General features: G+C 40.4%; 9 protein-coding genes and 1 long non-coding RNA gene across 19 annotated transcripts; 5 read left to right on the forward strand and 5 right to left on the reverse strand.

The window, feature by feature from the left end:
- The first annotated feature begins 4,410 nt into the window (after positions 1–4,410).
- Positions 4,411–296,063, forward strand: CHRM3 (cholinergic receptor muscarinic 3). 2 transcript variants are annotated; one of them, XM_075445514.1, is made up of 4 exons: positions 4,411–4,497; positions 90,174–90,286; positions 157,578–157,680; positions 294,206–296,063. In XM_075445514.1, exons 3-4 carry the CDS (start codon positions 157,583–157,585, stop codon positions 296,025–296,027), a joined length of 1,920 nt encoding a protein of 639 aa, XP_075301629.1. In that variant the 5' UTR covers positions 4,411–4,497; positions 90,174–90,286; positions 157,578–157,582; the 3' UTR covers positions 296,028–296,063. The 2 variants fall into 2 exon arrangements, with proteins under 2 accessions (XP_075301629.1, XP_075301635.1); XM_075445520.1 differs by lacking the exon at positions 4,411–4,497 and adding an exon at positions 82,745–82,825.
- A 55,691-nt stretch (positions 296,064–351,754) lies between these two features.
- On the forward strand, positions 351,755–514,991 carry FMN2 (formin 2). 2 transcript variants are annotated; one of them, XM_075412496.1, is made up of 19 exons: positions 351,755–353,571; positions 371,270–371,436; positions 384,778–384,925; positions 391,004–391,065; positions 404,502–404,534; positions 407,704–409,412; positions 410,389–410,533; positions 422,865–422,952; positions 443,737–443,798; positions 451,334–451,425; positions 451,573–451,702; positions 452,638–452,784; positions 454,643–454,702; positions 454,886–455,006; positions 465,746–465,838; positions 479,364–479,415; positions 495,636–495,785; positions 511,425–511,506; positions 512,897–514,991. In XM_075412496.1, exons 1-19 carry the CDS (start codon positions 352,011–352,013, stop codon positions 512,921–512,923), a joined length of 4,929 nt encoding a protein of 1,642 aa, XP_075268611.1. In that variant the 5' UTR covers positions 351,755–352,010; the 3' UTR covers positions 512,924–514,991. The 2 variants fall into 2 exon arrangements, with proteins under 2 accessions (XP_075268611.1, XP_075268620.1); XM_075412505.1 differs by lacking the exon at positions 404,502–404,534.
- Positions 514,992–517,346: 2,355 nt separating this feature from the next.
- GREM2 (gremlin 2, DAN family BMP antagonist) lies at positions 517,347–556,919 on the reverse strand. Its single transcript, XM_075412514.1, has 2 exons — positions 556,600–556,919; positions 517,347–521,029 (listed from the first exon to the last, which is right to left on the reverse strand). Exon 2 carries the CDS (start codon positions 521,026–521,028, stop codon positions 520,522–520,524), a length of 507 nt encoding a protein of 168 aa, XP_075268629.1. The 5' UTR covers position 521,029; positions 556,600–556,919; the 3' UTR covers positions 517,347–520,521.
- Positions 556,920–580,612: 23,693 nt separating this feature from the next.
- Positions 580,613–847,530, reverse strand: RGS7 (regulator of G protein signaling 7). Of its 7 annotated transcripts, none has more exons than XM_075412529.1 (18): positions 846,981–847,181; positions 845,778–845,889; positions 727,941–728,037; positions 691,138–691,188; positions 670,136–670,242; positions 657,985–658,036; positions 643,520–643,584; positions 641,653–641,729; positions 641,428–641,509; positions 625,469–625,543; positions 624,300–624,398; positions 623,497–623,558; positions 622,088–622,198; positions 621,488–621,613; positions 611,856–612,042; positions 608,499–608,588; positions 606,293–606,373; positions 597,382–597,470 (listed from the first exon to the last, which is right to left on the reverse strand). In XM_075412529.1, the coding sequence occupies exons 2-17, from the start codon at positions 845,853–845,855 to the stop codon at positions 606,299–606,301; spliced, it is 1,434 nt and encodes a 477-aa protein (XP_075268644.1). In that variant the 5' UTR covers positions 845,856–845,889; positions 846,981–847,181; the 3' UTR covers positions 597,382–597,470; positions 606,293–606,298. The 7 variants fall into 7 exon arrangements, with proteins under 7 accessions (XP_009931601.2, XP_075268637.1, XP_075268636.1 ...); XM_075412523.1 differs by lacking the exon at positions 597,382–597,470 and adding an exon at positions 597,574–597,660; XM_009933299.2 differs by lacking the exons at positions 597,382–597,470; positions 606,293–606,373; positions 846,981–847,181 and adding exons at positions 580,613–580,849; positions 847,511–847,530.
- A 30,164-nt stretch (positions 847,531–877,694) lies between these two features.
- PIGM (phosphatidylinositol glycan anchor biosynthesis class M) lies at positions 877,695–879,635 on the forward strand. Its single transcript, XM_009933311.2, has one exon. It carries the CDS (start codon positions 877,705–877,707, stop codon positions 878,953–878,955), a length of 1,251 nt encoding a protein of 416 aa, XP_009931613.2. The 5' UTR covers positions 877,695–877,704; the 3' UTR covers positions 878,956–879,635.
- Positions 879,636–930,174: 50,539 nt separating this feature from the next.
- On the reverse strand, positions 930,175–953,656 carry OPN3 (opsin 3). Its single transcript, XM_075445528.1, has 4 exons — positions 953,320–953,656; positions 934,468–934,787; positions 933,091–933,342; positions 930,175–930,438 (listed from the first exon to the last, which is right to left on the reverse strand). The coding sequence occupies exons 1-4, from the start codon at positions 953,654–953,656 to the stop codon at positions 930,175–930,177; spliced, it is 1,173 nt and encodes a 390-aa protein (XP_075301643.1).
- Positions 953,657–968,923: 15,267 nt separating this feature from the next.
- On the forward strand, positions 968,924–1,045,689 carry WDR64 (WD repeat domain 64). Its single transcript, XM_075444226.1, has 29 exons — positions 968,924–969,000; positions 971,075–971,226; positions 971,942–972,072; positions 981,012–981,114; positions 981,632–981,735; positions 983,632–983,661; positions 991,468–991,575; positions 993,207–993,421; positions 993,916–994,050; positions 996,788–996,867; positions 1,003,672–1,003,811; positions 1,019,134–1,019,260; positions 1,021,453–1,021,601; positions 1,023,543–1,023,666; positions 1,024,484–1,024,653; positions 1,026,922–1,027,098; positions 1,028,005–1,028,135; positions 1,028,603–1,028,695; positions 1,030,525–1,030,603; positions 1,031,738–1,031,780; positions 1,034,276–1,034,454; positions 1,035,838–1,035,943; positions 1,037,639–1,037,700; positions 1,038,106–1,038,215; positions 1,039,012–1,039,200; positions 1,041,414–1,041,513; positions 1,044,564–1,044,644; positions 1,044,825–1,044,858; positions 1,045,616–1,045,689. The coding sequence occupies exons 1-29, from the start codon at positions 968,924–968,926 to the stop codon at positions 1,045,687–1,045,689; spliced, it is 3,303 nt and encodes a 1,100-aa protein (XP_075300341.1).
- Positions 1,045,690–1,057,969: 12,280 nt separating this feature from the next.
- LOC142360386 (uncharacterized) lies at positions 1,057,970–1,069,473 on the reverse strand. Of its 2 annotated transcripts, none has more exons than XR_012762990.1 (5): positions 1,069,328–1,069,473; positions 1,067,712–1,067,931; positions 1,063,993–1,064,685; positions 1,062,520–1,063,218; positions 1,057,970–1,059,291 (listed from the first exon to the last, which is right to left on the reverse strand). It is a non-coding gene; the product is annotated as an uncharacterized LOC142360386 (long non-coding RNA). The 2 variants fall into 2 exon arrangements; XR_012762989.1 differs by having other exon boundaries at positions 1,062,520–1,063,248.
- A 517-nt stretch (positions 1,069,474–1,069,990) lies between these two features.
- On the forward strand, positions 1,069,991–1,091,076 carry EXO1 (exonuclease 1). The gene is made up of 13 exons (XM_075445537.1): positions 1,069,991–1,070,151; positions 1,072,346–1,072,465; positions 1,073,369–1,073,492; positions 1,074,260–1,074,397; positions 1,074,619–1,074,831; positions 1,076,565–1,076,752; positions 1,077,595–1,077,691; positions 1,078,314–1,078,530; positions 1,079,569–1,079,821; positions 1,081,002–1,081,458; positions 1,081,940–1,082,041; positions 1,088,956–1,089,149; positions 1,090,935–1,091,076. Exons 1-13 carry the CDS (start codon positions 1,069,991–1,069,993, stop codon positions 1,091,074–1,091,076), a joined length of 2,406 nt encoding a protein of 801 aa, XP_075301652.1.
- Positions 1,091,077–1,120,637: 29,561 nt separating this feature from the next.
- Positions 1,120,638–1,125,564, reverse strand: MAP1LC3C (microtubule associated protein 1 light chain 3 gamma). Its single transcript, XM_075412586.1, has 4 exons — positions 1,125,504–1,125,564; positions 1,125,372–1,125,427; positions 1,125,136–1,125,242; positions 1,120,638–1,124,203 (listed from the first exon to the last, which is right to left on the reverse strand). The coding sequence occupies exons 1-4, from the start codon at positions 1,125,559–1,125,561 to the stop codon at positions 1,123,993–1,123,995; spliced, it is 432 nt and encodes a 143-aa protein (XP_075268701.1). The 5' UTR covers positions 1,125,562–1,125,564; the 3' UTR covers positions 1,120,638–1,123,992.
- Between the last annotated feature and the right edge of the window lie 27,869 nt (positions 1,125,565–1,153,433).

Consider the following 1,153,433-nt stretch of genomic DNA (forward strand, 5'->3'; position numbering starts at 1 on the left):
CTATTTAGTACCTTGTCCAAAACTGGTATATAATTTCACCCATACTGAAGGAAACTCAACTTAAAACCAAAGACCATACACAAAAACAGCTTGGATAAGCAGCAGGGTGGAGGGCGCATGTTACAAAACATGCCTAGGAAAGCACGGGTTTAGCCTAGCAAAAGAAAAGGTATGGAGGGGGCATGATAAAGATCTTAAAACAGAGGAGAACAGTGAGCTAGCTCAGGTCAAGGCCAGTGTTGTCAGGCAAGACAAATGGGTATAAAGTACTCAGAAATAAATTAAAGCTTAAAATTAGACACTCCTAACTATTATAGCTATGAGGTTCTGATGCCCCAGAGAAGCAAAAAAGGAGGGAGCAAAAAGTAAAAGAGGATCGTAATTGTTTGAACTTCCCAATGAAACTATGTGATTCCTGATTCCATGTGAGGAATGACACCATGGACGAGGACGTGGTGTTGCCCAAGAAGGTCTTTCAAGTATAACTTCAAGGAGTGCTCAACAGAGATAACTGAGTTGATTTCCTAACGAGCTTGTTTGGATCTTAGCTGCAAATATACGGCAACAGAGCATCCAGAGGATGACTGCACAGACTCTGGGAGCAGCAGAGGCATGCACACAGGCACGGAAAGCGCAGGAGGCCAAGGGTGCAGAACCGGCACCAGCAACGGCGAGGCTGCAATGTGTTGCAAAAAGCGTGCGTCATGCACCAGCATGTCCAGTTGTCCAACCACATGGTGCTCACTTGTACGTCCCCACCTTTCTTGCAGCGCTGCTCTCTGCGAAGACCGGCATGCTCGTGGTGACTCAGTCTTGGTCCTCCGGGGTGTCCCACGTGGCAGGGAAGTTCTACGTTGTTCGGCAAGAGGAGAAATAAATCAAGACATTGAGAGGTGTGCAACTTCTGATGCGAGATTTGCTTCTTATTCCCACAGATACCTCATGAAACATAATCAAGTAGTATTTCCCAGTTAAAAAACCCACACAACAACAGTGTTCTAGTTAACCTTCATCTCTGTCCCTCCTTAAGAATACATTGTAAAAGCTTGTGTTACACCTAGGAGCTGCACTACGCAGGTCTGAACCTCTGGTCTCTGCTCAGCCAAAGATCTTGTTAAAGTAAATGGATTTTCTTCCGGAAAAGGGTATTATTTAGCAGTGTCACTGCAAAATTTATTCCCCTACCTTAGGCTTTCCTAAACAGTTCCTTGACTGTCTTGACACTCGCTTCTTTATACAGGACATTATCCAATATGTGTTTTCTAGGATCATCGATTCGAATGTATGCACGCTTGCTTTAAAGGCTCATTTCGCATGACTCAAGGTTAAATATATTTACGGTACACAATTGCCCAGGCAACTGGGCTCTGATTTATAAAGTATCGATATGTGTCTCAGCGCAAGGCAAATTCAAAGCCAAGCTGATCTCAGCTTGCCTTGAATCTTTGAATGAAAAAACCCCACTTATTTTCTAAACTACTTTCTGCATTGAATACATAGACGATTTTTGCCACAACCTCAGGAATTAATGGGGTTGTGGTAGATACAGAACTATGTATTTTTTGACCCTGGTCTAATCATACTGTGACTTACCATTTGGGATTCCCCCCTGCCCCTGAATGTATTACCCGGCTCACCCTGAAGTCACCTTGGCTGTGATTTGTGTGCTCACAGCTGGGAAGCCCTTAGCACACGTAGCTGCCAACATGAGAGGGGCAGTGGAGAAGACGGACAAATTATCCAGGAGGTTTTTGCACCTGCAGCTTCAGTGGCATAAAAAGAAACACTCTATTTCTAATTTAATCTTAAAAAAGAGGGGTGCACCCTGTGACCTCATCTCCAACGCGCCGGGGTGCTGGGGTGCAGAAGACCCCACGCCCTGAGGGTCGCCCGGGTCGGCTGAGCCGTGGGGACTCTCGGCTGCTCGGACACCCCAGCCGAGCGTTACGGGGTGCGGCGTTACTTCTGGCGCTGTTTTTAGGTGCGAGGCAAGGGGAATAGCACAGACGGGCAGTAACGCCAACGTACGCAGCGCTGAAGAACGGAGGAATCTCTGCACACCAAAAAGTCTTGATTTTTTTATGTCCAAGAATTTTTTTTTTTTTTCTTTTTCGTCCCACAGGTATTTTTTAGGGCGTTACGAATTACTCATGGAATTCACTGAAAACCAGCAGGTTCCTAATTTATTTTCTTAAAGTGTCATAGAATCATAGAATCACAGAATGGTTTGGCTTGGAAGGGACCATAAAGCTCATCTGGTTCCAACCCCCCTGCCATCAGCAGGGACATCTTCCACCAGACCAGGTTGCTCAGAGCTCCATCCAACCTGGCCTTGAACACTGCCAGGGAGGGGGCAGCCCCAGCTTCTCTGGGCAACCTGGGCCAGGGCCTCACCACCCTCATGGTGAAGAATTTCTTCCTAATATCTAATCTACTTCTGTCCTCTTTTAGTTTACAGCCGTTCCCCCTTGTCCTATCACTGCACACCCTTGTGAAAAGCCCCTCTCCATCCTTCCTGTAGGCCCCTTCAGGTACTGGCAGGCTGCTCTAAGGTCACCCCGGAGCCTTCTCTTCTCCAGGGTGAACGGCCTCAACTCCCTCAACCTGTCCTCACAGCAGAGGTACTCCAGCCCTCGGATCATCTTCGTGTCCCTCCTCTGGACCCTCTCCCACACATCCATGTCCTTCTCATGTTGGGGGCTCCAGAGCTGGACGCAGTACTCCAGGTGGGGTCTCACAAGAGCGGAGTAAAGGGGCAGAATCCCCTCCCTCGCGCTGCTGGCCACGCTTCTCCTGATGCAGCCCAGGATACAGTTGGCTTTCTGGGCTGCAAGCGCACATTGCTGGCTCATGTTGAGCTTCTCATCCACCAGTGCCCCCAAGTCCTTCTCCTCAGGGCTGCTCTCGAGCCCAGCCTGTACTTGTGTTTGGGATTACTCCAACCCACCAAAACGTGATGCATCCTCCCACAGGCTCTGGCCACCACTGCGTGCCGCGCAGGGCCATACGGCCCGCTCTCTGCCAGCCCCGGCTGCGGCGCAGCGGCAGGGGAAGGGTCCCCAGCAAGCAGGCAACCCCCAAACCCCACGCGTCAGCTGCCAGGTGCGCCCCACACTCCTGAAATGCCTTTCTTGAGGCAGCAGGTAACTGAAATCACAACGTTTACAGAATTAATAGAGAACCAGGACCCTCCACAGCAAACACACCGCTGCTTTGTTTGTATTTTCCAGAGCCCCAGTTTGTAAACTTCTGTCTTTCACCGAGCAACAGACCTGCGGGCAAACGGAACGCGCCCGCTCCCTCAGGGCAGAGCAACCCCACGGCCCGCAACGCCGACCGCAAAAACCGGCCCCCGAGTCAGAACTTTCTTTGCGTCGAAGGAATTCAAGTTAAATTTATTCAGCTTTTCCGGTGGAGGGAACACGGAAGCGCGGGACACCTCAGTTTGCCGTGACCATCATCACCACGGACGGTTGCGGGATGAAGGTTTCCTCCGTTCCCCCGGTCCAACGCGCTCTAACTGCGCGTACGCTCGCGCGGCCGGTGGCTTCCCGCGGGGTCGCAGCACGCCCTGACGAGCTGAAAGGGGACAACGCTCCCAGCAGGACGTTCAGAAGCTTGGCGGTGGCGAACCCATGACCTGCCGGCAGGCATCGCAGAGCTGCGCGATGGTACGTGGCTCGGTGGAGGGGTGTTCATGCCTCGTTATACTATATATATATTTATACATTTATACACCTCATATATTTATGCCTCGTTAAGAGGGATATTTAATATGCAACGGATAATTATTTCCTTTCCACCCGCAGGACGGCAATCTCCAAGCAATAGCCGCTCACGGGTCCCGATCAAACCCGGTGAAAGCGGGCACGGAACAGAGCAGCAGCGGAGCGGCCACGGCAGCCCAGCGGCCGCCTCCCCCCCGTGACCCCGCGTCCCGCGGGCAGCTCGCAGGGGCCGGGCAGGGCTGTCGCAACCCCCCCACCCCCCGAGGCAGGGGCCGTCGGACACCACCCCCCCCCGCCCGCCTCGGGGACGCTGCGCCCGGTGGCCGCAGCCCGCCCCGCCCCGCCGGGCTCGGCGCGGTTCGGCCCCTGGGTACCCACCCGGGTGCGGGGCGGTGGGCGGGGCCAGACCCCGTGAGGTCAGCGGCGGGCGGGCCAATGAACGGCGCGGCGCGGCGGGGCCAGGGTGCCCCTCGTGCGGCGGCTGCATGGGGAGGGCGGCGGCGGCGCGGGGCGGTCCGGCGGCGGGCGCGGAGCGAGGGGTCGCGGCGCGCCCCCGCCCACCCGGGGGGCGAGGCTGAAGGGGGCGGTGCCTCTGCCCGGGCACAGGTGCGGCGGCGGCGGCGGCGCGGGCGGGTGCGGAGCGCCCTCCTCCCGGCGGGGGATGTGCCGGCCGCCGGGGGCGCGCCGCGCGTGGGAAGCGCGCTCCTAACGCCACCTGGGCGCCACGGGGAGCGCTCGGCGCCGAGCCGGGTCGCCGGGAACCGGGCAGGTAGGAGGGGAGAAACCCCGGTTTGAGGGCGGGGGGGGAGGGAGCTTTTGTTTGGGGTTCCTCTCTTGGGGGCGGCGGTGCCGGTGGCCAGGAGCGCCGTGCGGGGCCCCCCGCGGGGAAAGTTGCGGGGAGGGTTCCCTGCGGTGGGGCGGCTTGAGGAGCCGCGGGACCCCCCCTCCCCGCCTGCTGCTCCCCGGGGGGCTCCGCCTGAGGCGGCGGAAGGAGGAGCGGCCGCCGCGCCCCTGGACAACGGCGAGGCGAGGTGCCGGCCGGAGGGCTGCGGGACCGCGGCCGTCCCGTCGCGTCCCGGCTCGCAGCGGGAGCCCCGGAGCGCGGCTCGACGTGCCGCCGGCTGCCGGGCTCGTCCCGCTGAGGCGGCGCGGGAGCGCGCAGCGGTGCGCGGCCCCTCCCGGGGCGCGGGGGGGAGGCGACCCCGCAGGGTCCGGGGGGCAGCGCGGGGCAGCGGCCGCGGCGGAGTCCGAGCGGCGTTCGGCGGGCAGCGGGGCTGGGCGCGTCCCCGCCGCCGAGGCTCGGGGCGGAGGAACCCGGGCGGGCGGCTGTGTGCGGGGCTGTGGGTCTGCCCGGGGCGGGGGGGGGGGGGGGGGGGGGTGTGTGTCTCCTGCCCGGTAGCGGGCCCCCGGTGGGCTGGGGGTGCCCTTGGGCAAATCTCCGCAAATATCGGCACTGACCATATATAGAAGCGGTCGCAGACAGAAGAACTGTAACTTCGATATTACTGACACGGATCGAGAAACTTTAAAAACAAAAAAAAAGGAAAGAAAAGCCGGGATGTGTCGGTCCTGAGGGTGTTTTTGCCCAAGCAATGTATTTTCCTGTGTTTACACCCGACATTGGCTGAAATGTTTATTACTTCTTTTTATTTACATACCTGTACACCTCGAAATCGGTGAATGATACATTGATTTTATTACGTCTGTGTATTTAATCTGATGGCATTCGGTTTGCTTGCTTGTGCTGGACCGGGGCTGCGGTGGGTAACGCTGCTTCTCCCCGCATGGCAGCCCGGTGTGGTGGCTCTCGGGAGCGTGCCTCGGCCTGGGAGTGAGCTGGTCACTCGTGCGGTGGCAGTTCTCTGCGGCGTGGGCAGAGTATTGCAGGGTTTTGTGACGTTGTGCGTCCTAAAAAGTTTTCTTCTTTTGCTCTTCTTTTTTTTTTTTTTTATTTTTTTTCTTAATAGTTCTGTTATTACCAGAACCATACATGTCTATTATTGCCCTGTAGAGCAGTGTGAAGATGGCATTTTCTAGTGCCGAATCTCATTCAAAGCGATGTGTTTTTACTTTGGTGCCATGTGCATGTTAGCAGAGTGACTTCAGCTTTAGGGAAGAAGAATCGGTTGACTTGAACTGAAATGCGGAAAGCCATTCTCTTGGACTATTTTGGATGTAGCAGTTCTGCTGGATTTTGGTAGCAAAGCAATGAAATACTCCAGGGATAATCCAGTATGAAATTCATCTGACTTGCTGCCAGCTATATCAAAACAGGTTGCAAGTTTTTTTTCTTTTTTTCTTCTGCCAGCTACACTCTGCACCAAACCCAGAAATTTGGTTTTATATCCTTTCAAGATTCATTCAAAAGAAACAGAACCTAATTCATTACAGAAACTGTTGTGAGGTGCAAATTCTTGTCGTTTTAAACTAGATGAACAGTAACTTTCTGGAGGGAGCCGACTGCGTACTTCATATCATATAGCTGTATATTGTCAAATGCAATCCATTTTTACTGCTGTTACTGAAATAAATTTAAATTTCATCTTGCTCATAGTAATATAGTCTGCATCCAACAACTTATCAATATGTTTTAGAGTACCAGTCTCAGAAGTAGTTTTTTGTGGTGAAAACCAACCGTGACCAGATGAAACATCACAAACACAGTGCTCAATGGTGTCTTAAATTACAGTTCTAAGTAGTAGTGTTAAGGATTAAAATGTCTTGGTTAATTTGTAAGCTGGTCTCAAAAATTGTCATACTTACAACACACTTCATTCTAAAGCTATAGTTGCTGTTTTAAAACTGTCCAGCCTCTTTCTGGCATTAATATTTGGATCGTAGTGCTAGAATGTTTTCAGGATCAAGTCCTGAAATGCTAAAGACAAGTCTTGTGATGACTAAAGTGGAAATTTCTTCTGCATAAGTACTACAACATCATGGTTCTTATGTTCATACCTTCCCTCCTCCCTCAGCTTGATTTTAGCAGACAGAAAGCTCAAATGCATACTTTGTGCTGGCAATTACTGTGTTTACACAGCGTTATGTGACTCAAAAAGAAAGGGAAAGGAGTGCAAAAGGATTTGACACTAGAAGAAAGTTTGAAGCAAGCTGGCTGACCTTAATTAATGTTGTCCATGTTGTAATATTATAGTTTACTTGCCATTAAGGAGGGGTTGGACTCTGAGCAGGCGTGGAGCTCCGAGGATGAGACAGAGTATCTGGAGGCATCTGAAGGCAACGAAAGCTCTGCTCGGTGTGTGTAAATACATGGTTGCTGAGTTTAGTACATAATATGATAGAACAGTTTACTAATATTATTAGTATCCCTTACTGTAGTGGCAGCTTTTAATTTAATGAAGGCATATATTAGGCTTTAAAATAAGGAGCAGTATGGATAAGAATATGTGGGGGAGAATATGCAATGCCACCTCTCTCAGTATCCTCAGCTATATTTAAGTACCTTAGTTTGTGAACATGTAACAGATGTTTAAATGGATTTGTAAGCTTGGAATGAAAAGAAAGAGCCTGGTGACACCAAAAGTAGTCTGTTTTGCAAATTCATTTGACGGTATTGCTGCATCCTCCATGACTTCATTCTGTGTCTTTCTTCAGTAGAAGAACATGAGTCCTGCTAGACTGCATGGCTGCTGTAACCTGTGAAACTCTCTCAGAGGTGCTGGGGCTCTGTGTATCAACCACACCTCCAAACACACGAACTGTGCTCTCAGTCCGCCCAACAAACAGCATTGTAAAAGATACACTGGGTTGTGTTCCTGGTGGTGGTGTGGTGCAAAACAGAATAAATGGATTTAGTACAAGCCTGGCGTGCCGTGTTTGGATTGAGACTTCATGCTCAGGAGTTGTTTATGTCTTACTTTTATTTTAAGAGAAGACAAGAGAGTGCTGCGACACTTTCTGCTCCTTGTGCCTTGGTTGAGTGCCATCAGAGCACAACCTTCTGCGTGCAAGCCTGGCTAGGAGATTCAGTGAGGGCAAGGAAAAGCTGTTCTCCTGAATATAAATTGTTGAAATTGCTGCATGTAAAATAGGAGAGGATGGAAGATTAACCCTCTTACCTGTTCCGAGCATGTGGCTCCATGGTGGAGGCATCAATTAGTGTACAGGAAGGTAGGCTTAAGTGAACTCCTTCATTAAATGGCTGCAAACTGAAGGCAAGGTCTTTTCTATGGCTGGAAAATTTTTGGAAAAAACAAAAGCAAAAGATGTAATTTGTATTACAAATGATAAATATTCAGTTGCTGAAATGAGAGCTAGAGGCAGTTTTATACTTCTGTAAGGTAATCTTGATGGAGATAGTTACAGAGAAATATATGATAATACAGCTACCGTATGGATTATGGGAAATTGTTTTCCTGGATATGATTTGGAAATGCAGCCACTTGTCAATGCCATTACCCTTCCTCCTCTGTTTTCTGTGCTTTTGTTCTAAAGTTGGAGTAAACAAATCCCTTACTGTTTAATCTTGAAAACTCTCCTGCAGACAAATTCAGGGTTTTGTTCATTTATCCAGGTGCAGTGTAGCAGCGTAGCCGCAGTATCACAGAGCTCCGTGCAGACCAGCTGTCTGACCGTTTGCCCGGTCTCTGCTTTGAGCACTGTGCCTGGTATTGATCTCCAGGAGGTTGTGGCTGCTCTGCTAGTTTGCAGCAAGTTCTTATCAGGGTAGTGAATGTGATTGCGGGGTTCAAGATTGTCCAGTTACGTTCAACAGCTGATGGCAATGTGCTCTATAATGAGTATTTATAATTTTTTTTTCTTTCCACCTGTGATTGAGGAGGCAGTGTGATGACATGTAAGGATAATATCTCGCTGTATGTAGATGATAATCTGTCCTTCTACATTCCCAGTATATCCCCATGGAAAAAGATTAATTGTAACATGCAGAAACTTTTAATACAGAAAGTCAGAGGTTTCCCTCTTATAAATCCATAGAAGACTGAGAAATTTGGGAGGGATGAGATTAAAAAAAAGTGTGGAATTTCTGTGATGTGCCTCACTTCTGTTAAAGAGAATATTCTAATCTCTGTGCCTGTGGTTGGCTAAGGCGTTCTGAGCAATGTTGTTTGCCTGCTTGGCTCTAGCTGTGTTGAGGAGTACCATTCTGCCTATTACTGCCTTACCTGACAGCATTGGGTATGCTGGAGCCAGATGCCAAGAGCTCTTCGTGGGCTTTGGAGCTCCATGTGAGATGTAGAGGGACCTCTTTCCAGCTCAAGCCTACAGAGTTGTGACAACATGCATTGTCCTGCAGCCTCCTTACTCCTTACCTAAGCAGGAGAAGGCCCCTCCAGTCACAGGGATGAATGGTTATGGAGGAGTCCTCCAAACGTTCCTGCATGAAGGTCTGAGGTATCATCTGTAGCATCTAGACGAAAGAACCCTGACAATTTTGAAGGGAATAAAATGCTATATAGCATCCACAAGGATTTATAAAATAGCTCTGAGAGGCAATCTGCCATTAGCCTACAACTCCATCATTTTATTATGAAATAAGTGCATTTATTGAGTACAGTAATTATGTGGGTTTATAGTAGTAGAAAATACATTGTTAAAGGCTGTCAAATCATACTTTAAAAAATCTTGCTAAATATGTACTGAAGAAACAAAGTGTTTAACTTCCTTCAGCCTTGCATTATGAACAGTTGTGTAGAGCTGCACTATTCTTTATAGGATTGAAATAACAAGTCAAGCCTGAAAAAACAATGCCAATTCTCTCTAAAACCTTAAATAACTTCTAAAAGGTACTGGGCTGCAACAAAACCAAATAATTTGGTGAGATAATAGCAGTGTTAGTGTGAAATATTAATGGCTACTTCTGGTTTCATACGACCTGGAAAACTCTTATTGGCTTCATGGCTGTTACTCAGGAATGAGAGCGAACAGGGCATTATCTTGAAGCAACACACCTGCATTCACTAAAAATGCAAAAGAAGCATCTCCAAAACACTGAAAGAACAGCGTCAAATCTGTAGAGAAGAGTGTTCAATTCCCCTTCCTGATACGAAACTAGAGGAGCTCGTCCTACAGGGTGCCTGCGAGCAGGCACATCCCTGTGCTCCCGTAGGAATTCCCGGAACACGGCAGAGGCCGGGCCCATCGCGGGTTGTTGAGGCAGCAATGTTCACGCTGCACATACCGAAGCATGAAATAGCCATTATGTATATAGGATCTGATGACGTGAAAGGTTTGGTTTTATAGCTGCAGGCTCTATGTTGGTCATCTGTGTAAAATCTTACTGCTTCTTTTTGGCCAGAAGCCTTTTAGCACACTCCCATGTTTCTCTCGTAAAAATTAATAGTACTAATTGCCACTTCGTTTATCATTAATTTCTGAATCAACACGAAGTATTGCTATAGCAACAAATCCTTTCGAACTTCACTGCAGACAATTAGTAGGAGAATTCAATCTCAGTATATAATAAGCACAATAGTAAGAACTATTCAAAGGATTAAGGAACTTTCTTTTAAAAAGAAGGGGAGTAATGCAGACACTCAAAACTGTCATGGAAGAACAGAACTTGAAAATTTTTGGAATTATCTTTTTATTAATCATCTCCAATTGCTGTACAAAGGTGGATAGTTGCTTCTAACAAAATAATTACAGCACATCGTGTCTCTTCAGAGATAAAATACATCACCATGTGGAACACTCTGCAGATTTTTATCTATGATAATGATTTTTCACCATAAACTGCAGCATCTTCTTTCAAAGGATGGCTGTTCTCCAGCCCTGACAGTGGATGTGCAGGAAAACCCCAAGTAGGTTTCACGATTAGCTGGACATCAAATAGTCTAAATATATGAAGTTAGAATTAGATAGTGCTTTGTCTGTACTTTTTTGCCAGCTGAAGCATTCTCTCTTTCATCAAAATGGATTGCTATTTGCATTTACCTTGTCCATCTCTCTTGGTAACAGGCAGACAAGGGAAGTTATCCATCTATACCCATGCACAAATCGGGAGATATAAAGGGTGTGGAAGTGCCAAATACCTGAAGATCAGTGCGATAAAATGGAACTGTCTTGAACTGCAAGTCCATGATTGGTGTTACTGTCTGTGATAGATTTTGAGGTAGTGAAAGCTTATAAATTTTTAGGGGGAGCTAAGTGTCTGAGGATGTTGATTGCAGTGGAAGAAGGCTATGTGAAAAGGGAGCATAAGGATGGATGAAAGGTAAGAACAGGAAAGCTGTGAATTAGGGAAGTGGATAGTCAAAGGAGGAGTCGTGCTTGTGGGAGGGAAGCCTGAAGAGAGCATCGCAAGAGCCTGTAACTTTTGCGTTTATACAGGACAGAGAAGAGAAGAAGGGGGAAAGTAAAAGAGCCAGAAAAATGGACCATCACGGCTCCAGGTGCTGAGGGAAGAACATGTCTGGGGCAGAGATTTTGGGAAGGGTGAGGCAGGTTCCCGGGGAGGAAGGGTCGCTGTGTGGACCCGTGCTTCACCTCATGCAGTGGGTGGCTTCTTCATAACAGTGCTTCACTGGATGTCAAAGCTGGCTCTTCTGTATCATATTGAAGTATGTTTCCTTATATGTAATGCCCCTGTCACCCACCAGACCTTCTCTGGTTCCCCTGGCCAGGCTGTTAACCTTGTGAGTGATAATCAGTAGAAGGCAAACACTGAGCATGCAACTGCATGCAAGGCCACAGCTCTGCTGCTTTCTCTTGTCAGAACACCTCTTCTTGGAGAGCCCTACGAAGCCCTTTCCGTACTGTCAAAGCTACCATTTTCAAGCAGTCAAAACTTGAAATCTTTCTTCAAGTTGTATCTCTTGGTCGTTCCTTTTATTAGCTTTGTTAACTGGGAATTCTTAAAGAAAATTCTGCCATAAAAGCTGAAAGAGCATTACAAAAGCCTGTAGTGAAGAAAGGCTGAGTGCGTCTTACTTCCAGGATTCTTGGAACACAATTGATCCCTGGAATATTTAGGTATGTGAATATTTTCATAAAATACTTACTGTGGAAAGCATATCCCAGTAAACAGAGAATACACAAAGTCACTTTGACAAAGTATCTCTTAAGGAGCGCTGGGAAAAAAAAAAAAAGAAAAATTGGAGACCAGTCTTGGGTCTGGAGCTGCTGAGGTAAATTCAGGGAGATTTAAATCTAGTAAGGAGGCTTGATGGGGGATAGCTTTGTTTATTTCAAATTTCTTTGTTTGTATTCTTTTTCTAGCTATTTTGCATAAAATTATCTTGGACTTCCTGTGGAAAGAGATGGAAAAATTTACTCTTAAGAGAAAGGACATAGATTTTCTCTGAAAGATAGAAAACGATGATCTCTGGTGTCTGGATGCAGTGTAGAAAAGCTAAGAAAGAATGACTTCAGAACAAATGCTGTTGAAAGAAAGGAAAAGATCTGCATCAAAGCAGAAAGTTGAATGGGCTAACCTTCAAATGTGCGTGGAAGAGAAGCTTATAGGACTACAACGCTAGGGGTAAAGGGTTGTGCTGTAGAAAATAGTTGCTAAAAATAATGCTGTACAATGCAAAGGGAACTAACATAAATAGAAAAGCAATGAGAATAATTTGTAGCTCCATTTCTGGAAACTGCAGTTCAGTAGCTAATGGCTAGTGATGACGTGGTAGGCAGACGTATTGCTTCTCCTTTCCCTGGTCTTAAACTGCAGTGTGATAAGGGAGTTTATCAACAAAACTTGACATTCTGTTGTTAGACAGTTGTAAGTATGTGCCTTGGACTGTCAGATTTTTCCTTTTCAGTCATACGTGCAGTTTTCACTGAAAAGCATAATGCCTACTAAGGCTCCCAAATAAGAATAGGAGTGACTATTACTTTTCCTTCCATTCCATATCTCCATTCAAAAAATTCTGTTGTTTTGTGAAAGCAAGTACATGGAAGGTACAGATACTTGTGAAGATGAACTGTACTTTTCAGAAGAAGCAGACGGTGTTTATACTGTTGACTACTGAGTCAGTAATTTTCATTCTCACTCAACTCAATGAAAGCTGTGTTTGTTTGCCAAAGCAAGTGCTAAAGAAGCAAAAATGTGTAAGCAAGATTGAAAAAAAGGTTTATAAAAATAACAGTACGTTTGTTCATCCTTGAAAAATGGCAGGAGATTGGGGGGGAGGGGGGAAGCAAAGTGGGTTTGATAAATAGAAACCTTTCTGTTAGTCTTTAAAGATTGCCTAAGTAGGGATCACTTTCTCCTGCATTCTGTCTAGAAATTTCTCATTTTCTTCTGCAATTGTGTTAGCTTGAATGCTTCCAGCTTCAGCTGGATCTCATCGATACAACTTAAATTACAAATTTTTATGAATTTAGACACAAATCTGTTGTGATTCTCTTTAATGCCCAAATGCTTTGGTAACTGATAATTTTATTTGTGCTGGTATCAAAGTTTTAGATTCATACCCAGTGATCAGAGACATTAGACGTTTGTTTTATTTGTAAAAAATTCCCTAAAGTATTCATTCAAATCTAGTTTTTATTACTATGATTCTGAAGATCATATTTCGTATGATCTGTATTTCTCATAAGCACAACCCAAGCAATCCATCGTTAAAAGCACATACAAGCTGCGAAGAAGAGAGTTTTAAAACTATTTACCTTTCCATCCAGTTTGGGGAAGAAAAATGTCATTTGTCATATTCAATTCTGCATTCATTGTGATGTATTCCTATTGTGAATAAAATATTGAAGAGATAGCGTGATTCTTAGTAGTGTATACTAGTCAGCTCCCCTGCCTCCTCCCCAGATAACAATGTGAAGTTGTAAAATGAAAATCATAATTCTGGAAAGACTTTCTCTTCAGGAATGCTAAGCAAGCATGGATTTAGTTTTACAGATTTGCACTAAACGCTTTCTTGAATTAGGCTGAAAAAGTCCAATAGATGTAGGACTTTTGGCCACTCATTGAAGTAAGTGTATGTTGAGTCTGCCATCCAGAAATGTGGTTCGGTAAATAGGTACTTGGAGTGCAGAACCTTTGTGAAGCATTACATGCTGAAGCTTTTCATGGCACTTGTGAGCAAATCTGCTGCTGATGTAAGCTGCCAGGAGCGCCACTTGAAGTAAGGGTATGGTAAAATCAAATTTTTAAATGCCTGAACCAGAAAAATGAGGATTATGCAGCTCTTCTAGGAGATCCGTTAAGGTCCAGCATATAGCTGAAGATGCTGAGGTCTAAAAACCAAAATATTATCTCAACTGAACTTTATAAAAATTATTATTATAAAAAATTATTATATAAAATTATTATAAAATAATACATGTAAAATCACCTCGCCTACTTTATTTCCCAGAACATTAGCACACATACACAATTCTCACTTGATGTCATATTTGCACTTTAAGAAAGTGGAGGTTCAAAGATAATCAGATATGATGTTTCCAGGAAGAAAATATAAAAATTGAAACAATCTGTAATGTACGGATTACTTCTTAGTGTAGCTAAATGTCTAATATCTAGCAACCTGCCAATAGAAGCGTGCAGAGGTCTTGTCCTTGTGATACCAGTTTGAAACCGTGTGGTACCGTGAGTCATACGGCTCACCAGTATCTTTGTGTGTGTCAGATCTCATCAATTTACTTCACTTGATATGTTGGTTGGGTGGTTTGTTTGTTTCTAGGAATAATGCATTTATTTGACAGCAGCTATACAGTTTTGCTTCTGCTTCTCTTAGATTTCATTATAGTTACTCTTTTTATAGATGTTACGGAGAGCAAAGGTTCCTTTAAAAAAACCTCCAAATCTCATCCTTTTGTTTTTATAAGGTGGGAACCTTTCCTTGATGTGGCTTACGTAATGGGAAGGGTAAGAATTTATTTGCATTGTGTATTGATTTATACGACAAGAACAATTTAATACTGAGAATGCTTGTGTTGTAGCCCGTTATGGTTGTGTGACTTGGTGACTTTGATCCTGCTTTCTGTATTGTTGACGGAATCGGGTGTTGAAACATCATAAGGAGAGTGTTTCCGAATCTTAACGTTGGACATAACCAAAAAACTGAATTTCAAGTTTGTTTCTTTCAATGGCTCAGAATTTTCTTCATTGACTGTGCATTTGAAACTGTGGTGGTGTGCTGTGTTTTTTTTTTTGGTTTGGCAGCTATTTTCCTTCATTATGTATGTATTTATTACTATATAAAAAATAACTTTCACTGGGTTTTTCAATTGGTAATGCTGCTGCTCATGGTCTCAGTGTAAACAAATGCAAGGCTCTGTGGATTCATTGGCAACTGGGTTGAATCTACAATATTAAATTATTAATTGAATTTCTGCATGGATTGTGGAAAGTCCTGCACCTAACTCGTGGTGAGTTCCAGGTTAGTTTTCGCAGTTTAGGGAATGCAGGATAGTTACCATACTGTTTTTGACAGAAGTCCTAAAAAGAAACATTTCTGTAAGAAATTTGAGCATTCTAGTGGTTAAGATGATAAACAATGCTTGGGTCTGAACATAAATACTAAAAAAATTCAGTGCTGACATCCCCCCCCTCTGATTTCAAGTGTCTTCGATTATTAATGATTAAGAGCAATGAATAGATGCAGAAAAGCTTCACTCATCATGCTTGGCTAGCTCATGCAGTGGGTTAAACCTAGAAGGGAAAACATGAAGAGGAAGCACTACAGAAGTGTTCATAAATTTGATGGTTGTTTGTATACACCATCTGGCTGTATTTCTATCTTACTTAAAGATGTGGGGTGACACCTAGCACTGTTAAGCTAAAGACTGGATTTTTTTGTTTTGGATTGGGACAAACTGAGATTTCACGTTAGCGTGTCTTTCACTTTTCTTTTGTTAAGCTTGGACAATGAATAGTATATTTTCTTCTCCTCAGTTTTACTTGTGTATTTTCTTTATAACTTTTTTTGGCTTTTCCAATAGCCAAGGTTCAAAAATCCTCCTTTTTTTTCGACCAAAGATATTGCCCTCTCCTAGTTAAAATGAAACAGAAATGCAAATTGTAGAAATATATGGCCCATCGATCTCATTTTGGCCAGTGATATGCATGGAGTGTACGTGTGCAAAACATACTTCAAGGCCTGTCCTAATCAACTTAAGCAAAAGAAATGGAAATAAATATCCTGAAACTATTTGCAGCAGTTAAATTATGTTAATTTAAATGAGATTGAAGCTGGGTAGCTACCCATTAAATATGGGTAGCTATTTTCATGTGAAGGTATACTTAAGCAGTATTCTCCCTCTGATCCTAGTTCACAATAACAACCAGGCCAGAACCCTTCATCTGAGGATTATTATTTCCTTTCTGAATTTCTAGTCGTCTTTTTTTTTTTTTTTTCTTTTTTCCCTGCTGGTTGGCTCTCTAATTTTTCCGAATATTCTTGTATGTTATTTAAAAGTTTGGTTCTGATGCAATCATCCATGTATATATTAAGACTTTTAGCTGCGAGAATTAAGGAAGTGGAACAAATACTCTAAATAGCTAATTAAGCACAAAATCAGAAGGCTAGAGATTGCTATCCACAGCCTCAGGTAGGAATTTTTTATTGTGCTTGTTAATAGATCTGAAGCATGGAAGAAACATGAATCATTGGCAAAACTTGAGTGAAATGGAACACACGGAATAGAGTTGAAGTTCTACAGATTAAACCCCAATTGTATTGTGTCTGTGAAGGTAAGAAAGTCGTGTTCTCAATCTGCCTGTAAGAGTGAAAGGTCCTTGATATAGTATTGCTGTAATAAGAATAGGATTAATTATGGATTTGTGATGTTTTGGCATTTTATCTTTTCAGCAAAATTTGGACAGAGAGAATGCTAACTGAAAGCTGAATAATATATAGAACAAAAAGATGAGCACCTAGTCTAGTGACTTTTATCAGTGAAGCAGTTTTCAACAGCTTTAACTTGGTGTTTCAATGAGATTAATAGATTGCTAGACTGCATTATTTAGTAGCAGGGCTTTACCTTGCTACTAAATCCCTAGTATCTGGATTTGGTGAAATGTTATGGCTACTTGATCTGTTACCATGGATGTCACTGGGAGATCATGTAAATACATGAAAATGGCTTCAGCAGTAACGTAGTGCAGAGTGCATTAAAATGGATAAAAGACTGTACATTAAAGCTTTGCACAGTCAACTACATGTAGCAAAATAGTTATTTGTTAATCAGCTGAACTTTACCTAAATTGGTGGTCATATAAAGTTAACTAAAATTTCTTATTTGGGTGAAGAAAAAGTCATTAAAATATGAAAGTTATTAATGCATCTGTACTGTCACCAGAAGATGTAAAGTTGAATGTGCACAGTATGTTTGACTGTAAGGCTAATTTTGCTTTCCTAATTTCAAATATGGTGTGCAAATAGCTGTGGAAGTGTTATATTGCAGCATTTATCCTGCAGAGCTTAATGTAAAGAAATGGGGACTAGCATCTGGGGGGGTATGAATTAGCTGTGTCTGATTAGCTCACGTTTACTTTTGTCAGTTTTTAGCTCCTCTAAAGTTGTCTTTGGCTCTGCACAGAACACCTACTGTGTGCCCTCAGGTTCTGCCATCCCTGAGAACTTTAAATCCTGTAGCTGAAGCTTTTTAGGCTTATTGAGGAGGGCTGGAAAATAATACGAAAAGGCACTATGCGGACAGACTGTGTACCAACATCTTAGTTGTCCTTTTGCGCACCCTTGGTGTCCTTCTCCTTTGTGTTTCTTCTGTATTGTTTGTTGATCTTTGAGATGAAAGTTGCTGAAAATGTCAGCTGAGTGTTGCAGTTTCTATATTGGAAAAGTAAGTGCGGAAGTACTGACTTGTGAATTCCCATGTTGACGTTTAGAAGCTTTGACTGCTAATCCTATATTTCAGGAGTTCCTTGAAATTGTAATGGGAGTTGAGCTTAAATGCACGAAACTTCATATGCTTCAAAGCAACTTTATTGCATAGTAACCTCAGTACAGAAACCTGAGAGAAATAACTCTGGACTGAGGAAGTCATTTACTCTTCTGACAAAGCCTGTAAAAATTAGTCAATTAGCTACAGTTAAGGCAACTTATCTGATTTTTCAGGCGTGATTTATGGACCTTTGCGGTTCCACAACAGCTGTATTACTACCTCAGAAAACTTTTAAACTCTTTAGTTTAGACAGCAGATGGACACAATACTGTCTAATTTTCACTGAGTTAGTGCTATGGGATTTTGCCTTTGCTGTTCTTATTCATCCTCTCTCTGTAGTTAAAATTCAGAGAAAGAAGACAAGGACAGCTATCTGACCTCAGAGACAGACTGGCCATCCAGGAGAGTTTAAAGCTTATAACTCTAGCCAGTGGGGTGGAATTGGGGAAGCTGAAGTTTGTCATTCATGGATTTGAAGTGGCAGTGCTTTAAAACTTCAGCATTACCGTTATGCCTTGAAAATCTAGATAGATATTTTCAGTTTCCATGAGAGCAGTTGTTGTCTGATAGTGAGGGAGGGGGAGCCTGGAGGCAATGGCAGACATGGGATAATGGGAAGTGGTGTTTAAATAGTTCACTAGCACATATTCCTGACTTGGACACGTGTACGCATTCACGCAGGCACCTCTCGGTGAGGGAGAAATGTCAAGATTTGGCTCCTGGAAATCTTTGTATATGATCTTAACATGACTCCACCATGGAAGGACATAGCTGTATCTCAATACACTTCTGAGTTTGTAAACTGATGGTTACTGATGAATCATTTGTGCAAAGGGTTTCATTTTTTGCCCTCTGAAAAATGGAGCTGCTAATCTCCTTCAGCAAAAAACTCCCCGCCCAAGAATTTGCTTTATTCTGTGGCAGTTAATTCCATGGGACATTGACCATGAGGCAGGTCAAGTGATGATGCTTTTTCTGGGTCTCATCTAGAGAAAGTAGTTTGGAAGTGGGTTTCCAGTTTCCCAGCCATCTGTTCAAGCTTTTTTTCTTGAAGCTGTTTGGTATTTCTGAGGCTGCAGTGTATTTCTTACTCAACTATAAGGCTGTAGTAGTCAAAGATTTCCCCAAGCCAGGTTGCTGAAAAATCCTTCAGTGACAAATATGTCAGTACTGCTATGTGTCAGTATAGCAGATGTTTCACCGTTAATGTGAACTGCAATCAGTGCCATAAGCATGTCACAGGAGAGAAGCGAATCGTGTATGCTCGAGAAAAAATGAGTGAGTATGGGTGATTGTGGACTAACGCATTTGGGAGCTCTTGTGCAGGGGAAGGAAGGAAAAAATAGGGTTGTTACTGGAAGATTATAGACTTTATACAAAGACATGGTATTTTAAATCAAATAACAGATCAAGTGAAATGTTTTCTCTCTTATAGTCAGGGATAGTACATTACCAGGCAGTTTTCTAGCTCATGCTGATCATAGTGACAGGGCCGTTCTGAATTAGGTAGATTTGCTGGTGCTTTGCTGCCCGATAGCTGTTGCCGTAATCAGGGTGGAAAGAATTCCTCCGTATACTCACACAAATTGAGTCCGTATTTTTTGTCTGTTTATGAGTCTGCTCTGTGCAAAAGCGATCCCTGTGCTTGGCCTCAATTGCAGACCACTTCTCCAGCAGAAGCACAGTAGTCTGGCAAGCCAGCAGAAAGGGTGAGAACGTGGACAGCAATTGCCAGACCATCACAGTCCATTAATTTTACCTTAATTATACTTTGGCCCATGATTAATACAGGTCATTGCTGCCTGGTCACGTTGTAGATCATGCTGAATGTTGTACAATGACAAGTACAACTCCTCTGAGTCATTTTGACTCCATGGCTTAAACAATCATTGTTTAAACAGGGTAAGGAAACTGTTTATTTTAAAAATGTTTCCAAGAAGTCCTAATCCCCTTTTGGGGTAAATGGAAGAGTTTCTGCTATGAGATTACTTTTAACTGTAGAAAGCAGTCAGGTTGAATGCTGAAAAGGAAACAGAAAAGATAATTTAAGAGCTGTTCTGCTTTCTCAGCAAGTGTTGTGACAAAATTTCTTTGGATTGGGTAGATTTGCCCTTGAGCCCAAGGGCTGGGTGAAACATCTTTGCAGGTTTAAAGATTAATTGACCAGGCAAAAAATGTGGTCTCAGAGGTAGACTTCGGACCGGGAGTGATTACAAGCAGCCTAGCTCAGTGCATGCACATCCATAGAACTCATCACTGAGTGATGGTGGAAGCATTGCTGGATAAGAAGGGGGAAATCATTAGCTTAGGATGGATCGTTCATTCATCATAGAAGGTAGCGTCACGTGCTTTGTTCTAAGGAGTTTTGAACATTGTTGTGGTCATTTCCCTGGAGACTGCCCCAAACATCCAGCTCTCTGGTTTGTGTTGCTTGCAGGTCATGGATACGCCTTGTGTAACAAGCTAGTATCCATCTAAGCAAGAACTGCAGCTTTGCTGTCACATCCCTCTTCCTTCCTTAGCAAGCATCTCTCTTTCTGTCCTAACTGCAAGTCAGATATTTCCTTTCTCCATATGTTTCATATCACGTGGAGTAGCTTCAGTGAGGGGGTCCAGCACCTATGTCTCACGAAGGGAAGAGTTGCATGTGAGTGACCTGGGAGATAGCTGTCCTGTAGCTGCGTCCCCTGCTCTCACCACACAGACCACTGAGCTGCCCTCCAAGTGTCACACTTTGTCCTGGGGTTTTCAGGGGAACTGCAATTTCCACTGCTTTGCCTGAGCACGTTTGACTGTAAAATGCAGAAATCCTGGTGCTACCTCAGGGGTGGCTGGGCTGTCTGCGCAGCAAGTGCAGGAGTGCGGCTGGGACCGACAGTCTCCGTGCACCTTGCTACTGTTCATCATTCAAAGCCTTTGGAAAATGCCCTGCCAAGGAAAGCAGTATAGTCTCAGACTTAAATGTGTTGTTCTTGGTGAGTCAGAAACATGTGCTTGAACCCACAGGTTCAGTTCCCCGCTGCTTCGGAGGATACCATTCGGCCCGAGTGGCAATTGCAAGTGCCGTGCACGGGCTTTGCTTTCAAACCAAAGTCTGTATTTACATGCCTTTTCCTAGTTGGTAGAATATAATGTATTTGTTTGACAGAAGATGATTCAGTTTGGTCTCTGTTTCGCCAGAAAAAAAGAGTCTTGAACAATAGTAATTCAGGTTGAACACCCCAAAATTAATTAAATCTGTTGGCGTCACAGTTTTATTTAAAAGACAAAAGATTTATACTTCTGAGTTTCTTGTGTGTTTACATAAGAAACAGTATGAGAGGATTAAAAGTTGAGTCACCAAGACATAAAGCAAATGAAATTCTTTGCTGACAAACTTACAGAAAAAAAAAAAACAACACCCAAACCCAACCTACACCCCATCATGTGTAATGGGGTGTAAGAGGTTATGTTCTTGGGAGTTGTTTGTTTACTGGCACCTTCTTCTGGGATTAATAACTAAACACCTAAATGTATGTGTATGCAAGTACAGTTCTGCAACCCCTACTTCTTCTTCCAGGATTGCCGGAGTCTGGCAGGAGCTTCCATAAATGGTGACTGCTTTCATCTTCAGTTTTAATTACACGTGCATAGATGTAGTATGTCTTCAGAAGCTCAAAATTCCCTTGTCGTCACGTCCAGTTATGTGAGAGGTTTTTTGCTCATAGGGCCAGATGATAGCTTTCTTGCGGTGATAAGCAAGTGGGAGTAGGAGGAGAAGAGCTCTTTTCACTGAGTCCTAAATAATTACATTTAACGTGATGGAATGAGTCAAGGCTAAGTTGTCTGGGCCTATATGCATACTTATAGGTTAATATAGGTACAGTAGTTGAATTTCTTAAATCATTTTCTTATTCTTTTTATATAAATGTTTGTAAGACTATGAAAATTGCATTCATCAATTTGTCAATAATTCTGTTCTACCAATAGGCAAGAAAGTAACAATAGAGAGCTCTCCCCACTATACCTGATTCCATATACGAAGTACCTGAATAATTCGACCGCAGAACCTGTTCCACTCTCTCGTGTACAGATATTCTTCATTGCCTTGATATCTCAGGGAATTTTGTTCTTGTGTGGAAGTAAACAAAAATGTTCCGTCTTTTTGCTATTTTAAGCTACAAGTGGAAACTTTCAGGGGTGAAACAAAGAGTTGAAATGTAAACTGTAACAGCTTTCAAGTTGAAGTTCAATTTTGGGATTATAAATCGCTTTTGTAAGACTTCACTGTAACTTCATTGCTTCTTTCGGATATGAGTATGATTGCAAAAACACTGTTAGCACTTCCCTGAGGTAACAGGAGGAGGTGAATGCTTTTCTGAGAAGACTGAGGAGCTGGAAACCTTCACTTTTTCAAAGTCTCTGTTGGCTTCTGTGGCGGAAACCGAATAATGAGAAAGCATTTGACTAAAAATTGTAACTGCCTACAGTGTTTTGCCTCATCTTTCCTTCACCTGCTCTTTGGTCTCTTCTAGATGCTTTGTACATCTAGAGTCTAGAAAAACTGTGGTCTCACCCAAACCTCTCTTTAGGCCCTGTTATGTTACAAATGTATCCTTTTGTTTATATGTTCAGATTTTTGCAGGAAGCTGGCTGTTTACCCACTCTCAAAGTATAAATTGTAACTACTGATATGCCTCTTCTCAACTTCTATTTTTGATTTGCATTTAACTGAAGATAAGGTGCCTGCAATTGCATGTCAAGTTTGGTATGCTGCTCTGCCACAGAGATAACAGCCAAATAGAGATACTAATCAGTGGTGGGAGAGTTGTAAAACAATCATGTGAAGCTCATAATGATCCACATTTGTCACGTTGGACACTGAATAGCCTTTTCTGGGGTGCCAGTGTAGATCTGTGAGAAAGAAGTTGAACATCCTTTTGATCATCAGGTGCTTAACTGAGATGAATGAAGCTGGAATCGATTCAAACGTTGTGCCCAGTCCTTTCCCGACAGCGTGCTCAAGGGAAATCTGTGCTGAATTCTTCCTCTACGAGAACCAATCGAAATTAATGAATTGAACTCTATAGAAGCAGGGTCCAATTAAATTTATTACGTTGGGCTGAAATTTCTTCCTGATACCTAAAAGAACTTAAGAGGAAAAGCTAGTGGCTCTTACTGCCCAGGTATGTGAGCATTGTTCGTGCAGCTCCAGCTGCTTAAATTGTTCAGGTTTCCAGCATCTGCACACAAACTGAGATGGAGTGGTGAGGTGTTTGGGGTTTTCTTTTGGTTGGTTGGTTTTTTTTTGGTTCATTTTTAACATCATGTTAAATTAGTCTTAGAGAAGTGTTTATTTTTTCTAAAATAATTTTTTTACTTTGCTGTGTTGAACTCTGAAACCACAATGGACTACAAGGCGAGAATACCTGGGTTAAAGTTCAGTTCATTTTGAGCCTAGGGCTATAGTATCAGTACCAGAGGAGCACGGGCCAAAACATTCAATTTTTGGAAGACACCCACTTTGACATGGTTTGAATTTTCTGCGGCATGGACCTTTTCTCTTTAATTCTGTTGTTTCTTCAAGTTCTATTTTAATCAATTACCATTTGGAAAAGTGAAAAACTGCACCAGGTGAGCTAAAGATTTATTGGCTTAAATTATTTTTGGAATGATAATTTTGTCTTGCATAGCTGGTTTAAACAATGCGTATTTTTATTATTAGCAGAAACCTTTTTGAGTTGGAGCAAATATGGAGTACTGTGTAATCTGAGCTGTATACTTACTGTGCAGAATGTCTCAACAAGTACTGACAAATGTTACTTTTTAATCATTCTGATACGGGCTTGAGAAATTATTGATACTATTATTATTGCAATAAGGTTTTTCTGTGAAATATGTGACATAGGTAATTCTGTGTTTCCATACCTCATTCTAGTTCCTGAACTGGGCTAAATTATACTGTAAGCATATTTATGCTAGTCTAGTAATATCCATGTATGTGGAGGAGATGAAATGGTAGCAGGTGGGAGGAAAGCTGTTGCTGTAAGCAGACTGAGTATGGCTGAAGCATAAAGCTTTCTGCTACAGCTGAACCTTTATAAAGACCGCAAGGATTGCCTCACTCGCTCCTGAAGCATAACAGTCTCTGAGGCAATACATAAGAAATGCAGAAATCTATACAGATGACACAGGACTGTTTAGGATAGGAGGTGATGCATTTAAACTGCAGGCATGATACAGTTGCCTAAAATGAAATTTTGCTGCTAGTCCAAGGTTAAGGCTCATCCCTATGAATGACATCAGATACCTGGTTACAAATGAACAAAGAACTGTTTTGAAAGTATAGCTGAAAGTTTCCACCTGTGTAATGGTTCTCCCTAACAGGCTCGTGGGGTTTTGGTGCAGTACTAACACCCATGAACGGTGATTTCCATCAAGATACCATTGCATGTACATGGCTCCATTCTCTTCCACTCCAATACCTACCTAATGCAAACTGCGCATGTGAGAGTTTGTCACACCTTTTTGCATGGTGTGAAGTACCTACCTTATTTTTGCTGTACAATGTTTTACATAACTATGCTTCATCAATGTATCGATTTGTTAAACACTCTGGAATGCTATGAAAGCATTCAAGCTTTCATAGCTCTTAAAAAAATGCTAGTTTTAAAAAGTAATTCACAGGTGAGATGCTGTAAAGTCCATGAGATACTACCGTCCGATTTATGTATGCTGTCCTCTTTCTTCTTAAGACTAGATGAAACTGGCTTCAGACAGGTGGTATCATTTGTTAACACACATTAGGAAAGAGACTGAGATTCTTCCTCAGCACTTCCTCACCTGTACACATCTCTTCTGTTTTGCTACTATATTCTTATATTTTCTAGCAAAACAACTATCAATATTTAAATGAGTACCATTGTTGTTCCTCCTTGGCTATGGTAGACTATTTTTGTTTAGTCTATTAAAAGCATAAACAAAGTTTGCATCACCATATGGTAATCTTCTCATGTATACACACATCTATCTTAAAATAAATTGTTAGTGTACCCTGCTCATAATATTCAATATTTTTTCTTGAAAAAATTGTTAATTTCAAGCTGCATATTTCTTTAAAAAGATATATATGCACATTAATAGAAAAGATAAACTTAGTTTTTGAGAAATAGAATACAGTAAGTTGAAAAGGCAGATATTTATTATATTTTTGAAAGATCAGAAAAAAATAATTGAGGATTTCTTCTTTAGAAATCTGTGCTTTTAGCTTATTGGATTAGTTTCCTGTGAAATAAATCATTATGCCAGTTTCAAATGTTCATGGGAAAACTTGAAAATACTGATTAGAATTTAAGCCTTCAGCTAAGACTGTGGCCAATATCTAGACGCTGCTTGTGTCAAAAGGTAGCAGGTTTGTTTAGCTTGCTTGAAATTATGTTGAAATGTAGTGGTCTTAAAAATAATTTTGAAGTGATACTTTTGATTTATGGATGATCTTTAAAAGATGCATTTAGGAGATGTTTCATTTATTGGATAGAAGGGAAAAGAGATATTTTCAGTTTTCACTTGTTTCTTTAGTGCTTCCAATTGTGTTCATGGTCTAATGTAAGTCTAGTCAAATTTTTTGGTCTGAAATACTTCTTGGGATAAATCAAACTTATAACTTATTTTGAAATTTTGTAGAGGAAGAAAGAGGCATATTTAATCAGAAAAAATTGAAATGAATGAGGTCAGTTTAGGTGAGATTGATGTTTTAATCTCTAAATGAATAATTGTGGTATGTTATGAGAGTTGCTGCTCTGCCTCATATCCTGGCTTTTATCTGTATAATGCATAGCAGTTGTTAGCATGTATTGTGTCCTGGCTTGTTCAGAGATTAAAGCAGACCCAAAGTAAAACTCCTCTGCCATTTTCTAAAAACTGCTTATTTTGCAAAAGTTCATTCCTTATTTGTCTTTTTTAATTCATTCTGGAGGTGAATTCAACTTTAACTAGTACAGTTAGTCCCCTCTGTGCCTGTTTAGGGTACTTAAGGCACACTAATGGAAAGTCTGCAAGATAAGGGGCTTAGCTTTCAGCCATGGACTGGGGGTCCAGACTCCTGCTCCCCCCCCATAATGTGTTCTAATGTTGTTGTTCCTTTGAGTAATTGTGGTTCATACTGCTATTTTCAGTCTCTAGTGAAAGACTGTATGCAACAGAAGAAAGGAGCGCCTGAAGTGCAGCTCAGACAGAACCGAGGAATCTCTGTCTAAAGAAATTTGTACCTTGCTTGGTAAGTGACAGAGGCCATAAATGTCTTGATACTCTAGTATTTCCACCACTATACAGGGAAAAGTGAAACAGCACGGGGCAGGCTGTATACCCACTAGTACTAAGTTGTTTGGGAACGGAGGGATAAAAAACCCAGTGCTGTCTGCAGTGAATGAAAGTGAACTGGAGGGAAAATAAAAGCATTAGGAAGCTTTCTGATTGTTGGCTTTTCTCTGTGAGTCGAAGGAGAGCATTTCTTCTTAACTCTTTCAGACTGACCAAAGCTTTAGGTGGCCCCAGTCACCCCTGAGATTTCTGGCTGCCCTGGTGAGGGCTTAGAAAGAGCTGGCTGAGACTGGCGCTGGGACGTCAGCCCAGGCTGCACAGCCAGGAGCGGGAGGAAGGTCACACAGAGGGAAACTGTGCGAGGAACCTGGGGATCCCATCACCTGCTTGAGGAAGAAAGATGTAAGGTCAATCCCCTGTAACAGCCTGAAATGTTGAAAGCTGTTCTTTGCTGGGAGGTGCCTTACCTGTGCAGAATGGAAGGCAGCAGAAGCAGCATGACTTTTGTAGTCTGTTGGCCCTTGTTGGGAAGGGAAGGGAGCAGCTTCTGTTCCTTGCTTCCAGCACAGGTTATGCGTTATCTCTAGTGAGTCCTAATATAAAATGCGTAAGCAGTCCTGGAAGCAAAGAATGGAAGTTGGGAGTGTGCTCATTGCTTTATTGTACTAACTGCATTATCAATAAAGCGCGTGCTAAATGGATTAAGAATAGGCTGCCGTCTCCAAAGTGGATCTTCAAAAAGAAGCCCGTCCATCTCTTCAGAGCCTAAAATCATTTTTGTTAATGATCTAGAAACAAAGATTAAATAATTGACAATTATGCTGTCTGCACATTTTATCAAAACAGTAAACAACTATGACAGTGAAATCAAAAGAGTTACACAGTTGAAGCAGCAAATTTCTAAAATTGAGGCAGTCAGACCCCAGTCATAGGGTTGAGAATCACAGTCTGAAACACTTGGGCTTTGGAAGGGCAGCAGCCGAGTTCGGGTCCTCTAGGTGGTGCTGTAGAAGAAAATGCTAGTGGTATTTGTGTATTCATTTTATATATATGTATGTGAGAATATATATTCCTGTATAGATATTTGTATATACATCAGCGTGTGTGTATGTTTATATATAATATATGTAAAAAAACTGATGCAGATTGGTGAGGCTGACCCTAGACGGCATACCCTTTTGGTATTCATATTCAAAAGAAGACATGAACAAAGGATTAGGAGAAATGCCTCTGGATAAAAAACTTCAGAGCTCAGTTTGCTAACCAAACCAAAGATTGGCAGTTAACACATTAATAGTACAGAGGAATTTTGAGGACAGAAAGCCAAGAATTAAAGCATTCTCCACTCTAGTGCTACGGACAACTGCTGGATGACTGAGAGCGAGGTCCAGACTTTAGCATCAGCACGGATGAGTTACCAGAATCTGTGGAGTTTCTCCAGTCCCCAGCACTCCTCGTCACAACTCTGTCCTGTGCTGGCAGGTTTTCTCTGGAAAGCTAGCACTAGCAGAATTAAATACAGCAGAATAAATGGTTGAAATGAGAAGATTTGCAACATACGAGAGAATCAGAAAAAATTATCTTTGTGTAAAGATATAGTATCTTCTGGCCTTAAGTCTGATTAGATCTTATACCTCAAAGGAAAGTTCTTGACATTTTACAGTTAAATTAACTATTAGTTTGTCTATACAGGAATTGTATGATGGCCTTACTAACAAGGATTTTTTTGTTAAACAGAAGTTCAATTGCAGTGCATTGGTTAGTGTCACTACTGGACACATTCTTTTAGTGCCTCTGATATTTCTGTCTGATTGCCGACCACTTACTTTCTGATTATGTCCTCATGACATATGATTGAATTAATCTTACAGAACAATTGCTACCATAACCACAAAAATAAAAGGAAAAAAATACACTCTCTTATAGAAAACTTTGAATCAGTTTAAGTCTATATCTCTTTTTGCCTTGAATATGTATCTTTTTGCCCTACAAGAAAAAAAGTGTGTGTATCTTTTTGCCTTGGCTTTACATCTTGAAAATGATAATAAAAATACTATTCGAGTATTTTTTAAAACATTTTTCAGAAAGGGCAAATATTTGCGTTTTTGTCTCTGCACAGTCTATGTATTATGTTTCTAAAAGGTTATGTTACTGGCATTGAGTGTTTTTTATAAGCCTTTGAGTACTTCTCATTAAAGGGAATTACTCAGAATATTTCTTCCAAAGTAATATCTTCTTGTGGAAATCAGGCTTTCAGAGTTTGCTTTGTAGTGTATGTTGGTTTTGTGTTGAAGCTAATTTCAACTAATTGAACAGAAATCTGAAAAGTGCTTATTAAAGTGGGGAAACATTTTTTTTATGAGAATTAAATCTAATAAAATGCATGTTCCCAAATCTGTGTGCCCCCTTCGCCTTGCTTTAACAAATTGTATAGAAGAAATACCTCTCCATAGTGTTTGATTCTTCATCAAAAGGTAATACAAAGGAAGACCTAATGAAGACCCTAGTCTAAACTCTTGTTGCCACGGTTTGGAAGAATTTAAGATAATGACATGTTAGCCGTGATGTGCTAGTTGTTTCAGAGAACTCTAGGGGAATCATTCTTTCACCTTGCACTAATAATCAGAAGATGTTTAATTTAAGGTTTCCTGCTAAGAAACTATGATTAATTTGTATATTAATGACTAAGTAAGGATTCAAGTTGTGTAAGGCTTAAATAATTTCTGTTCACTTAAAGAAGATTCAGTCAAGAAAGTTTCCCTGTGCTTTACGACCACAAAAATATTTTTAAAATTTAATGAGATTTAATTAAAAGTGCTGATGTTTCCATTGCTTCTGATATTACCTTAACAGTAAACTACTTCTCTAAAGAATCTTTCAATAATGTTAGTTATTAGTGGTAGTTGTGTGGTGTTTTTGGTTGTTTTCCTTAGTGAAACTTCCCAGACCACTGCTGATCCTTCTCCTCATCACAACCACCCTAAATGGGAGCAGCAGAGCAGAGGGAGATCTGTCTTGGCCGGTATCTACGAGTGATGCCTTTTTCCCCACTGCATGTGCACAAATACTGCCAAGGACTCTTCATTCCACCTTGAGCAGCTGGGAATGGCCACTTCCTTACAAGCTGTCTGATGGAAGAGGTGGAGTTCTTCGAGAAGAAAACCTCTGATTAGTTGCACTTCGTCAGTTCCCATTCAGCATCTCTGAATAGGTGGGTGGTCCCTGGACAATTGAAAAGAAAAAGGAGCTGTCTGCCAGCTTTGTCTCCATTGTATCATTGAAGTAATCTTTTATAAATAAAAAATAAAAAATTAATTCAGGTAACATTAATTCAGTAGCTGTTTTGAATGTTAGTACAATTTGAGACTGATGAAAAATGGAATTGCAGAACATGTGAAAAAACCTCTGTAGTGACGCCTGAACACCATGGTGTCTGAGAACCAGTCTGAAAAAAGCAAATCCAAGCTTCTGTTTGAGGGGGGGGGGGAAACAGTAAGAATATTCTAGGTTTCTGACATAATGTCATTATCGAGCTTTCAATCCAAAACACGCACAGCATCTAACCCAAAGACACAAACAGAAGCAAGGCAAAGGATCTTTGGAGGAATCTCCAAGATGCAAACAGTTTGCTTGTGTGAAGCAGGAGCAGTGTGAAGCATGGGGGAGAGGTGCATGCGTACTGGCATAAGCAGTATTTTCTCTTTGGAGAGGGAGAGTGGATTTGTAGGGTAGTTATGCTTCTCACAAAACTGAGCACAAAAGAACACAATGTGACTAAAAAAAGAAACAGAAGTATACATAGCCTGCAAAATCAAGTGATTTGTTTAATAAACTACTCCATCCCCGAGTTGGAATGGTTTCCTTGAACAGGATGGAACATGGGTGTTGCTGACACCGAAACATGAATTGTTAGATAGCCGAAGTTGAAGTGATTGAAGGTAAAATCAAATCATATGTGAACATAAGTAAGAGTTAGGTGGTATAGTAGCTAAATTGAATTTGTAGTTGACAGAGTACACTTAATGGCAGAAAGCAGGTGGAGACTACAACTGTGAGTATGTACAGCAGATAAAGTATAATGCTGGAGAGGACATCAGGAGCCTATGGAGTCCCTCCTCTGTTTTCTGGTGATGTGACAGTGTAAGTAGGGATGTTTTATGTAAAAGGAAATTTAAAAACAAACAAACCAAAAACGAATGAAAGCAAGGGCATTGCATCACAGAGAAAAATAAAACAGCAGATACACCGTGACTGAAGATCCCATCAGTGATACCTTTGTAGCTACAGATGAGAGGCACGTAATGGTAAAAGAGGGCCATTTCAAAAACCAGCAGTCTTAGACCTTAGGAAGGGGCTGGGGGGTGAAAGGGCAGCCAGGCAGAAAAAGTCATAAATGTCTTCAGCTTCACTGTAGAAGTAAATGTGAATGCTTTAGGATGGTGCTCTGCTCAGGAAGAGTTGCATGTAAAGTCACATCTTTTTGTGACCAGAGGCTTTCCAGAGCTGGTCCTTGTGCTGATGTGGTGAGGCTGGCTGGAGGCTGGGTCATTAGCACCGTGCATGGACCCTTCCCCTGATTCCCAAGTTCAGGCTTCTCATGTGCGTTGGTTAGCCAGCTGCATTGCAGTTTCACCCCAGGGTGTCCATCCCACCTCTGTGTTGCTCTCTCTCACCGCTTGCTAAAAGTGCTGTCTAAGACTTGTGCACGTAAGGCACCAAGCTGTGAATACAACTACAGAGTCCTGAGCAATGCGTGTATAAACTACCCGGTAAAGGCTGATGTACAGCTCCGTTGGTGTGAATCGCAGAAGCACCAGTTATGTCAAGTTGAGAATACTTGTTCTCCTGCTGGAGAGCTGGAAGCTTTGCCACATCATCAGACTTTCACATGTTTGCATTTGTGTTGTCTGGGAAAAGGGCAAACTGCAAGTTCCTTCTGCTCTCCAAAAGTAGTAGGTAAGATACTGGCTGTGTTGGCGATGTTCCAAAAACTGCTGGCAGAAGGCAACAGAAAAATGAGTGCTGATCAACTTCATTACTACTTATTTACTGAAATGTCACCCTAGGTTATCCAGGGTATGAGGGAAAGAGGATGCGCTTACTGTTTGTTTTCTGGAAAAAGCTAAACCAAAGTAATAGCGAGAATGTCTCGTAAGGACTGCAGCGGGCAAACGGGGTAGGAATCGGCGGTGCTGTGTTCCCAGAAGTGCATACTGCAGGGAAACTCTGCAGTTGATCTGTGCCTCTCAACAGCAGGTAAAAGTAGTAAGTCAATGTAGCCTTCTCTTGGTTTCTTACTGAGTTTTGTGAAGAGGGGTTCGTATCTACATTTGCATTAAATAATAGCTATTACTTCAAAATTATCTCCCAATTGTAGAAACTAAAATTTATTTAATAATCCAGATGTTTTGTATTATGGCTTAATTTTTTATTTCTTATTGATGATAAATCACAATTCTTAACATGAGTCTTATTTTAGCCTTATTAAAGGAAAGGGACGTAAAATGTTTTGACCTCAGTTTGTGCATGGTAACTCTTGGGGCTTCTGGGAAGGTTCATAGCTTTTGAATGTGTGTCCATGTCCTGCTTTCCAGAGGATCACAAAACCAAGCTGTTTTTTAAGAGAAAGACTCGTGAGTGTGTATTTCTGGGCGTCTGTTGATCCTCACTAGAGAAGCCTGGTGTTCATCTGTTGGCATTTGGTAGACAGTTCCATCCATACTTCTTCTCCAGGAACATGGTAGCAAAGTCTATTTGGATGTTTTGGGGAAAAAAGCCCCCAAAACCAAACTCTGTATTGTTGTGTTAAAAGCATGACTTATGTGTTTAATATAGATTTTAAAAATACCTTGAAGGATATGGATATGGATTAATTCGTTAGTGCTGATGATTTCATCTCCCTAAATCTTTCTAGCCAGTCATGCTTCCCAGCTAGATTGAGGAACTTTATTTTCTTGTTGGTCTTCTGACCCAATTGAGCAGATGGCAAAATAACAATGTTGATTAAACAGACAATTCAGTGTTTATAAACTAGGTTTTGCTACACTTTCTTTGTAGGACGGAAACATTTGGCCCAAGTACTGTGCCTTGATGAGTTACTATAGTTCAGCTGAGCTGTGTTTTTCCTTGAATTTGGAAGGAGCTGAAAGCGTGAACCTGGTTGATGACTGTGGGTTGCCTGACATGCAGCATCTGAGTAAGCTATGAGAAGGCAAATTTATGGCAGGGGTCTTTTGGAACTACTATCCAACCACATAAATTTTTTTTCAACTCTGTCATGCAGATTATTTCTGCCCTGGACAGCCTGTTGATGCCCTGAGTCACTGATCTTGAATAATTAGCAAATAAAGCTTTGTCTGCTTGATTTAAATAGTTGGAATGGCCTGTGTCTGTCAGGAAACTCTTGTTTAAGGTTAAATTTTTAAATCTTTAAAATTTATTTTTATATAGCTTAATATGCAACTTGTTACACTAAATATAATCTTACACTATAGGCAGATGGATGTATGCAGTTGATTCCACAAATTTAATTCAAACCAATTTTAATTAATATTTTCAGTAAAAAGTAGTTAACTGTCTTTTATTGATGAATCTTTATTGTTATGCCACCTGGACACTTACAAGTCTATGGGGCTAGATGGGATCCACCCAAGAGTGCTGAGGGAACTGGTGGAGGAGCTGGCCAAGCCACTCTCTATCATTTATCAGCAGTCCTGTCTAACAGGGGAGGTCCCAGATGACTGCAGGATCGCCAGTGTAACACCCATCTACAAGAAAGGATGGAAGGAGGATCCTGGGAACCACAGACCTGTCAGCCTGACCTTGGTGCCGGGGAAGATTATGGAGCGATTCATCCTGAGTGCACTCACCAGGCATGTGAAGGACAACCAGGGGATCAGGCCCAGCCAGCATGGGTTCATGAAAGGCAGGTCCTGCTTGACCAACCTGATCTCCTTCCATGACCAGGTGACCCACCTAGTGGGTGACGGAAAGGCTGTGGATGTCATCTACCTGGACTTCAGTAAGGGCTTTGACACTGTTCCCCACCGCATGCTCCTGGAGAAACTAGCTGCCCATGGTTTGGATGGGTGTGCTCTCTGCTGGATGAAGAACTGTCTGAATGGCCGAGTGCAGAGAGTGGTGGTGAATGGAGTTAAATCCAGCTGGTGGCCAGTCACAAGTGGTGTTCCCCAGGGCTCAGTTTTGGGTCTGGTCTTGTTTAATATCTTTATCAATGATCTGGATGAGGGGATTGAGTGCTCCTCACTAAGTTTGCAGATGACACCACTTCTCCTTGGAAGTGTTCCAAGGCCAGGTTGGATGGAGCTCTGAGCAACCTGGCCTAGTGGAAGATGTCCCTGCTCATGGCAGGGGGGTTGGAACCAGATGATCTTTAAGGTCCCTTCCAACCCTTACCATTCTGTGATTCTAAGTTGAGCGGGAGTATCGATCTGCTTGAGGTTAGGAAGGCTCTGCAGATGGATCTGGACAGACTGGTTGAGTCACCATACCTGGAGGTGTTTAAAAAATGTGTAGATGTGGCACTTCAGGATATGTTTTGTAGGCATGGTGGCGCTGGGTTGACGGTTGGACTTGATGATGTTGGAGGACTTTTCCAACCTATGATTCTATGATCTTGTGTGTTTATAGCATGCAGGCAGCAGTTGGGTAGATTGAAATACATGGGTAGTTCTCTGTGTTATGTTACAAGTAAAGATTGGAGCTTTTTGCATTCTTCAAACTTTGTAGCTGAAAGTAAAAACAGTTGAAATGTTGAGAATAAGACTTTTGTAATCAGGAGTAGGCAAGCGTTTGACTGAGCCCCAGAGTGCTTACATATGGGAGAAGGAGAGACCTTGGTACCCATCCTTGCTTGAGGGACCCTGATGTAGTGTCCAGCGATTCCTCTAGCCAGGGAGCTATTGCTGGAGGGACAACGGATGGGGTATCACCATACCACCTCTTTTCTCTGCTTCTCCCCCCCTCTTTTTTTTTTTTTAATTGAAATAAATGCGTAAGTGCTTGTAAGGTAGTGGGAGGGCTGGGTTTTGTGGATAGTTTAAAGATCTGTGGGGAGTTAAGAAAGGAGACTGTTGTTGTTTTGACATTGTTGGACAACCAAGGCATGTGTAGGGTTGGAGGTTTGGTATTTAAGGATATTTTCTTATGAAAATCTGAATCTTATAGAGGCTCACGGACTAGGCAGGATATTTGAAGGCTGCTGCTTTCAACTTATGTACCTGATTGTCTTGTAGTGCTTTTGTTGATCTGGGCCTAATGACCTCATAGGACCGGGCATAAAAATCTTTCCTAAATGACAGGAAAAAAAGAATGGTTTAAGTGTCTTGGCTGAAACAGGTATCCCCTGTGCAGGAACTCTAATGCAAACCAGTATATCACGACGCTTTTCAAGTGTGCTTCAGGGAGCAATAATCATGCGTATTTCAGTAAAAAGATATGATGAGTTGCAGAAGTCTGAGGTAACAACTCTGTATAACTTGTTAAGAACTTGTTAGGTCTGCACTGTCTCTCCTTGTTACCCCCTGTTCACTTTGTAACTCTAGATAAAATTAACCGAGGGAAAAAATAATCAGTAAAACTTATTGTAGTTGTTATTTTTCCAAGGGCTGTTTTTCATATATGTTTACTGAAAAGAAAAATCAAAGCTCTACAGAGGCAGAAAAAATACAGTATTTAGTGTGAATTCAGAAATTCTTTACTCTGAGGGTGGTAAGGCCCCGGCCCAGGTTGTCCAGAGAAGCTGTGGCTGCTCCCTCCCTGGCAGGGTTCAAGGCCAGGCTGGACAGGGCTTTGAGCAACCTGGTCTGGTGGAAGGTGTCCCTGCTCATGGCAGGGGGGTGGAAACTGGATAATCTTTAAGGTCCCTTCCGACCCAAACCATTCTATGATTCCACATAGTATTTTCAGAAAGAATGTAAAATAAAAAAACCTGGGGAATAGGGCTTAATTCACCATCAAGTTCTTTGGATTCATCAGTGTTAAATTTAATGAATAATTTCTTAAATATAAAAAAATTAAATTCTTTATTTTAAAACCTTTTAAGAATAGTTTTAATTAAATGTGAAGATACAGACCAACGTTACAAGAGTCATATCAAGGCATGGCAGCATGTAATTGAAAATTTTGTTGTTAACACTGAAAGATTTTCATATATTTGAATAACAAAGAACTATTCAAAAGTCAATTTGGAAGAGAATAAAATGTTTTAAAGCAAAGCTAAAAATTTATGACTTAAAATTCCCAAAGTATGTAATTCATGTCAGCATTTTAAAAATAAAATTATTGAAAATAAATGCCACTTTATGGATCACTTGAAAATTTTTTTTTTCATTCCAATTACAGATGAAGCCCCCACACACTTCAAACACTGTCAAAAAAAAAAATCTTTTGAAATTAAATGCCAGCACAGTGAATGTGATTTTTGTGAAGCATTTTGATTTCTATAAACAGCATTCTCTTGTGGATAATTGTTTGATTGTAGTTTTTTCTAACTAGCTCTAGTACGAAGTGGCTTATTTATACACTTTTTATTTGTGCACATTTTATTTTGTATGGCACATTTCCATTTCATCTTAGGAGCTTTATAAAGATTAAGCTTTACAGAGCCCTTTTCTGCAGATATTATCCCCATTACACAGGAAGGTAAGCAAATACAGAGGAAGGTTAATTGAATTGCCCTGCTGCAGTATGTGAGTGTTGGAGCTGGAACCACAATTTGGGAATGATCGTTCCCGAGTCAGTACTTTAATCTAATACAGCACAGGAGCGTTTCCTCCGGTATCGTAACCATAGAAAAAAGAAGGGCAGAAAACATAAAGTTAATAAGATCTTAAAATTAAGCACTAAGGTATTGCTTTTCATCCTGCTAAGACTGTGTTTTCCTCTTTAAGGCTGTTATTGCAAATAACATGTCTGTCCTTCATGCCATAGCAGCTAAGATAAATGGCACCAACTGTGGCCAGTGGGAGCCTTGCTGTTCGTTTTAGGGACCAGAGGTTTAGTTGTTCATATATTTTGGTTACTTTTTTCTGTGTATTCAAATAAGTGGTAGGGTGCAGATTTTTAAGGGCCTTTAGAAACTCAGCCTCACAATGAAGATCACTTTAAAACCATTTGTGTGACTAACGAAGAAGATTGCCTTGTACTCATAGCAGTGACTTTGTGGTATTGACTGTTTAAGCAAAATATGTACGGTCATTATCCCGATAAAAGTAAATCCCCAACACTCTGAAAAGCCATACAGGTGATCTGTGACATGTATGGGTGGTTGCCTTCTACCAAACTAGCTTATGTATTTGTTATAGCTTTAACTCTTGTTTGGTGTTCTTGTTTCACTTGAGTCAGGATTGAAAGTTGAGATCTGGTCATGAAGTATATTGCATGATTTGCATGCTAAGCCACTCTCCATCATCTTCGAAAGGTCATGGAGAACAGGAGAAGTGCCTGGGGACTGAAGGAAAGCCAGTGTCACGCCAATCTTCAAAAGGGGAAAGAGGGAGGAGCCAGGGAACTGCAGGCCAGTCAGCCTCACCTCCATCCCTGGGAAGAAGATGGAGCAGCTCATTCTGGATGTCACCTCAAAGCGAGTGGAGGAAAAGAAGGTTATCACAGAATCACAGAATGGTAGGGGTTGGAAGGGACCTCTGTGGGTCATCTAGTCCAACCCTCCCGCCGAAGCAGGATCACCTACAGCAGGCTGCACAGGACCGTGTCCAGGCGGGTCTTGAATATCTCTAGAGAAGGAGACTCCACCACCTCCCTGGGCAGCCTGTTCCAGTGCTCCGTCACCCTCAGAGGGAAGAAGTACTTCCTCGTGTTCAGACGGAACTTCCTGTGCTTCAGTTTCTGCCCATTGCCCCTTGTCCTGTCGCTGAGCACTACTGAAAAGAGCTTGGCCCCATCCTTCCGACACCCACCCTTCAGTCAACATGGATTCACCAAGGAGAAATCATGCTTGACCAGTCTGACAGCCTTCCATGATGGCATGACTGGCTGGGTAGATGAAGGGAGAGCAGTGGATGTTGTCTACCTTCACTTTAGCACAAATGCGTTTATGGAAAATTTAAGACTTTCATGTGGTAGTGGAGGGGCAACAATCTCCCTTCAGGAGGGTGTTTTAGCAAGTATTTTTTTGTCAAAGTGAATGTCCAACTCCTTTATTGTTTTTCTGGGACTGTTTTTAGGTTAGTGTATCTTGGTTTTAAACTGCATGTCAAAAAATGATTTACCACAGCATCTGTAAAATGTTCTGGGGACCTTGGCAACTACCGGATAGTTTAGGTCCATGTCCAGATACTGGGTCCTATCCCAAAAATAGTTTTGTGATAAGTGGATGAAAACTGCTGGCAGGTAAAGATGCAAAGAAAAAAGAATCCAAGACAAATTCATTTTGTTGTTTTTGAAAAGTGTCTTTTTAGTAGATTTCTTTTATGAAAGATGTTGCCAGAGCTCCTGTTGCAGATCAGTTTTCCTCCTGCATTGAAACTGTAGTCCCATGTAAGTTTATGTGCTTCCTTCTTGCTGAAACTTTTAGAAATACAACAAAGCTGTAATACTTTGGTCCTTTCTCTAAAAAACTGAAGAATCCAAATGCATTTGATTACTGTATGGGTATGATTAAAGTAGGTTAACTTGTTTCCAAGAGAGGGAGGTATCCAGGGCTCCTTGCCTTGCCTCCTAGGGAAAAATAAGGAAAGTATCTTTCTGTTCACACATGGTGACTGTATGTACTAGGGAATAAGGGAATGTACTTTGCCATTGACAAGCTGCAAGTTCAGGATCATATTTACAGTATGGCAGGGTGTTTGTCTGTATGTATAATTCTCCTCTAGTCCCTGTGCCTCTTGAAAGTTTGATTTTTTTTTTGTGCAAAGATTTGCAATGTCTGCAACCAGGAGCATTTTTTTCCCTGGCAAGGGGAATACTAGACCCTTATGAATTTTTTTTCTGGTTTTGCATGCCTGTGTAGCAACGATGCACAATACCAGTTGAATGTTCATTGTTAAGGATACAGAAAAACAAGAGTGTATTGAGATACTGTAAAATACTCTGGGAAGTATTAACTTTTAAAATCAGTTTATTGACACTCCACAGATTATTCCTAACGAGTGCTGTTGAGCTGGGTTTTGAGGGCTGTGGTAGAGCTGGGCCAACATGTGAGACCACAGCTGTTAGCCCCTTCTGTTACCCTGTAATACTGGTAACTTTTTCTGCTCTGTGAAAGCCCTCTGGTCTTAGCTGAACTTCTCTGGTTCTTGAGAAGCTTCAAGTAAAGGTTTGCTGCAACGATTCCTGCCTCTGCCCCAATATGAGTTTTATTGACCCACACCGAAGGAGGTGGGATAAGCAACTGGTGGTTCCTTTACCAGACATTTCTGGAGTAGAGGCAGGCACAAGTGTCGACTGACCTGGGCAGTTCAAGCTGAAGTCGTACCACAGCACCTGCTGTACATCGATCTCTCTGCAGCAGCTGGTGAACTTTTCTGGTTCAAAGTTTCAGAGAAGAGTTTAGACTTACATAATTCTTTTTATTATTAAGCTCAATAGAGCCTGGCCAATTTTCTAAAAGTCCAAGGCCCACATTCATGTTTGAGGTAAACTTTTCCCTTGCCTCTGCTCTTCTGGTGCAATGATCCCAGTGGCTGGTGTAAATGCCGTCAAAGGGAGGGAGAGAGCTGCGCTGAGAAATGTAGGGACCATTTGTGTCCTGGGCTGTTTCCCCAAGAAAACACAGACCTATCTGTCCTGTGTGTAGCATACAATAGAGAGAAACAGTATGAGTGTTACAACCATCTTTGAGTTGCTGGTCAGCACTTCTTGTAAATATTCAATATAAAATTAGGAGAAGTGTAGAAGTTTCCTGTTTAAGAGTAAGAGATCTCTAATTTTGCTACTTTTGTCTGATCTTTGACTAAAATTTTGCTGTTTCTCTGAAGAAATACATTGTGGGGAAAAAATACTAATGGAAAACTCCAAAACAAACCTGTCTGACTTTAAAGAATTAAGCACAAAGACCAGGCTACGTGCAATAGCTAGGCATGCACGAACCATATATTCTCTCTACTTAAAACGAGTTATCTTCTATCAAGAAGGCCGCTGTATTTTGAGAATGGAGTTGTGAAGTAGTTTAAAAACACAAGCGAAATATCAAGAAGATTGTTGAGTCCGTTAGGCTACTTGTGAAATAATACTTGGGAGGTGTGCAGCTGAAACTGTGTCCTTGCAGATCTGGAAAAGATGTAGATGTTGGGGAAGGGAAGCTTTCCTTTCCTTCTGCGATCTCCAGGAGGGCTGAGGCACCGATCTCGCTTGTGGTTGCCTGCCTGGTCCCCAGGCTCAGCCCTGGTTGCAAACTGCTGCAGGGTGCCTGGGCAGCGGGCACAGGCTGGGGTATGGAGAAACCCAGCAGGCAGGTGGTCCTCCTCTCTGTCTGCCCACCTCTGCTGCAGCTGTGATCTTTACTAGCCAGGTGTTCCCGTGGCTTTGGTTAGTTGACTGTCTCTCCTGTAACCAAGAGGGCTGGACTTACTCCCCACTTTTCGGGCAGTCTGCTTTCTCTTTAATGGCCTCAAGCTGTGGAATAGGCTGCCCAGGGAAGTGGAGGAGTCACCATCCCTGGAGGCATTCAAAAAACGTGTAGATATTGCAATTCAGGACATGGATTAGCAGGCATGGTGGTGTTGGGTTGACGGTTGGACTTGATCTTTGGGGTCTTTTCCAACCTTAATGATTCTATGATTCTCCCTGCCACAGCAAGCTGCCTTCCCTGATGCAGTGATCACTTGGAAGTATCTTCAGGCATATCCAGAGTAGGATGAGACCAACCTGGGGAGGGCAAGGGCCTTGGAAAAGCTCTGTCGAGTCCAATGGGAAAGGTGGGAGGGAGGGGAACACCAACACACGAGCCCCTGCCTGGTGCCATGTTGGAAATCAGGAAATAATAATACCTAAAGTTAAAGGGCTTGGGCGTTTTCATTCACACCAGGGTCTGTTGAACTGCAGTGTTTGCTCTCTGGTTCCTTGGAGAAAGCTCCCTTTTGGCTGAGTCTGTCCGTAAATATGTTGCGTTGAGGGGGTGGCTGGGCAGAGTACCTGCAGGAGTGGAGTGGAGCAGAGCCGTGCTCATCAGCGATCTCACCCGAGATGTGTTTACTAAGCAGGTTGGGCATGGCAGGTGGTTAGTGGGTCCTCTCCTGCTCCTGGCGCCAGGCAGCTGCTTGACACCCTGGGGTGTCCCACTGCACCCGCTCCCCATGGGCCCAGCCTTCCCCTGCCCACCCATCTGTCCCCTTTCTTGGTGTGATGGCTGACATTGCTGTTCGCTTCTCCACTTTTCGTGCCCACCCTGGATTAATCCAGTGGGTCCAAGCCTGGCCCATGGGTGGGCTCTGCTCCGAGGTGTGCAGGAGAAAGTCCTCTGACCTGCAGGTGCTCCCAGGAGGAGGAGCAAGAAAAAAACCCACTACGGTTCTGAATCCTTTTTGTACTGTACCCCCCTCCCCCCCTCACTGTTCTGTGTCTTCAGGTCACTGTATGCCGGCAGCTCTCCCTCGGTGCCGGAGCAGAGGCTGAGGGGCATGGCTGTCCCTTTCCCAGGCAGCAGAGCCAGCCCAGAGCAAGCTCTGCAGCTCTTCTGTTTAAGAGCTGGAGTCTGATGTGTCTGAATAATAAATCCCAAGAGGAGTCTCATGTACTTGAATGGAAAACACCTGGACAGCTTTTCTCCCCCTCACATTGTAATCCCTTTGGCCATGTGCTTTTTCTTTCTCTCTATCTTTTTTTCTCTCTCTGTTTTTCGCTTTCCTGCTTTTTCTTTTGCCTTTTTCTTCCTTCCCTGTCTCATCAATTTAATCTGCGCCTGGAGGGTATTTACAAAGACTTGTGATAATATACTTCTTGTTTTGAGGGAATAAATAATTTTTTTTCTTTCAGTTTGGTGCATAGAGGACCTAAGCACAGACACCTGCTAATTTTGGAGTCCCAGACTCCAAAAGTCAGGGGTTCAGGGTGCCAGGAGGGTCGCTGGCTATAACTGGGGCTATGCACTCATTCTTGTACCAGCTGCTCGAATATCCTGAATTCTTGGAGCTAGTCTAACATCAGCTGACATTATCAGCTCTCTCACAGTTCTTACCTGAGAATTTAGCGAGTTTTATTTTCTGCTTTTTTTTTCAAAGTATCACAAGTCTAGCTTCTGGAGGCTGGTGGGTTTCTTCAGTGGCTCCTTCCGTTGTTCCAGTGTTACAAATGATGACCTCAAGCACAAAATGATAAATATCCACAATTTGTAGAGTTCAAACGCATAGGTACCGTGGTGCTTCTAGTGCTGAGTAGTCTACACGGTCTTTATTTAAAGGACTTATTTTACCTGCTATTGAGTGTTGTATGTGTCTGGAAATCTAACAGCAGGGGACAATCTTTTTAGTAGAGACAGCAGTGACAGGACGAGGGGTAATGGTTTTAAACTAAAACAGGGTAGGTTTAGGCTAGATATAAGGAAGAAATTCTTTACAATGAGGGTTGTGAAACACTGGAACGTGTTGCCCAGAGGGGTAGTGGAGGCCCCATCCCTGGAAACATTCAAGGCCGGGTTGGACAGGGCTCTGAGCAACCTGATCTAGTTAGTGGTGTCCCTGCTCGCTGCAGGGGGGTTGGACTAGATGACCTCTAGGGGTCCCTTCCAACCCAAAACTTTCTATGATTCTATAAGGTTTTCAGGGATCATTTTTCCATTTCTAACTTATAGAATACACCAATATCAAGCTTAACTTTAGAATACCTGAACATACATTGAGCATTATTGTTTTCCAGGTTTTGGTTATAAATATAGCTATTTTTCTGTTATTTTTCTATAGGTTTCACAACCTGTAGAGGCGGTCGAATTTAACTAAATTTACAGCTAATCCATATCCAAGAGTAAGAATTAAATTGAAACTTTGAATTACTGATTTTCTTAAAAATAATTAAATTAGACTATTACTATAGGTAAACTAAAGTATTATTTTCAATAACTGAACTAATTATAATTTTAGTAACTAAAACTAGAAAATGAAGGGTAAAGAGCTAAACAATATGTAAGATTTGAAAAAGATCAACGTTGCTGCTTTGTATTGGATTTTAACACAAGGGTTCTGTTTATTATAACAGTTTGTTACCATAGAAGTATAAACTGAAAGGTAGCAATGATGAGTTAGTGTAATACGTTTTATTAAATAAACTTGTCCTGTTAGCGCTGCATGCAAGGCTTTATTTACATTACAGTAAGCTGTTTTCTGCTGCATTTACAATTCTGCTATACAAATAAATTAAGGGATCTCATGACAGTATGATTTACTTTCTCCCTGCAAACTGAAAGACGTTAATATTTTTAAGCATATTTGCTTGGAAGTGGTTACATTAAATTTGCTGTTGGGGCACCATCAAACCTACCATCTAAGAAAGGAAATAGATGAAGTCATTCTTATCTTCTTGTTTCTATACTTAAGGGATGGACAAATATTCAATATTGTATTTAAGAATTCAATGCTGTTGGAAACAATATTGAATAACCTTTTAAAATATATTCCTGTCCTGCAATAGCAGACAAACAGCCACAAAATGAAATAAATTGAAAGACCCGGTACAATCGCACACGAAGCTTTGACTGATCTTCTGTGTTTTACAAATGTGCGCTTCTGAAAATCGGTGAATTTATGCTTCAGCTTTGGTCGAGCTGAGGAGGTGCAGCTGAGTGAATGATTTGGCATGTAATGAAGGTGGTGGTGGTGACAGATTAGCCGCGAGGGAAAAACTGAGTCTGAACTTCCAGTCCCAGGATAATTTGCAGGACTGATAAACTGAGGGGTGAGGGCAGGGAAGAAGTATTTCTGTTTAGATAATGGAGCAGTTTTTGTCTGCACTCCAGGTACAAAGGCCGTGGAACATCACAGTCCAGTCTGTTTTTATATAATATTTTCATTAAGATACATACTTCCGACATGATACAGGTATAACTCCTGCTGCGAACATCTGTTCCTTTAAAAAAAAAAAAAAGAACTGCCAAGTATAATTTCATTTCACAGAAGGATGGAGCTTACAGAATTCATCTGAAATACCTGGATGTAAGTATTTGGAGTTAAGGTCTTCCTCTTTCTGCCCTTTTTCACTAAAAGCTGTTTGATGGAACACAGGGTAATCTATTTGTTTTGTAAACGTTGTCTCCTTTAGTTGCTCAACCTGAAGCAGTTCCCATTCATTAGGGGCTGTCAGCCCTGGTCCTGGGAGGAGAGGGATGCTGCTCTCACATTCAGCTGACTCCCTTCTTCTGCAGGACACCCTACAGCAAAGTTCCCCCGATGAGGGCACATGCCATCAGACAGCTAAAACTTTTATAGGATTTCTAGTTACTTATCTGATAAATTAAAAAAATATTGTCCATAATGCAGCCCTTTGATCTGTAGAAGCTCCCTTGCTTACAGAAAATGGCATATACGTGGCTTGCGCAGTGGTATTAAGAATTCATGCTTGTATTTCCAATATATGTAGGACCACAAGAGAAATTCCAGCTCTGCTGTGCTCAGGTGATTGTGCTGCGATGCTGCCTACATCCACACGTAGCTTTTCGTGTTCTTCCCAGTTAGATGCGTTTCGCAGTTACAACTTCGTGTTTTGTGCATCTGTGGTGTGATGCTGTTGGATTCAAGGTCCTGTGTGCTGTGCAGTTGGTTTTCAAACATTTTCCTCCAGTGTTCAGGCTTGGTTAGGGCTAATGTCCATGGAAACAAAGTGTTGGTATTTGGAAAAACTCTAGATATTACTTTCGTTAATAGGTAAGTGGGGAAGTGGAGCAGGAGGAGGCACTACTCAGGCCCTCTAGCACATCACTGTGAAAATGCTGCTCTTATTAACTCTTTACTTACGTTTTTCCTTCTCTTATTTTTCATATTTTTCCAGTTCTTTTCCTGTAGCAGTCAGATGGGGGAATAAACTTGCAATTCTGTAAAATATTTTTCTCAACTGTGTACCCTACTTCACGGTTAAATGCTGAGCCTATGTTTTCTTTTTCCAGAATAAGCCTCCCATTACGTTTCAATGCAACAAAAACTTGCAAAGAATACTGATCAATAAGAATAAACAAATCTCACAGGCAAACTTAGAAATTACTGAAATGTGATTTAAATGTTTCTAACCCAGTGGATCTGCTTTGTCTGAAAGTGTGTCAGAAGTATTATATTGGTTGATTACTGTAGCAAAGTTATAGTACTATAGTATGAAGTGTTTTTGAAAGAAATATTTTTCTAGTTTATATAAAGGCTATTATGTAATGAAAAATTGGCTATTTGGCTATGGTAACACATTTTTTCATCTGATATATCAATTTAGTAGTCATCATTAATATTATGTTGAAGATTTTTTTGCGTGAAACAAGTCATGCAGAATGCCTAGGGCTGAATAGCAGGTGATAATCAGGTAAACCAACCTGCCAAAAAACCAGCCAACCAACACAAGTAAGCAATGGTGCATAACTGAGAAAGAAGCTACTTTTTAGTGTTCCGAGTTGGACACAACAATGACTTATTTGGAAAATTACAAGTTATGTGAGAGCAATTGCTGCTGATTTGAAGTTTCATTAGAAAATACTATTATTTTGCCATTTCTGGGGAAGGTGAGCTGTAATGATTTGTGTAATATGTCTGCAGCTCTGCAAGCTGTAATTCGGATAGAAGTTGGTACTACCTGACCTCTCTTCGGAGTTTCTCTGGGAGTAGAAAACCAAACTGAAAGCAGAACTTGATACTTTATTGCTGTTTGGCAAAATACTAGTGAAGAGTAAAAAAAATACTAACCTTGGAGGAAGATTTTATGCCCTTATCAGATAATGCTTACAAAAAGTTCTGAATCTGGAAAACAGAAGAGTAGAAGATTTTGAGAGAGTAATGTAGACAAATTGGCTTTCTGGTATCGAGTCTGTCTGTCTTGAGTCTGTCTGTATGTCCATGGACTCCTAGGGGGATGTGGGGCTGCCAGTGGTCTGGGCCATCTCTGAAACGCCGGGGAGATGTCTCGCTTGCCTTACGGTATCTTCGGTAACACCAGGTACCTACGCTTAGCCAACAGAAATGACCCTTAGATGTCTATCTTGTTTAACAGAGCTATAGACACCTAAATATAGGTGTGGGAATCTCAAAGTGGACCTTGCACTAGGAGCTTGAAATTTTTCATTACAGCGTAAAGCATCTTGCTTTTATTCTCCTTAAAAACCGTTGCGCAAGGACAAGTTTGCTGTCAGCGTTTCTGAATGTGAGTATGTTTGCACAGATTTATCACTGACTTTTTTTTTTCCCTACCCAGAGTAAATTCTTCCATTATCTTGTTCATTTTTGTTGATCTGACCGATCTGTAACAGTTTTCCAGCCACAGCTCTGATGGAGACAAGGTTCAGCTATCCTAGTATGGGTGGAATTGAGATGTACTTATATCGGGTTCCATTTTTATACTTAATGATGGTTTTATGCGGTTTAAATTTATGCTGGCTGTTCTTTAGGACTATTGCATACCATTCAGTTTTTGTTTCAAACTAATTTCCTCCAGGGCTCTTACTACTGTTGCTTTTCAACTTCTCCTTGTATGCTAAATTATTGTGAGGACCCTCGGGTAAGAAAGGCCTGGTAGTCCTAGAAAACAAAAGAGCAGGGAGACAGAGGTCAGCCCTACCTGGGGAGCAAGAAAAGGTTTATGTCACTGAGGAGCTGTTGAAATCTGTTAAGACATACAGGCAGGGAGAGCAAGGGTTTTTGACATTGCTGTGGTTTCTTTCATATCTAAGTCACTGTTAATTTAAATACTTTATTGTTAAGAAATAGTCTGGGTTTGTCATATTGCCTTTAAGTGTTCCATAAATACTGAATATATAAGTATTCCATTTAGTTGATTTTTTTTTTTCCTGGAAAAGGCCCAAAACAAAAACTAGGAAATGTAATAACATAATAATTTTTTTTTAAATATTAACCAATGGTCTTTTTCAGTCCAAACAGTATGTATTTAAAAAATCTGTTATTGCTACATAGCCTACTGACACAGTAAATATGTTGTCAGTGTTTGGACAACTACCTATAAAAGTTTTATGGTGTCTGTAGATAGTGTTAAGATGAAGTGAGATGATGAGGAATTTACCAGACTTTCATTTAACTGTATGAAGAGATACAGATTGTTTGTATTGGTTTTGTTTTGTGGGGTTTTGTGGGTTGGTTTGTTTGTTTGTTAGAAAGTATACCCATTTATTGGTAATATTTTAACATACAAAAGAGATTTTTGGAGAATTTCCTAGTAAGATGCTTACTACCTGCTTTCTTCTAACTTTTCAGCCTTTTTCCCTAACTATTAATTCTTGTAGAATATCAGTACCTAATGAAAAGTTAAAACAGCCAGTTAATCTATGTGAAGCTATAAAACAATATTTCTGTAAAAATGTCCAAAGTCATCCATGTCCAGAAGTGATTTTAATTTATAAATGTGGTTTTTACTTAGTTGCTTACTGTTGAATTCAGTGTTGCAGCCGGTGGCAGAAGGCTCCATGGAGTTCTGTTTGTCGCTTTCAGTTAATGTTTTGATTATGCTTGGAAAATGTCCCTGGATTTGTTTTGGTTGGAAAAAACCCTTCAAATCATCGAGTCCAACTGTTAGCCTAACACGGCCAAGTCCACCACTACACCATGTCCCTAAGCACCACATCTCCATGGCTTTTCAACACCTCTGGGGATCTACCTCTGGCTCCACTTATTGTATTCCCATAGAGTGCTCTATCTAGCAACAATCCAGACTGGAAGTATCAGCTTCCGTGAGAATTGCACTGACTGCCACCTCCAAAAAGACAAGTCAATAGAATCATAGAAATATGATTTGTATGATTAGAAATATGATAGAAATATGATTTCTGTGATTTTCTGTGCAGAGAGCAGAAGCAGGGGATATAAGGTCTCAAAGAAAAGTGCATAATCTAAACCGGGAATGAGGCAGGGAGATAACAAAAATAACAAAAAAATTATGTTAATCTATAAAATTCCCTGATATATACTGCAGAGGTTTTCATGTGACTGACTTAAAAATTGCTCCTGTGGTAGCAGCTCAGCAGAGAGGTGTGTGTGTCTGCTGGGAGGGGACTGGGGCACACTTTTGCCCTCCTGATTATCACTGATGTCGGGGAAGGCTGTCTTGTCGACTGCATCTGAATCGCGTACAGGTACCGGAGGAAGAAATTTCCTCGGTGGCTGAAGCAGCCTTTTAAATGCTTTGTATATTGCCACTGTCATCAGGCTAGACGGTTCACCTAGGTTTTTTAAACTTTTTATTGTTCTTAAAAAGGCGCCTTTTCCATTTCTCCTCAGCTGATGATGTGAAACAGTTTCCAGGAGGGTGCCGCGCGTGGGTGCGACCATCCGCAGAGCGTTGGGAGAACTGTGGGTGGCTGCACCGCCAGCGTCCCCCTGCCCACCGCCGCCTCCCTGCAGTCACACGGGGGGTGCCTCCCAGTTCCGTGGCAAATGCCTGTGGGCTTTAATGGGATTTGGCTGCTGGAATCCCTGAGGCCACTTTTAAAATTTTAAGCGGTGATTGAATGTTTCTTGGGATGAGACTTCCCCTGAACACTTCGCTCTTCTCGGCTGAAGGAAAGTGGGGTTTTGTTGCACTGGATTTTGAAGCTGAAAGAATCAGACTTAACTGCAAAGTATTTGTTCTACATAAAATATGTAATCATATAATTCTGAAGGATAATACTGTCTGTATACGATATACAATTTGTTTCCAAAACTGTTTCTGTTGACATATCTGGTCTGTTCATAATGCCTTTATTTTTTAATCACATCAAGTGCCCTGCTGTATTATTTTTGTACCTCATACTTCGTGTAATACTAGACTGAAGCATTTATCATAAAATTCTGATCTGATGCAACAACGTACACTTCTATTCTTTTCTCTATGCATTCTTTTTCCTTTACATTTACGTTCTAGGAAATTGCAGGTGGCACGGAAGAAGGCTGTCCTGGTCATCGACATGACCTGTGTAAACAGCTAGCAAATAGGCTTTGGTGTCTGGGTGCAGGTCTAACCTTGCAACAACAACAGGACCACTCAGCCTTAATCCAAGGTGTCGGGCAGGATGGGGAGGTGCTGCAGGGAAAGGTATGTATCGGACGTGTGGGCTAATGGGAGGCAGGGCAGTGTTCAGGAAGGACAGGTCCCTTCTGTTCATCCTTTCTATGAAGTCCACCGATGATTCAACATAATGAAAAGTAAATACCAAAACTATATAACGACACTCTTTTTATTAGTAAACCAAACCCACCCAGTTCAGAGGAAGTCAAATTTCAAAATTACTGCTGAGAAAACGATGTCAAACATGACATTCATCTGACGCAGAACAATTAAGGTTGGGTGGTTTTGTTTTCTAATAATTATATAAATAATATATATTATATAAGTGGTGAAGCAGGGAAGTAACAAAGCGGCTGGATACTGCTTTTGATGAGGCGCTGAACTGTTGGCGCAGTGGTCAGGGAGGTTATGCTGGACATAGTAGACTCAGATTCAACTTGCTTTTTTGTCTAAGTGCACTTGAGCACACAACTCCCCTCTCTGAAGAAAGTGCTCGGTTAACCAGGCTAGAAATAACTCAGAAATAAGGTCTATTGTGCTGCTCTGTATACAAAATTAAACATTCAGGGGAGCAGGGACTGGAACCAGATGTCTCATTTCCCAAGTGACTAGTCTAGCCACCAGGCTAGAGAGTTGCGTTTTCTCATTACCCCTCCCTTCCTCCATTTGCATACAGTTTATACACAGGAGACAGTTCCAATTGGCCTGTAGCATTAGAAATGATCACACTGGCATATAATTTTCCACAGGGTGTAATTGGACCATGCCTAATTCAAGTCCAGGAGGGAGTGATTAGCCAAAAGATATTTTGGTAGGTCAAGCACTAAGACCTGCATGGTTCATCATAGAGACAATGTGTTACTGTTTTTATTTGCCTTGTCTGAGGAATTTTTGTGCCCTTGGGTTGCTTCAAGGAGCCAAGAGACCTTCAATTTCAGTCTGAACTGAAAAGAATATGAGGACATAGCCTCCTGAGCTGCGTTAGGAGGCATGTTGCCATCAGGCTGAGGGAGGTGGTTCATCCCCGCTGCTGGTGAGGCCACATCAGCAGCGCTAGGTTCAGTTCTGGACTCCCCAGTACAAGAGGGATGTAGACATACTGGAGCAGGTCCAGCACAGGGCCACAAAGATGATTCGTGGACTGGAGCATCTCCTCTGTGAGGAGAGGCTGAGAGAGCTGGGGCTGTCTAGCCTGGCGAAGAGCAGGCTCTGGGGCATCTCGTCAATGTATACAAATACCTGAAGGGACAGAATGAAGAGGAGGGAGCCAGGTGGTGCCCTGTGACAGGACAAGAGGCAATGGGCACGAGCTAAACCACAGGAGTTCCTGTCTGAACAACAAGAAGCAGCTTATTATTGTGAGGGCGACTGAGCCAATGGCACAGGCTGCCCAGAGAAGTTGCGGAGCCTCCATCCTTGAAGATACTCAAAACCTTACTGGACATGGTCCTGCTTTAGCTGACCGTGGTTGAGCAGGGGGGGAGGGATTGGACTAGACCTCTAGTTACCTCTTCTAATCACAGATACTCATTGACCATATAAACATCATGTAACTAGGTTTCTTATTCTGTCAAATTAAGATATGAAATCTGTAAAAAAAACCCCAAAACCAACAAAACCAGAATCCTGAAAAAAAGTTAGAAAGGAAGACTTGCCTTAAATTCATAGGTGACAGAAGCCAAGTAGACTGATGATATTAGTAAGATTACATAAAGCTCAAGAAACTTTTGGAGTTTAGATAAGCTCTGAGGAGTTGTTTGAAATGCAGTTTCCTTCACAAATGCTTATTTTACCTTGTGTTGACTTATACTTGCTTTTGGGATAGGGGATTACATGTCAGAAGAATTTATCCTTTGAGTCTGAAAACCATATGTGGGTGACTTGAAACATTGTTTTCCTTATCTAGACAGAATAATTCTTGAAAAAAAAAATCTTTGTTAGAAAAGATAGAAAAGTTATGCAAGCAGTAACATTTCAGTGTTAACCAGATGACTTTTGAGTCCCAGAATCCTGCAGCACTAAGGAGCAGCATGTGCAGACGTGGTCCTCGCTTCCAGCACCATGTCACTGGGAGTTTTGGGGTGTGGTTTGAAGAGGGAAAGCTCTAGTGACAATTTCTTTTTTTTTTCCCCTGAATCTACTTATCTCCCAGATGTTTGGTGCCATTAAAGCTACAATTATAAACAAGGCTTCAACAGAGAAAAATGTAAATTAGTTTTCATTAATACATTCAAGGAAAGAGAAGCTTTTAATAGGTTCTCTTAAAAAATTAAAATGTGAAGTGCATCTTGTGAAACTTCTGAGCCTCCTTGTTCCAGTGTGAGGGCGGGAACCCAGTTCTGCTTTGGAGGGTCTTTGGTACGTTCGGGTCTCCGTGATCTGGTCTTCCATGGATATCTTAAAGTGCAACTGATCATGGAAAGGTCCTTCTTGACTTTCAGTTGGAGCTGGATAGTGTGTGTAATGATCCAAGGTTTTGCCTTGGAAAATGGTAGTACGTGTGATGTTTGCATGTGCTTCTGTCTGGTGGAAGTGGCTTGACCCCTCTGACACCGCAGGTTTTGTCTCTCTGCTTACAACCAGGCAGGCCAGGGCTGTGCGGGCGTTAGGGTTTGGGGTCGTTCATCTTGGCGGTGCCGCGATGGCTCACCTGGCGCTTTCCCCTTCGCCGCTGGTCCCCTTGCACTGTCACCTCGGTTGTGATGCAGAGCAGCTCGTGGGACTTCGCAATGAGCTATAATAGGGCACGGCTGGAGGCTAAGAATAGACATTTTTACAGTGCTGTGTTCAACCTTCGTCGCTTCCCTGCCCCGATCGCTGCCTGCCCCTGGCCTCGCGCTGCTGCCGGCGTAGGGAAAGGCAGGCGCCAGGCGTTGTGTGCCACAGGGAAGCGAGTGAAGAAATAGTGCTGTGTGTCCGAATGCAGTTTGCGAGCTGTGGGTATATATTAAGTCTGTATGATTAACAGCCGTATTTCTAAAAGTTGTCGGTTTAGTCATTTGTACAAAATTTGAAATGTCACGCTGTGGAGTCTTGGGTGTTCTGTGACTCTGAATACGTTCCAACACCTTCTCGTGTAACTGAGGGATTATTTCTGCCTTTCACAATTGTATTTTCCATTCTTCCAGTGAAAATGCCTGTACTTCATGAAACAGTAGGCCATGGGATTCAGACTGACAACAGAGCAAGGTGTGAGTCCCAAACATCACCTTTCAAGTCTCTTTCCTTAAAAATCTCCTCCTCCCTTTTTATTAAACTGAATCCTTTGCAACTATTAGGAAAAACAGCCTGGGTAAACTTGGCATCATCACTTGCAGACAGAGAGGTCAGTCATGAAGACGTACCTTGAAGGGGGTTGGATGATATTTGATTATGGTAGACAGTGCTTGCAAGTTTATTGACTCCATCTCTTAGCCCATTTATTAGTAAATGAGATGGCACATACTGCAGATGAGTGGCAACTTCTGTCATTTTAAAGTTGTTCATCACATTTAATACTAATCTGTAAACAGAAAAAGCTAAATCCTCACTTACGCTACGTTCCAAAGCAGCAGTGTCCTTACGGCTTTTCTTTTGACCTCCTTTCTCTGAATCTGTCCCTTCGTTTATCTTGACTGAAGGCAACCAGGTGTGTCATTTTAATAGCTACCAACAAGCAGGCTGGGACAGCATAGTTGCTGCTGATTTACATTTGGTGCTTTCATTTCAGTCCTTTATGGTGATTTTTTTTTTCTTAAATTCATTAATGATAAACCTAAAGAAAAGTTGACTGTTTTTTTTTAAAGATGAACAGAGAAAAGAAAAAATTATACATAATGTATTTTATTACAAGAAGTTTAGAAACAGGTGGAAGGTGTGCATGCGTATATGGGGAAGAAAGGGAACACAGGTGCTAAACTGAAGAAAATTCCTATTTTCGCCTGTTAATTTTGGACCGCTACTTAGGCTACCCAAAAGCTGGGTACTGAGGGACTCCCAAGCTTTTAAGTATCAGAGCAAGCAATTTTGGTTTCCAACAAAGATCTTTTTGTCAATCCTTTTTAATACTTCTATAAAACAAACAGTTTAAAAAAGGGAACTTTCAAGAGCTGGGATATGTTAATGAAGTTAGTTGATTTATGTTGCCTCAATACGTATCAAAATTTTACTTTGTAGTAATAGAAAATAGTGGACAACAGCTGAACAAGCATCATAAGCAAAGAGGAGAGAGCTTCTCTATGCCTATGTTAGCTGTTAGTTGCAAATTATAATAGAATGATCAAAATCAGTAAAATAGCAACATTTGACTTACTGAAGTTTCTCTTTGTAGATTAAGGGAATTGAAAGCGATGGCCCTGCTTGACATCAGTTTGAGTCAGTGCTGTTGTTTCCAGCTAATTTCATTTCAGTGGTTGAAAATAGTTTAAGACAATTCCATCTTTTCCTTTAGAAAGACTTTTTTCCTTTTGTTGTTGATTTTCCTACCTCCACGCTCTTGAGCTGTTTAATTATTTCCACTGAAATAATGTATGTTTCTTCACTTTTTTTTATTTCCAGCTTTGCTGGAAAATGTAGATGCAAAGCTGAAAATTAGTTTCAGCCTAACCTAATTCAAGATAGTTCCTTCTTTGAATATGTCCACCTAATTTTATTATAGTTCAACAAAATATTTGATGATGGTTTCCTGACATTCATTTCAACTTCCTTGAGCTGCATTTTCCATTAGAGAATGTAGCTTGATATTTTAGTTAATTTTCAACAGCAGCTACATTTGAACTTAATTTTCAGTTACTTTAACAAATTGAAACGAAGCAAGTTGTTATCTGGAATATCAAGGAATATTTATTATTTCAATCAAATAATTTGGGTTATTTAAGTATTTCTAAACTGTCTTATTTGTGTTGTACAAAATTTTTTTCAACTTATCAAAATGTTACCACATTAGAAACAAGAATAATAACGATTTATTCTGCAAACTTGAATAATTTTAGAGTGGCATTCCAGCTGATTTCCTTTCTAACTTTTATCTTCCTGGTAAGCTGCTTTTAACATGTTTCTTCAGTGATTTTAATCATCCCTTAGCCATTAGTAATACCTTAATTCTTCTTCAAGTTGTTCACACATATGTTTTACTGTCCCTAAGGAGAAAAAGCTGTGCAAGAAGTATCTATTGTTAGTGAATCTTGGTTTTGATGTATCCTGAAAAATACAGAAAATTAGTGTCTGCAGCTCGTTGGTCCGCCCAAGGGAAGGTATTCTGGGAGTTGCTTAACAGCTCCCCTCGCCAGCTGTGCCTTTTCAAACCTCTGCTGCTGTTTATCCCTCAGCAGAGCCACTTGGACCGTTTTTTAGGCGACACTGGAAGTGATCATCGCACTGATGGGGTTCTTTGCTTATCTGAAAATAGGGAAGCCAGGCAGCAACAAATTGCTTAAATCCGCTGCTTTTCTGGAGCAGGGGGCTGGTGGAGCTTCTCCTGAATGCAAGGTACAGCCTGACCCCCTGAAATGCTTTGCCTTACTTTCTCTCCCTTTCAGTCTCTCCTTTGGCATCGTCTCCGAGCATACAGATAATTTTTAAAGTGAGTAATTCCATTGACTTTGGTAGGATAACTTGAATATGTAAAGCTAGACATAGTTGAATATTGAATCAGGGACCAGATTTTTCATAATCTTCTCTTTATTTTTAATCTGAATGAGTGGGTCAGTCTCAGGAACCAGATGTCTTACTTTCAGAGCTCTGCACTTTGTCAGTTGTGATCAGCCCATACTTTTTTTTTTACCAACATTTATTTGATGATTTTTTTCTTCCAGTCCACAGAAAATAATGAGATTCTTGCTGTGTTAACAGCTCTTTTAAAGAAGGCACAAGTAATAAACCCACAGAATGAACAACAGCTGTATCTCAGCAGTACAGCTTTGGGAAGTTGCAATGTAATTTTTAAATTTCCTTTGAGATAAAGACAGCTAATTCTGAGGCTCTTCTTTGTAGGTGCATCTTGCATAGTGAGGTTAAATTACAATAAGCGAGCAAGATATTTACCCCAACTTCTCTATGTTGTGCATGCCAGGGCTCCTGGCATTGCTGGAAAATGACATCAGGCTGAGTTAAGTACTGTATAAAGTATTGAAGAAACTCTTTATAAGCTTGGAGAGTGGAAGATTCTTAGTGTGCGTATTTCCTTGATCTAAGAGATGTCTAAATTGTAATTACAGGGAAATGTCCTCCAAATTACATTATTTCCAATTAGATGGCAATTATGTTTTCTTTCATACTTTTCCAGAATTTTTTAGAAGCTTTAATATTAGCTGGTTAGAATTTTGAGGAGACATAAGTGTATCCTGAAATAAACTACATGTTTTTGTTGACTTAGTTTTATGTGCAGCCTATATAATGTTAACATGCAGAATCCAAACAATCATTTAAAATTATTCTTAATATTTACAGTTTTCTGTATCTGAAAAGGTTGGTTAGAAGCTCTTAAGAGTGAAGTAGTCACCTGACTTTTATAACTTTAGGTTCCATTAAGGCTGCCACAATAAGCTGGCCAATATTGCATAGCCACAATATTTGTATTTGGGAAATGAAGCATTCACTATTTTAAAGTGAGAACAAAAGCTGATTTATTTGAAGTGGTGGCGTAGCCAGTGGTCCAGTTCTAGTCTTTAATGTATTTATTTTCACAATATTATTGAGTGATCGCAAATCCTAGTAGGACTGCAGCTGTAACATGCATAATGAGGTACCGGCACCATGGCAAAAATTTAAAGATTAATAGGTGCTTAAAACCTATTTCAAGAGATCAATGCTTTTGAAATCAATAAATATCTCTCATCAAGAACTACCATTTTATAGCACCTTTTTTTTTTTCCTCTTCAGTTGTTAAGCAAGTGGCAAAAATCTGGCTTGTTAGACCTTAAATTGACAGAGCAAGTTGGAAAAGAAAGAACAAAGAAATGGAAACTTTTGAATGCCTACTAGGACTAATTGCAGGATATTTTCTGAATTCATGTTTGTAAGCAATTCAGTGAAAGTTGTGATGCTTTCTATATTGTATTAGTTTCTTCATTAAGATACTGTGTTGTACCAAGCCTTAATAAAAACAAGGTTACAGTGGTAATATACTAAACCAAATCTATAATCTTATAAGTATGTTTGGCAGAAGTAATGTTCTGAAAATTTATGTTGAGTAGATGTAAGTTGTATTCACTTCCATTACCACTTTTGATTGATTTATCACTGTTTCTGTTCTTGTCTGGCAAATTCATAATACATGTAGTGTTTTGGTTTACTCATTAACCTTGCTAAATATTTGTAGCATAGCTTGCTTTCTGTCTTTTGGAAATGCTGCTGAATTCCAAGTGTGAGTCCAAGTGGTAGACTACTTCTTGGCCAGATGTTACAAAATTTTTGAAAGGTGGTATTTTGAATTTTCTGATGAAAAGTACCACTTTGTAGCTGCTGCTTAGCATTCTTCTTCCCTATTATCATACTAGCAAATATGTATTAAATAAATATTGCGTGACTTTGAGCTACACTTTTAACAGCTACACTGTTAACTTTTGCCATTTGTCTATTACTGTTTGTTAAAGTACTAATATTTTTATTAAAAAGTAGTTTTACTTTTTTTCCACATTGTAAAGAATTCTGGATCATGTGTTGTCAGTCAGAGGTTTGTCAGCATGTGTGTACTGTATGGACAGTAACCCATATGTACTTCCTAGAGAAGTAGCCCATCATTGGAAAATTCTCCTCAATTATAAGTAAAATATTTGATTAAATTCATCCTTTTTAGTAGAATCAGTTTTAAAATCAGACATTAAATTGATCACATTCTCAACGATAAGAATATCCACAAGCACATCCTCTTTCACATCTGCATGAAGGAAACTAGATGATCATTATTTTATCATTTTAATGTATTCTTTATATAACATTTCACAGATTTTCAGGAGCAAGTTATAATGGACAGTTTTCCCGGTGTATTTCATTAACTCATAAATACAACCAGCTTATTGTTATCTCTTTCCTCCTTAACTAGTTAAAGTTCACATCTAAATTTTGTGAAAGAATGGAAGAAATCTATTTTTCATGCCACTTACATTGATTCTTGCGTGAGATTTCTGAGAAGAAGAGCTAGGGTTTTATCCGTATAACCAGATAGTCGCGTTCCTTCTTAGAAGTGTGTTCTAAGAAACAGACCTGCTGTTCAGCCTAATCTTTCATTTGCTGTTTCTATAAAGCACCTCTGAGTGTTTCTTGAGCTTAAAATGTTCGATTCCATGTGCTATCCTTTTCTCTCCTTTCTTTATCTTTTCGGAGTTTCTGATGTCTTTGAGTGTCAATGTATCTTTCCATGCATTTTTTTAGTTTTCCTTCTTCAGATTTGAATATAGTTCTTTCCTGTATCTCTAATTCATGCCCTTCCTTCATTCTTTCCCTGTCATTTTAGTATGGATTTCTCCTAGATTCTTCTTTTCATTAGATTTGTTTTAAGGCACTGTGATGAATCAATAAATTACATTAAATCTCTTTTACAAAACTCTTTTCCCCTTCTGAGTGCCTGTCATTAATTCACAAAATATTCTAAGATATTCTTCCTTATGTATAAACTGCTTAATTCTATTTGTAGTTGCAGTTCTAATAACCTTGTTACTGTTCTTTTTGTTGCTGTTTGGGAGTTTTGCTGAAAGTATAGTCGTACTGAATCTTCTGTCTTTAAAATCTGCATTGAAGTCCATTATGAGGTAGAATTAAAATAATTTTGGCAGTCTTAGTTTAGTCTTTTCTTGACTTTCTGTACCATAATAAAGCATAATGCAGAATCATTGACCTTTTCTGCTTCAGTTGGTTTGAGTGTCAGGGATACAGCAGGTCAAGGCTGAAGTGCATAAAAGCTTGTTCAGCACATCACTACCGTTTGTCTTACCACATTAAATTTCTCTTAATATATTTCTTGAGATTATTTAAAGTAAAAAGAAAACATTAAGTGAAACTTTTCATGAGGAGAAGTACAGCCACAAATCATCCCATTTCGCTGCCTTCTCATAAATCCCTGGAACCATGGAAAGCAGCATTTTCATTGACCTTTCCTCGGTTTCCACTATGTATTCATCTTTTTGGGCTGGATCCTTAAACTATAACGTTAAACTTGATAACTCATTTTGATCATAACACGGCCTGTTAATGATTTCATTGTTTCACATTTGCTCATATTATTCAGGACTTGTATTTTAACTATAAAATATAGATACATTCTTATAATATAAAATATAATACGTAACATTAATTACTAAATCTTTGCAATGCAGTAGTCTTGTTTGAATGCCATCATCGTGGGAAAGTATAAAATGATTAGTCTGTATTGGCAGTTAATTTAGTTTTACAGCTTTATTATGCACTTCTTTCTAATGAACCAGTTAAGCATGGTTTGTGTTATCTGAACTCACAGAGCAACACAGATCAACCTTTTATTTGTTGGTGACTAATCCTCGTGTTTCCTCACTGTTATACTATAACATTGTTTTCTAATGATGCAAAGTATAATTATAGATATCAGATAGTGTTGAAGCCCACTGCAGTTGTTCATGAGGGAGACATTGAAGTCTTGATAATGTTCATATGACAGAGACAAGTATCTACTAATTTACAAAGAGACAAAACGAGGAGCCAGGAGGGTAGATGGCATCGTCCAGGTCCTCCTTCTACGAGCAACTGAATCCCACTGCCACGTGTGCTGGTGAGCTGATTACTAAAGGAAGAAACATATAAACAGTGTGACAGCCTAAATTGGACCCGTTGTCTTCCCAGTTCAAAGACACGGGAAGGAAGCGACACCTATGCAGAGGACACACTTCCAGAAGCTTCTCTGGTTTATCTCAGGTGGCAGTGTCTAATCAGGGGGGTTCATTCCTGCGTCTATGTTCTCTTGAGCATCTGCGTCCTGCCTTTTTTCAGCCCACCTGCTTTACCCCTCTAGCTCATATGGGCTTGAATCCTCAACTTTTCATGCCATTCTGTCTCTTCTGTTTGAAGCGTGGATTTGGGATTTTTTTGGGGGGAAGGGATTGGATATAGATTTGGACTTTTTTTTTTCCTAGTAAATTCCAGAGACTGCCCATGCAGTTCAGAAATTTCAGTAGCAGAAATGTAAAAGACTGTTTTATTTTCTTCTGTGATATAAGCCACTAAAGATTTTAATTACCGTTATGTCCCAAATTATTCTTTTGTTACTCCAAATAGGTATAAGACTAAGTAGAAATTAAGTGTAATTTTCTCCAAACTGATATCTACTTGATGACAAATATATTTCTCTGACAAAGGTCCAGCGACATCGAAAGAACAATCTAAATGCAAGACCGTAGGTGGTTATGAATATTATGGTCATTATTCAAGTATTACTCGAGAAGGGTAGTGTTAAATGGCTTTCTGGTCATAAACTTTATTTTCTGGATGTATTTTTCTCTTATCACTAAGTGAGATATTTGAAAGGGCCTGCGACATGGTTGGCAACCTTAACCTTTTGTTAACAAGACTTTCAACAGTTTATTTCCGTGCTGATTTTGCTTTTAATCAGAAAGAAAAATATTCATATTAGTCCGTAGTGAAGTTGGCAGCTGTGATTATTATTGTAACTTACTGTGTCTAAGAACAAGTAAAGGGTAACCTGTGACTAAGTAACTCTTTTCCTTTATTTATAATAAAAGGGTTTTATGGTCAGTCATGGAAGTATGGGGAATATTTTATGATAGAGCTGATCAGAAAACAAATCACAGGTGTGGACTGTATTCTAAATGCATGTTGGTTATTCTGATGTCGAGCAAAGGAAGGCCTGGTGTGTGCCATGCGGTTGACCCTTCTCCTCTCCCCCATACGCAGCAAAGCTCTTGTCTCTTTAAGGAAACCATTGATATTTTAGAAGAGTTTTTATAAAGCTAATGTGAATAACTGTCTTTTGGGTTACAAAAAAAGCAACAGAAAAGGAAGGATGTGTTAAGACAACTGCCGCAGATGAAGTAATTGTCTTCTTTTTATAAAATAATTCTGTAACTTGGGCTTGGTTCCTTCCTCTGCCTGAAAGGTATTTCCTCCCTGGGACGGTGCAGTGACTGGGAGGCTATAGGAAATTTAGGTGTTTTTAGAGGCTGATTACAGTTGGCAGCCCTCTTAATTTCTGCAGGTCATACCGTTCCTGTTACTGCACTCTTTGCAAAGCAGGGTTGGGGGGGGAAAGGGTTTTTTTTTTCGGGTCCGCAAGCGGGAGGAGCGGTTCCAGGGACGTTTGGGCAGGTGTCTCTTGTCTGCGTGGTGGCGAGCGGAGCCTGGATGCTCACGGAGAGCCCTCGCCCCTTCCTCCTGCCCGGTGTCCACGCGTGCTGCGGCCGAGGTGTGCGGGGGGCTGGCAGGCAGCCCTGCTCCAGTGCCTTCCACCGCATAACTCCACTGCATGGCCCCACTCCCCTTTTAGTTTTTTTTTTTTCTCTCGCTGCCCCCAGCCCTTCAATCTTTGTTTCTAATCTGTCTGAGTTTGCCATTTTTCTTTTTGCCTTTTCTGGAATTATTTTTTCCAATTCAGAGGGTTTCTCGGTTTTAATCCTAGCCTGGTTTAGGTCCAGCCAGACCCTAGTTCGGGTTTTGCTGGCTGCTAGGGCTTGCCGATAACCCCTAGTACAGATGGGGAAGAGGCATGCTGTGAGCCCTGTCCTGCCCACAACTCTGCAGGTGATGGCTGTGGGCTGGGGATCAGCCCTGCCCGTGCCTGCAGCCAGCCAGGGCTTTTCAGATCCCAGGGGCTATACCCTGAGCCTGCTCTAAAGGTGTGCAAAGGCAGGACTGCATTCCTGAGGTCGTGCATTTGCAATATGTTAACGGGATTTGTCAGTCTGAAGAAATACTGCTCAGTTTGTGGGGCTGTGTTTTGGTAATCAGCAAGCTCGGATGTGAAGCCCGGCAGCTCTCCTGCGCTCGGGTGAGGCACGATAGCTGTCACTGCCAAGTGGCCAAGCGTGGTGGGCTTTGGAGCACCTGAGAGTCCATGGTCACTTATAGCAGGGATTTGCTGTAAGCCACATAGATGCATTCAAAATTGAGAAAAATTATCCCTCATTGGGCACGTACCCTAAATTACTGTTGTTATGACGTTTAGAATAAGTTATTACACATTCTCAGTTCAAACCTGCAGTTTCAGAATTGTGGTGACAACATCACTGCAGTAGATAATGCGTAGGGAAAAATGGCTCCAGTGATTAAAGGCAAAGGATTGTCAGAAACTTCTAAGGAAGGGAAGAAAAAAAGAGGAAGCGTACTATTTAGACTACAATAACATAAATTTGGACTGCAGCATGTGGACACATTCCTTCAGACAGCTGGGGCGGACACAATTTTTTATTCTGAAAGAGATATCACAGCCAAAACTGGGAACAGTTACTTTTTCTTTTCCAGAGAAAAAGAGAAAACCAATTTTTTTTTTTTTTTTTTCTGTCCTGGTGAAATTATTTTCTTTTACTTATTCCAAACGGTATTTTTAACATACACATGAGGCCAAAATGCATACAATATTTATGTATAATGCCAGGACTGATTGTGTCATTAAGAATTATCACCAGGAGGAGATGTGCGTGATAATCCAGCATAGATTTAAATCTGTGCGTCTGTGGCATTCTGTAAGTGTACACACTATGTGAAACCGAGTGCAAAGGTGATAATGCATCTAACCATTTGTGGCTGTTACTGTGCTGTACAGGCATATGTGAAAAAGAAGTTAGGTCAGAAGTATTACAGTATTACCAGTAACTGTCTGTGAGCTAAAGCCTGAATGTAGACATATTAATCATTTGTGGTTTCTTACTCTGTGCACATTGCGTATGAAGAGACTGGACTTGAAGTTATGTTTAACCTACACTGTCTGTAATAACATTATTTGCATTCTCTTTATCAAGGGACTTGTTTCAGAAAATGCTAATTCTTAGATGTTCTTCCAAAGTGAGCGGATTGTTCTTTGTTGTTCTCTGAAAATACAAATAGAGCAGAAGGCCTTACACGGTGCTTATTTAGGTGTTGTTGCATTTTCCCTTAAAAGATACAAATTTTAGCCATAGATCATTTGTTGTTTTTTTTATGTTTGAGATAAGAAACTGAAAAACTGTCACTCATAAAAACAACAGTTCTTTGTGTTTTTTCCATCCACAACAATAAACATTAAGTATTAAAAGATACTGCAGCTCTTATTTAGAGTCTTAGCAGCTACTGTAAGCATCCTCTTTGCCCTCCATATTGTTTTTGCTTCTCAAATGTGTGAAGTTCCTGTTTGCAGGAAGAGGGATACGGCGGTCTCATCTTGCTCTAGGACCATCCAAATGCTTATCCCTTTGAACTGTTTTCCACAGCATCGTGTCTAAAAAACATTTTTCTGTTTGAATGGATTGCTTTGTGTTTTGTTTCCTTTCTTTCCCCCCCCAGAATTTCTTCTTTTCTTCTTGAGGAAATCTAGGTGATCTAGAGTAACTCTTTTCCGTGAACTAGCACGGCACAAGAATTCTGATGTTAGGTGGTACCCACCCTCGTGCCTGGCTCTGCTTTTCTGGGGAGTGCTGTTGCAGTGCTGCTGAGGCTAGTCATTTTTCTTTTTTATGGGGGGTGTGTGTGGTGTGCGTGTATGTGTACCCTTTATTATACTGCTAGCAGGTGTTTCAGTCTCTTGTTCTGGCCACCAAAGGCATTGGAGTTTATACAGTATCTGAGAAATGGACCTTGGAGAAAGTCTTGTCAAAATGGAAACGTTCTTGTCAAATACCTATGCCAACAAATGGGTATTTCTGATTAGAAAGACTTTGACTAGTTATGATTGACAGCTGTCTTTTTTTCTTGTGTTTTTGTGTCTTTAGGCAGTGTAGAAATGCGTGGCACAATACTAAAAGGGGTTGGTTTACCTTTTGTTTTCCTTCTGTGATCACAGTCAGTATCTTCTTAGCATATAAATCCAGCTGAATTTTGTTTGCAAGATGGGGATGTCGTAGAATCAGAGATTCATTAAGGTTGGGAAAGACCTCTAAGACCATGAAGTCCATATGTGCAAGGAAAGATGTGGACTAGCGTGTGATGCACCCTGGAAAACGTGTGATGTATTTTTCACTCTTACTGTGCATCAGCTTCATCATTTCCAAAGGTTTTATCTTCCAGATACATTTTGAAAGAGATTTTTCTGACTCAGCTAGATTTATCTCCAAACTTGACTAAGTTATGTAATGTATTCAGATGATACTCAACTCTGCTTAGGTTTCTGTGGCTTTCTTGTACAAGTTACCTTTATCTTCATCTTTTAAATTAAATGCCAAGGAAATAAACATAAACCTCTGGACAAGATGGTTTCCAAACTCAGTGTGGTACTTTTCCTTCAAATTCTTATTTAAGATTGTTTATTTAGTTCTTTGTTTTTTTTAAAATATTTTTTTTTTTGGTATGTTACCAGTTTTCTTCAGGAAAAAAAGATTTGCGTCATTGCAGTTTTCTAGCACACCCCTGTCAGCTGTGAAGCTGTGGGCTATTTGAAGGAGAAATTTGTGAGAAAGGGTACCGTGTGCTGAATGAGGAGCTGAGAGAGCTCGGTCCCATCCCCGTCTGGAGGAGCAGCATCCTGTTACGCAGTCAGCGCCTGTGAAGCTGCCGTCTCTCCAGCTACCTTGTGCTGTGCGGGGAGCTGGGAAGGAGCGGGTGGTCTGGCTGCCTTTCTTTCCGCAGCAGCTTCCTGCAAGAGTTCAGAACTTTCTGTTCCAGTGTGTGCGAAACGTAGTTGCCAGCCCTGTCCCGGGGAGCACAAGTGCGCAAGGAGCCATCCTGAAAAGAGCACTTCTGCTTCTGTGCAGTAAGGTTCTTTTGGTTTAAGTAACTTTTTTCCTCTTCCTTCTTTTTGTTCTGCTCTGTATTTCTGTTGACAGTGGCATACACTTCGCTGAGTTAAAATGAGGAACGTCCCCTTCCATTCTACGTGATTGGTATGCAATGCCTCATGAATTTAATTTCCTAGTGAAATTTTTTCCAAATATGACTTGAAAACACATTTTTTCTTTGCCTTTCATCTTAATATTTCCTCCTAGCTTTGATGTATTATTTAATTCTGTAATTTTATTATTTAACACCTGGATCATGCTGGAGTGTGCAACTTCTGAGAAGCCCGCTGTATAGACATGCACGCTGTTTAAAACTGGTTAGAAATTTTCTGAAAACAGGTGGAGAGCAAATGTCTTCTGAAAGTGGAAATTGATTGAGCCTAAAGATTTCATTTTAAATAGCTGGGTTGAGAGAACTTTGCCACTGTGGAGGGAGGAGTCTGGTGAGAACCTGGCAGTGTCAGGAGCCGTGGCTTTCTTCAGGCAGACAAAAACAAAGTTTGGGGAAAAAATAAAAAGCGATGAAAAAAGAATAACATAATTTCATTATTGAACAGTCAATAACGACAAAGAGAAAAAGAAAGCAGCATTGCCAGCTTCTTGCTCCTGATTCCTCAGAAATACCAATGAGAAATCAACTCACGGTTCTGATTCTGCAGACCTGGGTCCTTCACAGCAAATAGCTCAGGTGACTTGGAAAGTCTTAATTTTGTATGTGCAAAGCAACTCACGCATGAAACAGAACAGAGAAGCGAGCACTGTTAAATAAAGATTAGTATTTGGCGTTAAGCCCGTACCCCTGAGAGCGCCATTTGCCTGATCCCTCGGGGATCAATGGTGAGTACTATCCTAAAGCAGTGGCAAAATATCAATTTAGTCCTAAGTTTCTCTGAGCCACAGCGAGGTCTCCAGGAGGAGTTATGGCTTACAGCTGGCTGGATTTCATTCTTAGGAGTTGCTGTATATCAGAACAGATCAGTGTTTGTTGCAAATGGGTCCCTTGCTTCTGGAAAATGCCAGCAGATGGTGATTTTTCTATTTATCTGTTTATCTGGGATACCTTTTGCCTTGATTGTCTAGTAAACATCAGGAGTAAAGAAAAAAAAAATTACAATGCCTGCTTAGAATACAGTTCTAGGGAGTGACACCTGACTTTCTCAAAGGCAGGTAGTAAAAACGCTGTTGTTATGGTTCCCCTCCCTGAGAGAGGGCTTTTCTGTAACACTGCTGGTACATCTGTATGCACAGTGTTCTGCCAGGTGAAAATAATTGAATTAACCTTGAATAAGCGTTGTAGTCTTGTCAAATGTGTGCTCTGCTCAGGTTAAATGCTGCTTCTCAGCAGTCCTAATTGGAGTGTTGCACTAATATTGACTAACTGCCTTCACGTTAGTGACCTGGCACTCGATGCAGGTCAATTTTGGTCAGTTTAGACCTTTGGATTTCTGTACAGTTCAGGATATTTTCCAGTTACCATTCTTTGAGAAATAAACATTAAAAATTAGGTTCTCTGTATTCTTTGTCTCATTGAGAGCGTGCCTATATACATCAATGGGTTTTTGAAAGATGCAACAGTATTGTGTGCCTGAAAGTAAAACAAACAAATGAAAACCCCTTAGTGTAATTATACCTTTCCTAGATTTTTTCTGTTGTGTTTTTGCTATCTACTTCAAATCCTCCTATAAAGTGTCTCTTTTTGACCAGTATGAGAAACAGCTGAGGGGCTGTCAGTCAAATGAGATAGAAGAGATCTGATAGAAGAGATTAACATCTGATAGAAGAGATTGACAAGGGAAACTCAAATATGTAGTTCTGCATATTACATCTTCTAGGAAATGTGTAAGTATATATTTGACCAGATAAAACTACAGCACTTTTTTTTGAAATTATATGGAATTTTTAATATATTTACATTGCGTTAGTGCTGGATTTATAACCTAGAACCTAGAAGAGAGACTTAAAGCATGGTAATTATTTTCCTAAAAGTTGTAGAGAGGCCTGATATCACACCTGTGCTCATACCAAAGAATCCTTCATCCTAAAGATTGTCTTGGAGAAATGTTGATAACTCGTGTGCTGTGTATACAGGGGCCAAATAACGGTACTCGTGCTCGGCTTCGTGATGAAGACCCTAATAGCTTAAGCCAGGCTGTAAAAAGGGTGGTAGATCGTGTCTGTCTTTCCAAATGCTGTATTAAGGGCACACTAATTTACAGCACGTAGCACTGGCTAATGGTTCTGCTCATAAATGCAAATCTTTATTATGGTTTCAGTAGCTTCACCATTTTAGACACTAGCTTCTGTCTCTCTTTGATGCATCCAGCTAATTTGAACTATACCATTAGCAGGAGAAAATGTTTCTATGCCAAAACTTCTTGCCAGTCAGCATCCCTTATATCACCCTTCTACTTTACTGCTGTTCTACATGACATTTCTGTATGTATTTCTGCTGAATCTCTTTAATTTTCTACCTCCGTAATGGCTTACCACTTAATTAAGCTAGCTGGCTGAGTATAAACAGGACCAGTGAAGATGGATAGCATCTATACAAAAGTTAAAAATATTTTTACCATAACTCATTAAAGCAGTTACTTAAGTTCATGTTAAGTGCAAGGTGGGAAGGGCTGTGGAAGCTGGATTGGCTTACAGGATGGAATGTTCCTCAGAGAAGAACAGTTCCTGAAGACTACCATTTTGGGCAATTTAGGGAATTTTTGTGATGAATTTATTTTGGAGGGGCAGGGGAAAGTTCTTGAACTACTTCATTTACTGAAGATGCAGATGTATATTATTGAAGTCCAAAGCTGCTGAAATTCTCAGCGTAGTCAGGAAGAAGTGATGTTTAAAATCAGGCTTGGCATTGCCCAGTGGATGTACTTGAGCAAGCGCCACCTTCTCGAGTTCAATTCTGGTGAAGTTAAATTTAGCTTTAGTGCTGCCTTTGTCTCATAGACCTTCCCTTGATCAGTATGGTGAGGGCTGGACCAGTGTGAGAATGCCTCTGAAATAAAATTCGCATTTCCTTTGGGTACTTGAGCTATGGAACTTTTTTTTTTTTTGCTGTGAACACCTGACTTAAAAATCATGTGACGCTTATTTCATCTAGCCTTAGGTCGTTAATGATCTGACTTAATTTTCAAACTAGTGAGTTTAGTAGAGAATACAGTATTTCATGATTGATCTCTAAAGCTATTCAATGTCAAAAAGTTTTGGTTGGTGTTTTTTATTTTTGTTTTGATATATGGCGATTAACATTTATCAGAAAACTGAAAGAGGTAAGTTCTCTTGTGGAAGGTTCTTGAGTTACTGTGATATGGTGGACAGCAGGATCTGTGTTACGTGCCCAACTGAGAGAGAATGAAAGTCCTAAGGATCGTCAGATGGTGGTAAAATTATTTTAGTGAGAGGAAAAGAAAAACAGGAAAAAATACTACTTGTAGTGTTTCTATCCATTTGCCCAAAACAGTACTTTCTTATTCCCAAATAACTACCTTTAAGAGACTCTTCTGTGGTTAAAATAACATTTATTTTTAAAAGAATGTTAACTATTAGACTTTGTTAACACGTGGCATGTTTTCCATCTCCTTGCTATAGTAAACTACTGTAGTAATACTGTTTCATGTTTAGCCTTTATTCTGCTTGAATTAATATAACTACTTTAAAAGGCTTGATGATTATGAGTCCTTTCTTCCAAATTGCAGTTCAGACAAAGATGGTTCATAAATCTTAATGTTTCCTGAATGGTAGAATGAATGGCAATTGTTCATGCACCAGGACAATTAGGAATAATTTATTTTCCAAGAATCTACCCCCATGTATTCAGTTAAACCCATTCCCTGTGAAATTTAAACTGTAAAGCTTCTAGAAGACCTGTATAGCAAAAGAAGACAATCCTTCTTTAATTGTCAGAGAGGAAACAGAAAGATGATTGAATCACAAACATGAGTGTTATGGAGATTTACGGAAGAGTGGTTTGCTCTGATTAATAAAGTGTCAAGTTGAGCACTAATTGCAATGTTATCAGTTTAATGAAAGAGCAATTATAGCAGGTTGACAAAGCTGAAAAGACACAATAAAGTAAACAAAGTTAAGGCAAAACAAGTTCAAAGGATGGAGCAAACTCATCTACATGCGACTGCTGTTTGATACTCTTTCGCTGTGGGAGTGTTCAAAGCCAGTAGCCTTGGGACTGACTTGCTGGAGCCTCACTCTGTCAGGTCTGCTTCTCCCCCCCTCAAGGAGCGACAGTTTGGCTTTGCAAAATGAGTTGGCTTGAAAGAATTGTTTAGATTTTAAAACTTGTTTAGGAACTAGCAACTTCGCTGAGAATCAAGGCAGCTCGAAGTAGTCTAGCTGTCTTAGAAATCAGGCTGCTTAGGTGGATTGACAAATAGCAATTTTTAGATGCTGTGCTTCATTGATAGTAGACGGAGTCTTTGTTTACATAATTCACCATTGATAAAATCTAGTAACAGGTAAAAAGCTAAACACTGCCCTTTTCCAGGTTATATATTTGAATTTCTATGAATTTTAATCTGAATGAAATAAAACCTGAATTGCTAATGACTCTTGGATATAATTTCTGTCACCAACAGATCTGCTTTTGGACCCATTCCTTTCTCTGTTCTACAGAAACAGTCACGCGGCAGGATTTGTGGCATGGCATCTTCTGTTTTTCTCCTCTGCACAGAGAAGTGGTTTATAGTTAGAAGTCAGTGCACACAGTGCCAGGCATCTAGCTGTTCTTCAGATGTAACTAGAAGAAAATAAATAATGAAGCTAATTTGATTATATGTAAATCAGTTTCTTTAAAGAACAAAATAATATCTATTGCTTCGTGCAAGGCTTTAGCATTTGTCTTTTAATGAAAAAATAATTTTGTTCTGCTTCAGTATTTCAGTCCTTTTATCCATCACCGGCTGAGTATGCATTAGCGTTTGTTTCTGATCAGTGGTGTGGTTTTAATGCAAATTCCCTGTTGGTCCCTACTTACTGCCTACTTAGCGCGTTGTTGCTTCATTACCTGGTTTTGACAAGCATGAACTGGCTTCTTCTCAGAGGAAATTAAACCAGAAGTCCCATTTCAATTCCACACCAATGGAGTTTATCCTGGTCTCTTTTCTACATAGGTTAATTACATGATTTGGATGATAAAATTGTTTGAAATCTTAAATCTGGCTTATCGTCATTTTAAAGGTAGATAAAACAGAAAATATAGTGAATTATGCTTCACAGTTTTCTTTTTTCCACCTTCGGTAGTTTACTTTAAAATTTGTATTTAAATTAATTGCTTTTTTTTTCCTAATTGGCGATTTAATCTTTTGATTCTTACAGCATTTTCCTAGTGCTGAGTTTTGAGGCATTCCCTCTATGTGGAAAGCACTTCTAAAGAGAATAAATTACTCATTAAAATTCACAATCGTATAGGCAAATACTTATCATTTTTAAACAGTGTATATATATAATATTTGGGTTGTTTGAAACTATTCTAAAGGAAAATTAATTTTTTTCTGCCTCTGTATTTTGCAAACTGGAAACTGAAGTTTCAACTACTGGTTCAGAAATGGCATACTTAGTCTTTTTTCTTAGTGTTTGATTAGTTATAAAGCATAGGTAAACTTGAAAATTAATTGTTAGGCTAATTGTAGAAGTAAAACTAGAACACAGCCATAGAAGAAGTCCTTTAAGAAGAGAGAACAAGCATCTTTCTTTCCTTTGATTTATGAAAGCAGTTGAAATACATTGCAGTATTATCCTCAACACTTATTATATCTAATGGACAATTAATTTAAGCTTATTTAAGAAAGTGCAGGGAAGGAGCGAAAGGGTTGGGCTACCATTAAGAGAGGATTGAACACTAAGTACGGAGGATCAGAAATTAATCAGCAATTTGCCATTTGAAGGCAAACGTCTGATGTGATCTACAACTCTCAAACACTTGCAGCTGACACTTGATGTAAATGTTGTAAAGGATTATTGCTAGCGCTGGTTGCAAACCGAAAAGATTGCTTTTAAGAAAGCACTTCAAAAATTGTGGTTTTGTTCCAACGAGGTTAAAAGAAAAAAAAAAAGGGAAAAGTCTCCGTTTTGTCTTGGTGAATAGAGAAGATGGATGTGCTTTCTCCCCGGTCCTCCTCCCCTCCATCTGCGAGGTGGGGTGCGTGGTGCTGGTTGGGACACCCAGCTTCAGTGGAGTCCTTGTTCTGGGCCATGTGTGGCAGGTCTCACTCTTCCCTGCCTTGCGAGCCTACGTTCTTGAGCTTTTGAGAAACCTTCTTCATGAAAACGTGAGCACGGGGATGCTTTCCGGTGAAGAATGTGAAAAGTTCAAGAATTTCCTCTTAGCATGAGTGTGTTCAGTCGTGTGCTTCCCGTCCTGGTCAGGGTTGTGTTGGTGTACGCGGTTGTGGCTTGTGTGAGTTACAGACTGGAGAGTCTTCTCCAAGTTCCTCGCAAACAAAAATCTACATCAGGAAAAGAGAATGTCATTATAAAAATATTTACATTGGGAATTACTTGGACACATTGGTAATTTGTTTGTCCCCCCCACCCCCGGGGAATTATGCCTCGTTTTGCCTTCTTTTCTATCCCTGCTACACTTTGGGTGGAAGAAGCAGTTAGAAACCTTCCCCAGTTACCGAAGCAGGAGGGGGCATGGCTTTAATACATTTGATGGACTGAGCTGGTCTGGTAGTACAAAATAAGCAAACACCGAGTGTGTTTTGGGATGATGTGCACATCTAACATGAAATCAAGCAAAAGTGAAATAAAGCTAGGTTTTCCAAATAGATTGCAACACTGTCCTTGACAGGTGATGTTCTAAAAAAAAAAAAAAAGATATATATATATTACGATTGGTTTTGGGAGGAGATGGAGAATGTCCGTAGTGTTTCTTAAAAAACCTCTAGCCTAAGGGTTGCCGTCCGAGCAGGCTCCGCAGCAGCGTGCTGTGCTGGTGCTATGCTTCAGTTGCTGTAAACCGACAGCTGAAATGTCACTGTAAGGAAATGGTTCCAGTTCTGACCTGTCTGCTTTCTGTTGAGTGGTGGCATTGTCTGGCACCTGAGTAAGTCTCTGGGCAATGGCTAGTTTATTAGAATCTACTTTTAGGGCTTTTCCCTGTTCTGGCTTGTGTCGAAAGGGAGATAAACCCTTTATTTTAATGAGCATCGCATGCTTCTCTCTCTCTGCTTCGCAAATATTTTTCAACTGGCTTTCCTAATCACAGAATGTTCAGGGTTGGAAGGAACCTCTGGATCATCTAGTCCAACCCCCCTGCCGAAGCAGGGTCACCCAGAGCAGGCTGCACAGGACCTTATCCAGGTGGGTTTGAGTATCTCCAGAGAAGGAGACACCACAGCCCCTCTGGGCAGCCTGTTCCAGGGCTCCGTCACCCTCACAGTGAAGAAGTTCTTCCTCCTGTTCAGCCAGAACGTCCTCTGCTTCAGTTTGTGCCCGTTGCCCCTTGTCCTGTCGCTGGGCCCTTGCTTATGTCTTTAAGACTGGTATATCCTCTGAGTTATTTCTAATTGGCTGCTTTTTGTCTGCAGCTTGTTGGTTCTGGTTTTCACATCATAGACTCAGTATAGCAGTGTGCTCTACTAGATGTATTTTGTAGCAATATCCTGTCTGTATGGCCAGCTGGCTTTTCCTGTGTCGCGGGGGTACCTTGCTGAGCCACTCTCCATCATCTTTGAGAGGTCCTGGAGGACAGGAGAGGTGCCCGAGGACTGGAGAAAGGCCAATGTCACTCCAGTCTTCAAAAAGGGCAAGAAGGAGGACTCAGGGAACTACAGGCCAGTCAGCCTCATCTCCATCCCGGGAAAGGTGATGGAGCAGCTTATCCTGGAGTCCATCATCAAACAAGTGGAAGAAAAGAAGGTTATCAGGAGTAGTCAGCATGGATTCACCAAGGGGAAATCATGCCTGACCAATCTAATAGCTTTCTACAATGACATGACTGGCTGGGTAGACGAAGGGAGAGCCGTGGATGTTGTCTACCTTGACTTCAGCAAGGCTTTCGACACAGTCTCCCATGATATCCTCCTAGGGAAGCTGAGGAAGTGTGGGCTGGATGAGTGGTCGGTGAAGTGGATAGAGAACTGGCTGAATGGCAGAACTCAGAGGGTTGTCATCAGCGGCGCTGAGTCTAGTTGGAGGCTGGTAACAAGTGGTGTCCCCCAGGGGTCAGTACTGGGCCCAGTCTTGTTTAACTTCTTCATCAATGACCTGGATGAAGAGTTAGAATGTATCCTCAGCAAGTTTGCTGATGACACCAAACTGGAAGGTGTGGTAGATACACCAGAAGGCTGTGCTGCCATTCAGCGTGACCTGGATAGGCTGGAAAGCTGGGCAGAGAGGAACCTGATGAGGTTCAACAAAGGCAAATGCAGGGTCCTGCACCTGGGGAGGAACAACCCCATGCACCAGTACAGGCTTGGGGCGGAGCTGTTGGAGAGCAGCTCTGTGGAGAGGGACCTGGGTGTCCTGGTGGACGACAGGTTGACCATGAGCCAGCAGTGTGCCCTGGCTGCCAAGAAAGCCAATGGGATCCTGGGGTGCATCAAGAAGAGTGTGGCCAGCAGGACGAGGGAGGTTCTCCTTCCCCTCTACACTGCCTTGGTGAGGCCTCATCTGGAGTACTCTGTCCAGTTCTGGGTCCCCCAGTTCAAGAAAGATGAAGAGCTACTGGAGAGAGTCCAGCAGAGGGCTACAAGGATGATGAGGGGACTGGAATATCTCCCCTACGAGGAGAGGCTGAGGGAGCTGGGCTTGTTTAGCCTGAAGAAGAGAAGGCTGCGAGGGGACCTAATAAATGCTTATAAATATCTCAAGGGTGGGTGTCAGGAGGATGGGGCCAAGCTCTTTTCAGTGGTGCCCAGTGACAGGACAAGGGGCAATGGGCACAAATTGAGGCACAGGAAGTTCCATCTGAACATGAGGAAGAACTTCTTCACTGAGGGTGACGGAGCACTGGAACAGGCTGCCCAGGGAGGTTGTGGAGTCTCCTTCTCTGGAGATATTCAAGACCCGCCTGGACAAGGTCCTGTGCAGCCTGCTGTAGGTGACCCTGCTTTGGCAGGGGGGTTGGACTAGATGACCCACAGAGGTCCCTTCCAACCCCTACTGTTCTGTGATTCTGTGATTCTGTGGCTATTACTAGAGCCTAGTACTCAGGCTTCTTCTGTGGCTGCTTCTGCTCCCACCATCAGTTCTTCAATTTTCTTTCAAAGGTGCCCAACCGTGAGTATTTGTTAGTAACCCAGACGTAGCCTTATGCTGTAGGATCTTGGAGAAGTTTTTAGCTTCTGGGTCCACATGTCACCTTAGCCGCATCCTCTCACCTCATGCATCTCTCCTCCTCTGCTCCCTAGACGTTCAGGCCTGAAGACAAGGACAAAAACGCTCTGAGCGGTCCCTTGGCTAGGCAATGAGGTGCCAGGGTGGCCAGGTATGATGCCAGGGATGCCTTGCAGATCTGGGATGACCAAGGCTGGCAGGGTCCCTGGGTGGCTGTGGGCAAGGCAGGGTCCTGGGGAAGACATTACAAAACAGAAGATTCGGTTTTGGGTGTTGTTTGGTGCTGGGCACCTTGCTGTCTCCAGCAGCGGGGGCTCACCCCTGAGGTGCTGCTCCAAACTCGCAGTTTATATTCACAAAGGCTGATGTAAACCTGAAGTGAAATGCATCTGAAAGGTCCAAAACAAGTTCTGTCCTACAAAAAGAGTATGTTCCTAGTGCCTTTATCTGCAGACTTTGTTTGGGAGTGAGTGTCATGTTGGGCTTTCTTCTTCTACAAATCCCTCCACTAATAGTAGTCCTGTTATGCTCTTACCACATACCACTCTCCTTCTGAATTAAAAAATAGATCTACCGATTCTGAGCGGTACAGTAAAGCTAATCATAGTAATCCTGAGGGGTTCTGTGTTTTATGTGTAAGCTGCACAGGGTGTAGGGACAGTGTCCTTTATTTAGTTTCGTGGTTACTCCGTGCCTCAGTGACATGTACTGTGACAGGAAAAATGCAAGTACGGAAGAATTTAAAACACAGTTTGGTCTAGTCCAGGCGATTGACACCAGAGTGAGAGAAAAAGCTCTCTGCGTCCCTGCCTCTGCCACCAGTTGGTAAGCGGATTTCAAGTAAGTTAATACCTGTTCCTCGTTCCCTGCCTGAGATTCACTCCTGAAGATTTTCAGTGCATTGTAATTTGTAGATCTTCTATAAAGGGAAGCCCTGCGCTCTGACTTCAGGCTGTAACTTCTAGGAAACAAATAATTTCTTTTGTACGGGATATTGGCAGTGTTTCGTTATTGAATGGTTAGAGGGTCAAAGAAGAAGTTTTGGTGACTGTGCTGTAGTTTGATTTATGCCTGTCAATAGAATTAATTAGAAAACTTCTGACAAATTTTTGTTCTTTCACCATTACTAATATTCTCATATTGCTGCATGGAAACAAGTCTACTGGCATAAATCTGTGCGGAAAGAATTATAATGTATTACACATAAGAGAAAATGAGGGGGGGAAATAGACAGGGACAAAAGAAGAAAAGCTTTCTACAAAGCAAGATGATTAAAAATAAAACAGATATGAAATGCAGCATTGAACAGTAAAAATACAGAAAGATCCATCTGTTATCCTGTGGTTGTAAGGCTGAACCCCCTGTCTTGTGTACTGCTGATAACTGTACATAAAACATTATTGATGGCTTTACGTGTTTTCAAGAATGTTTCTAGAATGATGTTCAATTGCTACTTTACAAATAGCCAAGTACAAAGTAATAATAAAAATGCTGGTCAGATAATGCAGCAACAAATATGGTATGTGGGTTTTTTTGCAAATGAGAAACACCTTTAGGTTTTTATTTTCCTTTGAGATTCAGGAGCCCTTCTTCTTTTACAATAAGCGTTGTTTAAAAATTATTCTGGGTTGACACATCACTTAAGCTGACACAAACCTGGAGGAATATACATGCCTTGGAGCACCTCTTTGCCTTGGAAAAGACGCAGATTCACTCAATGAACTTTTTCCCAAACTCAGATTGTTTTTGATTGCAAAATGAGTATTTTTACCCGTGCTTTTAGTCTGTGAATTCTTAACTGTGACTTCCGCTCCTACAGCATAGATCTCCATGGTTATGGAAAGGCACCTGGAGGCACCACAAGTTCCTGCACTGGAATGGAGCAGAGCAGTTTTAGGTTTTCTTGGCTTTCTGTCCCTGGAGCTGAGGTCTCCTCCGTGTGGCTTTCTGAGAAAAACATGAGAATTTAGAGGTGCTTCAGTATGTGAAGCCTTCCTGTAGCTCTGACAGACATCTGCGTTTCTGAGATGAAAGTGTTGAGTCCTTTCACTCCCTCCCCTCCTTTGCCCATCCTTTTTGATTCATTTTGTTTAGTTCTTTGTGCTGTCCTAAACCTAGTTTATTCCAGTTGGACATCAAAGGAATAAAGCAGAAATGAATCATCCATGCATCTGATGAGATAAAGACATCGTAACATGAAGTTTTGTTTTAATTGCCTTTTATGGAGCACAAGGGATTTCTAAATAGCCAAATGAGCTTTCTGTAGACATCTGTGATTAGTAAAACTGGCCGTTCCCAGAAAATGATAAACCAGAGAAAACTTGCATTTTGACAGTTGAAAAAGGAAAATGAGATAAATGAAATCTCATTTTTCATATTATTTGGCTACATGCCAAAGCATTTTAAGTGCTTCAGAATTGATCAACACGTTTACAGCAGGAAGCAATAAGAAACATTTAGAAATATTAATTTAAATTTCCACCTTTTTCAGAAGCCAAAAATACATGTTTAAAAAATGGGAATCCCTTGCAGGGAGATTTGATGAATCTGAAGCCAGGTACAACCTGATGAAACCGGATTCTTGGTAGAAGTCCTGTAACCTGATAGGCTCTCACACACCTGAGTCCTCCTCAAAGGTGGAGTGTGGAGTTAAGGGAGTTTCCCGAGGCCTTGCAGGAATGCAATGTTGAAAGAAGGAATGGAACATCTTTCTGGTGAAAGTCAGTCTGGTACCATAATCGCAATGGTGTCTGCTGACACTGCTGTCTTTGAAGGCAGAGCTCTGTCTGACGCTGTCCTGGTATAAACAGGTGACTCCAAGGACGTGACATGTCCAGATTTAATTTAGGTACCTCTAGCCAAGCAATGAACTGAAAAATAGGCAAGTTACTTGTGAGATGTTACCAGATTTCAGAGAAAACTGTACAGCTGCAGTTCCCTACCTGGCACAAACTGTAAGGCAAATTTTGCCTTTGAATTATGCATAGCGAAAAATTATTCTTTAACATACTCACTTTCTCACATGGTATTGAAGGTGGCTTTGTACTTGGACATCTGGTAGGTCCTTTTCACATCTTAAAGGGTTTTATAGACCTCTCTGATTCTTTGCATTTAGGAAACACAGATTTTTTTACTTTGCCTTTAGGAAACAGAGACTTTTTTTTTTGAATTGTTGATATATGGGTATGTACAACTGGAGTTTTCTGTCCAGCCATAACTTTATAAAACCCTTCATGAGATCAAGGGTCATTTAAATACTTTTATCTGGCAACCCAGAATAGTTGTAATAATTGAAGAAGAAAGATGGTTTTTGAGTGCTCACTACAGAGCCACGCTTCGGAGAGTACTGATCTTTCAGGGAAGAAAGATTGTAAAAGCTCTATGGTGGAGCAGACAGACATTATTCGGTCAGGCCTAAGAATGATGAACAATGCCTAAGCTGAAAATATGACTGAGAATCCGTCTCTCTTAAGAGGCCGTTATTCTTCCTGCCTGGGGCCGTGTCTTAGGTTTGTTTCTTTTCTCTGTAGGCCTTTTCCATATGTGATATCCATGCGCAACCACTGCGCTTGTACCACTCCTGCCTCCCCTCCGACTGTATCCTCGTCAGAGACAGCATTCCAGAGAAAAGCAATATACAAACCATTTATTCATTCATTCAGCCCTTTCCTGCCTCCTACTTGTTTGCAAAGCGAGCAGGAAGCTATTTGTGCCTGGTGACTCAGATTTTACGAGGGGATTATGCTGAACATCACGGATTCACACACTCTTGGCTTTGTTGGAGGTCAGTGTCTTGGCAGCATTCCCCTGTAAATACCATACAAGGACCGAGTTGTTGATCGCGAGAGCTTTAAGTCTTTTCTGCCTTCCATGGTAGCAGCTGTGTGTCTTGTTCAGAGCAGTTGCCAGCAGGAGACAAGGTGACAAATTCTGTCTCTGTGTCAAATAGAGGAATTTCCTGACATTCGGTTGGTGCGCGGGTACCTGCTCAGCAGCAGCCTCCTCCCCTCCCCTTTACCCTGAAGCGTGAGCTGATTTTTACGAAATTCAAAGAGCTGTTGAGATGAACACGTGAAATCTGATTAGATATTGTTCACGGCCTTTCACTTCATAATTGTCCTTCCCCTCTTACCACATGGTTGCTTTCTGCCCCTTAATAACTATTCTCACACTGTCTGTTGCCTTCCTTCAGGATGCTAATTGTTAACATCCCTTAGCTTAAGGAGGTATCAACTCTTTGAAATCAGGGAGATTCCTGTGAATTTAAGAATTAGGCTACAGAATATCAGCTGGGGAGTTGGCATTTACTTGTTTGTATTTCTCTAACGCTTTCTGCGTATTTGTGGGCACATACATGCGATGCAGCTGAGTAAGCTGTGTATTCGGTAGCATATGGGTAGGTCCAAGAGGCAGTCCTGCAAGCAGTAAGACAACTGCCTAATTAACTGTGTTTTCTTGAGCCATGGCAATGATACAGTACTGAATTTCTTGGAGAATAAGCCACTGTACAGGTTGTACGCAAGATCTTGAAAAGGTCGGTTGAAGGCTTACCAGCAATGGAAAACAAGGAATGTCTGTAGAGCTGCTACAAGTTTGAGGACGTTCTTCTTTGTATTGTAGTCATTTTCAGATTTTAAAAAAGTTAACTTGCTTATATTACTTTTAAAATGGTTTGAGAGCCTTGGAATATTGAGATAGAAGAGCTGAAATAAACTTTCCAGACAGGAATACAGGTTTCTGCTGTCTGCCACCCCCAGTCCGTCCTACTCCTCCGTGATTCCCATGTGTTGCTGTGCTCCTGCGTGACGTTTGCTTGGAGCCCTCATGTCTCCACTGGAAATACAGAGCTCCTCCAGATCTTGCTGGGAAGGTGAAGATCGTCTGGCTTGGAAAGGCTCTCGTATAGATGAGGTCTGCTACTACCAGTCATGCCACTGGATGCTTTGTTTAACTCACTGGTGGGGTCTGCCAGGATGACAGCAATGGGATAAGATGGAGAGCATTCTCCAAATTGTCCATCTGACCATCGGTACAAGTAGTTTTGAGCAGAGCTTAGTTAGCCACAGATCTTCCCCTCTCTCAGTGTCTAATATCCAGTCAATAAAGTCGCTGTACATAGGAGAGCACTGAGAGATGGAGCATTCTTCTTCCTTCTTCACAGCAATGGAGTTTTCCCTTTGTGGTGTGTTTTCTTACAAAAGAATAAAAATGTGCTTTGTGAGTTCTGTTACGTACCCTTCTCACATACTTGAACAGAGAATTCATCCATTAATAAAACATTCTATTACCTTTGGCTGCTTTATGGACTAGTACATAAAACAACATATTTTTTGCCTAATATAGGGATGTTCAGTTAGATCTGGAATTTAAAACATTTTGTTCCATAAGCAAAGAAAATAATTAAACTTTATTCCTTGTGGGTTTATTTTCTGTCTTACGCCATCTACATCTTCATGTCACAAATATATTGTTCTTTCTGCCTCTGGCCACATCCTTTATCTTAGTCCCATTGGAATATCTTCACTTCTGATCACTCTTCCTATTCTACCCCTGGTTTTCCTTTTTTTTTTTTTTTTTCTTGTTTTCACTTCTCTCTCCTTCCATCTCCTCTCTCTGGGTGGGCAGGATTCAGAAAGCATGGTGCTAGAACAGAACTACAAATGTGCCTGGTCCCAGCAAGTGGAATGGCTGCAAGGCAAAACAGATTAAGGCTGAGTTTCTCTTGCCCTTTTTTACTGGGCATTCTTTCATTAGTAGCGTCTGTATCCACTACCTATTCATCCTGAAACTTGTAGTAACCTCACAACCTGGAGACTCACATCTGCATTCCATTTTGGAGAGTTTGCACTGAAAACTGGAAAAAAACAAAACTGGCCGTGTAAAGAGGATGTTTCTTCATTTTGTATTGGCATGATTCTGTTGTAGTTGATGTTACAAAAATTGCTTAACCTGACATTAGAACTGCTCATTCAGATCAACTTATATTTCATTGGAGAGCATGTGAGTGTCAGGGTTCGCTGATAGCGTAAAATAATTTGGGATAGTGAGGGGAAAATGTAAAGATTGCAGAGGGATGTTAGGAGACAGATAGTACTGTACACAGAGGCCACCACCGCATATGGCTCAGTGATTCTGTCCAGTGGCTGGAGGCTGGGAAGAAGGTGGGGTGTGCTTGGGGATGGCTGATGTGACTGCCTGGGCGTTTGCTTTTCGCTGTGGTTGGAACTGGCAGTCTGAGCTCCTCGAACGCTGTTCTGAGGCAGTGCGGTACTCTTACACTCCTACAAGTTTATGAAACACCAGAAAAGCTGTTTCAAGTGTGACAAAGAACTAAGGAAAGGAAAAACACGAAAGAAAAGGAAAAAAACTTATGCACAGGTGGTTTGTTTGTACTTGGGAAGAAATAACTATAATATGGAGAATTTATGATGTGTATTTTGCACCAAATAAAATGTATAAGCCTGTACTTCTTATTAGGAAGTCTTCAGCTATCTTGCTTTGGTGGTCTGTGCTCTGGTTCATAAAGGAAGATGTTAGCATCTTTGGGAGAATCAGATGTTTTCAGGTCACTGGGCAAGAAAACCTTTAGTTTGGCTGGATGTGCAAAGTGAACTTAAGCACAAATTCCACAAGATGAGATTAAAATCATACATTTACAATTACTGTCTTTTAGAAACTTCTGGAGAAACAAGATCTACTACAAAAATGGTTTCTTTTGCCTGGAAAGAGATGGTCATTAACGTTTGTTGACATATCGTGGTCACCATCTAAAATAGAAACACGGTTCCCTGTCACCAGAGTGTCTGAGGAACTGCTGGGTAACTCTGCTTGGAGGGAAGAGTCAATTTGTGTCAGGTCTCGCCCTGTCAGAATTGTCATGTGCTGCTGCAATTACAGGTGTAGATAACATTGATCTTTATTGGTTTCATTGGGGTATATTGAAACTAATCTCCACATGGGTAATCAATATTTCTCCCTTTTTATTTTTTTTCCTTTTTTTTTTTTTTTTTTTTCCTTTTTCTTTTTCTTTCCTCCTCAAGATACCTTACCTGTAGAAGCTGGTCTTGGAGGTGACCGTAAGGTTGTTATGGGTTTGGCATGTACTTTCTCATCAGCTGTGTTCAGGATACGTGAGCATCTCCTCGTTCTCATTCATTCATGGGTGATTTGCTTTAAAAGCAGATGTTTTGTTTGTAGAAAGGAGCGCGCAGTCTTTAGATTCTCTCTTTCTCTGTGTATAATTGGTACATTGTTCGATTAAGTTATTAGAGAAAATAAGAAATCTACCTTCTCAACTTAGGGTTTTTCTTCTGTAGAAGGCTCCTTGGGTTTTTTTGGTAGTTACAGCCAAATTACCCCTTCTGAGGCAGCAGTCGTATCACTTGATGCATTTGACTCTGTTCACCTCTCATACACTTTCATCTGCCTGATTTTGAACTACACACTTTAAAACTAAAAAACTGTCTAGTGAAATCATGATCTCTGCCAGCAGAAATTATTAAGCCTGTCCTTAAGCTTATTTTACTCTAAAGTAATCTACATTTCCTCCCAGTCTCGAGTTTTGTCGCATTTACAGTTTATGCTAAAAGGATTTGGATAGGGAAAACAGTCAGTGCTGTTTTCTTACAGCTAGGCATTGCATTTTTTGGTTGAAAGCTTGATAAGCTTAGTGTGATATTTCTGTTATTTTGAATGTCTGAAATTTGCTACTGAACTTGAATTTTGATACCACAGCAATGGATGTTCTATGAGTACCTAAAGGAATACCTTGTAAGAAGTTCAGATGTATCCTTCTAATTATTAACAGTGGAGAGTGAGGTTAAATTTGATGCCCTTCTTCTGTATGATCTTATTTTTGTGCTATTGCTGTACTGTATGGAATGCTGTAGTATTTGAAATCTTGCTTTCCTGTAGCTTATGTGACTTTTTTGAAGCAAACTGCAAAATGAATGGACACAAAGCATAGCAGACTTTCTGTGAAGAATGTCTGGGAAGAACATCATCTGTTAAGAAAAACACCAGTGGCAGCAAAATGCTAATGAAAATGAAAGACTTATAAGGCATTTTTAGTTATCAGATTTTTTTGTAAGAAGGACTCCACTCTTTCTATAAGACAAAAATAACAAAACACAAATCTAGATAAAAGTCATGGCCCCCCATCCTCCCTTATAACTTATTCTTTGGAAGCCAACACACAAATCTGTTTTGAGTGTGTTCAAAGCTCAGACTAGATTTTCAAAATCCTCTAATAGTTTAAAAAACCTTAGAACTGAAAAAACAATATGGTTAAGCATCTTCTATGTGAAACAGATGTCTCTTGAGGAAAAAATAAGTCTCAAACAAAATTTTGGAGTTTTTAAAAAGTTGCAAGTTCCAGGACACTATGTGCATGGGAATGTGCCTGAATGAAATAGGAGTCACTTTCTACAAGTAATCTGATTTAAAAAAAAAAAAAGAATGAAAATAAATGGACAGTATTTGTTAAATGAAATAAGTTGAACAGTTTCTGGTATTCCACCAGGGTAAAACATTCTTAGCTGCTTTTTTTTCCTTTACCTTTCGATACTAGATGCAATACAGGATCATGGTTTTGTACTTTTGTAGGATTTGTTAAGAACACAATTATTCTGTTATTTTGTGTAAAGCACAGTTATAAATTTGGTTCTGTGAGTAGTATGAGATAACAAGCATGAATAATAGGGATGGAGGGCTAAAGTTGTGACCGCAGAAGAGTATTGTGTTTTAACAAAAGCATCCTTCTTTGTTAATGTTCTGTTGAATTATTCTAATTGTTTTATTATGGGAATTTGAAATAGAATGTAGAAAAAGAACGGTAAGCTGTCTTTTTAAGCCTTCACCAGCCTTGAAATCATTCTCCTCTTCGATGAGTTCATTGTTAAGTGACAGCAAGTGTTGGATGTTTAACATAGAATGAAATTTAACTCCAAATCGTAGAATGCTCTTCTCCTTTATGCTCTTCATCTTAAGTAGTTGCCTGTTTTGGAGAGCAGAGGGAAAGGTAGGATATGATCGGTGAATACTTGTGATGGTACATAGCAGTGCTTGACATTCAAACATGGTGTTAAAACAGTTTTCTTTGCAGACTGTCGGACCTCCTTAACGTGGCTAGGAATCCATCCACCCGTCCATGGCAGGAGGAGTGAGGCTTGGCTGCTGTGCTCACAGAGCTGTGTCCAAGCGTGTGGGGCACGTCGGCATTTGGGCTGGGTATTCTGGGGTTTCCTCAATATATAAATTTGCAGTGACTAAAACATTCTTTCTGGGTCTTTAAAAGCAGAAAAAGTCCATTGGCATAGAAGCCTATAGCCCAGTTGGTTGGATTAGCAACGTTATAATCTGCTGAGAAGAGAGGTTGAGGACTTGCTTTATTTTGACTGCACAAATATTGCTGTCTCTTAAGCACAAGCTTTGTACCTGTTTCATCTATAGAAAAGGTACGGAGTAAAGAGGATTTTCCAGGGAAGCTGTTCTGCTGAAGTCTGTTAAGACTGAAAACTATGATTTTTCTTTCCATTTGTATTTCTAATTCCTATTCTAATGAAACAAAACAAGAATGATACGGTTCTTGAGATACTACCTAAAGTTTATGAAATGATTATTCCTCCATATATGGCATGTTCTTGCTTGGCTCTTGGAAGCTGAAGGTTAGCCTTTAGGTCATAGCTTTTATAGGTTTAGCATAAGCCTTTAATCTCTCTTTAATGATTTTTGAATGTAACTTATTCTCATGATTATTACTAATAAAGCTACCACATAGCAAAGTACAGTACATCCTTGTAGTATCAGAATTCTTTATCTTATTTGTTTATATCTTATTAGCAGAAAAAATACTGCCTGTCTCTTCTTATTTCCCCAAAAAAGGACCTTCCTAGACACTATAATAGCACAGAGCAAAAATAATGTAGAAAAAGAATATTCAGATTTCGCTAACATCTTGGTCAAGGAAGCAATGTGAATTTGAGGGAAAAAATTTGCTGATTTCTTTTCTCTTTTTTTTGTTGCCTGGGGTTAAGTTACAATAAGAATTATGCTAAAACAGTAATAAAAATAGGTTTTTAAACATTGGGTTTTATCACCCATATAAAAATCAGTAATATAACTTGACTACCTGGGGTTTGTACAGTATGTACTTATGCCTTAATAACAGAAGACATCTGCTGAACTAATTTGCTCGGCAATTTAAAGAGCTGCATATGTTGTGAGTTGATGGATATTCTCTGTTACCCCAAAGGCTTTTGAACTTTGTACATCTTATTCGTTGTAGCAAAATTTCTTGTTCCTTAGCGATTTTGCTATACAGAATTTTCACTAAAAAGTAAATGTAATGAAACTTTCTAACTCTGCTTTCTTCCTGTCTCTTGTGATTTTCCTCCTACCGTCAGGATGCTACTTCCAGTACAATTCTTCTAGCATTGAGAAGAAAATTTGCTGACTATGCCTCTGGTATCTCCATTATTTTCTGGGCCCTCAGAGCTTGTTCCTGTTTTCCGTGATTTGAGGTTCTAATCTTCCCTCTCCCTAAACCCACCGCTCGAAAGAGGCGCCCTGTGAATTGCTTAGAGCATCACTAGCAAGCTTCAGGGCAAAGCAACACTTCCAATGCTCAGTAACTCGTCCATGTACAAGGTGGGTGAGATACAGTGTTCACACTTTTCAGCTTCTTCCCATTCAGTTTTTCCGTAAGATCCCTGAAGGTTTTTGGCTGATGTTTGACTGTACCATTGTAAGTGCATACGTGCTGGCTGTGATTTAGCTGGTAGTATGGTTTAGCAAACAGCAGCATGAATGCACAGAGGAGTTGAGAGCTCAGTACCTGTTTTATTGCTACTGAGCAGAGCAGGATGTGAAGCTTTTGGGAACACAGTTCACTATCCTGTGTGTTTCTGAAAGAAAAAGTACCAGGGAAGTTTGTCTTTCCATTAATCCTCAAATCTTTCAGTTTTGCTATAACCAACTTTTTCTTACGTTGCCCCTACTGAGTTTTCTTCAGTTTAGATGATGCACATAACTTATTGTTCCATTCTGAAGTGCACCTGTTATTTTTTCCTTCTCATTGTATTTTCGGGGGGATTGAGGGTGGGAGGGAGGAACCAGCATTTCAGACCTTCATCTCTAAAAAAAACATTGTGCAAGATTTCCCAGGGAAATGGTGGAGTCCCCATCCCTGGAGGTGTTAAAAAAATGTGTAGATGCAGCACTTGAGGACATGGTTTAGCAGACATGGTGGTGTTGGGTTGATGGTTGGACTTGATGATCGTAGAGGTCTTTTCCAACCTTAGTGATTCTGTGATTCTATGATCTGCGACCCCAGAGGAAGTGTTTAGAGCAACCAAGTACATGACCATAATGGAATCACAACTGATGAACACTAGCCAAATGTGCAACATCAAAAGTTGCCAGGTGAAGACAACTAATGCAACTGGTATGAGGGCCAAGAATGGAAAGACAGTTAACAGTTTTATTTATAAGGTCATGATTAACATTAATCTGTGCACTGCATAATGGTATGTTAATGACTGCTTCAGTTACGGTGTGTAGTGAGACTTCATCCTGTAATCCACAGAGTCTGAAATGGTTGTTTTGTTTCCCCCACATCTTAAATTTTATCTTTGCTCCCAAGAAACCAGGATCATTTTCATGTTTTGTAATCCCAGTTAGTGTGTGTAGTGGGTATTTGCTGCACCAAGTTGGGGGTCCTACATGCCAGTGAGGAGGAGGATGAATGACGGTTCTGAGGAGGTTACAAACAGTCCGTCAACCCCTCATTCTGAGTCCCAGTCCACATTGTTGGTGTTCACATGTGTTAAGCAGGAGGTGCCATGAAGCTGTTTCAACCTCATTTCTCCTAGGCAGGTTTTATTACAATGTAATATAGGTGGAATTTCAAGCTTTATTTATTTTTTCCACAAGTGACGATATGTCTGGAATATCTAGAGGTTTATTGTTAATTAACACCAGTTCATTAAAGGATTAGTTCTGGGGGCACATGCTAAGCACAACTGTGTTGCTGCTGTGTGAGGGCAAGTTGTCCAAGGGAACAGTGTTCTGCTTTCAGGCTCCATCCACAGCCAGTCCTGGATGAGCACCCTTTCCAAGATAAAGAGTCATTTTCTTTTGATCTTGTTTTGTTTAATGAACTGTTACTGCTATGTGGTACAATATCTGCTCAAACCATCAATTCTGACTTTATTCGTTTCCCTCCTACATTATTCACATCTCACACGGGCAAAAGGTGATGAAATAACAGTACGGAAACAGTTGGGTTTGGTTTTAACTGTTGTGTAGCACAACAGGCTGCACAGGAACTTCTGTAGTTCCCCAAAATATTTTTTGGTTCATAGAATATGAAGATACAAATACTTGCTTTGACGAGCAATACCAACGGCTGTTAACAGAATTTGAATGTGTTGAAAAGCAGTATTTTTGCATGTCCTTTCTGTTACTGATATGGTAAAAATGTTCTGGTGCATCATTCATCTTCTACAAGGTAGAAAGAAATATAAAACTATTCTTTTAGCGTAAAAAGAAGTAGGTAGTTGGCGGGGACAGAGCACGGTTGTTCCTGACGTCCATTGGGCAATAATCTGTTAGAGACTGTCTACTGCCATGAAAGTTAATCTTGCGTCATAGAAAGGATGATTTTATATATATTACAGTGTTAAAATGTTGAGGCAAATAACTTTAAATTCACTGCAAACACTGAATGAGGATATAGTAACGTGGGGGATGTAGGGGATCGTTATAGAGAAAAAAGCAAAGATGCAAGAGAAGTGTAAATTATGTTTCACAGTTTCACTTGCTCTACTGCAAGCCGTCTTCACTGTTCGGAGATCACAGGTAAATATCCTTTCCTTCCTGAGAATGAAAATCTATTGTTTGAAAAGCTAGTATCAGCCAGTTCTTTGTGAAAATCCAGATTTTTTTTTTGAACAGTGCATGCTGCCAGATGCGCTTTTAATTAACTGTACTCCGTATGCAGCTTCATCAGATTTATTTCTTGGACTTATTTTTCTGTATGGAAAATAGGATTTTAATGGAAAATAGTATTCTTTGTTCTCTGAGTAGTAGATTGTTTGTTGTAAGTTAAATTGGTTACACTTTGCAAATAGGTCAGTGGCTAGCAGAGTTTGTTTAAGGACTAAAAAGCACTTTATCAGTACTCATTAGATACAGTGGTTATAAGGTCTTGCTATTAAAACAAACTTGAGAGTTTCAAGCAATAATATGCTACTCCACAGTTTTTAGATATTGCATATTCATAATATTAAACAAAGTTTGATTCAAACAACAGTTACAGTAGTTGCCAGGAGCCAAAATGCTTGGTCATTTGGATATGATCCAGTTTTGTTCACTATAAGGGGACAAATGCATCCAGTTTCTCTTTCTGCTGTAAACAATTAACATATTGTTATTCTTCAGTGTGTTATAATAATCAATTGGCCTTTAGCAAGCCATTGATGCAAACCCTGGCATGACTAAACCTAGTGAGAGGCTCTCATTTAATTAAAGAAACAAGTATAAATAACAATCAGTTTGCATATAGCCAATGATGTAAAAAAAATCTGTATGTTGAGTATTTTATCACAAAAGCCTTTAGCACTTGTGTACATTTACCCAGTGTCTCTGTCCAGTTTACACAGTGTGTAGGTGGCAGCACTGTTGGGTTTTTGGGTTTTGTTTTTGTTGCCTTACGCCAAGTAGCAACCATGGGTATGGCTAATTTTGAAACAGAAAGAACAGGGGTCACAGATGCTTAGAATTAGAGGTGCAGGTGCCCAAACCGTTCTGCTCAGTGGTACGCTTTGCTGGGCGAGGAGGAGTGTGTGCAGCAAGGCAGCGTGTGTCTCGGCTGGGAGGAAGGCGTGTGCAGTCGCCGAGGCCGTCGCTGCCCTGGCAGGTGAGCAGCCCTAGGACAGGCTGGTGTGACCTGGCCACCGTAAAGGGTGTTCCAGTGACTCATGAATTTTATCTGTACAAGCCAAGCCATTTGCAGTGAGCGATTCAAGATTAGCCTTTCACAGGTTGTGAAATACATGCTAAATACCTATGGTTTCGAATTCCTTTTCATTGCAGGTTGCCTGTTAGGAACAAACCCTTTGCCTTTATTGAAATGACAGCTTCGATTTCGATAGAGAGCAATGCTTGCAAGCTGCTTCTGTCAATAATGTTCACTTCCTTCAAAGCAACTTTTCTAGTTAATGAGATCAACTGCTAGTTCATGTTGTATCTGGATATTTATATAGCTGCATAGGACACTCCTGGAATTGCCTGTTATCAGAGCGGCTTTTGTGGAGATGGCAGCAAGACGTACATGCAGTCTAAAACCGTCTCCACATTTCTGAGAAGTGAGTCCAGAATAAAATTTTTACTTCATGCTTGGAGACCATGGCAAACAAATTTGTGAAGCATTCCATATTTTTTTGCAGAGGGATCTGGACAGGCTGGATCGATGCGCCGAGGCCAACTGTAAGAGGTTCAACAAGGCCAGGTGCCAGGTCCTGCACTTTGGTCACAACAACCCCATGCAGCGCTACAGACTTGGGAGGGAGTGGCTGGAGAGCTGCCCGGCAGAAAAGGACCTGGGGGTGCTGGTTGACAGCCGGCTGAACACGAGCCAGCAGTGTGCCCAAGTGGCCAAGAAGGCCAACGGCATCCTGGCTTGGATCAGGAATGGTGTGGCCAGCAGGAGCAGGGAGGTGATCGTGCCCCTGTTCTGGACACTGGTGAGGCCGCACCTGAAGTTCTGTGTTCAGTTTTGGGCCCCTCACTACAAGAAAGACATTGAGGTGCTGGAGTGTGTCCAGAGAAGGGCAATGAGACTGATGAGGGGTCTGGAGGACAAGTCTGATGAGGAGTGGCTGAGGGAGCTGGGGCTGTTTAGTCTGGAGAAGAGGAGGCTGAGGAGGGACCTTATTGCTCTCTATAACTACCTGAAAGGAGGTTGTAGTGAGGCAGGTGTTGGTCTCTTTTCCCAAGAAACTAGTGATAGGAGGAGAGGCAATGGCCTCAGATTGTGTTAGGGGAGGTTTAGATTGGATACTAGGGAAAATTTCTTTCCTGAAAGAGTGGTCAGGCATTGGACCAGGCTGCCCAGGGAGGTGGTTGAGTCCCCATCCCTGGGGGTGTTCAAAAAATGTGTAAATGTGGCACTTGAGGACATGGTTTAGTAGACAAGGTGGTGTTGGGTGGATGGTTGGACGTGATGATCTTAGAGGTCTTCTCCAACCTCAATGATTCTATGACCATTTGAGTCTTTTTGTGTTCTGCCGGCCTGAGACCCTGCGCCCTCGGAGCAGGCTGCCCTTCATGCTGGGGCTGCTCACTGGTGCCAGTCCCTGTAGCAGAGCTGGGGCACCACTGGCCTGGCTGTGGGGCTGCGTGGTCCCTACGTAACGCTGATGGACGAGGACCACTGTTCTTCACGTGGTTCTGTGTGTGACTGGGTTTTCAGCCAGGTGCTCGTGTCCTGCAGTGAAGTCGCAGATAAACTCGTACTGTCCACTTGCACTGCTGAAGTGCTGGGAACCGATCAAGACCCTGGCTGCAATGAGCAGATTTTAGTTGTTTGCATTTCAGGGGTTTTGTAACTTTCACTAATATTTAGTAGCTTCCTTAAAAAGCCTCTGTATTGTGAATACCTACCTTATTTGGTTTTGTGTGTACTCCAAAAAAATATAATGATGTTCATCCTTGCAAGGTTTATTTTTTCTTTCATATTCTCAAAGCATTTGAAAACATCATTTTATGGCTTTTAATTTTATGGGCAGTCAAAATACAGCAGGAGGGCCAAAACTTGAATTGCTTTGTCTCTGCAGATGTCATCTTGAAGGATGAAGGTGGTCAGCAGAATGCATAAACACCATTTCCAGCTTTTTAAGTTGGCACTAAAGTATCCTTAAGAGTGGCTGGGGAATCTCATGATGGTCAGGGGCTTCTGTTCCAACGTTGTAGCAACTTTGCACTTCACAGGAGCAAGTCAATTCTCTTGCTTTTCAGACATCATGATTGATCGTGTATGTGTAACATACATGGACAGCAGGGATGCGAGAAGTAGCAGCAGCAATAAGTTGCCCGGTGTAGGGTCTGCTTAAAGTTGCTGATTGTCTGAACAAAGCCTGACTATACTTGAAAACAGGTAATTTTGTCCTTTGAAAGAGCATTGGAAAATGAGTACAGAGAAGTGTTTAGAAGAACACGCACTTCAAAATCGATTGTATGTGGGTAGAATGCATTTGCCTAAGCATATTTGTTTTGACTTTCATGCAGGTCTCCACCATGATAAAATATTTTCATGCTTAGGACAATTAAGAATTTATTTCCATTGGATAATAAATCTGGATAAGAGTTGGTTATAGTGAATTTGTGTGATGACATTTTCTGCCCATCCAGTTGTCATAAATGTACGTATTACTTGGCTGGGCCTGTAATTCAGCATTTCTGATGGGTTTTTAGAGAAGCAAGGCAGACCAGAAAGGTTAAATGTTTGCAAGGGTCATATAGCTGCCCTTAAGCTGTTAACAGAATTCAGATGTATAATTTCAGCAGAAGAGGGCAAAAGATAAGTGTGATTAATGCAGACAAAAATAATCTGTGGAAAATGGTCAGCAAATTATTTTCATTTTACCTAAGCTTTTCTCATTAAAGGTGAAAAGAAAATCAATTCCTTGCCATTTAAGATCTGTGCAGTTCTATGGAAAATGTAAAACCCCATTTCTGAGAGATCTTTGAAATCTCATTCTGTATCTGATGAAAAATGTGTTTTGGAACTCCCCACTTTCAAAATGTTCCATGAAAGAGGAACCACAGTGCTGGGATCACACTTTCACCTTAGTCTGGACTTTCTTTTAACTTAAGATTGGACATTAAATATAACTGAAATAAAAAGCCTCTTTTGAGAGGAAATATTTAGTTCTGAAACTATCGAAATGGGGTGCTTCTAGAGTGGTAGAACTCTCCCATCCCTTTTGCTTTGAGGGAAAAAAAGAATCAAAAAACCTCACAAAAAGAAACAAACCCAAACATGTCAATTTTTCAGTTTGAGCCAGTGTTTCTGTTGAAGTGGCTGCGCTTTCTGGGAATTTGGAGGAACCATGGAAGAATGGTTCTGTATAAAAATTTTTTTCTAGAAGCTCTGCTAAGGATTTATTGGGAGAAAACAAGATTGCTGAAAATTACTGACATGATATGTTATTCAGTGAAACGCCATCGGCTCTTACCTCGGTGCCGTACCTCCACTTGGCCCAGAGCCCGCCGCGCTTGCCTTTCTGCCCATCATCTGCGCTGGAAAACGCAGCTCTGAGATCAGATCCGCAGTGAGCTTTGTATCGCTCTGGCCTTCGTGTGCAGTGAAATAGAAGCAAGGAACTGATAGGAATGCGGTGCTGTCGATGGGGTGGTGGGTGTTGCTTGCTCTGCCCGCGCTCCTGCACCCGGTGGCGCGGCGTACGGCGCGTTGGAGCTGTCGGCGTTGCCAGCCGCCTGCCGACGCCGGGGCCGGGCTGTGGCCCCAGCCAGGCTGCCCGCTCGCCCCCGCCATGCGCCTTCGTCCTTCATTTTGGCGTGTGGGTTTTCTGCTTTGGTGCAAAGCGCACTGTAAAGTCCTGCGTAAAAGAAGCCAAAAGGGAAATAAAATGGCGCTTGAAAATGTTGTTTTTAGTAAAATACTGGTGCGTAAAACTGTCATCATTAAACAACAAGGGACGAAAGATCTGAATCCTGAAAAGTCAGCTGGAAGCCAAAAAGCTGCAAAGGAGCTGCAAATGAAGTATCTGAGCGAAATGCATTGCAGTGATTGTAAGACAAGCTCTTGCTGGATGGTGGTGGTGTGCAACAGGCTCTTTTCTACAAGTCTTTTTAAAAATACGCTTTAAAGAGCAGTGAAATTGTGTTTTAAATAAGGAACACTCAGTTTTCACTATTTCAATGCCTGATTATCTTTTGTGTGTTTTGTTTTTTGTTGTTTTTTTGTTTTAAGGTCTTGATGGTTATGGCAGAATCTTTCATCAGCTTATGGTGTAATGGGCTACCGGTTGGATGATGTACAGTCATCTGAAACATGATATATAGTTCTCCTATTCCTGGTCCATGGTAAGTTTTTTTCCTGTACATACCTATTAAAAACTTGACTTCAGGGAAGGAACTAAAAGTTTGAAGTGACCCATATTGGATTTCGTTCCCATTATTTCTGTATGGACTAGCCTGGAGTTGTTAATTTATTAAATACTAAAAAAACATTTATTTTTCTTAAGCTGTTTGAGGGTGTTTTAAAAACTTAATGTCAAAAAATAATCGTACAAAATTTTTCTGTCTTTTGGATGATTTTAGAGTTGTGCAAAGATCCTGACATGCAACTTGAAATGTTATCTTTCCCATCAGCTTGAAACCATCTTCACCTCTGTGTGGAGTCTTAGTTCAAATTAGATTCCATCCAAATGTTTTTTTTTTGGTATGACACATACTACAATGTATTTAAGAACAAAATAACTGTAACTATGTTACAAATTTAATTCACAACACAGGGAAAAAATAAATCAGAGAAAATATTTAGAAAGAAGTTTCCAGTTTTATTTTTGCATGGCTTCTATGTTTTGTGCCTACGATTAATCCGATTATAGTATCTGTGAGCAATGTTAAGTATTGTATAAACAATAGTATTAAAAGCAAGGCTCCTCATAGTATAACTGAACTATCACTTCTGATTTACAGTGTCCAGACATGCAGTAATGAGATCCAAAGCACTAGTTGTTCATTAGGCTAAACACATTGACAAACCAAATTTGGATATCAGAATGTTCCAGGGACTGCTCTTTAACACACCAGAAATAGCAGCCCAGTCTCCTGTCCAAGTATCGGGTTAAGTATTCGAGGTTAAAATCCCCACTGTCTTGCTCTTCTCCTTTTTAAGGGTTTTGACGTGGCTCTTACGCCAAAGTTTATTAGTGAATGGTACTGAATTTTCTGGAATAGGTACTTAGCCATTGTTAAAATCTGTCTGTAAGTGTTTGTTACCATAAGTCTGTGTCTAGGGTTCAAGTTAGAAATGATATGACATGCCAGCATGAAAGGTATCATTCCTTTTCCTTTCCAATTCCAGATTTCAGAGTCCTTAGAAGTATGCAGAAGTAGCGAGAAGAGCAGAGAGGTGCAAGCACTGGGAATAGAAGAAGCAAATTAATGGCATTAGTCAAAGCCATTCTTATGATATTCTTAAGTACTGTAATGAACTGAGACAGGGGGAGCACAGTTTCCAGAGGTGTGTTTGCACTTGATAATGGAAAGATGTGTTTAAATATCCCATATAAACAGATAGAGATACCTACCGGCAAAACTAGCTACTGTTATTTCTGGTGAAAGTAGGTATTTACACAGTGAAATGGACAGACGTACAGCACACCTTTGTCATCCTTTGGAGGGCATCTTCTGCCTGCCTCTCTGTTACCAATTTCAGCTGGCTTTGCATTTCAAATGATACGTCTTCCAGGTACTAACCATGCAACTCGGAAACCAGGGAGCCAGATATATAGCAAAGAAAACATCACCTCACTTGTTTCCACTGGCAAGTTATTGAGAAAAAAAAAAATAAATATATTGTTTGATGGGTTATCTAGCACCTGTTGATTCTGCCAGGCAGTTCCCCGGGTATTCACTGAGTTCTGCATTGTTCCCTAACCAGGCTTTTTATTTGCTGAATTAGCTGACTTGCTTCAAAGACTTGACCTTTTCTTTTCTCCTCTTCCTTATCAGCAACGTGCCATACATTTCTGAGCCTGTTTTTGCATCCTGAGTATGCACTGATTCACGATGAAATAAGGGCTTTGTGACAGGTCTGGTGGAAGAACTCACTTCTTTAAACAGAGAAAAGGGTGTCTATCCCATATGTGTAAACATTGCAGGATTCTGTCTCCTTTTCCAAAGGTCTGGTACACCACATTTTACTGCAGTTATTCCCTGCATCCACCAGCAAGAGAACAGAATCCAGGCCACAGTGTTTCCTTTGCAGCCAAACAAAAAAACACAAAACAAAACAAAACAAAAAGAAATAAAGTAATGACATCTTAAATTGTTTAAGCAGTGCCATCTCATGTTTCCCTGACAATTAAAAAGACACTGCTTGCTTTGGCAGTCTTATTTGTCAGAATTGTTCCTCTTTGCAGTCAAACTCTTCAAGCAAAGAGGATTTGTGTGTGAAAGGGAATCTTCATGACCCCCCTCACTATTGTATCCACTCAGGACTCACGCAGGCTCTCAGAAGCCCAGTGAGTTATGGCACTGCTTCTTTCTAACCAGATTAAAGTGAAGGTGGACATCAGGAAGTGAAGTGAATGCCAACGCCCATGATATGAAACCTAGAGGATTTTCTACCCTTACTACAGCAGCTTGCGGAGTGGTATCTGGAGGCTAAATAAGCCTTACTTGTCAAATTCAAACCCTACAAGAGAAGAAACGATATTCAAAACAGTAATATACATTCAGAATCTGTAAAATAGTAATGATGATAATAACAGTTGCAGTTTGTTCCCAAATTCTATACTCTCTTGGCTAGACCAGGGAAACCTACTACAGAAAGATATGTTAAGGTGATGAAGTCAGGCTTTCAGAGGAGATGGTGGGATATGAGAAGAACTTATGTGAAAAGGAAATGGAATCTCTTACAAGGAAGGAGTACTGCAATACAAAATTGTAGATCAGCCTATAGTTATTGAGGGTCTTCTGGATCTTCATTCCACATTGGAAAGCAGTCAACTCCACTGAGATAAAAACCAGCCAACCAAGGAAAACCAAAAAAATCAAACAACAGCAATAAAAAATGGAAAACCTTATTGTCTTCTATGTATTGAGAAACTTCATATAGTATTTTAATATTGAATGGATTCTTTTAAAAGTATTGAATATGTAAAGTCAGCACAAGATGACAAAGAAGCAATAAAGAGCAGAAGTCAGGTGCTGTTCAGAAGACATTTATGATAACTAAAAAGAGAATATATAAAATATTAAAGGTCAGAACATCTGCAAACAAAGTAAGTAGTTCAGACTGTATGTTAAGTTGTAAGAATAACAAAGGAATTTTTAGTACATAATCACATCAACTTACTTGGAAAGCGTACTGAAAATAAGTCTAGGAAGCTTAGTGAAAAAAAAAATGTAGCAGGTATCCCAAAGTCCTGATACTTAACAGTTGTATTTTCTGAGTGCTATATAGTATAGACAACAACTTGTAGGGTCAACATCAGCAACTGCTAGGTAGTGTTACAGTCCCATTGCCTGACTTTCAGAAAAAAGAAAAGGCAACAAGAAGAAAACATAGAGAAAGCCTAGCCCTGGAACTCAATTTCTGAACTCAAAACAGTCTGTCAAAAACCATGTACTGAAACCTCCTGTACCAACACTAAGTAATGGAAAGCTTGCATTTTGGATGCTTCTGCTTCTGAACTCGTTTCAGCTTCTCTGCGCTAATGGCTTATCGCTGTTTACAGATAGTGTTGTGGCTGAAGTGCTCCATTTTAACTGTAAATCATCATTAATAAGTATTAAAAATAATCAGTTTGTGTTATTTCCATTGCTTTCTCCTTACTGTGTAAATTCAGAGTTCTCTAGACTGCCACTGATTCTGCTTAGAGCATTGCTCCGTCAGGGTTCAGCCAGCTGCATTCGGCGACTCTGGGTCCATCCAGCCGTGCCACCTGCTAGCCGGGCTGTCCGAGCTGGTCACAGCCTGCGTTTGGATGCCAGAATAAATGGCATAGCAGGTACACGGAGAGAATCAAAATGAAGCGTGCATTATTTATGGAAGCAATCACAATCCTACTGAGATATATCCTGAACTGAGATGCCTGCAGCTAATAAACAGAAATAAAAGAATAACTGTTAGTGTTTGTCTTGAAAATTTCTGGTTTGGGTGAATTTAAACTAGGTTTTTAATGCTGCCTCAGTACATTCAAATAAAGTGAGAACTCCCCTTTGCCCTTTTACTTTTATTTCTACACAATTCTATGTACTTCATTTTCAAACTGATATTTTGGTCCAGAAGGACTGCACTATGTCAAGAGTCTTGAATAAATTATGCCACAGAAGCTTCAAAAGCTACAGAAAAACTAGCCTCAAAGTTGGGTATTGGTTAAAAGAAGGGTCAGTAACCTAAGAGGCAATGCTGCTGATGGCTGTCAGAATCTTGACTAATGATTCTCTTATCAGTATATCCTGATTGACGTGCTAGTCAACAGATCGGTGCGTCATGTTATTTCCTCTTAAAGAGCATCCTTCTAATGTGAATATGGTAGAATTTGGCTTCAAATGAATTGCTGCAAGCAGTTTCTTTATCTGAATGGAGACAGGAAAATATTTTCACTTTCTATAGGTTTGAATTTGTGCATAGTTTTCTTCTGAATTCATAAATTATTTGTGCCAAATAACCTCCTCTGTGGGCTTTTTGCAATTTAAAAAAAATGGTAAATGAGTAAAGATGGTTGGAATGAGAAGAGGCTCTGTGGTAGTGTTATGTTGTGTTTAAATTCTATACGCTTTAACTGCACCAAGCTCTTAAAGAAAGTGCTGGGTTTAAAGCTCCAGCAAACTTGCTTGAAAATATATCCAATGAATTAATATTTAATTTTTAGCCTTTCTACTGTGCTGTTGTAAAAAAGCAATGGCAGCCATTTTGTACAAGACTAAGGGCTTGCCAGTTTTATTAGGGTAAAAAAAAGCCACATGCAGATACCAGCAAACTAATCATTTGTTTTTGGCCTTAGAATGTTAATCTAGTTTTTTTTCTCGTTAACAATAAGTGATGTAAGCATACACTGTGAGTGCTTTTTTAATTTTCCTACTATGAAGGTAGTTTGCAATAGAAAATGCACTACAAGAGCTATCCGACCCCTTATAAGTTTGAGAGGGGAGGATCCTGGAAAGCTGGGAGAGTTTAAATGGCGTGCGATGTAGGAGATCCATATCAGTGATCAACTGCGTTTGGTGCCCTAGCAGCACCAGCTTCTCCCCTCAAAGCTGGACCTTGCTGAGCTGCAGGAAGTCAACACAGCTAACTCTGTGAGAGAACTTTTTGAAGGGGGAGGTGGCTTTGTCTTAGTCTGTAACTGAGTTGATTTTAGCACTTTGTGTTCTCACTCTGGCATGAAATACATGTCCAGGTGATCTGGCCAGCATCACTTGTGTGCTGTCTGGAGGCCAGGAGATGCCAGCATTTGTGTCCTCACCACCTTTCTTGGTTTCCTCTTGGTTAATGGCTCAAATGAGTTCTGGGTAAGCTCTTTTATATGGTGTAGGACCCAACGGTTGCTGTATTTTGGTAATTTGCCTCAGAATTTTGCTTACTTTAGCCTCAGATTAGGCAGATCTACTGCCCAGTGCTTGTGTGTTCTCCTTCCATGTTTCTCAGGGTGGCTGGGCTGGCAGGAGGTGGCACATGGCATCACCACGTGTAGCATCACCTCTCCTGCCCTCTTACTCTTCTGACCCTCACAGCAGCCTGGTTTACACTGTAATTAATTACACAGTTTAATTTTGGATACCTAGCTTGAGAAAGTATACTAAAGGCTTACTATGAAAATTGAGGACCTTAAAGTTACCTGGGATTAAACACCCAAAAATGTGCTTAGAAAATGGAACTTTGTTTCTTTTTAAGAAAATCTAGATCTATCCGTCTCTTGTTTGGTGGACATTGACTGCTGGAGGAAGATGGTACTTCCTGTATCCTTGAGAAACCTGAGTTTGATAACTCCTGGATTTTCTCACAGAAAGGATTCGATAGGGACTTCTGAAAAAAAAAAAATAAATTAGTATGCTGCTTAGAGCAATCAGTAATTTTTTCTTTGTTCTTCTGTAGTTAGCAGGCAGAGGTCCTTTCTGAGTGCTTATTGTTTCGGAGGTTTTGGAGGTTTATGTTACATAAATACACACATTGGAAGTAGATTTTTATATGAGCATAATTCTGAAATAAACAAGATAATATTGAGATATTTGAAAGCTCTGTGGCCCCAGCTGTGCTGTGGGAGAGGAAAGCAGGCCTTTGATGATCAGAGCAAGTAACATTTTTTAAAAAAAGTATTTTTAAAGTGACTGAATTACTCCCCCCTCCATCACCTAAATAATTAGCTCATGAGTATTTATAAAACCCAGGGAGATGTTGGCTGTAAGGCCACTGGGAGGTGTCCTCCCACTCCAGGCAGGACCATCGCCCACCCAGATGAGGGCTGGCTGCCCATCCCCTCCAGTCCCTGCTCACGCCGGAGCTCATTCTGTGCCACAAACCCAACCCTGCCACCTGGGGAATTTCCTGAGGTTTCTGTTGGCCCAAACCTCAGGAATGTAAAGGTCTTTCCAGCTGGAGGCTCTGCCATCAGCCGTGTCAGCACTCCGCCTAATTCACTTGTTAGTTGTGCATTTGCCAGCGGGGCCTCTTTGGCAACCAGCAGGTCACGGATTAAACTGTTGAACAACATAGACCACTGAAATTTACCTTTACAATGAGGTATGAAGTTGGTTTTAATTTTATTTTGAATTATTTTCAACATACTAATACAATCCTATAATTTATCTAATAGCAGAGAACAGTTATAAGGATATGTGCCCAAATGAAGCATAATCATTTAAAGACTCATTTGAAAAGTGGCTTTGCAAAGGACAACATAGAAACCAGGTAAGAGTCGCTGCAGTTCTCTGACATCCAACTGATCAAATGCATACGGGGCCTAGATCTCCTCTGACTTTGGTTATTCTCTTAGCCAGTGTCAGCAAGAGGAGAAAAGGGGAAACAGGTAGAAAAGACAGCTTCTGCAAAGCAATTTACATTTCTCAGCTCAGGGAAAAAAATATCTAGGCTTATGAAAGGACTAATGAAGTGCTTGAGAAGGGGAGGAATGAGATTCATAAGTTTAATTCATGCTGTTACAGGAGGCTTCCACAGTTCAATTCTGCATTCATTGCTTTTAGATGAGCTCTATATTAAATCTGAGTAAATTTATTCAGAAATTTGGGTAAGAGTCTTTTTTTTTTCCCCTTTTAATGTTGTCAAGAAAAGCATCTAGATACTGGCAGTTTGTTAGCTTGGAGAGAACGATCTCAGCGAGATCAGAACTGTTGGTAGCAAACTAGATCAGTGCAGATTTTTACAAGTAGATCAGTCATACTTTCTGATGGAATAATTACTGTTATAGATAATGTTCACCTTTTCAGACTCTGTGGTTACACAGAAATGCTGTTGGATACCCTTCTTTACCAGAGAATTAACAAGGCTGGCGTAAACCAGCATAAAATCCTCAAAACTTTAAGAGGCATCTTTTACAGAGTTGCTTTTGGGAAAAGTAACTTAAACCTTAATGTCCTTCTCTGTGAAGTTTAATGTCTGCTTTTCGTAAAACCATGTAACACTTCCCCTCATCAGCTTTCCTCTCATTTTATTTCCCTTTGTATTACACAGTTTTCTACAGCTTTACATAAATATGTCTTTCGACTGCATTTTATGTGAGTTGAGTGCATTTTACAGTGGTTTGTAGGAACTAATTTGTGCTGTAAATTTCTGTGGGTAAGCCTTCCTCTTGGCAAATGTTAATTTTTCTGCTAAATTATTTGCTTAAATGCTGCAGTGAATAGAAATGATATCAAAAGTAGTTCTTTGCCATGCTAATATTAAGGAAATAATAATGGAGATTCATCAGAATACTGATTTTGAATAATTGGTACCACAGGCGTAGTAAGACATGATATTTATTATTCTAAGCATTAATATATGCTATTATATCTCAGTGTTAATTTCCAGTATGTCATTAATTGATGTATTTTTTTTTGTGTAGTGTATATATATGTATATAGGCATGTGCACACATATAAAAAGGTGGGAGAATAGTTTAAATTATACAGAGACACTTTAAAAAAGAAGTTGTTTGGGGAGAAAAAAAGGAGGATAATCCTTTTGTGAGAGATGAGCAAACATGGAAAGTCATTTCTTTCCTTTAAAATAAAATCTATACTATTTTTTTTTTAGTTGCATGCTCTATCTGTGTTGTGAATCCGTTACTGTGTGTCTCTCATTACACAGATCTTTATAATAAAGGTAGGATTCATGTGGTGTCTCTCAGCTGTCAATGGGGAGAGGCAGACAACTCCGGAAGGCAATTCCTCTCTTACACATCTATATTAGATACTTATCTTAGAAGGGGATATATTACCCTTTGGAGTTGGCTGTGCATGCAATATTATTATTTCCTTTTTTTAAAAACAGGCCAAGATAAGCATGAAGAGCTCAATACTTTCCATAGTTCTTTTTATTTTGTTGGAGCTGTAGCAATTGCGTCTCTGGAGTGAGTACACTTGTTCAAGTGGATTCTGCATTTTAAGTACACAAAGGCTCTCTCGAAATGATAGAAACTTTCAGGCTGGAAGATACCGTACTTTAACCACTGTGATTGTGTAGCACAATAAAAAAAAAGTCTTCAATTATGCTTGTATTTAATCCAAATCAGTAGTGTTCTTCAGATCTTTTGTTTGCTTGATGGTTCAGCGTTCACAGAAATAACACACTTGCCATGTTGTTCTACCTGCCGCCTCTTTATGTGTGTAAGCAGAATGTTAAATTTATTAAGACTAGGAGTTTGTTTGCAAAAAAAAAGAAGATTGGGAGAAGCAAGACTTCTTGAACCTTTTTCTACTTTTTCTTTTTGTTACTGGAAAAGAGTAATGTATATCAGTAATACCCATTTAACTAGTTTGTGCAATGCAATTTCTCTTATTGAATCCTGTGTCATCTCTTTTCTAGAAAACCTTAATCTTTCTTATTATTTTACTGTTTTGTTTTGGGGTTTTTTTACTATTTTTTCTGTTTCGGACAAGCTTGTGCTGCTCATTGCTTTTCACGTTGCCTGTACTAGCTGAGCTAATAAAAATCTTTGCCTCTGTTAGATTTTTTTTTTGCCTTACACAGGATCAACTATGTTGATCAGCAATGCTCCAGTGTAGTGTCAAACTAGCGTCTTGCCTCTGTTTACTCACTGCAGTAGCTTTTATCCAAATACTTTTTAATTCTAGAGTCTTTGCCAGGTTCTCTCTTTGGCAAGAGCTTTTCCAGTTTCAGATGTTTACTCAGTTGTAGTTTTCCACAGATTGGACGGTCTTCATTTTCTCTCCGAAGTGAAATAGGTGTTGTGGTGCTCTGTTAAATAGTCCGTGTTTCACCACTGCAACGTGGGCATTTTAGTGGTGCGGAAGTGATTTCCCATTGGAGAATATATACCTTTATTCAGGAGTTATACTTAAAGTCCGGGTTTCATCTTTGGCCAAATGAAGTTAATGGCTTGACTCTGCATTAGACAAGACTTTCTTGTATAGTGCTAATTGATCAGTGCCGTGCATTAAAACTGAAAGGTTTTGGATAAGAAAGAGCATCAAGGTTTCAACCATTTGTACTAATAAAAGAAAATGTGCCGTCTGGGGTTATCCTGACCAGATTTCAGCTTGCATTACATCCTGCGTAATAACCTCCTTACTACATTTCAATTACATAGGCTGCCGTTCTTTATTTCTTCCTCGAAGCTGCTTTGTTGTTGGCACAGTTGAGCAGCTGCTGTGTTCCCTCGTCCAGGTGGCTTCACCTCAAAGGCCTGGAAAAAAATGATTCCACTTAGAAACCGGGAGCGCCACGGTAATGTATAAGGAGTATTTAAAATATTTCAGAGTCCACATTTTCCTGCCTGAAAGATTGTTGATATTTTGGCTTTACTACATTAGAAGAAGGAGAGAGCATTTTTCATGTTATGAAAATCATTTAATTGCTTTATGGGCTGCCTAGCTACGAAGCTATCAAAGAGCGGCTGAAGGCTTTTGGGAGAGGATTTGTGGGTGTGATTGCACTCAGGAGAGAGGAAAGAAGCGCAGGATCTGCCTCAAAGTGCCGAATCCCCTGAGAACTGAGGCATGAAACAACCTTTCCAACAAGAGCCTGAAGCAACACATTAGCATCTACAGCAGGTGATGCCAATGAGTCTGAAAAGCTCAGATGAAATGTATGCAGGTGTTGGTGTTAGAAAATCAGGTCTCTGAAGAACAGTGCTAGTTACTGTCAAGGGATTACTCTTGCCAAAAGAACTCTGGAGGTAATTTAAATCGTGGTGCAACTTGACTTTTTGTTGACTCCAGGCAAGGTCATAAAATAGTCATGCGTATGATTTAGTTCTGAATATGAGTCAGCTATGGAGCAGGAATACTCTTAGATTTCTTTTGTTTGGAGAATTTACATACTTGAGCTGATTCAAGCACAACCTCACCATATTTGTTAAAGGTCTAGTACAAATTTTTAAAACCAGAAGAACTAGAGCCTAAATGAAACGACTGGAAATTGATTTCTTTTTTTTAATGAGAAATTTGCCAGCTCTCTGTCCTGTGCACAATAAGGAAGTACAGTTCATTCAAATAAATCAATAAATAGAAACCTTGGACTGTATGTAGGGGGCACTATTTAAATCTTTTTCCAGTATATTGGCATTGTGAATGAGCGAGATGGTTTATTCTTAAAAACAGGGACAAAAGTGTTCTTGCAAGATGTAGGAATGTCTTGTCCATTGTGTTTGGGTGTAATCTAGTTGGACAAGAGAGTTGGAGAACCTTTGGCCATTTTGGAAAGGGCACAGCTTTGGGAAGGGGTGACTTTATTTCTGTGTTTACAGTGGACGTGGTGGCTTCCCGTGGGCTGACATTGTCCAGTGCTCCCAGCTATTTCTGGGTGGCACCGATGAGAGGAAGAAGGAGCTTGTAATTCTGATGCCGTCCATGGGAAGGCTGCATGCATCCTCTGCTGTTACGTATGTCCGTAATCCTGAGCCATTTATGAGATAAGGGCTAATTCAGCTGTTCCTGAAGAGTCGTCGTTGTTTCAGAGGATAAATAGTGCTGTCATATTATCATCACTTCACAGAGTATTATGCAACTGCTAACATTGACTTCCCCTCTGTTTGGTTAATTTAAAGAAAGCTATAAACCTTGCTTGTAAGCTGTGTTTTACACAGCTGCTTTTATGCCATATTTCTGTGAGCCATATCATTGTTGACAGAGTTTTTTATTATGTTTGACTTTCATTTTTGCTCCCAGTGTTCTATGAACTTTGGATTGAGTTCATGATTATAAGGTGTCTGATTACTGATAAGATCCTAACTATTTGAAGGACTGAAATAAAGTCCTTTTACTTTTCCTCTGCCTCTCCTCTCCCTTCCCTTAAAATAGTCAAGTAGCAGAAGAAAGCCAAAGCAAGAGACTAATATTCATGTGCAAAGAAATTTGTTGTAATCTGGTTATGCTGTTGCTAAGAATGCTTTAACTCGTTGAAGGTACATGATACAATGCATTGAAAAAGCTGCCTGTGCTCAGTCTGAACTAAATTATTGGAATAATTGGGCACTTCTCAAACTTCATGGACTATATAACTGTATTATTTTTTTCATATACTTTCATTAATCCTTAAGGTTTTGGTTTCCTGATGTGAAAAATCAGCCAAGTGGAGAAATGTTTTTGTGACCTCACGGTTTGCCACCCCAGGCAGGAGCAGCACTGAGCCACCAGGCTTGAGCAAGGCTAGTTCTGCACTGAAGCTGAATGTGCTCCCCCTTGCCCTGCTCCCCTGTGTCTGATCCCAGGCAGCACAGACGTCCCTAACTTCCAGCAGTATTTTGCCTGTCCCCACCAGTTCATAGGAACTGGGAGATTCCAGGATGTTTCTGAAAACTGAGTTTTTTGTAAGTTTCCCAAACTCACATTAAAGTTTTCCAGCATTCCGAAATAAGGTTAAATTCTCTGAATACCTTTTTTTTTCCCTCACTAGCTAAATCCACACTGCTTTTCCAAGAAATTAATTTTAGAACTATGTTGTTTTTCCCAAAGGGGAATTTTGTGTTATGCCGATTAAAAACAATAAACCATCACCTTTCCCCCTCATTTAATATGGGTAGTGATTCCAGTGTAACTAACCCAATATCCATGACTATCTGTTACTCTGTGGGTCTTTATATGCTACCCAGTTTATGTGAGGAATTGCACCAAGCCTAAGAAGTAACAGCTTCAAAATTCCTCCACGGTGGCAAAAGAATTTTGCTCCCAAATATGTAAGGATCTGTTGGCTGCGTTTCTGTGGAGGTCGCACTCCCCTGACTCAAGTGCAGGGCGGTTGTTGCTGTACCCCGGCACAAGCTTGTTAGGCAAAGCCTGTCATGGCTTCAGAAGTGGAGGAAAACGGAAGGGGCAGGCATTCGGGGGAAACAAAAGCTAAAAGATAAAGCAAGGCTGCCCATCTTCAAACTGTAGTTGCACAGCGATGGCTAGCGTTGAGGTTTCGAAGGGAAGCCCCATGGCAGAGAGGCAGTTTATGACACTGGGACTTGCTGCTGTTCAGATGTGAAATAGTGCAGTTAAGAACATTATTTACAAATCAGAGAAGCAGACTTTTCCAGGAGGTTACTTCACTTCTGTGATATCCACAGAAAGTTCGTCAGAGCTCTTTTGCAGTCTCTTAAAGTTCTGCAGATCCCCGAGATCTGGGGAAAACACATCTCATGGCCGACCATGAGGAACGATAAACTAGCGTGATGTCTGTGTTTTCACTGCTGTTGTGGGGCTTGTCCTCTACTCACAGAGTGTATGGATAAATTAAAATTCATAATCCAGGAAAAGAATAGGTGAGGTTAATTTAAGACATCTGTGACACTGTGGGAAAAGACAGGCGAGTCAGTTTATGGGCTCTTATGGGAAGCATAAAGAAAATAGAGCAGAAATCAGGAATAAGGGGGAGGGGCGTGAAGGCGGAGGGTCATGGCAAAGAGTGAGAGAAAAAGTGCCTATGTAGTTTGAAATAAAGTATCTTTCGTTTGGAAGTTGGAAAGTTTCTGCTCATCGAGGCTTTCTGCTACTTGCCTCTCAGGGTGCGAGTGCTTCTTTGGAAATCTCTTCCGCAGAAAGTAGGTCAAGCAGTTTCTGTCACCGTGGTGTTTTGTTTATGAGGGAAAGGGCAAAATGAAAATAATTTACTAGCAATGCTTGAGAGCTGTTGCCATCCACTCCTTGACAGAGTGCAGATGACAGTAAGTGGCGTGTTAGGGTACGGTTTAAATTAGCAGTATTAATTAGCTGTCTGAGCTCTCTGTTTATTGTTTTTTCTGCTGTGAGTCTTACATCTTGCAGGTCATACAAAATATAATCAAAGCAGTTGACTACTATATGTATATTTACTTATCTCTGTTTTGTTAGAATGTGCAGACTGCTCTGATTCACTCTGCTTGGTTATTCTGGGCCAGAGTTGGTGTTTGCATCAACTTTTTTGTGCTACAACATGGAGACTCTATCACTCAATTTAATTCGAAAAATAAAAAGTATGTGGCCTAATATCGCCTGGTACAGGAGTGATTTTCAGGACTTTAAACAGACGAGAAACTGGCAGTGTATCAAACTTATAATCTCTGCAGCAGCTCTGAAATATTAATAATCCATTTGATAAATATATTAAATGGATCATACGACCCTTTGATATTGAGCACCTTGTATCTGAAGCTCACCTGGCTGGTTCAGTACATATACAATCAGTGGCTCATAGAAATGGGGTGGCTTTTAGAAGCAGAACTGCTTCAATAATTTATCAGAGACCAGTAAGACATGGTGGCATAGCAACCTAACGGGACTGCTTTGTTGTCAGCTAAATCTAATCGGGTCTGAAGAGCGGCGTTGTTTATCCGTATGGCATCCCCCTTAAAGCAAGCAAATACAGAACTTCCTTGCTGCAGCTCGTTTACAGAGCAGCTACTGGCCTCAGGAAAAGCAGAACAGATAGTGTGGTGCCTTGAACTGGAGTCTTTTTCTACAGGCTCTCAGGGCTCAGTAATCTAATCTGGTGCGTTGATGATAGCTGATAGAGTTAAGCACCACAGAGTAGGGCCGAAAGGGAAGTTACAGACGGAGGTCTCGCAGCGCTGGGGAAGTGTATTGAAATCATCCTTCTGCACGGTGCGCATCGCCGCTGCCGGAGGGGCAGAAATGGCTGGGAGTGTTTCAGCATCTGAAAGGTAGGCTTCAAGAGTCTTAGCACAAAAGAAGGAACAGATCTAGATGTCAAAAAGCGAGATGTTAAAATATGTTAAAGAATGCCTTTTCTTACAGCTTTGAAGCACTCTTGCATCTGACAGGAGCCTTCGTGGGATTGACAAGGATCCCCCTCCTGCTTGTGCCGGCCCTTTCTTCTGCAGACAGCTCCTCTTCTCCCCAGCTAATCCTGCGCCTAATCATGAAGCCGAATGCACTGATGAAATCGTTCTCTTTCTCTTTATTTTTTGACTGTGCCCTGTGTTTAAGTCCTCCGCTCCTCTTCCTCCCCCAGTTATTTTCTCAGACTCTGGAACATTGAAGACTCGTTTTTGAACCTGAAGTCTCTGTTCTCCCACTTGAAGATTTGTCGGCTTTCTGAACTCTAGCCACCCCTACAGCCGTGGCAAAAGATAATTCCTCTGTAGCGTCAGGCTGCCAGTTGAATGCAATCCAACTCTAGCCACCCCTACAGCCGTGGCAAAAGATAATTCCTCTGTAGCGTCAGGCTGCCAGTTGAATGCAATCCATAGAGGCAATTCATTGATTTGCTCGTTAGCTTTTCTCTCATCCTGGCGGGGCACAAACAAATTATTCCCTCTGCCTTTGCTATGTTTTTTTCTCACATTTGGAGGCTGCACTTGCATGCCGGGAGGTTACTTTATAGCGACTTTTTCTTTCTCGGCAGGTCAGGCACTGCAGAGCTGTGATCGTTCCTCTGCCCAATCCCGGGCCGGTGGGTCTGCTCCCCTGGCCCTGGTGGTTGGGAGAGATGCTGTGCCTGGAGGACCGGCGTGAGCTGCTGCCCGGAGCCGGCTTCTTGGGGTCCCATCCTGGCCATTCCCCTCAGCTGCAAGGCTCCGGGCCCCAGTGCGCAGGTCCCAGAGCTCTCTGCAGCCTGTGGCTCAGCGCCCGACGTCCGATCCCCCAGCACGGAGCCCAGAGCCCTGAGCCAGATTCCTCAGTCACTGTCTCCCACCCAGCCTGGTAGAACAAGCGAGGATTTTGGCGGGGGAATCGGTAGGGGTGTTGTGTGCACTAGTAGTGACTGAATCCAGCGCAAGCTTTTCTAATTAGACATTTTCTTCTTTTTTTAAATTTATTTTTTCAGTACAATGGTGTTGAAGAAGCTGAGGTGCTCTCAGCTGCAGTGGTGGAAGCATTACAATTTAATATGCTGTAAAATCAAGAACAGTATGTTGTTGATCAGTTAGCTTAAAGTTCCTTTTCTCTAAAGTTTTTAATTGTCATTGATACAACAATTTGCTAAGATATGCTAGCGCTGCCTTACAGAGCTGTGACATTTTGCATTATAAAATAATTCTTGAAGCAACGGGGTTGTTTATTATCTCATCCCTCTAGGCTGATAACCAGTGCAGAGGTTGTCACTCAAGAGACAGATTACAGCATGTAACAAAAATTATTTAAATTGCTTCAGATGTATTTGCACAAGAGAGATAAAATATGCTAACATTAATTTGTGATCTTGAAATTAAAAACAGATTTGTTTTCAGATAAAATTGGAGCATTTTGGAAGATTTACATTTCAGAATATCTGATCATAATAATAGGATACAATAATAGTTCAATTTTTGTCATCTGAAAGGTAAATTAATATTTAGGCACACAAGTAAAAGTGGTCTTGATCTCTTTTTTTTTTTTTATATCCTATCCTAGAAGCTCTGAGTCTACAGAAATTTTCTGTGCTTGTGAATGCCACATTTTTTTTTGTCTGCAGCTTGACACAGTGTAATTTTAACACTGAAATGTTAATAGCATTTTCAGGGGAATAATTCATACAGTTCTATTGCTTATGTCACTGTCAAAAAGGAAAGAAATTTGCCAGACCTGGGTAGCTGTTAAAAGGCGGAATAAGCTTGAACGGCTTTGGGAAGGGCGCGCACATCCCTCAGGCGCAGAAGCTGGCCTGCCGGACGAGAATTGAGGACAACCTTCAGGTTTCGGTTTCTGTCTGTCTTTTCGGTTTTGGCGGCGATGGATGAGGTTGCCGAACTTTCCTTTGAATGCTCGCAGTACTTTCTGCAAGATCGTTTTCTCGTGCTTGGCCTGTGTGGGAGCATACCTGAGCCCTCGGCGGGCTGGGAGACCTCTCTGACCCTGTTAACGTGCTGTAGAACAACTTGTCTGCTAGGATGGATTTACCTGACCCGGTGGATTGATTGCGTTGGCTTTAAGTTGTGCTTCGCTCTTGTTTTTTAATACAGCTTCACGTTTTCGGGGCATAATCTGGCTCTTTCCCTACTGTGACTTTCTCTCTGAATTTCAGCGGAACTGCTGGCGTGTTTAAAATAAAACATGTGCCTAAGTGCTCCGGTGGCTGGGGGCCAGAGCACTCAACACGTTGCAGGGCTGAGCCCTAAGCGCGTGCTGCTTTAATGTATAGTCTTCTCCAGCCCGGGATAAATCGGGATTAACTCTATGGGAGGTGACACTTTACTGCCAGGATTTGGAAAATGCCTCGCTACGTGGAGGCTAGCTTGGGTTCCTGGCAAATACCAGTGCAAAAGAAGCAATGCCTGTGGGCATAATGCTTTTTTAGGTTGTTGTCAAATGAGGTGCTTCTTGTGGCTAATGAATTGGTCAGTTAATTTTCTCATCACCGTGTTCAAACCTGGTCCTGCTGGGGAGCACTACTCTTGTCTTTTCACACGTGGTTGAAGACGGCATTAACTTTAAACGCCTTCACGCTAATACTGAATAACTGGAATTTGTGGTTTAATCTGCACACAGAGAACATTATGGCTGCTGTGGAAGCAGAGGGAGCCAGGTAGGAGATCTCCAGTCTCTGTCTTTTATTCCCATTAGACCACAGAGGCATTCCAGGGTCCTTGCAGGCAAAGCGGTTTATGTGGTTCTCTCCATAGTAATAGTGACATAAAGTGTGATGTAGTTCAGATATGCATTTTGGCAAGTATTATTTGGTAACTAGGTCTCCAACATGTAATTTTATGCAGATCGTATTTTTCTATCAATTTCGGCGAGGGAACATTTTCTGTTTGGGGGATAATTGAAAGACATCCTTTTTATTTATTTTTTTAATGACTTTCATTTGAATAAAAATCTGGGTTATTTTGCTTTGGAGAAGATACTTAGAGACAGAAGATAGGAAATGTGAAGTTAACTAGTGTATGGTTACATTTTGTTTATTGATCACTGAACTCTGTGTGGTTGGTTCTGTTGCTTAGTTGTCTGGTTTGCTCTTGTTCTGCTTTTTTTTTTTTTTTTTCTTTTTCAGTCAGCTAGTTTTACATAAATTGTTACACAGCGTACTGAAGCGTCTTTTTTGAACTTGGTTTCCAGAGGATATTTCTTCCCTTATGCCTGCCAGTGCTAACCTGTTTCAAATCTGACTGGGCTGAACAGGTTAGCTCCAGTGGTCAGGAATCTCGGGGGGAACATTTAAAATGCTACACAAGAAAAATTCAAGAATTGTGTTTACTGAGTCAGTAAAGCATGGAAAATGGGCAAGTGGCTTTCCAGTCTCCTGAGGGGAGGCTCTTGTCTTGGTGACAGAAGATGAAATTATGGGTGTAAGGCAAAAATAAAATGGAGTGTATGGAACTGGTAAAGCTTAAAAACATCAAAGCCAAAATATGTGAACCACAGGCTGGAAGTGGGGCAGGCCCGGGGCTGGGAGATGCAGAACGCTACATGGTAGAGGGCCACAGCTGAGCATCTAGAGTTTTGGGGGTTTTCTCAAAAAACTCATCCAAAAAAAACCCCAAAACAAACAAAAAATCCTGCAGTCTCAGCTGTGATGTAAGTAATACTGAAAGCACACGAGCAGTTCAGAGTCGTTGCAATGGGTACCATGCGTGAGAATCGCAGCTGGTGATTCTTCGTGTAGGGGCTACTTTCCCCTCTCCGGCGATTACAGTTCAGTCCTCCAATGAACTTCCATACGATCAAACATTTTGGTTTCCGAAGCCTGCCTTGGCTGCTGTAGCTGATAGATTGTCCCGCTGCCTGCGCGTTAGCGTGGGGTGGCTCGGCACCGCTGCTTCCCCTGCCTACGGCAGCTGGTGATTCCCGAGCAAGTTTAACTGTGTGATTCTAGTCAAAACGTGTGCTGGTGTCTGCGAAGTGCAAGGTGCTTACGGTGGATGAAGACAAACGGAGCACACAGTTTGCCTCTTTTCTTCAGATGCCGTAGGTAGTGAAATAACAACTGCTGAGCCAGGTTTTGTGCTTTTTTGTATCCTCAGCAGCTTTTGTACTTGCCAGTCATACCTATTTCTCCACAGTAATTCTGAAGCCTGTTACTTGCCTTTTTCTCCCTCTGTCCCTTTCTTCAGCAGAGATCAATTCCTTTCTCTCTACCAACTGGGGTTTCTTTTATTGTTTTCAATGAATTCATGGGAAAAAAATGTCACATGCACGAACTCCAGTGATCTTGTGAGAAAAATTTTATTACATAGTGCCAATAAAAATAGAGGATGAAGAAAAATGGTCCAAAATCTAAAACAGGCAAAAGGTCTGAAAAAGTCCTTATTGGATGTTACGCTGTTTGGTGGATATATGTGACTTCTGGGCTTGTCAAAATCTATGGGTTAGGAGGTAACAGAGAAACACATTCCTGTGTCGGGGGAGATCTTCCTGTATGCTATTCAGACAAGATTTATATAGTCCTTAAAAGATGATTTACTCAGCATGAAAAGAAATTGGCATAGAAGCATGCAGAAAATAAGAAGAGTCGATATCGTTCTGCTCAGACCTTTGCACTTTTTGGAGTAAAAAGAAGCAGCAAAGGCTACTTCATGGTGGAAAGGATCTCTGGAGGTACCTTCTTCTTTTCACTGCTCGAATCAGGGCTAACTTCGTGTGCCCCGAGCCTTGGTCACTCAGGTTTTGAAAGCACTGCCTGGCTGCTGGCGTTGCTTCTGCTGAACCTCCTGGTCCCAGTGTGGTGTTGCTGGGTGTCTCTGAGTACCAGCACGTCCAGAAGGCCGACAGATGAGGTGGCTTCTGCCTGTGGAGGACCGTGGGAAACCTGTGAGATGGCACGTACAGAGCTTTTGAGCAGAAATACAAAGACCTCGGAGATGAGAGAACAAAAATGAACCTTTAAGATTTGAAAAGCAACATAGTAGGTGAACTAAGCAGCTTTCTTCCACTTCTGTAGCAAGTGCTGTTGCCGTGATCAAAATCTTGAAGTACACTGGTACCATTTTTCAAAGGGGAAACAAAGTTTCATCATCTTCAATTCTGATGAAGATGAAGAACTTTCTAAACAGCAAAATCCTTGCAGAATACCATGAATTGTGATAAGTGATGTCTTTCAAGATTGCAGTAAAATATGATAACGTAGAGCATAGCTCTATCTTCACTAGTAGAATGTCTTTGGTAAGTGGGTTATCACTGCCGAAAGTCAAAAACTGCTCCGTGTCACTGTAGTACTGTGGTACTAAAATATATGTATTTCTTACTGAACTACCCTCAGACACCCTACAAGGTACTTCAGGGTACATGGTACTGCAACAGCAGTTTCACATAATATAGGGAAATAATAAGATTTTTCATGTTGTATTGATATTTATGATTTGAAAAGTCAATGTTTATTACCATGGAAGGATACGTTGTGGCAAAATGTTGTGGATGTAAGTAATCCTACAAAGGACTGATTAAGAGGATTGCCAATTGCCTTCTTTTTATGGAGCATAATGACAGGCTTCAGATGTTTTTTCCACTGAGATCCCTCTGAAGGAGCTCAGCAGCCACGGAATGATGATGTCAGAAAGCAGTTTGTGTTTCCGCTTGATTAGTTCATGTCACTTCTGTCTCTTTTCTGAATTTGCTTTAAAATCCTGCTAAATCCTTCCATTGCTCTGTGCATGCCTCAACCCATTCTGTTAAATCGTAGGGGATGGTGCTTAGGAGAGCATCTTGCTGAATCATCTGGAGCATCTCTGGAGTTTGTCTGGCTGTGGCATGGCCGCGCGCTGAGCCCGGGGCTGACGGCAGGGAAGGACCCGTCCCTCGGAGGGAAGGGGCTGTCCCCAAGGGTCGTCCCCCCATTGTGGCCACCGGACAAAGCCTCTCGTCATGTAGGAACAGATTATCATACTGTGTGGCCACCTAAATGCGTGATCATAGCCGAGGTCCCCTTTGCCTGTCCTGGAAAGATAGCTCGGAGGCTGCTCAGGACTCTGGGTGCTTTGGGAAGGATATTTGTTTTACTCTTCCCTGGCACAGGGAAAGCACATCGTGAACTGCCTCCTGCACTTACAACGATTTAGGTACCAGTGAGTGTTGCTGTGATAGCCACCTCTCCAAGACCGTTAGCAGAAAGCCGTTGCTGTAGCCTGGCTTTGTAATGAAAGTCACAGGGATTTGGAAGGGGGCTCGTCGCTGTTGCTCTGCAGCAGAGCGCTTGAGCGGTTTACAGTCCTTGCGTCTCCAGCCACGGCTATAAGCCTCCTGCTTTCTGCTTATGGTGATGCCGGGTGGTCTGCTCACGTCCAGAGGGAGAAGAGGGATGGGTAGGTGACAGGGCAGAGAAGACAGACATCTAGTTTAAGATTTAGAGCGATGCTAGAGATGCAGTGGTGAGGAGATACCTGAGTGAATTTTGAGAGTCTGACTAAATGCAAACCTTTGATGAAGTGACTCTGTATTTGGTCAAGTCCTTGTGCTGCACTTATTTTACAGGGCTCTAGGTTTTTCCTTTTGTTTGATAAAATAGTACTAAAATCTAAACCGAAAGTAAACCCAATAGCAACAACAAAAAAATCTGTCTTTTGTAATACAGTTCCAGGCAGCACAAAAGGGACAGATAACATTTAGTAGTGGCATTCAAATGTTCCTTTGTTTTCTACAGGCTTCTGTGTTTTTATATCTTTCATTGCTATTTCTCTATGAGAATAACAGGCATAAAAGATTTCTAAGAATGTATCAGCAGCTTGTTCTGAATGCTGTACACTAAGGACGTGTCCTCTACCAGGTGTTGGGGGGGGGGAGAAGTAATTTTGATAATCTGTTGTAGTATTTCTCATAATAAATCACTTCCAAGAGAGGCAAAATCTCTAAGATGAAGAGATATCTCTAATACCAGTTAGTGTAAGAACATCTAGAGTTAAACTATTTTGTCCTTTGATAAGTTACCTGTAATTGTTCACAAAGTGCTGTATCCTAGTGTGTCGGTTTCTGCTGCAAAACAGTAAGTATTGATGAAGTGGTGAGTGCTTAAAGCCTTCTCATGGCGTGCTACCGTTAATGAGAATCCCGCAGTCTGCAGCTGGGGTCAGGGTAATATATTGCCTGTGACTAAGCATTGTGGAAACTTTCAGACTTGCTGAAGATCAAAGAATTCAAAGCTTTTAACTCTGTGCATGATTGTTACCTTAGTTGATTATAGACATAAGTACACATTTGTGTTACATAGAGCTGAGCTCATACATCACCCTTAGATGAGGTGTGCTGGGTAGGAACTTGGGCATCCAGCACAAAAATGTCCTGGAAGGAGTCAGGGCAGGGCTCCAGCCTCCCGCCTGAGCTTTCCACTCCTGTTGAGCGATGCAGCACATGGCTCAGGTCTCTCACAGCTCGCAGCGTTACAGCGGAGAGGCTGTATAGGAGGCGCTTGAGGACAGAGATGACGTTCGGATACAAACGCTGGCTTAAAATTCATCTGACCCTGAGATGCGTGAAGCCAGGCAGAGTTTGCAGCTCAGCCACGAGCCCTTCACCTCTGAGGCTCTGCAGCCACCCACCCCTCTCCCCCAAAGCCCCCGGAGATGCCTTCACCCAGGAGCAGCCCGGCCCGGCTGCGCGGTGTGCTGTGCTGGAGGTATCCAGGAGAGGGTAAGGGAGCTACAACAAATAAAGGCAAGCTGAGAGGGAAGCCTGGAGCCTGCTCTTCACATACTCATAGCAGAAAACAGTAGCTCCTTCGCTCTCCTACCTCCAAAGAGTTGGGCTGACGGGTACAAATGATGCTCTCTCCTGGATGTTTCTCACTTCTGCTGCAGTCCTCTTCATCAGTCAAAGGTAATCTTGCAACCACACACTTTAAAAGACAAATTCTGCTTTTAACTCCTCTTCAGTCTCCTGGCTTCAGCTTTTTTTACATGATATTAGAAAGCAAATAGTCTCTTCCGTGCCAGTTTTTGCTTTCCTTTTCGTGTTTGTTTGTGTGTATGTGTGCAAGTGTTCTTCCAAGCCTAGCTCTGATATTCAGCAGGCTCTCTCTGGAATCCCAGAGATGAAAAGCGTATGCCAGACAGCCAAACACCATCTCTCTCTTCCAGAAACAACTTCCTTTGAAAAGGGACAGTGGCTTTTCTCCTGTTGCCTGTCTATCAACTCTAACACCCCTTCCTCCTCGAGGCCTGTGCCTTGCCTGTCATTGAGGCCATTAGTTGATTTCTGCTGTCTATTCTATTAATCTTTGTCAGTGTTGCGGTGGTGCCCGGGTTCTTCTCTCCAGGCTGTGACACCCAAGCTGACTTTCAGCTGATGCCATCTCTGAGTTTCATTCTCTTCTCTGGATAGTTGGATAGCTGCGCCAGACAGCACAGATATTTTTACTGTAACGTAAGTATAGAAGGAAGTATCCTGGTAGGATAGATCTGGAACAGTCTATGTGACAATTTATTCAGATATCCAGACACATTGGTCCTGGATCTTTCTTGAAATAAATTTTTTGTGTTAGTTATTAAAATAAAAATTTATATTATTTTTTGTTTAAAGCATTGCCTATTGTATTATTGTGGATTTTTTTCAATTACTTTCTAGACAGTTAAGCACTAGAATTTGAGTCGACTTTGTCTTCCATCCTATCAGTATTTTACTGGGTTTTATTCGGTTCTTACTAATGACATATGCAGTTTGGTTTGCTGGTGTAACAAGCAAATGTAGTATTCAAAAGATAATTAGTAAGATTTGCCCTTACAATTACTCTTCTTGACCATGTTTGTAAATGCTGTGTAATACAGTGCCTGCAGTAACAGGGAATGCCAGTCAGCAACTCCGGAGGTACTTTCTGGAACTGCAAAGTTAATGACTGAAACTCAGTAATACTTTCTGTGTTGCACTGATAATATGCACCAGGATTCTTTGTAAGAAAAGAAATAGATGTTGACTTGTTGTGTGGCAAAGCTAATCTCAGAAGTACTTCAGCATACTCATCTTTTCTCTGAGATTGCTCCCTGTCCTTCTAGGTGTGGCTGTCATGAGAAATAATTCACCAAAATTTTCTCGTTAGGCAGTGACAATGAATTACAGCATCAGACTGTTTGAATTATTACATCTCCAATCCTGAAATAAGTGCACAGATGAGTCAATAAAATGCTGGATCATATTAATAATTTATCATATTAATAATTATACAGGAAATAGAAGGGACAGAGAAGGCCGTCGTCTGCTTGCATCATTTCTGAACATTGAGAGAAGTATTGTATGCCTGATGGAGTTTCTTAATGCTGCTTAAGAAACATTGACCTGTAACTGTGAAGAACACCTTAGAGGACTATTAACACAGCCCATAAAATACTGAGAGACAAGTTACTTATTAAAGTTCTGAACATGAGGGAGAAGTAGTGCAGCTTTAAAAGTTTTAGTTGGGCTGAACAGTAGTTTTAATTTACAAAAGTTTTAACTGGTTTTAATTTACAAGAAGTTTTAATTTACAAAAAAAATAATCGTGAAAGTCATTTAGCATTAACAATCAGCCTTGTCACTATTTTGCATACTTTTTCACCAGTACATTTCTCATGCTGAAGTATGACTTTTGGCGGATCAGAATGACGAGCATAGAGCAAGATCCTCTCTTCTAGGCAGGCTGGACGGGCAGACTTTCTCTTAGCTGCCATAGATCCAGGTTTCCTTATGGCATCTTCCTGCAGACTGAAAATTAATGCATTGATCAATGAAATGTTCTGTTGTACGTAGAGAATATCCTTATTTGCATCCTAAATGAACATGAAGATCATTCATAGACTGAAGCCAGAAGGGAGAGTTAAAATCGTACAAATTCTCAGGCTGCAGCAATATCCTCAGCTGGTCTCAGCTGAACTGAAGATACTTTCCCTGTCTCCACTGGAAAACATTTTAGATTCTCCCTCTCCCCCCCACCAGCCAATTTTGATTTTTAATCTTGTTTGTGGTGAATCTATATGAATTTTAGCGCAGTGTCATATTGTCCCGCTTGTTTGGAGAGAAACCACCTTGCACATCATGTCTCTGCTAAAAGCTATCACTGAGATGACAAGACTGAATTTTTTTTTTGTAAGAAGAAACTTTACAAACCAAGCGCTTTGCCCCTTAATCTTATTTTTTGTTGAACTTAGAAGGTTGGGCTGACTGAGGCAGGTGAGGATGGTCTAGGTAACTATTTAATTTTAAATACTTGTTCTCAATTGCATGTACAGTGAGAACAATTTCTCTAGAGAAATTACTCACAGTACCCAAAGTAAGCTTATGTGGCAAGTCCCGGTCGCTGGATCTGATTGAACTCGTTTCAGGCCAAAAAAGCAGGTGGGTTAGTATCACTCATTTTTTGTTTTCATTATAGCTCATGTTTCCCAGTGCTCTGCGTCATGTTTTAAAGCCAGTCACTGGAAGCAATGTGCCCTCATTTCTTCAAGCCTTGCTGAAGCCCTGAGACCAAACTAATGTTTTTGTTGTGTGGATCTGAACTTGTAACAGCAACAGGAGACACCGGGCTCTCTAGGCACATTTTTCTTACAAGATCTCACAGGAGACGTAGTGATGAATTACTGGGGCAACTCTCCATCCTGCAGGCAGAATAGAGCAAGGACACGTGATTACCTTCGGCTGCTTCCCCGCACAAACACCCCTTCCTTTTCTTTAGGCTCCCTTACCCTCTCCTGGATACCTCCAGCACATCACACCACGCAGCTGCGCCGGGCTGCTCCAGGGCAAAGGCGTCTCCGGGGGCTTCAGAGGAGAGGGCCGGGCAGCTTCAGAGCATTAGAGGTGAAGGGCTCGTGGCTGAGCTGCAAACTCTGCCTGGCCCCACGCATCTCGTGAGCGAAGGATGAAGCCAGGGTTTGTATCCAGATGTCTGTCCTGGGACAGTGATTTTGCATCTCCGTTGTAGTTTTCCTTACACCGTAGTAGAAATTCTCTGTTGGGTTCCTTGGACTTTCCTGTTGAGAATTAATGCTTATGGAGTGTTGTTAAATATGCAAAGCAGTACAAGAAAAAGCTTTCTGTACTTCCATTGCATGCTATCACCAGCCTTTTAATAGGTAATTTAAACCATTCTCATTTGAGTGGGTTTTAGTTCGTTGTTTTTTTGAGAAGAAAGTTTATTGTATCTCCCTGAAGAGGTTGAGGAATTAGGGTTATTACCTCTAGCTTTTGGTTTAATTTTTAGCTTAAAGCAGGAGAGCTTCATCCAATGTAGAGATATTTTAATGCAGATAACCAGACTTTTGAAGCACAATAGACATTTGACATGATTAAGGACTTCTTTACCATTATGAAGAGCAGCTCTGATGAAACCATAAAAATAAGTGTGCATGTGGGGGAAATCCTGTCTGTTTCATATAATATACCTGTACGGTGCTATTTACATGTATTTTAGAAGAAGTAATTGAATTATTCACTGTAGAGGCTGTTCCCTTAGACATGCAATAAAGCATTCTCTTTGAACAACAAGAATCAAAGCAGTTGGCTTGAAACATTGTAGTCTCTGTGCTGAGGGACATAGATGCTGACTTGTGCCTTGTTCAGATTAGGCTGCGTGACCTCCTTTCCTTTTATTCGTAATCCATGGAATGTGGAAAGAGGGACAGGCTACTTGGGAAGAGTACAGGCATGTTGTCAGAACATGCAGAGATGTGACGAGGACGGCCAAGGCCCACTTGGAATTGAATCTGGCAAGGGATGTCAAAAACAACAAGAAGGGCTTCTTCAGCTACGTCAGCAGCAAAAGGAAGGCTAGGGGCAATGTGGGGCTGCTGCTGAATGAGGTCGGTGTCCTGGTGACGGAGGATGCAGAGAAGGCAGAGCTACTGAATGCCTTCTTTGCTTCAGTCTTCAGTGCTAAGACTGGCCCTCAGGAATCCCAGGCCCCGGAGGTAAGAGAAGAAGCCTACAGAGAGGACAGCTTTCCCTGGGTTGAGGAGGACTGCATGAGGGATCACTTCAGCAATCTGAATGCCCACAAATCCATGGGCCCCGATGGAATGCACCCACGAGTGCAGAGGGAGCTGGCGGATGTCATTGCTGAGCCACTCTCCATCATCTTTGAAAGGTCCTGGAAGACAGGAGAGGTGCCCGAGGACTGGAGAAAGGCCAATGTCACTCCAATCTTCAAAAAGGGCAAGAAGGAGGGCCCAGGGAACTACAGGTCGATCAGCCTCACCTGCATCCCTGGAAAGGTGAGGGAGCAACTCATTCTAGAGGTCATCATCAAGCAAGTAAAGGAAAAGACGGTTATCAGGAGTAGTCAACATGGATTCACTAAGGAGAAATCATGCCTGACCAATCTGATAGCTTTCTATGATGACATGACTGGCTGGGTAGATGAGGGGAGAGCCGTGGATGTTGTCTACCTTGACTTCAGCAAGGCTTTTGACACTGTCTCCCATAACATCCTCCTGGGGAAGCTCAGGAATTGTGGGCTGGATGAGTAGTTGGTGAAGTGGATCGAGAACTGTCTGAATGGCAGAACTTGGAGGGTTGTCATCAGCGGCTCTGAGTCTAGTTGGAGGCTGGTAACAAGTGGTGTCCCCCAGGGGTCAGTACTGGGCCCAGTCTTGTTTAACTTCTTCATCAATGACCTGGATAAAGAGTTAGAATGTACCCTCAGCAGGTTTGCTGATGACACCAAACTGGGAGGTGTGGTGGATACACCAGAAGGCTGTGCTGCCATTCAGCGTGACCTGGACAGGCTGGAAAGTTGGGCTGAGAGGAACCTGATGAAATTCAACCAGGGTAAGTGCAGGGTCCTGCACCTGGGGAGGAACAACCCCATGCACCAGTACAGGCTTGGGGCGGAGCTGTTGGAGAGCAGCTCTGCGGAGAGGGACCTGGGTGTCCTGGTGGATGACAGGTTGACCATGAGCCAACAGTGTGCCCTGGCTGCCAAGAAGGCCAATGGGATCCTGGGGTGCATCAAGAGGAGTGTAGCCAGCAGGTCGAGGGAGGTTCTCCTTCCCCTCTACAATGCCCTAGTGAGGCCCCATCTGGAGTACTGTGTGCAGTGCTGGGCTCCCCACTTCAAGAAAGATGAGGAACTACTGGAAAGAGTCCAGTGGAGGGCTACAAGGATGATGAGGGGACTGGAGCATCTGTTGTACGAGGAAAGGCTGAGGGAACTGCATTTGTTCAGCCTGAAGAAGAGAAGGCTGAGAAGGGGATCTTATAAGTGGTTCTAAATATCTGAAGGGTGGGCGTCAGGAGGATGGGGCCAGACTCTCTTCAGTGGTGCCCAGTGACAGGACAAGGGGCAATGGGCACAAACTGAAGCAGAGGAAGTTCCATCTGAACATGAGGAAGAACTTCTTCCCTCTGAGGGTGACAGAGCCCTGGAACAGGCTGCCCAGGGAGGCTGTGGAGTCTCCTTCTCTGGAGATATTCAAGACCCCCCTGGATGAGATCCTGTGCAGCCTGCTGTAGGTGACCCTGCTTCAGCAGGGGGGTTGGTGTAGATGACCCACAGAGGTCTCTTCCAACCCCTACCATTCTGTGATTCTTTTAAAATTCTCCAAATCCAAACTTCTCTCTGAAATGGACGTCTCCTTACTGTCAGAGCTTGTGGCATCCCCATTCACAGCTCTGACAAAGGGCTCTTAGCCCTTAAACCAAGTGATGTTTTCGAAGAACTGCTCCCTCTTAGGGTGTATTTCGGGAGACAAAGAACATTTCTAAATGGTTCCCTCCCCCCCCCCCCCCCTTTTTTTTTCCCCTTTTTTTCTTTTTTTCCCTGGAAGCTTTAAAGTGAGTGCACATTTGATAAAACGCTGCTGGATGGAAACCCAAACACATCATATGGGACAAGCTTTTGAGGAGATGAGAGCTTTACTAATTTGTTGGGTAGGCAGGGTTAGTTTGAGGGAGCGACAGCTCCCTTTTATATACTGGGCTTCAAGTATTTAGGAGTATTGCAGGAAAGGAATAGAAGGCTGGTAATGTGCTACTGTGTTCTGAAATTATGAGCTATGCAAGGAAAACCTTGAAACTGTAAGATTTAAGACAGAGACATATTCATGCCTCAGAGAAATTATGAGTCCTAGGAAGCTGAAAATCAGGTAATTCTGTGGTTTGATGTTTTGACCTGTATATCATTTTATCTTTTGTGCTAATTCACTCACGCACATGTAGGCTTTGGGTTGCTGGGAAGGTTTTAATTAGAAACATGCTCAACACATTAACAGTAGTTGGAAATATTGAAAACTACTTTTCTGCAGTGATTTCTAAAGAAGGTGAGATGTTTACTGGTATGGTCCCCCTCCGTCTTCCCTTCCCTTTACAACTGGTGTTTGAATGCCGATGTTAGTGACTGATAGATAGCATTTCAAATCTAGGTCTGTGCACTTCATCACAACGTGTTGTAGTCCTTGGAAAAGATTTTAGTAAGCAATTTTATAGTGGGTAGTTTAGGATGGCTTGTGTTGAACACAGGTGATGAATTCATCTCGGGTCTACCTGTTCCAAGATGTGTTGCTGGGAGAGAGAAGGAGTCCTGCGGTTCCTGCTTTGGTACCAGAACTGCAGCAGTTTGCAAATTATCCATTTCTGTAATGGTGTCATAGTTCAATTCTATCACTTTAGCTGATCAGAGGAAGAACTGCAATGAAAGCAATGCATGGTCTTTGAAGTAATTGATATTTTATTCCTCTCTTTTCTTTAAGAAGCCCTCATTTTGTACATGTTATGACCATTAATGCTTCTTCACTGCAGGAAAAGTGATCTGCTAAAATTTTTCCTCCTCTTTCAGAAGGATGAGCAAGTTACTTGAAATATTTCAGAAGAACCAGCAGATTTTCAAGACCTCTCAGTCTGGCAACACAAATATATATTCATTCCCAGTGAAATGCTCTTTTGAACAGTGATAGTATAACGTATACAAGCCACAGAAGTCCCATTAAGCTGTCAAAATGAGTCTTACTAGGACTCTGGTAGTGTTTGTGCTGCCTTGGTGGGAAAGAAGAAATTTTTGTGTTAGATCACCCACCAGGAGCTGCATAAACAAAATACAGGGTGACAAGGCTAGCTGAGCGTTAAAGATAACCATCTCCATCTCATCTCTGTTTAACACAGTCTTGTTTGAGTGGAGTCATACCAGTGTAAGTCTGGGGCAGAGAAGTGGAGAACCTGTCCCCAAGCACATTTCATAGAATCACAGAATGGTAGGGGTTGGAAGGGACCTCTGTGGGTCATCTAGTCTAATCCCCCTGCCGAAGCAGGGTCACCTACAGCAGGCTGCACAGGATCTCATCCAGGGGGGTTTTGAATATCTCCAGAGAAGGAGACTCCACCACGTCCCTGGGCAGCCTGTTCCAGGGCTCCGTCACCCTCAGAGGGAAGAAGTTCTTCCTCATGTTCAGACGGAACTTCCTATGCTTCAGTTTGTGCCCGTTGCCCGTTGTCCTGTTGCTGGGCACCACTGAAAAGAGTCTGGCCCCATCCTCCTGACACCCACCCTTCAGATATTTAGAACCACTTATAAGATCCCCTCTCAGCCTTCTCTTCTTCAGGCTGAACAAACTCAGTTCCCTCAGCCTTTCCTCATAGGACAGGTGCTCCAGTCCTCTCACCATCCTCGTAGCCCTCCGCTGGACTCTCTCCAGTAGTTCCTCATCTTTCTTGAAGTGGGGAGCCCAGCACTGGACACAGTACTCCAGATGGGGCCTCACTAAGGCAGAGTAGAGGGGGAGGAGAACCTCTCTCGACCTGCTGGCCACACTCTTCTTAATGCCCCCCAGGATACCAATGGTATTCTTGGCAGCAAGGGCTGGTTGTTCTGAACATGCAAGCAGTTTTTTGCCTTCTGTTTTATTACAAGAAAAGTGTACTGTAACATCTACTTGGTGATGATGCTGATCAAAGTTTATTGGCTCCTTTCTGGTGCTCTGTCTAGCACACTGAATTTGTATGTGTCAAGGAAAAACCAAATCTTTTGAAGTGCAGGCAACGTACCTCTGTACATAGCATTTCCTCGCAGCCTATCCCAGTATTTCCCACATTCTGTGAAATCACAGAATGGTTTGGGTTGGAAAGGACCTTTAAGGTCATCTATTTCACACCTCTCTGCCTTGGGGGGTGCTGTCTTCCACCAGACGGGGTTGCTCAAAGCCCCATCCAACCTGGCCTTGAACATTTCCAATGATGTCCAGTCCAAGAGGTTCTCAGGACAGCAGGAGGTGGAAGGACCCCCTCCCTGCTAGGGTGGGGCAGAAAATAGGAAGGTAAATGTAAAAGGATGTAGTGAAATCAAACACCTTACTGCAGTGTCATGGTTAGTCATGGTCATCAGGCTACGGGCTATTCTGAGGTGCCTCCCTATTGTTTTGACTTGTAATTTGATTTGGGAGAATGTCTGAGTAAGAACTCTGTCCTGATCCAGCAGCCGTCTTCATTCATCATAATAGTACCCACGAGATGTAGCTGAGTCACCAGGCTGGGTTATTTTTTCTAACATGCGTCTGTGTTTTATTTGATTATGAAGTCCAGATCCTCCTGTTTTCTGGTACAGGCTTTTTATCTTACTCTGGTCGTGTCAAAATCAATTTGTAAATCTGTGGTGTACACATGAAATTAGTTTTAATTTGCTGTGTGTTTCCAAGGGTGACTGACATTTAATATTTTGTTGTGAGGGTCTCGTTAGTAAATGGGTACTGTGTACCCATTATCTATCCTATGGGTGTAATGACAGAGGGTGAGCTGTTGAACGGCATCCATCTGTCCACTTAGCGAATGGCCAGAGGGAAATAGAGGGGAAAAAATAGATGGATAATTGTCAGCGTTTCTGTATTTGTAGTTTAGATAAGTCAAATACAATACTGTGGGTTTGCTGTGAGCATCAAGGATTTTGGCCCTCCATGACCTGGAAGACGCTTCTTAGTAGTAGTTTGTACACAGCAAGCAACAAGAAAATCATGGCAAAACCTGGAGAGGCAGAACTGATTTTCAAGCATGAGAACAACTGCTGCACGATGAAGGAAGTAGTGCCTTTTGTGCCCCTAACCTCAATATTGAGAGGTAGGTCACTTTAATCTAGTAACCGCAAGCCCATCCGTTGTCCGTGCCGTAGTCAGTGCGTATGTAGGTGCATGCCACTTATGGCCACCAATTGGCTTTATTTTTGCTCTCCTGTGAGTGACTTCTCTCAGGGGTTTTGAAGACCTGTATGGTTCTGTAGAGCTGGTGTCAACTGAAGTTACAGAAGAAAGATTATTTCTTCTTCTGCTTTTTGTATGGCCGCTGAAGTAGCTGTCATCTTTGTCTCTGTAGACTTTAATGAGCTTGGGGGAAGGGTGGTGAGAGAATGAAAAAAATGCTGAGAAGGCAAAGCAAAAGGAGAAGAGGACAGCACACAAGAGGTGGAAGTGTCCAGGAGAAAAAGGAATGCAGCAGCAGTAGTGGTGCAATGTAGCACAAGGGAAGATCCACTGGCAGTAGCATTTGTGTGTGCCACCAGACATACTGTTAACAAAGTACTCCAAAGTCTTTGAGAAACCTACCCATCGCTCTTGTGTTTGGCTAGGTCTTTGCCCTTGTTCTCACCCTGGAAAGATCCTGTAAGTATTTCCAGGGCACTTTGAATTAATATAGAAGAAAGAGAGATCTACTGCAGTAATTGGTAGAGAAAACAAAAATACTACTTTTGGTATTTAAGGAATTAGGGAGAAGTTTGTATTTGCCCCCAACTGATAGGAACTTTTCCTGTACTTGATAGCTGTAAGTAACAATATGGCCACTGCCTTTGCAGTTTATAGGTTGGAAAGAGGCTTGATGCTTAAACCTCATTTAATCAGTTCAGGGAAGTGCTACCACTTTTGAATATTATGTGTGTTTTTATTGTACTGTACAGTGGGATCCCCACTAGTAACTTAGCACATTGTGTAAAAAGAAAACAAACAAAAAAATCAGTACTGAGAGCTTATTTGCTTTACTAAAACATCATCAGATGTGACTATATACTTCTTGAGTATTTTTCAATTAGTTTTATTATTAAGCTTTAGTGAGTAAGTTGCCGTATAATTTTAGTACCTGCAATATACTGCTTTGAGGTATTTTGAAAAGCTTTGCTTTTCAATGTAATGACTAAGATTGGTTGGAATTTTTTTCCCTGGAAGAAAAGTTTGGTTTGTATTAGTCATCTTTATTTTTATTAAAAGTACACTTTTTTCATTGTTTTCATCTGGCAAAATTAATGTCTGTTCACTGAAATAACTGATTTCTACTAAATGTAATGATAGAATGGATTAGAAAAAGCCTTTAATTATGTCAACATAAATATTTAAAATATTTTGGAATTGTTTTCAATAATGGATTTTTAAGTGTGGATGATGAGAATTTAATTTGAGCATGGAATTGTATTTTTAAATGTGTATATAAACTATTGGCTATTATTTAGGTACAAAAAATGTCCTTTGTTGAATAAATCATGTAAGCCTAATATGTTGAATTGCATACCAGAAGTTGCTTGTATAGTTTGTACTGGTATACGAGTTGTAAGGTAACTCTGATTTCCATGAGCAGTTCATCTCGAGATGAAGAACCCATTTAACTGCAATTACAGCGGTTGCGTAACAGTTACTCATAGAAATCCCATTATATGATCTCACAGCTACTTAGCAGTTGGTATGAAAGGAGAAGTTGACTAAATTCCAAATCTAGAAGAAGCAGCATCTCCAAACTAGACCAATCGTGTTTTAGTGGTGAGGCGCCGCTTGTAAGACATTCCACTGCTGCTTCGTGTTACAGTGCTGAGGGTTCTTCCCACTTCTGATCCTTCTGCACTTGCAGCCTTGTACCGCATTTACTGCCTGTGAGAGGGTGATGTGTAGAGGGAAAGGGAGTGAGACTGCCACTTTCAGAAATGTTATGTGTCTTCTACAAACTGCTGTTAAACTTACCTGAAAAGATATCTTCATGTGGGATTTCTGAAATATCTGTGGTATCTTCAGAGGTCCTCACCATGTGTAACAACAAATATTGGTTCACAGAGAAGTGTTTCACTTTAAACTTCTTTATTTCTTAAATATTGAAAGAAATTCATAATTTTTGTGTACAGGTAAGATGTTTGCAGAACTTTGTGTTGCTAGAAACAAACTTCACAATCTTGGCTTGTTAGCAAGATTATTTCACAGAATCACAGAATCACAGAATGTTCAGGGTTGGAAGGGACCTCTGTGGGTCACCCAGTCCAACCCTCCTGCCGAAGCAGGGTCACCTACAGCAGGCTGCACAGAACATTGTCCATGCGGGTCTTGAATATTTCCAGAGAAGGAGACTCCACCACCTCCCTGGGCAGCCTGGTCCAGGGCTCCGTCACCCTCAGAGGGAAGAAGTTCTTCCTCATGTTCAGACGGAACTTCCTCTGCTTCAGTTTGTGCGCATTGCCCCTTGTCCTGTTGCTGGGCACCACTGAAAAGAGCTTGGCCCCATCCTCCTGACACCCACCCTTCAGATATTTGTAAGCATTTATAAGGTTACCTCTCAGCCTTCTCTTCTTCAGACTAAACAAGCCCAGCTCCCTCAGGCTTTCCTCGTAGGGGAGATGCTCCAGTCCCCTCACCATCATCATTTAACCTGTAACTCACGTAAGCAAACCCAGGAGTAGTCAGTACAATCAGCATAAATACTGTAGGAAAAGAAGCAAAGAAAAAAACAGTGAAGTGATTCTGAGATAATAGAGACCTGTGTAAAGTAGGTAAAGGGAATGATGACTTATTGTAAAGCAAAGTATTTCAGTCCTCTTTTCTCCTGGAGAATTGTTGAGATTGATTGTTTCAGGATATTCACTTTTATCACACATGTGAATAGGCTTGGTTTCTTTAGAAAAAAAACAACCTGCAATTTTGTTTCCTCGGGCCTTGCATGAGATTCCTTTTTAAAATCTGTTTTCTTCTTTGTGTTGTGCTCTACCTCTGTCTGATACGATCCCCCCACCTCGCTCGTTAGGGTTGAGGTGCCTGCTGTGGTTGTGCAAGAGCAGGGTGAATGGCGAGGGCAGAAGGAGCAGATTTGTGCCCTTGGCTTGCACACCCATTTCTGCCAGGGCAAAGGAGACGCAGAGGCTTGCTTTCCAGAACAGCTGCTCTTATCTAGACTTTTTACAGTGCTTTTGAAGTTGTGTGTGTGCTACAGTGTCTGTTCTCACTGAGCCTTTGACTTCCAGCAGTCCGTGAGACCTCCTGTCGGACAACGTTTGCTCATTTGGAGAAGTGCTGTTCTGCGCTGCAGAGGGGTTGCGTATGTTTGCCTCACATTCGCTCCTGCTAGGAATGCTTGCTTTTGTCATGTACATTTCCATGTCCTTTGTATAGAAAAATCTTAAGGTGAATTTTGTTCTTTTATCACACTGAATTAATGTAGAGCTTATACTTAAAGAAATTGTGGAATCATATTAGAATTTATATTTAGATAAAATTTACATATTCCATAGAAAATATATTTAGATATGTAGTAAATAAGTAGTAATTGTTACATGCAAGATTTACCCCCAAAATGTTTTATAGCATTATATTAATTAACCAGCAGTAGTAAAATGTTAATTGTGTAAATCTTAAAACAAAACAAACAAAAAACCTCTCCCCATGCTTTGGTTTGACAGTTTTTATCAAGCAGTGGAAACGGCAAGAATATGGCATAAATAGATGCATCTTGCTGTTAACTTTCTCCAATGTGCTTTTAATTTCTACCCCATTTGTATAGATATTAGTTTTACTTTCTATATAAAATATAAAGTTTATGTCTTTATAATAAAGACATAAACTTTATAAATTTTGTATATTATACATTTTACATATAAATATGTATGTAATTTATAATCTTTATGTTATAAGGATATAATATGTCTTTATATTAGGAAGTGTCTTTGTATTAGGAGATTATTATGAAGAGAGAGAAAGAACAGTTAACAGTATGTGTCCTGATAGTCTGAAACAAGCCAGTTGTATTCTTTTTCAGGTGCCTGCAAAAAACACGTCAGGACTTGTGTCTCTTCCTTTTCTCATCTGGAAGAACAGGCTAGGCTTTTTGACCAATCTCATTCACTAATCAGTCACACTCAGCTCCTTTCGTGCTTCATATAAGCAAATTATATGGAGCTAGAAAGCTCAGTACTGTCTTAGAATTATCTGTATGAGAAATAACATCACAGTTTATTGTGAAGCTGGATTGGCTGTGTATAGGAATTGGCCATCTTTAACGTGTAGATACCTCTCGTTTATGTTAATGGCATACAAAAATAGGAAAGGAAAAGAACCAAAAATATATTCTTGACAATCAAAAGTTAAAATTTTTCTTTCCTTGTTTATGTGCATTAAGTTTCTCAGAAAGTATTATCTGCTGAAGACGAGAAGCGCTAATGTTGGTATCGGCATTTTTTCATTTCAGTGTCAGTGAAAACAGCTGCTGAGAATTATTCTCTCAAATGGTCTAACCATCTGGAAAAGCATGTGGAGGGCTGAGAGGATGGAAAGGAGAGGTCTGTCTCCAAAGTTGACTTCCCGTACAGAGGAGTGAAATATGGTGGACAGGCTATCGGTTACAAGAGAGCGTGCTTTAGCTTTTATGCTTCGAACCCCTCCTGCATCTGAGCTGACTTCGATATAGTTTGGTCACTTATACCTGGAGTTCCTGGCCTGGAGCAAGGCTGCTTACTGCATTTTAGCCTATCACAGCAATTGTATCACTGCAGAGGTCAGCTAAGCTTGTCTAGCTTGTCTGCATGATTTAAGCAGAAGACAAGAAGGACAGGAGAGAGGAAAACACAGGAATGAGGATCAAGTGCTGTGTGAACAAAAAAAGGGACGGAGCAAGAAGAATCTCAGATCTGTGTTTAACACAGATCTGTGTTTAACATATTGAGCCTGTCTGCCCATACTGAATGTGTTTAGTACTGCCAGCCTGACAGGGTAACAGGCTGTCTTTACAGTCGCCTTCATTTGGACTCCAGAGCCAAAGTGTTTGCTGTTGCAGATTCAGGGAATCTTGCCTCTTCCAAACTTGTATAGCTGCCTGTTTGATATCTCCTCCTTCAAGAGAAAAATCAAGCATCACTATCTTTCTGGCTGAAGAATCAAAATTAACTTGTAGTAATGAAATGTCAAGTCTGTCTTTTTGTTTTGTTTCCTGCTCCAATGTTTTAGGCCATCAATGTCCCAGCTTGTAACTTCAGTCTGAATGAGCCATTGTCACCATGAGAGTCATAAAGTGAGCAGAGACTAAAAATCTGCGTAATTCTTAAAATCTGTCTTGAATAAGGGGCGTTAACAAATTATAGACAAGATACTTGTCAGATTTTCTCATGCACCTACAGAGGTGCATGACCAGTTTTTAGTCCAAGAATGCACACCAATAAAAGACACACAGATTCCGTCTTTTTAGCTTAGAATATTGTGTTCGTTATTTCTTCCGAGTTTTAGGAAAAAATAAAGATGACTTAGAATGTTAATGTACTGTCTTGCCAAAAAGGAAACATTGTTTCAGTTGAACTGTCTTCCGTTCAAGTGGATATTGGTCTTTTCTCATTGTTCCTCAAGTAGCTTTCAGTGGGCAAGTTTATACAAATATAAACTATATTGTTATAGAATCATAGGATCATAGAAAGTTTTGGGTTGGAAGGGACCCCTAGAGGTCATCTAGTCCAACCCCCCTGCAGCGAGCAAGACACCGCTAACTAGATCAGGTTGCTCAGAGCCCTGTCCAACCTGGTCTTGAATGTTTCCAGGGATGGGGCCTCCACTACCTCTCTGGGCAACCTGTTCCAGTGTTTCACAACCCTCATTGTAAAGAATTTCTTCCTTATATCTAGCCTAAACCTACCCTGTTTTAGTTTAAAACCATTACCCCTCGTCCTGTCACTGTTGTCTCTACTGAAAAGATTGTCCCCATCTTTCCTATAGGCTCCCTTTAAGTACTGAAAGGCTGCAATCAGGTCTCCCCGCAGCCTTCTCTTCTCCAGGCTGAACAAGCCCAACTCTCTCAGCCTGTCCTCATAGGAGAGGTGCTCCAGCCCTCGGATCATTTTTGTAGCCCTCCTTTGGACCCGCTCCAACAGTTCCATGTCCTTCTTGTGCTGAGGGCTCCAGAGCTGAACTCAGTACTCCACGTGAGGTCTCACCAGAGCAGAGTAGAGGGGCAGAATCACCTCTGTCGACCTGCTGGCCATGCTTCTCTTGATGCAGCCCAGGACACGGTTGGCCCTCTGGGCTGCCAGCGCACATTGCCTGCTCATGTCCAGCCTTTGGTCTATCAGTACCCCCAAGTCCGTCTCGGCAGGGCTGCTCTCGATCCTTTCATCCCCCAGCCTGTATTGATACCGGGGATTACCCCGACCCAGGTGTAGGACCTTGCACTTGGCCTTGTTGAACCTCATGAGGTTCACACAGGCCCACCTCTCCAGCTTGTCCAGGTCCCTCTGGATGGCATCCTGTCCTTCTGGTGTATCAGCCGTACCACTCAGCTTATAGTTGTGTAACAGCAAGGATTTTGACTCTGCAGTTCAGCAGAGTCAAAAGCAAACATTAAATGTCACACACTCTATTATAGTAACTGTCTAATGTGATTGTATATACAGATATCTTGTTTACATTTTCCATAACCCAAGAAGAATTGTAGGAGGAGGGTGGTTGACAGAAATGAACTGTGTCCGTTTGGTGCCTGTTGGTCGACGGAGAGTGTCAGTTTAGTTTGAGGGTGCATCTTTGGGAGCAAATTGCTGCAGTTTTGTTCATGTTGCAAAACCATCTTGGCGCATGCAAAGTAGATGCTTGTGGTGAAACTAAACTGGAAGGAAAATACAGTTTAGAAGCCAAAACTGTAAGTAAAGGGCTCTGGAGATTCTGTGTATTTCATGTGCTTTAATTCACTGTAACCTCTTTCTCAGAATGCCTCACTTAGGCCTTTGAATCTCTCCACTGAACAGTGAAGCAGAAAACCCTTAATGTGGGTCTGCAGTCCTTGATTTCAGCCTGAAGTTAGCCCAAAATCAGATGCAGCATGTGAAATACAGAGATTAACATTCCCGCCCCCCTCCCTAAACCAATTAACACGCCCCCCCGCAAAAAAAAATCCAGTGAGACAAAAAACCCAACCAAAAAAACATAACTATTAATCTAGGTTTATTTCCCTCTTTTTCTTTTGTTTGTTTTGGTATTGCTCCACCTTATTTTGTTTCATGCAGAATTAGCTTTTCTGTGTCTCCAACCCTCCTTCTCTTTGTTGAATGACTTTCAGAATTTATTTATTTAGAAAACAAAAGAGCTCATGTAATTTTTTTTGATTGTCGGATCCATTTTGCATTAATATTAAGAATGTCCCATTACAAAGCCTTTCTTTTTAGAATTATTCTGAAGCTAGTTCAAAAATCTGTATGATTCCCAGTCTTTTTTTTCTGGGGCTTCAGAGTAGTGTTTTCGGGAAATAAACAAACAAAAAATTATAAGACATTTTGAAATCTTAATTGTTCTTTTATTCTCTTTAACATTGTCTTTGGTTGAAATTTTGGATTTATTCCATCTGAAAACCAATTATGGGAGCAATTGTTTCAAGCCTTGTTGTAAGAGAAATAAAAATTGTAATCAGTCTTGAAGCACTGATATCCATTTGGAGACAACAAAACCTCTTATCTAAGTTTTGATATATGCAGGATTAAAGACTGTAAAACCTCTTATCGGTGTTTTGATATAATATATGTAGGATTAGAAATATTTGTTGCCGTGCTTCCTGGCCTGTTTATCAGCATTTGTGAAGGATGCATTGTTGGGATACCACTCCACACTCTGGGGTTATTTTCAGGCTACAGGTTTAAAATACAAAAAGATAAATCCTGTAGTGTTTAAATGTATTAGATGTGAATAAGAGGACTTGACAAGGCAGATGAAATTCAGAAAATCACTTGCTTCTATGATTTAAGTTTTGCTTTATGTGGAAAAAATGCTACGTATCTGGAAACGAAAGAAGTCAAAACAGTTGAAGGATCTATGCAGAAGCTATGGCAACATTTTAATTTTTTTACTGAGTAAGTAGGATGGTGAATAAGGAGCATGAAATCACGTGGTGCTTTTAGGTTTTCAAAGTTTTGTTTGGAACAATGTGTATCTCGCCGCTGAGGACTGACTGGAACACATGTCTGTGTAAACCATATTCTCAGGCATCCTATTTACATTACAGACCAAGGATAATTCTCTATCTGGTATTTTTGAAGAATAACTGTAAACAGGAGCAGGCAGAATATGTGTGCTTCTGCTTACCAATTCTGACCTTTCTAAAATTTCAAGGCTGCTGAAATTTAAGAAAAAGTATTTATATGAACTAATTAGGTGACATTTATATGAACTAAAGGTGACATTTAGATATGACATGCTAAGTGATGATATTACCAAAAATCCCTTAAATTACGTTTAAGTCCTGTTAGTGTTTTCATTTGCCTCTCTATAGGCAGTGTGGGAAGATCCTGAAATAGGTTCCAGTCTGTGTTATGTTGATATATATATTTATTTTGTGGGCTTGCTCAGAATTTGCACTGGTCTGACATTAGCCAGAGTGAATTTCAGTCTTGAAAAGATCCCAGGCAGGACTCTAAACTCTTCCTTTTGAACTCTTGAGGTGATGTAAACTCAGGGACTTCCCTGAAGTTCATATGAATTTGTATTCTGTCTTTTTACCTTCTGAGTGCAGACTTTTTTTATGTATGTAAGAGTATTAACATGCCAGATTTAGCTGTTGGGTGTATATACAATATATACTGCAGAGCCTTTCATGTTAATTCGTTGTAGTCAGCAGTGGGTGAGACAGCGAGATGTTACTAATGTAGAGATTAAAAAGTAAACTGTACCAACTCCCCAGATGATGAATTTGCTGCGGTGTGGCAGCAGCAGAAGTGGGGACTGGTCTGGTGTCTCGGGGCTCCTCGTCTGCTGGTTCTTCCCCAGCTCCTCTTCATCCCGCCGGCTCGCTGCAGGGGCTCCTGCTGCCTTTGCTAAACGTTGGGCTGAACACGAGGCGCAGGTTAGCAAAGTTTGATTAGAGTGCACTTTCTGGCAAATGGTGATAAAACTAAAGCAAGTGAAAATGGGAGGAAATAGGAAGGGGCAAAATAGATGGAAGTCATGCCATCAGGGAAGATCGCCTGTCATTCTCAAGCAGATTACTCTGTTTCAGAAAAGCAGTGCCAATATTGAAGATGACAGGTGGTGACATCTGATTTATACTGTAACTTTTATGATATCTTTACATCCTATGTGTGTATATAAAACAAGACATAAAAATACATGAATTTTCTGCTTCGGTTCATCCAGAGTTCAGGAAGACAGAAAGAGCTGTCATTTCAAAGAAATACTGCTTCAGTCCAGAGGTGCACTGAGAGCACAGTGACATCCTATCAAAGAGCTAATCCCACATACTATTTTCTGTGTTTCTCAAGTGCTTTCAAATATATAATTGACTTTTACAGCTGTTCCCAAAACTTGCAGCTTTTCCTATCTTGTCTGTTTTTCCTCATTTGCAAGCAAACAAGAGCACTGGAGGGACACAGGGGGACAAGTGACAGCTCAGGGGTGATTCATCAGGGGCTTCCTTTAGTGGTTTGGGGAAGGATGTCAACAGCGAAACATCATCAAGATGGTGAATGATGCTTTTGAGTCTTATTTGCTTTTACAGCTTCAGATTTTTCCCAGCTTTAACAAAATGGAAAATTGGTTCTAGGGAGCATTTTGGATGGCAATGACTTTTTGTCTCTTTGCTGAGATTACAGTTGGGAAATTCTTCACATCTTGGAGTGTTCTCATCATTAATGGGAATTTGCACGTTGTTGGAGATATGTAACCTTGCAGTACAATTACACATGAAGAAATATTAGAGCTGCATTACGAGCTTGAAATATAACCACCACTACGTGGAAAGTCAGAGATAAGTGTGAAGAACAGAGTTAGTAAATTCTTTACCCATACAGAAATGTCTAAATAATGAGGTGTTTTCAAATCAAGCCTTCAATTTCTATTAGATATGAGAATTCCACTGTCTCTCTGATTTTAAGGAGTTATTCTCTGTCGCCTCTTGTTTAGGGTACTCTGTCCCCACATCTTCCTGCTAGCAAATGGAAACTGGAAACTATTCAATATGGTTTTGGAGTTTTGCGTTTTTTCTTATGGATAATTTCTCTCCCGTTATCCACTCTGGTGGCACAGCTAGCATATAACCAGTCAAGATTGAAAAGGACAAAAAAAAAAAAAGACTTAGCTACTCTTAGCTACTCTCCAAATCTTTATCTATTTGAAATGCTTCATGGTACCACTTAAATTGCAGTAACAGCTGCAGTCAAAGATTTTTTGCTAAGCATAGCTGACACACAGTTGTTTAATGGACTAGATTTTATTTTGTTCATCACAAATGTGTGTTTTGCTGCAGTGAAAGACTTGAAGGATTTTGCCAGGATGTAGTCACGTGGCTAATGTTCTTTGCTTAATACCTAAGCAGTTCTCGGTTCCTTAATTTTTTAGTTTTGACTCTACGTTTAGGTTGTGTAGCCTTGCCAAAGCAGAAGGTGCCACTAATTCAGAATGCCAAAATTTCATTTTAGTTGAAGTGCAAAATAGCTGTTAATAATGGCTTTTGGATTTGAGGCGTTTAGCAGATTGTTTTTAGTGATCCATGCTAATTTACTGAGTTTGCAACTTAATATGTTTCATTTCACAAAACTCAAAAGGAAGACAGTAAAGTTAATTTGAACCTTGTTAGATTTTCATGTATACCTTTTTTTTTAAACACACTGGAAATGAGAATGCATAGTTTTCTCATTACAAAAAATTGCTGTGATCTGACATCTTTCTTTCCAACAAATCATTGTAAAGTATACAATTATGTGTGAGTTATATCCATAATATATATTATATTACACAGTTTTGACAAAAAGAACTTAAGGTAATCATTGAATGCAACAATAATCAGTGAATCACTGAATGTAAATTTGGTTTTTATATAAAATAAACTTCAGTAGAACAAGAAATTACTGCAATTTTTCATAACTGTTAACAGTTATTAAAAAGATGTATTTAGAATAGGTTCTCTTTCTAGGTGATGTATGCTGTTAAATGTGCTATTCTGAAGGTAATACTATATTACTAAATACTTGTATCTAGTACAATTTGATAGGTTCAAATGATTTTAGCAATTATGCTGCTTGTGAAAATATTACACACGGCATGTAGCTGATGTTCCTAAAGGTCTAATCCAAAGGCGTATATGAGATCTGTTGGAACACTGGGGGGATGCACATAAATACTTTCCATCCATAGCTACGCTCAGAAGCAGCCAAGAGCCAATTCAGCTCTTAGACCAAGCCTCTGACTTGCTCTGATTTATTCTGACTGATGTGACAGTTACGGTAGTTTCAAGTTCAAAGAGTAAAATATGAACTAAAAATTTCCCAACCAGCCATTCAGGCAACGCTTGGGAGATTTCTGCTTAGGGAAAAAAAAAAAAAAAAAGTGTATAGTACCGTATTATTGTTATAGCAGCTTCGTTACCTTCCATTCTTTTTAAAATTATGAAGCAGGGGCAAAGAAAATGGCCATGGAATTTGAGGTGATACATAAAGATTTTAATGTACTTTTTGATGTGGTTCTCATAATTCCTGTAATATTTTTTACACTTTCAAGTGATGCATGCTGTCCAATCTCATGGCAATAAAAGCTTTTAACACAGCAATCTATCATAAGTCTTAGCGTGCATAATACATGCAGGATAATTCTGTTAGATTAGTTTCAAACAGAGTAGGTGGGTTTTTTTGTACCCTCTCAGCTGTCAAGCTAACTTATTATTATCTGTGTGAATGAAACGCAAAGAAAAGCTTTTAAAACTCTTCTCAAAATGGCTATTTCTTTACTTCATGCGTGTATGTGGCATTCAATGTTTCAGTCAGCTGTTACAAGTCAACAGGGCCAAGGCTGGCATTTAGTGTCCACTAAAGGTGGTTCAAGTGTTCAACCTAAGAGAAGAAGAAAGATATTCCCTAGTCATTTGAGAAATATCCTGGGTAAATTTTCAGCATTAATGTTTGTGATGGTCTTCAGATACTGTCTTTCTAAATTGCCAAATGGCACTGTATCAAACACAGTGCTTCACAGTTTAGCTCTAAAAAAATCTTTTGCCTTGTGGGAAAGGCATAAAGTTGGCATGGTTTGTTGATTAAAAAAGGGAATTGGGTTCTTCTCTCTGGTTTGAAAGGAAGAAAGTTGGTTTACATTAGATTCATCCAGAAATCATTGTACACAAATTATTTTCCCAGTTATAAAACATGTCCATCATGCTTCTCATGGAAAAGCTTCTCCTGGTGAAGCCCACACAAGGTCAGGTGTTTAATAATCCCAGTGAAATATATCTATAGTTTATTAACATAGAGATCTCTTCCAACTGATGTTGCTTCTAACTCAACCTGGGATTTAAGAGTTTTAATTGGATTTTGTTCTGTATTTAATGATGAACAATAATTACGCAATTGCTAACTATTTCCTACCCGTTTCCATCTTCTGTGGATATGATGGTTCTGCAGTGTCAATGTGAGTTATTAACAATAGTTTAATCCAGTTAACAATAGTTAATAACTGTGCCGATAGGTAACATTTCTTCTACAGTAAACAAGGGTTAGATCTTCTGAGCAAGCAGGTTCTGCATTGTTTCCTAATTGTACGATCTTGGTTTCTGCAGAAATAAATGATGAGCTTTAAGAACTCTGAATAATTCATTTGTCTCCAGTAGCGTCATGTGAAAGCAAGGATACTCTGTGGTCTCAGCAGCACCGACAACTTCAAAGCCGTATTAATCTTGGGTTTCACAATACAGATATCCAGCTATGCTGAAGTCTTCTGTTTTCTGCCTGTCGCACATTCCTGTGTTACCGCAAAACTGTTTATGCAGCGATGTGGTGAAACAGATTGGAAAAATGATTTGTCATTTTTTGCTTGAGAGAGGTAGAAAAGGGAAGGAGGGAGATTGCTAAGAGATTGTGTAATGTTTTATATCATAAACTTTAGTTTAAACCTTTCATTACAAATCCAGGGAGATTGCTTACTGTTATAACTTCCATTTGACAACATCAAAAGAAGTTACAAAATTTAAAGCATCATTTAGAACCATTTCGCAGTTGGCTCTATAACATTGTGTGTGAAGTTAAAAACTGGTTAAATGCTGTGAGTAAGTTTCTCCTGACACAAAGATGTAACTGTCGCATCGTGAATAACTCTGCTGCTGCCATTTAATGGTAAAGCTGCTGTTAACCCAATAACCCAAACCAACAGAAAACTAGCTTCAAATGTGGAACAGTACCAGCAAAAGTGAAAGTGAACTATACCATTTGTATATACCATTTGAGCTTTGTACTGCTCATAAAAATGTTAACACTGTAGGTACCAGCGATTATCAGTTTCTTTTACAAAGAGAAAAAAATGAAAAAGTAAAATATTCCATTATTAAATAGAGAAGTTTCCGATTTCAGCATCTCAGGCTGTACTTTCATAGTCATTAATACTTGATCTGTGCCCTACAGGATCACCCAAAAATACAGTTAAAATCTACCCCAAGAAGAGGCAAAACTCTTTTGTCTGGTTCTGTTCAGACTTACCAACCTGTGTGACAGGGATTTTCTACCACCTTTATCCTTCTGTACATCCCAGTACATCAGAGCAGTACAGCCAGCATGTAGGAGCAAAGAGGAGCACACGGCAGTGAAAGCAGAAGGTTAAACCTATTAGCCTAACACAGTTCTAGTCCAGAGATGAGCATCTCGCAATCTGTGGAGTTGGTTGCTTAGCAAAAGTTGACATCAGAGACGTAGCTCTGAGAGAGCCGAGCAGGAGTGCTGCATGAAATGTGAAAGAGAAGAATAAGTAATGCCCATGGCAGTGGCGTAAAGGCTGGGTGCTGTGGCAAGCTGTGTCAGTGCCGTGTGTTTCTAAGGTTTATTTCAATACTTTGCCGTGGTCTTTTAATAGCTGGCATTTGCCTGTTGATCCTGCTTCAGAAAGCAAGCTACAATCATGCCTTTCTCCTGCAGAGGTCAATTGCTACTGTTATTCTGTGAAAAATGGAGAAACTGCTACTTGTAGTCGTGTTCTCCATTCTGAGGAACTGGAACAAGAGACCAAATGGTGCGCTTTGCAGAACCTGTAACAGAGCAGGCATTTCACCTTTATGAAATCTGTGGCAAGAGAGGACGGTATTTTCCTAGCATGCTCCTTGACATGCACACTGCTGTGGAACATAAAGAGATGTAATATGAGCCAGTCAGGCACAGGAGGAGTAAATCTTTTTTCTGTCATATTGGAAATGGATTTAAAAGCTGATGCTAGGAATTAAAAATCAAAATCAATCTTTTTCATCAAAACTAATCGTAGCAACAGTATCAGCTGATACTATCAAGTGATCAGTAACTTAATACCAATTTTCCGTAGAAATCAGTCATATCACTGGTTAAGTGCTTTAATCTGCGTTAAGTGCAAAAAATTGAGTCCACTGACATCAGAAGTGGACTTGCTTGTGTCAAAACAAAATTTCTACACTTCTTGTGTGCTTGAAGTGTCTTAACTTATGTTTACTTGGACATTTCGGAGTTTAAATGTTGACTTGCTTCTGGAACTAGCGTTGGAGATAAATGTGAATGACAAGCATTTTTGCATAGGATTTGCCTTGCTGCTTACACTAGAGGTGGTTGAGGAGAGTTGTTTTGGTTTTTTTACAAGAGGTTTAATTGCATGTAATAGCAGAAAATGCACAAGAGTGATGATGAGAGAACTGACACTAACATAGTTCAGATACTGAAAGGTCTTTGGGAGGGACATTTTCAGAAAGTGTATTCTGGCTGAACTCTGCATGCTGAGTTTTATTCTGCAATCATTAGAACACGGAGTGTACTGCATTTAAACTACCTGAAGTATTCATCATCTGACTGGACCGCTTAAAGTGATCAGAGCACCTAAATCTTAAGTAAAATACAAAAAAAAAAATGGTTGTAGGTAGTTGATTCTTCTCTAGATGTCCTTCTGCTTGATAGTTACCAAAACCTAGTTATCTTTCTAACGGTGTGAAGCTTCTAGCTGTAATTTGCATCTCTTTATGGAAGTAATGCTAAAGTTGCACAAAAAAATATGTGTTTTTAATCTTAATCTGTTTACAGAAAAAGTATTTTCTTGTCTTTTTGAGTACTGTAAAGGTTGGCAATAGCTAGAAAGAACAGACTAGACGTAACAGACTTTTCCAGTTTTGTGCATGGCCTAGTTCCTTAACCTGGCCGTGGTTGTTGGAGTTACTGGAGAAGTTACCTTGCTCTCCCTGTAAGCACTGTTCCTATCAGCGGACATGCTCTTCAGGATTGGATTCAGGATGCTCTTCTCTACATTTCTTCTGTATTTAGAAGCAGATTCTTCCACCTCTCTAGCCAAGTCGTGCTTCAAACAATTTCCCTTTCACTGATAGTTTTCTTTCTGTGAACTTGTTAAGGTGTGGTAGCTTAATTTTCCCAGAATTGTGCAACTCTAATCAGAATAACGAAGCAGGACCCCCAGAATCATGGAGCTGGCTTTGAAAATGAGAAAACTGAAAATGGGGTGTTACTCTTATCTTTTTGTATGTTGGATTGGTGTTTGTCTACAGCTATGAGGCTTAGATTTCTTTTATTTTCATGTTTGTGAATAAAATGGAAATACTTACTCAAGGGCATAACTGTATAAATCCATGGCCTAAAACAAGAAAAGAAATGTCAGAAGGCTCTCAGAAGAATTGTCAGCTAGGTGGTTGGCTGGTTCAGAGCTTTCTACTGTTTTCTGATTCTTCAGCAAGATTTTTTCAGACCAATTCCTCTGATTTTTATAACTTTCTTTGGAAAGAAATCTTCTCAGGCATTTAAATAATACCTGGTAGTTCTTTCTTACCCACTTGGGTGTTTTGCTCTTGCTGAAGAGCCTTTCCTTGCCAAGATATCCTAGGTTTTCATTTTTCTGTGAATATATGAGGATTTTTGGAAAGTAAAAGATCTTGTGAAGATTTATCATGTTATCGTCTGAGGAAGCAGATATATTCCCGAATATAGAAGAATCCCAGGAATTGAAACTTTGGATTGTTCCTTCTTTTTCTTTCTTTATTGTTTTTTTAACAAGTGTGTGAAAAGAAATAGCGTATCTAATTTTCTATTCAAGTGTTGTAATATAAAATATTAGTAATTTGTAGATATCCCTGAATAAATTTCACAATTTTTGGGCTTGCTTTTCTCTTTCCTGTGCTTATATCAACACTGATTCCCAGGCTTTTTCTTTACAGGATTTTATAGTTGCAGTTCACAACTCAGTGTGCCTCATGACCAGGTTCATGCCCTCATTACCATATTTTATAAGGGACACCTGCAGAGATAAATAACTTCAACCTATACACTAGAAAAGTAAATTAGAGCAGCGGTGATGCATTTCCTTATCTCTCTCTTTATGTGGCACTGTTAGGGCATCTTTTTGAATTAGGTCCCAATTCTAAGTGTCCTTTCTACTCCCTACTTGAAGGCAAAGGAAGGCTCTGCTCTGCTCTTGCTCCCTCGGACGCACATGATGGTGGCGGGTCTCCATGTCCTGAGTCAGAGGCCACCTCTTGCCCTTGTGAGGGCACCTGGCAGTGGAAGCTGTCTGGGAATGAAAGCAATGTGTTTGGTTTTTCTTGGAGATTGCTGTTTGCAAGCTGTCTGCAGCTCTTTTATGGCGTTTACTTCCCTCTGCTTTCACCTTCACTCTCCTCCAAAATGCCCGTGAAAAGTCCCATTCAGAATACAAAAGTTGAAAGATAAATCAATAAAATAGACCGTGACAAAAAAAAATTTGAAACACAGCATTTAAACACCTTAAACTTCTAAACTAGTGTGGCACTGATGCAGCAGTTCGGATACTACTTGTTGCTGAGAAAAGATCATCAAGAGGGGTGTCAAGAAATTGGTAAAAGAGAGAAATGGCTCAAAGAAATGAGATCTAGTGGGAAGAAGAGAAAGGAACAGGGAACTTCTGAGTAATAGGGAGAAACAGAAGGGAAGGGTATGAAAATGAACAGGAGATTTTAGAGGCTGAAGGGTGCTGGAGACACCCACAAAACAAAATGCTACAGCTCAAGAAAGAGTAAGTTAAAAGATTGAAATCGCATTAACAGAAGTGGAAAGGAAAGTAAGGCAAAGAGGGAAAGAAGGGTGAAAGAAAACACAGACTTCATTATTGCATTTTTATTACTATATTATAAGCTAGTTTCTGTTTTTCAAATGTAGCATGAAATTTGATAGACTGGGGTTCAGACTACTGCTTGCTTTTCTTTTCAAAGTTTGCTTTGAATATGATATCCTACTTAGTTTTGGGGTGGGAAAGCGGAGCATCATTGCTACCTTGCCTTACCACAGTGGGCTAGTCAGCAACCAGGCTGGTCCCAGGTTTGGTTTTAGCATCCTCTTGGGAAAGACCCACTTGATCAAGTGTGCTACAAAACATAATCAGAAGGAAGAAAAAGCAGAGAGTTGCAGAGAGAAAATGTTGGATCTGAAATCAAAAGACATTACTCAGCAAAAGCTCAGGTAGCTTGTAATGCTGCGAGCAAACACCTATAGAACTTGGGGGGGTGATGGAGGGCAATTGGTTTTTTTTTTTGGGGGGGGGCGTTCTTTTGAGAATAAATGCCAGCTTTTGCCGTCAGCTACAATGCATGTAGAAGAGAGGGGTTTTCCCTCCAATGCATTTTATAATATTCCTTTTGTTTTGTATAGCTACTGGACTACAGCTGTCTCAGAAGAAAACACTGTCCTTCTCTATTTACTTACGTTGTTTTATGACTTCTTATTCTACTTCAGGGAAGAAACACCCCAACACAAAAAACAAACCCACAACAACAACAAAAAAAACCTACTCAAAATTATATTAAAAAAAAAAATGTCTGCGAGTAAAGTGCTCTGCAGTTTAGACTGCCGTAACTCTTGAGCCTGGCTGGTAACAGTATCCTTTCATCTTATCTTGTAAGAGCTGGAGTAAGATTTGATAAATACACAGAGGTAGTCTTTAAGCTGCCAGGGTTTAATGGTCATCCCAGGGATGCTTGGAACAGGAAAGATTCCAAAGAAATTGTCATCCTTTGTAGGAAAATACTTTGTAAATCATCCTGTGTGCTACTTTTTATTAGATTAAGTATATAATCACAAAACTTTTTCAGATCCAAAACTTTGGTTGCTTTGAAGTCACAATTCAAAGGGAAAGTTGTCTGATTGTTTTAGAGATGAGGAGTAAAATATTGATGGGAATGCTGGTTCAAGGAGGGTGCATGGGTTATGGGCCGTCTCTTTCTTTGAGCTCCATGTATATCTCTGGGGACTTGTAACAAGACAAATTACCCAAGGCAGAGTGGGCTCAGGCCGCTTTTTTTTTGTTGTTGTTAACTGCCTGTCTCAGTTTCTCCATTCATCTCTACAGGCTTTTGAGGCAATGACCTTCCTTCGGTCTGGATCTGCTAGAGCTAATACACAGCAGATACTGTGTAAGAGTCGCTGATAGAGGATGCTTCTGCTCTAGTGATGCTGCCAGGGTAGATAATGCTCTGTGCTTACCTTCTCTGTGATTAGTCTCACACTTGATGATGTTCAGGTCAATTACAGAGACAAGAGAAGCAGAACAGAGATTATATCTAGAATAGTGTTAAGGTCTAGTTTTCCACAAATGAGATTACGGAACAGTATCCTATAGACGTTTGGTTTAATTTGTCCAGGTTTGAAACTCACTTGGCAAAATAATAGAAAAAGTATCAGTTTCCACACAGGGTAGACAATAATTTGCTCATTACTCTCTGGGATATTTGCTTACTCTGAGCTTTGCTTTCTGTAGTAGCTGTTCTTGTCAGGAACATTAATGAGTAAGGTTCTTATAGAATTAATGAATTTAAAGTAATTTTACACAAACTGCTTATTTTGAATCTACGAACTGTAAAATTGAGAAGCAGTTCCCTGGAAATACATACTGTTACTGTTTTTCAACAAATTTTTTGAAGTACGCAAAATAAGTGAAAGAGGGTATAGTTTAAGAAATTACTTTTTAAATATATCTCCACATTTATAGGTATTATTGCTGATAGTTGAACAAAAATTTGTCTTGGATTTAAGAAATATGTTGTTAATCTGTCCATTTCACTATTCATTTATTACCTGCTTGTAAACCAGGTAAGGGATCCTGTGAACAGTACGGTTATGTATCCCCAGGCACAAATGAAAGAAAAAATACCCTGTTAATTTTGTAAAATAAAACATAAGACTAATGCAAAGGAAAAATAAATTACTGCCATCGCATTTACCATCCCTGCTATTCATAATGTCCCAGAATTTAGCTACATCTATCTTGCTGTGCTAACAAACAAGTTATGTTTATATTATTGCAAACAATGTAACTAATTAGCAAGATTAAATAAATATCTAAACCTGTATTTTCCTTACTAGATATATTTAGGTTTTGTTAGCAAACATGCTGTACATCATTAGTTACCTGTTAGTATTAATCTCCTGCTTCAAACACTCTTGTAAATCGTTTGATCAGGATACAATCAGGATCCCTCTCCAGGGATTGCCAGCTATTCTGTCACATCATATGGTTCATCCACCTTTTTTCCTTCTTGGATGGCAGTCACAGGATGCAAATGGCAAGTTCTTGTGAGATATTTTCTAACATCTGTTTCTTGATGGGCTCCTCAGGCAGCTGGGCTGGCCACACTGGAAGAACTTCTGAGCTACTCTCGTAATGATGTGGCTTCCTGGCCTCTGAAATGCAGTGTTCCCTCCAAGTGCCCCTCGGATGTGAAATGATCTGCATGCTATATCTTACCACAGAGTCCAAAGATGCAGATGATTATACAGCCAGAATCTGCAAGCGTATGGTATAAATCGAATGTGCTGCATAACCATACGGCTTGAGGGGAGTTGGGTAGTCTGTGGTGATGGCTCCTGTGTTTCACATCAGCATGTGAAAAGCCAAAACACCCGAGTCATATCAAGTAATTTCACAAATTTTTGGAGAAACAAGGCTCAAAGTTGTGGCAAAGGGCAAGAAAATGTAGAGGTATCTTTTTACCAATTAAATTAAATTGTTATCTAACCACACAAGTGGACTTGGCAGTTATTTGTAAAATAACTGTTCTCTGGTTTTGGTCATTGATTATTGTCTTAGATAATCAAGATTGTTATCTTGATAACTACTTGCCAGAAAAAAAAAGAGAAAAACAGAAGATAAAACTTGAGGAAGTTTAGATATCACATTAAAAAAAAAAAAAAGTTGAAAAAAATGTGGGGACAAAACCAAAAAAAATCTCACTTGAACAAATATTTTTCAAAATACTTTTGGTTTTTTCAAAATACGAGTTTTCTGCATAAATTGATACCCGATTATAGCTAAAATTCTGAAAGGTCAAAAAATCAATTCAATTTGAAGAAGTATATAAAACTGGAATATTTTTATTTTTGGCTTGTGCTCTGTTTAAAGAAATAACCTGGATGGAAAAGAGTGCATCTCGCTGGATTCTTTGTATTCCTTTGGCAATAAAAAGAACTTGAAGTAGTCTTCAAAATGTCAACATTAACAAGACTTTGATGTAAGAATACATTCTTGTGAAGAGGAACTTGGTTTGTATTGATGCGAGTGAAAAAGATGAAATCAGAGAATGTACAGACAATGCATGAGGAAGAATTAGACCATTTTTAAACTGTGCTTTTTTCTTTCCTTGCTATAATGTTAGTATTTGAAGATATGTCAACTTGCGGTAGGAATTTGCTATTTTTCTAATTTCTGAACAAGTAAAAGAACTTTTATGTAATAGCAAATAAGGTTTTTCATGATTAAAATTCTTAGAAGAACTTCTTGTCAGGTGGAAAACCCACTCCTTAGCATCAGCTGAAGTCTTATAGCAATGTAGAGTTTAAATTTGTTTATTTGCTATTGATGTAATGTATTTGCCAACAGGTTTTGTGGACCTTTTTATCTTGTAACTTTAATTCTTACATATATAGAATTCCCAAGCATCTGATCATTTGATCCTGGGGCTGGAAAATTGAAGTTAGCAAATACAATTAATCTGAACATACGAAACTTCAGTGATTCTCTGGCAGAAGAAAAATTTAATTTCCTTTTTTTGAATGAGCTGTAGCTCAACGTATTTTTCTGATGTGACTTGCAGTGCAGTGTTCTGGAGTGTACCACCACAAAGCACGTGGCAATCTTTCCATCGTACCAGTTCTTATAGGAGAGTTCAGCAAACTACTTTCTTGAACCAAGAGATAGAGGTAGATTGGAGAGTGTGTAGGTAATGCACTATAAGTTGGTTACTCCCGTTGTGCTGGGAGTAATCCTGGCATGAGACTCGCTGGTCTTTGTGAGGAACCCAGGAAAACTGCTGTGCTGTGCAAACTGGTTTTCAGCAAAGCCTGCAAATTCCTTCCAGCAGTACAATGCAAATTCAGGACCACTCTAAACTCTCTGCTCCTAGAAATATTTTGTTGTTTTTTGGTTGAGTTGGGACTTTTGCTTCCCCTGAAAGCTTTAACATCTAAGAGTGAATAAGTATAAATGCTATGCAAAAATTTACTCCAAAATTATATCAACATCATCTTTTAAGAGACAGCGATATTGACTCTTCGTCTTGAATGAGGTGCATTCAGAAGTGGAGAAGACTGACTCCTTTCCTTGTACCTCTTCCTTCTGAGCTGAGCTTTGGATTGAGTAGAGTTAGTTGGGTTGGAGCAGCTTTAATTAATAATTGGGATTACTGGCAGGCAAGGATACGGGCAATAACCTATCACTCCAGCGCAACAGGGTATGTTGATGGTGAGCTATTTTTCTAGTAATCTCATGTGAATTTAAGCGTTTTTTAATAATCTCAGACTTGTGAGAGGAAACTAGGGCAAAGTCCAGCAAATCTGTCCTATGATTTAGTAAGTACTGTTGGACTGTTAGAAGGACCAGAAACAATCTATGAAAGATACTTGTTCAGAGTGGAGTTTTTCCCCGTCACTCAAAGAAGATACGTGCTTCACAGAATCACAGAATGGCAAGGGTTGGAAGGGATCTCTTGATATCATCTAGTCCAACCCTCTGCCAAAGCAAGTTCCCCTAGAGCAGGCTGCACAGGACCTTGTCCAGGCAGGGTTTGAGTATCTCCAGGGAAGGAGACTCCACAACACCTCTGGGCAGCCTGTTCTGGGGCTCCATCGCCCTCAGAGTGAAGAAGTTCTTCCTCATGTTCAGACGGAACTTCCTATGGTTTAGTTTGTGCCTGTTGCCCCTTGTCCTGTTGCTGGGCACCACTGAAAAGAGTCTGGCCCCATCCTCCTGACACCCACCCTTAAGATATTTAGAAGATCCCATCTCAGCCTTCTTCAGGCTGAACAAGCCCAGCTCCCTCAGCCTTTCATCATAGGACAGATGCGCCAGTCCTCTAATTATCTCCCTCTGTTGGAGTCTCTCCAGTAGTTCCTCATCTTTCTTGAACTAGGGAGCCCAGAACTGGACACAGTACCCCCACGTGGGGCCTCACTAGGGCAGAGTAGAGGGGGAGAAGAACCTCCCTTGAGCTGCTGGCCACACCCCTCTTAATGCACCCCAGGATCCCATTGACATTCTTGGCATTCTTGGCTCATGGTCAACTTGTCGTCCCCCAGGTCTCACCAGGACGCTTCTTCGTTAAAAGTATAAAATCCCAGAGAAAATGTTGTGTCTAAAGCAAACAGCCATGGACTGGTTGCACATCGATTTACTGGAGAGAGTATCATGGGTTTACCAAGTCATTTGAATGCTAGACAGTTGTGAAAAGATAGGCTTCTTTTAAGTAAAAGCAATTGTCAAAGTCATGTGCATTATAAAATTCTGTTCGCTGCACCAGAGCAAATCTCTCGTCTAAGCTAACATTGCTGTGAAATGCGTCTCAGTTAAATTTTCAAGTAAACAACCAACAACCACTCCCTTTGCCTGAAATAAAAAGATGATTCCACCTAGTTGAAGGCTTACCCCACCTGGGAGATGGCGTTGCTGGACCCATACTCTTACCCATCCTGTGTTCCCTTACTCTGCTTTCTTCTCTTTGAGATCACATAGTGGTATGCTTCTAAATAGGTGACATTTTTACATCTAATGCATATATAACAGTGTTTGAGGCATCAACACACTTTTCATAATTTCACACTGCTTTTTGAATTTAAAGGCTTATTAAAATTTTCCTAGTTGTTCTTTTGTTTACTGGGCTGAGAAAGAGCTATTCTTAAACTGTGTAACCATACAAACAGCGGAGCCTTGAAAAGTTCAATTCTTTGAAGTTGCATGGTAGGGAAGAAAATTTTTCAGATGAGACTTATTTATGTGCTGCAAGGTAGAAGGGCTGTCCTTGAAAATTACTGGATATTATAGTATAACCAGCCTGTTGTTTGAACTGATATTCCTGCTAAATTAGTTCACCATAAGAAAACTGTACTACTCAAAGGAACAGATGACATCAGAAGCAGTTTCATAAGTGCTTTGCTAAGCTTTCTTCAAGAAGAATAGGACCAGTGTTGACCAGTTAGGAATTCTTGCTTCTTTTTTTACCTTGTTTTTGCTTCATGGGGGTTGATTCTGGATTTCTTTCATTGACTCAGTGTAGAATGAGATTATTACCTGATTCCAAAACTCAAAAAAAGCACATACAGGCAATTTCTTTTTTAAAGAGATGAATAACTATAGGAATACGGTAACATTCAGAATTGTGTAAGCAATATAGTTATTTGGCTGGCAGCACTATTTAAAAAAATAGGAGGGCGTAAAGTACTTCCCTAATGCCTGTTGGAGCTGAGCTGTGCTGTACCAAAGCATACAGAGGATGGGAAGATGTCTGCAGGACCACCGAGACCCCTACGCAGAAAGAAAGGTGGCATGACTGTTGCTGAAGGGGTGGTATCGTAGCTTTATGCTCTCAGAATAATCCTGTCAATGCAAGGACAGTCTCTTTCCTGTGGATAAGGATGGTTAAGGGATGCATTATCTTTTGAACAAGGTGGGAATTTGGAGCAGACAACACTTTACTCTCCACTCTACTTCAGGGCTCGGTTCAACAACTGCTGTCCTTTGTAGAGTTCATGGCAAAACCAGTTTAGTTGTGAATGATGAAACCAAATGATTTCTCCATTCGCATATGTTTGCAAAGGTTGGAAGTGTTACGATAGAAAACTGTAAAACATTAACTATTCCTGTATGTGATGTCAAACTCATTTTCTCATTATACATTCTTAATGCTTAGATTTCTGCTCAGAAGTGTTGCTAACTAAACAACAGCCAGACAAAACAGGTAGAAATATAGGAATTACTGAGTAAGCTGTGTTGCTTCGGCAGACTTGATATAAGCTGTAGAAGTTTAGTTTAACAATCTGTAGGTTTCAGACCATTTTGAGATGGCTGTGAAGGGGGTGATATTTGCTGGCTTGGAAAATCTTCAGATCTTGACTGTATCACTATTTTATAGGAAGGAAAAGGCCAGATTTTTACTCAGACTCTTGACTTAACTTTGGGTGGAATCCAACTTGCCTGAAGGTATCTGGCTAGCTGTTGGATGTTTAATCTAAATTAGCCATTGGACTTTTTTCCTGCAAGCATGGAGAGAGGCTGCTGCAAGGGATGATTCAGATCAGACTGAAAGAAGTCGTTACCTTACATGGTATTAACAGCCCTCTTCAGGGCATTTCCTATGTCTCTGGGAAACTGAGCCATGGGGATATTGCTGAAGGAAAAGATGCAGTGTTTTTAGAATTGATGCAGTTATCATTTTTGTAGCACTGAAGTGGTATTGTTCCTCCTCCAGTCAGTTAATTGAGAAGTTGCCTATATTGGCCCATTTTCTGCAAGAAAAAAATCCAACACAGTAAGTTCTGTTGGGTATTCTGCATTGGCATTTCTTGATACTAATGCAAGACCTCTACTGAGTTCAGCCTTGGGGGTTTTAACTTCGGGTTTAACATTATTCCTCTTGCTGCAGTTAGAAAAATAGCTGAGCTTTCTGTCTCATTTTGTGTAATGTCAGCAAGATACATGATTTCTGTAATTTCATTGTTAGCTTGTAACAAATCAGGACCTTACTTGACTCATGAACCCCATGAAGATGATCACAGAATTGCTGCCTGTGAAGTCTTTATTAAGTAATTTAAAATCTTATCCCAGTGAGAGCTCTTGGTTGGGCTGATTGTATGCTAATGCTGTGTTGCCTTCCAGAGGCAGCAACTGTCATAAGGCAATGTCTGTAAAGATCTTAATTGTCTCAATACATCTTGGTGTGCTTTAATGCCTCTAAATTAATTATACAATTTAATACTGTTATTAAGTCTTGAATTGCATTACTTCAGCAGAAACATAGAGCTAATGTGATTGTGTGCCATAGGAATGGAAGCACCTGTGTTTTTAAGGATTATCCACCAACATTGCAATTATTCAGTAAATGTCTAGTTGAGAAGGTTCACAAAGCATATTGCTTATATGCTCCTCGGGGCCACTGATGACCTTATGTGTAACTTATGACTTACAGTAAAATGTTAAAAGCCACAATTACAAGATGTCTCAGAAAGAGAGCATAAAAAATGAAGGCCATTGTCAACAGCTTAAGTGTCTGTAGAAGCAGAAAATATGTTGAATAAAGCATATTTGTAGGGAATACACTGTACCCCATATTCCAGGGAAAGGCAATAATAAACAAAATAAAAATCAACAGTCCTTACCAATTTAACCCGGAGACTTTTCTTACCTTCAAATTTCATTGTTGGCTTAGAGTTTTTTGGGTTTTTGTTTTTGCAGAACCTAGCTAGGTACCTGAAAATTTTAGTATTGCTGGCAGCATTGGTTCACATCACTTTGAGATTGGTCTGGCACAGTTAAGTTTTCCTTGAAGAGGAAAATGGCCTTTAGTATACTTTCACCTCTGCATGTAATGGGAAAGAAAACAGATACGAATCCTCCCCCCAGTTTCTGAGGCATCTTATTTTTCTTAAATATTTAAAAATCTATGTCACCTCCACTCATGTCATTTGTCAAAAACCCTGTCATTTTCTTTGCTTCCCAAAGCATCACTGTGAAATCTGTATATACAGGGAAAACAGAATTATTATGTTTTAGGGCACATCACTTCTACTGTGAATGTATAGAAACAATACTACCTCTCTGATTTAAACTGAAATAGAGAAGGAGGTGTGTATAGGCAAAAAACATGGTTATCCCAGCTAGAAAATGCGACTCGGGTTGCTATCTGTTCTCAAGGGAAATGTGTACTTTTATGTTTTGTCTAGATGACAGCATTTCCATTACTGTAATGACCTGTAAAATCACAGAATAGCAAAGCAGCGCTGCAACACAGGAGCAATTATAGTGAATCAGCCAGAAGTGACTGTTTTTATGAGATTGCCTGTGGAAGTTAAAGCCTGCATACAGTGCACAGAGCTTCTGGTCCGCACCAGTTCTCTGTCCTCGTAGGGTATAGGCCATTCTGGTCTTTTCATAGATACATCTCGTTAGAGCTTAATGTCATTTATCACCAACTGAGTTTATATACTTCGGGAGTTATTTACAGTATTTTTCTCATATTAACTCATCTGAGTAAACGTATATCAACAACAAATTTTGATTACTATTGCCCTTAGTAGTAATCAGTTGCAAGCTTTTTCCAATACTCGGAATTAAATAAATCCTGTTCAAAGCCAAATCTGTATTTGAGCAGAAGAGTTAAATGGTGATAGGAAAGCCATTGACTTATTTCCCCTGGGCTGTCTGTCTACTTTTAGTAAAGTATTGGCATTGAGATGACAGAGTATACTTTGTAATTTTGGGAATCTGATTTGTTGATTGGATTGTGAATGTTAATGACAGAATGTGGCACGACACAAGGGTTTCATGTCAGGGTTGTTATCTTGCCACATATCATTGCTGTCTCTTTTTCCTTCCTCCTCCCTTCTCCCCACCAGCTGAAAGCTGTTTAGCTTTTTAGTTTGTATAAACATTAAACAGAATTCAAGATATTGATAGGGAAAGAAATGACTAAGCTGCTTTTTCCAGTACTGAAGTTCTGTGTACTGATTGAATACAAAATTACTAACAGATCTTTATCGTTAGCTGCGCAGGAAACCACACTGCAAGTGATCTACCGAGGTTAACAGATTTTCAGACATGAGCGAAGGCGTGTTATGGTCACAAAGCTTATTTGTAACATTTCTCCATAGGAGATCAGGAGTATGTCCCTGCAGTGAGGAGCTGCTGTCAGTCTTTGCTCCTCAGCCCTGATGCCTGTGTGACTGTTCACATTAACACGGAAAACCAGCAAGCAATAAGTTGCATTCTTGGCAATGAGAAATTTTAGTTAAAAGTCAGAATCAACAGCTTTTCCTGTACTGGTTTGCGTTACATTATATGTTGCTGTAATCTGTAAATGGTGCATAGCTATATGTATTCAGTGCTGGGGCTTAAGTACAATTAGGCTTTCATATAGAGAAGTGCAGATCTCCCTGTTATGAGAGACCCGAAAAGGGCAACGCTTTGAACGCTGGCATCAAAGAGAGCAGTGACTGCCAGACCATGCGAAACTGCCTTTGCTGGGTAGCAGAAGCATCCCAATAAAGCCTGGGGTTGTGACCCTCACCGATTCATGGAGTGTTTCATACTGTGTGGGGATGTGGGAATTGGTTCTGAACCTCGTCCACCCAAAGAGCAGCCCTCTGGGGCAGAGCTCCAGGGCCCAGAGCAGCTGAGCTGCTGCTGAAGCATTTCCATGGTGGCACCGGGGGGACGGGGCCAGGGGCTGTGGTCGGTCCGTGCCAGCTCCCCGCTGCCGCTCCGTCCTCCTCGCGTTGCTTCTTGCTCCAGCCTGGGGCCACCATGGGCTGCTGGCCTTCAGGGCGAACCTGACCCAGCCTGGGCTGTGGGTCCTTCAGGACACATCCACCCGCTCCAGCTTGGGTGGCTGGGAAGCACTTTGCTCATTTCTAAACACGCTATCTCCGAGGTGCCACCAGCATGGCTGCGGGGCTCAGCTGTGCCCGGTAGTGGGGCCCCTGGAGCCACCTGGAACCAGCCCTGGGCGGCCGCGACCTCCCCTCAGCCCCCCACCGGCACCTCGCCACCCACACCCAGAGCAGAGGTAAACCCAAGGCCTGTTGGCTGATTTTATTTCATCGTTTGAAGCGATGTTTTGCGTTGGAGGTTGCACCGGTGCTGCCATGCTTGCTGGTGTGCCCAGGGTGTGCAGGACCATCTCCCTCCCCATCCCAGGGACGCCATTTGTGCCGCTCCTTCTGCGTGCCTGGGAATAGGCACAGCCCCAGGAGATGGCGGCAGTGTCCCGGGGTCTTGCCCGCGAGCCCAGGAGCCACTGGCTCCCTGGGGGGCTGTGATGGCGGCTGAAGGCGGGCTGGTGCCCACGGGCCTGGCAGTCAGCGCCACGGGGCCGCTGGTGGGTTTGTCGAGGGCAAGATGGCCCAGGCCTCACCTGACGTCCTCACCCCACAGCGGTTTTACAGCGATCAGCTCCTCTCTGAGCTCTAAGGATTTCAAATTGCTCTTTAATTTAAAAGAAGAAGAAGAAATAAAATTATTTCTTTTCTTCACCTTCGCAAATAGATTTAGTGAAACTTCTCGCATAAAGAGGTTTAATTCCAGGAGATGCAATTGCAGGTGTTGTTGTGCCTGTAACTCTTGGGTGCGGAAGGAGCTGAACATTTAATATTTCACCACCTTTTTTCTTTGCCCAGACACATAGTTTTATATGTTTGAATATAAAAGCTGCATTGCAGCGGCTGTCTGTGCTCATTTAGGGAGTTGTTTAAGGTTTGCATATACATGCTATTAACTTTCTTTTGATGTAGAAGAGTGGATTTTGATAGGTGAGTGTAGGAGATTATTGCACCTCTTGCCAACAGCTTATCTCTTCTCTGTGCTTATAAACATCTTCATTAACCCCGTGATTTGTCATCAGAAGTTTCATTAAGACAGTTGTTGGGTAATTTTCTACATATTTTGTACAAAATGGAATTTAGAAAGAAATTTGTGATTACTGAGATTTTCCTGTATTGCCTAGCAGGCATAGTTAGGAAAGAACAAATTATGAGGCATTTTTTACCTGGGTACCCCAGTGAACAGGCAGCGCATTTCCATTAATAGACTTACCATCCCTTTTCAGGAAAGTCCATCTGCTTCCAACTGATAAAGCAGCATATTACTCGCAGCACACTCAACTGCCTCATATGATAATTCAGAACTTTACTTATGCTTTCCTACTCTCTCAGATTTAACACACCAGACACGTATCTTGTGTACATAGTTCACACCCAAATATTTGCTGAAATATTGACATTTCTAATGTTTTGTGAGATTTTTGAAATATTATTTTTCTGTTTAATCAGTGACACTGAAAACCACAGGAGGGGGAATCATCTTTCTCAATTGCTGTGGTGGGTGGACAAAAGGCTGCCAGTAAGGGGATCATGAATATCTTAAAACTTCTGAGTAACAGTTAATAGTGAAGTCCTGTATGAAAGAAACAGAGCAGTATGTTTGTTCAGGACATCTTTTTCAGATAAAATTGTCTTCCTTGAGAAGGGGTATGTGTTTTTTTCCACACATATGTGTATATGATGGAGCCAAATCTTACGCTAAATGGTTGGATGGATCAGAATATTTATAGACTAAACAGTGGATGAAAGGGATTTGTAAAAACAGTTATTACAGATACCGATTTATGATCGCGAGAAGAGAACACTAAGGATGGGATTCATCAAAGCAAATTTAGATGTGCTGTGTAATGGATGGAGGACATGAGGTACTCCTAAGGCTTACTTTGTCTCATCCTAGAGAAAAAACCTAAAATACCTCAGCTCTGTTGAATGGTCCTTTGATGTGGCAGCTTTTCCTGTGCTGACTGCCCAGAATCTGTACAGCTCAGGGGTAGATGCCTATAACTGTAAAGATATCTAAAATTCAGTGGGACCGCTTCCTAAATTGTTAAAGCTGATAACTGTATACCAAACAGTGAGCTTCCTGGTTTGGTCTGTTTAGCCATGATTATCTTGTAGCGTCATGTAAAATTATACACGACATTTAACAAACTTTGGTTTAAAAAAATTACCTTTGTTTTCTTGCGAACAAAGACACTAGAAGTCAGGCATCAGTAAGCACACAAAGGCATCAAAATTAAAGAGAGATTCTAATCACTTCTCAAACTTTAAAAAGCTTTTGTGATTATGTATCAGATACATAGAAAATGTAAGTAATAAAGAGAGTTAAACTGAAGTACTCTCCTAGTACTTGTTTTTTTCCTGATATTTTCCTTTTTCGTAACTGCTGGTGCTACAGTTTATATTCAGACACTGTGGTGCGCTTATGAGGCACTTTGTACGTGAACGGAACGGAGCTGGACATTTTTACGCTGACCAGATCTAACTGAGTGTTTCCAAAATAGCCACTCAACTTTGCCAATAAAACGCTAAAGTCACTGTTGTGAAGTGAAACAAATATGATGTGTCTAGACTGAACAATTTTTGAGCTATGAGACTACCAAATTAAAATCATACCTGAAATGTCTGGATTTTGTTTTACCATACTCCTCAGAACTTCAAAACAAAATGAAGCTTTCTAACATAATTATTCAGCAGCTGAAACATGTTTGACTTGAGTCAGTACTGTGAATTGACTTCTCTTCATTGAGAACATTGTCTAAATTCAGCATGCTAATCATTAATTTTTATCTTAGTTAAACTGGATGAAAGGGGCATAAAATTATTGTTTTCTGTCATTTTCAAAATATAGAAATTGAGCAAGTTGAATGAATTGTTGTGTGATGTTAGATTTGTCCTTTTCTTCTGGCCTTATGGAATTTCTGCAGCAACCTCAGAAATGCAGAAGATGCTTCAGTTCGGTGGGGACTTAGTAGACATTTGCACAATGTAGGAAGAATTTCTGTTTATAGCTAGTGTTTAGAACAGACACAGGACATCAATTTATCTTTCAAGTCAAAGTTGATACAATGAGCCTGTGCCTCTTTCTTCCATCTAATTTATAGGATATTCTAGATCTGTTCTTGCTTTTTGATGCAGTTCAACATGAAATACAATATTAACATGTTTATTGGGCTGGGGTTAGAGACAAGATGATCCCATCATTTGGATTTCGCAGAAGGGGACTACTGGTAGCCACCAATTGCAATGAGATCTCTGAGCACATCAAGCAATTCGTCATTTTACGGACTACTTCTGTAACAATCATGGAGCTAAAATTAATCTTGTGCTTCTTTTAAAGTCCATTTGACAGGTCTTGTCTCCAAACTTCAAGCAGTGACTACAGGCCAAACACACTGGCAATACAAATTTTTGAAGAAATCATGAGAAATTCTGAAAATATCTATAGTGCTTTGCCAGAAAATTGAAAAAAAAATTGTTTCACTTTTTATCTCTAAGAAAATTTGTTTGATTTTTTTAATGCAGTATTTTGACTTTCCCATATAATCTTCTGAATTCATTACCCATGTTTACTTTATTTATTGATAGTGCTTATTTTTGAGATATCTAATTAGAAAGCTGTACATTTCTGTAGTACCTCATCTTTTCAAAATTCTTACCTACTTCTGGCCTGTGCTGGCTGGGAGTTGAGTTGGCAGCTTGTGCTTGGAAACTAGCTTGATTCCTCTTTTCAACAGTACAAGAAAAATCTCTTTTAATGAACAGACTGTTTCCTTAAGGTTAAAAGCAAACTCTAAGGTTGTGAAAATAAATAAACAACAACAAAACTGTTCCCAGCAAGGAATTCTGTCTTGAACTAGGTGCAGCGTGTTTTCCTTTCATGTCAGTGCAGAAGTGCTTTTCGAGTGTACAAACATTGCAGTTGCAATCTCTTATCGTCCAGCTTTGATCTTGTATTGCTCCAGAATGATTCTAACCTCTTTCTAATGAGATCCAGTGAAAGAAGTGCAAGGCAGAGACACCTCCTTCAGCTTGCAGACTTGTTTTATACCTGGAGCTCAAGAGTCGAAAGATTTTCTGCCCTTTGAGGTCCACTGGAAATGGAAGCTGCAGGGCTGACATTGTAATACTCCTTTTTTCTGACTGTAAAGTCATCAGTGCCTTGTATCTATGTAGGTACACCTATAGGCATTTTTGAGGATGATAAATGTGATGTGTAGGAGTGTTGATTTATTTTTTTGATAGATTATTTAAGGAAGAAAATACTAATACTACTTGTAACTAAGTCTCAAAAATTGGAAAGTCTTTCCAATTTTTGAGACCTTTTTTTTAACTCACACCAAGACAAAAATTGCCCAAATTTCATTAAAAAATAGGACCCATGAAGTCACCTTTATCTGTTGATAAACTCAGATGAAATACCCACCTTACTATGCATGAAGTTTTACCAGTCTGTGAAATTTATCTCTGATAGCGAGAAACCTAATTTGTGATCCACCTCTGTACAAACACAGGAGCTTAATTTCTCAGTGCACAGTCAATGCGTGCAGTTTCGTCTTATCAAGTAAACAAAGCAGAAATCACTGTATCCAGAGTTTTGCTTTCCATGTAAGTAGTTCTCTCATTTCAAGCCCTGTCTAACAAGCTACTCTTAACTGAGTTTTTATCAAAAATAAATAAAAAGCCAAAGGTGGCACACAGGTGCACTTCTTGTTATGAAATAGGGATTCTCGTGAATATAGGAAAGGAATCATACAGGTCACAAAATGTGATCTTCAGTTCTGTACCTGGAACACAGAGCACCCACCTGTCCAGACAGGAACATCTCTTCAGGTATCGCAATCACAAATGTATTTGTAATACCATAAATCTCAGCCCCCTCCTCTCCATAGCATGCCCACGTGCGCAGAGCCTAACTCACATTCCTTGGTCGTGCTGCCTCCCAAACCATGCCCGAGCTAAAATCACACTAGGACCAGTCTCACAGCTTAATGCACAGATTGAGTGCCAAAGCCTAGAAGCACCCCACAGATTAAATTTTCTAGCATAGACATAGCAATTGAGGTCAGAGGTGGCTGCAGTTGGCTTAAACAGGTTCAGGATTCATCCTGATACCTGGGATGGGGGTTTGGAGGGGGAGGTCCGTTGGTTTGGGGTTATTTGGGCAAGTCTCCCGGAAAGAAAGTAATAGGACTAATGAACTGTATCAGCCCAGAAGAATGGCTCAAATGATTGTTTCACAGCTGTAAAATACAAATCCCCCAGGCTTCCATTTTCCCTGGTTTTATCCCAGGTACTTCAGAGGCTGGCAATCATGGTGTTTTATGATGTCTGTTACAGGTCCACCCTCACATTAACTATAAGCATCTGCCTCCAAATGATTTGTGTCAAAAAACAGCCTTCTCCCTTTTCTAAAAGAGTCAAACTGAACCGAGGGGGAAAGATGTGTGGGGATAAAACTTCGACGTGGTTGCTACAAATGGACCTTGATGTTCTGCACAAGCTGAATTGTCAGCTGGTTTTGCTTTTCATAAAGAGTAGAGTTTATTAGTTTTGTAGCTGAATATACAAACAGCACAAGCTTATTTGAGGAGTCTTAGTTTATCATAAATTAGGGCAATGAATTCCAAAGCTCTGAGTCACAACCCATGTTGTTAGGGGAGTAAAACTGGATGCTTGATAGTAATGGCATAAAATTAAAATACAGTAGAAAATTACTGGGAAGAAATTTCTTTATTGAGAATAGCTTGAAAAGCTAATTTAGTAATGAATTAGTTTATTGCTAACTAAAAACATAATAACTTGATAAGAGGGAAATCATTAAGCGTTATTAAAATTCCAGTTTTAATTGTCAGAAACTGTAATTCCTCAACTAAAAGGAGGCTCAACTAACTAACAAGAGGCTTCTCTTTTCAATTGTTTTGCAGTCTTAAAAATGTAAAAGTGACTTAAAATGGTTTGGTCATGAAGCAGATTATTATTATTTTCTGCATTGATAGCGTGAATGAGAAATGCTTCTCATCCTTTATACTTTCTTTTAAATTGAGCAATTAATTTTGAATTGTTTTAAGTGTAATTCTCATTGTTGTTTCCTGGGTGACAGTATGTAAGAGTTCCACCAAGGACCTTTAGGGACCTGTGCAAATGATAGTTTTAATCGATGAGTGAGTTACTAAGGTGTGGATTCACTGCTGTGTCACCCGAGTGAAGTACTGCAACCAGAGCTGCTGTTCCTAAAAGTCTGGAACCATCCTCCCGGAGCCGAAACATCGAGCTCTCCCACCACGGGCTCCTCACTGTCGTTGCAGAGCTTCTGCTTTGGCTGTAGGGAGTGAAAGCCCTTTCCAGGCTGGAGGCAGTTAAACGATGCGCCTGAGCTCCCTGACTGCTCCATGCTGCTTGCTGAGGGTTTTGCTTTCTTTGCTGGGTGACCTTCGGTGCGGACCCGTTTCCTTGGACTGCGCTTCCTGTACATTGTCTGTCTGGGAGCACTGGCGGGAGCAGAGCATTTGAGTAGCCGTGTAGCAGCTCGGCAGAGAAATCCCTAGGAAGATGAATGCTTCAGAGGAAGTGGGTTTGGAGTGACTGTCTCTCATCTAAAAGTTGATCTGGGCCAAGAGGATATCAAAGCCCGCTCTTATGAGAGGTTTTGCCACACTGACGTGTCCAGGCTCCTTCCAGTTAAGAATTGCATGGCACTACTTGTAAGGCAAATAATGCATATTCCTTCTTTCCTGGCCGTATTTCATCTGGTCTGCTTCCTTTCCACTCGTTCGCGCATATACAGCCTCTCTTGTTTTCCGTTGGTGTCAGGCTGTGTTCTGATCTGCTTCCACGCTAATGCATTGCGCTTCTTGGCTGCGCAGGGCTAGCGGAGGGAATCGCTGTCTTCCAGGAGAGCTTTTTTCCACAGGAGGGCGAGACCTTCGTGATTAATGCTGTGTCAGAGCTGTGCTACCAGTGCTGTGCTGCCGTGCAGCAACGTACGTGGGGAGTAAATGTGCATTTTCTTCTATTCTGAAAAGGAACTGGAATATAGTCTCAGTCTTGTTTGTTAATGATCTCAGCCTTCTTGTTGGTTTGGGTTGGTTTTCTTTTCCCTGAGAAACTGATAATGCAGCATAGCCAACGTGTTCTGTCTGGTCTGCTGCCTCCTTTTTGTAACACCTGGGAGTGAAATCCCTTGGTTCGCTGGTAAAGGCTGAGACACTGAGCGAACACGTGGAGGATCTGTTGATTCACAATCACCCTTCTGTGTTTGTTATTCAAAGGTGTTTTGAAGCCTTAGGCTTCAATGGCATGCAATAAATGGGATAATAATGGCACATGGTTCCACTTGTCACTAATTATGTATAATGAAATGAAACGTGGTAGTGGCTAATCCTTCTCCTAGACTTCTGACTTCAGAAATTTACAACTTTTGCAGAGGAAGGTATCTTGTTTAGGTTTTAATTATTGTTATTTTTGCTCCCTCTGTAGCTGTGTCAACTTTTAAAAGCAACGGTATATTAAACGCAGCTGAAAATGTAGTGTACGGAATACATTAGGGGTTTTATTTGGCTAGCTTTTTACATTTATGGCATAAAAATTAATATTCCAAACCAGCTTTTTAAATTGGTTAACTCGAGAGACAGCACAATTTGGGGAAGGAAAGGAGAGCCCAGGTCTTAGTTCTGCCCCTGTGTTGAGCTGCTCCTGGGGTCAGGCAGGCTCAGCATCCCCTCTCTCTGTGCCAACTGCCAGGCACAAGCCAGCCAAGCTCCGTTACTGATTCAGCTGCAGACTTGTTTGTGCTTAAAGAAATTGTTTGTCTTAGAGGAATTGTTATCCTCACTCCAGTTCGGTCACTGGGTTTGAAAAGTCATCTGAAAATACTGCAATCGTACCTAGCCCTTTGGGGGTAGGTATGAGCAGCTCAAAGGCTTCTCAGTGCCGTGTTACTACCACTGCTCTGGATCTGTGTGATACAGGCATGCTTGAGTTGTTATATTTTCAGCTGGATCTCTAAGATATGAAGTGAAAAAAAAAAAGAAGATATTATTCAGCAATACAAAGTATGAATAGTTTTTGTCTTCTCTTTGTCCAAAGGAGTCCTTTTGGCTTATACATCTGTCTCCTCCAGTTGTCCATGATGTATTTTAATAATTATTCTTCTGTCTTTTGTTTTGTTCACAGCCTACATGCTGACACACTACCAGTTTTGTTTCCAAAAGAGGAGTTCACAGAACTACACAGTGCCTGATCTAACTAGCCGCTTTGATGTTCCTCACTGGACCATGTAGGTAAAATTCAAAGAAACATACGTATTCACATTATATCTTTCCAAGTATTCAGCATATCAGGAAACAGCTGTTTTTTGGCAACAGTGCTTACTTTGCGAAGTCAGGGGCTCTTGGAATTTATGGACTACAAAAACATTTATTAAGGTCTCCAACTTTGCGATGTGTTTTATCATCAGCAGACGTACAACTGTAGACCACCATATGTCACAATGTGTTTGGTCTCCTTGCCGCATTTATTTTGAGTTGTTGTGGGTGCTGGGGTCACTGTTGATGCCTGTCATTCCTGTGGGCGTACCTGAGCTGCTGCTGCAGTGGTGGAAATTTCACAAAACCTGGCAGAGAAATGAAATAAATTCTCAAGCAGCTGGCAAACCTTGAGCTTCTTGTTTTTACAACTGCACAGCTAGCAGAGTAGGAGCTAGCCAGGCTGAACAGCTTCACAGGAATGAACCTCTGTGCTTGTCTTAAGAAGCATAAGGCAGTATCGTGGTATTGGTAATCAGGAGAAAGATGCCTGCAGGTTATTCCTTTTAATCATCTTGAGCTTCTGCGCAAACCTTCAAGTTTTCTATGAGTTTCAGATAAAAAAAAAAATCATAGACAATATTCTAGCTCCAGCATTTGCCTGCACAATAATTCAGTCTTGCTATAGTAGAGGTGAGAATCCAACAAGTTAAATTCGGTTTCTTGAAAAGTGTGCTTTCCCTTCTGGTTTTGATATGCTGGCTGGGTTTAGTTTCAGCAAGTCATTTCTCTCTGAGAGAGTAAACCTAGGCAAAGAACTAAATTGTTCTGATTAAACTGCCAGCATTCATTATCACTTGACTGCTTTATCCCTTGTATGTTACACTGTTTTATGTCTCAGTTGCAGCGGCATTTACAATAATTTACATGAACTGGTAGGCTGCAGCATTTATGTCTATGTTATAGCTGGGGTTTCTTTTACGTTCCTTACACATTTTGGTAAAACTTCCACCTTGGTTTGCATTTCTAATTTTGTGGCAATGAACTATAAACATGGATATGTGGTTTAGATGGCCTGTATTTACACATGCTGGCATGCTCTCCTTACACAGAAAACAGCTCTCCTCGCGTGCTTGCTTTAGGGACTGTGACACTGGCAGTTTGTTATGATGGCTTCTGGAGTGCCTTGAGATTTCAGTCACTCATTTCTATCTGAAGAAAGCTTCCAACCAAGTAATCTCAGGAAAGCGTTTTCATAGCATATTGGCTGGATCTTTATTGGCTTCAATACTGACAACAGGTGTCTCAGATGAAACCTGGAACAATGCTCACCCCTGCTTTCATATCCTGAAATTAGGACATGGTATCTTGTGCAGTTACACAGCTGGCCGCATTCAGTTACAGTTGGGTTTGCCTTTCACGTTGGGTTGACCATATTCCAGCTTTACTTACATGGTTTTTTCCAGGTATTTTGTGTAAGGTGAAGAGATATGGGGTTTGTGTGGTTGGTTTTTTGTTTTCAGATGGCAGATTTTTTGATTAATATAATACTGAAAAGACATAAATTTTCTAGTTTAGCAGTTAAATTTGAATTGTTACAATTCGTAAGTGGGTTGCTAGCTCTAGATTGCAGAAAAGATTCACGTTCTGTGTTGTATGTATCCAAAATCTCCCCCAGCTGTAACTGATGGGCAGGAAAACAATCCCAAAAGACATTTATTATGCTGGAGAATGTATTTAGTCTGAGGAGAATGCCTTTTCTGTAGGTATCAGTGGTACAACTGTTCCTTGGCAGGAAATTTTTTTAATTGGTGCCAAAATTCAGAGTACTCCAAATGAACTGGAATTGAACTGTATTCAGTTTTAGCCTAAAGGATAGTAACAAAGAAAATACCAGAATTCATATAATTAACTTCTGCAAATTTTATTACAGTCCACATCTCTCTCCCTGTAAAAACTTGTATTATTTGTCACTTAGACTCTAATGTGACAGTGGGTAAGCAGCAAAAAATAAATGGTTAAAGCATCAAACCATGTACACTGTAGTAACAAAGTTTTCAGACAGCCAGAAATTAATTTTTATTTTCTGATACTAAATTAACAACAAAGCCATTAATGCAAATGAATCTAATGGATTGCTTTAGATCTTCACTACAGTGTCATGCTACCTCTCCAGAGATTATATGTATAAAGGTATAATAATATAATGTGCTTTACTACGCATAAATGGGCAGCGCATTAAACAGAATTTGTCAGTTCATCTGAGCACATTACATTAGTCAAGAGGAACAGCATTATTTTGCTTAGCAAAGGTACATTAGCTCAGCTCTTTGGGCGTCAGAATCTTAAAATCTTGCCCCCAGTGCAAGGGTAATGGTCACTATGACGTGTTTTTCATTTAACACAAGTAATGCTTGTGCTTTAGTAGCTTTTAGCAAAGTATAGATGTCTGCAAAGGTTGTGGTACAGGTCGGCTTTAATACAAAGGGCAAATTCTGACACAATTGGCATAACTTTCAAGTGTGAGCTATATAATGTCTGGGCTAAGAAGAGCCATAGGAAATGTCTTTTCTTAGAATGTTTGTACAGCAATATATTCATGCTGATGTAATAAAAAAAAGCTCATATGTTAAAATGCATTCATATTTGTTACCGATAGTCATAAAAGTGATTTAAAATATTCTTTCTCCATTTCGGTATCTCCCTGAGAATCTTTGTGATATTGGTAAAATCTACTATCGGACAGAAGTTTCAACTCCAGAGCATGGAGGTCTGTTTTATAGAGTAGTGACACAGAAATAATTGCTCCTATACCTTATCCCTTGAAAAATTATTCAAGCTCTTAATCCAAAGCTAATGAGAACTTGTGTTTTTCTTTATCTATTTATTTATTTATAGATTTTGAGAGTAGGTTAGAGTAGAAGAGTAGCTTTGACAAAAAGAATAATTGTATCAAAGCATGTGTAAATTGTGACTACGGCTGTCATGAGTTCACGCCATAAGCAGTTGCACAGTCAGCCAAATCTTTGAGTGCTTGGTTGCTTAGTCCCTTTGAAGCCACTTGGCTTGACATTGTTTCAGGGGAAGCATCACAGCTTAGGCCATTGTAGATCTGTGGCTGGCGTGTTGAGTTGATGATTCATCCGTGAGGATAGGGTACTATTATACTTTAAAAAGATGATTAATGGCCAAAATTAATTTTCTAGAGACAGTTTCCTCTTTGTCTCTAGTTATTTGACTGAGTCTATGCAGTAGTTATTGATAATGAGGAGAGCATATAGACTGGGGTTCAATTTACTCCTTCGTATTTGCTTATTTATTCGTAAGTAGATTGTTTTAATTACTTGGAGGAAAAAAGAAGGCAAAAACTGGTCATTTGTAATTTGCACCCTGAAAGAAAGTGTACTTTTTATACCAGAATTAATTTTTTTAAGGATTTGTGTTTTAAATGAAAGATGGAAATATTTACATATTTAAATTTAAGTATGCAAAATATAATTACTCCCAGCTGAAACTCTCTCTAGGGTATAGTGTAAACAATTCTTTCATTACATGCATTAAAAACTAAAGTGGAGTGATTATGGCTGAGTTCCATTCCCTCTGAAAAAAACTAACTTTTACTAACAAAGATCTTTCAATACCTTTTTCTGGAGGGAAGACTATTAGTTTTTGGAATTACAAATTTCTGTTTCCTCTGGCATTTTAAAAATTCTTGGGTTTTCTTGTCACGTACTTCACCAGACTGATCATGTTTAACTTGTGAGGACTGACTAGTTTGCAGCAGTAGGTGGTATGTGAGATACAGGCTTCAGGAAGAGCATGATTTCCATAACCACTTGAAAGGAAATACATTATAAATAAAATACATTTCTCTGGGGGCGTACAAAACCATTCTGTTTGTAATTTAAATTACATTAAGCTAAATAAAATAGTACAGTAAAACCCTCAAGGGAAAAATACTTCATTTAAGTTTGAACATTACATTACTTCCATTAATTGGAAGTATTTTACTCTCTCTCTAATAGTTTATTTTTCATTGAATATATATAATTAAAAGTATTGTCATTATAACAGAGTCGTTCTTTCCCATTTTGTGTTCCGAGCCTTACTGTTCAGTAGATCACTCTGGTTTTATTTGCCTGCCTTCCTTCATTTCTCACTGCTGTATTCCTGGTGACTAACCCTCTGAGCATCAGTGTATGACAGAAGATTGCCATCGCTGTGTCGCACATGATCAACTTAATCAAACTCATACTGGAACAGAGACTCTCAACCAGCCTGTAGTTTTGTACTGAAACCACGGAGTGTGAGACTTTCTTCTGTTAGAGATTTTTAGAGTCTGCTCATCCAAACCATGCACCTTGCTTCTTCCAGAGTCCTTGCAGGGGTAACCGTTGAGCAGGGGCTGCAACACAAGCAAGAGAATCCATGAGTCTCCCTATTTTATAAATGTAATGTGGAGGCAGAGAGGAGATCACAGAATCACAGAATCACAGAAACACAGAATGTGAGGGGTTGGAAGAGACCTATGTGGGTCATCTAGTTCAACCCTCCCACCGAAGCAGGGTCACCTACAGCAGGTCGCAGAGGACCTTGTCCAGGCGGGTCTTGAATATCTCCAGAGAAGGAGACTCCACCACGTCCCTGGGCAGCCTGTTCCAGTGCTCCGTCACCCTCAGAGGGAAGAAGTTCTTCCTCATGTTCAGACAGAACTTCCTGTGCCTCAGTTTGTGCCCATTGCCCCTTGTGCTGTCGCTGGGCACCACTGAAAAGAGTCTGGCCCCATCCTCCTGACACCCACCCTTCAGATATTTGTAGGCATTTATAAGGTCCCCTCTCAGCCTTCTCTTCTTCAGGCTGAACAAACCCAGCTCCCTCAGCCTGTCCTGTAGGAGAGATGTTCCAGTCCCCTCACCATCCTCATAGCCCTAAATGCTAGATGCTTTACAGACACACATACGTGCATATATATGCATCTGTGTGTATTTTGTGTATCTGCAGATTTACAGTCATGAATGTTTGTTCATGTGTGTGATTTGCTGCTATATGTGTGCCTTCCTTTCTTTTCCTGCTGTAAATATATGCCTATTCAATTTCATATGGGAATCTGACAGGATATTCCACTTTAAGTCATATGAAGATAATATGGCTTCCAGGAGAGGGTGACTAGGAAAATATTGGAAAACCTCAGTGAACTATCTAATTGTAGGAGTGATTTATTCCACCTTCCTTTTTCACTCTGTGACAAGAGACAATGCAGGCTGAACTAAATCAGGTTATCGTTCTGAACAGCATGGAAGGCAGTAAATCTGTAGTGCTGTGCTCCTCTGGTATTGACAGCTTTGCAGTATGGGTATCTGCAGAAAAAGTCTAAGCATATATAACTTTACAGAAGCCAATACAGGTTGTACAGTAGAAGCGGGCCAGTGCCATATGCAATACTTATTCCCACTTTAGAGTCAGCTGTAAAACAGCCACTAACTTAAAATTAATCCCCATTTAAGGTCTAAAATAACCTTTGCATTTCATGTAAGTTAATTTCAAGTGATTAAAAATACTTTTTACATGGGAAAGCTTTACAACAAAATATTAACAATATTGAAATACAAAAAGAAAGAAACCATGCATAAATTTTCCCCTTATATACAAAATGTTTTGTTTTTAAAGAGCACTTTCAAAAAATAGTAATAATTAAATAATAGTAGTAATTAAAACTAACGCTGGATCGAATAAAAACTTTGTTGACCTGGGAGTTTCATGTCAGACTGACTAAACCTTGAAGGGGGAAAATGTAGTACAAAATATCGAAGCTTAGACATATCTTCTATTGACTTAGAACCTAAAAGTTTTGTGAAAAATGTAGGAAGGCTCAGTCACAAAAGTCCAAAGAAATTACTTCTTCAGTATATTTCCTGAGATTTTCATTAAGGCTTAAATGGGTTTGGAGTTTCATTGTATATCCTAAGGAGACATTTCTTTTTCCTTTCTGCTTTATCAGATTGATTTTTTTTTTCTTCCAGTATTATTTGTCTGCATTTTAAAGCTAGCTTTTCTTCCTATTGTAAATGGTCACCATGTGATTAAATAATCGAGGTAATGAACTCTGAAAAGAAATACCAAATTTACTATGCTGTGGCAACTAGGAATTGATCTGAGTTTTTCTGTATTGTTTTTAACTAGCTCCTAATTGGGGGTGCTGGTGGATGAAAAGCTGGACATGACCCGGCAATGTGCGCTTGCAGCCCGGAAGGCCAACCATACCCTGGGCTGCATCCACAGCAGCCTGGCCACACCTTTCATCCTATTTTGCATGCTTGTAAAACACAACATGGCTAAACATGTATGAATTCATATGAAAATGTATCAAAAGCAGAGTGGGCGCAGAGCGAGGGAGGGGATTCTGCCCCTCTGCTCTGCTCTAGTGAGACCCCCCCGGGAGTCCTGCGTCCAGCTCTGGAGCCCTCAGCACAGGACAGAGCTGGAGCTGTTGGAGTAGGTCCAGAGGAGGCCCCAGCAATGGTCCGAGGGCTGGAACCCCTCTGCTGGGAGGAAAGGCTGAGAGAGCTGGGGCTGTTCAGCCTGGAGAAGAGAAGGCTCCAGGGAGACCTTATTGTGGCCTTCTGGTACTTAAAGGGGGCCTGTGGGAAAGATGGGGACAGGCTTTTAGGTAGCGACTGGTAGCAATAGGACAAGGTGTAATGGCTTTAAACTGAAAGAGGGTAGATTTAGACTGGATGGTAAGGAAGAATTTTTTTACAATGCGGGTGGTGAAACAGTGGCCCAGGTTGCGCAGGGAGGTGGTGTATACCACACGTTCAAGGCCAGGTTGGATGGGGCTCTGAGCAACCTGATCCAGTTGAAGATGTCCCTGCTCACTGCAGGGGGGTTGGACTACATGACCTTTAAATGTTGTTTCCAGCCCAAAGCGTTCTATGATTCTATGATTCTGTACATATGATAACACCTTGTCTGGTCTGCTTTTCTAGTTACATTGCTCTGAACTACAGTCTCATCTAACATTTGTGCCTTTCATATGGTCTCTCATGATGCTATAGCACTGTCTTAAAATATCCCCTCAAAATCATACTCTTTTTTTATTATTATTTTGAACAATGTGGTAAGCAAGTGAAAATGAAAGATTGCAGTACGAAAGTCAGGTATACTTCAGGATGTGTGAAGTTAAACGTATAAAAATGTTTTTAACACACATGTGATGTAAAACATACTGCATTTATATAGATATTAGCTGTCTCTTTCTTGTTTTCTTATTTAGCCTATGAGTCTACTGGGGAATGTATTGAGTCTGATGTGTTGGTGGCGACTATCAAAATACAAATAATAAAAGCTATCGTAGTGGAGGTGTCAGTCCACCTCCAGTTAGTAATCAGTGTTGCTTCAAAGCAGAGTGTGTAGGAGGAAAGAAAATGGTCCAAACAAAGAAGCCGCTTTTCTACTTTTTCCCTGGGATTTTTCAACCTTTTTCCATTTTAGACATCAGAAGAGTAAGCAACTATAAAACTGAGCTTGATCTTCAGTTCTTGGGCACAGTGTATCACTTGTGCATGAAAGCTAGAGGGGTTCACAGTCAGCTCTGGCAAGATGGGTGCTGCTGATTTGCGTGGTGCTGGGTGAATTATAAAGCTTAAAATTTCATGCCAAAACCTATCTTCATAAAAATGCCTGTGTTTTATTGGGATACTATGCAGAGCTGATCCTACCAAGTAAGATGCCAAAGGCTGATTCCCTAAGCTGCAGTGACACTCAACGTCGGCCCCTGTATTGATTTAAATCTAACTTAATACAGTTGTTTGCCTGTGACAAAAAGATTCCTCAATTTTCAAAGCATTTTAAAATCTCCGTTTGTTCAGTGAGGGTTTTGAATAGGTGACATTGACTGGTGTCCCTGCCCATGGCAAAGGGGTTGGAACTAGATAATCTATGAGGTCCCTTCCAACCCAAACCATTCTATGATTCTATGGCTGAAACTAATTGTTTCAGAACAAATTAAGCAGGTCCTAACTTAAACCTGCAGCATGCACGCAGACAGTGTGAGAGAAGAGTTAGAATCACATTCACTGCAACCTGTAACTACTTTGTTGGTGAGTTCATAAAACTTGTCCTAGTGATTAGTAGATAAGAAAAAAATGATAGTGTGCCTCTAGTTTTTTCTATGGAAGATATTCCATCTGTTATGTTAGTAACAGGTTGACTGTTGACAGACTGATGCTAAGGAATGGAGCTTATGAATTGTTGTGTCCTAGGTGTAAAAGGAATGACTCACTATGATTCTTCAATTTCAAACTTTACTCAAAATTAATTAGTTAAAGGTTTCATTTCATTAATTAAAAGAATTGTTGTTGCTTTGATGCTTATTTTACCCTTCAGCACAGGACAGACATGGACCTGTTGGAGCAGGTCCGGAGGAGGCCATAAAAATGATCCGAGGGCTGAAACCCCTCTGCTGTGAGGACAGGCTGAGAGAGTTGGGGCTGTTCAGCCTGGAGAAGAGAAGGCTGCGGGGAGACCTTAAAGCAGCCTTCCACTACCTAAAGGGGGACTTATAACAGAGATAGGGACAGGCTTTTTAGCAGGGCCTGTTGTGACAGGAGAAGGGGTAATGGTTTTAAATTAAAAATGGGTAGATTCAGACTAGATGTAAGGAAGAAATTTTTTACCATGAGGGTGGCGAAACACTGGAAGGGGTTTCCCAGAGAGGTGGTCGATGCCCCATCCCTGGAAATATTCAAGGCCAGGTTGGATGGGGCTCTGAGCAACCTGGTCTATTTGAAGAAGTCCCTGCTTATTGCAAGCAGGCTGGACTAGGTGGCCTTTAAAGGTCCCTTCCAACCCAAACTATTCTATGATTCTATGAAAGTGAAGCAAAAAGTATTTTCAACAACAGCGCAACAAATTTGCAGTGTCAAACTGTGGCCCAAGGGATGCTCAAGACAAGGTATTGCAGCGCTTGGGAAAGATCGACAGAGCAGTTGTACAGCCGAGAGCAGAGCTTTCTGTGGCGTGGTGGCAAGGGCTCGGGCTCAGTAACCTGAACGCCCACTGCATCTCTTTGTAACCAGCAGTCTGCCCAAGGATTTTCAAGACTGGTTTCAGTTTGTCTTTTGTGCTCCCTTTTTAGCGTTTGGTTCATAAATTTTTCCAGTGGTCTGCGACATCTCGGGGTCTGATGACCAGGGCCTCAAATACTTGTGTGTCATCATCAGCCATTTCCTACGGAATTAGTAGGTGACAGAGCTTCAGGCAGCACAGTTTGCGAGAGACAACTTTTCAGCCTGATGTCTGATTTTCAGGTGAGCTCTAGGCACCACTCCTGTACCACTTCATCGAAGGTTACTGCAGACCTGGCGTGACTGCAAAGATTTTTGAATAGCTGGAGGCTCAAGTGGGCTGAAAAACCTGTGCTGGGCTCCTCATCAGCTGATGTTTACCAGCTTGACTGACTTCTAAAAGAAAACTTGAGGAGCAGTGTTTGGACGCACTATTCACCGATGGCATTTATATTAAATGGATATGATACCTGTCTTCAAAAGTACTGAGCCATATCTTAAGGCTGTGTTACTCTGAATAATTTTTAAAAGTATATCTCCCCTTCTGAAACATTAGCTGACATTGTGTGGCTGGCAAGAACCAGATGTACTTAAAAGTCCCTGAGGAAAGAAACAACAGGTGCTTCATGTCAGTCTTCTTTTTTTCATATGGGGAACATGAAGTTGAAGATTGGCTGCAATATAGTATGTTGTTTTATTTCTCTCTCCATGGAAAACTAGTTGCCTCGTGTACCAAGGTATTATCCTAGTGCGTTTCGTGGCGAGGATGTGGACTCTAAAGTTTCTGGTCTTTTGTTTGCCCAAGCCAGTGCCTCTTTGGTGAGCTGTGTTTCTTCACACTGCATCCGTTCCTAGTGATTCCTTTTTCTCTAAATAGCAGCCAAGGTTGACTTATTATTATTATTCATTATCTTTATGCAGCTGTTTTTTGGGGACTATTTGGATTACATGCCTAGAACCCAGTCGGGATTGATAAAGTACTGACAAATCCATTTTCTTATTCCTCTTCTTTCTGATTGGTTAAAACTCAGAAACCTAAGGGCTGCCAATCCACACATCCGATTTTCTCTCTAGCAAACATGTTTTGCATTAACAGGGGTTCTATGACCGATTTTCTGGTTATCTGCAACTGCTGAAGAGGCCTTTGGGACAAACTGTACCAAGTAGCTACCAAAAATATATAGGGTAGGGTAATGCATTAGATGTCCTTAAATACTTGAATTAGATTCCTATTGCACACATGTACAATCATTACTACTTGTAATACAGAACAACAGTTTTACCTCTAAAAATTTAAGCTCAAGCTCTGTAGTAGCCACTGTCATTAATTTGCTCAGACCGTGTCTCAGTACATGTAGGGGTTTGTTGGAGAAGGTCAATAATTAGTGGATATTTGCGGAGGTTTCTTCCCCTTTTTAAAGAGTTTTAAATTTTATTTCAATGGTTTCAGTGAGTCTGATTAGCTTTTGGCAATTTAAGGAAATGAAAAGAACAAATCTTGAACTGGGAATAAATGCCTGTATTTTGAGGGGTCCTTATTTTTGCTAATGCTGCCCGCAGAGTAGAATCATTCTTCAGGAGGGTGTCTATCACTTATACTAAAATAGAGAATCAAAGAAATAAAGCTTTGAAACTTTGAAGACAAGAAGGTAGGAGCTGCCTGGAAAATAGAAATATCTTTAGAAAAATTATTTCAAGTTATTCGGACTAATTTCTAAGGGCAGGGGGGAAGAGAGAGAGAAAAGATGTTATATTTAACAACACTTAGAGGAGATAGGACTTCATCTTTTTAAAGTCCTGTGGAGGACCCCTGTATGCTAAACTACACAGAATTTAATCTACCTCTGAAAGATGAAAGGATGAGGTGAGCCTGCCAGAATTTTAAGCCTCTGCTTCTAGGGAGTCTAGTTTTTTCTACCTTAGTGATTAGATCTCAAAGCTACTTTCTCTGTCTGTAAATCCCTCTAAATCATTGCTTAAAAAAATTATATACAAACTGACTCCATGAGGTAGTGAGGAGTCTCCATTATTTCATTGCAGGAACCAAGAGGATTGCAAGTCAGGTATCTGAGAAAACACAAACTATTCTTGATTGGTTTCTTCTTGCTCAGTCCTTTTTCATTTAGGATGCGTGAGATGTAAATAATAATACAGCTTTGATTTTCCAGTTCAGTTTCTGGTGTAAAGATCCCAAAAAGTAGGGATATATATTTCATATATATAAGATTAAGGCAGTTACCAGCAGATTAAGCCAAATGGATTTCTTTCTTTATCTATGTACTTAAGTATGTATGCATTTGTTTGTGTTCTTTGCCCTCATGACTGCAAGTTTAAAACCAGTGGAATTCTGTTGTTCCACTTTAGTGAGGCTGAAGTGATCATATAGTAATGGAAATATGGAAAAACAGGTGACTGGTTTTGGTCTCCTATTAACTTAAAAAAGGCTGAACTTTGTATCCAGAGCTTTATATATAAAAGCAGTATGTTTTTTAAAAAAAATAATAGAATATATAGAATATGGTTAAAATTTTAGTTAAATGTAATAGAATTAATGAATATGAATGAAAACATTTTTCTTGAAATTTATGAAGAAATGTAATAGCACATATTTTCACTTTAGTGACAGTCTGTACATTCTCTATCATCACAAATTGACTTTTATGTTAAACATGATCAGATATAGCAAATGTTTTTGCCTCAAAATTTTTGTTTTTATTTTTTTTTCATTCACTGAATTTTTCATATAATGTGATATAAATAACCTAAATAGTGACTTGTTGCATCTAGGAATGAATTGTTTCTGTGAGCTATGTAGTTATACAAATTTTCAGAAGAATATCAAAGATTTTCCCACATAAAAACAGATAGAAGAAGTGAGACTTCAGTGTTTTGGTTTCAGTACTGCTTCTTTTCCAGCTCTTTTCAGTGGTCTGGCTATTAGTGAACTATACACGTAGACTTTTGTATTTTCAACCTTTACGTGATTGTTGTCGTGGATGGAAAGCACATACCAAATAATTTAATTAATTAAATGTAGAAGTTTATATGAGGAAATAAAGGAGAGTACAAATTGATTAATGTCTTGTTTTTACAAGACCGATGTAATAGCACCATCTTCATGAAAACTGTATGAAGGAATAATTAGGTTGTGGGTTTCTGGAAGTGTCTAAAGGAGGTTAAACTTTCAGCAAGAAGTTTTAGGTTATTTTTTTAGAATAAAATAACTTATTTTTGAGTATTTCCTGACCAGAATACCAAACTTACTGGATGTTGGTGATGCCTGTAAACTCAGCTGTGAGTGAGGAACGGGTCAGGGAGGAGAAGCACGTTATTTCTGTGCTTTGTTCCAGTGGGAGCAACACGAACCCAGGATTTTTCTGCCCCATTTACAGGGAGCTGAATAGCAGCAGCAACAGTATGCAACTTGTGCAGATGTATGAAAGGCAGGGTGGTTGGGATAGTCCACCTTATTTATTTTTCATCAGAAAAAAACAAGCACAATCAGCCCTCTTATGCATGCAAGCACATCTCTGAAAAACATAGGCATCTGACTGACAGGGACTGAATGGGCTTGTATGTGTGCATCACAAATGTAATAGGGCAAGGAAGCAGAACATTTATATCGTACTATTAATCTCAGAATAGTACAGGTTAATTTTATCTCTGAATTCTGGTAATGACTGGAGAGGAAGCATGGATAAACTGTGGGAGACTGCCAGCTCCGCTCAGATCTCAGTGGGCAAGGACTTGAGAGCACAGCTGTCCGAAGGTGAGCGCGGCGCTCCCTTATCCGCAGGTGCAGGCGCCTGTACCAAGGTATCTGTGCTACGCTTACCCCTCCGCAGAGGTGCAGACTAGTGGGCAGGAGTGGATGTGCTCTAAGCTTCAATACGGTTTTAAAGGAGTTTAATCGTCGTAGATCGGTATCGCAAGGAAGAAATGCTACAAAATCAACACGATGGACATGTGATCTGTTCAAAGCGTGGCTTCTCAGAGCAGACTGCCTTAGAACAAGCTGACAGGTAATAAACGGATAAGGTTGCTGTAGCACAAAAATCACGTGGCATGAAAGTACAGCTGTCTGATGCCAGTATGATTTCATGATTCCGTTTTAATAGTTGAACAGTAAATTCTGGTGTAATATGCTTCAAAAGTCACTAGAAAAAAAATCTTTAGTAATAATGATATGCTCAGGGTACTTCCTGATCTCTACAGTAAGGCTCGGTAATTCTAAATATATGATTTTTTTTTTTAATAAACTATTTCCTGTTACAAGGGCTGAAACAGGAAAACAGTAGAACATACATTGAAACTCTTAATCAGGGGTTGTTTAGAGACTTGGCTAAATTTGGATCATAATACACACCCTTCTCTAGTAAGCAATAGGGTTTGCAAACACAAAGTACTTCTTGTTTTATAGTGGACATGTTGATTGCTTGCTAGATGCTGCTCTCCATCACTTCTAATGCTGTCCTTCCCATAGCAATATTGTAATATCTTTTGGATATGAAATGATCACTTATCACATATGCAAAGAAAACACATCCAGTATTGTGTTCTGTCGTGCAAGGGATTTCCTGATGCATTCACACTGCTAAGGAAGGATAAAAAGTGTTGAGAAAGGTTGTGTTTGTTCTTTGTTTCTGTGCAAATTCATTCCTCATGTTCTGGCTAATTTCTAGGAAAACTTTCTCTAATTCCCATGTAATCGGTATCCCCATAGAAATTTCTGTTATGCCAAAGAAGTAAACTCATATGTTTGTAAAAAGACCAAGTCCCTAGAGAACAACTTGAAATATTGCTCCCAGGTGGATCAGCCTGAACAATGCATTGCCAGAATGTAACCATGTTTAGGGACCTAAGCGATAATGCCATTAGCGTTTGTGACATTTTGTTGTGTGGCTGAAAATATCATGCAGTATTCTTTTCTATTCACTATCGCATGCCACGTGACACTGAAGTTCCCTCTTCTGTTCTGCATGAAGTTTCCTCTGTAAATTTCTTTCCTTCAAAAGTAAAACTTCTGCCATCCTGTCTCTTCCTACTCAGTCCGAATGGGGACAAGTTACAGGAATTTGTTGTGGTGGAAGTGGTGGAAGAGCTTCAGGAAACTGGTGAGCAAATACATTGACTCTTACTGAGCTCAGTTGCTGCTCATGAGCATGCAGGAGGGAGATACTTCAAATGAAAGAGAAAATTGCTTGGTTCCCACACATTGAGAGGCATCAGAAACCTCCACCCTACTCAAATATCTTATATGTCTAGTGATGTACTACAAATGCTGCTACCAATCATTCGGCCATTAGGAAGCCTTCTTCCACTAGATTTTAACCTTTGATGAGGTGGAGAAGAAATATAATATTTGTAAAAACAAAGAATTAACCAAGGGATATTTTACATTTATATGAGTTCTATTTCCTGATGTTTCTGTTGCAGCAAGGTCACCTTCTAAATAAGCAAGATATTAAATGGCTTCCCATTCCTTGAAAATGAAACAGTATCTACAAAGTACCTTCATAAAAATATTATCAACATGATGTCATAGTTGTTGTATCTTCTGAATCTGCAGTCTGCAGGCCAAAAGACTGTTGCTATCCCTTAGTCCCTGAACTTTGAGGATTCAGGTAGTCAAAATAAGCTCCTTCCATCTTCTGTGCTTTCATCCTCCATGCTTTATAATCTGTAGTTGAGACTCTTTGAACTTACTGTCGATCCATTATTATTCGTTGCCTGCTTATGAGGTCTTTAGTTATACCTATGCTTTTCACAGGTGCTGCCAAAGAAATCTTAATATGATGTGTTTCAGAGCTAGTTGAGGCTGCATACCTTCAAATGCTAGGAATCTTTTATGAAAGTTCAGAAGCTTATTCAGCCTAAATATGTATACAGATTTATGTATTTGTATTTTTTAAGTAAAGAAGAAAGTAAATCTGAATTATTTTAATTCTGTGCAGGCAGTGTAGCAAAGAATAGAGCTAGTGAGTGGATGGCAGTGTTTCCATAGAAAAAATAGGAACAACCTGGTTTCAGTGAAATTTTCTTGGGCGGAAGGAGGGAGAGAGAGCACAGATTCAGAAAGCACCAACAGGAGTAAGAAAAAGTTGGCCCACCTCAGACAAAAACAGCTGCTTTAAAGCACTCACACTGCGTGGTTTAGTCTGGAGAAGAGAAGGCTTCAGGGAGACCTTATTGTGATGTCAATACTTAAAGAGAGTTTATGGGAAAGATAGAGAGAGACTTTTTACCAGGCCCTATAGTGACAGGATAAGAGGTAACAGTTTTAAATTAAAAGAGGTTAGATTTAGGTAAGCTATAAGGGATAAATTCTTTACTGTAAGGGATGGTGAGACAGTGGAACGGGATTCCCAGAGAAACTGTGCATGCGGCATCCTTGGAAGTGTCCAAGGTCAGGTTGGATGGGGCTTTGAGCAACCTGATCTAGTGAAAAATGTCCCTGCCCCTGGCAGGGGGGTTGGACTATATGACCTTTAAAGGTCCCTTCCAATCCAAACCATTCTGTGATTCTATGATTCATCCTGTAATTCTATGTAGGAGACAGTCTTTGCTTTAAACCACTCAAGTGGAAGGTTTGAATCGATATCTCTGTATTCTCATGCGAAAGCTCTGGATCTTGTGTTAGTAGATATTCTGCTACGTATAAGTCTGTGTATCCTATTTATACTTTTAAAAAATTAAATTCCACTTCTCTCCTAATGAAGAACAGAAAAATGCAACCATGATCTCTTGAATGTTTTTGGATGTGTGAGGACATTTTCCAATAAGGTCTGCTTGGGTATGCATTTTAGTGTTCAAAGGTGGTCGCAGCACAGGAAAGAGCATTTCACTTTCTTTTCTCAATTTTCTGATTTAAAGAGTAGACACAATAATATCTTTTTATGAACGCTCAGAGAACTCCAGAGAATGTTGAGTCATATACTACTGCATTTGCTTGTATCATCCTAGTTCTGGTTAAGAAATGTGTTATGCAGTCTGTATAATGATTTTTACCTGCATCCCATTATATCTTTTGAGAGAGTCAATATAATCACCAGTCTGCCTTACCCTCAATCTAAGGTAATTTCATAGACCCTTTGTGAGGGATTAATATGAAACGGTATCCCCTGGTTGCTCCATTTCTGTGTGAGCCATTTGCACACTTCCGTCACAGACCAAGGATGCTGCACTTAGGTAAAGCGGCAAACCTGCCTAATCTGCCAAGGTTTTAAGACCAAGCCCTTCAGTTTCTCCAGAAATTTTGAGAGACGGGCTCAAAATAAAGTTTGAAATCTGTATTGTTATGCCCATTTAAAGCACAGCTCTTCCTGTTGCACTAGGGAAAAACACTGGCTGCATTTCAAAATTGAAAACATATGTTAGCATTTCTTGGCTTTTCTATTCCTGTTCCTACTTTTCTCTTTCATCATTTTAATGTGGATATGCTAAATGGATTAACGTGTGCTCACTACAAATCAAAACCTTCGCAAAGAAGACCCTGTATCTGTGGACTTCTGTGAGGAATCTTGGTATCTTGCTGCTGCCCATGTTTACAGCCTTATTTTCTGTCTTTTCAGTTCTGTCAGCCACAGAGATGACTGGGAAATATAGTTAACGCAATCATCGCTATCTTATTCCCAAGTCAGCACTCTGCTTTGTTTTTATTTTATCTTACATACAGTAATTTATCCTAATTTGAATACTCTGTGTGAGATAGGGACAAAAAAAAATTTAAAAAGCAGATGGGTTTTTTTAGAAAAAAAAAGATGAACAAGAGGAAATTTTGCTATATTTTTTTTTCATTTGCTAGAGATAGCTGTGATTTTTTTAAAAATATCATTTATTTATGTTCTGATCCATGTGCTGTGAAGAAGTATCCCTCTGACTCTTTTTCTTTAACATTTTTTCATTAAATATAAATAGAGCTATTTGAAAGGTGTTGTCAGGTTCTATATCTTTCTGTGCTTGCAGAGATATTCCAGGAACAAGAGGACAGTTCCCAAAAGAACTCTGTTTAACCAGAGTTAGGGCTAGTTACACCAGTGATTATGTCACACATACTTTTCTTTACAGATTACTTTCCTACGCGATTTTCATCTGGTTTAGATAACAGCTAAATAATGTTTGTATACCTTCTGATCCATGGCTATGAAATTTTCTCCTAAATAATACATTATGCCAGCACCTAATGAAAGTAGCTGAGTGAAGGACTGATCCAATGACAGACTGACTTTGGAGGAGTAGGGAAGAAAGTGGGGAACTGTCTTTGATTTTTCCCCTGCTGAACATAAAAAGGTGCTGAAAGAGTCGAAGATCTGATACTCTGGGCAGCATAACCTCTTCCAGATTTTACAGAAATTAAGAAAACTCAATCGTAATTCTAGTTTTGATACAGATTTTACTCCAGATCAAGTTGGAACCCTCAAAGAGAGCTGGATTCCTCCTCATACCTGATTCTTGATATATCTGCCCATCCATTTTTCTCTCCTCTTAGCCATGTGCATTTCCATTTCTTCTTGGCCCACATGAACATGAATGGCTTGGGTTCTCCTTGCAGTCACTGACCTTTTCAGGAATTAGCTGCTTTAACATCTTTGAGGGTCTGTACTGAAGTATATGAAGTGTGGAAAATTATAGTAGGAACGAGGTCTCCTTGTGGTGAGGCAACTGGGGCAGTTAGGATGAACATGTGAGTCTAAATAAGTCCGTGATTTAAAGGGGCAGTGATCTATGTTATCAGAAAAAAAGCACTGATCTATGTTATCAGAAAAAAAGCACTGGGAGGAATACAAAAATTATCCGAGCAGCCAAGGATCAGGTTAGGAAAGCTAAAGCCCTGAGAGAATTAAATTTGGGCAAGGACATCAAGTGCAAGAAGAAAAGCTTCTTATAGGTACACTGGTGATAAAAGGGAGGCTAGGGAAAATGGGGGCCCTCTCCAGAAGGAAACAGGAGACCTGGTTACCCAGGATATGGAGAAGGCTGAGGTGCTCAATGACTTTTTGCCTTAGTCTTCACTGGCAAGTGCTCCAGCCACACTGCCCAAGTCACAGAAGGCAATGGCAGGGACTGGAACAATGAAGAACTGGTAGAAGATCAGGTTTGAGACCATCTAAGGAACCTGAAGGTGCACAAGTCCATGGGACCTGGGGAGATGCATCCGTGGGTCCTGAGGCAACTGGCAGATGAAGTTGCTAAGCCACTATCCATCATATTTGAGAAGTTGTGCAAGTCCAGTGAAGTTCCCACTGACTGGAAAAGGGGAAATATAACCCCCATTTTTTAACAGGGTCAAAAGGAAGACCTGGGGAACTACAGGCCAGTCAGTCTCACCTCTGTGCCTGGCAAGATCGTGGAGCAGATCCTCCTGGAAACTATGCTAAGGCATGTGGAAAAGAAGGGTGTGATTGATGACAGCCAACACGGCTTCACTAAGGGCAAATTTGGTGGTCTTCTACAACACGGTTACAGCATTGGTGTATAAGGGAAGAGCAACTGTCATCATCTACCTGGACTTGTGCAAAGCTTTGACTGTCCTGCACGACATCCTTGTCGCTAAATTGGAGAGGCATGGATTTGACGGATGGACCATCTAGTGGATAAGAATTGACTGGATGGTTGCACTCAAAGAATTAGGGTCAACAGCTCGATGTCCAAGTGGAGATCAGTGACAAGTGGCATTACTCAGGGGTCAGTAAAGGGACCAGCACTGTTTAACATTCTTGTTGGTGAGATGGACAGTAGAATTGAGTGCACCCTCAGCAAGGTTGCCGATGACACTGAGCTGAGTGGTGCAGTCGACATGCTGGAGGGAAGGGATGCCATCCAGAGGGACCTGGACTGACTTGAGAGGTGGGCCTGTGTGAACCTCATGAAGTTCAACAAGGCCAAGTGCAAGGTCCTGCACACAGGTAGGGGCAATCCCAAGCACACATACAGGCTGGGCAGAGAATGGATTGATAACAGCCCTGAGAATAAGGACTTGGAGGGTCTTGGTTGACAAGAAACTTAACATGACCCATCAGTGTGCGCTTGCAGCCCAGAAGACCAACCATACCCTGGGCTGCATCCCCAGCAGTGTCGCCAGCAGGGTGAGGGAAGGGATCCTGCCCCTCTGCTCCGCTCTGGTGAGACCCCACCTGGAATCCTGCATCCAGCTCTGGAGCCCTCAGTACAGGAGAGACATGGACCTGTTGGAGCAGGGCCAGAGGAGGCCACAAAAATGACCTGAGGGCTGGAACACCTCTCCTATGAGGACAGGCTGAGTGATTTGGGGCTGGAGAAGAGAAGGCTCCGGGGAGACCTTAGAGCAACCTTGCACTACCTAAAGGGGGCTTATAAGAAAGATGGACATAGACTTTTTAGCAGGGCCTGTTGTGATAGGACAAGGTGTAATGGCTTTAAACTGAAAGAGGATAGATTTAGACTGGATGGTAAGGAAGAAATTCTTTACTCTTAGGGTGGTGAGGCACTGGCACAGGTTGCCCAGAGAAGCTGTGGCTGCTCCCTCTCTGGCAGTTTTCAAGGCCAGGCTGGAAGGGGTTCTGAGCAACCTGGTCTAGTGGGAGATGTCCCTGCCCATGGCAGGGAGTTGGGAACTAGACGATCTATCAGGTCCCTTCCAAACCAAACAATTCTATAATTCAAACTATTATTAATTATTTAGGAAAAAAATGGTTATAAATTTTGTGTGCGGCACTTTTTTTGCTTTAAATCCATGATAAACTAAATAAAAATTAGAATATTCTTCTATAAAATTTCATAAGCGTAAATTATGAATTTCTGTTTGTAAAGAAATTGGCAAAACTGGTGAAGGGCAGCTGTTGTCATTTTAGTACAGTTGTGTCTCTGAGTAATTTTTTGCCAAACCTTGCAGGAGTTCAAGGGAAAGAGAGTAATTCTTGAGATAATGTGCCTCATATAAACATCTCATGGCTGGCTTAGAATTGCTGAATCTGGGATAAGTGAAGAGTTCACCTGAAGTTAGCCCCTGTGTATCTACCCAACTTCTCAGACAGTCTGTGCAGTCAGTGTGTTAAATGACCTTGGGCTTTGTGTTGCCGCATCCATCATTAACCTTCGGTATCATCAACCTAAAGTCTCTTTGCCCCTGTAACGATTAAAGCTTCTAGAGTTTTAGTTGACCAGGGAATGCAAAATGGACTGTCAGCATTGATCTTTGCATTTGTTTTATGGGGCACGTGCACTCACTCTACCAATGGATTTTTGGCCAAATGGAATCAGACAGCTATTGTTCGGCTTAGACATTAGAACTGAAAACAATATTAAAATACTTCTCCGTATCTTAGTTAATCTCAAACTTTATAGCTATGCTTAAAGGTAGATGCAAGATGAATAAACATCCCTTAAGAGTCTTTAGTGTGATAATACGCTGGATTCCTTTTAATTTAAAGTAGTATGCTCTGCAAACCGTACTGACGTTTGCCATATTGGATTTTAAATTACGCCGATTACTCTTCAGTGCTTCAACCCATGGAATTATTTGCAGGCTTCTCTTAGGCTTTCTTTGGCTCTGAAAAGCCAAGTCCAGGGAATATTATATAGCATGGCCTGATGTTTATCTTTCAAATAATACATATAAAATGTCAAAGCCATTCTGAGCACAGCCAGAATAAATTTTTAATCAAGGTCTATAACCTCAGGCTGTAAAAGGTGAACCACGTTGTCATCTCTGTCCAGAGAGCATGTCAGAGGTGTTCCAGCAGGAAGCCCAGGCTGAGCAGAAGATGGCTCTTCTGGAGTTTTCAAGCTTCAGAGGCTTGATTTTGCCAGCTAATCAACTAAGCAGCAATGACAAAACACTGCACCCGCTAAGGCAATTCAGAGTTGTGCCGCAGCAGAAAGTTTCTCTGTGGTCTTATTATGCACCTCCAGAGAGGTTTATTTTCCTACTTTTTGGTCTGTGTGCATCTGCTGGTTGCTTTTCTATCGGGCTGATGAGGACTGCCGTTTGGTATGTGATTGGTGTGCTCAAGTTGCAGCCTTACATCTTCATTACCCCTGCTTAGTCCCCTTTGGAAAAAGCTGTCCCTTTGTGATATATGCAGCGCTTTACATACAGGCACGTGGACAAATAAATTCTCTGTGAGTTCCCCTCATAATCCTATGCCATGATATGGTTAAGCAGAATTTAATAATAAAATATGTGCTGAACTTGGCTTCAGCAGAAAGGGGAATTCCTGCATGGCCATTTTCAAATTAGAAGAGCATCTATGTTTGATTTATTTGGCCTTTTGTGTTTATTTTTTGAGGTTTTGGGGTATTTTTAAGCATTCTCAAAGACATTTAACTCTTCTAGATCCATGTTTTGCATATGTGTCATCAAGACAGCCTGTTTATCTTCTGCCCCTGTTGATACAACAGCTGTTGATACCAAATAACCTCTCACTTTACAAATTCAGTTTCTGAGGAACATATTTACCCCTTTCACTCTCATTAAATGGGAAGAAAACACTTGTATATTTCTCCCTGGGTGCAAATAAGGGAAAACTGTGGTCTTAAAACAAAATTGATACGTAAACCAATCTTCTCTCTACTGATCTTTCCTGCTCTTCCATCTCAAATTGCAAATTAAAAATTCAGTAACCCAGATGTATTTATGTAACATTACAACACCTTTAAACTTAAGGAAACAAAAACTAAACCACTGTTTTGCTGGACTTTGATGAAGGATAAACTTGGCCTAACCATTGCCTTTGGTGCAGATTTTTTTTTTGGTTTGTTGTCTGATTTCATTTGTTAGGACTTATTATGTGCTGATATTGTATAAACACATCTAAATTATTACATTATTTTATTTGTAACTGGAGAGCAGCAGGGATTAGGAGGCAGAAAACAACTCTGGGATGAGAAATGCTACCTAGAGGCCTCGTGTCAGCAGCGGGTGTGAGCAGGTTGCTGGGCACAGCGTTCAAACCATGCTCCTCAGGCTGGGGCTGGTACATCACCATGCTGCTGTACCCACACTTGGGCAAGACTCTCGCATGGGTCAGTCCCTTAGATGCCATTCAGAATAACCACCTCTGGATTCAAAACATAGAAATCTAAAAAGGATAGTAGACTTTACAAAACTGTGTGATGTTCCTGCAGAACTTGCCATGAGAAAGTGTTTCAAGATACAAAGTAAAGTTATATTTTCCTGGATTATGCATGTTACAGGCAACATGTTGAAACTACGTTATAGGATGTTCCATGAGCCATTTACAGTAGGTCTTCCTTCATTCTGATAATAACCACTTTTATCTAAATCAGTGCAGGGCTTACAGTTGGTATGACCCCTTAGCACCCTTGCTTTTGTTTATGGTCATTCATTTTATATTGTTATCACCAGTTGTTTGTTTTTTTTTTTAAGTAAAGGAAAACACAGAGGGCAAGAAAATAACGTTATAATCAACAATCACAAATGTTCGATTTTTTATGTTCATTCATCTTACCTAGTATGGCAAATTCATTTCTTCTGCCTAGCAAATTCAGGACATGATTGAAGTGACTATATGCAATAAAGATACTAATCTATGGTTGATTTCTCAAGTAATACTTATGGTTATAATGAAAGCTTCTTTCACTGACACTGAACAGGTATTGCTTAACTTAACTCATGAAATTACCAGTTGTCCGTAATAAGAAAGGTTTAAAATTCCCTAATCTCAGGATTTAGCAAATTATATTTAATGTATTCCAGATTCTACAATTAATCTTCCAAACAACATATGGAAGAGTTCTGTCTTCTCCAAATACATCTATTGGTGTCTTTTCAGTCACAGCTGAACAGCTTTGCATCCGTGTGTATATATTTTCAGTTACATGGTTTTGAAGGTAACTTGTTTATGGATTATTCATAGTTGATTCTATCTTTTCATCAGTCACTGGGGGGAAAACAATTATCAGGACCAAACTGTTGTCAGACCAACTGTTTTGTAATCTTTAAATGATTTTAAAAGCCATAAGATACATATAATGTTGCATTTTTTACTATTACACCAAATACAGTATATCCAATGTACGTATATAAAGTATTTCCTGCCTCAAAGTGATTAAAATTATATCAAGTAGTTACTTCTGACTTGTAATTCATGTTCTATTCATAATATTTTGGCAAGGGCATGAGCCCTAGAGATTTCCGGGCTTAACCAGGTCTTCACTGCAGAACACTCACTATTGCAAAACTGCATTTTTGGGTGCTATACATTTTTATGAGAGCTTAAACTGTGGAACAGTGTGGCCAGCAGGAGTAGGGAGGTGATGGTGCCCCTGTACTCGGCACTGGTGAGGCCGCACCTCGAGTACTGTGTTCAGTTTTGGGCCCCTCACTACAAGAAGGACATTGAGTTGCAGGAGCGTGTCCAGAGAAGGGCAATGAGGGGTCTAGAGAACAAGTCTTATGAGGAGCAGCTGAGGGAGCTGGGGCTGTTCAGTCTGGAGAAGAGGAGGCTGAGGGGGGACCTTATTGCTCTCTACGGCTACCTGAAAGGAGGTTGTAGTGAGGCAGGTGTCGATCTCTTCTCCCAAGTAACTAGCGATAGGACAAGGGGCAATGGCCTCAAGTTGCATCAGGGGAGGTTTAGATTGGGTATTAGGAAAAAGTTCTTTACAGATAGAGTTGTGAAGAGTTGGAACAGGCTGCCCAGGGAGGTGGTTGAGTCCCCATCCCTCGAGGTGTTCAAAAAACGTGTAGATATGGTACTTCAGGACATGGTTTAGCAGACATGGTGGTGATGGGTTGATGGTTGGACCTGATGATCTTGGAGGTATTTTCCAACCTTAATGATTCTATGATTCTACAGTCGGTAGGAAATGGCACCTAAAATGCCATCCCACTGCACAGGAATCTGCTCAGAATAGCCACCGGGAGATGCTGAGGAGGGAGATGGGGTCTGTGGCGCACATCTTTCCTGCAGGGTGACGTGAAACAACATCTCGCACTAGCGAATTGTCTGCTGTAGTGAGTCAGCAGCCTTTGGTGCACACTGCGGTTGGAGGAAAATCGTATCTTTTGCTTATTGGTTAAAGCATTCACCAAGGGCTGAGGAAAATTGTTTGCCTGAAGGGAACCCATGCTTCCTGCTCCCGGAGAGTGTCCCAAGAGCAGGGGGACTGTGCCTGTGGAGCTGGAGAGTGCTGCGGCCTTTGGAGAGCATGAGGCTCCCCTCCCTGCCGAGCAGCTGGGGGGTCTTCACATCAGTGCAATAGTTTGCAGTTTGTATCATCTCGGGTTTATTCTGCAGCCAGTTTGGTGACTCCTCTGAAGTCCTGACCCCGGGGCAAGGTGTCAGAGAAAGCCAAAGAAAAGGCTGTGTGGTGCTCCCCCTCTTTACATGGTTTAGGGGTTTGGGGGCCAGTTTTGTGTGGGTTTTGGATAGGGTTGTGGGCTTGGGGTTTCCCCCCCCCCCCTTCAGGGCATCATTTTGAATGAAGTAGCACATAATCAGACAAAGTTATTGAATTCTGTGTAGTGCCTCTATAACTCACTGTTATGAAGAAAACCTTCAGTCAAGCGTAGTTTTAATAACTGCAAACTGATGCCAAAATATTAATGGGTTTAAAGTATTTTGTCCTCTCAGGTCTTCAGGAGAATAATTTAAAGTTTTTATTTTTCCTTGGGTATTTTTTTTTTTCTTTTTAAAAGCTTTTCATTTTCAAATATCAGTGTGTTTCCTACCTTTGATACATTTGGAGGGTTTTTATGCTTTGTCAGCTCTCAGTAAAAATGAGGGTTTTTTTCAAATGACCTGATTATCCCTATACATGATTGCTCATACAGGGAAGGAAGAGGAGTGGGAATGACAGCAGCATAATAATTGAGAGAAGAGAGAGACAGGTCTAAAAGATGTAGACTAAAATCCTTACAATTAAGGCTTCACAATAATTGAGGTTGAAATGTTTCAATAAGTCTGTCTATACCTAACTTGAAATCACAGTAAATGGGATGGAAGTTTTACTTAAGGAATGGTTGATATTTCACTTCTGTGACTTCCCGCAAGTCTCTTGTTTCTGCAGACTTTTAAGACTGATGATACCTTCGCGCATGGAATCTCCAGGGAGCGTTGCAGCGGTGAATGCCAGCTCCCTGCCACCCGCCTGTGGCAGAAGGGCTTTAGCTTGTGCCTGAGGGAAATTTCTCTGCACTGCGACACTTGACATTATCGGTCATCGACACTCACAGCTTGGTGGGAAATGCATCTTTTTTCTGGCTCCCCTAGGTTTGCTCCCAGTTGCAAGGATTTTGTCCGCACACTAGTTATTGGTGCTACCTTCTTCTTGAGAAATGAGGTGTGTCCCACCTCTCAGGTTAGCGTGAGACCACTCTCTATAGGTTTCACCAAAAATTGTCTTGTCTGCAGAAAATGAAAGGCTCCTTCTTAATTGCCGTAGACAGCTTGTAAATGTGGTGAGGCTGTGTTCCCCCCGAGCTGCTCTGCCTGAGCAGCTCTCCTCGCCAGAGCCATCTCAGCAGGGGAGTGGAGGCAGGACCTCTGTCCCTGCCCCTGTGCCTGTGGTCCCTACTCTCGCGCTGGCCCTGCCATTTGCGAGACCGCAGGAGGCTGCAAGGGGCTGACCAGGCTGAAGGCTCGTTCCTGCAGGCCTGAGGGCTGAGGGGCTGCAGCAACCTATGCTCCAGTTAAACTGCTCCACAACTTGGGCTGCATCTGCTCCATCCCTTCCCTGAAAGTGCAGTCCCCTTCTTGAAGACCCTTCTTGGTCCTTTCATGCGGGATGAGTTTGAACGCAGCTGTGCCTGTGGTATTTACTCTTCCACTTTCTTGTGCTCCCTAAACTGGGTTATAAAATCAGGAGCTTCGCTTTTGCTGGAGATTGTCTCTAGATTTACATTTTTACTATGTTCTAAAGTAACAGGTTTTTTTCAGTTGAGTGACTTGTGGTTGCTCACAGTGTTTTCATGGCTGACGAAGTATTTTATGAATCACAGGCCATAAAATGTATATAATGTGCAGGGACTACTTAAGCTGCCCTAAAACCATCCACAACATACTGATGTTTTCGGTGTCAAGTTGGGAGCTTGGGGTGTTTTTCCCATGGTAGCTTTGTCCTACTTTTTCAGCTTTAGGAACATGTAACATTACATGGTCAGAGACCCCATTTCAGCTTCAGGAGGGCACTGCTTTCACAGTCCCTGTGCTTTCAACTCTTCTATGAGAGCCTGTGGCCCTTTTTTCCCTGAGTGACATCTGAATGATCAAATCTTTAAGGCTTAAACTATGTTTAATGACAACCTCCAAAAGTAAGCTGGGAATCATTGTACATTCAAATAAAGATAGTGCAGTCCTACAAGCAGTGCTTGGAGTCCAGCTCACTCCTCCGGTTCACAGGCGTCAGTGCCGGTACAGTGACAGAGCTAGAGTACGTGGCTAGTGACTTGGGGAACAGCAAGCCCGTGGTTGCCTTCAATAAATGAACTGCAGCTGCTGTGCGGCCACACTGGAAATTTATATTCTGAAGTTTCAGAAAGCTGACAGACCAAGTGATCTGCCACCGAAGAGAAGTCCCATTTATGTTTCCCTATTTCCAAGGTTCAAAGAAATGTGACAATTTTTCCCCGTCTGTTTTCGAAAGGTGGAGGTAGATTTCCCTGGCACAGGACATATCACAGAGCACAGCAATAAACTGGTGTGTCACCATTTCTTTTCTGCACTCCAGAAAGAATGAGGCATCCTTTGTTCCCGATAAATCCTGAGTGCTGGGGTTGAAGGAATGAATTAAGCTCTGGACGCAGATCTGGGCTTTCACTAAGAAGCATTAGTATTATCACTGCACAGGTTCTGGAGGCAAACGTCGGTTTACACGTGAATGCAGAGTAAAAGGGATGGTGCCTACATTGCGCGCGACTGTGTCACTTAATTCAGAGTATTCATGTGTTTGTGGGAATGTGTGTAGTTCTTCAGTGTCTTGGGTTTGATTTGGAACCTGATTTGTATATATAAAATCTGTGGGAAAATTTAAATTGTCTTCATTTTCTATTTAAAAGAAGACTTAGTGCCAAAACAGAATTTCATTTTTGTATTGGTTGATAACTATCTGCAGAACCACTCCGTGTTATAAGATTAGTAATAGATAACAGTAAAGATTCCACAGCAGAGACTGAATATTGGCCACATTTCTCAGCAGAGACCATGGGAGGATATTCCTTCTTCATTTTGTCTCTCTGCCAAGGAAGAGATGCAGCTCATCTTTTTTACCACAGAGAACTCGATGTTGTGTACTGTTGCTTTGTTGTCTCAAGAAATGTATGCGCGTGTGTATATAGGTCAGCATGATTCGTTAGTAGCAGCCCAGCAATTCTGTGTCATTGGAAAGGTTTCCAGAGGTGGACATCAGTTTCATCTTCAATGCATAGCAAAAACAATAGTACCCACATTTGACACATGTGACTGAGAATTGGGATAGTTGCTTATGCTGGCTGGATTTCTAGTTGTATTCAGGTTGACAAAAAGAAGTTTCAGTCTTCCATGACCTCCCGGCTGTTCCAGAAAGAGCCTATGTAACGAAACACTTTGCCATGGCATTTGCCGTGTTCTGAATTTATTCCTTATACTTAGCAGAGAGATTACTCCTTAAATAAAGGTTGATGAATCTATTTATCCCTAACCACTGATCTTAGAAGTGCTACAAGTGGTAAGAAAGAGCAACCATGGAACCACTTGTGCATCTACGTCAATGCCAGGATAATCTTTATTTTACTGCTGCACTTTAGCACTTATCACAAGGATTCAACTCCTCTCAACTTACGCAAACATGACACATGATTTAGCTGTATCGCAGTGTATGTTATTTATCTGCAAAACTTTATTTCTCATCAGATAATAGCAAAATGTTTACTTTATTTTTGTTCATGTTATATTTCTGTAAGTGTTGGCACTCAAATCCTGTTGTTGTATATCCAAAATCTTTATTTTACTTTTGTGAAATACTGGTCATCATAACTACTTTCTTTTGAACTTTTTTGCCTGTGGCTACTTTTTTCCTGACTTAAAGGTAATGCATTTAATATAATCTGAAAAATCACCATTATCTCACTGTTGCTGGTTGTCGCGACAGGATATGGAAGTAACATTAGCTATCTTTTTTCCTAGTGCAGTATTAATGGATCCTAAAATGCAAACGTTTTCCAAATGAAAGAGCTGATGCAAAAATGCTGAAGCTCAAAAAGGGAAACTGTCCAAAAGGTCAAAGCAGGCATGACTGCATCCAGGAGCAAAAGCTTTATGGCTTTGAAGGAAGGTGGCGAAGACAGGACTGGCTGCTTTGGTTGATAATACGTGTGCTTCTGGCAAAGTAAAACGTGAGGTTTTGCTGGGTCCATCTGTCCTTGATTCAGAGGTTTTGCTGACTCTCCAGGAGACACACCTGGGCATGGATGGAATTTCCTGTGGGATGTGATTTCACTCTTCTGAGAAATCTCAAATTTATTCATTAGAGATTGCTGTGTTTTTTTGCTGACCCATAGGCTAAAGTGATGGAAGTGTTTCTTAGGGTCCTTTTTTCAGGGACGGTGCTTTCATTATTTTAGTAAATTTAAGAGATGGGAAAATGGCAGACAGAGTAAATAATAGATTTTCTTTTCTTATTGAGAACTTAAAGTCCATTTGGGAGATTTCTCTCATGAGAGAAAGTTTGGGAAGTTATGCCAATCCTTTCATCATAATTTGAAGTATATTTGCATAAACATTACACTTTTACAGAATTGTTCAAAGGAGAACTGTGGATATTTAAAATTTCGTAGTACTTATTTATACAGCTCAGAAACAGTAACATTACATTTGCTATACTAGTAAAGATAATAGGTATAGCACTCTAAGTTCATGGCCTGTTTCTCAGCTGTCCTTTTGGTCCTGTACTATCTGCCGTTTTTGTAACACATAGCTATCTGTATTGCAGTCTCTAGATTAGATCTGAAGTAAGCTGATTTTTATCAAGCCACTGGGTAATTCTGACCAATTCATCTGACAATTTTAGTGCTGTGCTGTGGCAGCTGACCTATGTAAGTCAGGGATTCCTGTATCACCAACACACCAGAAAATTTCTTGGGGCATTCTTTCAGCACACTCCTCTTAAAGGTAAGAGAGGGAAACACTTGTTTTCTATGTATTAAAAAGGTAATAACTGTTAAGTGGAATTAAGGGATGAGTTCTGTTTTTGTTCTGGGTTTGTCAAGGCTTTGAAGGATGCAGCCACGCAGGCCTGTTGTGGCATCACATTGTTTTTATGTAGAAAATATGCTATTGTCATTGCGCTGCTTTTCATTGACCAGAAGGAAATTTGTGCCAGGTTATTCCTGAATTCTGTTGTGCTACTGTGAATGTAAGATTTTGGTGGGGCAAAACTATGAACTCCCTGTATTAAGGGGTTTTGTCTGTACCAAATACTTAGCAGCAGCAGTGCTCAGTATGTTCTTGGTGCTTTTATTTCAGCTCAAGGAGCAGCATTTTCTCTGAGTGTGAGTGCTGAAACAAGGCAGTATGTTTTTGTTTATCATATTTAGTGTTGCATGAGGAGTAGATAATCCTCAATTCAAGTAGATAAGCCTGAAAGGGATTTCAGCTGCTAGTATTTAGCGAAAAATCTTTTCTCCACCTGTTTTCTTTTTGGTTTTGGTGGGTTCTTTTAATAAACAGTTTGTATAATCGGTACAACAGGAGGGTATTTTTTGTCTAGCATGACAGACATTCTGGCTGGCTGGCCCATCAGTTTGGTGTAAGATACAGCAAGAAAAATAACAAATTCTGATCAAGGCAACAATGTGATTATGACTCATTCTCGTTCTGTGAAAAAATAACGTCCTCTGTAGGAAGCATCATTTCATAAGCCAAACCAGACTGTAGAAAACTGCTCTGGCACAACGGTATGCTCTTAAATAGGCATTGCATCGTCCAGGAAACTCACAGCAGCAATCCTTTCTGATTAGAGACTAAGGTAGTCAGTTAATCCACTGCCTTTTGCGTTGGAGATCTCCTGATCATATCCCTTGCCAAAGGTTTGAATCAAGAAGAGGTTTCAAAACTTAGCATGCAGTTTGCGTAAATGATTGCTCTTCTTGTGATGCTCCTGTCTCGCGAAAAAAAGGCACTAGTTTCCACAAGACTGAGAACACTTTGTTTTACAGATACTAGTTTTTTGGCAGCTCTGTAGCCTGGGAAATGCAGAGCATATTGTAAATACTTTGGAGTATTCACAGAGATCCTTGTGTCTCATTCTGAGGTCATTAGAGCCTTTAGCTCGTGGTTTTTGTTTTTTTTTTCTGAGTAGCCTTCTGAAAGAATAAGATGGAGAATAAAATGTTTTCTTCAACCTGAGAGCCAAGTCTGCTGCACAGTTCAGCAAGGAGAAAGTGTAGGTGGTACCGCAATTGCCAGCTCGCTACCCCGATCATCTCAGTGAATGTCTGCAGTGCCTGATGGTCTCGATAACAACGGCTGACAGGCTTTGGGCCCATTCTAACACTTGTATTTTAGGCCAAACATTCTTAGGTACTTGCTTTTTTAAAACATATTTTCACTTTTCTCGGTTATGAAGATATGCCATAGCTCTTTTATAAAGATTTTCAAAGACTCCAAATTTTCCTTTCTTTTAGCTATGTTAAAGCATAGGCAGAAATCTCTGGTGAAAGCAGACTAAGACAGGCTTTTACATTAGGAGCATCATAAGGTACATTGCATAACGCCATTTGTGCTAATATGATTTTGTTAGTCAAGTAAAATTGAGGAGAGAGAAAGCCAAATTTTTTTGAGTCAGAAACACTAATACTTAAAAGAATAGTTCTCTGCACTGCATATTAAATGAATAAATGATTTTTCATGTAATGATTACTGCACATTGTAGTGTTTTGAACTCCCACTTACATGAATAGTGCTTTTCCGTTTGTTGTAAAGAAAGACTTAATGTTTTAAACAGTGGTATTGGAGAGAAGATGAATAAATATCCTTCTGTGAGGTATTTCATTTGAGGAAGGCAAAAAGAAAGGAAACATGTCTGGTGGTTTGGGGTTTTTTTATGCTCCTCATTACATGTTTGCAGATGAAATTGCATTACTGAAGTAAACTAGTTTAAAAACAAAACATAAGTGCAATTCCTTTACTGCCCTGTCCACCAAGGGAGTAAATTTCTGGGTTTTTTTCCTCCAGAAATTGAGCAAGATACATGCTGTCAGGGCCAAATCACCTGCATGGTACTTGAGGCCATCTACACTGTTCCAAAACCAGCACCTACCCTTCGCCCTGGGTAGCATATGATGGGTATGTTCATGAAATAGGCTAGTCAGGAAATTCAAATTCTAATCAAATTTTTTCCTCCCTCACTGGAATGATTTATGATGTGCATTCTCTAATATTAAAAAAACATGGTTACAATGAAGCACAGCTCAGAGCCTCTTTATCATATTGCATATGAATTATGATACTACCAGCCAAAATTATGGCCCTAGGAATTCTTGCAAGTATCCTATCCATTTCAACAAAAGAAAATGCAGTTGTGTCAATAGTCTGGCTGCCCTGCCCACTGAATCCCCTTGATAGTTCTGTATCTGAGCCAAAATGTGGAAGGGAGATGAAACAGGGAAAAAATAGAGAGGCCAGAATGGCAAATCATGTTCCTGGCTCTGTAGCCTGCTAGAGTATGGCTAGAAGAGTCTTCCAGATGATGTAATGTTATTAAAATACATAGGAAATAACATAGTCTTAACTCCTGAGCTCGTGTGCTGTTGAGGAGCACAGTGCGGTACCACAACATCTAGGTACTGCAGCTCTGTTGGTTTGTTCTTCTACTCCCAGTGAAGCCTGAGGACCTGCAGTTTTACAGAAATCAATGAATATCCTCATGACTTGAACTGGAAGACAGGTCAGAGCTTCCTAGACCCCGTCTCAGCTCCTCCTCAGTGGTGCTGAACTTGGCTCTGGGCGTATGCTCGCTCGGCACTGTTTGTTTTGTCATCCCTCTCTGAAGTTTCCTTTGCTGATTACTGCTCACAGCTTACTATTCTCGCTAATTAGGTGACAATTTAATAATTGATTTGTAGGTGTTTGCTAATTAAAGTTAATCATGAATGCACACTTGTAATTTTATCTCATTTCAAAAGAGTGTGATCACAGCCAATGCAAAGGGGGCAGGAGGGAGTGATTCAGCGTGGCTGCATAATTTTCTTGAAAACCATGTCAATACTTTTCAGATTTTTAAAATGCAGTAGATTCATCTAACAGTTGAGCTGAAAACGCTGCCATTTCTCTGAACAGAGAATAGGTTATTTAATCTAATGAAAATACTACCTGAATGGCTAAAAGCTAAGGACTGGGCATCCTTAGGCAAATCTCCAGGGATAACAAGCACATGTACTGCAACCTGTGGTGACAGAAGTGAGAGCTGGGCTGTTCAAAATTTGTCAGCATCAGCCTCTGTGCTTACATTTCTGTACCTGTATTTATTCTTTATTCTTCCACCTACAGTTTATATTGTAGGTGTAAAATATTGGAGATTTTAGTCTCACTCTTGCTGTATCTTGTTCCTGGTGCAATTCTACGTGAACTTTGATGACAAGATATTTGTCCATGACTTTTAGACTCCCCTGGACTTTCCTAAGAATGCGACTCTCCTGCTGGCCTTTTGGGAATAAAAGGGGTAAAGGATATACAAAGTATTTCCTTCTTTTCACACAGAATCACAGAATGTTCGGGCTTGGAAGGGACCTCTGTGGGTCACCTAGTCCAACCCCCCTGCCAAAGCAGGGTCACCCAGAGCAGGCTGCACAGGACCACGTCCAGGCGGGTCTTGAATATCTCCAGAGAATCCACCACCTCCCTGGGCAGCCTGTTCCAGTGCTCCGTCACCCTCAGAGGGAAGAAGTTCTTCCTCATGTTCAGACAGAACTTCCTATGCTTCAGTTTGTGCCTGTTGCCCCTTGTGCTGTCGCTGGGCACCACTGAAAAGAGTCTGGCCCCATCCTCCTGACACCCACCCTTGAGATATTTAGAAGCATTTATTAGGTCCTCTCACAGCCTTCTCTTCTTCAGGCTAAACAAGCCCAGCTCCCTCAGCCTGTCCTCATAAGAGAGATGCTCCAGTCCCCTCATCATCCTTGTAGCCCTCCTCTGGACTCTCTCCAGTAGCTCCTCATCTTTCTTGAAGTGGGGAGCCCAGAACTGGACAGAGTACTCCAGATGGGGCCTCACTAAGGCAGCGTAGAGGGGAAGGAGAACGTCCCTCAACTTACTGGCCACACTCTTCTTGATGCACCCCAGGATGCCATTGGCCTTCTTGGCAACCAGGGTACACTGCTGTGGCTCATGGTCTACCTGTCATCCACCAGGACACCCAGGTCCCTCTCCACAGAGCTGCTCTCCAGCAGGTCCGCCCCAAGCCTGTGCTGGTGCATGGGGTTGTTCCTCCCCAGGTGCAGGACCCTGCACTTGCCCTTGCTGAACCTCATCAGGTTCCTCTCTGCCCAGCTTTCCAGCCTGTCCGGGTCACGCTGAATGGCAGCACAGCCTGGTGTATCCACCACTAGTCCCAGCTTTGTGTCATCAGCAAACTTGCTGAGGGTACACTCTGTCCCTTCATCCAGGTCATTGATGAAGAAGTTAAACAAGACTGGGCCCAGTACTGAACCCTGGGGGATAGTGTTGAATTCAGTTGAGAGCAGGGATTAAACAGGTTTGGAACTGGAAAAAATTCATCGTAGTGTAGGGAAGTGTGGGCTTTGCAGTTACACTGTGGCCATGGCCGTGAAGAGCAGTGCCGAAGCAGTGAGCTGCACCGAAGCTGCGCGTGTAAAGGGGGTGTGATCTGGTGAAAGTGCAGAGCCGAAGCTGGGAAAGCCACCGTGTTGTCTCCTGAGCTGGGTGACAGGTCGTGAGTTATTTCCCTGTTCTAAAGGGAATAAATGGGTGAGGAAGTTCACGTTCACCTCCCACCTCTGAAACGGGCTGGCAGCCAGCCAGACGTGAGTGTAGCGTGGGAAACCGCTCGCAGGCGACTGAGCGGCTGCGGATCAGCTTCTCGCATGTGAAGGGGGCCTGAAGTGCATTTAGCACCTCTGCTATGCTCCTGCCACCTTTGCTGCATCTCCTGCTTTTCTCACTCTGGGGTGCGTAGTGCCGAAGTGGGTGCCCCCTCCTCACCACCCGGGAACTGTCATGAAGTGTTTGTGAGAGGTGTTTCATTTGAAACTGGAGTGTGCTGAAGTGCTTCAGAGAGCCCAGCTTCAGCAATGGCAGCTGAAGTGCTTTGCTGAGCGGTATCTTAAAATTGCAGGTATGCATCACAGGCCCATTTGTTTTCCAGAGGTTTTGCATTTTGGGTTCCCTCCCTCTGCCCCCCCCCACTTTGTTATAGCTCTTAGTAACACATCATTAGATTTGTTCATCTGTTTGTACCACTTCCATTCACTGATCCCAGTCCTGCTGTGGCTCTGTGCTGGGCTGCAGCCAGGCGCTGTTGTAGGACAGGAGTCAGGGTTAGCAATCATCTTTGGCTCGCACCAGCTTCATGTTGTGGAGCTGCTTCAGGGGTGAGTAAGAACATGCAAGTGATGGTACATAGTCTTTAAGTACCAGATGGGTCAAAGGAGCAGGAGGGCAACTAGTGAGCTTAATCCTGTGAAATTGCCAGGGGCGGCTGCATCCCTGGCTGCAGCTAATTCATCGTGAAGTGCCTAAACTGCTCCTCCAGCAGGTCTGTTCAGATGCCTACTTCAAGCTAATTTTCACAAAATATACCTAAACAATGACCCAAAGAGGAGAGAGGACAGAGATGTGAAGAATAGGAGGAGATTTTTCAAATTGGTTTCTGCTGCGTGTCTCTGATGAGTTGCTGTGTGCCACTTTGGTGATGCAGAACAGCCATAAAGCTGATTTAACAACATGATTTTCCTGGATTTACTGCTTCACCAGAGCAGTACGAAACAACCAGAGTGTAATGATGAATCAGTCCTGTTTATTTAATTTTGTTTTGCATACTTGAGCTTTATAGCAACATTATTAATGGCTAAAACTCAAGAAACATTCATCTTTGTTTATAGCAGAAGCTGAAATAATTTGAGAAAAAAGATGTTTTCCTCTGACCTTCTTCAACTTTTTCAATTAAACCATGTTTGAATTTTGAATCTCTTGAGACTCATTCCTCGTTATCTTTTCTCAGGGTTGTGTGTGTGTGTCATTTCCCCAGAGCTGATCTCCCCAGGGCTAAGACTCACTTTACATATTCCTTAAATATGAGGCAGTAAAGAACAAATGCATTGAACAAACAGAAAGGAAAAACAATGCAGTAAAAGTAAAGTCATCATCACGTGTGGTTATAATTATTGCCTGTTGTCTTCTTTTGTATCTCTACTTTACCTCGGATATCCTCTTACATACTTTTCTGTGCATACATTGTGCTTAACTGTAACTTAACTACGTATTGGACCAGTTCTTCAGCAAACAGACTCTGCCGATGACGAAGAAATTGGAGGTTAACGGTCTACATGTGGTGAGTCCTGCCAAAGACTTTGGACTATTTCCATTGAGTTCAAAGGTGGCTTTAGCAATTTGAACTGTGGAAATGGTATCTTAAAGTGTGGTGATAATTATCAGCTGGATTCCTTAGTAGCTTCTTTGAAAGCTTTGGTTCAGTGCAGATCTTCTCGGGCTGAAGAGTTTGGCATTCTTCTTTCTATTACATTTGTTGCTCTACTATTTCTCGTAGCAACAAATGACAGCGAAATATAGACCATCTCTCTTCTTGATTGCATTTTATTAGTAGTTTTCTAAGGCAGTAGCTTTACAGGCCAGAAGTTGAAAGGTGGACTTCACATATTTGTGTTCAAATGGAAAGACTTTGTCTCTACCCCTTCCACTTTGTGGCCATTATGTTTATTCATTTTCAGCCATCTCTAAAGGAAAAATTTAGGTTCACAAACACCTAAAACTGAAATGCAATGAAATTTAGTAAAATACAATTTCTCATAGTACATCTGGTATATTTCCCCCTATAGATGGCTTCACCATCCTGAGGAAATTCGAGGAAGGGAATTTGTCATTTCTCTTACAACTTACAGCCCGAGTCAGCCTCCCTTTATTGCAAAAGAAGGGACCACAGAGATTATTCTGCAGTGCTATGAACCATTCTCCCATCTAACAAAGAGAACTCGACATACATCTGTCTCTCAAGGTCTTTCTGCAAAACATAGCTGCCAGCTCTGGGGCTGTTGTGTGGCAGATGCTTTACTCCAATGCACCATGCTCCAGAATGCGCGCAATGATAGATACGCGGTGTTTGCAGGAGGAGCAGAGTCGAAATCACATAGATCAAAAGAGCTATATATTCTCTGCTGGAAATCAAATCACACAGATTTTTTTCAAAACACCTAAAGAAAGTTGTACACTATTTACCTGTGGATTTTTAAAATGTGATTTTAAGTGAGATACAGCATATTCACACTGAAAATATATTGAACTTAAGTTGAAATTTGGATTTCATGGTTTTTGTTGTCTGTGGTTGTCTGCTTAGTTATTAAGAGCAAATTCTAATGGGAAATAAGCCCATTATTACCTTGTGACACTGAAAACAGTAATTCCATTGCTTCATTAAGCAGGTACCAAGAAGTTCTATTTCCCATCTGAAATATTTTTCCTAAGTCATATTATTGCAAACATCTGAAATAAATCCACCCAGCAAATCTGATTTTTCTTAAAACTGACAGTGAATAAACACATCTGGAGGGACATCCTACTGCCACTCCTTTTATGTCGAGTTCTGCTACTTAGAATGTCATTAAGGTTAGTTTTAAAGAATGCATCATATTGACTCATTAGAGGAAAGACAACCTCAATGACTTTAGTAGAATCCATGAAAATATTAGAATTTGTGTGTATGTATAGCTGCCCTGCAATTCGTGTCATCTTCTGCAAAGGCAGTGGTAATCATTTCGTCGTAAGGTTTTTCAGGATGTACCTGGGGATACCAGAAGTTCACTTTCTTGTAGTACGAAAGTTTAGCTCAGTTTAGCTTGCTGATAAGCAACAGGTTTCTTCTTTACTTCAAGAAAATTAAGGAGGCTTTAGAGGTATTCGGGACGGATTTTGCCTCTTACGTCTTTGAAGCTCGAACATGACATTTTGCTTCACTTCTCAGTTCCTGGCTTAGGGCACACGCCCTGCCCCTGGCTTCCTGGCATCAGCCTTGGCCACATTGTGCATCCTCACAGCGCCTGCTTGCGTGCTTTCTCCTTGGGGGCTGCTCACATCCCCACAGCTCTGCCCCGGAAGGCCTCGGCACCACGTGCCACGGGGTGTCCCCGACAAGGTTTGGGGGATGCGGTGAAGGCGGAGGGTTTGCGGGGCGGCCGGTGAGCCTCCAGCACTGCCAGGCCGTCGGGCTGTGAGCAAGGGTGTCGTATGGCTGCATTGAGGCTCAGGGTGTGCAGCTGGGTTTTAAACAAAATCCTTTCAGCCTGAGCATCACTGACACAAAGCCTTCCAGGTTTGCTTTAGAGCCAGGTTTGAGTGTGGGGGTGGATTTTTAAGCACATTTATTCCATAAGGCTGTAGTATCTGGGTGCAGAAAGCGCCTGCTTGTTGGCAGCCCCTGCTTTCCTTCAGTGCGAAGCGGCTGGCCTGCCTGGGGGAGCCGTGCTGGCGCGTGGCCGCCGAGGCACCAGCCCGTGCCGGGGTCCTTCATCCAGGCTGTCAACGCACTTTGCAATCAGGTGTTCACTTAACAGCTCCGGGACGTGCGTGGCACTGGCGTGAAGCTGCCCTGGGATTTCCTTCCCTGCAAGGCAGTGCTGCAAGGTGACATCCAAGCCCCATAACAGTGCAGGACAGGGTCCTGGTCTGCGGCAGCGTGCTTATTATTTTTTTATTGTTTTCAGTTCCGGCTCTCCAGGGGCCTGCTTTGAAACCTGGTGAAGCCCCTTGTAAACCCTCTTCATGGGTTTAAGCTGAACTAGATAAAGTAATATCTTGCTTTTCAGTTCTGGAGGAGTCAGTGCCAAAATACACCTTTTAAAAGGATGATTTTTGGAGTTGAAAAGATGCCTGCTTTCTTATATACGACCCTTTCATATTGCTCTGGTATTGTGAATTGTTTACATTTCGTCAGGTAGATCTGAAGAGATTTGGTTCTTTTTTCCTTGATGTTTATTACAGGACTTATACTGTAAACCGCAAAGAGACTTTGGTAGTTAATTCAGTTTGTGGCTCCACGTTAACAGGATCATAATGACTATTTCTTACTTGAAGTCAAAGTTGTCACAGGTGTTACCAGACTGAAGGTCACTAAAAAGTACAGAAGCAGTAGCAAATATGCTGTACAACTCTGTGGATTTTGTAAATAGAGTGGAAACAACCTGATAGAATGAATATGTGCTTTTTTCTCTGAAAATGTGCTTTCTTTTTTTTAATCCTTGAGAATAGTTTTATTCAAGATTTTGAGTCCAAGAACATTCTTTGAACACAGCTATAATTGCTTATGAATATTCCAATTATAGAGAAGGCAGTGGTAAATCATCTTGTCTTCATAGAGAAAGAGGAGTGTCGCTGGGTGATGAAGACTGTGGGTGGGTAATCAGGACTGTAGAATCTGAAATACTCTTTTTTGCCATTGACTTTCTGTGTGACTTTCAGCAGTCATTGGTACTTTTCTTGCTTTGTTTCTTCTAAATATGTCAATGATAGAAACAGTCAACTGAGAGAGATACCTTATATTTGCAAAATGCTTTTCAGCTCTTAGCAGAAAAATGCAAAGATAAAACAAAATTAATTTATTAACTTGCTAATTATTAATTTTCTTCTTTTAGTTGTGATAATCTAAAATGAAAAGGAAGTTATTTTCAATGGTTTCTGGATGTAAAATTGCTAGTAATACAGATATTTGACTAGTCATAGATAAGCAGATACTGACACAACAAAAAGTAGTACAGCTTTTTTTTGTTTATTAAATTCTGGATTCTTCCTTCTTTTCTAATAGCCTATTTTGGTTACTCTTGCAGTAAGAGTAAACTTAGTTCAATTAGCCATTGCCTTCAACAGAGATTTCAGTAACATCAAAATTAGAACAGCAGAAATGTTGGGGTATTTCACTAAAGTATTCAAAAATAATTGAATACTGTGTGACCAAAGGAGCTTTGAAAAGGGTTTTTGATTTTTGGCAATTGCCTCTTTGTTTTCCTAAATTAAGCATGATTGGATGTATCTTACATTTCACGTAATCACAGAATCACAGAATGGCAGCAGTTGGAAGGGAACTCTAGTGATCAACCCCCCTGCCAAAGCAGGGTCACCCAGAGCAGGCTGCACAGGACCACGTCCAGGCGGGTCTTGAATATCTCCAGAGAAGGAGAATCCACAACCCCTGTGGGCAGCCTGTTCCAGCACTCCGTCACCCTCAGAGTAAAGAATTTCTTCTTCGTATTCAGCTGGAACTTCCTCTGCTTCAGTTTGTGCCCATTGCCCCTTGTCCTGTCGCTGGGCACCACTGAAAAGAGCCTGGCCCCATCCTCCTGACGCCCACCCTTGAGATATTTATAAGCATTTATAAGGTCCCCTCTCAGCCTTCTCTTCTTCAGGCTAAAAAAGCCCAGCTCCCTCAGCCTTTCCTGATAGGAGAGATGCTCCAGTCCCCTTGTCATCTTTGTAGCCCTTCTCTGAATTCTCTACAGTAGTTCCACGTCTTTCTTGAAGTGGGGAGCCCAGAACTGGACACAGTACAGGGGGAGAGTAAAGGGGGAGGAGAACCTTCCTGGACGCGCTGGCCATGCTCTTCTTAATGCACCCCAGGAGACCGCTGGCCTTCTTGGCAGCCAGGGCACACTGCTGGCTCATGGTCAACCTGTCATCCACCAGCAGTCCCAGGTCCCTCTTTGCAGAGCTGCTCTCCAGCAGGTCCGCCCCAAGCCTGTACTGGTGCATGGGGTTGTTCCTCCCCAGGTGCAGGACCCTGCACTTGCCCATGTTGAGCTTCATGAGGTTCCTCTGCACCCAACTCTCCAGCCTGTCCGGGTCTCGCTGAATGGCAGCACAGCCTTCTGGTGTATCCACCACTCGTCCCACCTTTGTGTCATCAGCAAACTTGCTGTGGGTACACTCTGTCCCTTTATCCAGGTCATTGATGAAGAAGTTAAATAAGACTGGGCCCAGTACTGACCCCTGGGGAACACCACTAGTTACAGGCCTACAACTAGACTGCACCACTGATGGCAACCCTCTGAGTTCTGCCATTCAGCCAGTTCACAATCCACCTCACTGACCACTCATCTCGCCCACACTTCCTGAACTTCCCTAGGAGGATGTTAATGGGAGACAGTGTGAAAAGCCTTACTGAAGTCCAGGTAGACAACATCCACTTTCTCCCTTCATCTACCCAGCTGGTCATGCCATCATAGAAGGCTGTCAGACTGGTCAAGCATGATTTCTCCTTGGTGAATCCATATTGACTACTCCTGATAACCTTCTTTTCCTCCACTCGCTTTGAGATGTCCTCCAGAATGAGTTGCTCCAGCATCTTTCCTGGGATGGAGGTGAGGCTGACCAGCCTGCAGTTCCTTGGGTCCTCCTTCTTGCCCTTTTTGAAGATAGGAGTGACATTGGCTTTCCTCCAGTCCTCAGGCATTTCTTGTGTTCTGCAGGACCTCTCAAAGACGATAGAGAGTGGCTCAGCAATGACATCCGCCAGCTCCCTCAGCACTCGTGGGTGCATTCCATCGGGGCCCATGGATTTGTGGATGTCCGCGTTGCTTAAATGATCTCTAACACAATCCTCCTCGACCGAGGGAAAGTCATCCTTTCTGCAGGCTTCCTCTCTTACCTCCAGGGACTGGGATTCTTGAGGGCCAGCCTTTAGCAGCAAAGACAAAGGCAAAGAAGTCATTCAGTAACTCTGCCTTCTCTGTATCCTCCATAACCAGGGCACCAACCTCATTCAGCAGCAGGCCCACATTTTCCCTAGTCTTCCATTTTCTACTAATCTACTTGAAGAAGCCCTTCTTGTTGTCTTTGACATCCTTTGCCAGGTTTAATTCCAGGTGGACCTTAGCCTTCCTTGTTGCTTCCCTGCATGCTCTGACAACAGTCCTGTATTCCTCCCAAGTGGCTTGACCCTCTTTCCACATGCTGTAGGCTTTTCTCTTCCATTTGAGTTTTGATAGAAGCACCTTGCTCATCCATGCAGGTCTCCTGCCTCCTTTGCTTGATCTCTTACTCATGGGGATGCACCAATCCTTAGCATGAAGGAAGTGATGCTTGAATAATGACCAGCTCTCTTGGACCCCCCCTACCTTCTACAGCCCTGACCCATGGGATTCCTCCCAGTAGGTCCTTGAAGATGCCAGAGTTAGCTCTCCTGAAGTCCAGGGTGGTGATCCGACTTACTTCCCTGCTTCGTCCATGCAGGATCCTGAACTCCACCATCTCATGTCACTGCAAGCCAAGGCTGCTCTCAACCTTCACATCTTCAACGAGTCCTTCTTTGTTCATCAGCACAAGGTCCGGCAGCACACCTCTCCTGCTTGGCTTCTCCACCTGGACTGCGTGTGCATGCTGTGTGGTCTTTCCAGCAGATGTCAGGGTCGTCCCCCATGAGAACCAGGGCCTGGGATCATGAGGCTACTTTCATCTGTCTGTAGAAGGCCTCGACTTCCTTCTCCTGATCAGATGGCCTGTAGTACACACCCACAGTGTCACCTATATGGCTAATGCCTGTCCCTTAATTCTTACCCATAAGATCTCAACTCAGTAGGTTTACCTGGATTTTGTACTTCTTTGAGTTATTTATAAAGCTTCAAGTGGAAACAGAGTCTAGGTAGTGTTTAGAAGAAAAAAATTACACATAATATCGGCAGTAAACGTATTAGAACTACACAGAAGTCTAATGGAGATTGAAATACAAGTGAAAAATAAACCTTTTTTTACTGTGTTTTTTTAAATGTAAGCTGTGTGACAGTCATGAGTACGGAGGAAGAATGACTGAACACCAGTTGCTAGTAATATCACTCCTATTGGGGATATTCTGACCTCCTATCAGGAGAAAGAGATGGGAAAGGAGAAGACCGTAATACACAGCCCTGTTGGGGTTAGCCCAAGTGCAATGCTTAAACTCCTCTCTCCAAGGAAGGAGAAACTTTTGAAATTCAGGTTGTTCATTTCTTTCCATCTTCTTTTTTAATCTCTTTATAACTGTTAGATTGATGCAATCAATATTTCTCCTATACATTTTCTAAGATAGTTTTGTTTTTTAATGAATGCCACACAGATTAATTCAGGGCCTTCCAGTGCTGAAACCATTATCTGTTAAAATGTGACGCTCACTTGATATTCAGCAGAGTAAAGGGTGGAATTTGTACTATATACTACTCTCTGGTACACATAGCCAGTGAGGAAAATTTTCCTTATATTTTGTTTTCTAATCACAGTTTACTTTGTGCTCGGTGTGTGGATGCTGTGTGCGGGTCACCTCCTCCTCTTCAACGCTTACTGCCGAAAGTTCACCGTTAGTGTCTTAAGTGAATTTAGTGCCTTAAGTGAATGAAGTCTGTCCACTGATGTGGGACTTTATCTCTTATTTTACCAGACACCCTGCAAAGATCTGATGAGGTAATTGCAGGTGAAGCAGTGCAACCACCCTCCCAAGATATTGGCTGAATTATTGAAAGCAACACTTAAATGGCACTTTAGTCCTTCTTTAGGGTAATAAAAACACTTAGGCCAAGTTCTGCAATATAGTTCCTACGCAGAAGTAAGTTTAAAACATCTTCCCAAATTTGTGGCATTTTGAGAAAGGAGTGTATCTTCTGTGTCTTCAGGTCGAGTGTTATGGATAATATCAGTTATGGTAAACCATGCAATATCATTTAGAGCTCCGGAAAGTAAAATGGCCTAGATCCTTTAGCCTGAGAGAGGAAGAAGGAATCATTAATCATCTGGGAGCTTCCTTAAGATACAGAAGCACACTACGTTACGAGAGTTACATAGATGTCAATTTGCTGTATTTACTGTGTTTTGATGATGGATTGTTACTTACCGAATTGCGTTGAAGCAGTGATAAAACATGAAAATGATGAGATTAATTCCAGACTCCTTTATTGTGCATTTCTTTGGTTGTAGCCATGTGTCTCAGCTGACATCTGCTTGGTAAACTGAGCTGCTGCTTTCCCTTGTACCCCAAGCTGTGGGGTCTCTTTGTGAAACACAGTTTGTGAGGACAATGTAGGTTTACTACGTAAGAGTTAGTAAAGTTTCTCTGAAAGTTGGATTTATGTCTTTGGGCTTTGTCCGACAAGACGAGGCGATGTGTCCTCAGCACTTTCACCCACAGACCCAAGACACTTGCAACACCGGCGGTTGCAGCTGAGACATGGAAAGAAAATGCCAGAGCACATAGCCTGCAGCGACGGCATTTTAGCACTTAACATGTACGTGGTGACAAAAGAAATCAGTAACCATGTGCAAACCTTTATGGCAGCCCCTGAGAGGTGGTGACCATCGTATCTGACTGTGCGGTGCTGTGCCTGTGACAGATGTGCGGCACTCCTAACCCTCCCGGGACTCCGGGCTGTTGGTACAGGGAAAGCATCACTGCCTTCCCCTCAGCATGGGCTGGTGTGCCAGACGCGCATGCGGTGATCTTGGTGGATATTTTGTGCTCATAGCCTCTAATAAAGGCAGTTCATGTGAAAACTGTTTCTTCTGTGTGTATGGAAAAATAAAAAGGTTACCTCTGAGTTTTAACCTTGTGTTAACCTGTATTATGTGAAGGTACACTGCCAAAATGTGTGTACTGAGAGACAAAAAGTACAAATCCTATACATAAGAATTTATGACAAAATGAAGCCTAAATTTTTGTCATACCATGGACACAAAACTTCACAAAGATTCATGTACTGATCCTCTTACACAATTTTTTTTTTGTTCATTGTTAATTAATGAAATAGTGAAGCTATTGATACTGTCGTATTCTGAATCGGTGATTTGAGATGAACGTGTTTAATGATGTAGCTTCATATTTTTTTTCCAAAAGATAACTCATTACTTTTATGTGCAATAAAGGGATAATATTTAATACCTTTTTTTTTATAGTTATCATAAAAAGTTAGAATTCTTAACATCAGATAGTCACAAGAGAGCCTCTTCTCCTACCCCATCTTCCTGCTTCAGTTCCTTTTTCCTCCCAAGCCTGTACAGTTCAGGTCGCAGGTAGGCACCTGACTCTTAGCAAAGTTGTGCTACTGGTAGATCTCTGTGCATCTATGAAGTTTAAACAGACCTATTAGTCAACTTCTGTATGGCGTATACATACATATATATATGTGTACATATACGTGTGTGCACTTCTAATATTGTGCTAAGATAAATTGCTGTTTCTGTTAAAGCTTTGCATCCAGAATTGATGATTATAGTAAAATTCACTTTTTCTGTTGTTTCACTGGAGTACAGTGAGTGACAATTCATTCTGCTGTAACTATTAAGGTACAATAAACTCACTGACAAAAAAACAAAACTGGGAAAATGTCTCCACATTATGATCTATTTAAAAATGCCTTGAATTACCTCCTTTAGGGCAATGCAAGTGAGTCTGGCTCTGTTTTTAAGAACATTTATTGGAAATAAGTTCCAAATAAACTTATTTTGAGTGATGGAGTTACTAACAAATACAAATTTGGGTTTCAGTAGAAAAATAGAAACTGTGGGAACAACAAATAGTAATGGTGCTGCCACCCTAATCACTGAGAACAGAAGAAAGTGCTTTAAGGAAAATGTGTTTCATGCCAACGTAATAAGTAATTTGCTTCATTTGATGTGAAGAAAACTAGATAAATTCATGAAATCCATAAATCCAAAATTGAAACCACATGTGTAAAATAAATTTGGACAATTTATCAGTTGAACTAAGTGTTCTTTTCTCTAAAAAGGGAATGGATAAACCTAGCACATAACCTTTTTCATACATAACAGATGTTATGTTGAAACTATCCCCCGTGGAGTTTGTTTCACAGTTAAATACATGACCTATTTGTCATTTTTCATATGTCATGAGTTTATGTTGTTTAGCTCTATCAAATCAAATGTGAGATTATGGATTTTTCCTAGCTTTTCTAGAGTCCGGTGCAGAGGACTTGCTTGTCAGACTGTTCAGTGGACGGCACGTGAGAATGAGGGAAAGTGCAGTCAGTAGCAGAGGAATTGCAGGGACAGCAAAGCATCTCTAGCTTCAGGGAGGAGCTGTTCCAGCAAACCTTCGTAACTACAGGTTTTCCTGATACTGGGCAAAACTGTTAGTGAAAGATAGGTAAATGCACATATAGTTACATGACTTCGCAGCAGTTTAGGACCCTTCTTAACTCGCCTGAATTCATGCTTCAAAATCCTAACTCTTTCACACAGGCAGAACTAAGACAGGTAGGAAATGAAGCACATTTTCAGCACCTCTTTCTCTCTCCCAGGGGTTTTCCTCATGTCTTTAACACAGATGCAGACTGTTAATATTTTTTCTCCAGGTGAAGCCCATGCCTGTGACCTGGTTTTGCCCACTTGCGGTGGTGAGCAGAGCGTGTTTGGGCCGCTGATGTGACGCAGGGTTCAGCAGTGAAGCGGCCACAGGGTGTGCGCCAAGTCCCCACCGAAGCCCGGCCAGGAGGAGCATTCCTTCCAAAAGGTGGAAGCATCTTCTAGCCAGAAGATAAATGCTTGCTGCTTGTCTGTGAGATAAGCAGTGCCTCTCAGTCCGTTGGAGGGGCAATTAGCATCTCTTTTCAACCAAATTAAAAATTCAGGTGATTATTGCAGGAGGAAGGGCAACGGGTATTGTCAGAGCTCCATTGTATATGGAGCAGAAGATAAGAGATGTGGGTGCAGGAGAACTATTGTGGTAGGAGGAATCACGGGGAAATGAAGGAGACAGGAAAAATAAATGTCATTTTATGTTGAAAATGCCGCTTTCTATTTCCTGGCCTAGGAATGCTTACCCTAGGCCCTTAATCCTGAAGAGGATATTTGTTTAGTGGCAGTTCCTCTAGTTGCACACTGTTGATACAATGCGGTCAAGCCTCTCTAAAGTATTCATTTTGAAGGTAAACATTACAGAACTATAATACCTGTAAGCAGTGACGTGGAGTACCATTCATGTGTAGCCAGCTTGAGGCATTGCTAAGCCTACAGAGTTACGCGCTGCAAGCACACTGGGACCTGCGTCTGTTCATGACTCGCTGCATGCATTCTCTGCAAACTCCCTTTTTGGAGGATTTCCAAGAAAACAGGAACAGAGTTTCTCTCACTTCATGCTTAGGAAGTTACTTTTTAGTTTGGAGGTTGAAATTGTACCTATAACCCATTGGCAGAGATGCTTCTAAGTCAGTCCTTAGAAATAAACCTGGCTTCCTCCACCTGTCTCTGAAGAGTTTTACGTTAGAGCCTTTATCCATGTGTTTTCTCTTCATGTTCTTTGAACAGAATGATATTGTTTTCACTACAAGGTTTTTCCTTCTGAAACACTGCAATCAGCAAGTCAATCTTAGTCACTCTGAAAAGGATCATTACTTATTCATTAATTATGAATTATTCATAATTCATTACTTATTACTTAACCTTCAAAAGCAAGCAGAAGGTCACACGACAATAGGACTCTTTGCATGTGACTTATTTGCAAAAGCTGGTAAGAAAAAATAAGAATATCAGTTCCCCCCGAGTTCGTTAGCTCCATATCTGACGAGGAGAAAAGACCTTTCCTGCTTTCAGGCTCCCTCTATTATCCCTGGTCAAGCTGACAGCTTTAGCTCTCGTTGCCCTGGAAGCCTTGAATTGTTCAGTGTGCTTCTGGCTCCAGCAGCTTCCCAAAGCCCTGAAAGGTTTAATATTCCCTCATTTCTCCATCCTCTGCCTTGGCCAGTTACATCATGGGCTGGACAGGGCCAAGGAGCTGCTCCTGGGTGGCTGCTGGATTGGCATTTGTTATTTGCTTGGGTGCTCCTAAGTAGCTTCATTGCTTTTCTTTCTCTCTCTGATAACCTGTAACAGTTAATTCCATACCAATTTGCTTTGATTGCAAACACACAGAGGTTGGCACCGAATTCAGGAAAGACGCAGTGTATTTTCATAACTATACAGTGTTTCCTTGTTCAGCTTGGCATTGCATTCTGCCTCAATAAAAAAAGGTAAATTTTAAGGTGGCCATAAAGATATTGTTAACAAAGAGTAAAGAGAGAGAGAAAGAAACACTCCTACTATCTAGATAGGAGGAATGTCTTCTACCAAAACAATCAATCAGGTGAATGGCAATGACAGAAGACTCCTTAGCTCCGGCTGTGGTTTACTGAGATTGTTAAATACCCATATGCCAGCCATATGAGAAGAATCTCCCTTGAAAAAGATAAAAGAAAAAAAAATGTGGAGGATGAACTGAGAGGGAAGGTCAGTGAAATGCTGAGAAGCTGGGAAGCATCAGGGAGATTGCTGCAAGGATCTGGGGTTCTCTTTGTCACTCTCAGAAAGCCAAACCTTCCTCAGCTCTGAGAGAAGTTAGTCAGCTACATCTGTATCTTTTCTGTTTGGTTGGGGTTTTTTGTCCCTAGTACAGATATGTCCTCATTTAACATTCAGAAATCATTAAATTTCACCAAGTTATTATTCTGTTGATCTAAAACACTTTAAAGAGTAAGTGAATTTCTGAATGATGTATAAGACATCAAGTGATAGAGGATCTGTTGCTTCTTTCAGTGGTTTTGCTAGTGGAAGACTATACTCCATGACAATGTGGGCATTTTGATAGTGTCAAGACATTTATTTCAGCTTTAGGCCGCTAACTCCAATACTCTTTGACAGAATGAAGGTCCTTCAGTATTTTCTCTTTTTGATAGCACATTTACACTAAATAGCTTATGGGTCAGTTTTCTTTTGAGGAAGGTAGAGAAAATACAGTTTTGAAAAAAATAGCTCTCTATTCTGCAGCTACACTTAATGTTCTATTTCTTTTACAACATTTCCACCAGAACTGCATGTATTTAATTATTAAAAGTTCTCCCAATTTTATCTGCAGAGATAAAATTACCTCCTCCCTCTATATGTGTGTGTACACATCCCTTGTTCATACGGCTTATTGGTCTTGCAACCCTTTTATGAAAGCATCGCTCTAGGAGCATCTCTTAGCCTGCTTGAACTGATAGGTCTTCTTCATATTCACTGCTTTCTAGGTTGGGTACCTGCCCAGTAAATAAAGACCACCTTTAAAATAATTTGTCATGCAGATCCTGAAACCAGAGTCTTCGAGACCAACTGCTCCCCCAGAGCAGTTCCACAGGCTGCTGTGGGATTTCCTGTGGGGTCAGAGATCTCCCTTCATGCAGCTGATTACAGGACCAGGCCATGACCTAGGAAATTGCATCCACATGTCCTTTACCATTAATTTGCATGTAGTCTTATGTATAGCTTGCCTCTTTTGCTTCTCTGCTGTGAAACTCATCTGGGGACACCAAAAGGAAAAAAAAAACACCACACTGTAGCCAACATTTTTATTAATTTTGCATTGTCAGTTGTCATTGGTGTTTGTTAAAAAGATTTTATGTGCAGCCAGATTTTCACTGCTTCCTCACTCTGTGCTTAGGGCAGAGAAAATATGTCAGTAAATACTGAACAGCAAAGCTGTGTTATGATTGACAGTTATCCTAATTCTTTGAGATACACTGATATCAGTAAAGTGATGTCTGTTCAAGAATGAAGTGCCTAATTTCACTTTGTTTTGATTGCAGAGCTGATTTGGTTCTATCAAAGAGTGATGGCTGGTATCATTTTTAAGGCAGGTGTAATATGTGCTTTAATCTTCAGTTCCATGGTCCAAAATTGCAAATAACTGATTTTCTGTGGCATGGTCATCTCTAAATATAAGGATCTAAGAGCGCAAATACAAGAACAAACCAGTGGGTCATCTGTCTCAGATGCGTCCAGCAGAACCTGTTCCCAAATGCCTCTTGACCTCCCAAGGAAGCTTCCACCAGCTCCAGGGCAACCCTGTGGGCAAAGAGAGGCTCCAGAGTGTCCAGCCAGCGGTTGTAGCAGGCTACCTGTGGTCTTCAGCTACTTCTGCACTTTTGGCAGGCTTGTCTCTGCCCCTCCACGTAGTGGATGTCCGCTCTGAATCTCTGTCACCACACTTCACCATCAGTTTTACTTCACGTTTGTCCCAGGTGCTTCTATCCTGATCATGCTCACCTACATTTCTTTGTCTTTTCTTTTCTGCTTGAGTTGTCCCTTTCTTAGTGCCCTCTTCTCCCTCCCTTTCTTAGTGCCCTCTTCTTCCCCCATGTCCCATCTCAGCCTCTTGTTCTCTCCTTCCTGTTGCAAAACTAACATTTGCCGTGATTGCATTGCTCATGCCAGATTGTATTGCTCATGCCGCTCCTTTTTTGTACCACTTTCCCCTCCGGCACCTATATTGTTTACCTCATCTATAAACCCTTCTGGATAGCTATGGTCTTTTGCTGTGTATCTCTGCATACTACAGAATCCCACGAGGCTCATCTTTTGCGTGGTTTTAGGCACTACTGTAGTAAACATGATTAATAACACCTACTGTAATGTACTTGGTTTATAACTGTACCATAAAGGAAAATTACTTCCTCACCCAGCTACAGATTGTACTTTGTATTTTGTCTACAGTAATTGTAGATATATGTCTCTGTCTGTAAAGCAGCTTAATATCCTAAATTTTTCTGTGCTGAAATTGTAACACGGATCTTTTTCCTAGGTTTTTTAAGCCAAGTGAGTCCAGCTAGTTTGACCTCACTGAAGGTCATCAGGTTGCCCCTAAATCAGGTAGAATAGCTTGTCTGGTCAGAAGAATGTTATTCAATTGTCAGTATTACTACAATGCCCACGAGCTTTCTTGCACAAACCACAATAAAAATACCGAAAAGATAAAGTAAAGAAGACAAACTGTCCCGCTCGCCTACAAGTGAATACAGGGAAAATGAAAAACTGCTCACCATGCCCACACCAGATACACGATCTATATATGTTATCTGGTTTTTTTGGAAGTCATCAGGGTGGAGGAAAAGTTAAGGGAGACATTTCGAGGAGCCTAAGCAGGGGTGTTTTTATGATTTTTTTATGCTGCCCCAAGTGTTTGGGGACTTCATCTATCAGTGTATTAGGCTGGCTCCAGAAACCCTAAAAAATTGTAACATTAGCTAGAAAATAATGTTTCATGTTTCTTTCTAAAGCACTGAAGAGCTGTGGGCTTGCACAGACCCAGTGTGATATAGCACGTCTTTGTGCTCTAAATTATGGTGAAATTGGGTCTGGCACAAACCCAATCCAAAACTGAGGGAGCCAGCCTGGCTCCCTTTGAAGCTACCTCAGCAGCTGCATTTGCCACTCGTTGAGAACAAAGCAGCAGAATCTATGCACTAATATTGTTAGCACTGTATGCATATTACCCACACCTTGTACCCCTGCAAATGCTGTGAACTGTGATGGCTCTTGGTAACCTACCTTTTATCAATCCTAGTCACGGCTGTTCCCTAGCGTCAGGGTAGTCTCACACATTCATTTGTTGCATTTTTGGTCTTTTGTTGTTAAAATAACAAGGTTGTGGTTTTCTGCAGCAAGCTGTTACAGAACTAGTTTCTTATATTACTCTGTTTTTTTTTGAGAAGAGTAGAGAAAATACTCGTTTCCTCTAAGCTGATTTATGCTGCCATGTTGTCATAATGAAAATACTGAAATTAATATTTACCAAAAATCCCATCTTTATACAACTGTCTAAGCTAAGAAAGCAAATGATGCACCATACCTCACAAGTATTTTCCAGTATTAAAAACCATGAAAGCTTGAAAATAAAATTCTGCCACAAATATAGAGCTGTATATGTTGTAAACCTATAGAAGTCTACCTAGAATACTAGTAAAGGGGTTGCTTATCGTGTTGGTTAAGTCCAGGTGAAATCATGACTTCACTAAGACAAAAACTAGTCTGAAAGAAAATTTCTGTGGTCTACAGCAGCACTGGAATTTCCACAGATGCTTGAGAATTCGTGCGGTAAAATTAGGTTTTTTCTGTTGATTATCTGCTGGCCAGCCAGACCAGTTGCAAAGCCTGTACTGGTAGATGTACTGCCCACTTCTGAAACTTAACTCACACCGATTTGTTTATCCAAACTGAATTCAAAATCTAGACTTTCACAGTTCTTCCATAAATGATAAAAATAAAACGACACAGTGATTTTTAGACTGGCAACATTAACTACAGTATATGCAGGTAATTGCAGACAATTGAAGCACATCTGGCACACAGTAGCTGAAATACTGGTAATATTGAATGGAAACCATTTTCACCTAAAAATAGTTGACAAGTAAAGAAATGAGCCCAAAGATACGAGTTCTCATACTTTTGGAAATGTGTTGCAAACTCTTTTCCTCTTTCAAATGCTCTTCCCCTCCCAAATATTCAAACTTTGCTTTTTTTTAATAGGGTTCTTATCACTGAAATGAATGAAAGCTTTGAGTTAATATTATAACTTCTCTGTGATTCTAGTATTATTCCTTACTTAAGTTATTTTTTTCAGTGACAAGGAGACAAATTAAAATCTTGATCCAAGCTATAGGGGAGCAAGGTTATTCACAAAATGTCATCTAGGGCTCCCTTAAAACCGACTTGGGAAGTTCAGTTGCCTTCTATGGCTAATAGACTTGAGAAGATAGATGTAGGTGGCCTGATAAATGTTAGGTATACCAAGATATTCACATCACGATTGTTCTGACATACATTTAATCTAGAATTTTTGTCCCCAGTGTTTTTCTGGTTAAAAGTTAGGCATCTTGTCTCAGCTAGTGGACATCCTAGAGAGAGAGGTGCTACATTAACGGGCAGTTAGTCCAGCAGTGGGTGGTGTTGAAGGCGTGAGGTGGATAACTCTCCAGAGAAAGGCTCTGTCTGTGAGCTATTTGCTTCTGAGGCTGAAGGCCGGACATCAGCAGTCTCACTGGATTCCTATTCATGAATATTTATGGATGTTCCAGTATCCTAGTCTAGTTGTACTCGCTTAAATACATTCTTTCCATAATTTCAGTTAGGAAAAATCTTCTTTCCACTCTGAAGCTACTATGGTTGTGTTGTCTTGTACAGTTTAACTTCCACAAAATTATTTATAAACTTCTGTGGTTTTAGCTGTTTTATACCAGTTTGCAAAGCTGAAGAAAATCCCTGGCTCTAATTTTAGTGATAAGACACCTGAAGTGTAGATGTAAAGATTTTCCCCAAGTAAGGCAGATGGTTCCTGGCTTATGAAAAGCAACCTGTGTATCTTCAGTCTTGGTCTAGTGCTGTAATCATTAGAGAAAAAATAGACTTTATAATGTTCAGTAGTCTAAACCTGTCATTCTGTAAGTTTGGAAATAGTTCCTGTGCTTAACTTTGACATGTACGAGTAATCACACCAATTTGAAGTTAACCAAATTTAGAGACTTTTACAGGCTCACAACCTTTTTATTGTGTGTAGTTGTATTTAAATGTTGTAGATAATTCAGATAAAACTTTTTATTGTTGTTGACCTTGCTGATGACCATTATTAATTGCCAGGACACATCAAGAAAAAAAATCAAATTGTATTCTAACTTTTAAGATACCAACAGTGTGAAACACTCTGAAAAGATACAAAACTTCCGGTGCAGATTTCTTGGACAGCAAGGAGTAGTGTCTGTATTGTCCTGAGAATAAATCCCCTAAGAGGTAGAAAGTAAAGAATGTGGAGGGAAAGACCAGAGAAGGAGATAGCTTTGCTGCATCGTTGAAACAAGGTGGCCAGCACCTCTCAGCACTCTCAGAACTGTGGTGGGACTGAGATGGAAAAAGACCCTCAAAGGCATTTTCCATTACAATAATGCAGGAAAAAAAAAAATTGTTTGATATCTTATAGAAATGTTCTGAAATGAAAAATGTTGTGAGCTGAAATGTGAGAGGCCCACGTCCTCATTCCTGCCACTGGATATCATTAAACTCTCCAGGAGTCTAGCAGACTCACAAACATGCCATCAGTCACACCAGATGAGAGCTGTAGAACAAGATTATGGGAAGTCACAGACACAGCTGCCGTGCTCAGGTACCTTAATTGGTCCCACCCATGACAAATGCATTGTTTCTCGTGGCATCTGATGGATTCAAATTGTATGGGCATCACTGAAGCATACTAATTATTGTGTTAAAGGAGATCTCTCTTTGATTACTTAGTCATTTTGGGGTGATATTCAGTGTTAACAAGAGGATAAAATGAACATGAAATAGTTCACAGGCATTTTACAGTTGCCTAAGAAAACTGAAGTGATCAGGATAGACATCCTTCTCTGTGTAAGAAAGCACTTTGACAACTAAGCTTTTACAATGAATAGACTATCATATTCTTTTGAAGTTTACATGCTTGATATTACACTTTGTGTGTTTTCTCAAAGTAATAGAAGTACCTGTCTGCCAGATGGTCCTATTGGCTGGTCAGTTTTGAACTAAATATGCTTCCTTTAATTCCCCTGTCATAGCTGCCTTGCTGATTAGGCCACGGATCCATTACTTGGTGTCCTTTTGTGCTGAAGCTCTGTTTTATACTTGGTGGGAAGACAACATTCTCTTACCCTCATAGTTGTGTTCGTATTGCGGGGTAATTGAAATGTCCCTGCCTTCTAGTTGGTGAGAAATAACTCTTTGCGGTGCAGCCTGCAAATGTGTCTCTGGCGTATTGCTAACTTCCATCTGTCCAGACATAGTGACAGTCAGGGCTTCTGAAAAGGGATCTGCTGGTCGTGTTTTTGAGAACCCCTGGCTGGCTTTATGCAGAATAGCTTAAAGGGTCTCTTGCTTCTTGCAGCAGCAGTATAGTGGTTATGAGAAATGTTCTGAACTTCGGCAAGTGTTAGAATAAAGGCATTTCAGCAAAATGAACGTTGATCTTCTGTTCAGTGTCTTAACTTGACTTCACACCTTCTGAAGGGTGAGCGATTTGCCTTTGTCTATGGAAGAGGAATGCAAGATCACACTCAGACTGCAAAATATAATGAAATATTGGCATGCTAGAATAAATCACTGCCACCAACGCTTAAGAACCCTTACTCTGTTTAGCTTGGTTTAGACCTGGAAACTATTCTCCCTGGTAGGTATTAGACAGTGTTTCAGTAAGCCGTGCTATCTGAAATGACAGCTCAATTAGCATTTACTTTCTAATGTGTGTTTTCTGACCTTTAGGACCAAATTCTGTCCCACACAGTCTTTCTGATTTGAAAGGTCATTAGAATCTGCCTGAACACCTCCTTCTGCTGTTATTCTCTCAGGCCTGCAGAAGGTTAAGAGGCATTTGTTTGCTCGGTGAGGCAGATGACTCATGACTTCTGGATATACAGGGGAAAGTGACTGCCTGAAAAGATAGAATCTAGGGTGTAGGCTCAGAAGTCCCAAAGCAGTTGTCTTAGCAACAGGCTCAGTAAAATGAAACAGCATCAACAGAAGTTCTGAGCTGAAGTTTATCTTACTTTCTTTGTTAATAAAGGCAAATAAAGGCAGGGCAAGGCACTGGAACAGGGTTTTATGTAATGTGTGGACTCGGTGGAGAGCCAGTGTCTAAGGTACCTACTCACCAGAAGAGAGCACCGAAGACTAATGCAAAAGGTTTGTGCCAGATGAGCAGACCAAGACCAGGATACTGAACGAAATGATTACACCAGTAAACTTGCATAACCCAGTTTATACCCTTCTCATAATTGTTGTGGGTTTTCTTGCAAATACTTAGTTGAAATTTGTTTTTTTCCTCTATATTAACCAACACCTGTGTTCTGTGTTGGCCTCACTGAAACAGGTACATAGCATGCAGCATGCCTAGAAACAGAAATATACCTTTTGGATTTTTTTCTGTACTGGATATGAAAGAAATGCATTCAAAGTGAACATAAGAGAAAAATAAGAGAAAAGTAAACTGAAATCATTTAGCTGTGTTTTCCCTCTGACATTCTGATTTCCCGCATGGAAAAATGTCTTGGTGTATATCATAAAAATAATCTCTTACATGATTATCTCCATGCCACTGCTAAATTCAATTTACCCTTCTTTAAAAGCAACTAGCTGCTGAGCAGACTTTTCTTTGTTTCTGAGCTCAAATCATCTCTTCTGTCTGCAGTCCACATCAGGCTGAATTTTTTTTGCTTTCCATCATAACACTTTTGATGATATTCTGATTCTCATTATGTTCAGAGGACCAAGCCTAACAGCGTGCCTCCTTGTATAAAGTTCCTACGTTCCTGCAATCTCATCTCCTCAAGAGACACTAGTTTCTGTTATATTCAGCTGATTATATTTTCCTGACCACAGCTGAAATTCGTGTCTGTGTTTAGCAGCTGCTGTCTTTGCTATAGATGGATTATTATTTTGCTAACAAATACGGAATGTGTGCTTTGCAGTGACAGGAATTGCTTCTAATCCCTTGTATTTTTAGTTTATTGCTTGAAGTGATTGCTTTGAAATTAAGGCATATGTAAGTCTTCTACATCAAGCATCCTCAGTGACATTAGCATTATGACCCAAGATTGAAAGGTTCAGTAGAGTGCAAGAACAGGCAAGGGGAGGACAGAGCTGTCCCTGAGCCTGTGTTGTGCAATTCGAGGAGCAGAGACAACGGGACATTGTTTTGCAAGCTGTTCCACTTTGTAGCCATTCAAAGCCAAAAGAATATGGACACAGGATCTCTGGGCTTTTTATCAATTCATGAGCAGATAACAGCAGTGGATGTGTAGCCAGAGCTTGTTGTAGTCCACTAGTACCTATTTGCCACAACGTTTATGCATCGTTGGAATGGGAATATATTCTTAGGAACTAGGAATATATTCTAAGAGAGAAAACAAATCTTGCCTTGAATTCGCCTGGGGTTTACTAGTAAGTCTTGCAGTACTTTGATTTGAGATACTGCTCAAGCTCACAGTCTGCCATCATCCTAGTTATCTTTCTTCTCTCTGCTTTTACAGCCCCTGTAAACTGTTTATTTCTCTAGGCATTCTAGCACATCTCCTTGTGTGTACAGTCAATATTCATGTATATGGGATTTTAGAAATGAAGTTTCTGTGATTTTTTTCTGTTTTTAACTCAATGAGATTTTATGTTAAACTGAATTTTATCTAGCTCCTGATGTCTTAAGAGTTTGCGTTCACAACTTCCATCTGCCAGGCTAACCTAAGAATGATATTCCTTCAGGGTTTTTTTTTTAATTGATTTCTTTTTCTTCTTCAAGAAATAACTCAAATTGCCCCATTTGAGTAGTTCTAATTAAGAAATATGAACTGCATTTCATATAGCCATCTCTGGCAAAAAAAGGATGGAAATTTACACCTAAGCAATCAGTTCATTGCATAATTCTTGCTTAATGTTCCCCTTACAAGTGTTGTAAACGAGACAGTGGCGAATAGGTGCAGTTGTTAAAGGGTATGGCTCATACAAGTGATCTCTGTCAAGCACAGAACTCCTTTTCTAACATTTTCTGAGTGCTTCAGAGTCTTTGAGTCAAAGTCAGAAGGAGCTCATTGGTTTTATCAGGACGAAACTTAGAAAACTGAGTGCCACAGTCCTCTCTTAGGCCATTTTTTTGTTAATGTGACACGATTAGCTTAGCGTAAGCCACCTTTGATTTACATTAGAGTGAGAATGGAATCTGTGAGACAGTATTTTCTTATGTAAAAAATTAAATAATATCTGAATGCTATGTTTTTCCTCTTGTCTCCAAATATTTAATGCTATGGTATTTCCATAGCATTCAGTGCCACACAAACTAAGTAGACATAAGACATGTTTATTACATTTAGCACTTTTTAGGGTAATTGACTAAAGCAGTCAGTGAAAAAAACAATCATTAGCACAAAATCTGGGGAGATCTACATGAATATCCAGTCCATTATTTGCCAAGCCTTAGGTGCACCCCTTTTCACCTTACCTCTGCCCTCTGCACTGTATTCTGTTACAAACAATAAATACACTCACCCTTCCTTGGTACTGCACTGGACAGGAGCTTCTTCCCTGAAAACAGTTTATTCCATTAAAAAATCACTATAATGTCTGCTGAATTTTGTAGTCTCTAAACTTTCTTATCCAGTCCCTTGCCTCTTATGCACATAATGCCACTTAACACTATATTTCTGTTATCCAAAGACTAAATGCATCTACATGTCTGCTAAGAAACCTCCTGCTGGAGCATCTTTCTCTTGCTGTCTGCATAACACAGTACTGAAAAGAGACATTCAGCACCATAAATCTTTTCTTCCACTACACTGAGTTCATCCCCAGGCGTCACTCAGGTACCTGCTCCCATAAAGCATGATGTCTCCCTCGAATCACCATCGCAGCCTGCTCGGCAGCTCAGCCTTGCCTGCGCCCCATTCATTGCAGCCGCACCGTGCAGCTCGCGTGCTGGCGCGCTCGCCCTATCTGTCCGCATCAGTCTGGCTGGTGCCCCTGTGGGAGGGAAAGCTAGATGGCTATGTCTTACTAAGCTGTGAGTGCTGAAAGGTCAGGCAGCGTTCGTCTGAGATGAATAACACGCTATGTCAACATTTTTTTCTTATATAGCCTAGATAAAGATATTGCTTGTAAGAGTGAGCATTTAGATAACTGCAGTTGTCCTGCTGGTTTGCATTTGAGGCTGTAACAGCTGAGCGTATGATATACTCTGTAACTAGTAAAATTGCTTCTCAGCTCCCGGACAGTCGGCAGTAATGGAATGAAAGTTTCCCATGACTGGAATATTTTCAGAGTGATGTTACAGACACAGCCAGAGAGAAATGACAGATAAAATCTGTGTCCTACATTGCTGACTGTCCATTAAGCGGTAGCACAGGAACTTTTAACATCTGAGTGAAGAAACAATATAGGAATTGTTCTCTCTCCTCTTATTTCACAATCTCCTTCAGGGTTCCATGCTGCCCACCACAAATCTCATATTTAACTTCATTAGCATGAACAAAGTTGTTCTCTGTTGCCTATTGTCTTCTGATTTATATCTGGTTTTATCACAGGCACCTCTGATTGGAAGCACACATCTTTGCTTGGTTACAGTACCTGACATAGACTGACAAGTAGATAGCGTTAAGCCGCTTGGTCTCTCACATCCAGGTGTTCAGTCATTTTTGACAAGTCACCCCCTCTAGCAAATGCTCTGAATTCAGGTAATTTTGAGGGGATGTGCAGTGACTTTCCAGGATCCTTTTAAAATTCAGTTCACCTAGGTCTGGAAAGAAGAATTCACACTATAGAAGGAAACCTTGGCCTTGCAAGCAAACCTTGTACAGCCTTTGCACATATTTAAGGGGGGTGAAAATAGCCCTCAGGCACCACAGATTCCGGATCCTACAGGTATATGGGCTTAGACACAAAGAGAGAGACAGAGAAGCATTATCTCTGGAGCATTCGTTTACCACTTTGCTGTTTCCTGAAAATGCTGGTCAATTTTACACAAAGTGGCAGGAGGATGCTTTGCAAAAACTGGATGAGTTTCCAGTTATTGAGAACATTTAGAGTATGACAGGAGTCATGCTTTTATTTCCAGGTGTGCAGAAAAGGAGATGCCAGCCTTCGAGAAAAGCAGTATCTGCTGGGTGATTTATCTATGAAATTACTGGCTAGAGTGACACCTAGATTTGGTGTCTTTACTATGCTCTGTTCCACCAGGTGAGACAGCAAATTTGAACGTATATTTTGGAGAACGTTGTAGTAGTAGGTAGAACTGATGGCCTGTAAAAACACATGATTCACGCTATTGGTTGCAATAGAGCTAGCCATCCGTAAGTTAGAAGTTACGTTGAAAAAGCTGTGTGAGTATTTTTCTCTACCTGATTTCTGTCACTGTAGTTCAGCACTGGGAAAATAACCCGCGGAGCAGCAGTGAATTGAACGTAGGCACTGAGCTGACCCAAGCGAGTCACTGGAGATCTTGGGAAAGAAACTTGGCAGGAGGAAGACTTTGAAGTAGGGCAGCCTTTATGCCCGTTAGTGTCAAAGCTGCGTTATGTTACATTTCAGACTGAGATTTTTGTTTGTTTTCTAGTACAACCTATTTTAACTCGTTTGTTATAATGAAGGTGAACACAATAAAACAGTTGTTATATAAATGTTATAAATAATATTATTGATATAACAAGACATCAAGGAAGGAAACTTGCTGGCTGAAAGAACGTTGCTGAGTGACCATATGGGCAGCCTTTAAGCTAGAAAAAAAAACAGTCAGAGCTTACTGTACCATGCTGGACAATCTGAGCCTTAAAGTTACTGCAGACAGTCATTCAAGGCAGAAGCAATGGAAAAGTGCATAATTTCTGTCATCCAGCCCACAAATGATCTTTGGAGTCTGTGTATCCCCCCTATATCCACTTCTTCTCCCACCACCTCAGCCACCTGGACATTGCTACCAGAGAGCTACTGGTGCTGAAAAAGGGGTTTAGAAATACAGAGCGGGAATTACTCCTGTCGAAGATGTACTTCAGTAGGTTTTCCTAATCAATTGTCTTTGTAATGTTTCCTCAGTCAATAGGAACGGAACTCTTCTGAGAGCTCTAATGAGATTGGCTAAAGATGCAATGAAAATAACACCCAGAGGGACTGCAAGGGATAACCACTGCAGTTAGTAAGTCTCTGTTCCTCCTTGTGGGTAACAGAGGGATCGCTGCTATTTCCCCAGATCAATTCACAACAACATGGAAAAGTCCCCACAGGTTCAGACTCACATCTAGTGATTTTCCTGCTTACATCTGGGCACTGTGGAAAAGTGACATCCTAAACCACAGCTCTGCCCAGTGGTGTGTAGACCTATGAACCCAGCAGCTTGAAAGAGCACCCAAATCCAGCATGCAGTTCTGTTGCTGCCAGATGTGGCAGATTTACTGCTGCCCAGCCTGTGCACAGCTGGACTGGGGTCAGCGCACGAGAACTGCCTTGACTGCGGTTGCTTTAGCGAAAGCTTTATCCATTTGGGGGGCATATCCATTTGCACCACAGCAGACTGTGGTGCAGGGGCAGAAGTGGTAGTCCTTCTTGTCCTGCCAATAAGATAGCCTGCTCCTGCCTCACTGGAAATGTAGAGAGGGTTAAGGCTGCAGGTGGTTGAATATCTATTAAAATGCTACTTCATTCTTCTGCACTTAAATGGAGTCGAGGGTTACAGTCATTGACAAGTGAAGGGTTCCAAGCAGTCTTGGCAGCAACAACAACATCAAAAAAAACAATGCCTCACTGTTCCACAGTTGTGGTTGCTGCAGGATGTCTTGCTTCATCGCAATGGCTTGGAGCGTGCTGGAAGTTTTATACCCCTCATTCATGTGAATCGGGACACAGTGCCTCGTTTACAGCCATGGAAAGAGTGGCTCGAGATTGCAGCTATGACTGTCGTGCAACTCTGCAAAGAGCTGTGAAAGTCAAACCTTTCGTAATGGTTCATTTTCCACTTCCGTGATGTCAGTGGTGTCTCTGTGAGTGCCTGTGTTGGTAACCAGCACAGCAATAGAGCTCAGAACTCTTTTAAAGAGTTTTACAGTTCAATTCTGTATAGGATCCTATGCTGAAGCGCAAGCAGCACACAAGTCATGCTGAGGAGAGTACCTCATTTGTGTTCATATTTATCCAGTATTTTGCTTTCAGCGATTTAAAAGCAATATGAAGTGTAAATCAGAGTCTCCTCCCAGTAAACCAGAGCAGTCAGGAGAAGGCTGAAAGCAACGGGGGCTAAATGGAGGAAGCAGCACCACTGGTGTCTGTCACAGCTTAGTTCAGGGCTTCTGCCAGAGCAGCAAGCACGGCCCCACAGCCCTTCTCCCACTCCCCTGCACAGTGCAAGGGCCAGGTAGAGCAGCAGTTTGGGGAAAATGCAGCTGCAGCATTGCAATTGGTGCCATAGTCTTCACGTTCCCTCTATCTCTTATGTGGTGAAGCTTGTATTTTGTCCTAGTATTTTGTGCATTAGCAATGAGCATTTTTTTTCTCTCCTTCCCTCACTGTGGGATGCTTTCCCAAGAGGAAGCATACTTGATTTTTAAAAATCTCTCTTTTGGAACCATAGTGAGAATCAGATGAAAATGAATTACACTTATTTACATCTAAGAAAGGGGAGTGAACCTGATGTTAAGACTCCAGCAAGGTGTAGGGATTTTCAGTGAAGTCTTACTTTAGTTCTCCTAAAAACCTAACTCTCCATTCAGTAAATATGACCAGAAATCTGCCCTAGAGGATCCAAATCAGTGTATAATTTCATAAAGATATTATGCTTGAAAAAATGCAGTTGTTCAGACCACATTTATGTAGTGAAATATAACTAGGCCTATATGAAGAAAGAAAACCTTCTTTAAGAAAATCACCCTCAGGATCTCAGCTCACTGTGTTGTAGATACAGGCCCTGCTCTGAGCCCTCTGCTGTCCCTGCAGAGCTGGCATGTCAAAGGGTTTGGGGCTGAAACTGTGAGTGGCTGAGGCCTGGGACGATCCGCGTGTTCCACTGTGCAGATAGGATGGAAACATTCTGATCAGGGATCGGTTTTGGCTACTTTAAGCTGATCATTTACGCTCCCTTTGAAAGGGGGTGTGGAGTCATACTAGCTGGTTTACACATCAGTGTTTCCGTAAAAAAAGGTCCTTCCTCCTTTGCATTGTGTGTTTGGCAAAGCAAGCGCTTCCTGCCCCAGATACTCGGGGAACTTTCTTACGCTGCTTCACAAATGAAAGTACTTTTTTTTTTTTGTAACTAGTATAATGCATTTTTCCGGTTAGAAGCATGTCTAGTACCATATGAAAAAATAGAAATGCTTGTTCTAAGTTGAAAATACTTAGAAATGCTTGTTCTAAGTTGAAAATACTTATGCTATAGTAGTTCTTGTTTTATGAAAATGCTGAAGTAAGATATTTCTGAAACATTAATTTTACAAGTGATTATTTCCTGTGTGTATGTTACATCTATTTTTCTGTGTTGAAGGGGCCGAAATCTTGACTCGTTATGTTTAGACTGGGCAGGGCAGCCTGTCTTTGGATGACTTTGCCCTGACATGGCAGTGGAGACTACCCATCACTGTGTGGCTCTTACAAACAAGATTGGAATCTGGCTCATTAAAGACAGACAAACTTTAGAAATCATCAAGTGAGAGCTAATGGCAGTGTCAGTTGTGTCTATTGTGTTCCTCTTCCTGTGAAGATAGGCCTATGCGCTTTGGCAAGTTGGCCGTTACATGGACTTCCCAAACAAGGGAACTCAGGCCAAGGTGGGGACAATACTGCTTTTGAGGACCAGGTCAGGGGACCATACTTTGCAGGGGATTTAGCCCTGTAGAAGTATACTGAGAGAAGATCACGTACTAAAAGCTAGAACATGGTTTTGAATAAATCCCAAGGAAGGAGCAGTGTTTTGCTCTGTTACTCTCTGAGAAGTCGCAGAGATCATGCCTGTGTGAGGCAGAAGGGGTACGTACGTGCAATCAGAAGGGGAATTATTTTGCTGGCCCAAAATAATTTTACATCCGTCCTGCATGTCTCACATATCAGAGGCTAAAACCAAAGAGGTTAAACTGCACCTCACTTTCCCCTGCCAGAGCTCCTTGTTGGAAAGGTCCTTCTGAAGGAAGCCTTGGGTGGCTCAGTAGGATGTTTGGTGAGCTGAATCTGTGCATGGACCACTGTAAAACAGTAGCACTGTGAAAGAAATGCACATGAAGTATAGACACATCCCTGTCATGGATTTTTCTCAACCTAAAGAGTGTTCACTGAAAGTAGATAATAGCAGGAGCAATATCATGCACTGTGCCAGGCTTCTGAAATACAATACACTAGAGACCTGCCAAGTATTTTTGCTGGGAAAAAAAAAGTTAGTATGGGCTGTAGAAAAGAAAACTTACTGAAACTGGTATTCAGCAAATAATGATGTATCTGAAAGTTTTGGTTCATACCTACACATTCCCAGAGGAGATGCTAAGTATCACTCAGGCTACGTAAAATGTTCGAGTACGAGTTCATTGGTTGGGTTATGATGACAAAAATGACAAATCCAAGGATTCAGGCAATAATTTGAAGGAAACTTTTCTCTTCTCTGGCCTAAGTAGTGTTCTAAACATCCCACTAACTGATGTTTGTTTGATTTAGATTCTTAATTATATTGTTTTATTTTTCCATATAGTATTTCCATGCTCTACTTCCAAAATATTTTTTAAAATTTAAGATTTTATACAGTTATATTTATGTTGGTGATTCAGTGTCAAAAATGAGTTGCTTTCCTTTGAACTCAGTCCGAGTTTAATTTGTATTCATCCATGAATATGTTGGCTTAGTGTGTAGTGAGGTAAAACAAGTAGGCTCAAACCAAAGCTGCTTCTAAGAGAACTCTGGAGAGCTGGTAATGTGCTAGGAAAGAAGAGGAAAAGATTCAGGAAAACACAATTTTAAAGAACCAAGGCAGACTGAAAGGAAAGATCCCCCAGTCAAAGGACTGGTTAATCTTCTGGTAAACGTGAATGGGGAGGTTACCTCTACAGAAACGTGTGTTTATATATGTGCTATACATACTGTTCACGTCTGACTTTGGAAATGGAGAGCTTCACGTATTTTGACTAGTCTTGACCGAGTGGAAAAGAACTGACGCGCCAGCGTTGTGGTTCAGAGCCTTGCCTGAGAGAAGGATATTGCAAAACCTCACCTTGCAGTAGACAGGGAATACAGAGTTGTTTGGCCCTTTTGCAGTTCTGAAGTACTCCGGGGGACGTGCTCATTTTTACTTGGGGTGAATAAACATGTGTTAATTTTGTGACTGTTTAATTCAATACAAAATTTAATTGGTAACCATAGTAATAGTGGAATGATGGTCATGTTTTAGAAAACAGTAAAATTCACAGGAAATATATTGTTCCCTGGAAATTGTGAATATTCAGGGGTAGGAAAATAAACATGTAATATTACATTAACTATTATGTATCTTGGAGAAATGAAGGCTAATAAAATAACAAATCTGTTTCATTAGAAGAAAAATGCATCAAACATACAATGTCTTTAAAGAAATTAAAAACAATAGTGATCCAATAATTTAATTTTTAGAGTGCTTTTGATGCTTCACAGTAAAAAAGTTCAATGGTATCTCCTTAGGGAGAGGAGGAAGTGGAAGCACCTCATTTAATCAGAAAACCACAGACATTTAACTGATCAGAAAGTGAAAGCCTTAGCCATAACTTTGAACAATGTACACTTTTTATAGGTAGATTTTTTGATTTCATTCAAAGGTATGCATCTTGCTTGCATATTCTCCAGAGAAGGCACAAGTTATACACTGCAATTTTTTAATTAGCTACCTGGCCCGTTTTGCTCACTTCAGAGTTTTTAGCAGTATATCAATTTACAAGAGGAAAAAATTAATCACTTAGAGAAGAACGGAAGTGATTCACTGCCCCAGAAAACAATGATAAAGTTTTTTATTTTGTATTATTTCAACAGCTTTGAAATGCGTCACTTTATAGAATTACTAAATGATTCGTTTTCTTCTCTACCAGGACTCAGCTTTTCATGTGCTTGACTTTAGTAAAGCCTCTGTTTATTGTTTTGTGTGGAAAAAAAAAATTAAGCCTGTACAGTCTGAAGATATCTAGACCATACGTGCACAGTTACAGAATCACAGAATCACAGAATGGTAGGGGTTGGAAGGGACCTCTGTGGGTCACCTAGTCCAACCCTCCTGCTGAAGTAGGGTCACCTACAGCAGGCTGCACAGAACCTTGTCCAGGCAGGTCTTGAATATCTCCAGAGAAGGAGACTCCACAACCTCCCTGGGCAGCCTGTTCCAGGGCTCCGTCACCCTCAGAGGGAACAAGTTCTTCCTCATGTTCAGACGGAACTTCCTGTGCTTCAGTTTGTGCCCATTGCCCCTTGTCTTGTCGCTGGGCACCACTGAAACAAAAGCAACTTACTTTCAAGAAAAGGAGGATTATCCTTCCAGTGAAACACTCGGTTTGACTTCATGGAGGAAGCTGTGAAGACGTGGAGCTTTTTGTATTGCCCAGGAGGTATTCTAAATGTAACAACTGAGTAATGAGCAGGAATTTCAAAGGGGAACTGCTCCTGTTCAGTTCAAATGAAGTTTACTTGACCTCAAGATTAGTAAAATTGAACCTTGTATGATTTTTATAACATGTTTGCGCAGACGCTTGGCTCCTGCCTGCAGCACAGTGCTCTCCCTGGTCCATCAGTCTCACTTTCGTCCTGCTTGAGCCGTCTTAAACAGGTTTTGCTGCTCACCGCACATTGGGAATGGAATGGACAGCAGGGCCTCCTTCTTGTAGCAGCGGCAGTCATCTTCAGTTTTTAATTAAAATTAGTTACAGATGAAAAATGTAACAAATTTGTTTCTGTGGTTCCTCCGCGCTCAGGACTGTCGGCTAGCACGTGGGTGATGCTGCAGTAGTCCTTCTGCGGAGGTGGCCAGCGCGGCCGGAGCTGCTTCAGAAGGGGGCTGTGCATGTGAGGGATTCCCAGCATGCTGGAACTGGAGTGGAAGACCATTCGTGGCCAGCAAATGTGAAGGGCTTTAGTGTAGCCTTCCTTTTGGAGGTAGAGGGGAGGGGGGAATTAGATGGGGTTGGAGCTTGATATGTTTATGAAATAAGTCATTTAATTTCTTAACATTGCCTTCGTGATCCAGAAGGTGCATTCTGGTTCGCTGTTCCTAACATGAAGTTGCATTATATCTAGAAACTTTAACAACCGTAATGGGGAAATCCTAGCAAATAAATGCTGTAAGTAGGAAGACTAAGTGTACTTTAAAAGACCAAAAAGGATCTCCACAAATACATTTATAAGCCCCCTTCAAATTTCCTTGTTCTGTCCTTTAGAGAGGCCACTGAGAGTGAAGGTTACATGCAAGAGCATTAGCAATTCTTAATCTCTCGTCTAATTAGCAGAAATCCCAAATATCAAATCAAGAAGCTAATTAAAGACATGATTCCAATTACAATGGGTTTTTGTACTGAAAGTGACTAAAAATATTGCATAATGAGCCACCATTATCTCAGTGATTTCAGAACAGAAGTAGCTAGTCTTATCAGGGAAAGATAAACTTCTGTAAAGTCTCACTCTGCAAAACAAGACTGCGGTTTAAAAATGAAGTTTTAGAGCTCATGAGTGCTTTGGTTGCTTGCTAGTCCTTCCCAGAGCAGCGCAGTGGGTAGTTCTGTTCCCCAGGTTACAGCTGCACATCGTGTCAATTTGACAGGCATGAGAATGAGCTAAGCCCTTCCCACTGGTCCTCAAGGTTTTTTATCCTGCCGGCTGCCTCCCTGCCGTCGAGTGCAGAGCTGAATCGGTAGCCTCTGGTCTCCTTGTCACTACAGCGTGCTTCTGATAGTGTCTGGTAGACATTCAGGGTCAGATCCAGCGCACTCCAGTTGTGTGGTCCTTCTCCAAGAGGCGTGTCCATTCACACTTTAAGACAGCAATGCTTATAATTATAAGAAAAAGTATACTTAATGTGCAGGTTATGCATGATTTCTCTAAGATTCAGTTTGAGATTAAGACATATAAATTTAGGTGCCCGTGGGTGGATGTCTTCATATGAATGAAGCAGGTAATCTTCTACTATGGCCAATGGTGATCTTGCCAGTAGTCAGTGAAGTCTACACAAAGATTTAGTTCAGCTGCTCTAATCGTTTACATAGTGAATTAAACCACCAGAGCCTTAACACAAAATCTGTGAACTTATATGCTCCCTACAAAATCCATGGATCCTACAAATGCTCAACACAAAGTGATTATACTGTATCTAGCATATTCAATGCCCTCTTGGAAACTTTAGAAAAGCATCAACTATGACCGCCCACGGACTTATACAGAGAACGGAATTATACTGACAACTGATAAAGAATAGAAATACTAAGCTACTGTTCAAGGCTAATTCCCCCCAAATAAACACATTTTATTGAGGTTAGACCCAATCATCATCACGGTGAGATTTATATGAAAGGTATTTGGTAGAAGAGTCTGGGATGTGAAATTCAACCTTTCCCATCTTACCGAAAAGTAATGGACTTGGAGGAGACCTTGACTTTATATCTTCTTACAGTCTTTCTGCTGCCACATCTCAGTCTCTGATACCCGTAACCCTTTTCTTTCTGTGTCCCACAGTCTCCTAGCCTATCAGTTCTTCTGCCCTTAAATTGTGCTGTCTACCTGTTTTACCCTAGGAACTGAAGAACATGTAAGTTTAAAATAAAGACTCTTGTGTCTGACCTGTTGCCACCTGGGATTTTGCTTCATCATAATAGCTTGGATGAGGGAACTGCAAATTGGACTTCCGCAAGGTTACAGGCTCAGTGCCAAAGGTAGTTGTTCCTACTCTCTTGTTCCTGCCCCAGTGCCATATTCTGCCATCCCCTCAGCTTTTCTGATACAGCTGCTTACAGTGTCTTAACTGTATCAGTGAATCAATTAAAAAAAAAAAGGGAAAAAAAACCCACCAAAACAAACCCACCACCTTTCCTAAAAAGGGATGATTTTTACCCAGATTATGCCACTGAGAAAATTCATCATGTGGCCCATCACCACTTGCATTGGAAGCAGCGGTGGTGTGAGGAGCTGCAGTGTAGGGACAGGATATTTTTCATGCTGGCTTCCTTGACAAAGAAAATGTATCATGTAACACTGAATCTGAAAGTTGTCTTCCTAATTATCACAGCTTGTCAAATAGAAGATTAGAAGATTAGTAGACTACCGATGCCTTCAGGCTGTTTCCCTTCTATCCTTAGCCATCACAGGTGTGGAAAAGTTGTTTTAAAGAATAAAATTAAAACTTGTTTTTAAATAAATAGGACTTCAAATAGCAGAAAACTGTATCGGTTGAATAAAAAGCTGGATATTTTACAAATTTGTATTTACTTGTATAGAAGGAATATTCAATTTAAATCCAAATTGGAGACATCAATATTACATTTTAGTTCCAACTCCAAAGCACAATTTTGCAAGTGGCTTAAGATTCACAGATACAAAATTTGTTGTGCTTACCTTCAGTAGTACCTTAACGTAGTATTGATATGCGTGTAAAAAGGTATGGAAACTTACTGTCTCTTTCAAAATGCGTTGTGCTTACTAGTAATCCTTACTCGTATTTGTCATCACATATAAATGCACAGGAGGCTGGAGCTGTGATCCTGTACTGTGAACATTCAGCTTAGCAATGGGTACATCTAGTGCAGTTTACTTCATATTAGTATTGATTCAATTCTTCGTGTAAGGTTAGTAATATGAAATTAATTACTTTTCCTATTGGCAGTGACTAATCCAATTCTGTTATTGATGCCTTTTTGTGTGTCTGCTCTACGATTTATTTGGTTCTTTTTTTCTATTAGAAATAGAAACACAGCAAGTATGGCAGGGGCGAGTTTCCTGGGTAGAAGGCAAAGGTTCAGTGATAGCTGGGCAGCCTGCAGCCCGTCCAGGTGGTAAGAAGGGCAGCGGCCAGGGCTCCTTGCTGCATGGCTCCCGTGTGAAGGCTGTTTCCCCTTTCCCCCCTCCAGCTGCAGATGTCCCTGGCTGGCGGATTATCAGTGAAGTGGATATGTAGAACTGAATCTGATTTCAAAGTGCAGTGGTCAGCTCTCTTTCCTTAAAGACTGTGCAAGGGTAAATTAAATTATTTGGCTATCACAATGTTTAAAAACAAAATTTAGTTAACGAATATTTAAAAATAGGTTACAAAGTTAGCTTGGCTATGGAGTTCTCTTAACATTGGACTTGTACTTCTAACAATGAGCAATTTTGAAAATCACAGAATCACAGAATTGTAGGAGTTGGAAGGGACCTCTGTGGGTCATCTGGTCCCACCCCCATGCCAAAGCAGGGTCACCTACAGCAGACTGCACAGGACCTTGTTCAGGCACGTCTTGAATATCTCCAGAGAAGGAGACTCCACAACCTCCCTGGGCAGCCTGTTCCAGGGCTCCGTCACCCTCAGAGGGAAGAAGTTCTTCCTCTTGTTCAGACGGAACTTCCTCTGCTTCAGTTTGTGCCCGTTGCCCCTTGTCCTGTCGCTGGGCACCACTGAAAAGAGTCTGGCCCCATCCTCCTGACACCCACCCTTCAGATATTTATAGGCATTTATTAGGTCCTTTCTCAGCTTTCTCTTCTTCAGGCTAAACAAGCCCAGCTCCTCCAGCCTTTCCTCGTAGGAGAGATGTTCCAATCCCCTCATCATCCTCATAGCCCTCCGGTGGACTCTCTTCAGTAGTTCCTCATCTTTCTTGAAGTGGGGAGCCCAGAACTGGACACAGTACTCCAGATGGGGCCTCACTAGGGCAGAGTAGAGGGGGAAAATCTCACTTCAGTTCCCTTTTCGATTTGGTGTTTTCTACTTTGTCCTTCATTTGTTTCCTCTGGTATTCTTTCCTCGTACTCCATATCACATTCTCCATCCATTTTCCTTTCCTGTTTCACAATTCTTTCTTTTGAACAGCCATTGGAAAACAATGTTTTTCTGGTAAGACAGTTCATATTTAAATATATTAGAATACTAAAAGTTTTGCTGTGATTTAACATTGGTCCAAAGACAACTGCAGAGTTTAAATACTGCTATTTGAAAGGCAGAAAAACATGTTTCTGAAGAATTCTGATGGCTTTGAAATGCAGTTTCATCTTCTATAACGACTGACCGTCTCAATTCTTTATACAACCCAGTAAAAATAAAATCTGCTTTGAAATTATTTAGCAAAATCATATGAAATTATGATGGATTCTCTGATGTTTGTAATTTAGCATGTAGTGAAAACATCAAAACCAGATATAATGCCAAACTGAGGATCAGTGCATTTTATTTGGGAAATGTTATAACTGAGTATTTCAGTAATTTCCATGCATTTTTTTAATATTATTTTTTGACATGTTGATAACATTGGAAAGAACTCAGGAAAAAATTTTGACAGTTCATTTAGTAGATTTGATTGATTTGTATTAAGTATAATTTGATAGAATTTTTCAGTTAATAAAAATTGTTTCTTTAGCGTTTCTACCTTCTTCCTGCTTGAAACTTTGGGACACCTCATGTCTTCAATGACAGTGCCACGTGGTCTTATTTATTCAATACATCATTTGTATCTTAGATATTACTCAATTTACACCCAGGATCCTTACTTTTCTTACTCTGTGTAACTATATGTCAGTCCACATCTATCAGATACACAAAATTAGTGAGATTTCCCTTCATAGAAGTGTATGGAGTACCTCAGCTATAGACACAGATACCGCAGAAAATCTGAAACTTCAGGAGGTACAATGAGGAAGAAAATTTTTTTATTTTCTCACAGCAATGTTCTTCCTGGGGACTTTTTAGTTTTGTAAAATGTGAATTCCTATGTTTATTTTGTTAGTGTGTCTTTCATGAGGCCTATACTCCAAAGTACTTGCTGAATTGAATGACTGCAACAGGGACATTTGAGTCTGGGGGCTTTCCTGTGGCAGGACCTGCTTTATCCTTTACATACAAAAGAGTGAAGGGTGTCACTTTATTAAAAACAGTGTTTGAGTGTTAACTGCCTGCTGGAGAAGTCCGCTGTAAGGAGAGAAGCCAGGAGGGGTGTTTGCACACGCGTGGCGATGAGCAAGATGCTTCATCCGTCGAGTGAAGAAGGGAGGAGGGTTCCCAGCTGGGGTGTGGAGTGCAGGATTTGTCCCTGGGGCTGGCTGCAGTGGCACTGCAGCCGGGGACCAAAGGACGAGAGGAAAAAGCTTCTACCCACTTCCCAAAGCCTGCAGACCCAGAGGGAGGTCAGATGTTTCTTGTGTGCCCTTTTTGCTTCACACCTGTGGGGAGCTCAGCAAGAGGCGATGTGTCAGTCCATGGTGGGGAAATGTATCGTGAGCTGTGTGTGAGGAACCAGAGGGGATGGGTTTGATTGAAAACCAGCTACAGCAAAGTGTACTTTAATCAGTATAAAATCTTGTAATACCATCCTCAGATCAAAAATTAAAGGAGAATTGAAGGTCCATTAACTTCAGTGTTGTCCAGCTTTGTCTTTGGCATATTGCAGACACCAGCCACAACCGTATAAGGCCTTAAAAATAAAAGTAAGCCATAAATGGTTTGATGTCAAAACTCTTTATTTTGAAAAGGCAACCAATTATCAGATCCTTGAAATGTTCCTGTGACATATAACTAAGCATATGTATAAATGAATATATATATCTATTCATACTTTTTTTTATCATTTTGTGGTTGTCCTTCATCGATAGTATATTGAGAGAGTGAATAGAACCCCTCTAATTTCTTTCTCTAGTTATTTTCTAAGTGTTAGGATCCTTGCCAGTGTGTGTATGTTTTACTGACCTTTCTTTAATTGCCCTGGCATTTCTATTGCAGCATTTGAAAATTGCCATTAGTTTATTTGCTGAGTTGCCAATGCTTGTATTATGTTTGCCACCTACAGAGAACCGCAGTAATACTTGCTGATAATATCACACGTTATTCTTGGCTGTACTTTTGCTCAAGAGAACAGAGGGACTGTGTGTCTTTTTCCCTAGCTTCAGTGTTCTGCTTTTTTTCCTAGATAAAATCACTTCACTGAGATGCAGGGTTGCTTTCCACCCAGCAGGCCTGTTTAAAAGGCTCATCTCTGAACTTAAATGATTTTTCAGTTCAGAGGACAACAGCAGCAATTCTGAGTACCATACATGTAAACTGATAGATACTGCACTGCATGAATAAAAAATTAATCTCAAGCATATTTTTACAGTTTATTTTCATATTTGTGAATTTAAAAAAATATCTCAAGCATCATGTTAGATGAACTCGTGTCACACACAGTCAAGCAACACACAGCCATTAAATTTATGGTCTTCTGAAAATCTGTGTCTGCTGACTGTATATAGAAGAAATATTTTCTCCAAAAAGTAAAATTCTTGTTCAAACTGAAAATTCTGTAACACCAAGAAGATGTGGAAGTCTAACAAAAATATTGTAATAGAATAGAGCTTTTTGCATGATGACAGACCCACTTTCCATGTGACTCTATTCAGGTTGTGTTTTCTCAGCTGTATATACCTGCTTTTCTAAAAAATGTAGATATTACATGTCTATGGATTTTTTTCCTAACTGTACATGTTTTCTTTCTGTTTTTAATTTGACATTATTTGCCATCAATTTGCATTTTGGTTTGTGTCACTATTTCATCAGATGCTGTTGTGTTAAATTGTATTGTACAGCCGTCCAGAGGGGATCTTTGCAAACTTTCTAGAGGAATTTAGTAATCAAAATCACAGTAATTCAGGGGGATTACCAACCTGTGGTATTGAGTTCCAATTAAAATATTTATTTAAGTAGAATCACAGAAATACTTTCTGCCATGAAGCCACTTACGGTTGATAGGTTCCTATTTTCTACCGAGCATATATTTCTGTATGTCTGTCGGGCATATACAGAAGGTGGAGAGTATTAATCCTAATTGACTAAGGACTTTCTAACATTCATTAAGGTGCTTTGGAATACCAGTTCCACTACTCTTTGTATTAACCTTAATTTTCCATCTCTGTATTTTTATTCTTCTTTTTTTCATTGGTACCTTTGCGTCTTGCCAGTCAGGAAGGATGTTTCCTTTCATCTATAACCTCTTCTGAAACTGAAGGTGTGAAATCTACCTATTTGAAATTGTAGGCATGGCATGTATACTTAACATCAGGAAAGTTAATACTTTATGCTTTTGTGGCAATAATAATACTCTGCACATCACCTGCTCCTTCAAAACACTGTTTCTGATGATGCTAGTTACCTGTTCCTTGCAAACCCCCCAAAAGCATACAAAAAGGTCACACAATACTAAATCAAGCGACTCAAACAATAAGATGGATGTGTGTATTGAAAATGTGATTTATTGGGGAAATCTGAAATCTAACATTTCACTTGGCTACTGGAAGCAAACATAACTGAATGAAAAAGATCTTAAATGCAGGCTGTTTTTTGCTGTTTCCAGATCGTTTAGGACCCTTTGACACTTACGCACCTGGACTCATTTGTTCCAGCTGCTTTGCAAAATACAGAATGAAAGAATGGTGCCTGTACTGAATTTGGGAATTAACACTGAAACAAATTAATAGAAAACGAAATAGTAATGTGACTTTGCAAAGATGTGATGTGATGTGATCTGTCTTGCTTGTGTGCAGACTTTTGCTGTAACAGGAATACTGGTGAATCTACACCTAAAACTTGAATCTGGATGACTGGATGTTCCAAGTGCTGACAACACTTGGAGCATCCAAGTAAGGTATTTAGAAAGGGTAACAAAAGAATCAGTGCAACCGAGGCACTGAAGAACTGGTTTAAAAGATTAAAATCATGAATGTACTTTCTAAGAGGAAGGTAAGACCTGCAAGCATTTGAGGGATGCAAGCATGAATTTGACAGGGAAAGGCAATTTGTTAACTACGAGATCTTTAAGCTGTTTAACAGTCTACTTCTATGATAAAGCTCCTATTATTTGTGGAAGTTTTAAATCAAAGTAAAAAACACATGTTAGAGGATTAATTTTATGGAGGCAGAGGAGGAATGAGATGATTTTCTGTTAATATTACATTCCTGATTAATTAACTCCTGAGTAATCAGAATATAATTTTCCTTATGAGAGCTCATGACCTATGTCTGGAGGTGCTAGAACAGCCTTGTGAGTTCTGAGGAGTCAAAATAAAGGAGAGTTAGGTCCAAATCATGTAAGCATGAGAAGGATCCAGAACCCAATTCTCCCTGTCCTTGAATCAGCAGCAGGACACTGTGCAACAGCAAGCTGCACTGCCGTTACCTTGGTTCACCTGCTAAAGCCTGGGTCTCCATGTTGTGTTAGGAGAGATATGGGCACTCATTTATCCATATAAATGCATTTCTGGGTCTACATATCTGTTGAAGTTAAAATCCAAGAGAGCTCTCAGCTCAGAGAGGGCACTTGTAGGTACTTTCAAGGTTGGACAAAAATTGAAGTTAAGAGAGCTGACTCTCTGGCTAATAACCTCTTGTTCATTATCTAGACTTACAGCATTTTAATTTTCTTGAGATTGTTATATTCCATCCTCACTTATTCTGATACAAGCTAATGGAGAGTCCGACAATTTCCTTTTTCTGAGAAAAAGAGCAAAATAGTAATTACAGATTACATTGTTCCTTAGAAGTAGGCACTTAGTGCTAATATATTTAATATTGCATCTGAGGAAATACTCTTCTGTTGACTCTCAGTACTTAGTCTTATTGCCAAAGCATGCCGTCCTACATCATGTTAAGTTAGTAAGACAGCTTTTCCACTGTACCAGATTTTTGAGATTTTTCAAATCTTTGTATGAAAATTTATTCTGACAGCTCCATGTTTGGTCCATCACATTTGCTAACTCTTCTCAAGCTGCTAAGCAGTTTTTTACATTTCCTCCTCCTGATTTTAAAGTGAAGACTTCTGGTTTTTCAAGACTTCAGGTTTATTAATGTTTTTTGATCACTTTTCACAATATCTCTGTACAATGGAATATTAAAAATACAAAACAAAGTTTTATGCTTGACTGTCTTCTTCCTTCCTGAGGTATATCCTTGAATATAAGGATATAATTCCTTATATCTGTACCTCAGCATAGTACCGAATAATACCAAATTAAAATGAGCCCTGCTATCATATATAGGTCTGATTTTAGATTTCTGGGGAATTGGGAACTGATACTACATGGTAAATATGTGCTTTATTTGTACTTGAATGCTATGCAAGTGAACAAAGAAAGAGTATGGTATATAGTATTAGCAGGAAAAGGAAAAAAATATTACGAGAAATGAATGAAGCTTTTATCCAATAGATCTATGTGTTCGGAAGAGATTCTCTAGGGTTTAATAAGGTAGAGATTCTGGTGCTTTTCCTGTAGTTGATAGATTTTTAACACCTCTTTGCTATCACAGTTTAGGGTCATATTTCCCAAAATACCATGTAGATATGGTGTCTCTCTTATTCAGATACTAACTTTCATGAAACTTGTATGCATTTCATACTTCTGAGGTCTTTTCTTACAAATCTTACAAATCTTTTCTACAAATCTTCTTACTGAAGCAGAGGAAGTTCCAGCTGAACATGAGGAAGAACTTCTTCACTCTGAGGGTGACGGAGCACTGGAACAGGTTGCCCAGGGAGGTTGTGGAGTCTCCTTCTCTGGAGATATTCAAGACCTGCCTGAACAAGGTCCTGTGCAGCCTGCTGTAGGTGACCCTGCTTTAGCAGGGGGGTTGGACTAGATGACCCACAGAGGTCCCTTCCAACCCCTACCATTCTGTGATTCTGTAATTCTGTGAAATCAAACGTGAATTAAATTGGCAGATTACTCAAAGACTGGTACGAGGAGGACACAAAAAGTGCATGTACATACACATAGATACAGTTTGATACTTAAGCCGTGTCTATGTAAGAAGCAAGGCTAGAAACTACACTTAAAAACCTCCAAAGACTTCCTTTCATCCTTGCAAATCCAGTACTGTCCCTAGCGTACATCTTTTTCCGATGTGCTAGAGAAAAGCATTGAAGAGAAATAAGAAAAGCAAGCAGAATACTTAACCACAAATACTTGTCACATCTATTCATTACGAAGACCAGACTAAGTACCTTGAGAAACTAGAGACAGCATCTAAACGATGCAGCCATTATTGTGCCGTCACTGCAGAGTTGCGTGTATTATAATATTCAGCCCAGACATAACTAGAAAGCAAATCCAGGAAGCTTCATTTTTATAAAATTCTTTTCAATTCAAAAACCATTGGTTGTGCCTATTAAGTGTGAAGTCCAGAAATTAGAATAATTACGGAAATTATGGGATACTTCTATTTGTCTGGTCAATTAAAGCATTGTGTCACTCAGGCTTTGGTCTTAGGCCTCCATCATTACTCAGTGTGGTGTAGCTGCAATGCGGAGAGGTGGTGCAATCAGCCAGCTTACTTACCCTCAAATGCAGGGGTCCATATGTCCACTGGATCTCTGTTATTAGTCCAGCTCCACTAAATCAGCTAGCCCTTATTGTCCCCCGTGTTCCTTCTACGCCTGCCGTGCACATACCTCTGCCACAGTGCCGAGGAGGACTGGTAGTGAGGTCTTCTTTGAAGTCAAATCTTCACCTGTCTCTCCAGTCACTCCTAGGACAAAAAAAATGGGCTTAGGAAGTAGGCAAATTTGCATCTCAATCTTAATCAAAAAGTTGTTCTTTTGCAGACTTGCTTCACCAGTATAGTGGCAGCTCTTTCTGCTGCAAAAATTTTGAGCTTGTGTAATTAAGACAATAATTTCAGGTTCTGGTGTGTGTTTGTTCTGGTGAAACCAAAACAAAAATGAAAACTAAAATTCAGTATATAAAATTAAAATAGAATTGCAAGGCAGCCTGATGCTTCACATGAAAGACTCAGCAGCCATACGCAGAAGGGGTGTTGGTATCTAGCAACACGAACGCGAAAAGTGCGCTGTTCTGACAGTCACTGAGAAGTCCTCTGTTAGCTTAATGTACAATGGTATATCCCCCCAGTGACACAGACAGCAATATCTCTGAACTTCTGGCTTCTTCCAGGAGAGAGTTCACCTGGAAGGGTTTGTTTTGGATTCATTTACCTGGGTTTGAGAACAAGGATCATCAAGTCCCACTTCAGAAAGTCTTTCCACCCAACTGGTGCCCCGCTTCTTCTGTGACTGTGGTTGCTTTCAGTGCAGGGGTGCAGACTGCACACTGGCCAAGAGCTACTGAGCGCTGGTAGGGCATGAGGTTCAGCTATAAAGCCTCACAGACTCAGGTTTCAAGCTAGTGATGTGTCATGCCCACCCGCTCTTTCTTTCCCGTTCTGTCCTTTGGAAATTCAGGCTCTCAGACAGGGGAAGATCAAAGGTCCTACCTGTCCTGTCTTGTATTCTCCCAGGGAGCTAGTGGGGACATGTTATTTCTGGGAAACTGATATTTTGATAATTGGCTTCCATACCTAAAATCAAAACTTGCATTGAAGTATTTTATTGCTTGGACTTAATGTAACCTTACTGTAACATAGAATTTTAATAAGTAATAAAATATATAGAATGTATAGAAATAAAGTATAGGTATAGCATATCATATATACTTTATCACATATATTACTTCAGCTGAATGCAAGATTGATCAAAATGATATACTGTATTTTGGAACCGAATTGTTTTGAAATGTTTCCAATGATGTAATCACCGAGTTATATTCCAGTAAAACTTTTCAAGTCTGACATAACGTTTTCTAATAAAAAAGTCTTCCGTCAATTACTTTTTCTCTAACCATCTCTGGCTATTATGCATTGTTTCTTGTAGGGAGAACATGACATTGGTTTCATATAATTCATACTGATTTCCAGAGATACAATACCGAGAGATAACTTCAATTAATGTGCGATGTCTCCACTGCGATCTGGATACTGTAATGTTCGCCTCTAGCACTGTGATGCCTTGCAGTAATTGTACCTGCAAAAAAATGGCAAGGCAGGAGCTCTGTAGCTACTGCAGAAAGAACACGGTGGTAGGAAGTTCTCTGAAAAGGAGTGGCCATTTTTCTCTTGTTCACTAAACCCAAGCTTCAGGCCACCAACCGTATTTCTCATTTGGGGCTTTTTTTTGTGGTGAGGATTGAATGAAGTTGGGGTTGTGTCTGTGATAAAATTTTGACTTTGAATATCAGTTTTGCAGACTTATGCAGGTTTTTTGTATGCAAGCCAAGAGTCTTTATTGACTGTATTTTTAATACATTTTTTTTATTTGCTGTATTTTAAACAGATGTTAGTTGATGTGTTGAATTAGCAGGGGATGGGGGAAGGGTAGGGTTACCTATCAGATTTTTAGCCATTTCCCTTGCCAATTTCTAGCAAAGTCTAGTGGGCATTTTTGCCAAGAGCCGTTGTGCATGGAGTATTGGCCCTGGCTCTGTGGAGCAAACCAGGCAGAGGAAACCATTTTCATAGCTGGCAAGCGTGATGGCAAGCCGTAGCTGCTCTTAGACAGGCTGGGAAAACGGCAGCATCTCCCACAGAAACGCAGGAGCTATCTCATACATGTGATACAAAGTTTACTTGTGGTCAAGATCCAAGTCAGAGTCCTCCATCTGAGTAATTCTGGGTAAAGAGAGGAGTCAGGGCTTCTTTCTTCCATGGCTAGTTTTGATACCAACCCACCACAGTGGGAAAATAATTTGCAGCTCTAATTTTCAGAAAGAGACACTCTTTGAAAGAAGCCTCAGCATTTATAAAAGGCAGTCCCAGGGGCTATTGACCGTTCACCTAAAAGAAGAGATTGCTTTTTCTCAACTCGTTCTCTTCACTAAATTATGATTCAGTCTCGGTATTTGCAACATTTTTTTGCATTTCTGTGATCACTGTCATCAAAAGATCCTGAAAAGCATCCCAGTCCATCAGTTGTATTTTTTTGTCTTGTGAATTTTTTTGTGTTGTGCTTTCTTTTATGCATAAACACACACACACACAATTTTATGCATAAACACGCACACACAGAATTGCTGTGTGACTGGTCACCTGCCCTAACGTTGTGTGCTCGGTGCTGCATTGAGGTAGGATGAGAGAGCTCCTGTCTCCAGAGCACATCCAAAGGCATCTTTAGTCTTTTTGTTATTTCTGCGGGTTTAGTTTTGGTTTTTGTTTAGTGTCCTTGTCAGCCCCAAGTGGGAATTGTCCAATGTCTCAAATGATTAAATACCATTAAAAGGATTTACAGCTTTAAATGAAGTGTAACCTCTTTCCTTGTGGCTGTGAATTAACTCAGCTCCAAGCTACTGAGGTTTCAAAACATTTTTAAAGTAGGAGATGATAAGACTGCAGACATCGTAAGATGTTTCTCCTTTCCCTAGATGGTCACATTTTCCAGATTGTCAGATTCATCTTGGCTTACTAGCAGAGGATGAAGTCCTACCTGCTTAATTTTAATTCTGCGGTTTTATTGCCCTTTTATATGGCTGCAATTCTGGAGATCAAGAAAAGGGTCTGAGGAAAGGTTAAGAACGTAATTTTCAAATGTTGTCTCCCAGGGAAAATAGTCAGCTAGTCAAGTGACATAAGTAGAATCACAGAATCACAGAATCACAGAATGACAGGGTTTGGAAGGGACCTCTGTGGGTCACCCAGTCCAACCCCCCTGCCGAAGCAGGGTCACCTAGAGCAGGCTGCACAGGACCACATCCAGGCAGGTCTTGAATATCTCCAGAGAAGGAGACTCCACAGCCTCCCAGGGCAGCCTGTTCCAGTGCTCCGTCACCCTCAGAGTGAAGAAATTCTTGTTCAAGTATTTTTGTGCTTCTATCCTACCCCTGTGTCATGGAATCATAGAATCATAGAACAGTTGAGGTTCAAAGGGACCTTTAAAGGCCATCTAATCGAAACCCCCTGCAATGAGCAGGGACATCTTCAACTGGATCACGTAGCTCAGAGCCCCATCCAACCTGGCCTGGAATGTTTCCAGGGATGGGGCATCTACCACCACTCTAGGCAACCTGTGCCAGGGTTTCACCACCCTAATGGTAAAGAATTTCTTCCTTATATCTAATCGAAATCTACCCTTTTTCAATTTAAAGCCATTACCCCTTGTGCTGTCACTCCAGGCCCTTGTAAAAAGTCCCTCTCCAGCTTTCTTGCAGGCCCCTTCCAGGTACTGGAAGGCCACAATAAGGTCTCCCAACAGCCTTCTCTTCTCCAGGCTGAACAGCCTCAGCTCTCTCAGCCTTTCCTCCCAGCAGAGGGGTTCCAGCCCTCGGATCATTGCTGGGGCTCCTCTGACCCCGCTCCAACAGGTCCAGCTCTGTCCTGTACTGAGGGCTCCAGAGCTGGACGCAGGACTCCCGGGGAGGGTCTCAGCAGAGCAGAGCAGAGGGGCAGAATCCCTTCCCTCACCCTGCAGGCCACATTGCTTTTGATATGTTTTCATATGATTTCATACACGTTTAGCCATGTTGTATTTTACCAGCATGCAAAATAGGATGAAAGGTGTGGCTTATTGTCCTTCTTGTACTTAACAAGGGACAGCTACAGGGAAACCCCTGCTAGTAAATGTTAAGTACTTCTTTCTGCACTTTATCCTACAGTGTTGCAGAGCATCTTTGTGTGCCATTAAACAGTTGCTGTGTTCCACCCCAGAAACGCAATTCATTTCACTGAATGAAAATTTGTCATGATAGCAGAGACCATGTCAGGGTAAGAGCACATGGCTGCACCAGCATCTGTGCTGTGCAGCGAGAATGCTCACCCATATGCTCGCGTGCTGTGGACAAGACTGCATGCACAAGCATCATGAGACAAAAACCTGACTGAATATCAACTCTTTTTCCCACTGAAATTACAGGACTTTCTGGGAACTAAAATCCTATTTATATTCTCCTACATTGCTATGTTATTTGTAAACAGAACAGTCCTTTTAATGGATGGCCTAGCTGAATTTTTCTTTCAACTCCAGAGCATTTCACACATTTTTTAATCTTAAAACAGCAAATCATTGCACACATTCATGGTAGGCAGTTGAAGCTTCTTCACTCAGAAGAAGTTACGACTCTTTTAACTCAGAATATAAATCTGGTGCATTGCATATTGAGAGACTCGAGTGAAATGTACTGTGCAAAAAGGGTAGCAACATATTAAATCAAGTCCCATTTTCCATCTGTCTTGGGATGTATAATGGAGAGCAGATTTAAACTATATTTTGGCCTTTTAACAGTTATATTAAACTGTAGCTCCCATTACATCTGTTTTTATGCCATTGTACCCTGCATTTGCTTTTGTTCATAGCTACCCTCCCTTTTTGCGGGAGTTGCAGGGACGAGTTGCCTGTTGCTATGTTTATGGGCAGAAGTCATGCTCTTCAGCCTCCAGCATGACTCCACTCCTGGGATGAGTCCCCCTTGTTCTCCCCGTAGGTCGTCACTGCTCCTGCTGTGGTCTGTGGTTCCTCCTCCTTGACCACAGGAGGCCAGAACTGCATGAGGTACTCCAGATGATATCTGCTGGAATCATAGAATCACAGAATCATTTAGGTTGGAAAAGACCTTTAAGATCGTCGAGTCAAACCGTAAACCTGACACTCCCAAGTCCACGACTAAACCATGTCCCTAAACACCATGTCTATACATCTTTTAAATACCTCCAGGGATGATGATTCCCTGGGCAGCCTGTTCCAATGTTTGATAATCCTTTTGGTGAAGATATTTTTCCTAATATCCAATCTAAACTTCCCCTGGCACAACCTGAGGCCATTTCTTCTCATTCTGTTGCTTATTACTTGGGAGAAGAAGCCAACACCCATGTTGCTACAACCTCCTTTCAGGTAGTTGTAGAGAGCGATAAGGTCCCCCCTCAGCCTGCTTTTCTCCAGACTAAACAGCCCCAGTTCCCTCAACCACTCCTCATAAGACTTGTTCTCCAGACCTTTCACCAGCTTCGCCGCCCTTCTTTGGTGAAGCTCCAGCACCTCAGTGTCTTTCTTGTAGCAAGGCACCCAAAACTGAACACGGGATTCAAGGTGCGACCTCACCAGAAGTGTTTTGCTCAGCAAAAAAACGTACAGCTACTTCTTCTGTGGTATAGGTATAACCCTACTTCAGTGTGAAGCATATTTGTTGTCTTTAAGATCACATCTTTTCTCGACCATCGGCTTGATTTCTTTTCCACTTTATTTCGACTTTGGACATTATGTTTTGCCATTTGACTGTTTTCCCAGTCTCTGGCAAGCAGTATGCTCCCGTCAGCCTCCACATGTTACGTAGCTATAGTGCGCTTTCGTTTCCCCTTCTTCCCGGCCTTATTGCACTTCTGTGGCTGGGCAAGACTGATGTCTTTGGGCAAAGCGTCACCCCATACGACATCAAACTGCAAATATTCTTTCTAGTCTTTCCTGAAGGGAAAGTTTTACAGCTGTAAAATCCTGGTGTGCTTGTCATCTTATAGAATAAAGTGACAAGCAATGATTAACAACAATTAGTTTAGACTATGTAATTTCTATGTTCTTTGTAAATTAAGAAACTTAATCTGTTGCTGTCAAAAGGAGAGTGAATAATAGACCCTTTATAGTCAACTGCCCATACCCCATGCATCAGCAGGGAAAGGACAGACAAACTCTCTGGGAAATAGGAATGTGCGGGCTGGAGTTTTGGGAAGGGAAGGAGGGGTTATATTCAGCACATCTCTGCTGAAGCTTGTTGGACTCTCTTCCTGCGGAAAAATTTCTGTGAGTGATGAATGGTGCTGACAGTACTTTTATGCGACAGTTACAAGTGAGTTCCTCCATCCCATTTAGTAGGGGAATAGCTTGCTGGTTTGCAACAATCAAAATGTTTATGATTTATGCCTCTGCTCAGTGTCACACATCAAAGTTTCCTAACTGGCACACAAATAAGCAGTATTGTTTCGGCCATTTTACAACTTAGGATATTACCAGATAATTTAGGGCTTCTCCAGACATCCCTCATTTCCTTAGCTTTTCTTTATCTTTATGGTGGTATTGCTTTAATGGTTAGAGTCTCCAGTTATACCATGAAGGGATTTGTGACTTGTATTGATTTTCTCCTTCTTCAAAAAATAAGGCAGGTTATGGTGTATTCTTCTTCTATTTGGACAATGTTGGACCAGAAGGACTTATTTTCCCATCTGGATTAAGCAAGCATTGTCTCTGCTCTGTTTTGTTCTGAACTCAACTTTGCTTAGTATTATCTCTGAATGAGGTTGTCAGCCGCATCCTTTGGGTCTGTCAAAGAGAAACTAGTAGGTATGGATAGAACAATTCACAATATTGCAACTTAAAGTCTGTCGTGCATTTATAAAGAAGCTGTGCAAAAACAGTTACAGAAAACTGTTAGGCTCCAAGCTTACAGCACAGTTTTTCCAGTTGGTCCCAAGTTTCTTCGAGGAGGTGACCAAAAAAAAACACTGATAGACAAATCCCAGTGGGAAATCTGTGCTGTAGTCAGAGGGGTAGATCTGTGCCCTGGTCGGTGCACTGCCGTAGGAGGCCCTAAACACGTAACCCCCTGTTCTGTTGTATATGTGGCTGTGTAACTATCAGCAAATTGTTTAATCCACCCTCTTTTGCTAACTGGGAGCATCAGCATTTCTCCATCTCACAAGACACTGTGTCTAGAAGAGGTTCAGAGGCTAAGGTCATAGTCTCCATATAAACGCATAAGAAGGATTGCTATCTGAAAATATTTTTAATGAAAATGCTGGAGAAAGATGTTGATTCTATGCCCTCAAAGGTGAAATAAAGATGCATAAATTTACCAGACTTACTATTTCTAATATTCAAACATTACATTCCTTTAGAAAGGGATTCCTGTGAAGTGATCTGTATGGTGGTGTAGTGCCGTGGAGATCTAGCGTCTCATTCTTGGGTTTTTCCATAGGGTCTTTTAAAATGATGAAGAGGTTCTCTCTATGAGAGAATATTTACTCTTACTGTTCAGGAATTATTAGGATGGTTACAGTCATGTTTCCTAATGTAGTTCCTAGTTGGCTTTAATTCTAAAAGTTATGGCTCTCTAGTTAAGCTGGTCATCTGCATGGGGTGGGAGAACATGTTATCAAAGGTCTATGGGTCCTAGAAAAGTCAGCTGTGTTTTAAGATTTATTTTTTTTTAATAGGCCATGCATTTATGTGACTGACACACATTGTTGCTCAATTTTTGTCCAGCTGAGCTGCTGTTAAAGCTAATTAAAAACAATGTGATTCTTTTTGTCAGGAGACTGGCCTGTGAGTCAGCAAGTACATGCCTGCAGAGGAATAAGAGTACATCATTTACGTTTATTGTCTGAATTGCATATTGCAGGGCAAGACAACCTCCCCAGTCAAAAGCCAGAATGGACAGAGAGAGTCTCTTCCAGGGCTGCCTGGGGCCTTGGATCTGCTTCCACTGGGGAGGAAATAGTTTGTGCTCGGTATTTGCTGTCCTGTCTTGCCTCTTGCCCCTGCCACAGGGAGACCAAGGGTGATACTCTAGCTATGTGACATTTCTCAGTCCGCTCATGGGACAGCTCCTCTTTGTGCTGTGCCTTGCAGGAGGTTAAAAACAAAGCCGAGATTCCACACCAGATTATATAACCGATTAATGAATAAGAACATAAAAAAGAAACCAGCAGTGTCAAACACACATACATACAGAACTCAATCTCAGAGCTGTATTCCTGGTTTCTATTGCTACGATCAGTGTAGCTCAAGGAAATTCATATTTGTTTTCTCTGTACATGAGTGGTTCTGACACTTCGTGTTGCAAATGTGCATATAACAGCACCTTTATTTAGTGTTAATGTCAACACATACAGCCTCACAGCATCTGCGGAATGCCCATGGAGTGCTTAGAAATAAGGCTTAAGGGAAAAATCATTCAAACTCCTTCAGTTCCTTTCAAGTGGAGCAAGGAGCAGTCAGACTTATATGAATCAGATTTATATACTCCGAGGCAGAAGGTGTATCCTGCTTTCAACGAATACTCCACTGATGTGATAAGAACATATAAGAAACATTATATTTACCAAACCTGACTTGAAACTTTACTTTTAAAAAGAGCGCTGAGACTTCCTGTTTGCATGTTTTGAGAAGAAGTGATGGTATCATCAGCCACTATAGAGTCCATTTATAACATCTACCAAAATCAGAAGAGGCATTTTTCAGTGCATGCTGCTTCTTGCACAGGTACAGCATGCAGCCAGCCTTGTGCTCAGGGACAGAGGCAGCTGAGGGGCTTCCTCTAAAAATAAAAAGTGCTGTGCTAAACTAACTTTTTCATAGGGAATTTCATTTTCTTCTGTTAGCTTTTCAAATGTAAAATAAAAATAGGGAAATTTTAAATTATAATTTAATAATTTTTCACACTTTGTCAAGGTTTTCCAAATATTTAGAACAATTTAGAACAATCCTTCTTAAATATTGTCTGTCTAGCACATTTTTTTGGTACCTTAGTTCTGAAAAAAGGACTTTCAGCACTATCTGCTTTTTTAGCTAGCAGAAGCTGGACAGCAGTCAGAAACTGTGGGAAATCTAGTTTCTGAATGCCTTCCAACTTTTGCCAGCTAGAAACACAGTATAAGAAGAACAAGAATTGCATAAATTATTTTATTCATACAAAAATAAAACCCTTAACTAGGATCATAGCAAGAAGAATCTGTTAAGTTCAACTTTTAAGAAAATTGATGCTGACTTCTGGGGACTCAAATTCTCACACAGTTTCTTTTCAACTATTCTGTGTCTAGAGTTTTAAACTATTTCCTTTAGACATTCATCCAAACCACAATTAGGATTAGAGAAGTGCTTAATGCAATGGTCTTTATGCGAGGGGTTGCAATTATTGCAGTGAAGTCCATGGCAGAAGTTCTGGCTGAATTCCCTTCAAGGGTCTGGAGTGAGTGCGCACCGGAGAGGCAGCTGTACTGTCCTTTGGAAAGATGATCCTTTCTTCTCCATCTGTTCCATTCCCAGCCAGCTCGATTTGGCCAGGTCCCTATCCTCACTGGGCAGGGAGCACAGATGGCAACCTGTGGATTTCCTCCAAATTAGCTGGAGCTAGGGTGCCCAGATTTCCTGGGACAAGACATATTTTCCTACATATTTTTGAGTCTTTTGTAATTTTTCCTTAACTTTTATTTTAACTGAAAATTGTGGAAGCTTCAACGTGAAGCTGTGAATATTTCAACAGGCTCAGGATTTTATTCTCCACCTTTTGGTTAAATACTCTTCCCCAGCTTTAGTACTAGAAACAGACTTCTACTGGAGATACCCAAGAGAGACATTGGTAAGCACTAGAGAGTAAGAAGTGCCTGCTGTGAGTGCTGTCAGGTGAAATCCAAAAACAAATCAATGAACTTTGTACAATCCTCTCCTTTTATGTCATAACACCTTACTTATTAATACACATCTTCCTAGGTGAAGTGCAGCCTCAGCACTAACCAGTGGTGAACTGAGCTGACTGGAGCAGCTGGAAACCGTTCAGGTCCATCTCCGACAGCTGGAGCTGCTGCAGGCTGCCTGTGCTGGGGCTGGGGCTGCCACAGGAAATGCTGAGAAAGCAAGACTTTTTCTCACTGTGTGAGTCAGGACCATTTCGGTGTCTGGATTGTCAGGGTTTTATTAGAAGTTTTAATAAAACACTTTGTAGGCTTTGGTTTGATTTTAAATCTAAGAAGTTGAGAGCAGCCCTGCCGAGAAGGAGTTGGATGTACTGTTGGATGAAAAGCTGGACATGACCCGGCAGTATGAGCTCGCAGCCCAGAAGGCCAACCGTACCCTGGGCTGCACCGAAAGCAGCGTGGGCACAGGGCGAGGGAGGGGATTCTGCCCCTCTGCTCCGCTCTGGTGAGACCCTCCCCGGGAGTCCTGTGTCCGTCTCTGGAGCCCTTAGCACAGGACAGAGCTGGAGCTGTGGGAGTGGGGCCAGAGGAGGCCCCAGCAATGATCCGAGGGCTGGAACCCCTCTGCTGGGAGGAAAGGCTGAGAGAGCTGGGGCTGTTCAGCCTGGAGAAGAGAAGGCTGCGGGGAGACCTTATTGTGGCCTTCCAGTACCTGGAAGGGGCCTACAAGAAAGCTGGAGAGGGACTTTTTACAAAGGCCTGTAGTGATAGGACAAGGGGTAATGGCTTTAAACTGAAAGAGGGGAGATTTAGATTAGATATAAGGAACAAATTCTTCACCATGAGGGTGATGAAGCACTGGAACAGGTTGCACAGAGAGGTGGTCGATGCCCCATCCCTGGAAACATTCAAGGTCTGGTTGGACAGGGCTCTGGCAACCTACTCCAGTTGAAAAGCTGTGGCTGCCCCCTCCCTGGCAGTGTTCAAGGACAGATTGGATGGGGCTTTGAACAACCTGGTCTGGTGGAAGGTATCCCTGCCCGTGACAGGGGTGTGGAAACTACATGACCTTTAAGGTCCCCTTCCAACTCAAACCATTCTATGATTCTAAATGTTGTTCCTTTTTCTACAGTCCCAGTAGCGCAGTGTCCTTTAGCTGTCCATCTTAGTGACAAGAGGGCTCCCACCTAAGTTAAACTGTGCGATGGAAAACACCTGCTCACAGTCACGCCTACCGTAGGGTCACATCCCAGGGGTTCTGAGGGACAATGCAGAAGGAGCTGCAGGGCTATATAGAGAGAAAAGAATCTACATGCCTTCGGGGAATGTAAAGGGGAATGGAGGAAGCAGAAACAAGACCAATATGTAAAGTGCCGTTAAGAATTTCATCATATGGACAATGACAGTTTTATAGCCTGTTGGAAAACCAGAAAATGGATTTCTCACAAAATCAATAAGCCTCCTAGAAGATGGTTCCAAGAGGATAGAGCAGCACATATCAAAGTAATCAAAAAGCTGAAATAGAAGACTATTTAAGCTCTTGGATGCAAGGGAACAAGCTGTTAAAAATCAAATGGTCTCAGCTGAGTTTTCTATAATACTCTATGAATCTATCCTATTTAATTTTCATCAGATGAAAGACTGACCATTTTTGAAGGGAAATGTGAGACTAAAATAAAATTTTCTGTAATGCTTGCTCATCACTATTTCAGGAAAGTGTTTTAATTAGGTGGGTGAACAGGCAATTAATAAAGCCCTGCGTAACCTGAGTACCAACTAAAGTGGTTTCTTGGAGGATTTTCTTAACTTGTCCTGTAGTTAATTGGCCACATTCTTCTTGTAATATCAGATTTTAAATTCAATTCCTTAATAAGGAAGACTTAGTAATATATTTTATTGCAGAATGGTATTGTTCAAGCAGTGAGCTTTAACCCCTCCTGAGGATCACAAAGACTTTGAGACTGACTGAAAAGCTTTAGGAAAAGTTTAAGAAATACTTTCTTCTAAGACAGCTCAGGCTTTCTGCAGGAGCAATACAGACAACCAAACAAAGAGGAGTCAGGTTTTCAGAAAGTTAGAAAAACACTTACATAGATTATACCATATTTTAAGACTATAGCCTGAGGATTGTTTAAAATCAAAAATAAAAATCCAAGCAAATAGATTGTGATTCAGGGACTGTGTGATTAAAAAGTAGGAGTACATTATGAGGGGAAATATATCACAGCACCCTTCTGATCCAGAAATCCTGCAGCCTCTGGTGCCCAGGGCTGCGCGGTTCTACCCTCACCTCACTGAAGGGGAGGTCAGCTAAAGATTTCTTTGGATACACAACTACTTTTTAAAGGTTGATGATTACTTGAGAAGTGAACCATTGGGTCAATGGCATTGATGTAAGGAAAAACTAAAGCAGTGGCATGTTCAGATGGAAATGCCCTTAGGAAAACATGGAGTGAATTCACTAAGAGTAAGGAGGTAGAAGCACTCCGAAGAGCTGGGGAAAGCCCTTAAAGCAGCTGACAAGGAGAACTTGATGGGGAAAAAAACCCAAACTCAACAAGTTTGAGGTTTCTCTTACCATACCTAAAATTCTTTGCTGTATCTGCAGGATTGGAGAAAAGTAAACCAAAGCAGATCAGAAGTATGGTCATTAATTTTGTGCAGCATGGAAAGGCTGCTTAAGGGGAGACAGGAGATGTCCCAAACTTGCAAACCAGGTGGACAAGGGAGAGAAGTTTCCCGTTTCCGTTGTCCTGCAGTGGCCTGCAGTCATGCACAGTGTAGTTTCTCATACTTAAGTCTTCCTACAAAAAGAGTTGGGAAGTTTTTGTGCTTGCATTAATGTAGGATGAAAGCAAATACAAAAAAATGAGAATTTTTCAGGGATCAGTCCTTGTCTTGTCAGTGCTGTTAGTAAGTGCTGTACTGTTTTGCCTCTATATAGCCTTATCTTGCAGTAGATTTTTTTTGTCTTGCCATTGTCATTGCTGTTGATATGACCTTATCTGTTGCAAGATAAATATATGGGAGAGGCCAAAGTTAATGCAACTCCTAACTTCACTGCTTGATGATCTATCTTCGAGTGTGCTATTTTTCTCCTGCAGTACTTTAGAATTGTGTTACCATCTTAGCTGACACTATAAACTTGTAAGCAATTCTTTTCAAGCTGAGAACTAAAGGTCCCAGCACCCTAAGCTTTAAAATTCTGTGCCTATGAAATCCTGAAGGACTTCCACAGAGTGAGTATTATGGTAGCAAGCACCTGTTTTAGCTGTTTTTTACTGGAATTTCAGGTGCTGTCTCGTTTACATATGTAATTGTCATATTACTGGTTTTCATCTCTTAGGAGCCTGGGAGTCTGCTAATGCAGCTGAATTCCGAAGAGCTGCTGTAGCATATGTAACATCTCTAATCTTTGGACAGAATTATGCATCACTCTTGTATTACAGAGTATATTTACTTTTATTATTCAGCTTGAAACAAGACGGATGATTTCAGGTTACTTACCAAATCTCTGATCTAGAGTACGGGATGTTTCTTGCGGGCAGTCTGTTTTAAAGCAAATGCCGTGCACGTAAGGCTTTAGGTAGATCTCAATAACGATTGATCCATTGAAAGCCTCCAGCTGTCACTGTCAGATGCAGTGCTCCACGCCATGTTCTGCAGTTTTCTGTCAAGCACTGGGCTGCGCTGTTACCAGCCCCTGAGGGTGGGCAGCCCTCCTGCCCCTGCCATGGTGCAGATGATCCCAGGGACAGGGAAGCCGGTGCAGCAGCATGGAGCAGCCTGCAAGTCTCCACTCTCTTTGAGCATTGATGCACTCGATGCTCAAAGCGTCAGCTGGAGCTGCAAGGGGCAATACTGCCCTGCGAGCCGTCCTTCCCTCTCCCTCCTGCAGCCAAACGTCGGTGGCTCAGCAACCCGGTCCAACCACAAACTCACCTCACAGATAGATACATGGAGTTTATCTACAGTAGCTCAACTCCTAATGCTGATACAAAGCGGAGGCTGGAAGGCAGAGCTGCGAGTGGAGAGGACGGTTATCAGCACCCAGTGCTTGGGCTGACTAAACAGCCACGGTGTCTCAGCCACAGACCGGGCGAGATGCACGCAGACGAGCCGGTGGAGGAGCTGCTTCTGGAGCTGCACCACTGAGACCTGGCTGGCTGCTGCCAGCTGTCTGACAGCTGGCTTCCTCACCTCTGTAGGACACATCCTCATGCAGGCACGAGTTCCTGGAGCCTCAGCACACAGCCTGTTCTCCAGAGTCACATGCTGGGCCTCTGCTTATATGGTGTGTATCCACCACAACAGCAGTACACCTCGATTTTCCAGACCGGCTTAACCCAGTACAGTTGGAGCTAGTTACTGGCTAAGATAAATGGACGAGTTTGTTAAATTCCACTCAGACAGTAATTTAGGGGGGGAAGGAAAAAAAACACAACAATCCCCAGCTTTTCCCATAAATCTAATAGATCAAACTGAAGAAGAAAATAATTTGCTTGTTTTTCAGCTCTGGGAGTTGCAGTGAGACTTAACCAACTTTTTTTTAAACATCACAGGATGCCAGTCATCATTTGACAGGATTTCAGAACCACTTCTATGCCTCTCTGCTATGGGTTTGTTTTAGCTCTGACTGTGAAAGCTTGTTCTTTCAAGTGCCTCATGTCTCGCATGGTCTTTTCAGGGTTCAGAAAATTAGCGCTCTGCAGCCACCTCTGAAGGCTGCCGCAACGGGGCATGGCCTCGTCTGATTATGAATGAGACTGTAATTCTTGCCTTGGTGGGTTGAAGTTTGACTCAGCGTTGTTTACGTAGGTTGCAGTGTTCTAATTCAAGAGAGGTTATTAGGTTTTGAGTGTGCCATTGAAGCTTGAAAGCACTAGCTTTCCAGACACACACTCACACACAGAACTGAGATGAGGTTGCAACTGAGAACGTAAAACAGCAATGTTGTCATTAACTTAAAACCCAGGATAATAAATGAAAAAAAAGTTCCAAGCCCTGGATAAATGTAAAAAAGCCAAACATATTAAGATATAGGTAACAGCAGTTAGATCTTCCAGGATCTTTTACTGTGCTAATAAATTACAAATCGCCAGAAGAAATAAAAAGAAAAATGGTAATGGACTTTAACAAGCAATTTACTGAGTCTGTAACTGCTGCAATAATTTAATCATTAATAGTGTGCTTTAACGTGATCTCAGGCAAAGTTTATATTTTATATTTTTTAAGTTACTTTTTGGTTTTTGTTCTGATGTTTGTAACACTTGCAGTAGTGAACAAAGTATTGCCTACCTCGATAAAGACACTGTGGTAAAATGCAAGAGGATAAGGCCAGGAGAACTTTCTGGATAACATTTCGCAACAGTGGTTTTAGTTTTTGAGGGGTTTTTTTATAGTTTCAGTACCTGTGAATACAAAATGACAACATCTGCACAGCACAGACTGAAATAAGGACTGCTGAATAAAAATAGCCCCTTGCTGTCCTTGCTACCTAGTGTCCATCCGTCCTTAAGAAAGGCTGACTCAAATCATCCAGCTTTATATTTTGGGGTGATTATAAGAGGGAGATCAGTGGCCTAGGGATGAGTGTGTTATCCAGAGCCTCCTTTTTCCTTCAGTGTATTGTGGGGTTCAGAGGGTAAATCTCCCAGGTCACGGCTCTGGAGCCACTGGGCAGTCCCAAGACTAGTTTGCTCATGGAGACAGAGGCGGAAGGAGGCTGCCCGAGGAGCAAGTGGTGTTGAGGCGCACAGCTACATTGTGGGATGAAACATGGCACGAGACGTCTCAAGTTTGATGTCGAAAGGAGTTGGATGTGGTATAAAGCAAGCAGATATAAGGCAGATTTCACTGGAAAATCAAGAAATGATAAAGGAAGAGACAGGAATGTCCAAAGCTAAAGTATATGAGCTTGACTGTCTTCTCTTTTCCTTGAATGACCCCATTCTTTCTGTGCGAACAGCTCTCAAATACACATCATTCTGGGCCCTTCTCCTGCCTCCAGCCTTTCAGTTCTCATTTTCTCTAGGACAACTAGGACATATCCTTCCAGATAACTTCCTGACATTTTATTGTACTGACACTTGTCCTTCTTTTCTGTTTGCTCAATCCCCTCTCCACTATTTGAAATTGCTTCTAATGTCACACTAAATCATGACTGTCCACCCCTCTGGGCAGCAGCTGTATCTTGATTTGTTAGTGGGTGGCCACTTGTTGAGACTTAGCTGATATAAAGCTTCCACTGAAGGCAGAATGGGTGATGTCTGAGTAAAATCAGCTTAACTTTTGTTCATAGAATTAGTGAAGACTCAAAGGAAATGTTTGAATGCAAAGCAATTCACCTGGGTTTTGTCTCTCTTTTAACTAGCTTGCAATACAAATTACATTATCATGTTTTTTGATATCCATTTTTTTCTAAACAAATACATTCTGAGAGGCAGTTTCCTTCTGCAGATGGATGTGTTTGCTTTACCATTTCCTGTTTGTTTTCCCACATTTCATTTCCTTGTAAATCTGAAGTTTGCAGTTTTTAGTGTGAGAAGTAGTTATAGTACTTAAACAACATAGTGGGAATAGCTGAAAACCAAAATTCAGTGACAGTAGGTCCCCGCAGCGAATCTTTGATATGTTATGAAAGCCCATTTCTAAGTGGTTCTCTTTATATAAAATATAAATATTTTTTTTTTAACTTGTCTGCTTTATTTGCTGGGATACCTGTAAGAATAAGGGCTTTATTTTTCACTGCAACCTTCTGCTATTAAAAAAAAAAATCATTAGATTAGTTTCTGAGAAGACAATAATGATAACATGGATAGTGCAATATGTTATGTTCATATTGTGTTAACATATAAAGTTTTTATTTTGCTTGGAACTGTTTACTGTTCTGAAGTATGAAGTTTTCAATAAAAAGTCAGAGGCTCCTGGGAGCTTATCGTGGATCGTGGCAGAATTTACCCAGGTGTCAATGTTTTACCTGTTGAGCAAGACAGTAGTATTCTGACTGTTGCTGGAAAACAGGTGAGTAAGGTCTTATTAGTTTGAAGACAGGAGAGATAGTGAATCTGAATACTTCCCTGAGCCAGAAAGAAATTCACTGCCAGGAAGTGAATGATTGTGTGGAAATTTTGTTGAAATGTTAAGCCAATATTCATCTCATATTTGTATTTATAATTTATTTGAGTTAGCAATATAAGAAAATGGCAGAAAGGAGTGAAAGACAGCAGTATGACTTGTAGTTTCAGTATGATTTATAGTTTAAGGAAAAAAATCACAATTTCACAGCAAAACAGGCAAAACAGATTCTAATAGGCAGATTAGATTATCAGAATTGCCTGTTACGGGTAGCTTACAAGGCTAGCAGTCACATTAATGGAATTTATGCACAATTTTTGCGTAGATTTTTACTGTAGAGGATGAACTCTTTCAGTCTATTTGGAACGTATTCTAGAACTTCCTGATCATTTTCAGGTTGTGTATGATGTTCGAAATTATAAACCCCTATGTCATTACCTATGTGGTAGTTTCAGTGATAAAAATACAGCACTTGGTGCAATTTCTGCTATGATGTGCCCTGCCCAGGTGTGTTGATTGAGGTATTACAAAGATCAACCGTAGCAGGAGACCACTGTACAAGGCAGCACACGTTGGTTATAATTTCTGAATCCACGTAGGTGCAGTGACAAGTACTACAAGTGTCTTCAGCACTACACCATTCTTAACACAGTTTCTTAGCTTGCTATAGCATTATTCTCCCTTTAATAAAGATAATTTGCAAGCACCAATTCACATAACAAGTTCTTAACTGGCAGGGTCCCTGAGCCCTGCGAATTCTGGCAGGAAAGCCAGCGATATCACATATGGTGCCAAACAATCCAGATCATATCCAAGGTGATGTATAAGAAGAATACGGAGAGAGTTCTTGGAAACCTGCTTCTATTGACACTTTCCTTTGTCTTTCTCTGCTGTCAGGCTTTCTGTCATTTGATGTGTGGAATGATGGGGCTAACTTGTCTGTTCCAAACTGGACTGTTGAATTATTTTGCTTTATGATGTTCCAAGCCTATGGATAACTACAAACTAGGAAAGAAAGTTTAGCCAATAGTTTGTGAAGTTGGAAAAGGTGGCATTGGAAGAAAAAGGGAACTTGTGATAAATCTAGGCAACTGGTATGGAGATTATTTTTGAAGTAATACTACATTTGGGCTTAATAAATTTCAGTATTTGCTTGTACCAAGCATATCACATCTTGCAAGCTACGGAGTCCTGCCACAGCTTCTCCTTTTGTTTTGCCCACAGTGCCAGACAAGCAGGAGGAGGACAGAATTTGTTCAGCACGCGGTATTGCTGCAAATAATGGCTCCTTTTTTAAAAGTCGCATTTTGTTTGAGGTGGATAGAAACAAAGCCAGCTGCAAGGTAATGATAACCTGAAAGGAAATCATGCTGGATTGGGATCCTAGGGTGTTAAATAACTGTCATGAGGCTGGAAGCAGGTGTACTGGGGCTGTGTGGCAGAAGTACTGCAAAAGGAGCCCCAGGTATTCCCACGGGAATGGGAATTTCCTGAGAATTCAGGGGCAGTACCTTCCCGTCGTGCCATATTCTGCTGCTACCTGCAGTACCAGCGCTGTCAGCCCTCTGTTTCCTTGCAGGCAGAAGCTGAACCCAGAGTAGCCGGGGGACCCAGGGCTGGCAGCGTGGACAGCAGTGTCTCTCGGGTGGGCTGGATGAAGAATTTGGGTCTGTGTGCTTTCTGTGTGCCCTGGGAGGTCCAGCAATTATCAAGTGACTCGGAGGTTCTGAGTCAGCAGCTGGGATTTATGCACATGCGTTTAGGTGTGTAGGTTTAGGTATCCAGTTTTGGAAACGCTGGCACAGGGCTTTACTTCCTCAGCAAACAGGAGCCCAGCAGCAGGTCTGCTGGTTTGCGTATGGTGTACACCTGAGTGGAGGTTCACATTTCTGTTTCCCTGAAATGACTGCCATGAATTCATAGGACTGGCTTACATTAAACTCTAGGTAATGATCAAGGGTAAGGAGAAAAAAAAGGAGGAAACTTGAGTAAATTGGAATGAGGTAATGATTTAAATTGGAAAAGCGGCAAGGATTAATGTGCTTTGGGAAATCGACTAAAATGATCTATGGAGAGTGACATTGTTAAAGAGCTATTGTAATTATGTAAAGTAGTCAGCAAATCCAGGGAGCTGTCACATGTTTTATCAAACTGGTTAATTTGCTCTGTCGTTTTTAACGATATGTGCTTCATCTTACATGGTCAATACAGGCTTGAAATAGTGCACGTTGCCTTCATTTGGCAAAGATGTTTTCCTTTGCGTTTGGAGCAACCGTTATAATCCACCTGCTTCATTGTCAAAAGACTGCTGATAATTTAGAAATAATTAAAAGCTTGTACAAGAAACATTCATCCGACTATTCATTTCCTGAAAAGATTAAATTCCTGCTGAAGATTTTCATTCTCTTTTTGATTAGACTGCCTGTCTCAGCAAGGTTTTGCGGAATCACTTCAGTACAATCAATATGCAACTTTCAGCCAAATGTCAGACTGCTGAGAGATATTTTAATGCTATTACTATTTATCAGAAATCAGTATTCTAAGCATTGGTTTCTTGCAGGCTTTTTAATCCCTGGAGTCCTTCACTCCCACTATTTATTTATATATATATTTATTTATTGTCAATTAAGTTTGTTGTTATGTTTACAGTAAATTAAAATCACAAGGTATGACTATCTCGTGTCCAGCAAATATGGAAAACAGGTCAGTATACGCAGACTAGCAGCATATAGAAAATACAGCATATAAATGTAAATATATTTTTGTATGGACAAGTCAGGAAAGAATCGTTAATCAAAGGATTCCTCAAAATAACTTGGACTTTAGATCTTTGAAGAGCTAGAAATCAGAATTACATGCTGAACTCCATGTTAAAAGGTCCATTATTAGTGTTCCCATATCAAAAGCTCTGCAAAAATAGGAAATGTCAAAACTGAGGTGACTTGTGCATGTTGATACATAGCCTTGATCCTTGACAACCTCACTGCAAAGAGCAGCTCGAGGAAGGGTGACAAGAATATTTCCTTTGAAATGTTAAAGCCTTTCTCACCTCTTCTGCTCTCATTCCCTTTTTTCTTCCCTAGTCTCGTCATCCAGTGTGCCCTGTCCACATTGCTTCTTGTTCTCCTTTTATTTCTCAATTTGTTTTGAAAGAAAACAACAATTTCCCATCAAGCTAGTGTTTGCAGATATGGAGGAGTGGAGCAGTCAGCTCACACTGTGGGTGCTTCTGCAACCCGCCGTGCGTCTGCCAGGGTCAGGCTGCAACACGCGCGCTTCCAAACTTCAGGATCCCGTCGTTTTCCTACGTAGCGCTTCAGCTAAGCAGAGAGTGAAACTCTCTCTTCTTTCATATTGTGCTCCTCCTTTGTCCTGTTTAGAGGGACAATTCAGAAAATAAGCATTATTTCTTACTGGGGTCTAGCAACATTTACATGTGAACAACATCGTCTAAGCACTGAAGCAACGCCAGCACGACGTGGATTTCTTTTTTTTTTTCATTTTTTTTTTTAAAAGCAAAATCTGGCTCCTATTTAGGTATTTCAAAAGCAGCTGAACTCTTTCCAAACTTAGTATTTATTCTGAGTGTGGCGACCATGAAAACCTGGCAGCAGACTTAAGACTGAGATCAATGCATCAAAGATAGCTGATAATAATTTGGTCAGGCCCTGTGATATCACAGGTTTGGATTTCATCTGCTGTCATGGACGTTTGGATGTGCAGTGCTGCCGGGGTGCTCGTAAACATCCCAACCCCTTCACCAGGAGGCTCTAGGGAAGCGGAGGGCAAGAGAAGAGGTGAGGCAGGAGCAAGGAAGGAGCGGTGCCTGCCGACCCTTCTTTGGCTGATCTCCTCCCGGGACAATCCAAAGAAAATATTTACATGCCTGTTGGTGACAAATGAACCTACAAGTGTGAATTCTTAGACATTACATGGGAATCTGATAAATAAACATAAGGAGGCAGGAATCTCTGCAGCACACTTAAATACTTCAAAGTCATCCTCAGGATCATTTTGGATGACTTTCGCTGAGGCACAAAACCCATCTTTACACTAGAAAGTCTCTGTTTCCAGAAGCAGTATTTGTACTGAACACTTCAGTATCATCACCAGAAGAGACGAGACTTGTGTGTGTCGTGCCAGGAAACTTTTCCGGTAATTTGGCAGCCACCAACATACATCAGTACAACTTTTAAATATGTTGTAATGTCTCTTTTTTGTGACGAGAAGCACTATTGCCTAGGGTATGAATAATGAGATTAGTATTCTCTGTGTGGCATACTCTTTGTGTGTAGCTTTTGCATTTAATAAAAGGCAATTACATAAAAGTCTGGGCTGTCATTCTCAATTTTGTACATGACCCTTATGGAAATAAGGAAAAAAAATACCAAATTTTCTATTGTGTCCTCAAGGAGAATTCATAACTGAAAGAGAAAAAAAAAATTGTTCTTGGAATAAGCCAGTGCAAATAACCAAAGGACCTTTCTTTATTTGAACAACACTCCAAGTTTCTTTACAAACCTCAATTACAGTTGCTATATTCTGTTTTGTTTGCTTTGCCAGTCTGTAGAAGTAGCTGTCACATTTTATGAATGCTATGGTATGACAGAAGGTTTGTGTATCTATAAAAATATCCAGCATACGCCTCCTAGTTCTTTTTGCAGAGAGAAAAGGAAAATGTTAATACCAATCAGCCCTTCTTTATCACCAGACCTGGGAGTGGATACTTTTTTGGAAATGAAAGGAATTTTAACAATCCAAGGTCCATATTCCTGTTGTTACCTATAGTAAGAAGAGCAGTTAAAAGCATTCATGTACCTGTCTCTTATTACTCAATGGTGCTGGGATGAGCCATTAACATTAGGAAAGAAATGCTGTATTATTTCAAATTCTATGTTTCAGAAACCATTTACATAACTATATGATACAAAAACACTCACCTCCATGCAGGAGCTTTGAAATTTTGTCTTCACAGGACATTTATGTAACTGTGTGTGAGAGAAGTAGAAAGGAAGAAAAGAGTGTTTGTATGGAGAAGGTGGCAGGGTTTGGGTGGGTGTCCTTCCATGCAGATCAGTTAAATGAAAACTGCAAAATCAAATACACAGGAGCTAGGGGTATGACTGAGTCTGGAAAGCAAACTTCAGCATAATGTCAGGCAGGAGACCATTTAGGATGTGGTTAGAGGGGAGGAGCTGTAGGCAGCGGTTGTCCCTTAATGAGTTACTGATGAATAATTCTGATAATGAAACAAACCTAATTATTGGTTTGTCACGGCAACTGTAAAATGTAGTTTTTACTTGATGATGCAGACAAGGCTTGACACTGATGAAAATTAATTTAGACTGGAGGGAGCAATGTTTTGAACTGTTCAAAATAAATCAAGCTGGTGCAAGTTGCAGTATTCGTAAGGGAGATACAAACAGGCATTTTATCACCCAGCGTGAACATCAGGCCATGCTAAGCAGGATTACGATCTTTTAGCTCCATCTTCCAAAGTCCCATATATGTGGGTACATCCATAGCTATGTGTATACTCAGATGTCCTTAGTTGTGATTATTGCTGCTCTCTTGAGAGTTCAAGGGCTGATCATCTTAGAACGATGATTATTCTTCAGCTCTTAGTACTCATCTTCTGAATGGTCTCTAGGCAGAGCAGAAAATTAACAGTAGCTTCTTTTCATTTGAAAATGACATGTTTGCAGAGTCTTACGGAAGTAAAAGCCACTGGATAATTTCTTTAATTTCCTCTAGTCTTTGCTGCTCTTTAAGGGACAATTCAAGGAAACAAAAGGTTAATGGGACCATTTTTCACCCTAGTTCACATCACCATAAGCTTGGAGTGACACCTGACTTTCTAGTGAGGTTGCTCTGATTTTACCCTGGTATAAGTGAGAACATCTGCAAGATTTTCGGTTGCTGAAAAATTATTTTAAAATTCCAGAGCTTTTCTCCACACTACCCTGATATTTCAAATGTGATCCAAAGAGATCAATGTGAATGCTACAATAGCTGCTTCTAGGCTTTTCTTGAAGGTGATGTAATCTCAGTTTAGAAACAGATTATGTTTTCTTTAGTTTTATATTACTACTTTGTTTTTGGAATCACAGTTTCAGCCCATGTTATTTCAATTTCAGCAATCAGATACTCAGAAATACTGCCTGTCAGAGTGCAGTGAGCACTTTGCAGCAAACTAACCAGAGGTTCTGTAAGTCCAGTTTCTAAATTTCTCTGAAAGCATGCAGTGAGTTCATCTGATAGTAGTAAAGAGAACATGAAGTATTTAAAACATTTTAGTGGGGTTTGACCATCAAGCACAAGTGTGAGCAGATTGCTAATTGATATATGCCATTTACTTTGGAACCATTGTGTTCATTGCATACTTACTGGAGGTATATAGAAGGCATAAATATCATTTTTTCATATGAAAACAACTTGCTGTTTCTTTTAATGAAAAACTTCTTTGTGTCATGGCAAAGAGACAGCTGGTTATTTTGATCGTGGCAGTTAAACTTAGGTGATGTGTTACAGGGTCTGATGTATTATAGGTATAGGATCTTTTTGTGTTTGCAGAGTAAGATTTGGCATTTAATGATAATAAAGGAACTTCTGGATTATTCAGCACTTCCTGCCAATAGCCAGATGAAGAGTAATGAAAGAACAGCTCTTACAGTAAAATTTGGGCTTCCTTCTTCTGATTTGGAACAGGGCCTAAACGTAGTGGAAGTTAATAATTATAATCAATGGGAAATGAAGCCAGCACATAAACATTGACAAAGTTTGTTAGAAAATTCATTGCTTTTCTTTATGTTCTGTGGCTTCTGTAGAGGCATGGGAATCTCCTAGGGAGGAGAAGAGGGAGGGAGGATGTGGGTGGCAAGAGGTGAAATATGTGCTTCGCAGGAGGTTGGACTGATTATTCAGTTTTAATCACAGCTCAGGAGACTTGTCTTTCCACATCTGAAACCTGAACTCAGAAATGTGTACCTCTGCTGTCTCTGTGCTTCAGACAAAGGCAGAGATGACAGGTTTGACCACCTTCCCTCTTGAAGAAGCACCAGGAGAACTGAGGAAGCCTTTTTTTGATTTGGCTCAAAGTGTTAGGTCAGTTACACGTTGAAGGCTCAGCAGTGCCTGGGGCTATTGCAGACACCAGCCATAGAGTGATCCAGCATTTCTAAGATCTTAATTTCAAAATTTGTCTAAGTTCTATGTAAATAAAGAAAATCCTACAGAAAAACTCAGACTAGTCAAATGCAATGAAGCAGTGACTTTCCAAGCAAGCCTGGCTGTATAGGAAACAAACCAGTCTTGTCGATTAAGAGGAGACCATAACTACATTTTCATGAAACAAAATTCAGAACTTGGGGATACAATTCTCTAGTAATCTAAATGTATTAAAAATTATAATTCATTGAAGTTACTACAGAAATGTATGTTCCTAACAAAACTGAAAGATTACTCTAATAGAATCATAGAATCACAGAATGCGTTGCGTTGGAAGGGACCTTTAGAGGTCATCTAGGCCAGCCCCCCTGCAGTCCCTGCAGTGAACAGGGACATCTTGAACTAGAGCAGGTTGCTCAGAACCCCGTCCAACCTGGCTCAGAGCGCCGTCTGACCTCATTTTTAGCTATCACAGTTCTTTTTGTTCTTTTTTAAATTTCTGTTCACTCTTCATTACCATCAAGGTAAACTGTTTGAAAGATGAGCAGGGTTTACTGTTTTTTTGTTTGGTTAGTTTTATCTTATCTTTTACAAGATGATAATTCTACATAATTGGCATGTCTTTGGAAAATATATAAAGAAGAAACTGCAATTGCATTGCATCTTATCACCTCATGTATGTAACGTTCCTAATACAGATAATGTGCTCTCATCTAGACACTTTTATCCTAGAAACTTAATATGCTTTGCAGACATACTTAAGCTGCTTAAATAGTGCCTAAATGAAGGTTTTTTATAAAAGTAAAATCTATTACTGTAAGAACCAACACCATTTTGGTACTTTTTTGGTACTCTCTTAGATTAGCTGCATTTTCATGAACACATACTTTGGTAATGATTTAACAGAAGTATTCATTTAGGATGAAATAAAGTTCTGTTGAGAAGACTAATACAGCTTTAGGAAGAAATTTAAGTCAAAGTTTGATGACGTAGGTGGGACCTAACTGCTGCATAAACTCTGTGCTACCTTTCTGCATAAGCATGTTTTCCAGTTTGAAAACATATCATAAAGAGCTTGAGTTTTGAAATTGAGTTTGAAATTGAAGACAGTTTAAAATTCAGATTGTGTGTATCTACTTCTGGTAATCTTTTGTGTTTTAAATTCAAGAAGTGAAGTCCCTCAAGTGTGGAAAAGCACTGTTTATGTAAGATTTCTCTAATGCCTTTTTTTGCAAGGGCAGTCTTAGGTGTATGAAGTGCAGCGCTTTTTAAATCCTAGCTGTTGCTAAAGTGTCTTTATATAGTTATTATTTTGCAATTAGCTTTACTGTGTTAGGACCTGCATTAAGACTTAGGGAATAGAAGGTTTGGCTGCTATCAGTTTCCACTTTTCCCAAAAAAGATGTTCCAGGTCTTCTGGAGCTCTGTTGCTCCTGATTGCTTTAGGCTCTACAGCCTCCTAAAGCCCGTGGTAAGAAGCACTGTGTTTCTTACAGGCATTGGGCTTCCCTAAGTTGAGACTCTCACTTCCCCAACTCTGCTCGCCATGGGTCATGACTTAATTTCTTACTTGCTGCCTGAGGTAATTTAGACATACCTACAAGTCTTCTTGGCTGTGCTTTCCTCCTTGACTTCTGTTCTAGAGAAGATCTAGATTTAAAGGTGGGTGGATGCAGAAGCATCTTCCCTCCTTATCTTCTCAAACACCTTGCACTTCATAACACACCTTCTGCACAGGTGGGATGCCCACCTCCACACTGCCGGTGGGAGCAGTCCCTGGTAAGTCCCCTATGTGATGCTCAGGATTTATGTCCCGTATTTGCAAAGTAGGGGAAAATTTAAGCCAGACCATACCATGTGGTCAAGTCTCAGGCACATTGTGCCATCACTATAAGCTGAAGTCTGTAGGAAAAAATACCTGGGTCCCCACTGAGATCAGATTAGCTTGAAGGGAGAAAATTATGCCCCAAAATCTTACAAAACACATCGAAATTTAACTGTTTTTTGGCCCTGATCCCCAGCAGCTTTCTTCTCATAACTTCATAACTTCATTTTGCTTACACTAATGAAAAGCCTTTAGCCAAGTTCCGAGTACAGCCCTCAACCGGAAAATCTCGCAAGCCACACTAAATAACATGTGCTACCATCAGTTATACACTAAAATAGCCAGAAAACAGATTTTATGTTTGAATTCAAGTCCTTTTCAGGATAATATATACAAAGGAACTTCATACCAAGCCAGATCCATCTGGATCTCACAAATGAACAATTGCTAGCTTTATCTATGATAAAGACTATGGTTTATGGTGCCCTGTACAGGGACCCTGTAGAAATTCAGTAGTAAGGCTGAGGATTGTGTCCATTGTGGGTTTTTACTGAATACATTTAGTAACCACATAAACCCTATTTATTTCGTTAGGACTAGAAGAAACATTTCATTCGGTTTGCTTTCACTCACAAAGCGCTCTCTGTAAGTTTCTCATATTTCTTCTCTTCCTGAAAAACCTTGTCAAAGACCAATATAATATATGTCCATTGATATTTGAGATTTTTCATTTAATTCTGTCATGGAATCCCATAAGTCCTCACTTCTTGTCCATTTGCTAACTTTTGTAGGTGAGATGCCAGTGACACCCAAAAGTGGCACCTCTGTTATTCTGTCTGCATTCTGGCATTGGAGATGTGTGTGTATATGTATATGTATGCCATGAGCCAGTATGAATCCATGCAGAACCTGCATGTCTGAGGCTGGCTGGAGACACTGCAAAAGGCCAGAAGTTCTGCAGCACTGTTAATTAAATCAGCATCTCTCTTCTTTAATTTTCATTGCTGTTGGGTAGGCACAATGTAGAGCTGGGCCTGGATGCAAGGCTGATTGCTACCATGTCAACACCATTCACAGATGGAAAATTGCCACTTGCTCTGCGCAGTGTGGTGAAATCTGTGCAGATGCCACACCCAGTTGAAAGGCAATTGGGTGTCTGTTGGACACATGGCTTTGTGTTATTCTGAGGCTGTGTGGACTTCTAAAACACAGTGTCCAGCCTTGGCTCACAAGAAGAGAGTATCCGTAGGGAGGGCAATTAGGCCTGAGGAAAAAGCAGACAGCTTTCTTCAGATGCTTTTAGCTGATGTTCAGGCCTACCTTTCCCACACAGTACATGGTTGGTTGGGTGGAGAGGACTGCAGGACAAAGCATGGGAAACACTCGTTCGTGAATGTTCAAAGGTATAAAAATGATGCAGTATGTTCACGTGAGATGGTAAGATGTTGTAAAGCAGATCCTCTAGCTTAGGTTGTGAGCTGTTTCCTAATACATTTCATATCCTGAAGGCCTCGTCTTGCTTTTCTAATACCAGGCTGAGATAAGTCAGCCACTTAGAATCTTCTAATACATGCTTTAGCAATGAGTCGCATTTTACAGGACGTATTTTACCCTGTATTGTCAGTGAAACTGGTTGTAATCTGCAGAAGAGTCATGGGGAAGAGAGTCTCTCCTGATGTGAGGCATCAATGGTTTCCAGCTTTTCTTTCAGAAAATCCAGTGAGATGGTTGACTGCACTTTGGGCAAAGTTGCAGATCCAAATCATATGTATTGTGATTGAACTCACAAGTAATCAGCAGCTGCCCTTAGATACAGGACAATGTTCACATGAAGTTGACATCACATGTCATCTCCTGGTAAACCTCTGGAAATGAATGTCATCTAGCCAGCCTATTCATCGTGATTTTTCCCATTACAGGTTAGGCTACCATGTGACAATGCCAGTTGATGTCTTAAAAGTAATTCACTACCAATTTTTTTCACTTTCTCTGTCTTTGAAAAAAATGGACATAACCCTATAGACTAACCTGCATACAGTTTAACACCCTACACTGTAGGTAGTGAACAAAATACATTCCTTTTTCTTTGTGTCACAAATAAACTTTAAAATAAATAGAAAATATTTTAAATAGTCTGCTGTAACAGAGAGGATTAGAAATTTAACAGCATTGAACATTTTTTTTTGGTAACTATTATCCACAAGCAAATTCTACTGTTTCACAGCCATCACTCTTTGCAGCAGGGTCTTTCAGTTTTTGTTTTTCTTTTGTTTGTGAATAGCTTGCTCTTGTAATTGATTCCTGCAGGGATTTTGTATCGCAGACTTTCTTTTTAAAGGATATTCCAATTAGGGTGGCAGTTTGTTTATACACTAGGATAAAAGAAGCATGTCATTTTCAGTAGAATAAATCCATTTTACTATGTGAAGAAACTGTGTCAAGAATGTGTAAGATCAAAGTTTTTAACCAAACTGACTGATTCTCACAGATAAGAAAATGTCTTTCTGCAGAGCAGAAAATCTTTGTAAGGATTTGATCATAAATGTAAAGCCCTCAGTATGCAGCCTCCAAAGTGAAAAATGGATATGTTTCATGGCATCGTAGAAGCATAGAATAGTTTGGGTTGGAAGGGCCCTTTAAAGGCCAACTAGTCCAACCCCTGTGCAGAAACATCTTCAACTAGAGCAGGCTGCTCAGAGCCACAAACAAACGTTTGCGATTATTGGTTTGTATATACTGAGAAGAAATGCAGTGTGAAAACTAGGAATAAATGTTTTTGTTAATGGTATCTATTATTTCACTGTGAAGAACCACAATTAAAGATACAATTTTACACTGTAATGGCACACTTCTAACACTGGGGCAAAGGCAGGTAGGAGTGAGGGAGTAACAAAAGTTACCAGACACTGAGCATTTTGTCTGTGGGTACGCTAAAACAGAAAATCTCTTGTTCATAGCAGTTTTGTAAGAATGAAAACATTTTCCTTAAAGTGAGTCATTACTGCAATTATCTATTTTCAACATGTGTATTTTTTGCATAGAAAACACAATAGAGGCTTTCCCTTGACACCAAACACATTTCCTTCTTGGTTTCCATATTTAGCTCTGTAGCGTTTAGAAACAAGTGGACTCTGAGTTGTTTGTTTCCAGATGTGGAATCACATCTCTGATGTGGGTCCTATCCACGTCATCTGGATTTCCCATGTACACAGGAGACGTTACAAGTGAACTGCATTGCCCAGGATCACTGCTCTTGTATGTGTGTTGCACCGCGGCGTGAGGGCGGTCGTTTCACTGAGCTGATGGAAAAGCAGAGTTTTCACTGTTTCACAGCCGGGTGATGCGTGGCTGTAACAGCAGGAGCGCGATGAGCCGACACCTGCAGCGATCTGACTCTTCTGTTCACACTCTTTCACTTCACCTAAGTGAGATGAACAATATCTCTGTCTTACTGAGGTAACATGTTCACCTCCCACTCTCTCCTGGTTATCAAGCTGTGGCAGAGACAGGTTTTCGATAACGTCCCACTTCCACCAGTCAAATAAAGTTATATATATTTTCTGATTACTTTCCTGAGGCTTGCACAGCAATTTTGTCATTCAGCCCTAGTTGAGAGAAAGGGACAGACTCAGACATCTGGGGGAGCGTGGGATGAAGAGATTGTTAAGCACAGATCTTCATCAGTAGACACAGTCTAAAATAATAGCGCCTAAATGTCCCTGCTCCTGGTACAGCAGCGCTTTAGCTGTCATTACTGTCATTGTTGAGCTCTTACTTGAGCAGAGCTGCATTTTTCAGCCTGGTCATCCCGTGGCTCAGGCTGCATTTGTAGCTCTCTAAGCAACGGGAATTTTTATGCTGGATGGAGTCCATGAGCAGTAAGTCATCATTGGTGGGAACAATTGCTCAAATTACTGTTATTAGTACTTTTTGCATGAATGCAAGCAAACCGCAATTGACTCCAGAAAAATAAAGGAAGAAAAGTATTTTTCATGGGAACTGAAAACTGACAAGATCCTACAAGCATGAAAGGGCACAAAAATGTGATTCATGTGTCAAAAGATGTTGTAAACCTTTTCTATGGTAGATAAGAGACCTTCAGAAGATGAAAACTTTAAAACTTGTAATCGCATTCTTATTGAGTTTCAGGTGTGAATGTGAAGTGAGCTTTTTCCGTTACAGTTGTTCCTGATGCACATCACATTTGATCTGGAAAGGTAAACGTGCTCTCAGAGTCTAAAATAACAGAGAACAAAAGTCTTTCATTTCTCTAGTCCTGAATTCTTCCATCGCAATACATTTAGGTGCCAAGAAAACTCTTCTTTCAGATTGAATTAAAAAACTATACATTTTCATAGACTTCTAAAAGCTATAGATGGCTAATCTTTTTGGACACCCTAGCCCATCTCTTTGCCAACATGAGTTTCCTCCTTACAGTACTTTGCTTCTCACTTTGCCAGTTTAGTCTGTTTAGTTACTTTGCCAGTTTAGCGTTTTAAGAACTTCCTTCAGAGATTCAGACATATCCTAAAGGATGATAGTTCATGGTGCCAGGATGTCTTCCCTCTTGGTCATATAAAATTGTGTGGCTTTCTTATAACACTATATATAATCCTCCCTTTCTTGGAGCTACGCTGAGATTTTTTTGCCCCCGCTGTTAGCCTGTGCATTATTCCTGAGACACTTGTGCTTCATTGCTGGGAATAATTTCATTGTAAGATATAGACACAACCTGTGAGAGTAATGATGTGTCACTGATTCTGATGTGATTTCCAAAATTACTTGGTGGCCTTCAACATCTTCAGTGTTTCTCCTGTACTTGTCAATTTGCTTAAACAGTATGTTTCCTTACTCTCTTCCCATAACTCAAGCACTCCTATTACTCAATCTTTTCTGTTTATTTTCTTCAATCTTTAGTTGGTTTGTAAGTATTTTGTACAGATCAAACTGGCTGGAACAAAACTCTGTTACACTGTGGTACGACTGACGTATCTTTCAGCTTTCAGTCTTTTCAATATGAAGTATCACAGAAATCCATATAAGGCTGTGGGTCAGGAAGATGTCTAAGGTAAACTGAAATTCATTTAGAACTAAAGGATAAAAACATACCTGTATGAAAAAAATCTTCAAATCATGTAACTTTTTTTCTTTTGTTCAGATGGCAGAACTTTAGTCCAGAAGCTTGAAAGGACTTTCTCCCTTTGCTGCAACATGTAATATTACTATTGCTGAAGTAGTGTCAGAAATATAGCTCCAAAGTACGCTTAAAATGTTAAGGGTGTCAACTGCTGTAGGATCAATTATGAGACCTTAAGCCTGAAACCTTAAGCCTGATTGTGAAATTTTCAGTTCACCTCTTAAACAACTGCCAAAATAAGATTAATTCAAAATTAAAGGAAAACATCAAAAGATGAAGACATCTCTCCAAAGCAATTTGGTTTTGTAACTTGTTCAAAATTCAGGGTTAATATTATGAACTACCAAGTTACTCTGGATACTTAGTATTTCAAATGAATATGACTGTGAAGTATAGCAATATCGTAAAAATAACTTTCTCAGAAGGTTGACGTTTATAATTCTTTCTTACTTTATTCCACTAGTATTCTTATATACTCTGATTCTGTACTCTTAGTCTCAGATTTGCAGGTGATATTCCATTAGTGAAGTCAAAATTAATAGCGTAGACAGTATTTTTACATAGGCAATTACACAGGTACTTGCATAGTAAATTTTTCTGATCAGCACCAGTACGTTTTCCAAAAGATGCTACTGGGAAGCAGCTTGGTAGTGTGCAGGGACCATCCGTTGGTCCTGCACAAATATGGTGGAGAATGGTAGCCAATGCAGTGTCCCTTGGGAATGATTCAGTATCCATTTTCTTTCCATTATTTTAGCTTTTGCCCACAATTCACTTGCTATCTGGCTGTGAGGATTCTGATTCACTAACAAATGGGAAAAAAGAGCATTAATATATCTAGTGAACCATGTTTTGCTATGAAATTCTGTTCCAAGTATCTGTCAAAACCAGATTTGATGTATGTATTATAAGTATATAGTGGTTTATAGCTAATATATGCAAAATTACCTGTTTGGATTATTTAATATACTTTCCAAGAAGTAGAAATATTTGCATAAAAACTTTCTGTGGGAGTATTCTCTTGGCAAAAATCCATATGAATTTTTTGGGTAGATTTTACTTAATAGGCAGTGAGTTCATTTTATTTTCACCTGGACTCAGTATGTCCTGGATGTTTCTTGCCTCTGATATTGAGACAGCTATAACCTAGCCAGAAACTGAAAATGGAACTTGCAGAGACAGTGCAGGGCTTAATACTCTCTTACATAGATGCAAAGTGCTGTAAGTCATTGCAGTCCAACTTTAAAGGTGGGCCAAAATTAAACACTAGAATGTCAGAAATTCCTGCAGGAAGGGAGAGTTCACATTTCACTTACTGGTTTGTGGTTTTTTAATCAGTGTTTTTACAAGTAGAATTTGCAAGCCAAGTTGAATCATATATGCTGCTGTGATAGAAACATAAAGTATATGCTGGTCAAACTTTTTCCTACAATTTCATAGAGTATCAGTAACCATTTTTACTCCCAAACAACCATTGCACTTACCTGTACATTGTAGTCTGAGAATTATGTCTGCAGAAGGGAACGGTAAGCAGGAGAAATCCAGCCAAACTTCCTACAAATGGCTGGTGCCTTGTTGTGCCAGGGAATCCTGCATGCAAACCCATGTGGCTGGGAAAGATCTGAGAAGCTTCAGGGATTCTGCTGGAGATAGAGGCAGAAGAAAAAGTAAACAAGAAACTGGCAGCAAACCGAGAGGAGTGTTCACACGAAGGGGGCAGGCTGCCCTCAGCACCTCTGTTGTTGCCTGGTGTATTTGGGTTTTTCCAGCAAACATCCTCAGCGTGTGGCATGCTAGAATAAGAATGGGAAGCTTCTAGCCTTTGTTTAGGGGATCTCCACTACCACCCAGAAAATCCTCATCAGCTGAATTAGTATCCGTGAAAGAAGATGGTGGGAGATCTACCCCAGCCTAGCTCCTAAATTAGTTCAAAGTAGTAGCTATTTGGGAATTGCAGGTTCTGCTTAGTGTAGTACAGCTGGTGCAATAAAATTAGGCAACTCAGGCAACTGCAAGCAGAAATGTGAAGGAGGAATTTGGGGATGTAAATTGCTTCTTCTTCCGGGTTGCTGAAGTCGTATTCAAGGTTAGATTATTACTGATCTGGCATGGGTGCTCAAGGCAGAAAGGACAGAAATTGCAAAAAGCTGCTGCCCCCCCCAGTTTGTGCAGAGAGATGCAGTCAGGTGTGCGCGATACCAGTGCTGAGAGAGGTACCAATTGCTTGAGAAGTAACAAGCTGAGAAAAGCCAGTTATTTCCCAACAGCCAAAGCACTTCTTGTGCCCGGGAGGAGTATACTCCGGAATAATTTTTCAGGGAGCAAGTAAGGAATCTCCATGCAGCCTGCCTCCTCAGGAGGGGAGACGGCTAACTGTGTGCTACAGGAGAGCACTTACGTTACAAAGAATTTATTCCTGTCATTGAAAGACACAGAAAGCTAATAAATGTTCTAACAGAAACTCCCTGATCTGTATATATATATTGTGTTGCTCACAGAATACTTGTAATTGGGTGACTACATGTAGTAGATCTTTGGAGTCCTTCATTTCTTTTGCTTGTTATTTCCCATTTCACTTGTGTCTTATAAAAAACTACTGCGAAAAAACAAAACCTGGTGTGTATAAATAGTACAAGAAAATTATGCCAGCCATAAAAAAATTGATAACCATTCTGTTTGAGTTTCATGAATATTCTGTAATCACTAAGAAGATGTTCTAGAAGAGTTGTATATGTATTTATGCATATGAATACACATACTTTCACAAGCATGTCTTCAATCCTAACTGATATGCCCAGCCTTTATTAACCTGTCCCTGATAATAAACTGCCATTAGCAGGAGTTAAAGATGTGGGCTGAGAGAAGAGAAGCAATTTTGCCAGCAGTCTCTGTAAATGCACATATACATTATAGTGGCATTGGTAGTAATAACTCCCGTAATCAATATATTAAGCTGTCCTCTCTTTGCTGCTCTTGTGATGTACTTTTAGCTTTCCCAAACCTATTTGTTTAAGTAAGTTGGAGTGTGTGTATGCTTTTGTATAAATGCCTAAAGGCACGATGTATTGCACTGATCCCTGGCAAGGATCGAACTGGTGATCTCTTTTGTACATATCTACTGCCAAATTGGAAAAGTGAAAGATAAAGTTTGGCAGAGGAATAGGTTTTACTGAGGAGTGATGTCTGCCTTCATTGCTTAGGAACAAGCTGTTTAGACTTCAAGTTTTTTAAAAAATTGTGAGCTGATAGTGTACCAACGTTTGTTTCACAAAGTCCGTGAACTAAGGCAGTGGGTGCAATGAGGGGCTTTAGTACTAAATCTGCAGTTTCTGGATGGTCTGGCACTTTTCAAAACTTTAATGCGTAAGACCAGGCTTCAAAATAAATTGCTAGGTGAGTAATACATGTTCGAATTGAAATCATTAAAAAAAAAAAGTTACATGTGTAGATAACCAACCACAGTCAGTGGTAACTGACTCTGCTCTGACAAACCTCCAGTGCCATTCAAACTGGACCTAAATCTTACCTGAGTACGAGACTGCCCAAATCTGATGCTTTCCCATCAGATTTTTCTGGGTGATGGAAGCGGGGCTGGGTGCTGCTGGCACAAGTGGGGTGGTGGCTGTCCCCCTTATGCCCTTTCCTGCCTGCGAAGAGGCTCATCTCACTTCAGCACCGGCATCTGCAGAGCTGTGCTTAGAGGTCCATGGAATGTTCCGCAACATACTGGAGTTACAGCTTCACCCTTTAGGTAAAGATGTGCCCGTTTCTCTTCCAGTCCCGATTTCTGCGACTCAGCAGCCACACAGAAGAGGGTTTGGGCTGGCTGCCTGCTGCCAACGGGCCGCAGCAGTGGCCGGGCACCGGCGCAGCCTTGCCTTGCAGCAGCGGGGTAGCAGAAATGTGGCAGTTTGAGGAAAAGGTCTCCTCCTGGACATAAAGCAGAACTCCAACACCATGAGCTATCATGCTGGTAAGGTTGCCAAGCACAGGTGAGCAGGGGATTCAGGGACCTGGGCGGTTGCCCTTGATAGGAAACATTTTCTGTCAAACCTGCCGTAATATTAACTTACTTTAAAAGGTTGGCGATGTAAGGCCTTGCTTCATTGCAAAAGGTGATCCAGGACTTCTCTGATGGTGCTTGTTATAAATCTGCTGGATTTTATAATAAGGTTTTCAATCCATATGGAGCTACTTTTTATGTTTGCTTGGAAAGAGTAGTTTGCAGTGTTTAGAGATACTGAAAAATGAAAGACAAATTAGCAATTCTTTGAGAGTTTAGGGAATGAAAAATTAATTACATAGACTTCTAAATAATCAGCTATAGTTCAGAATAGCCTTGCCAATTAAATAAATGCTTTTTTCCTAGTCTGATGGATCAACTGAGGCACAAAACAGTTAAAAGCCAAAATCTTGAAACAAAGTTCATGTGAGTCAGTAGTTTGATGTTCACCTTGAGTCATCTTTGGTTTTGATGTTCTGAACTTCTAAGCACTTCTCATATACAATAGTCAATAGCTCAGGGTGAAAACCAGCCTTAGTATCTTTGAAAATGATATCATGAGGAACTTCGTTTCGAAGTCGTATAATGACTGTCAGAACTCAAAAAAAATGTTGACTGCTAGACTAAACGGTTGACTTGCACTGCCACGGATGTCAGATGGGACCACTCCCTGCCTTCTCAAAGGGCCATGTAGCAGAATCAGCTCTTTGGAAGTACTGGAATTTTAGCCCCTAAAATTATCACTTTAACTTCTTTCTTGTTAGAAGCCGATGAATTCATCCCCCTAAAACCTTGGAACACTGAAAAAAATTGAGCTCCAACTAGTTATCTGAGGTTTGAAAGCTTTGATTTTAATTATAATCCAAATGAGAATGATGTGAGTGAGTATGAGTTATAGTTGCAGGACAATACTTGACTGCCGTATACCACACTTTGATGGTTTGTAAAAGCATATATGTATAATTAGTATAACCTTGTATCTGATTCTGGCACTGGACAGCATCCCGATATTGTCTCTAATGGTTTACTCCTGTATATCATGTCAGAGATTTATTTCACGTATCTGGAGCGTTGATGCTTTAATTCCTTTGGTGATGGTTCTTCCAGTTCTTCAGATGGATTAAAAATGAGTGCTGTCGGATCAATCTTTCAGTTTGGGCATGTATACCATTTAGAGGACTAAGGGAGACCCACTGTCTTCTTGTAATTCACTTTGTTCTCCTGCAAAGCATTTTAGGTCAGTACTGCAGTAGTGCTTGATGGAAAAATGTCTGATGCTTGACACAAAGCCTTTTAAAAAAGAGACTCAGAAAAACTCTACTTTGAAACTTTCTAACGAGATTGTGTCTGCACCTCAGCGGAGTAACAGATAACTTCACATCTATAAGCCTTACAGATAGAGCTGCCCAGAAAGCTTCAGATACAGCAATTCCAAATAACAGAATGCATTTTTCAGGAAGTGGAAGACTTTCCCTGGAATATAGCAATTCTGCTGAAATTTTAGATGTTGTAAGGGTCTAAATGCATTATGTAGACTACTAATTAATTAACTACTAATATTTTTAAAATTTAGATATTTAAAACACTTTATGACATTATGAAAGTAAAATATTTTGACACTGAAATAATTTTTCTCCATTATCAAAATTAAAACCTGCCTGGATTCCAAATAAAATAAAAAAGCCTTCTGAACTATCGGCTTTTCATTCCAACCAAAAAAAACAAAACCAGGGTTCTTCTGAACAAAAATAGGGTTTTTCACATGCCCAGTTTTACCCATGATCTGTCCTGAGCTGCTCCAACCATTCTATCAAGTGAGTCTTCTTCAAAGCTTTCTCTGCTCAAGTCGTGGGTTTGATACCATTTTTACACTGGTAAGTCCGTGTACTTTTTTGCAGTTTCATGAATACTACTGGGAAAAGCTCTGCAACTGGAAAGTTGTTTGTCAAACTACAGTCTTAGAAGTCCAGGTGCCTTTTACCCTCCCTTTTTCTGAAGACATTCATTAACTATGCCCTCAGGGATACCTGGAAACTAAATCTACTTTCACTGAGCTAAGAAAATGACAACTGTCTTCAGATGTAGCATTTTTTCTGTAGTTCATAAAGCACCATTTTGAAGCTCTGCCGTCAATCACAAACTTATATGTAAAACAGACTGTAGATTCTAAAAAGCCTCGGTAGAAATAGGTAATATCGAAAGTCAGAGAGAACACATTTTCCATGCGGAGGTACTGAGACGAACTTCCTGTAAGTTCAAGGGATTTATTTCGTTGGACACATCGATTACGTTGGAGATATGGGACCAATACCTTTCAGATAAGCTACTGAAATTATGAGGGAGAGATTTTTTGTGGTATTCGAGAGAGCAGTTGTTGGCTTGATACGATTTGTTCAATTCTCTGCTCAGTATGTCTTGTCATCCTGCAACTGCATGATGGCTAAGGAGATTAAAGGACCTCCGCTGGGATTCATGCAGTGGTTGTGTAAGAAGCAGCTGTATTTGGTTCAGGAGATCTCCTTCCATTTGCCGTTTCGAGCAAACGGCCATCGAACAGTCAGGAGAGATTGTGGCACAGAGGAACAACTCCTGAGCAGGTGCGTGTTGGCTGGCCACTCCCAGAGGCCGGTGTTGAGAGGGCAAAGCGATCCACCCGCCATATTTGTTGTCAGGGCTACTAAAAGGTCACAGTTTGGTCCTCAGCAAAAAGAAGTCACTTTTTCAATTCTTTTTACCACAATTACCTGTTACTCTGGTATTCTTTTCCAGTCCTTAATGAACTGCTGGAGAGGTTAAGAAAAAAAAAACAGAAGATCTACTGAATGAGATGAGGATCAGTTGTGCCGTAGGCCAGTGGAAATAGGTTAGGTTATGAGCAATAAGTGTTATAATTTCACTGGCATGTTTTACCATTTTTGTGTTTGGGGTAGAGTGTTTCTGTAGTTAGAGAAAAAGTCCAAATATTAGTAGACGGTGAAATAATTAATAAGTTACACCCTGCTATTGGAAGCTTTATGTAATAAATTTCCAATATTTAATAAAGCGCAATGTTTTAATCACACTCTGATGGATGTCAAAACAGTAAAGCAGAGTATCAGCAGGATTTATTTCCTTGAATCTTAAAAGCACCTGTGTAAAAGCAACATGTCAATCAAATTAACTTTTGTTTAGTTTTGAAATTGCATAACATTACATTCAGGTTGTTTTGTTTTTCAGGCTTGTCAGTCATGACTTTGTGTGTGGTCTCTACAGCAAACATACTTTCTGCAAACATAGATTGAGGCACATCTTAAATCTATAGCAGATTTAATTGGATTTAAGAACATGCATGCATGAAGAACTTAACTGAAAAGCTTTTCTGCATGAAGACCATATTTTAATTAGGATCACAAGTCTGAGGGTCACATCATGGATTATCTAATCCACACTCCTGTTTCCATCAGACAATTCTCTTCAGAAACATATTGTGCTCCCCCTTAAAGCTTTAAAGGTTTTATGGTTTTGTCACCACAGCTCTGATTTGAACAGTGATTTGATTTGGTTTGCTTTGAGTTGGTTTGGTATAGCAACATATAACATTATGTGAGAGTTTGAATAACAGTTCAGCAGATCAGGTGGTAATAATGATTTTCAGAAACTGTTGCTGAAGGAAGACATCAAAATCTTGGGACAGGACTATCAAACATGACTATGAATATAAAAATATGTGGGAATCCTGCATGTAGTTAAAAACGTGTGGGAAACAACTTTTGAGCAATACACCAGAATTTTTTTTTTAACAATACTTGAAATATTTTTTAGAGTGGCAGGTCTGGGCAAGAAACCAAAGTTAAATTCTGGGTTTTGAAGGTTTTGTTCATATATATATATATGAACAAAACCTTCAAAACCCAGAATTTAACTTATATATATATATATATATGCTTATATATGGTACAGCTGTGTAACAGACATGCATGCAAACTTCTGCTTGAAAGTGATTTCTATATTCTGTAAAAAATAATGATGAAATTAGAAGCTTGACAGACCGAGCAAGATCCTGCTGATCCAGAGGATGTATGAATAGCAGTGAAGATGCAGCTACCTCAGCCCACAGGGCAACGCACAGAGGGTTTGCAGGGTCGAGCTGCGGAGCACTGAGGAGCAGAATGTTTCCCAGTGGTCCAGCTGGTTTCCTGCCCTCAGACTCTCATCCATCTGTTCCCTGACTGCTACACATAGGTCAGGATTAAACCATCTCTGTTTGTCCAGTGGTGAATTGCCACATGGCTGGTTGGCCCCATCATTCTCTAATTGCAAAGCAGCTAGTGGATATATGCTACCAGTTCTTTTAAGGAAAAAGAAAAAAAGTGACGTTTGTTATGTGTATCCCACATTTGCTCAGATCTTGGCTTCCACAGAAGGTCAAATATCACCCAAGCAAATAGAAAATAACAAGCTTGCAGAACATTATTTTCCTGCTGGATAGTTAAAATGTGGAAAATATAGCAGTTTTGGTGCATTATATCTTTTATGCAGTTTTGATGCAGTTCATTAATGAAATTTTCAGAATCCATTCTGTAAGCTACAATTCTAAACTTGTAGGGAAACAAACACTTCTATATAGGCAAGTGTATTTGGAAATGACTGTTTCTTGTTTAGTGCATTTTGAATGAAGACATAAATGCTGTCCTTCATTTACTATGAGCCAGACTTGATATCATTTTTGCAGGAAAGAAACAGTTAAAAAATAATCCTTCTTTGCTACTTTACACTTTATAGACTTATTTTCATCTGTGAGTTACTAGAATAAATCACAAATAAGAACAGTAGGTTTTGATTTCTGTTTTGCATTGATGGAAATGAGCTGAAAAGAAAATGAGAAATCAATACAAATTTGCAGAAAAGTCATACCAACACAGATATAAGGAACCTCCCAGGTTTGCATACATTTAGAAGAGATGAGGGTGAAGTTCTTATGCCAAAGAGAAGAATATTATTAAAAAGAAATCAGGACTGTTTGTTATTTAAAAGGCTAAGTCCAGATCTGTGAAGAGCATGATAGTGCCTAGCAGCCTGGAAGGGAAGAACCCTAGCTGTCTCGCAGAAGCCCAGTGAGGGCAGAGGAGTCAGTCCAGCAGCCTCGGAGCACTCGGAGCCGGTGGGAGTCTGTCATGCAAAACCCTCTGCAGATTGGATTTCAGGCTTATTGGTTAACAGCAGGCACATGCAGAGAGATCTTGCAAAATCCCATTAAACTGAGCTGATAAGTACCAATTTATTAATCCAGTTGCCGGCAGCGTTTCACAATGCTGAATGATCTGAACGTCCCCACGGAGTCTGCTTGCGCTATCCGTGTCCACGCTGCTGCGCGTGAGCAAAAGGAGCCGAATCGGGCTTCTGTGGAGTGGCTGTTCTAACCAGGTGTAACGTCATCACTGGAGAGCTGTGAAAGTATCGCTGTTCCACTTGGATTTCTCAAATCAAATTTCATCTAGACATGCAAACTAAGGTTTGATATTTACCTGGCTTTAAGGAAAAGGTCAAATTAAATAGCTATTAGCTATTTCCTATTAGCTTTAAGGAGTTTTCTTCTAAAGGCATTAACATGTCATACAGAATAATTCTGTTGTGACTTGGACATCACAATTAGGTAAATGGATTTTATACCCAGTTATAAAAATGAGGGATTCAATTAACTTGGAGAGCAACACACCAGTGGCTCCCTTTAGGAACAGAGCCCAGCGTAGCCTACTGACTTCTCTAACCATGCAGCATTGCATCTGTGTGTGTCCGTGCACACACAGAGGACTCTGTGCTTGAGTATATAGAATCATAGAATCATAGAAAGTTTTGGGTCGGAAGGGACCTCTAGAGGTCATCTAGTCCAACCCCCCCGCAGCGAGCAGGGACACCGCTAACTAGATCAGGTTGCTCAGAGCCCTGTCCAACCTGGTCTTGAATGTTTCCAGGGATGGGTCTTCTACTACCTCTCTGGGCAACCCGTTCCAGTGTTTCACAACCCTCATTGTAAAGAATTTCTTCCTTATATCCAGCCTAAACCTACCCTGTTTTAGTTTAAAACCATTACCCCTCGTCCTGTCACTGTTGTCTCTGCTAAAAAGATTGTCCCCATCTTTCCTATAGGCTCCCTTTAAGTACTGAAAGGCTGCAATCAGGTCTCCCCGCAGCCTTCTCTTCTCCAGGCTGAACAAGCCCAACTCTCTCAGCCTGTCCTCACAGGAGAGGTGCTCCAGCCCTGGGATCATTTCTGTAGCCCTCCTTTGGACCCGCTCCAACAGTTCCATGTCCTTCTTGTGCTGAGGGCTCCAGAGCTGAACGCAGTACTCCAGGTGAGGTCTCACCAGAGCAGAGTAGAGGGGCAGAATCACCTCTGTCGACCTGCTGGCCATGCTTCTCTTGATGCAGCCCAGGACACGGTTGGCCCTCTGGGCTGCCAGTGCACATTGCCGGCTCATGTCCAACCTTTCGTCTATCAGTACCCCCAAGTCCCTCTCGTCAGGGCTGCTCTCGATCCTTTCATCCCCCAGCCTGTATTGATACCGGGGATTACCCCGACCCAGGTGTAGGACCTTGCACTTGGCCTTGTTGAACCTCATGAGGTTCACACAGGCCCACCTCTCCAGCTTGTCCAGGTCCCTCTGGATGGAATCCTGTCCTTCTGGTGTCTCAACCGTACCACTCAGCTTGGTGTCATCTGCAAACTTGCTGAGGGTACACTCGATGTCGCTGTCCATGTCATTGATAAATATATTGAACAGCACCAGTCCCAGTACGGACCCCTGAGGGACTCCACTCGTCACTGGTCTCCATCTGGACATTGAGCCGTTGACCACTACCCTTTGACTGCAACCATCCAACCAATTCCTTATCCACCGAACGGTCCACCCATGAAATCCATGGCTCTCCAATTTAGAGAGAAGGATGTTGTGGGGGACCATGTCAAAGGCTTTACAAAAATCCAGATAGATGACGTCCATTGGTTTTCCCTTGTCCACCCTTGTTGTTACACCATCATAGAAAGCCACTAGGTTGGTGAGGCAGGACTTGCCCTTGGTGAAGCCATGCTGGCTGTCTCGAATCACCTCCCTGGCCTCCATGTGCCTTAGCATATCTTCTAGGAGGATCTGTTCCATGATCTTCCCAGGCACACAGGTGAGGCTGACAGGTCGGTAGTTCCCAGGGTCTTCCTTTCTACCCTTTTCAAAAGGGGCACAATGTTTCCCTTTTTCCAGTCACTGGGGACTTCCCCTGACTGCCATGACTTTTCAAATATCATGGAGCGGGGCTTGGCAACTACGTCAGCCAGTTCCCTCAGGACTCTGGGATGCATCTCATCAGGTCCCATGGACTTCTGTACATTTAGATTCCTCAGGAGGTCCCAAACCTGGTCTTCACTTACAGCTTGAGGGATTTTACCCTCCTGGTCTCCTTCATGCCGTCCATCGACTCGGGAGGGGTGAGGAGAGAGGTTGCCATTGAAGACTGAGGCAAAAAAATTGTTGAGTACCTCAGCTTTCTCCTCATCTGCTGTTACCAGTTTGCCGGTCTTGCTCATGAGCGGGGGTGCACTCATATACAGGGGAGGATGTTTCAAAAGATCTTTGTATTGGAAAGTGTTGACTTATGAACTGGTTTTCACAAATTCAAGGGAACCAGAATGGTTGGTTATTTGGACATTTCTTTCCATGTCAGAAGAAAAAAAGTAACTTCCTAATTCCTAGAGAAAGGAGAATCTCGTTGCCATCCACTTCTAATATGCACCTACTAGACAATTAAGAGACCTGAATTTGCTTGCATTTCACTTATATAAATTAAAGTTAAGTGGACATTACAGTGAAAATTACTTAATGGAAAAATCTGCCTTGAAGGGACCTTCTAATGGAGAAATTATTTTCCCTAGGTTTGCAAGAAGACATTCCTATTTAATATTGATGTAGATTTTTTTGAAAAACATTTATGAGTGAAGATGGTAATACTGATATGAATCAGACTGGGAGATAATCAAGTGCTTGATGCAGCCACAAAAATGAATGGTATATAGTAAAGAGAAAGGGTAGTAAAGGGAAAGTGTAGTAAGGGGAAAGCCACATGGATTCGTTTTGCAATTACTGCTAAAATGAGGCATCCCAGAATCGTGCCCTGTGTGCGTGTGTATCAGTTATCCCTGTACGTTTTCTTAGCAGTGCTGATTTTCTCTCCACCTGTGTCTTTCGATTGTGGCTGGAGCTCCCTGCCTCTGACTAGTGCAAGGCGCTGTAAGTGCAGTCAGCTGAGATCTGGTCACACAGAGTCACGACTTCCAGGTTCGATCTCCCGGTTGGCTTGATTCTGCCCGAAAGTTTCAATGAATAAAGAAAAAAACCCAGCCTCGAGTGAACTCTGAGCTGCCGTGTTGCGAGGGCTGTTCCTGGGGGGTTGCTCTGCGGTGGTTGCTGCGCGGCGTCCCAGCCCAGCAGTGCGCCTGGATGAACTGCAGCCAGCTGCAAGCACAGCCGAGGTCGCGCTCAGAGCTTGCAGTTCAGATGGCACGCTGGAGACCCTGCCGTGCTTGCCCCTTGTACCTGGAGCTTTCTGGCACACGCAGAGAGTGAAATCCCAGCCTTTCATCTCCTTGGGGTCATGAGGGCTCGCAAACGTGTTACTAGCTCTAGAGATTTTGTGCGCTGTGTAAGGCACAGAATCCCTGAATCTCTGACCGTGAGCTCCCTATAAGACACATCCCCATCATTCTCTGCAACTCTTCTGTACTAGAGACTGCGTTATGGCTGCAGATTTAAATGGTCTTCCATTTCCCTCCTCTGATACCAGAATCCCTCTGTCTTCCTTCTTACGCTGGGGGTTAGGTGTCCCCCCTCATTTCCAGCTGACCTTCTCTTTGCCTGTGCCAGCAAACCTGCATGTCTATTCATGTCTCCACTTCGTCTTCCTCCTTTGTCTTCCTTGCAGCCTATGTAATACTAAGACTAGTTTTAATCTTCTTTTTCTTTTACATCACAAAATAAGAGGGGCGAGAAGCTTTGCAAAAGTGCTAAATTACTTAAATGGAAAAAAAGAAGTTGAAATTACAAACAAACTGTGTTGAAATAAACTCAGTGTGAAATCTTGCAGCATTTGAATTCAGGACAATATTTCCAATTATGTCAGCATTTATTATTTCCCAACTCTCACATTTTTACAAGCAGAACACACGTTTTAATTTCTGCTTCTCAGAAAAGCTTTTCCTCTTTTTTTTTTTGTGAAAGGAAAAACAAATATTGATGAGTAGAGAGGCTTTAGTGAAATGTTGATTCATCTAGGTCCTATAATTTGAAAACTATTTCTAATAGCGAAAAGCTATGAGGTTTATTACGCTTTTTTGAATAAGGTCATGGCAGTGGAACAGTAGAAACTCTTATTTCTGCTGACACTTTGCATCTCAGAAATTGTTTCCGTTGGTACACTGATGAATCATTTTTTTTTTGCCCTTGTCTGACACAATTTACCTCTGCCTTGGCAGGAAAAATCACTTCCTCCTGTGAGTAAATGAGTGATAAAGGACAGATGAAAGGGCAGAAATGTGCAAGTGCCATCAAAACCCTCATTTTTGAGTTTTAATATGCTGCAGCTGCAAACATGGAATGTTTTGCCTGCAGTTGAAAGTGCAGCCGGCATGGGAATATTGATAGCTTTTCATGAATCCTGAAGAGTCGCAGCTTATTCATATTCACTAATAAGCTGGAGCTTGGAGGATACTGACTGTATGGACATGTTTTCCACTGGAAACATTGTGAAACAGCAATAAAGATTAGCAAGAGGGATTGATGGGGAAACAGAGACATTTTGGAAAAGCAAGCTCAGATCAAAACAGGCTACAGTGAGATTTAAGCACTATTCTCCATTTCAAAAGCTAAGGGAAATATTAATACGTAGCGGAGTGACTGATTCAGAACTGTCCCTCGTGGAGACATTTTGCCTTTTGAAGGTCTTACCAGTTCTCTGGCAACAATTAATGTTATTAAATGTCAATAATTAAGTTAGTGTTAGATACTTCAAGATCTTGGAATTCCTGTATGAATTCATAATTTATCAGTAACCTTAGCAGAAATGCAGATAATCTGAATCTCTGAAACTGGACCACGTTTGCTGATTAAGGTTAGGATTTTTGAAAAAGCTAGAGACACTGGATGCCGAATGCCCATTCAAAGTCAATAGGTACTTTTCAGTGATGGATAGAAACCCCAGTGTTTTTAATTTTCATTAAGCATTTAGTTAGAAAATGTATTTTTGGCTCACAATATTGAGAATGGCAGGGAAATCCAGCACCATGTTGATGATAAATTCACAATGCAGCCAAAAATCTAAAAAAGCCTGCTGTGTGCTATACTGATGATAGAGCAATTCAATTAAATCTATCATACTCAGTGGTGTAGACACAAAGTAAATAATAAAAGCACCCTCAGATGCCTTTATACCTGGGCTGATGCTCCTTAGTTTTTCCCCCAGTAGTCTTTCAAACCTGATATCATGGAGTTTGTCACTACTGGAGATACCCATACACGATAGCTGGTTCTGACCCAGTGTAGACCAAATGCACTTTTAAAACTAAGTAAATGAATAAATAATGCATGCTTAAATGATGTTGAATAACGTAATTTATTGTTTTAAAACAATCATATTGAGGAACCAGAGCAGCATTGTTTCTGATCTCTCTGCTCAGAATCGCTCATGTTAGTTCGATAAAAAATCCAGTTTTGTGTCTCCTTGAAACATTATTTTGGCTGTGCAATCCTAAAAAACAGAGGTCCATCTGGCATAAGGATTTAATCTCTGAAAAGGGCCAGCAGCCAGTGATAATGGATCCACCTATGAGCAGGACAGGGATACAGAGCTGCCTCATCTTCAAAAACCCCTTTAACATTGCTTCCAGCTGTTACACCACCGCACCACCATGTCATTGTTTGGCCCTTCTGGTCACACTGTGTTAAAGTGATGTCCTGCATTCCTATTCACAGCTATAGTTCAATTTTCAGTTACAAATTCAAATTAGTCTTCTTGTGCTATGAGGGAAAACAGCAGATCCTCCTGATATGAGTGAACTTGTCCTAATATGTCTTCTCTGAAAGTCCATACTATTGAAACAATTTGCACAGGGTTACACTGGCAATATAACCGACATTGCTGAGAAGGTAAGCCTTTCGGGCAGAGACAGGGTGGATACCCAGTTTACACTGGTTTTTGTTTTGGTGGAGCTTGAGCATCTTGTTGTGTTTTATGCCCTCAAAAATCTCTTTAACATTTTTAGAAAAAAATATCAAGAGCGCTTTTAAACCAAAACCTAAAATGCTAAAAACTGCTTCCTTCCTGGGAGACTAGGGATGCTGTTGTTTTAACTGACCACTGATGTAGTATTTTTTATTGTCTGCAGAGTCATGAGGGATTTATGACACAGAAGTTTTTGTGTATAAGCAACTTTGAGCTCTGCTGCACTACCATGGGAAGCAAAGCAGGGAACAGAGGTTGTAGTTTGTTTGTTTGTACGTCTGAGAACGGTATGTTGAAGTGCACAGAAGAACTCTGGATGCAGGACCTTGTATCTACACGGACTACAGAAAAATAAAGGGTATGCATAAATATAGCATATAGGTCCGGCACATTCCTGCACTGTTCAGCCTTGCCCGGCTGTTGCTGGCAGTAATCATACAGTGCAAGCAACAGCGTTTGACCTCCTGGAGACCAAGGTTTTTCAAATGTTAACACAATATTCACATGTTCACTTTCATAATAACATGGTTATATGCCTTGCACATAATTTCTGGACTGACCCTTGAAAATTATTTCTTAGCACTAAAATATGAATTACTTATGTCACTTAAAGAGAAAAGATAAAGCGGCCAGTCAGGATGTGGACTCCAGTCTCTTATCATATCTCAGCACAGAGCCGCTCGACGAGCCAGCTCCAGGTTCCTTCCACGTGCCCTCTCCCCCTGTGTTTCATGCGCCTACAGATAAGTCCAGGCAGCACACTTCCCTTGTGCCCACGGGTTTATTAAGATACCCTACTCTCGCTCCTTCCAGCGGCTGCCGCCTCCCCAGTAGCAAGGAGCTGCTGGGCTCCCAGCACAGCCAGCACCAGAGCGGGTCCGTTAGCTGCCTGCTGCTATCGCCACGGGGATCAGACTATCAGATGGGCCACTGCTTATCTGGGCCGCTCTTCTGCTACGGCAATTCGCTGATGCGAGGATAGGCCTGGGAACAGATTGCTTTTCTTTTTCTCGTCTGTCGTTTTTAATGTCTTCTTGCTTTATTGAGTTTTCCCCGCCTCCTTTCTCTCATAAAATGATCCTGGCTCAGAGAGGTCCTGTGCCATGGCTATTTCAGGAGCAGGCATGGAGGGTTTGCTCAGACACTGGCTCTGCAGCAGCTGGAGAGGCTGAAGGAGAAGGACTCGACTCGGAGGCTCCCATGTTTATCTGCTGTCACTTGGCCACAGCTCACTGCGACGAGTCACGGGCTCCTCCATAATGCCTGATTTCTTTGGAAACCTGATTCTCGTGTTAGCTCTGTTCTTCATGGTACTGTACCAGGCATCTGCGATCAGATCTCAGTCCCAGCTGCAATGGTGTAGAACTGAAGTAACTGGGTGAGGGAATTTTTTTTTTAATTTATTTGTTTAGCAAGGTGTGGGTTTTCTGAAAGTGTGGGAGGCAGTGTGGCTTCTTCCTGCTCTTCACTAAGGTCATCGCTGGCACTTTTGCTGGCACACATATGAGAAATAAGACATAGATTTGTTTATAATATGTGCCAGGACAACTCTGTGCACTCGCCTTACTCTGTAAACATTTGATATCATTAACAGAACTCTTGTTCTTCCCTTCCTACTCTTTGAATTTGTCTTTCTGCTGTGACAAACAAAACTTTTATGTTCTTTAGGACAGAAGCATTTTTTCCAGCAGCTCTCAGGCAATTATTTTTATTGCTTAATTTTGAACTATTCACCTCTGAACATGCTTATTTCTCTAGAAGGGGTTTACAAGCCCCCACTGTTCTTGACATCTTTACTCCGTTATATCTGAACTCCTCTCCCGACTGTAGCTGTGGTTGTAATAGCCTCAGTTGCTTACAAAGTAAGCCATGAGGGCTACCATGGGAAGAGGAAGGACTGATGACAAAGAGTTGCTGCTCCAACTAATGGAAACATCTTTTTATTTCGAGTGATTTTGTTGCCACTTTGAGACACAGGAATCCTTATCCCAAAAGGGATGATTGCCTGCATGCTCTCCCTGCTTTCCATGCTGACTTCAGTTTCCTATAAGGAGGTATCAGATTGCATCTTAGTAGTTTTTTTACCATGCTCTACCTACTCAGTTGTTTTGCCTTCTGTCATTCTTTATGCTGTATTTTATAATCTGTGGTCCTTTTATCTTTATCCAGATTGTTGTTGTTTGTACAGTTAAATTTCATGCAGGGCTCCCAGAGCTTTTAACACACAAGCATTCACACACACATACAGTTTACACTGATCCTTCGCTTTCCCCCAGTACCCCAGCCCTGGGTGCAAACCCTAGCTGCACCTCTTCCTCTCCAAAGGACGTCCCCTGGCCCACAGGGCAGGTTTTTTCAGGAGAACACAGTGACACAGAAGTATAAGCTTCTCTCTGAACACAGGGAACCAGCTCACAAGTCCTGCAAGCTGGGAATACTGGATTTAAAACATCTCTGGGAGCTGCTGGTCAGGTCATGCAGGTGAACACGTGGCAGAGCCTACACTGGCACTTCTAGAGTAAGCATTTCCTTCTGCAAGAAATGGGAGGGTGAGGTATCAAGAGCAGCAACTGAGGTTTCCATTTTTCCTTTTCTCTGATGTCCGTCAGCAGAAAACCAAAATCCATTTACCTCATCTGGAGTCTGTCCAAGGATTGCTGCAGATACTTACTTAATTAAGACTTCTAAGTCCTAGGAGCTTTTACCCACATGTATCACTATAGGACTGCCAAGAAAGGTTAAAAACCAACAAACAGAATACCCTCCTGAATGGCAACCAAAGAGGGAATTCTTTTCTGAACCTGAAAATAATGGATAGTTTATCTATGGCAATCCATGGACCGACTCCGGACCCACAGCAGCCTGGACGTACAGATCACTGGCTAAGCAAAGCATAAAAGTGGGGCAGCTGGAAGATAAAGACAGATGAATGTAAGGAAATACTTAATGAAGCATTAATACTTCTTTTTTTTGGGCAATGGGACTCAGTGAAACCACATGCAGTGTGCATCCCTATTCTTAGTTCTAGCGTTAAAAATTCCTCTGACATTTCAGGGCAGGAGATATTTTTTCTACGTCCAGATTCTCCTTCTTCTAGCTTTCCAGTTCCTTTCTGGAAGCAACATATTCTACTTACCATTTGAGCAACTCTGTCAAAGCTGGGAGAAATATTTTCCTTCCAATTTAGCTAGGACTCCTGATTTTAACTTTTTTGTTGATTATCCTAGACTGTAATGGGTTTGCAAAATGCAGATTTTATAGGCTTGAAAGCAAAATCCTGTTACTTAGATAGCAACCTTTACAGCTAATATAATTATATCGCCATGTCTTTCTGTTCGCCATGTCAGAATGCACGAATCCTCAGAAACAGCGACAAGGAGGGAGTGCGGAGTACTGTGAGTGTATTAGCTTGATAGCGAGTAGAAACCCTGTAGTGTAGTAGCTGAATATATGGTTTCTGAATTTAGAAATGGTCTTTTCTGTCAATGGAGTGATTTTCACATTGTAGAAGCATGCAGATGAAAACCTGCAAAGATGCAGCTCAAGATCGTCCATTTTGCAAAACTGCATATACAAATTGAGAGATGCCTGTGCGTTACTAAATTCAGCTTTGAAGTATCCTTTCAACATAAGGTGATATTATTTTAAAGATCTGCATAAGTCACTCCTCCTGTAGTATGTGGAAACCCCATGACAGAATTAGGAATTGAGTTCCACATTTAACTTACTTAGCTGCGAGTCCTTCCTTTTTGCTCCTCAGCCTTGTGCCTCCTTTACTACATACCTCCTACAACCATAAGGCAAGAGGGTCTTAAAGAAACTCGTGCTCTGCTGTGCAACTGCAATTAGTTGCTGGGGCAGGTCCATCCTGCACACTGAATAGAATCACAGCTTTGTGAACGTGTTTTCTTTATACCAGAACTGATCTTTTAAGTTCAAAAACTTTAAACTCCTGGGATGTATTTCAAGTAGGCAGAAAGGGCAGATATTCAAGTAAATGAATATATAGCAATGTAATGAAATGGTGGTAGGAAGAGGAGCCTGCCATGAGGGTCACCAACAGGCATTTATGTAGAAGAACTCAAATTTTTCATTAGCATTTTCTCCCTCTCTGTCAGGACTATTTTCAATGTGCATGTCTCCATTTATCTTGCTGTGCAACTCAAAAAAGCAAACAACTAAAAAAAAATCAACCCTGCAGACAAACCCTAAAAAAGATTACTGCACTGGAGCATTATTTAATTACTGGTCTGTATCTGAATAAAGAACAATCGTTTGCGTGCATTAAAATCTGCGGTGCCTGCTGTCAGTGATATCCCAGAGACTGGCAGCACGCATGCAGTGAATCGAAATTTGGAATGGGCCATTTTGATGAAGTTACAGAATGCCACCAGGACTTTCAGATATGTCTATTCCAGGAAAAAAAGAAGTGAAGTGAGGCTTCAGCATAAACCACAGCTGACGGTAATTTGGCTGCTAGTTTGATTCGCACCAATATTTGGATGACATGCTTTTCTTTTAGCTGCTTTCCCTATCAAGGAATAGATACAATTTGGTTAGAATTTCCACATACAAGACATAGGCTTTATGAAAGACCAGCTAAGATTTTGTTGCAGAGTCCAGACTTTTGCTTCTGAATAGCTACTCTGCCACCTAGTGGGATTTAAACTAGGCTGTCACACAGGTGGAGAGCTGGACTTCAAATATAGCGGGGTCAATAATGAGACAGAGTATTTATACAAATATTTCCAGTGATGTGTTGCAACAAAGCTGTTTCAGCTGTATCGCAGCATTTTGCTCACAAGTTTGTTAAAGAAATATAATGTATAAAAAGGGCACACACAGAGCTCTTCAGCTCCCTGGCAAGAGAGCCATTCCTTAATAAATCCCTGGCAAAGTTCACATGCTTTTGTGCTTTGATCAAATTATCGGTATGAGAGGATATCCTCAAATCTCAAATGTTACAAATTTCCTTTCTGTAATACAATTAAATAAATAAACACACTGAAAATGCTGGTTTCTGACCAGCTATGCCAATTTTCACTTGGAACCTGACTAATATGCTTTAAAATGGTATTATGATTGCATGATTTAGAATAAATAAGCAATGTGATTGAAAAGGTAACATTCTGACACACTTTTTCTCCTAAAATTTTCTTTTCATTATAAATAGTTCCAGTGTCCAAATATCTATATAGATTTAATTAGTTAACAGCTATTTCTTAGCAATATTTTCTCTTCTAGCTGAAGCCTCTCAACACATTTTTTGTTTTCTTTCAACTTTTTAAGTAAACCATCTGTCCAGTGTGGGAGTGTTGGTTTTGCTGCAGTAGACAGCAATAATATCTCAATCACCAAAGCCAATAACAATAAATTTCCCTTAATAGAATGTTTCCTAACATTGTTCAAGTCATTTTACTGTGCCTTATGTAAAATTGCCAAACCATCCATTATCAGCAAAAGCTATATAGTCTGCATTTTTAGCACCTGCATGCAATGCCATAGCTACAGTATAAAATGTAGTGGTCAGCAAAAGTACAATTTAGAACATTTTAGGATTCTCTTAGACTCACAAGAACTTTAAACTCATGTTATTTAACACATTTAAATGATGTATGTTAGAGATCTGTCATATAACAGGACCTGACATCAAGTAAACATAACATCCGGACCAGAGGTTTTGATAGCTCTTTGCCAGACCTTGATGTAAAGACAACATTTTTTATTATTTTCCCTAAACAAATTACAAAGTGGAGGTCATCTGCTTTCAGCAGTGTTTGTCAAAAAATATCTGAGATTCAGCTTGAAGTTCACAGAAAATGAAATTACTTACCCAAGAAAAAAATGTAGTTTTTGAAAAGGCATAAAATCAAAACTGTGGTTTGAGCCTGTATTTGTGTTTTAGTTTGGGCTATTTCTTTTCCCTCCATGGAAGGGATTTCCAGAAAAAAAATATTTTCAATTTTCTGGTTTCAAGGCTTGACAGAATTTTGTTATTTCATTTTCTTCTTGCAGACAAATAAAATTTAGAAGAGTGTGTCAGGTATCAGGTGAGCTTTAAAGCTCGGTGTCCAGGCTCTCAGTCTTCTTTGATGCTTGAAAAACGTTTTTACTGTTTTTCCGTTTTCCCTGGTGGTGTATTGTGTCAGTGAGCAAACGGGAAGAGCGAAAACCTATTTATTTTTATACCATAATCAATGGACTACTTTGTTTTAAAGCAGTTTCATTAAAGATAGTAAAGAGGTCTGCTAATAAAGTCTGTTGTTCACTGTAAAGGTTCCTAAAGGTTAATACTCATATTAAATATGGATTTTAAATGCATGAAAGGATTACTAAAAGTAGGACTGGATTACAAATACAGTAAAATTGACTTGTTTTATCTAGTATTGATAATGAGCTCTTCTTGATATTAATTTGCTCAAACATGATTCTTTTTCAGAGAAGGATGCCGTTTTAGTAGAAGTGGAGAAATTCACTTAGAAGGCTTGAAATTTTTTTTCTTTCTATCTAGGCACATATTATTGCATGCTTTTTCAAGGTATCCTAGCATTTAACAACATCTGGGAGGACAATGTAGTTCAGTTCCTGTTACTTTATTTCACATGATCAACATTTGAATGTGATCTTTAAATCCCTCATTGGGAGGATTATCTGTGGAGTCAATGGACAATATTTCATAAAGAGAGAACTAAGTGCACAGTGAAATTTTAGATGATTACTTTGATTCAGCATCATAGTAAATAATAAAATATTAAGCAATACTACGTAAAAAAGTGTATATATAATAAAATATTGAAATGAAGTCTCTAAGATGGATAGGTATGGTAGTCAAGGGAAAAATATGCACCCCTCATGCATAAATGAGATAATTAAATGGCTGGTATTCTTTTCTCATCTCAATCTAATATCATGTTGAAATTCAGTGGAGTGACCAACCCTTCAGCCAGACCTTCCTGTCCTCAGACACCGGCAAAGTCAGTGCGTTGCTCAGCTGAGTAAAGCTCTCAGTATTTGTCATTCTGACTACGTTTTGGACCGTGTGTCTGTTTCCTCCAGCATCAATTAGACAGATGGGTTGTGATTTTAATAAAGCTCTCTGAAAGAGAAGCTGCCTGGAATTTAAATAATTTCCTCTCTTCATAAGAACACATCTCGTAGATTTAACCGTTTGAGCTGATAGTCAATATTTACTGTAATCTTAATTAAGCAAGACCTAATTTGCTCTGGTTTTCAAACATTCGAAAATTGTAGGCACATCCCAGCTCAGGCTGTTCAAAGTTTCCCGTTGTTCTGTGTGGGCTGTTCAGACGATAACGACTCAGCGCAGGTGCCCGAGAAAGAGAAGTGCCGTTCCTGCAGCAAGGCTGCTGCTGCAGCACGGGGTGAACCCCCGCTGCCCCTTGCCCTTATCACAGCCGAGATTAGTGGCTCATTTCTGAAGCTTCCCCCTGGAATCATTTTAGAGGATTTCAGGGTGGGATTATTTTGAAACTAAAAGTCATGGAGTAAATGAGTGTTGGGTCACTGAGGCTAAAGAATAAATAAATAATAAATAGCACAGAGGCACTTAGTAAATGTGGGTAGCTGTTAAAATCACTGTGCTTTTAACTGTGCAGACTGGGATGTATGTTTGTTACATGTGGCATATCTGGAAAAATTATGCAAGAAAATTGTGCAGTTCATATAACAAATGAAATCTTAAATGGAAATCTTAAGGGATCAGAAATACACATCTGGATTTTTGAAACGGCAACAGATGCAACATGTCTGAGATTTTTTTGATTTTCTGGTAACACAGTGTTTATTCTCACTTTTGTAGCTGCGTAAATACGCAGATGTTTCCACTGAAATCACTGGCCATTAAGAGATACTAGCAGTCAAAGTTGCATTTCTATCAGAATATAAACACCCTCAGTGAAGGGTCCATACTACCTGCAGTAAGGTGTTTGGAAGAGCACCGACTGCGAAAGCAAACAGAGTAGAAGCAAGCAAGGTAGAGCTGGGTGGTAGGAATGTAAGCTCTCAGCCCAAGGGAAGGAGATGGCAGATGTTTGGCGAAAGCTAACTGGCAAATTAAGGAATAAAAAAGGCTCTTCCCATGGCCCAGCGTTAGGTCCCGACTTTCCTGGCTGTGTCAGGTGGGCAGTCTCGGCGCTCCCAGTCCTTACATGTCCGTACATGTTCCGGCAGGAACGCCGGACGGAGCATCGCGCTGCCTCTCCTCCCGGGAAGGGATGCTCCCTTCTGCTGACGGCCAGGCAGCAAGGTGATGGAGCACTTGGTGCTGTGCGTTAGGTGCTCCAGACACTTTCCAAAGTAATGAAAAAAACGCGTCTGATTAAAGAAATGAGTTCCTGGTTTGCTCGTCCTAGGCCTCACACACAAGCAGCAGCAACACAGTAGGCAAATAGTGAGCAAATCTAATTCATCACTCATGACAGCGATTTTAAAGCACTGACATTAAATCAAGGTAATTTTAGTAAGCATAAGCAAAATGTAGTCATGGGTGGCAAATGGAAGAGCTTGGGTGGTAGTGTTAGTGGGATATGTTTGATGGAGCTTTATCTATATCAAGTTGATAGCTAATTACTGAAAGATACAGTCTTTCCTTATAGCAATATTTGGAATAATGTGACAAAAGTATGTGTATATATAGCTGCAGATGAAAGTTTACGTATATATCTGCAGATATATATACATACACGTGTGTTTATATATATGTGTATGTGTATGTATATACACACGCACATATATCTGCAGATATAGATACATACTTTTGTCACATGTGACATACATTTGTATGTATGTATTCTTATGTGCGTATACACATATATATAAAAGTATGAGAGTATATCATCTATTTGTTTATATCTACTGTGAATGTGTAAGACAGTGGCCAGGATATTTCATAATGGGATCGATTGCTATGGCTCTGTATTCTCCTTCTGCAAGGATGCAAAACTATATTGAGTGTAATATATTTAATCATCAGTAGAAGTGAGTCATGGTAAATCTGAGGTCCTGTTCACTGAGAATGACACTGTGCTTCCTGTTACCATATATACATTCGTAAGGAATCCCGTATCTTGTGCTACTCTAGCTGCAAGTGGTGTGAGCTGCTGTGTAATAAATGTAAAACCATGAATTCCAGTGTGAATACTTGCACCTTTGGTTTTTTCATTTCAAGTTTTCAAAATTCTTTATTGTATTTTGAAAAAAATCTCCGTGTGATTTGCAAAACAGATAAATGTAATCTTGGGAATGATTGCAGGAAAAATTTATATTTTTTATATATTTTTATTTTACCAATTATTAGTTTTGGAACAAAGCTTATGTGCTAGTTTAGGTAACTGCATTAAGCATTCTGAAGGCTTGGTTTCTTTATGTTAGAAAACAGTTTCGTAATTCACTGCATGGAGTTCTCTGCTGTTTAGGCTAATGGGTATGCAATAGCAATGCGGAGGAAAATGAAAAAATAAAGTAAGCAATTTGCTTGTCTGTGCAAACAGATGAGATGTGAAATTCTTCAAGCATAAAGGCTAGCCAGTTTTGAGCTCACATATAGCCAAGCCCATAGAGTCTGACTTTCCGGAAAATGCATCGTAGAGCCCTTTAAAGGCAGCAAGAAAATAGAATTCTCTGCAAAAAATGGAGGTTGTGTGTTTGTGAATAGAAAGGTTTAAGGAAAGGAAAAAATTTGGTAGACTGAAATGTTAAGTCTTCACAACCGCTGAAATATGAAATACACAGAGAGAAATGAAATGCAGTGAAAACGTGTGACAGAACTGTTGCTACTGTCTGTTTTAATTTCTGTTTACAGCAATGTGCAATGAATTAGGCTATTCTAAAAATTCAGGCTTTTAATTCAGTGTTATATGCATTTATTGAAATGAGTGACCATTTCTGTAGCTTCTGTCTCCTTCCCTTCCAGTGGGTCTTAGTGGGATATCAGGTGTTTCAGTCCCTGCGACGGGGCAGGGAGCAGAGGTGCGCTGGAGGGATGCACGTGAAGGTTGGAGTAGCCTTTGCCTGTCCTGGGCCTGCCCTTCTCCCGAATAATGCTGGGAGGAGTACGTTGCCTCTGGCGTTCGCTGGTCTGTACCTTTCCTAAGCTTTTACTGAAAAGCAGAAACAAGAACAAAAAAAGCCAAACTACAGCGAATAGCATAGCGGTAATCTTAGGTAAGTAATTGTATATTCTTGGTCTAAAAAAAGTTGCCTTTGTTGCTCCCTGGCTTGAAATTGTAAGGTAGTGTATCGTAATGATTTGTAAACTCTTATCCTGGTATATAAACCTATAATAATTGTGCAGTTTGGTTTGTTTGCCTCGCTCGGGCTGTACTATACAGTTTGTTCTACCAGGACACTTGTGGCTGCTTTCCCACTTGGTCGCGCACCCTGCTGCCCGGGAGCGTGGCTCGCTGGATGGGCTGCAGGTCACGCTGTCCTCTGCTTCAGCCCAGGCCATCCGCTCTTTCCCGGAGCGCTGCTTACAGAGAAAGCAGAAAATGCATGACAGTTTTGGAAAATTATGGATACCTTAACTTGCTTTGGCTTCCTAAAGGGAAGAAAATCCAGTTGTGCTGATCTGGTATGTTATGGTGGTGGTGGTAGTGATAGTTTTTTATCCATGCAAATGAACGTATGCATAATACATTTTTAAATGAATTAAACAGTTCACTTACAGAAGCTTGTAGAAGAGCCAGAATAACAAAGGACTGTGCTCATCATCCTGCTAGCACTTCCATTTTATCAAATAGTCCAGTCAATGCAAGTTTAGGGCTCCCCTTGTTGCCTGAGGCATTTCAAAAGCCGAGTTCCAGCTTGCAGGATGGCACTGGGCAGCCAGGGGATGCCGGTGGGTTGCTCTCAGTCTCTCCTCTTCCTCAACTGATGGGCTGCTGAGGACTGTGCGGGTTTGAATTGAAACAGTGGCTTGAAGAAGTTCCTTTGAAGTCCAGGGATGGGAGAACTGACCTGAGAAATAGTTTGGTTCCAGCACTTGCTTGGCCTCTGAAAGACCGCAGCCGAAGTACGGTTAGCCCGGGCTTCCCCATGATGAGTCTATTGAGGCGTGGCATGTCTGAAAGGATTTATGGGTTAATTAACATTAAAACTCCCTTTTGAAGTCTATACAATTAAATAGAATTCACAATCATTTTAAGGATGTAGTGATAGATAGTGCAGCGTTTACACATTAATATCACAAGATTATTTGCATCTTTTCTGTGGTAGTTGTTTTGGACTTCCAAGGCTAACACTAGGTTAGTTTATGGTTGTGTTATGCAATGAAAATGGGAAGTACTACCAAACTGTCAACTATTTTTATTTCTTAGTAATACTGTTATTTCTACCATCACTTCTAAGTGATGCTGCTTTTTATTCTATGCCCTGTAGTGAAAGTTTCATTTTCCTTATTACTATCTTCTGCCTGGTCCTCTCTGTATATTAGAAGATACCGACTTGTCTTTTTTTATGAAAAAGCATCATAATGATGTCATCGCCATCTGTACTTACCTGTCAGACTTCTCAATCTATACTGGGCTATGCTGGCTGTTACCTGGTAGAGGTTTGAGAAGTGTATGTCTGTGGAGGGGAGGCTTTCTGGCTTTCATCCTCTGCTCTCTGTCCCTGATGTCAGTGAAGGAAGTTCTGCACCCTATAACATTAATCATTTCTGGCATATATTTAGCAAATATCATTATTTCAGACCTCTCTCATACTATTCTGGTTTTGACCTCATCCTGTCTGACAGCTCTGGAAAAGATGCCAGCTTCCTCAATAAAACATTGCGAGAAGGATGGTTTCCAGCAATCCTATCTGAGTCCAAGATTTTTTTCCTGACTGTGAGAAACCACCCTGGCCCGTAAACAACTGGCAAGAACATTGTCAACACTTGCTTAAGTGGTTGCTCACAAGTGAACTGCGTGTTTTCTGCACCCACGCATCGCAAGGGGCAAGCCAAACCTGAACACTGCTTCACTATCTTCATCGAAGGAGAATGTTACTGCGCACATGGGCTTTCATGTGTGGGTTTTGAGTATGTGGGATCTCCGTTTTCACAGATGTGTAAATGAATGTCGTCGTTGCTCGACGCAAGGGGGTGAGCTGGTATGAGTGTGCCTGAGGGGGTGTCAGTGAAAAACAAGAGAGCGTGCTTCTCATCCAGACCTCTGCTTGCCTTTTTGCAAGTGCCTTTCTGCAGACTCTGTCTCATTAGTGTGGGTGGGATGAGTCTCAAGCAGTGTAGATTTGACTTCTTCAGCTTCTTTAAAACAGCATGATAGGGATAGGTGAGGACATGTTGCTGTATGCTTGGTGGCCTGAGCTACGCCAGCTCCATGGTGAGTAGTGTATCTTGAGGAAGAAAACAAAAAAAAAAGTTGTGTCCCACAGCTTCTCTAATAGATGGCAAGGACAGGGTGAAATTGTGTCAGAAAGGTTCGTTTAGATTTTCTTGGGAAAGGAACAATTGAAATGGCAAAAAACATTTGACGTTTTAGAAGAGCAGCTTGTCAAATTTTCAGAATGTCTTTTTGCCTGAAACTTCATGCGGAACTGCAGATTTCTTTCATATGAATTCTGTGAAGAAAACTTCGAATGCCAAAGTTTTTTGATAAAAGATAATTTTAGTTTCAACCTAAGTCAAAGTCAGTTTACAGTTTATAAAAATCTTACCATTTTTCATTTTAGAAATTTTTGAGTTGCTCCAAATTTTTGATCTTTCTCTCAAGAAAAGATTTAAATTTAAATGTGTGATTTCCCAGAGCAATATTTACTGTTGTTGTTATACTATTATTATGTTCACATTCTGTGTTGTATCATGATGAATGCGTTAAAAGTGGATTAAGGTAGATTAGCATAAGGCAGCGTCATTGTAACCTTGTCTTCCTATTAATAAAGAGAAAAATTAATATCTCATTTACACTAGATATCAAAACATGGGGTGTTTTGTGTTAGTTATTGTGCATAAGCTAAGGAAAGGAATTGTTGGTCTGTTTACTGCATACACCCCATGAAATTAATTAAAGAACCAAAACCAAAACCTCCTGTTTTGGGTAAATATTTTGTGTAATACCAGTGCGTTGTGATACTTAATATTATCTCATGCTGTAACATATTGACTCTGGAAGGATTCATGGTTAGAAAACAAACAAACATTTCTCTTCCACAGCATATTTTGTTCAACATTTGTGGTCGGTGATGGACTTTTAATCAGAATTCTTGCTTCTTGATGTAATTGATTTATTACAACAAATCTAGTCAGTTGACCACGGAAGTTAATGAAATAAGGGAAATGCCAATTCCTATTCTGAGCATGTCTTCATTTTACATGAGTACTTGGGGAAAAGGATTAAGGCTTAATTATGAATCCCTTTCATGCTTTTTCCTCTTTTCCTGAAGTGTTTAATGATTGCTTTGACATACATCTGCCAAACATTTTCTTCTGCCTTTAGAGACCATATTTTCAAAGGGATTTTTAACACGTGTTGCCCCAAAGACATTTTGAAGTCATTAGGTATACAAAATCCTCAGTCCATGTATAAAAATGTACATGAAAAATTAATAGTGGCGTGTGCAAAAAGCGCTAATGAGAACTTTTAGTACCTTTATCAGGTAGCCAAAATGTAGACGAAAATGAGAAGATCTGTGCAGCCTCACAGCTTAGAGTAGCTTGACACAGTGAAATGGTGCTGGCTTGTACCTCTGTAGTTTGAGGAAAGACAGAACGATATTTTTGTTTGTCATTAGCTGTAGCTGGAGGCAGCAGAGGCTAGGGCTGTGTTTTGCTAGTGCCAGGATAGCACTGGAGAACAGCATTGATTCCAGCTTGGAGGATTTGTCGCTGCATGTGTCTGGCATTCAGTTTTTGAAGGCTCCAGGATCGTGGGCTGTTGAGATGTGGAGTTCAAGGCAGATCCATCAGGGAGTGTTTTAATTAGGAGTTGGAGTTAGGGGGCTTTTTAACACGACTGAGGGTTCAAATTCTCCTGGGAATTTTGTTCTTCTGTGATGGAATGTTTCTAAGGAAGCACTCTGTGATTACTACAAAGAGCTCAGATTAATCACAGCTGTAGGCTGAGTACTACCACGCACACGTTTGACTTGGACCGTGTCACAGGCAGCTTGGCTTTTAAAGACATCTTTCAAAGTGCTAAAGGTATTTTGTGTATGAGTATGAGGGCGATTATCTATTTACCATCTTCACTTGATTTTTCTTTTTTCCCTGCTGCAGACTATGTCAGAGAGCCACAATGATCATGCAACATAACAGCTCAGCCTCGCCCCTATTTTCAAATGTGAGCTCCTTCTGGAAGAGAGATTCGCATGGACCGGGACCCCTTGATGAAGCAGCGTCACTCATTGGCAGCTATGATTTCCCTCAGACCACAGAGAGTTTTCCCTTCTCCACTGTGGAATCAACAAACATGTCCCTAAATGCCACAAGCAAAGACCCTCTGGGTGGACACACTGTCTGGCAAGTAGTTTTGATTGCTTTCCTCACTGGGATCCTTGCATTGGTGACCATCATAGGAAACATCCTAGTGATTGTTTCATTTAAGGTTAACAAACAACTCAAAACGGTCAATAACTACTTCTTGTTGAGTCTTGCTTGTGCAGATTTGATCATCGGTGTTATTTCCATGAATCTTTACACCACATACATCATCATGGACCACTGGGCTTTGGGAAGCTTGGCCTGTGATCTTTGGCTCTCCATTGACTACGTTGCCTCTAATGCCTCTGTCATGAATCTCCTTGTCATAAGTTTTGACAGATATTTTTCCATCACTAGGCCACTTACATACAGAGCCAAGCGAACAACCAAAAGGGCTGGGGTGATGATTGGTTTAGCATGGATCATCTCTTTTGTTCTTTGGGCCCCTGCCATCTTATTCTGGCAGTATTTTGTTGGGGAGAGGACTGTGCCTCCTGATGAATGTTTCATCCAGTTTCTAACTGAACCTGTCATCACTTTTGGCACTGCCATAGCTGCCTTTTACTTGCCAGTCACCATTATGAGTATTTTGTATTGGAGGATCTACAAGGAGACTGAGAAACGCACCAAAGAGTTAGCAGGGCTGCAGGCTTCGGGCAGTGAAGCAGAGGCAGCGCGCTTCGTACACCAGACAGGCAGCTCCCGGAGCTGCAGCAGCTACGAGCTGCAACGGCAGAGCATGAAACGCTCCACCCGAAAGAAGTACAGACGCTGCCACTTCTGGCTCAGCATGAAGAGCTGGGAACCCAATGCAGACCAGGGGGACCAAGAACACAGCAGCAGCGACAGCTGGAACAACAACGACGCTGCTGCCTCCCTTGAAAATTCCGCTTCCTCTGACGAAGAAGACATCGCTGCAGAGACCCGAGCCATCTATTCAATCGTGCTGAAGCTTCCTGGTCACAGTGCCATCCTCAATTCCACGAAACTGCCCTCCTCGGAAGATTTGCACGAGTCGGGGGATGAACTGCAGAAATCAGACACAGAATCGAAGGAAAAGAAACCTAAAAAATTGCACCCTCCCAAAAGTGTTCAGGATGGTGGAAATTTCCAACAGAGCTTTTCAAAGCTTCCAATTCAGCCAGGGTCAGCAGAGACAACCACAGCGTCTGATGGCATCTCATCAGTTAACAAGACATCTGCAGCCCTGCCGTTGTCCTCCAAGGAAGCAACCCTGGCAAAAAAGTTTGCCTTGAAGACCAGAAGTCAGATCACAAAGCGAAAACGAATGTCACTTATCAAAGAAAAGAAAGCGGCACAGACACTCAGTGCCATTTTGTTTGCCTTCATCATTACCTGGACCCCATATAACATCATGGTTCTGGTGAACACCTTTTGCAGCTGTATCCCCAAAACTTTCTGGAACCTGGGGTACTGGCTTTGCTACATCAATAGCACGGTGAACCCCGTGTGCTATGCACTGTGTAACAAAACCTTCAGAAACACTTTCAGGATGCTACTGCTGTGCCAGTGCGACAAACGAAAACGGCGCAAACAGCAGTATCAGCAAAGGCAGTCCGTCATTTTTCATAAGCGGATCCCTAGGGAGGCTTCATAGAGTAGTATTTTTTAAACAATTTAAAAAAAAAATAACGCGGAGGGAAGGGGAGGGGACTGGACGGGATGGGAGAGGACGGGACGGGATAGGTTGGGACAGGCTGGCACGGGACAGGATGGGACGGGATGGGATGGGGTAGGAAGAGTTGGGACGGATGGGTTGGGGTGGGAGGGTGGTTCCAGGGTGCTGATTCAAACATTTAAACATCAAGACGTGAAAGCAGCTGCCAGGCTTATGTATCCTTTTAATAAATCCAGTTTAATATAAGAATCAAGTCTGCATTCAGCAAAAACTAACAAACTTCAACGTTTTTACTAAGGAATGAAAGACTTAATAAAGTTTTCCTACAAATTTGCAAGAAGCTGTATAGCAATTATAAACCCATTACTGATCTGCCCAGCTCTTTGATTATAATCAACTCTGGGATCTCAGGTAAGCACATTGAGCTAGCCCAACTCTTCTGTTTCCGAGGAATCCAACAACTTTCAATTCGAGTCGCATACAGATGTAGCAAACTAGCAAAACAGAATTATGAAATTATTTGAGACACTGTATAGGCTGCAAAATTGCTTCTTGCTGTCCAGGTCGAGCTTCCTGTCTACTTCTCTTCTGGTGTATTGTTAATTGTACCCCTGATTCCTGATTGCCGAATATCTGTGTGCAGCTCATGTTATATCTATGTGTGTGTGGGTGTGTATGTATGCAAAAAATACATTCACACCTCTGAAATACACACATACCAGGAAAGAGGTGATCTGTTGTTCTAGGTTTTACAGGGCCTCCCATCACGATTACATGTGAGTGAAATTGAAAAAAAAAAATCAGAAAATCGTATTATAAATATATATCTCATTATTTGCCACCTGAAATTCAAGTTTGTCTTTGAAACCAACACATGGTGTCCACATTTCAAATGGAGAGAACCAAATCGTAGCCTGTGAGCCTAACAGTCTCCAAAGTTTTATAATGGGGCACATGCCCAGTAAAACCTTCATCTTGAGCTTAGTGTCTCTCCCCAGAGTGATCCCACCTCTGTGAAAGATATGGAGGTGAAAGGAACTGAAGGCTACATTCGGAGCAGAGCATGACGTTATCTTTGTAGGGCGTAGGGTGATGAGAGCCCTCACCTGGGCCGCAGGGTGCTGATGCTCAGGAGCCAGGCGGGTGCAGCCATGAGCAGGAGCCCCATTTCGTGCCCGGGCGCCTATGCTGCTGTCGGGGCGGGCACGGACGCTGCGATGCCTTGTGCTGGGTTGCACCGTGTGGACGCACCATCCTCCTCAGAGCCAGCTCAGGTGCGATGCGTGGGATCCGTACGGCTGCCAGTGAAAGCTTGAGTTGCAATTTTCTGCCTCAACCTGGTGGAGCCCCTCCGCTTGCACTGTCTGCCCAGGTGATCTTCAGACGCAGAAGATTTATGTAAAAGAAATGCTTTATTTTTGCACATGAAGGATGCTCACTAGAAAGTGTTTCTTTTCCAGAGCCTGTTTTAAAAATCATCAGGAGAAGTGCACCTAAATCCATTTAGTGCCAGGTTATTTGGTGTTGTGAGAAACATCATATTGCCAATTTGTAACCCGACGATTTTTGATAAAGAAAATTTTAAAAGGGCTTTAATATTTATAGCTTAGACATGACCGGTATTTCCTGGTATTTGTGATGTGGTCTGCACCAAACATGATTTATAAAAGTCAGAGATCCCCCGGGGAAAGGATTGTACTTTAAACTATTGTCCTAAATCTGATTTAGTAACATGTTGAAATATAATTTTGTATTCTCCTTTGAACTGACCAAAACTTTTTTTATTGCTTAGACTCTTATTTTGCTGAAAATAAAACAAAACAAATATCTTCTTTTACAAAGGGGCATCAGTGTTGTGAACACAGAACTGATGTTAAAGCTGCTTTTGTATTCAGTGTGAGATGGTGTTTACAGATGATTTTGACAACAGTGGAAATATATTAAATGGTGTCTGTGTATCTGAACTATTTAATTTTGTGTTATGTTCATATGAAGAAATATTTATACATACTTCACCAAATGTTTTATTTAATGTTGATAAATATTGCTCTTCGGTCTTCAGCTGTCATGTCCTTTTAAAGTGATTCATAAAGGTCTGCTTGAGAAATGAATAGAGTATATCTAGGTTTCTTGTCACTAAAACAAATACTCTTGACATAGAAATCTTTCTTTTGTATGAGTTGTTTAAAATGTCTACCTAAAGCTAATCTTGTAAATGATATTGCAAGTCTGTTGCAAGTACAAGTTTAGGATAAAACACACAAAAAAAGTTAAAGCTTCATCTGTAAGTCACAAGTGCATTCAGAGCTAAAGATACCCAGAATTTGTTTACCAGTTTGGTAGCCGCATACAACCACAGACTTACATGGCACCCATGTCGCAAAGAAGATTAATGACCTTTATTTATAGAAAGAAGCATCTATTTGAAACATATTCATTACTCAAGTTGACCTAACTAATGTTTTAACATTTAAATATATATCTATATCTATATATATTGCCATATTATTATCTTCTGATATCTAGAGTAGTGCTGTGCCCCCAATACACAAAATGTGAGAGCATGTAAGGAAGCCAGAGTTCATCAGGGGGATTTATGGTAAATTAGTATTGATTTTACAATGGCAAACTATTATTTTTAATGAAGTTAAGCTTCCTTGAAAGCGGCTGTCACCACTGTTTACATAATAGGAAGAGTTAAACCCTTGGATTGTTTTAGCAGAGAAATAAACAACCTGTCTTTTGATGTGTGAACAGGCTTTAAAATGTTATTTACAGGCATCATAAAATGTGTATGTATACACATATTATAGCATAGATCAATTTAGTTATTATTTATTTAATGGAATATGCACTATAAAATATTAAGAATTTGGCTGTGTTACAAGTACAGTGGGGATCAAATTAATTTGTATTTTATATATCTATGTGTTTGCTTTAAACCCATGCACACACAAAAAATTTAGCTGTATGCACAAGTGGGTATATTATTTATGAACACAGGCGCACATGATAGGTTGCAGAAGAAGAACAATGCAAGCCCAAGAGATACAACGTCACACAGCATTACTTTTAAAAAGTACAAGTGATGTAATATTTCATCTGTCTTGAGGAAAATGAAGCCAGAAACGTGACAGAAAGCATCATTCTGAAGGCAGACAAACAGCTCAGTCCCATTAACACTCCTCACACAGAAAGCTACTTTTTCAGAGACCGAGCCTCATCCCCATTAATTGCAATAATACAAGATTAGAGTCCATAGGAAGAGAATCAAAAAATCAGAGGCGATAGCCAGGCGGGAGCCATTGGGTTGTCTGGAGGAAGCTCTGCAGGACAGACCCCAGTCACTGTCAGCCCCTGAAGAACTCCAAGACAAGAAAATGCATCTAACGTGCTTGGCTTTCCCGATGGAAAATTGTGATAGTTTATTGCTCCTGTACCAGTAGAGGCTGTGAGATGTCTGACCCAAGACAGGTGTCACGGTGCATGAAGCCCTTTATCCTCCCCCAGCATAACACGCTTCCTACAAGTGTGAACTGCAGATGGATGTGGCACTGTTCTAAAGCTGAACAGGTACAGGAAAGGCCTGAGCGGTTCCCAGCATCTAAACCTGTGGATCCATATACCCTGAACAATAAATGACCTAAAAGTATCTGATAGTTCTGTGAGGATGCCCACACGGATGTTCGGAGACAGCTGGTGATCTTTCTCAGTTAGGTACAACTTCACTTTATTATTTTTTCTTGCTTGTATTTCCTTACTTCTGCAAGAATATTCTAAAATATCTTGTCTCATTATCAGCCTTGTGTATATGAAAAGTGAATACGAGTCCCAAAGTACGCTCAGTTTGCCTCTACGGAACGCAAACATCAAAGCAAAAGGAAATCTTTATCTTTTTTCCCCTGATCATCAGCATCAGTGATTCTGAATATACAGTTACACCATGCTACCATACGTACGGTAGGGATAGTCATGGAGTATCATGCTAAGCTATTCATGAACTGCATTTCACTTGCCCCCTTGACCATCTGACCACTTATGCATCCCTAGTTACATTTACGTTTGAGATTCCAAACCCTCATTCTCCCCAGATGGCTCCCAGATTCTTTTCATACAACGTGCTTTACGAGCTTGTCCTGGTGGCAGGCTCCTTCTTTCCTTTGAAGATAGTCCTGTGAAAGTTAAGCTGCTCTTAGACTATCAGAAGGCACATTCCAAGCTCCAGCAGTTGTAGTTTTGAGGTCTGATACTTTCTTTTCCAAGGATGTATAAGACTTGTCATAAAGAACTGGAGCAAGATTCCACGTATCCAGGTCCTCATCGACAGAAATGGTCTGTACCACAAGCGGGCTGTTCAGCTAGCCGGACCTTCTTTGGAGCGTCTGGGGGTGACCTGCCCCTGAGGACATTCTGCCAAGCCCCCGGCAGCTTCAACTTCATCCAGTTCGTGAATCATCACATATTTTAATGCATTTGAAAATTTCTAAAAGCGTACATACTCATTGTGGTAACTCTGAGTATTCTTTGACCAATGTAAATCTATGGTCCCTTTCCACAGCTTGCTTCCAGCCTCTGTGATTTTCTTTGTGGCAATGAACTGCATGGTTTTATATATTCCTTTTATCTTTTAGGTATTTACCCGTGCAAATAGCACTGCACTTGCTTCTGAGAGCGGGTCGAAGCGATATGTATTTGTGGATTGCTTCCTTTTAACCCAAAGGTTGTGTACAGATGTCTGGTGGAGTTGAGGTGTTCGTAGTTACAGCTGTCTTTTCTGTCTTGTGAACTGGATTCCCATGGTACCCAAGCACTTCTATTTGGAAGCTTAGCTAAAGCATGTATGAGATTCAGGATTTCATAGAATTAAAAACCTTATTTAATTAGAATTTTCTTCCTTGTATGAGGTATAGATCATTTGTAGGTTCTGCGCTCTTCTACTTCTACTTTCAGGAGCTACCAAGCAGATATTGGGGGAAAATACTAATTTGTAATATCTGTTACTTGGGCATTTTTGTGCTTCAGCTTTTAAGGTAAGCAGGCAGGAGCTGGCTAATCTGTTTGTGCTATTTGTTGGAAACAAGTATGAGTAGGGGTGTTTGGTACTACACACTACATCTATTCTGTTTCATACACTGTGGCCCCACAATTGGCTGAGATTGACCATCATGGTATTTGATGTCACTGACAGGTCTTCACAGTTTTAATTGGCAAACTCATTAACTATGCCATACTGGCATTCAGGGCTTGGTCTATTTTTCACCACCCACATTTCCATTGAAAATATAACAAAGATTGTAATTTTTTTTCTCAAGAAACGTTGTTGTAGTTATTTCCAGATAACCTCCTAGATATGCTTGAGGATTTTTTGATGAATTTTAAATATTAAAATGGCTTAGAGGAGTTTCAGTTAGCCCTGACAGAGATTGTTTAATGGAAGGAGTACAGGTAACACAGGAATATATTAAGATAAGTGCTACTCATTTTGCGGCTTATTCCAACATTTATCATGTGGTATGCATATTGTACCTATACATCTGTATGCACTAGGTATATCTCAAAAGGAGAACATATGTATGACATAGCATTGTGTATGTATAGAGAGGCGCACGCCCATCTAAAGCAGTGTATACAGATGTATATACAAACCTATGCTGAAATTGTCAGCCATGGTAAACTTTGCCTTTGATGCCTCATCAGTTGTAACTGAACTGTGTTAAAGACTACTCTGCTTAGTGGCAAGAAAAGTTTCCATATCCTTCCTTTGTGCATTTTTTTTTTCAAATGCATTGTCTTCATTTCTGCTTGCAGTGTTGTCACTGTATTGTGCTGGCTCTTCAGGCATTACCCAAAAGTTAGAAATGCATGACCAGATTTCACCTGTTGAGCTGTTGCGTCAGTACTGCACTAGGTTTAACTCCCTTGGCTCAACCAAAGTCACTCCGGCTTTGCCAAACAGGAAAATCAGGGCCTCTACCAGTAGGTTGTGTCTAAGTTCACATAAGAGAAATAGGAGTCCCAAACTCCTGTATTCAGGTGAACATCACTGTCAGTTCCTCAACATGGCTACAGGAATCCAGCCACTATTAGAACAGCTGGAGGCAAATGTCACCAATATTTATAGGCAAAATAACACAAGCCATCACTGAAAATTATTTAAGGTAATGAGCAGCACTTCTCACATTAGAAATGGAAGGAAAAAATGATCGTCCTCCCTTGCCCCATGCTATTGCTCTGCTCTGTCTGTTGCATGGAATAATACTTTTCATTTGTCTGTCGCACAGGCGGAATTGTGCAAGCTGTAAAAACTTCTTTCGCCTGGTAGGACTGGGAACTGCACAGTATATCTAGATCATTCACCCTTTCCTGTTTTTGTAAACAATAAAACCTTGACCAAGTTTAACTGGGATGTATGATGCTGGCCTCAGGGAAGGTCTTCCGAAAATGGTGATAAAACCATTCAGCTCATCTGTGGTGAGGAGAGCTGACTTTTTTCCAAGCTAGTGAAGCTATACAATTTATTTAACTTGGCAGAAAGCATGGAAAAACACCCAAGACATTTAAAGTTTTTATAGATGCGAACACCCTCCTTGCATACGGGTGAATAAACACATATAAACAGTGCCCAAAAAAGTTCAGCCTATGAATGGCTCTGTAAGCCAAAAGCACGCGTCACCGTCAGCTACGCTGCTGGCACCACAGCCTGAGACCCCGCTCAGGCCTCCACGGAGAGATCCTCGTTACAGCAGTCTAGGACTAAATCATGAGGTATTAATATGAAAGCAAGATTTGTTTGGGTGCATCTGCATGCACACGTACGCGTTTTCCAGGAATTTGATGGGAAATTCTTACTTTCTTCAGGACAAAAGTTATTTAGTGCAGCATCTGGAGTGAAAGAACACTTGAAATGCGCTGGTAATCGTTACACAACCGTGGCAAATAATCAGAAAAGCCCAGGACATTACTGTACAGAGAGAACTGAAATTTATTTTTCAAATCATTCACAGAGGCGTAGTTAATTTACTTAAAATACTCAAAAGATCTGAAAACTTTTACACTATCATGGAAATAAAGTCTCTGGACAAGAATCTCATTCCTTCAGATGTGGCTTCAAAATATCCAGTCCTCTTGAGACTCTTTTTCTTCCGGATAGAAACCTCTGGGTAACAAAGCAGCTGTAATCACTTCTTAGATACTACCGAGTCTAGCGATGGCAGAGGGATGAGGAAATGGCCTTCATTAATTTGTGCTTAATGAGTCCACTTTAAGAACTGTCGTTGTGGTACAGACCAATTAACACCATGAGGGTAAAAGACATAACGCAGTTTGCTTTGGACCCTGCGTGGCGCTGCGCTCTGCGCTTTGTGGATACGTCACCAGCAATGGACCCATGCAGCATTTCCTGATGCTCAGTACTTTTCTCCACTCATTACTTTTATTTTTCATATGGATTCGTTCCCCTCCTATTGAATACACCTATCAAATATTCATTTTTTGAGCAGCTGCAAAATTATGTTAAATCAAATGTAGCTGGAGTTAAGCAGCTTTTTTCCTCCAGTTGTGTGAATGTTTCTGATTCAGAAATACATTCCACTTGCTTGCCTCCTCTCTTCATTTATGATGTTTATTTTACAACATGTTGTAATTAGGACAAAACCTTTCCCTTGTTCAGGCTGTGGAAGTATCTCTTGAGTAAATATTTGGCTCCTTTACTCAAAACAGGTCTGGTTTCTTGACCATACGCTGATCTGAACAGAATCTTCTGTGTATGAGGACGTAACCGGCTTTGTCTCCTGCTCTGCGCACACACTGCACTGGACACGACGGAGGGTTCTTTCAGAGTTCTTTTCAAAGTAGCGTAGCTGCATACGTAGCTGCACGTTTCCCCGCAGTGATTGGTACTGTCTGAGGAGACTGAAGCTTGGGCGTTCTGCTCCCTGCTGTGAGACGGGAATTACCAGTATGAAGAACAACCACTCAGTGCAAGAGAAACTTCCACTATGCGCACGCGTGCCACCTTTTCTGCACTCTGTGCAGTGCGCACTGTCCAGCGCAGTACCCATCGCTGGGGGCGAAGCACGCAGTAGGACTACAGACCCGTGTCTGCTCTCAGAAGCAAGCTGCGTAGGGAAGGGTCATGGAAATCGGTTCACTCAGCACCTATTCAAGCATTAAAACCTAAAAAAGAGTGAATTACTGTTCACTGCTTTCTGAAAGAACTGAGAAAATACTGAATATTGTGTGAAATTTTGCAGCTGTGAGCTGCAGATGTTAGAAGAGGTCAGCGCAGGGGACATCGTTTTCTTCACAGGAATTATCCCTGGGTTTCTAGAGGTGTCCCGTCGCCCAGGGGACTCTGCCCCTGATCGCAGGGGTTTTGCCCCTCTCCCACCGCAGAGCCCTGCACCGAGAGCCACGGGCTCCTGCCGAGCTGGAAGCTGGAATGAGCCCCTGCCCTTCCCCCCGCTGGCGGAAGGGTGTGGGCTACACCAGCCAAGACAAGTTGTTGCAAGAAAGAGTCATAAGCTTCCTGCTTCTATTTGGAGGTAGCGGGTATTTTTGTGATGGAGATAGAGATAACCTTACCGGAATCTGATGAACATATTTCATGTGTTTCCCAGTATGTTTTTCTGTTCCTATTACTTGAAAGCTTTTTGTGCCGTTCTCCTGATTATGGAGCAAAACAAGTTCCAGAGACAATATCTGAATACATATTTTTCAGGCTTGAATATTTTAAATAAATTGACGTTTTCCTAGTTCTTTCTGATTTTGAAGTGTATGGGGAAATTACATGCAGTAATTAAGCAGCTCAGAAATTGCTTTCATAAAAAGGGATTTGTAGTTTTACTCCTTATCAAACACCGACTTCCTTCAGCCAAAACCGGTGGAGCTGAACTTGATGTAAACTGATGAAATAATTAGGAGGGAGCAGAAAGAATTCCCTCACCTTCTGCTACATCAAAAGACAGTGCTTGAGGATTCACTCCGAGCCTGGTATCTATTGATCTAGTCATAGCCATCCATTCAGATACTACACAAAATACTAGCGTTTTTTAAATTATTGACCAAGTTGCTCTTTTTTGCTAACAGCTGCCTTTCTGCGTAGCAATCCTTCTGCTGACTAATTAAATTCTGTGTCTTGGTAACCCCTCTAGAAAGAAGAATTGGTCCTAGCTCATATTGACGTCGGTTTGTAAAACACTAGCGCATGAATTGGAAGAGTAGAGGTGGATGATGGTGGAGAGCAATTGTTTTCCTCGGCAGCAATGCTTTAGAGGAGTCTTGCGTTTCGTGGCTAATAAAAACAAGAGTAAGAGAAGATGTACTGAGACACTCAAATGCTTTTGTAGGCACCCTGCCTCCCCCGGAGTGACCGCCAGCACTGCGGTCCTGAGGGCAGAAGGTGGACGGCTGTGTCTTGGTAGGAAAGTGCACACATTGGCCCAGGTCAGGTGTCCTGTGAGCGCTCGCATTTCTCCTCGCGCTGCATGGGTATCAGCCCGAAATACGCTGTCAAAACTTGGCTCCCGCTGAGCTATCACAGTGGAACACCGTGCTCTTAGATTTTCTCCTGCCAAGATACTTTAACATCTTTTTCTTTTCATTTTTTTTTAACCCTCCGCATAAACCTAATCAGGTGGCACCTTCCCGTGCGGGACTTTCCTTGCAAATACATTATTGTAATCTACAAATGACTTTTACCCTGTATGCCCCTGATAACAATTGCATTAATATAAGCTGATAAACTCATTCCTTTAGTTGCTGCTCGTAGAGTGGCTTGCTGGTTAAGATAAAAAGTAAATGATGTGATACAACAGTCATATCTGATTGTACAATAATGCACTGTGTGCCAAGCAGTCGGTGAGGTAAGGTTTACATAACCGCTAGACATTCCTTGAACTTTTGAAATGTATTTCCATGTTCTTCTGCCCTCCCTGAACCCAGCGCAGGGGCAGAACACCGAACAAGCAATTAAGAAGAATGTAATTGTTTTGATTGAAGTAATTTGAGATTAGTAGTTGCACGAGGGGTAAACAATCTAGAGAAAGTGTTTGGAAGTCTTCATCGTGTTCCTTTGGGGAACCTGCCATTCCCCGCAGCCTGGGAGGACTCTCCTGAGACGCAGATTTGTAAGAGGAAATTTTGACTCTGTTCATGTGCTACAATATTCTTTGTCTGCTATTAATTCTTTCAACGACACAGTCAGTTGCCCGGTGAAATTGCTCTGCGCTCCCTTTGTGGCGGCAAACGCCCGCGGTTTCTGGGGGCTGATCCAAGCCCAGCTCCGGCTGATGGGCAGACTCCCACCGCACGTCTGAGATCCACATTTCCCCCCACGGCGCGGGGCTGGGCTGCTCGTCCTCCCCTCGGCATCCCCGACCTCCGCCCGCCCGTCCCGCACCCTCCGCTCGCTGGGCACCGGCCTGCAGAGGAATTCCCTGGGCGATGGCAGAGCAAGCACAGCGAGCCGTCGGCCGCTGTCTGCCTCCTTGCAGCTCCCTTCCTCCTCCCTGCTGCCCGAGGACAGCAGTCACGCAACAAAAACAGCAGCTTCTAATATAATTTCCAGTTTAATCGTAAACTGCAGTGGCCTCTATTCCCAACAGTATCAGAGTAAAATGGAGATGAGGAATTGCTCATTTCTAGCCCGTTTATGACTTCTTCCTTTTTTCTTTCTCATTTAAATGATGTATGCATAGCATTTCTTTGTTTGGAGGAGGGATCGCGGGTTACCGGTGCGGCAGCAGCATTCCGATAGATATTATAGCATATTCAGAGAAGAGAAAATTCAGTCGCACAAACAGATATCTTGGAGTTCTTTCTCCTTTCTTGCCAAATTCACTGCAGACAGTTGAAGACTCACCTCTGGCTGCACGAGCGTCTTCCTGGATTTCTGACAGTTGAGCAATTTTCTCACACGTGCCGTTTTGTTCAAATTTCTTCCTTTATCTGTTTCCTTACTAATGGTTTCTGAATTAGAGAGCTTTTGCCCTTTTCACAGCGCACAGAGTCTGTTTGCAGCAGCTTTAGATTGACCGTGTTATCTTAGGTACCGGGAGCAATCCAGCTGCAGTATGAATCTCCTCTGCCTTACCTCATTTTACAGCTTGAAATAGACACTTGGCGTTCTCCATTATCACACGCTCACAGAGAATGGGTTTTGTCCAGTGCTTTTAATCTTCATAAAATTGAATAAAATAATCAAGTGCATATAACTGAGGTGTGAAAAATACCGGTCCATAATCCCTCCTATTACTTTAAAGTACCGTATCAAATATATTTTCTTATTAGTTGTGGAAGCAAATATCTCAGCGCGTAGCCATGACTAGCTATGTAGCCTATAATGAGATCTAATACAAAACAGATATTCTTCAAATATTTCATTAAATAATGTGGTCTAATTCATCCTGGCTGAACAGACGTAGTTTAGCTCAATCCTGCTGTTAAGCCTTCTTCAAAATTCTCATTAGCATCAATGGAAATTCTAGCAAGAGCAGATAAATCAGCCTCTCTTTATAGAACAGATAAATAATGCTTTGGTTTTGTATTTCTAGTTAATAAATGTAATCAAATTACTGAAAATATAAACACTCCAAGCCTGTTCTGTGCCCTCAGGGAACCCCTTTCACTATCCCAGCGCAGTAAAGCTGCATATAGCAGGACATATTCCACTAATACAGTCAAAAACATATGGGTGTATAAGACTAAACAGCTTAAAAAAATCATACTGTAAATGATGTGATTGAGTGAAATTGTATGTATATTTTTCAAGTCTTCAGAATAGTTGAAGTTTTAACTTATTTCAAATTTTTAAGTTGAAATCTATTCATATTTGGAAATTTTGTACAACCTTGTAAAGTTAAATACTATGTCACTGTAATTTATTTTTGTTGTCATATATTGACACATGCTCATTTATATATGAAGTGTACTGTTTATCAATTGCTTCTAAGGCAGCAATAAAAACATGAAAGTTGTTCTCATTTTCCTGTCACGGCTGTCGTTTATATCCAGTATATTTCTTTACTTTACTACTTTTAATTCTGTTCCTTCCTAAAAGAGCGTACTGAGTTTTTAACTGTATGTCTTCCAGTGGTCAGTGAATACAGGGCTCCTCTCGCCTCCGCAGCTACACGACTTTGGGGGTACACGGTGTAGGAGCCCTGCGAAGAGATCACCGCTGCAGCGCGTCACCCCGAGAGGACATCAGAAAGTGGATGGGAACAAAAAGTTGAAGCTCCTTCTCTTTTCCTATCGGTTTTGGGTTTACTTTTTAACTGAAAGGTTTCCACATCGTACCACGAGTCCTTTCAGGCCCTGTAAAGTGCTGGGCCTTCAGACCTCTTACGAAAACGAGCATGAGTAGAAGTTACAGGGTACCTTAGAAAATCAGTCCGGCTGTGGAGATGCGATTCAGTTAAAAAGCTCTGCTCCAGTTTCCCTCCGCCTCGCAGAAAATGCTTTAAAACCTGCCTACGGCGATTCAATTGCTTTTCCTCCTCGCTCATCTGCGGAACGTAAATGCAAAGGTAACACTGACAGTAAAGGGAGCTAGAAGCAATGTATTTTGCTTTATAGGATGGTCTCTGCAGTAAAGTAGTAGAAGAAATGCACAAAGTGCTAAAAAATAACGGGAAGACCCTGGACACTGACCGCACATGATAGAAAAAGAAAGCAGATGTGTGTGGTAGAGCGGGTTTGCTTGCTTTGCGTAGCTACTGCAGAGGCGGATTGTCTTCTTGCTGGATGTCCTCTGGTGTCTGCTTGTGCCAGGAGCCTTTCCTTTCTGATCGCTCTCAAACTTCACCTGCCCGCCCCCCTTCCTTCTGTTCCAGGGCAGAATAGGTTGATTGTCACTGTCACCCTTTCGGGTGCGCACCGCGGGTCACCGAGTCAGTCAAGCAGCTGGAGCACAGCTGGATGCAGCGAGCAGCCGCGGGTGCTGGCTGATCCGCACCGGGCTGCTTGCGCCCTGGGAGCAGCAACCCCCCGCCCAGACCGGGAACCCTCCTGAGCTGGTACCAGTTACCTGACTGGTGAGAGGGAACAGGCAGGGGAACGGGTGCAGCGAGCGGCAATGGCAGCTGAGAGGGGGAGGCTGCTGCCGGCTCCGGTCTCTGTGAGTCTGGGACCCCACAGAGGCTGGTGGGGCTGGCAGGGGTGGGAGGTGTGCGTGGCCCACGCGTGCGGCATGCTCGTAGCCGAGGGCTGCTCATCGGGATGCCGGCAGCCACTGCCCCGTGGCTTGGGAACGCTGGAGGGTTGTTGGTGCTGCGCTCAAACATCGGCTGCTTCAAGTAAGGCGACAGCAGTGACAGCTACAAATTGAACTCTTGGGTTAAGGCTTTAAAGATGCTTTTAAGGAATTTTAAAGTAACTCTGGATTGGAACTAAAGCAAATTCCTGATGCAGGCATCTCCAAACTGCGTAGTCCAGCTCCAGTTCAGAAGCCCTAATATATTTTCTTAAAAAATATTCATTCATAATTCTCTGAAAACCCTCGATCTTTTCCTTAATGTAAATGGCTCTGTGCTGCACTCTTTACAAATATAATTCAGGCTGCTTTATTAAATAAAAGAATTAGCTATCCCCATGACTTGTAGCCAGAATAATGTCTGCCACTTTGGCAGCGAACTACTTCTGCCTGATACGAGAAGAAAATGTAAAAGCACAGATCTTTTTCCTCCAGCCATCAAGCTGTTTCCTGATGAGGCTTTTGAAATGGCACCTTACTTCTGCTTCACTGTACAGATATCCATACGCTGCATTTCTCAGTGTTTCTGTCAGCCAGCTGACGGCACCCTTCGCAGCCCTTTGGGTGTGCTGCTTCACGCAGTTGGGCGTGGATTCCAGCGAGTCGTTTGTGACTCCTCTGAAGCCGTTTATTCTGCAGTCGAGCAGTAAGTCAGTGGGGAAGCACGAGAAATTGTTGGCTTGCTGCAAATGTTTCCCAGCCATTTTTGTGTTTCTTCCATTCAGCTGAGGTGAAAGACAAAGTAACACAGCTCCTGATGCCGCTCACGTGAAACCTGAGGGTATGTTGCTCAGTCTGTTCCTCGAAGCTTCCGCCCACTTTCTCGCAGTTACTCCAGCAAGGATTTGCACTATCACATAACTGCACAGACCTGTGGCTCTGAAACATGGTGGATAAGTATCTTTTTGTAGCTGTCAAGTATGGCTATTGGGCAGACTTTTACATGGCTTACATTAAAACAAGCTTATCTCACAGAAGGAAAGATGGGATTTTTTTCTCACAGAATCACAGAATGGTCAGGGTTGGAAGGGACCGCTGTGGGTCACCTGGTCCCACCCCCCCTGCCAAAGCAGGGACACCCAGAGCAGGCTGCAGAGGACCTTGTCCAGTCAGGGTCTTGAATATCTCCAGAGAAGGAGACTCCACAACCTCCCTGGACAGCCTGTTCCAGTGCTCCGTCACCCTCAGAGGGAAGAAGTTCTTCCTCATGTTCAGACGGAACTTCCTGTGCCTCAGTTTGTGCCCATTGCCCCTTGTCCTGTCGCTGGGCACTACTGAAAAGAGCTTGGCCCCATCCTCCTGACACCCACCCTTCAGATATTTATAAACATTTATTAGATCCCCTCTCAGCCTTCTCTTCTCCAGACTAAACAAGCCCAGCTCCCTCAGCCTTTCCCCATAGGACAGATGCTCCAGTCCCCTCATCATCCTCATAGCCCTCCGCTGGACTCTCTCCAGTAGCTCCTCATCTTTCTTGAACTGGGGAGCCCAGAACTGGACACAGTACTCCAGATGGGGCCTCACTAGGGCAGTGTAGAGGGGAAGGAGAACCTCCCTCGACCTGCTGGCCACACTCGATGCATCCCAGGATCCCACTGGCCTTCTTGGCAGCCAGGGAACACTGCTGGCTCATGGTCAACCTGTCGTCCACCAGCACTCTCAGGTCCCTCTCCACAGAGCTGCTCTCCAGCAGGTCCGCCCCAAGCCTGTACTGGTGCATGGGGTTGTTCCTCCCCAGGTGCAGGACCCTGCACTTGCCCTTGTTGAGTTTCATCAGGTTCCTCTCTGCCCAACTCTCCAGCCTATCCAGGCCTCACTGAATGACAGCACAGCCTTCTGGTGTATCTACCACTCCTCCCAGTTTGGTGTCATCAGCAAACTTGCTGAGGGCATATTCTAACTCTCCATCCAGGTCACTGATGAATAAGTTGAATAAGACTCGGCGGAGTAAGACAGGGGTCAGTACCTGGCCCTCTATCACCCTCTATCTCACAGAAGGAAAAGATGGGATTTTTTTTTTTCCAGCATGTCCATCGGGGATACAGACCAAGAGCACCATCAGAGTCTCCAACTAACGTGATACAACCAAAAAACTAAATGTTACTTCAAACGCTTTTTGCAGCTTTAAGGATTTATCATCCCAGTTGTTGTAGCCAGTCTGAAAGACAATTACTTTAAAGCTAACGGTTCTGCACAAAACAAACCAGGAGGGATCTTGCACAGAGTGAAGGTGCCTTGGTTTTGCATTATTTTAACAGACCATAAGAAAAGCTGCAGGAGTCCCTCAGGGTTATTGATTATGTTATCAACAGATTTTATAAATGAGCAAATATCTGCCTCTTGCCTCTCCCGCCTGTAACAATAAAAGGCCACAGACACTGTGGAAACAGTTTTGGTGGGGTGGTTTTTTTGTTTTTTGTTGGGGGTTTTTTTGTGGCTTTGTGGCTGCTACTCTGCAAAGATTATGAAGTTCTTTGCCAAATATCTTTTACTCTTGAGATAGGTGGGCACAGAGGGCAGAACAGGAGCCCCCGGACACAAATCCAGTCTATACAGGCCAAAAACTTTGTACACAGCTCTGAGCACAGCAGTGCTCCCTGTAGAAACTTAGCAGTGGAAAGATGGGAGAATTGAGAAGCGGATTCAACTGTTAACAGGAGACATCTACTAAGCACAGAGAAGTGTGATGTGGAGCAACTACGGGTTAATGCATAATTATGTTTTTGTTGTGGATATTCATAATTATTGTGAATGTGTAATACAGAAATGTGGCTGAGCACGCTGCCTGGATTTGGAAGCTAGGCACTTTTTTCCAACATCTTCCCTTCTGAGAATAAATATCAGCATTTTGTTGAAATGGGGGAAAGGGGAAAAGAAGGAAGGACCTTGCGTGGAAGAAAATAATCTCGGATTTCCACATATTTAATTTTAAGAATTAGCTGCAGATTCAGCAGCTGTTCTTTGATGTGTAAAGAAACTAAGTTGTCCTGATTCTCAGGCCTAAGTCTGATCTCACTCTTTCCTGAATAGGGATGCGTTTTGCTTGAGTGATTCGCAACAGTAATAGGACATGCAGAATGTCCAGCTGTTGCCCGATATGTTGTTTGTAGGAAAATCAGGAGAATCAGTAGGTAGGTAGGTGAGATGGAGTATCTGCAATGGTAAGAACTATTAGGTTGTAATAAAAATGAAGTGCAAAGGCGGATGCAAAAATATATGAAGCACACATAGAGACAGGTCTAACGCTGTTACAGAAAGAGGGAGAATAGCAGCTTGTCATCAGTTTTCTGCACTTTCTCATAATTTTCTACATGAGTGGTTCGAATTCTCTATCTGTCAATACAGGGTGTTGTTAACCTTGATGTGAACGCCTTTTCCAGAGCAGAGCAAGAAGAAAGGAGCTGCTAAAGCCATCAGACAGCTACCCCTTCCTCCCTGCAGAGAACCAGTCTTCGTTAATAAGCCAGTTTCTCAGCTGTTGATGAGTAGTGCCTAGAAAACCACCCAGGCGCGGTGACTAGGTCTAACAACAGTTAACTAGCAGTAACTGGTGGTAACTATCAGAAGACTTAGAGTTACCTGACTGCCACTTCATCTAATTTGCATGTGATCACTTTCTTCAAGAATTCTTTCATATTGCAATTGTTCACCATTTCAATAAAATTGAAAAAAATGAAAATAATATAAAAAAACGGCTTCCAGCTATTGTAGCTATTACACAACAGCCCAATACTGGCCGTGGAATGGATAAACAAATGGGTGAGACAAACTATGGTCAAGGTAAATCTGCCATCAGTTCACCTATTTTTTTTGTGAAGGAACAGAAACAGGATGAAAGTCTTTAAACTTGAGATGTTATGAGCTGACTGAGCCAAAGGCAGGACAGTCAAAAGGTGGGGAAAGGGGGAATGAAACTGCACTGAAATGGATTAATCCTGAAAAGTTTTGACTTCTTCCTTGCTTTCTGAAGGCGCCTGGGGAGACTCCCCATGGAATATGAAGCTTCTTTCCAGCTAGAACAGTGGCTTCAAATGGCAAGGCAAAATTAAAGCCCGAGAATCAGAAGGTGTGACGCTTTGCTGCACGGGGACGCGTGCCAGCTCGGGTGGCTCACGTGCACAGAAAGACCCAGCTCTGCTGCTGCACCCCGCAAGGAGGGGGACCGGGTTAGGCTGGAATTTGTTAATGTCAGCAACATTCTGTCTATCAGGATAGAAGAGGATTGGACGCTATGAGAGGGCGTTATCTCTAATTATGGATGACTATACAGGCTACCCTTCTGTCACAAGGCACAACACTTGCAGAGGTAACATTGTCTCCTCAGCCTGTGTGCAAATCCAAGGGACAGAATGTACCGTGTTAGCACCCCCTAACTCGGTGTAGCACAGCAGTTGCAATTCTTGCGTGCTCTGGAAGGTTTATCACTGGTAAATAGCTTGTTGCTTGTGGTTTAACTTCTGAGGGAGATGTAATACCAGAGTCAAGAATTATCCAAAGAGAGGAGGTACGTAATAAATCATTCAAGACAAACTCCAGGATGGCAGCAAGGGTTTTAGAGCTCCGACTGATGTTGAAGAGAGCATCAGTAGCAATGGGTGTTAGTAGCATTGATTTCTTCTGTTACCGATGAGTAAAGCTGGAAGATCACCAAATCAAACGGCTTAGCTGGCAGTACAGAAGATACTGTTTGGGATTATGATGTAGCCTTTGATTCCACTGAGTGCAGACCAGTCAATTCCAACTAAAACCCACTAGGAGGTTCAAAGCTCGAGTATGTGATGTGATATTCGGTGATGCATTATGTAATTGGTGATAAAAGTGGAAGTTGTTTTACACTTTGGGTGAGCTTCATCTGGTTTGTTGCAGAATGACTCATCTAATGTGGACACCTAATATAGGCCTTCATGGAAGAAGCTATTTGTCTCGATTGACTGCAAGAGGCATCTCTACAACTACCACAGATTAATATCTATGTTGCAGATATTCTGAGTTAAAAGTCAGGATTCATCTCGACATCTGTTGTAGAGGGGGAAAAAAAAAACCAAACACATACATACACAAAATAGGAGCATTTCCCCGTCAGTCTGTGTTTTCAGATCGCAGCTGCCAATACTCCATCGGCAGAAACAGCCTGGCACTCTACAGTAGCCAAGGCAGTGGTCGCTTGCTCCAGGCAAGCCCTGGTTTGAAAGCTACATGGCTTCCTTCAGGTATCGGTGTGCTCAAGGAAATTCATAAGCCTTGCTGATGATGCACTTGCTTTGAAACCAGACCTTGTTCCCATCTAGCCGGCTTGGCAACAGAAAGCGAAGGCAGGTCATTCAGCAGGGGTGCGCCCTGCACACACCTGGCAGAGAATGGGGCAGAGGCGGTGATGCACACAGGAGTCTCCTGAGGAGAAATAGCATGGACTACTGAAAATCTAGAGGTGAAGAGGCATGATGCTGTTAGACAAGTGAGTGAGAAAGGTCAGTTTAGTAATGAAATTCTATGATAAAGATTTCTAATAATGCACTGCATAAAGTCTTGCTCTATGTATAGAAATTCCCTTACTTCCAGGGGTTCTCAGTCTTAATTTACCTGTATAGATTAACAATAGTGCTCTCACTGTGCCATAATATATTTTATCTGATTGTACCATATTACCAGATCTAGGTAGCTCTGAACCCATCAGATGGGTGGGGGGCTGGGGCTAGGCAATAAACCAAACAAAAATAGGGCAAGCTCTTTCTATATTAAGGAAAGAATCAAAGTTGACTGTGGAACATGGGCATTCATAATTTCAAATGCATGACCGAAGGTAATGGATGCTTGTTAATGCTGGGTCCATTCTCTGCTACACCAACAGCGCTCAAATGCCCACAATTATTCTCAGAAATACACTGGACCAATTTTCCAGAGAGAGGAGCAGATGCATCCCATCTGAGCTATGATCTCACAGCATCCTCCAAATTGCTAGGTTATAACTCTTTTTAATCTCGTATATTGCTATGTTTCTATCACTGAGAATAATATAAGGCTTTCTTATTATGAAAACAATTAACAATTTCACTTAACATATATTCCAGACCCCTTTTCTTTCTCACAGCACCTTGAAACTCAGATGACTGCTCCTGAGGTAAAATCACATGCAACTTGCTAATTTATCTGCATAACATAAAATAAAAACATACTAAATATCTAAATTTATATTTAATTTATATATTTGTCTGCTAGCAGTGACTGTCATAGTCTGTAAATTTAAGAACTGCATAGAGATCTTATGGGGGAAAATATAAATTAAATGCTTGAACTATTCAACTTAAAACTATCAGAAGTAAATGTCTGCTTGACTTCTAAAATTTTAATGAAGGGATTGGTTCATGAAAATGTTTAATTTTGGCCTTCTTTTAAGCACCTCCTGGTGGAATCGTCATTAAAAGTGCCAACATATTTCTTAAGCAGAGAAAAATATTCTTCACTATTTCTCATATACTCTCAACAATAATTTTACTGATGGGGTTAAATGGTAATGCCAAAAACGGGTATATGATAAGGGTTTCCCCTCTAGAATACCTGTAAACAGCTCCAGTTTAAAATCACCCAGTTTGCCAAGCATTCGCTGGCATACTGGAAGCGGACGTGCAGCTTGGGTTTGCTGGGACTGGGCTGGGTGCTCCCCTGTTGTAGTGCTTCACATATGTTTCTCTGAAACTCCCCTGCCCCATTCAGCATCCTTGCGTTAGGAGAAACTCTTACACTCAATCTTAAATTACCATTTCTAAGTGTTTCGTATACATGCCAATAGAACTTACAGAGTAGTAGGAGTTTACATACTGTTTTCAGTCACACCAGTGGGATACGAATCTGATCGTTTCCAAAGTTCAGGCCATAATAAGCTCTGGGTCTTTGGCGTGAGAGTAATTGTAAGAAGAGGATAAGGCTAATTACAGCAGAGTAAACTGACCTAGTGAGAGGAATCAGATCCTTTAATCCCGTAAACATCCAGATCAGTTCATTGCCGATGCAGCAGTTCTTACGCAGGGGCTGGCAGAGGGCTGTGCAGCCTCCGAGACCGTTCCAGTTTGACAGAAGACGTCTCGCAGAGGTGAAGCAGCTCGCCCAGAGTCCAAAGTCGAGGAGGTGGCGGTGGCTCTGCACGCCGGCTCAGCGGGAATCCCACGAGGCGCATGCTGCGGCTCTGCAGGGGTTGTACATCATGAAGGAAGAAAGGAGAGAGCATGGCCCTTGCTGGGGACAGATGTGCAGGGATGAAGAAGGTTTTCCCGGTAAGAAACACCCTGAGCAAAACCCTCTTGGGGTTCCTGCTATTGCAGTCGCTGAGCAGGGGTGCAGCTCTCTGCACCAAGCAGTCTGTAGAGAACAGCTATAGGAAAACCCCAGAAAGAAAGAGGAAATCGAAGGACGTAGCTCTGGAGAAACACAGAGCTGGGTAGCTGTGCGGCTGGAGAGGGCAATGCTCCGTGTCCCGGGCTGCTGGACTTGGAGGACAGCGTGGTCCCAACAGCAGCTTCGGCCTGCAGAAGTGCTGCGTAGCGAACGCGGCAGTGCTTTGACCTGCCAAGAAAAGAGATGGCAAGGGGAAATGTATATTGATTATTACAGGGAAGGTGAAAGACTGGTTATAAAAAAATTCTAGGTCTTGGACTCTTGCTTATACCAGAAAGCAAGAACTTGTAGTTTGCCTAGAACACACAAAAATCCCAAATAGGCTGGAATTACTGTCTGTAGTACTCAGCTCAGCAAGGCTATCGGGCAGATCAGTGCCACCTTCCACTGAACTGATGCATTGCTTTTAACAATTCCATCCTCTCCATAAATGTGAATTTTCAGCTTTATAATGTTTAATTATAATGTATTCTTTGGGCTTGGGTATTTTGGACTTCTTGGTGTTAATATTACCAAACAGTGATAGACATTTTTCTGTGCTGTTTTCCCTCTGATTAACAGAAACCTGCAAAGTAAAAATGAAAAGACAACCATTGTATTCAATTTCTAATATTTGGAAAATTATATTTGTATGCATTTTTTTGTGCAGGAGAACGGAAAAGCCTGTGGTATCACTTCGTGCATATCTGCGTCTATTAAGGCCGGGCACTCCTCCCCACGAGGCATCAGCCACCTCATTACACACGCATTAAGAGAACAGGTTTTGGTAACGGGCGACATCACACGCCTGCCCTGATAAATGGCATGCGCCTTGGGAAAAGTCATGTCAGATGTGGGAAATGTACGGCAGATGTCCGGGAGCTGCTCTGTGAGCAGCCTGGTGGCACTGATTAAAACTCCACTAAATTGTATTAGCAAATAGGTTTGCTATTGCCAAAAACAAATGAAATCTTTCGGAGTCAGGCACCGATGACAACATCCAGAGCACCAGTGTTTGTGTGCGACCAGGCGAAGGAGCTGTTGCATTTCCAAAGCAAAGAAATCTGTGCGAGCGCCGTGGGAGCCAAGGTCTGACCTCAGAGCAGCACTCTGCCGCGCAGCCGTGTCAGCAGGGCTCCTCCGGGCAGTTTGAGGGAGAATGGTGGCACGTGAAAGACAGCTGTGGGAATTGTACACCCTACCTGTAGGCACGCTGGTGCACCACAGTGAAGGTATTTGTGTACTGACAACACAACTGAGATGAGAATGTGACCGTGGGAACCAAGTGAAGATCTCTGTCAGGAGCCACAGGGGACAGACAGTGTCCATATAAAAAAAATACCAAATTTTGGAGGGAGATTTCCCTTCATGGGGTAGTAAGGAGAGATGATGTGGTGAGGATTCAGGTGTGGTTTCAGGAGGATGGGGCCAAACTCTTTTCAGTGGTGCGCAGTGACAGGACAAGGGGCAACGGGCACAAACTGAAGCACAGGAAGTTCTGTCTGAACATGAGGAAGAACTTCTTCACTCTGAGGGTGACGGAGCCCTGGAACAGGCTGCCCAGGGAGGTTGTGGAGTCTCCTTCTCTGGAGATATTCAAGACCCGCCTGGACAAGGTCCTGTGCAGCCTGTAGTAGGTGACCCTGCTTCGGCAGGAGGGTTGGACTAGATGACCCACAGAGGTCCCTTCCAACCCCTACCATTCTGTGATTCTGTGATTCTGTGATTCTGTGATTCTGTGATTCTGTGATTCTGTGAGTTGACCCTGGCTGGAGGCCAGGTGCCCACCAAAGCAACTCTATCACTCCTCCTCCTCAGCTGGAGAGGGGAGAGGAAAGGTAATGAAAGGCTCATGGGTCAAGGTGAGGGCAGGGAGAGGTCACTCGACAGTTGCCTTCACGGGCAAAACAGACTCGACTTGGGGAAATTAGTTTAATTTATTACCAGTAAAATCAGAGTAGGATAATGAGAAATAAAATCTAAATCTTAAAACACCTTCCTCCCACCCCTCCTTTCTTCCCAGGCTCAACTTCACTCCCAATTTCTCTCCCTCCTCTCCCCGAGCAGCGCAGGGGGACAGGGAATGGGGGCTGCGGTCAGTTCATCACACGTTGTCTCTGCCGCTCCTTCCTCCTCACACTCTTCCCCTGCTCCAGCGTGAGGACCCTCTCACGGGAGACAGTTCTCCATGAACTTCTCCAACGTGAGTCCTTCCCATGGGCTGCAGCTCTTCACAAACTGCCCCAGCGTGGGGCCCTTCCATGGGGTGCAGTCCTTCAGGAACAGGCTGCTCCAGCATGGGTCCCCCCGGGGTCACAAGCCCTGCCATCAAACCTGCTCCAGCGTGGGCTCCTCTCTCCACGGGTCCGCAGGTCCTGGCAGGAGCCTGCTCCAGCGCGGGGCTCCCCACAGGGCCACAGCCTCCTTCAGGCATCCACCTGCTCCGGTGTGGGGTCCCTTCCATGGGCTACAGGTGGAGATCTGCTCCACTGTGGACCTCCAGGGGCTGCAGGGGGACAGTCTGCCTCACCATGGTCTTCATCATGGGCTGCAGGGGAAAACACTCTGCTCTGGCGTCTGGAGAACATCCTCCCCTCCTTCTTTACTGACCTCTGCAGGGCTCTTTCTTACACATATTCTCACTCCCGTCTCTACCCCACTGCAGTTTTTTTCCCTTCTTCCATATTTTATCCCAGAGGTGCCACCACAATAGCTGATGGGCTCAGCCTTGGCCAGCAGCGGATCCATCTTGGAGCTGGCTGGCACTGGATCTGTGGGACACAGGGGAAGCTTCTGGCAGCTCCTCACAGAAGCCACCCCTTGTAGCCCCCCCGCTACCAAAACCTTGCCACAACCCCAATACAGATGCTGATTCATGACGTATTTCAAGGTTTCAGTGCTGCTTGTAATGCCAGCAGTGTCCTGCCGTGGGCTCAGTTGTTGACTAGAGAGGCTCGTTATATTCCAGTTCAAAATTTGTGGGAATAAAAATGGACTTTGAAACATAATTCTGGTAATTTAAAATTGTTTTTAATATTAAAATGTCTGGCACAAAACCATTTACTTTTCACATACGCAGAACAAATATGGTTTTCCCTCACTCTGAAAGAGGTGTTTTATTTATTATCTTTCAGAGTGTGGATGCGGTAACCATGACAACAGTGGGTGCCTAGAAGAAAAGTCTGGAGATGCAACAGACATGCCAGAAATACATTATCTGTCAGGATAAAAGATTGCTTCAAGACATTTAAGTCCCTTAGAGGGTATTTTAACTCATATTATTTTTAATCCCAGAAGAGGCAGGGTGATCTCCTCAGCAAGGCAAGTGAGTGAAAAAAAAAAAAAAAGCCAAACAAAAAAACCCACCCTTACTCAATCTCTGTCTGCATTCCACTTTCTAGAACCTGGACTAGTGTATTAGAGTTACAGTGCTCAGTTTAAAAAAATAAAAGTGGACTTTTTTTGTTTACTTATATCTTAAAATGGCAAATGTTTTTTTAAATTTCAGGTTCAATAAAAGGTAACAACGAGAGTCTTTGCAGAAATCTTAATGTGAAGAACGGAAGGAAGGAAGGAAGGAAGGAAGGAAGGAAGGAAGGAAGGAAGGAAGGAAGGAAGGAAGGAAGGAAGGAAGGAAGGAAGGAAGGAAGGAAGGAAGGAAGGAAGGAAGGAAGGAAGGAAGGAAGGAAGGAAGATCTTTTCCTTCTGCCCATGGCCAGATATTCATGCACTTGGCTGCTCTTCCATCCCAGTGGAAATTCAGGATGGAGGACAAAGGCACTCCATCAACTTCAGCGGGAATCTTTCCTTCGTATTCAGCGTGCCCTGGTTCAGACCCTCAGGCTGTATCTCCCTTATGCCCGGCATCATAATTTTTCAGGCTCCTGGAAGCCTCACCAGACTTCCTGCTTCAGCCTCACGTAGCTGCATGTGTCTGTTGGGAGAGGATGCCTGCAGGTAAGCGCCCACCACCAGAACGATGGGGTAGGTTTTGGTTTACTCACAAACTTCAGGTGCCGTTGACACGTTACATGAGGTCTCACCTGGGAGAGGATCTCTTCACGGATTGCAAATTGTGCTGTAAAGCCCATGGCATAGGCACGACACTCCGGTGTACATCGTGCCTGCTCCAGCCGTCGCGTGGAGATGAGAGTCTTCATCTTCCCCTCTGAGCAAGCTTACAAACAGAACCTGCCAGAGTGCATGCACGGTGTAGGTTCAAACTGAAGTTTGACATTGAGGCTGGGTTTTAATCTGTGCTCAAAAAGTAGGTGTGACCTTAAAGTGTGCTTATTTTTAATGGAACTAACCCCATAGTGAAGGACGCACGCCTCAGCCTGTGTACCTACGGCAAACGTGCCCGGCAATCCCTTACCCCCACGCCCAAGCGCACGATCTGCAGAAGGAAGGACTGCGGGATCCCCCCTCCCTGCCACGTGCAGTGCTCCAGCTGCAGCACGCAGTAAATGCTGCCAAGCACTGAACCAGCCCGGCGCGCTGCGCTCCCGTGGGTTTGCAGCACCTCTCCGCACACCCGGCCGCGGTACGGTTCTCCAGCAACGTCGGTTCCTCTGCCTTGCCTTGTTTCAAAGGTGCTCAGAGTGCTCCAGGGCTCTCAGGGACCTTGTGAGCAGCTGAGACAAAGTCATCAGAGCCGGAATGAGAAACCTCTGAAGTACCCCATAGATGGAAAAATGTGTCATTTGGATGAGATTTCAGGAAACCAAGTCTTCATGCTATGTGTTTATGGACTAAAGAGCTAAAAATCAGACATTTATCACTGTTTCAAGACCTAGTATGTTCCTTCCACTCATTGTAGGGATGATTTTTTCTCAATCTAATATTTGTTTCCAAACACTTTCTGTTGCAAGTGAGCCACAAAATGCCAGAATTAAATAACCATCGGTTTTGATGGCTTCAGCATTAAAATAGACTTTGTTTAGGAAAGATATATTTGCGTAAATATAGCAAATTCTGCAAAGTGATAGGCAAACATAAATCAATATACAGCTAACTGAGATCTGTATATACTATGCAATTTAGGAGACAATTCTCTACCTGCAAGCCAACAGTGCCATCCACTGATTTTTGTAGGTTTTCACACAGATATTCTTCAAGATGTTCTAAGCCAACAGGAGATCCTAAAAGATTTTTTAAGGATGCCTGTGTGTTGCTTAAGAGATCAGAATTCTTTTGAACAGACCAACAAATAATAAAGAAAAAAGTCTTTTTCATAGTCTGGTGGGTTTTTAATGGATTTGATACTCACCGCTGCAGAGGGCTTCTCTGTTTTTGCAGGAAGCTGCCCTGTATTAATTATACACCTTCTTATCCTCATCTGCCAAAAACTGCAATGTCAAGCAAAAATCTAAAGATCAGATGGAAGAGAAGATTCTGGTTACAAAGTATTAACCCTTATTCATTTGCCAAAGGACCTGAATTTGTGCTGAAATTGTGCATCGCCATTTCAACCTGCTACGTGCTATGAAGGGCACCCAGAGACCTGTACAAAATCACTCCTCCGCCAATGGCTGTAAATACAATCTCCCTCTCTCAGAAGGGAAAGTGTTTTGATCCAGGATGTAAAATCAGTTTCCATACTACAAATGGAAAGGTCACACAGTAGTACTCCCAGAATTAGGGCTGTTTATTTACAGAATCACAGAATCACAGAATAGTAGGGGTTGGAAGGGACCTTTGTGGGTCATCTAGTCCAACCCTCCTGCCGAAGCAGGGTCACCTACAGTAGGTTGTAGAGGACGTTTATTGATTTACGTATTTATTTATTTTTAAAGGAAGCCAGGGTGTAGGGGTAATTATTTAAATAATATTTGGGGTTTTAAGCCTTTAATGTTTGTGTTTTCATATTGTGTTCTGTATCTGTAAGTGCTAGAATCATGTTTGGTTTTATTTGGTTTGGCTTGATTACGTGCAAGCACCGATTACCGCATAAGCACCGAAAGTACAGATCTACGGAAAGACAGAAGACTTCATACAACTGTGAGAAGCCACAGCGTCATTTCAGGAACTGAAAAGCAACCGTTCAAGCTACCTTTCTGACTGCGTTTCGCCTGCGCAGTTACACTGAGGCTGGCCGTACTGCTGCCGGCAGCCCGGTCCGGAGCTGAAGGGCGTCCCTCTACCGACTGCGGGAGCAGCCCCGAGGAGCAGCGCGGCGTCACTGCTGCAGGCCCTCGTGTGTGTGCTTCTGGGGCTGCGGTGTCAGCTTCCTCGGGCTCTCACTTCCCTAAGGTCTGTCACACGCAGAGGGAAATTCTCTTTCTCTGGTTGGGCACGTCTGAACTGCTTTTCTCAAGGATCCCCTCTTCACTGCACGTTAGAAGTTTGCTGACTTTGTACGTCACTCATATAAGCATGCTTTGTATGCCGTGGTAATAAACCTGAGCCTTCTAAAATTTGAAACAAAATAGTTAAATCGTTAAATTTTGAAATATTCTACAAACAAATGATCTTGGAATAGCAGCGGGGGGGGTGGGGAGGAAACAACGCGACCCTCCCCAAGAAACCAGGCAAACCACCTCTACCAGAGAAGCAGTCGGCTCGATCGCAGCGACCGTTTCCCTGCCAACCCCGCAGCAGCGAGCAGGTGGCACTGCGCGATCATTCCGCAGGCTGCGGCGTGACGTCTGCGCCGAGCTCCTACGTCACCGCCGCCGCCGCTCCAGAGAGCGAGCGCTGCCCAGCCCCGGGGCTGGCAGGGGCAAGCCAGCCACCAAACATCTTATAAAAAGTGAGAAAATATATCAAGAGAGTCGATCTCTCCATTTAAAAAGTAATTAGGTTGTTAAAAATGAATGAAGTATGTTCTGTTAAATTTAACTTGTGGTCTTTTACCTTTACAGCTACACGAGTGTCTGTGTCTATAGATCTATACATATCTGCATCATGCACACCATCCAAATACAATAAAAGTGTATAGGACATTAAACAGTATTTGTTCCTAAATTCTACTTTCTGGACAAGGGAAAAAGCCCAAGAAAATACCTCTTTGGTAAAACAGTTCTGGATCATGGTTCTTGACAGCTAACTGAATGTCACAAGGAAAAAGGAGACCTGCGACAGAAGTACTTCAGATTGTTCCTCCAGTCTTTGCTTGTGGCTGACCTAGGAGCTGACCAGGAGGGGGTCAGTCTTCTCTCAGGGTTTTTCACCCTGAGCAAGTATGTTCACCTTACTTCATCCTCCTGCACTATCTTGCCAACTCTCAGGGCTCGAGCGCGGGCAAAGGGTCGAGGCATGCACCTGAGGAGGGTGAAGTCCGCACTCCTGCTCCACAGAACCTCTCCCCTCCCGAAGACCGCGTCACCCAAGGCGCGTACGGACCCCTGGAAGCAAGGACTGGAAGGCGAGGGTCACCTTCGCAGCGGTGCCAGCCAGCAAGTCGGAGTCCCCCGAGGCAGCTGCCCTTCCCACACCGGGCTCCTCGCAGTGCCGACGGGCCGTGCCCCAGGTTCGGCAGGCGGGAAGGGGCTGCCTCCCACCTCCCCCGGCCCCTGCCCCTCTCTAGCTGGGGGCCACACAGTTTCTCTGGGCCCAGTGACTGGGAGTTGGACCCTCACCAGGTTTCCTACCTCTCTAAGCAGTTCCAGCTCTGCCAAAGCCCTGTACCACGGCTAACTCTAGCGTTTACACCAGGGCATGCCCTCCTTGGTTAGGAAGCTGCCCTCCGGGCAGATGACATGGTACCGTGAACCCCAAGTTCGCGGATACACCTAGCTCAGAAACGGGAAACCGCTCAGATGTTACCTCAGGCTTTGGGTTTTCTGCTTGCTGGATGTAGGCAGGTTTCATTCAACGCTCAAGGACAACGGCTTACCCTCTGCAGCAGCCTTCACCTCGCCACAGGCTGTGTGTGACTACAGTGAAATGCACTGCGGGGCTTGGGGCTGCTCAGGCTTTGCATCATTTACGTGGGCCATGGACATCAAGAGAGCTGATTTTTTTCCCCTAGGAAAAATGCTGTAATTTCAAAAATATTTACCTTCATACAATGTAGTCTTTCAGGTTCCACTCATCCAAGAACTAACGGCCCCTATCCTATATAAGCTGTTTCCTTCTGCCCTGGCTGTAAAGGATCATCATTTCTGCACATTCTTTCCCCTGTTAAGCCCAAATGACACACGAAAACACTGCAACTTCTCAGCAGTCCCACCATCATACCCTGTGGTTATTCACATTCGTTTCCAGGTATGAATTGTTTCATATCATTTTAACAGAAAATGACGACTCTTTTAAAGTAAGAGCAAGGGCCAAGAAGTGGAAGAACAAATAACTGGGGCCTGGGGAGAGAGACCAGTTTCAAGGTACAGAAAAAGAGACATCAGCAAAGGAGCCTAGGAAGAGAAAACTTGGGAACAGGAAGAGAAATACAGCGATTTTTAAAAACTGCAGCGCTGGCAGCTTCGATGGGTTTGGTGTTATATTGTGGTGTTCTTAATGCTCCACTTCCTGGTGTTGGATGGTTACATGTAGTTTCATATTTGCATGGTTTAGGTGGAAAAACTTGATTCAAAATCTGTGAGGCATTTTTGAATAATAGTAACTATTCTAAAGAAACTGCTAACTTAGCCATACATATTTATTAAGATGCAGAAGAAAAGAATATAACACTGAGTAACCCAGGCCCATACACCCATTTGTAAGCGCCGTCCTGCCGACATCACTGGCAAAACCAACAGAGAGATTGATTCCCAATTTCAGCATTAGATTTTTAATTTGTTATCTAAGCCCGGCTCCACTTAATTAGTTTGCTCTGCCAATAAACGTGAACGAAAATCCATGCCCGGGGTGTGTTTATTTTCCCAAGATGCTATTTTGCCAATCAAACTACGCAGAAAAGCCTAACAAATAGATGTGAAAACGAAAGAAAACGGGTATGCGTTTTATGATCAAAAATGCACAAACCTTCACAAAGTTTTTCACAGCTGAACTCTAACTGCTTGCTTAAGAAAATGTAGCTCATTGATAGAGACATAACCACCGGTATCCAATCTACAGCTTTTTTGCTGCTCAATCCACCATCCACATACTCACCTTTACACAAATGCTTGAGCATTATTTGATTACAAGATAAGTCTGGGAGTTAATACGTATTCCCACACTGGGCCAATAAAGCTTAAACTCTCATGGCTGAGTTAAACAGTTTGTAATGATTTCAGTTAACTGATACAGGAATGCAGTTTGTGCAGGTGGAAAAGCCTGCTCTGTGTGTGTTCATTTATATTGCAGTTTGGGACAAAAATCTGAAATTACTAGATTCATGGCACAGAAGAATGTTCCCGAAAATAAATCCAGGAATAATTGAACATTTTGTGGCACTGCTTTTGATTGAAATGAAGTATTTGTCAGTGCCTAAACAGAAAGATTTTCCCGTGGATTGATCTCAATTTAAGCTCTAATTACTGTGCTGTGCCACAGGTGCCTCCTGTCTCCATTACTCTGCCTGCATCCAGCTTTCTATCCAGGCAGCAGGTCCTCTGGCTCGTAGCTGTGAGCTTACCGAACCTCACGGAGCGCAGCAGAACATGCACCAGGTGTAACCATGTACGAGACAAACTTTGATTAGCCCAGCGGAGCCAGAACAGCCCAAGGTAAATTCTGCAGTGATGATTGAAAAGACTTTGTATGTATGGGGAAAACTGGTGTTGCTTGTCGATGTCAGTGCCGAAAGACTGGGGATCGTACAGCTACCATCCTCGTTGGCTTGCCAGCCTGCAGCGTACGGCTCCGGGCTGTGAAGCCGTGGTACATCTGCTCTGCCTAAAACAGATCCAGCAGAGTTCAGTGCCAGCCCTCGCAGTTCCGTGTGCTGCCGTGCAGGCAGAGCAGAGAGGATCTGCTTCCAGTGAGGAGGCAAGAAGCCCTTCTGCTCTGCCAGCCAGACTGCCAGTCTTATGGGAAGGCTTTCAGCATCTTGTTCCTGCCCGAAAGCAAGCGAGGTTGCTCGCTGCAGCTCCCCAGCAGCACGCTGAGGCATCCCTGGGCTGCAGAGCTCGGTCAGCCAGGCTGAGCCCTGGCCCACCAGCAGATGCGTGGCTGGTCCCCATCTGGGGAGAAGCCCCTGCTGCTGCTGCCTAAAGCAGCCTGCTGGGAGCCTCCCCTCAAGGGAGCCGGGCTGATGGCCGTGGTCTGAGCGAATGCCCACCGTTCCCGGCCTTTCCTGCCATCCCATGAGATGCAAGAAGTAAGGGGAGAAAAAAAAGAAAAGTTTGTGCCGTATTCTTTCTCCTTAATCTCATTTTGCCTTCTAGTCTAGCCTGCTTATCTTTAATCTTATTTCATTTCTGCTGTTTTTTCCTCTCTCCTGTTCTAGTCTCTGCCACAACATTAATCTGCCTTCATCCAAATGTAAGAAGTGTGTATGCTCAGTTTTGTCTGCTCGCTTAAGGGTATAAACAGCGATTACCCTCATGTGTGTGCAGCATGTAAATTGGTACAGCAATAGACATTAGCAGAATACAGGCTTTCAACTTCTGCTCTTCAGGGAGGTTTTTCTTGTCCCCTTTTCCTGTATTTTTAAGCCTTCACTGTTTTCTGGTTCCTCCCTATGGAGCCTTAGCAGAGCCCACAGAGAAGGGTACCTGTACATCCCCAGCTGATAGCCCTAACGCAGCCCTGACGCAGCGGCACCTGTGCCAGAGCCGGGAGGGATGGCAAACAGGCACAGGTGCCGCTGCACAGCCCCGCAGAAATGGTAATTTCTATTGATGATCTATAAAAAGAGGAAAAAGGAGGTCTGACTCTCAGTGTTCCAAGATACCTAGGCAAAGCATCTTATAGCTGAAAGTTTGTTTATCTACTGGGTTCTTCATCCTGAAATCCGTGGGAAAAGGTAGTTGTCTCCCTCTACATTTGGAGTTGCATTTTCCAAAGGAAAAACTCATCAGTATAACTTTTTTTTTTCTCTGGTGTTCACCAGTCACTGCTTAATTGTTATCTGCTTGACAGCATTGTCTGGTACATGCAAAGCTCTGGAAAGAAAAAGAAAAAAAGATCTTCCTTTTTCCTCTTGTAAAGAAGTATTATCCAAATGCTTCTTGGCAGCTGATGATAACAGCACAGCCTATAATACATTTCTCCAATTAATTTCAGGCAAAAAGCCAGATGTTACTGCTCTTCAGTTTGCCAAACCTATAGGAGTGCTTAGATTTTGCTTTTTTTTTTTGACCACTACAGAGGTGGAGGGAGTCAGCATTAAGTCTTGCTATAAGCACTTGACCAGGTACGAGTTAAAACAGAAACAAGAGCTTCCCTGCTGATTCTTCTGAAGGTAAGTCTTCTGCCATTTTAGTGAATTCCTCGGACTTCTACTGGGGCTAAAATATAGCTTTAAGAAATGTGTCTTTATATATTCATTTAAATCAGAATTATGTAAGTGTTGTGGGATTTGGGGAGCTACTCTGATTTTTAGCCAATAATATCTCTGTTACAAGTTATAGTTATATTTACCCCATAAATATGTCCTGTAAGAAGCCTTCTGCAGACAGAAGCAATTGGGGTTTTTTTAACCACATTGTTTATACAGCGAATGTTTTACATCTTAAGGGTAGGGACCTTTTAACTGGAAGCAAAATGTAACTTGCTTTATTTCAAACTAAAATACAAAGAGGTTGCCGAGTACAAGACTGGGAATACTTATGGAAACACTTCTTTCATGCATGTATCTTCAGATATCCATAGGCTGCTGAAGACGAAGGACAATGTTCATAAGAAACTTTGGGGTTTTTAATCAGAAACTGAGCACTGAATGAAGAAAAAGAACAGAATAGGCAGGGAGTGGCACGTAAACATACCGACTGTACAGCAAAACAGCGGGCTTTTATTAGTGGCAAACTTCCAGGCTGGTGAGTTGGTCTGGAAGGCAATGTCAGGAAACCTGTCGCAGCACTTGTAACTTCAGCTTTAGGCAGGGTATGTTTTTGTAACCAAATGTTAGAGAATATCTCTCTATGCGGCCACATGTACACGGAGTTTTCTTTCCAGCTCTTAACTGAGCAGTGTTAAAAGGAGGTGGCTGTATTCACAGCCAGATATTCCTCTCCGTACAAATATCTGAAGGGTGGGTGTCAGGAGGATGGGGCCAAGCTCTTTTCAGTGGTGCCCAGTGACAGGACAAGGGGCAATGGGCACAAACTGAGGCACAGGAAATTCCATCTGAACATGAGGAAGAATTTCTTCCCTCTGAGGGTGACGGAGCCCTGGAACAGGCTGCCCAGGGAGGTTGTGGAGTCTCCTTCTCTGGAGATATTCGAGACCCGCCTGGACAAGGTCCTGTGCAGCCTGCTGTAGGTGACCCTGCTTCAGCAGGAGGGTTGGACTAGATGACCCACAGAGGTCTCTTCCAACCCCGACCATTCTGTGATTCTGTGATTCTGTCCTTAAACAGCGTGTCTGTCTTACTCTGTGCAACGTGCGCTACTGAGCAGGTCCAGCGTTAGACCTTCCTGGGAAGTGGAGTCCGAGAACCAGCTGGGGACCCCAAAACAGGGACACAGCTTTAACTGAAGTGATAGCCTTCTTTTAAGGGCTGTGGTCTGCAGTGACTTGGGCACAGCCCTTGGGCTCGAGGCAGTTCTGTTGCCTAATTGCAGGACAGCTTTTGGCAAGGTTCATTGTCTGTCTGTGCTCCCACGCTTGTAGAAGGGACACAACAACACTGAGATGTCTGCGAGCTTTTGCTGCTGTTGCTGGAGCCCTCCTGATTCATGTTTGCTGAGCATGCAAAGAGTTAGCTACAAGTTCAGCTGCACGAATTACCCAGGATCTGCTGAGAAAATGATGACAGATGCTTGAATTAATTTTCAGTTTGAACTGTGAAACATTTTCCCAGTCCTTGTAATTATTAGAAAACAACTGCATGGTTTTCTATAAACAAAGTCACCTTTATTTTCTTAATGATCAGTGTAGCTTTTATCTTCTCTCTATCTTCTTGCTGTCTTTCTCTCATCATGTAGATTCTTCTCTTCTAGAGGCTGTATGATAGACCCTACAGGCAGAGTGTCAAAACTGGGAGTATATTCACTGGTGTGCACCTAATTTCTGAAGTAATATAGCATATCCTGCAAACTGGGATTATGATACTCCTCAGGCCCCCATACATGGAGAAGCCACAGGGAAATCCTGCCTGGTGCTTCTTCCTGTAGCCAACAGCAGCTGGAGGAGCAATGAAGTTGTTGTTTCAGGCCACTACTGAGAGCAAGAATTGCATGTTTTCCCAGTAGTATAGTTATGGTAGACATATTCTGTACTATTTCTGGCCATTTCTGCTGTCTGATGGGACTTTTTTTTTTTAAGGTAGTAATGTACCATTTCAGCAGTAGTCCAGTCTGTCCCAAAAAATTCAAACTTTTCTGGGAATTCTGCCTCAGCCTTTAAAATGCAGAATATGACGTAAAGGCCAAGCTGATGATACTCTAATTGCTTTATGACTCTCTCTGTCTCCATAAAATGAGTGCTGTCTCCGTACAAGATACCATAAAATTTAATAACATCTATCCAGTGTTCTGATGATCCTTTCTATCATATGAAAAAACTGCTCATGCAAAATAGCTACCTGAACTTACCCTACACAGCACTCTGCAGGTGCTCTGATGAAACAATGTATTCAGCAGTATTTCAGCAAGTGTGTGTAAAATAATGACCAGAAAGTAAAATAAAGGCTAAAAACTAAAGAAAAATTTATTGAGATTTATCACTTAATATCCTCTGGGGTTTTGGGCCAGTGAGATGATTCACCTGACAAAATGCCCATAAAAAAAGGCTATTAGGAGATTTTCTTTTTCTTCCCCTGTACGTATAAAGTAAGATTCACTTCTGAGCAGTAATATAGGAAGCAGAGCCCATCTTGTTGCTCCATAATTTGGTTTTTCTCTGCATCCTTTTAGTGCCTCCGCTGATCTTCTACCTTGATCAGCAGCTCAGTTTAAAATGTTTAATTTTTCTGTGTGTAAGAATTTCTGTGCCAGAATCATCACAAATACTGGCATATCACACAACTAGCAGAACTGAGAAATCTGATCAAATATTGTATCACAGGATTTGAAAGCAGTGGAAGAGCTTGCTACATGCTGAACTTTCAAGCAAAGGAAAGTGTACTTACTGAACGCATTTCCTCATAGTAAAACTGTTCTGTTCGCTGCTTTGCGTTGCTGAAACAGGGATGTGCTCCAAGTTACAGTGCTTCAGTTTGCTGCTGTGTGGCTTTCGGTCTTAAAACCCTGTTTTGGTAATAGGAGTAGGATTAGAAATTGGTGGGCAGTTAATGGTTCCTTCAAAATCTAGTGTAGCTTTCCATTTCCAGGATACGGAGGGCCAATAGCAAGGCTATTATGGGATACTTAGTTGTAACAGTCACCTCCTCTGAATGTTACATAAAGAAAGGAGAGTTCTAACTTCTCAGCATCAGGAACCTCTGCAAGATTCTTCTTCACAAAAGCTTTTGCAATTTATGACTCAGTTTCCAAGAAAATACACTTCTAGCTTGCCTTCAACAACTTTTGGGGAAAAAACTCTCATGTCATATCGTTCCAGATACTACTTTGGACAGTGGAAAAAAAATTCTTGTATTTCTACCCCAGGCAGGACTTCTGGCAGCGCAATGATTCGAATACATACTGTCTTCTCTTTCACAAAAGCACAATGGAATTGTATTTGTCCTGCACCAAAAAACCCAAACAAACCCCCTGTCCTCTGGCTCTTCCATCAATGCAGCTTCCTAGACTCTACTACTAAATATGGTGAATTCACTTTATTTTTTTTCCTGACAAGTAGAAACAACAAATTAAAATCCACTTTCCTCGACTTACTAGAATCTTGGGAGAAGTTTTTGTAGCAAAAAATTTTTCTGCTGCAATTGCCATTGCGCAGGTGTTGTTTTCTTCTTAACTATGTTATCCCAGGGGCTCTACCACCCACGGTGGTGGGCTCGGCCTTGGCCAGCAGCGAGTCCATCTTGGAGCCAGCTGGCACAGGCTCCATCGGACACAGGGGAAGCTTCTGGCAGCTTCTGACGGAAGCCACTTCTGTAGCCCCCATGCAACCAAAACTTGGCCATGCAAACTGGATACGCTCTCCCTGGGGGACTGAAACCTGGATCATAAGTTCAGAGGAACCCAGGTACAGTCTGACAGCTGAAGTGAAGGGAGCTCTGTACACTGGTGAGCTGGAGCACATTCGGTCTCTGTTTAAGTCACTGCTGTTGACTATCATACAGCCAAAATTAATTCAAAAGGAAGATTTCACATTCAATTCTTTAAAGCAGTCCTACCAGTTTCATTGTGGTTTTTCTTGCTGGGTGTTTTATTTTTAAACAAAAAATATTTTCTGGCCCTCTTTTCTTATTTTGCTTGCACTATCCTCCTTCCTCCAAATATCTTCGCATCATTTGTTGCTTCACGAGCTGACTTCATAAAATAATCTCAAATGATGTCTTCATGATAATCTTGCTAACCCATGCAGGCAGGATAAATCGCTCTCTTTTGGATAGTGGAGTTTTCAGATGGTTATGATGTCTTTGTTCTGCATAATTCAGTGTCTTAATAATGACAATTCAGTTAATGTGGAGGAGGAGAAAATAGTAAGCTACCTCATCTGCTTTTAAGTCTTGGACTGGGAAAGAAATCTTCTGAAGCAGGAATTCTGTGATGTTCCTATGGCTGCATTTGAAGGCTGCTGGAATTCTTGCTTCTGGAGTATCGAAATTTCACATCTGTTGGCTAAAACTACGTATTTTTTAAAAAGACAATTCTTTAACTGTAATCTAGATTGAAAATACGACAAAGAAATACTAACGTCTTCTTATGCTTTCAAACTAAATGAAACAACTGTTCTACTCACTGCCTCATTACATCTAGTTTTTGGGATGCCTATACAGGATTAAGATGGATCTAGTTTTTCCCAAGCATTACGTATCCTTCAGGAGAAATTTCACAGGAAATTACAAGGTTCACAGAATCACAGAATAGTAGGGGTTGGAAGGGACCTCTGTGGGTCATCTAGTCCAACCCTCCCGCCGAAGCAGGGTCACCTACAGCAGGCTACACAGGACCACGTCCAGATGGGTCTTGAATATCTCCAGAGAAGGAGACTCCACAACCTCCCTGGGCAGCCTGTTCCAGTGCTCCGTCACCCTCAGAAGGAAGAAGTTCTTCCTCATGTTCAGACGGAACTTCCTGTGCCTCAGTTTGTGCCTATTGCCCCTTGTCCTGTCACTGGGCACCACTGAAAAGAACTTGGCCCCATGCTCCTGACACCCACCCTTCAGATGTTTATAAGCATTTATTAGGTCCCCTCTCAGCCTTCTCTTCTTCAGGCTGAACAAGCCCAGCTCCCTCAACCTCTCCTCGTAGGGGAGATGTTCCAGTCCCCTCACCATCCTCATAGCCCTCCGCTGGACTCTCTCCAGTAGCTCTTCATATTTCTTGAAGTGGGGAGCCCAGAACTGGACACAGTACTCTAGATGAGGCCTCACCAGGGCAGTGTAGAGGGGGAGGAGAACCTCCCTCGTCCTGCTGGCCACACTCTTCTTGATGCACCCCAGGATCCCATTGGCTTTCTTGGCAGCCAGGGCACACTGCTGGCTCATGGTCAACCTGTCGTCCACCAGGACACCCAGGTCCCTCTCCGCAGAGCTGCTCTCCAGCCGGTCCGTCCCAAGCCTGTACTGGTGCATGAGGTTGTTCCTCCCCAGGTGCAGGACCCTGCATTTGGCCTTGTTGAACCTCATCAGGTTCCTCTCTGCCCAGCTTTCCAGCCTATCCAGGTCACGCTGAATGGCAGCACAGCCTTCTGGTGTATCTACCACACCTCCCAGTTTGGTGTCATCAGCAAACTTGCTGAGGGTACATTCTAACTCTTCATCCAGGTCGTTGATGAAGAAGTTAAACAAGACTGGGCCCAGTACTGACCCCTGGGGACACCACTTGTTACCAGCCTCCAACTAGACTCAGCGCCACTGATGACAACCCTCTGAGCTCTGCCATTCAGCCAGTTCTCTATCCACTTCACCGACCACTCATCCAGCCCACACTTTCTCAGCTTCCCTAGGAGGATATCATGGGAGACTGTGTCAAAAGCCTTGCTGAAGTCCAGGTAGACAACATCCACGGCTCTCCCTTCATCTACCCAGCCAGTCATGTCATCGTAGAAAGCTATTAGATTGGTCAGGCATGATTTCCTCTTGGTGAATCCATGCTGATTCATAGGTTACATCTATTCTCAATTATTTGCAGGCATCAGACAGATCTGCCAGTGTGGATGCTATACCACACAGATAGTAACTCTTACAGAAATGTTACTTACTACATTTCTGTGGAAGACAAGCATGGGCTGTGTAGCTCGTGCTCATTCACTGTAACAAGCTTATTGCATCTGAAATACATATGAACGGGGAGTTTCCTGACATTAATTCATCTTTGAGGGACATGATCACCACACTAGATAGACATTTGTTTCTGAACAAAAAATCTAGCTAAGTATATCCCTTAGTAAATTGCTTTGCTTCTTTCCTTTGATTGCTCATACCAAACATACAAAATCAGCCCATCTGGCAATGTTGGATCGCCTTAACATGCAAGTATGCCACAGGTGACCTGCACATAGGAAGTCTGACATCCAAAAAATGCGTATAAGCTTTTCCTGCAAAGCACGTATTAGACAGCAGATATTTACTAGCTGTGTTAGGAAAAACTGCTCTGCACTACTGCACATCTACCAATTTCTTTTCTCTCCTGCGCATAGCACAGAAACTTGGTTTGCTAGTTGTTTGGTCAGCTCTTTGGCTGAAGGTGCAAGAACTGTGGGAACCATGCTAATGGGGAAAGAGGAAACAACTGTACGACTTCCTATTTTTGCTGTTTTCCCTTAAAAATACCAATACTCTTCTCCCAGAACCATGCAAAGGTTGTAAAGCAATACATGCACATCGTCCCTTTAACCTGTCCACATTTAACTGGGTTTCAGTTATTTTTTTCTTCTCTGATCTCGAGAGGCAAAAGATTTTAACACTTCTGAGGGCTCCTTGTAAGCTTCATGAGGTCTTCAATTGTTTTGGTTCACAGAGTGCAGAAGGAAGCATCTCGGGTGGGAGGAAGGCTTAAAATAATCTGTAATTTCTGTTTACACAGACAGGAATGAGAGTCTGTCAGGTGCTTGGACCCAGCTACCTCTCATCCTGTAATAAAACGATTCAGCGACATAGCTATGCCCCTTGAGGGTCACCTTCCGAACATGAGACTTCCTCGAAGACTGAAATGAATTGGAACAAATGAGAGCTAAACTCTGAGCGTCTCCATTACTGTAGTCCTGTGAAATGCAAAACACAAATCTGCCTCCTTCTCTCTCCCTCCCTCCCACCCTGCCAGTGCTGCAAACCTGATGGAGAGCTCCTTCAAATCTAAGGCTGTAAAAACAACTCCCCTTACAAAACTGCAAAATGCATTTAAAATAAATGAAGAGAGGGAAGGGACTTTACTAGAAGCTTAGCTGCCAATCACAGGTTTATTCTAATGCTTCACTTTCGTCAGGCAGAAGTGGAATTCAACCTGCGTAATTTCTCAAACTCTGACATCAGTTTAAAATCAAAAAGATTCTTCCCTGATTTACACGCAAGTCTTACTTCAGTGAACTTGTAAAGACAGGAAAGTCAGGACAGAACTTTATTCAATATGGTTTGCTCCTTAACATACTATATACCTATGTGTCACGTTACCATGAAAACTTATATTATGCTACTGTTCCTCACAAATAACAGGCATACTGTATTTTCAATAACTTTTGTGATAAGCCTTTTAAGCAGTGAAATTTCTCAAGGCATTTATGACTTTTTCAGGAATGCTGTATAAAAAAAAAATAAAATGTCAGTGGCTGTTAACATCTGAATCAAGCTGTTCCCAGTACATGTGACTGGAAATGATGCCCAGAGCAAAAAAGCCAGACACTCTGACTCTCGTATAAGTATAGTCTGTGTGGAAATGTTACTACTGAAGACAAGTAGAAGTTGCTGAATCCACATCAGAGTACGTGTTGGCAGGAAATAAGGTAAGGTTTCTTTATGACCATTTTATTATTACTTTTATATTAAAGGTATGTTTTAGAAATGGTCTAAGACCTGAGGAAAAAAACACAATGAGCTGCTAAATAAGGTTTCTGGCTGGACACAAGGCTAACTGGCTCACACATTGCTGGCAATATCTGGAACTCTCCTGGGATTATGTTGGAATTATCTCACAAGAAGGAAGGCTGAGTTTAGGGTTTTAGCTTATAGCCACACCAGGGAGCAGTTCTGAACGGCCTTATGTTTTCCACCCTTGAAGTAGAAGGAATGTCACGCAGTAACCAGCTGTGCATAAGGGAAAAAGGCATTTATAGCACCGAAGACCAAAAGAGATGAATTGAACTCTGGGCATGTGTGAATGAGACTTATTTGATGTGTCGCATGGGTGGCATCAAAGACAGAAAAGTGTGCCAGTCAGAGTTGGCTGGACTAGGAGCAGCTGCAGACATACGCTTGCATTTTACCTCTAAAGGTGTTGGTGCAGCTAAATATATTTCAGACATAACACATTGACATATGCACATACTTTCAGAGAAATTTTAAGGTCTAAAAACATAGCAGAAAATGTGTAACTGAATCCTTAACTGCCTATGAAGCTCCCAGTCCAGAAGAGAAGAGCTTTCTTCTTGTTGTAGAAAAGTCAATCATACTCACAGGTTCAGAAGAGTACTCTAAACTTCACCTGTCGTTTAAGAATGTCTTTTCTCAGACCAAACACTGGACGGGAAGGTAGTTAGGGTGCATGTGTTGTTAAGAGTTTACTTGGCTGAAAGGAAAGAAAAGGGAACAGTAACTAGCTCCTCCCCAACCTCCAGTTACCTTCAGTCATTGTTGCCTGATGCTGTTTGCATGCTCCTGGCTATGTGGAAGAAAGATCTGTGGCTGCATAGCCCGCCTCCCTCTCCTCCGGGGTGGCTGTGAGTCCTAACACTATGGGAAGATCTCCCAAAGCAAGCAGCAGCTGTAGCATCTGACAGCTGTAGTCCTTTATACTTTATTTCCCTACTCTCTCTTCCCTAGCCTGCTTATGGTGTGTGCTCATGCAGGGGAGAGGAACAGGACAGAGAAGCAGTTGTGCCATACCTCCACCACAGTCAGAGGGGCTTTGCTACTTCAGCAGCACAGTGCTTGGGTTCCTATATAACTACAGGGCAGGCTCATCAGGCTGCCCATGTAATGCTTAACTAACTTGTATTGATGTGACCCAGGCTATCTGCTTCAATGGATGGATTGGTTTTCTCCTTTTCTTTCATCATGAAAGTTCTTTACTGCATGCCCTCAAGAGGGGATGTGGTAGGGGTAGACTAAGCAAAATAGGTGCTCAATTAATTTGACCAAGGAGGCCTATATCATGTTTCCAAAATAGCCTCAGTGTAGTGTCAAACACTTTGTGCTCACTCTATCTGTGCTGGATGTGGATTTTGATTTAAACTCAAATCCTCCAAGAAAAACACGATGAGTGCATTAAATAAATAAATAGCAGATAATAAGGTGTCACAGAAGCTCATGTTCAATCTTCCAAGATCTGCAACTGATCTCCCTAAGCTACTTGCCATTTCTAACCGATATAAAGTTATGAGTTGTCTAGAGATGTCGGGGGCGGTAATCTTATGAAAGACAAGAAGCTATACCCTTAGTGTTTAATCAACCAAGTAGGTGGCTTAGTACATCAGACCAGTTTTATCTGGTTTGGGATGATAAATAAGGTAACAATATAAACCAAATTTCTGTGGATATTTCTTTTAGCAGCAGAAACAGTCTGAAGTATGTGCAAAAGCCACAAACTGTTAAGATAACTAATACCACATCGTCCAGTTACATCTGTGTGCTTGTAGAAACCAGTTGTGCTCAAGAATGCAGAAGAAATCAGAAGCATCTTGTATTTGAGGTTTTACGAAGAAGTTTTTTTTAACAGAAGAAAGTGAGATTGAATGCACTTTCATGTAATTCCTAGACAAATGGTTCTATAAAACAAAAATCAAGATGTGCTACGTAAAAAAGACATTTAGATAGTGAGGACTGATTTTAGATAGCTCTGAAATAGTCTTTTAATCTATTCCAGTTATTGAATTCTTGTTTTCTACATGTCTGTAATGTATCTCAATCTTAGTCATCAGATGATAACTGAAGAATACCCAGAAAACCAGTAGTTTTCAAAGTCCATCATACTGAACATATACAATAATTTTTGCAGACAGTTTGCATATAGACACCCCACTGACCTGGATCAAACTTTTGTTTTCATTTTGCAGTGCAAGAACATAATTCTTTGTTCCACAATGTTTAACAAATGTCTATACATTCAAATTTTAATCCTTACTGGTGCTAAATTCCCTATGATGATGTCTTCAAATCTGAACACAAGAAAACTCTCTTGCATTGTGTTGAATGAGTTTCTCTCCAATACTTTGATCATTACGTTCTGATCTGGAGGCTTCTCTGCTTCATGAAACAGCCTGGGCCTTTGTTATCTTTTCCATTGGAACTTTATGACTATTTGTTCAATGTTAGTCTCTGTAGCACAGGAGTTTACATACAGGCTGTCTTTTTAATGGAGAGTTTAGAATTATGTTCTCTAAAGCTGCCTTTCCATATACTCATTATAAATATTTCAAGGCTCTCTTTTCTCTGCACTTATGTTCATAATAGAACCAGAAGAGACTATGGAATGAAACATAATCAACAAAGAATATGAATAGCTCACAGCAGACACTATAAATAAAGGAAATTTTAAGTAACTTGACATTGTATCTCTTTGAAACATGTTATACTACATGTTAATATTTGTGTAAGGAATCGTTTTCTAGGTCATGAACAAGATATTTCTGTCTTTTCTTTTTATGCCTTTCTCGGAAATCAGCAGGAAGGATCTATTCATTTCAACTGGAGTATCAGGGGTTCTAGGACACAGCTGGAGCAGATGCTAATTGAAGGAACAAGGCAGCTGTGTCAAGATATGTGTATATCTATGAAGAAAGAAGACTTTTGTGTGGGTTTTGCCTTCAGCTCTCTCTGAAGTCTTCCATGCAGTCAGGGCTTTGGTTGGCAACAAAAGTGGCCTTATTAATAAATTATTTGGGCTGATGCCAGTTTAAGGAACTGTAACTTTGCCAAGGATTGTAGGAGTTCAATGAAAAATATATATTTTAAAAGAATTTATATATCTGTATGGAAATTGTTTCACTTCTGTCTTCAGAAGAATCTTAGATCCTGCATATTACTAAACAGATGTTTATTGACAGCTAATTCCAATTGACTTATTCCTGCCTGTATGGACAACCTTGAGAACTGCGGTTTAGTGCAAAGGCACCTGACTTCCTCTGCGAGACACAGCCAGGCTTCCACATCAGAGGGAGAAATGTCAGGCTGCCAGAAATGCAAAATTTCACACAGAAGTATTAGAGTGCTTAGAATCCCGTTATGGCACTTGAGGTATTTTAGATTAATATTGAGTTAGAGGGCATAGAAGAAGCTTATTTGTGTCTAACCAGACATTGATATGTTGCTGGAAGAAAAACAGTAGCATCGTGAATAGTCCATAATGGGAGTGAATAACAGTAAATTCAGTGGAGTGGAACAGAAAAAAGCAGGATGAATTGTATGCATATATTATGTGAAACATTTTCTTCCTTGTTTCTTAGACTGATGCAAGATACTTATCTGACAAGATGAAAATAGGTGTGTTTTCTAAATATTGGTCATTACTGCTTTATCTGTAATCTTCCTATGCCCCAGATTAAAAAAAAAAAAAAAAAAACAAAACAAAAAAACCCCCAAAACCTCAAACCTTGTCTTCTGTTATGCTTACAGACTGCTTACGGCACAGAGAGACCTTGATCTAGCTTAGGGATTAATGTCAATATGGATCCTGTGAAAAGCATTGCCTTCACATTTCGCAACAGTATCTTGCCACAAAAGAAGCAATGGTAACAGTAAGGGTTGAAAACAAAGCTTAGTAAGTCAAAATCAATAATTATGTGTTCCTGTAACAGGGCAGGAAAAGTCCAGCATTTGGGTATCTGTGAGGAAGCAAAAGCGCTCTTTGCTCTTTCAGTGCTTGAGGACTTCTGTATTTGGATGAGATGAAAACACGAGGCTAATGTCTCGGCCCACAGCTGAGCCACCCATGAAGCAGAGAGTTCAAGGCAATGCTTTCTTATGATGCATGACAGAAAAGATTGATCCTCTACCTGTTTTCAATTTTCCTGCTCAAAGTCTTCCTTTACTTTCCTTCATTTCCTTATACCATTACATCGTGATTGAGCTTTTCATGTCATACTCATCCCATGTCAGTGACACATATGCTCTGCACTGTCCTGAGCCATTCTGTAGCTCACTGCCCTTTGCTTTGAAAGTGCTGACAGATTTAGTACTCTTTCCTTTCCCACCTTTACACGTACTTGTACGGTGCTGTACACGTCAAATGACCACTTAATTTTATTAAGCCAGGAAGTCTATCATTTCCACACCAACAATCTTTCTCAAGCTTGTAACTTCTGGAAGGCTACTGGTATTTGTCCATCAAATGCCTCTTTACTGCACTGTTGTGCAAAAACAAAAGCAGTGAAAGGCAGGGGGAAGTGAACAAATGTAATTGAGTTAATGAGGTTATCCATGTGAGTCTACTTAGACTGTAAGCTTTTGGGGTAGGAACAGTACGCTTGTTGCATTTTGTTTAGTGTTTGGTACAGCTGATCCCAGCTTTGATTGACATGTCTGAGAGTGCACAATGCAGCTAACTTCATAGTGAGAACACCCTGAACTAGAGCACAAGGTTGTTTGGAGATGTAAGACTCAATTAAAACAAACCAACCCCCTTGTCTAAGGACATACATTAACCTGGATGATAGATTTGGAGAATAAAATTTCCCCTTGCTTACCTCTAAGGTGTTTTCTGCAATGCTGTCTGTACTGACCACTGCTAGAGGCATGATGTTGAACCAGACATACCATCAGTTCAAGTCCCAATTTTTCATTTTTTTTTAAGATGATATATCCTGAACTATTTCAGTATCTGTGGATATTGGGAAGACATCTGGCACAAGAGCAAGTAAATAAAGTGCCAGATGACAATGTGAATACCCTATTTAAAAGTCATGAGTCTTGTCATGACTTTTTTTTCCTCTCTCTTTAGGCTACACTAAAGTAGCCTAACTCTACTTTACTAAAGAAAACACTTCCTGTAATACAGCCCCAGGTAAGACTAAGCTGGCTCAGAAAAGACTGTCAGAATTTTGTTAATTGAACAGTTAATCTTCTTCCCCCAGGTGGTGCTTTTTTCCTTAGTGCTGAGTACATGATGTAAAAAATAGAAAGATAAACCCTCTTAGGGCATAATTCATCCTTCTTATTGTACACATACACAAAAAGATGAGCTGCTATATTGACAGTTCACACAATGCCTCTTTAAGTTAAATTTAGGACCACTGGTGAGCATTTCAATTGTGTTTACTTGAACATCTTCCCTGAACATAAGTGAAATAGGAATGACATATCTCATGTCATTTGGTGAGTGAGGCTGGCCAGCTTGGATGTTAGGCACGACTCTATTTTCTGATGACTCTATTTTCTGTAAGCTCTTAATATGATGACATTGGCAAGGGTGGGGACAGAGCATAATAAAAAATTTGCTGGAAAGTTTTCCTGCCAACTGTTGCATAAATCAATGTTTTGGTATTACTTCAGGTTCCATAACTAATTTCTAAAGTGCTCTAGGCTGTGACATTTTAAACTAAAATGTTTTAGGAGAAATTAAGACCTTGAGACATGATGCAAGCATTGTCTGAATTATAACTCTCCACACTGTTTGCCATTCTGTCTCAGAATTGAAGCTTGTAGTGAAATGTAATTGTTCTTAATCTTTTCTACATGTTTTCTCAGTGGAAACGGTCTATAAAAAGATAGGGAGGCAAATATCTAATTCTTTCCTTTCTGTTTCTGACCAGCTCTGTTTGGATTGTGATGCAGAAGAAGACTGGAACCTAACTCAGGGTTCCCACACAGGTGACAAAAATCTACTGCACAAAGCAAAAGGAAATTGTGTAAGAATTACAGACAAAATAGATGGTGAGTACAGAATGTCCTTTATATGGTCAGTTATGTCTTGACTGTATTTGAAAGACATGGGCATTAATGTTTAATAGTGTTAACTAAGAGCCAGGATATGAGAGGGAAAAGTTAAAGCAATGATAATATCCAAGTTGTAAACCTGTGAGATAATTTCATTGTACTCCTTACCTACAGTAATGAGTGAAAGAAAGCAATGTTTAGTCCTACATGCTTCCACTCATTGCTGGCTATCTATCAAGAGATGGAAGTAACTCCTTCTGCCATAGCCACAGATGTGAATCTAGGCATAGTGAAGATGTTGGAATAAAAGGCAAAAAGAGTGATGTCATGATACACCATTTAAGGATGAAACAGTTAACACATGTAGGAGAGAATGAGGACAACTCAAAGGAAGGTTCATTAGAAACTGGCAAACTAACGTAGGTCTTTGAAGTGATCAACAATTTCAGACAAAGACATGAATCAAGATAAACAAGTACAAGAGAACAGATGCCATTTTGTAGCTAGAAGCAGGTCACCCACCATATTGAGAACATTCTTGGTCTGTGGATGACCTTGGAGAAATCATGCAGCAAGATGAGATATCACACAAAGTTCTTGGATACAGTGGTGGCGATGAAGTCAAAGAAGAGTTGCTCGGGACAATAAATTCGGTAGGACAGTAGATACTAGATACTTGGTCAGATGAAGATGTTGAAGTTGAGGAAGAAAGGCATAAGAATATGAGAGACTGGGAATGGGTATAGTGAGCTGACACACTGATCTAGCAAAATTTTTACTTGTCATTGCTCATGGGAGGGACTTTTCATTTCCTAACTGGATCACACTAGTTGCTCTATGTATTCAGCGCTACAAAAGCTGTAGATCAATGGTGGCCTCTGTCCATGGCATAATCTTTTCGGTATGAAAACGTCATAATCGTAATTGAATTTCCTGACCTTTATCTGGGCATCTGGGTTATTCAGCTGCACCATAATTCTTTTGCCTTATTCTAGTTGAATTGATTGCCAGCTGTTCATCTGCAATGTATTTGCTTTATAAAGACAATCAGCACCAGAACTCGGCTTAATATAACAATTCAGCTGACAAACGGAAAGTCATTTTAACTATAAAACCAGTAGGAATTTACTATGCTAATCAGGCTTTGGGTCCCTCATACTAAAGGCCTAGCCAGGGACATAAAGCACAAGTTATGGATTGAGCCCACTTTACATAGCTGCACCTGTCTTAGCATAAATAAGTCCCACCTGAGCTAGATCAGCCTAGTCAGGCAGCCAGGACTGCTTGAACATTATCAAGCACTGTATTTAGGTGGAATCACAGAATGTTCGGGGTTGGAAGAGACCTCTGTGGGTCATCTAGTCCAACCCCCTGCCGAAGCAGGGTCACCTACAGCAGGCTGCACAAGACCGCGTCCAGATGGGTCTTGAATATCTCCAGAGAAGGAGACTCCACAACCTCCCTGGGCAGCCTGTTCCAGTGCTCTGTCACCCTCAGAGGGAAGAAGTTCTTCCTCATGTTCAGACGGAACTTCCTATGCTTCAGTTTGTGCCCATTGCCCCTTGTCCTGTCGCTGGGCACCACTGAAAAGAGTCTGGCCCCATCCTCCTGACACCCACCCTTCAGATATTTATAAGCATTTATAAGGTCCCCTCTCAGCCTTCTCTTCTTCAGCTTGAACAAGCCCAGCTCCCTCAGCCTCTCCTCGTAGAAGAGATGTTCCAGTCCCCTCACCATCCTCGTAGCCCTAAATGCTAGATGATTTACTGACTCACATACGTGCATATATATGCATCTGTGTGTATTTTGTGTGGATTTGTAGCCCAACAGACATCCTGTGATGCTGTGGCTGATTAACTGTTGCTGTCCCCCAAGCCAGCTGCTTTACTGTACTGCGGAGTTAAAAGAACAGGCAAATGACAAAATACTTAAATACAGATCAGATTAATTGCACCAATAACAACATCCAGTTCTGCGGTATTTTGAGGGGAATTCATAAAGGTGATCTTCTCATGTCCTTTATATAGGAACTTAGTGGAAGGAACCAGTATTTTGTAGCAATGACTTAAAACTTAGATGTGATAAATAGTTTTACAACTAGCCTTCTTTCTGCATAGGAAGCCCAGAAAGAATAGATTTCAACGCCTTGAATCAGGTTGCATAAATCTTTCTCACTTTCCTGGTCTCTCTTTCCTCTTTTTTGAAAATATATAAAACCCTAAAACAAAAGTATTGGGCCAGCTAAGGCTTAAGGCTGCATATATATAAACATGGCAAGGATTTTACTGAAGAAGGGCCACAACTCAACCAGCCACTCCTTAAAGTGGAGAATACTATTCCCTGTGCATCAGCAGCTCTTAGCAGTGTATATGCTAGAGACTGCATCTATCCAGATTATTTGCTGAAACAGCTTCCCCTTCTCTACTTAGGGCATGAACTTGAATTGTTATAATTGCTATAGCAATTTCAGTTTGAGCTGTACTGTGGAGATAAACAAAGGCAGAAATCTGAAGACAGCAATTATGAACTCCTGTATGGATGACTCTTGCCAATCATCATGTGACAACAGCAAAGGATCACAGTAAGAGGAAGTGAAATTATGAGATATCAATATATGTCATACATACTATTTCAGCTTTCCTTTGGTTTTCTCAGAGCTTCTTTCTTTTTTGGCTTTGTAGCGCTTATCTTTCACAGCACTGGATGATGATCTACAGTCTTAGCGTCAGCACACTTTATTCACTTCAGCTGCAAAGGTCTTCATCCTATGAACCGTCAAACAGATGGGGGCATTCACATTTGTTCATTAGTATAAGTAGTGTTCACCTTGCTAATGTTCTGTACTGAAGTAAACCAAAGGATAGGAAAGAGATGTTATTCCCTATCTTATCAGGTTGGATTTGTTTAATTCCAAATCTTATTATGGAAATACTGTCAAAAATACTTTCCAATTACTAAATGTATTTGTGACGTTGCAACAAATTTGTACCGAAATACTGCCTTATCTTCAAAACCATCCCATTTTGTAAACTTCCCCAGGTGGTTTACAAAGTGAGCTTACCTCAGGGTTGTTCTCTCCAGAGGGAACTTATTTATTGTAATTGATAGGAGGATGCTTGCTGTTTTAACAAGAACTGAAAAGTGGTCAATAGCTTTCTTTTTTATGTGACCAAACTCGGCACATCCATGTATGTGTGTGTGTGAATGTCTGTAACAGAACAGAAGCTTATGCCTAAAAGAAGGGGGTAAAAAATGATGAAATAGTTGTTCTTGTTGTCTCCATATATTCTTAAAAACAAACCATGTCACTAGACTCTTTTAAAAAAGAGAGAAGAACCTTAGGAAAAACTTGATCTTTGGCAACTTTTCCTTCAGAATGGTACATACTTATTGCAGTAAAAAAGATAAAATTAGAGCCCTAAGTACTTAAGTTAATCCCTTGTCTCCTACAGAAAAGGACTAGACTGAAAAATCTGCCATTATTCCATGGCATTTTGGGCTCTCTGCAGGCAAGAAGGTCTACTGATATAATCAAAGTCCACATTTTTCAACCGTGTCGTCAAGGACTCTGGGAGTTGTCCAAGAAAACCAAAAAGACAATATGTAATTTTCTGCTTGATTTAACAGAATATGTTCTTCTCTAAGGAATGAAAATGAGGAGGCCCAGTTTCCTACAGATCTGTATTCTTTGTTCCTTTCTCTAGCTCTAGTACAATAAATTTCCTCTATTCTGCTCTCATGTTTCCCTATGAACCGCTCGCTTGTGGTGGGTATTCCTAAACAATGCGAATCCTGTTTGACTGAGACATACAGTCAGTTCTGCTTATCTTCCCCACCACCCAAATACTGATTCTGTATGTGTGTGAATTTTGCAGGCGTTTAATGATCTTCATCTTAAAAGCTTGGCTGACATTTCCTACTGTGTTCAAAAGCTATTATGAGGTCTGAAGGAACACTCCTGCCACATAAATTTTACTCCCTTAGAAAATAAGATTTATAACTTAAACTCTTCTTCTGATTTTTTTACTGTACTTTACAGCGATTTAAATGGCAGAAACTGTCTTATCTGTGCTGCTTTGATAGCCTGGTCATCAGATATTTTACTAATTATCATCTCCATGATGCAGCCTACACTGAATTGCATTGGTTTAGCATATATTACCAAACAACTGCTGCCTATCTGTCTTTGAAATAAAATTTGCCTGAAACGAACTTTGTACAAGCAAAAGCGGGAGCTGTGCCACAAGATATCTCACTTTCAGTGTGCGGCAGGGAATCAAACGGACTTTCATGCTTCCCTGTTGCTTGGGTTTGGTTACAATACTAGCGTAGCATCTTGTGCTCCAGATGCAGGAGTCCCTAGCTGCAGTATCTGCAGAGGCCTGGATTTCGGGAGAGTGTTTCTGTGACCCGACCCTGACCGGCAATGCATACATCTCTGGAATGCTGGCAGGGTTTCACATGCAGCTGTTCAACCAGCCCCTCCTATATTCTCTATAGCTTTTATGCTGAAAAGTATATTTTACAATAAATGAGCAGTAAGAATACAGAAATGTTAGAGGAAAACAATAAAATGGCTTGTTGGAACGTGTGTGGTTTTTGCTATGGCGAGCTGATCATATTTTTAAACAAAAAAAGCTCTGTTTCACAATGCATTAATGCATTATTGCATTTAAGTGAGAAATCCAGGAGGTTAAATGCTTCACAGAGATTTCTGGCTCCTAACCAGCAGGCATTCTCCAGCATAGTAGCTGGCAAACGTTGCATTGTTGGAGACCCTGCTTCTGCAGGTACGTTAGTTCCAACTAGCTAGAAGTTATGCATGGGTAAGTTGAGAACTATGTAGCAGGTATCTGAAAAATCCCAGTCATCATTTTCTCATGCACCTAATAAAAGCTACTAGGCAAGCCAAACACTCACCTAGGATCATTGTTTGCTAGGTTGGAGCTCCTTCTAAAAGGAACTTTTAAATGGGTAAAATAGGTTTCTCATTAGCTGGATCACCTCAACTTAATATAAATAGAATGCATGAGGCATGATTTCATGCTGCTCAGACAAGTATTAAAAATGGAATCTCATATCCACTAGAAACTAAGTGAGGCAAGGGCAGGACCAGCTTCATCCCCAGCCGCTAAGGTCTCTTAGTCCACATCATATTTTCTGATCTCCTGACTTGGCCCTTGCCATTCAGAAAGGGGAAGTCAGTCTGCTAGAGCCTGTCAAGTCATAAAAGACAATTCTCCTGATAGCTGAAGGAGATGGGGGGGTGTGGGGGCAGAAAACGATTTTTAGCTGCTTGGAGCATGGCTTTGGCAGCGTGAGGGAGCGTTCAATGGTGTGTGATACCTTCTAGGGAGAAACTTCTCCAGCATGCTTGGAGTGGCAGCTGGGGGAGGCTTCCCCCTGCTACAGGACAGCAGGAACAGGGACCTGGCTCCAGCACTGGAGTGGATGAATGAGAATGAGCTCTCTGACTGCTTATGAAAATTCAAGCTTTAATAACATATAGATGGCTGGGGATATCCTGGGCTGCTTGAACAAACCTTTCTTCACCATGAGAGTGGTGAAACACTGGCTCAGGTTGCCCAGAGAAGCTGTGGCTGCCCCCTCCCTGGCAGTGCTCAAGACCAGGCTGGATGGAGCTCTGAGCAACCTGGTCTGGTGGAAGATGTCCCCGCTCATGGCAGAGGGGTGGGAACCAGATGATCTTTAAGGTCCCTGCCAACCCTTACCATTCTATGATTCTTCATACTGTCTGCATTACATATCCCAATCAGTAATGTGACACCAGAGAACTTTAGAACAGTCCTGTTCATCTGTGTGCCTGTACTCCAACCCAAACCCGCGCAGACTGAGCTGCCAATTAAAAAATAAATCTCTGCAGGGTGCGTATGGCAGAGGTGAGGATCTCTGGGCTGTCCCTATGCGTTCTCTCCAGGCTGTAGCCACGTCAGCCTCAGGGAGCGGGGCAAGGGGAGGCTGGAGGAGCCGCTGTGCAGTGGGAGCAGAGCCCAGCTCCCAGAGCACCGCCATGGCACCTGGCCCTGCAGTGCGGCCCTGTGGCTCTCGCACCGCTGCCACCTCGCCCTCAGCCCTCCTCTGCGAGGAGGCGAGGCGGAGGGTCTGCCCGTGGCAGCACAGGCCGTGCTGCAGCCTTGGGGAATGAAGTTCAGCCTCCCGCAGCAGGCCCCTGCCCTGGGCCGCCATGTTGTGTTGTGGCTTACCCCAGGGGAGCAGCCTGGCTGCAGCGGCCTCCCCTCACCTCAGCTGCTGGTCTCCCCAGCTTCTCTGGCGGTGGCCGTGGCCTTACCGCTGGGGAGCCTGTTCTGGGCACTTTTTGTGTCGCCAGCACTCCTGCGGGTCAGACACCTTCCTTGGGGTCGTAGCAGTGAAGCCTAACTGTGCCCCAAAGGCTTGTCCCCTGGCGAGCACAGCGCTGCGCCCGTCAGCAGCCCAGCACTAACGGGGCATCAGTATCCTCACTCTATAGGGACTTGCTCCACCACTGCTACCGAGAGCAAAATGAGAGACGGCCGTGAGTAAGTCACGGTGAAAGCTCATCCACCCCAAGCACGCCGCGTCCCCTCCGGGCAGGCTCCCCCGGACGCCCCTCTTCCCCCCCACCCCGGCAGCCCAAACCGCAGGAGCGCAGCCGGCAGCCCGGCCTTGGGCTGAGGAGCCCGGGGGAGCGCCCCGGCCCCGCCCGGGGGCAGCGCCCCGCCCCGGCTGCGCTCCGGGGGACCGAGGCCCGCGCCCAGGTGCGGGCAATCGGCTCGGCCCGGCCCCTCCCGGCAGGGCGGGCGGGCAGTGCCGGGGGGCTCCGGCCGCCGTTCCAGAGGGGCTGCAGTAAATGGTGACGGTCTCGTTGAAATTAATCCCAGTCTTGTAAGGGGGGCTGGCCTTTCTGACAGGGGTGCGCTCGGGGGGAGTCTCTGGGAGCACAAGGACAATGCGTCTTGAGCAGTAAGTTCTGAACCTCCTCTGTGTGCTGCCGTTTGTGTCTCCCGAGCTGCGAGGGGGGTGAGAGGTGAGGAGGATCTCGGGCCCGTGCCTGCCATCTCGCCCCTTCGGTTTCTGACTGACCACTGGCAAGTATTCAGTGAGGGAGGCAGGCAGGCTCACCGACTGACCTCTGTCTCTCACTGACAATTTATGGCAAGCTAAGAACAAGTTATAATTACTCTTAAAAATGAAATATCCTGCTTGAGCACCTAAAACCCCCTCTTTTCCCTATTTACGTTCTGTTGAAAGTCTCTTTTTTGGTGTAGAAGATCGAATACATTCTTAGCTTTTAAAACGTAGCTTATACTGATGTCAGAATGTTTCTTGGTGACTTTCAATAACATGTTTTTCTTCAGAAGCGGAGATTCCTGAGAATAAACAAACCCCCGAGCATTAACATTAGATTTTATGTTTGGCTAGTGTTGAATGGTTTATGCCCATGTTGGTGACGCTCTTTCCACACGTAGAGCAGAAATCCTAGTTACAATCCGTGTTCGGTTTGGGACCCTACATTCAGAAGGACTATCTAGAAAATGGTTTGCTTTTCTTTCTTGTAGCTATTTTGCTTGTAAGATTGCAGCCAGAGATTTAAAATAATGAATAATTTTTAGTGTAATATATTAATATATTTAAATTCAGGTAATATTTATGGCTAAACGTGTTTTTTTTAATAACTTACTCATCAGGATGCGCTGTGTGAAAACTTATAGGAAATAGTGCAGATACATGATTTAAGCCATTATAAGTTTCTCATTTCTAATTAAAAAATGAAGCTCAGTCTTTAACTTGATCGTGTTATAACCCCAGCTTTGTCAATGGCTTGGGTTTGCAGCATGATTTGCGGTGTAGTTACTGCTGGTGAATTATCATTAGTTGTAATGGGACTGTGTTGACTTTGTAATGCAAGTTTACAGAGAAGAAAGGAAAAGGAATGTTTCAGAACTTCGCACTAATTCTACACTTCCCTTACACATTCAGTCCATAGTATCTTTATATTGCTTCTGCACTACGTTAATTTCTGGCAGATTTCATTTGGTGAAGAACTTTGAAATGGGGTTGGAAGCTACAAGGACTCCAGTTGTAATCAAGGGTTAGATCCTTGTCAGTTCTAGTCAGTGAATATACTGATCAAGGTAGCATTCTACTACTATGGTTCCATCAAACTGTGTCTCAAGTAATTCCGACTGTGTATCTTCAGATGGCCTAACATTACCTGAGCTTTCAAAAGCCTGTTGCAAGTGTGTAATAATGCCATAGAAGTTAAAATACTGCAAGGAGTTAGAAACTAAGTAGGATAACAGAAAGCAAAAGCAGGAATGGGGTCAAAAAACAAAATAACATGCTCTTGGAGGTTTTGCTGTACTACCTCTTGCTACTGTATTTATGAAGTCATCTGATCCACTTAGAGCACTTTAGTTCTTGTGCCCAGAAGGCTTTTGGTGCCTGAGCCACAGGCCCCTCAGAACAGGACTTGCATTAGAGCAGTAAGTGACCAAGAAGCACAAGGAAAAAATTATGATAGTTCAAAATAATCTGCTTGCATGTCTTATTCTTTCCAAACTGAATTATCAGCAATTATTTAACAATGACCACAGCCCAGATTTGTAAAGGTATTTAGCAAACCTTGGAGAAAAAAAAAAAAGTGTGTGTGGGGGAAGGCTGCATAGTTTTTACAGTGTGAATGATATTCTTCTTTAATGTGTATTAAGGCAGAGGAAAGCAAGTGAAACCTCTGGTAGGAAGAGAATGATACCAAAACTAAGAGTTAGGTAAACCAGTAGGATGCATTTCCCTGGAATGATGTATTGTTTTAAACAATCTTTGATGAAACGGAAATTGCTAATAAAGAAGCTCACAGGTGTGAGGAATATGTAAAGTCTTTCACAGAAACTGAACCTAATAGACCAGGCAGTTCAGAGATAATAAATCGTGAACAGAAATCTATCTAATTACTTCTTGGCTGGTGTTGAACCAAGGTATTGAACTGCTGAACTGATCCAACTTGGCAATTTGGCATCCTTATGCCCCTTTATTTCTATTCCAGTTATTTTAAATCAAAATTTTAAAGGTGGAAGGGAGTACCTGTCTGGAAGTTCAGGAAAGGTATTTATGAAATACGGATGCTTATACATCTAAACCAAAAATGGAGGAGAAGCAGCAACTGATTAAAACTGTTGCACAAGCTTCCAAAATAGTTGGCAAGTGGCAGTGTTCAAATCAATTATTAAATATATAGGGTGAAATAGAGGAATGCTTTGCTGTATCCTTTTTCCTTAGTAGCATTTGAATAGTGCTATTTTTCTTGTTTGTTTTGTCTTGTTTCATGCCAGATGTTCTTATCAGGGAAAACAATGGTGGTCTGTTTTAATATTGATGAGTTGATTCTCCTGAGGATAATAGTATATCTACCTTCCCAGAATACAAATTGTGGGAGTTTTTTTAAAGTTTAATTACCATAATGCATTGAATTTTAAAAGCAACTCTCTAAAACTGTGGAAAGATTTTTTTATTATCTTTCTTCTATCCACTTTCAGAGTGACTCTCCTTTTAAAACTACGTATTGAGTTTTGGTGGCCGTTAAAAAGTAAACATGTAAATCACCAGAGGTACTGTGTAATCTGTCAAAGTAGCGTATGCTTAAGCATTTTATAAACTAATAAAGAATCATAATGTTTCCAAGTTTGTGAGTTTATTCATTTAAACAATTGCAGAACAATTGCAGATTAATTAAATAGCTTTTTTTTTTTCTCTTTTTTCCTCCAGCAACTTGAACATCAAAGTCCTGAAATTACAAATGATTTGGTGATGAGCTGAGCTCGCAATGCAGGCAATAAAAACCGTTGAAAAAGAAGTGACGTTTATAAAGGAAAGACTTTTCACAGAATCCTTCCTGAAGAAGCAGGAGTGCAGCAGAAGCCCGGAGAGCGGGCGGCTGGGTGAGCAGCAGCCATTGGAAGGAGCTGTCTGCAGCTCTCAGTGCTGTACTGAGCATGTCCCAGCGGAGCCCAGCGCAAGCAGCCCGTTATGCAAAAAGGCAGCTCTAGCAGATGGGAGAGAAGCACAGCAAGCGTTTGCTTCCCTTGCATCACCACCGCTTGAAAACAAACCTGGATCGCCAGAGGGGATCTCGCCGTCAGGCCAGAGGAATGAAATCCAGGAGCATGGCTTGATCGCCGACGGTGGTGTGCTGCGAAAAATCATGGGGAATCAGGATGGGAAGCTAAAGAAAAATACAGGTGATGTGCATGAAGGAGGAGAGGATGCCTCTGGGCCCAGGGATACGGATGGCACAAAGAAGGTATCGGGGAGCAGGAGGGGACTGGGGAAGCATGCAAAAGGAAGTGAATCCAGTAAGAAGAAGGGCAAGTCGGACTCGAGGGCCTCGGTATTTTCAAATCTGAGGATCAGAAAAAATCTGTCCAAGGCTAAAGATGGGAATAGTAGTTCACGGGAGGATGTTTTGGAAAGCCAGGCCTTGCAGGCGGGAGAGCTGGACAGTACTCATTCAATTGTAACCAAAACTCCAGATATAAGCATCTCTGCAGATGAAGGGGGTCTCTCAGACACAGATGTGGAACATTTTGAAATCAGAAATGAAACTGTCCCAGTTGCTGCGGAGACACAGGATGGACAAAGGACCAGCTCTGGCTCTGACACGGATATATACAGTTTCCATTCAGCCACAGAACAAGAGGATTTGCTTTCTGATATCCAGCAAGCTATTAGACTGCAGCAGCAGCAGCAGGGGGCAATTAACATTGGAACTGAGGACCTTGTCACCAAAACAATGGGCCGACACATGGCTAATTCGCAGGCAGCCCCCTTAGATTTTGAACGGTTTCTTTCAGTAACTACCACTGACAAAGAGAGGAGCCCAGACACTGAGGGGGCTTTTCCAACAGTATCTGAGATTGCGGCAAACATTCCCGTCTCCTGTGCAACTGAACGTGAACTGAAAGAAGCGGTAAACAGCACAGGCTCTCCTGGTAACGGCTCATTTGAAACACAAGAACGCAAGCTATTGATCGAGGAACAGGAACAGCTCGTTGCTGGAGTGGATGCTGTAGCTAGTGAACTAGAAGATGATTTAAATAGAACTGCGGTAGAAAACGGGTCTCAGACACACAGCTCCCCACGACCTTTTCCAACCTCGGCAGCAGATGCTGAGACTAAAATTGCAGAAGTGCAGGCAGTCGATTTGCAGGACTCGGTTACAGAGGATGGTGTTTCAGATGCAGGCCATGATCATGCTGCTGAGACTCAGGAAGGGAAACACACTCTGTCAGCCAGTCAAGAGGACCTGCATAATGGTTTATCCATGGAAATGAAAAATGGCATTTTGTCCTCCGAGGGGACATCAGGCAGTCCGATGCTTGGTTCCCGATGCTTTAAGCCCTATCTAATTAATCCTTGTTACATCAAAACCACAACCAGGCAACTGAGTTCTCCCAACCATTCACCTTCTCCCTCCCCATCCCAGAGCCCACTTTTTACAAGGAGGCAGGAGTCCTTCCACAAAAAAGTCCCAATCAAGAAGCAGAGGTCTGCTAGTTTGGCAGGTTTATTTAGTCGTTCTGCGGACTGGACAGAAGAGGTATCTAATCACAAATGCGAGATAACGCAGAAGGTGGGCTCTGCGGGCTACTTGGAGCACAAGGGTTTTAGAGAGAAATTTCAAACGGAAAGAGTGCCTTTGACTCATTCAAGAAAGTCCTCAGGGGTGCAGGCTTCCACAGAGACATTTCCCAATGTCTTTTCAGGTGAGTGACATGTATTAAGGCTTTTTTTCCTCAGGGAGTCTTTGAAAATATATTTAAAATACTTGAATTCAGTCCTTTGCATGTACTGTTGTCTTGTGCTGACAGTTTTAAAATTGAAGGCCTGATCTTACAAAACCAGTCACATTTCATTAACGAGCATAGCCTCTCTATTCAGTGTCCGCCTGGCAGTACTGCCAGTAAAGGAAGTGCGTAACTCTTTGAAGTTTTTCTTTCTGCTTTTCTCCTTTGTCTAAGTCCTGTAGGAAAAAGCTGGATGCCTTAAATTATTCTGGTTGAAAAATGCAAAGAGCTGCACTGTTGTAGGCAGACCAGCTTTCTGCATAAATAGATCTTACAGATGAGCAGCTTTCTGTAACTGTGATCCTGTTTGGGGTTTTCTTGTGCTAGGCGTTGTTCCGATGTACTGTAAATATTTGAGAGCTGCACCTGGTGTTAGACTGAGGCAGGGATGAGGATTTGCTTAGAACAAAAAGGAAAAAGCCGTGCAAGCACAGATGGACCACACAACAGAAAGGAACACATTTCGCCTTCAGAAGTGGGAAAGAGGAGAAGAAAAAAATGGTGGTGACTTGAAAAGGCAGCATAAAAGGGAGAAGATAAGGGAAGCTGTGGGTAGTGCAGTTCAGTAGCTGTGGCAGGCTGCTGCTTAGGCTACATAAGGTGACTCATTCAGGAAAGCATTTTTTTACCTTGTCTGCTAGGCAGCTTGCATCCTCTCACAAAGGCACAGGAATATAGAGTTTACAGATGAAATGGTGTGAATTGGTGGTTGTATTTGAGGGTTTTTTTCCTCTTTCTCTTCCCCCCATCTCAAGTTTCTATATAAAGCTAATGTATTCACAAATAGAGAAGGCCTCTGCCACATAGGAGGTGTGTATAGAGAGGAAACTCAGCAACATACTGCATTTATTTTTCCCTTAAGAAAACTGTAGAACTGAGAGAACACAGAGAATGTGCCCTATGAGTGCCCGTTACAAGATTAAAACAGTTGAATCTATAATCAGGTTTGTTATGAATGGAAGTCTGTTCTAGATGCATGAACACAATAACCACATATGTACCAGAGCTATCTGCAAAAAATGCAGTCAGAATTTTTTTGTGCCTTTATGAAAACTAAACTGAAGGGTTCATGAAGGGAAGAAGGACATGATTTTTAAATCACATGTAAGAAAATAGTTAAGCCAGTAGCAACTGTTTTACATAAAGAGACTATCTTGTTCTATACTGTAGGTTTTAAAGATTATATAACATAATAATTTGTATTCGTAGTTGCTTTCTTTGTGCACATTCTGCTCTGCTTGACATCACAGTAATACTGGTGAATGAACTGTCTGGAAATAGAAATTAAAATTAGTGGCTTTTTTGCATAGCAGCCAACTCCATGAGTTTGAAATACTCAGGTAAAGCATTAACATTATTTTCTAGCTACAAATCACAAGAATATTTTCATTATTCATGTCTTGGACAGAAGGGCCCACTTTCAGTCTTGAGAATTAGAATTCAAGTTTTTAACACAAAAAAAGCCAACCCTCTCTGAAGGAGACCAGCCCCCTGTAAAGTGAGCCAAATCTTTTACTGGTTTAAATCCCTTCCACCTGTTCCCTTAGATTTAAATTCAGTCATGCCTATCTGAAGTTTTACAATTTGAGGTGATCACTACTTCAGATTGCTGAAGTGCAGGCTGTTGATTTGCAGGACTCGGTAACAGAAGATGGTATTTCAGATGCAGGCAGTGGTCATGCTGCTGAGACTCAGGAAGGGACACACATATAAAAAGCACTTTATTTTTTTGCTATCAACATTTGACAGCTTATAAACAACTCAGAGCAAAGCTTTAAACTGCATCATCAGTAACTGGACTTTCTTCTTTATGATGGTGCTACAATGGAAATAAAATTTATGTGGCAAACTTCAAGAACATGGAATTACTTTAAGAGACTGGTTTTCCAGGAAACAGCATTTTTCACCTTTCCTCACAAGGTTTCGATTTACTTATTAATAATTTTTGTTTTCTCACCAACATTTTAGACTGTTATTGTGAAGGGACCAATGTCCAGTGCAACAGTAGTTCTATCTCTTATGGAAATTATGGTGACCCTCATTTACATGTACATACCAGCTGTCTTTACAGGCAGAGGACAATTATACCTTTCAGTTCATGCAGAAAAGCTTGAAATTAGAGAACTGATAATGACATGATAACACTTTATCTCTTTGATCATTCTTCTTATTTTTAAAAATATACTTAACAAGCTGAAAATTATCAAGACTGTAAAAATAACAACTAGTGGACATTGAAAAGGGAAATTAAACTTAGTATTAGTGTTCCCACAGACTGGCTGTCATTGCTGTAAGAGCAGAAAAGCCTCTTTATTTAAACCAGTCTGCACAGCAACAATTACAGAAATAATTTCCTTGTAATTTGAATGCTGCTTTTGAAAAATGTTGTATTTTAATTACATGCATGAGATGCATCAGTTCAGGGATTACCATCAGGCTCTTAGAAATGAGCAACTATAAAGAATGTTATTTCTGTCTTTAAAACAAAAAAATCAGCTTCTTGCCTAGAACATTAAATCCCATCTTGCTGTGTAGTGACTGCAGTGTTGTTCTGCATTTCTAACCAGAATCAAGTAAAATATTCCACAACACTTTAGTCATCGATTTTAATGACGGCAGGTTCCATGCAGATGACTGGCCTACTTTTGCGCTATGTTGTGGTTTGGCTGTGTGCCATTTGGTTTTCACAGCGATCCATATGAATTCTGCTAAGGTTGTCTTGATGTAAAATGTAGATGGAAGCCAACAGCTGGAATGGTAAAGACTTTGCATATTTTAATTTTGCTTTATATAAGTAAGTAAAGTATGGTATTTCGAATTTGATACATTGGCTAAGAACATAGTGTGGACAAATTTATGGGCACTTTGTAATTCAGGCATCGGATCTATTTCTTTTATGATGAGGACAGCTGTAGTTGAAATTGCAGTGACAGTAATTACAAGTTCTAGATTGCCCGATGCACAGTGGAGCCGTGGCTTTTATGTTGTGGTCCCAGGAGACAAGAGCTGAACCTGAATGAGTAGGGTTGGCTCTTGCTTTAGTATGTGGCAATGAATGATTTGCACTGACATTAAGAGAGTATCTTGGTGGAAAAACAAAACTGATGTTTCCAAACACTAACAAAACTGAAACGGAATAGCTGATAGATTGATTTAATAAACAGGAATTTATTCTCACATTAATTTGAGGTGCAGTGATTGCAGAGGAGCTAGTAAGGGTGTCTGTTGCATAAACTGAATATGAGAGTCCCATCAGCTGCCCCAGATGGTAATTAAACTTCACCCAGACAAACCCATGCCCTTTCTAATCTCTGTTGCCTGGCTGTAACACACTTGCTGCATGAATCTCTTTCAAACAGATAATTGATCTTTAAATTTCTCTTCATGTTTATATTTGTCCTGCTCTAGCTGTAAACAGGAGACAAACAAACAAAAAGTCCTGGTTACTGTAAATCAAAACCTGAAGTCAGTCCCATGCTTGTGTGCTCACGGCTGCTTTCTGATTTCCATGGAGTGCCAGCCTGCTTCTCACAAAGGCCACTTTATCTCACTTCTGCACTGTTCTAATGTCATCTGCACCCACTTGCAGTTCCAGTGCAGCATCTGCAGACATATACAGAGGTCTTAGTATACATAAGTATGTGAAAACTTGAAAAAACAGGATGGAAGTTTGTTTCTGAGACATAAAGTAAATCTTTTTAGATACTTTTTCAGTTTGTTTTTTTTTATTCTGATTCATGTGATGATGCACACAATATGGATTTGTACCTATTGGCGTCCTGAAGAGACTATTTATCATGCGACTGTTATTTAAGACTACTTATGGTTTACTGTTTCACTAGTGTTGTTTGTTAGCTGTAATACAAATGTTTCTTTTATCAGATGGCAGGGCAGTGCAGCCTCCTCTAAGGGAGCTGCCCAGCAGCAGCCTTTCGTGTGATACAGGATCACGCACTGCACTGAGCGTTCCTAGTAAGCACCTGAAGGGAAAGATCCTCCTCTTTTTGTGTAGTAAGTGTAACCTGGAGGGGGCAAAGGGCTGCAATACTGCACTCCAACTACAGTAAAATGTGTTTGAAAATGGGCTGCGAGACAGCTGAGTGCTAATAAGTTGTTTTAATGTTACTGTGCCAGCACTGCAATATGGGAATCGGGGCAATGTGAGTAACATCGCTGGAAGGCAGCACCACCACAGGCTTGTTTTCATGGGGTCTCCTGGTTAATGCTTTGATCTTTATCTAGAACTTCATTGAGATTAGCAGGTTTTGGTCATGGGGTTGAGTGGCTGCATCTCTTGGGCAATGTCTTTCTGAGCAGCAACCCTGTTCTGAGCTCTGACTGCCAGCCTGACTCGCATCTGGCGTAGAAATGTGTTGTCTTGGTTGCCTGCTGGTCTCTTTTGGGGTGCAGAGGGGGAAAGGAAAAGTTTATAGCTGGAGGTTCATGCAGCACTGCTTGGATCTGAGAGACAGTACCAGTATAATATCCATCAGTATAGGATCTGGCTAGAACTGGTCATTAAAGGACATTGTGTGCTTCGGCATTTTCATTTCTGTGAAAAGAGCAGTGCATTATTCCAGTGGAAACAATTATGTGGAACTGAAGTTTGAATATACTTCTTGGATCTAATTGTGCTTTATTATTTTTTATAATATTTATAAAATATTTAATAGCGTGGGGGGGTGGTTTGTCTGTGTTGTGGTTTTTTGTTGTTTTTTTTTTTTTAAACAGTGTGTAGGCCCCTTCTTTGCAGAAAAGAACTTTATTCCTTGAAGCAGGCCTCATTTTTTTATCCATGCTATGCGGTCTAAAGAAAAATAAAACTGGAATTCAAAAGCATCTCTAGGAATATTTTAGTCTGCCTGTGTATGAGGTATGAAATTCTAATGTGAATCATGGTGAAAGAAGATGCAGAAAAACTGATTACCTGAGATATTTTGTTTGTGCTGTAGTTTAACAAAGCTCAGGATATGGGCAAGTGTATTCCTTATAAACTACTGCTGCCAAAATTTGAACTTACATAAGGAATAGTGCTGATGAAGCGTTAATGCGTAGGCGTTTCTGTGACTGTGGCTTGGGTTATTTTTAGGTACATTTAAAAGCGTCATTCTGTAGTGGCTAGGTGGAATACAGTAGTTTCTAGAAACTTACTTTTATGCATACAATTTATCTGTTGGGGGGATGAGGTGAGTTGATACAAGGGGAACTGGGCAGCAGCAGTGAGCAACTGAAAGGAAGGCGATGGAAGATGTGAGGACTTTACATTGTGCCACCTCATTCCTGCCTCTTCGTATGACATTACAAGGCCAGCTGTGTTTCATTAAGTGCTTTAGAAAAGGCAGCAAAGTGGGTTCAGGAGCTGTGTCACACTATTATTTCCTCCAAGCAGCAGCAACTTCCTGCAGTCCTTCATTGCTGTTCATGTGAAGGAAGTTAGGGTCAAGGAGATGGTCTGTGTTACCATCAGTACAAAATTATTATTCCTCATTTTACTTCCATAGTGCTGCTGTCCAGAAGAAGTTTGCTTCACGTTGATGGAAATAGCTAGGATTTCTGACCATGAACAGGAAGGGGGTTATGTTTTCTGATACAAAACCTTGCTTTATTCTCAGATGAAGACAGAACATGACTTCTTTCATCTGTAGAGGCATAGATGATAGAAGTCAGCAGTGGTTTTGTGTGTAAACAACATCACAATTGTAAAAGTAGATCTTGATACACATAAAAGAAACTGGAAATACGTAAATATAGAAATACAAAAACGCTGGAGATTTTAATCTTTTTGGTGTCTTGGCATATGCAGCTAGACAGTGGGAGGAAAGCCTAGTCACAAATGAGATTTATCATTGAGATGTTAGTTGTCAGTAAAAGCACAAATTGTTTGGTCTCGGGGTCTATATGAAATTTATCAGGAGTGCCAGAGCTCTGAACCAGGTGTGAATTTGAACTGGGAGAAAGAACAGATAACTTTATGATGGAACTAATTACAGGAGGGAGCTTTAATTCTAGAGTTTATTTGATGCCAAGGTCTGGCTCAGGTGTCCCTTGAAGACATTTAATAGGTAGTATGCACCAGGGGAAAAATAACTGGTATCCTTTCCTCTTCCTGGCACCAATAAGGAAAAAATCACTGTATGAAAGAAGTCAATGCTGCAGTAACGCTATAATTAACTGCATTAACATCTGCAAACAGTCACGGAAGAAAAGGCGGTTTTCATTAAAAAAAACAAAACAAAACACAACCAAAACATTGCCTTCATAATAGAGGGTGTGTATCTAAATGCAGTTTTGTCACATGAAGAGTCAAGACAATACAGTACGCTGAGAAATACTTGAGGGAAATACTTGATTACAACAAGGAAAGAACATGAAGGTCCAGTTACAGCAAGGGAGACGTGCTTAATTTTTTGTTTAGATGAAGTCTAAAAGGACAGATCTGCACAAATGTGTGCATGTATGTGTTTTTTCATGTAGTTCTAATTTTCTGCTTTTCCCCTTTCTTCATCTTACCAATTTTTGTTTTGATACAAAGAAGAAAAACTTTGGTACATTGTGATAAATATTAAAAAGTCAGCAGTTATTAAAGTTGGAGGAGATTGTCAGACCTTGGGTGCACAGGTCCTGGAAAAGAAAGAAGCTAAGGCAACCTCTAATGAGCAGGTTGAAAGAAATTTGTTATTTGTGTCCCACTTCAGAGGTTTTCCAGTTTAGATGTGTTTTGTGACCTGTGGCTGCTTGAGCAAACACTTGGATTTACTTCTAAGTTAGAGATGGGCCAGACTGCATTATATATCAAATGAAAAGTAGAACCATTGGGAATAAGGAAGTTTTACAAAATGGGGTTGTAAAGACCAGTGTCTATCAGTTTGGACTGACAAAAGATGCTGTTGGTAATAGCTGCCCAAAAAGACATCAGAGGAGCTTCGTACTTTAGAGAGCTAGACAGAAAGGATTGTGGCTTTCCAGCAGTCTATGAGAACCTGGCACAGAATACCGCCCTCGCATCACAAATCACCACAGAAACTAAAAGGGTGAAGATGGGCAGAATTAAATACTTGCTGAGACGGGTCTAAGCACCTGGAAAACACAATATGAAAGGTGCCAAAGATACATATGGTGCCTAGAAGAAGATTCAGTAGACAGACACATATAGATTCTCTTCTATCATAAACCGCTATAGTTAGGGAAGCTTTAGCAATGTTCCTCTGTAATCTGCGATAATGCTACACTAGAACCTGAAGAGAAATCAAAGTGAAAGGAGACGTGCCATACAACATTGTGGGAGGGTGTATCTTGTTTATATTTTTTAGAAAGGTATTTTGTGCTGTGTAGCACTGCTGTAGCCATACTTGGGAAATTGTTCGGTATTTAAAAACTTCAGCTTCTGAAAGATATTTAGTGATTTCTAAGATATAGTCTTACCTTTCACTATATGTATGACATATATAGTGAAAGGTAGGGTTAAAAGCATAGTTTAATACTTTGTCTCAGCTTATTCTGTTATACATATGTCACATATCAGAAAATTCACTGTGGGGGAAAGGTGTAAAATCTTAGTCACTGTGAAAGCAAAATTTCAAGGAGCTTAATGTTAAGTTAGGGAGACAGAGTGCTTCAGAGATGTGCTAATCTGCAAGAATTCTGAAAGCACTGTCACAGGCCATCACAAATAAGTTAATATATTTTGAAGCTCTGGTGATAGCAAAGTTGGAAGACCTGCTTTTTAGAATAAGTTCTATATTGTTGTTACTGCAAAGGATCGAGGTAATTTTAATTGTATTAATTTTGACTGCAGCAAAAAGCAAGGCTTTGGAACAAATCTTGAAGGAGAAAATTATAAGAAAGAATTAGCTATTAGGTATATCATAAAAGGGCAAAGAAAAATGGAACAAAATGCAGCATGGTTTTAGCAAAGATCAATAAGACTACATTGATAACTTTCTATGTACATTTGCTTTCTAGACAATACGAGAGTGGTAGTAAATAATTCATCTGGGTTTCGGTACAGAATGGAAACACTGCAAATCACTTACCCAAAGATGATGATTACTGGTGGTTTTGGTGAGGGACTCTATCATGTTACTTCTCTCCCACCAGAGGAGAACAGCTTCATTTTGGCCAACTTCTGACTTGTGATAGGCTTGGTCAGGCTGTGGAAGTTTATTGCATAATTAATGCAAGAGTAGAGCTGGGTCCTGACCTTAGTGTTTGCACGACTCGACCTTTTCATCACTGAGTGAAATTTTCAGAAAACTTTTGTCTTTCTGTATCATAACACAAATTTCAAAATTAGGAACCAGGCTGGCATCAGGAGTTCATGCATCAGGACCAAGGTCTGCATTACTCAGTTTTTGACCTGACTGCTTCAGCTTTTTCCAGCATGATTTGTGCAAGTATGGCATATGGTTAAATAATCTTTTAACAGACCATTGTGGGATATGCTGAAATTGGTGTTGTTGCCATGTCTGATAGCCAGCACACGTGGAGCAAGCTGTTTTAAAACACAGCCACTTGGTTTGGTTGTGGGAATCTAGGGCTAAAGTGTAAGACAGGTTTTTTTGAAAACTGTTTGCTTCTAACATGCTTTCCGAGATGTCTTTGTACTTCATTAAATCTGAGATCTTTCGAACACTTGAAGCTGTTAGCGTTATGTGATGCTCTTTCTGTAGCTGTGCAATAGGTTGCTTGTTCTAGCTGGGTTAGTTGAAATCTCAGTGATATGGTTGTTCAAGCTGTCTTTCACAATCCGGACTCTGTTTAAATGACTAGTGATAATTGTGGGGCTAAAATGGGGGGGGGGGGGGGGGGGGGGAATTACTTGCTTGAGTTGCACAGGTGTTGGTATATTGTGGTTCTAACTTACAACTGCTCAAGAGTTTTCATGGAAAATTTTTAAGTCAAGAGGGTACTAAGAGACGGGACAGCATAGAAGGTGGGAGATGGAGAAGCCAAGAGATTTAGACAGCTTGGCAGAAGGAAAGCATGGTGTTTACTGTGATAATCAGATACAGGACTGACAGATGTGGAATTAATACTTGGTAATTTTATTCTAGTTGTTTGAAGAGTCTATGAATGTAATCAATCCATCAATCAATGCATTCTTCAGTAGAATTTAATAAATATATTTTGCACTTTGAAATTACATTGAACTGTGTGTAGGCAGGCATAGAAAACTGGCAGTGCACAGGGAGACAGTGTTTATGTATGTCTCTTGCTTAATTCTTTTGTTTAGACAGACTTTCTACTTTGACTTCTGAATTTAAGATGATATGTGGGTTGCTTTCATACCATCCACTTGAATAGAGCCAGGAAATGTGGAGACAGAATATCAGAGAAGAAAGGACAGTCTTCTTGGGTGTTTCTACGCATCCCTAATTTTAGTAATACTAAATACTAAAATATAAGATATAAATATATATAAAAGAATAAATTAATATAATCTATATTATAATATGCCATATAAATATATAAAGAAATCAATATATAACCTCTGGGTTTTTTTCCTCTTAGAAACATGTATGTGTACAAGCAGTCAATGTAGATGTTGGCTATTACGCTGATAATAAAATCAAAAGGAACTATCTTTATGACAGAATTACAGGAATTTGTACCATAACCCTAAACCTTGACAAGTTTTTGTTATTTTTAAAGTTTATGTTGCCTGAAAGTAAGACTTATGACATACTTTATTTTATGTTTATTCAGAGTGGAAGGATTAGATTTTTTTTCCTTTTTGTTACAAAATCATGTTGTGTCTGCAGTCCTGTTACTTGGTGGGTTTTCCATGTTTTATGTAACCAGGCTGTGAGAAAACTGTCATGTGGTTTTAGGAAAGTATCTGTCAATGAAAATTCAATCCCTTTAAAAAAAAAAACAAAACAACAAAACAATCAAAAACAAAACAAAAATCAAAACAAAAATGTAACGGCCAAAACGACTTCACAGGATGAGAGATCTGGACCAGTTACCCAATCTAAATCAGCAGAGGATTAGAAACTCTGCAGTGACAAAGAACAATAAATGAAGTCTCTAATCCTGGAATACTGGGCATAATCTCCTGGGTCAAGCTTCAGGCAAGTAAGAGACTAAATTAATTTGTTATTTTTTTGGTGCAAATGTATGCTTATTACACATCTATGCAGGACCTGTGCTTGTTATTTGAAGAGGAGATGGCTAAAGTACCAATTTCCAGTTCTGTTTCATTCCCCAGGCTCCATGTGCATCTTTGAAAGCCTCTTCTTTCTCAGCAGTCACATGCTGCATATTATATTTAGGCTGACTGGTACAGATTAGCTGAAAAAATTGGAATTTGAAAAGTTTATGAAATGAAAGAAAAATATTAAAGAAATGTAATACTTTTGATCCTTGAAATATTAATTTTATATATGAAATATTAGTCACTCGTTATAACTTGGTAGATTTGAGACATAGAAAAGTACATTAAACAGTAGAAAGATGAAAACGAAGTGTGATTGCCCCTAGGAAATGGTTCAGCAAGCTTTTGCTGTGTAGCTTGGGGGAATACGATGAATGAATAAAACCTGTACTGTAAAGTATTTAAGAAATTACATGTAGTTGCAGTTACTAGCTCATCTGCAAGTAAGCATATATGGAAGTCTTTGCAGTATTTCTGCCTCTCAAGCATGTCTGTTGTCTTCTGGCATTCCGGGGAGCATTTGATACTGCGCAGTCCAGGCGCTTTGCTGGATGATTTAGGCCTCATCTAGTTGTGACCTTGATGGTAGTATATATAGAAAAGGAGACAAGAGAAGTGGAAGGCAGGAATGTTTTAGGCATATATGTGGCAGAAGGCATCTGAATTATTGTTTTTCCCAACTTTTGAATGCTGTATAAATCAGCTTTTCTTTTTCCCCATTTTCTGCTCTTTATTTTTTTTATTTTGTATAACCATGTTCACAATTGTAATTCTTTGTGAACTGAGAAACCATAGTAAGACTACAATTGTCTCTTTGTGTTTTGTAAGACTAATAGAAAACATATTCTAAATGGAGAAACATCACTTTGTCCATCTATTCTTCTTTTTCTTATTTTTCCTGTCCTAACTCCCAAAAGTAGAGCACTGCCTATAGTACTTTTGGCTTCAAAGCGTGTGAAATCTCTTTGCTGTGTGAGCATTTATGATCTCATTGAAGTGGGGGGCGGGGGGAAGTAAACGGAAAGGAGTGCAAGCTGATTTTGGTTTTTGAAGTTGTAAGCAGTACATGCAGGAGTCGCTGTTAACCCTTGGTGTTACTCTGAGTCAGGTGTTCAGGACTGGTTTTACACTGAAGCCATTCACTCTGCATTAGGAAAAATTAAAATAGAAACCTGTCTCCAGTCTGTATAGGTTAAGATGTGCTAATGTAGCTGCTGTGCTAATGTTGAAAGTGTGGTGTGGTGCTCTGGTTATCAGGAGAGAGAATCGTGGGGGAGCCGCAGAAGGGGGAGCTTTTGGAGTGTAACTCATTTTGATTATTACATAATTAATCTCAACTTGTGCTCACTGACAGCTGTGCTCCCAGGCTTTGGCAAATGCGGAGTAAGGAGGGTAGAAGACACATCTTTAGGGATAAATGTGAGGTTAAACAGTACCATACTCAGGGAAACATTATTGCAAGCTTGTGTGGCTTTTTAGTATGTCTATGACTACTGTAGTTTTCCTGTCTCTTCCATTTGTCCCTCTCCCTCCCCTCAACAATTAAGCAAATCCAAAGCCAAGAACAATATGCTCATGGTATTGCTAGTTTTTAAGGATTTTATTGCTCACCTTGTTGCTCTTTGAAAGGTTGGTCTTCTAAGCAGATTGGACGGGAAAAGAGCTGTAATGTGAATTCATTGAGTCGGGATTTGCTTATATTTCTCTGCGGACAGTACCAAATATGCTTTCAACATTCAATAATTACATAGGCAATCAAGTGTAAGGCAAACCTGCATTTCCAGAGGAGTTTAGATGCTAATTTTTAGTGTCTGCTTGAGGAGAAAAAAGGTTGCCCTGGAATAAAAGGTAATTGTAATAGAAAGACCAAATGTGCTTTCTTCTAAATCGTGCAACCTCTGCTATCAAAAGTGACTCATAGTCCAGGTCATGACAGATGAGGTGGTTCATATTATCAGTACTGATGGCCAAGGTCTGTAGCAGTTGCTGCCATATGGAAGGAGGTGTAATACAGACTCGCAGACACCTCTCCAGGCCAAGGGAGAATCTGTGGCTGTGTCAGGGTGGTACTGGGTGCATTTATTATATTAAATATTATGTGCATATTATATAATATATACGGCAGTTAATATTTCATTATTATATGAAGTGATGTTTGTAGAAAGACTTTTGGTGGAGGTAGGCTTCTTTTCACCCTCCGCCTTGCATTTGAGTAAATATGGTTGCAGTAAATCTAAAGTTGAAAATGATCATTCAAGAATAGCAGTTACCTGCATTTTTCAAAAAGGGAAACAATATGAGTGGAAACCATACTGGGACTTGTGTATTTTCATTCTGCAGTGAATAGCTTACATATTCTACAGTTGTTGCCAGAGGTGGTTTTGATGACCAGTGTTGCTCAAGTCTTGGTCATAGTGATAGGATGAAGACCTGTAATGTCATACAGGAGATCATAAGATCATAGTGCTAAATCATAATGAGAATGGGAGGAAGCAGCAGATGACAGGCAGGTGGAGAGCATGGAATTTGGAAGCTGAGCCAGAAGACCTAGGCTGAGCTATGGCAGCAAATGTATCACAAAATATCCATGGAAGGCGAAAGTACCTGGTACTTACAAACTTAATTTCATGTTCCTATTCTTTTAGTTAATTAGCTGTGTAATCCTTTGTAAGAAAATAAAACAGAGAAGTTTTTTTTTTGATCCCTTGCTAGGATTTACTCAGTCATTCTAAGCTCCTGAAAAATAACTTATGAGTTTGCAGTTGTCTTATTTGCTGGAGGGTTTTGGCAAGATCCTCAGAATACTGAATTGACGTAAGGCTGAAACGTTCCTGCCTCCTATCCCATGCCAAACTAATACTTAGGGAAAAGGTAAGAATAGGCTCCAGGAGCTTCATGACCAGGGATTTCTGGGAAGAAAAGTTGTTTAAATTATAAAAAATAGGAGATTTTTTTAACTTTCTAGGAAAAAAAGAAGAGAGCTGAGAGATCTTTATTCTTTACTATTTTCATGCATGTAAAGGCAACCAAGAGAAATTGCTTTACCATTGCATTTCATGGAATCATTAAGGTTTGAAAAGGCCTCTAAGATCATCAAGTCCAACCGTCACCCCAACACCACCATGCCTGCTAAACCATGTCCCGAAGTGCCACACCTACAGGCTTTTTGAACACTATTTAAATCCCTGTAACAGAAATCAGCTGCTCATTTAATAATTATGAGATCATTTAATTAGTCCACGTTATTTGCAACCATCTTCACCTGTTGAGAACATATAGAGGTATCACCTCACGTGAGTTATGAATATGAGGTGATCAATGGTCTCTGAGGAAAAAGGCTTTTCTTGCTGCATTTTATTTATAAACCAAAGATGAAAAATTGTAGATCAAAGTCTTGCAGTTGAATTTGACTGGAATTTAGCCTATGCATTAAATATGGCTGTGATTTTGGTTTTGCTGTTTAAGGGATAGATTCAGAGATTAATATTGTACAGTCAATATCACACATATAGACACAAAGTCATTTTAATTTGAATTAATTCCAAGCATGTGCAGTGCAGATAGATGGGGTGCTCGCAATCCATTTCTGAATCCAAACAAAAGTAGTTAAAAGCCCGTGGAGTCCAGTGTTCAAGATGTATTTTTCTATACATAAGCACAAATATAACCGTCATCTAGCCCTGAATCAAAATCATACATGTGATTCCTGCTGCTTCACAAACGTCAGTGCAGGCGCAGGTAGGGTCAGAGAGCAGCGTGACAGGGGCAGATTTGGCACCAGCCTCCCCAGGCCATGGAGGACTGGGATGCTGACAATGCAGTGACAACTGGCTTTTACCTGAAAACAGATGAAAGAGAAATGTCAGGTGCCCTTAACAAGGGAGGAACTACTTCTTGGTAAGCGGTGGCTTTCAAATTTTGTTCTCCATGTAAAATAGCTTTAGCCCTGCCTGGAGCTACAGTGCCACAGTGACTCTGGTGGGGTGTTGCCTCGAGAAAATTAGTGACATGCTCAAGTATTGGCACGTTTTCTTTTGGTAGTATTTGCTCCTCACTCCCCTGTACGGAAAATATGTATAGGCCTTTTCATAATTTTGGCTGGGTTTTAGGTTTGATGGGGGTGGGTGGTTGTGATGCTTGTAATGACCATTTAATTTGATGGTAAGCCCTAGCTGGTTAGGTACAAAACTCCAGTTGCTGAACAGTCTGTTCTAAATACATTGCCCAGTAAGTGCTTTAAACATATAACCCATTTCTTGTTGATACAGAGATTTTTTTCACAGCAGTTCTCAGTGAAGCTATTTCTGTATGCATTGAAAACTGAACTTTTTTCAGCTTGCATTTGGTAAAATGTGTTAACTGAACTAGCAAAATGCTTTTCTGTAAGTCATATTTCTGTGCCTGTCCTCAGGTTTCCATAGCAATTGCGAGGAACAGGCAAGCTATGTTAAAGCACAGCTTCATCCAAACATCGTTACCTTCGTGCTGCAAACCTTTATTTTTTTGACTCAACATATGCTTGATGGAAAGGACAGCTTAATAATATTAAAGTTAGAGTTAAATGATTGATTCCTTTAGCTTAAAAAGTACTAGCTAGTTTCGTTAAATAATTTTTACTACGCTATTTATTCCAAGACTATTAATACACTGGAGAGAGTGTTTCAGGTTCAGATGGACAAAATGGCATAAGTAATGAGAGTAAAGTAAGAGAAATTAAGTTCATTAGTGGCTTTTTTACATATGTACTTATTCTACAGTATCTGAATGTTAAAGTGTGTTTAGATAATTGTTAATTATCACTAAGAAATTATAGTTAATAACCACTATACGAATTAAACTGCAACTGAATGGCAACTAAGATTCTGAACAAAGTATTTGATCTTGAGCAAGACTGTTGGGAAGTGCTGCAAAAATTAGCAAATGAATGGGTGGATTAAGAAAAAAAAAAAAGGCCTCATTTCCTGTATCGTTATTTACAGATATTATTCCTGTTAATCAGGTTAAAGTAAAAGGGGAGGGGGGAGGGAGGGGGCTATTCTGCTTCTGGATGTCCAGGAGAAGACTCTCTAAACAGGACAAGTTTATTTAAATATTGAAACATCCAGAAAAAAAAAAAAAATCAAGTCTGACATTCAAAAGCCATGGATAACATTTAATATAGCATGAAGAAATGCGTAGTTTTCTTGCATAGTCCTGTTGTTTCTGTGTATGTATAGTGCTCTTCCTCTGGTGTATTTTTTGTTGTTTTTCTTTCAGTGCATTTTAGATAAATGTAAAGCATTATCTTCCCATTCATCCTCATCACTTGCAATCTCTCTTTTAATTAGACAACTTTCCATGTTGTTGAACTTTACTCAATGATATAAGGTGATACTATGGTAATATGGTGTGCTTTGCCCCAGAAATGCTACATGTTGGTGCTGTGCTGCCAGTGTGATGCCTGTCTTGTACTCTTATTTTTCTCTAAAACTTGCTTATATATCTTTACCTCAATATTTATAGCTAGGAGAATCCCTGTATTGCAGTAAGAGGGCAGTAGCTAGGGGCTTTTTTAGTGGTCTTTTACAGCACCGCTGAGCATTGGCAACTACAACCCCAAAGAAAAAGTACTAGAAACAAATCACAGAAACATCTGTCGGGAGATCGCTCCCTGTTTGCGCTTCGCTTCTGTAGTTTCATACTGTTGCCTTTCTTCATGTAGGGGATTGCTGTACATTGCTGCAACTGTGGGTAGGTTGTTAAAAAATCACAGTGTGTATCGGTCAGTAAGAAAGTCTGTCTTCAATTAGTTAATGACTTTGAAGATTTAACAACTGAACTCTATCTTTAGATAAATAGAGAGATATGTTGAATAAGCAGTGATTTTAACATCGCCTTATAGGTGGTGAAACCAAGGAACAGAGGCAAACTAATTGGCAAACATAACAAAACTTGTGTATCTTACAAGTTTATCCCCTAGCTTATCCGCTTGAATGTACTGTATTGTGCCTAATAAAAGGCTAGGAAACTTGGACTAATAATTCAGAATTATCAGATCTTTAGATGTGGAGACGAAAAATCTTAGAAATCACTTCTGACATTTTAATGTATTATTTGTTTTAGGGTGTATTGCCACGTGAAGTTGAAATAATACAGAAACTTTGGGCTAAATTTCACTCAAGATTGTTTTTAAAGTGCATCCAGATGTTTAAAAGAAAAATCTTTTTAGTATGTTCGGAAAGGGAAATTTTACATTTTGAATAAAATCAACATTCAAACAGAAATCTTGCATTTGTATGTAAAAAATAGGACTATTCTTCTTATTATTATCAATGTTATTGTTATTAGTACTACTTTAAATGACACTAAAATGCTTTCTTCATGCACTATATTTTTTCTGGAAAATACCTTTGCTTTCCAGTGAGTGGGTGGAAAAAAACAGACTATAGAAACTGATTTAGGTACAAATTGTATTCCCAGCTAGTTCATACTAAAACATGAAATTAACTTTATTACTCTGTCTGCCTTTTCTCTTCCAGTAGATCTATTTCCTCTCTTTATTTATATCCTGTAAATCTGAATTTTGGCATCTTTTGACATTTTAGAGCTTAATCAAGCAATTTAATATTTTTACAATGTTGGTTTTACCACAGCCTGCATATAGAACTGATTTTTGCCGTCTCTTTCTGGCTAACTGCACACAGTACAATGGTCTTTCAAACTTCTAGCATTGTCTCTTGTAACTTACTTTATAACATACTTCCTTCTTTCATGGTCTGGTGAGATAACAAAGAAAACACTTTGATCATGAAATTTGGCCCTATAATATGAGTAAGTCTCTTTTCTCACTCTTCAGAAGCTATATTTCTCTGAATTGCTGCTTGTGGCACTGCATTTTAGTTTGGAGCACTCTGCTGCTCTGGAGCTGTATTAAATGCAATTTTAAACAGAATAGTTATCAGGTTTTTTTTGCTATTATTCCTTTATTGTGAGTTTCTCCAAAGAACTGGAGCACAATTTCTTAAAGACTGTGATCATTTTATGATTCAAAAAAAACAAAGGTTCATTCCAAGAGTTGAGAGACTTGATTATAGAATAACTTTGTGTGACACCCTTGGAGAAAGTTACTTCATTTCTTGGTAATATCTCAGTTTTCCCGTCAGGACAATTGTATAATATAAATAAATAAGAAATTGATACTACAATAGCATCTTACAGGTTTTGTTCCTACTCTGCAGTGCAGCCAACACAATGTATATTTTCTTGGCTATCCTAATTAATGAGGCTACAGATCAGTTCAAATTATTATGTAGAAATATTTATATTAAAGACTTATTATCAGATACTTTACTCAAGAATTCTTTTTTTATTTCTTTTTTTACTTCTAGTAGCTGAGATTTTCCATACACATTGTAATGCCTTGATCTTTGTGTCCTGTAGATAGCTACAAATTCTTATTGATCTGTGTCATCACCTTGGCAGGACGAACTCTGCTGGAAAAGCTCTTCAGCCAGCAGGAAAACGCACCACAAGAAGAAGCAGAAAAGCTATGTTCTCGCATTATTGCAATGGGTCTTTTGCTTCCATTCACCGACTGCTTCAGAGAACCATGTAATCAGAGTGCCCAGCAAAGCACACCCACCTTTGATGTAAGTACTGAAAGAGTTATCTTCTGTCTGTTTTGCCAAGAGGGATGTGATTTGTCAATGGCTTATCAGTGCTGAGAGCCTTGTTAGTCATTGTGATGAAATTTACCCTTAGGAGAGTGGCCAGCTATTTTTCTGGCTTCAGGTGTGTACGCTTTTGTATCCAGGTAAGTAGAAGTTTTAAAAGGATATCTCATAACTTGATTTCTTAGCTTTTTAACTCATATTTTAGTCTGCTATACTGTTCTTTATCTGTTGTTTTCATTAAATCTTTTTCTTTGATTCAAAGCACTCTATAGGACTACCAACATTTCAGTCCAATGGCTGCTTGACCAAAAATGCAAATTAAAAGAACAACAGAAAACAGAGTGTTGCGAAACTTTACAGAACCCAAATGAGATGTCTATGCTAGATATTTTTTTTCCCGCCTGAAAAGACTTTTGATACAAAATAGTGCAGGGGTCAGTGCAAATCTGCCAGCTTCCAGCTGCAGTGCTATCTGTGCCTTTGGGCTGTCTGGCCAGAGTGCTGTTATTGGTGGTGTTTGCATACAGTTACAAAACTGTGGTGTAGACATCACCTAACATACTTTTCCTTCCTCTTGGATAATGAATTCAACATAAGAACGTCTTTCGATTGCATAATACTGTACAACCTGTGAAGTTTTACAGTGAACTTATTTTTATGATCCTTGCCTTTAAATATTATCTTTGACGTTTCTTTGTACTGGTTTAAGTGACTGAAGATAATCAGAGTTTTTCTCTTCATTGATTAACTTAAAAATAATATACAAATAATAACTAATCTACTTAATGCATTATAGTTAAGATCATCCCTATTCCACACATCAAGCTGAAGCTTGGTAGAAATACTCAAAAAATTATTGGCATGAATATGAGAGAACATGAGTCTTTTAAACTCTATAATAATCTTTTTCATCTTTCCTGAAGAGTAGTTTAACACAACTGGTAGTTTAACACAACTGGTGAAGGGAAAATGGGTAGAATAAATTTGTCCGATGAATTTTTAAAACTGACAAGCTTTCCTAGATAACCCAGCTTATCTACAAAATCATGGTCCCTCTAACAATATTCAGCTTCTACATTTTTTTTTAGAAAAACAATGTTTAAAACATTTTCAAATTGTTTTTTGAAATTAATTGAAAAATGGAGTGCGACAGTAAAACTGAGGTGACTTAAAATCACACATCATCTGAAAGTGTTTATGGTTAAATACACTTAATAAAGTTACTGGAAAAGAGATGTTTATTTTTCGGGTTGTTTAAAGCAGTCTGGCAATGTTTTCAGTTCTGGTTTTAACATATATTCAGCTAATTTCTTCTTTAGAGCACTGAATACAATATTTAAAAAAAAAAAAAATAAGTTTCTCCTTACTTATAAACAGGTTTCCCCAAATTAAAAGTTTGGAAAGAAGTAGAAGAGGCTCTTTTGTTAACTGGTATAACATGCTTTGTTGAGTAAAAGAATGATTCTAGTTATCTTTCATTGAGGGTCAGAGGAGGCCACAAAAATGATCAGAGGGTTGGAGCATCTCTCCTAGGAGGACAGGCTTGAGAGAGTTGGGGTTGTTCAGTCTGGAGATGAGAAGGCCTGGGGAGACCTTACAGCATCCTGCCAGCACCTGAAAGGGGCCTACAAGAAAGCTGGAGAGGGACTTTTTACAAGGGCATGGAGTGACAGGACAAGGGGTGATGGCTTTAAACTGAAAGAGGGTAGATTTAGATTAGATACAAGGAAGAAATTCTTTGCTCTGAGGGTGATGAGGCACTGGCACAGGTTTTCCAGAGAAGCTGTGACTGCCCCCTCCCTGTCAGCGTTCAAGGCCAGGTTGGATGGGGCTTTGAGCAACCTGGTCTGGTGGAAGGTGTCCCTGCCCATGGCAGGGGGGTTGGAACCAGATGATCTATAAGGTCCCTTCCAACCCTTACCATTCTGTGATTGTATGATATCCAACAGGATGGACTTTCTGAAAAGAAACAGTCACCCAGCCTAGTGCCATGCAAAGGTGTGTCAAAGTCAGCAATTTAAGATATTGCTGGCTTGGCAGTGATCTTAATTTGGATTGGACTATCAGTAAGCCACAAATGCTCCCTTACTGGTTTTCTGTATAAGCCCCCTAAATAGATCCTGCCCCTTGAAAATAATGTCAGAAGTGGCGTAGAGCCCTGTGTATGAGTGTGCAACTAGCAGTTCATCCGACTTCAAAGGAGTGTACATCTGTCTTGAACACTAGGATCTCAACAGCTGAATTTCACATGGCACAAAGGTGAGAGCTGCCGCTGTTGAGTTTAGGAATATGTTTCTGTTTCAGCCTTGGTGACCACAGCACAGGAATGCCTACCTGTTCATTTTTTACATGCCCTACAAGGATGAAAATGTTTAAAACCTGCAGTATAAGCTTTAGTGGCCGAGAACTTCAAAATTGGGCTTCTCCTCACTGATTTTGCTTCTTAGAGTGAGTAAATAAAACATCACACAGAAAATAAATTCTTTGTAGGGAAATTAAACAATTAACAATTAGTGTGGAAAATACTTATGGTGAGGCTGTATATTACTTAAGAAGGGACATGTAAGATCTGTGACTCATGTCCCCTCTTGCACTTTTCTCCATATCTGTACACTACTTATTTATTTAGGTTTTCTTTGTCTGCTTTTTAATTCATTAGAACAGGATTTTAATGTTGATTTAAACATTAATTTAAAAGGTAGAGGAATTAGAGTAGCCATAAGTAATACTTAAATTTCACCCATCTAGGATTAGGAGATAAAACATCTTTGACCTTACTCTGAAATTGGGAGCACAGCCAGTCCCATATTCTTTCTTGATCTCCGAGTTCATCAGATGTGCCTCCAGTTGCATCCTGGATTGCCTCCAGTTTGGCTGGTGTCCTTTTCACTCAGCTGAAACTGCTATCAACAAAGTTCCTGTAACCCTGTCCTGGTCCCAGCCCGGTTTGTCTGCCACCTCGTTGTCCTTCCACCCTGCTACATCCAGCTCTGGTGCTTGCTTGTTCCTTAATGTTACTTATTTGGCTGTTTTGATTTTTATCTTAGTCTGTTTCTTAGAAAGTCTTCTAGGTCACTCCTTTAGCATGTTTTTTTTCAGAACTGCCAGCCTTTTTCCCACTGAAATCCTTCCTTGAATTCCTTCTTTTCTCATTTTGTGACTGATGCCATGTATTTCTGAGATTTAACTTACTATTTTTTTATGTTGAATAAAATCCAGGATTCCCCTTTTGCTGAAGTGCGGTCCCACAGACTGTTTTTTGAAGATGTTAGGTTACAGTTTATGAAAATAATTCAGTAAGTTTTGTTCACTCTAAGATCTATTGCTCATGGCTTGAGACGAATATAAACAGACTATTTAAAAGTTCTGATCTCCTTTTCTGGATGTCCTCCAGTGAATTTAATTTAACACGGCTAATTCTGAACTCTCTGTTGTCTTGAAATGTTTGCAATTGCACACTCTGATTATATTCTCATCTACTTTATTACTCATGCCCGGTGGTCACCTCTAGTTGTCCCTGTCTTACAACTGTATATCCAAATCTTGTGTCTGTTTTCTCACTAACCCACAAGATCTGTTTTTTTCTTTATCCAAAGATTTTCCAAGTTTCAGTGTGGGCCTCTGCCTCATTCCATTAAATAATTGTACACAACCTCTTTTACTTTTCTCATTGGATCCTATTTCTTTCTCTTCCACACTACCTGACTGCGATTAGGCAATGCATTATGAGTAAAGACAACTTTCACAGCTTTAAGTTTCTTGGGCAAGTATTATAATGGCTCCTGGAAACCAGTTTAAATTTAATTGTTAGCACTTGTATTTCTGGTGTAGGTTATGCTTTGTGCATAAATCATAAATCTTCAGAGAACTAGCAGCTGTCATCACATTTATGCTGAGGATGGTGCCGAGTTTTCAGAGGCTTATAACTTGGTCAGATTTTGGATAGATTTTAATGATTATTTGAAATGGCATATTCCTGAAGTATCTCTGACCTTTTGGTCAACTTTCAAGCCATAGCCCAAAGGATAGAAATTTGGAACTGTTTTAAGAACTTATGAGAAAACTTTCATGTTCTGTCTTTGCCCATTTTATCAATTATTTCTTTCAAAACAGATTGTGGCAGGTGCCCAGAAGAAAAGATTACTCTGAAAAATAAAAGTCGAACCAAGCTTTAAAAGTCACAGAAGTAGGCAGAGTTGGGATTTTAAAGATGTTTGCTGTTGAGAAGCAGTGAAAGCTTTTGCTACAGCTCTTCCTACCTACTCCTCTTCTTCTAAAGTAAAGAGTATCTTCAAAAGTTAGTAAATGTACAATGGCAGATTTGCTGTCTAGAAATATGATGCTCTTTTTGCTAGTTTCCTATCTCCTGGAGAGGCTGCTAATTACTGCCTCATGGATATAATGACTTCTTACTTGCCAGGCTATCTTTACAGCCTTTCATTCTTCTGCTAGTATGTTATAGAAGAAAAAAAAGTTTGGAAAAGTTTTTTTTGTTTGTTTTTTTTTTTTAAGTAGCCAAGCAAGTAAACACGCAACTTATAGAAAGATAGATTAGCAAAAGCCTATTCATAGAATGCTCTCTGAAAAACTGCTTGCCTTTTGAATAACTGTTGCCTGCTTGCCTTTCAAAATTTTCCCTTTTCCACAGTTGTGACTTGTTCAAGAGGGCTTCTAAAGTTTCAAATTAAAATAAAATATCCTCTGATTGAATGATATGTAAGAAATTAAAGCTTTGTGAAAGACAAATTCTGTCAGTCTGAAATGACTGTCATGTTATTAAGTAATTGTATTTCTGTATTGCAGGTATAGTCTGAAGCTTTTTAACATGTTACCTCATTATCCTATCAGAGTAAAATAAACACAAGGCTGACCTGACTGAACAGTGCATCTCTGGCAAGAATGTAACCACAGGAAAGTTTTGCAGCCACCTGTTGGAGGATCACAATTTTGAAGCAGAGATCTCATGTGCTTAGTTCCTCTGTTAGTAATGTATCACAGGAGCTGGAAGATGGTTGTCTGTGGAGAGACATCAGTAATGTGCATAAATTATACACATTTGCATTACAGTTTAAACTACCCACACACCAGTAGAAGAAGCTGGGATTTTCCTATCAATGCAAGACAACTCTATTTAGCTTCACTGTGCTGTTAAGAGATGTTGACTGTACTTGGTGTTTGCATTTTTATCCCGTAGTCGCAATTACTACACGTGGATGTCTAGTCCCTAATTATGACTTCCCATTACAGATTTTCCGGTTCACACTGTTCAATCTTAAGCTATGGGCTTTTTTTTTTCCTTTCATAACGGATTTCTGCTTTTTTTTTTTTTTTCTGACAAGCTTTCCGAGTAGTTTGGTATGTTGTTTCTGAACATTAGGTTTAAAGCACTTAAATTCTCAGTGAAAACTTAAATGATAGAGGCCTTTATATTATGATTTTTGTAAGTGCTTTTGAGAAAAAAGCTGAGCATACCTTTGTATCCATACTATGCTCCTTGTCTGGGGAACTTAATCTCTATTGCACATTGAAGGGTCCAACAACTACTTTTTTCACGTGGCACTAACCAGCAATATCTTCTTCCATGTGTGTCTGAAATGCATGCTAAGCTTTCATTTTTATTCCTGGTGTCATTTTGATTGGGCTAGCTCTCTTTACAACTCTTTCAGTGCTTTTATTGAATGCTGTTACTGTGTTCAGTACTATTGTTAGTGCCTTCTTGATTTATAAATTATTTCAGCATATTCTGTAATGAAAGAGCTAGATGGACATCTTCTTGAGGGTGTCTTTCTTTACTGTGTTATGATGTGATTTTATACATAGACATGTTTGCCAGTTTGGGACAGGGACTACCCCTTGTGCAATTTGTGGTTATGATGCCTGACTAGGTTGTCATCCTTCTCTGAAATAACGCTTCCACAAGGAAGTAGAGAGCTAGACAGCATAAATGGGAAATGCAACGAGAATGGCTGTTTTCCTGTTATCTCCTGGCCACTTGTGATGATGCTAATGCTTTTTAAGGAAATAAAGACACTGCTTTCTTTCTGCGGAGTAGTAGCAGATGGTGGGACTTTGCAGGTCAGCTGGAAGAGGAGTTAGTGACATGAAGATTCCAATTAATTTTAACTTATTTGCGCTGTTTATGCCAGTCTGAAAATTAGTAGTTAAACAGATTGCAGACAGACTCCTTTCTTAGAAGTTGGAGCCAAAATAGCAGTGATCAGTTTCCAAAGAGCAAGTTTCCCAAGAATTGACTTCAGCTAGGAGAACTGCTCTTCGAAACTGCAGCACAAAGCTGGCCACAATGCAGCATTTCTTCAAGCATGCTTTCAATGCTCAGAAATAAAATGTGTAAGACTGTATGTAGTCCCATCTTATGAAACTTGTCACAGCAGTATATTAGGTGTCAGTAGTGAATAAGACTTTAAAAGTTAACAGGTGAAAATTGTGGAATAGAGCAGAGTAAATAGATTGTTAATCTGCTGTCTTCATCTTTGTCTGTCATGTAGGTTACCATGGCAGCTGAGTTTGGCTAAATCAAAGCCCTCATGTCTCCTCTTCCTTTTCCATTGCCCAATCACACTTTGTGACACTTTGTCTTTGGTGAGCAACCTGAATATTCCTGAGAGTAGTTAAATGCAAACAGCTGGGTGATCGCTGGGCTGAATTATTCCTGTTATACTGTTTCCCTGTTTCCTTCTTTTTTTAATTGTAATTGCATATTTATTTTATAGTTGTTACATTTGGCCCTGCAGTCTTCTATCCCTCTCTTTTTTTTTTTCTTTATCCTTTCTAGTTACTTGTAGTGATGCTACTGTATACACTTTCAATGGAGGTATTTTATATGTAGGGTGTTGCTAGGTTTTCACGCTTCTTTTTGCACAGAACATTTCTTACCTGCTTGTTATACTGAAGAACTGCTTCAAGAGGCACATTCTGGATGTTAAGTTTACATCATCTGTTTAAAATTGTCAAAATCACTGTGCATAGGATGAAGGTGGAGGTCACCCCATCACCTCAAGAGATCTTTATATTTTATGACTTTATGTACATTAGTTCACTTAAGAATGACAGTCATAACACAATGTCTTTTTTCTAGATTGGAATTGAGAATACAGTGAGAGTTGAATTTGTGTGTATTGCATATGTCTCCTGTTTTCAAGAGGAAGTTTTTACTTAGCAGTAATAATCAACTTTTCAAATTGAATAGAGGTAAAAGGAATTATCTAATGAAACAGATTTCTTTCGAAAAATTCAAATTCGTCAGCATTCAAACTTCTTGCAGAATTGTGTCACGGTAAGTGAAAACAGCTCCTGATGGAGAAGCTTCTGGCCTCAGCTTAGAATTTCTGGGGAGAGTGGATGAGAAAGGACACACCATCAGGTAGTCTAAGTAGCAGCTGATAACCTGGTGGTCTTGGAATGTGGTCTTCCAAGTGGGAGTTCAAGTTGGATTGTAAAGAGGCTAGATCTTGAGGTTCTTCTGTTTCACAGAAGGCTAGCCATTGTTCCCTCTTCCAAAGAAAATTTGTTGGAAGCTCACCAGTTCAACCTGTTGAGCTATATTATATGTAGAAGTTATGGGGGAATAGGAAGACCGAGATAATAACTCTGAAACTGAATGAGAATAGATGTGGAAATCTGAAATTTAATTTCCTGATTTCCTTGCCCCATGAGGGTCCTAACTGCAGGGCTATTGGCTCTGTATTTAGACTCTGACTGCTCATATCCCTAGGACATGATGTTGAATCCTGAGCAAAGTTAAATGGGCTCAGACAAGTTTGTTCTGTTTTGTTGAGGTTGAAGTCATTTTATGGGAAAGAAATGTTTCATGGATTTATGACACTTGAAGTGTTTTTAAATGAATTGCTGAGGTACATCATTTTTCTGAAAATAAAATCACGGAATTAAAATGCTCTTTTATCAAATTTAGCACATGAGGATAAAGTGCTACTTCAGACATATAGTATAGAATTATGACTGACTTGCTGTTTTTCAGCCTTGGAAGGCATCTGTGCTCACTACTACAGGTAGTGCAAGCCGAGAGCCATGTTTAATTGCTGCTCCGCTTCTGTCAGTGGTCAGACAGAGCTTAGTTACTGAATCTCTCTTCAAAAAGTAAACCACTTTTGCCATTCTTGATAGTATTGATTTCTTTACTTTAAAAGCTGCTTAAAATAAAGCAGTCTCCTGCTGATAAGAGCATTTTGAGGTAGTCTGGCTCTAATTTCTCAGACTAAAACCTTGCTTGTCCAATTAACTATTTCTGTACAGTGGGAGCATGCAATTGGCTTGCTTTCATTTTAAAGATTGTCTATTTAGAATGATTAAACGTCCTAAATGAAAAAAAAAAAAAATCTTCTAGGCACTTGAAAGTCTAAATGACAAGCAGTTATGTACAAACGTGGAACAAGCTCTATGGAGCTTTTAGTCTGGAGAACACCTTCTTGAGTCATGGAGTCTGGCCCCTGCTTACCCCAAGTACTATAAAATTTAATTCCTCTATGACTTTATCTAGTTCCATCTTAAATGCAGTTATACTTTTTCCTCTCCTCATTCCTCCAGCTCCTCCCATTGGAAGGCTGTCCACATCCAGGCTGATTTGATGAGTAGGAACCTTCTTGTAACTAACACCCTGTGTTTACTTCTGGCCCATTTATACCTCTCTGCAGACATGCCAACCCTTCTGTCCTCCCCTCTTCAGGATAACCTTGAATGTTTGGGTTTCTAGTGAAAAATTGTTTACTATTTGAAAATAAATGCCCTGCAAGATAGGGCCTAAATCCATCATAGCTTAAGACAGGAGCCATCAGGGAAGTTAGTACCAATTCACCCTAGTGTAAGAAAGTTTAGAGGTACTGCTAAGGCAGTTTCCCTATCTACTGCTGTGCTGAGCTGAAGAGCAGAGGCTACTCCTGATAGGAGTGTGCTTCTGTACTGCCCCATCTTTCCCATCTCACAGAATCACAGAATGTTCAGGGTTGGAAGGGACCTCTGTGGGTCATCTAGTCCAACCCTCCTGCTGAAGCAGGGTCACCTACAGAAGGCTGCACAAGGACCTTGTTCAGGTGGATCTTGAATATCTCAAGAGAAGGAGACTCCACAACCTCCCTGGGCAGCCTGTTCCAATGCCCTGTCACCCTGAGAGTGAAGAAGTTCTTCCTCATGTTCAGCTGGAATTTCCTGTGCTTCAGTTTGTGCCCATTTCCCCTTGTCCTGTCGCTGGGCACCACTGAAGGATTGTCAAAATACTTCTGGTCAGATTTTTTTTTTTTCCCCTTTATTCTCACGTTGCTGATTCATGCTTTTGCAACCGGATTGGACAGAAGTGTATACAGTTATTGCTGTTTCAACTCTCTCTCTTGTACCTCGTTTAAGAATTTCTCACAATGGCTGCCTTTTTATCTGCTTCCAGTTCAAAGGACACAGTTGATTAAAAACTGAAGTGGTGTTAAACAGAAGGTCGTATTACCTGCATATCTCCAGGAACAATAAAGCTGCTGAAAGCACAGGTTCAAGGTTGCACAGTATATTCCTGCAGTGGGGGATATACTAATCTCTAACTCAGTCTGTGGCCGGGGCAAGAAACCTGGTCTGCGTGTGACAAATGTGTGACCCCATTTCTGAAAGCTCAGTGTCCACCAGTATGCCTGCTGGTGTTTGCTGCAGGGCTAGCTCATGGCCCTGGTTCTGGGTCCACCTGCCTCTTTCTGTATGTCGCTTGCTAGAGGGCCTTACTTTGAGTAGCTTACAGCATTGGCTTCCATCTTTAAAGATTAGCAGACAAGCATATCTTTGGATCAAGCAATGAAAGAGCATAATTAATATTTATTATAATATGTACCTGAAATGCAACACTGTGGTACATGAGAATGAAAACTTGGTACAAAACAGGCATTCTTTGTGCCTACTGAGAGCTGGCTGGGAAGAGAGTGAGTTAAACTACAGACCTGACTGTGGCTCTATTCTAAATGCTAGCATCTATAAGTGGTAAAATGTCTATTGATTAGGTACCATCAGATCCTGCAAGCAGTTTGCCTCGCCCATGTGCAAGTGCTCTGCAGTTTTAAGAACCAGTGGAAAGTGCTGTGTAAGGATGTGTGGAAACGAGAACTCTTCGTAACATTATGTTTAGTGCACTGGACTCAGCCAGCTTTAAGCTTTCAATGTCTGCCCAGAAATGAGTCCGAATAAATAAGGCTGGGATCATTCGTTACAGAGATACATGCATACTTTTTTTTTTTTTACTCCAACAATAAGTGCTTTAAACACTAAATAGTGGAGTCTGAGCAAGATGAAGTGGAAATTCCAGATGTATTCAAAGCTTTGTCACGGTAAGAGTATTCACTAGCTGTACTTGCAATGATATCTAGTAAAAATTGCCTCTGAAATGAAAAGATTGAAGGAGAAAACGTTGGATGTGAAAATCCAGGCTTGTGGGTGCTTGTACTGCAATTGTTAATGATAAAAGCAAATCTAGATTTTTAAATTATTATTTGGATTATTTTGTTTCTTTTGCTTGAATAGTACTTCAGCATCATAGAACACGCTGCATATATCTTCCTTCAAAATGTTCAAATATTCATGCAAATTTAAGGCACTATCAGATTTGGAAAAGGAGAAATGAGTGTTTTAACTGAGAAGGAGATAAAGACGGAAGGTACAGAGGATTAGATTTTAGACAGTATCTTGGGTGAACAGGAATTAAGACATTCAAATGATTCATCTCTTTTGAAGGGCACAAAAGTGGAGACAGGGTTAATCTTTTCCCATTTTAAGTGTAGTTTATGGATTATCATCTTGAAGTCCAGACCTTCAGACTACCTTACTGTCATGAGGGGTTTTCATATTTGAAATTATGTTCATAAATTTTCAAGTAATCTGAATGCAGCTGTTGTTAAATACCTTGTTTATATCTTAACACAGACATATTTTGGTTGTAGTGCGAGTCCCTTCAAGGCATTTTTGCAAATTTACATTTACCTCTGTAAATTTCTATTATGTGATGAGTCTATTCCATCATACTTCTCTACGTAGAACAGTGAATGAAAAGAATTCTGAAACAGAACACAACACAAACCAAAAAATACTGCCTTTTATACTCACAAACAAATCTCCTATTCTGGGTTAGGAGTTGGTTATGGAGTTGTGTGATGTCTTAATTTATAACTGTTCATAGTTTATATGCTTTAAATTCTATCAGCAAGAACTTAGGTACTTCATATTTTATTACCCTCATAATGTATCCCACCTGTACTATGACATTTTTAATACATCTTAATTCATGTAGACTAATCATAATTCAAAAATTTGTTGTTAAATGATTGTACTATATCTTTCAAGAGCCGGCATGGTGAAATATCATGCCCAGGATCAGTTTAACTGTTTTATCTTCCTCATTCATGCTATGTCAATATTATCTACAGTCTGTTGTGTTGTTTTATTGCCCTATAACCCTACATATAATCCCATTCAAAATTGATTGTGCTTACCCAGCTAGCCCTCTGTAGATCTTATTCTTCCCTGTGTTCCCTGCACTGTGTAAGGTAGTAGAGTGGGCAAAAAAAAATTGTTCTGGTTTTCCTCTGGATGACTTTTTTGAATTTTATTTTCCTTTGTGTTTTTGAGATTTGGATGGTGTAGAAACAACACAAGTAGTAAAATCCAGCACCTTTTATTTTTCTTTAGACAGTATGTACAGGTATGACTCCCTCTCTCTGTTTTACTCCCACAGTACTGGAAATTATGCAGAAACCCCCAAAATACATACCTTCTAAAAAACTGGAATTAGACAAAGGGAAAGTACTAAGTTACTGAAAGAACTGCGTTAATCAAGGCTGTTCATATGTTCAAATGCAGTAGTCATGAGAAGAGCATAGGCTTTTCAAGTAACATAGAGTTCAGGGCTATGTAAAGAACCTGATGTGATTTTGTATTCAGCTTTTTATCCATTTATTTGTACCTTTATTGGAGGTCTGTGTATGTGGCTGGATTTTTCTTGTGTTTTTCATGCTGGAAAGCTGTAACGAGCTTCCTTTGACCCTGACTGTTTAAGGCACCCTGTGTAAACCAAAACTTTTTACTTTATAACCAGCATTTGTCTGTTCTAAGTAAGTTGCTCTCAATAGAATGTTATCACTCTTATCACAACTTATTTTTAGGCAAGTAGAAGCTTAATCACGTGGAATAGCAATTATCCCAACAAAAGTGTTATTTTGTTCTTCCCCCACCTGTCTTTTCAAGTTTTAGTATCTCTGTAAAATTAAAAAAAAATAAATAAAGTTTCTAATCCAAAAATGAAATATGCAGCAGGACAAATATGTATTACCAACGTTTTACTTGGGTGATAGCATGAATGAAGTGTAACGAACATGATCGTTGTAAGAAGATACTACTGTGTTATGTGACTGTATTTTCATTCTGTGGCTTGATTTTTTTTTTCCAATATATTACAATATTTGCATATTTCCAGATCATTTACTAGGATACTCATGTGGTTGCTGTGATCGATCTCTACAGAGTTTACAGTATTATAAAAATCTAATCACAAGATGTGCATGTTGATCCACAATGGGACTCACAAGAAGAACTATTTGAATAGTGCTCAACTAAAATCTTTCTGTTGGCTTAAAGCATAAGTTTTCCCTGGTTTTCATCAGACAGTCTGGATGTCTCCTACTTTTAATAAGTGAATCAAACTCAAAGCTATTGAGTAATAAGGGTAGAATCTGATTAGAGTCCAGAGGACTGAGAATACATTTAGCTGTTGAGTTTTTTTTTCTTTTTTAACTTTATTCTAAAAGCAAACCCAGCTTTTTATCTGCCTTTTTATGATTATGGAAATATAAATGACAAAAATAGTGTTGCAAAGAATAAATATCTCAGTTTCATTTATGGTGAAATAATCCTGCTTCTTTTCCTTGCTTGTGCATTTGGTCTGAAAAGATTGCATAGTGTGTGGACTGAAATATTTTTCTCTAACCTGTAAACTAGCCATATGTAAAGAAGTAGAGTCATGATGACAAAAATAGCGTTGCAAAGAATAAATATCTCAGTTTCATTTATGGTGAAATAATCCTGCTTCTTTTCCTTGCTTGTGCATTTGGTCTGAAAAGATTGCATAGTGTGTGGACTGAAATATTTTTCTCTAACCTGTAAACTAGCCATATGTAAAGAAGTAGAGTCATGATGGACAAAACCCTTATCTCTCTAAGGAAAGAAGTGGCAAAGAGTTCCCCATGCTCAAAAAAAACTAGTGTTGAACTGTATTGTAGCATCTGTATGAACTTCTTAACTTTTTTTTTTTTTTAACAACTGCAGCAAGACCAGCTTTATACTTGGGCTGCAGTTAGCCAACCCACACATTCATCAGATTACGTGGAAGGAAGCTTTCCAAGGAGAATTCCATCTGTGTGGCCCCCACCCAAACCTCCAGATGAAGAACAAAGACTCAACATTACAGAAGAAGGTATGGTTCTTGGACCCAGACAAGATATCTGTATGGCATGGGGGGGAGCTGCTGTGTTTTAGAATCCAAGATATAAACTTAATATCTTAACTTCTAACAAACACCTGATTTTGAAGATCTTGGATTAGCATCAGAAATAATGTTAGCTAGTATGAATCTAATAAAAAATATTCAGGAAAAATGCATGCTTTTTGTTAACAACCAAGATGTGCACCTGGCATATGCTGACTAGTGGATTTTACCAGGTGTTGTGACCTTTGTTCTTTTCCAGTTTACATACCTTCAGAGCCATGAAATATGGGTACTTTTCTTAAAAATATGGAAAACTTCAGAAGCCCACTGGTGGTATACTGAAAGTTATTAGAGTGGTGTAAGGTATTCGTTTGTGGATTCAGCAGTCCCCTGCTGACAGAGAGGTAGGAAAAGTGTATCTGAAAAATAATTTGAGGTCTTTTTTGTGAAGTCAGTTTATCTTAATATTTTTGAGGTTACTCTACCAGCCAAATTTCTGAAATCTTCTGCATACTTATTAAAAGCTCAGTTTTAGCTGAGAATTAAACCAAAACAAAACTTCTTGTAGCTGACAAAGAAATTTAAAGACACGTTCAGACCTGTTTCCTGTTAGCAATGTTGATGGGCAAATACCACAGGTTCTTGGAGGCTTAGCTTTGTGTTAGTTAACATTCAATGGCTCTCAACACTTTTAGGCTGCATTCATCCCCATGACTTCCATGGAGAGCCACTGAGTATTCTCAAATTTTCCATTTCCTACCACTTTTTTTTTCATTGCTTAGATTTGAGGAATTAAGTCTTTTTTTCTCAACAGATCTCTTTGTATTACTTGTAGGCTTTGGGTGGAGTTAATTTCAGATTTAATTTTCTTTGGGACTTCTCTACCACTTGCTCTGGAACATGAGCAAAGTATTCCCTGCATGGACACCATTTATCATGGCAACACTTCACTTTTACTGGTTTCACTTATTCCAGTGTTCACAAGCAAAATAAGTGATGCCAACAAAAATGCAATACTGCCGTATTACTCTGTTTATTCTGTGGCTTTTACAAAAGCAGCTCTATTAGTGGTCAAGGAAACATTTCTGCATCCATCTCACTGATGCAATTCAGAGTGTGGAACTCTGCAGTAAGGGACTGCTGGGATAGTCCAGTTTTTGACTGATGATCTACTATTTTATGATGTATTCAGTGAAAGTGCTGTCATATGTGGTAGTAGAATTCATTGCTGTATACTCTTAGAGGACAGGTTGTTTCTCAACTTGGAGACTTAGCTAATGGATATGTGATCAGAGAATTTATGAACGTACTTTGCACTGGAAAAACAAAAGGGTAAATATTTTATTATTTTACTTTGAAATTTTAGCCCAGCAGAGGCTGGCACAAGTTAACAACAGCTTTGTTGCTCTAAAATCTAGAAGAACATTGTATGCATAAAAAAATTTTGAAATCTAAAGATTTTTACTATTTTTAACAATTTGGAGGAGTATTTCTACCAAGACGATAATACTAATAATTTCAAAATGTATTCATTTTATACGTGGTTTGTTTCCATCCTATGTTTTTCTATTTAATATTATACCTACTACATGCATGTAACATGTACAGTACTTGTCTGTTCCTTATCTCAGCTGCTGCCCTCTAAAAACTGCATAAATATTGAGAAAATAGAATTAGAAGTAAAATGGAGAACTGTATTGTGGCTGTTTCTAATTGGAACAAGAATAGTTGTCAGACTTTACCTGAGGTGCTGACACTTCTTGAAAATATTGAAATATTGTTGAAATTTTGGTTTTTGGTGTGAATTTGCAGTGTATAGCATGGAGGGAAAAGGAAAAATTATAATTGCTCTGAATACAATAAATAGGTAAATAATTTAACTTTTTTTGTTTGATTGTTTGCATGCTTGTCATGTGGAAGAACCTGGAGGTAAGTGATATGTTATGTGAAGCCTGAAGAATAAACACCTTCCCCAAGATATGTAACTAAATTATTTTATGTATATGTGCCTTTAAAAGATGGAGGTTGTAAGCATTTTTTTAAAGGGTGTATATTACTGTGTGTAGAGTAGCTGTATTTTGCAGAGTTGTTGTGTTACTGCTGTATGGATTAAACAGATACAAAAACATACAGTTTTGTCAGAAATATTGATCCAGAGAGGAATGTAGCAGGATATTTTTATATGTAGAGTCTTTATTCTTATTACACGCATGTTAGTGTAAGGATAATACAGAGCCTTCAAGTTTTAAGTAAGGCAGGAGGAAAATCTGCAAGGTCTTAGGTAATCTCTTCCTAAATTAGCAAAGTAGTTCATCCTCTCTTTACTATAGTATATATTAAATAGTTTTGCTCTGTGTCGTGTGGAATGTTGTTGGCTGTGAGGAAAGGGCTATTAGAGTGGTCAGAAGTTTTTCTGGTTTTTTAGTCAGGTTGATTGGGGGGTTTTTTAGCTTGTTTGGGTTTGTTTAGGTTTTTTTAGGTTGGCTACATATTAAAAAAAACAATGAAGTTTGGAAATACCTGATATGAATTTGGGTTCAAGTCAGCAGATACTTATGCCAAAACCACTTTTCAGTTCTGGATTCAGAAAATATTTTGGACAAAATAAGTCAGTATCACCAGTAAGGTTAACGTGCGTGCCACGAATTTTCCATCTAAATACCCAATTCTTAAGGTATTTGACTCTACCACTCTCTCACCCCAGCACATTGCCTGAATGTAAACACAACAGGGTATTTGGAATTCAGTTGTTTTAATGCTTTGCTGACAACACTATTCCACTTAACATATAGGAAAAGGCAAGTACGCTGGCACTAAAGTCCAGACATTGTCTCCCACGTGACTGTCCTAACCACCTGGGCAGAGACTTCTGAAAAATAAAACAGTCCCAACACACTAAATCTCTGTATGGGTTTACACTTTTACACTCTGAAATCTAAGTTAGTCTCTTTAACAAAGCCAGGCTTGTCCAGACATTTGTTTCCTTCATTTATGAAAGGGGGGGGGGGGGGGGAAATTGTTTGGTTTGGGTTAAAGGGAAGGTTTCATTTGTCATATAGCGCTTTTGCTTTCCATAACTCATTTTTTGTTGTGATGGTGGGGTTTGTTTTTGTTTTTTTTTTTTTTAGTTTTGCTTAACAAAGATAAAACCCTGTTAGTTTACTGCAAATAGATTGTATTTGGTGAATTTTGGCAAATGAACCTAACAATTAACTGCTCCTATTACGCTGAACTCAGCTTATATTTAGAACCCTTTTTAGAACAAAACCTAAAAATAAGCTAGACAATTCTGTCCAGTTGTTAAGTATTGACAAATATATAGGAACAGGCTGTTCCTGTATTTTTTTTTTAAGAACTTTTGAGTAAGGGAGGCAGTTTGTTTCAGTTTGCATAACAGGAAATATTACTTTCTAAGTTCTGTGGGTGTACATGTCTTGTCTAGTACTAGAACATTAGTAAAGAATTAAACCTGGTGTGAGTAAACATGAAATTCATCTTAAAGTTTCTTTCAGCCATGCAGAAATCTAACATCAGGTATGCAGGCCCTGAGGAAGTCACCAGCGCCCACATACTAGTGGAGTTTTCCTGGTTTAGCAAATCCGTTGAGGTAGGGTTAGCCAAATAAGTTCTCTTCCAGATAGTTTGTAAAACAAGTATCTCCCAATTTCTTGGTTTAAAAATGTTAATACTCTTCCCTTCCTTCAAAAGAGACATTAATAGCTTTTACGGGGAAATATTAATTTGGTTTTGGTGTGGTTGTTCTGGTTGCAATGAGGAGTGAGTGTCCGATTCATTAGTAGCATCCTGCGTTTTCTTCAGTAAGTGGACTTATCACAGTCAGCAAAAAGGCGTGATTTAGCCACACTAAAAACTTTTCAAAGGGAGAGATGAAGAATTATGTCCTGTTCGTAACAGCCTATCCTCATCCAGTGTTTTATGACTGGGAACAATTCTGTCAGATGAGACTTGGAATGTTGTTTTAGTAAACAATTGAAAAAGCAAAAAAGGTTGAGAATTGTTAATTTTCAAGGGGTAGCCTTGCAGCATAGCTGCCACTGGCAATGAAACTTCTCACTTCCCAGCAGCTGGGATTGTCAGAAAGCTGTGAGGAGGCCAAAAGTCTAGGAATTATGAATCCAGAGGTTCTGGACAACAGCTGCTTCACTCTTCCTGCAAACAGTTGACAGATTTGCCTGCTGCATAGTGGTACCCTTAAAAGATATAGGAAGGATGTGAGATGCACATGTTTGCTGCGCAGGTATAAGAAAAATATTTCTGTTCTTGTCCTGTGTACAAAATTAGGCTATGACCGGTTAAAGAGGCCTCATTAGCAGTAGCTACTAAGGTGGGTAGAGATCTCTGCACTGTGTAGCTACTGTGTTGGTTTTGGTTTGGTGGGTTGTGTTTTTTTTGGGTTTTTTTTTTTGTATCTGGTTATCTCCTATCAGACAAGGAAACTGAGGCATAGCGAGGCTGTTTAAGGTCAGAGAAGAAATCTGTAGAAAGGTCAGAACAGAAACAAGAACTTTTACTTCAAGCCCTGTGCTTTAACTACAAGACTCTCTCTCTTCCATAAATAAATTAAAAATAAGTCTTTGTTATTCTCTGCAATGGCTTACCGAAAGACTTGAGGGTCCTTGAACATGTGTTGGATTGTTAGATTTTGTGCTGGAAATGACACAAGAATGTGTTATTTCTTTTATCCAGCAGGCAGTTAAAATACAGCACTGTGGAAACAATGCAGGAATGTACAGTACGTGTCTCTCACTGAAATAAATGTTAGGATAGTCAAGGTTTTAATGTAATTTCTTTTGTACTCGCATTTGGTTTAAATTGAAATGTTTTTGTGAAAACAGAGATCTCAAAACTAGTGTCTGTAGATAGAGTAATTGTTAGCCAGGTTTTAAAATAAGAAAGGGAATCCAGTTGGGGAGTGGTGTTGTGTTTTGATGCCCATTTTCCAGGTAAAACGCACAGATAGAAGTTCTTAGTCTCACTGCTATTTTATATTTCATTGTCACAGTGATAGCTGGAGATCTGTAGTTCCATTTAAAACCATAATTCTGGGACACATTTTTTTTTTCCATTTAAAGACAGTTATTAAGTGATGGAATGCTTAGATATTCATTATGATTCTCATTAGTTACTTTGAAGTAGAAAACAATTGAAGAAGATACCACTAGAATGAAGTGCTGCTGTTTCATTTTTCAATGGAAATAAGTAATATGGTCAAATTAAAAAAAAAATGCTGGTTCTATGCCCAAAAGAGAGGGTGCGGATTTCAGTACAAAGGTGAAGATTAGTTTTCTATCCTCAGCTTGAATGTCCCCAGTTCTTGGAAGCTCTGACTGTGCACTTACGCAGCAAGTTTACAGTCCCAGACCGTGCCTTTGTAAGGCTGAGATGCTGTAGACAGTGAATAATAAAGCTAGGATGAAATTGAGATTTCTCAAAGTGTATTTGCAATAGTGAGGCCAATTGCATTCAAACACACTTTTAAAATGTAAGTTTAGATCTGTATCACTGTCTGCCCTATTGTGGAGATCTCAAATTTTGGTAGTAGGGTAGAGGAAAGCCAGAGAAGGATGTGAAAAAGACAACATAGCCGCCAACAGTCATCATCCTGCTCATGGGTCCTTTTGGCCTTTTGTGAACAGATGCAATCCGCAGACCTTAAGGACAGAAATTCTGCTTAATGAGAATGGAAGGGAAGAACAAGCATGAGAACTTTTCCTTCACCTCCTATGGAATGTATATCATATAGCCATAAGTAACTATTTTAAGTCAGAAAATTTGACAATCAGAATGGACTTCTTTCAAGTGTTATGTGCTACACATTTAAGATGATAGCATTTAATGTTGAGTCGTAATAAATACATTGCAAACTGAAATCAGGCTGGCTGTATTTATGCATGCAACCTGTTTATTTAACTTTAGATGGATAGTCTGAAAAGTGGGATAGTTAAGTCTGTCCTCTTCTCATGAATTCTTAATATGTGTTTCAAAGGATCAATGAATTTTTTTAATGTAGAATTTTTAAAATCTGTATCTTCTTTTCAAATTCAGAGTTGAAATCTACAGTCCTAGAAACCGAGAAACAATGTATAGAAGATGTTCCACAAGTACAGGTAAGATTCTAACAGAAGTGGTTTATCTATCATTTTGTAAAACGACTGGAAAAGCAGTACTTCAGACATTTTTACAGTAGTTTTGTATACTGAATGTTCTGAATGCAAACATTCAGAAGTGTGTTTTTGAATCTAAATTTTGATTTCAAAATGCTTACATGCTCGATAGTGTATCTAGCTACAAAGATTTAAGGTTCCTGCCTGCCTAAGCTGGTATATGCAAAATGTTACTCTTCACTCAGAAGTAAGGTAACACTTGGCTCTGGAGGTTTGATGGCATTACTAAGGAACAGCAATAAAAAATCTGGTTATATTAGCTGATCTGCAAAAGTTCATGTGAATAACAGTGGCAGAGATTTTTTTCCTGTTTCTCCACTGAAGCTTATAGGTAGTAGGTGAACAGCTTTAGAGTGTCATGGTGGACTTCAAAAGGAGATAATGTAAAACTGGGACAGTGGAGACTTAGTCTGGGTTGGACTTGTTCAACATAGTCTAATTTTTTTTAACATGTCACCATTCCTGTTATATTCTTCTTTACATGTGGTGCAGTTTGATGTAGTTGAGGAACTTCAAAGTTTATTTCCTCAAATGATTTGCTTATTTACTCTGAAATCTCTCTGATCACAAGGTACCAGACTTGACTTACTAGTGAATAGGACTATTCAATTGTTCTGCAAGTCATGAAAAGGAAAGCAAAGTTCTGGTTTCCTTAAATCTTGGTTTGGAACAAGGAGTGGCCAAAACCTCTTGATTTCTCTCAGTTTGTTGTTGGTTGGTTTTTCCTTGATGTTTTTTATTTGAGTTTGGTTTTTTTTTTGGGGGGGGGGGGCACTGTTAATGACTGGGTGGTTCAAGCATCACTGCATTGAGCAGCATTTGTGAAAACGATCAGTGAATTGTTTTTGAGGGAAAAAAATAAGGAATGCCTAGTGAAATGCCTGCTACTGATCATTAGACCTGCAAATTTAATCCAGGTTCAGTCAAGTATTTTAGGGGCATGGGTGGGGAGAGTATATTACCTTTATGGCTTTTATTTTACCAAACAAGATTAAAGTTGGTTACCTGAATACCTCCATGATTAAGAACATTTAAAGACTAGAGCCCCGTAATTAAAATAATATCACAAAATACAGTGCAGTAGTTTAAGTCTAAACTAAAATGTATTTGTCCCATGCTATTTTTATATTTGTCACCCAGGTTTCAGTAGCAAAGCTTGCTGCTGTTTCTTGTGAGAAATAAATTTTTCCTATACTTCCAGAAAGGTATTGCACTTACGGAGCATATTTAATCTGTCTCTAGGATTTTAATTCATTACAAGAAGCAACTTATATAACAGACTTTTTTATTGGAAATGTGGTTAATGGAAATAGGTTAATGAATGCTTCGGTACTTTACCTAAAAGAAACTGATTCTTTTGCTATGCGAATGAAGTTTAACCAGCAGCAGTAGAGCACTGTTTGATTGCTTGAACAAATAACGTTTACTTCAGGTTGGGGTTTTTTTGTTATTTTTAGAACTAGCCTATTATGTTGTCCAACTACTGAATTACATTTGTTAGTGTTGTTAGAGATTGCCATCCCTCCTGCTCAGTGTTGATGTCTTATGACAGTAATGTGAATTACTTCCATTCTGTACTATTATTCATTGGTGAAGATCAGAAATAACTGGTTTGAATGCATGATCACCTCACTTGCAGAAAATTATCTCAAGGTTTTGCTATGTTGTCATCATCATTCTGGTTTATTTTGAAAATCAGAGTGGAAGTTATTTCAAATGAGGATCTGCATGTGGATAAATGTTTTTATGTGTTCAAACTATTTCTGTACAGTCCCAAACAGTTGAGTGTATTCTACCTATCTATATCAATCTACCTAAAACATCTAACAAGTAGAATGGTCACAGTAACTTTTTTCATCATGTTTGTAGATAAATCCTTTACTGCAAGCAGCTCTTTCTTGGCATTACTTAAACTTTTTTAAAGCGATGAAATACTATGAAGTGTTTCTATTGGAGATCTAGCCTTTTTTATTCTTTGTCTAGCTTGCCCATAGTTTTTCTTTCTGAAGAAAGCAAGCATTGGTTGAAGTTAGCAGACTAGGTGATTTTGCTCTTGTCTTTTGGTACATGACAAAGTAAGAGAGCGCTAGTGTTAAATTTGAAACTGATCAACCAAGTCTTCTGACAGGCTTTTTCCTTTTCCCTTCCCTGGGAAAAGACATTTTCCACATGCTGTTAAAATAATTGGAGGCGGTCTGTATTGACATAGAAACAAATGCAAATGTAACGTGATGCTGGTAATTTATCTCGCCTATGTTAAACAGTAAACTAAAAGATTCGGAATAATTCTAAATTAAAAGCACAAGCAACACACTCAAAGCCTGGATTCTACACTTTTCCACTGGAAGGGGCTTTTTTATATATTGTCTCCATTTCTATGATTTCCTTCCCTTTACAATAGTATCCATAACCTTCATATTTTTCAGCATAAATTCCTAAATATTTGACTGCTCTTTCTAGCAGCAAAATAGACAATTTCTAAAACTTACAATTAAAAAAAATGAGGACCTGGAGGTGTGCTTGCTTTCAGTGCAGGAATTAGTAAGCAGAGGAAAAGTAAGAAAAATTGGCAGCCATTTCAAATCCTGGTTTTGAAGTGCCAAAGGGGAGCAGCAATGTCTGCTTAGTCTTCGCAGTATGAATAGAGAAAGCTTTCTTAAGCCTAACTGCTTTAGTGAAGAAAGAAGAGAAAAATTGAATGTCCTAGTTCAGGAACTCGGGCTTCAAGTCTGATGTTTAGATTTGACAACTGTACTTGTGTGCAAGAGCCAATTTCCTTTCGGTTTCATACTCCTGATCTTTGGTGGTGCCCTTGCAATTTTCCCTACCTTTTAGCTCAGTTTTCGGGTTTGCTTGATTTTGTTTACATGGTAGGTAAAAACAGAATCTTAGAAGAAAAAAAAAAAAAAGAAAACAAAAACCAGCATTTTATAGTTGTAAAATGAGTACGTGAAAACTAGTCTTTGGTTAGTAGTGGGACATCACAGAACCAAAAACCTAAAGTTGTTTGGAAGTCACCTAAATTCATTGTTCTCTTATTATTATTAAAATATTTTCAATTTCTTCTTTTTTATCATTTGTGATGAGTGTCTATTCTGAGTATCATACAAATTTAAAAAGAAAGCCCTCATTATGTTTACTTAAAGGTCAGCATGCGGATATAATGAATTTTTCTTCATGCCATTGATGATTACTGGTCTCTGTAATCCTGTCTCAGGAGATGAGGTTTTGACAGACTGTTCCAATTTCTAGCAGTTTGTTTATAAGGTAGTTTACACTGAGTATTTAAACTATATTTATGGCTAAAAAGCTGCCCATCGAAAAATTCTTATGCCTCTAACATTTCCGGCTCAGTTGTTCACTTTGGTTTGGTTCACCCCATTTAAACCAACAAATAATTCCTCAACCAAAATTATATGCCTTCTTGGAACGCCACGTACTTCAACTGGTAGTAAAAACCAGGCAAAATTTTGGCAGTTCTCGCGCACTGATGGCAGATTTATGCTGCAGGATCTGTTGGTGCATTTTCCAACAATATCATAGGGAAACAATTCTAGCCTTAAAAACCTTAAATTACAGGACATGTTTTGCTGTGTAGATTATACTTTCCACTTTGAAAACATTTTAAGTCTGACTCTTAGAGTGTGTCTTTAGAGTATTCCTAACTACCACAATTTGCTGGTAACCCTCTCAGCCTTTCAGCGGGGACTTTTTTCTTACTCTAGTCTTTAACTATAAATTATTATAAATCCTTAGGGTAATAACTTAGTGACATTTGAAGTGTTCCAATTTTGACAGTAATACAAGAAAAAAGGTTGTGAAATCCTTTAAGTTAAATACATAATCAGTCTACTTAGAAAATGTAAAACATTGGTGGGATTGGGATTTACTTTTCATTATTATAAAATTTCATGGTTAGACTTTGTCTTAGAAACATGCATGCTGCTCAAAACCCTCTCTTAAATGAGATTTTGGAAGGGTGATTCTTTACAGGTAAAGGTAAGATTTGTCTAAAGTGGTGAAATGATTCTACTACACATACAAAAGGAATACAGTAAAACAGGGAGATTTTTAAAACCTCTTTTATTTTGGTATTACATGGTTTTTGTTAAGGTAGAGGCAAACTGTAGATGAGAATGGTTAACAATTGTATTCAACAGAAACTGGGGGAAACTCTTCCTTTACAAGCTCACAAGCCATTCTGTTCTACACTGCTTCATTTTGCTTGTTCTTTCTTGAGGTATTAATTCAAAAGGACCCAGTGATCCTGGGAACATGTGCCACTCTTCTTCCCTCCCTTCACTTCTTGCCAGATTACTTTATGTAGGGAGCAAGAGAAGGTTTGTGGAGGCAATGAGCAGTTCTTCCAAGACAATTCTTTCCCTACATAAGTGTGATTGCTAAAGTCTTGGATTTCAGCTGAGGGGAAAAAGGGTACAGATTTGGGTAAAACAACAAAAATATATGACGTGTTCACAAGGGTCTGCTGTATTCAGGTGTCTCATTGAGGAAAGAAAACAGTATGAAAGAGGCTAATTTTTTTTGAAGTTTTCCATTTGAATTGAATGATACTGAAGTCTGTAACTATTGCATTTCTCAAAGAAAATACTACAGATAACTGCTGATATCTATCCTGACAAATATAATTGGGTATATCATTTCAAGGAGAACTGTGTCAACATAAACTTCCTGCAACATCATGCCAGCATACCCCAATCTCAGAGGAAAAAAAAAAAAAAGCTAAAAAAATTCATAGGTATAAGTCTGTTTTGTTCTGTTCTTGCAAAAAATAAACCCAGGCTTGCAATATGTGGTGTGCAGGAACTTACATTCTAACTGTAGGTCCAATGTGTTATGTTAGAATTGGGATATCTTAGCTTAAAGCGGGTGAATATCGTGAAGCATATGTAGGCAGACAGAGTTTTCTTGTTAGCCTTGAGAATAAATTATGCTTTATCAAAAATGCCAGAAAGGAAACCAAGTTTGTGTGAAACAAGATGATAGAAACCTGACCGAAGACTTTACTGCTGGGATTGCAGGAACTGCTGAAGTGCAGAGCATTTTGCATAGGCAGTAAAGGGGAGTCTAACATCTGTCGAACTTCACTCCAGGACATGATAAGTGCAAATTGGGTATATTCTGTCTTTTATGTTCATGAAATGTAGTTCTTATGCAGAATTTTCCTATTTTATGGATGGAAATCTGTCTTTGATTCTTAATATTAGAACTTACTCTTCAGTTTAAACATGCTGCAATTTTCAGGTTTCTTTTTGGTTTGTTTTTAGAAAGCCTAATAAAAACTAGTAGACTTTTCATGTCCTACAACTGTAGCAGATTAATTAATTAAACATTTCAAAATAGGAAGTGAGGTTCTCTGAGTTGAGACCTCGATATGATTTAAACAGAGAGTATCTGTTCCAGTCTGTTCTTTTTCCTGTGTGAAAAGTAGCTGTGATTAAAACAGTCTTCTGATAATGTCAAGATTTCTTGGGCCCTGAAGGAAGGATGAGAACACAAATAGAAATATTATAAATGGAGGAAGAAGTGTTTAACTAGAGTGCCTGAAAGACATCACGAAGAAGTCGAGCCACTAGATGGCAGTTAAGTATTTTTGATGGGACTGTGCAAGGCACTTGTAAGGCATTGCCGGGTGTCCTGCAGGCACCCTACAGCGAGAAAATGAATTTATTTGGGTTTTTTAGTCAGAAAGTGGTGGCTTTCTGATGGTTAATAAGTTAGTCTGCAAAACGTGTGTGCGTTTACTATGTTTAATCTGACCAAAGTTTCTGTACTTGGAGCATCTCTCAAAGATAATATAACCATGTCCTAAAAATAATAACAAAAATCCTGAAACTTTATATGTATAGAAAGTTCTGTTCTGTCACTATTGTTTGGTTTAATTTTAAACCAGTGAGGGGAACACATTTAATTTGGTCTACAAGACTTCTGGATGACTGTTTTGCAGTGATAATTTAAAAGTTTTACTGCTGGGTTACCATCATTTTAATAAAGAGGTCTATTTTCTGTTGGATATGAAATGCATTTCTTCAACCAGTCCTGAATATTTTCCATTTAGGTCTGATGAGGGAGATATTAAAAAAAAAAATTAAAAAAAACCAACAATAACATAGGATAAAATTGCATCTGACATAATTTTTATCAATTAATTGACGTACACAGAATATAAATCATAGACTTCATATTTAATAAAAATAAAGGAGTATAATATGTCAAGCCTGTGTGGTAGAAAAATAAAAGCCGTTAATTTTCAGAACAAATGTTAGCATTTTGTATTATATCCAGACTTCACAATACTTGGATTGACTTCCGTTGTTTTGCTTGAAGGCAGTGGTTGCTTCTTTAAAACGAACAATACATTGGTATAATTTTCAATGGAGTGACAATAGCACATTTTTGCACTATTCCTCCTAGCCATGATGAAACTAAAACTTGTTTTATTCTAATCTGTGTTCTTGATGTTAATGTCAAAATGAAGTTTTACTTATATGCTCATTTAAATTTGAAAGACTCTTTATTCTGTTTCTCCTCTTTCATACATGGCATGCTACCTCAAATGTAGCTTGGAAATAACGTAAAAATCACAGAAAAATTTAGGGCTGAGTAGACATGAGGAGGTCATACTATCCAATCCCTTCCCCACCAGCACCCTGCCTCAAGCAAAGCTAGCTTCGATGTCTGGTTGTTTTTCTAAGGGTTTTGCTCATCTCTGAGGATGGCTGTGTGGTAGTGCTAATATGTGTTTACTGCTTTGCCTAGTCGGTGGTCAAATGGTAAGTCTTGCTACGTTTCTGATGGGGTGTTTTGATAACAGCTTAAGGAGGTGAAAAATGTGTGTTCTAAAAGCACATGTATTTCCTGTGGGTTACTTCTAATTCGAACACTGTGTACTTACAGGCATTGATTAAAATTCTCAATAAACTGCTGGTCAAGTTCAAGTGATTCATCTGGTTTTGTGACTTCTACATCAGACTTTTATGAGAAGACGACAGAGCATAATACGGATTTTACATTTAATAATTATAATGAGCATTCTGCATTTTCCATTTTGACTATGCATTATACTTAGACACAACCAGACAGACATTTTTGTCATTTTAGGTACAACTTCTTTGAAAAGTAGCACTGACCTTAAGGTTCAGGAAATAATAATGCCTGAACAGTGTGCTTGCAAATTCTGTCGGATGGGAGTTGGCTTAGGATTTCCAGACTTCCCATTCTTCTGTCATTGATGGGAAAACACAGAGAAATGAGAGTAAAGCTGAGAAGCTTTTTTAACCGCAGTTACTTGATGGTACTTCAAATCCTTGGCTATAATGTAAGAGATTTTCTTCTTTCTCAAGAGATGAAATATTGTATGGGATAGGGCCTGGATGGGAAGAAATACCTCTTTTCTGTCTGTGTGTGCTTCTGAGCATGAGTATGCTTTTTCTCTAGCCTTTTACAGTGAGCTTCTTGTAAAATACTGGAAAAGCACTGTCACTTCTTTAAGGAAGCAGTGTATAGAAATGCATGATAGGCATACACTTCCTGAAAATGCAATTTTAAATTGTTTTCTATTGTCCCCTCTGACTCCTCACTCTTATTACACATGGAAATAGGGAAACTGAGAAAGTGTTCTTTCCATCTATGCGCTCCTGGTCAGAGTAAAATATATAGCAGAGCTGTATTTATTAGTTATTAAAATACAAATTTTTTTCTAAAATTCTCTACAACTGAAATCCTATTTCAGATTAAAAATCTATAAACTCCCTTTCTCCCAAAATTTAGTTTAAAATGTAAGTTTGATTATTTCTGTATGAAATTCCTCTCACCTTTTGGAAAGAAGTGAAAACAGATTTTTTTTTTTTGTATGTACAATGGTACCGTAATATGTTTGGATTACATAGAATATTTTAGGTACTGTAGTACTTACCTGTCTTCCAAACTTTTTAAAAGAACTCCACAGAAATTGAACTGAACAGATGAAGAAATTATATTAAATACAAAAGAGCAGCATGAAACAGTGTGTATCATAGAATCATATCATAGAATGGTTTGGGTTGGAAGGGACCTTATAGGTCATCTCATTCCAACCCCCCGGCCATGAGCAGAGACACCTTCCACTAGACCAGGTTGCTCAAAGCCCCATCCAGCCTGGCCTGGAACACTTCCAGGGAGGGGGCAGCCACAGCTTCTCTGGGCAACCTGGGCCAGGGCCTCACCACCCTCATTGTAAAGAATTTCTTCCTTATATCTAATCTAAACCTACCCTCTTTCAGTTTAAAGCCATTACCCCTTGTCCTATCGCTACAGGCTTTCGTAAAAAGTCCCTCTCCAGCTTTCTTGTAGGCCCCTTTCAGGTACTGAAAGGCCACAGTAAGGTCTCCCCGCAGCCTTCTCTTCTCCAGGCTGAACAGCCCCAGCTCTCCCAGCCTGTCCTCACAGTAGAGGGGTTCCAGCCATCGGATCTTTTTGTGGTCCTCCTCTGGCCCTGCTCCAACAGGTCCATGTCTGTCCTCTGCTGAGGGCTCCAGAGCTGGACGCAGGACTCCCAGGGAGGTGTCTCACCAGAGCAGAGCAGAGGGGCAGAATCCCCTCCCTCGCCCTGCTGGCCACACTGCTGGGGATGCAGCTTCTTTTGATGCAATATATATAAGTTTGTGTATATGTGTGTGCGTATGTGTATATACACACACATAGAGATGCATGTTCTGTAAAATGTGGCTCCAAAGAGTATCTGGTCACTGAAAAAAAACTACTTCTTGTGACATTCCTGGCAGACAAACTGGTCTCATTTATCAGGTTGGTTTAACTTATGTGAGAGACCTCATCCATTCAAAAGTCAGCCATCTTCTAAAAATTAAATTCTTTTATTTCTCTCCGCGTTAGAGATCAGATGCTACTCTACAGTGGTGTAGATCCTGAGAATTTCCACAGGAGCCTGTGCGTGGAAGAGAGATAAGAAATGCTTTTCTTAGTAAAAATGAGTATTCCTTTAACTTGGAAATATCAAAAAATATTAAGAAAACCAAACCCAAAGAACCATAAGCATGATATATTGCCTTAATTGAATGAGAATTTAAAGGTAAAGCTGAGACTAATTTCTACTCTTTGAATACAGAACAGACTAACCTGTTTACTACTCACAATCAGATCAAAAGATAGTTATCGTTAGGTTCTCCATTTTAAGTAAAACCAGTAAGATCACTTTTTTCTGCTCTGTATTTTTAAATGCATATTTTTCTTTTTATTTGTTCTTTGGACAATATGTCTATAGGTATATTCAAAGCCTAAAACTACTGATAAAAATTAACTTGTATATTCCTGAATGTTTAATTACTTTCATTGTTTTCAATATTCAGCTTCCCTGAAGAGACAAATTATTTTTTTCTAAGGTCCATGATACCAAAAAGTTTTTACTTAACCTCTCAAAACATAAAGCTCATCTTTGGTGATTTCATTGTGATTTATACTATTTAATGTTCTCTCATCCAAAACAATACAGCTTTGCTTTTAAAATAGCCTTCACATTTTCAAGGAGTTAGAGAAGCTGACTGACCTCCAGCCCCCTGCGCTTCAGCATGTTTGTGGATATATTTGTGAAGACTCTGATTCCACTTCTCCAAACTTTCGCTGTTGTGAGTAGTAGGCTCATATTTCAGGGTAGTGAAGACTATTCATCCCTTTCTACAAAGATTTATTCTTGCTGTGGATATTTTTTGCTGCTTATTCCCTGCTGGAAGCCTGAAACAAAAGCAACATGTGAACCTCCCATTTTGTGGTCTGGCTGAACTCTTGAATAAAAAGGGCAAGTACTGTGTAGAAATATCATGCTCTGGACAGTTGCTTATCAGGATGTGCAAAGTTCACCTGGAAAATCATTACCTTTTTTGATCTCCAGTACTGGACCATCAGGAGAAGAAATTAAAGGCGTTCTGACGTCCTCAACTTTAGTTTATTAATAGTTTGCATTTTGGGCAACAGAATCCATACTGTTATTTCTTGCATAAAAACTAGTATTGTTTCTGTATACAAAGAATGCAACAATAATGATAGAACGAGGTAGTTTACACAGCGACTACTTGCTAAGTTGCTGGTCAATCTCAAGTTGAATTGAAAATCAAGAAAAGGCCTGGTGTCAAAAAGTTTGGCTTCTTTCTCTAGTATGCCAGTGTAGTAATGTTCAAGGTATGCTGGGTTTTGTTTTGTGTTTTGACAGAATGAGATGTGTGGTTGCCTTGGCCTGGATACATAGGAAAACTACTCAAACCTTTTAGACTCATAGTTAAAATATTTTAGGACAAATGCAAGAGATAGGAGTAAGGAAGTGATTCATCGTGTGATAGTCATTTCAACAAACAGCCTAAATACTGAGCAGAAAATACACCCAGAACAGCTTTTATCCCAACTTTTAAGGAAATCTGTGATTCTTAAGGTACCTGTTGCTTATTGAATTGCTGACAGAGGTGGCTAGGTTTTAGTTAGCTCTTCATCTGCTGAAAGACCCGAGCCTGCAGCCAATTCTACTCTGGCAGCCTCTTTGAGATGAACAGCAGAACACCTAAAAAGACAGCAGAAATAAGGCAAAATAAGGTTATATTAAAATTAATAAAGTTGAACCTCTTTTATCTCTCTCTTCTTTCTGTGCCCATTCCCATTTACATACTTGTTTTGCACCGGGTGAGTGACAGAACAGTTAAACCAGCTTCTGGGCTAAATGAATCTATATGGAGGGTTAAGCCTTTTCTGAAGTCTTTATTGTTTTACAGCTGTACTGTTTCATGCCTCTCTAATGATGTTTCATAAATGCTAGGAGAGAAACCTTCAAGACTTCGGGGAGGGCAGTTGTTTTTTTGGTTGGTTGGTTTTTTTTAGATAAAGCAGGTCTAAATCTTTCTGGGCAATCAGGGTGAAAAATGTTATTTGTGCAGGCTAAAAGTAAAATTGTGTAAGGCGACAGTAATTATACTTGACTGCTGTGTAGCTCCTAGGGTGGTCAGTAGTTCTGTGAGGTTTTATTTTATCTTGTCTTGTCTGTAGTCTACAAAAATTCTTTTGAGATTCCTGTTGTAGCAGAACTTGCGGATAACCTAAGGTTATATTTGAGCTCAGTTAAGAATCTTACAACTTAGAGAGAGAAAACTCTTTCAATCTCTTATACAGTTCAAGTTGGTTTTTGTTTTTAGTTTTTTATTATTTACTAAAAGGGGAATTGTAAAGAACTTGCATCTTACCCTGTGAAATGCACTTAGCCCAGGGATAGGGAACAGAAGCTTCAAGAAACAACCTGAACAAAACTGTTTTCTTCTGACTTCCCAGCTTTAGAAGCTGGCATTTGTAATGCATATATCTTTCTTCTGCTGATCCTATGCTTCTTTATTTGAACCATTTGAATTGTAGTAATTATTGATTTCTGCACATAATATGGTTTGTTTTTTTTTCTGCTCATCCACGACAAGTTATGACAAAACCTCCTGGTTGATTAGGTATGTCCTAGCTTTCTAGCGTAGGAAGAGCTAAACAGTCCTAATGCTAGCACAGTGCAGGCTGGTGTAATCTGTCCTTTGCAGTGTGTCACTGTCTGGGAGATGCGTTCACATCCACCTAATGAAGTTTATCTCTTCAGGCAGGGCAGCGCATTACAGTTTCTGCCCAGGGCATGCTTGTTCAGTGCGGTCTTGGGGAGCTGTGCATCATGTTTCCTTGTGGTTGTAGGAAGAAACGTGGAGCATAGCTTAAAGTACTGTGAAAATGTATCTCCTTTGTCCCTGTACATGCACCTTCAGTGTAATAAAAGCTTCCCCAAAAAAGATATAATCTCACAGTCTGAGTAAGAAACTAGTATCTAGTACTAATTCTATTCCTTCAGCAGTTCTCCCTGATGCCATTGACAAGTTTGTCAGCTTTTGACTCAACTTTTACTACTATAAAACTAAACTGCTGCAATGGTCTTTGAGGATTAAGTGAAATGTGAAAATTAATTAGGTGGATACTATTTTCTCTGAACGCAAATCAAGCATCCATCAGTACTGCTCATTTGACAATCGTTGTAGCACTGAAAATGCTGGTTAAAATTTCGTGTCTCCTTTTCTTAAGGTTGATCTGCAGTTGCAAGGAGCAGCTCTGAAAATGAGACAGCTTTAAAAAGAGAAACCTGAATAGAGATCACATTTCTCTGAATTAAATTCTTACGGTGGCATTACTTTGTGCCATTTGGTGAACGTGCACTCTCAAAACTTTTTCATTTCACTTAGAAAAGAGGCATTTATGAATAGAGTAGTTGGAAAGAGCATCCTTTCAAGTAACTGGATGCTGCTGGTACCACCACATGTTGACTTATTGGAAGACCTGAGGGATCTTAATTTTGCCATCCTAGTGCTGTTTTAACTGTATGCTTCTGTTCCCTGTGCATACTTGCAGTCAGGTAGCAGCATAGCCTCTGAATCATCAATTTTGATGTAGAGAAACTAAAAGCTTAATGTTTTGGAAAAAAACCCAAGAAGTGTAATTCCATCATGTAAATATGAATTCCACCCAGAGAGGAAATTTCGTGACTCTAAGTGACAAATTGCTGATAATGATCAAACTGTTGATGCAACTTGCTAGCTTGTAATAATGTAAGGCATTAACTTCTAAAACTAAAGCGTGATGTGTCTTTATTTTTCAAGCATTCCACAACTGCCATTATGGTTATTTTCAGAAGAAAAAGACACATTATGGCTGTTCATAATGTGTATAAGTGAATGCAAGTCGAGATAGATATAGATAAATATATAATATAGACACACATATATGTGTGTGTCTCTATATACACACATATAAACTAGCGCTAAACTTCACAGATGTGTGTGGTTTTTTCCTGCCTGGAAATTTAGTTATAGAAGAGTCTGTAGATTTCAGTCACTCATCTGAGAAATTAGGAAGTCAGACTTGGTAGAGAAGGTAGCTGCAATCTGAGCTTTTACATGTTTGAAGATCCTGGGCATGTTCTATCTGTATAGATCAGCTTTGTACTGGACATCTGATGTGCACATGTGGAAACATGACAAGACTGGAATGAATTGGATGTAATGTATGGGCTCTTGGCGTATGTGCAGATCCAAGCGTGCGACCTTTATACAGTAAAGCTCGTATTCCCAGATCAGTTGGATACTGTGCACACACAAACCTATCAGTGCAACACAAGCACAGTCAGTCCACAAGTCCCCGCCTGAGCATCCAACTCATTGCACACGAAACAAGTACAACCTGTTTGAGAAATGCTGAGCATCATTCTATAGTCGTACACTTCTGGAAATTTTTTCCTGCTCACGTCTTTTACACTCAGTCACCTGAATACAGTAAGGCTTAAGCTTCCACCTTTCTTTCTTTCTTTACAGAAAGAAGACTCTTCCACAGTACCTGGGTCCTGGGTAAGAACTCTAGGCAAGACAGAGTTCCCTCATATCTCTTTTAAACCCCGTAGGTTTCTGCTGTGGAATTGTCCTTTGGATTAAAAATGAAACTTTTTTACATTCTATGTATTTTTTTATCTGGGTCTTCTAGTTCTTGTCAACAGCTTTTGACCATCTTTTACATGTGTGAAAAATTAAGTCTTCCCTTGCTTCTTATTCTAAGAAAACCATCTAATTTTTTTTTCTGGTTGGACTTACATATTTTAAATTTCCTTCCTCACTGAGGATAGTGGAAACTTGCTGTGGCTTATGTTTGTTTGATACAGCCCTTTCTGATCTAGAGGAAGATTTTAAACTACTTGCTAGGGAAAAGGCAGAAATCTAACTAAACTAGTCTGAGGGCATCTTAAAAGTCAAAAGTAAAAATATATTTATCTAAAATAATTACTGAGGCATATAAATACTGGGGCTTTGTTTTGGTCTTTGTTTGTTTTTTAAACCAAATAAATGTAAAGTATGTAATTTCCTCTGGATAAATATCTCTGCATTCACAGCAAAGTCTTGTTTGTTCATAATATGCTGTTTCTGTGGAAATCTGGATATATTGGTGATTCTTAGGTAACAACACAATAGCACATCACCAGGTGGTTTGAAATGCCATGTCTCAAGGACAGAAGAAAAATTGTTTCTCAGGGCATGGGGTAAAAAGTCACTTTAATTCATCAATACATTTTTGCTTCTTGTGTGAATTGCTTAGTCATCTCACTTGATTGCTTTTTTTTTTTAACTTTAAAAAATACTTCTTCTCTTGAAAGAAATTTCATGGTCTGCAGGGTAAATTCTCTTGTAAAACAGTGAATTCTATTTTTTTTCCTGTAGCTTGGGTAGCATTTCAGGATTCAAGGATTACCTTTTTTCTTGTGAAAGGTTGAGTCCAATCTCCTGACAGTGAACTGAACATTTAATATTGTGTCTAATGCTGTTGGCTTCAGTTTGTTTGTAGCAGGAATGAATTTTCCAATTCAGATAGAATTGGGAAGCTGTATCTATCATGAAACCCTTGGTTGAATGTTCTTACAGCGTAAAATGGGAGCTTAGGAGAGTTACAGTCTGGGGAAATTGGATTTGTTCTCAAATAACTGAAAATTGGTGTGTGGCCTTAATTCTAGGAACATATTTTCTTTGAATATGTTGCCTTTGAAGAATCGATAGGCCTTATTATTGTGTTTGCAGGTGACTGGTAGGGGGATAAGAGCAGATGAAACAAAAGGATAATGGAATATTCTCTTTCTCCTTTATAATGAAGTTCTTCAGCAAAACCGTTGCTGCTACAAATTATTGAGTTATCAAAGGAAATGGAGTGGATTGAAGCACCATGAGTAGCCTGCAATGGAAATGTGTTTCTCAGCCTTTTTTTCCTTGTTATAATACTGTTTGTTAATATGTCTGCTGTGTTTGTTGCTGCACTATTCATTGAAGAACTTTTTGATGTTTCTTTCTCTGTCTTACATTTCTCTTCAAAGTTTTGTAAGGAGACTTACTTGTAATCCATAAATTTTGGTTCAAACTGCCATTCCAGAAAGTTCAAACAATGTTAAGGGATTGTAAATTTTGATAAAGGTGCTTCAAAATCCAACAATATTTGGTTTAAATGTAGTAGTTGCTGTTTTACTTCTGGGATTGCTTTAGGACAGCTGGGAAACTCTAAAACTCTAAACACAAAATTGAAATTTTATGTTTGAAAACAAATTCTGTGCAGAAACATTTTTTTAAGTATTAATGACCATATATTTTATTAATAATCCCCAGCTGGAAGTTACAGCTTCATTTTCCAGAAAGAAAATTGACTTTTAAATGTTTCATGTGTCAAAGGATGAGATGAAAAAAATCATCTTCCTGAAAAAAATCAAGGCAATTAGTATATCAGGTATTGTATGTTTATTTGTAGGCTTCTTTACAAGCCCTGTAAAATCTGAATATTTGAAAGATTTCATATGAAGTAAGCCTACAGTCTCATCCATGAAGCTCATGATTTTACTAAAGGGAACAAAAAGCCACTAAACCGTTTTGCTATAACCACTTGGGAAACATGTTACATGACAAACTTAATTCAACTAAATGCTTGAAGTGCTGACCGATATACCAAATTTAAAGGGGGGGGGGGGGGGGAATACTAATAAGTAAATGCATGCAACTAGAAAATAATAAGATCTTTACTAAAAGTTTTTATGTTGTAAAGTCATGTCTGCTCTATCTGCCTGTTCAACTTTCCTGAATAAGCACAAATGGCTATTTCTGGACTAGTTTGCTTCTCTCAGTACCTTTTGATAAAAGTACATACCCATTAAATTTTGTTACTGAAATTTATTTAAAAACATAGGAATTACTGTGCCATTTAAAGTGAATGGTTCCTCTACTCAGTCTACAGAAGGCACGTTCAGATGCTTCACAGAAAGATATGAAAAAGTGTCAAATACAGAATAATTATTCCAGACAGGATGCATTTCTGAATGTTACTCACGCACAGTCTGTCACTTGCAGAGCAGTTTCAAATTTTGGGTGGGAGGAAAGTTCTTCCTTAGTTTTGTCTTACTACTTCTCCTTTCCAAGCATGGTAGCTGGAGAAAAGCTGTTCAACTGTTTTTGAAAATTGCGCATTTGTTATGTTCTGTGTTCCTAATCTGTATCGTATCGTTAGGCTGTACATTGAAACCCAGCGGTCAGTAGTGTCTTGAGTCTGTTATGCACAGTGCATCCCTTTGAAGAAACACCTAACATATTTTCAGTTAACAGAATTAAAGTAATGCAGTGCCCTCCCCACCGCCTTGCCTGCGTATCTATGTGTACACACACACTCTCAGTACTTGTGCTCAGTGGTTGATTTGTTTTCTTGGTCAGGTTATATGGGGGGAGGGAGGCATTGCTGCTGATTCTTGGTTTTGCCAAATATAATCACAGTCTAACACATGCTCATATTGATAAAGGTAGTTTCGTACTGAAGCAAGTCATTTTCCTAAGCTATCTTCTTCCACTGTAAGATGCAGCTAGCCAAATTGATGCCTCTTGGTATAACTGGCTTGTTTCTGACCATCTGGAATACCAATGTTCTTGATCTAAATTTAATGTTTTTATATAGTAATGAATGTTTTCTGTTTTGTGCTTATTATATATTTATTTTATTTCAAAGGATGATTTTGAGGTGAAATCTGAGGAGCGTGCCAATGTCATCCAACAACTTGAGCAAACTATTGAGGATCTAAGGACCAAAATTGCAGAACTAGAGAAACAGTTCCCTGCTGCAGAGGTACAGACTGCTGGGAGGGAGCAGGAAAATGAGCACACGCACACAGTCTGCGGGGAACTCAGCAGTGTGACTCTTCAAACAAACGGAGAGGAGACCGTACCCAGGACTGTCTCACAAGCAAGATCTGTACAAACGTCACCAACGGAGGATTATTTAACACACACAATGCCTTCAGCCAATGCACTGCCACAGCCACCCCCCCCACCACACTTAGAAGGGGGCAAAAGTGAAGGGCCAACTCAGAAATTGCCAGCTCTAGAACTACAGCCCACGTTTTGTTCTGAAATTTCCTTAATTCTGTCGCCGAAGCTAATCTCGGTGCCACTGGATGCAAGCCAATCAGTACAGACTACACCACAGTCACCTCTTCCAGGACCCAAAGTTAATTTGTCCCTTGTGTTTGAAGGAGAGACTGAAATGCCAGCTTCCCATCAGCCTCTAAGTACTGTAGATGTGACTTGTAGTGAACATCCTCTTCCTTTGGCCCCAGAGCCCTCATGTAGTGTTCCCCCATCACTGCCAGCCACCGAACTGGCTGCTCCCCTGTCTGGAGCACATGGCCCTTCCCTTGTCACTCCCATGTCCATGGCAGGAGTACCACCACCCCCACCACCCCTGCCTGGCTCAGGACTCCCTCCTTCTGCTGGATCAGCAGTGCGACACCTGGACCACTCTTTGCTGGGCATGCAACCACTCCCTCCTCCTCCACCTTTACCCAGTGGGGAGATACCGATGCTGCCTCCAGCCCCTCTCCCATGTACTGGAGTCCCACCACCACCTCTGCCACCACCTTTGCCCGGAGCAGGAGTCCCACTCTCTCTGCCCAGCTGGGGCATCCCGACTCCCCCACCACCACCTTTACCTGGGGCTGGTGTCCCTCCCCCACCTCCTCCTCTGCCTGGCCTGGGAGTGCCACCCCCAGCACCACCTCTGCCTGGAGCTGGACGGCCACCTTCACATTTGCCTGGAGGGGGCATCACGGCACCACCTCCTCCTCCTCCTTTACCACCACCTCTGCCTAGTGCAGGTGTCCCCCCTCCACCACCTCTGCCTGGTGCTGGTATCCCCCCTCCACCTCCACCACCACCTCTGCCTGGTGCAGGTGTCCCCCTGCCTCCGCCACCTCTGCCTGGTGCAGGTGTCCCCCCGCCTCCACCTCCTCCACCACCTCTGCCTGGTGCAGGTGTCCCTCCGCTTCCACCTCCTCCACCACCTCTGCCTGGTGCAGGTGTCCCCCCGCCTCCACCTCCTCCACCACCTCTGCCTGGTGCAGGTGTCCCCCCGCCTCCACCTCCTCCACCACCTCTGCCTGGCGCAGGTGTCCCTCCACCACCCCCTCCTTTGCCTGGGTTGGGGATGCCACCTCCAGGCCCACCACCTTTGCCTGGAGAAGCACCACCCCTTCCAGCGCCAGCCCAGGGCAGCACCTACCCAGCAGTCCCACAGGTCTGTGGGTTTCTTGCTCCTCCGTTACCATCTAGTTTATTTGCAATGGGGATGGATCAGGAGAAAGGGAGCAGGAAACATGTGATAGAGCCTTCTCGGCCAATGAAGCCTCTTTACTGGACAAGAATTCAGCTCCACAGTAAAAGGTAAGCCATTGAGTTGTAAAGAGAGTGGTATTTTCACCTTATGGCTGTCCTGATAGTATCCTACGTCATGAGCAAATGTCTTTGTTTACTGCTAGACAGGTCTTTGAGAGAACCTCAGTGCAAATGGGATTTTCTTTGCAGTTGGATATGTGGATGGGATGCCTGTTTTATTTAAAGCACGCAATCTCTGATTAATGTTATTTGCACATGAAAGCTCTTTGAGGGTAGTGTTTTCAGCTGTCTTTTGGGGTTACATACCACACATTGATCAGAGATCCAGGGATGACTGTGTGCCACTAAGCATTCCGTGAGATGGTTTTTAAAATGTTGTATTTGTGCTTCTCTAGATGAATTTATGCTGAACGCATTTTATTCTCCTCTTTCCTTTCTCCAGTGACCTTATTTTCACCTTGTATACTGAGCATGCAGATTCAAAGTGCAATTTATTTGCATGGCAGCATAAAGCCCTTAATTTGATATGACTTTGATATACTTGTTTTCTGTTGTTGGTGCTTTTTGTTTGTTTGCAAAGTATAACCCTTGGTGATGAAAAGAAATTTCCTTATTAATCTTTTCTTTATGTATCTGAGTACTGATTGTAAAACCCTTCTGCTGTTATTTAATGATGAATTTCTTTCAAGTTCTTACCACCGTCACACAGGTGGTTTGCAGATAACTGTCTACTTCTACATCTCTTTTCGTCCATGTCTATATGTTTTATAGCCTATATACAGCCTATTTATATTCCTGTGTATGTAAAGTGGGTGAATATAAATGAGCCTGACCATTATTGTGTGTGAACAAAGAAGCAAACAAAGAAGTATGGGGGAGGATCAACAGTATATCTTATCAAAATGCTGCTAGCAGAAGTTAGGCAACAACTTTTAAATTGCTGCTATTTTATTTTCTTTATTCCTCCATGTATGACCTTATTTAGTTTGACGTTGCCCTACATAGGTCTTTTGCTTAACTTTAGAGATTCTAGTGCTTCACTTGTGTGGGAAAAAATTGAAGAGCCTTCCATAGATTATCATGAGTTTGAAGAACTGTTTTCTAAAACAGCTGTTAAAGAGAGGAAGAAACCCATTTCGGACACCATTACAAAAACGAAGACTAAACAAGTGAGTACTCATTTAATTTCAGATCTTTTCTAGGCTGGTTTTTGCATAAGGACAGATTTTTGCGCGCAGCTAAGATGAATTTTGCCTGGTGTGAAATTGTTACCATATACACACACTATGTAGAAATGTACAAAAGGGAGAAAGTGTAGGATGTGTTTCAAAGCTGTATGTGTTAAAGATGGAAGATTTTTTTTTTATAAATTACTTTTCATGTATGTATGTATTTTAAAAAAAAATCTTTGAAAATCCACTTAAAAATAACAAAAATGAAACTGAAATAATTAGGTGCATATATGATGATTTGAAATTGGCTGCACATGTGCAATGAGTGGTATATAAATTATTCTGATTAATTTTATAAATTAATTAATTGTACATGAATTACTATAACTTCAGAGAAAAATTACTTTTAAGGATCTAAGTCCTAATGTCATACCAACCAAAACAGTTCTAAGTTTGTGTTGTCTTTTTATATGTAGTGAATGTGAAGGTTATGCACATGATAAATGAGAAGAACAGTTGGGAAAATCCAACATTAATCAAACTGGTTTCTTGAAATGGAATGGTATACAATAAAATAAAAATAGGAAGCGTATTTTAAATGTAGAATTTTAAACCCTGGGGGAAGAGAATTTTATCTGAATATTTACGTGACTAGAGAGCTGTCATCTTCTTGGTATCTGTGTGAAAATTGAATTGTGGTGGTATGATTATTAATTTGCAATTAAACTTTCGCACTATAGAGGAGAACATTCTTATATAGAATCCTAAACAGCAGTTAAAGTTTTTGTTTTATCTCGTCTTCATATTCCTATATGAAGTTCAAGACTAGGCTCTTCTTTCCATCATCTTTTAACATGCAGGTTAACGCTATACAAGATTTTTTTCCACATTGGTTGTACAGTGAGACTTCAAAATCTCCATGCAGTAGATCTTACATTTGAATATGACCGCTCCACTGAGTAGTTCTGGAGACCTTGCCCCCCCGGCACACTTTGGGCAGCAGTAAAAGTGTGCAGGCGCTCTTTACTGTCCTGGCAACCTGCTGCAGGCAACAGAACTGGTCGTGAAGCTAGGATGATTGTCCCAAGGTGTTGGATAAAACTTTTATCTGGACAGATGGGAAGCATAGTTCAGCCACGCTTGTGTGGCTGTTCATCGCGTACCTGTGTGCTGCACTAGGCTCTACTAACTGGGATGGGAGGAAAGGTAATGGTACTGCTGCTACCTTACTGTTCTGCAATAAATCTCTAAAGTGCAAGACCTTTGCTCTTCTTCCCTCCTTCTAGAAAAACTCCTTCTAATAGTTATTCTTAACGAAGTTATTATGGTAGCTCTTCAGGTAAAAAAAAGGAGTGCAAAGATACACCTGATGCTTTGCCTGTGAACGGTTGGTCCATTCGCCTTTCATGAGTCTTGGTGATGTGGATCTCTAAACAGAGTGGAAAGGACAATTGTTTAGTTCTGTAACACAAACAGTGGCTAAACACAGACAGTGATTATGAATAAACATTAGATGTGGATTTTAATACTAGGAGTATTTGTTTTTCTTGCAGTGCCAAAAATTTAGATAAGTTGTGAAAAAGTAAATAAAATGTAGATAAAATTAAATTAAAAGAACTGATTGTTCTTAACTTCTTTGAAAAGAACAAGCTGTTTATGATAGAAATTTCCACACAGAAGTTGAAGGCAGTCTTAAATAGGTGCCATTATCTAGAATGAACATGCCTGTGGGTCACCAAAATTGACAGAAGAGAATCCCTGGTGTGTTTCTCTTCCTCTGATGATCAAACGAATGCACTGCTCTCCAAAAGAGAGAGAAATTGCCTATTGGAGAAGTCTGATTTGTTGAACTGTAGTATCTGGGGAGAAAAGATCAACTAAACAGATAATCACAGGCTTTTATTAGAACTACAATTAGAGCTATCATTTATTGCAGAAGTCAAAATTAAATGTTCATGTGTGCAAATCCGCTTTAGACTTTTCATAGTATTGACATGAGACAACTGAAGTAGAGTGGATTGACAAATATATTCTACGTGTGCCTTCTCAGCAGTTTGGAATGCAGGCCTTCATTTTTTAAATTCTCTGCATTTACACTTCAGTAAACACTTGGATAATAAAGTCCATCCATGTTTAGCAGAAGAAACAGTTATTTGGGGAAAGCATGGCTGTAATTCCACAAGTATGTTTTTATAGGAAGCACCAAGTGCTGTTGAAGTGGTTACCGACTTACATGGCTTCTATGATAGCTGGGGATGTTGTAAAGATCTTACAAATGGTGTTTCTGTAGAGATTTTTACAGGGACGTGTTACGCAAAGCAGATGTGTTCTGTCACCTGTTGAGCTACGGAGGAGTGTTGTACAGAACAGAACCAGGACCCACGAAGCTCACTCTGCTGCTTTCCAGAAACGCTTTAGTCTGGCAGTTGGTTTTCCTCCTTGCATTGATGTGCGGGTGTGCTGAGCGGATGGATTGCTTAGATGGATTGGATGTAAAATACTAGATAGACTGGAAATAGCAGTCAGGAAAAAATGCCCAGATAACTTTCAAATGCGTAAAATATTTGGTACTCTACGTAAACATCTGATTTTAATAAAACAATGTTTTCATTGTAAGCTGAAATAAAAATGTATTTACAGAGTAGGCCACATGGGGGGGACTTCTAGCTAGCATGAAGAAAGATTTGTTAGTTTGGGGGTGTTTTAGTGGGTGAAAGATTAATTGTTTTGGAGTACACTGCTGTTCTTGACAGAGCTGTTTATGCTATATGCCATAGAATATATGCATACGTTTCCTTCTGTATGTATATAGATATACATGATATAATTCTTTCTAAATGGTGAGCCTATTTTAAGTGGTAAAATTATATTGTTGTGGGTTGTTTTGAAGTTTTATGAGTTAACAAATGAGTTAATTTCGCCCTACCCAAGTATTGCTTCTGATTTTTTTTCCTTGGCATGATCATCCGCAAATAACTTCATACAATATAAATCAATAATTCTTTAAATAATCAATATTACATCTAGCACTGAATGAAGGCCACGTTCAAATCCATTCCAGAATTTTAAAGAAAGAGAAAAAATAAAGTGTTAATATTTATTTGTGAATGAAGCTGATTTTATTCTTACTGTGTCTCATTTGGTGCTATGGCAAAAGCTGTGATTTATTTTGCTCTGTTAATACGTATATGTCAAATTCTCAGCTGCTGTAAATGTGTGCAGGCTCACTCAATGACAATGTCTACTAAATCTTCAAAGAAAGTCCTTTATGGGCTATATTATAGGTGGGGATGCCATTGCTACCTATTAGAGTGGTCTGGCTTTCATTATAAGTCCCTGTTATAACTTTGCCAAAATTTAGCACTTTATGCTGCAAGTTTTGTTGGGTTGGGTTCCCTCCCCCCCCCCCCAATTAGGTGTCTCCTTCATCTTGCCAATATTAAGAAAGAAAACAAAGTCTGGTTTTGCTCATGTCCACATAGTTTCATACACTTGAAATATGGAAAAATTTTATCAGATACATGTCTTGTTAGTTGTGTAAAGGATTTCTTTAATTTTGCCACTCTACAAGCTGTATCTCAGTTCCTGTTGCTCAGGAGAGACTTCGGGTGTAATTCTGAAAAGTTTTTCCTAACATTATACTGGCAGGTTGGAAAACAGGGGCCAAGAGAAGATAGGCAAAGGAAGATTAAGATGAATCACTAGGGAGGGAGTGAAGAACTGAGGAGATCTGGCAGGTGAAAATGTAGAGCATATTAGGTCTGAATCCGTCTCACTTCCTACTCTGCCTAAAGTAATTCCTCTCAGAAACTTGTTGTGAGCCTGGGGTATTCTTCACCTGGATGATCCTGTCAGCAAATAGCGGATCTTCTCAAACCTACGGTGTTTGACCTAAGCGAAGGGTGAAATCTTGCTCTTTGAGTGTCTTGTTCAGCCATGCCATGTAGTACAGTACTAGTTTTGGTTACGTGGCTGAATAGTATTTTTCATAGGATCCTTTCCATAGCTAGTGTGAACTGTGTGGAACGAGTGCAGTCCATAAGAGCTTAATTTCCTAAGTAATCATTAGCTGAGTAAAAAATGCTTTTATCAGTTGTTGCAGTACCTAAAAAACATGTAATTAGTGAAGCAGGAAGAAAAAGGATAGTTTCATGATTAAAGGCCACATACTCAAGAATGACAATAAATGCAATATTAAAATTGCACTTACACATTGAACTGTGTGCACTGAATGGGTTCAGTGGAAAACTGGTACGTAATCAGAACATCTTGATATCACTGTCAGCATAATGGGTATACAGAAGGGGTGAGCTGACTTGCATAGATTGCTTTCCTAACTTTTGAACAGTCATCTTAGAAGCCTTACTGATAATCCCCTAACTGTATTTTTGGAAAGTAATGCACTTGTAACTACAATGAACTCTTCAAGAGCAGACCATGTGTTTATAATCTCTCATGTAAACGAAATGAAAAGATGAAAGATATTTTCATATGGAAAGTCCACTATTAATCTATTGACAGTGAGATTTTAATCTCCCCCTTCCACCCTGGAAAAGAAATAATAGGTTACTAAAACTTCATTCTATTTCAAAAGCCGTAGATGCAAACAAGATGTATCAATAAAACTGTTTAGTTAATGCTTTCAGCATTTTTGAATTTTTAAGTTGAACGTAAAGAAGCTGTGGAAATGGAATACCCCTAGAAATAAAATGCCACATAAAATAAGTATAAATTAGTGAATAACGTAAATGTAAGGTAAGATAAAATTTTATTCATGTTTATTCATTAACAAGGAGTGATGTAAAGGGAAAAATAATTTTCTGAAAAGGAGGGTTTATTCCCTCTTCAAAGAGTGGAGGCACTGTCTTAAGGAGCTTTCTGTATCCACACTTACTGATCTATTATCTGTGTCAATGGCATAACTATTTGCTGCAATTTTATGTACTCTCTGGAGATACAGCTGGGGTTCTGCTGCCCCCACAGGCAGAAGTTTTAGAGAGCTTGACTAATGCATTGTTTTTATTTATAGAAGCAAATAACTAATAATGTAATGAAGTTATTTATGAAATTAAATGATATCTCACTTATTTGGCTTCTAAGAATAATTTGGTTTATGAGATGCTGTATAACTGTGATCTGTTTTTATCTCCTGTTCTCTTCTTTATATGGCTTATTGCATGTTTTCTTATTATGTTATTTGTTTTGTAACTGTATCTACAAAGTTCTCTTTGTTGCAAACAGTTTTACCTGACTGCATCTATATACCAAATATCTATACCTGTTCAGGCTTCCCAGGTTGATGTCCTCTAACCACATGCATTTCTTGTTCTTGTTTCCCTCCTGATCATATATTTTCAAGCTTAAAAACAAACACATGACCTTGGCATCTGACAATCTTGCAATCTCGTCTTGTGACCTAAGAGCTCTATGGGTTTCTCTGTTTTGCTTGTGCATCCTCTGGAAGGTTCTGCTGACATAACAGCCTGGTTTAGATGCTGTTGCTGCTTACGGATGCTGTATGGGTGAGAAAGGTTGTGTTTGTTTCTGAACCAGATGAGCCATGAGAGTGTCTGCCAATGGCCTCATTGTGTTTCTCTATGCTCTGGAAGACCTCTGCAGAGGAAGGTCTTACTGATAGTTTGTTCAAATAAAGAGTAAAATAGGCTTTGGATTGGAGTGAGCGAGCTGTGGCTGTTCTATGAGACTGAAGGCTGCATATCTGAAAAGCATAACATGAATCCTGAATCCCAGCAGAAAGACAGCTGGTACCCTGGGATGTGTAGAATTCTTGCTGTACCTGACACTGTCGAGTTACAGCCGTCTTTCCAGGGAGGTTGGTGAGCTCACTTTTCCATAGCCAGTAGTTCTACGCCTTTCAGATACTTTCTTCTCCATCTCTCCATGGTGCTTTTGACTGTCTCAGTGCAGTGGACGTTGTAATGTTGGATGAGATCAAGGGAAGAAGAAAGAATGAAAATGTGGAGATAGCAATATGCGTTTCTTCTCCCATCTCTCTGTCCACATTGATATTCCTAAGGAGGCAAGAAGTAGCGCTTTTTAGTACAGTAGTCTGTAAATTTGATCAAGAAGACTCAAATTGCTTCACAATTAGATGTGCATATGGATTGAATGTGTTTCACCTAGAAATGAGAGGTTAGTACAGTGGTCATGATGGTTTAGTAAAAAAAGAATTGTCTAACTTAAGTGTAAGTTAAACAGAACTTTACTGTTAGCGTGAAAATCAAGGTTTTAAAATTAAGAGATTTTTTTTATTTGTAGAAAAGTATTGATATTTCAGAATTTTCCTTATGGCTATATTTTGGTGCTTAGTGCTGACCTCAGTACAAACAGCAAGAACAAAAAAATCATTATATTAATTTGGAGTAGGTACAGTGAATAATGTCATACTTTTGACTGTAACCATATGTCCCGCTTTAAAAGTGAGAACGCTAAAGCTTTTACAGTATGCGGTGTTTGTTTTTTTGTTGTTGATATCACCTACTAGATGTCAAAGCGGATTCTCACCTTTCTTTGGGAGTTTTTTGGGTCTGGGTTTTGGTTTTTTTTAATTCGCATTCTTTACCCTTTCACAAGCTTCCTCCTTCTTCCATGTCTGTGTGTCTGATTTGAGGTGCGAACTTTTTATAAAATAATTAAAACTGTTAATTTCAAATGTATTTGGGCATGCAATATGTTTTGCAAGAGTTTGCAAAAAGTGTGTGTAGTTGCTTGCCTAGTTTGGCTACAAAGTGACAAGATTGTTCATAGCAGTTGGGCTGATCACCTGCAAGAACCACCTCCCGCGTGCGCTGCCTACCATGCATGACAGTTCTGGCTTTTAGACAGAGTTTCGAAGGAAATTTTAGCTTTTGGGGGTTTGTTTTTTATAAAGAGTTTATATTGTAGCTTCTGAACATGCGTTTGCGTTACTAACCCACAGACATTTTGACAGTTACGAACATACAATCTAAACATATAGAAATTAAACCTTAGGTACGCTGGTCCTTTAGCTGATGAAAGAAGCAATAACTATAATTGTGGTAAATGACAGTGAACTAAACTCTCAAAGAGGAGCTTTAGGTACAGAAAAATAAAATACTGTTTTTAAACTAAAGAATTTAAGCTTTGCTATTTATCTCCATCCCCTACTTCAGTCCTTAAAGTTAGAATACTGTTGTTTTTTATTAAGGGACATTCTACTATTGTTCAGCCATCTGTTGAGGAACACAATGCTTATCTAACTACTGTATATCTGAATCTAAGCATTCTAACTATTTTTTTCATCTGATATCATAAGTGAGGAATATTAACTGGGGTAGCGATCTCTAAAGTAAAATATTACTTCTACAGTAATAGTTTTATGATATTCATTTCAAACAATACTATTTTAGTGATAAAACAGCATAAAAAGGCATGAACTGTTTCTCATATATATCCTTAAAAGCTTTATTTATGAAAGCACAGTAGGGTAATAGATAAAATGAATGAAAAGTAAATATTATGTGTAATCTTTACCCTCAAGCATAAAGTTACAGCATCCGCAAACTGGCAGACACAGCTGCTTGGCTGCACTGATTTGCATAACATATAAACAACTTGCATCAACAAGTAAATGACAAAGAGAACTTTGAAACCTTAGGTATCTCCTTTGTAGATTATGAGACTCTTCAGTGGGGAAAGTAACCGGTTAGTTTGCAGAGGGGATTCCAGGTTTGTTCAGGGTACGAAACTGAGACGTGCTCAAAATTATGCTTTGTGAGTGCTGTTCTGTGGGAAAAGTTGTGTTCGATTAAATCAATATGTGCCGTCAGCACGGATATGCTGTTCGACAGCCAGGACAGGGTATTGGTTTGGGGGCTTTTGTTTTCTTTTTGTGAGCATTAAGTATAGAAATGTTTGATCTCCTATTGTACCAAAATGACCTCACTACTTGAAGTAGTCCCTGTTTCCACTCTCACAATTGCCATTACTAGCCAGAAGTCACTTCTGGATTTACCTTAAAAAAACAAAAAGTAAGCACACACACAAACCCCCCACTTATAAAGACCTAATATTATTCTGTTATATCTGTAAGAAATCAGGACATACATGTGAAAGATATGATGGGTCCAGTTCTGTGATTGCCAATTTTACATATGGAATATACTTGAATCCCCAGAAAAGATCTGTTGTCACAAAGGCTAGTGAGAAGGTGACTGCATTACTGCCCTGACCCTGCCTCTTAATGTCTTGCTTGGAACTTGGGGTTTCTGCATCCTGTCTGCAACAGTTCCAAGCTGTAGGCCTTTCTACAGTGGCGTCCCCCGCATGTGACTTTTTGTAACGTACAGTAGTTTTTCTTAACCAGCGAGAGCTTTGGGATAGTTTTGCTTAATGCTGTTGGTCAAAATCAGAACCAGAGAGCAAGAATAATTGCAAAATTCCATGCATTAACTAAATATTATTCTGGGGAAAGGGAATCTTCACATTTTTGCTTCGGGGTTCTCATCAAACATGTGTCTTGCATTACCTTTCACTAAAGATCTCTTTGACTGTTTTTGCTCGTGTTAAACAATCAGAAACAAATTTGGCATGTAGTTTGTTTACTGCTTAACAATGAGGACCACTCAACAATTAGAAAGTTTGTCCTAGCCTTTAGGCTGCAGATAATATCTCTAGCTTCCTTTTTATTTATTTTTTTAAATTTCTTTAAAGCAGAGTTCCAGAATCCAGACTAAAAAGGAGCTGTGTATTGTGTCTCAGGCTTTAGATCTTGTAGAGATTGAATTTATCAACCTTTTGTTGTTCCGCCTTTAAATGGCGTCACTTGTCTGTAGCCTGTAGGCCCAGACTATGCAGCTGATTTATTTTATTGTTTTATTTTTAAATGTGGGAATTGCTTTAGGCATTTATGCTAATATTCATATTTTCTGAATTAGTGTTGTATTGTTATAGCCATTCTATTGGAGGAAACTATAGTATTCATGCAGTTGACTGAAATGGGAATGAAATGCATAATAGAGATTAGTACAAAAGTTGTTGTAAAACCTACATTTTAAATAAAGCCAGACAAAACTGATAGCTGCTACATAAAAACGCTTGATCTATTTCTGTTCTGCACCCATTCACCTGGTAGCATGCTCTTCAGTACTCTTTTGATGATGTCGTTGTTCAAAATTTCAGCAGCAAAGACAAACTATTCTTCATGGGGACAGTGCCTTTTGTTTTTTCCCCCTTCTGATCACTGGCAAAATGTTGCACTCAGTAAATAATTATTCTCCTGTCCATCAGAAAAAGCAGCTTCTTTTTCCTGTTAACTTTCAGGCCAGATTCCTTTTAGAGTACATGACTTCAAGGGATTTACTAGGCCACTAAATCTGGTCCTGTAGCATTGACGGGAATCATGCCCCCTAAGATATTATGTTCTGGCCTACATCATAACAGTATAGTTAGATTATTTGGTTCTTTTTTCTCTAGTGTTGGTCCCCGTGTATTTGTAGACCTGGTCTTGGTAGCTCTCTGAGCTTTAGATTGCTAATGGGTGGTAGAAACATCAGTTTCACAATTTGAAGCTAATATCATAGTATATGGGTGCTGACACCTTTAGAAGTGGGAGAGTCCAAAGAACAGACTCCAGCTCATCCTTGCTCTTTGGGCCTCGAAGACAGAACAGTGTAGTTTTGCTTCCTCTGGAAAGGTCAAGTTGTGGACCCTGCCTGGTCCTAGGGACATTCACACCTGAATACAGTTGTAACATTGTGGGGAAGATGACTTAACAAAGCTATTTTACTCTGCTTTCTTCTTTTGTGTTGTTTTACTCCTGGCCAATATAGTAGCTTTCATCGGTTCCATTTCTACTTCATTTTTGCAGAACATGAGTGACAAGAAATGTAACTATGGCTATTTCCTTATAGGACTTTTGGAATGGCTTTGCATTCATTTTTTAACTCATTTTTTTGTCAGCTTTGGGTAGTATTCGTGTTCAAATCAAGGCAACAAAGGACTCCCTCTGTGTGCTGATGATAGCAGCAAGATTGAGTAATTCTATTATTGTGAGATGTTTCAGACTTGAGCAAAAAGCAGTAATGGTGAGGGCTGGAATCTGCTGTTTCCCCAACATCTTCCAAACCAAATTCAGTCTTGTCAGTGTTGTTGGAGTGGACAGCTTTAAGGGGAAGTTTTTGAATTTCTGTTATGTAACGTACCACACTGTTTCTCTGTGTTGCTCTGCCTTTTCTGGAGATATGGTTTGGTAGTAGCACCAGTTAGAGAGTTTCTGTTATTTTAGAGAGTTTGTACGTTTTTTTTTTTTTATATTCTGATAGAATGCAAGATACTTGTCTGGTTGTTAGTAGAGACGTACATTGCAATGTGGTTGTTGGAAAGACTTGGTCCGTACCTTGCTGCCCAAGATCTGGTTTATTTTATAAACCTTATGGAGCTGCAAATAAGTAAATAGATAATAGCTTCTTTTTACAACAAGAAAATCTCATGTTATTTCTCCCAGCTTTATCTCAGTTCCAGGTTTAAATGAGATTTATGTTCCATTTAAAAAACTAAAATTTAGAGTGATTATAGCCTATTAGGAGGATAATGTGGGATATCCGAATTATATTTTTCTGAATTACATTTCCCTTCAAATTCAGAGAATCCAACTATCGTATCCTGTTTCAGTCCATTTGACTTCAGGTTTAAATTACTAATAATATATCATATGGATTAAACAATTGCATAGGAATTTCTTGTGAATTTCTGACAGATGATGTCAATAGCTATGCCTTAAATTTAGGTCTTTAACCTTGTGAGTGGCAGTTATGACATGCTTGGTTTCTAATGTTAAAATTTTCAGTTCATGAGCAGAAAGCTGTATTTTCACTTTGCTGTAACTAGTTAGGAATCTGAGGGAAGGAGGACGAAATACCTGCATAATTGATGCTTATGAAGGTTTAAGGGGCGAGGGGGAAATAATTAAAAAAACAATTGGTCAGCCAACCATATCCTTAGAAAACCTCTACTGCAAGCACCGTGAGTTTCCCAAGTTTCCTCTCTTAAGCAGTCCCAGTGGCAGAGCTCTGGGGCAGGCTTTTACTTCTCCTCTTCCGCTACTGCTCAGGCATCAGGGTATAAACCTGTGTCTGAAAACTGAAGTGAACCAAAGTTGGCCACAGGGCAAAAAACATCTTGTGGGTGCTTTTGTTTTTTTAAGATGTGAATTGGATCATGTCATTCTTTATTCTGGCTAAATTATTTCTGATTATTTTAATCTAAATTAATCTTATTTCTACTACTTAATTTCTAAATAATTTGTGAGGCTGTAGATGATACAGCACCTTAGTGTTAAGATAGGAACAGTGTAACTTGAAAAAATACATGTATGCTTGCTGACTAAAAAGAACTTGAACTTACAGTTCTAATCATCTGGCTATTTTTCTTTCCTCCAAGTGATTCACAAAGGTTTTCTTCGGTGTGTTTAGTACAGTTTAAAACTCAGCAACCTGAGTGGATTAAATATTTACCTCTTCCATCTATGTAATGGTTGTATCCCTGCATTGAAAAGTACTTCATTCAGAATCACGTTGTTTTACAGATAAGGGTCCTTTCCTGGCATTACTTGCTTCTCATGCTGATGATATAAAATTTTACAGTAAGCTGAATTCAAACAGCTTAGAGCCCTGTTGAAGACAGTCTGTGAATTACTTGTTGCTTTTATGCTTGCAAAGTAAATATATATGAAATTGTACTTTAGTGGCTAATTTAAATTCTCTGAAGTAAGACAGTTTGATGGCTTGATTTTTATTTTTTGTTTATTTTAAAAACAAAAAAAAGCTTTCAGACCTTTTATATTTGCTAAAAGTGATCAAAGAAAATCCCAATATGTACGTGGTTGTTTTGCTTTTTAAATAAAATTCATATTGGCGCCTACTACGTCAAACATTCAAATAAAATACAAATTCTCACAGTTTTAGCTTACATCAAAGATGGAAATCATTGTGTGGTTTTGGAAACCAAAGCAATTCCAAGATAGACACAGTTGGAATTTTTTTTATATGACAGCCTGTTTCATACACTTAATAACATCAGTGTGAAGTTGAAAGTGTGCATCCTAATGAAGGAGAAAGCCTAGGGGAACTTTTATAGTGACTCTTTTAGGATTAAGATGCAACTAGGTGACATAGTTACTTACACTTGTAATGGATTTATGCAGCAGAAGAAAACTTAAATAATGAAATCATTTTTAGATGTGTATATAGACTACAGGGTACTATTTCTTGAATTTGTCATTAGTAATGCAAACTATCTTGTACGTTTTCCTGCAGATTAATACTAACGGTTGGGTTTCTTTTGGCAGGTTGTCAAGTTGTTAAGTAACAAAAGATCTCAAGCTGTTGGAATATTAATGTCTAGCCTTCATTTAGACATGAGGGACATTCAGCATGGTAAGTGAAAGAAGTATCATTGATTGTAGCTCAGATCACATCATAAATAATCTGGAAATTCTAATTTTTTCTACCTTTTGATAAGTCAAATAAACTAATAAGAGGCTTTTTTTTACAGTATTTCTCTGAAAATTGCTTGTTCTGACATTTATTTTCCCATGTCTAGTAAAATATTCCCATGTCCTGTATAGAAAAAAAAATAGTTTATTTGCAGAATTGCCATCTATAGTTTTTGGCGTCAGTTATCGAAGTGATATAAAATATAGACCCTTTGATTTTTGTCCTTCTGAGGAAGAAAGTGTGATGTGTTGTTTATTTTGATTTTGATAGCCTCAGGACATATCCAGAAAAGTGAATTATAACATTTAATAAATTTGCTATATAAAATAATTCCTATATTTGGGTTAGCCCAGACTGTGGAGTTCTTTCATCTTCAACAGCTTTTTTTATAAAGGGAGATCTTTTCGGGGAGTGTAATACTTTTCACATTTATGCTAAGAGACAGTAGTGCAAAAAGGTGAAAAGTGGAATTGCATTTATATTCAGAGCATCCCTTATGTTTCCCAAAGGCTTTGGATAGATTTGAAGCAGATTGAATTATCCTGTGAAGTGCCAGCCTATCTATTAAATAAATGTGGTTTTGAGTGTAACACAGGCTTCATAAATCACAAAAACATCTTGTGAACTTTCTAGGCTACATATTTACAGCCATGCATTCAGTTTACTGTGATTTGCTTATTGTGTGAAATTATTCATAAGTAGAGCAAATTTCAGAGCACTCTGTCAGCTAGTGAGTAACTCTTAATCACAGTTTAAAGTTTTTATTAAACTGTTTTGATGGTTACTAGACTTCCTCAAGCTGAAGCACTTAAGATGGTAGTCATAGAGCAAGGCGCCAGTACTGGCGCCAAGAAGTACTTGGTATTTCCAAAGCTGGCAGATGTAGTTCAGTTAAGTCATAGAGCAAAATCTGAAAACAATGATATGGTCCTTTCCTTCAGTCAAATATTCAACTTGGTTTCAGTTAATAATGAGAACCTTATGAACAAAGGAGTCCGCCTAACATCTGTGTCTGTGGTAAAGCCAACACAAGTTCATTGAAAATTTGCTTGCTTAACATGCAACACTAACAATAACATGGCATGAATGTCAGTAGTTGAAGGGGTCAAACAATATTATGCTTAACCTTTATCCTATTACAATATTAAGCACACATGATCATTTAAGAGCTGTGTGCAGATTTCATATATTCCTCTTTCAATAGCTGTTTTCTAAAACCAAAAGTCTTTGCAAAGGGGAATTTAGTAGTGTTCTTATTCCCTTGCTGTGCAGAAGTGATTGAACAAACATGAGAGAACTTTTGTCTGATGGGAGAATTTGTGGAAATGGTTGGAAGATCCTGCTGTTAAGAATGTTTTGTTGGAGTTTTTTTTTGTTTGTTTTTTTTAAGAATATAAAATAGGCGTGGAGGAAAAGTAGTGAGGAGCAGGAAAGAAATTTGCATGGTGGGGGCAAGGAAAAGAGAGGAGAGATCTCACCAAGAAGTATTTGTGGCATCAGTCACTCCATGCAGAGTTCTCCGAGTGATCTAACCATAGAGCCGGTGGAGAAATTGTAAAATCACAAGCCCAAGTATTTAGCTTCAACTTTATGTAGGCACTATTTTTACTTGCTTGTTAAAAAGTAATATACAATTTGAGTTTTGTAGGTTACTGGTTTATCTGCTGCAATTTGAATATACTAATGAGAAAGTACTATCAAAAATTAAAATAATGTTAAAGAATGCCTGCATTAGCAAAAGAGGCAGTTATATAGTTGCACCTTAATACATTAAGATTTAAGATGTACGACAATAACTACAGCAAAAAATATCTTCAGTGTTCTTTGTCCCCTGGCCCAGGGATTTGGTGGTGGACTTTATTTTTTTTTTTTTTCCCTGTTTAACATACAGTGGCATGTACATTTACCCATAGCTCACTCAGTACAACACAAGCTATGTTTTTTCATAAATTTAAAAGGCAGTCAAATGAAACTCCTCCCCCCCCCGACAATTTGTGGTACTAGGCAACTTTGTTTATAGGCTTTCTTGTAAATATTCCCTATATTACATATAAAGTGTGTGTGTGTGATGCAGTGTTCATACAAATTGCAGAAGAATTATAATTTTAGTATTACTATTATTATTTCTCTTTTTTTACTGGCCATAAAAAAAGCACTCAGAAAGAGAGAAACGTTCCACGCAGTGTGGTATTCAGTCCATTTCTTGGTTTACATGCTATTGTGTTTTACTTTTCTAATGGTTTAGACAAATTTCAAAGTGTTACAGGAAAACAGTTGTGCTGGGTATTAATTCACGTAAATTTAGGATTTCAAGTTTTAATTCATATTGTGTTTCACTGAAGAGCCTAAAATAACTTGAAACCTGGGCAAATATCATATTTAATCTCTTAAATTTTTTTCTTTGGTTGACGTTTTTTGGTGTTGGGTTGTTTGTTTTTTTTAAGATATAAAACATTGGTGATATACTGTCTGCAAGGAACAATCCTTGATGAAAGATTGTTTTGGAAACTTGAGACTTTGAGTCATTTGTGATAGTTTTTTAACTAATCTTGAACACTTGGCTACTTTTTCATGCCTGTGTGATCAGAAGGCGTTTAACGGAAGATCTCAGAATATTGTAATAGGTGCTGAATAGCTTGCTATGATGATGATGATGATGATATCCTTGTTAAGTGTCTGCTTGTAGAATTGCATTTGTCTGCTTCTGACTTTGCAATAGGTTTAGTAAGCTAAACTCCCAAACTCTAGCTGCTTTTCAAGTATTCTTACAGTGTGGAAGGAGTAGAAGCACATTTGTACTGAACTCTAGTACATCTTTCGAGTAGTGCTTTAAAGTAGGGTAGGTTGATTTTTGTTCTTGTTATGGGGCTTTTTTAGCAGATTCTAATTGCTAACAGAACTCCCACTATTTTACACAGTCTACCCTAGATCTGTAAGAAATGTTGGTCCCTTTAGTCACAGTGCCATTTCTCTGTTATTAGTACAAAATAGAGTCCTCTTCTCATGGTTTTTCTGGTTTCACACAAGATTTTACTGACGCCTGTTTTTCACAATCATCTATCAGCTATGCAAAACACTTGATCCAGGCATTTTGCTTGCTTTTTTATTTTTGCTATGCCGCAAATATCCTTTATCCAGTATTATGTTCCCACTGGAAATGTAGCTGTATTCCGCTGCATGACACAGCCAAAGCTTGAGAAATGCCAAACAAGCACTTTTACATATTTTTCCCTTATACCTCAGATTTTCTTCCTAGAGAAAAGAGTTTGGTTTTAACATTAGCCTTTTGGGTTTTTTCTGAACAGTTCAGAGATGCAACGTGTGCTTACATTAGAGATCCAACAAGACTCCAGTTAGCTGCATATAGTAATCTATGATGAACACTCACACATTAATATATAATTGCATGTTAAGCCTGCGTCTGCGTTTAGGGACAGTGTCTCTTGGGATAGCTCTTTTTAATAAAGTTGTCTGTCATCACATGAAACATAACAACTGTTTGAAATTGTAACTATGTTGCAGAGAATATGGGTGTTAGTGCTTTCGACAATTCCCCTTGCTCATAAAGATACAATGTATCCTCTTCTGTGTTTAAGCCTTTGTGGCTGTTAACACGTGCAGTAAGAACAGTGAAAAATACTTCTGTGTGGGTGTAAAAATAGAAGGAAAAAATTACACTGAAGCTGTCAGCCAGAAGAAAAGAAAATCTAATATTTCATGCAGATAAATATTACATTTACTACACAGATTTATAGCTAGTATTTATTTCCAAAATGGAAATTAACCTGTTGTTTGCCAAAATCATCTTCGTCTGAGCATGCCTTGTAAATGTTGAAAGTAGAAGTCTGGAAAAACAGCATATGCGATTCTGTCTTTTGACATTATCTAGAATCTTTTTTAATTCAGTAAGTTTCTCTTAGCAGGGTTTATAATTTCAGACACCGTCTTACCTCTGGCATGGCTGCAATACTCTAACTGTATTTCTGTAAGGTTTTGTGTAGCACCCTGTGGTTGCCCTGGCTCTGTTGGAAGTAGTTGGGAGGTTTCTGCCTCTGGATTTTGGACCACCTTTCTCACATCCTCATTTAAAAAGTCAGTTTTCCCCTCCTCTCTGAGAAACTGTTGGTCTACAGAATTTGATGGAGCTACCTGTCCCACTCTGACAATTAAAGAAAAAAAAACCACCAAGCCCCTATGAAAGACCAAGGCTCTTTTCATTACAGCCCTTAAACTCATCGTTGGTCTGTGATACTAGGAAAGGAGGTTATATAGAAGAATGTAATAGGAAAAATAGTTGTGGAAAGGGCAAGCAAATTCACCTAACAGCTAGTAAAGACCAACCTTTTAATCTGGATTTAAGATTATTTTACTGAAAATTGTATTTGTGGCAGAGCTTGCTCTGCTAACAGAAGTACAACTTTGAACAACAGGTATATCTTCTGCCCTGAATTCAAGACAGAGGTGCAGGAAGTAAGTGTACTTTAAATGTTAGTGGGCAAAAGAAAGGTTTATTCTTTAGTATTTGGCTTTTAGTGACAAAGGAACGTGAGAAAATCTTGGTTTTGTTTTCTTACTTGACAGCTCACACTGACACTTAGAAACAATGAACTAGGAGAGACTTTGTCAAAGGTTAAATGAATGACTTCACTGGAGGGGGAGGATAAAATGTCTCTTATGCTGCATTATTTAAGTGTTCTGTGCAGGAATCCTCCACGCATTGAGGTATCACGCAGTCTCAGTGGTCATAGGTCCAAGAGATGCTCTAAATGGAAAGCAATCAGGAAAGAGTGACCCAACATCTGGAAAATAAGACTCATGATTAGTTTATCTTATGGAAGGTCCAGAGGTGATCTGAGCATTATTTGTCCTAATAACAATGTATGTATATAAGCGTAATGATTTGAAACTCATAATACTGATTTTTTTGTCAAGAATGGGTAACTTCCCAAAAGACATTTTACTGTTTAAACAAGTTATGAGGACAAAACAATGCATGATTTGATCAATTTTTCTGGATATTGTTATACTGGAAGATAAAGCAGTTGCCAAAAATTGTTCTTTCTGTCCATTTAAGTTCTGAAAAAAATCCTGGATGTAAGAAGATATATAGAACACTTTACACTTGTCACCTGACATAAAATATTTCATTATGAAAGGAATGATTCATAAAAAGATTGCAGTCAATGCAGGTTAATTACAGAGTTTGAAATTTTACCTGTTATTTCTGGCTATTAATTGAGAATTTAAGTTCTTTAAAAATTTTTTTCTTAATCAAAAGTTATGCATTCAGACACCTAAAAACTTAAAAGATTATGGCTTCAGCTTCCCCTCTGATAGCCTTTCCAACGTGTTTAGATTCTTCTGAGACACCACCAAGGAAAGATTCGTTCGTTCAGCATTTTTCTGTCCTGTGAACTAGCACTTCCTCAAATCTTTACACCATAATCCTAAGACTTATTCTTCTCTTTCTTCTTAGCTTCGTGCTACCATATTCATTATATTATGCCTGCTATTAGATTGCAAGCTTACACATTTTATTTGTGTATAATTACTTTACAAGCTCCTGTTGTGAAATTATGGTTAAGGAAAACAATGGAATACACACAATTACTTCTATGAAAGGCAGACTAGAGTTGGAGTGCCACATATATGTATTGCTGCAAATGTTTCTATGGCTTTGATGCTGTTGTATGCCCACAGTGTTCTGTACTGAGCAGCCAAAAGCAATTCTGGAGCCCTTGTCTGGCCCCTCCTGCCAGAGGCAGCTGGTAAGCAAGGACAACGAAGCACCTTGGAGGCAGGTGGGCTTTCTAATGGCTGTGGCATAAACCTCTGAGCTGTGGGTGGAGGCCCTGAAAGCCAGTCCTGAGGATTGAAAGTATGCCTCAAGTCCTCTTTCTAATCTTTGAGATTTTCTGAAGTTTAGTTCACAGTGACCAGAGGCCAATAAAGCAATAGCAGCAGTTGTTAAGGAAAACATAGAACCTCAGTTATCATTTTTTTTCAAGTATGCATGCAACACGTCAAGATAATGAAGGACAAATATTCATATCACCAAGAAAGGAACTGAATGTTTCATGACAAATTCTTTTGGAATTTACTATTTAAAATAAATTTATAAAATGAAACCAGTTTTGTATAATGCAAAATACATTTTAAAGAAGTTAGGTTTTTTAAATGAGGAAAGTCATATTAAGTTTTTTCACAGTATTTGAATCAGCAGAGACTAATTGCTGCCACATTGGATAGTTTGGATAATTAAAGATTTTTGTTGTTGTTAAAAACATACGAATGTAATTTAATAGTGAAGTTTTGTAAGAAACTGTAACTGCATTGTTTGTCTGTCGTTGCAGTTGAAACAGTTTATTTTTTTCCTTGGAAGTCTGATTAGCTTTGGAACTTTGAGAGAAAAGTTTCAGGAAAGTTCTGGTCTCCGAAAGGAAAAAAAGCAGTACTGTTATTTCTCATTTGTGTACCGCGTAGTCACTCATAAGAGCGATGATCAGGAAATTCTAAGCATAAATGCAACAAAATGTGTGTTATTAGCATTAGTACCATGCTAAAATTGAAGTGAGGGAGGGACAAAAAGAGCACCTGGTCTCCTTTCGGTAGCAGGAGTATTTTCCAGTGAAATGAAAATTAAAAAAGGCTTATTAATTGACTAAGACCTTCCAATAACGCAGTCATGCTTTTTTCATTAAATGGAAAGGTTTAGAAGAAAAGGATGTTTGCCACAAGAATCCATTTGTGACAGGTTCATGCGTTTGTTAGATTTGAATATATTCGTATACACAAAAAAATGTGTAAAAAAAATTATGCCACTTACATCTATATAGCCATTAAAATCTAATTGAAATACAAGGTAGTTAAAATGAGGATTTAGTAAAACTTGCAAGGTGAATATTTTACCTTTCTGTGTTCAGTGTACCTATTTTTAATGTATTTTTCTTATCATTCCTCTTTTAAGGAAGTGACTAAAACTATATGCTGTATTTGATGAAATAGAGATCTACCTATCTTCTCTGTGGATAACCAGGGGAAAAAAACCAAAAGTTGAGTGGCACTACTGCTCATGAAGTAATATTTATAGGACTCTGTTTTATCTTTTTGCAGTAGTTGTCTTTCTCCAAATTGGAAAGTTTGTGTGGAACGACTTTCATTCGCGTATTCTTCTGGTTCTCCTTGTCACCAGTCTGCAGTCCGTAGTTCTCTTCCTTCTCTTTGCAAATGAGATGCCTCACTTTGTGTGCTGTTTTCAAGATTTATGTGTGCCGTATGCCTATGCCATGGTATCGCATCGTCTTCTATTTCAGGCTCCATTTTTTCTGTATTGTTGCTGACGTTCTGTTGCCCTTTAACTGTTGCTAATTATTGAGCTTGTGTTTTCAGAGAACTATGAAAAAAATCTGTGTGTCCCTTTTGGGGCAGTAGTTGCTAATTTTGTATCCATCACAATGTTCTTACAGTATGAGTTCTTTTTTTTTTTTTTCCATCTACTTTGCGTGTGACACTGAATATTTGAGAGATCCTTTTGCACATGTTTGTGGTCAGCTTTAAAGTGGCTAGCTTTTATTACCTGCCAAGGTTACCACCTCGCGTTCATTAAACAGCACACAAACCTGCAAAGATCCTAGGAAGGCTCCACAGCTACAGCCCTTTACTTTGAAAACTGATCATTCTTTTTTGTAATAGATTTCCTGTTTCTTTGAGCGGGCTTTTTTTTTTTTTTTAATCAGGGTAGAACTTTCCTCTTATCCCACGACAACATGATTTTTTTTGAAGCCTTAGGTAAGGATTGTAAGGAGCCTTTTGCAAATCCAGCATCAGTCTGATCACCCTTAATATGCCTGTGTTGACTCCATTAAAGCAGTACTATTTAATTTGTTGCTCATGAGTGTCTACTACAAAATGACACGTTACCGCTCTTTCTCGTTGCATTGGTTTATCTGTATGTTCTGAAAAAAAAGCTGTTCTTCTGTATAATACATAGACATTTTTCAGGCACATAAGTCAGACCAACTGGTTTGTAGCTTCCAGCACTGTCTCGGGAATCCTTTTAAAATTTGCATTTGTATGTTCTGAAACTTGTTCAATTTGAGGCGGTGCCCAAAACATATCACTCGAGAAGCTCAGAACTTGTCTGAGAACCTCTTTGACCTTTTCTGTGCTTGTGAATCCTAGCACAAATACTTTGCTTAACCTTTTCTGATTCTCTTTCTTTTGTGCTCCTTTCACAGCCAGATTATCTGCATGCCCAACTGTTTCCTGTCAGGCTTCATACATCTGATGTGTTTGAAAGCAGTTTTATTGCTGACTTTATGCATTTGGCAAGTTGGGTTTAGACTTTTTTGTTCTTTTCTGATTTACACTGAACTTATGAGACTTTTTGCCTTTCTGCTTGTTTTGACTGTTCTCCACTTTTTGAAGAGTATCTTTTATTTACAGGTGTACCCTATGCTCATATGTTTAGTTGTATATGTGGCTTTGCAGCGTAGGAATACTGGGGGAGTGAAAAGAGTAAGGGGAAAAAAGGGGTGCTTTTGAATTTTTCAGTTGTTGGTTTATTTTTTTTTCTGAACCTTTAATGTAGCATCTGTAAGCTTCCTTGCAACCTCCAAGCTTTTTTACCCTTTTAACTGGCTTCTCGTTTTAATGTAATTCCTCCTTGTAAAGTCTATTTTTATGGTGTTATTTTTAAAAATCTTTTCCCCCGTCCTATAAAGAAATTTCTTTTAAGATGGTTACGGTGCCTCCAGCTGCTTTGCACACACATCCAGAAGTAAATTGAGCGTTGCTTCTCCCCTTTTGGTATTTCTGCCTAGTTGCTTAGAGTAGTAATTGTAACATCCTACAATGTAGACTCTGCGTGATGTCTCAAATATATTTGATAGGTTAAACCTTCTGCTATGACGCTTTCTATGCTATGCCTATTATCTTACAGCTTTGACGGTTTGGAAGTCGTTATTAATGTGCTTGTTGATTGATCGGTAGTAGAGTGCTGACTGATTTTTCTATTCAGACGTGAAACCCCTCAGCAGGGAATGTGGCAGACCTGTTACAATCATATCGGAACCGACTGAGGCTTCCTTCTGCAGTTGTTCCCACTCCTCTGCGGTAACCGGTTACGGCACCGCGTACGGCCTCGCGTTATTAGCACCATGCTGGTTATCTTCCTTCCGTGGCTCTCGGAACAGTCACTAACGCACCAGCAAACATAACTTTGCCCGTTACACGCCTTAGAAGGCTGGAAGCAGCTACACGGGCGCGCAGCCTGGCCTTTGCCTGCTGAGCTCCGCGGCTCCGGGACGCGTTTGGGGCCCGTCCCCGTCGGTTTGCACCGCGGCCCCCCCGCGGCCACGGGTCCCCGCGCCCGGCAGCAGGTGGCAACAGCGGCCCGGGAGACGCCAGCCCGGCCGCCGGCAGAGGGGAGCGGGGCCCGCCGGCGAGGGCAGGGCCGGGCCGGGCGAGGCGCTGGGCCTGGTGGTTTCGCGCCGCTCTCCCGGCTGTGTCCGCGGGATGAGGGGGGAGCGGTTGGGTTGCTGGGCCCGTCCGCCGCCGAGGGTGGGAAACGGGGCCGGGGAAATGGCCGCTACGGGCCGGGAAATCTTCTCCTGCTGCAAAAGGCGTGGAAGGCCGGGTCTGAGCCGCCGCCGCGGCCGGGGCCGGGGCCGCCGTGTCGGTGTTCCGCGCCTGCCGCTCTCCGAGGCGCCAGGTTTTCTCCTGCTTTTTTTCCTCTTCTTGCTCGTGTTCTGCCGTGCATCCCTCCGCGGTGAGAGAGCGAGGTGATCGCCGCTGTTCCACAGGAAACCTCCGCGAGCGACGCATGCTGGATTCCATTTCAGCGTGACATGGTTTCAAGCTGCAGTTGTCTTTTAGCTGCTTGGATGCGAGATACGGCTCCGTGGCGTTGAGCTGAAGGCTCTTGTAAAGTCCTCAGCAGGCCAAACCCTGTCATGATGCTGAAATGTACACGCATAGGTGATTCCAAATAACGTGTGGTGTGGGGTGGTTTTTTTTTTTTTCTGAATTTTTCTGAATATTTTGGTTTTCGACGTATCCAGGCATTTGGTTTTGTTGCAATCCCAGCCCTAATGTCCTTCAGTTATTAATACCAGCTTTTGAGAAACATTTTGGAGCGTGAAAAAAGATGAAGCTCAAACCGTAAACACGCATCCTTCTGCCCTCAGTTATCACAGTATTGTGATTTGAATTAGTAAAGCTGTGTCATCTGTCATCTACCTAGCCAAAAATCTTTTTGCGTTATTTTCATAATCCCACCACACTTAGAACGTGTACTAAATATCACAAGATCATTACATCATTTTCTCAGCATCTGTAGCTCTTTAATACTATAACTTCAGAATATTTGGTGAAAGGCTTAACGTGCCTTGTACATGAAATCCCTGGTGGTTATCCAGACTTCAGCCTGGGCAGACATGTAGAATACCAGGGCACATCTAAACTTCTCTCTGCTGTGTCCAAAAATAAAATTTTAATTTGATTTGGAGGATAAATTGAGAGTATGGATTTTTATTTCAGTGAGATACTACCATCTGACAGAGGGAAATTTGCTTTTGAAGGGAGACCTCTCAAATGTTTTGTGTTTGTAATTCTTGAGCAAGAAAATGTGTATTTTGACTTGTGATTGCAACAGTTGACCCTACAGCAATTATAGGTAAATAGAGATTTGCTTTGCCGGAGTTCTGAATCCCTGTAAGTTTCCACATGGTGTTTTCTAACTAGCTCTACTACTGCAGGTGCGGGTATCATCATGCACAACTGCCTGGCTAGAACCATAAGCAAGGAAAGCTTGTTTCTCAATGATTGTGCATGTCTTCATGGCTGAAAGAACTTTCAGTACTTTCTGTTGTAAATCATCAAAAGGTAGCAACATACACGTAGTCTTTGTAAAATGATTTAGGCTTCTTGATGTTAGAGAAGACTAGTAGAGAACTTCAGAGGGACCTAGCAAAGGGCAAACACACAGCTCAACTCCAGATTTTTAGAAAGAGCATTCCAAGCGTTTAGTCTGGCTGCTAAATAAGGTGAGTCATGTAATATTGCCTGCTAATTTCTGCCTCAAGCCATTAGTCTGTGTAAATATGAACATTTTAGCAGTATAAATGATCTTGAGTTGTAGCTGAAATTCTGACCCTTCAACCTTTTGCTTTCTTTGAAGTCACTGATAGTTTTGCCATTGACTTTGAGTCTAGGATTTCATACAAATACTTTAAGTGATGAAGAAGTCAATGTACCCATGAAACATTGTTCAAAAAGTTAATTTTCCTCACTTTTAGCACTTAAAATATTTTTTCCATAGTCAGATTAATTTATAGACGTCCTTTATTCTTTCCTGCTTTTGGTCTGCAAAATTATGGAGCCATCTACTTTTGAACATCTCCTCGTACAGGTATGTATAAGAACTCTAATCAAGTTGCCTCTTAACTTTCTTCTGTATAGGCCAAATAGACCAAGCAATTCAACAGAAAGATGAGTTCTTAAGGTTATTGTGCCATTTTGTTTATTAGTCTCTTTGATATTCCAACAGCTACAGCTGTAGTCCAAAGATTGTTTTGACTTCTAGCTGCTCCTTGAGAGACAGGGAGCCTTGCATTAGTCATTGATCATGGTTACTAAAAGAGTAATCAAGACAGTTCTTTGAGTGAGTTGGAGTCTGCTCAGGAAAGAGGAGCTCTGCCATTAGCATTGCCACATGGACTTCACTGAGGAATAACTACTTTTAATATATTTCTTTTTGGTGTTGGTAAAGATACATTTAGTTGCAGTAAGCTGAGAGCAGATTCTTGTGGAAACCGAAGATACTCTCTGTTCTGGTAGTGTTTTACAAGCCATTAAATTTCCAGATCTATGAGTTAGGCAGTTGTTAACTCATTTAGTGTTGACACTTAAGTAATTTAATGGAAGTATTCTAACTTGCCAGCTGCACACCCCTGGAGCTCCATTAACTATATACCCACTGTGGGTAAATTGAGAGCATAAAAGCTAAGATCCTAAGTTAGCTGCTTGATATAGAGAATATATTTTTTTGAAAAAATACATGTTTGGTATCTACCCTGCTGACTTTGTCAAATAAACATGCAGAGTGCTATATAACCGTATAAAACTGCTATATCCTTGCCGTTATTATGAGGGATGACTTGTGGTCACTTCATCTGAGACACCTATAATAGCAAAAAAGTCAAGAGGTTCAATGGTGTATTAGAAGAATGATTAAAGAGTGGAATGTGTATAAAGGAACATGGAAAGATTGGAACAGTTCGGAGGTGTTTGGGGTCACAGAGTAAGGTAAATAGGTCAGAGATCCCATAAGAAAAAGTTAGTGTCCTTCTAGTGATTATGATGTTAGAATAAGCAATAAATGCTTCTTCCAATAGTTGGAATGATTTTAACCTAAATTTATTCTTGACGTTGTGTTACTTTAAAACTAGGTTTCATCTTTGCCAGTGAACTACTAGATGATTCCAAATAAATCTCTTCTTCCTCTTCCTGCATTCTGTTTATCATTTAGAATGAGCTTCCTAAAGCATGAAATAAAAAGCTTGTCTCTTTGCGTGTGGGCTGGACTTCTCAGAGTAGCCATGGCTTTGTTTACTTTGAGCTACTGTAATGAAAATAGATAAGCTGGAATTAAACCAAAAGCCAGCAAATTCGAATTCTGAAAAAACCCACCTGTAATTAGAAGTCTCAATTAGTTTGAAACCTGAAGGCTTGTTTGTATTCCAAAGAAGTCTTGCTAACTTATTCCAACTGCACTTAGTAAGAGATGCTACCTTGTTCTACAAAGTTTGACTTGCATAGATCCTTTGACTATCACGGTTACACCGTCACTGGTACCACAGTTAGCCCATGGTACTCACGGACATAATGTCATTGAAACAGAGACTGAAAAGTGTCAGAGCCTATGTGGATCTAAAAGAAAAGTCAAACACTAACGCACAGTAAACCCAAACTTTACTTCACTTGACTCATGAATACGAAGCTATAAATCATACATATCTGCAGACAGATTGATATGCAACATCACATCTACTGCGTATGTTGCCCTGCAGCTGATCTGTTTGTGCAGTTTGTTTTTATAAAGTGCACTGTAAATACATACCGTCACATAAACATCTCAAAAATATATTCCTCAGATATCCCAGTCTAGTAGTCTCCCCACCAAAAGTGATATAGTTGATAGGTGTGACAGGTGTCCTTCTGTGAACCTCTAAGCAGAAAGCCCGTGGCATGCTATACTGCCTGAACCAGAAAGTGCAAAATCTTAGTACAAGCTGATATTGAAGTAAAAGCCAATAGTGGTTTTTTTTTTACAACAGTAATTTTATTTTCTGTAACAGAATTTCTTATATGCAAAATATATCTATATGTCAATGATTATTTTTATATTAAAATCTTTTCTTGAAACACTTTTTAAGACACGTTTAAGGGACAGGAAGTTAGCCTAGAGAACATTAAATCCCTACTAGAAGCATGAAGTGCAATTTAAAAAAAAACTTATTTAGATGTGTCATATCATTTGCATTTGTGTATTGTGTGCCTTAGGTAGTGTTTTTGGAGTTATCGTGGTAATCCTTTCCAGTTTGATGAAAATCTTGAAAATCTTGAATCCTGCCAATCAATCTTGTGCTTCAGGTTCGCTCCCCAAAGACCAGCCCGTGGGCAGGTTCATTGAGACTCTTTGCTCCTCTATGCACTACGGTTTGAAATAAGCATAATCTGGTAAAATGCCAGTCTTTTCTCAGCCTTCCTATAACCCACACCCATGTTTTTTTCACCTGCCAAATTCAAACAAATCTTATCTAAACAATTAAGATAAGCATTGAAGTGCTCTCTATAGTCAAATCAGCAAACCTCTCAAAACCAGAACTGAAATACAATCTCTCTAAATTAAACAGTCTACAATGGCAATCATGTTTGTATTTAAACATTTTATTCTGAAAGGATTACAGCATTGGTCTCCATTTTTTTTCCTGCCTAGACAAGAAGGCGACATACTGAGTCAAACAAAATATATTTGTTCTCTAAGAATTGAACTTGCACACTTTTTATAAACAAACTGTATAGGTGTATGAAGTTAGACTTCACATAATCAGTAACTGCTGTCCTTAACATAGTAGGCAATTGTTTGAAAGGTATGTAATGTAACTGTTTATGTTAACTATATATAGCTATATATAATCTAGTTATATATTTTGTTGTCTGTGTGTATATATATATGTATGTATATGAAAAAGCTCTATTGATACAACTTTATCGCTCTGTATCAGGGATACAACACTAGGGAATAGGAATGCTAAGGACAAACATCTGAAAAATTGGATTGTGTTTATAAGAGAAGAATCAGTACAAAAAGTAGTAATAAAGATTCACTCTTTTTGATGAAGTCTCCTACTTCTGTTACTTCAAATTTTGCAAATGCATGTTCTTGCTTAACTGATTCTTATTGTATTTCTTCCCAGAAATGTGAGTGCATGTTCTTGAAGGTATTTAAAGATTTGAAGTCCTTTAAAAACAGTCTGAAGCAACAGCTAAGCTTAGTCCCTGGCTTCTGCTTGGAAATTTTGTACACTGTTCTGGTTCCTTACACAAGGTTTAGATCATGGTGAATTACTGCCACAGTAAAACTGTGTGCAAGCAAATCTAAGTGCTGTTTCTTGCCTCTGATCTATGCCGTACGTACTTGTGTTGAAGATCCAATCTCTGTTGTGCTTTGTGCACTTAAAGTTTTCATCCTGAGAAGGTTAGAGTATTTGCTAATAGATAAAAATATCACAAAGGTTCTGAAGGTAAGCAGGTAGGTAATAATAAAAATATTGTTTGAATTTATGCTAACTCTACCCAGCGTAGCCATCTAATATCTACCCATTATCAGAGTTTTTTTCTGCAAGTTGTGCAAGTCTAGGTACTCATCTTTAAAAAGTCTTTTATTTCATTTGTTTTCTGAGAATCTTTAAAAATTATACAGCCATGATCCATGTGTGTTTTTCTGCAGCTCCCATATTAGCACAGGGACATTTGGTTTTACCACTGTATTTTCCCTATTTATGTAAACATAACATTTATTTCGGAGGCCTGTTTGGGCTTTAACTTTTTGCATTAGGAGATTCACATGTCTAATATTTGAGGTAAAGAAGAATCCCAAGAGAACAGCAGTAATTGTGTCAAGTTGTTGAAAGTATCACAGACAAAAACATGACCTTGTGCAGTAGGCCCGTGTTAGATGGATGATGCCAGTAAGCTTGCATGAAAAAAAAGCCCAAAGGATAACAAGTTTTGAATTTGTGGGTTTACTATGTAACCAATAAAACTCTGCAAATTTTGCAGTTTATTTGATTTTTAAATAGTAATATTTAGTTGGATTTCAATCTGGGTTTACTTTGCAAGTAGCATGATATTGCATCATACCATGATCTTTCTAGCAGTGAAGGAAGCCACTGCACTTTGATCTTCTAAGGCTCTCTTGGCTCTTCTGTTGACGAGAATGTTGAGGAAGATGTTTTTTCTTCTACTTCTGAATAGAGCAGTTCAGCTGTCAGTCATTCCAAGGCACCTGATGAAATTGTCTACATCGAGACCTTTTTTTCTGGTTTGCTTGTATTTGCATGTTAAGAAAAAGTTCCATAGAAGCTGTAACTTCTCAGTATCCTGTAGTCTTGCATGTTAGTCACACAACAGGCAGAACAGCTGTGTAACCCCCGAATCTGTGCCCCACTCAGAACTGCGCAGTAAGAGTACCGTGATTATCTGCTGTAGAAGTAGGAGGTCCTTCATTCGACGAAGGAGACTCAGTCTACCTTTGTAATTTGCAGAAGTGACTGTCTGTTGCTGCTGTTTGACAGAGGAGATGTCTGGAAAGACTCTTGGTGCTCTTGTGGAGAAAGAGAGCAGATGTGAAAGCGAAGAGGTAAAGATGTGCAGGAGGAAAAAAGGAGTGGCCTTTTGGAGTGATACTTTGGAGAGTCATGGAGAAGTCAGTTGTGGTGGAAATTGGCATGAAGGAATTGGGTGGGTGGTTTTGTTTGTCTTTGAAGTGTGGATCTGAGTATAGCAGGATTGGTTCAGAATTCCTTTTCTGAATTTGAGGTGGTTTTGCTTTAGCTGTTACTTCTTTCTGAGGAGTTAAACTGTAATCTGTTGTCAGTCAAGTAACATTTGTAAATTAGTCAGTTTTTGGGGAGACAGCAGTGCTGCTTCTAGGAGGTCTTAAGGAGAAGGCATTCACTTTTTGATGGAGACAGAAAAGCTCGGGAAGCATACTTGGAAAAGCCAGAGAAGTGGAGCATGATTTGAAACCTGCCCTGAGAAAAGGGAAGGCATAAAACCAAGATTTGGACCTAATACCAGTCTTCCGAAAGTCATCCACAGGTGAGATTGTGCCAATGAGAGTTTTATGACATTAAAGTTGGATCCAAAGGATTGGGTTGACCTTTTTCTTCTTCCTAAAATTCTACTCGGAGAGAAATTTTGAATTTTGGCCTTTTCATTTTAAAAGGAAATTCCAGAGTTTTGAACTTGCAAACAGAATGCACTGGGTAGCTGTAGGAAGTTGTATTTTCTCTAACAGTTTATATAGGTGGTACTGTTGGTGGATTTACATTCGTAGCCTCAGGCAGGTGGAGGTTTGCCATGTCTGTATCGCCTATCAACCTCATTTTAGTGGTAGCTGGTAGTTCATGTGTTCCTAGGTATGTGAATAATCAACAGTAGTGGTCTATCTTACAATAAAAAATTACAGCTGCTTCCTTTTATCGTCTTCCTGAGAATACGTTGTGGATCCTCCAACTTCCTGCTGGTGTTTTCTCTTGCATTATTTCTTCAGAATTATATTTGGCAAAAACTTTGATCTCGTTGGTGGCTTGGTTACATACTGTGTTCCCCTGAAGACATGTGGGTAGTGATTATTCATTGTGTTGGGTTTATTCGTTGTGTTGGGGTTTTTTTTAAACTGTGTCTGTGTTCTAAATTGGCTTCTATGTATATGGGAGAAGGTCCGTCTGTTCTCAGGGTTCAAGTGTGCCTCTGAATATAGTTGTGTGCTTTATACTAATCTCACGTCTTTTAGCAGCAATATTATCCTTCTGTCAGGTGAAGTATCTTCTAAAGGGCCTAGCTAGACTTAAAAAATTATTTGATATTACTAAGAATAGTAAGTCTTTGTGTTTCTGCATAGATTTTATTGCCTTTCCAGTTTGAAACTAGTATCTAAGTTGGCTTTCCATGTAGATTGTGACAAAACCAATGAGAATATCAGGAAAGTTTAACACTGACAAGAGATTTCTGAGGCCTTTATTTTGGCTACAAATCCTTTGAAATCTCTTTCCCCTCCTCTGTCCTTTGTAGTGTCAAGCAGCCCTTTGTGATTGTTCTTCAACCCTTCTTTTTACTGGGTGGATTTTCTGTAAACATCTGTTGACCAGTGCTTGCTTAAAAATAAAAATAAGGTTTTGGTTTGTAGTTCCTTGTATTTTTGTCTGTGCGTATTCGTGTATGTATCCGAGCATACTTGGTTCAAATTTGATTTAATCTAATCTATAAGTGTGTGTATATACACACAATTATATATGTGTATATTGAGTAATTTTACAGTATTGGGGCTTGAAATTGGTGATGGCTTGCTGGTTTCATTGGCAGCAGTGGCAATGGGAATGCAAGAAAATAGAACTATGAAATCTTGAAGGTAAGAACTAAATGCCTGAAACTGATGTGATTAAAAGAAAGTTGTTTTTAGTAGAGTGAAAACCAACAGTTCTTCTTCACTGCTGTCTTACGAAAGTATCAGAAAGGCTGGATGATGTGCTGGCTATTAAAGATTGTTCCACAGTAGTGAAGACCAGGAAATGGCAATGTCAACTCTGAAACAAAAAAAACACTTTCTCATATAGTGACATGTGTGAAAAAATCCAGCGATTGCAAGACTATTATAAACCCTTCTCCAGATGTTTGCATCACGTACACTGGAATTGTAACGTAGCTTGGAATATTTTCATACAGGGGAATTAATGTTTGTCTGTATTTTTCATCATTATTTTGCTACCACGTACGGAATCCTTTGGTTAGATATTTGTGTAGTCATGCTGATTGTACGGAGGAGGCATGTTTCGCTGGTAAGCTCGGCTGCATAAGGAAACATCATTGTTTTTATCAGTTCAAATTGTCTAGATAATGGAATTAAATATGCAACAGTCATGATTTATTTTGCCAACTCTCGTGTTCTCCACGACAATGCTGCAGTACCGCCAAGGAACAGAAGTTCATCTCCCGATTCCTCGGAGTGGGGGAAGCAAACCTATGGTCAACATAGAAAAATCCTAGTGGGATGCTGGAGTGCTATTTATGAACATATACATCTTTAGATGAAACATACAGAAATATGTCTGTCTTGGGAGCGGGGGATTTGAAACATATGTACTAGGATCTAATTTCTCCAAGTCCTTGTCTCAGACTGATTTGTTTTAAGCAGCTCTCTGAAGTATGTACACTCTCCTGCATACCTGTTTTGTTGAAAGTACACAGACCTGGCACCATTGTGTTTGCCAGGCGTTCTCTTATCTCCCACAAGCATTCAAACAAAAGTGTTCTATTGCTCCCTGAGTAATCTGTGGGTGATCTTAACACTGAGCAAAAGTCAGAGCAGGAACTTATGTCATATTTCTTAGCGCAGGAGTAGACACTCTCTGGAAGGAAAGGGAGGGGGGTGGAGCAGAGAGAAGACAGCCACAACTCAGAATAAATAGTTGAAGGGTTGTGAGTGTGTTCATGTATGAAAACATTGCGTAAGCATAGGAATGCTGAAATGCAGGGATAATACAAACTGAGTTTCGTAATTTATTCTGGTTTTAATAAAGCTCTTTGTATATAGTCTTAGACATATGTGCTTTCTTTAAGTAGAGTTCTCAAACCAGTCTAGACCCAGTTTCTGTTTGCGTGTTAATTTTAGTCCCCAGTTCTGCAAGGCAAATTTGGCATATTTTTAAGCACGCAGATAGTCCTATAGAGCAACAGAGATCATAAAATATAACATATACTACAGTACCTTGTTGAGAGGGCATCTTTAAGTCTCTGTTGCAACAATTATTACACACAAGGGGAGGGAAAAAATAGTGTTAAAATATCCCAAGTAATTAGTAGCAGATTTTTTACATGCACCCCTAAAACAAAACCCAAGTTGCTTCCTGAATTGTTAACTGTTATGTTGCCATTACTTTTCAGATTTTCTTGCTTTCTGGTAAGGGAAAAATGGAAAAAAGCATATATTGTTTAATATTATTTCTGAAAATTAAAGAATTTCCTAACTATTTTTTTGTTTCAGTCCTAAAATTTAGCTTCATGCCCTGCTTGGAGATACAGTGTAGCCTGCTTAGTTTAATCAAGATCAACACTTCTTTGTTTATAATTTTCTTCTACTGTAACCAAAACTATGTCTCAGGCCTGGAAAGGGGAAACCTGATGAGTCCCAGACTCGGAGTGGTATCTCTAAATGCTTTAGAGCAATCGGAAACAAATGAGCTTGAATTATATTGTCTGTAGTCTTTAGGTGTATACACAGAATTTCTCTGTGACAGTTAAGGACGTGTATTTATAGGACATAAAGTAACCTAGTGCTGGGTTTCTGTCACCAATCAATGTTGCAAATCTTGCCTAATGGATTATTCTACTTATCGGTCAAGCGTGCATGCACCCACAGGCACACAGAGCCCACTACAAAAAAGGGTACAAATTCATGAAGGGCAAAATGAGAAGACGACTGGTATAGTTGATAAAAATAATTTATTACTATCACATACATTCTAATGCAACATTTGAAATTTCCTTGAAGATTTAAAATCTGGATGAGGAAAGCTGAATTTATCTGGCTTTTAAATGAATGGTCAGTGTGCATGCAAAAAAATCTGTAAGAGGAAGGCTGAAAACTACTATTTTTACAAGAAATCTTTGCATTAGCTCAGAATTATTTTTCACTAGTTTGCACAAACTTTTCCTGAGTCTCATGAAATGTTCCTAATATAACTGAGGAGCCAGGATTGTGTTTGTAAAGGTGTGCCCCTCTTAATGATTTTTTTTTTTTTTTTTTTTTTTTTTTTTGGTCCAGGTTAGGTAGGTGGAAATCACTCTCTCTGTGCTCTTGAACTGGCTTTTTGAATACACTGAAAAAATACAGTATGTGTGTGGCGCCAGAATTGGTTGGGAACAGGAAAGGCATATTTTGTATCTGTACTAAACCTGTCGGCTTAGTACATAGAAGACTTGACCCTTGTCAGGTGTCTTGAAGTTAACTGGCTGACTTATGGATTAGTCAGTTTAACGCTGAAGCCAACCAGTGACAGGAATGAGCTTTGTTGTGTGAGTGTGTGTGTGTGTGGCTGTGGTGCAGATTTACAAATTTTTATAATGCTTTCAGTCGGACCGTGAAAGTCTGATGTAAAGCTTATCTCTGATCTCCAGCTATGGCCATACTCGTGGGATCGTGTTTGTGTGTTTGGGGGGAGGGAGATGAATTCTTTAACACTCGACACCTGGCTCTGCCAGGTTTCTAGCCCATACTCTTAGGAACAGCACTATTCAAGGCATTAATAAAGTTAAAACCCTTAAGCTGTATGACCAGTGGGTCATAAAAACTATTGCTGGGTATTGTGCTCAGTCTGTCTTTCACAGCTGGATTATCATCCTGACAACTAATTCTTTTTCTCTTTCGTCTTTTTATAGCTGTTGTGAACTTGGACAACTCTGTGGTTGACCTAGAGACCCTTCAAGCCCTATATGAGAATGTGAGTAATCAGAGGAAGTCCATATAACATAGGAATACTGTAGGTCTATGTGAAGGTATCTTTGGTTTGCATCAGTAATATTCAGAAAGCTTGTAGAACGTGACCTGTTTTGTGAGTGACTTTATTTTCCCCAGAGCAATGCAAGTAATGATAGGCATTTGAATTACATTAATTACCATTATGTGTTTTATATAACGCATATGTATTAATTGCCATTGTGTGTTTTATATAGTGCATACATTTTTATAAAAGTGATGTAATCAACTTCTAAATGACTTATCAGAAATCAGTTTTGCTCCTTCTTCTTCTTGGGTGGGGCAGTCTTCGGTCAACAGGTATCAGAACTTGCACTGTACGTCTTGGGCTTCACTGTGTGACTTCACTAATATAACAATGCTGTTCAATTAAAAAAATGTTTTATCAACAGCAATCATTCCATTTGTGGAACTGTATATTTTAATTACTATTATTTCAGGGATTCCTCCAGAACAATATTAACTGTTTGAAAGGAAACGGTTTGCTCTAAGTTAATGTAATAAAAAGTAGTATAAACTGCCAGGGATTTCATAAATGTCTGGTACTAATCATCAGAGAGTGTTTGGCCACTAGGTATGCAATATCAGGGATTTGGAATATACTTGGGCATGTTATAAAACTTTATAAAGCAAGTCACATCTAAAATTCAAGAAAGTGGATCTCCAAGGCATGTTACTGCCTTCAGCTGAGGCCAGTGAGCATTACCCCTTCTCAGAGCACATTGCCTGAATACATGGAGGTCTGGCAAGGCATCTCTGGGAAGAGCAAAGAGGCTTTCTATTTACCCTCCAAAGAACCTGAAAATCTGAAACGTCAAGCTGTGAGCCACAGAATGGCATTGAAGGCCAATGTATGCTATTGTACTGGATTTTTTTATTTTACTCGCGTTATAATTTTGATAATGTGTTAATTACTTTTACATCTTTCAGTTTTTTGGCTTTTAGACTCTAGATTTTTATGGCTTACTTTGGAATGATTTGTTGATATATGAAATTTCTCAGAAATAATCCAATTCGGGGCTTGAAGAGAGAGATAGAAAGCTCTAGTCCACCTTATAGAAAAGCCAAAAAACTAAACAAAATGAAAAAGAAAAAACTGACAAGAACTAGGAAGCACTTCTACTCTTATTTCATCCCTAAAGAATTAACTTGCTCAACACTGCTCAGGAAGATAATGGTCAAATGGGAAACCTATTCTAACTATCCCCAAAACTTTATATTTTAAACAGTTCTCATCCTTATGACACGGCATTTCTGATTTGGCCTGTGTTATTTATATTTTTCATTATTTTTAATCTGCTCCCTTACACAGCACAACTATATCCCATTCCATACATTCTTTAGCATGTAAAAAATAGAAGTAATTTTATATATTACATATGCATGATTGTGAGACTGTGTTGTGGGAAGTACAGAATAGATACTGTCCTCATGATCAGTTTTTGCCTACTTCCCTCTTTTATATTGCATAAGATGTTTTTATTTGGGTTTAACAAAATAGTCATCCTATGTGGCTAATGTACTAATAGGATACTTTTCAAATGCTTTCTTAGTGTCATCTCTAATATACTTCAGAGTTCTAGTACAATGGATTACCTGCAAATTTGCACTTTGTTGAAATAACCAAATGTCATTGTGTTCTTTTTGTCATTACCTTCACTAATTACAGCAAATATCTAGGAAATTTTGTCCTGATTGAGGAAAATATCGTATGTTAATCGCAAGGAAGACTTAAAAAGTTGGGCTGACTCTATTATATTTCTTTTTATTGAGCAGAAAACAGATCAGCCCAACTTTGTCACTATATTTTCTTGGGTACAAGACAGAAAAAAAAAAAAAGAAAACTAACCAAAAAAACCACACACACACACCCCCCCCAGTGTCTTTGGAGAGGGCTTCGTAAGGGGACCTGAATTTTAATCCCTGGATCCTCTGTTTGGTAAAGCTGTGTCTTGAAGGAAGCATTTTTTTAAATTGAATTTTATTTTCTGTTTTTAATTTGCCTTTGGTCAAAACCCATCAGACCTTGTACTTGCTTCCCTTGGTAGCTCTGCTAATTATAAAAATATTGTTGAATAAATAAGTGTAAGCAATGGGTGCTACCAGAAAGCATGGCATGCTTGACTCCTCCCTTACTTCTGAGCCTCATCCTGTGTTGTAAGTGGGGATAACTTTGCCTCATTTGGCTACTTTGTAGCCATTAACTTAATTTTTAGCTTGTTTATTGGATTGGAATTTTTTGCTGGATATTTAAATACCATTGAACTAGTTCTCAGCCTTTCTATTTGATCTCTATGGAACATATGGGAGCATTTGTTTTACAGTCTTCCCTCAAAATGTAATCATTTTTTTTCTGATTGCATATGTCTGGCATGGTGCTTTCCCTTCTTAAATGTGAATGAAATTTGGGCAGTCTCCAAACCTAAACACACCCTAATTTCAAAAGCCACAGTCCCGAGGGCTCAATTCCTGTTTACTGAGGAATTAAAGTCTTGTTAAACCACAAAGTTGCTGTATACATCTTAGTGACTTTTTATAAACGAAGAAACCCACACCCCACCAAAGACCCAAGCCCTCAGTAATTTATTTAATAGTATTAAGTGATATTGCATCAAGTCAGAAAGACTCACTCTAGCACCATGTGGTACAGTCACATAGTTCTTACATGTGGTTATGTAGATTGCTTTATAAAAAGTTGTTTAAATATGTGTTGATCATCAGCTATGTATTAATATCTACACAGTTTTAATAGGACAGTCTTGATAACACTACATGTGGAATAGTTATTTAATGTGCTTTTACAAACTCCCTAACAGCAATGCTTTCAAGTGGCTGCTATAAATAGAGAGGGACAAGGTAGATAAAATTCTGTGGAGTTGTCAGTTTGCTGTATGTATTTAGGCCATATTGGTTGCGATGAGAAATGTACTTATTTACAAAGAAGTGAATGCTTACTTTGAAAAACAGCAGCCTCTTAGCAGCTGAGATTGTAGCTAAAATATCACTGTTTGAAACAAGCTAAGCCTGCTCCTGCATATGTCTTCACTATATTTTAAAAAGAAGTGTATAAAAAATTGATTAAAAATTGTATCAAAGGATTACCTTTGATCTATGGATTTGCCCTTTCCAAATCTCTTTACATCACAGAATGAAACCTGTGTACTTTCTTAATTTGACTGCTGATAAATTGTCCACCCAGCCTCTATATTTAAAAGGGTCCAGTCAATGCTTTCAAAAACCCCCAAACGCCGTTTGCAAGAGTGAAAGGCACCCAGAAGTCTGAAGTGCCTGCCCCCACTCTGCCACTGAGATTGAAACCTTCTCCTCAATGATTTCTTGTGATTTTTGGAAACTGACAATTACAGTGCTATGTCTTAACATTTTTCAGCAAAGACTATAGATTGTACCTGACTTCTGATATATGACCCAGCTTCAAAGAAATACAATAGTTGTTATTAACCTGGGTATCTCTATATATCCTTGTTGTTCCACTTACTTTAACAATATTCTGTAGAGAAGTCGATGTTTTTGCAATATGTGACATTAACTTTGAACATCAAGCTGACAGAAAATCCACCCAAAAATTAAAAAAAACCTACACACGTTTAAACTGTTCTAAACTCAGAGCTAAGTTTCTGTTGCAAGCAAAAAAACACTAACCAGGAAATGTGAGATTTATGTTGTGAAATGGAAAAATGGCCCTTACTCTATATTTGGTCTTACCAAATTTCATAAGTTTATACTCTGGCAAAAGTGGGAAAAGTTAAACTAAAGCAGTGTATTTTTTGTGGTATTTTCTATCAGATTTATGCTGTCTGATTTTAGACGTAGTTAATACCAGATTCTGGTATATTGTACTATTTAGTTGCATTTATGATGCTGTATAATACCTAAAATTCAAGAAAATAAATAGCAGTGACGTTCAAAGAGATGCTAATGCAGTCAGATTAATGACTTTCATGAGAAGTATCTATCGACTGTGTTCTCTCTTGACACAAATATTGAATGGTAATAGAAATACTTTTTTTTAATTATCTCTCTGTGAATTAGAGAATAGATAATCATTAACCGTAAAGCTAACTTGTAAAAATTCTGAGAAATAATCTGCAATAATACCTGTGCAGAAGGCATGTCAGCCTTATTCCTTTTCTGTTGTAATTTAAAAGACATATAATTCATAATTCTGGATACTAGAGTCAGAATTGGGGACTTGAAACTCAGGTTTAATTCTGATTTGGCACCATGTTCTTAGACCTCCTGATTTTGGTGAAGAGTGTAAACTGTATCTCTTGAGTTTTGCTCAGGCCTACCCATGAGTGGATCATGCTTAACCATTGCATCTTTGCCAGTTGTTATTTCTTTGCATACACAGTCTGAGAATAATGGCTTAAATAAGGAATAGTGAGTTCTGCCTAACCTTTGCCCGTGGGATTCAGTGGAGAAACACGAAGAGCTTGAACATGCGCGTATACAATAGATTGCTGTGATAAGCACTCTAATGCTTCACTATGTGTAAAAGACCATAAGAGAGAGTACTCTATTTATTCTAAAGAATTTGCAAATAACCATTTAGCTTTGTGATCCTTGCTAAAATATTTTCTCCTCTTTAACTATTATGAAAAATTTTCAAGTGATTTCCTTTCAGTTTAACAGAAAAGAATATACTTTAGAGATTGGTCAGAAGTAATAGAACTTCATTTAAAAACTGTTAGTATTTAGTGAAGAAAACTTATTTACTTTAAAAAAAACAACTTGTTTACAATTTACAAGTGTAAATTGAATACATGAGTTTTTTGAAGTGTAGGCTGAGTAAGTAACATAGATCTACCGACAAAGGCATGTCACTTGCACACCTAGGCCCCTGTGGCTCTGGCGGCGTCCGCTCTTGATATCCTTCCTATTTCTAAAATCTGTAGATTTCATTCATTGCTGAGAGATTTTTTACTGATTTGAAAAGAAATGGAAGCTTTCTTTTTCTTTTAACTCTTCATTCGGTAAGAATGTTCTAGAGGAAGTGAAGAAATCTCCCATTTACACCTGCTCCCTAACACAAAACCAAAAGCAAGTCTTTCTCTTGAAAAGCACCTGCAATACTTAAGTGGAAACTTCTGCAGTTAGTTGCATCTTTCCTAGTTCTCAGCCCATGTCTGGATGAGTCTTCTAAGACTAAAAATTGATACAATTTCCTGATTGTAGTATCTTTAAAATTTCCTTCTCATCAGGATAGAATTATACAAGCAAAATTTACTACTATAATTATATTCGTATGTCCTATGCATGCTTTTGACAGAAACTTTAGGTAGAAAATTACCTTTGGAGGCTAAATCTCCATTTTTTTTCTCACAATGAAGTGATTCTGGGGTAGGGATTTCAGGAAACCAGATGTTATGAATGGGCCACTGCCAGTATCCTAAAATTAAAAACTGGTAAATTAGTCTCAGTCTAGCCCTTGTTAACTGAGAAAGGCGTGATACAGTATACACTGATAGATCTAGGAAAGATCAGCACTGGTGAGACCACATCTAGGGTGCTGTGTCCAGTTCTGGCCTCTCCAGTGCGAAAGACATGGACATAGTGGACCGAGTCTAGTGAAGGGCCATGATGATGAAGGCTTAGAGAATGTATCATAAAAGGAGAGGCTGAGAGAACTGGGGCTGTTGAGCCTGGAGAAGAGAAAGCTCAGGGAGATCTTACCAGTATGTATAAATACCTAACTGGGGAAGGGCAGTAAAGAACACAAAGCTAGAGTTAGTGATGGCCAGACTAAAGACAGTAAGTAGTGGGCCTCTTGAAACTGATACACTGGACATTCCGTTTAGACATAGAAACACCTGGTTTTTTTTTACTGCAAGAGTGTCCAAACACTGGAACAGGCTTAGAGAGGTTGTGAGGTCTTCATCCTTGGAGATATTGAAAACCTGGATGGACACGATACTGAGCAACCTGCTCTAGCTGCCTCTGCTTTGTGCTACAGGCTTCGACTAGATGATCTCCAGAGGTCCCTTCAAACCTCAACTATTCTATGAATCTGTGATACAGGTACTACGACCATTGTAATTTCTTAGCGTCGAGAACAAAGTTTGTTGCTGGGAAAAAAAAATTGTTGTTTGCACTATTTCCTATTTGTTTGAGTATTTAATAGATAAGATCAGGCTACTTTAGAGAAGGTGACCCTTGAAGAACATTACAGAAATGCTAGCTAAGTATTAAGATGTGTAATATTCAAGACAGATGGCCTTGCACTCATTTCCAGACTTCTTGAAGTAATCAGAGAGACTCTGAAGTGCTTTTGCTCTGAGTGACTCTTCAATCTCTTCCTCTTTCTGTTTCACATCAGTATTTGCTCGCTTTTCACATGAAAAGATGTTCAACAACCTCAGAAGAACTGTCCAAACCTGACTTTCTGGTTTCAGATTGCTGATGGAGCTGTGGCAGTACAATTTGAGATAGTTCCATACCTGTTCTGCTAATTGTGCAAAAGCATGCAAGAAAAAATGCAGATGCAGCCTGTCTTTTGCTTTGGCATTATTTAAGTAGTTATAATTTAATTTTCCACTGTTGTCTTCAAGTTCTGTGGTAGAGTAAGTTAAAAATGTGTGTGGTATTTTCTTAAAGGAATAAAGGTAGATATATTTACTTCCTTTTTCACTCGTACACAGATTCATGTTTTGAATCTATTTTGAAAACCACCATGGCTGTCAAAAGAAGGATCAGAAGGAGAAATTTCCATTCCACTTTTATTCCTTTCCATGCGATTCCATTTTCCAGTATTGCAGCTGGAAAAAATAATTTCTCTGTAGCATGGAGCACAGAAGGAAGTGAGGCTCTGTTTCTTTTGGTTGAAATATTAAAGACCACGCAATGTACTACAGGGTTCTCCAAGAAACAAGGCAGTTTACATGTAGTTGTTTTGGCTTATTATGACAAAAATGAAAATCATTTCACTCCAAAGAAGTATGTAGTAGTTCTCATGTATTATGGTTTGTATGATAGTTCCATTATTAATCAACTATTTTGTTGTTGACCATAGTGTTTTCCAAATACCAAATAAAATTTAAATTGCAGTAAACAATACAAACCTATTTTCATTTGGTCTAAAAAATGTCATTACTTAAATATATATTTAAAGATCAGGTTGCATTCAAATGCTACCCAACAATTTGGAAAGAGAAATACAACTCAAGAAGAGAGTTCTTTGATCCAAAGACTTTATAAATGACCAAAGAAAAGGGAATGGGAATGAAGATTATTGTTTTATGACATGGTTGAATAAATATATATTTTGCAGATTACTAGTAGTCAATAATATTATTGGAAAATGCTGTTTCCCATCAGATGTATTTATACCTAAAATCACTGTGTGGACTAAGTCATTTTACTATGAGCAGGTGCTAAAAGAAAAATCTATGAACGTGATTTGTTACAAGGGCATCTTTACCTCTGTTTTTTGACTGGGTTATTAATAAACATTTTTTAATTACTTTGTTTCCTTTATTCCAGAGAGCACAATCAGATGAATTAGAAAAAATAGAAAAGCATAGCAAGGCATCCAAGGAAAAAGAAAATGCCAAGTCTCTGGATAAACCAGAACAGTAAGAACATACTTATGAAAAAACAGTTTTGCTTGCTTCTGGAAACTTTCCCTGCTATCGTGAACTATTTAGAGATGTTATAAAAGAAAAAAAAACCCTGTGCCTACTGACAGTGACCCATATAATTTTCTTTAATCTCTGCTACAGGTTCCTCTATGAACTCTCACTAATTCCCAACTTTTCAGAACGTGTGTTTTGCATCCTGTTCCAGTCAACATTTTCAGAAAGCATTGGTTCAATCCGTCGCAAACTGGAATTGCTACAGAAACTGTGTGAGGTAGGTTGTGCTGTGAAAAGGTAGAGCTAAATTTCTGATATTTAATCTTGTTAAGTTGTACTCATATTTCAAAAGTTTTCTCTTTATTTACTTTAAGCACTCATTAAATCTGAAGGATAGCAGAATAGAACGTTTTATGATTGTACTTCAACATCAAAGCGAATTCTAAGATTAGCTTTTGGTACTGAACTATATCATGTTTTTGCCATCAATGTATATTGGCCTGTGGAAAATAGCGTACCTTCTTTTGTTAAAGCAAAATCTTCCCTCTTCACAGTGACCATACCACTCCTTTCAGAATGAATGCCAGTTCAGTCACCTTGTGTCTGCTTGGATTTCGGAAGTGTGCAACTCCGTAATATCTCTGATATCTGAAATCGGTTAGAGATAGCAGTGTTGTCTCTAGCTAGAAGAAATGAGTGGAATTTTGTGGTCCCAAGCAAAACAAATACATGGCTTTAAAATACAGGTTTCCTCAGTATTTTCATAACTGAACACTACTAGAAAAACTTTATGTATTATCATTGAATAGATTTTTTAAATCCAATTGACTGTTTTAATTGTTCCATGTGGGCTTTTTTATGATTTTGTTGCAGATTTCTTTCCTAAATTAAATATGCCATTCACAGCAGTTAATTAATTAGTATTTTGTTTTTCTCAACAGGTCATCTCTGATAATACTGTATAGATTTCCTACTGTTTTTTTTCTGAGTATCCATTCTGAAGATAGCATTCTCCATTCACAATAAATTTCATATTGATATTTTTCTACTTCTACATGTTGCCGTATAAGGTTGTTAATTCACTATATTTGAGCCTTTATATAAGTATTATTTCTAAACACAGTATCAACAAAACTGCTTGTCAGTAATACTGTTAACAGGAAATATTATTATGTGTTTGAACAGAGAATTGTTTCTCTTTCTGTTTTGTAGACCTTGAAAAATGGGTCAGGAGTTATGCAGGTCCTGGGTTTAGTTCTTGCCTTTGGAAATTACATGAATGGTGGAAACCGGACACGAGGACAGGCTGATGGGTTTGGACTAGATATCCTGCCAAAACTGAAAGATGTCAAGAGCAGTGTAAGTTTATTCTAGACTTCCTGTACGTCTGAGAATATTAAATGCTCAGAAAATTACTTTGTGTTCATTTCTGAGTAAATGGTTTGAAGTTTATGAAGGAATGTCAAAAGGAATTCTTTTGTTACTATACTTAGCTGATAACACTTCTAGAGTTGGATGTATTTATGTAGAAATATGAAAATGAACCATCTCTTTCCATTACTGTACAAACAAAAGTATGTGAAGTTATGTCTTAATTCCTAATCTGATACGTATTTGACTTTTGGCACACTGCATAGTTCTAACATGTCCTGTATTCAGAAGCAATCCTTACACTTAAAAAGTTTGTTACAAAAGTGGAAGCAGTTGTAAAAGAAAAATTAACTGTGATTTGATGCTGATTCAAAATATTTGTGAGGGGAAAAAAAAAGTCACTCCTGCAAATGATTGAATGGGCGTTCTGAGCATTTGGGATAACCCAAAATACATCCTTTATATACATCATGATCACAGAGGACCACACTGGACCACAGAACCAGAGTAAAGAGTAATCACAGCAAGTACTTGTTGATTGAAGATTTGTCTGGTATAGTGACCTGAGTAATGAGAATGATAGGTGGTCTTGTTTCTTGCACAGTGCTAAACTGCAGTTTGTGTTTTACCAACACTTTTTTGGCTGTGGTTATACAGACTGGGGTTGTATTCAAATACCTGCTTTTGTTTATAGGGAAACAATAACCTTTGAGTCTCTGTGATGAAGAGACTCGTCTGAATGTGGACAGTGGTACGAGAAAGGTTATAGCAATAATGCTTGAGACTTTAAACTGGCCCCCACATCTATCTAGTGAGTCACTGTCAAGATCTGCTGTTCTGAAAGTGGCAGAAAAAGGACAGTGTGTTTCCCTGCTTGGTGACTCGCTAAATATACATGCTTTAGCTGCTGAGTTAGGTAACGTGAGCAGACTGTTGTCTACCCTGAGTTGAGAGACCATGTCACCCATTTGCCTTTAAAGGAATAGAGGAACTTCATTCTGGCATACTTGTTGCTTTGGCAAGCCAAGAGAGTGATGATGTGAATAAAGCCTTAGTACAATGTGTTTAGGGCAGCTTGCTTTAGCTCAGCCTTCTGTTTGACTCTAGATACATCACCAGTTTTAGAACTTGGCTCAGTAGAACATTTAGCCACACTAAATTTGGTTTGGTGACTCAGGTCTTTAGTACGTAATTTGCTGGAACAATTGTGACCATGAACCTTGCAAGATACTTCTTCAATTTATTTGCTGCTGATCAGTCAGAAAAGTTCTTACAAAAAAGTTTTCTGAAACTATCTGAAAAGATAATTCTGTCAAAAAAACTCTTAAAATCAAAGGTTCTCTCCTGAAGTTTCATTACAGAAATTACAAGGGGAAAAAATGAGAAAGTTCCCCAGAGATCCCTAAAAGTGCCAAAATTTCATTTAGAAAAATAACTTTCTTTAATTTAACTTTACTTTGGTTATATTTATAGATTAAGAAAAAGATCTGAATGTTACCAAATAAGTTGCATGCATTAACCCAGAAACAACTTCTCTTTTTCTTCTTGGGAAATTTCAAAATGTAAAGGGTCAGTTTACAGTCTGGTAAATTTCAAAAATCAGGGGTGGCTTACACGAATGTAATAACATATCTTTCTATTATTTTCTTCAATGATTAAATGGTGTTTCAGGGTGGTGTGTGTTTTTTTGGGGGTTTTTTTGTTTGGTTTTTTTTTTGTGAAGACACCAAATCATCAAAGTATTTTCTGTACTTGATGCTAAATATTGCGTTTACTTGAATTATCATTTCTGCTTTTTTTCCTGTGAGTTTCAGTAACATAGCAAACTTTATTCTCTACTATACAGGACAACAGCAGAAGTCTTCTGTCTTATATTGTCTCATACTATTTGCGTAATTTTGATGAGGTGAGTGAGAATTAATTTTGCTCTTTTAAATTAAAGTTAAAATCAATTTACTAAATTTGCTTTTCTGATGGACAACTTGAGGAAGTGTGCACAAGTACTCTTTGTCTTTTCAGTTATATATCTTAGTATATAAAATAAAAAAGTAATGAGCACTATGTAACTGTTCATTTTTGTTTTTGTCAGGATGCTGGCAAAGAACAATGCATCTTCCCTCTTCCAGACCCACAAGATCTCTTCCAGGCTTCACAAATGAAGTTTGAAGACTTTCAAAAAGATCTCCGCAAGATGAAGAAAGATTTGCGAGGTACTGAATGTAGATTAAGTGCTAGCTATATGTTACAAACTTATCCCTGCTGTTATAGTTTGTATTGTTTTGAGAGATTAGATGATAGTACAAAAACAGTTGTGTGTTTTTGACACCGCAGCTACTATTTTGTTTCCTTAATTTGCTTTTTCACGACCATTTAAGCAATATTTCATTATTTTCTGTAGATAACCTGGAAGAGGTTATTCAAATAAACATCAAACCAGTTAGGTTAAATCCTTCATTTCAAAATCAAAACAAATAATTTTTTTTTTCAAACTCATTTCAACAAGTCTTTCACGATAAAAAGAACTGTAAAGTGTTGGACCATGTTCATGACCAAAAAAGGTTGATAATCAGGTCCAAATACTATCTAGCAGATAATATATATATGTCATGTTGTTAAAGACAGTTGAAATAACCTGACTGTAGTAAAGAATAATATGCAAAGGAAATACTTTTTTCTCATGCTTGTGGAATGGTTTCTTTAAATGAACTTAACAAGCTTAAAACAAGATGTATTTGCTAGACTTTAATAAAGTAACATGTATTGCATATAGTATTTTAAAAGCATTGGGAACTAAGCACTAAGTTTAATTTAAGGAAGAGTACTGTTTGCACAAATGATGCCTAATATCTGTGATGTTAAATATTTTTGCTAAGTGTCTCTGCCAGACTGGCCAGGTAGGTACCGTTATGCTAAATGTTGGAGAGAAGGGTTTGTATTAAGCGGTGAAATGATCTTTGTATGTCTGTTGCCTTGCTGATTTTGAATGCCGTGCATCTAGAGACCGAGGAATGGTTTGGTAAACAATTAGTCTCTCAACAACCTAGAATGGAAGGTTCTCTGTTAAAACAAAAACATAACATGGTTACCAAATGATATCTGACCTTTCCTTCTTGCCCCAGTCAAGCTTTCTGTTTGGATGTTTTGGACGTTTTAAAATTAATTTTACACATTTACAGGTAATATTAAAGCTGTATCAGGGTCACTTTGTGTGATACTGAGGAGTGAACTACAGCACCATCTGTTTGCTGCCCTGAACAATCTAAGGGGAAAAAATCCCACAATTCAGCCATGAAAATTTATTTCTATACTTCTTGCAACTTTCAGATTATTTGAGGGCTGATCTCCAAGCTTGCACATTGAGAATAAAGATGCTTAGGTTTGATTGAACAAAGTTCTGTGAATTCAGGCACATGCTTGCGCACATCCATAGGGGCAGACATTATTCCTCACAAGTTCACCAAAAAATGTTTTTATATAGACAGAATATTAAAATAGTTTTAGAACAAGGCTGAAATTCACACACAGGCGTAAATCTCTTAAGGAATAAATCCACACTGTGCAGTGATCAAAGCAGGGGTTCTGTAAAAATGGAAATTACACGGTTTGCTCTGCCATCAGATTGCAGTTAAATTTTTTCTGTGCTTCCAGTCCAGCCCTTAGGCTACAGTCTTTGCTGTCAGTCTGTTCTATAGTTAATGAAACTGAAGAATAACTGCAGACACATCACTTTCCCACTGCCTTTGGTACAAACTTTTTGGGGACAGCATCAGCCCCCTTCTGCATCCTCTCTCAGATATGAAACGACAATTTCATTGCCAGTTTGCAATGTCATTCATGACTTTCTTATCAGACCTGAGTGATGCACAATGCTTTGTGTTGGCTTTCATTTCCAAAGAAAAGTGTCACCCTAAATTAAAAAAAAAATAGTGTTAAAAAATTTACTGACTGAAAGAGCATTCACTAAAAATTCTAGGTATTCCAATAGCTTAATTGCTGTGGTGCTTTCAGCAAGAGAGAATAGCCAAGTTTAATGCCAGTCTTTTTTAAATAAAGTTTTATCTGAATGGATAAAATGACTTCAAAGTGGTATTCCTCTGTATTTAGTTTAAGTACAGTACCAGATTTGCTAATGCACATCTGGAACCTTATGAGTTACTAGAGCTAGCAAGTGCCTCATTAAATGACTGAGCAGGAAGAAAGCTGTAAGATGCTGAGCGACTTCTGACAAAATCCTGAATATGATTCTCTCTTTTTCAAGTCAGTGAGAGCAAATTAGATGGAAGATTTCATAAGAGGGTTTAACCACTTATGCGGGGGAGGAGGTGTTGTTTGCTTTGTTCTTTATCACTGAAAAACGGAAAATTGCAAATAACATTGATGCAGGCAGTATCAGCAGGTTAGGGGTGTTCTGTCCATCCTAGTTTCAAATACCCTGCAAACCATGCACAGTGAGATCACACTTAGAACAATGGGGGAAGGGAGTATTGGTTCACCCAGGAGCAAAAGCTTCTGAAGCTGTTTTATTTCTGTCTTAAGAAACTTTCCATGATCATTATTCAGAGGTAAACTACATCCCAGAAGGATCCTGTCATAAAATTATGGGGACGCTTAAAAGACAACAATAAAAACACAAAGTAGAGGAAGGTTGTTATAAAAAAAAAATTAATATGTTTTGTAACCATAACAATAGCCGTTCATTCCAGCAATGCTGTGTTTTTCCATCTAAATATGTCAGTAGCATTCACAAAGACATGCAGATATAAATAATGTTTATGGTTCCATAAAATAATTCCGTTGTCATGCTCTTTCACAGTTCTGAGCTTGGGCTTATGTTTATATTAAAGGAGTTGTTATGCTGATTGCTTAAAAAGAAAAAGCACTCATGGTGTTCAAACTTGCACACTTTCTTCCCCTTTGACTGTGGAGGCTCTTGTCCGTTTTCAAGTTTTTATGAACTGTATGCCTTGTAGTTTGTAAATGTTAGAAAAGAAAGTATCTTCTATGATTTCAGATTAAAAGTGTAAATCCAAAAGACTTTCAGAAAGCATGCTGTGTGCCTGCTTCAAGATTAATAAGACAGAAATTTACATTTTTTTCTTAAAAAAAAAAATCTCCCCTAAGATTATAGTAGAAGCTACACTAACCATGGAATATGAAACTTGCAAATTGTTCAGGTTTTTTGTTTTTTAAAATAATATAGACCCCAGGGATAAAGTTTATATACTAGTTTTTTTTTTAAGATACAGGACCAAAGAACAGGTAGATCCTTTTACTAACAAACCAAGTGAGTTTGGCTCCATCTGTTGCTCCCAGATTTCACAGCTCTCCAGGATTCTCACTTTAGCCTTTTTGACTTCAGTGACATATAGTTTGTTAAGCAACTTGATCTGCTTTTGATCTCTCCTGGCTGTCAGCAACGTTCCTTGATGCAGTCATGCCAAGCAATGACTTCTGTTCCTCTGTCATTCCACTGAAGAAACTTTAGCACTTGCCACATGACTTAAATCAACTCACCATGTAAAGAAAATTGGGCATCCAGGGTCACAAGAGCAGTGCGTGACTTCCACTGATTAGGACCTGTGTTGTGTGTCTATTATCATCAGTATATTTTTCTAGAACTTCAAAATGCTGGAGGTAGAGCAGGAAGATGTGAAAAATGTGTAGTGAATCAATTAATGTTTTAATCCCCTCTGCTTTGACACTCTCCGGAGATGCAGTTGTGGTTTAGGAGAATCTTGGATTTGTGGCCCATGAAATTATTCAAGACATGTCTTTAGTTTAGGAAAGAACTAGGACACTAAAATGGCAGTGAGAGTTACAGTATTTATGAAGCACTTATGGCAAGTTAAAACTGTTTAGAAGCTGTTCTTTAGCTACAAAATAACATTTTAGCTTTACAATAGTCAGTTTATTCTTGCAAATCAAAAACTAATTCATCAGTTGTTGCTTATTGCAAAACTTTCACTGAAGCTCAGCTAAAAGGGAGTTAGAAACAATGTCAGGCAGAAAATAAACCTGACTAGTAGAATTTTGAAGAGATTAATAATACCATATAATGCAGACTGCTATAAAATAGAGTTGGAGTTAGTACTTGTTTATATGTCATAATGATGTCATTTTTCATATCTTTGATTGAAAAATGATTACAAGTAATAATTACGATACTTAAATATTATTCTTGTAGTGATGCGTTTTTTTCCTACTGTCAGTGTTTACAACTTATTGTAAAGTCTCCATCAATAACAACCTAGGCTGTGTGGCCCACTACATCTCTCTGATTTGGAATAAATGTGACTGAGAATGTTTATAAAGTGTTAAGCATTTGCAGAACACTTTGTGTTTGAAAAAGTGTGTTCCAAGAAAAGCCCCACAGCAGCTTGGAAAAATACATGTTCCCTATTTTTTCTGTGCTTCTTAGTCACCTAAAATTATCTGTTCAGCTTAGATCTGCTAGTTGTAGAGGTGGTATGTGCTCTTGGGTTTAACACCTGCTGTGTAAATCAGAGCACTGGAAGTACCATATTGTGCAACAGAAAGACATTTAAAAGTTGAACTTGGGGTGATGCCAATGTGAGACTGAGAGAGATGGGGTAGCAGTAGGCATGTTATGCTTTGACCTCTTACGATTTCTTTCTCACATAGTCGTCTCATAACTATTCAGCTTTTGACAAATCATTTCTCTTGCCTCAGTAATGGTTACCCCTAACACCTCGAAAGAGGCCCCAGCCCTAAGAGTACAGTCAAGCTGTAGTTTGAGATGGAATTTTCCTTTTCATGGCCAACGCTGTGTCTGAGGTGCATGGATAAGGTTAGAAAATCAGGTTGCATCCATTGTTAGTTTTTTCATAGGTTGTATCAACATTTGCAGGCTGAATTTAAAAAAATGCACCCTTCTATTTGCATGTCATTCCCTCTCTCTCACACACACACATATCCTCGTATCTTTTCATGTTCATAAGACACTATTCCCATCACAGTTCTGATTGTGGGGCTAAGACTTGGGCAACGTTTCAGTGCCACTTCTTGGTCCAGGAGCAGGAGCGGTATTCATTTCGACTTCAGCTGTTAAAGTTAAGCAGTCTAAGCCATTTAGGGCTCCACTACAGATGACAGAAAAGGAAGGGAATGCTCTCCTAAAATTGAGTGCCAAGGAAAGGTCTTGAGTCTAGTCTGGTGACCTATTGTTTAAATAGCCAAAGTTTGATGAAATTAAGTCCATCCTAGAGGTTTCCCAAAAAACTTTTTTTTTCTTTTTTGCTTAACTGTGCTTCTACACTGGTATTCCAGGAGGAGATAGGAAACAGAGAAAAAATTGTATTCTTGGAGAGTTTGAATTCATTGCCTCATCAAAAACTTTTTGTTTTAAGATACTTTGAAGTGTTGTGTTTCTGTTATTCTCATGTCAATAGTTTTTATATAAATGGTAATGAAAATTTTTCACAATTAAGAAATAGATCTTTTGTTTTTAATATATGATTCATAGAATCATATAGATGCGTTCAGTCTTTTATGATAAAATGCCATATCTCTCAAGGTAATTACTAACAAAATAATATAGCAATGTTAGTGGTTTTGATCAATCCTACAGTTATCTGTACAGTCTGCCTTTACAGAAACAGCTATTGTTTTAGCCAAATTAAATCTTCACTTTTCCTTACTCATTAACAGCTGTGCATCCACAAATTCTAGCTGTTTGTTCAGCTGTCACTGAAAGGGTTAATTGCTGCAGCTATGCAGCATGCAGACTCCTAAACCTAAACCAGATGTAAACTAAAGCCAGGCTTTCGGTCAATCTGTGAGTCATATTTTACTGTCCTTAAAACTCCAAACAAGGAGCTGTCTATGGAAGCCCTTGAAGACTCAGCAGTTCTTAGTGTAAGTCTTTACAATTCCAAAAAAATAAATACAAGAAAATGAAGAGCTTTTTCTGTACTTGTGGCCAAGTTCATCAGAGTTTGTCTTTTGATGAGGCCAGTATCATTTCCTTTTGGTAAAGTCTAAGCTTTCTTTTAAAGTCACAGGTTGCAGCTGTAAAGAATCCAGAAAGCACTGAGGAAGTTGTGAAAACAGTGGCTATATACTTTTCAGGCAGGGACACAGGCACATCTCCTGTGGGAGTCTGAGTACTCAGAACCTCTGAAAATTAAGGACATCATTTCAAAACTTCCTTAGAGACTCAAAAACAAATAGTCTATCAAATCTCAGTGCAACTTGTGCTCTCAAGTATCTTAAACAGTCTTGAAAATCCACTTACATTCTATAGGACTTCTGTAGATAAGTATGTGGTTTCAGAAGTGGTTAACCAAACAGACTAATGGACCTGTTAATTACTCATCCAAGATAATTCACAGTTCTGCTTGCTTTCTTATTGGTTTTTATTGGTGGTGTGGTTTGGTTTGGTTTGGTTTGGGGTTTTTTAATGTTTTGAGGGTGTTGAAAGAAAAATCATGCTGCCCATTATTATCCTGACCAAAGACAATACAGTACGCCTGAGAAGCAGCTGATCATCTGCTCACACATTTTGTTCAAAAAGGCATATTTTAGGATTAGAAGAGATTTGTTCTTCCAAGAGCTAAAACTTAGTATCCAACAGAGCTAGCTGGAAAACATGCATTAAAAAAATATTCTCAATCTTGAGAACTTTTTTTTTTTTCCTTTTTAAAAAAATAAAGCAACAATTTTTGATACTGAGACTGGGTGCAATTTAGATCACTTACCAGGATCGCTTATTGAAAGTGTTGGTAGAATGCACAGAATGTTTTGTGACTTTTCTTTTCCATTCCTGTGTAGATGTCTCCCAACCAATACTGGATGTTGTGAAACTTTATACAGTTTCAGTATATTGACCTAAAATAAAAATAAAAAAACGCAGACGAGCATGCTAACTTCATAGTCTGAAAAATGGCAATTAATTATATTTTAACGTGGAAGTAGAGAATAAGATAAGATTCTTGAGATACTGAATACAGCTGGAATTCCAGTTTTTTAAAATCACTAAACTGGTTTTGAACATGGATTTTTCACATTAAATTCCATATCAGGAGCATTTGAGAGATCTGTGTATGTATGGGCAAAAAGCTACCAGTTTGAATTGCCCAAAATTTAGAAGGTCCTTCCACAACAATCCATCTTTATTGCTTTTCTGGAAAATCACATACAGTCCTCTGCAGCGTATGATGTTAGAGAAGAGAGGAAATTAGATGGACTTTCGTTCTCTTCCATTGTTGAGATACTGCTTATACATTAAGAGGGTTGGAGAAGAGGTGTCTCTGCCCATGTAAACGCCTGCTTAGGATTTGAGGTCTTTGGAAGGTATAACACCAGTGCGTGAGGAATGGCTGTTCAGGACTACAGGGAACCGAAAGTTTCACCCTGCTGCAAAGCAATATGAAGAAGCTTCTATCTTTATTCCTGTTTGGGCAATTCCAGATTGTGAGTAAGCTTCTACCTGGTGCTTGGCTTTTGTGACCGTCTACATGACTGTCATTTGTGGTGCATTGAATACCTTTCAGTTCTTTCTTTATAAGAACACTTAAAATCTGCTTAAAGTAAACTGAGCTTAGGAATACACTAGCTTTGTCTAAGTCTTTTAGTTGCGTACACATCTCCCAAGACGTGAAAACCCCTGAACCTGTGAGAACTGGAATGATAACAGAGCAAGTTCTGAATCTGTTATCAAACAAGAGACAAACTTCTGCTTCGGATCAAGCTTTTACAAACTCATCACAGCAGATCCCCTTTGCCAGCTTATTCCTTTGATATCTGGGATGTTTCATGGAGAGAAATGTGTTTGGGTATGAAGCTGAGGGAAAAAAAATCAAATATAGAGGACTGTTGGTATTCACATACTTTTTTTTTTTTTTTTTTTCATGTTGCTTAGAAGTTGTTAAATACACTTCTGACACATTTATTCAGCATCTTATTCCTTCATTTGAGCAGAAATACTGGTAACTGTCTAGTGTTTTGTGTTCCTTTCATATGATCAACACTAATTTATTCAGTTACAGTGAGGAATAACAATACCTCATCCAAATGGCAAGGTTTTATACTCTGGTGATGAATTACAGAACATGGTAAATAAGTGCTAAAGCCAACAAGTTGTGCAGGGAGACCACAATTCCAGCCTTGGTGCTCAGGAGAACTGGAAAATTTAGGAAGAGCTTAAAGGCATATGATATGTTATTTTCTATAAAGCAGGAAAAAGGTGTTTGTTTTTTTTTTTTCTTGTGTTTTCTTTTGGTTTTTAAATGACTTAGACATCATTTGCAATTCAGGAATAGTGTCAGAAATGGACCTGAACTGTTATTCTTCTGAATGTCACTGATTTCAGTCTTTTAACAGTAAGAGGGGGGGAACAAAAAAAAAAAAAACGCCAGCAAAAACCAGAGAAACAAAGCTATCATTAAGTGCACTCCCTTCCCCCCACCCCGTATACACGCACAAACAAATTGATCATGGAAGAACTTTCAGCATCTGAATGGTTAAAGAAGAGACATTTCATTCTGATAATCTTACGTGGTTTTCTTCTCCATAGCAAGTTAAATATAAAGGATAGTACATCTCTGCATTTCCTTACAGACTTTGAAAAGGGACTGCTTCAGGCTGTTGGCAGGGGTATAGGCTAAGACTTTTGGTGGGTATATTATCTGCATAAGATCTATACTTAAATCAGCTGAGAGATCAGGAGTTCATCATGAGCTGCAGGCATTAATTCAGGAGAGTGTAATGTACTTCTGTGAAGAATATGTAATCCATATTCTGGAAAAAGGTGTGGAATTTCGGTGATACTAAATGTTATGGTAGGTTCTATAGCATCTTTCAGCTCTGCCACTTATTTCTGAATAGAAGAAAAGAAAATAAAAATAGAAATTCTGTATGTCACCATCAGAATATCTTCCTTTGCAGAACAGTACATAACTTCTCTTTTTTTTGTTGTCTGTCTTATGCTGTAAGAAAATTCATGGTCATTTGGATCCTCTCCCCTATTTCAGATGCATTGACTAACATTTGTTTAAAAATTACAGGCCTGTCCATGTGACTATATTGGGGTGGGGTGTTAGGGTTTTTGTTTGTTATTTTTTGTTTTTTTGTTAAAATACTGCTTTATAAGCAGGCTTACCTATTAAATTAAATATATTCATGTCAAATTTCCCCCCCCTACAAATCAGCTGGTATTTTATTTCTTTTTTATTCTAAGTTTTTTGAAAAAAAATTTTAAAATTAAATTGTTATTGTCACCCTAGCTTTACTCCACTTGTGTGGAGTTACCAATTGTTTGAATAACTCTGCTTTTCTGTATATGTGCATTTAAAAAATTGGTATCTCTAATTGTCTTTGGTATGTTCAAAACTATGAGAAATAATGATTAAGCGGTGTCTATGAGATCTAAAGCTGGAGTCTCCAAAGATTTGCCCCAGATGTAGCAGACCAGATGAGTAGTACAGTAAAGGTGAATCAATTTATACATGTATCACAACATAGAGTGATGTGACTGCCATCAGATATATTTACTGTCTTGGCGCTCTAGCTTGAATGACTAGGTACTGATCTGCAGTGAGCTGGCTGACTAGCATTTGCCAAAATTAATGAACCATTGGAACTTTGTCTTTAATTATGTTATCTTTAGTTGTTCTGCTGTGCTTTTTTTGGGGTTTATTAGTCTCTTGCTGTAAACTAGAGACTGGTATTATTTACCAGATTATAAATTTGTGCTTGCTGATGTAAGAATAAGATGATGATTCATTTTTTTTATTTTTTGTTTTTCCTCTTTAGACCCTTTCAGATATTACAGAACCACATTATTAGAGCATATAATGGTACACATGCAAGGCTACTACCTGTTGTTTCCAGTCTTCAAAAGCAGGCTACAATTCTCATATGTAGATATTTGGATTGATGCGATTCTAGACATCATTTATATTTAAAGGAAATAACAATGATAGTACGTTCTGCTGCTGCAAAATCTTTCTTTACATGTCTAACAAGTCTTCTGTATTTAAGGACATGGTAATAATCCTGTTTTGCTGAAAGAAACCCTGGAGACTAAACGAGGAAAACACATTTTTTGAATGTGTGCGCTTTCACTGGAAATTTTGAGGCAGAATCAAGCAGGATTAATTTCTGTTGAATGATGGGGACTTATCACAGCCTGAAGATTTCCCTTAAAATAGAAATCAGAGCTTAACATTATCCTGAAGTAGTAGTGTCAAGCCTTCTGTTGCCTTAAAGTAAATTAGCTTGAATAGTTGGTGGAAGCATGATGGTACCACCTCACCAATGAATAATCTGTTTCAGGGCTGCTTCAGGCTCCAGCTTCTCTGTCCTGGTCTCTAGTGCAATAAGAACTGAGCTGTCTTCCTCCAGGTCTCTCACAGAGTTCAAGCTGTGATAACTATGCTCTCATGTTCTTTCACTTTAAGCATTTTGCACTATTACTTTTGAACAGAGCAAGGTACTTCACTATGTCTGTGGTTTTATCAGGTACCAAACCCTCATCTGGCTTTACTCACTAAAATGATGTCCTTCCTACTCTTTGGTGCAGGTTTTGCATCTGAATTTTGTTTTGATGCATGCACTGTCACATGGGGCCAGGTGTATCAACATGGCATGGGATCTGAGTTTGTAATTTTGTTCCCATACATTTCAGTCTCTTAAATTTGTCTTTCTCCTTCAAAACAATTGAAGACTTCTGTTAATTTTTGCTGCCACTCATTTAAACTTACACACTGGCCACAAGTTATCTGTATATTTTGGTCAAAACCATTTGAACGGGAACATAACTGTTCCTGGAATATATGATCATAGTGTTTGTACTTCAAGTAAGCGTGCTTGAGGCACGTACTCCAGCAGTTTCACTGGCTATGCATTAATTTAAGTGTGTCTTTTATTACAGTATGCAGATCCATACTATGATGTGTCATCCTAAACTGATCTGTTACTTCAATTTCAGTGTGTGAGACAGAAGCAGCAAAAGTTTATCAGCTATCACTAGAGGAGCACCTCCAGCCTTTCAAAAACAGCATGGAGCAATTCATTAGTCAAGGTAAATAATGAAACGTCACTTAACCTTTTCATGACATTTCAAAGGAAAGTTATGGGAACAATGTTTATACATTGTGGGAAAGGGACTGTTTATTTTGGCATCATAGAAAGATGTGGATTAGTTTAATCAGATGCCACACAGTTCTAAAAGATTTGCAGAATGATTCTGTTGCGCTGTAGGTGACTCACTCTTCTGCATGACAGCAAAGACAAATGCTATTGGCTTGAGTGCGTGATCTTCTGAGAAGTTCAACATTCCAGTAGAAAACAATTTTACAACCTTTGTTCCTTGAAAAATTATTGAAGCTGGATCTGTTTCATTAACTTCTTTCCAAAGAGATAATTCTTTTGTATGTGCCAAAACCGTGGAGTAAGCATAGTAAAAGTAGTTAAAGGTTTTCCAGATATAAGGCAAATCCATATGAAATACTTGGATGTGATTAGTGGAAAACACTTCAAGAGAATAGTATATTAGAAATATCCATGATGAACTGGCTTCCTGAGTGCTAGAAGGAAAACACTTTAAAAATGAATAGACTATGCTTTCAATGCTTTACTAGACCCTTCTTTTGCAAGACTACAGGAGGCATGGATAACTTCAATTTTTGACTAGCAGTGTATCAAAGCATGTCTTGAAATACTACTCTGAACGAGTATACTCTCTATTGACCAATTCACTTTTTGGTACAAGATAGAATTCAATTCAGCAGGGTGACAATGGCCTGATGATTACACTAATGTAATTTTAACTTTCTTGACCACTTTGCTGCTCCTTCTGCTTTGATATTGCATTTTAAAATAGAAGCCAGAACTGCTATCTCCTGAACAGGTAAGTTATGTGAAAAGTCAGTTTCTAGTGCTGAATCAGTGGAGCTGTCAGTAATTTGTTAGCCCTGAGCTGTGTTAATGAGATATCATATATAGAAACCATTATTAACTGAATGTGCATAATGTTTGAGAGGCCAGTCAGATACGCATTTATCTCTTCTTGGTTAGAATATCCAAGACGACCATCTGTCTGAACATTATAAGAAGTACATATGGTCTAGTATGTACTGATCCATGCTATAGGACTTTCAATTACAGTGAATAAATGGAGAAAAACCACCGTTCTGAACCATCAAATGTGAACTGATGTTTGGCCAATAGACATTTGTCTTAGAAAACCTGGCAAACAGGATGTTGTCTCCAGCAATAGTAGGTATGACCTGCTTTAAGACTGGGTTAGGATTATGTACATGATATATAAATGTTACATTAGTGGCATGATCAAATGTGTAGCAAATGTTTTACATTAGGTTTATATTATTATTTATAAATATAGATACAGGACAATCAAATCACAAGTTGGTCTGAAAGAGATCACTAATGATATCAGTAAATCGTGCCACATGTTTGCATGTTAACCTTAGTAACAGAGTAAGAAATCAAACGTGAAGATTGTATTTCATCAGATGTATATCTGCTGAATTTCTTTTTTGCTTCTTTTAGAAACCATACTTTTAGAAGTATCTGACTCTATACTTTAGCTTACTTTATGATTTCTGACTATGACTTCCAGAGCATAATTATATGTAAGCTATATAGTAATCTGTTCTGTTTTTGCAAGGATATACAACTTCCTTTCTTGATTATGTGTCTGTATTTTAGGAACGGGGGGGCGGGGGGGGGGGGTGGAGGAGAAGAAATGCATCTCATCCACTAAGAACTTTGCTGTGTTCCCAGTTTAACAGTGGGTATTGTTGGGTGGTTGACAAAAGGAGAAACCCATAATGTCAGTAAAAATACCATCGTCGCATTTTCACGAAAATAATTGGAAAAGGTGTATTGTGAACACATTGGACTGTGACTAAAGAATTTCTACACTTCTTTAAAACTGTAAGGCACATTTTGCAGAATTCTGTCCCAGTAAGACAGACAAAGGCTAACATATAGGAAAATGAATCCCTGGTTACGTTCCAAAACTAAAGTAATTTTAAATACCTTTCATTATGAAATCCTTTGTTTTTACTTCATGGGATTGAATTCAGACTTGAAAGAGGCCATGTTTAAAGCAGGATTTCTCTTTCCTGTTCAGTGTTTGACAGGCTTTTGATCTAGATATTTTTTCTAAGGGCTTTTGTTGTTTATGTAGACATAATCGATGAGTCTTTTCAGCTAGACTGCACACATGATCATTTAGAAAAACAGAGCGACAATTCTTGGCACCTTTTGGGGATTTGTGTTTATATAACATATGCTCTGGGCAAAGAAAAATCAAGCCTTAAGTTTTTATCTTTTCAAGTTCCAGTTTCTCTAAAGTCAGAAAAAGTTTTAACTTATAATTCAGATGAAAAGCATTTTTCATAGGGTTGAATAATTTGGCATGTTTATATGATGCCTTTTCAGAGTAGATAACTTGTGTGCATAATGGGACCCAAAAGTTCAAAGTAGCTAGTTATTTACAGCATATTCACTTATACTTGCTGCTAGCAGCTAAAATGGAAAATGGTTTTCCCATAGGCAAGAAAACTTGGACATCAAGTTAAATATCCTTGGCAAGGGGTTAGAAAGGCATTGCTTTATAAGAATAGTTACTGTCTGGCACAGTTATATAACTTTGAATTAAGTTACTGTAACTAATCTAGCTGATTGTTACTATTAATGTATAAATAAATCCTTTTTTAATGTTAACACTCTCATTAGATTCATCAGAGACAAAAAAATGCTATATATTACTAGCTTGCTTGTAAAGATTGTTTCATTTGAAAGATAAAAAAGGGGGAGAGGCAAGAATGTGTTCAGAGTTGTAACGTTTCAGATGAAAATGCTAGTGGTATATAGGATTAAGGGTGTTCAGCATTTGCCTTGCCAGCCTAGTCAGTAGTTTATGTGATCAGTATATTCATTAAAATATGCAAATCACTGAAAGGATGCCAGTCCTTTTATTATAGACTTCATGGTCATTCTTAAAATGATTATTCTACTTAACAGAAGATCAAACTACCTGTCCTATCCTCTCTGCTGGCTTAGTGGATATTTGCAAGCATGCTTTATTCTATGTGTTTGATTTCCAAGGATCTATGTGCCTCAAAATCTCCAAGGTAATTCTCTGTTCTCCCATGTTTTCTGTCCTCTTTTGAGTCCACATACTGCAAATCATCCATCACAAAGTGTAAAATCTGGTTCTTCTGTTTTCACAAACATTAATAATTTTTTCCTGAAATTCTCCATAGCCACGGGGTTTAAAAAGAGAAAAGGAAAAAAGATAGAAAAAGAAAAAAGATAAGCTACTTCAAAAAGGAGATTGGAGAAAAATTGTCAGAAAATAGAAGACACTTTAAAGTTATATTGGTTCTTTTGCTATGTATTTCTAACAATTTCTTTAAGAGTTTCCAGTATTTGAGCAATATAAAATATAAGCATGAAACTTGGTAGAACAATGGTCCTTTTCCAATGAAAAGTTATTCAGACCAAACTATATGAATTTAAAAAGTACTCTTTGCATATCCCCAATATAGGTTATATATATATATTCACTGAAGTTTTCTGTCCTTGAGTTACTCCCCACAAGTTATCACAATTTCAGTAAGAGAGATTGCAAAGGAAAACACTATTTTGGGAACCTTGTCTCCTGTGTTCTGTATGTAGCTGTGGATAGATAGGGATGCAGAAACATCAGAGATCACATGCAACAGTTTAAAAAGCTTTAGAAATCACTTCTTTTCGTGGGGAAAATGTGTCTGACACATGGGACGGTGAGGAAATGCTGAGGGTCGTAATCATCATGCAATTTGTAGAGGAATTTCATTAGCAGTTAGTAATCCTTTAACCTTGTCTCACTTGATAGGGTAGCTCATGTTGAAAGAATTGTGTGTGCACGAACCACAAATGAGTCTCAGTCCCCAGGTTTTAACTGCGGTTAACTTTGTAGTGAAAAGCAGTCTTCGGGTGTTTGCTGTCGGGACTCCAGCAAAGCTGTGCGTTCTTGTCAGCCTGATAAGGCAGGGAACTTATGATAGCAAGCAGTAACCATCACTCCCTCGGAAAAGTAAGTCTGGTTTGGCAGCTGGGAAGAGGCAACACGCTGGAATCACTGCTTTTCCACTGAGATTCTGTGCAAATGTCACAGACTGCAAATCTGAGCAAGTCATCCGATATCATATTCAGAAGCCAAACCGATATAATTAGTTTTAGGCTTTAGAAAAATCATTATGGTGTCGGAAATTTAAGCACTAGAATGCATTGCTTGTAGAAGTAAAAACATAATTTTCTCATGTTTAGCTAGTTCACCTAAAGACAGTGGGAATAATTCCAGTATGATTGTAAGTTTGGGAGTACAAGGAAACCATTCAACCTTTGGTTTCTTCTAGTCTTATTTTGCAAAATTCTGCATTTCTGCTCTTATTAGTGAATACCAGTCCCAGGTTTCATTCTGCTGGACTCAAGAACACAGACTTTTCTCCAGACCTGAATTCTATCCACATTCTCGTGATCTTGCAGAATAAAGATGCTAAAATTGTCCTCTTGGGTAAGCTGTTTTTAACTATCTCCCTCTTTTGCTGCATTCAGAAATCCAGTTTCCAAACCGTTAGTAAATGAATGTATAAATCACAAAGTGTGCTGTATTTATCGCTGTAGCTGCAATCAGATAGTTGGCTGTGACTTGTTCTTTTAGGTCAAGCGGCAAAAGGCTGTGCATCATCAAATGATGGATTGTGAATGAGACTAAAGCATCAGACTGAATCTTGGATGGCTGGGTTCAGTTCCTGGCTCCAGAAGTACTGCAGATGATTGCAAAACAAATGCTGCTAGAGTAATCTTAATTCTGGTGTTTTCTAACCCAGAATGATTGATTTTGCAGATTCCATTTTCTTTAAATGTTGTTTTTATAATTAGATTAATATAAGGGAAAACATAGCACTACTTCATGATTTTTCTAAAAATAATTTGAGAAAATATGACTAAAACACCGTTAGGAAATATATACAAATAAATGTTTTTGTTTTTCTTTTTTAAAAAAATGCACAGAATATTAAGGGACTAGATAGTGGTGGATTTATTTGGAGACATTGACTTTAAATATTATTATTATCAAAATACACTCATTACTAGGATTACTTTTTTATTTTAGAAGAAAATGTTGGAGGGATATGAAGAGCAAGGAACAAAGTCACTAGAACAAAAGATGCAGGAATTCACAATTAAACAATTTAATTCCATGAATGTTGACATTTTTGCGTTAGTATTCTTTTAGTTGGATTATTGAAAGAGCTTTTAAAACTTGTTGTTTGAGTGCTGAAAGTATTTTTTTAATCTCACACTGACATCTTAATGCTAATAAATAGTTTTACGTCAGTATTGTATAAACTTGTCCCTACCTCAGATGTCAGCACCTCCATTGGTGTGCATTCTTACATAATAATCCTAATTCAGATTGTGTTGTATTTGCAGCACCGAACAGGCTTCACTCAATTGGCCTCACCTTGCCTCGAAGTCCATGCACGGCCAAACCTTTTGACTGGGGCTGGCAGCTGTTTGTGCCTTTGGCACAGGACCTCATTTAATCATTTTTGTAGGCATCAGTACAATGATTGCAGACAGCACAGGTGTGGTGGAGTAAAAAAGGTATTTTGGCATCACGTGGGAACAGATCAATGCATGAGTGACACAACAGCATGATACAAGTCATCCACCCCAAAATATTCTGAATAGGTGTCAAAAAACCTGGAACAACATAATTAGGAAAAAGTCCAGCATATTAGGTGCTCTAACCCCAGTTATATTTAAGACACTGGGGTCTGAATGAAGTATTTATGTGTTCTTTTTCATGTATGTATGAAAATCTTAGAAAATGGAGGAGATGGAGATGGAGAGGGTATTCTTTGTGCTCGCAACCTTCTATGAGTTTGTCATAGGAATTACAGAAGGATGTAAGAATCTTGCTAGGATTCCCAGAAGAAATCCTGCTTTCTTCCCTTTCACAGCTTTCTTAGCACGAACTCAGTAATAAACCATCCAAATGTACTTGGATATTTGTTCAGTGTAAATAGAAATTTTCAAAACTATAGCAACATAGCTCTAATGACTCATTGAAGAGGCATTGTATCTGTCAAAAAACCCTCCAAAACTGGCTCCACTTGAAAGTTACTGGAAATCACATTCATAGCTAATTATAAACAAATACTAGTTAACACTAGGGAGGAAAAAAACAAACAGATTTAGGACCTAGGCAAGCAGATGAAAGGATTCTTGTTGCCTTCCATCTGAGACTACTCAGATGCTTTCCTATATTCAGTTACCTGAGAAGATGTGATATTCCCTTAAGAGACATCAGGAGATCAGAAGGGATGGCAGTTTCGTGCATCATCTTCCTCGTAGCCCTTTGAAACTGGATCAGCAGAAATAGCTTAAACTGCAACAGGATTTGGGGCCAGATGGTGACTACAGACGGTAATCACTAGATCAAGATCATACTACAAACCAACAACAAAATTTTCTGGTGGAACAAAAGCTCTGAGAGGCCTTTTGAATGCCATTTCAAGGTCTGCTTGGAATAATTTCTGAATCAGAACCAAAGGGTCAACTTGTTTTGTGGCTGTGCTTATCTAGTACATTTGCACATAAAGGACACTGATAATTCTTACAAACCGTTAGCTGTGAATCTGTTTTTCTCCTGAAATTCCTGGTATTTTTGCATATTCAATTTTAATGTTGTGTTTTTGTGTTTGTTTTTTTTTCACAAAGCCACTAAGCATGAGCCCCTGTCATCATTTAAAAATTACTGATCGTCTAACTCTTCTCTACAGTCTTCCCCAAAACCCTCTTTGTTTTTCATAGTTTCCATCTAAAATGTCTACTAAAATGTCTTATCAGTGCCAGTCATGTCCCCAAGCACATTAGCCTTATTAAATAAAACACACAAAGAGAACAACCACAAAATCCCCAAAGTGAGGAAAAACACATTCAGAAGTGTAAAAGGGGTGAAGAGGTTTTTTCTCAAGAGCTTTCTACTGATCCTGGTGTCTTTGCTGTTCTGCTTTGGTATTTCAAGGTATTTTAAAACATAGTGTTGAATAGTATGCTGACTGCTAAATAAAATAGCTGTAAGTATTATTTTGGTGTTTTCTGGGAGCATTTAAAAGTACACATACTACCAAGGAGAATGGAGGAATTCTAGGAGCTCTGGCAGAGGTCTTGTAAACTTGAACCTTAGACCCTAATAATACCTGTGTAACTACATGCCCTTGCTTGTAGTGGTTATTCACCCAGTATTTTCTCTCTCTACTTTCACTTTGCTTCTGTCCTAGTCACATGCATGAGATACCTACAGAAGGCATCCTCATGGCCTCTGTCAGGCACCTCAGGTCTGCAGATCTTGGTGGAGCTGGGTCAGCAGTGACACATGAGCCACCTGATGTTCCATATGCTCTTTAAGAAAGTATCTGTCAATTTTGGTTTTAGTTTTATGTTGCTGGGTTTTGGGTTTTGGGGGCTTTTTTTTTTGGAGTTTGTGGCTCTGCCACAGGTGATATTTGGTGTATTTTCAAAGTCCCAGCTATTCTTCATTTAGCACCCCTGCGGAAAAAAATATGTCCTCTTTAAAGATCTTGGTAACTCTGCAGCACGGGTTTGTAAAAGTGTATGAAAGAGTTTTCTTTTTTTCAGTAAAAAGAAAAATCTAAAAATTCTACTGCTTTTCAATAATACATATATAGCACAGGGGCAGAATAGTCCCAGTTTAAAACACTTTGTCCCGGGTTTGGCCAGGACAGGGTTAATTTTCACCGGACTCCAGGAAGGGGCACAGCCGGGGGGTGGGGGCTGACCCCACCTGGCCACACAGAGCCCGGTATTCCATACCATGTGACGTCACGCTGGGTTCCGGTGGGGGGGGCGGGGTGGCGGGAACTCACTCTCGCGGCTCGGGAGCGTGCGGCGCCGGTGCGGTCCGAGAGAGCGGGTCTGTTTCTGTCGTGTTTTCTCCTTATCTGTATCGTTGTTGTTCCTGTTTCCCTCTGTTTGCTGTTCTGTTAAACTGCCCTTATCCCGACCCACCGGTTTCTGCCTCTTTCTTTTCATTCTCCTCCGCACGCCGGCGGGGGGAGGGGCGGCCGCGTGGCACTTTTGTTGTCGGCGGCAGCCGAAACCAAAACACACTTGTAAGTCTTTGACCTCCCAGTTAGTCTTAGGTTAAATGTTCCTTAAGATTTTTAAATCCTCTGGAAGAGACGATAAAGAGTGAAATGTCGCACTTTCAAACAAGAAATTGCAACAGCTGATAACAGAGAAAACAGTTGTTATAGGCAATATCTGTCCATATAGAAAATAGTCTGTACATACAGAAAATAGATAACCATTTTAAAAATTAGATTTAATGCAGAAGGTATAATGGTTACATTTGAAGGAGAGTAATATAGAAAGTTTATTGGACTGAAGAATGCAAAAATACTTGGCAATATTCTTAGTTCAGAGTGGTTTGATTCCTGCAGAGGTTTTAGCATCATAGGTCCAAAATGTCACTTGCCATTGAGGTCAGAGGGGACAATTAGTGGTCAAAAAATGGGGTTTATGTCCTTTTCTTTGAACCTCTCTTCATTTAATTTAATCTTCCAGGCTTCTTAAATTTAAAAAAAAAAAAGTCTATTTGCAGAAAATTGAATTATACTGTTCTGCTAAAGACCACTATTTTCTAGAATGCCTGTGTGTACTTCTTACATTCAATTTTGTGAGATGCTTCAGATTTTCATAAATGCATAGGTGACATTAGTATGGCTATTCATATAGGTGCCTTTTCAGAAGTTTATATGTAATCTTTGCAGGACTCTAAAAGGATTGGAAGAGCAAACACACAGAACAATGGCATGTATCATTCTGGAATGTGGGTATATGCTGATAACGACAGAGCTTTTGTGAATTAAGTTAATTAGACTTCGTTTGTGAGGCCTTGTTGGGAAGCTCGTTTTGAATTGCATGAAAACAAGTTTTATGCCCAATTATAAAACATCAAGCAGTAAACTCAAGCAAATACAAAAAGCTACAAGATAGAAATTAGAACATCTGATGTGAGTAAATTTAGAAGAAATAACACTGTAGTTAAAAATATTGATTAAAGAGTCTTGGATATAGTACAGCCCTCATGCTTGGTAAGGAATGACGTAGGAAGGAAGGAATGTACTTGAATTTTGACCAAATATATAAAGTATTTAGGAAGTATAGACCTTGCTCTAAAGGGAGACCGTCTTTAAATTATCTGAAGGTATCTTAATGGAAAAAGCAGACAAACAGTGGAACATCATCCAACAAGAAGGCATTAAAGATGCTTTCAACAGAAAAAGTGAGAAGATAACTAATTCAGTAAACATTATAAATAGTAGATGAGGCAGCTTTGCTCCACGAGAGGTCACTTTCACTCTAAAATGTTCTTTTTTTGATATGGCAATGTTTTTCAATGTGACCTGAGGTTATTTTTCAGCTATATCCTTTTAAGTAGATTTTACAGAATATATAGGCCTTCAGGGTTATAAGACCTGCATATAGAGCCCTACAATATATTGAGTATGTGGAGGCGAAGATATAAGACTAAGTTTTACCTCTGCTTACTAATAAATTGCACGAAATATAAGGGCTTGTATTTCCTGGTATGATACAGTCTTTAATAGAACAGTGTGTTTTGACGTGGTTCAGTAGGTTAGCGTCAAGGATCAAGAAAACTACTCTTAGCAGGGAGTTGGAGTAAAGATCGATAAAATTTAGAATATTTTCGTTTGGGAAAGATAACTGACCCAAGAATGGGAACTCCTACATCTGTCAGAAAAGCCTGCAAGCAGGCACTGCTATGGTCCACTGAAGGGTTCTGAATATATATGAGAGCGGGTGAGGCTACTGACTGACTACAAGACTTCTTTTAATGTTTTTCAAAGAAAATTAAGAAGACTTTCTGAAGTAGTCTTGCTTCTTGAGGATAGTGAGAAATTTTAGCAGCAGAATGGAGTGCTCGGATGTGCTCAGCTGCCAAGCTATCCCTGGAAGTGCGCAATTTTCCAGTATCAACCATTGCCATTGTAGGATCACTGTGGAGTGGGTGGGGATTTTTTCCTTTTTACTTCACCTGTTGCAGAAGTTCTCTTTTGGAAAAGGAAATACACATTTCTCCCAAGACTGTTCTCCTAAGGTGGACACCTTTCGCCTGGTACTTAGCTCGTAATTGATACAGGCTGCCAAGAAGGAAGAATGCCAAGCTGGTGCCTTTCAGACACCCGCTTTACAGTTGGGATGAACTGCTTTGGAGGAAGAAGTGATAGTAAAGATGCCTTATATTGAATGAAATGGTAGAGTCTAATGTACTCTGGGACACTTCAGCTGAATCTGTCATAACTCTGAGGTTTTTTTTTTCCTCCCCTGCTCAAACAGGAAAAATGAATTGAAAGCAGTTTACCAGTGGGATGATTAGTGCAGAGCAAGATACCAGTAACCACTAATATCAGGTGATATTAGTGGCCAGTTCCAGAGTTACAGGAATTTCCACCTGCTTCAACTTCTGATAGTTATTCCATTGTATCCAGGTGATAGTAAGACTTTTGTGGTTTTAATAACAGGAGGCTTTCTTCCTTTGCTGGTTGAATCTCAATGCATGTCTTTGACTAACTGTTGTCCACAGCTTTCAGATGTTTACCATATACTAGTGCAAAAGCAGTCATCTGAATATTTTCTTTGGACAGGGACAGATCCCTGAGTATGCATACCATATTTTCTTCACTTTCGCTGGTGCCACCTGTCATCTTGTGGAAGAGGAATTGTTTTCATACTGTTCTTTAACTTTTTATGTCAAGAAAAATGAGAAAGCAAATGTATTGCAAGTCAGATTTACACTTGAATAATATCCTTTTGATAACATGCGAAAGGTTTAGAAGTGTCATCACGTATTTGGAACAGACTACAAGAGATTTCTGTTTTAGAGAAAATTCTTTCCTTGCAAGACTTTGTTTAATGCCAAGAGGTGATCTGATGCAGGATGAAATCTCTCTCTGTGGGTATAGTAGCTGCGTTATGCATATGTACTTGTTACTTTTAAAAAAATGCTATTACATACACCTGCATAGTTTAGGGATTCTCGGGATTCTTTTCATTGTGTGATGCCCATCTCTGTGAAGTGATTAAAAGGGCAGATACCTGAAGGGTTTTTTTTTTTCCCCTTCTTCTCTGAACCATAGTAACTTCTCTTTTTAGTTGAAACAGAACTTGCCCCAGAATGGGGACATTCTGACATGCGTTGATAAGCCTAGTATAATGTGTTGCGCTTGCACTTTCAAAAAGTTAAATTGTGGAATATTTTCTCCATATTTTTGTGGGTAAATAATGGTTTGTAAGCATGTGCACAACAGTTGAAGCAAAGAAGAAAACCACCAAAACTAGGCAGCTCAGATGATGGCCTATCCCATCAATTCTGGAAATTATAGAGTTATATCCTACGAATATGATGTAGGTACTAAAAGACTCTCCTAGGCTGGAACATGCTAGCCTCGATTTCCAAGCATCGTTTAACTGAAGGGAGTCCAAATTACATTTTTTAATAATAGAATTATTTATTTTAAAAGTTGTATCCACATATACTGAGTGAAAGTGTTAATGAAGAATTAGATATTGGATCTCCCTTCATCCAGGGGGTTTGTGTGCGGTTTCTTCTCTTGCACCATATGGTTTTACAAGTCATACCTTGACTTTCAGAGTTGAAGTATGAAGAGAAAAAAAATTATTAATGAAATTCTGTCAAAGCTGCCAGGTTTCACCTAGTTTCATATTCAAAGCAAGGCACAGCTTTCAAGAAAAACTATAAGTCAGCCCAGATTCACTCAACACTGGGCCCAGGTTCACTCAAAAGGGTTGTGAGCCCTCACAAACCTTTTGAAGAATCTGGGCCGAGTTTCAAGTCGGTATTGAAACCTGTAATCAGGCAGGCTTCACGTGCTCTTGAATTTCCTTGAGAACATTTACCCAGATCTCTCTCAAGTTGTCTGTGGTTTGCTGGGATTTTTTTCACTTTCAGCAAAACACTGATGAAGCCCGAGTCTTCAAGTAATGATTACTAAATAGAAAGTTTGCGCTGCAAACATATAGGCTTTGCTTACTCTACTCAGCAGACTACATTACTACTAATAAAAAGCATTTGTAGCACCAGACATAGGTCTGATCCTTGTGCTGACTGGGGAAATAATAGGGAAACTCCATTTGTGTATCTTTGCTACAGATTTCACATGTCTATTTTAGTGTTAGTGTAAAGTGCTGTTAATTGAAGCATTGTAACGGATAATAAGTGGCTGTCTTTGTTCCCTAATAATTTCATTGCCTTTCTCATATTTGCCAAATTTAAAATCGGGATTTTCTTTGTCAAAGGCAGTGTGTCTGCAATATAGAAAAATAATTTTAATGAATTTTTGTTGTAGAGGTATGTAGGGAAAGTGGGATGAAAATAACTTAAATGTTTATTCTTCTTTTTTAAATGTCAATAGTACAGAACTCATATAGAAATTTGTTTCCAGGACAATTCAGAGCCTCTGCCTGTCGCGGAGGATGAAGCCAAAATCCACTGATTCATGGGAATCCTACAATTTTCCTTGCAAATTAGCAGACCAGTAGTCCAGCAGACTGAAAAGGGGAATCCAGTTCCAACCTAAAAAGCTTATGGCTAAAATGCGCAGATCTTAAATGGCATTTAAGTTGTGCTACCTGAATGGCTGTATAGGTATAAATCTCACCTCAGCACACATTCACAGAGCAGTCTGTACTATCGCTTTGCACATTGGTGATGCCTAAGCTAATATGCATGTTCTTGTAGATTTTGTGTATCAGAATACCCACCTAAGTGAAATGGGTACAAAATAAAACATGAGCGAACACATGGAAAATAGATTATTTTGTCATCAATGTGTGCCAATGACAGGTTTTTTATTTTTGATTTCCTCCACATGATCACCAAATGATAATTTCCTTCATATAAAAGCAATCTTGTTTTCAGTATAGGCGCACTATGGCTCTTGTACTTCACTAGCTGATGTGAGTACAGGGAGAGGGAAGAAAGCTTTTGTTTGTAACTATCAAGTAACTTTTAGAAAAGCTAGAAGGCTGAATCCTTCCTGCTCTTCATTCGGCTTTTCCTCCCCTTGGTAGACCAGTTCCCATATTTGTTGAGTTTTCAGAATCATTCTTTAAGATCTGTTTTTAAGTCACTTTCATGACTTGGTTGTTGTTTATATTACTGCAAGATTTTATTTTTAATTTTTAAAACTTGCTTTGAGTAGTTTTTGTGGCTGTAGGTTTCGTTGATTGTTTTTTTTTAATAGGGATATCAAAATTCATGTCATTTTGTTTGTGTTTTGGGGTTTGGTTTTTTGGTTTAGGTTTTGTTTTTTCTTTCAGAATTGATATACATGAGTATATCCTCAGATGGTTTCTTTGCATTTTATACATGATATATTTACAATAAACATTGTCCTGAAATATCTTTAACTTTCACCTTGTAGCTAATTCTTTGATTTTATTTTTTACAGCTAAAATAGACCAAGAAAATGAAGAGAAGTCACTGACAGAAGCACATAAAAGGTAAGAAAGAACAATGCAGTAAAACCTTTCTTTGAAAAATATGTTTTCTTAGAAGTTGCTGTATTGGCAGCCAACATTATTCTATTTTTGAATAGTGAAAGAAATGCACTCAGAAAACCAAGTGATATTTTTTATTGTCAATTTTAATTTCACAACTAGGAAAAAAAAATTAAGGAATATAGACACGCAGCCTACATTTACAGAAATATTGCACATGACTCTTGTCTTTTGGAAAATGTATATACCTTATGTAAGAAATAAATTCAGAATATAGCATTTGGACTGAGAGAAAACTGTTCATCCTACACCAGAATCATGGTGATTTGACAGACACATAGCATTCCCCAGACAATTATTATTCATTAGGTACCACTTCCTGTGCTTATAAAGCGTCTGCTTTAAAATAAATAATGGAAATCTGTTTTTCAATATACTAACGATACGTGTAATTAAATGTGACTTCCTTTATGCAATTACTAATAGATCTTCAAATAGCTTTTTTGTGGCAAAAAGCAAAATACCTCATTAAATTTCATTACATATGTGTGCAGTTGAGACAGTTTTCAAAATTGGGAACTTCACTGCATTGCACAACTTGTGGTTTCTTCTGATTTTTTGGCAGTGTTCTCCAGAAACAGTGTTTAAATGGGATAGATTTTTATCTGTCCCAGCAAAAGACCAAAATACGACACACACCATTTATAGTCCAGATTTAATGAAACTGACAGTCTGTGTTTGTTTTCCTTTCACTAAAAATTGCATCTTCATTTTGTACTAGCTACAACTGCCACTGCATATATGCTAATGAATATATTCAGCATATATTCCCAGAGCTAGGAAGTCTCTCAATAGGATTCCAGTAAAATATACCACTATAAAAGACTCTAGTTCTTATCATGGTTTATTAGCCATTCTGTGGCCCCGATGGCCAAATTTGTTACCTCCTGTAATGCCACAGTGCAGTTGACAACTTTTCTGGTACAGAACCACAATTTCTCTCTTATTCCCTTGAGCCATGTACTAAAGATAGTACCTGAAAAGGAAGCCAAGGGGAGATTGGATGTTCCTCTGCCACAAGAAGCTCCCTACTTGCTTGTAAGGGGGCGGTAGGTCCTTGAGTGCAACATCAGTGATGAGGGATTATGATGGAAAAAATGGAACAAAGGGAGTGCTGCTTTGGCTTAGTATCATACCTCTTGCTCAAGTGTATGAAAGGCATTCCTGACATTTCTTAGGTTTCTTTAACTGAGGAGTTACATAATTCTTGTCCTTAAAAATGTCCTTCACAATAAAACTGTGAGAGAAGAAACTGCTATTAGAAGAGATTTTTGTGATCTCTGACTGCTCTTTTAAGGAAGCTGTTTCTCCTGTGGAAAATGGGTTAGGCTCCGTGTCCAAAGCTGACGGATGTCTAAGGACAAGGGGAATCTGCAATCTGTTCAGTTATCTTGTGACTTATCACTGTCTTCTGGTGTCTAATTCACTCTCCATTCTTGCTTTGTTCCCTGACTGCACTGGAACTATGATATCAAAAACTTGCTGTTGGTATACCTAGCATCCACAATGCTAGGGGGGAAGAAAGCAAACTGCTCCCTGGATTCTCATTCAGCTCGATCTGCTCCTCCTGACTTCTCCTAATTCTTACTTCTCCCCCTATGCTGAGTGCAGCAGCTCCTTTTGCATAGTAGTTTGTCAGAGAAGAAGATTCAGCTTCATTGCTCTTCTTTACTGTGAATATCTAGCAAGGATAATATCACATGCAAAACATTTTTTGGAACACACGAGTAATTATGCTAAGACAATATTAGGGTAAAGTTGTTTTTTACCACTGAAATTCTTAACCAGATTAGTGGTATTTGTTAAAACAAAGAAGACAGCGTTGTGGTATAGTTTTACTATTATGTGTATTTATTTCACTAAGAACTTTAATTTGGCTTAGAAATAAAATGCTTGAGATCTTTTTTGGTGGGAGGTGGGTGAAAAAGAAGATGAGAGCTTAAAAAGCTAAATAAAAGATTAGTTACATTTGGCTAATCATAGGTAGAACAGCAATGCACAGGATGACTGGACAAGCAAGTAGTGCAAGGAAAAGTGATGGATTAGATGGAGCAAAATTAATGTGATTAATGTACTGGGATTTTCCTTTTTGAAGTGGGTAACTTCAGCCTGTGTATAAGTTCAGGTCTACCCCATGATAGTGTTTCTTTAGCTTTCAGTAAAAACTACAAATTTTCTTTATTTTTTTTAAATTTTTTTTCTTTTTTCTTTTTTTTTTTTAAAGCTTGAGCACAAAATATTAAAGCTGATACCTCCATAAAAATATGAACGTCTAAAAGAAAAACTGTTGCAGCAATAACAACAGAAATGTTTCTAAAATGAATAATGATTTGGAGAAATGCAGCAATGTGTATTTTAGAAAAGCTCAATTGTGCAATAGATGAGCTGAAATGGAAAGTTAATCTTCCACACAAAATAAAGGCAAAGAAAATGGAATGTCTGCTCCAGGGACTCCATACAGTGTATAGCTGTTCATTTGTCACAAGTGAGAAAATGTTTAATCGGTTTTGAAATGATGTATTCTCTCTTTATTTATCGTGTTTAGTGACTTTAAGAGTGTCAGTATGTAAAGTGTTTATCCAAGGAATGGATTTCTGGCACATGGATAAAATGAAAAGTGAAATGTTTAGCTCGCAACAGGCATATGTTCCAAGATCTCTCTGAGTAAGTATCCCGAGATGAGAAGAAAGCACACAGGTCTGTGTTTATCTAGCTTACGCAGGCAGACAAGGAAGGCTCCAGCCTGGTATTAACACTGAAGTGACATGGAATGTCTTCACCAAACCCCAAACAATTACATCATTCCCTTAACAATATTGATAAAGTGTAATAAAAAAGAACCTGGCACTTTCCAATTAGATCCTCATTGCTAAATACTTGAGAAACTGTGAAATACTTGACAAGTTAAAGTAAAAACCAGTGTTTTGAGGGGAGGGGAAAGACGTAAAAGAGGAGACGAGGAGGAGGAGGGAAATAGGTGCTTCTATATTTTAGGACTCCACAATTTTTATTATTTTTTTTTATTTTAGATTATGTCCTCTGTCCCAAGATGCATAGCTTTATGCTCAATTCACACAACTATAAATAACATTTAAACAACTTTATAATTAAAATTGGGAGATACAGCACAGTTTCCATCAAGAAACAAATTCAGTCTCCATTTTCTGTTTTTTCATTTACTTAGCTTTAAATATCTTCAGTCTTTCAAGATGTGATTTTCGTTAAGCAGGGACAAAAAAACAGAAGCACTGCTGTTTTCAGATATACTTAATATAATTTTAGAATGAGATAATTTGATCACACTATCCACAGCAAGTAGGAACCAAGGTTACATCAAAGTTATTGTAAAAAATAATATCATAGCTGATGTCTTGTTTACCATGCTAGGATAAAAGGCAGTAGCAACAGCAGCAATATAACCTTGCTTGCTTACAATCAGAAATAAGCTAGTTACCCCCTTTCTTGCACTTCATTCCTGGAGAAGCATCAGCTAAACAACCTGACTAGAACTACCAGAAATAGTGTTCAGTGAAGCTGAAGGTCCTAACTCTCTGCCTTGCTACTGCTATTTAGCTGAACTGCTATGAAGGAATAGCATGGAACTTTCTTACTTCCTTATAATACCTTACCCAGTACTGAGTTCTGATCTCCTTGGGAGGCTCCCAGATTAGGGTCTTTTTAGAAGAAAATAAATCCAGCCTGTAACACCGTTCTCTCTCCCACTGAAATAGTTAAGATGATATTTTTCTTCCCTTCTACCTGCAATGATTCACCTCTTCTTGGAATAAAACCTTGGGAATCATTCACAAATTGAACTGGAGATGATTATTTTAGGCCTGAGCCAGTCAGATGTTCTTTAACTTTTCCTGCTATTTCAGCCAAACAATGAAGCATCGGGTTCTAAATTCAGTGTAGTAGCACTGAGAATTGCTCAGTTTGTTTACTCTTACTGGACTCATGTGAGAGACAGTGTATGCTGAGAATCTCCTAAGAACACTACAGATCCTTTTATTTCTACTATTTCAGATAGTATAACCCTGCTTGAAGTGATGACATAGGTCACTAAGACACACAGTCCCATATGATGGTGGCTTGATTTGGGGTGAAACCATTTGCTGTTTTTTCCTGCTGTAATGCTTCATGAAGGCTGGATAGGCAGAAATGCTGCTCGCTATCATGACTTTGTGTACATCACTGATTTTAACAAATCTGAGAATTTAGTTCATTCTTTAGTAAGTCTCAGTGCGTTATGAGAATATATAGTTGTTTTTATAAAAAGTCAACCAGAGGACTTTCTGCCTTCTGACATAAGTATCAACTGGGGAATTTAGGATGTGCGTGGCTGGGTATGGAACACTCAGCTTCCCATGTCAGGATATTTTTATTTGCTTTATTTTATAATTTGCTCCCATTACTTGGACATTCCAGTGATCTTTAGCTTTTAAGTGCTTTCTGAGTGCAGCCTCCCAGGCACCTCTTCTGTTTTCAGGACTTTTAATAATCCATTTAGCAATGTGTTGTTGCTTTCTTTGCTGTAGCAACAAATGACATTAATTTTGAAGAGACATGTTTACCTTTAATTCCCTGAAAAAAAAGTACTCCTGACACAACACTCGCAGACTTCCATTGGCTTCTCTGAACATGAGACTTGGGGAGGAACAAAGCTTTACACCTGCTTCTGAGCTGACAAGTTGATGACACTTAGAGAAATAGCAGACAGTGTAGTACAATGGCACTGCTGAAAAGCAGCACCTAGAAATGTAGCACCTAAGTCTGGTAATCCTTTAAAACAGTAAACGTTCCTCCCGCCTCGCTACCCTTCACACAATGCTTTGGATGGTTTCCAAAAGTGAACTGTAAAGTTAAAGTGAAAACTGAGTTAATGATTGAAATAAAGTGGTGAAAAGCTCAGAATGGAGAGAGGTATGTAGTGTAAAAAAAAAAAAACCCCAGCACAACACTTTTAACTGAAAGGCAAGAATATGCTGTTGGACTCCATCTTTCACTACTCCTTGGCCATTCATCCTTTGCTGGTCCCTTTACTGTTAGGTCTCTGTTCTCGCTGTGTGGCTCCTAGCGTGCAGGCTTGAATTTGCTCGTGGTAATACATTTCAGACTGTAGGTATACATTAGTTGCATCAGCAAAAAGTAAATACTTGGTGAGCAAAGGAAATGTGTATAGAAGAAGCTTACAGACTGTTAAACAGATTGGATCATTCTAGTTTTGTATCCTGTCTGTGACAAAATACCAGGGCCTGTAAATATGCAGTAATGGAAACTTAGCCGGCAGTCTAGTTATGTCAGAAAGTCTCTTCTGAAATATGGGCAATTGATCTTACCCTGAAAGATGAAGTCTTTGTCCTTTTCTGAAAATATTTGCCAAACGACTCCATTTGCACGATGGATTTTTTTGTCTGTAAGAGCATTATTTTTTTCTTTTAAAGATGGGCTGCTTGCTTAAAAAAAAACTTATTTTGTTGGTTTTAAATTAGTTTGCATTTAATAGCATTCAGTGCTAATATGAACAAATGGTAAAATAACTTTTGACAGTCCTAGGGTACAATTTGGAGATCTAATGTTCAACAATGTAAACTCATCTTTATACAATTTATTCTGCAGTTTATGTAGAGGACTTATTAGATCTTGCAGTAAAATATAAAGGATATTAGTTTAAGGTGCAAATATAGTTACACAGCCTAAGTAGCATTGATAACAATACAGATAGGTAACACCCTAATAAAAATATAGTTAAAAATTACTAATAACTAATAATAATTAGTTACCCTAATAACAATACAGCTAGGTAACACCCTAATAACAATATAGTTAAAAAACCTGGGGTCTGATCATACCCAAAACTAATGCTATAGCATTAAATTAAGGATCCAAAAAAACTAAGAATCATCTAGCTAATAAAATCAATGAAAGAAAAATACAGAAATTAAAATCTTTCAATGTGGCATATTTGTTTGACCTCCAGTTTATGTCCAGCAGGTGGTTTCACTGAGTAGTCCTCAAAAATTCAAGATATTCCTCCTGAGCTGTTACAGCTAAAGTAAAACGCTTGTGTGCATGTGTGTACATGTGATTAGCTCCAGTGCCTCTCCACTGTGCATCAGCTTCTGATTATGTTCAGTAGGTTTTTTTCTTTCATCATATTGTCTACGTGAGCTGTGTAGTTAGATTGTTTCCTAAGACCGTCATGGTGTAGTGTTCACATTTGCAAGGGCTGTGACTTAAATGTGGATAACACTTCTGCTTTTACTCTCTTATGTTGCTTTGCCATGACGCTTGTTGCTTTCTTCCTTGCTGTATTTTAGGATTTACTTTAAGGATTATTATATTGCTGTTGTCATGTATGTGCAAATAGAAGAGCAGAATGTCAGGGATACAGTTAATTAGGTCACAATTGCATTAACTCATCTGGGAACTATCCAGTAATAACTTGTACAATATAGGTCATTCCTTCCATAATAATTTCCAGCTGATGGAAGGCTGCCATCAGCCCCTCTGCAGTATAGGGCTTGCCTCAACCTACTGCTGAAACCCCACTGTGCTGCTTATATATGGAGATACAGTGACTAGGAAAAAGAGTCTTGCCTTTTTACTTTTCCTTGGTTTATTCCTTGGCCTTGTTTTCTTGTGTCTTGTCTTCCTTAACAAGCTAGATTCAGAAATAGCTTTAGTGAGCCAGATCCCTTCTGCACTGTGTCTTAAATGAATGTTTCTCATGGGGTAACTTACACCCGCTTCTTTTCTCAACTGCTGCCTGAAAGATGGATCTACCTTAGTCTGTTGAGGAGGTAAAAGTTCCTTCCTCACCCCAAAGGAAATGATGAGGGCAATGGTCACCCCAGACCAGAAACCCCATGAAGCCTTTGTGTAGTCCTTGGAAGGGATGGGAGCAGCTTCCCCAGACAAGAGAGAGTGTTCTTAGGCCAAACGAGTGTGGTTTATTTAGCTTCACTTGGATGTGTGAATATCAATGTTTCACATATCTAGAGTGATATGGTTATTTATTAAAATCTTTCCATCAATTCCAACAGCTGCCACATTTTCATTTAAACTTGATCCTTGTAGAAAATGCTACCTATTTTTCTCTACTCATCTAAAAAAGGTACTGTCACTGCTATGAAGAGAATGTATTAGAATAAGTCAGGAGTTCAGTCATAAATGCCTAACATTTGAAAAATGCATGTAAAGACCTTTTCAGTCTGACACTTCATCAACCCAAATTTTGGAGTCTTTCAATTTACTCTCATGGGAATTTGTTGTAATTGACTCTAAGAACATGAAAGGCCCCGTGAACATTTCTGTCTTCTCCAAAGGCTGGATTTCTTCCATTCATAGCCTTGCTGGCTTTTGATGATATTAGGGAGTCCTGTGTTCATGCATGTTAGGGGGAGAGATCTCTTGTACATTGAATTAAGTAAGAATGCTCTTCAGAGCAACCCTGAAGGGTTAAGATGAAGCTGCATCACAAAATATTTAAAATGCTGGGAGGTTCTATAATACACAAGTATTTCAGAGCATTTTTGTTCTGTATTTCTCAAAGAATAGAAACTGAAACCTGTTTGACTTGAGCACTGAAATAGAAAGAGCACAGGACAATACTCCCAATCAGACCTGTAGATTAATTTCAATTGTTATTTTTAGAGTGTATTTTTGTAAATGCTCATGTATAAAATTTAATCTATGCTGGATTATATTCTTAGAGCAGGGGTTAATATTATACGTACATGAAATCTGGTAAAGCATCTGTCTGGTTTCTGTCTAGATATCTAAATAATCTGCTCTAGGTTTAAGGCAAATTACTTCTTATTTTGTAAGATAATTCTGACCTTGACACTGCATGAATTTCAGTAATAAAAGTGAGGCATGCCATGCGACCAGGCAGATTACAAGGCTGAGGCTGACATCAATAAATTGATAAAACATAATTGAACATTCAACACAATATTTAGTGCACAAGTTACACTACTGCCATATGTAATTATAAGCTGTTTGAGTAATAATGATTGCTCAGAAGGCCTCCATTGCACTAGGCGGTGAAGATGAGGTGTGTTAATAGAAACACCTGGAGACAAACCAGGCTTTAAAGTGGGGCATTTAGCTGTTTCTTGGAGCACTGGGGCTAGCAGCTTGTGTGTCAGACCACTGCTGCTGAAATTCATTCTGCCACTGTATTCTGTGTCTGCTGGCACCTTGTTATTTCTTCAGGTTCAGATGGCCAAGGGTTATTTAATATGTTTGAAGCTCATATGTTAGTTTTTTTAAGAGAGAAAAATAGTTTTCTCTGGGATATGTTACTGGGCCTGACTTTCCAGTGCACACAATGACATGACATTGTTTTACACATGCTCATATTGCATATGCCCAGTTTAGCACAGAGCTGTGCATGTGTCTGCAGAACAGCTTAGCTAGCATGCGTGGGCGTGATACCCATGCTAATATAAAGCTAAAAGCATTAAACTCTGAGGAAGAGAACCTCCCCTTTCATGTAAAGTATGCAGCTCACGGTGGATTGCAGCTAACACCAATGCATCTAGGGAACCATAAATACCTCAGACCAAGTTTTTGAGAGAAAGCTTGAACCAGTTTAAAATTGTCATTTTAAAATAACAGGAGAAAGTACATGCATATTAACACTGCATTAGAAGAGTCATGCTAAAGAAATGTTTGCTTTTTTGTCTGAGCGGCTTGTTAGAATGCAGTTGTCAGAGACAAAAGGTTAGCTCTGTTTCTAATGTATTAATTCATATTTTAATTTGAACAATATTCTTGGACAGAGACATAACCTTTAAATATGCATAATAGAATTTGAGTTCACGTAAACCCCAGTTACTGGGTGAACTGTGGCTGATGAATACTTTGTACATGATATAGTGAAGGTAGCAAAAATATCTCTAACCTACGTTTCCTGACCTTTGATTTTCAAATGACTGGAGGCTGACTCAGTCTGTGCAGAGTGGCTGTTTAAACACTGTATTTTTTGTCATTAGAAAAATACTGTTTGCCAATATAGTTCTGTCCTGCTAGTAACATAATTTAGCACCTAATCCTATGCCATCTCAGATAAAAGATGGCACTGTTATGTCAGTGGAGCATTTGCTTATATCAGAGCAATGCAAAAAACCCCAAACTAACACAACCAAACATACAGAGTGACCAGGTTGTAGCCTGGTGTTTTAGAGAAGAATGAGAATAAAAATAGGAAGAAAAAATAAATGATAAAACCAAAGAAGGAAGATCTTGAAGAATATTTTTAAGATTTAGTGTTAACTGTGAACCCTGATAACCTAATGTTTCCAGAAGACATAAGCAACAAGTGATTTTGCAAATTTCTTCATCATGCCCAATCAATATACCTTAACATGGATGTAATAAAATTCATTTCTAAAATAAACAGATTGTGAAAATCTCAGCACTCAAATTCACCTTCCAACAAAACTATAATTTAAATTAGTTATGGTCATATTATTTTGCTGCTTTGCTACCCCTGTTATGAGGGACTTTGTTCCCAAAAGACAGGATTAAAGAAATACCCACCCATTGAATGATGTAAATTTAAGGGCCTGGAATAACTGTTTGAACTGAGGTTGAAATAGCAATCTGATATGTTAAGGTTTTATGCATTGCTAACTCTCTGAGTTCCTGTCCTCTAAAAATTTTAGCTTTCCTAAAATATTTAAGTGCAAGCTTATATTCATAATACCTATTGAATTTAACACTCTGTGTCACAGTATGTGCTGTACTTCAGTTACTGGGTCTGCTGCCTTCAGCGTATCGCATAAAGTATAAAATATGTAAGTTGTGCATTTGTGTTACTAATCAATGTGTACAACTGATAATATTGATCATTGTTGACAAATACTAAAGCTGTAAACCATTCCTAGTGGGGGGGGTCAAAATTCTCATGCACAAGGCAGACTGGCCTGTCAAAGCATAATTTCCTGTGCTTCACATTGGATGCTTTCTGTTGCGCTTTTTCTGTGGGAGAAAAAGTGATACCTCAAAGGTAGAGGGATTTTTTTGTTGTTGTTGAAGCTGTTAATTTTCATCTAGTTGGAGCAATAAAACACTTTTCTGTTTACTATGAATTTATGGGAGGCAAGGGACTAGAGATGAGGGAGATGACTTAGGATTGAAAATATTGCAAATGCTTGGCAGGTTTTTTTTTTAGAGGAAAGGAAAAATCTCTTGAGACCTTTGTTTTCTAAGGAACAATATTACAAAATCCATAGTTACACAATATAAATTGGCAAATGAAAGAAGAGATTAATGATTCTGGCAGCTGACTTAAGCTGTCATATTATCTCAACTTTCTTTTTAATATAAGAAAGATACTTTTCTTCCTTACAAAGAAGGGGGGTGGGGGGAAGAACCCCAAGAATTTTCTTACTGACATTGAAGTACTAGATATTTTGAATGATCCAATGTTTATTTTTGTTTTCTCACTTCTAATTATGCAGGACAAGGGACAGCACTGCAGAGAGGCAATGATACTTTAAAAAAAAAAAAAGGTGAAGAAAGTGATTTAAAGCTATAGTGCAGAAAGGCCCCTCAACAAAATATGTCAATAGAAAATAAGAGACTTCTTAGGATGCTGTGCATATTAAGTTTCCTCGCAACCATGTCCTATCTCAATAACCACGATGCTGGTTCTGTTTCATTTTGTATAATTTAATGTGACTTTGTTGAACTGCTTGGTATTCTGTTTTAAGACTAGCTCTCATTAATGCTTTCAGATGTTGAAAACACAAAAATTTACACACAAAGCCTTTTCCTCTTTTTAAAACAAAACAAGGATTAATATGACAATTCATATGATTAGCCTCTCCAGGAAGCAAGTACTGTTACCTGTATGCTGTACCCGTCTTCCCTATGTAGTCATCAGTTCAGGATCAACACTCTGACAGGCTTATATGCCGGCCAACTCAGTTCAGCTTTAACTATAACTCATGTCAGATTTAAAGTAGTAAGAGGCATATATAGCCTTTTATTCCCTTTTTACCTTCTTTCTTTTGGTAGACTATACTTAGTTCTAAATTTTACTTGTGACTTCAATCAAACTAAAATGTACATTAGCAGCTCCTGCTTGGCTTAGAACTGCTTCTGAAACACAACCGCTTCACAAAACTAACACAGTACCACCACTAAGACTACCTCTTCTTAATCTGAAATGTACGTAAATGATGCTTAACGATTTATAAAGCCAAACCCATGTAAGAATATCTAGGTTCAAACTTAAACCAAAATACGTAATCTGTTAAACAGTACAGAATCCCTCTTGCAGAATTGTAGAAACATTTTTTCTGCTTTTAAATCCACATTGAAACAAATCTTTACTCTTGCAAGTGATTTAGTTTGCTGTATGGGGAAACCAGATGCATGTGTGTTTGTGCGCGTGTTCACCATCTCTCAGAAAGGTCAGCCAGGGCATGTCTGTGCCTATGGCTACTTTCCTATTTGTTTGGCCACAGAAGCCTGATCAAATGATGCTGAGATGAAACTGCTGCTGTCCATTGCTTAGTATGGTTGATCTGGAGATATTCAAGACTCGCCTGGACAAGGTCCTGTGCAGCCTGCTGTAGGTGACCCTGCTTCGGCAGGAGGGTTGGACTAGGTGACCCACAGAGGTCCCTTCCAACCCCTACCATTCTGTGATTCTGTGATCTGTCCCCTTATTGCTTTTTTTATTTTTTTGTAAGCAAAATAAGTATTTTTGTAGTTGCCAGCTGCTCTATCTCCTTTCCCTGTCCTTTTCCTTGACCTGTTACATACATTCACGTACATATATGCATGCGTACAAACATATGTTGTACATATTTGTAAAACGACCAATGCATTGCACACAGTAGACTTGAATCTGAATTGTCTGCAGCTACTTGCTAGCTGGCTTCAGAATGGAATGGGAAAAAACTGAATAATCCATAGCTGCTCTTAAAATATTCCTAAATGGATCAGATCTATTAGCTAGAAATGCTGTCAATGAGCTACTTGCAATGTGAATGGCTTCTTTTCTTTCTCATATGATTAAATTTGGTTTGGCTGTAAGTGCATCCATTCCTTCCTTCCCTCCAAATAGAAAAATCATTTACATAGTCTCATAGTTGTACACAAGGGAGCAGACAGAAAAGTCCAGTGATTCATTCATCAAATTTCCACATTTGAGTAAGCAGTGAGTTCAGTCGTCTCAGTCTGCAGTGATCTTTCTGAATTACACAAACACTTGATCTGAGGAGTTAGAAGATAAGAAAAGGAGAAAAGGAACTAACCGTCTTTCTTGATCTTATTTCCTTCCTTACTGGTCAAGGATGAGCAACCCTTCCGTTGTTTTGAGAGAGTCAATGTGATTTAATTCTTCTTCAGGGCCAGCATGAGGGATATGAAACCCAGTCTAAAATCTGTTCAAAGAATTCTGGCTTTTGCCATGTTAGGATAAGACAGTGGTGTGAACATCACTGCCTTATTTTTAACCATGCTTGAGGTGTCAGTCTGTTTGAAACAATGCCAGTGACCTCCTTCACATCTTTTTAATCCCTGAAAATAACTCACATGCCCCTCCTTCCCTCTTCCATGACTGCTATCTCTTCTCTAATGCACATTCTTTTCTTTTAAGACACTCGCTAAGAGTATGGAAAAGTACGAACCTTTTCACTTGAGAAGTGGACACTAAAACAAGCTTTGCAATACCTGTTTGGTAATAAACATTTCATTTTGCAGGTCAGTCAAATGAAATCCAGAGAGGTCAGAGGATTTTCCCAAGGCTGTATGATGCAGATATTAATTTGGGTATAGGAACAAAAACCTTCTGAACTCTAGTCCCTTATTTGATTCAAAATGTATGTGTGCCTGCACATATAGTCAGGAACAGTATCAATGGTATTTGCAGATGTTTTGTTTCAAAATCTGCTGAAGGATCAACGGGAAAATTTGAATGGGCTGCCCCACTGAAAAGCACCAGAGAAAAGGTATTTGCTGCTTGGCTGAAGTCTGAAAGGATGATATCTAGTCTCGGGGTTATGGCGATGTCATCCAAATTTCTCTTTGTATTTAAAATGCGTGTCCCCTCCTGGAATCAGCTTGAAGTTATGTCTAGTTTGACATATGTAAACATTTTCAAATCAGATACTTAAAGAGCATGGTAATATAAAGGATTTATTGCTGTGCATGTTTTATTATTTGATGCATTTAGATTCACTTTATTTGCTTTGTCTTTCGTGTGTGAATTATGCTGCTTCATCTTGTACTACAAAAATGACAGCATCAAATGCATAGCAAGCAGGTTTCCATATGTCTTCTAAACATACTCTGAGAGACTTAATTGCTAAATAAGGGTAGACCTCTCTGGTTGGAAAAAATACAGCAACTGTCTTGACTGTTTGATCTGTGTATATAGAGAAAAATATTTGAATCATGGAGACTGGTGCCCTGAAGTCTTACTGTGTTGCAGCTGATGCCTGGTGCATTGTTACGGGGCATGAGAAAGGTGTGACGTATTAACAATGACAACCTGCTGCGCTGCTGCTGCTTCACATTTCACAAACAGCTTATTTCCCTTAGCTCCCAGTGTAACTGCCAGGGAGGCACGCAACCTGTCTGAGCATTTCTCTTCTCTCTATAAACCTAGAAATTAAGTTATAGCTGTTAGACACATCTGTATGCATGTGTAAGGTTGTACTGGTTATACAAGTGGTCCTTGGGGAGACTTTCAGTCACCAGAGAAAAAAACATTGGCTATCTCTTTCTGTTCCCAGAGGACAGTTGGAATAATTTAAGAGTAATGGAAGCCTTTACATCTCCAGTAAATGTTAGTGCTGTTTATGCTTTTTTTTTTTTTTGAGCATTCTCCTGTAGAGTATGAATTTGATTTTGTCTTGGCTTCCTGTTTCTTGAGATGTTTTTCTGTGAGGGAGTTCTAACTCGTTACCTCAAATGCAAAAGGATTGCTTAGGATGGCCATTCGCTGTCAAATTCTTTTCACATTAATGTCATTTGCAGGATGAAGACATGTTTCTCAGAACAAGGCTTCTTGTTTGAATTTCTGGTCTTTCTATGTTCTGTAAATCATTAGTGGCCTTTATTCAGAGAGTTTCCTTAAAAATAAGACATTGACTCAGCTGATACCTCCAGATTTCTCTCTTGTCCTGTATTCCTCATGTTCCTTCAAAAATGTTGCTAGTTCATTCTGAAAAATCAAATGAGACTTTTATGTGACTTCCCCGCTAGTCAGCTCCAGAGCTGCAAGTCTGGGAGAAGGGCATGGAAGGAAAATCAAATGATCTCCGTGATATGTTTGCAGTCCTGCAAAAAGCTGAAAATATGTGAAACTAGGAAAAAGTTCAAAATATAGTGCAGCTGACTGATGAATGGGAGGGATGCTCTTTCTGAGTGATTCTGTGGAACCACAGGATAGATGATAAATATTTTTCCCAGTATAAAACTGTGGGAAAAATGTAAATAGGTATGTAAAATGGAGTATTTTAGTTTAATCAGTAGTATCACTGATCTATAAATCCTTTGAAAAAACACAACAAAACCCAGCTGCAAAAAAAGACATTCTATTTATTAACCAAGCACTGACTTACAGGGCTGAGTGCCATGGTAGGCTGAGTGAGCTGAAGAAATACTGCGCTCAGGTAAGGTGGCATTTGAGTATCAGTGCAATAGGTAAAAAAGTGAGGATGTTTTTGTCTTTTGTGTTTTTCTGTGCTGCCTCTTTGTTGTTCAACAGCTTCGTTTTGCTTAGGTGGATGGAAAAATTAATTGCAAATGAAAAGTGTGCAGAATTTGACTGGTAAACTGATGTTAAGTTTTTAAACTGTAGGCTTTTTTATTCAGATATAGCATAATTTAGGTAGACATTTATTTTTCATGTTGTGGAAAACAACTGGAGTATTTACTTTTGGGAACTAGGACAAACAGTTTCACAGAGACTTTGTGAGAGTAACCCTTCTGAATGGTTGAATCTTTGTATATTATTGGCACCATTAAATACTTTGAATTATAACTGTGAAAGCACTCTACCTTCAGTTACGGTAGTCCATGAATGAATATATAACTTCTGTGACTAAAATTACATTTCCATCCATTTATTTGGAATTACATTTTTTTCCCATAATTGAAGTGATTAAAATTGTGGTATGTTTCACAGAAAATTACCATAGGGGTCGATGCGTAGTAACAGATCAGTGAGCAAAGCATCTACGATTATATGTCATGAGACAGCCTTCCATAGATTTTTTCATAAAATAACCAGTTCTCCAGAGGCTTCCATGTTGGGCGTCAAATGAGAAAAATATTATTAAAAGCTCCAGTATTTACAAAACATTAAGTAGAAAAACCCAACTGAATAGCAGTTAATCAAGCAATTAATTTTTGAAAGAATTCTTCCGTAGCTTCCTATAACATTCCTACATATTTTTTCAATTTTAAATAAAACAGAAGCAATTCAAACTCAGAAATTTGTTAAATTTGATTGCAGTCACAGTCCTCCCTCAGTGTTAGAAATAAGACCTTTGCATTTCAGCAGCCATTCTTACTCGAGGTGCAGCTTTTGTGTTTAATATGCTACTTTACTCCTGCTGTGCTCGGAAGGGGTTGTCAGATCGTTCTGGTAGAGTCGTGATGGGCACCTGTTTTCTAGCATGGTTGCTCCTGGCCCAGTTTTCTGTTGCATCATTTCTTGTTTAATACACAGCAGGTTTGAGTTTTGACATTTCTGTGTAGGCTTCAACCTAAGCCATCTATCCTGTTGTGTCAGAACTTGAAGAACTTTGTTTGCAGTTTTTTATGGGCTTTGACTCTGTGTTTTGAAAATAGCTTTAAACACAACAGAAAATGAGTACGTGGGCAGGCGTGCGTGTCTGGATTTGCAGGGCGCTGGACAGTGCATTCATTTTAGCTTTTGAAATAGAAAATACTTTGATAAAAACAGAACCTATGATAAATTCCAGATCTCCACTTTGCTGAATAATCATCTTATATTGTGTATCTATCTCTATACAAAGAGCTCAGAACTGTTATGTTTTTATATTCTTTGATTTTAGATCTGCTACCAAGAATAATTAAATACCATGTTGGTGTTAAGTAAGGGAAGAAAAAAAAAAATCTGCATCTGTGAATTCTGAAACATTTGCTGGTTTTGCTTTCTTTGACAGCTTTTTGGAAACTGCAGCCTATTTCTGTATGAAACCAAAAATGGGAGAGAAAGAGGTGTCCCCACATTCTTTCTTCAGTATTTGGCATGAATTCAGTTCTGACTTCAAAGACTTCTGGAAGAAGGAAAACAAACTTATTCTTCAAGAAAGGTACATTGTTTGTTTGTTCAAAGGCTTTTCTCAGAGAACATTATTGGGAGCAATCGCACAGAAACCAGTCAGCCTCACTTCATTAGCACAAAACCTATTGAACGCCTTTTGGAGTTTTCTGTCTTTTTTTTTTTTTTTAACAATTTTTATTTTTCTAATCATTACAAATTTTGAATGGGACATTAATATCTATTTGTGCTATATTTTTTCAGGTCTGAAAGTTGATTAAAGATTTCCCATTAGCATATTTAGTGAAAACAGTTCAAGGCATCAGGACATGACATATTGTAAATATTTGTCTGATGAAGTTAGGAAAAAGGAAGGGAAGCAGGGAGACAGAAGGAAAAAGTCAGTTGACCCCGCGTTAAGACCTAGACTGAACCATATTGCAAATCACAGCCCATGGATATGACCACATGGAGTTTATATGGCATAAAGAAATGAGATAGTAGTGTTGAAAAATTACCCATGCTGTCTAGTCCATGTATTATAAGAGCTATGAAGTTTGCTTTCATCTGCATGCAGATATTGCATTGTGGTCACCCATTGTTTATAAAAATGATGCCAAGGATTAATCAGTTGTTTGAAAAAGTAATAAATGGCATATAAGGACAAATTAAACAAATACAAAGATGAAAACTGTAAACACTGTTACATAATCCTACATCTGTTAGCAACTTGAGTGACCTCAGTATACAGATAATGAAGCTACTTCTGAGCCTTAACATTAACAGGTTTGAAGCTTTATGTTCCTCAGCTGATTGATATCAGTCCACGTTTAGGTAACTTGACAAGATCAAGCCTCTTTTTCAAGAGTACTTGCCCTATGTAATTGTAACAGACATCAGATTACTGGCTTAGGAAGTAACTGAAAACTTTCCTTAGGCACCTATATGATCAATGTCATGAATACGATATATGTTTAGTATAAGCGGATGCATTTTGGAGCAGTCTCACAGTTAATTAAGAAAACTGTATTCTGCTTCTATTGCAAGACTGTGGTGCAAATGTTAGCACAGTACAGCAGCTCTCTGGGGATCTATTTCATTTTACTGACTGACTTAATTTTATGTAATTAAGTATATATCTTTGGAATTGAATTGACAATTAAATACTGTCTTTGGTTTCCTATGCAGGGATTTAGCTGCCAGCTCAATACAGGTTAATTTAATCTTGTCTTTTTAATAGAACAGGATTTAAGAAAAATGTGCTTTCATTTCCAAAATACTAGGCTATTTTTCTAAAAACAAACAAACAAAAACTCCCCAGAGGAGTCTCGCTGCAAAATATTTTTCTTTCAAAGACATTAACTAAATAATCACAAAACCTCTTCCTCCTATTTTTCTTATACATCTAAAGCTTATGAGAACAATGGGATTATGATACAACCATTTCATTCTCTTTCAGCTCACTGTATGAGCGTGCTAAGAGAATGTGTTGAAGCAGCAGAGAAAAAAAGTGGCTGCCAGCTGGTCCCTGCTAGGGCAAGGGTGGTTTTAGCCTGAAAGGAGTTGAACATGTATAACCTACAGAATGGCTCTAGGTGCAGGATGTGACAGAGAAGGGAAAGGGCCTCCAGTGGGAAAGGAACTTGGGAGATCCCTAGGAAGGATCCTGGGAGATCCCTAGGAAGAACAGCAAAGAGACCCAGACTTGGGGCTGGTGGGTTGAAGGAGACTTTCCCAGGGGCACAGACAGGGCTGTGTAACTGCAGTCCAGGAAGTCACTGAGATTTAAGGCTGAAAATGATTCATCCTGAAAATCACAGGTACATTTTTGTTTTGAATTTTTATTTCGGCTTGGCTCATCAAGTTTAAATCTTCCTCTTCATAGCTTTTGTTTGTTCAGCTGAGGTAGAGTTTAGACTTTGGACGCTTTTGATATGTTGGTTTGTACTCACCTCTCAGAAACATTTGGCACAGTGTTGTTTCGGGTCTGGCAAAGTTGAGCCCTCTTCATTGCCTTTTACGAATTAAAATATTTTGGCCAATTTGGTAGCAAGACTAACAATTCTCATAGTAAGACAAATTATTTTCCCCAAAATGAATAATCTTCTTAGCAGGCAGCAGCCTGCTCTAGGTGACCCTGCTTCGGCAGGGGGGTTGGACTAGATGACCCACAGAGGTCCCTTCCAACCCCGAACATTCTGTGATTCTGTGTGATTCTTTTGTAAAACAACTGTCTTATCAAAACCTTTATGTGGAAAATATTGTGCCTTTGATCATAGTTCAACCCAATCTCTGAAGTTGTCCTTTAGGATTTTTTTTCTTGATTTTACATTTCCACTTTTCTTAGTAAAAGACAAGAATGCTGTGATGTGAAGGTGTCTTGGTATTGAGAAGCCAAAGGAGAAAAACTTTGATGGAAAAATAAGTGTTGCCCAAAGGTGTAAGAACGTACAAGATGATGATTTTCAAAATCTCAGCCTAGACTGACAGATTCGTAGGTGACAGAAATCTGAAATTTGCCTGTTGCCACTGAAATAAAAATTGTTTCTAGAAATTAGATTTTCCTCTTTAGTTCATGTTCTTGGAAGTTTTTCCACTCCTAAAGCTCAAGAACATTAATGGTCAAATTAATTTTCCGTAGATTGATGACAAAATCAAGTAACAAATACGGTGAGACTTCTCTTTTTAAAGGATTGCAGTATGCCACCTTTGGTGAATTATTTACCACGTTGCTGCCTCATGAAGCACACTTCAAGTAAAATCATTTATAAAATGTATAACTTCATTCCATTTTCTTTTTCAGTTTTATCATCATTCTTTCTCACCCCGTGGTTGGTTTGGGGATTTTTTTTGCCTCTTCTCCCTCCACTTTCGTGTTTAGTTTAATAAACTTTTATGCTGTGGGCAATGTTTCTAGAATATTTTCTATCCCAGTTTCCATATGGACTATGTAGGGAAAGGAATTACTTGTTAATAGAGGCTGTTCCTTATTTAGTCTCTGCAAATATGAGTCACACCGTTTTACAATAATTTACCCAAAGGCTTTTCATAAATGGTATTTCCTAAGGTGGTACTACTTTTTGTTACTGATAGATTAAAAGTGTATGTTTTAAAGAAAGCAGCCAGACAATTCTTATTTTAAACACTTTTCACTCGGCATTTCAACTTGTATATTGGTTTGCCAGGCATTTATATGCAAAAGATAAACATTGAAGTGTCAGACTTCATATTTCCTTCCAAGAAGATGAGGGAAAAAAAAAAAGGAAAATGGTGCAAGATTAAAAAAAATTATTTTTTTCTGAAGTTTTCTACTGCTTTCACTCAGGTTTCTCACTTGAAATAAAGCAGAACTGGAAAATACCAGCTGTAGAGAAAATTATGCATGATAAACTGTTAAATACAGTAGTAATAAAAAGAAAAATGCACCTGAAAATTACAATGAAACATGAAGCCAAAAGTTTTTCTGAACAGTACTATTTTTTTGTGGTCACACTGCAGTCAAGGTTAACTGGAGCATTCCAGTAGGAATTGTTATCTGGGTTATTTATAAAGTTCTCAGAAATATTTTGTGGAGGTTGAAATTTCTGATGCTATGTCTATTCTAAAGATGTATCCTCTTAAATGAAGATTTTCAAAGTAATGTAACTTCTTTCTGATTAAGCAACTTTAAAAAAAAAAAAAAAACGAAAGGAAAATCACGACCAAACGTAAGGGGGCATGTTTTGAGTTTTTAAATGTTGTTGTTAGCATTGTCCTTTCATTGTATATTTAACGTGTCGCTGGTAGTCTATGCTTTGCATTCGTGCTTTGAAAACTCTTGAAAGGTATCTGTCAGTATAGCTTGCACTTCACATGTGATTAGCAAGAAAGCCAAGAAGTTCTGACATATTTTCCCTAACACTTTTTCAATGTTGTTTGAGAAGAATATGATTTTTGAACCTTGCAAGCCTGCTGTTCAGCATTCTCATTGTCTGTACGCGCGTTTCAGTGGCTGCATACCCTGAGATGCATGTTGCTCTCTGAATACATATTGTCAGATAATGCACATCTGCAGTGACAGCTATGCAAAAGCCTCACCTTCTCAGGAAAACGCTTAGGGGATCACACCACCAATCTTCAAATGCCTTTTTTTTTTCTCCTGTAGTGAGAATAGGTGTCTCACACAAACTGACCTATAAATCTATTAACTCTTTTCTCATTAATCTCTGTCTTTGTTTCTTTGTTTCACTCCCATCCCAGTTTCTTTATATTTCTGAGATACTTATTCAATGTTAAGTGCACTAGTTCGGTCTAGCACTTCTGTGAGAGCAAGAAGTATTTTAATTTTTCTTGACATCTAGCAAAGGCCTACAGAACTTTCCTGGAAACCAGGAAAAGATACCCTGTCCTATGAATGAAAAGACAAAAGAGGTCATGGGGCAACACCTAATATAACCCTACAGAGGGAAGTCTTAAGAAGTTATACCAATTAAAAAAATAAAAAACCAGAAAAACTTAAGCACCTGTTGGGTGTGGCAATCAAATATGGAATATGCGAATCCTGGGTAGCTAAAATTACAATTATTTATCAGAAAATCTCATACTGGTGTGGACAGCAGTGCTCCATCTTTAGGACTACAACTTTGTCTTTTCTTTATGGCCACGAAATACACACTAGCTCATTACAGTAGCAAAAAAAAAAAAAAGGCAGTCAGTCCTTTAAGAACTTTTATTTTTAAAAGAGATGTTCCATCGCTGTCAAAGGTTAATATCAATATCATTAGGTCTTAGATGCCAGTTCAGATCTTACTAGAAAGCTGTTGATAACAAGGCAGAAACATGTTTGCTGGGCCACAGTTCCACCTTCCAGTCTCTCTGGGTACAAGCGAGGTAACAACACTCATTTGTCCCCTCCAGCTCTGGACATGTTTCCGTTTCTTCAGATTGTTGACTGCTCCAGGGCAGCTGTGCGACCTTGCAAAGATTTACCTAAACAGGGGAAAGTAAGTTGTATTTCTAGACAGGAGGGGGGGACGAGCCGAGAGAGAAAGGGACGGATATAGGTGCCCTGTAAGTGTGTACATAAGGTATATGTTGCTCTTAAGGTCAGTCTGGCCCTTGACTTTATGAGGAGGCACACCATGAACAGAGACTGACTGTGTTAGGGATGCCAGCAGAGGAGAGTTCATAAACAGGATCAACATGATGGTAAAATTCTGTAAATCCCTGATATCTTGCATCACGCTAAGCTTGAGAATTTCTTTTGGCTGACTTTATTCAACCCTTTAACTCCCATGATAAATCTTTGACACATTAAAAATAATCCATAAACTCAAAAAAATGCACTCGTCCCTCAAATGTAGAAGTTGCCCATTCCCGTAAGAATAGCAGTTAAGCTGGCACCTGGTGTGTCACACTGTGTATATCTAGATGAAAGGGAGATTCCTGGCCAGCGTGTCTCCACAGCTCATTGATCTCCCTCTGCAGAAAGACTGGTATGTCTCCCTACAGACTCCTCGGCAGGATGATTTAAAACTTGCTGTTGAGCAATTTAAAAGTCTGGCATTGGATATCTGTACGTTGCACAGTGAGGAGCATATTGGTCAGCTGCCACTTCTGCTTGCAGAGGAGGGCATTAAATCCCATAGCACAAGCAATGTTCTCTCAGAGTAATTTAAGGGATATTTTGTTAACGCTTATAATGGGAACCAGGGAGTCAGACTTGAGAGTGAGAAATCGGGGCACATGGGAGTATACACTTGCAAAGAAATGTGGGGATGGAAGGAAAGAGAAGAAAAATGCACATGGAGTGGCAACATGAGAGGGAAATAATGAAAATGTGGAATATGTTTACTGGGGTCACATTTTGCTTGGCGTGCTGTTGTAGTGCCAACTAAAAGCTCCAAGCATTATGTTAGTAAGTAGTTATGGGTAGATACATTTTCTGACTTGGGAACTTTAATCTCAATGTCTTTGTTGCTCTCTAGTCAACTGAGTTGCATGCTCATCGGCTTGGTTTTACAACTCATAATGATGTTTCAAAACAGAACGCAGCTTATGTGACTTTGAATTGAATAATTAAAAGTATCTTCAGTTTTTGAGAGTATTTCAAAATTTTAACTTGAATAAAATAGCTTTCTGATCAGAAAATACTGTTACAGGCATTGGAAAATCTACTTAAAAGAAGCCCAAACACACCAAAGATTCAGAAGCTAGGAACAGTCCTTTGAGGCGCTGCCTCACAAAGAGACAATTTGCTGTCCAGCTGAGAGGTTGCTCAACATTTCAGTACTTTTTTTCTTCCTTATGCACTTTCGGCAATTAGTCCTTTTTTCAATGAAAACACCATCATTTTTTGGTTAGGAGAGGATAGCAGTAACTTTCATTTTTAGCATTAATGTTGAGAGAGAAGTTTGTGAAAAATAAAAGCTTCTGGAGATAAGTTTCTCAATCTGGATCTTTGGTGAAAATTACTTTTAAATACCTTAGTTTAACATTTTTAAATAATACTGTGTTTTGTAAGGCAGGAAGAAGAATTTCCATTTGCAACTGTAAGCCAAGTGGTGCTTACAAATAGTAAACTTGAACAAAGTGAAGGATCTAGTAAAAAACTAATTCCAAATATGTGACCTTTCCTAATTTTTGTGACTTGCATGAGGCCAGATTCCAGAATGTCCCCATATACATAGCAGAAGGCCTTTTCAGCAGTCTCTTCTTTATTTACACGGTGACGGTGTTGTATCATGCTGGCACATTACACTGCATCCTAGGATGTATGTTGTGCATAAAAGGAGCTAGATACCAATCATCATCTCATAATGAAGTTTGCAGCCTGTTTTCAAGGCTGTGATGTCAGATGGGGTGTGACAGTTTAGGGTATAGTGGGATGGGATAACATGATTACTACTACATAGTGATCTTTTCAAGGTTTTTAACACTTTCCTGTCAACCACTTCTTGAAAAAAGAATGACATCTGCCTATGATAAAAATCAGCCCCACGTACTCAATAGATACTTGCATTTTGGTGAAAAAAAATTACACCACTAAAAATTTTAAATGGAACTTTTGACCAGATGTGCTATACTTTCTATACTTGTGTAATGTTTTCAATCCCAAGCAAAGTGATTACATTGGCATTTGAGGTGCAATAAAATATTGCAATGTTTTACAGATGAGGAGCATTTCTTATTAAAATATTACTCCCCAAAAGTTTGAGACGCTCACAAAGACTTAAAATCTGTTGTAACCCAGACTGATCCTGAACTACTGAACATGTTAGATTCCTTGGTTAGTGAGAGTTTGCCAAACCAGTGCACGAAGTTGACGTAATGATGACAACATTCTTTAAGTATAAGCACGTGGCTGTGTGCATGTTTTATGGCATGAGTACAGGAAATAGTCTAATATGGGGGGGGGGGGGGGGGTGGTGTTAGAGTTTTGGGAAGAGCCTGGCTATGTCTGCAGTCATTTTGGGTCATTACATAGTTATGAATGGGTGCCTTTTGATACAACAGTTTTCACCTGATGCAGCAAAGATGGAGGCCTCCTGTTTTCCCCATCTGCTGCACTGGAGTTCTCTAGTTCTGTGGCTCTCCAGCTGACTTATTTTTATTTTCTTCTCTTTCCAGAAATCTCTTCTATTCACTCAATTCTCATGTTTGCTTGTGCTACCAATCTTGTAGCTATCAATTATCCAGTGTAGTAGCCCCGATATACCCAATGTAGGAACTCATCTGTCCAGGGTGTGTTTTCATATCCTCTTTTAAGATAGTCTCCTTCTCCACATAGTCTGTTCATCAAGTCATTATTTTTCACACATTGCATTTTTCCCTTCTTTAACCCATCTGCTGCTTAAAGTTTTACAGCAAACACATAGTTTCACATTTCCGTTCACTCACGAGTTTCCTTTCTTTTGCTTGCTGATTATGTTACCACTTTTACCTCACCTCCAGTCTTGTTCCCTTCCCTTATCACTTCCTGTTGAATTTCCTAATCAAATAGCCCAAAATGCAGGCAGCTTCTTTGAGAGCAACCTGGCTTTAGTGCCAAGAAAAACAATGGAAGTTGATGACTATCTTTTCTTAGAGCAACCTCAATTTTCATATGCAAAGTCTGTAGGAAAGTGATTTCCATCTTTCCTGAAATACTGGCCACTTTGACAAGAAGAAAAAAAAAAATTGATGGCAGAAGTCAGGAAATTTATTTAAGTGGGTATATGCACATTTGCATTTTATTAGAATCATAACCGTCCTTAAGAGTTTAATTTTTCACATCATTGCATTTTCAAGGTGAAATTTTCTTTAAGGCTAAGGTTTAAAATGTGTTTCAATGCAGTATCCTTTTTTATATTTATGCACATCTGTGTATCTCTGCACAGATAAGAAAAGAATCCCTAGATCACCATGAAAATCTGATAGCCAGATAGAACTGAGTGAAAGAGAATACTTCTGAATGGAAATTCTTTCAGAATATTTTGAAGTTTGTGGTGGATTGCAGTAAGACTCTGCGAATTGGAAGGTCTCACTTTCATTTCAGTTGGCCTCAAAGCCTTATTTTAGTCCCATTTGACATGATGCACACTGAAGAAAATCTGAAATGTATTCCCCAAAGTCTGCTCTACACTGTTGACAGAGGAGGGATCTTATTCACGGTCCTTCTACAGGTTAGTCGCTGTGTTAAGTGGCCAGATTAAAACATTTTAATCTATTTGTCCTTGGTCCTCTGAGCCAAAGTATGATTAATCACTGCATCTTTCAGCCAGCCGTTGTCTGCCTTGTGGTCCTTAAAATAACCATGCAAGGAGCTGGCAGGGATGTCAAGATAGTCTAATACATAATCTCTTTGTTAGTAGGCAGAGGTTAGGTTTCATCAGTCAGTTTGATGGGACCAGGTACATTACAATGTGCTTCTTATCTGTATAAAGTCTTTGCAGCCAGTTACTGAATCATATCTATGTCATCACTTCAACCCTATTGGCGTGAAAGTAAAAGCTCTACATTTTTTTACTCTACTTTTATGTTGGGAATTGTAATTTTCCTTTCTGTTTTTTCACTAAAGAGAAATGCCTTAACAAAAAATCATTTCAATATTTTAGTAACTGGGTCAAAGAATAAAATATAGGCCCATTGCTCTGGAAGGGTTTTCAAATAGTTTTGAGGTTTTCTGCTCTTGAAGTCTTAAAGACATCCGGCACTTGATATTTTTGCTGAGGATTTTTTATTAGTTTTTATTTCTAAAATTACTATTATTATTATAAACAAGTTATCTCCAACCCAGACAAACCTACATAAAATAGTTTGGCAGCACCCCTTTTGTTTATCTGATATGAGCACTTAGTAGTATAAAGAGTACTGGCCTCAGTTTTGTTTTGTGTTAAAAACTACAGAATATCTGCAGAAAAATGTCTTTTGGGTTTCATGACCTATACTGTCAAAGTAATGTCTGTCTGAGTTTATCGTGGAAGTTTTTGTGAGCAGCTCTACTATCTAAGGCATATAACCTTCCAGCCTTCTCACTGTGCTTACATTTGTCATGTCGTAGTGCTCACTAGAGAAGTGGAAAGCTACCAAGCCTAGATGGAGCCAGTAGGAAATGAATCTGTCTGCCACAGATACTTTAGACAAAATTATTAATGTTTAGTGGCAGGAAAGTGGCTCCCCCCCCCCCTAAGGTTTGAATGATGACAGAAAGTCTCTAAGCCTTGATAAGGTTGTGGCCAGGCTGGCTTTTGGTCTAGAAGGTAGATAAAGATACTCTGTCTTTTGGGTTTCTAAGGATGTCTGGTTTCTTTTTCCTCTGTCTGTGCCAAAATGTGACTTGCTTATTCATCTTACAGACTGTCTTTAAACTTAATCATAGTTTGTATATGTTTGTCTCACAATAAATATGAAGTAAAAGGCAGTGAAAGTTCTGGAGAAGAGTTATTATTATGATGGAACTAGGAAACTACTTCCTTTGTTACAGGTAACAATTATTAGACTTTCTGAATCTTACTAGGTAGCAGATTTCAAGACCTTAATTCTTGTCCTCTGTGAGTGGCTGTTCATTCACTTGTAGATTTGTGGTTTTTTTAACTGATCCATGGATTACCCACTGTTGTACGTTCCCTACATGTTTTCTTATTGTTGGGGCTGTTTGGAAGTATATCCTTTCTGAAATAATGCAAGAAATGCTTTAGCTAAATTTAAACTTTGAGGAGATATATTTGTCCAGATTCCAGTTATGAACACTCTTATTAAGTATTTATAGAATCTGCTCTGGGCCTGATGTTAGGTCCACTGCTGTTGGGTGTCACTACAGTGAGAGTTAAGCAACTCTCTGGTTGTCTAGGCTGAGAACATTAGTTTTTGTAGGATTATGTTCTCATTAAGACAAAATCAAGAAATTATTTGGGAAAAGAAGTAACAGGCAAAACCTGCTAAAGGTAATGCAGCTGATGTTATCTTTCCTATCAAACGGATACACTCACTTTTAAGCCAGAATTGCCATGAGATGGGACAGGGGTTGACAGCAAATGAACCAAAATCAGTCTACTGAAACAAAGTGAGTTTGGGAAGTGAGATAGTTTGAGCATCATTCTAGCAAAGCAGCTTAGCACACTGTAAGCTTGCAAATAATGCCTATCACACTTAGGTTCACTATACCGCCTGGCTTCTTCAAGAGCACATCATGTCCCTTGTCACCTCCATCTTACTCACCCACTCTCAGATCATGCCTTGATCGTCTATCCTATTTCTGAGTATCGGATTGCATTGAGAGCAATGGCTCTATAGAGGGACCAAACAGCCTGTATAGCAGAAAGTATTTGTAGCATAGAACTAAATAGTTTAAGTAAAAACAGATCTTCAGAACCATAAATCAATCTATACGCATGCCTGCCTTTGCCTAAGGGTCATAATTCTCAGGAACTGGGAAACACCCACCTTCCTCAGACTCTTTTTCCACAGCCTCCCCCAGTGGCAGCCTGTCTTTCCACACAGGACCTGACAATTCAATGCCCACTCTTTTCCTAGGAATGTCTATTTAACTGTTTCATGCTCTTTGAGCTCTCTGTGCTCGGCAGTGGCAGAGCAGCAGTGTCATTTTGGCCTGGAGCCTGGAAGTATGTCATTGTCTGCAATTGCTTCCCCTTTTGTGACTATTGGGAGGGTCACAGATTCATAGCCCTTGTGTTGTTTTCTCTAAATATCCTCTTCCTTGCTCCCAGTATTGAATAGAATCCATTAATTTCCTTGTGAAGCTCTAACAGAATCACAGAATGTCCTGCACCTGGGGAGAAACAACCCCATGCACCAATTGCATTGAGGGAGGTTCTCCTTCCCCTCTACGCTGTCCTAGTGAGGCCCCATCTGGAGTACTGTGTCCAGTTCTGGGCTCCACACTTCAAGAAAGATGAACCTCCCTCGACCTGCTGGCCACACTCTTCCTAATGCATCCCAGGATCCCATTGGCTTTCTTGGCAGCCAGGGCACACTGCTGGCTCATGGTCAACCTGTCATCCACCAGGACACCCAGGTCCCTCTCCGCAGAGCTGCTGTCCAGCATCTCTGCCCCAAGCCTGTACTGGTGCATGGGGTTGTTTCTCCCCAGGTGCAGGACCCTGCACTTGGCCTTGTTGAACCTCATCAGGTTTCTCTTTGCCCAACTTTCCAGCCTGTCCAGGTCACACTGAATGGCAGCACAGCCTTCTGGTGTATCTACCACTCCTCCCAGTTTGGTGTCATCAGCAAACTTGCTGAGGGTACATTCTAACTCTTCATCCAGGTCGTTGATGAAGAAGTTAAACGTTTAAGACTGGGCCCAGTACTGACCCCTGGGGGACACCACTAGTTACAGACCTCCAACTAGCTACACCACTAGTTACAGGCCTCCCCTAACAACTCACCATAGTTGGATAGCTTCCAGTCTTCCTGATATACCCACTAGTGTTCATATGATTTTTGCACCTTTTGGTCTTAGGTTATTATCTTGCACCTCCACAACGCTCCGGGTCTCACTGAGGTCAGGGGGAAGTAGTGCAAGAAGAGCCTGAGCAAGAGAAAGGTATGCAGGAATTTGCCACAGCGAGAAATATGACTTGAACCAAGCATGAGTTGACAGAAGCAAGGTGGTTTTGCCTAAATCTTGTTAGTTTCATGGATGGGAAGAGGAAGAATCGTTCAGGACCAGTGGAGGAAACATAAGAAGTTGACAAAAAACTGCCAGTGGCAATTAAAACTTATTTTCCAATGGAATTAAGACTATCGTCCTTACTTCAAAGGTAACCTTTTATTTGCTTTTCTAGATGTTGCAGTTTAAACGGTACTGATGTTCGTATCAAAACACATCATTTTGCTCTTCCAGAAGGATTAGGTTAATTAGGATTTTATTAAATGTAAAATTAAAATTAGTTGAATGATCAGTCTTCAGAAGATACAATTGCACACTGTAGAAATTTATACCACTTCCTCTGCTTTATGAGTTAGCACTGTGGAAAGCCAGTGATTGCCTTTGTCTCTATATTCCACCCGTCTGCCAACTTTTCTTTTATAGATACAGCTGTAGATTTATACAGAACTCTGTGCTTCCAGTTTTAATACGGTCATAAACAAAGCCTCCTAACAGTGCGCCTTTGGTGTGCTTTCTTTGCATTTCTAAGGACATTTCATGCTGAAGAAACATACCTATTGGTATTGTATTATCTTCACTGAGGCTCCATCCAACCATTTGCATCTCCCTGCACAGAGAGCAGGATGGGGTCCAAGAGACAGCAAGCTGTCCCAAACCCACACAGTGAGTCAGTGATATGGTTGGAACTGGAACTGAGCGGCTCCTAGCTCTCGGCTTTGTCTTAAGTGCATTAGGGAGTAATGCTTCTCATCTTCTGCATTCCCGTCGGTATGAATAAATAGGCTCAAACTCCAAGGAATTTCACAAAAGCTCCCAAAAACTTGAGGACCGCAACCATACTAGTGAGACCAGAACCTCTTACATAATCCTGGAAAAATGGGTAGCACAAGCTTAAGGCTGTCATTTTTCAGTCTGGAGATTGTGGATCATTTTTTCAAGTGCAATCTAAGGGACGCAGAAGTTCTGACTTTCTCCTTCACAGAGTGGTGGTGTTATTAGCATTTTGCTCTTTCAAGCAGAGACAGTCTTTCTCCAAATAGCTATTTCTCTAATAGAAGGAGAACATTTAGAGATGTTATGCCGACAGCGACACTTAACAGGACCTGCTTTTTACAAAATAACCCCTATCGCTGCATTATCAACGGTTCCATTCTCTAATAGGATTTTTGTTTCGAATTAACGTGAGGCCCGCAGAGAGCTGTGCTGTCTTATGACCTGGCATGTTAGGCAAGCAGTGGGCAATCTGTCCTTGAAGGGGGATATTTAGATGGGATGAAAACTAGAACTAAAGATTCCATGACATTTCCTGAGAATAACATCTGGATCTGTGTGAACTGGTTTGGTAAATATTTTGTATAGTACATGTGCTGTCATTTGCGTGATGAGTAGTCTGAATACCTACATATATTATATTGCTTCTATAAAACAGTCATTTTGATAACCTCAGTAGTACTTGTACAGTCCCTGGGATTTGATACCAATTTACTCCCAAGTAACATTTCATTTTCTTGTTTAAATGATGCCTACTAGTGAAGGGAGCCAGCCATAGTTGTATTTGAAAAAGAGGAAATTATATGATAGATGTGCTATTTTATATCTGGCTTGGTAAGAGTGGCTTTTGTTGGGTTGGAATGTGTTTGATTGTTTGGAAACAGTCATGGGAAGATCAATGTCACAGATACTTTTCCTCCTTCGGATGTAAGGAGACATGAAGCAGAAGAAAAGGCGGCGTTTTAGGAAAAAGAAAATGTCTGAATTTTACTGCATTCTGCGTCATTCCCATAAGCTTCTATTTAAAGCTATCACCACATTTTGGCTGCCACTTTTACTGAATCTATTTAAACAAGTTTTAAAGGTGAATTACTTGGCTGTTTGACATTTTTGTTCTATATTATGCTGCAGCAATCTGTCTGATTTGCAGTCATATAGAAAGTGTTACAGCTTGAAAATAATAGGTTTCATAGCCTCTTTTTCCCCCACCTGTGCACCTAAAGGTCTTCCTACATTACTAAAATATAAGGCCATCAAATGAAGAGAGCAGCTTGTTGGAAGTGCTAGGAAAGAGCTGACGTTTAAATTAATTTTTGAAAGTATAAATTTGAAACTTATGGAAAGAACGAGGTGTGTCTGGTGAAGTTGGATAAAGGAGAGGTGAATGTGAAGGCGCTTTTTTTAATGTGCTTAGCAGACCCAGCTGGAGTCTTGTTTTCGAAATCTGGCCCTTACCACACGCACACAAAAATATTTTAAAATAATAGTAACACAAAGTCTGATTCTCACACTGCCCCTTGTAGCCTCAGTGAAATAGCAGACATGCAAGTGGTCTGGAGTTGAACCGCAAGGAACCAGCCAAGGATATATCATTTCTTCAATATCATTTTACTGTTGTTTCTCTTTTTTTCCACTGTTGGATAATGATGAAAAGGCAGAGTAAGTGCCATCTAAAGTCTATATTGTTGGCAAGAGCAAGCCAATATTGGATTTACATTTTTATTTTCTACTTTCTTGTTTATAAATAATATTCTCATCTCTCATAAAAAGAAATGTACACATCTCACACCATTTAGTACCATCATATAGAAAGGGTTTGTGTAAGTCTTTGAAGCTCATAGAATTCATAACTTAAATCTGTATTATCAGTGTTTCAGTAACCATGTGTGTTTGTAAGGTTGATCTACAAAGTGAGTAAAAATGGTAAAGAAATGTTTTACAGGGTGCCATTGAACGCACCAGACTGATTCTGGCAGACTCCCAGTTGCAGTATAGCTCTCTGCCTTTCACGGTTTGTTCCCTATCTGCGTGACAAAAAAAGGACATTTATCCCATGAAAAATGTGGCATTTGGTGGTATTTCACAAGGCCCTAATTTGGTACCATTTACCAAGTCAGGAAGCACTGAGAAGTGGACCCTCACTTCTGGAACCTGCTTCTCTCTTTACGCCCAAGCAGCCCAAGTGTTTTCATCTTCGGTGCTGGTGTAAGCCTTGCTGCTCACCCTCGGTTTTGGAAAGAGAGAGACGTGCATACTGGCGTCCACCACCTGGGTTGTAATCATGTTCTTTAATAATGATTCTGCAATTTTCCATTTCTATTTTAAGGTAGAGAGTAAAGAGTAGAAATTTTGGTTAAGGTGTTTTACAATTTTAAATACAAATTGGGTGAAAGGGAAGATAGCTTGGTGAGTACCTTCGTTTAAACTCTAGTTGAAATACTGAGGTTGGGAATGGATGAAGAATGATTTTTAAATAGTCAGAAAAGAAACTTTCTTAGCAGTGTTTGGTATGAATGCTCTGAAAGGTAATCTTCGTGTCATCCAGTGTGTTTTAAATCATGATATATTTGAATCTTCAACTATAGTGAGTACTGATTGATTTTGTAACTAGAATTGATTATGCCATTGATTATGCCTGTCCTTGTAAGTGCCAGAGTCTGATGGTATCGTGACAGCAGCCTCGGAGTGCAATTGCTATTTTGTGGAGCATGCTAATGAAAATATGGGGGATAAAGTTGTGTCCTCAGGCCTACATTTTTAAGTTATACACTGCTCTGTCTTTGGAAATGGTTTTGTTCTAGAGGAATATTTATAAATTATGTCTCTCTTCAGAGTTAAAGAAGCAGAGGAAGTCTGCAGGCAGAAAAAGGGGAAGTCGCTATACAACATAAGACCAAAACATGACTCCGGAATTGTAAGTAAAAATTGTAGCTATACTTTTGTCCCTGTCTGTCATTCTGCCTTTTTCTCTTTTCATTTAGTAGCTCTGTTATTTTTGATGTACTTTTTGTTCTGGTTTTTTTTTAATGTTTAGCCTTTTCATAAAAGGTTTTAGATTAAAACTTCAATGCTGCCTGTGAATGTTACTCCACAAAATAGAAGTAGCACAAGTAAGAGCAGCGTATTATTCCCCCACCCTGCCAATCTGTCTGCATCCCAGTCTTGGTGTGGGATGCCCCTAGAAGGGAGAAGGTAACTCCAGTCTTCAAGCTTATTCAGTCTGTATTCGCTCTCTTTTCTACAGTTACAAAATGTAAGGAAGAATTGTGATAGGTACACATTTTTCAAGTTGGATCCCTGGTATCAAATGCTAGTGTCTTCTGTTCCACCGATCTGGATCTGCTTAGAATAGCAACGCTAGAAAAAGATACTAATGTGCTCTCACCATTCTTCTGAAAACAGATAAATAGCTTTCATGATAGCAGAGGAGTAATTCTAGTCATTCAATGAAACTTTTGCACTATGGTTGCCTCAGCATTGCTACAATCATGACTGATTTTACAGAAAATGAATATTCCTATAGCGAAAAACTTATCTGGCACCTCACATTAAAATTATATCTGTATCAACTTGGCATCAATTATATTTGTAAAATATTATAAAACAATTTTTTTTCATGTGTCCGTGTCCCTGTCTGTCCATCCGTAGGCATGATTTAATTCTTTTGTGCTTTGTAGTAATGGCTATGTTACTGTGACACATCCTTGAAATGAAGCAGGTGGTAATTTGCTGTATTCAACTGACATAATCTGACACAGGAAGAAATAATATTGCATTTATTGTTTCTTATTCTGAATATTTAGGGAGAGTTGGCTGTGGTTAGTGCCACAAGAAATGTAAATGGAGTAACAGCTTGGTTAGGAATGATAAAATAAAATCTAGTTTATAAATTTTATTTGAAATCAGATCAAGACATTTCTTCAAAGAAACCGAAGTCTAACATTGACTTGGATTTCTCCATCTCACCTATATCTTGCTATATGTAAAAAAGATGAGAGGTTTTTTTTTAAGAAATAACTATAGGCTTAATTATTCCTGTATCATTATTATTTGCACTGAAACTGGGACTTTCAGTGTTACTGAAAATTTGATAAGAGTGAAAAGGAAAGTAAAAATATGTCACAAGCAGTGCGTAGCTGCAGTCCGCTTCAGTTCTAGCTTCAAAGGAAATTTATTTGTGAAGTCAGTTCTACGGTAAGTATAATTGAACATTAGCCCATGTATTTCTGTGCTTTTCATATTTGTGTGAGGTGGTTATATGTATGCTCAATTGTCTGCTTTTTAAAATTTATTTTATTTTTCAGAAAGCAAAGATAAGTATGAAAATCTGAGAGAAGAAAAGCAAAAGCCATTGTTACCTGGTTACCAAAACTCAACACGCCTATGGGTGGGGAGTGAGGGGGAAGGAAACTACATCATCGTGATCATTTGCTTTCATGACCTTTTTGAATTCGCTTTTTGTTCTCTCCACCAATTGATGTGTTATTGTACATTCATTCACGAATGTAATCACCTTAATGGAGTGCCCAACAATAGACTAGGTATGGACTTGAAACACCTTCCCTGTAGTCTGTATCTCCCTTGCCACTCAGAAATGATATTTTGTAAAGTGTATGGTATATTACAAATAGGCCAAGTCAGCATGCATAAAAAGCGGCATCTACATCCGTTCTGAACATGCTGAAAATTGCATTACGTTGAACTTCGCAAGAATGCTACTCGATACAGTAAAACATTTCCATTCCTACTGGCAACATCTGTCTAACACAAATACTTCATGGCACTGCACTTAGGTTAGGGAAAGAAATGTTACTCCTAGTGAATTGTTTGTATCCGTTTCATGTTGGCATTTGTAGTTTGTGTTTTGAATCGTTAAGTGCTGTTTATACAGGATAATCAATGCTTTCCCAACTTGTTCAGTTGCCCTCCATGACTAAATATTTGTGGAACAAGATGTTTACTGTAACTATCTTTAAAATCGATAAGGCAGCATACTTTTACTTCATCTTTTGCCAGATAGTGAATGCCAGGTGGTATGGGGGTCAGAAACCCAGCATTAAAAAAAAAAAAAAGAGAAAAGAAAAGAGAGCAAGTGAAAAGCAGGAAAATACAAAAAAGCACAGAAGTATGATAGAGTATGAGAGATTTGGCTATTATAGTTTCTTAATATATAAAGCAGCTAATACTTTTACATGAACTTTAGAAGGTATAGTATAGTTTTAACTGCAGATTGCTTAAGTCAGGCTTTTGGCCAAATGTACGTGACTTCCCTTTTGGAATTAGCTTTACAGTTAATTTAAAACTCCTTTAGAGAGCCATTAAAAGATGCACATGGGGATTGACATTATGGAAAACAGTAGCCAATTCTAGTGACAGAACCTAGACTACCAACTAACGGACATCAATTTCACACTTAACAGAATTGCTGACTTTCCCTCCAGGCTTTCAGTGTCCCTGACTAGGAGGTTAACAACTGAAATCTAGGACTTAGGGCTTCCATTTTAGACGACATGCATAATTCCTAATTGCAATCCAGAATTTACTGTATCAGTTTTGATCTGCTCAACCGATAACAACCCCTTCCTCCGGACCGAATTAAAGAGCCCCAGACCAATCAGCCTGACAGATAACATTTTTCTTTCGAAGCGCACTATTCCTGAAAGCAGCATGTGCGACTGAACTGGACACACGTGCTCACAGCCTTGGAGCCTGAAAGACACTGGGGTAAGGCAAATGAGCTCTGGCCTGCTGGGTTGGGTTATTCCCTGTCTAATCTAGCACATCAAGAGACATTCATAGCTGTCCAGAGGCTAATATACCCTACAGGGTGTCATAAAAGGGAGTGTGAAATATGACCTCAGGAATCTGTTATTCTTCACGTATACCAAGCACTAGAAAAGATGTTTTTTTTCACTATGTGAAAAGCAAGTCTCCTGTTGCTGACAAACCTATGTGAAAATCTGTACTTGTAATAATTTCTGGCAGGGATATAAATTACCAGGAATGGAGTTCTAACATTTTGTGTTCATGGGAGTAACATTACTATTTGGGGAAGTGAAAAGAAGATGATATTTGCTGTTACAACTAACTTATGGAAAAAAAAAAACTTTAAAAAAATAAAGCTATTTTAAAGGCACTGATTCAAATCCATGTTTGTATTTATGTAAACAATAGTCTCTTTTCCTCTTAACTTTGCTCCTAAGTGCAAGGATACAGTAGCATGTTTTCATTTGTAGCCTTCCTGGTCCCTTCAGTACCTACAGTATGTGTATATTACTATACTAAATGAAATAATAGATCATCTAACAAAGATCACTATGTGCAATACTGTATTTAGTGTTTCTATCTCAATTTTTTTAGAATGTTAATTTATATGAAAATAAAAGGAATAATAATGAAATAACCGCCTTCTCTCTTCACTGTCAGGCTATGCTGTAGTTTGCTAGCAACCATTTGCTCCTAAGCACCACATCCCATTCGGGCTCCCGTGATCAAGCAAAAACCTTTGTGAACGGTTCAGTGGAAACGGGGCTTCTCTTTCCTTGCCGTTTGGAAGCATAGTGACAGTAATTCCCAGTTATGTGGATATATTACCTTTTCCCCAGGTGGTGGTAGTGAGCAGCTTCAGAGTCCTTTACCAGGTCAGACTACGTATCAATTACTTCTCTGGCTTGTGCATATTTTAGGTTCGTAACCTGTTCCTGTACTAACACTGCTTATGTAACAGTCCTGAGAAACTGATCTTAGGGCAAAAACATGCATTAAAAAGTATTATCTGTATATCATAATAGTCTTTACATATATAAAGTTTTATATCATTGAAGTGTTGTCCAGCAACCTGGTACAACTGCCACATACAAAACATACCACCCTTTTCACTGCATCTGCAGCATGGATGCTGAAAGTCATGTGCAGACCTCTGAAGAACAGTGTCAAAGACTGACTGTAGGTGGTGGTACCATGTTACAATCTGAAGATACAGTCCACCACACAGATTTTCCTCTGCCAGTTTACTTAGGCCCAACCTGTTAGGTTGAACATGTCTGTCTCTCATAGCTTCTCTCCCGCCTGTTTTCAAACTTCCATACAAAATGAAGTGACTCACTCTGTGCAGCACCAAAGCTGACCCGCAGCACTCCCAGAGTGACTTCCACCATGAGTTTCACCACTGCTCGCTCTTTCACTGGTACACTCAGCTTTTTACCCAGTTCTGGACTAGTGCTCGTTTGTTTGTTTGGGTGTGCTTTAAAGAGGTTGAACACCCCATTGGTGCCCTCTCCCCCCATTTACTGCAACATCAAGGATGCTACACTTTGAGTTGGCTGTAGTCTTACAGGAGTTCTCATGGACAAAATTCTGAGCCTTTGTCGATCACCCACACCACATATTACTCACTGTTACTTAAATGAATGCAATAGCTAATTGAGGGCTTTCATACCTGAGCAGCAGATGTGACTTACTGAGAATAACAGTCTGTTTTTTATGAGGAGCTAAGAAGATTTGTGTTGTTTACCTTGCAAATTAAAGCCTTTCAGAAGTATGGTACTTTGTCACGTGCTGTGACACAGTAGTGGTTAGCTTTTTTTCACAGCACGTTTCATCATCCCAAAGTACTTCCAAAACTTAGTTAAGTATTAACCAACAGTGGCAGTGGGAATGCAGTTAGTGACATCTTCCACAGACTGATGTTCTTGCTTGCCCAATTTTTCAGTGATCAGCTTAAAAAGGTGGAAGCAGTTATTAATTTCATTGAGAGAAGATATAACAAGTCTTTGCATTGCAATTATTTTGTTGCATACTCTTAGTTTAATAAGCAAAACCAAGTTTGTGCCAAGTCCATTGTATCAGTTACTTAAGTTACACCAATTTTAAGCTGCTACGGACAGAATAAGTGAAAACTGGTGCAGCTGAGTTTTTCTGAAGACAGTGTGAACAGGTCAGCAAAGGGAGAAGACAGTTGCCCCACACCACTCAGGTCTGCCACCCATCAATCAAATGGGGTTCACGTTATGGAACAGGTTTTCAAGGCCATTCTCTTGCTTATGACAGACCTGTCTGTACCTCACATTCACCCAGCCTGCTTGTAAAGGCATCCAAGCGTAAGTGATGCCTCAGAAAGATGGGTGTCTTTCTGAAGATAAAAGGTGCCCATTGAGTCAGCACTGTTTTCTCATTTATTCCAGCTGCAGATCAAATTTAAGCTCTTAGAAACTGGCAGTCTCCGTTTGTCACTCACCCCAAACTGGGACCCTGCCACCTCAGCAGTTCCATGGTGGCAGAGCTCAACATTTACTGTCCCCCTCCTTCCCCCATCCCACACTTTGAGACAGAATGGATCCATCTGACCTAAAGCTTTTTTTGTCTGCCCCAAGAGAGCTGCCTTGCTTTTGGATTGCTCCCACACAGAGATGTTTGAATTACAGCGTGTCCCTCTGGTGCAGTGGTTCAGCAGTGGGGCAGCGAGAGGCTGGCGGGGCTGGGAGAGCTGGAGTCCAGGCTGTACCCCAAACAGAGAGGTTCAGGTAGGTGCTGGGTAACGGAGCTGCCTGCAAATGGGAGAGTGCCTGGGAGGGGTGGAAATGAGAGAGGGGTGTCGGAGGAGATGGCTGCCTGAGCTCCTCTCCAGCCAACTGACAGAGGCCCTTGTGGGCCCTGACCACCCATAGGTAACTACAGCACAGCAAAACAGCAATTCTAAAAACAAACAGCTACTAAAAAAAAAAAAAAAAAAAAAAAAAAAAAAAAAAAAAAGTCCCCAAACCCATTAAACTGATGAACTGTAAGAGGATTTGGGCAAGAGCTGGGGAAGGGAAGCGAGCAGAGGGCTCCTGTGGGTGTCAGCTACAGTGCCATAATGGACATAGCCCTCCCTTGCTGCTTGTGGTCTAGGGGCTCCTGCTTCTTTCAAGACCCATGACAGGCAGCTCCTCTGGTCACAGGACAGGAGGCTCATTCCTCAGTGAGAGAACTCCCTTTCCTCACTGAAGTTTTCCTTCAAGGTTATTTTGCATCTGTCTTTGCTCTGGGTTGGAAAGAAAAAACAAAGAAAAAAGAAAAAACCCCAAACACTACCCTACCTTTGGAGATAAATAGAGCGTTACTCGTTCAAGAGCTGACAGCAACCATTAAGGCTCACCTATGTCTTAAGATATACTTCTCTTTTTCCCCTATGAGCCTCGTTGCCTGTGACATAAGGATCTAGCTATATTTCAAGCAAAACCACTTTGGTCAGGGTAATAGTTACTTATCTTACCGCAAATGATGCCAGCAGCTCAGCCAGTGGTGAAGCGCTGGTTGTCTTTTTGTCAGTTAATGAAAAAGCCAGAATTTGTGCGTGCAGAATCGACTCCACAATCTAGGATTAGTGCAATTTATATTTCCCTCTTGCCTTGCAGGTACTTTTTTTGGGGGGGTGGAGGACAAGGGAAGAAGCAGCCAGGCTTTCCCAAGCTGTCAGGGTGAGCCATCATTTACCTGCATCTGGCAAGGTCAAAAGGAAGCCGGAGAACATACTGATTAGAGAGCAGCTGGACACGAGGTGTTGAAGCAAAGCCCATACACCTGGATGCCATATAACCCCAGAGTAGCTTTATTATTTAATCTATAATTTAATAGTAGACCTATAAAATAATTACATTATACTTAAAGCATTTCTTCTTTTTTTTTCATTTATAAAACAAGAATTAAATACAGTTTTAACCATTACAAGCTCAACTCAGTTTTTACATAAACACAGCTCCTAGAAGGAGCTTCAAGCTGCAGCATATTCATATTGCAAACTGGTGAAAAACCCAGGCAGGGTATAGCTTAAAGATAAAGATTCTTGCACATTTTTCTTAACTGAAGTTACTAGGGTGCTTTTCTCTCTCTAGTCCAAAAAGCCTGACTTTCCGTTCATTTCTTTCACGCGGAGGCTGAGATCCCTGGAGCCTTAGCAGACGACGGCTATTGCCACGTTCCCCTCCCACCCCACCCACACCACGCTCTCAAGCCCAGACGGGACGGTGCCCTCTCGGTGGCCGCCACGACGCTGGCAGTGCAGCAGCGACGGCCTCGAAAGCAGTCCCTGCGCGGGGAGACGCCCCACGCATTTCCGACACGCTGAAAGATCGCAGCAGAAAAGCCACGGCCGCTCACGTAACACGGCTAACAGACCTGACCAACCTCATGCTGCCCGTGCCAATCCCCGTAAACCGCTTGGCCAAAGCCTCTTAGAGCAGCCTGTCTCACATAATAGAGACCTGTGGCACCGAAGCCCTGGCTGGCAAGAGCGCTGAACGCGCATTAACCCCTTGGAGTGGCTGCATGTGAAGAGGCTGGCGGGAAAAGGCTCCCACAGCAAGCTGGTTTCACTAGACGCAGATGCTGAGCTGTGAGACATGCATCAGGGAGTCGGCGTGTCATTTCTAATTTGTAAGCTTCAGACAACTGAGCACGCATGGGCTTTGGTTTGGGGGAAGGGGCTGGTTTGTTTTGAGACGTAGGATTTTAATGCAGCTGGGACTAATACAGATCAGAACTGGAACAAACGGGATATACAGGACATGCTAAACTCCATCAACTGAGTAACAACATAGTATGATTTAAAAAGAACTGCAAGCGTTCACCAACACTGATTATGTAGGACTCAAAAACTGAGTAGACCACCAGTGCTGTAGCAATTACCGCTTGCTCTCTCCCTGCTCCCACAGCTGTGACCCATTCCAGCGGCACTGACTGATGGGTTTGTCCTCTAACGCTAACACATTAACATGGTTTCCAATCGTGGGACAAACACCACTCCCAAAACCTGATGACACTGATGCAGCTTTTGTACGCAGTCCAGCAATGACCAAATGCTGCCCTGTGTGCGACAGTGCTTTTATACCTTAAGTGAAACATTGTGCCCTTAAGTGTTCTCAGCTCCTCTCCCACTCCCCTCCCACCTTCCCTGGTCTGAGCAGCCATAAATATAAGGTCATACATGGGTGTTGTCCTTTCTGGACCAAGAAACACACACATATCTAACACACAAAAACCTACTGAAAGCCTAGTTAAACCATGTCCATTTTAAGCCAGGCAGCTGACCTAGCAACCGAGTCTCTTACTCAACACATTTTAATCTCCGGCATATTCCGCCACAAGAAAAATATACATGGCTAGGTCTATAATACTTTAAACAGCTGTTTACTATAGCTAGGTTACAAAATAAACACTGCTGCAGAGACCACGTGTTCGATATACTCTAACCACAACAGCAGCCGAACCCACCCTCAGTCTGCTCTGCGGTCACGGTGGCTGACCCAGCGCCTCGCCCTCTCCCCCTCGCTTCTCATCCGCCATGCAGACAAGAAGCCCGGAACCGTCTATCATTGCACAATTAAAAGTTGTCTCAAGGAGATGAGCCTCGTCGGAAAGTCTCATTTGCTTTTCGCACGTTACTCCTTGTTGCTGTCCCTCATCTGCGTCCCCCAGTCCTGGGCAGCATCCCAGCACTTCCAAGTGGGAGCGGCAAGCTCCGGACCAAAGCACGGGGAAGGCGTTCTCATCTTGTGGAGGGGACTGGAGTGTAGGGCAGAGGGCTTTACTCCACACAGTGGAAACATTTAACGCTGGATTCAGCCAACTGGTCACTTAGCTGATCAATCCCAACTTCTGGGAGCCTGCTGCACTCCAGAAGATTCAACCACCAGATGATATTGGAAATACAATGAAACTTTACGGTGAAGTGCATAACACAGCCCATTAAAAAGCCTTATTCCAGTAGGCAAGCGACAAGGAGCCTTTCCTTGCTGGAGAGATGCCTCCTGAAAGAAAACAAAACACAAAAGAAAAAAAAAAAGGGAAAAGAAGAAACAAACCAACAAAATGGACAGTCTGCTCAGCGGGAGGGGAGAGGCAGCAGTAGATCTGATGGGGGCAACACCAAGCAGCAGCTACACGCTTGCTGTCACAGTTTGCCCGAGTTGTTGAGATTCACAGACATGCACCGGCACTGCTTGACCTTCTGAATTTTCTTGAGTCGGAAAGGCGGGTCCAGCTCAGGGCACTCCAGCTGCACGGTCGAAGAGGTGACCTTGTGCGGCTTGCAGAAAGCGCAGGACTGGAAGGACTCCTCCTCCTTCTTCACGTGCCGCGGTATGTAGAAGGAGTTGCACTGCCCGTAGCAGAAGCGGTTGATGACGGTGCGGCTCACGCAGCCCTCCTCGCTGACCGTCTGCCGCAGCGGCTGCGTCTTGCACCAGTCGCTCTTGAGGTACTTCCTCTCGGTGACGACGAGGGCCTCCTGGCTGGAGGCCAGCACCTCCTTATTCAGCTGCTGCCGCCGCTCCGAGTGGTTGCTGCCGCCGTCTTTGTACGGGGAGGGAATGGCGCCCGCCGGACGGTTCTTCCTCGTCTCTGTCACTCGAACCAGCGCTGCCACCAGAAGCACGGACAAGGCGAATTTCCAGATCATCCTGCAACGGCAACGCAAGTAGCTGTTAGGAGATACGCATTTTCAAACCACGAGATTGTAACGGAGTTGAACTTTACACGTGTTTTTAGAAGAAGTGGAGACCTTACCGCCTTTGTAATCCCACCACTTTTCCTAGGAGATTAGCTCTGCTCTAGGGTGATTATTTACCCTGAAGAGGCCAGGCCCTGGGGAAGTCACATCGGTGCCCCTCGCCCCCCCCCAAGCTCTCCATCTACTTGCTTTTCCCCCACAGGGACATCGCTGCTTTGATGCCCGAAGTAGTGATTTCATAGAAGCTTCAGCCAGACAGGGTTCCTCCTCCTCTGTGAAATCCTGGGCCAAACCCCAGACTAGCGAGGGCTCAGGAGACTTCTGCCAATACTGCGACAGTGGATTTGGGGATGGCAGGAGAGAGGGGAAGGGAATACCAGGTTACACAAGGTGAACTCCCATCTGCCTCTCCAGCCTCCTTCCATACAGAAGTAGTGAGAGGTGTCCAAAAGTGTACTTTTGTTATTTTAAATTGCTTCTGAAGTCTCTTGGAGCTTTTATGGCACTTACAGACTTGCATTTGTTGTCTTTGTGGGAAGCCGAAAACTTGATGGATTTATTCCTGCAGTAAGAGGAAATGCTTAAACACAACTCTGAGGACTTCAGTACTGCAACGCCTCTTAGGCAAATGGTTTGAGAAGGTTTGTAAACAGGAGGGAATTCAGTATTTACTTTAGATGTTAAGGACTAGGGTAGAGCATAAGCCACTTGTTAAGTTAAAATAGTCAGCCAGTTGGCAAAAAGATTTTTTCCTATGGTTGTCTATTAGGATTTCTTGTTCTGTGGAGCATCTCCTACCAGCTCTTGGATTTTCATCAACCACTTGTCCAATTCATTTTAGTAATGTGTCTCGATGCGCTTCCAGGACATCAGAGTAGACGTACAAAATTTCCTCATAAAGTCAATGCTCACCAGTGAACTGCCACAACTCATCTGACAGTTCGTTTCACATCCTTCTCCCTGGGAAGGGAGAACAGAGGCTCTCTGGGGTGCCAGAAGTGAGTGTAGCCCAGAAGCTTCCTGTTCGGAGGCAAGGACACTTCAAGTCTTTCTAAAAGTGCTCTGCTCGCCTCTGTTCTTAATGGACTGTATTTTTACAACAGCGTACGGATGAAAGACGCATCCCTCTCTTTCCAGTAAAGCTTCAAATCCTTCCAAGTAATGATTTTTTTTCCTTTAGAGTGATGCCAAGACAAAAAAGTACCATCACAGCGGTAAATACACATATGTCTAACACTACAGACACTTGAGATGTTGCATAGGTACTGCTAACAAGAAAACATGCCATTTTCTAAACAAAGACACCAACAGATCAAGAATATGTTTGTGGCAAATGTGCAAGAGAAGACACAGCAGTAACAAATACTTCTCACCTAACAAAGCAGACCTAATGTGTTCAACTGCAATGGAGATAAAGAGAAGGAACTACCCAGGGCAGACTAGGTGGGATAACATCCCTTTAGGCGATTTGCTAAGTTTACGAGATCTCAGTGTCAGATTTTGACTAAATTTCTACGGGAAGAAGTTTGAAGTGCTGAAGGAAAGGAAAATGATAACCCTATTAGTAATCCTATTGTGGAGGCTCCATCCCTGGAAACATTCACGGCCAAGCTGGACGGGGCTCTGAGCAACCTGGTCTAGTTGAAGATGTCTCTGTTCACTGCATTTTGCACCCCAAAGCATTCTACGATTCTATGACTCTATTCTATAGCTGTGAATGGAGCATGTTCGGACGCAGAGTTAAATTTCACCAGATTGCGTGCTTGAAACAGAACCACCTCTAAACTGAAACCAGTATTTTTAAAACCCAAATAAGCTCATTCATCTGAAACCATGCCAGCTGCCCAGTGACACCCATTGTAGCCATGGGTACTTTAAATCAGTGGCCTATTTTCACACTGCTTAGCATTCAGCACACAAGTCCAGAAGTTTTGTCCAGAGTCTTTAAATGAAGCAAGACTAGACTTGGCTTTGCTCGCAGGTGTAGTCGCCAAAACCATTGGATGTCAACCCACACGGCCAGGCCAAAACCTAATCAGGTAATTAGTTTCAGTTGAATACAGTGTTCCACGCTTCCTTTCAAACTGTTCTCATGTTATTCTTCACTGATGGCTGCATTTCAGTAGTAGATAAAAGAACTGATCCCCACTGCTTTGTGTTTTATATAGCAAAGGGGGGGAAAAAAAACAGGAGTTACAAGCCTGTATCTTCTAGAGAAAGGCAGAGGTGAGCTCTCCACAAGATGCCTTATGCCAACACTCTTCAGGACTACTCTTCTGCTCTTCTCTTGGAAAGCAAGCCCACAAAGCAAATGTCATCACTCCACTGTCCTTCAGGGAGGGAGTTTGGTCCTTTTCAGCAAGGAGATCACCTCTCCAGTCTCATTTCTCTGATCCTGGTGGGGAAGAGGATGGTACAAGTCCAGAGGCACATCAGAAGGAGAGACGCGATCTTTCCCCTGCTCCTTCCTCTTTCCTTTGGGAAACCCTGACTTACCACAGCTGCCCTTTCTCATCACAAAATGCAAGCTGAAACCATTTCCCTTTCGTGTCAAGGATGGGATCAAGTAGAAATCCTACGTAGGAATTCAGGAAAGCTGACAGAGAACCAACAACTCATAGTCTACAATATAGAGAAATATTATAGTAGCTTTCTAATTACTGAAATAGTTCTATGTAGGCATGGAGGGCCATTCAACAGAGTAAGCAGGATTTATTCAGTAAGTCTATGTTTATAACTAATAAAGCATTATTAATCAAAGCCACTATTGTAAGGTGCAGCAACCGAACACTGCGGTACATGTTAGCAAGTACTTCCACAGACAGGTAGGAACGCACCACCTATTTCTGTCACTGATCCTTATCAAGCCTGGACCTTAAAATGTTTACATAATAGAATAATAATCTATTTTACACTAGCAGGTCAAATGTGCATCCTGTCAGATCATGGAATTTCTAATCACAGGGTTGCCCCTTACTAGCCTGCAAATCACCCCTTTCTAAGCCCTGGCACACAAAACCCCTATTCAAGCGAGAAAGGGTGCAAACAAGGTCACCTGGTGCCAGCAACATGCCAAGGACTACATATATTTTCGGTACTCACATGCAAAGAGAAGAGAAGAGAAACCTCAGTATTCTCAGAGGTCGCTTTGGTAAACAGCCTGAATGCGAAGCAACATGGTGAATGCTGTCTGTCTGCAGACAGAGCGGGATGAGAAGAAACACAGAAAATACAGGAGAAGAATCTGTCTTCTGGCAAGAACAGGGCAGTTCTGCCCTACTTCGGTGTTGCAGAACTGAACAGCATGGCTGAAAGCAAGCGAGCACTGCCCCAGGAGCCCAATGTCTGCAGAACCCGCACGAACGCCAGCCCGGGGCACGACGTCACTGCACTGGGGGCTTCCCCTGGCAGAGCCGGTGGAACCTCCCCTGGGACAGTTTTTGGCTTCTTCAACTGTCATTGCCAGCTGCTGCCAGTTCCCTCCACCCCTTTTTTCCAGTGTGTGAGCTGGTGCAGAAAACAACCCTAGACTGGACACCAAACAAGGCCTAGCTGCATTTACATTGCACATGTTAAGCTTTTATCTCTTTGAGATAAGAAAATCAGCATCAATTATGAGTTCATAAACTCATCAAGCCCGTCATGCTGGAGGTGGGCTATTAGGTACCCAGGAGTGTAAAAATTCCTTGGCCAAGGAGGCAAAAACGCCAAGATCCAGCTCTGTAATCCAGAGAGGTCAGTGCACTCAGCTAGGAGGGGAAGACCCAGGATCACTGTGTCCGCCCTTAGCTTTATTTCTTCCTTGTATCCAATTACTGTGTAACATAAAATATCTACCAAGGCAGGCTCCCTCCTGCATACCAACCTTCTGGCCCTACAACTCACACATTCTTGAAAGCAATCCAGCTCTGGGGCAGGACAGGCAGCAGCGTAAACCCCAAAATAGCCTATAGTTTTGTGGTTAGGGGACTTCTCTGGGAACTGGAGTACTGGATTTGACCTCAGAATTCAAGTGCATCATTTTTGGAGAAGTCTCCCAATGCAGAAGTGGGTGTTGTGGCCTGATAAACAGGGCAGGAGGTAACAGCAGCGCCCATCTGTGCTGAGCAGCTGCTCCACCGTTTGCTCTGGTTTTCAAAGGCGCGACCAGCTTCTCAGCTCAGGATCCAGCTTCAGGCCAGGAATTCCTGTTTTGTACATCAGCCTGCTTCAGGGCTGCAGGTGGACAGTAAGAGAGAGGCAAGTAGCTGGAAGATCCCTGTGATATTTTGCGTTAGATGCTCAGGAAATCAGCAGGTGTGTTTGTTGGTTTGTTTGTTTTAGCATGCAACATCTACAAAGCACTCGGCATTATCAGCATTCCTACAAGCATCCAACTCTGATACGGGTGTGACACACAATCTTCTACAGGTCCACCAGACCTTCCTGGGAGGAGTTCAGAAAAAAAGCCATAGCCAATTGTTTAAAAAAAAAATCTGCAAAACTTGTCTTAACCTGGAGCTTGAGAGCCTACCTGTTTAGCCTAGTCACAGGATGGATTCAGCCTGTAAATACACGTGGAAGAAGATTTGGTACTGTAAACCTGTCCTACACCCATGAAAAGCACCATAAGAACAAACGACTGGGAAGATGATAAACAATTTCAGAGATACTTTACTTTTTGAAAATTTTGAATTTAACTAGCAGCTGACGAGTTTGCCTTGGAAAATAGTTTCTCCTCAACTACCAGCAAAGGCAGGCACTATAGGCTAGATTAAATCAGTTCTGTGGCACTGTACATACACAGTCACATTTGCCCACCTGCATCACTCTTTTCCAGTTTCCATCCTGCAAACTTCAGAGACATGACAGCTCTCCTGAGATCAGCAATTCAGCTGACTGTGGGAATCCCTGTTACCAAAACATTTTCTACTGCCCACTTACTTTCATATTAGACCTAGTAAAAAAAAAAGAATCTGTATAATCCAGCTGTACGTATACTAATGTAAGAACACGGTGTACATGGTCAGTTCTCAGCATTTAAGATGGGACACAAGAAGTGTTCCTTGAAGACAAGCCAGGCAATAACTTTTCAAAGAACTAAAACTTGGCTTTAGAAACAGATGTGGGAAGCCAGGAAATATCAGATTCTCTACCAGGAAGCCAAAAATGCTATTTATTTAATTTTTTAATGGTTAGGCATGATTCTAATGGTGCAATGTTTGCATAAAGACTATACAAATCAGGCATCTTTGCACAAGGGAGGTATTTGGTGCAAACCTCTCCCTTTAAGTATCCTTTGGAAACTACTTCTCCTGTGCCTAAACAATGTCAGCAATAACTAACCACTGTACCGTATCTTTCTTTTTGCAGAGCCATGGGCCTCTTAGTAAATCATTCCATCATTAATAGACTCTCATTATTAAATTGCCAGAACTGAGGCCAGCCACAACAACAAAACATGTAGGAGGTGGGGCGTGGGACCAAACTTAAAAAAAAACCCTCACAAAACAGTGCTGCAGCCAGAATATGTTATTCAGATACTCAGATACAAAATCTCTGCATTTTATCAGTAGAGTTACCATATATTAGGAATACGAAGCATCACTTTTTAAAACCACTGCATGCAACACCAAAGAGGAGAATTGTTTAAAAAACAATGATGACATTACAAGCAGAAGTTTTTCCATTCTTGCCCTCTAAGAACCTTCTATAGTGACTTGAGAGAAAGCTATTTCATTGCATCACAGCCCTAGCAGTAGGTGGTAGAGGGAGAAAACACTTCTTTCAGAATTAATAAACTCCTTGTACCCTCGCTGACTGGCTTGGATGGAGATCCTTCCTCCTCTCCATCCTTCCCTCTCCCTTCCACCAAGGAGATACATCCTTCTCTCTCCCTTGCACCAACAGCTCTTCCCTAGAAAGGCCCAAGCAAGTCCACAGGGAACATCCAGAAGCTTTGAAGGAAACAGGAAAGGTCTCCCTCCAGTCTGTATGCCTCAGGAACCGTACTGTACTGTCCAGGCTCTTACTCTGTTTCTGAAAGGGGAAGGTGGGGCTGGGTTTCATGATGCCAGCCTGTGTTCCTCAGGAGAGGCCAGCATCTCCCCTAGAATGCCAGAAGTTCTCCTTGTCAAGACACTTCCTGAAGACAATGAATTTAAAATATTGAAAAATAGAGTTTGCCTGAAAAATAGAAGACTGAGAGGGGATCTTATAAATATCTTAAGGATGATTGTCAGGAGGATGGGGCCAGACTCTCTTCAGTAGTGCCCAGTGACAAGACAAGGGGCAACGGGAACAAACTGAAGCACAGAAAGTTCCATCTGAACATGAGGAAGAACTTCTTTACTTTGAGGGTGACAGAGCACTGGAACAGGCTGTCCAGGGGGGCTGTGGAGTCTCCTTCTTTGGAGATACTCAAATCCTGCCTGGATGAGGTCCTGTGCAGCCTGCTCTAGGTGAACCAGCTTTGGCAGGGGGGTTGGGCTAGATGATCTCCAGAGGTCCCTTCCAACCCCCACCATTCTGCAATTCTGTGTGTGATCAACGACAAAACCACAGTACATAGAACAAAGACACTGGTGGAGATAGTCTATGCCAAGATAAAGCTAGTTGAAAGCAACTCAGAAGGTTGATACTAATTTCAGCTCTCACTATAGATTTTCTACAACCAAGAGCTTTAGCTTGAATTTTCCCTGAAGAGGCTGGGAATTTAGAAGAATTCCTGGTCCATGCACAAAAGTGTAAGAGGACTCAAGGACTCAGCCAATTACTCCTGTCATATTCAGCAATGTGTAATGTGTCAGATACGTCATTTATAGGACAGGAGCAATTATGAAGAAAACTTGAAGGTAAACTCGTCCTTGGCTCTAAATCTAACTAGCTCGAATGTTGGGGTTTTCCTTCTCATTTTGTCCACTGTCTTTCTTATCTACCTTTACTGCCTCCAGAAATTCATGTTCATAATCACTGAACCACTGCTTCTTTCAGGAACTTCAGACAAGCTCATTTGAAACAGGTTTGAATGCAGCTGCTCACTTCATCAGAGTTGACAGATCACATTACTCCAATGCTCCTCTTTGCACTGACATCCTGCCAGGAAGTATATTGATTTAAATATTGTATTACTGATCTATGGTGTTAGGCTCTCCACAGGCTGAATCCTTCTTATCTTCCATAGCTTCTAAGCCCGTGCTTCACATTATTTTTTTAAGTAGTATTAGTACTGGAGGAACTGAGAGAGGTTTCTTTTTTCAAAGGCAGGACAAGGAGTTTGTTAGGAGAGTCACTGGAGGATTCATTAGCTGAGATACCAGTTTTTATCTATTATATCCAAGATATGAACTAGAGTTTCAGAAGACTGAAGGGGGCTGGGGGGAGGGGGGTGGGGGAGAAGTATTGGTGAAGCCAGCCCTGGTGTTTTTGCTTGAGATACATTCACTAACATTTAAATCCATGACAAACACCAATGCTTCCCAAAACACACATACACATATAATAAATCCAATTACTAAGGCAAAGACCCAACTAGAAGAAAACAGTGAAGGAAAAACTTGGAAAGCTCCAGCTGTGGGGTTTTTTTAAAGGCTAAATGTTAGCCGGGTAATACGGTGAAGCAAGAGACTATCAACTTCATACTGCCCCGGATTTATCAGTAGCGAAAATTCGATTCCACAATTGTGTCAGCAGTTATCATTTTAACACAGGAAAAGTAAAATAAAGAGGAGGAAGAAAAGCTGCAAGAAACGTAAAAGCCAAGTCATCCTACAACAGCTCTGGTAACGCAGCAATGTCATTTTTAGGGGAACGTGAATACACAGCACTCAGATTGACTACTAACAGGTAACAGGACAAAGGCTTTTTGGAATATTGTTATGATTAAAACTCTTAAATTTTGTTGCAATTTCAGCTTCAGGAACTTGTGGTTTTAGAGCCAACCACAGACAAATGTCTGCCTGGTGAGCACATGTGAATTGTCCCAAGCAGAGTGAGATGTCCTACTCAGAAGTGTCTGGGTAGTCATCAGTACTGGCAGCACATGCAACACTGGGGAAAAAGGGGGAGTGGGAGGAGGCAAAAACCCGCAAAATAAAACCAGATTTCTGCTTGCTGTCCACGAGGTTGATTTTCTTTCTCCCAACCTGGTTTTGGGGATTGCCACAGTCCGAGGGTGGGAGGAATAAATAAAAGAAAACTCCTTGGATACAGGGAGAATAGCTTTTTGGAAAGGACTGCATGTTAACTCTCCTATGAATCTGAAAAATGTCTCTTTGCAAGAGTGAACCAGGTTGAAAAGATGTTCTCCTTCTCAGTGTTCCTCAGCTTTTCAGCACGAGACTAAGAGCCCCAAAGAGGCAAGTCAGTTCTGTTTTCACATGAACATTTTGTCCAGCAAGCAATAATAGCCTACATTTAACTTCATTCTTCTGTGCAGAAGGCAGCTGGTACACTCCCATTTGGCAGCGTTTCATTCAGGAGAAAACAGCAGACTTCTGCCCTTGGGAAACTAAAAGCTAAATCAGAAGGGAAGCGGTGGCTTGAGCAAATGTCTTCATTCGTGACCATCTCTCAGCCTGCTGGAAAGGAGGACAGTAACACAAGAATGGGGAAAGTTCAGCATTTCAATACAATAGCTCATTTCATTGCTTCCTCACTGGAGAATCGATACTACAAAAGACTATTTTGCAATGAGTAGTCTCCATTATATTTTTGTTTGCATTACAACAGAGCATAGAAATCTCATCCAAGACCAGTGCCTGACTAAGCAACACAACTTCAAACATTTGTAGACTAGCTTGGTGAACAACATATGGTGGGACCAGAACTGAGCACAGAGGGGAAGTGAGTTACTGGAGGTCAGAAATTAACTGAGAACGGACCGTTTCCAATGTATTTCAATTGCACCGCATGGCACCCATGCTCTTTTTGCAGATCAATCCAGATTTGTTACCCTTAGGCAAGCTTTTCTTTAAAAAATCATACTTTTGTATACGAAAATGGTTCTGTATGAAAATTTTCCAATATAGTTTTCCCGAGTTTTGATGGAACAGATGGAGTTAGGAGTTTTATTAACAATGCATTACTTCAAGAGCACACAGCTCATTTTCTAGCTCACAATAAGGAAGGAGACCACTAGTCTTCAATATACATGCATGACTGCACTTGCACCATTCCCAGAAGACAGCATTTAGATGAGATCTGTTCTAGAAGAAAACTGAGGCCTGTACATTAAAGCATCATAATAAGAATTTCTGTTTGCTTCTTTAAATGGTCAGAAAAATGCAATTACTTCTAAAAATCAATAGGTGGCATGTAATCTTGTATATGAGAAACATTAGATTAACTAACAGTGAAGTAACATTAAAATTTTCCAGATTTTCTGGATACTTGCATTCTTTCAGGCTCTCTATTCAAGACGCTATCCACAGTTACTACATCAAGACAAGTAGTCATGTTTCTGTTTGAAAAGTCTAAGATGTTATTTATGGTCTAGTGTTTATATTACGAATTTTTGTAAGCCAATATCCAATTTATAGAGCTGAAACACAGACGGTTCAAACAAGAATTGCTCTTATCTCAATATCCCACAGGCTAGCCTTTCTATTAGGTAGTATGCAAATTCCCATGCAGACAAAATTTCAGCTGTGTATCCCACTATTTTCCAATATACCACTTCCAAGAACCATTGCACCTGTATTTTCATAAAGTTGTCCTAAAAATGGCATAGATTTATTGCTTCAAGACTTTTTAATTTACCTTTATCTCTGCTTAAATTTGATTGACAAAGCATCGGTCCTCCCGACTAAAACTTAACAGCAGTTCTGGGGACAGACCGCAGAAGACCTATGCTAATGAACAAATCAAACAAGGATTAAGCCAGTTCAGCCTGCTAGACACAACCAAGTCTATGCCATGAAAACATGCAACTAAGCACCTTACCACAACGATTAGTTTCGCAGAAGAGCATTTTTCTCCTCAGTGAGGCTAAATCTAGGGAATCCTCTCATCCTTTTCTGCCTTTTCTTTGGTTAACAAGCAACACGCAATCTGACAGTTCCTTACATTTTTTAATCCACTGACCAAATTTCAAGCAAGCTGGACAGCAAGGCAGTTTTGAAACTCCTATTGCATTACACTAAGTGTATTTTCTCCTAGGGTACACAGGAGGCATGAAAAGCATTTCAGCGAAGGGGAAGCGGGTAGACAAGTCAAGAATGTCAAGAGGTTTGTACCACAGGAGGTGTGAGTAGTAAAGAGGACGTTTAGGGTTACCGTGGTGGGCTGGCACACCGAACACATCCATAGAAAATCAGAGTTCATGAGCTCTAATGTTCATGTGTAATACGAGACACCTTGAAACAACAGTGGGGCACCTCAAAGCTTTTAATACATTCTCTTGCTCACAGTGTAAGCTGGCCCAACAGCTAAGAAAAACTTCTTGGCACTACGTGTAGACAGAAGCCAGGCAGTAACGAGTCACTGCTGCACACCGTGCACGGTATTACCCTTGGGTTGATCCTGTAATATTTTGTATTCCCTTTTGCTCACAAACTTACTTGGAGAATTACTACAAGATGTTTTCCTCTTTTCCTAAGAATACCAGGCTGCTTCTTGGCTTACTTTTGCTGTTACTTTTTGTGGATTAACTAATGGCCCATCAGAATCCTCATTTAAATAATACTTCTGTTTCAAATGTTTAACTCAGCTGTGGGCTTTGCTCGAAAGGAAGCCTGTTCACTCAAGGTCTCGTATGAGAAAATTCAGGCATGTAACTGAAACACAGTTCAGACCTGTGAGAGCTGAAAAGCACAGCAACAGCAGGCTCTGATGGTTGTCTGCATATGTGCATTTGCAAGCTTTTAAACAAAGATGACATTTGGAGTTCAAAACCTTCATTTCTATGGCTTCTTGGCTACCCTAGTACACGCATCAATCGATGTCTCAATGCAAGTTCTTCAGTTTGGAACTAGTCTGACCCTCATTTTCAAGCTGTTTTGTAAGATAACAAAAGGATTTTTTATTTATTTCACTACATCTCTATTGATATTTCCAAATTGACAGTAATGTTTATGACTGTCATAGCTGTCAGCTGGACCAAAATAAATCACAGCAGCTGATGCTCAACAGCTGTCAAAAGTACAGAACTTATGAGGTGCTATAAAGTCAGGAATACAAATAAAATTGCAATTAGATATGCAATATCAACACAAACATTGCTAAATACCTAAACATTTCAATATCACTTTCTAGATATACTGGAAAATGTACAGTACACAGAATGAACGGACAAACTACAGTTTACTCACAGTTATTGGCAGTGTGTGTCACTTAAAAGATGAATTTTCAGTGAAATGCTGCAGGATGACCTGCACTACAGGATATTTCACATCCAAATACTGGAAACTTGCTCCATCCCTCCCACTTCACACTGATGGCAACACGTGGCTGTCCCACATCTATGTTCTTGTGGCTTTGATTCATGCTCTGCTCAGTGATTCTCCCTTCGTCATTGCCCGAAGAATGTAAATATTTGTTCTGTCTGTGTTCTGGTTTACAGACTTGGCCCATTATTGAGTATGAAGGCTGTAATTCAGCCACAGAAGGATCTGTTGCCATGCATAAACTGGGATTTTATGTTTTATGACTTAGGCTTTGCAGAGCAGCCGTCTTCCTACTCACCTCCCCCTCTCCTTGCCCATGACTGAATTATAGTTCTGTCTCTAATAGAAGCCTAGTATTATTCTATTTCTCTTCTGACGAGAGGAAGACCAGAGCTATCGTTCTGAATACACACCAAGCCACAGGAGCCTGGATGAGGTACTTTAATGACAGGTCCTCCTACACAGCACATTTGCAGTCTTTCTGCTAATTAATTTGATTTCCTTTGTCTAGACTAACATAATACAGAAAGTTATGCTCATTTAAAGGAGGATCGTTAGCCTTTCAGTTCACTCCAAATGAGGAAGAAAGAAGAGTCAATAGAGAGGAATCCGGGGGAGACTGACTTTGTCCTTGACTACACCATTGCTTATGTTTTCATTTGACCAAGACTTTGTCTCCAGGAGAACCCGAGACAGCACTATCATCAGAGAAGAGACCATAATCAAAATCAGATATCGCTGGTATGTGCATGGCAAGGCAGTGGCAGTTACACAGAAGGGTTCTGTCTGCGACGCACTGCAGTCAGCAGCTTTCCTCCTGGCAATCACTTGGCATTTACTGTTCACAGCTCCTGACATCCTCAGAGGGCTGAAGAAATATGTAATTAAAACCACACACCAGCCAGTTTCTTCAGATTCCCGCAACAGAACGAAAGGAGATTCAGTAGTTTGCCACTGGGCTAGTAAATCAGAGGCAAAGCTAGTATGGGAGCTATCTGGAAGGTGAGACCTTCAGGGACTTGGGAAATGGAGTGTGCGCGATAAACAGATGAACCGACTTGGATTTGAAAGTTCAGCCTTCTGAGTCAGGTGGGCAGATCCAGTTTTAGTACCCAGAAAGAAAAGTGACAAGGAATCACATATCATACAGGTGCGCTGTGTGGTGGAATGAGTCCACATGCTTCTTAATAACAGCAGGGAAGTTCTTCCCTTACTACACAAGAAGAAGGGAGGAAGCCTACAGAGACAATGACCAACCTCTTCTGCTCATAAACCCACAGAAAAGTGCCAGAGCTCCCCTTCTATAGGCAATTTCAGGTTCTATTTCTAGCCTTGTAACCTCAGATGCATTTATCATTTTGCAGCATCAAAGAGTGGAAGGATTTCAACTTTTGGACTTACTGGCCCAGGGATTTTTTTTTGGCTTATAGATACCTCTTTACATAAACACAAGCAGAAGACAAACAGCACCTAGAGGCTCTTTATTAACTTAATGTGACCTTTTTTTACAGTGATTGGCCATAAGCCATTCATACTATGTCATCACAGTTAAGGTTTGAATATTTTTCCATTACTCACGCTTTCAAGCTCAGTAGAAGCAGACAATAAGTAACAGGATATCTAAAGGTTCTTCTGTTTGGCTCTTTCAGAAAGCTATTCTCAGAAAGGTCAGGGAGATACCTCAGAAAGAGTTAGCCTTATCTAGCTATAAATTTTAGTGTGAGATGGCAAGCTTCATTTTTCTTCTGGGTCTATTCAAGGCCTCTTCCCCAGCTCTACCTTAGGCAGCGTTTCCCTGAATCTAGAGGAGAGAGATGACACTTCTGGTAATCTTTGATGACCTCACGTTATTACACAGAAAGAGAAAGATACGGAGACTCCATCTCATGTCATTGCTTGCTATGATTGAGAGTAATGAATTGTTCAAGTGAAGTGGCCGAGGCAGCTTCCCTTTTGACATGACTATGACGTTAGATGCTAGCTAACATTTCCGTATGTGACCAGTAAATGCAAGATCGATTGTGTGAGGAGGAATGAGTGGTCAGCGAGCTTGCGCATTCAGGGTTTGGGGTTTTTTTTCTCATATTACAAAGTAGTCAGAGAACATGCTGTGCATTACAGTTTACAGCATTTTACTCATCTTGCCACTTAGTGCTGTTTCAAGCACTTTTATACATATATATATAAAATGCTTTATATATATAGCAAGCACTTTTATATATATATATATATATATATATATATATATATATATATATATATATATAATGCTTCCTGAAGCAGCAAGGGAGGTTGATCAGCAGAAGAGTTTGGCAAACTACTTATAGTGGTTCTCCTAGCATCAACATCGCTTTGCGTTGGTGCTAGGAGAACTGTTACAAATAGTTTAAACTTGTATATGTCACCCTATAAACCATTCAGTTGGCTCACCAAACGAATGCCATCTGCTCCACTTGCTAAGTCCCACTGTAGTTGATTAGACCAAGTAAGATCACCCCAAGGAAAATGCTCTGATCCATAGCTTTGCTCTGGTTCCTAGTGAATGATCATACACACAACTCACATACCCATTTATGGGTGATTTAGACCACAGGTAGAAACAACATTACATACTCATGAACATGGCTCCTTCTAGACTTTTACCTATGTCTTGGCTAAACGGTAGACTTTTTAAAGAAGTTATGTGGAATATGGGATGAAGAGGGCTAGAATCTCAAATAAGGTGAGACGGAAAATATTTTCTGACACTATGAGAACCAGACATATTGAAAGCCTCATCTCCAAATTGGAGGAAAAATTAAATCCTGACCATTGGCCTACATTTTCACTTCAGATCCGCTGAACTATTAGATTCTCAATTCTTCCCTATTTTCCTCTTAAAGAAGGAGGTGAAGTGAGCAAAAATTGGTTTTAAGATACTTATAGTGTAAAATTATTAAACCCTCAAATGCCAAGAAGTCACTTCACAGAGTTAACATGAAACACCTTTTTGTCTAAGTAATGGGAAAGCCCTAAAAAATACACATAAATTGAACTAGGACCTTCAGGTGTTTTCAGTCTGAAGATGCTGATCTCTCTTCCTGTGGAAAAGCAACTTTCACAAAAGAGTTCTGATCAACACTTCACCTGAAAACTTCCATTCCCACTGTGTGGAGAGACGAAAAAAGTTTCAACTCTGAACGGCTGGGGTCAGCCACCACAATTCGTGTGGCGTGATGGTCCTTGATGGGTCAAGGATAACCACAGCCCCATGGGATTTTTTATGCTTGTACTTTGAAAGCAGGCTCCATAAAGAATTTGACTTAGCAAAACAAGACTACATTTCCTTTCTTCCCTTACTTAGTTTCAGAACAACATCTCCTCGTTTGAGTGATTATTTCAGCTTCCGTAATTTTTCTCCAGCACAAAATTGTAGAGAAGCTCCATACAGATCAGACCAGTGATTTGGGAAGCATAAGAACATGGATAATGTCAGATGGCCAAAGAGAAGTGGAATAGTAATTAGGGACAACACTATCAAAAATGCACTTAGCAAAGATCAAGCTGAAAGTATCTCACCTGTCTGAAAATCTGCTAACTTGGCAATAACCATTTTTCTTAGAGGACCCTAAGAAGCTCCTAATTAGCCCAGAGACTGAAGAATACTAATTGCCACTTGGCAAAACTCTGCTCATTAAAAACACAGGGCACATTTGTGGGGTTTTTTCCTTCCTTCCTGCCCCAAAATGAAACTCTTGTTTTACAACGTGAATGATAAAAGGCTACATCTGAGCAAGTGCACAATTTCATATCTACGTATTTGGCATAAGGCTGAAGGGGAGGACTCTTCAGCTTATCTAAAAAGAAAAAAAAAAAGGGAGTAAGAATTAAATCATTAAACTGTCTGCTTTAAGCAGAATATGCAATGGTACTGCAGACTTGAACAGAAAAGGAAGCAAGAGAGGCACATTTGAATTAACAGAAACAGACCTAAGAAAGCAAGTTACTGAGTGGATTTATAGCAGAACTGTACAGAAGACATCTAGATACTACGGTTTTAACAAGGTCCTCTCTACGACTGTTCTCCACCCTCCGCAAAAAAAAAAAACTTATTTGTTTAAAGCTGCTTGCAAAATCCATGGCAAAGCATCTAACAGAAACCAGTGATGAGGCTTAGAGACACTTTAGAAATAGGTGACAGGGATATACATGTCACTTGATGTGAGCAATCCCAAAAACTCCAGTTCCCACACCTACAAAGCCTCCAGTGTCGTTCCAGACTGCAACACCACTTTGGGGTTTATACACCAGTGCCTGTGCAGGGCGCCCAGATGCGTGCCTGGGTGGGTGGCAATGCCATGTGCTGCCATTCACACAGGAGACCACGCTGGGAGCTCAGCAGCTCCCCAACCGCCCTGCTTTGTCACGTGTGTTTCACATACACCCAACCAACACAACTGAATGGAAAAGGAACAGCATTACTACTAGTCATGCAAAAATCTAGCCAATGGGGCACACTACTTCTCTTTCTCATAACCTGCTTAGCAACAAGATCTTCCCCATTTATGAACGTAAGCTTAGAGTTTCAGTACCCCCATAAACTGGAGATAATTCCACTCATACTCCCCACACTGCAGAAAAAAACAAAACTAAAAACTGCAGGAAAGGGCAGTGGGACAGTGGAAAGCATAAGGAGGCATTGCCAATACTTTCTGTTAAAGCTAGGTTATTAGGTAGGGAATAAACATAAAATTCCTGGACCTAAAGGGAATTATAATACCATACCTAACATCATTTTGCTGTGATTAGGCTTTGTGATGTGGAGGGTGAGGTCCTGATTTAAGCTCCATGAATTTTATCATCTTCCCTGACACATTAAGAAGATCATTCATTGTAGGTTTTTGAATCCAAATGAAAATAATCACAGGCCAAAAGAATTAAAATCTATGCCTTTTTCTCTCAATTTTACGTTCTGCAGGACGTGGGTGCAAATATATATTCCAGTTATATATACTCACTGTAGAAGAGTGCAATTCCACTTTCAGGTAAAGCAATGGCACAGAAAAAACCCTGTATCTGACCTTGAGAAACCACGAAAACAGCAATTAATGTCAGCTGGATGTATTTCTGAGGCAGCCCATGCCCCTCTGAGATACAGCTTAAATCATCTCCTGCCCTCACCCAGCCCAGGTGCAGTTTGACCCATTTAAAGCCACAGTCCCCCCGCTCCCGGCCCCCACCAGCACCGCCTCTCCCCCGCCCAGCACGCAAGCAGGGACACGCATGCCGACACGCACACGGACATGCACACGGACACGCAGTCCTCGGCGACGCCGCGCCAGCACTCGCAGCCATGCAGCCACACGGTTGCGGAGTTGGCTGATCCAGCCGGAACGGTGTTTTGCCGTCTGTACGTCCGGCTGCCCGCCCCCAGCCAGCGGCAAAGCCACACCCTGACACTCCTTCCAAAGCGGGGCCTGGGAACGCCGGCACCCATCCTACCTGTTTCAGGGCGGAGGACGCGAATGGGACTGGAAGGGTGTGGGTGATAAAGGCGGCGTTGACTGACAGGACTGCATGCTTTTGCTTCCTATGTGAGATGCATGGTCCATCCATCTAAATGTGTTAGGACTACAGTCTGTACCACAGCAGTAAGCGGAAATAAAATACTAATAATAACAGAATGTGATGAGTAGTACCCTTTCAGATGCCCAAGGGCATCCAAGATGTTTGTGTCGGCTGGCACATCAGAAGCAGACACCATGGGAGACGCGTACTCCTCCACAGCGCCGCTGGAAGCCAGCTGAGAGATCTGGGGCAGTCAAACACGCACTGGTTTCTGCAAGTGTCTTAAACTTTACAGCGCTCGCTTACGACTAGATTTCCAAAAGAGGTGTGCACCACTTATCTCCAGGCCTCAATGAATATGGGGTACTTAAAAAAAGGGTCTTTTATCTTAACTTGAAAATGTGATCTGCAACTGCAGTGCAAAACTAAATATTGAGGATGGAAAAAGAAGCGTGAAAATGTAGCCTAACTGCTGCATCCTACAGTCTGACTTTCGAGCATCTTGCCTTGTAATTTCAAAGGTTTCTTCCTCCAAGGCTTTGGGGTTTTTGTATATGAAGGTTGGGTAAGTTTGCAGTTTGGATCAGATGGCATTCAAACAGAGACAGCTGTCTGCCATCCCAAATGTGTAGCTCTTATTTTTAATCAACTGCCTCAAGTAATATTTATTCATCTTAAAGGAAGCCTTAGGCTCTGTACTTCACTGACAGCCTGTTGCAGCTTTTTGTTGAGGCAATTTCCACACACCCCCCGCATATTGTTCCTGTGTGCACTGATGTCTCTCGCGATGATCATCACAGTAACCCGTCTGTCCCAACATGTCCCACAGCAGGACGAGACTCTTCATAAAAAAATGCAAAAGCAGAAGCTAACCCAATTTGTATGCAAATCTCAACACCCCTCCCATCAGATCTGTGCCCACCACACTTTGTTGATGGCATGCTGAGGACATGAAGGACAAATCAAGGCTGGTTTTGAATTTGCAAATGTGGCTGCACAACTACAGAATGGAAAGTAGTAGGTTATGTGCCAGCTCTGGGCACCATGCTTCAGGAAAGCCATGAAGATTTCCAGAGTGGAGGCAAAGAAGAAAAACAAGAACATATATATACAGAAACTGCAACTTGATGTAGCAGGATTGCAGAAATTGGGGATTTTTAATACAAAGAAGCAACAAAGAAGCAAAGGTCAGAGGAATTATATTAATAGCTTTCAAATGCATCAAAGTCTATTGCAAAGAGTGAAACTATGTCTTTATTATTCATGGATGCAAATGCAATAATCTTAGCAAATAACATTTCAAATAATATTCCTATTAACAAGCACCATGATACAGATAGTGAAGCATTGGAATTGATTTGTCTAAGTTTGTAGACTCATCATCAGGATTACTGAGGAGAAAGTAACACAAAAGGAAAAAGAAATAGTCACATTTGCCAGGAATTATGTTAGGTAAAATGGATTGTAACAAGCAGGAGATGAGCCAGATGACTTCTCATAGTCCCTTTAATTCCCTTTTAAGTAAATAAACAGACAGATATAAATATTATATAGCACAATTATTATGCTTCAAAGAACCATCTTTTTAATAGATTTTTGCCTAGTTTTGTGTCATCTCCTCATTTTTCTAGACTTCTGTGTTTCATACCAGCTATCACAGCAAGACATCATCATTCTTTCTGCAGTACAGCTTAAGGTACATTTGTTACGGGGGTCACTAAACCACTGCTCAAAGCCAGCATTATGTTTAACACACTGCAACCTGCTAATTGTGAACCTACCAGGTTTATAATGCAGATACTATCAGATTCTTTCATAATTAAAGACTCCGTTTGATTTCTTTTGCTGTAGGCAGAATATGTAACATTCGTTTCACGCTCCTCTGTTGGCAAAAGAGGCCAAGACCCAGGATTCTGCAGAATGCCTTAGGTTTTCAAAAAATTAAGTTATTTAGAGGAAACATTCCTAGTTTATTTGTTGAGGAAGATGAATGTCACTTAGAAATTGTTAGAAAAATAAGATATGTTCCTAAAGCATATTTAAATAGCCATAAAAAATACACGCACACCATTTTCCACACAAGGCTAATTTGGGCACAGTTTTAAACCATCTTTGAGGACTGATTTCAAGGCAGAGAAGTCAAAGCTGCTCCATTGGCAGAGTGGGTAGAGGATGTCGTGCCAGCATTGTGCCATATCAGACTTTTTGCTCCTGGTCCTTTTGGAGCCAGAGCGACAGACACGCTGAACTAGAAGCAGGGCAACGGCACTGCTGCACTGGCTGACGGAGCAGCCAAAGTCCACCACCAGCAACTGAATGGGGCAGCTGAGCAGCTTCTGATCCAGAGGCCTCAGCGCAAGCATGACAGGCCCCCCTGCCCCCCCCACGTCCTCGAAGGTCTGAGGCAAACCGCGGAGGTTTCCACAGACCAAAACATCTGTATTGTCCTCGTGACAGCAAACACCCAGACTTCTCTCTATTCGTAACACCTCTAATTAGCAGGTGTGGAACAGTTTGTCAACAGCTGTCATTGTAAAGCCATGGTATTTGTCCTACCAGCACAGCAATACCTAGTGAAGATGTATCTGCTCTGCAACCCTCTCTTTCCCACCAAGCCCAACAAATAAACGAAACTGCCCTCAGACAGAAACCGAACACACACTGGAATCAAATTCCAGCTTCCCATCTGCTGTCTTTATCCTCCCAAAATTGAGATCAGTTTTGAAATTTGATTCACCTACTGTTGCTAATTCTCTGAAATCATCCTACAGAGTAAAGGCATCTCCTCAATGTTTTCCCTGAGAGGAACTGCTCCCCCACCTAGATATGGTCTAACACTTCTGATTACCTTCAAGAGGTGGGGTGATATTGCAGCGTGTGGTTTCCTAAAAGCCAGGAAAGAGTCATTCACCTAAGAGCAACTTACAACACCAATACTGGTTATTTGTTTACTGTGATTCAGCCTTATTATTATTTATTTACTGTTATTTAGTAACCATTATACAATTCCTCCTAGTACTGCTACTCCTGAAAGAAGCCAGTTGCTCTGGTATGTTTTTTAAACCCATGTTACATTTATACTCTCTTGTAACCCAATGCAAAGCAATGATCACGTGGATATACATGTGTTCATATTCTAATAAAAAGTACGTCACTCATTGCCAGGGAATTACTGTAGGATTGAAGCAGAAGGGAAGTTTAATACAAGACAGAATCCTGAAGCAGACTGGTACAGCAGAGGATGAGAAGAAGCTGCAAGGCTTCATGCAGCAGGCAATACTGCAACGTTTTCTACCAGCAAGAAGCCCCCCACACGTTCTCACTGTGGCCAGTAAGATCAGGGAAAAAAAATATGGAGGGAGGAAGGATTCTCTGCAAATATGTATTTAGAATTATTATGGAGGATTTATCTGGTAAATACTGACTTCATTAGAGTCAATTAAAAAAAAAAAATTTACTTTAACGGAGCCAGTAATTTTACTCCATGGGAGTATCAATACAGAGTCCTTGAGGTTTAAAGTACACAGCCATTTCAACCAGGCAAGGATCTGTCTTCAGGTAGACCCACTGATATTTCACACAGTTCAGGTGGACAAAAAAAGTATTGCCATTAAATACTTGGTCAGTCTGAAGTAATCAGCAAATGCTTATAGAAGAATTATTGTGACAGCTGACAGATAAAAAAAAAAAAAAACACACAAAAAAAATGTTTACCAAGAAGTAATTTAACACAATAGATTAACATTTATGTTCTTGGAATATCTTGTAATTCCAATATAAATAATTTTTCATTTCCTATTAGTATCATGTTTCTTCCTTACTTATGTTTTCATATTTTAAATCGTATTTGTATTGTACTTTTAATTAATTAAACTTAATCTGACTACAAAGGGGGAAAAGGACGAGGGGACAGAAAATTCCACAAACATCTGTTTTCTATCCAGTGTAACACACTAAATAAATCTAGACTAGTTAGTCCTAATCTAGGCTACAGGAGTCCTTGGATGTACAAGAGCACCAGTATCTGACCAGGTTTTATAGACTCTGGTTAAAAAGGTATGCCCCCCCCTCAAAAGTGCTTGCAGGACTGAACAACTTCTCTCTTTTTAAAGATGTACAAGCCGGCAAAAGTCTGGAAGCCCTGTTATAGGGGACAGCAGTAACCTCAGCTTTTCTGCTTCTGTTACTGCCTTGGTTTTGTGATTTAGCAGAGCTGCCCGGCAGGCTCACATGTGACCCCCAGGCATGGTTCAGTCGCCCATTCCATGCCTTTCTAAGAAGTTTGAGCCTACAATAATTAAATATCAACACTCCACAGTCAAGTAGCTCCTACTCATCTTTTTTCACAACCTTAGGTATTGGGATCTAGGAAGAACTTCAAGGAAGATCATTGTGTGTAAAATAGTGAGGTGAGGGAAGAGGGAGAAAGAGCTATAACACAACTTTTGAGGAGGGAAACATGTAAAGAAACGAGGACTTCTTCATTGCATGACTGCCATATATTCTAACGCAAGAAATATGAAACTGTAATTAGAGTCCTCCCATATCCCATGGATTTACACTCTTGGCTGGAACCAAATTAAGAGCTGATTAAGGTTTACTCCACAGATGCTGGACTTTCTGAAGTCATTAACTTCAGTTTCGGCATTGGTGACAAATAACTATTTTTCTGAAGCTAATGCTGACTTTCCCACAATGTATGCATTAACTGCAGGCTTCAGAACATGAGTGTCTTGTTTGGTACAGTTTCCTGGCTGGAAGGACCTTGTTTCTGCCAGTTGGCTGTACCAGGCAAATCGTTTCAGCAAAGAAGGGCTGATCCTAATCTCTCCTCATGCAACGTTAATACAGTATCAATGAAGAATTCAGTATCTGTGTTGCTTTCTGTGCACAGCTCCCAACTGAACTTTGGACTTGGAAAAATGATTGTTATACAGGGCTTTCTCATCCTGAAGTAAAATTATGTTCAGTGATCCTCAAAAGGATCTGGGAAATCCCAGTGGCCCCTGAAAGTCTCACCAGCTCTGAACTGTGACATTCTGGCCACTGGCACCAGGGGCCATTCCCTGCGTAAGGGTTTGACAGTGGAGGGGAGGGGGTAAAATGTGTCTAGCTGTACTTTGGATCTAATTACATCTTCTTATAGCTCTGAGGATTTTATCACCTTTAGTTCCAGAGTGTAATTTAACCTATGGATTCAGCCCTCATAGTGACCCTCCCCAGCCTTCAGCTGGACCTTTTTCCTTACAGAGGGAAAATCTCAGCAGATACATCTGAAGATGGGAACATTACGAAGGATTTTGCAGCATTTCTCAATCTTTCTTCCACCTTTTTTCCCCAGCACTTCTGTGGGAGCCTCCACTCACAAGAGGCAGGGTTTTGGAAACACTCATTTCTTCAGTATTATATGAAGTTTAATAATTCCCCACCTCGGTACACTGACTTCTGTGCAACGTAAGCCTAATCCCCAAACTCTCCCTAATGACAGCACAAAGAATGCAAGTGTCTGCCTCACCTATGGGAATTCCTGATGCGAGTCACCTAATTTTAAAGTTCTTCAGTAGTCCTTACGCTGATGCTTCTACTGCATTATTTAGGTTGCTCAGTTAAACATTCAAAAGCAGGTGCTTTGGGAAATCAGAGTTTGCACTTCCATAACACTTTGCAGCTCAGTTCACAGAGCACTTCAATTCGTTTGGAAGCCACCTAGGCAGGTCACTACAAAACAGGTTACCTTAGCTATTACTCTCCTGCTCCTCTGCAAGGCTTATCAAGTGCAGACTGTCAGCTTAATCTAGCTTCACAGCTTCACATACTGAGCAAGGACCCGGTAAAATCCTTAATCTTTGCAATGCTGAGCAAAGGAAAGTCCAGGCACTCTAAGATACAGATTTAAGGTGAACTGCCGAACATGAAAAAAAGTTTGTGGCTCCCTGTTCCCAAACTAGAACTCTAGACACTGTTATTTGTAGCATTCATCTGACCTTCACAATAGGCCAGTCTTCTGCATAGTGACAATAAGTGGAAGGAAAGAAGGCAAAGGCTACTTTTACCCTCCATATATCTAAACAGTGCCAAAGGGGCCAGACACATTTAGATTCTTCCTAAGTTACTCAGAGATCATGCTGAAATTTCTAGAATAAAAAAAAAAAGGCTCCTTTCATTAATATATGCATGTATCAAGGTTTTGTTACAACTCATATATATATATACATACATATATGCAAGGTTGGGCTAACAGGCATATTTTAAGTAAAGGGTAAGCTGATATGAGAAGGTGACCCAGACAGAGTGGCAATGTCACAGTGGTTCTTGATTCATGATTTTTTTTTTTCGTGGGGCAAAATAACATGATCCTATGAGCAAAAACAGCGAAAGAAAAAATGGCTAAATACTTCACCTTTCTCTCTCCATAGCCCCAGCATGTCCTGGAGAGCAGCCCAACGAACAGGAGCAAGCAAAAGCTACAAATGTACAACCCTCCTCTTCGCAGGCACCAGCAATTGCTGTCTTAAGAGCAGATACAAAAACACGCCAACATTTGTCTTTCTCCCTTTTGATGATTTGGAGAGAGACTGCTGTCTCAACATAGCATGAAGATGACTCAATAGTGACAAAGTAAATCATCCCTCAAAGATAAGTCAATAGTGAATAAGTAATTTTATCTGTCAAGAGTTAACATGCAATGAATACTTGCAAAGGTTACACGACATAAAATCTGCTAGCAGTTAGATGTGAGTTCCCTCACACGTTAGCCACAGAAGCCTACAGAGGAGTAGATCCCATTTGACTTCCTGATGAAAAGCCTTAACAACAGCAAGTTGCATGTATAAACTCCAGAAAAGGATTATATCCTAAGAGATTGTTAGTTTACAGCCAGATATCATACAGTAAAGATGCACTTTTTAAGTATTTCTTAGGGCATTTGTCAACTTTCAATTTAAAATATTTAAAACGGCCAGTGAATGAGTGGAATAGTTTATAATGAATAAAAAAAATCCTAAAGGTGGTTAAAAAAACTGAAACACTTGTCGAACACCACCCCCACAAAAAAAAAAGCCATAAACAGTTTGGAATTTAACTTGTAGTTACATCTGACAGACCACAAACAAGCTTACCTCGCTTTTCACTTCTGTCACTATTTTCTTTTTTCCAGTTACATAAAAGCATTAATTTGTTTGGATTTTCTTCTTGAATATACTTTTCAAGTTCTCATATATATTTCTAGCATGGCATGATATCTGCCCTATAAACTCTGTGAAAACATAGCTTATGATGTTTAAAACATTCTATTTAATTAAAAAGAAATTAAGAGTCCTCCTAAAATCTACAAGCAGCAGTTGTATATCCTGAAACCCAGGCTGTAAGTATACAGCCCTTAAATTTTCCTAACTTCTTGAATAAATACATCCTCTGAGGTTTCCCAGATAAGATGTATTTTAGATTACTTAGGCTATCCAAAGAATGTTTTTGCCACTCTGTGCTGTTAGAGCTGAAAGTGCATTTATCTTGCTATAAATAAGGTGACTCTTAAAGAATGAAGTTCAGAAGTGTTAATGTCAAGTCTTTAGTGGACATATCTTTGATAGGGTAGCTCCATATCTCAAAGTACCTAGGCTAGTTTCACTCAAATTTGAAATTAATTCTGAATTTTATAATATATGCAAATCAGAAAAACTGATGGAATAATTCCGGAATTAAATTATATGAGTTTTATCAAAAAATCTAAGTATTTACATAGCTGTTTTGAAAGTTACCATTTAAATACGACATTAACTCAGAACTACCCCCAAAATAATATAGAGGTAAAAGTGTTACTGAAATGTTCCAGAACAATCTATGTATGGAATAATTCACTTCATCAGAAGCAAATCCTCTCTTCCTTACTTTACACGGGATCAGATACACCGCTTCAAAAGAGAAAACTGAAGGGCAATTAGCTGTTGTTGTCTCTTTCGTTGACTACAGTAAAAATGTATTTACAGCTTTGGATGACCTTGTGTAAACCATAAACGAAAGCTTTGGATGTCCCAGGTTAGAAATGTTAAATAATGAAGACAGCAGAGCAATACACAGTGGACATAAATTCCCACTATATAGAAGGCATGGTTAACAGTGAATTTTTTTTTAAAGTATAAAAGCATTTTTGCATTGTCTTGAAGTAAAATGGTGTTCTACTCCTCTATGCAGGAATTAATTTAATCCAGTGTGTGTAAATCTGCATTAGAATTCATATCCTCATAGGCTTTGCAGTAAAGCAAAACATCAATTTTTTTTGCAGCTACACGTAAGGTCATGGCTACCTCTTTTATGTACTATTCATATTGCTTACATACACGTATATCACACTGTAATAAGCAGTTTCTAATGCAAGCATTTCAGCCTTTAATATGTCTTTTTAATAAAACTGTTCAATGACAGTAACAGTTTTTACAACCTGTAAAGTGACCCATAAGGTTCTGTTCAAATAATGGCAGCATTACACAGTCACAGAATTACAGAATGGTTTTGGTCGGAAGGGACCTTTAAAGATCATCCAGGCCAGCCCTCCTGCCATGGGCAGGGACACCTTCCACTAGACCAGGTTGCTCAAAGCCCCCTCCAACCCGGCCTTGAATGCTGCCAGTGATGGGACATACACAGCCTCTCTGGGCAACCTGTGCCAGTGCCTCATCACCCTTATTAGCCCACGTCATCATTCAGAAAATTTAGGAATGCTGGTCTTCAGGCTGTCTCTTAAATAACAACCTTATTCAAAGATCTTCCACACGTAGCAACTGAGCCCGTCTATCTAGGCTACCAAGGCCACCCAGCACTAACAAGGTTTTCAAGACACCATGCAAGGAGTCTGCACCTAAGAACATTGTCAGCTAGAGGACACACAGTGTTTTGAACACTTCTGTCAACTTACAGCACAATTTCTGAGCCAGCTTCCCACAGATGTTTTGTGTACCATTTTAGACATGCCAGGTGTCACAAAGAAAGTCTGTAGCAGAATTAAGACACAACCTAGAGGCCAGCAGCAGAGCCAAGAGCAGGACAACCCCTTCAACGCAAGTTTAGACCTAGGCCCAGCTAAAGTGACACCACAGGCATAGCCACAGGCAGTGTAACAAAGCAGGAATACTCAGTGGACTGGTAACACCTTCAAGGGACTATTAGATTCTGCCACCTCAGAAAAACCGGTCATGCGATGAAAGCAGAAGGCCATGACAGAAGCTTTAGGAATAGTTTACAATTAGCAAGAAGACAGTACTTACTTAAAAGCAAAACTGAAGCATGACTCTCACCCCAAAAATTCCACCAGCATGGCTCTCTGACTAACTGCTATATATTTTAGCAGTTCATATCATGCATCTAGAAGTTCAAATGTTATCGTGCGTCTGATGCTCAAATTACGGCATCAGTCTTAATCATGGTAAAATAAGCCAGTTTTCAAATGTTTTTAAAGGAAAAATAAATACCTTGGAGAGGAAAAAAAATCGAGCACTTCATGACCACAGTATCTTAAATTACACTTATTGAGAAACTGAACCGCTCTTTAATTAACATAACTCTAACCATGCATATTCTAATACAACAATAAAAAACAACTAGTTTTGTATTGTCCTGGAAACAGTAAAGATAAATCTAAACCTATGATACATACAATGAAAAAAACATTTCAATATTCTCAACAAATACACCTAAATTTCACTGTGGGGAAAAAAAACCCAACAAGCACAGCATTAGCACCTCAGGCCTCCTATATTTTACACATTCAAAAGAAGTAACAGCTTAAGTCAATCACGTTTGACTGCTACCCAGTTATTTATATGAGTAAATGAAGCTGGCGTCCGAGTGGGGAGATGAACTGGCAACTTGCCGCAGCCCTGAGTTACAATTTGTATATAATGGAGCAAACTGCAAGCACTCTGATTGCAGCCTATCCACGTGGATGAAGCTAAGCAGAAGAGTTCAACTAGGCAACATCTTGTTTTAATTGTTGATAAAGTAAGATAGAGATTTCTTCAATCTGCAGGTGAAGTTGCCCAGGACAGACCTGCAGAAGAACTCAGCTCCACCATGACCTGAAGCCTGGACTGCCAGTGGAGTTAGATACACAATGGTCTCCCTCGAGACAGAAATCCCTCAGTATGGACTGCTCACCCACATGTTTGCAGTTCCACTGTCCGAATGGACCAGCTAAAACCGCAGTGAAAATTCCCATCGTTGCTGGCAGTCTCAGAGACTCCAGAGCACGCTGGACTGTACCATGGCCATGGTTGCAACAGAGAGGCATGGACCATAATCAAAGGGTAACTCAGCTGGGTGGGAAACATCATTTCCAGTGATTTCACAGATCTTTAAAGACCATTATGACAGGAGAGGATTGCTGGAGAAATGAGATTATTCCTCCTCAGCACAAGTGTGTTGAACAGGATAAAGAAGATTTCTTCACATTTGAATATCTCGAAGTAGATTAGAAGCTCATGTTCACATCTTACATGAACAGGAGAAGAAACACGTACTTTAGGGTGCCTTCATGGACAGCATACAAATTCATAAATTTCATATAAAAAAAATGGTCCTTGCTTTTTCGGCACTTTACTAAGATATTTCAAAGCTGAGAGCATCTTAGAAATTAACTAATTTCCCTAACCGTCTTTTTATCAAATAATTGTATTACCATACAGAGCATGAACAGTTCATAGCAGTAGCTTCCATAACCAGCAGTGACTCCTTCCTGCAGTTCCTACTAATCCCCAACACATGGTGGGAACAGTCCCTTGGCCTTTTCTGATGTTCAGAAGTGCACAGTGAGTAGCTTCCCACTCTTGCAAGATTTCTGCCATTTTGGAGGTGATGAAAACATTTGCAATAGTAGCTTAGGTATAGTATTGTGATTATGCATTCCCCTCTCTTCTCGCTATTTCAAAAAAAATTTCCTGTATGCATTTCACAGCAAAATTACTTAATTCTGTTTCACTGATTTGTAAGCAGCATTTGTGTCCATGTAAAAATTACCTCTTACCATGTACTTGGGCCGTGAAAGTTGTCCCTGTGGCCTTTTCTTTCTCCAGAATACACTCTCTAGTTGAAACATTGGCCAAGGCACAAATAAACAAACATTCGTAAATAAAAGACTTGATTGCCATTGCTTCTCAACAGTAGAGCCTGCCAATACCAGATATGGATCCAGAGATATTGCTGGGTTTGCCTCTTCCAGAATAACTTTTCCAAGGAGCTACACCCTCGTCTAGCTTGCTCAGATTTTGAAAATCACTGTTTATGACTGTGGCTATAATAGCTGACCTAACCAGAAGTGCCAGGAATCAAACCGCAGACTTTGGAAAACAACAGGATCCATAAGCTACAGATTCCTTCTTTTGAGAGTCCATGGTATGAGTCCCACTCCTAAGCCACATGAGACGGCTATGCCAGGATAATAGTTCACATTCCACAAATCACATCCATATTGTTAAGCCTTTCAACATCTGGCATAGTTTTAAATGGACAACAAATCTGTTTGTCGGATAAAGTCTGAACTGCTAAATAAATAGTGATAAATTTCCTAATACTACTGGGCAGAGTGTTCCTGCAAGTACAACGTGTGTTTATCAGTTTCCCACTGAGCTAGCATTGACTTTCAAATTTCCTTTAATCCTATTATAGTAAACATAGTACAGCTCTCTGGCAAACAAGAGTAACATTCTTCCTGTAATATCATATCCTTCTTTTAAAGAAACCTTAGAGATGTCCAGAAAAGAACTCGGCTCAACTTGGAATGACACAATAAACTTGTTTCCAAAGAAACTTAAGTTTTATAAAACATTAGATTTTAAACCGAAAAAAACAAAAGACTATATTTGTAAAGAGAAGATTGGCAATTTCTAATAGGTACTCAAAATAGTGTTTGCATGTATCACACTTCTGAAGTCAGCTATTGAAACACCAACATAAAAATATTTTTCTAGTTGGAAGCAGTCTACCTGAGTTGAAGAATAAAGCAACTGGCATTTTCGATGCAGAATTCAGAAAATCGTGAACCGCAGCTTGTGAAGGAGCTTTTTCAGTGCTCTTTCAGGAAGAAAGAACATCAAGTGCAGACGACTGAAAAAAAAAGCGAATAAAGAAAACCAAATGGGATTTATTATGGTACAATTTGTATTTAGAGTTTCTCTTCATTTGGGAGGAATTTATGGTAGACAAAGGTAGGATTTGTCTTACAGTTTAAAAAAAAAAGAGAAAAAGAGAAAAAAAGAATAACCTAGATTGAGCTGTTGAATAACTTCTTGTGAGTGACTGAAGGAACTTTGGGAACCTGAAAGCAAGACAGTTTCAGATGGCAGAAACTAGCTTCGTTTCCAACTGTGTGCATTTGTCTCGCTTCAGGGCTCCCACGGAAAAAAGGGTCATTACATATAATAAGTAGTGTATAAAAGTGCTATTTACATGTTTTCTGTGATTTTTTAATAAAACTATAGATTTTCCTAATAATCAGTTTATGTGACATTTGAATCTTCAGCTTCAGACATCCTTAAGTAGTCACAAGTTCTCGGCTATGACTTTGACTTTACTTAGGGACCAGCTTCAGCAAGAAATGGAAATATGAAAGAGGCAGATCAACAATCTTTCCCTGCCTACACAGAATCCAAGGTACTTATAATTTGTTTCAGTTTGTAAGTATTCCCTCTTAAGAATATCTGGGCAAAAGCTATTCTCACTGAAGTATCACGCAAAGTTTCTAGGGGCTTCATTAATGAAGAACATAGACCAAAGTCAACAAACACACTTAGTATTAAGCCGATGTGTGTAGTAATCTAAAAGGTGTCAGCCAGAGAACAAATTAAATCAAAATACAAGTGATAGCCATCTCGCTCTTTATTAGGAGACTTTACTGGATGTATCCATTAAGTCACGCAACATGTTCACATATTCTCCACGTTCTGTGCCTGCCCACCTCCTCTTGTTACTGGCAAAGGAGACTGAGCTCCAAATTATGTTGATGGAACAGGAACCGACAAACGATAGATGGATCATAACAAAAAAACATGCCTAGAGCAAGGATGTCTGACATCTGAGAGCTGAGATGTTTTCATCTTGAATAGAAGCTCTGACCTACTATTTACACCCCTATCCCAAGCTCTCCCACATATTTTTAAATGACAACTTTCCAGATGTTATCTGGATGGAGACTGGCCAGATTCATGGGCAGGATCCTGCTCAACTCTAAGCCAAACTAGTGTTTTGGCCTCACTGGAAACGAGGTTTGGTCTGAGATTTGCACCAGGGGAAAACTGCTGTTTCATGCCAGAAATGGTCATGCAGGATTTTTACAGTGCTGTTTAGTTTTTTGTTAGCACTACTGTGGAATATCAGGCTATTTAGCATTATCAGAATAGCACTGAAGCAGAGTAATAGGATAGACTAGACATGGCTGGAATCCTCAGCAAAGCTGCACACCAATGAAGAACGGCAGCTCCTTCTGGTGTAGCACCAGCTCAAGACAGTTTTCCAATTCCAGCAAGTGTTTGTACAAGACAAGGTCAACAACGCATTCTGCGTGAGTTGTACAAATGCTGTTTCCAAGTTTTAAGGGAAGTTAAAAATTCAGCAAATTTTAAAGATTTATTGCTGTTAAATCACCAGTCTGATGTTGTATTTGTGCATTGCCCATCACACTCAATAAAAACTGGTTCCAAAATTAAATTTGGAGGGTAAATACTATATTTTCCTTTCCCACTGCACTTTACTTCTCCCACTTACTTAACACAAAATAGGCAGAAATGAATTCTTTATGAGACTTTTTGTGTTTGAATGTATCACAGTTTTAATATCCCCTTCGTTTCATTACACATCATGGTTTCTTAAAATACTCACTTCCTAAACAATAATGACTTTAAAACCGTCTGAAACGAGAGGTAAATTTACCTTGTTCTTTCTATAAAGAAGACTGTCGTAAACACAGTAGCATGCATATTGCTATATATAACACACGTTTACAGTACAACTAATTCTATACGTATTATATATTCTATATGTGTAGACTCGACAGAAAATTGACCTTAGTAAATCCCCCTTAGTTTTATGACTAATATAAAATATGTCACTATCACTCTTATAGATACTATGTAGACAGCAATCACAGGAAAATAATTTAAAAATCTCATAGATAAACATAGTTATGCCCAGAAGAAAAAAAAAAAAAAGGATGTGAAAAGTAGATGCTGTAAGACACCTCTTTGACAAAGACAGGTTACAAATGCAGTTGCCATGATTGTATCACGCTGGATATTGAAAGACAGATTGCCCTCTGTTTTAACATCCTGGAGCAAGGCAGATTCTTATGGTCTGCTTCCCTTCCTGAAACAGGCTTCAAAAATCTTCTTCAAAAACTGGTAATAAAAGACTTAATGCACTCAGAATAAGAAATAGCATGGTTTCAAGTGACTTATCTATAATCCACACAACTCATGTTAAAATCTATACTACATGTCACTGAGCAGTTATGCATTGGAATAAAGTTTGGAGTAGACAACCTCTAGCAACAGAAATAGTCATCTGAGAAGGAAAAGCTCGCTTGTTTTTCAAGTCCTATTGTTCCGAATAGAACAACATTTTCTGCGATCTAAAAGCAGTCTCAGGGCAGTCACAGTGATCCAGAACAAGGAGGAGCTTTGTATCATTTAGTTTATACACATGCAACCCTATGATTTCCATCATGATCCCTGTGCAAATGTGTGTAAAACTCAAGTGCTGGTAAGAAGCCCAATTTCTGCAGCAACAACAACCGTGTTCTGTTACTGACTAAGAAGCATTTCATCCCTAATTGCTCCAATAATGTATTTTCTAGTTAGAAATGCTTTCATACAAAAAATAATGGTTTATAATTAACAAAATCATCCTTTTATTTGAAATAATTTTCACGAAAAGCAAACTGAAGAAAAACATGAAAGTGCAGAACGTCAGCCAAATCACCAAACAACAGAGAACGGCAAAGTTTTCAGCTTTAGACTGAAAACTGCAGAAAAAATGTTTTGGCATGTATTTAAGTGGATGATTCTAAACATCGCCCTGGGCATGGCACATTCCCACCCGCCTGGGGCAACCTGACCCCAGGGCCAGAGGATGTTTCCCATCATGTGCTGGGACCCAGAAGTGCCACCGCAGATGGTCCCATCATTGCCCAAAGCAACACTTCTGGTGCGTTACGGGAAATGTAGTCAACCAAGATGCTGCACCCACGAAACACAGTGCTGCATTTCCAAAAGACAGTTTTTAAGTTTCAGGCCAACATTCCTCACCACTCCCAGATGCAATGAGGAACATAAACACAGCCTCGTGAACCTTTATACGCAGAAGGGCTACAGCCAGCGACAGGCAAACAACCGTGAAGAAGCACCAGTTGTCCTTTCCCAAACGCAACTCCTGTGTTCACGTTCACCAGACAAGCACAAGGCTGCATTATCCAAAGTCCCCACTCAAAAAGTCCGCTATCACACGCCAGACTATTAAAAAAAAAAAAATTAGCCATCTGTGTTTAGAACTGAAGGGAGCTCAGTGTGTGTATATCCATGCAGGGCAGCCAGAGTTTGCTGCAGGGCTGTGCTCTCCTGCTGAGCCAGAAGAAGCTTCCCGGTAACACACGGGCCGGCAGCGGTGCGAGAAGCAGGGACCAGCCCACGCCCCTGGGAAAGACGGTGACTGTCGGCTTCAAACTGTTCGGTGCGTCAGTCCTGCTCTGCCGCAAATGGACCAGGTCTACGTGAGCAGGTAGCACAGCCCAACGGGAACAGACATACAGAGCAAAACAGTTAAGAGCAGAAGACTTTCTGTCAACACTCTTACGCATTTTACAGGGTTTTACGTCAGGCTAGCTCTGGTCTGGTCCCACGGTCGGAATTTCCAGCAATGACTCAAGCACATCTTCTCATTTAGATTCATCCTAAAGGAATCCAGCTGGCCCACCATGAGGTATACGGAGATGGACAGTAAGTGGGAACAACTGCAAGACTGGCATCAAAACTACACTCCTGACATGAAGCACAACACTAATATAAATGCACAGCCACACCCACGAGCATCTGCAAGCTTGAAGTGAAAGACCGTATTGTGCAGCTCTTCGTGAAGAGACTCTTCGGATGTCAGTAAATCTGCACAGTGACTTGAACCGCTCGTTGAAATAACTGTAACTCAAGCATTGGAAACTGGTAAATTACCAATTCCAGATTGGAATTTACCAGTTTCTGACGCTCGAGTTAGAATTATTTCAATGTGAATTTAGTAGTAGTGTGTGTAGAGCAGTTGGAATTTACCAGTTACCGAATTTATCAAGCAAAACCGCAGCAGGACTAAACTATTTATTACAGAAGAGGATGATCTGGATCTATTTGATTTACACTTTCTTAAGCATTGACAAATGGTGACTGAAACCAAGCACTTTCCAAAGGACAGGATTTATAGATTAGCTGGTAAATCATGTATTAATTTTTACCCTCACCTGATACTATAGAAAGAATCAAAAATCTCCTAAATTTTATTTTTCAACTTCTCATACCTCTGTTCTTTTCGACATTGAAGATCATGTTTCATGACGCCACAGTCTATGTGACAGACAAATAAAAAGCAAATAGGTCAGCTAAAACAATCAGCTCAAAAATCTAGTGTTAATGGCATTTATTTCTGTGGCACCCTTTTAGAGGCCTTGCTGATGCTTTTCACTGATGCACCTTTCACTTACTTCTCACCCTGCAGTGGAAGGCTGAGCAAACCTCGCTGCTACCAGATGCTCGTCCTCCCCGCACACAAGAGCTCTGCACAAGCAGCGAGCTCCAAGAGACGCGAGAAGGCAAAACTCCGCCTGCTACGTTTCTCACTCATCCTGCAACAGAGATTTAGCAAATCAGCCCGCTCTCTTCAGCTTCCCAGTAATCACACATGAATGTTTAGAATTTAGGACTTCACCGCACGTCTCGGATGATGGCAGTACATGAGGACCACGCAACACAAGTGAGAGAGAAGTCTTTTGCTCGGAGCCTGAATACTGAGACAGAACCCTCATATCCTGGCCCTCAGTAATAAGCAGATTGCTGTTCATTCCTTCTATTCAATTATTTTCTCAGGGCTTTTCTTGACAATCTTAGGGTATTGTTATTCTTCCCCAACTTTTGGAAAGAGATGAGGGAAGGTCAGCCTGAGAACTACGCACCAAGTTTAGCAAGCGAAGCATCTGCATTAAAAGCCGTCAGGTATTCAAAGCAAACCTTTCAGGCAGCGTGCACTTCTTGGGAGTTCAAGCAACAAACTAATCCCCTCAGGGAACACAGCATCGCTATCGCATTGGCACCGGCGGGAAGACGGGACTCTGACATGATGCTGATTTCTCCCTGGTTTAGCAAGGAACAGCCTTGAAGTGGCCTGATAACCAGCTTGCTAATTAGGGCTCTGCACAGGCGGTGCTTGGCCTCGCACCTGCTGCCCCGCGATCTGCAGGAGGACCGTGGGATTCCTAACCCGGGGCTTTTCCGCAGGGAATCTCCGCCGCGGTCATTTGTCAGGCTGAAGTTCACCCGGCTCTCCTCAGTGGGGCTTTCATTCAGTTTATGTCTCCTCTTTCGGAGAAAAAAAGAGGTTTAGCCTGTTACAAGCTGTTAATTTTGTCCTCAAAAATCCACCGAAAGTTATATAACCACTTTCACAATAGCGTGCTAAAAATAAGAGTTGTTCAGCCAAATGCCACTGCAATTTTTTGTAAGACCTGTGGCTCCAATTCTGCAAGACCTGTGAGAGCGCAAACACTTCCTCGGCTTTAGCAGAAAGTCGGGCAGGAGCTCCTTGTGAGACAGGCATGGGTTTGTATTATTATAATCCTCATTTGCAAGGGGAAAAAACCAGTGTATGTATACACATGTATGTATTTCCAACTCATGACTTCAAGTAATGCCATTCGCTCTTGGAGCTGATCCCTCGTGGGGTTTCATAATCACAAACCATCATTAACCCAAAGCAAAGAAAGGAAGGTACAAAGGGGCACAGGTTTCCAGCGCGAGATTCTTTTTTTTTTTTTCCCCCTGTTTTTTGGGTTTGGTTCGGGTTTTTTTTTGCTTGGGAGGGAGCGTGGCGAGGCGCTGCCCGGCGCTCCGAACCCAGCGGGATCCGGCGGCCCAGGTAACCTCCCGCAGCAGAGCCCCGCCACCCCGGCCCTGCCCGCAGCCCCGCGCGGGGATTCCGCCCCCCTGGCCCCGCAAACGCCCCACGGGGACGTCCCGCCGGGCTGCGGGGGGCTGCGGCGGGGCTGCGGGGTCTGCCGGCCGGGCTGCGGGGGGCTGCGGGATCTGCCGGCCGGGCTGCAGGGGTCTGCCGGCGGGGTTGCGGGGGGGTGCGGGGGTCTGCCGGCCGGGCTGCGGGGGGCTGCCGGCGGGGCTGCGGGGCGGCCCCGCGCTGTCACCGCCACCGCGCCCGGCGCACCGCACCGCTGCCCCGCGAAAGGGGCGGCGAGTGCGAGAGGGCAGGGGAGGAGGAAGAGGAGGAGGAGGAGGAAGGGAGCACGGCGGCCGCCAGAGAAGAGGTGCCGGAGCAGGACGCCGGCCGCCCCCCCCCCCCCCCCCCCCCCCGGGCAGCCCCATACCTGCACGGAGGCGGGGAAGGGTCCGCAGCTCGCCCCGTCCTGCCAGCTATAGATCCCAAGGGGTGACGGGGCGGGGTGACGGTCGTCGCCCGGTGCTGCCGGTGCTGCCGGTGGTGCCGGTGGTGCGGAGCCCTGGCTGGCTGCAGATGCCCATAGGCGCTCGGTGACAGAGAGCGGGGCGCGGAGAGAGCGGGGCGGCCGCGCCGGGTCCCGGCGGCCGAGGGGAGCTCGGCACTGGCTCCGCGCAGCCCCTGCCCGGGGAGAGGATCAAGCCCCAGCTCGTCGATTGGCTCCGGTGGCCGCGCAGCTCGCCCCGGCCCGCCCGGCCCCCCCCTCCGCCCGCCGCCCCACACGCTCCGCTCGCCCGCCGCGCCGCGCCGCGCCGCTCCTCCCTGCCAGCCGCCCGCCGCCCAACCTGGCGGGTAGACCTGCCCTCCCCCCGCCTCACCACCCCCCCTCTCCTCACCCCCCCCTTTTCCCGAACACGGCGTCCAATCCCGAGGCTTTCGTGTACGCAGGGACATTCTCACCCTGGATCCTTCCTTCCCTTCGCATCTTCCTCCGTGGGCTGAAGGACCCGCGGCTGTAAGCGTTCGTGACATTTGGTGTCACACTCAATATTCTGACGCGTTTGTTCTCCGGACGTTTTAAAAAGTACCCCTAGCTGGTCAAATTAAAAGCATGCAGCACCCGATCACCTGAGGGCTAAATCTGAGGTAGGACAAAGCATTCTTTGCCTGAGTTTAGTTTGCTTTTCTTACGCTGTTTGGGTTCCTAGCCCTGTCTTGGCTAAATACACGTCAAATCATGTCACGCACAGAAAATAAAATCAGGATGCTAGCCCTCCTCTTCCTGAATCTGGGGTTATTCCATCGCAGAGGCTGCGATTGCCGTTTCTCAGCCCGTCTTTGATGCTGGTGTTCTTTTTGCTCAGGATGACTCAAGTGGCCTGTGGAAAAGGATTCTCCCTCCCGGAGACGTGCTGTAGGCTTCAGTCAAATCTTAGACCTGTCTTCTGGGCGAAATGGCAACCCGCGGGTTTCAGTGTGACCCTCTGTTTAAACAAGAATACAGTTGAACCAGATAAATAGGCCCTTCGGGTTTTCTCAGCGCAGGAATATGTTGTAATAGTTCCAGTAAACATTTTGGCAAAATTGCTTATTAAAATTAAGGAGAACAAAATGATCAGTTATAACAGATGCGCTCTTCATTAATGCAATGACCTGTGTGTAACTGATGCTGTTGAATTAAGTAACATCTATGCCTGTTGGTACATCAGGTGCCATTAAAAGTCAGCATTTATCCATACTGGCAGACTCTAGCATTTGAAACAGAGAATGGAGTTGCAGGGACACCTTTGCATGACAACAGCATGTACATTTTTAAATGGTAGCCTCCATAACCTTTTTAATTGATTCTGTATTTAATTTATTTTTTTTTCCCACAAAATTGTATGGTATTTTTCCTTCTCTAGAAAGCATGCATACTTTTGTCTCTTTGGGGCATACAGAACTAGTTAAAAAATGTTTTTGTTTATTTTGTTTTTGTTCAGGCGAAAGTCAGAAAAATAAAAATAGAAATATTGAGAAATATATAAAACCAGACGTATTTAGAAATATCCATACTTGAGGTATAATCCGTCCCTCATTTGAAAAGCCTTATTAGCAAAAACGCCCCTCGGTGAATTCAGTGGAGCTACACCTCTGGAACACAAGAGTAACTAAAAAAAATTATGATTCTTTTTTATTTTATAGTTTTGTTTCACATGTTGCTTATTTTTTTTTCCTGGGAGAAACAAAATGACTAGTTTAGAGACCGAGCTACATTTCTAGCCATGGCCCGAGAGGCACAGCAGCCACTGCATCTCCATCCCCTCCCGACTCCTCTACAGCAGGCACGTTTCTTCCTGTGCGCTCCTGTTCCAAAGGACTGGCTGATTGTCTTTCAGTATTTCCTGAGTCAGAAGGCGGTGCCTTCCTTCACCCTGACTTCTTGCTAGGAAGAATGCTTGCTCTTGAATCGTACTGCGTTTTCAAGCCCTTTTTTCAGCCTCCCATTTTTCTCCCTTGACAGACGGACAGCCGTGTCGGGGGAAGGGGTACGGCTCTCCAGCTGAGCCGTTGTTGAAGCAGACCCCATGGCAGGCTGTTCCCTTAGGCCTCCTTCTAGCTACGAGCTTCCAACCCTATTATCTTATTATCTCTATGCAAATTTTATCTCCTGCTTTGTGTTATTTTGGGGGAAAGCTCTGAACTCGCTACGGAAGTTTTCCTGTGATAAATTCTTTGTGCTGCTCCTTATAACCCAAGAACTTTCTGCGGTACAGATGACTTGGGACTGCATAAGATTTTGTACTTCCAGAGTTGCTACTTCCCATTAGCCGTGCTCAACATTGTGTTTGTTTCCTTCTGTGTTACTTTGGATTCCTTTACAGCACTGATTAGGTTTCCCTCTAGTCTTGTTCAATTTAATAGCTTTTAACCTGTCCGTTTTATTTATGTCTGCTTAAGTGCTTATTTAATCTTTTCCCTTATAACTATAATGACCTTCCACAGGTTACTATAATCCTAGAAGGTATGTGGGGAATTTAAAGATTTAAAAGTCGTTTGACTTCATAAATAATTTTTATTTTCTCATTACATGCCCTATTTTTAAAAGAGGAATGTTACATTTTCTATTTGATCAATGTTTGGTTTTCACACATATTCCTTCCACATATCTAGTAGTAAGGCTAACTGAGACATTTTGGATGCAAAGAAACATTTTTTTACATAACTTCGTTAATGAGAACTGCAAAGGGTGTTGATCTGATGTAGAAAATACACAGCATGTTTATTCTTTGTGCTGTGTACAGCCAGAACTTTATACCATTAAAAATACTTTAATTAGGTGTGCAGGTTTTGGTTTGTTTTTTTAAAACTAAAATAGCTGTATGCTGCAGATAGCAGTTACCCAGCAATATCAGCATAAAGCACATTCATATTGATATTACTGCATCTTTCCTCCAGTGTGAGTGCCTGACTTCTCTTGTATGCTGTACTTTAACTGAGAAACTAACCTTTTAACGTCCCCTGGCAATGACAGAGCCTCTAATTCAGCAAGCCGTTGAAGCATGTACCTGCTTTTAATCTACAGATTTCATGGCTACATTCTACTTCTGATGTGGCCACACTTCAGGAATGACTGTGCCATGTCCTTTGTCTCACACTGAGATGAAACACAAACAACTGGTGCCCATCTCCTTCACAGCAAGGACCGTATCTTTGTCACCCCCGTTATAGAAACTGTTCTGCTTTGCAGCCCTAAACACAGAGCTTGTCTTCATCCGTGAAAACATCTGGCAGGAGTGCCCGGAGAGCACGAAGGGCTGTAGCGCAGCCCCAGAGCCAAAGGAGGCCTGAGAGATGGGACCGTCCATCACATGCCCTGACCTCTGAGACATGATCCACAGCGATTTGTAAGATGGAAAAGAAGAAACCTGAGAGATCTGGTGGTTCCATTATACAAATTCTGCCTGCTCGCGAGCTGGTGTACCTACACTGAATGAACAAACTGATCAACCTGCATCAGGCTAGGCACACACCCTCCCCTCTGGCCCTGACTGAGCAGCCGAGCTCTGTAGCCAGGAGCAGGGCTCAGCGCTCTCCTGGGAGATCTGTGTCCTGAGAAGCCTCACGGTCTGAGGGCTGGTGTGAGGTTTCTCATTCAGGCACAGGAGGCAAGCCCACAGACTGCTTTCACTGCCTTGCATCGCCTTTGGTTCTGTGGGGTTCCTGCCTCTTGACTAACCTGCCTTATCTCGTTCTAGTCCTAACTCATTTTTATCCGAGACTTTTAGTACAAGCTCTTTGATTTCCTGACCTTGCTCTCGATTTGCTCTTTGATTTGGGGTAGCCTTCAGTTCTCTGTTTTCCTGAGCGTACTTTCCACCTGGAGCCTTGGACTGGTCTATCCTCGGTGACTGACTCCTGGTCTTGAGCTTCCTCAGTCCCAGTGGCTGGACCCACCCCAGCTGTGGTCACTTCGTGCAAATATTCCACTTGTGGCTCCTCGACAACTCCCGTTGAAAGCCACCTGGCTGAATGGGAATTATAAAATGTGATAGCCCACCGCTGACGCAGAGCGTTTGGCGCACAGCTTATCTGCGTGCTAATTCAGCGCCTGTGGGATAGGTCGTAGCGGCAATATTGGGTCGTGGCTTAGGAGAAGCTGCGAGAATGCGGGAGAATGTCACGTCCCCTTAAGATTAATCACACTTGTCAAGATCTTCAACAGCTCGTACTGTTTTCATAGACAATTAGGCACCTAGATGCCTTTGGACATAGTGCACCTGCTTTTTTTTAATTTGGAGTTCTTTCTAACATTGTGGATTCAAGCCAGAAAAGCACTCTAAGCAGCGGTAATTTGGATCCTGTGTTTTCAATATGTTATCTCTGCTGTGAAAAACAACTCTAAAATATGTCTCTACCTGAGACAGGGCAATATCCCACCCTGGGACATGAGTAAATACTTCATCCAAACCCCCATAACGAACTTCGTTAACATGGATAAAACTATTCCTGTCAAAAATACCATCTTTGTATTTCACAGCAGAGATGAATGAAACTTTCTCAGTCTTGCCTGATTCTGGCTTCAAATATAAATTACTCTGTGTGCTCCTTAGAAGGAAAAGAGAGGGCTACCACTTTTCTCTACCTTCGTCTTCTTTCACTTCATTCCCAGTAAAATTTCATTTGAGCCAAGCTCTGTCCAGATGCCCGAGCCTGTCTGTATACTCCAGGAACTTGAGCTTTAGGTATTTGAAAGTTCACAGCATCACAGAATCATAGAATGTTCGGAGTTGGAAGGGACCTCTGTGGGTCATCTAGTCCACCCCCCCTGCTGAAGCAGGGTCACCTACAGTAGGCTGCACAGGACCTTGTCCAGGCGGGTCTTGAATATCTCCAGAGAAGGAGACTCCACAACCTCCCTGGGCAGCCTGTTCCAGTGCTCCGTCACCCTCAGAGGGAAGAAGTTCTTCCTCATGTTCAGACGGAACTTCCTCTGCTTCAGTTTGTGCCCGTTGCCTCTTGTCCTGTCGCTGGGCACCACTGAAAAGAGTCTGGCCCCATCCTCCTGACACCCACCCTTCAGATATTTAGAAGTGTTTATAAGGTCCTCTCTCAGCCTTCTCATCTTCCCTGTCCTTTGTGTGTTTTCTTGGAGGAAATGATTGCTCCTCACACATGTACGTTTGAAAACTCTCCATAAGGCTCACCAATTCAGTCTACCACATTAAAAAAGGTGAGTCCACACAGGGCCTGAAATAAACTTCTCCTTGACTGGAGATTTTTTCCAGCCTGAGGATGTCTTCTGCTTAGATTGGTGAAGGCTTAATGATACATGCTGCCATACTGGTTTCGAGGAGATCATGGGGTAACTGGTGAAGAACAGAAAAAAGCAGAGGGAGGGAGGGTGTGAAATGTTAATGCTGTCATTCTTTTTGAAGACAGAATGGATCTGTAGATATTCTCAGGTCCTTTCTCAGAACATGGTAGCCCAAAGCGTGCTTCTCAACACTGTTTGTAAAGCTGTGGTTTATGAAGTCATGAACACTTCACAAATCCTTGAATCCTCAAAAACAATTTGAGAAACTTGAGCCACGCAGAACCCTTCAAAAAATGCTCATCTAGAGTGAAAGCAGTGATCTCATATAACAAAGCATTACACATGTCCAGGCCTATATTTTCTGTTTCATGTACTGTATGACATAGATCTGGATTTTTGCTTGAAACTACTTTCAACGAAAATTAAAAGAATAAACTAATGTTAAGCTATCTGAGGTCTGTCATTCCCCTTCTCTAAATTAAACTTAGATGCTCCTTTTTTTACCCTGTTTTGATGATGCTTTAGAGGTTTTAGAGCAGACGATCCTGCCTAAATCCAAGATGAACTGAATGAATGAGGAGACCAGTCAATTTCCCCTCCGTTTCTGTTTTCTCTGTTGGATTGAGAGGCTATCTAGCCGAAGAAGAGAGGTGAGCAGCAGAGAGCAGAAGTCCGTTTGGGATGAGGTCCCTTCCTTCTTCGCCCTCATGAGGGGCTGTGGGGACATCTGGATCTCTAGGGAATTTCACTAAATAGGACCAGATAACCTCAAAATATTACAGCCAGACCAGCTCTGTCATGTATGATTCACTTGCCGTATAACGACTAACAAAGGCAATATGTGTGGAACTAGGAAGACAGCCAATATAGCTTCTTCCAAGAACTGTGAGTAATTAACTGGATCTCTGGTTAATTTCTTTCATGAAAATGTGTTGAGTGAGATTCTTACAAGTGGTGCTCTTTGTGTGACATCTCCCTCTACTCCCAAACAACACAAGTTCATGCAATTGGAAAGGAAGAAAAAGTAAAATCCAGCTGCATCAACTAACATTTCCTTGCTTCTCCTTAGTTCCTAATCTCCTGGTGGTTTTCCTCTCAAAACCTGGTCTATAACCCAGCCACAGATATTGCATCCTTGTGTAACATGCTCCAGCTTCTTGCTTTAGTTTGAGGCATTTCAAATCTGTGATACTTCGGAGGAAAAATCGCTCAAAACTTTCCTAAGATGAAAGAAGACTAATTAGTTGCAGCACGACCCAAAGGAGAAAAAACTCACCCAAAGCACCATGTTGTCCCTGTTTGTGGACCTCACGGCACAGCAGCTACGAAGAAGAGGCAAAGACGATCCTCAGCCTGCCAAGTCACTGCTACACCTCGTTAGGAAAGCTCTGGCTCTTTCATTATGCCTGCTTCAGGCTTTCCCGTGTTACTGCTCTTGAGGCAGCTCACCGCTGTCCGTGACTGAAAGCGTGTCTCCTTTGAACTTTACGAGCATTTTCTTCCTCGCTACGACACAGCGAGCAGGCTGTGGGAGATGTTTGAGCTGCCCAAAGCCAAGGGAGCCCACCCCCACCCCGAGCAGAGGAGGATGCTCCAAGCAAACAAATAAAATGATGGATGGTTCGTCTGACAGCAGGGCAGACTTTAAGTGTCAAGAATCCTGCCAGGGACATGTTCAGGATGGAATACATATGATAACAATTTAATATGTACAGCACACAAGGGGAAAGTATATTAATATCATATGGTGCAATTGAATTAGATATTTTAATTAAACTTAAATTTATCTCACTGATAGTGACTGGCAGTGGATGTTTTGGGAAATACACAAGCATTTCACTGAAAACATCAGTTTAAACACAAGGATCTTTCAATATTTCAAACATATTATGGGCACATCAGATAAATGTTATGGGGAAATACTCTTTTCAGTGGTGCCCAGCGACAGGACAAGGGGCAAAGGGCACAAACTGAAGCAGAGGAAGTTCCAGCTGAACATGAGGAAGAACTTCTTTACTCTGAGGGTGACGGAGCACTGGAACAGGCTGCCCAGGGAGGTTGTGGAGTCTCCTTCTCTGGAGATATTCAAGACCCGCCTGGACAAGGTCCTGTGCAGCCTGCTGTAGGTGACCCTGCTTCGGCAGGAGGGTTGGACTAGGTGACCCACAGAGGTCCCTTCCAACCCCTACTATTCTGTGATTCTGTGACTCTGTGAGGTAATGAGGTGACAGAGCACAGAATATCCTACAACACAACATTCGCCACATATGACTGTCCCTGCAAGTCCTGTGGTTTAGGAAGCCTCAAAAACATAGCGTCCGGTCTACCTCCCTTTGTGTTATTTTCTGAAGATGCTTTACTCATAACCGTAGGAAATAAATAGACGTGATCAGGGACCAGGAAAATTGAACAACAGCAAAGTTTGTATCACTACAAAAATATTCACATGTATTACATGAACTAGAAAGGGACCGAGATTTGGCCAAAACAAGTGGAATCTATGATTTATTGGAAATCTAGGAATATTTCCGCCTTTTTAAAGTGAAATGTATCAGTTTGAGTAGCACCAGCTTGTTTTTATTGTGTAAATTGACTCTGTGGATTGAATTATTTTTTGTCAAGTTTTGTCAATCTTCCTGGCCTGTTTTACACAATTTACGCACAGTTAATACATCATTCATCAACTCCATGTAAATGATGGGATTTTTTTTCCTGCTTGCTACTCCTAATGTCACGCAATAATGTCTGCCCAGTTCTGACTAAATTATCCAGCTAAATTTTTAGGTGTATGTGTGTATTAAGTAGTACAGCATTTTGTTTCTTCATTCCTTCAGTTCCTTCATCTTTTGTTATTAGTTAATAACAGATCTTTGTCAGCTGTGGGTGTATTCACTGTGAAGAGTCTTCTTTTAAGTAACAAAATGATCCCAAATACTGTGTGTTATGCAATGAAGATAATGTATATATATTAAGAATATTTACACGCAGTGAGTTTTAGAAAAATGAAATAAGGATTTGTCGTTTTCTCTTCTTGGAGAGGTTAGGAATTTCTTGAATTTGAGCTGGCTATGTCCTGTTCCCCGAAGGCATAAATAAAAGGTTCAAACTGATAAGAGAGCAGAACTACCAAATAAGATACGTCTCAAGAGCAAATCTGGCATCTGAACAGCTCTGTCACAAGCGCTAGGAGCAAGACGTGCTGTCTTCCCACTCCAGGCCAGGGGTCTGGGGCAGCCGGGTCAGTGGCCGCGGTTCTGCTGCCTCGACATCCACAAGGACCACTCACTGCTCCGCCAACTCGCCTGCCGCCTCGTAGGAGGCTGAGCTGGAACCTGGACTGAAGCATATGTCTGTCCGTTCTCAAAAAGCAACAAGCCATTACGAGTATCCAAGCAAACTATTTAGGGAGTTTCTCGACGGTGGAATGGGATTATTGCCCAAATATCAAACATCAAAGGGTGGGGTGCTTCAGGTAGCCATACCTAACAACTATTAAATGCTCAGTTTATAGATAATGAGATGTCTCACTATTCACATAATGCACAGCAAATGCACAAGCTTAAGTGCATCAGTAAATCCATTTTGATATCAGTAATACATAAAATCTGGTATATATTTTAACTGATGTTAAATTATGTAGGGACAAGAAGGGAATCATCCACACAGAATACGAAGCAGTCAAGGCAGTGCAGGAGCACTTATTATTTTAGAGGGTCTGCAGGTGTTATGAGTGCTTGACTCTGCATTTGGAAAAGCATTGTCCTTTCTCCAAGGGACATATCTGATTACAGCCAGGTATTTATAAAACCTCCAGCTCCAAAGTACTTGAGAATCTTCAGCAAGTTAAAAAGGACAGTACTACTATGTGTACTTACATCTCTTTTCATGCCATGCTGTATAGGATCTGAATAATCCACTTTTCTACATATGGCAGTAAGCCTGGGTAAGAATAAGGATAAATTTGCATGCTAAAGAAACAAGATTAGACTACTGATATCATACTAGAAATAGGAAGGCAAGACCCCCCATAATTATGTTTCTTCCACATCTGTATTTTCATTAATCAACCTAATGAGTCTTTTTGTTAAGAAGGGGGGGAGTGTGACAGAAGGGCACAGTTCATACTATTGACTCCTATTAAGCCAGTTTATATAACCAGAAAAAACCAGACAAACTTCTGAAAATATAAGCACATCTTCAGATCTGCTTTCAATGCCATCACTGGCTGCGTAAACGTTATGTAAGAAGAGGCTTAATGTCGTTCCCTCTAACCGTTAGGAAATCCAGCAAGAAGCTTCTGGGGCTTAGCGTTCAGAGGTGAGGGTTAGGACCTCTGCAGCTCTTGAGGTGCTGTGGGCAACACATAGTGGCAATATTGTGATGACGTACTATGGACATGAAGTACTATATGCTTCATTCAGGTGCCCTGGCCATCTGCAGTGGACAAATGCACTGCAGATGAGCAGAACTTCACAACGTAGCTACAGCAAGGTGACTTGCACATATGTCTCCTCATTTTCACAATATACTTTCCTAAATCTGGGTTTGGAGTGGAATGACCTGGAACTGGAGTCATCAGACTGGGAGGAAAACGGGCATGAGAAGAAGTCTGAGAAAGCTCTGGTGACAGAAGGATTTGGCAATTACAAAATTACATTGAAAGGAGAGGTGGAGCAGCAATAAGTAAAAGGGCCAGCATACAACCTAGAGGAGTGAGAAGTAAAATAGAAGAGGACATTGCAAGTCTCTGATGCCACTTTCCTCCAAATGTTCATTGAATTGGTGCAATCTACTCAGAGAGTATTTTTAGGACTTTAAATAATTTCCGTTTTGCTCATGCGCTTTTTCATACTCTGGTTAAGTAATGAAGTTTTATGCAAGCAAACATCTGTGGATGCCACGCTTCAATCCAAATGTGCAAGTATTTGCTTTGGATGTGTTAGACCACTCATCTGCATAGGTAGCAGAACAATACCAGGTAACCATTGCAATAAGAATATAAAATACAAAAATTATGAATGGTCTCAAGTATATTTACAGTAAAGTCTTTTAATGAAAATATAGCTGAATGGCTCTAAATAGTGACCAAATCTGATGAGCTTGTGATTTGCAGGCAGATATTGAAGAAGTATGGAAAGAAATAGTCCTAGAGTAAATTGTTTTCTGTAGGTTTTTTTTGCAGCATAACCTTTTCTCCAGCTCTTTGGACATATTGGATTGTAACACATCTCTAGTACAAAAAAAAGAAGAGATACAATATACTGTTTTATCTATAAGAATCTAGGAACATAGTTTAAAATAACCAATTATCAGAATTTATCTAAAGCTTGGCTCGGGTTTTCTTTTGGGTATGAAACTATTGTACCAACTTTTATGTGCATGCTAAAAAAGAGAAGGTATGAGGCATAAGTGTTAAAATTAAGTACCTTGCTTTTCGTTGAGATTACGCACCAAGGCCCCAGGGGAATCTGGTGAATCTTGCTAATTCTGGCCTCAAATCCATAGTTCTTGTTAAGCAGAGAATGGTCTTTTTTACGAGATAAACCAGTCTAGGTTCAAAAGTTTGCAGTGATGGAGAATCTAACAAGTCCCTCCCGGCCTGTGCAATGTTCATACCCCTTATTTCTAATCTGCATATTTCAAAACACAGCTTTATGATACTGGGTCTTGTTATGCCTTTGTCTGCTGGATTAAAGAGTTCTCAAAGCATTCCTGAAGAATTTCCTGAATGCTTTCCAATTTTTCAAAATCCTTTTGAAGGTGTGGATACTGGGGCTGGACACGGTATTCCAGCTGACAGTTGAGTTTCATTACCTTGAAGTAAGGATTAACTGAGAAGTCAAAACTACATAACTCGGTGTAGTGACATTTCACCTTTGGTGACCTGGGTTTAAATTTGTGTTTGGTCAGTAATGGAAATTGTTTTGCTAATCTTATCCTAGCCCCTTCTGACGTTTTTCCATATCAAAAAGGAATCGCTTTCATTGGCATAATTTTCTTCCCTGACTAAGGACAGGCGTAGTGCTGGGGTGGCTCAACAACAGGTTTGAACGGCAAGGACACACTGACAGAGCTGTTGGCTCCCGTGCTCCCAGGCACAAGCGTGTTCTGAGCAAATGCTGTGTGCATATGAACCGCAGCCGCTCGCTTTCCCCTGCTCTACCCGCAGGCACAGCCGGCACAGACCCTGGCAGGATCCTTGCTCCCTTTTGCTTGGTGGTCCTGCCTGAACGACAGAGAAGGAAGCAATTTTCTTTACAGCCTTAGAATGAAATGATATTTCACAGCTGCAAAATTATATAAAGACTTGAGGCTTACAAGCTGAGCAACAGGAAGCAACCCAATTTTAAAACTGCTTTTGCACCATAGAATATTGCCAGCAATATGGAGCAAAGAGAGTGAGATGCTTCCAAATGCCTTTTCTTCAAGAAGTTAAAAAAACTGAGACTACATACCAAGTATTTAGGCAGTGATGTCTTCCAGAATATGAAGAGATAGAAAGGTAGGTCAGGAAGGAAGGAGACACAAAAAACCCCTATCTTAAAATAAATGTAGTTGGTGCAAATTAGTACAATGTAGATGTACATATATGGGGGCTTAGATAGACTCACTAATATGTAAATACATATGCATTAGCATACGCATAGCTGTAGTCCTGATACAGAGCTTTTTAATTGACATGAAAGCATTTTTTCACTAGATGCTAACATTAAGACATAGCTGTTGGGATTCATCTGACCTAATTTTAGCTTTCAAAAAATCAGTAATCTACTTACAGTCAGTCACCTAGATCCCCTGTTATGACTGGCAGAAAGAGAAAAATGTCTCTAGAGAGTTACTGATGCCATAGACTTACACATCTTCAGAAGAAATTATTTGCCCTGTGAAAGTGCTTCTTTCTCTCCATTGAGTACCAAAAAAGCTGGAAAAGCCCTTTCTATTTGGTGCTTAATTGTTAGAAAACTGAAGTTACACAGTTGTGATGGACACCCCACCCATGCAAATTAGAAATGAATATGGATATTAATGGCTACACTCAGAAATGTTTAGTCAAAGCAACAAATAATCGTCAGCTCCTCCGTAGCACATTTTTAATATGGTGATCCCCAGTTTTGTGAAGAAAATAGGATGAGAAATTGTTAGAAGACATGTATAAGAGCTCTGAAATAAAATCTATGTTAATTACAAGAGCTATTGATGTACCTGATGTTCATAAGATGTGATACTAAACTAATACTCCAGCAGGGACATCAAGGAAGAGAGATTTAATACAATTGTAAACTTATTAGTGGAGAAGCGTAAATGAACTCTATTTTTTGAGTCAAAAAGTCCTGTAGCACATGGGATAGCCTAGCCAAACTCCTGTTTGGAAAGTTATGATATGCTAGCTCCATCTGTTTTACAGTTCTCCTAAGAAAAATCATTTGGTTGCTGAGGGGTTCATGTCCTTTGGTAGCAGAAGACATGCACATCACCTAAATACTCTCTAAATTCTGGCATGGTACTCTTAAACTGAGCAAAATGAATGCATTATTAGTCAAAATCAGAGCTAATGGTAGGCCTGGGCCAGTTGCTTTGGCAGGATAATACCATGGAAGAGAGAGGAGGGAATGAAACAGACTCTACCTATGCCAGAGATCTAACCTGGATGTTTCCAATGCTTTTCTGAGAAGAGAGCTGGGATGTGGGAAGTTGTCGTGCGGTCCTGGGCTGGAAGAAGCCCAGCTGGGCTCAGTTTCCCTGTCCCCCTGGAAGCACCAGGAGCAGCAAGCCTGAACCACTACAGCTTTCCCTTGGCTCTTTCTTTATCCTTCTTATGTTCCTGCCTACTATTCCTCTCCTGTCCGTGAGAGGAATGCCAGCTCTTGCCCCACACCACTATCCTTGGAGTGGCAAAAATCAGCTTTGCTTGCACAGCTGAGACCTCAGAAGACATCTGTGGTCATTAAACCCTGACAGTCTTGAAGTGTGCAGGCGCAACATGGAGGTGTAAGCGTTTGGCATGGGGAGCTCTGTCGAAGAGGATGAAATATTCCTGCGTGCAAAAACATTTTTTTATTCAAACTGATGTATTCTATGCTGTAATGGCAACTTTTTTGCTGTTCAGATGACCTCTAATTTACACTAATCAATTTTAAAATCCCAAACAAAATGGTGTTTTGAGTCAAAAGATCAATTAATATAAAATATATTTATAATTTTGTTTTGTTGTAAATGGTAATTTCATAGCTTTCTGAAAAAAATTGCAAAAATACCAAAAGAGAACATTTTTAACAGATACATCATTCTGTTTCAAAGTTTCTATTTTTTCCCAAGTCTGTTCAAAACTTCCTGGAGAAAATACAAGGTTATTCTTCAAGCAGAAACGTTCCTTTACAACGTTTTCTTTTAAAAAGCTCTTGATGATATGTATTTGGATTTCTGACCAGCTATTGCCTTAAATCATTTCGTCACTGAGTACAGTAAAAAGCAGCCTCACTTGATGGAAAAGAAATAACATCCAACCAGCCTCATCTGGAAGAGTATTAGTGGTAGCAGAGATCTGCAAGGCATTCATTTGGCTAACAGAAGATCTTCAAAGTTTGTGAAGTAGAAATTGTTCCTACTTCAGAAGGAATAAAGGTAAAAAAATGGCTTCTAATTCAGATTAAAGGAAGAGCATGAATGAATTGCTTACTTTCTTGCCAAATAGTGTGTGATAGGAGTTAAGAGCTCTCACAACTGGAATAGATACTGAGAAGGTGGTCAAACACTGGAACAGGCTTCTGAGAGAGGTGGCCGATGCCTCAAGCCTGTCAGTTTTTGAGGCATTTGGACAATGCCCTTAACAATACACTTAAACCTAGTCAGCACTGAAGTGGTCAGGCAGTTCAACTAGATGATTGTTGTAGGTCCCTTTCCAACTGAAATAATCTATTCTATTCTATTCTATTCTATTCTATTCTATTCTATTCTATTCTATTCTATTCCATTCCATTCCATTCCATTCCATTCTATTCAGTAAACTAAGCAAAACAGTACATAAAGCACCCTTGGACTTTCTTTCGGGGAGTTTAAGTTTCGTGTGTATGCTAAATTCTCACAATTATAAAAACAACAGTATAATGAACTTTATATGTGTATGCTCACTATTCTAACTGCACTATACTTTTCAAAATATATGTCTGTATGCAGTAGATTTTCAGAAGCCATGATGGTTAGCTTATTGTCAGCTGCCATTGAAGGCAATAGTAAATCTCCCCTGGTTAGAAACAGAACTAGGGCAACACTGAGCACATCTGGGAATACCACCTGTGCTGTGAAAACAGTGTAAGTGATAATTCACTGCGCCCCAAGAGGAAACATTTTGTGATTTCAGTTTCAACAAGGCCGAGTGCCAGGTCCTGCACTTTAGTCACAACAACCCCACGCAACGTTGCAGGCTTGGGGAGGAGCGGCTGGAGAGCTGCCCGGTGGAAAAGGACCTTGGGGTGTTGTTTCTCGTTGAACATGAGCCAGCAGTGTGCCCAGGTGGCCAAGAAGGCCAACGGCATCCCAGCTTGGATCAGGAATAGTGTGGCCAGCAAGAGTAGGGAGGTGATCGTGCCCCTGTACTCGGCCCTGGTGAGACCACACCTCAAGTACTGTGTTCAGTTTTGGGCCCCTCACTACAAGAAAGACATTGAGGGGCTGGAGCGTGTCCAGAGAAGGGTAATGAGGCTGATGATGGGTCTAGAGAAGCAGTCTTAGGAGGAGCGACTGAAGGAACTGGGGCTGTTCAGTCTGGAGAAGAGGAGGCTGAGGGGGGACCTTATTGCTCTCTACAGCTATCTGAAAGGAGGTTGTAGTGAGGCGGGTGCTGGTCTCTTCTCCCAAGTAACTAGCGATAGGATGAGAGGCAATGGCCTCAAGTTGCATCAGGTGAGGTTTAGGTTAGACATTAGGAAAAATTTCTTTACTGCAAGAGTGGTCAGGCACTGGAACGGGCTGCCCAGGGAAGTGGTGGAGTCGCCATCCCTGGAGGTTTTCAAACAATTTGTAGATGTGGCACTTTGGAATATGGTTTAGTAAGCATGGTGGTGTTGGGCAGATGGTTGGACTTGATGATCTTAGAGGTCTTTTCCAACCTAGGAATCTATAATTCTGTGATTTGCCCATGTATTATTAGTATGTAATTAGCTGAGCAGAGGATGGGAATTTAGATCTCCGCACAGTGCAAAAAGTGTAAAAAGCATGCTAACAGAGTGAAAGAGAAAGGGGGAAGATGGACTATCAATAAACTCTTTCAAGGATGTCAGCACCATGAGATATTAATAATCTACCTCAGATTTCCAAAGACAGAACCTGTGTACCTGCACTAGTCACAGCACGGGAGCTCTCTCTCTCTAGTTTAGACTCCTTATTTACTAATCTGAATTGGGTGCTGGAAGAAGGTAACTAGTCTTTTAAAAATTTGACTTCAGTCCTCCAATGTACAAACTGGAAAGTCCACGTGCTGTGAATCCTTGGAGTGAACCCTAATTACAAATCAGTGCAGCGTATTAAACTAAATAGGGCTCTTTCACTCCATCTAGAGCCAGACAGGCTTGGTTTTCAGCTTAATAGACGCATTTAACAAAAAAACTCTATAGGAAAGGGATGCTTTTCCATCCGGAGAGTAATTAAATCTACCGTTTTGGCTTTACTCCATCTAGTGGCAACCGGGCAGACATTCTCCTCCCTCCTTCCATGCAGCAGCAACAACGCGTGAGGTATGGCTAAAAGTCCGTGTTGGATGTGCACAGTGTTGCTCGGGAACATTTGCAGCAAGTGAAGCGTGGAAGAAGTCGATGAATGGGCTTTGATGTGATGAGCACTGACACAACATGGTTCCCATCACACCACACCACCCGTGGTACAGGAGCCTGGTGCGGGAACTGCCAGAGAGAAAGCAGGAGGAGATAGCGCCTGATGTGGATGGAAGCAAAGGCCCACTGAGTGCGTGTAAACATGGGGTGTTATGTTAGAAAGGTTTGAGACAAATGCATTTGTAGCTTCTGCTACAGGAAGAGACAGATTCATTCATAGCCAAATGTGGCCTGGAGTCCTCAGTCAAAAATCTTTGATCAAATGTGGTTTCCCTGGCGTGCTGGAAGAAGACCAGTTCTGTACAAAGTCTTCTGGGTATTCGTGCAGCAGTCCTTGCTTCAAATTACTGTTTTATCTGATGCTTTACCTGAGCTTGCAACCCTTGAGTTTCCATGGAATTTTCCAAATAGGACAGATATCACGGGAACGTAATGCATCTCTGACTGCATCCAGGTCTGCGCTCAGAAGCAAAGGATCATCTCTGGGCCCATCAGTTGTCACATTAACTTCCCCTAATACAGGGTTGGATTTTGTGTTGGATTTAGACACATTAAATGGTCTGGGCGAAGTGTATCCAAATCCAACACAACTGCAACACACATATTATAGGAATGTTTAAATACCATTGGGATCTGTAAGCTTTAACTGAAGTTTAAAAATTGATTATATATCTATGTGCATGTACACACACACGTATACACACTATGTATATTGCTATCTGTATACATATACATAATGTAGCTGTTTCTTAGAGGTCTTAGTAAAGGATCTGGGTCTCATTCTGCTGTATTTTGTATAATGGACAATTAAAAAGCAGTCCTTCTGAGCTTTTGGATGAAGGCAGATATAGGAAGTCATCTTATATGACCCCTCTATCAATCAGGGTAAGAAAAAACTCTAAATGTAGTGAGATAATTTCTCTAAAGCATCACTGAATCATGCCTCTGTTTTCGTTCAAATCATATAGTAATTAGTAAGTGATGATCTGGTTTAGAAGAAAGAACATATTGTTTTTGTACACTGTGCTTTGTGTACTGTTTGGGCTAAATTAAGACAAATAACCAAGACAATATTTTGCTTTGATATCAGTAAATATTGGCATTAAGAAACCATTGCCCCATTATTTTTAATGGGAAGAATTCAGTCTAAACCTTTTTTTCATCAAGTTAAGGAGGTGATGTCATATGGTAAAGGCTGGATATTCAAAATAAATCACTAACAAGTCATTTTGGCCGACCAGTATGTGTATCAGATATGCAATTGAACATGTCTGGAAGAAAATGCATTATTGTCACAAGACTTAGGAGTCAGAGCCTGACGAGTTTGTATATCTTGCAAGCAGTTACACAAGTAACCAGACATTTCCTGCACAACTCAAAATTCTTCAGGGAATGTCCTAGACTTTGTAGCAAACAACCTTGGATTACACGCTTAGACCCTGATTCAGCACCCACTGCTGAGTGTTTCTCTCTCTTCCCGTAGAGCCCCGCACGACATGCTTGTCAAATGTGCGTTGTAAAATCCATTGCAACATCCAAAGCGAGCCAGTAACTGAGCATTATGCATTAGGGTATTCCGCAGCTCCATTCCCAGAGACACAGCAGCTAATAATTACAGGCCTTCTGCTGTACTTCCCTCGGTCTCTGATCGTGAGTGTCCCGGAGGATTTAGAGCCCGGGGAGCTGGACCCCCTGGTCAACCAGAGGCAGCTCCGGTCCCCTGTGCTCATTCCCTCCATTGCAGATGCCTGCCCCACGTGGGGATGGCTCCAGCTCCACACCCATGGCCACCGGCAGCACAGGGAGATGCTCTTTTGTCCACTGCTGGGCTTCAGCCTACACATAGCAGGTCACAGGTGTGTGGTTGTCTGGCTATGGGTGTCTGGCCCCGAGGCAGATATCCTGGAGGATGAGTTCATCTCCCTGTGAGGAGGATGTGGGAGATTTAAGTGCTTCACAGGCAGTGCATGATATCCAAAGGTTCTGAGGGCAATTACAAAAGGTCCTGTTAATTTGATCTGCCATAAATCCTAACAGGTTTTATCAGTGGGAGATGTCTAAAAATAAGCTCCTTACCCTTTCTCACAAATCACCTATGATTTTTTTCCCTAATTTCACTACCTAGCCATGTGAATTGACAGAAAACAGAGTATTGGTGGACAAATTAGACCTTTTCCTGATGACAACATAGCAGAGCTCCCTCCAGAAGAGGAGCTGTGCCAGTATCAGCTTGGTTTATGTAAGACTCAATTTTTGCAGCAGGGTTACTATGGATCTACCCTGTGGAAAATCAGACAGATGTGTAGTGTCTGGGTGGAAATAGGAGCCTTCCTTTCTAATCGACACTGCAGTGATACCCCAGGCACGAATTAGACCGTAGGCAGGGCATTTCTCATGCTGTAAAGTCTGGAGGTGAGTGAATATTTTCACAACCAAAGTGAAGCTGGGGGAAAAAATAAATAAATAAATAAAAAAGCTGGCATGTCTCCAGGAAGCTCTGTTTTTCATTTCACCTGAACTGTTTAGAATTTTTACAACTGAAAATTGCTTCTTTCCATCTGTGAAGCATTTGCTTCTTGGAAAAGATGCACAAAGCCAAGACATGAAAGACATTTGAAATAAATAAATAAACTAATGCATTCTTTGGAGAATCCATGCTGTTTCCCTACTGCTCCCCATTTTCTCGTGAAGACCTCTCCACAGATGGAGGGCAGCCACAGTCTCAGCAGTAATGAAGGATGGAAAATAATTCCAGTTAAGTAAATTACAGTAGCTTATAAGTCTGCAGTCTTAATAAATTCTGTTTCTAAAGGGTAGGCCATGAGCTAGTTTAGTAAGGGGAGGGCATCTTTCATATATAAGCATTCATAAATGTTATAATTACCAAATAATAGTTTACCTAGTATGATTAGCTGTGGATAGAACTGCCTGCTACAAACATTTCAGGCAGGAATGACATGGAGGATGTCAAGGCAGGCTGCAGCATCCACTGAAGGAACGACTCAGGTCTGTACTCCTGCTGATGATAAGGTAGCTGAAGACTAACAATTTTATACGGCTTGGTGGAGACAGAGATACAACACCACATTTCTCTGGTCTTTCTGTAACCTCCCAGAGTTTACAAGTACCCAGTAACAAGAATAAAATTGCAATGGTGGCGTATAGTCATCTTCAGACCTCTTCACTCTGCTCTACAACTGCTATCAGGATCCCTCCTTGAAAGGCATCACACAAAAATTTAACCCAGAGACATTTCTGAACTGAAACTGTGTCAGGTAATTGAGGAATTTTCTGCTGCCCTGTGATCTGAAATGATTGCAGTAAAACAGAGAGAAGGGTCTGCAAGCAAGGACAGCAGCGAGGGCAGATACTTGCTCAGACAGAATCGAAGCCTTTCCACTGACCGCGGATGAATGTTTCTGGCTCATGCCGGCTGCGAGCCTTATCCTAAATTTTTCTCCCTGGAAAGGAGTTGCCAAGTGTCCTTCTACATGCTCCTGGTAGTGACAAAAATCAGTTGGTGACAGCAATCAAATTCTATCTGCCCAGACACAGGGATCTGTGTAGGCTAAGGGTTTTGCTGGATTTGGATTCAGAAAACAAATGTTGCATTAGCAGGCAACAGAAAAAGTGCTTGGGCTGTCCTCTCTTAAAGTGATTAATTATTCAATGTGACTAAAGTGATTAATTATTTAATGGGACTTTTCTTAATTGTTGCTTAGCCGCTCTGAAATAGTGGAAGGAGTTATTTTGGAAAATTGCACTCTGTTCTACTAACTGTCAGGTAGGTTGATTTGCAGTTAGACAGTGGCACCAGCCTCCATGGTCCACCAAATTGGAGGCCACATTTCCTGCATGATTTGTATTGCTGGAGCTACAGCTGGGTTGCGTTTGAAGAATGCAGGAGAGGAGACAGGTCCAGTAAGAGCCTGAGGAATCCGCTTTTTCTTGAGGTTGAAATCTTGGCTGGCTATGAAGAGCCCACAGAAGATTTGCTCCCTGCTATGTAACTACTCTGGAAAACAGAAAGCATGGGATCTGATCTCCTTTTGAAGCTCATACACTGCTGTTAAAATAGACTCTAGAGTAAATGTGTTCTAAAATCTTTTCCTCAGCTCACAGGAATTTTGGATAGACAAACTATCAAGCTTTGAGCAAAAAAAAAAAAAAAGAACAGAAAAACCATAAAGGCCACGCATTTGATCGCAGGCCTAGCGAGGCGGTGTGCTGTAGATGAGTTTGCAGACCTCAGTTCTATCACTCTGCGATAGTCAGTGCTATCAGGCTCTCCTTGACGTGTTACACAAAAGGGCTGCAGCACACAAAGCCTGGAACACATCAGTTTACAGATCCCGAGAGGGTCCTGTGGAGTCTATTACTTTGATGAAGTGGTATTTAAAATTACATTACCCAGCAGTTGTTTAACCCTCCAGATGTTGCCCCTGTGGAGTGTTTAATATGACGTGAAGCGCTGGTAGGCTAGGCCATAATCTCATGTCATCTTTTCAGCAGGTCACATCAGGTCTTACTATCTTCTGCTAAATCAATACAGGATGACCTGACACAGCAATTTTCCTCTCTGCTCTTCTTTTTTCCAATAGTGAGTAGAAAAAGCAGACGGGGAACAAACATCCAAAAGAACAGGAAAAAGGAAGGAGATCTGAAAGCAAGCAAACTCTAAGTAACTTTTGTTCAGCTAGGTTGGTGTTTTTCCCCAGTTAACAGCCCAGATAAAGCAGCCTGGTGCTGCCATCTGCTGTTCCTCCTGCTTTTGACGTTGCCCACCTTTTTGAGCGCATCAGCAAGAAGCAGCTAAAAGGAAGTCAACATCATGAATAAATAAACATTAATTCTAAAGAGAAATGGTCAAAGAGCCTATAACAAAAGAAATCCCACTTAACCTGTAATTTCTGGCAGCGTTTTTGAATCTTTGTACCACACACTAATTCCTGTGGTCACCAAAAAGATGAGTTCAGTTACTTTTCTTTCCTTATGATCAACTTTTAGAAACATTTACTCAGAAATCTCATATGGCTTACAAGGACCCGATGCTCCGCAATGTTTTTCATGGTTTAGATATTTGGGCCACAGACATTTTTTTTACAGAGCTGGCTGGCTTCCAAAGTCACTGAAAGCCAATGGACAGACTTGCTTTGATTAGCGCAGGGCGTTTGTTAGATCAGCTCTGCAAGGAGGACACTTTCTGTCTGAAGGCTTGACACTCTCTAAAGAGTGTCTGGGGCTGCGGACTGGGGTGTCAGAAGCTTTGAAGAACGTGAACCATATCCCTGTGTTCATTGGAAGGAATTCAGTTGGCACACGACTCGCCTCATCACCCACCATTACACTGCCTGGTACCTAGCTGGGCTGTGGCTCTGCCAGTATCTGCATTAAAACACAGTCCTGGCACTTTTTCTGCTTTGGAGGGAGAGATGGAAATGAGGGGTAACTTCTTTTTGTTTAGTTATAGCACAAACAAACTTGAACTTTTATAAACTAAGGTCATTGACATTCAGGACACTGAAAAACAAAAACCTTTTACCATTATTACACAAAACTCTATTTTTTCCCCTCTGTCTTTTTATTTTTGTGTGAAAACCTATTTGCACTTCTCAGCCAAATCTTTACCAAAGGTATCAACAGGGCTGAGATTTCAGCCCTTGCTGACCAGTGTCAGCACAAATGTGATGGCTCTTACTGTGATTATATCTGTGGAGAGTTTGTGCTTAGAAGGTGTAACAGTTTACTGGCATCTATTTTAGGGAAGTTTTTGAGATTCGAGTATCAAGGGTGTAGACATGAACTGAACTCGCTGTGCCAGCACAATAATCTCTTGGCACATGACTGCAGCCACAGAAATCAATGCGAGCATCATTCTATCACATTTGAAAGGATTGACCACTCACTGTTTGAAAATCCTGTGTAGGAATGTAAAGCAAATACTACAGCACACGACAGCCCAGGAATGGATGTCTGTCACACCAAATCCTTGACAAGGGTGTTTTCCATCATCTGGCTTCACCTTCTGCTATTCTGACAAAGTCCTATGGAGTGAAATCTTCGTCTTGCAACTGCTTTAGCATCTCCTTGCCTGATGATCATAGCAGCAGTAAAGCAGCATCTAGTGTTCCTTGAGGTTCTTTACTGTAATCAATAAAGCTGGAGCTTGGGTTCTTAACCAGAGTTATGCTGTAATTTCTAGGTCTGAGGAATAATCCTTCTCACCTTTGCAGGTCCACCTCCTCCGCCACTTACCTCTTCCAAAAATGCAAGGCTTTGGGTGTCCTTTGGCAACAAGGAGCACAGGCATCTTTGCATCCTTTCAGGATGAAGGAGCTAGACTCGAAAGAAGCATTTTGTGTGTGCATGTATGTGCTTAAATTAAAAGACTTAGGCAAGCTAAATGAGCAGACCCGTGCTTACAGAGTGGCAGACCTCGTGCTGCAGGTGTGTGTCAGAACAGACTTCCATCCTGGGAACTGCCCAGTGTTGAGGGGCAACCACCACTCCAGTTTTGAGACTGAAAATGTGCTGCCAAAGACTCAGCAGACCCAGACCAGGCTTAGAAATGGTACTAACACACTCACACTTCATTTTAGTCTCTCGCTTCTCCTCACTTCCCTCCTGTTCTTCTTGTTGAGCCCAAATATCAGCAGTTAACGTAGGCATTGGTGTGATGCAAAATGTAAAGTGAATTGCTGATAATATAAATCTGAAATGCAGATACGTGGAGATACATTTAAAGACGGAAAACTTCTTCGGTATATTTGAGTTGCAGCTGGTACATGAGTGAATGGGGAAGAAATAATATTTTCAACTCGTCTTACCAGACTCCCAGTCCCGGGGCCAGCTGTGCTGGCAACAGGACAAAAAACATCGGCCTGGGGCTGGAGGTTGTGCTCACATCTCCTGGGAGCACCCGCGAAACAAAAATCACCATTACTGGGATGGTGCAGATGTAATTCATGTTATTTGCACATTCATGTGTCCTTGATCAGTGCTTTGTGGGGGAGAGAGAGGCCACACGCAGGGAGCAGGCAGTTGTTGGGCGTATGGCAACTGTAGCCCAAATAAACGTTCGCCTTTTCAGGCCAGGCATACTCCAATCGCCAAAGCAACCAGAAACAGGTGTTCTGACCTTTTAAAATCAATAGCATCACTGTCCCCACTTCTTCCTGGGGACAAAGAGTATTTATAAAACCATATTTTTCTGGATTGTATTGCATGGTTCAGTTTACCTTTTGGTATAAAGGTCATATTTAAATGGTGTGTGTATAATAAAGAGAATTCACTCACTACTTTACCAAATTTTGATCTCATCTGACCTGACAATTCCCACTCTAAGACTGATATTTTTGGTATAATTCTTGTCAGAGTATCATTTTCTGAGCATAAAAGGTTCAAAAGGTTTAAGCTGCTGTTGCCACTGCCCTGTATCCAACAGAAGAAATATATTTTTACTGCAGAGGAAAAAGGCTTGTTTCATGCTTCTCACATATTATCTTTATTAAACATTTGGGCAGATATGCATCCATCTATTATATTAATACTCTATGGCTTCTTAGTCTGCAAATGCTGGTTGAAAGTTCACGAGAGCAGGCTTTTCTGTGAACTTTCTGTATTTATAAGTTCAGTCACTGCAATAAATCCTGAGACTACTGCCTGCTTAGCAGCATTTTTGCACTGTACCCCAATGGCTAAAACAGGGAAGCTGGGAGCGCTACATCTGAATATTTCAAAACCTCTGAACAGCTTGATTGGAGCTTCATTTTCTTCTTAAATAATGCCAGTTGTTCTGAAGAGAACGTATAATCACAATTATCTGATAGTCCAGTCCTTGGTGGCTAACATACAAAGCTCCACTACCGCTAACAGAGGTTTCATTTGAGCAAAGCTTATTGCAGCATTTTGTAGTTGCTAGAAAAAAAGTGTTCTTTGTGCGTGCTGTAGTTCAGAGCTGTAAGGTCTTTGTGAATGGTTACTCTCAAAGCACTACAGAAGTTCCCCGGTTCAAGGTGGCTCCTGGCTCCTTGGAAAAATGAATGTGGGGTTCCAGCCTGGGAGGAAAGAAAGAAGTGAAGAAGGAGCATCCTTGGGCTAGGCAGAACAGGTCTGCCTAGTGCAGCTCTGCAGCCAGGACCAGTTAGTGCTAAGCTGGTTGAGGAGAAGGAAGAAAGGTGAGTGCTGATCCCAGTAAACACAACGATTATCTATGAATCCAAATTCTCAGTCACAATAAAAGCTCCTCCAGCCTTATTTGTCAGAGCAAAAGGATTTTCGGATTATAAAACCAGGAGTTGCCATGTGGTCACCTAACCACATAATTTAGGACACAGAACATCCTTGAATTTGACCAATTTAAACTTGAGTACGTCTTTCAGATTAAAAAACCCAACAACATCTATTCTCGATTCAAAAATTACTAATGGTAGAAAAGCCACAATAACCTGTTGCGATCCACGCTGGTAGCTAAGTATTTCCCTGGTGAAATGCGTAGCCTTTTCCTTCTGCGCATTTGTCCAGCTCCAGCCACCAGTTCTTTTTATATCTTTATTTGCTATATTGGAAGAGCGTTAGTCCTGAAGTAAATACTTACCATCTGTACCCAGTGATCCTTTAACAGTTTTTGATACGCTTGAAAGGCTGCATGCCTACAGCTTCTCCCAGAAGGTGCTTTCCAGTCTTTTGCTTGCTCTCAGAGCTGTTGCCCGCACTTTGCCTGGTTTTCAGGCAATCTTTTGGAGTGCCTGAAGCAAACACCATGCTTCAGAGCTCAGCACAGGTACGGAGGAAACCAGGCCTCCCTGCCAAAAATGCATATTCCCAGGGGTCGCATTAGTTTTCAACCAGTTTTAGTCCTGGAGTCCAGGCCCAGCTGATGCCCTGGACATGACCCGGCATGTCCTGTTTGAGGTCACTGCTCCCCAGTGGAAGGTGCTCCTGGCACCACGTGCAGCCCCTACGCTTGGTTTCTTCATGTTTGAATTCACTTTTGCCCACCAGATCAATGACTGAGCGCTTCAGACATTATCTTCTAGGGTTCCTTTAGTCCTCATTATGTATTATAACCCTAATCTTTGTAACATCTGCCAATGTTTTAAGTGATGATTTTATTCTCTTACCAGCCCTTAATACTACCTCTGTTACTAGTAGTAAAATTAGTACTGTGCTGTTGCAGAACGCTATCAGAAACAAAGCTGTTCACTGCTGAACTGTTCCATTGCAGAAATGTTATCTTGTATCATCGCTCTTCTGTGCAGTTTCATTTCCCTGAAGTCACACATTATTATTCCCTTCATGTCCAAGATATTATATAGAGTTACTGTGTTGTGTTTTCAGCTCAAAGAGGTCTCTCTCAAGTGATGTAAGGAAGGTTGGCAAATAGAAGTCATTTGCTCTGTTTCTATCATGCGTTTCAGGTGAGAGTGCCAAAATTATTTATTAATTAATCAGCTCCATGAACTAAGTGAAATAATATATTCTGCATGTACTTACTGAAATAACATATTGTACGTAGGTGAAAGGAAAACTACAACAAAGATAAATAAATGTTCTGTAAGAATTTGTGACAGACCATGAAGAGGACCCTGGGAGAAACAGGGAAACAACTCTCTGGTGCCTTGCTGTATTCAGAAAGGCAAATTCACTCTCTTTCTTTCTGAAGCTGGTTCATACTCAGTGTCGGCTCTACGTGTCAACTCCGCCTCTTTTCCCTCTTTCAAATGTTGAGCATCTTTTGGTGTGTTTGATAAGCCTCTATTAAACAATTCACATCAGTGTGCCGAAAAGACGCATATATCACGTAGAAAAAAATCTCATGGCTCTTCTTCCACATGGACTTCTGCAAAAATAACCAGCTACAAATAAGCAGGGATGCATATGTTCCATGATTCATGCTGCAGAACCCAGCATAGACTGTGGGACTGTTGTACAGAATCTGAACTTCCACAGAAGAAAGCCTTACCAGGCGGCCTGATGGCAAGGGAAGCCTTCCCAAACAGGAACTGAACATGAATCAAGTTGGGATGACTCAGATTGTTTTTGTGATTCTGCAGAGAGACAATCTGAGATAATAGCTGGGTTGTGTGAAGTATTGCTATAATTTATTACAATAAAAATTCAAAATACAATGACATATTCTTACTACTGTTGCAAGTTGGGTTTTTATTTTTACTGTGTATATCAAGAACACAGTAATACTTACATTTCTAGCCTCTCCATGTGATTAAACACAAAGAAAAATATTTATAAAAGTCCTCTGTATGCTTTGTAGACAATATGCAAAGTTTCACCCTAACAATCACAGCAACATGCCTTTTGTAGGCTCAGGGAAGTACGTTTTGATAAGAAGGCAGCACTGTCACAGCAGGACTGAGTTACAGCAGTAGGTAGCCAGCCTTAGGACACTGAGGAATTTATAATACAAATGTTACGTACTGAAGCCTGAAGCTTATGACAGAACAACATTTCCTTTCCAGATGGCAAGAAAAAAAGACTGGGAAATATAAGCCTGAGCCTTTGCTTAAATATGTAAATTAGATTTGTGCTGCTTTTGATCCAGAGAAAGAAAGAAACCCAGGCTATTTCTGTTTCACAAAATAGAATCATTGCCCAGGTGTTGTAGCTAGTGTCATGTAGGCAGCTCAAAGTATCAGTACAGCTAAAGGACATCTCTGACGCTTGTGTGTTGTACAGGCAGGTTAAGTAAATGGTTTTAATTTAACCAACGAGATCCCATGACTCAAGGTGAGAAAAAATCTTCTTTAGTGCTGTACTCCACCCTTTGCCAGGAAGCTGCTCCAAATCAAAACTATATTTATCCATTATTTACCAGTTTAGTCAACTGAAGACAAGTTGTTCTGAAAAGAAGTGTTTAAATCAGCCAGACAGGCAGAAAGAGGAATAAGGAAAGGAAAGAAAAAACACAACAGAAATGCATCTAAAATTCCAGGGAAAACCTTTCTGTTGACTTTATCAGGATTTGGCCAAGTTGTGCAGTCAACAGATGAGAATGATGGCTATTAAAATAAGGAAAAGAGACCAGAGACTAAAGAAAGAAGAGGCAGAGACAGGAAAGTAGTGGGAACTTTTGAAGTTCCCATTAAAAAGGGAAAAATGGAGGTCCAGCTGCAAACAAGCAATGGAAGGGAATGAAAACTGAGAAAGTAAAGTAAGAGATGTGTGACCACTGATTTTAATGGATAGAGATGTCAGGGGTTGACCTAGTCTGTAGATTTTCCTGAACAGATGCTAGAGCCACAGGCTGGATTCTGTATGGCTGGGATATTGAAATAGCTGGAAAATTCAGAGAGATTATTCATGTCTAAAGCTTGGGGAAGATCACATCTGGGTAGTAGTCAAGGGAAAGATTTGTCTTTTATTTAAAATTAAGTTCAGTTTGGAAATGATGGGGTAATTTTTGTTACAAAATTATATTTGGGGTCCTCCCTCAGAAAGAATATTTTAATTTGTAATTATGGCCCTGACAAAATGATTTCAGTAGAGCGTAATGAGCGTAGCGGGTATGTATCTGTAATGACCATGAAAGGACAAACTCCGCACAGCAAGCCTTACAGGATTCAGGAAGGACAGAGTCTAAGTTTAACCACAAAGAAATGCAAACATGTTAAGAAATGTGTCTGAAATGAAGTGACTAGCAAATCCTCCAAAAATCAGTCTTTGTGGGAAGAGTAAATGTGGAAGGCATATTGTCTTTTTAATCCATAACAGACTGACACATCTTTTGAAGAACAAACTGCAATTCTTTCTAAACTACGAAGCCTTGAAGGGAGACCAGGCACGGATTTACCAGCCAGGGAAAAGGTCCTTTAGCCACTTTCCTTTCACTCCAGCCAGACCTCCCCACACCGCTCCCATGTCTGTTTTTTAAATAAAAACATCCAAATATGTAGCTAGTAGAGAGATGAGTGAATGACCAATAGATGGGTAGACAGTAGAGAGAGGCCACTTGTCTTTTTCTCCTACAGTTTTCTTGCCATGATGCAGTAGCTTTTTTTCCTTATCACACCTCCCCACTGATGTTCTGTCCTGCTTGAGTCAGCTTCCAGTGCAGTGAATGGTTTCCATTTTTCATTTACCGTACATAGGTAATCATAACTTTCCCTGTGGGTGTGGCAAAGAGCTTGCAGTCTTGACAACCATGTTATAAACGGTGGAAGCACATGATGTCGATGCTCTGGTTAGAGGAACATGGGCCTCCAAACCTTTTCAGGGTTTACAACATAAGACGACCATGTTATCCCAGTCTTGCAGACATGAATAAGGACAGAGATGACTCATGACAATACATATCTGTTACACGGCCCAGATCTAATTTTTCATGGCGACCACTTTCCCGCAGCACATTCAAGTACCGGTGTCCTCGTGAGCTGCAGCATCATCCTCACTTTTGGGGGTCTGCCCGTGTCATGGTGTGCCTCCTGCAAGGCCCCCACACTGCTACCAATGCCCTCGTCAGGCTCAGGCGCCCCAGCACATGTGGACACTGCGGTCTGATCTTTCATGTGAGCAGTATATTGGTCATTCCCCCTCCACGTACACACAAAGGGATTCTTTGAACAAAATAAAGGAATGATCTTGCCAGATGTTCTCAAAATTCTTGGGGAACGTGATATGGAGAGCCTGACTGACAAAAGCTGCCTTTTATGGTGGGGAAACTGTCACAAAGTTGTTCTTCTCCCTAGTGTGGAATTGAATTTGCTGGCACGCTAACCGTTACTTCCCAAGCGGTAAAAGACCACATAGAACTAGACAAAAAGTCACATAAAGCCTTACTACCAAGGGGAAAGAGCAGTCGGTAGCAATCTCCCAAATAGTTACACTTCAAAAATATCAGCTTGTAGGAGTCACAGTAACGTTCAAAACTCCAGCAGCTCCCTCCGTGTGCTCAGGTATTCCTTCCTCCATCAGCAGCTGAGCAGGGTTTTGAGCCAGCAATGTTTCCACACAAATTATTAGTAGTAATAGCAGCAGTAGTAGAAATAGTAATAGCAATAATAATAATAATAATAATAATAATGATAATAGTAGTACTAATGCCTGCCGCTCCCCATCACTGCTCCAGACGGAAGGCTTTGTAAAAGAGTTTTCCAGCAGAGCTGTGCCAGTTGCACACGCAGCGGGCAGAGGCAGAGCACATCTGTCTCAAAGGACGCGCCGCCAGCAGCGGAGGCACTGCCACGTGGAATGCCGGCGTACAAAAAGGCACCAGCAGACTTGCTGCAGGACGCTGTGGGGTGGGAAGGCTGTCCATCCTGGGACCAGAGACAGGACAGCCCAGCAGTAAGCGACGTGCCGCCTCCATCCTGCTGCTCCTGCTTGCCACTCCACACACGCGGCACCACACGACCTCGCTCATTTACCAACACCAGGTTACCAGTGACTGATACGAGCTTTATTTTTCCCTTCATGATGAATGTTTTTATGTTCCCAAAGAGGAATAGAGTGTCCCACTGTAATTTTCAATTGTCATGTCTGTTACTATAAGGCTGGGGGGACGGACCAACCAAAATCACCTGGGACCATGAAGGGTTTTGATGCAGGGCTCCCAAAGCCCAGCTTTGATCTAGTTACCGATGTTTGAAGAGGTGCCTGTCTAAGCCAGCCAGGAACAAACCCAAAGCAGATGCGTTTCCCTGCTCTGAGAGGTGTCCTCCCCTCTCTCAGCTGAACGCAGCACTGCCTCGGGCACCACCAGCTCAGCGAGGACGCAGCCCCAGGCGCCGTGGTGGTGTGGACGGCAGCAGGGCACAGTCGTGTTTCTTACCCCCAGCCGCATCACGCGAGCTGGAGCCCAGCAGCCAGCTCAGCTCAGAGCTACACCGCACCGTGACAGCCCTCCTTGCTCCCCCGGGCAGCCAGCGCTGCTCCAGGCTGCAGGAAAACCATGACCAGACCGCGTGTTTTGCGTTTCTGCTGCCTGCCTGGCCACATCATCAGGCTGTCTCACTTTTAGCCAATGATGTAGACATCAGTGAACTCTGCAGATACCAAAAGACTGTCCTTCCGCCTGTTACGCCACCTCTGAACATGACCCCCCACAATCCCAGACTACAGCCCTTCAAGTTAGCCTTCATTTGTTGGTTGGTGTGCTCCTTTAGATCTGCAGATTGTTTTGATTATTTGAACATCTGGAAGTTGTCACATGCTTTTTTTGACCGTGACCATCTGAAATATTACCCAGCAGGACTTGGGGGGAGACACAGTAAGGAAACAAAAACATCCTACTCGTAAGAACATGTGGCAGGAATTATCAAATGACACCATCCCAAAGGGGAGTGCTATATATCCAAGAAAAGACAAACTTTCTCTCCATCCCCTAAAGCTGGGACAATTGCTTCCAAGAACATCCATTCCAGACATAACCGGGAGCAGTGCTCCCACGTGCGACTCCGAAGCCCAACTTTCCGGCAGGCAGCAGGCTGGAAGGGGGCTCTCCACCGGGCTTTCCCCCCAGGGACCTGCCCAGGCTTCCCCGAGCACTCGCAGTCACATCTGTGTGAAGGCTTCTGCCATCTGTCAGCCTCTGCTTGTCTGCAGAGCCACATCAGAGCTTGATGTACTGGCTTTGCCCCATGGCTGCCACTGTTTCTTCTTTGTTTGGGGCTACTTTTACATTCAGTGGCACAGCACTCCGATTTTTTGTTGTTTAAATCAGTGCCTACAGCTACCAAAGTCAATCTGAGACAAGCCAAGTGTATTGTGATACATTCCCGGCAACCAGTACAGGCTTGGGGCAGACCTGCTGGAGAGCAGCTCTGCGAAGAGGGACCTGGGACTGATGGTGGATGACAGGTTGACCATGAGCCAGCAGTGTGCCCTGGCTGCCAAGAAAGCCAATGGAATCCTGGGGTGCATTAGGAGCAGTGTGGCCAGTAGGTCGAGGGAGGTTCTCCTCCCCCTCTACACTGCCCTAGTGATGCCCCATCTGGAGTACTGTGTCCAGTTTTGGGCTCCCCAGTTCAAGAAAGATGAAGAGCTACTGGAGAGAGTCCAGCGGAGGGCTACAAGGATGATGAGGGGACTGGAGCATCTCTCCTGTGAGGAGGGGCTGAAGGAGCTGGGCTTGTTCAGCCTGAAGAAGAGAAGGCTGAGAGGGGACCTAATATATGCTTACAAATATCTGAAGGGTGGGTGTCAGGAGGATGGGGCCAGACTCTTTTCAGTGGTGCCCAGTGACAGGACAAGGGGCAATGGGCACAAACTGAAGCAGAGGAAGTTCCGTCTGAACATGAGGAAGAACTTCTTCCCTCTGAGGGTGACGGAGCCCTGGAACAGGCTGCCCAGGGAGGTTGTGGAGTCTCCTTCTCTGGAGATATTCAAGACCCGCCTGGACAAGGTCCTGTGCAGCCTGCTGTAGGTGACCCTGCTTCGGCAGGAGGGCTGGACTAGATGACCCACAGAGGTCCCTTCCAACCGCTAACATTCTGTGATTCTGTGACCTAGAAGGAACTCCGTGCAATGCAGCCACGCCGGTTCCCAGGAACTGTCTCAACAGAGACGCACTCCTCTGGTGCAACCTAACAACAAAAGTATTCCATGTTCTTTTCATCGGGATATAAAGAAAGAAGGGTTGGGTTTTTTTTGAATAACAGCTACTGTCAGTTGTGCCCTGCCTCTGTTCCAGCCGCTGACCACGAGATCAGTAAAACACGCGTCGCTCTCGGTAACTTTTAACGAGGCGACCCAGCCCGAGATCAGCCTCAGCACAGGGATCGTCCCCGACTCGCCGCTTCCAGCTCCCGCAGCCCTCTCACAGAGCCTCAAAATGGCAGGGGTCGGGAAGGACCTCTGGGGACCACCAGGTCCAACCCCCCTGCCGAAGCAGGGTCACCTACAGCAGGCTGCACAGGACCTTGTCCAGGCGGGTCTTGAATATCTCCAGAGAAGGAGACTCCACAACCTCCCTGGGCAGCCTGTTCCAGGGCTCCGTCACCCTCAGAGGGAAGAAGTTCTTCCTCATGTTCAGCTGGAACGGCCCGTCCGTGTGTCCTCTCCCCCCCGCCCCCCCGCCGGACACGCGGCGGGAACCACGCCCTCGCGCCGTGTGAGCGGCGAGCGCGCGCTTCCCGCGCTTCCCGCGAGGTGTCACTGCCGCCCCGCCACGGCGCGGGGAGCGGCCGCGGGGGGAGCGGACGGGGGTTGACCTGTTCCCCGCGGGCGCTGGCGCTCGGCCCACGGGGCGGGGGGGCAATAAACCTGAACGGTGCGGCATATTGTCACCTCAGAACTGCCGGGAAAAATGAACGAAAACCCCCAAACCCCAAACTTTTGTTAACACTGGGCTAGTTTGCTTTACTACAGTAAAAAAATAAAGGTTTGGCTTTCTTCCTTTGCTTCTGATTTAGACTTCCCAAATAGTGGGCTGTAATGAATGCCACAAATGTCCCATCCGATAGATTTCTGCGATGAAGATTTTTCACATCCAGCATTACACAAGCCGCAGTAAGCAGTGCCATTCAGAACGCACATCTTTCCTCAGCAGAATTAAGATTTTGTCAGTATTGTACCAGACCAGCACGGATACGCTGGCCGTGCTGGTGCCACCACGTCAGTACTGGTAACAGGGAAAGGAGGAGTATCCAGGAGCGAGCTGCCCCAAGCAGCCCTTTCTGTTCCTCACGAAGGGCCGACGCTGGCTGCTGCGGGCGGCTCCGCTCCGGCACAGCAAGGAGCAGGCAGCCATCACTGCTGCCGTGTGCACCAGACCACAAGGCTTCATTAATGAGGAGTAACGAGCTCCATCCTGGTGCAGGAGCTTTCAGGAACTGGAAAATGATGCACCTTCGATGGGCAGCTTCAGACTTCTTCGCCATGATGAGCTGCTTCTTGTCCATCTTCTTTTTTATTTTTTACACAATGCAATTGCAGCAGCACATTCAGAATCTTTATTTAGATGAAAAATAAGAGCAGTGGGCTCTGCCTGGTTTGAAGGGTGCACAGACCAACATCCTCCTCTCTTCCCAGTGCTCGGCCTTTTACTTCCCAGTGCTGACTCCATCAGGGAGTGCCACCAAACACAGACGTGCGTCCTGTGGTTTCTCACTCCTCTTCTGCTTATTCCTGACGCTTTGCTGGTCCCAGCATTGACCACACAGAGTAGGAGGTCAGCAGTCATCCCTCAGTGTCCTCAGGATATAGAAACTAAGTGAGAGCCTTAACAAATGGCAGATGGTGGGCCTTGAGGTCACTATCACAGCTGTTATTTTTATCCCCTTTTTTGTTTTTATCACTCCTTCTTTCTCTCTCTTATTCCTCTAGGTCTTCTGGCCTCCAAACCCTTGTACTTTTCTTTTTCATTAAAAAACACAAAGTGATCAAAGGCCATTCTCCCTAGTCCATGCTGCTGGTGGAAAGATGGTGCCTTCAAAAGCTTTTGAGAGGCAAAGGTGTGTTCCCAGCACATGGTGTGGTCTGGGGCAGAGGGAGTGGCAGGAGGAGTCCAAACCATCTTTCAGAAAAATCCCAACCTCACCTTACTATATCAAAAGAGTGCCACAGCTGACATCCAGCTAGCAAGCACAATCATACCAGCAGAGCAAAGGGTAACTACGCATTAAAGGCAGCCTTCCAGGTTCCACATCTCTGATTCTAGTGGAAGTACGCTGGGACTGTGGGACAGGAAGAGGGAGTGGGAGATTCCAACAGAGGCACTGACAGGTCAGCAGATGCTCAGCAGTCCTTGCTAGTGGGAATCCCAAAGTGCAGTTCTAACACAGGGACCGTGTTCAGGTAGAGAGTAGAGGTCCATTTGTTTGTCTGTTGTTCCACTAAAATCTGACCAATAGCAAAAGAAATATCTAAAATTCAGATCTTCCATGGGTTTGGGAGGGTTTGTTTGTTTGACTGGGGGGGAGAGTGTTTTGTTTTGGTTTTGTTATTTTTTTCCCAATAAAATGTCTGAATGTCGACAAAACAGATGGATACAGAAAATGTAGATGATATGGGCCTGTATGACAGGAATTGCACTAGGAAGAAGCCCTTTGTAACAAAATGAGTGTCTGACATTTCATGTATTCTCGTTACGGGAAGAAACCAAAGACGTAAGTGAAAATCCCGCCCTGCACACAAAAGCACCGGTGAGAGAGCAGCTGCAGTTACTCGCTCCTGCCTGGGGTTTGCAACAGCGGCAGCAAAGGATGAGGAGAACGATTGAGGAGGACAGCAAGAGAAGAGAGAATTAGCAAGGCCTCGCTAGTCAGGGATCCAGCAAGGCTGCTGAAGGACTTCTGGTGGGGTGGGGGGAGGAGAAATGGAGCAACCCAAACCGACTGAGGAATTACAAACTTAACTGTTTCCCAAAAACCGACTTTCTGGAAACCAATTCCCTCATTCATTGATCATTATCTATTTAATTGCCTGCACTGCGTCTTCAGCAGCTTACTTTGCTGCTAGAGTCTCCTTTTAAAACACCAGAACATTTGAAATAAAGTCTAGCCGTCCATGAAATCCCACGTTTGCGCCGCCTCCCCCAGCAAGCTCTGCAGGGTGATGTCTGACTCCCCACCGACCCCTCGAATCGAGGGGAGTCTGGGGCAGCAGCGCCTGGCGGAGGAGCTGGTGGGAGCAGGGTGGGGAAGGGGAGCGGCAGGCACCTGGCGGCAGGACCGGAGCTCAGGTCACGGTCAGAGGAACGCTCTGCATCAGCCCCGGCCCCAGAGCTGGCCCACCCTTCGGTTAAGGCTTTCTCTTAGTTTTTTTTCTTGTAATTTCTTTCCATTCCAAGAAAGATAAAACAGAGGAGGTAAGTGTAAAAAGCATTAGTGGGCACCACAGGAACATGCGGGAGGGACAAATGCAGCGAGCGTTAGAGGAACAAAGGAAAAGAACCATAAAAGATGGAAAACCCTATAAAAGGTGTTACTGAGGGGGAGGGAGTGAGAAGAAAGAGAAAATCTAAAAGAAAAGTCGAGTCATATAAAAAGCCATGCATCAGAAGAGGTGAACTCAAAAAAGGTCATAGATTTCAGGTTATACATTCCTCTCAGCAAAAAGGTAGAAAAGTAAGTTACATTAAATACACCATTGCCACACATCTTTTAAAAAGAAAAGGAGGAAAGGAGAAAAGAGGTGGATAGCAGAGTTATATGAATAATGAAAAGCTTCATTTATGTGATATAGATGCAGAGGAAGCCGCCGCACGTCGAAGAGAAAGGGTGGTAAATAGTATCTCTTTTGAAAGCTGACATCTGTGATGGGTCTAATGAGAGATTTCAAAATCTAGTCAAATCGAAAAAAGGGACAATGATGGTGAATGTGGCAGATTATATTTTGGGAGCAAAGGAAAAGTACAATAAAACTGGTGCAAATGCCACTAAGAAGGTAACATTTACAATCGTGTCTGAATATTGTTTGATATTTACTGTCCACGTCCACAGTGGTAAATAAGGACTATCAGCTAGCATCTGAGCCGGTTCTCAGAGTTTATAGTCACTGCAATTTCTCTTAACAATTTACACACACCGAGCCCTTACAGCAAACAGCGATGATAGTACTCACTCTCATTCACACGTTTGTGTGAAAGAATCAGGCCAGCGGGTTCCTCACTCTCACCCACACCTAAAGACACCAGCAGGTAAAAGGACTAAAAGTATTTCACAGGTTAGAACCAAAAAAGAAAAGTGACCTTGGGAAAAGAGAAAGATGGTCTGAAAAGCAAGGATGCTGCTCAACGGCCAGCTGCAGACCCCTCACTGACCCAGGAAGAGTCAGCTACACACACAGAGGAACAACCAGCTACGTTTTACTGCAACGGCTCTGGGCACCACCGTGCCACGCAAGCTGGCACAATTCAGTAGCGGCCATCTTCTGCAAAAAGAGGGCAAGCCCCACGGTTGTGTCTGCAGACAGAGGCACAACAGTGACCCTCTGCCCTGCTCCCGCAAAACCCCGGGTGCGAGCCCTGCGCCTGCTCTGGGCACTGTCCTCCGAGAAAGCTGGAGCACCGCAGCCCGGAGGAGAGCAATGAAGTCACCCGATGCTGCAGCAAACACAGTAAGAAAACGAAAGGCAGCTGTAATGTTGCAATGGCTGTTTACCTATTTGAGCAAAAAAGGTAGGGAACATTTTATTACAGTGATCGTAGCAGCCCAGTTAAAGATAATAATTAAAAAAAAGGATACATTGAAGCAAAGGAGATTTAGTGTACGTATTAGGATAAAACTTCATAGTGGCAGAGATAACGGCTGGAGAGACTCTGCAATCCTCAAGCCGCTGTCTGTCCAAACAAAACCCGTTTGTAGACATGCCGCTGGAGGACTCCACGGTCCAGAACAGGATGAGGAGGGGGAGCCTGGCCTCCGAGACATCGTCCTCCCTTTCCCTCAGCCGCTCTGATATTGGGACTTCAGTCTATCTTCAGCTCCCAGGAGACAAAAGCATTAATGTGTTCAGCCCCGGCAGATCAAAAGGCAGATTGGTATGACTCACAGCCACTTAGCAACTTGCTTAAATGAATTGTGGACAAAAAAGCTGTTCATAGAAATTGCTGGCAATTTCCCTTGAACATCTTGGGACTGAAACCTTACTTTATATAGGTCCCTATAGCTATTAACTTTCTTTTAGTAAAATTCCTGTGTTTTATGCCCTTCATAAGTCCAGTGGTGCTAGTTCTGTGCAGGACATCCCTAGCTAGAAAGGAAATTAAAAAGATGGTAATTTTAAAATCTAAATTCAAACAGCTGTTAATCATTTGGCATAAAGAAAAATAAATGGAAGACCCACAGACAAATCACTAGTGATTCCCAGCTCCTCATTCCAGTTACTTAAAAAAAAGCAGCCTTCTCTCTCTTTAGTTGTCTGCTCTGGCTTTCATTCATCTTTTAAATAAATAAACAAACATCCTAAATGCATTCCTGTAGGTCTCATTTTCTGGAACTGGCTTTTGCCCTCCTATTTGTCATTTCTTGGGGGACTACTTGGTATTTATGTCTCATGATTACAAACAATATTAGAGGTGCAATTTGAAAAAAGCAGTTCTAGATATTTTGTATAAATTGCTTTCTAGCTTAAAACATGTTGCTGTTGGGTTTTAAAGGGCCAGCCACAGTTGATCTTGTCTGATTCTTTGGGCTCTGATTCCAACTCTGCATGGCCGTGGCCGACAGGCTGGCAGTCCACCAGCTGCGTTCAGCCTCTCTTGCTCTTAATTGCTCAGTTCCCCAGTTCTCCTCCCTTGTCGGTTCTGTTCTGGCCGCCACAATTAATTCTCATTTCTTTCTCCTGTATTCACCTTCAGTTCATTAACTTCTGGCCAGTCTCCACTGCTGCTTCAGCTCAGCGTTTTGCAATTTCTCTTGTCACTGTTTAAGGCCTTTTTTGTCCCTCTTCAGTTTTTGTAGGGTTGCCACCTTACAGAAGAACGGGTGAGTATTTTGCTGTTGCCAGGTAGGTGCCAGGGAAGCTCCTGTCTCTCCCACTGGCCATGTTCCTACCGAGGCTGGTCTGGGAGCACAGAACCATCTCAAGGGTGCAGCAGCACCAGCAAACCCTTCTCTCCCCTGTAGGCTTAAGAGCTGTTTTATGCACAAGGATCCCTGAGGGAAGAGGCTGTCTGACAAACCCCGACTCTCAGATGGAAGTTCCCAACTCCAAGTGGTTGTTTTAATGAATATTATAATTAATATCCCCCAGCGGAGGGTGTTTTCATCTTTCTGGGCAGAGCCAGGAGGCGCTGACTGATGGCTCTTCCCCAGGATAGAAGAAGTGTGGTCCCCTCTGCTTGGGCTTCTCTCTCAGCGCCTTTTTTCTCAGCAGACTCGTAGCCTCACTGAAATTCCTCACGGGTATGTCATTGTGTAACCAAAGTCATACTTCAGCTGTTTGGTGGTTCTACAAACATGCCTTAATCTGAGTTAATTCTTGGAGGTGGATCTTTGCACAAATTTGGAAACAAACATTTAGCTTTTCTCTGTGGGAAAGTAAAAGGGAGCTTGTGCCTACCTGGAGTTTCTGGTCCTGGTATCGCATCACTGGCAGATGACAGTGATCAAGTGAAGTATAAAATGATTGCAGACAAGCCCTTCATAAATCAGCTGGCTGTAGGACAGATTTTGTTTGAGCCAAATTCCCTCATACGTAACAGTGGAGCTGCAACACATGAAACTAAGCCCAAATGAAACCTTAATACAGCTCCCTGATTACTTTCAAATCTCACCAGTAATGCATATTTTTACTTTACAGACATTGTGCTAAACCCTGTGCAAATACAGGGAAAGACAGCCATTCAGTAGAGACTTCATATTTATTGAAAGGAAAGAACTAGAAAATGTACAAAATGGGTTCAGGAATACTGATGCTCCACATGTTTTATCAGCCAGTTGGTGTTGCAAAATGATTTGGAAAAAAAAAGAAAAAAGGTATTTCTTAGGGTGAAGTTGCATGAAACAGCTAACACATTAATTTGAAACATTAGTTATTTGAAGGGAGTGATTCTTCCAAGCAGACACTGGCATCTAAGTAGTTAACTCCTAAGGCAAAGCAGGCAATATACCAGCTGATGCAATTGATGGCAGCAGGAGTTTGGAAATAAATATCTCTATTTGGCATGGAGAAGGGAAACGGAGCTCAGATTTCTGTGGATTGCCTGGCCCCAAGTTCATGCCTCAGAGCTCGCATTTCTGTGGTAAAGCAAAATTAAATCTCAGAGTTTAAGATCCAGGGTTCTATTTATTAAAATTCATCTGGCCTCCCTAGACTGTGAATATTTGGAGTTGACCTAGAAGGAGCTCTTGATAAAATCAAGCTCTCGCGGGGCATTTCCAGTGTTTTCTGATAAAAGCTTAGTCGAATTGCGCTAACAAAACCTGAGACACTTTAAAGCGGTGATTATCGTCCCAGCTAGAACTCAGAAACACAGTGGCATGTGAAAACAAAGAACAAAGAAAAATCCCAAACCTCCAGAAATCCCAACTGAGTAAAAACCCAGGGAACAGCCACTCGCGGTGATTTCTGATGCACTTTGGCCTGGGTTCATCCCGGCTGCGTCTCCAGAGCGGCTGCAGTCAGGGCGATGGCTGACAGAGCCGGCGGCGAAGGGAGTGCTGCCTGGGAACGCAGCTCAGCTCCCTCCTGCCCACAGCCGCTCTCCGCAGGAGCCCTGTCCCTGGCGGCAGCGACTCAGGGCGGTATCTGACGCTAAAGGAGATGGCTCTAGCATTAATGTATTCAGATCTATTGCCTGGCTGTGCCTATGGCTGTCCCACTCTGTGGGTGTGTGTGGGAAGGCGTGCGTTTTTAGGTTTGGCAGTCCCTTTGAAACGAGATTCCTGCTTCTCAATATCACACCAAAGTCAGTATGACAGATGGTACTAGAGCTGGCTGTCCAGAGCCTACCCTACGCATTGCTGAAAAGGCTTTTTTGTCCTATGCACCCTACGACGCCCTGGAGGTATCAGCATTTTGTCGTTTGACTCCGTTCCTATCATCGCTTTTCTGCTCGGAGATTCTGCCTGCTATCCTTATGTCATCTCCACCAGTCAACAGTGCTGTTCCTCAGGCCAAGCAGAAATCTCTGCTTCCAGCTCAGTGTAGCTTCAGAAGCTCCATTATCTGCTGTCTCATGGGCAACGTCTACATGCTGTCACAAACCTGTCAACAGGTCTCCATGTGAGCAACCTCAGCAGCAGACACACACCAGCACACCTCAACAGAGCCCTTGAATCACGACGACAGCCTCCTGTGTTGCTACCCAAGACTTGCTCTACAGACGGTACACACAGCTCTCCCAAACCACCACCTTTTCAGCTTGGAACATTGCATTGTAGCACAAACCACAGCAAGGACAAAGAAACACTGTCCTTCCTATTTAGCAAGTCCACACTTGTGTTCCCCACTGGCTTCATTCACGCCCGTTCCTAAGGAAATGCAGTTCAGCTGAGCCAGTCTCGGCAGCGACGGAACCGCTGAGCGGGCTGCACTGCTACAGAGCGGGTCTAGCTTAAAGGCAGGTTTGCTTATGTGATGATGAGCAAGCGGGAAAGGTCTCTCTGCTGCTAGCTTGATACAAAAGAAAATAAAAAGTAAATGATTATCAATAAAGTGTGTTTGATTAGGTGTCACTGAGAGAAAGAAAATGCTGTTTCATGTCACTTTTTAGAAAGCACAAGGTGTGTAACTTTTGGGGATGATTTTGCTCTTGACTAATCTTCAGATTCCATATTAAAATCTCAAACTTCCCAAAGGAAAGAGATTCTGCATCTTTTAATGAAAGATAAAACAACAATATAAACATACACAAATTTACAGAGAAAGGATCAACTTTAATACATCTGGAGTAAAAGGTGTTCTTTTTTAAATATGGTATAAAAATAAATGCAAGAAACATTAACAGAGAATATACAGACAACAGACAAAGACACAGGCTTTCTTTCTCAATGTGAATACATCAGTGAAATGAAACCTTCTGTGCTAATTTATTGTGCAATAAATGTGATGCCATATGTATATTTATTAATATATGCACTTTTTACATTTCTTCCAGTTTTTGATTGACGTATTTTTTTAATAAACTGTGCCTAGCAGAAGCTTTTTTTTCACTGTACTTGAGCTTGCAGAAAATAAAAAGACACAGATCCAGCTTGATATGAAGGAGGAAGTGAGCAGACAGTTTTCGAAATGGAGGCATCGAAAGGCTAGAGAGTCCCTCGGAGTCTGTAATGCCTTAGTATACACAAAAGAAAACAAGTCAGGTCCTTGCTCATGCAACATCTTGTTCTACTGTCCTCTGAGTCAGGCAATCAGTGAGCTACAAAGTATGTATAATGATTTGAGTCTGCTTCCATGCTACAAGGTGATCCTTTTAGTAGGACTGCACTAGACTGGTTAACCTCTTTGATGTGAGCGATTTCCCCTGAGGAAAAGATAAAAACAAAAAACAAAAACAGAAAACAGAGGCATGATCACTGCAAACCTGTTCATCAGCAACCAGTTAGCGTTGCCACATCACTGTCAAATAACTAGGGGCACCAACTGGAGTCTGTCAAATCTGAAACCCCAGGAAGCCCTGACGCTGAAGCACCTGCCCTGCCAGCCAGCCAGATCGTTTCGCAGAATAAGCCAGCAAACTGAAAGGCCAGGTTGGAATGAGGTTGGTTGCGGCTGATGAGAAACTAACGCTGAGGGTTTTGCTGTCAGTCATACCCAGAACTTGAAGAAGGCTACTACAAGCGAGAGCGCCTTGTGCTGCAAAGATGAATGTGCAAACTGCAGTAGCTCTGTCATGGAACACAAAAAGCTACTTCAAAGTTAAGGTAAGAAAGTAAGAGCCAGATTGCATACAGGCAGGAAAGCAGCTTTTTTCATGAACACAGCTATTGATTTGCTGAGACCATATTTGCTTTTTATAAGGAACATTGGCCAGGTGGATCACATGTGACTGCGTAACACTGCTTTGAAGGCGTTTGGATTTCCACATTGTTATTTTCCTCATCGTTCCTCCCGTTGCAAGGATGCAGTGTCAGGTTTTTAGCCAGCTCTTTTAGTAAGATATAATGACTATCCCACAAGAGTTACGTCTACAGCACGAAGAGGATGGCGCAGGGTATGTCACCATGGTATATTTCAGGCAGATTTGAGCTTTATCTGAGCCAGACAAAAGCCATGAAGCCGCGTAACAGGAATTAGCTCTCCTAAGGCCACATGAAAGGAGTTAGATCTCCTAAGGCCATCCTACCGCGGCTCTGATCCAGCAGAGACAGAGCTGGCACAGCAAGCTTACATCACCCCTCAAAATAGCACAGGCATACCCTGATCATGTACCACAAATAGATCATAGAACATTAAATAGAAAGTGGCTCTCTAACTCTCCAGTTAGATATTTAATACTTACATTTATTGTATTGTTCATTTTAAGTGCACAACTCAGAAAAATCAAACTGATTTCAGGGAGGCTATAGTTAGAAATACTGTAACTACGGAGAGATGCTACATTTTCTGCAGTAAATGGTAAATGAACTTCTTCTGCCACATCAATGACTTGTTAAGTCATCTGTTGTATTATAACTCAGTGAAATTGCACAGTTTAATATCTATTGTCATTATCAATTAAATTTACGCTCAACAGGGATCTGCAAGTTGGTTTCAAGCATTTGCTCAAATGCAATATATCATAATGAGTCTTCACAAATGGAAGAATAACTATTTTATTATTTCTGCTCTGAAATACAAGTTGAACAAATTAGGATGAATATTTTCCCTACAATACAATTTCAAAGGGAACTCCCGATCTGCAGTGTTGGGTTAGGCTGCTCATCCATCAGGTTCACCGCATCACCTGACAGCTTCTTCGAAAGACAGGAAGCGTCCTTCCTGGCGCGCTCTCTTCCCTGGGTCTAGCTTCAACTCTGTCGCTTTCTACCTACGTTAAATTCACAGCTTCTTGACACTTATTAAACCTTAAATTACGTCTTCTTGACACTTGTTAAGCCTTAAATTACGTATTCCTTTAATGTAACAGGTAAGCTGTTATAGTAAGATGTCTTTTCTGTTTAAATATTCCAAAATGTCTCAACAGCTGTGTGGCAGTGGAACAAAATTTAAAACAACATGTCCAAAATTAAGTGGTTTTTTAGGCGATTCATTATTGTCAGCCTTGGACATCATCTAGGAAAATATTGAGCACACGTTTATCTTTGCCTTTGATGAGGTTATTTGTGCTTAATTTTACAGGCCTACTGGCCTGGCTACTTTCTGTAAATATGAATGAGTTCCCTTTAGTACTGAACTGCACAAACCAGGTAATTAAAACAATTAAACCAGGAGCTCTCGATTAGTTATTAAAACAATATGCTCAATAACACACTGGAAAGATGTGCAAGCTCGTGTTGTGCGATAAGATTGGTGAAATAATTTTTTATTCTTATCTACAACAATTGATTATTTAGGAGTTGTAAACTCACTGGAATTTACATGGGTGAACCATACCAAATTCTAGCATCTCAGGAATGAATCGTGGTATCACATAAACTAGGAAGTTTTGACCTAAAAGCAGGCCAAAAAAAAGTTGTTAGGTAGTTGATCTGACCTGTGTAATCTTCTTCTACATATTGTTTGAATTTTCCCCTACAGACACAGTGAGCTACCATGACAAGTTTTTCCTGTGTTCTACACCACTTGCTCCCTGGATATTGCCGATCTTTGGACACTTTTCCTCCTAAGCCCTACAGTGATCAGGATTTCTCTGGATGGTCCTCTCCTCCACCTTCTCTCCCTGCTGCAGAGAATATTAGTTTCTTAAGATACAAAGTCTCCATCTGAACAACAATAACATATACTTTTTTCCCAGGTATTAGTAGTTCTAGTTTATCTTATAGTTGGGAAAATGACAACTTAGAAGTCACACCCTCCCTAAGAGATCTTCTTCCATGTTTCTTCTGCATCATACTTGGTTCTCTGATTGGGAAAACGAGTTTTTCATACACAGAATCCATAGCAGCCCCAAATACAGAATTACCCCACCTTCTTATTCAGATCTGCAGGGTTTTTATATTTTCCACTTTAGAGACTATTTCTTTCAAGCTCTGTTCCACAGTATACTTTTACTTTAGCTCTGTACGGTAGGGTTTTGTAATTATCACTTCTAGGAGTTTTGCAGAGTTTTCAATTTACAGACTGAGGTAAGGATCGGTGTGTCATAATTTAAGAGCTGAGCCCAGCTATTTCTTTCAGATACCACGTTAATAGCATTTCCAAAAGCCAAATTTTGATTTGGGAAATTACATCTAACAGGCCAGTTTTGAGAGGTATAGCATGAGTCATCACACATAGGAAAATGTTTCCTGTGCTAATGAGATAAAAGAACAACCAGAAAAAAAGTCAGAAGTAGTAAATGTTTGTCTGAAGAATGAAAAGGAGACCCTTAATATTTTAAGTACATGCTTGCCATCAACATTTAGAAGTATACAGCCAACTTCTAAACAGTATCAGGATTTTTGGCTGTATTGCTGCACTTTGGACGTACAAATTGAAACTATTTAACAATTTTACTGATAACACAGAAGCCAAAACGAAACCCCGTGCACAGGCCCTGAGAAGGGAGTTGGAGTATGAGGCGGCAGCACAGCAGCTGGGGTGAACAAGTACATTTAAGAATAAAACATCACTTGGTCTCAGTGCTCAGTCCCTAGTTTAGTGTAATAACTGTTTAACATACAGTTGTCCTTCCAACTGTACTTTTAGAGAATTTAGGGGGAAAATTATGAAAACACGTGCAGACGTATGAGCTGCTAAATACAAATGTGCTGACTGACCTATTTATTCAGCATGACACTAACACCTCAAATAATCCGGCAAACAACCTCAGTACATATGTGGCTTACAAGAAATCAATATGAAATTTATATAGGGCTGGAGCTGAAATGTACAGTAGAGGAAGATCAAGTCTTTTTCTTTTAGAAGATTTATTCTCTTCCTTTCTGCTAAGCAACCTCAATGGCTCCTTTTTCATGTTTCTTTACTGCCAGCGCAGATGCTACTCCCCAGGACCAGTACTGGTAGAACTAGAAATGAGAATTCCGCGCCTCTGACTGGCTGTAACAGAGAAACAGCGAGAACCCCGCTGTGAGCAAAATGAGATGCAGAGTGAGAATCGACCCTCCTCGCTCTCACCGTTCCCCATCTGCTGACGTGCGACACACCTGCAGCACGCCAGCAGCTTGGCCGGCATCAGCAGGGAAAGCTCCCAGGTGAGATCGCAGCGCAGCACACACTGCGCTGGTACATAAACAGCCCCTGCCAGAAGCACATCTGGAGAGGCACAGGAGCAGAAACAGTAAATCCCTTTCCAAGATTAGGCAGCTCCTCCAGCACAGGGGAATTCCTTTAGCACCGCGCAGGGGGTCAGGATTCTGCTCCAATTTCCGCAGCAGCACGGGACGCTGCTCTCAGCCTCCGTGCGGGTGGGTTTCTCTTTCGGACACGTGAAGAAGGGGAGGAGGTTAGCGGTTACTGAATTTGGGGCAGGAGTTGTCAGCACAGCTGCAATGCTAAGTGGTTGCATGTGCAGGAAAATCCTCCTGCCTGTCGTGGGGATTTGCAGTCCTCTGTCCATTCCTCGTCAGGGCTGTGCTGTTTCCTGGAGCGGTCCATGGACGGGAGGCAGCGGCTGAGTGACAGCGTTCCTATTTTGGCTTGATCCAAATTGGGTGAAACTCTCTATTTCTTTCTCCTTTCACACTAATCTTTACATTTATTGATGAGCTGCTCTCATTTGTGATTAAGCTACAAACCCTTGCCAGCTGGGGTCGACTGAACTCCAATAACCACCTGAAGTGTGGGGTAACACGTAAGGTTCCAAGGCACCAATGCACTAGCCTAATATTTTTAGTATGTTTGTCCTAGGCCTGACCCCTCAGGTTTCTATACATCCCTGCAGTTCTCATTCCTGCAAATAGCTTCAGACTCCGGTAAATGTTTGTCAGCTGGGAGGTGGCAGACATTGGCCTAACACCTGAACAGTCCGCGTTGGCTCCGCACTTAGATGACCCGGCTGGGCAAGCACTGCTCCTCAGCTCTTCTCCTCCAGCGCATAGCGCAGCAGCTTAGCTCCGCTCACAGCAGAACAGGACAAGGAGGCCAGTCCTCACTGGCGTATGCTACAGATGCTCTTTTTGATTTTCCTCATTAGCCTGGGCATCGTTTCTGAAAAAAACCCTCAAACTAGATTTTTGGACTAATTATTAGCCCAAACTAAAAATTTCTATTACTTCATCAGTTATTTTAGTCAAACATCAATAAGCCATCTCTTTCTTGAAATGGAAAAAGCCTTCATTTCTACAAATACTTAGTAATATTACTATTTTTTTCTATTTGTCAAATAAGAAGCTTCTGTGATTTTTTTTTTCTTGACTCGCTAATTTTTGGTTTAAATTTTAGGAATAACTTGTAAGTAAATTCAAAAGTCTAACTGGGATTTCTTCCACAACCATACATTGAACATGAGATCCCACAGCTGATATTGCATTGAAGCTCATTAACAGTGCTATGCTCGAGAAAAATATAGACTTCGGTGGAATTTCAGGGCTAGATGGACTTTTGTTCTGGCACAGTAGGGCTCTTGTGTATAAAAGTTTGACCTGCTCATACAGGAAAATTTCTTGATTAGCAGATGAAATTGATATATTCTCTGCCTTGTTTCTCACTAAAGAGACAGATTTTAACATGATGAGATTACACTCGTTCAAGCATCTAGAAAGCCTGTCCCTCACTGATAAGAACTGAGGAAGCTATCTTTATTAGTTTTAATTTCTATTTCTAGACCATAATTTGCTATGTCATGTTAAGTGATATTGGACTGCAAAAATGTGCTGTGTTCAATGGCCTTCACACTTCACATCTCATGCATGAAATGGTCTAACGTTACTGGTTTGGAGGGGCAAAACATCGAAGGACACTGGCTAGCGTTCACAAAGGTCTTGCTCAGACTATCGCCCTGCCACTGTCACAAATCCCACGTGCGCATGAGAAGTTAAAGACAAAAGTTTTCCATAAAAAACCTCTTTGTTTCCATCAAAATTGTCAGTGCATATTCACCTGTTTTTTAATCTTTAATGTAGAAGTTAGTACTTGAGGTAGAGGAAGTTTCCTGATTTTTTTTTTTTTTTATTATTTTAAAAATACGGATTTTTTTCCCATGTAAATTCCTAAAAAGAATTTCAATTTTTAAATGCCATGGAAACAGCTGATTTCCCTCTCTCTGCTACTGTGGAAAGCAATGAGATTCTCCTGCTCCCTGACTTACGCCTTTAGCTTCCCTGCTAACCTCCTCGGGGACCTGCAGGTGACTAGAACTTAATTATTCCCAGAGAGAAACCTGAGGGGCCAGGCTGGCCAGAGGGAGCACAGAGCACACTGCCACCGCTCCCTGGGCCTCTGAGTCCGAGCTGTGACACTTGTGGTGGCCAGTGTTATTCCAAGGCAAAGCACTTATCCGACTGCATCATTCCAGCAGTGCTGAAGTGTATGTGCTCCATATTTTCACACAATACCCAGGAGTGTAAATAAGTGAGGCAAACCAAGAATATCTGTGCTTACTACTCAAAGACAAACCATAAAGCATTCGGTAATAAATATTTCATATAGCAAATGCCAGTTTGCTATTACTTTATCTACATGGTACGTGAATGCAGACCTGTTTCTAACACTATTCATATTTTCTGTTGCAGACTACCAAAAGCATTAGCAATTTTGCACTACAAAATCTACAAAGCAAGCTAAATAGCCAGTGTTTTTAAGATGAGCATTTAGGGCTTTCACAAAGTGCACAAATTTATTGCAAGTTTTCTAGAAAGAAAACTCTCCAATGTCAAAGAAATGCAGAGTTGAGCCTAGAGTTTTTTTGTGCATAGAGGTCCACTTTTATTTTTCTCCCATCAGACTAGAATAATGACTCATTATACTAGGTTATTTCCACTTAATTCAAGGAATAGCACAGAGGGATTGCCCTTACAAAGCTTCTAAACCTTTTAGTTTAACAAATGCTTTCTGCAGCAAGTATAACCCACTTTCAATCATCACTGATCAGGAGCCTCTTACAGTCTCCATCTTAACAAATCAGGTTATGCATTACAAGGTCATCTTCTCAGGTTCAGTCCCTAGACACAACCAAGGTTACTGGGGTTTTTTTAAACACTTCATGTGGAAAAAACTGAGGTCTGATTTAGCTCCATACAAACCCAATTTGATATAAGTGAGGAAAAAAACTGTGAAATTTAGTCTAAATTTTCTAAACCATTATAGGAGAAGAGAAACTGTAATTTTCATTTTACTAAATCATTCAGAGATGACAGCATTTGTCCAGGTCGTAGAAGATCTGTTTCACACCTATTTTCTGTATTAATTGTAAGAACAGGTCTATACCACAGTCCCTCACTTCACAGTTGAACAAGTTAATCAGTACGCCGTAGGATATTCTGAGAAATGTTTCCCTCATCCCTGCCAGTTGGAACCACTGCACCAAGGTAGATAATTACATATTATAAACTCATCATAACCAAGAACGAGAATGGAAGAACAAGGATGCCTGATGGCAAGGGGTCCTGGGGCAGTGAGTGATGTGAGTCCAGTTGTCTGGGAGAAAAGGATTGCGCTTGAGCATCCTGACATTCTGGATTATTTTGTAAGCCGCAGAGCTGCCAATCGAATAGAGAATAGAGATCTAGTAGTGACATGTTTTACTTTCATATATGACCCGACTTGACAGACTCCACTCGGATTCACAGGTAGTAGCTTGAGGAAAAGCAAAACCACTGTTTTTATTTTATAGCTTGCTCCTTGAAAAAAAGAATCACCCACTTCTACTGAAGAAGCACTAACGCTTCACATCCAGAAATCCCCATTCCCATTTCTAGCTCACAGCTGATTTATTGGGCCTGCCTTGCATCGCTGGCATCCTGCTATTCTCATACTTCTGCCCCGAGATCAGCACGATTAAAATTGGGCACGCCTGCAGGTCATCATGCTCCAGCGCTTGTGCACAGAACGGCTGGGTTCTCAGCAACGCTGCTCCGAGAGGGATTATCGGAGTCATCTCAGTGCCTCCCGGTCTCTCTTCCCTTTTCCCCTTTTTGCGCTGTATTCTCCTCACATCTGTTTGCAGCTTGCTATCTCTCTCCTTATAGCCACCTGTTTACACACTTTTTACCTAACCTGTTGCTGATCTGTGGGCTGTTAAAACTCCCATGAATAAACATAGTTATCACAGCTTGCCAGGCACTCTGACTAGCAAAAAGCCTGGCTCTCAGAGTTCCCAGATGCACTTCCTATGCTCTAGGCTCTCTTTTATTAACATAGGCTCTTTTATTAATATGGAACTTCCTATAGGATTATCATGTAATTATCATGTATAATATTATCATGTACAATGTTGTTTTATAGATCAACCAACCTGCTTAGACAACACACAAATCACACTGCAACATGCTATGGCAACACCACCATGCAAAATATAGGGGTTTTTGTTTCAAACATTGGGATAGTTTCCTTTGTGGCTGTTTATTTACTTTTAAATGTTGTTTACTGACTTTGTCCCATTGAATCCAAATTTCTTCCTGATTACAGTGGATTCAAAGCATATTACAGGAAGCCTTTACCTATAAGAAAGTAGTTAAAAAATTACAGTTTTGTTTTAACATGTGAGATATTCCCACAGCCTCAGAAAAACTTTGTTCTTTCACCATATTTATTTCTTTTTTTGATTACTAGAAAGGAGATATATATATATATATTTTTTTTTAATACTTGAGGAAATACTCTTGAGCCTCATTATACAGGAGGCAGTTTCTGCGAACTGTTTCTCCTTCCCTAGAAACTAAAAACAAAAACCATGATCTTTGCTGAAAGCTCTCATATTTTTCATTTCAACACACACAGCTCCACTAACCAGGTCACAGACAAAGCCACGGACGCACACACACACACAGCAGCATCACCTGCACAATTCAACAGACAATGCAGACAAACTTGAGTATAATCCAAGATCTTTCTACCTCTTTTCATAACAGGTTAGTGCTCGCCCTCAGTGTTGGTGTACAGTTTTTATGGCATGGGAAAATAGGGATGTTTCTGCCCTACAAAAATAAATGCGTTGAATGCTTTAGTTTGAACTTTCACAATGTTAAAAAAAAAATCCAAAGAAACTGGATAAGTAAAAAGAATCCCACATATCAGGAAATCAGTGGATTTTTTGGCAAGTGGCAAAAGAATGCCCATAGCAAATTTACCAACCTTCTTTTTTTTTACCTACATGAAATAGACTGCAAAAATTATATTAAAAAAAAAATCAGTTCTTGTAGTCCATTATCAAAATGAAATCCCAAGCAAACCCTTGTGCATCATTAGCATGAATTCTTTGGTCCTGAAGAAGCTGTGCTATACATTAAGGAAGATAGGAAATTATTATTGCTTTTTTTTACCCATCCCCAATAAAAAAAAAGGGACAAACTCTTTTTTATTAAAATAAAAAAGAGACAGGAAGGAAATCCAATGTATTCAAACTGCGTCAGACTTAGTATTTTGGGAGGTACCAGAAAAAGGAACAGCACCAAGCAGGTTTTCACAGATTTTTTACTACAATTAACAACAACAAAAAAAGGAGTGAATAATTTCATGCTTCCTAATGCAAAAAGCATGGCTCCCAAAGGTCCATTCCTCCATGTGTGACTACTGAGGTCAGTGGCAAAGGGACTAGGGAGGAGGGATTGTAATGAAAGCACATTGTAAAGCCATCATTCCAAGGAGAATTCCCAAACTGTGATAAATACACTTTTAACTGTCAGGTTAGAGAAGCAAAAGGAAAGTAGGGATTGGTGAAGGGGAGGGGAAAAGGACGTCCCATCAGGTTTACTAGTCTTCCAAGGCAACAAACTTACCACATTGCGTGTGAATTTCTCAAAAGATGTTCGACGATCCAGTGTGTTTTCCAACTTAAATTTAAAATAAAATTAAAAAAAAGAAACAAAAAGAAAAGAAAAAAGGAAGGCAAAAAGAAACACAAGGAAAAATGGAGTAGAAAAGAAAGACTGATGAAACAATGGACTGCAAAACAAAGTTTGTATAAATCAGGAAGCAAACACAGGAATGAAGCTGTAATGGGACTCTGCAAAACAGGGGATGGGCAAAGCAGATATAATATTCGACAAAAATAATTTTTCATGGGGATCAAAGTGGTTTGATTTAAAAGAAAAACTGAAAATAAAAAGAAATAATGAAGTGCACGTCTTGTGTTAATGAACTGACAGTCACAAACTTAAGGACTTCACACGGACAGTTGTAGCTTTCTGGTATTTTCAACATCTCTCTCTATATTGGATCTTCAGAAATCAATGTTTGAACAAAAAACAAAATCACACAGTACTTTCATATAATTTTAGGTTGTCATTATAAACAATAGAATGCCATGGTGTTAATAACTAACTTGTTCCGGTAACAATTGGGGCCCTGATTTTGCACGGCACAGCGCTCCCAGCTGATTCTAGGAGATTACTATTTAGAGCCCACTAATAAAATTATTTATCATTATAGAAATCTTCATTGCACAAGCTGCTCCATATACTCTGGGCTGTGTCTATTCAGAACTCATTCCATAATCTGGACTTTTCTAAGCAAATATTACATACCAAGACATGAGCCTCTGCTTGCCGAAGTGTGACATGACCAGTCTTTCAAGTCATATTCCTAGTCTACTCAAAACTATTAATGTAATGATAGGGAAAGAAACAGAATTAGGAAGCCCCTATATTTATAGTTGAGATTAGAAATTATTCATAAGAGTAAGATTGCTTCTAAACACATTCTGTTGCTTTTATAGGTGGAATAAAGCGAACAACAATTATTACATACGCAAACTTGCAAACATGAAAGACTATTCTTCTGGGATTTTATTTTATTTTTTTAATGTATTTGTAAAGCACTTTTCAATTTAAGGTGCTTCATAACAGAGAAAACAGTACAATATGGGATGTAAAAATAAAAAGAAGTTTTGCTAGATTAACTTATTGAAACATGCCTGCATGCAGGATATATACACATATATGTATATTGAACTCCTGTGTGTATGTGACCCTCCAAACACGCCAAGCTGGTCACCTACCAGATATCCAGTTGCACTGGCACAGGGGAGAGAAGACTGAGTATTGTTGCAAACATAACCACCGCTTTGCACAGTGGCAAGACAAAGGCAAGATGGACCAATACCTTTTTCTTGGCCTGTAGCAGCTCCTGGTAGGCACTGGATCGTATAAAACGAGGATAAGAATCACTTTTCATCAGTTTGTAAATGTGCTCCTGAAAGGGAAAGAAGGAGCTGTTACTCCCATAAAAGAAGACATAGGTAAAGTGAGAGGCAGTCGTATATGTTTTAGTTGTGGAATGTATACCAGCCAGCACTATACAGGAACGGAAGTCTTCTGGGATGGTAGGTTGCAATTCTGAAGCTAAGGCTGAATTGCTCTCTATTCTTAAACCAGAAATCCCATTTATTTGTTATGTATAAAGAACACAACACATCCTTCTTTAATTTATAGTCCCTATTTCCGCTACAGAATTAGGTGTCTAAGAATTTACAGCTAAGTCCTAGCTTAAGGCCCGGTTTCAAACCTCCCTTGCATTAGTTAGTTTAGCTAACTGACTAAATCAGGAGGTGTGGATCCTTCCTCATCAGATTTTCTGAATTAGTTTCCAGAGACACTTTTCTGACTTCATAGGTTAGGAAAAAGTACTAGATTTCTAAGTCAGCACCACAAATCAGCACTTAAGTTGGGATATGGCTACTCTTGAAAACATCCTGTGACAGACGTTTAGTCTGCTGTCCAGCTGACAATATAAAAAGGAAAATACATATGCAAATTGAAAAACAGTTCCATGCTAATATAATTTCCAAGGTATTTATTCCTCAGGGGCATATGAAATTTTGGAAACTCTTATCCAGAAAACAAATGACACAAGCAGTTTATAGGGCTTTTCTTTTTGGAACATTCTCATTTATGTAAAGTATGAAAACCAAAAAATCTATGACATAGGTCACTTTATAATTCTAGTTCTAGGCATAAAGTTAGGAAAGAGATTTGTAGAAAAAAATTGGAATAGGAAATACTCTCAAAGATATTATTAAAAACTCCACTGAATTGTGTTGGCTATTTTTGGTTTATTTTTTACTCAAACCTTACATTTTTTACTTGTAGCACAGAAATAAGGAAACAGCAAATAAACCATGAAGTAAATGCTGTTTCTCAGCTTGGTACTGCATAAAATTAGTGAATAGAAAGAAAGCCCAACAAACCACCTTGCAAGGAAAAATTAAAGCTAGTTTTAAAATTTTGTTGTATTAAAAACTCTGAAAATGACTTTAAGTGCCTTTCATTGTATTTCTGACACTAAGCAGAGAAATTCTGGTGCATATTCAGAGTTTAGGCTGCTTCATTTGGGGAGTTCTTATTCCACTCAGTTTCTATGAAAGCAGCCAATGCTGCCAACAGGGAGCAGAAAGGACTGTTCTCCTGTTGTACATATCAATGGTGGCATTAAAATGTTATTTCTGCGCAAAATATAACCTTATAAAAACAAGAACAAATTAGGCTGTATTAGTATCGTTAATGTATACATTAGTCAGGAATTGAGGCTAGATGTTATTTAACACAATCAGTCTATCTTTAGTCATGTATCTCTCTCATTTGACATGGAGTTCCATGGTGCTGTCTTTCAAGTCCAGAAATACTTTTCAAAACATTTTTAACCGCAATTAGATGACTTGCTGGCTGCCAGAATGACTTATAAGCGGTCTCTTTCCCAAGTGGCAGGCCATAAAGAGCCTGCAGAGGCAGAGCCCTGCTGCTGACAAAGCCCTGCCACTGCAGGTGGGGCACTCTGGAAAGGTCCTCAAGCTTCGAGTCAGAACACACAGGTACAGTCTGCCCCCTTTTCCCAGAGAAATAGTGGCTTCCAGTATGCTGAACTGGATCCAACAAGCAGAGGTCTGACAGGAGGAAAAGTCCAGCTTGCATAAAGACTGAATACTCCATGTCTTTCACAAATGAAGGAAAAAAAATTCGAGAAGAGAGATCTGGAAGTAAGATGGTGTTGAAATTTTATACCTATTTAAAAAAATAAATTGGATACTGGCAAGGAATTTAATTGTCCTTTACTGACTCAACTGCAAAGACGTATTTTTTTTAAACCTTTAATCTTACTAGATTATTTGTGTCACTTCTGTCTTTGCTATATGCTGCATTCCTAAATCTCCAGAGGGTCAGCACATGCAAGCAAAAACTATGTGTTTGGCTTAATGCAGAGTACTTCAAAACAGTGGCTATGATATAGTGCCTAATGAAAGCTTTATTGTTTCATCATAGGTTGCTATTCTTATAACAGCAAAATGAAAAAGTGGTAGAATTATTCCCCCTCCTACTTTGGGCCGAGGCACTTCCCAAAAAGTAGAAAGCCCCGATTCAATTCCCTTCTCTCCTTTGTGGGACTTGCAGCAGCATCTCCTGACTCCCAAGACGATGACCTAATAATCAAGCTGCAGGAAATTCTGCAGGGATATCATCTCAATCTCTTCTTTTGACACCATTTCACTTTGCATTAATAATTAAATTTTCATCACTGGGCTGCTGATGAAAAAGCGAGGATGGTATCAGTTCTACTACTCTTACTGTGAATCCAATTGTTTTCTATTGCTTTACTCAGAAGTCTGCAAAGATGAAATATTAAGTTATAAGTCATATGAAGTATTACATTTAATACAGAAGTACTTGCTTTTTCTTCTGAGGAAAATTGAGATTTGTATTTTACTGTTTTGTTTTTTTAACTTTTAATCTCAAAAATAAAAGTATTTTCACAAATGTAGCTCTGGTCAAAAGTATCTTTTGATGATGGTATTCAAATTGCTACTAAATCAGACCCCCAAAATCCAAATAAGACATCTACTGATTGTCATTTACTGCTGTAATACTCATTATTGAAGCGCAGATTTTTGGGATCTTTGCCCAAAATTCTGTAGATAGTAGTTTAATATGGTACAGAATGCACAACATCCGTGAAATATGATACTTCTACACAAGCTGTCACAAAATGTTTTTTCTCACATAGGTCATATTTCTTCATACTGGGAATCTATGACTCCTATAAATGATAACAACAATTTTGGACATGCATTGAGACAACAGACATCGAGCCTGTATCAGGAGAAGACTTTCAGATACAGACCATGAGAACTAGAAATTAACTGGGGGGGGGGGAAGGGAAGCTTTTCTCTTAATGTAACTGAATAATAAAATTAATAAAACAGGAACATAAAAATATAATTTTCACTGCACTATATGCTTTGCTCCATTTGAAGTCCACTGGAAGACTCTACATCAGGCACAGAAGTTTCATGAAGAGCTTCACAGGCCTCATGAAGGAAAGAATGTTACCCATTTGCATTGCCAAAATGGCATTTCAGGAAACAGAGCATTACCCTTTAATTCCTAAATATATCTTTGTTTTTATATATATAGATTTCACTAGCCAATATTCTACTTCAAATATCCCTAAACAGGATTGCAAACCGACCTGAGCATCTTCAAATGTGTATCTTCCAGGGTCCTTTACATTCTGCGTGGTTTTGTCATAACTTTTTGAATCTAGATTGATAGCGCTGGGGGCACCTGGAGCAAGAAATTCTTGCCAGATCTCTTGGACGCGAGCAGGAACTTCACGGATAGGCCTCTTCTTCAGGTCTTCTACTGCTAACCAGAACCTATGGCACAACATAGCATCTTGACTTCCAATTCAGTATAATTATTAATGAAATGCTCATACTCTTCTTCGATCTTAAAAAAAAATGAAGTAACTGAAGTTTTCATCTACAACATGCCAAAATAAGAAAAATCTGTAATTTTATGTTGGGATCAGCATTCTGATATACTTTCTCAGGCAATCAATCCACCTTAAGAAGCAATTATTACAAGCCTTTTCATGCGGTGGGTGGGAAATCCTTCATTACTTATGTATGGGTAACTTATGGGAAGGTTTCCATTTAGCTGGAATTTAACTAAGATTTCATTTCACCTGAACCAGAAGGGCTTTTATTGCTTGTGAACCTATTACTTTTTGACATTCCTTCAAAGGCTAATAAGAACTTATGTTCTTTCTATCTACACAAATCTCTCTCAGTCCTGCTGAACTATAAACTGTGTAACTGTAATTTTGTTACTATTACTCCACAAATCACGTATAAACTGGAAAAGCTTTTGTTTTGCTCGCTATAATTTAATTTCTTTCTTCAGCATTGCATTTCACTGAATATTTTTACTAAAATGATGAATGGAAGTACTCATTCTTTCTTTGCTGCTGAGCAAACCAACATCAGGCAGCCACATATAGTGCAGGCCAGTTCATTGTATCTTTCTCACTGAGTCTGGAGCAGGACCACTAAAATTGTCGTGAGCACTTTATGATCACAGCTAGGTAGCTATAAGCTTGGATAATCACTTTTCAGTTGCTATTATGACTGTTTTACCATTATTTCTTCTATGGGTGTTCACACTGTCTCACTGCACAAATTCTAAATTCAGCTAGGATCCCATGCTTAGACATGGCGCAGACCACTCAGTTCTCCCCCGCTCCTGGAGAGCTCCACTAAAGTTTGACTTTGTTAAAAATGCAATATGTACCATCACAACTTTTCATTGTTGTTTTGACACAGATGATCCTATGAAACAGATAAGCTGAACCTTGAAGTGAGTTAACAAAGCACAGATACAGGCTGGGCAGAGAATGGATTGGGAGCAGCCCTGAGACAAAGGATGCGGGGGTGCTGGTTGACCAGAAGCTTAACAAGACCCAGCAATGTGTGCTCACAGCCCAGAAGGCCAACCGTATCCTGGGCTGCATCCCCAGCAGAGTGGCCAGCAGGTCGAGGGAGGGGATTCTGCCCCTCTACTCTGCTCTGGTGAGACCCCACTGGGAGTCCTGTGTCCAGCTCTGGAGCCCTCAGCACAGGACAGACATGGAGCTGTTGGAGTGGGGCCAGGGGAGGCCACAAAAATGATCCAAGGGCTGGAACACCTCTCCTAGGAGGAAAGGCTGAGAGAGTTGGGGCTGTTCAGCCTCAAGAAGAGAAATCTCTGGGGAGACCTTATGGCGGCCTGAAAGGGCCTGCAAGAAAGCTGGAGAAGGACTTTTTACAAGGACCTGTAGTGACAGGACAAGGGGTAATAGCTCTAAACTGAAAGAGGGTAGATTTAGATTAGATATAACGAAGAAATTCTTTACGATGAGGGTGGTGAGTCCCTGGCCCAGGTTGCCCAGAGAAGCTGTGGCTGCCCCCTCCCTGGAAGTGTTCCAGGCCAGGCTGGAAGGGGCTTTGAGCAGCCTGGTCTGGTGGAAGGTGTCCCTGCCCATGGCAGGGGAGTTGGAATTTAGATGATCTATAAAGTAGCTTCCAACCCAAATCATTCTATGATTCTACGAACTGTGAAATAAGTTGGCTTTTACAGGGCTGACAAATAGTTTGGGTGCACCTTCAAAATGTGGTTCCACTGACACTGTGAGATCAAACTTGCTTAGCTTAGTTAAACAAAGTCGGGACAGGGCAGAGGAACAGTGGAACCGTACTGAGACCACCCAAGAAAGCAAAATTATACCACCCTCAATCCAAATTTAAATATAGATATTGCAACAAGTCTTAAGAGAAGATAGTAAAGCATAGCAAAGAAAACCTTACAGTATTCCTCCTATAAGACATTCTTCACTCGAGATGATTTACCTTCCAGGAAACAAATAGGCCTTCACAGTACTGTTTTGAAACTCCTTTGTAGCATAGATGGAAGGAGACCGTGCTCATCACTTACAAGCCATTATGGTCAGCTTCGCTCTACTGAGATGACTATTTTAGTTACTTCTACACTATTCCATTTCCATAGTACCTAAGCACAATCTTTCTGTCTATTGAACCCATAAGACTGCCCAAAAGACAAAGGAGTAATATTATCCCAGTTTTGCAAATATATTAATAATGTAGTAATTTACAGTGGTTTCTCCAAGGTCACGAAGGTAGTCTGTGCCAACAGAAGAACTTCAGTTTCAAAAATTCTGGGTAGCATCACTTCTCTTTATGAACTGCAATGTGAATTGAACATAGATCTACAGAGAGCCTGGGGATATATCCTGAGAATCTGATGGCAATGCAGAAAGAATGGAGGCCTCATAACTCAAGATTAAAAACTGCACAGCTCACAAACTCTACTTCAGCTCACTCTGCCAAATTTGTGCAACCTACTTTGGTTTCCTTAAGCTGCTTTCGATATTTGCATTTAAAAGTGTATATCCTGCAGTGCTAACGCCTTCAAATGCCTCTTCTGGGACTGACTGATTACTCCTGTGTATCGAAGTCAGGTAAGGAATAGAAAAATGAAAGGGAAGGATTTTCTTGGTAAACACACATTTTCTATCACCCTGCAGACATCCTGAGGATCTAGCTCAAAGCTGTCACATTCTTATTTGTTCCATTATATCACTGCCAACACTTCTGGAAGTCACCACAAACACGCCGTAGGATGCTCTTTTCTTTTGCACGTAAACTGTTTCCATATAGCAGGTTATATTCAATTATGGGGAAATAGATGGGAGACAAATTTAACTTTGTTGAGGAAACATTCAGCTTCCAACGTAGAACAGGCAGGTGGTATAGACACATCCTTACAGGCTGAACACCAGCTCTTTGATAGATTAATTTTTTTTTATCCTTCTAACATTAGCACTCAAAAATCCTATGGAAAATGTGATGTTCTAAATATAGAAGCCTCTGTAAAAGTGGGAAGAAAGTGCTGATTTCTGCGATATGTTATATCTAGGGTGCTTACTTCACAGTTGACACACGTTTAAACATTTTAATCTACTTACTGATCTTTCAATAAAAAATGCCTGCCCTCGTCCCATGTAGAGTTAAAGTCAAATGTGCAAAGTTAGGGAATGCCCAAAATAAGGCTACCACCTCTTGCATTTTCAAAAATAACTTTTCCAAATATCCCATGGCAACCAGTAGCACAGATGAAGTTGAAATGGAGTCTGCAAGACCTCAACACAGGGCGTCAAGTCAAAAGAGTTCCCTGTCCCATTTTACAGCTCTGCTTCATGAGCTGTGACCAGAGTAAGCGAAGACTCCTGTAGCAGACAGCATGCAGTGTGCAACAGTAAATAATATAAACATGTGCAAAATAAGGGAAAGAGAGAAAAGGGGGAACCCAACTGCATTTTCTAGACAATGATATACACAAACTTAGTGCTTTTTCATGGAAGGAACTAGAGCTCAGTCTCTCTACCCTTGGATGAAACTCTGTCTCCTGTTGCTGGAGGTTTACTTTTGCCATGGAGACACTCTCTAGAATATGCTCAGTACCATTTGAACAGAGACCTGAGTAGCTGGGTACAAACCTCACTGCTGTCTTCTGTCCCAGAATTTGGGCTGCCATACCCTGGGTCACACGCCGTACGTATAGCTGAGGGAGAGTGTATAGCATATGAGAGTCGTACATTCAGCCACATGACATGGTGAGACACATGTTGCAAGATATCCGGAGATTATGTCCTCCAGCTGGATTACTTTCAAAGTGAGGGTGGCCTTGCCAGATAAATAGCACAGCTGCAACACTGCTTCTGTCCCATTAACTGACCTAAATGTCAGATGCAGCCATCAGCACATCCCAGATCAAGCTAATCAGCTGAATTTAGCACATAGGAGCACAAAGTGAAAGAAAGGCTACAGTGATTCGCCATGAAATGTGTAAGGTTTAGGCAGAGCGTGGAGACAGTGAAGTGAGAATTACGTGGGCTTTGCACCCAGTGGACATGACACAACAGGTCAGAGGATAGACCTTTCAGCATGTTCAGCAAAAGCAAACAAAAACCTTAACAAACTCCATGGAGAAAATCAGCTAACATTTTTCTAGGGGCAGGAAAGACTACTCTTTGATTCCTAGAGTACACCTTCTTGCCAAGTACAACTTCAAGCTTCAGGACATAGTAGTGCTGCAAGTCTTCAAGAAAATGACAGAGAAAACCATTAAATCTTGCAACTAGTTCCTTCTCATCTAATCTGCAGAAATGGCAACATTGCTGGGACTTGGAGTTTAAGCTTGAGTCTGAATGAGAAATAAAGCACAGGCTATTTCAGCCTTGAGGATTAAACTCTGGTCAAGTTATTAGCACCCAAAACAGGGTCTAATAACACTGTGAAGGTAAACAGTACCAGTGCTCATGCTGTGTGGGAAAGTGTCACTACCAACACTTCTGTTCAGACTTGCAGGACAGACATCAAGGATGGTTAATCAGTCTTCATACCTTCTAACATGCAGAGCTCTCTTCACCATCAGTGAAGACAGAAATGTCTTGCATTTAGTTATGAAGAGCAGTGATCAGTAATAAAGAGCAAAAAAGTGAGAGTGAAACAGGCTGGATTAAAAAGAAATTTTAACCTCTTGCACCATTCTCCCTCTTCTCTAGTAAAAGCACTGTTATGGTGTTATCAAAAGAAAAACTAGAACCACGGAAGTAAGTTAAACATAAAATTAAGCATGATGACTGAAACAGTTTGTAGGCAACACTGCAAAATCTTACTAGTGTATATGTGGAGTTTTATTTATTTTTTCTACAGGATATAATTGAAGCTGCTCTCTCCAGTACAGAACATTTCTACAACAACTTAAATGGACGAGTCCAAAATCAACATCTCACAAAATCTCAGCTTGCAGGGGGAGGGTCAGAGAAAATTTATCAAGAGAAAACATCTAAATCTAGCTCTCTTCAGTCCTTCACTTGTTTTTCTGGACAACCAGAATTCAAAGCTCCTTTTCCCTATTTACTCACATATCATGAAAGCTATTAAATGAGGATAAAAGGAAGGGGCAAGGGGTCCAGCGGCTTTTCCTTCTGCGCATCATGGAAGATGTCCCGTCACCACTCTCCCTTCACTGACCTAGGAGGCTTTTGCAGTCTTAGCACTGGCTTGGAGATCACACCTACTGTGATACTGCGTAATGCCTTGGACAGGCTTTCAGGCTGGCAGGTCTGAAACCATTTAGCTCTTCACAGGCTGCAATTCCTACAGAACAACCACTTGGGAGCAAATGTACAGTCAGCATGTGAATATTAACTTTCCAAAGAATTCTGCAGCACTGCAGAAAAAGGAAGGATGTGGAGAGGAATGGGGATTTTCTACAGGGATGAAAGAAATTAGGTCTCCACATTGCAGTAAGACTCATTTCACTGTCTCATTCTCTTTGAAAATTCCTTTTTCAGTGCTTAGACAGCCTTGCAACCAGGCTCAGTAGTATCAGATAATGCTCAAATTTAAGTCTTGTGAATTTTAAACAATGGTCATCATTTTTGTATTAGGCAGTGGGAATTTTATAAATTTCTTATCCAAATCATATGTTACTTTAGCTATTTGTTCTGTGTAGTGACCAGCATGCAAAGTGATCCCTCCAAAAAATCTGCATGGTAACAAGAGAGTTACAAGTCAGCCTGCATTAAGTGAATGCAGAATCCAGCCTGGGTGTTAGCAAACTGCAATCCATCTGTAACAAAGCTACTGCACTGACAGAACTACTTAGTTTTATTTCTTTGCTGTGCTTTACAATGCCCCTTTAGAGACTGAAATAATATTAATTCTAATTTACAGGCAAAGAAAAAAAGCACAGAGATACAGCGTATGTAGGTGAAAGCCCGTTGCATTCCTAATCATTGCACAGTTCTTGGTTTTAACTCATGGCTCGAGTTTTATCATCCCTGTTCTGTTTCTTAAGACAGGATCTACATCCACTACGACCGAGATTCACAGCCAGCTTAGAGACTCTTAGTCCGAGCTAATGAAACAGTAATGCTGGGACTTATAGCTACATAAGATAATCACACGTGAACAGAAACGGTGTATCTGGTGGACATATAATTTCACATTTTTGGCATTTCTTTCACCAAAGTGAGGTGTAAGACTTCTAACCAAGTAATACTGAATCTCTGCAGTGTCTGCAGTCCCTTGCTGTATCCCGTGCACTGCGTTTGGTAGCCTGAGTCCAGGGTCCCAGCAGCCCACCCCACTGTAGGTTTCATGGTGCTTCTTGTAAATTTTATCACTATTAGACCAGCAAAAGGACAAAAGTCAGCTACTGACTTGAATTCGCTTTGTTGCAAAGGGAAGATGTGGATGGAAATAATTTTCTCAAAGTGGCTGTCAAACCACAGAATCACAGAATCACAGAATCACAGAATCACAGAATGTTAGCGGTTGGAAGGGACTTCTGTGGGTCATCTAGTCCAACCCCCCTGCCGAAGCAGGGTCACCTACAGTAGGCTGCACACGACCTTGTCCAGGCAGGTCTTGAATATCTCCAGAGAAGGAGACTCCACAACCTCCCTGGGCAGCCTGGTCCAGTGCTCCGTCACCCTCAAAGTCAAGTTCTTCCTCATGTTCAGACAGAACTTCCTGTGCCTCAGTTTGTGCCCATTGCCCCTTGTCCTGTCGCTGGGCACCACTGAAAAGAGCTTGGCCCCATCCTCCTGACACCCACCCTTCAGGTATTTATAAACATATATTAGGTCCCCTCTCAGCCTTCTCTTCTTCAGGCTGAACAAGCCCAGCTCCCTCAGCCTCTCCTCGTAGGAGGAGCTCCAGTCCCCTCACCATCCTCATAGCCCTCCACTGGACTCTCTCCAGTAGTTCCTCATCTTTCTTGAACTGGGGAGCCCAGAACTGGACAGAGTACTCCAGATGGGGCCTCACTAGGGCAGAGTAGAGGGGAAGGAGAACCTCCCTCGACCTGCTGGCCACACTCCTCCTAATGCATCCCAGGATCCCACTGGCCTTCTTGGCAGCCTGGGCACACTGCTGGCTCATGGTCTACCTGTCGTCCACCAGGACACCCAGGTCCCTCTCCACAGAGCTGCTCTCCAGCAGCTCCGCCCCAAGCCTGTACTGGTGCATGGAGTTTTTCCTCCCCAGGTGCAGGACCCTGCATTTGCCCTTGTTGAACCTCATCAGGTTCCTCTCTGCCCAACTTTCCAGCCTGTCCAGGTCTCACTGAATGGCAGCACAGTCTTCCGGTGTATCCATCACTCCTCCCAGCTTTGTGTCGTCAGCAAACTTGCTGAGGGTACATTCTAACTCTTCATCCAGGTTGTTGATGAAGAAGTTAAACAAGACTGGGCCCAGTACTGACCCCTGGGGGACACCACTAGTTACCAGTCTCCAACTAGACTCAGCGCTGCTGATGACAACCCTCTGAGTTCTGTCATTCAGCCAGTTCTCAAAAATCGGCTCAAAAAATCTGAAAAAAAAACCACTTCCAAAGAACAAATTGCCAAACTGGGGTTAACAGGTAGGCAAAGAAATTGGTGGTCTTTTAAATTTAAGGTTTATTCAGCAGTAATGCTTGAAACCATCGAGCTTTTAATTTCTGTTACTGAGATCTATAATATTTTGACTCCCATACACAACAAGCTTTACAAATTCATGCTTTCTAACCTGACTTTACTGTCTGAGCCTAACAGCGGATTGATTTCCCTACAGTTTGAGAATTCATAAACATAATGCTGAGCTTGTGAGGCAGTTTTCCTTCATTTAATCATCACAGAAAGCCTCTTTTCAGTGCAAGCTTGATCCCCTGGCTGATCCTTCCCAGGGACAGCCTTTAAGCTCATATTCACCGTTGCTCAGATGTTATATTTTATAATGCCAACATAAGAATCTAGAGAGAGAGACAGAAGAGTAGATGGCATGTCAAGGAATCAGCTCTGAACACATTTCTCTAGGGAGTTTTTCTGGACCAGTCACTTGCAGTTTGCCTGTGGTTAGTGTTGTAAATAGGATTAGAAGAGCGAGCTAGGGATTATGTGGGTAACAGTCTAGTTGGCAGAGAGACAAATTAATCACAGAAAAGCAAAGAAACTGCAGCACACACCAGGCTGAATAGGTTCATGTTTGAACAGCTGCTCTGCATAAGGAATTACCAGGATGCTCTTTACATACAAAAAATTACCTTTCCTTTTCTTGGTATCATTCTGATTTGTAAAGTTTCATTTCACCATTTGGATGTTCTAATTAGAAAAAATCTATATCCATCACTAATGAAGTTATCAACACACATACAGGTCAGGACATACTTAGACAGGGGTAACAGCAAACAAATCAGTTGGAAAATATCATGATGTCTACAGTATCCAATATACATCTGTGACGAAAAATTCAATGTTTGAATATGTACATGGTCAGCAACATAGTGAAGCCCATATCCAATTATTCTGCCGACCAACTTCGGTTAACAACAAGGAGGTCTGTGCAATTACTCTGCATTTATGAGTCAACACCACAGAATGCTAAACGCTTCTTGTAAGAGGCCACATAAACATAACTCTAGTACGAATGGCTATGCCACACCTTTTCAGAGTGAGAACTGGCACAGACAAAAAAGTAGTTTAGGATTTTTCTGAGTTCTAGAATGTGTGCAAATAGGATTTTACACTCCTTATGTTATTCATGAATGGGAATTGATACAGATAACATCTGACAGGAAGGTGGAAAAGTAATTGTTCTCCCTCACTTAAAAGTAACTCTGTATATATACTTTTAAAAAATATTTAAGCATCATACACTAGTAACACCTTTCCATTTTGAAATTAGTGAGGAATTTGAGATCAAGCTGTCTGCTGCTTCTGTTGTGTCAGATCCTCGAGTACTAGAATCTTGGTGGAGATTTTCAAAAGCCCGGTCATCCCCAGAAACCTGACCAACAGTGAAAGTCTGTGAATTTTACCTTTAAATCCATTTTTTTTTTTTTTAACAAACTCTCATTTTTAATTTTACTGTTCTCATAATCTTGGACTTAAAAGATACTGAACAGGCTTTGAATGGGTCAATATTTTAAACTGGTTCAATAAAATGAGCTGAGAGAAAAGCTCTTACATGGGTAGTTTGACTGAAAGTTGGACATGAATGAGAAAATATGCTTCACATGAGTCTCTGCTAAGTATATGAATCTTTCCCACAGCCTGAATATGGGAGCAGGCAGTAATCTGCATGAATGGATTCTGAAAGGTAAGACACAGAAAAATTTTTCAAGGGGTAAAAAAATGAAACAAAAGGTATCAGACAAATGACAAAACCCAATGTATCATACAAGCTACTAAAAAATAAAATCCCTCTCATTTACCTTAAATTTTCTGAACTGAATTCTGACTCCAGGAATTTGAGAAACTGCTCTCTTCCCACAGGGTCTTTCAAAGCTTCATCCATGCCAAACCCCCATCGTTTCACCCTCTGCTGTCCTGGCTCTTTGCTATAGTAGGAAAAACAACAGAAGCTACAATCAGCAATACTTCGGTATTCTAATACTCTGTGTTCATAATTTAGAATAAGTCCTAAATTTCAGCCTCAGATTTCTCACCTTCTAGATTGCTCACATCTGTGTAATGTTCAGAGATGATTAACCAGGCTGTTAGTACCTACACAGGATGCATGCATTTACACCAACAAATAAGGACTTCCAACTAGGAAATGTTATCAGATTTTAAAAGGTATCTTTTTTCCTCACACTGGAACCCTGGAAACTGGTTACTGTAACTTTTTATACAGATTTTTTAATCTATAGCTCTTCCCATCTTACGAAAATGTAAAGGTGGAAAAAACAAAAAGATACTGCATTACCCTTCTGCCTCAGTATTTTCCTGCAATACCTCTGTCTGAAATCTTCACATTTCAGGAAAAGCCTGATACACCCCCTTGTCCCAAAAGAAGAAATAAAATTATATACCTTGCCTCCAGTTCCCAGAAGGTGGTGTCATCTGATATCCAAGGGTTTGAGGGATCAGGGGGCACAAGAAAAGGATCATATTCCAAATACTGCTCTGTATAAGCTAATAGACTAGAAAAACAAAAGCACCAAACATCCTCATGTCAGGAGGTGAGGAAACCTGATCAGGTTAGCCCAGTTAAGTTACCTTGCATCAGTAAACCATGGTAACCGGGTGTGCACACACGCAGAACTCAGCCACAAGCTCAGGCTAAAATGAGTTTGCTCAAGCCTTTTAAAAGTGGACCCCTGAAGAAGGAGGGGTGGTTCAGGTCTTACCAAGAGCTGAAATAAAATAAACTACGAACTTCCCTAATACTTCCACATAGCTCCTTTTAGGGCCCCTTTAGGCACTAATAAATTAAATCACGCAACCTCTTCCATGCACATTTGCTTTCATAAAGGAACATGTTTTATACCCCTATGGTTTTAATTATCAGTTCCTTTAAAATCTGTCCTAAAACACTGCATGCTATTCAGGTCATATTTATTAGCCCTGCAGCTGCTAGGACTCCAATTTTCCTGTTTTAAATACAGTTAATATTTTTATTATTTCCTAATCAAATGGCACTACTCCCAAGTTTATTGTTTTCCAAAAAACTCCAATTTTTTTTTCTAAATTCTTCCATATTTATGAATTGGTCTGACTCAACCGAGCACATTAAAAACTTCATTTTTATTATGGTAATTTACATCTCCCATGCCCTTATTCTTGCTTTCTGTTTCCTTTTGCCTTATAATTATTGAAAAATTATTGACAAGTGAGGACAAATATTCTTTATTTGCGTTCCTATTTCTATTATATTTAGTCTGTATTCCATTTTTACTGGTCAGCAAACACAAATTCTTAATATGTTCTCTTTATAAATATACATTTATATGTGTTTGTATGTGTATGCATACATATACATGTATAAGTAGACACACATGCACAGATTCCCACTAGTTTTACATCCTCTGACCCAAAGTAAGCTCAGATTCACTTCATTCAAGCACAGAGCTCCTCACCCAGCCAGCTCTGCCGATCAGTTCCCTTGCTTTATCAGTGATTGCCCTTTTGAAATATCAAAACAGTAAACCCAGCCTTATTTCTGTTTACCCTCTCTGCCAATGCAAGGTGAAACCTGTCACCCCTTGGTCAGAGGTTCTTTCAGTGACTCTTGGGTTTATTAGAAATGTGTCACGGAATATCTGGGCCATCTTTTATCAATAAAAGAACTGCGTACCTCCTACTTAAGTAAACTCTCATCAGTTCTTTCTATGACACCTGAGCTCCCATGTTTCTCTTTCCTTGAAGTTATTTCATCCTGACATTTTCCCAACAGTTATCAGTCTAATTGAAAAACCAGAAGATGTGACAATATACTTACCTCTCTGCAACTTTTGACATTTTTAATCTATGTCTGTCTAATTGCATTTGCCAGTGCTTAATCTGCAAGAAAGGAAGTCAAAGAGTTTTATGAGTAATTCATTGCTTGACTCTATTTCCATAACTTTTTTATTAGGGCTGTAATTTAACCTTAAATTATCCTAGGGCACAGAAGAGAAATATATCTGAGTTAAGACAACATTTCACTAGTGTAGTTCTAAAATAAATGGAACTTTCCATCACAGAGAAAAGATCATGCAGAGACAAAAAAAGGAACCAATATAACATTTTCCCTAAAGGTTCATCAACAGAAATCCAATTAGCCTTTCTTTTAGATTTTTGAAGAGAACTACTAATTCTTCAGACATTTGTCTTCTCCCAATTCTAACACCTCAGGAAAGATTAATGAAGCATCAACAGTAGATAAATGTGTGAACCCATGCGTGCATACCCAGAGAGGTAAGTATACCCCCAAACCTCGAAGCGGTGTTGAAAGGAAGAGCAAGCTGTCTACCGCTAAAGGGGCTAATGGGCTTAGCTATGCAAAGAACCCACTAACTGGCCTGCTGCTAACTACCTTTAACTGTTTAATGCAAGGTACAAAAAATGTCAGCTTTTGTCTCATTAGTTTTAACAGAAGTTACATACCTAAATCCATATATCCTGAAACGAGAAAAAGGTTTACAAAACATTCGCTAAATCTGTTCTGAATGATGTCCCAGTTATGATAATTTTGGTTTAATACCTACTTTACTTTCCTAAAAAGTTAATTTAAAAGTACATGGTTGCAGTTATTTTTCAAACCTCTTGGTGTAGTTCATCTTCTGTGGGTGGCTTAGTCTCTGGTACTGGTGTGTGGGTAGGGCTGTGACTTCGAATGTCGTTTTGTAAGCCATAGACAGACTACGCAAAAATATGGAACAATGATAGTTGCTTTCAGATAATGCTTTCTACACATACCCATAGTAACTGTGATGTCTTAGTACAGTGTGCTCAAGAAGTTAGCCAAAATACTTTTTTTCTAAAGGAACCTCAAATAAGCCATGCACTCAGACAAAAATGTGCTTCTACACCATGGTGTAAAATAAACCCGCACAATTACATAATGCCACAGAACACAGGATCCACTTTTATTGTGTCTCTATATTAACAGCATAGTAAACATGGGGGATGATACTGAAAGGCAGCTATTACAGTAAGTGGAGATGACCAGCAGGAAAAGAAGAAACAGTATCCTGAAAGGTTGACTATCACAATGGACTATCTGGATGACTCCTGAATTTGCAGTTACTGCTTCATACGTTACACTGATCTGGACCTTTCAATACCATAAATAAACTAAGCTAAAACTTTCTCTAAATCCACTTTCCTTTTTAAAACATATTTTTCCACGGGTTGACACAAAATATACCTCAAAGGAAGTACTTTAAAGTTGGAGTCAATCTACATTATTATGATACAAAGGATTTGAAAGAAAGTGTTGTTCCAGTCCATCTATACATCCCTAGAGAACTTACAATGTTCATGTCTGGATCCTAATTTAGATGAAGCTAATTTTCTCCACAATTTCTGGTCATCCATTTGGGGCACAATTGTAAAATAGAGACACTCTTTTCATTAAGACCAGCACAAGAAGAACTGCTGTTATAGTTTAAAATGCATTTTCAATTTATTTTTCCTTAATTACTGACCATAATATTTTAACATGCTTTATTCACTCACTAAACAACATAAACAAAGCATGCAAAAACTAATTTTATTTTCATATTCTCCAAAGCCTTTCTTATGTGATAGCATGTATTTAGTATCAGCAAATTTGTTAATACTAATTCAATTAAGAGCTTGTGAAATAACAACATATATTAATGTATTTGTTCTTTGCAGCTGTAAGGAAAAATCGTTTTAAGAAACTATGGAGCTTTGTGCTATAAATTACCTCCACCTCCTGCTTTTGATGTAATAACAGTGCTTACCTTTCTCGTTTTATGTGGATTTCTCATCCTTGAAGACTTTTTTATATCCACTTCAGTAGTGTTTACACATCCAGGCTATTAAAAGAGAAAGAAAGGAAAGCACAAGGATAAAATCTGTGAAGGAACTCCGTACTATGTTCATTGAGATACTCCTCTTTGTTTTGTAAGGCTAAGAAAATCAATAACCAGAGTCATATAATAACTTGAGGTCCTTCTGCAATAGTCCTTAAAACCTAAATAACGTATAGGCTAAGAAAGCATCTCAAGCACCATTTTGTCTGGGAGCATCTGCTTTTGGGTCACTTTTTTAAAGACGATATTTTTTTAAAAAAGATGGCAAAATTGTGCCAAAATGGGAGTTGTTTCTTCAGAAAAGGAAAGGAAAAAAAAAATCCACAACAGGCTTCAGCAGCCTAACCAGAAGACTGACAGTCTAAACAGAATGACTCCCAACACATCTGATTTGGCCTTCAAAGATTCATTCTCACAACTCTAGCATCCCAAAGGACACAAGACCTCTAGTTTCTCCTAACTCGTCTTCCTTTGACATTTCCCTCTATGTTAGAACTCTGCAGAAATCTGTTCTTCACGCGTTGCTGGAAACAACAGATAATAAGTGTTATGCACTCAGGTGAGATTTACCTATTGATTTTAGAGGAGTTACATTTGCCACTGAGAGTGGGAAGTACAAAATCTGCTCTCTAGCTGGAGTAAATTTTTTGTGAAAGCAGGTTAGGTTTTTTTAATGGGAGTAACTAGATGTAGACTCTACTTGCCAGACAACCGAGTTGGACTTATTATCACACTAATGATACAAGCTTTATCTTCTTATTATAATGCAAAATGCTTGATGTAGCTGTAAATCTTCACAGACAAAAATTCTAAACATTTCTTATACAGGCAAGAAACAAATACATTTCATTAAACAGGCCAATGATATTTTGCCTCTGGAAAATACTGTAGATAACATACTGATTTTTTTATCCAGTATGATTTTTAAATTAATAAATAAGTTTTTATTTTAAAGTAATACATTAATGTGTGTTTGTTCGTATTACATTTGCAGTATGAACAGTTCCTCATCACTAAGAACAAAAACAGGCACTTAGATAATATTCTCCAGACTGCATCTGACAGGCCTACTGAGCTAGATTTGAGAAGGGACACTTTGTGCTTGTAAACAAAAATGCCAGTTTTTAAAGTCAGATTAAATTGTAGCTCTTAAAGACAATGACAGATTGAAAAATACAAAATTTGCATGATGGTCAATTTAAAGGCAGAAAGCAATTTCACAGGGCAGTATACTGAGGTATAAAGTTAAAAAGAAAACAGGGCATCTACTTTAGGATTATGGTGGCAGCTGGCAGTGAAGAAGACATGGGCTTTTAAGAGTATCCACAGCCCTTGCATGCAACCATTTGAACAGCAGGCACACTTACACAAGGCACAAACGGTTATTTGTTTAGTTTTCAGTTAGTTTGTTAAAAGGATGTCCTAAAAGGTGGGGGGGTGCACAAAAAAAAAAAAAAAAAAGGCACAGATTTAATCTGAAGCCTCTTATTTTCAAAGATTTCAAGTCCACCAGCAGTAAATCCGTACGGACAGATCCAGCACCTTGCGCAGGTAACTTGCATGCCAAAGCTGTGCAGATTGATTTGAGAGACACAACAATAAATCCTGGGAGATTCTTAGGAATCAAACAAGGGTGAAGCTTTGGCTGGTTGGAAAGAGCCCCAGCCCAGCACCGACCTCCCACCGCACCCAGGGGATTCTTACTGACAGCCGGCTGTTTAAGACCTCTCGCGCTGAAGTAAAGCTGCTGTGGCATGCTGCACAGGGGCACTCACGAGAGGCTGTGAGGGCAGAAACCAGACCAAGGTGGGATTGGAGGGCAGCTGGCAGGAGAGCAGCAGCAGGAAGGTACAGGCAGGGCAGCGTCGGGAAGCTTCAGTGCAAAAGGGAAGGCTACTAAGGGGTGTATCACTGCTCTGACATCCTGGGGTAACAATAGGAGTTTAAGACATACATCACTACCACTATACAATAGCGTTCTCATAATTTGATTTAAATTGTATGACTGGAAGTACCTAACATAATTGGGGCCACAATTCATGTTTTATTCTCAACCTAAGAATATTTATTAAAATTCTACTTGATAGGAGACAGGATTTATTGTTTCTCTGGTACTGCCACACTTCATCTGTCACTTTTTAGGAATAAATATCAAATATCTTTTCAATTAAAAGAAACACAAAAGCGTGCATTATTTGAATATTTTGTTAACATAACTCCAGAGTCTTTGTGGGAAAACCTTTGCTGGACAACATCTCATTTTATTCGTATGCCCCCATTAACATAATAAGTGTGTTTGGATACAATTACATCCAGCTGTGTTTTCTTTTTGTGTTGCTTTTTTAACTGGACTACCATAGTTCAAATAGTGAGATGCCTGTCAGAGTGCTCTACTGCAAGATTACCATTTAGTGTGTAGTATATAATTTGCATACTAATTTTGTAAATAGTTTTCAAACAGATTTCCTGGAAGACTTGAAACCTCTTCCATATGTGTAAATAGAATGCTTCTTTCTTTCAGGACTAATATTCTGTATGAAAACAGTTCTCCCTCCACACAGAGAGAGGGAAGTCTTGTGACCTTTTAAATTATCATACAGCAAGATCATAACCAGGGTAGAACTTGGCCCTCCTCTGTTTTTAAATAGTGGTTGAAAAACTTTCACTTATTCAAAGGAAACTTAGTTTCTTTTCATCCATCTGTTAGCATGCCCTTTTTTCAAAGTACAAATGCCATTGTACTAATTTACAGCAAAGGACATGTCAGGCCAGTCATGATAAATTCACTACTGAGACAAATGGATGTAGATATATAAAACAAAAGCCATGTATAGAAGATTTTTTAACCCCTACTTCAATCACATTAGCATGTATTCATTAGTATTCAAGGATAATCACATTAGTATGAATCCCAAGCAGCACAACTTTCTATTGATGCTGTCTGGGAGGCTGCGTAATAGAATTCTGCCAAGGAACACAGTGGAAAAAGGAAGACTCCTCTGCAAGGAGAGGAGGTCCAAGAACTTACACGCTTGGATCTGGTTACCATCAACATTTGAAAACAACAACCACCTCAGACTGTGTTCAGTTAAAAAAAATCCGCTTGATATTCATAATCTTTCCCTTATAACTATAGCAACAGTGAATTAATTAACTAAGTCCTTGTAAGAGTGCTAGCAGTGAATTAATTTTTTGACACCTGTAGCAAGTCTTGGGAAGAATTTGTTGTTTACATCAAATGTGATGCTTTAGACGTGGTAAATTCCCATTCAAATAGTGCAGAATACCTAATATTTATAGTCTGCTGTACAAAGTTGCACACTGCAACTTTTTATTGCCTGGCCACACAGCCAAAATAAATTGCTATCAACACCTTTTTCTGTAAAAAATCCATGATGTACTCATAATTCTAAAAAGTGTGAAATCCTTGACAGAAAGTAAATTGATATTTATAATCATGTCAGTTTAAGTTTTGATGTTTCTTTCTTTCTTAAAGAATATGGCAATTTAACTGTGAATCTACTTAAGCCAGGATAACCAGAAGTCTTCTTGTATCTGAGACAAATACACCCATGTATGTGGGAGGGAATAAGCTTATGCATTGCAATAGGCTGGGAACTGGCTGTCTGTATTGCTGCTCTGTAGCAAATAAACGATCTGAGGGAGAAGCTGAACATGTGTCAGCAGTATGTCCTTGCAGAAACGCAGACAAACCACACACCCAGCTGCGTTAGCAGGAGCATAGCCTGCAGGCAAAGGAAGTGGTTATTTATTTCTGCTCGGCATCATGACGATACATCTGGAATACCAGGACTAGTTTTGGGCCCCACAAGCAACACAAGAAATATATTCAAAATGAAAAAGTCCAGTGGAGGAACCAACTTTTTTCTGCTTGCAAAAGGGGAGAGCTAACTGTTGTCTTCTGCTGCCTCAAGGGGGCTGGCAGAGCTAGACCTGAGGTGCGCCATGAACGCATGGGAGGCAGTAGTCAGAAACTGCAGTAAAGGAAACTCCAGTTAGCTGAAAAGAAATATTCTTCATAATAAAAGGAAGAAGTTGCTCAAGAGAGGCTGTGGAATCTCCATCCTTGGTGACTTTCAAAGCTTTGAGCAGGAGGTTGGACTAGAGGACCTCCAGCGGTCCTTTCCAATGTACATTTCTGTGGTACAGCCTATGATCTTCATGAGCTAGAGGCATTGAAATTCAAATAATCCACCTCACAGAACTCTCCAATCAAGCATTCATGGCAGCGTGACATTCACCACCCTGCCTTCCCCTCCCCACAACAACAGAACGGAAAGACAAGGCTCATCTTTGCTTCCTTACAGCCGCCTCGGGTCTCTGGCAGCCTGTGGTGTGTAATACTCAACCCATACAAACAAACCTAGTGATAATTTAAGGAAATGTAATTTCACAGCCTCTTTAGCTAAAAACGCATAAGTGCTATTTAAAATAATTACCTCTTTTCAATATGCACACCCATAAATTCAGGGTGCATTAAAGCAGTAAATATTTAGGCAGATTGATTCACATTCCTTACACAATTTCATTGCATTTCAGTGTCAATATACTATGAAGTAGATCTTTTTTATTTGGTTTGCAAGCATGGGCTAACATGGTAAGTTTAATTGCAAAATACTAAATTTCAAGATCTCCAGGCTTTTAAAACTTAAACACTCTAAATTTAAATCATGGACATGGATACAAACATGACAGATCTTGGCTTCCACTTGGAAAAGACAGAGTCAGACACAAATACAGTAAATTTAAAAACTGATATTTCCTGAGTGTCAAATGTTAGCATTTCCTTCTCCAACAATCTATTCTGCTGTTTCTGTCATTGCTGATATTTCTGTCATTTTTCTAGGAAAGGAGTCTTCTAACCCTCAACAGTCACTGCTCAGATCACTCACTTCTAAAGTAGGGAAAGGAAGATAATTAGACAGTGAATGATAAGCAGAATACCAGAGTTCATTTTTGTTTGTAGTTTTTATACTCCAGTTTACTTGCATAGCTCACTGAAACTTGCATAGTTAAAAATCAAGGGAAGAATTAGTGCCCAAAAGTTTATAAATAAGAAATGAGGCAAAAAAAAAAAAAATCCAGTGTTACTCAGCTGAAAAAAATGAAGGGGTAATTAGCTGGAGGAATACCCAGTTTGACTCTGGTTATGTGCGAAAGTTTATTTTTTCTCATATGAAGTTTAGCATCAAAGGAGACATTAAAATCCTATACTGAATAAGCTGTCAGTAATGACTAAAACTGAGACTCTTGCTAAGAAAAACACAGGTTATATTCTCCTGGAATGCACCAATTTTTCATTTCCCAGAGATGGAAGTTACTGGAGTGTGCAGAACCTGCTATGGCTTATAAGAAAAAGTAGAGGTTTACATGTAGATTATTTGGATATTTTGGGGACTTACTTCATTTTCACAGAATCACAGAATCACAGAATCACAGAATCACAGAATCACAGAATCACAGAATAGTAGGGGTTGGAAGGGACCTCTGTGGGTCATCTAGTCCAACCCCCCTGCCGAAGCAGGGTCACCTACAGCAGGCTGCACAGGACCTTGTCCAGGCGGGTCTTGAATATCTCCAGAGAAGGAGACTCCACAACCTCCCTGGGCAGCCTGTTCCAGGGCTCCGTCACCCTCAGAGGGAAGAAGTTCTTCCTCATGTTCAGATGGAACTTCCTGTGCCTCAGTTTGTGCCCATTGCCCCTTGTCCTGTCACTGGGCACCACTGAAAAGAGCTTGGCCCCATCCTCCTGACACCCACCCTTCAGATATTTAGAAGTGTTTATAAGGTCCCCTCTCAGCCTTCTCTTCTTCAGGCTGAACAAGCCCAGTTCCCTCAACCTCTCCTCGTAGGGGAGATGCTCCAGTCCCCTCACCATCCTCGTAGCCCTCCGCTGGACTCTCTCCAGTAGCTCTTCATCTTTCTTGAACTGGGGAGCCCAGAACTGGACACAGGACTCCAGATGAGGCCTCACCAGGGCAGTGTAGAGGGGAAGGAGAACCTCCCTCGTCCTGCTGGTTACACTCTTCTTGATGCACCCCAGGATCCCATTGGCTTTCTTGGCAGCCAGGGCACACTGCTGGCTCATGGTTAACCTGTTGTCCACCAGGACACCCAGGTCCCTCTCCACAGAGCTGCTCTCCAGCAGGTCCACCCCAAGCCTGTACTGGTGCATGAGGTTGTTCCTCCCCAGGTGCAGGACCCTGCACTTGCCCTTGTTGAACCTCATCAGGTTCCTCTCTGCCCAACTTTCCAGCCTATCCAGGTCACGCTGAATGGCAGCACAGCCTTCTGGTGTATCTACCACACCTCCCAGTTTGGTGTCGTCAGCAAACTTGCTGAGGGTACATTCTAACTCTTCATCCAGGTTGTTGATGAAGAAGTTAAACAAGACTGGGCCCAGTACTGACCCCTGGAGGACACCACTTGTTACCAGCCTCCAACTAGACTCAGCGCCGCTGATGACAACCCTCTGAGTTCTGTCATTCAGCCAGTTCTCTATCCACTTCACCGACCACTCATCCAGCCCACACTTCCTCAGCTTCAGTGAATTTTACACACTTCAGGATCAATGGGTAAATAGGCTTTGCAGTAGAAGAGCTGCACTATTAATGACTTTGCTAGTGCAATGGAAAGTCTCAGAGAAACATTTCAAATGTGCTGAGTACAAGTGGTCAGCTCTTTTAACAGGATTTGGAAAACAACCTGTTCTCTCAAGATTCAGTCCAAGGAGGGCTGCACATTTCCAACCCTTTACAAATTTCAGAAAACTGTTTTCCTGGTGGTTATCTGACAGGACCTGAAAACTGATTAAAATGTAGGTTACTTTATAACTATTAGATCAATCAACCTCAAATGAGTGATGAAAAAATAAACCCAGTAGCCACAGTTGCCAGAACCTGCGAATATGTAGGAACATGTATTGATACTGTGGCTTCGGGGGATCTCACTGGTCTCTGCTGCACCACCCAAGACAGCAAAGCCAAACCAGTGATTGCAGGGACGGGGCTACAAGGAACCACTTCCTTTTCGATTGAAAAAAATATTGTTACTTACAACTGAAGCACTTAATCAAGGCTTAAATCTACAATCAACTAGGTGTAGCTAATCTGAAACACTCTTATGAACTTTATTAGCCTCTCCAAATGTCTACGGCTTAATTACAATTTCTATTTGATTCAGTAGTTCTTTGAAAATAACTCTGAGAAATCAAGCGTGCAAGTATTGGGACTTCTCTTGACAACATCTCTAGTCACAAGATCCTCAGTAAATTAGCAGATGTCTGAAGAAAGAGGAAAAATATTATGGTGAGTTTAATTCTTAGGATACAAGTGATGGACTCTTTTTTTTAAAAAAAAAAAGCAACTTTGCATCTATCAGAAAAGTAGCATAACTCAATAATTACAAAATATAAATTAAGTTGGGTGGACATCCCCACTACAGGGTCTAGCTACTTAATGAATATCGTCTTTGTTTCACAGTTGAAATCGATGATAGCAGATAGGTTTTTTCTTCCTGTCTATGTTGTGGCACTGTAAGTTTTACTAAAGTATCAAGATGCTATCATGTAATAGAAGGGACCAGCACCAACTTTTCTTCTATCTACTTGGATTTTCAGGAGTATGTATGTGTGCCATAGACACTTCTCTTTTTTTAAATAGTATTATATTCCCAGTTTCTGCACAATTAATTTTAGCACAACTACCTCTTTGGAAACATGCCTTTTTGATTCAGGTGTGTGACTGACACACAAGCACTGTGACTGAACTTTTGATACCTGCTGAGAAGTTACAGTGCTTTCACCAAAATCCCACTTGCATTGTAGTTCTAATAAGAGGCAAATACAGAAAGACAAATATTTGGATTACAGTCCATTATGTCCTTGGTAACTTCATATATAATTTGCAGTAAGTATGTAAGATGATGATGATTTTGTACACAGCTTCTATCAAGTTTTCACCTCCCTAGAACTCCAGAACAAACCTCTCCAAAATTAGCTCACAATTTTTCTAGTTTTTCCTATGGACTCTCTCTTCTGTTAGAAATTAGCTTATCTGGGAAGTACAGCTATACCTTCCAATTAACACCTATAAATCGTATTTAATGACTGGGAAGCAAATCCCAAGATTGTTCTCAAGTGTAAATTCTGCAGCAGTATGCTTCAGATTTCATTCCCAGACGTCTCATAAATCTGGTAGATTCTCAGGGAAAAACATTGAAAGCTTCTTGTTCTACTGAAGCATTAGATATTTCCCCCAATTTCTACAGCCTTTTCATTACATCTTTTAAAAGAAGTGTTCTATGCTACTAAATGCTATCTTTATGGAACACAAGATAGAGTAAATAATTACAATGTATGGATTCAGTGTGACTGACATAAACAAATACAACTTCGAACTGGACTTGAATAGAATAGCCTCAAATTTGGTTACGTTCCTTAATATGAATCTATTTTTAAAACATGTGATACATCTGACTGTATGCTGCAAATAGCCCTGAATATAGTGATCTACAGTCAAGTAGGATTATAGAAACAAATCAGTTGTACACAGCTTAACTGCTAAAACCTGTCTATATCAGCTGATAATGATGTACAACCTGTTGGCATTTAATTAAGTAAACATAGCTTTTAATTTTCTCTTATTCATTCATTGAACTGGTATTTCAGGCCACAGAATGTTCAATGTCAAATCTTATTGAACTGCTTCCTTCAAAGGAAGGGATTGTCTTATTCGCAAGAATTAATAAAAGATTTTTTAGGATTAAGTGTTCTGTTGAAGGTTTTAGTAGAGAATTATGCAGGCAGCATAGAATAAGTTTAAACACTCCATACATGTCCTTGTTAGTTAATTTCATTTTGAGTCACTAAAGAACAGAAAAAAATAATATAAAGCTCCAGACTTATTTATTAAATTGAAATGAATAAGCAATAAACCTGCTTGTGTCATCCACTAGAAACATATTGATGCAGAAATAATGAATTCTTGATAAACTGCAGAGAAAGGCATAAGCATTCAAGCAGAAGTTAAACCCACTATAGACAGCACCACATGAAGGACAGAAAACTTGTCATTTGGGCCAATTAGTAAAATCAATACGTGCTTTATTCAAGGGTTTATTAGAAGATCACTGACTACTACCAAAATAGCAGTAGTTCCATTGTTGTGCTGCAGTGGTCTTTATCAAAACATGGCAAGGAGTGCCATTAGTGGAAATTAATTGATAAAGGTTTAACTACGAGATGTTTCTCTTGTTCGGACAAGACAAACAAAGTTCAGACCATCAGACAACGGAGAGACATTTGATGAATTAGTCTGATCAAGCTTTAATTATGTTTGCAGCATGGTAAAACTCAAATGGTTTCAAACTAAGAGAAGGGGAACCTCACTTAGCATGTAACTTAGAATTACTTAATATTTCAAAGATTTTCAGCATCTTTCCAAAAAAAAGGAACCTACACTGTACCAGTTTCCTGTTTATACCTATTCAGTTTCTCAAATTAGAGTTCAGATCTTTTCCCTGAATAATATCAGACGCAGAAGGAATTCCAATGCCTGTGCAAACCAAGGACCTCTTGGAACAGGGGAAAAAGAGATACAGAGGGATTTTCAAGAAATATAATACTAATAAATTAAACCATAAAATTAATCCATAGGAGATAGAGCATCCTGAATCTTGACAGAAATTCTCACATTCGCACATAAATGCTCGTTTAAGGACAGATCTAGTGCAAAGCTGGGCTTTCACCTTAGGAGAACAAGATTTTATGATATTGTTTAAAAAAAAAGAAAACCTTTTAGTGGTCTCTATGTCAGAGAAACACATAATATGCAAAATGCATACAAAAATGATAGATCCACTGTATTTATTCAAGCAGTAATATTAATTTTAATTAAGGCTCTGTTAATGTGATTTTTGTGTACGTCACAATTCCACTATTTGCAATACTGTTGCATAAGGAAGCCTATTAAATTTACCTGGTTTGTTGCCCCTGTGCTAAATACTCAGAGTCATTATTGCTTTCTCCAATTTTTTCATCCCAAAAGTCAGGAAACTGCTGTTTTACGGATTCCATGTGGAAGAATTTAGGTTATTCACTTGAAAACAAGTAACAACAGGGAAGTCTGACCACATGTCTCCAAAAATGTTATTGCCAAATATAGGTGACATTTAGAAATCGGTTATCTGCCTTTTGACTTATAATAAGATCCTTGACAGAATGCTTTGGATTACAGCAGCATATTTAATTCACACAGAAACAAAAATCAATGTATAAACATTGCACTTATTTAAAAAATTCCTTATCTTTACTGCTTCAGCTTATTTTCCTTGTTTGTACCAGAACTGGTTCTTACTAAAAACAATGCTGTAATCTCTTTTTTCTTTGTCCTTCCACCATCTCACCAGTTAGCTATTTCACAGTTTCTGACCTCTTCATAATCCTCAGTTTTAACTTGAGCACTTTCAGTTTGTTGCAATGCTGCAAGAAAGCTGGCTTCTTTTTCTCCATCTGTCCCACTCTTCCTCCAGTATCAGACTAAATAATAGTGCTAAATATTGTGAGTACAAACTCCTCCATAAAGATCTTAGTTAGCAGGCTAGCTCTAAGGTTGATAAATATCTGCCTCAAACCGATGTGAGTATGGATCATAAACATTGTAACAATTTTCTGAAAATAAAATATTGTATAAGGCTTTGTTTCATCACCAGCAGTGTGATTATCTGAGACTGACAATTGCTGCTTTGGCTCCATTCCCTGTCTGCTGGAGAGGTAACGCCCTTGGTGTATACACATATATACGGGGAAACTGGTGCAAAAGAAGACACGAAAATTGTATGTGGATACATCATACATTGGATGGCATGGTTCACATTCATTTCCTGGAGATGTTTAAAAACTTTCTGAAAATATTATGATAAAGCAGACATCAGTGTCCTCTGGCTAAACAAGTGGCTGGTCCAGAAAAGTCTAGGATTTGTAGCACTGGAGCGTGAAATGAAGGATTGCACCACCTCAGTCAAGTTACCTGCAGTCCTTTGCCGAGTCTTTGAGACTGATCTTGAAGGACAGGATGGAAAAGTCATGAAAAACCAAGGGGATGGGAGGGGAAGGGAGGAGAGGAGAGGAGAGGAGAGGAGAGGAGAGGAGAGGAGAGGAGAGGAGAGGAGAGGAGAGGAGAGGAGAGGAGAGGAGAGGAGAGGAGAGGAGAGGAGAGGAGAGGAGAGGAGAGGAGAGGAGAGGAGGGGAGAGGAGAGGAGAGGAGGGGAGAGGAGAGGAGAGGAGAGGAGAGGAGAGGGGAGGGGAGGGGAGGGGAGGGGAGGGGAGGGGAGGGGAGGGGAGGGGAGGGGAGGGGAGGGGAGGGGAGGGGAGAGGAGAGGAGAGGAGAGGAGAGGAGAGGAGAGGAGAGGAGAGGAGAGGAGAGGAGAGGAGAGGAGAGGAGAGGAGAGGAGAGGAGAGGAGAGGAGAGGAGAGGAGAGGAGAGGAGAGGAGAGGAGAGGAGAGGAGAGGAGAGGAGAGGAGAGGAGAGGAGAGGAGAGGAGAGGAGAGGAGAGGAGAGGAGAGGAGAGGAGAGGAGAGGAGAGGAGAGGAGAGGAGAGGAGAGGAGAGGAGAGGAGAGGAGAGGAGAGGAGAGGAGAGGAGAGGAGAGGAGAGGAGAGTCTCATAAAAAAACTATATAGAGCAGCAAGAGGTGTGGGAAGTGTGACATGGTTTAAAAAAATTTAACGATTCATTTTTCTTAGTTTACTACTAGGAAACAATGGCATGAAACCCCCAAATCCAGAAATCATACATATTTCTGAATTTTACATAATCAGTGAATTATCTTAAAACCACACTTGCCCTTGACATTGTTGCTGTCCTTACCAGACATACCCACTCTGGATAATTTGTCTTACTGTGTTAAATCACACAAATACAGGTTTTGGTTTTGGAGAAAATAAAAAAGTTTTTTTCAATTTATTATAGCTAACAAGTATACAGATGACTTTCAGGAGGAAAGGATTCTTCCCCTGTTATCTTCTGAATTAATCTGAATCTCAACAAGTAGCCAACAGGCCTTTATTATGCATTTCATTTAAATTACATTAATGTGTAACTCAGGAGGAAAAGTGAATTGTTTGTAGCAGCAAGACATCAGCTGTCTTTGCTTGCTACCTAGAAGAGTTAATGTTACAGCAGGCCACAGCTACTCTACTCCTACTGTATTAGATGCGGGTTTGAGAGTTTCAAGGGGATTTACTGTTTTAGTACCTGATTGTCCCTTTTTAACAAGTGTAAGATGATGCATTTAACAGTGAGAATAATTCAGGAAAGCTACGAGTTCTTTTATAAAGACTTTAATCAGGAGCATGACATTTCTTTTCAAACAAGAGTAACTTCTTAATTGCTTTTGCCTGGAAGGAACTGACTTCCCCAATTTAGTTGGATTTCTCACTGCTTTTTGACTAACGCCCTAATCCTCCTAACCAATTTTCACTCAGTTCCATAGTCTGTTATTGACAGAAGTTTCAAAATTATGAAAATGATACACTTTCTAGGCAGGTAGAAAGAAAAGGAAGGCTTTTAAGATATGTTTACTGTGCCATCAAAAACAGAAATGTGTCACTATATATCTGAATAATATTAATCTCTGGCCAATGGTAGATATTGGCTATACCTTAGAAATAATGGCATGGACTTTATCGTAGGTCTGCTGCTCAGGATCTCAAGGGATTTTATACAGGTCTCCCCAACACACATTTCCATGGTTTTACTGCAATTGGTATGTGAACTGGTAAGATTAAAAGTTGTTCAGGAAAGTCTCTGCAGGCTGCAGCACCTACAGTTGAAGCTCAGTCATATTCTTTCTAGGTGCAAGCTAAGATCTTTCTACATAAAGCAGCAAATGGAATTTATAGAAATGATCAAGATTACACTCCACATTACAGAAAAACACACAGCAAGACAGAAAATTAAATACACGGTGAAACTGCAATTAAATAAATATTGTAAGGGAAACTCATAAGTGAGATATCAAAGCTATTCTCTTCACTGCCTCCCAAAAGAAAATTGAAGAACAGGAGACTATTTGCAAAAACTCCTCTCCAAATCCACTTTCTCTGGCTCGTCTCCAAGTGTCATCTCAGTCTGAGAGCCTAGGAAAAAGTTGAGGGCACTAGCCAGCCAGCTGATCAAAAGTAAAAGCCGTGATGACTTTCAAGCATTTGTCTGTCTCTCGGACTATAGCACAAATCTTCAAGGGCCTCTGTAACCACCTGCAGGATTGACTTTGACTTGGGACCTATGAAATAAAGGTGCTTTTTGAGGCAAATGCTCTTTACACATCAAATCTTGGTTAATTTCCTTTATTTTAAACTTATCAGTCACAGTGACATTTCTGATACCCAAATCATGCTCTTTTTCTGCAGCTACACTCTCCTGGTTTCACTGTCATCTAGCAGCTCTTTTGTCATGTCTCCCACTCCTGTAGTGCACTGCTGCACTGTCCTTTTCGATTGACGGCTTGCTTCCGTTTTCTATCCCTTTCATCACCTTGAAGTACCTCTTTTTTGAAAGCAAATGCTGTTTTAATATTCATAGCTTATGTTCTATATGTAAAGGTTCTGTACCAGCACTGTAGCCAGGTAGGCAAGAAATAAAGCAACTAGGGACCAAGACACTTGCAAAAAAACCCTGGAAATTACTTCTTTACTCACCTAAACAAAAAAAGCAAATAATGAAATATTTAGTCCTCAAAATTGATTTTCATTGAAAAAAAATTAAACGTGTGCATTTTGAACAGTATAGTCACTGCCCCTAGCCTCTGAATTTTTATCAAAAGATAGAAAACTGTAAATAAAATAATCATTAAGCCCAGATTCTTATTCAAACAATAGCTATTTTTCCAAAATTAGCTCTCCAGAGTTGCAGCAACATTTCTGTGAGTTTTTGATGGGCTTTTAGGGGGCTTGAAAAGCCGTTAGAAATTGTAATTAGCTGTAGCATTATCCTCATCTTACCAGTCCGGTCCTCTTTTATTTTTTATTCTTTTTAATTGAAGTTTCTTGCTTTTACTGTGACAGTGAATTCATAACAACATTTTCAAAACAAGTATTTCACTAACTAGTGAGAGGAGCTGGTTAGCCAAAGTATCAATCTTTCTGTGCTTCTGTTTATACCTCCTAAAGTCAGGAGCCTACTTTGCTGACAGTAAGCCAGTCCTTTGCCTCTGATATTTCCTAGGTATGCCTACAACCAGATTAAAAACTTCTGCTGGACCAGGCAGATTTATCCACAGTTCATCCAAAGCTCTTAATCAGATTCAATTTCCTCTTGTCCTTGTCCTTTTAATTCTCTCCACATTGTCTGCCTATACCTTAGCTTCAAATTTCAGCAACTCATCTTCTCTTCCAAACCTGGAAATAGCATCTCATTCCCAGATTCAAAACCCTGAGATCCATCTCTGCAGCTAATAGAGAAGCTGTCTGCACCTTCAAAGTTCTCAGGTCCATAGAAACTTGCTGTGTCTATTCTATTTGTAGCTCCCATCAACCTCAGATGGCAGATTGTTTTCTGTCCTCCTTCCTTATTTTATGTCAGTGGATAGACAATAATGTCCCAGTCTTCTTATATCTAATGCCTGTGGTTTGAATCTTTGACTTCAAAGTATTTTCTCTACCTAACATTTTAAATCCTGCCTAAAAATCTATTTCTTCTACTGCTCTTTCAATTCCACAGTCACAAATGTCAGCTGACGCTGTCCAAGTTTATTGGTTTTTATCTGAAACTTTCTCACTGCATTCACCTCTTCTACCGGTATCATCAATCTAACTTTACTTCCCCAAAACAGTTAGCTTTAGTTAAGTATCTTTTCCCAGTGTCACAGTGGAAGATATAGGCCATATTCTGTTTCATTGGTAATGATACCAAACTCTGTACACAAACAAACTGATGCACAGGAAGTTCCGTCTGAACATGAGGAAGAACTTCTTCCCTCTGAGGGTGACGGAGCCCTGGAACACGCTGCCCAGGGAGGCTGTGGAGTCTCCTTCTCTGGAGATATTCAAGACTCGCCTGGACAAGGTCCTGTGCAGTCTGCTGTAGGTGACCCTGCTTCGGCAGGGGGGTTGGACTAGATGACCCACAGAGGTTCCTTCCAACCCCTACCATTCTGCGATCTGTGATTCTGTGAAAATGAAAGCTTAACTCTAGGTAAGGGGAACAGATATAATTCTGTAGCAAAGCAAAAAAGTGTGATTGTTGAGTTCTCACAGTTTAACTGGATGTCTTGTGACATTTGACGTTCTTTCTCAAAGTTTTTAGCTCTCAAAGGTAAATGATTACATAAGACCCCTTTTTTAAAATTTTGTTTCAGACAGACTTTGACAAGCAACTCAGACAAATCTCGTTTAGACAGTGTATGACTCCCACAGCTCAAAACCAACAATATCTAACCTTTAGGTACATCAAAAATAGCTTGGAAATATGACCAGAGTGAAGTTGAAAGGCTTAGTGAGCAAAAAAGCAGATTAAAAGAAAAGATTTTTTAAAAAGTATTTTTAGCTATGCTAATTTTGTTTGTGTCACTCATACCCTGGGAAACCTTTGAGATGGTAATAGTCAAAGACAGGTCTCTTCTGACTCAAGAAGTCAGACACAACAAATCTATTCACTGAAAACCCCAAACTGAGTGTACGCATATCTGCAGTTTCAATAGTAGAATGATATAAACTATAGATCCTGCAAAAAATGGGGGGTGGGCCGCAACCCCCCAGCTCCTGGCCCACGGCCCTTTGACTTGTTCGCAGGCTACCACAGTGCTCCACAGAGGCTGACACTTCTCTGCAGCCCCACTGACAGGCAGAGTGGCTTCTCCAGCACTCACCACCGGCCGGTGCACGTCCCAGAACGCTCGCTCCTGGCTGTCAAGAATCTTCCTCTCTATCTTGTCTCTCTTCTTGTCCACTCTGTCAACATCACAAGATATTTAAAAGAAATGGTGTTAACAACAGTAATTTTAAACACAGCAAGTGTCCAGTCACTTGTCTCTCCCCTTCCCCCATTCAAACAGCAGACAAACCCAAAACTCCTCTTCTTCAAAGGAACTTACTTTGCTTGTGCTTCAGCTTGCATAAAAATAAACTCCCATTTCCGAGCAAACGCTCGCTGTAGCCTGGCCAAACTCTCCTGAAAATACACCGCAGTTTTAGTGGGTTAGGTTGTAAGTTATTTACTATTTGATAGCTTTTAGCTTATCTTTCCCTTCTTCCCTTGCCCCCCCTCCCTCCCTAGGATGTGATACAAGTCATGATATCTGTGCCACTGTAAATGTACCTTCCCTATGCGATATAAAGTCTTTGTTTGACATGAAACAGGATGGAATACTAGATCTATCTACTTTTAAATGTCCTGACTATTTTAGTTTTGAAACTCTGATGACAACGGTGGATGCAACCTTCAGCAGAACATGGGATTTCTGAAGCATTTTTATATACTGGGTGCAGGCTGAGTATTCTTGTAATAACATAAAGAAACATTCATGTTTTGAAAGTATCTAATATTGAAAGATAACAGCAGTACTTTCCATACTGCATGATTCATATGAGAAACTATAATATTTTGGTAATATAGGAATCTTCCAAGACCTCAACAGCTATCCTAATTTAAAAAAAATGCAGACTATAGTTCTTGACTGCTGTACAGGTAATGTATATATCCTACAGCCTATGAATAATAACAGAAAGAATATTTGTATAATCTTAGCAAAATTATTTCCTCCATTGGTGTAGGAACAGCTTCACTGTCTGTAACAGAGCTTTTCCAGTCTCCCTCCAGCTTACATGGCATCAGTATGCAGTCTGTTAACATGGAGAAGGCTGAGGTTAACTTCCTCCAAAAAGACCCCAGTTACTTTTCTGCGCTGCTTTTACTCAGACTAAATGAAAAACTGTCTGTAAAATTCCTAAAAAAAGTGTTGTTTTAACTGTATTTCTATGCATTCCAAATGTATCTCTATGCCATACTTACTGAAAATAAAGACTGCAGAGAGTGAAAAAGAGAATTCCTAGAGATCTTGTCAATACCAGTAAAGGCTCTTGTGGATTGTATACTGGAGGTGAATTTTCTAAGGCATGTATGTATAAAATTACGCATACCCCACAGTGTAGTACACTGAAAAGCAAGCCTGTGCCAGAAGAAGCAATAAAGTGTGTCAGCATGGTGCTGCGGCTGGAGGACTTGGCATGGTGAGAGGCCTGGCTGAGTATCCTGCTATCATGTCACAGCAGTACAGCTGGGCAGCTTTCAGCGCAGAAACAGGGTTGTTCATGAATTTTATGTCAACATTTTCATGAAAAATTCAGGAATTTTGGGGGGTATATGGATGGAGCTCAAGACATCTCTCTTCTTAGTGAATGCCATCCTCATCAGCTAACCTAACTCTCTTTTTCCAGCTCTTCCCGGCCCCAATTGTCTTACCTTGCCTGGGGCACAGCACAACATCCAGGGAGTGGGCAGTGCCTCTAGTCTGACCCTCTTTGCATCTGTCTAACTAATGGGGCAAGGGCTCAAGCGCCAGCATCACTTCTAAGAATGAGATTCATATTTCTACAGCTACCAAGTTCTTTTGAAAATGTTGCCAGGGATCCTTCATTCAAACCTCATACGGTGTAGAGTACAGTTGCTTTCAAACACTCGTGGCGTATCTGGGATTTGTGGACAGTTATTTCTGATCCTGGCATGATGCTCTGAGCAGACTAAGATTAGAGATGGACCAAAATCTCAACTTTTGCCCAGCTAGCCTTCACTACAGTCTCTCAAACAGCATTTACGACTACTGAGCACTGTCAGAACCACGTGCTGGCAAAAGTGGATAACTAGTAAATTTTCACACATAACACCTATAGTTCTCATGCTTAACATTATTTCGCATGCTCATTAGGCCCAGTAGAGAAGTTTATTTTTCCCCAGGTACTTACAGCTTCATAGTCTGCTAGCTCTAGCCTTGCTTTGTTTTGCATTGTCCGCTTGCAGAGGTAAACGGCTGTAATAGAATAAAATAACACAGAATTTGCTACCATCTCACAAACCTGTTTTTCTTCATCTCTATTTTACTGCTAGCCTTTTTTGTTTTTATTTCTCCCTCTATTCTAAAAAGCTTTAAATATGGCACCAATGCTACCAGTATTGTAACTACAATGATGGGTCAGATACAGAGATTCATTAAATAGTTATAAAATGTGCTTTATGCAACAGACATCATATGCAAAATGCATGAGATACTTGGGGTGAGATTGTTTCATGGTCAGGGAACTAGCACATTAAAAAAAATGGCAAAAACATTTTTTAAACTGTGTGTGTATAACACACAATGTGTAAGATTTTTATCAGGAGTTGCTGCTATATTAGTCAAATAGGTTTTTAAGAATGTGTATACCTAGTTTTATTTATTTTTACTTTATAGTTCGAAATCACAAAAATTCAACCTAAGAAGATTTTATTTAAAAATTAATTTCAGAAAAAATTCAAGCCTCATACAGTATAGTCTGCTATGACCAATATTTAAAACAGAAAATAATGAGACCAAAAAATGAAAAAAGTGTATTATGTATTAGATATAATGAGAAAAAAATATTCTTTCATTGATTTTCTAGATCCAAATTCCTTCAGAAGAGTTGTTCTGTCTCCACCTCATTCAGACAGAGCAGAATCTTAACTAATAAATGGAATACTGACAGCTAAATACTGAAAGGATGCAGGGATGAAAATGCAAGTTACGGCTACATAAAAAGCACAGTGGTTAGCATCACGTTGCTTGATCCTGAATTCTTCATGTGCTCCATTACCCTTGAATGAAGTACATTTCCAATAGACTTTATTTAGCAATGAATACTCCACATCAGCTCTGAATATTTTACAGCTTCTGCAACCAGTAAGACAATGAGCGTAGCACAATTCCTTATTTTTCAATATTTACCCACTTTATTACTTCAGAGCACCTTCTCAGGTGTGAGATGGAGGAATCTTATGATCAGTGTAGGCGAGAAAACCTTAACTTGTTTGTGGTCTTTACGATCAGCAAAAAGAGCCCATATTTACTGGTTGTGGTTAGGAATGCTCCCGCTTCCTGACTGCCATCTTGTCCACTAGAGGAGCAAAGGGGAATCACTTCACATAAGAACCCAACTTTTGCAGTCACTAGGAAGAAGGAATTGTTCATCTTACATTTAGCTTTGATTTTTAAGGTAATCAGATCAATTATGTATTTTACAACTCCACGGAAACATTTATTTCTGATGTCACCTGCAAATGCATGCAAACCCACTCCACTGGATGTTATTTCAGTGGAACTGATGACAAGTACTTTTAATAACTCCGGCTGCAGTTACAGGTGTTACTTGTTGTCGTCTATTTTTTCCTCATTTTGTGTGTTATCTGGTCTATTTTCTTTCACACTTTTACACTTTCTACTCCCATAAGAAGCCATAGTCTCTTTCTCTATTCCCTGCACTCCCACATCCCCCCTGGTTCCAAAGCAATTTCTGTGTCTACAAAATCTGCTAATACAGACACAAATCCACATCACACATCAAGTACAGCAGACAAACAGTATCTATAGCCTCAGCTTCCACGCATTTTAATATTAGTATACACTTACAATAGTGCATTAGCATGCATGCTGAAATGTCACAGAGATGAGAGGATGAATTCTGGACCCTTAGTATCTAGGTTGTGTCCATAATCAGTAGAGTGGTAAGAGAATACTGACGAGAGAGATGGTCTTTGTCATTTAGCTCCTTTTACAGTGAAGCACTTTCCTATCTTTTTCTTCAAAATCAGTTATATCACTGAACAAGGAAGAAAAGCTCCTAAACCCCTTGAAAATATTAGCAATAAAATAGATATTTAATAGAAACAGGTAGACAGTTCTGAGAATTCCGATGGCCTCATTCTGTCTAGTCCAACAAATCTAACACCATCTGAACAGAAAGAAAACAAATGCCTTGTTTTCTGCACTGGATTAAGCCCTTGTAAACCACATTTTGTGGTTCTTGTAAAGGCACTTCAGTTAGTTTAGCACTTCCTTGAGTCTCATTGTGGGTGTACATTGGGATTAGCATCTCCTGCTACCTCCAACAACAATTGTTGCTGCCGAGGTGGCTGACTGTCCATCTTTCTGTCATGATAGGTTTTAACAAGAAACCGTCTTCGGATCACAGAGTTCTCAGCACTGGCAAAACAACCACCAGGTCACCAGCAGTCGGAGAGAGGAATTAGCTTGCCACACTATTAATCTAGTACTGCATCTAAGAAAACTCTTGTCTCCACTGTGTGACTGCACTGCAGTATCTTTCTGCTGGGTTATTTTAAAGACCCTTTTTGCTCCAGCTCCATAGCAAATACAAGAAGCACTTTTTTTCATTATGAGCATATCACAGAATCATAGAATGGTGAGGGTTGGAAGGGATCTTAAAGATCATCCCGTTCCAAGCCCCCTGCCATAGGCAGGGGCACCTTCCACCAGACCAGGTTTCTCAAAGCCGTATCCAGCCTGGCCTTGAACACTGCCAGTGAGGGGGCAGCCACAGCTTCTCTTGGCAACCTGTGCCAGGGCCTCACCACCCTCATCGTAAAAGAATTTCTTCCTTATATCTAATCTAAATCTCCACTCTTTCAGTTTAAAGCCATCACCCCTTGTCCTATCACTACATGCCCTTGTAAAAGGTCCTTCTCCAGCTTTATTGCAGACCTCTTCAGGTAAGGTATCTTAGCCAAGACTCAAAAAATCATGTTCACCTCTCAGACGTTTTTGTCTGCACTATCCAGATCCCGTTCCCTTCAGGAGCCTAAAGGTTACAATTCCCATAGTTGGATTCTTTGTGTCAGAAATGTTTCTGTGTGCCAGTGCGGATAACGCAGAACATGTCCAAGAACAAATTAGTTATCTAGGCAATATGACATATCCACTAGCATAAAGGAAAATAGACCTGAAGTACATTCCTACTCTTTGACTCAATTTGCTGCCATTGCTGTGTGCTAACAATTACATCCTTATTATAGAAGTGCATGTTTAAGAGCTACTATTACTGCTGGCAGCAGCTCAGGAACTGGAGTTCACCATTTCACACTCTTGTTATCATATTCTTTGGCTTGTCTGTAATAAAATTCACTAGCACATTGGAAAGTAAGAAGAATGTGAAAAATTGCTCTGATTTTTAGCCAGAACATTTGAAGACACAGAGAAAGGAGGTTTTGTTCTTCTGACTTTTAGAGCAATGAGATCTGAAATACAGATGCTCCCATCTTTCATAGGTACCATTCTTTTTCTGCATCAAAACACATACGAAATAATTTCTTGTGTCCAGTAGCCTGAACTTGAGCATCTGGGAAGGATGTCAGTCAGTTACCTGTTTCTCTCTCAAAGCAGAGTCATGAGCCCTCAGCAATTCAGAGAATGACAGTGTCTGCTTTTCTAATCCCATTGTTTGTATGAGTTGTCAGTGTTCTTACAGCTTGATACAGAAGCAACTCTACTTCTCTATTTATTTGTCTATTTATCTGCCCACCCAGGGTCTTGGACAGGGGTCTCAGTACACCACAGAGCTGTAATTGCCCCAAGCAGCCCATCCAGGGTCTTCACTGAGGTCCCCTGCAGGGAGCTGTGCTCAAGCCCAGCCACTTCCCTGGGCCTCCGCCTGAGCTACAACGTAGATACACCTCTAACCAGCCCTGTAACATACCAACGCTGCCCTGGCTTCCTGGCTTGACCTTGGACCTTCCTGGAGACTTTGTCAGTGAGGACATTGCTCCTGCCTGCACTGTTGCCACCCTCAGTTCTTGCTTACCTTCCCTTGCAGAGCTGCCCGCTCTTGTCGCTCTCTGACAACAGTGCTGAAAAATGCTTAACGTATGGATGAATGACATGCAAGGAGCAGGGCCTGATTAATAACCTCAATTTGCTAAATATGGACTGCCACATACACTCTTATTTTTAGAGCCAGTGTATTCTAGTGGATTTTGCAATCAACATAATTGCCTCCACTAAAGTGAATCATGTATTAGATGCTATAGCTTGTGTGTTAGAAGTGACTGATTATCAGGAGAAAACAGATTTGCCAATAATTTTAAAAGCAATATTAATACGCAATATTTCATAATGAAAGATGGTCAGTGACGTTTATAAATGGGCATTTGAACTAGAAACCAGCACTAAAAGACATTTTGGTAGCTGTGCAGTAAATACAGACTACTCACTCTTGAAAATTCTGTTCAGGCATTTACAGAACATGGGCAACGTGAGAGCTCAAAGTGAGACTGCAAAATGTTCTAGAGAGAGTTGCACGAAGAGGGCATCTGGGTTTTCCCTCCTGCAAGTTTTTGAACTGTTAGACCCAAAACTACACATTTTTATGGTTAGGTAACCTTTCTTTCCTATTCTTGACTGTCCACTTGTACTTGAAAGCTCCACACAAACCTCTATACATTTTTTCCTTTAAATAAGATCATAGTGATAATGACAGGTTTCATTCCAGAATCAAGCAACTGGACCGAGTACACATTATCTTACACACGCTTACTGAAAAAAGCCAGAGCTTTCACCCAAATGTTAAAGTGGCAAATTTAAGCTTGTTGCTTAACAGGGGCTAAATCTTCCCTCTTACTACAGCAAAGAAAAAGCCCCAGCTAAATTCAATGGAAGTACAACTGGGCCTCTGAAAACCATGGATAATGCCACCTACACATCCACCACGATGAACGCAAACGCCTTACATAATTGTCCCAGTGTCAGTGGTGTTACAGCTTGATTCAGCCCCAGATGGTGCGTGTAGCTTTCAGTGAGGCCAGATTAATTTTATACTCTCTGTGATTCAAAATTCTGGTTTCAGAGTCAGTATGTACATGACTAGCCAGTATTTAAAGAGCAAAGAAACTAGAAAGTACTGCAGGTTCTAAGGGCTTCAGAGTGCCCTGTGGGAGACAGAAGTTCTCCCTCCATATGCAAGTGCCTGCATCAGATGGAGAATTACAGGACAACTGTCACAGAACTTGACTGCAGGATGGAGAAAACGAAACCAACTATCTTATTTAAACATCAGAATTTCTAGGGCTATTTATACCATCTTTAGGTCACCTCTGCTTTTACTCAATTAAAAAAAATAATTTTTGCTCTTTGCAACAGCTATTAAGTTTCACTTAGTCTTAAAAAAAGATGACAACTTTTAGGTGGACAAACGGGTCACCATTCAGCCTTGTGTGTCTATAAAAGGACTACACTCTTCAGTAAAAGCTAATAACATTAAGTTAGAAGGAAGACCATGATAGCTTATGTGCACTAAATTGCCAGATGTTTACAAACACAACTTCTGAAACATTCCTCCCTTTCTCTACTTTTTACTCTTTGATCACGCTATTTGTATAACATTTAAGGAATGCAATTTCATTATAGATTTAGATGGGTAGAGGACTTTCTTACATAAACCAAGGGCAAGAAAGAAACCAAATTTCAAACTACCAGAGAGCTCAAGAATTAGAAAAAGGCAAATTCGCCTTCAACACACAAAAGTTCCCAGATGACACTGGCTTGGGAAAGCCCTGCAGCATGACAAAAAGAGATATGGAAGAGAAGTCACCCAAGCTACATAAACTATAGGATCAGATAAAGAATATCCTGTTGTAGACCCTAATTTAAAATTGCATCCATTGAATTATTTCATATTTCTTGATGTTATCATAATGCTTTCAATTTGCTTTCAAGAATTTAACACCCTGCTTTAGCACCAAAAAAAAAAAAAAGCTTTCTACCTCCTCTTAAGGCTCTCAGATTTAAGGGGGGCTCAAATGCACTTGCTAAAATGCTTCTAAGAAGAGAAGCTGCAACAAGTCCAAATACACTGATTTGGCATAGCAACCACTTAGGGCATGTGCAATCCAAGGCAAAGGTGAGGATGTCAGGAGATGGAGAGTATTTTCTTCTAAACTGAAAAAAATCTGCTACAGGGATGGCATAAAAAGGTGACCATTACTTGAGAAAATGGGCAATTAGTAGCCACCTGGCAAAGGGCTATCAGTGGCAAGAGAGTGCATGACTACAGGAAAAAGCATTTGTTGTCACTGCTTCCTTCATGGACTGAAAGCTCTAATTTCTATATTGATAATGAAACAGACAAACCTATTTAGTTTATTCAACACAGTAACTTGAAAGCATTCTGAAAATTATGAGTTATGTTTATGTCAGAACTTATTCTGGTAAAAAATTGAATTTATAGGGGACCTAGATGCAGATTATCAATGCTTTTCATAGAATCATAGAATGGTTTGGGTTGGAAGCGACCTTAAAGACCATCCAGTCTCCACCCCCCTGCCATGAGCAGGGACACCTTCCACCAGACCAGGTTGCCCAAAGCCCCGTCCAGCCTGGCCTTGAACACTGCCAGGGAGGAAGCAGCCACAGCTTCTCTGGGCAACCTGTGCCAGTGCCTCACCACCCTCATCGTAAATAATTTCTTCCTTATATCTAATCTCAGTCTACCCTCTTTCAGCTTAAAACCATCACCTCTCATCCTACTGCAACAGGCCCTGCTAAAAAGCCTGTCCCCATCTTTCCTACAGGCCCCCTTTAAGTACTGAAAGGCTGTAATAAGGTCTCTGTGGAACCTTCTCCTCTCCAGGCTGAACAGTCCCAACTCTCTCAGCCTGTCTTCATGGGAGAGGTGTTCCAGATCTTTTTTGTGCCCTCCTCTGGCCCCACTCCAACAGGTCCATGTCTGTCCCGTGCTCTGGCCCCACTCCAACAGGTCCATGTCTGTCCCGTGCTGAGGGCTCCCCAGACTCCTGGGGGGCGTCTCACCAGACCGGACCAGAGGGGTAGAATCCCCTGCCTCGACCTGTTGGCCACACTGCTGGGGATGCAGCCCAGAGGATATAGTTGGTCTTCTGGGCTGTGGGCACACACTGCTGGGTCATGTTGAGCTTCTTGTCATCCAACACTCCCAAGTCCTTCTCCTCAGAAGCCTTTTAAAGGACTTTTAAATTAATGCTTTAAAAATAATGTTGCAGAAAACATGAACATGGGTCAGTTACCTTTTCATATGCATGCATAGAAATGCATTGGCCAGACACATTTTCCATGTTTCACATATTACGAAATGTTACATATTCATGGAAAGAAAAATTCAGGTAAGTACAAAACTTGGAAGTGGTGAGCTGATTGAAATGCATCTTCAGGAAATGCCTCCTGCTTACAGAACCCTCACTGTGGCAGTTTGTCAATATCAGAATTAGCAAGGATCAGAACAAAATTCAGGATATGCTTGTTGAAGTGAGACTTTCTTTTCATCATTTATATGAAATATATAGCTCCAATGGGTGTTTTACGTAGCTCTGCAGAGAAATATAATGGGACATGAATTCAGAGTGGAAAAAAATTTTGTGTGTCACCTCTTCCATCTTTCTGCTAATCAAAGTCCCTTTCCTAAAGCTCATTTGATTCAGTTGTGCCCAGATTAAACTTTATGCACAGCAAGCACTGGCCCCAGACACATTTTCTTGAGGGAGAACTCTCCTTGATAGACTGTACTCCTCACTTAGTCCTGCCATCAAGTTCTTAGACAATACATTCTCTATACGTAGTTTCTCAAAGCAAAGTCACTCACTTAAGGAGCCACGACCCAGTCCTAGCAACAGTTTAGCACATTACTTGAGTCTGGGGTAAAGAGTCTGTTTCTTACTGCACCTAGAAATCCAGCAAAAACACGACACAAACCGCATGACCCCACAGAGCCGTTCTCCCAGACCGCACTGCCGCTGTGCCCTCCCGAGTCGCGAGTGAGTTCCCGCCGCGCCCCCCCACCCCCGCCGGAACCCAGCACGACGGCACATGGTATGGAATACCTGGCTCTGTTTGGCCAGGTTGGGGTTGGGTCAGTCCACCCGGCTATGCCCCTTCCTGGATTCTGGTGAAAATTAACCCTGTCCTGGCTGAACCCAGGACAGGACCTAAGAGGAATGCTTGTAGGAGTCATCGCTGATGTACTCTGTTTGACAGTAGCTGTTGAAAAAATGGGAACCGGGCATCAAGAATCAAGATTACAGAACTGCAGAGCTCTGCAGAAACTATTTACACTGGTACATTTCTCCTGATTCTCATGGCATAAATTTTAATAAATACATTTTTATTCATACCTGACAATTTATATTGAAGAAATGCTATTCTGCTACCATTTTTCCCCCAAGCTACTGACTCATATTTATGGATTGATTTGGAGAGATGCTGAGTACATGCAGTTTTCCAGCAGAGTTCAGGTAAGCAATAAGGCTTAATATTTCTCAAACAAATTGCTTACTAATAAGCTATTGCCAAGGAAGTCTTGCCTGAGCATTTGGGCAAAGAAAGTATATAATGCCTCCTCTGTACAGTTCTTCTTCTAGCTAGTTACTCCATGATAAAAGGTGCAGCAAGACAAATGAGTGAGAAAATTCACAAAAAAATTTTTCGTAAAGGGATTTGAAGCTAGGCACATATAATAAGTAGGCAACAAACTCTAGAGAGAAAAGTATATGAAAATTTTCAATATGAGAAAAAAATGGCTGCAACTGCTTTTTGTGCACTGTGTACTCTTCAGCATGACTACAAGTTTGACAGAGGAGAGGTAGATAAGCCAGGTGCGATGGCTCGTGTTCGGAATGGAGCAGCAGAGGCTGAACACAGAGAGGTCTCTGTCAGTTTACCCTTAAGCAATAAGAAGGTATCATTAGGAAGGAAGCTTTGCACAGACTGACCTGTTAGCTGATTATCAAGAAAATTTAAAAAAAGATAGATTTTGCTCTTCTAAAAATGCTGGAGAACAATGGCTATGAGACAACAGCTTTCACACAGGAAAAGCAGATGGTTTCCTTATTTTACTGTAACTCAGACTGGATAACAGTCATGAATATCTATAGAACTGCCACAGAATTTTACAGGCAGCACTTTTCCAGACAGCAAGCTTACACTTTTAAAAGGAGCAATTAATTAAGGCTTTTTTTTTTCTCCTATAAGTGCTCTAATTTCCTAGAAGATTGCCTTTACAGCACACAACTTTGCCTGGAAGGCTACTGAAAAGATGTACATTTATAAAATTTGTCCTTTCCACAGCAGCAGAATTTAAGAATTTGCATTGAAACCGCCTTAACACTATAAGGGACTGTGCCACTTTCAATATTTTATTCTGTCTCTCCTTTAAAAATGCTTCTTTTTTTAATATAAAGTCAACTGTACATCACAGATACTTTTGAGTTTAACCATCAACAAAAGTGCACTAGAGAAAATGAGTGAAAGTTACTAATTCCTCTTCATATTTTATACACCTGAAATTCTTATAAGCCTCTTACATTGTCACAACTATGTTAATTTGTTTGCTTAGGCCTGAGCTTTTCAAACACAAAAATAATTGCTATTTTGTTGCAAATGGAATTTTCCCCTAACTTTTCATATTTCTTATCTCATTCAAACAAGAGAACAGTAAGGAACAGATTCCTCAAATTTGCAACAGCTGTGAGTCACCAAACCTCCAAGAGAACCTGATAGGTCCCATGAGAACCGAGGCCAAATGCATATGAAATAACAATTTCATAAGTGGCATTATATTTCCCCTTTCTGAGATGCAATGGACTTAACAAGTGCCCATATTTAATTAATTCCTAATGACATGAACTGTTTTTAATCTTCCAGAAAAAAAGTCTGTCAGTTACAAAATTACATCTGTAAGAAAAGAGATGATTACAGGTAGGTTGCATGGTCAGCCATTAGCTGCGTTCATTTCCAGGGCTAGCTTTCTGAACTGAGATCCAACTCTACTTGTCACAAAACCAAATCATAATTCAGGAACATGACTTAACTCACAGGAAATAAAAAGTGATTTGAACTACACTGGCCTTAATAATAATAATAATAATAATAATAATAATAATCTGTATATGTCTTTTCCCACTGAAACCAACGGGATTCTACACAGAACAACATGTCCCGCACGGGTGGACTCCAAGACATATGGCATTAAACCAAGTATCTTCAACAGATGGAATGTACAAACCTGCCTTTTTAAGAATTATTTGCCATTTGAGGCATCTCTCCTGAGTTCTCTTCTAGCACTATTTTCAAGAAAAAGGGAGGGAGATTTTCAGCATTCTGTGAAAATTAACAGTTTCTTAGTAATCTCAGAATGATCAGACAGTCAATATTTTGATAGTTAAAATCAAAACCAAAGGCTACACGATTCCACTCTGACATACAATAAATTAATCCAAGCCCTCTTTTTGCCACCATCACATAGCTAGCACTGCAGTGTAGCTTTATTATGAGAACGGGTCTCCAGATTATTGACATTTTAGAAGATTCTCTTTTCATGCCTTTTTTCTTCACATTTTCTTCAGAGAAATATGTTTTAGTGAAAATATTTGATATTACCAGCTCACATGGAATAAGAAATTATATTTTAGAGAAGATACTAACGTATTATAAAAAGATGTAAATATTATTTGTTTTTGAGTTAGCTCTGGTAATAAATTAACACATGCAGTATTTCAATCTCATTTAATTTCTAGCTTAAGATTAATTGCTTTCCTGGAAGTATGCTACACTCTGGACAGTAGCCCACCTATGGTTGAGTAATGGAAAACGGTTGGGACTAATTTTTAAATTAAAATAAATCTGTAGTGTGTTTTCAAGACTTGTAAAATTAGGTCTATAACAAAGAAAGTGCTTTGCTTTGTTAATAACTTTGATAAAGGAGGAATACAGAGAAAGCCTACTTCTTGCTGGCCTTGAGAGACTCCTAATGCCTACCACAGTCATTAGTTAAAGAAGGTGCAGTTTCAAGCTTGTTCAGGACCAGCTCATGAAAACGGAAGCACTGCACAGCACCATAATACATGGCAAGCATGAAATGCATTTGCGTATCTGTAATAACATAAATTCTATTTATTATATTTTCTAGGAAGTAACAGAATTACTGTGAAAATCTGCAGAACCTCTTTGGCGTGTATTTGAGGTGGAATTTATCCTTTAATATCCTCAAATTGTTTCAATCACACTTTAGATTTATTTTGCATTCTTGAATATTACCTGTTTGGTTTTTCTGTATTCCTCTGATGACCATTGCTTGCAACAGTGATGTGATCCTTTTTGCAAGCAGCTCTATTCAGTCCGCCCCTAATCTACCCTCTCTTTAAACTCATAGAAAGGTATAGAATCACATAATCACAGAATCATAGAATGGTTTGGGTTGGAAAGCACCTTAAAGCTCATCTGGTTCCAACCCACCTGCCACGAGCAGGGACATCTTCCACTAGACCAGGTTGCTCAAAGCTCCATCCAGCCTGGTCTTGAACACTGCCAGGGAGGGGGCAGCCACAGCTTCTCTGGGCAACCTGTGCCAGTGCCTCACCACCCTCATGGTGAAGAATTTCTTCCTAATATCTAATCTAAATCTGCCCTCTTTTAGTTTACAGCCGTTTCCCCTTGTCCTATCATCACTACAGGCCCTTGTGAAAAGTCCCTCTCCATTCTTCCTGTAGGCCCCCTTCAGGTACTGGCAGGCTGCTATAAGGTCACCTCGGAGCCTTCTCTTCTCCAGGCTGAACAGCCCCAACTCTCTTAGCTCGTCCTTGTAGGAGAGGTACTCCAGCCCCCTGATCATCTTCGTGGCCCTGCTCTGGACCCGCTCCAACACATCCATGTCCTTCTCATGTTAGGGGCTCCAGAGCTGGATGCAGTGCTCCAGGTGTGGTCTCATGAGAGCGGAGTAAAGGGGCAGAATCACCTCCCTCGACCTGCTGGCCACGCTTCTCTTGATGCAGCCCAGGATACGGTTGGCCTTCTGGGCTGCAAGTGCACATTGCCGGCTCATGTTGAGCTTCTCATCCACCTGTGCCCCCAAGTCCTTCCCCTCATGGCTGCTCTCAAGCCACTCTCCGCCCAGCCTGTGTTTGGGATTGCCCCAACCCACGTGCAGGACCTTGCATTTGCCCTTGTTGAACTTCATGCGGTTCACGCAGACCCACTGCTGCAGCCTGTCCAGGTCCCTCTGAATGGCATCCCTTCCCTCCAGCGTGTCAACCACACCACACAGCTTGGTGTCATTGGCAAACTTGCTGAGGGTGCACTCAGTCCCACTGTCCATGACCCCGACAAAGATATTAAACAGCACTGGGGCCAGTACTGACCCCTGAGGTACACCACTCATCACTGGTCTCCACCTGGACATCGAGCCATTGACTGCAACTCTCTGAGTGCGTCTACTGAACCAGTTAGTTATCCAACAAGCGGTCCATCTGTCAAATCCATGTACTTCCAATTTAGAGATAAGGACATCATGCGGGACAGTGTCGAATGCCTTGCACAAGCCCAGGTACACAATGTCAGCTGCCCATACTTTGTCCACCAATGCTGTAACCCCATGATAGAAGGATTCTCAGGCTACAAGGCAAATACTAATTTCTTGGACTGGGAAGATGCTAACCTAATAAGAACACTGTTGAAAAGTTGTCTTAAAAATTTATTTTTGTGCAAATGCTCTAGCATTAGCCAATTCTGGTGACACACAGCCACCTTGAGCAGATATAGTGCAATGCTCTGACCCTGTTGCATGGGGTAGCTGCAGCTGGGTTTCTTACAGGGTTGCACCTTTGGCTCATGGCTTGGAAGGAGCAATGAGATGGCAGGGCTGGGGCTTTTCATTCCTTCACCCCTCTGCAACAGAAGTGCTTAAATTCACCAACTGGAACATATTTTACAGGTCTAATATTTAAATCTCAAAAGCTCTCAAATGAGTCTACTGCTTAACAAAGGCATCTCCCAGAACGATGAAGAAACTGATCCCAAGTTTAATTCTGTATTTCTGGCATGCAAAAACTGGACAGATTATATAAGATCCTATTTATTGACTAAGGTATGTAATTCATTCCCTAATCCAGTGTTTAGCTGTGACTAGAAAGTTAGTGTCTCCTAATTTAGATTAAAGGATATTAACAGAAACTTTCTCAGCCTGATCTCAAGTTCAGACCTGTTAAGCATATATTTACTTATTAAAATCCCCCCTGGTAATGAAATACACATTACAGCTGAGCAACTCATTGTCTCTTAGAACCATAGTAAATTACTTTCTGATCTTTAACATATTAGGAGACTATACTGAAGTGCTCCTCTGAGAAAAGCAAATAACACTTTCAAGGAAAGGAAAAAACATTCTAATACATGGTAAATCAAGCATTTCTCCTTCAGCAACCAATTTCTTCATATGGAGTGGCTAATCACTCAGGTATGATATGAATTACTCTTCCTTTGTGGCTTTCAATAATTATTTGCTTGGCATCTTCAAATCTCAGTATTTTAAAGAAAGATGAACATTTTTCTCCTTCTATACAATGAGGAAACTGTCACCATTTTTAAACTCTACCTTGAAGGCACCCAGCTCTGCTGAGAGTCTCAGCTTGGAATTGTTTTATTTAGCAACATATATGAAATAAAACTGTGTCCGCTGAGGAAAGGAATGAAGCGTCTATTGGACCCATCCATCCCTGCAGTCTTCAGCTCCCAAAGGCTGAGATTGAATCCATATTACAAGTGAACACGCATCTATATTTCTGAAAAGCTGTAAATAGAGACTTTCAAAGTTTTAGTTTTTGATAAGGTAACCTATCACGTGCATGCTTAGTTACTTAAATAAGTTACCTGGTCATCAGATGAGCTGAGTATTTACAGTCTGGATTAGAATGAACAGGAGACTGTTCATAGATAATCCATTTTCTTTAACAATTCAGTCACTGTTTGGTGTACAGAGGCACCTAATTTTGGTTATAATTTTTTATGAGTTTTTTTGTAATACTTTACTACCTAATATCTTTGGATTTTCCTGCCTAAGCACACATCAGTAATTACAATGTGTAATTTATGAATAAAACCCCAAGAAACAGGCAAATAAACAAGGTATTTTCTAATATAGTTTATATTAGAGCCACACTAGTTTCCATAATAAATAAATTTCCACTTGACGTATATCAGAAATAAGAGATCAAACCTAGGCACATCTTTGGGTCTTAGTCTGAGAAGAACTATGGCACAACCATCAATTAGGTGTCCTCCGCTTCACTGAGACTTTGTCACTGTAAATAATTACACTTGTTGGAGCAAACAGAAGATGTAAATGGCAAGGGAGTTTTTGATGAGTTTTGAGCGTTTTTTTTTATTCCTCAGGTCAAATCCAAATCTGACTTTAATAAACTTTCAGTAGATTTTTAAAAAGGTAACAACACATTCATTTCAATAGCAGCAATTCTTGCACAGGAATCATATGACATATAATTATGTTTTTAACAGTGGGATGATTAAACAAGACAGACTGCAATGATGTGTTCATTCATATAATACATAATTCCCGAAAGAAATAGGAAAGATTTCTACACTGACCATAGTCTGTGTTTTCCGGCTCCCAACAATTTGATGGCCAAAAATAGGGTGTCTATAGACAAAACAAAAAAGTAGGGAACTCAAGTTAGACAATGTAAGCATTATACAGTCCTTGGATTGATACTGGTTTTCAGAGTTAATTTACATTTTTGGTAGATCTATTGTACCGTTAACTTGACAATTCTGAAATAGGCATCAAAACAGAAAATTACTTTTTTATGCTTGTTTATTGCACTAGTGTCAGAATGGCATTGAAAAAGAAGAACAAATTGTTCTTCATATTCTTAAAGTTAAGGGAACAAAAAACACAAGGTTAGGTAGTGAGGTTGTCTTTTTCATCTTCCCTAGTAACATACCTCTCACATGTCCCGAAGAATCAGTTTTAGAAGGTGAAAAGACTGAAGATACTTTAGGCTACATTCAGTTCTTGATTTTGGAGAGTTTTCATGAGTATATATTAATATTCAATACTCTTTCCTAGGAGTTATTTGTTTAGAAATGCCACGAAACACAACCTGTTTTCACAAAGTTATCAACGTTCTTTTCATTTGTTCAAGTCTATTTTTTTTCTAATTGTCTAGCCATTGTGATTTAAAATATGGTTTTTTTTAATGGAAAGCAAATAAAAGTGTCAATAACTAGTTCAATAGTATCCTTATTAAAACTGCGCTATTGTGTAATGACAAATACACAATAAGGGTGTATTGTTAAGATAATTCAGTTCTACCAGATGAAGACTACAAGACCATATAGGCATTTTTCATACACATAATTTTTCAAATGGCAACTTTTTTTTTAAATGCAAAGGATTACGGTATTTTATACATAACACTTTCATATATATATATGCATACACACATATACAGAAAAATATATCTTATCTGAGCAGATGAATTAATCTCATTAAATACGTGGACTGGTCTGAGTGGTATTTCAAAACACAAATGCTTCCTTAGGAAAAACTTCTGCTTTACTCTCTGTTTCTTACTGGTTTTTCTCAAAGATCTCCCAGCTGCAAAAGCAGTAACCTCTCTTGCTGCCCACGTCCCTCAAAATTGTTTTAACGTTAATCTGGAAACCAACAGAGCTGAAGGGTGACACATTCACACCTACTGTCAGGTTAAATATATATTGTGAAAAATCTCTATTGTAACAATGACCTATCAACTTCAATAGGAGAAATTTAGAACTTGCTATTTATCAAGCAACAGCAATGAGTTAAAGGGTAAAAAAGAAACTATCAGAAGCTAACTTCAAAGGCTGGGATGTGTTTTCTGGTAAGCTGTTTTGTGTAATGGAGCAGCAAGAAGTCATTCTCCTATCAACTGTTCCTTCACAATGGCACTGAAATCAAAGTGACCAGTAAAAGCACAAATGGAAAGAAGAAGAGGAACCCCTAAACAATGAATGGCAGCACTCAGCGAATCCTGGAGAAGCAAGAAGCTATAAAAGTGATTTAATAATGTCAATTACATAAAGCATAAAGTCATCATAATTTAAATATATATTCTCAGACTCAGGGATGGAGAACAGTCCTTGCTTAGAGGCATGAAGTGTACCTTGGGAGAGGCCCAAGAAGAAGAGCACAACTACATCATTTTCCTGCTAACAACAACTTTAACCTCTGTTTATGGGTTCAAGCTGAGCTTCTGGAAAAAGGATGCAGCGAGGGTTGCTAAATACATAGAAACCATATCCACTCAGGCAGCTCCTGAGCTGAAGCTGGCTGGGACTCAGATTTTATTTAGGGAGGAGTAGCAGTTGTGGTGGAGGATGGCTGGAGAAAGGTGCAGGGGAAGAGCCCTCTCAGAAGTAGAGACAGAGATTCTTCCAACTGTGGGTATACCTGCTACAAATTCCATATTAAAACTCCTCATATATACTTAGGATTTCTCTTAACAAACTACATATACTTCCATCCCAGCTGAGATTAAAAAATAAATTCTGTCTTCTGATTTTGAGCAAATCCCAAAATTGCTTTTGGCATTCGTTTCACACCAGGCTATGAGGAAATACTATATATTCATGACTATATGTTTATGATGTAAGAGGAGGACAGTTTTTTTCATATGTAACTGAAAATCTACCCCCAGCCAGTAAGAATACTGCAAGAAATAGTTCTGAGAGGCTCTCACAGAGATTTTATCAACCAAGGACAAATCTGATATTACCATTTTCAGTATTCAGTTAAAATAACACATTGAACTTTTATTGGGACTTGCACAGTGGTGGTGGAGGGATTGTGGGTGCTAAACAAAGTATGAGAAAGGCGGCAGGATCTTCAGTGCTGTGGAACATCACTTCAGCTCACTAGGAGGCAAAGGTAGCCAAGATTTTTCTGAAGGATTGAAAGGTGTGTAAATGCACCGAGGATACTTCTTCCTTTCTGAAGCTGAATGAAACTTTCAAGGCAACAGATAAAATAGATTTTGTTCCATTAGAGAATACTTCACCAAGACTTTGCAGGTGTGTAGTGCTTGGAGTGAAAGCAAGTGCGGGATGAGATTGGTATTCTGCAAAGATGAGCACAGCAGCACGAGGGCCAGCAGCTTCAGGGAACAGGCAGAGGAGATCTCTCAGGAAAGTAAACTGAGGGACAAGTAGATGGCAAGGAGATGGCAGTTACTGAAGGAGATCATGCTAAACGTCCAAGTACCTTTAGAAGGAAAGCGTGGTGACAGGCCAGTGTAACCACACTGGCAATCTCCAATCAGCTAAACACGCAAAAGAGATCACGGAAAAAGCACAAGTTAATGTATATGCTACAAAGGATGTGTCTAAGCCCCCCTGCGATACCAAGCATCTGCAGACAAAAGCAGAAAAGTTAAAACAGAAAATGAGTTTTAATTAGCAAAGCACATGATAAGTCACAATAAAAGGTTTCAATAATTTGTTATAAGGTAAGCAAAAAGAAACCCCAGCAAAAGGAAAACATTATGATATGAGACAGGGGTTCAAATAACAGTTAGTACAGGTAAGTACAGAAAATTATTAAACGCCTTCCTTGTTTGAGTCCCCAGAAGGAGGGAGACTGTGGTCATGTGAAGCTCTTTCTGCCCAGGAAATGACAGGCAGGCGTGAGCTCTCTGTGCTGTTGCTCTGAACTGCCAGGCACAAGCTGCCTCTGAGCTGCAAGCGTGACCCTGCCTGCGTGGTGCTCGGTGCATTTAATGGGACCCGCCGAGAAGTCCAGCTCATCAGATGTAAGGTGGTCAGAGATGCCCTCCAGCCAGCTGGCTCCCAGTGGCAGCAAGGTTCAAGGCCACCTTGCCTTCAGCTCTGTAAACATGGCCAAAATTAATTCTGACGTGAAGACTATAGGGCAAAGTACAGGGAAAAATACAGGAAGAGAAACACTTCTACGAGGTCAGACAGTTCAGGTTAGAGGGCTGATGAAATTCAGCACAGAACACTTAAGCAATTCTTGTGTTTTCATGCGGGTAAACTGTGTTTGTTTGTAGAAAACCAAAAAGCCTCACCAAACTAAAGAATGACTCCTGGTTCCTCAGCACTGGGAATATGTATGTGTAAATATTATGATAAAACTTTTGCTCTGGTCCTTCTCTTTCTCCCCTACCTCTAACCCTCTGTAGTATCTAGTATCTAACTGGCAAGTGTTATCAAAAGTGTTGGATTGTCTGCATGATGTTTAAAAAGGTGCAAGTTACCTGAAGGGCAACTTATATATGGAACAAATATTCATTCAAGTAACCTTTGAAACACAGGCAGTTATTTAAAAAAAAAAAAAAATCACATAAGGCAGAGGAACCTCAGAAGACTACAGCAAGGGGAAGGTCTACCTTTTTCTGAAAAGGGGAAAAGCTGAATTTTTCTGTATTCTTATCTTTCTAGATCTAGTGTCTAGATTGAACAATTGTAATACACTACCCTTTTCTGAATCCTTCAAAGCTAAAGGCTACCAAAATTTGGATTTTTCAAAAACATATTAGGTCACTGACAGCTAAAGCCCTTACTAGATGAGAAATAAAGAGTAGATTCTATGTATTTTGACCAAGGCAAAGTCCTACATTCCTTTCTTACCGGCAAGTAAGGAATTATGCTATCGCCATAAGATATGTGCTCAAAATCAGCTACAGCTGTTGATAAAGTTATATTCAAAGAGCAGATAATTATTATTCGCTTTCAAAGCAGGAAATGGCACTGGTGGGTGCAGACAGAAGGAAAATTCTCCTAAAAACAGGTACAAAAAATAGTGGCAAAGGACAGGACTATGACTTAAACAGAAAGAAAGCCAAAAGAATCAAGAAAAACCTTTAAAAAAACCTAGACACTGAAAATGAAACATGGTAAAAAATCAGTTTCTGATTAAAGGATTTTTGCAATGTTGTGATTGTATGGAAAAAAATCCATCAACAATAAACCTGTGTGTAGTTAAAATGACTGATGCTTTCTCAAACTGTATTCCGCATTTTCTTGCCTAACTGTTTGGTATTAACAGCCACAAAGTTCTGGTCTTAACCTACCTCGCCATGTGTCATGCACACTGGATAAACTGGAATAGTGCTTGATAAATTGTAGCAATAAAAGCAAATCTCAACCAACATCACTCCTGGCTGAGAAAAGACCCACGGAGGAACCTCATCACAAGTCTCCCATGATAGTATGACTCAGTTATTAGAATTAAGATACATTACATTAAAATTTTGGGGAAACGTGTATGAAGGCTCCCGGTCAGGCTGGCCCTTGAGTGTGCCATCCAGCCCCTCGACTGTCTCCGTCCTTCAGCGGCATGCTCTGAGTGTATCCCCACCACTCTGAGCTGCAGTCCTCCTCCGTCCCAGGACCTCGTGGGCTCCTGCCTGCGCAGAGATTTATTGTCCTAACCTCTGCAATCAGGCAAGTTAACATGGAGCTTGCACAAGATCTCAGACAGAAATCCCTGGAATCTTTGACTCCAAAAAAGTAATTTTCCTACAAACATAGTCTCAATTTTACTTTGTCCCTTAGATGTTACAAACCTCAAATAGTTTAATCACAGAACATGTGACTATAATGTATGTGTTGTGTTTACAGCTTTCCACTTCTGTTTCAAAAGTCTCCACAAAATTTCACAGTCCAGATACTTAATAATCCCTTAGAAGAATTTGCTAGAGAGGTTATCCATTAAGAAGATTTGCTATGTTCAACAAGGAAAGATTAGGAAGTAAGAGGAGTCCGATAAGAAGTTCCCTGGTCTCATGGAATGAGGTCAGGAACAAGAATAGGAGGTGTACGCAAAGGAGAAAGCTGCCTGCTCTCATCTGATCTATTAAAAAACTTTCACAGCAATGCAAGGAGGCTCTGCCCACATAAACTAGCTGCCCATGGTTTGGATGGGTGTACTCTCTGCTGGATAAAGAACTGGCTGAATGGCCGAGCCAAGAGAGTGGTGGTGAATGGAGTCAAATCCAGCTGGCAGCCGGTCACGAGTGGTGTTCCCACCAGTTTTGGGTCCGGTCTTGTTTAACATCCTTTGCAATCATCTGGGTAAGGGGATTGAGTGCTCCCTTGCAGATGACAACAAGCTGGGTGGGAGTGTCAATCTGCTCAAGGTTAGGAAGGGTCTGCAGAGGGATCTGGACAGACTGGATCGATAGGCCGAGGCCACCTGTATGAGGTTCAACAAGGCCAAGTGCTGGGTCCTGCCCTTGAGTCACAACCACCCCATGCCAAGCTACAGGCTTGGGGAGGAGTGGCTGGAAAGCTGCCCGGTGGAAAAGGACCTGGGGATGTTGGTCAACAGCCAGCTGAGCATGAGCCAGCAGTGTGCCCAGGTGGCCAAGGCGGCCAACGGCATCCTGGCTTAGATCAGAAATAGTGTGGCCAGCAGGAGTAGGGAGGTGATGGTGCCCCTGTACTCAGCACTGGTGAGGCCGCACCTCAAGTACTGTGTTCAGTTTTGGGGCCCTCACCACAAGAAGGACATGGAGGGGCTGGAGCGTGTCCAGAGAAGGGCAATGAGGCTGGTGAAGGGTCTAGAGAACAAGTCTTATGAAGAGCGGCTAAGGGAGCTGGGGCTGTTCAGTCTGGAGAAGAGGAGGCTGAGGGGGGACCTTATTGCTCTCTACAGCTACCTGAAAGGAGGTTGTAGTGAGGCAGGTGTTGATCTCTTCTCCCAGGTAACTAGCAACAGGACGAGAGGCAACGGCCTCAAGTTGCGTCAGGGGAGGTTTAGATTAGATATTAGGAAAAACCTCTTTCCTGAAAGAGTGGTCAGGCATTGGAACAGGCTGCCCAGGGAAGTGGTGGAGTCCCCATCCCTGGAGGTGTTCAAAAAACATGTAGATGTGGCACTTTGGGATACGGTTTAGTAGGTATGGTGGTGTTGGGTGGATGGTTGGACTTGATGATCTTAGAGGTCTTTTCCAACTTATGACTCTTGTGAAATTACTTTCTCTATACTTGGACTATGCAAACAACGCTTGGTTTAACTATTTCCTACAAATCACATACCCCAACTACACTGTAGAAGAACTATAACATCCCTTGCGATATTGCATATTCCTATAGCACAGATATTATACAATCTATGTGCCTTGTTTTTTGATCTTGAAACCCTACATAAGTGAAGATTTTCCCTAGGAGAGTTATGGACGGGGTATAACATGTTGTACCTCAACACTACCATTTTCAAAGAGAAGATTATGAAATATCAAAGGGTTTTTGTGACATGTAGAAAACGTGAAGGAATTATCAAGCTTAAAAATTTTACTTTTCCTCAGAAGGAAATGTGAAGCAGTTTGTCATGAACAACTATTAAACAGGGAACGTTTGTCATTTTGCCATGACATCCTACTTCTAGCCGGAAGGAAGGTGGGTGGTAGAACAGTTTGGGTAAATCAAGTACTGTTTATCAGCCCAGGCAGAAATAATGCTGCCAGTTTTTACCAGTACAATTTTAAGGCACTTTGTTTAATTGTATCTGTAATTTGAATAAACAGCCAGCATAAGTCAGCAGCTAGAGAAAAAAGGCTTACCTAGCACTGCTCAAGCGATCGCAAGGCCATTTAAGCATTCAGAATAAAACAGGCTGTTACAAGGATCTTTACAAGGAAAACTGGTGTTGCACACACAAATGCACACTGGTTCTCTCACATTATAGGCTAATATCATTAGGTAAACCTAAATACAGAAATCCATAATCTTCCTGTTAATAAAGTCATATGAAACAAAATCCTGTAATATAGCACATATTACATACTAAAATTGGCATCAGTGGCTGCTATGCATTGTGAGCAATCCTGAGATAAAGCAAATAGATCTGCTTGGCCCTACCATAAAATTAATCAGTAATAATATCTGAGCTAATGAAACAGTCACTTGTAAAAATCAGTGTTGCCCATCAGCTTTTATAAAACATGATTAATTTCTATGCATTAAGCTGTATTACTGAGGAGGGAAATCATTACACATCTTTCAGCTACCCCTTGTTTATAGTAGTAAGAAAAGAATTGTTTCTGAAGCTGCTCCACTCTATAAAATCTTTTAAAATCTAATTACTAGTATGGGGGAGGAATATTCAAACCACTCACAAACTTTCCGTTGCGTATTACTGCTATCATTCTCACAGGCACCAGGAAGTCTTTATAAACAGCAGAAATCACGTCTTTGCTAAACAACAGTTATACACAATCTCAAATGCCTTGCATAATGTATGGCAGAATTCACAGGCATTCAGCTTTACATTCACTGCAGTTGACTCAAATGATCTCCTGGTGAAGAAAAAGGGTAAGATCGCTGTCTAGCACTGTCAAGCGCATAGAGGAAGGATGCCAGCAAGCAGTGCTCCATGGTTAACTCAGAATTATTTAAAAAGAAGTTGAGGAAGTTGGAAACAGTAAAGATTATAGCTCTGTAACTCCTCTTTTCTAATCTGTAAAGGGAACGAACACAGAAAGTGGGGGGAGGAGGGGTGGGGAAGTACATCTGAGTTAAAAAAGCAAAAGGGCACTGATAGGGCAGTCAGAAAGATGCATGGATCTGAAATTATTTTGCCCTCTTTGAAACCTAAACAGAACCTGTGTATGCTGAGCCTGATCTTTAGTCCTTGCACCTGCAATTGCCAAAGAAAATCTGTCAAATGCTGGATAAGATAACCTGCTTCTTTTTTATTTCTAAGATCTGGCTTCCAATAAAATCCTTCCCCTCAAGGCACGGTAGATGATCCAGCGAGGCTGTGGAGAGCGGCTGGAGAGCTGGGATGTTCAGCCACAGCCTCAGTGTTCAGAATGGCCAGAGGCCGGCCCAGGACTGAGCCGAGAGGTAGCAAGCCAAGCAGGGCTGTCTCAAGCAGATGGGGGAAGCAATGTAATTCCACCTGAGACACAAGGATCCACACCACTTCACACTCTACTCTATTTTGCGGCAAAAGATATTCTAAGATCCTTACAGTGATTGATATATATATTTTTATCCCCTCTTTAGGCATGGCAAAACAAGGCCAGAGAGGCTAAACATGTTTGTTAGGAAAGTAGTCCCAGGGGTAGGACAGGAGAAGACATCATAGGTGAAATCTTCATCTTCTCAAAGTCCCTGAGTTTTGCAGCTCTCTTCACCAGACTCATGCTTTCACAAGAAACAGTTCCCATTTTCAACACTTTTACCCAGCTATTTATCTTAAAAGTTATGAAGCAACAGCAGAACCTAAACTTCAGCTCTGAAAATAATTTATGTTAAATCACAAATTAATCTCATCAAAAAACTGGAGTGTGATTATCACTAGCCTCAAGTATCCTAGGAGTTTGTTTAAAGACAAAAGACATTAGAAAACATTATTTTTCACTATGAACATTGAGACACTTAGTATGCATGTGCAACTTGTAGAAGAAATCAACCTATCTTTCCCTGGGAGACTATTCCAGAAGTTGAGAGGGCGAGTAAGGCATTCCTCACCAGGATGGACATATTATCACTTATGTGGACATGGATGAAAGGTCTCAGTAAGTAACCCCTGGCCCCAGAAAGATCTGCTTTCTAAGGTGCGTCTTGCTTTTCAAATTTGGACGCCTCATACCTATTTGCTTTCAGGTAGAAGATGGTGGTTAGCAGATATTCAGCTCCTCCTTTGGTCCCAGGCTTAAAATACCAGGAAAAGGCAAAGCAGCTGTTCAGGATGCTTCAGAAACTATCACTGTCCCTGAATTTTTCCGCTTTGTCTTGTTGAGACTCACAATAAATTTCGTCTCTGAATACGGCAATTAATTTTTAGATCCATCCCCTTTGAATTAAGTTGTTATCACAGAAACTAACCTAATTACACCTGAATAGGTCAAAGAATGATCCAGAATTATTCTTTTTTTCATTTCTAAGGCCACATTATTTAAAAAAGCAGATATAACTACAATTTTACAGCCCTCCTGACAGCAAGAGTAATAACCAAAAAAAGTATAATTTTGCCTGTAAAAAGGCATTTGCACAAATGAAGCACCATCTCCACTGCTTTTAGCTATTTCTATACAACAGAAGGTTGCTTAAACCAAACTGGAAGTAATTTTACTGTCAGGAGGGAATGTGTCACCCTTTGGAAAACAAAAAATGAAGTTCATGGAGAACATTATCATAGCTAGCCTGTTTTTGGTAGGTCAGGTCTTTGTACTGCAGACAGAGAGTTCTCTGCAGGGACGGCTTCTGAACTCAGTGCTGGCAGGTGCACTTTTTTCTCTTTCTATTAAACATCCAGAAAATTGTGGATCTGTCCAATACTCAGGGGGTCCTATTTCCAAAACACCTGAACAACTAATCTAGTGCAAAATTCACACATTTGCAGTCAAACTTTCCTCCCCATTGAGTATGTTGTCTTCATCTTCCAATTTAGCAGCTTCAGTAACAGATTTTTGTATTAGCCTTATTTTGGTGGGGAATGTGGAACTGCAATAACACAGCTTTTGCTGTTACAACTTCAGTTAACAGTATGACACCACTATGATTTTTTTCTCATACTTCACATCAACAGCTGAAATTGCATTGTTTTAACATTGTTAGCATAGGTATAGCAATGCAAAAGCTCCATGGAGCAGCAACCAGCCAAAATAGGTAAGATGTGTACTGAACAACACTTAAGGGAATTACTTTCTTTTGTATGCATATGTCAAATTGGTGCCAAATCCGTAACTTATGTAAATCAACTGATAGCATTTTACAACCTAACCCTCACTGAAGCTTCATGTCTAAACACATATGCTGTAGATCTCTTCAAGGAAAGCCCATAGCTGGGCTGCAAGGTAGCTGCAGTACCCTCGGTTGTTCACAGTGCAGCTATTTCCAATATATACTTTCCTTCAGTCGAATTATCATGCTAGCAGACATGCTCATTTTCCATGTTTCAGATAGAATCAGGCCAGCAGCTGTGCAAAATTCAATGACCAGCACTACTGTAAATAAATCCTATTCTCTGCAAAAAAAATTCCTCAGATACTTTGTCCTTCTGGCTGCTGCTTACACAGAGACAAGCCAAGAACTGGAGCCTAAACCTCTCCACGATTTCTATCCACTTCTCACTTACCTCATAGCCACCTCAGCGCCTGTCCCTCAGCAGTAAGCCCCTTCACCCACGTGCCATCCCTCTCTTCTTTATACTGAACACTGAGGAGGATGAAGCACCATGAGAAGGAAACCTTTTCCTTCAAATCCTCTCTCCAGGATCAAATGTAACTGTGGATCTGGGAGAGGAGGCTTGGAGTGACTGCTCTTTCTATTACCCATACACACATGTAACTTACTGTCCTGCCGAAGGACAGGTTTTTTGCACTGTATGACCCAAAGGAACCACATATGAAAATATGATAATACTGTATGTACCTATGCAATAACCATTCTCTTTCTTGCCAGGCTGTCCTGTACATATTCAATTATATTCACTCTAAGATCTTATTTTAGACCAAATATTATGAACCTTTCTCTTCTCTTCTGTGAGTCTATAGAACAAAATCCAAAAATACTGATGAAAGCGTTATACAGCAATTAATCTAACTTTAGGGCTATGATTTTCTCCAATGCAGTACAGTTTTCTTCTGAATTTTGAAGACCACAGTCTCAGTTTTATCTTATTCTTGATGGCTTCTTACGTAAACAGTGTTTAAGACAAAGCTTAGACTTATATATCTTGAAGACAATTGATTTTGTTCTACCGGATATTATTTTCTGTAATTTTTCTATCTTCTTATTTCAGTTAGAACTAACAGAGTAGGACTATCAAACTATGGTGTTCATATAATCAATTTCATAGTGATAATCATAGCATTTCAAAGCAACAAATATCTAGAGAAGATCTTGGAGCAGCTGTTGGTGATACCTACCAGGAACACCACCTAATAGGAAAAGCAATAGAGAACATAACCACCATTGTCACAGGTGGCTCATAGCAAAGTTAATTCCTCTCTAGAATACATAGTGAGATGCTGTGCAATCATATTTGTTTCAAGTCATAGGTAGTATTTCTCTGCAAACTTCTAGGCTGCTATTCATTATTAGAAAAGCAACACTCCAGCTCCCCAAGCCCTTAGTTTGAAATCTAATATAATAAAATACAACTGTGTAGATCTCTGAATCATATACGTGTAGGTATAGGTATACATATACATACATGTACATCCTTCCAGCTTGTTGTGAAGCATCTGCATGTTTGTTGTATGCCATGGGACTGACAGATCAATGTAGAAATGTGTCTGCACTTGTTTGAAGAATACACGCTACTTCAATACTACTCTGCTACCGATAAGGAAATCCTTACATAAGAAAGAATATAAATATTGCTGTCCATTTTTTATCAGATTTCTGCTATAGGCTTAATAAGTAAAATACCTCCCACTTTCCAAATTAAGAGTATGTTAGGAATAAAAGTCAATAAGATAATTTCATTTCCTTTACTGCATTTCCAAAATACTTGATTAATTTATTTCATGAGCGATATTTCCAGACTCAGCATTATCACACTTTTTCCAGGGATCAAAATGGTCACTATCATCTTAACACTTTGCTGACCTAATTTCTAAATAAAATCCTTCTACCATTTTTTACTTTCAAAGGAATTGCCACCATTTACAAGGTTACATAAGAGATAAAGTGTGGTTAAAATTTGCTATGAACCTTCGTGTGAGGCCTTTAAATGTGAGCCTCCATTTGGGCGAGTCAGGAATATAGTGAAACCACTTACCTGGAATCGATAAAAGGTGCCATCATCCTTTAGTGTTAGAACATGGTCTGAGATTGGAAAGAAATAGCCGTGTGCTGCCATCAGCGTTCCCAAATGTAGAGCTTCCACTGTTTCAAGAACAAAAGAAAGATAAATCAAAAAAATTAAACAACTTGTTTGCAGCAGTTTTGTTTTCTTGCTCATATTCACCTTATCTCCTGCAGATAACCACTCAACTCTCAAAGTCCTGTCATCTTGAAAAGTGCTGTCTTTTTCTATGTAATATAATGACACAACTAAAAACCCCCTTTACTTTCCTTAGCAAACGGCTATTAGATATCCCATTGGTAGCTGCAGTTCCACTACTTACATCAGCATCAGCAGGTAGCTCCTGCAATGTTCACTCACTTGTTTTGAAGCTGAAAACAGCTATCATTTTTTACTCTGATGGTGCAGCCCGCTTTTCCTCTTCAGAACAGTTTCAGATTACATGACATTAAAATAATTGATTCTAATTGCATGATATCTTCCTTACTAGCTTTATCAGAACTACAGTAAAGGATATAGATTTCCTTAAAGGTTTCTCGTTACTGGGAAAATAACAAAGGATCATATAATCACAGAATGGTTGAGGTTGGAAGGGATCCCTGGAGGTCATTTGATCCAACCCCTCTGCTCAGGCAGGGACACCTACAGCCAGTTGCCCAGGTCCATGTCCAGATGGCTTTTGAATATCTCCAAGGACGAAGACTCCACAACTTCTCCAGTCAACCTGTGCTTGGTCACCCTCACAGTAAAAAAAGTGTTTCCTGATGTTCAGAGGCTACCTATTGTGTTTCAGTTTGTGCCCATTGACTCTGGTCCTGTCATTGGGCAACACTGAAAAAAGCCTGGCCCCATCACCTTTACATTCTGCCACCAGGTATTTATACACACAGATGAGGTTTCCACCTGAGCCTTCTCTTCTCCAGACTGAACAGCTTATTTGCTCATACAAGAGATGTTCCAGGCCCTTAATAATTTTCATGGCCCTCTGTTGGACTCTCTCCAGTGTGTGCATGTCTCTCTTGTGGGCAAGAGTTCAGAACTGGACACACACAGGATTAATTCAATTCACTTTAATGAGCAAAACCATAACATGTAACAGTCAGGTTTATATGTGCTCTTGTATTTTCAGTGAATCACTGTCCAGTATAAGTCCCTGAAGTCTCTTACTCAGTATTGGCATTACTTGGCTGACAAGAATATAATGTCATAGAACGAGAACAGCATTAGTTAGAGTCATGCTTTTGTTGCAGTAGTTAAGTCCTGCTACCTCTTTACCATACTTCTTTACCAACCTTGTAACAACTCTAGAACATATCCCTAAAATAGCTGCACAGCAATGTCTGCCGCGACACTAAAAATTTCCTAGCATAATCTGCTAATATCATTCCACAACCACTGAAGTATCCTAATTTTAAAAGCTGAGCACTGGAAAGGAGCACAAGGGTTTCTGAGCTATATGACAAAGCCACCAGTTACAGGAGCTGATGCTGGAGAGGACAACACCGCTGCAGGACAACATCAGGGATGAGAAAAGGGCAAAGATCAATAAAAAGGCCACACTGGACAAAAATGAGGGAACTTTGATCTAAAAAATGAATTCAGAAGGAATCCAGAAAGTATGCAGAATCAGTAAGGATGAATACTTGCACTATGCAAAACACATTACACCACCACAACATGCACAGATTCATATTCATCCTCTAAAAAGAGTTCATTTGTTCCTATTGCCTGTAATTTGGCTTTCAGCAACAGCAAGCATAAACATTGCAGCACAGATTGGTCTTGTCCTGCCTCTTTAAAACATCGCTGCGGCATCAGATTGGAAGTCACAGAATCATCATACAAAAAAAAATGGGAGTTCTGGTATCTGTGTTCTAGCTAACAAAAACACAGAAAGAGGGATTCACTTATGCTTCACCCATTATTACTTTGGATATGAGAAGGAAACACAGGCTTATTTATTTACCTGTACTTCACCAGCGTCCCAGAAAATTCCTTCTTTCACCCGTTTGCTCACCTGGAGACGCTCACTGGTATAGGAGATACGGGAGGTGGAGTGGGACATTTTTAAGCTAACTCAAAGCCAGCAAGCATGCGAAAGGAGCAAGAAAGGGGATCTGGACAGTACTTGACTGAGAGCACATAACCCTACCAGGGTTGACTGGATACCCAATAACCCTTGTGATCTCTGTGTTCAGCAAACTGGTTCCTGCCCCTCCAGCAGAGCCATTGTCTAAGAAAATTGAACACTTTGTCTCCAGCAGTGAGCTCTCTGGCCTGCTATAAAACATCACAATCCTGGTAACAAGCCTTCTCCCAACCACAAGCCTGTGAGAAATCTCTCTAACAGAAGGAAGGTAGTTGGTTCACTCTTTGCGCTTGAGATGTGTGCAAATCCCCATCTGAACTTTATCCTAATTAATCTAAGTCCAAATATCATTGTTATTCATTTATTTCAAGCCACTAAAATCTAACAACCCTTGGATCAGAAATTTTGAGTCAACGCTTTCTGTAGCGAGTCAGTTGCTGAGGCTCTTTTCATTTTGGTTCACTTGGTCTACCTTTTAATTTTACTACGCTTTTTGTTGTTCTTCACACTGCAACTTATTGCCAATTCCAAAAACTTTATTTTTTCAGGTATTATGTATCTTTATGGCATGAGAGAAAAAAAATGGAAGAAATGTCCTGACATTTTTTAGAGAAAAGATTTTTTCGATAAGGGTGACAGGGGTTGCCAGGGAGCTCTGACGCAGACGAGAGAGCATTCCTTCGGATTTAGCAGAAAGTAAATAGGCTCCACATTACTTTCATGTTCTTCCTGGATTCTGAATTGTAATATTTTCCAAGAGCACAAGAAGCTCACATTATTCCCCTTTACACAGCAATCTTTAGACCACATCTGGACAACTATGTCTGGATGGAAATTACATGTCTACTCCAATAAACGAAAGACATCAACAAACTTGAGTGAGTCCAGTGGAAGGTCACCAGGTTGGTTGGGGCTGGAGAAAATGCCCTGTAAACAGAGGCTAGGGGAGTTGGGCTTGCTCTGACGGAAAAAGAGAAAGTTTTACGGGTGCCTAGTAGCACCCTTTCAATGCCTAATAAGGAGATTACTAAACAAGGGAGCCAATATCTTTATGGAGTTGCATGGCAACAAAAAAAAAAGGGGGGTTGCATTAGAATCCTCCTGAGGTCCTTCTCAACCTGAATTATATCACAGCTCTGTGACTCTAGGTGGGTCAAGCAGAAGTGGAACGAGGAGCAGAAAAAAGGGATGGAGACAATTGCAGAAGAAATTATTTGAAAGCTCCTGCCAGAGCAGCCTATAATCCTGGCAAAGTTGGTTACGGTAGGAGTCAGAGCTTATATTTCTCTCACTGACCATTGAGTCATATGCGCAAGTATATAGTCACTACTAGTTCTCTACAGAAAAAATGGAAAGAGTGACCCAGCCTTCTCCAGTGAATAATGACCACAAAATTGTAACCCTGCCTTACACCAGCCTGGTAGGGGACTAAAGCTGCTGCTCTCTGCACAGCAGCAGTAACTTCTGCACAGAAAGGAAACTCAGCTCTCAGGAGGTTTCTGATCTCCAAGCAAGAAGTTCTCCAGCGTATTACAGAAACAACAAAGGTAACACTTTGACATACATCTCAGTTTGCTAAAATCAGACTGAAAAATAAATACCATAAGAACCCAATGAAGTAGAAAAGTAGGATTTAGGAAAAAAAAACATGAGCTTGAAAAGCAAAACGTAGCCAGCAGCAGACTAGTTCTTCATGCCTAAATGCCTAGAAGTTCAATTGAGACAGCTTCTGCATCCCCCAGCTACTCCTGCATGTGAAGTTAGGGGATTTTCACTTAAAGATGTTACATCTGGAAGAATGGCAGATGAAGATTAGGACCACCAAAAACTTCTATGAAATGTATTAGTTAAAAAAAATCCTGTAAAAATACTTTTAAATACAAAGGTTCCCAGGTAGACAGAGTTTATATGTTTATATGTATTCAGCATACAAACTCAAAATATTGGAGGAACATAGACTAAAAGCAAGAAAATACTGCTTTTTTAGATGGCAAATGTACACAGATGCACACAGAAATGCGAAATCTACACAACTATTATTTCCCAATCTTCAGTCACTGTAAGAATATGCAATCTAAACTACATTCCCAATTACCCACAGATAACGTCACTGAGAAGGCATAATTCAAATCGCAGTTCACTGCTATACAATGAATCAAAACTGCAGCCAAAGATATCATGCAAAAAAATCCGAGACAAAGATCGTGGAGGTTTAACCGGTACAACAGAGTAGACTTCAGCTTCCTCTGTTTGTCACTGCGTGTTTTGGAAACATCAGTTACCTGAACTGAGGTTCCAGGTATACTTCCTAGTAGTGATACTGCTGAAAAGTGGAATGGCATATTCAAGAAACAAGCTTACCCAAACCACTGTTTTAATTTTTCACAGTAAAAAAAGGACAGTGTCCTGCAGGAGTTGCAAGTAGTAACAGCTAATGGGAAAGAAATGCCTCAGGTGAAAGCAGAAATATGTCTTTTTGAGCCTGTTGCATTTCAACAGGATATAAAATATTTTATATAAATTCAAAATGTTGCTGTGGGTGTAGTTTTGATTCTTAATGTGTATGCTATTGCTAGGCTAAAAGCTCAGAAAAAGCTTAAAATTCCATGGTTCACTCTGCTGTTGAACTTTATTTAGCTGAGTGGGTGAAGTGAACAACACATGCACATAGATTGATTAGCAATCATTTTTGTGAGCAGTAATATTGCCCAGCCATCTGCTGTGCCATTACAAGGAGAGTGATCTTGATGGATTAAATGCTAGTCACTTTTAATATAATTTCTTATACAAGAGTCAGACATATTCAGTGCTTTGGAACAATGCCGACCTGATGATGTCTAAAGAATGAAAAATACACCCTGCCTGTTGAGTTTTCATCTTAGTTTCTTTTTAAACACAGTGCAGTTTTCTCCCTACTGTAATAACTACTGTATGGATTGATGAAAGTTCGGTCATCTTAAACTGGTAATATCAGTGGAACAAGTTGATTCTTATTATAAGATCCACAGGATGGGATTAAAAAGGATGGATGTTCCTTGGTTTTCTTTGGAATAAACATATTTTTGTGTTTTGAAACCCCTTAAAGGATATGTTTTCAGTGATTAGTGTGGATTCCACATTTCCTTTTGTATCTCTGGGCTTCAGGTGATGTAGTCTCTACATTTATGTTTACTCTGAAGTCCATACAACACTTTATAGTATCCTACCACTATAGTTACAGTCTCACAACATCTGGAATGGCTCCCAGTAATCTCTGAGAGAATGAGGAAAGGAAAACATAGTGTTCCCCAATTCTGCTCCACTATAAAAAAACATTTTTCAGAGTCTGTTTTATATTCTTTTCTGAAGCTCAGTCCTAGAGAAAGATTTCCTACAAGGAACGTGGCTTGGGGCATTTTTGTCCTGAAAATTGCTATAAGATGTAAGCGACAGTGAAAAACCCAAACCTGCAGTTTTTCACATACTTTTTGATACAAAAATGTCAAACAAATAAAAACCTCCCTTTCCATCAAACAATAAAGTGTTTGTTGTTCTGGGTTATTTGTCTAATCTAAAATCCATCACAGTACTGAAGTGCATTGCTAAGCCATACAGCTGCCTGGAAAAAGAATTAATGAGTCAGAACTTCACAAGCACACACTCACTTTAAGTGTCGAATGCCAAGACATTATCACTTACTCTCACCTCACTCCCGCTGTCATTTCTTTGCCAGTGTGAACACAAGCTGCAAAGGATTAACTTTAACTTCAAGTAATAAAATACAACCTGCTTCTCACGCTCACACAAAGCGTAGGAGAGACTCACTCTCTGGGCCTGACTGTGGCATTTAGAGAGGGGAAAACAAAACAGCTAGAAAAGTTCTTGAACACCCACATCACTATAAACCTCTCTCTCTTGTCCCATCTGAAGGACTGAATTTGCAAAGGGAGCAACACTCAGTGAGAGTCATTTCAGGGAGGGCAAAATAGTCAGTGAAGGAATAGGCACTATTTACCCCAACAGTTAAAATGAGATTAATGCTCAATTCCAAGATACCCAAAGTTATCTGTCACCACATAGTCTACCTAAACAGGCAGGATTTTGCTCTTGCTATGTGCTAGACAGTGTCTGCTGATGCCATCAGCAGGCCAGAGGCATCGGTAGCAACATCAGTCAGCAAGGAAGGGGGAAAACCTATCAGAGCAGTGCCATGAATCCTCATCTGCCCAAGGAACAGTAACATCCACCCTTACAGTCTGAGCTGGTCTATAACACAGGCTGTCACTTATACACATATCCCAAGTCTAGAGACAATGATGTATACATGAAACATCGACTACGTTCACAAAAACATCCAGCAAACCAGGGACACACTATCAGTCTTGCCTTATGTGCTCACAAGATGTGGGTGAATTGGGACTGACCTGAACGTCTGACATAATCCTGAAAAGATTTTATCCAGACAAGATCAACAGAAAACATGTCACCATGAAAGACTAAATGAAAGGGGAAGCCAAGCCACAGTTTCTTGAAAGAAAAAACAAAAAAACACCAAAGCAAAAGACCTTTCTTCACTCACAGAAGAAATAAAAGGAGAAAAAAAAAAAGAGGGAAGAAAGAAAGGAGTGATCAAATGGGAGAAAATAAGAAGTTAGACTTTGGAAGAGAAGTTGCATCTCACTGCTAGCAATATACAAACCCTTCTCTTGAAAACTTTTTAAGTATTTTCTGTTAAATTTTTTTATGTGATTGTTTCCCAACGGATTTCAGCTGATTCACACACTAACTGTTGCTTCCTTCTACTTAAGTATGGCTTTTCTCCTCTTAATAAAATTGTATTCTTGAAAGGCAGACCTCTGAGACCTGAAAATGTAATGACTTGAGGTGTGCACTATAACTTTTGTGTTGACAAAAAGAACAAACAAAAAAGGAGTTGCAACTTGAGGTCTCACGAGGCAGACAAATGGGGAGTGAGGTGCTGGCATTCAGCAGTGCTATAAATTTACCTCTGAAATATGTGTTTGCTGTGTATGTTTCGCATACTGGAAACATGCAGCTACATAGGGTGGAAGAAATCCATCCAAGCTGCAGGCACTGGGTAGATTTAACTACCAGAGAAAACAGAGCATGTCTCAATTCGGTCACTAGGTAAGCAGTTCAGTGAGCACACTGATGAAAAGCGGCCCGAATGCATTAAAATTGCCTTTAGTTTCCCTGTCATCTCTCTCCTCAATTTTTTAAAGTACCTACCAATATTACACCAGCAATCAGGCCTTCCAAAGGTGGAATTTACCTCTGTACCCACCAACCCAAGCCAGCATTTATAAAACACTTCTAATTTCACTATTACCACTCCTGAATTTTTCTATGTTCAACTTTGCAGAAATCACAGACTTTTTGCTATTTTATTACTGATATCTCTTGTCTCTTTACATTGAAGTGATAGCAGGATGAAATCTAGACTCCTTTGAAGCATGGGTTTCCTGTTTTTCCCACTGGCACATCCTCTGAAACTGCAGCTTCTTAGTTTGAGCTTTGATTCCTATGCTTCTTCAGGGCAAAATACAGAAAATCAAAACCTGTGTGTCTTGTTTTCCCTAATGACAGTCTGAACTTGTCTTCATAAGATATTTCCTAACACTCATTCCCCCCAACAGTATGAAACTCTGTGCTTACATATAAAGTCATACATGCACCCTTTTGAGCAAACCTACTAAAGATCAAATAAAAAAATATTTACAAAAAAACCTATTACTGCAAACATTATACTTTCGAAAATTGTCTCAGATGAAATCTTGTTCCACAATTTCAACCATCCATTGAAGACCCAAAACATTGGACATAGACTACTTCTACTCATTAGCAGAATTATTATGCTATTATTTCATGTTTTCTTGCTTGCAAGTTGCTGCTGGTATACCAGGTCTTCCTACTTTCTTCCCCTCCACTGGCTGGGTCTGCAGATGTGTGACCAAATTGTTTGGCTGCAAACGTTCGGTGCAGAACTATGTGATACATTATCTATGGCACATGACAGCCAAGAATCTGTGCAAGTGAGTGTCAGCCAGGAAATGTGTTTTACATCATGATTCCCTCAGACGTGGTGCCCTGCATCACAGCACGATTCCCTGGCCACACTATGGTGTCACTGCTTCTCCCTTTCTGTGTCACACTCAAGGCAAGGCACAGCCAGCCACCTGCCAACTCCACTCTTCATCAGCTGTGTTGGGACATCACAGGCACAGGAGCAGTTACAACAGGCACACTCCAGCTATATCATCAGTAGGCACTGCCACAGCCAGGTATAGGTCTGGGGTGGGGATTCAAAGGAGAAGACCCATGTTTAAGGCTTGGCAGATCCAGGACATGTGAATAACTGTTGTGGTTGATGTGCCGTTTGGATATGTGGCAAGTGAATAGCAAGAGTGGGCGCAGGCTCTTTCAGTGCACAAAATATTTTTTTCCTGAAGAAACTACATAAGATAATACTGTTCAATCAGAAGGACATCAGCTGTGAAGTTTATGAAGTTCGGTGAGGGTAAGCAATTGGTAGCACTAAACTCTTGCTATGATTACTGCAGGTTAAGGTGAATCATGACACTTTTTTAGTCTCTCAGTCTGTTTTTATATCAATTGCTACTACACCAACCATTAATTTTGTATCATTGTCATGCATTGCTATCATAATCACAGAACACCCACTTATGACCAGGCAGTTCAGATAATACAAAGAACATGCAGCAGCAGCTAGAAAAATAGTTGCCTCTTTCACTGCGCTTAATACAGTAAAGAACACAATCCTCTTTAGAACAATTTTCATACCTCCAGCAAACTGAGAGCATAAAATGCTGAAAATAATGTAGTTCTTTCAATGGGAAGAATGCTGTGCTTCTGAAGTCCAGCAGGAGTTAAAAGCTTTATAAGTAAATTGATGCCATTGAGACACATATCAGGGAAAAACACCACCAAAGCTCAGGAAAGGCAACAACTGTGTGGAGGCAGCTTTCCGGAGAATAACATAGGTATGCAATTCCCCATGTGATCAGATATGGTTATCTGGGATGCATATATACAAAAAACCCAAGGCAGTTATTACAAATAGGGTCATTTTTAGAGAGTTCTCTTCACCCATTATTTATAATTCATTTCTTTGACTGGCCAGTAAAATATATTTCACTGTCCACATCAAATCGCAGGATGAAAGAGTAAACTTTACTGATGTTGCAAAACTCCATTTTATGCCATCACATGTTCCTATTGTCATAACTGCCCTCCCTCAGCGCTCACCTCTCCCCGTTGCACAGGATTTGTGCAGGTAATTGTAGAGAACTGTCAGTTCAGCCAGATAAAATCTGCTATTAAAAATACAGAAATACTAAGTAGCAAAAATAGCTCAATGAGAACCCTTTCATAAGGGCGCTTTGTTCCCACAGAAAGAGGAGAGGTCCCAGTGACTGACCTATTTCTTCTCTAGTGACAGAATGTAAATGTAGAGGGAAGAGATAGCACTGAAGACAACAGCAACAGCAAAAACTATCAAAGGCTTTAAAATAAATTGATAAAACGAACAAAAGCATCTAGCTGGGTCAACATAATGGTCATTCTGTGTTTTAAGGCAAGTCAAATCTTAAATCGCTGAACTGCTAGCCATAGTGTGCAATTTATCATTTAAATCACCCTCAGTACTAAAGGAAAAAAAGCTGGAAAATGTGTCCTCAGGTTTTAGAAAGTCATCCAGGGGAAATCTGGGAAAAAAATACAAATATAACAGATGCCCATACAGACAACACGATAGGAACTGTAACAAAGGGTAGAGTGAATGAAAATAAAGATAAATGAAACAGAAAAGGAAGACTCAGCACTACTTCTGTTGGTGGATGCAATGTTTTATAGCTCTGTGAGTGCTCCTTATGTGGAATTAGTAAACATATAAGGTCACGACAACCTGGTTAGCATATCTTGGATTTCCAGGGGGCTCCTGGCATGATTCCCCCAAATGTTTTCTAAAGGAATTAAGCAGATCTGGGATAGAAAGTAATGGAAAAAGCAATAGGTAAAAAGACAGCAATAAAGGTCAGATACAGTAAATCAGTTACCACTGTGAAGAGGGGTAACCACTGTAGCTGTGTTTAGCGGATCCTGAACTGTTCAGTATCATCCCAAATTATCAACAGAAGGGTGTGACTGATGATAGAACAAAATTTTCTGAAAGTATATCATTACTGAAGTAACAAGTGAGTTGTGAGGAGATGTAGAAGGACTTCAGGGTACTGATTCACTAGACAATACAACAGCAGATGGAACTGAATGTTGATAAATGCTAAACATTTCAAACATGAACCCTCCCTTCCCAAGTTCACACACCCAGTAAGTGGCTGCAGGTTAGCTGCTGCTGCTCAAGAAAAACTAGAGTCACTACATATGATTCTGTGAAAATGCCAGCTTATATCTCAAACAGAACATCATGAATTATTAGGAAAGAAATGGAAAACAAACCAGAAAACCTTGGTAGTATACAGCATAGCACACCCACATCATAAATTCCAAGCAGAGTTCTGGTCATTTCACCTCAAACTAGATATAAATATGTTTAAAAAAAAACCACAAAACAGGCAGGAGGAGGATAAGGATTGTAAGAGATCTATGAAGGCTTCCATACAACAAGAGATATCACAAATCACAAAAGCAGACCATGGAGGACAGCTGTTCTAACAGTGTATAAAATCATGACTAGCCAAGAGAAGGTGGATGAATAAAGAATAATAATTTGCTGCTTTCCAGAACCCAAGAACTTGGAGTCAACCAATGTGATTATCAGGCAGACCCTTCAAACCAAAACAATACATCTATAATACTTGATCCAACTGTGTTACATGTTGTCATGGGGTGTTGTAAAAACAATGGAAGAAAGGTCGCTCACTAACTATTAACCAAACAATTGCAGGTCAGGGGATTCCCTAAGGTTCAGGAGCTGGACAGGTAAAGCAAGTGACCACTACACCCCCTTCTGCCTATGGTGCAAATCTCTTCCTAAGCGTTTGTGACTGACCACTGCCAGAAACAGCTCATGGTGCAGACGGTCTGACTGCAGCTCTGTCTATCTTACATTCTTATTGATGTTGCTGTATAAAATGCATTTAATTTCCAGTATTTTGGAGTACGCATTGGATATAAACTAATTTTCATTGGTACCTGTGTTTTTACTTGCTGTATGGAAGATTCTGGGCTTGCTATTAAAAAAAGAAATAAAAATTAACAACTAATATGCTTAAATGCCCTTGGTGTGCAGAGACTCTTTTAATATTAAATTTGAAATCACAATATATTAATTGGCTAATTGCTTTTCCCAGACATAGTTTTGGCATGTCCGAATATCTTCTAAATGTACTGTGCAGAAATTTAAATACACCTTTTACTTCTAATTTATTCCCAGTCAGTCACCATTACAATGGTCAAAGTTATTGTATATAGTTGAATTACTTCTGATCCATTTCTTGTAGGCCTATGTTTGCATCTGCTTCAGACAGTTCAGAGCATATATTTGCAACAGTTCATTAACATGAACTTTAAAACCCTGGGAATTTACAGTTGAAAGTCTCTAGATAGTTGTCTGTATATTCACTTTTATTGTGCAGTTATAGTGGTGGTCACTATTGTTAAAATTCATGACAGGTTTAGCTGTGAAACTGTAAATCCCCATCCCTAACCTCTTCAAGCCAACCTGCTTGAAATTACCCTCAAGTTAGATGAAAAATATATGAAGATACTTCAAAAAATGACAGTTTTTACTTACATTATAAAGAAAAAAATAACCATCTATTATTTCCATAAAAGACCTTAACTGAAACAAACTTTATTTATCCCAGTTACTATGACATACTAGTTGCTTATTATATTGTTGCTTTATTTCAGGCTAGTAATTATATCTGAAAATGTAAACAATTCCACAATTCCAAGATGCAAATATTCCACATCTATAGTTCTTCCTAACCTTTCTAATAAGCTTAAAAGCTATTAAATGGTTAAACTTTCCTGTTTTTCTAAGTATTGCCTTAAAGTAGACAGTACTTTAAACTTTCAAAAGCAAGTATAAATTACTTGTTATAATTTCTGCATGCCTAACTGAAGTGAATAGAGCTTCTTAAGGTTTGGATTTTTTTTTAATTAATTTGACCTTCTACTTTAGTGAAAACAGTATTTTTTTAGCACCTATAAAAATTAGATTCTATTGTCACTAGGTATTTTATACTTTGCGGAACCAAGTATCCTGAAGCCAAGTGAGGTCTTGCAGCTACAAAATCAGAGTAGACATGGCTCTTGTCACCCAAGTCGGACACAAACAGTGAAAAATTCTGAAAATTTGTGAAATGTGAGTAGGTGACTGAATGCAACCAGTGAAATTAGAAGAACAAACACAGAAGGAGAACATCTGAATGGAGAAGAGTGTGTGAATTACATCCAATCAGCAGCCATAAGCAAATGAGAATCAGAGGATATTCTATGAAGTAAAATTGGAGAATGAAGCATGGAGATATAAAAGGAGAGAAGAGAAGGGGAGGAAATATTGAAAACATCTAGGAAATATTAATTTGTCCAAGACGAAATGGCAAGCAATGTCCTTCATGTAGTAAACCAGAGCACCCAGCAGTTCATTTAATCTTGAACAGTCACTAAGTTCCAGTGGGGACAGCAGTATTTCTCTACACATACTGTGGGAACACTGAAAACCATCTGAAGGACAATTAGTAACAAAATCAAAAGAAGGTCTTACATTAAACTTCCAGTCATCAAACACTACATACAAAATGTAAATATCAAAACATTTTTGTTTACCTGACTATAAATAGCTTCAGCAGCTGTTGGCAAGATGAAATAAGATTTCAACTACTTTTATTCAATTAAGTTGTCCAGACTTAAAGTCTCCCTTCCACCTACTTGAGCTTTCCATTACTATATAACACAGTTCTCTGGGAAACAAGGAGGCAGAAAGCTAATGAAGTCTCTAGACAATTATTTAGATGCTTTTAATTAATTATGCCAGTATGAATTGGGAATTAGTAAATGTTCTTCCTCTTAAACCTCCAAAACTTCTTACAATCCCAAAGGTTCAGAAGGAGGCTTTCAAACAGTAGGAAAAGCACAAAAATTCCTAGTAACTTTAGTAAAAATTATATCAAATATTTTATTAGGAAGGTCATTATAATTCAATTTATACAATTAATTAATAAGCTTTATTTCTAAAAGATATCAGAGTTCTCCCTAAAAAAGCATACCTTTTCTACGATTATTGCATTATGCTTTGGCCCTTAGCTAAGTTAAGTCAAGAAATATATGTTTTATTGTTATTAACAAAGACAGCAACATAATAGCCTCTGACCATGCTGAATAACCGAAAAGTGGCAGTTACTAGCATGGAGAGTTACAAGGCAAGCAGACAAGACAGGGACGGGATAACATTTCTGAACCAGCAGGATCTGGCATCTGAAGCCGGTTATTTTGCAAATCTGATGCATCAGTAGGAAGTCAATATTGGCTTTACATACATCTGCCTTGCGCCGAGATATTGGTTCCATATTCTGAACGATGGCATCAAGGAAAAGAGATTGGTACAACACTTGGAAGGAGATACCCAGTTTAGGAACACCAGTTCCTTTGAAGAACAATGTGGAGAATTTCCAATGAAAACTAAGGAACAAAAATTTCCCAATTCAGGATTTGATTCTAAAAACTGTTTATAAAGCTTTCCAGACTTTATAAATCATTGGGGAGAAGCCAGTATCAGTTTTGAATAGCTCATCTGATATATAGCTTTATTATGAAGCCGTGTACTTTGCAGTAACTTCATGGGTAAAGGTTTCAACTGTGTCATTTAGATTTCTTGTAGCCTAACTTGTTCTGTGACAGAAAGGGTGAAATACTAGTCTTCAATTCGTGCAAGAGAGTATCTGAAGTTCTTTCCAATTAAATCACTACTTATAGATTTTTCAGCTTCTATTATCTGGATCTGGTAATAGTTTTAGCATTAACTTTTTATCTGAGTAGGCTTCTTCAGACTTATTTTCCTAACCGGTATTTTGTATTCTATTCAGTACTTTCTTACTCTTCACTCAATAAGACTCCCAAAGACGTCAGTGAAATAGAGCCTGTACCGCCTACTGAATTCTAAAGAAAATACTGGTTGTTGGTTTGTTTCAATTTTAAAAATATAACTGGGTATCAGACATTTTTTATAAACTCTCTTTTGGATTTTAACCTCAGATTTAGCTTACAGGCCATGTTACATCTACTCCTATTTTAAAAGGCATCTAGTTAAATCTTGTTTCTTTTGGAGTTAATGGGAAAACCTGCAGCCTTCTGCACGATTGGCATTTCACCTTTAATGATTAAAACAAAAGAAGAAGGAGTAGATGTCATGTGAAGGTATTACACTTTGCACTGAAAATAATTCTGAGTAGAATTTAGAGATTTTAAAGGCATTAATTCTTTCTTATTAAAAATAAATAGCTCTGAAGCCATCACCATGGAACCAGGGCTAGTCTCAAGAAAAACTAAATTTTAAAACTCAGTTTATGATTTGTTTTTAACCAAAAGTAAGCAAATATCAATAGAGTTCTGTTTTATATAGGAAATGTGTATGACACACAAGCTATAGTCAAATCATAGAATCACAGAATGATGTGGGTTGGAAGGGCCCTTATAGATCATCTAGCTCCAGCCCCATTTGCCATGGGCAGGGACACCTTCCACTAGACCAGGTTGCTCAAAGCATAATTAGAACCAAAAGAAATCTATTTTGAATTAGTAGGCTATTGACAATAGCAAACAGGTTGGTCACAGAAACAAAGTTACAGAATACACACATTTTCTTGTACTAACAGCAGTAAGATTTTATTCCTACCATTATGCAGCAAATTATTCTAGAAGACGGCAAACTCCATACTTCTGATCTTTACCCATTACTCCAATATGGACATTCATATACAAAATTGAACAGATATATTAATACTTTACAGGTAATCCAAGAGTTTATAAAATTATGTTACTGATAAATAGGACTAGGCATCTAGACTAGACCTATTTTGTACCTGGCTAATATAACCTATTATATTGATAAACATCTTAAGATAACATCTTTCACTGTTTATTAAGTGGTTTCTAAAGCGATTTTCAGAGTTTCCGATGTCGTATTATACATAAATCCTGCTATCTATAAGCATGGTGTATTAATTACTAGGATGAAAAAACATAAACTGTTTTATATAGTATCTTGTAAAATAATGCCACCTTAAGGCAACCAGGGAGGAGGAATTTTATTTAGACATGGTTAGTATACTTCCTATGTAAAGGAAATGATTTATTGCTGATACCATGAACTCTTTGCATCTCTGCCAGTCACAAACTTCATTTCTTCCCTGTAAGTGTAAAAAAGTGTTTGTTTTTAACCAGCTGCCTCACTACTAAAGGTATCAGAAGAAAAGAGTGCTTCTTGAAAGGAAATTGGAAATATTTGTAAGCCAGAAAATAAACTGGCCAACCTAAGAACATGTTAATCACCTTCAAGAGCGAAGAAATGGAAATGATGCTGCTCAAACAGTACCGGCACATATGTGGAGTGAAAGCTCTCCAGGCTGGCCCTGCTGCTCTCTGCACTCTTGGGAGACACTCCTAACACACGCAGTCTGCACAGGGTAACAGATTATACCAAACTGGAAAAAGCTTCAGTGGCAAAACACGAAATCCATTATATCTGATTTATCCTGTCACAACTGAACTACAAGCAATACACTTCTGTTCATCATTTCCAAAATCTGTCTAAAGGCTTTGGGCAAATAAAATAACCTCCGCACATGAACATTTACCATAGCAGTCCTGAAACTGCAGCAATGGCTAGGAGCCCACCAATTGCCACACACAGCAAGTGTCATCCATGCTATACATTAACTAAAGGAAAACTGACCCATAGATTTTTATTTTTCTTGCGTATCACAACATCAATACTATTGGTACTAAAGCAGTGTCTGTACATTTTGACATTTTCTATTCCCAAGCAGGATCTGAGTTTTACTTCCTTTCTGTTCATCTGAAATTAAAGTCATTATTCCATTTAAATGTTACAGGATCTGACAAGCTCAGATCAAATCCACCCAGCAGAAGAAAGTTAGAAAGTTATTTACACTAGACTTGATGAAGGTTCATGAGGTTTTCCTCTTTGAACAAAATGTGCCCAAGTTTCTGTGAAATATGAAAAAACCAAGTGTCTTGGCGTTCCTGGGTTCCTAGTACAAGGGTTATGGCATGTGTGCAGGCAGTGTAAATTACTTTTATCAGCATTTTTTTTAGTTAAGCTGATAAACGGGATGCATTCTACTCTTGCTGTATTTCCACAAGTTTTGATTAATGCAAAGACTGCAAACATAAGCATGACCTTTCCATTCCCTTCTTCCTTCTCTTCCATAAGAGGCTCTTTTCTCCGTTAGCAAACTCTGCAAGAACCTCCCCTTCGCTTGCAGCTGTCCTGGCGCTGTCTCCCAAATGGCAATCATTTAGAACATTTCATCTGGCTCCTGCTCTTTGCTGCTACCTTACTGCATATGCATGGGGAAAGGGACAGAAATAACTCTGAGCTGACCAATTTTTCAAGTACACTTTCATAAACTCAAATAAAAATTCAAAAATTTTTCCTTTAACTTTTTAGAGCAAGTACTGTGTATTATCGAGGTCATTAAATAAAGCAGCTGCGGAAGAGAGGTTTTACTACAAAGCAAAGGAGGGAAAAGTGGAAGAAACACAAACAGATGTTGTGCTACTGAGTCCTCCCTTTCTATTGCACTGGATCAGTGACCACAGTTTACATGGCTGCTGGTGGGCATCTAGTTAAACAGTAGCTACATCAGTGAAAAGACTGTTAACAGCAAGAACTGAAGTTGAAAAATCACAGGAGGGTGTCTATTTCAAGGTACAGTCTTGTTTTGGAACTTACAAAGTTTAATTTAGTCATCACTTTAGCATAATTCTTGATATCCAACAGCGGTAGCGAAGTCCTTCAACAGACTGCCAAATTGAGTGGGACCAAGGCAATCGGAACTCAAAGGCTGCGCATTCTGGAGCCGGCTGCAGTACTATGGATCTGCTAGAGTAACCGTCCAATAATGAAGTGCCTTCAGCCAGACTGAATTGGCTTTGCAGATAGGAGTAAATTAAATCAGCAACACTCAGGAGTAAAGGTACTGTAAAGGAACAAGGGGATGATGGATAAACATATTATCGACTCTTAAAGGCTCTTTCTGAGCCACCTAGATAGAAATTCTTCATGGGCTGACTTAAGGATGAAATGCGTGTCTGTGAATAACACACATTTCATTATGGAAATACTTGAAAATTGACACTGTTTCTTCCCCTTAAAGAGACAACAGCATGATTTACCATTAGCATGCTGGAATGCTAGGGAATACAGAAATCAAGTGTCGGCTCAAAGCGCATTAAAGAAACCAGTGCAAGAACCATGCACAGGATTAGTCTCTCAGCAGTTTCAGCCGACACCTTTGAATTAGCTCATCTACCCTTTTTGTTCTATTTTTTCCGCTAAGGATTAAGAGGACTTCAGTCGCTAGTGTGGTCAGTCTGGTACACTTCACGGCACTAATTATCACTTTAAAAAAGAAAAACACAATGTAGAAACACAGAGTAGATTTTCCGCATTAAGCTTAATTGGCCCCATCAGTGAAGAGTCAGCACTTACCCTGCAATGGTCAATTCAACAAACCCATGCCTAAGTGCCAAACCACAAGCGCTTATAATTCTGTGAACTCAGTTAATTGCTTCTTTTCGGGTTGAGATCAGGCTTATTTTTATGACTGAATTAAACTTCCACATTAAAAATAACTTAGATGATTTCTGTTCCTTCAAATTTTACAGATGAGTTGTAGGCTGAAACACAAACATTTTTTAAGTACATATTGAAAAGCAAACAATACAACAGCAACTGTACGTTGCGCACAGCTATTCTGGGCACAAGCTCTACTCTGCTCCACTGAAATATCTTCAGATCTGGTATAATTTAGCAGAATCCACCCATCATCTCCAGTTTATTTTCCTGATGGAGATTTACTGCAGCAAGCCAAAATCTTTCAAATCTTCCACAGAAAATGATTTTCCATTTATGAAAAATGTGCAGAGTTTTTTTGACTGGCAATTTATACTTCTAACTATTTTTTAATTGAAATTGCTGTTTCCAGATAATAGCTTTACACCTATTAAGACAGTGAAAGCAAATGTTGCTGCCAGATCTTCTCCCACCTTTTGTTTTCCCACCATCAGCAAAGCAGCCTTCTGCATTCCCACCTAAAAGGTATTGGAGTTGTATTCCCTATGCAAAGCACAGGAAAAAAAAATGCACTTTTTTTTTTAATGTGCAGTAGTGCCACTTCCTTCTTACTAGTTCTTTGATTTACTAAAGAACAAGTTGACTGAAGGAGTTAGCTGTTTTCACCCCAGAGAACCTCATCACGGTTTTTCCAGTACTTAAAGGGTGGCTGGAAAGTGGATGGAGGCTCTCTTCACAAGGAGCCACACAGCAAGGACAAGGGGCAATGGGTACAAGTTGCACAGGGAGAGATTTCATCTTGATATTAGAAAGAAATTTTTTACAGTGAAAACAACCAGTCACTGGAACAACCTACCCTTGGATGTGGTGGAGTCTCCATCATTACAGGTGTTTAAGATGCGACTGGATGGGGTCCTAGATAATCTCATCTAGGCACCCTTTCCCATGAAAGGCTGGAGCAGGTGATCTTTCAAGGTCTGTTCTAACCTAGGTTGTTCTACGACTCTGTGAATCTAACTGTCTACTTACCCCTTAAATCTATTTGCATGAGTAGTTCACAGCGCTGGTAGATGAGGCATGCAAATAGCCCTTAAATTTTTCTGGACAGACTAGAATATACTCTTAAAACATGTGAAGAAAGGTCTAATTTATGTTGTTTTTATAAGTATGTTGCTGACATCTGAATTAGTAAGAGATTATAACTTTCAGTAGAAACACAGACATTATTTATTTCCGCATCACAAAATTGCACAGCTTGGCAAAAGCTTTGTAACAGGACCCTACAGGGGGAGTTTTAAAAGACAGCCATAGCAAAACCCGGACACACTGGTGAAAAGCAGACAGAAGATACCGGAAATCCAAATTATGGTGACAACAGTTCACAGAAGTTTAGGGCTTTTTCACAGGAAATTTTAGATTGTCTTTTCTAGAACTGGAACAAAGTCACACGCTGAGAAGATTTTACAAAACAGAGTGTTTTCAGAAGTTCTGTCAGATGAATAGCTCTTGCTCACCATCTGTCAGGTTCACTGCTATCTGGCAATTCTGAGCACTACCCAAAGGCAGCAATTAGAGCAACTGGCTTTCTGAAGATTTGCATCCAGCCAGCTCCAGATAGCTGACTTTAGGAGCAACATGTATAAGACATTTTTGTTATTGTGGATAGTTTTTCCACTCATGCAATCTGAGAGGATAAAACCCATCTTAAATCAAATTACTGTGGTGTTCTGGTTACATATGTTAGCAGTTTGTGTGTCTGTTTAATTTTAATTGGATATCAACTTAGGGAACCATGTTTTCCATTTAAATTAAGGTTTCTTCTATTCCAAATTTCACAACAACTAGATAATCTGAATGACACCCTTTCCTAGTATTGCAGTTCTGGCTTGACAAATACAGGTTAAGCTTCCATACCAAATAAACATGGAATGGCAACCTTTCAAACTCTGACTAATATAGATAGGGGAGTGTTTTGTAGCCGACAACTGAGAAACACAATAGCACACACAGGTCTCTTGCAACCTCCACTTTATCTTCAGGAAGCAAACATATGACATTCTATGTAAAAGTACATAAAATTGGAAACAATTAGTGATCTCTTTCATGTAACATATTGATAAATTGTGAACCGGCTACTTCCAAATATCGAATTATGTATTTATAATCGTTCCCCATTATTCAAGTCACAATTTTAAACATAGTGATTTTACTTTTTGCTGGAATTCCACAATGATCATACCTTCATCTCAAATATGACAGAAAAACATATTTTTTTAATTAAAAAGAAAAAAACAAAACAAAAAAACCCCACATAAATTCCATTTCCAAAAGTTTTAAATGGAGAGAGGAAAACCAAATATTTTTAATGATGCTTTAAAGAAGGAAGATTATCTTTCCCCTAACCAAAAGATAATACGAACTTCCACAGAATATTTTATTTCTGCCATTCAGCATGTACTACTAGAAATCATTCCTTTCCAGAGAATTCCATATCATGTAACAAGATTCATGTAAATCAGTGAAATAAATATCAGATACACATCAAACTGCATTTGCTGCTGGCCACACAATAAACCTATGGCTTTACTTCCATGTTCCAACCCAGCTGATTATTAACTATTCTTCCTCACCGCACTGATTTTATTTACAGTTCACTTTCTGCTTAAGATGCTATAAAAGCGTCCACACTTAAGAATAGATAAGCAGCTGTTGGTAACACTACAAGACTGTATTATTTTACTTTCATTTATTTTTTACAAGTTGAAAAATTCTGTTAGGAAAACAGCACATGATTAACAAACTATTTATCATGTCACTTAAACTCATTTTCTACTAAGTAAAGCAGCTATCATTTTCATTCCTGGCTATCATCTTGTTTCCTGGTACCTGCTCCAATAAAATGGATAACCAAAATTCTCAGATTCTTAGCAAAGGTTTCTAAGGTATCATGCTGCCTGTTTTGATATTGAAATTATACTGGTCAAATGCTGCCTGGCCACCCTCACTGCAACAGAAGACAAAGTCGAGTCCAATCATTTAAAAAGAAAAACTAGAATTTTCAGATGAAAAAAAAAGAGAAATTACCTGGGTCTTCTATTGATAAGTTCTTCGTTAACCATTGAACAATGTCGGAACCTAGGAACAAAACAACAGGCATTTTTAGATCAGTAAGTTTTCTCTTCCTACTCGTCAGTTCCCTGGGCAAATTAATATTGTTCTACCATGTAAAAGAGATCTATGCTTCTGCTCAGTTGTCTAGAAAATACTAGACCACTCTATTTTTTTTTTTTCAGTTCCCTTTTTTAAGCTTTCTTTTAGCAAAGAAACATATCACTCAGATCTTTCTTTTGGCCAAGACTCATAAAATACAACAGAATGCATTAAGGGTATGGCAATAGCCTGCATTTCAAAAATTACTGCAAAATTTACGTAGAAAAACAAACACTTTATTAAGTTACATAATAATTTTTCCCCACCTTCCAAATTAGTTTACAAATGAAGCCTAGAAAATGTAAACACAACACACATTGTGACTACACAATCGACAGAGTACATGCTGCAGGTCATGCTGAAGGCTTAAAAACCTCCTTGGGACTAATACAGGGCATTATGAGCTCCTCTTAGGAGCTGCAGTTTGAGTTCAACTTTGCCTGCTGATTTTATTATCTTTAACTATCACTCCTGGCGTAGTGACTTTCAACCTATTCTGCCAGCTACCAGTAAAAGCATATTCAGTTACCTAAACGTGTACTACCAATGTTTCAAACTCCGCCTTGTGGCTAAGCTCTCGACAGAACTCATTTTTCCGCTGGTGCTAAAGCTCTTTTCTTACCACTCCAGTCTCTCTTCTTCTTCATATCCCGTCTTTTACTGCCTAGCCATTTCTTTCTCTTTAATTTCCTGTCATTATTTTAAGGTCCCAATGTTATTACTCGCCTCTTAACACCTGCAGTACCAGATTCTCTGCTGCCTTTCGCACTGCGCATCCTTCCAACGCCACCTCCTAATTCCTAAACCCCCTCTGCTCCTCTTGGCCATGCACCTCCTGTCACACTTTGCACCCTGTGTGCCAAGCCACAAGGTGAAGTCATTCTTGTTTTTCAGACTGAAAGCTACAGTTGGTCTTCACTCACGGTGAGCATGAATTACAAAACAAATTATGAAGCAGTTCTGCCCACAAAAAAACAAATGCATTGAAAATTAAGGGGAAAATATACTGCCACGCTGCGAGGGGGTTATGTGTATGTTCTCTGTGTTTCAGATGGTTGCATCACGCCTCCATTTCGGACAAGCAACATAACAGACAGACATGTCACGTAACATTTCCTTATAGAACCAATATTTATGTTGCTCATCGATTTCTCAGCAGACATAATAACCTTAAATTTAAATAGATAATAAAAAAATCTACATAATCTGCACAACTATAAAAGAAATCAAAACAATAAAATCTTGTGAATGAACAACAATACATAACATTAGATCGTGGAGAATATTTCCCCTGCCACTCCCTAAATTCAGATTTTTTCCTGTACTTCCCATAGTGCACAATTTCCTTTCGTTTTCTTAAAGCAATGAATATGATATTTTTAAAAAGCATTTCAGAGAAGAAATAAAATTTATTTCTCCTTACTTTCTTAATTTTAAAGAATCCAATTTTGTAGCTTTTATTTTATTACACTTTCTGAATAGCTTTATCATGTATTTTACAAAGCCTAGTCGATTATATCATAACTTTTCATGTCTGTATGCATTCTTAAATTGATTATGTAGCAACGAAAACTGTGGAGATTTTACAGCCATGTCTGGAGCAAACATTTTCATTACCATGTTACACATCTACATTTTGGTAGATATTAAACTTCAGTGGCACCATTTCTCATAGCATTTACATGGAATTACTCCCTAAATGAGGCAACTTACCTTTGCATGCTATCGGATGCGTACCAAATGTTTCAGACAGATATTCCTACCTCAAAATATTCCATTTTTATAAATACTATTTCCGTCCATTCTTTATACACATGGACTTTATGAGGCTGACACTGAAGGAAGAAGTCATCTACTAAGACAAAACTTCATAGATTTCAATGACACAGTTCCAAGCCTAGCTATATTTTCATGTCAGCTGACTAGGGAAGTTAGTCTGCCCCAAGTATTTTCCTAAATCCTCAAAGGTCAGAGACAAAAAGTCATTAGAAAAACAACACGGTATTTTTGAACACCGACTCTTAACTTTGGCTTCCTTCAAATCTCTTAGGTATCATATGGGAAGAAATTTTCTATTCTTTGCATCTCACCTTCAAATACTTCTTTCCTCTTTACCTCTTCTGAAAACTTTCCCATAGTGACATACCAGATTCCTCAGTCCTCAGCTCTTGGCATCCCATGTATGTATGTGGTACACACATCAGAAATTTCACCTCCATATGTTACACTGACTTCTGGCTTATTATAAATAATAGTGGGAAATGGGATTTCTTGACAAATACATCATCTGATTCTGAAAGATCATTACTGTTCTATTCACATTTTACACAGAATCACAGAATGGTAGGGTTTGGAAGGCACCTCGGTGGGTCATCTAGTCCAACCCTCCTGTCAAAGCAGGGTCACATACAGTAGGCTGCAGAGGACCTTGTCCAGGCGGGTCTTGAATATCTCCAGAGAAGGAGACTCCACAACCTCCCTGGGCAGCCTGTTCCAGGGCTTCGTCACCCTCAGAGGGAAAAGCCATTCCCTGAGTATTCTAAAGCCTGAACAGCAGTTTAAGCCAGCTATCACATTCAGACACTCTGATGGTTTCAGCCGCGTGACTTCAATGAGAAAAAGCCCAGACAAACAAATATTAACATGAACACTCTCCTTCTAGTATGAAGGCTATTCAAGTAAAACAAAGTTGCAACTAATTTGTCATGTCACAAGTGAGAAATTTATCAGCTCATAATCTTTTGGGAGATCTTGTGGCCAGCTCTAGTCCTAAAAAGAATAATAAAGGTATTACCTTGTATAGCTTGCTGTGTGTTATTTTAGCTGCTACTTTTAATGTCTAATCAACAAAATGATTTTATTCAATCATTCCTGTGCCCTTTTCTAAGGTTTATTACTTATGTAAATGTGTTTCTAAAAGCAAAACCATTACTTTAATTTCTTCTCCAAGAAAAAGAACAAGGCAGCAAAACAGGTGAATGCTTTAAAGGAAAAGAGTATTGACTTTAAGTCCTAGCTTTGAAAATCTGATGGCCAGTAAATTCATGTCATTTTTCACACACCACACTTCACATCTACCGGAATTAATGATCCAAGAATTAGGATGAAAAAGATTACAGACTTCATTATTTGTAAACAAGAACTAATACTTATAGGATAAAACATCTTTAACCTTCAAACCTGAATCTGTCTCATCACCAGGAATCTATCAGAAAGACAAGCTAGTCAGATGATATAAATTTTATGGAAGACACTACCTTGGTATTGGACTCTCCTGAAAAGGAAAAATTCAGCAATCCAAAACAGATAATGTTTGCCATGTCAAGAAAGATACTCAGTTTTTGTATACTGTTTAATGTGCCAGTCACTGGTAATGTGTGATAACAAAGCCTCAGTAATAACATCTTCAATGGAGATTCTCAGGCTAAGTTCTCCAAGTCTCCATGCCTCAGTTCCAAAAGGCAGCTAAAAGGCAAGCTGGTTACTAGCTCTGTAAGGCGCAGAACACTGAAGTTAAATTGCCAGCTGAATTTTGAAACCCCAGAAGAACCCTCAATTGTCATGCCAGTTTCTATAGCAAGTCAAACTGGACACGGCAAGGTGATCATTTGTAATAATAAACTAAAGCTAGCACAAGCAAAAAACATTCCAAAAAAGGCTTTTTTTAGACTCAGAGACTGAGAGCCAACAGTGAGATTCCTTAAATGCCAGCACCTATCCACATAAAGGCAATAAAATTCACAACATCTTACTCAAGTCCAAAAATATGACAATTTTCAACGTCTTTAAAGAAAAAGGTGAAAATATGTCTACTTTCACATACAAACAAAAAAGACTCAAGCATGTTCTTTGTAAAATATACTTGCTAAAAACTCCACAAGTGAGTAATTTTAAATGAACTGGTCCAAAAATAGCAGTTGCTGAAGCCATCACAGCATCTTGGGAAAATATTTTTGAGGAAAGTGTGTTCTCTGAACTCTGCAATGCTAATTTCCAAGTCAAAGTCATACAGGCCAGGGCAATGCTAAGGTTAGCTTTCAAGAACTAAATCCATACTTAAACAAGTCTTTACAGAGCACGTTTTTAAAAAAGTGTTCATTCTGAACCATAGAAGATATATAGATCCATTTTTTGCTACACATAGATGCAATGAGCCATGTAAGACTTGATCTAAAAACAAAAAGATATGATAGTAGTTCTGCAAAATAAAATAAAAATTCAAAATATTCTTTCTAAAAATTCAAAAACATATTTAGCTGAAGAATATTCACGTTGTAAGAAAGTATATTTAATTAAGTGGAATCACAAACCATGAGACCATTGAGAAACTTTACTCAATGATTTCTTATTTCATCAGGAGACAGGTTCAACCTTGCAAAAAAATACTCTTTTACTGCTAATATCTTGGTTTAGCAACTAAAATCTATTAGTTGTTTTCCTTGTAGACCTCAGAGTATTTACAGATGATTAAGAGAGACAGGGATGCAGGAAGCTATGTTCTGACACCAAGAGAGGGTTTTGCTGTTGACAATCCAGCAAATACTCTATCTTCACTCAAGACTATTGTCATCTGAACTCTCAAGAGCAAAATAACCATCGCAATGTTTGTCCTGCACTGCGAAAGCTGGGAAGCTGAGCTTGTTGGGTGGGTGAAAGGCAACGGCAAATCAGCCAGGAGCTCCCTCGATGGAGCCCCTTGGTCAGGTGAGTCATCTTCAGTGCTTCACCACCACCTGGTCTTGAGAACCTAGAGAATTTCATGCAGGGCAGGTCACAGTAGGGAAAACTTAATAAACATTACTCTAGAAAGTACCAGTTTCTAAATTTAAGTCAAGATTGTAATTAAATTAGCAAAGAGTACTGCATTTCCATTCTTTTTTTTTTTCATTGGGAGAATAGGGAATATTGTCATTTTGACTTCTGCCTTCAACACCATTACTTTGTCACACTACTTCATGGCGATACAACAGGAAATTAAATTTAGTTACTGATAGACACTTCAAAATCCTTGGTCATGGGTGTCTGAAAAAAATGTAATGATGTGCAATTTCATTTCTCACCACCGACTTCCATATTGGAAATACAGAAACTGAATCAGATGAGCAGGGAGATTGTAAAAGGCCAGTGGCCTATCAGGTTCTCAGTACTAGCCATTTTCTCACAGAAATTGCTCTCTAATGGCAAGTTGGACTCAGTAAGAAGGGGCTTTCACTGGTTAATAAGATAAGATGATCTGCATTCTCCGAGAAATTTTCATGGTCACAAACCATAGCATATGCTGTCACTCTGTTATATCAGCACGGATATTTTACAATTTATTTTCTTTCTGGGAGAAGCATAGCTTGTGTATGAATTCTGCATGCATACATCTGAAAGAAATCACGTACCATGTATTTCAGGGCAGAAGGGCAGAGGGAAGAAAATCAATGGCTATATTATCTTTTGATATACTTACGGAAAAACATATTTAGAATCATACAGATTATTCAGTTTATTTTTTCCCTATGTCTATTATAGGTGAGCAAAGAGAAGGTTAGCATCACTTGATAGTGCTGTCCACAGAAAGGTGAAAGACAGAAGGGTGTGGGGAATCCTCTCTGAGGCTAGGGTTGCAGCAGTGCTTGAGGGAACAAGGAGTTATTTCCCAAAAAATTTATGGCTCTAGTCAGTATTAAACTGCATTGGATTTCAGTCTAACAGAAAATATGTTCAGAGGTGCTTTGATTGCCCCATAGATGGTAAAAAGGGGAGATAAGGGAAATGACACAAAGAAGCTATGTAACTAAGTTTGGATTTATTTCATACTCGTTTAAATGCGTTCCACCTTGTATTTTTCTTTAACAGATTTAACAGTTTTTTTCTTTCTTTTCTCTATTCGATTTGATTAATGTAAGATAAATTTATAGACCTAATCTGGTATAATTTTTTACCATGAGTAGGAACAGAGCTGAAACTGTGATAACTGGAATACATTGCTGATTGCATTTACATACTTAACCTACTGACCTTTACTATTTAAATGAGTTGAGTTTTAAAAGAAAAACAAAGTGCAGTTTAATTAAGGAACTTTGAATCTCAACTTTCACACACATTTCTGCCACTTGCTTTTTAAAATTATTGATGAAAACAAATGCAGAAACTTACTCTATTGACTTACAATTGGAGGTGGACCACATGTTTGAGTCCCCTTACACCTCAAGCAAGCTTGTACCCAGCTGCAGATTTAAAAATCTCATCTGAATAATACTAACTATACAGAGAATACAACATATTTCAATGAAACCACTCAAGCACAAAAGTAATTGGTTTTCTAGTTTTAAAACTATATAACCTGCAATATAGTTCTTTTTTCAGGTGAAGATGGACACAGGAATTTGCAGAAATAAAACCCTCAAATGACTCATCCTACTGCTTTTGAGTCGGACGCTCTCATTCTACACTATAAGAAATCCTGAAAAATACTCAAGCCTAGAAGGGCAGAAAGGATCAGAATTTCTGCCTAGCATAACTCCATGAAGAACAACATATTGCTTGATATTGTTAAATGACTGAATCCCTGCTTCAGAGAGTAAAATTCACCTACTTTCATGTTGTGAAAGAGCTAACAAAGGATGTGAAAAATCTCTTCCACTCCCATGCCTACATGAAATCACCCAACAGTGCTGACCAACAAATTTCAGCAATGTACATTCTGCAGTCACACCCTGTCTCATAACCAAGCTTCAGAACAGAAATCTGATTCATAAAGACTCTAAGGGTAATTAATCATGGCTGTGTATCCGTGCCCACTCTTTATCCTAGAAGTGTGAATCCCCACAGGCCCCTGTCTTCTCCAGCAAAAGGAACTGTTGCTTCATTCTAACAACATCTATCTCTACAGCTTCTCAAAAGACATCCTCGACTTAGATCTCTTCAACAGCCACAAGTGACTGTTTTACAGACGACACTAGCTCTGCATAACTGGCAGTATACCAGTAACCACAGATGGGACCCCTGTAATCCCAAGGCTGTTATAATACGCACCAGAGTTTAGCATCTTGCTGAAGAACATGGCTTCATGCTAAACATTTGAAAGAGTGATGCTGTTTAGAAAAATTAAGTGGTATGAAAATCCAGCAGTCTTTCTATTGTAAAGGAATTTTTACGTTTTTCATCAAAATGATGTAAAGCCATCTGACCTTGTTTGACTATAATAAAACATCAGTGTTCATGTAGCATGGATAAAGAAAGGACTGGTTTGTGCATTCCCCTGACAACAAAATCTTATAACTTCTTCTATGTAAAAAGTAATTTGCGGGGGAAAGAGACAGGAAATATAAGTAGAATTCTGAACACCATAAGGTCGCCCTGAAGACATTTCATTTATGAGAAATCTTCATCACCAAATAGGAAAAAAAAAAACCACTTCATTTTTAAATACTGCATTCATACTCCCAAGCAAAACTTCTAAAGTCTGAGATGACCAAGGAGCCTAGGAGGCTTATCAGTGAGACCTACTCAATTTCCTGTCCACCAGAAATCTAAATAATGATAAAAGATTAGAAGCTAAGGGACTTTCAGTTTCCCTCACCATTACAACCCATCCTTCTTCTCCTATGAATCAATTCCTCTCTTCACCCTTCAAACACATGCAAACACATCTGGGTACTATTAAGAGAGAAATAGCCAAGAATTCAGCTGCTTGTCATGTTCTGTTTCCCTCATTACCTTTGGGAACTATTGAGCTAAATCACAGCCTCCAAATAGCTTTGGATCCACATCCAAGTGGAGAGCAAGAACCCTCCGAACACCAAGCATAACTGTGTCCATGCTCTTCCCAACACTGCTCTGTACTGTGTAAATCAACAGGCAATGAAGATGTTTGGCAATATCCCTGCCCCACCTCGTAGGTGAGTGCCTAGCCACCAGCCTAAAGAACAATTTTTTCTGTCTCTCTCAGTGATGATGTAACTTCTTTATACAAAGAATGAGAAACTCCATGTGAAAGAGAACTGTCTCTGCTGCTTGCTGATTATATTCTCTAAAGCATGAAGCAACTTCGTCCGAATTTCAGCCCAGACACAAGTGGTTTCAGGCATTTAAACCTGAGTCCCTCTTCCTCAGTCTTTCGGCATTCTGGTCGGGGCCCCTTTTAATTCCTTTTACTGGAGGTGTAATGCTTTTATTCTAAATGGTTTGGAGATAACAGGAGAAAATAAATTATATGCTACCCTGTAGGGCATCCATGTAGGGAGCTGAGCACCTGAAGTCCCAGAATCACAGAATGTTTGGGGTTGGAAGGGACCTCTGTGGGTCATCTAGTCCCCTCCCTACTGCAGTGAAAGCTGGTTTATGGAAAGTAGAAGAGCATCAGCAAGTGTGTCCTGATGCAGCACACAGCAGCGTATGAACGTGAGAGCAGCCTCTCTCAAGAAAAAACGAGAAGGAAACAGATATGGGACTCCTATCCCGAGTTTGCCTTCTGGTTCCTGAAATAGCATGTTAAAGGGCAACAGTAACACCACTGTTGCCTAACTATCTTGAATTCTCACTCTGAAAATTCATCCAAGACTACTTCAGGAAAACTGACATTTTTGAGAAACTAATTTGCTACTTACCATAAATAGTTCATGTGGCTTTCTTTTTAAGTTTACTAGATGTTTCACTCTATCTTGCTGACAACTTAGTATAGAAAACAGGTAGATTGATAAGCACAATTGTTTTGAGTTCACTGCTGAGGAAACACTGCAAAATTTCACTCATCACCTCCTAAGTCTTCTTTCTTACTGAGCAAGCAAGTTTCAGATTAACAGAACAATTTGTTGTTCGTTTCATGATGGAGGGCTCCTCAGGGGAAAGCATAACCAAAGCACAGGGTTTTTTTCCTTTATCCTATGTATTTGTATGCAATTACTGAAATGGAACTTTTTTCAGTAAGTCAGCGGTGGCTGAAATTTCTAAATGAAGGCATTTCCTAGGTCATTTGAATGGCTTTCTTCCTCTGGAGAAGTAAAAATAATAAGCTTGTGATAGGACTATACTGAAACCACATGCTAAGTATTCCAGGGGAACATGGCCAGGTGAGACCCCAAGGCTAAAGGGTTGCCTAGCAGAAATGGTGTCAGAGTGGAGACAGAGGGGAACAGACAACATTATTGCATGCAGTATTTGTAGACAAGAGCAACCACTGTAAATAACATCGTACTCCTTCTTAACTGTAGTAGGTGTTCATGTATAAATTCTGAAGTCATCGAATTTTATGATTTACATAAATCTCGATTAGTTTATACCTGCTTAAAACATAAAACCAGATTATTTACTTTTGGATTTTTTTAAGAATGCATACAAATACACATTATATCTCGCTGGAGATACTACTTATAGTGTTTCTGCAGATTTCACAATTATAACATTTTGAAAAGAAAGCCAAGCTACAAAAAATGTTCATCAAAGTAGCAGTGGCACTAACCAAAGCAATCTTATTAACTTTTCATAGCATTGTCATTACATGCTGCAGCTTCTGCTCTCTTAGTTTTTACAGAATTGCATATCACTATATCAAACGCATTCTTTCCCTCATACACATATCAGTGTGTCTGCAAGGTGCACTTGGATAATTTTGCAACACGTTAAAAACCACCTGAGAATCTCTCTGCCACAATTAATTTTCAGTTTCTTATTTTTTTTACACCAGCAGTTTGAAAATAGTGTGTAAAAACATACAGCCTCCAAGTTCAACAAAAAGGCTTTGTGAAAGATTTCACCGTGCTATTGCTTCAAGTAATTCTATATTTTTTTCATATTTCCAAATTAATATCTCTAAGCAATACGATATTTTCTTTTTGGAATGGTTTTTCTAGTTCTTGCCATACTGCCCCCCAAAGACACCCACACACAGATGGCAGTGGAAGGAAGTGAAGCAGCAATGTAATTTCTGCTAGGCACTTCACATTCACAGATGATTTTCACAGGGGAAAATCCTGAAGTCCTAATTCAAGGGTAACAGGAATAAATATATAAATGATCTATGATTTGACTTCTGATTTAGACTCCAGGAAGAAAGTCAGCCGAGACACAGCGACTTACAGTTTTGACATTTGCCCAGGAACAATGTCAACGTGCTTCCTATCTCACAAAGTGTTCCTACACAATAATAGTTAATTTATACAGCTGGTTTGAAAATCGGTTTTTCCACCGTTGCTATTTCAAAACACTCTTTCAGTGACTCATGCTCTTACTGTTCTCTATGCTCAAGACTCTGAAAACTGATGTCCAGAAAAAACCCTTTTGATCATCACAGATTTCCTGAATAACCCAAGCTATTTAATTTAGTTATTTTGACTAAAATAAATCCTTCAGAAAGATTTGGTGATGCTAAGTACAACAGCATAATGTGATGCTCTGTAGAAGGTCCTGATAAAAGTTGCAGGATTGGCTATTCAAGAACCCAGAAAGTCCCCAAGAATTTGCTCGTTAGCCAGCCGCTCTCACAGCTACAGAAACATCTCCAACCGGAAACCTTATTTCAATAAAAGAGATTCTGCAACATAGCAGTTGCATAAAATACTTATCTTCAGAGATACCACACAGCATGGGGGCATAAGCTATAACAGAAACCCTTCAAATGTGAATGTCATGACAAAGTGCCACAGAATTGCAGAATAAAAATTATTTGTTTGGCACAAGTAGTCACCTGGGTTGTTTAGTCCTTTTATTTTTTTCATGTGAGACACATAGGTCTCACTGTTCCTTGGCCTCCAGCACAGACCAGCTATTTTTTTTAGCTAGTAGCAGTAAATACAAAATCTAAGATACAAGAAAGTTTGCTGAAGCTGAGTAGAAACTTTCATCCTTAATCATAATACTCATGTGTTACACCAGAAACATCACTGACTATGATCAGAACTTCGCTCAAGGCTTCTTTTTTCTATTTGAAATATGAAATGTTTTAATATTCAATAGACCATAGAAAGTTCAAACGAATTTCTATTTTTGATTAAGCTGTGCTGGATGTTTTTGTGCTATTTCCTCCAGATCCATGATTATTTTAATACTGCTATGTCTCAGAGTTTACACTTCAAAGATCTGCTGCAGGGCTACATTTTCAAAAAGGGAAATGCAGTTATTCAAATTGTAAGTACCTATACTTTGGAGCATTAGTCTGACTGAAAATCTAATCCCATTCAGTTTTTACCAAAATATGGGATTTTCAAGACTTTATTATGCTCAGTTGCTTGGCATAATAAAAATGATTTACATCATACAGCACGGAATGAACTGTGTTAGAAATAAAACTGATCTTTGCTCCAACTCGATACTTCCCTGAAATTCAGCATACTTTTCATTTGCAGTCTTTCATTGCTATTCATAGATTATGAATTCATTTATTCTAAATGTCAATAATTGTGCTGCATGACAGTCTGAAGAGATATGACTGGGTCTGTTCTCAAAGACATAAAAATCTCGCGGTTCTTCTCATGGTAGTTCTTTACATATGCACCTCAAACACTTTTGTCACAATATTTCTGTCACAATAAAGGCAAAATCTATTAGTCTTTGAGGATAATCCCCAAGGATTCATTGAAATGTAGGTTCTGCTGACAATTGAAATTCTCTGATTTATCCATCAATGGAGATTTATCAAAAATCTAAACAGACATGAATTACAGTTTTAATATGCAATCAACAGCTCCTGGGTTTAAAATAAACTTAATCATGCCATCCATAATAAACACTGCATTTCTGTCTAAAATTGAAAATTGAAGTATGGTATATGCTTATATAAATGAGTATATATGCCAGCCATTGTATGAATTGTTCTCCCACCAACCATAGTAAGGTTAGCAAACCTTTACCTCTTGGTTTGCTCTTAGCAATAAATGTCCCTGAGGAAAGGCAGCAGCAAATGCATGAACTTGGTAAACTAAAATGTAGAGATAAGAGTAAATCAGCAGGTAAAACTTAAGAGAAAATAAATCCCTCTACGCTCATGCATTTGCTGCTGTCTTTCCTCAGGGACATTCATATGAGTTTTTGTGAGATATTAATTGCAGCCCTGTAGCTCGTATCAGCTTTTTGTCTATGATAGTTTTATAGGAATTCAAAAGCAGCCTTTCTGCTTTTACAAGTAATTTGGTACCATCTTAACCAAATGCGTTTTAGAAGCAAAGTATTTTGGTTTCCATCATTTTTGGCAATGACCATAGAGCCATCACTAATGCCTCCATTTTAGGAATGTCTCTCGGAGCCCTGACAAAGTAATGACCTTCGCAAAAACCTTCTATCTTCTCCCATCCCTGCCCTCACATTCATTATGTCCATGTTTGATACACTAATCTGCTGGCTCATGGGAAGTACTTGGAAGTTTATGTGAGAAACCAGGACAGAGTAATTTTCAGCCATTCATTATCAGATAGAAGAATAACAAAGAAGACATTATTCTGAACAATGCTGGACCACTAGCCTGTGATGTGGCCTTTGGTAGGTCACAGGGATTGTATTTATCTCTATAGTAAAGATAATAGTTCGCCATACTGTGCTGTGGATTTTGGGAGCTAGAGAACAGAGAAGCATTTTGAAAAGATCAACCTTTAGGTATTAGTGTAATAAATAATACTACATGTTCTGGAGTCTGGATTCTATTCTTCATGTTATTTTACTGTACATTTTGATGTTTTATTTCATTTGGATGAAACAGCTGAGAATGGATGGTGTCTTACTGTGAACACAGGATGGGTCTTTTGTAACTTCGACTCATGAGTACAGAACCTCTTTGTGAGGATGAGGCTGTAGCTTATTATTTTCTTCCTTTTTCACGAGATGCAGAGAAAAATTAAGTTCATACTGTTGCCTAGGAGTATGCAGTGACGTGAATACTACTTTTAGCACCTGTTGTGTCTTTGCTGTTTACATTGTTAGAATAAGAATAAATAGTAGCAAGATGTAAAAAACTCCTCTGTAAGGGAACACATATAAACAACCATTCATGCACCCATCCAAACCAGTTCTGCCGCTCTTCTTCCCAGCCTCTGTACACAACAATTTATTTGTATTTTGGCCTCTCCATGTAATATTTTAAGACCTGTACATATTTTATGTAAAATTGTTGACGGCCACCATTTCTTCCTTAACAACCGACTGCAGACTCAGGAACGGATGGTATACCTTCTCTTGGGAAAATAAAGGCAGGATTAGTAAAGAAATGCAAAGCAAATAGGTAGCCAGCACCAGAACTGCTGTTTACTAGTGGAAGATGAAAGCAGACACAACTCCTGTGTTGAGGCCCTGGAGAGAATAAAGATTCTGTCAGTCAGGTAAGGAGTTGTGCTGTCTAAATGCAATATAGTCCCAAGGTCGGGAGGGAGGGGGCAAGCAGAGGTGTGGGAAAAACGTATTCTTGCTGAATCTTCTTACATTCTGAAAAGAGCTAAAATGAAATAGCCAACAGATTAAAAAATAAAGCTAGCAGCTTTCTACTGCACTAGGAAATAAAAGACAACAAAACCCCCAAATTTAAAACTTTAAAGTATTTTTCCAGGAAATAATTATACCCTGTTCAATCTGGCAACAGCGATTAGCACCATTCTCCTGGTACCCTGATAGCAGATTAGAAATTGATGGACAGCAGCAAAGGGTACTTGTGCCTGAACTGGAAAATAGCCTGATGATGGCAGTAGGCACATCACTTCCCATGGCTTGATAGTCTTGGAAGGGAACCACTCTCCTCTCCAAAATACAGAGGAGAAGGAGTAATAGTAATATGACTGGTAAGAGTTTTTCTTGATGCAAAAGAGGATGGATATAGGTCACCTCGAAGGGATGACTTAAGTAGATTATCCCCTTTCAATTTCTGCTTCACTTTGCATGAGGCAGGTCTATACTTAGAAATTAAGTATACACTAGGCTGTTTTAGTCCTCCTTTCTGTTATGCTAATTCTATTTCACTTTGCATAGAAATGAGCTTCTGTCAAATACCAATAGACAAAAAATGTCTGCCATAGCACTGTTTTCAAAAAATAATGTCCAGCAAATGGGAATACAGGCTCCCACTTACACATAACCTCCTTTGTTTCCTCATACCTGCCATGCTGCTGCCTTTACCCCTCCCAAAGTGGCATTGCTGATCCCTTCCACAGGCTCATTGGAGCACACTGCTGTGGATGGCGTGGCATTCACAGCAACAATTTGCAATGATAAGAACCCTCCTCTGTAAGGTTTCCGGACTAGCAAATGCTTCTACTCATCTGCTTTGCGTCTCTTGAGAGCTCGCCAGCCTCTAGCAGCAGGCCCACCCTCAGCCGGCCTGACCCTGTTTGCACGGTGTGGTTTCCCGCGCTGTCTGGCACCAGGAAATACGGCAGTTTAAGGTCCAGCGTTTCTTCCATATACTCGCAGGAGAGCAGTATCTCAGAAGAGAAGGATCTTTTTTGCTAGCCACGTTAACGGCTAGTAAAACATGCAAACGAGAGATGACCAGTCAGTTTGTCATGCAGCACACAAACACAGCAGCAATTCAAATGAGCCAGGAAGAGTCAGAAGACTGCTCATCTGAAAATCACTAGCTCTCGTCTTTTATTGACTTTGCAAACAGTATGTCTTTGACCATTGCTATTTCCGAAACACAGACATTCCACGGTTTAAAGTAATTGCTGTTGGAATGTATGTATATGCTACTGATATTCTTTCAGAGAAAGTGATTGTTTATTAATTTAGGTGAGTATATTAAAAAAGGTCTATAGAGTCAACTTCAAAACTTTGATTTCCATATTTCTTAATAATAGCAATGAGGCTTCCATCCCAAGTTACACTTCTAGAAATGACGTCACTCAAGAAAAAAAGCAACAAGATTCTACCACTGACAGTACACCTTTAAATTTCAGTAATTTTTCCTTATGGCATGTTTAAAATCACCATCTAGCTTGCCTTATGAGAGATGTACTTGCTAGCTAGTATTTTCCTTTAGCAAGTGAGACAACTTCTTTATCAAACAAGAACATGTGTGCACTGAGAAAATAGAGGAAAATTACAGCTCTGAGCACAGGTTCTTAAGATGAAGCACCCACAAGTAACTCTTGCTACATATAAAGCAAATACATACATGTAACCCTTTAGTGCTGCCTAAACTTGCTGTACTCTAATCTTAGTCAAGATGATGATCATCAAGTCAAGCGTACCAGGGAAGGCAGAAGATCTGGCACAGGCAGAAGCTGCTCTGCAGTTTGGTGTTTCGGAGATCATTCCGCAATCTTAGTATGGAAGCATCTTATACTAATTGCTAATCAAACACATTGGAACAGCAAGTCCCTCTGCTAAGGACCCTACAACAAGCATTTCTGATGTGACAATTTAAGTGGATAATGAAGATTCTCTCTGTCAAGCATATTCTGTGGTTGCTCAGTATAGACTTCTCTGTTATTCTCTGAGCTTCCCCAGCCAAAAGTGCATCCTCAAAAGGATCCTTCACAAATCACAGCAGAACTCATTAGACACCAAAGTTTCTACCCTGCAGCAAATTCTGAGGCTCTCAAACTTCATTTTGTTGTGAAGTGGAACCCCAACACCAAACATCAAACCTTTGCATAAACTGAAAAATTCCAAAATATTCTCATTTAATGCTATCAAAATGTTTAATTCAACAGGGGCAAAGTCTTTTTTTAGTATAAAGCAAACAGAATGTTTAATCTTCATCTTTCTGATTCATAAGACAGCTTCTAACAGAAGTATAATAACAAAACAATAGAATCAAAATGCAGTATTTCAGTACTTCCAGATAACAACAACGTCAAAAAAACTCTCATGAAACTGTGTGGCTGTGAAAACATTTCCCAGCAGAAAACTGATTTCTCACATAAGTCATCAGAAAGGCTCTTAATGGATAATTCTTCTAAATTAAGCAGATGTAGAAGGCTTGAACAAAAATAAGATGTGTGTGCTTCAGTATGCTCTGATGGTCTCATCTCTTTGACAAGAGCAGAGGACAGTGCCATAGGATCTGCTACAGGGAGCACTCAGGGAAACTCAATTGATTGTTTTAAACATAAGAGACAAAATAACAACAGAATAAAGGGGAATCTCATCTGACTTTTTCTCTTAAGATGTTACCTTGTCAATAATTAACTCTATCAGAACGAGTCAAAATTTGTATTCCGCTGTGCATCTTTAATAACATGCTGCTGCCATTTTAACCTAAACTAAATTCAAAGATACTCTTATTGTGCAGGATAAACACTGCAATCATAGCAGTGTTAGCTCTGCTTAGCTCATATCATGCCTCTCTACCGATGATGAGTCATCTCTCCTCCTACCATGTAGTAAAGAAAACGGATGAGCCTTGAAAAGCTAACACTTTATGCAATTTTATATAGCAAATACCATGTGGAAAATATATTTATAAAATCACAACTCCTGTAACTAACTAATGTATCAGTTTCCAGACAGCGAGTTATGTACAGTGGGGATGAAAACATTTGGGAACACTCTAGAAGATCTAAAATATATTCTCTTTGAAAATAAGAGTAAGATTTAACTTAGTATTTTGCCAGTTTTGACTCATGTCCTCTTAAGCTTCAATTTCAGGTATGTTTTTCATTCCAGTGCTATGCTTAAAAGTAATTTCTATTCATTGACCGTGAAATCAAAGGGAATATAAAATCAATATCTGTCTTAGTTGCAATGGGAAAATCCAAAGTAACTCCACTATGGTCTTTAAAAATGCTTTAAATATTTTGAAACCACACAGTTTCAGGAAGCAGTTGACCAAAACACTGAAATATGTCTCATAGTCTTCTCAACTATGACATATGCTGAGACTCACAGCAAACAAACTGTGATTCAAAGTTGCTTAAGAAACTTCAAGCCTATATCTTTTATCATGCAAAACTGAACTGAAGCCATAACCATCTACAGGTATTTTACTTCAAAGTACTTCACTGTATAGTACTGTACTTTTTTATCCTCAGTTGCATCTTTGCTACCCCTGACAGGTGAAATGAATATACAAAAACAAAGCTCCAACTCTTCCTATTGCTCAGAAAGATGCTCTGAATGCTCTCAAGCAGGACGGGTCTCTGGACCATTGGACAGTGAGTGCCCTAGATGCTGGCTAGGTGACTGTGCTGAAAACAAGGCAAAACGAAAGAAAATCTGGTGTGTAGACATAAGCAGGACAACAGGCTATTGAAGGACACGCTATGTGAAGGATCTGCTGTTGTATTGGTTTTGACTGATGCGGTCACCTGCTCCAAGCTTGGTTACCTATATTTGGCAGAAGGGATATGATTTGTCAGAAGAATGATCACTGATCAAAACAGCCTTTCAGCAATGGAAACAGACAATGATACTCACGTTGTCGCAGGAGATGCACTGTTTAAAGAGAGTGTATCTCCTAAAGTTATAAAACTTACAAAGTGCTCAACAAAGAATTACATGAAATAATTTATTTGATTTACAACTTGCACAACAGTGTGTGAAAGAACTTTAACAACATTAACTCCCCTTGTACTACCCTGATGAAGTCATGGTTCACTGCATAGCTATGGGAGTGGTGAATGGAGAGGCCAAACAGATAGCCTGCTGCCACAAAGAGAGACTGGCCAAGTCAATGATGAAAATCCGAGAGACTTAATTCCAAGGCCCACTTATGAGCCCTAGGTTACGCTAATACGCCTTAGACTACACTAGAAAGACTGAAGGTGCTTTTCTTTTTCTTTTTTTCCCCTTTTCTGTGTACTTACAAGAGGAGTACCATATTCAAAATACTATGTAAATGTAATTTAAGAATGACAGGAAAATTTTCATGCCACTTCAAATGGGCAAGATTTAATCTTAATAACTTACTGACTTTCAGAGTGCTGAACTAGCTACTGCAAGTACTTCTTTAATAACGAATCAGCCTCAGTCTATTTATTTATAAAAGCCATGCAAGATACAGGAAACGTAAAGATAAAGGTCAGTGTTTAACATTCCGAATTCAGGCAGGGCTTCCAAGCACATCAGGCTGCTTCTTGATTCTATTTCATAAGAAAACTCCTCATATCGTTTGCATTCGTGGCTGAGCATAAGATAAATGGGTTTGGTGCACTTTTTATTAATCTTAGCTTTCTATTTGGTTTTAATCCACCACATTTTATCCTATGTGTTCCTTACAGGAAAGGGATTTTCAGACACTTTTTAGGCTGCCTTACTCTCAAATAGTAGCTTAAAAGAGGTTGCAAATAAATTTGTCCATTTGCGCTAGAAAACAATAAGCAATGATATTTGTCATTACAGCCTATGATATCTTTTTCTGCTGACTGCTGTTATCTGCTAGGGCAATTTAAAAGACTTTTTTCTTAAATATCATTTACCTACCCTATTAGAATTAACATGCATTGCAAATTAATGTACATTCATATTGTATAGCACTCATTTAAAGTTCTGCTCTCCTATAATTAATTTTTTTCTCACAAATGTAGTAGTGTGTTGTTAATAGGTGCTGTCTTCAACACTTCAGCTAACGACTGCTTGTAGCTGCCTCATGTAGATAATTCTTTATTCTTTTCTCTGTGCAAGTTGCCATTTTATCAGCTACAAGAAGACTGTCCACATGTTTTGGTATTGCAAGATAGCACCCTTCCTAGGTAACAATGTCCTTGAGCTATAGATTATCTCACACTAACACATCTTTTCTTGTGTCTTCCTGCTCCTTGAGCTATAGATTATCTCACACTAACACATCTTTTCTTGTGTCTTCCTGCTTAATTCTATCACTCTTTTTAACATGTACATTCCTGGGTTTGTTTCTTAAGGCAGCATTTTGAGCAGTAATGTTTGACTTGTTTTGATTCAAAACAGAGCCTGTGTTGATGAAATAGAACTGACTAGTCTGTGTGCACTAGTCCTCATTTTCTATACTCATTTTTAAATATGCTGATGTCAAACACTGTCCCAGTCCATAAAATTTTGATTCTACTTTGTGCAAAAGTTACCGTCATTACACTGTTTTACCAGGTTTTTCATTTTGTTGTGTTACTTAAGCAGGTGAGGCGGAATTATAAACTGAACACTTGAGCAATGAAAAGAGCTTAACTTCAGACTTTGTCTCTCTTTTTGTTGTGCTATAACCATATATTACCCTAAGTATATGCCAGATACAAAGGTCACGAGAAAAATACAGCATGTATATAACACTGATCATGCTTTCCTTGTACTTTAATTCCTACCACATCCTTTACATTTTTCGAAGTAGTAAATACACTCAGTCTGCTGTATCACACAGAAACTGGTTTGCAAAAAAAAGGCTTATTTTGCAGTTACGTATGGCCATTAAAGGACAATTTGCGCCATTCGATACTAGGCTTGACACAGTTAATAAACACCTTCAACTGGAAACTGTAGAGAAGAACTTTGCAGATAAAGAGAAAAAAACCTTTCAAAACCCAGGGCGAAACCCCAGATCCGAGTGGGTGCACCCACATTTTGTTAGATTCCAGACACAATTAACAAAGCCTCTAACACAGCCACAGAGGGAGTCTGTCTTTGGTATGAGGGCACACAGTGTCATGCTGGACGAGAGTACTTTGGGGATCCCAAGCTCTGCACCTCAGGAGGTGGCAGCTCCACTGAGTGCCCACTTGCAGGCCCCCAGCTCCCAGCAGTGGCAGCAGAAGGCGCAGGACTCCCATCTCCTCCAGCACAGCAGTAGCACAGGGCCTGACCCCGTGACAGGGCTAGGTGGCTTTTTTCTTGGTTTTCTCTGACCTTGCTGGGCACTGTCCCATTTGTAGTCAATTAATAGTTTCAGAGTGTTTATTCATGATCATGAAAACTAGATGTGTCTTTAATAGCTGCTGACACACATATTTAACATATTAGTGCTGAGATATATATTTAGTGCAGCAATTTAGTTAGATTCTGAGTAAAGAAAGATTTAGTTAAATCTGTATGGCTTTTACTAAAATTTTTCTTCCTGTAAAAGGTATTTAAATGTTTTTTGTGTATACAAATCTTTCAAATGAATCTGTTTCTTCTATTAGAATTATAACTGCAGTGTTTATTTCACAGGAGAAAAATCGAGTATTGGAAATAGTAATGCCCAGTGAAAAAAAAGCACTTCTGATATAAGGCAGAATTTGTTTTTTAAGATTTCTCTTCCAAGTCAATACTAATCACAGATGAAAAACATATTTTATTGTCAGTGAGAACTTTTTCATTCCCAAAATAATAGAAAAGATAGTTTCAACAAGGTTTCCAATACTGATCCAAATCTTTATTAGATATGAGACACAGGGCTGTAATCTCCTTTTTATTTGACAGATATGTTAATTTGAGAAGAGTTTCAGCTGACTGAGGACATCTACTGAAACTATTATAACTAATATATTCCATTTTACTTTTTGCTACATATTCTGCATGTTTATATGCTTGCTGTAGTTAATGCAAAACTTAAGAACTCTTGCTTGTGATCTGTGCAGTCTCTGTTTTTCTTTCTGTTTGCTATTTTTTTGTAAATTAAATGTACTGTTTGGATAGCTCATTACAAAAAACAGCATTTAGATTCAGTGATTTCCTTGCTAAACTGCAAATGACATTTCAATTTTTAAAACAAATCATTATCTGTATCTGTACCTGGTGTCTTGTACAGAAGATTGTAAATTACCATTCATTAACTGATATTTTAATTACTCCTCTTATTCCTAGCCTTCTACATCTCTCAATACATCTACCTGCACATCAGGAGTCAGTTTTGAGTACAGATAATACAGATAGTTTCTATCTTGGCTTGACTAGTAATAAACCAGGCATAGAGACTCAGCAAATACTGATGTCTAAGTTTGATGGTGTGGACTGAATAGCCAGGCTTTAGAGGTGTGCCAGAAGTACAGTCCACAAACACTGAATTATAGATTTTACCTCATCTTTTTTAACAAAGGATACAAGAATATTTGACACAAAACCCTTAAACTGGGGGCCACTTCCCTGAAGAACAATTACAATTTGATTTAAAATCGATGCATTATATACAGGACTAAACTGCTATTTCACCCTCTCACTTCATTATATATTTTGCTTTCTGTTCTGCTTTAAAAAAATAAAATTGGAATGAAATTTCCATTTTCAAACTTCTCAGCTATCAAGCCATGACTTTTCAGCTGAAATTAATTAGAGTATTACATTTTAAAACACAAGTATGAATGTAAATGGATAACAGTGTGCATGTGTTGGATTCTCTTCCAAAGCAATTTAAGGTGATCGGTCATTCTTAGAAGATTACCACAGACAATGACAATGTCTAGACACAGACCTTGTCCTGGAGAGCCATAACTCAGATAGCCAAATCTTGAGCACTGAAGCCCTTCAAAACTCACATCACTGAGAAATTAATACATACTTTCCCTACAAAATTCTGCTTCTTCCACAAGAAGGCATCACTCATTCCACGTTAATAATTTATGTTCTTTGAGGAAGGCTTTTCCTATTTTCTGATCCCTAAATGAATAATTACTGTTCCCAACAGTAATATAAACAGATACTGTTTCCAAAAACTTGCAATGCCTTTGAACAAAAAGTGAATATCTTCAAGCAGTTTGTAGCCTTTAAACTAGTAGTGCCTGGTAATGCTTTTCCTTCTCTCCTCAAAAAGTTTTAACTCTACCTTCCACCTTCCCAACTGGCTTCCAATTCAGGAGTCCATTGCGATTCTTCCCTGTAACTGAGAGCTCACAAGTCCCTTTCCCTTCTAAAATGTAGGTGGTCCTCTGTTTCTCATTTGGGACTTTCCAGTTAGCACGCTAGTTTAAATTTATTGCTCTATCAACTCATCTTGGCTCTACTAAAATACATTTTCAAAAGGAATTTGATGTTCACTTTATTCTCAGTTTTAGGATTTCTCTAAAAATGGCATATCTCAAGCCTGCTACAACAGCATGTGTTTCATAGCTTGTCAACTGCTCTATAAGGTTTTCTTCTGCCTAATATATAATTCCACTTCAATATAGCTGTCTCTGTATAAAGTTGTTCAGATACTTTTTCAATTTACTTCTATTTTACATGCCATCATTAATGATTAGAAATAACAGGCTTAAACATCATCAGAAAAGTGCAGTTATATCAGACTAAATCCGAAACCAATTAGGCAACTGGTTGGATTAAACATGGCACATCATTTCTCAGAGTAAAAGGAGGAGAGTTTTGCTAATTCAGACTAATTTAAAGAACTCATTTAATCCATTGCAGAGGTAATTTATAAGCAGTGTCCTAAATCTCAGCTAGGTCACATGAAATTAAACAATATGTTAGACCAGCCAGTTCATGCACACACTACCTTTGTGCTGGTCTGACAGAGCTCGCCACAACCACTGCTGAATAGCACCTGCTCAGCAGTTCTACAGCATACCACTGCTGGCTGAAGCTGTGTTCCCTGCCCTTTGCATGGCTGCCCAAAGGAGAAAAGAGCTATGACCAAAACACAGAGAAAGATGGACATCCCACTTGGTCTGTCTTTAAACATGAAGAAATGTATTTTTAAGACCTAGAGGAAAAAAAAGTGAGACAAGCCGCATTCTATTTACATTGAGCAACTGTCCTTGAAGAGTGAATTGCTACTATAACCAATTTTCCACACATTTTCTAGAACAATAGACTCAATTGCCAGCCTTTAAATGGTCCAGAGTTTGGGACATCATGCCTGTCAGAAGCTTGTATGTAAGCATGACACTAAAATCAAGATTAGCCTCCTAAATCCTGCTTGAACAACTTTATGTTCTTTGTAACACAACCATATTTTCTATCTATTTCCAGTCCAGAGCAACCAGTCCACAGCACAAGCAGAGCAGCTGAGGTCCACCTGAAAATGCTGACCATTGCAACTATGTCTTTATGGATTGTCATTTTAGAACTCATGATAAATTTTTTAGATGGTGTGTTGGCCATCTGAAACTATGTAGGTAACTTGCAAGGCCTAACTATTTCTTTAAAACTGTGTTTGACCCCAGGCACAAAACCAAACGAGATGAGTCACTCCACCTCCACCTTTCAGTAAGACAGAATTCTGATTTCTTCTATTGAATAAATGACTTTATAAGTATGAAAGGACTTGATAAAATTGTTTAAAAACACCCACTTCTAGAATTCAGATAGTATGAACACAAAAATACTACTACTCAGAAAATAAGTGAGTGGAGGACCAAGAAGTTTTTATCTCTGAAGAGTATGGAAGCAAGGAGAGTTCAGCTTGAAACAATAACTGATGAGAGCAATTGTAAATATCAGGAGGGGATAAAGAGATGGGAAGAAAAGCAGAAGGTGGAATACATGTAAACAAACCATTAACAGGCAGGTTTGGCCCAGTGTCTTTTCTCTATCCATAAAATATTCCCTGTTCTAGAAATAAAGTAGTCCAGGCAACAACTGAGCCTTTTACTATATACTTGCTTTGTTTGAGATCTGCAAGCCTTTCCTCCCATAACGAAGTCCAAAACTTACAAGATAGTCTTGACAAACAGGTAAACAATCTACAGAGATCTACAAAGTATTTCCACGTTTTAGCTATCTAGGAGCTCACTGTAAAAGCTTAAAGGGCAAAAAGTTTGTTCTGGTTTTGACTGGGATAGAGTTAATTTTCTTTGCAGTAGCTGCTCTGTTTTGGATTTAGCATGAGAGGAATGTTGATAACACTGATGTTTTTAGCTGTTGCTAAGAAATCAAGGATGTTTTCCAGTCTCCCATGTTCAGCTAATGAGCAGGGGTGCAGGAGCTGGGAGGGAGCTCATCCAGGCAGCTGGCCCATGGAAATATTCCACAGCATAGGCATCATGCTCGGTCTATAAATGGGGGTTGGCCGGGGTCAGAAACTCTTTTTCTAGGATTTCAACCTTTTTACCATGAGTTCACCCCTTTTCTGTGAGTTTGGCAAGTTCCACGAAATCCACAAGTTCCGTGAAATCCACGAGCTCTGGCAAACCCGCAGGTTCCACGATCGCTGCTTGGGGACTGGCTGCGCAATCGATCCTCGTGCGGTGAGAAAAATTGTGTTGTGTATAGCTTGCTTTGCATATTTATCATTGTTATTATTATTATTATTATTCCTTTCATTGTTGTCTTACTAAATTGTCTTCATCTCAACCCATAAGTTTTACTTTTTGCCCGTTCTCCTCCCCATCCCGCTGGGGTGCGGCAGGAGCAAGCGAGCGCCTGCACGGTCCTAGTTGCTGGCTGCCGGGTCAAACCATGACCGTTCTGGCATCAGACAATCACATGCGGTGCTGATATGCATGAGAGCCCCACATGCACATACTAATTTGGTATTTGGCTCTGAAGCGAAAGAAAAGTACATCCTAATCATTGACCACTTTCTCAATATTTTCCACAAACCTGTTACATATTCAGAACCCGAGTTAGAAAGCTGTGCTGCAGTTATAAGTGGCAAACTCCCATGCAATTTGTGACAATTTAATACATGAAAGGAATATTTGTACGCATTGATGGCTAAATTGAGATCCAAACAGATATATTGAAATACCTGAAATGCATATACATTACTGGTGTATGTATATCAAAACCACATATATAGCTGTTGTAGTACAAAAGGTTATGGACTCTTCTGCAGGTCAGTAAAAAAATACATACTATTTTAAGAACTGCATTTTTATTTTCAAAGCACTTTGTCAAAATCCTTCAGTAGGTACATATTTCAGGAAGGGCTGAGGTGGTTGAATAGTCTGCTGCAAATACCCCATGTCTGGTGTTTTCCATATGATATAATGGAACCAAAGTCTCAGCAACAACTCAAACCCTTCACAGACATTACATTATTCTAACAGTGAAACACTCATCAAACACCCATCAGTCCCACTTACCTGCTTCTACACTCAAGCACTACCAGGCCTTATAACAAAAAATACTGTCCCACACAATGTGTGTATGGGGAGGTTAATTTCCTTTTTTATTTTTTTTAATATGCTCAATGCTTTGCAATTAGTTTGACTCCACTACCCAAGTCTTGGCAATGTCTATGTCCTCCTTCCTGACAACAAGGGAGGACCTTGTAAGTTATTTGTTTGTGCCACCTGCCTGGATTCCTGTAGAGTCCTGCGTTTTTGCTCTGTTCCACAGACACCAAACTCACCAGCCTGCACCTTCTGACTTCCCAGTACCTGCTGCAACAGCTCTGCCACTTTCCTACTGTGGTCTACACCCTTGCTCTGTAGTGCAGGGAAGCAGCATGTGATCCAGTGATCTGCCCTAACAGGGGAAAGAGGTAAATCAAGAGTATCCCCACCGAGATCTTCCATCCCTACGGCAAAAAGAGATGAATGCTGTGTGGGAAGCAAAATGGCAAGGCGCACGGCAGGAGCACTGGGCTTTGTGCCTTCAAAGCTACCAACATCCTCTGGCCTCGGGGACTGCTGAGTCTGTGGGGCTGGGATCATGGAAAACAGAGTAACTCCTGCCAGCTTACATGCTTGTTTTGTAACATCAAAGCTCATTCTCCAACTGCAAAAACTAGAAAGCAGATTTTTAAACAAGAAACTCAATTTCTGACCTTTATGGTGAACCTCAGAAGCATCCTATAATAGGCTCTGCCAAATGAGTGAGGTGATGTAACACGAATCACACATTTGAGCGCTCTTATTTCCTATTAACAAATTGTTCTTGATCCTGTGATTCCATTTAAAATTATTTTGATAATTTGTGAAAATGAGTTAGTATCTATGGTCCATTTATTTGCATAGTGATAGATGGTCAGTCACAGTAGGCTGCATGGAACTTCCTCTGTGGGTGACTTTCTAATTTAATGTATCTCACTTTTTGTCAGGAACGCAGCTGGCAGGAAATCGTATTTTAAAAAGTCCTGAAGAAGTTCCATGTCAAAGGGGTTGCCTTTTTGGAAAATGTTTGTTGCAGCTAAATTTTTTTAAAGGTTTCTCATTTTCAATGTTTTCCAAAAAGAAACTTTCCATTTTATCATTCTGCCATTGAATTCTTGTTTTTAAAGTTTTTTACAATTGAAACCTGACAGTTTTGGTTCATAGAAAGCTGAGAATTTAGCTTCTTGTCCTAAGTCAAGAGGGAAATGTTTTTAGCACTTCAAAATCTTGTGGTATGGGATATCTTTCCAGCTCTAGAAAAAGCAAGAATCCTTAATAAATTTTTGTTGTTTTTCAGATAGCTAGCTCCCAACATTCAGTAACGACCAAGAAATTAAAACTCAGATCGTACATTCTGCTTCTCTTACCATCACAAAAACCCAGCATCCTTGACAAATAGAAATTTCATGCATGCAGATACACTACACAGATAAAATGGTCTGCTCAGTCTGTGTCATGATCAGTCACCTCAATCAACATGTCCAAGATGCAACAAACACTAAGATAGGCCTATACCAGGCAGCTGCTCAGGAAGCAAGTTCCAGACAATCCAGATGCACACTTGCTCCTAGTAAAGCAAAGTTTGGCTGAGGTGGGAGTCATCAAATGACGGCCCACTAACATGGAAAATCCCAATGTTATGGTGACATTTGTTATTACAAAGTGTACATATACTGTTTGATAACAGCACCATGCAAAACTAGTCTGTAGACAACATCAGCAGCAACAGAAATAAAAACCGTTACAATTATTGTAATTTATTCCTTGCTGTCCCTTTACAAAGACAAGTCTGCAGTCTTCTAATGCAACTGCAATGGCAAAGTCTTTTTCCTCATAGCTGGAACCAACAGCATTAGGAGCTAAATCACAAGTCATCTTGTAAACCCTGCTAACTTGATTTCTTGCTTAAGGGGCATATTCTCCAGGGAATGATTTTAATTAGTTTGATTATTTTAACTGCTGACCAGCTATACTTATCTGGCTGTAAGAATGGCAGATTGAAATCTAGAAATACAGCACCACTTTGTCTCTTTGCATGCAGTTCATTTAAATATTTCAAATAACTTTAAAACAGTAGATTTAAAGCGAACAAGATACAATTTCATGTACTAAAATGGTAAAACTGAAGCGGAAAGAAATTGCGTTGCTTGAAACATCACCAAATGAGTCAGTGTTAGATGTCATTTAAGAGGAATAGGAGATTACTAACCCTGATGCATTTCTACCATCTTAAAAAGAAAAGCAAATGTGTATGTTTACACTGCATTACACCTAGCAGGTTACCTCTAAATTATATGTTACTTCTATCTGTACCAGTGATACTTATCACATCTACGTTGCTTCCTATACGCACATAATAAATAATCACCAGTCGGCCAAAACCATGCCACCAGACAACAGCATACAATGCCACATAAATTTAAAAGTTGGCTATTTTTCCATGTGTACTCCACAATGTAATTGTATTAATATCTATTGTCTCTGTTTATAAAACAATCACAATACCTGCCTAACTACAGCCTTGTAAGTAGATATTCTATGTAACTGTTCTGCTCCATTCTAATTGACCAAATATTCAAGACCCAAACCTACTCACGTATTCCCAGCTTTAGGATTACATTACGCTCATACAAAAATCACACTTACAAGTCCTAGGTACTTTTGCAAAGTTTGGATTTTTGGCAAGACAATGGATACTTTTCAGACTCAGGGGTTCTGACCTTAGCAGAACCAGACTGGGTTTCTTCTCTTTTTGTCTTTAAGTGGATATCCATTTCCGGGATAGTTTCCAGAGACTATTTATCAAGCGTATCATGAAACAGATATCACATTGTGGTAAGACCACTACTAAGACTCAACCAGGACTTCATGCTGGGACTTCATTTGCCTTCAGCTATACACTTCCTCTCCTCATTACTAACATGAGCAGCAAATTTCCCTCCCGTCTCAAAAATTAGTGACAGTAAACACAGTAGTGACTCTTTCTTCTCAGAAAACACTTCTCTTCTGTATGCTGTGAATTGTTTTGTGAAAAAAATTCAGTGTGATTTAAACAAACAGCTTTGTTTTCATAGAAGTACCTCATAAACTGATGGAGTCAAGCAGTATACTTTGCTTCCTAATTAAAATGATAACTTCAAATACAGGTGCCTGGAAAATTCTCTCTGATCTTTATTTCACTAGTTCTAGTCATTACTATCCACCATCAATAGTACTCCTTTCAAAGATTTCCAATAGATAGTCAGGAAGAAAAAAAAAACATTTCCATGGAACCCCTTCCTTAGACATATTCCAGTCTTGTCTTGCTGCAAGACTTTGATTATGCACATAACAGATTTCAGCGAGCCTATGTTATTAATCACTACTACATATGCTGCTTATACAAGCTTAAAAGTTTGGGGTTTTTTAAGCTTATATATTATGTACTGCCTCCATGGGCAAATACATATGGCATAAATATGCATGCTATGTATTCTTGTGCGTGTGTGTGTTAGAGGGGGTTATTTTCTCTGTTTTCTCTAAGTACTATTCATTGTTGCTGACACAAAAACAGCACAACAAAACACAGTTATTAACTGGTGTTATGCCAGAAATAAATGACAAAATACCTGAAGTGAAGCTCTGATAGATTGCAGAAATCCTGCTAATTTCAGGTTGATGTGAGGCTGATTCAGGGCTCCCTTTTCACTCCACATTCTCCATGATGTTACATGTCCAGTGTCCAGAGACTGGGTGTCAAGGAGGGCAAGCCATTATATATATTTATATATTTTTGTCCATAGTGAAGGCAGCAGGTTTTCCCATACTCCTCTTAAAAGTACTCATACATGAAGGGTGCAATCCCGTTCCACTAAAAACAATGGCAAAATTTTACACGCAAGGAGGCTAGACAGAAGGTGGTATAGAATCATAGTTTGGAACAGACCTCTAAGATCATCAAGTCCAACCATCCACCCAATAACAACATGCCTACTAAACCATGTCCTGAAGTGCCACATCTACGCGTTTTTTAAACACCTCCAGGGATGGGGACTCAACCACCTCCCTGGGCAGCCTGTTCCAATGTCTGACCACTCTTGCAGTGAAGACGTTTTTCCTAATATCTAATTTAAACCTCCCCTGACGCAACTTGAGGCCATTGCCTCTCATCCTATTGCTAGTTACCTGGGAGAAGAGATCAACACCCGCCTCACTACAACCTCCTTTCAGGTAGCTGTAGAGAGCAATAAGGTCCCCCCTCAGCCTCCTCTTCTACAGACTAAACAGCCCCAGCTGCCTCCGTCGGTCCTCATAAGACTTGTTCTCTAGACCCCTCACCAGCCTCACTGCCCTTCTCTGGACATGCTCCAGCACCTCAATGTCTTTCTTGTAGTGAGGGGCCCAAAACTGAACACAGAACTCCAGGTGCGGCCTCACCAGTGCTGAGTACAGGGGCACGATCACCTCCCTACTCCTGCTGGCCACACTTTTCCTGATCCAAGCTGGGATGCTGTTGGCCGCCTTGGCCACCTGGGCACACTGCTGGCTCAAGGAAAGGAAGGGAAGTATTTTCATGACAAAACAACATAGTAGGAAAATTTAGGAACAAATTTGTCTACGATCAACATGACCCAGAGCTATTTCTCTTGAAACATGCTGGGCTGTAAGGTCTTACTCAGCATTTAGCAAACAGGGATCATCTAATTCAAACTGTGCACTTCATGTGGACAAATAACAAATAAGATGAATGCGCCCAGCAATCCCATCTCACAACAAGAGAACGATTATTAAGATTTTTTGCCCATCAGTGCATGACTTCTAGACCTATTTCTTTTGCAAATGTCTGTGAAAATAAGCTTTTAATACCTACTGATTTTAAGGGATCTGACATTTAAGATGACTGTTTTTCACACAAATTACTTTTTAAAAGACTTTTCAATGGATTTTCAGTATATTTCAGCTTCCTAGAACAATTTTGCAAAATTGCCTCACACTTCACTGTCTTTTCTTCTTTTTACTAATGCTCCCAGTGGCAGCCACCACTGAATTGAAAGGTAAACATAAGGATACAATTTTTTGTTGTTGTTTGGTTAGGAGGAATAAATAACTTTTAAAGGTGAATTTGTTGTTTTTAAAATAACCAGTGAAAACACTTACACATTTTGAAAAGGCTTTAATTCTGACAGTGATTTATTAAAGGTCTGATATTAACACACTCCTTAAAACGAAAATGGAGAGCATAATCATCTTGGAAACAGTCCTTCAATTCTTTCATTCACTTTTCATTTCAAGTGAATAACAGCATTCAGTTCTTCTTTGATCCCAGCACATCACTGCTTGTCACATGGCCTTTCTGAGCTTCACAACTACAATGCTGTCACTAAGCTGATTTTCCATAAAATACAAAAGTTCTGTCACGATTTAAGCAGCTTTAGAGCACCCTTCTCTGGCCATAGTTACAATCCCAGTGATGCAGCCAAGACAGAAAGACAGACAGACAAACAGAAACAGGAGGTGAAGGTATGCAGACAGCACTCCAGTATCAACCTTAGTTTCTGAAACGGTAAAGCATACAAAGCAGCACTCATCAATCAGTTAATTACCTCACTACTTCGAAATTACCATATGTCCAATCTTATGGCACCTCTTAGTCAATCTCTTCTACTCATGACTCTCAAAATCATGATATCAATAAATGAGAGAGCCAGCCTTCTCCTCAATAATATCCACTCCAAAAAGACCATGAACATTTGAATTCAAATCAGCCACTCTGACAAAGTGATGAATGGAAACGACGCACAAGAGAGATCGGTGTTTTAACTTTGAACCAACTATTAATTTGGGGATAGAGGATTATTAACTTTTTATTCTCAAAAGTTCTGCTCTGAAAAGCAAAACTGTAACGATGGCAAGTCCCTGCTCATATCCGCCCTTCTGACAGGCACAGCAGAGGGAACAAGCCAGCTTCTGTCCTTCATGTACTGTCAGAGGTCTTTTCATCAAAGCATTTTACTAAGACTGGAACCTCATCAAGGCAGCGAGCTTGTAGTTTTAACACTGAAGGCTCTGTTTGCAAATAACAAGAGGCTGATTTGGCATAAAGAAACCAGCAATGATTCTACTATTAAATTATACCCATAGGAGAATGCAAGAAAAGAGGGATGAAGGAACAGAGAGAACAAGAAAGCAGGAACCTGTCATCAACCCAGCACTGGAGACACTGAAGGGGGGGGGGGGGGGGGGGGGAGCTGGGAATGGTCCATAAAATTAGAAGCTTGTGAGATGGGAATCCTAGCTTCTCCCCCATGCTTAATTTATTCTGGAAAAGGTATCAAAATAGGAAATTCCAAAATCCTTGTATTTACCTATAATGCAACATTACTTTCCTTCAAAGGTAGCAGATGATTGAGATGTTATGCTTCTGTGTTTTTTTTCTGTCAACCCAAGTAGTAGAGCTTTTTCTTTTATCTTGTATTTCAGGTAGGTAATCTCCAGTACTGAAGCGGATAAACCTATAAACTCATTTCAAATGCAGCACTGAAAAGTCATCAGACGCTAACAACTCATTACTCAGCTGGGAAAGATCAAAACTAATAGCAGATGAAACGCTCTCTTTCTTGTTATTAGTCCCCTGAGTCATCCAGTTTCCACTGTACGGCTCTTTATTTTTTGCTGCCTGCCTCTATGTAACAAGCAATACTGTTGTTGCAGGTAGCTCCTGTGATTCACTCCTTGGGCTCACCCACTTGTGATTTGTGGGTGAGATGAGCTACTATGACACTGCTTTCCTCTGGGGTCTCTCACTACATCTGAGCAGGCTACTGAGACTGTCCGTCTGCTTTTCAGCAGAATTTTTTTATGTTTCAACGCAGAAATTCTGTTTTTACCAAGCATACTACTACTAGTACTCAAAGAAAGACTGGTAATTAATGCTTTTATGAACACATTTGCTAATTAAAGTGCAATATCTCTTTATCTGAACAATTTCCTAGGTAGAAGAGAAATAAGCATTTTCTGAGATCAGCAAAAATCATGAATAAATATTAGGGCATATGATGTCAATAATCCTCCTAAAACATGGGAAAATGCAACGTCTATATGGAAAAGGCACAATACCAGCTTTATGTCTAGGAACGAGAAAAAAATAAACACTTCAACATGGATTATATTTTCCTGGAAAAGGTAAATGCATCTTTTCACTTTCTCTTTAACTCAGAAGGAGATGTTAAAAATCCACCTTTCTACAGATTTCCTTCTCCTATTTTTGTTGGTTCAAACTGTGACTACCTTCCAAAGTTATTGAGCCATGTATCAAAAACAGCCAGTAACAGCTAGTATGAACATGCTTTCCTTGAATATATTTTACACTGCCTCTGAGTGTATTCACTTGAACTTATATTTCTCACAGTTCTCACCGCTCCTTCAATAAAAACACTAAACAGGGTCCCTCATTCGTGCTTACACACCACTCAATTGCCACATTCTCCACAGATTCTATTCCTCACCAAGCATATCCAAGTATTATACAGTTTAAAGCCCTAGAAAGCATCACACCGATATGCTGTAATGACCATAAGGCACCACTATATCACCACATCTGTCTTTATGAAATATCCATATTACGATTAGCTTATGAAGCTTTCAATACTAATGCTGACCAACCTGCCCGCACACCCCACAAAGACTCCCAAAACAAACCCTCGACTACTGCAGTGCTTTATCAGCAAACTCTAAATGCTTCTTGCTGCTTGAAGGTGAACAGCTATACTTTGGCATTTACTTGCTGTCTCTTCTTAGTAAAAATAAAAATGATATTTTAGAGCTCCTTCTAATCCCTATGATTCATATGTCAGAGTCCCTACATTCATCATTTCAAGCAAGATTTTTTTATTCATTTCCGGGCCTAATGGTGAACCACGTTCCAGGCAAATTGCGTTCTTTTTATTCCTAATGTGCTTATCAGTGTTAGTAAAGAATGCATATGACAACCTTCATGCAATTACTATTGTTGACTGGCAAGATGTCTATATAAACGATCTTCTTCACTCCTCCAAAACATTTTAAAATCATAGAGAAAACAAGAGCAAGCTCTTTTTTTGTTCATCAAAATGCATAATCACATAGAAAGAACAAACTCTCCTGCCTATTTTTCTCCTTGGAACCTTTAAAGTTTCAAATCAAGGCGACAATATATATCTGATGAATAACATTATCATGATTACGCTGCAGGCATACAGGGGGTCCTGCATTACTGCCATCTAGTCAGCCATCAATCACTGTTTTAAACATGTGCCTTCTGAAAACTGAGTGCCCATGACTGTGCTCACCAGCATTAATCATAGAAAATGACTTAGATCCATAGACAGGGGTAACTAAAATCTTGGCATTGAAAAGCCAAAATTCCCAAGAACCACACAGGAAACTCCTTCAGCGTCATCTTCAAGCCCAGCTTTAGTTGCCTAGACTAGAGATAGTTCAGGCTCTGCTAGAGGACCTATTTTTAGAACAATGCAATTTTTGAAACACAACCTCTGATGTGCTTTTCACACTCAAGATTATAATGTGAATAGGCCTAAACAGATTATATTGTTCACATTAAAAAGGTCCATTCTCAGGGACAGGAAGCTATTACTTAAGCAATGATGGTTTACTCCATAGCATTGCTTATATGCTTAAGCAGTCAAGACTAAAGCAATATAACAGTTTCCAGCAGAATTACCATTAACAGTGACCAGCGTAGGATCTAAATCACAACCTAGCAAACCTGTTTTCAGCCACTAGTGAACTAGTGTACATAGGTACATTTGTCTGTTTTCTGCAAAGCTAGCCATGAAAATTCATCTATTTGTTGCATCCAGTCTGAGCCTACTTGCAAGATTGTGGGCGACTCAGCTTGAGGTGAACCATCACTACAAAGACCATCTGCTACAGCACATCGTACATTCTCTCTGTTCAAAGACCTAATTGTACTTGCCCTCACAAGCGCTAGCTGGATGAGGTAATGCAGCGAGACTCTGTAAAGGCTAGGGTCTTGAACAAAAAACACTTTTGGCTGAAATTGTAATAGGCATACAGTATACTGCTACAAAGGCCCCAGAAGGCAGTGAGCTAGTGTCAGGATGAGTCAGCATAGAATTATGCTGAAAAAGCCACGTGTAGTAGTTATTTGACTCAAATAAAATTAGAAAAAAAAAAAAGCTGGGCATGGAGGTTGTAAATATCTGTTCTGCAACAGTGAACAATGCAGATCTTGGTGTAAAATACGGTTTGAATGCAATGAAGCCATTAGCTCATCAGACCCGACAAGCTACAGTACAGAATAGTTCTGGCGTATCTGGTATTTAGTCCTGCTTGTCACAACATAGTAAAATACACCACAGATGTTCACTGATGAGCACAACAGGTTGCAGGTCTGCAGGCTGCACAAGTAAAAGTCAGAGAAGTCAGCTCCCAATGCTGTACTTCCACTGATTCTTTTATGCTGAATCCCATCTGGAATTAGCCAAGGATGCATTTTTCCGCCTCCAGTAATTGTTTAATTCTATGTACAATAAGCTACATCATTTCTGTTAAAGACTTTGTAATATACTAAGATGTTCACCATAGTTATTTGCATTAAAAGAGGTATAATTTTATATAGTTCTTTATCAAAAGAGCTCAGATGAGTACCATTAACATCATTAATGCTAAACAGCTAGGAAAAACCTCTCAGCACCAAGCAATGAGGTGTAGAACCAGGAGAGGTGCTAACAGCTTTGGTTTTACCCCCTTGTTTTCAAAGATTCTTATCTTGGCATATATGATATGTTGGAGCTCAGTCAAGGATTGATTTTTTTTTCAAAATCCACTTCAGCTCCTGCTTGTAGGTGACTGGAATGCTACTATCCCAATTAGTCTGCAATTCAACATTTCTAGAGAATTTACCCCGTAGATAAATTTGCTGCATAAAGTCAATCTGACACACTCCTAAATCTGGATACAAATACGAATAGTAATTAGCACACACGTACGGCTTTGTATTCTTTTTCATTAAACAGCTTGCAAACTCATTTTAAACATATTATAATCCGGTAAAGATGAATAAATGATTTACTTTTTAAAGATTCAAGAAAGAAATTAAACAAAAATGGTGTGTTTGAATTCAAGCAGCTTGCTCACAAAAACAAATGTACAAATATCAGCATCAAGCAACTTATTTGCTCTCTATGAATATATGAAATATAAGCAATACAATTCATCAATTTTTCAAAATGCCACAAGGTGAAATAATCTTGTTAGCATTATTTTTCTTTGTATTTTTCTGAAGCACAACAATGCATACAGCCTATAAAGAATTACCTGTATTGGCAATGTTTCTCTGTGTGGATATTTTACTTGTAAAAACATTTAAGGAATGACTCATTAGATGGGATAATATAATCACTTCATCCTATTCATTAAAATCACAACATTTTCTGAAAAGGTTAAATTCAGATACCATTCCCCAGGCTGATTTTGCTAATGTAGTCATCCTAAAATAGATAAGGTCAGTAATTCTGCTTTAACAAGTGACTGCTCTTTCAACTAGCTTTTCACTTGCGGTTTTTAAAAGCAATACTATGAAATAAAAGTAGAAAAAAAAATAAAAATACCTAATAAAAATGCTATCCTGTAAGACCCTATTCCTACAGACAATTTGTGGACAACCTTATTTTCTACAAGTAGTTTAAAGAACTCTTAGAAATCTTTTCTAAGTGCTTTCAGGAACATGACTTCACTGTGGGAGACCTACCCATTTTGCTTCTCCCCACAAAGAAACAATTGCAAAGTTCCAGTTTTTATGGGACATGATCCTGGACATATGCCTGGGTATAATACATGCTTTTATGCATAGACCCACAGAGGTATATATGTGAGCATATAGACATATATATGGATTTTTTAACTGGAGAGCATCTGCTCTTGATTTGATCATTTTCATCTGGATGCTTTTGTGAGTAATAACAGTACTATAAGCTGTTATTAAATACATTTTCATTATTATCTATCTATCAAATTTACTGCTTGCTGTTCTGGACAGTAAAAACTTCTACAAATACTTTCTATGTAAGAATTACCTTTTCCATTACAAAAATTGCAACTGTTACCAGAGTATGGCAAAAGTAGGTCCAACAATGGAATCTGCTTCAAAGGAACTCATTACCCACTGGTAGAACAAAAAGATACATATTCACATATAAATGCATAAATTGCTATAAAAGTATGTAAATGAATAAATATATCATACTAGTTAATTAATAAATGGACAGATTTTTGTGCATATATAATACTGACTTGGATTAGCTATAAAGTTTACAGCTGTCTGGCAAATTACCATATTTATCTCAGTCTTAGCTTCTTGGGCACAAGCAGCCAGCTACAAAAGCAGATCACAAATGCTGTAATAAAGGTCTACAGCCGCAATTCAGTATCATTTGCAGAGTGCATCAATGATTTCCCTTTTGCGCTGCTCCTCTGGCAGTTCTTATCTTCATGTACTGGCCTATACGCCAAACTAATACTTGCTATGAAAACAGGCTAAAAACCAGATCTGAAATGCAGAAACTCTGCAGTAAAAATACTGCCATCTTCAGATAGTTCACTTTTTGTAGTAAATTAAGTATTCCCTTAACCTTGTTTACAGGACAAAAACATCTCTGTGTAAGCCCACTCCAATGTGAGAGAAACATCAAAAATTCTATAATTAAAGTATTCAAAGGATAGTCAATGCCTTTGCCAGAGCAGATGACTGAATTCCCCATAGCACTCATGTTAAAAGTGTTTTCCATTTGAGCATCCCCTTACATAAGGTTGAGTGGAAACTTCAAATAGTATGAAATTCACTTTGACTCTTACCAGAAAAGACACTGGGGATCTTGGAAAGAAAACTTTTGACTGTACGAATAGGAATCCCATTTTTCTCATCTTGCATGCGGGCTATGACGTCTTCCATCTGAACACAAAGGAAAAAAAATAAAAGAAAGAAAGAATAAAGAAATCCAGAATTATTTCCTAAAATAAATTCCCCAAGAAATCCTAGCTCAATCTCTCAGAATGACAGGTCCACTCTTGAAATCTTTTTTTTAACATATAGTTCTATATTTTTATTGAATAGACTGAAAAACTGCAAGTATTTATTAGTGGACAACAGTAAAAAAATGTATGTGCTCAATGTATGTGCTCAATGTGTTTTGAGAAAGAAATTCCAAGGCAGAACAAAGAGATGTAGTTAAAAGTAGTTAAAAGAAGTAGTTAAAAACCATTGCTCGATATAGAACTTCATGTTTTGATTGTATTGCTGGTGTTGTACCACATATAAAAGCAAAATAGACTCATACAGCCTTCTATGAGACTGATACAGTTCTCAAAAAGGCTGTTCAAAACAAAAATAGGGCTTTTAAGTTCAAAGCAAAAATTCCTTCTTTTCTTTTGACAAGAGAAGAAAAATACAACACAATGTAATTTTGCATCCCAGGAGACAGCAAAGCCAGAAACATAAGATTTTTTGTAGGTTTGGTTTTTTTTGGTTTTTTTTCATGTCTATCTCACCTCTGTCTGCTCAGTAGTTTCCAAAAGAATTCATTAAAAGTCTGTAGCTAGGTTTTGAAGAGACTAACAGACAAAATTCTGTTATACACCTGTTATCCACAGAAGTCAGATGACCCAAATCAGCAAAGACCAAATCAGTATTAGTTACAGCTGTGCATTACTTGGTGGAATGGGGGAGTTGCACACAGCCAGGAAAAGGAAAGGGAGCTGGGGTCACCAGTGGTGTACAGAGAGAAAAAGAACAAAAACCCACACCAAAAATGAAAACAAAATTAATTAGTTCGACTGCTCATGAGAAAATTGTTTATATAGAGGATGTCTGGAGGTTCACGTGTTCCAGGTACTTATGGATCATACATTAACAACCCAAGGGACACAAATCCAGTGGCATAGTCCAAAACAGAAAGTACACACAAGAAGTAGGCACTGTTAGCAAGGTGTGGAAGACCAGGTCTATCGCTCAGAATAAGCAATGTACAAATGTAACAGAAGAAAATAACCAATGTTCATAGTAATGAGTTTCATCTGACATGGAATTTAAATATTTAAATAGAAAAGCCTATTAATAATGTTCTGAAGAAACTGTCAAGCAGACAAACTGTTGTCCATGAAATGGAATCTGTCCCTGCATTTACTATACATACAATAAGTGAAGGCTTGTTTCAACCCCTTCTAAATTCAGCTGGTAAACTGTCTTACTGAGCCCTTAAATGAATAAGAAGTCGCTCAAATTCAAGTGAATATCCTTGCTGTAAACAACAAAGTAAATTATAACCATAGGCACATGGTCTTCTACGGAAATGAACAGAAGTAAATTTGATGATGAGTTCCATATATGCAGCATAGCGTAAGCTTGCAAGAATGTTGCTAGAACTGCAGAGTGTATAATAATGTATATTACACTGGGACAAAGTTGAGAAGACAATTCATACAAAAGCCAACATGATAAAGGTATATTTGCATTATAATAAGGATTACTACAAATGTAGGAAAAAATCATGGAACGATAATATTGCAGGTAGTAATATCCAGTTACCTCTTTCTCAGGAACGCACATGAGTGCAAACGTTTAATGCCTAGCACTTCTCGTGCTGTCAGTGACCAATCTTTTGAGGGTATATGGAATAAAATGTTAATTGACATTCATATATGCTTTCCTAAACTTGCTTCATGGACAAGATTTGATCTAAACTGTACAAAACCTAACTCTGATAGAGATTGTAGCTCTGGGGGAGTTCTCTGATTTTGATTTGCAAAGTGAGCTCTAGGATGTCTGCACTGCAAACTTACACCTTTCCCTGCACATCTAGCTCAGATTATTGGTCCCTGTCAGGAGTGAACAAACTCTCTGCAAAAGGCAGCTCACACTCCAGACAGCATCATTGTGAATGGCCTGCTTAATTCGGTGTACAAAGACGACTTTCTAATCTTGTAATTGCTCTGAAACAAGATACAACACAACAGCAGACTCCTAATTAGTTACAGCTGACCTGGGATTCTGTATGTTATCTGTTAGATAGATAAAAATTCTTATTTGTCTTGTCCTTTTTTGCGCAGAAATCTAAAATGTCACTGGTGTTTTGTGGTCATCTTAAATCTTAAATGTACGAACTCAAGAAAATGAAGGGCAAATTAAAAAAAAAGCTTCAATTAAAGATTCAAAATCACCTAATCCAATATATGCAGGTGCATAATTTAACTTTCAGTATGCGCAGTCCCTATTTCTGTTTTAGCTGCTTTAAATTCAGCAAATGCATAATCTCTTCCACTGAAAATCATCTCATTTAATTGTATTTGGGAAGCAGCACTCAAGGCACTTCTTTGTCATTCATCAACAATGACTTAAGACAATGAAAAGGGCAGAATAGTTTAATTAGTATGATGAAAGAAAATGTTCATCTGATTCTGCTCAAGAAGTCTAATCTGGGAAACATAAGCTGCTGCCTGATATAATAATTTTCGTTCCTGATGTATCATTGTTTGCTTCTGAGTCACCTGACGCGACACCCAAAAGTGAAATATAAGCTCCTTTACTTCACCTCCGAATGAGGCTTTCACAGTTCTTTTCTTATGTGCTTACCTGGCTAACCCCAACTGGCTCTGATCATGCAATGGAATCCTTTTTAGCCCTAAGCCTTCTCAAAGAACTCGGAGAAAACAAATCCACAACCAACAACTGCCTTGTGATCACTCTGCAAATGAAGCAAGTTGTACAAGCACATCTTTTGCCTTTCCAGTCATCACAATTAACAGGGAGAGCCTAGCTAGAAGGAAGTTCATAATGCATCAAGGATTATACAGGAGCATTTCTAGATAAATGTATACTTCAAAAAATGTGCCATTTGTCTGTCAGTGAGGCAGTTCTAAATCTGACAAAAGCTCACTGCCTAAGTGAGGCAACTCAGACCAAACTTACAATATTAATATTTAAAATTCTGCTTGTCTCCTTGTGAAGATAATTTGCAGCCTTCATCTCTGTGAATTCTGTTTCAAAGACTAACTCTATGACAACAGTGACAATGCATCTTATGTGAAGTAAAAAGAAAGAAGATAGTGATATCCTGTAACAGAAAGGCTACAGGATGCAGGAGCCATTGACTTATAATAACCACTGACTCTGCTCCAAACACACCGGGAGCACGCATGGAGACGTGCATGACTTACTCCAGGGGCAGAACTCATAGAGAACTAACAAGCCTACAGAGTCAGTCGTATCTGGCCATGGGGAAGAGAGATTAAAAGTTATCAAATGGGAAGTGAAGGTGATGCTTCTCAGTTGTGTGTATTGCTAAAAGTCCACTGAAGGACTATGCTTATTAGGCTTCTTTCTTCGACACAATTGTAAGAGGTTTCTGCCATATAGGGTAAGATTCACCTCTGTTATCTTTTTAATCATCAGTCACTACCCAAAAGTATCTGACTTTCTCCTTTATTGACAGTGGAAGTCTCGACAACAAACCAGCACTAGTATCTTTTAGCTACTTACAGTTAGGTGAAACGAACACAACTCTTAGGACCAGAATTTTTATGGTTCCTTAGATTTCAGTGCCATGTGCTTTGGGAGACCCTGACTTTTAAATTTCTAAATCTAAATATGAGTTTCATTGTTAATCATCCACACTTATTGGAAAAATTATACCCCTGCACCGTAATTCAGCATCACTGTTAAGAAGTGGGTTTTTTTTTAATTAATTCAAAGACAACAGAAATCAAAAGCTCAAAAATTTTGTCACTGCAGGACAAGAGTTTTTTCTTCCCTTAAAAGCAAGCCTAACAGAACTCCACATAAGGACAGTCACTAGATACAAGAATTCCAAGACTAGAAAAAGAAAGCAATGGTCTGGAACTACCTAAACTTCAAGAGATACATAGTCAAAGCTTGAAGCCTTGACCTACTGACACATTTATAGATATCTCAGTTTGATTTCTGTTACTAAAATAAATTTCAGTGCCAGGGAATTAAAAGTATACCCAGGAATACTAGAATGAAACTAATCATAACTTTGTACTCAGTTATCCTACCTCAGAACAGGGGATTGCTTTTACATTGAATGTACTGGGGTCTACCTACACTACAGCTTTGTTAATTTTGCTAAAATCTTTCTTCCTCATTTTACCCAAATGCCGAGGTGGAATAACCCAGTGGAACTAACTAAAAACATCATCCAAACTTGTTAACAAAGTACAAGTAGTTACATTATGTAATAATTCCTTATGCCACGCAACAAGTTTCCCTAGACATTTTTTTTTTCCTCTCCCTACTCGAACAGGTTACAGAGTTTGAGGTCCTTAAGGCAGCTGGCCAGAAGGCTGCAGGACACTTTCCTGAGCCAGTCCCCCCATGCAGAGACATACACTAAGCAACACGGGCTGAATAAAACCAGCAGGGTAGGAGAAAGCTGTAAGGTCCCTTATAAGGGACCATGGCCATTTTTTTCCATTTTCCAACACATGTTAACTATACAGAATAGACAGATGTATTCTCATCTTGTTAGTATTACACTGATAATGAATTACCTGTAAATGCTCTTGCTTTCAACAGTACTCCTCTTGAAATTCCACAGTACCACATACGCTCTGCCTCACACACTGCCAATTGTACTATAAATCTGCTGTTGAGACCTTCACCAGCTAAAAAGCCTGCAACTGTAGGATGCAGAAACTTTGTAAGAAAGTAGTTTGCTGTAGTTCACTGTGGCAAAAAATCTGTATATTTACACAAATAGTTAAACTACCCGATCAGAATTACACTTCAGGAGCCTCAGACTCTCTGTCCTCCCATGTGAGCTGCTCTTTGCCTGGGCTACACATGCCAACAACCACTGCGATATCCTTCTTTAATTGAATCATCACAGTGCCACCTGAGAGCTGCCCCACTCAGTGAACCAGGGGACTTTGTTCAGCTACTCAAGCTGCATCACAGGGAAGAAAAGAGTACAAAATACAGGAACTACAAATCCTGGGAGGCTGCACTGACAAGCACAGATACAGGCGAATGGATTGCCAGCTGAAATATTTCAGTGTTGCTCATCAAACTAAAGCAAATCATCTCAGGTCAGGAGTGCTGACAACTATTTTTCTAAATCAAGTGTGTAGAAATTAGATGGGTTGACATCTCTGTATCAAAGATTTTAGCACTTTCCATTTAATGCAGGAATGGGTGGTTTCAACTCTTCATTCCTACTTGGGATGAAAGCAAAGTTTAAAACATTCACAAGTGCAGAAAAGTACATTTAGATTTTTGACTGAAGTACAATGCTAAAAGATAGTTTAAAACACGCAAGACTAACCAAACTATTAAAAACAGTCACGCATGAACTATCCGAGCTTGCTGAAAAAAAAGCAGTCAGTCAGGAGTTCCTCTAAGTCAGCAATATTTCTTCTCTGGTCTATCAACACAGGGAACTGCCCTAAGTACTCTCTGATTAACAATAGAGAATAACTTACTCAATGGAAAGAATACAAGAATGACTGGTCTTGTCCTTTTCAGAACCTCTATCTACAAAAGTAATTATTTGACATCACAAAATCAAATGATAAATCAACACCAAAGCTTCAAATTATCTTAAACAGACACAACAGATAGTTTGAAGAGCCAAATTTACTACATATACCTATGACACTGACACATCTGCCTTTTGTTCCTTTCCTTCTGCAGTATGAAGGCACCGGTGTGAGCAAACCATTCATAATCTGTCCTCAAACAGCATAGTTGTGGAGAGCCAAAGATGTTTTGCTTTCACATGTAGTACAAAACTCTGTATTGAAGCATTATCTGTCATCACTTTTATGTCTGTATTTATAGGTATCAATTTGTGAATTTCTAATTAAGATTTAAGTTTACTTACGCTGTTTATCCATACTGTGTCAGATACATCGAACAGGTAATGTTCCAAATTGGTTGTAAAAGGAGGTTGGTATTATACATATCAGCAGCCTGTGCTTACATTAAATGAGGGCAGGGCAAGCTTTTATCATTTGTTAATAATAATTTAGGTTATTTTGAATTTATTTGAAAATCGATGCCAGTTCCGTGCAATTAGTATTGAGACCTGAGTTTTTTCTAATTAGATGAACAGTCCCACTGGGCTTGTCCCTGCCATCAACACTGCATGCTCACCACTGAACTTGCATCAGCACGATAGACTCTGCACACTTAGAGCTGTGCTTTTGGAATGATAATTTTAAGCATGTTCTTGTGCTTGTAGGTTATTATAAATCACACAAATAGTTCTTTTGCTTTTTACTCCTGTGCCTTGCCCACTTTGAGCAGTTATACCAAATGCTGGATATCAACACTTGGAGAAGGAGAGCGCCTTAGGGACAGTGAATGAACACACACTTACAGAGACACAGCTAGGCTACTATTAAAGAATCAGTATCCACCTTTCAACAGTGCTGAACTATCTAACAATAAACTTGATGAAAATAAATCTCTTCTGAAATACATTCTCTCAAAGGGGTAAAAAGCACAATCTGCATGTAATGTTTATTGAAATCACACAGAACATGCAAAATCAGTTGTTACTGGCAGCTCAGATATTGATAACTACTGCATAGCAAAGAATTTTCTACAGTTACTTTACAACATTTTATTTGGAAGACAGAGTATCTGAGGAAGAAACAGTTTCAGAATTAAAAATGCTGAAAAAAAATGGTCTGCTGAAACAGAATTTAGTTGACCTCTTTTTAATATTTATTGGAAGAAGGATAGTTTTAAAGTATACTTGGAACTCCTGCAGTTAACCTGTATTCATGTAACCTATTTGGAAGCTGCAATGGTCAGTGATCACTGGACAAAGACTAGATAAACGCTAATCTCCGTCACATAAAACTGCACGATATCGAACGGCAAATCTTGACGATACCATAAAGTACATTCTGTAGATAGTGATTTATGCCTCTAAGTTATTATCTTCTCTTCTCTCCCACGAACTGCTAACGTTAGGCTAGTGGCTAGATGCACCAACACGCTACACAATATGATTTTTTTCTCTGCCTCATACACTGGGTAAACTGGAGATCTCCCAGTAACCTTCCATTTCCCCCTTCACTCTACAGTTTCACTGGATTTATTTTGAACTCTACCTTCTTTGGATAAGTTGAACTGAAAACGTTTAATTAACACTGCATTTCACCAAATAAAAATGCTTCTTTACTCTAATCCGCAAAAATAGTGCAAGTTTGCTTCTGTCAGTATATTGTTGAAGAATTCAGCATGTCACAACTATGTCAACAAACCCATAACACAGCATGGGCTATTACTTCCATTTTTTTCCCATTAGATTAATTTTTTGTCTTACCTAGACGTCCTTCATTTAAATATATAGGACATACCTCCAGTTCACTGCACGTGTATTACTGTCATATGACTGGACAGTGAACAGCAGACTGCAGTACTTTCTAAAAGCTACTCAGCTGATTTTGCAGAAAAACCATATAACTTTGGTGGAATATATCATACTAATTCAGCTTTGGAATCAAGAAAAGGTTATAGAAAAGCCTATGCTAACTACATGAAAAACGAAGTAGGTGGCAATCCCAGCTCCCTGGCCTTCATAAAAATGCAATTTCAAACAACAAAAAACCTTACTAAGTAAGGACAAAAAAATGTATTTTTTAAATTAACTGTTTGAAAAATAATTAAAATATTCTTTAAAATTGTTTCATACTATTAATAATTCATAATTTATTTTTACTCTGGCCTTTCCAAGCCAAGCATTTTCTATATTCAGGAAATGTCACAGTCAGACATGGAAAAATATAAAATCCTATGCACTCACGCCAAAGTTACCACTTTAAATGAATTATTTTCATGATTAAATTCCAGATAGATAAAGAAAAGCTCTTCATTTTGTTTATCTTTTTTTTCTTGGAACTTTGAAATTATTAATTAGAATTAATTAGAAATACAACTTTCTCAAACCTTGAACGCTAGTGTTGCACAATGAAACTAGAGAAAGCTTATCGAAATGAATTTAAAAACACATCCAGATGGTGAAATTTCTAAACCACTGAAGTCAGTGATAATTTTGGAAATTGTATCTCTGCTTTCTGTAAAATCATTATTTCAGTCACAGGTGTGAAACATTGGTTAGAATGACAGAGGAAAAGGAAGCTTCACTGTGGGTACTTGAGAAGGAAACACAGTTTGATGAAGGAGGCCTTGGTGAAAAAGTATTTATATTAATAGAGGGATTTCTGTAAGAATACTTCATTCCAAGTAAAATATAAATCTTCTAAAGCAGCTAAAGTTCCAAATAATATTTATTAACTTGTCAGGCCATGACTTGAGCTTCTAAACTGTGTTACCAGAGACAGAAATAATGTTTCTTAGGCAAAATACATATTTTTAAAATATGGTCTTTCAAAGCCCAGGTGTTTCCTGAGTTGTGCTAATCATTTGTGATATAATGGTGCTGGCATTAAAAATGGGGTCTCCTGTATATTTTAGAAACAAGACAAGTTCAACTGGAAACCTGACCTCTGGGATCCCAAATGGACTTTTCAAAACAATATTACAAAAATCCTCAAAAGGTTTGGATTTTTTCCAAGGGGGAAGAAAAGCAAAATGTCAAAATTCAACAGAAAAGAAACCAGAACAGATCCTGTTACTCCGGTCAGTATATAGGCTGCTTTTAAAGAAGAAAACAAAAGCACACATTTCTGTAGGACATGTAAAACAAGGACTAAGTGAGCTTATACATAGCTAACTCAGATCTAAAAGCAAAAGGTAGCTAATGGCACATTTTGTCTTCACAAAAAACAGTCATGAAAATATTAGCTATAAGATATAGCAGAGTCATGATACATTCATCTACCTGAAAAAAGTGACAATCCTCAGGAGAATACTTACATTTACTGAGAAAATATTGTCATTTAATTTTGAAGACCACAAAACCAGATGTTTTCTAAATTGGTACAGCTTTCTTACGTCATCTGTTACCAATGGTTTTAAATCTAAATTAGTCTGGTTGGAATCTCTTTTCCTTGCCTGTCAGATGATCCCAAACATTACAAAGCTACACCACAGCAGCGAATCATTTTAGAAGCAGCTATTACCAAGCAAGGAGGAGACCTTTTAAAAAAACTGCATCATGAGTCTTCAAATGCTGACAGAAATAACATTTCAGGGTAAACAATGATATGAAAATGGAATATGTATTTAGAAAATGGGCCTGCGTATTTTTCAAGGTTCTCTAACCTGCTCTGAACAATAGCTGACGAGGAAGCTGATCAAAGCACGGGATTAATTCTCCATTCACAATGAAATAAGGAAGAACACTTATACCATAGAATCATCCAATAGTTGGGGTTGGAAGGGACCTTTAAAGGCCATCTAGTCCAACCCCCCTGCAACAAGCAGGGACTTCTTCAACTAGAGCAGGTTGATCAGAGCCCCATCCAACCGGACCTTGAATGTTCCCAGGGATGGGGGCATCCACCACTGTCCTGGGCTACTTGTGCCAGTGTTTCACCAACACATGGAGAAGATAAAGCCTAAGCAGTCTGGTGATTTCCGCATTGCTTTCTGCCCTGTGGCAGGGAAAGACTGAAGGAGGCAAGCTGGTCTTCTGCTAATATGTCAGCATCTAGGGAACTGAGATACTGTATAAAAACTAAATTTCTAGCTCTCTTGGTCCTTTAAATTGCTCTGAGGCATTAAACTCCACTAAATACAGAAATACAACTGCTACCATCAAAACAGATTTTTACCAGTAACTTTTAAATTATGCTCTTTTAAAAAAAGTTGTTCTTAATAATTATATTACAGTATGGTAAGCTTTCAGTATCAATTATATTTGGCATTTTAAAAAAAACAGGTTGCTGATGTAATGTGGTAATGTAGCATTATATGACAGATGGATTAGTTTCACAGTAGTCTGTTCACCCTCAGTTACACAACTTATTTGAAAACAAATATTTTATTTTACCTAATCTGAATAGACAGAAACTAGACAGTCATGGATATTCTGGCTGTGTCAGTTCTTAAAGCATGTCTAATTCACCCATTTTCACCTTAAGAACAAGGTAAAAGAAAGAAACACAAATGAATTACTGAAGTACTGATCCACCAAGTGAACAATACAGACAAAGAGCGGATAAAATCCACAGAAAATACAATCATGGTACATTTTATAGGCAAAAAACATATCAAGAAGAGTACTGAAATTAATGAAACAGAGCATTTAAATCATTTTCCATAAAAATTTATCTACCAGCACTCCAATACACCAGTATTCTTTCCCTCCTCATCAAAAACCTTATCATCACCTCCTTTGAGACAGTAAAAGTTCCAGCCCTGTTCATCTTTTTACTACTTTTGAGAACATCACACACCACTAATAATTTTCTTGCTAAAAAGCAAACCTACCTAATACAGCTCTTGCTAGTAGCAATTTAGGAGCTGTAGTGCAAGTTCAGGTTTATGTGAGTGTAAAACATAGGTTTATGTAAGACAAGCAAAGCATACAACCATTAGCCTGGCCTTCAGTGATGAAAAGAGGTATTTCTCCATGTCAAAAAACATTTTTTCATCTCTCCATTAACTATAAAAATTGCTGAAGCTTCTCATCAGAACACAACAGAATTTAAGAGAAACAGGTAAAGGAGTAATAAATGAAGTTCTATACAGGTTTTTTGAAAAAAATATTGGGTGGGAACACCTATGTGGCAGGGAAAAGCTCTTATTTTTCCAATGGGTTTTACAGTTTTGAAAGATATTTTCATTTGAATTGGAAAAAAAAAAAACACCAAATGTGAGTATCTGCTATGAAATAAAATTATTTAAAAAAATCTTTCAGGTCAAACAACTTTCTTCATTTAAAAAAAGGTATTACTGTCATCTATTACTGAAGAGTAAAACTAAATAAAATATTAATTAAAACAATGAAAGGTATTTTGCAAAGAATATCAAAATTGCCAATGTTTGATTTATAATTTCTCAACTTCTCCAGAATTATTCCAGTATAGGATTCTAGTTATATCAGTCTGATTCTCATATGAATTTAAAATCCTGTTTTCCTAAGACAGAGTAAATGTTTTCATGGTATTCACAAAATCCTGGCATTCTCCTAAAAATTACTAAAATCATAGCAAAAGTAACTTGACTGACAAAACGTAGACCTTTGCGTTCTTTAGTAGTTATTTGGAAGAAGACAGTGAGCCAGAATTTCAATAGGGATTTTTGATTCTACACAATGAATAGACAAAACAGACATGAAAGTCCCTTGTTTAAAAATGAAAGCTAAGTTCTACTCTTTTATCAAACTAGGCTTTCCCAGGAGCTTTCTCAAAAGGAATCTCTGATAAAGAGCAGTAGTGCCCGTCTGCCAAACTCCATTAGAGCATCTAATTCCATCACACGTACTTACCTCGCAGATACACACACAGACTGACTTCTTGGCTTCATCTCTTAAAATTGAAGCTACCTCATTTCCAGAAGCCCTGTCCTTCTCCATCTACTGAACAAGGACCTAGTTTTTTCTCACTCCCACTCTACATTGCTATGTTTTCACAAGGATCCTCTACCATGTGTTTGTACAGGAGCAATTTCAATACAGCCTTATTCATCAAAGCACTTAAACAGTTGGTAAACTTTAAGGCTGAAATTTTCTTAGAAAATGAAAGTAACTAAATACCTAACCCACATTAAAAAACAGTGGACTGACAGATCAAAAGACAGCAGGTGACACAGTGAGGAGTGGGTACATTCCAGTGCCTTGTGAAATAGGAGCCCATTCCAATGTGACATTTCCTAGTTTACATTTTGGCTGGTTGCAGAATAATTAGCAAAAGTAGAACACATTTTGTGATACTTCCTTTAAATTGCAGGTAGCAATTACATCAGCTCGGGCACTCCACTGGACTTGTTCTGAAGGAAATAAGGAAATTAAAAACTTACTATCTCCCTCTGTCTTATTTAACTATTCTCTGTTTTTAAAAACATGAATTTGTCTTATGAATTCATGTTATATTTTTTGCAGAAAATTCAACTATACTTTCATTTCCTTGGGCATAAAGAAAGTAATTTTTTTTAAAAAGGCTATTTTTCCATCAAAACACTAGCTTTTGAAATCTGATGATTTAGACACTTTAAAGCAAATCAGGTCTGAATGTTCTGTACTTGTCCAATTTAGTCATAGTTTGACATTTACTGTATCTACGTATTCTTTTCCTTTGCAGTCACATTCCTTTTGCTTAGAAATATTCTGTGTCTTTATTGTCAAATCATGTTTGTACCACAAAAGAAAGTAGAGCAGCAGTCATTAACAGATTTGAAATATATGAGCTCTGAAAATTGTGAACTATGGCTATAAACCCATGTGTTTACTCTATCTGATGCACAATTAGGAAAGGAGATATTATTCTGTTTTAAACCAGTTTCGGTATTCACATACTATTATATGTATACAATCAGATGAGAATAATATTAAAACCTGACACACTGTAATTTTGAACCAAAGACTGAAAATGGGTTTGCATGAATTAAAAAAAAAAAAAAAAAGGATTAAAGCCCACCCATTCCATTGTGCAATTATTTTTTACTCTGGAAAAATTAAAGCAAAACACTGCATGAAAGAATTAAGTGAAAAATGGTAATTTTAAGCCAAATTTTGTTTTGCCAGAAGGACAGACTCATTCTAGGTATTAGTTATGGTGAGCAGAATATATAACACAATGCACCATGGGGGTCTGTGTGCCATACACACCATTCTGTCAGCCATAGGGTTGGACAAGACATCTCAACCCAATCTCAAATCTCTCAGCTGATGTGTACTTGGTTAATCTGCAGAGTTGGAAGAGTCAGAATCTCTGTACTAGATCCAGTTGGATCAAATTGGTAGCTTGAATGTGGGTCTTGGAAACCTTGAATCACACGTTTCATAGAAAGTTACTCTCAGAACAGAGAAGCTTCATTGTAATAAAGTCATTTTTCACTTGAAAAATCCCAACTCTTTTTGAAGAGCATTTTTTCCATCACCAGTTTATGTTTTACCAGTTTAAAGGATGGAAACTACCAGAGTTTAACAACCAAAGCACTACTTTAGATAGTCCTGTATCTGTGCCAGGGAGCATTTAGAAGGACCCATCTCACACTCCAAATATATTAGAGATCAATAATTGCTAGAAGGAATGGGATACATACTGAAGAAAACATATGTCCCTATACAGAGCGACTGTCTGCAAGCACCTACCCCTTCCAAGCAAAAACACAGATTCCTACTTTTGGCTGAGAAGAGTACATATATTATACAACTACTCTTTACCCAGGCAAAACTAAAGGGCTGCAGATGACATGTACAAATACAGTACACCATAATTCTGTTCTGATTAATTGTTTCAAACAAGGTGGGAGAAAAATAAAATACCTGAACATATAAATAGTGATAAGATTCCTGTGGCTTTTGGAAAAAACAGAGCAAGTTGCATTTAGCAGATGAACCACCTAAGACAGGAATCCTTGGTTTTCTTTTCCACTTTGACACTGTTTGACCTTTGGCAAGCCACTGCAACTTCCTGTGGCTCAGAAATCCAAGACACAACTAAGGAAACCATCATTAACTAAACGACTTTCTAAATACTTTTGATATGTTGGAGCATTGTAACGCTAGATGAGATGAAAGCACTCAGATTTTCAACAGACTGGAGTTTCTTTCCGTTCCAGAAAGCTGCAAAGTCATGACATCTTTTTTTCCACCTTATCTCTTCTTAGAGGCATGAATCAAAGCCTACTGCAATCAGAGAAGACATTTCTCTTGATATTTTGGGAACAAATCCTAGTATCTCTAGACACTGTACTTCTAAATATTAACTACTTCTTGACTGTCACAGCACATCTCCTCTTTTCATATCAAAAGCTGAACTACTTTTAAAGCTCCAGAAATTAAATTTAAGAGGTTGCATGCCATCTACAAATCCCCAATACTGAATCATGGTCCTCCACGACAACTAACTTCACATCTTGGCTGTGACATGTCTTGAATGCATTTAATATATTAAGCATGACTGAGAAGTTCATTATTCTGAAGAAGCATGTTAAAAGGCATACTTGTTTCCTGTGTGCCTTTCTGTTCCATCTTTATCCTATCACATCTCAATGCACTACATCATGTCTCAAGAAATGCATGAGGATGAACTCATACACTGAAATCACTTTAAATGGCTTTTAGACAAAGAAGAAAGGGAGGAGAAAATCGGGAGGAGGACAAGGGAAAGATCCATCTTCATTACCTTTTTACCTCTTTTGAAACTCAAAAATGCAATCCCTTTCCGTGTAGATTTGCAGTTTAGTTTATGCTCATCATATACACCCTTATCAGAATTTATTTATTGGTACATAATCCTACTTAAAGATAATTAGATAGAATCTTTGAGTTCTAATACTGAGAACTGCAGTTACAAAAAATATTCACTGACTCTTAACATTTGACAACACCTCCCCAGATTCTACATCCATACTAGACAGGTCAGGTAATAGCACTGTATTCTTGAAACCTATTTTAAAATAAATCTTTATTTAAAGATGAAAAAATCCCCTTTTGCCGAGTTTCAGCATCCATGCAGGGACAGGAATGACTCTCACACATTGATGCAATGCACAGTCAGTTTATTGCTCCGCTTGCGTGGTTAAATACATTTTTCATATGTGTACACGCGATTGCACTTATTCGGATAGGCTACAGACATAAATCACGCGCTGTTGACGCACCCCATATTCCCTTATGATTGGTAACTATGCACCAATGCTAATAGCAGCAGGCCGCCTCCACGTCCTTGAACACATCTTGTTTTTGCTAACCCACATCATGTGCATTATCAGAACTTTCTCAATTGTTATTCTTAGCTGTCCTTTCCAGCAGCCTGTTCAGTTATGCTAACTGTTTTGCTTAAGCGGCTTAGTCATGCTAACTCTCAAGCTACATCAACCCCAACATCTCCCCCTTTTTATTTTCAAAAAAAGCTAAGCTATCTTATCATTGCCTTAAAAACATTTGCTCAATTTGTGTTAGTTGCATCACAAAATTTTTCTTCACAGTTGCCTCTAGTGCCTTTTGTGTTATGCGTATTATACACGGAACCAATATAATCACTGCTTCCTCTACATCTCCCCCTTTTTTATTTAATGAATTTAAAGCAAGTGCTACATTGACACACCTAAGCATCTCTATTGGCTTTATGGTCCAGTAACAGCCCCGCTACAGTGCAACACTCAAAATGAACACAAGAACACAAATGCTAATAAAAAGATATATAGATGTGAAGTGCATACCATAACCTGTATTCATATTAATCACCTAGGCTAAAATCAATGTATCTGAGGGTATAACTCATTAACTATATACAATACCTGCAGAACTCACCAAACCAAAAAAGCAAAGGCAGTTACTTAGTCCAGACAAATCCGTTAGATCACAGAAACCAAATAAATCCATCAGAACACAGAAATACAAACACTATGACAACAAACACATAAAATCACACAATCACAGTCGCGACCGCACACACACAAGCACACCAAGTTTTCAACTTAAATCCAAATATTGCAAAGACTTACGATTTTTTTTTTTTTTTTTTTTTTGCAATGCAAAGACTTATGAACAGACAAGGACTTAAATAACATTCAACATTTAACAGACAAATTCCCAAGCCTCAGTTTCAGGAAGAGTACTCTCTTTTCAATTCTGTTTTATGAAGGGCACTTTCACTTCTCCCCAGGGATATAGCCCAGTGCTGTGAAGCTTTCACTATGACTAGCAGGCAACTAACAGGCAGGCAACAAGAAACAATACTGGAAGAATGCCTTTGTCTTATTAATGGTTCGTGCTCAGAACTTTTTGGTCCAGGGATCAGAGGTTCTCCCTGAGAATCCCTCGGTGCCGACTGGAGGTCCTGCAATCCCTTGGACCATTGATGTTCAAGAGCAGCGTCCTACCTGGGTACCCAAAATCTATTACCACAAAGCAGCAAAATAATTCACTCTCCAAGACTTAACTCCGGAGCCCCAGAAAGCAGGCACTCTCGAGAACTCATTAGCATGCATTAATATCATAATCAGCTAGAACAGTTTGGAGCGATAAGGATACAATGAATTCTACTGCAGTAATTGAATTATACACACTTTTTCCAACCAGGTCTTTGAATGTCAGGAAGACATTCTTGCCGCGCCGCTTCTGGACTGGCCGGGCCAGGCCGGTGCGTTGGGACTCGGGGGGTGGGGGGAGTGGCCAGGCCGCGCCACGCCGCCAGTTGCCCGGGGGGGCCGTGTGCCCCACCAGGTGTGAGGTTCACTGACCCATCTGGTGTGGTGGTCGCTGGCACTGCAGGCTGGGCTGTGTCTGATGGACTGCGCGGTTTTATGCTGGAATTCACCCTGCTTTGGTCTCAGGTCGGGTACGCCAATTGCTGTAGAGAGACCCTGTTGTACGCTTTCAGGGTGCTGGATTTTGCACCCCACTTCCCATTTCTCTGGATTTAAAGGATCGTCAGGTTCTGGAAGATTTACCTCCCGCATTTCTCGTGTTGGGTTAGGAATTTCGTCGTATGTGGGGTTAAATATTTCAAAAGACTGCAGCTCTGTCCTTGCTTTGGAGATAATGGTGGAGGAGTAGCAGCCGCTTCTAAGATAGTTTCTGCGAGTTTTAGAGCATTTAAAGCTGTATGCACTGATTTCCAAGTAATGATTTCCTCAGGGATTTTAAACTGCAAGACTTTGTTCTTTCAAAATTCTCTGTAACATCTTTCAATTGAGCTTTCGTTCCTTTCAGCTGATCATGCTTTTGACAGCTTGAAAAACAGGGACTAATAATCGCTCCTCTTTGTTGCTGACCTGCACAGAGTCCCCGATTCTCTGCCACACATCCAAGTCAAACAACCGATCTGTCGTTGCTATCAGCTTTTGTCGGCGGTACCACAATAATAGACCTGATATCTCTCCTTCAGTTAACTTCACGTTGGCTCGATCCACCAATTCCAGCAGGCATTTCTGCGCCGCCTTTTCCAACACTGATACAGTGGAACCCACACAGCCGATATTCACACCTCCCTGGCGTGCCGCGGATCTGCTCCCGCCTCTCTCGGGCAGCCCGGCTTACCTCGCCGGTCGGCAGTCCCCTGACTTCTTCGGCTGCGGTATCACGTCGGGGTCAACACAATGCCGAGTTTCAGCATCCATGCAGGGACAGGAATGACTCTCACACATTGATGCAATGCACAGTCAATTCAGTTTATTGCTCCGCTTGCGTGGTTAAATACATTTTTCATATCTGTACACGCGATCACACTTATTCGGATAGGCTACAGACATAAATCACGCGCTGTTGACGCACCCCATATTCCCTTATGATTGGTAACTATGCACCAATGCTAATAGCAGCAGGCCGCCTCCACGTCCTTGAACACATCTTGTTTTTGCTAACCCACATCATGTGCATTATCAGAACTTTCTCAATTGTTATTCTTAGCTGTCCTTTCCAGCAGCCTGTTCAGTTATGCTAACTGTTTTGCTTAAGCGGCCTAGTCATGCTAACTCTCAAGCTACATCAACCCCAACACCCTTTGGACAGGAGTTCTAAAAGTGGTATCTAGGGAAGTCTTCTAACAGCAAGGATCTCTTTGTCAAAATCCCACATCTGATTGTTCTGGCAAAAAAATGACAAATTCTGACAAACACAGGCATTACGTTCCAATTGTTTCTTGCTCTGAAGTATTTTCCACCATATACTGACCATGGTGCTTCTATTATTATCTCAAATATTTCATATATGTTTTTATAAGAACTATCATTGCAAGTTCAGAGGTAGTATAAAAACATGCTGACCAATGAGGCTGGAGACTCTGGATATCCAGAGTAAATCTGCTGCGATTAGACTGAGCACAGCAGTGACCTCTAACCTAGTATAAATAGGTAAAAGTAATAAAAATATTAGCTAGAACAACCTCTGAGTGATATTTATCCAGCATAGGTAGTCATGATATCAGGACATCCATGATCCACTTCGTTCAAGAAAACTGTCTTGAACATATTAATACCTACTGTATACCTCTTGAATCCTGCCTAATGCAAACTGAATTGAAGAGACTTTTGCTTCAGATGAGAGCAGGTTCCATTTTGAGTTGTTTGTACCCTTGGTAACATTTGTAATCTCCCAGAAGTGAACTTAAACCTTGGCATGGCTTTAGAAATTAATTCTAAAACGTCACTGAAAGTAGAGATACATGTTTAAACTTTATTAAAAAGAGCAGACAGGCTGCTTATTTGTCCTTCTGTGCTCATCAGCCTTTATGGCTTTCTTGATCTGAAATTATTAGCAATATTAGGCAAACTGAATTATTCTGAGATGTATCTACTTTTTCTTTCTTACTCAATTCACTGAAATTGGTACAATGTAACTAAAGGTCCATTTCTCAAATCAAATTTACCTCGTCAACAAGGAGCATTTGATAAACTAGCTTTAAGGCCAATTGCAATGAACTATAAATTATTTCCCTTTCGTGAGAAGTTTGCTTTTAACCCCTCCCATACAACTGTCTGTCTCTGCCCAAAAGAATGTGCTTTACTACTGTTTACCAGTCCTGCTTAGCACTAAATCATAGGTCTGGGGGGTGGTTAGGTTTGGGACTGCATGACAGTTTCTAATTATTTTAAAGCTGATCAAACGTGTTATATCAATAGCTTTGCTTAACCTGTTTTATAGAAACAGCAGCACCACTTTTCACATCATACATTCCTACAGTACTTCAACTCTGACATTCATTCCAAAACAGTAGTCCATTCTGCACACCCAAGTAGTTGTGGACCTGTCTTGATGATGCTAATCAACGTATCATCAGGGTTCATGAAGCAATGTGCTTCTTGGACAAGTAGGAATAGCTCTTCTGCACAGAGAGCACATTTGAAATTTTCCACCCAGAAGAGTTCATGCTGAATTCTGCTCTCTGCATTTCATCATTTTTGTACAATCTTTCCACATGGAACCCAATTGTCACCCTACTTTTGCAGAACAGACCTTTATGTCAGTATTTTAATGCAGTACAGATACGTACATATACACATGTGTACACACAGATGCATCTAAGTGATTTTTATTCTGTATTATAAAAAAATCTTATAAAATTTGATGCAAAAGGGCTTGCTTAGGGATGTTGAAATATTGTTTTTAGAAATCCTATCAAACCATCTGCTTAACATTCTAAATTCTAAGTTATATTTATGAATTCATGCAGTAATCACTTGCACATTTAACTGTACTTTCCAAACAAAACACGTGTAAGAAAAGCCCAGACACAGAAGGCTCATTAGAAATAAATAGGAGATCAATTTGCCCCTTGTCCCCAAAAGGGACTTTGCTTTATTTCCTTTTCTTTGTTATGTCAGTTAGGCTTTCTATTCTCCCGGAGCATGCCCACTGTGTACTCTAAAGCATCTGAGGGAGTTGCAACAACCAACTGGAAAGTGTGATTCAGAATTTGTTCAAAAGCATATATAGCCAAATGAGTTATTACTACCAAGGAACTAGCAAGAATGACATTTTAATCTCAGAATTTAAACTTTATTCCAGGGACCAAGTCACTCCAATGGCTAAATATTCCAACTCATAAAACTGTAATTGCTAACCAAGAGCTTAAAAGCAGCACATTGCATGTCATTTGACAGCCTTCAGAGCAACAGAAATTCAAAAGTTAAACCAGGTGCCAACAGATAGAAGAACACATAATTCCCATAGTTTACTACTACTGAATATTGTTGCCCTCAAACCAAAAATCCTAGAAAATTACTGCACCAAAACACCCCACCGTATGCACAGCAAGTTACTCTTCAGACTGGTAAAGCAGAGCAATACTGTGAAACACTAGCCAATACAACACTAACAAGTTAAATTCTAGTCAATGCAAAAGTGAACATCATCAGCGATACAATGCATAAAGAAAGGAATCCCTGCCTTGAAAAGCCATCATGTTTTGTAGGTGCAATCAGGTAAATACTTCGACTGGCAAGAGAAATTAATATTCAGTATTTAATAGCAGTAAGATTTTCTGCTTTACTGAACATTAGTGATGAATGTGAGCTGCCACTTCCATGTAGAAGGAGCAGGGGAAAAAAAAGCAATAGTGAAATACCTTAAGTAGGTTCAGTAAGTAGATGGAAGATAAATATGCCTAAGTAGGGATGCAGGCAAACTAAAAAAGGATACAGAGATCACTGAAGCAGACAAGAATAGTTAACTTTTGCAGATGAACTATGAATAGAAGGGAACAGACATGGAAATGAAAATATAATGTCAGAATTCACATTTGAAAAAAGCTACAGACCTTCCTTGAATTTATTTTGCCTTAAAAGCTGATCAAATCATAGAAGAAATTCTAAAAACCACTGACATTTCTCAAGAATTCTGACATTTTCATTCAGTGTCATATTACTTTAAATATAATTTCAAAGATTTCAGATGCATTATTGACATTAAAAAAAAATTAAATCCATTTAAAATGACATGACTTATGTAATTACTTCTTACATTAAAACTTCTATTCTTTGTCATTTTGAGATTGTATTTCCTGAAGGCTTGCTTTTAATATAACATTTTGAAATGTAATTATATTGAAAAATGGAATCTCTGTAGTTAAAAACAATCTTTCCATCTTTTCCTGTTATTTGTCTGCAGTTTGACATAATTTTTTTGCCTCAAAGCTTCTATTTTCTTCAGGGCACTACGACTAACCTCTAATAAACCCAAATCTAACGTACTGGGGTCCTCACAATCTGACACTGTGCAATAGCACAGTGTCAGTAGGTCTCAAAAAAACCACCAAACCAGCTAGAGAAGGCCTTCCGCTCACTTGGTATCTCCTGCAACATATCACAAACACATGCTCCAGCCTGTCACTCATGCTGCTGCGTGTGACCAGATAAACACTGCTTTGCCCTATTTGCGTAGGTAAGTAGCCAGAAACTGTGTGTTAAACATGCTGCCAGCAGAATGCAGCCACCCACTGCAGTATCTGCAGCAGCCACAGAAGCATGTTGTGTGCACAGCACATAGGACTACGCAGCGTTGATACCAAATACATGGAAGCAAACCGTCTAGACTGGATTCCTCTTGTTGGTGAGTTGTTATTGTACCACTTGAGGTGAATTAAACACACATTTCTGCTTAAATATAAAAAGATTTAATGAACAATGCACTGGAACGAGTCCTACTGCCGTAAGCAGTTCTACAAGGAGTCTGCAAAGACGTGGCAGGAGCCCGATTCCTTAGTCCAGTGTTCGGTTCAATATACCTCCAAAAATACATATTAGTTCTCAGCCTCACTAATGCTCACCTAATGTCCTACCAGGAGTTGCCAAATCCCTGACTCCAGCACTAAAAATCAAATTAGTATCATTAATAGGTGCTCAATGTGATGTTTACTTCGGAACTTCAGACATATAGCAAGGCTTATAGACACAGAACATGCACAGTAGTTTTGTTATATTGACTAGAAACCTAACAGCACTTTAAACATTCTACTTAGCGAGATTTTTAATTTTAACTGCTAGAAGGTAAATTAAAATCAACAGTAGTATTCCCTCTTCTGACTATACAGAAGACAGAAAGAACTAATATTTATGGCTAGAGAAGATGTAGTGAAGAAAAAGTGAAGGGTGGGCAAGAATGAGCAAAGTTATGGAATGGGGTCCATGCAGGAAGGGGTTAAACATCTGGACTGAAAAAAAACAGAATCGAGATGACCAAATGGGGAGAAGACAGATGTGAAAGACACAGACAGGGCTTTGATCTAGTGAAAGATTTCCATGTCCATAGCAGGAGGGTTGGACTAGATGATCTTTAAAGGTCCCTTTCCCACCCAAACCATTCTGTGATTCTACTGATCTATGAAAGGCAGAAAAACTGAATGTGGGAGAATTAATATTTCTCATGACACATGAACTAAGGACATCAAATTAAATTACATTAGCCAAAAGGCTTAAGACAAAAAAAGAAATGTATAAATAATGAAGTTGTGAGACACAACTTCAATTTAGCTAAACAAAACTGATGGGTATGCAAGTTTCTGCAGCACATGGGAGACTTTAAATTTAACTGAGCTCTAAGTTAGCTATACTGGGAGAAAAGCACAGCATTCATTGCTGTTGCAAGCATGTCAGCCACAGTTTTTAAAGATGTATAAACAACTCTATATTTTAAATGCATTATTCAAATTTAGGTCATGCTTGCTCATCCTTGGTATCTTCAAAACTTCACCGCAAAAGTGTTGGCAGGGTGGAACTGTTTGCTTCCGAGAGCCTTGACACCCATTTAAGGCCTCAGTTAGGATGATATGTGACAGAGGAGCATTATATATATTGTGTCTTTTGTGCACACAACTAAAAACAGTTCATACACAGAAGGAGGAAGAAAATGAGGTAGGAATAAAATGAGGTAGTGGTTTTATGCTGAATTCAAATCATAATGAAGTGAATCAACAAATTAGAAACATTTTTTTAAAGGAACCTACAGAGCTGTGCATCCTGATATGTAGAATTGCACAGACATAAAACTGTGTTTTTAGTATTTGTTTCCTAGAAGTTTATCACGTGCTTATCCAACAGGGGAGGGAAACCATAAGCAACAACCATGTAAGGAAGTGGTAGACCAGGCTGGCAAACAAAAGGTGTGGGAGTTTTACTAGACACGAGTCCTCATAATCAACAGCACAGGACTGAAATGAGCCCACCTCAAGCGTATGCACTTCAGTAAGGATGTGCCTACAGGACAGCATTGTGGGAAAACCTCTCTTGCCTTTCCTGGGAAATCAGCACAACTGGGTGCCTCTCTGAAGTACCTGTACACCTACATGCACAGCAAGAGGAACAAGCAGGAGGAATCTGAGATCTGCTTGCAGTTGCAGGGCTACAGTTTACTGGGGTGTTGGAGACCAGGTGGGACAGCTCACACAGCAGGAGTACTGCAGTGGGTGGATATGGGCTCTTTGGGAAATACAGGATGGAAGGGGAGGAGGAGGTGTGGCCTGTTGTGTGACAAAGCAGTGGGAATGAGTGGAGCTCCACCTTAGATGGATGTGGAGCCAATAGAGAACATATGGGTCAGGATGAGCAGGCAGATCAAAGTGGGTGATATTACGGTATATCTGCCACAGACCATGTGATCAAGAAGCAGATGATGCCTTCTTCAGACAACAGGAAGAAGCCTCACATTCACAGGCCCTGGTCCTCATGGGGGCTTTAACAACCCTGATATCTGCTGCAAGTGCAACATAGCAGGGCACAAGCATCCAGGACATTTCTGGAGTGCATTGATGGTAATGTCCTGGCAGAAGTGACTGACAAGATGACAAGGGCAGGTGCCCTGTTGAACTTCATATCCTCTCAAGCAAAAACTGTCTGGGGGCAGCCTTGGCAGCTGTGACCAAAAGCTGGTGGCACTCATGGATGAACAAGGATCTCCTGACAAAACTGAGGTGGGAAAAGGAAGCAAACAAGAGGTGGAAGCAGTGTCAGGTCACACAAGGTCATGAACAGATGGACAGGGTTAGAAAGCCCAGCTGGAGAGGATCTGGTAAGGAACACGAAGGGCGGCAAGGGTTTCTACAGGTGTATCAGAAGCAAAAGGAAGACACGGAAAAATGTGAGCCTGCTGCTGCTGGGGCAAGGGACTTTGTGGCAAAGGACACGGAAGAACCCAAGGTACTCAGTGCTTTCTTTGCCTCAGTCATTACCAGAAAGGAGTCCCAGAAAAAAGGAAAATACTTTTTTCTTAATGTAAGGGTGATTCAACACTAGAAAAGGTTGCTCAGGGAACTTGTAAAGTCTCCAACCTTGGAGACAGTCAAAACGTGACCAGGTACAATCCTGAGCAACCAGCTCTAGTTAACTCTATTTCATCACTGCATTGAGCAGTGTGATTGAACTAGATGATCTCCAAAGGTCCTTTCTTGTCTCAAATGTTCTGTGATTTCACCAGGCATTTGGTTAGGCTACTACTTAGTAGTAATCCCATGGTTATCTCATGCACCAGCATGAATATACAAAAGTAGCCTAGGATTCCATGATGGGTGTAAAGTTTCCACTTTACTGCTTCAATTTTTAGCTCACTATTTTTTTGTTTTCATAAAATGACAAAGTCATTCAGTCCCAAAGACAACAGAGAAACTGCAGCTGCCTTATTTGTTACATTTTATAGGGAAGTAGAAGGATATTATAAACAAACCAGCTTTGCCATTCAACCTCTTCTGGTGGTTCAGGAAACTGAATGATACTCTGACTTTTAAGCATCACACACAATACCCTTTCTTGATAGCAGGTACTTCTGAATGAAATATCTGTATACATCAAAGAATAGCAATAAAATGAGAGCTAAGGTATTAACAATGCCTGAATAGAAGCTTAGTATGCTTTGGATAAAAGCTTTTATGAAAGGTGGGCTCCAAATCCTGCAAAATGATGAGTGCCTTCACCTTTCATTGTCTCCCTGAGATGATAAAGGTGCTTAGCACTTAACTACCTGTTTTCCCTACTGGCAAAATGAAGGCTTTCCAGCAACTCACAAATTATTTTGATTATATTTTCATTCAGGCAATGGAAAATTTATCCAGATTATTCTGTTAGTGTAATCAGCAAGAAAATATTTCATATACAAACATAAGGTATGTAGTTTTTTTAGGCACTGTGCACAGACTTTTTAAAAATACTCATTTAATGAGAATTTTAAAATGCTGTGACTAAAATAGAAGGTGGAAATACTATTTTTTCAGCCCAAATAAGCAGCAAGAAACCAAAGCAAATATGAACCCAGACATAAACTGTAGAAACATATCTATGTAGTCTCAAAACTCAAGTATAATGATGAAACTTTTTTTTTAAAAAAAGTAGTATAAAAGGGCAATCTGACTGAATGATAAAAACCAGATAGGTGATATCTGAAAAGATCCGTTGAGGATGCTATTCTATTTCAAGCATTAATGTCTTAGCTATACAATGGGTTTCATCAGTGCACTGATGCATTTATTTTTTACTGCTGACTTTGTGCTCTTCTAGAACTGCTCAGTTTTTCCTGAGAAAAATAGTTTCCCCAAGAAAAGAAAAAAATTCCCTTCCTCTCAGCCTCTTTGATTCAGAGTTCACATAGATTTAATTTCAAGTTTAAGGCTGAAAAAGCGAGGGGACAACACACGAAAGGGACAGCATTCTGAGAAGCAGCATAAAGTAAAGACTCAATCTCTCCACTACAGTTCTTGGGTCTAAGATACACTTTAGCAATATTATTTAATTTTCATACTCTCTTTCATGTATTTTCAGGACAAGCATAAGAATACCTGATCACCTCATAACATGGGCTTTCTCTTTCCTCATAGTAACCGTTTATAGAGAAACGATATACTGATTTTACATATAGGCCACTGAAGAGACAGAATGTATCTATGTAAACTCACACATGCAAATACAAGCAGGCCCTGTCTGTGCTCTGCACTAACAAGAAGCCAAGCAGCCACATGAGCATGAAGGCAACTACCCACAACATCCTTCTCTCTAAATTGGAAAGCCATGGATTTGATGGGTGGACTGTTCAGTGGATAAGGAATTGGTTGGATGGTCGCAGCCAAAGTGTAGTGGTCAACGGCTCAATGTCCGGATGGAGACCAGTGACGAGTGGAGTCCCTCAGGGGTCCGTACTGGGATGGATGCTGTTCAATATATTTATCAATGACAGGGACAGCGACATCAAGTGTAGCCTCAGCAAGTTTGCAGATGACACCAAGCTGAGTGGTACAGCTGATGCACCAGAAGGATGGGATTCCATCCAGAGGGACCTGGACAAGCTGGAGAGGTGGGCCTGTGTGAACCTCATGAGGTTCAACAAGGCCAAGTGCAAGGTCCTACACCTGGGTCGGGGTAATCCCCGCTATCAATACAGGCTGGGGGATGAAAGGACAGAGAGCAGCCCTGCCGAGAGGGACTTGGGGGTACTGATAGACGAAAGGCTGAACATGAGCCGGCAATGTGCGCTGACAGCCCAGAGGGCCAACCGTGTCCTGGGCTGCATCAAGAGAAGCGTGGCCAGCAGGTCGAGAGAGGTGATTCTGCCCCTCTACTCTGCTCTGGTGAGACCTCACCTGGAGTACTGCGTTCAGCTCTGGAGCCCTCAGCACAGGAGGGACACGGAACTGTTGGAGGGGGTCCAAAGGAGGGCTACAAAAATGATCCGAGGCCTGGAGCACCTCTCCTATGAGGGCAGGCTGAGAGAGTTGGGCTTGTTCAGCCTGGAGAAGAGAAGGCTGCATGGAGACCTGATTGCAGCATTTCAGTGCTTAAAGGGAGCCTATAGGAAAGATGGGGACAATCTTTTTAGTAGAGACAACAGTGACAGGACGAGGGGTAATGGTTTTAAACTAAAACAGGGTAGTTTTAGGCTAGATATAAGGAAGAAATTCTTTACAATGAGGATGGTGAAACACTGGAATGGGTTGCCCAGAGAGGTAGTGGAGGCCCCATCCCTGGAAACATTCAAGACCAGGCTGGACAGGGCTCTGAGCAACCTGATCTAGTTAGCGGTGTCCCTGCTCGCTGCTGGGGGGTTGGACTAGATGACTTCTAGGGGTCCCTTCCAACCCAAAACTTTCTATGATCCTATGATTCTATGATTCTACCTGACACAGCCAGACTGCTTTTTCAGCACATGGTTAGGTGTGCGGTCTGCAGGCAACCCCCAGGCAGTGTGGGCACAACTCACTCACATTCATCTACAAAGGACAATACATCTGTGCTATTAATGACTTGTAAAGGTCATGGAACAACTACAAAAAAAGCAATAAATTTAATTCACGCTTCACAAGCTTAGACTATGAGCAAGTCAGCCATCTTTCCTTTCTTGTGGTGTCAATACTTGTGTCCATAATCTTACACCATATGTTGAAGTAATCTGTAATTGTTGGGCCTAGGGCACACAGACCACAAAAACTGAGACAATCAAATTTTAAAAATTCTGCCATAAATTAAAAGTTACAGAATAAAATAAAATGCAAAACCACCTCTCTGCTATTTACCTTTTTCATCATTCTTTCACTCCTAACTGGACAAGAGTTATCTTCAACATCAACTTCAATAACTCCAGTGCCAAAAAGACTTTTATTTACCCTAATATTCCTCGCAAGACACACACACAAATATCACATTATAAAAAGGACTCCATTTGGAATTGATTCTAGCTGCCATCCCAATTTTCAGGAACAAAATTGCCTCAGGGCATCAAATGTTCAGTAGTTTAATCATGAGCAGGATCACGGACTTGTGGGCAAAGTTACAAAACTACAATACATTTATTCACGAATTCTGGTTGTGGTGTTTCTGTGATTAAGCCCTTACAACCACTTTTCAGGACCAATGAAGATCATTTCAGCCATAATGCAAATAAGATATAAGATGCTAATAGCGTAATAAGAAGTTCAGCTGCCCATGGCCATCATTCCATGCCCATGCAAGCCATTCCATACCAAGCTGAAGACCAGGCCATTACAAGAGAACATGTGAAATAAATGGCATATGAAGGATTTTTCTCATTAAAGGCAAATTATTTTCTAGTTGACAGTTGAGCACTATTACATATACGTCAAAGCCTAATTTGAAATATTTAGTCTGTTTGATATTACTGTTCATCTTGAAGCCGATACAGAACTTTCCTTTGCTTATTTTTCATTTTCCTGTTTCTTATTTGAATTCTTGCTTATTTCTTTATACCAGCTCTTATCTGATGTTCTGTGTTAAAACTCCATTTGTAAAACAGTATTTGAAGGGCAAAGCTATGCTCTTGAATATTTTTTTGGAAACTACACAAGAAAGCTTTCTATGAACTCCACCGACATTTTTTGTACGCTATTACTTTCTGTCTACTCTCCGAGACTTCCTTTACTGATGTTTAAAGCTGCACGATAGTGAAACTCTCCTCTGTACCTCCCTGAGTAACTGCTCCTCAAGTCTTCCACCACTTGTCCTGGCTTTGAATCTCCAAATTTTACTTCTTTTTCCTGCATATATTGCAATAATTGCTTTTATGCATATATGATGTTTGTAGATGATCAGATAGAAAGCTTTTAATAAAAATAAGAGTTTTATTTTATTATATTTATTAGGTTTACTTTATTCTTTGTATTTTATTATATTTATTAGATCTATTTTATTATAGTTTATAAGGGGAGTATTTTTAATAAAAAATAAGAGGTTTAATAATCCAAAAACTCAGCCTTCAGCACATTACATAAGCTATATGAACAACTTAGATTGTTAAATAACAGTGTGAAGAATAAAATAAAACACACTAAGAAACTGCTTGCTTATACTACAGCACATTTTATCATAGAATTAATTTTTATTTTAGTCATAATAAAGAATTATTCCCATGGCATTTAAGGCTTAAAAAATTCATAAATTCTTTCATATTTGAAAATGTGGCAACAGAGTCTCTCACCTAATACTATGAAAATTTCTTTCTGAATTTCAATTGGGTTCATAAACAACTATTTTAATCAATTCAGTGTAAATGAACCAAGCAATATATGAGTGATAGCAATACAGGAATGATTGCTCAGTCTGGAAGTTAAATGAGATGATCAATTCCTAACACAATATCTAGCAATTCTTGGAAGTTTTTGATTTTATGTCTCACAGCTATGGTTGATTAGATACATGCAAGATTTCTTGTCTTGCCCGATGCAATTCAACACTAATACCATTTATATCTAGTCTTCTCAATAGTGCCTATTCAAAAGTGTGCCACTATGTCTGAGAATCAACTTTACCAATTTTTTTCTCTTTGTCCCTCTCTGCTTTTTCATCTCAGATATTAGCTACTCTTCTTTCCTTTCAATCTCTCATTATCCTATCTGCCTTCTAGCTGCTGGTATATGTCATTGAACCCAGCTAAGACCCCAGCGCTCCTCAGCCAAACACAACTTGGATCTGCCATTCAGAACTGAGATCATGACATTGTCAGGCTCTCACATAGCAAGTGCTCCCACGTCATCAATCGCTCAAGAATAGACTATAACTGACATCCTCAGATCAAGCACAATAATTTGTAAACTACTCATAAATATCTTCCAAGCAGCATCTTGGGACTCAGTAATCTACCAGTAGGCAGATGGTTGAGCTCATTCCATCTCAATTATTTATGATTTTGTGGTTATGTAGATTGATTTCTGCAGTTTCTTTTAGGTGTCTGAAAAAAAAAATGCCATTATTATTGACCGATGATGAGCCAGCTAATGAACGCTGTAGAGTCCTCATAGTGCAGGACGTACTGCTTCAGACTGAGTGGAAAAAAAATGCCTGATCAAAATAACATAAAAACTTCTAGTGTGTTTTTTTGTGTTGTTTTTTTTCATTTTTTTTAATTAGTGTAGGGCTCGCTATATCTCCTAAATACAAAGAACTGTGAAAAATAGTGCCTGAGAGGTGTGGGCAGGCCACATTGATTTTGAAATGGGACTTGGGAACAGCCTCAGAAAGAATTGTGCTGGCATAACTGGGAGGACAAAATGTGGGCATAGGGAATACATTCAACTAGTATTGGTGATGAATCCTCTCAGGAAACCACCATCTCAGTTCAGGCCTCGAGCTACAAGTTTTCCACTTCATAAATGCTTGAAGGCATTGTCATCACTCACTTCTCCCACAACTGAACCATGCCACCAGCTTCTTCTATCCAAACTATTAAAGGGACTGGCTTTCAAAGAAAGGGGAGCAGAAGAGAGAGGAAACTTCAAGTTGGTACAGCTGGGAAAAACCCCATGCATTTAGTATGTTTCACAAAAACTGCAAATATATACTCAAAATATCATCAAAAAATTTGTGCTCAGTTACAGAAGTATCATCTCTCTTAACATGATCAGATCAAAAGACTAAACCAGTAATTGCATACTGTATTTTAAACTCAGACTCACAAAGACATTTAGCAAATCTTACACTGGAAAAATATTAAATTGTAAGATAAACATGCATCATGATGCATAATCTCAGAGAAACAAACGCACAATATATGTTTCCCTTAATTTAATTCAGAATTACAGAGATCGGAGAGAAGAATACTTTATTTCAAGTTTAATTTTGGTTTGTAATAGTAAAATTGCATTAGGGAAATTTGCGCTTCAACCAGTTACAACCACTTTATGTTTCAATGGTCGTTTGCAACTGTTTTTTGCAGCAACACAGACAGTGTCTCCACCACAGAAGTTAAATACTGCAGCAGGACAACAAGCTCTGTGAGCAATTCTGCATACTGAAAAGCTGACTATTGCAAATTCTCTTTAATGATTTTTCCAAACAGCATCCAAATTTTAAGGAACCTGAATGCTACCTCTTCCGCTGCCAGATAGAGACGGACCCTGGAGGTCCTGCGTTCCTCCCATTGTCTCACAAGGTGACTGCAGGTACTCCAGAGCTTTAAAAGAATAATAAGGTTGTCAGTACTGTGGCTGTAAGCATTGTAGGTACCACCGATATCGATGGAAAAATGGTATTTCACTTCTGACTTTATTCCAGGATTTCCAAATCATGAAAAATCACCAACCATGAAGCTGAATTAGCAGGTTGCTAAACTAATTGGTGGAAACTTCCATTGTAGAAGTATCAGACAGCTACATAGTAGAGCTACCAGTAATGAAGACCGTTTCTATTCTTTTATTATTTTATCTATTTAGCAGGTTTCAAAAACCAGATACTTCTTTCTCATGCCACCCTTTCTACCCTGCTGGTGATTTTCACATCCTTATCTGTGTCAAATCAATCACTTTAATGATGTATGCACTAAAGTAGGGGCAGAAAGCTCAGTCAGCGATGATGGTCAGGAAAAACTGGTGAGGCAAAAACTTGCATTCCTATTCAACATTGTGTCTCAATAGACAGACATTGCACAGAGTGGTAGCATCTAATCCATTTTAACTATTGGTTCTATCCAACCTAGTCATTTGCTGACAACAGGAGAATTTGTCAGAAGAAAGAAGACTAGAGGAATTATTTCACTTTCATTTGTTTGAAATCCTAAATTTTAATGGATTTTCATTGCCTCTAACTCACCTACAATACCCAGAACACCTTTTTCTTCTATCAGAAGACTATGAACTTTAATCTTCAATTTACTACCCCCAGGAAAACATCTCAAAAGTAAAAGCAGATTCGGTGAGAGAAGGCTATATCTAGATATCAGTCCTTTCATAATCTACTAAAGAAAATCCAAAGCACGGTGTCATTTGTAATTTGATGTCTGATAAATCTTTCAGTGTCAAGCTCTCAAATGAACAGATGGTAATAGAGAACACCTTGCTACATCTATGAAAACAGAAATGTACTAATACAACTGCTTCTTGGAATTCCCACAGCTACTACGTTTACGTGGTAGCGAGCATTTTACTAGTACCCTGGCATTTTGTATGCAAACAAAACTGAAATAAATAGTTTAGTCAGAGAGACAATGTGATAAAGAGACTTCCAGTGTAAGCCACTGCAATACCGTGTCATCTGTCTATTCTTACAATTGCATTTGAAAATTAACTGTTCTCATTTACATACATCTTCAGATTTATATGGACAGAGTTTATTCGCCATAGATAGGGTTTGGTTATATATGCTATGTATGCGTGGTTATATACAGCATCAAAAAATAATTAAGATATATTTTAATATCCATTATAATACTAATTGCAATAATACAACTGAAATACAGCAATCCTTTTAAACCCAGCTTACCCTTAAGAATTGAAACAGGAAGAGACTACTTAGCTTCTATCAAAGAATACAATATTCCCAAAATTCTAGAAGATATAATTGCTTTACTTCATTATTAGTTTAAATAAAAACCAGTACCTGTTTTAAACATGGCATACTAATGTATTTCTTTTTGAAGCCATATTATACATCCTGATTAAATACTAAATCTATGTACACAAGACCTTGAATTACTCCACACGGTCTTCACTTACTACGCTCTGAATGAGCCAGGTTGCTGTGAGAAAAAGTGTATGTGAACTCATAACAACAGGCCCTGTAGTGATATGTATATTCATACTGCTTGGGCAACTTAGCAGTGCCTTGACTTTTGAGAATTTCCTCTTCTATACGTAATCTTACTTAGTCTATCACCATGCATGGTATTTCCCACATTTTTGAACACCGAGAAGCAAGGCAACAGAAACGTCAGTATGTTTAGTTTTTTGCTAAGCTATCAATGTGGTATGAAATTTTTCTGCATTAAAATCAAATAACTTAATCCTTTGCTTTAACTGATTAGAAGAAAGACAAGGCATTCCCTTTCAAACTTCCCAAAGTGTATAGAAATACTAGAGCAAAGACAGAATCCTTAAAAGACTGCATGCTTGTTTCTACAAGTCTAAGTACAAAAAGCTCAGAAAGTTTTCATGATATTTTTGATAAACAACTATCTCTTTTCATTAGGTCTCTAAATGAGTATTCACAAGCACTCTAGCTTCCTGAAAAAATTCAGCGTTTTCTCATAAATTACCAAGCCACAATAGCGGTTCAAAGTAAAGTTATTTTAATAATAAAATAAAATTTTCTTGACTCATTTTCAAAAAATTAATAAATTGCCCTACCATATGCAAATCATAGCCACATCTTATGTGAAAGCAAGCATGCTAAATTTAAGGTCCAAAAGCAAATAATTAGTAAACGAAATGATAAGACATTCATAGTCCTGAAGGAGGGGATAACTCCAGTTACAGGCACCAACCCTGGCAGCGTAAAGAAATCACACGGGTATTGCAGCACACAAGTGCTTTTCAACCTTTCCAGGGTTTTGGTGAACCCAGATTCAATGGAATAATTCGTAATGCCTTTGCACTTACTGTTAAGCAGTAGAAACACCATCCTTTTTTTTTTTTTTTTGTTTCTAATGTCTTTCATAGGAGAATGAGTGAGCGAGGTACCTGCTGAGACCAATGTTTAACGAAATTTTTCTCTTCTCAACCTTTATTCAGCTCTGTCAGACCCAGACGTAATTCTTGAACTAAAATCAAAGCTGTATGTATAAAAACTAGTCACATGGAAATGTTCCTCTTCAATTTCTAAGCCCTCCTGGTCTTTATCTCACTACCAGAGGCCCTTCAAGTGAAGACCTCAGTCCTGCTGCCTGTCCATTACAAACCGGCCCATGGCCTTCTACTGGAGTCTAATCTTAAGTTTTATGAAATTATGATGTACATCACTTCAGTAAATTATAACTGAAAACAGTCTTTGCTTTAATATTACAACTTGGAAAAGTTTCTACCATTTTTTTGTTGTAAGGTGTTACCAGCTTCTGAGTAACTGCCGTAACCAAGTATGGCACTTTGTACAGACTTTTGTCTTTTTCCTTCTTTAAAGTTTAAGATGTCGTAGTTTGGCTGACAGATAATTGAGTCATCAGTCTGTCAAACACGACAGATTAAAAACAGTAGGTATGAAAATTTCTTTTTTCAAGGCTTTCGGAGGTCACATAGTCAGTGGAATATGAAATTTAAAAAGAATTTCGTTAGAAAAAATAATGCACTTTTTACAAAGCTGTCTAAAGCTCAAGCAACAATTACCTGGCACTGTAGCCACCCGTGTGTTAGAAACTGTTGACCACAGTAGATGCCCAGGCTAAATTCCGCCATGGCTGAGGACGGCCTTCCGAAGGCCAGCACCGTGCTCCAGCCATGGCGAATGGCCTGCAGCAGTCGGAGCCCCAGGCCCTCGCCGAGGGACCTTCCTTCTCCCTGCGCTCTCCTCAGCCTGCCTCTGCTTCAGCTCCGAAACGTCGCTGCGTTTCGGCATCGCTCAGCTAAAACACTCGCGACGTAAATATTGAGGGAAACCCCATCGGGTGTGGTAGACGCAGCCAAAGCAGAGCAAACGGTACCTCACCCCTCAGTTGCTGCCATCACCAAAATGGCCCATTCCTGTTTCAGTGCTGTTTTTTTAAGAAGAATCACAGAATACACGATGAGCTGGTGTTTTAGCTGCTGTAAGAATACCTCTGCTCTGGGTGTGGGTGGCGAGGTGCCGGTGGGGGGCTGCAGGCCGGCCTCTGTGAGGAGAGGCCGGGGCCACCCGGGGCTGGGCACAGATGGCTCCAGCGACCCCACCGCAGGGCACGGCTGAGCCACACTGGTGGCACCTCTGGGATAGCGTGACTCATAAAGGGCAAAAAATGCCAGAAGAGCAAAAGGGGAACGAGTTAAAAAAGCGCGAGGAACAGCCCTGGAAACAGCCAGGCCAGCCCAGGAGCAGGCGGGAGGAGGTGGCCCAGGTGCCGGGCAGGGATTCCCTGGCAGCCGCAGAGGACACGGGCCAGAGCAGGTGGATGTTGCTGCGTATTTGCACTGCCTTAAAAGAAAAAAAGCTGAGCTCTATTAAAAAGAAAATAGTACCAGTTTGGGTGCACTTCAGTGGTCTTGAAATTACTTGATTAATGTTACTATGTTATTGCTAATCCATCTAAAACTGTCAAAGAAGAAGAAAAGGTGTTGTCCTGAAGAGGAGGAAGGATACCTCCCATGCAAAACTACTCAGGTTCCTGACTGTGCCAGTTTCAGTGATAAATGGTTACTTTGTTTGTCTCACAATTTGTTGGTGAGACAGGATAAAAACAAGTGCTCATATCAAAACTGGAAAGAGGGATTCACAACAAACAAACCCTGGTGCCCAGCCCTTTCTCTTTCCTTCTTTCTTTCCATTGCACGATGGAACAGTCTAGAAAACCACCCACAGGAAGTATTTCTCTCCAAAGACAGGCCTCAGCAGCAGAGCACCACCTTTGGAAAACCTTCCTCCTCCAGCTGTCTGATTTGCTTTCTTTTTCATGGTTAAATGGTTCCTCAGGAGTGACTTTTTATAAACTCAGACTGAGCCAGTGTTTAGTCAGAGGTCAGAGCAGAGCAGCACCTGATCTGCACAAGGAAGAAGCACTGACATTTAACTGAATCAGAAATCTCACTTTGACTTTTGAAAAACATGCATGAAGGCTTTTGATTTAATGTGATTTGCATACTAATTCCATCATCTCAGTGACAAAGCAAAGATGATGTCATTTGGAGTATTCCGAGTATTGTGACAGATCTTTAGGTATTTATACTGTTTTCTATTGTTTTGCCTCTACAGTTTCTTCACTACTTTGATCCCACACCAATTAAGCTAATTTAGAATATCATCACGTTTTTGATACAAGATTATCTCAGAGAATGCAAACTGAAATATTTAAAAGACATAATAAGTTTGCATTTAGATCAGTAGTTTGGGGGGAAGGGGGTGTCACCATTGATTTATTCTGTTTGAACTGCCTGTGACAGTCATCACAGATTCAAGGACTGGTATGTAACAAATGTACCCAGCAGTTGCTTCACTAGAATACAGCAATTACTATGCTTATAACTAAAAGGATTAGTGGTAGATTTTGTGCCGAACATGATGTAGGTGAGGAAGGAAAGCCTTTGTCATGGCTTAGTTCCTTTAAATGGGCTATCTCGAGGATTCCTACCTAATTCAGTATACACATGCATTTGATATTTATAATGTTTCCCCACAGAGTTTTACATCACCCTTCATCCAGTCATATGAACGGCACATATGTGTGTTGACCGTGTAAGTGCGGACTGCGCAAGCCAATGATGTAGTATTAAGCAGGGTGTTCTGCCAAAATTTGGAATGGTGGTATTATTCATAAAAGTTAAACCTCGTAAACAGCTTATGCTTGTCACCTAAAATTAGCACAGAAACTCCTTTTAAAAATCTCAAAATGCACAATTGAGAACACCAGAAATGAGCAATGCTTTCCTGCCTTAGTTACATTATTGTTTTTCAGCACTACGAAGTAGCAGACACTGTGTTTTTCTTATTATCTTATGTGTAGGTATACCTTAAGCTTAACACATGTACAATATACATGGTCCATTAATGAGAAACTATGCATAAAACACTGCAGAATTCATTTTAAGGTAGATAGAGAAGTAAGAGAAACCGAAAAGGCCATGTTGGAAGTTTCTTTTTAAATTCTAGTGAGAACTTGATTTTCTCATCTTAATATTCCAATAATGTTCATCCTTAGTATGAAAAAAAAAAAAGCCTTCTTCAGCAAATGTTCTCTTTCTGATTTATTTTTAAATGTCACTTACCAAAACACACTTCAAACAAATAAATGACATCTAATTTCTTCCAGATTATATTGCTCTGAAAGACGCCAATATTTACGTATGAGATTATAAATTGTTGAACTTGTTTTTCAAATTCTTTGGAAGAATTCTAATGTTAGTTTGAGGATTCAGAAACACCATGTTCACCTCTCAAAAAGATGAGGGAACATCTAAAATACAAATAATAAACATCTAAAAATCTCTTAGGCTATGCTAAGTATAAAGATAAATTGAACAGTGCAAAATTGTAATAGGACTGTGATTTCTTTCACAAACAAGGCATTTATTATTATTATTATTTGGTTTTCATCTACTTATCATACAATTATATAATCATTGCATATATATTGAAAAACTGGTAAAAAACAGTAATATAAATTGTCATTCAGTCATAAAAAAAAAAAAAAAAAAACAGAAAAAAGGCAAAATTAGGGTTACCAGCACAGCACTGCCTAGCTGCCCTCATGATCTCCCTTTCAGACATTAACACGACACTGTACTATCTTTTGTCTCACCTCAAAAGATGAAAGACTGACTGAAAACAGTGAGGCACAGCTGATAACTCCACAGGTTTTTTGCAGCCTACTGCCATTGGCAGTACTGAGTTTTTGTCCAACACTCTCTGGACATGTAGGAGTCCTGGTTAAACACCATTTTTCAACAATGAATTTCAAAGAGCTTTTCAAAACTGAGTCAAAATAGCCTTTTAAATTCAAAAGGCATCTTCAACTTTCAAGAATTTTGGACGACACAATCATAAATGGAGAGATTTCTGAAATGAAATAACATCAGTGTATTATTAGAATGGAATAGATTTTTGATGGGAAAAGCTATGGTGCAACTCTACTTTTACTAATTTTAGTTCATATGCATAAACCTAAGGCTGAATACATTTCTGCTGCTTCTTTTTTTTTGCTGCTGTTATTAAACAAAATCTGCAGTACTCTTAGATGTGGTTATACAGTCTTCCATGAGTCCTATAGAAGCCAGAAGTCTGGGCTGCAGAAAAAGTAATTAAGTCTACCCAACCTTGCACACAAATCTAGCAAGCTTCAACACCTGCAAAGTTTCTCAGAGCTTTTGGATACGAAGCTAATAGCCCAGTTTTTCATATCTACTATAAATTACAAAATGCAAAATGCATTAGGGGGGAAAAGTTTGGCTTGATTTTGTTACCTTTATCATTTCAGTTGAAATGCTTACACATATCAGACTATCTGGCTCTTAGTCATTTACTAGACAATTTTATTTGTGGTCATTTGCTCAAAGAACACCCAAATGAAAGCTGAGCAAAAATTACACAAAATATTAAGAACTCTGTGTGGATTTGGCATCTCCCATCAGCAAAGAACAACCAACTGCTGTCGGTAAGGTACCGACGTGAGAAAAGCCACACTGCCAGCTCCCACTGGCTACCAACCGCTATTTAGCGCAACCATCACCTCAGATTAGGTAATGGAGCTCGTGGAGCAGCAGGCAATCTCCCTCCTCTCCCGCTGCACAGAAAGGGAGGAGGCGATGAGAAGCTTTGTAGCTGACCTGCTTAAGGCGGATCTATTCAGAGTACAGAAGCACAAGGAGCCCTCTGCGTGGAAGAGCTTTCAGGTATTCTGCCTGCGGAGAAATGGGTGACTGCTGCTGCCACAGTCGGAGATGCATCCAAAGCACTTCACCTAACACTTACCTGCACGCTTCTGCCAAAGCAGACATGGAAGGAGACAGGAGATGCACAGGCAGCTGCTAATGAGTGTTGCCTTTGTTAAAGGCTCAGGGGAGCTGTCTGTTCACCATTGTAAACAAAAAATAGAAACAAAGCAGGAGCAGGCTCCTTGGAGACCTACCTAATTAAGTGTTTTGTTAATTGGTACTAAAGCAGTAAAAGTATGATGGCACATGTCATGACTTACCTTTGACATACAAAAAGATGTATGGTCTGATGGGGCTGTACAGCTACAAAAACTTGTAATGTGTATACAGTGGGTAATTACAATGTATTATATATAGTTCAGTGTCCTACAGAGACATTCATGGGGCACAGTTGTTTCATCACAAAATCCTTTAAGATGCTTGTGAGGTCAGGCTTGGAGACTACTGTGATTCTATAGTCGCAATGTAAATGTAATGTTTAATCAGGACAATTAAATTAGCTTGATATGGAGTGTCATATATAACCATGCAGCTTACTCTTTGTACTTTGAGACATCAGCATGTTTGAGACAGAATTCTGGGTGTTGGTTATTAGCTGAAATCCATGACAGCTACCACAACAAAGTGTGCTGCATGAAATAACAAACTGCTAATACTTTCCAGCTACCAAAATGATCATTTTTGTTAGTGCACAGCTATCAAGAAATCAGGATACACAGGCTGAAGCTTTCTTCACATAATTGTGTATAACTGCTTATAGCCAAAAAAAAGCAGCTGTTACAAGTGGACAAAAAGTTAAATATTTTCACACAGTATTCTTCTGGAGTTATTGAAAAACATGAAAATGCATTTTAAAATTCACTATGATCTTCTTAGGATCACCACCAAACAGATAATTTGACTATGTTTTATTCACTTACCATTACCCTGAAAATAAGATTTGTTTCCGCTGACCTTTTCTTTTTCCCCTCCCTTTTGTTTCTGCAAGGAGGATGAAATATGGATTCTTTCTGTTTACACACAGGAGTGATGCAAGAGGAATAAACAAGGCTTAGAAATGTGCTCATGACATATACACTAGAGCTCCCTATGTTGTCTTGTAATATTTTCCCTTTGCCAGAGACTCATACTCTGGTTTGGGGCTCTTGAGTGCTGCAGACAGGAATTGATATTTGGATCTAAGTTAATCTCTTGTACCAACAGGGGACAAAATTGTATGGTTACATTAGAAGGAAGAAAAAGAGGCTTGGGACTCCAGATTCTCCATTCCACTGAGGACAAACAGCTCCCATGTGAAGAGGATTTGGGGAGATAAGTGCTACAAAAGCAATGCCTCAGAGCAGCCCAAGCTGCTGTCGACTCCACAGCCCACTGACAGAGAAGTTCACAAGCTATTTCTTTCATTATACCCTTCCTTGCGAGCAACGAGAATAACCACCGCTAGCCAAGTAGCAAAAGCACTGGCAGCAGCTGCAGTCAATGCTGCAGGTCAAGAGGTGCCACCACTTAGTTACATTTTTGCCCATGCTCCTCATCCCAAATATGAGGAATCCCTGCATAAAAACCAAGTGTAGCTCCCCTAGTTCTGCTGGAAAGTTTTTTTCAGATATATCACAACAGTACAGTAAGCATAAACAATACAGTGACACCGACTTGAAGCTGCAGGTAGCCTAGAGCAGTACTTCTAAGAAGGTGGACTGCTCACCCAGCTGGCATTAATGACTGTCCTCATGAATCTTCTGTGTGCGTGACAAAGGCAATAGTCAGAGTTCACCATTTTTACGGCAGGACTATCACCCTACTGCAACAATCTGAGCAGCATTTTGGTTTCGTTTCCCCTGCCTGACAGAACCTCCTCTTGCTCTTCTCTTTTTCATAAAAAACCAACCACATTCCCTGCACTCCTCTTTGCAGAGCACCTTACTGGGGTGATGACAAAGGATTGCCGAAGCTCTCTACAAACAGCTGCCCTAGCACAGTGCAGCTAGGAGGTTGGAGATGGCTGATTATGTAGCAATATCCAAGTAGAGATCACAGAAGAATCCTCCCTTCTATCAAACAAATTAAAAACTCAAAAATAAACTAGGAAAACTTTACATCCAAGAACATTTTGAAACAGCAGAAGTATCTGGTATGTCCTGGAGGGGATATGAGGCATAGGAATAAATAGCACAGGATAATGGAGAACAGGATATCTTGAAAAAGATGTTTGAAATGCACAACATAGAACTCCTCATAAACTTGCTATGGACTACCGGGTGGCTCGTGAATTTTAACAGCTGCAGTCTCCTAATGGAAGTGATGCAAATTAGAACAATAATTACAACAGGATAGAAATGATAGAAGATTCAGGTAACACATCCATCATTCAGTCTCATTAAAAAGTTCTCTCTGCTACTCTTTGGCCTGTCCGTACGAGCTGTTCTAGGCAACAAGGCAATGAAGGAAAAAGCAAGAACAAAGGATGCAGCGAGGGAGGAGGTTGCTTAGAAAATACTAACGCAAGAGAATCTTAGTGCCCTGAAAACAAATTCTCTGAATTACCTGCCTTTTTCTGTTCAGTAGCAGTTCAAGAACATAAAGAAACAGTATGTTTAATAAATGGAAAAAACCCTGTACATAAGTCTCTAATTGCACCTGATCATTTCACTTACAGAAAACAGAAATACTATTCCCTCACCAACTCTTTGTGGCCTCTTTTTTTTTGTCACACCACAAAAGAATGCAATGAAGTTTTCAAATGCGAGTACCCATGGTCATTTTAGGAAAAATTATAATACAGTATGAGTAACAAGAATTACAGTTAGATGAACAGTTTTTAAAGCAAAGGCAATATACTTCTCTTTTGAAAGCACTAGTTAATTAACTGTGGTCAAAAGCACATGCTGGCTAACTCTAAGAACAGAATTAAGGTGTTTTTTAAATTAAAAAAATGCACAACACAACCAAAAAGCTGCACACATTTAACACACGTCAGCAAAGTGAAAGATTATATTCTAAATAAATTCATAAGCAATAGTCCAATCAAACAGGAGCAGGCAACTGAACAGTCCATCATCTTGATACCAGACATATCTTTTTTCTGCTTCCCTTGGAGAAAGTAACTAATGTGCTATTTCTTGCCAGTTATGTATTCATAAGATCTTCCTTTAAAGTGTGAAGACTTACTTTATAAGTTTCACTAGAAAATATTTCTAAAATCCTGCAACACTTGCATAATACTAGTTTCCCAAGGACCTTCAATTAACCAAGAATTTTGTCAAATAACATGTGGGTAGTAAAGCAAACTGTCACTTTAAAGAGAACGTCATAAGTAACATCGGTTATTACCCCAATACTCTGGACCTAATTCACAGAAAGCACTTATTAACTTTGGTAAGATTTTTACTTACATAAGCAGGATTATTCTGAGGTAAGATTTCTGCTCCATGAGCAGTCAGTCTGAATCAGGTTAGATGCCATGAAACACAGGGTTGGGCTTAAGGGAAAGAAGATAGGTCCAAAATAAAGTAATGCTACTGCTGTTACGCTGAGGTATGTTCTGTAGGCACGATGTAAGGGCAGGAAGAAAACACTTATCATTTTATGGAACTTTTTGTCGGTTTAGGACTTTGTTTTAGCAGACAGAAGCAACTCTGTGCAGGCAGCTTGTGTTACCTCAGATCCTGTGATGCAGCAACACGTCAATCACAGAGCTTTTGGCTTAGAGTTGGCTCAGCATTCCAGCTCAAGTCTACTTCATTTTTCTTTGGCTGGATGGATGGGTAGGGTCTTTTTTGAAGTGGCAGAAAACCATTTTTTAAGAATAGTTTCAATAATGAAAAACTAACATTCTAAGAGTTCACCTCAGGGATGGTACACCAACAAGCTAAGGCACTGCAAATCACCTTTGCTCCTCCTCCAAAGAGATTTGCAAAGAAGTGTGGAAACAGATTGCTCCTATGCCAACTCCTGCTTGACTTCCAGTAAATTTCTAGAGCATCCTTCAAATACCTTCACTCGGCTGTTGCTCGCTTGTACAATGACACGGCATCAGCATCACTGAGATCAGAAGGGACCTCTGGAGATCATCTAGTCCAACATCCTGCTCAAAACAGGGTCAATTTAGTTGCAATTGAATGTAATCAGCCCAGAGAACTGCAAAACCTCAGTGGTCTACTCAGTAATTTTAGGGCACTTGCAAGTAGTAGCAATACACAGCAATACAAATTCTGTGGTGTTGTCTAAAACTAATATCCTAAATCCTTATATTATTCCTTCAAGTGTTTGAGTTATTATCTACTGGAGCATCATGAACTTGCAGTTACAACTCTTACATTTCCATAGAAAAAGCTAAGCTATTTTAGAACCAGCAAATAGTTTTGCTTGGTGTAAATAACAGTTGCTTTTAATTAGAGGATGAAATATGTGCTATGGCATAAGTACAACACTTTATTTAAGTTTTTACCTTTTTCACTGATGAAAGAATAACCTCATTAAATAATGGCAAGCATTCAAAAGATACACATTAGAGTGAAAAATATGTTCACTGATGAACACTAAGCAACAAAACATTAAACAGATGTTAATGAACGGGAGATAGTTTTGGTTTCATGTCTGTAGGAGCTGGAGCTCTGGGGAAAAAAAAAATCACACTTTTACTTATGCAAATACTTTTTACTTGTTGCACAGCAGTTTATCATAAAAAGAAAAAAAATTTCAAACTCACTGCAAACTTCAAAATTAAATTAAGTGTTGACATAACTAGTACTTATTTTCTCTTCTGTCCACATCCAATGCCCAGAACCTGTTCAGAACCAATGCACTGGTTCCATATATAATTCATATACTTGATTTCCATAAAGGTAATGCAAATCATGCCACTAAAATCTTTGTATATTGCTATTTTCCTGATGCTGAAGGGCCTGAAGATCTTTAGCCAGTTCAATGATAGCTCAGTCTTGCTGCTGTTCCACTTGAAGACGCTGGGAAGGCTACCAGAGGAACCTAACTAGAGTAAAATGACACCATGTAGAAAGTTTGTAAAACGTCATTTAGGAAGTACTCCTTGAGGAAGGCAAGGTGGAATTTACTTCAAGAAAGCACAGGGAGGAAACAATAGATGCATTCATTCATTTTCCTCCCAGTTCTGTAAATACTTCACATAAAAGAAATCCAGTTGATTAGAAAATTTAGTGCGCACAAAATGCTGCTCATTTATCTGTTGTTTCCTTTTCTCTACATATTTAATAAAGCCTCCTTGTCTCCTTTCTTGCAATTTGTTTGAGACTCTGCAACTCTTTGTTGCTTTGGTGATTACACAAATTTTCTTTTCAATCCCTTGAAGCCTAAGGGAAAAAAGCACTGGCTGACTACGAAAAGCACACTGACGCTGTATCCTCATAAAAAATTTTAAGACCTTAAATTTCACTTCCTATGAGACATAGAGCTTATATAACTTTGCAGGGCATATCCCAGCAGTAAGTAGTAACTGCTAAGATGCAGATCCTTGTGCAGCATTTCAGCTAACTTCAACTCCCTCAGTGCTTGCAGTCTGACAGCATGCATGCAAAGTATTGGTGTATTGCTGTGTAATCCACAGACTCTGGCAACAAACCAGAAGGTCTCAGTCTGGGGTTGTGCACTGTACCCTCTGTATCTCTACACAAAATTTTTGTTTGTGCTAACAATCATTTTCTGTCACATATTGCCATTCCCAAGAAAAGTTCTCTGCAAAGTCAGTTAATGCCGCCTATGAAGAAAACCCTACATTAAATCCTTTAAACTGCTTTCATTAGGGCTGAAACGACAAAAATTATTAACTATTTCTGCCAATTTACTAGGAGAAACAGAACTTCAGGAGGTTTATACGCTACGGAGAATACAAAAGTATTGCACAAGAACAAAAGCCGATTTTACATAAGGCCAGTGATGATGACTGTTCACACGTAGTTTATTCCTAAGAAAAGGGGACAATAAGCCAGTTAATTGCTTTAGGCTTAATTGAACTGATGTTCAAACATCTTCACCAACTTTATAGTCCAGATGTTGATGTGAAACTTTGCCAATATTCTGTTTGATGACTTTAAAAAAATTAGATTAATTAAAAGATACAACTCTGTGCTACAGTGCTGTTGCACTGTGCTTTAAATATAAACACAGCCATTCACTTTTTCTCTGCCAGTAAGAGGACTGAGAACTGCAGTGCTTACAGAACTCTTCAGTTTCTTGTCAAGAAATAAACTTTATTTTCTTTCTTTCTCTTTCGCCCTAAGTTCAATGTTCTTTCTAGAATGCTATCATTTCACCTTACCTTAATTAAATAAAATTTCAGGGGTGGAACCTATCTACAAAGAGAGACAGTCTTGAATTAGATAGTGGCAGCGTGGGGAACAAACAACAGTTGCAATCAATCACCTCTATGTTTTCATTACACTTACCTGAACGTTTAATGTTATCTCTATGTCTAATGACAGCTAGTAACTTGGAAAATACATTTCTTGCTTGTCAAGAGCTGCAAATCTTCTGTATTTAGCATTTTGGAGAACACCGTATCAACCATGGTGATATGCATCTCTTCCTGTTCTTGTCCAAGCCTTTCATTTCTACTCCAACAGCAATCACAGCAAAAAGAAAATGATCAGACATATACCCATGCCAACTTTTATGACATGAAGATTAATACTTTTTCAAATACCTGGAGTGATACTTGCTGTTTCTAGTTGAATGATTAGATCTACTACTCAAGAAAGTCTGTGATATGACATTCTTCCTCAATTAACATTTCTTCTTGTAGAAATATTAATCATTAAATAATCTAGTTTTCAAAATGTATTTGGAATAAAGACTACGAAACGATGAACACATTCTGCTTAGAAAAGCTCAGTGCACACTTCAAACGGAACTGCCTAGGTGAGACAGCACTACAGAACCATGGCAGTTTTGAGATAGGACCCAAGGGAAAAACCCAGAATGATACAACATCGCAGAAGAGGTGTTACAGATGTTAAATGAGGAGTCCATAAGCACAGGCAAAACAGAGCACAAAAAGCTAAAGATGATGCTGGGGATCCGAGTATCCAAATGCTAACTGAGCATTAAACAAGTTCTTCCAAACAAGCGCTTGTTCTGAAATTTACTAAATGGGGAACAAGATCTATCACCATTGACCAGCCGGAAGAATGAAGCAACACCTTGCTGTGAATAAAGGACCACAACATAAACTATTTTGAAACTTGGAGGCAAAAGGTTTGTGAATGTGAAGCATTTGAGGAACTTACACTGTGAGAGGTAAATAAAGAAGAAAATAGCCTTAGTGAAAACAACAGGCAGAATAAAGAAAGCATTTGAAAGGTAAAAATGGGACTAGCTTGCACTTTCCCAAAACAGAGAGTAAAATATTTCATTAACTGAAATAATTTGGCAAAGTCTGTATTAATGTTGCATGACTGGAGAGGAAAAGTAACAAAAAAAAATATTGTGCAAGAAAACATGGCCAGGTTCACTCATATTCTGAACTGAAGATGTTTGTGTTTGTCAGCCTGAGCTCTCCAACAGCGAAGAAAATTAAATAATAAAAGAAAAGGTTTAGGAGACAAATTTCCTTGTGAGTTAAGCTTGCAGCTGAATATGTAGGTTAGACAAACAGATTTAGTTTGGATAGAAGAAGATTTGAAACAGAAAAACGGATTATCAGTTTGGCATAGGAATTGTACCTAAAGTCATATCACAAATAAAATTATTCTGTGACTTTATCATTGAAGAAGAGGATTGAGGATGGTGGCCTATAGCTCTGCAGACAGACAGTGATGAAGGACAGAAGATCACATAAAGGAAGAAGGATCAGTCATGGAACTAAATAACAGCAATTATTACAAAGAAGGCAATTTCTGAAGTGAATTCTAGCTTTAGAGCCCAAGGTACATCCCAGTTCCGTGCTTTGGCCAGTGGGAAACCATTAGAAACTTTGGTGGCAGCAGAGAACAGAAGCGCCATTTTGGAGTCAGAGGGAAAGAGTGGAGGAACTGCTCTCGGCTGCTCCTGCCTATTGGCTTTGACAGCAAGGAAGAGAGATTGTAGCTGGTTTATGAAGTTAATGTCATGTATTTGACAGTTTATGAAGTTAATGTCATGTATTTGACAGTTTTGTGCCCTTTCATCCAGCCTCAGTAGTTTCTAGACCCCAGGGCCAATTTCAGCCCATTCTACTTAATGGTAAAGTTCCTAAACATTAAATTCCTGCAAACTTCAGGAGAGCCAGCGGCTAAAGGAAGAGACTCATTTAAGAAAAAGGAATAGCTTAACTATTATTCATTCCGTGGGCTCGCCACTCAGTACTCAAGAAGCTCCAGACATCAAAGAAAATTTTCTAATCAGGAAGATTAGCATATGGAGATGACACTAGTGTAAACGGCTGGAGGATCACAGTTCCCTCAGGTGTTTTCTCTGGTTCCCAGGTTTGAACAGAATGTGTTAATAACCATATGTACTGCTAGGAAATCACATGAGTTCAGTCCCTTGCAGTTGACAAGAACAAACTAAACAGAACTATTCCTTTTGCATGGGCAAGGGGAAGATCAGAAAAATCTGAGTTCAAAATAAGTAGAAAAAAAATCTACAAAGAGAAGCCAATAAAATAAACACTAATATTAAAGTATGTTTCTTTTAGTCAAAATGCCAGGATGGCAATTTAATACATCTTAAACACTGCAACGATTCTACAAATAAAAGCAACTAATACTGTTTAGCTTTCACCTAAAATATGAGTACATGTAAATGAGATAGGAGCTGTTTTTTCAGAATTTACTGGCACTGTAACGAAATGTAAACCCTAACTATATTAGAGTTTGAAGATATTTGGATTGAGGACTTTAACGGGATACATTCCAAGACTAAGCAACTAGATGAACAATCAAATCATGAAGCTCAGCTATATTTAAACTGTCTGGTGCAGGCCTCTAATAAATGCATGTATGCATTTTTTTTTTTAAATGAAACTTATTACGAAGTACTGCATCAATCCTCTGCCACAAGACAGCTGAGGTCCACCACTCCCTATTAAAAGAAACTGATCAGCATGAATTCAGGAGCCATACCAAGGGGAGTGCAGGCAGCGAAGGCAGCAGAATGAGAGCGGGCTGGAGAAGGAAGGCTGGCAAGCAGCTTGCTGCTGACAAGAGGAAGAGCAACAAATCTGGTAGATGACTGCGCAGCAGGGGCCTGTGTGGAAGCCATGGGAAGGGGTACGGAAAGGTGAACTTGCACCGGGACAACTGCTGGCTGCATCTGGTCAGCTGCAGAAGAGACCATAACCCGAGAGCTGCCCTGGCATTAAAGTAAATGAATCTATACTCTCATACTAAATTGCTCTTGGGAACATAAACGGAACAGGAACTGTCTCAATCTCTAAGCTCTTCAGTTCAGGAGCAATGGCTGAGATGCCATTCATTTCTCCTAGTGCTAGTGAAGGAACTCTCTTGTGCTTTCAAAAAATGTCTGCCTCTGTGAAACTGTCACAGGCTGAAATAGAAGGAATGTAGTGTGGAGAGCTAAAGAAACTCCAATTCCGTTTTTCAGAGAATTCCACCATTTGCTTAGACTGTGACTCAGACTTCCAAAATTATTTTTAAAGGAAGTAAGCAAAAGGGACTTCAAAGCTGGGGTGGGGAGCAGGGCGGAATCTAACTATTCCAAACTGTTTGGAAACAATGTATAGCTTCTGAATGGCTTTGATGGTATTATCTCTCATATTTCATATGCATGCTTCTGTCCTAATTCTGACGAACGTAAGCTCAACTAAACATACATTAGATGAAAAGCTTTTCCTAAGAACTCATGCTAACCTTAATCTGTCAAAATAAACAAGACTCCACCTCACTACTTCTTGGTCATCATTAAAATGCAGAATATGTATTTTTAGGATCTGCTAAAGAATTATTTCAGAACATTAAAAAGTGAATTACTGTAAAAGAAAGATTTACATTTTTGGCTTCCTTCTTTTCCTGAGTATCTTAACCACTGACATCTCTGAGAATATACACGTGAATTACAGCTCTTATTCTGAGCCGTAAAATGTAATCCTAACAAGAGTCACGAGTAAAACAGGATTGAGATGTTGCAGTAAATTATACACATATGTAAAGACATTATAGGCAAATAATTCCAAGCAAAACAGTACAGTCAAAGCACAAAAAAGTTACTATTTGTAAAGTTAAGAACTAGAAACACAAGAAAAATGCTTACTGGAACTCATCCAGTGCCCAATAAAAACAGTTCAGTTTTATTGAGATAATGCTGTTTATAAGCTTAGTAAAAAAGAGTCACTTAATATCACAAAGTCTCTGTGGATATCAGTAGTTGATTCAATATTACACGCCATTCAAACTTTGGGGAATGTGCTCTTTCTCCGCTCAGTTGTTTTCCTACCAAAATTTAAGTGTTATTGCTGACTCCCAATGGGAATCACAGAATCACAGATTGTTTGGGGTTGGAAGGGACCTCTGTGGGTCATCTAGTCCAACCCCCCTGCTGAAGCAGGGTCACCCAGAGCAGGCTGCACAGGACCTTGTCCAGGCAGGTCTTGAATATCTCTAGAGAAGCAGAATCCACAGCCTCCCTGGGCAGCCTGTTCCAGTGCTCCGTCACCCTCAGAGGGCAGGAGTTCTTCCTCATGTTCAGACGGAACTTCCTCTGCTTCAGTTTGTGCTCGTTGCCCCTTGCCCTGTCGCTGGGCACCGCTGAAAAGAGTCTGGCCCCATCCTCCTGACACCCACCCTTCAGATATTTAGAAGCATTTATTAGGGTCCCTCTCAGCCTTCTCTTCTTCAGGCTGAACAAGCCCAGCTCCCTCAGCCTATCCTCATCGGACAGATGCTCCAGTCCCCTCACCCTCCTCGTAGCCCTCTGGTGGACTCTCTCCAGTAGCTCCTCATCTTTCTTCAACTGGGGAGCCCAGAACTGGACACAGTACTCCAGGTGGGGCCTCACCAGGGCAGAGTAGAGGGGGAGCAGAACCTCCCTCGACCTGCTGGCCACACTCCTCCTAATGAATCCCAGGATCCCGTTAGCTTTCTTGGCAGCCAGGGCACACTGCTGGCTCATGGTCAACCTGTTGTCCACCAGAACACCCAGGTCCCTCTCCACAGAGCTGCTCTCCAGCAGGTCCGCCCCAAGCCTGTACTGGTGTATGGGGTTGTTCCTCCCCAGGTGCAGGACCCTGCACTTGCCCTTGTTGAACCTCATCAGGTTCCTCTCTGCCCAACTCTCCAGCCTGTCCAGGTCTCGCTGAATGGCAGCACAGCCTGCCGGTGTATCCACCACTCCTCCCAGCTTTGTGTCATCAGCAAACTTACTGAGGGTACAATCTAACTCTTCATCCAGGTCATTGATGAAGAAGTTAAACAAGACTGGGCCCAGTACTGACCCCTGGGGGACACCACTAGTTACCAGCCTCCAACTAGTCTCAGTGCTGCTGATGACAACCCTCTGAACAGTGTGTCTAACTTTCCTACGGAACTGACCACCCAAATGAAGAGGAAAAAAAGAAGATAAATCTAAAACATCTTCAAATTTAAGTGGAAGCTTAGATAATCTAAAACATCTCAGGTAAATGGAACTCATTTCATACAGCATTTTATTAGAATCATAGAAAGTTTTGGGTCGGAAGGGACCTCTAGAGGTCATCTAGTCCAACGCCTCCGCAGCGAGCAGGGACACCACTAACTAGATCAGGTTGCTCAGAGCCCTGTCCAACCTGGTCTTGAATGTTTCCAGGGATGGGGCCTCCACTACCTCTCTGGGCAACCCGTTCCAGTGTTTCACAACACTCATTGTAAAGAATTTCTTCTTTATATCTAGCCTAAACCTACCCTGTTTTAGTTTAAAACCATTACCCCTCGTCCTGTCACTGTTGTCTCTACTAAAAAGATTGTCCCCATCTTTCCTATAGGCTCCCTTTAAGCACTGAAATGCTGCAATCAGGTCTCCCTGCAGCCTTCTCTTCTCCAGGCTGAACAAGCCCAACTCTCTCAGCCTGCCCTCATAGGAGAGGTGCTCCAGCCCTCGGATCATTTTTGTAGCCCTCCTTTGGACCCGCTCCAACAGTTCCGTGTCCCTCCTGTGCTGAGGGCTCCAGAGCTGAACGCAGTACTCCAGGTGAGGTCTCACCAGAGCAGAGTAGAGGGGCAGAATCACCTCCCTCGACCTGCTGGCCACGCTTCTCTTGATGCAGCCTAGGACACGGTTGGCCCTCTGGGCTGCCAGTGCACATTGCCGGCTCATGTCCAGCCTTTCGTCTATCAGTACCCCCAAGTCCCTCTCGGCAGGGCTGCTCTCGGTCCTTTCATCCCCCAGCCTGTATTGATAGCGGGGATTACCCCGACCCAGGTGTAGGACCTTGCACTTGGCCTTGTTGAACCTCATGAGGTTCACACAGGCCCACCTCTCCAGCTTGTCCAGGTCCCTCTGGATGGAATCCCATCCTTCTGGTGTATCAGCTGTACCACTCAGCTTGGTGTCATCTGCAAACTTGTTGAGGGTACACTTGATGTCGCTGTCCCTGTCATTGATAAATATATTGAACAGCATCCATCCCAGTACGGACCCCTGAGGGACTCCACTCGTCACTGGTCTCCATCCGGACATTGAGCCGTTGACCACTACACTTTGGCTGCGACCATCCAACCAATTCCTTATCCACCGAACAGTCCACCCATCAAATCCATGGCTTTCCAATTTAGAGAGAAGGATGTTGTGGGGGACCGTGTCAAAGGCTTTACAAAAATCCAGATAGATGACGTCCATTGGTTTTCCCTTGTCCACTCTTGTTGTTACACCATCATAGAAAGCCACTAGGTTGGCGAGGCAGGACTTGCCCTTGGTGAAGCCATGCTGGCTGTCTCGAATCACCTCCCTGGCCTCCATGTGCCTTAGCATATCTTCTAGGAGGATCTGTTCCATGATCTTCCCAGGCACAGAGGTGAGGCTGACAGGTCGGTAGTTCCCAGGGTCTTCCTTTCTACTCTTTTTGAAAAGGGGCACAATGTTTCCCTTTTTCCAGTCACTGGGGACTTCCCCTGACTGCCATGACTTTTCAAATATCATGGAGAGTGACTTGGCAACTATATCAGCCAGTTCCCTCAGGACTCTGGGATGCATCTCATCAGGTCTCATGGACTTCTGTACGTTTATACATATTAATCAGCTGCCCAGGGAAGTGGTTGAGTCACCACCCCTGTAGGTATTTAAAAGACACGTAGATGTGGCACTTAGGGACATGGTTTAGTGGTGGAGTTGGTAGCATTAGGATAATGGTTGGACTCGATGATCTTGGGGGTCTTTTCCACCATTCTGTGATTCTATGATTTTCAAGTAATTTTCAATGTCATTGGAAGCATGAATAAACACATATACAAACCATAACGAAATTTATGAGAATTTTTTTAACAAATTGACTGTAGCATGCACCAGTTATATAATCATGGGTCATCCAAGTATTCAGATGGAAAGCGTGAGTGTGTACTAACATAGTATTTTCAAAACTAGTGCTTGATATTGAAAAAATCTTTGTAACACATTATGAAAAGTAACTACTCATAAAGACCTTTCTTATATTCCACAAATTTTTAAAATTTGAGTAACCTGCACTAGTATTGCATTTCTATGGCAAAACGGGCAGCCTTTTTTCAGGAAAAGCTGCAGTAACTCACTGTAACCAGATATAGTCCATGACTTTGTTAACTAATGCACATGTCAAAAAAACTGTTAAAGTGATGAATAAGTAAAGCAGATTTCAATTTGTATGACTCATAGCATCTTTGGTTTGCTGCCATCAAGCTGGGTTTCATAAATCCACATCTGTGGAGATTCTTACAATGTGTGAGCGCAGCTGTCCCTCAGATCCAACTTTCTCCACATTTTCTGATCACCCTTTTGTCTGTTTGGCAAAATCAAGCCTCCAATTCGTACTGTACAAATTATTCTGCCACATAGCTGGCATCTTTTTCCTCCGTTAAACATCTGTTAGAAAAGTTGAGTATTTATGTGCAAACTATATTTCCCTTCAAACATAATCTTAAAAGATTATGTTATTAGATAAATTCCTTATATTCAACACGGGAGGTATTAAACTGCCTAAAGAACAAATGAGTTCGATTTATCAATGGCCAGTGCTTCTACAGCACTTACTTCACAAGCAGTTTTACACATCAGACAATGTGTGTGGCTCTATTAACACAAACTCTACCAAAGTTTTTTACTTTCTAAATCCTAAAGAGTTTTTTATTGTTTTCCTTATTATCATCAGGAAGATGGAGGTAATTCTTAAAGTCCACTGCATTACCTGATTTAATTCTCTTTTTTATTGATGAATTGCCATAAAGTATTTATTTGCTCATTGTACAAACACCAATTCAAATATGAATTCCAGCCTAGAACCTGCTAAATATTTTGAGCATTCATCTCCCTGCCACATGATTTGTGACCCAACAAAGTTTTATTTCCAGGTTTTACTTAATTCTTATGAAATCTTAGGTAGGGATGTAAGATTTGCAAGCTGTATCCTCAGGGGCCTGCCACGCAATGCTCACCACCTGGCTTCCATTTTTAAGTATTCTGAACCTACAGGCCCAGCACACAGCCTCCAGCACGAGACACACCTACGCAGCAAGAAGTTCTTCTTAAAACAGACAGTCATACCAAGTCCAGAGAAACAACACTGCTTCCACTAAGAAGTAGGGAAAAATGTTCCCACAGCTGTCCTACTCCAATATCTGCAATCTCATCAAACCACTGGTTTACAACTTTTTATCACATCACTTAAAATACAAGTTACTTTTTATTTCCTGTTACATACTTTAGGCCTTAAGGTCACTGGTAATATAAAGGTAGATGACTAGTAGGCTTTTCAGCAAGTTCAGAAGGATTCAAAATTCTTGGTTCTCGTGGTCACCCTAGGTGCATTTACACTTAATTGCAATGAGAACAAATAACAACCTCCTGCTCATTGGTGACTTTGCAAACCTAACAGGGGAAATAAAGTTTAGAAAGTCAATGACTCTTCCTTTGGTAGAGTCTTCTATTTAGAGGAGTAAGTTATCAACAAATAGAAAGCTAGAAATGGAAATATTGGAAAGATCTACCACAACAGAGTCAGAAGACTTGATAGCTTAAACTCATTTTGAAGGACCAGCATGCTTGTTTACATCACTTAGGCTTTTACACTACTCTGCAAGCACATGTTTAGAAGACATTCTTGTTAAGGATCAAATATTAGTTATTTTTATATCCATGCAGTATGATGAGCAGCGTTGAGACTCCGATCGTGAGGATTGGGTCACTGTAACAGTGACAAGCTCAAGTCTAGAATACAAGTCTTATTCAAGCTGAAAACATTTGCCTATGGACTCAAAACACAATGAAGATCTCCTTGGAGTAATGCAGCAGACCGAACCATCTAGGCAGACACAGATACGCTATACTAACACGCTACACCTTGAGAGGACAAGTCAGGGGGTTTGCCTATAGATGGCATAGGGCCAGACAGAACATGTAGCTGGGCTCCCCACTTCAAGAAAGATGAGGATCTGCTGGAGAGAGTCCAGCGGAGGGCTACGAGGATGGTGAGGGGACTGGAGCATCTCTCCTACGAGGAAAGGCTGAGGGAGCTGGGCTTGTTCAGCCTGAAGAAGAGAAGGCTGAGAGGGGACCTAATATATGCTTACAAATATCTCAAGGGTGGGTGTCAGGAGGATGGGGCCAGACTCTTTTCAGTGGCGCCCAGGGACAGCGCAAGGGGCAAAAGGCACAAACTGAAGCAGAGGAAGTTCCAGCTGAACATGAGGAAGAACTTCTTCCCTCTGAGGGTGACGGAGCACTGGAACAGGCTGCCCAGGGAGGTTGTGGAGTCTCCTTCCCTGGAGATATTCAAGACCCGCCTGGACAAGGTCCTGTGCAGCCTGCTCTGGGTGACCCTGCTTCAGCAGGGGGGTTGGACTAGGTGACTCACAGAGGTCCCTTCCAACCCCGAACATTCTGTGTGATTCTGTGACAAGGCCACACTAGATATGCTCACCCTATGGGCACGTTCTTCAGCTTATGTTAAGGGCTTGCTTCACAACCCCCAAAGTTCTCCAAGGCTCACTACACGTTGGCATTCAATAATAGTTTAGTACGGAAGCAGCCTAGATGAATCAACTGTATTTGTTAAGTAATGCGTGAAACAGAGAACAATGTTAACACGTGAACAAACTTGCTTACTACTGCAATTTTTACATGTGGCATTTTCCCCAGTATAAATACAGCCCAAGGCATTTTCACACTTTTCTTAGTTCTATGATGATTTTCCTCCTACATAATGCTTCACAAACCATGTCGCTGCCACTGAATCTTTGTATGTTCTGCATGAAAATACACATTACCTCAAATTCTGTCTATAAAAATAGTTATTTCCACGGCTATTTCTTTTGCATAAAACTATATTTTTCATTCTACTGCCACTTATAGAATTTTAAAATAAAATATATACCTATGATATACTACAGTTTTACAGTACTAATGAAATGTGCAAGTACTTGTTTTTTAAACTACTTTTAATCTCTGTTGAATCGTACAGTTCTTCAAGCAAAGCAATAAAAAAAAAAAAAAAATCCTGATTCTCATCTGTAAGAATTGGTATGCTTGTTTGTTGGGTTTTTTTTTCTGAGAAAGGAGAAAAATCCTAATACCCTCAAGTCATATTATTCCAATCAGTAAATGAAATTAACATGAATTTCCAACAGAAGGTACTGGAGTACAGAAGAGCTCGTCCTGAATTTCTTTCTCATTCTAAAGTAAGCAAGACATGAATTCTAGGCAGATAGGTACAGGGGATTTTTATTTTAACACCAGCATTCCAGAAATCAGACTTTTAACACTATCTTTATAGTTTTTTTCCACACTAAACAGCCCAAAGAAATGAAAAATCTACTGTTTCTTACCTGGGGCCAAGAGAAAGTCATGACTTATCCCAGGGGAAAGAATACTGCTTCTCGTATCATACACTTTGACAGCAGAGTCTGAACAATGGAAACAAAATGCTGGCATTTGATCTGCACCTGCTACAACCAATACACTCTGCTATTTTGTAATTCATGAGCACAAATTCTCATCGTGGCAAAGAAGTGGAAAACAGCTTTGGCAGAATTTAACAATGGGCTGATAGCGAGTAATTCATTCCATACCTTTAAGCATCTCTGCCATCTTTCTTTGAACCTTTTTTAGTTGTAAATATAACCTTTCTGAGATAAGGGAACAAAACTGCAGCGGATATTGTTGTTTCAGATTAACCATGGATCTATCTCAAGGTATAACGATTTAGACCATATAATAGGTAACAGCTGAACAGGCAGAATGTCAGAGTCTGCATCACCTGCTAGCCTCAGGTTTAGGATGTGTTTCAGGGTTAGATGTCTTAATGACTACAGAACCTATGTTATCAAAGCCATGAGCAGATGTTGCTACCCATATAGTCACAAAATAAACATCCAGAAAGAGCAGCTCTAAACTCAAGAATTACACTCATTAACATACATGCATGACTCGATTGCTTTTCCCTCATCTTCTGGATGTCACAATGTACTTAGATAAACAAATAGTAATTATTTATTAACTATTTTACTGCTGATTGCTTCAGAAAAAGCATCTGTCTCTGGGACTGAGGCGGCAGCAGCGTTCAGGACAAAAGTTGTGTAGGCAGGCTTATAACTACCTATTTATTTTGAGCTTTACAGGATTGGTGCTATGTCCTCATAATTGTATAGGGCTACTTAGAAGACAGAAATATCACCACAATCAATTGGGATGAAAATTTGCCCTATATATTTCTTCTCACTTCAGTGAAACATAACTGCTGATTTGCACAGCTAGTTAAACAATTCCAGAGACAGTCAAAACAAATTACTGAATCTAAATCCATAAAGTAAAAGTACAACATTTTGAGCCATTGCTGCACGCCTGCAAGCCCTTCAGTGCTCTGAGTCTGCACCGGACCTTTGTTTAACTCCATGTACTCACTGCGACATGATGAAGAACATAAGAACTGTTGTCTGCAGAAACATAGGTCAGAATGAGGAAACTAAATATATTTAGAGAAGTTAAATGTATTTCAGTCAGCAGGACTGATTAATTCATCTAGAGTATTTTAAGAGTCAGATAAAGCAAGGCATTTGATACTTCAATGAAGACTGATGAAATCCCAAAGGATTTGTGAAATGCAAACATAATGCTTTCCTTTAAAGTCAGAGAGAGCAATCTATAGACAGACTTACATGCTAGACAGGTTTTGGCACTCAGGAGAATACTGGGCAATGTTAAACAACTTTAGAGGTACATACAAGATAAGATGATGTTCAGTATGGGGTTTGTGAGAACACCCTCGCTCCCTGCTCCCTCCAATAATTAAACTAATCCACGTTTCCTCATATCCTTTCATATGAGGTAACTCGTAACAAAGAAGGGGGAAATAACGGATACCAGGCTTAAGAAAGTTTTTGATGCTGCTCATGCAACTGTGCTTTGATTTTCAGATATTAACAGTTTAGGAATGAAGTAGGTACAAAAACAAGAAGAAGGGTTAGGAAAGAACAGTTAAGTGTTGGAGCAAGAGTGTCAAGAGAGTCTGCAAAGCCTCCCCAAGCAGGAGGTTTTAGCAACAAAATCTGTCAGGGTTGGCCTAGGACTATAGTTAATCTTGCTTCCATGCTTTCGGGAGGTCTCCTGAAGTCCCTTTTGGTTTCTGTTTCTATGACACCACAATATCTCATAAACAAGTAGTGAAATCAGGATAAAATTACTGAAGGAAAGATATGTAACTCTGCTAAACATTCAAGGAAGAGTTATTCCTTGCCAAGCAGGAAGCCTGCCTGGGATCTTCCTGAAGAGGACTCTACTATATCAGCTAATGTTATTTTCAGTATTCAAAGGATGATGGAGAAAACATAGATACATAGCATTTGCGGATGATGTGAAACTCAGAGAAAGCCCTTCAAAGAGCAGAATTAAAACTCCAATATATAAAAAAAAAACCCCACTAAAATCAATCACACTGAATCCAATGATGACAAAAGTGAAGTGTTATACTTTTCAAAAAGTGAAAAGGGAAAAACACCCTCAAAACATGTAAACATAGAATGCAGAAGAAAAAAGTTTAAAAACAATTCCAATCAACCATTCATGTCATTTCAGATTTCCTGGCAACAAGGTGAAGCAAACAATCTAAACAAAATTCTGCATTGTTTCTGAAGAAACAGTCTCAAACAAAAAAACAGTCACTCTTGCCACTATAGTCATCAGATGCCATCTGCCTGTGGTGAAAAAAAATCTAGAAGAATAAGAAGCCTGATACCATTTCTGGTTGGTAACTTCACTATTTAATTATTTGAATTAATTCAAAATTTCAAACAGCACCAAGGCATTCTTGAAAAATCACTTTCATTAAGTCATTCAGCTCTACCATCATCATGTCATTATTCCTCTCATTTGCCCACTGAAGTTGGCTCTTGCAGGTTTATTATCAGTAAATACTGATATTTAGTCTTGGAACATTACATATTTGGACTCCTCAACTGAAAAAGTAATTTTGCAATTTCTGGGAAGCAATTGGTACAGTTTCCAAATTTATTAATGTTCTAAATGACACTGAAAATGCTAAAGTGCTAACTATTACTTCCAGTTAGAACAGACTGAAACTGTAGAGAGCATTCAAGGTAATCTCTGAGAGAACGCATGAGTTGCGTGTATCAGTCTGTTGAATGATTTTTTTAAGACATATAATCTTCTTGTTCTTTTATAAAAAGCATTCCCATAAAAATGCACAGAGCATTTTCTTTGTCCATACCCTGTTCCTGGATCAGTACAAGCCTTTCACAGTTTCTTAAGTTCCCCCCCCCAAAAAAAAAAAAAAAATGGAGGTGTCTGAGGGAGACAAACTTCAGTTCACCCAAGACAGCCCTGTTAAATTTCAGCAGTTCATGAAGGAATTATTAAAAGACATTTTGTATGTATCATAAGGGAATACACTGTGGGTTAAAGGGGAAAGAGGATAAAACAGAAAGAAGGCATCACTGTCAAACATTTCCTACCACGAACACAAACACAGAGAAACCAATATATCACCCCTTCTTTCAATTAATTAAAAATTGTAATTAAACATATGTGTAAAATACGTTCCATAATACAAGCCTTTCTAATTTTAGTAGTTAGCAAAGAACACATAAAACGGGGATTTTTTTTTCCCCCTAAACCAAAGCTTCTTGGCATTAATCCATTAAAACACACATACGTCGTCATTCTTAATCCTACCAATAGCCGCATTGTCTCAACTAGGTTAAACTCCTGTTGAAATGCACGCCTACATCAAGCCTCAAAGATCATGTCTATCCAGTTTCGGGGACTTCTTGCTTTCTATGGACATTCAAGATAATAAAGCAAAATGCATCACAGTCATAGGCCAAATGCACAACTTCTGTTTGTCATATTTGAATTCACATACCTCATAAACAGTATTCAAGAGGTCTGATGATCAAAAAGCCACTGAAGCTGCCAACAGGTGTTTCCATAGACCATGAAGGATTTTGCTAAATTCCATTACATTTTAAAATGTGTACAATTCAAAGTCCACAGATGAGAAAAAAATGAAGTTGATTTTGTTTTAATGTACACACTTTGAATTTAGTATTGTCTGAGAAGAATGTAGGACTTTGGATAAATACACCTTCATATTTCCTAACTAATCTAAGTAGGAATACCACAAAAAAAAAAAAAAAACACATGAATATGTGGAGAATTCAAACACTACATATGCAATATATTCATTTATTGTTAATGCACACAAATCTGTCATCCAGGTCAACCTAAAAGTCAGTGACATTATTTCACAAAACATATCTCAAAACTTTTTCATCGCAGACTGAAAATTGGTTGAAGAAAAAATGTGAAAATTAAAAAACGATAAAGGATGGCAAAATCATGGAAAATAGCCCACTTCAAATAGCCAAGAAAATTTAAAAAAACTATGTCCCCAAATCTGTAGCAGTCTCAGCTGCATTCTCTATCACAGACAATGCTGTAGTGTAAAGCCCAAAAGAAGCTGAGAAACAAAGCTATATGCACAACTTGTAGATGTGGAAGCATAGCATAGGGCATAAAGGCAAAGACGGGGACCAAAGCTTTGTTGAATCAGCAGTATTTCAGCTGCTGAAGCACAGGGGCATTTGAGGTATGCCAGGATCCCACGTAATGTTTTAAGATATTTTGAGAAGATACAAATTTAAGGAAGCTGCTTAAATTCAGTCTGCTTCTAAATTACTTCTGTCTAATGTGAACTAGTTCCTGTCATGCACCTGTTCTTTCAAGAAATCATAGATACAGATCAAGATACGAGTTATCCCAGCTAAATAAGGCAGTCTTAGTAAGTATGCTGGTACAATTTGCATTAATGATGATAATTTTCAAAGCAAAAAGGCACAACAGCCAGTTAAATAACAGTTCCACAAATAAAATTTTGCACATATTAACTATACCAGCATTTCATTTATTAATAACTACAAACCCATCACTCTACTAAGCAGCAAATTTTGCCCTTTTTGTCAACGTCTCACCTATGCTTTAAATGTTATGCAAATATTTTATTAAAAAAACCCAAACAAACAGTTTCAACTCTAGCAGGTGTAGTTATGATTTATATTTTAATTTGTCATTCAGGATAACTATTCATAACTGACTCTAAACAAGGATCAAATTACTACATTTTTAGAAACACAGTAAAACCCATATATTTGCTAAAAAATACCAATTGCAGGTTTTACAGATATAATGTTAAAAGATCAATAGGTACTCAATTTTATTTGACTCTGATGAGGTAAATTTAAATACTTACTCTCTAATTACTATAAATACTGAATGCGCTAGCATCTGTGCATAAAAAGGATTGATTATACTTTAAGAAAAGATGCCGACAGACTATGTAAATGCAAACAGGAAGCATGGCTATAGTTTTAGGAGAAAGGTTTACTCCGATCACTGAACCAACTTGCAATCATGCTATAAATGAAGATTTGTTTCACTGCATTCACTAGAAATATTCTGAACAGAGTGGGTCCACCCACATTCAGAGCTGGTGTAAGTGATTAAATGTCCATGCACCAGTTGAGCAAACTAACGCTTCTCCACTCATGGCTTGCCAGTGCTTAGCAGGTTTGTTTGGTTTTTGTTTCTTCTTCAAACAGGACAAAGAACACCAAATTCATTCTTTTCCAAACTCAAATTTATTGTATCAAGAATTAAACTTGATCTCTATGTCATCATTAAAACCAAACCAAAGTATTCTGGGCTTTTATTTCCTTGGTCACTAATGTGCTACCACAAAACATAACAGGATTACAGCATATAGGAAAACTGTCAAGTGTTTGTCCAACATACAGCTGCTGGTGTAAGCAACCTCTGGGATGCAACCTTCAGAGGATTCCCAAAGGAAAAAAACAGCTCGTTCTTCTGTCATGCACAGCACGATGGTGCAGATCCCGACTGAGGTTCACAGGCACTTGTTGCAATCCAAGCAACCATGCGTTTTAATTCTAAACAGTGTATGTAGGAGACAAGTAAAGATATAAACCCTGTGAAGGAGAGGGCAATGAGAGAGTGGCAGGACAAGTCCGGATAAAGCAAAAGGAATGCACAACTTTAAGTAAACATTAAACAAGGTTCAATTCCTTCAAATGGCATCAGTAGTCACAGTGGATTCAGTAGGATCGGACTATTTACAATACCAGTAACATCTGACCTTCAGATACATGGACTAAGAATAAAGTCAGTTTCAAATCACCGTCTCAAAACTACACAGGAACACATGATGATCTGTGCAGTCTAAATATCCCAGTAAATCTTCCTCTGAAAACCATGTAAAATAATAGACACTTCTTAAACTGATATAGTCCCACATCAGTTAATGACAAAACATCTTAGTAAACTAAAGAAAGAGGGAAAATGACACCCAAAATGGACTACAATCTTCAAGGCCAAGCATACTGAAGCCACAACTGATTTTCCATCATCACATCACCATCTCAGAAAAATCTGGAGCGATTTCCAAAAGAAATGCTTTGGTTTTAAATCAGATCCTTACTCGAGGTGGGGGGGTAAGAAAGGGAAAAAAGCTGCAAGATTTATTGTAATATAAAATATCTAGAAGAAGCTGTAAACAGTAAGAAAAACAATTGAGAGTACCTCACATTAAATGCACAGAAGTGTCTAAAATTCTGGCTGCATTCTACTTTCTTGAATTCTGTTACATGTTTTTTGAATGTCACAGTCCATCTAACCTGCCAGTCAATCCTCAGGACAAAAAGCTTGCCACGCAACTGTGACAAACAGGGCTCACTTCAGGTAAGGAGCCTCAGCAGGCAAAAACATTAATTAGTAAATCATCTTTTTTTTTTTCCTCACATTAGAGTTGCCAAAAGCAAGAGAAGGCATCTGCTTACACTTATTAAAAACAACCTCTCTTGCCAGTGACTGAAATACAAGTTTAAATTGCAAATAATACAAAAATGGAGAAACTACCCTATTTGCAAACGACAACCTGCAGAGTAGGTGAGATTTGCAAAAGCATTTATTGCAGCTAACACTGGTTTAATGTAATATAGTGTTGTTTAATATAACTAATTTCTGCATTTCAAGGTGCTGCATGTTTTCTTACGTAAATAACTAGCAAAAATCTTCTCAGTCTTACTCTCTCTCACATATTTCAACATTGCATTCTTTTATGCACAGTATCTCATCCAGACATTAGCAATAATAAGAGCAACCTAAAGAGTGCTGAAAGTTTTTAGAAGGTCTTTTCCCCCCTGTTTATGAAACATGATGCAGGCATAAACAACTATTTCTAGGGGAGAAAGCATTCAGTGGACATTTGGCATAACTGCCCACTGCTTATTTTTTGCTGCTTTTTTATGTAAGAACCCGAACTCCAGCCCAGCCAAAATGACATACTCTGTCACCGAACATCATGCTTTGCAAACTGTATGTGGAATGTGTATGGAAAAAGGTAGGTAAAGCACAGTTCCAGTCCTGCTCCAACGCAATTCCGTTCATCAAATCCTAACAGCAGGCTGCTCTTCGTTTGCTCGGGGATGCCTGATTCCAGGCCCACTGCAGTTCACGGGAACCTGTCCGACTGATGTCATTAAGCTCTGACTCTGCTGTATCTTGAAAAACTGCTTGGAAAATATTTTAACATTAAATGGATTCATATTGGAATTTCTATCAAATTAAGCATACTTTAGAAGTCGTAGTTTCAATTCCTATCTGTAAGAGAGTAGATACTGGGTAAAATAGTGGTTTCATCTTACGCAACGCATAAGCAACACCTTTCTGATAAGAAAGTTCTGTTGCTATCATTACTCTTTTTTAATCTTCTTCACTTCTTCCTCATCCATTTTTGAGAAGAGCAGAAACATGCACAGTACTCAGAATGCTGACAAACCATGGATTTCTGCAACACTGCACTGATGTTCTGCTTTGCTCTCCGCTCTCTTCCTAATGACTTTTAGTATTTTATTTCCTTCTTTCACTGCTATTTAAGTTGATGTTTTCATGACTATAGCTTTAATGACAGACTGACATTTGTCCTTGTTACACAGTAACTCATTATTGCATGGCAAAGACCAACTTAGAAGCCATCATTTAATATATGAAGAAAAAACCCCTAATATTTAAAAACCCCTAATATTTATCTAGTGGAATTTCACCTGCCATTTTGTTGCCCATTCAGACAGTGTCTTAAAATACCTCTGCCATTCTTCACAGTCAGCCATAGCCCTGTTTCCCTGTAATAACTTGAAGTTATAGGGAGGCCTGCTGTCTCATTACATTATCCCTTTTTCCAGGTCACCTAAAAATATACTGAATACTTCAGAACAGAGTCCAAATCCCTGTGAGGCTTCCTTCCATCCCCAAACCAAATAATTTACTACTATTCTCAGTTTTTGTCTTTCCATTAGTTATTTATCAAAGGAAAGATGTTCCCTCTTAGGTCTTGACTACCTTGTTTTCATGAATGCCTCTGCTGAGAGATTTTGTCAACAGACGTTGGGGTGTCTAAGTACAGCACATCATTCAGGTCACCCTCATCAACAAGGTGTGCTAAACCCTTCAGAGAACTCCAAAAGGACCGTTCTGCAAGACTTCTTTTCACAAAAGCCACACTGACTATTCCCAAGTAAAGTAATTTCTACTACTTTATACAGCACAGAGAATTACAGGCTTGTAGTTCTTTAGACTTCACATCAAGTCCTTTCCAAAAACTGGCATCGTATTCGCCATCCTTTACTCCTAGGTGCCAAGACAATTTTAAATGAAAAGTTACGCATCACCAACAGTAATACAGCTATTTCCCCCTTGAGTTCCTGTAGCGCTCCTGGGTGAACACCATCTGTTCCAAGGAGTTTGTTAAAGGCAGTAGGTGCTCTCCAGACATGCTGAAAGACTCCTCCTTTTCCATACTTCCATGCAGTACAGAAATCAGATACACTTAAAAATTTCAAATTAGCAATTCAATAAACTACACAAATCAAATTCATCTGCTGTATGTTATTGTTATTGTCTGGCTTTTGACACCACCAGCATAAATTACCAGACTGTCCTGTGATGCCAGAAACCCCACTGAAACATTGGGTAAAAGCAGAATTTATGGAGAACTCAATGTTTTATTTAATCAAGTAAAGATAACAGTAATGAGGTCCACTAAGCTACAGGAATGCACAAACTCACACACGTTATTTCATTAGAAATGCACAGAATCTAAACAAACTGCTTATAGCAAGCACCTAGGAATTGGGGTTTTTAGGTTTACTTCTACAAAACAGAACCCTCCTGAGCTCAACTAGTGAGCATAGGAAAATAAAAAACAAACATTAGCTAACAGTAGCCCATATTTGTATATTTAAGATTCTCAGATAATCTCACAATATTATTTTGGCCTTTTATATAACAGCAGCAGAACAGAAAATGCAGACATTGCTTCAAAGACCTTCTTCGCCAGCTCTTCTCCACCTACAAATACACATAGACAAGCGCATACATTTTGACTGCTAGTATGTATGGGTAGAAAAATTTCCAGGACAGATGCTAGATCCAAGCCATTCTGCTCCACAATAATATATGCTTGGCTGAAAAACAAAATCCAAATGTCTCTGTTACCTGAACTACCACCTCTCATTGATTCATCATTATGAAAGCCAGTTTTTTTACTTTCCTGCTAGTGGAACTGCCGTAATATACAATGCTATTGTTTCAAGGTCCACGTTTGTTAGACTAAAATATTTATTATCAGTCTTAAGGTAATACTGAGTACTTTCAGAAAACTTGTTGGCACATCATGAAAACTGTAGTTGCTTTGTAAGATGTAATAATCATATTAGATATGTAATAACAGGTATTGACAGTGTGATGTAAATGAATCGGAAATAGAAACTCTTAACATCTTTTTTCTAGAATGGTCCATTTCTTTCTGCTAAAATTTTTATTCAGATTTTTGAGTTTCTTCAGGTTTATGAATTAGCTTCCTAGCATTTGATAATTTAATAACATATATTAATCAGGTACTATTTTTTTATTAGGGGGAGTTTTTCACAGGACAAAAGGTAATCAGGCATGAAATTGATATTCACAAGTACTTTATTCTGGTTTTGTTTCTGAAAATCCACATCTCAGTTCCAATTTTTTAGGATATTTTTGAGAAAAAGTTCTAGTACAATTCCAAGAATAGTGTATTATGCTTTAATTATGAAATTCAAAAGGTATCTGGCATCCTGAAAAACACATGAATTTAAAAAGAGTACTTTCTAAAACCTGTTGTCTCCTGGAGAAGAATGAGGACAGAGAAGCCAGTCTCCTCCTGCCAGCAGACTTCCTCCAACACATTCCGGGCTCTGCAAAATTGTCATCAAACGCAAACGGTTGCAGGTGAACTAAAGAAGCCTGTAAATGTAGGGTACATATGCCAAGCAGACTGTTCATGCCATGGGATATTCAACACTGAAATTTGTGGGTTGTGAAACAGCATGCCAGGTATGTCTGACAGAGGACACCAGCAACCTAGGTTTGCCAGATACTGGAAAGTTATGCCAGAATTTCTGTCACAGAGCTGGCAGCCTTGAAGTCCTAGGAGCCTCAGCTTGCAATCAGGCATGCTAAGGATGTCTAGTAAGGATTCTGGCACCCTACCGCAGAGCTGTGACTCAAAACCTCAGGAACCCTCAGCTGCTGTCTTGATAATGTCACTGAGCAACTGTAGGGGGAATGCTAAAATTTAGAGACATTACATTTCAGTGTTTCTAGGAAAGAGAAAAGAAGAATCTCTGGCTAGAAAGTAATTAAAAACAGTATTAGCTATTTAAGACCAAAGCCCACCAAAAATAATGAAAACCACAGTATTTCTCATGGATTAAAAACCCTACAATTTTGACATCTGTATTCACCACTCTTATTGAGGAATAAGAGACCTCCAGTTTCACACAGGCATCAAATCATTCCACCATCAGAAGCCGATGACCTGGTTAGATGCAGATGGGGCCCAGAAGGTCTGTAACCTAAAACCTTTGAACTGCTCTTGCTGAGTAGTGGAAACTGTGCTGCAAATGATACAGCTCCAGTCTAGGCTTTAGGTACCATTCTAAGCAATTTGGACTAACAATGGTGGAAGAAGAGAGCAGTAACAAAGAATTCAGTAGCAATATTTGCAAAGTAAAATATTTTAGAAAACACCTACTAGCCCTCATGTTTTAAAGACAGATTTCAAACATTTGCAACATTATCCTTTTAGATGTCCGCTCCTTGTATTCACTGCTTGTTTGACAATCCTTTCTGTCAGCCTCCCTTCATTTAATTTCAAGGCAGAAACTCAGAAACTCAATCAGGTTTACCTTATATTTGCAGTAAGATTTAATTTCTGAAAAGATCTTGTCCTATGTTTTCTAACATTTCATTAGCTCAGATAATCATTCACGTATCAGAAGTAAGAAGCAAAAGAAGCCACCGTCTTTCCATTTCCCTCCAAAGAGGCAGCCACAATATCCAAAATAGTTACAAACAAATAAGCAGTTGTGCACTGAGATGAGCAAGTATGGAGAAAAGAACACATACTAGATATACCTTTAAACATCACCTATAAGTTGCTTCCAAACTTTCCGAAAATGAGTCATGCTGGTTTTCTAGTGAAGACAGAGCTCTGACATGCTTTCGGTAGCCTTGAGCCTTTCCTCTTTCTCAAAATCTGTTTCTTTCTGGAAAAATGCATGATCCTGCCAGAACAAATGGTAAGTAAACGTCATTTTTTTTACTGCCCAGTCTAGCTGACAGTGGGACAACCTTTTATATTGTAATTACCTCAGCATGATTTAAACCAGCACAAGCCAGTTCTAAGTCATGGAAGCATTTTTAGACATCTGAGAGAGACTTCCCATGAAGGTAGACTAATACCTGGAAGAAGTTAATGTGTAGAATTTAAGACAAATTACGTCTGTGCTCCACCAAAACTCTCCTCACAACAGAAGGCTTTTTGCTTTTCTCATTATCTTCAAATATAATATATCTGAATCTACTAGAGAAAACAACCAACCTCAAAAAGGACAGTTAAAAACCACCACAAATTATAGCCTCCCAGAGTAGCATTTTCCATCTAATCCATTAACAACCACCAACAGCTCTTTGAAAGTTTCACCTTGCAGAGACGGAGCTCTGAGACCCATGCTGGATGATGAAGCTGTACAGGGGAGCAACAGGAGGACGCAGCCATTACTCAGCAGAAGCAGTGAGAAGATAAAGCTTTACAACTGAGAAAAATATTCCCATTGCTCAATGCAAGAGTGTTTTGTACGTACAAAACTGTCTAAGCCTACAAAATTTTATATGCATCAGTTCCTAATATTTAAATCTGATGGAAAATTTAGATCTTGAGTAAACTGTTACTCAACCAACTACAGATAAGACAGACACACAGAGCTTTCACTAAATCACGTACAAGAAAAATTGACAGTAAATTTTAGAACCACAGAATCATAGAACAGCCTAGGTTAGCAGGGACTTCGAAAGCTCATCTGGTCCATGCTTCTGTGGGAAAGGGAGCCTTAATGAGATTATCTAGCACTCTGCCCAGCTTCATCTTGAAAACCTCTAGTTATGTGGACGCCTCCCCAGAGAGGTTATTCCAGTGAATGATTGTTCTCACTGTAAAAAATTTATTTCTTATATCTTTGCCAAGACAATTGACAGTTGAAGTTGCCCAAAGATACCTTACAGTGGGGTAATGAGAAGGAAATACGAGAAAATACAAAGACAACAGAAAATCAAACGCTCACGGCATCTTCCTGCCCAGTAACAGCACTCATCACAAAAAGCTGCAGAAATACATGAATAAAGAACCTTTTGCAATTCTTGATGTAATAATTTACTAGATCCATTTAGAGAAATTCATAATTTTTTATTCTTTTTCAAAGTGATGCCAGATAAAGTTTGCTTAACAGATATGCTCAAAATTTCAACATTCCTCAAAAGGAAAATCTTCCTTTTTGCAGAAAGCTTCTTATTAGGTATGGTTTTAAAAGCTATAGCTTCACATCTGGAGGTTATTCATACTTCAGTAATGTCAAGTACCATCCTCAAGTAGGCTAGGGACTTGAAAAAGATTTCTGTTCTTTGGAAGAATAAAATACCATTACTAACATGAATATAACAATGTTCCATATCATCTGAAAACAAATTACATTCAGCTACAAAACACAATTTCGTATTATTTGTTAGCCGGAAATTTGTAGGAGCAAAACTGGAACAGTACCTTAGGTTGTGAAGAATCTGACCTTCAGTGCCTCCGGCAAAGCTATAGAGAGCCTGCTCCATTTGATATGTACCATGCCCAAGACTTGACTTAGGTATCTGGAGCGAAGTGCTGCTTGGTGGCATTTCCAAACAGGATGACTAGCTTCCCTGTGAACTCATCTAGATTAGCACGTCAGTCCAGATGCCGAATCCACTTCCAAGGCAAGTTTTCCACTTAACTGTGCTTTGGTTCACATTATGGAGCAGTCTCAGAGGACCTCAGCTGGGTTCTTTTCACATGAAGGTAAACCAGAAAACATGCTCCTAACCATTAATGGCGCCATGGGGCCAGACAAAAGGTAGGCCGAAATAACGCCCCTAAAACATGTATGATGTGGACCACACCAACCATTTAATTTTACACATCGGCTCCCATTGACCCCTACTACCCTGTCTTAAGTCACTCAAAGCTTTTATCATCCCTAGCCAAGAGAAGCATTTTGTCTCCTGGAACGAAGTTTGAGCTGCAGTCCATGTGCACTCCTGCAGGGACCCCCCAGGAGCTGCTCCCACAGGACCAGTGCTGCCTACCCTAGAAAATAAACTTTTCCAGACAGTCCACATCCTTCTCCAGGGAGTATCCATGTAGTAACCAACTTAAAAACAACCAGTAGGACAAAATTCATGCACAAAAGAACTGCAAGGATTTGCTAACACTCAAACAGTGATTTGACAGTCAATGTTTAATGACACAGAAGGAAAATAAATGCTATTCTAAATAAATAAATACTGTTGGGAGAATAGATGATTGTCAAAACGGCACTGCAATATGGCCTAGCTCTTACAAGCAAGCAAACAGCAGAAGATACGTTCAGCTTTTACTGGCAGTTTAAGAATCTTGAGGCTTCCTACTGTTACAATAGTAAGAATAATAGTGTCTAGACTAAATCTATTAGTTATAAAAAAGTGGTATCATTGCTACCGGGAATGTTAGTTAAATACGAGATTGCCTTAAAATAAAGTTTCAGATCTCCTCCCATGATAATGCTGCTATTTAGCTCTATAAAATCAGCATACCAAGTATAAACGAAAGTGGTACCATTTTTCGGCATAGCCAAGCCCCAAGGACAATGAGGGATGAATATGATCCAGCAAATTTCATTTCAAACCAGTTATAGGGAGGCAGAATTTGACTTCATGTAGTCTTTTGAAAATAAATTATTTTGTCCCATGCCAAAAGAGGAAGATTGTGGTTTAAAGTACTGAAGATGGCTGTTCCTGTCAGGCCACGTAGAACACACGTGAGTTAATAATGTATTTCTTTCTTCTCCTCTATATCCATTAGTTTTTCTTTCACGATGTACGTGGAATTATTGAGAAAAAATGTGCTACAGGTGTTCAGAATCTCAGAAAGAATATTTTCTATTTCTGATCCTTCATAGCAAGAAGAGTATTTTGAATTTAAAAAAAACAATGGATAATTTTATTTTTCTATTTACCAGGAAGTTCCCCAAAGCCCACAAAGCCACTCTGCAAGTGACACCATGTCCTCCGATACAACAACAACAGGTTAGAGGAAGTACAGCATGAGTAGGCAGGCTGCCCATTATCTGTGGTTTTCAGAGTATAACCAAGTCTCCCTCAGTAGCATTTTAGATTTCACTTCTATATAATCAAACAAGAGACTTGTGCACCTTGAAACCCTCAAAAAAACCTTGTCAAGCAGTTCTCATATCTTGTTTTACAATCTCACAAAAACTGCCCAGAAGCAGCTTTGCTTCCCTGAGGAATTTCACCTATAAAACAAACTCCATTTGAGATTTAGCTTCCTCTTTATTGCGTATTATGGAAAATCCCCAAGGATATTCAAAATTTCTTTGACATAAGGGCAAAAGAATTCTGTTCGTCGTGTATGAAATTCCACCAGGTTTTAGAACAGCTCAGTGCTTAGGTATATAGCTTATGCTAACAATCATAAGTTAATGAGGGGTGACAGAAACGTCACTGACAGGGAGTCACCAGAAGCAAAAGTATTCCCTTGGTATCTTCCAACTAGCCAATAATTTATTTTTAATTTTTTTTTCATTTCGTAATAAAATGGATTGAACAGCTGTGAAATGCATTCTTGTACACATCTGAATTCCGTTTACGAGACACAGCTGTCATACATCGGTGACATGATGTAGTTGAGGACTACGCCAGTGCGAGACAGGACAGCCAGTATGAACTTGAGGGGTGGGTCAGCGCCAGCTCACCTTACTCATGTCAGCAAGCAATGCTACGGTTCTGCAGGCTGCTCTCATACAGTTTAGTTAGGAAAATGCTCTGATTCTACAATGCATTATGAGTATGGCAGCTATATTTCTGCTTCCTTAAAAATACACCTTTAACACAGCTTCTTCAACAGATCTATTGATAATGACCCTTTTGCTAGAAAAGCTGCCTTTTTCCTTAAGGTACCTTCTCTGAAGAAGGAAAATTAATGCACAAATCCAAATTTCACTTGACAAGGTGCAATTCCTTCTGAAAAAAATAAGGATATGGTAGACTGCTGCTACACAGTATCATTCTCCCAGATACAAACCCAGGCAACCTTCGTATTTCACACGTCTCTGTGTAGCCAGTCAGAGACGGAAGGAAACAAGCTATATGGATTTTCTTTGCCAGCTATAAGCTACCTGTAACAAAAGTTCAGATGGAAACTAGAAAATACAAACCCTTTAAAATTTTTCGCAGGTAGAAACATTAAACTGACTCTTCTGGCAAACCATTCCTCAATTAAAGCATAAGATACAAAGAAACACAGAGGGAAACATTTATTTGAGAAGCTGTAAGAACTGCATAGCGTGCCGTTTCGTATGGTTCATATAAGTGTACTAGTACCAGAAAAAGCCTCTATTCTTGCATAAGATTCATTGATTGGTGCACAAAAAATCCTTTCCATTAAAAGGAAATTAGCGGAAATTGCATTTCTTGAAGTTAACAGCACATGGCTTAAAGCCTTTGAATGCCACTATGCACAAATTAAAATTTGCTACCCCATGTTTTGTTGTCCAGGATTTAACGATGCTACAGTTTAGATTATCTTTGTAACAACCAGGCACAGAGCAGGGTGGTTTTCCCTGTGAAGTGGCACAGAAAGCAATGAGGTAGCGTGCACAGGGCCTGTCAGGTACAATCCGACCCTGAAAACAGTCTTTTTTCGTACATGATGTTGGAGTTCCCATCTTACCCGAGTTTCGCTGACCTCACAGACCTTTTCTCTATGGCACTGACTGATGTTCCAAGCCCAGACTTGCCAAAGCTTGGACAAAGTTGTGCTCGCATTTCATTTCTCTAAACCATCAGTAGCGATCATTTTCACCACCTGTGCAGTTCCACTTATCTTCAAATGCCAGAGCTTGTGAAGTGGGGCATTCCTCAAAAGCGGGAAAGGTGGCATCACAGATCCTGTTAGGTTATGACAACAAAGACCATACAGCCGACAACAACAGTGATGCACTTTGTAAAAGTTCGCACCATCTGATAGGATACAAAAAGCTCCATTCTGATTTCATTTGCATTTTATTAGATACAAGCTACTCTTCAGCCTCTGGCCTAAAATTCAGTTGGAAAATGGAATTTCCATCAGGAGTGAAATTACCCACTCCTCTTTCCAAAGTCAATGCCAGCTTAAAATTCCTCAGTCTATATTCTTATCACATTATTTAGTTTTATTACTATTCCACAGGTCTGTAAAAAAAAAAATACAATGTTTTCAGCTGTCAAAGAAAGAAAAATCTTTCCTTTCCATCATCAGCCTTGAGCTGTTTTAGCAGCCCGTTAACACTTTAAGGACTGTCATTGTGAAAAATTTAACTTTCTTCACTTTTTTAAAAACACCTCTAGAAAACCGAGGCAGCCCTTCCTCCACTCCTTCGCAAGGCTGTCATCTAGACTGTGGTGCTCGAGCATCTTTGTTCACGTCCTTTTCTCCAGTGTTCTCTGTATTTCTGATACCGTGTAACTGAAGACTGAGGGATGTGGTTTATTTCATTTTGTAAACAGAACGAGTGAAAGATTTGCTTGGGAAGTTACAGATCCTCAAAAGCTTGAAATATATCTCTCTCATACGAAAAACACTTCAGTCTGATAACAGATTTATTCTCTGGCTCCTGATGTCAGGGTCCTATCTCACCATCTCTTGCCTCCAACAAGTTCAGCTACAGTGACAGGACAAAACAGGGTTTCGGCTGGACCTGGGAAATGCAGTGGGGGTGAAAAGACTACGAAACTTTTGGCCTCATATTATGAGGGCTGCTTGAAGAAATACACTTCTCTGGGATTTCCTGACATCTGAGTAGACTTCATTAGGCAATCCATACATCTGCCTGCAAGCTCACTCTTCTGAGCTCTGTTTTTAGCCCAACAGTCTTCTCTAGGGTATGAATTCCCTATTCTAAAGGGAATATCTATGTTTGGGGGGGAAAAAATCAAATCCCACAAAGTATCTGTTTATCCTCACTGACTAAAGAGAATCTGAGGGCACTAGATTAACTGCACGTCTACAGTAATTCGAGAAGAATCCGGGCCCTGGTCTGTAGCATTCTAGCAAATCCGGGATAATTCTGGCCACTGAGTGCAGTCCAGATGCTGGATTCACCAAGTATACGTAGTGGGTGGATCCCCAACAAACTGTTTTTACATCATGTGTACTCTACAACAGATCCATCTGCATGTTTGTCTAGGTTTCCTCAGGCAAAAACACAGCAGTCCTAAATGTGTAATTCTGGAACACACAACATGCTCAAAAGAACGTCTTGTTTGCATCAGAGCTTCTCATAGCCTTGCTTTGGCCAAGGGAGATGGGACACTAGACATGAAGACAGAAACAAGGAGAATCAGGTACCTAGCCCTTTTCATTCACAGTAGAAGACTCTAGTTCCTATTCAAGTTTACGTACAAATCCCAGCTTACACATGCAATAAGGTTAAACAGAAAACCAGACAATTGCTGCTAAAGCTAGATCAAAACTTTTCCTGTCTCTTGAAGAAACAAACAAGATTTCAAAAATATTTTCAGTCCTAAAATGGGAGGAAAAACACTTCACATATCTGTTATGCAGAAATCTAAAAGCATTTTGGAAAAAGCCTAAAATATTTTGGGTTTACCTAGAGCATTGTTAAAGTTCAAAGCCAAATTAAATCACTTCAAACTAGACTTTTAGGTGTTATGCTGGATTATTCAACAATTTTGAACTATTTGAATGAGCTGAAATGAAATGTTTCCTGTCACAATTTATGGTTGATGATTAAAAATTTGCATAGAAAAATGAATCTCAAAACATGTCCATCTGACTCCAAAGGCCAGTGATGCATTTAAAGCTACTTTAGATTTCACTGACAGTATCTGCTCCTTTGTACGGCAGAGGCTTGAATTCAGTGTTATCTTGAGATGCAAAGAGACAGAAGGATTCCTGCTCCCACCCCTTGTCATGCGCTTCCCTCCATGAGAGCGAGTCTCTGCCATTTGAGTTACACTTAGGTCTTCATTTGTAAGGCTGAGAAGAAGGCAGTGCAGACACAGAGGAAGAAAGTTATGCTCTAAACTGGTAAAAGATCACTGAGCAAATGGATATATGCCAATTAATATTAAACTGAAAACAAATATTCACAAGAGACAGTGGCTGCATGACAGAACACTAGAACATGGAGAGAGATTATCTTCAAGGAATTTTATTCCTTGCTGCTCCCCAATCATCCCTTAAAAAAAACGGGATGTGATACATTCCCTATTACTCTCTTAAAGGATAACTCACATTCCCCAGAATGCCCCGAGATCTGCAAGTCTGACACTGAGATGGGTACATCAGAGTGGCACAAGTTTGCATGCATTGCATGAAATGAATAAACCCAGAGCATTTATGGTGGGGAGAGGACAAAACTGAAGATCTCAGTGAGGTGCTTTATTTTGTAAAAATATAATCAGGGAGAATGAAAGCTTAAGAATTTCACTCAAAACAAAGAAAGTGGATTTCAGGTCTCTTGAAATTTGGAAGTGACTCTACCTTCCACAATTAGAACTGCTTTTAGTTGGTAAAGAAGTACAAACAGACCAAGGCAGAGCAAATAATCTGAAAGGCACATTTAAAGGAGTGGTCTTTCAGCCTTTCAAATCTTTTTCTGAAAACCACATTTGCTATCCATATTAAGGTACAGAACTGCTTCGATTTTACCAATAAATATGTTACATCATCTTATATAAGCAGAAAGAAAAAACTGCTGAATTTCTGTTATGATTTAAGTGCCACTGGACACACACGAAACTGAGGAAGATGCCAAGTGTTAACTGCACCCTTGAGTTTCTCTCTAAACTGATGATTCATGAAAAAGCTTATAAAGAAAAATAGGAAGAAGGGTTCCAATGTCAGATTAAAAATGTATGAAAGAATGTAAAGCTTTAGAATTAGGAGAGCGGCATAAAGCCAGAGGAAAAGAAAGAAGCAGAGAATAGAATTAAAGAGCTGGAGAAGCAGTGGAAGCAGCTGGGTGAAGGGGTGGGAAAAGAAGAATTGGTGCTGGAGACTGAAGTCATGAAAGTATGGGGGAAGGTGTGGGAAAGAAGTGAGCAAGAACCTGAAGAGAGGAGAAAAAAAGAGAGAAAGGAGACAGCATACATTTTGAACTATACATTTGAAGCAGCTTTGAATTTTTACCATCTGGCAGCATATGCAGTTTATTATGAAGTGCTGGAATGTGTTTTTTGGTGCGGGGAGAACTGTTTCATGAGCTCATCTGAGCTAGATACCTACCATGTAGATACCATCTGAAAAGTGGGAGAGGGCCCAATGATGACTCAGATGATCATGTCTAATCGCATCATCAGTAAATATTAAAAATGGGTTCAAACCAAAGCCAACTACTCATGGTGATGCAAACTTCTCTGATCAGCTAAATCCCCCAAAGTGGCACAGCAAATCCTCCTAACTCAAAACAATGCGTAACACCAGCATCTAGGCCAAGTAACATTTTCCAGGAAACACGTTATCTGTCAGCCAGCATAGTGTTGCATGGAGTGCACTACGCCTGAAGTAAAAGGCCTGATTCTATCACTATTTAGCGATGATTTCACCCAATAATTCTACATTCAAAATGTTGTTAGAGATAAAACTTAAAAAAAATTATGCCTATTCTTACAACTCAGTTCTAGATGTCTCTTTACAGACAGCCACACCTGGCAGTGATATTAGGGAGCAGAAGCTGGCAGTCCCTACTATGTCTTAATTAAAACTGAGCATACTTCACAGGTCTTCAAGGCCAGGTCCATTATCAAATCTGAATTCATGTTTCTCCTCTGACTCAGCAGCACCTACATACACAGCTCTCATTTCAAGTCCTAGTGGAAAGAACATGATGTTGTCTGCTCGGGGTGCTTGGAGCCAAACCATGGAACAAACCATTCTGATGAACAGATTGACCTGTTTCAAAGACTCCTCCCTGCTTCCAGGCATTAATCTGTTACTGAAGATATTCAATGTAATATAATCAGAGGCACAAGGTCAGTCTGACACAGGTAAAGTTATGCTAAAATTGTGTTGAGACTCCCGGTAATGTGTCATGCTGTATGCAGCCTTCACTTCTCTGACTTACTGAAAAAGAGTTACAAACGTCATGAGAGGCAGGGCACAAGAGAGGTAGAATCCATCCTGTGCAACTAGACTTCCATGGTTACGCCCGTAGGTAGGGGCAGGACAGCTGAAAAAAACTGTGTAAAAACTATTATAGAGGGGAAAAAAGATGGTTTGCTTTCTACCACAACATGCTAAAAGAAATATGCATACTTTCCTGAAGAATGTATTCCAAATTTTTTGTAAAAGAGTGTAGGTGTAATCAGTAACCTATCAGAATTGAGCAACAAACCCTACTAAAGCCTGTAGGTTTTTTAATTCTGCAGCTGCAGAGTTTGCCACAAAATCTCTGTGGAAAATCAAGATTCTGTAGCATAAAATATTCTACTATAGGTTCTTGGTAGGAAACAAAACCCTAAAAACACAAACTGCAATTAAGCTGTTGAAGTCATGTTTGCCTGAATTTGCAGAAAGCCTGCCATAAGAGCTCTGAATTATGAATTCTGTGGTTTCATTTCAGCATCACCCTTAACTATCTCGTTAATCAAATATGTTTTCCAGACAAACCAATCTCTCTACTCTGTCTTCTTGCACAGAATAAGCCTCAGTTATATCTAACTTTAAGCCATTATGAAGATTTGCCTTGGAAAATTTTATCACCAAGAAGGATATGACATCACCATACTCATTTTCACATACAAAACTTTCAGTACAGAACTCAATTTCTCATTTCAATCTGAAATCAATGGAAAAACCTCCAGCTGCAGAACTTACTGTCTTCCAGGGAATACATGAGACTTAGTTCTCAGTATTCAACACAGCATATTCTCACAATGTATATTTTTTCAGATATGTATCATTTTAAAAAAGCTTCTTGTTTCCCAACTGAAATTCAAAATTTTCACAACAACTATGAAAAACATGCCATAATCCCTGACAAACTGGTGCCAGCAGCCACGTAGCAGTCTTGGCCAAATTCAGAAGAGCCTTACATACCCATTGCAATCTTAGTATGACTGCAGAACAAATATAACTTTGACTCTAAGTCATATTGGAGCTGGTGTTAAAAACGATTGGAGAACCGAGGCAAAATTGGCAGGAACTGGACGCTTGCACTCATTGCAAATCACTCTGAATTTAATCTTCAAACAAACACAAGCCTGATCTTGAGTTACATTTTAAAGTGATCTGGCCTTTATTCTCCAAGGCTCTCAAGGTAGATGTACAACATGTTTGCTCAAATACTTCACTGATGCCAAAAAGCATAGATCCCAAAAGGAATTTAAAAAAAAAAATAATCCAGAAAGTAGAACATATGCTTTAAATTCAGCTCTGCATTAACAGGAACATTCATACCTCTCTATTTACTTGGCTCTTGGTATAGAGGATAAATCTAAAGCAAAAAATCTCAGTCTCTCAATCTCATGCCAACAAGAACAACTGTGGGAAGACAAAGATGCCAGTTCGTGTTCTCCTAAGCATGCTAGGGATCTAAGGACAAATTTTGCATACCTTATGTATGCAAGATCTCTCAAAACTGAAGGAGAGTTCAACGGAAAAAAAAAATAATTAAGATAAAGAACATAGCATTTAGTCAAGCAGAGTTCCTAATGCCTTCAACAAGTATAAAGACTAGCAGCATCTTCATATAATTATGATCACTTCTTTTAGAAAGGATTTTGTTAACATTTGCTGTAAGTAGACAACCTGTAGATATCAGAAAATCTAGACTGAACTTACAAATGGGCTAGACACAACATGAAGTTCATGTTACGGATCACGGAAGCTTAGAGCCAGATCAAACCCTGAACTAGTTCTACCAAATTTCCTGAAAGACCAGAGTTATCTGATTTTGCACTCTGCAGAGTAAGATTCTACAGCATCTAATGAACTAAGGTGAACCTCTAAGGGGCTCTAGGCTTTCACTTCTTGAACACAAACCTTAGCTCACAGGTATTTATGGCAAAATGAATTTGCTGTAGTATCAAATTAGGGATAAACAACTCTCACACCTTTGATAAGATGGAACTTTACTTTCCCTCTGGAAACAGAAAGCAGCTTCAGGGCTACACCATTCACTTATATATTATGACAGAAATGTTGCTTGTAAGAGATAGCAAGGTTTGATTGCAGAAGATGTGTCAAAGCCAAGTACAAATCTTTAGGGTGGAGTGATGGCAAGATTCGGGTTAGAAGCATTTTCAAAGATTTGGTTACCACAGGGTAACCAAATAAAGAAGCTTAACTATTAGCAGAATGTGTAGGTAACCAAAAATAACAGTTTTACTTCAGATGTCATTACGATGAAAGTCCAGAAATGGTACTAGAAGAAGCCTGAAGTGGGTCCAGATGTTCTGAAAAGTTTCACCTAATTAACAGCAAAATTGAAAGCCACTGTGAATTCCCAGTGATTTGCATCCTTGTTATCAAGGCATTATCCCATTCATATTGGGACTTTAAACAATTCTGCCATATAAGGAGAACAATGTTGACTGTCTGCAAAGAGGAGGCGGGGAAGAGAGGAGGACTGAAGGAAGCAATCAAAAGAGTATCGTGATATACCTACAGTGTCTGTCTCCAGAGCTGTGCTGAGGCAGAGACAACACAGCTCTGGAGATACACAGAACAACTCTACATTTGTAAAGCAACACCCACTTATCAGTAAATTAGAAAAAAAATGAATTAAGATACCAAAAAACATAACCTCAGGGCACAATTTCTATTCTTGTAAGTTGATATCTGCCTGTGTCCTACAGCCAAACTTGCATAACAGAGCAGAGGGGTGAGAGCACTGCTTATCAAGTCTGCCAAGGTTATAATGACAGAATTAATTTGTGATGGTATCACAGTGAGGACAGAAGGAACTCCTGCAGCTTTGATGTTTCACAAGAGATAGAACTGTATTTAGTAAAATGGAAAGATATAACTTCCACTCTGTCCAGCAGTGGACAGTGCTCAACAATAAAACCTGCCTAATAGAGGATGGGGCAAGAGTACCACTTATTGAGATTGATCAATATTTCCCATAATAAGAAGCTTTTTCTAGCTGTTCATAGAAAATAAACCAATGAACAAAAAGGACAAAATGCCTGACATGCTAAAGATCATTTTTTAAAAAATATTTCAGACAAACCAAAAATTCCAAGAATCGAAATTAAAGGAAAAAAAATATTCTGCCCATATTAAAACAACTCCTATAACATTTTCGAGCAGATGTCTGATACTTGGCCAGTTAGAAGCCGTTTTACCCTGAAATTCAATCAGCTGTAACGGGCACTCCTGTTCGTAACTGCAGCTGAATCCTCAGGAGTTAAAACCAGAATGTCTACCTCTGAGCTGGACAACAGGTCTGCTCACTTTTACACTCTGTAGACTAGACGCGTTTTTGTCATAGATCTGTTTTTGGACCATCAAATCTTGAAACTGCACAGACACTAGAAAATTCTGTATTTGAGTAAGGACATGAATTCTTAAACCTTATTCCTGTCTGTATCTCTATATTCACATGAAAGAGAAATAAGTACAGAAATAATCAATGCTTATTCAGCAAGCACCTTTTGTTTATCACATTACTATTTATTTCTTTTGGAAGGAAAAAAAAGTAAAGCTTAAAAACCATTTTGAAATGCTACAACACATAATGTTAAATGCTGTAATAACAGTGGCAAATCTCAATACCTTAACTCTGATGCTTGACTTACAGGTATGCTTGGAAAATCCAAACTGCAAACTCACTCGAAGTATGAAAATTAAGTTACAATATCAATGTAACTAACCAGACAGCATCACGCTGACACCTTGTAATTTTCTAGCTGTTGGAGCAAGGGTTGTTGGAGCTCTACTATGTCTGCCATCTTTTAATAATTACTACCTACTACAGTTGTGGAAGCCAGAGGTGAGAATATTAAACTCTTTCTTATGTATATGAGTATTATATATTAGGACAAAGGAAACAAGGAGGGAGGAGAAAAGGGCAAAGACAGAATATAGGCCATACATTGTGGTTCAGGCTGGGATCAATAATGCCCATGCACTAACTACTATGCAATAATGAATCTTTGTGAAGGAGTTTGAATGTTTGTTGCCTCTGTGAGTTATTACCAATATAAAAAGCAATATAAAATTGTAGAAGCTTGATTCTCTCTACTTCTTTCCTTGCTGACAGGAGCAGCAGCTATCAGCAGTCAGGAGGAGTAGGGTATTAAGCATGCTGGATCTAATCAAGCAAGCTTGGTCCCAGGTGTCCCTGGAGGTCCTCAGGTGTTCTCAAAAGCAGAGTTATGCTGCTCCTCCTTTGGGGGGAGGTGGATAAGTGAAGGTGAAGGGAGGTGAAGGGCATCTTCCAGATTGTTTGATCTTTACTGGTTGGTGGACTGCTCTAAGCTGTCACTCAAGCAAGTTTCCCCCAGCAAATATTCTTGTATAAACGTAATTCTGTTATTTCTGCCAGTTATGGGAGGGAGCTGCTGCTGGTGGTGTTAATAACAATTGCCTAATCATGCCTATCTAACCAAAGGTACTCACCTAAAGACTGGAATTCTTGTTTCTGACAGTAAGCTGTAACAAGCAAAATAAAAATCCTTAAAAACCTAATACAAATTCACAATAAAATGTCCAGATTTTTCAGATGTTGCATTTCATATGTTTTTAACATTATTCAATTAGAACAAAGAATGTCAGAATAAAAGAGTATATCCAATTTAGACTGAAAAGTCACTAGGGCTACACACATTAAATCAATTTTAGTTTCTTCTCTAGTGCTTTGGAGATATTACATTATTTTTTTACCCACGATCACAGATGAAGGTAAGTACTTTTACAAATGTAGCAACTAATTTAAAGAATGTCCTGTCCCTATGGTTAGTACAACTCTCTTCTCCACCCTGAAACAAAGCAAGTCTGAACCATGTGATGAAAGTGGCATAATTTAGGTCAAATTCTTGGTTTAGATCACCACAGATCAGGAAAAAAGCGGATGTCAGCCACCTATTGTTCTCCTCAAATCAGCAGATGTATTACAGGACAATTTAAACCCTTCTATGATTCAGAACAGATTTAAGGTTCCTCTTCATTTTGCCAATCACAATACAGAACTGAGATCCTTGCAGTAGCCATCACATACTAAGAACTCTAATCACCCATTCCTTCTCCAGTCAAATTCGTCATCTGGAGAATATGCAAGAAGCACAGCATTGTTTATAGCAGGGTTCTCCTTCACCAAAAAAAAAACCAAACAAAAAAACATTCAAACCACCTATTTTTTACATGAAGAAATTGAGGGAAATATGTTTACACCAGAATTAGCACTTGCAAAGACACGTGTGCTATTTCTCACATCTCACCTGATCAGCTAGTACAAGTCAAGACTGTTCAAGCTTATTGGAATTAAAAATTGCTTGAGGTACAAAAATTATTTCACCTACAAATCACAGTTAGAGTCCTACTTAAAATTAATTAAACAAAAAGATAATTTCTCCACTCATTCGTTCAGCGGAAACATTCTATCACTCTTCTGCATCAACTCCTCTATCTCCAGCTGTCTCATCTTCTTTAATCTTTGACTCTTTCATTGATACATAAAATTTTCACTAAACAAAATACACCCCGGGGACAAAGAGCAGAGAAAAGGAAGAAGGCACTGTATTTTCTCTGTATTGCTTTGAGGCTCCACTTGATTTAGCTTTCTGGTTGATTCAGAAATTTAACCATTTCATACACTTACCTCTAATACGTAGATGGTTGTTATGCCCATTACTTCTAATCCGACACATAACATTTCTTGCAAAGGAAGCTAAATACAAGGAATATGTGAGACTCCTCCACGAAGGTAACAGTGTCAGTGGGGAACAACCAAGACCATGGCCTAGGAGCCTAATGACCTAAGTGATACAGTTTTCTTTTTTCAGAGGGGCAGTCATTTCCATTCCATTGCTAATTTTACTCCAAGTCAATGTTCATGAACTTTACTCTGAAAGTTCATTTTTTAAATATTATTTAATAAACAGCAAAGATCAATTATTTCAAAGTTGTTAAATACTTCACTTGCTAATAACCACTACTACTCCTGTGTTCCACTCTCCACTGAAATAACAAGGATAATAAAACTACTTACCGGTAAATTATTTAGATCTGAAGTTACTTTTGCTCCTATTTATTTTTCTGTAATAAGAAATCTCTGTCTGCAAAGCCAAAACAAGCTGCAGGAAACTACAGGTTGCATATCTCTAAAAAAATCGGTTGTTTGCATAAAGAAAGGTGCTAAAAAGTGTTTGTGACAACATGAAATATGTGAAGACTTACATAAGAATTTTTTAATCAACTAAAATATAAAGCAAACAGAACTACATGATTGCATTCATTCTCAAGCACAAATACAATTATACATAGGAAGTTGCAACTTGTTGCCCCCAGCTAAGCACAAATACATTCTCAAACTTAAATACACATTAAAACATAATTAGATTTTATAGTCAGGCTTGATTAAAGTTACATTTTCTGTTATGAACAAAGCTTTAACTGGGTCATCTATAGCTTAGGCAAGAGTTTAATCACAGCTTCTCTCTGCTTTTAGGATAAAAAGTAGGATTTTCTAGAATGGATCACTTCTTATCTTTAGCTTTTTCTGGTATCATCATCATATTCTGAACAGTTTGCCATTTTTCTTGCCCTCAACATACCATTACACATAAGCATGGAAATTCAAATTTCAAAAAAGAAACTAATTTCTACCTCCATGGTACTATTTAAGAAAGGCTCATCCTTTTCCTTTCCTTTTTCCATCTATTCCAAGAAAATACGTTTTTTTGGCATTTTGTGAAATGTTATTGAAATTGCAAGTCACCTTTTTACCTAATGTCTGTTCTTAATGTGTAAAAATGCTTCATAGACATTGAGAGCTGTTCAAAAAATTCTGGTTTCATATGCAATTTCATAATGTTGCACGCTCTGGACAAGGTCAGACATCTTTCTTTTAAAGAAGTTACTGTTGTTACGTACAACAGCCTACATAGGACTAACTGATCTTACGTCGTTACTCAGACTTATAATGACTGCAGAACAGTAGTGTAGAACTTTTGGCCACTGCGAGGTTTGTACACTGCAAGTTTACCCTAAACTGATTAATGATAAGAAGGACACAACGTGTCCAAAACCCTAAACAAACAGAAGCCATCTATGACCATTATCCTAATGGATTACAGAGGAAGAAGAAATACTTGTCTCAGGACAAGAGGGCTGAACAGCACTGAGAGTATTTGGTAAAATATTTAGTATTTAGCCTATTTGCTCTGGCGTGCTGTGGCTTGGTTCCAATATTCTGTCTCATAAAGCTGCTCTGCCTTACAGAATTCAAGGATACATAATTCTCAAAGATCGACAGAAACAGCTGTCTTTGAAGTCAGCCAAATTCAGCTAAAAAGGTTTTATGAGAATGCTGATGCAAGTTGCCATTCTGAATGTAGGAAGTCTTCTAATTTTCAACACACAAAATGCAAGCTTATTTCCATACAGAATTTATTTCATCAGCATTTAGTGACTTGAACTGAACTATATATGACTCCAATACATATGGCTTGAACTATGTAAGATACAGATGAAAAAATTCTGCTTAGTAAGCTACCACCAACAAATTGGGGTAGATGTTATCTCTACCAGTGGTACTTCTAGGGCAGGAAGGGTGAAGAGTAACCCCAAGTATTACCACATCATGTTTTTAGGCTCCTTACCAAGCAGAGAAAGTCGAGCTCCGCACAAACAGAACAGCCAAAAGGATCAGTAAATCGCAAGCGTTCAGGAACTTTACAGATCTGAGAATTTTTGTCACAGTGTAAAATCTGACACTTTGGACTAGAAGTTTCCTTGATATTAAGGTAAACTAACTTTTAGACGGCTCCTGCTTCAACCCTAGGTGGGGTTCTAGCCCAACTGATCTGCTGTCACTGGCAAAACGGCTTCAGCTTTGAGATCTTTCCTTTTTCCCACTTCCCTACTGCCTGTACAGGGAAAAAAGGAAAAGAAACAATATAAACTTCAGTGGCAATGTAGGCATTCATTTACAAAATGAAAATAAACCCCACTTATTAGGCTTCAAAAAAACCCAAACAAACATGGAGAGGTAAAAAACACTTTCAGAAGATCCCTGAGCAGCTAGTCAGAAGGGAAATGTCAGATTCTACCAGAATTCTGCTCAGGACGATACCAACCCAAGGTGCCAATCTCAGCGTGCATCTTGAGTCAAATATTGAGCACTGTTTCTAAGAGATTTAATGATGGTGATAATTAATTTTGAGAATACTATCCATAGCAGACCAATGAAGCCAGTAATACTTGAAAACAGGCAGAGAAGGCAGATGCCAAAAGGCAAGAGGTTTTGCAGTCTGCAAGTTTACAGAAACAATTATTTCCATGCTGCTTTTACTCCTGAGAGTCTGTTTTTTATACGAACTTCTGCTTCAACTACTTAGGCTAGAAAAAGTCTGTCCAAGATAAATGACAGACCACTGCAAAGACCTGAGGACCTAGGATGTGACCTCTTTGGTACAGCATTACCCTGCTTCATCTGTTCTTCCATTCCTAGCTGAAACCAGGTACCAAAGTCGCATCCACCAAATGCACCACATCCTACCAAGACTCTTCCGGATTACCCCTTTTCATTTTAGGCATAATATGCTGACAGATTTCACAGGAAAGTAGTTTGAAGGTTCTATATATCCATAATGAAAAAAAGCCCATATAAGCAGAGGTTCATCAAGACTTTTGCAAATAGGCATCTGTATTTGCCATGCAATCCTTAGTTATCCAAGTAAGTAGCTTGATTATCAAAACTAATACAGCATCATACTATATTTACTTAATTCAGCAATTCATTACTTCATAAGTACTTGTGAATTTAAGACATTAAGACATTTTCTGTTGTATAAAGGTATATCAACTTTTTACTATGTCTCATTGATTCTATAGTAAAAGGCAGTATGGCTTGCTTTTATTCAGACTTAATTGAGATTATTAAAACTCTGAGCTTGCTGTGTCATTTTACAGCATAACAGGTCATCATACAAGGAATCTTCCTTGTGGCAATCAAAGCACCGAATTTTTTCAAGGCTTGAATAGTTTGCTCCATCTCCCTCTGAGGAAGTAGTTTGTACGTACAGATTTTCTGTATTAGCAGGAAAGAAAAAAAAAAAAAAAAGAAGTTTATGAATGTATTTATTTTTCATTTGCTCTTTGCATTCAGTCACGTGAACATACTGCTGTTTCTTGCAAATGATTTCACAGGCAAATGCATTTTAAGATTCAAATCCTGCTTCAAAGTCTCCAATTAAAGCTGTACATACTCTATTTGTATTTTAATAGTTCTCTGTTACACACTATAACACAGATCTAAAAATACAATTAGTATTGTTTTTCTACCAGTGTAAAGTTGTGTAATGCTTGATTTTGGGTATGCCAAGGTCAAAGAACAAACATTCATAACTAGCTATCTAGATATCCAGTGTGCATGCAGCGTTGTATCTGGTCACATTTATTTCCAGGAGGATATAAAATGCAGTAACAACTTAATCCTGTTCTTCAAAGTACAGCATGTGTTACTCCCCACTCTGCAAAGTTAACCACGCTGCCAGACACAGCCAAATTTTAAACAGATTCAGAAGCACACTGCACAGTGTCGATATCTGAAATTACTTTTTCCTTTTCTTGAATATGTGACTATTTAAGGCATGGCAACTGAATGGGGAACAAAGATGGACAGGCAACAAGGAAAAAGACAGCAAAATATCAAATCTTTGTGGACAAGCACAGGAAGTAAGAATGCCCAGATCATTTCAGGAACTTGACTATATGCCAAAGCTATTTGGATTACGTTTTGTTTTGTTTTTTTTTTCAGAATCCTGCAAAACCAGGAGATATTTGTCATATGTACTTTGGGTATCAGTTTTAAGTCGCAATTGAATTTCAAATCATCCCAATGTAATACCTTTAATTAAAATTCAAGAGAAAGTCAGTTGGCTTTTAAAGTTGATTTTTACTCCAAGGCTTGTGGAATAACTAAAATTTCCCTTTGTTCAAATAAAAGACTGATTAAGTGATAAATAAAATGGATAGATGTGATTTACTTTTATTTGCTCTAGTCTTATATCACAGCAAGAAATAAAGGAATGTTTACTTCCTCACTGAAGACCATGACGTTCATTTTTATGTTGTACATCCATACAAAAAAGGGCCTAGAAACCACTTAAACCAGGAAAATGAAGCATCTGGTGTTAACTCATATTTTAGTGCAGTGAAGAACATTAGCACTTGCCCCAGCCAGGGCAACACAGTCTTTGAAGCTCCTTGCAGAGAAGGTAGATTGATATCCGAATCAGCTGATGAGTGAAGCCGATTTTCTCCACAGCTCAAGCAGCATCACACTAAGGACACTTCTCGACCAGTGCTGCATGGCTTCTAAACTTCTGGACTCCATCCTCATAGATGGAGTTTCTACAGGAACTATAGGAACAGAGAACTGCTCCCTGATCAGCAACGTGTCTCCTCTGAGTAACACAATCAGAATGAACAATGCTGCCTCAGTATGAGGGGAGAATGGGAAAAGCTTCTGGTTACAGGGAACAGACTAAAACAGCTCAGCTTTCTCGCCTGTGCTGGTGCAGACATCAACAAACTATTTCAATGTATGTACCTGCCATATGTATTGCTTCATACCCACAGCACGAAGAAAGATACCTACTTCATAGATATGCTGCAAGGTTAAATAGATCGGAGACCTCAAAAAGTGAAGAATGTCAAAGAAAAGGCAATAAATGTTAATTGTTAAGGACCACATGAACCTTTTATGGTAGTTCTTCACATCCATCATCTCATTTCATCATGAACTTTCAATAGCTGTTGTAAAAGTTTACGTCTCAGAGTCAAAATTACAGCATTCACTACCACAAATCAGGAAAAAATTATAATCTCACCACAGAGTTTCAGAAGGAAGAAGAAAACGTACCCAACGTTTTCAGCTACTCATATTCCCTTCAGCCTCTATAAAAACCTCTCCTGGAAGTCAAGTGAATGTGGCAATGCTTTGGCTTCTCCTTAGCTAGCAGGTTGCAGGGTACAAGGTTAGAATTCCCACAGTACTTTCAAATGCAATGTTAGAATATTTTAAAAACTGGTATACTAGTATAGTCTTCATGTTAAACAAAAAAAAAAAAGCTGTTTTCCCAAAGAGCTCAGCTTTCTTTTGTAAGCAAAATCACAAAATGACATTGCACTTAATCATCTGATGGTGAGAAACACCAAACTGAGGTCTTGTTCCTACACAGTAGAAAATTACATCCTGCAAGGGTTAAACAAATTAGCCAGCACCCTATACTAGGCAGCTTGCGCCTTCCTTTCTCCTCTATTACATTGCTAGCTGTGCCAGTCATAACAGATCTTCTGGTTTCTAGCAGAGAAATGCATAATGAACTGCTTTGTGGGTGGGCTAAAAAAATGCTGACAAACTTGACCATTTTCAATGACTTTTCTGTAAATCTCACTGGAGTGCTTTGCATGTAAATTCCAGCAGCAGCAGCAGTAGCTGCCATAGCAACAGAGTTATTTAGGAAATAATTTAAAGTGAGTACCACAACATATTCAGTCTGTCATGAAAGAAAGCAGAGTTTGCAGGAGGATGGGAAGCAGCAGAAGAGACAGAAGGTCTATGACTTCTCACTGACAAATTAGTTTGTATGTTTCCCACCTACTTACTAATACATGAGAACCTGTATAAATCAGTACTTACCTTTGGACAGTGCTTTGGCACTTTTATTGTATTTTGTATGTTATCAAATTAACCAACACATATGAACAACTTCACAGGTACAACTTCATGACATTCTAGTCAGCCCATTTCTCCATCCTATTGAGGTCCCTCTGGATGGCAGCACGACCTTCTGGTGCATCAGCCACTCCTCTCCGTTCTGTTTCATCAGCAAGCTTGCTGAGGGTGCACTCTGTCCCATCATTCAGATCATGAATGAAGATGTCAAACAGGATCGGACCCTGTAACAATCCCTGGGGCACACCACTAGTTACTGGCTTCTAACTAGACTTTGTACCACTGATCACCACATTGGTCCTGGCCATTCAATCAGTATTCAGTCCACCTCACCGTCTTCTCATCTAGCTCACACTTCATCAGCTTCTCTGCAAGGATCTTAGGGGAGACAGTGTCAAAAGCCTTACTGAAGTCAAGGTAGACAATATCCACTGCTCTTCCCTAGTCTAGGAAGCCAGCCATTTCATTATAGAAGTTTATCAAGTTGGTCAAGCATGACCTCCCCTTGGTGAATCTATGCTGACTACTCCTCATGACCTTCTTGCCTTTCACGTACCCGGAAAATGCTTCCCAGTATTAGAAGTTCTATCACCTTCCTAGGGTCCAAAGTGAGGTTGACTTACCTGTAGTCCTCTAGGTCCTCCTTGTCCTTTCTGAAGACAGCAGTGATATTTGCTTTCCTGCAGGTCTCAGGCATCTCTCCCAATCACCACAATCATTCAAAGATAATCGAGTGGTCTCACAATGACATCAGCCAGCTCCCTCAGCATTTGTAGATGCATTCCATCAGGGCCCATGGACTTATGTATACCCAGTTTGCTGGGACTTGATCCTCTTTCACCAACGGTACATTTTCCTTGCTCCAGATCTTCCCCCAGGTCTCTAGGGCCTGGGAGTCCTAAAGGCCAGTCTTGCTAGTAAAGACTGAGACAAAGAGGGAATGGAGTAACTCAGACTTTTCTGCGTCTTCTGTCACGAGGTCCCTTGCCCCATTCAGTGGCAGGTCCATAGTTTCACTAGTGTTCCTTTTGTCATCTATGTACTTATAGAAGCCCTTCCTGTTTCCTTTGACATCCCTCGCCAGATTCAGTTTCAGTCAGGCTTTGGCTTTCCTAACCCTGTGTCTGCATGTTCAAACAGTGTCTCTGTGTTCCTCCCAGGCTACCTGCTCCTGCTTCCGCCTTCTGTATGCATCCTTTTTGTGTTTCAGTTTTGATAGGAGCTCCTTGTTTATCCACACAGGCCTCCTGGCATTTTTTTCCAGACTTCCTAATCATTGAGAGGTACTGCTCTTGAGCTTGAAGAAGGTGATCCTTGCATATTAGCCAGCTTTCCTGGGCGCCTCTTCCCTCCAGGGCCTTATCCCATAGGACTCTATCAAGCAGATCTGTGAAGTCAGAGCGCCAGAGTCTGCTCTCCTGAAGTCCAGCATTGTGATCTTAATTTTCACCCTGCTTGCTCCTCTCAGGATCCTGAACTCCACCATCTCGTAGTCACTGCAGCCAAGGCTGCCTTGGACCTTCATATTCTCAATGAGCCCCTCCTTGTTTGTAAGAGGTCCAGCAGAGCACTGGACCAACTTCATTGGCCTCTCTATCATTTAGGTCTGGAAGTTGCCAGCTGTTAAGATTCTCATTCACTCATACATTCATTTCAAGAAGCTTACGTGATTGCACAGATGCTAGCTTCCAAAAGGGGAAAGAGGGGATAATTATTTAATTCATTAACAAGCCTCCTAGCTTGTTAACTAACAGCAGGAGAATAAAACAAGATACATTTCTAAAGAAAATATGAATATCAGAGTCAAATCAAGAACATGAGAGAAAACAAAAAGAGCAAACAACATCACATTTATATAAACAATATCTCTATGATGTACAAATCCATGTGACTCACCACTGAATGCAGAACAGACACACAAAGATTTCTACCTTTATCATCGTCAAAGAAAAAAAGCCACGTATACTTGAAGTGGAGACGAAGCTGTGATCAACATCAGAGAAGAGAGGAAAACTGTTTTGTTTTTTCTTAAACCTTTTATGTGAAGTGAGCACTTTTTCACTACCCCACTACTCCACTAAGCTCAAGGAGGCTGTACAGGTTGGAATCAAATCCTATCAGAAAGATCTGACTAAAATCCATCTAGATTCCACTGCAAGATTCCAGCATAGAGAGGCTTCCTGCCCCCTTTGCCCCCCATAAAATACAGCCTCATTCTTACTGGAAAAGTGAATTACAGGAAGGATAAGAGAAATGTGTTATTATAAGTACAAATACTTCATTAGTGAACATCAAGAAACTTTAACAATTTCTCCCAAGCAATGTCAGTTACAGCATACCATAATTCTCAATTGTTCCTTATTTGCTACACTGATATGAGCTGAATTTCCATACGCATGCCTTCGTTGCTTTTATTCCATCACCTGCATTTTATGTAGATAAACAAGTAACAGAACTTGTTCCTAGGCACAGTTATGGCAGCTACCTCCATGCAAGTCAGTAGAGACTCATTTGCCTGCTTATCATCATGTACTCTGTCAAAGATATTCTGCATTTCTTTGTGTGATTGTTTGCAATAATAATGTGTTCTTCTCAAATCTACTATTACATCACCCAGTCTTTTATATTTATTTTAAAAAGTAATATTTGTGAGTGTACACATACTCCATAAAAAGCCATATCAGTGTTTGTTCACCTGCTGTAGCACTAGTGTAAACTGATACTATTGAAAAATATCCTTTTGTCTAGGATAGTCTTGACAATACTCTCCTGGGTTAGTGAGAAATGCAATGAAAGAGCCAGCCACATTTCTCGTCTTCCCACCTATACCACCTTCATAAGCTGGTACAAGTAATGAACTGTATAAACGCGTTCTTAAAAATGCTGTGTAAGCCAAAACTATCTATCAAGACAAATCTATTCTTTTAAATACTGCAGAGTACCACCTGAACAGCTATAAATCAGTATGAACTATTTGTATTAGTTCTGCCATATACTGAAGGCACACAAAAAAATCTTAAATATGTAGCGTGCTGTGAAAGGATGCATGCATTATACACCTCTACTTCTGATTGCTCATCCATCCTTCTATAAAAGTTATGCCCTCAACTTGTAATTCTGTCCCTATCTGTGCCTAAATGATACAGTTCTCACACAGACCTTTTTCAAAACGGTATTTTAAGTAAAAACTACACTGCAATGCTTTTGAGGATGTATTATTAGACATTACTTCACTAAAATGCGAAGTAAACACACTGGAAATATCTGGCACTGGTGAGCATCTCAGAGCGGAATACAATACCTCCAACCCGTGTTTTCCATTTTGATTCAAACTTTCCAGAGATTCACAGTCTTTACAAGAGTCATAGCCAATGGACGCTGATCTTCCCAAAACGTATGTTTGGGATAACTTAACTTCTCCTGCTGGTCTAACACGCTTTCCTATAAATCCCTACCTTCACTTAAAAGAAAAAAAAAAACAAACCTCTATTGTCCCATCAATTAACTGCACTCCTGTTCAAAAGAATATTCTCCAAGTAATGCTGTCAAAATTTGCTATTAGATACCAGTACTAAAGACGGAGGGGAACATTTTTTTTAACATCATGAAGCATCATTGCCTTCTGAGACACAGAACTTAGTTTACAGTTTTAGTAGCAGAATTATTTGATTGACCACAGACTGCAATACAGGCTGCGCCCATTTTTACCGCTTACTACAGCTTTAAAGCTTTCTTTTTCAATTGTACCATTAGAAGCTACAAAGAGAAGGGAGTGCATTTAACTTGGTACTAGATCAGAACATCATGTTTTGTTGTTATTTTCTACTGGCATTTTTCAGTATTTTCCTTTTTCCACTACAGCAGGTAAGCTGTCTTTGGCATGCTAGCATTGTTTTATTTGGAATAGGGAAGCAGAGAGAGGCAAAAAGAAGGAAACACTTTCTACAAATGAACAGATGTTTCAAATTAATTTGCTTCAGCCATGATGGTGTACCTTTTCTGCATTCAGATATCATTAGGAAAAAATTCCGATTCTAGATGTAACACAAAAATCCAAGTATCACATAATTTAAGAGTACAGAACATGTTTAGTGATAACATCAACTCTAACAAGAAGGCTAGTGATTCATTATGATTTTCTTCCACAGTTGATATTATTTAAAACAACTCTGTTTCTGGTTAGAAATTCCATTACAACTCCCATTCAACATTCAATATCAGTAATGTCCCTCCTCCATCACTGCCAATTTTCCATATGAACTTCTGGCAAATAACTAGAATTAGAGGATAAGGATTATTATAATTATAGCTCAAACGTCCACTTTATCTGTTGAAAGGCACTATAAACAAACCTGAACCAAAGCATCACAGTTTCATACGTCTAGGTTAATCCATCTGCAAAATTGGAACATTTCCAACAAAGCATTACTACACGTCATTAGCAAATGGCCTGCCAGTATGGACAGGACCAACAGAATTGATGGGAAAGGAGAAAGCAAATACAGAAAAGATGAAAACACTTGAAAGGAGGCAACAGAAACATCAAATCAAAAAGCATTTGTTTAGGGGAGGGGAAAAAAAGACAGACAATAGTAGACACATTTACATTCAAGGACAAATTTTAACGTCAAGATATATACAGACAGACATTAAGTGTACAGCAAGGCGATTGCTTACTCTGTGTTTAACTAATTTTGTTTACTTTTTTTTTTAAAAAAAGATGCAAACATAATATTCCTAGAAAAAAGAAAAGGGAGATTATGACGATAAATATTTAAAATGGTTCTCAGTGCTGAAACTGTAGACTGGATGATGCCAGTGACAAGCTATTTAACCACCAGCCCAGGAGAAACATTTGTACAAAGGACAACAGATCATTCACCTCAAAGGAGACTATGGAGGTACGCAAAATTTGCCCTGTCACCTAGGATCCAGACGAGTAGGTGGATATGAAAATTTGTCAAGCTGGAGTTAGTTGTACAGCAGCCTTTGTTTGCTTAAAACATTTCTGAGGGTGACCAACAGTGGAAGGTAGGTAGGTACGCACCTTCCCCCAGAGTGTGCGGCACAACTGCCAGTGACAAGTGCACAGCCATCTCACTAGCTAAAGCTGACTATCACCAGCCTTCAAAACAATCCTAGAACACACCATAGAGTGGGACCTCTTGGTCCCTGTCCCAAGTGCCATTTGCAGGCACATACAGCCCCAGACAGGAAAAAGTAAGGAATGTTAGAAAATATTTATTTCTGTTCAAGTTAAAGATATACATATATATAGATATAGATATATATAAAGATGAAAAAATAGGATATTGTATTGGCAAAGCTGCCAAGTCACTCTGAAACATAAGGAACCTTCTCCACATTGGGTAGCCTAGGTCTTAGAATTTCACAGGAGAGTGTATTTTTGTTTGACTGTTTTAACACAGAACTCCAAGAAACCATTATGGCAGTCTAATTTGAACTTACTCATAACACAGTACAAAAGAACCTCCTCTAATTAATTCTGCAGCAAGCTTAGGACTTCTAGTTGGATTGGAAAGTTAAAAACATCCCTCCTGCACCACTCTGTCTTCACAAACCCTCCTCTCTCTCAAAGAATTTAATCTTTCTACATACCTCAACACTGGTATGACCCCTTTTACTGTACGATAGGAAAGAATCCAAAATACCCAAGAGTTCCCCCTTTGGGGAGGGTGAACACTGTACTCTGCTTTAGTACTTTCAGACCCTAGTTAAAGCATTGGTTTACAGGCTTCCACACTGAAGTCAGTGTTTTAACTGATTTCACTAAACAGAGTAACTCCATATCTATTATACCTTTTTCCTCTCAAAAGAGCAAGGCATGTTCTAGTTAAACAGAAACGGTATCAACGACAACTTGCCAATGTTTCCATCCTAACATGAGCAGAGATCACAGAACCTCAGAATGGTAGGGGTTGGAAAGGAGCTCTGCAGATCATCTAGTCCAAACCCCCCTGCTAAAGCAAAGAACACTCCAGTTACCCAGATCAGTAACCTAGATGTCATGTGCCACTGTCAATGTGCATTTAAGGAAAAAATTGTTCAGGAGTATTTAGGTCACAAATCCTTTCCATCACTGACATCTGGTATTAGAATTGTGGGCATCTGCCATTTAACGTTTGTTCTAAAAGTAGAAACAGCTTATCCTTAATAAGTATTTAGTATACTGCATATGACTTGGCCAAGAGATTAAATTTCAGAGTTGTTTACAGAATCTGTTTTCTCTTTTTTAATTCAATGTGCCATGGCATATTTATATTAATTCAGAATGTTAGTTTCTAGAACCATGATAGTACCTCCAAAGTGAAGGTACTCTGGTGATGAGAGAACTCCAATAGCAAAAACTACACCACATACAAAGCTTGGACTTTAAAAGTGTCTATTATGGGGTGTTTTGCAAGGCACAGTTCCCATTACTGGATAAAGGGAAAGCACAAGTGGTGTTGCCAAGCAAAGCGCTTCACCATGCCATCCACGCAGCCTCCATAAGTAGAGTACACAGATGAAGAAGTCACTGGCACACTTTACGCCTGGCTCCCCACAGCATGGCTGGAAGCTAACTCATCAGAAGCACTGTGAGATTGCAGCAGCCTCATACTGCATCGTACAAAACAGGGAATATAGCAGAAAGTTTCTCAGCTTATGAAATGGCATTAATTTTCGCAAAGATCCTTTCACAAATACAAAACATCAGGGGAATAAACCAACCAAGATTTGTCAGCACTTTAGTGCAAAGTAGAGAATGTGCCAAAAGATAAACGACGCGGATAATCTGCATGCAGCGCTGCAGCACTCTTCAAAGTGTGTTCCACAGGGTGTGTACCAGGAACAGCTCCATCAGCTGGAGCAGATCTAAATGGGCTCCACAAGCCAAAGACAATCGTGAGGCATTCTGCAAGAGAATATTAACTAATCAAATAGATAATAAATTCATGATTGTCTTCCCTAAAAGAAGATAAGATTACAAGTTTCAGAAGTTATCTACAGAATAGGTTCATTTTAGAAGAAAGTAACTGGCCACAGTTTTCTCTATCATCTTGGCATGTATATTCTATATGTACTACTTATATACTTCTAATGTACATTTGGAAAGAGAGTGTGGGAGGTCTGCTACTTCAAATTGCTTGACAACAGCTTAAATTTTAACACCAGAGAGGAAGTTCTGTGCTAGCAGTCTTCTGTTATGACAGTGTACAACCAATTATAGTGCACCTCTGAAAGACTTCTTGTGTCACCAAGAAACTCGTGAGGAGTTAGTAAAAGAAGCTGCTATTAATCTTCCACGTTTACGCAGACGTAACTGTGTTGGCTCAAAGTGAACTTAGTCTGGCTGGAGCTTCTCACGTCACTAAGCGGACAAGACCATCACACCTTTTTGTTGGAACACCAGATTTGCAAGGCACAGATGTGTGGCATGAATAACCAGAAAAATGAAGCTGTTAAACAGAACTGGTTTCAGATTACTTTAAGCAAAGTTAAGCAGGGAAAGAAAGAGTAATTAAAGTTGCACTAACAGCAGTCCATAGGTGCAACTAACATTATGATTCACAATTATGTGGAGACACACACACATAAACTTTTCAATAACTAAAATTAGCCTCTTCATATTAGATTTAGGTTTTAATTTACAGACATGATTTGAAGAAGAATATAGTATCAGTGGGCATACAACACAAGTGGGTCCATATTAGTCTTTTAAATTAATCATCCTAGTACTGCAAAATTGGTAGCTACTTTTCCTTCGCTTTTACATCATAGATATATTCTAAATGGAAATATTATAATTTTAATGTATTTAGCTATTTAAACACAGTAGTTTCTAAAAAATTTTTAGAGTGTATTAAGACAGCAGAATGGTAAATATATCATGTTACCTCCACTTTGCTAGTAGGGATGTAAGGCAGAGACTTAAGAATTCCCCTAGCTTAAACAGAAAGACCGTACTGACTGAGCAGTTATCCCAAAATATTTCACAGTTCAGGCTACAAATACACCTTTCCACTCTACACTATAATGGCTTTTCTTAGAGGACCTTGCCAGAACTAATATCAGTATTAATACACAGATTTTTCTATCTGAATCAAATTGATAAATTTCATTTCGTTCATTGCAGGTTAACGTATTGCATTTGCCTCCAAACAGAATTCCAATACACTGATTGAATAAACAAATGTCATCTGCTGAAGCATCTCAAAGTTGAAACGCTGTGAAGAAAAGCAATTCTAAAACTCCTCATATGAAAAAGAGCTCGGATTTTAAACAAAAGTCAATGTTATCAACCCAAATATTTCAACAAAGAAACTTCATACGAATCTGTTCACACCATTTCTCTTGCTTTTCTGTTTCTACAGTTCTTTCTCTTGCTGCTCACAAATCCGGAAGAATTGGTGGCGAATGCAGCTGGCCGGATTTAGTGTTGGCAACAGTCATTTTGAGCTGGAGACCGGACTAGATGTTCTCCAGAGGGTTTTTTTTTTTTTCCAAACAATATTTTCGTGATACTATGATCATAAGCAGAAGTGCCGAACATCCCCATGAACATCAATAAGAGTAATTCTCAACCTGCTGGAAAAGTGATATCATGGAGCACCAACGTGAACACTGCTGCAAGCCACAGCCCTTTCCTTTATCTAGAAAGGGTAGGTCTTCTATTTCATAAAGATGTACTGAAAATGTCACACTGGCTTTTTCTACACAAACTGTAATTTTGGTATTTTAAACATAAATCTAGGCTCTCTTCTCCAGACAAGAGTACTTTTCCAGTATAATATTTTCTTTATTTCTAGTGTGTCTCCTTTTATTTCTCCTCTTCAAAATACATCTCCAAACAGATTTCAACAACAGAAGGAAACAGGTGGAGAGGACTGTAGAAATTTTTAACATCTTCCACCCCTGTATTAGTGTATTGATGCTAAATGGCACATTTCAACTGATACGGTTGCAATCAACCATCTGTACATCCTATCATCTCACCACATTCCTATCAAGTCACTCTGTGGCCACAGCCACTTTCACATTTTAAGAAGATGATCTGTTTCCCAGTTCTGCATATGCACGCAAGGGGAGCATACACTCCTGATGAAAAGCTATTTCCAAGAGGTTTAGAGTACATTGTTGTTATTATTTACCAGTTGATTTAGAAGAACCCCATTCACATACTGAGAAATTCAGACATAAGGCTTCTTTACTGAACAGAGCATTACCAAATGGCAAGACAGAGGAAGATGAAAATGAAGCACATGGAAGAAGGATAAGGCAAAAACAAAAGTATCATGCTTTGAATGATAAGACGCCCTAAGACTCCACAGGCCTTACAGGCCTTACATTTCACAGGGAGGTGATTAGAAGGCAAAAATTTGGTCACTTCCCAGGAACTTATGAGTAGCTTTTACTACCACAACTATTTCCGCAGCATCACAAAAATTGGAGTTGTAAGTTATGCAAATGAAACCATCTAATTAAAAAGCATTTTCTCCTCCTCCTGACTACTGGTGCAATGCAGACAGGTTTGCTTAAGAACTATTTCCAAGTTTGCAAAATGATACAATCCAGTAATGTGCCCTCTACCTCACATAGATATCAAAAGCTCTCAATTCCCATTAATTTTCACCTGCTTTTGAGGAAATCATGCAGCTTTGCCATGTTGAATAATGGCTGGATGACTGAACAAAGTGTAAATCAGTTTGACAAGTTACCATGAAACAGAAAATCAAACTTTAAAAAAAATGATGTTACGAGAGAATGCTACAAATGGAGTTGCACAACACTGAAAGTACATGAGAAGGTAAATCAAAGGCTGAGGGTAGCTTCCACATGAGCCCTCTAAAATTTGAACGTAAACGTAAAGCACCATAAAGAGCAACTTCTAATTTCAGAAGGGCTTGGGTTTTGACATGCCACAAAATAGACTACGTAGTTGGAGACCACAAACCTAGAAAATTTAGCCAATCTCCAATATCCCCAAAAGAGCACCCAAAAAGAATTCTCAGAATCATTTGCTGCTTTACCAAAAAAAAAAACCAAACAAAAAAACCCAAAAAAAACCAACAAAAAAACCCCACACCCAAACAAACTACCCAGAGATGTTTTCAGAAACAGAGGATAAAAACTGTTTATTGTCCCTCTAAATACAAAGCTCATCTCTTCAAATGCATCACTTTATCTGTCACTAGATTTTAATCTTGTACCTCAGGGACTTCTCTAAAAATCGATGATAAAACTATCATCTGGATAATCTTCCTGCTGTGTGTTTAAATGACTTGAAAAGTACTCTGTGTCCTTGGAATAAATGGACTCAAATACAAGAGAACAAGATGCAAGATAAGAAGAGAAATCAATAGAGTAATGAGCAGGTAAGCAGGCGAGACAATAGATACTTATCAGTGGTAAAGCAGGTAGTTAAATACAAATACAATGCTGCCTAAGATCAGTATACTCACAAATTAGACTGGTATCAACCACCAATTTAATGTCAATGAGTACACCTTCAAGACAAGCAAATGACAAATGCTGCCATATGCAAAGCAGTATTAACCAAAATCACTATCAATAAAATTGGTTTTTTATCCAAGAAACAAAGCACAATTTTATTACAATTCCTTTAAAAAGTCGATTTGAAAATACTGATTCAGAGTAAAATTTATATTGTCTAGTTTAAAAAAGACAGACAATTAATAGCTGGAAAAAATAGGAGGAGATTTTATTACAGGTAGGCGGTTGCATGATGGACACTCCAGGGGAACAACAAACACCTCCCCCTCCAAAAAAAAAAAAAAAGAAAAAAAACAACTAGAAGTCAGGAACAGTTTTGTATTTTCTTAGACCAAAACAAAGAAAAATTCTGCCTCTGGTGCACTTAATTTCACCACCTCCTTGAGTGCTGAAATTATTTCAGAAGGATACTAATGAATCTCCAAATCCACACGCTTATCTGTTGTATCCACCAGCTTAAGGCCTGCCTTCTTTAACCAGAAATCCTTGCCCTGTGTGTTTTGCTCCTAAGCCTAACATTCTGCAGCGTAAGAGGTATAAAACCAGATCATGCTAAAAGTCAACTCAGCAGCACAATAAATTGCATCTGCTAGCTGCCGTATCAGAGACAAATTACACAGAGTTTGCCTTCATTGAACTACAGGAAGGTTCTAAAAACATGTAGCCATGTAGTCCTACTAATGAATGGATCTGTCTTACCATTTTGGCATCATAAATGCTCTGCAACAGCCTAAAGTCTTTCTTCTGCTAAGGCTAAGAGAACCAACATTTAAAAAAAAAAAAAAAAAAAAAAAAAAATAACCCAGCAAAAAACCCACCTTCAGATGACTTCATAGAACACTCTGAATAGTTTAGGTTGGAAGGGACGGGTAAAGATCATCTAACTTACTCTGAATTATACAATGTTATTCATATTTGTCAAACTTCAGATAGTCATGGCTATGCAGTCAGAAAAATGTTTTATTATTTTTTACTAACTGTAGTTCAGGATGCTCCCTATGCATATAGCACCAAAACATTTTCTAGCAGTTTTAAGACTTCATCACTGTATAAGGATTTTGTGCTTTTGAGATGCCATTATTTAAATATAAAGTGTATTTTATTTTGCAACTGGGATACTCTTGAATAGTAGATCTCTTTCAAGTACACACTGGTCTGTGTATTCACAATGATCAGTCACTTACAGAATTACAGGAATGGTTGCTCCAACAAGTACCTACAAGAATATTTCAAGGCTTATGATGACGAAGAATTGAAATGGTGATTGCAAATTGTTATACAGTCATATGAGAAATGATGTAATTTTGAAGCTTAAGAGCTTCCAAAACAGAACAACAGTCAAGATTTTTATGGCAACTGCAAATAAGAATCACAACCAGTTCATACATTCGATCCCTAAAATCTGCGTAACAAAAGCCAGATCTCTTTGGGCAATTTATTTCCCTAAACATGTTCTTCTCCAGCAAGATAATGTCACATAATAAAATAATACAGTAATCTTACCAAATAAAGTTTTTTCATGCTTTTTGACGTGCTCTAGCCTGCACATGGAAATCCATCAACTCACCCACCAGATTAGTGCTTGCAAAAATCACGTCATTTTTGAGGACACCTGCACTGATGAGAACCACATTTCAGCATGTATTTCAAAGCAAAATCAAGGATGTACAGCTTAGTTTTCAGTCACCTACACAGTTCCTCTAAAATAAAAACATAAAAAAGATGTACTAAAGTAATAGAAACCATTTTAAAACTTCATGTAATATTGCAACTCAATTTTAAAAATGGAATTCTAAGTACTTCAAAGGTGAAAAAAAATAAACAACCCTCCTTTGCGGAAGTGTGGTTGAAGTTAGTCATGAAATAATGTATCAAACATTCTCCTTACCTTTGTGTACATTAAAAAAAAGTCTCCTTCATCTCAAAAAGACTCCAAAAAAGACAAAATACAGAAACTTCAAATTTCATTTGAGGAACAGGGAATGGGAATACATCTGGGACATTACCACACCCCTTTTAAGCTGTAAGATCTAACAGCACTATGTAGAAAAAATCAATTTGTCAGGCTGTGAGATAAAAAGCTTTTTTTCTTGTCCTCTTAGTGAAGCATAGACAATCAAAGACTGTGTTCATCTGAACTACAAAGTCTGGTGAGCACTTCAAGATATGAAAATAATATGGATAGATAAAACTGAAAAAAGCCCTTGTAGATTATAATTAAAATAAGCGGAGAGAGTTTTTCTTGTTCAGAATTTCCATTTCTATTGCCTAAAAGTAACAGACAGAAGTCTTTGATTGTAGTAATTAAGAAGACATTTGGCTCCAACAGAGTTTCCATAAATATCACTTGCCATTATTAGCTGAGTTACTGAGTTGTAGCTTTCATAGCAATATTGCTTCATTAATATGGTTGCACTCAAAGAGTTTCGGTCAATGGCACGATGTCCAAGTGGAGACCAGTGACAAGTGGTGTTCCTCAGTGGTCAGTATTGGGGCCGGCACTGTTTAACATCTTTGCTGGCATCATGGACAAGTGGATTGAGTGCACCCTCAACAAGTTTGCCGATGACACCAAGCTGGGTGGTGCGGTCCACACACTGGAGGGGAAGGGATGCCATTCAGAGGGACCTGGACAGCCTTGAGAGGTGGGCCTGTACAAACCCCATGAAGTTCAACAAGGCCAAGTGCAAGGTCCTGCACATGGGTCAGGGCAATCCCATGCATAAATACAGGCTGAGTGGAGAATGGATTGACAGCAGCCCTGAGGAAAAGCAGGACTTGGACGTGCTGGTTGATAAGATCAACACAACCTGGCAATGTGCACTCGCAGCCCAGAAGGCCAACCGTATCCTGGCTGCATCAAAAGCAGCGTGGTCAGCAGGTTGAGGGAGGGGATTCTGCCCCTCTGCTCTGCTCTGGTGAGACCTCACCTGGAATCCTGCATCCAGCTCTGGAGCCCTCAGCACAGGACAGACATGGACTTGTTGGAGTGGGGCCAGAGGAGGCCACAAAAATGACCAGAGGGCTGGAACCCCTCTGCTGTGAAAGAAAGGCTGAGAGAGTTGGGGTTGTTCAGCCTGGAGAAGAGAGGGCTATGGGGAGACCTTAGAGCAGCCTGCAGTACCTGAAAGCGGCTTATAAGAAAGATGGAGAGGGACTTTTTACAAGGGCATGTAGTGATAGGACAAGGTCTAATAGCTTTAGGCTGAAAGAGGGGAGATATAGATTAGATATAAGGAAGAAACTCTTTACAATAAGGGTTGGTGAAGCACTGGCACAGGTTGCCCAGAGAAGCTGTGGCTGCCCCCTCCCTGGCAGTGTTCAAGGCCAGGCTGGATGGGTCTTTGAGCAACCTTGTCTAGTGGAAGGTGTCCCTGATCATGGCAGGGGTGGTGGAACCAGATAGTCTTTAAGGTCACTTCCAACCCAAATCATTCTATGATTCTATGAATATAAAAAAAAAATAAAGCCACGTGTATTTTTGCACTCTCAGAATGGAATTGTAATTTTTAGCCTTTTTTGAAAATAGTCAGCAATGACAGATTGCGCTTGGAAACACAGGAAGAGTTATGTGCAAATAAACTGCCTTTCATGTATATCACAACTTAAGAGCATCAACACTGTCAGCTGAGTTGCTTCAATTATTCTGGCCATCAATAACTGTGATTTTCATGGTCTCTGATTAATACTGTAAATGTCATTAATTCAAGAGGATGTTCAAATTACGTCCAAAATCATTCCGCTTCTGCTTTTTATTTAATAAGGTCTTTTGCCTGTATTCATTTAAGATGATTGCAAAGTTCAAACTGCCGCAAAGTCAGGCATCAGTTATAAGACTTGAGTGGAAGACAGGGATAATAATCACTTGTTTGCTAAAGGTCATGGGTTTGAATGGGGCCACTTAGGTTACACTCACCAACAGTCTTGGTCTGTACAAGTCACTATTTTTGGATAACGGCCATAGACAGAATTTCTTCTTCTGTGGATCTGACCTGATATATTTACCTCCATTTTACTGGTATGTTGTAGTCCACAGATTGTAGACTATGTAAGACTTATAAGACAAATCCTGTGTGTCTCTCCTTACTTTAGAAAACGCAAAAATCAGAAGCTTTAAATAAAGTCTTTCACATCTACAACCAGATTAATTTGTCTTTCACTGTGCAAACAGTTATGAAGTAATTTTTGTTAACATATCAGCAAATTTAACAGCAAGTAATTACCAAAACATTATACCTATAAGTATCCGTAGATATATAGCAGATTTTTTAATGCATCATTGTTTTTGTACAGTGAATAATTCAATGATCCTAATACAAGGGGATGACAAGGACATGCATAAATAAAATATTGTGCACAAAAACATGTGCACCAATAAAATATTACTTATGTTAAAGAAGTTTGAAGGCTGTTGAAGAAAGATAGAGGCCAGTAACAGAAGTCTCCAAAAGTTCGAGCGGCAGATGATAGTAGAGACTTTTGACAGTACTGGCACAGGATGATACCTGGGCTCCAGGGTTAAAAATACAAATCATATATCGTCAAATTCCTGGTAAAGGAATGCAACCCTGGGAGCTGTGTAAGAGATACTTTATATAGTAAAACTCTGATATCAAATGGAACTTGGGGAGCAACAAAGAAAGAGCAAGCAAGACGACTGTGTTAGCAAACACAAAAACACCAAATACAAGCAGATCCAAGAGCAACAAGGAAGAAATACTCAATATCAACATCATACTCTTTCCATCAGGCTGCAGATGTAATCCTTCACCATCCATCTAGAAGGTAACTTAGCACTATTGACTGTAGGACCCTAAGGAGCCTGGAAAAATTGAGCCTAACACCAGAGACGGAAATAGGTACTAAACAGCTTGTTTATATCAGTTTTAACTACACTAATATTTGGAATCATCAATAATTGGATAATTAGGGATATAGGTATGAGTGTCTATCTGTAAGGAGTATTCTAACTGAATGAATAACAACTCTAATTACACTGCTAATACTTTAATTACACTAAGAAAAAAATCTTGGCTCTGCATATAAGGTGCATTTCTTTAGTCCACATAAACTGCATGGGGTGTTTAGTTTGGTTCCTTGCTCAGGGAACTTGGCTAAAATTTCAATGCAGTAAAATTATGCTAATAAAAGGGTTTTATTCATTTTCCACACTGAACTGAAGCAGTGACAATTGAACTAAAGAAGCAAAAATAAACGTATGATGAACCATAAAAAGTTTTTGTGATTGCAGAAGGAAGAGCTTGGTCAGTCTCAAACTGTAATTTGTCTTATGCCTCTCTTGGGCACAGCTAGAAATGGCACAAAACCCAACAGAGCATCAGACTTAAAATCGTGCACTGCCTAGGACCATGAGGCAGCCTCATTAGCAGACAGAAACATTCTAACAAAACAATTTAAAGTGATATTGATTCTAGTATCATATTCCAGAGTTGTCATTTATAATAAAATATAGTCACAGCTTCTGAGAGGTAAAGATATTTTTGACAAATAAATTGATGTAGTGTCATGGATTTTAGAAGTGACATATTAAGGTGCTTCCAATGTTATTTGAGAAGAGTTTATGAAAAGTGGAAAAAAAACATGGACACTAATTCAAAGTGAGGAAAATATTTTATATCATTAGCAAATCCAATCATTCTAGAGCACACAGTTCTGTCAGTCAAAGAGGTAAATGAAGAGAGACTTCTAAAAAGAAATGCTGTACAGTTTTAAGAGGGGACACATGGGAGTTGCTAGTTCAGAAGTAATACTTGTCAGAAATCTGAATTTATTTTAATTTCTTCAACAAAATCAACAAAATATTACATGAAAAAAATGACCTAGCTAAGTAATAAAGGTTATTAAATGCCCAAACCTGTTGATGCATTTCTATGGAGAACAAGTACTTTTAACAGCATAGTCTTTCCTCTACATGATTCTCTCCCTTTGCTATAAAGCAAAACACTTCTATGTATGTATGTATGTAAGAAGTAATAATAAAAGAGAAGAACACACTGATAAAGCAGGGAGCTATTTAAGCTGTGTGGGAAAACCTATTCATAGCTAGAATACCAGCTGCAAACATGAGTACACATGCACACACAGAGTCTGGGAATTCACATCATGCTAATTATTGGCATCTGTGCTATCACATCAGCCTTGGGGGTGGGGAAAACAAAAAAAACAAAAAAACCCACCCCACATGACTCCCAAGCAAAAGAAACAAATAAGCCAGTTGTTCTGAAGGTCTACTCATGTTTCACAGGAATATTGTGCATGAAGCTGTACAGGTTCATTCAAATCGTCTCTATTAATATTAAGCTCATGCTATCCATATGAATGTAGATTGAAAAACTGGACTTTCTGCTTCAGTACAGTGAATGTTAGGATACATTGCTGAGAGGTACAATTACAGTATCTGTTACAAAAATTAATACTTGGGGAAAATCCAGTGTGGATTAATGTCCCTTTAGTTACACTTGCCACAGTACTTACACAGTGTCCCGACTAGTTTTAAATTGCTAGAAAGCAAAACCTCACAAACAAGTCTCCCACACACTGCTTTAGTTACTGATATCCTCTGTTCTTTTAGTGGCATGAAAAAAAAATGCGTTTGGATTCCACAGATCTACATATTATTTCAAAAACACCATTTACAGGCATTACAGAAGTGAGATTTGGCTGCAGTGGTTAGAAAGCACAAAATGCCGTTCTGTCAATAAAGGTCAGCACTTCCATTATTCTTGCTTGCTTCAGCACGTGAGTTTCCCCTAGACAATTTACAGGAAATGGAAGGGAAAATAAGCAAATCATTGGAAAAAAATCTTACAGATGCCATCTGGTCTTCACAGATGGGCCTGTACTGTAGGTCATGTATATCTCCTTTCCCTCTGTCATCACTCACTGAAGAATTTGAAGCAGGTAAAGAAACAGTAGCAGTGACTCTAGAAAGTATACTGTCAGCACACCATGGGGAGATTTAGCCTCTGTGTCTCCACTTAACTCTCCACTGGGTGGACAAGATCTCCAGGCTGACGAAACCTCACTCAAAAGGGATACAAAAATCTGTCCGTTAGAAAGCCAAAGGTTTGATCGGTAATGAATCACAGTGCAATTGCGAAAAACAACTGTAAAAAAGGTGTATCAGAAAAATATGGCAATATTTGTTAGTGCAATACTGCTACACTATACTACACACTGTCCAAAAATATAATTAAACTTTTCCTCAGTGTCTCTTCATAATCCAGCTGAATAATCTCCAAATTATAAATAGGAAACAGAGGCATCAAATTACTACCATTTTGTCAAACAGGACAGCAGAACTATGATTCATATCCATATTCCCACTGCCCAGTTTTCTAAATGCAGTACTTCATTTTAGATACTCTCCTTGTTCTTAAGCAAACTGCGTTCTGGTAATACTACAAGAATTCTTCAGCCATGAGGAAATTACAGTTTTTACAGCACTTCACAAATGCAGAGTTTCTGCAGTTCCAGTCCTCCTACTCAAAGAAGTTGGGAGATATTGTTTACTTTTAAGACAAATGCTGTTTCACGTATTGTTTAAAACAATACCTCTTCCTTATCTGCATCCTAAGCAGTTAAGCACAAAGTGCCTCTATGCCTTTCAGCTTGCTTGATGTGGAGTGATTTATTCAAAGCCACTCAGCAGCACAACCTAGACTTAACCTTCCTTCTCCCCAAGTCTCCCTCTGCATGATCACATTCAGTCTTAAAGGGAGGCAATCAGCTGAGATGTGACAGATTAGAAGAGCAATTCAAATCATCCTAGCGCTAGCAAAAAGCATGGCTACTGTTTCATTTCAGTATAACATGCTCTTTGTTTTGCTTTTCCACTGTGTTCTAATGCAGATTACATCCTCCAGACATCATCCACCTCTTCCTCCAGGAAAAAGGGCGTGCTGCAAAAAACCAAGAAAGAACAGGCCTTTTAGCAGGGCCTGTTGCGACAGGACAAGGGGTCATGGTTTTAAACTAAGGGAGGGTAGATTCCGACGGGATATCAGGAAGAAATTTTTTACAATGAGGTTGGTTAAACACTGGCACAGGTTGCCAAGAGAGGTGAAGGTCGCTTCCAACCTAAACTGTTCTACAATTCTATAGTTCTACAAAAAAGGTGTTATGCTGGCTAATGACTATTATCTCATTAACTCTCACTTGTCAGGAGTTGTTTGCTGAATTAATAGTTAATGTCAATGTCAATAGTAATATGTTAATAGTAATATGTCAATTATTAAAACTTATTTAGTTTGCAGAAGGGCAATTCATTCAAAAGTCATCATTAAATTTACTTGCTTTGAAGCACAAATGGAAAATATAAACAAAACAATGTTTCATCTAATTCAGTCTACAATATAGCCTACTTCAGTGGAAAAAAAAGCTGAAATCACACCTCTAGCACGCTACCAACCAGGACACCGTAAGAACTTCTGTAGCATTTCACCAACACACGAATCATGTGGTACTACTTTTCAAGGAATTAACCTTAATAACTCTAGTGAGAACAGCAGTTACTGCACTTGGGGCCACATAAATAAAGTAAAATTTCACCTCTACTTCTACAAAGCAAATAGGAAAGATCTTAGCTTAAAAAAAAAAAGGCGGGGGGGGCATTACATTTTCTCCTTCAACTGCATCTACTACACACTTCAAATGTACAAGAAAATACCTGTCCCAAGGATAGCTAGCAATGCAATAGCACAGCACACTGAACGTTTCTAGTAACACTCCAAAGTCTATCTGGCTAATACATAAGCATGTAAATAGTCCATCTTGTAAGTACTATTCAAGACAGCTTGCAAAAAGAATAGGACAAAAATATTTAAATGTAACCATCAATACGGCTAAAACTTAAATTGATGCAAATATATTCATGTTAACTGTGGACTAGTGATCTAAATCCATTTATCATGTCTATGTGGATTATATGAAAAGGTCAAAAAGGTGGGACAAGCAAGAAAAGTGAGAATGTGCAGAAACATATTCCCTCTTGCTAAGGCCTGTCAAGATAATAAAGAACAAAACCACCGACATTTGGACCAAATCATGTGAACAACTGAATCTGTAGCAAGCTTCACTTCCATTTTGGTAATCCTCAAATACTGTTCTGAAGGTGATGTAAAGGCCATTCCATGCATTGAGGGAAAAAATGGAAATTGCCTTGTCTCAGCCTCTTCTGACTAGTGTCCCCAAATCAATTTGCCACCTCTTGTTTTATACTTAGATTGTAAATTTCATGCACAGAAATTATCTTTTCAGTTTGCCAACAGAACGCTAAGCCCAGCACCCTCCTGTGTGTACCACGAGCACAGAAAACAAACAGCAGTGTTCAGGGTGGCCAATGAACACACGGTGACAGTAGAGGTTTCCCACCCTGGAAACTGCAGAACGAGCATCAGTGAATTAAAACCACTATCAAAAGACTTGATCAACAATTCGACCAGGTCACCAACACCTAGCATGGAAGATGCTGTTTATGGGACCATTCCTTTCTCCAGAGAGTCCCTCTCAGCACCCCTGTGGGATGTTTTCTCCCTACCCAGAAGCAGGGCACCACCTCATGAATCTCCAGCAACGTTTCCAGAAGCTCCTGCACAAGCCAGGTGCTCTCATTCAACCCTGCTTATCCAGTCCCATTTGCCAGACAGAGCAATGGCTCACGTGAAGACAAACATACTACAAGTGACAGAATGGTGTGAGGCTAAATCGCCCCATAAAATGACCTCCTTAAAGAAACTATTTCATAGGACACAAAGGGTAGAATTCCCATCTGAAGTGGAAGCAAGAAGTATAGTTCTTCAATAAATTAAAAAAAAAAAAATGGCAAGTCTAAGTCTTGCGCTAACACCCTTCCAGGCAACATAAACTGACATCTCAGCATCTGTGTTTGTCTTCATTTGGATAACAGACATCAGTGAGTTGGAAGGAAAGGCAGAACCTTCAGAGGCAATCCACAGTTACACGTTTATACCTGTACAACATGTCTTACTCTCCATAGTTTAGAGTGACAACTCCTAAACGTTGGGATATGGAACTAGAAAGGATTATCAAGTCCAGTGTCCTGGAATAAGCTAGGCCTTAGTTTCTAGAGGAAAAAAAAAAGTGAATCAAAAGAATCCCAGAGAAAACAGCATTGGCTATGGCCTGCCTCACCAACTATGTACCAAAGTTTCTGTTAAAAGGTTAATGGCGTGACAGCTGCACAGATGCATCAACAGAGATAAATACAAACACAACTATAGGAACAGAACACGTCCACACATTTATCTTCTGACTGCACCTCAGAAAGAGATACAAACACTATCTCAATATAAGAACAAGACAGTGTGTTTGGTAAGCAGCTGAACGTGAACTTCAACATCCTAAAGTAATGCTACAGAAGTGGAGCTGATGGTAAAGAGAAAGCAAGATCAGAACTATTTTTTTTCACTATAAATGAATCTAAGTGCTTCACCTTGCAACTGTCTGTAGAACAGAACAGCTGCTCAAATTTTGAAAAGTTTTTCCTATAGCAGAGATACTGTTCTCGTAGTACAGGTTTTTAAGAAATGAGTCCAGATAAAGCACTATATCATTTATTCATGTTTTAAACAAGCCAAAGGTATTTCTCCTCTCTCAGAAACTAAACCAATGCATTAACTTTACTGGGCATTAGTATGGCTTTTCTACTCTGATGGACACTGGTGTTTCCCTCCTGATCACAGGAGCCAGAATCAAAATATTTCATTCAGGTAGTGTGATGATTCCACAGAGTAACAGACATGATTTATGAAAAGGTAGCAAAAACCTTTAGTTCCCAGTGACTTGAATGAGATTTGTCGTTGCTTAGTAACTCTTAAAAAAACTGAGGCATTTGAAAGCCAGTAATACTGTGAGCAGCTGGGTAGAACTCCTGTTGTTTATAGTATTCTAATTGTCTAAAACTGCATTCCTATGACCGTAGTACTTTACCATCTAATGTAGTACTTTGATAAATTAAAGGTACTCTGTACACAAGTAAACAGTTGATCACAGAATTTCACTGAGTCTAATCATACTGCAGACCACCCATTTTACAGATGACACGGCTAAAATAAACTACTCAAGCCACACAGAAATCTTAGTATGGCCCTGTATGATAGGATTATTCATACACTAGGTTTTCCATTTGCTACAAAGAAGCCATCCTGTTTCACAATTTTGAACTTACTCTTCTGATCACACTCTGTGCCTGCAACACTAAACATGCCAACATCAGGGATTTTGTGGTACAGCCACAAAATGTTCTATATTTTCTCCTCCATACAGATGAAAGTGTACAAAAAAGAGAATTCTTATCGTAAAATACCTCCCTCAAGTTTGTGTAATTTTGAGCGTTTATTATTAAGCTTTGTCCTTCTTGTTGATATTGAATCTACATCAAATGCAATTGTATGGGTTCTGTTGATATAAGAGATGCCATGAATCTACATCCGAGGGCAGAACCTACCTCACAGCAGATTAATCCCTCTCACTGTCTGTAGTTCAGAGAAGTGTAGGTGTTAAGAAGCACTAATATCTCTTTCGTTCAAAAGGCATTTGGTAAACTGCTTACTCATCCTGATATAAAAGTAGATCAGAAAAACTGTAGTTTTCCACCAGAATTTAGGGCGCTTTTAAATAGCAACCATTCAAAATACTTCAGTGCAATTCATTTTTGCAACATGGAAGACAAAGTACAATAGTGTTACATCATACACAAGAGATATTGTCAAAAATTTTTATATATTTAAATGCCCTTTAATAAAACTTTTTGTTCACGTTTATTCAGTTTTGATCAATTATGAGTCAATAATCAGATTACAATAAAAGTGGTCCTGGCTGGCATACTATTCCTTCCAAAATAAATTCCATGGGGGCTGTACAGATATTTTCCTTTTTTTAGTGTGGATTGCTATTTAACCAACAATGAAGAACAGCCACAGAAGTGACATGCCAGTAAGAGTCCTGACCCTACAGACTGTGCCATGAGAGCAGACCCAGCCCACTGCCACTGCTTCTCCCATGGCAGCAGGGCTCTGCACTGCTGAGAGGAGATTTGTAACTGCCAATCCGTTCGTTAGATTAGACGACTGAAATACTGTAAGTGCATATGCACGTACATACATGTACATTCACATTATACAACCATCTACATCACCAGGAATAACTGGAACAGAATAAAAAAAAAAATTCCTTTGGTGTTACAGGGAGTAATTTTCACTTTCAGCTAGCTAATCCTTGTACATCTGAACTGCATTGGGAAGAGATCCTCTGTGTTTGCTCTCTTTTCCTCTGCGGCACAATCCTTCCTCCCTAGAACCTCACACTATGTTAGTTAAACAGGATTCAGCACAGATCAAAGGAAGAAGAAAGCAAGCACACAATTCCAGAAGTGATGCAGAAGAGTTAATACAGCTTCCAAATTCCCATTTTACCTGATTGTGGTAAAAACGATACAAGAACGCCAGGAGAATGATGATTTCACTGTGATGAATAAATTGCTGTCTGGATGTTCCTTCGGGTCTGTTCGGCTCTTGATTAAGTTTTTTCAGAATTAAACCAGCACATCTTTAATATGAATACAACATGACAAATTCTTATAGACTTCCCCAAAAGGATTTCTTATTTGAATGACACTGTGGATCTAATACACTTCAAATTTCATTTAATGGCTATCAAAGATGAGTAGAAATAGCACAATTATAAAAATCTTGAAAAATAGGTAACCTCATTGGAAAAATATGGAAAAAAAATAGACTTTACAGTGCTATCTCTCCAGATCCTATTCATCAGCGATAAATTTTTAGCCAGAAGTACATTTGAAGGAAAAGCAGGGAACAACAGTAAGAAAAAGCAAGTGTGATCTCTCTGACTTTTGATGCCCTGATCACCTTCACAGACCAAGCAGCTTCTCTGAAACTAAGCCCATAAAGCTGTCTTCTCAGAGATACACAGAGCATCACAAACAAACTGAGAGAAATCCATAGCAACATCTGACAAAGGAAGCTTTCAAACACCGATATACACACACACGAGCGCAAAACAGGCCCCAAATTTTAGGAGGCTAAATAGTCCAAATGCCAAGCTCCCATCCCTGTCAGTTAAGAAGTCTGCATGTTATCCAGTAAAAGCTTCGCTGACACTTACAGTTGCTTTATGAGATGCTCCTCTACCTGTTCCTACAGTTGCATTTTGTGGCCAGCCTGCCCTCCTGCACTAACCCCAGGCAGGTCTCACTCTCCAGACAAAGCTACAGTTCCCAGCTCTGCTTCTCAGACAGTTCTGCTCCAAGGACTAACGTCCCCTGTGGCTTCCCAGCCAACCTCATTCCCACTATATCTATTTCAGTAACTCTTATAACCAACACATACCGTAATAACTAGCTCAACCTTTTTATCTCCAACTTTTTTTTTTATAGCTGATGGCAATCAAGACCGAAAATCAAAATTCTCAGTTGATTCTTTTGCCAGGGAAAATTGTACATGTACTTTTTCTTCACTGCACCATCATCTCCAAGTTTCACTTGAAGATGTTTTTCTAAAGTGGTCAATCTCATCCTACTACTAATCTCTCCCTCGGTGATTTCTTCCCTTATTCATTTTTGTCAGGTTCATATTACCACTATCAAAACCCAGACTTTTCTTACCTTGATCAAAGCTGACAAAAGGTATCCTCCTACATTTCCAAATTCTTCCCCCTACTACTGCAATCTGTTTCCATTTAAAAAAAAAAAAAAAAAAAGGAATAATGGAAGTCATTCTGGGTAGCATTTTGCAAGCTCAGCCCTAGTGGCTCCCTCCTCTGCAGAAAAGAGTTTTCTCTATTTTACCAAAAAAAGGATTTTTATCTTTTCCACTGCTCTGATATGTCACTGACATGCCTCAGTCTACCCATCTGTAATACAGAGAATAATTATATGCATCTATTTTGTAAAAGCTTTATTTCTTTTAGCTATATAGTTGAAAACCAGATATTATTCCCACTATATTACTATATATCTGCAGTCTTTATCTTTCCCCAACACTCTGTCTGAAAAGTTTTATAGCATGTAAAAAACAATTAAGCATATTCTGCTGGTGACTTTATTCTGTTCTTTCTAGGCTTGGCCTGAGATTTAAATTTGTAAAAGGATTTCATAAGCCCAGTCTCTTCTCTTTTAGCAGTTTTTACAGACTGATTTGAAGAAGCTGGTGTAGTGCTTCCTATACTAAAAATTACAACTATGCTTCAATTATTTTATGATTCCTGAGTTGGGAAAATAGCCACATCTAAACATGTTGTATTTTAGCCACACTTTAACATGGTGTATTTACTTGCAAGTATTTTAATGTGGCCTCATAACAGTTCATATCGATTTTCCTGGGAATCTGTCACGTTATCACATGACAGAGGTTGCTATAAAAATTCTTTCAGTCCACAAAAAACGTTGTAAGTCTGAAATAAAAGAAAACAAAACTCTAAACTCCAAAACAAACAAGTTCTGACTCTGTATTGCACGTCACTATCAATAGCATCATAGTTTCCATAGCTACAAATGTAGACTGCTTGAAAAGGAAAGAAGCAGAGAAACTGAAAACGACAATGCACAATCAAAACAGGCACACACAGTTTTCAGACGGCACATGTGGGATGCAGAAAGGAAGCAACTTGGTGGCACAGAATTCTGGTGGGTTTTTGCATCTGACAGTAATGCCAGTGATCCGAGCACGTTGAGCTCAGAACAGTCAGCAGCAGCAAACCTCTCACTGCCGTATCACTTGATACATTTCTACACCTAGTGGAAGGAAGAGGAGAACAGAAAGGACAGAAAATAACAGCAGGAATCACCAAAGCAAATCCACAGGGCAGGTACCCCTCTCGCAGATCTAGCCACCTGCAGACTCAGATAGACGTAGGTTTAGTCAGGCATTTTCAGTGGTTCTGTATCGTTGTGAAGACGACCAAATGCTTACACTGCTCTTATCACAGATGCCAAAACACACACGCTACCCTTAGTACTAACAATAACCATACCAGGAGAGGATACAGCATCAAAGTGAATCACTGCACAGGGGGTAAATACAAAACGTGAGGGTGAGAGCATGCAGTCTCACCACATGAAAGGCACTTCACAGCATCTAGCAACTATTCTGTCCCTCAGTATTCAGTTCCTGCCCTCTAAATATTACCTATGTAATAGCTTATTTCACTATCAGCCAGCTACTCCAGAACTGTGCAAACATCCTCATTCATTCATACTGGATAGGGAGGTAAATTCTGTTCTTCCTACAGCAAGAATTCCTGAGGTCCACAAATGTGCACCTTTCTCCATCAATTCTATAACGATGAGTGTTGGAATAAAACCAAGAGCAGCATCCAAGACTTGCAACAGTACCACTCTTCTTCTTGGAAGAAGAAACAGCATAATGTAGAGGTATACTGTAATTTAATTTTAAAAAAAGAAAAAACACTAAAAAACCCACTTATCTCTAGTACTGTAGAGAACCCTGGCATTTGCAATGTAGTAACATACTCAGTAGTCTACACTGGGAGCAAGATGCTTCCACAGGTTGTGATGGCATATTCAGAAATGCATAGTATCAGACTAATTATTCCCTTATCAAAGTGAGTGACAGCACTTAGAAAAATCCCACCTACCATCACTTTCTTCCAACAATCTTTTTTTTAAGGAAGCAGTTGATAAAAGCCACTTCAGAACATGAGTATTATCTGCATGCTACTGGAAGTCATCTCTGGTACAAGCAGAGGAGAGGAGAATGGTTATGAGAAGATGGTGGTCACTATTTCCTCAAATGCTGTCACTGCATGGCTGCTGCTCCTTTACAACCACACTTGCACAGTTTCTGTGAAGAATATCAGATCATGGTAAACTAAGAAGTAGCTTGAGATTACAAATTCAGCCCTTGCTATACATGAGTACTGGCATATATGACCTTCAACAATTGTCACAAGAACAGAACAAACACCTCATTATCTTCATTACAGCACTGAAAGGCCCAACTGTTAGTAATTCTAATCAGCTTTGGCAAAAGCTACTTTAACACTCAAGGCAGCGAGGAAGGTAGAGAATCAAAGTCTCAGTCACAAGAATATTACTATTCAGACAAGGCTAATCTTATTGCTACAAAATAAAGCTATCATCTCTTAAAATGAAGCTAGTTCAGTCAGCAATACAATAATCATTAAACTCACAAATTAGAACTCCTAATCCTTGCAGCGTACGTTTGACTAAAAACATAAGAGAGGCACAGACCAGATAGATAAACAAAGGTTTAGCAGGACCAGCTGTAGGTCTAAAGTGGAAGTTCCTCAAAGACAACTTTTATTCTTTTAGTTATTTGTGCCATGTATGAGATTAAAAAAAAAAAAAACACGCAGGTCAGGCTCTGAAACTTAGAAAAGCTGCACAGTATGGGCCTTATATCACACCTGAAGTTCCTTCTTTAAAACCTAGCTTGCAGCAGTAAGTTAGTGTTGCTGAAATCCAAGATTTCCATATGAGCAACTTGGCATGTTAAAATACTACGGATTCTAGTGTCTTAGCTCTGTTAATTGCTGACTGGAATGGAGTCTGTTGAAGAGGAAGTAAAAGCAGGGGTTTTACATTTTTCATGTTTGCCTCAGAAAAATTCAGGACTTTTTCTCAGGTATGTCATTACCAACGATGTGTCACATGTCATTACTTTATAATTAGGCTGATAGCCAAAAAGAATAATGCAGCTGACAGTCTATTAAAATAAAAATATTCCCCAAGGCATAAAAACACTGACACAAGCATCTTAAAAGGCAGTGTAAAAATCATATAAGGAACCATTTATCTGTGCTGCTATCTTTTCCAACACAGAATAAGTAATTCTAAGTTATGTATGCATTGAACATTTAATTATCCTTTTCTGATTTAAAAAAAAAAATTATATCTGAAAGCAAAAGGCAGTGAAACCCTTCTTTGTCTATGAACACAAGCTACTATGAGAAGAGGCTATCTACACTGTGTATTACCCTAGATTATAATTTGATAATCCATCTTTCTTCAGCCGTTCAAATAAATAACTAAATACAAAACAAATACATTTTAAAAAAAAAACAAGAAAAGCAGCTTTTTTTGTCAATAGTTTGCAATTTACTTAACGTGCAATAATGATTCTATAATGATTCAAGCATTAAATACAAAATTTGTAAACATCAGAACTTCATTCTGTATAGAATTTTCTATAAAAAGCTCCTGACAGACTCAGGATTTAGGAAACCCAGGGCTGTAAGTCCCAGTTCAGAACATACTTAGTTCAGACTGTGTCTGAAAGTTAAGACAGACTAGCAGAATTACCAGATCCAGAAATTGGGTTTTATAGCCAAAGTAATGGTCTTCACTCAGCATGGCCAAATTTTAGTTCTTTGTTAACAGATGTAGTAAGAGATGTCCCATCTCTTCCTTGCAGGTACAGATATCACAAAATGTGTGCTGCTCCATTTGTTGGTGTTGTATAAACTACTGGAAGAAAGCATTTCTGCATTTGTGGATTTCAGCAACTTTATTCAAAATATAAGACTTCAAATTCAGTTTTCTTCTGAAGTCAGACTATAGCACATTTCCTTTTTTTTTCTGACAACTATTAACACTTTTCCAGTTGGCCAAGAAAAAAGACAGTCCTTCATGAAGCTGGCAGATCTAGTTCTTTGTTCACTCCGTACAGTGCTTTCATTTCCAACACAATGACAGACAGAGAAGTATTGTGTTTCAAACGTATTACAAGGAATCCTGTGATTTAGTTGTTGCTATTAAAGAATTATATTCAGAGATTATATATTCTGAAGTGAAATGAATTCCACGTAACTATCCTCCTCAAATGTTCTAGACGCAGAATTTATAACACATTTGATTACAGCAATATCACACTGCAGAAAAGGGCAGGTGACTTTTAAAAGTTATCTATTATTTTGTTGCCTATTCCTCGAATACTGCCAAATGAAGGACTACCAGGTTTCTCTCTGCACTCTAATACCAGTGTGCAGAATCTGAGATGATCTTTTGATTCACCATGCTACAAAAATCAGTTGACGTGTACAAAAATAAATATGGCGGGTTATGCTGTAGAAGGTCTGCGTTCTTCAGAAGTTTAATACTCAGCGCACCACTTGTACTTTAGCGACAGCAAGGGAAGGACCACTGCTACACTGGAAGACAAAAACTGGTAGCATCCCTTTACCACTGATTTACAGAGAACTGAAAAGGTGTTTGATAGTCCAATTTGCTAAGCATACACCTAAGGTTTTGTATCCTATCCGCGATCCTCATTTTCAAATTTCCCCTGCTTCACCAGGATTCCCGTCACTTGCCTTGGCAGTTGCATTTCAATCTGGAGGCTGCTCAGGAATAATGATGAATTTTGGCATGAGGTCACTCTAAATATAACGGGTCACAAGCTTGGCCAGTTCCTCAGACAAAGTCACCATGGGAGAAGAGAAAAAGTTTCCCTGTGTCTCCCCTCCATGTACTAAATAAGCTGAGAAAAGACTTATTTCTCAGCGTGGAAGTACATGACAAATGTGGGAAGATTCTGTTTAGAAAGATCAAAATCCTATAAAGAACAATATAAGTTTTGGTATATTTACTTTTAATACATGCAGCATATTTTCACATAAAAATTCATGCATACAATTGCATTTTGAAGCACACTCCTGGTGTTAAAGGCAAAGTAACCCTGTATTTTTCTAGACATGCATTCCTACAGAGATGGATAAGTAAGGTTAAGTTCATAAATTCATTCACTCATGTAAAAAGAGCCTAATTTTTCAAAATAGTAAATACAAGCAACTAACTGAAATCAATAACATATTTGAAAACAGGAAGAGAAAAGAGCATGCATCAGACTTCGGTTTGAGACTATTTTTTAAACTCTGGGAAAAGAACACTTACCACAGTTACTGATGATACCTCAGTTCACCTCAAAAACTACACTATGTCAGAAGCTTTCTACTACAGTTAACTTGCAAAAAGAAAAGTCAATGCCTCTAACAAAGTAAAAACATTGATTTTTCTTCCACCTGACAAAAACAGCCACAAACAAGTTAGAAAGCACTGTGTTCTAGGAATAAACAAGTAGTTGCATAATTATGTATTTAGCCTGTGACAGCAAAGTTATTTTTCTCCATTATTAATATAATTTATTTTGTTATTCTTTTTTGACAAATGCAATTAAAGCTTTATAAAACAAAATAAATGTATAAACACATCTCAAAATCCCCAAGCATTTGCTGTCATTTAAATGAAAGCACAGAGGCTAAATAAGCCCCACTACTGGAGTTCAATGTCTGGAAATTTGTATATTGATGTTATTAGAATAACTACATTACAAATCCTTCCCAGAGAGAATCCCTGGAGTGTATGTGTTTGCTTTTTTAAGTTGTGGAAATTGCAGATAAGTAGTATCTCTAATCAGCCTTTCCCCACATATAAAATAAGTCAATGGTTCTGACTTCCCTGCACTCCGAAAATCTTTGTCCAGAGACAGAAATACAAAATATTGTATTATACAGTTAATATTTATCTTTAAAAATATATGAATTTGTTTTAAAAAATAGATCTTGCAAGTGAACACTTGAACTCAAAACACGTCCCAGTCTCTGGCACATCACCACCATACATCATGCATCATACGTATCAATTCAGAAAGTGAATGAAATACATCAAATATTTCAAATTTAAAACCAACTGTTTCTGAGCATGATGCAAAGTGGATAATTGTGTATATTTCATCATTTAAAATAACAGATACAGTCATTTCTCAAAACAGGAGTCACTAGTAGTGCCTGGGATATAGATCTACTTCACACATGCCATTTATAGTGCATGAGGCAGCACTAATGTCAACAGACGCAAAACATTCCAAATTAGCGGAAAGCGATCGTGTTCTGAAATCAGACTGCTCCATTCAATGCAAAGCACAGCAGCAGCATCTATTCATGAAATTGGAGAGAAACAGCAAAAATAACGGCTTCACTTGCTGGGCAAAAGAGCCCAGGACATCACCATTTCCTGAAGTCCCTTCCTCAGCTTTTGGAAAACACCAAGGCTTACCTTTCTGTACACCAGCATGTTTGGGGATTCATCGGCCACCCCGTTGCTGCTTTGCCCGTAATTATTTCCTTGTGCCATGTCCCACAAATTTGATCCGCTTTCAAACGTTGCGCTGTAAAAGGTAAAATTGGTTTCAGTAAGACATCGCCTCAGGTCTCCTTCCTTCCCCGATGATTAATGGACCTGACTTTCTACCAACATCTTATCAGAATCAGCGTATGCTCTTACTCCAAGAGATATTTACATCGGAGCAAAGATGCTAATTCACCATTTACTGTCATTACTCTCTTTTGCCTGTAAATAATGAATGTAATATGTTAATCTAATTTAGACGTTAATGAATTGTCACTCGGAATAGCTCCCTGACATACCACTAACCACCGCACCATGCGGACGCCTCCTCGCAAAGCACTCCTGCCTCCCCTGCACAGGCTTCACCAAGGGATGCTCCGCACTCCCCACACCAGTTTTGGGAGGACCCACTTGGCCCACGACCGCGCATTCGGCAGTGCCCTCTCCTCACGGCTCGGGCCACGGCAACTTTCCCAACCCTCCAACACACAGAAGGCAAACCGGGCGCTTTAAACTTCTCTTTAATTCACCAGCACGTGTGTGCTCTTACACATACGCCAGGGGAGGGAAGCAGGTGACGGGGGTGAAGGCAGAAACAAGCCAGAAAACCTTTCCGGTAGCTTTCACCTACTTTCATCGTACTTCGCTGCAAAACACCGGCTCCGCCAGCCCCGTCTCCTCCCCGCCCTCCCCCCGGTCACACGGGAGCCGCACTAAGCAAGAGCTCAGATCATGCCGTAGCTCCGGCTTTGCACGCAGGTGTAAGAATGTGCTCCATCTACAGACCACACCGGCGGCTGCGGAGAGCCCGGAGGGCTGAGTCCTACTCCCAGCGCTTCCCCCCAAAGCCCTCCCCTGCCCCCCAGACCTCCACCGCGCCCGGTCCTCAGGGCCGGCCCGCCCCGCCCCGCCCCGCCCTGCCCTGCCCCGCAGTGCCCGGCCCTCGGCGGCAAATGGCCGGGAGAGCCGGCGCGGCGCCCGCGGGTTCAGCACCGCAGACAGCGGCGGCGGCGGCTCCGCCCGCGGGTTCAGCACCGCGGACAGCGGCGGCGGCTCCGCCCGGGGCGGCTGCGGCGGCGGCCCGGCCTCCCCGCGGCGGGCCGGTGGCGGGGGGGCGCGGGGCTCCTTTACCTCCTGGGCCAAGGTCACTGCGCGGTGGCCGCGGCTCCTCGCCTCCTCCCGCTGCGGTCCGTGTCAGCCGGCAGCGGGCGGGGGGACGCGGCGATCGCTCATCACACAGGCGCACTGCGGGCGGAGGCGCTGCCGCCGGTGCCGCCGCCGAGGCTGCGGCTCTCCCCTGCTCTGCCGGAGCGGCGGCGGCAGCTCAGCGCCCTCCCCGCAGCGGAGCGGCCGTCACGTGGGGGGACGAGCACGTCAAAGGTGCTGCTGCCGCCGCCGCCGCCGCTCCGCCACACAGCAGCCCTCCTCCTCCTCCTCCTCCGCCTCCTCCTCCTCCTCCTCCCCGGCTCGCTAGCCGCAAACAACGGCCAAGAAACCGCAGCTGCCCGCGGATCTGGCAGCGGCCCCCGCCAAGGAGATCAGGCAGCGCCGGCGGGCTGCGCAGGGCCAGAGCGTGGGCTAACGGGATGGGGGGGAAGGGGGGAGCTGGTGGTGGAATGCGCCGGTGGGGAAAGCGCGCCGCCGCCTTCCCAACCCCTTACCGACAGCAGCCGGGAATGTGCCTGTTCCTCTCCCTCAGGCTGGACACTGGGTGTATTTTTTCCAGTGAGAACCAGGGAGAGCTTGTGCTGCGTCGGCTCTGCAGACCCTGCTCAGCAGTGGAACGGAGAGAGCAGAGAGTGAGTCTGTTCCAGCCAGACAGCAAGCAGCCCAGAGGACACCTCAGGACACCCTCAGGGCTGTTTTGCTCTGTCCCAGGCAACTGCCTAAAGGCCTAGCATTGGCCATGCTTAAACACAAGATCAGGTCTGTAAGCCTTACTTCCTCATCACGTACGGAAAAGAAGGCTTTGATTTCCCCAACGGGTACAAATGCCCACAACTCAACATCCACAAAAACACAAGATACTGAAGTGGTCAAGCTTTGGGATATTCCAATTGAAAAGTGTCTTTTTTGGAAACAGTAACTCTTACTACAAGGGTGACCTTGCAAAAGAAGTAATCTTCTACTGTGCACTGCACCCTGCGGAGTGTGCACTGGTAAATCATGCAGTTCAGGCTCAGAGGTTTCCATATACACTGCGTCATCTCCACTCTTGCTTTTTCTGCCTTTCTCACATCTCAGAGGGACTCACATCAACACTATCCTGCCAAGAGTTTGCTGTTCTCAACTACTTTTAACCACTCTTCCAAACTTTGCAGAGGCCTTCAGATCCTTTAACAGAGAACATGAAAAAGGAGCTAAGGCAACAACAGGGAGTCACAGTGGCCACAACAAAACAAAGGAGAAAGGACAGGGCTGATCTGGACTTCTTGGAGAGCTAAGGAAAGGAAGACATGGGTTTGATGATGGTCCTAGAATGAACACCAGAGTAAAGAAAGATAATCGCCAACATGAACAGGAATGTTCTTCAGAGAGAGACAAGTAGCAAAAGGTCAAATGACACAACATAGAATAAGAATCAACAACTCAGTTCGACGAGATATATTGGCAGTAAAGGAAAGGAGCTCTGTAGAAGACAGACACCGTATGTCTCGACTTTGACAGAGAAGAATAATTTAGTATGTCACAAGAAAAAGGCAATGTGGAAACCAATGGTGTGGACAAGAGAGAAATCTGGACTTTTGAAATAGAAGAGAGATCAGCACAACTGATAGCATTCAACACTGCAAGAGGAAAGCAAAGAAGTAGCAATGGTGAAAACAGTGGGCAGAGAAAATTATGAAACTAAAGAATAAACAGAGAACTGAGAAAAGACTTGTTTCCCATTAAAATCCACTTGATGCACGATAGCATCTTGATGAGGCTACGTACTGAAATCCGAATCAAAGTACTAATCTTCCAACAGACCCTGTGATTCAGTTCAGTCCACTGTTGTGAAATGGGTACCAGCAATAAAGATCTATAATTTCCTTAGCTTTTACGCAGGCATCCTAAATGAGTGGCACTGCAATGTTCAAATCTCACAGATCTGACTACATAAGACTGACAGGTGCACTGGAAGTCAAGGGAAATGCCTCCGAAGATCTGTTAAGAACACAAGTGACACCCTTGTGGTTGTATGACATCAAAATAAACTCAACATCTTATTTATCAGACTGGTGTTTAAATTTCTTTTTGAGAGTAACAATGGGAACTGCACAAAATACACTTTAAATGCAATTTTACCCTAAAAGAGGGATCGGAGGAAAATCATTAAAAATACTGATACTACACATATTCCTTCCATTTGTTCTGCCAGCCAACTCTTAACATCGTAACGGTGTTAAAGGACATAAAAATCAAACATTAGCAAGTTTCCAATAAAGTCATACATTTGTTTTCTTACTCTGCCTCATCTTATTACTAATCCAAGTGAAAAAAGACCAGAAAAAAAATGAAACTCTTTTGTACTGTAATTCTTGGACCATGTACATGAAGTTGTTTATACTCCAATCTACCTATTTACTATAAGCTATTCAGCAAACTGATTTTGGCAGGGGTTACGTGTCTTTGAAAAACTCCTCAACAAAGCTGACTAATTTAGGCAGCAATATTTCCAAGCTTTTATTTTCTGAGAATCTCTTCAAAACTAATGGCAGAGGTATCCCCAACTGAGTTAGATTTTGGCTATACTGCCTCCAATCTTGCCTTTGCTTTAACCATTCTGATTAATTTCACAAATAAAGTAAAATACAAAATGCTATATTAGTTAGGTGAGGTTTATACATTTTCTTTGAAAATAAGAAGATTTCACTATCATAAATGAAGTTCTAAAGCAAGTATGTAGACAGAGCAATGACTTGGGCCTATTGAAGTCATAGTCCAGTAATGTCAAAACGAGCTATGTTTCACACAGTCTGTAATCTTCTCCTCAGAACCAGAGGCACAACTCCAACATCCCAGTGATGTGTCTCATAACTACAGACATGCTATGCTGAAGCACACCAAAAATTTTTCCATTTCACCAGCATAATGAAAAAGAAGCTCTAAACCCTGAAAGGGTTAAACAGAAGAGAAGACCAGAAAGAATTGAACAGAATTTCCTTTATGTCACCATTTTGTGGTGAAAGAGACCCTGGGCTGGACTACTTCCATAAACGCAAGTAAAAAGAAAATAATTTCTTTTAAAAATATGTAACTGGATAATCTCATTCTAATGCAGTTCGATGTGTTTGTTCCATAGCCTACAAAAGGCTTTAATTCATACATTACTCACACATCTTTCCCATGCTGAGACTCATCACTTATCTCATACATAACCAGCATTAGCATCCCCAGAAAGCTTGGTCTGCCAGAAGAGGAACGGCCTGTTTCAAAAGGCAAGGCAAAACTACTCATTAATAAAACAAAGATGATGGGGAAGGCTGCCAAGGGGCAGCTTTATCTAACAAGACAATAAAGTACACACAATTTAGCAAGGTGGTGACTACATTTTCTGTGTTTAGTTTGCAATGTCCACGCAACTCAAGTATTCCAATAACATCACATGCACATGGTATACATAACGCACAGGCATTTAAGTCAAAGTATTATGTCAGGATGTATATGACAACCTATATGGATGTGAAAGAGATCAGGAGCTTTGTTGTCTGCCCTGCTGACCAATGCTGTAGCATTATGTCAGTTTGCTGCCCTATATCCATCAATTTATCTCGTCTTATGCCTAGACTGAATGTTCCTTGGAGTAAAGACATGCAAACTCTTAGCACATCATGATCTTGTTCCACGACCAAGTCTTTAAAACACTATAGCATTATAAATAACCACATTCACATTTACTAAAATAATACAACCATTCTAGTTAACTAGCCTCTAAAAAATGACATGAGTTAATACTGTGCTACTTTAAAATATAAAACCCAGATTTTTTTTCAACTAGCCTGGTTAAGCAGAGGCAGTCCGTCTACTTCAGTTGAACTGATATATTTGTGACCCTACAGAACCAGAGCCAGTTCAATGCCAGGCTCTAAATTGGCAGCTAGTGATTCCAGGCCCAATCCTTGGCCTTTCTGATGAGATTTGAACACCTGCTCCTTCAGGAGTGAATTGCAATCAATCCATTTAATGTGGGTCTTCAAATGTCGTTCAGATGATTACAGGTTACAGTACGTGTTTGCTAGAACTGAACCCAGGACTGACTTACAAACTTCACTGCTTCCCTCATGGCATTTTTTTTAAGCCCTAGGCATTTGGTTTGTCACCTACCTGCAAACTCTATCGAAATTTGAATTACCTTTGTCAATTTATGATGCTGAAGATCAAAGGTATTTGTACTCTGTTAATTAGGGCAAGAGTTAAAAAACAACAAAAAGAGGACTTTTAAAACAGAAAAGAAGGTGGTAACCAAAAAGCAACCTAGAATTAACAAGAAAAAAAACCTCTGAACTGACAGAACAACAACAAAAAAAAGCACTAGACGTGGGCTGACATAATTTCACATTACTAGACACATAATTAGAAGAAATAAGGAAAGACCACATTTCCATAATCTGTTTTAAAAGGATGATATATATATACACACACACCATACAGATCACACAGTACAGTTTGCATGTATTTAAATCTCTAATGCAACTAGTTTCATACCCTACCGAAAATGTCAATTATTACTGTCACAGAAAATGCACACCCATACAGAAATTGACATCAGTATGTTGCCCCACCACAGCTATCCATGGAAATCCAACAGCTTCTACAGACCAAACAGAACAACCTCTAGTACTTGTATTGCAGTGTCGGCACTTAAGACAGTTCTAATTATATCCAAAAGAGGGCAGTCTCTCTCAGACAAAGAGGTTACTTCAGCTATACGATACACTAGTAGTATGGATCAACATTAACTTTCTTTCCAGAGAAAAAACCACCACAACCAGCTAGACATCCTCATTTCCTCAAAAAGTGAGAGCATTTACAGAAATGAGACGTATTATACCGTATTCTTTAAAAAGTGCCTGGAAGACTCAAGATTAATTACTCCTGATCTTACATCTAAGTTACCAAATCGAGAAATCAAACAAGCATGTAGGAATAGAACTAACCTCCAGAACAAAAGATCAGGTTTTGTGTCAAATTTCAATCTCATCATACCAACATCCTTGACTCTGGCAAGGTTCTGAATCCTGGTCTCCCAACTCCCAAAATAGCTCTTGGGAGGCTTTTCCATTTTGTGTAAAAACATTATTAACACAGAACAAACCTAGAGTTTGGGGAATGGGACATTTGGTCTCTGCTTCAGCTAAAATATTTAAAATAACACTGCATTGCTCTCAGCATCTCTTATTACTTGGTGTTTAATACACCCTCCTGAGAGGCAAAGATGAGAGGTTTCTAGGTTCATATCCACACCTTCAGATGCTGCGTATCTTGCATAGGCATGTCCCAACTACCAAGCAATTTTACACGAAGGAAAGAAAACACAGAAACACAGTGACAGTGGTTTTGTAAATTTAGCTACAACTCATCCAACCCAAGCTATTAGCTTTATTTGACCTGACAGTAGTTTCAGGTAAACAAACAAACAAGACCCATAGAACTGGGGGGGGAGGGGGGGGGTGGAGGTGGGATTGTGGGTAAAACAACAAAACACTCCAGCAAACCAAGAAGGTGGCCCTTCCTCTTCACTACTCAAGAAAATCTCAGGCCTAATTCACAGGACAGCATTTGCTCAGATCAAAATAGAATAAGCCACTTAGTAAGGATTAATTAGGCATAAGTTATTGATTTAGAATCCTTTGGCATGAAAGGACTAGAGAAAGGAGGACTCGGAAGCCCTGTAAAGGGAGGGGGAAAGTGCACCATGTATGAGAATGCCACGGTTACAGACCAGAACAGATTAGTTGTTGAAAGACACCATAACAGAATCAACAGGAGACACCGAGAACTAGCTGGAGGAATAATCTGTGTGGCAAGGAATTGAGCATATAAATTAAAATAATGCAGCAGAAGAAAACAAGGAAAAAAAAACAAGGAAAAAAGAAGAGTCTCAGAAGAGATGGTAGAAAGCACAGAATGAGACATAGGACTTGGTCACGGGTCGCAGGGGTGGTTCTTGCAAGCTGTTAAAATGGTTTTTGGGGAAGTGGCAGATGCATTTAATAATTTCTTAAGGAGAGATTAGGGAAAAATTTTGAAGAGTAAAAATTGTCCCTTAGTGTATCTGATCTCCTCCTGTTTACACAAAGACAGAATTTCTAGAAGTTTCTGACAAATAGGTAAATGTCAAAAATACAAAGTACTTGCTGAATTTTGCAGGGTTTTGTCAGTTGTCACAGGTCTTTTCTCTTATTAAAAAAGAATTAAGAATTTTTCTTCAACATATATTTTAACTGCAAGCTAAATTTACACACACCACAAAAATAGTAAAAATCATAGGTAGCCTGCAAGTGCCAAACTCGGCTATGCAAGCTACTCCTGAAATTCCACGCTTTGCTCAGTCCTTCCAGCAATCAGGGTTGATGTGACTTAATCTAATTAATTCACTGAGCTGAATGCACTGGAGAAAAAGAAAGCTCAGCAGTTTAACAGGCTTCCTGCATTTTTCCTTCCTTCCCTCACCTTTTATTTTGAAGTTCTGCCTATCATTCACAAATTCTCTGCCTCACATCCACAGATAATCTGATTAAACAGCTCTTTTGCCCCCAAGGTCGCTTTGTTTTTCTAAAGGTTTAAATCAGCCAGAATCAATTTGCTGACTGTGCATCACAAACTGAACCAATCTACATCCATTATATCCAAGTACACACAATAAAAAAAAAAAGTTATTCCCTCACAGAAATAAACAGAGTTTTCATTCTTTTAAAATTCTACATAGCATTCAGACTGAAAGGAGGGCGCTTTTTTCCTAATTAAATTCTCCAGAAATTCAAGGGACTAAAAATTAAAAAAAGCACATAAGCAGGTGTCTATGCTGGCTAAAGACTCCCATTAAAAAAAAAATAAAAAAAGGCAACAGAACCATGAACTAGGGGTGTGAGGGGTGTTCTGTGAGGCAGAAAGGTAGCATGAATATATCCAGACTGAAAAACGTTCCACAGTGGGGGAGGACAGTACTACTTATTTAATAAGGAAGCAGACTGAAATCAGACTCCACAATCTCAACTACTTTATGCCAAATACAACTTGGGCAGCTGCCAATGGTGAAGGAAGAGGATGGACTACGATGAAGAGAGGAAGTAAGGAGGATAATTCAGAAAGCAAGGATTTATCCCATTTTCTCTGCAAATTGGTTAGATTACCAAGACAAAATTGAGGAAAGTAAACCTAAATGCAAGGATATATTAAAAAAGAAAAAAAAAAACAACACAAAAAACCCCAACTGAGCACTATAGAAACGAAGAATGCAGTTGGCTTTTCATCTCAACAAAGAAAAAAGATCAAAGGTAAGGTTGAAGGAGTCATAGGGAACCAAAATACTTGGGGATTGGACAAAAAAGCAAAGAGCATTACAGGTACAGAGAAAAGAGTCCACTCTTACTGGGCAAGCACAACCAATCTTTAAAATTAACTGATACCATCTACTTCCTGAATACAAATAATGAGGGAACAAGTTCTGAGCAAGTTTCAAACAGGAAGAGCATGGCTTTTTATGCAGGGATATGCTCAGCTAGTAAGAATCAAGACTAGCTGCAAAATATGAGCAACTAATTTATTAGTGTAAGCCAAAATAGGTTTCAGGTATTTCTCTAAAGGCACAAAAAGAAACAATAGGGACTGCAAAAACCTAAGTAAATGGCTTTTATGTGGCAGAAGGAACTGAAATTTAGTCACAAACTCATAGCGATATTCATGGTTTCTTTCACACTCTCTCTCTCTCCTAAGCAGCATTTGCTTATCTGATAGTGCTACAGGATGCTAACGCAAAGGTTATCTAACTTGTGTGTTCGGCCTCACGGTACAGCCTGGTCATGACCGTGGCTATGTAATAAATGCAATAGATAATTTTATGTCATTATAATGCAGTTCTATCTAGCACACATGGAATTGTAGGTACACCTCCCTGCCTAACCACGTTTTTAGCCAACTACATGTCATGTTAGTTTGGTGAAGCATATCCCAGTATACTGTTGCTAACATTATAAATGCCTACTTTGCTTTGCCAGTCACAATACAGCTTCCAATTACTCGTCCTTCCCAACCTCATCCCTGAGGGTACACACAATAGCCCAATAATTTGTATGCAGGCACCTGTGACAACAGAAGGCCAGTATTCATTAATTAGAGCAGGAAGAGGATAAAGTCATGAGCTTGAACTAACAATGGGCAATTTAACAGTAACATGAAAATGTTTAAATTTTTCAGTTCTAAATATTACCAGGTAATAATACTGTCATCACAGGATACTAGTGCTGCATCCACAATAGTCCACTCTGGCCTCTGTCCATTTCACTACCCAGCACTTGGGCAATGCTACCTGGATAAGCTCTCCATGCCAGCAATGCCAAGGCTTCCTCCTCCTCGTACACAATGCTGATTCCTCCTTCCTTCAGTCTGCAGAAAAGCAAAGAATTGCCACTCAGTAGTGCAGTCTGTGGGTGCGGAGAGGAGGCTGCTTTGAGGCAATGATTCTACATGTCAAAGCAGCCAAACTTATGCTGCAGTATTTATTTTGGGACAAAATCCTCTAAGAATAAGTCCTACAGCTCCAGAGAAATGAGATACAGTCATCAGCAAAAGCTTACTGAAGTAACAGAGAGGCCTACCTGACAGGCCCTTCCTTCCTCCTCTAACCACATCCTAAAAGTGAGAATGGTGTCACAGTATTTACTGATATCAAATATTCATAGCTCCATCCATCAACATGAGGAAGGGAGGAGTTTTGCTTTTTTAACGTACTATCTTTTCGGCAATATTCCAAGATCCTTCTTTGCCCAGTGCTCTTGCCAAAAAGACATGATTAATTTCTCTTCATAGTGGAAGTCAAGTAGCTCTGAGACATCTCTAAACCAGCTTTACAGAAACCATCCCTGGAAAAAGCAGCACCATAATTAAGAGGCAAGAAACTAGGTATGATCTTCAAAAGTTCCAACAGGCCATTTAAAAGGTGATATCACTTCCCTTTAAAAATAAAGAAATAATCACTTAAATGCAACACAGATGTCCAAGCCCAACAAAGCACCCCTACCAAGGAGAGAACCTGAGCACACGGTAGAGTCTGACTGGCTTCACATAAGGTTGATAAAGTATTTTTGCACATTTTCTTGGAACAGTACCTAAAACACTACAATTGGACATGTGAAGCAGCAAAAAAAAAAGAAATGGAAAAAGGTGCCTTTTAGGGCATCACAAGTGGGAAATTAAACAATGCATGTTTATTTTTTTTTCAGATCTTTTAATTAAAAGAAACATATTTACACTACTCTCATGCAGCTTAATGTTGCTTTAGTCACCAAACGCTTCGTGTTTTGTAATTCTTATCAGTTTAAACTGTACTGTTTTAGTATTTAACCTCTGTAAATTAAATTAGATGTCATGGAAAAAATAATCAAGCATCTGCACCATTCACTTGTTAAGCAAACACAATTATTGCATCCATCTTTAGGCACCAATCTTACACAGTTTTTATTATCTATACCAGTGTGATGTAATAAAAGGTTTTGAGTGCAGGGTCTTGTTTGGCTGCGTCTTGTTCTGAACAAAGGGTTTCACTTTCTGGAATTGCCAGAAGCTATGGCAAAAACATCTCTTTCATGTAGGCAAAATGGGAAAGAATTCCTTTCTGTTCACCCTGCTGTACTGCAACTAAGTTATCCAGGACAAGCAGATAAACTATAGTATCCTCCTTGATTTATTTCCCAAAGACATGGGGAAAAGATTGAAAGTAGTCATGATTATCAGAGAAACACCCCAATTACAGAGCCTTGGAGGGCTCTAACTTCTAGTTATGATGCCGGCAGCATGAGTCAGTTCTGGGTTGCCGAGAAACTGCCCTCTTCCCTTCCTGTGTTGTTTTCCCTCGTTCGGAACACACTGGCTTCAGAAAGCGAGATGCTAACTGACCCGGAAAACTCGTTTCTTGTGGAGTGAATTCGAAGTCCAACCTGCTCACTGGGGCCTGAATTTCACCCTTCAGCTACAGTGTTCTAGTGCTGAGACAGCAACAAACCTTTCATTCCTCTGTCTAGTTTTCTTTCCCTCCATCCTGTACTTTTTAATACTTTACACGCAGGCATATTAGGTTAACTGAAGGAAAATATTACAAAGAAAGGGGTGTAATAAAACTGCCTCTTCTCAGCAGGCATTTTTCTGTTTATTACTATAGCTCATACAAGGGGGGGGACTGAAAGAGAAGCAAAAGGATAAAATAAGGACATTTATTTCCATGGCAATCTGTCACTTTTTTTTTTTCCTCCTCTCTCCAAACTTGTCCTGGATTACATACCACAAGCAACGTGTAACATGTCTAACCACTACGTTTTCACAATGACCTTTGCAGACAGTGAAAAAAAGAATGCTAGACAAGTAGCCTCTTTCTTTGCCAAAGATATAATCACATCCAAAAGGAAAAACTACCTCTAAAAGATACAAGCATTCTGCTTGGTTTTAGCTATATCTCCACATACTGCCTTTGAATAACGAGAAATTGAAGTGCTGGTCAATCAACTCAAAATTTTTTTTGTTTTAAGAGAGGTAACAATCGTTTATCTCATATTGACCTATTCATTTTTATGAAAGATAAAGTTCCCTATAAAGTTCTGTTCCCCAAAAGCTCACAGTTCGTATTCATTACATTCAATACTTATAGCATAACAGTTGCTGCCATATGGCCAAGCTGTTCAAAGTTAGACAGCTAATTGTAAACAGAGACTATACTAAACATTCCTGGGAGGGGAAAAGAAAAGAAAAAAAGGCAATTTGGTTTTACTGTTCGAGGTACAAATGTGTACATTAATTCAACTTCCTCCAGAAATAAAAGAAAGCAAAGAATGGTTAACAAGCATATTATCCAAAAGCACAGGAGAAATTAAATGGTTGCCTCCTTAAGTATCCTGCACAGAAGATCCAAACTAGAATTGCTCAGAAATTCACTGAGGATGTAGAGGGGTAGGAAGTGCATCAGCATGGAGCAGAGGAAATGAATGTATATAGAGAAAACAGCCAAAAATATTAAGTATAATTGAGTCTGAGCAGGTCTGTGATTAGGACAGGGAAGAGATTAAGTCTACCATCACACCATTCATACCTCTGCCAGTACACACTCAAAAGAACTTTGCAACTGAATATTTCTTCTCACTTTTTGAAAGCTTTAAAGATATCCCGCATGATTTAATAAATAAATAAAAAACTTTCTAAATTGTTTTGCCTCAATCTAGATGAAGGTGAAAAGTTTAGAGTTCTATTATTCCCTGACTTATATTTTGTCTTCATTTAAATTGGGACAAAACATCTGGAAAAGCACATTCAAATATTGGTAGTGTATCCCATAGCTGCTAATTCAAGTTGACAGGGAACTCTGTTCGAGGCGGGGCCCTCTGCCAAACCAGTTGGCCCTCCAGGCCACCCCGCCAGGCAGGAGCTCTGGAGCACCCCGTGCATTGGCACAGGCTTGAAGCAAGACACACCTTCCCAAAGAGCAGAAAAATCCCGAAGTCTTTCCCAGGACAGCCACAGCTTCCTGACTTGTACGGCAGGACACCCAAGAAGTGAGGACAGGCTTGGTAATTCCACAGCTTTCAAAATCCCATCTTCACGGCAAAGACCTTAGCAACCACAGCTCCTCAAGGTACACCAAGGAAAAGGGGCTTTGGTTCCCAACCTTGAGGAATCCCATTGGACAAAGTGTATTTGAAACCCTGTCCCAGCAGCACCCTAAGAACCCAGGGACATTGTTTCCGACCCATAACACAACAAAGACACTTCATACGAATACAGGAGATAAGTATGGGAGAGAAAAGTGCAATAACCCCGGGTCACGAATGGGAGCAAACACAGACTTGGTATGTTACTTGATAAATATCACCAAGATAGACATTCTGGCATAGGGAGCAAAATAAGACTGAGAAACTTGCAGGTATGAAGCAAGCAGATGAAGGATTAGAGACAGAATTAGGATCACAAATTTAAAGGGGAAAGACAGCAGTAAAACACCTTTCTGACCCATAATATGTCAAGTACAGTTAGATAAAAAAACAGAATAAAAGGACATAAAATAGGATTTTATTGCTAAAGCAGGAGGAGAGGACAGAGTAAGAGAAAACAGCTTTAGCATGCAGAAAGGCATTTCTCTCTGTAGACATTCATCTTTTAAAAAAGCTAGGTGTGCTATTCCTAGGATCACAGAAGTATGTTTTGCATGAGGGAAAGAAAATAGACAGAATGGCTTCTAAAAGACCCAAATACAGGAGAACATGAGCAATTTCAAACAGAAGATGTATTATTTCTGAGGCCAAAAATTGCATTTGCTTTGTATTTTGAGACACGTAGCACGTAAGGCAGGGCCTTTCACACTTTCCACAAAATACATAGACCTGGATTTTATGTAGGCTGTCAGGAAAATGCTGTTGCTACTGGAAAACAGTACTAGCTTTTCAAAAAATCAGTGTTCTATACAAACCCTATCATAGGATTAGTGAGCAGTGAGAGAAAACTGTTTAGGGAGAAAGATGCTTCATATTTCATTCTAAGCTAATTCTCCTCACCATTTAATTTTGGACTTTAAATAAGATTGAAAAGTAGGCCCTGACGCTCTGAGTAAATTCAAGTGGAGATAATGAGAATACTTTGTGGGAAAATCCAGAACACTAAGGAAGAAGTTATTTTCTGGTGCTTCTGAACACTAATCAGTACTGGAGTATCAGTGCTAGGTGAAGGAGTTTTTATATATACAGCTGCTTTTCAAGTTGTTTCAGCAACTTCAGCCAACATTTCCACTGACTTCTGTGAGCTTTATAAGTTCAAAAGCTACAGACAACACTCCAGTCTCCATTTGCAGACCATTTAGCTTTTTAAAAAAAATAAAAATGCTTTTTAAAATAAAAAGATAATTTAAAAATTTTAAATAAAAGACAGACTGCTTCATGACCATTCTTCTTCTAGGAAAACTCAAACTTCAATCACATTTATTTCCTACAGCATTTGGATGCTGCTACAGACTCAGGATATCAGCCATCTCCTCAAAGATGTTTCTGCTGAGACTTCAACTGCTGAAAATAATTCCAATTTCTGTCACACTCGCATCCTTTAGGAGCTCAGTCTTCTCACCAAGTCCTTGTATTACTGGGCTGTAGAAGTGCACTTCTATGGAAAATTAATGAGGCTACTCTCCATCCACTCACTATGAGGAAGTGTGGCACAACAGTTTGCATCCACATGGGTAACCTGTCCTCCCTCAAAACCAGGGGGGATTCTTCCCTGCTGCCCATTGCAAATGGTCGCTAGCCCACACTGTCCATCTCGAGGCATTCTCAGAAAGAGCAATGATTGCCTCGGGTCAAAAATCACACCAGGGAACTCACTGAAGATGGAATCACTGGACAGTGCTGAAACACAACCCCTAGCCCAGCTCTTTCCTAACACAGACATTATCTTAAGGCCTAAACAGATTATTGCTCCATCTGCCACCCCTGTTCCAGCTAGTGCACAAGGAGAAATACAATCACTGCACGCTGGTTGTCTGAACAACCAACTTGTAGTTCTGTAAGCAAGGTCTTTTGAAAAAGACTGTGCTCTCAACTTTTTCTGAGCTCTCCACAAGAGTGATATCATATCTTGTGATGCAGCAGTACAAAAGTAACAAGGTTTAAGATAACGGATTCTTTTATTCATTACAGTTACTGTGAATATTCTACTTAGAATTATTTTCAGACTATCATATTAAAGACGTGTTAAAGATGTGCAACTCCTTCCCACTCCTTTAAAAAAAGATGGGGGGAGAAATAAGCTGAACTAGAACAGTTTGTGAAAATAACACATCTAGTGCTAAAAAATCACAAAGGCAAGAGCTACACACTTAAAATAACCTTTTTTAGTTTAGTGCAGATACTCTTTCTCATTTCCAAATTTAAGCAGTTATCCCTCCTACCGATTGTACAGCAAGGGCTGTCACATTGAGAAGTCCCTGGCTCTCTAGAAGTGTACATCCTCAATGTGTTGTAAAAATAGTTCTTGCTGCAAGAAATACTTGTTTTTATTATTTTCAGACTGTAATTGTTCCTTTCCATGAACCCAGACCCAGTTCTGTTTTGATTAAATTCTAATGTGTTAGACTCCTGACTTCTACAGCATGATGGAATTGTACTGACAAGATTCACTTGCCAAGGTAAAACACGCAATTCTAGGGGAATGAATAAGCAAGCATACAAAAGGTTGGTAATATCACCTATTAAAGCTGTCTAACACTTCTCTTGAAAGTGTTGAAGTTGCTTAGAACTCTACCAAAAACTGTTGGGCTAAATTTATTCCCACAACAAGTGTTGGTCCTAGGCTGAATTTTTCTAAATTCACCAAGACGGTGAAGGCTGCCGTGAATAGGCATTTCCTTGCCTTGGTGTTCTGGACTGTTCTGACCCAAGCTGGAGGCCAGAGACCCTACACTTTGAACACTGTCTTTCTGGGAGAAGGAAACTGTGTATTTCATATGAAGGTGCCACAAGAGATGGTGAGGAACAGATCTGGATGAAGAGCAAAGAAAGACTTTCCTCCTGGATAGGCCAACTCAAAAACACACAGGAGTTTTAAGTGGAAAGCGATACTAGAACTCTCTGGTCCTAATAAAAGGATGTGAACTGAGAATCCAAGGCAGTAGACACTGGAAGAGGGAAAGAAGCTAGAAGGAAAGTGAGAGCTGGTGTGTAGGCAGAGAGACAGATTGTACATGGATCTGAAGGAGGCCAGATACTGTTTTACACTGCTGAGTAATCTCGGAGTCACTTGTCCACAGAGGTACCTTTCTCAGCTGTACAACTGATTTAGGCATATGAATAAAATATGACAAGTCTAAAAACAAGGAAGACAGAAGGGTGACTTTCTACATGCTTGGACTGTTTGGGTTAAGAAGCAAAGTCTTCAACCTGTTGCCAACTCCTACAAGCCCTTCTAGTGTACTTAGGTGGAGGACAGTATCTCACATTTCCCAGACAGCTCTCAGCTCACAAGCTGAACACGTTGGTAGAAAAAAAAAAAAGTAACTTAGAAAATAAACAGAACTACTTATCTGAAGAAGAAATAATTTCTTCCTGGAAACAAAAGCAAAGTCTAAAGGCTGTCTTCCCTCTCTGCACAGAAAAAGCTGCTTTATTATATACCACATATCACTGAAGTAAAAATTAAAGACTCACAAAAGCCTGAGTTACTGATATGGACAATCAAAATATATCAGACAGACTTCACGATTCAAAAGTTTTGGCTGGGATCTAACACCAAATGATTTGCTGGTTACGGAATCTTTATATCTCTTCCACATATATTCAGAACTGGGCACATTAGAAAAAAAAAAAAGGTGGGTTCAGAGTACAGATTCTGTAGGGCTTGATCAGCAGTTTGAACTAGAACGACACAAACTTTATTACTACCCACAACAACATTTTTTCCCTTTGAAGTACAACCCCTAAATACAGGACCTTCAGCCAGTAAACCTTTGTAACAGAACCTAACAGTACACTAACCTTGCGTTAAGATCTTTTTCCCCACTTTGGACCCTTCATTTTTACCTATTATAAAGGAGTACATTTAGCTTATATCATTAGCTCATAAGCTGAACTGATGAACACCGTCAGTCCGCTGGTAATGGTTCTCTGGTAAAGCCAACACACAATTGCTACAGCCTTCCTCCTACTGCTCCTGAACAAAATTCTTTACATGCCTCTCTCATTCTGCCTGGGATCTTCAACAGAAATTAAGGTTGTCTTTTTTCCTTTTTATTTTAATTAATTACTTTCAGCTAAGATGACAGGTTGTAGCCAAGATCTAATTCACAAAGTAGCATTCGCGGGTTCAGTGAGATTTTTTACTAAAAAATATCCACAACAGGTCATAATTAAGAATTCCAGTTCAATAAGTATAATTTGAAGAAAGTCTTCAAGCTGACTAAGCACAGAGGAACCAGATTAATGCTTGAAGATATCATGGAAGAGAAGATCCTCGTAGGAAATCCATACTTCCTTTCAGCAGGTTATTTGATTGCAGGTATTTCTCTCAGTTCTAATATAGCAGTATCCATAAAAATGGTTTCACTTAAGTAGGAAAGACAGGTGATAGGCACCATCATCTTAAAGTTTGTGGGACAGAATTCAGTGCCATGACCTACAAGGCCCAAGGAAGGAATTTTTCACTCCTAAGGATTCGCTGTAAGAATATGTGAAAGACACAAAGAAACAAAGTTATTTCTCTCATCTACCTGTTTCTGTCAGTCACATTTTGGTGGGCTCACCTGCTCCTGCTCCAGCTCTCTGGAGGTAGCTACTTCTTTCCATTAATTCTAGAGGGAAGGCAGAGAGCTAGCTTAGGCTAGACATCTAACTTTTAGACAGCAAACATTCTGTAAGGCAAACCCAGGGCACTTTCATCCAATTCTGTACTGCATAAGTATTTCTAAGTAATAGTATGCCAAAAGCCACTTCGTTCTCAAATCTTCATAAGGTCAGCCGGTACCATTCTGCACTATTGACTAAGATTTCACTACAGACCGTCTACACACCCAAAAACTTGATACCCTGCATTATCTTGTTCTCAGAAGAGAACAGAAACACTGCTGTGGTGAATCATGTTTTGTGCTGATGAACCAAAGACTGGTTTTAGCATTTCTTCACCTATACAGATTTAAACCTTTAAAGGTATTCTGCAAAGGTTGAAAGGCTTAAGTTTACATGGGAACAGAGTCAAGTAGCTCATGAAATTCAATACTTCATAAAATTCTTTGTTACAAATTTACCTCTAAAATCTAGTAGTCAAACCTGTAAGACACTTGAGTTAAGCCTTCCCCTATCCCACCCCCCATCATATTTCCCTCTCTGTTGCTGTGAATTTTTAATTCAGTATCACCTTCAGATAGGTTCATCTAGGCCTTGTGGGAACAGAAGTTGGAGACAATCTTCAATGACATTCAAATCAAACTGACTCTCACATGGAGTTGTTAATGCTGACCCAAAGACTTTTTATGCTAACTGTAAAAAAAAAAAAAAAGAAAAAAAGTAAGACTTCCACACATTACTGATTACTATTTTTTTAATCTTTTCTCCAATCATTTTCGTTGAACCAATTTAAACTAGCAACTGTCTGCCAAGTTTAACTGGATTTCCTTCAGTTTTACACACCTCTGCGTTTAAGTAAAAAGCACTATGGAAAAACTGAGTAATTCGTGTTGTAATTGTTCATTGGACTTTCAGAAAATTACAGTAGCAACATCACCACATATGCTGATATGTAATCAAAGATAGATTATGACGTACATAGAGTAGCTTAAAAAAAAAAAATCAATGCAATCGGAAATCTTTGGGAAGACTGATAATTAGGATTTTGCCTCACATTGTTGCTTGCATTTGTCTCCTAGATATTCATTATTTTCCCCCTTCCCCCACATACAACAAAATATTTACCTTTAGAAAATAAAGAACCCTTCAGAGCAGGCTTATTGGATGTGCTTTGTCATACAACAGAGAAGTGTGCTCCACTGTATAAGTAAATATTATCTCAAAGTAAACATCTCACACAAATGCATTGACTGTACTGCCCTTCTGCTTTATGATTTGTTCTGAACATGGAGGCCCATTTACTGCCTCCTCTACAAGGTTTCTGCTGCAATCAAGGCCAGACTCAGCACTCACCATCCCCAACCTGCCACTAGTCTTCCTCATTTCTCATATCCAAAAAATGAAAAGTGGACAAGAACGCTATAGTGAGCAAATCTATCACATGCACAACTCACTCTACAATAAAATATCTGGCTTAATTTATATTAAAAAACCCTTCATATTTCAAGAAACAGGAAACAGTTCCGTTCTGAACTTGACTTCCCATTTTATAGGAAAAAGCTTACTCTGTCACCTTCTCCATTGCTTTTTGGTAACTCCCAAAGCAGCATCCCAAAGATCAAGTGAGCACACACATACCGATCTGTTCCTGACATTATTATAGATGCTACTGCAAGCTTGTTCCCAGCTCAGTGTACAGCGTGATGATTTTTCTTAAATAACTTGACAAATCCATATGGTGTCTGATCCTCTTGGTACCACTGTCACTAGCATGAAACATACACCTACTAAACTCTTGACTCCACCATCACCACCATCTGCAGGTAGCTCTTTTCAGCAGCTCTTTCCTACTCACCTCTCTCGTAAGAACAGTGATAGCTATAGCAAGGACTGATGTCCCAGGCCTACAAAAGGCAGGAAGGGAATGAACCTGGATCATTATGTCATCACTATGATATTAATTATGAGTGTTCTGAGCAGGGTAGAAGTACAGTGCTCAAAACTCTCAAAGTTCCCGCTTACCCACCTGTACCACCCCTTCCAGTCTGATTATAGTACCCATTATTTTTCAAATATCTCCACGGAAGTCAAAACTTCCGTGATGGAATATTTAACCCACATAGAACACTGTAAGGATTACAACATTAATAGATGGTTTCTGTTTTGAAGAACATGCAAGAAAATTTTATTTGTTTTCCCCCCCCTTCAAAGAGAGCAAAAAATTCCTTTTTTCTTTTTTTAAATAGACTTCCAAAATCAGAGACTCCTGGCCAGAGACTCTAAAGGTCCACAAATAAAACTGTCAATTTTGATTACTCTGGTAATAAAAATTATTTTATAGCATTTGTTTCACTAGTGTTTGTTTTAACTTGTTAAGGCTGGAAAAACACTACACAGAATGTGTTAATGTTTTCCCATAAATTAAAACAAATAACCTAGATTAGAATTATCTATTAGAACTTTCACTAGTTTATGTGAAAACTTGCTTAGTTTTCTTTTTTAACACCATTCACACATATATGCATGATGCCCCTGTGATTATTATGTCACATGAAAAGCCTCAACCCTGGCAAGTCTGTGAGGCGTAAGGAAAAACAGATGGAATATTTTAGACTTAGGCTTAAAGACTACTTCCTATCATGCACTTTTTAAGTTCTTAAGAATTCTCCACGGGGTCAGGTAGATAGGCTGATTTATTCCAATCAGAAAATACACACAAAGTTTTGCCTTCGTAAGACATCAAAGGATATAAGGAACTCGAATCTCCACCCAGTATCTCTTTCCACTTGAGATACTCTTTATTTCATTGAAGACTGAACTTTCAAATTCAGAGGAACATCAAAAGGGACACCAAATAAATGTATTTTTCTGGTGTTGATGGTGCTAAGGGAGGAGCGTAGCAATATCCCCTGGGCAAGCTCTGCTCAGTTTTTTCCTACACATTTCTATGGATAGCCTGGCTCTCAGAGAGGAAAACTGTCTTTATACATCATCTGTAAAGCATCCAGCAACTCAACAAATACAACACAAAACCAGAAAAAATGTTCTCGATTTTTCTAGCCATTTGATATAAAGAACTGTTGCGTCTTTTAAAGATACTAATGATTTTAACAGGAATGATTTTAACCTGACAGAGCAGTCCTCTTGAAGAAGCCCACAGGTTCACTGAGGCACACGTTTCCCTTTTTAACTGCCTCTGTTTTATGGTAGCTAAAAATTACTACAGCACAGTTTATACTGGAAGTAGAAAATTTTTCTTTTCTTCTAATTCTCAGGAAATACAGTTACCCCAGAAAGCACTTCAATAATATGATCCATTGCGAGTAATTTATGCATTTTATAGAAACATGACACATAGTTCAACACAATGCTAATTTTGCATGGTTCCAGTCTGGGTTTTTCAAGAAATCTGAAGATTTCTATCTTTCTTAAATAGCATGGCTCCTCAGTAAGGATCAAGTGCTGACTGACTTGTTATTTCTACAGAAATAACTACCTTAGAGTTTGTACAAATACAAAGCAGTCTAAGTATGGAAAACGACTGCTACTTTTCATTGCACCAATATTTCAACCTAAGGTACACTTACCCAGGGGATATTTTTGTGCTGTATTTTTTTGGCACAATCAACTCTCTGAAAGAACCATCAAATAAGTATCAGATATAGCTGTCCTCTTTCTCTCAGAAAAAAAATCCTGAATTTCTACTATACACAAACAAAGCAGGATCTACTCTGGCACAGATAACCATGGGCTGAATCTCTACTCACACACATGCAAAGTTTATGTCAGCAGACTCAAATGCTGGCAACAACCTGTCAAACTCAGCAATGCAGCAGTCAGCAAGGACAAATATTGAAAGTCAGCAGTAATCAGAATGAAGAAAACCAACCAATACTGAAACAAGTGACATGCCTGTTGCCAGTTACACTGCAGATAGAGAACATTACATAGGAATTGTCCCAAGCCTACAAACATGGCTTGCCTGAATTCTTCACCATGGGTTTACTTTCCTATGACAGTTTTACCATTGAAACACCTAGCGCTGAGACCAACGGAGTCTGCCTTCAACTTCTGACCCAGGTGCAGCAGCCCTGCAGAGCACAAGGGGCCAGACAGCATCCCTGAAGGTAGGCGGGAAGGCGAGCGTACTCCAAACCGGAGGAAACCGAGAACTCGCCTGATGGCTCCGCTGTCACTTTGAATCAACAGTGAATGAATAAGCTTTGAAGGCTGAGCTAAGAGACACATCTATATAGGGCTGGGGAATAGTTATCATCCTGTGTAGGGACAGAACTGCAACTGCTGAAGACAGCACCAAAGACAGTATGATCTTCGCCACCAGGTAACTACACTCTGCAGAAGCACCCTCACTCAAGATCACTAACACAGCAAGAGGCAGAGCTCAAATAGAAAGCACTCATAAGCAACTAATCCAGCCAAGTAACTGCCAGAGTTCAATGAAGAGCAGCTAAGTAAATATTTAGGAGATAGAAAATGCTAGTTACAGATAAAAAAAAAAGTGAATTTCCAGAGACATCTATTGAAGGATACATTCTCTACAGTTAAGTCTCTAGGACAGTCTGCCTTTAGCTTACAGTTCTGTAGAGCCAGGTACAATAGCAGCTCAGCCACTATGCACAACAGAACAGGATACCACAAAAGGAATAAGGTAGAATTATTACTCAGGGACACTTCTCAAGGACATCTCCCTGACAAGCTATTAAAAAAAAAAAAAATTTATAACACCATGCCATCCCTAGAAAATAGAGGAGGGAAAAAGTTTAACAACAGTAATGGTAATACACCATTTTATTTCAAAAGTTATTTAACCAGTTATTTAACCAGTTTTAAATCATTCATGAAATAAGACCAGGAAGCCCGTTATTGGTCAAGGCCAAAAGCACCACAGGAAGCTAAAAGAATGTTTCCCCTTTCCAGAGGGAGTACTTGAAGTTTTATGCAATGGAAAACAACTGGTTTTTGCAAAACTTTCAGAGGACATAGAAACCCAGACGTTGTTCATTCCCATTTTTCCACACACACTGTACACCTGGCTAGCAGTACCAACCATTATCCAGAGATAATCCACTCTTTTGCAAGAAAAACTAACAATATGATTTATTTTTTCAACCCAGACCTTTTCTACTTAGATACACAGAGCTTAGACACACTTGGAAGCAAAGAGCAAAACCAGCCTTGGGAAGACCAGAGGCTTACCCATGTCTCTACAGACTAGAGCTCCCTCACCGCTGCTCCTCTCTCCTATAGCCAATTCCTTCCTTCCAGGCAAGAGGAGCTAGGAAACCCCACCTGCACTTTCTTCTAGGCATCCTCACCCAAGAACAGGAAAGCGAACAACAGAGAGCCAGTCCCTCTTCTCTTTCACTATTCCCACAGGAGAAGTCCTATGTTCTCCACACACACACACACACTTACTTGCCATAGCTCCTCACAAACAGCAGCGCTGGAGCCCTTCCAGCACAGTTAGCCCTGGCAGCTGGGCACTGCCTTTTCAACAGCTACTTTATATCAGCTGCCCAGCCACAGCTGGGAAAAGTTCCACTGCATCATATTACTGGCTTGCATCGGGAATAGTGTGGCCAGCAGGAGCAGGGAGGTGATCGTGCCCCTGTACTCGGCACGGTGAGGCCGCACCTCGAGTGCTGTGTTCAGTTCTGGGCCCCTCACTACAAGAAGGACATTGAGGTGCTGGAGTGTGTCCAGAGAAGGGCAAGGAGGCTGGTGAGGGGTCTGGAGAACAAGTCTTACGAGAAATGACTGAGGGAACTGGGGCTGTTCAGTCTGGAGAAGAGGAGGCTGAGGGGGAACATTATCACCCTCTACAACTACCTGAAAGGAGGTTGTAGTGAGGTGGGTGTTGGTCTCTTCTCCCAAGTAACTAGCAACAGGATGAGAGGCAATGGCCTCAAGTTGTGTCAGGGGAGGTTTAGATTAGATATCAGGAGAAATTTCTTTACTGAAAGAGTGGTCAGACATTGCAACAGGCTGCCCAGGGAAGTGGTGGAGTCACCATCCCTGGAGGGGTTAAAAAAAACGCATAGATGTGGCACTTTGGGACATGGTTTAGCAGGCATGGTGGTGCTGGGTTGACAGTTAGACTTGATGATCTTAGAGGTCTCTTCCAACCCTAATGATTCTATGATTACTGTAGGGTAAAAGGAAGCCCCATAACAATCCAAAAGCCATCTACTTCTATTTATATTTAATGTCCAGTACAGTGCTTGCAGGCCTGAATTTCTCATAACACTTCGGTCTTTTATTTACGTGAACAGCTCCCCAAGGCACTACATCAGCACAAAAAAGTACGTGGTAGGACACCAACCTCTCACCAAAGCATATAAGATATCCCCAATGAAAGATAATATCATTTAAAGGGAAGTAGGTGCTCCCACTGATCCCCACACCCTCTGATAACTATGCCCTATCTTCCCTTTGTTTTCACTGTGACCTGATCAAAATGCCATCAAGAAGAAAAGAGAAGGTTAAGAGATTTTTTTTTTTAACAGTGTTCAGTGTTTGCAACTGGTACTGAAATGAAGTGCAAGAATGTCATCAGGATTATTGACAGAGGAAACATTAAGATGTTCAGTGTTGAGAAGGAAAGGCAGCTCTTCATAAGGGATATTTTGGTCACAAAATATGAAAGAAATTAAGATGTTAACTTCTCTGATCCATTGATTAGTTTTGACCACAGAGACAAAAGCAGGAATCTGCATCATTGATTTTACTAAGTAATTTTAGAAACCTTTTAGTGCTACATAAAATAACGTAGCTGCTCTATCTTCAATAGAAACTTAGAACTAATCTTTGTATCTACTGGAGAAAAAGCAGCACTGCATCCTTGTAAATCCATCTGATGCCCAAAAGCATAAGAAACAAAAGGGGTGAGGATAGTCCCTACTGTTCATTGCAGCCAACTCTGTGAGATTTAGTTTGAGACTACATCTGTAAGTAGAGTTACTTGTTCTATTCTCAGCAAGTAACTGCGAACACGAACACAGCCACAGAACAGCAAAGCCTGGTATGCAACAACTCCGTATAGCACATCTGAACCACTCCATCTGTGGGAAGAAGGGGCAATTTCTGACCACAACACTCAGGAGGGATGTGCAGGGTAACATTCATCCCCTGGCGCCTTGAATTCCTGCTGCAGTCCTTCATCTCGCAGCGGCAGTAACAGCATCTCTATTAGAGTCAGCCACCTTTCTCCCAACACTTGCAGAAGCACTTGTGAGCCCTACTCCTCTGGCAAGCCTCCAGATAGAATTCCCAACAATTATTCAATGTAATTGCACAAAACTAAGCCAAAAAAAAAAGAAAAAAAAAAAACAACAACAAAACCAGTGGTGGTTTGGATCAAACCGTAAATTCAGACCAGGGTTTCCCCTGTCATCGTTCTTCCTCCAGAGTTTACAAAACCGTGCTGCACAGGACCTCCAGGGATGAAGACGACATCCTTGAACCTTTCCAAATGCAGGTGCCCCACATCTCAGGTAAATCATCTAATACTCACTCTGAAGGATTGCATACATTTTCTTAGAAGTTGTGTAAACTAAGATCTCCAACCATGTTTTCTCCAGAAGAAACTCTTATGGTATCTGAACTTGCTAACAATAAGCTGCATTTTTTTAAAATCCTATATGCTCAATTTTATTGCCTACTCTAGTTACACTGAAACACAACGCACAGAAGTCTGTTACGGCTATACAGTTATTTACAATGACCAAACCAGCAACAGCAAATAAATCACATTTCACTTGTTTCCACAGAACCTATTGTTTATTAGAGAGAACTATATTACCTTTTGCTTTGCCTTTCATATCTGCCATTCTTGTGCTTTCCATTAAGATGTTTTATTTACTACATGTTGGCATGACACTAGTTCTTATTTTAGTCCTCTTCACCACGAGATGAAGAGAGAAGAGCACAAAGCAAAGACATTCAGGTGGCTGGAAATGGAGCTGTGGCAGGTAACAGCCCTCTGCTAGACAATCAGAACTGTCCCCTTGTACTTTGAGCACTATAAGTCTGTAAGACCTGGGTTTGTCTCCCCACCTCTACTGCAGTGGCATAATATCAAACAATATTCAGATATTAAAATCCCACCAACTTTATGAAAATAGACATTCAGGTGAAATAGAATTTCCCTACTACAGGAGGAGCAACAGAACAAACAGTATCTTTACTAGAAAATGAAATCCAGGGAAGGAGATGGGAAAGACTTAACACAAAGTGCAGCTGCTTCTTCCTCATGCAAAGGTTTGATCAAAACTCTTTATGTTCTTGGATCCCATGGAACCCAGCTGTCACCCAAGCTAGAAGAGGCCAAGTTTCCAAGTTCCCACAGTTAAGCTACCCATGGAAGTGGTTTGGTTCCAGTGCCAGCTTGTGTTGTTTCAAGGGTGGACAAATTCTGCACTTAAAAAAATTATTACTTCAGCCACTGAGCCAAAGTAATTCAGACCTATTTCTAAACAAATAATTGATGATTACCTCTTGTGCCTTATCATGTCTACGTCCCACCTGTACTGAAAGTAGTATTAAGAAATAAACAAGCTCAGTAGCAGAGGTCAATGTGATTTTCTTTCTATACTTGATGTCTACTTGTCAGTCTTAAAAACAAGACCAGAGGTTCAGAATATAGCTTTGTGCCTCATTCATGCACCTCAATATGATCTCAGGAACTGGGTGTTAGTGGAGGTCTCACTGATGTAGAAGCTGGTGGTCTAAATTATGCTCAGAAGTTAGATTTCTCTCCCCCCAGCCCTGCTAACTACAGGCTGCCCATTATATTTGATGAAAGAAGAATTGTATGGGAAGACTGAAACAAATACATTCCAAGTTTTGTCTCTTTTTCTCCTTCAAAGAACTGGAAAACATTTAATTAAGAGGTGACAAACTAAAAATACACAAAATGTTTTCCTTAATCACTTAAAAATCAAGTATTGTGACTGAACACTGTTCAGGACACTCAATGGCTGGCTGCACCAATGGGTAGCGCCTCTTAAGCCAAGGGCATCTCACATGCTGACTTGCAAAATCTAAACTCTTCACTTACCTAAAGTGTCACAAATGTTACTGCTTGAACAGAGGATGGATCCCATACATCACACATTCTCAAGATCTGCTACCCCACACCTCAGACAGAGAGGTATCTAAAGAGATTAAAAAATGTGGACATTCAAAAAGACACAGCTGTTACTCCTTAAGTAAGCTTCTTATACGTAGGTAACAAATTTGTATATATAGTAAATATATTATATACAGTTTTAGTATATACATGTTTGTCAAATCCTCTAACAGAGATTTTACCAGTTCTCTATACCTATTGCTTCACTTACACCTTCAAAAATTGGCACGAAATCATGGCTAACACAATTCAGTTTAGCCATTCACAGGTGCTAGAAACTCACACTTTCTGGGTGTGTTGTTGGGCTCTGCATAATGGTCAGAATCTGCAGTCCTGTGCCAGGAACCCTCCATCTTCCAACAATCTCCTAAATCCCTAATTTGTCATTTGGCTCCAGTTTCTCTCCTGCCTGGGCTCTCATCAGTTCTCTCTGTGCATTCTTTTGTTAGCAGAAGTAAACAGACCAAAAAAGCAGAGGAAATTCAGCTCATTTCTTTGGTGTACACTCCCACTTCTGGAATCCTAATCCACTGGGCTGCCTGCCCCATTAGCTAGTGCTATAGCAGTAACAGAACAAGGGATAAAACACTTCTGTTTGGCATTTCAAGTCAGGCAGTGAGAGAGCTGGGCATTGTCCAGCTTAGAAGCAGGTAACTCCTTTTTACCATATCACACTTCAGGGACACTACTGCCTTTAATAAAAACTGGCTATATTTTTTTGAATCTCTCCCTAGGCCCAGCTTCATACTTCTGTGGACATACTCTTGCTGACAAACCTGCCACTTGTTTTCTAAGTTGTAGTCTTTTTTCCGAAATACTAGTTTTTAACAGGTTTCCCTACAGACTAATATTTATCCAGTACTTCTTTTCCCTGAAGGGCTAGCATTTTACCGAGCACACTGACACACAATCAGCATAACCCCTGCAAGCAGAACTCCGCAAACACCACTTAAAGCATACTGTGCAAAACCATAATGTTGTGCAAAAAAAAAAAAAAAAAATTCCTTTACGAGTCAGATCACATTCTCTGAACAGCCACATTTTCAGCATATTGTGTGAATAAGGGTATAGATTTATCAAGCAGTGTTAAGTAAACACATTAACAGAAAAAAGCTTAAGGGAATAGTGGTGGCCTTATATTTGTAACAGTGATTTTCTTCTGTGACAAGATCTAATGTGTTTTTTCATCTATTTTTTCAATACCTCCTGTATTATTCATTCTAGTACTGATGCAGAAAAGAACACTCCATTACATAATCTTAACCATACTTCCCTTTTGCCAATAATGTCTAAAGTTCAACACACTACAGATACTTGAAAGGCATCAATCATATTTGCAAAAACAATTTCCTTTATCAAGCCCAAAATATCTGTTAGTCACTTTTTCTATCAAATTTCTTGGGCTGCAAGAAACAGATGGTACTAATCACCTTATAAAAAATTTACTGACAGTTATAAATATATTAAGCAGGAGCATTTCTCATGAAAGGAAACATTCCGGGTTCAAAACCCAAGAAAATTAAAAGTGAACGCTAATACATTACAGCACAAGAGTCTCCCCTTTCAGAAGTCTGAAGACCACATACCACCTATTGTCCAAGATCTTCCTTCCTAGGTAACTTCTCAGCCTTCCTATCACCTTTTACACATACAGAATTATGTCACAGTACACATACAATAAGATAATTTATTTAAAAATTTATTAGTCATCATGATCAAATTTTATCTCCTAATTCAATAAAAAAAAATCTGAAAGTAACCTTTAATAATTAGGTAACTGCAGAAGAGATTTGCACAAGAAGTGCCTCACCCTGAGATTTCAGCAGAATGAGCTGAAATACGCCATGTGAAAGGATCCTCCAACTGCTTTCCTCCTGTGAAGCCTCTCACTGCTCTTTCTTTCACAACTTTTCAGATATTTAAGCTCGTTTAGCTTCCTAGACCACCTGAATCTCTGTAAGGCTCTCAGCACTGCAATCCCACACTTGTTCGCTCTTTCCTTGCACTGCTACCAATCACCACGTCACTTCAAAGCACCGCTACCAGAATCATCTTCTAATTCATTGCCAACTTCTTCACACCCCTTCACTAGCCTCCTTATTGCCCTCTGAGTTCTCAAATGTAATCTGTTAGTCCCTCCAATATTTAGTCATACCATACCCATCAGATCTAGTTTTTAACTGTACGTTCATCTTTGTTCGTCAATGAAAGCAGCCTCAGCTTATCGCTCCTCAAAACTAACCTTCTGCTGTAGCGTGGATAGTAAAGCCCTGAAAGGCAAGCACACGACCAGCTGTGACGACTGCTCCAGACTGACCAGGAACCAGCTTGTCACTTGTCACTCTCGTCCTCGCTCACAAAGCTGTCACCCTACAGTTGTACCTTGGTTGCCAGATAGTAAAAACTTCCATCAGGCTGTAGAGCACTTTGCATAACAAGGCCCCAGTTTCATTGTCCTCGAACTGCTGTCTAAATCTTAGGCGATGACTGAGCATGTGATGTAGGTTCTGGAATTTATGTCCCGGTGCTGCTGAAGTAGTCTCTATTGCAGCAGATGAAGATGTGAGAAGCTAACATTTGAGATCAGGTTGAGATCAGGTTTATCATCCCCCGTTATGAGTATGCAACAGAAGCACATGTAGATGTGACCCCAGTTTATAAAATGTCTGGTGGTACCATCTTTGAGACTGCGCAAACCAAATGCACAGTAAGTAATGGAAAAAAACTGTTTATACACATGTGCATATATGTATGTATATATGTATTCCTATTTAGTTAGTATTTCATGTGTGGTTATGGCTGACTCCACACTTATCTTCATAGTGTTTGTACCTTCATGTGCACCGGAATCAGTCAGCTTCAGTCCCAGCAGTTCTGTTCGTTTTTACCTCCTTGCATTTTCTAAAAGTGAGTCCTGGTGGCTTGTATAGACAAAAGCAGCATTTTACAAGAACAACAGATTTATAACTTTAATAAGACTGCCCTCCTTCCTGCATTGAAGCCTACAGCACATGACAAATCAGGTTAAGCAAGCTGGTAGCAAATCTGAAGCCAAACCCATTTGTCCTCTGCAGAGCTTCAAGCTTATTTTCAAGATGCTAAATTATTGATAAGGAAAATCAACGCTTTTTCCAGCTCAGGCAATGTCACACAGTCACAGCATATACAACAATAGCTAAGGTAGCTTTTCTGTTGTATTAACTTCACAACCCTTCAGAATTAAATTATCTACCTTTTCCTCTTTAGAATCCAGATAAACAGTCACTATGGACAGCTTTATAACTTCTATTAACTTCAGATGAGAATGAAAGATTTGTCTGAAAACAGACTGTCAGAAACAGACAAAATAAACATTTGAGACGCCCGCAAACTCCTAAGTTTATTTATTAAACTGGTATTATTTAACCAACACCATTGAACACTTCAGCAAATAAACTGCAATGCATTCTGTTCTGACGATAAACAGTTTCCTCAAAGGATCCGAAATAATAAAACATATTCCACCCAAAGAAGGAACAGAAGAACCTCAAACAATTCTGGGAGAAAGCAGGCAGCTGGACAGAACGGTACTTTGCGAACAACAACCTTTCCAAAACAAAAAATTTAGGAGTATCTACATGCATGCTTTTGCTTAGACTTGTAGTTCCACAGCGTCAAGTGATTTCAGTCCCAGTGATTTTATTAAGTTTCTGTCTCCTACCATTTCCAGAAGATATCCTGGGTACAACAAAGGGATGTATGTGATGTCACCTTCTGTAAAAGTATCCCAACCATTACAGTACCAGATATATAAAAGAAGGAAGGAGATAAAATGATGCTACCAATCTTTTCTGTTCTAAAGCAGAACAGCGGTAGCGAGTAAGCAATAATTTACAAAGGAGCAACCACCACCCTCACGCCGTATCCCAAAAATACCCTAGCCATCAGTTTTAGGGCCTAACGATATCATATAGGGAGATAATAGAGAAGCCTCTTGAGCTTTCCTGTTGAGGATGTCCAGGTTAGTATAAAATATGTAAATATCCAGTGACCTATATAGACAGAGGAAAAACTGATTCTCCGTGTCAGTTGGTTACTATGCTTCTCCCACTGGACACCTCAGCCTAGACGCCATCGTGTCACCGGGATAGCTGTGTACACACGTGTGAACAGAAACCTCTCTCGTCCCCTGAACAGCCCCCAGCCAGGTCACCTTCCACCAGTCTGTGCTGAAAGCAAAGTGTCTGCTCCCAGTTCTCCGACCAGCGTGCCCGGAAGAGGGAAAAAGCGGATTCTTTTCTGTGATTGATGCGAGCGAGCAATGCTGCAGCTCCCATAACGTTCCTGAACGAAACCATTCAGCAAAAAGAATGCAATTAACCACTGAACAAGCAAATGCATGGTTTTTTTTGATGAATAAAGCGTCTCTAGAAAAAAACCTGCCGAGTTCTAATTCGAAACCTGTAATACTGGTAAGTAATAAATACCTGTTTTTCAATCAGCCCTAAGTCAAATGTGGGATACAATCTATAGCAAATACCCAGACTGGAAAAGGGTAAAAAAAAAAAAAAGTAGCGGAATTGATTTCTTTGCTGTGAATGACTCCTTCTCAGCTCCGACTTGCACGGCACCGCCTGTGATCTCACCAGCTGAGGTGCTCGCGGCGGAAGGGAGCCTGTGGAAGGCATCTTACCGCACCGCTTTGGCGAGAGCTCGCACGCCCGGGCAAGACCCGGCCGCCTGCCGCAGGTGAACAACAGACATGACCTCCCCTTCCCCTCCTCACTCGGCCGCTGCTGCCCGCGCCGCCCCCGGCCCCTCAGCGGCCCCGCAGCCCTCCCCAACGCCGCCCGCCCTCCAGCGGAGCCCCGCAGCGAACGGAGGCGGGCAGGGAACGGAGCTCCGCACGGTGTCCCCCCCCCCCGCGGCTGCGTTACCCCGGGCGGGCGGCGCACGGGGGGGCGGAGGGCAGCCGGCCCCGCAGCCCCGACCGGCGGTGGGGGGGGGGGGTCGGTCTCTGAGAGGAACGCCCGCCGCTCCTCACGGGGACGCGCTCCCCTCCCCCTCCCGCCCGGCCGGGGTGCCCGCCCCACGCACGCGCCCCCGCCCAGCGCTGAGGGTGGCGCGCATGCGCGGCGCCGCGGCGGGCGGAAGGCGGGCAGGGCCGCGGCGGGCCGGGCTTCCCCGCGGTGCCCACCGGCGGCGGCCGGGCTGCGCGGGGATGGCGGCGGGCGCGGCGCTGGGCGCGGCGCTGCTGGCGAGGCTGGGCCTGGTGCTGTACGGCCCGCGGCAGGACGCGGCCACCCGGGTGCGGTACACCGACGTCGACTACCGGGTCTTCACGGACGCGGCGCGGCTGGTGACCGAAGGGCGGTCGCCCTACGGGCGGGCCACCTACCGCTACACCCCGCTCCTCGCCTGGCTCCTGACGCCCAACGTCCTCCTCGCCGAGGTCTTCGGGAAGCTGCTCTTCGTGGCCGGGGACATGGCGGTCGCCGTCGTGGCCTACCGGGCCCTGCGGCGCCGGGGGACGGCGGCCGGGCAGGCCTGCGGGTGCTGCGCCGCGGCCTGGCTCCTCAACCCGCTGCCCATGGCCGTCTCCAGCCGGGGCAACGCCGAGGCCCTGGTGGCGCTGCTGGTGCTGGCCACGCTGTACTTGGCGGAAGGCGGGAGCGTGGGGCGGGCCGCGGCCTGCTACGGGCTGGCGGTGCATGTCAAGATCTACCCGCTGAGCTACGCGCTGCCCATCGCGCTCGGCCTGCGGAGCACGCCGGCCGGCGGGGAGCGGGCGGTGGGGACGGGGGCTGGCGAAAGGGCGAGGGCGACGTTTGTTGGGTACCTCCGGGAGCTTTTTGTGAAGATGCTGAACCGAGACGTGCTGCTTTTTGGGGCGGTTGCTGGATCTGTGTTGGCGGCCTTGACCATCACCTTCTATCGCCTCTACGGCTGGGAGTTTCTGGAGCATGCCTACCTCTACCATCTGACCAGGAGGGACATCCGTCATAACTTCTCTCCCTATTTCTACATGTTGTACTTAACTGCAGAGAGCAGATGGAGTTTTGCCCTTGGGCTCGCGGCTTTCCTGCCCCAGCTGCTTTTGCTCCTGGTTGTGTCCGTAGCGTTTTACAGAGACCTTGCCTTCTGTTGTTTCCTACACACTGCTATTTTTGTCAGTTTTAACAAAGTATGCACATCCCAGTACTTTGTCTGGTATCTCTGCCTCCTGCCCCTCGTAATGCCTAGTGTTAAGATGTCCTGGCGTCGCAGTGTGCTGCTTCTCATTCTCTGGTTTATTGGACAAGGCCTGTGGCTGACTCCTGCGTACTTTCTGGAGTTCAAAGGATACAACACTTTTTTACTTATATGGTTGGCAGGCCTGCTTTTCCTTTTTATTAATAGCCTCATAATTGTTCAGATTATTTCACATTATCAAAAAGAAGCACAAGTTGCAAAAAAACTCAAACAACAGTAATAAACAGGCCAAAATCCAGAAGCAGCACTACTGCCTTTTTTTAACAAGGCTTCCCTTACCGCCAGCACTTTGTTTGATATAAACGCGTGCACGCTGTGCTATGAGGTATGTTGTATGTAAGCGATACTTTGTCAGGGCCACGAGGACACTGATTGGCCTTAATTGCCCTGAGCAGCTCCAGTCCTGCCCTGAGCAGTCTCTGCAGATATACCTGTCTCCCATGTGGACCCTGAAGCTGCGTCGTAACCTTCTCTCCAGCGCTGCCTCTGGCCCGTACTCCTGCTGCTCCTGATGGGACTCTCTGGAAGGACCCTGGACCAGTTCGTCACTTGCCACGTTTGGGGCTATGATGGACCAGCACCCAGCTTTGCCTGGCGTCTCCAGACACAGTGTGAGTGTGCCCTGGTCAGCGAGGGCACGGCCTGTGCCAGGGTCACCCTCAGCTCCCGCTCGTACTCCCGTGCAGAGCTGCCCCAGTCTTTCTCCCCCAACACCCTTTTTCTCATTGTTTCTTTACTCTGTCCTTTACTTGTTGAGGACTGTGGCCTCTGTCTAGAATAACATGGAATATGATGGAGGGATATTGGAGTCTGACAGTCTTGTACATTCCAGTAAGTGGGTGGGGTGTTGTGCAAGGGCTAAGCTAATGAATAAATCACTTAAGGCAATCATTTAATACATACACTGGGATTTATTTTTTCTTTTCACAGTGACATTTTAGCTGTACAGTGTTTGTGGCCTGTATGTGGTCTCCAGTGAAGTAGGAAAAAGTGGTTATTTCATACAAGTCATTAACTCCTTGAAACTTAATTTATTAGAATTCAGATATGCCCACTTGTTCAGATACTTGGTTTTGCCTTTTCAGAGCTGTTTGAATTTTTGAACAGATTCATTCCTCTTGCCATGGAGGAAGGTTTTTCCAAATACCTGTTTTGGGTCATAGAGATGTATAAAGCAAAAATATTTGTGCTCCTTGCTGCCACAATCTAAAAAAGACTACTGCTTTAAACTGCAGTTAATTGACAGCGATTGTGGGTGTGAACAGTAGCAAATGCAAAGAGTCAAAGTACAGCAAGAATGGCACCAGTCCCAAAAGCACCAGAGTTTATACCAAAAAGACACTGGAAATGGCATTTCTCAGTAGTTCACTATCTCTGCTGTTAAATGAAAAAGAAAGTGAAAGGAGTTGAGGAAGTGGAGCGGTTGCCAGAAGAAAAGTAAAGTTTTAAAATAGGAAGCTCTACAGCCTGTCAAAGCGAGGTATTTTTTCCCAGATGAGACCCAGGAAGATATGGAACTGAGTGTCAGGCGGTAGAGAGAGGAGTTCAGAGCCGTTTCGGAGTCAATGCCCTCCTCAAGAACATCCTGCAAGAGGTCTGGTGTACACAGCCCTTGATGGAGATGGAAACTGGCGATGTATTTTTTTAAATAAAAACTTGAGTTTAGATAGGCATATGCCAAATTTAAAATTTTCATATTTGCCTCAGCTTTCCTGGGGGAAAGTGAAACCCTAAGTGTGTAACATGGAGCAGAGCTTCAAGGCAGAAGAACTTCAGCTACTCTGTGGGATTCCCGGTGCCGTCAGTCGGAAAGGAGGTGGCCGAGCGGGTTTGCCTTCCAGGTTCCTGCCTGCCGTGCTGCCTCTCTGCACCCCGCGGCCTCCCAAGGCAGCCCTCTTCCCCACAGCAGCAGTGGCTCCTGCCTTTCTCACCTGTACAGGCTTTTCTTTCCTGGTTGTGGTTCTGCCTGGTGAGGCTGAATTGCAGTGGTTTGATCTGTGGATTTCTCCCACTGCTTCTCGGTCCCATTGAGGTGGTTGCATGAAAAGAAGCCCCTGAGCCCCAACAGCCCAGAGCCAAAGGGCGTGTTACCAGGAGGTGACGATGTCCGTACAGCGCTCTGGCCCGATTCAGCCGTTCTGGTGGTGTGTTAGGAGAAAGGATGACTTCACCGCTGAGCGCAGTGGGGGGCAGTTCTTCTCCCCTACTGGAAGGCGTTCTGGTTTCCCCTGCCGGTCTGCACTCACGCTTGCCTTCACGCTGTGAAGATCCTGCCCACCTCTTTGTAAATCCAGAAACTGGATGAGGCAACAGATGTTCTTTTGACAAACTGTCCTGGTGTTTCAGGTGGGTCTTACAGATGTGGCACTGATTTCCTTCCCCTGGCTTTGCCTGGGACGAAGGAAGAAAGACTTCTGGCGCCAGCTTGTCTGTGTCTTCCACCAGAGGTTTATCAGTCAAAAGAGTGGTGGCACAAGCCGCATTCACACACAGCTTAGTTTTATATTAATGAACAAAACATTTTTTGTGCACTATGCATGTGTGAAGAGAAAGTGTCCTGTGTGGTTTTATTTTCTGAGGCAGAGTTTGACATGCCCAGTTCGTGTTTCACCAGAAGGCTGGAAAGGCTCTTCTGTGCCAACACCTCTGTTCAGCCTATGCCAACATGCAGGCGATAGCTCGTTTTCCCTTGCAGCTCACCTTCTATCACCCGCTACACATTTTTCTGTTGCAAACAGTATGTTGTCTTCCCCCAAAGCAATGTTTCCTATCTCTTTAACAGACCTAATTATGCTGTTTCCAGACCTATCCACTCCCCTATTTTTTCCCTCCTGTTGGCAAAGCAAGCAAATGAAAGCCAAAAGGCATTTCCAGCTTCAAAAACCTTTCCAAAAAAATGGCATTTTGACTTAATGCGTTAATGACAGAATTGTAATGTTGTTTGGTAGGTAAGAAGTAATTTCCTTATGACAAATACTTTCTCGATTCATTAACAGCTAAATCACTTTAAGGCCTTCAGAAGGCAAGTTCTGCGGCAACAGGGACTGAAGAGTACCTTCCCGCTGCAGGTCAATACCAGCCCTTCAGCGATGATTTGAGAAAGTCGTGCATAAATAAGTTATAAAAAGGCTTTGATACAAACTTAGATTTACAGTCATAATTTAATAATCCAGTATGCGTCCCTTTTTTTACAGTTGTTGTAAGCTAGTCACCCAAACGTGTTTGCGGTTTCAAAATAATTCAGTGACTCATATAAAACTGGATGAGAGAAATGAACTGAAAGAGATGAACAGGAGAGATATTTGAGAGTTTAGGTCTTGCAAATCACTTTAGGTAGTTAAATGGTATTGAATAACTTTATTCACTGATAAAAAGCGTTAAATCAAAATAATTGTAGCTGAGTGCAGAACAAGTTATAATTCATGAACAAGTCACAGTGATTAATTATAATGCCCTTAAAATTTAACAAGTTTTTCTCCTATGGAACATTTATTGCTTTTGATGGTGTTAAAATTCTTTTGGTTAATAATTTTATGTCCATTTATCTTCTGATAATTAGGAACGGAAGTGGTTGAATGCTAGCTTTCCTTCCCTACCATGGGTTGCAAAATTGCAACGCTGTCTGTTTTTAAAAATGAAAAGGTTGTAGTGCCCAATGAAATGGGTCTCATTTGCACAAATTTTACATACTGCACTGAAGCCAGCCCTGAAGTGCAAAGTGCAAGATGTGAAAGGCAACGTGAAAAGAAGAAAAGAAATACTAAGACAAATAACATTTTTGCCTTGCTTTTGACACCGTAGTCTACAGTCCAAAGGCTGATGGCTGGATTCACAGGTGACTTTAGTCAAAGCTTCAGCATTTAACAATGATTTGCTGTAACATTTATAAATGGAATTACTCAAATAACAAGGTAAACAAAAATATAATAATAAATGGTTCATTAAGTTTTAGTATGAACATGCTAAATTGCCAGCTCTGACACAATAACCATGTACTTGGTCCTTACTCGGTAACTGCCCCGTCTGTGTTACCAGCGTTGTGTCGAATCCTGTGAGAGTAAAGGCAGCAATCACGTGCCCTAAACGGAGCTCATCAGTTTTCTTTTTCAAAGAAGCCTTGAAGTTTTTATATTTAACAGCAAGGGGAAACTCCAGCATTTTTTCCTAAGGTTTTATAGGGATAACAAATGTAAGACAGTAAATCACAAGCAAATTGTTCCCTTTTTTTAGCTGAGAAAAGGGAGGCATCTATTTTAAATGGGCTGCAAAAATACATAGTGAACACATGGAACTCAAGAAGTATATTCTTCATATATTTCCCAAAGACAGCTGCAGAACGCATATCCTAATATTACCTTATATTATGGAATGGGATTATTCTGAATTTAAGGCAAACCGCTGATGCAAACTCAGACTGAAACACAACCACTGATGCAACTTTCTTGTTCAAGGCCATATTCGTATGCCCCATATGCGCAAACCTAAACATTTAGCTGGACATGCGGTGGCAGAAAGAAAAGTTGCAGCCCTGACACCTTTGAATAACATGATTTTTCAGAGCTGCCCTCTGCAAAATAAGTTTCTTAAATGTTTCTTATTATCAGCACCCAAAATGTTTAGTGACTCCAAAACTTGAATCACATAAATTTTGATGCGAATGGAAAGTAAAAGTATAAGCAGCAGGGATCTTGAGTTGTAAGAGACATGTTCAAGAGCCAACTAATTCTGAGTATGTTTGAAGGTGCCCGTTCCACCAGTATCCTGATGTTCTTCACTACAACAATCTGCACTGGTCGCTTTATTTGTGTAGGAAGCTTGCTTCAGTCTTTATGCATGATGAATGAGGTCAGAGACCTACATATTGTGTTAGTATCAGAAAGTTAAAAATGTCTCTTGATAAAGCAGTATCATTGTTATTTTTTAAAAAAAATTACATTACTTTTCTGTAAGGACTTTAATAAATCCATGCAATAAATCCATGCAATCCATGCATTTTTTAATAACTTTTAAGTCTCTTTTTCATCAGATGCTGTGCAGTAGATGCAGAGAAGACCAAAATTTGTCGTTTTTTAAGAGTGTAATTCAATAGTATCTTGTTTCAGCAGAATTCCTCATGACTCTCCTTTCTGGCACATGCTGAGACAGGCATGGGCCTCTGCAGAGCCAAGAGGTTGCTTGTTGGAGGCAATCTTACTTAATGCATATATAAAGTTTTAGCTTCAGCCTCTCCTTATTCTTAGAGATTAACTCTGAGCCTTTAACATTCTCTTCAGATAAAACATTTCATAGCTTGCACATAAAGAAATGACAGATAAGAGATCCTCACTATTTCCCGTGGAAATTCATGGGGAAGCAAGCTAGAACATCTGTGGAAGAAATATCTAAAGGAAACGTCTCTATCTGATTATATATGAGGACAGAACTTCAGCCTTGGAAATCAGCTGAAATGCAGGCAAATGGAGCAGTGAGCCCATACTGTGAGACCGACATTATTTATATGAAGGGTACTCTATCAAGTGTGCTTTCTCTTTTTACAGGAAGAAAATGGGATCCTTATAGCAATCGTTAGGCTGGACGAATATAACTTTGCTTCCCTCACGTTATCAGAAGGGGGTCTATAGGATGTTACATCCTACGATAGCGCTTGTGGAGCTGTACAGGTGTGACTCGTATAAGCTGTTCATAGGCAATATTGTTGGTGCAGCAAGAGAGTATTAGTGAGCAGTCACCCCGAAGCTGCTTTTTGAAGGTTAACTCAAGAAAAATCTGATTTCTGCTTCACAAGTCAGCAGCTGTGTTAATAGAGATGGTACTGTTTTGACAGTAATTTTCCAAGGAGAGCTGCACTCTGTGGCCCATATGCTTCCATTCTGTGCTAAAGAACATTAATTCAAATCCCCTGGTGATCTGACAGTCAACATTTTTTTTAATCTATCCCATGTCCCTCCCACTGATCCAATACATTGAGTTAGCCAAGAAGCAGGCTTAGAAAATGAAGTGGAAAACAAAGTATGATTATCCTTCATTTATTTTCCACATTGTATAGTGTGAATACGTTGAATAATTAAGAGGATTACCTTTTAGAGCACAGTCCCATTTGAGCTAGGTCTTAGAGTATTTTGTTAATAGAAAGTACTTTACCCAAACGCAACTGAGGGAAAATTGACCATGGACTTCTGTCAAATGGTAGTAAAGCTACTGATAGTTTATGTCAGCTTCAATATCAGCATTAGTTTGCCATATCTTTCTGTGATAACAACAATATAACAACTAAAAAGTTAACCAAAAATAGCCATGCTTGTAAATTCTAGTTTCAAGCTTCTCTTACTCAAAGAATGTGGAGGACATACACAGCCATAAACTCACTAAAGGAGAACAAATGCTATATCACACAGTATTAATAATTCATTAATAATTATTTCTTTCCCACAGCTGACATCTTCCTGAAGAAGGCAGCACCTCTTTTTTTATGCACAGTCTGGAAATTCACATGAGTAACAAGTACTTCTCCACCTTAAAACTGTCAGATGTATTTGAAAATAGATTTTAATTACCATTAGCACTTCCAAGTTTAGTGCTGGCAACAGCCAGCTTGTTAATTCCAGCAGTACAGGAACTGAAGTCATGACCAATTTTCCTTCATGCTCTAATAAACTGGTTGATTAAGTATAAGAAAGTTTGTTGCTGGAAGTGAACCAAATGTTGTTTATTCACTGGAAAGAAATACTACATGGCTAGGGCCAAAATTTACATGTGCAGGACGGAGCAAAGGGATCAAGAAACAAGGGCAGAAGTGAGGCGCCGGAGACCTTGACTATTGTCTTGCCTCTGCCACTAATTTATCATTAACAAGTGATTTCAGCTGGCTGTGCTGTGTGCCTCTGCCACTTTTGATTGCTTGATCTATTTAAATGACAACATATTCAAGCCAAGATGTGTCTCCTAATCCGTTCTTGTAACAGGCTGCCGTGAAGTGATTGCAGTCTTGTTTGAAACAGTTACGAGCCTGATTGTTAGTAAACCATAAACGCTGAACAAAAGACATTTTGATTAAAAAATTATTCAAAATCCTTTTTATTTTTTAGCATATATTTAAACCTTTTCTGTGGGGTATGTTAGGTTCTCAGGTGCATTCAGCATTCCATTTGTATGAGAGGGTGGACTACTGCTGAAGCTAAATGAGGATCTCGAAGCAGATTAACAGCACTCATGGTACAAAGCTAGACAATTAAGGAAAATAAATTAGAAAAATTATAGTATAATTGATACTGCAAGTAAATAAGACTTTATTATTAGTGGTCTGCTTAGATTGTATTGGAAGTTCATACTGAAAGGGTATTATGGAAGTGAAACCGCGGGCAGCTCTGCAGCTGGTATACATAGTTACTGTTACCTTGGATGTGAGCAATTGCGGTTGAAAAACTGTTTCTGTATATTCATAAAACATTCTATGCATTATGCTGTTATCGAATAAAATGTTACTAGTTGTGCAGCACTATGAAGGTGAATTATAATTCTGCGTTCAGATACAGGTGAAACAGTGAATTCTTTCACTTTGGTCTTTCTCCGAAACTTTTATTATAAAATGCATAGATTACAAAATGAAATCCAGACCAGATGTGCTGTGCCAGAAGCAGTTACAGGGAGCTCTAAATTTGCTTCAGCCTTCTAAGCTCCTCGAACAAGTGCATGCTCAGTGCCAGAGGCTGTAGCTGGTGGGAATGCACAAATGCAAACTTCCCCATAGCGTGCCCAAAATAGATTTTGCCATGGCTCTTAAGGCAACCAGATGTTGCCTTAATCTATGCTATAATAGCTATATATATATCTTCATATATCTATACATATCTTAAAGATACATGTATATCCAATATAACTATATATATCCTCATCTGTGATAGTACAGCAGCAAATTCAGGGACTTCATGCCCACACCAAGTGGCTAAGCATTTGTTAAGCATATAGGAAGAGGCCTCTAGGGTTACAGGGTCGTGTCAGGCCCTTTACCAGGACGTATGAACAGCCTGAGAGTGGAGAGGTAGATTTGCCTCGTAGTAAAATGGATGATGACAGCCACTGATGTGTTACTTTATAGTGTGGAATTCCAATTGCTTTCTAGCATTGGAGTGTTTATGCAAAATGACAAGCATGCAAATAAATATAACTCAGAGAAACAGTCATCTTCATTACATTCATTTCATGTATAAAGCCAGGTCTAGAAAGGTTAGAAAGTCTAGAAGTAAGTGTCAGTAGAGAAAACTGATGTGAAGACTGACTAATGGTTGATCCTTCAGTAAGAAGTAACTTTGACACCAGCCCCGGTTCCCTTGTTACATATGTTCAGAAGAAAAGCTCACACGTGAAGTACATTGTGAATTTCATTACACTCAGACTAATCTTTACATCAGTTGAGGGCTTGAAGTCTTTGGATTGAACTCTCTCTGGGAGGAAGGGGTAAAGTCCTCGGCTCTCCCCTGAAGAGAACTGGGCCTTTGCAAATTCCTTAACATTGGAAATGGTGAATGAATGGTCTGCTAATTTTGGAGATGCAGACACCGAGGGTGCTAAGTTACACGGCTATGAAACCAACTGCACAAATATATAGAAGAAAAATTTGCCCAGGGCTATTAAATACAAAAGCATTTTCTCCAGCCTTGGGAATTCATCAAACTGTAAATCATGGCAAACTAGGGAAGTATTTCTGGGAAAACCTCTCCTCTGCCTAGTTTTCTTCTGTGTCTGTTGCTGGCCACTTTTGGAGAAGGATGCTGGTCCGATCCGTGATGGTTGTTCCTAGGTTGTTCACCACACAAGTGTCCCCAGCAGAGCATTCCCATAACCGAGTACGCTCGGTTACTTGGTTATGCCCTTTTTTTTACACCGCTTGAAGCTATATGTCAGATAACATCTCAGTTCTGGGCCTGTGCATCCGCTTGCTCTTTTTTTCCAGAGCAGATGCTACAAGATTGTGCCAGTAAACCACAACTGCAGCTTGTTTTGTTGGCATTTCACAGATGACAGTTAGCAGCTGGTGACGGATTGATAGGTGAGAAGGGGACAAAAGAGGAATCAAAGCTGACAAAACGTATCTGTATGATCAAAGAGAGGTGTTTTTAGCTGGCTAGGCAATTAAAATCCAGGTAGATTCAGACAGCTTATTAGGCAAGGTTAATTCAAGCATACCAAGGCCCCGGAGCTCGGCTGCCTTCTCTCCCGAAAGTAAACCACAGCTTTCTTATGGGATTTCGCATGTTCTCAGTGAGATGGGGGGAAGAAAGATTGGGAGAAAAAACAGATAAATTGGCACAGCTCCAGTCACCTGTACTGATAGTGATTTGTGTCATTGCAAAATAAAATAAAGATCCATCTTTCAGCCAAAACTATCCTTACTGAAGTTTTATGTTTTGTTAATACTTTACCTTTAGCCCTGGGATGATATGTACTGCCATTTGGGATTATTAACCTCATCCATAGGTAAGAAAAGATAGTGATGGCTGCAGAAAACAAGTGTGATCTTTTATCAGAAGAAACATTTTCAACAGACTATTAGAGCTGACAGGGCACAAGGTTAAAGAGTTTGGCAGATTTTGTGCCTAAAACATTACTTAAGTAAGTAAAGAAGAATTGGCAACATCCCAGACATAGCCAGTGATGTGCAATCTGGACTGACCCATGCTGAGAAATTATTTTATCTCAGAAATTCAGGCTGAAAACGGCTGTTGCATTGGAGAGGCTGGCGGTCTCGTCACACCTGGGCTCATGGCAGCTGTCTTTGTTAGGTCCAGGCTCCTCAGAGAGACATTTCCTCCAGCCTTTGTTGCGTTCCTTCTCCCCGGCATGGCACTCACCGTTCTCAGAGTGAAAGCAGCAGACAAATTTTGGCCTGCTTCTCCCTGTCGCTTCCCTGTCAGGACAGCTGAGCATGCCGTTGAAATGTGACTTTGGACAAAAGGAATTCCCTTGCGTTTCCAGTGTTTTAAATGTAAGGGTAAAAAAAAGCTCGCTATACACGGTATATGTCAGAGCTGCTCGTGTATTACAGGTGTCTTGCATCCGATGGCTCCATGTAGCTCTGGTCCTGAGGTCTCTGAACCTGGCTGCTGATGTTAATCCAGCGTGAAAGATTGTCCTGTATTTCTCTGTTATTCGTTGGTGCTGATTTTACGATGGGCCCCTGAGAATTCAAAGAAGGTGAAAGCTATTGAACACTTCCTTGCAATCTGGAATAGATTAGTGTTGGGAAAGTTTCCGCTTTTGTCTAAACTACATTTGCCCATTTAATTATTCTCATACTAGCACATTTTCTAGCATTTTCTTGCAGGCAGGCTAACTCTGACAGCATACAGGGGCCACGCTTGACTCTCATCACAATGGGAGCAGAGTTTGTTCTGCACTTCTGAGAGCCGCCTCGTCCCAGGTTCTGCGTGAGCAGGTTAGAAGCCCAACAAGAGAAATCAAAGGTAAACACTGTGGCTCACAAGATGTTTGAAAATTCCTTCTTTAAAGCCAGTAGTCATCAGTGGCATTTTCTATGCTTTGTCTCTTCACTTCACGCTCGCGTACTTTTGGCTTTGATTATGCCTCTACAGAAAGAGAAGTGAACTTTTGTTACAGAGGCATTAAAGACAATTTACAGTGCCATATAAAAATATATTTTTGTCGCAATTCATCAAGGCTAACACCATATTAATTTAGCAGTCTGGAAAAATTACAAGTAATTTGATCCTTAGTGTTAATTAGTAGCTGACATTCTGTCTAAACTTAATGCTCAGGATGATATAGGAAGTCTCAGCTGGGGACTGAGCTGCTTGAAATTTGAGCATTATTTGGACCTAAATTAAAGCATATTTGCAAAAACTGAGAAACTAATACAATTACATCTTCTTGTCAAGTCAAGGTGTTAGAAGTAATGCAGGTGCTTTGACTGCAGGCCAAGTCGAAACACTGTTTACAAAGGAATCACACTGCATTAGTCACTGAACATGCGTATTGTTCAGCGACCTAAAGGTCAAATACATTCATGAGAACATGTAATCTTCTGTATGTTTGGCAAATGAATATGAAGAAAGTATCTGATAGAGAAGAGGATCAGAATATTGGAAAAAAACCCATGGCTCACATTTAGATGGGCAATGCGGATGTTATTCCAATGCCAGATTTCTGCAACGCAATTTCAAGAACACTCATGAAAACTAAAGGATATACTTCAGCCTTGAGATTTTAAATAGGTACTATGCTGCCATATGGGAGAGCTGCTTGCAAAGCAAATGCAGGGTTTTTGCTCTTCTGAGAGACCAGATGGCAAAGAGTTTGGTATCTAGAAGCTGTCACACCTAGACCAGTAGCAGCCATTTGTATGGGACAGAAAATAATTTTAATCTGACATCTTTTCACTAGTTTACATAAAAATCAAACAGAAAAATATGTAGTAAGATCCTTGTGATAAGTTGTTCTTGTGCAGTATTGACATAGAAGTCAAAATTTGATGCACCAGAAAAGTGAATTATCCCTTTTCACAAGAAGTGATCCTTCCATCTTCAGGGACTTGTCAGTAACACATGTGTATTCTGGAAATCTTCCTGAGAGGTAGGAAAACCCAGACTCTAGCATTGCTGACCAAATGCCTTCCAAAAGCATTACAGCTACTTAAAATTAATGCCTTTTGCGTTGCTGGTACAGGTGAGGAAGCACTCGTAGCGACATAGGATATGACCCAAAGCAGATGATAAATGCCGTATTTGTGACTGTCTCGTAATAAAGGCTCTGGAACAAGCTCCCACCCAAATTCCATGACAAAGTGCGACTAGACCTCAGTCAAGTTCTTAAAGTGTGTCTACATTTGTTCAGAGCAGTAGCAGAGAGAGTTCCCCCAGCTGTCCCCACACTGTGTGTGGGTTTGCATCACAGTGTGCTGTCAATAGACAGAATCTGAATTTGGATGAAGACCTGCTCCAGATGCCCACCTAATGAACACCAAACCCTCATGGGAATAGGAGGCTCCAAACCAGCAGGCGAATGCATTGCCATGAAATTTTGTGGCATGTGTAGAACATGCATGCAACAGTACAGTGCCCTTCAAGCAGGTTGAGCCATCCTCTGATAACCCTGAATCCTCCTTGTGCTATGTAAAGGCATCTGCACCTTCACACCTGCTGTCAGCTGCCAGCCCTCAGCTCTTCGTTTCTTCCACTGAGGCATCCCCTCATCAGTATCTTTTCCTGTCTTCCCACTCCATTGCCATCCCCGGGCTGATGAACTCTTCTGGAGGGCTTGTCTCACCCTCTTCTCTTTCACCATCCCTCTCTTTCCAGCTGCTGTCTTTCCTGTTGGTGATGGCAGTCTCTTCGGTTTCCCTTTGGACACCTTCTACCACACACAAACTGTAGTAACGCACCACAGGGGGACAAAACCAAATCTACTCTGCAGTAACGCCCCACAATGTGTCCAGGGCCTCAGCCCCAACTGCTCCAGCCTGCTTATCTGTTCATGTTACGCTGCACTGTGTGCTAACAGTGGTGCAGCCCAAAGTGACTGGAAACACTTCGCTTTTTGAAAAATCTTTGGGTGTATATTCCACTTAATTCAAAAACAAACGTACATGAGCATTTCAGCATTCAAAAAATAGGCTTTCCAAGTCCCTTGGAAATCAGTGCAGGTACAGAAGGGTAATTAGGGCAGACTTTGGCACATACATTGGAGTTTTTCAGGATATTTTTGCTGTGTGTCAGTGCAAAGGGGAGGTTCTTTTCTCCCAGTGGTGGGGAGCACGGCATTTCAAGTCTAGACCAAAGGCAACAGAGTCAAGGAAACTCCTACAGTTACATTTTATCAGCTTTGTATTTCCAGATGAAAATCCAGTGCTGCAAGAATTAAGCAGAAAATCAGGCAGGGCCTCTAGATGTTCACCCACTGAAAAAAAGGAACACATAAAATCAATAGTAGATACAGTCATTCTGAAAAACATCAGTCCAAAATCTCAATTCCTTTTTGCTTCTTGAAACAAAATATGTTTTTCTGAGGTTTCTTCTCCAGTTCGGGATTAGGCTTTCCTGGTTTGGCCATTTGACGTGAGAAAAAAAATATGCAAGAAAAGAAAAATATCAAACACAGAAAAGCAAAGAATCTTCTTAGTCTTCTTTTTCTGGAGTAAAACAAACCCATCTGATCCAATCTACTTCTGACAATCTTAGCTGCTAATTTTCCTTCCCTTTAATCGGATAACAGGTTTTCAGTTCTTCACAGACCTACATCTTGTTCACATCCTGGGCAAATTTCAGGGCTTCCTATTTGGGTGCCCTACTTAAATTCCCCCCCAGACATTAAATAGCCTCTCACAAGGACTGGGGACTGAGCAATTTTCTGTTGGTTCCTAGCTCACTTTTGTGATCGCCATGGTACAGTAGCAGATTGCCAGGTGTCAGCGCTCATGTTGCCAGTTGGCCACATCACTACAAAAGCTAACAGAAGTTAGAGGTTCCATCTGAAAAAGCACATTTATTACGTTGTTATTGCCACAATAAATTTGATTACAAGTATTACAATTACAACTAACCAGAATACACAGAAAAAAAAAAACCCTGTGATACGGCAAGCCCAACACTTATGCCTTTTACTGAGCAGCCATTTAGAAAGAGAAATGTTAAGTGAGTGCCTCTGAGGAATAGTTTTAGCAATCACTTGTTTTCACTGTATTTTTACTTCACCCGCTACAATGTATCCTTAGTCATCCTAAAAAGTCCTTCATTTTTTCATTTTTGTTGTGCTCCCCATTGTTTCCTGTAATTTTATTTTCTTATGGTTTATTTATAAATTTAATCAAACACACATGAATAGTTACTGTAGATAATGCAGTTGAACTTCATTAAAAAACTGCAGGAGATGATAATAGCATTGTGGTGCACCAGAGTGGAAAGACATTCACTGATGTTCTATATCTCTGCTTTTTCTGAAAAGCAGAGATATTATCCAAAAGTACATCTTAAAATACCATATCCAAATATTATATATGGGTTTATGTCACATTGGCAATTAATCTGTTTACATCTTTAAATTCAACCTTGTTCTCAGGCTAAGCTCTGCATCTAAATCAACCATTGTTAGACCTCTCAGCAGCCATTCTGCTTCCTTTAATTCAGGTGATTACTTTATTGTGAAACTTCAATACCACCTACAGAATTTTGTCCAAGAATTGTTCAATCCTCTGAATTGTGGCTAAAAGGTATAATACTTGTATAAAATGTTTTTTCTGGCCTTACAAAGCCATTTAATGTACTGTATTCAAACTTCATCTAAATATTTTGTGTATTTACCGTACATTAACCCAACGAAAGCCTCATATTCTAGTCTTTTGACATGCATATTCTGTAGCAAGTAGCAATAGTGTTCAATGTGGTGTTACATGGGCCAGGCACAAGCAAACAGTACAAGGTCACGGCATGGGAGGGACAACACTTGCTGGAGCTGTAGAACAGAGCAACAGTTGTGGCCGCTTATTCCCCAATTTTATGACCTTTGTCAGTGGTGTTCAGCCTTTCCAGCAGGCGATCTAAGTACATTTACACCATCACTCCCTGTGAACCTGCTTTCCTGAAGAGGCCTCTCTGGCCGAAGGGCCATACTTTGACATGCTCTCTTCTGCTGGGTCTAGTTCCACTGGTTTCAAAGGGTTTGTGGTCTGTATCACAGGCTGTCTTGCTAGATGTTTACCTGTGACACTATTGTCCAGGCAGTCATGCAAAATATCCTTTTCTGGAAGAAATTTTTGCTGGAAGAAGGCCTACAGGATGCCTACAATTGCTGAGATCAAAAGACTGCCTAAAATGTTGTCCAGGGAAGGACCCATGACTCTGCTAAGACAGAGGAATGTGGTACGGCTGTAGTGCAGCCTGACGCTGGTGTGGTCCCAGCGAAGGCAGTGCCAGGCTCAGTCAGGGCAAAGAGGCATGCAGACACGGTCATACCCGATGTCCTAGCAAGTGGTTATTCTCATGCAGAAATCTGGGATACTCTCTCTATTCTCCTAGGCAGGAAGGAGAACATGGTGCCACCAGAATAATGCTGGTCTTTTTTTCTGCTGTCATCTAAGCAAATGTGCTGGAGATCTCCTGGATCTGTGTGGTCCCAGCATGGCGTGCTGCTAGCAGAGCCTGATGTGTGAGAATGTGAGGACAGGTGTGTAACTGGGGAGTCCCAGTACCCCCAGTGAGACGTGCTGCCCCAGCACTGGGAACCAACATTGGCCACAGGCTCTGGAGATTTTTAAATAGCTGAGTGAGCAAGCGCTACCCTGGGTGCTAGCACAAAACCCATGGGAGTCCCTGTCACTCGTGGGGATAGGGAGGAGAGTGTGCCTAACTGAAGCTATATCTCTGCCCTGTCACCGTGCTTAGGCATGGGGTGTGAAACCAGACCAGTTCCTAGGCTGAGCTGCGGGGAGGTCATTATACCTGTCTCCTCCAGTTTATTTGCTTGGAAAGAAGTCAGGTCCAGCTGTGGACGAAACCTCTGTCTGTGGAACAAAGTCCAAGTTCGCGAATGTCTAAGTGGCCATTTTCTCTGCATGCAAGCAAGGCTGCTGTGCAGAGAATGAGCACACCGTGCATGAAGACAAATATCTGATGTCTGTAACAGTGCAAAACAACAGAGCCGAGCTGAGCAACTTCACAGCCATTTCAACATGATTTGCCCCTGAAAAACTCAAACCCCTTCTTCAGTACAGAAAAAAAATAGCTTTGCTTGATGGGAAAAGCAAAAGGTTTGAGCAAAGAATTCTTTTTAATTAGCTAAAAATCATCTTAAACTACAGCGCAATCTGCCCGTTACATGAGGCAGGTATCTTTCTGTGAGTGACCAAATCACACATGGGCAGGACTGTTTCCCCCATTAGATAACAGTGTAGTCCTGCCCAGAACGTCTCTGCTGCGGCAGGTCCTTAGAGGGTGAGACTCTGTTTCACAAGCTGACTATGGGCTCTATTTTTTTATTTCACCAAAATATGGCCCTGTTTGTAGTGCTGTTTAAACCAGCAGGATTTTACCTTCTCACAACATCACCCATATGATTCTGAAGGCATTACCTACATGACATAAATATAAAACCTCCATCTATAGCACCTTAAAACTACCTGGACTATGCTAGCAAATATCTATCTCCTTCAATTTTGGTACTACCTAATTTCTGCTTTTTTAAAAAATAAATATTGACAAAAATAAAGCTATTGGAAAACACTAATTACTGTACATTCTTTCAAGCCCCTTCATAAGCTGGTCTAGCTTTTGGACTATGCCTGAAGTAGGAAATTAGTCTTAGCAGATATGTTTTAAGTAGCTGACATCTACCTTTTTTAAAAAGTCGATTTAATGTAAATGTTTAAAAACATTCATTTACTGTATTCAAGAGTTTTCTGTAAAAGACTGTTCTTCCTTGATGCTCTCCCTAAAGTAAGCAGTATGGTTGTGCAGAGAAGAGTTATTGCTTAGAACATATTCAGACATATACTGACAATATTCCAGGAAATGGATCCCCAAAAAATATGCCAGAGCTTCCCAAACATTTAACACTTTCCCAGGAATGAGAATCCTCACAGCCTCTCTGGACGTGCTTCTGTCCAGGTAGCAAAGTTCAGATGCCACTGCAGTTCCCGTGGCTTAGTCTCCCCACCTGCGCTAAGGGATATCTTATTTCTCCATTTTCTACATAGGGGAAAGCAGGAGGCAGCAGAAAGCTAAGTGCAACAGCCTCAGCCTCCCATTCACCTGGGCGAGCTGGAAGCCTGCGAGTGGGCAGGGCGAGCAGTGTGTGGTGCAACCCCAACATTCCTCCATCTGGAAAAATAGATGTTGGTGGTGTCTGCTGAGGGAAAGGTGAAGCTGTCAGCTCCGTTGAGACCTGAGAAATCATGAAACCTGCAAATCTGCTGAGCATCACTGGCAGCTATTTTAACTGCACAAGCCGCCTAGAGAAGTGGGATTAATTTATAATGGAGCTCAGTGCAAACTGCATGATGCTGACCACGGTGCAGCCCTGGAGGTTTCTCACCTGCAGTGCAGGAGCCTAGAAAGGCTCCAAAACTCTCTTACATTTGTACCAACGCAAGGGGCCACTTCTGTGCTAGATATAGAGGAAACACAATATTGCTTTTCCCCAAATTTTGACCTTTGTCTCTCAAATATTGATATTTTCAGGGTGACCACCAAATACTGTCTCTTCCGTCAGGAGAAATAACAGGGGTAAGAATGCTGAGTGACTGACTTTCCTGACTCTCTGCAATTAAAATCTCATTTGCAGTACTGTTATTACTCTTTTTTTTCCATTTTATTTATTTTTGGGGGTATTAAACTGTTCAAGTAAAATGTTAGAAGGTAACTCTGAAGCATACCTTTATCAGTAAACAGTACAGGTGCAATTTTCATTTAAATTTATCAAATTAGACAGTGAGATGACAATCTTCTACAGAAATGAAATATATGGTCAAGAGTGTCTGTAAATTAGCAGCCATTCATCCTTATTCTTCAGTGCACTGTGCAATCTTCTGCATAAAATTAGAAGATTTCTCTTTCAGAGAGATCCAAGCATTTGATTTACTTTATAAAACATTTTAAAGGAGACATAATTTACAATGCTTTACCATAATTTTTGATTCAATCTAGGGAAAAAACATTATTTTTGGAGTATATAATATCTGTTTAATGTATATATATTGCTCTGGTTGGGCCTGGCAAGAAAAGATCTCTATAAATCAACAATAAAAGGGTGACATTTAGAAACTGCAAATCTGAAAGAGAAATATGTTGCTGCGCTATTAAGGAGCTATACTAGCTGCCAACTCCTACAAAAACTGGAAGGTTGCCACTCCACACGCTTAGTGTCGTACAAGCATTGAAACAACTGACATTGCTGTTACAAAGATCATTGAAAGTGTCTCTTCTCTCTGTATTTAACTGTGTACAAGACCACCAAGGCCTTAGGCAACAAGGAGACCACCCTAATCCTTGAGACCCTTTAAAATACAAAACAGATATCATATGTAAAAACTGAAAGGAATGAACAAATCCCATAAGTGAAGCTCATCCAAATAAATTAGGAAGTCCAGTCCTGAACCAACTGCCAAAATTTCTGTAATGAAGAGGCTGATCGAGTCTTTACATGCCCCTGCTTTCATCTGGCATGGCCATAATTCTCCTTTTCAGTTAGCTGTGCGTTCAAATTATAAAAGATACTCATGGCTTTGTCATGAGGTAGACGTCTTCTCACCATGCGCAATATACTTTGAGCATTTGGGAAATACCTGATTGATGTTTATCATATTGGGCATCTCCTTTATGTGATGGACATGGAAAAACTCAACTCCACGATTAAATAGATGGCTATGTAGAGCAAAATTAAACAGGCAGCAAAGTAATCTACAGCTCTCCCCCTCTCATTTTCTGTTCCCCATGGTGCTTGAGAAAATGACTCAAAGCCAAATATTTCTTTGGGCTTTGCTGCTGAACAGACTGTTCCTATCTAAGGAATACAAACTTGACAGCTGCTTTTGGTGCCATCCCTTCGTTTGCTCTCTTGGCAATCTGCTCTGCCTTGTAATATCCTGTGGAAGAAAGAAGGAAGGAAACGAGGGATTACTCATGGCTGTGGGCTAGAAAAGCAATAGCAGTCGCAAAGTGCTTTTGCATGATCAATCTATTAGACACTTCTGTTAGCAGATTTCACTTGATTGAAAGTCTGCTTGGGTCAGGTCTTCTCCCAGCCAGTCTTTTGAAACTCTTCTGAAGACAAAAAAGGTGCCGAGATGTGATTCCGGTCAGAAAGGAGCCCTTTCTGTCTTGACTGTGACTGGTTTTTACTACCTCCCTCAGTCCTTATACTACTCAGGTGTGCTCTGAAAAATAATTTTACACAGTTACTTTTTAATATCCATTGAGATTACACAGATCTCTTGTTCAGCATATTTTCGTTCTCACTAGCATTGGTCAGAGTGTGTTAATTCTGTTTCATGGAAAATGCAGAGATTTTGATCCTAGAGTGAAACCAAAAGACAAGATATGTAGATATGTCTGGAGATATGTTTAGAGAACTGTGGGGGAGCAGGAAGAAAGGCAAGACAGTGAGAGTGATTAGTGCTATCTGAGGATATTCATTGACGTTGAAATCGGAGAAGTCTCTTGGATATCAGATTCAGAATTCAGAATAAAAAAAATAATCTCACTTTTGCATATGGAAGGGAAGAAGAAGACGTGCCTGCTTTCACCATGGGACATTAGTTGCATACCCGCTTCTGTCTCCTCCTGGTCCTAGCTTCACCCTAACCATTCTGAGACCCATCAGTCTCCTGCTCTCCCCAATGAAATCTTCTCAGAAGATTTTCTTGTAAAGCTCCCTATCATTTCTAGTTATTCCTGATATAATTTCTTCCATGCCATATCCTAATCTGGTATTTGCATGGATGTTGCCAGGTCATTTCTTTGTCATCAGGGGAACACAGTCAGTCTTGTAAAATCTCAGGCCAACATCATACTGTCTATTTTTAGCTCTGCTATATAAGAAAAGCACAGAGGAGTTGATTCTGGCACTTCTGTGAGATTCATGCATGGTCACCAGTTTAACAACTTTATTTTTACCTACCCAGGGAATCACATGAAATCATGATGAAATAATTTTTCCTCCCTCTTTCTGTTATTTAGAGAAGAGAGCTCTTTGCTGCAACAGATGTACAAAGAGGAGAGGAAAGAGGGAAAGAGAGGACGAGCATGTGCTAAAGGACATAGCCTCATGGACACTGCTGTATACGGTCCTTCTTCTTCTCATCCTCAGCTGTCCAGGTGTTCTTCCCCCTCCTAATGCTGGATCCAGATCTGCCCAAATGAGGTCCATTTTTAGAGGAACTTTGTCCAATTCCCACTTTCGTGGAAAGTGGGAATTTTCTCATGGCTCTGTTTGGTACCCTGGCAATATAAAGGGTCCTTGAGGTGTGTGTGAATGTAAACAACACCCTTTAAGGTCCCTTTATACTGTGTGAAAGGGCTGATGTGTAAATTAGAATCAGACGTAACCGTTTTCAGTCAGGTACAGTATAGCCTGCAGTAACAGGAAGAGAAAACTCCTTCCACTGATTTTTATTGCCTAGATTCAAAGTAGTGGAAAATGGGATGATGGAAGTGAGAAGTTTGTTTCTTTAATGCTTAATAATTTACAGAAAGATGTGCTTAGTGTGATTCAGGGAAACTTCTTACTGATAATCCTTCAGGCTACCTGTCTTTGTGTTCTCCAGACCATAATTTTGTTAATGGGAGGTCAACACCCAATCAAGACTCTCTGCTGTAGGCACAAATTCTGCTCAAAATGAAAGTGCTTCCTTTCCAGGATGAGAAGATAAGACAGACAATGCGGCAGAGCAGCTGTCAGATCCCTGACCTGTGTAGCCCCTGCCACACGAACTCAGGACTCTCTCTCCATCCTCAGCAGCAGCAGTGCTTCCTCGGGCATCCCCAGAATAACAGCCTAGCACAAGCTGCCTGTTTGTCTTGCTTAGGAGTAGCCGCAGCTCCCCAGCGGTGTGTCCTCAGCATCCTTCCCCTGGCTGGGATGTTCAGCAGTGGGGTACTGTTGCCCCTGTGACATTTCCAAGCAGGTCTGTCTGCATGCTGACCCCTTCTGTGGAAGCCTCTGGCATGGTGATGCTCCCCACCAGGAGGGGCTGTCCAAAGCCTTGTTCCTGGGCCCCACTCATTTCTAAGCCTGTGTTTTAGGAACATCTGTTATAACGGAGACTCATTTCACAACTCAGCCATTTTCTTTCATGCATTTTACCGCGAAGCTTTCTGCTGTGGTGCATGGGCATTTGTTGCTGTCGTTGCTGTGCTCCTCCTCCTGTGTGTGTTCTTACCCAGAGTATCCTTCCACTGAGGTATTTTCTGAAAATTGTCTGAGTTGTTACTCTGACTCTGTTCCAGTTCAGTGATAAATCTTATCATATGCTTTCCAGGATAGAAAGATACTTTTCTAAAATGTATCTCTAGGAGATTTCTTTTTATCTGTGTCAAGTAGTTGTGGGTAGCATTTACCTTGTCCCCAGCTCAAAGACAACTAATCACTGTCAGGTTTTTGATTTAGCTGCTTCACTTTGGTTTGGATGTATCCTACCATTTCTTCCTCAAAATTAAATTTTCAATGTCTTCTTCCAGTATTCTGGTGTTCCTAGCTTTGTGCTTGGAAACAAAATTCCAAATAAAAGTAATCTGGGTTCCAGCCAACACTTTTTCAGGGTGACCTGAAAACTCCACTTCTGCAGATTTTCTTCTAAAACCTCTCTGCATCTTTGCCAAATTAGCTTGCTTTGAAATGTCTTTACAGCCTTTATCTGCCACTAAGTCCTTCTGCTTATCTGGTTCAGCAGCTCTGACCTCAAAATGCTGTACTCGAGTCCAGATCCATAAGGTCTCTGTACAAAGCAAACAGTCAAACATATAACACCTTCCCTGATAAACTAAATAGCTGTACAAACTGGAAATGGTTTTACACCTACACAGTTAAACTGAATGTTTTTAGCTCGCTCTGTATCCTTGACAGAACTAGGTTTGAGGCAAACATTTGGAAGCACTGTGGTAATTCAGGAAATTTAAAATCCCATTTCCCAAGTAAACCCAAGTCCCACCAGCTCCTCAATTCCTAAGTTGCTTTTGAGAACGGGCTTTAAGTCTCCCAAGCCATCTGTTGGGCATCTCTGTTGGATCCCAGTGCGCATCACTGTCTAGAGATCCCAAGCTGTGTCAGAGACTAGGGGGGGGGAAAAGTTGATACACTGTGGTCCTCTATCTTGGCTGATGTAGGAGGCCAGATGCAGGTGGGCCCTCATACATATGGCTTAACAACATGCAATCCTTGTGCTAATTTGAGTATTTCTACACTGCAATGCTGGGTAGAAACATGACTGTTTAGACTTCTGAAGAGCTTATTCTCAGTCTTTCTCTCTCAAGACAGGAGCTACAGGCTTTCATTGTTTAACTTCCCATGGCATGTTGATGAACCTAGAAGACTTGTTCCAGCCCCATGCCAAATCCTTCCCTCCACCTGTGCCCAGCTACACTCTTGCTCTTAGCTGTTCAGTCTCCTTGCTGAGAAAATCTGTTACTCCATCTTACAAGGGAAAAGCAGAGAGATTCAGTAGCCTCAGACTGGCTGTGTAATCGTCTGTGACAGTGTCCTTTCTTTATCAAACACCACATTTGTCTCACTGAACAGCTTTTTGGAAGTACAAAGCCTTTCTGGGAGAACAGAACTAGAGATGTCTACCCATGAGCAAAGCAGCTCTCCTTTCCTCTTCCAGACTTTCGTAATTTCATTGGTCATATTAGCAATAGTCTATGCAACATTTTTATTCCTTCAGTTTAATTGTTGGAATACATACTTACTTCGCAAGGAGATTCATGAAATCATTGCCTTTTTATTTACCTTATAGAATGGATCCCAAGGTATTTTGTTACACAGCAAAATAAGACTTTTTGTGTGGCTGACTCTCACTTTTCAGCCATGACATCTTGAGGGGTGCACTCTTTTGATCAAGGATGACAGGCATCCAGCAGAATTATCTAATTAATTTATGATTTTCTTTGAACAAGTCATTTTTGTTGATTGAGTTCCATTGGTACCCACTGGCATCTGGTGAAACTTAGGTAGTTGCCACTTTTTTATTATACTTGCCATGAAAACATTTTCATTCAGCTATTTTCCCAGTCACAGAAAGGAAGTTGTATATAGGAAGGCACATGTGAGTTTTCTCGTTTGCCCTGGGGCAAAACAAAATCTCCCTCCTGCCACTGGCCCTTTTCTCAAATTCTGTACTCTTTTCTGCCTAAATGACTGCAGTGAGTTCAGGGCAGTACACCTAATCCAAAATCAAACATTATTTTGTCTACTAATACATCTACTCGCGTGCTTCCTCACAGAATAAGGTTAGCTTGCTCCCACTGATCCTCCTTATTTTATTTTGCTGATCCTTCCACCTATTAGCTGCTGAATATTCTGCCTGGCATTTTGATTCCCTGACACTGAATCAGGGAAGAAAAGGGGAGGCAGGATTAAAGGAGGAGGGGACAGATTTTCTGCTTCATCGATGTTCTCAAAGAGAACAGTAAGTAACCCTTGTGACTGAGGTGCTGGGTGGCTTTCATGCCCGCTGGTTCAGGGGGTCCAGAACAGCTGAATTTAGAGAGAAAGCTGAGGGTGTTTATGAATTACATTGACTTTCTGCATGGTCCTGGCCTTCTGTCAGCCCAGGAGTGGGGAGAGCAGTGGTTCCATGCCAGAACTGCAAGGCACCCTAAATTAGAAACTAAATGAGGGACAAGGTGGCTGGTGATACCAGCACTCCACACGCTGCGCTGGAGGAGTCCTGTTGGAAAGAGCCCAGTCTCCCTACAAGTGACATCCTGGGAGCCTGGCATCATGTTAGCTCTTGGACACAGGAAAGCTCTTTCTTCATGAAGGCTAATCACAAATTTCCTTCCTCCAGGGCTAGAATCTAAAATAAACTCATGTATACGTAAATTGATCTGGCTGCTGAAGACAGAAGAATGGAAAATCAATGGTGGTGTGTGCTTCAGCCCTCTTCTTGAGTTTTTCCATGTGCTCCAAGGTGCTCCTCTGCCCCACCGGCTGTGGCCAGAGAGGATGGTGACAGCTGGCCAGAAGGGTGGGCAGGGGGTGAGCACTGGTGGACCCGCCTGCACATGTACAGGCTTACTATAACCATGTAATTTTAAATACATACTGATGGACACAAATCTTAATCTGAGAGTATTTATTCAGCTACATCCTCTTCTTGCCCCCATGAAACAGTACAATGCAATTGATTATGTAGCCTGAAAGCAAGCAACAGAAGCCATGTTCTCAGAAAAGAAATACTGAAAAACTGCACAATTCACTTTAAAAGATTATACAAAACAAAGGGCATCATTACTGTCAGATCTAGCCCCAGTACAATGGTTGACCTGTTCACTAGTGACAGAGTGATATTTAACATGCTACAAATAACAGAGTGGTCAGCAGACAGGAATTATAAGGCATAAGAAAAACATGGACTAGACCTCCTCAGCATTTTAAAAATACATGTTGCAGTATGTCAGCTGGGTATTTTTATCTCCACCCCATCATAAAGTGAAGCCTTCCTCTTCCTCTGCATGGTATCTCTAGGAGCAGCCCACTGTGAAAGACTTGACTTCGCTGTCAGATGCAGGACATTGCTGAAGGAAACCAGCAAACCCTGAACAATACTCACTGCTTAGCTTCTTATGTCGAAATGCTTTTATGTCTTTGACATTTGCCTGCATTTCTAGTCTGAACAGGAATAAAGGTAACTGGACAAGAAAGGATGGTCAGCATCCAAGCCACGTGTTCATGCAAGCAAGTGGTAACTGACAAAGGTTTCCCTGAGGAATTACTATTCATAAGCCAAAATGATGACTACAACAGCGTGGTTGATATACAATACCACCTTGGCAAAGAGCACCCTAGCTGAGTTGTATGGAAGAACAAGCAGGTATCTAATAAGAAAGCAAAACTGTTATCTGTATAATTTTGATATGCAATGCTTTTCATTACCCCAACAGTCACAATTTAATATTCCTCTAGTTTCATTCCTTTAGCCTAACTAGCGAATAGGTGGCTCACACCCCCAGCTGTCTTTGAGCTCCTACCCATACTGATGGCATTCTTCACCCTCTAATTTCTACAGAGCAGGATTTGTTTTTCTGTACTGTAAGTTAGCATTTGAGATCTTCAACATGAATCACAAGTAGGGAAGCAGTTAGCCTAATTAAAATTAGAGAAGCAAAAAAGGCACCATTCACCATTTTTTCATATGGTGAAACTAGCCACTGGTCAAGTACTGACATGAATCCCCTATCCAAATAATTACAACACATTGGGGAGCAGAAAGGAGAAGGATAAAGGAGGCAAAGAGAAAAGGTTTGTACCAAAGGCCAGTTTTGAAGCAATTTAAGATTTAGCTCATTCATGGTATGCCTTGTTTTTGAAGTAGATGCTTTCTGTACGCTCAGACTAACAGGCACCTGCCTCAGGCTTCTGCCTACGTGGGCGTTCAGCTCTGTCACCTCCATCAAAAGATGTTCTCATTAGTTTGTTGATACCCCGTTGGCTCGGGTTCTGACCACACAGCTGTCAGTGAGGCATCTCCTAAGAGCTTTTAAAGGTTTAATGCATTTTTGATCTGAACAACAAGTGCATGTTAGCAGAAGCAGTGATTAGCATTTTTAGGATCCAAAACATGAATTCTTATATAAAATATCTAATATAGTACAGTAACTCAACAGATAAAGCTCCTTAACTAAGGCCCATGTTCTACACCAGCAGTTTTCCTTTGCACTCTGTCTGGGTACCTCTGTTTTTCCTTTCATTCTGCACATACAGAATCACAGAATGTTCGGGGTTGGAAGGGACCTCTGTGGGTCATCTGGTCCAACCCCCCTGCCAAAGCAGGGACTCCTACAGCAGGCTGCACAAGACCTTGTCCAGGCGGGTCTTGAATATCTCCAGAGAGGGAGACTCCACAACCTCCCTGGGCAGTCTGTTCCAGTGCTCCGTCACCCTCAGAGGGAAGAAGTTCTTGCTCATGTAATACACATACATACACAGTCAGGTGCACATACTCCCTGATATTTACCATCCACTTTGAGACTGAACCATATCAAAGCCTGAAGAACTTTTTAATAGTATGGCTATCTAGATCAGTGTACACGAGAGCATTTGGGGGACTATTCTGAGCTCTTAGGATAGGAACACTCCTTCAGTGTGCTACTAGTATCACCTTTGCTAAGCAAAATTAGGATTTTATGAATGATATGCAGGTAACATGCCACTAGAAGTTATTTCATATTATGTAGCATCACAGTTAATAAACTCCTAGTACAACATGGCAACAATATGCAGCTGATCACAATACATCAAAAATCAAAGATTTCTGCAAAACTGGACATTTTCATCTCCTATTGGAAATATGACTATGACTTTTCAATATGCTAATCCGAGTCACACAAGTTAATCTTGCCAAAGGCTTTTAACAAGCTTCTTTAGTCATTTAGAAATATGCCTGGTGAGTTCTGCTTAGGTTATGCAAAAACAACCAATACAGGTTCATTAAAGCTTCTACTTGAAAGAAGCAGAAACTTTTTTTAAAAAAAAGTTTGCTAAAACTGGAACAGTATTGTAACTATTATCTACTGCCTGAATAGAAGTTTGGGACAAAGTGTTGCTTTAGCTTCTGCATCCCCTAACTGTTCATATATCTGTCTGCGATTTTCTATCCTAAATCTGTCCATTTGCATCAGAATTTTCCCTTAAAAATCACATTGCTTCAGGTTTTTTTTCTCATGTCCTCTATTGTGTGGATGCTCTCCTGTTCTGTTCTTTATTTTCTTTTTTCCTGCCTTTCTGTGGCCAGTTCTCCCCTTGTCCATTCCTATTTACTATTATGGATACATATATTCCCTACACAGCACCAGAATTACTTATCAGGTGGGAAAAGCAGGGTTTCATATGAAAGAGAAGTGGGGAAGCAGACAGATCTGCTTTTATTGTCTTTTTCCATTTCTCTTCCAATTTCTACTCATAAAAATGGTGCCAGAAAAATCCCAATAGCATACTAGTCTATTGAAAAAGAGGTTTGCCAGTCAGCCTGCACAATCATTTGTTAGTTGTCAAGATGGAAAAGGCATCTTCAGAGGATCTAAGTGAAGTCTTCCAGCAGTGACCCAGCACTGAAGGAAGTCTGATCCTTCTCCTTTGAAATCCACAAGCAAGATCATTAAAGTGTTTGCCATCATTTTTTAATTTCTTTTTCTCCCATCCTCTGATTCTCTAGCTTTCACACTTGCCTTTTTCGCTGACCTCTGCTTCTCTCCTTTGATCATTATCCTCAAACCAATCTTTTTCAAGACTCCTTCATTCTTCAGCACCTACTGAAGCAAATTCCTTTCTCCCTTACTGCCTGCTGAAAGTCACTTTCCCACTCTCCCACTTAGCTGGGGCCATGCCAGGAGACAGCGTTGTAGATATAAACCCCAGTGGGTGTCTCTATTGGAGCAACAAGAGTCACCTGCTGAGAAACAGATTTCTTAATGGCTCCACTGGAAATGTGACTGGCCTCTCTGCAGCAAGCCTTACACCGGTCGTGTCTCCAGGGTGTACAAACAAGGCCACAGCCTCTTTTAAAACCAGTAAGGAACTCTGGGATCAGATGCTTGGATTTAAAAAGGGAACCTTTTGATATTATATACGAAAAGCATGCATCCCACTGGGGAAAGCACGCAGCACACCCAGCTGTGGCAGTGAGCAGCATTCCTGGTATTGCTAGATTTTGAAGGCCACATTTGAAGTTTCATATTGCTTTCTCTTATCTCCTGTGAACTCCAGTTGGATGTGTGTTACTGCGGAGATTATGTCTACAGGGCAACCTCCCTCAAAAACAGCAGAGCCACTAGCTTGTATATATGCCACTCTCTTACATTACTTTATTACAAGGACAAGTGTTTTAAATTTTACAGTGGTTATTTAGCACAGCAGGGATTGCAGGACTGCACACCAGTTTATGGTGCTATCATTGATATACACTTTGGGGTACATTAATCTTAATTAGAAACACTCCAAAGAATAGTTTGGCTCAATGTATGTCATTTCCCAGTAACTGTCCCAGTGTACCAAACAGCTATGGCCTCAGAGAGCACTTATCTTAAACACAAGAAAGGATCAGTTACACTATGCAGATTGCAACCAGTTGTACCTCATAAATATGGATATTTTCTTTTCTGTAAAATGGAGAATGAGAACTCCAGCCCTCTTTGTTTATGCACTAGTGCTCAGCAAAGCCTTTGAAAACTGACTGAAGCAAGAGTGAGGAGGAGTAGGAGCTGAGTTCTTGATGGGTATCGGCCCTCAGCCTGCTCCCACTGTGGCTGCAAAGGGAAGAGTGTACCCATAAGCACTGAGTTATGCTGTGCTTGCCTGTGGCAGAAACCAGGGTAAGCCCCGGCTGCCCGATGAGGAACCCTCAGCTCTCTCCATGTGTGGGAGTCCCCCCAGCCACTAAAAAGCAGCAGCACGTGCTTAGAACAGCACGCGTCAGCGCCTGGCATGGCTGGGGGGACAACTGCTGCAGGATCAGCTGCTCGGAGCACAGGGTTGAAAACCGCACTTTCCAGCACCAGCTTTGACTCAGATTTTTCTCTCTGGTTTCAGACAAGCGAGCTGACCTTGCTGGCTCAGTATCTGTGCTGCCCTCTTTCCCAGGCGAGCATGAGAATTAGCCTTTTGTAAAGCACTTGAGAGACTTAAAGTGCCCCGTAAGTGTTATGGCCTGAATTCCTGGTTACATCCAGGCCCTTTTTCAGTGCTTCAAGGCCCCTTTATGCTGCCAATGATGTAAAGGTGCTTTATCTAAGTAACAGTTGGTCCCCACGTATCTGGGACACTCTGTTGTATCCCTGACACCTGTTATTGGAAAGTATCACCATCAGGGATTCGGCTTCTAATGCAAGCATCCCCCAGCTTCTCTGTGTTGGTGTGGCCCAATTACCAAATATGGTCTCTTCCCACTGACACCTTTTCTGCAAGAAATACAGCAGCACAATCCATCTTCAAAGTCAAAGCCTATTAAATGAAAACGTCTCAAGCTCCCAATCATGGGCTTGAAAACGTTCAGCTCAGAGTGTCCATTTCCACCTCCTACTGTAAAAGCAGCAGCATTTTTTTCCCAGTGACTAGATTTGCTGCCATGGTTACAGCTTCACACAGAGTAGGGTCACCTTCCCTTTCAAGAAAAATCAATGAAAGATTTCATTTTCACTAGCTCCATTATTCCCCATACCAGTCACTTTTTACACCAGTTTTTATTGCCTTAATGTTCCATTCTCTGAAATGAAGAAGTAGACGTGTTGTCAACAAACAGTGGGATGGAGAAGAGGGAAGTAGCTGTCAGGTTGATAAATAGATATAACCACTGATTTATTAAACAGCTCTGCACATTAATGAAACCTTCAAGCAACATTTCGTATTCTCCCCTTCCTTTCCCTTGCACTTGTAAGCTTGCAGCTATCATGGAGTTTAGTACTTCTAAGAGGAGGAGCTTTTTTGATAATTAAACTTGGAGTTTTTATGCTAAGACAAACCTTTCAAAATCTGTCACTGTAATCTACCTCTCCTGTCCTTGACAGCTCTGTGACTCCCACCACACTTAATTGCACAGGACAAACGTGCAAATTCAAAACCTGTCTATCTTTTTCTAGCTCTTTTTACTGAAACATGTTTTCCTAACACACCAAGATCACCCACAAAAGTGACCATAAAACCACTTTTTGTACAACTTCCCTCTGATTCAGAGGAAAGAAGAGGACAAAGCGTGGAGGCGACTGAGAAGCCACACTTTAAAGCATGTTTTCAAATGCTATTAACCTGAGGATGGCATTAGGGACTTCCAATGCCTTTAAGACTGTATTAGCTTTCTTTCACATAAGAATTCATTAATGAAGTGGGATCCTTTCACTACAGATCTCAAGTGGGTTTATATTACCTCAGCCACACGAAATTACAAAATGAGTTAGGACCTGATCGCAATAAGCTTAGTGACTCTATTCCCAAGGTAACATTTCTGAGTAAGCCTTTGTATCATCAAAGCAGTCACCAACTGATGCACAAATGTTTCAGAGAAGGTTGCTACCCTGGGACAGGCTGCAAAGTGCTGGACATTTTGAAAACCTGTCGATTTTTAAGCATGTGTCCCATGGAAGGTGCCACGCAGGCACTAACAGGCTCTTTCTGCAGCAGAGCAGAGCGAGTAGGTCCCCCACATCAGCAGCATCATTCCGGGTTGAGGCAAAAGGGGATGTGGAGAATGGCAGAACTGCTTAGAGGCACCAAAATGCCTGTGAACCTGGTGCCTATTTTGCCTTATAGAAGTCCTGGAAAGCCACTGAGGGCACATGCTACTTGCTGCCAAAGGGTAATGTAGAATGGGAGGTATGGAAGGGGGCAGGAGGAGGACAGGTAAAGGAGCGGGTGGAGAAGGAGAAAGAGAGGGAAACCAAGACCCACCAGTTGCTGTTGACTCACCTCCTGATCACCCAGCAGCGGCAGGAGAGACAAAATGGTCTCTCCACACCCTTCCCCAAGCTCTGGATCCTATCTCTGTCCCTTCTGCCACCTTTGCTTCCCATGACATGAGCAATCAGGTCTCTGCTTATAGTGCTTTGTGCTTAGAATTTCAAAATGTGGATTTAGCTATGCTGCTGAGCAGCACCAAGTTAGTTCGGTGGGGAAAATTCACTCTGCAGGCCACTTCAATTTATGACACCTCTGATGCAGCTGACAGCAAAATGCTACCTGTGAAGGCTTTATAACATCTCTCCACTGACAGCTGACAGCCCATTTGTCTTGGTTTAGCTTCCACACTTGCTTGACAGAAAAGAGTTGAGGGAATACCACTCTACCACGGATTTAAGATGGCAAAAAGTGCAAAAAACAGTTTCTTAATACTGTAACCCTGAGTCAGGCAGCTCTTTCTCCCCACAGGATACTTTCACAATTGGGAGTGAAGAAACAGATTAAACTTCCAGCTGTTTTGTCACGGAAACTGAAGGGTGCGTTCCCTGAACTAAATGCTGGCATCTTCATTAGTCTTTCGTAGCTGAAGATGACCCTATAAAGCTAAATGCAGAGTGACTGTAGGTTGACACTGAGATGAAAAGGAACACATCATTCCCTCAGACTTGAAGAATCAGATGTTTTGATTGATCTTCCAGTAGACATTTTTTAAATAATGACAACAGGAATGAGCCTGCCCCAGTTTTTACCTCTGCAAAATCTGTATTCCACTCGCAAGAATATCTTCTCATATATAACAAGCTGAACTCTCAGCATGAGCCCAGAAGGCAAATCTGGCTTTAAAGATGTTTCTTTATGGCTCTTGCAGGTAGCAAGAGGCAATCAAGACTGCAAAAAGTTATTGAAGTTTCGTAACTGAAAACATGCCTCACTTATTATATTCCTTTTTCAGCTTAAACCTTCCATGCTTCGTCTCTGCCCAAGGTAACTATGGTTTGAGAGTAAAGTCTTTCCTGACATTTTGCAGTTTGCAAAAGAAATCCAAGAGCAGCAGACACTACTGCTAGTGCCAAAGAGAAAGCATTAACATGGGCGTAAATGGAGACAGGAATGGAGGTTCTGGAATGAAGTGGGAGCATTGCGCCCAAAAGCTACGAACCAAATGTGCACCTTTCCTATGTGGTGCAAACAGCATCTGCCAGGAAAGTGTTGCCATTGCTAGTCACAGGCCACACACAGGACTAGTGAGTTTGCAAGGCCTCGCAAGAAGGATTCTCAGGCTTGCTCTGTCTGAACTTGTCTTGGCCTCCCTAACATTTTGTTTTCACATGGTTCACTTGGGTTTTTCCAATTACCAAGTCACTGTGGTTAATTTGGTTCACTTTTGCTTTTCTTTGCATAGTATAATCAAAGTTCTTATCACAGAATCACAGAATCACAGAATGGTAGGAGTTGGAAGGGACCTCTGTATGTCATCTAGTCCAAACCCCCTGCCAAGCAGGGATTCGTACAGCAGGCTGCACAGGACCTTGTCCAGGTGGGTCTTGAATATCTCCAGAGAAGGAGACTCCACAACCTCCCTGGGCAGCCTGTTCCAGTGCTCCGTCACCCTCAGAGGGAAGAAGTTCTTCCTCATGTTCAGACGGAACTTCCTCTGCTTCAGTTTGTGCCCATTGCCCCTTGCCCTGTCACTGGGGACCACTGAAAAGAGTTTGGCCCCATCCTCCTGACACCCACCCTTCAGATATTTATAAGCATTTATTAAGGTCCCTCTCAGCCTTCTCTTCTTCAGGCTGAACAAGCCCAGCTCCCTCAGCCTATCCTCATCGGACAGATGTTCCAGTCCCCTCATCATCCTCATAGCCCTCCGCTGGACTCTCTCCAGCAGCTCCTCATCTTTCTTGAACTGGGGAGCCCAGAACTGGACACAGAACTCCAGATGGAGCCTCACTAGGGCAGTGTAGAGGGGAAGGAGAACCTCCCTCGACCTGCAGCCACGCTCTTCTTAATGCACCCCATGATCCCATTGGCTTTCTTGGCAACCAGGACACACTGCTGGCTCATGGTCAACCTGTCATCCACCAGAACACCCAGGTCCCTCTCCACAGAGCTGCTCTCCAGCAACTCTGCCCCAAGCCTGTACTGGTGCATGGGGTTGTTCCCCCCCAGGTGCAGGACCCTGCATTTGCCCTTGTTGAACCTCATCAGGTTCCTCTCTGCCCAACTTTTGAGCCTGTCCAGGTCTCGCTGAACGGCAGCACAGCCTGCTAGTGTATCCACCACTCCTCCCAGTTTGGTGTCATCAGCAAACTTGCTGAGGGTACATTCTAACTCTTCATCCAGGTCATTGATGAAGTTAAACAAGACTGGGCCCAGTACTGACCCCTGAGGGACACCACTAGTTACCGGCCTCCAACTAGACTCAGCACCGCTGATGACAACCCTCCGAGTTCTGCCATTCAGGCAGTTCTCAATCCATCTCACTGACCACTCATCCAGCCCACACTTACTGAGCTGCCCTAGGAGGATGTTATGGGAAAGAGTGTCGAAAGCTGGCTGAAGTTGAGGTACACAACATCCACAGCTCTCCCCTCATCTACCCAGCCAGTCATGCCATCGTAGAAAGCTATCAGATTGGTCAAGCATGATTTCCCCTTGGTGAATCCATGTTGACTACTCCTGATAACCTTCTTTTCCTCCACTTGCTTGATGATGACCTCTAGAATGAGCTGCTCCATCATCTTTCTAGGGATGGAGGTGAGGCTGACCAGCCTGCAGTTCCCTGGGTCCTCCTTCTTGCCCTTTTTGAAGACTGGAGTGACACTGGCTTTTCTCCAGTCCTCGGGCACCTCTCCTGTTCTCCAGGACCTTTCAAAATGATGGATATTGATAATAGTTACAAGTAAAAAAGGACTTTTTATGTAGAATGAGATATTTATGACTAACATAATGGTGTAGCATAGAGAGATACAGGTCCAATATGACAGGAGAGGATTTGAGCAGTGGCAACACCAGATGCAGTGGAGAGGAGTGCAGGCACAGGATGACAAGATACAGGACACAGGTTGGCACCGGAGACCCTGCAGCTATAAGCAATTCACCAGCAGTCACTTAAAGAAATGCAGACATGGAACTGGAGAAAATTGGTTTTAGGAGTAACAAAGACATTGAGGTCTCAGATCCTGCAGGATCAATCATGCACATGTATTACTGTCTTCACAGGCAACCCCACTGACCCAAGATGCCTGTGCACAGAACTGCTGATTCCTTGATAGGAAAATAAACCCGACAGCAAACTGCCAGGTTCATTACTGCCTAAGGAGTGTGACCATGAAAGGAAAGGAAAGGCCCATGTGCAGAGCCAGAAGCTAATGCAGAGCACTGATAGCTTCGCTTTTCCTTGTGGGTGAATTACACATACACTAAGGATGCTTAGAGACCCAGGCACACGGACACCTGTTGATACTTGCAGTTTTTCTTCTGCCTCCTATGTCATCATAGTCTGGCACCAATTTAGCATTTCCAACTGAGATTGTTGCATCAAAATTAAGCCTGGGGTTGCCCTGTGGCCAGATCTACTCAGCGCCAGAGGGTACAGGAAAGGGCAGCCCTAATTCTCCTTAGTGTTAATGCAAAATGATACCAGCATGGGTCTGAGCTTACTGTTACAGATGGCTTTAAGGCGTTTAATCATAGTTAAATTTGTTCTGCTGAGAGGGTCGCAGACAGCCCACAGTATTTCATATAGCTGTGTCTCATTGGGTGTCATTGTTATTGTGTTTAAAGCCTTAAAATATACGTGTTCCTTTGTCTGCGCTGTAGTTTTTCTGTCCTTGAATTCTGGTGCTCCTTTGTGATATCTGAGCCTCCTTAAGCATTAACATAAAACTCATACTAACTGCTTCTCAGTGCTCATGCAAACCAAAGAGAGTAGGAGAAGTGAAGCTCTGATTCAGTGGCTTGATATATCATAAGGCCCTGATTTACCTCCCAGTTACCGCTAACAGAAAATGGCAGTTGCTGGGAATGAAAAGCCCATGGACCTTGACAGCATATGCACAATGCTGTTTATAGACAACAGCTACGTAATGGCTGACATTGAGGAATTCTGCTTGGTCTGTAGCTTAGCTTCTCTCCTAATGCTTCCTGTAAACAACAGCAGCTGTCAAAACCAATGCAAAAAGAGGGAGGAGGAATGGTATAACTTCATTTTTAAAAAATACACAGATAGTCAAGGCAATTTAATCTGTTAAACAATTGTGTTTAACTCTGAGGAGCACTGTCTGCACCCATCTCCTACTGACTTTAACCTCTCCTGTAAGTGAGCAAGCACTGCTGATATCAACCAACTGACCTGTGAGATGTATTCCCCTCTGACTCAGGAAACTCAACTGTAACAACTAATTGTCATTCAGCCCATGTTAAGTAGAGCTTCTTATTTATTTTTGGTACAGGTTTCAGGATTTTCTGAGTGACATCTCTGGCAAATCTGCAGCTAAAACACAGTTTCTATATATCATCGACAAAGCAGCTACACTATCAGCAGCTATCCTCTTTTCAGAAGGATAGCCTGAGGGACAAGACAGCTATTTCTATGGGTATCAGATTTCTGCCAGATTCTTTAAGCTTCCTCTGCTCTCACCTCCTGTCCAGCTCTCTGCCATAGACATGCCTCTCCAATTCCTGGGTAGCACCTTTATCGCTGCGGCCCTTCTGCCCTGCGATACTGATGTCCTGCTCTGATGCTTCATAATTCACTGCTAAGCAGTGGCCTTGCCCAGGCCAAAACCTTTTTTACAGCTACAAACCAATTTTGCTCTCTCATCCTATTTTCTCTGAGTATTGCTTCATCCAAGTGATTGTAACAGATTGTTTCAAGCTACACTTATTTTCCTGCTTAACTGCATGCTTGCTTAGCCACCCTGCCTGGGCTGAAGCACTGCTCCTAGCATTGCCAGCAAGGCATTCCACAATGGATTCAAGTCCATGAACATGAAATGTTATTACCCAAGGTCAGTATTAGGCCACCTGAACAGTCTCTGCGGGGATCTGTGTTGTCCATTTGGAGCTATGACTCCATGTGCCAGAGTTTCCTTCAGCTGGACTTCTTGCATAATGAATGAAAGTGATAATACTGTTCCTTTCCATATGAGACATCATGATTAGTAACGTAAGCTGTCAAATATTTAGAGTCAATATTAACCAGGATGAGAACAATATGAAAACAAAACAAAAAGTTCATCCCTAAAGAACCTACACTTGTTCTCTTGCTAATAATTTTCCAAATCTTACTGCTGTTAGGGGTGCAGTGTAATACTGAGAGCGAAGTGTGAGAGTGACTGCAGGGAAATCTGAGGGATGATGAAGTCTGACTAAGACAACAAGCTGGGAAGCCACTCAACCCCTGTGCTCTGTTTTCACAAAATTAAGGGAAAGTCTGTCTCCAAGACAGACAAAGCTAGCTTTTATCTGTTCAGCATTTTAAAGGTTTGAACTTCTGATAATTACTTATTTTGTGCTGCACTATGGAAAAAGATAGCCACGAAGTCTAGCAGTGTCCTCTGAAACTAAGTCATTAGCTGATAAAAAGAACTGTCTAGCATTGCTATTACTGCTAACAACTGCATTTAAAGGGATTCTGATATCAACTCAGTGGCTGAACAAGCCATGGAAAAATGTCTGCTAAATCATTATGCCTTGTGATCTTCATTTTGCTAGGATAGTAGGAGTAAAAACATATTTTAGGATATTTAATCCATACTATAGTCATAACATTGTTGCTCATTCTAGCAACAGCCACTGAAAGGCAGTGACCTGGGAAATTTATCGTCAGCATTTTGTGACCTTTATTTCAACAGACTTTTAAAATGAAGATTAGAAAAATAATTAGACACTGGAATTAAAAGTAACTTTCAAATGTTCTTGAATCCCAAAATAGCTGCTAAGGAAAGCAGTGTTGAAGTTTGGGATTGGATGTTAGTTAATGAAAGACAATTACTTTCACCACCAGAAAAATCACCCCCCTGTGGCTTTCTGTGCAGGAACTGCTTTCTTCTCCTTCCTTGTTAGCTGCAGTAAATATATCTTCTTGCCTGGCAAGAAAAGTGGTTCAAATTTCTGTTGGAGGGTTTGTCTTTCAAGAGCAGGAGAGTTCACAGAACACCAAACTACAGGAAAACATACAAGGTCAAAGAAAGTGTACCCCCCTGATGAGCAAGACAGGCAAACTGGTAACAATGGATGAGGAGAAGGCTGAGGTACTCAACAACTTTTTTGCCTCGCTCTTCACTGCAACCTCTCTCTTCCCACACCTCTCAAGTGGATCGACCGCAAGATGGGGACTGGGGGAGCAAAATCCCTCGCACTGTAAGAGAAGATCAGGTTTGTGACCGCCTGAGGAGCCTGAACATACGTAAGTCTATGATGGGACCGGAAGAGATGCATCCCAGAGTCCTGAGGGAACTGGCTGATGTAGTTGCCAAGCCACTCTCCATGATATTTGAAAAGCCACGGCAGTCAGGTGAAGTCCCTGGTGACTGGAAGAAGGGAAACATTGCAACCATTTTTAAAAAGGATAGAAAGGAGGACCCCAGGAACTAATGACCTGTCAGCCCCACCTTTGTGCCTGGGAACATCATTGAACAGATCCTCCCAGAAGCTATGCCAAGGCACATGGAGGGCAGGGAGGTGATTCGAGACAGCCAGCATGGCCTCACCAACGGCAAGTCCTGCCTGACCAACCTTGTGGCCTTCTATGATGGAGTGACTGCATCAGTGGACAAGAGAATCACAGAATCACAGAATATTAGCGGTTGGAAGGGACCTCTGTGGGTCATCTAGTCCAAACCCCTGCCGAAGCAGGGTCACCTACAGCAGGCTGCACAAGACCTTGTCCAGGCAGGTCTTGAATATCTCCAGAGAAGAAGACTCCACAACCTCGCCGGGCAGCCTGTTCCAGTGCTCCGTCAACCTCAGAGGGAAGAAGTTCTTCCTCATGTTCAGACGGAACTTCCTCTGCTTCAGTTTGTGCCCATTGCCCCTTTCCCTGTCGCCGGGCATCACTGAAGAGAGTTTGGCCCCATCCTCCTGACACCCACCCTTCAGATATTTGTAAGCATATATTAGGTCCCCTCTCAGCCTTCTCTTCTTCAGGCTGAACAAGCCCAGCTCCCTCAGCCTCTCCTCGTAGGAGAGATGCTCCATTCCCCTCATCATCCTCATAGCCCTCCGGTGGACTCTCTCCAGCAGCTCCTCATCTTTCTTGAACTGGGGAGCCCAGAACTGGACATAGAACTCCAGATGGAGCCTCACTAGGGCAGTGTAGAGGAGGAGCGGAACCTCCCTCGACCTGCTGGCCACACTCTTCTTGATGTATCCCAGGATCCCGTTAGCTTTCTTGGCAGCCAGGGCACACTGCTGGCTCATGGTCAACCTGTCATCCACCAGAATACCCAGGTCCCTCTCCACAGAGCTGCTCTCTAGCAACTCTGCCCCAAGCCTGTACTGTTGTTCCCTCCCAGGTGCAGGACCCTGCATTTGCCCTTGTTGAACCTCATCAGGTTCCTCTCTGCCCAACTTTCAAGCCTGTCCAGGTCACACTGAATGGCAGCACAGCCTTCTGATGTATCTACCACTCCTCCCAGTTTGGTGTCATCAGCAAACTTGCTGAGGGTACACTCTAACTCCTCATCCAGGTCACTGATGAAGAAGTTAAACAAGACTGGGCCCAGTACTGACCCCTGAGGGACACCACTAGTTACCGGCCTCCAACTAGACTCAGCGCCGCTGATGACAGAAGAGCTGCAGATGTTGTCTATCTGGACTTCTGTAAGACCTTTGACATGGTCCCCCACAACATCCTTCTCTCTAAATTGGAAAGATATGGACTGTCTGGTGGATGAGGAATTGGTTGGATGGTTGCATCCAGAGGGTAGTGGTCAATGGCTCAATGTCCAGATGGAGATCAGTGATGAGTGGTGTCCCTCAGGAGTCCATATTGTTTAACATTTTCATCAATGACAGAGACAGTGAGATCGAGTGCACCCTCAGCAAGTTTGAAGATGACACCAAGCTGCATGATGCAGCTGACATGCCTGACGAACAGGATGCCATCCAGAGGGACCTGGACAAGCTCAAGAAGTGGGCCTGTGAGAACCTCATGAGGTTCAACAAAGCCAAGTGCAAGGTCCTGCCGCTGCAAGAGCAGCCCTGAGGAGAAGGACTTGGGAGCACTGTTGGATGAAAATCTGGACACGAGTCAACAACGTGTACTCGCAGCCCAGAAAGCCAACCTCATGCTGGGCTGCACCTCCACCCTGGTGAGACCCCACCTGGAGTCCTGCGTCCAGCTCTGGAGCCCTCAGCACAGGGCAGACATGGACCTGTTGGAACGGGGCCAGAGGAGGCCACAAAAATGATCCGAGGGCTGGAACCCCTCTCCTAGGAGGAAAGACTGGGAGAGCTGGGGCTGTTCAGCCTGGAGAAGAGAAGGCTCCGGGAAGACCTTATTGTGGCCTTTCAGTACTTAAAGAGGGCTTATAGGAAAGATAGGGACAAGCTTTTTAGCAGAGCCTGTTGTGATAGGACAAGGGGTAATGGCTTTAAACTAAAAGAGGGTAGATTTAGACCAGATATAAGGAAGAAATTTTTTACAGTGAGAGTGGTGAAACACTGGCACAGGTTGCCCAAAGAGGTGATAGATGCCCCCTCCCTGGAAACATTCAAGGTCAGGTTGGACAGGGCTCTGAGCAGCCTGCTCTAGTTGAAGATGTCCCTGCTGATTGCAGAGGGCTTGGACTAGATGACCTTTAAAAGGTCTCTTCCAACCACAGCTATTCTATGATTCTATTCCTTCTGCTGCCACAGACTTTCCTGTGGAGCCTGCCTTCAGCTTGGTTATTTGTGCAAGATATAATACTGTCCCACTGCAGAGAAATGTGAGGATAATTTGGGGTGATCAGGCAGTCCAGAGATGGAGGAGCCATATGGAGATATCCACTGTTTCAGGATGCAAAGTAGATTCCACTGGAGAAGCTTTACATTGGAGCCCATTTTGCCTTGTATCTCATGCAGTTAGTTTCCCCAGAACGCTAAATGCATGCAAATCCCTGCAATCTTGATTTGGCAGAATTTTGCATCTCCTTTCCACTAGTTGCCAACAAACTGATAATAACAAGTTGAAAACTATGTTAGATTCAGAACACTGACACATGTATGAAGGAACAAACAGCACTGGACTTGACAGATTCTCAAGAACAGTAAATTTGTCAATTGACAGTGCTTCACTTTTTGTGGAGAAGTCAAAATTGTCTTTTTCAGGCTAATAATCTCTTCCTAAGGAAAAGTATTTCAGTTAGAACATGGTTTTCAGGAGTAATATTCTCGACAGTTTCCCTCCATCTCTTCTGCTACTTTTATAGTGGCATTAACTACCTCTGGTTGAAGCCCATAATACTTCAGCAGCTGCTCAATTTGAAATGACAAAAAACCCTATAGACTTGGGGTAGCATAAACATGTTTAAAGACTTTTTATTTATAGAAAAGACTGAAAGACCTTTGTTTGTCTCATTCTTCCCAAGTGGTGCTAGCCAAAAATATTTCAATGCAATGCTTTTCAGTCAGAAACACTATTCCAAGGAAATGACGCCATTTAGTGGAATTGCATTCATTAGTGTCAAACTCATAAGAGAAATTAGCAATAATCATGATACACACAGAGAGTATAGTCCAGACAACAGCTTGCCTCAAACTGCCAGCCACCTGACATAATCGTAAAAAACTGGGCCAAATCATGCATCTGGATAAAGCATTATTACATCTGACAGCCTGGATGCTAGATGATTAGCTGGCAGGGAACTAAGCTGTCCAGGTGAAGTTCATAGTATTCGGCTCAAGACGGAAAGGAAGAGACAAGAAAGACAGAAAGTCAGAAAGGGGAAGGAGAAACAGAAGCCCTCAGCAAAACTATTTTATGAAGTGACAGAGTCATTGTGTTAAAGAGCCAAGAGGGGGAAGATTCAAGCCTGCATATTTGGGCGTATAAAATTTAGATGCCTAAATGTATAGGTTTCCATTGTAGTCAGCGGAGATCTAAGTCTTTTGCACCCATGTAGGTGCCTATTGCTACCTGAGATGCCCTAGGGTATTCGACACCCACAGGTGGCTGGCAAATTTGATACAGGACCAACAGGAGACCTGCACCCCTGTTGAGCAACAACTCGAGGCCATGCAGTTGTGATAAGCAGGTATCACTGTCAATACAGTTTTTACTAGATACAAGCATTGGAATCCACAGAACTTGCCATTTAATCAAACACATATATCTGCTTCAAGATAAGCTGAATAACTCTCTAGACTCCAAAAACTGTGAAGCATCTTCTTTATGTTTGGGTAGGTCCAGGCACACACATAGCTATCCACTTACAAATGTCCAAGGCAGCCTCAGCTGCTGTTTTAAGAAGCATTCCTCTTTCAGAAATTTGCAGTTCTCTTCACTCAGCATTACGCATGTGAGGCTGGAGGAATGAGTGCCCTTTATAGCAAGTGTCTTCTGCATTTCATCTTTTTCAGCACTCACCAGGCAGTAACTTCTCTGCCATGAGGTATAAGATCTGAGCACCCAGTCACCTGGAGTTGTAAAAATGCTGTTACCCTCTTTATGGCAACAATGGCTTTGAGGCATGGTGTTGAGATAAGCCCCCAAGCTATTCTTGTTCTCTATTTTTACATAATACCACAGTTATGGTTCTTGATTTTGGTGAAGGAACTCAGGATAGATGGGTCTATTTTCACTCTTACACTTTAAAAGGTTATAAGATCCAAAAGCCCTCTACAAACTCCACGGACATTGCTGTCCACAAAATAATCCAGACTTGTAACTGTGGAGCTCCTGCACACCAGTTCAAACACATACCTTCAAGGATACTGAAGGGTAGGAAGAGGTAATTATTCGTTCTCCCCTCTTGCTTTCTGTGAGCAGCTTCATATAAAAGCACACGGACACACTTCTGGTTTGCAACTAATGATACTTACTCCAGACAGTCCATCCCTACGAGTCAGTCAGATGCTGTTTTTTGCTATCCCTGGCCAACGTCTTGACCTTGCTGCACTCACCACTTGTTCACTGACTATTTGCAAAGAACAAGCTGTCCCCTTGGCTCCTCAGCCCCACTCAGCTTCACAAGCCCCGGTCTTAGTGACTCTTTTTCTTGCAATCTGCACCAAAGTTGGTATGGCTAGCCTAACTCTCCTTTGCCAAAGACCCTGAGTCTATCTCATGTCTGCTGCATCTTCCGCACGCTGTTTTGCAGTGATTGTGGAGTGCTGGTTTGGCTGGGCATTACATACATTACATGTTACCTACATCTACCCATTTGTCTGGAAGAGACCAGAGTAGAGTCTATAGCGATCAGTGCAAAACCTGAACACAGTGCTTGGTCACTGCATTTTAACAGTCATGCTACGTGCACAACACTAAACCATCTTTCTGTGTGTTGCAGAATGTGCCTTTGAAGCCCAGCTGTAGAGAGCCACTGGCTGACTTCGCAAAAGTCATGAGCTTCTTTCATCTACTTCAGAGAAAGCCCAAAGAAACATGTTAACAACCACAATCAGCACAACCTTGGCTCTCTAGTCTTTGGTTGTGCTATACCACAGAGATCACGTTTGCAACTAAAGAATCAGCAGCGCATTGTGCTGATATTACGGTGGATGCAATTTTAGAAAGGATTAGAGTTTTGGGTTGTTTGTTTGTTTTTTTTAAGAAAGACATTGTAGCAACAGAGCCAATACTTCTGTTTAACAATATTGCTACTTCACAAGAATACTGCATAGATGGTCAATACCCGAGTCTTCAGGTGGGAACTACATGTCACCAGAGCTTTGCAGGTTTTTGCTGCCAGCCCTCTGAGCAACAATGGATTGAGTAGAATCATTCTGTATCACACAGGTTTGCCTGAACAACAGTGTAAAATCACTCACATCGGGGAGTGCAACAAACTGTTTCTATCTATCTAGCAGATCTGTCAGAAAAATATTGCTGTAGTTTTCAGGACTTCCAGACATGCAGTGGAAAGGAGCATCATTGTGGACTCATATGGAAGCCCCCAAAACAAGAAACTTAGCTTGTGTGGCCATATCTTTTCCAAGGCCATTTACAGTAGCAATAAGATGACTGAGCTACAAAGACCAGGTTAAAAATAAAGCCAAAACCTAACTAAATTATTAGCATAGAGTTCTACCCAAGTGTGAAATTGCTGTGAAAAATTTCCATGTTTACACAGTAAACTGAAGTACAATCCAAGGAGCATGTACTGTACTGAATCCATTAGGGAAAAAAGTTTACCCTGCCTTTATGAATTATTAATTTTAACTGGCACATAAAGTGACCCGCTGGAGAAGGGGAGTGTGCTTCAGTGGGTGGGAAGGGAATAGGGAGCAGAGTTTGCAGCTTACTGGTCTCCCCATTCCACTGGTATTTTCTCCTCCTCCAGCGTATCTTTTAGACCTCTGATGTATATTCTTCAGCTTAAGAAAATATTAACAATCCTTGTCCTTAATTTTAAGCAAGCTAGACTGGGGAAAGTGTCAATGGGAAAAATGTTATAAGTTACTGTCTCATTATGACTTGACCAAATTTTAGCCACATTTGAGAGCTTTGTACTGAAAAATACAACCTCCTAGGGAAAATCTAGCATGTTTTAAAATTAAAGCATGCTTCTCTCCCCTTTAGAAGGGAAAAATGCAATGATGCAATCACTCTCCAATATTCTCTAAACCGGGCTGTATAAGAGTCAGAGGAGACCTATTTCAGAAAAGATAAAAAGACAGCTTTACGAGGACTGGAAAAGAACAAGGATAAGCCAGAAAACATAGGAAAACTATTTCTAGGCAACACAAATTTGCAGTTGACTAAAGCAACCATTGTCTGGACCTGTGAAAGAACTGCAGCTCTCCTTGGACTCACACTGACACCAAGAAAGACACTGTGGGCCTCTGTCACAACACAGGAAATCCTGCAGATCACAGATACATCCGTGCTTACAGATGCTAAATGGCTGAAAATTCAAGGGGAAAGTGTTACAAGGACTAGGAAATGGACTGACGTGGTTTGGTGAAAATTACGTGACATGTTCTTCAGACTTGTACTGTTCTGAGATGAGTGGAGTTCCTAATTTGGTGGCACATCTACTTATGAAGGAAGCAAAATAACTACCTTAACTGAACAGGGAACATGTGACAGTAAGCGGCAGGATGTTCACTTACAAGTAGTATGATGCTGTAGCATAAAAGATCTCCTGAGCTCTATTTGCAAATTAAATTTGTTAGAATAGGTCTATGTCTTCCAGTTGAGTCCACATATAATACAAATGGAACAGCTTTAGCTTCCCAAGAGGAATTGTCAAGTCTGACATCATCACAATTCAGCCTGTGTCTACTGCCAACGTCTGAGGCAATGCCAGGCACAGTCACCTCAGTAGACTGGCAAAGAACAACCAGGAGAGCAGCTTTCCAGTTTTGGGGAAGTCTAGCAACGGTGGTGTACAGTGTAATTAAAACTAGAAACAGCAACAAATAAAATTCTATTAAGTAAAGACCTTGTCTCTTCTCTGTGCACTGTCCCTGGTGGTAAGTCTCCTTTCCTCAGCCACAGCAGAATGCTGCTTCCATCTGCACAGAGCACTCTATACCCAGATATGGCACTTGGACAGTCTGTACCCTTGTGGGATCTGCTGTATTTTATATAAATTAAGCACTGTCCTTGGCACTCTGGAACAGGATGGACCTCTTTTCCTATCTTGTTTCATTTGTAGAGAAAGCATTAAGCATGTAATTGTCACCTCTAGGAAGGACAAACAGTTTAAGAGATAAGCTTCTGCAAAACGTAGCAAAGACTGAAGAAAACTAAATCCATAAGGATTCCTACAAGCTCGTTATAAAAAACAAACAAAAAAACCCCAACCACATAACAAACCAAGAACACACAAAAAAAAGTCAAACTCCAGCAATAAAAATACAATAGTCGCATTTGGCTTGATAACCCAATGGCTCCCTCTGCAGGGTGACACCTTATTTGGATAAAAAAACGGTCTTGCAATGTAATTGATGCACATCTTAAGCTGTTTCCAATGAAAGCTGACCTATTCTTACGGCCAATGAATCCCTTATGTTCAGCTATAACCGTGTATTACATGCAAAATAAATATGTGGATATATTATATTTGAAGTACATTCCAATGCTGTCCCACTTAAAAATTTCTGTACATAGAAATTCAATCCCTTTCTCTACTGCTAAATTGATGCCATCTTCACAAACCTCCTTGCAATAAGGCAGAGATCTCAAGTATGTTGTGCATCCCTCTTTACTCACCAGAATCCACACATTTGAGCCGTTCTGTCAGAAAAGAATGCAATCTTGCTGAAAGAATGTTACAACTGGTTGAAAAAGAGAAAAAATAGGAACATGGAAGGACATTTACTCAGAAAAAGGAATGCTTTGTTAGTCTAAAAATTCCATTTCAAAGAAGAATAAATGCCTTGATAAAGAAAGGAAGACATGGTTACCAAGTTTTCCTATATTTGACATTTTAGACATAATTTCTATTGTTGTTCATTATCTTTACAAGAAAGACATGATCATTTATATGTCTCTTTGTAGTGTTTCAAGGACCAGTTATTAAGAGATGATGTTCAAAAGGTAAGGCTTGGGACGTACTGTTCCTGGGAAACGTTCCATCTGCTTCAGGCAGCATCATGTCCATTTCTAATCACTGATATTTCACCTTGGAAATTGCCAGCATATGATCTCTCAAATTTTTGTTAAAAGCTGAAAGTCTTTTACAACAATACCCTGATCTAGATGTACAAAATGTTAGAGAAAAATCATAGTAAGTATGATTATTATTCTATCACACATTATTGCTGCAATAGGTACCAATAAGCTATTACAATACAGTTATCGAAGCAAATGCTGCCCACTGTCAGTCCATTTCATAGCAATTCTCTGGAAACCAGACACAGTATTAACTTTAATAGAAGTAGCTTCAGGGCAGGAGAGAGACAGCTATATCTAAGCCTTTAGTTAAAATTTTAAATACATCTGATATTCATGAGTTGGACTATTTTGTGTAGCCACAAATAGCTCTGTTACTGGAAATATTTGTTTATTGAGCACCTCTGGAGGCTGTTACATACTCTTAAACATCCTAAGTGTGTACTAGTCATATAGCTACCATCACCTCCTCACACTAGAGGAAACATCAGGCATTGTTCTTGTATTTTTGAAAAGAAACCAATGTCTTCCTACTACTACACTTTTTTTTTCCCCTGTCCTGTCTCACTGACCCCTCATTTAGAAGCTTTCAAGCATCTGCAAAACTGAAAACCATACATAGTTCTGTGATTTGTAAAGTTTCATTTTTTTCTGATGGGTTCAAAGAAAATCCTTATTTTATAACTATGTCTACAAGGCCTGCGTCATGACTAACAGAAGCCATCATGTGAAATGCAGGTGTAGACTGGTATTGTGTGATGTACACAGATGCCATACTAACACTATCTACCCAAGAGATCTTTTAGGCTCAGTGCTGAAAGAGAGTTCAGAAGCAGACAAAAATCCTCTTCTGTATTTTACCTCTAGGTAAATTATCCTCCAGGAGGATAATTACAATTCATGTTCAACAGCCCATCAAGCACACTTTAAGGTCTCCTCAGACCCACCTGTCAGACAGGTTACTGAAAGTGTGCTAAAATAAATGCATATTTGGCATAAGGAAGGAAAATATTGCCCGATTGTTTAAGTGCCTCTTTCTGAAGGCTTCAGCACACCTTAGAAAAGAGCAATTGCAGGTAGAATGTGCAGAGACACTGTTCAAGATATCAGCCATGGCCCATCCCATGTGCTCAGTACACACGTCACACCAGCGCAGCAAACCGAATGAAAGGCACAGTGTATTAAGGGCATATTGAGGCAAATCAATTACATACAAACCATGAAGACAATGAGATGCGTGAAGATGAAGAGTATTTTCTCATTTCTGTCTCAGATCCATCCATCACAGAAACAAAACCCCATTTTAGCTACATCTGGAAGATCACTAATATAATAGAAATTCAGTTAATATAGATAAAGAGAGTGGCAGCAGGCCTGTTAAAGTTTAGTAATTCTACACTATATCCTGGCCTCAATCATCCATCTATAAAGACAGACTGGTGAAAACTAGCATGGCTAACCAGTATGCAATATACACTTTATTCTCCCTCAGAGGCGACCTCAGGCTGCTTTGAGAAGTAACAGATGGAATTTTACCTTCACTTGGAGAAAGATCCAGCAACGCAAAACATGGATTTAGAAGCACTTTAATAGACTGCTCCAGCACCATGCCTACACATTCTATATAACCAGCCTGCTATCTGGCTGCATTCTCCTGAACGTGCAAAAACATAAGTTCCTCAAGTTATCCCTGTGACAGGCCAGATTTCCTATTATTTACAGATATCTATTTCTCATAATTTTTCAAAGACAGAAGCATATGCAATATAAACAGAATATAATAGACATGAAACAGTGAATCTGCCCATATGGAGGGGAAATGTGTAATGCAAACAGGTTTTTCGGAGGCCAGGCTGGTTCTGCTCTCAGCAGGCACCGGGCTGAGTGAGCCACGAGAGGGAGCGCGAACACTGCTGGAAATGCCACGACAAGCCAGGCCCGGGCAGGGTTTGGTGCCAAGCCAGTTGCTAATAACCTGCATTCTCATTTGTGCTGAAAATCAATTCAATTTCCTCTTCAGCTTTAATGCGTTACAAGTAGTTCTTCAGTACTAATCTGGTAAGGAGAGAGAGAGAGAGGGAAAAAGGCATTCATGATGCTGAGCATGAGCTGGGTAACCGAAGCGCAGAGCCAGGTCAGAGCAGCAGGCAAGGCAGCCCTGGGTGCCAGGCGAGTGGGATCGGAGGGCTGCAGCACTTGCCCGTGGCAGAAGGCGAGGAGACCAGCTGTGCATCTCTCCCTCTGCTTTTCATCCTGCTTGTGTTGCCACCGAGGGAAGACTGGGGCATACGCCAGCACCAGTCCAACCCAAAAGGGGCACCTACTGCCAAGCCTTTCACAGCAGCAGGAACAGGCAATCCCCACCCTCTGGGACTGTTGCAGCCTTACCCCCCTCCTCTTGCGTTATGAGAGATTACAAATAAGGCTTCTTAACTGTGGTAAGCTAGACTGACAAAAGAAATACTTGACAACAGAGATTTTAAAACCGAGATGTTTGTTTATATGTGGGTCAAATACGAGTTTGTGAAGTCTTCCACCATCATAGTCAGACTTTGCTCATCTCTTGCCTCTGAATATCATACAAATTTCATTCTTGAGCTGAAGGTTGTTTATATAAGCTAAGGACAAATGTATTCTTAAAGGCTGTTCTTTCTGGATGGTTTAGCACAATACAGTGCTTGAATATCCATTTCACTTAGCTGCTGTGGTATTCTAGCAGGAAACAGCAGCAGGATACTGCGGTTATGCAAAGGACAGGAGCACAAAGGATAATGCCTGTGAATACTGATCTCCTGACTGATGTAATCATTGTGATAAAAGATAATGCCTTAGTAGTATAAGATGTGACTCTTCTGCATGAAGACGGATACATTCAGCATAAATCTAGCTTCTTCTCGGAGATGAAAAAGGAGGAAGGTCACAAGGCTATGGAGCAGACCTGCACCACACATCCTGCAGTTTCTTGCCTCCATGGGATCCAGGGCAGCAGCAGAAGTCCCTGCCCCGGCAGGTCGGTGCACACAGCTTCAGGATTCATGACTGTCTCAAACACAGGGTGAGAGGGGATCCTTTCTGCAGCATCAAGGAGATGCAGAAATGCCTCCCAAGAGAGTCCTGATGCACCAGCTGCTGGGAGGCAGTTTAACTGAGGCCCCTGCAGTTGCAGGTTATGAATGGCATTCTAGCTAAATCTTTGTATGTATTTTTCCAGTAATGCATGAAATCAATGAAATATCATTAAGAGAAATGAATTGACTCTGAGGCTATCATAGTACTCACTATACCTGCCACTTCCCTTTGCATGACAGGATCATCCTTACCAACTAGTTTATTTTAAATCTTCATAAATAGGGTGCCCTTCTCATCTCTTCTTATACTTTTGCCCTTCACACTTTCTCCTCTCTCTTAGTCTGCATTTCTATTACTTTAGGAACAACTAATGGTCCAAATGTTAATGCTAACCATCTTCCTCTTCCATTCCCTGTAACGGGAGAGAAAGGACCCACGTAAATCTCTGCATCTCCACTGTAATAAACCAGCCAGTTGCAACATCCCCAGAATAGACCAAAGACAGACTTAAAATTAAAAAAAAAAACAAATGTAACAAATCTGTAAATAACCTGGTGATACTGAAAGACTGACTGTTACAATACTTAAATTGTGTAGCAGGGTGTAAATCTTGCCTCAATGCTGCAGTTACCCACAGAAAATAGTTAAGCTTAAAAGATTAGCAAATAGGACTGCAGCATGCTAACTTCACTTTCAAAGCTAGTGATGCTTTACAGGCTATAAGAACAAGCTACCTCAAAGAGTTCACAAAATTTATCACCTTAGGTCACGAATTTACACAAAGTAGCCAAGATAACAAATTTACAACAATTTTTACTGTCTAGTTTTCATATATTGTTACATAATTGTTAGTGTGCTATGTATTATAGTGGTAAATATGTTGCACATCAATTATTAAAAAATCATATACTATTATTGTTAATTATTCAAATTTTACCTTCATAAATCTGAGCAGTGGATAGTTTCTCTTTACAGACCCTATCTTGTGCTTGACAAAGGTCAGTTAGAATCCTGAAATGCTATTGTTTTCTCAGGGCCTAATACTACCCTTCAAGCTGTATCCAGCAAGTGACGATACCAAACCATCTCTCTCAGTGGGGAAAAAAATGTATTTCACTGAGAATATATTGACATAAATAAGGTACATTTAATCACTCATTGAAGGCTCAATATACAGAAAACACTAAAATACCACACATTCTGTTAAAAGGATGGAATGCTAATGTACATCTTTCTCCCTTTGTAAATATAAATGTGCATAGATGTAGTGATCGCTGGCTGAAAATGTAGTTCTTGGCATTGCAATGAATATGCGCTAGTAAGGGCAGATCTTTGACATGGTAAGACAACTTATCTATGCATTTGCACTACAACAAAAATAACAAATAGGAAAGAAACAAAGACAAGTATTTATCATCTGTTTTCTCTCAGATGATACGATTTAATCTAGAAACCAGAGTGGACTCTAGATGCACTTTTGAACATGACACAGCGGGAGTTTGCCAGTGCTAAAGCTCTAGAAGGGTGCATATATAGGGAATTTGCCTCTTCAAAAGCACGGGCACAAGCACAAAGTCAGTTACTTGTTCTGAGTTGAGGTCACTCCCTACTTGCAGGAACTAGCTGAAAGCTTCTAGGTTTAGATCCTGATTTTTTCTATTTATTTTTGAAGTTTTATTCCTGACTGTGAGACCAATGGCTACAGTGCCAACAGTTATCCAGCATGTTCTCTTTACACCTCTCACAAGCTTTGGCCCCAAAGGAAGCAAGCAGTTTCTTAACTGCTTTTCTTACAGGTTTCACAGAGATGGAAAAGCTGCATGTTGCAGATCCACACTGCCCTTTTAGCAGACAGAGGCAGAGAAATTATACTGGTGCCAACAGATGTGGTAGAGAACCAGCTGCCATAATTAAAAATTAGTTCTCTAACTTATCCAGTGTTGACAGGAAGCTGTGTCTGTGGCAGAATCCTGTCACCATTTTGTACCAGCAACACTTACAAAGGTGGGGGGGGGGAAATCTCTATCTGTTCTGTTTACTGATCTCCAAGACAGACAATCATTACTCTCACTGCAACTTAGGCAAAAGTTACCCTGCTCTTCTTTAACCATTACTTTCGCCAGAGTGCCAGAGCAGGTACGGGATTAATATAGGATGATGCTCCTGGTCCATGTACAGAATAAATGGATGTACGATAAACATGCATAAAGCACATATCATAACAACAAAAAATATTCCTGATTTTCCCTTTTCACTGACCTTTTTCATTGATGCTTTGATTTACATGATTTTTCTTCACTATGCAGCTCAGGAGTCCTACCAGGTAGCACCAAAAGAATGGCTTGTTGAGTACACAGGGACAGCTTTCTGGGAGTTTCTGGTTTAACCATAACCCCAGTCGTTGCTGACATCACTCTTCCCACCCCCTACCCTGCAAAGCACCAATTCAGACCAACTAAACTGCAGCCAACTTCAAACGTTCCTCCTTCTTCCCTGATATCTCTGTGCGCTGGGAATGTTGGCGGTTTAGGGATCACAGGATAACTGAAGCTGGAAGGAACCTCAGGAAATCTCTAGTCTGCCTTGTTCCACTGGTTCGCTGTCCCAGAAGTGAAAAAGCTATTCCATATATCCCATCCAAATCTCTCAGTTCATGCTCATTGTCTGTGATCCTTCTACTATGAATCACCCTTAAGAGCCTGGCTGCGTCTTGTTGAAAACCTCCCCATCTCTATTGGAATGCTGCTATTAGGTTCCCCTAAAGATGTTCCATGTCCAGGCTGGTCAGGTGCAGCTCCCTCAGCCTCTCCTCACAGGCCAAGTATTAAAACCCCTGACAATCTTGGTGGACTCCACTGAACTCACCCCAGTTTACAGAGGTCTTTCTTGTATTGGGGTCTCAAAACTGGATGCAGTATCTAGATGTGGTCTAATGTGGGCTGAGTCGAGGACATAATCACTTCAGTCAAGACTACTGGCTCTGATCCTGTCAGCACAGCCTGGGATGCTCATGCCCTTCCTTGCTGACAGGGCACACTACAGGCTCACGCCCTACTCGTTCAGCAACAGCACTCCACATCCTTTTCTGCAGAGCTCCGTCCCAGGCAGCCAGAGCCTGGCCTGCTGTGCTGCAGCACTGTTCTTCCTTCCCAGGCGCAGGACTTTGCACCTGCCTTTGCTGAACTTTGTAGTATTTCTGTCAACGCACTCATCCAGCCTGACCACGTTCTGCTGAATGGCAATCCTACAATATGCTTTAAGGAAATTCAGAGTAAAGACATCCATCAGCAATTCTGGCACATATGCAGAGACTTCAGTACTGTGACAAAACTGAACTGCCTGCAGAGCTGCAGATGCAGAATCCCTTCAGTATTTCACAGCTTAAGAATGTGGTTTCCTGTGGCAGCCCATGGACACTGTCACTGAAACCGGTCTCCAACCTAAACAGTCTGCTGGCTGAAGTCCATCTCATTCTCACATCTCTTTAGCTCATCCCTACAGTGGCTTTACTTGGATGACATTTACTTTTGTCCCATTGTGTTTACTGTTGTCATCCATTTCCTGAGTGTCATCACTAGTGATAATAAAAATGATAGAGGAAGAGCTGAAAGTCACTTTCTTCTTTGGCCTGTCCCCTGCTTTCCGAGACATAACTATTGGTCGTATTGGTTTGTCGTTCCCTGTTGCTGGTCTCTCTTTCACAGTTCTCTGGAATCTCATCAGGCGAAAGCACAGGAGTTGCAAAAGGCATCGTCGAAACTGCAAGAGAGAATAAATAGAATGAAGTTACAACTTCCTGAGCGTTCACTATCATGTATGATCCCGTGAAGACAGCAGTACAATAAATGACTCAGCAGATTTCTGCATATCTCCACCTTGTTCTGAGTTAGTTTCGGTGCTGTAACAAACACGGTGGCATTTTAACGTGTACTTTTTTTCTCTACGCCAAAGAGCTGAACCGGATCACCTAGCCAGTAGAGGGCACTGAAATGCAATTTCATATTTTACCAGCAGCAAGGTCTGCAATCGACAATCTGCAAAGAACGAGAGGACTAGGCTCCAAAGTGTTCTATAGGTATTGTTCCCATATTCAAAAATCACACATTTGATCTAGCAGAAGAAAAATATTCTCAGAAACATTTCACAAAAGGATGCAGAGGGAAAGGTATACTTAAGAGGAAGAAAACATCACTTTGTAACTCCAGGGTCTGGAATTTTAACAAAAGCATTGAATGTCATAGATGTAAAATGAAATTCCAATGGTTGGTAACACAGAACTATAATGTTCCCATTGAATATGGAAGGAACAGAAGTCTTTCAGCTAACTAGAAGCCACTTATGCCACAGCAAGTCTGTTCTACCTTGTGACCGAATACCTCGCATTATTCAGTGAAAGCTCACATCAGTAAACAGAATGATAGTTCCAGTAGTAGCACTGTTTTAAGTGCTTCAGTTATGATCTCCCCTTCACAAAGCAAAGCATTCAGGTATGGGGTTTAAAGGATGCACTAGTTCAGTAGTTCCATGTCTGCACACATCTGATGCTCAAATATGATCCTTGGGGAAAGATAATCTGGTGCAAGAGCATGGTCATATGGCAGCCTTAAAGATATCAGAGATAACGTGATACCTCTGAGTAGCACGGAAGTGAGAAGGCACAGGCATGTTAGATCACAGAAAGAATATTACAGAGAAGAACTGGTTTTAAGATTCCTTCTGAGGGCAAAATGACCCAGACAATAAGCAAAAATATTATTGTTTTGGTCTTAATCTGGAATTAGAGGTGAGTGAGAAATACTTCATAATGTATCTCCAGTAAGTGTGTTCAGCTGATCCGTTCTTATCCTGGCTATGAGTTTACTGGCATTGTACCTGGTACCGATTTGCTTTGCTTCTGGGTATCAGAACCTACACCACTTTTTTCAGATAAACGACTCAGCCCAGCAACCTCTAGGTACAGAATCAGTGCCACAGTATTAACAAATCACACTCTGTTGAAAAACACTCATTTTGTAACATGATTGTTGCTAGCTCCCCATATCCAGACCAGCTCTGTTATCATGCAGCTGTGTAACCTTGGACCAGCCTGCTGTGAACCAAGCTGTAGGGGAAGAGCTGCAAGATGCCACATTGGGGGCCTCCTGCCTTCACTCAGAAATGCATTTAAGCTCACCCTTCCCTCGGTCCTGACCTGAGCTGCCCTGCAGCTATGACTTTGCCTGGCTGCCTGCCTGGCTGATCAGACCCACTGACTTGGCTGCCTTGTCCTTACAGACTGCTGGCTGGCCCAGGCTGCTGCCTGGCAATTGCAAACCAGTGTATGAAATCACAGAAAATTCCATCTCTATAATGAGCTAAGAGGTAATGAAAGCCCAGGGAAATCCTTCTAGCAACCAGTCATATTTTTTTACCCTTTGTCAAGTGATTCTGTTAAACTCCAGATATCTTTAACTCTATACAGTCTTGGTTTCAGAAGTTTACAATGTGCATGTTAACACTTTCAGTTAGTGTTCTGAGTTATAGCAAAGCTATTTTAATGTCTAAATAAATCCACCAACACCACTTAACTGCATTCAGTATTTATCTTCACGGTACTGATGATTTACAGAAAGATGTATAGCTTTCTAGTTTCCACGTTTGACACGCCACTGATAACTCCAAATACTTCTGTCCTCTCTTTGCTCTGTAAAGCACTGAAATCAGCTAGTTACCACTATTAAAACAGCAGTCTACTTTTCGTAAGGAAGACTACAAAAGCAGCAAAAATAAAAACTTGTTTCTCATAAATAAGTGTACCTTCTCAAAAGTGGATAATTTGTTTCCAAAAAACATTTCACTCTCATCCACATGAGGTTCTGGCTTTGAGTACAATAAAGCTCTGAGAAATGTTACTGGTGTAATATTTGAAATACTATGCTGAGTTGTTCAGTCCTTGTGTTGCCATAACAGAAGAGTCAGAGGCAAGTTTTTTCTTCCTAAAAAACAGACACCGGATATTCTGAATTTTCTCTGATGGAGTTCTGTGGCAGTAAGGGAGTGATTCAGATCAGGTTTTCTAGTGGTAATCCATTTCATGGGTAAACTGTCAAAACCAGACCCTTAAATCATAGAAATCATAGAAAGTTTTGGGTCGGAAGGGACCCCTAGAGGTCAAATGTGGAGACCCCTTCCCCTCCCTTTCATGTGAGTGCTCATGGGTGAATCCAGACATTTAAAATCCAGTTTCTCATAAGGTAGTACTTTAAGCACTGTCAGGGATTTTAATTCTACTAGATCTTTCCTATTTAACCTAGCTGTTCAAGTTTTTTTAAAAAATGTAAGATTTACAGATTAAAGAGAATCAGATCTAAGCTCTACAACTGTCATATTTGCTACTAATTATTCAAATAAGAAAATCTTTAATGTACCTACCTTTCTACTCATGAAGATATAGATGACTGGATTATAAGCAGTGCTTGACTTGGCAAAGAAAGACGGGATGATAGCTACTGTTGGAGTTACAAGGTTGCTATAGCCATATGTTACCAGGAGGGAGACCACTGCATAGGGCATCCAACAAATAAGGAACGTGGAGATCATTAAGAAACACATTTTAGCCACCTTCTTTTCATATTTTAGAAGTTTGATCACTTGAACAGTCTGGAAATCTTCCACACAGCGAAGCTGTAGAAGCAAAAGATAAAATTGTAAAGTAAAATAGCTCTATATTTTACTTGAAACTGAATACTTCTACATTTATTTATAAATAACTAATTCGCTGATTTAGTTTTAGGCACAGACACTATACACCTTATCTTGTGCACTGCAATTCTTCTGGAAGTTTACATCATGCTTCCCAGACTTTTATTGTGTATATTAAGTGTAAAAATATAATCTGAGGAAAAGCTGAATAGCAAATCTACTGGAAAACAACAAAGCCAGTGATGTAGCAAAACACGCTGCACTTATAAGTATTTTAGAAAACTAACTTGCCCTCATCCACTGGCATAAGAAAGTTCGGTTTACATTTAGTGGTCCTTGGTCCGACTAGTTGGGCAATCCTGTAGATTTGTGTCATCAGCAATCTTCAGAGAGAAGAAAATTTCATAAACAGATTTCTCTGTACTGCTCTGCCACTTAGTTTGTTACCCTAAAATTATGAAATCTCTATTTAAAGCAGAATACTAGGCAGCAGGTTCCTAGTGTTATCTGAGTGAGTCATAAAATGAGGAAAAGATGGGATATGTACATGAGCGTTCTCCATAACAATTACCAGTTGTGCTGATATTGTTGACCACAAACTTGAATTGGTCCAGACTAATTACCCACAAAATATGAAACATTATCACTTTCTGACACAAAAGATCTGGACTGAATTAAAATGAGTTGCTTTAACATAGAAAACTGTTTTAACAGGGCTTAATCTCCACTTGGAAGAGTTTTACAGGGTTATCTTCTCAAGAGGGTCAAGGAGAAGAGTTCGTTCTTTAATCAGAAGAACTGCAGACAGAGTTTTCTTCTCCCCCTTTTTCAAAGAAGTATCTGATGTGGATTAGTGAGCATAAGCAGTTCCCTAACCTGCCTCCAAGTAAAACTACGGAACAAATAGGCTTTGGTAGATCTAGGTTGGTTCTCCTCCAACCCTACATCCTTTCTAGGGGTGCCTGACATGGATGAACACTAAACATTCAAAAGTTCACATAGGAAGCAAGAGTGCAAATTTAGGTTCTGATCCAAGCTTAATATACAGCATCAACATTTTTCACTGAAAATATTACATTCAGAGAAGTCTTATTTGAATTAACTTACCATTCTTACTGCATATAGAATATGGCCATAGCAATAGGCCATGATCCCAACAGGTGCTACTAGACAGCCAAGGAAAAAGAGGAGCACAAAGGAGGTATCATTGGGGTCTTTTGACTTCCAGTCCACTGAGCAACCTAATCCATGAATTTCCAGTGTGTACCTGTTCCAGCCCACAAGAGGTGCTCCAGTCCAGGCTAATGAGTAGAGCCAGATGTATGCGATAGCCCGCCAAGACCAAGAGAAGTCAACCACTTTTGCATGGACTACTCGAATGTAGCGTTCATAAGCAAGAACAGTGAGAGTCATAATTGAAACAATTCCTGTAAGAAAAATAGAGAAAAATCAATCAAATCATTCACAAATATTGCAAATTGGACTGAAGTCCTCTTGATAAATGTTTCTGTTGCTAGCAGGTTAACTCAAAATTAGCTAGCTCGTATTATGAATCTAACAACAATAACTCACTAACTACTAATTCAAACAGTATCACTACCTTCAGAACTACTCAGAGCAGGGTGCTGGCATCTGACCATGATGTACGATGGACAAGCCATAGAACATAAACAAACAAACAAACAAAGGTCAAGCTAATACTTCTTCATAAACATTACTTCAGTAAGTGAGATCATGCTCCAAGGGTTTTGGTTTTTTTCTTTTTGCTGGTAATTGTTGTGGGGGTTTTTGTTGGTTTTGTTGGGGGTTTTGGGGTTTGGTGGGTGTTTTGTTTTGCTTTTTAAAGAAAAAGCTGCCACACAAAAATGAGATAATCAGCAATAACAAAATCTGTTAGAACCTAGGGAATTCGGAGTTGAGATTGAAGTCAAAGAAAGCCTTCAACAACTGAAAGCACCGATATGCACCTTTAATGTGAACAAAATGGCTAGGAGAATTCCAAGTGCCTTCAAGATTACCTGGAAGTCTTTGCATTGCAAAGAACAACCAGCAAAGCAAAGTATTACCTTGGTGAAGGAGTCCCATCTGGAAGACACTGAGTTATTTTGAGTGTCCTTTCTTATCTTGCTATCACAAAAATATCACAGTCTTTGTTTCAATTATTCGTGCACTCTCTTCCTTTTCTGTCCACCGCAACCCCACCACAAACTTAGTAATGTGTTGTGACAGAAATCACAGATTATTTTCAGCTCTCAGTATTACCCTATCCAGACACTTTTATAATTTAATGAAGTCAAGGCAATTCTGTCTTGATCAGTCATTGGAACAGGCTGCCCAGGGAGGTGGTTGAGCCACCATCCCTGGAGGTGTTCAAAAAAACATGTAGATGTGGCACTTCGGGACATGGTTTAGCAGGCATGGTGGTGTTGGGGTGATGGTTGGACTTGATGAACTTAGAGGTCTTTTCCAAGTTATGATTCTATGATTGATTAGGATATAAGGATTTCTGTTTCAATGGTCTGTGAAATTTGACGATCAAAAATCAAATTGCCCATCAGGCATGTGTCAGTCACCTGAAATCTGTTACAATTCAGTCATCAAAGTCATATACACAGTCTCTTAAACAACAGAAGGGTATATTTCACAGCACTCTGTGAGCTTATACAAATATCTTTGTCTAAATTTGTGTACATTTTATCTAATATGAAGCACAAATATTTTGTCATGCATACACACATCATTTCATTTCTTCAAGTATATTCATATATGTCATAACATGCATTTATATAGCTATGAGAAGGTTAAACATGCAAATTTCACTGCCAAAGAGAGCATAACCATTGTATCCAGCAGAAATCTTCAAAGGATATCACAGATCTCTGATCTCACTTTGGAAAAAGGATAAGCATTTAAGGGAGACAAATTAACAATAGCACACTCAAGTACCAGCAACACGGTTTTTAGGAAGGCAACTAAAAATAACAAAATCTAGAGCAACATATAGCCTCTGTGTTAAGGCATTCAGTAGCAAAACCAGCATATTATTAACCAAGTATCTCACAGTAGGATATGCTCTAAGATCTGTAAGAAAGTTACTTTATCCTGCAATTAGAGGATCCCTTTTTACAGGTGATGAGTTTGGAAAGCTTTCTTGATTAACAGGAAGGATTTCCCACTCTAAAGGAAAACATGACACATTCTTGTCATGACTCTCCAAAATTAAAAAAAAGATTTTTTTTTTTAATGTGTACCTTTTTTGCCAGTGTTATCTTTAAACCTCCATCACAAAGAGAAGTAGATACTGCTGGGCACGCAGAAGGCAAGGCATACTGCTTTCATGGTTAGTTTTGTATAGTTATGTGGTTTTTTTCTTGTACAAGTCATTGCTACAGAATTTTGTTTTCATGACTTGAAATTGGACTAGCAAATGTCGACTAGAGGGTTTCCAAAAAACCTAAGGTTTGATTGGTTGGTTGTTGAGTTTTTTTAAACAAAGTTGATAGAAAGTCCTTCATGGCCTTTTTCAGGACCTAACATGCTGAAAATACATTGAAGAATGTATACCTAAGCAAGATCTTATCAAGAATTAGAAAATAATTACAGAATTATATAGGTGTTATTCTACACTTATACTAGCTCAGGTAAATGCTTTATACAATCATATGCAGTCTACTTCCTGAACACAAGTTAAGGCAAGAAGTTCCCCTCCCATTTCTCTGTGCCCAAAGATTCGGAATTACAAAATTTTACCTGATGGTTATTAAAAACATTCGCAGACATGTTTATGGAGAAAAAATCACGACTCAACTATAGGCTCAGTTTGCTTACACAGTGCACTGAGTCTTTGTGATCAGTGGAGAGAGAGAGCAGCTCCTCAGCATGGTGAGTCAGAATTCCTAAATTAACCTCTTGCTCACCTTCCTTGTCCCTACAATGGTACTGAATGATTAATGTCCCTGTGTACTTTTAATATTTCCCCATCAATTTTTATATACGAGTACTGAATTCTGGACATGACAAAGTAATGAAAAGCACACATGCTTGGTTGAAAGTATAAATGTTCAGAAGCAATAATTTACTGAGTCCTTGACATTCTCAAAGAAGTCACTGGAAGCTCAATATCTCTAAAAATTGGTACTTATGCATAGATCTTTGAACAGTTTTAGATCAAGCCCCTTTCAGCCTGAAACCAGTGCTTTTTACAGGGATACTCGAGTTTTCTACCTGAACCATAACAGTGACCTTGGTTAGCCCATTGGGCAGTCTGCACTCAAAAGCAAATCCGTGTTCTGTTGGTATTCGGGAAGTGTCTGGCAGCAGGCAGGCAGGAGGCAAGAAATGCAGGTCACAGAGTATTACAGCAAATTCCTCTGACGCAGGATCTCTATTGTAACAAGGTCATAGCTGCAGGAGTAGAGGTTGAAGTAGTTAACCATAAAAATAGAAACTGGAAACAAAATGCCTTTGCAGGATAAGACAAAATGTAGGGAATTTTGTACAACAAAAAGCTCCCCTTGTGTGCTGTGGAGCCATAGCTGCCTGTTTATTTGTGGTAGATGACATGCAGAAATACCTGTAAGAACAGGAATACTGAGATCTGCCCTAAGGAGCTGAGTTTTAAAATGTATATTAGAAAGATAAAGTCCGTAACTAGGGAAAAAAAACACATTAATTCTGGTGGAGGGTGCTGTAGATAAAGCTGTTTAAGAGTCATTGGGGTTTTGTCATTCTTTTTACTTATACAGCAGGCTACATGACAGAGGAATTCACAAGGAAACAAAATTTCAGTGTGTTCAACGGGTAAGAAGCTATCTTGCAAGTGTGCATCACATCTAAGTAAACAAGTTTTTAAATGGGATAAGCACCATTTAACTCCCAGATGAGGGATTACCAATAAATTACTTTTACTGAATGACCAGAATTGAACTACAGGCAGCATCTCTCAGCATTAGGACATTGCTGAGCGGAACAGAAATAGCCAGAGGAACAACTTCTGAGTAGTGTCATCAGCATTTCAGAAGCTATTTAACACACAGGAATCTCTAAGATTGCACTGCTTTTTTCTTGCTCATCCCTCCTTTAATGTTACAAAAAAAAAAGTATGGAAAAAATATATGAAATACCACTATACTCCCACAGAATGCAAACAACTTTGTTAGAGCTGTAAATTTGATTGTCCGTCTTTTTAACATAGAAATTCTATAGAGTAACTCTCATGACTTAAGTTAAAATACCTATTACTCCATAAGAATCTAGTAGTTGGTCTTTTTTAGAACTGTTTCCATATATTTCATATTAATCCCAGGCCTTGGGAACAAAAATACAGGTTGATGCAAACACAGACCCACTGTCAGTGAAGGAAGAGTTGGTATGTGAACTACTACAGGAACTTGACCCCTACAAATCGATGGGCCCTGACATTATCCACCCGAGGGTGTTAACAGAGCTGGCTGACATCATTGTAAGGCCACTCTCCATAATCTTTGAGAAGTCATGGAGATCAGGGGACATCCCAGAAGACTGGAAGAAGGCTAATGTCACCCACATCTACAAGAAGGGCTTAAAGGAGGATCGAGGAAATTATAGGCCCATCAGTCTTACTTCAGTCTGTGGGAAAGTTATGGAATGAATCCTCCTGGGGGAATGAAACACTTGATTGGGAAAAACCATCAAGGATTCACCAAGGGCAAACTGTGCTTGACAAACCTGATCACCCGGTTACAGCAAAGTAACCTGCTCAGCTGATGTAGGGCGAGCGGTGGACATTGTCTGCCTAGATTTCTCCAAGGCTTTCGACACAGTTTCCCACTTCCCAGAGGGTGTCAAAGTGGGGTTCTCCAGGGATCGATATTGGGCCCAACACTGCTTGGTATCTTCATAAGTGATCTGGATGATGGGATCAACTGTATCCTGTTGAAGTTTGCTCATGATACCAAACTGAGTGGGGGTGGACACATCAAAAGGGAGAAGCACCCTCCAGGAAGAGCTAGATAGGCTGAAAGAATGGGCTAACAAGAACCTTATGAAGTTCAACAGGGACAAGTGTACGGTGTTGCACGGGAAATCATAATCCAGAAGTGCAGCACAGGCTGGGATCTACCCAGCTGGGGAGTAGCTCTGTGGAAAGGGAGCTGGTGGTCCTGGTGGACAACAAGCTCAATATGAGTGAACAGTGCGCGGGTGTGGCAAAGAAAGCCAACAGCATGCTGGATTGCATCACAAGGGCATCACCAGCAGAGATAAAGATGACATTACCTCACTCAACTCAGCACTTGTTCAGGCCACACCTCGAATACTGTGTTCAGTTTTAGTCCCTGCTATGCAAGAAAAGATGTGGACAGGCTGGAGAGGGTCCAGAGAAGGGCCACAAAGACGACCAAAGGGCTGGAAAGCCTGTCATATGAGGAAAGGCTGAGAGAACTGGGTTTGTTCAGCCTTAAGAAAAGAAGGCTTAAGGGAGACCTTATCACCATGTTCCAGTATTTAAAGGGTGGCTACAAAGAAGATGGAGACTCCCTTTTTACAAGGAGTCACATGGAAAAGACAAGGGGTATTGGGTACAAGTTACTCCTTGGGAGATTCCAATTGTACACAAGAGGAGAATTTTTCACAATGAAAACAATCATCCATTGGAATAATCTCCTCAGGGAAGTGGTGGATTCCCCAGCACTGGACACTTTTAAGATTCAGCTGGACAGGCTGATGGACAGTTTTGTCTAGACCATGCTTTTGCCAAGAAAGGCTGGTCCAGATGATCCTTGAGGTCCCTTCCAACCTAGTGTTCTATGATTCTATGAGTATCTTTATTAGTGTGCTGTATGATTTGATGCCTTTTTCAAAAAGAAATAAAGCTTGCATAAATCTGTACAAGATAAAACTTATTTTGATTTTACTGTACAAAGTTTGTGTAATTTGAAGTCTAAGCCTGTGATTTCAAGGTTTCAAATGTTATTACCACAAATGGGTTAAGCCCTAAAAATACAAGCAGCTGCACAACTCTCAGTCACACCACAAACTGGGGAGCTCTTGCTTTTGATAAAAATGACTAATTCGTGGCAACCGTCTTCCAGCTTGTGAAGGTTTCAACTATTTCTTTTATTCCTAACTCTAAAGTATAAAAAAATTCTCAATAGGTAGAGACTTCAGAACTGTCAAAATTACTTACGAGCTTATGTTCCACTAAAAGTCAGAGGATCATCAGGTCTAGTTTTGCACTGGGGGGTGGGGGAGGCCCTTGTTTTTTAATAGGACTTCAGTACAGGCAAGGGCAAAAGTAGAACAGAAAACAACTTGAATTCCACTCCCCCTCCATTATGCATGTTTTCCGTTCTGCATCAATATGCAACCAAAGCACATTTGATATTTCTAACAAAAACTTTGAGGATTAGCTTATGTAACTAGAATAGCCTCATGGACAGACCATTACAGTATGAACTGACTTTCATATCTATGAATGATCTGCAGCAATGACTGGAAACCTTATATGTTCTTCAAGTTTCCCAGCTACTGGGAATTTCAGCTATTCTGTGTGCGCACTTTGTGGCAATAAATTCCATTATGAAGCTGCAAAACCATAGAAGCATAAAATGCCCAAGGGTCTCATAGAACTCTAAGTAGTGAGAGCTGGAATATGCCTGCCACCTCCACACATAATGATATGAACTAATCACACTCACAGTAGCAAAATTCTTGAAAAAGTCTATTCAAACTCAATGTGCCACAGTCAGTGTGCAACATGCACATTGACAGTCTGCAGGTTTTTTCCGTATGCTAATAGCACTGTCAAGTTACAACCGACTTTCTATTCAAGACAAAATAAAAAAAATATATTTAATAAGTTACTTATATCTTATTTGGGTAATTAGCTGTACCTCTGCTGCACTGATCCCAAGGATGGAAAAGTTTTTCTCAGATGCGGAAATTATAATTAAATGAGAAGTGGAGAAGGGAGAATTTATACACTTTGGTAGGTGAAATTAATTCAGTTGGAGATTAGCTCTGATGTCAAGGGATGGTTTCAAGCAGCATTTGCGATATATCCAACATCCTAGAGAGTACTGCTGGAACTTTACAGCTCTTGGTTACAATTAACAAATGAAAGAATTGCATTTCCTTCTGAGATAACTTTAAGTTAGTTACTTTTTTCCCTGTGGTCATCGATGATTCTTTTAAATCTGCTCTATTAACCTATTAATGCCAATAACAAGATATCCCACAAATATGACATCTGAAGAAGCAGATACAGAGTAATTGTTAAATCTACATATAAACTCATAGCTCTCATGAAGTAAACCAGAGCTTTTCACAAGACCCATCTAGATGCATCTTTCAAAAGGCTCAGTAAGAAGTCGTTCATTTTGAAGTCACCCACAAATGGATTTAATGGCTCATTTCTTAAAGGGCCTGCTTCTAATAAATTCCTGCCCCAGCAGACTTATTTGAAGAGGTCTAGAAGTCAGTCTTTAATCAGACTTTCCACCTTTAAAGAAAATAGTTTCTGAATCAATAATAACTGTCAAACAAGCTTGCAATGTACATGCTTATCAGTTTGCCCTGGAAGCCAAAGCTGTTATACCAAAATAATTTCTATAAAAGCTAATCCTCTAGATTGATGTGTTTCATTCTGCAAGATAACTAGCAAAAGTGATTTCAGATATACATTTGTTTCAAGCTTTAACTGCATAAAAATTCACCTTTGCATCATAGTTTTGCTGGCTGTAGTGCATATTTGCTTGTTGCCCAAATTTTACCCAGCAAATGTTGATGAAGCTATAGAGAAGGCTGAGTGAAGTTTATTACGGTGTTATGGGCTTGCATGGCAAGGATTTGGTAGCGGGGGCGGGCTACAGGGGTGGCTTCTGTGAGAAGCTGCGAGAAGCTTCCCCCATGTCTGATAGACCCAGTGCCAGCTGGCTCTAAGATGGACCCGCCGCTGCCCAAGGCCAAGCCAATCAGCAACAGTGGTAGCGCCTCTGCACTAATATATGTAAGAAGGGGAAAAAAAAACTGCAGGGGAATGGCAGTCGAGAGAGAGGAGTGAGACTATGTGAAAGAAACCACTCTGCAGACGCGAAGGTCAGTAAAGAAGAGGGGGGGGGGGGGGGGGGTGCTCGAGACGCTGGAGCACAGTTTTCCGTTGCAGCCTGTGCTGAAGACCATGGTGAGGCAGACTGTCCCCCTGCAGCCCATGGAGGTCCACAGTGGAGCAGATCTCCACTTGTAGCCCATGGAAGGGACCCCATGCTGGAGCAGGTGGATGCCTGAAGCAAGCTGTGACCCCGTGGGGTGCCCCACACTGGAGCAGGCTCCTGCCAGGACCTGCGGACCCGTGGAGAGAGGAGCCCACGCCGGAGCAGGTTTGCTGGCAGGGCTTGTGACCCCATGGGGACCCACACTGGGGCAGCCTGTTCCTGAAGGCCTGCACCCCGTGGAAGGGACCCACGCTGGGGCGGTTTGTGAAGAACTGCAGCCCGTGGGAAGGGCTCAGGTTGGAGAAGTTTGTGGAGAACTGTCTCCCATGAGAGGAAACTTCACGCTGGAGGAGAGGCAGAGTGTGAGGAGTCCTCCCCCTGAGGGACAAAGAGCAGCAGAGACAACGTGTGATGAACTGACCGCAGCCCCCATTCCCCGTCCCCCTGCGCCGCTCGGAGGGAGGAGGTAGGGAAATTGGGAGTGAGGTTCAGCCCAGGAAGAAGGGAGGGCTGGGGGGAAGGTGTTTTAAGATTTAGGGTTTTTTCTCATTATCCTACTCTGATTTGATTGGTGACAAATTAAACTTCCTTTCCTCCCCAAGTTCAGTGTGTTTTGTCTGTGACAGTAACTGGTGAGTGATCTCTCCCTGTCCTTGTCTCGACTCTCCAGCCTTTCATCATGTTTCCTCTCCCCTGTCCAGCTGAGCAGGGGGAGTGATAGAGCGGTTTTGGTGGGCACTTGACATTCATCGAGGCCAAATCAAAACATATGGCTCTCTGCAAACAGCTCACAAGTGAATCCTGAAGTCTTCATTCAAGCAAAATCAATATTAATCATCTTCTTTTAAAACATTGTTTTATTATAAAGTTTATCCTGTACCCTAACAGGTCACTCTTTCTGGCCAGTTCACAGTTCCGTATCTTTGCCCAATATTAACACTAAATGCTTATGTCAGGAAGGATGGAGTTAGATGATCACAGTTAAGAGGTTTAAATGCAGGATTGTGTACAAAGCAATCAAAAGCATTGGTCATTTGTGGTTCGGATAAACGGATTAAATTCATCTCAGCAAGATGTACATCTGAAATATGATGCATTTGGTGGATCTGATGTGATATCTATGCTGGGCATTAAAGATTCTCTGCTTTTTCTGTGGTCACTAACCCGTCTTGGCATAACCAATATTTAAAAACAATTAGGGGTAACATACACCTATAGCAACCTTGATTTTCAAACACTGTGCAAGCCTCCATAAGGACCATAATTTAGTTTGGATGACAGAATATTATTTAAATTAGAGGAAGAAATTATCTTGCTATATCCTTCTTTTGTCTACTCATTGAACTTCTAAGCAAATTTGAGCAGTAATGGTATGGTATTAATTTCTCTACTTCTATTCATAGTTGCATATTCAGATCAAAAGTTACAAAGAAACTTGAAAGTTTGCTTCAACTGTAAAAAAAACCAAATTCAAGATGCTAACCTGAGTTAGCTAATTCTTGTTAAAACAGAAGTAAAAACAAGGCTGTAATTAGTATTAGTAACTGGAATTCCACACTACAGACAAGTGTGGAAAACAACTTACTAAGAAGAGTGAAAAATACAACCTTCTTGTTATGGATTTCATGGAGCAAAATACAGATTTCCCCCACCCATATGGATTAATTCTTAACATTTATTTCTCCATGTCGACTCCAGCTGTGATGTCGAGCTTCAAAACAATCCCAGAACATTAACACTAAAGAGCAGGTGTAAGTGCTCTTTAACTTCTCATATGCTAAATAAAGCACAGAGGCTGGTAAGCACATACCTAGTGACACTGTGGTAACTATACCTAGGACTGATGGTATCATGCTATGAAATTAAGCAATTTATGAGAATCCATATCCTGTGAGGTTGAGGCTTTATAAGGCAGAGGAGAAGGAGGAAGGTGGTGGTTGTGTGCTGTCCTCAACGCTATCTCATGATGAATGGTTGCATGCATTTGGTATTTAGCTTTCTGCTGGCTAAGTCAGCAGACTTCAGGGTCTCTTTTCTATGCGACACTCTAGTACGGAGTCTCTTTGTAAGGCTAGGTGCTGGGTATTTCACATGATAAGCATATGAAATATCCTTCAGCTATGTAACATATCTGGCCTGATGCCACAATTCCCCATAGCACTGAGCTAGCACTTTCCAAGTGGAGCCATGCCCTTGCGGAGCAGTAGGAGCTCACATCCAAAATTTTTAGCTGATATGGCAGAAAGAAAAGAAGGAGCGCTACAGTAGACACACCCACAATCTCATGTAAGTAGAATATTTGTCTAAGCCTGTTTTCACAGCCATCCCTGTCATATCTCCCCACTTAAGCCTGTCTCATCCTCTATATTCCTCCACCTTTGGTATTTCCTTTTCAAGCCTGCTGCCCATGAACACATTCTTTCATACGTCATGTTTCGGTGGGAGAAGATGGGAAAACGTGGCAGTAGCAAGTACAACTACTGGTTTTCTTCTTTGCATACTCAGAAATCAAATTGAAAGGCAAATCTATGACCATACAGGATCTCAAGTCACAGCTACCATTAAAGAAGTGAGAATACAGCCCATTTGTCCAAGGATAATGAAACATGAAGCACCTAATACATGCTAATTGAGATACCTGTCATTACTGCTACATGCCACATTCTAGTGCCAGTCCTTCCAATAAATTGGCCTATTACCACGCCTGGGAAGCAATCATGAATCTTTCATTTCAAGCCATTATAAGTTGCAGAGGACTCCATCTTCGATTCTCACTCTCCTGGCCTCCCTGCCCCCCCCCCCCCCCCCCCCAATACATTGATTTTGCGTCAGTTTTGGTTGGCTGGTAAACAGCGGGTAACAATGCCTGTTGTAACTTGAGTAACACTTATATTCTGTGGTGAAGTCAAATCTTGGCAGAGATTTGCCACGAGCACACAGATGCTAGGTTTCTTGTGCTGTCTCCACAGAAATGCAGTGTTTCACACAATGCCATACACTTTGGTAATAGTTCTCACCTAGAAGAACCTCGCTTTTTTTAGCCCACTGCATATTCACATCATGTATGTTCTTGAGCTGCTTCCAACTACCTCATATACGATTTATGTATGTGGATGGCTCCATTTTCCATGTGCAATTCAGTTTTTGTGGCCTAGCGCAGAGGAAAGCACTGAATTTTACTCTCTACCCCCCCCCCCCCCCCAGCAGCTTTTCTGGAAATAATTTAGATTTCTGAGTGAGTTGTGTATTTCAACATGATGAAATATGTGCTGATTAAAAGAAAAAAAACATCTGTTACAGAAAGCCATTATCCATTGTTTGGGTATTAGCCCCTGAAATGAGAACCTGCACTTTTCTTCAAGCAAGGGAAAGGCAAGTAAGGGAATTCATTAATTTGACTCTTAGCAAAAATATACATTTCAAAAGAATTTTTAGTTTTTATCTGAAACAAATCTTGTTATGCTTAAAGCTTGTTGAGATTATAGAATCACGGAATCATAGAATCATTAAGGTTGGAAAAGACCTCTAAGATTATCAAGTCTATCCATCATCCCAACACCACCATGCCTACTAAACCACATCCCGACGTGCCACATCTACAAGTATTTTTATCCACGACTAAGGTCCAAGATTCTGAGGGCTGATTTACTCTATTAGGAAATCAGCCTTCCTAACTCTTTCTGAAACACTTGACAGCTCAGTGTAAACAGATAACGCTTGCCTGATTCTATAGATTTTCATCTCAGAGGATACTCCTATCTGTAAGTACTGATTTTAAACATAAACACTCTTTGTGATTAGGAACTATAGATGCTAGTTATCGCTCTGATTTAAGCTTGGGCAATTACCCTAGCATGAATGGGGTCGCTCCCATTTAAGTTGTGTAGGTCAAATACAGTATAGTGTCTTCTTGTTTAAGCCACTAGCATGCAATTCCTACATTACAACTCTTCCTCTTCTCCAGTAGCCATCCACTCAGAATCAGGGAGGAATGATATGCTATTTTCTGTTATTTGGGTATTTTTGAAATAAAATTATAATTTTGGGCATTTTTTTATTGTTTTCCTACTGAAACACTGCATTTGGCGTAGATTTGCTTACATCTTATACATGCTAATCATTTCTTCTGTACTCTGGGTTTTTCCAGGAGTCATATTAGTCTGGATACATCATTAACTACTCCAAGCTGCACAGTGTAGGACATCATGAAGAAGAGTGCAACACATATCTGAGCTGCAGTGCATTCTCCCGTATGATGTGTGTATTCTTTGTAATCCTTGATTAGAACAAAAATACTGCAATGCCTTTGGAACAGAAGTGTTAGTTTCAACTAGTTCTAACAACCACAACTGGTTCTGCCCTCTCCATGCAATAGACAACTTACTTGCACGGTTTGCCATACAGCCCCCACAAAACGCGGCTTGTGATTTGAACAGAGCGGGTATCAGATATGTTCCTGAAGACTGAGCATCTCTACAGAGAAACTACAGCATAATGCAGCCAGTGAGGTTCTACTTTGACAGAAGTCATGATTTGTATCAAAGGACATATTATTTTCTATATCAATTAATCCTTGACCTACATCCAAGTACTGAATTACTATACACTATACTGCACACCTAATCAGAGGGGAAAGCCACTCTTCTGCAATTCCTCCTCACCTCCTTTACATCTGAAAAGCTTTACAGCAGCAATTTAGTAGAAGCAACTTCTTGTCCATGGCAACACAAGGTGCTACTACACTGTGTAGTCTTGTATTACAGAACATATAACCAGTCTATATGAATTCAGCAATTAGGTGTTACAATATGTTTTAGGTGACAGCTATGTATCACTTCTAATTTTTCAACAAATATTAGCATCCACAGTCAAATCTAGGTGGATAAAAAAATCACTTCTCCTATAAACAATAGGCTTCAAGTATATTTTTATAAATCTCTCCTACAGTGGAGCTAATCACCTCTTCCATGTTCAATCCTGCAAGTGATTAGTTCACTTAAAAAAAAAAAATTGCTAAATCTGAAAGCATGCTGATTGAGTCTTCAGCTGTCTGTAACACAAGACCCTAGAACTGTCTGCCAAGTAACCATAGAAAGCGCTTTTAGTGAGATTAAATCAGTGCATATAACATACAGTGGTAATGCAAGAGGGTGGCACAGGGCATTGTTCTTTCAGTGTGCAGAGAAAAGCGTTAGATGAAGTAGCTAACAATTATATACAGATAAATGCTTTTTCTTCATTTTAAAATAGGCTGTAACTGAAGCCAGGTCCACAGGACAGTCTGTGGAAATTAAACCTTACTTCAGTATCGTGTATGTGTGTGCAAGAAGGGGGAAGGGGGAAATCAGCTTGCCTTAAAAGAAATAAACAAAATAACCTCAGCTGTACACTCTGTAGCTTTTCACAGTAAAGTACAGTCAGTAAAACTGCTCACAAATTTTCCCATCCTCCAGTTCACATTACTGCAAAGGAGTATACACCTTGATCTCAACATTTACTTGGTAGCTCATCAAGATGTAGCTGCTGTATACCAACGGTGGCTTGTCTAGAAGGGTCATAATACTTTCTATTAATTTGACATTAAAGGCTGGCAGTATTTATTCGCCCTTAGAAGAACAGCTTACAGTTAGGAAAGCCAGAGGTCTCTAATCACACTTCAGTTACACTAGCCTTTCAACCACAAACAATTAAGGTTTAATAATATAAAGCCTAGCCCACAGCACATCCTTACTATGCAATCTTCGTCAAGAGACTTTCTCGCATACATGATTTTGGTTCCTGTTCCTGAAGACCATTCCTTGTTACGAACCAGTTTTTCCACTCCTTTGTTCCCTTGCTCAATTAAACATATCAGAAAGTGTTAGAAGAACACTGCTGGCAGATGGTTTAGTTGCCATTACTTACAGCTGAAGTGATTTATGCTTGAGAGGTACATGTGTATGTTCCACATGATCAGACTAGCTTACTTCTGAATCCTCAGGGCCTATTCCTACCTACAGAAGGCATTAAAACAGACATCCACTGCCTGGGGATGGGCAGGATACAAACTTCTCTTGTGCACATGAAGTTCTTCAACACTCACTGTCAATTTAAAAAAATCTTGTTTGTCTGACTGTGAAAAGCCAGCAGATGCACGTACGGAGTATTATGCCCTGACTCTGTATTCCACAATCAAATAAATTCTCGCTTCAGGTAAGAGGGTAACCCTGTCTTAAAGAAGACATTTGGGTGTGTTTAGCTGCCAGATGTCTTCTCTAGCAATTACACCCTAAAACCTATGCTCTCGGTGACAGACAGCAAAACTCCAGGTATGAGTCGTATTACTAAATCACATAAAGAGATTATACAGATCTCTACTACTTGCAGCTTGGTTGACTACAGACAGGGAAAGAGTTACAAGCTTTTACATAAGGAGAGGGTGGCAGACTCAGTTGGACCAGCAGAGAGTTGAACGCACACCTCCATGGAAAGGTGACCCTCATGGTTTAAATACATCACTTAATTGAAGTAGCTACCATATTCCATCAGGATACATAACCTGTCAAAAAATAAATACTGGAACTCAGTCTAATGAAATTAAATGGAGATTATTGCCTAAGACAGACAACCATGTCATCGAAGCTTAGACTAAGACTTGTCAGTTCGGCATCCGATCCATGTCATTTTCGCCACACTAGGATATGGAATGCTAAGAATGGCTTTGTAAGAGCAAAGAGAAGTCCTTTTCATGGCCTCTGTTGTGAAGACACATGTACCTAAACTGTATCTTGACTTCAGAATCTAATGAGTAAAAGAAAATTGGGATTGTTACTTGTGTGACAAGGACAGACACTCGGTAGTCAAAATGATCAGTTTTGCACTGTAGCAAGCAGATTTCTGCACATTCTAAAAGCTCAATGAAAAGCTTTCAAGTCCCAGAAAAAACAGCCAGCAGTAGCATGAACAGCAAGTTCTAAGCAGTACAACACAACACAAGAAGCAGATATTACTACATGGGCTTGACTAATGACAAAATTACAATAATGCAAAGCAGATTATTGCAATGAACACCAACAATAGCCCTTTGCTCCTAGACAGACAGTCTGTAGTTCGGTTGCCACCTTCTCAACTGAAAACTTTCAGAACATGAACATCTGCTTACAGTGTCTACGTTCTGGATCTCACATGCCTCCAAACTGCTAGACTGGCTGATAAAGTGAGAAGCACTTCTACAAAGGAAATTTTCCGACTCTCCAATCCAAAATTCCTAGCAGTGTAGAAAGGGCCCTCCTTGTTGATGTGGGGGGGAAAAAGTTGTCCTCATTATGTAACAAGAGATTTTTGAAAATGTAGATGCTACTAGTTTATTTCAATCACACGTTCCACCTACATATTTAATCATATTGGCATTCTTAAGAGGAACACAGAAATACCACGATCATGGCTTTCAAAACAGTATGAGCAAAAACCTCGTAACACAGTTGACAATTTAAAATAAAGCTACATGATCATGATTTTCAAAGTGATTCCTGATTATTAACTACAGTGATTGGAAAGAATCTGATTTTTAAAACTTGTTGAGAATTAACTCAGAATTTAAACTGAAATTTTTAATTTTTATTTTTAAAGCAGCTTTTAATTATGCATCCTAAACTTGTTTACTGCCAGGGGAACCTCTCATTTATGGGTCAACAGATGCAGAATAGATCTCACACCAAGTAGTAGGGCTTAAGGGCTATTTTTCTATGAAAGAAAATTACAGAAGGATTCTCATATTTGAACTTAAGTTTGAACAGCCTTTGGACCTGAAGGGCTGGTGCAGAAAGCTCACATAGCAGTGTCCAAGTTCATACTCAAGGAAGTAATCATATAGCTGCAAATAAACAGGTTCTGGTCATCTAACGTAAAATAAGCTGGACTGGGCCCAATCCCAGCACATATCCACAGGAGTAAAGTAATCTCACAGTATCTGTTAGGATTTAATAGACTTCATATCCATGGTATGAGAACTACCACCACTTTATTCCAGAAATGTCTTGATTAGGTCACTCCAGTTTACTGAACAATTGAAAACTGCAAAGCTGTAACTACTCTGCTTAGTTAATGAGAACTTCAGTTTTAAAAGGTGACAATTTTTTATGTCTTCTGATCAATGAATGCACTTTTTGTTCCCAAAAGCTTCTGGGGGGAGGGGGTGGGGAGAGTGTTATGCTTTAAGAAGCACTGCTAGCTAATGCACATACAAGACTTCCACTACGTTACCTTCCCCACCCCCACCCCCACCAAGGAAATAGCTGACTTGGGCTCTTATCTACAAGAGAAATGTATTTATAAATATAATACCTGGTTACTCTGAATGAAATCTGCACCACCACCGGCAGCGGGGAACACACGTACAACAACCCCACCCAAAAACCTTCAAACTACTGCTCTCTTCATAGACATAACACAAAATGAAAATAGAAGCTGTGGTGGCAATAGTCCAGGTGGCACACACAGTGTGATGCTACCTGCAGGGCATCATTTTTTTCTTTTTTCCTCAGTATTGACATGCCCCCGCTATCCTACTCAGTTAAGTGGGGAACCACTTATCTTCACAGACAGAAAAGAACAATCTTTCTATTTCCAGCTAAGAATATGAAAACAACGATATGTACAAAAGGAAAGCTTAAGATTAGATATAACTTTATGAGATTAGCATCAAATTATAATAGTCAATTTAAATATTTTCTGTTACTTTACATGGCAGCTGAACAAAGTAAATTCAGGCATCAGATATTCCTGAACATTAAGTTGTGCATTTACTCTCCACTTCCACATGACGAACTACACACAAACACACACACTTTTCTAATACATCATTAAAAAAAAAAAAATCTTCCCACTGAAGCACACTATGGAACAGGAAAATAACTAAACACAGGAAGATGTAATTTTGCAAACCAGTAATGTTAGGTTGACTGCTCTGTAGATAATTTGCCTACATTTGTTCTTGGGAACAAATTCATCAAATAAAGGGATGCAGGAAAGCATCAACACTGCATACATTTATGGTGACAAAGTACATAGCACACCCCAAAATAAACAGAAATTTAAAAAATCACGTGTGATCAAGCAAATTGCTTGCCAATTTATTCCTCATTGTCTCTATTTGTTCTACCTTTGGAAGACTGTAAGAGATTATTATAGTCTGGTTTTTAAAATTACCCCTACTGTACATCTTATTTTATTGACCCTATACGGAAAATGCCTTCATAAAAAACAGTAAGAATATACAAGGGATATAGATAGGAATAGAACTATATTTCACTTCTCCTGCCAGGCAGCTGAACATTAGGCTTACACAGAATCTGACTGGCAGACACTTGAGTTTCTCAAGTATTTGAACTGGCTGAGTGATGTAGACAGCCTTACGGTAGCTCAGTTCTCCAGTACTTTCCCTGATGACACTGGCAAACAAATGTCAGAAAGCTGTGCACTGCAGAAATCATCCAATACCAAACCTTGCACAAATGGCTAACTGCATCCTGCATCCACCACAGCTTCCCAGACGTAAGATTTTTGCTGCACTGTGCAGCAGCAGTCGAATCAATCGTCAGCAACCGCACACCTTCGTCCCAGCAGCCCACCAAAGGCAGAGTACAGTGCCACGTGAAACAAAGATTATGCAGGAAAGCTACAAAGCTTACTGAAGACTTTAATTTGCCTTATTAGAGCCAACTTTCAGTGCATACACAGTGCATGGGTGCGCTGTGATCCCTGTCTGAGTCACACACCTCTGCCAGAAACCAGGATCCGACAGCAGCTTTAGATTTGGGTACCAACTAGCCAAACACTTTCACCATTAGGAACGCAATCCTGTTCTTTTGCAGCATCCTTCATCAGCAAAAACAAAGCCACTTCCCTTTTAACAGACTGCGCATACACAGCCGGACTGCAGCCTACTCTTCCGCAGACTTCTGTAAAGGGTAAGTATGAATTTCGGGAAAGAAGTCAGTGAAGAGCTTAGAGTTCTTGAAAATGGAAACAGCAGAAGCGCTCCTTCTGCAGTGCTAAAATTCGCATTCGGCGGGAATCAGACGTTGCTCAAAACCCACCTGTGACGCTGTTACGACTGAAAGACAGGACCAGGATTTCACACCCGGATAAAGACATCCAGGGCACGGCCAGCCGCGTCGGGAGCGGGGCGGCCGCAGCCCGGGGGCACGGCCGGCCTCCCCCCGGCCCCCCGGGGCTGGACGCTGCCGGCCCCACGGCCGCAGCCCCACGGGCGTGCTCCTCACGCGCGGAGCGCAGCCTTTCCCCACAGAAAACCCCAGCCTTTACCCTCGCGAAGTCTGCGCGACGCCGGGCCGCCTCGGAGACCCCTTCGAACACCGCCGCTGCCTTTTCCCCTCAGCTCCCCGCCACGCCGGCAAGGAAGGGGGGGGGGCGAGAAGCGGATTCCCGACGAATTTACTGTTCGCTCCGCACCATTTGCCTCAGCACTGCCGACTTTCTCACCAAAACTCTGCCGTGCGGGACCCCCAAGCCGGCCCGCCGGCTCCCCGGGCCGGGACCGCGCCTCCTCCCGCCCCGCCAGTGAGGGAGAGCGGGCGGCGCCGACCGACGCGGGGCGAAGGGAAGAAACCGTCGGGAGGCGGCTGCGAGGGACGCGGCGGTCGCTCGAGGGAGGCGACGGTCGGGGCGGGGTGGGTTCGTAGGCGCCGGGGACAGGGCGCGGGACCCCCGGGGAACGGGAGCGGAGGAACCCCGCGGGGCAGGAGGCGGCCGCGGCCCCGCCACCCACCGAAGAGGCTGTTGCTGAAGCCGTCCCAGACGCAGCCGGCGGCGTCCCACACCCAGCGGCTCCTCAGGCAGGACATGAAGGTAAGGCTCACGCCGCAGACGGACACCAGCAGGTCGCTGAGGCTGATGTTGACGAGGAAGAGGTTGGTGGGCGTACGGAGCCGCTTGAACCTGTAGTAGAGCACCAGCACCAGCAAGTTGTTGCACAAGCCCAGCACGCCGATGGTGGCGACCAGCAGCGCCAGCAGCTCGTAGGTGCCGGCGCTGAAGACGGGCCGCTCGCCCGGCACCTCCCGCTCCGGGCGGCTCGCCGTGCCCGTGCCGTTCCCCGAGTGCATGGCTCGCCGCTCGCAGCCCGGCCGCAGCGGGGCTAAGCGTCCCCGCCCGCTCCCGGCCCCATCGCGGGCGGCTGAGGAGGAGGAGGAGGAGCCCCCTCCGCCTTCCCGCCCACGGAGGGCGCGCCCTCAGGTGGCTTCGCCCTCGGATGGGCCCAGCTCCCACCGCCGCGCCAAGGCATGGCCCTCGCCGCTGAACCCTCCCGCGCGTTTTGCTGCCCGCAGCAGCCCTTCCCTCAGGGGAAGGCCGCCTCAGCGCCCTGCTCGGGGCCGGCGTGGGAACTGCTGAACCCGGCGTTTAGGCTGCTTCTCCAGGCGCCCTGCCCGTGGAAACTCCCGTTACGGGCCGTGGTTTCTTCCAAGGGGCTTCCCCACAGTTGGCTCCAGCGGTCACACCCTCACGAAGCGACCCGCGGCATCGTGGCCCAGGCGAACTCGTGGTTCAAGTCAGCGCCTTTTTGTCAGCCGCGAAGCAAGGAAGATAACAAAGCTTGCCCTACGAAGTCATCTATTTTTATACCTGTGTCTCCAGTGTGTGTTGTGTGAAAACGGCACAGGAATGCCCCAGCTGCCTGTGCAGAGCTCCAGCTGGTTCCAGTCCGACCATCGTGCTGACCCACGCCGGTGCTAGGGGAGCTGGACTCAATCCCAGAATCACAGAATCACAGAATGTTCGGGGTTGGAAGGGACCTCTGTGGGTCATCTAGTCCAACCCTCCTGCCGAAGCAGGGTCACCCAGAGCAGGCTGCACAGGACCTTGTCCATGTGGGTCTTGAATATCTCCAGACAAGGAGATTCCACAACCTCCCTGAGCAGCCTGTTCCAGGGCTCCATCACCCTCAGAGGGAAGAAGTTCTTCCTCATGTTCAGACGGAACTTCCTCTGCTTCAGTTTGTGCCCATTGCCCCTTGTCCTGTCACTGGGCACCACTGAAAAGAGTCTGGCCCCATCCTCCTGACACCCACCCTTGAGATATTTATAAACACTTACAAGGTCCCCTCTCAGCCTTCTCTTCTTCAGGTTGAACAAGCCCAGCTCCCTCAGCCTGTCCTCATAAGAGAGATGCTCCAGTCCCCTCACCATCCTCGTAACCCTCCGCTGGACTCTCTCCAGTAGCTCCTCATGTTTCTTGAACTGGGGAGCCCAGAACTGGGCACAGTACTCCAGATGGGGCCTCACTAGGGCAGAGTAGAGGGGAAGGAGAACCTCCCTTGACCTACTGGCCACATTCCTCCTAATGCACCCCAGGATCCCGTTAGCTTTCTTGGCAGCCAGGACACACTGCTGGCTCATGGTTAACCTGTCATCCACCAGCATTCCCAGGTCCCTCTCCACAGAGCTGCTCTCCAGCAGGTCCACCCCAAGCCTGTACTGGTGCATGGGGTTGTTCCTCCCCAGGTGCAGGACGCTGCACTTGCCCTTGCTGAATTTCATCAGACTCTCCAAAGCCAGCCTCTCCCTGAGTGTGTATCACAGGGATTTTTGCTCACCGTGGCTTCGGGCCTAAAACCTCTTGCCAGAGCAAACGTCAGTCTTCCTCAGAGGAAGGCCTCTAGTTTGTTTTCTTGACTAGCTGACCCACTATGTGCTGGTGTGTGACAGCCTTCACAAGGGCCCAGACAAAACTTTCAGTTTAAATTTGTTCTTAGTTTAGATGAAAAAAAAAATTAAATATGTCAGCTGTGGAAATGGAAGTGTGTCTTGCCAAACGATACCTGGGGGGTTTTTTCCCCCTCTTGATTACACATAGTGATATTAAAAGAGCCAGACTGATATGTGATTCCTTGTGGACTGAGACTGAAAACATGGGTAGTTGAGGTAGGTTTTATGTCTTTCAAAATGCACATCTGTGTATAAATTATGGGCTTGCCATGGCAATTTTATAGGACAATCTACTGCTGTAACACAAGAGTTAGAAATAGAGAAAGTCACGTGTCAGAAAAATAAAACACTGATTAAAGTAACTGTTCTTATCAATGCTGACTTTACTTACAATCTATGTTTTCAAATCCATCAAATATGATTTAATCGACAAGGGAAACCTACTTTAAAAAGCTAGTTCAGTCTATCTCTTCATCACTGGACTTCTGTTTTTTTCTCATTACAAAGGCAGCGGGATCAGCTCCCTTTCTCCAATCAATTATATTTTTCCCCCTAGAAGCTGGATTAATAGAGCACGTGACCTTCCAAAATTTTCAGTAACAGACCACTAGTACTTCAGCATGGGCTGTAGGGAAGACAATTTTTTAGCTTTCTTTGTCTGTAGAAGAGATTTACCTGTGTATGACAGACCATGTGCAAAAATATTACATCAACACACAGTCATGGGTTGGCTTAGGACCAGTTGCTGTGTGGTGAAAGTCCAACAATAAGATATGGCTGGGCCAAATTGATGGTACACCTGTCCTGGGTTTGGCCAGGACAGGGTTAATTTTCACCGGACTCCAGGAAGGGGCACAGCCGGGGGGTGGGGGCAGACCCCACCTGGCCAAACAGAGCCCGGTATTCCATACCATGTGACATCACGCTGGGTTCCAGTGGGGGGGGCGGTGCGGCGGGAATGCTCTCTTGCGGCTGGGGAGCATGCGGCGCCGGTGCGGTCCGAGAGAGCGGGTCTGTTTTTCTTGTGTTTTCTCCTCATTTGTACCGTTGTTTGTTCATGTTTCCCTCTGTTTGCTGTTCTGTTAAACTGCCCTTATCCCGACCCACCAGTTTTCTGCCTCTTTCTTTTCATTCTCCTCCGCACGCCGGCGGAGGGAGGGGCGGCCGCATGGCGCTTTTGTTGCTGGCGGCAGCCGAAACCAAGACATTAATTTTGGCGCCCAACGTGGGGCAGGGATAACGGCAGGGCTGAGCAGCGGGTGTTAAAACTGCTTTCATAGATTTTGTTAAATTTTGTTATAGACATTTTTCTGTGTTAGTTAAATAGTCGCTGGTAAAAATGTTGCTGACTTTGTTCAGATGGCTGTGGTTTTTGAACCCTTATTTGCAGTATGTGTTTACTGCCATGCTGTTCATCATCACTGGAAAAAGGATTAAGATGATGATTTTGCTGTACTGTACGATATCGACTTATGACATGATAACATCAATGTGCATGAAATTAGGCTTGTATTTGCATGCGGCACTGCGGTCATTTCCTTACCTCGGATCCTATGTCTTAGAATTGTTAATAATCAAACCCAGTCTGTGGGGAAAACCGAAGGGGATACCTTCCCCCACTCTTTCGCCCCCCTCTCTCCTTCAGGCCAGTCCTAACAGCTTTTGATAATTTCGAGTACCCGTGGAATGCTCAGGGCAGCACTCTCCTTTTGTTATGCCTCCTGAATGGGTTTTGGGTTTTGTTTAGGGTTAAGCAAGTCGTTAAGAACATCGTGTAGAGACCTGCCCCGGGGCTGGATAGCTGTGAGTGGCTGGGTGTGTGGGACAGCATGGGCAGGTGTCTAGAGCAGTGGGCACCCCCGGTGTGTTTTAAACTCACCCCTGAACAAATACAGAATCCGGACAATCTGGTAAAATATCTGAAAAAAGTGTGCTGCCACCCTGGGAACTCCAGAGAGACACAGATCACCACAATGAGCTGGGGTCTGGCCCACACCTACCGAGCCATGTTCAACACTGTTCAGTGCCTTAAAGGGGAAAGGGGGGGAAGCGAAGCGGCAGGCATTGCGACTGGCGCTGCCCCCCCAGCCGGCCCTGCAGCCCCTCCAGCCCAGCAGGCAGTCACAGCCCCCCAGACTGGCACCGCCGCTGCCACAGCTGCAGGGTCTGCCTCGGTTTCCCTGGCAGGCACAGCAGCTGCTCCAGCCCCAGTTCCAGCTGCAGGCATCGCGGCTGAGCCCAATGACCAACCTGTGCTGGTAGCAGTCGCCCCCGTAAAACTAAAGAAAGATGCAAAGAGAGCAGATCGCTCCGGGAGGGATGATGATGAGCCAGGGTCATCACGGGAGATAGAGACATAGAGATCATCACCTGATCCCTGTCCCTGGGCGAGCTGCGAGACATGCGGAAAGATTTCAGCCGCCACCCAGGCGAGCACATTGCCACCTGGCTGCTGCGGTGCTGGGATAACGGGGCCAGCAGCTTGGAATTAGAGGGCAAGGAAGCCAAGCAGCTGGGATCCCTGGCCAGGGATGGGGGCATTGACAAGGCCATTGGGAAAAAGGAACAAATCCTCAGCCTCTGGAGGAGGCTTCTGTCAGGCGTGAGGGAGAGGTACCCCTTCAGTGACGATTTTGTATGCTATCCTGGCAAGTGGACCAATATGGAAAGGGGTATTCAGTACTTGAGGGAATTAGCTGTGCGGGGAGCTGGTTTACTGTGACACAGACGATGAGCAGGTACCCACAGATCCAGATGAACTCCAGTGCTCACAATCCATGTGGAGGAAGTTTGTGCGGAGCACACCATCCTCACATGCCAACTCACTGGCAATAATAGACTGGAAAGGTAAAGAGGCACCAACAGTGGATGAGGTGGCTGTCAGACTCTGACAATATGAGGAAAGTCTCTCTTCCTCCCTTGTGTCAGCTGTGGAGAAACTGGTCAAGCGACTAGACAGGAACATGTCCTACTCCCCACCTGTACGGGCCAGTGTCTCAGCTATTAGGGGCAAGCGTTTCTCTGCTCAGGAGAGGGAATACAGAGGCTATACACCCCGGGGCACCCTGTGGTTTTACCTGCATGACCACGGAGAGGACATGAGGAAGTGGGATGGAAAACCCACCTCAAGTCTAGAGGCACGAGTACGTGAGTTGCGAGGTAAAACAATCACCAAAGGGGATTCTGTTAGGAAAAATGCCGCTCCAGTTTCCAGAAGCCAGCTCTCCAGACCAGGCACACAGTTTGACCTTGATTCCGATCCTCTGGAGGGGACCTCCAAGTCATTTTTACAGCAGGTGAGCAGCAAATTCTCTGATAAGGATTAGAGGGGCCCTGCCTCCAGCCAGGTGGAGGAAAGGGACAACCACGTTTATTGGACGGTGTGGATTCGGTGGCCTGGCACGTCAGATCCACAAGAGTATAAAGCTCTAGTGGACACTGGTGCACAGTGTACTTTAATGCCATCAGAGTTCAAAGGGTCAGAGTCCATTTGCATTTCAGGAGTGACAGGGGGGTCCAAGAGCTGAGTGTACTGGAGGCTGAAGTGAGCCTCACTGGGCAGGACTGGCAGAAGCACCCCATTGTAACAGGCCCCGAGGCTCCGTGCATCCTTGGGATAGACTATCTTAGGAGAGGGTATTTCAAGGACCCAAAGGGGTATCGGTGGGCTTTTGGCATAGCTGCTGTGGAGACGGAAGAAATTAAACAGCTGTCCATTTTGCCTGGTCTCTCGGAGGATCCTTCCGTTGTGGGGTTGCTGAGGGTTGAAGAACAACAGGTGCCAATCGCGACCACAACGGTGCACCGGCGACAGTATCGTACCAACCGAGACTCCCTTCTCCCCATTCATCAGCTGATCCGCCAGCTGGAGAGTCAAGGAGTGATCACCAAAACTCGCTCACCCTTTAATAGTCCCATATGGCCAGTGAGAAAATCTACTGGAGAGTGGAGACTGACAATAGACTACCGTGGCCTGAATGAAGTCACACCACCACTGAGTGCTGCCGTGCCAGACATGTTAGAACTTCAATATCAGCTGGAGTCAAAGGCAGCCAAGTGGTATGCTACAACTGACATCGCTAATGCATTCTTCTCCATCCCTTTGGCAGCAGAGTGCAGGCCACAGTTTGCTTTCACCTGGAGGGGCATCCAGTACACCTGGAATCGACTGCCCCAGGGGTGGAAACACAGTCCCACCATTTGCCATGGACTAATCCAGACTGCACTGGAAAAAGGTGAAGCTCCAGAACATCTGCAGTACATCGACGACATCATTGTATGGGGTGACACCGCGGAGGAAGTTTTTGAGAAAGGGGAGAAAATAGTTCAGATCCTTCTGAAAGCCGGTTTCGCCATTAAGCAAAGTAAGGTCAAGGGACCTGCGCAAGAGATCCAGTTTTTGGGAATAAAATGGCAGGATGGGCGCCGTCAAATCCCAATGGATGTCATCAACAATATAGCAGCTATGTCTTCACCAACCAGCAAAAAGGAAGCACAGGCCTTCCTGGGTGTTGTGGGGTTTTGGAGGATGCACATCCCAAATTACAGCCAGATTGTAAGTCCTCTGTACCACGTGACCCGGAAGAAGAATGATTTTGAATGGTGCCCTGCACAACGACAGACATTTGAACAGATTAAACGGGAGGTAGTTCATGCCGTAGCCCTTGGTCCAGTCCGTTGAGGGCAAGATGTTAAAAACGTGCTCTACACCGCAGCCGGGGAGAATGGCCCAACCTGGAGTCTCTGGCAGAAAGCACCAGGGGAGACTCGAGGTCGACCCCTGGGCTTCTGGAGCCGGGGATACAAAGGATCCGAGGCCCGCTATACTCCCACTGAAAAAGAGATTCTGGCAGCATATGAAGGCGTTCGAGCTGCTTCAGAAGTGGTCGGCACTGAAGCACAGCTCCTCCTAGCACCACGATTGCCGGTCCTGGGCTGGATGTTCAAAGAAAGAGTCCCCTCTATGCATCATGCCACCGATGCTACGTGGAGTAAATGGGTCGCTCTGATCACCCAGCGCGCCCGAATGGGAAAGCCCAGTCGCCCAGGAATTCTGGAGGTAATCATGGACTGGCCAGAAGGCAAAGATTTTGGAGCAGCGCCAGAGGAGGAGGTGACACGTGCTGAAGAGGCCCCACTGTATAACCAGCTGCCAGAAGATAAGAAACAGTATGCCCTGTTCACGGATGGGTCCTGTCGCATTGTGGGGAAGCAGCGGAGGTGGAAGGCTGCTGTATGGAGCCCTACATGACAAGTCTCGGAAACTGCCGAGGGAGAAGGTGAGTCCAGCCAGTTTGCAGAGGTGAAAGCCATCCAGCTGGCTTTAGACATTGCCAGTCGAGAGAAGTGGCCAGTGCTCTATCTTTACACCGACTCTTGGATGGTGGCCAATGCCTTGTGAGGGTGGCTGCAGCAATGGAAGAACAACAACTGGCAGCGCAGAGGCAAACCTATCTGGGCTGCCCCATTGTGGCGAGATATTGCTGCCCGGCTAGAGCAGTTGGCTGTAAAAGTCCGTCACATGGACGCCCACGTCCCTAAGAGTCGGGCCACTGAAGAACATCAGAACAACCACCAGGTAGATCAGGCTGCTAAGATTGAAGTGGCTCAGGTGGATCTGGACTGGCAACATAAGGGTGAACTCTTTATAGCTCGGTGGGCCCATGACACCTTGGGCCACCAAGGAAGAGACGCGACATACCGATGGGCTCGTGACCAAGGGGTGGACTTGACCATGGATACCATCGCACAGGTTATCCATGAATGTGAAACATGCCCTGCAATCAAGCAAGCCAAGCGGGTAAAGCCTCAGTGGTATGGAGGACGATGGCTAAAATATAAATATGGAGAGGCTTGGCAGATTGACTACATCACACTGCCACAAACCCGTCAAGGCAAGCGCTATGTGCTCACAATGGTGGAGGCCACCACCGGATGGCTGGAAACCTACCCTGTGCCCCATGCCACCACCTGGAATACCATCCTAGGCCTGGAAAAACAAGTCCTGTGGCGACATGGTACTCCCGAAAGAATTGAGTCGGACAACGGGATTCATTTTCGCAACAGCCTCATAGACACCTGGGCCAAAGAACACGGTATTGAGTGGGTGTATCACATCCCCTACCATGCACCAGCCTCTGGAAAGATCTAACATTACAATGGGCTGCTAAAAAACACTTTGAGGGCAATGGGGGGTGGGACTTTCAAAAATTGGGATGCCAATTTAGCAAAGGCCACCTGGTTGGTTAACACCAGAGGGTCCACCAACCGGGCTGGTCCTGCCCAGTCAAAACCTCAGCGCCCCATAGAAGGGGATAAAGTCCCTGTAGTGCACATGCGGAACATGTTAGGGAAGACAGTTTGGGTCAGTCCTGCCTCGGGCAAAGGCAAGCCCGTCCGGGGGATTGCTTTTGCTCAAGGACCTGGGTGTACCTGGTGGGTAATGCGGAAGGATGGGGAAGTCCGATGTGTACCTCATGGGGATTTAATTTTGGGTGAGAATAGTCCATAAATAAATTGTATAAAGTTAATTGTTAAATAACCCTGTCACTGTCTGTTATCACTGTTATAATTGTTATATTTTGTACCAGTAGTAGCATAGTAAGAATCGTCCAGATTAAAGAAGGATGGACTTTTTCGATGAAAAGCTAGCAGAGCACAGCGATGATGGAACTGGACCTGGTTTTCAACAACTGGCATCCAGCAACTTCATCAAGATCAACATCTCCTGCAGACTGTGGGCACAGGCTGCACCAGATACATCAGCCGTGAGCTCCGGATGCAGCAAGTGACCGCCCATCACCACACATCACCTCCTCTGCCACGGAAGACCATTACGACAGATGGAGCCTGAAGTCATGGATTAAATGAACTCAACGGACACTTTAGAGTGATGATCCATAGACTAAAGGAATGATATCCGGAGACAGGAGAAGTGGTGGTGATCCACTGGACAATGGGGGACCTGGGCGTGACGTAGATGGTATGGAATAAGGGGTGGATAATGTCCTGGGTTTGGCCAGGACAGGGTTAATTTTCACCGGACTCCAGGAAGGGGCACAGCCGGGGGGTGGGGGCTGACCCCACCTGGCCAAACAGAGCCCGGTATTCCATACCATGTGACATCACGCTGGGTTCCAGTGGGGGGGGCGGTGCGGCGGGAACGCTCTCTTGCGGCTGGGGAGCGTGCGGCGCCGGTGCGGTCCGAGAGAGCGGGTCTGTTTTTGTCGTGTTTTCTCCTCATTTGTACCGTTGTTTGTTCGTGTTTCCCTCTGTTTGCTGTTCTGTTAAACTGCCCTTATCCCGACCCACCAGTTTCTGCCTCTTTCTTTTCATTCTCCTCCGCACGCCGGCGGGGGGAGGGGCGGCCGCATGGCGCTTTTGTTGCCGGCGGCAGCCGAAACCAAGACAACACCTCATGGAGAAGAAGACATCTCTATCTTTTGCCTTTAAAGGATAATCTTAAATTGTGTACATTTTTATCCCTGCAAAATGAAAGGAGCAAAAAGCTGGTAAGGAGGAACAGGGGAGAAAAGTAATTTAGTGAGTAGTACATGTCAGACAACATACTGTCCATTGGCAGATTCCTTTATATAGTCAGGGTTTCTAAGTAGTTTTTCACTACAGCACCTGTCAAAAGTATTCCCTCTAGATGTCTTTTGGATTTGTAGAAAATAAGAGAAAGAGAAGCCATTAATTGTGTTTTACAGAGATCATATCTCAGAATTCCTGGTTTGGGATTTTTCATAGAAAAATTAAATAGATCCATAAATATGCAGTCTCTACAATGCTTGATTTGATAGTGGCCACGTTACTGATATTGTCAAATTGCTAATGTTCCATTTGTCTTCCATGCAGTGTCACTACTTATACGAGGCACAACAAAAAGAAATGCTGTGTTATTGTATCATCAGCTCAAAGGCAAAGCACCTGGTTTACCTAACACAGTCTACAGCCATTGCAGCTATGGTTTTGATAATCTAATTGAGTCATTAGCCAATCCTTTTCTAACTTTTTATGCAATTAAAAGTCAAAACATTTAAGAAACCCAGACATCTGCTTTGCAATGCTTCGTGTTTGCACTATTTTATATTTGAACCAGACCCTGCACATCACACATGCATGCATATTAATTGAAATGCTGCAAAAAGGATTTTACCTTTACTTTTACAGTTGCATGAAAGCAGAAACCACAGCTCAGTATTTGCTTTTCTGGAAGTGTATGTATGTGACTTACTGGAAGCGTATCTCAACTCAAAGTACTAAATACATATGTAACTGAGCTCATGAGATTAAGACAGTAGAACGAGAAGCTGGAATACAAGGTCCTTAGTCCTGTATGATAAAAAAAGTCCTTGAAACTCCCTAGGTCTTTACTCCCTAGGAGTAATTTAAAAGTTTCAGGATATCAGAGCATCGAGTGTCACTCACATGTTAGAGCTGAGGAATCTGAAGCGAGTAAATAAAGTTCCGAAGTCTCTTCTACTCCCTAACCTTGTGCAGAAGTACAAACCACAAACCATGATCCCCAGTTCTAACTATACCATCAAAAATGTCAGGGCTTTTGCAGTGACAATGTTGTGGGGTGGAATAAGAGTGTTTCAAGGCCTTTAAGAGACCTATTTCATTTCCCATTTGTTCATTAACTTACATGTTGCTTTCACTCATTTTCTGTTGTCTTCTTTATCTTCTGCTCACATGCCTTTCAAGTCACAGGCTCTTGCCCATCTTTCCTGACAAGCAGAGAGTAAGCAGAAAAGACAAGACAAGCTTTTGTCCATATTCAATATATTTGTTTCAGGAATCAGATGATGCTGGGGGGTTGCTACCTGTTTGAACTTTGTAAAACTTACTATTTCAAGGAGCATGGTAGACAGCCAGACTGCAGTCTTCTGAAAGAAAAAAACAAAACGAAACAAAACAAAAACCAAAATGAAGCCACAAAAAATTTCTGGCTACCTGGCTTCACCTTTTTAATTTGGATTTTTACATCCTTCTGCTGGCATTTGTTTTCTTACATGTTCTCTGTGCTATTCTTTAGCCTTAAAAGCAGATGAAAGCCAAATGTTTATTCACTGTACCTATATATAGCTGCAGGGTGTATCTATAGAGCAGGGGAGAGTTTACAGACAGAAGAAACCTTTCATCTTTTCCCAACCACTTGACATTAAAACAAGGCTATTAATATAGATCTACCTCCATGGATAATGCAATATGTGAGAAAAAAATGCACAAGTCTAATAGCAAAATTTCAAAATTAGGGCTTGATCTTGCAGAATTTGTAATCCTACCTATACGATCTAGTCCATATTGGGATGTGAACCTGAAATCATAAAGCAGGCTAAGTGGAAATGTTGCAAGAATCTGCAAATATTCTGGACTGAGAAAAGTGTTTGGCTCAAACACGGTTCACTGAAGCAAGTACAAGTGTTTGCAGCAGGAAGGGGACCCAAATGGACAATCCTGGGAGGTGATGAGATGCTGTCAGAATGTTTGTTCTACAGTTGGAAGCTGGCTGCCGCATGCACCATGACATCTAAGCTCTAGTATACCTGGCGTGTGTACAAATAGCTGTACTATTTGCAGGTGTGATTCATCTCACCTAAACAGTGTATTTATAAGTTAAGCACCTAAGATCAGTAAGATGAATCACTCTCTGAAAGTGTTTAATAATAAATTATTATTATGCATAATAAGTGGCATACAAGGTGACTTGAATAACTTTTAGATGCTGAAGTTAAATGAGAACTTCATCTTGACTGTACAAACCTGTGTGGGACTGTGGTACATGCTCATGTAGCAGATGCATATTGATACTTCTGTGGCACCTGTTTCTTGCTAAGTAGATTAAAAGAACTGTTGATGCATACTTTTACCTGCTGACATCGTACCTCCCTTGGATGTATAGACACAGCTCTTAGGGCAGCTTGAACCCTGCACACTGGCATCATAAAACCAACATAAGACCAGTAACACCAGGTTTTGCAACAATAACCCTGGGAAATTCAGTTGTGATATGAACTGTTAATTTTAAAGGAATAACATTCCATCAGAGTTCATCCCTATGCTGCATCATCTTGTTAGTGTGACAAACATGAAACGAAAGTGATTACAAACTCACTGGCCTGTTGTCATTTTCCAGAGTCCAACACACAAATCAATAAATAGTACATATAGGAAATAAGATTTTTTAATTTATCACTTGGTCGTTTCAGCTGTTGTTAGTGACATGGAAGAGCAAATGCACTTTATAGGAAGGAGTGTGACATTGCTTCTGAGGCAATAATATGACAAAAGCAAAGTGAAAAACAAAGTCAGTAGAAAAGAGAGTGAGCTCATGTAAACGTGAACTTGATAGCACCCTTTCAACACTGTTTCATGGGAGAAATTTAATTTTTACATTTCTAAAATTGATGAAGGGTTGGCTTTCTCAATCCCATACCAGTCAGAGAACAGTTCAGCCACTCTGAACTGAAGCAGCTCTATCCTGAATCACCTGCAAACACAGCCAGTCTTAAGGGAGTGTTTAGAAGGAAGAAATAACAAAGGATAGGTAGCTTAGTTCATCAAAAGAAGACAGTTTCAGGGACTGATTTTTTTTAACGGCTGGGCTTGATCTGAACCAAAATCAGAGTCAGAACCAAAGTCTCTTCTGTGCCAGAGCGTCTTAATGGACAGCTAAGGCCATTTTAGAACTCCTGTGTTTTATTTGGGCTATTCTGAACTATGATTTTACTTGGGGACAATTTGTCTTCAAAGGAGACTACCAGAAAGGGTGACGGGCAACCTGGTAGAGGCAGGGAAGTTCTGTCACCTTTTGCTTTTTGTCTTCTGCCATAGCTTTGGGTTATTTGTTATGAGCTGTCAAATGACATGGCCAGAATTTTAAAACTAGCATAGAATTTCATAGACTTCTGATAGTTGTTGAGATTAAGACTGAAAATGATTGTTTTTTCAGATGAGCTGCCAACCCTGCAATGAGCTTGCTGTAGCTGTTAGTTTCACCTGTACAGAGTATCATTAACTTTGTACTGCTATAAGAATTTTTAATAATTCACACTAATACGATTTTGTAGTAAGAAAAGTTTTGATGTTTGACTTCTGAATAAATATTAACTCTACCATATTCCATATCCAATGCTTTCCACAGACAACAAAGAAAACGTTTTTCATTCAGATAATGCTACTGTAGAATTACTAATGCAAGGACTTCCCGCTACTCATCAATTCAATATTGAATTTCCCTTTTAGACTTTGCTTACCTTCTAATGCAGTTCCTATCTTCTCCACTTTTGTTTGTCAGTCGACTCAGTCATTAAATCTTCTTTTAAAATTGTACTGTACATTCTTTCGAGTTTAAACATCAAAGACAACAGAATCAGCCAATACTGAAAGCAATGGTTCCTTCTTTGGTGTTTCCACTTATTTTCATTATAATATGAAATTTCTTCATGGGTGATTGCAAGAGAACAAAATATAGCTTTCTGTTCTTAAACTTTCCATGCCAAGGATGTATTTTAATATGTTTCATAAACCTTAAACCACTGTTATTAGTTGTGAAATGAGAATATACTCTCATGTCATACAAGCTTAGATGACACAGACTGGAAAAATTCATCAACGGGAAACTCTGCCTAACAGGGATTCACCTGGAAGCAGTGTATGAAATACGCTGTAACTCTGACCAAGATACAGTACCTGGCCAACCACTGGGTACCTTGACACAGAAGGGAAACATTTTCCTGGAGAATTACTGTTGGAACTAGCAAAACTGTATTCTCAAGCTCCCTCCCTTTTCCAGAAATCAGTGCTGCTTTTCTCTGCCAAACTCTCTTCCTTATTCTAATCGAAAGACATACTCGTTGCTGTTGAGCAGGAGTACCCACAAACTTTGGTACTCTTCCCATTGGAAATGATAGAACTTCAAGCAGCTGCATTGCTCGTATTAGAAAGTTAGGAAGGACATCTTGAAACACCACTTTCCCAGAAGAACCAGCTATTTCACGCAGAGACACTTCTATGCATTATTTTTAGCAAATTTGTTTAATACCAAATTGTTGTCTTCCCTATATGTTTCAAAAGTGTTGTTCAGCTGATTTTCCCCAGAGTGTGTGAAGACTGTGGTCTTTATCCGTTTTTTTTTAAGAAGTGATTCTGATATTCTTGAAACATGCCTAATTGTTGCTAATCTTTTAGATAGGCACAAAGAAATATAATTTCTCCTTTGCTTTCAACTACAGAATCTCCACAGAGCAGAGATTCCATGCATAGCAATTCAAGAAAGCCTTGACCAATGAGCCTGTCGTCAGCCTTGGGTAAAGTAATAGAAAAACTCATCTGATAATCAATAGATAAAGAACAATACAAAGAAGTTGATCAATATGGTCTAGTGAAAAGTGAGTTTAACAAATAGGCTGAAATCCATTATTTGACCAGAGTACCAATTTGCTTATTATGGTATAACACATCAACATGGCATCAGCATTCTTTAAAGTCACTGAGAAGCTCAAAACTTTGGAAAAGAGTCACAAACGTGATTTTGAGACCTGAAGGATAGTGTTGCAATAGGAGATAGAGAGTTCAATCTGCTTTAACTAACAACAGAAAAAAATGGAGAAGTAATTCAGGTACAAGGGCCCCTAGTAGGAAGGTATACCATATATTTTAAATCAGTGAAGACATTCCAACAGCTGCTGGATGGAAGCTGAAGCTCCACAAATTCAAATAGGAGGCTTAAATTTTAACAATGTGAGCAATTAACCTTTGGAACAAACATGATGGATTCTCCATCTCTTAGTGTCTGCAGATTAAAACTTGATACCTTTCCACAAGTTATGCTTTAGAACAAAATTGTTGGGCTCATTATAGTGATAAATGGCTGACATTTAGTGATCTGTAACATAGAGGAGGTGAAAGCAGAGGATCTCAGGGTCTCTTCTGGATTTAAACTTCATGAATTTGTGATGCCTCTGTTAAATTTGGGAGCAATGACACTAGTTAGGATCAAAAGGGATACTTTGGCTTGTCTATTCTAGTTGAATTTTCTCATCCAAAACTTCATTATCTGCTTGATAAAGCAATAACATCTGCACTGGTATAAAAACAAAAATAATCTAGGATTATGTAAATTACATTGGTGAGGGGAATAAAAAAAGGGACAACTTTTCTTGTTATTTCTTCATGAGCTCCATTTTTTTAGAATGACAGAAGATACCAGCCTCTACTCATTATCATTGATGTGCTTCTCGGAAGTACTTTAGAATTTTGTTGATCACAGAAATATGTGATTGTGTTAATGGATGTGAATTAATGGCTTCACTAACTGGAAGATCAGTGAACAAATGTAAATGCATGTTTACTTAAGCATAGTTAATGCCATGAACAGCTTTGTTCACCTTCAATTACAGTTCAGTTATATTTATTATGCTAATAATATTCATGTAAATGTGCAGCAGACATGAGAGTAGTGTGATAAATGGAAAGGTGCTAGAATTTAATGTCAGCATAGTATAGTGATACAAAAGGAGCCACAGATATTGCACATAAAAAATGCGAACATTAGCTTGTAAATATTAGTAATACTTTAAAGGATCTAATTGAGGTTTGGGATGTTGTTCCTGTTTTACAGGTAGATTTTAGCAACCTGATAAGGTTACCAAGAAAGAAGAAATGGCAGAGCCAAGACAAGAACACAGATCTGACTTTGTAGTAGAACACACTGCCTCACAGGGCAGTGTCAAAAAAAGGTAAGCCTTTACAATTTGCAAAATGTTATCAAGCATAAGGAGTCAAATTAGTAAAGGGTAGTAGGAACTGAAAGTTGATCATCTGAGGCATAGCACAGAATCCAGAACCCTGAGCAAGATAACAAGCGTCCATATGCAGAGGATCTGTGATCGCAACATCATCCAAAGTAATTAACATATTAATTACCCATATGTATAGCCTTTTTTTTTTAAAACTGTGACTGTTTAGTCAATAAAAGAGTACTAATGATCACAGGTGGAAATTGTAAAATTCCTTTTTAAAGCACCTTGTTTTTCAGGAAAATGCTTCCTTCTTAAAATTCACTGCACAGAACCATTCTTTTAAGACAGCTTTTTACATCATTCCTTTCCAAAGAATGAATGAAACGTGATTCTTTAGAATATTCCTACAAGAATTTGTACTTGCCCTTTCTTCAGTGGTCACTGTGTTACTCATTCAGGGGATAGTTTTGGAGTTAATTCTCTTTCAGCTAGAGGAAAAATAAATTCACGTTTCCACCACTCCAGTAGGATACCCCAGGGTTCCACTATTCAGTAAAGAATTTAAGATGTGGCAGGATAGAAAGACAGCACAAATATAACACAAGGACTGGTGCTCTTGCAGGGCAAATATTCTGTCTGATCTCAAGACAATGGGTAGCAATATCAAACAATTTTGACTAGTTAGTGAGTGATTTGGGCTGCCACTTCCAAAAGACAGTGGTAGCTGCACTTTTGCTTTCTGAATAGCCCCATCCTGCTTTTGTTTAAGTATGCCCAGAGAACAAAAACAGAAAGGTCCTTGGGGTACCCTAACAAGGTATTATTCTGACTTCAAGATCCTGACTGAACTTAGGTGCAGGTTAAATGCAGACCCTTTTCAAAACAGTAAACATTTAAGACATACAGCTGAGCTTTGGCCAGGCACATGCTAAGAGCCAACACTTCACATCTGGGCTCATTAGTTGTCTGTCAGGAGAAAGAAAGAAACAGTAACTTGACTGGAAGTTAAGTAAGGCAACTAAAGGGAGTTTGGATGGCTGCAAGAGCTTAAGGGAGAGGCTGGACAGCTGAGAATAACTAAAACTCTTATCACTCCATCATTGGATTTCTCGCAGTCTCGATCATAATGATTTATGCAATTTAAAAAAATGTTTCTGCAGGGTAATTGGGTTTCTAGGTTGGAAGTTCTAGTTCACTGAGTAGGTATTCTGAATACAATAAAGAGAAAGACAAGGTATATATTCAAGAAATGGAGAGAGGTTTACTAAGGAGACAAACATTCAGTGTTACTCCCAAGAACTAACTGTCAAAAAGTGCTTTTCTAGTTCTTTTTGGATTGAATTGGATGTCTTTGGCCTCTTTGTACTACATGAATAATGATTCATAATTTAACATCCCTGGTAAAATGCTGTTATTGCTACTGTAAAACCAGGCATCCCCACCTAGACTGAGATCCCTGACCAAGCCTTGCAGCAGTAGCGCATGCTAGAATATCATCAGGGTGGTCTCAGTTCTCCTGTCACAGAGCAAATATAAACAGAGAACTGTCTCTGTCATTCTTCACCAAATGATGTGTGTAATCTTCCTTCCTCCTCACTCAATACAAAAATTGAAAGATACGATAAACTTGCAACTGTTAGTCTCAAAGGTGTATTCTTACTGGAGAACGTGATCTCATATTGCTAAAGCGGTGCCAGTTGTAGCAGAATTGAACCCTGATGAAATCTCTCCCTGGCTCTGGAAGTGAGAAAGTTCATGCCTATTCGCCCACCAATTGCACAAAATACCACAAAATAATCTCACATGCCAGGTTATCAGTGATCCTGGCTCAGCAAGTAGGATTCTGTGATGAAATGAAGTGTTGTGACATCAACAGTTCACTAGTATGTCTGCCAGTTTGACATGATAAGCCGGAGTCACCTCTTTTTTATTATGTAGTACTTGGTATACCTGTCATGCACCTGCAGCTCATATGAACTAATGTGGGAGTTTAAGATTTAAGGAGCAAAATAAGACTTGGACCAGGCTGTAAGAAGAGCTCTCCCTCTTACCTTGTCCTCTGTTAATAAAGGATATCTGAAAAGAAGGATTGTGATAAGGAGAGTTGCTCTGCTCTTGAAGTGCCAGATTTCAAGAATGCTTTGAAGCAGTTCCAGAACCTAGTTGAAAAAATGGTAAACCAGAAGACGAAGGAGAGATTAGGCTTGTACATTGAAGATGATGGTAAGAGATACTCTTTGATCGAAAAGTGTAATTTTCATATGGAAAGACAGTGTCATAGAGACAAAACTATAAGAAAGACTTCAAATTAATGTTCAGACTGTGACTTCCTGAGTTTTACAGGAAACAAGCAGATTGAGCTATGAGAGTGCTTCTCTACTTCTGTTAGGGCTTCTGGTCAGATTATAATGCTATGGTGACTGGTCACAAAAGGTAGTTGGCAGAGTTGCCACATATGCAAGTTAGCATGATGCGTTGATTCTAGTGATCTGTAAAAGCCCAAACCCAGTGAATTATGTAAATCCAGTTGCTTAATTGTAAATAATCAGGGCAAAGTTTTGCTTTTCTCAATGCAGCTGGCTATTGTTGCATGAAAGGATAAACTTTATCCCAGGACACCATTCAGGTTCAGATCAACAAACCAGAACTGTGGTATGAGAGTAAGGGAAGAAAGAACAGGTGAGAATTTTTCACCTATTCTTTTATCTGTTTCCTGTCATGTATTGCAAATCAGGTGGTTTTGAAAGGACTGAACTTTAAGACCAAACTTTTTTTTTTCTGTTTTTATTTCAAAATGCTCTAGTGAATACATTGTGAGGAGCTGGAACTTGCATGCTATTGATATTGAGGAAGAAATAAAACAGGAGGTAGGGGGGATAAGGAAGGAAGCTGTACCTTGCCAGTTTCTAACTCTGTGGATCTTGTTCCTCCCATACAGACAAGATAGACTATGATAAGTTCTATACGACCACACAGACACTTTTTGGTCCAGAAATCAAGGATCATAATGTTAAAGCCTTTTTCAGGAAGATTAGCAACAACCTTGATGCAAGGACAGAATGGTGTGAGGTAAGGATTTCTAAAACTTTATTCAATATAAAGAACTAATTGGAATCTTAAAAGGTAACAGTATCAAGCTGTTGATTATGTGTTGTTCGTGAGCTCCATGGCATAATGGGGCAACTTTCATGTTGTTATTTATCCTGGCAGACATTTATTTCCTAAAAAAAATATTATTTGGAAAACAGGTATGCCTTTGTAGCTAGAAAATTAGATAAAATGTATTGTTTTGATTGACCTAGACAAAAGCTAAATTGAAGAACTGGCTTAGAGTACCTTACTTGTTGCTATGTTATCCTATTCAAGAAGTGATGTTTAATTTTAACAAGATGAGAAGGAAAGAGGCTCCATGTTTATTGTGGTAGTAAACAATTTGGAAAATTACATGTGTCCATTTGTTGATTAAATGCACGTTTCCAGGAAAGACATTTGAAGACAGGAGGGTAAAATCTGTCTTTGTAATTTCTTTTGCAAAATTTGAGGGATGATATCCGTTCTGGTATGTGCCTTGAGAGTTGAAGGAGTTTGTATTCTTATAAATTTTAGCTCTTTCCAGCTTCTTTTGTTCTCCACCCTAAGCTATTGTAATTTTAGTTTAAGTAAGAGGAATCCTATGCTCCTAGTGCCAAGGCCTGCAATATGAACCTTCAGCAGTAGAAGATCAGTATTCAGTGTAAGAGGAAGTTGTAAATACGAAAATAATCCCTAGAGGCATCCCTAACCTATTTCACTAGAGTGAGGACTGGTTCTTTCAGGCCATCATGTCAGTGAAAGCTGAAGTATGGAAGACCTTTGCCGAGCCCTGCCTTTCCCCCCTTTTTCATGTGGGTGAACAGGTGGGTATTTTGCAAATGGCAGCATTGTCTCTACAAGATTTTTGCTAAGAGATACTCTGTACTGGATTTTCTGCTGACTATCTGTGGCTGCTTTCAGACTTCTAAACATATCATACAAAACAGCTTAATGCACGGGAGAGTCAATGCTGCTAATTCTAGCAGATTCTTAAGAGCAAGATTTGCTCATACTGTGCTGGTTAGAAAATCAGTAATTTCAGCAAGGAAGACTTCTTTCTGTTCCAAATATGTATGATTTTTCTTATTCCACTCTTTCCAACTCTGAGAGGTATCTGTCCCTATAAAGGCATACCATTGGAGGTCTGATAAGAAAGGTTAATTAGAATGAATACTATAAAGCCTGGGTAGGTTACGCTGTTATTTGTAGGTGAACTGCTTTTCTTTCCTACCACTATCTGTTTGGTACATCAGCTGAACTTGCAAATCAAAATTCTTATTAAACATTAATTATGCTGCACTGGTTTACAGGAGTTGAGGAAGTTGGCCTCTGTTCTCTATGCACCAAGATCTTTGAGCCTATTATGTAGATGCACATGACTACATGTTAAAGCATGACCTGACTAAATAAAAACATTTTCCTGCTTTTTTTGTGAAAGAGCACTGAGCTGTCTACCAGAACTGCTGGTAGTTCAAGCAAAGTTTGATATGCTAGATTCCTGACAAGGCAGCAGGATGTGGAGCACAGAGCCTGAGTATGTCCAGGTCGTCCCCTAAACTACTGCACTGATACGCATCGGCCTCAGGCTTTTTGACAGAATGCAAAATCTCTAAAAACTACAGTATGCATTTTGTGCTCTAAGTCCGTCTTTAGCTAAACCATCAGAAACTCTTCCTCTATTTCTTTTCTTTTCTTTTTTCTTTCCTTTCCTTTCCTCTTTTCTTTTCTTTTCTTTTCTTTTCTTTTCTTTTCTTTTCTTTTCTTTTCTTTTCTTTTCTTTTCTTTTCTTTTCTTTTCTTTTCTTTTCTTTTCTTTTCTTTTCTTTTCTTTTCTTTTCTTTTCTTTTCTTTTCTTCCTCTCCTTCTTCTTCCCCTTTTCACAGGGATAAATCTGCCCTTTACTTTAAATGTGAAGCATTAGAGGTACAGCAGTGTTTTAGTAGAGCGTTTTTTTAACCAGAGAATTCTGTATGTATTATTGGAATCTATAGATGGATGAGGTGTAATCTATTTTTCTGTCTCTAATGGCACTAAATAGCAAATCATCGTCTAAGAATGAGGTAACTATGAAACAGTAGATCTGGTTTACCCTCCTAGCTTCTGGCTGCATATAGCTTAAGGATGTTCTGTGCCAGAGTTGCAGCTGCATTCTGTGTTTAGTATCCCTTGAAGGACTTTTAATCTATCCATTTGTAAATTACTTCTGAACCCACTTAAAAAGGATACTTCCATAGCATCCACAGTTTTACAAATTTCATGCAAAACTACTTTGTCTTGTTTCTTTTAAACATGGTGCCCTTTTTTTCCATGTTATGAGAAATTATGAACACTTCCTCTAGAAAAGTATCTTTCATTAACGTATTTCCCATGGATAGTGTTTCAAGCAACTGTTCAATAAACATGACTGATTTTTACATTGTTAGAGCCCATATATATCAAAAGCATCCATGATCATACAAGACTACAAGATTTTGTTGGTTTGTTTGTTTTCTACCTGAAGATAGAATTGTGCAGATGGTGCAGAACTTCCAGCACACAGTAACTTTCCTGTGATAGCATAGTTGTCATTGCATATATGGCAAGTCCTTGCTGGACTTAAAGCCATAAGGCAAAGTTTTAACAAGTGGCATGGACTATAAATTTGTTAGCATATTTCCATTTTACATTAAACTGGAACATCACATTATTATTTGAACCTTGAAGATACCCAGCACCTGTTCTTTGCATGTTATCAACAATTCCTATTAATTTCCTATTTGAAATTTGAATTTGAAATCGTCTATCTTTGCATATCTCCTACTTGCATGTCACCCTTCTTCCTTACTTCCCCTTTCCAACATGAAAGGATACTTAAAGGTGAAGTCCTGGCTTTGCTCAGTGTTTCTTTTAAACTCTCTAAAAATACAGGGGAATAAGACATTTCTGGATTTGCTGGTACATGATAAACAAGCTAAGATATTGAAATGGCCAGCTGCCATCAGACATGCTGAAGTACTGCGTCACTACAGCACTAGCGAAGTTCTTGTACTATTCAAAATTCTCTGCCTCATTTCAAACTTGTTACTGCTCTTTGTATGGGATTGGAGAGAGGTGACGTAATCTCTTCCGTAGATGTGGCAAGCTAGACACATATCCTATACAGAGTAACATACGCTTTATGGGTATGAAGCAGGGACCAGTTGAGAAAAGTACTTCTGAATTTGTGGTGACTGTCAGACTGACTGTCCTTTGCTTAGGGAAGCAGAGCAGTAGCAAATTATGTTCAGGCTTAGAAATTTATAAGAGAACTGAAGGAAGCTCTGTTTGTTTACTGGAGTGAGTTTCTTTTACTCCAGAACCTTACTTGAGTTTCCACTGCAATCAAACTAATTTCCTGGGCTCCATAATTGCACAAGTAAGCACAGTATGGGGTCTAATAAAAGAGGTGAAGCCCCTTTATTTTCCTTATAAAATCTGTCTGGGATTTGCCTGGGATAAAATTCCCAAGAACCCTTTGTATGACCTTTCCTCAAATTTTACCAAGTGTGAGCTGACTGACGACAGCCTTTTAAAATGTCCTGTGTATAAACTTCCTTGAAAAAAGCATACGTTTAGTGTAGAAGATGGATATTAGTGAGACTATATTGACTGCCATAGGGAATAAAATAGAAATATTTGTTATTTCTCTGTTCAGAAGAATACTGATTAAAGTGCTAATGTGCTTTTTTTATTTGTTTTCTCTTGTGGGGAGAAATATTTAGCATAAAATAACTGGAAATTCATCCCTGATGGAGATGGCAATTCAGTTATGAAAGAGACAAAGATCAGACTATCTGAATCAGCTTCAGTCTGACATCGATTTCTTTGCCTTGACGCAGCCTTATCCAGCACAGTTTGAAATATAATACCGCAGTGAAAAGCTGCAGTGAGTTTTTAACTTTTTTCAGCGGGTAGTTCTACTTAGCAGGAAATCTGATGGTGATACGTGTTACAAGCTATCTATATGCTATGGAACATAAATCTAAGCTCTTTGAGGACAAAATGGTAAGATTTGTTTTACAGGTAGGCTGGGTATAGACAAAGAGGTGAAAACTGAATAAAGAAAACTGCTGACTCCTGGAATTCTCCAGATTTAGCTTACACTGAAACAGAATAATCATTGCATTGACCATCTGATTGTTGTCTAAGCCCAGTTTACATCAACAATAACTTCAGCATCAGCTACAGCATATCTGTAAAGATTGGATCAAAACAGACATTTCCAGGCTTATTTGAATGGGTTCTAAAAAAATAAAATAAAATGGGATTGATTTGTATCCTATGTATTATGTCATGGTGGTCTTTTAATTTTTTTTTCTCTGACAAACTCTATAGTTTCAAAATAGTCCAGGTAATCCTGGACAGTTACTAATGTTAGGAATGATGCTGGTGTTCTTTGTTCTTCTGACTATGCCACAGGCTTATAAGTGTAGCTGCGCTACAGCTCTGAAGTCTCCTCGTCTCTTTTTCACCTCTTGACATTCAAACATGTACACATTTACTTACTGGTGACAATTGTAGACCTTTTTTTCCTTCCACCCATATCTGTAGCTCTTCCTCTCTTTTTTTTTGTTTTAAGTCAGCTGTATATAACACTTGACCAGCCTACATCCCATTTGCTTTTGTCATCCTCCTTAGCCTTGTCGCTGAGATGGTAATTGTCCTTTTAAGACTGCAAAGTATTCTGGTTATTCTAGTTGAGACCATCTGTTGTTTGAGAGAGATGGTGAAAGAGACAGATACACCTCCCTTATCTGATACAGTCATTCTTTTTATGTTCATTAACCTACTAGTTATATTAGACAAATCACATTTATCAACTGCAACTGGATATGTCATTAATTACCCCTCATGAACAATGTAAGTAGCCTTGATCTTGCTTCAGTTTCTTTGTATAACTTAATTTTTCAAATGTGTCATTGATAACAGTTACTTTCTGTAACATCCTAAATAGCCATCATGGTTTCTGTCTGTGCTCCAGTTTTCTAATGATTTTTTGCTAAAAGGACTGTATTTCACCCCTGTTCTTTTGAGTTCCCCTGCTGATTTTGGCACTGCTGGTCACGCCCTGAGTCTTGAAAGTGAAGGAGGAGGGATACACGTCACTTTGTTCCTTTAATGTTTCTCTTTTATCATCTCTGTCTCTCCCCCACCCCCCTTTCCCAGAACTCTATCCCTGACACTTTGTTCCTCTCTTCCTACTCTCGCAGATCTGATTTTTTAAAATTTACCTCTCCATATCTGGCCTCTCTTTAACTTGACAAAATCTTCCAAATATATTTACATGACCTAAAAGATCATAGCCTTGTGTGAGCGTTCCTATTTCTTTATCTTCCTGATGTTTCTCCTTTTCAAGTACTTCCATGTTCAAGGGTTTCCAGCAGTGTCCACAACAATATACCTGTACTGAAAGGACATTTTTTTATTAAAAAAATTTAAAGTAATTTTAAATCTTCTCTTTAGTTAAATTAGGATCTACCTTTAGTCATTTACTGGCTTCAAAATTTAAAAGACCCATCCTGGACAGTCTTAACAGCTGTAATTTATCAATGATTTTGGAAACTGACCTCTACATCCCTTTCCCAAATGTAGTCTGCCCTTTGAAAACTCCGTTGTTTTAGTGGAAAACATCTGAAAGATGTGTGAATTGCATTTTGCTTTATCCTTTATGCTCTTTGTCAACCTCTAGGAGACATTGTGGGGTGGGACTTGTGGAGATCCCCTGTCTCCATGCTGGAGTCAGCAGAAGCTGCTTATGCAGCTGTAAGGGATTTCTAAGATGCCCTTTTGTAGGGCAGTGTTCTGCCTGCTGGGCAGAAGCAAAAGATCAGATGTGGCACCACCTCATGTGTACAGGAAGCTTGACAGGACACACTTGAGTGACTCACTGAGAAATTCCACCTCTGTTGGTTTTAGGGCAGCTGCTGGCCTAGCCCAACCACTGCATCCAACATCCTGTCAGGACTCGGGAGTGACCTAATGTCAGGTCAGTCTCATTAAAGAAAAAGTCCTCCCACCAAAATCTTAGTCCCCAGAAAGGTGAAGGGCCTGTTCTCCACTGCCAGGAATATGGGAACATACACTTAAGAGAGTAAAAGATCACTTCTGTCTTCAATAAAGGTGAAGGAAAGCATCCATGGAAGTACAAGAGAACTAGCCTCACCTTGATTCTTGGTGAAGGCGATGGAGCAACTAATACTGGAAATCATTTCCAAACACATGTGGGACAAGAAGGTGATCAGGAGCAGTCGGCATGGATTTACAAAGGGACAATCACAGAAATCATGCTTAATCAACCTGATAGGATTCTACAATGAGGTGACTAGCTTGGTGGGTAAGGGGAGAGCAGTAGATGTTGTTTACCTCGACTTTAGTAATGTTTTAGACATTGTCTCCCATAACATACTCGTAGACATGCTGACAAAGTATGGGTTAAATAAGTGGGCAGTGAGGTGGAAAGAGTACTGGCTTAACCCCTAAATGATACAAAATCCAGCTGGAGGCAAGTCAGTGGTACATGCCAGGGATCAGTACTGGAGTCAGTACCATTTAACATCTTCATTAATTACCTGGACAATGGGAGAGAGTGCACCCTCAGCAAAACTGCAAATACAAAACTGGGAGGAGTGGCTGCTGCCATTCAGAGGGACCTCAACAGGTGGGAGAAATTCACTGACAGGAACCTCATGAGGTTCAGCAAGGGCAGTGCAAAGTCTTGCACCTGGAGAGGGATAGTCCCATGCACCAGTGTACACTGGTGACAGACCAGTTGAGAAGCAGCTCTGCACAGAAGACCTTTGGTCCTTTAAACATGAGCCAGCAATGTGCCCTAGTAGCAAAGAAGGCCAACAGCATCCAGGACTGGTTTAGGAAAAGGATTGCCAGCAAGTCAGATGTGGTGATCCTTCCTCTCTGTTCAGGACTTGAGGCCACACCTGGTGTACAGTGTTCAGATCTGGGCTCCCCAGTACAAGAGAGATATGGAGCTGCTGGAGCAAGCCCAGTGAAGGGCTGTGAAGATGATTAAGGGGCTGCAGCACCTCTCATATGAGGAAAAATTGAAAAAGCTGAGAATGTTTAGTCTGGAAAAGAGAAGACTCAACACTGTATGTAAATACCTAATGGGGAGGGGAGGGGAGTCAAGAAGGGAGAGACAGAGTCTTCTTCATAGTACCTACTAACAGGACAAGAGGCAATGGGTACAAATTGAAACACATGAAATTCCATTTGAACACAAGAAAACACTTTTTTACCATGAGGGTGATCAAACACTGGAACAGGTTGCCCAAAGAGTTTGTGGAGTCTCCATCCTTAGATGTATTCAAAACCCAACTGGACACGGTTGTGGGCAACTTAGTGTCGCTGATGCCCTTGGGGTTGGACTAAATGATCCCTTTCATAATGGTCCTTTTCAACCTCATGACTTTGTGATTCTGTGATTCTCTAACACTGTCTTAATACGTGTTATAGGTGGAAACCTGCTACAGGAGTATTAACTGATGATAGTGGAAAGACTGCATCCTTAATTCGGGGGGGAAACACTCGATTATAATGTTGTAGCCACACCAATTATTTCAGAACCCTTCTATGTAATACTAAACAATTGGGGGATTCAGATAGAATTTAAAACAGTGAGAATCAACTGTGAAAATGCTATAACATGAAAAACAGTCTTTATGTATGAATTACTCATATTACCACTTTTTGATTCATGCTGGATATCATGAAGGTTATGTTGTTATGACTTTACAGAAGAAGCATACACCTGGAATTTAGGATACTAAATCCTGTATCCTGCCTGGATGCAGGATGGAAAGACACAGTGATACTACAAGAAACTAGAAAGAGGAACTTAAGGGGCTATAACAGATGGGTGATTTATTGACTGATGATGTATGATAGATAATAATTGTGTGCATGGTAAGGAGGGACCTGTGAAGTGAAAGGTGAAGAATGACGTTGTGTGAGAATATATTTTTTAAAAGCTGTACATGTGAATCTCTAAAAGAAGAAAAATGGGAGTTCTGTTGTATGCCGTGAAAAATGTTGAAGTAGAAAAGAGTGCAAAGTTTTGTCTTGCATCCAAAGGGACATTGCTTTTAGAACTCACGAAAGAAAGTGAGTATCTATAATGTCCATAATATGAGATAGGAGATTAAAAAATGTCTGTACAGCTGAGTGGGGCTGAACTAATATCCTGAGGAAGCAACCAACCTACTCTCAGGTGCAGAGCTTGAGGTTTGGAGAGCATTTCAGCTAAGTATTGTCACAACCTGGAACAGAAATGAGAAACTTACCTGAATATCCTGTCTGGGGATCTCCAAAATGATCAGTACAAATGGAACACTGCCAGGCTTAGGGAGAAGGCTGAAAAAGAGTTTATAAAATGGACTTTATATTAATTTTTTTTCAGGAAAATGCGAATCTATGTAGCTTTAAGGAAAAGCTCTTCTGTGTAGGCTAAACACTACACTACTTTGAACCTCTCAGTTTATAAAAATAGAGAAATCTGTTTTGTCTGCCTTTTACTGTTTTTTCTTCTAGCTGAGGTCTAGCTGAGGAAGCAGAAGTAGGTAATACTCCAAAAAGGATACTGAAGATGAATATTTACAAACAATCATTACAAGGCAAAGCTGTACTAACAGCTTTATCAATGAGATGGTTTTTGTTCCTAGAAGCCTTTTGTATGCTGGCTTCATTCCAAACATTGAAGAAAGATTGTGCCTATGTAAGCAGATCTGAGCAATCTAAAGTCATATTGACAGCTAATGGCTAAGGCAAATAACACTAGGAAACTTATTCAAAGAATATTAAATTATAATAATGTCAGAGAAGTACTACACTTTATACATATAAACATATATTGGAGAAGTAGATTTGTTATAAATTGCTTGTTTTGTTCCATTTTGTTTTGTTTAGATTTTTGGCTGTTTCATAGGAGAAAATGATGCCATGTCTTCCCAGATGAAAGGAGAAGACATGGTTTTCCTTGTATCTGAAAAACAGCAGATTACTCATGCAGGTGACATACTTCATCTTGTATCCCAAACTAACTTTTTTTAATGCTATGTGTTGCACACTTTAATGAAAGTACAGTAATAAGATCTCATGTCTGTCTTTGCTTATTATTCATCCTTCTTCTTCTTCCTATGTGTTCCAGAATATATGAATTTTTACTAAACTCATTGGGTCTGAACACTCCACTGATGCCTTGCCCAGTTCTCCATTTTCCTAAATTATTTCAAAATCATGAATTTGTCTGACTCGTGCTATTTATTTATACAGTTATTCTTTGCCTTTCTGTATTTTTAAAATAATGTAGAAAGAACTAGCACATCCAGACTGCATTAATACATTACCTAAAAATGCAATATGATTATTTAAATCACGTATAGGATATTCTATGCTATAATGCATTACTGCCTTGGACTTGGTACAAATATGCATTTCACGAAGAGAAAATGTTATTTATATTATGGTTCTATTTGTTTAGATTTTCTGTGTCTGTAAGATGAAGAGTAATATTTTGTCATTGACAGTTATCAAGAGACAAGATGTGATTAAGGGTATAGTGAAGGTACCCCATCTGGATTTCATAATAACATCCTCTCAGAAAGGAGTGCTAACTATTTTTAACAACCAGGTAATTCTAACTCAAACAAACTTTGTTGTTATTCCATTAGGCAGTATATATGGGAACAAACTGAACTGTGATCTAGCATGCAAACTTACCTATAAAAAAGAGCTAGATACCTTTTTTTTAATTAAAGTTAACTTTTTCTGTATTTCTAAGTACAGTAGGAAATATAGATTGCTATTTTCCATTATAAACCTACTGAACAGTCCACAGAAGTTGGTAGAAAGTAACGATGGCTAATAAAGTACTTCCTTGACAGAAGTTACTTTAACAGAAAAGAATCTGCATTTCTTTTTAGAAGAAGTTTCCCTTAATACAAAATATGCTGTTCGAGTTAACTTTTGCATATACAGTGGAAACCAGATAATTATCTGTTTTCTATAGCTACTGAGAATATCTAGAATGGACAGAGACATTTATCAGTTGTTTGCAAAGAAGAGTTATTCAGTACAGAAACATCTAGAAGTTTGAAAGTCTTGAATTTTCTGATAGTCTGCATGCCACTGCTTCCCAGTTAACTCCCCTCATCAGCAGACTGTAAGGAGATCTGTACCGTTTTCAGCAGAACTTCAGGCTCAAGATGCTGTTAGAGTAGAATTTGTAAATGAGTCTCCCAGATGATTACATCACTATTTAGAGGTGTGCACTTCTAGATTAGATGAGGTACATCACACACCTATGCTCACTGGAACTTTACATTTGTACTATTTTAATACGACCAGTTTATTAAAAATTGTTTCAGACAATGCAGTAAAGCTTTAAAGCAGCACTAATGCTTTTTAGGGGTTTCAGCTAATTACTGCATAATGCTTATGACAGGAGCGTGTAAAGCAAGAAAGGACTCCTGCAGATGATTAAACAGCAAAGGAATACTGTAGTTTTGGTAAATACTGAAATAATTTATTTGAAAGCCTAGTTATCTGTCCTCCAGAGCATTATCCCTCTTACGTACCTAGAAAAATAATTTCACAAAGTACAACATTAAAAATAGCTCTCCTCCCGACTCCCCACATCCCCATGCTGTTTTCAGGCTGAATTGCTGCCTCCTGATAGAGTGAACTGATGTCACTCTGACATCAGTGACTGCAGCGTAAATGATTTTACACCCAGCTGCTTAATGCAGTGAATTAGAGACCTCAAATATCATTTATAAAACTGTACATTCTGAAAATGACTAAGACATTATGACAGCAGTTGTTTACTCATGAGATCTCTGATCTCAGTTGATCTAAGGAAATGAATTTTGACTTCCTTAGAAATGCTCTATCTTTGATGCAAGGAAGAGAAAACTCTAGTTCTTTAGCGTTGCAGTCATTTGAGTCCTGTTGCTAGAATATCACTTCACATCACAAAGGCAAATATAGAGTTGGTACCTTTTGTATCATTCTGCTTCTCTCAGAGACTAAGGTTTTTAAGAGACCTGGTGTTAAAATCTCAGCTAGTGAGCAGTTTTGTCTACTTTGTTTTTGCAGCATAATGGTAAGGGAATATGAAGATGCTTGCGCTGAAGATGTTGCTTGGTGGGATTTGTCCTCTGGGTGGAGAGGCCAAAATATGAGTTCATGAGAGGTGCATTGACAAATAGAGAGGCTTATTTTTGTATAATGGCTGCATTTTCTAAATTTATTATTAAAAATATGGTGTTCTTGGAGGCACATATATCCCACAGAAGTCAGTGCGCTCCATGTACTTGAAGGAGTAGTATTTGTTCGGATATAATTAGTTAATCTAACAGAATACAGAATTTAACTGTGCCACATCTTTCTCAGAAGATCATAACCACAAACTCTTCCTGTTGGCCATTATTGTGCTGTTCTGCCTGAAATGCAGGAAAGCTGACTGTATTCAGACTTTTAATTTAGTTGCTAACTTGTTATTGTGACAACATTTTTTTTTTTTCAGATGAGAATTCTGGCAACCACCAGTGTTAAAGTAAGTAAATTTTCCTCCTTCTGTTAAATCATTTGAATTAAAAATCAGTAGGTACTACAGTGAAATAATTAGAAACTGAGCATTATTCTAATGCTACTTCCGACCTTGAGACTTATGCATAATTTGGCGTAGAGTGCCATAAGTCAAACAGATACAATTTATTCCTTTCAGTTATGGAAACAATTGGGTAACTTCGTTTCTTTCCTCTGCTAAAAAAAAACCTCAGATAAATGCTCCATTTTATACCAAATTTTCCTTTACACATTACCTTTCCAGAATTTTTTTCTTCTAATTTCCAACACTACAACTGTCACTTTAAATTTTAAATAAGAAAAATTATAAGTTCATTAGTGAAAAACAGTTCTACATCTTGCTAAGTAGATAGGTTGGCCACACAGTATATACCTCAAAAGCTCATTTTTACTTTAAGTCTGCAGTGATACGCCCAGGGTAATGAGTTTCCTTTGGGTGACTTGCAGACAAGAGAACTGTCATCAGTCTTAACAAAGTGACATGACCCCTTGCCCTAAAAGTCCGTGTAGGTATAGTGTGTCAGGGGGCAGTGCGTTTTCACAGAATCACAGAATGGTAGGGGTTGGAAGGAACCTCTATGGGTCATCTAGTCCAACCCCCCTGCCGAAGCAGGGTCACCTACAGCAGGCTGCACAGGACCTTGTTCAGGCAGGTCCTGTATATCTCCAGAGAAGGAGACTCCACAACCTCCCTGGGCAGCCTGGTCCAGTGCTCCGTCACCCTCAAAGTCAAGTTCTTCCTCATGTTCAGACAGAACTTCCTCTGCTTCAGTTTGTGCCCATTGCCCCTTGTGCTGTCACTGGGCACCACTGAAAAGAGTCTGGCCCCATCCTCCTGACACCCACCCTTGAGATATTTATATTAGGTCCCCTCTCAGCCTTCTCTTCTTCAGGCTGAACAAGCCTAGCTCCCTCAGCCTCTCCTCGTAGGAGAGATGCTCCAGTCCCCTCATCATCCTTGTAGCCCTCTGCTGGACACTCTCCAGCAGCTCCTCATCTTTCTTGAAGTGAGGAGCCCAGACTGGACACAGTACTCCAGATGGGGCCTCACTAGGGCATTGTAGAGGGGAAGGAGAACCTCCCTCGACCTACTGGTCACACTCCTCCTAATGCATCCCAGGATTTCATTGGCCTTCTTGGCAGCCAGGGCACACTGCTGGCTCATGGTCAACCTGTTGTCCACCAGGACACCCAGGTCCCTCTCCACAGAGCTGCTCTCCAGCAGGTCGAACCCAAGCCTGTACTGATGCATGGGGTTGTTGCTGCCCACTGGGCAGTGTGCCGCCGTAGGGTCTTCCTCCTCTCTGATCACAAAGCACTAATCTTAGAATGATTCCTCAGTGGACGTGGAGGTCTTTTTGCTGTGGGAGTAGGACTATACCTGGCAGCCATGGCAGAATTAGGCACCACTGAATAACATCTCTGCCATAAAAAATGTGAAAGGAGGATATATTTAACATAAAAGTATCTTTGGTATTGTGCTGTAACACCATAATTGTTAGGATTGTGATTCCAAACAGATACAATGCCAAAACTTATAGCTTTAGTATCCACAGATAACACTGTTTGCTATCAGTGAGTACCCACTTGTGTTCAGCTCTGCACCAGATCTTTGTGGCCTAGACTGATCTGCTGCCTCTGTTGTCATTTGCCACTCTCCCATCATCTCCCAGCTGAGATGTTTTCACTTTTTCAGCCTTCGCTAGGAAAAGAAAGTAGTAGGTTAGAAATAGTTTGGACTCTTCCCAATTGGAATGGAGGATCATTGCTGCTGGGGTCAATCCATCAGATGGGATCATTACTGCTGAACACAGCAGTCTCTACCACAGGGTGTAAAGTCTTTCAGGGGAAAATCTTTGGCTTCCCAGAGATATTTATTGGCTGGGGAGTAGACAGTGAAGAGAAAAGAGAAACCCATGCCCACAACCTTATGAAATCCCTCTGGCTCTGCGTCTGAAAGATTTAATGGTATTTGGTGATGTCATGTTCCTTTTTTGTTGTTGTTGTTATATTCACTCTTTAGGTATCATAATTGTGAAATTTTGGGGTGGTCTAGTTAAAAACAACCGCTTCCTGCTTTGCCTTGTCTTGGGGAATAGGCAATCTTATTTAATATTCTTACTGAAGTGTTTGACCTGAACAATGCTGTGCTTAACTAATTTACTTTCGTTTCATCCTTCCTCTAAATACTGCACTGATAATAGGATTAAAATGGGCTTGAGGTTGAACTTTTTGATGGTTGTTAAAAGATTTTCATGTTTTCAGAGCACAGTATTTTAAGCTAAATTGTTCTTAAAATGGCAATTCTATATCCTTATCCCAAATCGCAATGAAATAAAGTTCTGGGTTGTTTTGAGAGAATATTTTTGCACTTTCCAGGCAGCTGAAATCTATGTTGCTATTAACTTGGGAATTCTTTGAGAGATATATCTCTAGAATTGGGTTCGGGGTTTTTTGTTTTAAAGTATGCTTATTAAAACTGGAACTTTGTATTTAAATAGCTTTTATCTAAACACTTCTTAAAAATCAAAGGCCAGTATCTTACCTGAGTGTAAATCATCACCCACCATTTGCTTATTAGAGATCTGGTGAACTATACTAGTTGAAGACCTCATCACCAAATGGTTATAATGTACAACTATGAATAATACCTCATGATTAATTTCTGGATAGCTAAAGAGAGAAAGCTGCCTTTGTCTTGCAGGGGTTACATTTCTTGTTTTCAGATCTGCAGAAATAACAGTCCATTCTTTTCTCACTGCAATTATTATGCCATTTTCATCTGTTTTAACATCATCATCAGTAGTGGCACTAGCTAATCGATCAAGCTATATATTTGTAGGCATTTCTGTGCAAAAGAAGTAAGGTGCTGAATTCAGAGATAAGTCATCAGACTCCAAACCTACTGTCCATTGATAAACAATGATGAGTGTAGAGGATGGCTAACAAATTGCAGAATAATCCTTATGTTCCTCTATCCTCTACCTTTTGGTGTTCTCATTCTTAAAGTGTTTCAGACCAGAGACCTACTCAACCAGAGTAACAGAGGTCTTGGCCCTGAGGATGCTGAGCCAGAAAGGCTGTGAAACACAGTAGTTCTGTGAATAAAATCCAGTGGATTGCAGCCATCAGAACTTTCCCAGCATCATGATGGTATAAACGGAACATGAACTATGAGTACAGATCATTTACTATTTTGTTCCAGGGATACTATGGAGAACAGGTCACTTCAAGAAAACCTGATTTCATTTCTGGATGAGATTATGTGACTGAGTGAAAACAATAAAGGCATAAATATAATACACTCAAAACTCTATATGGTGTTTAACTTAGTACCATATGACTTTCTGTTTTAAAATATGACCACTGAAAAAAACACTAGAGTGCATCTTAAATGGATTAAGAATTGCCCAGCTGACAGGTCCCAAAAATAGTACTCAGCATAGAATCATCATTGAATGATGATGGGAATACGGGTAGTGAACAAGTCACTTCTCTTGAAGAATGGAAAGGAAATTACTTTTAAATATACCATAGAAAGGCGTAAACAGACCCAGTGGATGAGCTGGACAAGCTGAAACAGAAACTGTATTGGAGATGAGGGAGTGAAGATAGAGCCCTTGAGTGACAGGGTGGAACAAGGAAATAATGAAAAGGTTGACCTGGTGCAGCTCCCTGGTTTGTCTGTCAAGTACTGCAGTGCTAACAAAAGAAATTCTTATAGCCTTTGCGCTAAAGCTGGAACTTTTTGCTTATAGTCTTTGGCAGACTTCTATCTGCCACTTTTCAGTGTATCATATTAATCTATTAATGTGTGCTACTTTCTTGAGGATTTTCGTACTATTAGTTTCTGAATAGTCTCAAGCCACACTAGGAGCCTGTTTTGGTCAAGAACTTTCATTCTGGATCTTAACAATAGAGCACCATGCTCTGCTGTTTACACAGCCTGTTTATTCCCCAGTCTGAGGTCCTTGAACAAGAACTGGCCTAAAAGGCAGTGCTAGCTAACTTGAACAATCTCTCTGTCTCTGTTAGGCTCTGAGCTTCTCAGTGGACATTCTCTGGACCATGCTATGCAGGAAGCCAAACTCAGTTATCATAGTGGTGTCTACAGCCCTTTATATCCACTGATGTCTGGTGTAATTTAAGTAACTCCACTGGAATTATTAAAGACAAATTTAGTGCAATTTGTCTTAAGATGAGAATCTTTCAGTTACATACATGAAAACACTTCTATTACTACCTGTTCCAGGAAACTTCAATTGTTTTTCTCTCTTTTTTAGTGAAACAGTATCTAATGATAATCATGTCTCAAAGCCAGTGGATGCTACAATACGATGGCTAGGATGCTTCACTGTAAAAGGAAGATCAAGCTCAATTTTACTTGACTGGTTATTAAATGTTTACTTAACTGCAAGCAGACCTTTCTGTTGAGGAATTAGAGCATAGAGCTGTTCCTATTTGGACCAAAACAGTCAGAGCAGAAGGCACATGTTATTCCAACATCTGTTTCCCTTTCACTGCTAATTCTTTAGGGGAGTAATAGTCCTCAAACCTATGAGAGAAGGATTTTCCCTGAGAACATGCTAAGCATTAAGGTACCTTTACATAGCAATGCATGGGTGCATGTCCCTTGTTTCATTTGCTTAGGGACTAACTGCTGCCCAGTTCTTGTTTGACAGTCTGACTTTCTAGTCACAGGTACTGTGACAAGAGAGGGAAGCTGAAGCCCATGTTCATACCCTGTTTGATGGCTCAGCATCATTAGCTACATGGAGAGAACAGTGAGAGAGAAAATGATATGCAGAATTGCCTAATAAACTGGAACCAAAGTTATTCTGTGGATTGGTGGGAAGCAGAGACTATTAAGGCCCTGTAGAGTGTAAGTATGTGGACTAACTTAGACTTCAATGTAATTAAGAAAGTAACTAAATTTTGTAAAATTTAGTTTCTTAGTTGTGGAAAGTTAAGTGTTTCTCATGTTTCCTGCATGGGAAAGGTTGAATCTCATTTATCTGTGCATATGAATATCTAAGATAAATTGATTTACTCCAGTGGCTATATCAGATTTTCAAAGGGGCAAAGGGTCCCTGGCATATGTTTCTATCATCAGTGAGAAAGGATCTAGCTTTCTCTTTTCTGTTATTCTGTCCTGAGGAAAGGGCTCTGACCTCAGCTGAAAGAAGAACTTAAAAGTCTCTTTTTCTGGTGCCAGCACCCGGTAAATACTCAGTGCAGTTTTACCTGCAGGTAGACATGGGATAAGAAGAAAAAGGCAAGACTTCACAGAATGTCAAAAAGGTGACCTATAGCTCCTTTAGAAGAAAACTTCAGAGTAGACTTTGATAGTAGCCTTTGAGACAGAGAGGTTAAAGGCAAACATTCACTTTTTGAGACATTTAAAGAAACTTGTCTGGAAACTGTAGCTCACTGCTGGACACACGAACATCATTGTTCTAATACTTTGCTAAATTCCTCTGTTAGAATTAGTAAATTGTGCCCCAAGAGAAAAATATCCCCTGCCAGCCTGAACGACAACAGCCATTTTCACTCTGTCCTATGTTCTGAAAGTATTTTAATTTGATCATCAGTATGGGAAAACAGAATAGCAGCCTTAAGCTAATATGCCTAAAAGATGTTAAAGTATGATGAAGACATTTACCTTGAGCTGCCAAGCTAATCTCTAGCCTTTCGCGCTCATTCTTCCTTAGCTGTTATCAGACATCTGACTTACTTTCTTCTGTTTTCCAAGATTATCCTCACGGGATTACTGAGTTGTTTCTCCCAACTAGGTGAGAAATCTTGGTGTTCAGCTGGGCTAAGTCCCCTCTCGAGGCCTATACTGACTGACTTCGAAGGATTCAGTTACCAGGACAGAATATATGGGAGACAGAACTTTCATAGGAGGGACACATTTGATCTGTAAATAAGGACCAGTCATGCCTTCTCAGATCACTGTCGTGTAATGTGATTTGTTTCGTTTAAGTCTTTCAAAGTAATATCTGAGATACTTGGCTGTATTTCTAGACAAGTATATGAAGTAGAGTTTTTGGTATCAATGTTTTAAGTCTTTTCATCAAAGCCAGTTTTATTGCCTACAATTCAACTACAACACAAAAAAGAAAACAGAGGGACACAATATCTGAAGGGTGGGTGTCAGGAGGATGGGGCCAAGCTCTTTTCAGTGGTGCCCAGCGACAGGACAAGGGGCAATGGGCACAAACTGAGGCACAGGAAGTTCCGTCTGAACATGAGGAAGAACTTCTTCCCTCTGAGGGTGACGGAGCCCTGGAACAGGCTGCCCAGGGAGGTTGTGGAGTCTCCTTCTCTGGAGATATTCAAGACCCGCCTGGACAAGGTCCTGTGCAGCCTACTGTAGGTGACCCTGCTTTGGCAGGAGGGTTGGACTAGATGACCCACAGAGGTCCCTTCCAACCCCTACTATTCTGTGATTCTGTGATTCTGTGATTCTGTGACATCTATATCTTAGACTCTCTTTGTAAGTAGTCAAGTGCAAAGATTCTCCTTACCTCTTGCTTTTGAACTTCCTTTTGCCTCTATACCAACTCACTACATATGATAGCCTGCAAAACCTTTGCAAAATGCAGCTCTGTTACTTTGACTGCATCATCACAAACCGGCACTACAAAACAGTAGCTTAATTACAAATGTAAAAGCAGCTTTTTCATACCAGTTGGTCATTGTTATCTGACATTATTGTAAGGACTCGAAAAAGCCACAGATAATAAAGTCTTCTGTAAGAATGACCAGGCAAACCATAAGGACCCTGCAGGGCTAACATTTTCCATAAGTTTATTGTAGAAAGCAGCACAAGAAATCCTTGTAAAGGTATTACCACTTGCCCACAGGCCATTAGGAAGGAAACCAGCTTTCTCCTGCAACAGTGTTGACATCACTCTGTCAGGATTTTGGACCCTTTACACTAACAGCAACATCAATGTTGTGTACAACAATGGAAATAAAAGTAGAAGCATCAGCAGCTGCCTTGAGTTCACCGCGGGTTTAGTCTTATGCTTCTTGCTTCTTAACTCTCTTTGTGATTGTAAACTGTATCTTTAGCAACATACGTCCCTGTTTTAGCTGCTTAAGTACTTCCACTGGAACTGGTTTTTAGAGGTATATGTAGGTATAGCGTACTTCAAGAACTGCCAAAAAAGTGTTGTTGTTTAAGTCTGCATCAAATGTTTCTTTGTCACTTTAATCTAGAAAAGAAAGATGTTTCAGTCAGTGTTATTTTATAGATGCTCTAAATTATTTTAAAGTAACAGATAATTGTGCCATTGCAGACATGACAGAAAATGCCCTGTATTTCAATATGTAAACTCAACACAGAAGTAAGATAAATATAAAAGCCTATATAATAAACTGTGAAAGAATATTGCTGAAATAAGATTTTGAAAACTTACCAAAATGGAAATGAAGTGGAGCACATTCCATTTCAATCCTGCTCTCATTTAAGAAGGTCCACTACATTTTTGGGGAAAAAAATCAAATAGCTATTAATGTTTCAGGAAAAAACCACCCCAAATTCTGGCCAGTGTAGTAGTGAATTTGAGACCCTGATCATAACACTTTGCAAGAGAAATTATTTTACATTAAGACCAATATAGTTGCAAGTATACTTGAAAGATGGCTTAATATGGGCAGATGCACTGTAAATCTTTGTAAATACTTGACCTACCTATTAAAATTATTTAATATCATTTACTTATTTTCATAAGCTCTTCTTTAGCTACCCTTTTATTTCCACCAGGATTCTGCTTGGATCACTGGATGTGATTTCCTACCTCAGCTGGAATGTGTCGTGGCTGTAACTGAAAGGACAGTCATCGTCTGGGACTATAAATCAAAAGGGAGTCAGGTAGTATGTTGCATCAGGCAAATGTTAAATAAATAGGCAGCCTGAAAAAGATTAGTGTTTGTTTTCAATGTATATTCACATTCCTTTTGTCTAATAGGTGAAGGCATTAACTTTTGTCTTTGTAGGAACTCAGTGAAGCAGTGGAATTTATACTAAAGAAGGAACACCGTTCCCACACTAAGTGGGATTATTAGACTGTCTTAAAAATTTGGAAGAAAGAGGAAAACTTTGTACTGTGTTGCCAACAAACCGTTAAATAATTTATTTTCTATGTGTATCTAGTGCATACGTGTGTATATGTATAGCTAATGTATGTGCATATGAATATGTATATCTCGGAATCTATTAAGAATCACGGGAGAGGTTTCCCAAAGAATTTAACGTAGACTCCTTTGTGGTAACTTCCTGGTTTAAAGAAAATATTTCTTTATATCCTGCATTTTGTTCAGGAGTTTCCAAGAGCAAAAGCTTCTTGATGTTGACAGTGTATATGTCCAAACAATTAAAGTTTCTTGAATGCCTTATTACAAAATATGATTCTTGCAAGGATTTCTGATCCATACCTTAGACTTTTCCTCTTGTTTCTGGGGCTTTTTCTGAGTTGACTGAAAAAATTAGAGGAAGAAAAGTAAAAGTTTTAGGATAAGATCAAGCCTTAGGATTTTTTTTTTAATTGTTCTCTATATTAAAAGGCCTCTCCCCAAATGCAGACAGGTCAATGGAAGTCTTTCTGTCAATCAAATTAGACGCCTGGGAAGGAAGTCTCCAAAATGTATTCTCCAGTCATTACTCTCCAGGTTTCCTCCAGTCATTGCATCTCTAAGAGTTGAAACTCTCCTATGGCTGAATGGCAGCAGTTCTCTTTCAAGGCCCCAGGAATAATATATAGACAGTTCCGTATTTGTGTTATGTCTCTTTAATGTTTCTGTGCTACACAGACAGCAATGAAGCAGTTAATTCCTATGTCATGTGAACCGTAGGCAGGTTCGGTTGGCAAGGATGCTTTAATCAAATAGCAGATGGAGTCAGGCAGTAGAACCAATAAACTGTATAATGCAGATGACCCAAAATCCCATTCCCAGGACTTCACAGTCTAGCAAAATGCCACAATGGCTTGCAGCTGTATTCATTCCCACTATCTCAATTCCTGAAAATTCAAACACCTGCCCATATAAGTACATTTGCTACTCCCAGGCTTTGTTAATGATTAGGACTCTGATGTAATTTCTCTCTATGTGTTACTGCGGCATTTTGTGGTTTGAATAATTCTTTAATTTGTCTGTCTCCCATTTTCTTGTAGACAGCATCTTATTTTTGAACAGGAAACCATATACAATCTTAACAAATATATCATCCCACTTAGCATGGTGAGATCCTCCCTTAAACTTGTAGTTAATATTTCCTCACTGAAATGGAAAAGGCTACCTACCACATAAAGCCTCACTGAAATCCTTATAAATTTGCATTCAACTTCACTTGATGATGATCTTCCATGCATTTCTAATACAAGGAAACAGCTATCACAGGGGGAGCTTAAAAAAATAAGGAATTGAATGGTGATGTAAGTAGCATGTCAGTCAACTCAAGGACTCGTGTGCAATGTCTAATAAACTATCTACCATATTTCACAGAATAATTGCTTTATCATCAAACCAATGGAAAATGGTCTGCTCTGTGTCTGCACGGTGACTATGCCAGATCACCTGGCTGAGGATAATATCCTAATGGGAGATGATAAGGGTTATGTTCACCTGCTTACTGTGACCAGTGATCACTTTGGATTGAAACAAAGTAAAGGCAAAAAAGAATCAAAACTTTGGGTCTTGAACTCCAAAAGTTTTAACATGTAAGTTGCTTATGATAAAATATTATCAGTCTGGCTTTTTTTTTTAATTTGCATTTTCTCTGGCCTAAATGGAGGATTAGTTTTTATGTATAAATTAACCCCACCACAAAGGAAATTTTTCAAACTGCAGGAAGTATGATTTGCTTGTTGTTGTGTGAGGGAAATGCCATAATTTTCAGTAGATCTTACAAGAGAGAGGCTGCAGAGCAAAATTCCAGAGAAGAATTCACTATTGCTGTTATCCAGTTTGACTTAGGCACAGATTTGTTGTGCCCAATTATATGGAGGCATAACTTCTGTTAGAGAAGTGCATGATTCAACCCTAACTTTAGCTGTGCTTGCTTTTGAGCTGGGAGAATGGTTCTGTATCTGCCCTGGATATTAAATGCTAGCATTGGTTATGTATAATCTCACTGACAAAATCCCTGTCCACCTATGGGCATATTACAGTAGATGCTAATATATCCTAATAACATCTCAATTTATATCCCTAGTGTTAAACGCAAGCTACATGATGACTGCGTTGTGAAAGTTAAGTATATTTCTGACCTAAATTGTTTTGGATCCTGCTCCTCAGACAGCATTCATTCATTAGTTTTGGATGACATAAAGCGACTAGAGGACAACTTGTAAGTATAGGACATCTTCTGAAAAAAATAGACCTTTTGCTTTATATCTCTGCATGAGATCAGTGCCTTTTGAGATGATGTCTTGTTGTATTGAAGCTGTCTTTTCTACAAGCATTGTAAATACAAACAAAAATACAACTACTGAAATATTTGAACACTTTTGTTTGTTAGCTTTTGATTTAGGAAACAACTGTCTATATATGTTCATTACTCACAAGCTTTAAAAATAATTTACGTTGACAGTGTTGTCTGCTCCAACTTCTCCTGAGCTGGCAAATCTTAGTTTAGAAAATTGATTGGTTTCTTACATGTATATTGTATATCCATTCATTTAAAATTTATATCCACACTAAAGTATATTCAACTAAGTTTCATTTACAATTTCAGTTTCACAAGTTTCAGTTACACAAGCTTAAACCAAGAAAGCAATTTACTCTGAGAGCTATGAAATGGATTTACTATGCAGCAGGAAAGGGGTTGTGGCCTCCTTATTTGTGCCATGTCATTCATATGGCCCATCAGTGTGATAGCTGATTCCAAGCCTTATTAGTCTGTGATTTTAGAACAGCTTATAGCCCAATTAAAAAATAAATAATACAAACACTATTTGATGTAAAAAGGAACTATAAATAACCTAGAGACAGAACTTTTCATTCAAATATCTCAAAGCACTGTGAATGTTAGATCAGCTTCACAATTCCTCTGTGAATTACATCCAGAGATTAACAGATTTTTAAGACTAGTAGCAACAATTATCTCTTTTTTCTCTCTTGTATAACACAAACCTTAAATATTGACACAGTAATTCTTACATCAATCCAATAACTTTAGGTTTTATGAGTATAGCATGTCTGTTGTGGATGTGAAGGTGAAACGAAGTAATTATAGCTTGTGCAAGGTCACGTACAGTGTCAGGAGAAAAGCTGAGAAATCTTATTTGATTTTGCTGGGAGTTTGGGAAAAACATAATTAATTTGAGGAGAAAGGAAAAAAAAGACTGCGGAGGCAAAAGTATAGTCAAAAGACTATATGCTACCACCACATAATATTTGTTATACAGAACATTAACTGCAAATATCTTGGTAGGTCTTTTTCATTTAACACTGACAATGATTGTGTCTCCAGTTCCAATAAATACATTTCTCTTAGCAGCTTCATGCAGCATCTAAATGAAATTATATTTAGACAACTGAAAAATTACACAGTGTTAAAATGAAATTAGTGGCCCTAGAAATAGCTATGGATCAAATCCCTTTGAAATGCCCATTCCATAAGTAATTATGGTTGAAATGTATGATTTATTGGTGCTAGCAAAATAGATTTCCCCAATTAACTTTGGAGCAAGCAATTGTTACTGTGCTTGAAGAGGGATGCAATGTATCTTGTCTCCTATGTGACTATTAAGTTTCTTTGTGGATAATGGCTGATGAGCAGTTATAATCTTTTCTTGTATCCAAAAAAAGGGAGGCGTGGATGGGATCACGGGGTGCTTCTGTTGCAGGGCCATGACTTGGGAAGGACTTCACACTGCTGAAACCTCTTATTCACACTGCTGTTATAAGAGTATCAAAACTGTTCATTAAAGAGCCAATAGACAGTTACATAGAAGTATTAAAATTCAGAAACAAAGGAAAAAAGATGAGAAATCTTGAGGAAATCTGCCAATCACACTTTTAAATCAATTACTTGCTATTTTGTCCCATCAAGAGAATTAAGACTCCTCTGTTAGAGCTCTGGAAAGAAAGCTTTGCTCCCTCTAACTTACAGGGAATGAATAGTCTTTTATTTACACCTGTCTAGAAAGAGCAAGTTCTTTCATTAATTCCCAAAGTTTCCAGAGTCTTTTGTCAAATTTGCTGTCATCATCAGTTATAGTTTTCAATATTCATGGTTACTCTCCAACCCAGAATATATGAACTATCTGCTTGCCTGGATTTAAAAAAAAAAAAAATAAAAAAAAAAAAATGTGTACTCATTCTGTATGGCTTAATTACACTGACAGTTAGTGTTTCCTGGGAGAAAGAGGTGTTAACCATGCTATTGCTGACTCCAAAAATGAAGAAAATATTCACTCATTAGTAGCAAGGTATGAAACACTGAGAGACAAGCAGTAGTTGCTCAGAGGATGTGTTTAGAAGGGACACTGAGTCAATCTCGGTCTGCGTTAGTTTCTTGAATTCCTGTGCTTTTGCAGTGAATGCAACAGAATATTTCAGTCGAGTTTCAGAAGCTTGCAGTCTCTTCATGTTATTATACAACACAAAATAGGTACGAGAGACACTATTCATTAACCTATATATTATACGTAAGCAACAGAAAAGTAACTGCACTTACTTTATGCATAACAGAGGCCACAATAGACCTGCACATCCGAAACAGGCAAAGGCACTTGGCTTGATACTTTTCCTCAGTGATGAACTGCTTTAAGCACGTAGATGTGTGTGAAGGATTACTTTGGCAACAGCTACCATTTTAGGATTCTGTTTGGAGTGTGATTGATAAAGGATTCAGGTGTTCAAATCAGAGATGTATTAGTTTAATGGAAAGTGTACCCTGTTCCCATTTTATTGATGCTAGTATCTAAGTCACTATTATAAATCAATTTGCTTTTAACAAGAGATTGTATACATTATGCAAACACCTCTTCTATATACCACAGAAAAGTAAAGTGGAATGACTATAGACTGTATTTTCCTAATGTTTCTTACTTGATTAACTGTATTATTAATGATTACAGACCTGTAAAGGAGTTTTCTGTCCCTAGAGGGGTAAATGCCTTCACATACTGTGGAAAAGCAAAAGTCATTGTCACTGGGGGTAAGTATTGGGATTTTTTTCCAAGAGATTTTTCTGTTGTGAATTTTTTTCCCAGTTAAATATGATCAAACAAAGCTGATTTAGTATTCTAAGAATTTAAATAATGGCTTCTGTCTTAAATGATAGGAAACAATTCTGACTTTTAGTTGCTGGGAGCCTCACTCTGAAAAGTTACAGTTCCTGACAGGAATCTATCAAGGGCTCAGTGTGGGTTTGATTCAAGTATCATGTTATTTATATAATAAAACAAGAGAAACAGTATGTTGAACTACTCCAACGCACCTTTCCAAGTCACGGGAGCAACTGTCTTGGCCAGGTTATGCACAGTACCCCTTGCAGTATCAGTAGGGCTCCCACCCTTCCTATTACTCTTTGGCCATCCTTTCCTGTCTTAAGCAATCACATTTGCACATCTTAATACTTTCCATTGCTCTTCTCTCTGATCACGTTTCCCCAAAGCTTTACTGTTCATTCTTTTTTTCAAAGCAGACTGCAGAAATAGCACTGTTACATCCATTTCTTCCCTGTTGTCCAATAATTTTATGAGCCTTTCTACTGCAGTTGTCATATTTCATGCTGCAGAAATGTGGCTGGAGTATGGCAGCCATCTTGTTTGTATATTCTGTCTGACAGGGTGATGCCCTGGAGTGACATCGATGCTGCCAGTCTCCAAGGCTTCTGTAGGAAAATCTTGCTTAAAACTTTGTTAAAAATTGTTTTGAACAATGTATCACATAGCAATTCTTATGTCTATATTTAACAAGACGACAAAAATGGCTGAGGGTCTGCTGTCCAGCCTTGATAACATGCAAGACAGTAAAATAAATTTGGGAAAATAAAAAAGACCTAGACATGGGAAATAATGCAATTCAAGTTGAATTGTAGCAGTTTACCAAAGGGAAGACTGTGACAGGTATCAAAATAAATATCAGACAGTTCTATTGATTTTCTAAACACAAGATTTAAAGGGAAAGCAATAGGGCTATAGGAAAGTTATTAGTGAAAATTCTGAAGTTCAGCCTTGAGGGAGATCTTATTTATATCGATTACCTTGTCATAAAAAGTAATCTGGAGAAATTTACTAATGACATAAAGTAGAAAAGCCCTGTAAAACTGAATGTGGCTAATATTTCCTACAGGTAGAACTGGAGGATTTTACTGTAGTAGTAAAAACAGGGTGAATTGTCTGAATAGGACAGAAGGTCAATTACACAGGAACTAATAAAAATTTCTGCTATACATTGAAAACTCTTCTTATAGAAATAGCAGAAGAATAGAAAAGGCTGGATAAACTTCCTAAGAAAATAAGAATAGCTGTGGTAGGCCAGACCAAAGGTTTGCCTACCCTGCTATCCCCTCACTGATAGTGACCAGTGATAAACCCCTATGGCAGAGTATAGGAATAGGGCAATCATGCAGCAGTACTTGCCCTAGGTACCTGTGTTAGTTGAAATATCTGTTATACAGGTAACAAAGCATTAAGTTCTCTGAATTTGACACTAGTAAACCCTCACGTTGTGCTGGAATCCATTGTATGATTGATATGAGCCATGTTTGAGAAAGATCGGTTGAATATGGAAAAGGTGGGGGAAACCTGTCATAAAGAGACTAAACCTACCATATAGAGACTAAAAAGTGTATTTTCGACATCCTAGCAAAGTGACAATTAACAAGGAATACCATGGCTATCTTTAAAAATACCAGGAGAACAAATACTAGAGCAAAAATTAGAGCACTGTTGTTCTGAAAGTCTTCTGAATAGTGGCAGTCGCAGAAAGAAATATCCTTCTCAGTTTAAACTGAAGCTTGAAATTTTTGAAAATAATGGATTGTACATTTGTCTGTGGTGGCTGGAGGCTAGACTTGGAATGCAGAACCTCCTATCCCATCTAAACAGCTACTTGACCAGAATGTTTTAGAAGATAAGCATTCTCAACACTACATTTTAATTTGTCTTAACATTCACTGCACGGAAGTACAGAAAGCATGTGCAACATGACAGAAGTTTAATAATATTGTGTTCAAGAACTCTGTAATGATCATTTTGAAAAAGTGTAAGAATTGTACTTACATCTAACAATCTTCCAGTCTATTCCTGGATCAGAACATTTACATACCCTTGATTTGGAATCCTGTCTTGCTTGTTCACCCACTGGCCTTTGTCTTGATATTAAAAGGCATCCTTCTGCCTCTCACTCTCATTCCCAGTGCTTAGCCCTGCTGCTCCCTTTGAACACAAAAGGAAATTATTGTTGAGATGGATTACTAAGAGTCACAGAAGAAAGCAGGAGTGCATGGCTAAAGACGATGACAGGGTGGGATCATCTCTTTCAATTTCACTGTGAAGTTCAGATCAGCCAGGGGCTACTATGCAGCTGCACCCAGAATAAAGAGTAATCCTTCAGCGATTGAGAGATCCATCTACTGAAGTCTTCAAAAGTTGAGCTTTAGAGTTCAGTGCTCTATTAATAAGATGAAGTGCTCACAATGGCACAGCAGTCAGACTAAAGCACATTATGTTTGCCTCTGTATCTTAAAAGCCATCCCTCTCTCTTGTCTGGCTGAGAAATGCACATTGAGGATCCAGTTAATGAGAGAATGAAACTGTTTCAAATGAACATAGGCTAGTCTTGTTGATTAGCAAGCCTGCAATTTTGCCTGTAACATACGCTAGAAGTCAAAGATCAGAGTAGTTAAATAATTGAGGAATCATAATATATAAATTTTTTGCTGTCGTGCAAACATTTGTAAAAACTATTTTTATATATCACATTCAGCAATTAAAAGAAAAACAAGATCCAACCTTTGATTGCAGGCTAGCTTCTAAAGTAGATAAATCTGCTAACCACTTCACTAAGCCCCAATCTATTGTTGCTTAGCCAGGTGTTTATAGCACAAATGGTATGCAAAATACCATAATGTGTTATTGTATAGGAAGCGACTATTAAAAAATTCGTGTTTTAACACCCTTACTCTTCCATAATCTGTTGTATTTGAATATGTTCATGAGTTTGCCAGTGCTGCAACACAACCTAATTTTGTCTTCCAGATACTTGGCATTTAGAATAATCAATAAGAAAGATACAAGCAAGCCTAGTACAGAGTTCACTTTTCATGCTAAAAGCTAGAATTCTTCAACCAGTAAAATGATAAAAGCCTGATAGTGGCCTAAAATATGGAGCACATAGTAATTTAGAATAACTTTTCTGTGTAGCATTTTGCATTAATATTATGTCAAATGGTGAAGTGATATGATTTTCCTCTTATTCTGTATCCATTTCAATTCCAACTATGTCTTAATCATCACCTCAGGGAACAGCTACAGTAAAAATCAAATTATGTATGCATATAAAAGCTGGAGATGATCAGTTTTAAATTGTATGGTACATCAACTTTTAACCCTATTATTTCTTGAAATCCAGCTATTGTTCTCCTGTGAGCAATAAAGTAGGAGAACTATTATTGCTTTCTAAATGTAGCAGTAGCAGCTTAAGACTGATAAAAGGAATTCCTCTATGCTTGCTCAGTATCCTTTGTGTATTCCTGGCACAAGTGAAGTAACTGGTAACATCGTGTGTGTGTATATATATATATATATATATATTTTTTTTTTTTACTGGCACTATACATTGGTATTGACATTTTCAAGAAATCCCAGGAATCCTAGTTATAGAAATCATATCCTAGGACTCCACTAATACTAGTCCTCACAAGCATAAGCAGACTCTTTTCCATGATGCAGTCTGAAATATAAGAAGAACTTATGAAGACAGACAAGGCAGCACAAAAAAAGAAAAAAAGAAGGAGACATTGGTCAGTATGACAAACATATGAACTTGTGTTAGTTTACCAGATGTCCAACTGCTCTGAAAAGGTTTTGCAGATATTAAAACCCAAGATTATTTAAAAGGCAGGCTTGAAGTAATGATGAGTTGTTTTAAAAGAAAAAGGGGTCCTTCTGTGTAAGCAGCAGCATAGAAAGAAACCAGGAGTTATATTTTTCTTTTCTAGTTTATCAGAGGAAGCCAAGCAAAGCCTATCATTTTCTCCATTCAAAAATGCTGTTGTTCTCAAGGGAGTTTCAACACCACCGAAACGGAGATGTCTCAGCAGACTTGTAATACCACACAAATTGCAAAACTGTGTGAGCAAGGGAGACAATTTGACAAAGGATCACATGTTCAAAGAATGCATTGGAATCTACAACATCTAGCTAGAATAGAACTGTGGTCATAGAATCTGTCTTTTTAAAAAACCCTAAACACACGCTTTCCTAATCATTTATCTTGGAATGGAGTACACCAAACAGCCCATTCTGATTCAAATAATTGTTTTCACAGAATCTTAACAATTTGCTGTCTGATATGCAGACAGATAATTCATCTTCTTCAAGCTTTTCTTGAATGTGCTTAGTACACATGCCTTCTGTGTCAGGGTTCTGAATCCTGGAGCCACACTTGGAGCACAGAGAGCATAAACATTCCAGCAAATGTTCCAGTGAAGCAGTGAGGCAGCGAATGTTAGGGCCAATCTGGCATTAGTTCAGAAAGAGGGGAGAGAACACATCTACTATAGCCAAATCCCCCATTATCTCAACATCAGTAAAAGTAACAAAAACTAATCCACTATTTCACATGAGAAGCAAACAGCATTTTTAATGTAGGGAAAAATGTCTTTCCTAATGACACTTGTTCTTCCCGTTAATATCTTAAAGTAAAGGACATGTATTAGTGATTCGATTCTTAAAAGAAACTCTCTGTGCCACGATTCAAGGGCACTACTGTCCCTTCCATTCATCTGCCATCACCTCAGGAATACAAATAACCAAGCAAATAGGAAGTCTAGGAAAGATCCAGCTCCTCAAAAATGCAGCAAGAGGGTAGCTGGGTTGGTCAGATACTATCAACAGCTTCTACATAGTTCACCATCATTTTAAGACATGACAGTTTCCATTTGGGGCTGTTAAAGGGCATGTTTTTGAAGCAGTGTCTGTTCCCTCTGACTATAACTGATCTCACCAGTCTCACTGGAGGCTCCTGTCTATCATATTTCATATCCTCCTGTTGACCTCATGGAAGGTCTGCAAGCTGAGTTCTATTCCCATGGTCTTGTTTAATGTGTACAGGCCTGGTCACAAGGATTCTCCTGCCTTATGGGACCTGTTTACAATAGGCTAACACAGCACCTGGGGAAGTGAGCAGGGGCCCAGCCTGTTCTGCAGTTTCCCCATCCAAAAGGTCTTCACAAACCTCTTATGCAGTTACAGCCTTTTGAAGGTACTTCCTGCCATGCTTACTACACAGACAGCTAATCTGGAATAGTTTTGCCTGAAAGTGTCCCTGAACAGAAACTGGTTCCTGTTCAAGTTACTGCTGGTCAGCTACTTGTCCATGGCTCCTCTTTCCTATGCAGAAGTTCTCCCTCCATTGTGCCAGTAGAGCTGTTAGCGTGGTTGCATTCTCAGTCACACTTATGAAGTGATCTGGCATAAACCAAAATGACTTTCTATTGCAGCTCTTAAAAAAGTAGATCATTTCTCCAGTGAGCCTCTCTCCTTCAGGGAGAGGACACATACAGTGCAATCAATTTAACTGAGAGGAGAATAATATTTGATGGAGGAAAAGGGAGATGGAATGCTCCTAAATGAATCACACATTGCTGTATTAAGACAGAAAGGAACAGATCTCTGTAGAGAGACAGGGAGGGACCGACCAATGACAGCAGGTTGAACAAGCTTAAGGAAGATCCCCAGAGAGCAGGCTGCAAGAGCTGACCTTTAACTCTTCTCTGTCTTAACAAAAACAAGTTGAGCTTCACAGCCTTGAGGTTTCGTGAATGTTCTTTTGGGGCTTGTACTTCCTAGTCTATGTTTTTTTGGCTTTCTGCACTTCACTTTAAGCTGAGACAAAACTAAAACTCAAACTAAAGTCTAGATAAAATGGGGCTGTTTCACTTATTGTGTGTCAAAATAGAGTGTTCATCTAACTGCATATAATTCATGCAATTGCAATATTTGCCAGGAATTAAAAAATGTAAATAATATAAATTAATATAAATTAAGTAATGGCAAATTTAAACTGGGCTTGTGTCCTCCTTTCATGTGAAAAACATGAAATATTTTAGATCACTAGGTACAGTTGTGTTTACATCTGTATGTAAACCCAGGAGTTTACTAATACATTTTTAACAGCTTTGTGTTTTGAAATATTTATGGAAACTATTATGGAAATAGTACCAAAACATTAGTCTATAATGCATTTCCCTAAATTGTAGGTAAATTTAATGTTTGAACATACAAATAAATATGAAAGACCTAATTCTCATTTACTTCAAGACACAAAATCACTCATCAGCAGTTATTATTTCCTATCTGCCCTCAACTTTCATGTCTGCTCCCCTTCCTGTTCTGCATGCCCTTCATTTTCTGGCTAAGTGGACACAAATATTGTTTTGACATTTTTGTAAACTAGATCTTTGAAGGAAAAAATCTAAGCCTTGGTTCTATTTCTGTTAAAGTATTCCACTCCTACAGGACTAGTGCACGTAGTCACATCCAGTGTCCTTGACATTCCTCCAGCAAAATAAAAAGGTTTTGAAAGGCAAATCAGTTATGCGGTTTTAATACAAGTTTGGGCATAAGCTGGAATCCAGCCTTTAGAATGAAAAACTCACATCCTTATGTGGGAGATACCTACATGGTGAAAGCAGAGACTTATCAACGCTAAGCTCTCCATTACAAATCTTATTTGTAATACCAGTGACTATTCAGTCTTTCTGACTATAGATATTTGGTTTTTCTTTCAGGTGATGACAAACTGCTTCATTTGTGGCATCCTGCTGTTAACAGTAGGCCTACAGGGAAACTCTCAGGACACCGACATAGTGTTATGGAAATTGTGACGAATGAAAAAGATCAACATATCATCAGCCTCTCCTCTGCAAAGGTAAAACACTTTTCTTAAATTCATGGACATCAATGCTATAAATGCAAGCAGGAATCTGTTTTCGAGTATTTCTGATAGTATCTTGTCCTAATCTCATTGCTTATCAGTTAATTTACTTTAATAAAAAGGTGGAAGTTTAGCTTAAAATTTCCAAATTATTTTATATTGAGAAGCAAGACTAGAATGGAACTATTTGACATATTTGCTTTCTGAATGTGACAAAAAAAGTTACAATAGTAGACTCAATGTGACAAAATTAAAAATTCTGAATGCAACAGAAGAATACTTAAAATAGCTGGCTTCAGCAACTGCTAGAATTATAACATAACCTGTACCTGAAATCCTCGTTCAGCAGTGATCACCTGTAAAAACATCCTGCAGCTTCATTTACCCTTCTTTCTGCCTATAAGCCTACTAAATCCATAGGTGGCGTTTTTCTTACACTGGTGACTCTATACATAATGTTCAACCATTGACCTCTTACTGATCCAAACCATTGTCCATGAACAGCAATACTAATAAAATCAATAATAAAACTTCTTCAACCAAATATTGTAAGATTCTGCTGGAAAATGGATGGGTTTCCTTTGAGTTATTAGTGGAATCATGGCATCAATGGTGTATCTCATTTGTCAAAATGAGACTGATCAGGAGAGAATAAAAACTTCTAAAAATATGTACAAAAATGGAGTAGTGATGAATGACTATGGAGCAAGAGTCATCCTAAGCAATATTTTCAATATTCAGCAGAATTCAATATTTTCATTAACATCTGCAATGGAATAGAGAGCATACATACTAAATTAACCAGTTGCCCCAAACTGGTTAAGGCTGCAGGCGCTGGGCAGAAGTATTCGAGTTCAGAATGGTCATTAAAATTGAAGGTATGATCTGTGGAAGATACCTCCTATAAAGTCTTTGTTTCTGAATTGCAAGCGTTCTTCAGAACCAGTAAGTTACTTGTAACTGCATGCTAGATTAAAGGCAATATTGCAGTTATCCAATAAGTTTAGTAAAGCAGACAGAAATAAATTATTTTGTATTATGCTCATTGTTATGACCTTCTCCCTAACCATATGTCAAAAATTGTAGATAGAAATAAGTGAAAGACTTTTAACACAACGAGGGACTTATGCACTGAGGAAGATTGCCCCAGTGACATAACTTCAATGCAGAAGCACATTGTTGCCTTTTTGTTGTAAGGCCTTTTATCATGTTTTGTTTGCACTGTGTGTAAGCAATTGATTTGAACACTGCAAGTATTTCAGGTGCTTTCTGCAGCTGCAGTTTTTGCTTCTGAAGTCTGCTTTTAGTTTCAATTCCATGAGTTAGTCTTTTTATTATGAAATACGACTATACATCAGTTTAACCTTTTTGATCTGTGATGACTTGCAATTTTTTTTTTTTTTAAAAGAGCAGTCTGATTATCTGGAGGTCCAATTGTTGAATATGCCATGGATAAATTAGAGCTACACAATGCTTTTTTTAATTTATGTTTCATATTATGTCTTTATGTTATTTTTAGGATGCATGTGCTTTAATTTAGAGGACTGTTCTGTTTACTTTTCATCTGTTGCTGGATGGTCTGACTGGATTTCAGTCAACCTCCTCTGACACTGCCCAAGTCTGTTCACATGACTTAACTTTGCAAGTTGGGCAAATGATTCCAAAAGTACGGATCAGTCAGCAGGTCACTTGTGTCTACAGAGAAGTCCCATCTGTATGTGGTAGGGGAGAGAGGGAGGAAAAGTGTGGAGCAGAGATCTGAAAGGGTTGGGGGTTCTAGCATAGGTTTAGGCAGCCCTTAGTAAATGCAGAACTCCAGTATTAAGAGGCTTACTGTCTTGGACAGTCAACTTAAAATCCCCACCTTTCTAAGCAGAAAAAAATCTGTATTTGCAGTGAACCTGTGCTCAATCCCACTAAAAGATACACAAGCTGAAAGTCTCTAAGTCTGTCAATGAGTAATTGCATGAACAAGGCTTAAAAACACTGCAGAAACTATATGAGTTACATTCATTCAGCAGAGTACAGTTTAGCCTTTATTCATTACCATAAATGTGCAATCCAACTCCTGAGTAAACTGGAGAATTTGTCTGGCAATTGTTTTAACATGGGCCTTGCTACTTTGTGTGTTGACATTACTTTTCTGAAAAGTAAAATGCAAGTACTATATGGACTATTTTCTTTAAATCAGATTTGTATGCACCACAGTCTTCATCATGATAACTCATAATTTCAAGCTGTGTCTAAACTGTGAATTTCAAGAACTCTGTGCAGCTCTCATCCTGGTGCAAAACTTGGCTGCATCCTCACTTACTGTTAGCATAACCCTACATCCCATCACAGTTATCGCCACTGAAATGAACCTAGGCACAAACAAAACAGAGATCCACAGGGCTGTTTGTCCAGTTTCACATCCAGATTATCAGGGAGCAAGGACTCTGGGATGAACTGCAGTAAGCTATTGTTTCAGTGTACTGTACAGTTCAGATACAGTGGTAAAATCTACATGTACCATTGTGGCACTTGACCTGAGTTCTCTGGTCAAAGTTAGCTATAGACATTGTGCTCTCAGCACTGCCTGTGGTAAAATAAAAAAAAAAACTGAGGCTCACGCATTTCATATCAATTCGTCTTGTTTCTGTCAGTCCCCCTGTATATAAGGTAATCTTAAGAAAGAGTAATTATTTATCTAGTGCTGTAAACAAAGTATAAAAATCAGAAGTACAGCTCTACTACAATAAAACTAATCTGGATGATCTTGATATAGATGATATTCTTCAGGAAATACCAAATGATCACTTTGGCCCTCTTTCATGCTTAACCAGTCAAAGTTGTGTTATGCAACCTAATGCATAGACAGCTGGAGGTAAGTCCGGATCTTTTCACAGTCTCTTCTAAAAGGAGAGGTGGTGCCAAAATCTGAAATGTATATGCATGGCTTCTTCGTTTGCAAGGAGAAAAATAGTCACTGCCAGTGCTGAATTAGTCACTAGTTCTCACATCTTTCTAGAATCATGAGATGATGTAAAACAAGCATCAGTCAAATACATCCAGTGAAAGAAAAATATCAAAGGTTTTCCTTATTCTTCCCTAGATCAGTTCTGCTTGTCACATGGGAGACATCTGCTGTCTGAGTAGAGCTGTCTTCTTGCAGGGCTTTGGGTTTTTTTTGTGGTAGACCTCAATAGATCTGCAGAGAGCACACACTCACTTGGGCATCAAAAATCAGTACTGTATTTGGTGGCAGACAAGCACAGGACACACTGCACTGAAACCTGGAATTCATGTGAATTGTTCTGAGCAGACTTCTTCATCTAGACTAGGGCATTTTGTCTGGTGTGCAATACACCTTTCTGGAAAACACTGAAGAAACCTTCTGTGATAATTTAGCTGAAACAAGATTGCCCTGGGCCAGTAATAACAAAACAAACTTATTATTATGACATTATTATTATATTTGTTAATTATTTGTGTATGTCCTTTAGTCATAGGAACTAGTAGTAGTGATGCTGGCGAAGAGGGGAGGCACAGGCAGGGAGTGTCATAATTCTGTGCTGCTGGACTTGCTTCAGAATATAATATTCCTGGAAATAAATTTGTTCCTGGTCTTCCAGATTGTGAAGACCTTAAAGGTAACAGTGTGGATAGATGCAATTACAGCTGTAGTCCACAGCCATGTGTTTTTCTTCAGCTGTTCAGTTAAGTGAATTTACTAGGAGATTTGCAATATCAATATGATCTTTTTCTTCTTAATCATAGGAATACGTTCCAGATCTTGTGTTGAGATTTCCTACAAACACAAACTATTCTCTGTGTTAAATTATATATTACAGACCAACAGGATCCACATTCATCACAACTACACTTACAGTGTGTCTGTCTTGACTTATGTTTTGGTTGAAAATATTTCCAAAAAAGGAAATACTGTTAAATTTGTCTGAAGGTGTCTTTTGTGTCATTGTGCCAAAGCACCGACTCAGGTTTTCGTATAATACATGGACTCTTTCCTAAAGTGTCAGCATGTTGCAGTCATAGAATCATAGAATCATTGAATGGTTTGGGTTGGAAGGGACCTAATAGATCATCCAGTTCCACCCCCCTGCCATGGGCAGGGACACCTTCCACTAGACCAGGTTGCTCAAAGCCCCGTCCAGCCTGGCCTGGAACACTTCCAAGGAGGGGGCATCCACAGCTTCTCTGGAAAACCTGTGCCACTGCCTCACCACCCTCAGAGTAAAGAATTTCTTCCTTATACCTAATCTAAATCTACCCTCTTTCAGTTTAAAGCCATTACCCCTTGTTCTGTCACTACAGACCCTTGTAAAAAGTCCCTCTCCAGCTTTCTTGTAGGCCCCTTTCAGGTACTGGAAGGCTGCTCTAAGGTCCCCCCAGAGCCTTCTCTTCTCCAGGCTGAACAGCCCCAACTCTCTCAGCCTGTCCTCACAGAAGAGGGGTTCCAGCGCTCAGATTGTTTTTGTGGCCTTCTCTGGACCTGCTCCAAGAGGTCCATGTCTGTCCTATGCTGAGGGCTCCAGAGCTGTACGCAGGACTCCTGGGGGGGAGTGTCTCACCAGAGCAGAGCACAGGGGAAGAATCCCCCGCCTCAACCTGCTGCCCACGCTGCTTTTGGTGCAGCCCAGGGCACGGCTGGCCTTCCGGGCTGCAAGCACACATTGCTGGGTCATGCCGAGCTTCTCGTCAACCAGCACCCTCAAGTTCTTCTCGTCAGGGCTGCTCTCAGTCCATTCTTTGCCCAGCCTGTATTGGAGAGAGTCCAGCAGAGGGCTACGAGGATGATGAGGGGACTGGAGCATCTCTTCTACGAGGAGAGGCTGAGGGAGCTGGGCTTGTTCAGCCTGAAGAAGAGAAGGCTGCGAGGGGACCTAATAAATGCTTCTAAATATCTCAAGGGTGGGTGTCAGGAGGATGGGGCCAGACTCTTTTCAGTGGTGCCCAGTGACAGGACAAGGGGCAATGGGCACAAACTGAAGCAGAGGAAGTTCCGTCTGAACATGAGGAAGAACTTCTTCCCTCTGAGGGTGACGGAGCACTGGAACAGGCTGCCCAGGGAGGTTGTGGAGTCTCCTTCTCTGGAGATATTCAAGACCCACCTGGACAAGATCCTGTGCAGCTTGCTGTAGGTGACCCTGCTTTGGCAGGAGGGTTGGACTAGATGACCCACAGAGGTCCCTTCCAACCCCGAGCATTCTGTGATTCTGTGATTGCCCTGACCCATGTGTGGGACTTGGCTTTGTTGAACCTCATGAGGTTCACACAGTCCCACCTCTCTAGCTTGTCCAGGTCCCTCTGCATGGCATCCCTTCCCTCCAGCATATCAACCGCACCACACAGCTTGGTGTCATCAGCAAACTTGCTGAGGGTGCACTCAGTCCCACTGTCCATGATGCCAACAAAGATGTTAAACAATGCCGGTCCCAATACTGACCCCTGAGGAAGGCCACTTGTCACTGGTCTCCACTTGGACATCGCGTCATTGACCATAACTCTTTGAGTGCGACCATGCAGCCAATTCCTTACCCACCAACTTGTCCATATGTCAAATCCATGATGATGATATGCAGGACAGTGTCAAATGCTTTGCACAATTCCAGATAGATGAAGTCGGTAGATCTTCCCTTATCCACCGATGCTGTAACCCTGTCATAGAAGACCATCAGATCTGCCAGGCCCGATTTGCCCTTAGTGAAGCCATGTTGGCTGTCACCAGTCATGTCCTTATTTTCCATGTGCCTTAGCATAGGTTCCAGAAGGATCTGCTCCATGATCTTGCCAGGCATAGAGGTGAGACTGACTGGCCTGTAGTTCAGGCCTGATTACTGACTGTAATCAGTCATAGATTAGGTTATTGGAATGAAAGTGAAAGTGTAGGTATTTAACTGTAAATACAAATGCACATAACTCTTTGATTGGAATTATTCCGCAGAAGACACTAACCCAGTTTTCAGGAAACATTTTTTTCCAAAATGGCTGCAACAGCTTATTCTCCTGATTTATGCCTGTAATTTCATTGATACTTATCAATTGGGAGTTATAAAAAGAGGAATGAGTAATGTATTTCCCACTGTTACAACTATTTTACACTTTTTTCCTTAGGTCTGAGAGACTACAATGTAAAATAATACTGGTTATTCAAGCACTGAAGCAGTATCTTTTTTATTGAAGAGAAATGTTTGTAAATCCTTTAAAAAGCACTGTCTTTGGACTTGGAATTACAGCTAAGCAGCATCCTCAGATGCTTCAGGATACACTAGATAGACAATGAATCAAGACATGGGTTGAGTGTTTCAAGCCAGGCAAGGCAAGACTGTCCTGCATAAAGGTACTTGATCTGCCTGGTTATTACATTGACATTACAGCATTTTTCTACAAATACTGTAATTTAATAGAAATTGCTAGCTTTTTTTTAAAATGAGCCCAGTCAGCTGAAGAATTAGTTCTACAGAGTGTATGGTAATATGAGAGCAATCTGTGGAGTAGAGAAATAATGGAAAACTGACCTGGCTCTCCAGCCTACAGAGAAGAATGCTGCATAGGAAATCTCTGCTGTGTTTATCTTTTTCTTCTCTCTCATGTCACTCAGCCCTTCATTGGCCCTTCCTCTCTATAGCTAGTTTGTCCATTCTTACTCTCATCCTGCGGCCTGAAGCATTTATTACTTCATTTTTTCATATTGCATAACTCTTTGAATGCATTCAGGAAGCATTGAGAAAAAAAACGGTCATAGGGACAGGAGTTATTAAGCCTGGAGATGTGGCAGGAAGCAGGTCATTACCTGAAAGATGATCTTACACTCTTAACGCTCTGTGGAAACAAGAAGATTAAGGCCGATGGCAGAGACCAGAGCAGACTGCACAGCCCTTGTGCTGAAAGGCTGTGAAGCAGTGACAACCGCTCTCTCATTTAGTGCAGAGCAGGGATTCACAACTAGAACAGTGGTGGCTACAACTTCATGTCTTGCCTACCTGAGTTGTCAATGGCAGTCAGTAAGTGAAAGTTTGCTACACCAGTTGTTCCATGGATTTTGCTAGAATGCCTCCAATGGTTGAATTGGACCACTTAAGTGAGTCAAGTGAGCAAGATCTGAGCCTACCGGCTTCCATGCATAAAAACAATCTCAGTTTTGTTTCATGATCAGTAGGGCTAGGGTAAGGAGTATATTGCCAGCCTTTACACTAGTGTACCACATAACTTGTAAACAACACAAAACCTTTGTTTTAAATCAGTGAATGGAATGTTCTTTGGTCTTTTTCTCTTTAAAAGTAATTTAATTTTTGGCAGTTAATAATGAAAGAGCAATGCACACATTTACACATGGCAGGAGAGCAGTGCAATAAACAGGGTGACTTCTCGCATCTCCATTCTGGGGCATGGCAGAGTTTCATTTCATTCATCATTTCTTAAAAATCTGATGCAGTTAACTTGATGCAAGCACATGAACACATCCTTTCTGAAATTTGCCCACATTAAATTAGCTCTATTATATATGTTAGTTTTATTCTTACAGAACCCAAGGGCAGATTTTTAGTGTTTCAGGAAGGCTAAAGGCAGGCAAGATATGTTAATAATTTTTGTATCTTCTGACTTGCAAATTTACTCAAACCTTAATGTGATCAGTCTCCAGTCCTCTCTCTCCAGATCTGCTTAATGGCAAACTGTCTGTGCAATGTCCCACTGGGAAGTCATAAATGTCTTTTACCTGTCTGGAACTGAGCAGGTGATTGTATCAATGACTGTGTAGGTTAGTATGGATGTTTGTCTAACCTATTTTGAAAGCACATGACATTGTTTTAAGAATATATTTATAATACAGTCATTTGTTTTCCTGAAAAATGAGAGCAGCTGAACTGGAAGCACAATGTTTAATTTATGTCAAACCATTGCTAATTGCGGCTGTTACTGAAATGTACTGTATATCAAAAATATTAAATTTAATCTAGATAATTTGAAAAAGAGGCATTTGGGAAATCTGCTCCAGTCATCCTTCATAGAAATTATGTGGCCATATCTATATCAGATACATTTTTTGGATACTGCTTTGAAAGCCAAATTTAATCCTTCCCTTGCTGCTGTGCTTTTATTCTCTTCAGTTACTTACCCATTTTTCAGTTATTTACTGTCCCATTTTCCACTATTCAAATTACTTTGTCTCTTGGTAGTCTGAAAAAAAGGGCTACAATATTAGCCTACAGAAAAGAAGACTCATTCATCAATGAATATAAATATTGGAAGGAAAGGTGTAAAGAAAATGGAGCCAGGCTCTTTCCAGTAGTGCCCAGTAACAGGACCAAAGGCAATGAAAACTGAAACATAGGAGGTTCCATCTGAACATCAGGAAACACTTCTTTCACTGTAAGGGAGACTGAGCACTGGTACAGGTTGCCCAGAGAGGTGGTGGAGTCTCCCTCCTTGGAGATATTCAAAAGCCATCTGGACATGGTCCTGGCCAACTGTCTGTAGGGGGCCCCACTTGAACAGTGGGGTTAAACAAGGTGACCTCCAGAGGACCCTTCCAACCTCAACCATTCTGTGATTCTGTGAAAAATAAAAGGGATTAGAACTTATTTTAGATGTACTTTTTTGGCTCATACCTACATTTTCCTTCTCTAGTTCTTGGACTTACATAGTGTATAACATACATGTATGCTTACAACCAGCATGCAGCTGGACTATTAGAGGAAAACATCTGTCCTAGACATGGTTGTATCTTTCCAAAATGATGTTTTGCTCCTCAGTATATCTAAGAATGCACAAGTTTCCTTCATGAATGGCTTGTCCAATTGTTCCCGCCTAGACAAGGTCGTGTGCAGCCTGCTGTAGGTGACCGTGCTTTGGCAGGGGGGTTGGACTACATGACCCACAGAGGTCCCTTCCAACCCCAAACATTCTGTGATTCTGTTCTCATGTATCCTCAGCATACATGAAGGAACCAATCCATTAGATGTTCTCATTCTGGGCAAGTATTTGATGGCTAAATTATTAAATAATTTGTATTCGCTGCAGATGGAAACAGAGTGAGATCTATATTCATCTTGCGGTGATTTCTATAGTTCTCCTACCACAAAACTGAGATCTAGGGTTTCTGTTTGCTTATTTTTCTATGGGGGAATGAAGAAAAAGGAGATCTCAAAAATGTTAATGAAGTGTTGTATACCTGAAAATTACTTCAAACACTACGTCTAAGATGAGAGCATCATTCTAAGATTGGCTGAAGATTGATAGGAGGAACCTGGCTGGTTTTTTAGCTCCTCTGATCTAGGTGTTCATGGGCAGTCACCTCTGTCCCACACCTCTAGCTTCCTGTTTCTGATCCACACACCATCCAAATGTCCACTGAAACTCTTCTCCAGAAGTGTTGAGGGTTATTTCATCTTTGCATTAGGAGTCAGGTGGGTCTATTGCCAGCACACCAAGCACACAGTACAGAGACAGACATACAGAGAATTTACACAGTCTCAGTCATTGAATAGCATCCAGTAAATATCCTGCAGTCTCACTGCTATACAGTTAGACTCACTATTGGATATAATCCAGTCTGATTTCTTTCCAGCATTTCTCCATGTGCAGGAAAAACCTTATATATTAACAAGTTAATGATACCATTTGAGGAAATTATTTGAAATGTTCATACTTTTGAACTTCACTGAATTACTGTCTCAATAAGGCACTAGTTATAGTACCATCTGCTGCACCACATTGCATTAATGTGCTTAGATCTAAATCCTCCTTGCCTTAGCCTCACAAGTAATCCCATTGACATCAATTTGTTCCTAAGTCTTCTAATAACTACAGCGAGTTGTAGTACTTTGCAGGATCACCTTCAGGGATCACAAGGCACACAACAGCCCTCTCTGCAGATAACTTACTCAATTAAATAACGCATCAAGCAGAACTGCAGTTTGACCTTTGCTTCATGCCTGGTGATTTCTGTCTTTGAGGGCTCTGATGTTCTGTATGAATTTGTAAATTTTTTCACTTAGACCATGGAGCCTCCAATGACCCCGTGAAACAACTGAACAGTGTAGCAAATAGGGGCAGATCACGTAAACAGTTCTTTCAACAGAAAACCAGCTTTAATTGTTGCTCACTCTTCCTGCCTATGCCTACAGCGAATGCTGTGGCTAGTGCAACTTCTTTCTGCCCCAAGAGTGGTTGGATTTTGGATTTTCCTGCACAAGTGTTTTTTTATAGATTGTTTTAAAGACTTGCAGCATCACCATTCTGTAAAACTGAGGAAAGTTGTCCACCTTTTTCAAAAAACAAATTTTCCTTCACTTACAAAAAGTATCGCAGGATGTGAGAGTTTGGAAGCACTAAAAGGAATTGACTGTTTTCTCTTGGGAGTTGTAGAGATATTTTCTTTAGAGCAGTGTTTTAAGGTCACTTTCTTAACTAGCAGCAATTTGAAGGGATTATCCAGCAAATCCTGGACTTCTTTAGTCCTTTTCTATCTCAGTTAATTACAGACAGAAAAGGGCAGAAGAGGATTCACTTCTTCCAAAGTCAAAGCATGTTTCCACAGTGGCCTCCTCATAACAACCCACCAGGAGATGTGTTCCTGAGCCTGAACTTTATTACACTGAGAGCACATAAAATATTTATTTACTGATTTTGTCTAACCCTATTTCCCATCTTGGTTCTGTCTCCCTCTGCTGTACCCATTTTACTTGGTTAAGTGAATCTTTCACTCTTTGTCTGCCTCTGTGTGTGTCTTAAGAAAAATAGAAGAGAGGGGTGTTGCTCTTTTTACATGCTCATAAAATATGGGCTTTAGACCAGATGAAAAAGATAGTTCGGGCTTTTTTCTATCTTCTGAGTTTTAGGGCTTCAAGGAAAGTCGTGGTTGAGAGAAAAAAGCTAATTTATGCAAAAATACGCATTTAATGTGAGCCAGTGCTGTAGATACAATGTTGCTGTAAGTATAGCTCAGCTTTTCCTGTAAGGTGGAAACAGCGGGAAGAAGGAAAAGTTGTTTCCAAAAAACATTGAAGCTCCATCTCTCCATGCTACCCCTCCTCCTTAATGTGTTTTGTTAGCTTGAATATAGTCTGTATTCTGTGATTTCGGAAGATACAGTCTAGAAGCATTTTACAATAAAGAATATGTTTTCAGAGCGCTTTAGGGGTTCCCGCCCTTTCTCAGGCTGCTGTGGGAAGTTCTTCAGTAAATAAGCAGAACAGTAAAGATACAATTAACAAAATGTTCCTAAGGCAGCTCCCCCTGGTCACCTCTTAATTTCTAAATAAACACGCTTTTTGCTGCCGCTGTTTGTGCCTGAATCCATGCACAGTCGTGTGTGCTGATGCAGATGAAGAGCAGTGACATTGTACCTCGCGGCCACACTGGTGATGCCCTCTGTGGGAGTTACTCATGTGGAACAGTGGTTTGTGTCATCTCCCCATCCCTGCCCAAGGGCTGAGAAGGGAAGAAGGCCAGAAGGGAGGGAAGAGATTAAGAATGCTCTGATGTGTCCATGTTTCTGCCGTTACTTTAAGTAATTTTTTTAATGTGGTCCTGACATTAATAGCTGAACAAGCAGCAAGAAATAGTGCAAGACGCTCTTCTTCATTTTCACTTGTGCTGTAAAATAATCTTCTCTACTTATTGCTTTGATAAAATAAGCTGTCAAATTTGTTTCAATTGTTGACCAATTTAACTGGAATAGTCCATGAATTTATTGGAATTGTCTATCTTCAGTTTTTGTTTTGTATAATTTTACTAACTTTGTAACAGATCTGAGTGATGTTTATGGAAAGGTCATTATATCTCTGTTCAATGACTTATTCCTTTCACCTGACTGGAGTATCTCAATAGATACCTACTCCTGATTAATCTTCAGTTCTTACAGCTGTTTTTATATGCTCTGATTGTGACTGTGCCAGAACTGAGCTTGGAGATCTCCCCGCAATACTGCCCTAATGTTCTCGACTTTCATCACCATTCTTCTGTCTTTTTTTGTGGTCTACTGTCAGCAGAATAAACAGTTTCATCATTTTTTCTATTCAGTGTGATTTCCTTTTTCAAGCCTTCTCCGTGCCTGTTTCTCCCTAAGTCTCTTTGTGTCTGCTTTAGAAATTGCATGTCTGAGTAAACTGCTGAAACGTAATGAGAAGTTTATCAGAGGAATATGATGGACATAGTTCTTCTGACTCAACACTGTCTCAGAGATAATTCAATCTCAGTAAGAAGTTCCACAGTCTTTTCCTTTTGAGTTTTCCTGAAAAGAAAAAAAAATATTCAGGAGAAATTTTCCTTCTACTTAAAATTCTGAAACACTAATGTATGAACTTCTCTCTCGTGCCAAAGTTGATCTGTTTAGACACTGATTTACATATCTGTTTCTTTTCTTCCCTTCCTTTTCAGAATTTTGCTGGATCCTCTGTAACTTCCTTTAAAATTAGGTTACTGATGGAAATTCCAATAATCTCAAAGTCTGTGTATCTACCTGAATGACTCCCATCCATTACCATCTGTCTTATTTTTATTTTGCAAACAGTGAACAGTCTTCTATTTGGTGGGACGTTTTTCTAGCAGTGGTGTTTTTTCTATGCTGAGATCATCTTTTAAGTTAAAAAAGAGAGATACTGCAACATTTTAAAACATCCAGAGTAAGAAACGTTCATTCTTAATTGTGTAGTTCATGTCTGTGGAAGAAATCATTCCTGAATTGCAGTGAACTTTTCGTAACATGAACATATGCACAGGTGAATTCTTCCTCATTTTTAAGGGCACAACATGCTGCCTATGAATTAAAATGGGCACGTGCTCTGTTCAGCAGAAAAATAAATACATTTCAAAATGAACAAAGGAATAGGCTATAGTGAGGAAACCTGAAATAGTGAAAACTTGTGGGTTATGTTTCAGACTATGATTTGCTATCTGTGTTTTGGGAAACCTCTTTGTTTATTGGTGTAAAATAATTATTTTTCCTGAATCAGTTACATTTTTAGAAAAAGTTTAAGCTTTTATGTGATCAAATGGACAGATACAAGTGTAAATCTGCAGAACTAATATTATCTAATCCCAAATTTGCAGAGAAAGTATTTCTCAGGGCTGTTTCAGATTTTCAAATGTCTTGGTATTGAAAGGTGAGCAACATTATGGAACTGAATTTTCTCAGTTTTCAGCAGTGAATTTGATTGTAGCTGTTTTCTTTATGAGGCTGACAGATGTCATGTTCTTGTTTTTTCTTCAGAATTCTTCCTGTCAGATTCCTAGCTTGGTGTTAGTCAAGCTGAGCTAAAAACAATTACTTTGCAAATCAAACATCTTTAATGATAATGTAATCCATCTTATTTCTACCAGTCACCAGCATTTCTGTCAGTAGCACCCTGACTGTGCTGAATTTGAGTTACGCATCAGCTAATTGTTTCTAGCACATCTAATACAAGACTGGCTGTAAGTAATTTCCTGGGGCATAACTTGTTAACAGCCTTAGCAAGTAGCGTATGTTATTAAAACTTTTATGAAATTATATGAAAGTGCCGAACAGAGCTCTGCATCCTTTGTGCTGTCTAAACTCTTTCATGTTTTTCTAAGGTGCCAGTCATTGTGCTATCTAATATATCACTCAGAAAGAAAACCAAGTAATTTCAAAATGAACTTCCAGTTTTGCTGTCCCAGTTTCACTTGCTTCTTTTTCTGTTACAATGCCCATCTGTTATGGACAGATGCTCAGGCGGGTTTCAAGAGGCTTACTGAACCGTCTTGCCACGATAGGCAAGCTAATGTACCAACGCAGCTGCTTTTACCTGTGAGTGAATTAAGTAGGTTTTCAGGAATATAATGCAAGAATCTGCACCCAAGCTGTCTGCTGCAGACATCTTTGCACCTGGACCTACCTTTACCATAATGTTTGTCACCACACAGGAGATCCTCGGATGAATCAAAGAAATGGCAGCAGATTTCCTTAGGATTTTCCCTAGGATCATTTTTTTTTTAACCTCATCAGGTCTCCCAAAATTATTGCCTTTTTAGAGGAACAGCAGCCCAGCCCCAGTCAGGGCATGCTGGCTGCTTCATGCTACCTGGCCAAGACTGTGAAGTTAGAATTTGACGAACTGCATCACGATCACCTAAGAAAAGCCACTGAGATCTCAGCTGAGCGACAAAGCTACAAATAAGGTACAGCTGAGAGAGGAAGACCTCCAGGGACTTTAGCACAGGAAGATTATTATTCATGTGAAATTTCTGTCTAAGACGCAGCTCAGCTATCAAATTCATATGAATATTTCATGGGTTTGTCCCGATGTGTTTTATGGACTTACATTATACGGAGAATTTCATCCAAAGATTGAACAACTTTTGTCAACACCTGTAACACTCCCAGTATTGTTGGGAGCATTGTACCGACATGTCTTTCAGTTAAAATACCAATTAAAAATGCAGCCCTACCTTTTAATAATACAATTGAATGAATACAAATAACTTACACAAATGCCTGTATAAAACTTATCATGGTTTTGGCAGCTGAAAAAGAATTGCAGGCAGATGTGATGACAGAATAACTTTTGAGAGCATAGTAAGATTATCTTTCAGGGAAATACATCACACTAAAAGCCATGGGATCTAAGAAATTAAATCATGATTTCTTGCAGGATTAAGCAGTTTGCATGGGGTAGCAGTAAGTTCAACGCAACTTTTGATCAGACAGGTCAAAAAAGTGCTGCTAAAAGTATAATTATTGATGAGTAATTCTAGAATTTAAAGCAAGTGCTGTGTTTTCCATTGAAACTGAAAGTAAGAATGAATATATCTATACCCTGACTGTGATCAGTAGCTTCTGCTTATGGAGAGCACAAGAATTATATATGCATAAAAATGATCCTTCTGCAGTGTGTCCTGATCCTGATCTGCTCCAATGTCTGCTGTCGGTCAGAGATTTCAGGAATTCCTTTATCCAGAACCCTCTGAAATTTATCTTTGTACTGTTGCACACCATTTGATAGTTCAGTTCAAATACAAGCTTTTAAACTAGTGGCGTTTATCTGTATGTGACTGAAAAGTGTGATACAATGGAGTCATCTTGTCATTAAGGAGTAGAACCAATTCTCAGGAGATCCGGCTTGGCTGTGGACTTGTCAGGTCAAGTTTACAAAACTCGGCCTTTCTGTGCCTTTTATCCTTAGAAAATGGGGCTAAAGATCGCTTTGATATCTGTCTTGCTTATTTTGGGAGGTACCACGTTTAACAATGTGATTTCATTGGAGGCTATAATATTACTGTCATAGAAACAAAAAGTAGTTGAAAATCCAGTCATGATACAGTACCAGATTTTCTCCCCTCTCTCTCCCTCTAGATTTTTAGAGTGTGGGATATACAGACCCTTTCACTGCTGCAGGTCTTCCATGATAATCAAGGGAGTCCTGGAGAGATGGAGACCTTTGCCATGGTATTTGACAGTGATCGTGGCACACTTATCACCGGTATGTTACTGCAGTTGATGTGTGAGAGCATGCCCCTTCTCCTAGAATGCTATTTCCTTTATGATTACACGCAACTGGAGTACAGGAATAAGGTATAGGAGATGTACAGAATACTGGGAAGTAAGGGCATTTGCACATTAAGACCATTTTAAAGTGGGTCTTGTTATATGTGGTGCTAATTTCAGTACAGAAATATGCATGAAAATATGCAGCATGGGAATTAATAGCAGGAGCCAGAGGAAACGAGAAAGGCTTCTCTGAAGGCAAGGTGAACCTGCCTTAGAAACATTAAACTACAGAAATTGCTCTGTAACCTTGTCATTTCTTGAAAGCTACTAAGCTGCTGATCTTCCCCTAACTATTCCTCTAGCACCCTCCTCCCATTTGGAGATCAAAGCAACAAAGTATAGTCTCTGCAGAGCCCTCACAAGTGTATTCAAACTCCTTAAAGCTCAGTAGCTACAAAAAGCCCCACAGTCTGCGGTGTCAACAGATGCACTGGCCCATTGATCAGGAATAAAATATTGTGGGAACTCATCCTGAGGTTTCTGGGCTCTGTTTCCTGACTGTATCAGGGAGCCTGGAACCTCTGAGGGACCAGGGCTTTGCAGGTGTCACTGAGGATGTTAGCCTTCTGTATCTAAGGCAGAAACTCTGGAGACCGGCAGGCTTAGTCTGCCCCAGAGACGTAGTCACTGAAAAAATATGCCCTTGAACCTATTCTGGAGCTCCAGAGGCCTGAAACATATCAGGCAAATAAGGTCATTATCTTTGGAGACAGCTTTTTCTGTCCTTGGATTAGGAACTAGGCACAAAGCTTGCGAAGCTTGTCAAATCTGAGAAGATGAATGTGAAGCACTTTGTTTTCAGTGATCTGGTAGTTTCTGATGAATCTTTGTGCCAACAAACTTGTTTTAGAACCCTAAATATATACATTGGACTAGAGTCCACAAATTTTTGTATGTATTTAGGCATTTGGTAAGCACTACAAAGTTTAAGAAACTTCAGCTTCTAGGTCTCATTTTAAAAATGCCTAGAATATTAATCAGTCTAGTTTTTAAAGATTTTTAATCACTAAAGGATATAGATATGCTCTTCAGTTCAAATTTAAGTTAGTGCTATTTTCAATGCTTAGTAATGTAGGGATTTTACATGGATAAATCTTTGACAAAATGAGGTAACTTTGTCCTTATAAACAATGATTGGAGCAGTGCCTAAATATCTCTAAAAATCTGGTCCTGGACTCTGCTAATGATTCCATCAAAAGGTTAAGTGAATGCCTCCTTGCCCCTGAAAAGGGCAAGAGGCTGAGGCTATATGTGGGCAAATTAATTCTCATTGCTGTGTGCCTGGCTTTACAGAGGAGACTTTCGGTTATTTCACTAACATCCATAAATCACGGCTCACCTTCATGCTTCATTTGAATATTGCCATAGCTTTCCCTCTGTGCCTTTTTCCAAGCTGCTGGTCTCTAAGCCTGGGCTTATGCCAAGTATTAGGTAATTTTGTCCTTTGCTGCATGCTCTGCTGGCTGCTGCTCCTCTGCTGGTAGAGCTGTAGTAATACTGGAGCTGAAATAGGAGGCTGCATGTGTAGTCTGGCTTGTGAGCCCGCACTGTAAAAACCTTGTCCTTTCTTTTGTCTTGCCGCCCCCATCTGCCCCCCTGTCTTTGCCACCCTTCTGATCCGAGAGCACTGGAAGGTGTCTGGAAAACACCGTTCAGACCTACAGTGCTGTATAAAGGGAGGTACTGGAAAGACATTGTTGCCAGCAGATGGAATTGCTTTATCTCTAAGAAAGTGGATACCAGAATTTATTTTAGTGATATATCTGCCAATTAGAGTTTTATTTATTTGGGTTCATTCCATTTGATGCCAGCCCACTCTGGGACTGGGAGTTTTATGGCTCCTAATGATTTGGAGTCAGGCTATCAGTCCCATCAAAGGTGGGCAGGTGGTAGTTTAAGGCAGGTAAATATTTAGCCATTGTTTAACTGGTGCTTTGTGGGGAGCATGTGTGAATGTTTTCTGGTTTAGAAAACAGATATTCCCAAGAAACGGACAATATCCTTATCCTCTTCAGAAGAACTCAAATGAACCCTATGGTTTACATAAAATCTTTTTATATCCAGGGAAAGTAAATGGTACTATACACAGAATGCATATATTCTCACTCCTCTCACCCTTTGCAGGTTCAGCTGTCATTGGTATTTATCCCCTAACTCGTGTGATACAAGATCCAAGACAGGTGCCACAGACACATGAGAAAAGCATCAACGTTCTGGTTTACAACAGGGCTTTTCACCAGATTCTTACTATCTGCTCTGAGTCAATACTGAAGGTGAGTGTAAGCCGTCACCATTTAAACTGAAAAAGTCTCAGCTTTTTTTATTACAAATAAGTTATTTGGAATTTAGATAAGTGATTAGTGTTATTATTCAAAGTGTTAGTGTCGTGGCTATTTTTGTGCTCAAATTCTCCAGGGAAGTGATAGCCACAATGAATAAACTATTAGGGTTCAGCAACATTACTTTTCTTAGATAACTACTTCCCTGACCTGCACTGACATAATTGCACTGCAAGCACCAGGCAGACTGAGCAGAGCTTCAGAGGTATCTCTTTTAGTTGTAATTTTATTACCTTTGGCTGAACAGGTACACTTCGCCGGTTCCTGCAATGGATTCTTGCAAGTATAGCAATAGTAGTGAAACTCCATTGGCTATTTAGTAGCTACAAAGCAAAATTTTAACTGCCGTGATGTCAAACTGTACATCCAATCAACAATTCATGCACGCACAGTTACACATTACTCTTCAATTCAGAAGGCATATCTGATAAGCTTCCCTTTAAAGTTTAGGAAGTGCTTGAGTCCCAGTCACCTCAGTAGAATATAAATGTGTACTTTAGACATTCTGTGGAACATTAAGTAAGTCACTTTGTAAAAACAGGACTGTGTAAAAGATGCTGCTCTCAGATAAAAAGATTCCTTCACTAAAATTGAAAAGGTACATTGGCACATACAATGTGCCTAAACTACAAAACCTGACTTTTAATCCTTCTGTTTTGCTGCTTATTCTTTTGTCTGATGTGCTTCTATTTGGGTAACAATTCTGGAACCAATTTGCTGACCTTCTGTAGATCTTTTTCTCGTTCAAATTATTTCTTAGAACATGTTGTTCTGAGTGTTAAGGATTTCAAGTCATACAGTGAGAGAGGAGTGTTGAATATAATAGCCAGTTAACAAGAAAAATAAAGTGATGGAGATCACAGATCACTTTTATCACTTTACATCACAGCTCTGTTTGTGTTGAAACGTTAATGAAAAGATGAAACTTGCCTATTAACTTTACCATTTACATTTGAACCACGAAAAATAATTGCCATACAAGTGTCAGAAAACCCACAGATTAATAAAATGAGTAATTACTGGTGTAATTAGCAGTGTGACTATGATCATCAGAAGTACTGAGGACCTGCAGTTTTCATCAACTGTTGATGAGGTTAGATGGCAAGATTTGTAGGCAGAGGTAACATCTCTTACAGGGCCAGATGGTGATGCATGCCATTCCTGTGGAGAAAGGCTTGTTTGCGTACAGGTTTGTTCATTTTATGCACTCAGTAAAGATGTTATTTCTCACTGTAAACCCTGCCTTCCTTGGACCACGATGGCTACAACACCATTACAAGATAGTTTTGGGCATTTGGTGCTGCAGAAAAATCAGATCCAGACAGTGCATATGGCATGAGTGGCTGCTTCACAAATACAGGTAAATCTGAGCTACCTCACTACAGCCACCAAAGTTTGTACTGGTGCTTCGTTATAAGGCACTGCTTAAATTCCCAAAAGGATTAGATAATGATCAGATATAGTTGTTTCCACATTTTTGAACCAAATGTTTATGAAAAGCCTCATTTTGACATTCAGCATAGAAACTATAGCTCAGAACATTCTTTCTAGTTAGATTTCTTTGCTTTTGCACTGTAAAAGTTCATTGCATTTAACAACAGTCTCTCTGACTTAACAAGGGTCTTTCTCATAGCATACTGAACAGAGTCTCCCCTTGCCAGAATGGCTTCTCTGGAAAGACGGGCATTTTAAGCGAAATTACACAAGTATTTCAGCAAAAGAACATGGTGGTGTGCTATTGTGACAGAGAACCTATTTCGCGGGATGTGAAAATTTGCTCTTGGAAGTATTCATCTTTCTCCCATTACAGAAGAACACATTGTGTGACAGGTTTTAGAGGATGCAGTGCAAATAATTACCATCTTAATTTTTCAGGTCTGGGACCTAGAAACAGGATATCAAATATATCAGATTGAAGATGCGCATGGGCTGAATACTGAAGTGACCTGTGCAGCCATTGAAATAAATGGATTTTATGTTGCTACTGGGGCATGTGATGGTAAAGCAATTAAATAATTACCACATTTATATTACATTTATTTAAAATGACATGTTACATGAGCAGACAGGACTGTGCCTTGACAGTCTCAATGACAGAGGAATGAATTTTGGCTTTCTTCCAAGGTGGGGAGAAGTATGCACAGAAAGGAATGCACAGCTCTGTCTGGCGAAAAGGCGGGGGGGGGTGTCTCGTTTGGGTTTTCTTTGATAGGTGATTCATTGAAATGCATACTGGCTAATGTTTCTTGTTTATATTTGGGAGCAGAGACCCTTTATGGATGTTAAGGGCACGACAGAAGGTGAACGCTATCAAGTCTTACAAAGTGAATTCATGTGTAATAACTGGTTCGCTTAAGATAATGCTGTAGCTCCTTCTCCCCACTAGCTCTGTGCGACAACTCCAGCAACCAGGTCCCTCTGCCCCATGCTGTAGCTCAGAACCTGAAGTCCTCTGCCTGACAGCCCACACTCTGCTTGCTGTCTTGTGATGTTAGTCCAGAAACAGAAGTAAGATAGGCAGTGGTCTTTTATCCTGGGCTGCAGCATAAAACAGACAAGGAAAAAAGATGGAAAAATGGTGGGGCTGGTGGTGAAGATGTTTTCTGGTAAGTTTTGTGTCCCTAAGGGTGCTTTCCTAAGAAACACACACACTGTTACTGCTTTTGAAAGACCAGTGACCTAGCTCTGAACCTTCATTTGGATTTTCTTTTTTGTTCTCCTTTCCCTATTTGATCCAGTTCAAATTTCTGACACTGAAGCACTGGTTATTGCTGAAAGTTCATTTCCTTTTGTACATATTTCTCATCTGTGTGTAGGAACAGTGAAAATTTGGGAGTTTGAAAGTGGGCAGGAACTTCAAGCCTTGCCTTTGGCCCAGCACAGCAAAGATGAGTGTCGTCTGCTGAAGATAGTTTATCTGAAGGCTAATAAAAGTCAACATGCACTTCTTGTTTTGGAGAAGAGTGGCAAGATGAAAATGATTCAGGTTTTTCAAATATACTTTTTTTTTTTTTAATTTCTGTTGGTAACTCATAATTTTGTAGGTAAAATAGGAGTCTTTCAATAGTTCATAGATAAACTTTTAGAAACTGTCAAGGAACAATCCACTTTCTGCATGTCATTAAATTAGCTTTCTGCCTTTCTAAGTCTTAATATATTCATTAGTCCATTGCTGGTTTACAGCATTCTGTTCATTTCTTTCTTTGCATTTGCTTTTCTGTTTGTGACTGAGGCTTCGGTAGTTGTAGATCCTTTAAGGTAAAAGCTTTAAAATATTGCTGTTGTTATTATAGACAATGTTTACCCTGTGTACAGAGTTTCTAGTCCACCAGCAGCTGAGACCAGTTAGAAGTGTTCCTGCAAACCCTGTTTATGGGGATTTAGACCCATTGCGCTGGTCAGAGCCCTGCTGTATAACATCACCTCGGGCCTCGGGCCGTGTTCTCACGAGGTAGCTCTACCTTTTCCTCCTTCACCGCTGCCTTTCAGCCTTAGTTCTCTCCTTGGGCAGTGGAAGACACAGCATTACCTTCTTGGGTTCTGGATACCCGTCCTTTGCAGAGACCACTACCCCAGTCCAGCAGCTGAGCCCTCAGACTGAAATATTGCTGAGCCACCCCAGTCATTTGGATGCCATAGAGGCTCCATTCAACATTTCCTCATAGGAAACTCCCCCATCACTCAGGATTCAGTTTCACAAACCTCAGGGCCCTCAGGCCTATACGCTTATGTCACTTCAAAGCTCTTCATCTGTAGCCTAATATCCCTCTTGGTATATTTTCTTCTGTGGAGAGTAGGTGACCATGATATTATGCTGAAAAAAAACCTCAATGTCAGAGAAGATTTTGGCTAAAGGATTTTTTTTGTCTGAAATACTAGATTAAGACAGTGGCTGCTTAAGGACTGATACAATGAAACAAGGCAGTAATAAATCAGATTGACTTGCTTGGCTCGAGAGTCTACTCTCTGTTCCCTTCAGCTAAAATTAACAGGATGCATTTGGAGCTCACAGTAATTGGGGTTTCATTTCTCAGACAAAACATGCTTCTTTAGAATTTTCTCCCTCAAACTGGAATGTTTTATTTGGGACAAACTTCTCCTTCCGAAACTTTAAATCCATTATGTGCAAAGGAGCAAAGGTTGTGGGGAGAAGGAATAAATTTTACTAGACAGATAATAAGTTTAGGGGGCAAAAAGCATACAAGCTCTCATCTTGGTAAATAACTTATTACTTTTGAGCCTCCTGCTAATAAAAAGTTGATTTATACAGGGTTTGCTTTTGATATTCAGATGTTTCTGAAATATGACATCATACCAATTTCCCCTCAGTGTTCTTACTGAAATTGTTAAATCGTTCAGGCCATGTAAATGTGTGCCTTGACAAACAGGCTGGTAAGGAGTTGAATCTCCTCCAAGTCTTTATGAATCTAAGTACATTAATATTGTTTCACAGAGCTACTTTTTTATACAAATGTTTCAGTGATAATGAGAAACACAGGTTGCTATTATTAGCTTTTAAAGAGGCTCTGAATATATTAGCTAGCAAGGTAAACTTGAGTAGCACCCCAAAACCAGGTTATCCTTTGCAGGAATCTACTATAGATCTCCCAATTTTTAGTTCTTCCCCCAAGATATTTCTTGTTTGATACACTTAATATCATAAGATTTACTAAAATCTTAACCATTGGTTTAGAAAACCTAAGGAGCTGATTTCAGTAACACTTCCCAAAATGGACAGAAATATCAAAGTTAAAGCAGAAACTGGATACTGAAGTGAATTTGTTATAGTTGGAAAAACTATCAGGTTAACTCCCAGTAGCCTCTAGGCACAATGGGGAGGAATCAGTGACTCAGGGCCATGCCTGACCTGTGGCTTGCACTTCTCACACAATTGGAACAACCACCAGGTTTGTTGCTGTGGTAGACATGAGCTGGAGACTAGCAATGTTAATAAAATTAGCAGCTATACCTGAAGAGACAACTTACTTTAAGCGGATAATTAAACTGAATAAAATCAAAAGCTCTGAACTCCGCAGCTGGACAGCTTCTAATAAAACAGCAGGTAATTTAAAGTGAGCTGGAATATCTCTGGCTGGCACTTCAGTTTGCAGTGTAGGCATATACTAGGTGATACCTGTAGCAGTTTTTGTGGTTTGGCACAGAAAACAAGCTTTTGGCAAACACTTGTTGATAATTTTCTTATGAATAGAGAAATCCTTTCCTTCCTCTTTTACAAACTCAGTTATTTTAATAGGGTAACTCGATTCAAACACATCTATATGTCACGTGGGTGCTTCCTGAGGCAGTGTCTTTTCCACGAAGGAATCCAGTTGTGTGTCTGTCACTGAAGCCTGATACCTTACAAACACATGGTTTTTTTCCGGATATTCAGCTGCTGTCTGACACCAGTTCTCTAAGGAATGATACAGAGGTGAGAAACACTTCAAAGTTCCACATTATTTACAGAAGATAAGAAAGTAAAATATTTACTGTGTCGTCAAGGATTTCATGTGTTAGCAATGAGATAAAAACAAAACAAGTACTCCAAACTCTTCAGTACACTAAAGGTCTAAAATAAATCATGTAAGAAAGTGATTGTTTCTAAGGGCTATATTTGCCTAATAATCCATTGCACAGTTGTTGCCATGATTAAGCAGCTGCTTTGAATATACACTTCACGTTCCTGTACAAAACAGTCAGCTGAGGTTCTTGTATAAAGTCTTCTAGGCATTAAATGCTGTTCATTACTATAGCTAGACTGATCTTCAGTAATAGAGGCACCTAAAGATCAATCTGAGTGTTAAAGTGATTCCATTTCCTCCTCTTATTGCTGTGGTAAAATAAGATGTCAAATCTATGTTTCAATTGTTGACCAATTTAACTTGAACAGTCCATGAGACTTAAGTCTTGTTCTGTATAATTTCACTAAATCTGTAACAGATCTGGATTGTGTTTATAGAAAGGTCATTATAGCTCTGTTCAGTCAATTGTTTCTTTAACCTAATTGCAGTATCTCCATAGACACCTACTTCTGATTAATCTTCAGTTCTTGCAGCTGTTTTTACATGCTCTAATTGCAACCGTGCCGTAGATAGCAGGTCAGGTTGGCAGATGGAGGCCTCTGTCCTCTGCAACAGGGTGTCTCCCAGCACTGTCACTCCCTGCTTCCTTCTGGTGCTTCCGTGTCGCTCAAACACAATAGTATGAGAGTAGCACTCAGTATGCAGTTGTTGTAGACACGGTCAATTTAGGCATCTTGCTAAATTAACAGTTAAAACATCTCACTTTTTAGTGTCCACATTGCTCCTACGCAAATTTTTTTTAATGTTCTTTGCAGAATTTTGTACCTGCTGTGGAAATGCAGTGTTTTGATGTTTTAAAGGCAGAAGGATTCAGTTTGATAGCTACAGGAAGTGCAAATGGTGCAATAATTTTGTGGGATTTTGAATCTGCCTGTGTGAGATGTCTGTAAGTATGGCTTTCCTCAAGGCTTTTTGATCTCCGGTATTTCATACAAACTTTTCAAATGGCACACTGGAAATTCTAAGATACCCAGCTGTAAAGGGTGATGGACAAGCACGAGTTAGAGTAGCAATTTATGTGAGCCCTCCTCCCTCCCACTTCAGATTACTTTGCTAGCTAGTCCTGACATTGCAGGTAGGAGAAGTGATCAAGAGAGAGAGTCATTCAGAGAAGGGATGACGTAATTAAGAATAGTGTTTAAACACACACTTTCTGTATGTATTCTTTGCTGACATTAATCCATCATAACTGATTAACTGATTCTGAAAAGCTGTGTCTAAAACTTTTAGGCGACATGCGTTCTGGGAAATGAAAAATTTGGTTTTTTTAGATTACAAATAAAGTCTGCAACTTCTTCTGGGAACATTACACAACCTATCTGACACATCCTGTACAAACATCTTTATTTTCAGGTGTAAAATTAACGAAGACAGTCAGGCTTCAGTTCTTCAAGCATCTGGAGTCAATGCTGTGTTATTCCTTGTACATACTGCTTTCTCTTCCAGGTAACTGTCTGCATTTTATCCTCCCACAGGACCAGTGCAGTTATTTGGAATTTTGTTGTAGTAAACTGATGTAATGTTTGTCCAAGATAGCTAATTTAAATTGAGATTTTCTTTGCATTTAATCAACTCAGGTTCAAACAGTTTATTAGCTTTCCCATCCTTAAACTTTTGTAATGCTTATCAATCCATACTACATGTCCTTTTTTTACCACTCCGCTAAGCTATCCTTTCATCCTCTAAATGCCTCATAAGTCTCAAATCTGTTGAATAATTCAATGGAAATCAGCTTTTGTCACGTATCAGTTTTCCTGTGTACTGTACCTTCTTTGATTCTTTTCCCTGAGATGCCTCTGTGTGGCAGCAGGCTGCTTCTTTGTTTTAAACCTGAGACAGTCTTCATGCTACTAGATACTCTCAGCAAACACAGAGAGAGGCAAACTCATGGAAGTGTGCAGCCTCAGGTTTCACCTTAAAACAAACTAGAAGCTGGCATGGGCTGTTAGTGCTGGATGGAGAACAGAATTTTAGCCAAATGTGTTAATTTTGAGATAAAGGCATTGCACCTGTACAGAACTTCAGAAGTGCTTGTCTTCCAATGGATATGCAAAGGCAGTGACAGCCAAAAGGACTCAGTATGGTTTAAATACTTCTGCCGCTTTGAGGTCTTCAGCAATTAGGCAGCTTTTTTGCTGTCCTGAGTCATAGGGATGGTTTATGGTCTCATGTTGCTTTAAAACCTTCAAGTACCTTGTGTATTTACTACATCCCAAACGTACCAGTTGCCTCTTAATTGAACACAAATTTGCTTTTCGACATTATACCTTAATTATTAATTTAATAAATCCTAGCTAAATTTAAATGTGGTGATTACAATTCAGAAATAGAATTTTTTATAAATCAAGAAAAGTTCTAATTACGCATAAGCAGGGGGATCCTACAATGTCACTGAATCATATAGGCTCAAGATGGTTTGTACGTACTGGGAAGGTACCTGGATGAATTTGACTGTGGTCATGTATACAGACACAATGTTGAAGAGTGGTAATAAGTTTGTAAACTCAAACACTGAAAAATTACAAAGCCGTGGCCACATGTCCAAATTTAGATGGGCTACACAGACTCACAGAATCACAGAATGTTCGGGGTTGGAAGGGACCTCTGTGGGTCATCTAGTCCAATCCTCCTGCCGAAGCAGGGTCACCTGCAGTAGGCTGTAGAGGACCAGCTGCATACTTTCTGTGTTTTACGTTATCCCAGTTATTCAGATACTCTTGTCAAAAATAGAGTGGCTGTGACATTGGTGTAAGTTATGCAGCCAGAAACTCTCATGAGTAGAGTTAGAACTTTTCTTGACTCAGAAACACAAACATTGAAGCCCATCTCCCAACTTTTTTCCTGAGTTTCTTCCACATTCCCATGTGGGGTTTCCACAGAATCCCATTTCTGATCATTATCTTAACAGATTGAAAATAAGTTTGTATAATTAACTGAAAACTATTTGCAGAACAAAGTACTGTGTAAAATGAAAGGGAACAAGCCAATGGCCTGCACTGATTTTTTCTGCTTCACTTACTGAGGATGAATACCAGTGCTAATTTTGATTTACTATGGGTTTAATTCACTCAAAACTCCTGACAGGAGAAGCTGGCTGTATAATATGTAAATATTGCCTAGTTACTTGGATAAATTTCTAAAATACCAACAAATCTTAGTCTAATCAATTCAGGAACTATTTTATTATGCTTTATTATACTGGATGATGTTGATTTCCAGATAGCAAAGAGTATCTTCAAGAATGTCAACAATTTCCAATAATTTCTTTCACACAGGAAAATTACTTCCCTGGCCTCTACCAGTGCTGCTGTGAGGAGCGACATGAGTGCCATTCCAGAGCACAAGAGCAGTAAGGTAGGTATAGTATCTTCCTGAATTCGGTAGCACTCAAAACAAATTTCTGTTTTCATTTTGGTTTTGGTTTTAAAATCCTGTAGCTTACTAAAATTCCTCCATAAAGCCACGCAGAAAACTAAATATCAGGAATTATAGAAATGAATTTTGTTCGCCTACGCTGAATGAGGTGGGGAATTAAGAACACATCCTGTCAGGCAGCTAGCTCTGTGATACATGGAACAGAAGACTGTCAAAGCATTTGTCAGATTCTTATCACTAGCAATTCTAGCTTTGAAATGGGGTACAGAAGAACTCAAAGGGGAAGGTAAAATTGACAAATCATTAAGTGTTTCAGCAGAGCATGGCACTTTCATAGATTCCCAACTAGACACCGGCCTAACTGTCATCCACAAATGAAAGTAGACAGTGTCTTGTGATATGTAGTCATTAGAATAACAAAATGAACAGTTATTTACAGCTTTTAAAAAGATCCCCAGAATCCCAACACATCAAACCTTACAGATCAATAGGTAGGATGAGATTGAAGTGGCTTTTCCTCTTCCATGATACCTCAGACATTCATGGCTGCATAGTTTTTCTGGCCTTATTTGACTTGGCAATTTTTGAGGACAGTATACTGATTACTGTCAGCCTTGGGGATCCTCAGAAGCCTATGTAGTAAGGCACAAATGAAGAACTGTGACAATTCTCACACTGAAGATGCGGATGTGAGTAAATGTTACTGCTATTTATGCACTTTGTTCATCTTTGCTCAAGGCAGCAACAAGACTATATGACTGTTCTGAACTAAACTCTCCAAGCGAGAGATCTAGGTTGCATTCACATGACTGTAAGTGATTGACTTTGCTTGTCCTAAGAAATCAATAACATTCAGCCAAATTTACATTTAGCATGCTCCTAAATTCCAATTAATTTTATCTGTGATCTGTTCACCTGTGATTTTGATTCTCTTTGAATGAAATGTTTGTTTTCACTCAGTGCTGTCCCAGACTGAATGGAAACTGGGGGAATATTTGAATCCTTCAATTTAAAAAAAATTAGGTTCTTAAAATAATTTCAACTAGAGAACTGTTCTTAGTTACACCCAAGTTCTATTTTCTAATTCTGTTACATTTTATTCCTTGCCTTTAGGAAAATGTAAGAAGTGATGAAACTAATACTCAAATAGCAACAGGTATGGAAAGGTGTTTTTCATTCTCTTTGTTGTTGATCCAGAAGTTCTGCCCAGATTACCAGAGAAACTGAGTTTGTCAGTTTGTCTGGCAAGCTGTGTTTAGAATACTTGGGATACCATTAGTATGTGGATGACACACTTCAGCCTATTTTGCTCACCCCTGATTTGCAGTTATTTCCCAAAAGCCAGGCCAGGATGCAGGATACGCAAGGGCTTAATGGCTGACTTAGTAGTAGTAGTCACCATGGATTCACCAAGGGGAAATCATGCTTGACCAGTCTAATAGCTTTCTAAGATGGCATGACTGGCTGGGTAGATGAGAGGAGAGCAGTGGATGTTGTCTACCTTGACTTCAGCAAGGCTTTGACACTGTCTCCCATAACATCCTCATAGGCAAGCTGAAAAAGTGTGGGCTAGATGAGTAGTCAGTGAGGTGGATTGAGAACTGGCTGAATGGCAGAGGTCAGAGAATTGTCATCAGCGGCACTGAGTCTAGTTGGAGGCCTGTCACTAGTGGAGTCCCTCAGGGGTCAGTACTGGGCCCAGTCTTGTTCAACTTCTCCATTAATGAACTGGATGAAGAGTTAGAGTGTAACCTCAGCAAGTTTGCTGATGACACCAAACTGGGAGGAGTGGTGGATACACCAGAAGGCTGTGCTGCCATTCAGTGAGACCTGGACAGGCTGGAGAGTTGGGAGCAGAGGAGCCTAATGAAATTTAACACGGGCAAGTGCAGAGTCCTGCACCTGGGGAGGAACAACCGCATGCATCAGTACAGGCTCGGGGTGGACCTGCTGAAGAGCAGCTCTGTGGAGAGGGACCTGGGAGTGCTGGGGGATGACAGGTTAGCCATGAGCCAGCAGTGTGTCCTGGTTCAAGAAGGCCAATGGTATCCTGGCGTACATTAAGAAGAGAGTGGCCAGCAGGTCAAGGGAGGTTCTTCTCCCCCTCTGCTCTGCCCTAGTGAGGCCCCATCTGGAGTCCTGCATCCAGTTCGAGGCTCCCCAGTTCAAGAAAGATGAAGAGCTACTGGAGAGAGTCCAGCGGAGGGCTACGAGGATGGTGAGGGGACTGGAGCGTCTCTCCTATGAGGAAAGACTGAGGGAGCTGGGCTTGTTTAGCCTGAAGCAGAGAAGGCTAAGAGGGGACCTAATATATGCTTACAAATATCTCAAGGGTGGGTGTGAAGAGGATGGGGCCCAGCGACAGGACAAGGGGCAATGGGCACAAACTGAAGCACAGGAAGTTCTGTCTGAACATGAGGAAGAACTTCTTCCCTCTGAGGGTGACAGAGCCCTGGAACAGGCTGCCCAGGGAGGTTGTGGATTTTCCTTCTCTGGAGATATTCAAGACCCGCCTGGACAAGGTCCTGTGCAGCCTGGTGTAGGTGACTCTGCTTTGGCAGGAGGGTTGGACTAGATGACCCACAGAGGTCCCTTCCAACCCCTACCATTCTGTGATTCTGTGATTCTGTGACTTTTCTAAACAGACATGATGCTGAAAACCCTGCAGAACTCTGGTATGCAAACTATACACACTTCCACATAAATATTCGAGCAATGAATTATTGAAATGGTGTAGCAAGAGCCAACTTGAGTCAAACATGAATGAATGGCCTCACAGAGAAAATCTTCCAAAGCAGATGGAATTTTAGAAGGAAAAATCTTCCTTATCGTATATATCCTTAAAACAACAAAAACAAGAGAGAGCCAAGTGCTTAAGAGTTAAAATTGTGCAAAAGGAGTCGGTGAATTTGCAAGAAGCAAATCCTCTAGATTCTTCTGAATCCTTCAGACATCCTCTGCTGGAAAGCAGACTTTCCCAATGACAAGAAATTTTCTCAACTGAAATGTGGATTTAAGCTGAATTTATTCTGCGTATAAATATGCCCTGAAACCAGAATATCCCTAAGCCTTGTAGCCGGTCAATGAAATAGACACTCATGATAGGTCCTGCATCTACTGAATGTCCATTTCACTGAGGACCTTCATAGGTCCCCCCAGCATCTCTAGCTCTGGGGAAGTTGCATCAGGAACTCAAAAAAGTTTATCTGTGACCACCACCTTGAATTTAGCAGAAGTTTTGTACTGGAGAAGTAAGTATAGAAATCTATGATTCCAGACTTGTGAAGAGTCATTTAGTTATTAAACTTCACTTCATTTCTGAATTCATAGTAATCTCTGGAAGCCTCACGCAGGGGCCACAGAAACTGCCTCTCAGCTGTCCTGATGACCACTGCCTTGTACTCCTCCACTCTCGCTGTTGCTTGCAGTTTTTGTGAAATCTTTTGCTGTGTTCTAAATAAGATTCCCCCACATCATGGAGCAACAGTTCTGGCTGGTTTAGATAAGATCATGAAGACTGTTCTAATTTCTTTTCAGTTGTCTTTTATCCATATCTGTAATGTTTTCCGAGTAATGCCGTCTTGATGATGGAGTTTATTTTCAAATTTATTTTTTTCTAGTGGTATGTAATTTCTGTGCATTTAAAAACAGTACTAAAAATTGTTGAGAAAATGTATGATCACTTGTGTTCCAAAACAGAAGACACAACCGAGTATAAGAATATCCAATACTTGAAGATGAATGTACAGTTATCCAAAGCTGTAGCAGGACACTCACCAATACTGGCTTCTGCTCATGAAAACGGCTGTATTTGCCTATGGAGTATCCAGGTAGCTACCTCAATGTCTTTGCAGTGGGACTGAACCATTGAGAAGATAATTCTACTAATCTTTGGAAACATACTTTTAACTAGCAATTGCAGCAGCCGATATATTACTGCATGTTTTGGTTAATAGTTTCTTCCACAGGCACAAATTAGTTCTGCTTTAATAACTGTAGCAGGGATTAATGACAAGTGGTAAATGAAGAAAACTGATTTGAAATAATTATAACAAAAACTGACTGTAAAGTTACGTGAAAGTCTAGAAGTTGATTTTTCACCTACAGTATTTACCTTCCAAGAAAAGATGATAGGCAAGGCAGAGTGCCCTACTCTCAGAAGAGGAGAAATACGTCTGGAACATTGCACAAGCCAGCTAGCCCTAGTAGAGTTACAAACCAGGAGAGAATAGTATCCTAACACATAGTGTCTACAGCTATAATCAGCTTGTAAAGCCAGTCATGCAACAGAATGCCAATGGCTTAGTTGTCATATCACCTCAGATCTGTAAGACTCTATTCCAGAAAACATGTTACTCTAAACAAGAGATACAAAGCAAATGCAGCAAGAAAGGGGAGTACCATGATATGACTGGGTAATACTGGTCATTGTGGCAGACAGTGATGACAATACATCAGCCATGTAAGGCTTTAACAGGAATCCCAGCCAAGGCAACTCACAGGGAGAATTTTTCAGAAAGGTGATGAGGTAGCTTTGCAGATGTTTCATGCAAAAATAGAATATGATGGCAAATGACCCCACGTGCAGTAGGTGTGGGCTTTGTTGAGTTTTGTTTTCTTCACAGTTGATATATTAGTGTGCTTAGATTCCTGTAGGAATCTCCAAGTTCAAATGATGGTGATGTCATTACTGGCATGATTGTCATCATCTTTACATGGATGACAGAGTCAGGAATCTCCTTGTCAGAAAGACATTCTCCCTCACCTCCTTGTAAACCTCAAAGGCAGTAAGGGAGAAAGTCTACTGATGCTTACATGAGAAATCAAACAAGTTGGTGGAGGGGACATCATGGGACCATTTCCAGCAAGAAATAACATTTCAGTAGCAAATGAGATGCATACTGATGATATTCCACAGCAAATGAGAGGTAAGTGGTGAAGGGTAGGTACAGCTAGACTGAATTGCGTGAAGAGTGAAGTAGCTTGTTCTTTTGACATAGAAGAGACAACAATTCAGAAGAATACACTCCAGCTATCTTGGTCATTCAGTAGATTAGGAAACTACCTTTTTAGCAGCTTTCTGAGTAGATGTGAGCTGAGTAATGCTGAATAGATCAAACGAATAGCACTCAACTTCCAATGCATTGATTGTTATTTATTTTCATGTAGATATTATAAAGAGAAATATGAGTTTGTTTATTTATTTATTTCAGGGAAGCTTAGTGAAAGAACTTCTGCCATTTTCAAAATATCCATCAGTTCCTCTGACAGCACTGTGTACAGACATCTTCACTAAAATACTTTCGGCAGGCAGTAAAGGTGAGTAAACATGTTAGTCATTCTGTTCAGGACAGTCTGTAGGACCACAAAGCATCATGCTGTAAACATGCCAGAAAGGCAGAAACGAAGGTCCAAATGCTGCCAGACTTTCTCCACCAAAGCTATAATTAAATAATTGAAAAAGGTATTTTCTAGTATGAAAGGACAGTAGATTAAAGCTTATTGTTAATAGCATTATCAGTAGAATTGTTTTCATAAAGCCCATTACAATTTTCTTTGTTCACAAGCCCTGCATATACTTACCACCTGAATTACTGTATTAATAACAAGGGCAAAGATTACTGCTAAGAACAAGCAAAAATTTCACATCCATTGTAATAAAACTAAATAGAAAACTGCAGCTGTGGCTGTACCAAGAGCCATGATTCAGACACTGGCATGGAGTGTGCAGTAATGGCTTCAGCATTACGCTGCTATATAAGGAGAAAAAGCACTTGTGGTCTGTGCTGGCAGCTCATTGTTAGACTTTTAATTTCACACCAAATCTGGCTTTCATTTAGCAGAAAGTCCAAGAGCTTATCTGCTGTCTGATTCTCCTCCAGACCTTTAGAATCACCCTGACAATATTCCTTTTCTGCATCTGTCATATGAGATTTTTGTCCTTTAACATGTCACTTTTCTTCTAAAATACCTATCAATAAGAACTGTTTCCTGCCAGCTTCCTGCTCTTATGCTGTCAAAAGTTGGATGGAGCAATTTTTTTTCCCATTTGTTTCAGAACTGAGCAGTAGCTTGACATTGATGCTGTAAATGAAAAGTAGTTTCCACTCCCCGTTGATTCAAATCAGCAAATGAGTTGAGGAAGACTGCATGCACTGAACAGGAATTTAATTAGTTACGGAAAAGTATCCACCCTATTACCTATTCATCTGAAACTCTCCCTTTGTCCTTTTGTGTTTGTGCCACTGTGTATTTGCTTTTCATGCTTTCCGCACCCTTCTCTTTTATCTGCAGCACTACTACCAATTTCTTCTTGCCACTGCAGATTTTTCCTTTTTAGGAAAAAGTCAACTTCTTTGTCAGCCTCCTTGCTTGCTCGCAAATGTACAGTGCTAGAAACTAGATGTGACCAGTATGAAGGTTGGATTACACAAAAGATTCCTGTGTCTAGTAGTAGAAACAAGAGATGCAAGGCAACTTCATCAGAGAAGAGGGAGCCTGGGCAGGAAACTGAGTGGTTGTGGGTCATAAAGGAAAATCGTTCTTTGGTTCTAGCTTCAGATGAGTGTACTAGAAGGTTGTAAAACATGAAGCTTTCATTACACATGCAATTAATCAAATTTTCTTCATTTTACCAGGACTGAAAAACAGTTTAATCCCCAGGAACCTCTCATATCTGGATCATGCAATAGATAACTGTCTTGACAAGATGACTCTTATTTGTTATTCATGTCATTTAAAGAAAAAAATTTACAGTATTCTTTCCATTTCAAACCTATGCAGTTAATGACACATTGCTACAAAGAGTATATATTTTTCTTTGCATATTAATGAATAGTCCATTATTTTCTACTCTGTACTTGACAATGAGATAGTGACATTCACTGTAAAGTAACAGACCTGTAATTTTTGCTTCATTCTGCCCAGTGTTTACCAAGAGCATATGGTAGCAACAAGTGAATGTGTATCACTAATAAAATTTATTGATGTTTTGCTTTCTCCTTTCTTAAACAGGGGGACATATTATGCGCTGGAGCATTGCCTCATTCTTAGAAGATCCACAAAATAGCAAAAATGTAAGGCAAAATCTGACAGATTTTCTTAACTTGAACAGTATACCAGGGTAAGACAAACAGAAAAAAATAGATTCAATGCTCTATGAGGACTAAAAATGTTTCCTGCACATAAAAGTCTTGTCTTTTGCTTGAAATAATAACTTGATGCTGTGAAAAACAACAAAAATGTAAGTAAAATAGTTAGCATTATGCCATGGTGTTCAAAGAGGCTACGTTAAGAATGGATTTATCCATGTCCCCTGAGTGGTGTTTCTACCATATGCCATTTTCAGGCTGTTTCATGGAAGGACTACTTTTTCACCTCCTTTAATTTTCAGAAAGCCATGCTGATAAATCCACTAAGCTAGCAACCACGGTGGCATACAGAACCACCTGAAATGTGGTTATGTTGCTTTTCTCTCTCAGCAAATAAAGGAGGAGCTCTGCTGGAGGGCACACTCTTCTGAAGTGGTTGACTTATTTCATGAAGAGGAGAAAAATGTGGTAGTGACAGCATCTACTGATGGTTCAGTCAGGTACAAATATGACCAATACTTCTTAGTGCTATGGAAAATCAGTTAAACTGTCTCCAAAGTTCCTCTTCTTGCTGGACTTGTATATAAGGTAGAAGGTAAATAAAATACAATATTGGGTGCCTTTTCTGTCTGCACCTGAAATAGCTAATTTTTTAATGTAACATTTCAGTTTTCTCAGGAAGTCAGACCTTATGCAGACTGTCATTTTCTTTCAGCAAGGTGGCCTTGAATGTATAGGTAACAGCTCTATCATTTTAGAAATTACCTCCTGTTGTAATCATATTTCAGCTTTCAATACTTGTTAAATCGACATTGGTCCTAAACATTGCATCTAACCAGTGCTTACGCAGTTAAACCATTGCAGTCTGAAGATGCTTTACAGACAATTGTAATTCCTTCTTGGCTAACTAGTATATTTGAAGGGTTTTCCTTGGGATTCGAGGGAGAATTCATGAGGAAATTTTGTGTAAATCCTGCTCTGGTGGCAGCACCTTACTGTAGGAGCAACTCAGGATATTGGTGTCTTTACTCCTCAGTTTCATAATTACAAAGATTAACTGTTTGTTTGTTTTCTGATTTTTACAACATCCTTCTGAGATTTTTTCAGTCTCAAGTTACTTACATTACAAACAGTGAACTTCAATCTCATTAATTTTTTTTCTTTATGACTAGCATACTGAACTCTAGAACAGTGCTGCAGAACTTGATCAAGTAGACAGGTATTGTCTCACTTTTGTTCCACTTCAAAAAGCACCCATTTTTCCTTTCTGTCCCACTGCTTCTACTACGTCTGTAGGCTCTGGCATGCCACGAAAGGGTACTATCTTGGTTACCTCGGACAACCCAGGAAGTTTGAATTATCAGATATCAGTTGGTTGATTTTGCCTTGTGATGTTAGTAACTTTCCTACTATAACTGAAGAGGAAAGCAAGCATATGGAAAAGAAGAAGCATTTGGAATATCCTCTCATGCTGGACAGGGACAAGTAAGATCTCATACATTTACACACATGTATGATTGGGGGAAATGTTCTGAAAATATACTTAAAAAGCACTTTTCACCTGAAGGTCAGAAAAAATAATAGTATTTCCTACAAGTTACTTAGAAAAATCCCTTTAAAAATGTTTTTACACAGCATGGATAAATCTCTGAATTGTTATGACTAGATGACAGTCAGGATTAGGGGATGTTCAGGATTTGAATTCAGTAATAGTGATGACTAGATAATTGTCTCAGTTTTTTGCCTAATTAGAGTCTGTATGTTATGTACACTATTCAGGTTAGCAACCTGTTTCCTTTCCAGTTCCACAAGCTGATACATTTCTGGGATCCCCAAAAATTATTGAAAAAGGTTAACGTAAATAGTTTCAACCCAAACCCAAATCCTTCTGTAAGAATAAACCCAGTTTAATTTTTCCTTTAAAAACTCCCCTTCTTAAATTTGCTCGGATATTATGGATACATTCACATACCTCTCTCTGATCATGACATTCTAACACTGGCATAAATGTTGTGTGTTCAATATCAGTGCTGGGCCTCTCTCCTTCTAGTTAGAGTTCCCAAGGGATGTGAGTTATTTACAAGTCAAGCCAGAGAGCCTTGGCCCTCTAGCTTGAATCATATTCCTAGTCCTGGAGCTCCCAGGTTCATTAGTCAGTGGGTTGACCAAATGAACACAAATACGGAAGCAGGCATCTTCAGAGGCAGCATGTATAGTGCCTTCAGTAACAAAACGGTCCAAATTGGGAAAAAATTATTTCAGGGCTTAAAAAGTCATGCACACTTTAGGGGTAAGGTTTCGTATACCATCTGCATTCTTAGGCTGCCCTTCAACCAAAGCACTTTGGGACAATGGGAAATCTCTAAGGTGCTTTACTGTTATCCCATTTAGGTCAGTATCCTGCTAACACTTACTATTCCACAGAGTTCTTACTAATGTGAGTAGTCCCACTGAAGTCAGAACAGTAACTCGTCAATATAGAGAAGTGCTCGGCTGTGTGTGAAGGACTAACCCCTGCAGTGCTTTTGAATAGTCAGCAGCTAGTTTGAAACCTCTGGGCTCAAAGATACTATAATTAAGCCAGCTAACCTTAAAGAAAAATTCTGTTAATGACATGTCTTTGTCAAACTGTAACTACTTTTTGAGGACTCTTCAAATATTTCAGTAAAGGAGAATGGCTATCATACATTTAAAATACATTAATTTAAACAGACTGGAAACAAATGAGAAGCCTGCTTAGCTGTGCAAAGAACTGAAAAAAAGGCTGCCACACGCTGCGCAACAGAAAGTTTCAGTCTTATCATTCTATATACCCTATGTGCTGTCACCTCAAGAGTAACTTGATTGCTCTGGATTAATTGTACCAAACAGTATAACGGATAGCTAGCCAACCATCACCCAAAAGGCTGTGTTACTTATGGATGCTAGGCTTTGTTCTTTACAGGATATGGAAGCTTCTCTTGGGTCAAGTCAGTTATCTTCATGATGCTACTACAATTTGCTTATTGCATAGCTGTCATACAAGTGACTAAGATATTATTTTAGAATTTCAATTATCAAATCAAGTTATAGATGTTATTAACAGATATTCCCCAAATGCATATACCTGAAAAGGTACAAACCCAGCTGAACAGCATAGGTGCTTACAGTTTAAACAAGTGGCTCGGGTGACCTATTGCAAAATGTCTGCAGGTAGATAGACCCACATAGAAGAAAAGTCTCAGTTTCTCTCTAATTCCTTAACTTGTATGATCTGACTTAATTTTTCTGATTATAAATGAAACTGTGTTAATCTACACTAACAGATACTAACAGATTTCTTGTGATTAACTTTGGAAACCAGATATACGAGCAGAGGAAACCTTCTTTGTTATGAAAATGGCATACAGGAATTGTAGTCAGAATTGACAGAAATGCTGAAAAGCCATTATCAGATAGTGAGTTAGCACCCAGCTGTGGTAACTAGGGGTTTTAATATTAACATTTCCAGCCTTCTAAAGATGACAAGCCAGTATCTGGATTGACAAAGTGTTAAGTGAAGCATTTTGTGACACCTATCAAGGTCCTAATATAAATTATATTTTGAAGATATATGGAATAACTTCAAAATAATTTTATTTTGGAGCAAGCTAAGAATGTTGCATTTAAAAATGCCATTTTGATAGGAGCATCAGATTTTTTCTGTCTTGTGTGTGCAGGTGGAAGTCACTCACTAGATCACCTTCAGACTTAGAAAAGCCGAAACACGTGGACATAATTCAGGACTTGAAGTTTTTCAAATCTCTGGCTTCTCCAAAGGTAGCTAATGTATATGAAAAATTTGTTTCTGTTCTTTGCAACATATAGGAAATACAATTGTATTTCTAATTTGGAAATTAGCCATAAATAACCCCACATATCCTTCTGTCATGATTTAACCCAGCAGCCAGCAACTAGGACCACACAGCCGCTCAAATCCCGCAGTGGGATGGGGAGGAGAATGCACAAAAAGTAAAACTTGTGGATTGAGTTAAAGATGGTTTAATAAGACAACAAAGGGAATAATAATAATAAAGAATATGCAAAACAAGCTATACAGGATACAATTTTTCACACTGCCTGATGACCGATTGCACAGCCAGTCCCTGAGTAGCAATTGTTGAGCCCATGGATTTCCCAGAGCTCACAAATTTTGTGGATTTCGCCGAACTCAAGAATTTTGCAGAACTTGCCGAACTCACGGAAAAAGACTGAACTCCTGGAAAAAGTATGAACTCACAGAAAAGACTGAACTCACAGAAAAAGAGAGTTCCTGCCCCCCAGCCAACCCCCATTTATAAACTGAGCATGACGCCTATGGTATGGAATATTTCCATGGGCCAGCTTGGGCCAGCTGCCTGGCTGTGCTCCCTCCCAGCTCCTGCACTTCTGCTAATTAGCCCAACCTGGGAAACTGAAAAAAATCCTTGATTTCTTAGCAACAACTGAAAACTTCAGTGTATTATCAACATTATTCTCATACCAAATGCAAAACAGAGCAGCTATTGGGAAGAAAATTAACTCTATCATCCCAGCCAAAACCAGGACACCTTCTCATTCAGCGGACAAGCTAGAACAAAAATGAACAGAGGGACTGAAAAAACCTCTCCGGTTTTCATTCTCATTGTTTCACACTTCCAAATTCCAATTTAGGATGGAATTTGTTTGGTTTAACAGCATTAAAAAACTCTAGAATTTTCACATGCTTCAACAGAAATCCTAAATGTCTTAAGTTTACTTTAAGGAAGTGTGAAAATACTAGAACAACAGTGAATCCCTAGTTATACACAATAGTTCTTTCAGGGTTCCCATGAAATCAGAAATCAGGAGAGTTCTGAGTTAGTTTAGATATTGTTTTGAGTATTTTCTACAACTCGAATTGCATAATGGTGGAGCTCCTCTATCTTTACCTGGGTTAGCCCTTAAAAGTCATGGGAACACATGAAACTTCTTCTCTTGCAGTTGCAGAAGAAAAGGAAAAATACAAATCCTATGTCCACTTGCTAAAAAAGCTTTCATTAACACCTTTCTGACCATTTTTCCTCAAAGGTTAGTGGTCAACAGCTAGTGAGGGATGGTACTGTGAGTCTGCTATGTACCACAGTCAGATACTCTACTGTGGTCAGCTAGGTCCAAACAGTAGTCAGTAAAAGACAACATTACTCCATGTGACCAGCTACTTTTCTCTGTGTACCTTGGGTGAAGGGATGACAACATGGTTGGAGCACACCTCTCCACTGTTTATTGCCCTGCCTTGCCAGCCATTTATTCCTTTCTCACTTGTCTTTGCCGGCTGAGGCACCAATGATATGAGATCAGCTCTCGTCTTGTCTGGGTGCTTGACTATTTGAAGCTAGCAGGTTACTTTCTGCTAAGCAAAGGTAGTCAAGCATGCAGTTTCAAGGCATTCCATCATTCCACCGGTGTAATAGGAGAGAACAGTGTTAGTGGGAAAAATATGACGATGATGGGTCTAAAACATGAGATTTACTGTAGCAAAGTCAGCAGTTGAGTACATTGTGGGACAAGTCAGTAGACGTAGGCTCTGCTTTGGGTTTTACCCAGCCATTTGAAAAGAGGACTCACTGGAGGTCTCATAGCAGAAGATACTGCATACACATTAGCACTGGAGTCCCCTCTTGACTGAGCTTTTGATGAGAAAAAGGTTTGATTTACTATCATTTGCCTTAGAGCAGAACAAACCAGTGGAATTCAGCTTGCACTTCAGACTGGAGGCGGGCTATTTCAGAGGCTCTGCTAATACCTAGAGCATATGATTAGCTCACTTTCTGAAATGGGTAATGGCTACTAATTAATGCACATGAGTAATGCTTAGGATTGACAGTCACTGCGAGAGATTCCTTTAGGAATGTTTTACATTGTTGAAGACGTGATATCTCTTACACTGTTACTACTAGAGCACACTCAGTAATATATTAGTCAGACCATGAAAAAATGTAAATAGAAAATCTCTGTACAATGTACCATTCCAAATTAAGCTCATATTTTCTAATTTGATGAAAACATGAGTTCTTTACACTATTTCAAGCTGTAGGTGTATTATTTTTTCTTTTTGGATGACCATAAACTGGCTTCCTAGGGTAAAATCACAGCTATATCATGTAAAGATGGTTTCATTTCCTGCCCTGTCCATAAGCATACTACCTAAGTAAGTCTCAGGATTCATGTGAGTGTGGATGAACTGTCATGGTACCTGAGGTATTTTCACAAATTCAAAGCTTTCAACAGTTAAACAGTTCATCTGCATCTTTCCCAACTGCCTGTTGAAGTGTTTGTGATTTGCAAAGCCCAGCAGAAGGACAGCCAGACTGACAGCCCTGTGATGAAGCCATCATCTAGGAGGGAGTTCCTACTGCATTACCCCTTTGCTAGACTTCCACTGTCCTCTGATAGCATGTGTCCACCAAACCTGACAAGTACCCTGAAAATTATTCCTTTACTGAGCTTACCCAAGGTGTTAATAGGTGAAGGAACTAAGTAAGTGCTAAACCTAGCTTTAACTTATGTGATAAAAAGCATTTTGGTATTAACTGTCTTGATTTTATGCCCCTTGGGAAGCTGGAATTTTGCTGGTTACGCATTTACTATAGCAGAAGAATGATCCCCTCCTAATTAAGAAAAAAAGTTCAAGGCAGCCTTTACATGGTACAAAGAAAACCTGTGCATGAACCATAATCTCTCTGCATAGTAATGACACACATATCTTCAGGCAACATGAATGTTACCATGCAGTTCAATAACAGAAGTAATGTCTTCATTACCTTTTGTCTTCAGCTAGTAATGCACTGACTTTGGCTTCCCTTGATCAGATCCATAGAAAACCTTTGGAAAGTTTCAAGTCTGAAAACAGAGAGGCTGGTGCAGTATTTGGGTGTCTTCCTACATACAAGGTAAGCACAAATGTTTTCTACCTTATGTGGTGGCATTCATACAGCAGGAGCCATCAGCACTATTAAATTACTACAATCACGTACTCTGACGTTCTATTGTTAACTATCTGCTTCTCAATTTCAATTTCTAACATGGTTTGCATTACTACCAATCCAACTCCATTCTCCATTTGGCAGAAGCTTGAGAAGCCAGTTGAAGAGAGCATGCCACAAAGTGAGTATTCCAGACATTTACTTCTGTTCAACCTCATGTCATTAAATTTTTTGCTCAGATTCAACTCTTTTAGCCAGTCCAAAAACTATTGATTCTTATCTGCACAAAGCTTTGGCTATTATAAGTTAATACTGTTTTATGGGTACTATTGCTTTGATTTATTGCAAGCTGTCTAGCAAGGCTTCCTGGGTTGTTCCTTCTATGGGGACAGACCAGAATGTCCACAGCCTTGTCTACCCTACCTATCATAGGGTGAAAAAGTCACCACTAGAAGAGGTGCTGATCTCTTTCTATAGAGGGTACCTAGAGAACCAGGTTGTATAAGACTCCTAACATCTAGATGGCTAATTAGGTGGGATGAATAGGGTACTCTGCATTCAGATATATATGATAATACTTGTGCATGCAGCATTACAGAGTACCTCAGAAAACAGAAAACTTGGGAGCACAATGTTCAAATAGTTGGCACATATGGTATTCTTCTGACTGTTAATGTGCCTTTGAAATCTATGTCTCATTTTCTTCCAGAAGAAGAAAATAAAATACAGGGGTCTTGTGCCTCGGCAAGTTAGGAGCAACTACACTGAAGCCAACGGCACTGTAATGGATTTACAATAAAATGAGATCAGACTTACTCTGTGAGCTGCATGCTCAACAAATAATTTTTCGTCTGTGCTGTTCAAAAATGCTGTCAAAGTGGTCTGTTCACCTGAATACATTAATTAGTTCTTGAAATTTTGTAATTTATTTTTTAAAGGTCTTCAGTGGAACAAAGCTGAGATGTCCAGTCACACTGGATGGACAATGGAGACAGGTTTCACTGGAGAATAGGGTCAAGACAAATAAACATAATGTCCATCTTCAGAAAAGTGGATTATCAGGTTCCTTATTTCATTTTTTCTGTGTTTTTTTCTATTATATTTAAATCCATCTCATTATTAAGTAGAATATATAGAAATCAAATCTTAAGTTCTATTCTAGTCCTTCATGCAGAGAAAAAAATCTAATAAAGCCAGCACATGATTATAACAAGATGCTCATAGAAAAGCCCATCTCACTCCACTTTTTGATAGTTAAGAAGGAAATGCACCTTACTGTGATTAACTGCTTAAAGATTCAGAGACGTAAATCTTTAAAATGCTTCCTTTGCTAGCCATACAGACTTCCCTGAGGAACAAGAAATGTTATTCCAGTGGTATTGCTCTGACCTTTCTTGCATGTTTCAGGAACTTTGGTGTCCTTGGATAGTCAAAGAGTTGATGGGGTGTTCCGTAGGTGGCACACATGCCGCGGTATCCTAGTCAAACGTCTTCTTCCAGAAACATTTAGATTTCCTTGTTAATCATGTGGAGATAAGACAGAAGGAAAGTTGAGAACTAGGTTCAAATAATGAGAAACAGCTCTATTTAAAGATACCTGGATTTAGGTCACAGCATCATAGAACATGCCATCTTCCCCCAGCTACAGAAGGCATCACGCTCGCAGGCTCTTGTCCTGCTGGGGGACTTCAAATACCCCAACATCCACCAGAAAAGTAGCACGGCGAGCTGTAGGCAATCCAGGAGACTCCCGGAGTGCATTAAGGATAACTTCATAAGCCAGGTAATAGACAGTCCTACCAGAGGGGATATGATACTGGACCTGTTGGTCACCAATGCAAGGGAACTAATCGGTGACGTCAACACCGGAGGCAGCCTGGGCTGCAGTGAACACGCACTGGTGGAGTTTGCAGTGCTAAGGGACATGGGTCAGGCAAAAAGTCAAGTCAGGACCCTGGCTTTCCATAGAGCGCAAGAGCTCTTGATCCCCACAGGTCTAAGAAATCAGGCAAGGAAGATAATAGACTGGCATGACTGAGTTGAGACCCGCTGGTCAAACTAAAGAGCAAGAAAGAAATGCACAGGCAGTGTAAGCAGGGACAGGTATCCTGGGAAGAGCATAGGGATGCTGCTCAGTTGTGTAGGGATGGGGTCAGGAAGGCCAAGGCACAAATGGAGCTGACTTTCAAGGGAAGCAAAGAATAATAAGAAGGGCTTCTACAGGAACGTCAGCCAGAAAAGGAAGGTCAAAAAAAGTGTACTCCCCCTATGGACAAGACTGGCAAACTGGTAACAATGGATGAGAAGAAGGCTGAGGTGCTTGGTACTCAACACTTTTTTTGCCTGTCTTCACTGGCAACCTCTCTCTTCCCACACCTCTCAAGTGGATCGACCACAAGATGGGGACTGAGGTAGCAAAATCCCTCACACTGTAAGATCAGGTTCATGACCACCTGAGGAACCTGAACATACATAAATCTATGGGACCTGATGAGATGCATCCCAGAGTCCTGAGGGAACTGGCTGATGTAGTTGCTAAGCCACTCTCCATGATATTTGAAAAGCCACGGGAGTCAGGTAAACTTCCAGGTGACTGGAAGAAGGGAAACATTGCAACCATTTTTGAAAAGGATAGAAAGGAGGACCCCAGGAACGACCGACCTGTCAGCTGCATCTCTGTGCCTGAGAAGATCATGGAACAGATCCTCCCAGAAGCTATGCCAAGGCACAAGGAGGGCAGGGAGGTGATTCGAGACAGCCAGCATGGCTTCACCAAGGGCAAGTCCTGCCTGACCAACCTCATGGCTTTCTATGATGGAGTGATTGCATCAGTGGACAAAGGAAGAGCTACAGATGTTGTCTATCTGGACTTCTGTAAGGCCTTTGTCAGTCCCCCACAACATCCTTCTCTCTAGATTGGAAAGATACAGATTTGATGAGTGGACTGTTTGGTAGATGAAGAATTGGTTGGATGGTTGCATCCAGAGGGTAGTGGTCAATGGCTCAATATCCAGATGGAGATCGGTGACAAGTGGTGTCCCTCAGGGCTCCATATTGGGACCGGTCTGCTTAATATCTTCATCAATGACATAGACAGCAGGATCGAGTGCACCCTCAGAGAGTTTGCAGATGACACCAAGCTGAATGGTGCAGTTGACACACCTGAGGGATGGGATGCCATCCAAAGAGACCTGGACAAGCTAGAGAACTGGGCCCATGTGAACCTCATGAAGTTCAACAAGGCCAAGTGCAAGGTCCTGCACCTGGGTTGGGGCAATCCCAAGCACAAATACAGGCTGGGCAGAGAATGGATTGAGAGCAGTCCCGAGGAGAAGGACTTGGGGGTGCTGGTTGATGAGAAGCTCCACATGGCCCGGCAATGTGTGCTTGCAGCCCAGAAGGCCAACCATATCCTGGACTGCATCAAAAGCAGCATGGCCAGCAGGTCATGCAGAACACCAACGAGCAGACAAATGCCCCTTCCCACACGTGCACAGAGAAGCCCTGAGAACCCAAGCCACTACCAACTACATTTGCTTTGAAGACCTTCTGAATTTAGGGCCTAGTTCTGCAACTGTTCTCCACACGGAGTAAAATCTATTCTCTTGAGTTGCTCCACTGACATCAGGGGCACCAGTCACACAGAGGAATGCTACTCAAGAAGACTTAGGCAGAGGTTGCAGGAAAAGGGTTCTTGGGAAACCTATGGTGTCTGTTGAAAGCAGAAGCAAGGAAATAGAATCGATAAAACAGAAACAGAATAGTAGCCCTTTAGTACTGATACGTGAAACACAGTCAAAGGACAATTTGCAACAGACGTTGACTAGACATTCCAAAGCCTACAGGAGATCAAGAATGAAGAACTCATGAATTACCGAGCCATGAGGGAGCTTTGTTCAGAGGCAATCAGTAAATACTCTAGCTCTGTCTAAAACCTCATACAAGGCTAAAGCCAGCTGTTAACTTTAGTAGAGTAAAACCCACAATTTAGGGCTTATGTTTGGCTGCAGGGAATGAAGAGTAAGTCCTATGTGTATGGTGTATTTATTTCCTCTGAATTAGATGTGCTTTGGGTGAAGTTGGGGGGGAGGGTAAAACAAGGACTTCAAGACCTGTCATGAAGTTGTCATTTTTATGTGGAGTGATACTCTGTGCATACAGCTCTGTTTTTGATGTTTGTTTCTGTCTGTCTTTGTACAAATGTATTTTTATAGCAGTTTGACACTACTAAATTTTCTCTTCATCTTTGGGAATTACTCAGTGTTAACAAGATCTCCTTAAAGAAATTTTTTAATTATATTTTCTGGCAGATATGCTACAAGCAAAGGACAAGAAGGTCATCAAAGGCCTAGTGTAGAGCTTCGTCAGTAAACACGCATTAGGATCAGATTTAAGAACTGAGATTTTCCTGTAAGTCTTTGTTCAGTTGCTTGCAGTTTTTCTCACTGGCCCAACACCTGCGGTTAGAGGCAATGCACAGATGCACTTTGTTTCAGAAAACTGCTGAATTTATTCTAATAGCACATGAAGAGCGAGCATTTACGCCAAAGATGACCCCTCTCCCTCCGCTCCCTGCGACCAGCATTTTAGTGTATGTTTTGCAGTGTTGATAAGGGCAGGCGTTTGGGTTTCCATGCTTACAGCATCAGGCTGGGTCACAGGACCAGAAGGAAGCCGCAGGCTTGCTGACGTCTCAGCCAGGTCTCATCCCTACCCTGTACAAATACTCAGTAATATTTGGATGTGGCGAGCGAGAGGGCAAAGCCACCAACCACTGGTGTGGATACAATGAACAAAGAACATCTGTCTTCCAGCTGTGATTATCCTAAAAGCCAGACTAAGGTGTGCAGAGGGAGTGATTTCCAGGGTCCAGAGCGTGACCCCTCCTTTGGGAAGCAGGAGAATCTAAACGAACCCCACGGGGTATTAAGCACGGTGGGAGAAAGGCAGAGTGAGGGTGGACTCATCAGCACAGAAGGATCAAGGGGCTTGTGGTCAGCTGGTGTCTTCTGCAGCACCAAAGGCAGTCGAGCAGACAAGAAGGATGATGGTAAAGTAAAACCTGGAGATGGCTGGAAGGGGGGCGGGGTGTCAGCCATTGGATTCCTGAAGGCTTCACATGCAGCTGTGTAGCTGCCTCACTTCACCTCTATGGGCTCGAACTTTAATTGGGTAAACCACTAATTAATTGTTCGCAGGCACTTTCTTGGCAATCCAAAACTCAGTCTGCTGCCTTCCTCACAGCAATGGCGGTGCTGAGCCCAGCCCAGGTGCTGGCCGTGGCCTTCGGGACGGCCGGGGCCGTCAGTGTCATGGTGCTGCACAGGCTGCTGCAGGCTGTGCTTGGGCCCCTGGGGCGCAGGGCTCCACTGCCCTGGGGCGGGGGCACAGGGCGACCCCCCTCATGGGGGGGACCCTGCCAGACGCCCCGTCCTCTGTGCTCCGCACTGCCCTTAGACCAAGGTCTCATTTAAGCCTGAGCTGATGGTGACATGTGGGGCTTCACTGCGGGAAAGGGCAGGAGTTGTGGGGAGGAAAAGCTGGGGCTGAAAGGCTGCTCTGGTTGCTCCCCCGACGTTGCCATCAGCAAGTCATGGTGGGTCCCATACAGTAGCTGGTGCCCTCAGCTCCACCAGCAGCAGGCTCAGCACCCCTGGAAGTGCGATCCCACCGCCCTCTCCATCCCTCCCTTCCCTGCTCCTGCCCTACATGGGTACCATGTCCACTCCTCAGGCAGCTGAGAGGCTCCGTCAGCACCTCCTCGGCCACATCTGCCCTCGCACAGCCCCTTGGCTGGCTCAAGGGCTACCTCCATCACTGGTGGGGGTGGTGAGGGGCCCCACCCTGCGCGGTGCTGAGCTGCTGGCAACCGTGCTTCCCCCGAGCATCCCCAGTGGGAAGAGAGGCTGGGGTTCAAGGACAGAGCCACCACCAGCGCTGCAGGGCCGGGTCCTGCCAGGACACTTGGGGAGGAGGCAGCAGGGAGGGCTTCCCGGGGCGCTGAGCAGGGAGCACTCGCCCTCTTGGAAAACAGACAGCAGCAACTGGCTTCCCCTGCAACTGGGGTAAAAGGACAGGAGAGAGTTTCCTACCCTGTGTGGCTGGTGAGGTCCAGGAGGAGAGCTCCCATTGCCCCCCAGCTCAGTGGGGTGGTCCTGGCTGGGGTCCCAGCTGTGTCCCCTGGCTGGATGAGGCCGTTGAGCCTCCGTGGCCCCTGGGGTTCTTGGCTGTGTCCATCCCATCTCCGAGCCCTTTCGTTCTCCCCTTCCTGCAGCTGGACGAGCTGCAGGTGATGGTGGAGAGCGCAGGGCAGGAGCAGGCAGCAGTGCCGGCAGCGTGCCACGTCTGCAGCACAGGCACCAGCGCACAGGTGGGGCAGCTGCCCCCCACATTGGCTTGTTCAAGTCAGCAGCATGGAAGGAAACTGAAGCCTTGGTGCAAACACCCTGCTGCCACCGGCAGCCCATGGCCACCAGCCAGGTCTGGGTCTGTCCCCACGGGGCAGCCAACCCCGCCTTGCACGGCACCACCTTGCCATCTTTCTCCCTGAAGCAGGAGAGGAGCTGCTGAAGCGCACACAAGCCACCACTGTGCAGGTGCAAGGGGGCTATGAGAACCTCCGCTCTGTCACAGGGAACCTGCTGGATGACCACCACCAGAGGCAGAAATTGGAGCCATCGAGCCTCAACGTCACCTGGGCTTTCTGCCTGCATCCATCCCATCTCAGAGCCATTGCTTCTTCCTTTCCTGCAGGGGAATTTTGTTTAAAAATAGAGAAAAGTAGTAACAATGCATCTCAATGAATGTCTTCTAAAAATCATATCTTTCTGTAATGGAGTGTCCTGCACTCTTCCTGATCCACTCGCTCGCCCTCTCCGTGGATGTGGGAGAGGAATAAAGATGAGAGCCCACAGCGCGTTTCTCATACGTTCACACAAATGGAGGCTTGGGGCATGGAGAGCCCTAGCGCATATGCATAGATCAGCCGATAAAAGGCTACGCATGCCAAGCACCTTTTCCCTTCCTGTCTGTATTGCCAAGCAATAATCTGGAATTAGCAGCTGCAGTGCTTTTTAATTCAGGACATGTATATCAATGGATGACTTCGCAAATAATTTGCAGCCCAGCATGCCGGTTGTCTTCTCCTCCACAGAAAGAAGCACTGTTTTAAACAGCAAGTTAACCCCTGCGGATCTTGCAGGCCAGGCAGCATGCGTCAGAACAAGATAGTGCTGGTGCACCCCAGCAGGGCAGAGGAAAGGTGGGGTTCCAATAGCATACCGCAAGCTTTTTAAAATGGTCAGATCTGGATAAGTAATACATGGGGGGGAAGAGTGGAGGCAGAGAGAAAGGATTATGGCAAGTCAGCCCACATTGCCACTTGGCCTGTACTGGTACACGCTGCCTTCACACTGCACTGCACTGTAGCTTCTGCGTCTGGCTAAGGGCTTCTCTGTAGTCCTCTGTAGGCGTAGGTCTGTGAAGCAGCAGCTCCCAATTCCTGGCTCTCGCCGAACTCCAGTATCTGCAGGAGTAGGAGCCCATGCCACCTGTAAACATGCTCCGTAGCATCTGTAGGAATGCAAAGTCTTGTGAGCCTTGCAAAGTTTCTGGCAGAACACTTCACCTCTCACTTGGAAAGCAGGCTGGCAGTGCCTCCTTCAGATTATGTCCACCATGGAGATAATGAGCTCGACATTACAATTTTGGCCAAACTTCTGTTATCCTATCTGATCAGATGCAATCAGAAAGAAATATAGTCCAATTAAATTCTAGGGAATTAAGGCAATTGCTCTCTACTCCTACAGCACTCGCTATGCTGTTCTCTAGCGTAGCATGAAAAACTTTACTGACAGTATGTAATATTCTATTATGACTTAGTATTTGAAGACTGAGGCACACATTTCATTCTATTTTCATGCCATTAAATCTATTTAACAAATTCTGATTGGTTTCTAACTGCTTTGTCAAAAGAAAAAATAAAAAATAATCAGACACAACAGGAATTTTCCAAATGTTGCACAAGTGTTAATTAATTAAAATGTGGGTTTTGAATGCTTTCTAATCTCATAGTCCTTGAAAAACTACAAAACGAGAGAGCAAGTCGCCTTCATCCCAGAATGGACATTACTTCTTTGTTCTCTGAATAAGAGAGAAGGTTCCAAGAAAACTCACAGCATTATTTTCTGTAGCACCTGCTGCTGATTCATAAACTCTAAATGGAGAATTAAAGTCTCCCTCAGTATAATCTCAATCATCTTTCATCAACCATTGCAGACATCTGAATCCAGCCTGTGCAACATGGGCTTAAGGCTCATTTTACACCAAGAGTCCGGAAAGCCAATATGTGGCAGAAAATAGACTGCAGCAGACAAGAACATATTTTCACGGGTGTTTCCATACTCTTGTTGTACTAATTTATCCCTGGTTCTGAGTAAGCCACAAGTGCTTGGGTTTTAAGCCATCGCTGTTGCATCCACAAATTATAACATGCTTTTACAGCCCATGCCGTTAAGTGAAATCCTTGCTCCGTGACACAAAAAGGCAAGATACTACCTATCCTCCAACCAACCTTCTGCAAGCAAGTTTTAGCATACTCATGACGTATTTGGAGTGGCTAAAAGACAAAGCTGCATCTGTCGTGCCACTTGAGGATTTTTTTCAGACTGATAATGAACGTGTGCTTCTGAAAGGCACTGATTCTGTTACAAAACCGCCGCATGAACAGTCTTGGTACGTGCACTAAGTCTGACAAATTAGAGATGTCAAATTTCTTGTACACAAAATGTGTAGCTCATTGGCTCCTGATTATGCTCGCCCACCAAGTCCTTTCCAAGAAAGTAAATACATGGTGCACACACACAAGCAGTGTGCAGCACATCTTGGAAGTCTAATGGATCTCACAGGTTTGGGATTTGGTGCAAACACAACACATCGATGATTTGTCCAGGCTCTGTAAGAATAGCCAGAAACACAGAAGTCCAGCCAAAATATTTAATATTTACAGTAAGTCTGCCAGAACTGCTGTAGATCCAGAAATCTTGCCAAATTCAAAATAACAGCTTCTACACAAAGTTCAGATTTAAAAAAAAAAAAAAAAAAAAGGAAGCTGAAAGCTGTACAGCAACCCTTGAAAATGAGAGGTACACAGCCTTCTGGAAATAAAGAACTTCAGTCCTTTCACCACTTGCTATTTTGCTGCTCCACAGGAACTACTGGAGGAATCTGAGCTGTAATCCTCCCCTCAAAAAGAAAATTTCTAAAGCTAAATCCAGTTTAAAATTTTAAAGTACGCATCAAGAACTCTAAATGAATCTTAATTGCTGTTTGCATAAACTACTATATAGAAACAGGTGTACATCCATAGGTGTCTCAATCACTCAGGCAGCAGAGCAATAGTCTTAAAAATCCCAGGCAAGAGAAACCCCTACAGTGAATAGGGAGGTAGTCAGGAATAACGGAAGATGGATCGGTGACTGTAACCAGTGAGACCACAGACATTTAACAAAGCAGTAGAAGATGGAAGTACACAATCTTGCACTAAGAAAGAAACAAATAAAAGACCAGTAGGAATTCTCCGCTTCAAAATGCGTATTTTAAATAAGAAGTTACTTGCTAAACAAGTAACAAATTCTAATGGGAAAGAACATACTAATTTACTTCAGATCTACACCAGCTGGTGTCCAATAATAGCAAGCTGTTCTTGTTCATGTTGAAGAACAGAATGAATTTGAGCAGTTACCTTTGGAACGCCCAGAAAGCACATTGAATTCCAATATTTAAAAATTACTATCCGTTGCCTGTGTCACAAATATTTCCCTACTGCAACATCTTTTCCTTGATATGTGCATCCTCAGCATCTGTAGCAGATAGAAGACTTCTGTTAAGAAGACTTCTTAACACCCACAACTACTCCACACCGGGATCTTTTCAAGCATTCAGATAAGACAACCAACACCCCAGTGAGGTTCTCAATCTAAGGACAGACAGAATTTATGGGAAGACAAACAACTGTGATTTAAGAGGACACAAAAAGGTTGCCTAGGTAAGAAAGGAGGAGAGACAACTCTTCAGTTTAAACCTGATGTTCCTGTAAGAAAAGGAGCACAGAGGTTTGAATGAGCATTCCTTTCAGTCCCTGTGTCAAGCAATCGCACTGCAGGCATATGTTAGCTCGAAAGCAAAACCAAATCCAGCTGCGTAGAACCCTGTTTGTGCCAAACCTCAAAGTACTTGTCTACCTAGTGGCAGCACACCTAAGATCTTATGTTCTGGTCCAGAAGCAATTATGTCCTCTGAATTTATGAGGACATAATTTATGATGAGAAATTAACAATGCTTAAAAGCAAAGTTTCTGCAGCTCTGTTAAGACCAGTTTCGTGCAGTTTTTCTTACCAGGTTAGAGATCAAGTGTGTCCAACCTCTTGTAATTTCAGTTTTGAGCAAAATGTGGGAGAACTATAAAGGCAGGTTACCCAGATAACTCACCTTACTGCCTGCCTGCCCATCTCCAGGATAACTGCTTTCTAAATTATCTCTATGAATCATGTTCACCAATGCATCTTCCATGGCAGTTCTTACTTTGTTATGTTAACAAAGCCTCTTCCCTTCTTCCCAGCCCAGAGCCCTTTGGCCATTAAGAAAAATTCGGAGACTAGGGGATTGTTGGTCTTCTTAACAGCTGAACTATACCAAATCCTTTCAAACCACGGCTTGTGGACCAGTAGCAGCTTGCAGGGACTTGACTGATCACACAATGCTGGCTTTCCTTCCCGTCTCCAGATTTCAGATCATTTTTGTGTACTGACAAAATACAGTAAGACATGTGTGTCGCGGAAGTGTGAGACTGACAAAAATATGTTCCAAAAATCACTTTTAATGGTGTCAAAACCATAACAGTTTAATTGAACGGGGATCTTAAATTACAAAAACTTTGGCAAACACAACTTACACGTTCAGGAAGTCAGTTGGGAGCCAGTACTACAGAGTGTGTAGCTAGATCTACCCGAACAAACTTTAGTGCATGACCAAAATTACGTATGTGTTTTTTCCAATACCCCAAAGTGCCCACAAGCTGCTGCATTGCACTTTGCTGTATGGGGTCTGCCCCTTCTCAACGGCCGACAAGACATCATCAGGTACAGTAACAGCTCCCGCTATCCACCAAGCCCCTCAGAATTTGATTCCCTGCCCAGGACCCTGGCATTTGGAGGGTGGAAGATCTAATCCATTTTCCATCAATAAATTACAGATAGTCTCAGCCACCTGCCCAAGCTGCTCCTTCTTGCCTCCAGCCACCAGGATATCATCTGTGGATTGGTGCATGCAAACGCCCAGTGGCACTTTCACAGCATCATAGAGTGCAGCCAAGGCGTTGTGAACAATAGTGGGAGAGTGTTTGTACCAATGTGGAAGCTGATTAAAGGCATTCCCCGCCGCCCTCCGCTGCAAAAGACCAGCGGCCTTCCGTACCCCCGCCAGCCCCGTGACCCCATCAGCAACGGGCACCCCGCATTCCCTAGGCTCCACGCCCCGGCCCAGCAAGTCACTGACCGATGGCCCCCAGCAAGTAGCCTGGGGTGCACGAGAAGCTGGGAGGGGACATGGCTGGGACAGCCGGCCTGGGCTGGCCAGAGATACTCCATTCAAAGCAGTAAGAGCTCATGGAACGGAGCAGGAAACCAAGATGTTCCTGGTTACAGCCTTTGCCTTCCCAAGTAAGCATCACACATCATCCTGCTTTCCAGGAAGTGGCTAAACATTGCCTGCTGATGGGAAGTAGTGGATGAATTCCTTATGTTGCTTTGCTTGCACATACGGCTTTGCTTTGCGTATTAAACGGTCTTTATCTCGGCCCATGAGTTCTCCTGCTTACTCTTCCAAATCTCTCCCCCATCCCACTGGGAGAAGTAAGCGAGCAACTGGGTGGGTGCTTAGTGTCTGCCAGGGCCAACCCACCACATTAACTAACCTTATGATTAAAACTAAAATCAAGTTTCTTCACCATGAGGTTGGTGAAACACTGGAACAGGCTGCCCAGAGAAGCTGGGGATGTCCCCTCCCTGGCAGTGTTCAAGGCCAGGTTGGATGGAGCTCTGAGCAACCTGGTCTGGTGGAAGATGTCCCTGCTCATGGCAGGGGGGTTGGAACCAGATGATCTTTAAGGTCCCTTCCAACCCAAACCATTCTATGATTCTATGATAAGCTTGTCTGACAAACCAAGTGGCACTAGGTAAAGTGTAATCTGCCATTTGCTATTTGTGTTCCCTTCGTCTGCCCCACGATGTAGCAGTTAGCGTATGAGAGGTAGCACCCCAGCAGTTCCCCAAGTCCTGTTTGCCTTTGCAAGGCACCTACGTAGGCTCTCTTCAAGTTACCTGAAAATTGCCTAGTCTTCAAAGATTTTTCAAAATGAACAGTTCAGATTCAGAGAGCTCCTTATCCATTTCTTTTGATGTTCCTACATGTTATGTTTTATAACTGTGTAAGATATTCTCTTTGGTATTGTCCCTATTTATAGTTAGATCCAAAGTATTTTACTGTGGTTGCAAGACGCAGATATCCTACTTCTCTTCCGTTTATTAACTGACTATTCACTTCCTCAGAACTAACTATTTACACAGAATCAACTATTTACTCATTATTTTCATTTTACCAAACCTTTAGCACTGCTAAGATTTCAAAGGTTCTTAATTTTTGAATTTTACTCCCTTCAATCTTGCTCCGTTCAGTTTTCCATATTAATTGCCCATGTTTTCCAAGAGCTGATTTGTACTCCTGTCTATTCATGCCGCTGTGTTCTCCGCTGTGCATTAGAGCCCATCCATAATGTAATACTACTCCAGTAACTATCAAGTGTTTCATCCTATGCTGAATGAAATCAATGGACCAGCTCTCAGGAGGGAACCATGCTGTAATGAAATCTGTTAAAAATGCATGATATGTATGTGTTATCTTTAGCAGCCTTCCATCCAGTTACTACCTTACTGTTGTGCTATTTAAACTATGACAAAATTACAGTGCTGTAATGCTCTCAGACTTTTTTTTTTTTTTAATTTATTAAATTAGCAAAACCTGAAGCAGGTCAGACCACATGCCATTGCTCAGCGCTACTGTTTACTTGAAGCGTTCCAACTCCTAGGGCTTTACACACACCAAATGGAAACTGATCCCAGCCCCAAACATTTTACACAGTGATATTATCCAATTGTCTTTCTTAAGTGTCACCAGAGAAGCCAAGACACTTTGTTTCCTTGAACAGATAATCTGCTAAGGCACTGCACCGCACAGAATTCATCAGAAGAATATTTGTTTTATTCTGTGCTAGAGAACAGAGGAAGCTACTGGAAAGAAATTAAGCACAGAGAAGCACTCCAGGCAAGCGATACTTCCAGATATACCCACTCATCTTCAAGCAGTCTTTTCAATGCTGGATCTAGTACAGAGCTGCATGTTAACAGACTTGACATTAGCTGTGGATGTTGTCTGTTGATGCCTTTGTATTCCAGCACCCACAATTATATTTCAGGCTTAAATGTTGCGGGTGTATCAGTAGTTCCGTTGTTCCAGATCATTACTATATTATGGAAAGATACCTTAACACAGTAGCCTCTTTCAGCATGGCAGAAATTCATGGTTGTACTGGCTGCAGTAGTTAGTCTGCCAGAATTTAATTACAGCCCTTGCTAGTGCTTTACAAAATCTGGGACGTTCTTCAGCTGCCCTCACCCACTGGGGCAGCTCAAGCTGAATGGCATCAATGGTGCCAGAACTACGGGAACCAAAAGTCTTCGTTATGTATCCACCACTATAATAGCTTCCATTATTTGGGTGAGGATTGGATGGAGAAGGCACACAAACATAACTGTGATTTTGTTCTTCAATATGTTTACCCAAACTTCTGTTCCCTGCCACGAAAGTCTCAGAAGATACATTGACTAGCTGACTGGCCAGATGGCTAATTGAGGAACACGATGCAGAAAAGACACCTGAGTTAAGAGAATGTTTTGAAAGTGTGTAACCTAGTTCTATCCACTGTTCAGGATGTGCTTGTCCATGGATATCCAGAATCAGCCCCCCTGACATCTGAGATTTTGCAGTGGTCAAAAATCCCATATACTCCTCCCAGGCCTGTTCTGCTTGGGGAATTCCAAAGGAGGCTTCTTCCTTTTCCCTGTTAACATCCATCTTGAACCTCTGTAGGTGGTTTATTATGATATGTGGGAAGAAGCCATCAGTAATTTTCTTGATTTCTTCAGCAAGAGCCTGAGCCACCTCTATAGTATACCTGTCTTGGTTGGTAGACACTTTGCATTTCGTGTAATTTTGAATACTTCCAGGAGGACACTTATGAGAGAAAATACAAGAGGATGTCTTTGCATCCCAACAGCCAGCCTCTCGATCAGGGATGTCTTTGGGTTCCAGTAACCCACCGTGTGGGACAGAGAGAACCAGGTTCATGTTGCCCACCTGATATTCTGTGAAATTATTATGACCAAATATAACCTCTTCGGTGCCAGCGGCTTTCAAAAGCAAATATAAAATGGAAAGGAGGAACAGATATATATTCTTCATTTGCTGCTGGAAGACTCAGCAATATGGACTGTATCCGTACCTACATAAAATAAAAAGACAGATTTTAGATTACTTACAGCTGGGAACACATGAGAGACTGTTCAGCTGCTGGTGGAATAATTAGTTACTGATTAACCTATTTTAATTTTATTCCTTGTAGTGCAAAGAAGAAGAGTACTTATATGCAAAACAAAAATGAACAGGGCACTTAGTGTGGCTAGATGTAATTGATGCACTGTTTCCAGACAGGATTCTCCCAGAATAACAGGGCAAGGGAAGTGGTAGGTTACTGGGCCTCCTTCATGCCCCAGAAAGCACAAACCCTATTTGATCATCTTATCTGATCCCAGAGAATCACTAGATCCCAGCAAAATTTTTTTTTTCCACTAAAGCCTCCCTTTTTTCACCTCTGAAATGTAAGAAAATTCTAACAAAATTTGATAGAACATCTGTATCACATTGACCTGTGTGAAATCTCTTTCCGTTATCCACATGGTTACAGAAACTAGAGGCTATGTCAGCTCAGACCAGCACTGGGCTTGTCTAAAATAACCAGACTGATAAAAATTGAGTTCTACCAGGCTCTGTCTCTAGCTATACTCCAGGCTGAGTTAATGTGGTAGCATTATAGATAGGTACAAGTGAGTCCATTAAGGAGTGACTCTATTCTCTTTAGTTTTCAAGTCTCTATTCTCTTCAAGAGAGCTAAGATATTTTTAAGCCCTTACTAACTCTGCCATTTTTTGGAAAGCTGGAATTCTGCAAGATGCTGACGTTGCTTTCTGGTTTGAAGGCATTACATCTCTAGAAAGATCAGAGTCGTGAGCCTAACTGTGTTGGCCAAATGGAAAATGAGTGAGTAAAGTCAGCAAAGAGCAGAATAAAAAAGGATACTTTTCACTTCCATGAATAAAAAAAAAAACCCTCAATATAGGCCAGGTGAGGAGCATGTAAGCGGATGCATTTGCAGATGAGGCAGGCTGCCCTGTCATCTGTCCTGCCCCTACAATTAGGTCACCTGCAGAAATGCAGAGGATAAGAGGAGAAGATGAGGGAGTAAGAAAGAAGATCTGCAAGAATCTGTCCACAGCATCTGGCCTGAGAGCATGTATGAGAGCAGCCAGTAATACCGAGAGGGCAGGGTGCGGAATGGAAGCACCCTCCCATCAGCCGCCTAACCTGAGAAAAGGAGAGGGCAATTTTACCCAAATAATGCAGCAAAATATTCTTTCCCACTATGAGGGAATCCTGCTGGCTTTTTAGAGACAACCACTGCTGCCCACTGAGTTGGTCCACACTGGGGAGCCTGTACATGAAAAGCAAACATCTATCTTTCCCTCTTCTTTCTGGGCTGAAAGTCCCGGAAAAGTCTGTGAGCTGGAATCAGATCCCTGAGAATCTATTCTACAGTTTTCCTGAAGGGCATGATTAACAGCTTTTTTAGTTTCTTTTTAACCTTTCAGTTAAAAGGTCCTTTTACTTGAGCTACTGGCTTAAAACAAGCTTTTATCCAAGTCCGTATATAGTTCCCACTTCCCTAGATTTCCCTGAGACACAGCCCTTCACCTGCTAGTTCACTCTTTGCATTACCACAAATGTTGGGAAAAGGAGTATTTTCAAGCACTACTCAAAATCCCTTTTCTCAGAAAAACAGGCTGAACATGCAGAGTGTGTAAGTCTAGGGACAGCTTACCTCAGGTGCTCTGGGGCCCAGCACCACGTTAAATAAATCAACAGCACCAGCTCGCAGGCCCTGCTCCCCTGCCTCCTGCCTCGGAAGGACTTTCCTTTGCCCCGGGCTCTCACCTTGAACAGGATGACACAACTGTTCCGTTCCCACCGCCTGCCGAACGGTTTGTTGTCATCTCTGGCAGTTTGCTTGTTTTTTTGCAATGTCTTGTTAATGATTGAATCAAGCTGTTAGCACTACTAGATCATCCCTTATCTTTAAGGGAGAGGGATCTCTGTATAATTCCCAAACTGGAAGAAAGTCGCCTCGGCACAGCTCGGGCTCTGGGCAGACCCCAAGTGGAAAATGGGTGAATTCTGTGGAGCCTGAGTAAAAGCAATAAACTGCTAAACATGGCAAGTTAACTGGTAACCGCAGGAGCAGACTCCCGGGTCTGTAGCTCAAAGACATCTTTGTAGCCCTGGAGGGACAGATGAAACATATTGCCAGAAACATCTGAAAATAGTCTTTATGATTATTGGAAATAAACTCACTAGGTGCAAGATAAAAGTATGTGATTATTCCACAACCCCTTTTCTTGCCACTGCTTACATCTTCTGTCCTCTGGAGGTAGGTAAATTAGATAAGTGTAACTAGTCACAGTGCCATTATTTCACTTGGAAACTGCTCAGGCTAATGCTTCCACTGTAAAAAAAAATCTGTTACGTGGATATGTGAACAACATTCTCTTAATTCAGCCTATGCATTGGTCGATTAATAAGCAGGCAGAAGGCTGCCACTTACTGAGCTGCTGCATCTAAGCACACCTCAGTTTCTGTTACAGCTCTACAAAGCTGTCCTTTGCTGGGCACAGTTTGATTTAATCACAGGTTGCAGCTGCAGACATAAAGGACCACTGGAGGGAAAAATGCACTTATGTAACAGGCAGGAAGGGGCAGGAGAAAAGTAGTTCTGTTAGCAACAGAGTTAACGAAGCCTCATTTCCTGGCCCCCTCCCTCCACCTTCCTGATTTCCAGATGAAGGAAACCATTTCCTATAGTAGGGGAAAGACAGACAACACCCTACTTCCAAAAAGCAGGTTTTCCAGGTCTAGGTATATTCCCTGCCTACACGTCAGCTTCACATCTAGAGGAGACCAAAGAGGGCCCCAGGCTCACCCCTTTCTGTAGCTTTTATGCAGAAGAAAGCCTGCACTGACTGCAATTGGTAAATCATGATCCATATGTCTGCATGATCAGGGCAGCCAGACCCTAGGGCACTCCATGGCATAGGCCAAAGTTAAGCTCTGTACGCTACCACGGAGTAATGCCGGGCACAAGTATAAACTGGGAGAGGAGCAGCTGGAGAACAGCCCTGCAGAGAGGGCCCTGGGGGTGCTGACTGGTAGCAGGCTCCGTAGGAACCAGCAGCGTAGGGACCTGGGGGTGCTGGTCGGCAGCAGGCTCTGTAGGAACCAGCAGAGTGCCCTGGCAGCCCGGAAGGCAAACCTCTGCACCCTGGGGTGCATCAAACGCAGCCCGACCAGCCAGGCAGGAGAGGGGATCATCCCGCTGTATTCAGCGTTGGTGTGGCCTCACCTTGAATGCTGTGTGCAGGTCTGGGTCCCACCATTGAAGAAGGATGTGAAGGTCCTTGGATGCATCCAGAGAAGGGCAACAAAGGTGGTGAAAGGGCTGGAAGGAAAGTCCTGTGAGGAGCAGCTGAGGACTTTGGGATTGTCTAGTCTGGAGAAGAGGAGGCTGAGGGGAGACCTCATTGCTCTCCACAGCGTCCTGAGGAGGGGACGTGGGGAAGGAGGTGCTGAGCTCTTCTTCCTGGTATCCAGTGACAGGCCGCATGGGAATTGTTCAAAGCTGCGCCAAAGGAGGTTCACACTGGACATGAGGAAGCATTTCTTTACCGAGAGGGTGGTCAAACACTGGAATAGGCTTCTTAGAGAGGTGGTCGATGTCCTGTTAGCAGCAAGCAGTGTCCAAGTGTCAAGAGGCATTTGGAGAATGCACCTTTTAACATGCTTTAACTTTTGGTCAGCCCTGAACTGGTCAGGCCATTGGACTAGATGATCATTGTAACTCCCTTCCAACTGAAATAATTCTATTCTTGTCTAGTCTATTCTATTCCTCTCCACATTTGCATGAATCGGACAGAGTATCTTCAAGACTTCTAGTCCTTTGTCAAATTACATGAAAATAACTCTGCGGCTTCAACATTTATGGCAGGTACACATTCAGGCAAGGGGCACGACCATGTAAGTCTTCTTTGCTTAGAAGAACAGGCTGAAAAAAGGCAAGTCCCAAATGCATTATCTGTTAAGAAACAAGCAGAGACTACAGTAGAGAAGAGCATGCCCCCACGCAGGCAAGCCAGCCGAGACCCCCCCGATGTCCCTAGTCCAGTCCCTTGGGTGCAGTGACTCTGTGCACCCCGCTCTGTTGGAGGTCCCTGTGGACTCACTGGGATGGGAGGAGACCCTGTATTTTAGGGTAGGGAGCACAGCTGGAGGAGTCAAGAGAGGAGCCTCGGACCTGCTCCCTCCTTTCAGCCATTACTAATTTGGAAGCAGGGGCTGTAATGAAATTCCAGAAAGAGGCTGATTAGTGCCAGAGGAAAAAGTCTAAACACACCAACATCCTGCAAAATGGGTTGGAGAGCACTTCATTTTCCACACCTTTCAAATGTCCCTGTTCTGCATTCTGTTTTCAATCTCATCTACCATCCTGTAATGAAAACTAATACTGAAGCAAGCAGACGGGATGGGCACCTGAGCAGGACATGAGCTTTCTTCTCCTTTTCTGGCAAAATGGCCAAAAGCAGAGGGGTGTTAGAAAGACAGATGAGAGAGCGCTTTCTGGGACTGCATTGCTGCTGTGCTATTTCTCAGTGACCAGCAACTAAAGAGGGTTGTCACTTCTTACTAAGGAGAAGTCTCCAGGATGAGTCTGTGCCTGGCACTACAGGAATTTAAACATTTTTGTTTAAATTATCCACTTTTTCAGAATTTTTGGAATATGAACAAGTGGACAGCCTTCCTCCTAGACACTGATGCCTACCTTTGTTTTCATGATGAACATCAGCAGGAGACTGTCCCTGGGTGCTCCTTCTTATAGCTGAGCATTGCTGCCTGAGCACTGAGAGCAAATTCGGACAACTCGCAGCAAAGGAGCAGCCGGCCAAACCAAACCGCTGGCAACACATCGCGACGGCAGAGAGCAGGTTTCCCCTGGCAGTAGGACGGGAGGGGATCACGCAAATCATGCCTCCACCTGTTTCCACGAGATTACTCGTGAGCAGCTTGTTTGTACTGTTCACTGGCAATGCATGCATTAGTGGTCCTTTGCCTTCCCTGGAAAAATCTGGGACACGAAGAAGTCAGGTGATCTTGGCACCTCCAGCCAAGCACGCCACTGACAGACATCCATTTCAGGCGTTACCTAGCTGGGCTGAGCTCAGCGTGCTTCGCAAGGTGTGATCTGGCAGAGCTGTGTTTCCTTCACTCCCACATTCTCATGCAGAAGCTGATGGGCACAGACCTCACTCACCGGAGCAGGAAGGTTCACACAGGAGGGGAAGGCCGAATCACCCTCACAGATCCCTGCCCTGGAAAACGAGTCCAAGAGCTGTGTTCACCCAGCAGTGAGCAGATGGGAAGCGTGACCAGCCTAATGAGGTCACCTGGGGTTCTGATGGAGGAAATCAATCTGGCTTTTCTTTTGTTCTTTTCTGTACCTGCCAGGGGCTGAAGCCTGCGAACAATATTAATAGTTCAAAAAAATTTAAAAGAACCACTCACATAAATCGTGCTCTTGGCCTGGCCTGACTAAAGCAGATGGCAGTTGTACTATTAACTAGATATTCCAGGTTTTTAATGACTTTACTAACTTTATTGATACAGTATTTTCCAGATAAATGAAAGCTTTTAAAAACATGTCCTCTGCTACTACATGTAGTTTTAAGGATGTCTTCCTCTAGACACTCAAGTGTGTTTGAGTATGCACAGGAGTTCGCTCGTGTTATTAAGACTTGGCTTCTTAGCTAAGCTAAAAAAAAAGTGTGAAAATATGCTGTCCATAAATGGAAATTTCAACAGATAAAGGGTTCAGTAAATGTAACACTGCTGCCTATCAGAGAGAAATCAAATTTCTTTTCTAACAAATTGGTCAAATGGTCCAACTAACTGCCAGCCAGACTTTCTGAAACAAAAGTTACCAAATTCATAAGCAGTGAAGACAACATAGTAACAGTAATAAGGAATTCACTGAAATTTTGGAAAAAATAGGATAAACCAGACACGTGATCTACTAATGTCAGCATAGCCGATGCTCTGACTGTGAGCTTCAGCAGAATGCCAGTTTTCATTCTGAGTATTTTAATCTACCCCGTGAAGACAATTCCCGCAGTGCCAGACAATGTAGGGAAGGAAGTTTACTAAAAATCCGTCAGATGTTCTTGTCCATTTTAGCACATAGTGAGGACAAAATTAATTTTACTTTACCTTGGCTGTGTAAAGTTTAGTCATCTACATCAGACCTAGTGATCACACTTCCTCTCTATAGTCAGTGTCGAGAAAGAAGCAGTTCTAGACGTACTTCAGCGCAATTACCTTGGGCAGCTATCTTAAATTTCCATTATGGGTCAACAGGGCTATACTCTGTACAGCTCTTCTTTCTTATTACATGATACAAAACAATTGTAAAGGTAATGAAGTGTTTCTGCTAGACTTTCTATTTCCAAGTCTATTTGTAATGTATTCTACCAGTCACTATCACAAAACTGCCTAAGGAAATGAAAAACGTACAACAGGGATTTGGTATAGTAATTTCTAGTCTTCGCAAATTCTCCAGATATGTGAGCTACTTGTGAAAGGAAAGGGTTGTATATATTATTAGACGTCTTGTACCTAAGCACACCACAGTGCTACTTCCCAGTTTCATCTGGTATCTATGGGAAATAAAATGGCAATACTACAGTATTCTGTAAAGGAGTAACCCACCACAGTATTATCATCTGACTACTTCCTTCCAAGAGACACTGTTGAGTTTAAAGAGCGGTATCTTTGGCCGGTTTAAGTCAAGGTAGCTCTAGTGAAACCAACAAAGCCTTTGACTCATTGTATAAAACTTCCATTATTTTCTAGAAGTTATGTAATGAAGGTGGGTCATGGATAATCAGGCTGAAAACATGTTAATGCACATCATGCTAACTCTTCAACTCCAAGGTATCCACCCTTTCAGATTAGGGAATTGAAGAGGAAAATCTGATCTGGGCAAGAATTCTGTAGTTCTGGCTTCCTTCAACGCAAGTTCCTTGGCTCCAAAGCTTTGAGGCTTATGACTATTGCTAATGTAATCTACAGAAAATAGTCCAAAGTAGATTTAATTGAATTGCACATGACATTTTGAATTAAACGGATATATTATATTGTCTACCCTGATTATTGTTCTTCCCATGAACACAGCAGTTTGAGGGAAAAAGAAATGTCAGAATTGATATAAGAATATTTTCTTAAGATTACTGATCATAATCCAAATGGAATTGTAATTGCAATTGAATTTAAAACTTTTGGAGCATGTCAAATATAGACAGAATTACAGAGTGAAAAAAGAATCAGTAAAGAGGAATTGAACCAGTATTTTCAGCTCTAAAATATCTTATGCTGTCACTGTGGCCAAAATGTGTTGAAATTAAGCCTTGCCGTCCACTGTCTGGAAATACTGCTTTTCTGCCCTGGTGACTGAGTCATCCATATATCAGAGTACAAATATCCAAAGAACTATATAGACTTCAAAATGGCAAGCAGAGAAATAAGCTGTTATCTGGTAGATATCAGCCTAGGTGTATTTCTCACTGCAAATTCTGTTTTAATTTAAGCAAGCATAGCTTTATGTTAACTAACAAGAAAAAGAAGCATTATTACACATTTCAAACTCAAAACTTGTCAATTGTTGACCATTTTACTCCAGACAATCAATTTTTCACTTTTAACTTGAAATCTTTGCAGTGGAACTGCAGTACTAACATCTCAGGTGGCTTGTGTTGGCCAATGTGACTGGCGCCAGGCCCTAACGTGGGAGATGTTACTGTGTGCTCTGGCCAGCCCACTGCTAGAGGGCTGTCTTCTTCTTTTCCACATCCATCTGGGCCTTCTGGAATGAGAGCAGGATCTCACCAGGACACATCAGACACATCACCCAAGGATAAGCCCATCTGATAGTTCCTACCTATGTAGGAAACAGAGGGGGAATAAAAAAAAGAAAGCTCTTCAAGGTACTTTAAAGTAAATTTATGCTATTGCATTCATACTAGTTATTGCATTTATGCAATATTTATTTCTTTATGCTATTTATGGCATTTATGCTATTCCACAAGGCCTGGATGGACATGTACAATCACATTGCTCAAGAATGGAAAACTTTATACATAGAAATAAGTAATTTCCTGTTTGCAATTAGAAATATACAAGATATTCAAACTCTGTGAAATTCCAAGCAAAGTACTACATTTGATTGCTCTTCATCTCTATCACTTTTCCTCTGTTCCAAGACAGTATCCTAATTTCTCAAACTCTCTTCATAGAGACAGACGTGTCTCCTAATCAGGATTCACTCACCATCTTCACAGATCTCCACTAAGAGCAGCTTAATAAAGCAGTTAAACATCACGGTTTCTTTTTTCATTTCAGAAAATCGGTAAATAAAACCACCTACTCCAGTGCAGGGGTAATTTTTATTCTAGAGTGTTTGCAAGACTTCTGGTCCTGTGATGTCATTACCTGCAGCTGGAAACATGCACACACTCTTGTATTTGTTCCAGTCTTATCTCAGTAGTAGCTCAACAAATGAAGCAGACATGCAGGCTTTTATGAGTGCAGGGAAAATTTGCATTGTTCAGTCTTACATGCGTAGTCTCTCTTTTGTTCTGATTCTCTCCCCATTCTTTACTGTGTTTCTAGACTGCACTTGCTCTTTTAGCAAGATATGAAGGTGTATTTCCTGAGGACAAGAAACATCAGGAGTTAACATCAATCCGAGAAACTGTTCTAGGTTCCAGCATGTGTGTTGCCAGTAGGAAGAAATTAAGGTTGGCACTGTAGAGTCCCTTTGTCCTAGCCTGTGGTATGTGCAGACCATGTGTTGGCTATCAAACTGTGGTTTACTGAGTTTAGTGTGTCAAGCGGGCAGAATGAAGTAGTGCAACAGATGCTTAAATAGGAACTCAATCCCGGGCGTGAGATGTCCCAGGGCATTAGATCTGTGAAACAAAAAATGTTATTTGTATGCCTTGTTGTGTGTAATTGGACTATTCTTGTGCACCACTTCAGATTTCAATATGTGATATGGATGTCCAGGGCTTTTTTTAATCAAAGCAGTTATAGTAGTATGTAAATACAGATTTAAAATTCTAACTTTGACCGACAATTCTTACATTAACCCCAGGGTTTTACTGCTGTAACATCTGTCCCTCACCTCTTCCTTTGCAGTCAGTGACCTGCTTCCACTCTCTCCCTCCCCACTCACTGCGTCAACTGCAGGACTTGGTCCTTTGTCCTGCCAAAAGTCTGTGCTGCCTTTTGATTCTAGAATACTTCATGTTTGTAATTTTCAGGTTTGTCGTTGTTATGCATGTGCTTCAACTGCATGTCATGGATCCTTTGCTCCAACTGAACCAATCTGGAGCAATCATTGTGAAAAGCATTGCCAGAAACGGATCGTTCAGTATGACTGTCCTCTCAGAATGACTCATTTGGAATACAGGTTACAGCAATAGAACAAAATTGATAGTTACTGTATTTAAGTTCCTTATTCATATCTCTGCTTAGACCAGTAACTTGGACTTAGGTGTTCAGCTTCTTTACACGTAAATATTGTAAGAGGCCACAAACACATTCTTATTCCTGTGATGGTTTCTCTGCTGGCTTTGTTGGGCTTGAGTTGATAACTATCTGAAAAACTTTTCTCTATACCAGGGTACAGATATGAGCAGACAGTAAGGATAAAAAGAACTGAAAATAAACACTGAATACTACAATGACACAATCTTTCCGGAACGTTGACCCTAATTTTCTCCACTAGCAACTCAGTGGTTATAGAAAATTTGCATGAGGAAGCATTGCTAGCACACGTCTTCGTCCCAACGTCTTCCAATTCTTCTACGCTTCACTGAGCCAGCAGATCAGAATTTGGCACAGGACGGGCTGACTCCATGCTACAGCGCTGAATTTATTCCAGTGTATTAAATCATTGTGGTGTTTTTGCAGACGCTGGCACGAGCCGCCCTTCCTTTGCTAGCAGCAATCCCCACGGTTTACCCGTTCAGGCCGGGTCCCCTCAGAGCCGCCCTCCCCAGACCTGTGGCTGTCCTACACACGCTCCGTCCTGACACCCTCACCTTTCCAGCTCTCAGAGCAAAGAGAAGGTTCCGGAAAGCTCCCGGTACCCCACACGAGCGTGACCCCGAGCCGGCCAGGCCCTCGGAGCCCACCTGCCCCGGCAGCCACCGACCGCGACCAGGCCGGCACCCGACCCCGGGCCGGGCCGCACCGCCTCACGGGGGTGGAGCTCGCGCCCCAACGGCCTCCCCGCCCCCCCTCTCCCGCGCGGGGCACTCTGGGGCGTGTAGTCCCCACCCCCGGGGCGGGGCCAGTGCCCTCAGCGCGCGCTGCTTGAAAGCCCTGAGCGGCTGCCGCGCGCCACGGCCGAGCGGAGCGGAGCGGCGCAGCGCGGCGCGAGCGGAGGCCGGCGCGAGGGCCTCCCCTCCCCCCTCAGCGAGGTACCGGCGCGCGCCCGTCGCGTCCCCGTCCCCCCCCATCCCCGCCCCGGACCGGCGCGGTTCCCGGTGTCGGGACGCGGCCCCGCCGGCCCCCGAGCCCCTCACCGAAGCGGGAGGAGGGGGCCGGGCCTGGCGCCCCCCCCATCCCCCCGTCTCTGTGGCGGGCGCTTCTCCCGCCGGCGGTTCGGCCCCGCGCCCTGGCCCGGCCGTGCCTGTGCGAGGAGCGAGACTCAGCCTTGCGCTCTCGCGTTGCGTTTTCCCGCCCGCAGCGCACGCACCGCCATGGGGATCCAGGGCCTGCTCCAGTTCATCAAGGAGGCGGCGGAGCCCACCCACGTGAGGAAGTACAAGGGGCAGGCGGTGGCCGTGGACACCTACTGCTGGCTCCACAAAGGCGCTTACGCTTGTGCCGAAAGGCTGGCCCGAGGAGAGCCCACGGACCTGTGAGTCTTCGTCACGCGGCGGTCCCGGCCCTCTTGCGAGTTAAAGCTTGATGTTTCTTGAGCTAAAAACGAAGTTAAAGCAGTTTCATTTCTTGCTGCTGCTTCTGAATTCTCAGTCGCAGTTGTGCTTTTTGGTAATGGAAATGTTGGCCGTAAGAAAGTAGCTTTTCAACTGTGCAAAATAAATATTGAAGTATTTTTAATAAATATATTGAAAAAACGCTCAAAAGTGCTCTAAAATAAAACACCACGGCTAGGTGAGTTAGGTTTTTTCCAGCATGTCTCACTCTCAGTTATAATCTAATGTCTCTGATGAGATTTTGTAGATGCAATTCATATGTTTCAAATTTAGTATTATTTTCAGGATCTTTATTTGTATGAGGTGATAGTTTGTAAATACTGCTGTGACAAAAGTTGTAATGATACTGAGGGATCCTGATAGGCATGCTCTGAAAAAGTTTTTTCTCTTAACATACTATGTTTTTATTAAGAGTAGCTTTTGTAGTGTAACATGGATTTTTCCCTTACACAGTTATATTTCTAAGGAAGGAAACAAACAGAAATTGTGGTTCTATTTCAAGTTCAGCTTTAGAGCTTAAATCGGATTTGTGTAAGTTCTTGCCCAACTCTGGAAAACTGGGTTGAGCTCTTGTTTTAGACTGAGTATGGTTTTAAATGCAGACTAATTTTTATCTTTTCAGAAATAAAGCTACACTGATCAGTCTAGATCAAACTTCACTTATGAAATTTTGATTAAATGTTTGATTGGAGGCAAGAAAAAGTTGGTAGTTTGCAAATGGGTTCAAATCTTTAACTCCTGCTTCTGTTGATATGAAAAACCGTAGAGTTTTATCCAACTCTGCTATCCGCCTTTGAAGGTAGCGGAGACCCTTCAGAGTCCTGAGGATAGGATACACATCAGTTGAGGAAGAAATTGACTGACAGGAGAAACACTAATAGTCAGAGGAAACTTTGGAATGGTTGATTTTAACCACATGAATATTTTAAGACCAAATCTTGTTTCCATACACATGTGATTGTTGATCTTCGACTGGCACTTTAACTATAGTGTAGAGTCCTTTCACACTTTAGAATTCATCTAAATTGAGGTATTATATAGCTGCAATCATATTTGCTCCTGGCCTTCAAAAATCATAGGTTTTTATTTTGGTTTATGTTTTGTAGCTCTACATCTAGCTTCTTCAGTGCTCTTATCCTTAGGTTCCTAGCTCCGAAGTCCTGCTCACCCTCCCCTCCCTGCCCCGTGCTGGAAAAGTTACTCTTGTGTTTTAAACAGTGTGCTTAAAGGGAAAAGGAAAAATGAACTTGGAAATTTTTAAATTTGTTTTGTTGAGCATCATAGTTAGTAATGCACTCGGTGTTTAAAGCCGCTGCTAGATTTGTGTGCTGCTGCTGAAATGATCTGAAGAAATAACAGGTAAGGAGATCAGAGGTCTGAGGGAAGGTATAAAGCCTGGAATTCCCTACAAGTATTTTGCTAAGGGATGGGCTTGGAAGGCAGTGGAGAATTGCCTCCTGGTCCATAGACCATCTTCACTGTTAGTGCAGTTTGGGGAAAGTCTCCTGTCTCGTGGAATATTTTCAGTACTGTGCCTGTATTTTTAGTATGGGAAGGTATGTTTGCACGTCTGTCCATAGTGTGTATGTCCACCATCTGGAGAGAGGAGCAGATAGTTCCGCAGGGACGTTGGATACCCCATCGCTGTTCCAACTCTGTCAAAGTGGATTTAGTCTGCCGTTCACAAGGCTTTGGGGAAAGATAATGTACTGTGCTTGCCTGCCTCCTGTTTCCCTGGCCATTGTGAACTGAGTTGCTGAAACTAAAAAGATGGTCCATGTTTTAACTTGTAAAGTTTTTTGGCAGTGTGGAATCCTAATGTAGCAAAATCAAAATGAGTACACTTGAGTTCATATTTCATTTTGGGAGCAGCTGGCCCAGTTCTGAGTCAGGAGGTGGAGCATTTCTCTTGGTAAAAAACAAAAAAAAAACCCATTCAAGTGGTGTTACACTTTTTGTGATGCTGGGGAAATATTTGGCCCACAAAGATCCTTGAACAACAGTTACGAGAACTGTAAGTTTAGGACTTTATTGTCAAGCACAAATCAATTGCATATTTTTCTGTTTACAGGGAAGTTTATCTTTCTTTTCTTACCTTTGTTATCGTTGATACAGTTATGTAGCTTTCTGTATGAAACTTGTTGATATGCTCCTCTCATTTGGGATTAAACCAATTCTGGTATTTGATGGATGCACCCTACCTTCTAAAAAGGAAGTGGAAAAGGCCCGACGAGAGTAAGTACTGTACTGTACTAATTTGCAAGCAAAGCAATATGTTTGATGCTACGGTTCATTTTCAAAGTTGAAAAATGTCAAACTTAGCTAGGTAGCTGGTAAACTTTCCTGCAATGTAGTGTTATTTGACTTGATTTACATTTAAAAATCATACAAACCTCTTCTTAGAGGTTTTGTTCCAAAAATAGAAATGCATTTCATAAATGAAAGCACTTTTATAGAGGAAGGAAGTAAACCTCTGAGCATTAGTTCCTGTAATGTATTAAAGGCTTTTAGTTTACCCGTCCTCGTGATCTCTTGTCAAAAATACTTCTTCCCAATATAATTTTATTTAAAAATAACACCACCTTCCTCATCTTTCTCTACAAATAATCGGATGAACTTGTTTCAGGTTTTGATTCAGGTCCCTGTATAATTTGACTTTTCACTGAAGCGGTGAGAATTCTTCACCAGTGGTTTTTATTTTTAAATTCTCGTGGGACATACACTTCCTTCAGCGTGGAGCGAACAATTTCCGATATTTGAAATCAAGTAAATGATGCTTTCTGTCCTCTAAACCAATAAGTATCTAATGTCAGATACTCCCAAACTCCATTAAATCTGTTTTACTGCAGCCTGAGGGTGGGTGCATCTCTCCTTTTACTCTTGTGATTTCAGTTCCTGAGTTGTCACTGTTTTCTGAGAAAACATTGTAAATTTCAACATGCCAGTCTAAGGAGTCCTTGTCAATACAATGACTTACTGTTATGTTTTAAAAAATTACACAGTAGAACAGATTTGAGAATTGTTCATCTGCAAAACAATCCCCCCTCCCGCCCCACTTGGCTCTCAGTCCTTTCTGCTACCTGTTCTTTTAAGTGAAAAATAATCTGAAACTGGTGGGTATTTTTCTTTATCTTACAGGAAGCGTCAAGCCAGCCTTCTGAAAGGGAAACAATTGTTGCAGGAAGGGAGACTGTCAGAAGCTAGGGAATGTTTTGGGCGCAGTGTAAATGTTACCCATGTTATGGCTCATGAAGTTATTAAAGTAAGTTGTCAATGCTGTTGATACTGACAGTTTTAAAAAAGAATCTGCGCAGTAGGTAACATGTCTTACTTTGCATTCATATGGATGGCTACATCACTACCTCTTCCATGTAGGCAAGAAAAATAGTCCCTCCTTCTTAGCCACTAATTGTCCTGAGTGTTAGGCACAGTTAACAAAATTTAACTTCAGGTTTATTATGCCCAGTTGTATAAACAATGATGATGTGTCAATTGAAATACATCTCTTGTTAATGCTATAAACTGACTTTGATAGCGCCTACAGTTTTACTTTTGCCGCACAAAACCAAAATGCTTTTTTTTAATTATTTTTTTTCCGTGGTCTAGTTCCTCAGGACAGACTACAGAAAAAAATTTGGCTGCTTAAAAACCTTTGAAGTAGCTTTTTGCCATCCTTCCACTGTGGTCATAGGACCTTTGTCAAAATAGTATTACATTGTTCTAGTGCAGTTTTCCTTTGTCCAGAATGTAACTTGCATGTGTTTGAAGCTGGCACCTGTGGTCAGCTGCAGTGAGCAGTGTCACAGGCCAACAGAGGAAGGGCTGACTTTGTGCACTGGACTATATAGGTGTAAACAGCTTGAAACTAGAGTTTTGAATATGAAGTATCAGGCTCTAGTGGGGGGTGAGTGTGTGATAAAAAGATTGTGATTTCAGTGTTTTTTGGTAGGGGGTTTATGCTTTCAGATGTCTAAAGATAATTACTGAAAATTAACACAAAGTACTAGTCTGCTTCTTGTTTATGTACAGGCTGCACGAGCCCGGGGAGTTGATTGTATTGTTGCTCCTTATGAAGCTGATGCTCAGCTGGCTTATCTTAATAAGACTGGCATGGTTCAAGCCATAATTACAGAAGACTCGGATCTTTTAGCTTTTGGATGTAAAAAGGTATGGAAGAAAATATTAATAGCCTTTACCTCTCGCTGATACCTGAAAAGCAGAGTCTGAAGTTGCCAAATGTGTTTGATGTATGGATTTACTCTTCTACAAAGAATAGGGGAAACAGAAGAGAGGACAATATAGCACTCAGCCTCTGTTGTTTCTACCAAGTGCAACAGCCTAGCTTATACGAGTGAAAAGTATTGTTTTTACTTCCTCTTAATTTCCAGGTGTTTCTGAAAATTGACAAGTCTGGAAATGGACTAGAGATAGATCAAGCTCGACTAGGAAACTGCAAGCAGCTTGGAAATGTATTTACAGAAGAGAAATTCCGCTACATGTGTATTCTCTCTGGTTGTGACTACCTCTCGTCAATTCATGGAATTGGGTTAGCAAAAGCGTGCAAGTTACTAAAATTAGCCAACAATCCAGATATTATAAAGGTAAACTTGGTTTTGCTTTGTGTGTTGGCATTTTGGGAGCCTATATCTGTATAGATGAAATTAACACTGAATTGAAAATATATGAGGGGTTCTTGACTTCCTCCATTTTGAGGAGAATGCTAAAAAGTATTTTTTACCTGCGCTTTAGAAAGATGCTGAGCTAAACTGATACTCAAATGTTGCAGTTGTTATATATTTAATGTAATACATCAACATAAACTTAAAAGGGATTGTTCTTCAAGGGCATATTCTGTTTGAGGAGAGACTTAATTTTCTGTAAGACTGGATTTTTTTTTTTCTTCGCATTAATCTGCAAAAACAGTAGCAAGAGCAGGTAGTTAGAACTGCTACTTGAACTCTTACTCTTGCATAAGTACACTTTTATATGTGTGGAGGAAGGGCAGGGATTGGGAATCTTATTTGATTCCTGTTTTGCATTTAATTACATCCATATGGATACAGACATTTATGTATTAAAAACTTTATTATGGAAGAAAAATTTGGTATAGTGCAAAAAAAAAAATAAAGTAGGGGTTTTTTCTTATCCAATGTATGAAATGAAAACAAATCTAGTATTAGGAAATACAGAGGCTAACAGTGGGATTAATTTTCATGTGTGTAGTAAGGGAGAAGAGATTTTTAAGAGCTGGTGATAAAAACACCTTATGTAGCTGTCCTGGAGGCAGGTAAATCTAATCCAGAAAAGCATTTAAATATGCAGTCTCATAAACTTACTGTATCATCTTCTTTAAGTTACTTGTATACCTTAGTGTTTTTCTTTCACAGGCTGTCCACAAAGAAATATTTTTATATTTAAAAAGTTTTGTATTATGTAAAGCAGGCATCAAAGCAACTGGTTTCGTTGGCTTTTGTGGAAGTTAAAAGGGAACTTTGAACTTTTCCCACACACATCATGATTTCCTTGAAGTTAAGGTATCTTTTTGAGCAAAATGTGAGGATTTAGTCACTTGAAAAAATTTTCACTTAGTTATTTGTCACGTGATTCATCTCTACTGTTTTCCAGCAGTGTTGGAAAGTCGTGAATGAGCCAAAAGATACCAAGTAATCCAACAGTGCCCGTTTGAAATCTTATTTCTTAGAGATGAGTAAATTGGCCTGTATTTACAACAATACAAATACAGCTGATGTTTTATTTAGGGAGGAGGAGAGATTCTTCCTTCTGGCAGCATGACAAACTTGATCTTCAAAAGAACATAATCTGCCTTCTGTGAAACAGAAAAACGGAGGTCAACTGAAAAAGATAGAGGTCAATGAAGTAATGGGAGCTTCTTTTAGAGTGGTGTAGTAACGTTATATAGGAGGACCTATGAAATCAATCTGTAGTCTTTATGATCAGTAATGGGCGAGGGCGGGAAGGAAGTCTGATCAGTTTTTTTTTTGAACCTTAAAAACACCCATATATTGCTTATATGTTCTGGTAACATGAATGATAATATTTGATACATATTAGTTTTAACAAATACACCTTTAAGGAGATGCTCTGTATTAATATTCAAATTTTGTATTTATTGGAAAAGAAGTCTTCATAAAGAGTTGAACCGTGTTATTTATGTGACTGTAAGCAGCTTGAGAGAAACTTTTTTCCCCTTCTCTGTTTAAGTTTAATCTGCTTGTTGTAACACATTCTACATTTAATGACAAGCAATGATACTTAATAATTCAAATGTGTATAACCTGTTTAAATGAATCCATTAAGCAAATTTTTTTGACAGGTTATTAAGAAAATGGGGCAGTACCTGAAGATGAATATAACAGTACCAGAAGAATACATACAGGGTTTTACACGAGCCAATAATACATTCCTGTATCAGTTAGTTTTTGATCCTATCAACAGAAAATTAGTTCCTCTGAATGCATATGGTGATGATATCGATCCAGAAACACTCATTTATGCAGGACGGTATCCTTTATTTGTTGAAACAGCAGGGTGGGGAAATAAAGATGAGCAGCCTGCAGTGTTTTATACTGTTTTTCGTTGTATCTCTGCTATTGACTAAAACCTGACTTTTCTGCAGTCTTAGAGATTTGTGAGGTTGGGTTTTTTCCTCCTCTTCTTTTTTGCTCTGATTTTCGTTCATTAAAAAAACCCCAGGGGGTAACTGGGTGACCTATCATTGACGTGTTGTTGTAGGCAGAAGTTGTTGATCTTTTTTTTTTTTTTTTTCTTTTTAGGAAACATTAAATAGAGGTTATATTTAAACTGTTTGAGTTGCTTTACAAGTCTATTTAATTTGTGCATGTGTTAAGTGTGGTGTAATCTCTGCCAGTTTAATTCTTGCAATCAGTGTTCAACTCATTCCCTAATCTAAGCATTCCCTGCTTTACCAGACATCTCTTCCTGTAGAACAAGTAGCATTTTGCCACATTTGCGCATCACAAATTTCAGCATGGAAGATTAGGAAAGTGAAGAAAGAGTGAGGACTGTTGAAGTAGTTACTAGCATTGTGTGTTGTTCAAGCCAGCTAATCTCTGCCATTTCCAGAAATTAAGGAGAAAGGGTAACTCTCGTACTAATCACTGAAGGTTTTCCTTTTGACTTTCATGATTTGCTGAGCACTGCAGATCTATTACAACTACTGTTGCATGGGACTGAGCCAGGAGTAGCAGTATTAATGCTTTTGGTTAATATTGTAGCAGTGCTTCTTCGCATAAAAATGCGGAATAGCTATTCTAACATTCATGCTATGAGTCTTGAAATGTAACGTAATATTCAGATATTTTCCTTTAATACGATGGGGACAGACATTTTGGTGATGGTACTGCTTTTCAAATTGCCGTTGGCAACATTGATGTTGATACAATGGAACAAATTGACAACTATAACCCTGACACTGCACAGGTAACATCGTTGTTCTAAAGCTACATGCAAAGATTGTGACATGGGTCTGAATGTTCATGGAAAAATATGATTGAATGTTATCCACAACTGACTTGGCAGTGAAAGCTATTCTACTATTACAGAAACTGTATGCTCTCACAAACACTTATTTCTCATTCTCTGTACAGGTGAAATCTTTTTTCAAGGCATATGACTTTAATGGTTGAGGTTTTTTACTTTGGAACTGTTTTGATAAGTCCTTGGTAATACTGGCAGAAGTAACTGATTTAAAAAGAATTTTTTCAGAGTTTTGGAGTATATATTTCTTCCAAGTACACAACTCTGAGGAAAATGTTTTTCCAAATTAGCTTTTTTGAATAGAAATAAAGTGTAAACTTTGAATTTTGTCTGAGATGAGTAGTTGGTTACTTGCACTGTATTGGAATGAAGAAGTCATGGCAGCATAAAAAAAATAATTTGTATTGAAATCATGAGAAATGTGGAAACAAAAAGAAAATGTTTGTGTACAGTATGTTAGCAGTTGGTGTGCAAATGTCAAAATGTGCTTATATGCTAAACCAGGAAATCATATGTAGAAGGCAAAATTATAAACCTATATGTTATAATGTTTTGGGTTTTTTAGCCTGTGCAGCAGAGAAGTCATGGCTGGAATGATAGACATGCTAATCATGTAAATAGCATTTGGAGCAGAGACTACAAGCCTGGCCCTAATGCAGATACTGTTAATCATAAAATGGATTTACCAGAGAAACCAACCACCAGAGGCATGGAGAAGATAATTAGTGTTAAAGGGCTAAAACTTCCAGGCAGAGAGCTCTTGGCAAAAAGGCCCAGAAATGGTATGTTTTTATTAAAAGAAGTATATAAATAACAGTAGAAGGTTATGGGGAAGGGAAGGATTTTTGTCTTTAACTTGATGGCGTGAGTTTTTTAGAGGTCTAACTCTAACTTTTATTACATGCATTCTGTTTTCAACAGTCTGTAAGCCTAATGAGCCGTGATATTGAAGCTTATGTAACAATTAAGTGTGGCAGCAAACTTTAAGCAGCACTTGATTTTAACTTTTTCTTTAATTTGTTATAAACCTTTGTTTTCAATTTTAAGTTGTCATTTTTAATACCAACTGTTTTCAGATTGTTTTTGCTTTAATTTCCATCTTATGGCTTATAAAGAAATGAAAGTAGCTTGTTTTTCCTGGAGTTGATATTTGGCAAGACAGAAAGTTTAAAGAACATTTTCTGTACTCTTTGAACACCGTACTGCCTGCATCCCCTGTGTGGGTATTCTTTACTCCAACTTTCTCTAGTAAATCTGTGCTATCTTGTATTTTACGTCACCCATGTTGTATGTGCTGAAATAAACTGTGGGCTTGTAGTAGAAGGGGCACTTCTTTGTTCATAATGTGCTTTATCTGATAAGTATTTTTCTCTTCTTATGATTCCTTTGCTTTCTAGTTATGCTACTAGGGCTCCTTTTTTGCCTTTACTACTCCTGAGATCTTCCAACTCACTGATTTATCAAAATCTGTAGTTTAGTAACCTGCCTTGAAGTCAAATCTAGTTTTGCTTTCAAAGTGTTCAAAAAAAAAATAAAATCCAAAACCCAAAGCAACCACCTCCCAAAAAAACCCCAGACAACAACAACATGTTTCATTTCAGCTGCCTTCACTCCATCTGCCTCTGCGTAGCAAATTACGCTGAAGGCTATCTACTAGGAAACAGCTATGTTAAAGACTTCTGAACTGTAAAGTCAAGAATGTTCCTACCAGACCTTACTAATATTTTTAAGCCTCTGAGAGTAAATATGTAATGCTCCATTTGCTCATAATTGGTTAATTCTAGAGCATGTTTCTACAGTGATGCTTAAATTGTCTTTAGATTCAGAAGAAATCTCAGATGGAGACCTGTTGAACCAGTATTCATTTTCAAAAGCAAAAAAATTCAAGAAGGAGAATGAGGATGGTCAAGCACAAAAGAACGTCTCAACAATACAAAGCCTTGACTCTTCAGGGAATTTTGTCACTCAAGAAAGCTCTAACTCCCTGCCTAAAGTTCGAAATAAATTTGCTTCCTTTCTACAAAGGAAAAACAAAGAGAAGGATGCTGTAATTGTTCCAGGAACAAGAAGCAGGTATGCTTGCATCACATGTTTTAATAAGTAGCAAAATACTATTTGTTGTCCTGGTTGGTGAAATAACCTGAATACCAAAAAGAAGAAAAATGCTACCTCAGACTTTTTTATGCAATGGTGTTAATGCATCTGTAGTCCTGAGCTGAGATGGAGAGCCCTGTGTGCTAGGCATGCTATCCAGATAGATAGATAATGCTGCTTTTTTACTGCAGAAATTAAGAGTGTGAGACTATTCAATAGAGTCTAGTCTATGGGTATCAGAATTAATTGGAAATTGGCCAGACTTTTTTTTGCAGGTAAAGGTTATATGATGTCTCCTTTTTTTTTTTTAAAGTTGCTGCTTTGTGCCAAATACATAAGCAGTTGCTCGTGTATTGACTTATGTTGACAGGGTTTTTTTTTTTGTTTGTTTCAGTAAAGCCAAATGTGGTCATGCTGTATTGCAAATACCTATTCTTATTGCGTCCTGTTCAGCTGATGCTCCTGATCTCTGCACCAGCACTTTGAAAGAGGGACTTTGGGTTTGTTAGATTTCTTTATGTGGCTGGATTTTGGTTGTATTTGGCCACACTTATTTGAATTGGTTTTATAAAGCATTATCACAATTATGTCTCTTATTGTCTAATTTTTATTTTATTTTTGAGCAGCGTAGTTTTACAGAACAGTCTTAATACTGATATTTTTTAGTTTTAACGCACACTATCAAAAATTGTTTTCAGTGATGGTAGGTTCTCCTCTAAAGTAGTGCTCAGTTTCTTAAAATGCTCTGACTTGTACCTACTCTTACAAGCTGCTTCTCTAGCATGGAATAGAACTAGATATGTTCTAGTTTCCTCGATAATTGCTGAAGTGTTCACTACTGTTCAGCTTTGTGATAATATATTCTTAAATTTTGTAGGATTCCTAGATGTTTCTCTTCTTCGGGTGAAGAACCTACTAGTCTGTCAGTCAATGAAGGATATGTTTATAGATGCCTTTTTTCCCCACCTTTTTTTTACTGCTGTCTGTTAAATGCCTTCCTGTGGGACTACAGCTTTGCCCATTGTCAAAATAATTTGTGTCTGCAACTGCACTTCGAAATTCAAATTGATGGGTGGAGACAACTATTGGATTTTGGAGTTGAAATACTCATCTGCAATAATTTTCTTCTCACTTGCCTTCACCTTTTTTACTTTTTTAGGTTTTTCTGCAATGATATAATTATGTTTGATGGTAGAGCAAAGAAGGATGACAGTGATCTAACTCAAGATGCTGAGCAGGATTGCCAGCAACAGGAAGTAAAACACGTAGCAGAAGATGTTTCTCAATTTTCAGAAACTGAAAAATCAGCAAGGACTATCTTTACACCTCCTGGAGAAACGCAGAAAAGTTGCTTCCGGTGGTTTAGCAGCCTCATAAATAATTCAGGAAATCCTGGTCCATCTCATACTGTATTTTCACAGCAGTTTCACCAACAGAGAAGCAACTTTGTGGTATCCCAGGAAGAACAGATTAACGGGGTACAAACAGAGAGTGGGGCAGTATGTGGCGAATTGGAGGACAAATCCTCTCCCTTAACAGAACTAGAACAGTCATCACATTCTCAAAGGTCTTGTGAGCCATCAGAATGTAGTCTGGAGTCTTCAGAAGTACCTCAAGTGTCTAACAACAGTTCAGATGAAGAAGTAAGAAAACTGGACGTTGTTCCAGCATTTGCTTTCACTTTAAATCATGAAAGAAATGAGGCAGCAAAGTCTCCTCTGCTAAAATGATACCCTGTAGATAAAGTAGCTTGTGCTAACAAAACTTATCAATGCTTAACATTGTTGTGTAGAATGGCTTGACTTACTAGCTTAAATCAAGTCTGGTTTCAGTTTGTTTTTGGTCTTGCCACTTCTGTCACTACAGTGGCACATAAAAAAAAAAATGGTAAGCTAGCTTTTGTTCTCTGCTTTTGTTAGTCCCTGAAGCAGTCCTTTCAGAAAAGTCTGTGTGTCACCGTAGTGTTGCTTGCTGAAAACAAGTCAAATTTTTTGTATAAGTTATTAGAATTGCTGAAAACTGGAGATATAAAAATACACATTGTGTAACAACCAAAAAAAACTGATTTAAAACCAACTTAATTTTCTCTTGATAAAGGAATCTGGCTCCAAGTCAAAACTGACTGATGTTCAGTGTACTCGGTCTCCAGTATTTTCTGCTGTTCAAACTGACAGAAAAAACACTAACATGAAGACCAAGGTAAGAATTCTTTAATCTTTTACTATGAGCTTTACTAAATACTGAAAATTGGGTTTTGCTGGCTACTAGTTAAGATTCTTTCATTAAGAGTTCTAGAATTAAGCAATGCACAGGTTGGCAAGAGAAAACTGTATTTTTGTTGATATGCATCAGAGCTGAGATGAACTATAACCAGGCCACCTGTGATTAGTATCACAGTTGGAACTTACTTGGGCTTTTTAAACACTTCAGTGTAAAATAAGAAGCCAAGCCTGTTTAATTTTCCTCAGGCATTGCAGTCATGTTCATAATCCAGATGCAATCACACGATACAACCTTATTTCACTTCTTGTCTCAATGTCTCCTAGTTTAGTACTCTCATTCCTGTTTGGCTAGAAAAAGCATGTTTAAATTTCAAAATCTGGAAAGGTTTTAGTCAACCTTTCTTGTTTAATTGCTTTAGTTTAAAATCATTGTTAGACATTAACGTATCAGTATGGAAGGACAGTCAATTTTCCATCAGAGCTCTCACTTCAGTTATTTTTCCTATCAGTTGGGTACCTGTAATTGACTTCTATGTGGTTTCTTAGACATCTAAGAATAAACTTACATGCCTTGTCTTTCTGACATTTCTAAGATCTTTGGCTTGTTTACAAAACTTCTGAGACTTTAACAGCTAAAAGTGCTCTAACTCCTTAGGCATTGTCATGAGAATTGGCCAAAAGATTCATAAGTCAAAGGAAGATGCTTTCATCCTTTCACACACACCCCTACTAACTTCTTTCTCATAGACAAAAGATGGCAAGCTTCTCTCTGCCAAACGATAACACTGTGTGTGTTTTGTATAGCAGTGACATCTTGTGGTTATTGTGAGTAATGTCTGTGCTAGGCTGGCATTTACATCTTTATTCTGGAACACCTGATTACAAAAATTGATGCTTTTTCGTTAGATTAACATTTTGCCCACTTCTCCTCAACAAGACAAAGCAATGACATGAAATCATCCTGGGATTCAGTATCTTATTACTTTGGTTTTAAGAATGTATTTAGTACGTTATTTTTTTAATATGTTGTTTTTAAAGTATTTAATATGAGGAAGTCAGGTGAAAATGCCAGGAGGCCTGCATGGATGGACAAGGAGCTCCTGGACAAACTCAAGCACAGAAAGGAAGCCTACAGAGGGTGGAAGCAAGGACAAATAGCTGGGAGGAATACAGAGAAATGGTCTGAGCAGCCAGGGATGAGTTGAGAAAAGCTTAAAGCCCTGATAGAATTAAATCTGGCCGTGGATGTCAAAGACAACAAGAAAAGCTTCTATAGGTACATTAGTGACAGAAGGAAACGGGAGACCTGGTTACCTGGGATATGGAGAAGGCTGAGGTACTCGATGACTTTTTTGCCTCGGCACTGGCAAGTGATCCAGCCATATTGCCCAAGTCGCAGAAGGCAAAGGCAGTGACTGGAACAATGAAGAACTGCCCACTGCAGGAGAAGACCAGGTTCAAGACCATTTAAGGAACCTGAAGGTGCACACGTCCATGGGACCTGATGAGATGCATCTGTGGGTCCTGAGGGAGCTGATGGATGAAGTTGCTAAGCCACTATCCATCATATTTGAGAAGTCGTAGCAGTCTGGTGAAGTTTCCACTGACTGGAAAAGGTGTCACGTAACCCCTGTTTTTAAAAAGGTTCAAAAAGAAGACCTGGGGAACTACAGGCCAGTCAATCTCACTTCTATGCCCAGCAAGATTGTGGTGCAGATCCTCCTGGAAACTGGGCTAAGGCATATGGAAAAGGAGGAGGTGAAAGGTGACAGCCAACATGCCCTCAATAAGAGCAAATCGTGCCTGGCAAATCTGGTGGCCTTCTACAACACGGTTACAGCGTTGGTGGATAAATAAGAACAACTGACATCATCTACCTGGACTTGTGCAAAGTATTTGACGCTGTCCTGCACAATGTCCTTGTCTTTGAGTTGGAGAGACATGGATTTGATGGATGGGCCATTTGGTGCATAAGGTGTTGCCTGGACAGTTGCACTCAGTGTGGTCAACAGCTTGATGTCCAAGTGGAGACCAGTGACGAGTGGCGTTCCTCAGGGGCTGGTATTGGAACTGGTGCTGTTTAACATCTTTGTCAGTGATCTGAACAGCGGGATTGAGTGCACCGAGTTTGCTGATGACACCAAACTGTGTGGTGCAGTTGACATGCTGGAGGGAAGGGTTACCATCTAGGGGGACCTGGACAAGCTAGAGAGGTAGGACTGTGCGAACCTCATGAGGTTCAACAAGGCCAAGTCCTGTACGTGGGTCAGGGCAATCCCAAGCACACATACAGTCTGGGCAGAGAATGGATTGAGAGCAGTCCTGAGGAGAAGGACTTGGGGGTGCTGGTTGAGAAGCTCAACGTGACCCAGCAACATGTGCTTGCAGCCCAGAAGGTCAACCGTATCCTGGGCTGCGTCCCCAGCAGCGTGGCCAGCAGGTTGAGGGAGGGGATTCTACCCCTCTACTCTGCTCTGTTGAGACCCCACCTGGCGTCCTGCGTGCAGCTCTGGAGCCCTGAGCACAGGACAGACATGGACCTGTTGGAGTGGGGCCAAAGGGGGGCACAAAACTGATCCAAGGACTGGAGCACCTCTCCTATGAGGACAGGCTGAGAGAGTTGGGGCTGTTCAGCCTGGAGAAGAGAAGGCTCCGTGGAGACCTTGGAGCAGCCTTGCAGTACCTGAAGGGGCCTACAAGAAAGCTGGAGAAGGACATTTTACAAGGGCCTGGAGTGACAGAACAGGGGCTAATGGCTTTAGACTGGAAGAGGGTAGATTTAGATTAGATATAAGGAAGAGATTCTTTACTCTGAGGGTGGTGAGGCCCTGGCCCAGGTTGCCCAGAGAAGCTGTGGCTGCCCCTTCCGTGGCAGTGTTCCAGGCCAGGCTGGACGGGGCTTTGAGCAGCCTGGTCTGGTGGAAGGTGTCCCTGTCCATGGCAGGGGGGTTGGAACTGGATGATCTTTAAAGTCGATTCCAAGTGAAAGCATTCTGTGATTCTATGTTTTGCTGACCTTAAAGGTATATGGAAGAATCAATATACTAAATATTGAAGAATACACAGTATGGAAATACTGAGGTAATAGAAGCATCATATATAACAAATTTTCAGGGTGCTTGAAGCTCTTCAGACTATAGAAATCTGCTGAAAATCCACGAGAACAAGTAGGGTTGGTTTAAAGCAAGCAGCTAGTAGGAGGATTTATCTCACTAATGTCTTTGGCCACGCATTCCCTCTGCTTCCTTTATGTGCTGGTAATAATACTAACACTGAGTTGGACCAGAAGACTGACCTGACTGAAAAGTAACTTGACAACAATGATGAAAAGGTCAATCATGTTGGAACTCGGACTCGTGAGAGTTGTAGCACCAGTAAGACCATTGGAACAAGTAGCCAGAACTGAATAGGGGGAAGGTGGAGACAAGGAACGCTGCTTTGGGCTCAGTTTTCCCTTAGGATTGGTTACTGAAAATGTGAAACAAGGGAAATCTTTGCTGGTCTTAAGTACACTGAAAGATACTGAAGGGAATAATGAGCTCCAGATTTAGGGAAGAAGCAGTCAATCTCTTAAAACATAAATTATTCTGATTTTGGTAATTGTAATAACTGGAGGAGGCAGTCTGGGGATGTTGTCAGCTCTGCATGGTTCCAATCCAAAACGTGAAGTGCCTAGCTAGGTAACTCTAATATCAAAACTAGTAGAAGCTTTTCTCCAATAGATGCCCGTAAGATGGTGTGCTCTCTAAGACCCTGTAGTTTTTTCTGTGATGGTATTCTAGCTGCGGTTTTTACTTTTAAATGTTTTCACAGAATCACAGAATAGTAGGGGTTGGAAGGGACCTCTGTGGGTCATCTAGTCCAACCCCCTGCCGAAGCAGGGTCACCTACAGCAAGCTGCACAGGACCTTGTCCAGGCGGGTCTTGAATATCTCCAGAGAAGGAGACTCCACAACCTCCCTGGGCAGCCTGTTCCAGGGCTCTGTCACCCTCAGAGGGAAGAAGTTCTTCCTCATGTTCAGACGGAACTTTCTGTGCCTCAGTTTGTGCCCATTGCCCCTTGTCCTGTCGCTGGGCACCACTGAAAAGAGCTTGGCCCCATCCTCCTGACACCCACCCTTCAGATATTTGTAGGCATTTATAAGGTCCCCTCGCAGCCTTCTCTTCTTCAGGCTGAACAAGCCCAGTTCCCTCAACCTCTCCTCGTAGGGGAGATGTTCCAGTCCCCTCACCATCCTCGTAGCCCTCCGCTGGACTCTCTCCAGTAGCTCTTCATCTTTCTTGAACTGGGGAGCCCAGAACTGGACACAGTACTCTAGATGAGGCCTCACTTCCACAATAGCTATGAGGTCAGCAAAGATGCTAATATTGACAAAGGAGGAGAACAATCTACTCTGGTTTTAAGTTCCGTAGTGGGTGTTTGACATACAACTTTGCCTGCTTTTGGGTTAGTTAACTCCCATGTAATTCAGTACCACAAAGAAAAGTAGGATTATGGGTGACTTCACATGTGTTGCAAAGTAGCTGAGCTGATAGAGAAACCGAAAAATGCTATAAAGCAGGGAGTTTTAGGATTTTATTTTTATTCTTCCTAGTATTCTTGTTCTAATTTTTAGACTACGTTTTAAACGTTTTCTTTTTTCTAAATTTTGTGGGGGGTTCCAAGATCTGCTTAGTCTATTCAGGTAGAAACAATGTCATTTCAATTAAAAAAATACATATAACAAGTGGGAGGGGAATAACCAAATGCAATGTTGTTTTGGAAAGAACTGAGGTGTGCATTATTTATGAAGAAAAGGCTGCCAACATCTTTTATTTTAAGGAAAAAGAAAAGTTGGGTGATGAATAACAAATATTTGGATAAGGAAGAGCTGTTTGCATTAGTAAAGTGTAGCACCTGAAGTAGGCAGAGCTGTGCCATCATTTGAAGATGATCCAGTGAAACAGAAAAGGTGATTCATTTAGAGCAATATGCTTTATTCTTAACATTATTCAAATGGGAAATATGAGCATTGTTTACGTAGCCAACTGTAAAATAAGAACTTCTTATAACTGTAGACAGTCACCATCTCTTCTGCAGGTACTGTATTTTGATAATTATGTTGTGGTCCTTGTAATGACAGACAAAAGCCAAAATAGCAGGCTGGAAGTGAATGATCACTTAGAATCTGGTAATCGTGAGTAGTTCATATTCCACAGCGAAGTGGCAGAATGGCTCAAACAGTAAAATGTTCTAGTGCTTCCAAATGGCTACTTCCTAAAAAACTGGGGAAAACAATAAGCGTATGTAAGACCGAAGGAAACGGTGGAAAATACAAATAAGCTATTTGTGGCCTTTTGCTATTTGTGAACTTATAGAGCAAGTATATTACGTGTATTTAGTTATCATGCTGTGATTATGCACATAAAGTACAAAGGGGAAGAGAGTGATTAAAGAGATAGCGATAGGTATAACTCATTTTATGAAATGTGGTTAGCTATTCACAGGGGAAAAAAAATCCTGCAGATTGAGCTTTAGTGTTGTCCTGGGTTCGGTCAGGACATGGTTAATTTTCACCGGACTCCAGGAAGGGGCACAGCCAGGCGGGCTGACCCCACCTGGCCAAACAGAGCCGGGTATTCCATACCATGTGCCATCATGCTGGGTTCATGCTGGGTTCCGGTGGGGGGCAAGCAGGGCGGTGGGAACTCTTCTCTCGGCTTGGGAGCGCGGGGCGTCGGGAGCAGCTCTCGGTGTTGTGCGGTTTGTGTTGTGTTTTCCCCTTATCTGTATCGTTGTTGTTCCTATCCCCTTTGTTTGCTGTTCTGTTAAACTGCCCTTATCCCGACCCACCAGTTTCTGCCTGTTTCTTTCCATTCTCCTCTGCACCCCGGCGGGGGGAGGGGCGGCCGCATGGTGCTTTTGTTACCCGCCGCAGCCAAACCATAACAAGTGTGTTTCTTCTTTTGCTAAAATAAACTCATTACTTCTTGTTCATGAAGTTTGAGAAAGCAAAAATGATGAACAATGTTGTATCGGTATTAGAAAGCGTGATAGCAGCAGTGTGAGTAACTGTGAGCCAGTTAGCCTGATACTGACCCCGGAAAAATGGCAGGAATATAAGAGATTGTGATTAGGGACGAGAATGTGAAATGTAAAAATCACACTGACTGATGTAATTATAGGAATTAAGTCATGTCAAAATGAATTTCATGTACTTGAAAAAAACATACTCAGTGCTTGGAAACTGGTAAGTGAATTGAAAATGAGGCACACATTATTTTAATAATAGGGGTGGTGAATAGCTAGAATAAATTATATAATGAAGCCATGTATTTTTTTTTTTAAATTGATGTGTTCGAGTGTAAGACTAGTTGCATTTGAGAGAGATATTCTAGCCAAGCACAGCTATTCTGAGATCCAGATACAGAAACTGGATAAGAAGCTCCAACTAGGGGTCTAATGATCCTTGGGGTAATCATATCAATATCTGTGCTCTGCTTGGATTTTGTGAAAAGTGGAGTCATAGGAATCAGAGTGATACCAGAGAGTAGCTTCTCTTAAAATTCTCAAAGCTGACATCGAAGATTTTTTGTTGTGCTCTCTTGTAAACAGATGAGAAAATAAATATTCAATAGACTAAAAACTGCATTCAAAAGAAATATGTTTTGCAACCACTGAGAATACAAAGACCTATGGAAACTGGTTTGTCAGTTCTTACAGCTGCATTGCATCCAATGTGTTTAGATGATGGAAGCTATATAAATATACCTTGTTATAGCAATTCAGATCGCGTTATCTCAACTCAATGTAAAGCACTTTATTTTTTTATTATAAGCTTTGCAGCATAATATCTGTTGCTTACAGGTTGTCATTTTAACTATCTGTGCTGTAATATTAAAATCCCACAGGTTCCTGGTTTACGTAAGTCCAGTTGTATAGGGTCGCGTATTGTAACAAAGCTCAAGCCGTTGATACCAGCTAAAGTAAGTGGATTAAGCAGGAAAATGTCGCCTGTGCAGAAGAGAAATCACAGTGATGCTGAAAATACGCTGGGACTGCAAGCCACCATTAGTGAACTCCGGAAAAACTTCCAGTTTAAAAGGTGAGTTGCTTTAACCCTTTACTTGGCATCCTGTATACTTTTTCCCCCAAAGAAACAGTTTTCAGAGCAGACTCTACATGTCTCCTCCGCACAATTCAATAAAGATAATAGCTTAAGATAGATATTTTCTACATATGATTTTTAATTTTCTAAGGTTGATATAGCCATGAAGTATGATTTGTGGTAAATATGCTCTTCTGATTATGTTTTTCTTTCTAACAAGGGAAAAACGCAGCTAAGATTCATTTATTGAAGTAGTGCATTTAGTTTAACATAATTTATACAAAAATTATTACCATTGTTTGACATAAAATACCAAAAGGCATTTCTTAGTCTAAATGCAAAAGCTGCATAAAAGATGCCAAACTTCATTGAATGCAAGATTGTTTCTATTGAACTTTATGTGCCTCTCATTTTGGGATGGCTGGTCGTCATAACTGTTCTGCTTTCAAGATGATGGTGAATTGATGGAATATTTGTTAGCTGAAGTCTTTGGTTACAAGAAACATTTTTACACATGCTTTTGTTTTCCCTTGTGTATATGACTTGTCTAACTTGAAAAAAGTGTAGTTATTCTAACTTGCAGTATTTTCCATGAGCTCAGGCAAAAATTCATGGTGGCAAAGCTTCCCCAGCTCCAAGTATCGATCTCAACTTTGAATAAATAAGTCTTCTATTTAAATAAAATTATTATTCTCATTAACCTGAAACCAAATGTGAGTAGGACAAAAGTATTCTCTTTGCACAGAGTAGTAAATGTCAGATTGGTGAGCATGTGTTAAGTCACGTGAATATATTTTGGTAGGTTTGGGCCTTATGGTAGGCTCTTATAAACTTACAACTGATTTCTGCTTAAAAAAATTACTTACACTGTTAACACTTTTAGAAATCTTTTATTATCTGCTTGATGTGCGTTAAGAATGACAATTTTAAAGAAAAAGTGAAAGTGTTTGTATGGGTATTGCTTGGCCTCTAATTGGGAACACCTGTCCAGGGCTGTTCACAGGGAGAAAATTCATGTGTTTATCGGAATACAGGTGGATAGAACAGAGTGAGCCTAGATGGCACTCTGTTCTTTTTCTCTGCTGATGGTTGCAAGACTTAGCTCCAACCATCCACATTTTATCCATCCACTTTCAACTGGCCCATAACTTCTGAGTATATAGTGGGGATGTATATTTTTATAACTATTACTTGCTTCTATGTAAACAAAGTACTTGTTTATTAGCTTTTAGGGGATTCTTTTCGTAATTTATTTCACAAAAAGGTTTTTCTCACCGCCAGGACTTACTCAGCTCCGAGTATTCTGTCTATTGTTTTTTTCAGATTTTAAAATGTTTCTAAATTAGCCTTATGACCTAAGAATTATATTGTCTGATGGCAAATAGATCATGTGAGACACTAAACTGTTCTGTCGTAATGTCAAGACTCACAGGATATATATGAAACTACAGCTACTTGGAAGGCTCAAATGTTAAGGAAGCATGTACAACCCAGAGTAGGATGGGGCTCATAAAGTCTTTCAGATATAAAGCTAATAGTTATCATTCTGTCCCAGGATAACTGAAACAGCTGAAATAACTTTCAGTGAAGTTGTTCAGCTGTAGTGAAATTGAAATTAAAACTTTCCATCACAAACTTTTATTCTGGGCATATTCATAGATGAGAGGGTAGTTAGGTTGAGGGGTCTTGCTTTGTTTTAACCCATGTGTTCTTATAGGTCTGTAGTTAGAAACATATAATATAACATTCTTGGGATTTGTTTTGCCTTTTTTTTTTATGCAGAGATTATGAAAGACTTCCTTCTTGTAAAAAGCCAGATCCATTGTCTCCAATCAAAGATAATATACAGCTCACTCCAGAAACAGAAGAAGAAATCTTTAATCATCTGGATCGTAGTCATGTTCAGAGAGCTATATTCCAATGAACTGCATGATGTGGACAAGATGATGCATTTTTAATCACTGTCAAAATTTACCTTCTGGATCTTTCATCAATATAGAAAAGATGCTTTGAAAACGAACTATGTATTTTAGTCTGAGTGATTTGTCATCTTTTTTATAAAAGCGTGAATTGAAAGGTACAGTTCTATACTAACTGGAATAAAATCCTTCAGATGCCTGTGTTCTCTTATTCAATGTCCCATGCTAAACTTTTGTCCAAACCTTTTACAGCTGCCCCTAAGCATTTTACGTAGGTCACATATGCAATCCAAGTTTCTACAACAGCTATGACTTCGCCTTTGTGCAGCCTCAGCAGAACAAGTTTGTGTCTTAATTTTTAATAGTTGATAGATTTTTTTTTTATTTTTTTTTTACCTCTTCCTTCTTTCCTCTTGAGCCTAATCTGGCTCTAAGACAGGAGTAAAACTGCTATTCAGTGCTCATAACAACCTTCACTGTATTTCCAGCACTCTGATAACTAGTTCTTTTCCCTGTAAGGTAAGATCTGCTCTCTCCACAGTTAGCTTTGTTTGATGCAGTCATGTTGTTGGTGAGAATAACTTGGGCACTGCAGAAAGGAGTATCACAAACATTTGGTCCCCAAATTCTCAAATGATCTCCAAAGAAATACAGTGTGTTCCTCTGTTTTACCTGCTCCTTCCATGTTTGTAGTCTTATCCAACGACAAACATGTGAAAGATCAGTCCTCACAGCTAAGGTTACAAAAGGGCATTGTTCTCACAAGAAACAAAGCTTCAGTCTACAGCTGATCAACTAAAGGGAAAGAATCCAGGAGACTATGGCCCTTGCTTTGGGGGACTGAATTATAATGAAGTAATATGATGGGATTGCTGATTTCTACCTTTAAAATCAGAATTTGAGTCAATATAAAGATATATCTACACTTTTTCCTTTTTTTTTAGGAAAGGATATTTCTCTTTCTGCAGCAGACGAAGGTATGAAAGGATATCATAACCTATGAAATGTATCCTTTCCATACCTGAGATGAAAACTTTCCCTCTGTCTTTGAGCTTTCTGCAAAAATTTGAAGTTTGGACTTGACCTATGAGAGGCAGGGGTGTTTTTTAATTGCTATGTACTTTTTTCTCTTAAAGAGAATTTGCGTCTGTCAAATGGAGGTAACTGGCTGCATTGAATTACAACGAAGCTACTTACAAGAGTAGGTTATGTGTATGTTTGTGGGAGCAGTCCTTTTATTTCTACCTTTGTGTTGAAGGTATGGGATATAAGGAATTGAAGCAGTGATGCTTCTTCTCATATATGCACCACCAGAAAATCCCAGCTCCTGAAAAGCAGGGGTTTTAACGTTGACCTTCAATGAGAATTTCTCTCTCTGGTAGGATATGATAAATAAAGGCCAGGGATAAATGTTTCTGTGTTTCCAGTCATAGAACTATTGCCTAGAATTAATTTTTATGTGTTGCTACAAATGCATTAATAACGACAGAATGAATTTTTGAAGGGAAAATGTAATATTTTGTTTTCTTCCACTGCTTATTCATCAGTGTGAGAGTTGCAAGGTTACTTTGTACAGTCTATCCTTGCCTGTTGCCTGCCTCTTCAAAGAGCCACTTGTTGTTCCTGTAATGGATCATCAGAAGATGCAAACTACTCGTGTTTGTATTTTCAAGGACAGGTAATTTTAAGGGAGTGTAGGACATCTTACATGCACGCTACATCTATGAAAGCAGTACTGGCTCTTCTAATTCAGTTGCCTGCAAATACTGCTTTACCTGTTCTTGTACTTCATTTATTGAAAATGCCATCACTTGTTGTACTCTAGCTTCTTTGAACAGAGAATGGGAGGAAAGAAGGCAAATGTTACACGTACGTCCATATTGCAACTATGTAGTCACAAGTGAGTGCCTTGGTTTTTTTCCGCTGTGGATGGGAGAGTAAAAATGTAATTGATGATGCCTTAAAAGGCATAGGGCATGTAACAACTTGCTGGAGTGCTATTTGAATGGTAGGTATTACGGGAATTATTAATGCAAAAGTGCTTCTTGAATGTATTATATTGTATGGTCTTAAAGTAGATTTCTTAAAAATACTTATGTATAACTTCTGGTTTGTGCTTTGGAAGTCTTGGGTTCTGACTTCACGTTATTGCGAATTCTTTTCAGAAAGCACCTGTTAGAGTAGAGGCATCTATTGCATTACGTGTAAGCATATAATAGCTTGGAAGTTTTAGTTAAGTGTGGAGTTCCTGTTTGTTTTATGAAAGATATTATAACATATATGCAAATGAACTTGTGCAAGGCTTTATTCCTGAGTTAAAATTTACTCTGGGTAAGGTAATATTCCATAGTAAAAATTATTCATTACTGTTGTCTCACAGAGTTCATTAGCCAGTGCATGTAACCTGTGGATACTTGTATAATGCTAAGTTCAACAGGTTACAGTATCAGCATAGGCAAAATTGTTGCAGGTTGTGATGGGGGTGGGGAGGGGAGATGAAATAAAACATGCCTCAATAAAAAGAAAAAATAAGAAAGAAGAAAACTTAGAGAAGGAGGAAGAGTTTGGTTGTTTTAAAAAGCAGTCATTTGAAAGTTGGGGGATATGAGGATGGTTGAAAAACAAGAAATGAGTAGGAGAAAATGAAAGCAGATGGCAACTTGGAGGCATATGTCTTTATATGTGGTGTTTGCTTTTTAATCTAATATTTTTACTTTTTTAGTTTCTATAATTAATATTCTCTAATTTTGTCAGCAGGACTTCAAAGTATTCTTACAAAGTGGATGATATTGCTATATCCTATTATATAGATAGGATGGTGAATCTGGCCAGGAAAAACTAAATTTACTAATGGTGGTCTAATCAAGCTTCACTTTTGAAAGTGCTGACGAGCCATTCCTTCAGCAGAATGGTCATATGAACTGCAAATATTCAGTATCAGAGAATTAATGTGAGAGTCCCTGATCATACAAATCAAGTAATGGTTTTGAAACTTCCGGTAAGTGACCTGTCCAAACTCAACAGAGTCTTTCTGCTTAAATCTTCTGTTCTAATTACAGCAGTTTGTATTAACCACATGTTCCCTTTCACACGAATCAATATAGTAGTTAGTGATTTTTATAGGACTGAAGAATATTGGAAGACCATAAGACTTTACAAACAGATTGTAACAACAATCATTGCATTTAAATAATAGTATTTTTATAGAATTTGCAATACTGTGTCACTTTTCATATATTATTGACATACTGTTACTTTATGAAGTACTAGAAGCTCACAATATTCAAATTTTATGCAGTAAAGTGTCTGTTAATTTTGTTGGTAATGAAGGTTACAATTCTGAGGTGGTGAAGCTAAGGGACATTTCTTTGACCTTACTAGTTACATCAAAGAATAGCTACCAGCTGATTGTTTCAGCAACAACTTGGTATAGGAATGATATAGTACCACGTTAAAACTATCAGCATAGGAGGGAAGAAAAAGGAGGGAATCCCTTTCTGAACAGTAGAGGTCATTTTATACTGATAACAGGCCAGAACCTGGCTGCAGCAACCCAGGATTTGGTTGTAATTTTCCGGAAATTAACATACTTGTTGGTCCTATGGCTTTCTCATGTTATTACATATCTCTGAATTTGGCAGTGAAATAATAGGGTGTCTGAATATTTATGCCAGCTGGGTAGGTAATGCAGAAGCCAGACAATGTAGTTTCAAGTGCAGAGTCGGGAAGAGCTTTAAACTGGTAGCAAGAGGTCAGGAGAGAGAAGGTGTGGGGAGGGGAAGGCAAGACAAAGCAATTCCTGAATTCATTAGCTCAGAAGTGCTGTGCAGTTATAGAATGAGTGCCTGTTGACTTCATTTTGTTACTTTGAAGTAACTTTGTTTAGTGTTGCAAGTGTACATATGACTGGTTTGAAGTACGTAAAGAGTGTACCCATAAGACAGACAAGACTGAGTTTAGGAAGATTAGAAGTTTTATTCTTTGCATTACTTTAAAAATAATAGGAATTAAGACGAACTACTCTACAGGCTGTGTCAAACAGGAATTTAGGATTTTGTTTAGCTTGTTTCAACTCCAATATCTTGGGGAGCACCAGAGTTTGTTTTTTAGAAAATATCCAGTTTAAGTGCTTACAGTGAAGAAAAAGTCATTGCAGCATTTGTAATAGCACAAGCATTCAAATGACAGATTTGCTTCCTAGTTTAAGTCTAGCTTGTCCATCCATTAGCTTGTGTTATTTTGGTCTGCTGTGTCAAAGGAGGTCAGTTCAAAAGTATTTATCTGTCAGTAACCTTTAGTTTAGAAAAACGAATCAAGGGAGTGACTAAATGTATTTCTTCTAAGCTCAGAATCACAGAATGTTAGCGGTTGGAAGGGACCTCTGTGGGTCATCTAGTCCAACCCTCCTGCCAAAGCAGGGTCACCAAGAGCAGGCTGCACAGGACCTTGTCCAGGCGGGTCTTGAATATCTCCAGAGAAGGAGACTCCACAAGCTCCCTGAGCAGCCTGTGCCAGTGCTCCGTCACCCTCAGAGGGAAGAAGTTCTTCCTCATGTTCAGACGGAACTTCCTGTGCTTCAGTTTGTGCCCATTGCCCCTTGTCCTGTCGCTGGGCACTACTGAAAAGAGCTTGGCCCCATCCTCCTGACACCCACCCTTCAGATATTTATAAGCATTTATTAGGTCCCCTCGCAGCCTTCTCTTCTTCAGGCTGAACAAGCCCAGCTCCCTCAGTCTTTCCTCATAGGAGAGATGTTCCAGTCCCCTCACCATCCTTGTAGCCCTCCGCTGGACTCTATCCAGTAGCTCCTCATCTTTATTGAATTGGGGAGCCCAGAACTGGACAGAGTACTCCAGATGGGGCCTCACTAGGACAGTGTAGAGGGGAAGGAGAACCTCCCTTGACCTGCTGGCCACACTCTTGATGCACCCCAGAATGCCATTGGCCTTCTTGGCAGCCAGGGCACACTGCTGGCTCATGGTTAACCTGTCGGCCACCAGGACACCCAGGTCCCTCTCCGCAGAGCTGCTCTCCAGCAGGTCCACCCCAAGCCTGTACTGATGCATGGGCTTGTACTAATTGGATCTCATTCTATTATTGAGTTCTCAGAAATTATTATTATCTTTCCTCATTAAAGATTTCTGTTAGTACACAGCAGAAGTCAGTATTCAACTCTGAGTGAGAGCGATTCTGGAAATATAGTAGTTTGTCACTTTGAAGCCAAATTAATTTTGGGTTTGGCAGTTCTTTACAACTGGAAGTGGACCAGAAGGTCTTGTCTGGCCACCTCACTCGCTGCCAGAAGGTGTCAGTACCTTCACAGTAGCAAGGGAAAGAAACATGGCTTAGATCTTACAATTTTTCATTGTTTTTTCTGTTTGTTTTAATTGGTTAGAATTTGTTTCTTTAAAATAAATTACTTATCTTTCTAATAGCAAAAAAAATCCTGTGCATCTTGCCCCTTGCTCCCACTGCAAACATGTTTATGTCAAATCAGAGCTAGTTATGAATGAGATTAATGGATCAATTTTACACAGACCACTAAACTTTTTTGGCTGTTGACAGCAGAGTTTTCCTACTTTCTCATTTTAAAACTAAACTTTCGGATGAAAAAAAAAGGATTTGTTACCACATTTGTACTAGTTAGCACTCTCCAAACAGCAATTTTAAAATGCTGTCAAGTGAGCGGAAAACAGAGTTGCATTGCACTTGAAAATGCATGTGATGTGTTATAATGTTTAATAGAACTTTTAAATTTGCAGCTAATAAGACTGCTTCCTAGAATCTTAAATCGAGATGATCTATTTTTAATTCCTGCAGTGCTTGCAGTTAACTATTACAGCATTATGGTAGTATTTTTTTTAAGAAACAATTACCCTTCCTGCTCCCTGTATTTGAAAAGCTTTCTTGTTTAATCTTGTTTATAGAGAAGGACCTATGCAAAAGCTTTTGTTCTTACACTCTGAAGTGAGAGATTTGCAAGTAGCAAACAAAATAAATGACATCTTAACAATGTTTCAGTTACTTAACCAAGCTATCAGAAGAGCATTGCCTAGGGCATTTTTCAAATGTTTACTTCAGATATTTATTGCTTCTCTTCAAGCTGGATAAATTTGAACAGTTTTTTATACAAGCATATTTAAGTCATTCGTGTGTCTGTAGAAGTCCATTGGAATTCCTGCTTTGCTGCTGTCACCTAAGTCACCTTTGGCAAACTTCTTAGTCTCCCATGTTTCACTTTCCAGTTTATGTAATGAGAAAAAGAAATACTTCAGTCCTATTCTCTAGTCTACAAAGATTTGAAGGTTCACTGTCTAGAGACAGAGACAAAGGATTTGAGGCACAGAACTGAAGCAGAGGAAGTTCCATCTGAACATGAGGAAGAACTTCTTCACTCTGAGGGTGATGGTGCCCTGGAACAGGCTGCTCAGGGAGCTTGTGGAGTCTCCTTCTCTGGAGATATTCAAGACCCGCCTGGACGCGGTCCTTCGCAGCCTGCTGTAGGTGACCCTGCTTCGGCAGGGGGGTTGGACTAGATGACCCACAGAGGTCCTTTCCAACCCCTAACATTCTGTGGTTCTGCATGATTCTGAGACATATTCCAAATCCTAGCCTGATAACTTTGTAATATGGAGCCTAAATTTGTTACCCAAAGGCAACCCAGTTTTGAACTGCAGTGAAGTGTTATTCTGGTAGGTGAGTTATCCTTGTTCATACTGCAAACAATTGAGTTGAAGGGATGCAAAAAACGGAATTGAAATTATCCTTGTCCACACAATTTTTCTGATGTATCTAGCTCAAAGAGAAGCTGTAAGAATTAGGATAAATACATGTGAAATTTACTAAAATACAATCATGCAGCTGGGAGAGTACCAGTTCAAGATTAATGCAAAGGAAAATTAAAAATTATATGTATAGTGTCATGATTATATGCTGCTGTGAGATATGTTAAAGTGTACTAAGAGAATTAATACATCTAAATTCATACAGGATACAGTGGAACACAGAATTCATCACTTAATGGAGAGGCCCACATTTCAGGGAGTCCTGTTATGGTTCAGCACAAATCTCAGGGCAAGGATGATTCACTTCTCTCACTATTTTTTCCTTCTCATTAGCTCAGGAGTTGAGACCCCACTTGTAGTAAACTGATTATTCTTTTCTTTGAAAGAAAAAAGGCTAATGTATGGAGCCTTTTGATACCATTATATTTTTACAATAGGTAAGGACTTGCTTAAGTGTTTGCTTAGACTAATTGCAGTATTTCCTACATAACCAGTATTACGTTGGCGCAAAGCCAAGTGCTAGACGGGGTAGGTTCTGTTCTGTTGTATTTGGACTGACACTTTATTCTCCTGTTCACTTCTGCATGCAAGTGCTCAAATGTAAGGAATTTGGAATACTGCTAATCAGAAAGCCAAGAACCACCATTTTAGGGAGGTTAAGCATCTTACAGTATTTATTCCCTATGATTGATTCAGTTGGAGATTGCACATACATTTATTATCTACTAATCATTGAATTAGTGATTGTGATTCTTTATAATCAAGTAAAAAGTATTTCTATTTTTTCCATTTACAGTGTTTTCTATTTATAATATTTATACCCATCAGACAAAGAGGGAACTCTTCCCAACCTGAATAAATACACTTGCTGTGTGTGTAGTTGTAGTGCCTTGATTTGGGAAGATTCTGGGAATCAACAATGCAGTACTGACTTCTTTATTCGGTGAACTGGCACAGTTGTCACACCTGGAAATGTTGAAACAGTAGTTGCTATATATGGGCTAGTAATACTGGCTAAAAATAATACTAAATTTTAGTACAGAAGGTAGTGTTACTGAAAACCCAGACCAAAGATGTCTTGTTCATTATTCTCTTGTTTAGAATTTATGACCAAACTGGGAGAAATGCCTGTCACAGAGACCATTCATGTGACGCAAATATAAATAGTTGTAAGTAGAATAGTTGGCAAATATGCTTTTAGCAGATAATTGTTCATTCAAGGCATTTGGTGAATGCATGTGAACATGGATGTTTTAAATTCAATTAGTAGCCATGTTGATATCATTAGCATCATTTTTTTAACAGTTAGCTGATTTGTCTAAACTAAATACAATATTAGTTAGTTCACTTCTCAACTTTTTTCTCCAATCAATACCACTTACAAATACTTATTATTAACTTCATTATGTTAAAACGGGTTTTTGTTAGCAAATACAATAACCTTCAATGTTCACCTGAATTATAATGGATATTTTTAAAACCTTTTTAGCTAGAACTAAATAACATAAGTATTGATTTATAAATCATTTCTAGAGTAAATTTAGAGAATACTCACTTCCGAGATTATGGTTGCTAAGTATAAGAAACCATTGAACATTTTTTGTTTTGGTTTGTTTCTTACAAAGTAATCAGTATAAAAAAAATAAAATAAAGAAACCTCTTCTCCCATTCTGGAGTTGCTAAGCGAAGTAGAGAGTGGTTGATGGTCTAAAAAACTGATCAAAGCTAAGCTGGATTGTCCTGTGTCTAATATACAAATGTTCAGAGACTTAAAAAAAAAAAAAAAGCCAGTATTTGTATTGGCTTAAAAGTCTAGTTCTTGGAGGTCAGTCACAGTGAGAACATCCATCTTGTAACTAAACTGTAAAAATGATACAAGTTTGGAGGCTTCCGTGGTTACTTACTTTTCTTGGTTTCCTGTGTCTGGCATGCACATTTTGCCAGTGCCAGAGTCCTGAAATGATATCACCCGTAACTTACCACTGGAAGATGTGTGCTCACAGGAAGCTGAACTCTGTCTTCTCCATTACCACTTTCTGACAGACTTCTCGCAGATCTGAGAGCAGGACTTCATCTTCGTGGGATGATTGCTACTTCCATTTTTAATATAGAAAGAGTGAGTCTTATATGAATCTGGAATGTAAAGAGCAGAGGACATTTTCAGTCTTTGGCAGAAGTGTGCCAATAAAGGAACTGGATTGCAGTTAAGTACATCTACATCCACTGGTGTACATTGCAACTGAGTAACATTTACATTAATTTCAGTATAGTAACAGATAAAATCAGGGTATGGTTAGGAAAAAAAAATTTAGAATCATATCTTCTACCTTTCAGGGACTGTCGGAGCTGCCTGCCACCAGGGTGTGTTGAGAGAAGTAGTACAATTTTATTCTTTTGCCCTTTCTCCTCACCCCTAATCCACTGCACAGTGACCACACTAAGAAAAAGCTTTTTTTAAAAAACGTTTCATATTCTTAAATCATAAGATGGCAGATGGTGACGGGTCTGGCTCCTCCCTTAAGACTGACTGTCATCTGCAGTCTTTCTGATCAGGCCACCTTATCACCAGAAACTCAGTGGGTTTTCCTCTGACTTCTTAAGCACTGTCAAGATGCAGGAAGTAAGAGGAGGCCAGGAGTAACTTCAGTGGATCAAACCATGCAGTGGTATCATGACTTGTTTTCTTCTGGGCTGTTCTTACACAGTCAAGGATGAGATAGGTGGGGAGTACGTGAAAGACAGTAATGAACAGCAGCATTGTGAAGAGACTCTTGTGGTAGAAAAGGGAAAGGTTCTTCCTACAGTTTTAGAAAACCAGACGTCTGGATCTGAAACTAATTTTCCCCCGGTGATTCAATAGGGTTCTTCACAAAGATTGTGTCAGACCTGACGTATTTCAACTGACTTCCAGTGATTGCCTCTAGTTGTATGGTATTCAGCTGTGCAGGTTTGAAGTATTTCAAATACAAATAACAAAATATATGTGAATAAGAAATTTTATTTCTGACTTCTGTCATATTTAACACAGAATTGTTAACAATATTTATTGCTGTTGCTTGAACATTAGCCAGCGGTCAAAGATGTATTACACTTGGTACTGGGCAACCATGAAACAAATTCAGCATGTTGGGCTGGTGCGTTTAAACACCTATGTTGATTCACAGAAGTCAATGAGTCTTGAGTAAAACGGAACTTTCTCATGCATCTAGTCTCACAGTCTCTTAGTGCTTATTATAGCTGTATGACTTTGCATGGGAAAACACAAGTGGGACTGCAGGTCAAATCTTTTTCTTTGCTGTAGCAGAGGAAAGCTAGAATAAGTATATTTTAAATTATTCCACTTTTATACCAGCATTACTAAGCAAGTCTATAACCTGAAAGAAAAGAGTGGATGAAAACAGAAATTAATAGCTGTAGAGCTCCAATAGGCAGTGGTTTTTGCCTTGAAGACAAACAATGATGTTAGTGAACTAACTTCAAGGTTGGGTAAATAAGTTTAGAATAACAATCTATACCCTAGGAAATTACAGAAATCGTCAGTGGACTGTGTTCAAGACCTACCAAACAATCATTCATTTCAGGGAAATTGCTACTGCAGGCTATTATAAATTTTCCAGACAATTCACAGAATTCCTTCTCTCCACTTGTCACTGCTGGCTTAAAAAGCAGATAAGAAGTAAAAGAAATTTTGATGGTTTAATATATAAATAAATTACAGTGGGGGCTAGGACAAAGAAGGGAAACCTTCCATGTTATTTTTGCTGAGGAAATACCAGAATGGCAGCGAAATCATAAAAAACCAATTATCTATACTTGTCTTAAAACTTTGACTACCATAATTCATCTATTACACAAAGCTTTTACATATTTGAAACCAATGTTTAACAAAAGAAAGAGAGTGTGCAACAGTTGCACTGGTACAAATGTGGTGGTATTTATCTGTGGTTTTTATTGATTCAGTGGGTGTGCTTTTTTTTTTTTTCCTTCTTTAAAGCCAATTGAAATTTGGCTTAAAGATACTGACCAGAACATAAGGGGACAATGTTATTGCACCTCTGAAGCTAATAATATGGCTCAAAATCAAAGTGGGTATAGTCCACGTTAACATGAAGATAACAGACAAAATCTCTTGGTCTTTCTCTGTTGTCAGACAGAAATTTGTCCACAATAAACAGGGAAAAAAAAGTTTGCTTTGGAAGGAATATAAGAATATTTTTCCAAAATAGCTCATGAAAGATGGGGAGACACGTGACAGTTAAGTCACTGCTCATGTTATGCAAGAAATCTGTAGAAGAATAAGGGGTAAGTTATCTATGATTAAGACACTTTTATTGCTGTGCTACATCCTTCCTACCTTCTCTCACACTAGGAAATAATCCTCAAGTTTTGGTAGCAAATCCCATTAAGATCTGTCCCAAATCCTCTTTGTAAAATATTGTGCAATAATTTAAGGCAATGCAATGAGGTAATAGTGTGAGTGTGTGTTTATCAATTATTAGAATAAATATTTACACTACATTAGTCTTTATGGAGTATTAACTAAGATTATTTTGGTAGACCAATCATAAACAGTAAACAAAAAATTGCTACCCATGAAGTCTTGGAGCTAATGGTGAAATCCAAGTTAACAATAATGCAATTGACTTTAATAAAACAATGTTTCAGCTTAAAGGCATAAAGGTAACAAGGCTTTATACTTTGTAACAGTGTGCACATCTCTGAAGGTATCAGTGCTCTGACGTTCCGTGTAGGCAAAGCTCTTCTCAAATTCAACTCACTACCTATGTCTAGAAAGCTAGGTAATGTTTGTTGCTGTTTTAATAAAACACAAAATATGGCAGTTGTTATCCCTGTCTGGAAACCATGTGTGCCTGCGAGAGGATCTGTAAACGAGGGACCTTTTTGTACAGTAAATCAGAGCTTACTCCTGGTTTACTGGCATGCCCAGTAATAAAGCAAAACAAATGTTTGCAACTTTCTGGACTTAAGACCCTGATCACAAAACTACACCTGAATTTAGCTTTCACAAGAAAAGATTCTCTCCAAACCTACATTTTCATTTTAATAAATAAAGAAGATTCCTACTATGTATTACCAATTTTAAGGAAAATAAAGTGATCCTGGAGTACAGATGTTATACACAAGGTGTGTAAAGTAGTTCTTCCATTCTCCTTGGCCCTGGAGAGTGCCAAGGAGCACTGTTCTGGGCACCACACTTCAAGAAAAATGTAGACGCACTGGACACAATCCAGAAAGGAGTAAAAAGAATGAACAACAGTCTAGGGCGAGCATGAGGGAGGGTGGAAGGAATTGGCATTGTTTAGTCTAGAGAAGAGAAGACTAAGGAAAGATGGGATGTCAGCCTATAACCATGAACAATGTTTCTGCAAAGAAGAAAATATAAACTATAGATGGGAAAAGTAGTAATGAAAAAACTGCAGCAGGGGAGATTCAATATTGTTGCTAAAAGTAATTTTCCCTGAATAGATTGGTTAAGAGCTTAGTAAAGTTTTCTGGCTAAATTTCATTTACAGTTTAAAAATTCAATGCCAGTATCTGACAAAGACGTGAAGTGCAAGTAAACTCTGTGTAGAAGTTGTAACTTTTAGGCCGAGTCTGAAAACTTATCAATAAACTCTCTAGGATGTCTTGAAGATTTTGTATTAAACAAGTATCTGCAGTAGGTCATGCCCACTTGCAATGATAGGATGCTAGCTGCTGAATGCAACCAACATCAAACCAACCATAATTACTGTCAACATTATAAGTAGCAGCACTCTACTTTCATTTGGGTCTTCATTGCATTTTTCAGACTGGCAAGAAAATCCCATAGGGTGGTAATGGTTCAATCCTAATTTTTCATTGAATTTTGTCTTTGTGTGGGCCACTGAACAGAAGCATGAGTTTTGCTCACAGTTGTAGTTGTTAATTCCATGTAAGATCTGGGCCTCTTTCTATTCGTAGTCTAAAGCCACATTTCAGTTCTGGAAAGATTAATAGAGACTTTCAAACCAGTTGTTCTGAATACTTCTATGCTTAATAAACTGATTTTTTCCTTTTTGTATCAATCTTCTTTAATTAACTCTGAATGTTTTGAAGCTGAGTTTTCAGCCTTATCTTCATCCTCCGTTCCTACTACTTTCTAGAGATCTAAATAATAAATTCACTGAAGAGTACCCACTATAGCTATAAACAAGCTATAAGCCATCCAGGAGATTATGTGTAGATGTGCACATTAAAAGTACATAAAGATTAAAGGACATTTTAGACTTCATCCTTCTGAACTGAAGCTTGGAAATTTACATTTCCTATGTGGAAAGGAGTTTGTTGTATCTTTATTACTCACATTTACTTTCTTTGTACTTCTAGACACCTGATATCTAGGAAGAGACCATTTACCAGAGATCCACACTTAGACAGAAAAGATGAACCAGCTGGGCTTTCTAGGCAGAGTGCTACTAGAAATCATTAGAAATGGCAGGTAGATGAAGTTACCCTATCACAATCGTATTTTCCCTAATGTGTTATATTTTGATTAATGTGTTATATTGTGATTCTGTGATTCTGTGCCATACTTTCTTATCTCCCTAAGGAAGCAAGTTTTCTGGAGTATTTACCTGCTTGACAGAATATGATTACTGTGGCACATCCAACTGTAGCAAGAGTATCTTCTGAGCTGCAATCAGTTCTAGCTTTTATAGTTCTCACTAGCAGATCTCAAAGCAACAGAGGACAGTCAGTACTGTCCTCAATTTAAAAAAAAAAACAGAAACTGTAAGATTGGGGCTGGGAGGGTTAACCACTGTTCTCCAGTTAACCAGTGACAGAGTCAAAAATAGCACTTAGCTACCTTGAATCCCAATCCCGCATTGTGACAAGGAAATAGAATTCCTGAAATCACCTGAAAATGCCTTGAAAATTATATCAGTAATAAAACCTGGCTATTGGCCTATGAATGGGACCCTCTGCAATGAGTCACAGATGGTCAGAAAGGAATGGTATAAACACATAAGCCCAAAAACTTTGATTCACAAGGATGACTATGAGTTTACTATTTCTCTCCTTTTAGAAGGTCTAGGAACACCATTGCCTCTCTTGATGCATTTTAGGTTCTGCATCAGAAAAGCTGAAAAGAGTGGGATCAAATAAGAGAGATGTATAAAAGGAAGCAGGAGGGATGACCAACTGATTAGAACTCACCCCAGCCTTAATTCCAGGAAGAAACATTCATCTCGTTACCCCTCTCTCCTGGCCCTGAAACTTCTGATTGCAATCAACTTTGGGTGATTAAACAATACTGTTGGAAGACAGTTGCATTTCAGCAGGAGACCAAAGATGCATATTTATTCTGTACGATACTAAATGAATGGACGACGCACAAGAATGCATCAGTTCAGTGAGTTATATGTCTAAGTCTCCATTGTCTGGAGTGTAACTTACAGAACTGCTTCTGCACTTGAGACGCGTACCTAATGCTATCCTAATATGGCTGTGGTTGAGACCGTCTGAACATTCCTCAGCTGCGCCTGCAGGAGAATGACTGCAAAAATGTTAAATCTCCCACATTTATATCTGCTCTGAAATGCTGGCACGCTCTAGCAATTGGCATTAATACTTGGTTTTGTTTTTTCTTATTTAAATGCCACTAATTTGAGTTTGGAAAACTTCAGTCTCCCATATGTGATATGGATTTCAAATGTGAATTTGTATGTGTGTATGTGTGCTGGAGATGAAGAGGTTGAAATAACCTTAGTATTCTTCTATAATTCTTAAATACCCATGGGTAAGCCTCTAAATACTGCATAAGTATAATTAACTTCTTCAGTGCCCCATTCCTGGACAACTACATGGGTATGTAGGTACAAAAAGAGTTGCTTTCAAATTGTTTCTTTAATGGCACTGAAGTCACACATATTAAAGTTTAAACATCAAGAAAAATGCTATAACTTAATTAAAAAGAAAACAAAGATGACTTCTGGAGTGTTGTAATGCAGTGTATTTTCATGTATGTGATAAACTATTTCAAAGAAATTACTAGCCAGTGAGATCACTCAATTGGCTCCATTTGTGCTTTTCCAAAAATAGATGTGGCATTGTGCACTGAGAGGTCTATTCCAGTTGTGCTGCAGGAGAATCCATTACTTATCCTAGATTGCTTCTGAAAAAACAAGCTTTTTTTTTCTTTTTCTTCAGGACAGATTAAATGTTTGGACTTCAGGACTGTGGGAAACCAGGCATCAGTTAGAGCGGCCAGCTGTTCTTTAATGCAGGGATTGGCTTGCATCCCGAGCAGCTGCAGCACCTGGGGACTTTGAATGTCATTCAAACCTACCTTAGCTCTACCCATCAGGCTTGCCTAGAACCTGACTTGACTGGACCAGAGATTCTGGCTCACAGTGTCTGTCGCAGCTAGTGTGAGGCAAAACAATCCCTGAAAAGCATGGTAAGAATTATGCATTATGGGGGGGGGTGTCTTTTTTGTTTGCATGCATGTGGCCCACTGGAAGTGGACCCATTTTGCTGGAAAACTTACATCTGGCAGATTTGTTTTCAGTCAGAAATACATGTTATTTTCTTCTTTTTTCCCTTAGTGACTACATTTTTTTCAAACGAAATCTTATTATTTTTGATTGTTCCATGTTTGAAGTTCTCAAGGAATTTTGCTTTGAACAAGTAGCATTAAAACTGAACATTTCAAAAATATTGAGGAAAGGTGACATCTCTTGGAAAACAAGGCAGGTAAATGCTAAATGCTCAAACCAACACCTTCTAGCAATGTTATGTATCACTCATGACATATGAAGCAGAGATGTAGAGAAAGACCTTTTGCCTCAACTTGACCAGACTATAAATCTCTGGCCTCATTAATCCAGAATGTTAGGTTAGCCTTTGTTCTGAACACTGAGTAAGAAGGTATCCTAGGCCATTGTTCTGTGGTTACTTCAATCAAGCAGATGTCTGCACTGCTGCCAGGCGAGATTGGTCTTTTCTTCTCTCCAGTAACTCATGGCCTTTTCCCTGCTGCTTTCCATGTCCTACCTCTAGTGTGCACATAGCAACCCTCTGAATCAGGCCAAAGAACATTATCTGTCTGAAAACTAATATCAAGGAAACAAAAAAAGTCATTGTTCTTCCAAGGAAGCAGGAATGTCCAAGGGTGCAAAGGTGGGTAGGACTGCACCTTTATGGAGCACTGTAGATTTATACTGACCTGAAGTGACCACATAACCATGCTCTCAGGGATTTGGAGAAAATAGCACCTAGAACAGAAGAGAGACCAGCTTATGAAGAAATGGGAGGAGCTACCATAAATCCCAAGTTCTTAATGAAGGTCACTTATGATGTCTCTTTCAGCCTTTCACAGTTAAAGGTGGAGACATCTGGTACATCAGTAATCAGAGCCCACAAAAAAAGATCAGGATACACATCTGTCGCCTTTGTTGAAAGTGCTTTTGCCACCAGCCCAGAGACTGTCCTGGAGTTGATGTAGGGAAGTCCTTCCATTGTGGCTGAAGGTGCTATAACACCGTGAAGGAAGGCATTCCAAATTGGGTGGGGCAGACCTGGGTGTGAGAAGGAGCATGATGCTCTTAGCTGTTTTGGATGCTTATCTGGGAAGAAAAGCTGGAGTTCTGCTTTAGCATAAAGTTGACATGTTTCATGGTAAATAGGATGTGGTGAGAGCAACAACAAACAGTAGATGTGAAGAAAATAGGAACCTATTTAAGTTCATACTGCCAGAGGCCAAGTGTGCATAAAAGCTTTCTTACTGCAAACTGCACCTGAGACATTCTAAAATCCTTTGCAGATAACATTTAAACTCAATAAAATATCTTAAGTAAAACCAGACAGCCATCTTGAATGAGGACTTGAGATAAAGTTTTCACGGTTATTCCCTTCTACACCAGCAAACTTGGCATGGGAGCAGGAAGAGAAACAACAATAACTCAAAGTCTTGTAGACATCAGCAGTTAAATCCAGAGATGTGTTTGACACTGCCCCTGTAATTAACATGCAGAAACCCCGCCTAATTCTGTTATGTTTTAAAGATATGTCTTCCCTGCCTCTTAGGTAATCTAGGCTGGGAAAGCTCATTCCACATCAGTTAGGATTTCTTTTCATTTGAGTCACTTTTTCTATCACAGCAACGCACAACTGACATGCACGATTTTATTTATGCTACGTAACCAAGTTAATGTTCTTATAACTCTGCTGCATATCCCACGACACCTTTGCAGGAGGGATGATTCATCTCAACAGGCTTAGCTAGTGAAACTCTTTAAATAACTATATGTGAAACATATGGTTCAAGACAGAAAACATTTTGAGAGTGGAATAAGGCCAGGAATAGCAGTTGTCGCTAATACAGTATAGTGAGATTTGATGTCTCGTAAAAGGCAAACCAAACTTCAATCTCCAAGAATCCTTGAGTTTACAAACTAGTTAAAAAATACAGGCCTACAAAGCATATACTACTTCTAGGTTAAAACTGACTTGTCTTTTCTACCGTGGCTTCATTAAAACACTTTGCTTTGTAAGCAGGGCAAAGTTTCTGTGCATAGGCAGGCAGAGACGGCTGCAAGATATCCGAAAGATTCAGAAAAGAGGAAAGCTGGCAGGGAGGAGCTGAGGTGTGTGACAGCAGCTCAGCTTCGGGACTCAGAGAAGCAGGGAGGTGTTCTGCTGGTTCGTTGCTGGGGCTTAGGTTGGAAGTCAGAGCAGGTGAGACTTGTGTTCATTCCACTTTAGCTATTCCAAGTGTTTGTGCCCCTCACTCCACTCTGGGGAATCCAGTGCCATCAGGGAGGGATACGTGTCTGAAAGTAACAAGAATATTATAAAGAGAAATCTGTAGGTAGGGACAAAGCAGATGTTAAGGGGAACATGTGAGGAATTACAGTGGTAATTGAAGAAAGTTGATATCCGAGAGTGATGGACCAGAACTTTAAGGGAGATGCTGTTTCAGAGGCAATTTTTGTTCTGGTTCCACTTGTTCAGGGTGAAAATTCTCCCTACGTTATTCCATTTTGTATATCTTCTAAATAACAGCATCTGTAAGATAACCAGACAAGTTGAGTGGTCTTTTCTAGGGATGCAAGGGGCCAAACTCTTTTCAGTGGTGCCCAGTGACAGGACAAGAGGCAACGGGCACAAATTGAAGCATAGGAAGTTCTGTCTGAACACATGGAAGAGCTTCTTCCCTCTGAGGGTGATGGAGCCCTGGAACAGGCTGCCCAGGGAGGTTGTGGAGTCTCCCTCTCTGGAGATACTCAAGACCCGCCTAGACGTGGTCCTGTGCAGCCTGCTGTAGGTGACCCTGTTTCAGCAGGGGGGTTGGGCTAGATGACCCACAGAGGTCCCTTCCAACCCTGAACATTCTATGATTCTACGATTCTATGATTCTGGCACCATGAGCATCAAAGCATAGTACCTGTCTTTTAATCCCTTCCTTAGTTTTCCTTCTATGAAAGAATGAGGTTAATGCTTCTCTGTTTCAGCCGATGGTGCTGTGGCTTGTGAGGAGTTCACACCATGCTACTGTAAGTCTCAGCCACACCGAAACTGTCAGAGGAAAAGGAACAGAGCATATGGCTATGGCTGTGTGTGGACTTGTATGTTTAAATGGTGATAATGAGCACGGCAGTGATAAGACCATGGAGACAGGATTGTCATGAATGGAAAAAGACTACATTTTGCCTTAAACAGTTTGTATTTGCTGGTTTTGCCTGAAAGAGAAATTGTCTTACACAGAATTAACATGTTTTGCTCCCTGTGTGAAATCAACACTTGTACTGTCTTTGAGTAGCCAGAGGCTGTTGACAGGAAAAACACAGAACACCTCCCTTCAATTTGTCTGCCCAACCCATGTATTTTTCAATGCCATATCAGTCCTGGTGTCAGGATCTGGCATGGGAAAACAGAAATGTTAAATGACTTACACCCAGTTCTGGATGACTCCAAGGTCATCCTAACACATGAGGGCAAACCATCCTTTGTCTCCTCTCTTAGCTTGCAGATGTGGGTGTATCTGGGCAGTAGCAGAGTGATAATGTCCCTCTGGGGCCATGACTGGAAGAGGACGCCAGGTCATACCTCAGATTATACCAATTGGGCACAAGAGGTGGACCCGTCTGATGCAGCTAGCTGTGCGCTTGAACCCTTTCTGCTCTTCAACACTGTGTAATAATGTTGCCTGTTGGCTCAAGAAAGGAAATGAAAGATACTATTAAAACTGCAGTGGATAGAGAGACCTTTGTCAAAACAAGCAACAGAAGAATCTAAATAAATGCAATAAAACTGCATTTATTTTCATTCTTCCTTCTTTTCCTCCCTTCTTCCATCTCCTAATTCCATTTTCGTCTTGCTAGTTTTCACATAGATGTAAACAAAATACAAGGTCTTCAACAGTTGTGTTATCTTACCATAGAACAGCTGCAAGACTTCATTAACACTGAGAGTTTGAATGAAAGATCACTTTCCAAAAAACATCCAATTTTGTTTTAAAAATTCCTAGAGGGAGAAAATCCACTGCTACGTTTAATAGGCTGTTCCTGTGTTCATTACCTTCACCAAACAAAGAAATATCTCTGCCTGTAGTCTTGCTTCATTTAGTTCCAATGCCTACCTACTGGACCTTGTCATACGTTTGTCTGCTGGACTGAAGAACCCATTATCAATGCTTCCTGCCTAAATTATTAAGAATTTTAAAAAGAGTAGTTTAGCCATCTATTATCCATTTCCTAGGTAAGGTAAATAAGCTGAGTTCCTGGAATCACTTTCTCTTTATGTTTTGGTGTTTTTTCCCCAACACTCGAATCGTTCTCTTGGCATTTCTTTGAATGTTCTCCAAGTTGCGTCATTAATCCTGAACTGTACACATTAGACTGACTGTAGCAGCAGTCATGCCAGTGCTAGGTTCAGAAGTAAGATTAAAATTATTTTCTGTGTACACATCTCCAAGGATTGTATTAGACTTTTTTGATGATTGGCAACACATGGTGGCTACCATAATATGATTATTCTCATGTTCTTCTACAAGACAAGACCCAGTATCACCTCCTGTAACCATAGCTCTAGTTGGACTTCATATGTGGCTGTTCTGTTACCATTGTATGTGCTCAACTTCACATCACCCAGTAGCAGTGACCTGCCGTTCACTTTTTTATCACTGTTGAGACATCTGCAGGCTTTATCAGAGATTAACTTATAGTGGGGAAGATTGATTTGTTTTTCTTCTAGAATATTGGTTAAAATGCTGTGCTAAAAATAGCACAGACCTAGAAACATGTCTGTACAGAACCGAATTAGTGGTATAATTACTTGGTGATGATTTCCTAGTTTTCAAGAGTTTTTTGAGATCTGTTTATAAGCTAGTGCATTTTTCTATCTCCGTTAGTCAAAATGCTGTGTAATACCAAGGCAGACATCTGACAGATAAAGTGGGAATCTTAACATGTTAATACTAATACCTGTTTAATCCTAAACTGTAATCTTATTGCATACTCTGATAGACAAGATGTATTTTCAGTAAGCACATGTTAGCATTAATATTCATCTGCTTTTAAACTCTCAGTTACAAGTCCTGGATATGCCCTACCATTACTGAAGTTAGGCTGGAAGGTGTGTGCTTACCTTTGCTAATTCATTTACCCTTTAAAAATACTGTCACAATATTAGCTTTCAGTTAGTCCTTTCTGAGTTTTCAAGTGTCTTAAGCATTATCAACCATGACTCTTTTATGGTCCAGCAATTGTAATTGCCATTTGACTCTTGGAAAATCAGAGCATAACTTCATTCTTCAACTTTACTTCTTTAATAGGGATAGAATATTTGCCTTCATCGTAGGACTCACTTGCATGAGTGGCCAAGTGGTCAAAGACATTCCCCCAGTTATTGGGCTCTACAGACTTTATGGGGACAGCTGGATCATGGACCTGGAGTTTGTGAGGTTAGTTTCAAGCATTAACACTTCCAGGAGCAGCACGGATTTAAATCACCTCATGCTGTTTGGAAACCTCACCCATACACTTGCATCAGCATAAACTTTTTGAAAGCAGAGCTACAAAAGTAACTGCGTAAAAGTAAGGTAGCCTGTACATCTTTTGTGTGTGGTAAGTAGGTGATGTTGGTTTTGGTTAACCTGTGTGTTTTCAGCCTAGTGATTGTAAAGAGATTTTAGGGATCAGAGAGATGCACACACAAGCAAACACACGTGGCAATAAAACTTCATCCACAGTGTATTTATGACGAGTAACAAAGGATTAAATTCTTCTTAGAAATAGAAAAGTGGGGAAAAAATGTCATGATATATAATGTAGTCAAGGTACTTGGCGGATATCAAACCAGAGACCAGACACAGAGTTGTGGAGGTCTGGGGGGACAGTGGAGGAGGTTGATTTTTTGATGGAACTGCTGAAAACCATTTAGATAATCTGCACTGCTCATGAATTCACTCCCTGTCTGTTGCCCTGTAAAATATTCACAGTCTGATACATCTTTCATCTTCCATATGTCAGATGAAGCACATTATGGGAAGGTGGGCAGGGTCTAGAAATCCCCTTTCTAGCACGTAAGTAGTCTGTGGCACATGGGCATTAACATTGTGTTTCAAAGACGTTTTGTCAGTTTGGCATAGAGGGGCTGGACATCACAGTAGGAACTGAGTTCATGGTGTCACAAACCTTTTCTCAGGCACCCCTCTCAACATCTGTTCCATTCATGCACACATGCAGAAGCATTTGAGTGGCAAACTTGATTTGGGCACTGTTGCAAATGAAAAATACAGTATATCTGCACATGATATTGCCAGTGAAATAGAAAGTGTAACACAGAGACGGGAAGGGAGAAGCAATGGGGCTAAAGCAGGTAAGCTCCTCTGTCCTCAGTGTTGAAGTGTCAGCATAGTGGGGCTTGACTTACGTCTGTCAATATTCAAGAAGCTTTCCTGGAACAAATCTTCCCTTGTGCTACAGTGATCTGTAGAGCTTTTCTATTTCTTCAGAAAAAAAACCAATATAAGAAGATCCCGTATGCTCTCCACAGCTCTGCATCCCCTTCATCGTGGTTTCACAAGTGTGTGCAGTTCAGCAGTATGATCTAAGAAATTTCACTACCAAGAAGCATGTTTTAATGTCTAAGGAACAAAGATGGAAACAAGGACCGGGAACAGACCTCCAGAAATCTTCCCCTTGCCTCGTGGCAGGATTAATTTTCACCCATCTTCCAGAGATGGACACTCCACAACTTCCCAGGCAAGTCATCACAGTGTTTCACCACCTTTTTCATTACGAATCTTTCCTAGCTTTTTCTTGCTGCAACTTAAGCCCATTGTTTCTCATAATAACCGTTGTAAACACGAGAAAAAGATTTTTTCCACTCCTTTTCAAAGAGCCTTTCGTTTGTGAGGAATATCATGTCCCTCTTCCAGCCTTTTCTTCTTGAGGAAAAACCACGTCTGTTCTTGCATCTTTTATCATAGGACAGTCTAAATTTCTGCTCATCGTCATTACTCTCTGAATTCTCAGGTAGTTCATATTCATCCTGGTGTGCAGTGCCCAAGCTACACACAATATTTCAGCTAAAGCCCTACCATTGTTGAGTACAGCAGAAGGGTTATTTCACATATCTTGCAGGCTCTACTCCTACTTAGAAATCCCAGTGTGGTGTTTGCTTTTTTCACAACAGCATGATGGTGTTGACTCAGGCTTAGCTAGTGATTCGGTATATCCCATGGACTCTTTTAAGAAGAAATGCCACCAGCCACTTGTTTTCCACCCTGTATTTTTGTAGCTGGTTATTCCTGTCCAAATGTGGTATTCTGCATTTATCCCTCTTGAATAGTGCCCAGGCAGTGATGAGAGTCCTCTTCACTCTTCCTGTAAAATCTTTGCCAATATTTTTTATGGTTTTTTATTGCAAAACCCACAAGATACACAGGAGTAGCTAGTACATAGATTTTTTTTGCCTTTGTATTTATGTCTTTATTTGTTTAGAAAGCATAGGGAATAAGGGTGTTAGAGGAGCACCAGCTCTATTAGCAAATACTTCTTATGCGGACAATGAGATAAGAGAAGAAACTTCTCAATTTGTGTTGTAAACTCCATAAATTCTGATCTGTTTAACCAGAGATTAAACCCAGATGTGAAGCAAACAACGTTAAGAAGAAAAAGGCAGGAGCTGACATTGATTAAACTTTTGTAAAGTTCCATGACGTCAAGCAGATGATTAAAATTTTAGTCAGGACAAAGATCTCCAACATGTATAGATCTCCTTTGTGTTCTTTTGCAATGCAGTCACAACTTCTGGTGCAAAGTAATCAAGGAGTTCATTACAAAGAAAACACCTCTTTCCAATATTTTGTAAAAATAAGTCTTTATAAAGTGCTTAGCTCACACTTTATAACCAAAATGAAATAAACAGCTCTTCAGCAGTTTATTCTGGACCCAGAACTGGTGCTGAACACTCCTGAGAGTATGACAGAAGTAAGAAAATGTGTATAAATAAAAGTATCATTAAGTGCGATTCTGTGCACATTTTTTATATCACTAACTCTTTTACTGGTAGACAAAAGTATTCAGGTAGAGTAGCACCTATGATATAAAATGCTAGGCTGATTAAACTTGGCATGTTTTCTTCAAACCCCACAAAGCACCAGCAATTGTTCTGACCTCACTTCTACACTTTTGGAATCACTGTTCAACTATTCTCTGCTTAAAATCAGTAAAACAGAAACTGGGCCAGACTCATTAAATGGAAAGACATTTATATTTTGAGCACTGAGATCTGTCTGAGACTTGAATTCTGGCCTGCTGAAGATGTTTTTTTGTTAATCAGCTGATTTCTTTCCTCTAGTGTCCCAGAATGAGACCGAGAAGAACTTTGAAGTATCTATTTTTATTGTTTGCATAATCTAGCATTGCTCAAAATATCTCAGTTACTGATTAAGATTGTGTTGCAGACTTCAGTGTAGCATTGAGTTTAATATAACTACATAAATACAACAAACAGTACTCATGGGCCTAGTGGAAGGGTCAGAAAATGCAAGTGTAGAGAAAAATCCTGGCCTGTCCAAAGGATTTTATTTTCAAATGGCCTGAACATAGGTGCTGTCCCTATTATCGGTACTCCTCATAGTATTAAACTCACAAAAACCAAAAGTTAACAGATTTCCAGAAGGGTAGGCCCTACATCAAAATGAGAAGATATACACACACAACATAAAAGATTCAGTTTGCAGCATGACTGTCTTTCTCAGCTTCAATTTGACTGTAGCATCCTCCAAAGAGTTTACTAACAATATCCTACTGAGATTCACAGTCCTTGCATAGAGAAGTTATGTTGTACTCTTGCTTGTCTGTTTACAAACATACTGAAGGCAACCTAGATTTAGTATTGTCTTACTTCAGTAAAATTCTGCTGATATTCATAGATAAATGCACTGATTGGCAAAGTAATTCTCAAAATTATTTTTTGTGAAGTAGTTGATTTAGTCACCAAACAGTGGACTGCTGCACCAAAAACATTATTACCACAAGCAGTCAGGATGTGTGGTTTCTGCTGCACACACACGTTGAGATGGATTTTTTCCTGTAATTGTGTTTCAGCCATTCATCCTCATTCTCCTCTGTCCCACCTTGTCCTAAGTGCTAAAGGATACCTTGAAGCTCAGTCTTATGGCACTTTGAATAGCAAGAGCCTCACTCTGTTGTTAGATATAACTTTCTTCCCTTTTTCTCCCTTTGTTTTGGAAACTGTGCACTTTCAGCTATTTCCCTCCTCACCTGAGGCTATGTTTCAGCAGTATATAGTGCGTGTGTGTAGGCTTTATGTGTTTCATAAATGAAGTGCTTTGCAAACAGCTATGGAAGGAGCAGGGGAGCTTACCACTAGAATCTCCTTCCAGAGTTTTTCCTGAATCACCAAATGAGGTAGTCATCAATAGACAAGTTAGGCAGGAAATGCAGGAAGTCAAGACTAACTTTAAGATGGGCTTATTCCTCCAAATGAGAACCCAAACGTTTCTTCAGCTCTGTGTGAGCACTAAGCCACTATCCTAAAGCCACTACTGTTTCAAGACATGTTTTATGGGTAGAGAAAGCTCTGAAAAAGGCATCACAGCCTCAACCTGCAGAAACTCTGCTGACCTGTTTACAGTACTTCTGGAGAGACATTTTGATAAAGTATATCTTTTCTAACTGCTCACCTTCTTCAGTTTCTCATTTCATGTTCTCTTTGACGAAAAAACATGTAGGGTGTCCACTCTGCAAATTACTATTGGCCAGCTCTGGATCTTATGCATGCAAAATATTATGAACTATTACAGATTTATTTTTTCCATGTGCTAGCAAACTGCTCCCTGCCGCGTGTTCATGCTCTGTTTTTTATAATGTGACATACAGGTACTCCACTGTAGCTTGTTATGCAGTACTGCAGTTAACAAATCATTCACTAGTAAAAGATCATAAAACATAGCCTTACCAAAAATGTGTGTATCTCATCTACATGCAACCAAAACACATCCAAAAAATCCCACAAAACACAAAACTTCCTCTGCTGAGAATTAGCAGAAAGCTCCACCTCATTTTAAAATGAGGAGACATATCTATTATAGAATAACCCCTGTTGCAGCTTTTCAGTACCTGAGTGCCTGTTCACAAACATATTGCAAATTTTTACAGCAGTCACACAGGTGTAACTATAGTCAACAAGCGTTTTCTTTAATTCATCTTCTCCCTCATATAAAAATAAGTTGAGATTTCGATTTTCTTTCCTGACAAACTAGTATAAGTAAAATTAATTTGATTGGAAAAAAATACAGCAGTATGAATCGGGAAACAAGATACTTCGCAAAACCACATTTTGAAGAAAAACTTTCCAGAAAATTAAACATAAAACCTTTCATGTCTGCTACAGTGCTTGATCTTTCCTTCTTCTCTCCACCTCCTGTGGATAAGTGTATCCTCCCATGAACTGTAACATGGCAGCTTTAACTCTGCAGCCTGTATGGCTCCAGGCAGTGATTTCAGTGCATGCTCCAGCTTCTACTGGAATTGCTTCGTTTACTTTATAGGATTTTGCCTATTTTTTCCACTAGTGAAACTGAAGCCTTTCACAGATCCTGCAGTTGAATAGTTATTTTCAGAAAGGAAAGGTAGGCTGAGAGTCTAGTCTGGGGGCTGTGTTCAAGCCGCTTAGCTGCACATCTCCGCTGTCACTCTGGGCTTTACCTACAAAGGGCCCCCCCAGCTTCTAGCTGAAGAAAGTGAATTTTCTGTGCTGGGTCCAGGGAGACGGGAGCTACTGGTGGTGCACAGTGTGGAGTGTGTAGCTCAGCCTTTTCAGGGAGAAAAGAGAATCATAGCAGGGTGTGTGTCCCCCCTTTATCCACTGAGTTGCAAAGGATGCTCCTCTGTGAAGCACATGACAGTACTCTTGCTAAACGCTTGCCTAATGGGCCAGCTGCCTTCGATGTCAGAGCCAAAGGAAACCTTCATTTAAGGTCCTGACATGGCATAGCCTGCAGACCCATATCAGCTTGAAGATCTACCTATACCAGTAGCAGTGCCCCCCCTTGATTTCTTGTAACATCCCCCCTCTGCACCAACACCTTCCTGGAGAATGTCACCTCTCAGCAGCCTGCTGCTGGGTGAGCTCATGACAGGCGTCCTCATCCTTCTGTGGCTGGATGAGCTGGGGCACGAAATAAAGCTGCTGCATCAACCTACCTTGTTGTGCCTGTAGCACAAATAGTTCACACTGATGAGCAAGGCTAAAACACACAGTTGTTCTTCAGCTGATTTAAGAAGCGATGTGACACCTTTTCTGTCTCAACCAAACTCACTGTAAGGGGAGAGCTAGCTAAATAGCAGTAACAGCCTCAGCCATCCCATTTAAGCTGCCGCTCCAGACCTGACAGGGGCTCAGAAGCCTGAGAGAGACTAAGGCATAGCCAAATTTCATGGCTCCAACGTAGGCTGAATTACAATAACAGAACAGCTGTGAATTCTCATACAAGTTTGTTACATGGCAACAAAGGGCATATTATTTATAGCTTTCAGCAATCTTAGAATTTGTACCCAGGTTCTGCTAACACAGAAGGCCTGGTCCCTTTCCAAGAAAGAATTGGACCAAAAGTCAGTGAGAATGAGGATGGCTGGGAAGAGCTGAGGGTTAAACCAAATCCAGCTGCCTCCTAGGAAAATGCAGTATTTCTCCTGCGGCCTCTCTTGACAGTTTTGACAGGTTTATAACAGAGCCAATATAGTCTTAAATAGCAAAATCATCTTCATAACCCCTACAATGCTTGGGTTACCCTGACAGTCTAGACAGCACAGATGCGTTTGCGCTAAGCTGGTGATCCTGCCCTCACCTGTAGCACAGCAGCTGTTTTTCCCATTGACGACTCTTTTATTTTGTTGATGACTAATGAATCAAGCTGCTGGAACATGCGTTGCTCTTCCTCAGACAGTCAGCATTCAAATATGCAGCTCATATCAGTACCTGATTTTCAATTTTTGACCACATATGCAGCATTTTAGAGGATGAAGGTCAGACAGAGACCATACTCATATCTATCACTTGACATTAAGTTTTGAAGTACTCAGAGTAAGGGCCAAGTCACCTTGTGAAGTAGTGCCAGTGCCAAGAACAGAATTTCTTTACTTGCCATGTCTTCCTTTCAGCACCCTCATGTGTGGTTTTTTCCATTGACAGAGTTCACTTTTTATGCAGGAAATGGATATATCCACCCTGCATCTGTGAGCATATGTGTGCATGTTTTCTTTCTCATAACTTCTCTTTGTGAGGTAATGGGTGTAGTAGCTGCCTTAGTGAGGTCATACTGAGGCTCAGCCTTTCCAGTCGGTCACCAGCAGGCTTTTGAGGAATACGTGGCTGCAGCTGCTTTGTGTGGAAGCACTGATACACACACTTAACCCCCCAACCCGCTCCATCCCCTCTCCTCACCTACCAGTTGGCTGACATAAAGATTTCCCTGCAAATCTATCTGGCAGGCTGTAAAGTCTTGGCTCTGTTCTTGAGAATAGGAAATAAGCTTTGGGTCTGCCAGTGATCTACTGATCAGTGGCAGATGAACCTAGTTCTTTTTGAACCATCTCAAGGACCTTCCAATCAATAGCCTTCTCGCCTTTTGGACACGTAACAGGCTTGGGCTGAAGGTATGATTAGGATACAGACCATGCTGCTGCACACAGACAGAAAGTGTCTTGGGGAGTATTTGCAAAAAAATGAACACCACCAGCCAAGCCCACCCTGCAACAAACCATAAGCAGCCCAATAAAGGCCCTTTACAGTCCCTGCTGGACATGATGTAAGTGTTGAGTGGCCCAAGCAGCCCCTCCTCAGTCCTTGCCTGCTCTGGAAACTCCACATGCACCCAGTGAGGCACACCCCTCCCTCCCGAGGATCTGTTGCTGCAGGGGAAAGGACAGTGCTGCTTTTCAAACTCTGGTATCAATACTTGCTGTATATTCCTCAAAACCCACCTGGAATACACTGCCACAGTTGTGTGCCATAGAACACTACAGTCACAAGAGAGACATCAGGTGGAAACCAAGAGGCAGGGAGTGATATGATTATGACTTTCTGGAGGGAGCCCTAAAGGCATCAACGACCTGCATTAAAATTATATTCATGTTCCTCTAAACTAGGGTCAGACTTTTTTTCTTATAGGACCTAACTGCCTTTACATGTTGCAAACTGTATAGGAACAGTCAGCAGATACCCAAGAAATTTGCACACTTAAGTAGCAACCTAAAAATGTCAGGAAAGAAAGTGGGTACAGGTGCCATTACAAAGCATCCTGGGAAAGCTGGAGAAACTAAACACATAGCCATAGGCAGAAGTCCTTTTTTTTTTTTTCCTCTAAAATTTGACAGGGCAATTCAAAACTGTATGAAAAGAACAGGATATTTTAAAACTCAGGAGAGCTGTCTAGAAAAATTTCTGGAACATTGATCCTTAAGGGAAGTGTGTGCGTGCCATTAGATGTTTTGTACGCAGGTTGTTACTGTAACATATATGAAATTGCATTTCTCAATTACATTTCAGGGATCCCTTGGAAGTTTTCCACAGAAACCCTCCCTCTCTCTCTCCCCCTCCACTTCATAGCCCATAAGTTAAAAACCAGTGTTCTAAAAATAGTTTCTCTCCTGGTTAGGTCTTTTGGTTTTTTCCCCATAGTTTCTATAGGAGCTTTCTTGAAAGGTGAATACAGCAGTGCAATTTGATGCTGAAGGTTATATTCTGTCCTATTAATTCATTTGACCTTTTTAATTTATAGTATCTTACATAAACAAAACACAAAACCTCATCTGAAGAGGAAGATTGTCTGTCACTTACTGTGCTTAACAGTGTATCTTTAATATTTTTACCCTGAAGCTACCACCATCTGGAAGTCATTAGCACAGGAAAACAATAAAAAGTCCATCTAAGTTCACAAGACTTGTTGCCTGCAGTACTTGAGTGAGAAGATTAGCATCCCTATTCATTCATTTATTTATTCTACACACACACAATGTTAAGTAATTTCTAAATCCAAACAGTTTGGAAAGCTTCTGCTGTTGCTTATGTGCTAAAGCCCAAGCTGAGGTTATCATGTTCACCTTGTAGCAACAAATGGCAATTTGCACTCCATAAAGCATTGTACACAATTTGTAGCTGTGCATAGATGGCTGTAGAACATCAGCTGTGGCAAGAAGAGTACAGACAGATGAATCTCTGGTGTTAGCAGGCACAGACAAAAAAATTTATTTCTACCCACTTGAAATTCATATGCATTCGTAAGACTGTTTTTTTTTTTACCAAACCCAAGAGCTTATGGGTGGTTTTTCTGAATTGCTCCTGTGCTCTTCTTCAGTTGCCCTTATGAGCACTCATAGTCCACACAGCCCACAGCATGTGCCTTGGGAATAAAGTTTGCTCAGGTCTTTTCAAAAGAAAACTATCCTGTTCCCAGAGCAGTCACGCATTACAGCCATGAATGGCATGTTTCACTAAAATATAATTTTTGTGCAGCAAGTTTGCAGGCTCAGATTTTAGCTGCTTTTGTATTTCTCTTTTAATAACTCCAGCAGTATCTGAGATCATTAACATTAGAGCTTTTTTAGTATCCTGGTGAAGTTACAAAAAACAGACCTTAACATTTTGGGTGTTTTTCCTGTATGATTCTACTTGGCTACATTAAAGTCACAGCTCCCTTGGTACTCTGTTTTACACAGTACTCAAAAACAACAACAACAACAACAACAAAACCTCAACAGCAAAGGCAATTTCAGCCCTCAGCCCACGCTTGCGTTCAGTGTCCTTTCAGTTTGATTGTTTCTGTATTTGAAGATAGGACACGGCGCTTGATCTTACAAATGGCCAAGTGCTGTGGACCCAATCTAACAAGTTCCTTCAGCAGAGCATGTACGTATGTAAGTGGTTTGAAGCCAGAGCATGGAGCACCTTCCAGGATTTAGTTGGTAATCTATGGCAGAAACAGAAGTATCCTCAGAACGTTTTCTTTTCTCTGGTGGATAATCCAAGTCCATATCATAATTCAGAAATGAAGATACTTTTACAAGAAAGTGGCATCTCTGCCTTCCCTTTTTACGTTGGGGGTATGTTGGAAAGAACTAGAAAATTTACTTACCAAAGCATGGTGTCCTTCACTAAAAAAAAAAATTATGTACCTGTGTGATCAATAGGTATTTGCTCAAGCAAATATTAGCTCTTCAAACAGCAGCTACATTGGAAGCAGCTGCAGTTATCTCAGTTGCTTATGTCAGAGCAAAGTTTTTGTGTTTTTTTCTTTTCTAATTCTTGTTCCTTACACTTTGACAGACAATAGGTTGAATCCAAAGCTTCTAGTCACAGCAAAGCAACTCCACCAGCAGGATAACTGATTTATCTGGGCATCTAACTCCTAGTTTATTATTTTAACACTTTTTGAAAACTATCTTTGATGCTTAATCCTACCTGCTTTAACACGTGGTAGAAGGTGGTATTATTACCGTTGACAAAGCTTTCCCAGCTCACAGGACTTCAGCAGCCCAGTTTAAACAGGTTTATAATAATGCCCTTTACCTGCAACTGACCTTCTCTTTGTGTAGCTTTTTTGGCTAGATCTGTGACTTAGCCTGTTAGACACCATAGCCTAACGTCAGTGAGTGCTGGAGGGATAAACACTTACACCTCAGCCACTACATCACAAATCAAAGTTGGCTGTCAGACATAAAATTGCTCCAGCCAGGATTCTGTAGTGCTTTTCTCTTCATGTAAAGAGTATCACACAAGACAGGAAGACAAAGGAGCCAACAAAGCAAAATATTAGCCCAGCTCTGAAGACTGGCAAGAGAGCTTGAACACAGCAAGACTTCCCCTCAGTTGCCCCAGCCCACAGTTCTCACAGCTGTTCAGCATCCCTGTGTGGTGCTCCTGCCAAGCAGGTGCCTCTGCCTCCCCGAGGGCTGGGAACAAATGACTGCTTGAGTTCAATTTGTGCAATGCAAACTGTTTCCATTACAAGCATAAATGAAATCTATCCAAGCATTCTGGGATCCCAAAGCCCACATGTTTTCATAACCTATACTGACATAGCCTTAGCCTTTCCACTGAGTCGGTCAGGCCAATGATTTCTTTGTTCCTCAGCTCATGAAACAGCAGTTGGCAAACACCACCTTCAGCAAGGCAGGTACCTCTCTAAACCCCCTGGTTTAAAGGCTTGAACTCAGGCCTGCTCAGAGCTTTAAATTCGTGACATTATTAGTGCAAGAAAACCACTGCAAAAGGGTTACACACACATTCCTTCCTTATGCATAATTTAAATACTGCCAACACTTCTTTCTTTGCAGTCTAGCAATTCCTACATTAATCATTCTGCAAATCAGTCTAGTACTGAACAGAACAATTGCATCATATTGTAACAATTTGACCATCCTAAGCTGAGGCTGCCAGAGGTTGATTAAGTGCACACTGTGACAGATTTTTAAATGACCTGGTGTTTTGTGTTGATTATGCACAATCAGAATATTTACAACTTTCCAATACATTCCTCACTTATGAGAGGACCAGAAAAGCCAGCTTGAGCTATACTTCAGACTAGGCCTTCTGTCAAGTATTCCTTTAATACAGGTTTAGGAACAAAGACTGTGTTACATGGATCAGCATGTCACTACACGACAGTTTTGACATTTTCTAGAGACAATGGTATACCTCCTAATCGCAAGGTATATCACATAGCTCCATCCATCCTTAAAAGCAGGCTCACAGAAGCCCTTCTGGGGAACTGGCAAGCAGGTGCCTGCAGGGATGGATACAACTGCCTGCCTACAGAGTGCAGGCTAGCAGAATCCATTATTGACAACAGACTCTTGAACACTTGATTAAACTGCAGTTCAAGTCATGCTATCTGCATTTAGGTTATGTTGACTAGCAATCAGGTTTTCCTATTTAAACAGGTAATTACCTATATCACTTATACTCAGTGTTTTCTGTAACAACTGACTGTAGTTTATCCAGGTGTTAAACTTAACACTGCATTTGAACCCTACTCTAGCACTAGTACAGTGCGCTTAATCTTGCGGCTCATATCTAGCTTAATGAACTAATTACAAGTATGGTTTTGCTCCTGTATGATCTGACTTCATCTTTGTTATTTATTCCATTCAAAAATTCAGAGCAGCTATGCAAGCAGTGCTTCATTTAAGAGGCACTGAACTCAAATTCCCAGAATTATTCTAGGACCTTCTTCTAGATAGATTTTTTTTTTTTATAGTCTTTCCCCAGATTAAAACTAACATTCAACTCAATACTTACAAGCTTGTTTATTTTACTCTTAGACTTAGGCTTTAAGGACACCTTAAAAATTAGTTACATGGCAAAGATTGATACTGCAAAAAAGTGGAGGTGCAGTTCCAAAAAACCACAGTGTCTTCAAATATAAAAATATATATCCAATATTATTATCTAGGAAAAGTGTATCACCATTTCTGCCTTAAGCTGGTCCTGCCAGCTTTTGGGTCATAACTCCCCACTACAGAGCTCAAGAGCTCATGTTGGAAGGAGCATCTCCGACGTTCACTTCACAAGCACAATTCACAGCAAACTGCTTCACTGCAGCACACGGACCCAACTTTAAGTTTTTTGAAGGCATTCCATAGCTTTCCCTTGAGCGGTGGGTAAAAAGCATCCAAACATCTCCTGGGAAGCGTATGTCATATACACAAAGCCATCTTCATCTTTGTAGTCCCTGTACACTTCTGCCATTGTCAAGGACATACTGGCTAGGCTTTTGTTGTTCACCAGCAGGTAGAAAGCTTGCGTAGCAGTTAGAGCCATCCTGCTTCTAGTTGGAGAAGAGAGAAGAAACAGAGCATTAGCAAATTTGAGCAGGTTTCAAATTTAGTCTAAGAAATACATTAAGCAGAGCTGCTGCATGACCTATGCACAAGAAACGCTGTGTGAAGTCATTATGTGGTTTTATGTCTTCATCAGCAGGAAGTTAACTGTACATTTGGCAGCTGCAAGCCTTGTGCTCAGAGGAACAGCTTACATTGTCAGACCATGAGTGCTGCCGAGCCTGGGCTTCAAGTTCCCAGTTACCAGAGCGAAATGCCGAGAAGAAACCAAAAGCTTTTGCAGTACAGCTGTAGTAAGAGATTCCAGCATGGTCTGCTACGCTTATTTCAAAAGTCTACCTTCAAAAGAAGACTCTTTCTCAGACAAAATACATAGGAGGATCAAGACTTAAGTTGTGCAAGAGCCAGAAGCCTCTTTTACAGAAGGGAACATCTAGAAAGATCTTTTCCATACTTTAAGAACTTTGTAAGACTTCTCCCCCATAGTGTTTTACAAGGAGCAATTTAAAGGCAGATTTTAAGCCACTCACACCTAAGAGTCACTTTGAACTCCAGCAAATTCAGCTAGGTGCAGTAAGGGAGTAACAGCTGCAAGCAGAACAGAACCACCGAGCTCTGGTGCCACCTTCATCAAGCAAGAAGAAAGCAGACCAGGAGCATGATACAACCTTTACTCGCTACAGATAGAAGGAAGAGAGAAGACTTCATGAATCCAAAAAAGCATAGACCACGTTTTTTTTACCCCCCCAAATGCACCTGAGAAGACACCTGTTGGCTTTCTTTAAAGGTGTGCAAAAGAGGGAGGCCATGCCCAAGACCTTTCCCCCATCCCCACCAAAGCCAGCAATGCGCTCCAGCGCAGCAGACAGCGGCATGAAGCCCCAGCTGCAGCGCAGGCCCGCGGGTGCTCACCACCCACCTGATGATGGTGATGAACTGCGTCATGGTCAGCTCCTCGGGAACAAGAAACTTGGTTTTGTCCAAGAGAGGAAGGTACTTCTCCTTGTGGTACCTCTCAACAATGACCTGTTGTAATCAGAGCCACGCTCAGCACAGCCTCAGGCACCCAGCTCCCCTCCCACGCCTCGGAGAGGCGCTCCCAACTTCGCGATTTAAACGGCGGCAGCAACACCCGACACCAAAGCAGGGCTTTACCGGGATTTTCGTCGGGAACTTCGCGCGGATCCCCGCCACTTCCTCCAGCCGGGTGGCTGCGCGGGAGAGACGAGAAGCGTTACACGCGCGCGCGCAGCCCCCCGCCGCCGCGCAGCCCCCCGCCGCCCCTACCGAAACTCTTCCTCAGCTTGAACGGCCTGGCCGCCGGCGCGCCGGGCATCGCCTGCATCCTCCCTCCCTCCCTCCCTCCCTCCCACCCCTCCTCTTCCTCCGCCGCCGCCGTGCCGCTGCCGTTCCCGCCGCCGCCGCCAGCCCCTCTTACGGGGCCCGGCGCGGGCCCCGCCCCCGGCTCAGGCCCCGCCCCTCCCCGGCGCGGGCCCCGCCCCCGGCGCAGGCCCCGGCCCCCCGGGTCGCTGCCGGCGGGGCCGCCCGGACCGGCTGCCCTGGGCGCAGCTCTCCCACTCGGTGCTTGCCTTGGGGGGAAGGGCCCGGGCACACGGGACGACAGAACGCTGCGTGAGAGGTCTTCGGCTGCCGTGCGGGGTGGTTGGAGTTTGCAGCTCATGGCTGGGTGGTCTCCACCTGCCTTCCCTGTCCAGAGGGCCAGTCCAGAACGTCAGTTACCTTCTTCATACTTACCAACTGCTTTCGGGCTATTTCTTTGGTCTTAGGGAAAAAAACCACACCCCAAAACTTACATTTTTCATATCCTCAGGCTACCATATCGCTTATTTTCTGAATGACTTAGGAGGTGAGTTTTAACTCTGGTTTTGTCTCTAAGGCATGGTCGTGATGTTCAGTGTTTCCAAACAGACTTCGGGTCCATGTATTGGCCAGATATGGTTCCCTGACTTCTGGATTGCTTGTTCACCTGCTTGTACTTCAGCTGTCAAGTTGGCTTTGTGGCCAGACATGGCTCAGCAACGAGTGAAGTTAACTCCAGGCTGGTTGTTGTGTATGTAACTTGTCTGAGTGTATGGCTGGAACTGATCCCTATTACTGATTTTCTTTGCGCAACCCTGTAAAATATAGTTGTTTTCATTTTATTCGATCTACCAGGCTAAGGACATCTGGATGTTGCTAGGGTTTATGAGTTACGGTTTATGAGTTCTGGGTCTGACTGCTTTTTCAAGGTAAAATCAATGACTGTCACCTAAGATCATTTTGAAACGGAACATCTTTATTGAAGTGTGTCCGCACTATGTATGCATATGTCATGATTTTCAACCAGCCTTTCCAGAACAGAGTTTCCAGCGGCTGAAGTCATTAGTGCTGCGGAGCTGTCCTTTTCGCTGGATCTTGAGCTTTAGTCACACAGCACAAGCTCCCCCAGGTGGCACCGTGAATGTAATTGTGCAGCAAAGACAAGATCTTTGATTTGAGGGGTTCGCGAGCAAAAGCTCTGAACTTCGAGAGAGGACACAAGCCTGCACCGGAATGGCTTGGACACAGCTGCTCCTCGTGAGCATCAGGGCAGGTGAGCCCAGGGCTTTGCTTACAAAGCTGTGTCTCGCTTAAGCTCTTTTGAGTAGAAGTGGGGTGACAGGCTGGGGAAGTGTGAGTGGAGGACAATGTGTGCCACAGAACTGACACCATGCCATAGTTCAGTCTGGTGAGCCAAGTATTTGAGAAGATGAAGGAACAGAAGAATAACTAGAAGTGCAAAGAAACAGCACAGAATTAACAGGTAGCACAGGAACAAAGCCTGCAAGAGGCAGGAGGGTGTCTGGAGATCCCAGAGAGTGTCTTTGGAGTTGTGGTCAGTGTGGGGCTTCCCAAAACTGTTCAGGAAGTGGACCAATTCTTCCACACACCCCTGTGGGTCTGCTGGTTTCTGTCCAGCAGCAAGATCTGTGATCTTCTGTGAGAAGATGGAGCCTGCCACACCAGGGCTCTGCTCTCTGTAGCACCTCTCACTGCACACAAAGTACAACATCACGGCTCCAGACAGACACCAGCAGCCCAGCTTCCAGAAAGAAGTGGCTTCTTTTCGTAACCATAACCTCCTACGGCAGCTGCGAGAGAGAAATATGAATGCCTGATAAGAGGGTGAGCCAAAGAAGCAGGATTCCTGGCAAACCTGGTGATCAGTTACAGCTCTAACGTGTGAGAGCTAAGAGTGAGCACAAACCCAGGCTTTAGTGAGCATGTGCCAACTGGTAATGTAATGCGTTACATTTTCTGGAGGCAGAGAGAACGGGATGTCGAATATGTCTGCATGGCACCTGCACTCAGTCTTGCATTGAAAGACCCAAATGTGGAATTTATTCCTTCTCTTCTCCTCTCCCTTGGAAGTTTTTCTAGCGTGCACATAATTAATGAACTGATAGAGCAATGTGTGTAGAGAATGCAGTACTCGGAGGACCCTACTGAAACTGCAACCTAAGGACCAAAAGAAATTTTTATTCTGTTGCTACCTGCTAGGATGTGCAAAGACTACAGTCATAGGAGTCATGTAAGTCCCTGAACTTTAAAGCACAAGCTTGGAGTTGCATAGCTTATCTAGTCCAGTTTCACTGCCACACTCATAGCCTCTTCCAAAGTCCCAGGCTTGCAGCTGTGTAACTGAATTCTGAGGCATCCGTTGTCTCTATACTGAAGTGATCCCAGCTTCGCAGACCTAATCATATAGAGCCTGACTCAGAAGAAGTTAGCATAAAAGCAGCAAAGAAACAGCATGTCCTTCACATTGTCCCATTCCACCTGAAGACATTAAAAAACTTGTCTCATCGCCTCAAGGTGTTTTAGTCAGGGAATTATTTTCCCTGTGCAGAAGGGTACAGGGTGTCCAAAATTAGAGGATTCTGTAGAGTATTAGTTTCAGTAGGAATGAGGGAGCTCCTGTGAAAGACAGAATTACAGCATATGAAGAGAGCTTGAAATAAGCTGTTGGTTGCTTTTTGGGAAAGGACAAATAGTTTGGTTTGTCCCAGAAGACTGAACACACGATGCTACTGCAGGGGAGACATGAGTCAGCTGATGACTGAGCAAATGTCTGAGGGCTCTGCCTCCTGACCAAGTGAGGGGGTGCTTCATTCGTAGACTATCTAGCATATGTGAGATGTCCATCCTAAAATCTGACTGGTTTGCCTGCCAATTCATTTTATGCTTTCAGGAGTTTTCACTGCTTACCCTGTTCCTTGCACTTTTTCATCCCAAATTCCTGCATTTTTTTGGAGGCTGGGTTGGGAAGCAGGGGGAGAGTGATGAATGGGCTCTAATATAAGGCCTTTTCCTTAGGCTGTTCTGTTTCGTTCGTGCTCATGTTGCTCAGAAAAATGTCTTTATCAGTGTTAGAGAAAAGGCCTGAAAAGTTAGAAAAAGCACATTTCCTCAAATTGTTCTTATTTGGTAGTTACTCTTAATTCAGGTCATACAGGTCTGTACAGATATGCAAGGGTCCCTGTTCTAAGCAAAATATAAGCAGCTTAAAAAAACCCAGGCCTGCTCTGAAGAACTTGAAATCTGAATTTCCCAGACAACATAAAATGAGGTAGAAATAATTACAGCAGCTGCAAAAATCCAAGATGCAAAGAATGCATGCTACGTTTTGAACACAATTTCATGAGGAAGGCTATGGTACAAATGATACCTGGTTCCACATTTTAGGAGCACAAGCACGTGAGTTGATCCCAGGACCACCCTGCCTCTTACAGCATTAAAAAAAAAAAAAAAACAACAGACAAATAAACATCAATATTTTATAGGTGACTGAGTTTAAAAACTAGAGAATCCCTGACCAGCTGCCTTTACACAGCTGAATGCTGCATGCTAAAATCACACTTCCAAAGCTGTCCAGTAACTGCAGCAAGAAAAAAAAAAAGAGATACAAAGTGCGGAGTGCTTGAGCAGAGAGGGACAAGTTGCTGCTGAATGGGTCTAGGCCTGACACATCACAAAGACAGGATAACACCATCATGTTAACGTGTCCGGTGTGGCTGTGTATGTACATCCAGTTGCCATCTAGTGGATCTGTAACTTCGTATTTTCTTCGAGAGAAATGCTAAACACCTCTTTGAATGGTGAATTCTCCTTCAGCTTTGTGAATTCTCCTCTGTTCTTCCCTGCTCTAAAGCAGAAGGTTTAAATTACTGTAGCATGTATGAAAGTTTGAATGACATTATCTGTGATCTGCTATGGTTTGGGTTGGTTGTAAAAAGCTCTGTAACAAAAACAAGGTGTAAAAGATGCTGAGGTTTTTGCATCAGTGTGTTGGAGTCTTTTCCTTCACTTAGCAAGTGCTTTTGAAACTCAGATATGCCACAGAAGCACAACAACGTGTCCCAAAGCAGGCATCCACGTTTCTCCAAGTGCTGACAGACAAACAGCACTGCTTTCAGGTGGGTCTGTGAGCTGTGATGGAGTTGACAATCAAGAGCTGCCTGTGTTAACCAGAACACTGAGATGCTCTGATCAGACTGCTCGAGTAGCATGTGTGAGTGCTATGAGGCTCTAGCCAAGATTTTGCCTGTTGTAGGGAACATACAGCTCAAATTTGGTAACTGCACTGTGCTCTGGCTTCAGAAGCCTCCCTGGTGCTCTGTGGTGCCCCTGTACCCTCATGGTTAAAAGCCCTGTGAGGTTTAATGAACAGGAGTGATCAGACAGCTCCGACTCCTGGGCCTGGGGGAGTTTCAGCCATGGTAGTCTAAAACTAACCACCCAGCTGCCTGTCCCTCCTCGTAGCAGGAGGCTGCCTCCCCAGCAGGCACAGCTTGTGCCAGCGCCCGCCTGAGAGCTGATCCCGCGCCTGGCTGATGCCCGGTACCACGCCAAGGGCAGCCAAGGCATCGCGCCCATCCACGCCTGCTGGTTCCGCACCAGGGCAGGAACATCCAGCAGATCGGTAGCGTTGGGGCAGCAACATTCTAAATTGCCAAAGCTTTATCTGCCAGAGCTCAGGAGGCAGGGCTCCCAGTCTGAAGGTGGGCTGAAGCTTGTTAGTCTGTTCTGCCAAGCTAGCTGAACAGTGCAACACCTAATGCAGGCAAACCCAAGGGTCAGACTTAGTCAAGAGAAAAACTCAATAAATGTGAAAATGTGGAAGGCATTAGAAATGTTTTGCATTCCAGTGGAAGAGATGTGGTCCACTGTTACACGGCGGAAAGCACTCTAGTATGCCATAAATTGAGATTAGCTTTTCTTCATAAGTCAGTGTGGAGGTGCTACCGAGTTAATTCCAGCATAGCAAAACTTGGATGACAAACACGGCTTTGCTCTGGCTATAAATTCCATCCAGTACTTAATAATCCTGAAGAGAAGTGAACATGTAAGCAAGAGAGGCTGAAGAATCAAGTGCAGAAGGCAAAAACAGTTATGCGTAGACTAACAATCTAAATATGAACGATAAAGCGCTAGAAGGACTGAGATTTATTTATTTAAGCAGCCTGACTGAATAGGAAGAGAAACTTCAGTATGATGTTCTAGGGAAAAAATGTGACTTGGCAATATGAAGGCTTATTTGTTGCACTGAGAAAGCCTGTGAAGTTCTACAGAACTATGCACAGTTATCTTAAATACATGCTTTCATGAGGGTTGTCTACAAGTGAAAATAAAATATTCAAGAGGATCTTGAAAAGCCCTCAAGCAGTCCAACTCAGCCAGCCAATTTAAGGGGTTTTAGAAGAGCCGTCTTGAATATTTGCATGCTCCCTGAACATGGCTAGTTACAGATAGGGAATCCTTTGCCTCCTTCTTCCCTTCTGCAACTCTGAACCTGCCTGTTTCTCCCCCTGTAACACAGAAGCAAACACACTCGTGGGTAAGCCTGAAGTAACAGAGTGCCAATAACTAAGTTTCTGAATTTAGAAGTCTTTGTACCAAAAAGGTAGCTGGAGTATTCTTATGTTTTAGGAGATGCTTAGTCCTGTATCTCAGATTTATGGTCCAATCTCACCTGCTAACAAGACTCAGATTACAAACTGAGCCCCTCTCAAAATGCTGAGGTAAGTTTGAAAGTCACCAGTGGTATTTCTGCGTTCATCGGCTAGTGTTTATATATGCCTTTGGTTTTTTGTCTCCTGATTATTTAACCCTTATACTGAACCTAGATGATATCTCTGATGGCTTTTAGGTGTAGCCATAAGGATTAGAAATTAGTTCTGTTACTTTTAAACGAGAGACTATGTGACTCACCAGTTTTGCACCAGAGCTTGGGATCCTGAGCTTAAAATGTCTCTTCTGCAAAAGTAACTTCAGTTAGTCTCCTTTCACCTCTTCTTTCTTTCTTACCGTTAACCGTCCTGCTGGTGTTCAGCTCATTGGGATGGAATAGTTTCTTTATGCTAGTTTTTGGTTTCAGGTGCACTAATGGTGCTTTTCTTGAGTGCTCCTCTATCTTCCATTTAAAGATGTTAAGACCTCTCTCAACATTAATTTGTTACATTTTCAACCATATTGAGAGCACAGAGTAGGCTGAGGTACAGTGAGGTATCCTCAGTAGTTTTTCAGTTGTTCTACGTGGTCACTGCTTCTGTTTTAGCATTTTAAATTTGAGAAGAATTTGAGACTTAGATTCTAGTAATTTTCTGCAAGTGTTGCTCAAATTTGAGATTCTAACTAGATGTGAAAAAAAGATCAGTGAATCTTTTTGAGGAGAGCTGGCATAAGCTAGCAAACTATTGGTCAAGGTCCCTGCAAGTACCTCTTTGATTTTCCGTTTCCTTCTATACCAGTGGTTCACCACCTTTCTGTCCCACAGGGGCTGAGCTCAAAGCCTAGAAAGATGCTGAAAAGGGAAAAACATCATTGGATCCTTCTTTCCCATCATCTGCTCTCCTGTTATCACTGCTAAGATGCAATGTGTATGTTTTCTATCTACATAAGAAACAGAATTAATGTTGTTCTTGCTAGCCAATTTCCTTGGTCATCTCTTTGAGAAACCAAAGAAATGTTCCCCTGCATGGACAAGACATTTAGTTTTTCCTCGAGATACAGTGCTTCAGTTGATTTCCCTTTGTAAAATATCATAACCGTCTGTGGTGGTGGCTGCTTTACAGCTAGCAATAATTGAATAACGGGGTTCAGAGTTTCTTGATAACAAGGCCCTTCTGTGGGACTGGGCCTGGTTAATGAATGCAGTTGCTGAATCACTGGCGTTTTTAGAAGAGTGTGCATATTTGCTCGTTATAACGGACTGCTGGTACTTCACATGCATACCAGCAACAGTTAATGCAAAGGCATGATAAAAAGGGAAAAGCTCCAAATTTAACTCTGATTAGAATTTACTGAGCATCTGTTTGAATAAATCTGTATTTTTGACGTCTATTATGGGCTGGAATTCTGAGAACACAATTTCCTTCTTCTGTTAATGTGTCTGCTGTTTGACTTGGTAGCACATTTGCATTCTGTCTTGCTGGTTTTAGCAGTGCTCCTACCTTGAGTACAGATCTCAGCGCTTGTGCCTTGGTGAGAGGGGACAGCATCCTGTGCTCTGCAGAAATGGATTTAAAAGTTATACTTTGTCCCTTTATGACAATAATCTTGTTTGAAGAGGTTTTCCTTTCCTGTAGAGTCTTCAAGCATTTTCTCCAGTATGGCTGAGTTGTTTTCAGATAGGACGTCAGTGGCTTTATGTCCAGCCTGTTTGTGGCCTCCCTGTTGAGACTGCCAAGCACATGTCAGACAGTGCCAAAAGTAACTATTGGGTTTTGGTTTGTAGATGCTGGAAACTGGTTTCTATTTTAACCTTCAGAAAGGGTGTTATAACTGACAGAGAGCAGAGGATTTTAAAAATAGCTTTAGCATGTCCCTGCGAAGCTGGCAGCTTTGTTGTTGTCCTGCTGGAATGCCTCACAGAAGGGTAGAGAGAGCTGAGCTCTCTTTTGGGGTCGAAAGCATGCCTCACCAGGAGAGCAAGGCACAGAGTTTCCAAGAGTGGCTGTGACCCTTGGATACCTCCCTTTTCAGGTGCTTGTTAAAGAGTCCTGATCCCTACTGGGAAATTGTTCTGCACTTAACAAAAATTTGGACTCCTAAGGTGCCCACATTACGTACTCAGAAACTGTGGCTCTCAAGACTTGAAGTTCCTTTTACATGCTTTCAACAGAATTGTCTAAGGTTTAGACAGGTCCAAACTCCAAAACTATAGTAAAAAAGTCTAAGCATAAAGGAAAGATTGAGTTCCTGCTCTACAAATTCAAGACTCTCTTTTTGTCTTAGAAATCCTGTTTTAGGCAATTTTGTAAGACGTTAGGAAAAATGCCAAAAATAGAGGACGTAAGAGAGATGGATGTTGCTCAGCTATTTTACAAAGGAGACCCCTAGATAACTATTTGCAGTGTCTCTACTGAATTCTGTGATCTTAAAGAAGTCCTGGAACCATGGCCAAGCCCCTGAGCCACATCATATACTTAGCTGCATAACAAATGTGTTGCGGAGCTCAGTTAATACTCAACTGCCAAAAACAAAGTTCTGTAAAAATGCCAACAGTTTATTGAATGTGAAAATGCTGACAAGTGCTTTGGACTGATATGGGATTACTGCAAATCATAGCCCAAACTTGTACATGAGCAGCTATTCAAAATCGTCTACTACAGGAATCTAACCTGAGATGACTAAATCCAGAGTCCAGTCTTTTCAGGTTCTGTACATGGTCAACAGGGAGAGAGAGAGAAACTCTTGCAGAGGGTCCATTCAGTGTCAGTGCTCTGAACTGTCTTCTGCATGAGTCCTGTCCTTTATGTTGGCTACACTGAGTACTTGTTTTGGGTACTTGAAGTAGGTACTGTGAATACTCTCCAAAGAGTTCAGCCTCATAGGAGCAGGATGAGTTCTGCTCTAGTTCTCTTTCAGCCGAATATCCTTCGTCCAATAACATGTAGATTTGCTCCATTCCTTAGTACTATGAAGTGAAATTGGCACAATAAGTTATACCAGTGTAATCCAGCCTATGTATTTTGCATCTTTAAACTGAGTTTTGATTAAAACTGTTATACAGAGTGTGCCTGTATAGCTTAGAGAAAAGAAAAATATAGCCTTGTATCATTGTCTAGAGGAAATGGATTTATGATGAAGCACTGAGGAACAGTACTTGTAAGATACAGGTGGGATGGGAGACACTTAACAGAGGTCAGACTGGCGAACCCGAAAGTGCAAAACACTGGCTTGTTGCACAATTCATAGCCTTTAGTTTGTGTGACTAACCTGTACACGGTAGATAAGCCAGTTCTTCCCGACCTTTGCAGTACTGCGGTTGCAGTAGGCAATCTTTACAAAGGGATGAAATGTTCTTAAACCGCAATGGGAATACATTGCACATGAGGCTGTTGTTGACTATGCAAAACACGTGCCACTGTCTTGCCTTTTGTTTTCTTGAGCAGACCCAGCTGCTTTGGAAAGCAGGCAGCTTTCAGCACCTATTTGCTTTCAGGTTCCCTATCCTCTTTCAAACAGTATCTTGAAAAGCAATGCAATATGAGCTTCACTGTGTAGCGGACAAGAGCTGCAGGCAGGAATAGACCCACAGTTTTTGCTGTTGGAGACTGTGGCCGTACAGCGGTTGCCAGCAACAGAGAATGGCCTTTGCCCTTGCCTGTGATTGTAAGGGGAGACTCTCAGAAGAATAAGAATCCTACATAGGAAATGCTAATCAAGAGGATTTTTTACTTGTTTTAAATGAAAGATGAAACAAAGCAGATCTGAGACCTGGTGGCACTCCCATCCTATGAAAACACATAGAGAAATGGAATAGATGCGATAGGTGGCAACTGTGGAGTGTTGAATGGCTCCTGCTGGTAACCTCAGGGGGCCCATACATAAGGATCAAATGACCCACAGAATTGATATCATCTGGGATGTTCAGTACTAGGTTCCTGGTATGGATCTTGCTTATTGTCGATATATCAATTTCTCTGTGATGAAGACTATTGGAACAAATGCATAGGATAGCAGCCATTTAGTTTCTACTGTGCAGTTTCCCCTGAGCAGCATCATTTTTGATAGCGAGGGCAAACACCAAGTGTAAATTTTCCTCTAGTTTTAAAGAGGATCTCTCAGACACAAGGTCAAACCACACTTGGAAAATAATGTTCCTTCACAGGAGACAACCTTCTCCTAAATCTCAAGAGGAGACCGCTGGAGTTGCCTGCTAGTGGTTGTGGACAAGCATTAGATCTGTGGAGCCTTCTGTCAAATGCAAATCCTCTCCCATCACATGCCCACCTGGCTGTTTGCATGAGCGTGATGGACATTTTATGCTGCTACCTAAAAGGCTTGTGGTCTCTTGCCTAGTAAAGATGACCACTAGCCAGCAGTGTTCGTCTTTAAGTCTGACTCTGCTTCCAGGCTGTGGTTTTTCCTTCAAACCACACAGCTCCAAGATGGCTGTGATTAGACTCTAGAAGGACACATTGAACTTTTTGAAAAAAAAACAAGAGCTGTCCTCATTATTCTGTTTCAATATATCCTTAAATTATTTCATCAGGTACTCTTCTACGTTAAAGTGTTCTCTCGTTTTCCTTTAGTTGTTCATATACTGGCTTACTTACATTTACTTGTGTGAGCAGTATCATGCTACACTGAATTATGTTGAATATTATATGCCTGAAATACGAATACTGAAGTATATTTACATATATCACTAACAGCTTACTGGGAAACCAAGTTAGCTTTGTAAGAGCTGAGGCATTCATTTGCATCATCTTTTTGCTGTGGACAATCAAAACAAATTAGTCAGACTCCCTCTTGCTAATTGTCCCTGTCCCTTATCTAGAATTAGCTCCATGCAACTGTTAAGTGCAAAAGCTGAAAAGAAATCTTTTATTAACATAAGAACTCTTCTTGCCTTTGAAATTTCAGTGTCCTCAGTGAACTGAGTTAAAAAATTCTGTTCTTGTATTGTCTTTATGGTAAGATGAGATGCTGTAATCACATTAGAGCAGTTTTTTGTGTGTATGCTGGTATATATACAGATATATTAGTATACATAATTCTAAGTATATACTTATATACACAGAAACATGTATATATGTATGTTATTTCTTCTTTTTCGCTGAAGGTTTGTAGTCAGATATACACAGTGGATTGAATAAGTTGCTATGGATGTAAACGATCCTAAATGATTAAGCAGCCCAGCTGTCTGTGGTCAAATGCAGCATCTCACCAAACGCTTCTCCAAAACAAAAATTCTTCCAAGGAATGATTTATAATTTAGACCTGTAAAAAGTTTTCCTGGATAGCATTTGTTTCCCATGTGTAATGTGGTTTGAAATCTACTTTCTGATCCAACTTTCTGCAGTTGTCTCTGAAATGGGCTTGGTGATGGATGGTGGCAAACCGCCTAAAGATGACTAGATATTTTTGCCTCTCTAACATATGTCTCCAGAGTGGTGAGTTAGTGTCTAGCATCATGTTAATGTCACGAAGTAAGGGAAGTGAGGTGAGAGAGTCACTAATAAAAAATTACTTGAGCTGGACTCACAGAAGAAGAGCTAGGGAACCCAGTGCCCAGCCTGAATCCTCTTCTTCCATGAAGCCCTAAATCTCTTCTCAGCAGAGAACTTGATCAAGCAGAACAATCTTTGAGGGTTTTTTTCCTGGACAGGAGCAGAATCAAAATGTGTTGAAAGCTTTGATGAAAACAGATGCATATTGAGAAAATCAAAATGTCAGGGTGGGTCAGAGTGAGGTAGATCGTCAGTGTGGTGGTGGGACACTTGGTCTAGCATGTAGAAGGTGCTGGAGAAAGCCTCTGCCCAGAGGAACAAAAGCAGAAGGTCTTCATCCTTCATTATTATCAATGTCTGTTTTTCAGAGCCTCGGTGTCCTATGCATAGTTAAGTCCTGCTCCTCGGGATACAGATATGTGAAACCTCTCCTCTCTTATGCCAACACAGCCTCCAATGCAGTGCAGTTTGGTAACTCCTGGTGAAAATATTCTTACCGTTAAACCCTGTGGAGATGGGCATCTTGCCATTTATGTGTGGCTTTTTTTTTTTTTGTTTTACTTTCCCATAACTGAAAGTACAGGTAACTAACCAGGGCCAGTCCCAGTCTGCTGTCTGTGAGTGAGCTGTAGCATTCTGGCACTACGCCGTGACCATTATAAAACCATACTTTTTCTACCAATGGGGAATTACTCCAAGAAAGATTTGCCTTGTGTGAAGGCTCAACTCTGAGACTCTGGATTAATTTCCTAGCTGTGCTGCAGCCTTCCTGGGTGCCTTTGTAGCCTCTTTCTCTTCTGGTGGGATTTTCAACCTCTCTCCAGGAGAGAGGTGCCACCTCCTTTGTACTTTGTGCAATGATTACCACAGTACTACTTTGTCCTCATCTGGAACATGCTTGATATCTTGAGGTCCAGAGAGAAAGAAGTAGATACTATTACTTACTCTGCTTAGAATTGGGGACATCCTATGAATATTCTCTATAGAAAACTGATTTTGAGAAGGTTATTTCTCCATTAAAAAACAGAATTGCACACTGTGACTTGTGCATGTACTTTTACATTATGGACTACCTAATTTTTGTCAGATTGCTTTGGATAATGACTAAATTCAAGCAGATACCTAGTAAATATGCAAGGGCAAAATTCATCAAGTTAAAGGTTTGCAATGTAATGCTTTTTGTGTTTCAATCCAATGTTTCATTTACGTCCCTGGTGGTCAGAGGGTCTTCCACCCTGCTATGAGAACAGTGTGAATCACGTACACGAGCGATGCTGCTGGCTGAGCTGCAGCCAGTTCAGTGCAGACATCGGGTTTGTGTCTCTCTCTTTCCTCTCCCTCAGGCGTGTTGCCGATGGCAGCAGCAGCCTTCACAGAGCAAGGCCAGAGTCTCAGGCCAGGCCCCCTATTCTGTTTACAGTTGTGGCCAGTATAAATGGCCATACGTAGCTACTATAAATGCACTGTATTTAATCTATGCATCCACTACCAACCAAAGTTAAGAACAGACTTTGGGGCTAGATGAACCTTTGGTCTGACCCAGCCTTTTTTGTCCTAAAATTACTAAAATGTCTAGGGAAAAATATGAGAGCACGAAACGACACTTGTCCATCCTCTGCCATTTGAAGTGCAGTAATTCCCCAAGCTGGGGATAGTACTTAATATCCTCAGATGTACTTTCTTCCATGAATCTGTCCACTAGCCAGCTTTTGAATTCATGCTGATATAAACCTAAGTATCTGCAACAATATGCTAGAAATGATTCCTACAACTTAGCTACATGTGGAGTGAGGAACCACCTCCATTTGTTTATTCTGAACCTTCCAACTGTTAGTAGTTTCATGCAATGATCCTCCATTCTGGTACTGAAGGAAAGGGCAATCATCCCCTGTCCACCCAGTCTGACATACCACTCATCCTTATGAATGCTCCTGCAGTATGAAAACAAAGCAATGATTTTATTTTTAGGTATAACAGATTAAAACCAGTATTTTCTACCTTGGATGATGAAATTAAGCAACAAGAAGTGGTCTGCCTTTTCACAGCATGCCCTGCTATTCTGCAGCTTCCAGATAAGACTGTTGATTTAGGTTCAAGGTATTGTCTTGATTTTCTATATCTGACTGCCCAAGGGAAAAGATTTTTGTGCACTCTTTGATTGGTCCTTCAGGGTTGCTTCAAAAAAAATACAGGTTTGGGGTCTCCATAACACTAGCAGCATTTAGACACACAAGGAGGACACCTGCAGAGGGAGAAGACGTAGTCTTACATATAATCTTGTTTCTCGCTATAACCACACTGTGACAGACTGGAATGAAAACTCCAGAAACTTCAATCGGCCTCTGGCTCTGTGCAAAAAGTCTTGTTCTGTCAAACCTCCAGGTGACACTTGTTTGTTTGCCTGATAGGCAGAAGACCATTTAGAAGCTGGTAGTTTATTCCCTGTGGTCATTGCACCTCCGGAAAGATATGAACAAAATGTGAATGTGGTCCAGACTGAGTTAAGCTCCAAACATGCAGTGAGTAATATTTTTTCTCCCAGCTGACTGTAGAAAGTAGGGTCATAGAAGGTCTGCCTAGCAGAACGTTATATGAAGGTCTTTAAGAGACATAGCACAAAACAATTTTTGCCCAGTACAACATGTCAGATGCAAGTTGAAACAATCCAGGATGAACGGACTGCAGCCTAAAGTTCCAGCATGGTTTATTTAGGATAATTTCCCAGCAGGGTAGCTGTCCTTTTCCAGAGCACACTGGAAGTCCAAAAGCACTAGAAGTGTCATCTTGCAATATTTCTGAGTACCTCTATCAAGATAACAGATAGCTTCAGCTTTCCTTGGCTTCATTTCTGTGTCAGGAGAAGTCAGCAGTCTGCAGGCCCTCATTCTCATACTATCAGTCCATACCCTGCTGATTAAACAGAAAATCCTTTACATCTCCCAAAATAATATAGCCGAATAACCACCTGTTAGAGAACTATGTATTTTGAAAATAGTTTTAATGGGGGGGTATTATTTGTATTTCCTTCTTGCATGTGTCAGCTGAGTGCTAGGGAGCCCACACGCTGGAGGAAAGGAGCACCTTGCCATATTTTCCAGCCTGAGTAGCGGAGTCAGTTGTGTTTGTAAGGGGGCAAAAGGAACAGTAAGACTTCTCTGGGCAATAGGAGGGATGGGGGTTTCGGAGTGCAGCCAGCTGAAGCACAGCCACACTCTCTAGACATCACACCTGAAGAGAGACCAGAAGAAGGTTCCTGATACTCAGGGATGTTATGGGAGTTTCCGTAATGTGGAACTTCAGTTCCCATTGTTGTTAGTGCTGTTGCCACTGCATGACACGTGGTCCTGTACCCATCGACTTTCTCCTTCACATTGTGAAAAGTGATGCCTTAGAGGTTTCAGACGAAGAGACTAGGTTTAAATTTTTCTGACAGAACAGATTTTATTTGATAGATTCCACATTTTAGAGACTAAGACTTCTAGATTCCACATTTTAGAAAATAAAACTTCTTGCACTCAGTGAACTTCCCGTGAATGCCCAGAGTCCTGAGGTAACCCCGTCTCCCTCTCCACAGATGCCTGCCCACAGCCATCCCCTGGGAGAGTGGCCAGGCAGCCGGGGAGCCTGCGAAGCCCTGAGCCTCCGGTGACGCTGATACCTGGCTTTGCTGTCCATATTAGGACGGACGCAGCTTAGCTGAGCTGTTCCAGTGTCTGAGCAGCTTCCTGCTGACTGGAGGACAGGGAAGAAAAAAAGGTTTCATCTGATTCGAACTGAAACACAATTCTGAAAAAGATGAAGCTTGCTGTTCGCAGGAAACCCTCTTTCCTGGCTGTCCTCAGTTCTAACTTGGATCCTTGGAGCCTCTCATCTGAACTCAGGAAGCCTGTGCTTCTTAACGTTTGTACTTTCAGTACACAAAAGAGATGTATAAAGACAGTTGATTATAACGATTGATGTTAATGGGAAGTGCAGAAGAGAATTATCTGTGTTTAAATTACTCATGTGTCTCCTAACACTGTTTCTCTCTAAATCACTGGGAAAGTCAGACTAGATTTTAACAGATGGTGTTATGTAGTTCCAGAAACAAATAATCTGACTACTGTGGTTGAAGGGAAGTTTGCTCTGTCAAAGCCTAGACAGGTTTTTAAGTCAACAAGATATATGTGGCAATTTCATAGATTTATACAACGTGCAGACCAGAAGTAAAGGTTAGGTCTTTCACTCTCACATCACATGTGACACAGGCAATAGATTTTTCACCTGGCTTCTCCTGTCTTAAGCCTCTTCTTACATGACAGCAGATTCCACCATGTTATCAGGCAGCTCTTCACGTCTGTCTTCTCCCTTGCCAAACTTTCAGGTCTTCTTGTTTATTATAATCCATGTGTGTTTTAAATGTCATCACCATAGAGAATACGGTATAATATTAGATAGTGCATGTTTGGAGAAAATAACTCACTCATTCTTCCCAGAACTGCTAATGAGGGTATTAAAGGAGTTCCTCTTCAACCTCTGAACTTCAGACTGGCTGTCAGCTGTTGGTTGTACTGTGCTTAGTTTGGGTTGAAAAAATAATTGAGTTAAATTTTTGTAACTGTAGCTTACAACTCTGTTCTGTTGGGCCTGTTAAATTAGTGATGAAGTGGTGTCTTTAGTATACCTTCTATTAATATTTAGCACAAGTAAATCTGAGAACACAATTGGTAAATCGGTATCAATAGTATTTGTCATGTAGCTTTTAACTGCCTGGATGCTCTATTTCTCACTCACTGGGACTTTTGTGCCCTAAGTCTCAGGATCATCATATAGGAAAATCCAGAGGGGAGTTCTGCCCCCAGTACCCCCCCTGCACCATGCACAAAACCCCAGACAGGGTTTTATCCAGGGACACTTCTTAAGCTCACTGTCTGCTATGGCCAGTGTCAACAGCTTCCCGTGCCAGCACTCCTGATCCCCAGCTCAGGGCAGCGTGCTGCGTATTCATACCTGTCTTTGGGCTGGGATCTGAGAGGGATGAGTGAGTGGATGCTGGTGGAATTAGGATTCTTTACACCACCAGTCTGACTGCAAGGTCTGACAAAGCTTTAAATGGAACCGCCTTTGAGCTATGAGTTGCAGAAGAAATCTTCCTCAGAATATCTAATTGCATCAGAAACTGTCCTCCCAGTCTCCCCCCTTCAATGCATATAAACCCATGACCAAAGCTGTGGTCCAGAGACGCTCCTCGGCTCCTTCAAGGTGCTCAGCAGGTCAGATGATGGCAGATCTCGGCTCTCCTTGATGCTACATCAGCAATTCTTAGAGCAGGAGGCTCATGCAAAATTATGAGGTTGGTAGCTCCTGTGGGAGAGGACAGAGGGCTTCCACACAGCGGGGACAAAGTCTGATAGGGCAAAGTTCAGCTTGTTGGTTATACTGAATCCTCTCCATTCCTAACGTATTTCTATTCCACTGTTCCTGATTTGAAAAGCTTTTCATCGGCCCCTCACATCCTATCCCTCTTTGCGTTCTTACAAATCATCAGCCATCTTGTCCTCACCAAGCAATAAAATTGTGTTGTCTCAACACTCCTGCTGATCCACTGTGTGCTGTTCAGCTGGAGGCATAACTGCCACTCAGACTCAAAGCCTTTACTTAAAGCTACACACCCCCTCGTAGGTGTCTTTTTTACAGAGGAGAAAAGCATTGATGTGTTGAGAGGCTGATGGCCCATCAGGAAAGTGGGAATCACTTTGAATTGGTTTTAGTCTTCCCATAGGTGACAGTCACATAGAGAACTTGGCTTTTAAGTGCTTTGCACATGGAGAGCAAAGATACTTTCTGGGGCAGAAAAGGTCTAGCTGCAAGGACTATCTGGTGAAGGGGGCACGGGCTCTGGGGTGCTGATGGCCCATCATGAGGCAGGAATTTGGCAGACCTCACGGAACAGTTTCAGCCACAGCTGAAAAGAGGTCTGAGCAGGATGGTACAGAAGCTCTCATCTCACTTAAAGACAGAGGAAGACATCTTTCAATCTTCCATGGCCAAATCAGCCTTTTCCTAGCCCTTGTCAAACTTCCCACCCCCAGTGTGGATGTTTGTCAGCTTCCAAGGCAAGGACTCTTCCCTCGTTCTGTCACCCTTCTGAGCTGTGCTCCTCACCTTTGGCATCATCCCAAGCACAGTGAAGACTTCCCAAGCTTCCTGAAGGAGGTCATCATCATGGGCACACAGCAGTATACATGAAGGCCAAAGAGGGCACAGAGGGCCAGAGAAGAGACTCAGAATAGCCATGCTTGTTTAAAGGGCAATAGGCTGAATGACACATATGGGGAGCGAGTGAAGCAGACAAACATTAAGGGTGGAGGAGGGCGTTCCTTAACCCGTCTTCCAAAGTAAGGGCAAGAGGACACAGCAAAATTTCAGAAATCTGCTCTCCTTTAGTGAAGCCCTTACGTTTACCCAGCGAAAAAGGCATTGCTATTTAAGCACATTCTGCTTCAGCTCACCTCTAGATCTGAGTGCACAGCACATTTGAACCTCCATCCGTAAGTAGACATAGCATCTCGGACACAGATAACATCCCGGACCCTTGCATAGGGGTAAATGGCAGTTTTCCCAGTGCAAACAGACATGAAACCCCCACTAATGGTTGTGTTTCTGTTTTGAAAGACAATATTAGCATCCTCTGAGGCTAGAGCTGCAGCAGCCACAGGCATCAAGTGTCCTTCTGGTGAAGCTTGCTAAGAACAATAACCATAATAAAATCAATAATGATCAATCACCCATGTGCTAAAACAAGGATGGTAGTGGAGAAGTAGCCCGTGTTGTCATAGCTGCCCAGAGGCGGGGACTGGGTGCGTGGATACCAGCCATCACTGACTTCACTGCAGTTTGAGTATCCATAGACCTCAAGGGCTTGGATAGCCTTGTGAATGACTCCCATGTGCTGTCTGAATGAGAACAGTTTGGAGAATGGCTGTGCACACCTAAAATACTACTCTGCTTATGAGAGATTTGACCACCCTAAAGTAGTTAGTAACCAGTTGGGCTTCATACGGCACCTCGAGGTGAGAACCACTGTCTGTACAAATGGCAAAGTCCCGACAACAGCTCACGGCAGGAGGCAGCAATGGTGTCCCTTCACATCTGAAAAATTTGCATCCAATGCTGTTCATGACAGATTGTCATGGCAATGTGGTCATCCAAATCCGAACTTGTCTCCGCAGCAGGGGCAACCCGTTGCCCTTGCAGAAGGAAGGACACCCAGGCACACACAAACGCAGAGCTCCTGCACTGTGCTGCAGGGTACTGAGCTGCTGCGGCATAAAACAACAAGATGTGAGCAAGTTGTCACCAAGAGGTGGTAGTCGTCAGCGCTAGTAGCTGGCTGGCTAATCCGAGGTAACAGTTTACGTGGAGGAACTTACTTAATGTCTCATTTTGAACCACTGGTTACTCCCTGGATGCAGAGGTCTTGGGAGTGATTCTCCTGCTTTTTGCCTTGGGGATATTTGTGACTGGATTTATAAACACAGGCAAATAAATGAAAGCAGATACATGAGACATTATTGTGGTACATTACAAATTTTTGATTTAACTACATTTTGATTTAAGAGAGCCACAGAGTTAATCTTGATTTTATGCAGTGTAAATGTTTCATTTATTATGTACTTTACTGGAAACATAAGTTGTCAACATAAACATTCTAGAAAGCTTCCTCTCACTTTTGTTCCTCCTACTCTTGTAATTCTGTCTTTTATTTACAAAAGCTTTTGACTGATGCATACATCATCTTATTTGGAAGCTTAACAACAGAGACAGCATCGTGGAAAAGGCTCTTTAACTAGAAGATTCTGAGAGGCAGAAGAGCGTAGCAGAAGGATGAGTGTTGGTCTTTGTTTACTGCAAGCACATAAAACCCTGGTGAGAGTCCCCCTGCCACTGCTCTGACACTCCTGGAAGCAAGGAGAATGGTTCTTAGCAGAGTGCACATTTCCATTGAAAATGTAAAAGGCCAAATACTGAGCATAGTACATAACATGTCAGTGATTCAGCTTCCTCTGTCATGTATGTGATTTCCACACACCCCCCTCCCCCCCCCATTACTCATCAGGCTATGAACTCTCTTGTTTTCCCAAGCTGGCAAGATCCTCGCATTTTTCTGGCTACCAATTATCTCACAATTGTGGTGTCAGGATAATCAGCACAATATTTCAAAGCTCTCCAACAGAAAAAATACTTCACAGTCTTAAAACACTTCTTTTTTTCCAATTATTTTTTTTGTCAGTATTTTCAGCTTTATCATCATGTGAATGCAAAGGAAGGACTCCTGCCCCCAGGATTCTTGTTAGACCTCCCAACCAAGGTACGCGGCTACCTTTGCCATCACCTCCTGTGTATTCTGGCAATGGGGCTGAGCCTAAGGATTTTGATGAAACACACTACCACCCACTAAAATTAATAATTGTACTGGATACCAAAAAGCAGTAAACAATTTAGGTATTAATTTTTGTTACATTATAATGTCTGGATGATCATTTATATGTGCCATTCATGATACATTATAATTCTCACTCCCCTATCTCCACCTGCCAGTCTTCCAACACCTGTCATTCTCTTCCCTTCTGGAAATAACCTACTTGCCATGTTTCTCTTGCACCAGCAACGCCTTTGCTCTTTGAAAACTAATTATTTTTATATATTGAACTGTCTACGTAACACCTATTTAATTACATACTTACCAATAGTTCTTACTTTGCATCCAGCTTTGGAATATGATGCTTGTCTATTTTTCTAGGTAGTCTAGTTACTCTGACAACAGCTGTTACCTTTCTCGTAGATCTTGTCTTGCATATAAAGCAAAACTTTTTGCCCAGGTGTTCCCTTTAGCAAGAGGCACTTGCATTTCAAGGGCCCTTCAGCAAGACCCAACAATTGTAGGTCAATCCCGCTGTCATAACCTCTACATGAACTTAATTTTCATGAAAGGAACACAAACCAGAGAAAGAAAGAAATAAGAAACAACAATTTAAAGACGATACAACGTATTTTTATTACTTGAGTAACTGTAACTGCAAAGAACACAAAGTCTGCATAAAATGACAGAATGTAACAAAGTGAATGTAATCTGCAAAGAAAAAGATGTGGCAGCAGAAAACAATGAAACAGCAGTCACAATACCAATTAAGGTTAATGAGAACTGCTGATGACACTGGTGGTAACTGAAAGTTCTCAATAGCAGTCTAGCAAGTGGAAGCATCTGAGCAGAATAAATCCAAACATGAAATGTTGCATTAAATATTTGATCCCGTTTGATTTTTGGGACACATGTTGAGAAATGATAATGTGGATAGATGGAGAAACACCATCAAAAACTGATTATCCTAAGAATCTGCCTTGGCATATTTACTGGGAAAGAAATTTCAGGAAAAGTGACAGCCAACACTCATTTTCTTACAATGGATGTTTCACTCAGGTACTGGCAGAAAGAAAAAAAGTAGTTTTCACCTGTGCTCTTTCAACAAATTCTTTGGAATGTTTTGCTTTACCTGACCTCGAAATATTTCCCAAAAAGATATAGTATATTTTCATGAATGCTCAGGGTACACCAATGCTGTCCCCATTCAGGAACAACAAAAGTAGACCACTTCAGAGATCCTAGCAAGGCTGGGTGATGCTAGTTTAAAATTCAGTTGACAGAAATGGAAGTTTAATGCTCTACAGGCTGAACAAGAGTTAACAGATCTAGGAGAAATGCAAATTTATTATAGATTACTAATTTCTCTGCAGAATAAGAACTTGAACAATGGTATATTGAAATGATATAGGTTGTCGGAAATCCTATGTCCAGTCTGGTTGCTGAAACAAACTTACGAGCTTTATCGTAGAAAAATACAAAATGGACACAGGATGCCAATCGCAACCGCGAGTTTCAAAATCTCAGGGATGAGAGAAAGCAGACACCTGTTCCAAGAGCCTCTGGTAACACCAGGCAAAACTGCCAGATGACACTTCTAAGCAAGGCCGTAGGGCAAGACTATTTTCAAAAGCAGGTAAACGACTAAAATACGTACCTTGTGCTCCTAGCCCCTTAATTAAAAGTGAATGGCAATATGCCCAAACCCTGTTTCTGCCTGTGAGACACAACACACAAGGGCACAGACGGATTGCAACCATTACTATCAGTAAGAGGTCAGCAAGCACTTTTTCTACTTTCAGTTGCAGTCGTACGAGTCCAAACCAGAATACAGACCTGGAAAAGACTTCAGCAGTAGCTGGCATTCTGGCTGCATTTTTTGCCAGAACTGAAAGAAAAGACAGATCCTGGCATTTTAGAAGGAATAGTGGTGAGGAAAACTTTACTGGTCTTGAAAGGCACAGGTCACTATGCTGTGTAGTGAGCCCATATTGACAGGGTGGAGAGGTTTCAGAGTATCTAATGCAAGGCTCCCAATCTGAACTTGACTGGAGAGAAACTTGTCCTCGACAGGATGTCCTCCTTTACTCCATGTCTAGCCATTGTGTGGGAAATAAAGCTGGAGATGTGAAAAGAATGCTTTAAAAGCTGAAAAATCAAACTCAAGTCCTTATTGGGTTTTAGTGATTTATGTGCTCACGCTCTTCAACATTTAGCTGTTGTGAAGAAATATCACTGATGACAGAGGACTATCCACAGAGTCAGAGTTTCCTCACTCTACCAATAGCCCTGATATAAAAAAATCTCATCACTATAAATCCTTATAAACATTGCAAGACTCTCAAATAGAAAATGTTTTATGAGAGGGGGTCAAACACTCAAAAATTTTGATAAGTGTACTAATGATGTGTAATGAACACTTCAAGGTGATGCATACTTCATATTTGTATATGGACAGTGAATTACCTTTGGCACATTTTCTTGGCCCTGGTTGTTACCTTCCATTTAAGTGCAGAAGCTTTGCCAGAATCATCTATAAATTCAGGGAGACTTATCCTGTGGAGATGGACTCTTACATCTTTAACAATACCAAATTTCTTTCTTAGTTCGTTATCTTCTTCCTGACGTGCTTCTTTCCCATTTCTTTTTTGCAAGCCTTCTTTGGATAGGAATGCAGTCTTGCTGAGGAACTGAAACAAGAGAGTAGAACTTGACTATCTGACTGAGTGTTGGATAGCCATTTTCCTCCCACCCCAGTTTAACATCACAGCTTGTTTCTTTATTCTCCCCTACTTCCGTGATGTGGCTTTGCAAGAAGAATTTAATTCAGGAGGGACCTTTCAAGCCAGGCCTCCTCTATTCTTTCACTGTTACTTTAAAATGTGATCATGATGGCACTCACCACCTGTTTTCAGAAACCCCACCTTCTCCCTTGGGAAACATATTGCCACTATACTAAATTCAGTCCTACTGTTCTCTAAATAGCAACAGGCTGCTCCCATTAAGTGCAGTACTTCTGTCCTGCTCAAATACTAAAAAATCTTGATATATGTCAAGATGGATTTTTTCCTCAGCATTATTTAATTATATTTTCTTTTTAAACTGTAAAGTCTTACAGACCTGCAAGCCTTACTTTGATTTACTCTACAGTGATTGTGTCCAATGGAGTTGCGTTTGACTTCTCCATAAAAGCGAAATCAAAACCAAGTCACTCATCTTTCACAGCGCTTGTCCTGTTATAAATATGCTGGATAATGCACTTTACGTTCGGCTATATCTAAGAAGAAAGTAATTTACTGTCCGTACATAGACATTTAACTGATCATCATAGGTTACTACCTGTTGTCTTTTTCTAGTAGAAGGGGAGTGCTGCTTAGGCTGAGAGATGGTAGTCATCCTGTGTGGGGAGAAATGTGTTGCATTTGAAGTTTCATCTTGGTGTGTGGGAGTAGAAAGGGTTGTAAGACATTTTATGTTCTGTTTTTCAACACACTGTCTTGGCAGCAGTGGATGTGGAACTCTGGCCGTTACAACACAGATAGAACTACATGCAATGGGCCAAACTATGGTCTTCCTAAGCAACATATCATCGCCATGTATTTCCATTTCTGGTGACGGAGCTTCATGCCTCGTTAGATAGAGAAGGTAGAGTTGCGAATTATAGATCACTATAGCATGTCCCTTAAAGAGAGGAATTTCTGGTTGCTCTCCAGTAGGACTGACAGATGAAAGTGTTAATGTATTCTTATAATCTTTATTCCTGACATTGATCAGTGATTTCAAAATTTCTGTAACTACACTGTTAGATGACTTTACAATAAATTTATATGATCTTGCTGTCTTTCCATATAGCTCTTCTTGTGCAAGCTGTTTCACTGGAGTTATATGGGAACACTTCACATCTCCAATTACTACATCAGGACTAGAACAGTGTCTTGTTAAGTTTGGGCTGATTGCTATTAAAGGCTTTGGGAAAATGTCCCAAAGGTGGCTGGAAGTCTCTTTCATCTTTATTACTGGCCATATATAAGTTACAGTTGGTATTTCTGTAGCTTGCCTTGCTTCAGAGACATTTTCAGCTCTGGTTGACAGTAGTTACTGCATTTTAGGTGGGAAAGAAGAAAGTGGTATTGATGTGATTTTGGCTTCAGGTGGTATCTCTAGATCATGTTTTAAAACATGTTCTTGAGGTTCTTCAGAGGTTCCTGAAACTGATGTTGTGTCCTCTTGGTCAGCATGAGTTAGTGAGAGGCACCTTTGCAGAGTGCTTTTCAACTGAGGTTTCATTACTCTGAGTATTAAAAACTGTTGAGAACTTTCCTCTCTCAGCAGAGGTCATGCCAACATTTTCTAGCGTGTCAACACTTCTGGTAGAAAAATCTTCTTTGCTATTCAATTTCTGATACTCTAGAATCCAAGCAGATGTAGTACTGGCTTCTGTGTTCAGAAAAGCACCAGACAGATGAGCTGCTGTTATTAGGCAGTTGTATACATTGGCAAGGCTTCCAGAGGAAAGAGAATGCAGAAGGAGCTTCAGTAGGTCTCATCTATCTTCGTCTCTTTCCCAAAGGGCTTCATTTATGCAGCCTGACACACTTAAAAGTTAATTTGAATTACAATGTGAATATATATTTGTAAATGCACAGAGTGATTTTTTTCTAGTTAAAATAAATCAATTAAAACTCCAAAATATATTTATGATTTAAGTATTAACTAAAGCTCATCTAGCCAGTAGGATTTTTCTGCAATAATAATTTGTTTTGACATACTTCGAATCTTGAATCAAGTTGGCTGTGAGTTTCTGCTCACTTCAGTAGTGTCGTAGTTTAACCTGGCAGCCAGCAACTAAGCACTTAGACAGACACTCGCTCACCCCTTCCCTTCCCCCCCAGCGGGATGGAGAGCAGAAAAGGACAAAAGGGGAAACTCATGGGTTGAGATAAAGACAGTTTAATAAGACAAAAAAGTAATTACTAACTAATATTAACAATTATAATAATTAATATGCAAACCAAACTATATACAATTCACAGCCCCCCAAAAAAGTTCGAACTCCCATACAAAAGAGGATTCAAACTCCCAGGAAATCGAAAAGCCGACAGCCTTCCTGCCCTCTGGCCAAGCCCATTCATAAACTGAGCATGGCATCTACGGTATGGAATACTTCCATGGGCCAGCTTGGTGGTCTGTGTGGCTATGGTCCCTCCCAGCTCCTGCACCCCTGCTGAACCTTGTTCACCACCTTAGCTGAACATGAGGAGACTGGAAAAAGTCCTTGATTCATAGCAACAGCTGAAAACACCAGTGTATTATCAACTATATCAAAAACACAGCAGCTACTGAGGGGAAAATTAACTCCAAACCAGGACAAGTAGCAATTTGCCCAATTGTGCAAACTGCTGGTGGACAGGATCTCTTTTGTTTAGATGTAGCATTCCCTCATGTAAGAAGATGCAATCTTAGATACTGTGCCATTAAAATCACATTCCCTCATGTAAGAAGATGCAATCTTAGATACTGTGCCATTAAAATCAATGCACATTTCTAATAAAAATGGTCTTGATCAAAGATGTTCAGAATCAATTTTGTACTTTGCTTGCAGAACTATTTGACTTCAGTGATCACTCCTACCTACACTACTCTTAGCTGTAGCAGAATCAGACCCAGTAGCTTTGCCATGGCTTTTAATAAAGATGTACAAAACCATCAAGTTTGGATGCTTATCCCATACACATGAAGACATTCTAAGCACAAGTGTAACTGTAAAATGCTAAACAACTATAAATACACAGTTGAATTTACAGTAGAAGGAAACACGAACTTTAAATTTGTATCATGCGAAAGGCAAAGACTCTGAGATAGATTAAAAACCAATTAATTTTGAATTAACTGATCTTATTCCAATGGTTATGTTCTCCTAGGAATAGCCTACTAATCTTAGTAGTACAGACTTGATTTTGTAGAAAGTAAACATAAACACTCACATTACTTGCATATCAATCACACAACTTTAAGGTGTTTCTTAGCCTTCCTGAATATCAAAAACCACAGTGAATTCTCGCCTCCGTAACTGAAGAGGTTCTACTTCTTAACATACAAAAAGAAATGTAATACAGATGAGTTCAGTGAGCCTTTGTTTAGGATCACGTAAATTAATGTTCCTGAGTTCTTTTAACTAGTAAAAATGAATAAATTGAAAAATAAAATTACATTTCCTCCTCATCTAGGCTGTACCTCCTGCATTTACGATGCATACATCTAAGTGTAATCACATAATGCCAGGAGTCTAATCAAGAATAACCAGAAATAATTATGTCAATTGTCAACAAATTATTTGAATAATTGATTGCACATAGAGGATGAGTGAGACCTTCTATAAAAGCAGACTGTAAATCCATTATTTCTCCTTTGCTTTCTCTCACAAGTTTTTTTTTGGTTTTTCACTTCTGGTTTTAGGGATTCTATCTACCTCCAGCATTGTGATGTGATAAAGCTGGGACAGGTCTCCTGCCCCAGAAAGTCTCTTACAGGCCTCTGCATTAGCCTTTGCACTCTTTTCATTAGCCCTCAGTACTGGTCCATTAAATGTTCATCTTCTGCTGTGCAACCGAAGGAATGGTTCCTCTGGAGTGATTGCTGAGTAACAAGGAATTCACTGTTATCTTTCCAGCAATGTGAGAGTTTCTGCAATATTCCTAAATAAAACCAAAAAAGAATCCCAAGGACACAAATTGTTGACACATATCTTAAAAACCAGAAAGCCTCACAAACCCAGAGACACAGCAATTAAACTGAAATAAAAAAGAGAAGAAGAAAGGTTTGTTGTTTTGAGGCAAAGAAATCCTGATTAACTGTGAAAGCAGCTGAAACAGAGACAAATATGGCTGCAGAAAAGAAAGACTCCCTGATTCTCAGAAGCTGTAACTCTACTCTGAAGGCTCTGAATTGATTGATGTAGTGATAGGGCTCATTGCCATAATCTCAAATTTTGCTCTCTAGAGTCCTATGTGCCATGTAAAGACTTTCTAGCTAGCTGTCATTGCCAAACAAATCCCACTGAAAGCACAAACAAGCAAACAAAACTTGCTGTACAAATCTGACCTATTGTGCCACTGCTGTAGGCGAGTCTCCTGAGGTCACGGACTGTCAGGGTGGCTCAGAGAGGTGTGAGCTGCCCCATTCTTCTTGCAGGTACCCAACAGCTTTGTGAGTATCAGCACTGTTAAAGCTGTTTAGTTCCTCTTGCCAGCACACACAGACAAGCACACTTTGTGCCACTACCACTGAACAGTGCAGAGGATATATTTTTTGCTGTGCTCATCATAGAGGTGCCAAGACCCCTTTACAGACTACAACTGGGAGAGCAGGGAATGTAACCTAGATCTTTGACAAATTTTTGCTGCACTGATGGTGCTAAACTTGTGGCCTGTCAGCTTGGTATGACTCACTGGAATTATTATTTTGGCCTATGACCTGCTCCTAGTCCCTTCACAGAACCATTTAGCAGCCAGTGGCAGGTCCAGAAAAAGTATTTGTTAGTGGCAGCATGCCCCCAGCCACCATCTTGCCAGGGCAATTCAGGACCACTACAGGATACGTGTGTACGTATATACAGCACATTCTGCACATGAATTTAGCCTGCTGGTCCTAGGACTCTGATCCAGGCATATCTAAATGCACCAATTTTTCAGTCATCTTGGGCACATTCATCTCCTCCTTTGCCTTTGGAGGACTTTCTGTTTCTTGTTTGGCCAGAAAATTTAGGCATCAGTTCTCTATGCTGTCCCTCAGAATGAAAAAAGCAAAAGCTTAGGTGCTTGACTGTGGTGAATCTAAAATAAGACCACTCTAAAAATCCCACGCGTCACTGAGGACTGTGTTAATGCAAGTATTACATAAATTATTAACATTTTCAGTCCTAACTCCTTGCCATGCACAGCAACCAGTAGACTGACCTTATCTATGAGTGCTGGAAGAACCAAGGAGTCTCAATTCCAGCATTTTATTGGCAGCAGATAGCAGCAAATCACCCTGATGAGAAGTGTGTTGTACCTTACAGTTCTGGCAGTGCACATCTTACTGTACAGCAGTGACTGTGGTTGTATAATGTTGTTAGTCCCAGAGTTTAAGAGATAACAACTTGTGTCATGGATCTCAAGGTCCCCAATGCAATTTAAAAAAGAATGACTATATTCAATACCTTAAGATGTCCTTGTTTACACACAAAAAAAACTACCAAAAAATCCTCCATTCTTCTTCCACCTTAAAACTAACTGACCGCAAAGCAGAGCCTCAGACTTAGGAAGTAAGCAGCAC

The sequence above is a fragment of the Opisthocomus hoazin genome, chromosome 2 (assembly GCF_030867145.1).
Source record: "Opisthocomus hoazin isolate bOpiHoa1 chromosome 2, bOpiHoa1.hap1, whole genome shotgun sequence".
Taxonomy (NCBI): Eukaryota; Metazoa; Chordata; class Aves; order Opisthocomiformes; family Opisthocomidae; genus Opisthocomus; species Opisthocomus hoazin.

Coding starts and splice junctions, on each gene's coding strand:
- CHRM3 (XM_075445514.1), top strand. CDS start 157,583: ATGCTGACACACTACCAGTTTTGTTTCCAAAAGAGGAGTTCACAGAAC. Junction 157,681..294,205: donor GATGTTCCTCACTGGACCAT/GTAGGTAAAATT, acceptor TCCCTGCTGCAG/ACTATGTCAGAGAGCCACAA.
- FMN2 (XM_075412496.1), top strand. CDS start 352,011: ATGGGGAATCAGGATGGGAAGCTAAAGAAAAATACAGGTGATGTGCAT. Junction 384,926..391,003: donor ACTCAACATTACAGAAGAAG/GTATGGTTCTTG, acceptor TTTCAAATTCAG/AGTTGAAATCTACAGTCCTA. Junction 443,799..451,333: donor TTCAAGCCCTATATGAGAAT/GTGAGTAATCAG, acceptor CCTTTATTCCAG/AGAGCACAATCAGATGAATT.
- GREM2 (XM_075412514.1), bottom strand. CDS start 521,028: ATGATCTGGAAATTCGCCTTGTCCGTGCTTCTGGTGGCAGCGCTGGTT.
- RGS7 (XM_009933299.2), bottom strand. CDS start 845,855: ATGGCACAAGGAAATAATTACGGGCAAAGCAGCAACGGGGTGGCCGAT. Junction 691,189..727,940: donor GATCCCCAGTGTCTTTTCTG/GTAAGAGTCAAA, acceptor TTTTGTTCCTAG/GTTCCGACATTGTTCAATGG. Junction 580,850..608,498: donor TGCTACAGGCCAAGAAAAAG/GTATTGGTCCAT, acceptor CTTTCCTCCCAG/GCTGGAACCCCACATTCATT.
- PIGM (XM_009933311.2), top strand. CDS start 877,705: ATGGCGGCGGGCGCGGCGCTGGGCGCGGCGCTGCTGGCGAGGCTGGGC.
- OPN3 (XM_075445528.1), bottom strand. CDS start 953,656: ATGCACTCGGGGAACGGCACGGGCACGGCGAGCCGCCCGGAGCGGGAG. Junction 933,343..934,467: donor TTCTATATGCAGTAAGAATG/GTAAGTTAATTC, acceptor TTGCTTCTACAG/CTTCGCTGTGTGGAAGATTT. Junction 930,439..933,090: donor ATATCTTCATGAGTAGAAAG/GTAGGTACATTA, acceptor TCTCTCTTGCAG/TTTCGACGATGCCTTTTGCA.
- WDR64 (XM_075444226.1), top strand. CDS start 968,924: ATGGCAGAGCCAAGACAAGAACACAGATCTGACTTTGTAGTAGAACAC. Junction 972,073..981,011: donor CAAGGACAGAATGGTGTGAG/GTAAGGATTTCT, acceptor TGTTTTGTTTAG/ATTTTTGGCTGTTTCATAGG. Junction 1,044,859..1,045,615: donor TGAAGAGAGCATGCCACAAA/GTGAGTATTCCA, acceptor TATTTTTTAAAG/GTCTTCAGTGGAACAAAGCT.
- EXO1 (XM_075445537.1), top strand. CDS start 1,069,991: ATGGGGATCCAGGGCCTGCTCCAGTTCATCAAGGAGGCGGCGGAGCCC. Junction 1,074,398..1,074,618: donor TAGCTTTTGGATGTAAAAAG/GTATGGAAGAAA, acceptor CTTAATTTCCAG/GTGTTTCTGAAAATTGACAA. Junction 1,082,042..1,088,955: donor ACACTAACATGAAGACCAAG/GTAAGAATTCTT, acceptor AAAATCCCACAG/GTTCCTGGTTTACGTAAGTC.
- MAP1LC3C (XM_075412586.1), bottom strand. CDS start 1,125,561: ATGCAGGCGATGCCCGGCGCGCCGGCGGCCAGGCCGTTCAAGCTGAGG. Junction 1,125,428..1,125,503: donor CAAGCTGAGGAAGAGTTTCG/GTAGGGGCGGCG, acceptor TCTCCCGCGCAG/CCACCCGGCTGGAGGAAGTG. Junction 1,124,204..1,125,135: donor CAGTTCATCACCATCATCAG/GTGGGTGGTGAG, acceptor TTCTCCAACTAG/AAGCAGGATGGCTCTAACTG.